The sequence below is a fragment of the Trichomycterus rosablanca genome, chromosome 24 (genome assembly GCF_030014385.1).
Source record: "Trichomycterus rosablanca isolate fTriRos1 chromosome 24, fTriRos1.hap1, whole genome shotgun sequence".
Classification (NCBI taxonomy): Eukaryota; Metazoa; Chordata; class Actinopteri; order Siluriformes; family Trichomycteridae; genus Trichomycterus; species Trichomycterus rosablanca.
Genome location: NC_086011.1, coordinates 15,495,531 through 16,648,963, shown reverse-complemented (window position 1 = coordinate 16,648,963; position 1,153,433 = coordinate 15,495,531). Strand labels below are relative to the sequence as shown.

Below are 1,153,433 nucleotides of genomic sequence, written 5' to 3'. Positions count from 1 at the left end.
ACAAGTTAATTTTATTGTTATAGTTTGCCAGGCCTTCCTAGGGTTGTGCAGAAATGTTTAGCTCGAGCCTTTGAAATATATGTTTCTCTTTTTTTCAGTTTGCACTGGTCTCACTCACCTTTTGTATAGTCAAAAATAATAGAATAAAAATGTTATTAGATGATAAGCAACTAAAATAACAATTGTCAGGAATGAAACACCATTCTACAAACAGGTTAAGCCTTACTTGGTGTTTTGATGAGATGCTTTAGGTCCAAAATCTCCAAAAGACGTTCAACTGGGATGAAATTCAGAGACTGTGAAGGCCACAGTGTATTATTTACATAATTTTTACCCATGTACTGACTAATTCTGTTTAATCACAATGAACATAATCAGGCATAATTATGATGCCCTGATGTGCAGTGACCTTTATGGACTTCTATGTTTAGTTTCCTTTAAGGAAATGAGTCAAATTTATGCCCAAGAGTCTATTTCAAGTGTCTGTAATGAGTGTTAGCCACACCCAATACTAAACTGTGTATCATCAGTTACATACTTCCAGCTTCCGACAAGATCCTTTCCTGTCACAGAATGACTGAGCTCTTGTGTACAAAGCAGGTCCATTCCACATGGATTGACTTGACCATAAACTATTAAATAAATTAAAAATCAACTGGAAAGTTGACTGCACTGATTTCAATAGTCAGTTACATAAAGGCTCGACTTTACAAATTGGTTCATAGAATATTTAATGTCACACACTCATTCACCTATTGGGCAATTCAGTGTCTCCAATTAACCTTACAGCATGTTTTTGGACTGTGGGAGGAAACCGGAGCTCCCGGAGGAAACCCACGCAAACAGGGGAGAACATGCAAACTAGGCACAGAGAGGACCCGGACCGCCCCGCATCGGGATCGAACACAGGATCTTCTTGCTGTAAGGCAACAGTGCTACCCACCGAGCCACCGTGCCGCCCACTGTACCAATCCTTAGCAATAAATACCATTTTATAGAGCTGAAATGCATCCATTATTTTGGCTTCTGGCATGTTGACATGGATCAAAAATATATTTATATACAGTACAATCATGTGAAAAAATGAGGACACCCCGTAAAACCTGTTTTTTCGAACATATTTAAACATATGGGCATCTGAGCTTCATTTGAACCGTATTGAGAGCTGAAGCTTATATAACTAAATACAACAAATATAACTAAAAAAAATACTTTTAAACACAAGCTGTGAAATGTAATGTACAAAAATTGAAATTTCTTGATAGGAAAAAGTTAGGACACCCCACATTTATTACTACTGAAAATGTCTAAAATGAATGAATGTGAATGTGTTCAAAGCAAGCACGCGTTATCATTACAGCTCGAAACCATTTCAGGTTTGCCTGTGTGTTTATATCATCATGCAATCGTGCAATCACGCATGTTCTTTTTCTGCATACTCAGACTAAAACATGTTATCCGACTCAGGAACAAAGCAAACATTTGTGTTCCCGTGCCCATGCCAAGCTCTAATGACGTGACCGAGACCGTGAACGAGTATCAGCTACTCATATCGACGTGTAATAACGGACACCGCGTTTAAGCCGATTTGATATTTAGTGTCTCATTGCCAATTAAGCCCTCTGATATCAGAGACGCCCAAAACGATGAAGTAAAGCGAGCTCGATCCAGGCCAGAGATCGACTTTCAGATACGCACTAATAGCTGCACCAGTCATTAGCCACTTATAATTGGCAAAAAGTGTTTTAATATGGCCGGAGAGGGAGATCAGTACTGGAAGTCTTAATAGAAATAGTTCACAGTGCCCCAAAGTGGTATTTTTAAATGTTACAGCATGAGAAGGATTACAATTCGCAAGAAGTAGCGTGTGAAATGTTTGATAATGGATTTGTACCACGCTGGTTCTTTCCTTAGGCTGATTTTTTAATACCGAGGTTCAGCAGTTCTAAATATGGAGTGAAAAATTTTACTCCATAATATTTTTCTCTCATTAGAATGAGAAGAATCTTTCAGGGCCCTCAAACGGTTTAATGCTATCAATGTTGGGTGGCACAGCAGGTTGTTTTGGTGGTGCACAGCACCAGAGTACCAGTAAGCTGGGTTTGATCCATAAATCTTGTCACTGTATGTAGGAAGAGTCATCTAATAAAGTCTAATTTACCTTTTTATATCCTTCAAAAACATTATATTTACATTTTGGGCATTTAGCAGATGCTTTTTTTTATCCAAAGTGACAGAGTACTGTGATGGTTTATTTTCTAAGTGATTGAGGGCCTTGCTCAAGGGCCCAACAGTGACAACCTGGTGGTGGTGGTGGGGCTTGAACTAGCGACCTTTCGAATACTAGTCCAGTACCTTAACAGCTAGGCTACAACTGCCTACATATAGGCCAGAGATAGCTCTACCCTACCAATACCAGGTTGCTACTGTTGGGCCCTTGAGCAAGGTCCTTAACCCTTGGTCACAATTTTAAGTCGCCACCAAAAGGTGTGTTAATCTTCCTCCAGTCTTTCATCACTGGACACGTTCTGATCACAAACCGCTGTTGGCTTTATATTTTTGGCTGGAGCACCTACTCTGGTGTCTAAAAATCAGGTATCAGGAAAGGTTTGATCCAGGTATTTTTACTCTCATTACATTTACATTTTTGACATTTAGCAGGCACCTTTATCCCAAACGACTTACAGTACTGTGACAGTATACAGTCTGAGCAATTGAGGGTTGAGGACCTTGCTCAAGGGCCCAACAGCAGCAACCTGGCAGTGGTGAGACTTGAACCAGAGACCTTCTGATTACTAGTCCAGTACCTTAACCGCTAAGATACAACTGCCCTCTAATATAATCTATGTATAATGAACATTTACATTTTGGGCATTTAGCGACTTACAGTACTGTGACAGTATAATGTCTAAGCAATAAGGCCTTGCTCAAGGGCCCAACAGTGGCAACCTGGCAGTGGTGGGATTTGAACCATGGCCTTTCGATTACTAGTCCAGTATTTTGACCACTAGGCTACAACTTCCCTGCTCTTGTTTTCTTCAATTTAGCCCTCTGTCTTTCTGACGTTTTACTCCCTCTCGCTTCCATAAAATCATAACAGGTTTTTAAAACACTGGCTTATTCTCTCAGTCTCTCTCACCTTTTTATTTTTTCCTCCCTCTCTCCTGCCTTCGGTTGGTGCGCACGTTTGCTCTTTGTCTGGTAAACGGCTCCATCGGTTTTGATCCAGGCGTTTATTAGCTGGAGAGTTTAATTAAAAAGGCCATTCATATGAAAATAGGAGTTTGATAGTGATTGCCGTTCCCGGCAGCCTCACGCTCAGACTTTTAATTAGACGCCCGGTTGATCGACATCAAGGCCTGTCGGCTGCTTACTGACATACGCTCGCCGTCTTTGTACATTTTACACAGACGCACACATTTTCACTTTAATACATGCATACAATAACACAAAGGTCATTATTGAATACACGGCGTCGGCGCGCTTTTGACATGTCCAGGTAATTAGCAAGGTGTCGTAAATCTCCATGGGCTTGTCCATCATGCTGTGTGCACATTACTCAAACATGTAATTAACCCCCAGCATAGGTGTCAAAAGCTAGTTTTTAATTAGATTAAATGTTCTTGATTCATGCAAAGAAAATATTTATGTTACCATCAGAACCTTCGCGTGTTTTAGTGGTAGTTTTGCTTTCAAAATAAACATTATCAAACGTTTTTGATCATCCTGATCCTGTTAGCTCCTATAAATCTGCACTGCAAACCCCTTATAGACGCCTTATTCACTGTCTTGTTTGTTCCATCAGGTACCTGCAACTTAATAATCCAGTGCTGATCAGGAGCACTATCTCTAACTCTTCAAAAAGGTTTATTGGGGTATCGGTCACTTAGCTTAATGCAATAGTTCTTCAAAAAGAAGTTTCCTAACTTTTTAAAACTCTATTTATTAATGATTTCAAAAACGAATGACATCACTTTCCTACATAGTCACCTTCCAATGCATTTTTCCAGCATCGTACCAGCTTTTAAATGTCACTGATACACTGCTGCTTTCACATCATCATCACATGAAAATCTTCTTCCCGTTAAAGCTTCCTAGAGCATCCAAAAAGGTGGAAATCAGATGGTGCTGATCCGGACTATAAGTGTCTCTCAGTCTCTCAGACATGGCCGATTACTCCTCCCACCCTCACCGTTTCCCTCGTATAATCCCCAGTACATATTTGGACTTTTTAGACTATCAAAATTTATTTGAGGTATATAATTAAACCTTTCAAACCACTAGTGTACCTTTGAAAAAGCAAATTTTTCCTGTATTGTACTTTTATTATAAATAGTTTATGGCCACACTACTACCATCCCTTTACTAAACAGTCTAAGGTCTGGTTACACCAGCTGATTGACTTTCTAACTTATTATGAGCTTAACTTCTCTTTCCTCTTCAGGAAGCACACCGTTGATTTTCCTCTGCTGCTTTGCAACAATCTCAAAGCTACAGTAATTCTAATAGACTTGGAAAACCACAGATTTGGACTGTAGTGCTTACATAATGAACTCCATACCGTCCCAGTTAGCATACACAAACAATCAATCGCTGAGAGACAGGACACATGCTGGATTTGAGTGATTTCTGTAGACTGAATGTACTTTAAAACGACTATTTCTAATTCGCAAAGGCTGTTTATGGTTTAGGGACACCGTTCTTCCATTTACTTTAAAAGAGCAGAACATAAACTTCACAAACACGCGCAGCCAGTCCTTATTTCCTCTATTTCTCCTTTTCCATTTCCCCCCCAATCACTTCCATTAAACCTCATCCCATCCCATCAGACTTCATTTGCGCTTGCATGAGGCCGCTGTGTTTTGCTTCGCCTGTCGGTTGGGTTTGATTTGGGCAGTGAGACAAAACGAGTGCAGTAGAAGCCGAGGCTGAAACGTTTGGGGGCCAAAACCTTGTTCCAATTACGCTGGCTTTATTACAGGAGTTTCCCTTGCTCTGTTCTTCTGCTGCATATTTCATAGCTGTGCCCCGAGAGCCCTGCTGTTGCTTTTATCGACTGATTTCCTGTACAGGCCTGGTTAATGGATGTGAAAACTGAATGGAGAAATTGACCAGTAGGAGGCGACTTTATTGAATAAACAGTGGATTGATCAGATCTTGGTCATCTGAGAGACAGCACTAACTATAAATAAAGGTCATGAAGACCTTAATTTTGTATTTCTTACTTTTTAATTATCAAAAAGTGCAGGTACGCCGCTGTGTGTTCATTCTCCAGACTGGCTGAAAGTCTAATGTAAGCAGAGTAAGTGAGGATTAAAGATTTGTTAGTGTAATTGTATCTGTTTGACACAGTTAAGCTCACAGGCTCGGGTACAGTGAATGCCCTGTTTCGGTTCAGTACACATTAACACACACGGAGTCGAGTTCATGTGGTCATTCTGGAGACTGTATCTGTCCTCACTGGTGGTCCACCTGCTCTTGCTCGGGTAAGTCATGTACTTATGAGTTAAGACCTGTACTGTATTCCGTCTTTCACTCACCGTTGTCCTCAACGTAAATATCACTTAACACTGATTAACCCACATTGGTCCACCTGCCAACTGACTGGCAATAGACTGACCCTTATCTTCGGACCGATCTGGCCACAATACAGCCGGGGCCAGAGCCGGGGCTTACCGAACCTCTTCAGTAATAAATCATAAGCTTGAAACTTTTGTTCATTTGTGTCGTGTTACATGGACTTTCATTTGCTCCGCTACATCTAATAATTTGAAGGACAGATGCAGAATCGTCTGGCTTTTTAATACTTAATAAATAAATCCCATTTGTGCCATTACATTTTATTATAGATTCATGATTCTGACTCATATATGTGCCAGTAATTTGGATTTATGATCAAAAATAAGGAATATATACATTTAAATGCCATTTCTGTCCTGTATGTTACACTGTACAGTCACTCTATCAGTCCCTGGGTGGATCACAGGGGTTTGGAGTTGTGCCTTAAAAATAGCTGTTTGTCTTTCCCTACACACACACACACACACACACACGTGAACACAGAATAGATAAGGCTTTCTTTGGGTAAGACTGGTATAAAGTGATTACAGTCCATCTTGGCCCAACAAATTTAGACTTCTTGACGCCCCGTCTGTTGTTGCCCCCTAGTCAGATTCATGTAATCTTATTAAATGCTGACAGAGGCTCAAGACAGAGGCCCGGGTCACACACACACACGAGTACTTTGATGCCGCTGTGTTGGAGACAGACGACATTAGGCCTGTCTGCAGCCTTTTAGCCCTAAAACCATGTCATCTCCATCTGTACAGAGAGGACGGAGAAAAGCAAAGAGAAGAAAGAAAGAAAAGATTTGCCTCTAGCCGTTGCATCAGTAAACAACAAATACTACTGCACCCACAGCTTCAGGTGGTGTGCACACGCCCATGTGGTGTTTCTTATGAACCAAGTAAATACTTATTGATATATACAGTAAAAGCCAAAAGTTTACATACACTTATAAAGCATTCTTTTATGGTAGTCTTAGGATTTATGCAACTGTGATCAGATTGTCCAAGAAAAGTTCTTAAACTGAGTCGAGCTGGTGTAGTCGATCCTATAATGTCATTTACCTTCATCATATGGCCTCTTAATTCTATGTTAGACTGATTAGATTGATTGATTTGTTTGTGCCCATTTAAATGGGGCTAGTTTGATTGCACCTGAATTATGGGGGCCCATACTGTCACCTGTACACTGAGTACAAAGTCATCTGAAAAATCAGATGTAATGTAAGAACCACCAACACAGGACCGCCATGAACTGTAGCTGTTGGAAGCCGACAGCAACTTTGTCCACAGTCGAGCAAGGTTTAAATTACCATGAGCTAAACAGACTGTTGTGCCAAAAGTTGTAGCCTTACTTTTGCTTTTTTCTTTGTCCATGGGTTCGGCAATAAAGTTTATTTAAGCTTAAAAATGCTCATTTTGGAGCTCAGCTACTTTCCTGCATGACGTCCTCAAATGCCATGACAGTGTAAAATCTGACCAGACTAAGTTCATCTCAGTTTGGGATGTATTTCATCCTTGGCAAGAGAGCGCTGTTCCATTTACTTCACAAGCTGTACTCCCTAATAATTAATGACCCAGAATTAGAAGGACATGAGGTCACAAAATTAAATAACATACTTAGTGGATGGTAGATTTGATTACTTGATGTCTCAGAACTGTGGGTAGAGTTGTGGATTACCAGCTGGAAGGTTGTGGGTTCGAATTCTGACTCTGCCATGCAGCCAATGTTGGGCCGTTAAGCAGGACACTGCCCCTGTGCTTAGACCCCAGCTTCTAAAGAAATGTACAGTATATATGACAAATAAAGGCTTTTCATTTTCTTATTATTATTATGGGATCATAATTATGGGAGTTATTGAATAAAAAGCTGTCTGCCTCTGCTTTGGATTCTTCAATCTCATCACACATTAAAAGAGATGCCAACATTTCTGAAGCTGTAAATTACTACAAAATGATGACAAATCAGGAAATCAAAGAAGTCCTAGTGTACACCCCATTTAACAAATAATACTATTAGCATTTTCCAGCTTGAATGCACCCATTTCAGTTCCTAAATGCCTTCATTGATTAGCATGGGCATTGTTAGCAGATGAGAGCAGCCAGGCGAAGGGACTAAGCCAGGCGGTGTCGTGGAATGAGCTTTTAAAGCGCTTGGAGTGGCTGCAGTTCGGCCTGCGTTGATGTCGGTGCCCCAGGCGTGGGTGGAGGGCAGGAAGGCAGGCTGGCAAAGTGGCAAAATGACAGAGTGGAAGTGATGCATTATGGGTAAGGAGTGTAGGTTAAAGGGGGGGGTCGTATAAAGTTCCCAGGGAGTGCAGTGTGGCTCTTGGAGGCGCTTTGTCTGCAGAAATACAGGCAGACTCCAGCATAGATGCCTATCAGCTCTTGCGCCAGTCCAAAGCAAAAAAAAAAAGAGGGAAACGTAGAGAAAAAGAGAGAGAGGGAGTGAGGGAATAAAGAACGGGGGGTAGAAAGACATCCATAAGCACTCATAAATAAAAGATTCATCTGAAACTTCCACACTGACCTTAGACAGGGGGATTGATGATGTCAGGAATAAGGGAGGGTGCAGATGAAAACGATGAAAAGAAAATATGAAACAGAAAAGGAAAAGTCAGGAAAGTGAGATGACGGATGCTGCAGATAAACCAGAATCATGAAAGTGGAATAATGTATCACGGTTTACATTCAGAAAATGTACAGCTTTTTCAGAGCAATTATCACAGATATTTACTGACTGGCTACGTTATTAGGAACGGATACAAAGCAGGACACTCGTTTGCTCTCAAAGCAGCTTTAAATCTAAACCTCTGCCAGCCAGCCTGCCCTCCTGCCCTCCCATCTACGCCCACGACACAAGCTTCAAAACAGGCCAAACTGTGGTCACTTTGATTGTTTTAAAGAGTTTTCAAATCTCGTTCTACCACAGGATGAATTAGTGACTTTACATGACTGCACGTCTGCTAACAGTGCTAATGTTAATCAGTCAAGCCCTGCAGGAATATTTACATTTACATTTTCGGCATTTAGCAGACGCTTTTATCCAGAGCGACTTACAGTACACAGTCTAAGCATTTGAGGTTTAAGGGCCTTGCTCAAGCGCCCAACAGTGGCAACCTGGCAGTGGTGGGGCTTGAACTTTTGATTACCATTCCAGTACCTTAACCACTAGGCTACAACTACCGTACAACCCTTTAAGGAATAACACATCAAGTCACCAAAAACATTAAGTTTATCATGATAATTGTACTTTTTGTGTTTAGAATTAATTGAATAAAATGACCTTTGATGTGGGTTCACTTATATTTAAAAGTATAAATAAACACTACACATTACTTGAAGCTCATCTTTGTGCAAAGTCTACAACATTTTATTTATCAGATCATGGGTTCATTACAGGAAAGACTTTTGGTTGTACACTGTGAGAGAAAAATGTTAATTTACACTAGAAGTATTATTACATAATCAGTCACTACTAAGAAAATGTAGATATGATTAGGGCATGATTGCCAGTCATATTCCAAGAATACTGCTACAGTAGAATATTTCACTGTCCTACAAGGTCACCAACAAGAGTATATAAGGGTGTAAATTTTTTCCTATGTTATTGCATTCACAGAGTGTCTGTGTGGGACTCGGTCGGTGTGAACTCTGTTCTACTCACAATACAGTCTCTGAGGTATTTCATTAAGGGTTTTTTCACCACAACACTTAAACACTTCAATGCATTCCCTCCTAAATAATTTCTCCAACACTGAAAGAAATGATTACTGCTAATTACTCTGCCAAAAATATACACCATATTGTGAAAAAAAATTGTTACACTTCACTAAATTTAGGCATTTTAGGCACATATATTGCTAAGAGTTGTATAAAATCACTTACTGTATATAAAAATGATAAGGGAAGACATTCTTTCCTTTCCTGTTCCAGTTTGACTGTGTACAATGTAAAAGCTTTGGGATTCAAATATGGATTGTGCGAAGGTGTATTTATAATATACCTATTTGGCACTTACTTATCTGGTACAAATTTTCATCAACATACTCTAACATCTTGTTGTTCTAGCCACAAAGATGGGTCAACTCTATATGAATTAAAAACGACTAGTTGGAATAAAAAGGTCTCAAGCCAAGTCAAGTAATTGAGGTCATCAGCTTGGAAGGATGTCAAAAGCATCCAGTACGTCTCCTGAAATTCTCTAAAGTCTCTAATGTCTCTGTTTTTGAAACTCTCATTGGTGTGATCCTGACCTCACTTTGGTCCCTTAGCTTCAGTAAAGAAGGAACAAATCTGTGTAGCAGAGTAAAGTGATGGTGCTCGGCTCTTTCCTGCGCTTGACCTCTGGACAACCTCTAAAACTTGTTGTGGGGGTTCGGGGTGGCGGAAAGGCGACTGCCGAGGCCGAATCCCGTCACACACATTCCTCCCTGGCTATCGCTACCATCACTTGACAAGAATTATATAATTGCAGCCTGTGATCTCATTCTCCTCAAAGGCCATTTTGAAGTTTCCTCTTTAACTTTACGTTCTCTCTCTTACTCTCCCACTCGCCGTGTAATGTCCAAATTGCTCACATTAAATCAACCCCTCCTTCTCTTCCACATCTACTTCTTTTTCTCTTACCCACTCTTTTTTCAGACTTGGCCTATTTTACCGTTCCTTCCGTTGTTGTCCGATTGTTTATGAAACGCTTATCGCTATAATGTGTTTGATTGTGTGTATGTGCATGCATATTTGCGAGCTAGCCTTGCAAACAGCGTGATGGAAAGATACAAAGTCGCATTTGTCTACGCTGTCAGTGCTTGAAGATAACCAGCCTGAAAGCTGAAGGTAAAATGGAAAACAGACAACAAGAACAAATAAAAATAAGTGGAAACTGGTAGCCGACATTAACAGAGCAATAGCTGAAGCACAGCGTTTAAGGTACTGGACTATTAATCAGAAGTTTAAGGATTTAAGCTTGAAAATTGCCAAGATCTGTCACTGCTGGGTCCTCGGGCATGGCCTTTAACCCTCAGTTACTTCATTTAAGTCTTGTCTTAATTGTGAGATGCTTTGGATGGAAGCATCTGCCAAATGCATGACCGTATGTAGAGTACGTTCACGCCTTGTCTTTTTCCTGACTTGGCTTTATCCATGACATCACACTAGCCTGGACAATAGTGCCACTTTAACTGTATCTCATGGTCAGTAACTCTGGTCTTTGATTAGCTTTCAGATAAACACTGCGACTACAGAACTCCTATTTATTCCTCCATGTTAAATCTGAGAACTGTCATCAGGTGGGTCTGTGATTCAGGGTACAAAGTATCATACCATGGGACAATTGTGCTAATGGGGTTATGGTCTCAGCGGTTGTGAGTGAATCTCTAAGTGAGTCACACATTTCCCGCCTTTGATCCGACTAATGATTCGATCAGTGAGTCAGTATCGCTAATGGATCGTAGTTGAAGGGTCGACTGATGGCCGTGACACAAGTACACTGGGAAAATTTGCAAACAAACAAACTGCAAAGCGGTGTTCAGCTTCAACTCCAGCCCATTTTTATTATAGACCTCTTATTAGCGTACATCAACAGATAAGGTGGTCCTGTGGATCTGGGTTCGATCCTTGCTTCTGGTTACTGTTCGTGCATGTTGGGTACTTTCTTTTGGGTACTCTGGTTTTTTAATATATCTGTAATTGCACCCTGTTCATGAAACGTGTGAGTTTATTATGGCCTGTGATTGGTCTCATGTCCAGGGTGTATTTTTCCCTCACATCCAGTGTTTCCAGAGAGCGCCAGCTCTACTGCGACCCTGGCCAGGGTGCAGTCTGTTTCTACTTCTATGTTTTCCTGTGATCATATGGCGTGAACCACAATGAATATTTTAATTTAGTTTATTTTCTTCTTTACCTTTATTTACCTTTTTTCTAGTTTTTCTAGACTTAATCATCTGATTTTTTTTAATTGTCTTTAAATTCGTTTTCTCACTTTTTTATTTTTTTAGCTTATTTTTGTCCCTTTCAGTTCTTCTTTTTTCTTTTTAAAATTTTTGTTGTCTTCTTCTTCTTCTTATTATTATTATTAGTTATTATTATTATTTGTTTAGTTTTTCCTTTATTCTACATCACATTTTCTATCGATCCTTGTGTTCTCATACTTTTTCTTCATAATACATAACACCTTTTCCTTTTTTTTTCTTCATTTATTCATTTCTTGTCCTTCACCCTTCAGTCACTATATTGTTCCAGTTTTTCCTTGTTCCTTATTGTCCAGCAACATTATTTTTCTTCCGTTTTGTCTTCACATTCTTTCTGTTTCTGTGATATTTTTTTTGTTCATATTGTCACACAATCCTCCAGTATTTCTTTTTTCTTTGTGTTTTCCTTTAATTCCTCTAATGTTCTTCTTGTTCTTGCTTTCCTTTTTTTAACTTTATCATAATCATCTTGTTGTTCTTAAATTTTAAATATTTTTTGTTCCCTCATCCTCTTTACTCCTCTCCTTGAGCATGCAGGACACACAGAGCCATTGGGAGGCAGTAGAGTTCTGCAGCACTGTGCTTCTCTGTGAGAGTAAACTGGTCTCCAGGCTGAAGACTCTACAGTGGAGATTTATTGCGGGTGGAAATGCTGTTATTATTATTCCACCCTCCTCTCAGTCTCTGAAGGGAGCTGAAAAAAGAAAAATCTTTTCAGATAGGATTCTGCTCGTCATTTGTGCTTGTGTAGGGAGGCAACACTGACATCTCTCACTCCTTTTTATTTCTCCTTTCATTGGCTGGAGGGAGGAGGAAAAGCACTTGGCAGAGATATGCAAAGTGTCCAAGCTTTTTTTATTATTAATATACCATCACCTCGTTTTTATTTGGTGCTTTTTTTGGGTGACAGAAACCTGATCCATCAATGACACGACCCAGCTGACAATTTGATTAAACTGTGTACGTGGTCCGGGGTAGATGTGATTTAGTATTCAGTATATACAGTGTTCAGGATGTTCTTTTTTATGGCTGTGTGTTATTATTAGTTTTATGTACAGTAAATCATACACGGCTCAGATCTCTGGTGTGTTTAACATTTTCAATAAGCAGGGAGAATTTTAAAAAATGGAAGGCAGATATTAAAACTGTGATCAATAAATAAATAAATACATAAATAAATTAAATGAAAGCTGAAAAGTTAATATGAACGATCCCAAGGCCTAACATTGGTCAAACCCTGGCTCTTGAGATAAATCAATGGTCGAAACAGGCCTGTTTTATTCTCAGCTATTCGACATTAATAAAACATTAACTTTTACTTACCTTTACTGTATCAGTTTTTAGTCAAGGATTACATTTGTCATACTTTTATCTAATTTTCTTCTATGATAATGAGGGCATGTAAGAAAATAGTGATTAGAGTTTTTTACGTGATCATCACTTAGGACAGGGTTGCCAGATGCACTGTTTTTCCATAAAACTGGGATAATTCTAAATTACTGTGGGTGTTTAATTGATTGTATGTATTGGACAACATGTTATAAGTTTTTTAAATATATTCTGAATATGTTCTGTTTTTTGTATTATAACGGACTACATTACAGAAAACATTAGGACTGTGTGTTCTGTGTTCAGCTATTAATATCTCTTTAATGCATTTAGCCCTGGCTATAACCAAATGAGCGAAAAATAGAACAGAGATGCTGACCCTTATTATGACCCTCCTTAAAGGAGGAGCAAAGGCACACCGACCCACCCATCATCCATTTTACGATTACAGAATCCATTTTACTGAGGCCCATTTTACACACGCTGCTCTTTTTTTATTATTTATTTTAGGCCGACGCTAATTAAGCCCAGTGTGTTTGGGCAGGAAATTAATTGATACTTCCTTTTTCTGGAACACACCCACACACATTAGAGTCATGTCTTTTACACACAAAGAGCACAGGCGGCAGGAGCGAAAGAAAAAGAATACGTTTGAAATCCGTAAGCCTGCAAAGATCTTATTACGCCGATGAGCAGATAGTATCTGTGCTGCAGAAACGCTTAGCATGGCGTACTTTAATTAAGCATGAATATGTGGAGCACAATGAGAAACACAGAAGAAGGAAAACAGAACAAGATGTGTTTTTATTTCATCAAAATGAACAGGGGCCCTGGGCAAAATAATAAGAAGGAAATCTGCTAAAATGTAGTTTTAATACAAAAAGATACTATTGAGAACGTTAAATATTTTAATATTAAAATATAATGTGATTAAACTCACTTTTTGCCCAGCACTTAATTAGGCACATTTATCTGGAACAAACAATTTCTGATGATTTTATCAGCTACACCTAATATACTGGCTCATAAGACGGCTTGACCAGTTGGGTGTGGAGGAAATACAGTCGCCTGTACAAAAATCTTACCTCCACCTTATTTTAAACATTTGGAATGAATTGGAATGTTGATTAAAAGCCAGACCATTTTGTCCAATATCAGCATAAATCGACCATACAAAATCACTGTAACTTTAGGCACAAATTCCAGCAGGCACAGTAACAGAGGTGTTGGAGAGAGGGTCCATATTAGTACTTGACCCATGACACAAAAACCTTTTAAAAATAGATATTTGATCAGTTATAGATTTTCTGTTTTACCATCGCTTTATCCTTGTCAGGGTCGAGGTGGGTCCGATTCGTTGGGCAAAACAAAGGAAACAACCAGGACAGGTTGCCAGTTTATCACAGGGAGACACACATTTACACTTAAGGCAATTTCTGGTAGCTCCAATTGGCCTGACTGCATCTGTTTGGACTGAGAGGAACCTCTGAACACCTGAAGTAAACCCACGAGGACACAAGGAGAACATGCAAACTTCACACAGAAAGGACCCTGGCCACCAATTTACATTTGCATCATTCAGCAGACGATTTTATCCACAGTGTCTTACAATTATGTCTATATACAGTTTGACCTTGCTCAGGAGCCCAACAGAGGCAATTTGGTGATGGTAAAACTTGAACCGGCAATCTTCTGATTACATTTTTTGTACACCAAAGTGTAGCCTACATGCAGTAATACCCATAGGTGTGTGTGTGTGTGTGTGTGTGTGTGTGTGTGTGTTATAATGACCCATCTTCTTGTTTTAAACAAACATAAGAAACACTTGTCCAAACAGCTGAAACGTTGAGTGGAGTGGTTTTTTTTATATTTCACATCCCAGCCTCGTGTCTGTCCTCTTCATCACTGCAGAAGTGTCACCTCGAGGTCTGTTCTAATGATTTAAATGATAATTTTTTTACAAACCTCATCTCTATGAATTGCATCAGTTGAACACACTTCTCTCTGTGAAGAAAAGAAAAAAAAACACTCTAGCTTACCTAATATACACCCCGAAAAACTAAAATATTAGGACCACCACCTGACATGCTGTCCAAACAGCTCTGGCCTACTGAGACATGGACACCACAAGACATCTAAAGGAGTCCGGTGGTATCTGATATAAGCAGGTCTTTCAACTTTTGTACGCTATGAGATCGATCATCCTACAGTGCATCCTGGTGAAATCTCACATGCCCAGCCGTCAACATGATTTTGGAGAAAGCTCTTTTTTCAATCAATAAAAATCTATCCCCAGTATTTCAGAATCATCCCAGTTCTATGGGAAACAGTGCACCTGGCAACACTGCCTGGACCGGTCAACTTAATTTCTATGCTGCGATGTCCAGTTAGGATCACTGCTTTTGACAGTGGACAGGGGCTATCCTGGACTGTGACTAAACAGCTCAGTGCACGGGAGGGTTTGATGCCCTGTGTGTTGTGATATGTTCACCTCATCACCAGTATTAAAATGATCTGCGATTTGAGACGCATCTTCCTTAGTGTTGGTCCTCACCAGACTCTATAGCCTTCATGTCTTTTGGCATAAATGAGTCTTGGTCACCTATTAATCTGTCGGCGGATAGTGGCTTGTCCCTCCTCAGAACAATGTTACTCCATGCTGCTCTTATTTGGGGTTAATTGAAACAAATACTGCAAGCCATGCATTCTAGTCCAATATTAGTGCCACTGAATGGATACAGATTCCCACAGTCTTATGAAAAGCTTTCCCAGAAGAGATGAAGCTGTAGGTAGGTTGGTTGGTCTTGCATCATTATATTACTGCTTATGGCTTTGTATTGGGATGTCCAACTAGCTCATGGTCAGGTGTCCTTACACAGTGTTTGAACACTTTATTAGCTTTCACTGTAATTCAGATGAAGCTGATAACGGTAATGATGGATAATGAGAAATGCTGGATTGTTCAGCAGCGGGTAAATTAAGATCTTTGTCCCCGCACCGTTTCACTCTCCCATTGTTCCTCACGTACATGTGCAGGGTGAAAGAAAAGCTGGAGCTGTAAATGAAACAGGACCTTAGCAATAAAGAGAATTGTAGTATTGTCTAACATGAGGTCAGACTCCCGGGAGCTGCAGTTTAATGTGCACTGAACTAGAATGAAACCCGACTCACAAACCAACGTGCAAACACTCATTGATGCACATGAACATGTTGACATATTCATGGAAAGACATGTTATCACTACTGTAACCAAACTAATTTTAGTTAAAAGTCTTCAGTTAGCACGGTAAAGTCTTTGTTTCCACACTAACACACTTGTATACTTGCATGTAGGACCATGAGTTAAAGATGAGGTAAATATCCCATTCCAAAAACATTAATATTAATATGGAGTAGCCCATCGCTTCACTTATTTGCAGATATTACAGCAAGACTTTAGAGAGCGACTGTGGAAATTTCTGGCCATTCGGTCAGATACTGCCCAGGCATTAATACTGGACGAGAAAGTGTAGTTTGCGATCTATGTTTCAAATCATCTATAGATTGCAGGCCAGTGAAGTTTCAACACTCAAAACCTTTCTTAATGGACCTCAATCTGTTCCTTAAACTGTTGCCACAATTTAGTCTTATAATTTATATTAAATAATTGACACCCGTATAAAATATATATGTACAGTATATATGTATACATATATACACCTGTATCCTGTTTATCAATGGAAAATGACCATCACATTACCATGTTCTCAAATGAGTGTAGCAGGTGCAGCAGTGTTGTTGGGATTTTTAAATACTTAAATATCCTGTTAGCACTGACTTTAGGCGTACAGTTAGACATGCACAGCATATATTAATCCTCCTCTATTATTTTACAGGACGTTCTTGGCTTTATATTTATGGTTGGAAAATATATGGCTACTCTATTCACAGCATTGACAATGCGGCATTTATAAAATCCCAACAACACTGCTGCACCTGATACACTTATACCAGAACAGAACTGCACATATTACAATGTTATTACCATGTTAGTGACACTGCAGTGGTCCAACACACAAATAATCTGGTCAGTAGGGGTTCTTTGGGATTGACAAATGGGGTAAAGTGTACAGAGCAACAAATGTAGTACTTGTATACCATTACAGTTTATCTGTAAAGTAAGTGAATGCAAGGAAAAATAAATTTACAAAAATAAATGAGTGAAATAACACAGCGAGTGCAGATCCTTCAAATTCAAACACATTTTTTGGCCTTTTAAAGGTTTCTTGAAAGGTTTAAATGCTAACCCAGCCATCGTGACGATTTTAGTCAGTCGAACAGTATTTCAGTAGCTCCTGCTAAATGAATAAATGTAACACATATTCAGTTGCTGAATTGCAAGCATGCATAAATGAATTTCTAAAAGCGAGTGTGTTTGCTTAATTTGAAACTTACGTTTCACTGAATGACAACAGTCAAACAGACATATTCATCACCAAGTCGTTCACTATACAAGTGCTAATGAAGTTAACACACTGTGTTTGCCGGGTCTTACATGTCAGTGTGTTTTCCATGCCTGCTTAGTAAGCACACACAGAGACACACACACACTGCAGTTAAACACATGCTCCAGCTCACATAGAGCCCCGCTTTAGACTGGAGCGTGAGGACGGGGGACGGGGGGGAGACGAAGAGAGAGACGACAGTTCAGCTCTATTATCACATAAAAAGAGGAGTTGAATGAGCCACACTCCCGGCTTGCTGCACCTGCAGTGCTGAGCTCATTGTTAGCCCCCACTGAACACATACCACCCTACACCACCCCACCCTTCTCCAAAAGATGCCAAGTTTTCCTTCTCCAAAAGACGCCAAGTTATTTAGGTAGCGGAAAAATGTAAAACCTCACAAACAAATATAAATCTCAACTTTGAATTAATCGAGTATGACTAAACATCCCACGGCTGCACACAGAAATGTGAAATCATTTAGTGTTTTAGGAGAAGTGTTTGCACCATCAGAAAGGAGGAATGTTGTTCTCAGGTGGAAAGTTGGTAACAATACCTGGACGCCTGAGCATTAGGGGCTAAATTAGTAATATGGCCTGATAGCCACTGTGTTTTTTCCCTCCTTACAGAAATATGCAGAATGTGGATTGGCTAATTAGCCCTAGGTGTGAGTGAGTTGAGTGTATAAATAAGTAAGAACTTGTGTGTATTCCTGCCTGCATTTTCAAATTAAATTGCATTTTCCAACCATTCAAAAACTGTTTTAACAGCCCTAATAGAAATAAAGCAAATATTAAAAATTATTACTAAAAGTTGGCAACACAACACTTTCTCCCCTTATCTTTCTCTCGTCCCCCCCCCCTCTCTCTGGAGGGCAGCTTACTGGCCGCTGCTCTTTTCACAGCTCCTCTGTCTTTTCTTCAGTCCTCTTCTGTCACTATGCAAACACAGCTGAGCGAGAGGTGCTCACGTGCCGCGTCGTAAAACCCCTCGGCCTGCAGCCTGCGCCCCGCTCGCGTGTCCACGCGGGTGTGTAATGTCACTATGTGGCCTATTGTCTCACTGTTTAGCAGCTTTTTTTATGCTGATGAGTTTGCTTAGCGACACCACCCGCTTGTTTGCTGATTGTTTGAGTGGAAAGACTTGCATTGTGACAGCTGTTATTGATCTGGAGCAGCTTTACTGGGTTTAATATATAAGTATGAATGTGTGTGCGTGTGTGTGTGTGTGTGTGTGTGTGCAGGGGTATACCAGGCACAGCTGCATATTGAGACTGTATATTCTGTTGTCTGTTGTATGTGTGTCTAGTTGAAACGTTTACATACAGCTGAGCTGGACGGGTCATGACAGCCTTGGTATTTTAATATTTTTAACAATCTTGTTTTTTTTATCATTTGTAACTAAATTCCTGGAAAACAATTGTAAGTAAATGTATTTTAATTGCATATAAGGATTCTCAAACATCTTAAAAGGAGGGGAATATTAATTTGTATTTTTTTGTATTGTCTGTGGTATTAACAATATAATATCATATAATATTGTGTAATATTTACATTCACAGCATTTAGCAGACACTTTTATCCAAAGCGACTTGCATTACTGTGACTGTAGACAGTCTAAGCAACTTAGGGTTAAGGGCCTTGCTCAAGGGCCCAACAGTAGCAACCGCAGTTGTACCTTAACCGCTAGGCTGCACCTCCTTTAACATTTAATGAAATGCCACATATTTAACATTTACAAACCACTTCATTCTGATTGGATTCCAGTAAGTTTGGGGGCTACTTGATTTAAAGCTTGATTTGTAGTTTGTCTTTGGAAGGTGGGTCAAAACCAGAGTAAACCTGCCAAATTTCTCACAGGACCCTGGAGCAATGTGCCAAACACTATACAGTATGTTGACTGATTAATGTCCTGTGTTTAAGTTTATTGTGTGTTATTATGTGTTTAAGCATTTGTTATAAGATTTTAATAATTTAAAAATTCAAAAAAGGGTTTATAATAACAATAATAATAATAATAATAATAATAATTATTATTATTATTATTATTATTATAACAACAACAATTATAATATAATAATTATAACAACAACAATAATTATAATAATAATAATTATAATAACAACAACAATAATTATAATAATAACAACAACAACAACAACAACAACAACAATTATTATAATAGTAATAATAATAAAAATAATTTTATTTCAGCTTTATGCTATAAAATTTAAAGAGAAAAATAATAATTTACAGAAACTCCTAATTAAATTATTTAAAAAAATATATTAATTTTAATATTATTATAAATGTTAGTTTAATTGTTGTTAATTAATTTCATTAAATGTCATTAATCATTTTTTTCAAAACTGTCAATAAGGGAAAAAATGGTAGAGAAAACTTGACCATTGACATTTGGTGTTTTTATTTTAAATTAAATAAAAAAATTTGATAATAAAAAATAAGAATTAACTATTTATACATAAACATTGCAGATTAATTCACTATGAATGTATCTGGATGTATTTTAATGTAATGTAATTCTGAGTGCTAATCTGTAATCTGTTGAAGCATAAACATGTTTTACTTTAATAAAGATGTAACTGTGTCTCTAATAGCAGGTCAGACTGGTACAGTTCTACAGCAGGCAGACCTGTGTGTGTGTGTGTGTGTGTGTGTGTGTGTGTGAGCGCTTCAGGCCTGCTCTGATGGACGCGCTTTTCCATGTGAATGGCTGGTATTCTAACCATGCTGCTTTTACAGTCCTTTTCTAAAGAGCTCCTGCATGTCCCTCCCCAGGTTAAAACAAACACACACCCTCCCACACACACACACACACACACAAATACACACACACACACAAATACACACACACACACACACACACACACACACACAAACACACCCTCCTCTACCTTTCTTTGGCTCCACGAGCCCGTCCAGGGGGCAATAAACTCGTTATCTCCCTCTTTCAGATCCTAATCTGAAGGCTGGCCTGCACATTGCCAGGTGACCCGAAGTGGGGGCTTCCTTGCTCGTCTGCTCTCTAAATCCCCAGCTTCACCCCAGCCTGTCTTCACCCTCCTACAGCCCTAAATAACCCTTCCGTGCCACCTCGGGGGCAACGGCAGGCAACTGCAACACCCTCTATATGCTCAGGCAATTAATCCAGCTATTGATCACCTGGCTGCTGAATTCAATCCGGCTTTGAGGTTTTACTCTTTTTGTTCTTTTTTTTTTTTTTTTTTTAAACAAAGATTATCTTCTTCTCCTTTTAATCCATCCTCTCTTGTTGCTTTTAAACCTGGGATTCTGTCTCACTTGGCGAGTATGCTTTCTTTTAAAACCTGTACCATGGTGTCACGATTGCAAAAAAATATGACTATTGAATTTAAAATCCTCACAGAGAGTGACCAGAGGATCTAAGTGACCTTCACTCTATCAGTTGCATCATCAAATTGCTTACATGTTAAATTGCGTCTAAAATACAACTGAACGTTTTAAAGTAACTTTTATTGAAGTATCTTCAAAAATTTTACAATGTTAGTTGGTATATTTGATAGAAAGCTTGCTTATAAGGTTACTTGTAGTTGAGGCATTTTTTAATGCTTTATCTCTTTCCCTGTACTCAGTTTAATGTAAAAACTCTAAAGGACTCAAAAGAAAACAAAACCTGACAGTAAGTGTGTGCAACGTATCTAACAAGGTGATTCAGCTGCATCATCGAGGTCCTTTTTCTTCCAGCATGGCACATGGAATGTTTTTCTTCTACATACTCAAATCCTCCCTATATTTTACACTCTCAGTCCACTCTGCAATGTGTCCAATACTGAATGTTAAATGTGGGGCAATAACAGTTCAGATAGAGACTACAGCCGCTAGTTTAGAGCTGAACTTAGCTACAGTTAAGTGAAACCTGTACGTACTGTTGTTTCAGGTTAGTAGGATTTCAGAAACAGTTTATTTTCTGTTGTTAAATGATTGAACCACATTTCTTTGTCTAAAATAACATTTAGAAATTTGTGTTTTACACATACAGCAACTTTGATTCATTCTGTACTGTCAGTTATCTTTGTTGCATGGCCTTCCATTCTGTCAGTGATCATGACTATAGATTTATTTATTTATTTACTAGGATTTTAACGTCATGTTTTACACACTTTGGTTACGCTCATGACAGGACAGGTAGTTACTGGTTCCACAAGATTCATCAGTTCAAGTTTTTAATATCCGACACAGTCATGGACAATTTTGTATCTCTGCAGGTCTTTGGACTGTGGGAGGAAACCGGAGCTCACAGGGAGAACATGCAAATTCCTCACAGAAAGGACCTGGACCACTCCACCTGGGAATCAAACCCAGGACCTTCTTGCTGTAAGGCGACAGTGATTACCACCGAGCCACCACAGAGTCCTTATGACTATAGATGTTGACGTCAATTGTCCCATAAACTTAGATCTAGTTTAACTGGAGGTTTGTTTGGATCCTAAAACAACCAAACAATTAGGCTGTTGGAACATGGGTGTCCACATTTAAGCAGACTTTCTATCATCACAAGCTTAGACTGCAGTGCATCCATGTGCTCCAGCAGTTATAATTTATGGCAGACCTGTATTTTGGTGTTGCATCTGACTATTTGGACAAATGACCTCCTAGCATAAGGTGACAAATTTGGTTTTCTTCCTGACCTTGGCAAAAAAAACCCCAGTGTTTCATGTACCTTGTATTTATAGCCAACTGTTTGTACAGATGACCATTAGACCTTAAGTGGAAATGGGCAGTGGCAGTTCAGTGGTCAAAGAATTGGGCTGGTAAATAGAAGGTTGTTCTATTTACATAATACACTAAAGCATTAGTGAGACTTGAAACATGCAACTAATTTCTAAAAGCCCAGCAGTATGACAAAAATCGACCTGGAAGGTTTAATTGCAGTTATTTTTTTAGGTAATTTTGTTCCAAGAATAAATAATTATGTAAAACATGTTTTATTCCTTTGCAATAACAAGGACAGAAGAACAGAAATGACTTTTTCCACAGCACAGTGTGTGTACGTGTGTGTGTGTGTGTGTGTGTGTGTGTGTGTGTGTGTGTGTGTGTGTGTGTGTGTGTGTGTGTGTATGAGCGAGATTCTGATCCGGGCTGGGTGTAGAGCCGGCGAGCAGCATGCCACAGCGCTTTTCTTTGAGCTTGGCAGCTCTTTGATCTGGTTCGGCAGTCTGTGCCGGGGGTGTTGGGCTTGTCAGCCACTCTGATGGAACGATAGGCCTTCGCGCTCCTCCTGCCATCCATCGCCTCAATGCCCCTCTTCATGCGCTCTGAAGGCCACATTATAGGGACAAGAGGAGTGGGATATCCTGCGCTCCGACCTTGAAGGTCACAGGGCGTCGGGGAACAGACGCAAACATGAAAAGAGTCGTAATTATGCTGAACACAAAAACTACCTTGTGTGGAAAACAACTATTTTTGGTGGGAATTGTGGGGCAATTAAGATCAAAATGTAATGGGATTTTTCCCCCTTGTTTTCTCTGTGCCACCTCATCACAATCTGGACAGTGATTGGTTGCGGGCTTGCTCTTATCTGATGGCAATTGGCTGAGGCCCATAGGGACAGGAAGTGACAGCGTTGTTCCCACAGTCCCACCCTGTGAGAACGGCCGATGGCAGGCGTGTGGAACGGCGAGGTACACAGAGGCTGTGTGTTACAGTGTGTCTTTACATGTCTGTGTGTTCATGTCTAGGGGTCATGATTCGTCTGCCCCCACGTCTGGCCATCCCTCTGAAGTCGGCATGGATTTGGGAAGTTGTTTTCAGGATTAGTTTGGCATGGATGTGGGTGTAAAGGGTGAAGTAATATGTAAAAGAGGGTGAGAATTGGTTTGGAAAAAGGGTCAGATGCCTGGCATTGTAGGAAACTTTAGATTTTAGAGTCTTGACCTCTGTAATCTATAAGTGATCTAAAATGACCAATTTCACACTAGCACTCTGGACATTTTAGGGTTAGTTTTACAACTAATGTCTCCTATGTTCTTTATTCACAACATGAACAGTGCATCAAACCTATAAATAAAAAACAGTGTAGGTTAGGTTTGCTGGACGTAATGATGTCAAACAAGAGCACATTGATGTCCTGTTGAGTCAAACACCTCCAGGTAGATGGTTCTCAGATTTGTTTAATATATTTATAATAGTGCATTTATTACAGTGCACACGTCCACAAAACCAGTGGAGGTTCCACTGGCCCGTATGAGTGTTGTACGTGTAGGTCATTCTGTTTTGATGTTATAAGACAGAAAGAGAAAAAGGTTGACTTATCCACCCTTGACCCACATCCTTAACCCCTGTGTTTAAAGACACTCTGACTATTTTCCCTCTTTTGGTCTGATCCTCATACTCAACCCCTGAAGTGTATTAGCTCGCCCTCCTTACTCTATAAACCACTCAGAGTTTTACAGCTTGTACATAAAGACTTAAAAGCTAAATCTTGTAAATCTTGGTAATAAAGCGCTACGTTTTTAGTTCTATCTGCTTTACTTGTTTTCTTTCCTCAGCGCTATTTATTTCTCTCTCAGGTGGGCTTGGGGGAGTAAAGTCTTCCCTGTTCCACTTAAGAATTCCACTTGAGTTTATCGGGAAAAAAAACTTTGTGGACACCTGATACCAGGACATCCCATCCAGAACCATTTGTATTAATATAAGGATGCTCCACTAAGAGCGTAGACAGTTCCACTATCATCATATTTTACATTTGGAAGCCAGATGTAGGGTTCTTAAGTCCAACTTAGCTGTGCTTTACACTATTTTAGTCTTGTACATGCTCATTTTAGGACTGTGTGTAGCTGCATGCCATGGAAAACCCTTGCTAGTTTACATTTAATTCACATTTTAAGGGGTGTTCACATACAGGGAACAGACTAAACCATTTAAATACATACTGTAAAACTATGCCAGTCAGGGGACTCTAGTCACAAATGAAAGACCTTAACCACATGCCAATATTAGCCCCATATAATCACAGTTGAGGCATTATAAGCACACTTTTGGTCCACCTGAGCCCAACCATGAAATATTTCGTGCTTAAAGACAGGTACAGCCCTGACAGCTACATTGACCAGTGCTGACAAAATAATACATTGTATTTTAGGAATCTGGGCTGCAAATAAAGACCTACTCATATAGTTAAATCTACTCTTCAACAGGGATTATTACAAGACTCTGAAGTACATTAAGAAATAAGCTTGGAAATTAGATATGAATGGAGGTTTTTTTGGATAAAAATATTTTGGCAGCAGCACCACACAGAGCACCCACAGGCACTGGTGTAGGTATTTATGCGGTAAGATAAAGCACCTTATGGAGTTACGATGGTACGCGGACATACATAACAATTACACTGGTATGTTCTGTTTTCGACGTGCGTGGGTAGGTGACGTCTCGACCCTGCATGGCCCTCTCAAGCACCATGTCTGCCCGGTGCTGGGCTCTGATTTAGGGCTCACAAAGCACTCCTCACTGCCATGCTTGGGTGATGGATGGTAGCGAGGTGAAGGGAGAACGGTTGAGAAAGACAGAGGGAGTAGAATGGGTCTCCCTGACCACCCAGGCTTACCTTTACGAGGTCTGCAGGGAGTACGCCGCAGGCCCCTGTAATTCTCAGATTCCTCCGGGAGATTCACGACCGACTTCATAGGGAATGCGGCAAGGCCACGTGCCTGACCACACTGGCAGGTAGGAAACGAGGGCTTGTTCTGTGGGTGCACCGGTGTAAACAAGTTTATACTAATAGATACAAGAGAGAGTTTTCTCTAACTGAATTAATAAAATTCACTTGATTCACATGATGTATTGTAGCCAATCTTACGTTTATTGTGGGTTTTCAAGCTGGTGACCTCACTGTGACCCCTTTATATGAAATATACAGTATATATATATATTATATATATATAAAATACTTTCAGTAATTTCCAGCATTTTAAGCCCTTGTGGGTGAGGAAGTTCAGCGCTGTTATCTGTATCTATAACACTTTGAACTTGCCGTGACTTTATAGCATCTGCACAAAGTTCCTCTGCTAAACCAGATAAATGAAACATGGAGATGTGCATCAGTAAAAGCCCGCAGACACCCAGCTATGCTTCCTGATTTGCACATACTGATAATAAGATGTGTTGGTGAACACGTAAAGTTAAAGCTGTACTGTTATAGTGCAACTTCTTGATAAAACAGAAAAAAGATAAATTATTTATTCTTTCTGTGCGGCCCAATAATAAATGACCCACAGTACCAGTACCGGTACCGGTCCGTGGCCCGGGGGTTGGGGACCACTGATCTAAAGGATTTAGTTTTACTAATCCAGAGTCTAATCACAGCATTGGCACTGCATATTTCAAACTTGTGTATTTTTAGCAATGAAAACCTAATCCATGAATCCATTCCATGAGTTGTCTTGTTATAAAGGTGACTGTAGAGGTTGTCAATGGCTGTATGCTAATTTATGCAGCTCTTAACAATAGGTGTGACTGAAATAACAGAACCCACTGATTAGAAAAAGGTGTCCACAAATTTTTTTAACTATTACGTGATAATATTTACGCAAGATGACCAATGATAGACTCCTACACTCTCCAGGGTGCATTCCTGCCTTGCACCAAGTGTAGGTGGGCTCCAGAAAGGCTCCAGGTAGGCTCCACCATCGCCCTGCATGATGACACAGTTACTAACAATAAATCAGTGAATAAAGAGAAATTAATGCATGTATTAAGGTCGAAATTATGTATGTCTGCATGGTGTGTGTGTGTGTGTGTGTGTGTTTTGTGTACTTCTCTAACACTCTCACACAGGCCACCTCTCCGTCCGTCAAATTCTCCACTCTCTCTATTTTCTCTCTCTCGGGGGAGATTCTTGTCGATCCAGCGCACCCTGACTTCATCTGGCTGGGCTGTTTCCATGGTTACCGGCCAGATGTTGGCCTCCGATAAGCCGCGGCTGCCGAATAAAATCTGAGGCGCGATAAACATCAGGAGGCGTCAGGGAGAAAGGCGAGAGGTGACCAACACACCAGTTTAGAAAACAGGTTCACAAAAACACAGCTCCAGTATATTGGCACTTAATGACGTGCCTGGCCTGCACACAGAGGTAAAAAATACGTCCAAATATCCGTGCCGAGACAAAATAAGTGAGAATTTTAGCTTTGCTGCACTTCATACAGCACACAGATACATATAATGTTGTGCTACACACAACTGTATGGACACTATATGGACAAAAGTATTGGGACACACTAGTTTTGTCTTGTTTTTACATTCATGTGTTTTAGCCAGGTGTATTAAATACGTTGTATGATGGAAATGATATGCTTTTATCTTTGCAGCAACGGTTTAGGTAAGGACCTTTCCTGTTCCAGAATGATTGTGCCCCTGTGCACAAAGCAAGTTCTTTAAAGACATAAAGAAAAGCTTAGTTTTAAGAAACTCATGTGGTCTGCACACAGCCCTGACCCCAGCTGAGGCTTTCTTGACCAACATCAGTGCCCAGCCATACAACAGTCTTTTGACTGAATGAGCACAGATTCCCACAGACATACTTCAAAGTCTTGTGATGAGCCATCTCAGAAGTGTGGCTGTTGTTATAGCTGAAAAGATCACATAGAGGTCGGGATGTCCAACACACTCATGGTCAGGTGTCCAAATACTTTTGGCCTGATCCTAAGTGTTTATTAAGTGTAGGTTGGTTTTAAAGTAAAGTGAATGATAATCAGGGAGCTCCCGTTTCCTCCCACAGTCCAAAGACGTGCAAGTGAGGTGAATTGGAGACACAGAATTGTCAAACTGTGTTTGATATTAAGATGATGAGTCCATCAGAAAATCCCCTTTAACGTATGTAACTTGACTGGGTTGAATAAGTCAAAATTGAACCAAAATGCTGCAAAGCTAATATTAAGCTGTAATGACCAGCAAGGACCATCAATTTGTATTTTTAAACCATTTATTTGTATATGATTAGAAGTACATTCTTCATACAAAGTGTGTGTGTGTGTGTGTGTGTGTGTGTGTTTAAAGTGGACAAATGCCCTAAAAGAATATTGAATAACAACCCACAACCCCCCAGTGTTTTATCCACCGACTGCTGCTTAAAAGTGCCGTAAACTGGATTTGAAATGGTTACTGAGTGGAAGTGATGGGAGATACGCTCGTGGCAGTACCTGTACTCTGTCCAGTGCATTCAGTCAGGCTTCCTGTCCGCCGAAATTACATTACGTCATTAAATCATTAAAAAGAAGTCCATGTAAAAGTACCTCCACTGATAACAACTTCCATCCCCACTCGATATGAGAGTGAGAGAGAGTGGCGGGGCGTGAGTGATCTGGGGGGGGGGGGGGGGGGGGGCTGGGGAAGGCTGCGGGCTACACTGCGAGCGTCTCCATTTTCTAATAAAATCCAGCAATCGGATCATTTGCGCTTTAAATGGGGGACTTGATGGCAGCGGCCTGCATTAGCCACTGGTGCTTCCCAAATCAGATTAGCTACAGACAGTGACAGTTTCCAGCCAAAGCAGCAGGTATCTCTCTGGAACTCTCTCTCTCTTTCTCTTTCTCTTTCTCTCTCTCTCTCTCTCTCTCTCTCTCTGACACACACACACACACACACACACACTGATGAGCCCCAGAGGCGGCTCATTTTGCCCTTCTTTTCCCTGAATGTCCATTTCTACGTCTCATATACCCACACAGATGCGCCCCATGCCGGGCGAGCACTCAGAGGACCTTTCACTCGCGTTTGTGCTGCTAATTGAATTGACTAAAGCAGATGTCATTATTGCTGAGCATTTAAGCACTTGATGTTTCCAAGTTGTTTGACAGTAATTTAGGCTTATTAGCAGCTTTGCTAAAGGCCAAAGGCCACCAATCGTGTGTGTGCACGTGTTTGAGCACACGGTCAAGCTCCATGTGTCAGAGTGTCTTCACCAACGAATCACCAATGATTTTTTTTGTGAATTACAAAATCTGATCATGTTTTTATTAAACAATACACAGTGTAACTGAATTAAAGTCTTGTGTGGACAAGCTTCTAAGGTAGAGTAGTTCTTTACTACACTGCTTTACCACAGTTAAAAACACTATTCATCCAAAAATAATTTGCATTTGCAGTGCCTAATCTGTAAAAAACTGCATGTGATGGTCAAAGATATTAAATGTTGGGACAGTGGAAGCCTAGTGGGGACAGTGGAAGCCTAGTGAGGATAGTGGAAGCCTAGTGGGGACAGTGGTAGCCTAGTGGGGACAGTGTTAGCCTAGTGGGGACAGTGTTAGCCTAGTGGGGACAGTGAAAGCCTAGTGGGGACAGTGGTAGCCTAGTGGGGAGAGTGGTAGCCTAGTGGGGACAGTGGTAGCCTAGTGGGGACAGTGGTAGCCTAGTGGGGAGAGTGGAAGCCTAGTGGGGACAGTGGTAGCCTAGTGGGGACAGTGGTAGCCTAGTGGGGACAGTGAAAGCTTAGTGCGGAAAATGGAAGCCTACTGGGTAGAGCTTTTAGTCTATCAATTTAAAGGTTGAGAGTTCGAATCCCAGCTCTGCCATGCAGCCACTGCTGGGCCCTTGAGCAAGGCCCTTAACCCTGTCTATGCTAGCTCCTATTCACCAATTAATGCAACCACAATAGAGGCATCAAAACTGGACATTGAAGCAATGGAGGATAATTGACTAGTCCGACAAATCCTGTTCTGTCCAAGGTTATTTGGACGACCAGTATAGTCTAATACTGACCACACTTAATTATTTTTTAGGATTTTAACGTCATGTTTTACACACTTTGGTTACATTCATGACAGGACAGGTAGCTACTGGTTATGTAATGTCAAACACAGTCATGGTTAATTTTGTATCTTCAGTTTACCCCACTTGCATGTTTTTGGACTCTGGGAGGAAACTGGAGCTCCTGGAGGAAACCCATACAGACACGGGGTACTGACTATACTTAATACCTAAAACCCGTCGCTAAATACCACAGTGAACGTGCTTTAGGTTCTTTGTTTTTTTCAGTACTGTTTTTTTATTCTAGTATCCTTTTTATCACAGCCCTTCCAGCTCAGTTTATTAATCAAGGTCTCTGTATAGTTCCTGTGTCTCTGAGCCGTCGGCATATCAGCATGATGACCGCGGCTAACGTATACACCTGTTGTCTCATTGAGAGGCCATTAGCGTATTGGGAGGAGCGCGCCGGGCGTAACCTAACCTCCGGCCCTTATCACACACAAACAGGCGGAGGTCGACCGCACTCAGGACATTCAAACAGCCCTGCAAATCTGCAAATCGAATCAGGGCACCTGCAAAAGGCCCCTAACACCACCCAGATAGATGGAGAGAGGACCGGAGTGTCTCTGGTTACAAGTTAACTGTCTCACAAAAAAATACGCTGCCTCTCACATGGCTGGAAGAGATCAGGCTCAGTGATAACAGTATGCTGGTGCATTAAGTGTGTATACGTGAGTGAGGGAGTAATTATTATGGAATAGCTATGGCTATGGAAGAAGGAATGGCTCAGTGCGGCTCGGTAATCTAGTACTAATAAGCGAGGACATTTTACTAAATGACAAACCATAAATAAAATCAAACAAATGTCACTTAGACTTTAGCGTAAGCGCTTGATGTTGATTCTCTCAAACACCTGTCCTGATCAGTCTCATCTGTGAGTGTTTTGCTGTATTTATCAGTGAGATGAGATGAAAGAAAGTGTGTATTGCCCATGTGTGTGTGTGTGTGTGTTAATCTTTAAGATGATTATTCTGTCAGGAGTAATCTTGCTGCCGTCCCTCCTGCCAAAAGCCAGCTAAATCCATGCTGAGTAGATATTACCATCCATACCCTCCCAAATCTTAACACAGCAGTCGAGGATCTCTCGTGCTCATCTTACCCAACATCCTGTAGCTCTTAGCATCACAAATACACACACTCATACGGTTAAGGCTTATAAATCAGTCATGCCCAATCACAACGACTTTACAAAACTGCCCAACACTTGTGTTTAGACTTGTGGTAAACATTTTACACATTTAAATATTTGACAAAGCATAAAAAACATCACAAAAATGCAGACAGATAAAAGACTGGAAGAAAATACTTTATCCTCCAACAGTACATCTACAACGAGTGGCAACAGGGTGTTTCTAATAAGGAGGCCAGTAAGTTTAAATAGTCTTTATGAATCCCAACAACACTGCTGCACCTGATACACTCATAGCACATCACCACACACACTACAATATCATTCCCACGTCCCACGTTAGTGTATTTCCGAGAAGATAACATAATGAGGACATTGGACGTACTATGGGGGTGTTGTTTAATTGATAGATTTATATAAAAAAAATGTAAAAGTGCAGAAACTTTTTGAAGATCCCTTGTGTATGTATACGTATTTTTTTATATATTATATATACATATACATATACATATATATATATATATATATACATATACATATATATATATACATATACACACTGTAGGAGTACAGTTTGTGCACTTTCATACACCCACTCACCCACATTTAACAAGGTCCATTAAACTTTGCTCCCCCAGGCAAGCAAAAAACCTTATTTAAGCAGGTCTGTTGAGCCAAGACAGGAAGCTCTCCTCCTCCCATAACTGGATTAAAGCCAGCGAGCGGATGAGCCCTAGGACACGACATGGGGTCCCGCCACTTCAGACCCGACCAATCTGGTCCACAACACAAAGACACAAATATGGGCCAGGGGGAAGAACAAAGGTACAAGTAAATAAATATAGTGAATGTGAGGACAGAACTGTAAAAACTACTGTAAGAACTGTACAAAGGTATTCAGTACAAGTGATGCACAGTGACTGTTCTTCACCAGACAATGGATTTCGACTTTCCATGTCTGGCCTGATTAATGGAGGGCCGCTTAGATGTGTCTATACAACACATTCTCACGTCTCAGCACAGGACTTCTGGAGCTCTTTTAAAAGTGACCATTAGGTTCTTACTTATCTCATTGACCATGGCCCTTTTTGCCCAGCCTGGTTCAAAGTTATGCCAAGCTTCTTACCTGTGGCCTTAGACATTGTTTTAGATGCTTGTGCTGACTTTTGTCCTGCCACAATCTGACCACAGTGATCCACAGACAGTTTCTTGGACTTCATGGCCACCATTCAGGTGTGTGTGTTTCCAAACTCGAGAATAAATAAAGCAAACTGGATGCACCTGAGCACAGTGCAAATCTTAATATTTAATAAATAAGTGATTGCTGGTTTAGATTTTTTAATTACTCGTCAAAAGTGTGTGTGTGTGTGTGGGCAGCTAGTGTGTAAATGATGTGCAGTTGGTGCCATCAGATCTCGTGGTGCCAGCCAGTCTGATTTGTTCTCTTATTTATACCAATAAGCACATAAAGCTGAAAGGACGTGCACTCTCAGGCCTGCCATCCATCATACAGCATGCTCTGGTCTGACAGTACAGTGCATGGACGGACACACACACACACGGACACACACACGGACACACACACGGACACACACACGGACACACACACGGACACACACACGGACACACACACGGACACACACACGGACACACACACGGACACACACACGGACACACACACGGACACACACTTTTACAGCAAAGTACTCAAACACTTTTTATACTGGAACAGTATTAGCCTAGTGGGTAGGGCTTTGGGCTATCAACCGAAAGGTTGAGAGTTTGAATCCCAGCTCTGCCATGCAGCCACTGTTGGGCCCTTGAGTAATTGTAATGAGAGGCATGAAATATAAACTGATTTTCCTTTTTGGTATAAGGCATTGTAAATGAAGGAATGACTTTCCAATTCATTCCAACTGGTCAGGGTTCTGTGCAGGCTATTAGAGTTCCTTCAAAACAAACTCAAGTCTATGGAACCCACTTACTGCACTGGGGGTACAGGCATCCTGGAAAAAGAAATGTCCTCTACTAAAGTGTTGCCATTGATTTTATATGTCTGAAACATCAGAACCTAATAACTGGATGCATTTCCACATACTAATGGTCATATAGGGTATTTTCTGGAGTTTTTTTCCACTTTTGATATGCACGTTTACTAGCTATTTTCTGCCTTTGAAAAGATCCATTTTATAATGTCAATGAGTTACATCAGAAATGAAAGAACAGTCTGCGTGAACACACACCTTGTTAATCTGTTCCGGCGGCACCAAACCCCGACCACACCAGACTTAATAGTGCGATTGCTGGAACAGTGCTGACGATGAATTGCGGCACATTGAAGGCTTTTATGCTTGAATGGGTTTATCACTACGCGTGGCGATAAGAGCCGCAGAGACAGAGGACACGGTGAGACGCAGCCGAGCTCAACCTCATAGGGACCGGTGATGAGAATAAAGAATGAGAGGAGGCAGATTAAAGGTGAAAGACGGAGTGATGGAACCAGAGAACCATAAGTGCGGTAAATCGTGAAAATAAAATGAAGTCGTTTTATCTTGTCCTTTCTGACTTTTTACTCTGATTTCTCTTTCCATCCTTCTACAAAAAATAAAAACGCTGAACATTTTTACTCACGATCTTCTCCTGGTGCTGCACACAGCATCAAATCTGTAGACAAAAATGCCGTTTTGTCTTCTTTCTCTCCTCTGGAATTCCGTAATGGGCCTGAAGGTGTAAACGTCCCTTTTTGAGGTTTTCCAGAACACACAGCCACAAGCATGATGATGTTTTGAATAGGAATTTGCACTGCACGACACTGAACTGTTTTAAATAAAGGACGTGAATGCAAGTTTAATGCCTACGTCACACCAGGTTTTTTGTATGGTTTTATGTACACTGTCCGCCAGAAAAAGCATGCCAAATTTGCTCAGATTTATTAAACTTTGACCCACAGATTCATGTCAGTTTATGTCACAGATTCGGGGCAGCTGTAACCTAGTGGTTAAGATACTGGACTAGTAATCAAAAAGTCGCTGGTTCAAGCCCCACCACTGCCCCTGAGCAAGGCCCTTTACCCTCAATTGCTTAGACAATATACTGTCACAGTACTGCAAGTCACTTTGGATTAAAAAAAAACGTCTGCTAAATGCTGAAAATGTAAATATAAATAATGTCAGCTTCCAAAAGCATAGCTGTTTTGCTGTACTGACGTCTAAAGACACACGGCTTCACATTGACACGCAGCTGATTCTGAAAAGGAAAATTAGTTACCACAGCAGTGTAACAGACAATGTACAGCCAAATGGTCATAAATAAAGTTATAAAAACATAGCAATGTGGTTTATAATCAACAATAATGTATTTGATAGTTGGGCATTTTGTGTATATAGACTTTAGAGTTTAGCTTGCAGGATGTTTGTGTAGGACTTAATTTGGTCCCCAATTGCGAACTCATGGCTTAACTGCAAACCAAACCACATCATGGCCCATTTTTGGCTAAAACCTGCCAGATTAAATCTAACCACATCCAGCTAAGCGACAAAAACAAAGTTCTGGTGTGACCGAGTATTTAGATCTACTCCACCATAGATACTTTGTGTTGCATGAGGTATCCAAAAATCATACTCAACTTAAAGAAAATCATCAACCTATAGAGAAATCTAGGGTTAGGGTTTATGTTCCTAAATGTTTTACTCAAGTAAAAGTTTTAAATATCTCACAAAATACTACAAAATCAACCATTTTTGGTGTTGTGGGCAAAGCCTGTAGGATCATTTAATATTCTTAATGGACAGACAATGATAGGACCTCAAGTGTTGTAGTGGATATAACGGTAAAAGTATAACCAGTATAGACAGATACTTATTATAAATAAACAATAAATTATACGTATCTTGGTAATGAATAATACTGGAGTAAAACTACCATTTTTTTATTTAGAGAAATAAAGGTTAAGAAATAAACACGCTGTGTACAATGTACTTACTTACAATAATAAAGTATTTCCACTGTCTTACTCTACTTCTTGTAGACTTGTCTATGGCTAGATACACCACTGGGATCATAAAAGGTCACCACTGTAACCAAATTGTGTCTGTGTGTGTGTGTGTGTGTGTGTGTGTGTGTGTGTGTGTGTGTGTGTGTGTGTGTGTGTGTGTGTGTGTGTGTGTGTGTGTGTGTGTGAGCAAGCGAGTGAGCTTTGAATTTCGTAGTTTTTTCGCTATTGGCAGGTTTGAATGGATTTTAAATGTATACTAGCATCAAGCTCAGCTCAACGAACCCCGCAAACTGTTGGCGCAGAGGGACATTTTACCGTTAATGCAATTCCCCGAAGAGAAATAGAGAGCGGGAGGGTGGGAGGGGTGAGTGAGGAAGAGGTCAGGAGGTCGAGAGAGAAAGGGCAAGATGAAGAGATTGCAGGATTTAGAAAAAAGAAATAAATGGACAGAAAGAATGGCAAGGTGGAGTGTGTGTGTGTGTGTGTGTGTGTGTGTGTGTGTGTGTGTGTGTGTGTGTGTGTGTGTGTGTGTGTCACCGTGTCCCCCCAGGCTTTGTGTTGATGAAGATGGACGCACAGCAGGAATGAGTCAGGCTAAAGGTAATTGTGTTAGTATTTCTGGCTCAACCAATAAGCATCAATAGATCAATCTCAATTGCTACCTGTTTAGACTGAAACCAACAGGCAGAGCTGATCTGTTCTGACTTGGTATGTGTGTATGTGTGTGTGTGTGTGTGTGTCCTTGCCTTAATGCTAACTGACTTTTGTATTTTTTACTGGATTCTACATACAGTGTCAGAATTTTTTTTTTTTTTAATGTGACTGCCACATCCTGGGATTTGACCTAGAAATCTAAATACATTGTCAAAAAAAATTATACAATATTTAGTAAGTAAAGTTGTAACAACAATTATTGCTTTATTTTATACCGGTTAGGATCACGGTGAACCTGGCACCTCTTTACGGAAGGGCACCACACATTCACTTAATTTTTATTCTTTCATTTGACAGTATTAAACATTTTGAAGTAGCCAATTCACCTTCTGCATGTCTTAGGAGGGCAGTAAAATGGATCACCTGTAGTTTTTATTATATTTTAATCTATGTACATTCTTCAAAGTATGCATTTTGGCAAATACATAGAAGACAACAGACTATTTTAAAAACAGTATATTAATTTATTTATACTAAGAGCTTCATCAACACCCTGGACAGGACGCCAGTCCATCGCAGGGCAGACAAACATACATACACACACACACACACACACACACACACACACACATTCACTTATAGGGCAATTCAGTATCTCCAATTAACCTGACTGCATGTTTTTGGACTGTGGGAGGAAACCCACGCAGACACGGGGAGAACATGCAAACTCCGCACAGAAAGGACCCGGACCCCACTTGGGGATCGAACCCAGGACCTTCTTGCTGTGAGGCAACAGTGCTTCCCACTAAGCCACCGTGCCGCTCTTTTAAGTTAAAATTAAGTTAAATTTCTTTCTGTACCAGGGTTAGGGGACTTGCTCAAGGGCCCAACACTGGCTGCATGGCAGAACCAGGATTCAAACCCAAAGCCATCCAATTAATGACCTAAACCTCTAACCACTAGGCTACCACTTTTCTAAATTATATCTTGCACTAGATCCTGGATATGATTAATTAAAATTGCCAGTCACAGATGCGTCTACAACTCAAGTTGGTGTTAAAATTTGTATGTCATTTTACCAAGTGTCTTTATAGTTTGTTGAGTTTATAAGGGTTACCTGAACGATGCAGTGTGGCTCATTAATGAATGTATTTCTTATTTCATTGTTATTATTTTTTATCTGTGCTTCTAGATCCCTGACTCACTGACAGTCCCCAAGGAGGAAAGGTCATTTCACTTCAAGGGTCACAAATTTCTTACACATCACCAAATTATTTGAGTTCGCAAGACAATGCATCGTACGATAGCAAGGCCGGTCCTACAACAACTTGATTCATTCGTATTTCAGTAAATTAGTGACATTTATTTGACATTCTTTTCATCATGAAATGCAAATAGAGACGTAAGTGGAAAGGATAAGGAGGACAGAGTAGGAACTCAGAGCAGATTAAGACAGAAATAAGAAGGGACAGGGACAGAAAGCGGGACGATATAAGACAGGTGGATGGATAAAAAGAGCAAGATGGACAGATAAACAGGAGTAGTGGTAAATGACAGACAGGGCGGGGATGCTGATAACCTTGCTAGCTAAAAGCTTCCGCTTTCTCCTCCAGCGCTTAATCAAACCACCAATTAGATTGACAAGACTTTCTCCTATCCCGTGCTGTCCCAGCATCTGATGTCCCCGCGATAAACGCAATTATTAATTAACCACCGCAATTAAATCTGCTGTGATGGACAGGACGCGGGACGATTGGAGCCCAAATACCTGATTAATTTAATCTGTTACAGTGAGTCAGCACAGACACACACACTGGTATACGCGTCGATACACACACATACATCGACTCTGTACTTTTTAACTGTTGCGCACACATTTGTGTCCACTACATTTAACCGATACAATGCAAACAGTTGAGGGGGATTTGCAAAAGTGCCCAACACTGGCAACCTGGACTTTTGAACACTACTCCAGTGTCTTAAGTACTATGTTACCACGGTCAGTTTACAATGCCATGGTCTTGTAGGCTGCCTGCATAAAGGAAGCCACGGTTTCTGTTTTGTCTTTGTGTATGTTTATAGACATAATAACAAGTTTGAGCTTGACAAGTTCGTCTGACCATAATACAACAGTATTATTTATTCAGACCTTGGCAAGAACTTTTTCATGGGGTCAAACTATTTATATGGGCACAGAGAATTTACCAGCTTAGTTAATCATACTATGGAATGAGGAGGTCAAACCAGAACATCTAATGATGACATTATATGACTTTTTAAACCACTAAATAAATATCTGCTTAATAGTTGCTGTGTGTAAAAAGGACTCGCAGGCGGATTAGGATGCAAGTGCAGAACTACAGTCCAAAAACACAATCCAAACACTCGTAGTCAGAAAACAGGCCAGGGTCGATTAATCTGTGAACAGACTGTGATAGACAGGGCTTAAAGTAGTCGAAATGCAAAATGCTGAGGTCAAAAATTTAACAAACCGCTCAGTACCAGTTGGGTTCTGCTCCGATACCTCACACTGGGTAACAAACACACAAGGGTTTAAATGGGTAACAAACAAGGATGCGGTAAACTCACAACAGGTGAAACAGATCAGGGTAATTTGCGAAACTCAAAATGGGTGGGGAAAAAGAAGACTAACTCTGTAGACTGGAAACAGGTGGAAAACAAAAACAAACACTATATATTTTTAACCCAAGGTTAATTTTTAATTTGTATTAAAATGTATATGTTTTAACTCTTTAGTCACAGAAAGTTACAGAAATGTAATCCCACGACTGCTATAATATAGTCATGTTTCTTCCACTGACCTGTATGATTGTGGAAATGTTAGTCTGAGGATGTATTCATTGGGAATAATCAGACGCTTGGCTTGGCTGGGGAATGGGGTGGGTCCTAGTGGGCGTGTGAGTGTGAGTATGTCACTTGTTGAGTGGTGTGTTGGTGTAAAATCAGATAACATCTCTTCCCATATCTGCCAGATTTAAATGTGCATTGTGCTCCAATAAGAGTGATGAGCTTGGGGGGAGTCTGAGGGGTCACAAGGCTGGATTGATGTTTATATGTATGTGTGAACATATGCATGAGGATGCTCTCAAATCACAACCACAGCTAACTGGTTCAATTGAAATCACCGGGCATGACAAGACGCCACTTGGGAGTTTCAGACGGCCTTATTGGTGCAATTCTGTGCAAAGAGGCCGGTAAGCATTTGCTTTTTAAATGATTTAGGATGCGAGTGTTCTCGGGGGAATTGCTGGTCATAGATATCTGGTTAGGAGTGATTATTGGGAATGGATTTCGGAATGGGACACACTGGAGCGATTCGTTCCCACGTCGAGGAATCAGTGATGGTTTCCAGTCTGGGATTCTTATCTTAAAGAATGAATCGTTTAATTCAGTCTGAGTCCAATTAGCTTCACTTTATTCTTTGACAGTCGGCCTGATTAATGGGCCTTTTTTAACAAAGGGTAATATACACCAGCCGGCCAAAAATATGTGGACACTCTTCTAAATTTAGGTTTAGGTGCAGCAACAATCAACAGGTGAATAAACTTAATTACAGAAAATATATGCTTCGAGCTTTATAGCAACAGTTTGGAAAAGTGTGTGTGTGTGTCCTGTAATTGACTAGTGACCTCTCTGGGGTGTTTACTGCCTTTTGCTTAATGAATTAGACCCACTGAGACCCTGACCAGGATAAAGCAGTGGTAAAGAAGTTGAATGAATGAATGATTATACAGGGTTGATGAATACATTTCTCTATAGTGATTTACTAAATAGTTCCATTTCCATAATGTGCTAAACTTGGCATGTAGGAGTGCCCAGATCCCAGTTATGTTCAGTTACTGGTTCAATAGAAACCACCTTTGCATGACAAGGGAGCCGCTTGGGAACCTTATTGGTGCAATTCTATACCTAAAAACCAATAACCAGTTGCTTTAAAAACAATTTGGGATGTGAATGATCTCGGGGGGATTTGAAGGTGATGGTTATCAGGTTAGGAGCGATCAGTGTAAACGGATTTTGAAATGGGACACACTAGAACGGTCCATTCCCACACTGACAAACCAGTAACTTAATTAATTTGTGAGAGTCCTGTGCTGGAACCGTATCTTAAACGATGATCATTTATTACATTCTGACAGAAATTTGTCACCTGACTAGATATAGAACAGTAGATAATAGCACTATGCAACAAATTCAACTCTTATACCTTATGTCTATGATTACTATAATAATTATAACTACATACATGTACAGTGTTAGGTCTTTATCCAGATAAGCACCAGTAAATAGGAATATCCATATATCCATCCATCCATCCATCCATCCATCCATCCATCCATCCATCCATCCATCCATCCATCCATCCATCCATCCATCCATCCATCCATCCATCCATCCATCCATCCATCCATCCATCCATCCATCCATCACTATATACATGTACAGTGTTAGGTCTTTATACAGATAAGCACCAGTAAATAAGAGTAGGATTAGCTGGGTATGTATCATATAATAATAATAATAATAATAATAATAGTACTAATAGCACAAGTACTACTATAATGACGGATAGTGATGGACTGGCGACCTGTCCAGGGTTTTTCCTACCTTTTGCCTGATGAATTGTGCCCACCGCGACCCTGAATCAGATTAAACAAAACAGATAAATCCCCATATGATCCAGTCTGAACAGAACTGTTCACAAAGAGCCTAAGAAACTGGGATCCAGTACCAGTAAGAATTTTGTGTTCATGGCAAATGTGCAGAGATGCAGAATTTGGTGTAAGAAGGACAAAACATGCAATCGAAATAATAACATGATCTGGTGGGTCCACCTTTACCAGATTTTCTACATCAAACTGTATGTTTGGATAAAGTTGATGGATGCCTTCAACTAACACTGTCTGCAATGCTTCTGGTCAGAGTGCTTAACACTTCACTGTCTCCTGTGACCGACAGGCAACCCTTTCATACATGCATGTTCTAATCCAGCCCAAGGCTCCACTAAGGCTTACTGTTAGCATAGGGTTTTAGTCACAAAAACACAACCCCACACACACACACACGCACACACTCTCTGAGACTACGCTGCTACTGTTACTATGGCCTGACCTATTAACCTAATACAGGCAAACATACACACTGGAACACACGTTTGTTCACACACAATTACGAGCACTGATCCCTTCAATCCCTGTCTACACACACACACACACACACACACACACACACACACACACACGCGCTCTGCACTCTGGGAGTGTCGGACAGACAGACTGCCTGGCTCTCAGGCTAATTGAGTTCAGTGTGTGGCCCCGTGTAGCCGCGTCGTGACCCCGCTGTAGCCAGGGACGCCACTGAGCTCGGGCTTTGATACATTTGATACGGTTTAAGTGAGGAATGAAGACCTAAGCCTGTTTACATTTGAACTGGATTAACATGGGGGTAAGGGTGAGAACGAGAGTCAGCGTGTTGGAGAGTGAGGTGAGAGAGCAGGTTTAGCATGACTTTGTTTGTTGATGGATGTAATTGAATTGGGTGCATATGATCCTCGGGTGCTGGTATTTCACAGCCTTTGGTTAGCACAGTGGTTCGAGCACCGTTGGTGGCTCCAAATCTGGACTATGAGCGTCTCTCAGACACGACCCATTACTACTCCTCCCACCCTCACAGTTTATAACCAAAATATAATAGTGCAGAAACTTCTCGAAGATCCCTTGTATATTTGTTTTCCACAGACCTACTACTCTTTGCAGGGCCTAAGAAGTTAGGTGCAATATGTATGTTGTCATGCACATGGCATGTATGTGGCTTTGAGGTTGCCAGGTGGCGCAGCGTGATATTCCACTAGCACACCAGCACCGAGATTCTGAACTCCTCGGCTCAAAACTCAGCTGTGCCACCGGTCGGCTGGGCGCCATCTAGCGGGCATAATTGGCAGTGCCTGCAGCAGACACGTTTTTGCTAGGGTGGGATGACCAAACTATGTAGGTATGGACTCTGATTAGCAGATAGAGTGGCGTCTGTACAGAGTGCACAGGTGAAAAAGGGGTACACTAAGGGCTGTGCACAGGTCAGAGGAGGTGTGAACAGCAGTATACCCACCTCGACTGCAATCAGGGACCCCCAGCAGCGGAAGACAAATTGACTACACTAAATTGGGAGAAAAGGCATACATTTAAACAGAGCCAAATTCTAGCTAATGCACCCTCAAAACAAGTAGCTAAATGATTCTTTTGGGTCAAAAATCTTCAAACATCAAGAGCTGGTTTTAAGCTCAGAGTAAAGCAGGAGCAAAATTGTGGTTTGTTTAATAGAAGTCATATCGTGTATTGTCACTCCTCTGTTTTGTTATGGTATTCCCTTTATGTGTTTACATGTCTGTGGTCGGTAGTTTTCCGGGGCTTTTTGATTGTGTGCATGAATGCGAGAGTGTGCATCTGTGTGTCGACTGAATGCGTTTCGGTTTGCGCCACCCCGGCCACTAATTCACTGTGTAATGCTGTTTATTATGGGTATCAATGTGCTTTTCTGCATTAGTTAAATGGGGCCCGGCACATTACTGTAATGGAGTGGCCGCATGAAAACACTGAGAAACCTGATCTTTCCCTTTCGTCTGTCTCTCTCTCTCCCTTTCCTCTTTCTCTGATACTCTTGCTTTTCCTGTTTCTTTGAGTCTCTCGCCCTCTTCCTCGAATTCCCTCTCCCCACTCTGTCCTACAGTAATGATTTGATGTTGCTAATGGCTTCCTAAATTTTCTAGGAAGGATAGAACCAGTATCGTCTTTGGTTACACTGGCTGGCAGGCGGCCAGAGACTGACCGGGGTTGAGGTGGGGATTGGGGTTAGGAGGAACCGAGTGAATGGGGGAGACTGACAGAAAGCCATTCTTTTATTTTTTTAACTACTTACATGGGGGGTATGGAAGCACCTCGTAAATTGGGTGCTACACTGTAACATAGGTCCTAATCATCAGGGTTGGATTCTTGCCTGCTGGCTGAGAGAATACACTAGCCCACTTCCGAAGTTAAAATCTTAGTGGTGTTATCGGTCGGTATATTAAAATATAATAAATATTTTGTACCCACATGGCTCAGAGGATTTTAAGAGGTTGCAAAGCCAGTGGTGAGGTGTGACAGGTCAACACACACTCACGCACGCACACGCACACACACACACACACACACACACACACACACACACTCTCATAAGGACCTGTGATGTGAAGTGCATAATGCCATGTATTGTTGCGATTAGCGCCCGCTCTTTGATTCAGGAGCGATGAAAGCGGCCAGGCCGCACGCCAGTTAATATGTACATGAAATGAATAAGAGAGATTGATCTGCCCGTGTGTGTGCCCGTGGCTTTGCTTCTGTGTACGGCGCCCGGCTCACATGATGGCCCGTGGCAGGCCCTAACAAACCGTGTAGGCGCCAGCGAGAGGCAGGGGGCACCGACGGCAGCGGGGGGGAGGAGGGCTCGGGGTGCTGACTGGAGTCACATGACAAAGAAAGTTTTCCAGCCAAACTCCCTCCCGACACACAATAGAGTATTAATGCTGATGACACATGACCTGAGCCGAGGCGGTGTGTGTATCTGTGAGTGTGTGTGTGTCCGTATGCACGAGTGTCTGAGGCCACAAAGCTTAGGAACAACTTGTCCGCCTGCATCGCAGGCTTTATTTAGACACACACTTACACACATTCATTCATTCATGTACTGTCAGTTACTTTTGCACCATAATAAGAGTCAGACTCCGACAGGGCGGCAATCCTTTATACTCACACCTAGGGGCAAGTCAATATCAGAAATCATTCAATGTGACCAATATGCAGTCAGAAAGGGACAATAACTTTTGCACAGTTGTGCATATAAATATATATTTAGATTACCAACAGGATTATGAGTAGACCAAAGAGAACAAGTGTAGAGAAAGCATGAGTGAGTCCTGTTAATGTCCCTTCAGAAAGATTGATGAAAAGCCTTGTATATGAAGCCAGTGAGAACAGAGCCGTCTTTTTTAGCGTGATGCTCTGGCTCTTGCATGTCTGACTGTGCTGTCATGTCCAATACCCTCGTCTCATCAATCAAATGGATGGTGTGAGCTTGTGTCCTAGTGTTTACTCAGTGCAACAGCTATTGCTGCCCGCCGGCCACACACACGGGAGACTGATGACCGGCTGTGAAATGGGCCTGACACTGGCGTGTGGTACTGCGTGGGATAGATATTTGAATGCTACGCTGTTAAAGACAATTTAATAAAATGATGGGAAGTAAGGGCAGTTTGTTACTTCATAATTTTCCTTAATGAACATTTTATTAAATATGTCCAGCTGCAGTGATGTGGGTCCTGAAGACATAGGTTCAAATCCTGTCTTTGAGGCATATCACATCTTCTCACTGTTTGTCTTGTGTTTTCTCAAGGTACTTTGGGATCATCTTGCTCTTCCAATATTAACAAACAATAAGATTTTTATTGTGACTTTAGCAGTGCTCGAGTTTGGGGGTTCAAATCCCTACTGGGCTCAGAAATACAGAAAGAGCATGGTGTAATACATGAACCTAGTTATTGGGGGACAGATATACAGTGTATCACAAAAGTGAGTACACCCCTCACATTTCTGCAAATATTTTATTATATCTTTTCATGGGACGACACTATAGACATGAAACTTGGATATAACTTAGAGTAGTCAGTGTACAACTTGTATAGCAGTGTAGATTTACTGTCTTCTGAAAATAACTCAACACACAGCCATTAATGTCTAAATAGCTGGCAACATAAGTGAGTACACCCCACAGTGAACATGTCCAAATTGTGCCCAAAGTGTCAATATTTTGTGTGACCACCATTATTATCACTGCCTTAACCCTCCTGGGCATGGAATTCACCAGAGCTGCACAGGTTGCTACTGGAATCCTCTTCCACTCCTCCATGATAACATCACGGAGCTGGTGGATGTTAGACACCTTGAACTCCTCCACCTTCCACTTGAGGATGCGCCACAGGTGCTCAATTGGGTTTAGTCCATCACCTTTACCTTCAGCTTCCTCAGCAAGGCAGTTGTCATCTTGGAGGTTGTGTTTGGGGTCGTTATCCTGTTGGAAAACTGCCATGAGGCCCAGTTTTCGAAGGGAGGGGATCATGCTCTGTTTCAGAATGTCACAGTACATGTTGGAATTAATGTTTCCCTCAATGAACTGCAGCTCCCCAGTGCCAGCAACACTCATGCAGCCCAAGACTATGATGCTACCACCACCATGCTTGACTGTAGGCAAGAGACAGTTGTCTTGGTACTTCTCACCAGGGCGCCGCCACACATGCTGGACACCATCTGAGCCAAACAAGTTTATCTTGGTCTCGTCAGACCACAGGGCATTCCAGTAATCCATGTTCTTGGACTGCTTGTCTTCAGCAAACTGTTTGCGGGCTTTCTTGTGTGTCAGCTTCCTTCTGGGATGACGACCATGCAGACCGAGTTGATGCAGTGTGCGGCGTATGGTCTGAGCACTGACAGGCTGACCTCCCACGTCTTCAACCTCTGCAGCAATGCTGGCAGCACTCATGTGTCTATTTTTTAAAGCCAACCTCTGGATATGACGCCGAACACGTGGACTCAACCTCTTTGGTCGACCCTGGCGAAGCCTGTTCCGAGTGGAACCTGTCCTGGAAAACAGCTGTATGACCTTGGCCACCATGCTGTAGCTCAGTTTCAGGGTGTTAGCAATTTTCTTATAGCCCAGGCCATCTTTGTGGAGAGCAACAATTCTATTTCTCACATCCTCAGAGAGTTCTTTGCCATGAGGTGCCATGTTGAATATCCAGTGGCCAGTATGAGAGAATTGTACCCAAAACACCAAATTTAACAGCCCTGCTCCCCATTTACACCTGGGACCTTGACACATGACACCAGGGAGGGACAACGACACATTTGGGCACAATTTGGACATGTTCACTGTGGGGTGTACTCACTTATGTTGCCAGCTATTTAGACATTAATGGCTGTATGTTGAGTTATTTTCAGAAGACAGTAAATCTACACTGCTATACAAGCTGTACACTGACTACTCTAAGTTATATCCAAGTTTCATGTCTATAGTGTTGTCCCATGAAAAGATGTAATGAAATATTTGCAGAAATGTGAGGGGTGTACTCACTTTTGTGATACACTGTAAGTGCACCCTTATTGCTGGTTCGTCAGGAAGGGCATCAATAATTCCCCTTCCAGAAGCAGCCAAAAGGAATCATCAACTAACTTGCTACTACAGGGACTGCTAACATTCACAAGTATTCTGTTAACCACCATATCAAAAAAAAAAAAAAAAAGTTAAGCTTCTTCTACGGCTTCCATAAACTCTGTATAAAATCTGTTAAATCTGTATTGAAGGTTCTGTAGAGCAGACTTTAAACTAGATCCCCACCTTGTTCACCCCTCAAAAAAAAGCTGGAAGTTTTTCTTTCTGAAAAACGCTCCAACATCCCACCACAAACCATTTGGGACGTGAATGGCTGCATTCCAAGAAGGATTAAAGCTGGTTTGAGGCAAACGCTAGTCCTACTTTTTATAGACTTTTTTAATATAGGTCCTTCATACTGAACGTATTAATATTTGTGGCATGCTTATAAAGGTCATCTTAAGAATTTACATGCCATGTCTAACCTGGCTTTGTTTTGACGGATCCTACTGTAGCATTTATAATTCAAACAGCCACCAACAAGACATAGCAGGAAACCATACAGTGTAAGGTTAATGCTAGTAGTCTAATTTTATAATTTAAATATAGTGAAATCAGGTACGTTGTGGGGTGTTAATGTGGGAATTTCAACAGCTCACTCAACAGCTTGTAAATAGGTACTGGACCAGGGTTGGGCAGTAGCCTTGTTAAAACCCTGAAAGCTGTTAGCTTAACTACATTTCTCAGTAATGAGCTGGTCACATTGCTTATTTGTAAATCAACTAGGTTGTAAGTAATTCAAAATTTTAACCCAGTAGCAGAGCAAATGTTATCACAAGGTACCATGTGTAGTTTTCTTAATGTAATATACATTATACAGGTCCTCCTTTAAATAAACTTGAAAGCAGCTTTTACACATGTCCATAGTTAGTCAAAGTCTGCTTTATTGTCAATACTGCAATATGTACAGGACATACAGAGGATTGGACTTACGTTACTCTCAGACCCATGGTGCAACAATAAACATTAAATAAACACTAAACGTAAATTATATAAAAATATAGGTCCCCAATATTAACATCCGAGACAGTAAAGTGACATAGGCACCTAACAGATTAAAGTCTGTGGGTATGACCAGTGCAATTATAAACAGTAGTGCAAAATGAATGAGCTTATAGACCAGTAAAAGTGTTAAGTGCGTAACCAGATCCTAAGGATGTCAAAGTTTAGTAATGATAGGTTCCAGTCTCAGAACTAGAATTGATCACTCAGTCCAGAACAAAACTGCAACTAAGATCTAAGCTTCATATGGCCCTCAAGAACAATTAGCACATCCAAAATGGCAAATAGCAATTTCCACAAACACCCACGAGATATCCAATGCAATTACTGATTTCACATGCTAGTTAGCACTCTTTATTGAGTTCCTAAAGCCACAGTATGCAAGTTATTATGCAAAAGTCTGTTTGTTTTTCTTCTATCAATTTTGGAGTCTGTCTGCAACGTTCTCAAAGTACTTTGAATCGTTTTTATTATTATTCTATTCCCTGGAAATCTAAAAGAATACAAAACAAAAAGTGCAATTCTAATCAGTGTATTGGGAATACACAGCCTTTTTAAATTTTAGAATTATGGGAAGTGGATGAAACCATAGAGTCTTACTCAGCAAGTCCTTCTGTAACTTCCTCTCCCCCCTCCAGCTCTCCAACTCTAGTTTTTCTCCCCTTGATCACTCCTTTCCCCCCTCATGCCTGCATTCTTGACAGTTTTGTTCTCCTGCCAAGGAAACTAATCAAAAGCTCTGGATTTTTTTTTATCCTGCTCGCCGCTCTGTTCCAGGGCACATGATACCGCTGGCCGGTTTGGACGCTCTGGAGCACGCACACTCCTCCGTGACCTCCGTGACTGATGAGGTCATGGCGAGTTGACCCCAGGGCGGGCGTACCCGTGGCCGTTCGTGTGCATGCGGCGGGTGGGAGAGAGCCTGTAAGATGAGCCGGGTTCCGTTTGTTTGCCGAGCCGCTCTCGCACCCCGGTGATGTCGGAGATTTTGTCCATTTATAGAGCGCATTTCATGGCGAATTAAAGCTCGATCTGTTGACTGTTCTTCGGCCCTGCCTTTTCCATTGATGTTGCCGTGTGCTTCGTTACATCCCTTTTGGCTCGGGGTGTGTTGTGACATTTGGAATGAACAGTCACGGGGACTATGCAAGGGTGGTCCAGCTGAAGAATACTGCCGTCAAGTCGTCAAACTGCAGTGTGTGGTCCATGTACACTTCTCTATTTTGACTGTCATTTTTATGATCTTTAACAGTGGCAATGACGGTAGAAATATGTGGTCACGGCTGGAAAGGAACTTTTTAAAAAGGTACCTCTAGTGCACATGTGAGGACACATTAATTTATTCATTTTCTTATCCACTTATCCAGTTAGGGTCACGGAGGGGTGCTGGAGCCTATCCCAGCTCAACGGGCGCAAGGCACACGGCAACACCCTGGACGGGGCGCCAGTTCATCGCAGGGCAAACACAAACACACACACACACACACACACACACACACACACACACACACACACACACACACACACACACACACACACACACACACACACACACACACACACACACACACACACACACACACACACACACACACACACACACACACACACACACACACACACACAGTGTGAACTGAGCTCCCGAAGGAAACACGGGGAGACACGGGGAGAACATGCAAACTCCACACAGAAAGGACCCGGACCGCCCCACCTGGGGATTAAACCCAGGGCCTTCTTGCTGTGAGGTGACAGTGCTTTCCACCGAGCCACCATGCCGCCCTGTTCTTCAACCAACGATTTGCAAATTACTGCTTCAACTGATCACACTGAATTATGGGTATCAAATTATCATTATCAAAACCATCTTCTCTGTTCAAATCTACAAAAAATTAGTAAAAGATTATACAACGTTATTTAACACCTACATAAAACACGAACTAGCTGATTTATATCAGTGCTTGAGGTTGGTGTAGTGGGATTTTCTACATACATTAAAACTCCTTCTGTTCAACCATAACGTCTGGTGCTTTCTCATTCCCTCTTGCTTCTCGATAGCCTCTCCTATCATGACAGATAATCCACCGACAGACTCATGAACGTACAACACAGCGTTCTCGATAAGGCCCTTCTCCAAGTCTGTGTTTAACCAGCGTAGCACGCTGACAAGGATGAGCTGTTATCTGTGATGATGTTCATGCTGGAAAGAGATGGCATCTCATTGATGGCAATCACTCCATGCTCCAGTGCCAAACTGGTACATACGCACATAGTCGAGTGCCACCACAGGTTTGTTTACTCTGGATCTCTGAAAGAAGTGCGCGGTCATAATCAAACCTATCTTAAATAGAAGCGGTGATCTCTGCAAATAGCCACGAATTAATGGTTGAAAGGAAACAGCGTGCTGCATAGACCAACAACGAGCAACGTCAAGGCCTATGCCCCACCGTTTCACATGTTTTTTTCTTAATTTTTTTTTTTTTGAAGATTCATTTCCGAACATTTCACAGATGCATATCAAATTGTGCAATCTGCCTGAGGGAGATAGGGCCCGTGAGATGCTGGAGTTGCAACATCCCGCCAAGCGAGCAAGAGAGCACAGACAGGTTCTCATAGCGATCTGGCCCAGAGATATTGCTCTCCCAGCACACTCGGCTTCACTGATTACGGGCTAATCTCACTGAGACTGGCGTCTGCCAGGCTTCAGCTCGAACAGACATGTGCATATGGCATATCATGTGCAGGTACCCTAACTGTGGTAGTGGCTCAGGAGAGAGAAGGCCTTGTACCACAGGTATCTGAGTAAGAGATCGCATTATAGTCTGAAATCCCAGGCATCACACTACTTCCATTCATTTTCTACAATCACAAATATGCCTGATTTATGATCTAATAGTTTTCTTTAGCTGGTGGATGATGGGTAGCAAGAAGATCCTGGGTTAGAGTCCCAGGTGGTCTGGGTTCTCTCTATGTGGAGTTTGCATGTTCTTCCCATGTCTATGTGGGTTTTTCTTACATAGTCCAAAGACATGCAGTCAGGCCGAGAGTAGACACTAAATTGCCCAAGGTGTGCATGTGTGTGGCAACCTGTAATGAGCTGGCGACCTGTCCAGGGTGTTTCGTCCCTTTCAAATGGTAAATTGTACCCACTGTGAGGCAGTAGTAAAACAGACAATGAAATAATGAATAGCTACTTCTCTGTGACCATATAAATAGGACTAGTTTTACTGCACACATTAAAAAGTACACTTGTCCATATTTAATAATAATAATATATAGTATATATACAGTATAATAATAATAATTATAAATGATATTTTTAACCAACTATAGTATTTAAGTATTTTTACTCCATAATTAGTCAATTCTAATTCTCTCACTTGCTGCACTAGTGAGGATGAAATAAATGCATTTATCCACTTCCTGTTGATCTAGCAAGATCTAGAGTTCTACTTTTCTCATCCTTTACTCACCGAATGCTGCTAAACCCAAATGAAGGTTTTAGGAGCTTGATGTTTGGAATTGCCAGCCTTTTTTTTACACATGCTCTTGCTTTTCGTTCTATCTTGCTGTCTCATCTGCCGCTATTTGAATCCTATAAATCCAAAGCCACAACCACCTCTTGTTCTGCATGAAAAAGGAGCCAAAGCTACATTAAATGAGGCCTGGCGGTCTGGGTATCCCAGCCAACCCTCGTTTTAACCCTCATAATCCAGCCATGATGTTAACACAGGTAAATAAATAAATTGCCCAAACCAAATCTGCCCTGACAATGGATTTGACTAGCGTCAGGGCAGCTATTGTACAGGATCGATTTCTAACCCTCTCATAGCATAGTAGTATTGGCCCAGATTCTCCGTCCCAGAGGAGCCTGTGCATTCTTAATGTCTGTCGGATCCCCGCTACCAGTGAGGTCTCACAGGTAAGATGTATCAACAGACACCAGGTCCTCTTCATCCCTCTCCACCACCTACAACCGGCCGTGAGCCAGTTCAGACCAGCTTTCCGCTCTCCTGTTACCTGCCCGTGAAAGAAAAGGGGTGCGGATGGGGAAAGCCTGCCCAGACTTTAGCTCCCCTGAGCCTGCGCTGGCATTAGCACTTGCCCCGCTCGCTCTGTCAATGGGAGACGGGATGAATGTGCCTGTTTGTGAGCAGACAGCAGGGATGAATTTGTCTAGCTTAGAGAAGAACAGGAAGGCCTGAATATGGAGCCTCCCGGGAGGGTGCGGTGAATGGCCGGGACATCTCAGGTGGGACAGATGAATGGCTGCTGAATGTTTCCGCTCACAAGTGAGACGGCTCTCAGTGCTCAGCTCATTATTGGGTATCTGAGCTGAATGCAGCTCGAGCATTAGTCGTTTAAAGTAGCTGAGAGTCACATCTAGCTTGTATACGCACCATCGTTCAGGATGAGATGTAATGGGTCTGTTTTAGAGAGACGTACGGTGACAAAGACGTACAGAATAAACAAAGCGGTGTGCTGTATCACTACATTTTCAATACAAATAGCTTCTGTGTGTGTTTTCGCTGCAATTCAACCCAGAAATCACTCTAAGATAGCATAAGCTATTTCCTGCACGATCAGAAGTGTCTATTATTCTGATTCATTTTAATTAGATTAAATTTCACATTTCAAATGCAATTTGCTAGTATTTTATCTTAAATCATTCTGATAATCTTACTTGAAAAGATTTCTCATAACTTCCTTTAACTTTAACCCAAGTCAATTCTTAGAAAGGTATCAAAACCACTCAGTTTCAGCATATTATACAACTTTGCTTACTCATAACTGGAACACTTGCAATGCTAGTTCTCTTAGATGAGCTGTAATGTTGGCTTTCACAGTGTATTACTGGAAAGCACCAAGATTACTCAATAAACTAGTATTATTAATACTGAAACACAAAATTTATCAAACATAGTACAATGTTAAAACATACTATGTGTAAGGAGATAGTGTTTTAATTCAATGAGCTTTAACTGAAGGTCCCTATTTAACTTTGTTATGTTCAGCTTCTTAGAGGTAAGAATTGACACAACTTGACCTGATGTAATTTACCAGAGGTCAGCCTAATTTTAGCCTGAATTAGCAATTCCAAAAAGTGCAGCTGCTGTTATCGTACTCTAGGTCTCAGACTAATATGCAAAACCACAAGAAGCAATAAATGTAAAGTATAATTATCAGTATATATATACACAGTATATAAAACCCACCTTTTTCATTATTATTATTTTCTGCTGTAATACACCCTAAAAACCTTACTGCTCAGGCATCACACACATCTGTCTGACTAAATGTGACTTAATACTTTTCTTTTTTTAACCAAATGTATATTTTTTATGATTTGATGTCTCTGTGGACAGTTTTAATACAATACAAGTACTTCCTGCTTGTCAATCTCACTTCCCGTTTGGACCCTAATGTGTGCTATTAGGTACAGGACCATCTGTGGTGGTGTGGGTGTGAAGTAAAGGGCAGAATTGATGACATGCAGAGAAGTAGTAAAGAAATAAAAGTATTATATAATATAAAGTTAAACTAAGAGATTTGTATTTATTTATTTATTAGAATTTTAACGTCATGATTTACACACTTTCATTAGTTCACAAGTTTAATGTCAAACATTCATGGACAATTTTGCATCTCCAGTTGACGTCACTTGCATGTTTTTGGACTGTGGGAAGAAACCGGAGCACCCAGAGGAAATCCACGGAAAACACGCAAACTCCACACAGAAAGGACCCGGACCGCCCCACCTGGGGATCGAACCCAGGACCTTCTTGCTTTGAGGCGACAGTGCTGGAGACATGCACTCGAGATGGCATTGAGGTTCCATGTTCTCCCAGCATGATTGCACAATATTCTAAAGAGCATCTTATGATGTTACTGAATGTTTGGCCTTCTCTGTCTTCAAATCCCCCATAAATGCTTAATGTGGTATAAGTCAGGGGACTGTAGAGAAAAAACCACGATCGACAGCACAACTTCAGTGTCACAGTCAGTTAAGCAGAACACCTCATAATAGTCCTGTGTGGGTTGAGTTGAGTCAACGCCCAAGACGTTTTACATTGACATTTCTCATTTAATATTCATTATACCCTTATACATTTACCATATACAGAATATTGCAAAAATAACATCAGTTATGAAATATTTACACATGAATGTCAAACTACACTTGACATATTGCAGCAGTGGGGTCATAGTCATCCTCAAACTTACTTTTTCGCATTTAGCAGGCGCTTTTTTATCCAAAGCAACTTTGCAAATTAAACAATTGAGGGTTGAGATCCTTGCCCAGGGGCCCAACAGTGGCAACTTGGCGGTGGTGCGGCTTGAACCAGCAACCTTTTGATTACTAGTCAAGTACCTTGATCGCTGAGCTACCACCGCCTCTACATAAAATGATCAGGAAACTGTTTATGCACCAAAGGCTGCTCGGTCATGTGACATTTCTCATCTATTGGTATTATTATGCAAACAAATAAATGTACAATTTTGAATTTATCCTCCACCCTGTTAAACCGCTGGCAGGTAGAATGTGGGTAGGATGTGCATATGGGGTCCAGGTTTTGTCCTCCTTTTACCCCACATTGCCATTCCCCACCCAATGACTATCCACTATTACACTACAGCTACCAATCTGGAACGTTTTCTTCAAAACATGGGACGCCAGCCAACTGCCTCTTCACAACTTGGAGCTCAGATTTACATATCTTGCTGGAGGTGCTACAGGATGCTCATGATTGGCTGGCATTGCATAATTAATATGGGAGACAGAAATGCCACCAGAAAGCAGGGCTGATCTGCAACAAGCTTCCAGCCACAAGAAGCTTCTGGCATCATCAGGGTTTGAACTTTGATTATAAACATGCTTTTTTTTTATTCTGTGGATATTCCGGGGTTCTGGCTGTAGTTACGGCATTTAAAAACTACCTGGTAAAATGCCACCTATTCCTGTCAGTGAGTTTTCACATGCCGATGCTGTTTGTCAGTATGTGTTAATCACTATGACTGTTGAGACTCCTCTACACTTCATTTGAATACAGCGCTGGGCATTACATTGGCAGCCATTGTTAAAACAACATCTTTAAATAAGGACAGGATACTGGAAGGAATAACACTGGAGAAGGAAGTTTAGAAAAGTGTTGCTGGGTTTCCCATGGCCTTAAAATGCTCCCTCAGACAAGGCAAGAAGAGTTTAAAACGGGGAAATTGGCTTCTTCTTGTACCACTTATGGAAAGTATTGTGTTGCAGATGCAGCTGGCTGTGCATGTGTGTGTGTGTACTTTGAAAAAACCCCTTTTATTTTACGATCATCATGACCTAGGATTTGTATCCATTTGAATTGAAACTTTAATAATAAAAATAAAAAGACCAGAGAAAGAAATGTCAAAGATTCATAAGCATTCACCTCACTTGTCATTAGTCTGGCTAAACCATTCTGGAAATCTACTGTATAATAACTAGTATTTATACTGAGTTTACTGACTTATACTAATTTTGCCTAATTGCCCAATTCCTTCAAACAAGATTCTTCAAGTTCTGCCAACGTCTTACCACAGACGTTTAACTTCAAGGCTTAGACTAGATCACACAATCTCATTTCCTTTCTGACTCTACTGTGCATCATTTATTGACGTTTGAATTTTAATTAGGGTGTCCGTTCCTGCTGCTAAAAACCATCTCAATAACGTTATGGGACAAGTTAACCTGGCTGATGTGTCTTGCCAAACTTATGCCACACACTTACTCCACAGAATTCAGTACAAAAGCTCATTTTAAACGTTTTGTCACTTTGCTTGGTTGTCCTTTAAGTAACTCTGCAAAATCTTTCAGTAAGAGTAGCTTAAGTCTAAGAGTTTATATTGGTGATCTGGACATCCATCAACTGCTCACAGTAATCATTCTTATTAATTCCTTTTTTAGTTGCTTGGCCAAAATTAGAAGTGACCTGATCTACGTATGTAATACAGCTGTGGTTTTCTTTTCTATTTAACATTTTTAATTTGTAAAAGCAACTGCACTTCTTTTGACAATTCACACTTTTTACAGACCACACTTTTTGCCAAAGAGTAAAATATTGAATCGATTTTAGGACATGTGCATGTGTGTAAAGAGAAATAATCTAGGGTCACATTAAGCATTGAATCTGTCGAATCTGTGACCTCCTACATGGTTCTCAAGCTATTGAATAGCATTGCCTGTACTCCAGTTCTTGGCTGGCATTTTACTACCAAGGGACCATGCTTCTATGAATTTCTGTGTCCCCTTAAAAGAGGAAGTTCAGCTAATAATAATTGTGGGGTGTGGTGTGTGTCTGGCTCATCAGAGCCAAGCTTCCAAGCCTTTCAAAGAATTAAAAAAAAAAAAAAAAAAAAAAAAAAAAAAAAAAAAAAAAAAAAAAAAAAAAAAGCTGTGTGGTTGTTCCAAGGTTTACTTTCTCTTGAACTTTCTAAACCCCTCTTGTACTTCAAAACTGTTAGATTGATCCAGCTGTGCAACATTTCAATGTTGTAATGACCACATTTAAAAACTGATACAAACAAATGCATTTATCTTAAATACAAACCCAATCCAAAAATGTTAGGACAGTAGGTAAGATAAATAATGAGCAAATCCTTTGAACAAAAGACAAGAAACTTTTTGTTTTAAATAATCAACATTACTGTTTTGGTTATGTATGCTTATTCTATAATAAATGGGTGTATCTGTTATCAATGTTTTATAATAGTTTAGAAACTAAAAGCACCAACTTATTTTAGATGCATTTTAGCCATCAAATTAGAAATTATGTATTCACAAAAACCAATTAAGTTGATAAGATATAACATTAAATAAACTCTTCTGTTTTTAAATTAGCAGACAAACTAGCAAACACTCAGGTAACAGAATCTGTGACTGCATGTGCATAGATATTTATTGAGCAATAAGTCCAAACTAGAGCCCAACAATCACAATCAAAGTGCAGTCCAACATATGACCACACCCCCTAAATAGAGACCCAGAATTAACAATATAATAAAGATAAAACCACCAGAATAAACCACCAGAACTCTAAAACTGGTAAATTAAACTAAAAAAACCATGCCAATGAGGGTCAAAACACAAGGCCAACAGCACTAGATAATACACAGCTTAGTCTCACAGATAAATCATTAAGGCTTGGACGGTCTGAGACAAAGGTTCTTAAATAGGAGCGTTTTAATTAAACACAGGTGGGAACAATAAGTCATGATTGGGTGGTGGAGGCCTCTGTTGGGCTGGAGGGGAATTAGCATGAATTAGAGTGAATTGCTTGATTTAGATTGTCATATTCTGACTTATTTATTAATTTTAGTCAGAAATTACCAAAATAAAACAATTTTATGCAGGTACCGAAGGCATAAATACTACTAAAATATTTGGTTTTTGTAACAATTTAAATATTGGATGCAATTGGTTTAAATTTGGGAAACTTTAGTCCTCTGAATCATTGTCTGTTACTTCATTACTTGTGGTGACTAATTCTAACCTAAAAATATCTGTATAACAATCAATTAAAAAATAAATAAAAACAACAAGAAGGAATGTGCAAAGCATGCTGATCAAATCAAAGCATTATGCTGTGGCCAGGACAATAACAGTTTTCCTCTGAAATGATTTCAAAATGTTGACATAAAGGCTAAAGTTGACGCTGTGCACTTTTCAAAACCCCAGAGAGGATGTGACATACATGGAAAGTGCTTCAGATGTTAGCGAGGTGTGTTATTCTCCATGAAGATATGCCTCCTTATTTCCTTTGTGGGGGAGAGACGGAGTAAAGGAGAGACCGAAAAAGGCAGAAAAGGGAGGCCGTGTTCCGTTAAAGCGGTTCTGCGGGGTCAGGCGCGTGACCCCGGGCGTTGGGAGAGACCGGCGGCTGAACCGTGCTTTGCTTAGCTTTTATCTTTCATCTCTGAGCTCCATAACTCTGCTCTGTGTGGGGACAGGCCGCGTACCTTTTGATTCCATTAATTCAATTTAATACATAAACAAATACATGAAGGCTGTGAGAGGGGGGAAGGACAGGCGAGATGAAGGGAGATGCAGGAAGAGCGAGAGGGCAAGGGAGGGATGCGAGGATGAAAAGAAGAGGTAAAGGCTGAAGGGTGGGGGGGATACGGGGTGAAGAAGAGGAGGCTCGTCTCGATAATGGCTCTAATAAAGCTCTCACAGAGCAGGAGACAGGAGGCCACCATGCTGCACCTAAACCGGCGATTGTACGTTTTCCAGCCTGCACTATATTACCAGTGAGTCATTAAACCAGCAATCTTATTAGTCTTTATTTAGACTCTTTATTAGGGAGGTAACATATTGTTTCAGGTCAGGAATGCAACCGTTTTCTTTAGCCAGCTTCTTTATTTCTTTAGCTAAGCTAACTCAGCTCATAAGCGTGTATACAAACGCACACACACACACACACACACACAGACACACTCTCACTGGCACACACATGGCACCACCGTGGCTCGTACTCAGCAGTGAATAAAGCAGCCCTTTCTCCCTCCGCCGTCTCTCTGACGCAGCCAGATCCTTTTATTATTTTGGAGAAGACAGCTTCTTCCCTTCGGAGGGGCCTCACTGAAGTCCGGTGGACATTTCATACTCTGGGAGTGCAGCCAAACAGAACGACACACTCTTACGCATACACACACACACTAATACAAACAAGAGAAGAATAACCCAGTGGCACAACAAGCAAATATTAAACACAGAGAGACTATTAGAATATTTTCATTCAGCATCCAGCCCAGCCAGAGTGTCTCGCAGATCAGGGATGTGAGGAAGACTCAGAGATTACTGAGAAGCATGATCGTTTGATTATTTCTGATTATTGTTTGGTGTTTATAACTCTAAAACCTAACCCTACCCCTAACTTCTAACCCTAAAGTTTAACCCCAATTATAAACCCTAACCCTACCCCTAACTCTAACCCTAAAGCCTAACCCCAATCATAAACCCTACCCCTAACCCTAAAGTCTAATCCCAACTCTAAACGTTAACCCTAACCCTAAAACCTAGCCCCAACTCTAAACCATAACCCTACCCAAACCTCTAACCTTAAAGCCTAAATACAGCTCTAAACCCTAACCCTACCCCTAACCTCTAACCCTAAATGCTAACCCCAACTCTAACCCTTAACCCTAACCCCAACTCTAACCCCTAACCCTAACTCTAGCCCCAAGCATAACCCCTAGCCCCAACCCTTACCCTAATCCTTAACCCTTACCCTAACCCTACCTCTAACCTCTAACCCTACCCCTAACCTCTAACCCTAAACCTAATCCTACCCAACCTCTAACTCTAAAGCCTAAACCCACCCCTAACCTTACCCTACACCCTAGTCCCTAATCCTAACCCCTAGTCCCAACCTTTACCCTAACCTTAACCCTTACCCTAAGTCTTTGGGCTGAACTATGTTGAAAACTGGTGTTGTGCATTACCTGGCTGATATAATCCATGTGGTAAAACTATGAGGTGCTGCTCAGTGGAAGGGACAGGGAGACTGGTAATACCTAAGGGATGACTGAACGTAGCCAAATACATGGACATCCTAGATGAACAGACTGGAACGACAGCCAAACAGCCAGACATGTTTTCCTGTGCTCTGGATTTTGCACAGTAATCATGACATTGCACTTTCACTGACATCTGTATAATTGTTCCAGATGTCTTTGAAGTTGGTGAAAAATTAACTAGAATCCCAATTTAGTTAGTTCCGGTGCAGTTAAAAATAGGACGACGTTTTGCAGAACCATTAACATAATGCCTCTGCAAGTGTGCTTTTTCAAAACAATGCCATGAATAAACAGTGAGTGGCTGAAATCCCCAGCTGTAAATCTGGCACAGGCACCTGGCAGCCAACGCTCTTCATCTATATATTTGTGTGTGTGTGTGTGTGTGTGTGTGTGTTTATGGAAGACCTGGCAGCACTGACCCAGGCCTGGCCCTGCTCCTCTCCTCTCTGCCTCTCTGATTAGCCGCTGGCCCGGACAGCACTTTGCTCGCTCCTTCGGGTTAAACGCTCTGTAAATGAGAGCCGGTTAAGGGCTGTTTCCTGCAGCCTCAGCTGTGAGCACATCTGGGAGAGAGGAGAGCGCTCAACTGACCCCACATGTTTGCTCACAACTGGCCTGATTGCCTTTCCTTCCTCTGCCTCTCTCATTCTGTCTCTCTCTGCAGGCTCTGCTCTTCCTCTCGCTCCTCTTGCCGGTTTTAAAAGAATATGTCTGAATAAAAGTGGACTGGTCAAGTGGAGAAGAGTCCAGTGTGATACAGAATTTCAGTGATTTTCCTGTAAAATGTGTGTGTGTGTGACTTACAACAAATTACTCTATCTTGTTGTAGACCTAAAACAATTAATGGCACAAAAACTTACCCTAACCCCTAATCATTACCCCTGATCCTACCCCTAACCTCTAAACCTAAAGCCTAACCCCAACTCTAATCCCTAACTCTACCCCACCCTCAAACCCTAAAGCCTAACCCCAAATCTAACCTACCCCTAACCACAGACCCTAAAGCCTAACCCCAACTCTTACCCCTAACCTTAACCTCTAACCCTAAATCCTAACCCCAACTCTAATCCTTACCCTAACCTCAAACCCTAATACCTAAACCCAAATCTAACCCTACCCCTAAAATCAAACCCTGAAGCCTAACCCCAACTCTAACCCCTAACCCTAAAGCCTAACCCCATCTCTAACTCTAACCCTAACCTCTAACCCTAAACCTAACCCTACACCCATTTTTTAACTCTAACCCCAACCCTAATCCTACTCCTAACCTCTAACTCTAAAACCAACCCTAACCCCTTCCCCTAAAGTCTAGTCCCTAACCCTAACCCCTAGCCATTACCCTAAACCCTAACTCTTACCCCAACCCCCAACCCTGTATGTGTTACGGGTAATTATTTTGTAAATTGCAAGAGTTGTTTTTCTGTTGCTGGATTCATCTGTAATTCAATGCAGGCTCACAAAGTTTATTTATTCTTCAAGTAACAACTTGATGATGGATATTTTTGTTACAGGATTAGAATACTTGTAAAAGTCTACATGAATAAAGACTTTATATTGGCTAATAAAAGAAAAACATCCAAAAATCTGCTTTGTATTTTATTTTCAGTGTGCAGATTGATATGTTAAATATGTCCAAAAAGTCATCCTGGGTTCTGCATCAGCCAGAAACCCTGAGCGTGAGGCTGGCAAACACCCTGGGCAGTGAACCAACCCACTGCAGAGTAACACACTCACATTTTCACTTACTCAGTTACACATTTACATTTCTGGTACAGCCAATTCAAATTCTGCTTGTTTTGGAAGGTATAAGTTGACCCATTCATTTTAAAACTACAGGTATAATCCCTAACCATGCCAAATCATCTATGGCTGGAAGTCTGATTGGTAATGTTCTCTGAACAGCAGAGCTGGCACTTTGATTATATTGATGTGACATTAGCCAGTTTTGGTTATCTGTAAACGTATGTGTGTTTGAAAAGGAATATTTAGTACATTTAGTACTGTAGTCAACTATATGGCCACAAGTATGTATCACTTTTAATTATAAAGTTTGGGTAGTTTTGTGGCAACAGTTTGGTGAAGGTCTGTTCTTCTTCCAGCCTGACTATGCCCCAGTGCCTCCTTAACCCCACTGGACTCTCTTGGGATAAATCCAAACATTGATTGCAGGCCAGGAGGCTTCTCATCCAACGTAAGCCTGACCCCACTGATGCTTTTTAACTGAATGGGCTAAAATTGCCATAAACAGACTCTAAACATCTATGGAAGGCTGTTAAAGCATTAAAGTGGGTGTAAACTCTACTAATGCTCGTAGTACTTAAGTGGGAGGCTCATGGTCAGATGTTCGCTTACTTATGGCCGTATGCTGTGTGTATATATTCTATATTGTGAGACGATTGGGGGAGAAATTAGGTAAAAAAAAATAAGGTAAAACATGAGTAATGGTTAAGTATTAAAACTTTTATTTCATTTAATTGTGTAATGGAAACATATGATAGAAACATACAGTCGGCAATATCACCTTAGCTAAGATAAGTCAGTGTTCTTTTTTTTATTATTTTTTCTTTATCTTTTAATATTAACAATCAAATAATATTTATAACAATAAACATATGGTTTTTCGAGGAGAGCTCAAAAAGAAAATAAAGTGTGAAAATAAATTATCATAATAACAATTATAACAATAATGATAATAACAACCGAGCTTTATAAACATCTGTCTTGTTTGCTAAATGTCCATACGATGTGTTCAGAATATGCAGTCCGTTATCCATCAGGCTTCTTTCTCTTCAGTTCAGATTTTTTCCTCTTATTTAGAGTCCTAGAGCTGGCCGACGCGAGCCACGGGCCGTAGCAGTTAAATTTCCCGTTAGCACACGTATACTCGCTCATGCACATACACAGTGACTCGGCTACAACACACATCCTCCGCAGTACCAAAGTGACTCAGTACAAAATAAAAGGCGAGAAGCGCCAGTCGTCCTTATCGGTCTCATTTGGATGGGACAGGATTTATAACAAGCAAAGCACCCCTTTCAGAACCCACAACAAGTGTCTGTGGAAAAGTAGCTACGCTGTACCTACACATGCAGGCATAGTGACTCAAGGGCATCAGTGGGTCGATCAGTGAGGCTCGGCCCAGACCGGCGAGCGACCCGAGTGGTGTGGGTGGCTGAACGACGGGTGGATCGGGGTCGGCGTGGGCAGCATGTGGCCCGAGTGACTGAAGGGAGGCAGATGGCCCATGTGAGGCATGTGGGCGGCCATGGCGCTGGTGAAGGGCAACGTCTTATCGTGGACGCACTTGGAGAGTTCGTCGAAGCCCTCCATTGCCCGCTTGCTGCGCTTGGACTTGCTGGACATCTTGCGGTTGCGCGTCTGGATGCCTTCTTTCTTCATGGTAAGTGGTCTGTTAACCTAAAAGGGCAAAGAGAGAGTTAGTCTGTTGAAATTACATTTCCCAACAGGGGCTTTTATTTGAAATTAACCTACAGATTAAGATCTCTGCTTGACTTTTGATTTGAAAAGTCATTTGGAGAAATTAATTGCTTTAAATTGCAGTGCAAAGAATTTTCTCAAGCATTCTCTGAAGTATTGCACTAAAATTTGTAAAACAATTTGAGGCTTTGCTGTGTTCACTAGCAAAAAAAAGGGCTGCACGTCAACGGCAATTAATGATACTGTTAAATTCAGAGAGGGGCCCGCTCGTTTTGTTGCGCTTGTCTGATTAGGCCAAAATTATTTATTCGCTGGATTAAAGCACCTAATAGAAGCCAAGCTTAACATAAAAAAGGGGGCAAACTTTCAGACGACCCTGAATTGGTTTAACAGACGCCAGTGGGGTGAATGGCAGTCCCATACACAGCCCCCTCCTGGGAATAACGCCCCCCATTGAAACAAAGCAGGATTAATCAAAAGCAACAAAACGGTCAGCAGCTTCTGCCTGACAGGAAAAAGCCGGCTTTGCGTCCTCATAGTCCCCTTCCCGTCTCCTAAATCGATAGGAGCTGTCCGCCCCCTTGACCGCGTCGGCTTTACATGGCTGTTTGCACGCCAAGCCTCATGAAACTCAGTTGTAACTCACTCACTCATTACATGTCATGTTTAGCTGGCTAAGGTTAGTGGACGGGGTTTTCCACCAGTCTGAAAATGGGACTGAACAATACAACCGTAAATATGTGTTGCTTTAAAAATATTATTTAGGATTTTGTTAAGGTAATTAACTTTAATTCATGCCATGAAAATGGAATTAAAATATAATATTGAAATCCACCACTAGGTTCTCAAATAAACTTTTTTTTTATTTATTTGGGTTAATCTGGCCTGTGTTATTACTGAATCTGATCTAGACAGTGGATCAGTGTGGCTAGTAACCTTTAGATGGTAATTAACTTGGCAAACTAGCCATCAGTCTGTCCATTCATTCACTTTCTTTTTTACCAACATGAAGTAGATGCAAAACATACGTTTTTACTTCAGAACCAGTGAAAGAAAGTAATTAAATGAACAAAATAGCCAGCAACCACTTTCATTACAATACTGCTGCAAAACTTGGAACGACTTCCACATGTCCTGAAAAAGAACTGGCTTAACTTACATGGAAAAGTTCAGCTCAAATCTATGGGCTTGTGTTTGTTATGGGTATGAACGCTGCCAGTGCTACTTTGGCTACGTCTTCGGCTATTTCTGTCCTAGTAGATCAAAATATTACACCATCTTTCTTAAGTACGGCAGCTTCTGTTGGCATTCTAATTTGACGTAATTAGCTTAGTGTTGTGTAATACGTCAGTGCTGCGTTCATTCAGAAGTCTAAAAAGTGTCAGTGGCATTTGTTTCTTAAGCCCATCTTGAGCTTATTATTCCTTAGCATGATATGCAAGGACTGGCTTAATGTGTCTTGGAGGAAGCATGTGTTAGCCATATTGCAGACTTTGTAAATGCATTTATCGGGGGGCAAAAAGCCACAAGTCCCTGTGCTATTGAATATCATAGCAACTGAACTATGTAACATGCTAGTATAGCATTTATTGGCATACTCAATGTACTGTTTAGTACTATAGTACTGCATTTATGGACATTTGTACTTTTGCATTTATGCATATACCCACTGCACTATTTAGGATGGCACGTGGCCACTTAAATGTCATGTAATGTGTTTATAAGGGCTTCAAAGAAATAGCCACTGTAAGGTACTATCTTACACACAGTGGGTATGTACATATATAGCATATGTACTATTTTATATGTATGTGTTACTACTTACATTGTGGAGTTTGTAGTACAGGCCGCAGGCATTGCACACTGGGTCTCCATTGCCATTGCGCCTCCACAGTGTGGTCGTAGTGGTCTGGCAGTTTGCACAGCAGGTTCCAGCTCGCCGGGCAGCCGACTGTGAAGACCACAACAATGACCATGGGTGAGTTCACCGCAATATGTGATTTGTTAACTGTGCTGTTGTCCTTGATATTGCAATACTGACATCACACAAGACCAATATACAAATTGTAAACACAGTAATTAATGATAATTATAATAACATTTAATTAATAGTCACATCAGAGTTTATAAATGTGTTATCACAAGCACATTGCAGTGTAATCCTTATATGTTTGCCACATATAATGCAAGCCTGGCCAACATGATATATTAGATGCTGTTAATCAGAAAGATATTTTGGAAAATGTGTTCCCTTCCAGGTAAATATTATATACAATATACTGCATGTTAGAGTTTCATATCTACTAGGCTTCAGCGTAATATAAAATAAATATTGCTGTGTCTTACTCTTGTAAAAACATCTATCTATGATAAAGATCTTTTAGATAGACTGAGGTGAGGTGAGTTTACTTTGTGCACTCCAGCAGACTGCATTTCAGAATTTCAAAGCTAAACATATGAAACAGCTTATAGAAGTCGGGTTAATTAAATATATTCTGCGCATTTATGCAAACTTAATTCAATTTTCCAATTTGCGCCATGATGAGGGGCGAAACGCCGCGTCTGCAGGACTTTATTATTATTTTACGAAACTTCGCTGCCGCATTTCGGTAAATTAAAGCCACCAGATGAGATCCGTCATTAGTTGATCCCATTTCGGCGCATTATTTCCCTTGATCCTGTGCGTGTAGGCCTATCGCTGTGGGGCTGCCGAGTCACTGCTCGCTTTGTGCCCATTACAGATCAATTTTTCACACATAATAAGAAACATTTAAAGAACATAGTACAATTTTGCCCTCAGCCTGGTGCGCCTTGGATGCGCATTTTGCTCTGCGCACCTTCATTCACTTCAACTATTGCTATTAGCGCAGTGTGCAAAATAAGAGTCTAAACCCAAAAATCCTTGTAAAATTTGATTATACAGTATAGAAGACAACAAACACTGTTGGTCTATGAATTTTAACGCACGAAGCCATCAAGAGCCCGTAAGTCAGAGTAAATAAGCGGGAATGTTTCCCCTTTCGTACTGGCGCAATTCTCTGCTTAATCGCTTTCCACTGCTGGGCCTGGCGGGCGCATAGAAAATTCACCAGAGTTTGTTGAAGACGGAAACACCCGGGAGCCGAGGCTTCCTTATCGGACCCGGCCACATATCCGGATAGGAAACAACTGGCCGGCCTTTGAACGGGGAAGGGCTCCGAAAACAGTGCGGCCCAAAACGCAAGAGCGCAAACTCGGCAACCTGACTCCATCTGACTGCATGGAAATTATTATTATTATTGTTATTATTATTATTATTAATATTTTATTATTGTTATTATCAGTAGTATTGTTATTGTTATTATTATTATTATTATTATTATTATTATTAACATATAGATTTTTTGAAAGATTTTAATTCATAGTATATAATTCCACCGTCCAGGAGTTTAAGATATTTGTTTCACTCATAAAATTGACTTATATTCTTTAAAGTGCCCAAGTTTAGCTTTGTATTTATTTTGGAATATTTTAGAAATAGATTGCAGCAGTCTGAAATGTTTTATGGCTGATCCTTTAGGTACTGGAATAAATAAATGTTAATGTACCAGTATTACTGCTTAAATTATTATTACTGTTCTTTGTAAAATAACTTTTTTTTCTGTGGCACCAAAGGAAAAAGCTGCAGTAAATGAATACTTTTTTATGGCATCACCTCTGGCACTTTTGTTTTTAGGAAACTGGCAGATTGGACAACACCATTTAGAAAATACAGCTATTGAACGAAAAATTAGACGTGGATATTAAAATTGTACATTAGTATTTATTATTATTCATAATTAATTTAAATTACCATATAGTCAAAAGTTGTATATATAGGCTACTATATTTTACTATACTATACTGTACTATAATATATACACGTGTGTGTTAAAATATAAGTAAAAAAATTAACGTTTGAATTAAGTAGATTTAATCCTAATGACTTAATATACTGTGTTTTCACATTTTATTCTCCGCACACTTCATACGCAATATTTATTTCTAATCATATAAAAAACGCTGTCCAGTCTAAACGATCATTCTCGCTAATGTAAATATTTTCCACGCTTTTCATTCCCTCTCATTGATGAAATTCCCTGAGAGACGCACATTTTCAGCTCTGATGGTCACTCAGGCAAGTGCAAATTAAATTATACCACTTGGCTAATGGAATAAGACTTTCCGACTAATTTAACGCGCCTGATGGGTCGCAGAGCGCAACTGCGGACAGACAATAACGAGTCCTGATCTGACAGAAGACGAGGTTTAGAATTACAAAATAAAAGAGATGTGATAAAGCAAATCTCTCTCTCTCTCTCTCTCTCTCTCTCTCTCTCTCTCTCTTTGATATATTCTTTTTCTCTATTTTTTGCTTGGATTTGGTTATTAAACGTTTTAAATAAATCCAAATGTTGCAAACGTGCTCAGTGCTTTCTGCAGGGCGCGTTCCTCTTCAGATACATTCTCTTTGGTTACCCATGCGTGACATTTTATTTTTAAAATAGATGTAGTGATAGGTTAAATATAAAAGCTCATTGTATAAGGCTTGGCATTTTTGGTGAAATAACAAAAGGCGCACTTTATTCTACAATGAACATGTATTATTATTTTTATTATTATTAATATTTAACCATATTTTAATAATATTTGTATATAACAAATATAAATATTTAATTAAATTTAAATATTTTTTATATTATAATAATATTTCTGTTTATGTGCTACCCTAAAGAATATACTGATTTAGTTGTAGTAGTAGTTGTTGTACTTGTAGTTGTTGTATCAAATGTTGTTAGTGTAAATATTCAGTTGATTTGTTTCCCACAATGTATTTATCCAGTGTTTTTAAGCTGTTAAACTATTAACTGAACACTAATATTAAGCCACAAATATAAAACCATTATTGGAATATTTCAGAATATATCACCAATGACAACTTAGGCTTACAATCATGGTAAAAATTTGTGTAAATGATATGTGACCCCCCCAAAAAAATTATATATTCCATTAATAAACTCATAAATAAATTCTCAAATGCATAGACTGTCAGAGAGTATTGTTTTTTTAATGAGATATGTTGCCTTATAATGTATATTTAAACCTACATTGGATGGGCATGTGGACATCTGTAAAACAGATCACTCCACGTGGCCATCCAGTAGACCGTTAATTAAGCCAGCAGTGGCATCATGGGCTCTGGTATCAGTAACAGTATCAGAAGTAGCAGCAATAATGATAGCAACAACAATGGCAATAGTAGCTGTATTGTAGCAGGCCATGTAGGAGATCACCAGGGGGTGAGGGCGACAAACAATTCCAGGAAGATCATAGCGAAAATATAACTTTCCTGGAATTGTGCTAATTCTCTCTACACCGGGCTCCTATTTAGCCCCCTTTTTCTCATGTGTGTAAACGTCTGAGGGTGTTTGTGCAAGACTATGCCTGGAATGTGCGACTCACCAGTCTGCGTTTGGGCTTAATGAGGGGTCGATTCTGACCGTTCATCTTGTGGTAGAGGCCGCAGGCGTTGCAAAGGTAGTGGCCCGTTCCGTCTCTCCGCCACAGAGGAGTGGAGGTGGCACCACAGTTTACACACTCACGGCCCTCTGTGCAGAATTCAAAAGGGAGAAAAGCAAAGGGAAATTTATATAATTAAGCAGTTCATATAGCATCAATAAACAACAGATCTGAGGCCCAAAGCTGAGACTCAAATGAATCAATACAATTTTATCACCATATCACAAATATATAAGCAATCTGGTCAGGACCATCTTCCAAGGTAATTAGCTAATATGTAATGTGACCGATTTCATTGTATTAAGCTTTTCCTCATGAAACAAAATCTCAAATCAGATCAATGCTTCACTGAGCCCTGGTTTATTCCTCAATCAGGAAGAATCAGAATGGACATGGACACCTATATGTAAATTAATCCACACAAGCAGCATCCAAAACCAAAGGAGTCCATTAAGAAGTAGTACTACATAATTTAAGACTGGCTCGGATGTATCTGACCCTCAGTGTTCCTCAAATTTAGTTAGCACAACATGCATATTCATACAATTCCAAGTAATTATACAGCTTTGTGTATTTAACGGGTTGTAGTTTACATATCACTAAATATTGCTGTTTCAATGCCCATCCTCATTTGTTAGGCTGAGTGCCAGGGATCATACTAATGTGTTTTTATAATGCAAAGGATCGCTCCTCTCGTCCTACAGGAATCATGCCTCTATTAATCCTGTTCTAATGTGAGACACTCCCTGTCCCACCCAGTTTTGGACAATAATAGCCCTTCTATTGAAGTGTATAATGTTTTTGTGTCACCATTCCTGTTAAGCAAAAAATGGTATCTATGTGTTTAAACTACCCCTTAGTTTTGGGAGAGTGAGGACAGAACGTTTGAGGTGTCATGGCCACGGGGTTGATGGGTTGGGCGCTGTGCTGCAGGCTATGTCAAAGGAGAGGTAATTCAAAGACGAGCAAACAGATCTGCATTATACTGACCTCTGAGATGACTTAGATTCCACAGTGGTATTGTTTCACCAAGGTGTGTGGAGTGAAGTCGCAAGGATTTAATTCACCATTCAAACAGATGCACAAGTGAATAGATATATGCTCAAAACCAACACCAGCACCACTAAAAAGGATTTAATCCTGTTTTTTGTGCCCTGCTTTGTTTGTGCATTGACATGCTCTGCCAAGGTTTGATAGGATTGTCAGAGCTTGATGATGATTACATATGCAGCTTTGGAACGATGACGAGCGCCTGTTCCGCTCACATTGTTATGATCATGTTTATGGTCGTTCCACCAGCACCCACAGCCAGAATACACATTTTAGGTTTTATGGCAGAACATAAGGGCAAAGCATGCAAACAGTTAGTGAAACTATTACTGTAGTTACTGATTGAGTCAATGTACATATTAACTATGCATTACAATTAAAAATAAACCAAGAGTTTTAATGCAGAGCTGCAGTATTGAACAAGATATATGTCAACAATATATATCAGTCAGATACTATTTTCTTGTATACCTATATTTAATAAATAAAGTACAGCTATAATAATTTGTATGCCAATTTACTAAAATATCAACATCTAGCATTATAGTTTATAACTACTTCTAATAATATTTTTTAAGAAAAGGATCACCTTATGGTGTTATGCTTCTGCATGTTTTAATATATAAAACTGTATAGGCTAATATGCAAAACATCCAGCCATACCATAGACAAAAATAAACATCTGTATTACTGGGACAACTGTGTAAGCCTTTGTCAAGTGCTTTAGGGGAAAAGCTTTTTTTCTTTGAGGATATTGAATACAACCTTTTTAAATGTTAAATTCATGTAAGAGAATATAATTCCATGCAGAGTGCAGAGGTTTGTTCCCTGTAAAGAAATTATTTTACCTAGAAGAACAGCCAACACTGAATTTTGACATGTGGTGTCTAAACTTTTCTATCAGACTGTATTTGCTTTGAGGTAAGGATTACTAGATGTAAAACTTTGGAGCAACAGGCGCAGGATTCGTGAGGCGCGCCACGGTTGTTAGTTTTGGGCAGGCGGGGGGTGCAGGGAGGGGTAGCAGGTCGTGATTTGTTCAGTCAGAGGTACACAGGATATGGCAGGAGCCAGTGCGTCGTGACTCCTGCATGTTTTGAAAACGCAATGGAGCCCGTTTTCAAACGAAAACAAGGCGAGGGGGTTCGAGTCCGCCAAACGAAACCAGCACATTAACGCGTCTGGTTGGTTTCTGTGTAGAAAATCCAGTGCAAACTGATTTAGATCAAACACCTAAAACTTAAATCCTTTTGTATTATAACATAAATGAGACTCGATTAATGTGCGCTCAAACTGTGTCAATGTTTAATTTTAACTTAAGTCTCTCTAAACTCAAATTCAGCCCATCTGACCTCATTATTTGTTTCCATGATTGCCATTTTTATCTTCTTAAAGCCTCTCCATAAGTACCTCTTTTAACTCAATGGCCTTCTTAAAGCAGTGACTCATCTGGATGGGACCATCACTGTCAAGACTTGTAAAGTCGAGAAACGCCTCAGGAAGAAAAACTAAACCGTGTATTTCCATCTTATCTGATCCCTCAAATATTAAACACACAGAATCCCAAATTGTGAAAACATAGGATGAAAACATGAAAACACGTGTCTGAGGTCTTGGGTATTAGATAATGTGATGTTTTTCCTGCACACAAAAAACAACGAATTTTAAAATTTAGTGTTTTTATTGGGCGTTTCACAACTGGATAAATGGAATTTAGTTAGCTAGTAAATTAGCCAGTGAAAACTGTTTAATGGATTTAAAATATAATCTGTTTGGGGCTTATATAATTACTGCATTTAGCATGGTTACATGGTCTAAATTATTTTATTCCTTAAGAATATTAGTATGTAACTTTTTTAAGGTGAAAATAAAAAGAGCAATAAGTCAGTAGCAAAATAGTAATAAATATTCAAGATGTGTTAAAGTCAAAGTTGTATGATCTGGTACACTATCTCCAGTTTTTTGTAATACAATTTAGTGTCCTTAAAAGTTTTTTTTCATTCTGCAGCTTACAGTGATTAATTACAAATATTATTCATCAAAACTATTCATCAAAAAATTCATTTCACACCCAAGCATTTACTTACCTTAATTCTTCAATTGTAGAACAAAACTATAGCCTACACTTCTGATAAAGTTTGGATTACAATTTTTTAGGATTTTTTTTAAACACATGAATCTTTTTACACAAATAGCAATCTATATAATGTAAACAATAAATATGTCAAAATAATTCTTCAGCTTGGTGAGGTTAGGACCCAAACTAATTTTCCTATATGGCGTTGCTCTAAATAAACATTTGTAATGCAGTTATTTATGTCAATTCCTTAATTCACTGTTTGTTTTACCACTGCTTTATTTATATATTTTTTTTTAATTTGAGTCCTGGACTTATATTTCTTTAACCAGACATTAAAAAGTGCAACTCACCCGAGCTGGAACGCGCCTTGCTCTTGCATTTAGGTGCAAAACCGGAGGCCGAGCCGCTGAGCAGGTTTGGATGGAACAGGCTGGCTCCGTAGTCGTGCGCGGTGGGGAGAGAATAGGCCGGGTACGTGGGAATCGGATGGTGCGTGGATGGAGTTTGTGGTGCGCACATGGTCAGTCCGCTCCGGATAGGACTGCACCCTTCCATCTTCATTCCGTCTCCCAGTGATACGTGATATTTGACCGATTCCTTTTCGTCCATCCGCGTAATCGAAGACGAGGAAGGGGACGAAGGGCCCGGGTCTGGGGACACGTCCTTTGGAGGCGTGGGTGGGAAGTTGTAGAGCGGGTGCGGGCTGGCGTGGCTGGTCGGAGCGAGCGACGCGGAGGTGGGAGCCGTGGCCGAGCTGCCACTGCAAGCGTAGCCGGCTCCGGTGGCGTGAAGGCTGGCCTTGCTAAACGGACTCACCGCCCAGGCGTTATGGTGCGCCGCGGATAGAGCAGCCTTGCTGCCGTCCAGCCATGGGAGGCCAGGACTGTGCAGGAGATGAGGTCGGCAAACCTGACTCCCAGTTAGACGAGCTGAAAAGAGATTCAGTGTTTAGATTAAGTCACAATCGTTTGTTCGTGCTGTTTGAGATACATTTGGGAATTTGTAAGAATGAATGTATTTCTATTAGTTCCCTACCTGTTGGTTCTGTTCCCAAAAAACCTGACATCTTTAAATATGGTACAAGTATTTAATAGCTATTTGACATATGAGTCCAGGTCAAACGGAAGCCAACGCCTATAGAAGTTCTAGAAAATCATTAAGACAGGTTCAGCTAAATACTTTTTTCTAATGAAAGAGCCGATAAACGTACCTCTGCTCCTCGAACAAGTTACAGTCTTTGAACAAAGACCAGTTCAGATATTTTTTCATTTTGTATCCGGGAAGTGCTTGCTCTCTCTCCCTCTCTAGCTCTCTCTCTTTGGCCCAATTGCCAGGGAACAAGTGACACGAATTTCCCTTTCCTCTCTGTGTCATTTTCTGGACTTTTTTTTCATATTTATCCTAGATTTCAGCTCATCCCTCACAGCTATCACAATACAGCAGTGCTATTCAATACATTTATACAAGTACTAATTTGCATAAATACCCTAAACTTAAACACGTAAAAGAAATTAAACTTAATCTACAGTACAGAAGTGTCATAACAGGATACTATTTATAATCCCATAGACCAATGTGCATAATAGTAGTTAGGCTACTTTGACCACTCATTTATAAATAGTATGCCTTTAAGCAGCTTTCAAATTTTTTCAATGCATTCCAAATATTTTTGCCAGCAGCAGAACGGCCCAAGCTGCGTGAGCTGTGTATACATGACCCAAAAGTGCGCAAACACTCGGGCCTAAAACACTAAGTCTGCTAGAACACAGCCACTTAACTTTTTATGGATAAGAGTGCATGGAGAACAAACCAGAATTAAACAAAACTGGATGGATAAATCAAAAACAGACTATTGCTGGTTGCGCAATATTTAAATATGCGGGAAGAAAAATTATACAGTAACTCAGGCCTACAATATTTCACCAAATAAAAAGATGTATTATTAATAATGCTGTGTAATCAGTCAATAACTATAATTACGCATATACAAAAAGGTAAAATAACGATATGTTGTGCCTAGGGACTCACCGTGGGCTTGGCTGTACACCCTGGCCCTCGAGTTGGAATAGTACGGGTTGCCCTGCGAATCCAAATTATTTAGAAACACGTCCACATCATCCGGGGGTAACAGAGGCGCCATAGGCTCCATGTAGTTGTGCGTGAGGCCGTGATGATGCGAGTCCGGATGCTGCCCGTTCAGCACTGCGTGATGATGCGCCATCCAACGAGACTGGTCTGCTGCCACCTCCATCTCGCTAGACTTGCTAGATCTGTTGTTAAAAGAGCTCTGCTTCTTCTTTTCAGCGCTATGAATAGTTATGCTGTCTAGGAACCAAGATCATTCAGATATAGTTCCAAAAAATGTAATTTTGGGAGGGTTGTTGGCTGTCTTTTCCTATCAGTACTAGGACACCTGCAAAAATAAAAACACATAAATGAGCTCTAAATGACTTAAATGAAGACATTTTATTTTATTACACTTCATTTTAAAATTTCATTTCAAGGTAGGTTTGTATTAGTTTTGTGTGTTACTTTACAATGCAACCTATATCATAATTTAAATCATACACACTCATACACATCCATCACAAATCTTTAAACAGTCACTTCTGATTATAGAAAGACATCTGACACACTTTAATAATAATAATTAACTTTTTTTTACACTAATATGTATAAATAAACATTTTAGTTCATATACGTCTAACATTTTGGAATTATTACTTTAGTTATTGAAAATTCATAAGGTACATACAAATCTATTGTCATGAAATTGTACATTGTACATAACACTGACATTTCCGTAAGTCACTGAAATCTGCATTAAATATTTTTATTTAAACACTATAATGACTTCTTACTGTACAGTCAATTACTTTTATTTAATTCGAAAAAAAAAAACGTTAATTACATATAGCTATATGCAACTAAAAAAATTTATTTTCATTATTTTTAAAAACATTCAAGTCTAGAGTTTAAATATTAATATTTAATTTATCACAAAACATAGCATTTCATTTATTTTATCATATGTAAAAGTCACACACGTCCATGGAAGCTCATGATGTAACTTACAGAATGTCTGGATAAAACAAGCCATAATATCAGGTTTACATAATATCTGTTTTAAACAAAAATGTAGTTCAAATTGCCAATAATAAAATACATTTTATGGTACATTATAAGTCGTTATTATAATTATTGTATGACCAGCGAGCCACTAAAGACGCAACATAAAGGTATTTAGACATCAAAGTCAAATTAGTTTAATTACTGATTATCTGTAACATCACAATGCAAAGCCTTTCTGTATCCGAACATTCTTATCGTTCAACAATCCAAAAGTGGTACCGATAGACCTACCGAATCTGCACGGCTGAATTCACGTCCCTTGTACTGCTGTTACTCCGCGTTAAATCCGATTTCAAACAACGTTAATCCTCAAGATGCATCTTGACATTGGCACCACGGTTGGATGTCACTGCGTTACCCGGTTGGTAAACACGCTCTGACTATTATAGTGCGGTCCTGTGCGGGTCTTGTGCTTAGTTTAATGAATCGGCTGGGCGGAGTCTGGTGGGGGTGTCCACCAATGGCAGCGCTTGTACTTTGCGATTGGTCAGTGCGCGCTGAGAGACACATCAATCATCGGTTGGGTTTATTGAGATCTACCTTTCTTACAGCTTCATGCTCCGGATTCATTATGAGCTTCATACTGTTTTGTTCAAACACCAACAAAAGTCAGACAGAAGAAAAAAACTACTCGAAATGTTATTTCTCTCTCTCTCTCGCTCTCTCGCTCTCTCTCTCTCTCTCTCTCTCTCTTCATTTTACTTTTGTTAATGAAAGCAATGTGACATGAGTGAGTTTTAGGAGCGTATAGAAACTAGTGGGAACGGAACGTGTAATATTTAGATAAAATAGAATAGAATAGAATACCTTCATATGTCATACATATACAGGCGCACAGTACAACAAAATTCTTTCTTCGCATATCCCAGCTCATTTGCACCCCTTGAGCAGAGAGGGTTTAGGGCCTTGCTCAAGGGTCCAAGCCGGGATTCGATACTTTATTAATCCCGAAGGAAATTAAGGGACACAAAAATTGTAAGTTATGCTAGTTAATCAGTCTTGATGCAAGGCCATACATTTTTCTTGAAAATATTTAACAATCCATTAGATCTATTAAGCAGTGCAATAAAGAAAAAAAAACATTAATGATACCCACCAAAAGAAACAGGGCTGCAATCATTAAGATGTGCTCAAAGAAAACACAAATGTTGATTTTCACACCCAGCTGTAATGCAAACAAACACCAGTCCTAACACCTCGGGCACTAATTTGGGGAGGAGCGCTTTATGGCCTCTAAAGTGGGCGCCATTGTTTCGCGCGTCTAATTGTTTTTAATTAGTAGTCTCGGCATTCCTCTTGCGCAAACATTGTGTTTACGCATTGCGATCCCGAGCGATCAAACGTCGTTTTGCATGTTAATAGGCGGCCTCCTTTCTCCCTCACTCTCGGTGGTGCCGACAGGTCGCATGGGCTGGTCCGAAACAAGAGCCAATTGGTGGCCATTATAGCGAGGCTGCGTTAATTCGTACTGGCGGTGATCTGGCGGCGAAACGCGCAGGCTGCCCACCGCAGGCACAAGACTCAGCGTCGCCAATTACCTTGATAAGGACTAAGATAAACTTTGGAGCCAGGTTAACTGAAGTACCAATGGATTATATCTAATAAACAATTACAGTGCTACATTATTATAGGCCTAATTGTGTATCAAAGAAAATAATGTCCAGCTGAGATCTGCAAAATGAACGAGCATACAGGACTATGAATTGTATAAATGTTAGTTTTGCACTATAAACGTGACACTGTAACAATTTTAAAATGTTGTAGTTGGCACTGTTATGGTCTCTCTCAATTAAATAAAAAATAAATAAAATAAATAAAAAATAACAGTAAACTACACTGATACACTTATACAGTCATGCCAACCAATACATATAATTTATTGATAATTCTTTAATATTTTCATTTTTATATTTATAATTATATATTGGTTATACTCTATACTACTGCTTCTATTTTATATATTCATTCATCCTATATACCTATGTGAATGGATAATATACATATGTATACATTGTTAATAAGAATATACAGTATATACATTACTGCTGCTATTTCAAGCCATAGTATCAGACGCACAATTGCACATTTTTGCATTTATTGCATATTGTATATTGTACACATGCACATTGTACATTTGCATTAGTTCTTCTTTTTTCTTTTGTACTTGTTCACCTACTGGAGGCCAATAATTTCCTTTGGGATAAATAAAGTACCTAAATTAAGTATCTAGCTATCTATTGAAGATAACTAGGTCTATATAGACAGTCTTTTAGACTGGAACTGTGTGGACTATCAGTGAGAGTTATACAATTTGCATATAACATCCACCATCAGTATAATGCAAACTACACACTAAAATGATTACAGATTGGGCCAGAGTTTTGATCTAATTCTATTATACTGTAATTTTATGTGCTTGGTGCTTGGATCTGCCACAGACACACTATTACCACTGGATAAGAGCTTACCTGCTCTCAGATAACTCTAGCACAGCAGTACAGTTTTACTTTTGGCTGCCCTTGATCTGCAGCTTTTCACCTTTGCTGTCTCTGACATCTTGTACTAACACTTTGTCTTCATTAATTATTCATCCATCTAAGCCAGATTAAAGGGAGCGCTGTAAACATGTTGCATAGTGCAGAATAGCTTCGACTTTCATATTGTTCCAGCTGGTGAACTCGTTTGGTCAAGTTTACAGTATTTGTGAGCATGCAGTTACATTGCAAATAGTCTCAGCTGATCAGGTTTATAGCTAAATATAGGTAAAGATATATTGTCCAAGTTTAAAGATAGGTCTAGGTCCTTGTCATTAGAAGATGGCTGGGTGATTCATATGATGAATGGGGGCCTACGGTCACTACTTTGACATGACCACTTGACATCACAGAATCATTGAAGAATACAGGCACATTCAAGGGATGTAGAGTGATACTGGTGAACCAACCAGTTTATACTATTGTGTAGAGAATTGTAGGTCCTCTGACATGTTAAGGCACAACACTCCATCTCTCTGGACAAATATTGGTCAATGGAGACTGCTTGGTCTTCCAGTGTAAAACAGGCCATTGGAATAATCAATCCCAAACTAAATTCAACCACAGATTTTGCTCAATAATAATGCTTTTTACTTTTGGTAATAACAGATTTTTTGATGCTTATTATTTTTTTATGACATGCATGTTATAGAAGAGATATTGAATGGTCTCATTGACCAATAAAAATAATACATTTATATTGAAAGTTCTAAACCATTAAGGTTTTATGGGCAGGGTCAGTACGTTACTTTTTAAAATCCAGTAAAATTCAATAACCTGATTAAATAGTACCAATTACATAAGGCCAGGCCAACAAAATCCATGTGTTAGTTGCAAATAATAGAGCTGACTTTTAGGAGTGGAGCTAACGGGTGTACCTGTTCCTGCAATTTGACTCATTCAAAATTGAACAAAATCCAACCCTCAGTCAAATCCTGTCCAAATTTTGTATGTGATCAGGCTGGCACTATGTGTTAATTCTGAAGGCTTAATCTGGCACTAGGAGCAATGCTAATGATTACAATTCATCATGTCTCCACAGCAGGCCTCTTTGAAACACACCTATGCTAAATTCAGGTAGGTGTCATCCATGTTGTAACAAAAAAAAGAGGGGGGTCCTGAAAACCTCAAGATCTCAAGAGCTCTTTTACACGACTGAGGGCTCTAACTCACAGAGACTAAGCTCCTCTCCTGGCAACATGCATGCTAGCTCTGGCATACACACAATTCACAAAATGCATATAGACATGCTGGTGTTATGACATCAGTTCAGGTCTAATTTTGCTTTGGAGGAATCGCAACAGCTTATTGCTTAAGCCAGTGGAAGCAAGTCACTGCCAAGATGGGGGTTGCCATTCCTGTAATTAACAGGTGCCACAAAATGGGTGTTTTGCCCCATTGTACGCTCACTAAAGCATTTATCATTCTCTACGGGGTTACAAGGAAGAGAAGGGGTGATGAGGGGGGCGACCAAAGGGTCTGTGAAGATAAGCAGACACAGGGAGATAGGGCAATGACTCGGAGCAGCTGAGGCAGTATTGTGCTTTACTCTGGTAATTAGGTTGGGATGGGGCACCTTCAGTCAGCACACCAAAGTCACTTTTTGTTTCCCTGGTTTCACAATTTTGATCATTCAAAAAGCAAGTTTACCAAGAATACTTATTAATTTCTAATAAATGCAAACCCTTATTGATCCTTATTGTATTCATCCATACCATATGTGTGTGACATGCAGTGCTGCTCAGTAAGCCACCACAAAGTTTCAAAGAGTGTGACTTTGATCAGCGGTCAAGCTCATGGCGGTTATAAATCTCAGAAGTGATGACAGCACACACACACACACACACACACACACACACACCCAAACCAGTCTGTGTGCTCAAAATGTGACAGCTATAACACTGCAGCCAATTCACCTGTAGTCATTCACACATTTGATTTATTATATTACATTTATCACAGTACAATCTTTAACCTGTAGTTTTCAAAAGTAGAGAAATAGGATTTAAGATACATGGGCTGCTTCTTGTCATTTTTTGTATATTAACAATATTAATACTGTAAGCACCATAGATCCTTTCTGTATTCAAAGCAGGAAAACATGTGTGTTTATTTATTATAGGATAAATTATTTGTGATACTGTCTTTATCAATGCATCAATGCATTGAGCTCAATATGTTTCTAAGATATATTAGGGGAATGTAAATGCTGTTTCATATGAGTTTGCATATATTATTAAAGATAATCTATATATTTTACATGATATTGTCTGTTCATTAATGCAATGGGCATCTGTCTTAAGATGTATACCTTAGTTTAATACTAACATTACTAAAGTAAGCATTATAAATATATGGGCTATTTTAGATTAGCCCTGTTTATTTAATACATCAAGACAACCATTATTATGCATGCAATATATATAAAAATGGTTCATTTACTATATTAGAGCAATTAATATTGAAATTCATTTTGTTATGTAAAAACAAAAATACAAATCTGTTTGTAAAATTATATTTAATAAGCACTACAGTATATCCTGTTTGTACATGCTGAGATTTATGATGTCTAATAGTAGGCAGAGACTTCAGTATACTTCATTATACATTATATAAGACCAAGTAGATTCTTGTGCAAATTGTAACATTTGTAGGTAAAAAAAGAAGTAAAGCATTTTTTATAAATTATAAATAATATCGTATGAAATGTTGTATGTTTATTAACTATTTGTATTAACCTGTGTTTAAAGTAATAAAATGCATAGAAGATTTTAGGCTATATACTGTATAAGATAGATATTAGACGTTGCAGGTCAATGCATATAATCCCACTGTATATGGTGTAAATAATATTAATGTAATTTTTTTTTACACTAGCATTACAAAATGTGTTTGGACTGAATTCATATAATGAAAAATATTATTGTAACTAATCACATTTGGAATAACAAGAAATAATAATATAACCATTTATTATAACTAATGATTAAAAACATTAAAAAATAATGACAACCGCTATTATTATTATTATTATTGTTCATAATAACAACAGCAATATTAATAATAATAATAATAATTTTATATTATAAAAATAGATTATTTACTGTAAATTATTGTTATATTATAAACATTATTATTATTATTATTATTATTATTATTATGAAAAATAATAATAATCATTATTACAGAAGCGCGCCTGATTTCTTTTCTTTCTGCTGCTCCCTGTATTAAGCTGTTGTCAGTATAGCAGAAATCTAAATTGCACCTCGATTATGAAAAAGCTAATGAAAAATAGTAGAAACTAGATTTGCTTCTGACAGTCGGTTTTATTTGCCGTTCATCTGCAGTACGCAAATATACCAGAATGAATGTATTCCTACCAACCTTTTCGGTTGTACCCTCAATCCTCGGGAAATCACACGATCTCGAAGGCAAAGTCCTTGTATGGGGTTGCGTGTAAGGGGCAGAGTAAATGGTTCCAGGTTCGGATGGCAGCGCCAAAACTGCAGAACCGACTGATGTGGAGAAATTAATAAAACACACTGGAGCTCCGTCTCTGGTCCCTCTGGTGACTAGTACTCTCTCTCTCTCTCTCTCTCACTGTGTGTGTGTGTGTGTGTGTGTGTGTGTGTGTGTGTGTGTGTGTGTTTGTGTGTGTGTGTGTGTGTGAACATGAGGAATAAAGTAGAACTGCACACACATAGCTGCGCACGTTAGCCTGACCTGGACTCAATATAGCACTGTAAAATGAAATGCCTGCCACCTATATATTATATTATTTTACATAATATTTGGTACTATAGTGTTTTTTTATTATAATTACTAGGTTTAGTCTTAATGTCTTCTGTCACGCATCAAATGAACTTCCAAACCCAAGTTTAACACGGTGGTTGCACTGCTGGCAATGCGCCTTTTTCATGCATGCACACTAACACACTGTAAATATTACTGTAATAATGTGTTCTGTAAAATAAATACAGAACAGAAGGAATTGACTAGTGTACTATTAATTATTTTAAATAATTCATTTGTTCAACTATCCACCATGTGTAGTGTACATAAGACTTCCATTAAAATAATTTAAAGGTTTCCCTCTATTGAGAAAACTTTCTTTCTTAAAAAGTAATTAAGTATATCTGTAAAAAGATGGATTAAACACGTGTATGGATTAATTTACTTAAATAAATGTCATGAAAATGCATTCTGATTGGCCCAATAAACGCCGTTAAACCTACTTGATAAGAACGTTTTGGGTTTGGGCTTTGCACACTTTTCAGTACTGGGAAATTAAATATATTCTACAGAAATTATCAGGTCCTTTATAACCAATTAATAATTTATGTTTTAAAGGTTGTTTAGGTCTGTTTAGGTTGAGTCATCACTGGCAACTACAGCCAATGTTCAACGATTTGAGTGAGTCAGTCTTATAAATGTGGTATCAAAGTGGTATCAACGCCTAATGTTGGAGCATTTAAGACTTTAAGCATTTCAGACTTATTAGGGGCAGTTGTGGTTAAAGTACTGGACTAGTAATCGAAAGGTTGCTGGTTCAAGCCCACCACTGCCAGGTTGCCACACCTTGAGCAAGATCCTTAACCCTCAATTGCTTAGACAATATACTGTCACATTACTGTAGGTCGCTTTGAATAAAAGTGTCTGCTAAAATGCCGAAAAAATGTAAAAACTTTGACTTGACAATGTGCACTGTTTTATCCAGTGGGAAATAAAATTTAAAAAGGCATCTGGAAAAGGAAACATATATATGAAACAATAATGAGCTGATAAAATCGCTGCATTAATAATTTGGAGCATTTTAAACAACTAAATTAAGTCAGAGTCACTTTTTCTAACCCAGGCGACCTCGGCGTGTCATTGTGCGCTCGCGCTATGGGGGGACAGCGGCTCACGCGCACTGCACCTGCCGGAATAGTGGCAGCGCGAGCCTGCGAGTCCGGGCCGGTCTCGTGCCGGAGATTTGGCTTTGGCGCAGAGGCTTTGCATGTTTTAAAAGTTGCGCTATGAGGAGGAGGAGGAGGAGGAGGAGACAGGGTCGCCCGCAAAGTCGCTTTATTTATTTTTCTTCCAGCCTCGTCAGTTTATCGACGCGATCAGACAGGGGGATTGAATTCATTAACTCAGGGGCGCCTTATAATGCAAGCCAAAGATATACATATTCAAACCAGTCTAAAAAAGCATCTGCAACTGAGGATCACATGAACTAAGGATCATTCTTTTAAAAAGGGTCTAATCAAGCACCCTAAGGGTTTCTTCAGAAGGGATACACAACTCTTTACATATAAAGTAGTCAGTAACCATTTCTGATTAAAAAATATTTTGAGTTTGGAGAGGGCCCAAACAATTCTGCCTCCATCCCATGGTCTCTGGCCTTTAAAGACATTTTCTAATGCATAGATACATTACTACTATAATTAAGAGAACAAGTATTGTTTTTTTACAATGAGTTGCTCAGTTTCACGTCTTAACCATCCTACAACCAATGATGAATACTTTTCTAACAGACACAGTCACCTTTCAAAAAATGGAACATTATTTTACAGAGCACACAAATAACTGCTTTTCTCAAAGTGTAACTAGAGCTTAGACCATTCACAAAGCCAAATAACATTTCTAACATCTCTGTACAGACAGACTCAATACCTATTCAAAACACTACAAATCAAATATATTTTCAAATATTGTAGACACATTCATCATCCAAAGAACCACAATGGAAATTTCAATTTTTCTTTTACCAGTGTTCCTAGACCTGACAACCATCAAAAGTTTGTAAGTGTAGGAACTTTGTATTATAGGCCAGCTAGACTCTATCTAAACCAGTTAACCATCCAAATTACCTCCAATTTTTTTTCCCTTTTAGTCTAAAACACATCAACACATCAATAACATTTTAACAGACCTGACAGAGTAATCTAAATAAATAAATAAAAAATAATTAAAGAGGCCAAAGAATTACATAATTAGTCCAGCTAAACCCAATATACAAAAAGGAATAAAGAACCAATAAAGAACCCAATTTGAAGGAGCGCACATGACCGTACATTATAACGGAATTGTGAACTGGGGATTACGATAAAAATCAGAATCCCTCCCAAAATCCTTTCTTCTCTTTTCCTCATCCTCTTATCAAAGAGAGTGAAATGAAAGATAAGAGACGAGAGACAATTATTTGGCTACTCGATTGCTTGCTTTCAGCCAAGTACTTGAAACTTTTTTTTTTTTGCAGAAGCAGAATAATAAACGTGCAGTGGTGTAACACACAGTTCGTCTGTAGTTATCTGAGATCTTCTTCAAATTGGGTCCAAGTAGCTCATGAACACGTTTCCTTGTTCTCTCAGCGCAGAATATATACAGTATCTATATATGTTCACTTCATATGTATGTGTGTTAACTTCATATGTTTGTACGTTCACTTCATATGTATGTATGTTTATGTGTTATCATGCTATACTATTTTTGATGTTTTTGAAATGTATTGTTTTGTCTTCTATTAAATGTATTGTTGTGGCTTGATTATTATTATTATTAATGTAGGACAGTGGTAGCTCAGTGGTTAAGGTAACTAGTAATCAGAAGGTTACTGGTTTAAGCCCCATCACAGCCAAGTTGCCACTGTTGGGCCCCTGATCAAGGCCCTTAAACCTTAATTGCTCAGACTGTATTCAGTCATAATTGTAAGGCGCGTTGGATAAAAAGCGTCTGCTAAATGCCGCAAATGTATATTATTATTATTATTATTATTAATAATATTATTATTATTAGGTTTGTATAAAATAAACAAAAAATAACCCCTCCAGGCCTGTTTTACTGAGAATATTATAATCAGAATGAAAAAATGGTTGAGAATAAGCTTTACCATGTAACAGGATATTCTGTTTGGGCAAAGCTAAGTATGATATTAGAGAAAATCTGGTGCTAAATTAATGCACCAAGAAAATTCCAAAATAAGAGATCATCATGTAGCTTTTTTATTTCCATTCATCTTTATTCTATTTATTTATTATACCTGGAAATGGAAAATTAGCTTTAAACATTAACATTAAATGTAAAAGTATAATAAATAAATAGAAAAAATAAGTACATAGAATAAAGATGAATTATTTATTCGGCTTATAGTTATTATTTATCCAGGCTATGCATGCATCAGATCAGCCCTTCTCCTTTTCATTATTAACCGGTGGTAATATTTCATCGGTGCGCGCGCATTTTTGTTGCGCGAGCTGATAATAAATGGTCTAATCGTTATCTGCTCGGCACCGGAGGTGTCGGAGCGCGAGGGGCTGTCGCGCGGGGCTGCACGCGGGGCTCCGCACAGGCGCTGGATAAATTGGTGCTTCTTATCTCTGGCGCGCAGATTATCGGTGCCTTTTGAAACCCGGCGCAACAAATACATTCGGCGCATCTAATGCATCATTCGAAGAGGGGGAGAAAGATGGAGCAGGTTGATAGAGACGCACAAGCTAAAATATTTACACAATTAAACAGGCCAATATGAGGCTGTTCTGTGCGCGCTTATTGATGCGCGCACACACTCACTCACCCGCGTTTACCATATGAATGCACCGCATCGTTTATATCACAAATGATGGCTATCTATAAACATATTCCCACCTCTCATTAGATTCTGTATCGTGTTGCACATGCATTACGGCTGAAATTAGCCCATTTGGTCCAAGCGCTTCATATCAGCCAAATCATCTCCACAGTCACTGTTTGTTCCTTTAGTGCGTCTTCTTGTACTGCTTGGCTTCATGTGACTGCTTTATTGCGGCGCATGTTTTATTATGCAGCTTACAAATGAAAAAAAAAAAAAAGTAAATAGTTATTAGGCTGTAATATGGGAGCAAGCACGCTTTAAGTCGACTATTGACTTCCTATTAAAGTTCCTCATGTGCACAAGGATTAGCCTGTTTTGTCAGGGATTTTCCATTTCTTCATTGCTATTCACTACTGGAACACGTTTCTTCCCTTCCATTGATATAAACGCCAAAAATGAGGCTGTCTCTGGATTACTGCGGTAAATCAAGCATTTATGAACATCAGTAGGCCTGTATGAGCTAATAGGCATGCAGCTCTTTGAACCAGAATTGCATTTATCTAGTCAGAATCCAGTCAATGACCAAAATAAAACAGCTTATTACGTTTTATATAAGGCTTTGGGACATTTCATTTCGGCCACTGAGAACCCACGGAACCACACATTAGTCAGGCAGATCTGAGCCATGCAGTTGCAGAACAGGTAACTTATAAAGGAGGCCTACATGAAACGATATGACGTTGGTTATACAAGAGCATTTATATATTTATTTTTGAAAATAATAGCTATGAATAGTCTCCCATTTATTTAAAATAACAGAATATGTATTATATAGGGATGAGGCATAAACATAGTTTAAAGGTAGTTATCTGTTTTTCTATATTAATAGATGAACTGATCTTATCTTATTCAGTTTAGGTTATCTGTCAAGTATACAATTAAAATTAGTAGTAGTGGTAGTAGTTGTAAATGTCTATGTCCAGTGTGCAAAAGTGCTTCACCAGTAATTATTTTATTTTATTTTTATTATTATTTTGGGCTATAGTTCATGTAGTTATTTTACTGGGGAACTCTTCGTGCATGTTGGTTTTTTTTTATTATTATTTGTGCATATATCATAATTTGTAGTACATTCATTTATTGAATTTTATGTTCAAATTTTTATTATTATTATTATTATTATTATTTTATTATTATTACTATTATTATTATTATTATTATTACTATTATTTTTATTATTATTATTATTACTATTATTATTATTACTATTATTATTACTAGTATTATTATTATTACTATTATTTTAATTTTTATTATTATTACTAGTATTATTATTATTACTAGTGCTATTATTATTATTACTATTTTTATTTTTTTTATTATTATTATTATTACTAGTATTATTATTATTACTAGTATTTTTATTTTTATTATTATTACTATTATTATTATTATTACTAGTATTTTTATTATTACTATTATTTTGATTTTTATTATTATAACTATTATTTTTATTATTATTATTATTATTATTACTATTATTTTTATTATTATTACTAGTATTATTATTACTATTATTATTATTATTATTATTATTATTATTATTATTATTATTATTGTTTATATAAGAGAAGGAGAAAGAACCGTGGTAATTACGGAACTGTTTGTGAGAGGCTTGTCAGTGGGTTTTTTTTTTCTATCTAATTAAAGTCTGTAGTTAATCGATGACTTAAATAATTAGCTTAATTTCGCCTTGGACATTTTAACCTTTGCGTCACGAGGATCATTTTGTTCAGACACGTTTATTTCCTAAGCTTGCATGGAGGGAAAACAGTTTCTCATTAATACAGGTGCCAGAACCCAGTGCGCAGTTTCTCATTAATACAGGAGCCAGAACCCAGTGCGCACCCCTGACTGACACCGCGGAGAGAAAACGCGCTCCGGTACAATATACACAAACCTCCGGTTAATAACGCGCCATCTTCCCCGGGCGCGCGCTCTGATCGTCTCCATGGCGACCGTGATAAGAGTGCCGCACTTTTCCATATCGGTGTGCGAGTCCATTATAGCGGGATTAGCTCGATTCTCCCCGAAAAGGTCAAAAACTACAAAGTCATGAAGCGCAATGTGTGCGCCTTTCAGCGCGCGTTCCCGTGCATACGCGCTCCCCGGCCTGCGCCTCTGCGCTGCTTCATTTAAACTCATGTCATCAGAGTAATTGGTTTGAGTGCTGTGGGTTTCAGACCTGAGTTTATATGAGTCTGAACGATCAAAATGAAGAAAAGCTGTTATGGTATTACAGAGCTGATGAGGAGATCAACCATTCATCCTTTGTAGTGGAGCGACCTCTGGTGGATGCGGTTAACATCTTAAGCCATTAATGCTAGAGTCAATGCAGAGTTTGGGTGGATAGGAGTTGACTGGAACAGGAGTGACATAAAGAAAAACGTGTTAATTATGATGCTATAAGTAAGTAATAAGAATCCACATCCACCCGAAAAATAAAAGAAGGCAAAACAAAATTGTAAACACTTTTTCGCATATGTAATGGTTTGTACTGGGATGTTGGATTATTCTTTAAAGAAAACATCTTCCAATTCTTGAATTAAATAAAACAGTTAGAGATACAGAAGTTCCCATAAAGCTCCAGTGTTTAAGTCTCGATTTAAGACTGTAAAAAGTCATAAAAGATGCTTTATTTAAAATAATTAAGCTTAATAATTAGGAGTGTTTTCTTATTTTTTATTCTAAACATGTTTGTTTGTTTGTTTATTAGGATTTTAACGTCATGTTTTACACTTTGGTTACATTCATGACAGTAAGAGTAGTTACTCATCACACAAGATTCTTCAGTTCACAAGGTTATATCAAACACAGTCCTGGACAATTTTGTATCTCCAATTCACCTCACTTGCACGTCTTTGGACTGCGGGAGGAAACCGGAGCTCCCGGAGGAAACCCACGCAGACATAGGGAATCATGCAAACTCCACACAGAAAGGACCCGGACCGCCCCACCTGGGGATTGAACCCAGGACCTTCTTGCTGTGAGGCGACAGTGCTACTCACCGAGCCCGCGTGCCGCTCATTCTAAACATGTAAAGTGAAAAATGGTTAGACAGAAAAAATTTAATCCACACTGTAAATAAGGTGGAGGACTTGTGATGTTTGGGCTGGTTCCCCTCTAAAATACATGCATTCATCATTCTGGGTTCGATTTCCTGGCAGAGACCAGGGTCCTTTCTGTGTGGTGCTTGCATGTTCTCCCTGTGTCTATGTGGGTTTCCTCTGGGTGCTCCTGTTTCCTCCCACAAGTCCAAAGATATGCAATCAGGCCAATTGGAGCTACTACAAATTGCCCGGTGTGTTGGTTGTGTAGCCCTGTGATGGACTGGCAACCTGTGCCCACTGAAGTCAGTATAAAGTCAGTACATAGTCAAGCAGTGAATGGTAATATGAAATGTACTGCTGATCCATTTAATGCAACACAGTGAGAATGTCTACATTTCATGGATGGAATGTCCCAGTTGGAATTCCCCATGGACGCAAAGGAAGTGTGTGAAGTTCTGGCAGGAAGTGAATGCTGGGCGTTAGAGTGAGTTAGACTTGTGGATCGTTTCCTGCTCCCCACTGGCATCTCTCTGAACCTGCTCCAGCATTGCGGTTATGGTCTTCAGAAATGGTTGACCAATTATCCAGGTGACATGTTGTTCTCCCTTCATCTCCCACTTCTATTACAAAGAAAAAAATATCAATCTAAAACACACCATGCAAATTTCACCAAATCCGTCTCCTAAATCCAACTGTCTCACACATCAGTACGTCAGTTGGCAGCAAAAAAAATAAATACACCTTGGTATCTGAGCAGTGGAGTCCAAGCTTTTGCATAAGGACCGTATATCTGCACCTTTAGGAAGACATGACAGGAACTGATGGTATTATGGTATTATACAGTAGTTCTAGTAATGTTTGGTTGGCTGTTGGTTTTAAAGCTTGTCTGGCTGCATAGAGGTCAGATATTAAAGGATAGTAGGTCAGAACATCTGGAATAAACAAAAGAGAGAGAGACAGGAAGCCAAACTGACAGAAGTCTTCCTGTCCATCAGCCAAGTTCAGCCACCAGGAATCATCACTCAGTCTGCGAGCACACCTGGCATCACAGACCCAGATGCCCCTCAGCCAGGTGGAGGGCAAAGAGTTTGAGAGCGTGTGGGGGTAAAAGGAAGGGAATGAAGAAGTGAAAGTATGAGCGAGTGATAAAGAGGTGTGTAAAGTGGTGAGGGATGTGTGAAGGAAGAAGCTCTTTGTTTAACTCAGTAGACTATCTGGGTTTCCTATCAGGTTTGGAGTGGGGGGAAATTGGCTGGCCTGGAAGGCTAAGGTTAGACTTGCCGCAAATGGGAAGTGCCCTTGTCGCTCTAATCAGTACTAGGAAGTGTGTATGTGTGTGTGGCCACTTTTTTCTCTGAAGGGTGTTATGAAATGTAAATATTTATAATCACTTTATCAGGTACAGCTAATAAACATCTGGAACATACATTCATTGATTATTTTAGAAGCAGAAACCTCTGTGCAGGAAGTTGTGTACTACATATTTGTTGTGTTTGTATGCAAATTTAGTCAAACATTAGTGATAAGTGACTTAAGTTAAAATAATGAAGTACACATCCACTTACTAAAATGCAGAATGGAACATGAGAATGTATACGTGTGTTTGTTTTGTGTCCTTAAACGGCATGGACAGGGGCTTCTCTCTTTGACAGGAAGCTGGATGTTTGAACTTGATTCACGCTGAGGCAAAGAATAACTCACACACATTAAAAAACATTAAGCAGAGATCTGACACACACACACACACACACACACTTTCTCAAAAAATAAAAGAAGCTAGACGGAGGGGGGGAGTCTTTGATAAAATGGCATGTGGTAAAAATCACAGGGTGTTAGCCCGAGATCTTGACTACAGCATGTACGATATGGGAAGCAACATCAACAAAACTGCATAAAACTGCATGCATATATTACACAACCAGGAATGTGTTCACTCATTTATTCGGCATTTTCAAGATAGGCCCCGTAACTGCTGGAACTGTTATCAGGATTAAGCACTGAAAAATAATCCTGCTATCAAATCATTCAGTCACAGAAAAAGTACAGTGGCTTCATTTGTAGGCATTGAATTGGGCGACTCCAAAAACCCCGTTTGAACTCATTAAACCACGTGTGAATGCGGAAACTGTCCAGTACCAATTATTTATCCTGTTGATCAGCTCATCAGTAAGAATAACTTTATTTCTTTAATCTCTGTTGACTATAATTTTTGTACCAATGAACTTTTATTCCTTCAACTTGATCCAAACTCACAAGTTAATATCCTAACTCTACACTGTACACATGGATGGAAACGTCTTCAGTTATGTTTTTCCACTCAGAAATTCAAGGTTTTCCTTTCATTTGTCCCCTGTCCATAGTCAGCTAGCTAGAGCTAAGAACATAATGAAAACAATGGAAGCAATTCCAAATAATCTCGATTGGACTTCTAAGGGTTTCCCTCAAGGAACAAACTAAAATAAAGTAATGTTAACGTTAAGTACGGGACCTTAACTGCAACTATTGGATATTACACTATAATGCTTATGAATTCAAACAAAAAAGGCTTTTGTGATTTAGCATCAGACAAATAGTTAAAATCGTGCAAATTGGTATGAATTTGCAAACACAATCAATGCTATTAGCAGGTTAGTTATAGTAAGTGGTCTGAATGCAGTTTAGTAGTTAGTACAGACAGAGTTCTGGCAATCTACAAACACAAATATGGCTAATACAAGTGTTTTCAACTGTTAGCTAGGTATTACACAGGTGATTCTATGGGAAACTGTGGTTTGCTAAACATTATTATGGAAACATCTGCTAAGGTCAGAATTAATACAATGCTGCCTTCTAATTCAGTTAGATTTGAAACTATTGAATTTATCTCTGGTAAATGTTGCCCAGAATGCAGATAGTGCACGCACACACACATTCTCATTGATGTTTCTCATCTGTCCTTTTGCTTTTACCCTCCCTCCCCCTCCGGTGTCCTCTCTCAGAAAGAATGCGTCTCTCGGCACCCAGCACCCAAAACCTGCGTTTGAAGTTTCACTGTCCAAGTCTTGCTTCCATCTTTCTGCCTCCCTCCATTCCCTCCTATACGGCGTCTATCTGTCTGTCAGCCGTGCTCATCTCCGCCCCCTGCAGCTGCAGGAGCGGAACAGACCAATCCTTTGTGTCCTTTGGCCGCTGCCGTCGACTCGTCACTTACCGCCCTGATTACACCTGCCCACCTGTTCGGCGCACACACCTTTCTACCCTTTCATCCAGCTCGGCCTTATGCAGAAGAATGGCCTGCTATCTGTAGTATTTCTCATTCTTACTCTTTCTCTTTATCTTTTTTTATCTGTTTTTTACCAAGTTGTTGGGATTAACAGTGGGAAATTACAATCATTTTGGGGTAGTGATGTTGATATTGCATCAAGGCCTGACTCACAGTCAGGGTTCCAAATCAACCTGATTAGTTGATGGTTGTCAGGGTTAAGTCAACAAACTATTTCTGTTTGGACCTCACTTTACATGGTAGTGTAGTAAAATTTGGCCTAATTCCATGTTAGAATCTTTCTCACATTATTCCCACCCTGGTGCTTCACTAGCACTTACATAACTGAAGCACTAGTGTAGGAAGCCCCAGAGCATTGTTTTTCCTCCACCACACTTTACAGATGGTACTTAGGTAGCCAACACAGTGTTGCTGCTTTTGCTGCTTTTTCGCTACTGTGTTCGCTGTGTTCTTTACACCAATCTATAATGCACTTGTCTTTATACATGGGTTAGTGTTAGGTTTGTAAAGTTTGTGTGTGGTGCGGGTTCATGTAAACCTACACATAACAATCCAGATATACTGGTCTTTTGCTAATGTTGATCCAGGAGCTGTTTGGAACTCAGGGGTATTTTTGCACCTAAATACTGCACATTTTTAAGCTACATGCTTAAACACTTAGTGGTCCTATACTGTGTGCTTTGCAGTTAACTGGGTCTCCTAGGTTGTTCCACCTCTCTACTGCAGCACTTACATTAGACCAAACCACTGCAGGAGGAAAATGTTAGTATTGGTGGGTGCATAGAATTAGGAATGTGACTTTGAGGCATACAAGTCACAAGTTACAAGCAAGTTTTTTTAGGACGGAGCAAAAGAGTGGCCAAACTGTCCGGCTTTCATCTCTCTCGGTTTCTGAGTGCTTGTCACTGTGGAATGGCCGACGCAGGCTGCACTGACAGAGCCCATTGTAGTGCCACCGGCCTCCACTTCCAAAACGTCATGCTCGCTTTTCATAAGCGGGAGGCCAAATTACACAAGTGCCAGAATGCACTGAAAGGTGTACCGCTCTGGGGGTGTACGTGCTGAAATCTCTGTAAGCTGAACTGGAAAAGGGAAAAGAGTGGAAGGGAATTCGGGAGAGGAACCTGGACTGTGGACATCTTGGGGTCATACAGTAGGTCCACCTGCAGACAGATGAGTGATGAGTGTAGGATGGTATGGAGTGACCTGTCGTACAGGTGAAAGTCTCTATTCTTGAATTAAACTTGGTGGTTTAAAACATCTGGAGTGTTTGAAGCTTAATAAATGCCTACGAAGGTATATGGTCATGTCTGGATCTTTAAATGTGGTTGCCTATCATGCTGCCTGCTAATTTGTATACACAAAGGCATACACAAATACACACAAAAGGGGTGTTTGCTGCTTAACCATTTGGTTGAGATTACTTTAAATCTAAATACATTTATGGCTAAAAATTTACACAGCAGCTTTAATAAAGTCACATAATGAGTCGATGATTCACAAACGTCTCTGAAACCCTTTCTTCTTTCCAGGATTACTTTTCAAAGTCCTCTTACAGCCTATGTGCGGGTGTGCGTCGGTGCATGTGTGTGATGGAGTGTGGACACTAAGGGCGGCGGCTCTGTCACCGTGGTGATTTATGAGCGCGCACAGTGGCGAGGTGCACAGTGCAGGATATTGTTCCCTGACACTGACTGTTCTCTGCGGGCTGTCAGGGAGTGTGCCCATGTGTGCATGCATGTGTGTGTGTGTGTGTGTGTGTAGGCCTGCAGGTGAGCCTCGGCTGGCACTATCAATCAGCAGCAGGTCAGTTCGGGCCTGGTCGACTCTCGGCGATACTGTAACTTCTCTATCACTGATTACCAGCAGCCAGCCGGGATCTCTGCTCTGTATTTGAGCTGCTGGGAATCGAGGTTGCGTTTTCTCTCTGTCATTCACCCGAACGCATGAGAGAAAGTGTGTAAGCACGACCACATGGTTTCATCTAACCTGTAACCCCCCAACCTCCTGCATGACAGCCTTCACAGTGCACCACACCAGGATACACTGCTGCTTGTGGATTCCGGTTTAAACAGAATTTCAGCTCCGGTTTGGTCAACAGCTCAACCGCAACCCTGGCACAACAACCCGAAGAGCTCAGCAGGAGACAGAGATCGAGAAAAAGAAAAACAGAGAGAGTATAAAGCAGAAAGTGAGTGGATAGATGAAGAGAAACACGCACTCTAACGAACTTCAGCCGCCTCCTGCTTATCTGCTAATCAGCTGGAACTAAATATCAGCACACACATTAATACATGAAGAAAAACGTTAGGTTATAGCCTGGCCTACATATGTGGGGCTTCTTATGAAAGGAACACGTTAGCATGTCTAATCTCTATCTGGTATAGAAAATACGACCAAAAATATTAGGACACCCTTCGAATAATAGACTTCAGGTGTTTCAGCATCATATATTGCTAACTGGTGTATTAAATCAATTATATAACTACAATTATGTGCTTTACATTTTGGTCACTTACTGTTCCAGCATAGCTGTGCCCCTGTGCACTGAGTATAAGGTTCATAAACAGTCCAAGCTTGTTGTGGAGGAACCCCAGTGGGATGAACAGAGCCTGGGCTTCTCATTTTTAATGCTGTCTGTAAGTGCCTATCCTAAACTGACACAAGATCCCACAGACACAGTCTGAAATCTTGTGGAAAGCCTTTTGAGAAGAATCGAGGCTGTTACAGCCAGAGGAGAACCACACACTTTCCATACTGTTGGCCATGGCTTTGAAATGGATGTCCAAATAGCTGATGGTCAGATGTCCTCATTCTCTTTGCCTTTTGTTAGTGAATAAATTTCTTGATCTAATCATTATCGAATATACATATTTATCACTCATTTCCCCACACTGAGAAAAAAAAAAAACAGAAATCCTGTTAAAGCTGTTTATAAGCCAGTAAAGAATACAATTAAACATTGTCTAATATATGCATGTAACTAGTGTATGTGACACAAACTCAAAGCTAGTAATTCAAACTTCATACCTATGCAAAACCCATTCTGACATAATCAGAAAGAGGGACGTGGTGTAAGAGGGACACTTTTGACAATTTCCCACCCTTGAATGAAGAACAAATCACTTCTAACACACCAGCACAGCACTATTGTATGTTTTTGCAATCCCCAGGCATCAGTGCTGATAGATATTGTCTCGATTTCCCTCTAGTGTATATTTTATAGAATGATTATTGTATGGCAGATACAATGTGGTGGTGTAATTATGGACCCGAAGGCTGTTTTGTTATTTCAGTTCAGGAAATGACTTTAGCATGACCTCCTGGGGAAGTCAGACCCCTGAGTGACCCGTCTGCGCTAAACGCTTGAAGTATTAGCATAAAGCCCATATGTGAAATAAAAAGTGGCAGAAATGAGGAAAATAATCTCTTGATTACACAGAAAAGAATGAAATTACACAACTCATTATTACTACACAACACAAATAAACGTAATCGCTTCCAGACACAACCTCTCATCAGCCTATAGCAGGGCAGCACATACATATTCATTCACCATAGAAGTAAGTCAAACACAGAGAGGCCAGATCACTTACTGGCGTCTGTTTGGAATGTGGGAGAAAAGTGTGAGAACGTGTTAAAATCAAACTAAAACAAAGATTAAACTTGAGCCGCACCAACAGTCCAAAGACGTGCAAGTGAGGTGGATTGGGGATACAACAATTGTCCATGACTGTGTTTGACATTAAACTTGTGAAGTGATGAATTTCGTGTAATGAGTAACTACCTGTTCAGTCATGAATGTAACCAAAGTGAAAACATGACGTTAAAATCCTAATAAACAAACAACTATTTATTAACGTCATGTTTTACACTTTGGTTACATTCATGACTGAACAGGTAGTTACTCATTACACAAGATTTATCAGTTCACAGTTTAATGTCAAACACAGTTACAGAGAACTTTGCATCTCTAATTCACCTCACTTGCAGGTCTTTGGACTGTTGGAGGAAACCGGAGCTCCCGGAGGAAACCCACGCAGACACAGGGAGAACATGCAAACTCCACACAGAATGGACCTGGACCGCCCCACCTGGGGATCGAACCCAGGACCTTTTTGCTGTGAGGCCACAGTGCTGCTACTGTTACTGAAAACGAACGTATACATTTCTTGGTCTAGTGTGCCATCTAGGGGTGTATGAGCATGTATTCATTGCCGGGAAAGTGCAATGAAAGTGATAATTTATGTTTTGTTATTATATAATGATGATGATCATGATTAACTAATTAACCATTGAAAGTAGAAATCCCAAAATCATTTAGTGGTCACAGCATACTAATGATACATTTACTTCAGAAATCATGACACACTGCTCTCCCCTACATGAAAGTGAATAAACTTTGGTGATACTGGCCCTTTATTTACTTGGTATCGGATCAATACCAAATTTTGCAGTATCGCACTACTTACTACTAGTTGCTCATTGGTCTTTGTGAGTCACGTGTTTAGTGCAGGTCACCACTGTAGATGTGTTGTGTTTGTCCACGATACAGTAAAAGTAGCAGCACAGACTCTTACATTATTTATTTTTTATTCTTTCGAAGCAGTAAAAGCTGGAGAAACAGAAGCGAAATGAGAGGAAACCACACCTAGACGAACTCTGGATGCCAGGAAGCGTTATTTGGATAAATAATCATCTGTTAACAGCATTGATAGGCTAAGTTTGTTGCGCTTGTAGCTGTAAATGTTTGTGTTGTTCATGCAAAATGTTCATTATTGTGCACAAAGTGTGTTTAGTTTTTTGTCTGTGTTCACTTACAAGTACAAATAAAGTACATATATTGAAATGTTACATAACTGCACTTGATTACTGTCCTGATTTGCTCACACACTTAAAAACAATGGTTCTTTAGTTGAGACGACGGTTCATTTGCATGCTTAAAGGCTTCTTAGCATTATGAAATGTAGGTTTAATTATCGTCGGAAAGAGAAATTAAGCAAACCACATTTAATGTTAGTCCACGGTTTGGTTTTGTGTCCTTGATGCCACTTTTAAAGCTAACAGAAGCATAAATCAATCTCCCTGCTGAAACTTTCTCATGGATTTAATTAATATTTTTTCATTCTTCTTTCATTTGTGACATAACAGTGTACGGTTTTGAATATTTTGATTTGCATATACAGAAATAGGCGCAGTTTTATAGAAATGATGGTGTAAATTATACCTTAATAAGGGCCGAACGCGCCTTACGCACTTTGCGCAACCTACGCAAATTCACGAAATTCAAACGTAACGTAAGTCAGGTTCGTGAATCGGAGCATGCGTAGTGAGGCTCTCGTTCCGTTTGCGCATGCGTAGTAAGGCTCTCATCTCATGTGTTTGTTTCGATGAATAAATGCTCCTTTCTTTTGACTTTGTGCTTATAAATGTAAACAGAACAGCATCTATTTAAAAATTTAATAAAACAAGGACACATTTATTCGGTCACTATTAAACATTTACATATTTATTCACCCGGCAAGCACAGCTATGTGGTATGAGTTAGCCGTTTGGTAACGTTGTGAGAAAGTAAAGCACCAGAAACAAGAAATCTGACCGCTTTAAACATCTGAATTTATCTACAACCCTACTGAGAGCAGCTGTTTACAAAACGTATAAATTACAATATTAATATGATAGAGTTATAAATACAGAGTGCTTATAGAAACAGAAATTACCGCATTTAGCTTAGCAGCTAACACTAGCGGTGTTGTTAAGCTTGTATATTAACTCACAGCTGTAATGTCTTTCGTGTAGTTAGTGTCCTGAACGCAGTGCACAAGTCTTTATTCTATATCTTTCATAATGATAATAGTTATGGTGTATGAGGTGTTTGGGTTTTAGTCAGTAAATCAGCTGTGAATGGGTTGGCTAGGCTAGGACTGAGTAACTTTATTACTTGTTGCTCATAATTAAGGTCCTACTTAATTCACGACCATAAAATGAGCATTTTCCTGTGTAATATGACACTTGCAGTAAGTTTGTGTTTAGCGGCATCATAATTAAGTGTAACAAACCTTTCTGTGCTGTTGTGTTCCACAGAGAAGTTTTAGCTTACTAAGCTAACATCTCCCTCCGTGTACCGAAAACTGTTAAATTCACACTGACTAGCCCGAATTTACAAATAAACACACTTGTACACATTTAAACAATTTAAAAATCAATGAGAGTTTATTTACATTTGAAAAGAACTCCGTTTGTTGCTCCGCTGTATTTAAAATCCTTGGAGAGAAAAGTTGTGCCGCAAAGAATGCTGGGATTGCGTTTATAAGATGTACATCAGAATATGTTTTTTACCTCACTTATCATTTACTCAGTACCATGTACTGCCCAACACTACACTTGTCTTTGGTCTTGTCTCCTTTAATTACTTTTTAGATTAGAAATGTCTTTTGTATTTAGCATGCCGTGTTTTACTTGCATGGTGTATATTGTATTGTCTTGCACTTTTTGTTCTATGTTGCACCCTGGTCCTGGAGGAACGTTGTTTCTTCCAATATGTACCTGTATAGAGCTGAAATGACAATAAAGCCTCTCCTGAACTCCCCTGATAATTTCTTGTTTAAAGAGGGGCTCAAGGAATTTACTGTTTGCAAATTTGTATTCAAATCTAAATTTATAAAAGAAATAAAAGATTGATTTTTTGAATATAATATTTAGCTAGTAATACAGTATAATTAGATTAATTATATAAGATTCAGTTGGCTGAAAAAGAGGGATATCAAATATAAACAAAATATATTGGCTTTTAATTGGAATGTCTTTACCAATTTTTTTGTCCAAATCCCAGAACACATCCACCCAAAATGTAAAGGTAAAGACACAATCAAAGAATAAATGATCAATCTACTTACTAAAGCTTTTACAAACCACACACCTATCAGAGATGGTTTCAACTGAACAAGTTACCTCAGCAAAGATCCACATGATGGCGCAGAAACACCAGAAACATTCTGACAGAAAACGCTTCATTTGATTTGTGTCCTTGATGCCACTTTTAAAGCTAACAGAAGCGTATATCAATCTCCCTGCTGAAACTTTCTCTTGGATCTAATTAAGATATTTTACGTTTTTTATTTATTTCTGACAGAAAACTGTAAGTTTTTTTGAATACTTTGCTTTGCACATACAGAAATAGGGCCAAATTTATGGAAATTATCGTTTAAATTACAGCTAGGTAAAGTATGAACGCAGTTTACGCACTCTGCGCATCCTACGCAATTCCCCCTTACGCAAGTTTCCCTACGCAAATCGGAGCATGCGCAGTGAGGCGCTCGTTTCATCTGCGCATGCGCCGTGAGACTCATTTCGTGTGTCTGTTTTGGTGAATAAGTGCTTTCTTTTGATTTTGTGCTTATGAATGTAAACAGAATAGCATCTATTCATACATTTAAATGAACAATGACACATATATTCGTTCTCTATTTAAAATGTACATATTTATTCACCCGGCAAGCACAGCTACGTGCTATGAGTTACCCGCTTGGTGGTGATACACTATGATGGAAACGTTGTGAGAAAGTAAAGCACCAGAAACAAGAAATCTGAGCACTTTAAACATTTGAATGTATCAACAACCCTACTGAGAGCAGCTGTTTACAAAAATGTATAAATTACAATATTAATATGATTAAGAGTTATAAATAGTTTGGATACTAACTCACAGCTGTACCCAGTCTTTCGTATAGTTAGTGTACTGCACACTGTGCATTATATATCCTTCATAATAATAATTATGGTTTATGAGTTATTTAGGATTTAGTCAGTATCTTAGCTGTGAACTGGTTGGCTAGGCTAGGTTGCTACTGTTCGGCCTTGAGCAAGGCCCTTAACTCTAAATTGCTTGGATTGTATATATTCACACTGGTAAGCCACTTTGGATAAAATCATCTGCTAAATGTACATAGGTAAATGTAAGTAAATAAAAAACCAAACTAGTAAAGTCTTTGTTTTCTTCTACTGTTAATAAAGACAGACACAAGTTTATAACAAGATTGTTTTATTTCAAGTCACATTTTGACACTGCATTTTGCAAAACTTTGCATTTTACACCCCAACACACAAATCTCTTTTATTCTTCCTTTAATCTGGTAATCAACCGCATTCTTTACAAAAAAAGAAAAAAAATCATACGAAAGGAAAACAAATCATCTGAAAATGTAGTAACGTGCTATCCTTGTTTTTCGAGCTTCAGAGCATTTGGTTCAGGGCAGCACAGAAAACATTTTTAGAAACGAAGTGCCAATGATGCTGGAAATGGAATAACTGGCTTATAAATCCCAAAATGGACGATGTGCATAAAAAACCCAAAACAACAACAAAGAATCAGAAGCAAATCTCATTTTAAGTAACTCTGTATCTTGTAGCACATGTTGAAAAGCCCTCTCACACTGCCTACTGCTTAAAAAGGCATCGTACACACTTTAAGGTGGCCCAGTGCTCTCTTGGATGAAAAAGTAAACAGAGTGTGTATGAGAGGGGTCGGGGTGTAATTTGGCTGAGTGATCAGTATACAACAGCACTGTGTGTGTAGGTGGTTTGATTTACAGAGCGTCAAGAAGGTTATCGATACGTGTAATCAGCTCCTGTCTCTTGCCGGTCAGGGTTTTCTCCGACGTGATGTACGCCTCCTTCTTCACCTTCCCGGTGACCAGGCGCTCAGAGTCCTGGCACGACTGCATTACCAGATCCTTCACCTGCCCGTCCAACTTCTGGATCTCGCCCACCTAGGGGAGAAAGAAGAGGGGAAAAAATAAAGCCATGTTTAGTTGTTTCTTCTATAGCAAGCATTTATATAGAGCAAACAGCTAAAAATTGTTGGGTTTGTAATATAGTAAATATTCTCCATACAAGATTGCTACCAAGGCCTGGCACTAGTGTTGGTCAATAAAGGTCCAGGCTCCAGAGTTTAATCATAATGTGCTTTACACCACAAGAGTTTATGACTTTAAAAGTTATCCCACATGAACGCACCTTATCGGCGAGGTCAGAGCCCTCGGTTTTGAGCCGGGATTGCAAGGCTGCAATCTCATTAGTGAGGGTGCGATGCTCGGCCTCCAGATGCTTACGCCCGGCGTTAAGAGCACCGCTGTCGCGTGACTGCTTGTAGCGGTTTACCACCTCATCGGTTTGTCGGTACAGACCCAGTCTCTTGTTTACCAGAGTCAGGACCTGCTCAGTGATGGAGGCCACCTTCATACGTACTTCAGCCGCAGGGTCCTGCAGGACAGAAAAAACACGGATGTAATGATGTGTAAAGTTCTGCAAATGAACTTGTGTAGTGACGAGTCAAAAATATAATCTTTAGTATATTTGCATTTATATAGATATCACACATAATAAGTAGCTGCAATGAATTTGCATTAAGGGCAATATTTTGCATTAACAATTTGCAGATATTTAAGAATTAACTGTAGAACCAAGCGAGTAATCTACTTCATTGTAATGTGAATCCTGGGCAGGGTTGCAGTGCGTCTAGAACCACCCAGTATTGCTGGGCACAAGAAATGGTCACCAGTGAACGCTTTAAAAAATCTAGAGCAACTAAGCCATCTTCTGCATGTATTTGGAAGAAGATAACACAAAAAAAATGTGAGGCTCCTCGCAGACCACAGATGACAATGGAATACAGGTCCTACGCTCACATGATTTCTGACTTAATATGTGCGCACCTTAGTGATGGAGAAGTCTAGACGAACGTAAATAATGACTGTGAAGAAGAGGATGTAGAATGCCCCGACCACCAGCAAGGGTTCCTGCAGCATCAGGATCTTATTAAAGGTGTAGTGAACCTGGAAACAACACATAAATGGAACAGATCAGTAGGGTCTAGCATACTTGAACCAACAACCATGCCATTAGTTCTGAAGGATCCAGGTACCACACCATGACACATGATGCATCGATTAGCAATTGAGCAAAATTACAGTAAAATCTTAGTAGATAGGTTTATTAATATTTTAATTGAAATTGATCGTATTTTATATGGATCATATTTATTAAAATAGAAGTTTGGCAGGGAATCTCACCACCATGTCCTGAATGTGCTGTTCCACCAGGTTCTTCTTGGTGGCCACCAGCACAGTCCTGCCAAAAGTATCCAGGTAAGTGTAGTGCAGCTGGTCAGTGCCTCGCTCAATGTCGTAGGGAGTCTCCAAGTGAACATTCCTGATAAAAGAAAAAAATGTTGTAAAATTATAGTACAAAACTGTAACGTTATAGTTCATCACCAGTCTATTTAAACTACTCAGATCAATAATTAATCGGTTAGCCAATAACCAACCATTAATTTGTTCTTCCATCAATTCTGTTGTTTTAAAGGACAATTAAGATTCATTTACAACAGCTGATGGTTAAAATTTTAATTAATTAATGAGAGCAAAGCCATAAATATGATACTCGACAGCTTATAAACAGCCCATGCAGAGGTTGACCAATCCTCAAGCATGTATGAACCAATTCACAGCATGTTTACATTCTGCACCCCTGAAATCAGTACTGTGTAGAAACACCCCTGACATCACCCAATATAAAGGCACAAATCTGCTAAACCTTATATTTATCATTAGTATGTGTAAATGTATGTAAATTACATTGGTTTACATTACTGCCACTTTTTTCTTTGCCGTCATGGTTTTATTGTAATCTCTTCAGTTGAAAAAGTACAGAAATTTGGATTGGCAGGGCAATAAAGTTTGTAATGTAGAGTCTGGTACCTGGCTCCTTCTGGGAGGACGAGTTTGACGGTGAGCTGGTCGATAACTTGATCATCATAAACGTGATCAACCAGCCGCATTTTCAGGGCATACTGTTCACCTGTAAAGCAAAAAAAAAAAAGCTTTCAAATCTACATACAGTGTATCACGAAAGTGAGTACACCCCTCACATTTCTGCAAATATTTCATTATATCTTTTCATGGGACAACACTATAGACATGAAACTTGGATATAACTTAGAGTAGTCAGTGTACAGCTTGTATAGCAGTGTAGATTTACTGTCTTCTGAAAATAACTCAACACACAGCCATTAATGTCTAAATAGCTGGAAACATAAGTGAGTACACCCCACAGTGAACATGTCCAAATTGTGCCCAAATGTGTCGTTGTCCCTCCCTGGTGTCATGTGTCAAGGTCCCAGGTGTAAATGGGGAGCAGGGCTGTTAAATTTGGTGTTTTGGGTACAATTCTCTCATACTGGCCACTGGATATTCAACATGGCACCTCATGGCAAAGAACTCTCTGAGGATGTGAGAAATAGAATTGTTGCTCTCCACAAAGATGGCCTGGGCTATAAGAAGATTGCTAACACCCTGAAACTGAGCTACAGCATGGTGGCCAAGGTCATACAGCGGTTTTCCAGGACAGGTTCCACTCGGAACAGGCTTCGCCAGGGTCGACCAAAGAAGTTGAGTCCACGTGTTCGGCGTCATATCCAGAGGTTGGCTTTAAAAAATAGACACATGAGTGCTGCCAGCATTGCTACAGAGGTTGAAGACGTGGGAGGTCAGCCTGTCAGTGCTCAGACCATACGCCGCACACTGCATCAACTCGGTCTGCATGGTCGTCATCCCAGAAGGAAGCTGACGCACAAGAAAGCCAGCAAACAGTTTGCTGAAGACAAGCAGTCCAAGAACATGGATTACTGGAATGCCCTGTGGTCTGACGAGACCAAGATAAACTTGTTTGGCTCAGATGGTGTCCAGCATGTGTGGCGGCACCCTGGTGAGAAGTACCAAGACAACTGTATCTTGCCTACAGTCAAGCATGGTGGTGGTAGCATCATGGTCTTGGGCTGCATGAGTGTTGCTGGCACTGGGGAGCTGCAGTTCATTGAGGGAAACATGAATTCCAACATGTACTGTGACATTCTGAAACAGAGCATGATCCCCTCCCTTCGAAAACTGGGCCTCATTGCAGTTTTCCAACAGGATAATGACCCCAAACACAACCTCCAAGATGACAACTGCCTTGCTGAGGAAGCTGAAGGTAAAGGTGATGGACTAAACAGAATTGAGCACCTGTGGCGCATCCTCAAGTGGAAGGTGGAGGAGTTTAAGGTGTCTAACATCCACCAGCTCCGTGATGTCATCATGGAGGAGTGGAAGAGGATTCCAGTAGCAACCTGTGCAGCTCTGGTGAATTCCATGCCCAGGAGGGTTAAGGCAGTGATAATAATGGTGGTCACACAAAATATTGACACTTTAGGCACAATTTGGACATGTTCACTGTGGGGTGTACTCACTTATGTTGCCAGCCATTTAGACATTAATGGCTGTGTGTTGAGTTATTTTCAGAAGACAGTAAATCTACACTGCTATACAAGTTGTACACTGACTACTCTAAGTTATATCCAAGTTTCATGTCTATAGTGTCGTCCCATGAAAAGATATAATAAAATATTTGCAGAAATGTGAGGGGTGTACTCACTTTTGTGATACACTGTACATGTACAAGTGATAAAAGCAACTAGTCACAATATACATACATGATAGCATGAAGAAAATATTTGAAACTAAAAGGGACGCACCCAGTGTGTAAAGATACTCATAGCTGGGCAAATTGTAGCCGATAACGTAGTGCGTCTTCCAGCCCCCGAAGAGGGGAAAGCGGGGACGGACTTCGACCTCAACGGAGTCCTCCAGAACCTGCAGGTGAGAGGTGGAGATGTTGCCGATCTCATCACGGTAGTACACGTCTTGAGCAGAGGCAGGGAGGATTGTCTGTAGGAAGACAGATCAGACTTAATATATAGGGGAATCAATCATCTTACGTATTGCAATATTACAGTTTTTTCATTTTCTTTTTTAAAAAATTATGCATAAAAGCAGACCTTGAAGGACTTGACTGAAGAAACGCCACTGTCAGACTGCCTCTGGTAGTCATAGCGAGAGAATGCTCCCTTCAGGTAGGCTCCTGTTTGTCTGAGGTCAATAGTTTCTTCCACAGCGATGTTGCCCCAGTGGGAAACCTCAATGGTGCGAGTGAGGCTGGAGATGGTCAGGAAGGGCGAGTTGTTTTCATAGTGGATCTTCATGGTGTCCTAGAGAAAATACATTTAACATCAGTCAAAGCAAACATACAGCAAACAGGAGAACATGTTCAATAGAGAGCCATATCAGTAGCATTCTATAAACATGGTGGTAACAGAATCATGCTATAGGGCGCTTTTCAGTGGATTAAGGGCTGGATGAATGCAGAACATCCCTTCAAAGCCAAATCCATCAAAGTCAAATCCACAACACAATAAAGTACAACATATCACAGGGTCCGTATATAAAGCTGTGGATGATCATCCTTTATAGTTTTTCTTTCACAGTATTACACAGTGACTTTCTAACATCTCAGTACCTGGCTAAAGGCAGGAATGTCCTTAAACGGGCCATACTCAATCGCATCCTCGTTCTTGGTTGGGTTGCCCAGCTTGGTGTAGCTCTCCGCGGCTTTGGAGGTGAGGCGTACACGGGTCGTCTGGCTGCGAGTTGGGTAGGGTGAGAAGTGATAGTGATTGCCCTGGAAGACAACCAGCTGCCTTTCAGCTTGGGTGATATGGCTGGGGAACGGCGTGAGCACGTGGCTAAGCACAGTCTCCACTTTAAGCCGCAGTTTGGCGCCTGCTGCCAGGGCAGAGGGCAGCTGCACTTGGAAGAATGTACCACTGCAAGGGGAAAATAACACATCAGATGAGAAACGTATAGCTACGCGTACAAATTTGTTTGGTTGTTTTGTTTTTAGTATTGTTTATTTCAGCATATTTCAATAACATTTTACTTGCTGGGGATGCCAATTATACATTTGTATGTATTGTAGCATTGTGGTATTCTTCTGCATAAATACACTACCAATTTCTTGGAATTTCATTTTTTTTTTAAACGCTTCACTTTATATAACTACATGTCCGCTTGACAATGCAACTGATAGACTAATGATTTTTGTCCCTGACACTTTGCTGTATATTTTACATTTCAGCCAGTCAGAAGTCCATATACAGTGTATCACAAAAGTGAGTACACCCCTCACATTTCTGCAGATATTTAAGTATATCTTTTCATGGGACAACACTGACAAAATGACACTTTGACACAATGAAAAGTAGTCTGTGTGCAGCTTATATAACAGTGTAAATTTATTCTTCCCTCAAAATAACTCAATATACAGCCATTAATGTCTAAACCACCGGCAACAAAAGTGAGTACACCCCTAAGAGACTACACCCCTAAATGTCCAAATTGAGCACTGCTTGTCATTTTCCCTCCAAAATGTCATGTGATTTGTTAGTGTTACTAGGTCTCAGGTGTGCATAGGGAGCAGGTGTGTTCAATTTAGTAGTACAGCTCTCACACTCTCTCATACTGGTCACTGAAAGTTCCAACATGGCACCTCATGGCAAAGAACTCTCTGAGGATCTTAAAAGACGAATTGTTGCGCTACATGAAGATGGCCAAGGCTACAAGAAGATTGCCAACACCCTGAAACTGAGCTGCAGCACAGTGGCCAAGATCATCCAGCGTTTTAAAAGAGCAGGGTCCACTCAGAACAGACCTCGCGTTGGTCGTCCAAAGAAGCTGAGTGCACGTGCTCAGCGTCACATCCAACTGCTGTCTTTGAAAGATAGGCGCAGGAGTGCTGTCAGCATTGCTGCAGAGATTGAAAAGGTGGGGGGTCAGCCTGTCAGTGCTCAGACCATACGCCGCACACTACATCAAATTGGTCTGCATGGCTGTCACCCCAGAAGGAAGCCTCTTCTGAAGTCTCTACACAAGAAAGCCCGCAAACAGTTTGCTGAAGACATAACAACAAAGGACATGGATTACTGGAACCATGTCCTATGGTCTGATGAGACCAAGAATAATTTGTTTGGTTCAGATGGTCTCAAGCATGTGTGGCGGCAATCAGGTGAGGAGTACAAAGATAAGTGTGTCATGCCTACAGTCAAGCATGGTGGTGGGAATGCCATGGTCTGGGGCTGCATGGGTGCAGCAGGTGTTGGGGAGTTACATTTCATTGAGGGACACATGAACTCCAATATGTACTGTGAAATACTGAAGCAGAGCATGATCCCCTCCCTCCGGAAACTGGGTCGCAGGGCAGTGTTCCAGCATGATAATGACCCCAAACACACCTCTAAGACGACCACTGCTTTATTGAAGAGGCTGAGGGTAAAGGTGATGGACTGGCCAAGCATGTCTCCAGACCTAAACCCAATAGAACATCTTTGGGGCATCCTCAAGCGGAAGGTGGAGGAGCGCAAAGTCTCGAATATCCGCCAGCTCCGTGATGTCGTCATGGAGGAGTGGAAAAGCATTCCAGTGGAAACCTGTGAAGCTCTGGTAAACTCCATGCCCAGGAGAGTTAAGGCAGTTCTGGGAAATAATGGTGGCCACACAAAATATTGACACTTCAGGAACTTTCACTAAGGGGTGTACTCACTTTTGTTGCTGGTGGTTTAGACATTAATGGCTGTATATTGAGTTATTTTGAGGGAAGAATAAATTTACACTGTTATATAAGCTGCACACAGACTACTTTTCATTGTGTCAAAGTGTCATTTTGTCAGTGTTGTCCCATGAAAAGATATACTTAAATATCTGCAGAAATGTGAGGGGTGTACTCACTTTTGTGATACACTGTACATGCATGTGTGTGTTTTTCAATGTTAAGCAATGTGGTAAAAAAAAAAAAAAAAGTTACCCTTCATTTGTATCATAACTGTCTGCATAGACATTTTTAATAAACCTGGAGCAATGCTTACCTCTGTCCTTTGATGGAAGTCTCCTTCAGTTCTAAAGCTTCGTCTTCATCTTCTTCACCTTTCACCTGTTTATCACAAATAATTCAGTGTTTATACGGTGCAAGTGGATTCAATGATTAATGATGAATACTTGTGGGAATTACACAATTACATTTTAACAATGGCACATCTGCTTTTGCATTAATCTATTTTAAAATATGGCAATGCATTTTTGTTACAAGCAGGTACAGATTAGATGCAGATGACTGATGTATAGTTCAGGAGTGGTTCTTAAAGTGGTGTCCAGGTACACAAAACCTTTTCCTCTTGAGGAGGAACTAAATGTGAGTGAGTTATAAAACAGATCAGTAAGGTACTTTACTACATATAAAAAAAAAAGAAAACATCGTAATATAAAATATAAAACATGATTATGCACATTTCACCAACACTATTGGCGAGATGACATGCTAACCCTCTTAACATGTGAATAATTGCTTAACATATAAATCTATAGGTGCCCATGTTTTTTTATTTCTTTGCATAAAAGGGGGTCTTTGGCTTCCTAGTGTTTATTGAACATTGGGTGTTGGTAAAATGTGGTTTTAAGGAGAGGATCTCATAGTGGAGTCCAGGGACACAATACAACTGTGCCAACCTTTTTCTCTTGTGTTGGAACTTTTACCTGCTAAATGTGAATAAGTGGGTTATAAACAGATCAGTAAGGTACTTTAAAAACATTAAAACCACATTTTACCAACACACAGTGTTCAATAAACACTAAGTTAATGAACTAATATCCACAAACCCAGTGGCAGGGACCAGTGTATTAACATACTTTTATAACAATGTATGGGGAAATATAGGCCTCATTAATAAACCTGAGGTACCCTCAATTCCAAATTAAGCTCATGGTCCGGTGTCCACATACTTTTGAACATGTGTTTTTATATAAAAATCCCTGTTTGTGTGTAAATTACAGCTAATTCACTCACACGGAAGTGTTTTGTGTTTCTGTCAGCGTATACGTGTCATGCAGCTACTGGCACTCTGAGAGAAAATGAGCTAGCTTATGCTAACCGGTCAGTTGTCTTAAAATGTATAATTACATATCGCTTTATTATTAATGTATTATACTATAACACTAACTCAGACTAAGTAAGTCAGACTATAGTGTTTTGGACACTTTTAATGGTAAATGAACTGACGAGTTTGCTTAGCTTAGCAACAGTGGCTAAAGTTGCTAAGGCGAATGAATTAATGCGTTATTAAAGTGTTAAATTCTCAAAAGAACTCTACACAAATCTCATAACTTTGCGCAATTCTTTATTCATGTGACGTCTGCAGTAAACGTGGATAACACTATTAGAAATGACGTGCTAAGTCAAATTAGCCCAGTCAGTCAGCAACCGCCACCGGCTGAATACCAATCGCCTCCTTGTTCCCTACACAAGCGCCCTGCAACTTCAAGAAGTAGAAATAATATACTTTATATGTGCATTATATACTGAACAGCTATTTATAGTCTGAAAAGCAACCATTTGAGTCATACGATATCAGCTTATGTACCTATTACGCTTATAATGGATCAAAAGTAGATACAAATAGATATAATAATGACTGAAGTAGGGCAATACAGTCTGCTAGAATGTCATTCAAGAGTCAATTCTCGTCTATAGCTGTGCATGTATTTATGTCAGGCAAAAAAGCCACTTTCAGCTGTCCTGTTATGTACAAATTAACGTGGGTTACATATTGCTGGCAGTGCTTAAACACTGGCCAAATACCAAACGGCTATGTATTCCCTACACCAGTGGGACAAATCTAATAGGAAATATAGGCGCGTGCACCCTACCTAGTGCACCTAGTATCATTTACATATCAATTTGAGATACAGCCATCTCCGTCTGCACTAATGGCACATAACTCAAACTGGAACAATCACTAAACAGCTCTAGTTTTAATCTACTTACAGATGCTCCGAAGTAAGCGAGATGCGGGACGAATTCAGGTTCCAGTGCAAGAATAAAACTCTGCGCAGAGGTTCTGCCATTATTTGAGAGAAGGATCTCGGCAGATATTTTAGCCAGGTGTGTGCTGAGATCCACAGTCCGCTTCACCTCTTCATTCACTAAACCGTCAGCCCAGACTCCACACAGCAAACCGAGAAACAGAATGCACGCAGACAGCCGCAAACCGACCCCCTTTCTGTGCATGATTAGATATGTTATAAAATATTTTATAAAAAAAAAAAAATGCCGAATCGTTTGTGGGAAATGTATTTGAATAAGAGCAGCGCAGCCAGGCCCGTCTTTCCTTCTTTGCTACTGCTGTGAGCGGTTGTTTATCTCACCCGTTTTCCGACATACAGGCTTTATGATTGGCTGGTTTGCACACACAAGAACGTCCATGAATGGACGATTCTACTGTGAGTTTTAACACTAGCCAATCCTGGTGTAGAAGGCGGGACTAGACGGAATACGGGTGGGGCTAGAGTAAGGATGACGCTTAATTCATTTGTGCAGTCAGTGACGTCTGTTGGCAGACAAGTTAAACCACACTACATGTCCAAAAGTAATTGGACAACAGAATAGTAGTTATAATAGTTGTTCTGCAATGTTTAACACCAATCTAAAACAGTCTGCAGTCACAGTCTGTTTCTTTAACACAACAATATAAAAATACTTTTTCCCTAGATGCGCTTCCTGGCGCAATCCTTGTAGATGGATGGATGGATACTTTATTAATCCCGAAGGAAATTGAGGATTGTATTTCTATTGTACTGTATTTCTATCCAGGCCTTGGACCAGCATTACGAGCGCACTGACAAGTGTACCTTCAAATGGTTAGGCTTTCAATTCATTATTAATTGGGTGGACCTGCCCAGCAAACCCACAACCACCACGGAACGTTGTATTTAGGTAGAATTTGACAGACTAACTTGAAAGGATGGCATAAATTCAACAAGTGTAGTTATTTCATAGTAGTTGTCTACAGAAATTGTATCCTTGATCAAAGTTTAAATGACAAGGCAGAAAATACTGTGAAATGGAATTTATTGAAATGGCTCAGCAGCAAATGTCATTTGCCCTCTCAAATGCTTTATAAATGAAAATATATGGAAATTGATTCCTTTGAAAAACAGAAACAACCTACTTACTGTAGGATACCACTTACAGAACCAATGCTGGGTTTCAAAACACCCACATGCTACATTTTATTATTTTTTTCTTTCTTCTAACTAATGTCAAAAAGTAGAAGCAAAAGACTAAATAATTTAATTAAAAAAGGCAGCAATAATCGATTGGTAACATTTTATGAAAAGTGTCTATCATAGAAATGCCAAATGGACAATGAAGGCATTAACTGCATGAAAATGTCTATTTTATAGCAATAGTTGATAAGAAACTAAAACGCATGTGCATTCAAAGTGCTATGAATCAAATTACACACAAAGGATTACGCAGGACGATTTACAAAACCACACATTAAAACTATAAGGTGACGCTTGTGTTAATGAATGAACCGGAATGGTTTGGATTAACAGTACCAGACTCCACTTTTGGCTGGCACAGTATAGTGCTTCTTCATGTCAAAGACTTTGATGACCTTGACTCGAATCAGGTGTATTTGATCAACTCTCAACTCTCAAAAACCTCCAGTTCTGAAGTCTGGCCCTGCTGGTTTAGATGTTCTGGATGTTGTACGTCTGCCTAACGTTTAGTGTGTCTCTCAACATCAGGTCTCTCAGGCGCCACAGAGCATCAGCCATAGTGGTGTGTGCACCTTTGCTCTTCAGCCAATGAGTCGGAAGTCTGCTTTCCTGTTCTTTCGTTAGGCGTACATCTTTCCGTCGGGCTAAGGTAACACATAAAAACACAGAGCATTTTTATGCTTCATTGATGCATCATAGATAGAGAAGTCATCCCAGAGTGTAGGTAGCACTAACCTGATAAAGTCTGGTCCCATTTGCTGACAGTGGAAGACTCAGCATTGAGTCCCTCTATGTACCTCAGGTAGGCCTCAGAGTGGAGGAGTCGTTGTGGTTTCGGTGGCGGAGCCACAAATATCGGGGTGGAGGGTTGCTGAAGGGAGGCTTGGCCCGGCTGGCCTTGTCCAGGGTAAGGGGGAGGAGCCTGCTGATTGGTGCCCGTCATACCGGCCTGTAGAGGCACACACACAGCTTCATCATAGTCAGGTTCATGCTGGATCTGGTGCCACCCAAAAAACACCCTGAACAAAGCATCCATCTATCACAGGGCAAAACCAACTCACACAGTAACTTACGTACATCTAGGGGCAATTTAGGGTTGCCAATCCACCTTCTGCTTTTAGTATGTGTAAAAAAGTAATACACAGAGAAAACCCACATAGACATGAGCAGAACACACATAAATCCTCCAGAGGTTCCCAAGACCCATGTTGCTGTGCCACACCCACTGTACCAGCTGTGCCGCCATAGCGCCCTACTTGTCATAAATGAGTAGCACATCTCTTTATGAGGTTGATCAGAAGCACAGATCTGGAGGATACAAGACTTGAAGGCACTGAACATAACTGAACAAATGAACCTACAGCCTTACTGTCTAGGTCAGGCAGTGACTCAAAACCTGCTAGAAGGCTACTGGGACATTAACTGACTGAGTCCAAGCTGTCAAAGTAAAACGCATTTATTAAAAATCTTTACTTAGAGATTTAGGGATGCCAAAGTGGGCTACAGTTAGTAATTGCCAAGTTCCCTTTATTGTAGGTACAGTTTAGAAAATAAATAATGGATCTACAGTATGTACTAGATGAGTATAAAGTGCTCAATGAGCAATAATACTTTATAATACATTGTGTTCTGCCTTTATGTTATTCCACGTTACCTGAGCTCCATAGGGGTTTGCTGCAGATCCAGGGGTAATTCCATTCATACCTGTAAAATCAGCCATACAATTCATACAGTTTATATATGAGAATTTATGAGCTTATGATGCACAGTAATTATAAACTCATGACAGTAATATATGGTAAAGACCCTAAAACCCTAAAAAAAACCCACAGAATGTTAAAAGCTGAAATATTTCTGTCAGTTTATGCTACTGAATAATACTGTACCCCAATACAATGATGTATTGGTACACTGTATATGGAAGGAAATCCAGAGCAAGGAATTCTCAATACAGAATCACTCCAGACCCTCCAGGCAATGGTACAGGTAGCCCCCTTCAGTTTGAGTTTGAGAGGCAGACAGGAAGCAACTGCACAGGTGGTTGAGGCATGTGGCTGTCCTTACCCGAGTACATCGTGGCAGGTGCAAAATGGTAGGGTAAGGCAGGCAGGGAATGTGGTGGCATGCCAGCCATGCTAACAGAGCCATCGATGGGACCTGGCGGGGGCAGCATGAGTGGAAAACAGCTACCCATCATGCCTTTTGGAAGCGACAGGAGGAAAGATGACAACACAAGAGATCCATGCATCAGTAAGACATGCAGCGAGACTACAGAGAGCGAGATCATGCTATGCAGTGCTGCTAAAAAAAGACAGGATGCTAAGATGGATGTTAGAGTTTATGCACTTGCAACAGATTAGGTGAAATAATATTTGAATAAAACAACATCACATTTAAGAACAGACCCTTTCAAAGGATGGGCTGTATTATTATAAGCATACAGTAAGTGTGAGTCCCATGAACAATAATTTTAACACTTTTACTAAGAGCAAACACATTTTCTACTACTAATGGAAGTCTAAAGGCAGATGTAGGGGAGTCAGTTAACACTGTAACACATCTATCAATGTTTGTTTGTTTATTAGGATTTTAACGTCATGTTTTACACTTTGGTTACATTCATGACAGGAACAGTAGTTACTCGAACACAGTCATGGACAATTTAGTGTCTCCAATTGACCTCACTTGCATGTTTTTGGACTGTGGGAGGAAACCGGAGCACCCGGAGTAAACCCACGCAGACACGGAGAACATGCAAACTCCACACAGAAAGAACCCAGACCGCCCCGCCTGGGGATCGAACCCAGGACCTTCTTGCTGTGAGGCGACAGTGCTACCCACTTAGCCACCATGCCGCCCCATCTATCAATGAGAAGATATTTATGATTATCCTTCGCCAACTGACCTCGGAGAGTCATTCTAAGTAAGACAGCGTTTTGTTTTGTTATTTTCAGGAATCACAGATACACAAATGTCCATGGTTATTGCACATGCACTACAGATGCACCAAAATTAAGATACAAAATGAGAAAACGTTCCTTTGAAGATGAGTTAGTAGGAATGATTAAAGAACAAAAATGTGTTAGCAGTTAGCTTCTTATTGCAGCTCTGTGTGGCACCAGAGGGGCGTTTTCACCACAGCACCTGAGAGGGGTTACCTGCCATAAGCGTCATGCAGTGGTTAAGCGTCCCCATAGGGCTCGGCGGAGGCACCAGCCGCATGATCGCCCCTAGTGGGGTACCTGCTCTTGGTGAGTTCTGCTGATGAGCCGCTCTTTCGCGTTCCTGCTGCTCCGCCACTTTGGCTGCCCTCTCTGAAACACACAGAGACAGGTAATTGACCCTAAATGGGCAACCACGTTCTCACTGAAACTCCAGTGGCCTGCACAGTACCCAGCCATACAAATGCTCTTTTGACCGAACAAGCACAAATTCCCATGGACTACTAAATGCTGATCTTTTTTAATATTGTGCCTTGCTTACCTTCATACTCTGCTTTCTTTGCCGACTCCAGATTTCTCCACTCTGTGCCCACCAGACGGCTGAGCTCGCCAAATGAAAAGTCTGGATGCTGGGCCTTGATCACAGCACGCATCTCACTGCTGAACAGGATGTAGCCGCTCATGTTGATCTTCCTCTTCGCTCCCTCTTTCTTCGACAGGCCTTTAAAGACCTTAGGTGTGGACTGCACAGACAAAATTATAAATATTATGATCGATCATTAATATTCTATTAATATGTAGTTATTTTTTAAATAGTGGCTGATGGATTGGCGCCCCATTCAGGGAATTCCTGCCTTGCACACAGTATTTTCCAGTGGAACTGGAACCTGCTGCGATCCTGAACGGATAAAGTGCTTGATAAAATAAATATTCCCTTAATGCAAAATACATGGATAGAAAGAACTTTGCATTAATACAACCCATCAAAACAGGCTATACTGTGTACCTGTATCGGTGTGTAAGTCAACATATCCAAATCACTGGCTAGCGGCGTCTGTAGCTGAGACATTCCTTGTCCGTCTAAGCCATCGCCGCCATCATCATCACCCAGGTCGTCCAGCTCCTCATCTGTCATTTCTGCAAACTTGGCCTCCAGCTCTTCAATCTTCTTGTCCAGCAGAGGAGACGGCTCCTTCTGAGGCACTATCAGTTTCCTGAAACAGAAACAGAATTGTGTAAGTCACAGATTTTTATCTACATGCTCAGATTAACCAATTACAATTATAATTGTACATTACAATTAATGCAGATGCTTTTATCCAAAGCAAGTTACAATTATGATGGAATACAGTTCGAGCAAGTGACCTTATGATCACTAGTCCAGTACCTTAACCACTGAGCTACCACTGCCCTGTGCACCAAAAATCTCTTGCCTGGCCACTGGATTCAAAATGTCAGCATAATTTCATCTTTAATCTAAAAATATGCAGCTTTGTTATGGCTATTAATGTAAATAAGATCATTGGTGATGTACATTTTCCAGAAAATGAATTTACCTGAAGTAATAGATTTCATCCTCAACTACTTTGGCAGACAAAGAGAATCGTTTCAACCCTTTAAACTTCTTCATTTGCTTCTCACTCTCCAAGTAACGACTCTCGCACAGCAGCACGTCTTCTTCAGGCACTTCGGTCGCTCGGCATGACAGGAAGTCTTTAAACGAAGATACTGCACACTTTCCTGAGAAACAATAGGGTAAATTCAGCTAATTAACAAAAACTAAGCACTGAAAATTTGCTGCAGGTTGACGTAGATTTGACACAGAACAGTAAAGGCTACCAGTAATGCAGGTCATGGGGCAGGTCTCCTCCAGATTACTGAGGAAGACTTCCTTTTTGTAGAACATCTTGGTGGGCTCGTGTTCAGTCTCTTCAGGGTAGATGAAGATAGGGCCAAAAAAATAAGCTGCACCATCTCGCACCCACATTTTCTCCATCCTGTTGGATCACACGAGCACAGAAAGATCATTTTTAATAAAACTAAACTTCCCTAGTGCAAACAGTTTCTCAGCATGGATCCAGGCAAAAAGACTCTCGTCATGCTATTGGTCTACCTGCCCACACGGTGGCGCACAAGGCCGTGAGAGCGGATATAGACACAGTCCCCGATCTTGAGCCACATGTCGTTGTAGCAGAGCTGCTCGTAATATTGGCATCCCGGTTCACCACTGCTCACCTCCACAGGAACATCTTCCCGCTCCTACAGAACAAAACCAGTGTTATCAAGTGCCAAAAGTATGTGGACACCTGACTATAAGTATTTGCACATGCCATTCCAAAACCTTGGGCAATTAATATAAAGTTTTCCCTGCTTATGCGGCTGTAGTATTTTATTGGAACGCTTTTTCACAAGCATTTGGAGTGTGTATGTGGGAATTTGTGTCCATTCAGTCAGTGTATTTGTGCAGTCAGACAATGACAGACGAATAAAAGAATGCCTCCCTCAGTCAGAAATCTTTAGAAAACATCACTAGAAAACTATTACTAGCTGGATTAAAGTCGCTTGCAGTTTTTAAAAAAAATAATCACCTTATCAATGATGAGTATTGTAGTTTTGTTGTCCTCTGTAGGCTCTGTAGGTTTTTCACTCTCCGGTTTGGGAGCGAACATAGAAGCCACTCGCACAACCGGCAGTGGGACGTCTCGGGGGACGAACTTGACAGAGCTCAGAGGCATGGTCCACATCTTGATCTTTTTGAATGACTTGGTCTTGGCAGAGTAACGAGACTCACAGACAAAAACATCCTCCGGTCGGAAACCTTCAGGACTGAGCTTGAAGTACTCCTGAAACCAGAGAAACCAGAGAACGTTTTTTAATTAATTACGTTAAAAGAACGTTTTTATCTTGTAGAGCCCCAGCTATGTTATGCATTATTCACGTGGCACTTAGGTGGCACAGTCTTATGCACTAGCCCACCACCACTGAGATCTCAAGCTCTTGGATTTGAATGTCAGCTGTGCTATCGACCTGGCTGGGCATCCATCAGGCGCTATTGGTTGTGCCTGAGGAAGGGTGGTACAATGAGTTCCTCCACCTGGCAACTCAGGCAACAGGATTGTTCCAGATACCACAGGACAGCTTAAGAGGTCTTTTGGAGTCCATGGCTCAAAAAGTCGGAGCTATTTTGGCAGGAGGAGGGGGTAGAGAATTACAGACAGGTGGTTTTAATGATAGCTGATTGGTGTATAACATAATTCGGTGCAGTAACAAAGTAATTATACCTTGTTACTCTGTTCATGAGTTATAAAACCACAAATTAAAAAACAATGCATAAATAAATACAAGGGTTAATCAACATTTTCATATTTATTGGATGATGTTTTAACTGTCTGTTGCAGATGGACCCTACCTTAACAAACATGACGATACATTTGCCCAGAATTTTGCTGACAGGAACTTTGTTGTAGTAATCACTTTTGAAGACTTCTTTCTCCAGGAATTTGCGGGTAGCCAGATGGAAGGTCTCTTGGGGTCTGTAGAACCAGCAGCCATACAGCCATTTCTCTCCTATCAAACAAACACAAGAACTGATTATATCTCAATCCTTCAATTTCATTTCTTCAGACAGTAACTAGAAGCAATAATCCAACCCAGTTTCTTAGAGCTGTGTGGCAGTACGATTTAGTGGTATAGTGTCTGGTACTGAGGGGAGAACAGTGGAGCAGCACCAGGGTCCTGGGTTCGATCCACACCTTCAGTTATAGTCTGAGAGTAGCTTAGAATGCTCCCATCGTGTCCACTATGGGTTTCGTCCAGCTTCTCTGGTAGACATTTAGCAGACATTTTTAGCCAAAACGATTGGGTGATTGGGTGTTGCTTAGGGGCCCAACAGAGGCACCAGGCAGTGGTGAGGCTTAAATCAGCAACTTTACTATTTATAGTCCAGTACCCTTACCACAGACCTAAGACAGCCCTGTAAAAATACTCATGTGGTGAGTGCAGTACCTGTGTCGTCCTGCCAGAGGCGCTCTATGCAGACGATGTGGGGCTGCAGGTTTGCCTCAGCAGGCTCTACGTAGACATAGTCCCCTACGTGGTACATTCTGTCCCGAAAACTGCAGTCCTGACTGTAGGTGCGCTGGAGGCCTCCCTGCCACAAACCGCTAGAAGAATCCTCGCACTTCTCTGCCTCTGGAGTTGATAGGAGAAAGATTTAATGTAGTATTAAATATTTTTAAAAAACAGGTCTTCCATCACTTAGAATCGACTGAATCACAGGTGTCACTGTCCACAGTCAAGCAAGCTTTACATCACTATTAGCTGTAAGGCTGCCATGCAAAAAAGGAAAAGAGTATGTTTCGATCTTTCAGACACAAAAGAATAACAGTTTCAGAAATTATAAATAAGAGGGTTAAAAACTGGCCAGACCTGTGCCAAATCAAACATGTGGATGAATGATCTGCTGTGGCAACCCAAAAGGAATCATTCACTTACTGAAACAAAATGATTGTGTTTATTTGATTCACCTTTTTTCTCCTCCTCTCTCTTCAGCTTGTCTTCCTCAAACTCTTTGGGCAGCTTCTCTTTCTTCTCCTTCTCCACGTCGCTGTGCAGATGTTTGGTGGTGTAGCTGAGGGCTGGAGACAGCAGGATCTCTCCGTTCTTACACAGCTCGTCTCTAATCCGGATGAAGAAGTGCTGAAGCTCCACCGAGTCCTCAAAGATCTCAGAGTCCGTCCTGGGACAGAAACCACCAACAGTAACTTTATTGATGCATTTATGTACTGTGGGGACCTACTTTATCTAATTAAATACAATGTTTATTGCAACAACAATAATAATAACACCTAAATGCCTTATGACATATAGAATCAACTATATGTCTGCAAAAAAGACCTGTGTAACCAGGCATGCCAGGAAGACTGATAGTGAATCCTGCTTCAGAGCTTGGTGTTGGATGTATTTCGATAAATGGACAAAGAAACAGTTGACAGGATTCTCTTTAGGTATTATTCAGACTTGGCACAGACTCATAAACACATTACCTTATTACTGATATGCATGTTGTAAACAAAAAGAGTTAAATTAAGCTATTAAATCAAGAAGTAAACACATTAGTTTTATTACTTGTGCTAAGATAAGAAGATCTTAATACGGTAGAAGATAGGCTAGGGGAGCACAATGTGACACATTTTTTTTCCAGTGTCCAACTATTGCTTTTATATTTGACAGATAGACCTATTTTGTCTACTACTATTTCTATATTAATGCATGACTATGGGCCATCTAGTAAAATGGTTAAGAACCACTGATCAAATGAGTACCATTACCTATGCATTCTCCTGGCCTTTTCGAGCACTTCAAACATGTGATCCTGGAAGACATCCAGTCGCTTGTAGCGCCCGTTCTCCACGTTGCTCCGGATGATCTCAAAGTTTAACCGAGGTCTTTCAGGATTGGCTGGGTCCTCAGCCGTCACCTCCGCCAGCGAGTCACTATAGCATCGACCCTCGTCGTCCTGGTGACCCAGCACTGAGACAAAAAGGCTGCGGATCAGGTCCTGAATGAGACGAGGGACGTCCGGTACATTCGAGTCGTCCCCTCCTTCCAGGTCTCTCCTGGTTTCCAGCAGGACCTTATGGAGCACCAGGGCATCTTTGTAGATGAGCGACTCTGGTTCGTTGTAAGTGCAAGCGTTGTTAAACATCAGAACCAGATCCTCCACCAGGGCATCCACATCCTGGTACTTGTTGGCCAGCATATGGCTCTTGACCCGCTCCATGTCTACGGGTCTTTTGATGGCTAGGTAGTAGTCGGGAAGTTCAGCACGGGACGGCAAGCGCAGGAAGATGGTGCTGAGGCGACGGCCTCGCTTGTCTGTGTAGTTTTTAACCGCCTCGTAGAGCTCGTTCAGCTTCTGCTGCAGCGGTGTCAGGTATTTGGACTTCTTTGGCGAGATGCCACTTTTTTCTAAATTACAAAGAAGGTAAGTGGTCAAGTTCACGAGCTTTATAGCTGCTATTGCTATTACATGATACAACAGCGTGGCTTTATAGAAAAGGTACATGAGCTTGACTGGCTTGATGTGTCTACTGTCTTGTAAGCGAGGTTTGTATTTTGTCGTAGAGAACTTTTTTGACTACAAATTACTGACTGAACCTTTAATCAAACACCCTTTTTGAGTTTGTTTATGTACAAATGATAACCTAATTGCAGTGTAGAAAGAAGTACAACAATACAGCTACACATTTCATACATAAACAGGTCACGTGACTTACTTATTTTGAGTTTTGGCGAGATAATGTCGTCGTCTTCTGGTGTAGGTCCGAGTTCTCTCTTCTTCTCCCTAAGGATCCTTTCCAGAGTGTTGGCATCATTATACACCTGCAAATGAACCAGGTAGTATATTATAATATTCTATTATTATACATTATATATTCATGATTCGTTCTTTTTTGGCACTCACTTGTGAACCCTCCTCGTTGTAGTGTCTCGCGTTGCGGAACATCAGCCTCATGTCCTCCAGCATGGAGTCTTCCTTGGAGTAACGGTCTGCGCGGATGTTGTGTTCTATAGTGCGCAGGTCCATAGGTTCCAGTATGATCTTATAGTAGTCTGGGTAATCTTTCTTCGATGGTTTGACCATGAATAAATCGCAAAGTCTGCGGCCAGTGCCCAGCTCCCGGGCCTCGGTTATGATCTGGTACAGAGCCTTCATACGGTTCTTCTTCGTGGTTTTCTTATAACTACGGCATTTTAATAAAAAAAGAAAATACTTCAAATGTAACACATTGCCATAAAGCAAACAATTAAACAGTGTTCTAATCAAGTATTCATAAAATAACTGAGGCGGTGGGTGGTGCAGTGGTACATAACACTAGCCCACCACCTCTGGCCAGCAGGGTGTCTGCACAGACATGACTGGCTATGTCTGAGGGGCGGGGTGGCCAAAGCAATGGACAGGTACCTTGTCCAGGGTATTCCTGCCCTGCACCCAAAAATTCATGTACACTTAACTGTTTGAATATTTCAACTGGGTGTGGTGATACAAATGTTTATAATGGTCTACCTCTTGCGTTTAATGCTCCCAGTATCTGACAGGGTAGAAGAGAGCATACTGTCCCCGTCTTCATCATCTCTTCTTAACAGTTCCTTCTTTTTCAGCTAAAAACACCATACACACACACACACTTTATCAATTAAAGTTCTATAAACCGAGTGTCACACAATCCAGAAACATCTAGTGTGGTGTGTTTGTACCTGAAGAATGTGCTGCAGTTTCAGAGCTCGTTTATAGATGTTCGAGTTAGGGACGTTATAGCGCTTTGCGTTCTCAAACATCAGGTTGAGATCAGCCTCCATCTGCTCGGTGCTCTCATATTCGTTATTCTTCAACTTCTCTCTGAAAACAAGGTGGTGTAATTATAAACAACGATACATGATCCAAATTCAAAGTCTGAAATAATGTGTGGTAGGATTTGGAGCATTCTTAATGAAGAAGAACTTCCAGTTCCTTCAGGGATAAAAAAGGGGGCCATTCTGATGCCACCTCAATTAATGCAACCACTATTTAAAAACTCTGTTAGTTGCTGCATTTTGCTGATTTATGTTATTTATCCATCAACCCAGAAGGCACTGCTGACACTGTGACACTCTGTGATGGTAGAGTTGTAGAGTCCTACTGTACCGGATCTGCTGGAGGGAGATGGGCTGGCTGATCTGCTGGTAGTAATCAGGGTAGTCCTTTCTCGGGGGCAGCTGCAAAAAAGGCTCAGCGATGAGCTGCCCTTGGCTGTTCCTGCCCCCTCGTATGGCCTCATACATTCGGAAAATTGGATTGGACATGTCCATGTTGGAATGGATGCTTTCAGCCTCCGATTCTCCCCCGTCGTAATGCACAGAACCTGATAAAGAAAGAGTGAGACTGTGAACTGATTATTCAGTGTTGCAGCGTTTACAACAGTGTTCCAAAACACCATTATAAAGCGTGAAGAAGGAGCTCGTTTATTCAAGATGGTGGGTCGCAAAGGGAGTTTTAATGTGCACATTTTTCCAGTTCTCTTGAATGGGGTGGGTGATTCTGCCATGAAAAATAAAAAGAGGTACCTGACAGGATGCCATCTTCATCACTTTCTGATCCGTACTGTAAAGCCATGGTGAGGGATGAGAGTCGGTCTCCATGCAGTGATTTTCTTTTCCTAGGTACAACACAAACAATGAACAGCACTTTAGGGTACTCTGTGGTGGTCTATCTGCTTTGATTCCTTTTTGCTATAGGGAACATGTGTTTGGACGAACTAACCTAATTCGGATGCTGCTCTTAATGGGCTCCATGTGCTCCAGCTCCATCTTCTTCTGGGAAAAGATCCTCTTGATGGTGTTCGCATCCTGTGAGTTAATCTTATTAAAGATACTGATCTAAAGAACAATTAATGTCCTTATGTGTTGGGATTTCAAGATCAGTTACCTTGAAAACCTGTGAACCAGGTTCATTGTACGTCTTAGCGTTTTTGACCAGGAGGTCGATATCCTTGGACATTTGATTCACACATTTGTAGTAGCCGATCTAGAAAAATATTACACAGTACAGTGAAAAAGAAATATGGAAGCATTAAGATTTTTTGGCCTTCACTGTACATATTATGCCAGTCTTTGGATTTTTTTCTGTGACTGAATGGCTGTTCAAAAACAGTTTCACAAATCTAAGTCCCTTTATTCGTTTACACTGGGATTTTCAGGGTTGAATTTTTCTCTTTGTGCACCAAATATGGATATACTAAATTTCTCAGGGCACTTTAATAATCTGGAAGGTCAGATGTAATCCAAGAACTGTAATCTGCTGTGATAGGGTTTGGTGCTAATCACATGGACATAGAAATTATTAGAATATCAAGACTGTCGTGACTAACTAACCAATGTGAACTTTTAACATGAACAGATACCTGTATCCTTTGTGCGATGGCTCTCAGATCTATCGGCTCTTTGATGATAGCATAATAATCTGGGTATTGCTGTGAAAAAGAAGAATAAATGTTTAAACTTAAAGAGAATATAAATATTATGCTGTATTTTAAGCATTAATAGCATGAATGTTGCTTACGATTTTGGAAGGAAGTCTGAGGAAGAGTTCGCTAATTTGACGTCCATGTTCGGAGTGTCTCAAAACTGTGTCGAGCAGCTGTTCTAAAACCTCCCTAACACTGGACGCAGACTAAAACATAGTACAACACACCGACAGGTTGAGGTAAGACAAACACAGGAGCAGCTGAAAGATACAAAACTGACTGCATGTGTGCCAAAGCTTTGCATTTGTAGAGAAAAATATTTTCAGTCCTACTCACTTCATCCTCCACTGCGCCTCCTGGATGTTCTCGTGTGTCATCACCATCGTCATCATCATCATCATAGTCCCCTCTCTGCACAAATTCATTCTTGGTGCGAACGTAAAGGTCCCATAACTTAGACGCAGCTCTGTACTCTGTGGAATCAGGCTATACAAGGAAAAAGTGTCACATTATTGTACTCTAATGTATAATTCTCATAATTACATTTAACAGTGGTTTAAATCTTTTTACAATAGTATGTACAGTAGATGGTGAAAGGCATCAAACATATCAAAACTCACAATGTTAACCTTTCAATAGTTATCTATTTAACAGTTAATCAACTTAATCTGCCATGGTTACCTTTAAGTGCTGTTACCTATATGCATCTGGGACAGATAAGGGTGCAGTCAGTAAAGCGGGTGGGTACTTGATCTTGGTGCGAGCCTGGTTTCTGGTTTTTGTCAATTTATATGACTTGTCACTGAGCTGGCTGAATTTCAGCAGGCTGTCCATTCTTAATTAGATTCATCACTTTCAAATGTACTCAATTTAATGTTAAAAGCTCAAACTGTGTTAGTTAGTTTGTTAGTAGTAGTTACTAAGATTAGTAGTAAGATTAGTAGGTATGAACCTTGTTTAGGATGAAGTGGTTATTAAAAATGACTGACAACATATATAAGATCCTCTACATTACAATATCCTACTTTGTAGTAGGTCTTTGCATTGTTGAAGAGGAGCTGAAAATCAAGTGTGAGATGCTCAACATCATCATACTCCTCCATCTTCAGCTTCTGCTGGATCTTCATCATATCAATGGGCTGTGACACCACATCATAGTAATCAGGCTGGTTTCTTTAAGAGATAAATTTAATTCAATTAGTAATCCATCCTTATTCAAATTGCATTAAAAATAAAAATAAAAATAAAAAATTATAAAAACCTGTACACTGAAACTTTATTTGTGTGTAAAAAAAATATATAAGTTGGGGATACAGATGCAGCATTTCAATCACAGTATCATGTGGGTGCATTCATATGTCTATTTGAAATCCAAATCAATTCTAAACAGAACTTGCATGTACTTTTTTCAGCTCACCTCCTCTTTGGTGCTCTGATAAACAGTTCACACAGCATCCTGCCCTGATCGTCCTTGTAGTCTCTGATCGTGTTGTAAAGTTCATGACACACTGCAATCTAAGGAGTTGCAGATACAGAGCTATTAAAATCGAAAGCAACAAACTGACTTGACGTTGTTCATGGTAAGATTTGTCATTTACGAGCTACTCACTGGATCAACAGTGGGAATGTTAGGTGTTCTTTTTCTCTTGCGACTGCTTGAAGGGGTTGGTGCTGGCTGGCTGTCCTCAAAATCTCCACCACTAACACTGCTGGACGGGGAGGTGGCCCTCCTCCGCTTAGAGCCCATGTTGAAGGTCTCCTAGCTGAAAAGCAAACAAAATATTTAAGCTTAGGGTAATATCTGGATGGAAATGTATTATGACAAAGACATTTACAACAAAGGATGCAATTAAAGATGACCAATGTACTGTTCCTTATCAAGGGATGTATGACACTTCTTTAAAAAAGTCATTGAAATGGGGGGTGGGCCAAACAAAGAAACATTGTTCTTTACATAAAACGTTAACTATACAAAGAAGATTTCTAAAAACAAACAAAAAATAAGAATATATTTAACTTTTTAAAGACTTATGGACTAATCTGTCCAGGAAACATTTTATGGTGATTTCACACTTTTGTTGCAAGACTACCATTAATTAAAAGTAGCTGGATCAAATGTGACACTGTTTACAGTCTAGTGAGCTTTACATTGTCATGGATTTTACAGACACTATGCAAGAAATATATATATTTCTAAAATCACATAAAGTTATATGTATGATAGGGGCAAGCCGTAGCCTAGTGGTTAGGGCACAGGACTAGTAATCCAAAGGTTGCTGGTTCAAGCCCCACCACTGCTAGGTTGCTGCTGTTGGGCCCTTGAGCAAGGCCCTTAACCCTCAGTTGCTCAGACTGTATACTGTAATGTAAGTCACTTTGGATAAAGGCGTCCGCTAAATGCCAAAAATGTAAAAATGATAGGATGATTATGCACAAATACATACAACTGGACATCACGCACGCACACACACACCTGTAAGAACATGTATGGCACAAGTTAGTCCTAATTCGATAACTCCATTATTTATTTTGTAATTTTGTCCTGCAATCTGCTGTATAGGACAAGTATAGCTGATAAATTGGCAGACGAGTGTACATACAAGTTAGAAGTAAGGTAAAATAAGGTAAAGTACCCTATCAGCTGGGCATTGAGTAATAAGTATAGCTTACAAAACTGGCAGTTATTTCATTAAAATACACCAATAAATCTACATCCTAAATGTGTCATCAAATAAAACAACATTAATCCATGCAATGTTGCAAAGTGTTGTTTAATAGAACCCAATGCTATTAGGCCATTTCCAGTTAAGAAGTTAAACCATATTTATAATGTTTTGAGAAGGATTTCGTAAATAAAAAAATGCATACGAACAAATAATTCTCCTACCATGCAAAAATCATTGTTTGCTCATTAATAATAATATTAATAATGCTGTTATTTTTGCAGGACCGTTATGTGCAGCTGAAGTGCAGCGTTGCTGATGACAGCTCTCACACAGCATCCCGTTAGTACACAAACACAAAGGCTTCCTATACTGGCCCGCGTACTTACATACTAAACAGTGTTCCAAACAGCTACGCGGCTTCGACGGGCTATTTACTGTTGACATACTACGTAGTACGCTAGTGTAGGCGTTCAGACATAGCCGAGCTAGCTGCTAACCGCGATTGTTCTTCAGCAGGGCTTTTCTATTGAACACCGGTAATGCTGATCACACATGAATAACTGAAGTGACAGGGAGACATGTTCACGCTAACCGAGCCTTACCTTCAGCCTGTTCTCAGTTTTTCTAGCTCGAGTGAGGAAAACATTCAGAAGTGTCTGATTGATTTATTAGAGGGGAAAAATTTAACCATTTGAGGTGCGTTATTTTGTCCCACCCGTTTTCCGATAAGTCCCGCCTTCTATGCTCGGATTGGTTTAGCAGTTCATTCGAAACGTAAAATCGTCACTGGATTGGACAGTTTGGTAGTCGCTCATCAACGGTCGCCATAGTAACTAGACAAATCAACACCTGCTATGGAAAGTCATCATTCATTCATCTGCAGTAACGGTTTTATTATGGCGAGAGTCCAGCTCACTTATTCACACTCACTCATTCACTCTCCTTCACCTAGGAACAATGTAGAATAATAGGGCAGTTATAGCCTAGTGGTTCAGGTACTGGACTAGTAAGCAGAAGGTTGCTGGTTCAAACCCCACCACTGCCAGGTTGCCACTGTTGGGCCCTTGAGCAAGTCCTTTAACCCTCAATTGCTTGGAATGTATACTGTGAGTCGCTTTGGATAAAGCATCTGCTAAATGCCAAAAATGTAAATGTAAAATATAATAAACATCTACTTCTAATATAATATTTAACCTCTAGTTACATCTACTCCTAATTTGTTTTTGTTACTGTTTTATCTTGGTATCTTGGTATATGTATACCACATTTACATTTTATGCATTTAGCAGATGCCTTTATCCAAAGCAATTTACATTACAGTTACGGTATACAGTCTGAGCAATTGAGGGTTAAGGGCCTTTCTCAAGGGCCCAACAGCAGCAACCTAGCAGTGGCGGGGCTTGAACCAGCAACCTTTGGATTACTAGTCCTGTGCCTTAACCACTAGGCTATGGCTTGCCTACCGTTGTTTTTTAAATACTTAAATTTAGTAATTTTTTAGAAACTGCTTTATTCTAATCAGGGTCTTGCAGGACTTAGATCTATCCTTCATTTTATTTATTCATTTATAATGGATTTATCTATTTTCCTGGCTGCTTCTTGGTGAGTTGGGACCAATCCTGAAAAGTTCTAATTCATTATTTTTTAGTAGCCACTTTATTGGGATGGGAACACATCATGGGCAGGATGCCATTAACTTTAGAGAAAGCACTGGGCACAAGGTGCAAACATACCCCAGATTGAGTGCAACGAGGAACATGTGCCATTGGGACCTGGATTCAATCCACTGGTACAGTGACGCCCGGATCTTCAGAACATGGGTTTGATCCTCGCCTCCAGACAGTTTCAATAGGGTACTAAGGTTTCCTTATACAAATATAGATAGATAGATAGATAGATAGATAGATAGATAGATAGATAGATAGATAGATAGATAGATAGATAGATAGACAACCAAATAGACAGACAGATGGATAGATAAATAGGATGGACAGACAGACAGATAGATAAATGGACAGACAGCCAAATAGACAGACAGATAGACAGACAGACAGACAGACAGATAGATAGACAGACAGATGGATAGATATACACACAGACAGATAAATAGATACTTTATAAATCCCCAACACATACAGAAGGTTGAATAACTGCTCTAAATAGCTCTTATATGTGAGTAAGGAGTGTTTTCTGGTTGGCTCCGGACCCAGCGCAATTCTAATCCGGATGAATAGATTAAATTGATGAGTGTTTAGGCTGCGTGTGTGAACCAATCATGCCTAAGAGAGGTGGAGTTTGGTGAAATACGGGTGGGGAAAAAACAGCGCATCTGCCGTTAGGAGGCGGAAGCGGAAAGAGTCGAGTCCACGTGTGGGGACAGCGCGTGCAGTTCAGCAGAGCCATGAAGAGACCGAGTGAGTGCATGTGTTCATTTGTTTGATTTATACATATTTTTTTTAACAGTTTAGTGGTTATTATTAAATAAAACTGTGTTTTAAGTGTATTAGATAGTGTGGTGTTTTAATTGGTAATAATTAGTGTCAGTTTTAAGCTGAAAATCTGTAATATAGTAAGGAAGCTAATGCTAAGTGTGTTTGTGTATTCAGAGTTAAAAAATGCGAGTAAGCGCATGACCTGCGCCAAACGCTTCAAAATCCAAAAGAAGGTGAGTACAGTCATGCAGAATGTCATAATGCAGCTGCTTTTCATGTTTATTTATTTATTTTTGGCTATTTGGTATATTTATTTGAATTGGATATAAATAATTTTATTTTTCTATTTTTTATGCTAGTAAATAATGAGAACCCACTCCAGCAATAATGTTTGTTGTAAACAGCATCACCACATTAATAGTATGGTTTGCTTAATTTGGATACCCAGAACGCCAGGTCCTTAGATAAGTCATGACGTGGTGTGGTGGGGTGGGGTGGGGTGGGGTGGGATGGGGGGTGGAAACTCCAGTGGCCTGCAGGGGTTCTGACTTTAATTTCATTTGACACTTTCTTGTCCCACACCAGTGACACAGAAATGCCTTTACAGAATAGTGGAGGCTGTTATAGCTGCAAAGGGAGCATTGGGGTTGATTGATATGAATGCCTAGGGTTTTATATTTTCCTAACAAGCTTAAGTCAGGTGTACACATACTTTTGGCTATGTTGTTATGTCTTAGATTATAGTAAGTGGAACTAAAAAATTGTATGTTTTTTTTTGTAATTACTGTCTATCTGAGTTTCATTTACATTTATCTTATACCTGTATGTTTATGCTTGTTTGAATGATCTATTTCTATGAAGCACATTGACTCACTGTATATTATCTATCAAAAAATTCCCAGGTTCGCGAACATCACAAAAAACTTCGAAGAGAAGCCAAGAAGAGTGGAATCAAACGAAAGACCAAGAAGGATGTTGGTGTCCCGAATAGTGCTCCATTTAAGGAGGAAGTGCTCAGAGAAGCAGAGCAGAGAAAGCTTGAGGTGCCCTGAAACTGACATGTAACTTAGCTTCTTTTCTGCTTTTTAAACTGTTGTTATTATTTGCTAACCAATATCAAACTGTCTTGATGCAGCTTGAGGCACTGAAGGAACAGAACAAGTTACTCAAGCAGAAGGGAAAAGCAGAGAAAAGAAAGAAGACCAAAGAGGAAAGCAGCGCCGATACAGAGTCCAAAACGAAAAAAGCAAAAAAAGTAATATGGTGTTTATTAATAGACATTATGTAAATGCTTTGTCCAAATAGCAACTCTTATTTCTACCATTAATTATGACTTCTGTCAGTGTTTTTAACTGGTGTGCTTTTTCAGGAGGCAAAGGTGAAGGCTCAGAAAGAAGCGAGGGCAGCTGTTGCCAAGGAGAAAAGTGCCAAGAAGTTCAGATGCAATGAAATAAACAAGGTAAAACTTATTTTAATGTGTTTACTTGTCTGTTAATAATAAGTGCCTTTAAAACTACATGGGTTGAATTAAGGCTCCAGTGCTTAAAATGTACTGGCATAATAAGATGTTAACTAATTATTAAGGTAGTCTGTCATGTTTTAATTTTTGAGCGGTAAGAATGGGGTAGATTTAAAGGTGCTCGGAAGCGCCTGGAGCCGCAGACCTTTACCCATGACTTTATCATTATTGTTTTTGGGTAAAATCTCACAGTTCAAAAGTAATGGCTTCTATGGGTCATGAATTGCTTGAGGTAGAAACACTTAACACTAACCATGTCCTGTCTCCTGTAGGTTATTGAAGCTTCTGATGTAATACTGGAGGTTCTGGATGCCAGAGATCCTATGGGCTGTCGCTGTCCTCAGCTGGAAGAGGCCGTGCTGAAGCACGAAGGAAATAAAAGGCTGCTGCTTGTAGTAAACAAAATAGATCTTATACCTAAAGACAATCTTCAGAAATGGGTTGCGTATCTTCAAGCACAGTGTCCAACGTTTGCCTTTAAAGCCTCCACACAACTACAGGACAGAACTGTGGTATGGATGAACTTGTTTTTTAATCAACATAGTAAATACCACACACTATTAGCTTTTGATCATGTACTAATCGTATCCTGTGTTTTATTGTTTAAGCTTGAGAAGAAGCAGAGAGTGGCTAACAGGGCCGTTGACTACAGCAGAGCGGGAGCAGCACTTGGCTGTGATTCTCTTATGCAGATACTAAACAGCCTCGCTAGCAAGAAAGGCACTGACGTCATGCTCAAAGTCGGCGTTGTCGGTAATACATGGATTTAACTCTGCTGTTTTTTTTCTGTTATAAAGTTTTGGCCAAATGACATGATGAGTATCCAAATTTCATACATCACTGATGACTAATAATCCAACTCTGATTCATTTGGGTTTTTCTACATGTTTTAGTAACATTTGCTTTTGCTTTGCAGCAATATAGTGATTTATTTGCATGTTTTAGGGTTTCCTAATGTCGGGAAGAGCAGCATCATTAACTCTCTGAAGGGAATAAGAGCGTGCCATGCTGGAGTTCAGCGAGGAATGACCAAGTATGTTCTTTTATTGTAAAAATATAATCAAAGCTCTAAAGCAGAGGTTCCCAGTCCAGTGCATTTGGCTTTCTTTGATCCTTAGCCATCTCACTACAAATATGATTCTACTATCTGAAGATCAGGGAAGGTTTAAAGCACAACCTGATAGTAATGCGGGGTGACGAGTATATTTTTAAAAACTCGGTTTGTTTAGTTGAGTCTGAGACGGTGGTTTGCATGGCTTTTCTGTGTAAAGACAAGCTAACATTTTTATCCCAAATTCTGCCATGGCAAATATCTGGCAACCCAGTATTTTGTAACCCAGTGTTTGTGCAGAGCAGTGCTGTTTTTTATTCAATACATTAATGAACAGAAACTGTTCTGTTTTCTCAGTTACCTAGCTCAGAGTACCAGAGTATTGTTTTCTGATTTCTTTAATCACTAAGGCCTGGATGGGGAACCTTTGCCATCTGTAACTAATTTTTTGTTATCTTTGAAGCATGATGAAGTGTATTGATCTGACATGACCATGAAGTCTGCATCAATCCAACACTGATTTTCAAAGTCTTTTTTTTTAACAGGCACTGAATAAATAAACAAAATCAGGCATATAATCTGTGATTGCTGTACTATTGTGCTTTTATCCAGATGTATGCAGGAAGTGCATATCTCAAAGACAGTGAAGCTGATTGACAGTCCAGCAATTGTGACGACTGCTTCGAACTCTGGAGAGAAGCTGGCGCTGAGAAGTCTGCAAGTGGAGGAAAAAGAGGAGAATCCGCTAGAGACTGTCAGACATGTGTTAAATCAGTGCAACCAGCAACATGTGAGTATAACTGATCAGTACACATTTCTTTTTGTTTTAAACCAGTGAACTGGTTAATTGATATTGTATTGAAGTTGCTAAAACATTGGGACAAACTCCTGAAAATGTGCATGGCAATGCCCATTTCAAAACAATAGTGCTTGTTACAGTCAGGGATACCCCAAGATTATTTCAGCTGTCATGTGGGGTGTTTGGACAGCATATCCTAATGTTTTGGCTCACCTGTGAATGAAGGGTAACAATTGTTCTGAACACTATATTATGTATTCTGTTTAGATCATGCTGCAATACAACGTCCCAGACTACAGAAACTCCATGGAGTTTTTGACCTACTTGGCCAAAAAGCGTGGCTACCTGCAGAAGGGTTCACTGCCCAACACAGAGCAAGCTGCAATGTTTTTTCTCAATGACTGGACTGGGTAAGTTGAGGTCATGCAAACTTATGCTACTCACATGTACATAGTGCTTGTGTAGTGATGATTATAACAGACTTAGTATGTTCTTCGTTTACATACAAGTTCATGTTATTAGATATAACACATGTATGTAAACTTTTAGGGGTATAACTATGATTCTGATTTAGAATTGCTCTCTGACACTTGAAATCTGAATCTAAAGTTCTTGTTTTGTGTTTGTGTGTGTTTATGTATCAGGGCTAAACTAAGCTATTGCAGCAAAGTACCCGAGTCAGGCAACCTCCCTCCTCACCTTACTGAAAGCATGGTTACACAGATGCAGACGGGGCTGGAGCTGGACAAGCTGAAGACGGCCAACGAGGAGATCATCAAACGTATGTTCCCTTTTTATTGACTGTGTTATGTCTCCCCTTTGCTATAGATGTTAATTTGTATTTTGTTAATCCTAGGAGTGCGAAATCCAAGTTTAGCCAGTACCATCAGCTTTAACTCAAGGGGCTTGACTAATGGAGTGCTGAACGCTGGTGAGATTCCACAAGAAAAAGCCACTGCAGTAGCAGCAGCAAAGACGGATGAGGGAGAGGAGGAAATTACTGAACACGCAGAGGATGGGGATGAGATTGAAGATACAGAGGAGGTATGCCTACAAGTGTGCCTACAAATCACAGACTAAAACTGGCTATAATTCAAAAGCTCTGGGACTCTGAACCTTAAATGTTAATGCTGGTTTAACTATTTTTAACACATTTTGAGCATAGTTTTCATTATTTCACAAGTTAAGATGCCACAGATGGGCTTGCGTTAGGTGATAAAACAGTGTAGCTGGCACTCAAACTTGTGACCAGTGTGGTGAAAACTTTCCCACAGCCACAGATTTTACTACATAGTGCCATAAAAGTTTTTTGGCAAAAAAAGAGATTGTTGTAAAACAAAATTCTGGCATTATGTTCTTGCTGATTGAAACAATGTATATTGATTTTGAATCACAATATGTTTTTAAAATAAGTTGCCTATGATGATCTGTGATTGTGTTCTAATACTGACATCAGTAGTAACATATTTGTGTCTTGGTTGAAACATTAGGTTGAGGCTCCTGCACCCAAGAAGAAACAAACACCAAAATCATCTCGACAGAAAACAAGTACGTACTTTTAGCTGTTTTCCCAGTTTTGGAATGTTTCTCTTATTTAATACCTAACAGACCTGAATAAATTCAATAAAGGATTTGATCACTGCTGCATCAAACAATGGTGTCATTGTTCAGTTAAAAATTAGATAAGAATTAAATGAATGTACATGTCAACCTCAAACTCATCTTCATTTTTAAATTACAGGTGAAAAGAGGAAAGGAAAAGCAAAGCCCACTCCTGTTAACACTGATCTGTTGGCTGCGCAGCAGAAGGATGATGACGACGCCTATGACTTCAGCACAGACTTTGTATAAACCTCTCTGTGTATGAAGAACAGATTTTACCTGCATGACTCAGCCAACCTGGTCATCCTTCACCCTATTAATGCATTGACTGAAATCTGTCCGGAACACACATTATTATACATTATGTTGTATATACAACAAAAGATTAAAACTGTAATTTTCTGTTCTTTTGGCTTTGATTTGCTGTCACATTTATTGGACCAAGACTGATGTTTCCAGTCACTGAACGGTTGGTAGTTGCTGCAGAATGAGCATTAGATTTCCCACGGTGCTATGATGAGAAACAAGCTTTTAGAACAACCAACACAAACATTTCTTGCCAACTCTACACTGGCATACATGTTCTAACAGCATATTAGGTGAATGGGTACTTAATTACTAATTTTAATTATTAAATTACTAAATTAAGTATCCACTGATTAAGACTAGAGGACGATTAACACACATTGTGCATGAAAATAGCTCTAGTCTTTATCTGTACACTGGGTGTGAACAGGTAAGTGTTCCTAATAAAGAGATCAGTGAGGGTAAACAGTATTTAACAATCCCAACAACACTACTGCACCTAATGCTGTTATACAAGAACACATTCAGTGCTGAGTATAGTCTAAAACCCAATGTTATTTATTACCTAGTAATAGATGAGCTGGCTACATTAAGTAATTGTATACCCATTAAGCTCACCTTTATGGAGAATGTGGATTAATCAGTGAATGTATGTACTAAATAGTTGCACCTAATAAAGTACGACAAAGAATTACTAATAATACTCAACTTTATTTCATATATATACAAATTGGTTCACGTTATCAGTAACATTGAAGCTGTAGCTGTTATAAATGTTATACAAAAGCAAAACAGATGCTTGGTAGAATCGGCGAGGACACAAAACATGCAGGTTTTACATTTATACTAACGGAAAATCGGAAGGTAATGAAAAAAAATCCCTCTGTGGTTGTGTAACGTGCTTGGAAAGCCAAATGAAACGAGGCATCAAGTTACAAATGGTTTAAAAACAGGTCCCAGTGTAGCTTACTGAATTATCACTGCAGTACGTCTTCCGTAACAGTGGAATAAAGAGAGAGAAAAGATTTCCTATAATAATGCTGGGCCTTTTATAACATGCACATTGAGGACTGAGGTAGCTTTTTAGTGATTCTCTTCTATGTGGGATGTCTAAACAAGTGGTTGATATAAGTGATGATAAAATACATATGCTGTTTCAAGTTCTCGACCAAGCCTTTGTCTATGTAGAATATGTAGTGTTAATGTTCAAGAATTACCAAAAAAACTCATCGTAAATCTCCACCCACATTAAAAATACCACCACCTATGACTGTATTAACACCTGCCATCCCATAATAACAGGCCAGGTAGCTGAGTGTGCATACATTTGTCAGAAACAAGTGGGATTTTGGTATCAGAGTGCCAATTTAAAAGCAGCAGCTGCAAATATTTTGTTTTATAGTTTGGGAACCAGCCAAAATACGAGTGAGTGCTCTTTAATAGTATGGCGAAACCATTAAATGTATAGACATCATTCTGGGACACTTATTTTTGTAACAGCCAAACCTGTTGAATTATACCATAATGGATTTTGTGTACGTAACCTAAACACAGAGCAGCTCACCACTGATACATTATTTTGAATCTAAGGTAAAAACCAGTGGGATTTTAGAATCGCTATCTTGCTTCAGTTTTTCTTAGATTATTATTATTATTATATCTTATATCAGTCATTAACGTTCTGCTGCTAAAATGTTCAGCTATGGTATCATCATTTCTTAGTGATTTAAATGTCAGATGTGAGGAAAGTCGAACAGTGGCGCTGCTATTTTCAATTTCTATATACTATAATAAATCCGTCTTTGCTATATCCTCATCCCTTTGTCCAAATCTGTATTTAATACACTTGTGAATGTTAAAGGCATCTCATTTTTTAGAAAGACAGCCATGTTTCACTGAGAAAAAAGCTGTAAAACCCCTCATACTGCTCAGTGCACATTATTTACTGTAACAACATACACTGTGCTTAAAAATTCATTCGTTTTGAAGCATCCTGGTGGTCAGACTTCCATCTTATTTGTCCTCTGAGTGTTTCCTGATGGGATGAAATTTACCAGTAGGATCTGGAATGTACCACTTGTCCCAGACCTCAGTGAAGGACGAGGCTCTTCCCCAGGGCTTGTAGTGTCCGTTCCAGTGGAGGAGCTTGGCAGCTTTGATGAATTGTGGCGAGTACCGATTTCCAGCTCCAGTAGCTCCTGAAACATAAAGTAAAGAGGAATAAGTGAAAGCACTTGTGCTTATGAAGCAGACATACTAGTTCCTGAATTGTTCCTTACCGAGATGCCTGATGTGCCACATGGGGTCGATGCTGGAGTGGCGTTTGTAGAAGACGATCAGAAGGGGGGGTGTGGTGAAGCTATCCGCTAGTGTTTTGCTGTACAGATCCTCCCTGATCAAACATACAAAAATGGAGAAATATCAGATGGCACCCATGATGAATTACTGGATTTTTTCCAAATCTAACCACTGCCAACTTCCCTGTTGCAATTCTGCTGCTGGTTGTACCAACCTTGAACTGGGAAGTTGTGACAGTAGTAAAAACGTAAATAAAACCAGACAGCATTGATTTCCAAAAAGAGGTAAGTGGCATGCTGGTCTGTGATGGACTGGCACACTTACTTGACATTGCGCTCCATCAACAGTTCCAGCTGCTGCGTGATGTTTTGATGTTTCCATTCGGTTAAGTTTGCCACCATCACTCCGGGGTTGAAGGAGCACGTGTTGGCTCGCATTCCCAGTTTCCTCACCGCCTCCTTTTTAAAGTCCAGAAAGCCAAGATAATTGTTCTGAAAAGAAACGTCACATGCAGTGTTAGCTTGCGATTAGTAGTCGAGGTACACATGGGGCTGCGGCCCTTCATGGCCAGCGTGTGGGTGGTGCAAGCAGCAAAGAGAATATGGAGCACATACACACACACACTAAAGCTAAAGCAAAAATTGGATCAGACCGATATTCACCTGGTTTCCAGCTCCTCTAACAATGCCTTTGGTGGAAGCAGAATCACAGTCTTCTGAAAAAGCAGCTGCATGTCCAGCCTTCAGGCTTGTTTCAAACAGTTCCTGGATATCTCCTACAATAAAAAAAATCAGCATTTCATTAACCTATTACAGTATGTCCTGTGTGTAAATGTGTGTGAATTGGTGAGGATTACATTTATGTGAGAGGAAGAAGATACACAGTGTGACTACCTTGTACGATCACGTCATCGTCCAGGTAAATAGCTTTCTCTGCATCAGGTAGGAAAGTTGGCATGTAGAATCTGGCAAACGTTAGCTGAATTAAAAAAAATATATACGTTCATAAGAAAGAAGTCACGGTCACATTAATATACCCAGATTGTTAGAAGAAATGATGTAATTACCGGTTTCACTAAATCTATCTGCTGGGGATCTGAGGAGATTTTGCCCTCCAGGATCTTTGGTTCGAAGGTGATGATCTTGTGCTTGATGTCTGTCTTACTTAACCAAGTCCTAAAAATGAGGGCATGTGGTTAAGCTACACAATTGCAAACATGAATATACAGTATTTACTACATAGCCAAAAGTATGTGGACATCCATCCTTATTATTATAAATGTTTTATACATAGGTGTAAAAAAAAAACAATCATGCTTTCAACTTTGTGGCAACAGTTTGGGGAAGTTGCTGTTCCAGCATTACTATGACCCTTTGCATAAAGCAAGGTCCATGAAGACAGTTTAATGAGTTTTGGCCGGCAAATAGCTTTAATTCTAACTCCACTGAACACATTTGGGATGAATTGGAACGTCAATTGCAAGCCAGGCATTCTTGTCAAACATCAGTACCTGACCTCAAAAATACAAAAACACTTTAACGGTTGAATACTTGTTAGATGGGTATGAAAAAGCCACCATGGTATGAATATGCCACCCACCTGAGATGCCCAACTGACTCATTGAGTGTTACAATGTTGAAAACAACACTGGCTTTGCTGTTTCGGATCAGACTGTTCATGGCAGTGACAGTGGCACCCAGCCTTTCTTCAGCAGCTGTGATCACCACAGGGATCTCGTTGCCCGTCCTGACTTTACGATCGGTAAAGAATCCACTCTCAAATGGCAGAATTGCACCTGAAGCTGCATCTGTGGATTACACATGGAAGTTCATTTAATAGTATGATGCAAATCTTTACAAAAAAGCTATCTAGCTCAAAAAGGTGCAAAGATTTGGTACCTGAACTGTCTTGTTTTAGAAAATCACTGAGGTTGAGCAAATTGCGGTGCACGATGATTAAAAAGGCGATTGAGAGAAGCACCAGGATCACCACGTTCACTGAAACGAGGAAAGTGCAGACTTGCATAAAAAAAGCTTTTAAACAGGTGGTACAACAATCACTGGTTCGTCTGGTAAAAATGACAATTGTACTGTATTTTTTACAAATTTGGATTCTCACAGATAGTGAGACATGCTATACCCTCTGTGAATCCCCCACCACTTGCTTTTGACCAGCCGTGGAGGTAGATTTTGCAATGGCAATGCGGAGAAACCGCATCCGACCTTTCCTCCCTCAGACACGGCCAATTGGTGCTGCCACTGACGTAGCCGAGTGCAGTGTGGTTGAAGAACACAGAGGTACCGTGGTGCTCTGTACAAGCTCAGGCACTCTTTAAAAATCTTTATACCGTGATGGCACGTGCCGGAGGAGACATGTGCTAGCCAGCCGCCCTGCTCGAGCAGGGGGCAGACAGAGGTCGCCAAAGTGCTCAGGGCAATTTAGTATCACCAGAGTGGGTGCAAAAGGGGAAAAATTAGATGATCTTTACCTTTTCGTAGTGTCATTTTGCTTCAATCACCTTGTGAAGCAAGCAAGCTACTGCATCAGCTCGGGAAAGAGGAAAGAACATCCATATTAATTAAAGCAAAGGAAATCAGTGAATTATACAAATAATGATCCTGTTTGCTCATATTACATATACTAGATACAGACTTCTGTAATGTTCAAGCTTGTATTTGGGCTTCTCTTTGCTTGGTATCTTTATCTACCAGCCACCCAAGATATAAATAAAATCCATTAAAATATGTACACATGTATATCATGACAGTGTTTGAATTTCACTGATTTTTGGAACTTTTCTTTCTATATCTGTATATAAAACTTTTCACCTCATCCAGCCACTTTTAACGGCCATCAACAATCTTCTGGTAGAATCCTTGACTTAAACCAGGTTTGTTGGTTTTCTGGCACAAACTTGACTTTTAGTACTGTCCACATATTCTCAACAGGGTTAAGATAAGACAATTTATTAGGACATTCCAACAGCTTCATTTACCCAGAATGAGAAACTTTATACCCAGTTTTGATTTGTGCTCTGGGTCTTTGTTTCAAGGGAACAATTTTATCCAATAGTTAAGAAATTTGCAGGAACCTTTCTTCATTATTATTGTTCTCTTTCTGCAATGCATTAATTTACTAGAATCAGAAATACCACAGAGCTTTAACTCTCATCATCATTCTACAAAGTAGGTACAGTTGTTATGCTGTTGTAAATGTCCATGGTTATAAAAGCATGCATGCTAAAGCAGACACTTCTGTTAGCCATCACAAATCCAAACTTGAACACAAAGCCGTTAAGCTGTGAGATAACATGTTAACTTACCTTATTATACAACATTTAGCCCTCAGATTTACACCTACGATGCCAACTCAACATCAACCCTCGACGACGAAGTGAGAACACAGCTTTTTTTCTTTCTGAAAGTACAAAAAAAACCCGTGGCAGAAATTCACAGATAAATAAATCATCTACTGTATAACGTCCTTTTAAGTTATGCCTATCTACTGATATATAGATCGCATATAGAAGAACGAAGGCCCTTGAGTGGAACCGTCCATCGTACTGCCTGATTAAAAATCACATACACTATACAAAGAATATAAATTCTGTTTGAATGTGAAAAAAACTTTCCCGTTCTTCACAGTTAAATACTTTGAATTAATCTGTGGATAGAATAAAATGATTTTTATTCTGTAATGGTTTGTTTTATTTGGTTGTACGAACACGTTTGTTTTCAAATTAGTACAGTAGTAATAAAAACACCACCACCACCAACACCAACACCAACAACAACAACAACAACAACAACAACAACAACAACAACAACAACAATAATAATAATAATAATGGATAGAAAGGGAATAATTGTGATATTCTGTATTATCACAGGTTTGTTAAAAATAGTATACAATAGTATACATATATGCTGAAAAAGTACTTATTTCCTCAAAAACATGCTGTATTTATTGTATCTTTGATAGAAACACACACAGAAACGATGTTTTATCAACTGACTTTTATAAACAGTTATAATAAGTCTCAGCCCTTGTTTGCCAATTGTTTGACAAAACACCACAACGTTAAACTGCTATTTTTCCCACTTTTATCCTTTTTAAAGACCCTTATCATTTTTATTATCCTTTTGCATAAATTTAAGTTTTTTTTCTTCTATTTACTTTGATTTTATTCTATTAAAAAAATTCTTGAGAAACTTCTTGCGCAAATTTGACTCAGCTTTGCCTAAACGTCTGTGCTTAAATTCCACTTCTAATGCGCAAATACGCCGCAGTTTTAACCTCCTAGAACGCTAGACCAGGGTCCTTCGGAAATCTACGTGCACTTTTAGTGACAGGAAACGCTGCATCCGCGCACAGTTCAGTTTGTATTCGGATGATATTTATTTCAAAATGTTGTCCGTTTTTAATTCCATCCCCACTCACATGGTAAGTGATCGTTTATTGTAAATAAAAATTTATTAAAGTTAATGTAGGATGCATGAATTGTTTGCAGCTGTTAATAGCTTTAGCTTACTTAGCATGTGTAGCAACAAAGTAGTTCATTAGAAAATATCAGTGCGCCATCATTGCTAATGTTAATAATAATAATAACTGGACAAACACCAGTAAGAACTGTTATTTAATTACACTTAAATACTAACATCTGATTACACTTAATAACATTAACATGTCTAACAATCGGTTCAGCACAACAAATCGCCATCTGTCTCACTCATCTGTCTCACTCATCTGTCTAAACTACACATCAATTTACCTATTTACCCACCTAAATATTTAATTACTAGAATATAACTTATTAATATTCTACAGCTGTTACTTACACTCTTATACCAGCCTTACGATGTAAACCGAAATAACACCTCCATATGTCCCCTCAGGTCCTGTTGTTGTTATTATACAGATACTTGTTTGTATAATGTGAATCTCTGTAGTGTTTACTATTACTCTTAAATTTTGATGTATGGAACTTGCTACTGAGGCCTTAATTTCCTTCGCGATTAATAATATCTATCTATCTATCTATCTGTCTATCTGATCTATCTGTCTGTCTGTCTATCTGATCTATCTATCTGTCTGTCTATCTGATCTATCTATCTATCTATCTATCTATCTGTCTGTCTGTCTATCTGATCTATCTATCTATCTATCTATCTATCTATCTGATCTATCTATCTATCTATCTATCTATCTATATATCTATCTATCTATCTATCTAAACATGCAGTCAGACTCCATACGGACACACAACAGCTTCTGTTTGTTATTTTTAAGTTTAATAGTTCCGTTGCTAATGTATTATAAATAATATAAAATGCTTTAAAATGTCATGTTTAGGTTTGTACAGTAAAGCCTAGTGGTTAACGTACTACACTAGTAATCGAAAGGCTGCTGGTTCAAGCCCCACCACTGCCAGATTTCCACTGTTGGGTCCTTGAGCAAGGCCCTAAACCCTCAATTGCTTAGACAATATACTGTCACAGTACTGGATAAAAGCGTTTGCTAAATGCAGAAAATGTAAAAAATGTAAACCGTATTGCACTCCTCGAGTGTGTTTGTAAACAGAACTGACACATGCGCACTGAGGGTGAATTCTGTTGAGCTCGTTTAGAGAGACCTGAAGCTTTAGCTGTTGAAAAAGAATTTAAATGATATTTTAACCAACAGCATTGATCAATCAAACATTGATTTCTTTGTTGGATATTTTGGTATTTTTTAACATTGCTTCTATTAGCATATTTGCATATCTACAGTGTGGACCATAAGGCTGGGAACACTATCTTTCCATCCCAACTGACCTACATGTCTAACCTTCCCATGTATGTTTACCTACTTGTATATACGTCTTGGGGTTTACCTAACCAGCCTACCTAACTACCTACCTATTGACCTACCTGTATGTTCATCTTTCTGTCTGCCTACGTCCCTTCCCACATTTTGGTCTACCTTGTTACCTATATGTCCGTCTACCTCCAAGTCCATGTTCTTATTTTCTTACCCATCATCCTACAAATACCTCTACTTATGTGTGTACATGCATCCCCCTCCACTATGACTATATGTATGTGTGCATATCTTGGTGTGTAATTATCAATATGTCCTATATTGTTAAGTGATGGATAAAACAAAAGTCTACATAATTGTGAGCTTGTTGGACAGCCCATTCCCAAACCATGGGCGTTAATATGAGGTGCCAGCATACTTTGTGCATATATAACATTGATCTGATGTTTTAAACCTTTAGGACTACAAAGGACAGAAACTTGCAGAGCAGATTTTCCAAGGCATCATCCTGGTTTCAGCAGTTAGTAACTTCTGTCTGTTACATACACATTTCTATATGAATGACTTTTACGTCACATCATCCCCTACTGTCTGTCTCTCACACATTGTGTCATTCTGCAGGTGATCGGATTTATTTATGGACTCATTATCGAGCAGTTTGGATGGACTGTTTACATCATGATAGCCGGATTCACTCTGTCCTGTCTGGTAAGCTTTTACATTTACTCCGTTTCTTAATACAGGATGTCAAACAATACTGTAAGATTATTCAACCCCTATATAATTTATATGTGGTGGCTCTGTGGTATTTGGTCACAGTTTCAAGTCACTTTGGACAAACGCATCTGCTTAATGCAATAAATATAAATTCATGTCAATGTAAATTCACCAATTCTTGCTTGTGTTGCAGCTCACACTTCCTCCATGGCCCATGTACAGATGCAATCCCCTAACCTGGCAGCCTGTCGTAAATGAGACGCCTGCAGAAAACCGAGAAAAGCCTCAGGAGAACTTAAAAAAGAAGAAACACAAGTAGAATAGACCTCGCGTACGAGTTTACCAGCCAAGAATTCATGAATTAATGTCTTGTTTTCATGTAAGATTCCATGTGTGCTTAATAAAAAGAATCATTTGTACTAAACCAACATTTATTATAATTTATTTCTACATTCAGAAACGTCTTAATGTACAAAATGTGGACAGTAGAAAACATAGTGAATAAACTTTTGATTATCTATTATACTTTTTAGTTTAATTATAAAACTGATCAGAACTTTACAAACTTATTGTCAACTGCAAAACACATTGAAAAATTAAACAGACAGATCGATTGCATATATCACAGTGAGTGTTCTTAATTCATGTTTAGAAAGGCTTCAGAAGGTGCTCGCTAGTCCACCAGTGTTGAGATTTCGAGCTCCTGAGTTTGAATCTCATTTCGGCCAGCCCGACATGATCGATTATGCCCGAGTGGAGAGTGGCCGATGGGATTTCTCATTGCTGCTGCAATTACAGCTTCTACTGGCTGGTCTATGGTGCCTGCATAGAGACGGGGAATGTTAAAGATCAGTGCATGACTCTCCGTACGCAATACTGATCCCTGTGTGAACCCGGCTCATGCAGGTGAAAAGAAGCGGTTGGCACCTGCACATTTGTCAGAGGCGGCGTGTGTTAGGTACGGCCCTTCACGGTCAGAAGAAGGGGTCTGCAGCAGTAGAGGAGATAAAGCTGGGTGACTGGATACGACTAGACTGGGAGAAAGGGGGGAAATGCTTAAATAAAAAAGAAAGGCTTCAATGTGAGTCCACAAGAAATAGTAGTCACTAGTATTAGCAGAGGTGTTAATCAGTGTTTGGAGTGCTGTTTATCACGTCATCTCAGTCTTTAAATGCGACGTCCTCAAAGAATTTTAACTGTCGCACCATAACAGCATACATTTTGTACTTTTCTTCTCCCATCTGCTGCCGTAACAGGACCTGAAATGGAAATTATCATGATAAATGATTCTGTAAGATAGACATTCATGGTGCAGCAATATAAACATGAGTGTTTTTATGTATTCATTGCTCTCGAAGCCTTCAGTGTGGCTCAAAAAATCTCCTATACAAAATAAAACCAGCCACAACCCCCATCCGCCAACATAATTATTATTGACTCGCCTCTCGCTTGTCCTCGTCCTCCTCTTGCATGATGTCCAGCACTTTATCCAGCAGTTTTACTCCGAGTCCTTTAACCACATCAGTGCGCAAGTGTTCAACTGCTCTCCTGACCTTCGCTGGTCCTGAAGAGTCGTCTGAAATGAAATTGCTCCGTTTGTCAGCTGTACATTCAGTATACAGAGCTCTTATTTGACCACATTAGTAAGGTAGCCTATTTGTATTAGGATCTGGTGACTGAGAAGGCCATCGAAGAACACAGATCTTATTGTTGTGTTCATGCTGCCAGTTTGAGATGCCAGTGTTCCTAATAAACTGACCAGTAAGGGTATTAGAATATTGTTTTTTTATTAATAAATGGGAATTAATATTCATAAAAATACAAATAACTGGAGGAAATTACATCTGATAACAGCGTGCCTAGGATAACTGGGTGGCGCAGGGTTTGAATCCCCAGCTGTGCTATTGGCCGGGGGCGTCTACACACAGACACGATTGGCTGCATCAGCGGAGTGCGGATGGCCAAGACCCCACGATGGACTGGCATCTGGTCCTGGGTGTTTCTGCATTGCACCCAGTGATTCTGGGGAAACCTGTTCTGTTTGACGTAAGTTCATTAGGCATACGAGTGCCAAACCTGAGAGGACACTGCTGAGACGGAAGTCGCCCGCTCCCTCTCTGGTCTTGCCATGAAGCACCAACGTGTCTCTGTACTTTTTGTTCAGTTTGAACTCGGGCAGCAGAGACGAGTTGCACCGTGAGCCTTCCTGCTCCCCCAGCACGTCCTTGGCATCCATTCGTAACGTCTGTGTCATCATCTGGACCAGATCCTGCATCTCACAGGTCTCACTTTTACTGCAACAGAAGAGATTGAGTTCATGTGGATAAGAATGTTTTCCAATGTACAGACTAAACGTTTCGGTTTTAAAATGTATCATCAGCCTCTCACCCCTCTCTGTATTCTCCCTCGGAGCGCTCTGTAGAACTGGTGGACGAGCTGCACTCCTCCTCGTCCGACTGCCGCCATGAAGATTTCCTCTCCTGTTCCAGAACAGAACCACAGTAGTTACTCTAAAACGGTCTTTTATTAATTAGTCAGCTGGCTGATTTTCAGTTACCATACAAGCTGGAAGCTTAATTCTCTTCTGAATACTTAAATACTGTACAAGGATTCAAGAGATTTCCAAAGTGCATCTATACATACAAACTGATAACCAATTCGTGGATTATTAGCAGTGGAGGAATACAAAAAGAGCAGCATGCTCCTCCATACATATCAAAGCTCTTAGGCTGGTGTAAAGACGCCGCTGCCAGCTTCACCATACAAAAACAAGTAAAAGAGGAACGTATTTCAATCATACCATGTTTTTGATGCACTCAGTTCAGTTCTAATCAGTTTCAATAATGAAGGCCGGTGATCCTACCTTGTGTGGTACAGCGGCTACACTGGCAGGTCTTGGGCAGTCAGGTTGGTCAGCTTGCTTGGCACCTAATGAGGCAACATCACACGACGCCCTCCTGACAGCAGGAGCTGCTTTAAACAAGACAGTGCAAAATAGAATAGTCTATAATATAGTGAAGCATCAGTTCTTCCATCCAGAAGCACTACAGTATGGTTTATTCAAATGTCATTAAAACCCTTTAATCTTGGTCTCGATAATACTTTATTGGCAAGGTGTAAATGATATAGTCTCATGCACAAGTGTGGACACCCCAGGAACAAACGTCTGCACATTTTAATGCTCAATTATAGTTTCTTTGTTGATTGTAACATATTGGAAGGAAAATGTGGCCTGTGCAACAACCTAGAAAGTTCTGCAGTGTATAAACATGGTTAGATACCTGTCTCACTGTGGTTTTCTCGTGACTGTCTCAGCCGTCTCCTCTCCCGGGCTGACAGAGGCCGATTCTGCAAATAAAGTACCACGTATGAAACTAAATATCTGAACTTGTTACCTCTGACCTTGCACTGGTGGCCTACGGGCCAAATGTGTCCCACCTGTGGTGCAGATTCATCAGCCGGGGAGGTAACAGACGGGGCGAGTGTAGGATGTTTGGCCACATCAGCTCCACCTTCAGCTTTTTCCTTTATTTTTAATGACAGATTTTTAGGAAGGGGAGGAAGAGGCCTCAGATTCGCCTAAACAGAGTGGAACAAATAACGCTGGGTAAGATTTAGCGCTCCGTGGCTGGATTCATTATGTGTGTTCAGAAAGTATTCAGACCTTGATCTTTTTGCACACTTTTATTAGATCTGCCATGACAAATAAGATAAACTGCTCAAATCCAGGTGTGCAAGACTTGTAAAGCTTTAAAATATTGTTTTCACGTCATAATTATGGACAATTTATGCAGATTAATGAGTAAAAAATTTTTTAATTTAAATTACATGTGTGCAGAAATGTAACGGGTCTGAATACTTACTAAATCCACTTCATAAACCAACAGATTACCAAAAATCCCTTTGGCACTAACACCACTCACTTTGCTCTCATCCTGGACTGAGTCCTTCTTTCTCTGTCTGCGCTGACGAGACATGGACGGCTCGGAGGAAGAGGAAGCGGGATGAAAAGGTGGTTTACTGTGCTGGAGCACAGGAGCGTCCAGATCTGGACTGCTAGGCGGATTGTGAGGTTCCTATATCAGAGTCAAATGTATAGAATGGGCTGAACATTCAACATACATTCAATGTTATACAATATACGATCTATGTACCATGTATATAAATCTCATTCTGTTTTTATAATTTATTTATATATATATTTATTTTTTTATTTTTTTATTTTTTTGTTTGACTGACATCAAGTTGCTCTTGTAGTTTCATGTTATTCGTCTCAATCTTTGCCGGTCGTGTCAAGAATTAGCTCACCACATTTTGAATATGACCTAAGTGTGCATCTCTGGTCTTTATTATTATTTCCATTATATTATTTCCATAACAGCAAATATTAATCAAAAGGACTAATGACTGGACTCCAAAAAAATAAGTTTGTATTATTTAAATGATTTAAATTATCTTATTTAGTGGAACGAATAGTGGTGATGATTACATTAACATGTATAAATGTAAAAAACTCCGCTTCAGACATTTGATAATTAAAACATGACGTATAATGAGGCTGAAAGCTCGTACCTCTGGAATGACTGGAATAAACGGTTCGAGGAGCTTATCGGTTGAATCCAGACTCTTCTAGAATAGTAAAGAACAAATATTTACACATTCTGATGCCGAATATGCAATAAAATGACCTTCATCAAACCTCCACTTATTTTAACATACCCCTCGGTCTCCTGTGTGACATTCTGCAAGGACGTCCACTGTTTTCCTGTCCTCCTTGTCCTCTGTAGTCACCTGGTCCTCTGTCTTTACATCTTCGATCGCCGCTTGCTGCAGCAGTTTCAGAGTATCCTCTTCCACAGCCATGTTCACAATCAGATCCTTGCTGCCTTTTTGAGATTCCAGTTTTTCTCTGGGGTTTTGCCGGACTTCTTCTCTATGGACACCTGAAACCTGGTTTCTGGGGTGCGGTTGAGGAGCAGCAATATCGTCTTTCTCTCTGCGTTTGGTGGGTGAAGGTGCAGGTCGAGGAGGTTTGGCTTTCCTGTGCTTGTCTTTGGGTTCCTGACACTGGAGATCGAAGTTGATATTGCTGATGGTCGCTATGGACTGACCTGTCGATGGCTGGATGTCCTGGTTCGGGGATTTAGGGGGCAAAGGTGTGTCTAGGGTGAGAATATTGTCCTTGATGCCATTGTGCAGCTTGTGTTGATTGGAGTTTTCTTCTGACTGAAATGATACGATAATTACACAAAAATTCAAATAACGCAAAACAGAAATGTTGATGATGTAGAGATGGGACTGGTAGTGTTAAAACTAGATGAGGGTACGAAATAGTGGTGACCACAAAAGAATGAACTAAAATTTGTTAATCACACAGATGAACAAACGACTTTTGGAGGAGCGTTTTGTTGCCAGATAAACAAAGATTGAGCTATTTATAGAGACGAAAAGTTGAGATATGCGAACACAACAGCATTGTACCTACTGTCAGCCGTGATGGTGGTTGTATTATGCTCAATCATAATATTGTAATGCAGTCAGCCACTGTAATTTATAGCTAAAGTTCAAAAATACATTTTCACCTTCTTTCTTCTGGGTTTTGCTTCCACACTGACACAGTTTGGTGGATCCTCCTGCTTCTGATGAACAAGCAGGTCGGGAACGCCAACGTTTGGTCTGCTGTTCACCTTTTTTCTGGATTTGGCTGTTTTTCTGTCAAACAGCAGCATTTATAAGAGAGTTAGCAGAGATGTGCTGGTTAAAGTGGACCAGTATAATCTACACAAGAACGTACTCTTTGGTGGCCTCCAGAAATACGGTGATCTGCTGTTTAATGTAGGGCTGGCGCAGAATGTGTTTGACGTCAGGTCTGTCGTCCGGTTTCTTACAAAGCATCCGCTTGATCAGCTCTCCCAGCTGAGGGTCGTACTTACCCGGCATCTGTGGCAACTGAGCAAAGTAGAGAGATGAAAGATCGAAGTCCCTTAAAACACAACCTAGTTGTATGAGCTATATATAGTATATACAGTACATAAGACTTTTGGAGACCCAATTATCTAAGTCATGAACCACTCATTTACACTAAAATGTAAATGTGAAGATAATGAAGAGTTTAGAACTTCAGTTTTAGACTAATGTATAATCTGCAGAATATGAATAAATGAGTTACCTTTCCCTCAATGATGCGATATACCAGTGAATTCATGTCTTTAGCATTGAAGGCATGTTTCAGAGTCGCCATCTCGTACACACAGCAGCCCAGCGCCCAAACATCTGACTGTATAAAAAAAACATTACTATTGATTCTGAAAACCCTAAATAAATAATATACTGTCTGACATAAAAACTTTTTCCCAATATGGGTAATATAGGTGTTGCACTACCTTCTAAAAACTGTTGTGTATCTTTATGTTCTTCTTATATTATATTACATTTAGTATGTTAGTGTGACAAACATGTAAAATAGAGAAAATCAGGAAGGTAAATATAATGTATGATATCATTTATACCTTGTAGTTGTAGGGTTTATTAGAGAAGAGTTCCGGGCTCATGTAGTACGGAGTTCCGATCAGCGTACTGGCCATGTCGTTCTGATTCTCCAGCACTCGTGCAATACCCAGGTCGCCCACTTTGATAATGTTGGTCTTGGTCAGGAAAATGTTCTGAGTTTTTAGATCTCGGTGCAAGATGTGTTTTTCATGTAAATACTGCAAAGAATAAAAATATTAAAGATGAGCATCACTAGTCTTAAACATTTAAACAATTTCATCAATTAACTGTATTAAGCCTGCTTGACTGTGGACAAGGTGTAATTCATTACAATACAGTTGCAAAAGTCCCACTGACATCCATTCCCTCACCTGTAGTGCCATGGCGATCTGAACAAACCATTCCACCACTTGTCGTTCGGGCAGCAGCTCGCCCTTCTGCTGCTTCAGTCGATGGTACAGGTCTCCTCCCTCACAGAAACCCATAACAATGTAAAGCTGGCAGTCCTCTCCTTCCCATGATTCCCGGTAGGTGACGATGTTGGGGTGCTTGAGCTGCGACAGAAGCTGTGCTTCCTGCTCAGCTGCACGCCTCTCTCGTTTCGATGAGGTTCTCAAGTTCAGCTTCTTGACGACATACTGGTGTGAAAAACAGGCAGGGTGGAAATTAGGTTGGGTCTAACAAATATGAACATTTTGTCACTGATTTTGCAGGGTGCGGACAATATCTGACTTGTCCGGGGGTGGGAGGGCCGAGGGCATTCCTCAAAACTGCTGCAATTACAGCTTCTAGGGTAAGATAAGATGCCTTTATTGTCATTGCACAGTGTACAATGAAATTGAGCAGCAATCCAATGACGCCTACACATACAATAAGTACATACAGTAACACACACACATACAGTGTATCACAAAAGTGAGTACACCCCTCACATTTCTGCAGATATTGAAGTATATCTTTTCATGGGACAACACTGACAAAATGACACTTTGACACAATGAAAAGTAGTCTGTGTGCAGCTTATATAACAGTGTAAATTTATTCTTCCCTCAAAATAACTCAATATACAGCCATTAATGTCTAAACCACCGGCAACAAAAGTGAGTACACCCCTAAGAGACTACACCCCTAAATGTCCAAATTGAGCACTGCTTGTCATTTTCCCTCCAAAATGTCATGTGATTTGTTAGTGTTACTAGGTCTCAGGTGTGCATAGGGAGCAGGTGTGTTCAGTTTAGTAGTACAGCTCTCACACTCTCTCATACTGGTCACTGAAAGTTCCAACATGGCATCTCATGGCAAAGAACTCTCTGAGGATCTTAAAAGACGAATTGTTGCGCTACATGAAGATGGCCAAGGCTACATGAAGATTGCCAACACCCTGAAACTGAGCTGCAGCACAGTGGCCAAGATCATTCAGCGTTTTAAAAGAGCAGGGTCCACTCAGAACAGACCTCGCGTTGGTCGTCCAAAGAAGCTGAGTGCACATGCTCAGCGTCACAACCAACTGCTGTCTTTGAAAGATAGGCGCAGGAGTGCTGTCAGCATTGCTGCAGAGATTGAAAAGGTGGGGGGTCAGCCTGTCAGTGCTCAGACCATACGCCGCACACTACATCAAATTGGTCTGCATGGCTGTCACCCCAGAAGGAAGCCTCTTCTGAAGTCTCTACACAAGAAAGCCCGCAAACAGTTTGCTGAAGACATGTCAACAAAGGACATGGATTACTGGAACCATGTCCTATGGTCTGATGAGACCAAGATTAATTTGTTTGGTTCAGATGGTCTCAAGCATGTGTGGCGGCAATCAGGTGAGGAGTACAAAGATAAGTGTGTCATGCCTACAGTCAAGCATGGTGGTGGGAATGCCATGGTCTGGGGCTGCATGAGTGCAGCAGGTGTTGGGGAGTTACATTTCATTGAGGGACACATGAACTCCAATATGTACTGTGAAATACTGAAGCAGAGCATGATCCCCTCCCTCCGGAAACTGGGTTGCAGGGCAGTGTTTCAGCATGATAATGACCCCAAACACACCTCTAAGACGACCACTGCTTTATTGAAGAGGCTGAGGGTAAAGGTGATGGACTGGCCAAGCATGTCTCCAGACCTAAACCCAATAGAACATCTTTGGGGCATCCTCAAGCGGAAGGTGGAGGAGCGCAAAGTCTCGAATATCCGCCAGCTCCGTGATGTCATCATGGAGGAGTGGAAAAGCATTCCAGTGGCAACCTGTGAAGCTCTGGTAAACTCCATGCCCAGGAGAGTTAAGGCAGTTCTGGGAAATAATGGTGGCCACCCAAAATATTGACACTTCAGGAACTTTCACTAAGGGGTGTACTCACTTTTGTTGCTGGTGGTTTAGACATTAATGGCTGTATATTGAGTTATTTTGAGGGAAGAATAAATTTACACTGTTATATAAGCTGCACACAGACTACTTTTCATTGTGTCAAAGTGTCATTTTGTCAGTGTTGTCCCATGAAAAGATATACTTAAATATCTGCAGAAATGTGAGGGGTGTACTCACTTTTGTGATACACTGTATGTATGCCTAAAAAATCTTAAATATAAAAAAAAGGACTTAAACTATAATTATAAGCTTTGAACTTCTGCTGGCTGATCAATGATGCCTGCTCAGAGACGGGGGATAATGGAGATCAGTGCATGGTACGGATCCACATATGAACCCGCCTGGTGCAGGTGAAACAGAAGCGATCGGCTACTGCGTATGTGTCAGAGGGGGCACTCTTCTCGGTCAGGAGTGGAAGATCAGCAGCAGTAGAGGCAAAACATGGTCGAGTAATTGAATATTACTATATTGTGAGAAAAATTGTGGAGAAAATGCATAGCAATAGAAAATACTGGTTGCCATATGGACTGTAAGTCTGTCTGGAGCAAGAAAGGTGAGGCTTAGGACCAGAAGAATCCCATCTCATGGTTAAGCATGTTGGTGGATCAGAGATGATGCAGGGATGTTCTCCTAGTGCAGAAACTGACGATCTTGACCACGTGAATGTCATCGAGGATTCAAAGACATACCAAGGCTTTTTTTTAGGAGGATGTTATGCCTTCTGTGGTGATTCAAAGTCAACCAAAGCTTGGTTAAGGAATCAGTCCTGGAATATCCTGGAGTGGCATTATGAGATCTATAGTCTCTCTTTGTGTATGCACATAATACTTTTGGTTTTGTACATAAGCACAAAGTCAAAAGATATTAGTTTGAAATGTAAAGTTGAGGTGTATATATTGAGGTACAAAGTTGCTTCCACTTTGTCCACAATGACTGCAGCTATGCATAATTTGCACTAAATTTTCTATCTGATAGAACTCATCACAATTGTACATCACAATGACTGCAGCTATGCATAATTTGCACCTAAAAATAACTTAAAATGCTGCTATATTTTCACATTTTTCTGCACCTTATATGACTGCTGCTATGTGCCTTTTTTATTCATTGTATTTAAAAGTTTTTATACTAAGCTTTTATTCTGTTAGTTTAATTTTGTTCTTATGTATAATACTTATATGGACGTTTGGAGGACGAACAAAGTAAGAATTTCATTGTACAGTGTAACTGCTGGTTCTTCTGTGCACATGACAATAATACTCTTGAATCTTGAACTAGGACTCAAATCACAGAAGTGCAAAATATTGCACCTAAATAATAACTAACTAAGGTTATATTAATTGTGCAGCACACTAGATCACATGCATTAGCCAGGATCAGATGTGATCTTACCTGTTTTCGGTCTGCTCGGTGTTGAACCAGGTTCACTTCTCCATAACTTCCCTTACCCACCACTCGGATAAACACGTAGTTCTCCATGGTTAACTATCTGATGGTTGTATCACATAGCGCACTGATGGGATTTAAACCCGCTGTTTGTTTTGAATGCTCTGGTCAGTTTTATATCCGCTGTGTGTTGATGCTTGATGAAGTTCTGACTTAGGAACAGAGATTTGGAGGTGATGTGAAAGTAGTTCAGATCGAGCGATGCTACAGGAAACTCTGATCCAGGCTTCATCGTCACCAAGCAACTGAACACATGAAAACTGCGGTCGGTGCAGATTGTGCGCCGGATTCACATCACAGCGCCATTCTGAGGGCAGGAGTGTTAATCACTGCAGTGCTCAATCCCGACCACCAGGGGGCTTTAAAGGACATGTTTTATCCATTCACTCACATTTTACATTTACATTTTCGGCATTTAGCAGACGCTTTTTATCCAATGCGACTTACAGTCTAAGCAATTGAGGGTTAAGGGCCTTGCTCAAGGACCCAACAGTTGCAACCTGACAGTGGTGGGGTTTGAACCAGCGACCTTCTGCTTACTAGTCCAGTACCTTAACCGCTATGCTCCAACTTCCCTCACTGTTTGTTTGTTAATTAGGATTTTAACGTCATGTTTTACACTTTTGGTTACATTCATGACAGGAACGTTAGTTACTCATTACACAAGGTTATATCGAACACAGTCATGGACAATTTAGCATCTCCAGTTCACCTCCCTTGCATGTCTTTGGACTGTGGGAGGAAACCGGAGCACCCGGAGTAAACCCATGCAGACACGGGGAGAACATGCAAACTCCACACAGAAAGGACTCACTCACTGTCTTAACCGCTTATCCAATCAGGGTCACGGGGGGTGCTGGAGCCTATCCCAGCTTTTCAATGAGCGCAAGGCACACAGTAACACCATGGACGGGGCGCCAGTCCATCGCAGGGCAGACACACACACACACACACACACACACACACACACACACACACACACACACACACACACACACACAAATCCACCTACAGGGCAATTCAGTGTCTCCAATTGAAGACCCAGAGCACCCAGAGTAAACTCACGCAGACACGGGGAGAACGTGCAAACTCCGCACAGAAAGGACCCAGACCGCCCCGCCTGGGGATCGAACCCGGGACCTTCTTGCTGTGAGGCGACAGTGCTACCCACCGAGCCACCGTGCCGCCCCATGTTTTATTCATTCATCCTTAATTTATTTGTTTATTTTATTAGGATTTTAACGTCATGTTTTACACTTTGGTTACATTCATGACAGGACAGGTAATTACTGGTTACACAAGATTCATCAGTTCAAGTTCAGTCATGGACAGTTTTATGTGCCTTGGTCCCAATGAATCGGACCCTGGTGTTAAAACAGACAATGAATGAATGAAAGAATAAATATAAATTCTGAATGTTGACCATCAGCCATCAAGCATTATTTTACCTGAGGGCTTCCTCCTTTCTGATTGGATAAGAGTTTTTAAGTTCCGCCTCCATGTTGCCCCGCCCGCTTGTATATGGAGCTTTGTGACGTCACAGACGAGCGCTTCAGAGGGTTTGGTGAGGAAGCCGCGCCGCAGTGCAGTGAACACATAGCGGGATCCGCTCACCCATTCACTCGTTCATCTGATCTTCATTCTCTCCACCGATCAGGTAAAACATTCACTCGGATAGTAGTACATGGAAAGCTGAAAGTGTTTTAATGGGCTTGTTGTGGGTGGTTGTGGATGAAACGCTCAGGATCAGCGGGTCTCTGTAGGATAGGCGGAGATGCGCGGCGCTCAGTGGTGCGATTATTAACGCAATATGCTTCAGTTTTTATTTCTCATTTGTGTTGCATTCTTATTCAGATCGTGTTTGTAACTATTTAAGCTGATCCTGCTTGGATTGTCATATAGTGTATGATTCCGAATCGCGCCTGTGTGTAATGTCTCATTTATTTATTATTTATTTATTAGAATTTTAATGTCATGTTTTACACTTTGGTTACATTCTTGACAGAAACGGTGATTACTCGTTACACATGATTAATCAGTCATGGACAATTTTGCATCTCTAATTCATCTCACTTGCACGTCTTTGGACTGTGGGAGGAAAACGGAGCTCCCGAAGGAAACCCACGCAGACACGGGGAGAACATGCAAACTCAGAAAGGACCCTGACCGCCACCGTGCCGCCCAATGTCTCATTTATTTATTATTTATTTATTAGAATTTGAATGTCATGTTTTAGACAGTCATGGGCAATTTTGTATCTCCAATTCATCTCACTTGCACGTCTTTGGACTGTGGGAGGAAACCGGAGCTCCCGAAGGAAACCCACGCAGACACGGGGAGAACATGCAAACTCAAAAAGGACCCGGACCGCCACCCCAATGTCTCATTTAAGAACGCGTGGATATTAATGTTAAGTTTTAAATACACTAGGTGTGCAAGCTGACCCTCTTCTGTACTGCCCTTCAGTTATACTGGAACAACAGCATAGGAAACAGAGAGGATGACCCCATCCCCCCAAAAAAGTGGCTTAATGTGCTCCTTTATTAATAAATTAAACTAATAAAATAACACATATTTGATTAAAATAAATAAATTTTTAACTGTAAATACACCAATATGTTTTCGTGTTAAGAGCACTTGATAAGTTTATCTGAATAATTATAACATATAAAATTGGTATTGCATTAATGATTTGTATTTAGATTAGATAGGGTAATCTAAAGCTACATCTGAGCACTTGTAGCTGTGTTTCTAAGAGATGTACACATTGTATTCGGGTGGTCCTGTGATAAATAAACATTGTATAAACAGTCATAAGTGCGGCTTTTAGCTACCATACCCCACAAGCCCCACAAACTAATGAATGCAAGACATAAACACTGATGATTCCTCCAGTGTTCAGCTCTCTGAGTTCCTTCCTACCAGTTTCAGGTACTTTATCTCAGGTGTCGTGTAATTAACTGCCATTATCCAGCCCACAAAATCCTGGAATTGGGTAAGGTTGCGTGAGTGATAAAGAAGACTGGAATTACTGCATTTCTATAACAATGAGATGGTTCTAAAAAGCGTACAATTCAGTGTATAACTGCTGGAACTGCTTTACATCATCAAGGGCTTAAGCTGCAGTGCAAGAAAAGTCCCTGCTCTGTTTTTTTTGTCTGTGCTAGTTCAGCTTATTTTAAGCCAAGTTTGGATTAGCAGAGGATTTTTTTTATATATGGTCGGCATTTACATTTACGCTACCAAATGAACGATCAATAAAAATCAATCAGTCACAGAAAAGGAAATGCTTTTCTCACACACGTGTATAAAAACTTTCGTTGCAGGGTGTCCGAAGTAAACAGCTGTTTTGTTTCTGTCACAATCACATAAAAAGCAACAATGAATGAAGGAGTGGAAGTGGTTAACCTAAGCCTGCTCTGACCAAACAACAATGTAGTGTTTATGCAAGAATTCAGATCTGACAGCAGGGCAGCCGGTGGATTTAGACAAGAATTGAAAACATCTAGAATGTTGGATAATTTACTAAAACTGACGCAAACTTTTTTTTCCCCTTTTGCAAACAGCTCCATAAAAGGTCAAACTAACGAGAGCCGTTACTGCTAAAAGGAAAAATGATAAATATTTGGGTTCTTCTGTTTTGGATGATGTCTGTGTTCTGCTGTCTTATTTCACTCTTTCTCTTTTGGCTCTTGTGGCTAATGTAGTCCTGATACTTTTGTGTACATCATTTGTCATTTTAAACCTCTACAGTAGTGCTGGTCAACTGAGGTTATTGTTGACATTAATTTCAACACGTCTCTGTACTGAGTATGTGTGTTGAATTAACAGAAGTATGATAAAAAAGTCTTAGGACTGTTGTGAAGTTTAATAGAAGTTTAAATTACAGGGCTAAATGTTTGTGTTAATGCTGTTTAGCTTCAGTTTTATACAACTAACCAACCATAAAAAGTCATTTTGATTGATATGGTTACATAGGATCATGTACACACATATTTACCGCATTTATCAGATGAATAGGGGCATGGCTACCAGACTTGAATTTCTTCTGGCTCTATTTTTAGGGTTGTTTTTATGTTAATAAGTCCAATAGTAGGTTTCTGTCTAGTTATGCTTAAATTGACATCCATGTCCCTCCAATCATGTTTTCTTTTAAGTGAAATGTCCCAGTATGATTTGCAGAACTGGAGCACCATATTATGATGCTCCCACCCTCATGCTTCAGAGTACGTATGGTGATCTTGGTATAACCAGGATATGACAAGTTATATTTTTGTTTTTGTATGGTGTTTTGTCCATGGGGTATTCCTCCCCTAAACCCATCGTTTTTTGCGACCCTGATCAGGGTGAATTATGTGTTCATTCAGTGAGGTTAAAGGAAAGTAATAGAGGTCCTATAAAGGTTTAATAAAGGTTTCTTTAGGTCCTTACCTTTTATTTGTTCACACTGCTCCTGCCCTACAGGTTAAACTGTTATCAGTCGCTCTGTGGCGGTCTGGTATGCATAATATGATTGTCATGTGACCCTTACAAGAGAAAGTCCCTATTGAAGACCTTTCACTTTCCCTCTGCAACTAGGGAGCTGTAATTTTTCTCCCTCTCCTGACACACACTTTCTTGAGAAAGTATTCACCCCTGCACTTTTACATGACAGAAACTGGGATTTGTATCAAATTAACTTACATTTTTAGTATTTATTTATTTTCATAGTAAATAAAGACATCCGCGCTTGCATAAAACCTTGAAAATTTCAACAAATGTCAATGCCTGACTATTCACCATTCTTATTAAGTACAAAGCAAGTTTAAGCAATTTTTGGTACTAGTACAGCCATTAATCTTTTGAACAAGCTAATGAATTTTGCATAACATAATGGTACAATTTTGGCCGAGCCATTATTCTCTTCAGAAATTCCAAACACGAACACAGTCCAAAATGTTGTGGAAAAGCTTTCCCAAAAGAGTAGAGACTGTTGTAGCTGTTGTAGCTGTAGAGGAGGGGATTCCATATTCATGCTCACATACATTTGGCCATATAGTTTAGCACTCTGATGCTTCCTCTTTAGCCCAGTGGCATTAAATCCAGTCATATTCTTTTGTGGAAAGTGTTCTGAAAATGTCACCTGACCAGGTAAAGATCGTTATCAGATAAAGAAAGTGTCATAAAGAAGGAGTACAGTTTCAGCAGAGGCCTGTGTTCTTCCTTTGTACCTGGACACAAACATGCTGTATACGATTGCTTGTAAAGGAAAAGTTTGTGAACCCTTTCGGAATTACTTAAACAAATGTGACAAATCATTCACAAATCAGGATAATAAAACTGTGAACCCTTGTTTTAACCTGTAAAACCTTCTTTGGCATGTTTGTATGAAGTGGGTTCAGGTCTGGACTTGGTCGGGAGGAAAACAAAAACTGTCACCTCATGCGGAGGGTAAATTTGTTCATCCGGTCAGTTGTACTCCAAGAATCACTTGGCATAAAAACACTTGACATGAAGTATTAGTCGCTGAAAAACGGCTGACGTTGTTTACAGTCAAGCAAGCTTTTATCACAATGGGATTTTTTTCTTGTGTGTCACCCTTCACACCCATAGAGATGTACAGCTGTGTTCCAGCTGCTTAAAATGTTTTTTTTTTTTATTATATCTGACAATCTGGGTACATTTTCTCTTAGATAAGGGTAACAGTTTGTATTTTCTTTATGACTTTGGCAAATACGTATTCCATGTATTTTGTACTTGGCACACTTTCTTATTATAATGCATCTCTTAGTTACAGTGGATCTGAGAAGTTTCTAGCTCATAATCACTAAATTATGCAAAGCATTTTAATCAAGGTGCTTTTGCGATAGCTCACATGGTAGATAAATTTCTTCCGTTGCAGTAGATGCTATCATGTCACCCAAATCTATGTGCGTGGTATAGTACTGTACGTACATTCATAACAGAAAATGTCAGCGGGTCAGATCTGAAAATATGTCAAATCTGATCTGATACAGTGTTTAATTTGCATTAATTCTATTGTACCTACGACTAAGAGGGTTTGTGTACATGTAAGACGTTTCCCAATCTTACATGCTTGCCATAATTTCTCTATTTTAAAGTTAACCCCACTTTTAGTAAACAGGGGTGATGAGAAGGATTAAGGTGTCTTTGTGTCTCTTCTGTCTTCCGAGCAGCGATGGGACACCAGTGAGTACCTTTTATTTCTGATGAGCTTGAATTCTTCTGTATGCTGCATGCTGGAATACCAATTCCAACCGTACCATTTTATCTTCACCTTGTAAAAAAGCCAGTAGTTAGTTGTTCCATGATCTTTCCTGTGTACATGGCTCAGTCTTTCCTACTGTCTCCTTGAATAATGCTGCCTAGTGGTGATCTGAACCCTCAAGACCTTTTGCCCTGCATGAAAACCCATGCAAATACCTACGACTCTGGCTTTGTTTTTGGATATATAATTCATATAATCTGTAAAGAAGCCTCCTGCTTGGTCTATGCACCAGTTACTTTGATTAAAAAGGTTTTAGACTTTAGTTGTTTTGGATTTGGCAAAGAAAATGGATTTGCTCTTGATGTTGCATTATCAAATGGCTCGTTACGTTTTGCTATTTGAGCAACACTTATTCACTCTTAATAGACACCGGGCCGTATTAAAGAGTTCAGTGACGTTCCTAAGGCACTGTTATAATATGCCAGCAAGCCAGTTCATCAAATTTCTGCTCCGGTGAACTGTACATGCTGATATTGTGAAGTGAGATGATGGTACAGTGGTGTAACCTAGGAGCAACAACAGCCCATCCACAAAGCATAAAAGTAGTATAGTAACCTTGCTACAGAATTCCAAACTGCTTTAGACTCCTAAAATGTCAGTATAGTCATTTTTAACTGCTTTATAGATTAGGTTTGTAAGGCCAAGCAGCTGCACAGAATTCTAGGATCAACATATGCAAGACCAGTAGTGTTATGCTCTAATTCTTGGAGCAGAATTGTCTGAAATATCAGGTAATTCTTGACCTTTTTAGTTTGGCAGACGACAGAAGAATGCAACAGTTGGATGCCATAGTGTGAGCTGTAAAGTGCAGTGAAGGAGAAAAAAATGTCTAGAGCTGTTTATGACCACACTTTTTCCCCAGAGAAGGAAAATCAGAAAATCGGACCATGTACAGCATGCACTGGTATTTGATAGAAAAAGACCTTTGATAAGCCTCTGTCATGCTGAAACCAAGTGAGCTCAGTATAGAAATGGTTTGCTAAGTTTGGTGTGAACGATCTTGATAGGCCTGCACAAAGCTGTGAACTACAGCTGATATCTTTGCAATAGATGCAGACAGGCCTAATGCGAAACTTTACTGCCTGACTTTATCAATTTTCTGAATGTAAATGAATCCCAGCAGTCTGACTAGAACCTTCCAAAAGAACTGAGGCTGATATAGCATGTGAAATTTGAGTTTTGAATGTTGGGTGTCCAAAGATTTTGGCTGTGTATATTGTTAGCATGATATTGAAGTTTATGTAGTGCGTTTATGACCCAATAAAATCATAATTACTGTGGTAGCACATTAAATTAATTGTTTACTCTTATATGCCATCTATATGCCATTGAACCTTATTCAGACTCTCTAAAGCTTACTTATAGCTGGAGCTCCGAACTTTTGGTTCTGTTTTTGAGATTGCACAATGGATTCTACATCTCAGACTAAACACACTTTAGTCATTGAAACTAACATTGTAAATACTAGAGTGACACGACCTAATCTATCACGCTCTCATGTTGCTTCGCTCAATTAGGGAAGTGAAACTGCACCTCCTGCGGTCAGCTGGGGCTTAAAAGCAGTGAGGTTTGCTGGTTATCTTCAGTCTCTACTGTGTTACTTCCTGGCTGTTTTTTGTCAGCTACACCCCAGTGTTGCCCTGGGCAGTTTACTTCTGGCAACATTCGGTCTGGTTCTGCAGACGTTTCTCTATGGAGAGCTTGAGGAGTTTTTTTTTTTCCAGAATAAGTGAAGTGAGAAGCCAAATGCAGTAAACTTTCGATGCTATTTCGGTTCAGCTCATGGCTATTGTCTTGCTGAGAAGAGGAAATGAGGTTTGTTGATTGTTGGATGGAGGACTGGACTGGATTCTGCAAGTCACATATGCAGAGTCACACAGTGGCTGTTTGTATGCAAGGCTTGAAGTTAGGTTATAATAACTGGGTTATATGCGTTTAATTGATGCATTATAGCATGTGCATAACAATCTAATTAAGGTCTGTTTAATTAGGCACATGTAAATAGTGATATAAAGACTGCATTCATAGTCTGGTACTGACAACTGTCTGTACTTAAACTGTGGATCATTCAAGCTGTGCTGTAAACGCCTGCCTACAGTTTGTTGCTAATCAGTAGTACAAACAAAAAGCAGACACTTGTCAGCTTTCTGGCCCATATAGACAGTATGCCTGCTTGACTATAGACAGTGTCTCCATTGTTTGGGCATTTTCATCTGACCATCCATATTTGTTTATACAGATAAACGTGGAGTCATTTCTGAGCAACATCTGTTTTTTTGGCCAACTCCAAATCATGATGCTCCCACCACCATACCTCACTGATGGATTGATGTTATTTAGCTTATACATGCAACCCTTCTTCCAATATTGCCCAAGACTTCTGGTTTTGTTTAACATAGCTGTTGACTGTTGTACTGTTGTGACTACATGGCAGCGTGCAAATTACCATCCGTGTTTCTGTCAGCAGAGCAGTTTGAGTTTGTTGCTTTTGTTAACTGCAGGAACTTTTCTTCCTGTTCTGCAACCTATTGTGTAGATTGTGTGTACATAATAGCCAAAAGTCTAGACATCCCTAATTCAGTTTAGATGTTTTAGCCACTGCCATCTCTAATGTTTATAAAATCAATTATATGCTTTATATTTTGTTCTCAAAAAGACGTGGTTTGATGAGTTTAGTGTGGTAAAACTCACATTAAACAAATAAGATAAACTGGAACAGTGTTTACAAGCCAGGCATGATCATCAGACATGACTCTGACCCTACGGCTGACCCTACAAATGCTTGTTTAACTAAATGGGTACAGTTTCTTCACAGGCACACTCTAAAATCCAGTGAAAAGTCTTAAAAGAAGACTTGAGGCTTTTACAGTAGCTCAGTATTAATTCCTATAGTTTTGGAATGTGCTGTCCAACTAGCTCATGGTCAGATGTGTCCACACATCTCAATTAGTGTATAGCAAACACAAAAAGGTGGTTAGTTGCAGCCCTCACTTTGAAGCTGAATTAGTTTAGGTTCTAAACAAGTGACTTATGACACAGTGATTGTGATGTCACTATGTTTACATGCATTTTGCAGATTTGCAGAAATAAATAAGTGCATAGAATAGAAACATTACTGAGAATGGAGTTATTTTATTAAGATTAAGAAGTATACCTTATTCTGATTAAGCCATCAGTCTGAATAACAACAGATTATTAGGCTGCATATAAACATAACAGCTCATGGTCAGGTGTGTCCACACATCTTAATGAATGTATAGCAAACACAAAAAGGTGAATACTTGTTTCCGCACCACTGTAGGTACTTTGGTTTGAAACTGTGAAGTGCCAGGCATTCGACTAAAGCAGGAATAGGTGAACTCTGAATCAAATGCCTGTACGTCTTCATTATTAGGGTTTCTATAACAGACAATTAAATCCAGATCCAAAGTTTGGAATGATGTCCATCACGTCTCTTTAGACTCTCGGAAACTGGACTGTTGTTAAGTCGGCTATTTTGGGCCGTCGCATTGAAGGGCTGTGCATGTGTGTGATGACTGATGTACCCACTGTTTGTGTTGTGCTGACCCTAAAAATAGACACAATGCACTTATCACACATTCTCCATCAGGCCTGCATGTGTTCCTTAGTACAATATTACCAAGTATTGTCATTATAGAAAAATAGAAAAACTTTTCTTCTCTTATAAGATTTTATTGAAATACTTGCATTTTCATGTCTCTAAAATCTGCCACGCATTCACTTATCTTAGATACATTTAACTATCTGTCAGTAACTGAAATTATGAATTGTAAAGCTGTGCAGCATTTCCATCACTGTAAAGCACAGATCCAGAATATAAAATCCTGTCTTATCTTAGCACAGTGGTGTTTTGGTTGTTTCATTCATTGATTGCTTGTTCATTGATACTTTACAATGAAATAAGTTTTTTTTCTTTGCAGATCTGAATACAGCAATTGTAAGTCAGATTGTACTTAATAAACGTATCAACAAAATAATCAAGTTATTTAGGTTTTGTCCTGCTCATTTTCATCACAGTGTATAAATATGTATCCAGTCATGCCGAAGCATTAATGTGCATTTCTTTTGCAAGTCTATAGGTCTATAGGCATCCGTCAGTCTCGGGAGACTATGGAGTTGTGCACTGTTAAATTTTTGCAGCATCGGTTGGGGCTTGTCAGACCTATACAGGAATCTATAAGTGATTTGTATTGCCACACATTTATTGGTATATAATTTTGTTTTATTTATTTGATTTTATATCGCACTTAGCAGTAAATGTTGCTAAAACACCCAAACATAATTATTAGGGGTGTCCACATACTTTTGGCCATAATGTGTATATATAAAACAACCAGTTCATTAATAAATTACTCAAATAATGGTTAGCTGCAGCCCTAACTTTTAAGTTGCTATTGGTTTAGGTTCTAAACAAGTGATTTATGACACAGTGATTGTGATGTCTCTGTGCTTACATGCATTTTGCAGATTTGTAGAAATTAAATTGAGTGCATATAATGAAAACATTATTGAGAATGGCCTTAATTGGGTTATTTTATTAAGATTAAGAAGTGTGCATGCACTTTATATTCTGATTAAGCCATCAGTCTGAATAACATCAGATTTTTAGTGCATATAAACTGTATTGTTAGGTTATTATAATGTCATTGACCAAGACAGGGTAATTATGACATCACAGATCAGAAAACTGAGTAGGTTTAAGAACACTGATGAGAATACAGAGTGTTGTAGTGGATCAGACACTTTTCTCTGGGTCTGAATTGCAGACAGCCTTATTGCTGTTGGCTGTGGAATTGCCAGGTTAGTGTAAAATTTACTGAAGTTTTTCCACTGAATGTTCCCATACAACTCTAGTTCTCTAATCAGGCTTTTAAAATTCTATGCCACTTACTTATCTACTGATTTTAAGAACAATGAGTGACTGTGATCAGAGTAGTTCTCTGCGTAAACAAGTATTCACCTTTTTTGTGTTTGCTATACATTAATTAAGACGTGTGGACACACCTTACCATGAGCTGTTATGTTTATATGCAGCCTAATAATCCGTTGTTATTCAGACTGATGGCTTAATCAGAATAAAAACGTGCAAGTATAATTCTTAATCTTAATAAAATAACTCTATTAAAGCCAATTTCAATAACGTTTCTATTCTATGCGCTTATTTTGATTTCTACAAATCTGCAAAATGCATGTAAGCACAGAGACATCACAACCACTGTCACAAATCACTTGTTTAGAACCTAAACTAATTAATCTACTGTATTGATTTTAAGAACAGGGAGTGACTGTGATCAGAGTAGTTTGTAATTTTGAGAAATGTACATGTTGTGACATCATAGTTTTATTATAGGCTGTGATAATGACTTTTTTGGCTCACAGTTTCCTTCATGATTTTTGGTATTTCTAGTGAGAAACAGTGTGTTCAGTGTTTACATCAGGACATTACTGTACTCACTGTGTTCAGTCATAAAATGCTAAAATGCTTAAGTCAACAGATCAGTTAAACGGTGCCTGCTAGTTTGACTAAAATCGCTTGTATGACTATGCACGCTCATTAAAGCTAAATCACCAGTGGCTATGCAGTAAATGTGTTATTAGTGTATACAGTATATAGTCTAATCGTTACTTGGTCTACCTAATAGGCATGCTTTAGGCTAACTTAGCTGCTTTAGAAAATAAATCGTCAGCATGTTTTTTTTTTGCTTTAATCTAAAGTGATTAACTGGGAATTCACTGCAAGTCTAATGAGACTGTTTTTTTTCGACATTATGTAATAATGTCATAGTAGTGTTATAAAGCAGAAAGTAATTTTAACTATTTTCACCACTTCTCTTGAACTGCTGCGCGGATGATGACCAGTAATCGTGCTTTTATCTGATATAGTTATGTAGAGTTATGAATCCACCACGAATGAGCCTTTTATGGTTCATTGAATTACATTTATTTCTCCGATGCTTTTATCTAAAGTGACTTACAAGTGAGGCAGAATGCACTGCCAGCCTAATGAGACTGGTTTCTTGACATTAGAATATAATCTGATGATTGTTATTATGAAGCAGGAAGCAGTTCGGATTGTTGTCTCTTCCAGTTCTCGAGAACGTTTCTTATTTTAATCTTGCACACGTAACGCTGCGCTGAAACAAAGCACGGATCAGAGTAAATAAACCTGTAATTATTTTCTCTGTTGCATTACACTGGGCTGACGTGGGAAATTATACACCCTGTACAATCAGTAACCTGTGCTGTGTTGATTGTGATCCTGCAGAGATGAACCATAATTGATTATGATGTCCCATTTTTTTGCTCTGGAATGTAATTCCTTAGTGCACTGAATATACTATACTATAATATAGAAGTGTTTAAACATCACAGTCTTTCACAGTAAGTAAAATAGATTAGATTAGATTAGATTCAACTTTATAGTCAATGTGCAGAGTCAAGTACGGAGGCAATGAAAGGCAGTAGCATCTAACCAGAAGTGCAAGATAGAGATTATTTACATATATTATAATTAAAGTGCAGGAGTGACAGTTAAGTGAGATATGTACAGAGTAGTAACAGATACTGCAGATTTTTATACTATAATTCTAACATTACAATCGTTTTACAGCAATTTACTTAAAAAGTATTGAAGCCTTAAAGCAATACCAACTCCAAAACATACTGACCTATTTAACATGTGATGATCAGTGTGTGACAGAACTGTGCTTCCTGTCTCGCAGCCACACCATATTCGATCGTCACAAAATGCCCCTGGGTGAAGATGGAAACTCCTGGAAGAAAAAGACATCCGACATCAAGGAGATCTACGACTTCAAAGATGTTCTTGGAACGTAAGTGTTAAGAACGTTCTAACCACTTTGTATGATTTGTTAATTAGCTGTGGATTAATTGAAACTTACCAAAATTACACGAACAAACACACCCTCACAAACCAATGAACCGATTCTACACCACCCTACAAACCTACTAATGCGCCTGTGCCCAAAACAAAACGACCAATCCACAATCACCTACCAACCGTCCGACCAACCAACACAACTCCCTACCAGGCACACTGGCCAATAAGTGACATCCAGTGACCCTCTGTCATAACCAACCCACACAAAAGCCTCCAAACCAACCGAGCAATGAACCGAAACCCACTCACTCACTCACAAACCCAAACCCATTTGGGGTCAGGATCCCTGATTGCTTTTAAATTGACGCCATGTGTGTCTAATCTTTAGTGACATCACTTATATCAGTGCTTGGCAGCTGAGCTGACCCCTGTAAGGAATTTCAGCCCCTGTTTTTCCAAGCCGGGGTTCCCAGAGTTAAAATTGAGTCTTTTGCAAGTTATCAGTCAGTGATTTGAGGTCTGCTTGGCTAGAAGGTCCTGGGAGAGAGCAGTTAGCATGAGAGAAGGCAGTGTTTTTAAATGACACAATGCACTACGGTCCTGGGAGTGCAATATTTTGTACTTGTTTTATATGTGACAGTTAAAATGTTTATTAGGTTTTAAAATCTCATATGCGCACACTGCTAAGGTTAGAAGTTCCTTTATTTAGCCCTACTGCGATGTTAGTCAAAGGAAGTCCTCTTCCGGGGTCAAAGCAGACGGTTTCGCTGTGTGTTAATGGTGTGAGTTCTGTTCTCGTTTTAACATACTGTCTTCAGTTCTTACCAGAAGATTTGAGAAGTGGTTTTCTGGCATTCCAAGTATTTAGTCTAGACCAGTGTGAATGATGTAAATAACGTTCTTTGATGTTTGGAGTTTTATTTCTGTGTAGTTGCTGAAGCAAGGTGTTTACATACTCACTCTTCTTCTACGTCTACTGTGAACGATCATTTTCAGAAGACATTCCACAGAAGCGCTGACCTTTTTCGTATTTTTTTGCACACTGGTTCCTGGTGCAAGTGCAAGTCCAGACCTGCATGCATGCAGCAATGCGCCATGTGTGTGTGTGAGTGTGTGTGTGTGTTATCTGTTGTGTTTTTTGGGGGACTGGAGGAGGTGGGGTTGGGTTCCCTGCCCGGACCCTCATGTCCAGGCATGGTGTGGGAAGAATCGCTAGCTCTTGCCACACTTAGCTTCGAGTTCACTGTGGGCTGGTTGTCTTGACAACTGGAGCAGACACTTTCCATATGGACTAAAACAGTTGCTATGGAAACAAAGTTTTATTTTCTATTAATAAGCTCGCCGATGAACGTGTGAGCGTTCGCAAGAGTCGCTTTAATACCGACGAAGGTACCTTGTAAAATAATTTTATTCCTGTGCGTCTGATGAGGGCAGTTCTCTGGAATCCCCTTCCATATTTATATGCAGGTTCACACTTGTAGAACCCTGACAGCTACAGCCACTCGTTTACTAATGTTTCCTCTTTTTTGTTTTATTAATATGTCTGTATATTGTAAGAGATGCTAATAAAAATACAGCAGAACTTAAAGTAATATTTTGATGTTTAACAGCACAGTACAGCCAGGGATCCTTCAATCAATACGTTGAGTCAAAATAGAAACACCTTTAATATGTCAAGTCGTTTTTTAAACCTTTTCCAATGTTACATCACTACTGAAACCCATTTCAGTACCTTATGTCCATATTAAAACCTTTTCAGTACTACGTCATTGCTGAGACCTCTTCCAGTATGTTATTACCAAAACCTTTTCAACACCATGCATCATTATCGAAGCCTTTTCCAATCTGTTGCATCATTACCAGAACCCACCCAGTACCTTCATCATTACTAAAACTATTATTATTATTATTATTTTAATTTTCTCCCCATTTTCCTCCCGATTTAGCACACTAAATTTTTGTCTTCTGCTGCTGAGAGATACCAGATTACATCCGAGGAGAGCACGTCGCTGTACACACCTCTGAAATCTTGTGTCATTGCTGAAACATTTTAAGGGTGTGTCATTCCTGAAACATTTTACACCATGTGTTATTAATGAAACCCCTTCTAACCTCTTTCTTTTTAAGCATTACAAGTATGTTGCATCATTACTGAACCTCATTCTAATATGTTATTATGGAAATCCCTTCCAATACAACACCTCATTACTGAAACATTTTTAAATAAGATGATTACAGAAACCTCCGTATGTGGTACATGAACAAAATGTGTCACATAATAAACAAAAGCCTTAATTTGCTTCGTCCCATGTCCAAAATGTCTTACAATATGCCGTCAAATACAAAACCCTCTACATCATGACTTAAATCCTAAAATCCTAGAGCACATTTAGAGTACTGTACAGGAGCATGCATATAAGATCCTATTTACCTTGTCTTAGATAAACTGACTGGACTATGAAATATAAATAAACTAAAGCTTGATGCGTGCCATCATCCTGCAAATCATTTCCATCTCCTGTCTGGAGTCCTTAAATAAACTACTTAACAGTTTAATCAGAATCATAACAAGTCTCTTATGTAAATGTTTAAATAGTAATCTGCTCCCTCTCATCTAACACACGTTCTTTGTATCTCTGGCTCTGTGGATGGGTGTTTTCATAGCAGATAATGACTTTTACTAAAACACAAAACAATTAATGAGCTTTACAAAGGCCCAAACTGATCTGGACGGAACGCCTATAAATCTTACTGTTTGTTACTGTTTCTTCCAGTAGTAGTTTATACTGGGTGTTCTGGTTGTTCTCAGTGTTCCTTTGTCAGACCTGACATTATTATTATTAGTGCCAATGATCAAACGAATGACCAGAACTGGAGTTACAGTTCTCACATTCATTAATTAATAGAATTCACTCAACCCAAATGGATGCGTTTTAGTTATTAGTTATTAGTAATTTAGTTATTTCAGTTTTTATTCACAGATAATGAAGATTGAATGGTTTATTTCTCTTGACATAGACTGCTGCTAAATAATTGTATGTAAATGGTCTATAATTATTAGATCTTGTGTTTCCAGGTTGCACAAACTACAATCTTGTAAAGAATAATCCAGTAATCCGGTACTGACAGATGAATGAATGAATGAATAAAATGAATCCTAATAAGACTTTACAACTCTTATATCGAAATACAGCAGCAAGACAGTGAAACCACATCCATCCCACTTTTAAATATTATGTAATGTAAAGATAATGTATAGTAATCACATTTATCTACTGTATATATGACCAATAACAGCGTTTGTCTTCTTCTGTTATCATCTGTTATTAAACCAATTTGTAAAGAAGATAGAATCACATTAGAATAAATAAAAAATGTGTATTTATCCAAGATATACATAATAAAATGTGCACATCAGATCAAAACAAGCTGAAATGTGCAGAAGAACGAGGGCAGAGTTCTCCCATCCCCCCCTCCTCCCTGACCCCGACCACACCTCTGTGATCTGTGTTATTGATCATGCTGGTACGACCGGGGCCACGCCGGACTGAACCAGCTAATGAACTCCAACGAGTTATACAGTCACTCTGCGCGATCTATGGCAACTCCCAGCATGCTTTGCAAATGATGGTTGGTGGGGGTGAGCACAGGAATGATTTGAAAATCAATAGAGTATGGATTGACTCCTGTACAGTTGTTGTGAATGATGCTGCTGATGCGGGCACGGCTGTTTGTTTGGGATAACAAATGATGCGAGTAGTTTTCATTTATTTAAACGATGGTGGTGGAGTTTGGTGTAGCTTTACAGCTCAAACAAAGTCTCTGTTAATTCTGAGGATTTCCCGGAGGAAGCTTTATCCTCATACCCATCTCAACACGTCTTTAGATGTGCAACAGTATGGGGTCGTCGTTGTCGCATTTTTGTTTCAAAATTTTCAGCACATTCTCTATTGGGGACAGGTCAGGACTGCAGGCAGGCCAGTCCAGGACCCGTACCCTCTTCTTCCACAGCCATGACTTTGTAATGTGTCTTGTTGACAGCTGAAACAAAGTCTCTGTTCTAGTTTGTTGGTTTTGCGAGTGCATTAATCGTACAAAAACAAGAAGACAGCTTCATTGTCATTTTTTCAAGATTAAAATGCAATGCAGTTGGTTGTTTTTATTTATTTTTACACTTAGTGGCAAATCTTTTGTTTTTTTGTAGAATTTCTGAGGAATAAATTCTGAGGATTTCCTGGAGGAGGTTTTATCCTCATACCCATCTCAACACCTTGTGATACGTGCTATAATTATCCATGCAGAAAAATCTACACATGCGTCTATCATATACCTGTTACTTTCACTGCCTTAAAATACACATTTCTAGTGGATGATGGTTGAACCCCGGATGAAGCATTTCCTGTTGTTTTTGTGGTTTTCTTTGTACCTATTTGTGATTATTTGACATCTAGGTTAGTGATTGTTATCGTGTTCACCCATCATGTGTGGTCAAGAGGTAGAGGTGTGAAGTTTGGATGGAAGATTGAGCCTTTGGATCTTTCTTTTATACCCAATTGTGATTTCTTTACCCGTTACCTTTCACCTGCTTATTGTGGAATGTTTAAAAACACTGCAAGTTCAATATTCTATAAAATTTGACTCTTATTTTGCCTCGGCACATCTTTTATTTTAGTGTCAAAGGCATTTCATTCAAAACACAATGATGCTGGACAATGAAACATTGGAAATAATTTCTTTTATCAGTAAAAAAAAGTAAAAGGGAATTAACTTCTGGAAATTGGGTCATTTATTCATTTAAAATTCTAAATATTAATGCTGCAAAAAACATGAAAATAATTCTTGTAATGGCTGCAACTGGTTTCATTATAAAAATGTTGCTAGAAGTTAGAAAGATTTTACTATGAAAGATCTCTGCAGCTCTTTATGTTTTTATTTATCTTTTAAGATCGAGTACTTTATTACGAGGGGATAGATGCATTTGGATAACAGGTTCTCATTATCTCCATGCTTTTCCTAATGATCTATCTGAATGTTGCAGTTTTCTGAGGGTTAAAGCCGAGAGCAATGATGTCATCTGTTCCAACTCCAGAATAAACCCTTAGACTGGTGTAAAAACTCTAACAGTTTCATGGGTTTTTGTGGAAACGCCTACAGTCCAACAGGGAATTGGTGTTTGTGGGTGGAAACATGGTTCTGAAAAAAAAAAAGTTGTTAGATGGGTATACTAGAATAATTTTTGGACCACATGATTTATAAAGGGATTTCTTTAAGCCAGCTAGAAAAGACCAGGGAGGAATCGCAAAATGACTCTTAAAGACACAGTGCACTATTACTGAGTAGTACTCCAGGGTGCAACATTTTGTCTATTTAAATCAAGTCTTGTGTTGCATTTTAGTTTTAGGACTTTAGTGTTGCTTCTTTTTTAATGAGTAAATATATGAAACATATTAGTTTGTGTTTTGGTGATCATGACTCAGTTTGACTGGGTGATCATGGCTCTGTTTGGGTGATCATGGCTCTGTTTGACTGGGTGATCATGGCTGTGTTTGACTGGGTGATCATGGCTCTGTTTGACTGGGTGATCATGGCTGTGTTTGACTGGGTGATCATGGCTGTGTTTGACTGGGTGATCATGGCTGTGTTTGACTGGGTGATCATGGCTCTGTTTGACTGGGTGATCATGGCTGTGTTTGACTGGGTGATCATGGCTGTGTTTGATTGGGTGATCATGGCTCTGTTTGACTGGGTGATTTTATAATCATGGCTGTGTTTGGCTGGGTGATCATGGCTCTGTTTGATTGGGTGATCATGGCTCTGTTTGGGTAATTTTATAATCATGGCTGTGTTTGACTGGGTGATCATGGCTGTGTTTGATTGGGTGATCATGGCTCTGTTTGACTGGGTGATTTTATGGCTCTGTTTGACTGGGTGATCATGGCTGTGTTTGGGTGATCATGGCTGTGTTTGACTGGGTGATCATGGCTGTGTTTGACTGGGTGATCATGGCTTTGTTTGACTGGGTGATTTTATGGCTCTGTTTGACTGGGTGATCATGGCTCTGTTTGACTGGGTGATCATGGCTGTGTTTGGGTAATCATGGCTGTGTTTGACTAGGTGATCATGGTTGTGTTTGGGTGATCATGGCTCTGTTTGACTGGGTGATCATGGCTGTGTTTGACTGGGTGGTTTTATGACTGTGTTTAACTGGGTGTGTCTGTATACAAGGCCATTGTGACACCTGTTTGTAACAGGATGTGTCTTCCGCATCAGTGGGTTTGGCTCTGCATATATGTAATATTTGCTGTATTTAGAATGTAGTTACATTTGCATAGTGCATGCAACAGTTGTAAACCAACCACGTGTGTGTGTGTGTTTCGAACAGCCAGCCCTTGTTCGTGACTCTTGTTGTTTACCTGACTTCGTACCTTGTAGGTACTTCTTTAGTGTCTTGGCGTCTTGCAAATAGACGTCTTACATCTCTCTTTGGGTGTGTCCTGCATATCTATCAGACCTCCACAACTGATTTAGAATGCAGCCACAAATCAGCTACATGCAGTAATTTTTGTACTCTTTGAGTCTTAAGCATGGTTTGAACTGAGCCACCCCTTAAGATTTAAGGAAGACAAGCATCAAGGCTGTTAACTATACTGGCACCAACACAGATGTTGGAATGAGTTTACCATGCCTGTCTTTAAATCGTTTCAATTAAAGACCTTTTTATGCAGTAGATCAAAATTAACATGTGGTCATGTTCTACTATGGACATCTTAATACTGTACATGTACTCAATCTTGTTATTATTTTGTTTCAAAACCAGTTTCAGAAATCTGCATTAAAACATCTAGTACTTCTAGAGTTTGCTACACAGGAAGCATGTTTGGATGGTGTCTAGTACGTACCACATTAATAAATCACCAAATATGATGATTGCTTTAGTCAATTAAGAAATAACGCCTCAGGAGCTGAGAAATTATGTGGCGCTTGAAAGGCATCAATAATGCCAATCATTTCTGTGAGTTGAATCATTAGTGGTTGCTTGGACACCAGTATGTTCTCAATAAGCTTCTAGCCAGGAGGTTTTTTAGTTATGAGCATTATTTCATCATCAAAGTTCAAATGTTAGGTTTTATTTATTTAAAACGTGAGCACATACATACATGTTTCATGTGGCCTGTGGGTGTTGCAGCTATTTAAATGTTGAACATCGTAAACTAAATAACCATGATAAATCTGCTTTTAGTCGACATTAGAATTGTTTCTGAGGTATAGGGGGTGTCTGTGGTCAGAGGTTTGGAGAACATTTGGAGAAGGTACTAAATACTCAAAGAATTTAATCAATAAAACTGTTTGATGGTTCATCAATAATACAACTATTGTTTTTAAGAAGGTTTTTATCTTGTTGAGGCTTCCTGAATGAAATACACATTTGGATTTTGCTTTTTTCCCATTTTTATCCCTCATGTTGAAGAGCACTTATCCCAGTTTGTAAAGACAGAAGTGGCTCAGTGGGATGAATTGGGTCTGTCACCGTGCCAGGGAGTAATTGCTGCCCACTGACATCACATGCGGATCTTTTTAATCTGTTCTCTGCGTATTGTTTTCTCTATGAGCTGGGAATCGTTTTCCACCTTTAGGTTCCCTTAGGCAAGGCAAGTTTTAGCTCTTGAGTCTGATGGAATAGACTTTTTTTGAGTCAGTGGAATGTGGTTACGGCCAGAATTTAAACCTCACCTTTTCACCCATTTTTCATCACTGTGCTTGGGGGCAGCTATTACAAAGTTGAAATGTCATTGTATGTGGTAGAATTAGGTTTTTTGTCTAGTGAAACTAAGGGATCCAGTCGAAATCATGGCACACTGAGAGTCACCTGACTCTTTGAAAAGCATCTTGTGACTACATATGCATGTTTGAATATATGCACCTATCAGCAATCAGTTTGTGAATGAAAAACAAACATACATTTGACCTCCTTACTACTGTAAAAAGAAGTCAAACTAACAGCTTTACTACTAGTAGCTATAAAGCATGTTAGTTTATTGTCTTAAAACCTGTTTATCTAGTCACAGCAGTCGCAGCTCCTGTGCACCTCACCTCATGGTCTTTACTGTCGAGTTGCTGGTGTGGGCAAATTTGTCCTTTTTACTTTTTTAAGCAGGACTTTCCAAAGTTTATTCTGGGTGTGGATGGGAAATGAAGTCTCATTTAAAAACTTTGAAGCTTCAAGCTGCTCTGCTTCTACTGAATGGTTCTTTTCTTTTCCTTCCATTTGGGACTTCTAGACAATTTCATTTTCCTCTTTTAAATCCCAGTCGAAGTCTGACTTACTACATTTTTACCTTTTGCACTTTATGGTAAGAATAGAGTAAGAGTAGTACTTAATGTGTCCTTAAAGCTGATTTATTTTACAGAATGGCTTAATTAGACTGTCATGGCAAGATTCGGCTTTTAATGGCACTGGATATGAGCATAGCCATGCCACCATTTGACTAAAATCCATCCCAACAACACTCAAATCCTGTCTCAGACTTAACAAGAAGTAAACAAGATCGGTCTTGACGGAAATTGACTTAAACATGGGAAGGAATGCAGAACACTACAACAGTGGATTGAAACACACCCAAGAGAACTGGCTTTCACATCCTCTCCAGAGATTCTCTTTAAGTTTAAGCATTTTATCACATTAAAAACATTGTTTACAAGTTATTTCCCAAACATCTGATTTTACAAGTGAGTCTCAAGCCTTTCCTGTCCTACACTGTATGTAACTAATCCATTTAAAGACCATTTAATTAGACCCACTATTTAATACATCAGTGTGCGATTTGAAACACAGCCTCATCATGGATCTTTGGGCGTATACACTGATCAGCCATAACATTAAAACCGCCTCCTGGTTTCTACACACACTGTCCATTTTATCAGCTCCACTTACCATATAGAAGCACTTTGTAGTTCTACAATTACTGACTTAGTCCATCTGTTGTTTCCTTTCATGCTTTCATGCTCTTCTTCAATGGTCAGGACTCTCCCAGGACCACCACAGAGCAGGTATTATTTAGGTGGTGGATCATTCTTAGCACTGCAGTGACAATGACATGATGGTGGTGTGTTAATGTGTGTTGTGCTGGTATGAGTGGATCAGACACAGCAGCGCTGCTGAAGTTTTTAAACACCTCACTGTTACTGCTGGACTGAGAATAGTCCACCAACCAAAAATATCCAGCCAACAGCGCCTTGTGGGCAGCGTCCTGTGACCACTGATGAAGGTCTAGAAGATGACCGACTCAAACAGCAGCAATAGATGAGCGATCGTCTCTGACTTTACATCTACAAGGTGGACCAACTAGGTAGGAGTGTCTAATAGAGTGGACAGTGAGTGGACACGGTATTTAAAAACTCCAGCAGCGCTGCTGTGTCTGACCCACTCATACCAGCACAACACACACTAACACACCACCACCATGTCAGTGTCACTGCAGTGCTGAGAATCATCCACCACCTAAATAATACCTGCTCTGTAGTGGTCCTGTTGGGGTCCTGACCATTGAAGAACAGGGTGAAAGCAGGCTAAAACAATATGTAGAGAAACAAATGGACTACAGTCAGTAACTGTAGGACTTCAAAGTGCTTCTATATGGTAAGTGGAGCTGATAAAATGGACAGTGAGTGTAGAAACAAGGAGGTGGTTTTAATGTTATGGCTGATCAGTGTAAGCTGTATGAATATGTTTGTGACGGAGGAGCATCTGGTTGTCCGTGTGTACGTGTATGTAAAAAAGCTTCTGATGGAGTGCAGCTCATTTCAGAGGTAATAAGACTGCATAGTGTTTGCTGGAGGTTGCCGTTAGCAACAGGGTCTGGACACCAACTCGGCACAAAAATAGGCATTAACCTTTTAAAAGCAAAGTGTTTTTTTTCTTGCAGCTCAGCTGTACGCATTTTTTCAGATCGTGTTTGTGCTTCTGGACAGACTCGCTCCAGATAACATCTGGTTTTGTTGGCTGATATGGGCGTCTGTAGGGATTTCACAACGAGACCTCAGAGTATGCATCAGGTTTCTTTCGACCCTCTTGCGTGAGGATATAAAGACGCTATTTGTGAAAACGTTTGGTTTGTTTTTGTTATCATCAGACCGGAAATTCAAACCGAAAGTCTTTGGTGTGTTGCTATTTGGGTGTACTTATTTTGGGTTGGACAAAATAACATAAAACCCAGAACAGACTTTTGTGGGTTCTAGCTGGTTCTAGCACCACCACTGTTGGGTCCTTGAGCAAGGCCCTTCACTTAGAAATAAGCTTTGGAGAAAGCGTCTGCTAAATGCAGAAAATATGAATGAACGATTTTAATCCATGTTTCTGTTTGTGATGGATGTGAGGCGGAAGAAACCCCCTAAAAATGCATTGTACTCGCACATCTATTGGTACATTATCCGCTCTTGAATTTTTATGACCGTGCACCTGCAATACATCCTTGGAACTCTTGACTACTAATTGCCAGATCTTTCAAATGCTAATTAGCAAGCTAATAAATAACTAGTGCATAAAGTAAGGAACCATAAAGACCTTGGTGTAAAGTAACTCTGGTGACCTGCACAGAATCCTGACCTCAACCTCACTGAACTCCTCCTCACACATGTATATTTCACTGAATGGGCACAAATTCCTGAAGATGTTCCAAAATTTTGTGGACAGCCTTACCAAAAAATGGGTGCTGTTATAGACACAAATAGCAGGCAGCTTCATATTATGTTTGCATATTATATTTAACAAGTGAATTTTGTGACTAAATACAATGAAGGCAATTGAGGGTTGGCTCAACAGTGGCAACCTGGCGGTGGTGGGATTTGTTTGTTTGTTTGTTTATTAGGATTTTAATGTCATGTTTTACACACTTTGGTTACATTCATGACAAAACAGGTAGTTACTCATCAGTTCACAAGGTTTTATCGAACACAGTCATGGACAATTTTGTATCTCCAATTCCATGGCTCACTTGCATGTCTTTGGACTGTGGGAGGAAACCCATGCAGACACGGGGAGAACATGCAAACTCGACACAGAAAGGACCCGGACTGCCCCACCTGGGGATCGAACCCAGGACCTTCTTGCTGTGAGGCGAGAAGCCACTGTGCCGCCCCCGGTAGTAGGATTTAATCCAGCGGCTTTAACCACTGAACTAACACTAGTCCAGCACTTACCACTGAACTAACACAACCTCTTCATGGCTCCATGGCATTTGAATAGGATGTCCAACAAGCACATGGTCGGATGTCTACATCTTTAGTCAACACAGTGTATTTAAAGTGTATTGCTTGGATTAGTAGCCACCTGTGTGTGTTTAGTCATGTGTGTTTAGACCATTTTGGTTTTATTGGTGTTTATTCTTCTCAGAATGACGTACATGTATCCGGTCAGATGTCTTCAAGGACTATAATGACATCCTGTTAACTAATTACAATAGTTTACACAGACACACACACACACACTTTTTACATATGTTTTATTTAATATCTGTCTGGACTCTACACCATTTATTTCCATATCAGTCCTTATAAAAAGCATCACCAAAACATAATGGTGCCTGCACCAATTTTATACTATACTTTAATATACTTTATTTTACCTAGCTGATGTTCTTGTTTATAATTATGCAACACCTACTGCTTGGAAATCAAACCGAAATGTCCTGCTTTAGTCAGAACAAAAGACTTGTCCCTAAAGCTAGTCTTGGTGTAACTTCTCGGGTTTGGATGATCCATCAGCATCTTTATTTACAGCCGGTGATTGCAACATCTTTGAGTGACAGTTGCTGTTATACAGCAGTGGTTTTAATGAACGCTGTTCTAGTTAAGAGTGTGAGAAGCTGAACTAGGCAGTGTGACTGTAGCTTCATATTCTCTTCCCTTTTGTATAATGAATAACTGGGGTTTGATCATTGCTGTCATGTATCCTTTCTAGATATTTGCTTCTCTATGATTAGACCCCTGTCTTTTTATACTGTTAGCCCTAACAAAGAAATGGGCTGTTATTAGTGAAAGGAAAACAACCCTTGCTTTACTATACATTTTATGGCCAAAAGTATGTGGACACCTTTCCTGGTTACTTATTTGAAATTGCAGGAATATGACATCAGCTATACAAAAATATATGATCTTAACTTTGTAGCTGCAGTTTAGGGATTGCCCTGTCCCATTCCAGCATGACTGTTCCATTGTGCAAAGCAAGGTCCATAAGGACATGTTCAACAAGCTCCTATTCAGATGCCAACTGTATAGAAAATGCATAGTTTTTAATCAGACAAGTTTGGATCTGCTGTCTGATTGTGTGTCATTATCGGGGTATAGATAGCACCCCCACATGTCTAAGTGGTCCACCACATTAATCTATACCCTTGAGGACTAAAGGAAGTAGAAAAACAAGTTATCAGTCTTAGAGATCAGTCTTCTCTGGAACTGCTTCAACATGCGTAAACAAAAGCAACAAATTCCTGGAAGTGGTTTGAGCTTGCAGGTCAGGGACTCTGCTCTCCCAGTTTTCTCACCCTCCAGGATGCTGTTGTGTTTGGTTTCCTGCCAAGAAAAACAGACGGGTATTAGCGCTACCGACTGCCACCTGAATGACTAACTGTTCGGATCCAAACAGTTGGAGTAAATCTATATTCTTTTATATGTTTGTCTTATTTATTCAAACGTGTGGGTTGTTCAAGCTCGTTTACATGCCTTGCAGGGGGGCGTTCTCCGAGGTGGTCCTCGCTGAAGAAAAGAGAACCAGGAGGTTGGTGGCAATAAAGTGTATTCCAAAGAAGGCGCTGGAAGGAAAAGAGAACAGCATTGAGAACGAAATTGCCGTGCTTCACAAGTGAGTCATCTTGCTTTATGACTGTGATTCTTAACACTTTCAATGTCATGGCGCACCTGTTTATGATGATAACGTACATAATCATCACGAAACAGAAAGTTTTACAACTTACACAAGTATTACGATGGGGAAAGTCTAGGAAGCTCTCTACAGATCTCACAAAGCATCTCTTCTAAGGAACTTGGTCCCAAGATTATCTGCACAGATAATAAGATAGGAGAGAGGAAACAGAATATACAGAAACTGGATGTAAATAAAAGGAGGTTTATTTAGACAAATACATGGAACACTGGTCTCTTTGCCAAAGTTGAGAAGAATACCCAAGGTCACCTCATTCTGATAGGAAGTTGTCTGGATGCTTTGATGTAATCCAAGGCCCACAAAAAATTGGGTGACACAGCGGGATATTCCACTAGTGCACCAGCGCTGCAACCGGTCGACTGGGCGCCATCTAGCTGGCACAATTGGCAGTGCCTGCAGCAGACAAAATTGGACATCGAGTCTGCTGAGTGGGAAAAGATCGGACTAATAAAGTGGGTGGGGTCTTCAAACGCTGTCCAAGGATCCTGGTTAGCGCCCCGAGGTGCCTGTGCGGAAGTGTTCGAATCCACCAAGGATGGAATAAGGAAGGATGGCGCGCATTGAAAGGGGGCATGGAGCAGGCGGGTTCCCCAGCAGCGGAAGACTAATTGGCTATGCTAAATTGGGAGAAAAGGGGAGAAAACGCAAAAATACATAGGAAAAGAAATTAGGACTGCCTGTTGAGCTTAAAGGCTGCTGGGACACAGGTGACTCTGCCCACAGTCAAGCAAGCTTCACATAACCATGAGCTTAGAGGCTGCAGCGCAACATGGAAACCCCCAGCTCCCAAATTAGCACCGTGAGCCACGAGCGGCAGCTTTTATGTATCTCATTTACACTGACAGAGGATCTCCCGTTTAAAGCTCTGGAATCACCAGGCTCTCAGGAAACAACTGGCTCTAAAGGAGCTATTTTTAGGAGGTTGTGGTTGTGTGTGTGTGTGTGTTGGTTGCCTGGGTTACTGCCTCCGCACTGACCTGGAGATCACACAGAGGGATGTGAACCAATGTACCCCCTCCGTTCACACTCAAACAAAGAAACGCTCAGTGAAGGACGCCAGCTCTGAACACTGCTTTCCATTAGAATGACAAGAAATTAACCCAGGCTGCAAATGTCACGTGTGTTTGTTCTCCTGGTTCCTGCCGTCGTTCTCCAGATCACATCTTTGAAGGAAACAGCGCTCATGTGAGCTCAGTGATCATCCGTCACGTTTCCATATGCACTCTTGTACATTTGGTTAGTCTATATGATTGATTGGTTCATTCTTTTGGAGCCTGGAAGTGCAACATTTCCAGATGCAATACAATTCAGAAAAAAAAATGTAAAAAAAACATAAAATTAGCCCAGTTGCTGAGATCTGAGTTCCAGTCCTAGGCAGTACATCTCCCAGAAGGTAGGCTGGTCAGCCAATGGTCTTTGATTTTGTTCCTTAATTGATTTCCGTCTTAATAAATTGTTTGCTTGTTCCATGACCTTCAAAACTTTCCTTCTTTTTGTTCTTTACATTCATGAATCCAAACCATTTAACAAACACAATCAATCCATATTCGAAGCTGTATTGTGTTGCAGGGAACTTGATGTATTCATCCATAATATGTTTTCATAATATATTAACAAATTGTGTTTCTAAGTGTCATAATAACTTCCACTTCTTTTCCAGAAAACCAGACTTTGTCAACCAGACAAACTTTCTTCAGCTGCTCAATCACGTTTTGTGCTATGTGTAAAGATAGGAGAAATACAAAGCTGTAAAGACAGCATGGTAAAAAGTAAAATAACATTGGAAATGTCATTAAATATAAAACTACCTTTAAATCTTACTAAAATAAAACCCCACTTAACCAAACCTCAATACAATACAACCAGACACCTAATAGTATTCGTGCTTTCGTTATAGTCGACTCTTTAGTTCTTGACATGCAGATCAACTCTGTATCTTTTATCTACTTTATTAACGTCACGACATGCTGTTTGTTTAGCTAAATGTTTTCTTTAAACTTCACAGGAAATCTTTTGTGTTGTTGTTTGAATTTTTGTGGTTATGTTCAGGCTTGCATTTCCTCATCTGGTTAATATTTTTCCATGGAATCAGAGCTGTGTTTTAATCATTAAACACAGTGAACTAAGGAACGTGTAATCTGAGAAAATAAAGAACAAAAATCTCTTTTATTAGACACACACACACACACACACACACACACACACAGGTGTTCGGTAGGTAATGAAAAAATTCTCCCGATTTTTAGCGTATCAAATTACCCAGTTGCATTATGCTTCCTCTCTACTGGTGCTGACCCCCGCCCGATTGAGGAGAGCAAACTGACACGCCCCCTCCGATACGTGTGCAGTAGTCGACCGCATCTTTTCTCCTGCACGAGGCGAGTTCATATGCGGATCAGCTTTGTGCACGGAGAGTCACACCCTGATCGCATTATTTCTCGACTCTGTGCAGACGGCATCTGTCAGCCAGCAGAGGTCGTAATTGCATCAGTTATGAGGTCCCTATCCGAACAACAGCCAAACGTTGCTCATATAGCCGCCGCTTTTTCTTTTCGTTTCTTTCTTTTTACTTTTTCTCTCTCTGTCTATGAAGTAAATATTGTTCTTGTCCCTTGGTGACATGTCATGACATGTCTTTACTACCTGTTTACCCCCTGTAAACTCAGCCTGGGCACCATGCTAATAGGGGTGAAAAGGGTGGTGATGGGTAACGTTAGAGAATAGCTGAAGGACAGAATGAGAGGGTGAAGGGACGCAGTGAAAGGCACGTACAGCTGGTGACTCACCTACATGCCTGTGTTGTGTTGCGATGCCTCCAGAGTGTGTGGGAATCTACACGGCAGCCCAGTTAGTGCCCACGCTCGACTCTGTGTGTCTCACACACACACACACGAAAAGTCAGAAAGAATTGACTGCGGTATTGACTGTATGTAGTTGAACATGGACAGAAATAAGTGAAGGGGAGGTAGGATATACAAGTCATAGAGGAGTCTAGGTTACCTACGCTAAATGCCCAAAAGTATGTGGACACCCCAAAATCACACTCATGTGCAGCTATTACTGTGTAATAATAAGAAGTTAAATTCCCTTTGGTGCAGTTAACATTTTTTTAAAATGCTTTTTAATAAGTTCTAGGTTAGGTGCTGACAAGGCTGATTGCCATCAACTGAACCACAACATGACTGACCCTATATGGCTAAAATATCCCAGTTTCTGCCTGACCACGCTCGCTTTGCAAAGCAAAGAAAAGGGTGAATTTCTGAATCAGGCTACCTACAGCAGTTCTTACAGGGCAGGAAGCTGACAAACTGACCTGATGTAAAGGTGGCATACAATGGTTCCATGTTGACCAATCCTTGATTGTAGAGTGTATGTCTAATGTTACGCACCTTATGCCGCAGTGTGTTGCTTGGAATTATAAGGTGTATTAATGTCTGTTTTTCTTAGGATCAAACATGCCAACATTGTTTCTTTGGAGGACATCTACGAGAGTAAATCACACCTCTACCTCGTCATGCAGCTGTAAGTCATGTTTTCTTTTTAGCCTAAAGTAAAGACTCACAATCTAGTTCAGCCGCTTCTTTTAGCCCCAATTTCATTCCCCTTTTTCATGTCCTGAATCGTGACTGCATTCTTCACAAGAGACAGAATGGTGCGGGTCTGTGTTTGTTAAAAATGTGTCTGAAATAGTTTTATTTGGGTCAAATGCTTGGCGTATAATAAAATATCATAATGGTAGCTATAGAGGGGACACGTTTAGTTTGTTGAATGAAAGTTCCAGTTTTTGATGTCACTTACTTTCTTGAATTAAATCACATTGTAATTTGAATTTAGCACATTTCTAAGATGTGTTATATTCCAAATGATAGTTCTGGCTGTATATGTTATTGCTGATAAAAATTTATTTGGCATCCAAATACCAATTAAGTCTAAAATATTGAAGTTACCAAGTTGAATCATTGCCACAATCCTGTCTAAATAATTGTAAATAAAGGACTATTAAATTCTGCTACTAAATTCCAAGTTTGTAGTTTGTATTTTTATTCTCAGTCTATGTGAGCTGCCTTGCTGTCTTACTGCCTACATAGGCAGCTGCCTAATTAGAGAGGATTCTAATAAGTCATTGACTTATAAGGCATGTTATTCGAACACGCCTTTTAGACAGTGATTCACTAACTAAGCTAACACAGTTAGCCTCATGCAATTAAAACCAATGGGATGGGTTGGCATCTAGGATTTCGAACAGCCTGCTTCTCAGGAGCGCTCATAGGATGATGTAAAATGCTGTCTATGTGGAGAGCTCACTTGGTTTTCGAACACACTCTTAAGTCTGTGAGTGTACATAGTCCATAAGGCACGAGAGAGAAAATATAGGGTAGAAATTAGGCATAAAACTATTTTTCTTTATGCTATACAGTAGCCCATAGTTTTTAATGATTCACTAGTATGGGGACTAATAACACAAATACATATACATTAAATGACTTAAGCCTTGTTTAGAAAAACTATATGTATGTATGTATTTATTTATTTAATGTAAAACAAATGTGTTTTTATTACTATTATTAGTTTTGGAGCTGTCTGTATGCGCATGTTCTAATTACTCATAACACCAAATTGCCATTACATCAGACAGGCAGTGGTTGCCAGATTCTGTCTTCTGTCACTGTTTAGTCTCTTACTTTGCTGTACTACATTAGTATAAGCCACTGCCTTCATCTTTAAAGAAAACACATCACCTTCTTATCCAAGTTTCCCCTCTGTTGCAGGTTTGATGAATATTCCTCAGGCACTATAAATAAGCAAAACTACATCCAGATAAGCTAGACACACTGTGAGAACAAGTAATAACTAAAGATGTGTCTTAGAGAAAAAACAACATATAAAGAACAGAACACGTGTTAGGTTTGGAGTGGATCTATCATTCTTTATGTGGTTGTGTGGTGACCAGTGGCACAGGAAACTTTACAGGCATAGATGAAAGAGTGGATTTCACTAAATATAAGCAAATTTTGAAAGCAAATTAGACAAACCAAAAAAAACCTTAATAAGATGACCTGTACAAAACCACTTTAGACTACTTTTAAGAAATAACGCAAATGCTTTTAGAATAGTCCTTTGACTATCTGACTTCCAACGTCACTGGAAGTCTGTATTTCAACTCTGGGGATCCAAAGTGATGTTCCTTGCAAACAGAAGATTCTTAAAATAAAAGATTCCTAAAATAAAAACTAAAGATACCTACCTGGCAACAAAAAGTGTTTGCACGCTGTGGTATCTGCCAAAAAGGGTGTGAATCACTAGGATGTCCAAACATTTGAGCACGACAGTTACTTTTTATATCCAAGTTTATCACATATAAATTAGCTATGTTTTTATTCACGTTTCCACTCTGCAGACATCTGTAATGAAGTTGCATTGGTTAAAACAAATAGTGGGTATTTTTCAGTGTTGTAGTTTTAATACAAAGTACTACATGGTGATTTTGTTTTGTAGCCTGGTGTGTGTGTGTGTGTGTGTGTGTGTGTGTGTGTGTCTGACACGTTTCTCTGTGCTCGTTCTCCTACGGCTGATGATCCCTCTTAATTACACAAACACCTTAGAGACTCTCTATTGTCTCGTCCACCGAGAAATCAAGGTTAAGGCAGACAAATACACACTTCACACGCCAACCACATACACTCGTATACACACTGATCGCCCACCGAGTAGCAGTGGGACCTTGTGCCCACACCTGTGTCCTCCCACCCGTCAGCTAAATGTCATCAGAGAGGACATGAGGAGGAGGACGGAGAGAACAGAGGACAGAGAGAGAAGAGAAACAACCAGTACATGATGAATGTGTAGATGTGTGTATAGATAAATGTGTAGTAATGTGACCGGTATAGAAAAAGGAAGAAATGATTAAGAAAGGTGGTGTGGGTGGAGAGAAGAATTGGAGAAACATGAAGAGACAGATGAGCTGTAGAAACAAATAGTGAGAAGAACGGATGGGAGAAACGGATGGATAAACAAATGGAGAGTGGGATGAAAGGGATGGATAGATTATCAGGAGGAAGGTGAACTGATAGATTAAGAGAGATGAATATATTATAAAGGACAGATAAAAGATAAAACTGACCATTATGGCGTTGTTGAATGTACAGTGTATAGTGAATGTATAGGCATCACATGTAGGATGCGTTATTTAAGATGTGGATAAAGGTATTGTCAAGGTGCTGTCATGTAGTGGATGCATAAATGGTCAGATGAAGGCATTAGTGATGGGATGCATGCATGGATGGATGGATAAATATATGCATGTTTGGAAGAATAAATGGTACATGGATAAAGGTATTGCCAATGGGACGTGATGGATAGATGGATGTGATCAATTGATGGATGATGGATGAAGGGATAAATGCATTTTGGAAGGATACATGGTACATGGATAAAGGTGTTGCCAGTGGGTTGTGATGGATGGATAGATGGATGATGGATGGATAAATGCATTTTGGAAGGATACATGGTACATGGATATTGCCAGTGGGATGTAATGGATGGATGGATGATGGATGGATGGTGGATGGATGTGATGAATTGATGGATGGATGAATGGATGGATGGACGGAAGCATAAATGGTTAAAGGCATTGTCTATAGGGTTTATGGATGGATGGATGGAAGGTGTGGTTTAAAAGATTTTGAAGGATAAAAGCTTACTTTGATTGATACAGATAGATAAACAGTAGCATAGTTGAATGATAAAGCCAACCATGAAGGGATGAATATATAGATTTGGATAAGATGTATCTATAGGATATATAGGATATATGGATGGATAGATCGATGGAGGTGTGGTCATAGATGGACAAAGGCATGGACATTGTAAGGATGAATGAAGACCTGGCCAGAAAAGAAGGATGTATGAGTGAATGGATAGTTGTATAAGGAATTGCTTTGGATAATAAATGGAAAGGGTGAAGTGGGTGATGATACTCTATAGAGGTGATGCCACTAGTCTGGCATACGAGCAGGAAGATGCTGAGTATGCCAGGCTTTTCATCTCAGCCAGAGATCAAATGTGTGTGTGTGTGTGTGTGTGTGTGTGTGTGTGTTCATTTACTTGTGCATCACCATTTTTTTCAACTTTGCAACAGAAACAGATTGAAATAGGAGACAGATTGTACAGATCATGAACATTTCGCTTTACAGGGAGCGCGAAGCAAAATGTTAGGATGATTCATGTCGAGTGGGTAGTGAGTGGCGGAAAAAACAAGTGATCTGGCGCCTCCTGGTGGTTAAGGGCTTAAACCCACCAGCTGGCACTAGGTGCCCATGCTGTGAGGCAGTCTGTCTAGAGAAAGTGTAAAATCGTATGTATCTGTTTGTGTGTGTGTGTGTGTTTGAGCCAGCAGCTTTGACAGCATATTTTGCTGATTGCAGGGTGTCTGGTGGCGAGCTCTTCGATAGGATCGTGGAGAAAGGATTTTACACTGAGAAAGATGCCAGCAAGCTCATCCAGCAGATCCTGGATGCTGTCAAGTATCTGCACGACATGGGCATAGTGCACCGAGACCTGAAGGTGAGAAGTTTAACGTCAAAATAAAGCAAACCAAGCTGCCAGAACCGTATGCTATCTGTTCCGTTTATTACAAGCTGGTGTAACCAAACAGGGCGAAACGACCACAAAAACAACAACAGCCGAGAAAAACTGCTGTGACTAACATGTTGGTGTTACTTCTGACAGAAAGTCAGTGTAGCTCCCAACAAACCCAGGGTGCCAGAGCGAATTGTGTGAAAAGTGTGATCTACCAGAATGACCAAATATATTTGGACACCTGACCATGAACTTGTTGGACATACCAATCCAAAACCAAATGGTATTAAATTTGACTGACCTCTATGTGATGTTTTCAGCTATAACAGCAGACACTCTTCTGAGAAGGCTTCTCACAAGACTTTGAAGTATGTCTATGGGAATTTGTGCCCATTCAGTCCAAAGAGCATTTGTATGGCTGGGCACTGATGTTCCAGTTTATTCCAGAGCTGTTCAGCAGGGCTGAGTTTCTTTAAACCAATATGTGCAATATACACCGACGAGACATAACATTATGACCACTGACAGGTGAAGTGAATAACACTGATTATCTCTTCATCACAACACCTGTTAGTGGGGGGGGGGGGGGTATATTAGGCAGCAATTGAACATTTTATCCTCAAAGTTGATGTTAGAAGCAGAGCATTTCCAGAGCATCTCCAAAACTGGGGTGTTCCCGGTCTGCAGTGGTCAGTATCTATCAAAAGTGGTCCAAGGAAGGAACAGTGATAAACCGGTGACATGGTCATGGGCGCCAAGGCTCATTGATGCACGTGGGGAGCGAAGGTTGGCCCGTGTGGGCTGAAGAAGTTAAGGCTGGTTCTGATAGAAAGTTGTCAGAATACACAGTGCATCACAGTTTGTTGTGTATGGGGCAGCAAAAGGGGGACCAACACAATATTAGGAAGGTGGTCATAATGTTATGCCTTGACGGTGTATGTTCACAGGAGTAATAAATCCTGACAAAATAGGTTTTTAAATAAATAGTTTGTCAAGTTTAGTGCACAAAAAAACACTCAACCTTGTGTTGCAATAAATCCAGTCCATAAACCTCCCTTTTTGTGCATCACGAATCCAGAAGCCCATACGCACCGCAACTAATGAACATGGCATTCATTTTCCTCTGCAGTCACTCAGGCCACGATTATTAGTCATGTTAGTTTAACGAGCTCGTTTGTTTACATGCAGTGAAGTGAAGGCTGAACTAATTAATCATCTCACTGAACATGAACGTGGAGATCGATTTAAGAGGGGTACTGGAGGTGTTCTGTTGTTCTCTACAGCCCGAGAACCTGCTGTATTACAGTATGGACGAGGACTCGAAGATCATGATCAGTGATTTCGGACTGTCTAAGATCGAGGGGTCGGGGAGTGTGATGAGCACGGCGTGTGGCACTCCTGGATACGTGGGTAGGTAACACTACTGTATATCTGTATTCATTACTTGTACAGATGTTGAGGGCATTAGGAAAGGTGTGAGTGTTAATTGTTTATCGAATCGTTGTTGTGCAGCTCCTGAGGTTTTGGCGCAGAAGCCCTACAGTAAGGCGGTGGACTGCTGGTCTATCGGCGTCATCGCGTATATTCTGTAAGTACCACATCCTGAATTTAAAGTATACCTTAGTGGCAACAGTTTGGGGAAGGATGACTCCATTTAACGGATTTCGGACAAAATCTGGAAACCTGAATGTCCGGTCTGATTGTTAAAATTTTTTGCAAGAAGCGAACCAAGACCAGTAGTTCAGTGATTGTCCACTAGCCGGCGCACATCTCTCTGTTTACATGAGTAATAGGCTTTATTTTGTCGGGAGGCTTGCTTTGTTCTCGCCTTTTACTTCGTGTTTTTGCTTAATTTGTACAAGTTGTAGTGCTCAGTTATGCACCAGCGCTGCTCCAGTAGCCACCAGCACATCTTCAGACTCAGAATAATAGAAACTGAGTTCCCAATATACATTAAATTGAGGTTTCAGTGTATTTAAAAACATCCTTTAAAGAATTCTGTCCCAGTTTGGCTGTATCTAATTCACTCCGCTGACCCCTGCCACTTGCATGGCACCTTATCTGACCGAAAGCGTCCGCAGGCTAGCACAAGCCTTCACCGACAAGCATAAACATTAGCCAAGTGTGGATTTATTCAGATCTTTTGATATGTACGGAGGAATGGACTGTGCTCACTGTATTCCTCTGCCACTCATATCAGAACTTTAACCTGATCGTTAGAGTTGCTGCTGCTATTCTTCTGTCAGACATGTCATTACTGGCCTGGTCAGGCACTTTTTCGGACGTTGGTCAAGCTTTGTGTCTCCATGGTGGTTCACGTGCATATTTGAAACCTTTATTAATGAACCTGTGGAGTGAAAGTAAAATTAGAATTGTGTTTCGAATACATTTTTGTTTACTTTTAGTCATGCATTGTCTCTATTTTGCTCTCACCCAGTCTGTGTGGCTACCCACCGTTTTACGACGAGAACGACGCCAAGCTATTCGAGCAGATTCTAAAAGCAGAATACGAGTTTGACTCGCCGTACTGGGACGACATTTCAGACTCAGGTAGCCTCTGGTTCTTTTATCTTTCTGCTCTGTGCTGTACTGTACTTCCTCTACCGGACTTTTTATTCGTCTAATCTCAAACCCTGACGTTTCACGTCACCCTGTTTCTCTGAACGCCTGCCATCCGGATGTTAATTATAATAACATTAATAATAATGCGATTCCAGATCCTTGATTATATCAGTACGTTGTGCGTGAGTGAGCAGCTAATCAAATGTGGACGGAAGCTGAAACCAGGCCAAGTTTGTCTCTGCAGGATCTGAGCTTATGGAAATTAGTACGCCACGGGCTAAACTGTCATTGTTTTCATTCACAGCTAAAGACTTCATTGTCCACTTGATGGAACGAGACCCCAATCTGCGCTACACATGTGAACAGGCACTGCAGCATCCCTGGTATGACTTACACTACAGTACACACGGCATTTACAGTGCTGTCAGTACCATATAACTGGGTAGTGACTAGTGAGTATACTGGGAATTTCAGTCCACTGATGAGCCAAAACATGACTTTTTAACGTCATATTTTTATTTATTTATTCTGTCCAGTTTTCTCACACTTCTAAACTAACTAAATGTGGCTGATTTTTTCAGTCTCCCTTCGGGCTACACTGAACATTAAAGCTCTTTTTTTCTCTTGCTTTCTCTGGCAGAAACACAACGGTGTGACTCAAATCTCAGTGGTGGGAACTGTAAAAATAAACTCGTTTTTGTTTTTCTAGGATTGCCGGTGACACAGCGCTGGATAAGAACATTCATGAGTCTGTGAGCGCCCAGATCAAGAAGAACTTTGCCAAGAGCAAGTGGAAGGTCCGTGTTCTATACGTGATTGGTTTTATATTGATAGTACAATATGTTTTGGCTTTACTACACATGGTAATGATTTGCTATTAAGGTTAGAAGGCAGGGTGCTCAGGTGGTGCAGCAGTAAAACACACACTAGCACACCAGAGCTGACATCTCAAACTTGTCAGTTCGAATCTCAGGTCTGCTTCCGGCAGGCTGGGCTGAACAATGATTGGCTCATTCGCAGGGATAGTGCTGTAGGGGATTCCTCATAACTGATGCAATTACGACCTCTGCTGGCTGATTGATGGTGCCTGCACAGAGACGAGGGATAATGGGATCAGGGTGGGACTCTTCATGTGTGAATCTGATCCACAATTGAACTCGTCTCGTGCAGGTGAAAAGATGCAGTCGGCTACTGCACACGTATCGGAGGGGGCTTGTGTTAGTCACGGCTCCCCTCAGTCCCAGAGTGGAGGTCAACATCAATACAGAGGAAGCGTAATGCAATCGGGTAATTGAATGCGACTAGATTGGTAAGAAAAATCCAAACAAAAAAAGTCTGATCTTTTGTGATCTTTTGTTTCTTGCAGCAAGCCTTTAATGCCACAGCGGTGGTCAGGCACATGCGCCGACTTCAGTTGGGTACCAGTCAGGAGGGGCAGAGCCAGCTGTCACCCCACAGCCCCTGCGGCGAGCGACTCCTGCTGCCTGAGGGAACCGAGGAGGAAGAGGACGAGCAGAGCAGTAGGTGTTCAAAAACATTTCCACACACTTTAATATTAAGAACCTAAACAAAAGTTTCATGCATTCAGGGTTCTGATGATCTTGGTTTAATGATCTGAACGGGTTTAATGATCAGGAACTGAACCACTGCTGTGTAGTAGCGACGCCATTTCCTCTTCCCTTCTGCCGTTGCAGCTTCTAAGAGAGACAACGGCTGTTCTGAAAGCGCCAGTGACGGAGACTCCATTCAGAACTGCACCTACCGCGTTCCTCCAGCCAGCCGGGTCTGAGCGCCCGCCCGTCGTCCTGCTGCCACCAATGACTTGACTGTGCTGTGTTTTCACTGGCGCCCTGCCACACCCCCCAGTCTGGCCAGAATTACCTGGCACTTAAGCCACCAGGAGGCGCTAAAGTGTAAAGAATCTGGGTGGGACATGGGGTCGGTATGTCATCGCAGAGGAAAGGTGAGGTGAGCCAGAGGAGAAGGTGATTCGGTTGCATGCCGCACGTGCATTATGGGTAATTTTACGGACTGAGGTTTTTTCATCTCCTGAAAAGTGATTCTAGGTGTTTTGTTCTTTTGAAATCTCTGACCTGCGCACTACAGGCGCTTTCTTAATATTGGGTTCTGCACACCAAACACTCATTCGTCTTAGGAACGCTGACCAGTGGTGAAGCTGGAGCCATTGAAGCGGAACAGTACAAACAAATCTCATTAACATCACAACGCATTCTGTTTGTACAGCCATACTGTCACCACTTTTGACTTTACTCCGTGTCTTGTTGCACATGCTGCATGTTTTGTATTTCTAGTCCAAAACGTTTTATCGGACATTAATTATACGTGGAAGAAAGAGTTTCTGGGATTTCTGCATTAATTACTCAAAAATCTGGTCTGACCTTCATTTGAGGCATCATAATGAAGAAACCCATTCTGCACAAACTAAAAAACACACAAACACATAAAGCTATGTCATTATTAATGCACATTATTTACACACAAGCCAGATTGGGATAGTATGTGAACTTTTGGATTTAATTAACTGCATAAAATTCAATCAGGCTTCCAGTGATGGACTGACATTCTCTAACACAGTTTTGTAATAGTTGCCTCAAGCCATGATGCACCCTTCACCAAGCTTTACAGCTAGGCTACTGCTTTGGTATTCGTTTGCAGTCCTGCAGCCGCCTCTAAAATAAAAATTGCCAAGACGTTTAACCTTTGTGCGTTTAACAGTGATTTTAACAAGTTCTAGAAATTTCTTGATTGTTACACTTGGCTCTGTTTTTATTTCTTAGCCGTGTACTTGCTGTGATCTTTGCAGAATTCCACAATTTGTGGAGTATTTAAGACTGACACCACTATGTGCCTTTTATTAAATGGCAAGTCATTAGCTCAAGGGTTCACATACTTTTCTTCATTCCGGATCGAAATGTTTTTTCAATCATTTTGGTAAATAAAGCCATAAAAGTACAACTGCATACAATGATGTGATATTAGCTTAGGCAGAATGTGACGGGCCAGGTTTTAAGTAATCATTGCTTAAATTAATACAAAAAATCCACTAAGTGTTCACATGTATGTTTTTAAATCAGACACCATTTACAGTGCCTTCACTGTTCTTACTGCTTGATATGTAAGTGTTTACTGTGCTTGTCATGCTTCCAGTCTTTATGATTTAGCTGGTTGTTGCTTTAAATGTATATACGTTCTCTATTGTGCGTTCAGCTACAGAGTGTATCACTAACATGCAGCTATGCACCGTCGGTGGAATGAACCTCTGTTAACATGCTTGAACATTCATGTGGTGTTTTACATTTTTAAAAACATTACTGTTTTACTCAGGGGAGGATGTTTAAAAAAAGATACTAAGATTTTAAACTGTTGGTGGTTCAAATGCTAAAAAATAGACCACAAATAACTAATAAATTATATAATCTGTTGTAATATGTACAAAACTGAATCTGTATTTTACACTGATTTCCACTGAATCTGTACGGAAGTGACATGAATTAAAGAAATGTGTGTAGGTCATGCATCCATCTGATTTGTACATTTTATCATACATCATGCATAGAAAGTTTTCCACGATGCATCTCTCTGCTTTCATATCCACTATTAGAAATGAAAGAAACTTTAGTGCTCGGATGTGCAAGCAGATAAATGCAGATAAAGTTAAAGCTGCATAAAATTACACTATTATTTAAGTTAGCAGTGAAAAAACAATGCTGTCAAAACTTGGTTCTGTTTTGCCTGTTTAAAATTGCTGGGGCTGACGGACTGAAGAGGAAAATAATTCATTTTGATTTTGAATGCATAGAGCAGGACGTTAGAGGGCGTTAAACAACATGGATTAGCACCACAACACCTGAACACGGTCAGAATGTTTTGTCTTATAATAAATAATACATAAAAATAAATAAATAATTTAAATAAATATTATGACTTTTATTTATTAAAATATGAAAATAATAATCCATTCAGAAACCTTATATCAAATACATTTTTTGGTGGGGTGGGTTGTTGGGGGGATTCGATCCAGCAACCTTCCGATCCCTAGTCCAGTATAAGTATATAACGAAGTCCAACATAATTAACTGTTTGTGGGGGGGTTGTTGGTGGGATTTGATCCAGCAACCTTCCGATCACTAGTCCAGTATAAGTATATATCAAAGTCCAACACAATTATTTGTTTACCCACAATACACTTGCGTTACATTTAAATTGTTTAGCGTCTTTTTAAGGTTTAAGGTCTTCTATCCAAAATTTTGGGTTTGGGTCCCAACAGTTTCAACTTAATGTTGGTGGGATTTGATCCAGCAACCTTCTGATCACTACTCTAGTATAGCAGGAAACACATGTTGGAAGTAATTTTGCCTAATGATTGATTTGCTTGATTGTACAGTATAACTGTCAACACATATATCAAATAAATACAGATAATTAAGTGCTTAGAACATCAGGATAAAGTCACGCTCATGACTCTTCTATTATACAGTCATATAGTACAATAAATCCAGCTTTTTACTCACTAGTGTTTACTGACTTTTTACTTGTAGACCTTTTATAACACCATGTTAACACCATGTGCACTTGCTGTCTGATTAGTGCCACAGGCTAAGGCTGCATTCACATAATACTTGACAGTCCAGTGATTGAACCTTGACCCAGTTTGCAGCCACCAATGAGACAGCTTATTATATGTGATTCTGTTGGACGAACATATACAATAAAAAAAAAATACCAATAAACAAATATACATTTAGGTTTGGTTAATGTCAACTAGTGCTTCAAATGTTAAAAGTAAACATTTTCAAATTAAAAGTTAGTTTAAAGCGTTTTTTTGGGGTTGTAAACCTAAATGTTGTTCAGTTATTTTAGATGTGTTGTGCTTAAATCATTTCAGTTGCAGCCTTGCCACTTTCTTCTGCTTCGCAATCTGCATTAGCATCACACTTTCCTGTCCGTACCACCTCCATCGTTTCCACACGAGACGTCTCGGCTCATATTATATGTTAACATTGTCTGGATCATCAGAGATGCATATACAATATATACAACTATTTTTAGTTGATTTCTTGTGTTGTTAGTAGAATTGTTGGTGCAATTTTGCTACGTGTGTCATACAGTTGGTCAGATTTCCAATCCGTTCCGGCTATACAGAACCAAATTTACATCTCTACTTTCAAACAGACCTAGACTTTTTATTCTGGGTCAGACTGGGTCTGTTAGAACCGGGTTCGGGTTCTCTGCATGTACCAATATACCAAATATAAAACAATTAAAAAAGAGAGAATTATATTGAATATTGAGAATATTGAGATTGTGAGTTAGTTGTGCTAATTTTGTTGACTAAAAAAGAATCATTTATTGATTTATTTTTATTAATCTGTATTTTAACTAGGCCTAAAATTGTATGTTATGTGAAACTTTTTGCATGTGTTTTAATGACCGGTGTGTCTGGTGGTGAGAAGTTTGAAGGTTTCCTTTCTGCAGTTGCTTTTTACAGATTACTAATCAAAACGTGCACTGCAGCTTCACAGGTCTAAGAAAATGACGTCAGACTAAATGCTTTTGTTGTGACAGTGCTGTACACTGGTGTTTCTCAGAATAATCTCTGTAAATTGTGTTACATGAATGGTAAGCTATGTACTGTCAAGTTGTATTGCACAAAAAGACACAAAACGGTTCTATATCTTTTGTATGGTATGATTATATGGTGTATATACACCTGGGTGAAAGTAGCATTAGCTTTACAGCTAGCTGCATCCTTAAATCCTTAAAGAATTGACAAGCATATGCGCAACACAATAGGTGTACACAAAGGGATTTATATTTTTTATTAAATCAGGGCAAGAGAAGCTTAGGAAGCCCAGACAGAACTTGTACAGACCCACACCCTGGACCCAAAAATTCTGGATTTTGGCTCACTGTTTACAGTACAGGTCCTATTTCAGTGTAACAGCTGAATTAACTACATGCTACTTGGTAAGCTAATGCTACATTATAATGCTAATGCTGCATTTAAAATATCTATGAGTTTACCCAAAGCCACATGTTAAATTACAGACTGTAATTGTAGTTGTAGGAAGTGAACTTTTTTTAAGAGGGATATTTAATTTCTGTATAAATTTGGACGATACTTGGATTCCTCCTGCCTACAAACTCCCTTTATACTCAAGGAACATTTTACTAATTTCCTGTTGTATAATAAATAGAAACTAGGACAGTTGTTCAGCTAGCAGCTCAGGAAAGACAAAATCAACCTCACAGCATACAAGCCTAGAGAAAGCGCACGTCCATCTAAAACCTGGTTCAAACGTTTGCACAGTTACGACTATTGGAATTTAGGTTAGTGGTAGTAGTTCTCTATTTAAGACCAATTTGAAGGGCTTGATTCTAAGTGCTTACTGAGACAAATGCTGGACTCAAAAACAAGAAACTTGACTCATGGTTTGGCTTTTTTTCCCAAACCGTTTGTGTTTGTGGCAGTTGAAGAATAATTATTGTTTTTAAATTGTGTTAAAACTTCGCTCCTGTTTCTGAATTGTGCTAAAAGAGTCACATTATACATATTGTGTAATATCTATTGCCATAGCAGAGCTGTATATTGACCCCTGTTTGTAAAAAGCTGTTTACTTGTATCGATGCAATGCATCATGGGTAATCGCTGAATATTCTAATGTAATGGTGTAACACTCTGTGTTGAAACCAATAGTTTGTACTTTTGAAAGATTTGTAAATGTAAAGTGTATTAAAAACACCTTGTCTATGACTTGTGTGTCACCAAACACTTGTGTCTGCCAACATGGTGAGAATGGTCCACCATCCAAATAAAATCTGGTCAGTGGGGGTCCTGTGAAGGTCCCTTTTGATTAAAAAAGGGTCACAGGCGATTAACAGAGTGTACAGAGCAGCAGACAGAGGCTACAGTCAGTAATTGTATAAATTCATCTGCAGAGTAGGTGTAGCTCCTACAATAATCAGGTTAAGTGTATCTAATAAAGTGCTCAGTGAGTGTTTATATACAGTGTATCACAAAAGTGAGTACACCCCTCACATTTCTGCAAATATTTTATTATATCTTTTCATGGGACAACACTATAGAAATAAAACTTGGATATAAGTTAGAGTAGTCAGTGTACAACTTGTATAGCAGTGTAGATTTACTGTCTTCTGAAAATAACTCAACACACAGCCATTAATGTCTAAATGGCTGGCAACATAAGTGAGTACACCCCACAGTGAACATGTCCAAATTGTGCCCAAAGTGTCAATATTTTGTGTGACCACCATTATTATCCAGCACTGCCTTAACCCTCCTGGGCATGGAATTCACCAGAGCTGCACAGGTTGCTACTGGAATCCTCTTCCACTCCTCCATGATGACATCACGGAGCTGGTGGATGTTAGACACCTTGAACTCCTCCACCTTCCACTTGAGGATGCGCCACAGGTGCTCAATTGGGTTTAGTCCATCACCTTTACCTTCAGCTTCCTCAGCAAGGCAGTTGTCATCTTGGAGGTTGTGTTTGGGGTCGTTATCCTGTTGGAAAACTGCCATGAGGCCCAGTTTTCGAAAGGAAGGGGATCATGCTCTGTTTCAGAATGTCACAGTACATGTTGGAATTCATGTTTCCCTCAATGAACTGCAGCTCCCCAGTGCCAGCAACACTCATGCAGCCCAAGACCATGATGCTACCACCACCATGCTTGACTGTAGGCAAGATACAGTTGTCTTGGTACTTCTCACCAGGGCGCCGCCACACATGCTGGACACCATCTGAGCCAAACAAGTTTATCTTGGTCTCGTCAGACCACAGGGCATTCCAGTAATCCATGTTCTTGGACTGCTTGTCTTCAGCAAACTGTTTGCGGGCTTTCTTGTGCGTCAGCTTCCTTCTGGGATGACGACCATGCAGATCGAGTTGATGCAGTGTGCGGCGTATGGTCTGAGCACTGACAGGCTGACCTCCCACATCTTCAACCTCTGCAGCAATGCTGGCAGCACTCATGTGTCTATTTTTTAAAGCCAACCTCTGGATATGACGCCGAACACGTGGACTCAACTTCTTTGGTCGACCCTGGCGAAGCCTGTTCCGAGTGGAACCTGTCCTGGAAAACCGCTGTATGACCTTGGCCACCATGCTGTAGCTCAGTTTCAGGGTGTTAGCAATCTTCTTATTGCCCAGGCCATCTTTGTGGAGAGCAACAATTCTATTTCTCACATCCTCAGAGAGTTCTTTGCCATGAGGTGCCATGTTGAATATCCAGTGGCCAGTATGAGAGAATTGTACCCAAAACACCAAATTTAACAGCCCTGCTCCCCATTTACACCTGGGACCTTGACACATGACACCAGGGAGGGACAACGACACATTTGGGCACAATTTGGACATGTTCACTGTGGGGTGTACTCACTTATGTTGCCAGCTATTTAGACATTAATGGCTGTGTGTTGAGTTATTTTTAGAAGACAGTAAATCTACACTGCTATACAAGCTGTACACTGACTACTCTAAGTTATATCCAAGTTTCATGTCTATAGTGTTGTCCCATGAAAAGATATAATGAAATATTTGCAGAAATGTGAGGGGTGTACTCACTTTTGTGATACACTGTATATGTTCAGGACAATGTTTTCATCTATTATAACCCACTGTTTCTAAAATAATATGCAGCCAGCACTTCTCTGTAGCCCCACCACACCCTTTCTCTCTTCCCTCACCAGTGGGTCAGAGGTCCAGAGACATCTTTAAATTTTGCCATTGTTGTTTTAAAGAAAACATATTCTGGACGTCTGTATTTGTTTTTTATAAGTGTAATGCTGATGGCAGTCCTCATTTGTTTGACATTCCATTCGTGCTAACTGGGAGCGTGTAAGCTTTGACCTTGACCTTTGCTAGACTAGACATGTGTGCATGCCTATTACGAATAACATTCGTTTTTTTAAAGCTTAAAGCTGTACTCGATGTACTCTCGCTGTAGACGATGCTACACTTTTGTAATGTCATTATAATGAACTTTAACATAAAACTTTGTCCATATGATCAGCAAGAAACTTCAGTTAAGATTTAAGGTGCTGATTTTGTAGAAGGAGCTTTTATACAGAAGCCCATGCCAGTGTAAAGCTCGCTTGACCGGGAACAATGTCACCCATGAACTGTTACTGGTTTTTAGTCACAAAAAGAGACTGAGAACAGATGCAGGAATCACTGAAGTTCTCAGACTGCCGTGCTATACACTATAAAAGTCTTCACTATTCTGGGAACGCTTCCCACAAAATTTTGGCTAGTGTCTGTAAGAGTTTGTACCCATTCAGTTAAAAGGGCATTTGTGAGGTCAGGCAGTGATATAAAATAAAAAGGCCTGGCTTGCAATCAACGTTCCAATTCATCCCAAGGGTGTTTAATCAGAGATCTGTGTAGGCCACTGGAGTTCCTTTAGACCAAAGTAATCTACATGCCTTTATAAACCTAAGTGCATAGTGGCCTTCCATAAACGTTTTCACAAAGCTGAAAGCAAATAATTGGTGCCTAAAATACTTAATATAAGAGGGAGTGTCAATCTGACCTCATCTGTATAATTTTCTTAATGTTGTTCATCTTTGTTTTTGACCCCTCTGAATCCAGTCAGACCCCTCCAAGTTTACTCCAACTTTAGAGTAATCAAATCCATTTTTCTTATGAATTGTTCTTTGTTCGCTGCAGGGACCAAATGGAATGTGCTCCTAATGTAAAAAGATAATTAACTATAACAAATAAACAAAGTAAATTTCATTACTAAGCTTGACATTATGTGCTGGATGTAATGGAGAATCCCAGTAAACAATGACACAAGGGTGTATAAAGCATGTCAGTGGAAATGATAAGAAATGATCTCATCGTACTTGAGAGGAATCAGCGGAAAAATAGTGTCAATAAAGTCTTTATGTAGCTCAAAGCTATAACTGGAACAGCAAAAACATTTTAACAGTACGTCACAATGTTTACTTTACATGAACACTTGTCATGGAGAGTCTGGCACCACCTGAAAACGTTTGGTGCAAGGTAAGGAAACACTGAACAGGATGCCACACGTTATGGTAGGCAGTTTATGGTAAAATGGCAAAACATGGTGCCGTTTTGTGGTCTTAGCAATGAGCTATTAGTCAATTCATTAGGAAAAAATAAAGAAAACACTCAGAATTCAGTTTTCGACAGAATATAAAAAGTTTGATTCAGAGTGGTTAAGCTGTATGGAGTAATTCTTGTTGGTGTTGTGTTACTATTCAGTGTTCCTGACTGGGATCTGAAATCATTACTAATAACAAAACCTGTAAAATGCTTCACAAAAAGTATAACCTAGAATATAAAATTAAAAACAAAGTAAGATTAAGAAAAGGTTAAACAGTAGTACTCTGGTATAATATATACTTATAATTGACGTTTGGAGGACGAACAAAGTAAGAATTTCATTGTACAGTGTAACTGCTGGTTCTTCTGTGCACATAACAAAGTTATTTTGTCATTTATAGCCTGTTATATATATACGTATATACGTAGTTATATAAGTAACACTAGATTTTGGGCTTGTTTTAGCTCCTAAGGTGCAGGTTTTAGACAGACTTAGACTTGATATAAGATACTTGATACTTGAGATAAGATGGATATTCTTGCTTGACCTGGCAACCCTGCTCGTTAGCCAAACTAGCAACACCTGGACCTGCTCTATATTAGCATGTTCACAGAGTAAGGTGTTGCTTAGTCTTTAGTTGACTGAGCTGGTATGCTAACGGTTGCTTTGTGTAGGAGCTAGTATTGTTAAAAGAAAAATAACTATAATTATCTTAAAGAGAAGATATTTAGGTAGTCTGAAGTTTGTGTGAGTGTAAGCAGTGTTGTGGGGGGATTTTGAGGGCTGATCATGTTACATTTTACTAATATAAATTGAAACTGGTTTATAATAACAGTAGCAGTACAAGCACAAAGCTCAACCTACTGAAACCTTCAGATCGAGTCCCAGGTGTGAATATAAGAAAAACTGTTTGAACTTTTTTCTTTATTTCTGCCAGTGGGTCCATTTTTGTATTTTTTTGTACAATCACCACCTCCCTGGTACATCCAGACTTTTCTTTATTCTTTTGGAATGGTTAGGATAAAAAATAAATAAAAGCTTTCTGTTACAGACACACTTGGGAAAGTCAGATGGGATGAGTTATCTAAATGGGCATTTCCACTAAATGTTTTAGTCTATACCAGTATGATGCTGAACACTATGGTTTTATAATATATTAAACTGGTCTAGAGTTTTTGTTTTTAAGACTAAAGGGTTACATGGGCTTTAACTAGCTAAGAATTAGTCAACTGTCCTCGTAAAACTGTCAGTGTTGGGTTAACAAACATGCTTTTGAAGCTATTCTCCTTATCAAGATTTGGTTTTGACCTCTGCAACCATATTTTAATGTTTCCATAAAACCTCTTTGCCAGCATACATGGGTCAGGGTTCCGAGGTCCATCAAGACCTGCCCGTGTGTCCGAGGTTTGTGCAGACATTCCGTAAACAAGCGGAAAACATGAGAAAATAAATGACTCTTGTACCGAGTCAGCGAATAGCATCTCGGCAGTAATTTACACACCACTAACAGCAAACACATGGAGTCGCGGAGCTGGCGTTTTCCTCGTGGCCACCGCCAACAGCCCACATCTGAAAAACAAACAATTATGGGAGAGCCACTGGACTATACAGAGTGTTAGAAGTACTGCAGTCACAGCAGCATATGGCTGATTCAGTGATAGCAATCTTAGTGGGATGTAAATCAGGGTAAACTCAGGAATATTATCTTATTAAGTTTATTTTAGGTTGGTTTGTAGATCACATATAATCAGTACTAACTACAGGACACAGTGGTGCCATTAATACTGATTACAAGTCTTCACTTGGTTGCGGTTAAAGGAACTGAAGTGATTATGAAACTGTGGGAATAGAAAGAACTCAACTTTGGCTGATGCTCTGGATACCCCAGGCTAGAAAAGTCATTTTTATTTAACTCATGCATATAAATGCAGCCTATTAATCAAGATGAAATATATTAAAAAATCACAACCACTGCAAGCAAGACAGGCAGGAGTAAACCTATATAGAAATGGAAACCAATTTCAAATGCTGCAAGTTTGAGATGATTCAAGGGTTTGCAACCATGAGGCTCCGGTAAAGACAGATGCTTTCATTCCAACCAAGCAGCTGTTTTACGTGATATAATATTTGTAAAAAATACACTACATCCATTAAACTGGAAGTAATCTTTTATAAATTGTCAGGTGTTCTACAGACACAAATGCCCAGGTAACTGACCATTAGCTGTTTGGATACCAATAGCAACCTAGTTGGAAATACACAGGGAGGAAGTTACTGTAGGTCAGAAGATTTCAGGTGTCTCCCAAACATTAGTTAAAACACAACTCTATAGTAACGTGACTAGCCATAACTCTCAGAGAAAAGCATGTGCGTATTTATGGCATTCCTGTTGACGTGAAATGGCCGAGCTTGTCATAAAGACGAGGACCTCCTACTGCTGACCTTTATAAAGCGCGCATTCCTGAATACAAAACTATAGAAGCTCTTGCACATGTGTGATCTGGTCCTGGATTTTCAAAACACTTGGGACAGTCATAACTTACTAGTTTTATCTTCTCTTGACAGCTGAAGTCAAAAGTATACATACATGCAGAGGTCAAGTATGTGGAAACCATCTCTTCTAATTATGAGTTGCTAACTGGTGTATACAATTAATTATATAAAAAAAGAAATTAAAGGACTCCGTTTAAAGAAAGTCCTTTCCTCTTTCAGCATGAATGTGCCTTTGTGAACAAAGAGAACAATCAGTGTGGAATTCGAGTGGCCTGTCCTGTCAAACTAAGTGTAAAATCTGCACCTTGTATCAGACACAGACGTGTTATTGCATGCTGCTGCTGCGACTGTTGAGATGTCTGAACTATTTTGGACTGAGAAAAGATTTTGAATGCCAGGATCTCAACAAATACAGGCACAAAGCTAAAGGTAAGAGTTCACAAAAATTGTAAAGGAATCATGGGAGTTTAAGGGTTTTGATGTTTTTTTAAACTTTTTTCAATACAAACAAGGCATCTTTCTTTGTTTTGCTCTGTACAATCTGTTCCCACTGTGGTTTACAAGATGTAATGTAAAGCCTCCACAAGGTGGCAATCACATACAAGTTCATTTCGTGCTTCTGTGCTGTTAAAATTAGTTTTTTCAATTATAATTCTTTTTCTCTGTGACCCTGGGTTTGAATAATTAAGATCAGTTGCTTTCCAACCACTAGTTTTTAGACCAAGCACCACCAAAACCTCCTACATGTTCCAGTAGCGTCTTATTTATTTGTGGTTTATGGATCTGAGCTTTTGAATATGTGCAGTCAAACTTATTAACCTACTTATATGGATACACAAAGACCACAGTTAGTCAATCACAAACAGTAAAAAGGAATTAAGAGACTCTGAAACAGCCGGGTTACCACACTATGGTTGACCAAAGTGTCCAACAAACCCCCAATTAGCTTTTAATTATCTTGACTGTGCTCAGAAACTCAGAAAAGCGCAGCCACAGCGCAGTTTCGAGCCAGAACTACAAAGTTTTTATAAGCAGCGTTCACATGGCATTTTCATGGGAAAGCATCAGAGGAGCTAGTCACAGCAAATAAAAGCGCTACAGGAGGGCCAGAGGAACCGCAGGCTTGTTTGTTTGGATGCTGATGCTGGTTTGTCAGTTAACCCCTAAAGTTCATTCATGATTTTCTTTTATTCTTTTTTGCTTTACAATTTTTACAATATTTTAATAAATATTTTATATACAAAGTCAATTGAAAACATTCAAACATTTGTGTGTAGACAGAAGGGTTAAAATTGTCTGGAATTTATACTTAAACCATGTGTTTCTAAAGCAAGGTCCAGGTACCTACTCCAGGATTTTAACAAACACTTGCACATGAGCTTGTAGGGAACTCGAACCTGAATGTTGTGGTGGTCTATTTATTGTGGGTTTCCTGAAATTTTTCCTGAAGATAACAACTCTTATCTTTTAGTAATAAACAAGTTACTGTGATATAAAAATAACATTTCGTGCAGTTGTTGCTGAACATTGTTCTAGAGAGGTATTTGGATTCCTAGAGTTCCAGAAAATACCCCTAGGTCCCTACATTTCTGGAAAAGTTCCTGGGCTTCTAAAATGTTCCTCATTTTCTGATTTTCTAGAAAGAAGTTTGTGGTTTTCTAAAACTGTTCTTGGATTTCTAAATTGCTACAAATGTTTGGTTGCTAGAGCTTCTAAATAAGTCTACTGCTCCCCGAGTTCCTAAAATGTTTTTTCTAACACGTCCATGTAAAAAGATGTGTTCTCATTCCTCTGGTTCATTTGCAAAAACTGCAACCGATCAGCTTGGATTTTTTTTCAATGAAAAAGTTCAGTTTATATACATGTTCTTGAGTTGTGAAGTTCCTAAATATATATTTTTTATTATGTTATAGAAATATGGAATAGAATGCCACCAAAATCCTAAATCTACAAATGTACTGTTGACATTTTGAACTGTATATTGTCCTTGACATATGCATCCATGCACATAATGCTTCACGTTTACACGTCTATAAAATCTCACCATGAAAACTTTAACCTCAGCACCAGCTTGCATTTTGGAATGCGGGAAAATAACCACGGCCACTCTGAGCAGATCTCTGCTTTAACTGGGCTGTTATTAATCAAAAAAAAAAGAAAAACAAAGCTGGACTTGATTTTCAGAAGAGCGAAGCCCTGGATCCTGCTGGGAATTATGGGGTAATTATGGCCAGATCCAAATGGGACCAGGCATTTGAGATTCCACTGGACGTAAATGGAAATTGTTTATCTGCTGGATGTCAGCAGATTAAACTTGGTTAGATTCATGCCTGGTTTTAGACTGATAACTTAACTGGAAGCAAATGTTCACCAGAAGATAGTGTCTGGAGCAGAGGTGTCAGACTCTTTTCTCCTGACAGGCTGCATCAGTAAACGTACAATTTACAAATCAACACAACCATGAAGATAAAGATATCTTTATGGGAATTTACTTTATCAACACACAGAGTTCAGAAATGTGTAAATTATTTAAGCATACAATTATAAAAACAGTTATAAGTTCAGTTCCAGCGGTGACCGACAATTATGAGATTGCTGTGCTAAAGACAAATAATATTTAAATTAATATCAGTGATCAAGTTACCCACAGATTTAGGTTCTAACAAACTGCTGTGCACATATTACACATGGATTAGCTATTAAAATCACTCACTCACTTTCTTCACCGCTTATCCAATTAGGGCTCAGGTTGCACAGTGGCCTATTACACTAGTCCACCAACCAAGGATCACATTGTTATCGGAAATTTTGGAAAAACACACACTTCAGAATTTCTTTGTATTTGACACAAATGAAAAAGCAGGTTAGAACATTTGTAGGAATGACTGTCAGTTCATTAGTACAAAAGATCAGATTTCTCAGAGTTTTTTTTTTTTTGTCTCTTCATGGCTGAAATGGCTGATTAAAACTGCACTGTCTAAAATGTGACTGTTTTGCCACATGCAGCTATACACAAATATGATTTGTAATATTGACCACCCTGGCAGCTTAGTCGATTTAAAAAGGTTACAGATGCTGTTGCACCATTTTTATTCAATAAAAAAAAACATTATTAAAATAGTGTCGCTCAACTAGAAAGTCCATGCATGAAGAAAAATTCATATAAATATGAAGTTATGGTTATAATTTTCACAGCATGACCTCCACACGCCAGGGATTTTGTAACACATCTGTTTTGCATGATGTAGTGATTTAAATTGAATGTATTAGAGTTTGTATTTTTACCCTGATGGCTAAGTCCCACTTTGAAAGGTCAGATTCACTCCATCAAAGTTGATAAGCATAGAGAGTCTATAATCATACGTAACAGTTCTTTATGTAAAAGAATATTGCATTTCAGTCCAGATAAAGAAGAACAAATTGTTAAGATATTTAAGATCTCTGCTTTGCAGATGTGGCTTTTCTGACCAATATACCCTTTTTAAAAAAAATATATATATTTTGTTCATGCATTTTCTCCCCTTTTTCTCCCTTTTAGTGTGTCCAATTGCTCGATTGCATCATGCTTCCTCTCCACCAATGCCAATCCCTGCTCTGATTGAGAACGAAGCTAACCCACGCCCCCTCCGACACATGGGCAGCATGCCGTATGCATCTTATCACTTACACTTTGACGAGTGCAGTGCAGCTCAGCACTGTGTACGGAGAGACACACCCTGAGAGCACTCTTTTCTCATCTCTGTGCAGGCGCCGTCAATCAGCCAGCAGAGGTCACAACTGCACCAGTCATGAGAGAGACCCTATCTGGCTTAGCCCCGCCAATATCTGAACAACAGGCCAATCGTTGTTCATGTGGCTGCTCAGCCTAACCGGCAGGCAGAGATGTATTCGAGATCCCAGCTCTGCCCAATTTACCCTTTAACTTGAAACCAAACTTGATGATATTACCCAAATATGATGTTCCAGAATGCTGATGGGATTGTGTTTTGTTGAACATTTTGGCTGAAATGCATAACTGTGAATAATGTAAAGCATGGTGAAGGGTGCATCAATGCTTTGCTTCCCGGAGTTTCTGCCAATTATATATGTAATAACGTTTCAAAACAACATAACAGTTTATTATATTTTATTATTTAAGGACATACAGGTAAAAAAGTACAAATACACAAAATAACATTGTTAATAAAATTGCCAGCTAATGCTGTAACATTTGGCCAAAAAATAAGCCATGCTGGGTAGTGGTTGTAATCATAAAGCGCTCAGCGCCCTGGATATAAACACTTACATATACATTAACACACATACAGCTCGACACATTTAAGAAACGTTTGTTAAAAAAAAAGCATAGCAAGAAATTTCAGAAATGTCAAGTGCACTTTAAGTTTAAGAATATACTTGTATGTTCGATTTGAGCAAATTTCAGATATTGTGCTGCAGTAACATCATGTGACATGGTAAAAATAGTGAAAATAGGTACTACTGGTTATTATATACTGTGCTTTGTGTAAAACAACTAGTTTGAAGGCTGCATTTTGAATGTGAAGGTAGAACTATTCTACTTGCAAACCCCTATTCACCATATGGCATAAAGTATTTGGACACCTAACCATGAGCTTGTTGGACATCTGATTTAAAAAAACAAATGGTATTAAAATGATTTCTGTGCCCATTCAGTCAATAGAGCATTTGTATGACTGGGTACTGCTGTTGGTCAGTTGGTTCCAGCTCATTCCAAAGCTTTTCTTTGTGTCTTTATATATCATGCTAGAACAGTAACAGGCCTTCCCAAAACTGTTGCATCAAAGTTGGAAGCATATAATTTACTTTATATTATTGATTTATCACACCTGTTAGCAATTGTTGTGGCTGAAAAACATGAGTTCAGTATTTACAAAGGGTGTCCCAATACTTGTGTCCATATAGTGTATGTTTCTTTGGATTCTTTCCATTTTAAATACATTTCTTAAAAAGCTCTAGCTGGAAACATGTCTGCTTAATGTCTACAAAAGCCAAGATTTAACATTTCTGTAAGAAAGTGGACTTGTCCTCTGGTTACATTTCTCTGCCCTGTAATCTTGACATGAATGTTTATAGTCATTATGTATCATTAAAAAACATTTTTATTCTACTCTACTTTCATGTTTGTACTGACCTCCAGCTGACCACTTTCTTATCTGCAATCCGAGTCTTTTTGACTCCCTGGCAGTAATTAAGACAAACTTCCTTCCTTTGTGCTGGTTTCTGTGCTAGTTTTTGAGATTTCTGTGCAGGAGCTTGTTGTGAGCGGGTTTTCGGTCCTGGTTGGTGTCTTGCTGTGGGTGTGGCGGTTCTGCTTCAGGCTCATGAAGCTGCTTTAGATTAACTGCTGATTCCTTGGTGTCACGCTTGGCCAGTCTTAGCAGACGTTTCAAGTTCTTCACTTTGTCCTTTAGGTGGTTGTTGGCTTTCTCGAGGATCTTGACCTCCTGGGAGAGCGTCTTCACCTTCTCCTCTTCTTCAAAGAGGGCTTTTTGGATGGAGGAACACAGGAGCTGAAAATGAGTAGAAGAATGTCACTGTGGGTCATAATGTGTGTGTGTGTGGGCAAAGTTACATCATACTGGAACATTGAGTTTGGCCATTTATGGAAAGGACTTATTCTGTGGGTATTGCATTATCATGATACAGCTGGACATCAGTTATCAATTAGGCATAGTTACATCATTTTAAACAATCATATTTTTAGTGGACATTGTTACATCATAAAAACATTCATTTGTTTACTACAGTTGGCACTGCTGAATCACAGAACACTTTAAATAATCTTAAAAAAGACTTAGGATCAATGTGGACAAGTTTTTTATGACTGTTTATTTCTATTCATTCATTTCACTAAACACACCTACTTTATGACGGATGGTCTCTTTAACAAGACATTTTTGTCACTAATTCAAAGCCTGATTAGAAAGGGTTCAATTTTTTACCATCCAGGCTCTTTGGGTTGGCATGCAAATGAGCAGAAAACCTCATTTTGGAGAGGAACCCAGGACTGAACTCTATAAAAGACTTTGCAGGTCCCAAGCTGCCTGCCAGTGGTGTCCAGGTTGCTGCACAGGGGGCTCCGAACCAAATTAAACTTTACTTGCCTATCCTTGATGGTGCCTCCTTGCCCACTGCTCTCTGATGGCACTACCCTATTCCCTGGTGGTACTGAGGTTGCCACGACTGCCCTTAGTGACACCAAGGTAGAGCTCTAGTCCTTATGCCAATTCTAGCTGATGGTCCAGTCCTGACCCTGCTGCCAGCCGGTCCTCGGGCCTACTTTGGCAAAATCTTGATGATTGTGCTTCTGCTTCTGAGGCAAAACTAGTCTTACATACAGTTTTACATATTGGTTATTTGAAAACACTACATAATGCATTTAGTTCATAAAACATGTAATAAATAATTAGTATGTACTCTAATGTTTGACCAAATTAGCATGGAAAACTGTGTTACTGTGGAAAATCATGATGATGAGAGCAGGTTTTTCTCATTTATACATATCTGCAGTTAATCGCCGTCTTATACGAGTGTGAAACACGGCTGGTTTTGATGACCGATCTAACCACAGCTTCACCTAATCTTCTGCACATCAGGAATTTTCCATAACTTGTCAAAGTACAAAATCTACTTTTTCCAGCCTTTTTTCTCACAGCACAATCTACACAGCAAAAAATGTACTATGTGCCAACTGGCATGTTTATAAATACAATATAGGAAACTGACAGACTGAGAAGCAGAAATTTGTGGAATATAGTCAAGCAGTAAGTGCTGGTACTTCACCACATCCTCTGACCTTCTCAAATCAGACACTGTTTGCTGTCTACATGTTTAAATCAATTATCTTCAACATACAATTCAAAGCCGTATCTGTCTGCTATGAACAGACAGAAGTCAGGGCAAGCAATTGGGGTGGGGGGTAGTGAGTTTGGCAGTAGTGAGTCTTGAATCAAATGACTCTCTAATAATTAGTCCAGTATCTTACACGCTGAGCTACCACTGCCCTGGTGTGTGTGTGTGGATGGGCAGGGGAAATAGGGGTGCTTGTAATGGGGTTGCAGGACCTTGATTGACAAACCCCCAAAATTCCTTATAAACTAAACCAAGCTATAAAACAATAAAACACATAAAAAAGGAATTAGGAATCCCTGCCACGATACAAGCCATTACAGAACTTTAGATACAAGCAAATAAATAATATAGAGATAAATATTATAAATAATCTTTGTTGCTGTATGTACTGTATATTTCATACACATCCTACAATAATTTTATAAAGGAACATTATAGTTACTTTAAAGTTTTACTTTAGACAAATATGTTCCAATAAGTCAATAAAAGAAAAAATGTGTTCTGATAATTAGAGAAATCCATACAATTGTATGTAAGGTTTGTACATGTTCTTAGACTTAATCTAAGTCTGAGTTGAGATCTCCAGACCAGCAGGAGAAACAAACGTACCAAGTCTGGCAGCTCTTCTGTGTTTCTTCAATGTTTTTTTCACTCCTAGACTTCATGTGATTCATAAATCATTTGTACATATCCCAAACTCATGTTACAAACTGCACTCATGTTATTCTTTCAATCTGATTCGTACTGCGGCCGCTTTTTCTGCCTGACCTCGCAACGCTTCATTACGGATCCCGGAGAGTCACGTTGCTGTGTCAACACTGCACTGTCATTCTTTTTTAACAAAAATTAATAAACCATAAAGCACCGCAGGTTCCTTGCATTTTTTCCAGTGATCTTGTGCCTAGAAAGCTGGTTTAAATCGGGTCCTGAACTCACATGAAAGATTTCTGTCATGGCAAAGCAATGAAAATGGATTAGGTTACATTAATGCGTTGGTGTGTGTTTAGCAATCAGAACCAAGTTCGAGGAACGCTGGACGTCACTGGATTTTATAATTGCTTTCATATTACAGGTACAGTCAGATTTAGCCAATGTGGAAACCAGATTTTTGTATGTTGTATCAAATTATATTATATTATGATAATTATATAATAGGGGCGGTGCGGTGGCTCAGTGGGTAGCACTGTTGCCTCACAGCAAGAAGGTCCTGGGTTCAATCCCCAGACGGGGCGGTCCGGGTCCTTTCTGTGCAGAGTTTGCATGTTCTCCCAGTGTCTGCGTGGGTTTTCTCCGGGAGCTCCGGTTTCCTCCCACAGTCCAAAAACATGCAGTTTATTGGAGACACTGAATTGCCGTATAGGTGAATGGGTGTGTATGTGCGTGTGTGTGTGTAAGTCTGCCCTGCGATGGACTGGCGCCCCGTCCAGAGTGTTACTGTGTGCCTTGTGCCCATTGAAAAGCTTGGATAGGCTCCAGCACCGCCCCTTCTGCGACCCTAATTGGATAAGCGGTAAAGACAGTGAGTGAGTGAGTGAGTAATTATATAATTATAATGTGAACAATATAGATGCAGGACATTTTGGGACACATTAAAGTATATCAAGGAGGGCAAGCATGCACATAGAAGAGCCGCCTGCCAGCTGAAAGGACTTCCTATTGAAACAAATTTAAAATGTTTGCATACCTGTGAGGCAACTTGTCATGAAGGTTACTCGACAGACTGAGCATAGACAATTAGCCGGCTGTGTTGGGACAAAAAGGCTTTGTGGGAAATGCAGCAATCAGTGTTCAGATAAGCAGGGACGGACAATTGGACTGCTTCAGTACTATACAGGTGTGTATTTATTCTAGGTCCTAGTGTTTGCAGCTGTACAATTAGCTGATCCCACAGATTTATTGTTTTAGAGTATGTTGGTTCGTATGGTTGGGCCCTGAATCACCCACTATGCTTTTGGAAGCACAGCTTGATACTTCACCCACTTACACATGTTTCCCATTTCTTCCCAGTCACATATGTATATCATATTATTCTGGATTTATAGCACATCATAGTTACATAAACGCCCAGATGGTAACAATACAGGGAGAGTTTTATATGGGAAATCTTTGATTTAAGGAATGGGCAGACTAATATCCAAGCTCCAAATATATAGCTGCTAGTGATTATTTGTAAGATTTATTAGACAGTTGTATATGAAATGCTAAAACATGTCTTCATCCATTGCAATGATCTGAAACATTGGAGCTTTTAGTACAACACCCACTATGTCATTATCATCTTAGTGCCCATTTGCCACCCAGGGTGGATGGTCAGGTTTGGGGTATAGTGGGCACACCATCATCAGAAGATCTGTGATTGCTGGTGGGTAGAGAGATTTAGATAAATATATAGCAGTGAGACCATGAATTGGTTTCTGGCCATGAGACGGTAAACAGGGGTTGTTTTAACTTAATTTTAACTTAAGTGTTCAAGGTAAACTGCGTATTTAAACTGCGAGCATATTTGTTTTATTATGGGCCTCCAGTTACAATGTTTGGATGAACCTCTAATTACAGGGCTGATGATTGGGTGAGCGCTTACCCGACTGTCCTCCTGGGCCTCCCACTCGGGCGTGTACATGTGGACCTGCGTGCCGGGGGTGCAGTTGGAAAACTGGAAGAGGCTGGCAAACATTCGGTGGTTCTCTTGTGTGTCGGGGAAGATGGGGTCCTGGAAGTTTACGCCATGGGGGATGATGTTGTAGTTTTCATCCATCCTTAAAGGAAGAGAAGATAATAAACTATAAGACATGTAAATACGTTTTTTTTTTTTTCTCTGATTGACCAAATTCTTGGGTTTTAGTGGGTTTTTCACTGTCCACAGTCAAGTGAGCTGTACATCACCATGGGCAATGCCTTGTTTTTATTTGTTGTTAGTCCAGTACTTAGTCAAGCTTTAAAGTACCAAATTTAAAGCAAAGACTTCTTTCTTGTTCAGCAGCCTTTAAGCTGAAGGCAAAGTAAAGCCTGGCTATTACACCTGGCTATTCAGACAAGGCAATTAAAAGGCCACTACAAGTTGCTGAATATATATTTATGCTCAATCAGACTTTTAAAAGTAAATCTTTAAAAGGTAAAAGTAATTTTAATGAGGTTTTTCAGTCCTTCAGTCATAGAAGAGAAACAGTTGCAGAAATCGTTCAAATCCCAAGATCACCATGACTTGTACTTCCCTTGTGTGTGTAAACATGTGCCTCCAGTCGTAATCGTCATATGGTTTCCTCATTTCTGTATCTAGCACTTCATAAACTGTGATTCATTTCCATTCTTCTCTTGTTACAAACTTTCCAAGCTGAATTCGGACGCATTATTCCAGCATTTGGGAAAATAAACCCGAATCCTGTTATCAATGCTCTTTAAGTGGTCGGATAAATATTAATTCCAAAACCATGGCTACACTGGTTTCAGGGCAGGAAAATGAGAAGCTTCTTTTAGTTTTGCCTTTTTATTCTTCCTGTGAGTCTTGGATGGAGGCCACCAGAGGACAATGAAAAACACGCCATGTACTATGCACTATAAAGTCACCTAAAGGAAGGAAACATATGGTGTTTCCATTCAGGACAGTTGTTAATGTTGGCAAAGTGCTAAAGTAATGGTGTCAGTTATCACAAAGTATGAAATTAATAAAGTGTACACACTGGGTGGACATTTCTTAAATGTTACTGATACAGTAAAAATTTTACATATTTTGATAACAATACCAAGAAGAAAAAGTGATCTGGAAAAAAGAATCATTGAGTAATAGTAGACAATAACAGTGGTCCAAGAATTGAGCCCTGTGCACACCACTTTATATTAATAAAGAATTTGGTCTTGCGAGGTCAGCAGCCTCGCTGTCAAAGGTGTTTATTGGGGCTACAAGTACATGTAACACAAACACTGTTTTAAACTTTTAAAGATAACGACATGAAAGTAATTTTTTGTGTGTTTTCTTTTTTATTCTGTCAAACAAACTACACTTGGGAGAGAAAAAGAAAAACCAACGGGCCAAGAATAAAGCCTTGTGAGACACCACGTTACATAACTACAGTACACATTGACAATGTTTTTTAAAGGTTGAAAATGATATCAGCATATTCATGGTTGCTATATAGTGTTTTATTTTCAGGTAATTCAGTGTCACTATTCTTTTTTTTCTGCTGGTCCTGAATCAACAATTTATTGGCTAAATACAATACACTAAATGAAACAAAATGTGAATCATATAAATCATGAATGTCCCGTTCTCATGGCTGGGATTGGATCTTTCTCTGTGGGTGACTTAAGTCTATTTGCTGGAAATGTTGGCTTTGCAGGTTCAAAGACCTCGACTCATCCATCCGGATCATGTTAAAGCTTTCTGGAGGAGCTTTAAAAGATATAGAGTTATAGCGTAATGTTTGTAAAGCCAGTTATCCTTAGCCTGGCTGAAGAACTGGGATTGGATTCCAAACATCCTCCTCTTTACACAGAGTATACAGACTGCAGCATCCTCCAGATCTCATGAAATATGGGTCACTGAGGTTTAAAAAGCTATAAAGGGCTATGGAGTGTAAAAAGTTTAGCTGGTGCCCAGATTTACAGTATGACCTCTTTTAACTCCCATATGGGTAAAATTATGCACCATTTATTTACTCAGTCACACTGAAAGGTGCTGGATTTAAAAATATATGGCTCATTAAGTTTCAATACTGGTACATCTGTGTGGACAGAGATGTAAGAGCTAAGGGCAGTTTTGCTTTAGCTTGTCATGACCTTGCTGGTCATCCAAAAGTATGTTAACTTCAGTGTCTTCACTCCAAAAATTATTATTTATTGGTGTAAAAAGGAAGATTATGTACCACAAGGGGAAACATGCTCTTGTCCCAATTGGTTTGGAATGTGTTGCAGGCATCAGGCATTGGAGCGTATATACACTTATGAGCTAATAACATTTCCATGCTGTGCTTCTCAGGTTTCTCAACTTTTTGGTAGTTTGACATGTGACGATTTGTCCTGTCAAACTAAAACCAGCTGTTTAATAACATCAGGGACTAATATCATATTGTGCAAAAATTAGTACACAAGTCTGTGAAGGTTTACTGGAGGTAATGGCATGACTACACCAAATCTAGAACTGTGACTCCTCCAAGTTGTTTTAGATAATGGAAATAACATGTCTGCTATTTTACTTTATACCCTTCAGACTATATATTAAGTTTAAGAATTGAATAAAAACCCTGTTAAGGACTCATTAATCTTACCATCATGACAATGCCAAGCCAAGGCAATGAAGCAATGCTGAATGTGTTCAACAAAACCAAAACCCGTGTCTAGATGTCCTAAACACATCTCATTTTTGAGGTGCGTTTTCCCCCTCTCTGCTCTCTGGGGTCTTGTGTGGGAAACCAACCCTGGTGATTGATTGGTGGCAGGCTTTGGTGGAGCGTCTGGCAGGAAATAACAAACCCGAGAGAGACACAGTGAAGTGGAAATCTTTTAACACCGCTTTGCTGATTCAGCACCAGTAAGATCTCACGGAGGGAAGTTATGTGAATAATAATGCTCTTTTGTTCCACTGGCTTGCCCTGTTCTTTAAAACATACCTGGAAGAGTTGATCACTTTTTTTTTAAGATAAGGACCTGCCTTGTGTCTTTTTTCCCGACTCTTTAAGAACTTAATCTCATGGTCCGATGCTGCTCCGAGGAGGAAGGGTTTCCCTTTGAGAGCCTGGTTCTACTTAATGTTTCTTCATGGCTTGTCAGAGTTTATTTATTGCCATTGGCTAATCTGCCATGCTAATTTGGTGCTTACATGTAACATTGTCTGTTTGAAGCTATCTGTGTATATGGTCTTTGTAAGTTTTGCGACCCTTGCAGAGTTTGATGTTTAGAAAATGAAGCATGGCATGTTGCAACAGTGCTTTTAGGGGCAATGACATCAGAACATGTGCACACTTGTTTTTACACAATAAAAGACCTTGATTGGATTTAAATCTGGATCAAATTTGATCTTGGACTGGATCATCTCTTAGTTCCCTTTACAATAGATGTATGCACAAACCGATTATAAATGGACCATGGTAATCAGTGTTCTGTTGAGAATAAAGTGGACATTGCAGCATCAGGGCAGTAGCAGCTCAGCTCATAGTTCTAGACTGGTAATCAAAATGTTGCTGGTTCAAACCCCACTGAAGCCACTGTTTGGGTGCCAAGTAGGGCCTTTAACTAGTAATAAAATGTGTTTAATCATAAATCATCTGCATTTGTTTCTACTTCCACTTGTATGTCCCTTCTTGAGGTTCTTCATACTCGAAGAACAGGGGGTACTGAATTGTACACAGGTACTTAGGTTTGGTAGGGGTCACTAAGCAAACGTTGGACGGTGAGTTTGGAATTTGTTACAGTGCTGCACTGTTGGGGTGAAAGAGCACTCCTGTGTCTGGGTAAAAACTGATATTTACACTAGAGGACAAACAGCTTTTGTTCCAAACCTGGGATTAGTCTTGACGCCAATATCGCCTCAAAGAAGAAAGGAATCCCTTGGTCAGGAGTAGACTTGTTTATACTGAAAGCAATAAGTACAGCAGTTATCATCCCTGTCCGTTCGGAGCACCCCCCAGGACTATTGGTATGGAACAGCTGAAGGTGATGTGGCTTGGAATTTCTTTGAAGAAGTCTGGATATCTGCGAGGTGATGAAAATGAGAAGAGCACTGGGGTGGGTCTGAACCTGTCTGCGCAGGATCGTTTCCTTAAATGCGGGGCTTCGTAGTTGGTGGTATGCTTACACAACACGACCCTGTGTTTTTGTTAATGGAAGTAGCAGTAACAGCTTTTCATATGGTCTGACAGACTTTGCAACGTATGCTGATCTGTTTGTTTGCTGGTCCTTTGCTGATGCTTCGGGAGGACTTGGGGGTTTTAGGTTTGTGCTCATTATACAGGGGCCTCCAAAGTTTCTCTGGTGAAACTTTTCCAGTGATCATTGCCAAGTCTTAACCTGATTCGGACAGTAGAGCCAGATGTTCACCGCATGACTTAAAAATAATTGTTACCTCCAGGCACCCTCAGATCTTTTACCCTCTTGCTCTTAATTCTGGGTGTCTTGAGTGTTCTTGGTGTTCTGCTGTGAAATCAGAGATGCTTAATAATTCCATTTTAATAATTTATGTGTATGATATGTTTTCAGAACCAAGACGAGTTAAAAAAATTATGATTATTAAGTTTGGATACGGATCATGTACTGCCTGTTCAGTTCCAGTGACATCAGAAATAATTATATTAGGGTTTTCTCTTTTTTCTTTTCCCTGTTTCACACCCTGAAGCTGACAGGATCTGTGTGTACTCTGTTATTAAATTAGCTGGAATGCTTTGGATGTTTCTTTTCTACTGCAGTTTTATAGCTAAATGACCTGTATTAACAAGTCTCTTGATTTTCAACCAAAAGAATTGTTGCATACTAAAAAGGGTTTCAAAACACTGACACTACACTAGTTTCACTACAATATAATACACAAATAAGTGGTTTGGGATGCAGTTAAAACTGTGCCTGATGCTTTGGTGGGTCCCACCTATCTTTGGCCATACAGTGTAGCTAATTCTCTAAACAGATTATTTTCAAGCAATGCATTTGAAATGATTCTCAAATTGGCAACTGACTCAAATTGCTTTGACTCATAACTGTCAGTACATATTAAAGAAAAAAACCCCAAACTTAAATAAAGTGAGCTCAGAGTGCCAGCTTTCACGCTCTGTTAATCTTCGTGGATATCATGACACGTGCTCAGAGTGGAAGGAATCCAATTCCAATGCCATCTGATCTACACCCGATATAAACTGTGTCAGTGTTGTTACACATCTGTAATTTTAGACTGATGGGAAACCCACCAGCCCTTTCCTCACAGTCTCTCCTGTTGTTCACATATGCCCTTGAATGCAGATCTGCTTCCCGCCAGGCTGACCTGGTTTAAACTCTATCAATATGCTACAGCATGTTTTGAGTCTCAGTCGTTTGTAATTAAAATGCAGAAAAGTTCATATGCTGCAGCACATTCAGAGATCAGCCTGAATAATCGGCCTGAACAAATGCCGAACTCGAATTCTATAACTTTTTGTACGTAACCGTCTTTCATGTACATCCAGCACAGCTGTGTAGAGAGTTTTACAACCAAACGATTATTCAACATCAGTCATTTTAATAATGCTGTATTGCTGTGTGAGATTTGCCATAGAAAACATTGAGTAAAGAGTAAGGAGTTGGAAAGCCAACGTGCAGTGTTACATACGGGAGGAAAGCATCACTCATGCTGATGGATTGGGCCCCTGAGAGAGGGTACAATGGTGAAAACAACAAAAGCAGTCTCGTTGTCAAGGCATACAAGGCTTCTGCTGTCAAAACATTTAATAAATCCGGTGAGCCCGTCTGAATTGTAGTCGTCTTGATGCAAGACTAGACCTCATAAAATGCACAAATGCACATACATCTTGTCATTAACAACTGGGGGATAAAAATATGACCTGATAAACTGGATTACTATATAGTGTTACTGGATGTCTGGTTAGATAACAAAAAGATCATTAAGGTTATTAATTTGATGTCAACCTGTCCAGAAATGTTGAACTGTATGAACCGCCAATGGTTCTAAGAATCTGTTTGATCATGGTCTATGGTCACTGTCTAATGAGTTTCATACCCACTTCCTGTGTCCAAGTATGTTTTCTGCAGGTACTCTGGTTTCCTCCTTACTGTCAATACCATGCTAGTAAGATAATTACTCTAGCTTAGTTTACCCTGGGTGCAGTTGTATGTGTGTGGTGCCCTGTGAGAGTGTGATGCCCTATCCAGGGTGTATTCCTGTCTCTGAGTTTTTTGGGTCACATCGGACCCACTTTGAACCTAACTGGAATTAACTGTACCTAAACTAAAGTCTGGCTTAGATTCGAGTTTAAAAAACTTAAACTTTGGCTTGAACTTTTGAGCTTTTAGACTTAACTTGGATTTGACATTGAGATGAATCAGACTTGACTTCAGACTTCAGAGCAGCTGATTTGAAAGTCAGACATCACTAAAAGCATTACACAAATGTACTAAAACAAATTCTTCTCCCTCTTTACCCCCTCCTCTGCTACTCTCATATAAATTTGGGGTGACCACTCATACCCCCACACAGCTGCTTCAGTTTAGTTGCTTGATCTGCTGTCACTTTCCCTGCCAGCTGGATCCTGGTTTATCCAAACATAGAAACAAAGACCAGACACAACTAATAAAATCTGATGTATGCTGCTCTCCAACATTTATGACCTGGTGTTCTCTGCTCCAGTCATAGACATACGTCGTTCTGATCCGTTTCCTCTACTCGGATTTCCACAATCCTGAAACACCTGATCTATCTTTATAGAGAGTCGGTCGGATCATGACCTGACTAGGTGGGTCAGGAAAAACCTGAAACCGTACAGAGTGGTGGGTTCTCATGGCATGATATGATACCCTGCATTAAGTCTTTTTTATGGAATTAGTAATCCCTAGTTTTTTCACGTAAATGTCATGCACTTTCAAAACACGACATGATAAAATGTATGTGGACCCTTGAATGTGACCTTGTTGGACATCCTATCCCAAAACCATGGGCATTAATATGAAGTTGACCTCTATTTGTGGATAAAACAACCTCCAATTTACTGGGAAGGCTTTCCGAATGCTTTTCCATAAAGCTTGAATAAAGAGTGTGTGCACAAAGAGAATTGGTGGTAACTGGATGGACAAGACGCTGTAGCTAGAAATACATTTAATGGATTCAATCATCCAGTCAGGGCTCTGTGTAGACCAATAAAGATCTAAACTAATGAGCACAGAACATTTTTAATTTATAGATCGTATACCCCTGTTCATAAAGGGTGCTGGTGATCTACTTCAACTAAAAACTTAGTTGTGTCCACATACTATCCATCCATCATGCTTTTATATATCTTTGCAAGGCAAAATTCCATGCAGAAGACAAGATGCTAAATGTACAAGCAATTAAAGTGCATTCGGAACAAACTAACATGTGCTTATGCATGTATACACACCCACTCATCCATCGGTCTGATCCATCCATTCATCCATGTTTATGTCCATTAAGCTGAATATCGGGCGGCACGGTGGCTCAGTGGGTAGCACTGTCGTCTCATAGCAAGAAAGTCCAGCTGGGGTCCTTTCTGTGTGGAGTTTGCATGTTCTCCCCGTGTCTGTGTGGGTTTCCTCCGGGAGCTCCGGTTTCCTCCCACAGTCCAAAGACATGCAAGTGAGGTGAATTGAAGATACAAAACTGTCCAGGACTGTGTCCAGTATAACCTTGTGTGAACTGAAGAAACTTGTGTAAAGAACTACCATTCCTGTCATGAATGTACCCAAAGTGTAAAACATGACGATAAAATCCCAATAAAACAAACAAATAGCTGAATATGAGACAATAAATGACTGATCAACTTGCTAGTGAGCTGGTGAGCCCTTGGTCTGTCAACTAACCAATCAATCAATATGTCTGTCTTTCTGTCAGCGAGTAATTAAGGCCATCCAGTTTGGACCATGGATTTTATTACAAGCACTAACTGGGGTGGCACATTGGCTAAGTGGGTATCACTGTCGCCTCACAGCAAGAAGGTCCTGGGTTCGATCCCCAGGTGGGGCGGTCCGGGTCCTTTTTGTGTGGAGTTTGCATGTTCTCCCCGTGGGTTTCCTCCGGGTGCTCCGGTTTCCTCCCACAGTCCAAAGATGTGCAAGTGAGGTGAATTGGAGATACAAAATTGTCCATGACTGTTCGATATAACCTTGTGAACTGATAAATCTTGTGTAATAAGTAACTACCTGTCCTGTCATGAATGTAACCAAAGTGTAAAACATGACGTTAAAATCCTAATAAACAAACAAACAAACAAGCACTGACTGTACCAGCATGGCTGGTAAAGATGTGAATGTGTGTGTAGGTTTGCATTCTCTACCTGAGAAAGAAGTAGTAATTGTTGTTCTCCACCACGCTGTATGAGTAGCACGGGAAGTATCCGAGTCCGGTAACGTTAAAACGAGACCCGGCGGGCACCTCCAGCATGCTCCCCCATGACTGATCACACAGCAGCTCGATCTCAGAGGAGAAAAAGAGTCCAGCCTCGCTTTGCCAGGGCAGATAGTTCAGCGCCGCGGCTCCATGTGCGTCCTCATGAACCGCCAACACTCGGGCGAACACGATGATCTCGGCCAGTTCTGCCCTGCACGCTTCAGTCTGCGGTCTCCAGTCCTGCGGCAACTGGCACCCGTGCACCCCGCACGCGCACTGTGCCAACAGCGCGAGCACCGCCACGAGCGCACGCATCACGGAGAGCCACGCGCACGCCACTCCTGTAATAAGGATCCGTTATCCGGACGCACGAACCTCCAAAGTTCCACCTAATACAGCTAACCGGGTCTAACCACAGCGCACAGTTTCCATTTACGCGCGGACTCCAGTGTTTCCAGTGCTGACAGTGGAGAGGGTTTGGTGAGCGAGCTGGATGCTGATTAGACGTGTATTCTGTCTGCGCTGTTCTGTGCCATTATGCGCAACTCATGCGCTGCGCACAGACTCAGGAATGCCAAATGGGTTTAATCCCTATCCAAGTAAAACCACCCGCCCCAAACTCATGCATGGGACGTGTGTCATGGCATGGATTGTGATTTTTGACAGGTGATTTTTTTTTACTGGTGACTGAATGGAACACTCTTATTTGTCCAAAACAAACAAAAACCCTAAAGTTATTTCTTACTGGTTTATGAAGATTTTCTTTTCAATAACTGTGTTGGTGGTGTAGAATGTTCTAATAATAAGTCTTGTAAATTTGTTAAGTCGTTTAATTCTTGTGTCTGTGTTCTCCCCGTGTCCGCGTGGGTTTCCTCCGGGAAATATAACCACTAAAAACTGGCCTGCCATGAATAACAAGCTGCTAATGTACAAAGTCAAGCAGGCTTTATATGGCTTAAGGGCTGCACGGATGCTTCTAAGCCCATGGTGATGTAAAGCACTTGACTGGACAATGTCACCTATGTTACTTGTAATTTATGGTAGACCTGTTTCTTGTGGGCTTTTGGATGACTTTTATCCACCCTGACAAATTTGTCCTCCACATAAACTGACAATTTTTTTGTTTTTTTTGTTCAACCTACCTAAGGAGGGGACTATTGTTTCATGCATTTGTACTTTTGTACTTGTGCAGTCAAACTATTTATGAGTGCAGAAAAGTCATCACCTGTAGTCAATCATTCTCACTACGGAAGAGAACATGCCAAGTTTCTATATGCATAGTTTTGGCTAAGCAGATTTTCTATAACAGGATGAAAGAAGTATGTTTGACTTTTTAGCCACAGAAAAAATGATTTCAGCAAACATTGGTTTGCTTGGAATTTACTTCAAATAAAACTGTGATGTTCTTATGATTGAAAGTGGTGTTAGCTAAGTATGTGATTCATCAGTTTGTCTAGCTCAAGAACACTGGTTGACTACTTTTTCATACCATGGCACAAACTATGACATAATACAGCAATTCAGTCATTCATAGACGTTTGAGCTCTTGACTAAGTAGTTGTGTTTTACTTCCATCTAGTGGTCAATGTGACAAATTAAAAGAAAACAGCCACAGTAGACAATATGGCATAAAGAAAAGATCTATACGACTCTAAAAGGTTTATAACTGGGGCACCAATTCCAACTGCTTCAGTTACAAAAACTGCTCATTAGGAGGTCAGTTGCTCCACTGTGGTGTGATGATCACGTAGCTGTATGCTTTGGGTTTTACATGGTATATTATCTATATGGTTTGTACAGAAATATCACGTGACCGAGATGCAAGTTCTACTTTATTGCTAACAAAAACAAAAGCTCAAATGCTCAACATGAGCTAAAACCCAAATAACTCATAAACCATAACTATTATTATGAAAGATATAGAATAAAGACTTGTGCACTGTGTGCAGGACACTAACTATATGAAATACATTACAGATGTGTGTTAATATCCAAGCTCAACACTGGTACTTGTTAGTTTAGTTGCTAGTGTTAGCTGCTAAGCTAACTGCAGTGATTTCTGTTTCTATAAGCACTCTGTATTTATAACTCTATGATGGAAACGTTTCCATCATGGCCTATTACGTAGTTGTGTTTGCTGGGTGAATAAATATGTAAATGTTTAAAAGTGAAAGAATATAGGTGTCCTTGTTCATTGAAATGTATAAACAGATGCTATTCTGTCTATATTTATAAGCACAAAATAAATAAAAAGGAGCTTTTATTCATCAAAACAACCACGCGGATGGAGAGCCTTACTACGCATGCGCAGACGGAACGAGAGCCTCACTACGCATGGTCCGATTCACGAACCTGACTTACGTGTCCAGGGTGGTTCGTGAATTTGCGTAGGTTGCGCAAAGTGCGTAAGTTGCCTTTTGTACTTTATTAAGGTATAATTTAACTATAATTTCCATTAAATTGCCACTTTTTTGTATGTGCAAAGCAGAGTATACAAAAACTTACACTCTTCTGTCAGAAATTAAAGAAGAACAAAAAATATTAGTTAAATCCAAGAGAAATACACATTTCTGCTATCTTTAAAAGTGACATCAAGGACATTGACTAACATTAAATGTGGTTTGCACTATTTCTTTTCCTGATGATAATTAAACCTACATTTCATAATGCAAAGAAGCTGTTTTTGGGATGTTCAGTATAATTTATTTCAGTGTCAACATGTGTCTATGGAGATTGTTCCATAAGAAATCTGTTTGTTTATACATCTGTTAGCAATGATCATCATGTAGATGTGCTTGCTGGATTTCTTTTTCTTACTACTTCATATCTTTATTCTAGTCCACATACTTTTGGGCATGTATATAGTGTATATCTGTAGGTCAAAATAAATACAACAAAATCAGGACTAGCTGTTGTAAAATGACAGAGCATGCACAGGGGAAAACAGAGGAAAGGTTTACTGGATTTATTGAGCACCTAAACTCAGTGGAAAGACGATAAATGAAATAGCTTGTGTCAATACATAATCTGTTACAATAAAATAGAACAGGTCAAGTAATTTTGGACAGTGATTAATCAAAGCATTTAGGTTATCGTACATATTAAAAGGTTATCATACACAGACAGCAGAGTTTAAAATGAGCATTCAGTGTTTTGATTACATGCCATTTTAGCACCAGAAAAAAATTGGTGGAGACACGTACAATACAATCAGATTTCATTTTCAGTACGCACTTCATTTTGGACAGGGAGTAGTTTGTCACCAAGTTTCCAAGTTTGAGTAATGTTTATAACCTACGCAGTAACAGAAGAACACATGATAGGTATGTACAGAAGGATGTACGCTTGCACTACTTGTACGCTTGCATTAGGTGGGTGTTCCAGGGCCAGTCTATCTCTACATGTTTCTGAAAGTTGGGACAACGTCCTTGGAAATGGGGACCAAAACAAGACTTAAACAAAGGCTACACACAAAAATAAATAAATAAATAAAAAGAAAGGAATAAATGCACCAATTTTGATAGCACCGTGTATACATTATTATTATATGAGAACTTATACAGAGAATAGCTGAGCGAAATGTTTTCTAGTGTTTAGAGACTCAAGAAATGTACATTTAAGCTCAAATATTGAAATGTTCTAAAAGAATCAGATCGTATGAAGCAAACTGAATTTGCTGCATTCCAGACTAACAGTATGTCCGATTTGCACTACCAATAATATAGTTACACACCATGAAGCACCTAGGATATGTCCAGACTTCTGCATAAGGCTGTAAGCTTTCAAGCATTTGTAGCATTACAGGAAAACTTTGCACAGGAAGTAAAAGTGAATAATAGTGTCATGAAAACAAGAATAATAAAATTGAAAACACCTCAGAGAAAACAGAATCAAAGGGTAAGTCTATTTCTAAATATATTTTGCTTGTTAATATTTAGCTTGTTATGGATGTAACTCCTCAGATGGATAAGAAATCTGTGGCCTTGACCAGCTCTCATTTTCTGTAATAATGTCTACCACCATTAGAACTGTCATCCACCATATCCAGTTTGGTTCTTTCATGACCTGCGCTGCCCCAAGCTTCCTTCTAGGTGTCCACAAACATAATGCGCCTCAGGGCTACATAGCTGAACCTTCCTGTGTATCTTCTTCTGACGGGGGCTAGAAATATAGAGAAGGAGCAAAGTATTACTCAACAATGTTTCTCAAACCATGTGTCAAGTAGGCACTGAATTGAAATTTAATTTACCTTTAGAGCCCCCACTTGTGATCCACCAGGAAAGAACATATTTGAGTTGTTCTGCTCCTACCACAGAGAGAAATAATCAGTTATTAACTCGGTGTTTATATACAATACAAAATCAACAACAGAAAATAAATAACTTAACAGAAGTCTTCTCACATATGACATATATTAAATGGCAGTTCAGTGGAGTTCCTCCAGACCAAACTTATTAACCCATGTCTTTATACACTTCACTTTGAGTTACAGGCAATTTTACTTCATCATTTTCTTCTTGAATGGTTTCCTTTGTAATATGTGTGACTTAGTCAATTTAATGCTTTAAACTATCCTTAACAATATAGACACAGATAATTCACCAGCTCTAGATAATAATAAATAATATCTAGGAGGCCATGCAGATGTCCTTAATCCAGTACATGTTGACAGTTAAAACAATACATAAATACACTTTTTAGACCTGTGTGATTTATTTCTTCAGTCTCAGAAAGAAGCAAGTCCTGTTTAGTCTACTTGTACACCAGCAGCTCATTAAGGACGACTGCTGGAGTAGTTTAAGTGCAAAGCCATTGAAAGCCACCCTGCCCGAGGGATACGCGTAAAAGCCAAAGTGTGTCTGGTGTTAGAAAACACACTCACAGAATCAGAGTTTGTCTCTTGGAGCTCTTCGGATTCGTTCTCCTCCGAGCTGCAGTCTCCATTCACACATCGACTGAGACGATTGTTTCTTCCTGACCTCAGAAACTCAGCTGCTGAAGACTTTCTGAGTAAAGCTGTGGCAGAAATAATACCTGAATTTGATATCGGACATTCTTTGTTTCTATTCATGATTTATAATCACACCAGCAAAAGCATGTGTTCTTAACTGAACATTTTTTAAATTAATTTAATCCACGTTTACAGTTTTATTTAAACATCACATTTAAACATTAAAACATTTCAATGTTTGCGTCAGCGTATTTATTAGACATAAAGTCAATAATTGGTAAAAATGTCCATGTAAAGAAAGAATAGAACCACACAAAGATTGAAACAGCTTTCTCTGACATCTACCCCAATGATCCCCCCATTAAAAAATAATAGTAATAATAAATAAATAAATAAATATAAATAGAATTGTCATCATTTTCTATGTAAGCACATTTTCATTAATATGTATTTATTTTTAAGTTCAAGCCTACATTCTATTTAATAGTTTTTTTTATTATTCATTTCATTATTTGTTCCATTTTAATGCTCCTAAGTTTTTTTCTGCATCTAACGTCTAATAGAAAAAATATTATTTATTTATTTTAATCTTTAAATACTTATTTATGCACAGCGCTGCAAAATGTTACTTCACAGAAAAAAAAACCTTTGAGTTTTGTTGGTCTGTGTGGTGACCCACGAGCTGTGAGCTTATACCCAATACACAGGCCAACAACAGTCATGCATTTTGGGTATTGTAGTTTTTCTGAATTCTTTCTTATTTTCTTAGTTTAATGTTTAATAAAATGTGTTTAAATTCATTAAATAACAATCCTGGTAAGACTTTATCACTCTTAAATAAGAGAATACTACTTTTAATTGCAATAAATGTTTACTATTTAAGTATTTAACAGTTAGGATTTCAGTATATAATTTATATATATTATATAACTCTATTTTTAAGTTATCTTTAATGTATAATGTTTAATGTATACATTTACTGTCAGTAACATTCTACCAAAACAAATGTAACAGGTGATTGTATTACCTGCTTGACTGATATCAGCAATAAGTATTAAGACCAGCAGAGATGCAGCCAACAAACTCCGTCGTGCCATCTCTTCCTCCTGGAGTCCTGCTATACAGACTGACCAAGGTTTAGCACTTTGTAGCATACCTGTGCATCAAACTCCACCCATTTACCACCTGGAGGGGTGTGGCTTTTAGCATACGCCCCTATAGTACACCTGTTACTGAGTTATCCATTTACATACAGTATTTGTGCCACGAGGTCTGATATCGGGGGTTATTCAGTATGATGATTAGGGGATTTTGTTTGCCAGGGTCTCAGAACTCAACAGGTGCTGGATTATTAGTAGTGTGAATTATATTTGAACGGGTGCAGGAATTTGAAGGCTAGTAGTCTCAAATTTCCTCAAGGCTACCTAACCACAATCCAAGCATTTGAGGGTTAAGCGGCTTTCTCATGGGCCCAACAGTTTCAACCTGGCAGTGGCAGGGCTTAAACCAGCAAGCTTTTGATTACTAGTCCAGTATCTTAAACGCTGGGCTTCCACGACCCTCCTTTACCCTTTCACTATGCAAGAAAGCTTTGCTACCTTTGTAGAAAGTATGAATTAGCACATCAGGATAAGGAAAGTTGTAGCTAGCAGCATCTTTCCCTTTGTACATCTCATACCTGAGCTCTATCCTGATATCTCTGAGGGTTGTTTTACCGGTGCCGGTTCAGCTCTGCTACTTCATCCCTGCCACCATTCAGTTCAGGTTCACTGCCGTCCCCCCTTGAACAATTCTGCCCTTGTTTACTGGAGCATGACAGATCGGATCCCGCCGATTTATCAGGATTATAAAGATTGGCGCTGGATAGAGTTATTCTGTGCACAAAGGGTCTTGTGATTTGGAGGTGTAGTGTTACCTCCGCCTCTAATTAAGGAGCCATCGAGAAGCAGGAGAAAAAGATGGATACGTTTAATGGGTGAGGAGTCAGGAGAATGAAACCCACAGTGATAACCCTGCACTGGGATCTCTGGTGGGCTGGATGTGTGTGTCTGGCTGGTTCATGCCAGCTGTAACACTTTCGCCGGTGTATGTTTGCAATGACGGGTGAGATTAGTGCCACTGTCCATTATTCTCTACAGTTTCACTTTGGAGGAAGCTGTGATTATTGAATTAAGGTCTGGATGTCTAGACGTTTTGTTTTGACGCTCTGTCTCTTTTCTTTATGCTATTAAAGCTGTTGACATAATTTTAAATTGTGGTCGTAACTTCTATATACAAACAAAATGATCAAATACCCCAATCTGATAAAGTGCATTCATTTAATCTTTAATATTGATTCGTGTAGTGAATACATTACGAGATATCTGAAAGAGTTGTGTAGTATCTGATACCAGGACATTACCAGCAGGTCCATTAACATCTGTAGGCTGTAAGGTAAACCTTCCTACAGTGCTTGGGCCATTAATTTGCTCTCATGTCCAGTTTCAATGCCTGTGTGCCCATCATAGGTTTGCATTTATAGTTTTCATTATTCCTTCATTATTTTATTATTCAACTGTAGTTAAATATTTTATTATTAGTAGTATTATTACAATACATATATTAATATTTCAGTGTTATGCTCTGTGCAGTGTGATTCCAAAAGGCAGTGGCATATCAGCTGGACAAATATTGGACTACCCATTGTAAGGTAAACCTCACCACTGCCAGGTTCTCACTGTTGGGCCCCTACATGGCAATTTTTATTTACTGACACAGCTGTAGATATGCTTAGATAGCTTAGATATGATTAGTTATAAAAATCTATCAGTGTTATTATAACAGTGTTGATGCGATTATATTACAAATGATAAAAATAATTTCCAATAAACTAACAGCACTCCAGCATTTTAGTTTTAGTCCCAGTTTTTATTATATAAAGTAGTAATACTTATTTTACACAGGGGTTCAGTCTATGTGCCTCTTGTTTCTAACAATCAGTCTGTCATGATTTAAACGTACTGTACATGAGTTATGGAACTAAAAAATACTACAAAAAAAGTAAGAGCAGAGTGTTAGTGCATCAAAACAGTATTAAACAATACAGAACTATTGATAATTTAATATTGATGGTTAATTATTGGCTTTACTGATCATCAAAGCCATATATGAACATCCAAACACTTTTGTGTGCTTAAATAAATGAAGTATTTTACGTTTAACAGTAGAACTTTTCTCATCATGCTGTTATATTTGATACAGTATTAACACACGTCTGACACCGACAAGCTGACGCTCAGAACACTTTGCGCCATATTGATTGTAATGCAGTAACAGTCAGGCGGTCCAGTCCGCCCTCATAAGCTCTCACAAAGGCACAGGAAAGATTTAGAACTATCATACAACACACATTCAAACCTGTCTGTCAAAAAAGTGAGTTTTACTGCTTCAGTCAAGTATCAAAGTATTAAGGCGATTTCCACTTTTCTTGTGGTGAGACCTTAAAATTGGTATGAATTTTGTGAAGGGAAAAAAATGGTTCAACACCGTACAGCAGGGGTGTCCAAACTCAGGCCCATTTGTGAGCCGTTACTGTTTATTTCAGAAATAAAATTCAAAGTTGTGCTGCTATTGAGCAGGTTGATCTCTGGGTGTCGCTATTGCATAAAACAAATCTAAAACCTCCCCGTCTTCTTTCCCCGACTCGAAACATTAACGTTACACCTACATTAATGTTCCAGAGTTTTTGAATAAACACGGCGGCTCAGGAGAAATGAAAACTAGATGGTGAACGCAGATGAATATTTTTTCACTTAGTTCAGAGGGAAGTGGGTACGTTTCATTTAAAGAAGCATAATAATCTTCCCATTCGGATTATAAACTGGTGAGTGAAATCAGCAAAATCTTAGTTTACACAACACTGTTTAAGATAGATCTTTATGCAATCAAATTAAAAGGAAGTGGAGTTGTTAGTAATCAGGTAGGTCTGCTATATTTTCTTGTTTTATTACAGAAGAGTCTGTGGTCCTGTGTTTGCATTTTTTACGCCATCTGGCCACCAACAAGAAAAGTTTGGACACCCCTGCTCTATAGCAAAACGTATGTGGACACCCTTTCTAATTATAGGCACAACTTTGTGTATAAAATCCATTATGTTGTGTATTACAATTTCCACTATAACAGGTAAGTCAGGGCTGTTTCCTGTCCCAGCATGACTGTGGCCAGGTTTATAAAAGACGTGGTTTGATGGGTTTGGTGTGAAGGAAACCCAGTGGCATGTACAGAGCCCTGACTAAATGAACACCTGACTGAAACTGGGATGAACTGGAATGTCACCTGTGAGCCAGACATTATATCTCGTATCAGTGCCTGACTTATGACTGAATAGGCACAAATTCAGACATACGTGTTGGTTGGGGCTTAATGATGAATGCTCATACTTTTGGAATGTGAGTTATAACCAGCTCATTCTTAGGTGTCCACAGTCTTTTGGATAAAGTCTGTGTTTTAAATAAGGGGGTAAATACTTGTTATTTATTATATTTTTTATACAGAGATGTACTGATACGCCAAACTAGGCACATACATTCATTGGTTTAAACTTTGTGCCTATACAGTTATTGACTGTAGCCCACTGGGGTTCATGTGTTGGTCCCTCTAGATTGATAAATGGGATACCGGCAGGTGTCAAAGTGTACAGAGTAAGCAAAAGATGAACCTAATAAATTACCTGCTGCATAAATAGTTCCATTTTTTGTTCTGTGACAAATAATTATGTGAGAAATTCATACTGAATTGGGGATGAATATTTTTATAGCCCTGTATGTTATTTTTACATCTAAAATAATAAATGCATCATTGGTTCCACTTAAAAGTGACTTGTGCTGATTTCTATAACAGAAATACACAGTTTTAACCTTTGATTGCTCATTTGGCGGTTGGGAAACCAGTGATATCTATTAATACTGATTTTATTATATAATGATCTGCAGTTAGAACTTAATTGAAGGCTTTTGCCTTTCTACGAAGGCCTAGACCCAGATATTAACCACCGTCCATGTTTACAACTTCATAATTCAACCAAAAAATCGGTCTCAAACTATCATCTCCTTTTTGAAAAGGACTGGTGTGTCCATGTTTTCAAAAGTCTCAGAGCTCAGTCTTTTGTCCGTCTTTCATATTTCAGGAGACTCCCAGAGACACTGGTTTTGTCCCAACAGGATCGTATTTGTATGAGACAGAAACAGACACAAGGGCGAAGAAAAATCAAGCCAGTTCTCCTCTCTACACTTCTTTCTCGCCGGTGCTCATGAGCGACGTTCTCCGTAGGTTCTCCTTGACCTTGATGAACTCCGGGGCGCTGTGAGAAAGCTCCTCCTGATGCTCCTGCTCCAGCTGTAAACACATAACAGGATGTTTTATTGCTCTCTAAATATTTAATTATCAACTATACAGAGCCCTTTCATCAGTTGAACACTAGCTCTGAATTCCTGATTTTTGCATGCCCAGGACGGTGTGGAAATATATTTCCCTTGTGAAAAAAACATGAACATACATCATCATAAGAGTGAAGGCTGATTTATTACAGTGTAGCTTCTTTTTGTCCCTCGCAGGGTTGCAAATCAACCCTGTTCAAACGTTACGTCCATAACCCAAACAGTGCATGTGATAATACTGACTGTATACATAATTAATAACCTGTAACTGTAACCTCAGCATGGATAATATTCTATAAAACATATATTGATCGCACCTCCTCCAGCTGTTTGTGTCTCTTGAGGAGTTCCTGCTCCAGAGGTGAGATCTTTTTTCTGGCCTCCTCCTCCTCTTTCTTTTGCTTGATCATCTGATCTCTTTTCCTCCGCTCTAACACACGCTGGAGCTCTGGTTTACTCTCCACACCCCTTCAGAAACACAATTAGAGTTTGCTGGTAATGCAGAGTAAATGTGTCTATATATATACATTGATGTACTAAAATAAATGCCCCCATTCTGAAAGCTTGCTATGCCTGGCCATGCCTTGCCTACTGACCGAGGAGAGCCGCAGACTATCACACAACCCCCTCCAACGTGCACATAGTCGGAAACTGTCTGTTTCTTTCACCTGCTATAAATGGGATCTCACAAAAACCAGTATCGCCTACAGAGAGTCACGTACCACCATCCGATTTGATCTCTTCCTCCCCTCAGACAATTTTGCCTGCATGGACACCCAGCCAGTCAATAGCACAGCTAAGAATTGAAATCAAAACCCTAACATCTCAGAGGAGGTGGTGTAAGACATTACGCCGCTGCTCCAATCGAGCGCCCTACCAAATGCATTATTGATTAGGGTTGCCAGATTTTATCTGCGGCAAAATGCAGCCAGTGGCTTCAGTCAACATTTCTCCCAAATAAATAACATATCCAGTTAAGTAGTGTAACACTTCTCATTGATATGTCTGTCATACCAAGTTACCAAGTATGTATTTAATTCTCGGAAAGGTCTTTATTTTGATATAATATGGCTAATTTTAATGAAGGGGGCTATAACAACAATTGAAATATTAAGGGAGCTATGTCTTCTACACCCCTGTGCTTCTGACTCTATGGTGGTTGTTAAAAAACTAGTACTGGACTAGTAATAGTAAGGTTGCCAGTTCAAGCCCCACTATCACCAAGTTGGTTCCTTGGTTAGTCCCATTGTTGGGCCCTTGAGCAAGGCCCTTAAACCTGAATTGCTCAAATTGTATTCAGTAATAATTGTAAGTCGCTTTGGATAAAAGCGTCTGATAAACGCTGCAAATGTAAATGTTAAAGTGAATATATAAAATACAAAATATAATGGACCAATCTGTAGTTTTTCCAGCAGATGGCAGTATTGTAATGCTCTATAAAAGTCCGGTACTGACACCATTAGCAAAGACGAAACGTTTCTGAATCACTAATGCCAAGTTCACACTACACGACTTTCCAAGTCGTCAGGTCGGTGTATATTTCACACTACACGACTGATCGGCGATAGGGGGTTTCACACTACACCATCCATCACCAACTGGAATCACAGGCGAGCTTCTCTGGTCTCCGTTTTTTTCTTTCTTTCTTTTTTTTTTTTCTTTTACAAAAACACATGTGAGAAGTGACGAGAAGTTTAATGATACCACGTCCAAAAAAATGAACGTCAACAAGTAGCGAGAGATCAAAGGGTTTGTGCGTTGATGTGCAGCGTAATATCAAGGAGGAAAAATAAATGAATCTGAGTGGATTTGGCAACACGAACAGTATATGGCTTGTTCTGTAGTAAGTTTTGCAATGCAGCGTGGGTATTATGTTTTGTAGAGGACGATCAAATCAGAAATACTGTAAAACGTGTGTGTGCCGGTGTATCCTGATATAAACTATATTAATTAAGCCCCTGTCCCCTGTCCTCTCCTGCATTTCCCCTCACGCTGTATCCTGTGTTCTCATTGGCTGTTCGACATGTCACTCATTCCCAGTTGCCCGTCTGAGATTCCCAGTTGCCCGAGCGCTCGGCGAGCCGGTCGGGTCGAGTTGTTGGATAGTTCACACTTAGCGACTGAGAGCCGAGTTTTGATCGCCGAGCAAACGCTGAGTTGCTCCCGACCCGGAAAATCAATCGCCGACCAGTCGCCGAGCGAAAATCAGGGCAAAAATCGTGTAGTGTGAACTAGGCATAAGATTAATATATAAATACTATAAAAGTCTATAAAGATATGGTTTTACCATAAAGATATGGTATTTGGTGTAAAGTAGCTCCAGTGGACCGACCTCAACCCTATTAAACACATCTGTAATGAATTAAAACGTTGAATGTAAGCCAGACCTTCTGGATTAGCATGACTGCCTGACCTTACTAATGTTATTTGACTAGATAGGCACTAATTCCACCAAACACACTGCAAATTATTAAAATATATATATATAATAAGTTACACTACAATAAGAACAGAAATCTATGTACTTTACACACTAGAGGAACTCAAATCTATTTGTGTCTGTCCTTCTACATAGACTTTGATTAGACTACATTTTCCATAGATATTAACATGATAAAAATAAATATTCAGCTATTACAGACACACTTCTTCTTGGAAAGCACTATTTTTTCACTATTATATGAAAAAAAGTGATATTTGATGCGGAAACTTGTATCACATGCATCAATCCTGGATTAATTCTGTCTAACTGCATGTGATGACTCCATGTGGTTCACATCACCTCAGGAAACAATCCCCATCCGAGGCTCACGGCGAGGACCAGGTGGTCCGTTATTTATCTGTTAGAATCATCACTTTCTAACACAAAACACTTTCACTCGTAATTAGCGATAGCTCGTGCAATCTGATAGCTCTGACGACATCAAAACGCATCGACGGTCTCGTCAAACCCAGACGTTCATCAGACAGGGTTGCTGCCGAGCGCACACTCCCTCGCCGAGCGCTAATTAAATTAGGTGTGAGCCTGGTTCCTCTGCAGGGAGGTGGCATCACGGGTGCTGAGAGAGTGGGAAAGCGGTTCGACTAATTAGCATCCCGGCTAATTTATATTGTGTCCATCAAACCAAGGAGACACGAAAACAACAACAACAAATAAATAGAGAAGGGAGTAATGAGGCGGGTCAGAGACGCAGCCACCTCCAGACTGACTCCATCGACTTTGTGTTTATAGCAGAGACAATCACACCCACAAATCGATGCTAACTTCTTTCGACAGTAATAGGAAAACAGGTTTATATCAGGTTATATATATTATTTTTTTAAGCTAGACCTACCATACTGAACACTGGTTATACAAATATCAACTGTATTAATCTGTTGCTTTGTATACTTGTATCCTTGTACCTTATTCATTAATCAAACTTTTTAGCACTGCAATGGCAGTAGTGTGTGTTCTTCTGGTATGGGTTTATCAGGTGCCCCACCCTATTATAGAGACTAGATCTAGTTTCTTCTGTTTATGCACATTGTATGCTTATCTTTCTGTAGTCTTTTATTAGTTGACACTTTCTAATCATTTTGGTAAGAGCACTTTTTTTCACCCAATATTGACACTTGGGTGTTCAAAATTCCAACAACACTAATGCACCTGCTGTACCTATAACAGAACAACATACACTACCATGTCATCATTACGTTAGTGACATTTCGGCGGACACCCCATGTACCTCAGTTATCAACTTATCAACTGACAAATAGTCCAAGCAAGTTCAATTGACACACAAATGCAACTTCTTCAGTGTTTTGTCAAGTCTGTACAATTTAAAGATGTGAAAAGTATCATAGCTTATTAACAGAGGATTTGATCAGTGGCTGTGCCAATTCTTTTTCCACTTAGACCACAGACTCTATCCCATATCTGCTATCTCTCTCTATTCGGAGTGCCCTCGCCGTCTTCTCCTAGGTCTTCCGGGGCCAAAACAACCACAGGGTGCCAGCCATACCCAAGCAGATACCTGCCTAATGGCAGCCAGGGCTCAGTGCCAGCTTGGTATTATCTGTCTTTGCTTCTTGCAGCATAGAAATAGACCTCCACACACCTCCACACACCTCCACACATTATCTCCTCCATTATGACTCTCACTGATGCTTGCTTTAATGTCAGTGCACTGATAAAACTAAAAAGAACAAGAACTCTCGCTTTTCGCCTCAAACTGCTCCTTCTCGGCTGAAAATGGCACCTGAGGAATGCAAATAAGACCCCAGAGACGCATGTGGTAGCCGAGTGGGGTTCCAGAGACGCGACAAAAGCATCACTGGACCGTTTTAGATAACAGCTTCTGTCCCTGATGCATTAGCATAAAACAGTGGGAAAGAGGCAGCTGAACAGAACTACTGTGCTTCCAAGTACTCTCGTAGCTCTGGCTGATTTAAAGTGCAGCGATGAGGCAGAACGGCGGGATAAAGGCGCCTCTGTTGGCCCGCTCCGAGGCCCTTTAGTTGTCCCCGTCCCAGCACAGAGGACGAGTGTTTTGTAAATGTGCTAACTGCTGTCAAAGGCTTGGAAGGGGGTAGGTGTCGTAGCTTGATGTTCCCAGGCGACTGTGAAACTCTGTTTGAGAATGCTTATTCAGAAGGAAAAAATGCATAAAAGAAAACAAAACAAGTCTTCCAGACGTGCAGTTTCCATCTTTAACCTTTTACATTCCATTTTTTATTATAAGGTAATCACTATTTAGTTGTATGCAAAAGTTTGGACACCCTTGGCTAACCACATGCTGTCAATTATCTACTTAAAATAAAGTTTATTAGACACATTTTAATACAGTTACAACCCTATTACCAAAGAAGTTGGGACAGTAGGGAGAACGGTATAAAGACAGGATGTGCATTCAACTTCATTGTTTTTTTGTATATACATTCACAGAGCACTTTATTAGGTACATCTATCTGGTACAAACAGTCATTACTTGTTATATTACTGACTGTAGCACTTTGATAGGTATGGGGGGGGGGGTGACAGAGTATGCACTCTTAATAAAGAGGTCAGTGAGTTCAAAAAGTATTGAAAAATCCTGTATAATCCACTCAATAATTTGGAGGGGTGTCCACATATTTTAGCCATATAGTGACATTCTAGCAAGTGTAAATCTGTATGTACAGTGTATCACAAAAGTGAGTACACCCCTCACATTTCTGCAAATATTTCATTATATCTTTTCATGGGACAACACTATAGACATGAAACTTGGATATAACTTAGAGTAGTCAGTGTACAACTTGTATAGCAGTGTAGATTTACTGTCTTCTGAAAATAACTCAACACACAGCCATTAATGTCTAAATAGCTGGCAACATAAGTGAGTACACCCCACAGTGAACATGTCCAAATTGTGCCCAAATGTGTCGTTGTCCCTCCCTGGTGTCATGTGTCAAGGTCCCAGGTGTAAATGGGGAGCAGGGCTGTTAAATTTGGTGTTTTGGGTACAATTCTCTCATACTGGCCACTGGATATTCAACATGGCACCTCATGGCAAAGAACTCTCTGAGGATGTGAGAAATAGAATTGTTGCTCTCCACAAAGATGGCCTGGGCTATAAGAAGATTGCTAACACCCTGAAACTGAGCTACAGCATGGTGGCCAAGGTCATACAGCGGTTTTCCAGGACAGGTTCCACTCGGAACAGGCTTCGCCAGGGTCGACCAAAGAAGTTGAGTCCACGTGTTCGGCGTCGTATCCAGAGGTTGGCTTTAAAAAATAGACACATGAGTGCTGCCAGCATTGCTGCAGAGGTTGAAGACGTGGGAGGTCAGCCTGTCAGTGCTCAGACCATACGCCGCACACTGCATCAACTCGGTCTGCATGGTCGTCATCCCAGAAGGAAGCTGACGCACAAGAAAGCCAGCAAACAGTTTGCTGAAGACAAGCAGTCCAAGAACATGGATTACTGGAATGCCCTGTGGTCTGACGAGACCAAGATAAACTTGTTTGGCTCAGATGGTGTCCAGCATGTGTGGCGGCGCCCTGGTGAGAAGTACCAAGACAACTGTATCTTGCCTACAGTCAAGCATGGTGGTGGTAGCATCATGGTCTTGGGCTGCATGAGTGTTGCTGGCACTGGGGAGCTGCAGTTCATTGAGGGAAACATGAATTCCAACATGTACTGTGACATTCTGAAACAGAGCATGATCCCCTCCCTTCGAAAACTGGGCCTCATGGCAGTTTTCCAACAGGATAACGACCCCAAACACAACCTCCAAGATGACAACTGCCTTGCTGAGGAAGCTGAAGGTAAAGGTGATGGACTAAACCCAATTGAGCACCTGTGGCGCATCCTCAAGTGGAAGGTGGAGGAGTTCAAGGTGTCTAACATCCACCAGCTCCGTGATGTCATCATGGAGGAGTGGAAGAGGATTCCAGTAGCAACCTGTGCAGCTCTGGTGAATTCCATGCCCAGGAGGGTTAAGGCAGTGCTGGATAATAATGGTGGTCACACAAAATATTGACACTTTGGGCACAATTTGGACATGTTCACTGTGGGGTGTACTCACTTATGTTGCCAGCCATTTAGACATTAATGGCTGTGTGTTGAGTTATTTTCAGAAGACAGTAAATCTACACTGCTATACAAGCTGTACACTGACTACTCTAAGTTATATCCAAGTTTCATGTATATAGTGTTGTCCCATGAAAAGGTATAATGAAATATTTGCAGAAATGTGAGGGGTGTACTCACTTTTGTGATACACTGTATGTGTGTATGTATGTATGTTTAACTCGTCCTCCTACCGTTTTTGGTTCATGAGCAGCTCTCTGTGGAGCTCCTGATGGCTTTTCGAGGCCTTTACTGGATTAATCAGCTTTTTGGGCTTGATGAGATCGTCATCTGATTGTACATAATCAGGCGTGGGGGCGTAGCTGGCTACAGGGAGGATGTTCCTGCGTGGGCATCGGAGCGGGTCACTGCAGGGACTGTCAGGCTGATGAGGCTGTTCCCACTGGATATCCGCATATGCTGATGCTGCAGAAATACAGTTACTTCATTATTCAATTAAGAAACAAGAGTCATTTGTACAAAATATACTTGTATATACAAATATACAAAATATACTAATATATGTTTTACTTTTACATACATTTTACAATCTCAAAGCACACTTGGGTGGTACAGACATGCTTTTTTCTAGCATGGACTTGGCTTTAAGGGGCTGAGGGATGAAATAATAAATTGGAAATTGCCTCTTAGCTGCTGCAACAGCGACACGTATTGTCTACCTGAAGTGCCAGCAAGCATTGGCAGAAGAATACGAAGGGAGTAACATGGTCCGCTGTACATGGCAAGACTTTTTATAAGAATCCACAGTTGGCCGGGTGCACAGATTCCAAAATTAGGAACTAACTTTTGGTTAAGAGACAAAGCCTAGTTAAAGACAGCATCCTAAATGCTATAACACTACAAACCAAGTAAAAGAGAGACAAATACAATTTCAAATACTGTAGTAAGGACGCTTGCTCAAGGGTCCAACAGTGGCAGCCTGAAGGTGGTTGAGCTTGATAAATCTGTGCCTTCACCACCTGTCCTGCCAGCCTGTGTGGGTATGGCAGGTGGGCATGTTCCAACAGTGTAGTTAAAGTGTAATGTATTGGCATCCATCCTTTGTCCATTAAACAGCTGTGTGATTACGGAGACTTAATAAATGAATGAAGATGAAGTTTATGTTCAGATGATGAATCCAGCTCATCATATTCAGCTCTAAATATAGAAATTCTATGGATATGAATTGCTCCATTTCAACCACGGGTGCCCTTATCGACTCGGGTGTGCTGGAGTATAATTCACTTAGGAAGAACCAGAGCGCCACGAAGCACTGCAGACATCTTCACCCTCCAGGAATGGAAGATATTAAAGGTTAAGTGATCCTTAACGGAGTGACAGTGGAAAAAGATCAGGTGTCATATGCTCTGAGGCCAGATCTGAACAATAGAGAGGGTTTTGAGGAGGAACCAGAGACGATCTGGCCTATTCAATATTAAAACAACGGCACAATGGAGTCCAGAGAGCAGCATCTGCAAATCTGAGCCAGGCAGAGGAAAATATGAAGGAAGATGATGGACACAAAGATAATTATGCTCATAAGAACAACACCGCCTGAAATAACTTGTTTAAAAACCATTCTCCAACTCTTCTGATCACCATGGATTATTATGAGGACAGTCATGAGCCAAGCTAAGCTAGGTTATTCTGTCCATAGTTCATATATTTATAAAGTATTAGTATTAAACATGCAGAACATTAGGTAAAATAACCCACTTCTCTGAAACACATGCTATGTTTAGTAAACATTAATTGACCATTCATTAGTTGAGATGTGGAGAAACCAGTCCAAATCTCAACTGTGTTTTCAACTTTTCAGACTACACAGCTGGCTTTGTCTGTCGGGAGGGACGTTGAAGGGATTTTTTTTCATTAGTGCTGCAACTGTGACCTCTGCTGGCTGGTTAAAGGAGAATGTGCAGAGATGGTGAATAAAGGATAGCAGTGCATGACTTTCAAGTGTGATAAATATATATAGTTTATAAATTATGATTCATAGTATAGATTCACGATTTCCTTTAATAAAAATGATTTACTAATCAACAGTTTACTCTAATGGCCAGTTTTGGTGTTCGTATGAGTGCAGGTCAGTGTACGCTGCCATTAAAAATGTTAAATAGTTAAAGGATCTTTTAGTTTATCGACTGTCCTCCTGCAGCAGGATCTATCTCCTCCTATTGATTAGATATCCATGTCATGCAGGGCAGGGGTGGAAAGATCTGAACATCTGAACTGAAAGTTAATATCCTCTGGTTTTATGGCTGTAATGCATTTAGCTGCCTCCAAGTCCATGTGAGTGAATTAACGGGTTCAGTACAGGAAGTCTACTTTCGGAAGGCTGCTTTTTGGAACAGATAAGAGTAATTTCATTTTGCTAAACCTCAAGATCTAAAACTGTTTGTACATAAATCATGTTATTTATTGAATTTTCATTAAGCTTTGTGTCATGGAGTGCTACCTTGATGTTATTTGAATTCTTTATTAATGCTGTTCAGGCTTTGATTGCTGGACCAAACCATGATGCTCCCTCCACCATGCTTTACAGTTGGGATTTTGGTGTGGCTCTGTATGGCTGTTTTTTTGACTATTTTGTTTCACATTCTGCCAAATTGTCCCATAATCATTGTGGGGCATCTTTTACTAGGAATCTGCAGAAATTTGTTTAGTTTTCCTTGTGTTTTTCTAGCAGCTCTGTGGTGCACAGAAACTATTGACCTGGGCTTGGTCCTTGGTCCAATCACTATATATGAGAATGTTTTTTGTTCTCTTTGTGTCCATGTGGGTTTCTTTCTTGCATTCAAGCTTTCTCCCACCTGTGAAACCATGCAAAAGGTGGATTGGATGCTATATTATATCTCTAGGTGTGAGTGAATTGACACAAGGGTGTTGCCCAGTGTTTCTGGGTGGCGTCGAAATCACAACTTTGAACAGGATGAATCGGCTAATGGAAATAAATGTTTAATATAGTGAACATATTGACAGTCATAAGCAAAGCTAGATCAGCAAAATACATTATCTTACACCAGCAATAGCCAAGATATGTTTGGTTGAATGCATGAGCTTTTCTTCTGTCCATAGCTCTTATATTTATGACATTAGCCTTGTAACTCTAAGAAAAACTAAAAAACTCAGGACTTGGTGCAGCTAAATATTTTTATATAGTAAACATATTGATGCAGCAAGTTCTAGAAGAATCTGATAGTTTTTGCTGTAATCCGTGCTCTTTTATCTTTGAATTAAACTTTGCACAGTGGCCAGGAGAAGTAGCAACAGTTGTGCAATTCTTCCAAACACACCTGACAGCTCTATGCTAACATTCTTCACTTAAATTACAATTAAAATGGAAAACGACTTTTCAATGGTGTTAAAATGATCAGTTTAATGGTGAAAGCTGTAATATATTTGCTTTACTGTGACCTAGCATCGTGATTCATTATTCAGCGCAGCTCCATCATTGCCGCCTCATTCGCCGACACTTTAAACACCTTCCACACTTTATTCCTCCTACGATTGTAAACAAACTGTTCTGTTGCTCAGTAGCAACTGCTTGTTGTCATGGCGATGCCCAGAATTATCATTCTCTCCTGGAGGAAGAAAGTTTTGTGCATTGGCATGTAAAGGCTATTTTCCCATAATCCTCTCTGAATGCTGACCATGACCCAAGCACTAGATTTAAAATGGGAGTAAGCCTTTGCGACACCCATCATGTCTATAAGCAAAATTAAAACCCTTGTTTGGTTTGGTTTAGCTAACAAAGATTGACCAGACTGACCAGATGAGACTGGTTACCAGCTAAACCAGTTTGCTTGCCCAGGATTTTTGTAGCAGGGAATTTAAAAGTCACTACAAACAACTTGCATGTCGCACCAAGTGTAGCTACTTGCAAATACTTTAGAGTTTAACTTTATTGAAACACATTCCAAAATACTGGATTTGTTTACTTCTTGACCCCTAAGATGCATTTAGCTTATTGTGTGATAAATCGTACAACATATTTGTTTACAGGCTAGTTAACTTTAGACTAATTATTATATTGTGTAATTAAAACAGTGTGCTTAGTGAGCAAAGAGTTTGCAAACAGTGGGTCAATTATTATAGGGTGTTATTAAAACAAATAAGTGCCAAATTAACTAGAAGATAGCAATATTGATGCTACAACCTTTGATGTTACATCTAAAATAGTTAACACTGAGCTGACCATTTTAATATACTGTACAGTAAAATCCAGTATCCAAGTTGACCAGTAAGCTAGTGGCTAGGCAAACCAATACATTGTTCAATTGAATCCAGGTGCAGTGCTAACTAAGTAGCATTATAGCAACATCGACAAGATTTTGGTTTTGATAGCTAACATTAAGCTGTTTGTTTTTGAATTTGTGTATTTAAAACTAATATATTTATATCTAATTTATTTAAAACTAAACCAGATGTGGTTTTGCTACAAAGCTAAGTTCAATTTCGACCTGATTAGCATTAACTTTTGGTTGATCATTATAACGCGGAAATAAACAAAAGTTTACTAGCATTCTAGCTAACATTTACCTAATATAATATTGTGTAATTAACTAAAATGTCAGTGATTTTTAATAAAGTGACACATTTTCCTACAAAGCCATGCCCCTGACATGTACATGGATCTTCTATGCTGATTGGTTTTATTTTGCCTGGCACTTTATTTGCTTTTTAACCTAAAGCAGCTTATTTCTTGAACAAACATTTTGTTGTCAGCTCCTAGAACTCAAATATCCAACTAAAACTTTATCATCTGCTTCTTAAACACAAAAGTAGCTCAAAGAATAGCAACTAAATTAGTAGACAGTGCAATGCTTTAGCATTTAGCTAGCTAGTTTTGTTCTGTAAACAATAACATGAGGGCTAAAGCTAGTTCTCTGGTTCCTGAATTATCTACATGTATGAAACATGCAACATTGCCCTCTAGTGCACACACTTACAAAATCAGTGAGCTGACAGATTAAAGGAAAAACGAAGTGTTTAAGTAAGGTGTTGGTTTAGGAAAAGCATCACTGCTCATTCACATAGATGTTAAACATTCAGAGAATTGTCTAGAAGAAAAACACTTTACTTCCTCAGTGGTAGAAAAGAATGGTCAAACAACAGCATAATATTTACATCTTATTTATACTTATTAAACCATTTATTTCTCCCCATACCCTGAATGCTAGCAAATATTGATTAGAAAACTGGTCAGAATGTTTTGTAATATATTTAGTGACTTTTTTACACACGGGACAAATTGATCCAAATTGAAAGCAATAAAACGCCATTTAAATGACTTCCCAGCATATCAGAGCCCCTGCACTTCCTTGATGTATCGTGTTAAAGCCTTTGTGACTGTTGTGTTTGCCATCTGTGTTCAGTAATAAACGCTCAGATAAAATAAATTAGACCTTAAATTTTTAGATCTATTATTTATATGATATATGATATATGGTATGTAGCTATGAGGCGTGCTAGCACTGACAGCACTTCCTCAGATAACTATGTAAATATGCAGAGTGCTGTCTATTAGGGTAAATGTGGACCTTGTGCTTCTTTCTGCAAAAGCAAACATTGCACCAATAGAAAATTTAGGAAACAATTGGGGAAGAAGTACTGTTTCAATACAATGAGTGAGCAAACGCTTCTATATCTTCATTGATATATAGCTGAAGTCAGAAGTTTTTATACAAGAATATACAGAAGCAAGTCATGACAGGCTTTAGACTTTAACTGCAATTATCTGAACTAAACTAAAATGGAAAGAACATGAAACAGTGGTCATTTTGCCAAGGTTGGAAAGGAAACCCAAACTGTCACTTTATGCCAGAAGGAAATCTCTTGTTGGACAAAGGTTTCAGGAATCACAGCTATTCCAAAACTAACATGACATACACTTTATTGTCAGAAGAATATCAAATCTGATTGGTTTTATATGTTTTTTTTATATTCCAGCCACACCATTTATATCAAATAAATCATATTCTTTTAAATTTGGGCAACAGTTTGTTGAGGACTATCCCTGTTACAGCACAACCGTGCCACTCTGCACAAAGTGATGTCCAGAAAAACGTGCTTTAACAAATCTGGTGTGTTGAAACTCCAATGGCCTGGACAGAGCCCTGACCTTAACTAAACACCTTTAAGATGAGCTAGAATGTCAATTGTGAGCCAGGCGTGTGAGCCAGGCCTTTGCCGAAAGTTAGGAATGGGTTCAAATTCCTATAGATACACTCCAAACTCTTGTGGAAAGCTTTTCAGCCACAATGCCCATGGATTTGGATTGAGATGTCCAACAAGTTGACCATGTGCTTTTGTTTTGGCCACAGATTGTAGTTGTATTGTTTGATTTTGTATCATCTGTCATGCAGTGTAAGTGTGTTGAGCAGTTTGTGTTTGAGATCTGGAGGATTGCACGACCTCTGTCCACATTCTGTGAAGTTTTGTGTTTACAGAAATAGCTTGTAATGATTAACTGTTCCCCTGATGTTCATAGTGGCCCAAAATCTCACAGGCTACAAATCTCTAACAATCCAACAGCTAATCTCTTACTCACATGTATTCCAGTTTTGCATTTTTTCCATTCTTTTTCACACCTGATTTCACTCCTTTATGTGGAAAACTTCAAGCTGAACAGATTTCTAGGAACATGACCCATAAAGAGGTCGTACAAAATAAATGACCAAGGCCTGTGCACTGGATTTAAGGACTTTAAGATCTAACGTTTCATACAAACAGGTTGTCAAAGTTGTTATAAACTTTCTCTAAGACGTTTTGATTTCTGATCTTTTTTTTGCCGAACATCAGGAAAACACATCATGCCCCTTCAGCTGTTGTCATTTCCTGTTTGTGCACAGAGGAAATTTGTCATTTGCATAATGAGTGTTGTGAATTGCTTCCGATATTGCATCTTAATGGGTGTAATGCTGTGCTTCAGATACAAAAACACATTCATAAATGCACATTAAGTTATTGTGAGATTATTATTTAATCAATATTTAATTATGCCACCACTCTGCTTTTGTCTAATTAACAAAACAAAAATAAATATGATTTATTCATAATATTTATAAGAAAATAGGTTTTTAGGGACACTTAAAAGCTTTATGTAACTTTGTATTTTTAACAAATTATATAACTTATTTTTTGGCATTTAATATATAGGTATTTTTGTATGAAATATTACACCCAAGAGAGGTGAAACTAAAGTGAAAGAGTAAATAAATGTCTAAATATGAAACTATCTATCTAAATGATGCTACTAAGCAAACCTTTATTTATGGCTCACTGAATGTTTTACATCACTATAATTTACTTTTTTTTAATAACCCACCACCATTTCTCTTCTTTAGATTACTGAAAACTGTTTAGTACTATATCATGTTACTTTTGAAGGTTTGTTATAGCCACTTCATAACAAAAAGATTATAACATACAAAACAAAAATAATATACAAAGAAAAAAGTCAGAAAATTCTACAAAAATTCTTAGTAAATGTGTGTAAGACACGTATATTACAATGAATGCAAAGTAAAAATCTGATTATTAACATATCAAAACATCCCTCAGATGCAAAATATGAGGGACTGTGATGTACTAAATCTACACTGACATTAACATCAGTAAACTCTCACAGATCCCACACACACACACACACACACACACACACACACACACACAGTGTTGCTTGCATCCATGCATCCACGTAAATCTGAGCAGTGCACTTGTGTTCCTCTATCTTCCTCTACAGCAGATCATCTTACCTGATTTAACCAGCACATCTCGGGGTCGGCTGGGAGGGCTGTCAGGGTACAAACCGGCTCCTAATCTGTGATCCATGCTTCTGTTTCCTGTGTGTGTGAGAGAGTGTGTGTCTGTGTATGTGGGTGGTACTAACAGAGATTCTACATGTCTAAGTGTGAGTGTGTGTATGTGTGAGTGTAGGAGAGTGTATGTAGGTGTATGGACACTGAGGCTCCACTACACTGAACTGCTCACACTCACACTCACACTCATGTTTCTCTCAGATGTAAACAGTCACATGACTGGCAGGGCATTCCACAGCGCCCAGCCCTCCCTCTGCCTCCAAAACACTCGACCGCACTCTCTTTCCCTCATTCTCTCTCATATTTTATTTACCTCACTTCCTGACTCACTTTTGACTATACTGGTGGGTTTTAGCTCTCTCTCCCTCTCTGTGTCTATGTCTCTTGCCCTTAAATCTCAAGGCAATCAATAGTGTACTAACAGCTTTTTTATAAGTGATGTGCAGTGGAACTCATTATTTAAAATACTGTATGTACACTTACATAAACATGCATGGAACGTGTGTGTGTGTATGTTGTGGAAGTCTTGGGATGTTCTGCAACCGTCCCTATAATTAATTAGGTTAAGTAGAAAGTTCTATCATGTCATTTAACTTTGTAACATTGATTATGATTGACTATATGTACCAACGTCTGTGCTCATATAAATTGGATCAGTACTAGGAACAAGTCTTGTAAGTCTAGGAGCTCTGAACAGCTCTCAGATGGTCAGCAGTGCAACGTCAGGTTCTGAGATCAAGTACCAAGTACATGGAACAGTGGTCTCATGCCATGACTGGAAAGAAAAGCACAAATTGTCACTTTACATTACATTTACATTTACATTTTCAGTATTTAGCAGACGCTTTTATCCAAAGCGACTTACAGTACTGTGACAGTATATTGTCTAAGCAATTAAGGGTTAAGGGCCTTGCTTAAGGGCCCAACAGTGGCAACCTGGAAGTAGTGGGGCTTGAACCAGTGACCTTTTGAGTACTAGTCCAGTACCTTAACCACTAGGCTACAACTGCCCAGCAAGCTCTTGGAAAAAAGGAAAGTTATGGAACCCTTAAAACCAGCAGGGACCGGCAATACACAAGCAGCACCTCAACCACACCTTTGGTGCAGCTTGATTATAACATGGATTTACTTTATAAGAAATTTGTCTGGATGAAGCAGATCTGCTGTTATTTAGATACTGCTGGAATACAGATGATACAGATAATACTGTCCACAGTCAATCAAGCTTCACATTGCTTCATTCTGTCATCGTGATGTTAAGCTTTATTGAATCCCATGTTTGAGCAAATTTTCTCTCAGGATGAAGTAAGAGTTTGAGCTTTAAACACAATCTTGGCAAAGAGACCACTGTTCCATGCCTATATTTACATTTATTTGCATTAAGCAGACACCTTTATCCAAAGTGACTTACAATTGTAGTCAAGTACGGTGCAAGCAACTGACAGTTAAGGGTCTTGCTCAGGGGCATAACTTGGTCATAATGGGGGTCCAGTACCTCAACCCAAAAAGGACACCCATATTAAGTCCAGCAGTGTTGACCTATGTGGTCATGGTGGATAAATGTAATACAGGGGGTGACAGCATATAGAGCAATAGATGGGCAACAGTCAGTAATTGTATACTCATGAAATGTATTTGTAAGGTAGGTGAAGCTTAAGACCCACACAGAAGACAGAATGTTCTGAAAATAAACTATCCATATGGTAACTAGGAACTGAAATTGGTTATCAGATAAGCTTATCAAATCAGTGTGATAATGCATTCAGTAAGTATCTTTGTCTCTCACAATGTATGCAAACTTCTGACCTTACCTGTATCCTCATATCCTCTTACCTCGTACACACACCTCATTTGTTATTTCCTTATACTGGGACACTTGATTAAATGTTATTGCTAATGTTAATGTAATGCAGGGGACCAAGAAGCACTTGACTATTTGTGCTAAGAACCCTTTATACAATCTTGCTGAAGGAAGCATGGCAAAGGCCGAGGAAGTGTTTATTAGTAAAGCAGGGTGTGTGAAGAGGCAAGGTCAACAATACTGATCTGTGGTGTTATAAAGAGCATCGTGGATCAGTGGGCTTGGTGTGCACCAGAGCGCAGAGCTGGCATTGTTCAGTAAGAAACACGAGCGCTGACTTACCCTCGCCATTCACACTTCTTCCGCTTTTCACACTCTGCTGGCCCATGGAATACCCTTTCTGTCGGAGAGACACCGAGAAAAACTTCTGGTTAGGTCCCAGTCTTTAATAAGAACACAGTGTTATTGATGTGAAGCACAGACATATAGCACTGCTACACTGTTAATAAATGGATGGATAGATAGATAGATAGATAGATAGATAGATAGATAGATAGATAGATAGACAGATAGATAGATAGACAGATAGATAGATAGACAGATAGATAGACATATGCTTTAAGGTCTCAGCAGCTTGTTACATACATCAAAAGTAATAGTACACACCACAAAGATTCACAGTAGATAAATTATTTACAATTATATCTCATATTGTCATAATTACACGTGTGTAATTTGATACAATCTGCTTGATATACAGCCCGAATTTCCTCCTCTTAATAGCTGCAGGCTTCCTGATCAAATCTCTGCAGTATTTTTTCTCAGGAATTAAAGGTCCCACTTGTACACTTCAATTCCATTACGTGTTACATAACAGCCCTTTAATAGGACATCACTGCCCCCGCTGTACTGTCCTTTCACAAGACTTTAATCCTCCATTTGTAATGAAAAGATTACATGATGTCAGGGCACTGCATGGTATCACGTCCTGATTTTAAGGTTAAGGGACCCTCAGGTGACGTGTAGAACGGCAATTCAGTCATCAGTCAATTGGTGATGAGTTCATGTAGTCACAAGTAGTCATCGGTGTGCTGTATTTGTGATCCTATTTAAATTATTAGCCTAGGTGGAGATCTACCTCACTGTAAGGAGTTGGTGGAGGAGTGCAGTGGCTGAACAGAAAGGACAACAACTGATACACTTTACAGTTTGTGCTCTAGAACTTCCCATAAATATTTCATAATGTTAATTAAGTCATAGACAGGCTGTCCTAACGTATACTGTCTTGACAACTTATATGACATGCTGGTTAGTAGCTTAATTTTCTCCCAATCAAGTCTTATCCAATCACCCCATTGCATTATGCTTCCTCTCTACTGATGTTGACCTCCACACCGCCCCCTCCGACTCGTGTGCAGTAGCCGACTGCATCTTTTCATCTGCACTAACGAGTTAATATGTGGATCAGCTTTGAGGACGGAGAGTCACACCCTGATGACATTATCCCCTGTCTCTGTGCAGGCACCATCAATCAGCCAGCAGAGGTCGTAATTGCAACAGTTATGAGGAATTCCCCCTGCACCCTCCGTGCAAACGAGCCAATCATTGTTTGTGTAGGTGCCCAACCAGCCGGTAGCAAAGCCGAGATTCGAACCGACGTGTTTGAAATGTCAGTTCTGGTGTGCTGGTTAATAGCTAAATTGTGGTAGTTAGCATTAATTGTATTACTAATGTCATCCATGATGGCTTTTTCTCTTATGACAGTCACATGACTTATGTTCCCAGTGCAGGTATTTATCAAGACAGCTGTCATATATATAACACTATTATAATACTTTACCTCAATTGTTATAACCAGTCATGACATATTGACATTATATAATATCTGACATTGCAGAGCTATGATACTCTTATGTCATTCTCTGACTGCAGGTTTGATTCCTTTAAAGTCACGTTTACACCTTCAGACTTCATTGCCCATTTTACGACCATTGTGACATCATAGTCACTTTGATCTACCACTATTAACCCTACAGTAAGAGCTCCAGTCTGGAATCCAAGTTCCATCAGAGGAAAGTTGCACAGCTTGCTTGCTTTTAAGTTCCTTTAGTAACCCTCCTCCCACCCCCCACCTCACCCCTCTGTTCCTCTGCTGTTCTTGCTGTATAAAGCACGTGGCCTCGGGGTTTAAGCTTTAAGACGAAGTCCTTCAGACGGGCCCTGACTGAGTGAATGGATATTGTTGGTGGTTGCTAAGGGAAGCCTGTTCATGCTGGGTGCTGTTTCTGCACAAGGCTCCTACTGTGTTCGTGTATTCCTACCCATTCATCATTCATCCATCCACCCACCCATTCACACTCTCAAACCCATTCACAAGCTTTTAATATTTCTATTGCCTGCACTTGTGTTGTAAGTGATTACTGCTTTAGCATTATGGATCACTTCAAAACTTTAAATGTGCTTATTCAAAGTCAATTCAGATGTTGACATGCTTTTGTATTTTGGATCTGCAAAAGCTGCAGCTCACAGACACACAAGCTTTCAGTATTTTTTCTCCCAATAATTTTCAGATGGAATTCATCCTTTTCTATAATAATGGCAATTCATTCAGGTCTTGATGCAGCAAAACTGTCAGCTGTTCCCCCACCATCACACTTCCAATTCCATGTTTTTTTTATATTTTGTTTATGCATTTTATCCCCTTTTTCTCCCTTTTAGCGCGTCCAGTTGCCCGACTGCGTCATGCTTCCTCTCCACCAATGCCGATTCCCTCTCTGATTGAGGAGAACGAAGCTAACCCACGCCCACTCACACGTGGGCAGCATCCGTATGCATCTTGTCACCTACACATTGACGAGTGTAGTGCAGCTCAGCATTGTGTACGTAGAGACACACCCTGACAGCACTCTTATCTCATATCTGTGCAGGCGCCGTCAATCAGCCAGCAGAGGTCGCAATTGCATTAGTTATGAGAGAGTCCGTATCCGGCTTAATCCAACCCCTATCTGAACAACAGGCCGATCGTTGTTCATGTGGCCGCTCAGCCCAGCCGATACGATGTATTTGAGATCCCAGCTCTGGTTCCAGCGTGTGTTTTTACCGCTCCGCCACCTGAGCGGCACCAATTCCATGTTTTAATGTTGGTTTTAATCAGCTGGGTATGTGTCCCTGGTTCAAGTCCCACCACTGCCAGGTTGCTGCTGTTGAGCCCTTGAGCAAGGCTCTTAAACCTAAATTGCTCAGACTGTACACTGTCACACTACTGTAAGTCGCTTTGGATAAAGTCGTCTGCTAAATGCCAAAAATGTAAATGTAATATAAACGTACTAGCACAAATCATGCTAAATAAATAACATTTCCTTTGAAGAGGCCTCCAACTTGAACTGAACAAACACATAATACTAAAATGTAATCAATTTGTTTGTTACAAAAGGATTTGCATGTTCCCTCATTGGCATTGAAAAGGCTCTGAGCTGCTTTTTGAGCAAGACTGGCTTTTTAAGAGACCATAAGATGCAAAGCCAGCACTAATAATCAGACAGTTGAATTTCAATACACTTATAGGCAATGAGAGTCAATCTGTGCTGAAATAGTAGTATGCATAGTAATAAGATATGTCTATTATAGTATAAAATCAGAACTGATCTCTGGTTTTACAATGTAAGCCGCAGCCAAAACAATCTCACATTGCCAAAAGGCTGAGGTGAGCCAGGTATGACCATGATTGACTACCAAAAAAATAACCTCATTGTTTCTGCAACCTAAACGCTCCAGCCCACCTTCCAGAGTCCAGTTACAAAATCTATAGCGCCCGTCTGACCTTTTCTCTCCAGCCCTTGTCCGATCTGATCTAAGCCATGTTTTATTTACTGTCTTTGGAAAAAACATTCGCAGGCGACATAGCATCCTGCTAATAACTCACAAACAAAAAGGCTTTTTATAGATTTCGGCTATGGTTCGGTGCTCTGGTAGGCAGCCCTAGATTCTCGGGTTTCCCAGACAACACGGACAATTAGCAGAGGCCACGCAAAGGGGGACGGAGTCCGCTAATTACTCACGGATACAAACGGAGAACACGGACAAGGATGAGTGGGTCATTTTGGCACAGCAGAACCTTCCTGAACCTTCCAGAACCAAACAGAGAAAGAGTGCAATACAAAGACGAAGGTTTGGGCCATTTTGTCCTTTTCCATTTACTGTACGTTTTGTAGCAGCAGGGAAACTTATTTTCAAACCTCTTTGTACTATGCACCTTTAATTTTACACTTAATACTGACCAGATTGCCAGCTTCACATAACAATGCTACCACCACCATACTTTACAGTAGGGATGGTGTTACCAGGCTTAGATTCACATTCCAGAATCCACTTACAACTTAAGCCGAAAGGTTCTAGTATTTTCTCATTAGACCGTTTGTTGGGTAGTGGGTTTAAATCACAGATTGTATAAAAGGGAAAGGTTTGAAGATCTACAACAATCCTGAGACCCTGAAGTATTAAATAAGTTTAGGTGACTGAATACGTTTTCAAGGCACTCTTTTTCTGGATTTGGTTTGCAGAACTGTTGGATTCTGGATTCCCCAGTTCCCAGCCAAGTAGGACCTTTCATCACTCTGATGAAACACTAAGAATGTATTTACATAAATATAAATTCATAAATGACATGTGAAAGCAGGCCTGGCACCTCGGCAGATGCAGACAGTCCCCGGCCTCCCGGTGAGCGTAATGAGTTTTAAAGTTTCTCTGTGACGGAATGTCTTGAGGAGAAAAGGAAGGACCGAGTCAGTAATGATCTCTCCTGATGAGATGAAAGAACTTAAAAGTAGCTTTAACTTTCCTGCAGCTCTCCAGGCTGCAGCAATAAATAAGAACGGTGTGCTCTTGTATATGGGTCAGTGACAAAAGTTTGTTAGGTCCATTTTTAAAGTATATATATATATATATATATATATATATATATATATATATATATATATATATATATACTGTATATGCATACACCATTTTTAAAAATAAAATAGTATTTTTGTTGATGGCCTAAACATTTTTATTCTTCTTTTATTTATATAAAATTTTAATTTTCTTTATTTAATAAGTATTCAAACAGTTAACAAAAATATTTGTAAACATTAAAAAAGTAAAAAATAAATAATATAATAAGATTTAATAATAATATATTTTATTTTTCTAATCCCCCCCCCCCTATTTTCCATTGTTTTTTTATGCATTGTTTCCTCACTTTCAACCTAAGTACATTCTCTAGGTTTAATTTGGACCCTGTTTGGCTTTGGACCCAAAGCAACCCTGATTATAATATTTAGTATATTGTAATTTTATATTTGATTTATATTGGATAATATTACATTTAATTTGCTGATAGAGATTTGCTGTAACAAAGTTAGCACTTTATTTAAAGTAGAGTGGAGAATCTGTCAGGGGTGCAGTTGAGTTTGTCATGTTCTCCCTATGTTTTCCTTCTAGGTTTCCTTCCATCTCCTAAAAACATACAAAAGTCCTAAATTGCTCATAGCCGTGCCTGAATAAGTAAATGCATGTGTGTTGCCCTATCCAGGCTGTATTCCTGTCCTGCACGGTTTTCGTGTAGGCTCCGGACCCAGTGCAACCTTAATCAGGATGAAACCAGTATATTTGAAATGTTGCTGTTGGAGGTTCTGAGATTTTCTGTCCAATACAGTCTGACCCTGCCCTCTGGTGGACACTTTTACACTATACAACACTCTTACCCTGTATACCCTGGCACACTCACCTCTTTATAAGACTTCTTGGATGTCTAGTCAAGCTTTGCACACCTGGATTTGGGCAGTTTATCTCATTCTTCGTGTCAGATCCTCTAAGTTCTGACAGATTGAATGGCAAGCAACTGAAATGTCATCTTCTGCTTTATTTCAATAATGTTTTTCTAATAATTTACAGTGTGATAAATTAAAAAAACAGGTTATTGTATGGGAACTCAAATCTTTTAATGGTCATTTTTTCTTTCACGTCTTTGAGTGTCTAACATTAAATAATATGATGTACAACAGGATATTCAGACATTTCAATTTCATCTGAAGCTTTCTGAAACACTTCAGTTTAAATCATGGATTTCTGAATAATAAATATCATCAAGTAAAATATTCAGTCAGATGAAATGAAAAATCTTGGTGTCATTACTGTTAGCTTATAGAAGTAATGAAAATACCTCGCATGCCTCGGGGGATTTTAGAGAATGAGATTTGTACAATATTTTATTAGGAATTAATAAATCAAGCAAACGTTACACCTGCTTACAAGGGACTTAATAAGTCAATCTCAGATACTCAAGTGATTTAAAAATAATAAAAAAAAAACCTTTTTAATCGTTTCCTTTATAATAATAATAATAATAATAATAATCTACTCAAATTACACTCAATAGGCAAAATATTTGAACACGCCTGCTTATTAAATTCAGGTGTTTCAGCCACATGTATTAATAGCAGGTGGGTTAAGCAATTCCACCTGTGTGGCAAGAGTTTGAGGAAGGTCCTTTCCTCTTCTAACATAACTGTGCCCCTGTGTACACAGTGAGGTCCATAATGACATGGTTTGATGTGGAGGAACATGTGGCTGTAACAAAGCCCCGACCTTCACCCTCTCACTCACTCACTTTCTTAACCGCTTATCCAATTAGCCTATCCCAGCTTTTCAATGGGCGCAAGGCACACAGTAACACCCTGGATGGGGCGCCAGTCCATCGCAGGGCAGACACACATACACTCATACACACACACCCATTCACCTATAGGGCAATTCAGTGTCTCCAATTAACCTGACTGCATGTTTTTGGACTGTGGGAGGAAACCCACGCAGACACGGGGAGAACATGCAAACTCCACACAGGAGGGACCTGGACCGCCCCTCCTGGGGATCGAACCAGGACCTTATTGCTGTGAGGCAACAGTGCTACCCACCGAGCCACCGTGCCGCCCGACCTTCACCAAATTAAACACTATTATATGACTTTGATAGTCAATTATAAGCAAGATTTTCTCATCCATACCAGGCACAGTAAACTACTTTACAAAAACTGAGTCTGTTATAGCCACAAAGAGAGAGAAACTCGAAAATATTTTTTGCATGTCAAAATGTTGGTCCCTTGAGCTGGCATTGCAGGTGACCACCCCTCTGTAGCCATTCCAGATATTGCACTGATTTTGCTGCTTTTTTTGGATAATTTGTGTGACTCAATGGTGCAGCTGGTAGTGTTGGATACCGTGGTTTAACCTCGAGTCACTGTCTGGAAACTTTGGCATGTTTTCCTGTGTCCATGTGGATTTCCCTTCTGGGACTTCCTTTACCTCTTAAAATCCTTCAGAAGGTAGATTGGTTACTCGAAATAGTCCCTAGGTGTAAATGAGTGAATGTGTGAATGCGAGTTGCCTCTAACTGCACCTGATCAGAATAAAATTAATATAAAAATAATTTTGGAGATGAGTACCATGTTGTAATCAAATACTTTTTGATTTTTTTTATTGTACTGGTATAGAATGGGGGCTGTGCTCGCACTCTATGGGGTAGCTGAGTTATTTAGCTCATGCCAAGCTGCCCGGAAACTGGCACAGAGATTAAATTACAGTACTGACTGTACTGTAGTCTGGAATAGAATAGTACTTTTGTTGACGGCCTTGTTAAACGTTTTTATTCTTCTTTTAAAATATGTTTGTTTGGCTTTTATTTATATAACATTTCATTTTTAATTTTCTTTCTTTAATTTGACACAATGCAAACAGAAAATAAATGACGTTGGCACTGCCCGGGAACAGCCAACATGCTCATGGTCAGATGTGTCCACCAAGCTCATGTACACGTTATTTTACAAATCCTTTCTCTACCTATGGAACAGATACTGAGTTGTTTTGTATCTACAGCTGACTGTACAATCAAATATGAACCAAATCCACCTAGGGAGTAGAAAGCTCCTTACACATCCCATAATCCTTTGGTAACCCTCTTAAGAGCAGCTGTCAGCTGTCACCACCAGCCCTTAGCACTGAGCAACACTAAACCATCACATACACACATACACACCCCATCGCTCAAATATTTGTGAATGTAGTTGCTCTGATGGATGATGTGGGCTGATTTTATTTCAACAACTGGAGGTGGGTTCAACAAGGAACCTCAGAGCAAATGTGCTGTGAGGTGCTACTGAAGTCCATGAGGTTTAAAATGGTAAAGCGACAGCATGTAAACCCACAGACTCACCACAGTGAATCACCCATGTTCCAGCTGGTTCTAACTCTCAGACAACCTTGGATTATATTCGACCATTTAGGCAAACTGTCTTTCATAACAATTTGGTTGGGTGGCATGTTGCCTCACAGCAACAAGGTCCTGGGTTTGATTCCGAGGCGTGGGTTTCCTCCGGAAGCTCCGGTTTCCTCCAACAGTCCAAAGACGTTTAAGTGAGGTAAATTGAAGATGCAAAATTGTCCATGACTGTGTTTGAGATTAAACACTTGAACTGATGAATCTTGTGTAACCAGTAACTACCTGTCCTGTCATGAATGTAACAAAAGTGAACTTAAAATCATAATAAATAAATAACAATTGGGTTCGTCCTTGGCAAGAGACCACTGTTCCAGGTAATGTGTATAGGTTTGAATAGGTGCAGTGAAGCTAGTTCTATTTAAATGGGCACAGAGGAGTTAAATAACAGTGTAGAACCTTGTGAAGTGTCAAATGATTTCTCCAAGCTTCTGTTTGTATATTTGTGACTCAGCGATGGTCAGAAAACATACAACAAACTGATGAAACCTAGATGTGTAAGAAGTTTTGATTAATTAATTAATTTATTTATTTATTTATTTTTGAGAAAAAAAGGTATAAATCATTGAAATCGCAAGGTGGTCATTAATGTGTCTTTTTGTTTTTTATGTTTGTTTGGTGACTTCATTTGGCAAAAGAAGTAAAAATATTTTTGTTAACAACTAGTTGTGTTATGCACCTTGTTTATACTTACACCATAATGACTGAGCTATGTTTTAATGAACCAGTAGTTAAAAATAATATTATTAAAACTTTATTTCGCTAAATAGTATGTCGCACTACAGCCACAAGTCTTAAGTGTTGCCAAAATATAAAAAACAAACCCTGTTTGCTCACGTGTCCAGCATACAAACAGGCCAGAGTCCCTACCAACCAGCAAACCACCTTCATCCACTAACAACTGATAAACTTGGCTGTATAAGCGAGTCTCCCACTTACTTTCTTTCCATAAGAAGCCCCCATGGCTGGGACAGGTGATTTTCGGCTGGGTCTCCGACTCCCAGATTTGTCCCTGTGTGTTCCTGCGCCGCTCTGGGACGAAGAGCTTCCAGCACCAGAGCGGGAGGGAGGGGGTAAAAAGAAAGGATTCTTCTCTCTGCCCCCTGGCACCTTGTCAGCAGCAAGGGACTCCTGCGGGTGGATATTTGCTGAAACATTATGCCCACTCTGGCATGCTTCCAGGTCAGCTAAAGAGGTCCGATATACCGACCCTTATTTAACCAGTGGGTCAGCCTGAAATAGATTTTAAAACAAAGACGGGGAGAAAATGAGCAGCAGAAGAGTGTCGACCCTTGTGAGCCACCTGTCGCCTGGCAGTCCGACTGCCCTCTTGTTTTCCTTAAGGATCCGGCCACTACAGCTTATGCTAATTGTTAGTGACAAAGGAGCAAGCCTTAAGGAGGGCGTGTGGTGGGATGGCCTGAGGCTGGGAATCTAGAGTCACTGGGAGCCACTTGGTGTCTGCACTGGTCTAGAATTATAAGAACTCAAGGGAGACACCAGACCCCCTACCCCCCACAGGCCTCTTCTTTAAGGGCAGGTGTAGATTGGATTGGAGCCAAAGTTGGTTCATGGTATTAGGTATTAGGATCGGTCCAGTTCTTAAGGGATTTTCCATCTACATGGTGTTTGCATTCCATAGAGGTCAGTCAAAGACAAATGTAGTTTGGACTAAGGTCTAAGTTGGGACAACCAGAAAATGGTCCAGAAAAGAAGGTCCTGGGTTTGATTCCCAAGTGGACTGTTCCGGGTCCTTTCTGTGTGGAGTTGGCATGTTCTCCCCATGTCTGCATAGGTTTTCTCCCATAAAATAAATATATAGTACCTATAGGCTGTTAGAGTAGCCAGTGTGGCACCACCTTGTTTATAATTCCCATAGTTTTGTAATAAGCTGTTTAAGTAGCACATACGGATGATCTGTTGTTCACATAGTTTTGTCCATGTAGCATATACTGTATATCTAGTCTCTGTTACAAAAGAGCTACATGCCCCAGAATGATAATTCATGACTTGATTGTGTTGTGAACATCACTGCTGACCCTGACCTCAGGTTTACAAAGTCACTCTGTAACAAAGTGTTTAAAATGTTCTCCAATGTTATTCTTTATTCCTTATCACCAAAAAAAGCCTCCAGCTTCACCAGAGAAAGTAAACAGGAGCATGTGCTGCCATCTCCTGGTTATAAACATTAATATACTGATCATCTCAGGGAAACTATATGACCAAAAGTATGTAGCCAACTGGACATGAGCTTCTTCTTATTCCAGAACCATACACATTAATATGGAGTGCACCAACCTACCCCCTTCTTTTTTGGGGGAGGAGGGGGGGTGCAGTAATAACCACCACTTTTTAGGGAAGACTTCCCAAAAATTGTTGTAGTGTGAAAATGGGAATTGGTGGTGTCTATTCAGTGTCTGAAACACCCCTCCTTAACAATTAGTAGGTATGGGTCGAATATGTGGTGCAGCAGTGTAATGCACCAGCTTTTGAGTTCAAATCTCAGCTGGCTTTTCAGTTGATGTGCCTTGGAGAGGGAGGGAAGTCGATGGGGTTCATCAGTCCCGCTGCAAATGAAACCTCTGTTGGCTGGTTGAGGAGCCTATTAAGTAGTGGATGCTGGCTGAAGAGCGTAGCGTGTATCTACATACACAATATGGCTCACTTAGACTCAGCTGGCGACTGCACATGTGTAGAAAAGGGTCTGATATTCTAGATATGCAGATAGTCTGTGGCTCTCCTTTGTCTGGGTGTGGGTGTTACAAGCAGTAAACTAGGAATATAATGTAAGTCAGTTTACACACTTCTACAGACACTTCCACAGTAACACCCCCCCACAGACACTCGCACAGTAACACACTCTCACAGTAACACACCCCCACAGACACTCCCACAGTAACACACTCTCACAGTAACACACCCTCACAGTAATACACAGCCACAGACACACTCGCAGTGGTCAGGTGTCCACATTCCTTCAGGCGTCCACATTCCTTCAGGCGTCCACATTCCTTCAGGCGTGGTGTATTTAAACTTTGAATTTTAACTTCAGATAAATTGATGGAAGGAAGGAAGGTTTAATATGATGAAAACAAACTTCTTTACTTTGTTCATTACAGAAATAGCTGCTGTCGCTTTTTGCTCTCGTTGCGATTCCTAATTACGTATTTTCCCAAATGAAGTGATAACAAGGAGTGTAAGCAACATTTTCAGAAGAAAACAAGACAGACACCCATGCCGTGCAGCAGCTAAAGCCAATTAACGCAGCTTGAATTCACTTTGCTTTTTTTAATTAGTTTAGAATAAACGACGCCGTCATCAATTATTTCTGTGTTCTTCATTCAGCGGGGCGTAGAGCTCGTTTCACCTGAAGATACGCCGGCAAATTAAAATGGCACTATTAAAACAAACGGGTGCCGTGCTCTCATTTATTCGGTTACGACACCTATGCCTGGATTTTAATTAGGCAATTTACAGAAGAAATACATGAAAAATGTTTGTTAGAAATGTGTGATTTTTCAAACTGCGGAAGGCTGGAATTAAATATTTAAACACGCTATAAATACAAGACGATATAATCATTCAACTTGTGCGGTGATGCACTCGCACTCATGCTAATTTTGTGAACGAAGCAGATTTGATAAGTTATAAGGTATGAAGAAACTTTGGGGCCTGCAAAGAGCCCTGGCCTCAGTCACAATGGGATGAATTAGAATGTCCAACTTTAGTGCCTGACAATAAAATTGACACACACGTTTACATACACACTTCATAATGTTTTTAGTACAAGTGTGGATGCTGTAATAGCTATAAAGACTAACATTCGCTTACTGAGACACACGTAAAGTTAAAATGTGCTTTTTTTTTTTTTTACACCTGTCATACTATAGTCATGCAAAGAAATGGCCAATGGCTGTTAAGTGCCAGTTAAAGCCAGAACGTAGGAACTTGATCTCCCTGAGGTGGTGGGCTTGAGAATAAATCTTCTACGTCACCCAAGCGCCTTGGTTTTATTAAAAATAAAATATACAATAAACTTCTACAGTTTGTGTATGATGTTCTCCCCGTGTCTGCGTGGGTTTCCTCCGGGAGCTCCGGTTTCCTCCCACAGTCCAAAAACATGCAGTCAGATTAATCGGAGACAGTGAATTGCCCTATAGATAAATGGGTGTGTATGTGTTTGTGTGTCTGCCCTGCGATGGACTGGCGCCCCATCCAGGGTGTTACTGTGTGCCTTGCACCCATTGAAAAGCTGGGATAGGCTCCAGCAACCTGATTGGATAAGCGGTTAAGGCAGTGAGTGAGTGAGTGAGTGAGTGAGTATGTATGTGTATGTAGGCTGGGTCCAGGGTCCAATTCCCAGATGAAGTGGTCCAGGTCCTTTCTGTGTGGAGTTTGCATGTTCTCCCAGTGTCTGCGTGGTTTTACTCCGGGTGCTCCAGTTTCCTCCCACAGTCCAAAGACGTGCAAGTGAGGTGAACTGGAGATACTAAATTGTCTATGACTGTGTTCGATATAACCTTGTGAGCTGATGAACCTTGTGTAATGAGTAACTACTGTTCCTGTCATGAATGTAACCAAAGTGTGTAAAAGATGACATTAAAATCCTAATTAAATAAGTACATATTTATATGTATATGTGCAATCCAAGCAATCGAGGCTTGAAGCCCTAACAGTGGCAATATGGCAGTTGTGAGGCTTGAAACAGCAACCTTCTGATTAGTTAACCTAATATGTACGTATAGATTTTTATATTTCTGAGGCATTTTCTAGAATAAACACGTTCACATTTATTATTTCAGCCATTTTCAAGTGTTTTGTTCTGCGGTACAATCAGATTCTGGATGTGTGCCATGCAGCTATTTTAGGGCCGTGACACCGAACACTGACATGAGGAACCTGACCTTGGTGAGCACCAGGACCGCAGCGCCTACGTTATTTCATTTCCAATTTACCGCACTGTTAATAGTGCCATCAAATATACTTATGCAAATGAGCGTCCGGCTCCATCCATCAGGTCCGCTCCGGCTGATCCGTGACTCATTTCATTTGTCCTCAGAAGAGTTCCGCGCTTCCTCTGTCAAAGCTAATACACTCCATCTGGCCATTGTTAATCGAGCACATAAATACAATCATGCACTGGGAAGTGAGGAGTGTGTTTGGGAGACGGCATTTCAAATGAGGAGAAGGAGCCGATGCCTCCTGCTGCCATTAATTTCAAGTTAAAAATACATTTCACAGATTTTACCTCACGCAGGATCAGCTTCATGAGCCAAGACGATTTAGTTAGATAGTCTTGCGCTACAAAGCTAAAGCATAGAAGTTATATTATACAGAAGAAAGTTATACTATACATTCCGAGCACTTTATTAGGTACGCATTTCTAGTATGTTTATTTATTTATTCATTAGGATTTTAATGTCATGTTTACACACTTTGGTTACACTTTGGTTACCGCTTTGGTTACCACACTTTGGTTACCGCTAGGGCAGTTGTAGCCTAGCGGTTACGGTACTGGACTAGTAATTAGAAAGTTGCTGGTTCAAGCCCCACCACTGCCAGGTTGCTGCTGTTGGGCCCTTGAGCAAGGCCCTTAACCCTTAATTGCTCAGACTGTATAATGTCACAGTACTGTAAGTCGCTTTGGATAAAGGCGTCTGCTAAATGCTGAAAATGAAAATGTAAAATGTACATTCATGACAGGGCAGGGAGTTACTCATTACACAAGATTCATCAGTTCACAAGTTTAATGTCAAACACAGTCATGGACAATTTTTTTAAATCTCTAATTCACCTCATTTACTCGTCTCCGGACTGTGGGAGGAAACCGGAGCTCCCGGAGGAAACCTACACAGACACAAACTGGGGAGCTGTAGCCTAGTGGTTAAGGTACTGGACTAGTAATCAGAAGGATGCCAGTTCAAGCCCCACCTCTGCCAGGTTGCCACTGTTGGGCCCTTGAGCAAGGCCCTTAACCTTCAATTGCTTAGATATGTACTGTCACAACTGTAAGTCGCTTTGGATTAAGGCATCTGCTAAATGTGGAAAATGTAAATAGGGATCAAACCCACGACCCTATTGCTGTGAGGTGGCAGTGCTACCCACTGAGCCACTGTGCCGCCCTATCTGGGATGTACATTACTTTATTATTTTATAAGCTACACGTATCATACAGATGAACTTGTGGCTATACAGTTACTGACAGTAGTTCATTTTTTGCTCTGTACACATTGTCATCTCATGTATCCCATTTATCAGTTAAAAGGATCAGGTGCAGCAGTGTTGTTGGGATTTTAATCACCTCATTTTAAATGCTGGGCGGAGAAACGTGCTCCAAGCAACAGCATTCTGTGATCAGAATGCTAACAGGTATGTGTTCCTAATAAAGAGATCTAAAAGGTTTAAATATTATTTAAAAATCCCACCAACACTGCTGCACCTAAGAACTCTTTATCTCCATAAAAAGATGCCACAATGGTAGAACCGAGGGTTTTGCAGTGTCTAAACTTTTGGTTCTTTCTCAACAAAACAAACCTAATGCAGTGGCAGCGCAGCTACGGTTGCCTGATTTTAGCAACTAGTGGCTCAACCTGCAGACAGACCCAGTTATAATATGACTTAGCAGCCATTGATGTTAATTCAGAAGAGGGGTGGCACGGTGGCTAAGTGGGTAGAACTGTCGCCTCACAGCAAGAAGGTCCTGGGTTCGATCCTCAGGTGGGGCGGTCCGGCTCTTTTCTGTGTGGAGTTTGCATGTTCTCCCCGTGTCTGCGTGGGTTTACTCTGGTTTCCTCCCACAGTACAAAGACATGCACGTGAGGTGAATTGGAGATACAAAATTGTCCACGACTGTGTTCGATATAACCTTGTGTAATGATTAACTAACGTTCCTGTCATGAATGTAACCAAAAGTGTAAAACATGACGTTAAAATCCTAATAAACAAACAAACAAATAATTCAGAAGAGCAGTAAGATGCACTAGCTTGATGCTGGGCATATTTACAAAGCCGTCACATCCCATAATTAGCTCTGCAAGGTCTTTATTGCACACGTAAATAAATCTTCTAGTGAAGGTAGGACTTAAACGCATTAAACGCCGCATAACCACTGATCACGCTCGTCTCTACCGCGTCTTTATGGCCGCGTAGCAGCTCACACATTCGCCAGACCTGACAGGCGCTAGTTTATGAAGCTCCGAGGTGTTGTAAACTCCTGTCCATTACAAACTTTTATAGTTCTCGTTTGAATGCCTGGGGTTGTTTAGAAAATTTATGGCGGCTTTACTACCCTGGCACGCGGCCGCTGCTGCTCGAACTGAATTTTGGAATGGAAGTTCACCTGTCTAAGCGCAGTGATTAGAGCGGATGCCAGGGCTAAACACCCGATTTCAGTACATTTAGGTTCATTTTGCTCTCACTCATCATGATTGTTCAGTTTCTTTAATGATTGTTTTCTTGTTTTGCTGGTGATCTGACTTCCGTTCTCCTAAAATCAAGTGAACTCTTAATTAAACGTCAACATACTTCTAATGTATAAACAAATGAAAAAATCTGCTTTTATTATTTTAGGAGTTACAATAAGGTCCAAAATACAAAAAGGTTTAGCTTCACCACCAATAAATCTTAGGCAGTTAAATTTATCAAAATATCAACACAGTCGAGGAGGGTATATTACCGCTTACGCCTCCTCCGACCCACGGTCAGCCTTTAGCGGAACCCTTTTTCACCCATGCACTCTGCACAGATGCCTCTCTATCTGCTAATCAGGGTCCTAACACAGTTGCCGACCGGTGGCAATGCCGAGTTTCGAACTGAGGAGTTCAGAATCTCAGCGCTGGTGTGATAGCGGAAAGTCCCGCTGCCCCACCTGGCCGCTAATAATAAATTCTTTGGTAATCATAAAGAGCACTTTGGAAAAAGGTGATATCTTTTTCACATTCACAAATGTGAATATATTAAATATATAAATCTGTATATTAAAATCATCTAAAACAATTTCATTAAAACTAAAAAGCATTTGTTTTTGATAAGACTCTTACATTACTTCAGGCCTGGTAGTGGTGATGTTCTTTGCCTTGCCAATGAAATCCACTTCTTGCATCACACCAGTGTCTCAAAATCTACCACCACAATGCTTTACTGTAGGTACAGTGATGTTGGGTTGTAATGCTTCTCCTCCAAATACTCCTCTGGCAAAATAACACCTTTTATTATCTGGCTACAGAGCTCTTGTCTCTCGTCTGAGGAGGTGTGATCCTCAACAAACCTCAAGATAAAAAAAATGATCACCTGAGCTTCAGCAAAGTCCGATTTTTTAAAGATTTCATTATTATTGGTGGTGGACCATCCTGCTCAATAAAAAATACATATATAAAAAAGATTGGGTCTTGTCTTGTCTGTTGAAATATCATTTAATAATTGATCCATTCACTTTTGATAAATAATTAAATACCAACACATTTATTTTGTGAGAAAACTCAAACGTTAGTCCAGGCCACGTATTCCTGCGAGCGAAGATCTGGTTCTGTTTCCAGGTTCCTCGTGGATGTTTCATCAGCCGCCAAAACTGTGCAATCTGTTTATCTGTGCAATGATGTGGAGATTTTAATTAATAATGAAGCAGCATCGAGTAACGATCATGTCTGTATGTTCCAAACTATCAACAGTGTTTCTAAATCAGACTGTAGACTTTTCATCTCTTTATTTTTGAAGAATGATAAAATGCTTTGAAGTATCAAAGTCTCGCTCCTCGTTTTTCTGTTCCTGTGAGAATCCAACAAGTGCTATATTTTAGATGTAAAGAGAAAAGCAAGAAATATATAATAATAAAACAAATGTAAACTTGGAGAATTTCACACAGTGAAAGTAAAACTAAAAGCTGAAAGTAAGAATAAACATGAGCTTTGCTCCTGCTCTTGAGCTTAAAGTGTTTGAAACACCTTGGCCATGAGCTTAAGGTTACTGGGGTCTAATACTAAAATGCAGTTGTTTCTCTATATGGCACGTTAGCTCATCTTGAAGTAGGACTGTTTGTCCCTCAACAGAGAAACGAGTGTGAGCCTTCACACCCAGGGAGAGAAAATAAGAGCATCCTGAAGTCGTGAGACGAGTGTAGCACTCTGTCCTTTAAAATCACACCGAGTCAAATCGCTGGTTCAATTTGGGGTCGGGCAACACAATGTGGCCACCACGTTCTTCACACCTAATGGAAGTCTCTTCCCTCCCTATGTGCAGTCTCTTCCCTACCCACAATCCCACACAAGATGCACAAGAAACTCGCTGGACTTACAATGTAGTCATAAGACTTATGTGAGTAGAGCCAGTACATTATATAAGGAAAAGTTCTAGAACCTGTGAGTAGAGCCAGTACACTAAATAAGGAAAAGTTCTAGAACCTGTGAGTAGAGCCAGTACATTATATGAGGAAAAGTTCTAGAACTTGTAAGTAGAGCTAGTACATTATATAAGGAAAAGTTCTAGAACCTGTGAGTAGAGCCAGTACATTATATAAGGAAAAGTTCTAGAACCTGTGAGTAGAGCCAGTACATTATATAGGGAAAAGTTCAAGAACATGTGAGTAGAGCCAGTACATTGTATAAGGAAAAGTTCTAGAACCTGTGAGTAGAACCAGTACATTATATAAGGAAAAGTTCTAGAACCTGTGAGTAGAGCCAGTACACTAAATAAGGAAAAGTTCTAGAACCTGTGAGTAGAGCCAGTACATTATATAAGGAAAAGTTCTAGAACCTGTGAGTAGAGCCAGTACACTAAATAAGGAAAAGTTCTAGAACCTGTGAGTAGAGCCAGTACATTATATAAGGAAAAGTTCTAGAACCTGTGAGTAGAGCCAGTACACTAAATAAGGAAAAGTTTTAGAACCTGTGAGTAGAGCCAGTACAATTTATAAGGAAAAGTTCTAGAATCTGTGAGTAGAGCCAGTACACTAAATAAGGAAAAGTTCTAGAACCTGTGAGTAGAGCCAGTACATTATATAAGGAAAAGTTCTAGAACCTGTAAGTAGAGCCAGTACATTATATAAGGAAAAGTTCTAGAACCTGTGGGTAGAGCCAGTATATTATATAAGGAAAAGTTCTAGAACCTGTGGGTAGAGCCAGTACATTATATAAGGAAAAGTTCTAGAACCTGTGGGTAGAGCCAGTATATTATATAAGGAAAAGTTCTAGAACCTGTGGGTAGAGCCAGTATATTATATAAGGAAAAGTTCTAGAACATGTGGGTAGAGCCAGTATATTATATAAGGAAAAGTTCTAGAACCTGTGGGTAGAGCCAGTATATTATATAAGGAAAAGTTCTAGAACCTGTGGGTAGAGCCAGTACATTATATATTTGTTGTTTTTATTGTTTAGGACTAAACAATGAATGGAAAGGAATAAAATTATTTGACCATAAAGGCTTTTGTTAGTTGTCTTGTTAAAGAGTAGCTGTACAATAACATAATAAGTTCAATAACATAGTTGCATGGTTATTGATGCATTTGTCAAATATTTAAACCTCTACATTTAGGAAATGTAAAAAGTGAAGTGTTAAAACTCGGTGTAAAAGTATACATTTTATTTAGGAACTGTAGTGTAATGTATAATGTCTAGGTGTCCACATATTATTGCATAAATAAGAGCATCCTGAAGTCGTGAGACGAGTGTAGCACTCTGTCCTTTAAAGTCACACCGAGTCAAATCGCTGGTTCAATTTGGGGTCGGGCAACACAATGTGGCCACCACGTTCTTCACACCTAATGGAAGTCTCTTCCCTCCCTATGTGCAGTCTCTTCCCTACCCACAATCCCACACAAGATGCACAAGAAACTCGCTGGACTTACAATGTAGTCATAAGACTTATGTGAGTAGAGCCAGTACATTATATAAGGAAAAGTTCTAGAACCTGTGAGTAGAGCCAGTACACTAAATAAGGAAAAGTTCTAGAACCTGTGAGTAGAGCCAGTACATTATATTTGGAAAAGTTCTAGAACCTGTGGGTAGAGCCAGTATATTATATAAGGAAAAGTTCTAGAACCTGTGGGTAGAGCCAGTATATTATATAAGGAAAAGTTCTAGAACCTGTGGGTAGAGCCAGTACATTATATATTTGTTGTTTTTATTGTTTAGGACTAAACAATGAATGGAAAGGAATAAAATTATTTGACCATAAAGGCATTTGTTAGTTGTCTTGTTAAAGAGTAGCTGTACAATAACATAATAAGTTCAATAACATAGTTGCATGGTGTAACGGATATGTGGGCTAGACGGACAGGAGGGGCGGACACACACGCAGAGATGTAATAAACTAAACTATATTTATTAATAAACAAAAGACAGGCACACCAAGACAAGATAACACAGAGCTAACACATGGAGGTTAAACAAACAAAAGGCTAATGGACGGGCTAAACCAAGACTAAACAGGCTACACAGACTAAACAGGCTAACGGACAGGCTAAACCAAGACTAAACAGGCTAAACAAGACTAAACAGGCTAAACAGACTACCGGACAGGCTAAACAGGACTAAACAGACTAAACAGACTAACAGGGCTAACGGACAGGCTAAACCAAGACTAAACAGGCTAAACAAGACTAAACAGGCTAAACAGACTACCGGACAGGCTAAACAGGACTAAACAGACTAAACAGACTAACAGGGCTAACGGACAGGCTAAACCAAGACTAAACAGGCTAAACAAGACTAAACAGGCTAAACAGACTACCGGACAGGCTAAACAGGACTAAACAGACTAAACAGACTAACAGGGCTAACGGACAGGCTAAACAAAGACTAAACAGGACTAAACAGACTAACAGGGCTAAACTGACTGGACAGGACTAAACAGACCGGATGAAACAGCAAGGAGCAAGGAGCAAGGAGCAAGGAGCAAGGAGTCACCAGAGCAAACAGAGTTACAATGAAATAGTCTCCAACCTGCCCATTGCCCCAGCTCTCCTTATAAATGCTCCTTGACGAGGAGCAGCTGGGGCTGATTAGCTCAGGGAGCCAATCACCTGTGAGGCATGGCAGGGGAGTGAGTGTGCACACAGAGAAGAGAGGCGTGGCACATATGAGCACACCGAGGCTAGCAGTGTGACAGATGCCCCTCCCAAAGGCACTACACCTGGAGTGCCTAAAAAAACAAAAACAAGGAGGTCCTGGGCCCTGCGGGGTAAATTTGAAGTCATTAAAAATGTCCTCAGGCAGGCGTGATAAAAATGGTGGGACGCAGGCTGCCGACAGAAATCCAGAGGCGCAGTCGGGGAGCGCCGACGAGAGTTCAAAAGCGCCGTCGGGGGGCGCCAATGTGGGAACAGAAGCACCATCGGGGGGCGCCAACACGGAAACAGAAGCGCCATCTGGGGGCGTCATCTCGGAAACAGGAGCGCCATCAGGGGGCGCCAACTCCGGAACAGAAGTGCCGTCGGAGGACACCCACTCAGGAACAGAAGTGCCGTCGGAAGACACCAACTCAGGAACAGAAGTGCCGTCGGAGGACACCAACTCAGGAACAGAAGTGCCGTCGGAGGACACCAACTCAGGAACAGAAGTGCCGTCGGAGGACACCAACTCAGGAACAGAAGTGCCGTCGGAGGACACCCACTCAGGAACAGAAGTGCCGTCGGAGGACACCAACTCAGGAACAGAAGTGCCGTCGGAGGACACCCACTCAGGAACAGAAGTGCCGTCGGAAGACACCAACTCGGGAACAGAAGTGCCGTCGGAGGACACCAACTCGGGAACAGAAGTGCCGTCGGAGGACACCAACTCGGGAACAGAAGCGCCGTCGGAGGACACCAACTCGGGAACAGGAGCGCCATCGGGATGCGCCAACTCGGGAACAGGAGCGCCATCGGGATGCGCCAACTCGGGAACAGGAGCGCCTTCGGGATGCGCCAACTCAGGAACAGGAGCGCCATCGGGATGCGCCAACTCAGGAACAGGAGCGCCATCGGGATGCGCCAACTCAGGAACAGGAGCGCCATCGGGCTGCGCCAACTCGGGAACAGAAGCCAGCTGCGTGGAGCCTGGCGAAGAGGTTTCGGGAGTCAGCTGCGGTGAGCCTGGCGAAGAGGCTTCGGGAGTCAGCTGCGGTGAGCCTGGCGAAGAGGCTTCGGGAGTCAGCTGCGGTGAGCCTGGCGAAGAGGCTTCGGGAGTCAGCTGCGGTGAGCCTGGCGAAGAGGCTTCGGGAGTCAGCTGCGGTGAGCCTGGCGAAGAGGCTTCGGGAGTCAGCTGCAATGAGCCTGGCGAAGAGGCTTCGGGAGTCAGCTGCGGTGAGCCTGGCGAAGAGGCTTCGGGAGTCAGCTGCGGTGAGCCTGGCGAAGAGGCTTCGGGAGTCAGCTGCGGTGAGCCTGGCGAAGAGGCTTCGGGAGTCAGCTGCGGTGAGCCTGGCGAAGAGGCTTCGGGAGTCAGCTGCGGTGAGCCTGGCGAAGAGGCTTCGGGAGTCAGCTGCGGTGAGCCTGGCGAAGAGGCTTCGGGAGTCAGCTGCGGTGAGCCTGGCGAAGAGGCTTCGGGAGTCAGCTGCGGTGAGCCTGGCGAAGAGGCTTCGGGAGTCAGCTGCGTTGACCCTTGAGAAGAGGCATCCGGAGTCAGCTGCGTGGATCCTTGAGAAGAGGCGTCCGGAGTCAGCTGCGAGGACCCTGGCCAAGAGGCGTCCGGAGTCAGCTGCGAGGACCCTGGCGAAGAGGCGTCCGGAGTCAGCTGCGAGGACCCTGGCGAAGAGGCGTCCGGAGTCAGCTGCGAGGACCCTGGCGAAGAGGCGCCCGGAGTCAGCTGCGAGGACCCTTGAGAAGCGTCCGATGTCACTTGAGAAAACACTGGAGAAACGTCATTCAGCTGTGAGGACCCTGGAGAGGCGTCCGAAACCAGCTGCGAAAACACTAGAGAAACATCACTCAGCTGTGAGGACCCTGGAGAGGCGTCCGAAGTCACTTGGGAGAACACTGGAGAAACGTCATTCAGCTGCGAGGACCCTGGAGAGGCGTCCGAAGTCAGCTGCGAAAACACTGGAGGAACAGCACTCAGCTGTGAGGACCCTGGAGAGGCGTCCGAAGTCACTTGCGAAAACACTGGAGAAACGTCACTGAGCTGCGAGGACCCTGGAGAGGCGTCCGAAGTCAGCTGCAAAAATCCTTGAGAAATTCCTTGAAAGAACAGTGAGGACCCTGGAGAGGCGTCCGAAGTCACTTGCGAAAACACTGGAGAAACAGCACTCAGCTGTGAAAACACTGGAGAGGCATCCGAAATCAGCTGCTTGGACCCTGGATATGCGTCAAAAGTCAGCTGTTTGGACCCTGGAAAGACCGGACTCAGCTGTGAAAACACTGGAGAGGCATCCGAAATCAGCTGCTTGGACCCTGGAGAGGCGTCAAAAGTCAGCTGTTTGGACCCTGGAGAAACTGGACTCAGCTGCGAAAACACTGGAGAGGCGTCCGAAATCAGCTGCTTGGACCCTGGATATGCGTCAAAAGTCAGCTGTTTGGACCCTGGAGAAACTGGACTCAGCTGCGAAAACACTGGAGAGGCATCCGAAATCAGCTGCTTGGACCCTGGATATGCGTCAACAGTCAGCTGTTTGGACCCTGGAGAAACTGGAGTCCGGACCACATTAGCAGTGGGCGCTTTGCTGCAGGAAAATTTTGCTCTCATGAGGCCCTTAAACACCTTAACCGAGTTCAGCTCAACTCCCCTGTCAGACCAAAGCTGCTTAGCCCACTCACGAGCAGCACCCCTCAGCCGAGACATCATAAATCGCACCCTGTCGATTTCAGCTGGCTGGGGGTCCAGAAGGTTCTGCAGGTAGAGCTGGCTCTGTAGAAGGAAGCCTTCGACACCTGAGTCGCTTCCATCATATGGAGCTGGCCTACTAAGCGGGAAGGTTTGAGGAAACCTCATGGAGCCGAAGTCCGGAAAAACAAGGACAAAAAACATCTCGCTGTGTCCTCTACGGGAGACTATTCTGTAACGGATATGTGGGCTAGACGGACAGGAGGGGCGGACACACACGCAGAGATGTAATAAACTAAACTATATTTATTAATAAACAAAAGACAGGCACACCAAGACAATATAACACAGAGCTAACACATGGAGGTTAAACAAACAAAAGGCTAATGGACGGGCTAAACCAAGACTAAACAGGCTACACAGACTAAACAGGCTAACGGACAGGCTAAACCAAGACTAAACAGGCTAAACAAGACTAAACAGGCTAAACAGACTACCGGACAGGCTAAACAGGACTAAACAGACTAAACAGACTAACAGGGCTAACGGACAGGCTAAACCAAGACTAAACAGGCTAAACAAGACTAAACAGGCTAAACAGACTACCGGACAGGCTAAACAGGACTAAACAGACTAAACAGACTAACAGGGCTAACGGACAGGCTAAACCAAGACTAAACAGGCTAAACAAGACTAAACAGGCTAAACAGACTACCGGACAGGCTAAACAGGACTAAACAGACTAAACAGACTAACAGGGCTAACGGACAGGCTAAACAAAGACTAAACAGGACTAAACAGGACTAACAGGGCTAAACTGACTGGACAGGACTAAACAGACCGGATGAAACAGCAAGGAGCAAGGAGCAAGGAGCAAGGAGCAAGGAGCAAGGAGCAAGGAGCAAGGAGCAAGGAGCAAGGAGCAAGGAGCAAGGAGCAAGGAGTCACCAGAGCAAACAGAGTTACAATGAAATAGTCTCCAACCTGCCCATTGCCCCAGCTCTCCTTATAAATGCTCCTTGACGAGGAGCAGCTGGGGCTGATTAGCTCAGGGAGCCAATCACCTGTGAGGCATGGCAGGGGAGTGAGTGTGCACACAGAGAAGAGAGGCGTGGCACATATGAGCACACCGAGGCTAGCAGTGTGACACATGGTTATTGATGCATTTGTCAAATATTTAAACCTCTACATTTAGGAAATGTAAAAAGTGAAGTGTTAAAACTCGGTGTAAAAGTATACATTTTATTTAGGAACTGTAGTGTAATGTATAATGTCTAGGCGTCCACATATTATTGCACATGTAGTGTATTTTACATTCAACCTCAGGCAGCAGTTCCCTTACAAACAATTTTTCAGTGAACATATTGCACAAACTGACCTTGCTAAAGGAGAAACTGGGGGGAAATACTCTTTTGTTTCGAGCGAGCGAGTGTAACATTTTAATATAGTAGCTCAGTCACTTCCTGACATCTAACCTTTGATTAAGTGTGTGTTCGCAGACCCTCCAGAGAAGTACGCCATCCTTGCAGGCACTTTATTCTGCCTAACCATAGATCAGCACGGTGACTTTTCAACCTGGGTTCAATCTGGATTTTCTGTAAAGAATATGTTTTTACCACTTGAACGTGCTTATTATTCTCTAAAGTCCCTGACCAGTCCGGTGGCTATATATTTTTTAAATGCAGCCACATGGCAGATCACAAATCACTCTGCTTTTAAATTTTTAAATGCAATTTTCTGTGATATTTTTCTTTGAGGCTTTTGCTGAAGTTTTTTGCACTTCATAAAGCACTGTTGTTTTTTTGATGGAAGACAATTCAATATGGTTTTCAGGTTTCCACTGTGCAATAGCTAGTTCTCACTGGCATTTCTGGATGTTGTTGACGTTTGGCTTCTGATTTCAGTTGTATTTGTAGATGAAGCGACAAATTGTGTTAATTAACAGGTTTGTATTTCCAAACTAATGTGACAATATTCACAAAAGCATGTTGGTCTTTTATTACCAGACTGTTTAAGCATTTAGAAATAGTTTTCTAGCGTCCAGGTGGCGCAGCGGGATTTTCCGCTAGCACACCATCACCGAGATTCTGAACTCCTCGGTTCGAAATTCGTGTGTTGCCACTGGTTGGCTGGGGGCCATCTAGCGGGCAAAATTGGCAGTGCCTGCAGCAGACACTGATTGACTACCGTGTCTGCTAGGGCGGGATGACCTGACTATGTGGGTGGCGTCTTCATACGCTGTGTAAGGACCCTGATTAGCAGATAGAGAGGCATCTGTTCAGAGTGCATGGGTGAAAAGAAAGAGTCCGCTGGGGCTGCGTGCCAGTCTGAGGAGGCGTGAGCAGCAATTTACACACCTCAAATGCAATCAGGGATCCCCCAGCAGCGGAAGACAAATTGACTACGCTAAATCGGGAGGTAATGGGAGAAAAATGCATAAATAAAAAATAATAATAATAGTTTTCTGGATGATTTTGCTCTGAATCTGTCTATAATATTATGCATTGTAGAGGGCAAAATATCTAATGTTTCCAATCTAATGTGACCATTTTCACAAAAGCATGTTGGTCTTTTATTGCAGTACTATCTTCAGTACGTGTTGCATAATCAATTTCAGATTATGTCTCTATTTACAAAAAATACATAAACTTTGTAAAGATGTAATTGTGTATTATTGTACATCTCCCTGTTGCTGGAGTGTAGCTCCAGTGGTCAGAGGTAGCTCAGCAGTTACGGTCTAGGACTAGTAATCCACTGCTGGGCCCCTAAGCAATGCCCTTAACCTTCAGTTGCTTGCAATGTATACAGCTTTATATAAAAGTGTCTGCTAAATGCCAAAAAAAGTAAATGGGATGAGACAGCGCTGAGCATCTTGTTTCTGTCTTAAGCAAATATCCATACAAAAAGGGCACTGGAGGAAAATGGTTCATTATCAGACTTAAGCTCTTTATTTAAAGCTTTAATGAAATGGTGAATGCCTGAAATAGTTCTTTCTCACTGCACACTGGACGCAGGCCCACTATAATCTGCTCCAATCATAGTAATTATGTGTCGGAGCTCTCTGAACCGAAGTGTGCTGTAATGTGATGTGGACCTCCATCTCTGAGCCTGGGCGGGTAAATAAGACTGAATTAAGCCGTCTCTCCCGGTATCTCTATTCCGTGAAATCACCCCTCTGGAAGCTCCAATATGTTTCAGTTACACAAACTACTGAGTCGAGTGTCTGTAGCAGGTATTAGCTCCTGTACTCATACATTATGCAGTATTACACACTCAGACATTTTCTGTGCTGTTATCAAATCTTTGCACATTATTCCTCCACCATCACAGCAACAGTGTCTCTCCGGCAGACCGCAGGTTCCTCTGCACGATGTGTAAAAAGCACAGGCGAATCGATCTTTTACAGGAACGTTCTGAAACCTCACCGACTGTCGAGCCTCGGAGATGTGATGCCGTGATGAAGATCCCAAGGTCGTCGTCCTCCCACTCGCACCTCCCGCAGGGCCAGCGTATGCTTGGTGTTTGGGTTCGAAAGCAGACGTGATCTAGCTGCCTCGTGCGCTAAACGTTTGTATTGAAGCTAAAAGGAGTGAGAGACGTGATAGCCCTTCTCTTTTCTTCCCTCGTTGAACTTGAAGATGATTCAACGAGGAGATATGACGACAGCTTTAAAGTTCTGATGAATGGCTTCATTCAAGTAGTTCTTTGGTACGGTGCTGTAGCTTTTAGGAGCGTCTTTGATATATTTGAGTGTCCGTGTTCACTGTAGTTGAGTTTATCTTTTTTGCTTTTAACACAGTATTGTTCAGGCTCATGGTACAATTTTAGAATTTCTCAGTATTTGGTATGTTCACCCTTTTGCTGCTTGACTGCTTGCACTGTTGCTGGTATAGAGTCCACAAGTTTGTGCAAAAGCTGATGATCCACGTTATCTTAGCATGATCTCACAAAATGTAAAAGAGCATCTTGTGATGTTACTAAACGATCACAACAATGACTACTACTACTGAAACTACTACTAGCACTACTATTACTACTAAATGACTACTACTACTCAAACTACTAATACTACCACTGCTATTACTACTGCAATGACTACTACTACTCAAACTACTAATACTACCACTGCTATTACTACTGCAATGACTACTACTACTCAAACTACTAATACTACCACAACTATTACTACTAAATGACTACTACTACTCAAACTACTAATACTACCACAACTATTACTACTGCAATGACTACTACTACTCAAACTACTAATACTACCACAATGACCAATAATACTACCAGTACTATTACTACTACAATGACCAATAATACTTCTAATGCTACCAGTACTATTACTACAACTAATGCTATTACTTTTACAATTACTACTACCACTGATATTACTAAAATGACTAATAATACTGCTAATACTAATACTACTTCTATTGCTTCTACAATGACTACAGTACTACTACTAATTCTACCTCTTAATTGACCTATTTTTGTGGTTCCTGTTATAGATTCTGTTATAGATCTCTATAGTCTTATTTATAAAGGCACAGAAAAATAACCAACCGTAATCAATCACACCCACTAACAAGGAATTAGAAGATCTATTGACATTATAGAATTTTCTAGCCAGCATTTGTGCAATAAATAAACATATATTAAAGTCATTTGGAATTTGAGGAGTATGATTTATACTCATTCAGTCACAGATTTCAGATTTTGTTTATTCACTCACAGAAAGAAGTACCCAAAATAATGGTGAATTTACCTGTATGTTGATTACAAATAGCCTAGACGAGATCTATTGAGGGTGATCAAGCCTCAGCATCCTTCTTCCCCATTCATGTTCCTCCAAGTGGGGGAGCTAGCGAGCCATGATCCAGCTTTCCTCAGAGAATCCTTAAACCCAAAAAGGCTTCTTTTCCCTCCTTTTTTTTTTTTTTTTACTCAACCACCTCAGTGCCCTGTCCTGATGCTTATTGAAAACGTTAAAATTAAGCTGCAGGCTGAGCTCTCAAAAATCTACGGTGAGACCGTTCAGACTTAGCATTGATGTCCAGACTGTCATTATTAGGAGAAAAAAGGGCAAAACAACAATGGACTGTTTTAAAATTGGATGAGTTTGAACGCATTTTTAATGTTTTTATAGTAAAAAATTCTTCATAAAATCGAGTAATGAAGTATTTATGTTTAGCATATTTATGTATGTATGAGCTTTAGTCTTCCTTTACCTGACTACACCCAGACAGACATGTACACATACCAAAGCGGCGTGTCTCCAAACATTACGTATGCCGAGAAGACAACAAAGTCTGCACGACAGCATCTTAAGAGCCTTTCGGAGCGTGTTTACCAGCCGGAGGCAGTGCCTGAAATCCCCCTGGCTCGAAAACGCAGAGCCGAGACGGCACGAAGAAGCCAAGAGACGATGCGGGGACTAACTAGTGAGAACGCGTGCTGTTTGAGAAGCTTCACACCGACAGGCTCATTAAGCCGACAGAAATAAAATAAAAAGCTGATCTGTCGCGAAAGCAAATGAGCTCCGAACTCTCTAATCCCAGCTTGGGTACACGCTGGGTTATTATCTACCCTGATTTATATTAAAGGTGTAAATCAAATTGACAGTCAGGTCTCGTAATGAAGTAACTGATAACACACCAAGCACAAAGACAGACACGATGGACATGAGGAATCTTTTTTAATATGCGGTAAATAGCCAAAAGTATTTGGAAACCTTCTCAATTAATACGTTTAGAAGATTCAGCCACACCCATTCCTAAGAGTGTATATAATCAATATATATTTACATCTTGCAGCTGTGTAACCAGAACATTAAGACCATTTATTTATTAGAATTAAACATCATGTTTTACACACTTTGGTTACATTCATGACAGGACAGGTAGTTACTGGTTACACAAGATTCATCAGTTCAAGTCTTTAATGTCAAACACAGTCATGGACAATTTTGTATCTCCAATTCACCTCACTTGCACGTGTTTTGACTGTGGGAGGAAACTGGAGCTCCCGGAGGAAACCCACACAGACACGGGGAGAATATGCACACACAGTCCACACAGAAACTCCCAGATCGCTCCACCTGGGAATCGAACCCAGGACCTTCTTTCTGTGAGGTGACAGTGCTACCCACCAAGCCACCATACCGCCCCATTAAGACCAGCCCCTACATTGATACTACAAGTCCCAGAATGCACTGCAACACAGAGCGTGCCAAGACCTGCAAGCCCAGCTGCACATTCATCCGAGGTCAGAAGTCAATTACGTTCATCACTTTTAATTACATTTAAACAAGACTTCCAATATTAATGGCAAAACAAAAATAAATAAAAATATAAAACATATATTTTGCAAAATGAATAGCTTAAGAATAGAAGCACTTTTCAGAAACTTACAGAAAACCAATTCACAGCACAAATTCAATTAAAATCCACAAAGAATAAACCGACACCAGATAAACAGCCGGGGTAAAACAATCCAGTTAATAATGTTTTTCAAAACCCAGAGTCGCTAAATCAGTCGCTATGATGGAAACAAGCAACGTTCACGTTAGCGTCCCTCGTTTCCGTTATTAATGCGCTAATATTTGCGATCCTGATAACGACCGCGACGGAGACAGAAAGAGACCGGGAAGAAATGATAGTTTAGCGGTTCAGTCTGGCACATTAGTTCCTCGCTCAGTCGCTCTCCTGTATGCGGTTTGAGAAGAGTAATGAGGCCAGTTGGCGTCGGGAGAATGGGAAACATAAGGTTATTAAGATGGCAGGGAGATACGGGCGCGGGCATCCTTTAAGCAGCCGGAGTGCAACTCGATGCCGAACAGCTACAGAATTACAGCAGGAGCAGCACAAGTACAGCAACTGATTATGATGGTGTACAAACAGCTAAAAATAAACAAAATAATGTGACTGCATGCTAAATATCAGGACGTCGCTGGTGGAATAAATGGTTTCTGGCTGTTTTGAGTCCCTTGGTGTTGGGAACAGTGGGAGGTCGGTGGATAAGGTGGTACTGGCATCGGCATGGAAGGTGTTTCCACCCCGACCACTGCCACACAAAGTTTGCTTAGATTGTATTTGGACAAAAAGTATAAAGTAAACTATATAGCCAAAAATATTTGGACACCTGACCATGAGCTTGAAGCTGGGGTCAAAGTGCAGGGTCAGCCATTGTGCGCCGCCCCTGGAGCCGAGAGGGTTAAGGGCCTTGGTCAAGGGCCCAACAGTGGCAGCATGGCAGAGATTAAATAATAATATTAGTATATTAGGGTATTTATATTATTAAGGTATTGAAGTATGTCTGTGGGAATTTGTGCCAATTCAGCCAAAAGAGAACTTGTATGGCTGGGCACGGATATTGGTCATAAAAAGCTGAATTTGCAAGCAGTTCAGTTTTTATTCAGTTTTTAAGACAAGCAAATCAAATCTAAAGTGCATTAACACATGAAATGATTAAAGTTTGCTGTAAAGGTTATGTTTACTTCTACTTCTACTATATCATTTGGCCAGAGGTGCCCAAACTTTTTCGCACAACTGTATCTCCTTTTGTGGTTTTCTGCTCTGGGTAAGGAAACGGCAGGCCACCGAGGCGACCGCATAAAGGTCAGAGATGTTTTGCAGGCAATTTGCTTTTACATTGGAACAGTACTTTAATATGTAGAGGTCTCTTGGGGTTTTCTTTTATACTACATATTATTTTACTCCTGCATTATACCATAAAACCTTGACCTTGCATCATACCATAAAAAATAAAAATGTTCAATTTTTTTGCCATAACTACAGCATGAAGTCCTGAAAATAATTACCAGCTAAACATAATCAATAGCTCTTAACCTTCATCACCTCAAGCATATATCTCCTTTAGGATAAAATAAAATCCACTAATTAGGGTTTGCATAATTCTGACAGGAGTTGGTACATTAAGTAGTAAATATAGACTATATGGCCAAAAATATATGTACAATCGACAGCGGGATGGTACAAAATCCTATTTTAAAACCATAGGCCTGTATATCAAGTAAAATGAATCTTTTTGAGACTGTAGTTGTGTGATTTTACACTGATGGTGAATAAGTCTGGCTTAAAATCGCTGTTCTAATTCATCCCAGGTGGACTCTATAAATGGATTGAGGTCAGAACTCTGTGTGGGCTAGTATAGTTTTTTCACAATTATGGATTAATGGACGCTGCACAATCTCACAGAAACAGGGCAGAAACCTTTTCCAAACAAAGTCAAAAATGTATTATTATTTTTATGATTATTTTTTCTACATAATTAATATTAGCAATGAGTCGGGTTAAACAGAAACTCAATCATAAGAACTAATGGCATATTGGTAGCATATTTTAATTTTGTGAGACAGTAGTTGTATAATTCGGCACTGGCATTAAATAAGAAGGCCTGGCTCAGAATCGCTGTTCCAATTCATCCCAAGTGGACTCCAAAAATAGGTGGACTCCAAAAATAGAGGTCAGGACTCAGGACTCTGTGTGGGCTACTATAATTTTTCACAACTATGGATTTATGGACGCTGCTTTGTGTACAGATGCACAATCCCACAGAAACAGGGCAGAAACCTTTTCCAAACAAAGTCAGAAATGTGTTGTTATTAATTCTACATATTTAATATTAGCAATGAGTCTGGTTAAAACAGCTAAACTCAATCATATTGGCAGCGTATTCTAATACATAAATCTTGACGTCCTTTAACAACAGTGAAACCTGCCTACTCAGAAAAGGCTTTCGCTCAGTACAGCGGATCGATCGTTTCTTTTTGGCCATTTCTTATCTCAGGCTGGGGCAGGAGATTATTACACAGTAGCGAGGACACAGAGATGGTGAGTTTATAATATAGAGCCTCAGATAAAAAAAGTAAGAAGACCAGCGCAGGACATCAGTGCTGTACATCTGTACAGTTTTGTTTCTGAATCTGACAACAGCGCAAGGTGGAAATAAATCCATCTATATAATAAAAAACAGACATTTAAACTCTGGGACTCCGGACCAGTGTAAAAAAAATCCCAGCATTTGGAACCGGTAGATAAATCCTTTGAAAATAAACTTGTCACCATCAGAGCAGAGTGGAGTGCCGAAAGTAATTAGAAGGCTCTTTATTTGGTGGGGGACGGGACGGTGAACTTTAATTCATGCTGGCTGGAGGAGGTGCAGATTCATTTATTTGGGTAATTGAGGATCCTGATTAGCTGTCGGGAAGGAAGAGAGGAACGAGAGAATGATTACTGTGAAATCAGTGCTGAGTAACAAACCCAATATCCTTCCTCCACTTTCAACTTCATGTACGCTTTTAATCTCAGCCACCGAGAAGAAGAGGAATTGTCGCTGTACCTGGAGGGTTTGATCCAGATTGAAGCAGTATCCTTATTTTTAATACGTATGTATTCTATGACTAACAGTATGTGGACATGCCACTAAGTGTATAAATTACATGCTTTCAACCTTGTGGCAATCGTTTGAGGAAGGCTCTTGTTTCAGCCTGATGTCCATAAAGATATGGTTTCATAAGTTTGGTGAGAAGAACTTTAACCCCAGCAAATTATCAACCAGGTTTTCTTATCCAGCATTAGCGTCTGACCTCACAAATGCTCTAATATGCTGAAAAGTTGTGGAAAGCCATCCTAGGAGCTCAAGAGTAGAGGCTGTAATTATTGTAAAGTTTGGTAGGACTCCATGGGTCTGTTCAAAAACCTAGTGAGCTGCCTTGCTGCCTATTGCCTACCTGGGCAGCTGCCTCAGCAGAAATGACTCCTTTACCAAATTCGCACTTATCCAAATGACCACAATAAAACACAGCTTTAGCACGTCTGTAACTGTATACCTCTGATAACACAATATTTATTAGGCACTGTAACTGGGGCATTTCATAACCCGAATTGCATAACTGAATATTGCAGAAAACAATCAGGGGTAACAAAGGCTGCAATTTCCAAAGTTCGAGGAGTAAGTGGCACTTGCCAGTAACCTTTTAACCGCTCTAATTTAGTCACAAATTTAGCCGAACCCACACGGTTTATGCTGTCCTCCATTCTAGGCAATGGATACCAATCAGGTTTATTTCTGCAGCTTTTAAATGTAATTCATAACCTGCTGTCTGTGACAGACAGTTTCACTATATATGTGAACATATGACTGTGATTGAAGCCTCCATTTATACCACACAATGTTAAAAAAGTATCAGAGCGCAGTATACGTATATATTGCAACTTTTTTGAGCTGTTGCACATTATAAGTGCTTGAATTCCTAGCAGGTTGGTGGCTGTCATGCAGTAGGGTGACTGAGTCTGTGGGTGTGAATCGGGAACAACTAAATTGGGTGAAAAAGGGCCAAAAAAGAGAGAAAGATTTGCTTCTGTAATAAGATATGCTTTTTAGTGAGGCGTCTGGCAGTAAGCTGGCCGATTAGAGAGGTGACAGCCGGGTGGTGGCAGTGACGGTGACTAATTTACGGCAGATCTATTTTTGTGAGGTTTTTTTGGCATACATTTGACCATTTGAGTGAATTTCCTCTCAGGATGATGTAACATTTTGAAGTTTCTTTTCAACTTTGGTGAATAGACCAGAGCTCCATGTACTTAGTGTTAAAGATGCTTGTTGTTGCCTGAAGTTGCATGTGTTTTTATAACTGAGAAGTTTTTGAAGGGTTGTAGAAAGGTGATGATTATAATACAGTTCTTTGTGAAACTGTTGCTCCTGCTGCCTTCATGTCATCATGCAACTCTTTTCAAGTAACTGCTGGCATTTCTCATACCATTCTTATCATTATTTTGCACACCTGTCCATTTACATTTACGGATTGTATTTAGCGGATACTTTTATCCAAAGCGACTTACAGTACTGTGATTGTATATTGTCTAAGCAATTGAGAGTTAGGGGTCTTGCTCAATGGCCCAACAGTGGCAACCTGGCAGTGGTGGGGCTTGAACCAGCAGCCTTTGTATTATTAGTCCAGTACCTTAACCACTAGGCTGCAACTGCTTACGTCCAGAGATAATGTGTGGTTTCATGAACTTTACACTTAAGGTTGATCAAACCAATTGTAGCTTTAATTGTAGCTATTGTAGCTATAGTGTTATTTAAGAAGTATTTTTGAATTTAACTTTTGAGTATTTTAGAAAGCTCATGTTAACAATTTAATTTAAAGTAAAAATAAACTGTGTATAAACCTTTTCAATCTAATACATTATTATATACAGACCTACTGTATATAAAACATTTCCTTGATTTGATACTAGGTTTCTAGCATCCTTGACCTTGTCCCAATATTCCTCTGACACACATCGTTCCTTTATCCCTAATGGCCATGTATGAAACCGGTCCTGACCATAAATACCCTACAGATGTAGCTCTATTCCACTTTCCTCCCTCATCCACGGATCCCAGAGGCAGCATCTCAGGAGAAAGAGCTATAAAAGTTATCAGCGGATTGTATCTCAGCCACTCCGTCTGGAGCTTGATGAGATCCTAACTGTCCCTGTGAGAGCCTCATAAAGCCTGCAGTGGAGTTCAGAAGCTGCGGTGGCGCGGCGCACCGATAACCAGGACACGGCTCACCCGTAATAACTTCAGCGAGGTGTCTGACAGTAAGCTGGCAGATTACAGAGGTGAAAGCTGAGAGGTGAGCAGCCAAATCTGGCTCCAAATGTCTCAGTATTTCATGCTGTTGGGATTTTGTTCTTGTTAACAGGTTGATGAATGTCGGACCAGGGTTTTCTTTAGGTTGCATCATGCATAGGCAGGATTTCCATACAATCTTTTACTAATCGGGACTTCAGTCTTGTATGGTCCAGTAAGAGACTGAATAAAGGATGGTGTATCTAATGTACTCAAGCAGTTTTATTATGTTTGGCTTTTGAATTACTACTAACCACTGGGAAATGTTTCCTGTTAGCATTTGGTAACAGTTTAGGTTTTCTTCCCTCAAATTAGTCAAACTAGCCCTTAAGCACAGGGAATTCACCAGATATAGCCAATCAAAATAGCTTTTAACCATTATGAAAGAACAACAAATAAATTACTACATTACATTTACTAAGACCTTTCAGGTGGCACAGTGGCTTGATGGGTAGCACTTTTGCCTCACAGCTAGAAGGTCCTGCGTTTGATTCCCAGGTGGAGCGGTCCGGGTCCTTTTTGTGTGGAGTTTGCATGTTCTCCCCTCGTCTGCTTGGGTTTCCTCCCACAGTCCACAGACATGCAACTGAGGTGAATTGGAGATTGGAGACAAAACTGTCCATTACTGTTTGACATTGAACTTAAATTGATGAATCTTGTGTAAGCAGTAACTACCTGCCCTGTCATGAATAGAACCAAAGTGTGTAATACATGACATTAAAATCGTAATAAATAAATAAGTAAATACTAAGAACCCTCAACACATCTTCATTCTAATATAATATACTGTAGAACGGTATAATAGAATCAACCAGTTCATCATCAGGTGTTTACACACGATTGGCCATTTATTGCACTCTCCTTTACAAATGTATGTACGCCTTTAAATTTAGCTTAAGTGGATTTAAGAGGCCTGAGGCACCTAAGCGTTACAAACTATTTCAGTCCTCCCACATGTCGGCCACTTAAGGCTACTTTGTGTTAGTTTTTCAGATTAAATTTGTAAAACTGTGTCCTTGTCTGTAGAAAGAACACTCACTTAATTACTGTCAGCTCTGCTCTTTGTCACAAGGTCTTTCTTTGCGCCCACCCAGCCAGGCTGATGAAAAGTCCCATTCAGGCTCCCGCTCGCACTCTGACATTAATTACTGTATCAGTAGTGTTTGTTAGGTCAGTGTGAAGCTCCATTCAGAGGATGGAATCAGTCATTATGATGGTCTCATTATTCAAAGAGGTGCTTTTGTCCTTCTGCTCTATCACAACCGCGGGGCTCCTACGCTCCAGCCGTGTGTACACCACAGACCAACCATGACTGAATCACGTCTACATGGGTACATGGGTGCAAGTACAACGAAAGCAGGAAATTGCATGTTTGTAATTCTAATTTCAACATTTATTTTAAATTAATAACTCATCCATCGATTGGGTTCAATATGGAGTGAGTCCACTTCTGCTTCCATGTAGCCAGCCACAAAAGCATTTGTGAGGTGCGTCCAACAATCCTCTTCATTCTAGTAACATTCGCTGGAGCTTACGGTTCTGTCCAGGCCAGTCTGGTTCTTCCACACCAAAAACCAATTTACAGGTACAATATAGATTGGGGATGGCACGGTGGCTCAGTGGGCAGCACTGTTGCCTCACAGCAAGAGGGTCCTGGGTTTGATTCCCAGGTGAAGCATGTTCTCCTCATGTCTAAATTAAACCTGGACTGATGTTTATTAGGATTTTTAACGTCATGTTTTTACACACTTTGGTTACATTCATGACAAGACAGGTACTGCTACTCATTACACAACATTCATCAGTTCAAGTTTAATGTCATACACATTCAGGGACAATTTTGTATCTCTAATTCACCTCACTTGCATGTCTTTGGACCGTGGGAGGAAACCAGAGCTCCCCGAGGAAACCCACGCAGACACAGGGAGAAAAGACCCAAACCGATTCAACTCAGGACCTTCTAGCTGTGAGGCAACAGTGCTACCCACTGAGCCACCCCACAAAAATAATTTAAGTATTCTTTTAAACACAAGGTCATTGGCCACAATCTCTATAGGTACAATATAGCTTGTGGGCGGCACGGTGGCTTTGTGGGTTGCACTGTCGTCTCACGGCAAAAAGGTCCTGGGTTCAATTCCCAGCTGAAGTGGTCCAGGTCCTTTCTGTGTGGAGTTTGCAGGTTCTCCTCGTGTCTGTGTGGTTTCCTTCCACAGTCCAAAGGCGTGCAAGTGGGGTGAACTGGAGATACAAAATTGTCCAATTGATGAATCTTGTGTAACCAGTAATGACCTGTCCTGTCATGAATGAAACGCAAGTGTAAAACATGATGTTAAAATCCTAATAAATAAATAAACAATATAGATTGGCAGTGTTTTTGTCTGACACCATGATAGCACAATGATGTTTGATAAACAGCATGTCCACATTAATAATTCTCTAATCAACAGTTGTGATTAAATAATTGAATCCAGCAGTAGGTAAATGTTTGAACACTAGTGCATGTTCTGGTGAGAAAAATGAGACGAGGCATTTTATAAAATGTAATTACTGGAACAGAAAATGTACTTATTAAATTTCAGCACTGATTTCTGCTCTTCCTAGGGCTATTTGAATTTCTGCTTTCGAATGCGCGAATCATAAATTCTAGCTGAACTCCAGGTTCTCCATTTGCATGTCTGAGAACGTCTGTAAACAAATTACACATGCAAGAGTCAGGAGTCAGAGCCGATCAGATCTCCAGCCCCTTCGATAAAAGGTTACAGGGCAAAGCGGTCGAATGCTGAAAGCCTTCCCCCGGTGAAAATTGAGCTTTTGTTTCTTCCTTTTTGTTCCCTACCTGTCTGGTTTTAATCATTGCCTCAAGGGCCCTCGCAGTGCCCTTCTGTCTGCACTGTCAATGAGGGAGTGTTTGAATACTCGCGACTTGAAGTTTGATTTTCTCTGTCGTGTTCAAACAGGCATCAGGGTTTTTTTTTATAGGCGACACATTTGAAACCCTCTTGACAGCGTGAAGACTAACAAGTTAACATGGGTGCAGAATATCAAAATCCGTCTCTCAGTCTGACTGCTGAGCAAACGTCATCTTTGAATTCTAAATGACGGGTAAAAAAAATCTGTCGGGCCGGAGTGAGGATGGTGTAAACATGGTTTTAGAAGGGTGTAAAAATGTGACAAGAAAATAAGTCTCACCTTCTGATACTTGATGTGACTGTAAAAATACAATCTACACTATATAGCATGAAGTATGTGGACACCTGAGAACAAGCCTATTGCAGATCCTAGTCCAAAACCATGCCCAATAATATCAAACTGGCCACCACCTTGCAGCAATAACAGCCGTTACTCTTCTGCAAAAGCTTCCTACAAGTAAAAAGTTTTTGAATATTATCAATCTAAGTCAGAGAAGATCTTTTCTGAGTAAAAATAAAGTCAGACAGCTTAAATGATTTTTTCTTGCCGCTTATAAACAGGATCAGAAAAGTATTGGAATTTGTCGAGCGGCTCTCGGTATATGAGGAGAAAGAAAATTGCTTTTGGGTTGAAAAGTGCAAGTGTTCATTATTACACACAAGCGAATCTCTCGGTTTATTCTTATCCCAGACAAACAATAAAAAACAACAACAGCAACGTTAATGTAGAAGATTACAGTGTTCAGAAAAGTAAACTTTTATGTGCAATAATTCTACAAATATAAAGATTATATAATGTTCAGTAAAGTGCTGCAGAAGGGGTGTAAAATTAATTTTATTATAATTAATACAGATGTCTCTTAATAACACAGTTTATGAATTATTCAGACGTGTGTAAAATCACGGCAGGATGGTAGCTCCAGGGGTAACACTGTCGCTTCGCAGCAAGAAGGTCCTGGGTCCGATTCTGTGTGGAGTTTGCATGTTCTTCCCATGTCTGCATGGGTTTCCTCCAGGAGCTTTGGTTTCCTTCCACAGTCCAAAGACATGCAGTTAGGTTCATTGGGGTTACTAAAACTGCCCTAGGGGTGTGTGTGTGCCCTGTGATGGACTGGTGACCTGTCCGGGGTGTTTCCTATTTTCTCACCTAGTAGATTAAACCCACCGTTATCCTGAATGGATAACTGAATTTACATTTACGGCATTTAGGAGACCTAAGTGACTTACAGTATACAGTCTAAGCAATTGAGAATTAAGGGCCAGTGGCAAACTGGCAGTGGTGGGGCTCGAATCAGCAACGTTATGATTAGTTATGATAGTCCAGTACCTAAGCCACTAGGCTACACCTGCCCTATATTTAATGCATATTTTATCCAAAGCCACTTAGTACTGTGACCAAATACAATGCAAGCTATTTAAGATTAAGGAGCCTTGCTCAGGGGCCCAACAGTGGAATCTTGGCAGTGGTGGGGCTTCAACCACAGCGACCCTCTGATCACTAGTCTGGTAACTTAACAACAAAGCTACAACTGCCTCTGAGAGTATAAAACCTGTTTGCCTTTAACATTGTGGATGCACCTATTTGGACCTACACAAAGCCCTGGCCTAAACTCTATTGAACACCTTCAGAATAACCAGGACCTCATATAGAGACGCTGTTGGACAGGTGCCTACATATTTTAGTCCATATATTTTACTTCCAGTGCATAAATCTGTTATTGGGAATCACAGCTAATATTTATCTTTCACAGCACTGTGGTTCAGTTTTAACCTATTTCTGTCTGCAAATTGGTTTAATTCCACAAGGTTACAAAGGGTCTCTCTGTTTAACTCACAATGTTAAAAATACTCTGATATTTTGATTAATTAATCTAGATGTCTGGCATGGAAGCAGAAAGTGGCAGAGGTGCCCTGTTCTCTCCAGTGGCTCGGAGATGTGAGTGCCAGTTAATCGGGCTGATTGGAGCAGCTGGAATGATGCTGGGGTGAAAGCGACACCTCACGACACAGTCAGACCTGCCAGCAATGCACCTGGAACACGCCAACATGGGTGACATTGCCCACAGTGAAAGGGGACAGTAAAGGGGACGGGATTGCTATTCTATAAACACACGTGTACAGTATGATAAAATGATCTTCTTTACATTAACTGGTTTGGAATGAGATGGTAAATGCCGAGCTCATTGCATGACTCTCCTATAGAAATACCAAACCAGTTGGCCCTTCCAAAAAGTTGGAACTTTTGGAAGTGTTCCCATTTTTTATTTGTCTTCTTTATGAAATTTACTATATGCTGGAATGGTTTTTTGGTTGCTTGGATATGATTGTTAAATTGTAGATGTTTTTGTAAGCTGGTACTGAGTCCTTGAAGATATTATAATAGGTTGTTCACACTATTGTTCAAAGTTTCCAGCATTTATGGATAATTTGTCCTTGAGCATTGGCCATGCCTTTGTAACCATTATTATACATAAATTCAATAACAGCCTTTTCTTAGATTTTAGAAATATTAATTGGTCATAGTGTTCCTGTAGAAACTTTAAGTAACTGCTTGACTTTTAATTAAGCCTTATTTAGGTCAGTTAGAATTGCTTATGTAATTTTGCTTATGTATTTAAGATAGAAATTACATTTTACAAAAGTAATATGGATGTTACATAGCTTTGCTCCGGGCGGCACAGTGGCGCAGTGGGTAGCACTGTTTCCTCACGGCAAAGAGGGCCTGGGTTCGATTCCCTAGCCGGGCAGACAGGGTCATTTCTGTGTGGAGTTAGGTCAACTGAAGCTACTAAAAATTGCTTTAAGTGAGAAGGTGTGTGTGAGTGCCTTGAGATTGTCTGTCTGGGTTTTTTTCTGCCTTTGCCCAATAAATCAGACCCACTGCAACCCTAACCAGGACCAAAGTGGTGGTAAAACAAACAGTGAATGAATGAATGATTTGTTTTATGTGTATTAAAGTGCATTAAAATTTGTTTTACAATACCAGGCAGAGGTGATGAATTCGCAAGGTAAATCACTTGGAAAATATTCTACATTTCCCACCCCTAACTGCTTCATTCAATAAAGCTAAGTCAGTTTTTGTATGTTTATTAAAGGGTGGAATGAAAAGGACACATTGGATGTCGGAAACACTAATCTGTGGTGAAGCGCGAACCCAGGTTGCAGTGTGGCACCCACCCTACCAACTGCAGCACCATGCGACAAGTTCAAACTTCAAATATTATAACACTCAGATAACACAACACCCTGTGAGCATGAAAAACTTCAAAAATACTGCAGCTGAAACATATTAATTAACTTAATTGCTATCTAATTGTGATTCTGTACTACAGCAGTGTAATTAAAATTTTAATCTCATTGTATAATACAGAAGAACAAGCCGTCTTCATAAACAGACAACAAAGTCTTCAAGAGCGACTTGATTCAAAGAAGAATTCTGACTGAATTATTAATTTTGTGGTTAAAATGACATCCAGCTGAGAAAATGTGTTTCTGCTGTTTTTTTTTTTGTATTTTTAATTAATCTGGACGCCACATGTACTGCTCTGAGCATGATCTTTAGAAATGATTAATTTAGTGAGTGCTAATAAATTCTTAATGAACGGGAAATTATGTGTCTTTCTGTTCGGCTTTTGAGGACTCTTTTGAGGACTCTTTTGACGTGTAAGTTAATGGAACAGTGGTGGAATCAGGGGTGAATACAGGTGGTCCCCAAAGCTTTCTCTGTAAATGTAATGAATTATAAAACACTAACTTCAGAGTTGGGAAAGTGTTTAGAGGCTTACTTTAAGTCACTGTGGGGACAACTTGCAAACAAAGCTCCCTCACTGCTCACTTTTACTTTTTTTTGGTTATAGGCGTATAATCAGACTACTCTGTTAAACTCTGCCTTATGCACCAAATCCATGCAAGCCATGAAGGATTGCAGACTAGTACAGACTAGTACAGGGTTTTTTGTTTAAGCGACCCACATTTTGGCCATGATTTTTGACACAACCCAGGCAACACAATGCATCTTACTGCATTGTATACAAGATGTAACATAAAACCTCCACAAGGGGGCGTTCGCATACACGTTTATTTAATTTTTATTATTTTTCTCTGCCACCCACCTAAGGGTTGCGACCCAGGGTTTAAAAAAGCCTGGACTAGTAGGCTAGAAGTCATCAGGCTCATCTTTTCACCAGACAGTGGAAGATTTCTACATTTTATCCTAAAGGTGTTTAGTTGGGTTGAGGGCTAGATAAAGGCCACTGGAGTTTCTCCACACCAAATATGTCAAGCCATGTGTTTCCCCACTTTGCTTTGTGCACAGGGGCACAGACATGCTGGAACTTACAGCATATAATTTTAAACAAATAATAGTTTTTATTATACAATTGCTTTTATACAACTGTTTGCAATAGGTATTAGTGAAACACCTGAGCTTTATAATTTGAAAGGGTGTCCACATACTTATATAAAATATAAAAAAATATTTGACAGAATGATGAATTGAGACAGACAGAGGACAAAAAACAGTAATGCAACACAGTAAGTGTCCAGGTCTGTGTGCTCCTAATTAAAGAGATGACAAGAAATAAGGACAGCTGTCTGTTCATGTGACGGACTGAATGGAATTTTGTTATCATGCGTCCTGTGTTGTCGTGCTTCTTCAGAAGTGTGTTATGATGCTCTTTGTAGGCTGAAGGACATGAGGAACAGACGCCGGAGAGGACGAGGAACCTCCAGAGACTCTGAAGAAGAAAAGGCTGTTTGAAAAGCAGTGCGTATGTGACGGGAACTGCAGGGAGATCAGTGGGAATCAGAAAAGTGTGATGTCTGTGCATCTGATCTCGCCGGTTTCAGCCTCTGGCGTACATCTGCCCTACTCTTACATGCCTTAAATTCACAGATTAGATCACAGCCTGCTTTGTGATACCTGGGCAAATGTATAAGGACACTCCACCTGATTTTGCTTTGCTTTGATTGTGCTTGAGCCACACCCAGCCATTTCACAATAGCTGTTGTTTCCCTCCAGGCCACTAGATGGCAATCATACTTGATTTTACCTCTCTTTGTCCTTGACTCATTTCTTGTAATCACACACCTGAACCAGATTAGCACTCAGTACATATAGGCCCTGTTTGCAGCTTTGTAATATTTTGGCTTTTTTTTGTTGTTGTTCTGTTTAGCTGTTTTATTGGTGGTTAAATCCTGTCTGGGCTCTTGCTGTTGCTCTTTTTGGGGTTGTTTAATCTTAAAAATGCATTTGAGCTTCATGTTTTCATTCTTTATTTCAAGGTGAAGGTTTCTAAATTGAGTTTTTTAAATGGCCATATTATAAACATTCACTGCTTGTTGATTCATTGCTTTTTAGTTCTTATTTTATTTTCATTTTTAGACTGACCTCCAAGTGTCAAACATTACAATACATTGTACTGTATGTGCCGTCCTTGTGCTTTTATATGGGAAAGTTATGTTTATTGTGGGCAGAAAATATTAATTTAAATCAAAGATAAATTTAACACATTTAAATAACATGGTTACTTATCACACCTGTGAAAAATTTACTCTAGAACATGTTAGATTTTTAGAATACATTAAACACCAATAACAAAATTTTAGCCCACAGATAAAATAACTTCATGTTACTTACATTACTCAAGTGTTTTTATATATAAAATGTATAAAAATGCAAAGTAAAATATATGAACGAATAATTAATTTGTCTATTAAAATTAATAATTGTGTGAACCCCCCCATTTTGTAAATAACACATACAATAGATTCTTTTAATGTGAAAAGAATTATAATGTATAAAATAAAAAAATAAAGAAAAGAGTACAGCTCAACAAACCACCTTTAATCATCTGTGTTGTAAGTCATTTGTACGGTATACACAGTCACTGACCCATTACATACAACTCTTTTTATAAAAAGGATGAAAATCAACGTTATTACAAACTGTCCAGAGCTGTACCAACCAACAATATTGGTTTATGTTTCACCATAGACATTTCCAAAACAATAGTACAAACAACATGGCTCGTCAACCATTGCACAGATAGACTGGAGTTGAATGATGCATTAGATCTTTACCACTGGCAAATTTAGAAAACGATATTTAAAAACATCCCAAACTAAATGTAACCTCGTTTTGGCTATGATATTCACAGTGCTAACTAAATAAACAGATTTTCATTGATCCCACTTTGTATTCCGCATTCTTAATAGCAGACGGACACAAAATAAAAGCTGATTTCCAAATGCATTTGTTTATAACACTGTGTTTAAATTAATGCTCGTCATCCTGATAAAAATTCCCAGTCTGATGTATTTATTGACTTATAAAACTGATGTAATAATTCTTTTATTTTCTGAAACCACCTATAATCTATAAAACACAATTAAACTGTCAGACTTGATTATGCTGTAAACTTTAATACAGTTCAGTATTGTGATATAACATGCTTTACTCTTCACACAAATTTACTGTTTAGACCCTAACAAATTAACATCCTATCACCTTTCTAATGGCAGTGAAAAACAGTACGGCATTCTGGGAGCGGAAAAATGCAAATGGAAACATAATCACAATTTTGCAGGATAAGATAACTCCAGGAGTGATCACATAGGAAGCTAATTAACATCCGCTTGCAGATAGATTTGTGCTTGCTTTCTTAATTGTGGCCCAACGTTTTAATGAGTGTCTCAACAATGCATAAATAACCCCTGACAGCCGCCAGAATAATATTCCCTTCTTCTCTTGCGCTGCTTTCCGAATCGCACGCGCTTCTCTTCGCCCAGCGTAGGCTTTTTTTCCCTTTAATCATCGCCTGCTGTTAGAGAAACTGCATCGTTAGGGAAGACGTGGCCCCTCTAATTTCCAACCATAACTCACATAGATCTAAATGGGCTCGCTGAATGCCAAATGTTGTGCTGGAAGTTTGGCAACCACAGGCTGGTGGGAGGCTTGATAAACTTATGCTGGCACGCAGAAACGTCTCATGACTTTTTTTTGGAGTCGGAACGATAGAACTCAGATGGTGTTTTCAATAATGCTTCAGCAGGTTTGATCTGTAGCTCTATTAGAACACTGACTGTAACCCTATTCTGATGGGATTAGTTTTACTTTATATACACAAGTGGGGCGGCTCAGTGGGTAGCACTGTGGCCTCACAGCAAGAAGGTCCTGGGTTCGATCCCTAGGTGGAGCAATCTAGGTCCTTTCTCTGTGGAGTTTGCTTGGTCTCCCTGTGGCTGCGTGGGTTTCCTCTGGGAGCTCCGGTTTCCTCCCACAGTCCAAAACCGTGCAAGTGAGGTGAATTGGAGATACAAAATTGTCCACGACTGTGTTTGACATTAAACTTGAACTGATGAATCTTGTGTCCTGTGACCTGTCCTGTCATAAATGTAACCAAAGGGTGTAAAACATGTCAAAATCCTAATAAAATAAACTATACACAAGTGCTTTCTGTGGCAGTTCAGGTTGTTCTAGGCATTATGTTTTTCATGTCTGTTATAGCAAATGGACAAAGGGAGCTGTGCCATCTCGATTTATACAGTCTAAACAGCATTTTCCTCAAAATGTATTTGGTTTTTGTTATTGAAGGCTGTTTCACGGGGATTTTAATCAATTTATATGTAGTTTTACTTGAAAAACTGTTGACTGGAGCCCTTTAAAGTAGCATGTATTGTGCTTGGTGGGCAAACCAATTATTTGCAATATTTTACAATACTGGTAATGTTCGATTAGAGGGATCAATGAATGTACTGTAGTTCTGCTTTACTATCCCAGAAACGTACAGATTTTCACATGTATTCTAACATCTAAAATGACTTCAATATATGTATAAATCCAAAGTGTAATTGAAAAACAATGGCTGCAGAAAACATTAAAATCCCAAAAATGCCGTAGCACCCGTCCCATAAGTGTCGACTGTAATTTGGGAAGCTGCTTATTAAAATTACAAAGCATAGATGTACTGAGTGATAACATTCTTTAAAACAATAAATAATTAAGTCCTTTCATCAGAGGTCTCACTATGATTCTTTTTTTTTGTTATCATGTGTCATAACAAATGAAGAACCCATCACCTGTTGGTGCCCAAGGACGTGACCCAAGGCATGATGGGTGAGTGAGTATTCAGCGCATGTTAAAGAGGCTTTCACATTGAGATCGTCTTTTTTAATTGCCCTCACTAAGAGACCCCGGGGCCTCAATTTCGTTCTGACTTTTATCTAATGTGCCATTAGTGATAATGAATCCACCACTCACAGAGATCCTGAGCACGCTGTGAAATCTTTCCCACCTCGATCTTCAGTCTGGGATAAAAACATCCGGTGCTTATTGCACCTCCGACCGCATGGGAGTCTGGAAATTAATAAAGAAGTTAAGAGAAAAAAAGTGGCTTTTGGGATCAGCACAATGGATGCTGACCTGCTGAATCGTCTAAATGCTGCTTTTATTTGATTATATGTTGCATGTAATTTAATTCTCTTTCATCTTAACCCCTTGGAGCACTTTCCTAATGACACCTAGGTAGCCTGTTGGCTTTCTTTTCACAAACATTGGTGCTTTCCAGCAGAGATTTGACACACTATGCTTCCTCTTTTCTTTCTCCACTTATGCTGGCGCCTTCGACCAGATGTAGGAATTGCTGTTGCACTGGCACGCCGGTAAATCTTTATCCAACCATCAACACTACCAGTCAACTAGCATATTACTGCTGTGCTACCCGAGTGTCTGAATAATGGTAACACTTTTTCTACAAATATAGTAATCAGCCAACATCACCCCCCATCAGACATATACAATTAAATCTGTGTAGATGCCCGACCGGCTGATAACACCACTGATAGTCAAACTCAGATTGCAGCGGATGGTAGGCTAGTGCAATAGACCTCTGCTCCACCTGAGTGCTACAAGTAACAATATATATATTAATATATACACGTTTATTTATATATATATATACATTTATGCTGATTCAGTCAAATGAACATACAGTGTATCACAAAAGTGAGTACACCCCTCACATTTCTGCAAATATTTCATTATATCTTTTCATGGGACAACACTATAGACATGAAACTTGGATATAACTTAGAGTAGTCAGTGTACAGCTTGTATAGCAGTGTAGATTTACTGTCTTCTGAAAATAACTCAACACACAGCCATTAATGTCTAAATAGCTGGCAACATAAGTGAGTACACCCCACAGTGAACATGTCCAAATTGTGCCCAAATGTGTCGTTGTCCCTCCCTGGTGTCATGTGTCAAGGTCCCAGATGTAAATGGGGAGCAGGGCTGTTAAATTTGGTGTTTTGGGTACAATTCTCTCATACTGGCCACTGGATATTCAACATGGCACCTCATGGCAAAGAACTCTCTGAGGATGTGAGAAATAGAATTGTTGCTCTCCACAAAGATGGCCTGGGCTATAAGAAGATTGCTAACACCCTGAAACTGAGCTACAGCATGGTGGCCAAGGTCATACAGCGGTTTTCCAGGACAGGTTCCACTCGGAACAGGCTTCGCCAGGGTCGACCAAAGAAGTTGAGTCCACGTGTTCGGCGTCATATCCAGAGGTTGGCTTTAAAAAATAGACACATGAGTGCTGCCAGCATTGCTGCAGAGGTTGAAGACGTGGGAGGTCAGCCTGTCAGTGCTCAGACCATACGCCGCACACTGCATCAACTCGGTCTGCATGGTCGTCATCCCAGAAGGAAGCTGACGCACAGGAAAGCCCGCAAACAGTTTGCTGAAGACAAGCAGTCCAAGAACATGGATTACTGGAATGCCCTGTGGTCTGACGAGACCAAGATAAACTTGTTTGGCTTAGATGGTGTCCAGCATGTGTGGCGGCGCCCTGGTGAGAAGTACCAAGACAACTGTATCTTGCCTACAGTCAAGCATGGTGGTGGTAGCATCATGGTCTTGGGCTGCATGAGTGTTGCTGGCACTGGGGAGCTGTGGTTCATTGAGGGAAACATGAATTCCAACATGTACTGTGACATTCTGAAACAGAGCATGATCCCCTCCCTTCGAAAACTGGGCCTCATGGCAGTTTTCCAACAAGATAACGACTCCAAACACAACCTCCAAGATGACAACTGCCTTGCTGAGGAAGCTGAAGGTAAAGGTGATGGACTAAACCCAATTGAGCACCTGTGGCGCATCCTCAAGTGGAAGGTGGAGGAGTTCAAGGTGTCTAACATCCACCAGCTCCGTGATGTCATCATGGAGGAGTGGAAGAGGATTCCAGTAGCAACCTGTGCAGCTCTGGTGAATTCCATGCCCAGGAGGGTTAAGGCAGTGCTGGATAATAATGGTGGTCACACAAAATATTGACACTTTGGGCACAATTTGGACATGTTCACTGTGGGGTGTACTCACTTATGTTGCCAGCCATTTAGACATTAATGGCTGTGTGTTGAGTTATTTTCAGAAGACAGTAAATCTACACTGCTATACAAGTTGTACACTGACTACTCTAAGTTATATCCAAGTTTTAGTTCTATAGTGTTGTCCCATGAAAAGATATAATAAAATATTTGCAGAAATGTGAGGGGTGTACTCACTTTTGTGATACACTGTATGTGAGGTCAGACACCCTTGCTCACAATAAACGTTCCTGCAGCCATTGAAAATGAAAGATAACATTTAAAAAGTCAAAATTGAACCACAATGCTGCAAAAAGCTTTATTTCTTACTGTAGATTAAAGTTTACAACAACTGCTCTCTTAATAGTTCTCAATACTTCTCATTCATTTTAAATCTCTCAGGTTCTGCTGATCAATACATATTTTTTCCATCATATGTACAAACACTTAATTTAAATATATATAATATGTATGTACATTGTAGGTGGATATATACACTGAAAGTATATTAAATCACAGTAATAAAAGTAGTTACATATTTGTTTCTGCTCATTATACATGTGAACCTGGCAAGACCAGCAGAAATGTGTAAGCTGAATTATTAACAGGATATATAAAGAAATGCATCCTGCAAATGAGAAAATGTGTTCCATGTGTTCGTGATAAAGAATTATTAATAAATGTGGAATGGAACTGTTGGAGTGAAAAAAATACAGTGTGTAAGCACAGTTACATTTAGCACCATGGTAAAAATAAATATATTGTGTCTAAATCAATACCAGTAAATTAATTTTTTTTTAATATATTATTATAATAATATTATTATTATTAGTTGTAGTAGTAGTAGTGTTAATTATTATTACTATTATTATTATTTTATTTTAGGTTTTCCATTTCCCCAAAGCAGCATTTGGACAGTCAGGCAGTGAGGTTAAACAAGAAGGTGAGCTTTCAGTTAACATTACAGTTTGACCCATAGGTCTTTAGTGTTAGAATCAGGGCTCTTAAATTCCTGCAGGTCACTTTAATTCCTTCACACCAAACTCATCAAACCTTGTTCTACAGGATCAGGGGAACAGTCACGCTGGATCTGTCCTCCAGTCTACAAACCTAGACTGCTCCACCTATGATATTAAAAGCTTAGAATGAAATGGATTTTGATACACCTGTTAGTAATAGGTGTGGATTAAACACCTGATTTAAAGAATTAGGAGGGGTTCACATACTTTTAAACATAGTGAATGACAAAATGAAAACTGGTCTCTGATATTGGAAGCACATTAATTAATATTAGCAGATGACTAGTTTTCTCTTTCTTAAATCATCCTCCTTCATTACCATCTGCCATAAGCTAATATTAAACTAGATGGATATCGAGGCCCCTGTCCCTTTGGTGCCTCTTCACCCCACTGAGTGCAGGCTGTTAAAAATCTGCTGAAGGTGAAGGTTAATTGGGCAACATTTCCCTGAACAAATTCGGAATGCTTTAGGTTTGGGGCCGAGTTCTCTGGCCACCGGTGCAGCCGAACAGCTGATGAATGAACGCCTCTGTTTATCTGGTTCTTTGTACAGAATTAGATTCACAGCTTGCTGTCTTTAGAGAAGTGATTTTAAAATACATTATAAACCTTTATTGTTTTGCTGGCTGGATTAGTGGGCACAGTGGGCACAAAGTAAATCTTATGAAGACAGAGATTATAGACTCTGGGAAGAGATGCTCCCTTGTGCAGCTGCTAAGGTGGCAGATAAAAAAAACTGCTCAACGGTTACTGAAGTTAGATTTGAACTAATCTCTGCAGATGTTAGATCCTGCTTGTTATAACAAGATTACCAGTCTGTATTTTTATGCCGTTGGATTTTTCTGTAGTATTGTGCAAAATTATAATGGCTGGTAATGAAAGGCTTAGTTGTTAACAAGCCATGATAGTTAAAGTTTATCATTTTGTGAAAATCAGCATGAATTAATTGTCCAAAAGTTTTAAGAACAATGTTCTCAATGCACAACAGCAAGAACTTTAGTCAAAACATTATTAAAAGATTCAAGATTCAAGAATCTGAAGAAATCTCTGAGCATAAAGAACAAGGAATATATATTTTACTCATTCACCAAATATATTTAGTCACTAAATATTTTGTTCAATAGTTTATGCAGATTAACTAAGTTGAAGGACGCAGAAAAACTAAGAAGTTAAACATCAAACAAAGAAGAAAAACTTGTTGTAGAAAGTCTGCAGCATAAATAAAAGCGCGCTTGACGTATATGCGCATTTATTGAAATGTATCACCTTCTCTGAATAGGCCCTTCAGCACACAAGCATTATCATACACTCACTGAAATCCATATCACATTATAGGTAATGGAGTGGGAGGCCGGGCACACGGTGGGGGCGGCTCGCCAAAGACATTTTTCAAATCAAACAGCGAGTGTGTGTTGGATAGACGACAGAATGTGTATCTGTTGCTCATTTGAATTTTACTGCAAAGTGGTTTGAAGTGTTTTTTCTTTGCCTGTACGATCTGCAAATCTTTGCATTTGCTTTACCCCCCCCCCCCCCCCCCCTGCAGTGCCGTAATTTGTTTATTGAAGTTATAGCAGTTTTATTAGTGCTGATTTTAAATAAGTTTGAGTTTACAGTTATACCGTTTGATATTAAAATGCTTCATGGTCTTTAATTGTGATGCTTCTTACCCACAAAACTCACCTGAAACACATTCCGTTTTTGTGAATGAACATACTGTAAATGTTGAATACATTCTAAAATAAATATTGATTTAATTCTAAAAGATCCTCTCTCTATAGAGATATACTACACATCAGTTTACATAAGGTTATATCGAACACAGTCATGGACAATTTAGTATCTCCAGTTTACCTCACTTGCATGTCTTTGGACTGTGGAAGAAAACCGGAGCACCTGGAGTAAACCCACACAGACACGGGGAGAACATGCAAACTCCACACAGAAAGGACCCGGACCGCCCCACCTGGGGATCCAACCCAGGACCTTCTTGCTGTGAGGTGACAGTGCTACCTACTTAGCCACCGTGCTGACACATACTATTGACATTCTCAATGTATTGCTAGGCGGCACAGGGACTTAACAGCAGGATTTGGTGCTGCGTATCTTCAAAGACCTCAGCTGACTTTGTGCAGACCAGTCAATCCATTTAAACCATTGCTTTGTGCACTCCATTTAGTAATGCTGAAATGGTAAACGGTTCTCTCCAAAGAGTTAGTACAAAGTTAGACAGATGCTCTAGAACTAGGATTTACTTTTTACTAAAGGGGCCAAACTTCAGTTAAAACTATTATAGCCAGTCATAGTGCTCTCCTAGCATCTGCCACACCCAGAAGAAGACATTTCCAGCCAACGTATGATTACACATGGTGATCTAAAAAAGTTTCTGTGCTGATGTTGATTCTTAGAGGCTGTTTGGAACTTTTATGAGTGTTATAACTGTGCACAGCAGATTTTGTATTGCTATATTTCTTTAAGCTCCCGGTTCCTGCTCCACAGCTGATCTGTAGATGCTTCTTTTCCTTACTTTTTTTACTCTATAACTTACTTTTAGTAATTAAACTGATTAGAGATCTTGTACAGAAGTTATACGACAGAAATAAGATGTAATAACAATGTACGTTTTTACTACACAATAACTTTGTTACCTGTCTGTCTGTGCATCTGTCAGATGCACCACCATCCATCATCCCCTCATCCTCATATTCACAGTTACAGGAACGTGAGGCCATCTGCCCGCGGCTACGACAACCATGTAAGCTCTGTTTGACCGTGAGCAAGATGCCATGCTTAATATTGTACTGGCATCAGCATTCTCACTTGGTGCCAAAGCTCATTAGCACACCACAGCTCTGCTCACATGCTGAATTACTGCCTGCGTCGCCTGAATTCACTTAGCCTGCTCGAAATCGCAAAACAATGCATGTCCTGCGCATCTGAGTATAACGCTGCACCGGTAAACTTTATGATATCGTACTGTCAGGCATGAATTATCATGAACAGATTTTTTTCTTTTAGTTGATTTAAAAAAAACAAATGTTTTATATATATTTATTTTTATTTTCTACACTGCCAAGAGCTTCAGCCTGGAAAAGCTTCTTTGCTTACTGCCTGACAAGCAGATTATTATTGTTAAATTGCAAACGGGAAGTCACTTGGGATACTGGTCTTAAACCAGCAATGGATCAGCAGTCCAAGCTTAAAAAAGAAAAGCAAGGAACTTCTTTCTGTTTTGCAAATATACTAAAGTAAATTCCTTGGCGTGGCTTCCCGGGGTGTTGCAAACATTCCTATGAGATTTGGCTCCATGTTGACGTTCTTGCATTACATGGTTGTTGGAGACAAGAAAACTGTTTATTCAACATTTCATCAACACATCGTGTCATTTTCAAATCTTCAGGTGTCCAGTTTTAGTGAGACAGCCCTTATGTAAACTCAGATTCTTACTCTTGACCGACAGGAGTAATTATGTGATCTTCAGCTGCACTTCCACTTTGTGCATAAATTCTCTTCTGTTTCTCTTAATTCTGGCCATCCTGCTCAATCTTTTTTATTGGCAAGATATATTTACCCATAAACCTGCCACTCCCGCTGTTGTAAGTAAAAATATAAGCAGATCAGCAGTTTAAACCAACCCATCTGGCACCAACAATCATGTCACAGTCAAAGTTATTCTGGTCAGTTTTCCCTCTTCTGATGTTTGATGAACATTAACTAAAGATCTGTTGTCTGTTAGATTTTGTTTACGCTGCTTAATGCATGAATAATTAGGTGTACAGATGTTCTAAATAAATCGGTCAGTGATTAAAGTTTATCCATGTATGTGTGTTAAATCATATTTATGCAGTTTAATAAAAGAGCTCATTGAATAAACATAATTAAATGTGACATTTAAGTGGTGATACTCTGTGCCAGGTTACCACAATCCTAAAATATTTATGACTATAAACTTTTGCACATTCTTATGTGTATTTTAGTACTTGTGTACTTTAATAGTTTTTGCTTTAATGTATATTGGAGTGCTGTAATAATTGATTTATCCTATGGGATCCATCCATCCATCCATCCATCCATCCATCCATCCATCCATCCATCCATCCATCCATCCATCCATTGGAGAGATGCCATCCATCCATCCATCTATCTATTGGAGAGATGCCGTCCATCCATCTATCTATTGGAGAGATGCCATGCAAAATTTCATTGTACCTGTGTAGTCACAATAAAGATTCTATTCTATATTTCTCAACTAAGACAAACATTTTTACATTTGATTACAGTTCATTTATTACACATATAGAGAGGCCAGTTGACTTTCCCATTTTAAGATCTCAGCAGAAGCTGCCTGACTCGTCCAGCTGTCCACACTTAATCCCTTGCTGGCGGCAGCGACGGATACTGGCATCCACCTTGCATCACTCTGTGCATTGTGCACAACTGCTGTTCACCCAGCCATAACTGGCGAGCGACAATGACAGGGGCCAAGCCCGTATTCACCAGCGGCTGACCTGAAATCACCGGCTTTCCGCAATAATGAGGCGGACTGGCAACGGCAAATGTGCTGCAATAATGGCAATTTGCAAGCTGCTTATTTGTATTATTAAATTCGAGGCGCGCTCGAATATCTCCGCTCTTCATTATTAGGTTTGTTATGCTAATAACATCAGGACCAATTAAACCGGCTCATTTCCATCCAAATTCTTTCTCCGAGCAAAATATATTTTCTCGTACGCTGGTGCAGTGACAGCTGTCAGAATTAGTAAATATACAAGAGGAGGAATAAAAAGAGCTCGAGGTGGGGAAGGGGAATTATAATATATAACCAGAAAATACATCAGTAACACGTGTCATTATATGTGGAAACTTAAAGTGGTTATATGAAGTAAAATTATAATAAAATAAAAATGTAATGTAGGTTTTATATACTGCATTTGTCAAAAAAGCACAGTAAACAAAACAGCCCACTTAATTACAGCGGATTAAACAAAGTTAAAGTGACTCTTAATTAGGATTCAATACATAACATCCCAAATCTTCATAACCCCCAGCATGTCAATGTTAGTCCTCTAGGTAGTCAAATTCTATATACAGATACATCAGGCACTGACCAGAATCAGCAAAGTGTCAAAAACCAGGAACAAGCATAGCTGCCCCCTAAAAAAGTAATGCCCACTTACTGTTCTGAGAGATTGCACTGACCCCTCTAAAGTCCAGAGCAGAGGGGATGGCTCTTATGATTGGAATCACACATGAGAGGTGATGGAGGAAACCTCATCTGCTGAAGAGGCCGCAGGGTCTGGAGGCAGACGACCGGACCATTTTCCAATCAGCCCATCAGCAGTTTGAAGTGGCGACCCGACACAGTCTGGAAAATTCTGTTTTCAGCCCAACAAGCTGTGTGTGGCCAATCAATCCAATCAGTCAGTTATTCATTTAAACATACTGTATTTTTATTAACCACTTTATGATCAGGGTTGCAGTGGGGAACCGATTGCTTGCATGGAACCACACTTACTCACTCATTTACTCACTTATGTAGGGACAAAGGTAGCTCATTGGTTAAGATACTGTACTAGTAATCATAAAGTTGCTGGTTCAAGCCTCACCACCACCACCACTGTTGGGCCCCTGAGCAAGGTTTTTAACTCTTAATTGCTCAAACATAATGTAATGTCAATTTACTCCCAAACTAACTAACACCTAGGTGCAATAAAGAGCAGAACAAAGATGTTCTCCATGGGATGAAGGAGAAAGCCAAAGTACTTCAAGAAAACCCATAGACAAAGGGAGTAATACTTCTCAAAGACACTGACCACAGACTGGTTTAAACTCAATTTCCTGTTGGGCTCAGTGTTTCTGGATGATTGAACCCAATAATTGAACTTAAATTGAATGGGGTGCTTGGGTGGTGCAGCAGTATGTATGCTAGTCCATTACTGTTAAGATCTGGGGATCCAGGGTTCGAATCTCGGTGGTGCTCTTGGTTGGTCAGGACTATGATGTGGACCAGATCTGCTGTGGCGAACTCCTATAAATACGGGAGCAGCTGGAAGAAAGAAAATTCAAGAGTCAAATTTAATAATAGCCAAACTATAAACACATGGTTCTTAACAAAAAGTAGATTTAGAAATGGTCTTTTTAGAACACGGTGACACCACACACCTCCAATCACAATCATTTGGATATAAAACAATACAACAGTCTTACCTCAAACAACAATACCTCGTACCTGATCACGCAGTGGAAAGTGAATCAATCCCAAGTCCTCTACTCAAGTGTTCTGATACAGTGCTCCTCATAAGTAGTCACGTTCAAATCCAGGCGTTTGAAATAGCACTAGTGCTCCGGGGGGTACACCTGAATCCAAGCAGCCTTCTGGTCAAAATCAATTTCGGCATGTTCGACAAAGACAGAAGTCCCCCAGAGAGAAAGTGCCATGATATAAATGACAAGTGATGAGCAAGCTTCTGTCTGAACATGACAGATGAGTTAACGCCAAGAGACCTCCACGACAGCTGCTCTCAAACACATCCGAGAAGGAAGAATACGCACGGGGGAATAAACCAGACCGTCCACCTCTGGATTTAATTTGCCCCAATGATAAAGTAATAGAAATAGGAAATATCGGAAGGTAGTGTGTTAGTTGGCTTGGATCTTTGGGACCACATAAGTACATGTAGGTGTTCTTGAATTACATTTTTAGTCGTGACATGAGATCATTAAATGAGATGCATGGCAGTCCAAAAATACAGTTGCCAATTTATAAGTTACCCCAGCAGTGGCGTAACTAGGAGCTCATGGGCCCCAGTGCAAAAAAAAATTTGGGCCCCCTAAACAAATTTCATATATATATATATATATATATATATATATATATATATATTCACACTCAAGCACTGCAGTACCAACAAAATGCAATCCTAAAACTATAAGCGTGTACAAACCTTTAATAAGAACTGTAGGACTAGCTGAGATCGTGCCCCTGTACCAACATGCCCACTGCACTGCTGAATATGTTTTTCGGTCTCAAAAGAAAGTTTGCCGCACCATTCCAGTGAACCGAAGCGTACAGAATGAACAAACAGTATTTTTTCTCTCCGCTCTCAGCAGAAAGACTTTCAAGCATGCCATCAATTTCACTCTTTTTCATTTGCTTATTTCAGAGGGCTTAAAAAGATTAAACTTGTAGACCCTGTGAAATGGAATGTGTGCAGAGTTATAAAGTGGCAATCAGTTTGAAGTGTTTTAGCAATTCCTCTCTGCGCTGGATTGATTTCTGTTGTTTGGCGGGACAGACCATGTAGCTACACACAGGTTCGGGATAAACTCTAAAGCACCGATTAGCTTTAATGTCTGTGTTGCAGACGGACAGTCGAGCATATTAATCAAATATTGTAAGAATTTTGCGTGTTTGGGTGGTGCAGCAATGTAATTCGCTGGAACCAAGGTCTTAGTTTTGTGTGATGGAATGGCACTCTGTCCACTTCAAACCTGACTAAAATAATGTGGTTAATAATTCATTTATTCGGTGTCCAGGTGGCGCAGCGGGATATTCCGCTAGCACACCAGCACCGAGTTTCTGAACTCCTCGGTTCGAAACTCGGTGTTGCCACCGGTCGGCTGGGCGCCATCTGGCGGCCATAATTGGCCATCGTATCTGCAGGGTGGGGGCCGGACGATGTGTGGGTGGGTGGCTCCTCATACACAGTGTAAGGACCCTGATTGGCGGAAGAGATGCCTGTGCAGAATGCAGGAGTGAGAAGAGGAGGGCTGTACACATGTCGGAAGAGGCGTGTACAGCGACGTGCTCTCCTCGGATGCAATCTGGTATCTCTCAGCAGCGGATGACAAAATTGAGTGTGCTAAATCGGCAGGAAAATGGGGAGAAAATGCATAAAATAAATAAATAAATAATTCATTTATTCACTTATTTAATAAGTAAGTTGATTGATTTGTTGATTGGTTAGTTAGTTAGTTCATTAATCAATGTTAATTAATGGATTTAACTTCCTCTAGATTTTTAGGTTAAAGCTGTTCCTAAGCAAAATGAATCAATGGTGTTTATGAACTGTTATACATTCAGAAAGTGCATCAATTCTCTTATTTCACTGCATTTCACTTCAAAATAAATTGCAGCAAATAAAAATCAAACACAAGACCATGCTAATGATAGCTAAAGCTATTCAAACTTAAAACAACTGTATGTCCGAGTAATGAGAAGCGCTCATCATCCTGAATACTCCCGTGAATATAAAACACCTCACTATATTTTGGGACGAATTCAGAAACGACCGCGTCTCGTCGCTACATCTCCTCGTTTTGTTTATGCAGGTGCCGCTAATTACGGATTTGCACCTGTCTACAATCATCGAGATGTCGTTTATCGTTTATCCAAGCTCAGCCAAATAACAAAATCGCGACACTTTTGTTCATTTCACGCTTTCATTCAGAGAGGCTGTTAGATTTTGGGATGCCGAACGTAACAGGTGGTTAGCGGTTAAGGTATCTATCTTCAATCACACAATCACTGGAATTCACAGTGCCACCTGAGACCCTCGACAGCAACCCGCCACCTCCTGAATCATTTTCATAACCGCTCCTCCGGTCCCCGTCCCACATGAAATTGATCCTTTGATGCGCAAGATAAAGCCGGAGAGAGGGTGTGAAAACCACAGCATACGGTCATAATGACCAAATCTGGTCATAGTGAACTGAGAATGAGACTGTGATGCTGTGACGTCAACACATTCTGTCTACGAGGTCAGGGAACTACGAGGGATCTTCAAAAAGTTTCCGCACTTTTATATGTTGGTTATAAACGGTGAGGGTGGGAGGAGTAATCGGTCGTGTCTGAGAGACTGAGAGATGCTTATAGTCCTAATTTAGCACCATCTGATTTCCACCTTTTTGGACGCTCAAAGAAGCTTCAAGAGAAGAAGATTTTCATGTGATGATGATGTGAAAGCAGCGGCGCATTAGTGGCTACAAGCGCAACCACTTCAATGGTGAAAGTCCAAAGAAGCTTCAATATTACTCTGTAGACATGTGCATACTTAATGTAGACAAGACTCCTGGTGTGAGGGATCAGCTATTGCTCTGTCTGTTTATCCTTAAACCCAAGAATTCTTGGGGTACTTAGTACTTAGTCTTAGTACAGACTATATTAAACCATGTCTCCACCTGCTACTAGACATACTAGACCGACCCCTCTTCTGTCTACCAATGAGCAAGATGTACTTGCAGAAATGGCCATCCAGTGGTTGGTTGTGGCCAATATGTGACATGCAGCCCAAATGAGAACCAGAGCAGTGGTGATTGCCTCGGGGGGAGGAGGGGGGGGGGGGGGGTGTAAAAGAAATAGGGGTGCTGAGGAGGCAAAGTTTTTGGTTCAGGGAAGTCAATTTAACTTTAAAACTAAGTTTCTTGCAATCTTCTAGCCTTGCTCCTCGGGTTGTTCCCAGCTGGGGCTCGGTTCCATGATTTTCTTCCTGGGTCATTTTCTGTAGCCAGTTCTGGTATTGTTTTGCTCACTTTCTTTCTGAACTGAGGGAGGACAAATTGAGGGAGGTGTCTGCATTTATGCATCAAGTCGATAAAACGAAAAGCTGTATAGTAAAATGTACAATTGAATATGTGCAGTTTTGATTTGGTTGTCACCAGACAAAATATGTACACTATATGGCCAAAATAATGTGGCATATTTTATATATCAACTATATATATTGCAGGACTGATAAAATTATTATACCAGAGTGTAAAATCAGTGAACTTATTAAGAAGCTTTGGGGCAGAGAATTTAAAATTGATTTCCTTCTGCTTCACTCCTCAGTTAAGTTGAATTAAAGATTTTTTTCTAAAAATATGTCCCATCATTCCATCTCAGACCTTTTAGAACTATGATGCCTGCATTTACAAAGCGACTTACACATGTACTGTGGTAGTATATTAGTATATTCTCTAAGCAATTGAGGGTTGGGGTCTGGCTCAAGGGCCCAACAGTGGCAACATGGCAGTGGTGGGGCTTGAACCAGTGACCTTTCGATTACTAGTCCAGTACCTTAACCAGTAGGCTACAACTGCTGCTGTCCAAACGACTTACAATTATGACTGAATACAACCCTGAATACAATTGTGGGTTAAGGGTCTTGCTCAGGGGCAATGGTGTGGCTTGAACGGGCAACCTTCTGATTACTAGTCCTGTACCTTTGCTTAGCTACCAGTGCCTGCATTCCAAAAAGAAGGAAAAGCTGTCCTGGACCCCTTATGAGTCTTTTGAAATAATGAAGTCTAATTGGCTACATGCCATCCCTGACAAATGACCACGTCTAATGAAACTACAGGGCAAACCTAAGTGATCATAAAAAAAAGATGTCAGATATTATACATTATTGGTTTTGCAGCAGGACGGTATTTCTAACCATGGTATGATCTAGTGAAGCATGTTATGACAAGACCAGACTAAATTAGGACTAATAAAGACAGGCTGGGTGATTTAACACAAGATAGAGATGCTACGTTTTGCCTGTGGTTATAATGAATGGTGGCGCGATATCAGACCTGCGGTGACACATTTATTAAACATTAATGGGTTTGGAAGTTAATTTGTATGTACACTATGCCACAGGTGTATTAAAGACACCGAAATTAAGCATTACCCATTTATTTAACAGCCCTGTTTTTTAAACAAATGAACTCAACTTTTTAAGCTCACTTAGAGGCGCGACACTAATTACTTGTGTCAGAGAGGGAGGATTTACAAGCACCCTGTTTGCCTAGGAGTGATGGATCTGGCCATTTCGCCCGAAGCTAATATAGACAAACATTGTGTTCTGTTCATTATTGTTTAAAAACTCTTTCTCATTATTACTGCGATGCCTCCGCCGTCTCTACATCCAGCAATTCTCCCGCTAACTAATTACCTAGATGCATTAAAAAAGACAGGGTGACCGGACTGGGGTGAGATGAATAACTTAATCATCTTCTCTCTGGTCTCGAATAACCCTGAAGCCTTCGCTGAACTTCCTCAGGAAATTATTTTGTTGATGGCAGTGTAGCGGTAATTCCACAGCCCTGTCACATTAGTGCCTTATCATCACTGGTGTAATTAAAAACGAATGGAAAACAAATTCTGCAGTTTTTTTATTATGATTTTCTCAAACCGCTGTGTTGATGAGTTCCAGGGTGCTCATGCTCCATCAGAGACATTGAAATCTTCCTTAAACTTTGCAAGATTTCACCATTTCCCACCAGTAAATAGCAACACCGCCATGATGCTTGCCAACTCTTGAAATTTCTCATCGAGCGGCTCTTTATCCTTGGCAAGTCAGTCCGGTCTCAGTGGCTGGCCGGGTCTTAATCAGGCCTGGCATGGTTAAGGTAACAGGTGAGCTCTGTTAATGAGACTGATTATAGCGGGTCTCCCACAGAGGCGCTGGCACCAAAAGAAGCCAAAATGACATCAAGACGGGATTGAAAAGCGCTTTTAAATGGCTGTTTTCTTAACCAAGGACCATTTCGACCGAAGCCAAGAAACGTACGCTGTATAACATATGTAGACTGGGCTTACAGGTGCACAAAATTAAACATATGACTAAGCAATCTCTATAGACAAACATTGGCAGTAGAATGGGGCTTTCTGAATATTAGTGGCATTTATTGTGGCCAACTTCATTCACAGATCATGTGCCTTGCCAGAACTATCCAGGTCTGAACATTGCTGATATTGTCAGGTAAATTGTCTAGGAGCAACAATAGCTCAGCAGTAGATGGATAGGATTACTGAGTTCCTGAACATCATCTGTGTTCTGGTGGTGAGTATGAAAAAGTTACAGACTGCCTCTGGAAGCAATGTCAGCTTTGTGGGTTTGGGATACGACACTCAGGTGAACACTAAAGAGCCAGACAGAAGTGCAACTCATCAAAGTTGTACATTTACACAATTACAGAACTAGTAGCCAGAAACTTGGACTATTGCTCTATTGAAAATAGATTCATTTAGCCCAGGGTTCAGGTACTATGGCCTTCTTGGGGTCATCAAGAGCTGGCACCACTAGCTGATGCCATGAAGGCAGTGCTTGAGAGCCAGAGCACATAGAAAGTGTAATGAACCATCAAACTGTGATATCACATTAAGAGACTTGTTATGACTGGGTTAGTTCTTGATGTGACACAGCACCAGCATTTCACCAATGTGTGAGTTGTTATTCCTTTTATTTAAAAGATGAACAGACATTTAAACAGACTGCATGCTGACTGAAACCTTAAGAAAGTACATATATGGTTGGATATGCCAGGAAAAGTGATGCCAAAACCTCAATAGGTTTAATGAAAGACTAGGGTCAGAGAATCAAAAGCTGCATCAATACAACTGACCAGAGTTTCTGAGTAGGTCCCCCAGTAGGTGTAGGTCCCCAGCCAGTCAACTTCAACCAATAGATCCAGCTCTTTAGTGATTAAATGATTTGGAAAAACACATGAGCAGATTTATCCACACACTCAAACCCACTCAGTTGTAACTGCCCCCTGCAGTTTGCCTATCGACTCAGCAGGGTAGTTGATGAATCCGTATTAACCTTGTTACATCGTGTCTGTCTGCATTTTCTATATTTGAATCCAATTTAATTCCATATTTTTGCTCAGGGATTAGTTACAGGATTTTTCATGTTTGTGGATTTTCTACGCCATGGAGTTTAGCAGGAACATCTAACGCTTTCAAGAGACACTTGGACAAAACTGGACAATGTTCATTTTTTTGACTGACTTGGACACACCCTTCTGGGCATGGAGGACTGCACTGGCTGCCACTACCTTCTATTTGAAGCTCCACAGCTCCACATCAAATCTGCTGAAGTTACTGGTTTTCTTGAAGTTTATTCTTAAAGTTTCTATATAGGGGGTGCCCAAATCCATCGAAGTATGGGTCAATAGGAAGGGATTGGTGGACTGCGCACACATCAAAGAAAGGGCCATTGGGGTCCCCAGCATTGGATTGGCTATGCTAAATTGGAAAAAAAAGGGGTATAATGCAAAACAAAAATAAGTTCCTGTATAGGATCCTTTCGCATTGTGCTTTTGTTGAGATCTTTGCAGGACACCCACTTCTTTGGACAGTAGCTACAGTAGCAAATTTGTCTTACTGTGGCTTGATAACCATTCAGAACGTGCTTTGTATTTTCAACTCTACACATCGCCACATTTACATTCTACTAAGCTTCTTCAATATTTGGTTGGACTGGACATGGCGTACATGGAAAAATATTTCTTGAGGAGAAGAAACTCCACGTTTTGTGGCTTTTCATGGAGCAGAGAAGCATAAACTTGAAATCTCATCCAGCTATGGAAACAGTATATGGCACCACCCTTGGTTTCTTTGTGGATATGACGTCCTGTACTCTTTTGGGAAGATTTTCAAGCAATGAGGGTTAATGGTCATTTCTGTAGTGTTGAGAAGGTGATTTCCCATCTGGCACACCCTTCCTCAGATACAGCCTATGACAGATCTTTTCAAACCCTGGTTGTGAGCCAAAAAAACTGTTATATAAACACCAAATGAACTTGTGCGCAAAGCCCAATTGTGGAGCCTTTATGTTACGTATTGTAAACCACAGTGGGACCAGATTGAACAGAGCAAAACAAAGTAAGATGCATTTTTTTAGTTGCCTGGGTCATGTAAAAAAAATCATGGACATAATGTGGGTTCATGATCATGGACATAATGGCCAATTGCAGCGTTGATATTTGAGTCTTGAGTCTCAGCAGTTGTGGGCTAGCCAATTACACTTCTGCGCCTCTCAAGCACAGGTAGTCCCTACTTTTTCTTCTGGTTTGGAATTGGTTTCTCCTGGTCTCTATGTCTTGACTTCCACATACTAAACTAAAAGCAGTTATCATTTGTAATCTGTCTAATGAAATATTGGTAAAACAACTTCTTAATTAAAGTTCCAATCAAAAGTGATTGATTGGTTGACACGATTGCTCAGCAAAGTCTGAAATGTCTTGAAAATCCACTACTTGTGGAAGCCTGTGGCTATTTCTTCAGCAAAACTAGCTTGGGATTGTCCTCATGCCTCACTACCTTTCATGTCACGGTCTGTGTATCTCATGAAATATCTTCATAGTTCTATCATATGAACCCAGGCAATCCCCCTGCTGCGGAGAATCTCTCATTCTGCCCCGCTGCACTTAACCAGCTCGGCTAAATGGATTTTCATGGACGTGATGGAGATTAGTCTCTTGCTCCTTAATGACCCTGCAAATTATTACTTATAATTAGTCTAATTAGGATCGTGTGATGTGCATTCATTTTGCTTTTAATGTTGCCTTAATACGCGGTTGACTTGTGCAAGTTTTATAAAGTTCATCCGGGGCTGACGGGCCAGATTTCTCGGCCACGTTCCAAACCGCTCCAGTCTCCCGGACGTTTCTAAATGACATTATTCGCGGTTGACTCGCCAGAGCCTTTAGTAAATTCACTCCCCCTACATGCTAGGTCTTATTTTCCACCCGCCTCCAAAGATTTCTCCCCTGGCTTGCCATTTCAAAGAGGCTGTCCGGGGAGATTTGAGAATGCGTGAGCGTTGCCCTTCAGAGTAAAGTGTTTGGGCACCCTTTGGTTTTTAACCAATCTAATCCCTGTAATCACGGATTGCTCTCGGACTCCCCGCTCCCCTCGGTGAACGACGGAGAAGGAAAGAAAGAGACAGGAAAACGGCGCTGATCAGAAGTCCTGCCAGCGTGGTGCCATGACCCGAATAGCAGGCAATATAGTGCCTTATTTCTTTGCGCTTTAAGAGCTATGTGTTGGGAGAGTGAAAGCGACAGATAGTGTTGTGCACAGCCGGGGGATACGTACGTCCCCTATACGAAATGACAGGTGCATTTTCCAAACAGAGCAGCCATAATGTTTTTCTATTTAGCGCTTGACAGTTTTCCGTCGTCATAACGCGAGCTTAAGGGGTTCAGAACGAGCGTGATTATTTCAGGACCCTGGCGTCTTCCTCAGCACAAATTGAATGCGTTTATAGAAAGGATGCCACGGTGGGTGTGGGGTAGTGAAATGAATCAGCATGCTATCCGAATATCGAATATTTACTCCCGCTGACCTCCGTCTTTGCATTCAAATGAAAAAAGGCCACGCTAGTTTTCCGTCGCCGTCCCGAACGCCTAGCGTGGAATGTAGAGTTCATGAATTAGTATTGGTAAAGCGTAATGTTTATCGAGCAATACCGCAGCCCTCGTTTGTTTGCTGGGCCTTGAATCAAAATGGCACCACCCAAGAGATTATTACCCTGTTTACCCAAACAAACTTGTCATACGGCAAAACACCTGCTCCCCCGGTGACAAATCGGAGGGCCACATGTCATCGTTTTGTCTGTTTGGAAAACGTAAACTTTGTGTTCGGCTCAAGTGCATCACGTTTGAACAACTAGTAATTAAGAGTATCATAGACCACTAGAGGTACAGAGAAGTCAAGACAAAGATCTAGATAAGGAGAGAGAGGGACTAGGTTAAGACCAGTACCAAAAATGGACGAGACAACACCCTGGAGTAGGCAAGCCTGAGCCGAGACTAAAACCAGGATTGAGTGGGAGGACGAGCCAAGGACGAGACCAAAAATGGGATGTAGGAGGGTTGTAGGATCACGTCAAAAACAGGACCAGGTACAATCCAATCCATGATCAGCTGTGGCCAAAAGGAGAAAACTAAGTAGGCAAGTCAGAAATACTCACTCACTCTTTCTTAACCACTTATCCAATTAGGGTCACAGGGGGTGGAGGATCCTATCCCAGCTTTTTAGTGGGCGCAAGGCACACAGTAACACCCTGGATGGAGCGCCAGTCCATTGCAGGGCACACACACATTCACCTATAGGACAATTCAGTGTCTCAAATGAACCTGACTGCATGTTTTTGGACTGTGGGAGGAAACCGGAGCTCCCGGAGGAAATCCACGCAGACATGGGGAGAACATGCAAACTTCACACAGAATTGAACCCAGGACCTTTTTACTGTGAGGCGACAGTGCTACCCACCGAGCCACCACAGTCAGAATTAGGACCAAGTATTAGTTACTACATAAAAGAAACCTAGAAGAAAGCTGGTGAGACTCACAACCAATCACAACCGATATGCAAAATCCTGCAATATTTTCTAAAGAAAAAAACATAACAATATGAGCCCTAATTAATTTAGAAAGAGTTGAACTAGTATATAATTATGTATGTATATGTATGTGTGTGCTCCCGTGTGTGTGTGTGTAATAAAAAAAAATCAATAAAAGTAAGAAACTAAAAATAAGTCCATTGTTATTGTGGAGGTCACCAGTGGGTTAAACGCTCCATATTTAGCGCAAGCCTAAATGTATGCACGCCTAACAGTACAATCTGGAGCTATAGGACGATGAGTCAGTGAGGTTTTCACCCTATGCTGCTTTTTGCATTTGCATACAAATTGTATGACCTGTACTGACCTCGTGAAGAGCTAATACCCATATGCAAAATGTATGCACAGCTCGTGGTGAGAAATAAGGGGCTCCAGGATTTTCACAAAATGCAGATACTAAAAACTGAATATTTTTTCACTGAGTTCAGAGGGAAGTGGGTATGGTTAATTTAAAGAAGTAGAATAATCTTCCTATTAAGATGAAAATGAAATCTGCAAAATTTTAATTAACACGACACTGTGGATGATAGATCATCAGTCACTCAAATAAAAAGAAAGTGGAATTGTTAGTAATCAGGTAGATCTGTTATATTTTTATTTGTTTCATTATAGAAGAGTCTGTGGCCACGTGTTTGTGTATTTTTTACTCCATTTGGCTGCCAGCAAGAAAAGTTTGGACACTAAACACTTATACTCGGAAAGCTTTTTTAATAAAACACCTGTAATACAGCAGCCTTAAACCATGATGCTCCCTACACCACGTTTTACAGTTATTAACTATTATTACTGTATAATAATTACTACTACTACTAATAACTATTATTATTTAATACAGTGGTACCTTTAAACTCAACGTCAGTTGGTTCTGGGAGTGGCGTAGAGTTTAAAAGACGTTGAGTTTCAAGGTATTTTTTCCCATAAGAATGTTTGGGAAACCTGTTAATGCGTTCCATGGTCCCCTAAACTGCTTATATTTTAGGTTAATGTAAAATAATGGAGTTGTTTTTGACACTTATACACTGAAAATAACACAAATATAGTATAAAACACTGAAATAAATAAAAATAATACAATAAAAGCTGCCCTTTTCCCCTTACTTCTTTATTCTTTATCCCCTTCCTTATGCTTCTTAATAGTGGAGATGCTTGATCTTGGAACACTGTATTCCCTACCAAGTCGAGTTACAAGGTACCACTATATTTGCTTTCTCTCTGTCTAACCCCTACAAACTGAAGCATCATGGGTTTTGCCTGTTTCTGCATTGAATGCCTGAATTTATTTACTTCATCATGTGCTAAAAGCAGAAAGATGAAGAATACACCACTAATACCACTATACACAAGCAATACTTTCTCCCTGCTGATGAAAGGCAGCCTGGATGGTGAATCTGCCCCATTATCCATCTTTCCTCAAACATTTACACATTTATTTAGAGATGCACACATAAAAAGCTTAAAGGACGCCTGCCTTTTCTCAATATAACACACACAAACCTATCAGAGTGATGTAAAAATCTTCCGAAATAACAGTTCGTCATATTTAGATGAAAACTAAGATTTTCTGACTGATGTTTGCTTTGCTCTGTGTGAATTTAAACCCAGTAGATAAAAAGAGAGCCAGGCTGTAAATTATCAAATTTTTTTGGCATCTGGCTGATGGATAGCCGTAAATGATGGTTTATTTGTTGATCAGATCAATCAAGCTGCACAGCCGATTGTTTAATAACGTTTCCATCAGACGGAGGAAAAAAAACGGACAGCGTGAAATGTAGCATGAAAGCTAAACCCGAGCTCGAAGCAAATGCATCTCTCTCTGGATCTCTTTATCTCGATTAATCTGCCTCTTTCTGTATGAGTGTCATTGGATAATAATGAAATTCATACAAGTATTTACAATGTTTGTTTTGCCACATTAAACCTTATAAAGCTGTTAAATTGGTAAAAAAGTTAACAAAACAAGGATTTATTTAAGAATAAAAAATTAACACACATAAAAAGAAAACACGAGTTGGTATGTTTGTCCCATGACCATGTGAGTTTTTTCTGGGTGCTCCGGTTGCCTTCCAAAAGCATGCAGAGGGTCGACTGGGTAGATTAATGCATGTTCTCTCCGTGTCTGTGTGGGTTTCTTCTGGGGCTCCGGTTTACTCCCACAGTCCAAAAACGTGCAAGTGAGATGAATTGGAAATACAACCAGTAAATACAACCAGTAAATACAACCAGTCCTACCTACCTACCTGTCCTGTCATGAATGTAATCAAAGTGTGTAAAAGATGACGTTTAAATATTAATAAATAAATGATATATATAAATAAATAGATAATTATGTTAGGGTGAGGTAGTGTTAATATTTTTAATTTGAATAGTTTTAATTAAAGAGATTAATTTTATCTAATTATCCCATTTGTTTCTAAACTAATGAATGACCAATGGGATTTATTATAAGGCAGCAATTATGACCTCTGCTGGCTGTAATGGAAATCAGCATTTGACTGTCCGTGCGCAATACGGATCTCCATGTTCAAAAGAAGCAACGGCTATGGCACACATTTCAGAGGGGGTGTGTGTTAGTCACGGCTCTCCTCAGTCGAGGTGGAGGTCAACAACAGTAGAGGTAGAGAAATGCAATCGGGTGATTGAATACGACTAGATTGGGAGGAAAATTGTAGTATAATGTACAATATGTAGTCAAAAGATAACGTCCACTTAATCGGACTCCTCCTTAGTGAAAAGGGCGTGTTCTTAATTTGTGTGTTGAAATAAAAATAAATTAAAAACTTGAAAAAGAAAAAGAAAAGCCAAAGCTGAATATTGATATAGTATTAAATTTTAAATATTCTTTAATATCCTTCTCATGTGATGTTCCTTCCATTTCCTTCCTCCTTTATGCAAACGTACCTTCTTAATTTACTCAAAATTGATCTATTCAACTAAAGAACCTTTATTAAACTGAAATAAATCACAAGGCTTTAAATTTTAATAGGATAAATGTATATTTATATGAAAGAACAAACAGAAACTGAGCTGCTTCTGAATTCCTCCGTCCTTTGTGTGTTTAATTAAACGCTTCCCGAGTCTCAGACTTTTTCCTTCTTCCTTCAGCAATTAAAACTTTCACAATCCCATTTTCTTTGGAGAACAAAGTATTGTGATTTTAATTATTTCTCATAATCATTACTCTCTGGAAAATCATCAATCTTCTGAATGAGACGAAAGCTATTTCCAGTGGACTGAGAGAAAGAATCTGGGTGGTCTTGTTAGAGACCGTGAGATAAAAAAAAAAAAAAGGAATAAGGAAAGGAGGTTGGTGGCTTGGTGGTTTATTACATTCACCCACCAGCTTGGACTTTAAGGCTTAGCAACACTAGCAACCTTCTCGAGCACTCAACAGACACAACTGGCCATGTCTGAGGGAGAATTGTGGAAGCAGAAGATTAATTTGATTAAGCAGCAGATCTACAGGTGGAAATGACTTGTTGACAAGAGGTTAGAGATGAAAAGCCAGACTGGTTTGAGCTGATAGTTTACGTTCACTTGTGGGGAAGCTGTATGGGATAGAAGTCTTATACCTTTTAATACATTTTGAAGCTCTTTTTGTACTAAATAATTAAAACATGGGAATTTGTGCACGTTTAGTAAAAAGAGCATTTGGGAGTTAAGGCACCATTGAAGTATGAGATGGCCTAAAATGCAAATTACTTACAATTCTTCCTGTTGAGGACTTCCCTAATGTGTTCAGTGGGGTTAAGGACTTCCCAGATGTGTTCAGTGGGGTTGAGGACTTCCCCAATGTGTTCAGTGAGGTTAAAGACTTCCCAGATGTGTTCAGTGGGGTTGAGGACTTCCCAGATGTGTTCAGTGGGGTTGAGGGCTTCCCAGATGTGTTCAGTGGGGTTGAGGACTTCCCAGATGTGTTCAGTGGTGTTGAGGACCTCCCAGATGTGTTCAGTGGGGTTGATGACTTCTCAGATGTGTTCAGTGGGGTTGAGGACTTCCCAGATGTGTTCAGTGGGGTTGAGGACTTCCCAGATGTGTTCAGTGGGGTTGAGGGCTTCCCAGATGTGTTCAGTGGGGTTGAGGACTTCCCAGATGTGTTCAGTGGGGTTAAGGGCTTCCCAGATGTGTTCAGTGGGGTTGAGGGCTTCCCAATGTGTTTAAACATCAAACATCAAACCTTTAAGTCTGTAACTATTACAATGAAAAACAAGAGGATCCTGACGTCGCTGACTTTCTTACTCTTCATTTATAGTAGCTATAAGGTCAATGAACTCTAAAGAGCTGGACCAGGATGATGAACTTCACTGCCTGATGGCATTTACACAAACGCCCGTGAAAGGAGAAAATTGTTCCTTTATGAGTCCGAGCCATTCGCCAAAAAAAAAAAGAAGAAAAAAAATCATTAATCAAACAGTGACAAGTACTTTGTTCTCATTAGTGGAGTGGAGAAATAATCTCATTCCGTTCACGCTGTTTGTAATCCCAAAAGGTCATTTTTAAAACCCTGGGCCAGCAGCCGTGGGTGCCTCGGTGGGAGGCTCAACACACACCGAGGGGTCTATAACGGGTCCTAATGAATGCATTTCACGGACGACGCACAGTCCTCCAGGAGTCCTTAAATAAGAATAGTAAAAGCCCCCGTTTTGTGAATAAATATCGATTTATACTTAGCTTAATGCATGCGGTGTTAGACTCGATCTAAACTGCCGCTGTTATTAAGGATAACACCGCTGGCAGCAGGAGAAAACTACGTCTGAGCAGCGGAAATGAGTTCTCACCTCTATCGATTGTGTCATGTAAACAGGTTAGATGGGAACGCCGACAGGGAACAGGCTGCCAAAATCTCCTTCCTCACATCAAGCGTGGTAAAATATCACACTTCTCTAAAAAAAGATATAATACAGTATAATAAACATGATTGTTACATTTGGTTAACTCCGATCTCTACCTATTACCCTCAGTCACAGACCTGACCTGACCTTTCTTGTCTGTACTGGCTCATAACTAATGAATTGAACTTTTTTATATATATACTGTATATTGTTTATGCATTTTCTTCCCTTTTTCTCCCTTTTACTGGCTGGCAGAACCATCCCAAAAATAAGAACCACGTTCACTAATTACTTACAGTCAAAGTCAAAATTCTATATTTACTTTTAAGGGACACGTAGGTCATGGTATTGATGTGTAGTGTCAGAAACACTTAGACCCGGGGTGTTTTTTTTTTTTTTTTTAGCCTGGAATGGAATGTGTAAGTATCGGTTGTTAAAGCTTCAAGGCCGAATTTCCATTTTATCTAATGTGTTACATTGGCATTTAAACCTGTTGAAATAAGTTCACACTGTCCACAGTCAAACAAGCTTTTCATAGGCATGGGCTTAGAGACTGTCATGTGATCAGTAACAAACTTTGATCAAGCTTTAGGTGCTAATTTTGGAGGAGAGGATTCCTTTTAGTGCATCACCCTCTAAACCAGGGGTTTTCAACCTTTTTGGACATGCGGGCCCATTCTGTGTGCCAACATTGAACTTTATCTTTACTATTTTTAAGTTCTGCTATGCCTCCTGGGGGTGAAAAATAAATTGCTTTAGTTTTAGAGGTACAAAAATCCTGTAACGTCCCATAATTTGTGCCCAAGAGGTTGAAAAACTTCGGCTCTGAACCATAGTGATCTAAAGGCGGCTTGACTGGGGACTTTTTTTTTCTTTTTTGGATTACATTAGACCATCCGGACAGGTTTCCTCCTAACGTAGGGTGCTTTTTATTCTGTTCAGCCAAACTGATCTTGTTTATACGGGCACAGAAAAGTAAATAATCACTAATGCAATCTAGTAGGCCCTGTCGCAAAGGTTAATGCCATTATAAACCCCTCTACACCATCAAATTCATGATCCAAGTTGCTGTATGTATATTTTCAGCCGGCAGCGTTCCAATCTAATCAGACCCGTGGTTTTATCCTATTCCATTTTCTCCTGCACGAGAAGCCACCTGTCTTTCTCTTCTATGTCAAGCTTTTGTGCTGAGCCCAAATTGCCGCGTCTAGGCTGGCGCCCGAATCTGAAAGAGTCTCCATTTTTCTCATTCATTACTTCATTTCCATATTCATTTTTTTGTCATTTCTATTCATTCCCTCTCCCATCAAGTTTTAGGCATCAGGTACAAATCATTTCTTTTCAGCGAGAACAAGGCTGGTTTTACTCACAGGTAGGAAGAAGGGGGTGTGTATGTGGGGTGGGGGGTGGAGAGAGGAAAGCCAGCTAATTTTCGGTGTGGGTCTCATTTCCATGCTTTTGAGAGCACGGGCCTGCTGTCCTCGGCACGTTGCTATGCAGGCCTCCTCTTCAAGGGCATGAAGCGAGTGATCAATAGAGCATTCAACAGCATCCATTTAAAAACACACACGCATGTATCCTGAGCGGAAAACTAACCCCAACTCCAGCGCTCCGATCCTCAGGGATGCTTATGCACCTCAGTAAAAGCGGTAATCTTGCCTTCTATTCTGACGAAGAGAAAATCCGACGGCTTTTGAATACTAACAACTGAGGATAGGTGGTGTTGAAGGGATGGGGGGGGGAAGGGTTGTGATAGAACACAGCGACAAAAAGAAATGCAATTAGAGCTGATATTCAGAAACCGGCAAGGTGGAAGCGATCATATTTCTTTATTATCCGATGGCTCAAAGCAAGTTGCTTAAAGATGAGTAATGATCAGAATCTGCATACACCCCAACAACCGAAAGGAAGAGAGACAGTTTGACTGCAGCCATTTTTCAGCTAGTTAGCACGGCTCAGCTCAAACATTGATAAAGATGTTTTGTGTGAGATGGAGGTACATCTTGTTTTTCCGCTTAACTTGCAAAAAGTGCTTCAGAATGCAGTAAAGTTTCCGACTTCTTTGTAAGGTAACTGAGTTGCTGGACAAGTTCAGGTCTGACCAAGGTGTGAAATGTATTTTGGTACAAAGTGTGGCCAAATATTTAAGGTCTTTCCAAAAGTGGAACATAATCAATGCTCTGTATTTCTATTGAACTCTGCTTTTTTGTGTAGTTATTTATTAGAATTTTAACATCATGTTTTATACACTCTGTAAAACTTTTTCCACTTTAGACTTAATGATAATTTTGTGTGTTTATTAAAGTTATAAAAAGTAAATATGTTTGTTATTAAATAAAATAGGCACAATGTGTTTTTATCTAATGCACTGGATGGTGATCAGACTATGTTTTAGAGGTAATTAAGCCTAAAATCCAGATCCTGAAAATTAGCCCTGATGAAGCACATCGTGGTCTGAAACCCGGATTGTTAGACTCTCCTCTGAGTAATTAATACCACGACCCATGAGATCCAGCTCACAAAGAGAATTCACCACCGTCCTCGTTGGCATCGCCGGCTGCCACGTTTCACCGGAGCCTAAACAAAGACGTCAGCGCTCCCTGGCTCAGACACACGCTTTAATAATTTAAACCCGTTTTGAGCCTGTTGCTTTGTTTTAGCCATTAATCACGTTCAGTTTTGCACAGATGGATTTTCTGTCGCTCTGGGTGGTGGGAGATTGTAAAGTTGAGTTTGAAAACTTGTTCCTGTCTCCGTAGCTCTTACTGGATCAATCACTCAACCCGGGCCACCATTGAGCTTCATGGATTTGCCAATACATTTGTCAACCTGTGCAGGACTAAAGGGAAAATTAAAGCGCTCTGTTAAAGTTTTTTACTGAGGCGACTGGGACCAGACGGGTAAAAAGGATTTCACAGCGTAATGGAGTGATGAATTCTAAACTAAAGGTTAACCGATGCTGGATGAATGGATTTTTTTTAGCTGTGATCAAAACCACTTTGGCAAGACGCTTTAGTCCGACATGGCATTGATTACAACTCTGTTTAAAAAATAATTGTAAGCAAAATGCAAATGAAAACAAAATGCAGTCTTTTACAGCTATTTAATTCAAAACAGTGCAAAGAAGAGAGATTTAATGTTATGAATTATTTATTTCTGTTTAAAATCAATGTTGATTCCACCATCATATTTTTAAAAAATTGGGAACAAGGGTAAAATAAGACAATATAACACCTGTTTTGGAACTTTTTCACAAATAACGCTATTATGATTAGGCATAAACAAAAGAGTAAATAGTCCAACTATTTAAAAACAGCGATTCTTAATGCACAATTTAGGCATTTCACTACCTACAGTCCTTAACATTATTGACATATTCAGAGATCAAAAACATAAATTATGTGCATTAGTCCAGGTCAAAAAAATTTTTTTTATTAAATAAACCAACATACAGCAGATTGGTGTTGCAGGTAGGATGGATGCTACGCACCTAGAAAACCTAGTGATCTCTCAACATAGACGCATTACATGTCATCCTAGGCACCAGAAAAGAAGGCATGTCTAAATTCTTAGATACCTTAAAATGCTCCTACTGAGGTGCCTTAATTCTGAACAATAATCTGAGGGAGACGTTAGCGGGAAATGCTAGCAGGTTGTGCAGCCTCAGCCCATTGGTTTAAATGGTTTGAGGCTAACTGTGTTAGCTTAGTAGACTAAAACTGCAGTGACGTATGTAGTGCATCTAAATAATCTGAATTAGGAGTTCAAAGTCTTATTAGAATCCTCTCATCTTTTAAAGGTATTCCAGCTTCCTCCGACCAGTAGTTGGATGTTTTAATCCAGATTGTGCCCAGTTATGAGCCAGTATACTGGTCAGTGTTTGGGGGCAATACATATGAGCCCTGCTGGTGTGAGGTAGTGCATCCAGGTAAATAATAATAATGTGTTAATAAATGAATGAATGAAAATGTGTTGCAGATTGAAGAGCTTTATTTAAATATAAGCTTTTTAGGTTAAACAGGTCAGAATAAACCCAAACTCTTGATCCACAGTGAAATTCCGTCTTCTGTTTTCTGTTTCTGCCATGATTATTATTATTTACCATTTTGTTCTTCATGTCAGGTCAAAACTGCAGCTCCAAACACAGCTAATTGCAAAGAGAATAAAGCCTTGCTAACTGATGCTAAAAGCACCACTTCTGTTGTGCTTTCAGTCCTCGGAGATTAATTATGGTTTATTGTTTTGCATGACTGCACAGACGATCTTCCCACATCAGTAAATAATTATTTACTGTCACAGTCTGTTAAGATGATAGCCAGGGGACACAATCTGTGTCTTAAACGTGGTGCTTTTTCCGTGCTCTATTAAATATAAAATTTAGAAGTTTGTTTTGTAGGGACATGTAGACCATATAGTCAAAAGTATATGGACACCCTTCTTAATTATTGAGTTCAGGTGTTTTAACCACTCCTATTGCCAAGGTGTATTAAATCAGTTATATAAATGACATTGTTTCCAACAATTTAATGAAGGTCCTTGTCTGTTTTAGCATGAAACTGTCCAGTAAGACCAACAAGTGTGGTGTAGAAAAACTCCACTGTTACTACTGGGAGTTGTGCTACCGGATGGCCAAGTCCTCAATTGCAACTGGAATTGAAATCTTTAGAATTGATAAAGCAGACATGCAACTTTGTGTTTCGGCTTGTATGTGTTTGGTCTTCTTTTTTTTGTGTCCTTTATTTTACTCAGAAACTCACAAAGTGAACATTTAAACAAATATTTAAACATTAAAAAAACAATTAAGTTTAAAAATAAATAATTATTATTTAAATTTATCTAACTGAAAAAAAAAAAATATTATTTATATTTATCTAAAAAATAATTATATTTATATTGATCTAAAAGAAAAAAAGAATATTTATACTGATCTAAAAGAAAAAAAAAATATTTCTATTTATCTAAAAGAAAAAAATTATTAATTAATATTTATATTTATCTAAAAGGAAAAAATAAATAATTCATATTTATATTTATCTAAAAGAAAAAAATATGTATTTATCTAAAAGAAAAACATTAAATAATTTATATTTATATTTATCTAACAACAAAAAATTTAATTATTAATATTATATTTATCTAACTGAAAAAGTGAAAAGTAAAATAATTAATACATTTTTTTAATATATTAATATTTATTTATTTATTTATTTGGGGGGGGGGGGGGGGGGTATACTTTTGGCAGTTCAGTGTATGCAATAGATAACAGATTTGTATCTTTTTTATTAAATGTATATGTTCCTGGACTTTAGAGGAACATTTGCAGCAGTTGGTGTGGGTGCTGCACTGCTCTGGGGTCCTGGGCATTGTATGGTTTCCTTTCATCTTGCAAAACATGCCTGTAGCTGGATTGACTGTTTCAAAACAAGCCCAATGAGTGAGTTAGTAAATACATGACTGTCTGAGTGTCCAGGGTTTATTGCCCTGCACCAAAGGCTTTCGGGTGACCCCGGACCCACTGTAAACCTGACCAGGCTGAAACATTTCTGATGATGTTTGTGTGACATCTCTGGAACACATTAAGTGTTCTTTACAGAGGCGTGTTCATTTGTTCCAGACACTTGTTGCCGTGTCGAACCCGACGCGCTCTCGAGGGCTTCCTCTGACGGGAACGTTCATTTTCCACGTTGTGAACTCGAGTGCGAGAAACAAATGTAAATTGTTTTTAATTGGTAAGTGCGACTCGTCCCCCAGGGGCTGTGGAGCTGACAGATAAAAATGCCTGTCTCTCACTGTCGCCTGGAACAGTCCCGCCGCGCCTCAGCCGTCTGCTTTAAGTGACATGAAGACGCGTTTTAACGTGACGTTAATGTCACTGATAAAAGCGGGAAAGCTGCTAAATGGTAGCATGTCAGAGCTTGGCGAGAAATCATGTCAAAATAAGCAAGTTTGTGGTCCTAATAATGGCTAATGACAAGTTGGACTGAAGTGTTATACACACTGTGATAGCTGCGGAGAATTTACTCGACTGCTGCAGGGATTTTATTTTACATATGAGGACTTTGTGGGGGTCTGTAACATAGTGTGTGTATTATTTAAACTTTATGTGCCTGTTCAAATGTGTTTATTTAATTCTTTTAATTTTTCTTTACAACCAGTTTTTTGGCTTGCAATAGGTGTGACTGAAGCACTTGAACATAATAATACTGTAATTACTTCTGGCCATATTGTGTGTATTTAGTTATAAGCCAAAATTTAATCAGAAATCACATCTGTTTATAAAATGCATCTTATTTTCAATAAATTAAAAAAAATAAAATCTGCCAAGTGTAAAAGTGTACTCTGTTTTTGTTCCACATTTTTTGGCTCCTCAATGTGTTTCTGGCTTGTGCTCTATGATTAAGAAGCATATGATTTTGGCACATCTACTTGGCACAGTGGGTAGCACTGTAATTATACAGCAAGAAGGTTTGATTTATTTCTGTGGGGAGTTTGCATGTTCTCCTTTTGTCCATGTGGGTTTTCATCTCTCTGCTCTGGTTTCCTCACATAGTCCAAAGACATGCAGACAGGTCAATTGGAGATACTATCAATTGCCCTAAGTGTGAGTGTGTGTGTGTGTGTGTATTTCTATGTGATTGTGTGAGTGTGTGTGTCTGTGTGATTGTGTGTCAGTGTGTGTCTATGTGATTGTGTGAGTGTGTATTTCTATGTGATTGTGTGTGTGTTTATGTGACTGTGTGAGTGTGTCTGTGATTGTGTGTGTGTATTTCTATGTGATTGTGTGTGCGTGTCTATGTAATTGTGTGTGTGTGTATTACTATGTGATTGTGTGTGTGTCTATGTGACTGTGTGAGTGTGTCTGTGATTGTGTGTGTGTATTTCTATGTGATTGTGTGTGTGTCTATGTGACTGTGAGTGTGTCTGTGATTGTGTGTGTATTTCTATGTGATTGTGTGTGCGTGTGTCTATGTAATTGTGTGTGTGTGTATCACTATGTGATTGTGTGTGTGTCTATGTGACTGTGTGAGTGTGTCTATGTGATTGTGTGAGTGTGTATTTCTATGTGATTGTGTGTGTGTCTATGTGACTGTGTGAGTGTGTCTATGTGATTGTGTGTGTGTGTCCATGTGATTGTATGAATGTGTGTGTGTCTGTGTGATTGTGAGTGTGTATTTCTATGTGATTGTGTGAGTGAGTGTGTCTATGTGATTGTATGAATGTGTGTGTCTGTGTGATTGTGTGTGAGTGTGTATTTCTGTGATTGTGTGAGTGAGTGTGTCTGTGTGATTGTATGAATGTGTGTGCGTCTATGTGATTGTGTGTCTGTGATTGTGAGTGTGTATTTCTATGTGATTGTGTGTGTGTGTGTCTATGTGATTGTATGAATGTGTGTGTCTATGTGATTGTGTGTCTGTGATTGTGAGTGTGTATTTCTATGTGATTGTGTGTGTGTGTGTCTATGTGATTGTATGAATGTGTGTGTCTATGTGATTGTGTTAGTGTGTGATTGTGTCTATGTGATTGTGTGAGTGTGTGATTGTGTCTGTGATTGTGTGAGTGTGTGATTGTGTCTATGTGATTGTGTTAGTGTGTGTGTGATTGTGTGTCTGTGTGACTGTATGTGTGTGCAACCTGTCTGGAGCGTTTCCCACCTTTCACCAAGTGAATCAGACCCCATGTGACCCTGACCAGGATAAAACGGTGGTAAAACAGACACTGAATGAATGAAAGGTGGAAACATCAAACGTTGTAAATGTAGTGACATGGTACGACACTTTTTTCTCCAAACCGAACCAAACCCGGAGAGCAGGAGCGGTCCTGCCACCGGCCCCGAGAGCTATCCATCTGGGAGGCAGCCTGCATGCACGCCTAAATGAGAAAGTTGGGTCTGATCGGCCAGCCATGACAAAAATAGATTACTCTGAGGAGAAAAAAAATGGAGATGGAAGGACCCGTGTGTGTGTGTGTGTGTGTGTGTGTGTGTGTGTGTGTGTGTGTGTGTGTGACAGTGTTCATGTATGACACAGTAATTATATAACATTGCAGACAGCTGGAAGAGGCAACACATGATGTGAATCGTAATATGAACATTGCAACTTTGAGCGAAAGACTCAACTTTCTTCAGAAAGTCGTCCACCTACGTAATTTCGGAAGTGCAGACGTTGGAACAGCCTCGGGTTAGGAATTACTCTTCATCATCTCGTCCTCTGTCTCTGACTCCATTCCGGCTGTCTTGTTAAACCTAATAGCATGACTTACAGCTCGGGCTGGGGGTTGATAAGTTATTGCACTCTATATCCTTTAGCATCTCGGTGCATAAAAGAGGAGACACGGTGGAAGCGAGATGAATTAGCCGTGTTTATTTTACCTGACGTCTGGCTTATGAATGTGAGGAGAGTTTGGGCAGTCAAAGTATCCGTGTTAGTAGATGTGAAGTGAAATTTTAAAGCTTGTGAGATTAACTTAAGGATATTCCTCTAGGGTACCAGCGCTGGGATTCTGAACACCCCCGGTTCAAATCTCAGCTCTGCTACTGGTCGACTGGGCAATTGGCAGTGCCTGCAGCGAACAAAATTGGCCTCCAAGTCTGCTGGACTGCTGGACTAATAAAGTGGGGTTATAAAACGCTGTGCAAGGAACTTGGTTAGCAGCCTGAGGCGCCTGTACAGAAGTGGAATCAGAAGCCTGTATTCATGTGCGAATCGAGGCACGGGCGAATAAGAAGGGGTCGATGGACTGCACACATGTCGGAGGGGGTGTGGAGCAGGCGAATATACTCTCCTCGATGATGAGCGATCAGCAATTCGGGTGACAAAAGGCGAAAAAATTGCTGCCGGTCTCAGAGTTGTGTTGTGGTTGAGCAGTTCTTGCTTCTAGACACTTTCACTTCAAAATACCAGCACCTTGAGTTTACCTGGGTAGCTCCTGTAGGGAAAAACCTACAGAATGACCGTTCTGCCTTTATAATAAGGATCATTTACATTTACATTATAGGCATTTTAAGGATCATTTACATTTACATTATAGGCATTTAGCAGACGCTTTTATCCAAAGCGACTTACAGTACTGTAACAGTTTATTATCTAAGCAATTGAGGGTTAAGGACTTTGCTCAGGGGCCCAAAAGTGTCAGCCTGGCAGTGGTGGGGCTTGAACCAGCAACCTTTGGCTTACTAGTCCAGTACCTAGTCCAGTACCTTAACCACTAGGCCACAACTGTCCCTAGTGGTGACTGTATTGAATTAACCTGTTAACTGTTAGTATAGGTGTGTCTACAAAAGCCAAACCCAGTAACTACTGGGATGTCTAACATTTTCATACTCATGTCCATATACGTTCTGGCCACATAGTATAGTGTGTTAAACCTCTGTATATAACGGGTACTCAATCACTGCCAGGTCCCCCCTTTAGAATGACTAAAGAGGAGTTGAATTGGCGTGGATGTATGAACTTTAAAAGCTCTATTCGGCCCGTCACTCCACCCGAACAGTCACAGCGCTGCACGTCGGCTCGGTATCGATCGGCACCGTCCACTTTCACACATTATGATGAGCCAAAAAAAAAGAGCCAAAGCATACAGAATTCCATTATGAGCGGCACCGACACTGACCTGCTTCACATCAGAAACGATGCTGCTGCTGATAAATGCGCTGGGGGTTACTATGGAAACAAAATCTCTCTGTTAAACACAGAGTACATTGTACATCTGGACACACACACACACACACACACACACACACTCACACACACACACAGAAAGAAAACAATGTTTCACTGCTTGAGCGTCAAGCACCTCTAAAGAGCTTCAGAAATAATGCTGATGTTATTCAACCTGTCCTGCAAATGGATTAGGCCTCTGCTTTCAGGATTTCTGCATTATTACTTAATACATCACGGAAAACTTGGTGCAGCTTCCAAACGGCAATAACAGCAGCATTATCTGGCTGGCTTTATTTTTTGACACTTCACAAAGTACATCAAGCATCCAGTCACGGAAATCTAGTGATATACACTATATGGCCAAAACTATTTAAACACCTTACCATGAGCTTGTTGGACATTCGATTTCAAAAACAAATAGTATTAAAATAGAGTGACCTCTATGTGACCTTTTCAGCTGAAACAACAGCCACTCTTTTGAGAAGGCTTCTCACCAGAGTTTGAAGCATGTCTGTGGGAACTTGTGCCCATTCATTCAAAAGAGCATTTGTATGGCCAGGCACTGATGTCGGTCAAAAAATGAATTGAATTGATGTTCCAGCTCATTCCAAAGCTGTATGGCGCTGAGATATGGGTTCTATTTCTTTAAATCAAGCTTTTCTTCATGTCCTTACAGAGCTTGCTCTATGCTTGAACAGGAAAGGGCCTTCCCTTAACTTTTGCTGCATCGTTGGAAGCATTTAATTTACTTCATATAATTGGCCACACATTGGGTGAGACAGACTTATTACACTTGTTAGCAATTGTTGTGGCTGAAACAAATACATTTTGTCCATATAATATAACGCTTAAAAAGCCTGTACATGTAATTCCTATGTACAAATGTCAAGTACATTGAAAACTTTATTATTATTAATACAATTATTATTAGCATCATTATTATTATTGTTTTTATTATTATTATTGTTATTATTGTTTTATTATTATTATTAATATTATTATTATTATTATTATTATTATTGTTGTTGTATTTGTTATTATTTTTATTATAGTTATTATTACCATTATTATAATTATTATTATAATTAATTATTGTTATTATTATCATTATTATTATTGTTATTATTATTACTATTATTCTTTTTCTATATTATTATTATTACTACTACTATTATTTTAAGTAGTATTAATATTATTATTGTTGTTGTATTTGTTATTATTTTTATTATACTTATTATTACCATTATTATAATTATTTTATTATTATTGTATTATTATTATTATTATATTATTATTATTATTATTGTTATTATTATTATTATTATTAATATTATTCTTTTTCTCTATTATTATTACTACTATTATTAGTAGTAGTAGTATTAATATTATTATTGTTATTATTATTCTTGTTATTATAATATGTTTATTATTACTATTATTATTGTCTATGCTAGACAGAGCAGAAAAATTAGAAGCATACTTTAACTCGGCACATTTCAAACGTTGTTTTTATCTCATCCTAATGTGAAGTCCTGATGTAAAATCTGTGCTTTCATTTTCTTACAGTGCTTCTACAACTGCGCTGACTCTCTGAAGGCATGTTTGTCTATGGCGAATATATGAATATTTGCCCATCCTTTAATTAGAGAGATTTCCAGCCAAGCAACAAACAACGTATTAAACATATTTATTTTTTTTTGACCATTTTAATACCAACATTTGTTGATTAATGAATAAGTTAATTAAATCTGCCAACTGGGCTGAGTGTATGATGCCTCATATTCATTCAGGCAGCTTCTTCCTGTGTAATAAGACACACGAGTCACATTTACATCTGTAGTTTTTCTATTCATTATTAATAACCAGCATTGTATGAAAGGTCAGGGTCATTTAAATGCTGCTTAAATATAAGACACAAAAAATAAAAAGTGTGTGTGTAAAGAAATGTAAACAAACAAACCGCTCCAGCAGTTAATGACGCCCGGTGACACTGTTAGAGTAACCAGGCATTGCTCTGGTCATTTAGTTCTCACTGCAGCATCTCTGCTGGGTTCAATACACGCCGAATAACCCAATTACACCTGAGCATGAACAGACAAACACCCGACGTCCTTCCATGATGCTTCTGATGCCTCAAAATGTCCTGATTTTTCAATTACTTCTACATCTTCTGTCATCACTGTTTTCAAAAAGCTGCTCTCAATAAAATATTTTTAAGTGTTAATGACCTTCGTAACATTTCTTTCATTACACAATTCTTAGAGGTCTTGTAGCCTCTCGACTGCAAGATTTTTTAATCAATACCAATTTTCTGTCTGGTTTCTTTACATCGCACAGCCGCCACTCGCTCCTTTGATGTGATCTTTTACTTCTGTGAGGATTCGCAAGACTCCTGGATGTAAGTGCAGTGCAGTGTTAGACAGACCAGTTAGTTATGGATTACAGTTTAACTGCTGTGTCTTAACTTCACTTGCACTGAATTAATTCATCTTGAACTGGCACCTTTTCATGATGAATCCAGACAAGACTACGATGTCACTTCAAAGACTCTGGAACAATCCTCTGACTTTGTTCTAAGTTTAGATAAGTCGAAGATTTCCCCTTGTTCTCTTTGATCTTACTTTTACCCTTTGATCATAACATTAGGTCACTTATCAAAAGAAACTGGTTTTATTTGTTAATACTGGGGTTTTTTAACTTTTCACACAAGTGTTCAAAACTTTTAACAATATAGAATTCACATGCGTAATTATAATAATAATAATTATTATTATTACTGTTGTTGTTATGGTTATTATTATTATTATAATTATTGTTGTTGTCATTATTATTATGATTACTATTGTTATTATTCATATTATTATTAACATTACTATCGCTATTATTTGTATTAATATTGTATTATATTACTATTATTACTATTGTTATTATTATTATTATTGTTGTTTTTATTAGTACTATTGTTATTATCATTAATTATGATTATTATTAATTATTCTTCTTATTATTATTATTATTACTATTGTTATTATTAGTATTGACTTATTATTATTATTATTAATTCTTATTACTATTACTATTGCTATTATTTGTATTATTATTACTATTACTGAACAATATAGAGTTCACACCCGTGTTCAGTTTATATTTTTCATGTTTGCATACAGGGCTAAACACTCCACCAACCCACATACTGCAACTGTAGCAGCTGTAGCCTAGCGGTTAGGGTACTGGACTAGTAATCATAAGGTCACTGGTTCAAACCCCACCACTGCCAGGTTGCTGCTGTTGGGCCCTTGAGCAAGGCCCTTAACCCTCAATTGCTCAGATTGTATACTGTAACTGTACTGTAAGTCGCTTTGGATAAAGGCGTCTGCTAAGTGCCGAAAATGTAAATGTAAATGTAAACTGAACTTCAACATTCTGTTGAGACTGTATTGCAATTCTTCCTAGAAAATAATCAAGTAATATTAATGAATGATTAATAAATAAAATGTGAAACAGATGAGCTGCAGTCAGTAATTGTATACCCAAAAATTTCATTAGTATAGTAGAAGTAACTTTGGGACTAAGTAACAACTTTTTCAAACCCTGGGTCGCGACCCCTTTGTGAGCCAAAAAAAGGTTTTTGTAAAAAATAAAACACCCCTTGTGGAGGCTTTACGTTACTTTATGTAAACCACAGTGGGATAAGATTGCCACCATTTTATTTAATATAGTATATTTTGTTTTGTTTAAAAAAACCCTGACTTAGGAAGTAATTGATACATGTACCTACCTATGATATTACTACTACTGCTATTCCTAATGATAATAAAATGGTAATAATAACAATAGTAATAATAATAATGGATAAGTAATGATATATAAATGTAGTTGTTCTGAAGTAATCAGCCCCTGGTCCGGTCTATTTTTACTGTTTACACGTTGCCTGATTTCTATATACTCCATAGAGGGGTTGGTTGCATGTGCAAATGGAAAAATCAAGTTTACGTGCTGTGAAAATTGAAAAATATAAGAGGGCAATTTCCTCTCCTGGACATTTGTAAATTAAAATGTGAATTTCTTTGTGTAGTTTAGTCGCTCTTCCCTGAGGGAGAGCACAGAACGAGACACGGGGAGGGAACGGAAAATGAGATGGCTCGGTTGCTAGCACAGAATATCCAGACGTGCTGTCTAACATTCTCCATCAAAAAATCCCCACAGGCTCTCATGAAGAGAAAAGGTTTAAGTGAGTAATAATTAAATACAGCTTCTTTATTATCATCCTTATTAGTGTGATTGTAGTAGTCCGTTAGTCTTTATTATTATTATTATTATTATTAGTAGTAGTAGTAGTAGTAGTAGTAGTAGTATTGTTGTTATTAATATTATTATTAGTGTGATTGTAGTAGTCAATTACACGTTTGTTATCCATTAGTCTTATTATTATTATTATTATTATTATTTTTGAACAATTTGGCCAGAGTACAGATCAGTGATTTACAACACACAACACTAAATTCTGTGTGGGTGGCTTCAGAGTGGGTTTAGAGTTGGTTTATTGTGGGGTGACTTTAGAGTGGGTTGAATTTGGAGTGGGTTGAGTTTAGAGTGGGTTGGGTTTAAAGTGGGTCGAGTTTAGAGTGGGTTAAGTTTAGAGTTGGTCAAGTTTAGTGTGGGGTGACTTTATACAGTGGGTTTAGAGTGGGTTGAGTTTAGAGTGAGTTGAGTTTAGAGTGGGTTGAGCTTATAGTTGGTTGAGTTTAAAGTTGTTTGAGTTTAGAGTGGAGTGACTTTATACAGTGGGTTTAGAGTGGGTTGAGTTTAGAGTGAGTTGAGTTTAGAGTGGGTTGAGTTTAGAGTTGGTTGAGTTTAAAGTTGTTTGAGTTTAGAGTGGAGTGACTTTATACAGTGGGTTTAGAGTGGGTTGAGTTTAGAGTAAGTTGAGTTTAGAGTGGGTTGAGTTTAGAGTGGGTTGAGTTTAAAGTTGTTTGAGTTTAGAGTGGGGTGACTATACAGTGGGTTTAGTGTGGGTTGAGTTTAGAATGGGTTGAGTTTAGAGTTGGTTGAGTTTAGAGTAGGTTTAGAATGGGTTGAGTTTAAAGTTGGTTGAGTTTAGAGTTGGTTTGGAGTGGGTGGCTGCAGTTAGTAATTGTATACCAAAAAAATGTCATCAGTATAATAGACGTAACTTAGGACAGGGTTTCTAAAACCCTAGGTTGTGACCCCTCCACGAGCTAAACAAATGCATTATTATTCAGCCACACACACACACACACACACACACACACACACACGCACACACACACACACAGTACAGTATCACACACGGCTCTGATATTAGTATTTCTGTTAGGGCCAGAAAACCAGATCTATGGCTTTTCCACTATGAACTCGGCCACCATCCATCATTATAAAGTTCATTATCAAGACGTTTTCCTTTGGCATCATTAATCTTGAGTAATCTGGGGAGATTGATGCGCCCTCTCCTGGATGACACCACCACCTGATTTCTTTCATTAATCTGGATTTTTGCTGGTGCCATCCTCTGCCCTTTGCCTCTCAGACAGCGTAAGTAGAGAGCCGTCACCCATCGCGGTGGCTTTACAGAGAAGATAGATGTGAGATGAAGGAATTTTGAACAGAGACTAACAAGACAACTAACAAGAGAATGCACATATTCACTGTTAGGGCAATACTTCATAAACACATGTAAAGGGGGGGGGGTCTAAACAAACAAGCTGCTCCGGCAATTACAAATAAATCTAAACAAATAAGCTGCTCCAGCAATTACAAAAAGTAATCTAAACAAACTGCTCCAGCAATTACAAAAATGGAATCTAAACAAACAAGCTGCTCCAGCAATTACAAAAAGTAATCTAAACAAACAAACTGCTCCAGCAATTACAAAAATGGAATCTAAACAAACAAGCTGCTCCAGTTATTACAGAAAAAGAATGCAAACAAACAAGCCACTTCAGCAATTACAAAAAGGAATCTAAACTAACAAGCTGCTCCAGAAATGACAAAAAAGGAATCTAAACAAACAAGCTGCTCCAACAATTGCAAAAAAGTAATCTAAACAAACAAGCTGCTCCAGCAATTACAAAAAAGAATCTAGACAAACAAGCTGCTCCAACAATTGCAAAACGAGGAATCTAGACAAACAAGTTGCTCCAGAAATTACAGAAAATGAATCTAAACAAACAAGCTGCTCTGGCAGTTACAAAAAGAGAAATCTAAACAAACAAGCTGATCCAAAAAATTGACATATATTGAATTTCTATAATAGCATAAACATATTTCTTTTATTTTGTTTTTATACAGTCGATTTTGTTTTAAATCACTCTTAAACATTGTGGATTACGTTACAGTTCACACCTATTTTTGGTCTCATGATTGTAAAGAGTTCAATGTAACATTTATTACACAATTTATTAATTTAGTTTAAAGAGTTGATGGGTTGGGTGGGTTAAAACATACCAGGTTACTGTTTTACATATAATCAGGTCATGATATATAATGACATGTTCAGGGCACTTTAAAAGGGTTTAAAAATTCTATTATGTAGATTTTTGTGTATCTGCACTCAGCCACAAAGGAAAGGATTTCTGTAACATTCAGCGCTGATTGTGCTGTTAATAAAGTGCGAAAGCGTCTGTCAGGTGAATATTCGCTGCTAGATGAACAGGCCTGATCTAAATTGCAAATACAAAAAGTTTACCAATTTGGAAGTGCACTCCTTTGAGAAATTAATCATGGTTTTCTCATATGTATGAGGCGTTAACTCTAATCTTATTCCCAGCCACACTAATGTCTGAGAACCGCCAACAGTCTCGCAGTAATTAAATTCGCCGCTCGCCTCACATATCTTTAAAGTAATGGCGCCGACTTCTCTCCCACAGCCTTTTTCTCCCTCTCGCTGACTTTATGATAAGTCGACGCCCTCTTCGTCTGTGTCTCTGGCATTGCTGTAGAGTCACAGAAAAAAAATCAGGTTGAAGAAGATCCATCACCGCTAATCTTTTTTACGCATGAATTAAATTTTCTTTCTCAGTCGCCTCCCTTGAGTTCTTAATAAATGTGATTTTGTGTTTGCTTTTAAAGCCGTACAGGCAGATGCTGAGTCTCAATTTGCATCACATTGCCTTTCTGTGATTCTGTAAACACTTATTAAGATATGTACTGATAAACTCCTGGGTAAATAAACCTTCTGAGCTCCGACGTGCCAATTACAGCTAGTGCCAGTCACCTCACAGCTTCCTGTAAGAGCACTGATGTGACTTGATGTGACTTTAAAAACAAAACTTTAAACTTTTAACTTTTTAAAATTATTTAATTATTGTGCTCTTAGAGTTCAATATTGGTGTCTGATTAGCCTGCTAATTAAGGGCTATCTATCCATCCATCTGTCTGTCTGCTCGCCCGTCCATCTGTCTGTCCATCCATCCGTCTATCTATCTGTCTGTCCATCTATCTGTCTGTCTGTCAATCCATCCCTACATCTGTCTATCTATCTGTCTGTCTGTCTGTCTGTCTGTCTGTCTGTCTGTCTGTCTGTTTTTCCATGTCTGTCTATTTGTCTGTCTGTCTGTCCGTCTATCTGTCATCCATCCATCCCTCCATCTGTCTATCTATCTATCTGTCTGTCTGTCTGTCTGTCTGTCTGTCTGTCTATCCATCTAGTCCTCTGTCCATCTATCTGTCTGCCTGCCCGCCTTTCCATCCTTCCGTCTATCTATATATCTGTCTGTCTGTCTGCCTGTCTATCTGTCGCTATATTAGATGCTTATATAACATATAAGTCAAATTATTTGCTTCCAACTTTGCAGCAAGAGTTTAGGGAAGTAAATCTTACTATAATTTAGTGTATTAGTCCACAACTGAACATGAGCTTGTTGGACATCTCATTCTAAAATCATGGGCATTAATATGGACCTCTTGTAATACTTAAATCTTGATGAAGGCCTCCCCAGAAGAGTAGAGGATGTTTAATCAATGAATCAATGTTCCAATTCATCCCAAAGGTGTTTAAAATGGTTAAGGTCAGGGCTCTGTAAGGGCCACCAGTTTTCAGAGCTCCTAGACCCCGAAACATTTCAAACCATCTCTATATGGACCTTGCTTTGTGCCGGATGTAGTTTGCATTTTAAATGTGATTGTTTAAAACAGACTCTAAACAGTGGCGTCACTTTTCCTTTTTTATCCTTGTAGTTTATTTAAATTAAACATTTCTCATAAATCTATACCTAGTGTACATTATTTCTTCCTCTTAGCGGGACATCAACATTTATTCACAGTTCATCAGGTACTGCTGCTAAGTAGAATAAATCTAAAATATAAAATATCCCTCTTATAAGCACAAGTTCCTGGAGGGATTTCTTTTTCTAAGCAATCGACAGAATGGTTTGGCGCATCAGTCTACAACAAAACACTTTCTACAGCGCTGATGTCTCGTGAGATTTGGGTTTGGTTAATACACTTAATCTGAGGCGGGTGATTGATTAATCCGAGCTAGCAAATCCTCTTCAACAGATAACAGTCAGTCATAATAGTGTCAGTCTAAATGCCATCTCGTCGTCTTGGTAACAGAGGGGATCGATGCACGGCGCTGTGGAGAGAGTGGACAGTCATTCTGCCGGGTAACGGCATACGGGAGGTGTCAATGGATGTATCGGAGTCCGGCTACACGTTTGCTTTAGCTTAGGCTTAGTAAGCCGACGCGGCCGCTTTGTGCTTCCGGTTCTTATATTTGCATCTTGAGATGATCAGATTCTGTCTTGATTTTTTTTTGGGGGGGGGAGGGGGGTTTCCATGAAGGTGAGGGTGGCAGATCAGGTCTGCATTCTGTCTATCAGCTAACTGACTAGTGACTAGTAGGGTATTCACATAGGTGTCATTGGGTATATGGCTGAAAGTATATGAATGCTGCCTTAGACATTGAAGTTGTGAGGCACCCATACTACCTCCTGCACCACTGTGTCAACCATAAAAATGTCATATGGGCCGACACCTTACATATTTATCACGGGGTAAACTTTTCTAAACAATACTTGATTCTAAATGACATGGTCAAACATGTTTGCTACTATTTCAGCCACACTTACTGTTAACTTTGTATAAATCAGTACAGGTGGGTAGTCTCTGTAGGTAAACATTTAAAGTTAAAAGGGTTATTTTAAGGGATAATGAGTTGGTTTATTGCATTTCCACCATGGTAGAGAAGTTACTGTGAAGTAACATCTAGAACCTCATGGGCTGAAATCCCTGAGTGCTAAAGCAAAGCCGTATGGCCCAAAAATAATCACTCATTGCTTTTATGAGTTTTATTGACTACTGAGTTCCAAATCAGCTTAATCTTACACGAGCAGTACTGTGACAGTATACAGTCTGAGCAATTGAGGGTTCCGGGCCTTGCTCAAGGACCCAACACGGCAACCTGGCAGTGGTGGGGCTTAAACCAGTGACCTTTTGATTACTAGTCCAGTACCTTAACCGCTAGGCTACAACTGCCAGCACTAATAGTTGTGTATATAACATACAGTATATGGATCTGATGTTTAAGAGTCTACATACTTTTGGTAAAGTAATAAATTGAAGTATATAAAAATTCTATAAAAACAGCATCATCAGAAAGATTGATCATAACACTTTGTAAATGGGAGGTATCAAAAGCTGCCCTGAAGCAAAATGATGTTTTTATGTCATTATAAAGAAACGGGCATATGGAGATCATCACGGCTCATTGTGCACATGGAACAGATCGCATTGTTTCCTGCATTTTAAAAATATATATATAAAAGAAGAAAGTAAAGTAAGTCTAGTAAAAAGAGAAGAAAATGTCTTGTACCATGGTGTGTCATTTCAGGTGGTTGAAAAGACACACCACTGATATCTTGCTCTTTCATGCTAATGACATTTTCGTGGCTTTTGGAGATATTATGCAACATGGAAGTGCCATTAACCTCCGACACAGAGCGGTGAACACTAACGACGTTCCTGATTCGGTGTGAGCTACAGCTCTAGCCAAGCACAGTGGTGCCCCAAGACCCCCCGCGGGCAAGTGAACAATAACACAAATGAAATGACGAACTGCTCGACTGCAGTCGGGATCTGCTAGCAGCCTTTGTGCTTTTCCCAGATGGAGTCTGTCTGACGGAATATATGTGAAGCGAAATGAGTTTCCTTCACCAAGTCGTTGGTTTTTATTAGAGAACTAGGAACCTCTGTTCCAGAGATGGTGGAACAATTTGTTAAATGTAATACAAAACAAAAGTAGGACAGAAGGACAGGACAGGTAGTTACTGGTTACACAAGATTCATCAGTTCAAGATTTTCATGTCAAACACAGTCATGGACAATTTTGTATCTCTAATTCACCTCACTTGAATGTCTTTGGACTGTGGGAGGAAACCGGAGCTCCCAGAGGAAACCCACACAGACACGAAGAGAACATGCAAACTCCACACAGAAAGGGCCCAGACTGCTCCACCTGGAAATCAAACTCAGGACCTTCTTGCTGTAAGGTGACAGTGCTACCCACCGAGCCATTGTACTGCCAACAAGATCAGGACTTTCCCAAGACCACTACAGAGCAGTTATTATTTAGGTGGTGGATCATTCTCAGCACTGCAGTGACACTGACATGGTGGTGGTGTGTTAGTGTGTGTTGTGCTGGTATGAGTGGATCAGACACAGCAGCGCTGATGGAGTTTTTAAACACCTCACTGTCCCTGCTGGACTGAGAATAGTCCACCAACCAAAAATATCCAGCCAACAGCGCCCCATGGGCAGCGTCCTGTGACCACTGATGAAGGTCTAGAAGATGACCAACTCAAACAGCAGCAGTAGATGAGCGATCGTCTCTGACTTCACATCTACAAGGTGGACCGACTAGGTAGGAGTGTCTAATAGAGTGGACAGTGAGTGGACACGGTATTTAAAAACTCCAGCAGCGCTGCTGTGTCTGATCCACTCATACCAGCACAACACACACTAACACACCACCACCATGTCAGTGTCACTGCAGTGCTGAGAATGATCCACCACCTAAATAATAACTGCTCTGTAGTGGTCCTGACCATTGAAGTTCAGGATGAAAGGGGGCTAACAAAGCATGCAGAGAAACAGATGGACTACAGTCAGTAATTGTAGAACTACAAAGTGCTTCTATATGGTAAGTGAAGCTGATAAAATGGACAGTGAGTGTTAATGTTATGGCTGATCAGTGTATATATATATATATATATATATATATATATATATACTGTATATATATACAGTGTATCACAAAAGTGAGTACACCCCTCACATTTCTGCAAATATTTTATTATATCTTTTCATGGGACAACACTATAGAAATAAAACTTGGATATAACTTAGAGTAGTCAGTGTACAACTTGTATAGCAGTGTAGATTTACTGTCTTCTGAAAATAACTCAACACACAGCCATTAATGTCTAAATAGCTGGCAACATAAGTGAGTACACCCCACAGTGAACATGTCCAAATTGTGCCCAAAGTGTCAATATTTTGTGTGACCACCATTATTATCCAGCACTGCCTTAACCCTCCTGGGCATGGAATTCACCAGAGCTGCACAGGTTGCTACTGGAATCCTCTTCCACTCCTCCATGATGACATCACGGAGCTGGTGGATGTTAGACACCTTGAACTCCTCCACCTTCCACTTGAGGATGCGCCACAGGTGCTCAATTAGGTTTAGTCCATCACCTTTACCTTCAGCTTCCTCAGCAAGGCAGTTGTCATCTTGGAGGTTGTGTTTGGGGTCGTTATCCTGTTGGAAAACTGCCATGAGGCCCAGTTTTCGAAGGGAGGGGATCATGCTCTGTTTCAGAATGTCACAGTACATGTTGGAATTCATGTTTCCCTCAATGAACTGCAGCTCCCCAGTGCCAGCAACACTCATGCAGCCCAAGACCATGATGCTACCACCACCATGCCTGACTGTAGGCAAGATACAGTTGTCTTGATACTTCTCACCAGGGCGCCGCCACACATGCTGGACACCATCTGAGCCAAACAAGTTTATCTTGGTCTCGTCAGACCACAGGGCATTCCAGTAATCCATGTTCTTGGACTGCTTGTCTTCAGCAAACTGTTTGCGGGCTTTCTTGTGCGTCAGCTTCCTTCTGGGATGACGACCATGCAGACCGAGTTGATGCAGTGTGCGGCGTATGGTCTGAGCACTGACAGGCTGACCTCCCACGTCTTCAACCTCTGCAGCAATGCTGGCAGCACTCATGTGTCTATTTTTTAAAGCCAACCTCTGGATATGATGCCGAACACGTGGACTCAACTTCTTTGGTCGACCCTGGCGAAGCCTGTTCCGAGTGGAACCTGTCCTGGAAAACCGCTGTATGACCTTGGCCACCATGCAGTAGCTCAGTTTCAGGGTGTTAGCAATCTTCTTATAGCCCAGGCCATCTTTGTGGAGAGCAACAATTCTATTTCTCACATCCTCAGAGAGTTCTTTGCCATGAGGTGCCATGTTGAATATCCAGTGGCCAGTATGAGAGAATTGTACCCAAAACACCAAATTTAACAGCCCTGCTCCCCATTTACACCTGGGACCTTGACACATGACACCAGGGAGGGACAACGACACATTTGGGCACAATTTGGACATGTTCACTGTGGGGTGTACTCACTTATGTTGCCAGCTATTTAGACATTAATGGCTGTGTGTTGAGTTATTTTCAGAAGACAGTAAATCTACACTGCTATACAAGCTGTACACTGACTACTCTAAGTTATATCCAAGTGTCATGTCTATAGTGTTGTCCCATGAAAAGATATAATGAAATATTTGCAGGAATGTGAGGGGTGTACTCACTTTTGTGATACACTGTATATGCTTCCTAATTAAGACTGAAGTAAATAAGGTCCTTCACTTTACTCCATAAACTTAATCGTCTATTCAATGTCCACATTTCTGCCCATTTTACTGGGTGCAGGCCTCCACCACGCCTGTTAACGACACCTTAATAGAGTCATAGGTATTGAAACATCACCCCTGGCAGGGGAAGCTTTCCCTCATCACTCCTTCTGTCTGGGAAGAACAAGAGGTTGTGCATCTTAGCCCGACACGGATAGCGCCCGAGGCTCGGCAGCCTCTTTGCTCGACAACACACATTCGCCCCCTGACGTTTCCATTAAACAGCTCAGCTTGCTGGTTGACGGCGAGGAAAGCAGGTGAAAGGTAGAACACGAAACCTCTGTGTAAAGGTGCACTCTCGCATCGTGATCTGTTTTGCTAGCTGGCGGGATGTACCGCTAAGTTGTATTCAACCATTTCTCAACTTTGCCCCCCGGCGCAGCACCTCCAGCTGTGTAACACATTATCTGCATTATTATACGCATCACATGTATTACACACACCACGAGTTTATCCTTTAACCCTGTCAAAACCTACAACGGGACTTGGTATAAAAATATAAAGCCTGTGTTTATGTATGAGGGAAAAATATTAATATTGTGGGTGCATGTGCACGCTCATGAGCCAGAACATTAAAACCACCTGCTTAATATGCTGTCAAAACAACTCTGACCCACCAAGACCTGCAGTATCTGTTACCAGAACATTTCCAGCAGGTCCTTCAATCTTTGTAGATCATGAGGTGGATCCAATGCGTCCTCATGCATCTCTCCTGCAGGTAAACAATGCACACATGCACAGCCGTCCACATAATCTCGGAGGAAATAGGATCCGCCTGACTGGTCAACTTTTTTCTGTTTCCCTGATGTCTAGTCAAGTCAAATTTATTTGTATAGCTCTTTGTACAATAGACATTGTCTCAAAGCAACTTCAAACTTCAAGGTTAACTACAGAATCCAGGACAGACAGACCAAAAACACCTGCTAAGCAAGTCAAGGGTGACAGTTGAACCCTAAGAGGAACTAGTCTAGTTGATGTCTAGTTTTGATGCCTTTATGCGCATTGTAGGTGCATTTGACAGTGGACAGGAGATAGCATGGGCACTATGACTGACCTATGATTATGTAAACTTATTTACAGAAGGGTTTGATGGACTTCACCTCATCACTAGTATTAAAATGATCAGCAAATTGATCCACGGTAGTCCTTGTGTTGGTCTGAACCAGATACAGTAACCTTCATGGCTTCTCTGGCACCACTGAGTCTTAAGAGGCTGCCCAGCAACCTGTCAGCGGTTTGTGGCTTGTCCCTTCCTGGACCAGGATTTAAATCCCCTGATGTTATCAGCTGTCAGGTATTTACGTATGGACATGATTGGCTATGTTTAAGAAGGGGGGATGACTGAGGCCATGTGATGTTTTAACGTCTTGTCTAGGGTGTGTGGTCTGCATGTTTTAAGGGGTGGGAGGAAACCAGAGAATTCAGAGGACACCTGAATTTAGAAGACACTTTAAGAACATGAAAAACTCCTCACAGATGATAACTAAGGGCAAGGATCGAACCCAGGCTAGGTCTAGCATTAGTGCTAAGAGAAGCTATAGGATAAGGTCTGTGCTTACATTTACAGCATTTGGCAGATGCGACTGTATACATTGCAAGCAATTGAGGTTTAAGGGCCTTACTCAAGGGCCCAACAGTGGCAACCTGGCAGATGTGGGTCTTGAACCAACAACCTTTGGATTACTAGCCCTTTACCTTAACCACTGAGCTATTAATGCCTGCAGGAAGGGGGGGGGGGGTGCTGTGTTACCTGTAATTAGAAGAAAGCCAGTCGTTGGGAGCAGCAGACTTTTCACCAGGATGTTTTGCGTTCCCTAAAGGTTTTTTGCTGGTAAATCCCTGCACCCCAGCTCCACAGCCTCCCCCCTCTCTGGTTCTTTTACCTGTTTACTGACAGCAGGGGGAGAGGAAGGAGGAGAGGGCGATTATTGGGGGAGCTGATGCAGCTTGCCAGCAGGGCACTCGGACAGTGATGGATGGAGGCTGGCTGTCTCTTCTCCTGCTCACTTGCTGACTGGGCCCCATGCCTTATTCATGAGATTTGGGGCAGGAAAGAGATGCCAAAAGGTTTAAGAATATATTAAGGAAGTCTTTGAGATGTCAACCAAGTTGTCAGGTGGCATTAAGCAGAAAAAAAACAGTAAAGTGCATCTTCATGCTCTGGTGAATGATATAGAACAGAGAAAAGAAAAAGAGCTCGTCATACAGGAGCAGAATTAAAGATCTGCACAGGTACCGTTTATTTAAGCGCAGTCTGCATTATAAAACCAAATTTGCAAGTTTAAAGCCACCGACAGAGATTAATAGAGTTGCCTAATTGTCTACTTAAACTAGAGTAAGGTAATGTTTACTATGGAAGCACTTCTGTAAGTCGCTCTGGATAAGAGCATCTGCTAAATGCCGAGAATGTAAATGTAAATGTAATTTCCTCTGTATCAATCACCCCAAATTCTAAAACAGAACTGAACAACGACGCCAAACAGGTTCATCGTATTTCATTTTTTCAAAGCACAAAAGCCCAAATTTGTGTTTTCAACAAATGCGGTTAATGTATTCTCTTCTAGATCTAGAGTAAATTGGTCAACTGTGCAGAAATAAATTATTTAAGTGGTACTTAGGTGCAGTAACCCTTAATAAAGGCTTAAATTATTTTGTATTGTGGTGTCATGAAGTCTGGCTGAGTGGGTAGCACTGTCACATCACAGCAAGTAGGTTCTGGGTTCGATCCCCAGGTGGAGCGGTGTAACCAAAGGATGTAAATGTAACCAAAGGGTGTAAAACATGACGTTAAAATCCTAATAAAGTAAGTAAATGATACTTAGGAGGTCTGGCACAAAGTGATAAACCATAATCCATCTTTGAAAGCAAAGACTGAGCCTTGGTGGATCTTTCTTTTATACCTAATCACTAAACCCTCGTCTATTGCCAGTTCACCTGCTTATTCTGGAAAGTTTCAAAGCCGTGTTGCTCGAATATTCTGGTAACTTTTTACTCTTATTTTGTCTGCGTCCCAAATTTTCTTTGAGTGTGTTGCTGGCATCAAATTCAAAAGTTGTTTATAATTACAAAATGCAGCTCAAATGAAGGTAATTAAGGTAATTTACAAATTACTTTTACCAGAAATGGGGTTTGTATGTAAATTAAAAAAAATACACTTATTAAATAAAATAAACTTTTATACTTAACCGTTCCTACATTAATGTGTATTTATTAAGCCTACAGATAAATATTTAATCAAATTGACATACCCAGCATTGATAAATCCTCTAAAATCACATAGCACGGCTTGTTCATGCTTTATACAATGCTTATAAATGTGTTATAAAGGCCTAATGTTACCCACTTAGGTATGCTCGAGTTATTTTAATATTTTACTTATTTGTATATTAATATATGAATCAATTTAGTTTAGTTCCTTTGATCTTCAAATAAAAGATGTAGAAATGAAATGAGGTACAAAACAGGAGAAGAACTCTTTGTTAGAAGAGAGAGCACAGCATTGCCCCGAGCAAAGGCATAAAAGCCGCTTCTATGTGTGGCGTCAAGTATTCACTCAGCTCCTGAAGAAAATAACCCCCGGCTTGCATGATGTATATTGTATGCACAGTAGGAGACAACAGAAATTGTAGAGAGGTAAAACACCTAAACAAGTGATACCGCAGTACAGAAAACAGAGAATCCAAGAGTTTGTACACCAGCCTGAACGATTCTAACACCTCTAACAATAAATGGTTACAAACAGATCGAGGGTGTGCATTCTTCTCTAAAAAATCTGTTCACGTGGTCTGGTCTGCAAATTAGACCAAATCAGAACCTTAGGCTTAGAAGCCATGTGTTAATTAGTCCACAATAAGACACACAGCATTCTGTTAGGAACACACCAAGAGCACAATGTGCTGTACCAGAGTTCAAAAATAACCCAAGTGTGACGGCTTGCATCAACAAATGCAAGAGAAAAATAAACTGGTTGGACTGGTAATTAAGACCCGAAACACAAATATTTTGAGAGTAAAGAACTAAAATAACAGGTCCCAGTGAAAACCACTGCACTGCAGAAGGTTCAAGAGGTACAGATAAGGATGTGACCATAAGAATAAACTGAAGATCAAAGAACTACAAAAACATTCATCAAAAACTGGCCCAAATCAGTTCGATTAAATGGCACTTCAAGGGCAGTCTCTGCCCCTCATTAAGTATTATTCGCTTTAGCCAATGGAGGCTAATATATATATATTGCCTGTTTTTTGTTTCTATTTTTTTAGCCCAGTCAATAAATTTAAGGTCAGACCCAAAGTCCGGCCTGGCCTATGTTTCAGTAGGATAATTTGGGGACACAAGTTTAACTGCTAAGCAAAATGTGTATTGCCGGGATCACAAAAAAGGCAACAACAAACCCCTACTTCTGTAACTAGCTGTAAAGTATGATGGAGGGTGCCTCTGTTTGCAACTATTAAAGCTTTACTTATCATTCCTCATTAAATGTTTGCAATCCCTTACAAATAGCTGCCTTGTATGTATCTGGTCTATATGCTTACTAATATATTCTTGTTATTCTGTGGGGATTACACGAAGATCCATATGGAACTGATGTACGTCTGCAGTGCTGCTCTAAGCTCAGAGTAAAGGTCACTTTTATATCTGCAATACATTTTAATTCTCTTTCACTTTAAAACCATGTAAAACATTATTTTTATGAAGCCATCTGCACCGCAATTAACAGATTTACTAGCAGCCGATCCCAAAATCCTGAATTAAAAGGTCTGGATGGGGGCAACCTGGCATTCCAGTGGGTTGTTAGATGATTTTATGCATTCACACAGTAGATAGTTACATTTAATCAAGCAGTTGTGATAGGTTTGGTGGCTCAAAAAATAAATAAGACAAAACATTTCAAATAAAGTGATATTTAGAATATTATTCATATGTCTCGTACTTGTAAGACAAAGAATGGACTACAATTGGTAGCAGTATACATTTAAAGTCTATCTATAGTAGATATATGTAAATTGGACACTTTGAGCAGTATTTGTTGATCATTTTTTAAAAGCGTATAGTCATATAGTCATTACCGTCTGCCTGGTGCTCCTCATTAGCTTTCCTGTTAGCAGGTCTGAGTCTGACATGCCAGCACGCCACCGTCCCATCCTTTCATATTCTGAGATTGGCTCCGAGTGAATCTGTTAATTGCATTGCAGATGGCTTCATAAAAAACACGTTTCAGATGTTCGTGAATTGAAAGGTAGGCTTTGAAGGATTGAAGAACGGTGTTTCTGCTGATTTGAAGCTGACCTTTACTCCATGCTGAGTTCAGCACTATGCTACACACGAGCTTTGGTATCATATGGCATTTTCTATAATCACTTCTGTTCATTTGTAATAAATGAAGTGAGTAATTTAGTACTAGCTCTGACTAAATCCATAATTATTGCTGACATTGGCTTTTATTTCATCGTAGACTGTTGCTGCTCAGGTGAATAGAATAGAATAAAATAGAATGCCTTTATTTGCCATATATACATATACAGTGTACAGTACGGCTTGTTTGGAAGCTGGGGTCAGAGCGCAGGGTCAGCCATAGTATGGCGCCCCTGGAGCCAAGGGGGTTAAGGGCCATGTTCAAGGGCCCAACAGTGGCAGCATGGCAGAGCCGGGATTCGAACTCTTAATCGGCTCGGAGCTCTTAGTTATACAGCAGCATTTTTTTTAATGTGTGTTAAGTTTACCTGTTCAAACACTCAGTATATGATTACAATCTGTTTATGTATACATATTACCATGCAAATGTTCTATATCTTCTATATTTTATCGTATTTTGTGTTGTACCTTGTTATATATAGATATTTTTATATATATATTTATCTTTTTTATTTTTATTATAGCTGCTGGTCTCACTGAGAGCTACCCAATAAAGTCTCATTTTATAACTACAATTACAATAAAGTCTTATCTTATCTTTTATCTTATCTCTACTAATCTTATCTTATCCTATCTTATCTTTAGTACTGTCTATTTATTTATTGTAAGTTAGGCATTTAAAGGTTCACAAATACATAATATAAATAAATCATAACCCGAGTATTAAAATATAACTTGAAGTTTGTGGTTTGAGTTCATGTGTTTTAGTCAAACGTATCGATAAACTGTTTGTTAAACTACATAATATACTTCCAAAATTGTGAAAACAGTCTGGGGAAGGTCTTTTCCTGTTTAGTGCACGGCACTCTATACGCAATTCTGGTTAAAACACCTGAACTTTAATAATAGGCAGAGTGTCCACATACTTTTGGTCGTATACTTTCCTTCTATATATATTTTTATGCTAGCCTTTTTTTGATTGGTTGTGTCTCTTAATTTTGAAGTCTAAAAACTGTCGCTGCTTGATTTCATGGTGTGAGATGATAGCATGTTGGCAGTGATTACGATCAACGTGTGAGACTGCAGGTGAAGAAAGGGGAAAAAGGGCAATGAAAAGAGTGCTTGGGCGTCTGGCAACAACGTGTTCGTTTTTGGAAGCAGGGATGAGAAGGGCGAGCGAGAGAGCAAGAGAGAGAGAGAGCATAACCAACACTGCTGGCAGTCGGAGGGCGAGTTTAGTGTGGCGTGTATGCAATCCATCTGAGGAATAGTGGAGCTTTAAAGCGGAACGCCTTTGCTGCGAGAGGTTGAGAGCGTTCCCGGGCTTTCGGGCCGCTTCCATCCTGTTTATGATTTCACGAGCATGGAACCCATTACACATCCTTTACGCACCCTGATCCATGCTCAGCGCTTCCATGGCCGCCCAGATTCCCTGGAAAGAAAGCAATTTGTTTTCTGTGCAGGGACGAGCACAAGTCATCATCTCTTCTCAGCATTTATGTTCTGCAGACACACACAAACTGTCCGCCTTGATGTCCATGAGGTTCAATCATTAAAATATAGTAAGAAACTGTGTGAGGAGTGATGTGCCTAGTGCTGCTTTATTAGAGACCAAGAGTCTCAGAGAAATAGTACAAATAGTTTTATTTTGCATTACTATTTAATTAAATATGATGTTTTTCAAATTCCCAATCACAATGACTTTGAAAGCCTTTCCACGAACTGGTGGTGGACTGGTAGTGAAGAGAGCAAGCAAACGGTTAAATCTGTGATGCCTTGAAATAAATAAATAAATAAAATCTTGGGATGGGGCGGCACAGTGGCTCAGTGGGTAGCACTGTCGCCTCACAGCAAGAAGGTCCTGGGTTCCATCCCCAGGCTGGGCGGTCCGGGGCCTTTCTGTGCGGAGTTTGCATGTTCTCCCCGTGTCTGCATGGGTTTCCTCCGGGAGCTCCAGGTTTCCTCCCACAGTCCAAAAACATGCAGTCATGTTAATTGGAGACACTGAATTGCCCTATAGGTGAATGGGTGTGTGTATGTGTGTGTGTGCACTGTAAAAAATAAACATTTTTTTACAGGTTTTCCCAGTACATTTTTACAGTTTTTCCCCTGTATTTATAAAAGACAGAATTTTTTTGTAAAATTACAAGAATAAACTGTATATTGAAAAGTGTCATGTGATTTACCATAAAAAATCTGTATAAATGAAATACATAAAAAATCTGTTTTTTAACAGTTTTTAGATGACACTTTTAACAAAACTAACTGTAAAAATAAAGTAATCTTCATTGACAAAAATAGCAGAATCTTCTGTAATTTTCAAAAAAAAAAACTTTTGTTATACCGATATATCACTGTCAAATAAATAAAAATACTGTTAATAATGCATTTAAAAATGTACAATTGCAAAAAAAATATGTGATCAAAGAAAGAAATATTTAGTAATTTTGCATTTCTTAACCACTACTTTACATACATAAATTGGAAAAACAAAGGTATTGCCTACCTTATTAGACAGGCAACAATACAATTTAAACAGATTTTAACTTTTACTTTATTTATGCATTTGTATTAATTTAAAGATTGAATTGTTAAATAAGTGCATTTATACAAACTGTGTAAAACCATAGTCAAATTTAAAACGTTATTAACTGTGATTTATTCTCACATTTATAATATTTAAATCAAGCATAATTTACCCATCCCCACATTCACAGGAAAAATGTATTACAGTTCATCTGTGCAACATGTTGGGTTCACATTCCAACCAGAGCACCACAGATATAAAATGATGCTCTAATTTACCAGTTACACACTTTTGAGTGCCTGTTGGTTTTGCATAAAGAATATATGCTGGTGTGACACAAATCAATTACATTTTAGATTTAAACATGACTGCATTGTGTTTATTAGTTAACTTAACTTAGTTGCTTTATTTCCCTGGAACTACTTAATGCAATAAGTTTATCAGGTGAAACCGGATATGACGCACCGGGGATTACGCAATACATCGTGAAGGCACATTGTGTTTCAATGGCATCTCAGGTAATGTGAAGCTTTACAAAATATTTTTCCATATGTCTAATTGCATGCTAATCATGATGTTTATCTTATTATATTGTTTAATATAGCTCTTTAGTTGAATAATATTCAAGTTTTATTGCTGTACATGCTTTATTTGTTTAAAAATGCTAACGCTAATTCGCGCGTGCTAATGCTAACGGCGGACCTGCTTATAGTGATTTATTTATTAACATCTTTCCAGGGATTCTGTGAATAATATTGAAGTCTTGAGGCAGATTTGAATAGATTGCCGTTGGCTGACTGTATATTAAGTCCGGCTGCGCTGTGTGTGATAACGTTGCATTGCCGTGGTGCTAGCTAGTGCTAAGCTAGTCAAGTTCAACAGCCAGTATTTTCAACTTGTGGCAGTAAGATTCTTTCCCGAAAGGTAAAAATGGCTTAAATTACTTAATGCAGAAGTATATTAGAAGAAGGTAGAAAATAAAAAGATGTGTAATATTTGCGGTGCCAGTGCATTAAAAAACATGGACACAACCTAGCTAGCTAAGATGTGAGCAGGCAGCTCGAGCCTGAGGGGAACTTCATGCTTTATGTTTGGCGCTCACGTTCTGCACAAACTTAAAAACAAAGTGATTCTGTAACGTTAGTATCATTACAAACCTGAGTTTTGTGACTGTTATCCTGGAAAGCACACACATGTGAACAGTATTGGATAATCAATGAATTTGTAATGTTAAAGTCTTTACTATAGAAATAATATTTTAGTTATTTACAACAAAATAATTGATGTTTTGTATCTTCTGTTTACAGATGGTTGGAAATGTGTATTTGCAGTTGGACTGACCTTTTACTGGTAATTTTTTTTCTACATTTTATGCTAAATTGAAGAATATTGAGCTACTTTTGACTGAACACTGAGTTAAGTTTAGATTAAGTGAAGAAGAAAAAATGTGGAAATTCTTATTATTTATTCTGTTTGGTTCTTTTACTTACTTTTTAGTTTTATGTATTTTATGTCTTTTCTTTTTTAAGCTGGTAATTTCTTTATAAATATTTGTCTTGCTGATTTTGATTTCCTTTAGTTTTCTTTAGTAATTTTTTATTTATATATCATTTTAATAGTATCCAATTTCATCTACAGTTTAGGATTCCCCCAATCACGCAATACCATCAGCGCTAGGAGGGTGAAGGTAAGCACAAGTTTCCTCTGAGTTGTTACAGCAACCACCCCATCTTTTACGTCTGAGTTAAAATAAAGGTTAAAGTGAGATATGTTAAGTCCTAAATGGATATTTGTGTACTGTTAAGTTCAAGAAAGTGATTTTTTCATCCTCTGTTCCATTGTAGGATGGTGATATGGCTGCAACTGAACGGGGGATTGAGGAGACTGTTCTGGGGATCTGTGTGACTAGAGTTGAGGGAGCTGAAGCCATGGACCCCCTGCCAATACTGGAGTGGTATTAGAAGGTGGTGTGGTTCTTGGGCAGTGTGTTCCTTGCCTTTGCAGTTCGGGCTGATTTATGCCTTATACAGTGTATCACAAAAGTGAGTACACCCCTCACATTTCTGCAGATATTTAAGTATATCTTTTCATGGGACAACACTGACAAAATGACACTTTGACAATGAAAAGTAGTCTGTGTGCAGCTTATATAACAGTGTAAATTTATTCTTCCCTCAAAATAACTCAATATACAGCCATTAATGTCTAAACCACCGGCAACAAAAGTGAGTACACCCCTAAGAGACTACACCCCTAAATGTCCAAATTGAGCACTGCTTGTCATTTTCCCTCCAAAATGTCATGTGATTTGTTAGTGTTACTAGGTCTCAGGTGTGCATAGGGAGCAGTTGTGTTCAATTTAGTAGTACAGCTCTCACACTCTCTCATACTGGTCACTGAAAGTTCCAACATGGCACCTCATGGCAAAGAACTCTCTGAGGATCTTAAAAGACGAATTGTTGCGCTACATGAAGATGGCCAAGGCTACAAGAAGATTGCCAACACCCTAAAACTGAGCTGCAGCACAGTGGCCAAGATCATCCAGCGTTTTAAAAGAGCAGGGTCCACTCAGAACAGACCTCGCGTTGGTCGTTCAAAGAAGCTGAGTGCACGTGCTCAGCGTCACATCCAACTGCTGTCTTTGAAAGATAGGCGCAGGAGTGCTGTCAGCATTGCTGCAGAGATTGAAAAGGTGGGGGGTCAGCCTGTCAGTGCTCAGACCATACGCCGCACACTACATCAAATTGGTCTGCATGGCTGTCACCCCAGAAGGAAGCCTCTTCTGAAGTCTCTACACAAGAAAGCCCGCAAACAGTTTGTTGAAGACATGTCAACAAAGGACATGGATTACTGGAACCATGTCCTATGGTCTGATGAGACCAAGATTAATTTGTTTGGTTCAGATGGTCTCAAGCATGTGTGGCGGCAATCAGGTGAGGAGTACAAAGATATGTGTGTCATGCCTACAGTCAAGCATGGTGGTGGGAATGCCATGGTCTGGGGCTGCATGAGTGCAGCAGGTGTTGGGGAGTTACATTTCATTGAGGGACACATGAACTCCAATATGTACTGTGAAATACTGAGCAGAGCATGATCCCCTCCCTCCGGAAACTGGGTCGCAGGGCAGTGTTCCAGCATGGTAATGACCCCAAACACACCTCTAAGACGACCACTGCTTTATTGAAGAGGCTGAGGGTAAAGGTGATGGACTGGCCAAGCATGTCTCCAGACCTAAACCCAATAGAACATCTTTGGGGCATCCTCAAGCGGAAGGTGGAGGAGCGCAAAGTCTCGAATATCCGCCAGCTCCATGATGTCGTCATGGAGGAGTGGAAAAGCATTCCAGTGGCAACCTGTGAAGCTCTGGTAAACTCCATGCCCAGGAGAGTTAAGGCAGTTCTGGGAAATAATGGTGGCCACACAAAATATTGACACTTCAGGAACTTTCACTAAGGGGTGTACTCACTTTTGTTGCCGGTGGTTTAGACATTAATGGCTGTATATTGAGTTATTTTGAGGGAAGAATAAATTTACACTGTTATATAAGCTGCACACAGACTACTTTTCATTGTGTCAAAGTGTCATTTTGTCAGTGTTGTCCCATGAAAAGATATAATTAAATATCTGCAGAAATGTGAGGGGTGTACTCACTTTTGTGATACACTGTATATTTATAACCTTATGATTTAGAACTTGAGTTACCCTCCTACATTCAGATACACTTTTGATGTACTCCAAAACTGTTTGTTTCTGGAACTAGATGCTAACAAACTGTCATGAAGCTCAATTACTAAATACCAAGCTGTTCAGTGAGATGTGGTCCATACTGAGTATTACACTTGTGATGTACTGTTTATCGAATCCCACTGTGGTTGCACTTTCTGAAAACTTCAATGTTGGTACTGTGTTTTGTACATAATTCAGATTTATACGTGTTTCATGTTTTGTAGACATTTCACTTAACTGTATGGTGCTTTGTTAAACATTTTCCATTTAAATGAATTCTGATTGCACTTATTGTATTGTATTGTATGCTGTATTGTGTTAAAGACGTCTGATTCTTACACTGATCAGCCATAACATTAAATATATAACATTACCTCGTTTCTACACTTACTGTTCATTTGTGTGAAAATTATTTGGGTCAAAAATAGCTGAACTGTGGTGGATTTTGATCCATTTTGATGCTGAATTTAACAAAAGTTATTTATATACTGCATTTTCATACTGCAAGTTCTGTATATGTTCTAAAGTTCTATATAACATGTAAGAGCTGCAAAATTTCACAGTAATTTAAAGTGTTATGCAGACAAATCTTAACCTACTTCTAATTTTTTTGAGCTTATATTTTTAAATGAAGAAAAACAATTTAAAACTACAGGTAACATGTTTTAGGGAAAAATGCTTTTATTTTGACAGTTTATTAATGTATTTCAATAATAAAAAAAGACAATTTAACAGATAATTTTTGCAATACCTTTGACAGTTAATTTAAAATTGGGCTTTTGCTAAGTAAAATTACATGTTTTTTTTTGTTTTATATGCTAATTTCTTGTGATAACAGTAGAATATATCTGTACTTAAACTTTTCTTTATCATTTATAAAGAGAATTATTCTGTTTTTTAGAGGTGTATGACACTGTTCTAACAATTAATATATGTTAAAAATAGAAGATTTCATGAAAATATAGGACAATTTCCTGTAAAATTACAGTGATAGATGTTAATTATGGTAAATATAATTACCGTTTTTTTACAGTTTATCTCCGTTTTAAATTTTACAGTATTTTTCAATTTTTTTACAGGCATTCTCTGGCGCCCCTGCTGCCAGAAAAATACCGTTTTTTTACGCTATTTTTTTTTACAGTGTGTGTATGTGTATCTGCCCTGCGATGGACTGGCGTCCTGTCCAGGGTGTTACTGTGTGCCTTGCGCCCATTGAAAAGCTGGGATATGCTCCAGCACCCCCGCGACCTTATTTGGATAGGCGGAAAAGAAATAGAATGAATGAATCTCGGGATGTTAGGGATGTGTGCCAACTTATTGCCCCTTGTTTTTGTGATAGCCACTGGACCCACTGCAACAGTGACCAGAAGTAAGTGATTGCTAAAGCTAAATAGGCGTACACAGAGATTAGAAAATGAATACAATGATATTGTATTAGTTTATTAGTTTCTTTTTAATTTATCTTGGTTAGCAGATATGGAGGCCTTTCTGTTTCCACCAGCAGATGGAGCAAACAAGTTGCAGTGTGTGTGTGTGTGTGTGTGTGTGTGTGTGTGTGTGTGTGTGTGTGTGTGTGTGTGTGTGTGTGTGTGTGCGGTAATTAAAACGTCCTGCATGCTAACAGTGAATAGCACGAGTCAGGTAGCTGGCAGTGTGAACGTGAACGTGAGCAGAAGTGAAGGATTATGGGAGAACGTTTGCCAGTATCCAGATGGTTTTGTCCGGTCTGCACTGTGATGTCCACTGCTGTCTCTCTCTCTCTCTCTCTGTCTCTCTCTCTCTCTCTCTGAAAGCACTGTCCTGCGAGCAGAATCACATAAAAATCCCATAAAAACAAATATAGCCGGTCCTGGCTCAGCACTCCACGTAAATGTGTTATTCCGAGGCGGAAAGCAGATGACAAATATCCCTCCCCGACAGCAATACTGTACGATTCCAACTGCTGACACGGTGCGTTCACGCCGAAACGCTTATAAAAGTTTGTGTGCTTCGGTTCATTTTGCTACAGTGGGCATAGTCTTATATATGAAAGAGTAACATTTATCATCAGGTGGGTGACGCTTTAGAGGAGAAGTATTGCAGAGACATTTTCTCATTTATTTGTGCTCCTTTGACAGACGCTTTTATCCAAAAAAATTTACAGGTGAACTGATTTGCTTTTATTATCACACACCAAAAAACACTTTTCTGTTTTTCGATGCTTATGAGGTAGAAGTTCGGTCTCTCGCGCTTCCTTTCTTTGCTTTAGTTACGTTGATAACGTGTCAGCAGCTTTTCGCATTTAAACGAAATTACATTTGATTGGAATTCAGACTTGCAAAGTGAATCGGCTTTGTGTAAGGTTCAGATTGGGATAAACGTGCAAATCTGGATCTAACCTCCTCTGTTACACTCGACTCGTTTTCAGAACTCAAGTGATAAAATGTAAAAGTTACATAAAGTTAAAGTCCGTGAACATGAGACGTGGCTGATTTTTTTTTTGTCTAATTGTTCATCAAACAAATGAGGCAGCTTTTTTTTCTATTTTATTTATCCATTTTCTCCTAATTTAGTGTAGTCAATTTGTCTTCTGCTGCTGGGGGATCCCTGATTGCAGTCGAGGTGGGTATATTGCTGCTCACGCCTCCTCTGACTCGCACGCAACCCTTAGTAGAACCCCTTTTTCACCCACGCACTCTAAACAGGCGCCTCTCTATCTGCTAATCAGGGTCCTTACACAGCTTTTGAAAACCCCAACCACATAGTCCAGTCATCCTGCCCTAGCAGAGACGTGTCTGCTGCAGGCATTGGCAATTATGTCCGCTAGATGGCGCCCAGTCGACTAATGGCAACGCCGAGTTTCGAACCAAGGCGTTTCGAATCTCGGCACTAGTGTGCTCTCGCTCTCTCTCGCTCTCTCTCTCTCTCTATATATATATAGATAGACAGATAGATAGATAGTACGTTTATTTTCAGTCTTTTCCACTAATCATAAAAGATCCGGGTTTAAATCGGCTAGACGGGTGTCATTTAGGGATGGCTGAATCCCCGGGATGGATTAGCCCCCAGTGTTTCCCCTTGGGACGGACATGCTGCCACCATGACCAGCATCAAACGATTGATAAAAATAAATGAATGAATGAATAAATAAATGAAAGTATTATCTGATTTGCACTTGTTTTAGGGGGCGGCACGGTGGCTAAGTGGGTAGCACTGTCGCCTCACAGCAAGAAGGTCCTGGTTTCGATCCCCAGGTGGAGCGGTCTGGGTCCTTTCTGTGTGGAGTTTGCATGAGTGGGTTTCCTCTGGATTCTCCGGTTTCCTCCCACAGTCCAAAGACGTACAAGTGAGGTGAATTGGAGACGCTAAATTGTCTAAGACTGTGTTCGATATAACCATGTGAACTGATGAATCTTGTTTAATGAGCGTTTCTGTCATGAATGTAACCAAAGTGTAAAACAGGATGTTAAAATCCTAATAAACAAACAAACAAACACTTGTTTTAGGCCTAATCTTAAGTAAATCAGGGCTGTACAGCACCAGTCATTGTTTTATTGGACTTGTTTGAATAACCTTTGCAGATTCAGGTAATTAAATTACATTTACAAAGCAAAGCTGGTAAAACAAAAACTAATTAAACCAAAAAAATATCAAAATGTAAATTCTTTGACTAAATGTAAGACCCTTTTCCCTCATGCCAATGTTTTAGTTTCCCAGTTTGCATTTTTTCTATAACATATCCAATATATCTCGCCCCTACACCCCCGTCCTGCCATTACCAAGTCCCACACGCGTCCTTACTCTAAATTACCTATGCCAGGTGTCATTTCACATACTTACACTCTTCTGTACAGTTACGACTCCCAGGCCGTGTTGCAGCCTGAGGCTCCTATTAAAATCCTTAATGCCACATCAATACTGTAGGTCAGCGTCGAATACGTCAGTTTAGTGTTGTACTGATGACTTTGTGTTTTTGTTCTTTTCTCCGTACAATCCATCATAATACGTTTACTATATTTATATTGTAAAATTTAATCATACACTCAAAACTATGCACTCATCTGTATGGTCGTTTCTTTTGTAAAACGTAGTAATATTTACTGATTTGAAACATTTGATCCACCGCTTAAAGGGGGTCCTATTAGATAATGCATTTATTTTTTGTGTGTGCTGCTTTGACATTTAATTGCAAAAAGTATACAACTTAATAACTTTGGAGTCGATATTTGTTTCATTAACCAGGAGTGAGAAGTTTAAAGTACTCAAACATCTAGAATCGAAATGTATTTTTTATTAAGGCCATGGTTCTCAGACTACCAAAGCTGGTACTTACAGCTCCCCTAAGTCGTATCTCAGATGACCTTGAATTTGGATCTGCGTATCTTGGATACACGTATTTGAATAGTGTTAAGCATTTACATTAAGAACACTCTGTATGCGAGATAGACCCCGTACCTCACCAAATCCATCCATCACTTTGCAGTGTTTTTGCTAGTTCAATACCTCCGAGGCATATCTTTTCCAGAGCTGCCATTTTCACCAAAAAACTAATAAATAAATCCCTCACAAAAATTTCAATTATTTTATGGCCCAAAGGAACAAATGCCAAGAAGAATAAAGACAGTTCGGATGAATTGGACTTACCTGATAAGAATCAAGAAACTGGGTACAAATGCATCATCTGATGTTAATCTTTTTGTTCTTTTTTGCATTTTCCTCCCAATCGAGTCGAGTCACACCCTGATCCTCATTCCCCCCATCTCTGTGCAGGTGCCATCAATCAGCCAGCAGAGATCGTAATTGCATCAGTTATGAGGAATCCTCTCCGGCATTCTCCCTGCAAACAAGCCAATCGTTGTTTGTGTAGGCGCCCAACCTGCCGGTAGCAAAGCTGAGATTCAAACTGACGAGTTCGAGATGTCAGCTCTGGTGTGTTCCATCTGTCCATCCATCTAGCACATTCTTTTGTTCCATTGCACTGTTTACCTCAGCTGACATGTTTCTCATGATTTTTGCTCATTAGGACAATGTTTCATAAGTGATTTTTAGGCTGTGTCCTATGTGCTTCCTTGTGTGTAACTAAAACCAGCCAAGGTCACAAAAACATGCTTTGTGGTACCTAGACTGGATTTTGGGACATAGTCACTTCAAATACCACAATTACTTTAAGCTCTGCTCTCTGAAAAGAAATAGACTTGATGTGTTTTGATGTGTTGTCGTACTTTGGGTAACAGCTTCATACTTCAACTGACATGTTATCTGGTGTTATCGTTTGCTCATTAGGCCTATTTTCAATAGGTAATTTTTAGGTGATATTTAATCATTTGGACACAGCCAAGGTCACAAAACGATATGCTATTTAGTACCTAGATTGGAATTTGGGATATGATCACTTCAAATACCACAATTACTTTATTCTCTGCCTTCTGAAAGGAATAAACTGGCTTTACAGATTTAAACTGAAACCTCTTTGGACTAATCGTTCCAGAACAATCCCTTTCTCTAAAGTAGTATTTGCATACTGCGCACATAGGCTTTGTTGTGCAAGAGTGCGTGTGTTGAAAAAGTGGTATTTGGACAAAAAAAAATGAGAACCAGTGTAGTAAAGGATGGAAGAATCTATGAGTAAGAGAGTTTATTTCCATCATGACAGAAAGCGAGAGAGAGAGAGAGAGAGAGAGAGAGAGAGAGAGAGAGAGAGAGAGAGAGAGAGAATGAAACCCAATCTCTGTATCTTGCCTGTAATAAATGGGCCTGGCTTTCAATCGGATGACTAATCATGCGCTAAGCGCTCATTATGAATCCGCCACTGCTGCTTTCGCCCGCAGTTCACTTCAGAAGCCAAGATGCATTCGATTTCCATGCTTATATAACACAACTTATGTAACTTCTCACACAACAACCTCTCAGTTCACTGGAACTTTGATGGAAATGGAAACCTATGGAGAGTTGTTCACATGCAGTTTCTGTACACTGCCTGATGTTTGGTGACCTTCGGGGCCTGGCAGAGTACAGAGTGTATTTATTGACAAAATGAGTATGTTATGTCTTACAAGGAAGCGAACTCTGTGGAAAGCCTCATTTGTACAGTTTGGTTTGTAGTGCTTGTGTAACCATGCCTAAAATACAGTTTTTAACTCACACTGTTCAAGATGTGCTCACACATGTGCATTTCTGCTCATAAGGTGTTTTTCTTGCCCTGTTGTGTATTTAGCATTGTTGTTTGTCATTACTTAATACAGATTGTTTTTATTTGCTAATTTGACTGTATGTTCAGACCAGTAATTAATCCAGAATACGATTTAATTCCTAAAGGTTCACAAACTTTTTCTTGTGAACACATTTCTAGTTTATAGTTAGCTCAAACTCTGAGTGTTTTTTCGTATATATGTTTATAATCAGTCCTGATTTTGTATCAGAAGCCTATTTTCTGAGTAGTTGGCACCTGGGTGGCAAAGCAGTCTATTACTCAGACATGATTGGCTGTGTCTAAGGGGAGGGGAGAATGGCTGAAGGCCATTTTTTAAGTAAAACACACAGTGGTAGAGGCAATGGTAGCTCAGTGGCAGTGGTTTGGGCTCTGGGCTGTCAATCGGAAGGTTGAGGGTTCAAGTTGCTGACTTGGCCTAGTAGCCACTGTTGTGCCTTTAACCAAGGTGTTTAACCCTCTGCATATGCAAAGAAAATATTTATTTCATGCTTTTATGTATATATAACAATAAAGATGTTCTTTTCAGCTGGTTTCTTTTGCCAGGTTAGTTGTAAAGCGGTGATGTTGCACAATTTCTTTTATGTCACGCTACAAATGTTTATTAAAATGCATGTTATCTCTGCATTTCAAAACATTCCAGTGTTCATTTGGCTCCTTAAAGAGAAAAGGTACAGTCTAGTTTGAAGCTTTTTTTTCACTTTAGGTCCTGAGCAGAAAAAAATCGACTAAAGTTATGTGACGCATGATACCAAGGCTAGACTAAAAAATACTTGGAGTGTTAATAAATTTTCTTACTGTATTTTATTAAAGAAACCCTAATTTTATTACATTTATTGCTTTACTGTTAACTTATTATGATTGTATATCAATGATCTCATTAAAATGTTCAGTTTTTTTATTAGTTTTAACATAATTTGCACTTACTTTAGATAGAACCTCACTGTTTTCTATATTAAAGTAAAATCTGAGAAAAGAGAAAGTAAAAATAGTTGAAGTGCTGAGTACTGTTTGAGGCGGTGTACAGTACGCCGTATAAAGATTTATTAGAAACATCTAGCCTGTATATATTTTCCATACACATTGTGTCCTCTGGTCTTTAATCACTGTCAGGCTCTGGCTACAGGATGCTGTCAGCTGGATATTTTTGGCTGCTGTTCTATTCTCAACCCAGCATCGACAATACATTGTGCTGAGATTCGTGACTTACCTAAATAGTATCTGGTCATATAGTGGCCCTTTTTCATGGAAGGGTTATCACATGTAACTCCACAGCTGTAATAATAAAAACAATGTGTAAACCATTTAAAACTACCTGGGGAAATAACGTAATGTTTTCATAGGCTAAAAAGTATGTAAATCTCAAGGGATGCACAATAATGAGAATAAAGTAGAAGTAAGTAAGTCTTTTCGTCATGTCTTACCTTCTCAGTTTGGACTTTGACTTGGCTATTCCAAAAGATTTACTGTATATCTGTATTTCCATCCATCCATCCATCCATTTAGCTATCAATCAATCCATCCATCCATCCATCCATCCATCCATCTATCCATTCAGCTATCAATCCATCCATCCATCCATCCATCTATCCATTCAGCTATTAATCAATTCATACATCCATCCATCCACCCATTCAGCTATCAATCAGTCCATCCATCCATCCATTCAGCTGTCAATTAATCCATCCATCCATTCAGCTATCAATCAATCCATTAATCCATCCATCCACCCATTCAGCTATCAATCTATCAATCCATCCATCCATCCATCCATCCATTCAGCTATCAATCAATCCATCCATCCACCCATTCAACTATCAATCAATCCATCCATCCATCCATCCATCCACCCATTCAACTATCAATCAATCCATCCATCCATCCATCCATCCATCCATCCATCCATCCATCCATCCATCCAGATATCATTATTCTTGTTTGTCATTACATAAAACAGATTGTGTTTATCTGACTGTGTGAAGGTCAGATCAGTAATTAATCCAAAACACCGTCTAATTCCAAAAGGTTCACAAACTTTTTTTTGCGACTGCTCTTATTTTGACGAATATCTGAACCTAACAGATCTGAATATGACACATTTATAGTTAGCTCAGTTCTGAGTGTTGGTCAACATGATCGTACAGGGATTCCCAGTGGCATCCTGTTCATTAGTCCAGTCTGTGACGCCGTATTTATATTAGATATGCTGGAAACCAATACTCTCCCAGCTGGTATACACTGGACACGTGTAACCGAGCTGATTCATTACAGAACTCGATATGAATAAATCTTTCAGGTTCCAGACTTGATTTTTGCACCTTTTTCTATTAATAGAATCACGGATGCTAACAGACATGTAGTGACCCGAGGAGGAAAGACTTTTGCTTCTGCTCTATAACTGTGATATAAATGTGATATGAAAAAATATTCGTCTGCAGCTTGTACCAGTTCTTCAACCAGGCAGTAGGAGTCGCTGATGCGGTGGAATATTTTTTATTTATCAGTTAAAGGTGGCAAAAAGTCGAGCAATTAATCAAATCAGCCAAGTAACACAACCCCAAGTGTACAATATGGGGACGGTAGCATAAAGTTATAGGCATGTTTTTCAGCAGCAGGGACAGGTAGTCTGGTCAGAATGGAGAAATCTTAAAGAACAGCTACTCATGGACCCCTGAGCCTTTTTTATTGAGCTCTGGAGTAGCACCGCCAGTCTCTGAACTTTTGTTCAACTCTTTTTAGTCGGCTCCATCGATAGGACACAAAGATCCACCGCTGCCTGTCTGAGCGCCGTTCCAGCCCATAGATCTCATGACAGCTCTGCCACATTACAAGTCTCATCCTGGTCAAAATCACGACCCCTTCTTATAATTATTCCACCGCCGGGCATTACCGAACTCGGGCATTAATAGCTGAGTAAACAGTGAGCTGTCAGTGTCCAGTGAAAAACATCGCACCAATCGCTCCTGTCGCTTCTCTCGGCAGCCATATCGCTGATGAATGTCACTGTTTGAGCATTAATAGCGCACTGGGAATGCTTCTATTTACATTTTTCTTCCCCTCCTTCTTCTTCTCCTTCTCTATAAGATAATTGACCCGCTCGGCGACACAAAGGTCAAACCGAATCAATGCATAAATGAATTATTAATCGGGTTCCATTCATTTAAAAAAAAAAAAAAACGGATCAGATGACTTTTACGCAATGTCAAATTGATTCGGGACGCACGGAACTCGCAGGAAGACTGATCACGTCCACTTTGTCCTCGACACTAAAACAATGAACCACCTTTATTCATTAGGGTGAAGCCTCTACAGCTTTTTTTCTCTATTACTAGACAAAACGTTGTGATTGGATGAAGTTTTTGCTGTGTGCTCATTCCAGCCCTTGACCTTTCCCACCTGCATGTTGTTAATTAAGTGTCCACTTTAGATGGTGCTTATGCACTCAATAAAAATGGCTTGTCTTTGATTTTTTGTTGCATGCCCTAGTCAGCATGAACACTTTACCATTAACCCTTGCCATCTAGATCATTTGCAGTGCCAATTTTTGTTTCTTTGTTTCTCTGTTTTTCCTGTTTGCTTGTTAGCATTTCTAAAGCAGCCAGCAGCACATTTTGGCTTGGAGCCTCAGCACATACAAAAATCGTGCTTTCTTTTCTAGTGTGTAAGACTCCTGTCGCACCTACACACCCTGGTGGTACTCACTCTTATCCTAAGAAGAAACAGCCCAGCAGATCTTTATACAAACCAGGCACAAGCTACACCTGATTTCACTTGCTTTAACAGTTAGTCTAAGTCTTTAAACCCCTCATTAGTGGAATCAAAATAAGGTGTTGCGTGGTTGGTATGAAAACTTGCAGCCACTGTGGTTAGTTTGTGGATACGAAAATACATCTGTTTAATTTATTTTTTTTTTAATATTTTGTTTATGCATTTTCTCCCCTTTTTCTCCCTCTCCACCAATGCCGATCCCCACTCTGATTGAGGAGAACGAAGCTAACCCACGCCCCCTCCGACACGTGGGCAGCAGCCATATGCATTTTGTCACCTACACTTTGACGAGTGCAATGCGGATCAGCCCTGTGTACGGAGAGACACACCCTGAGAGAACTCTTTCTAATCTCTGTGCAGGCACCATCGGCTGATAATTGCATAAGTTATGAGAGCTACCCTATCCGGCTTAATCCCACCCCTATCTGAACAACAGGCCAACAGGGAAGAGAACATAGATTTGTGGGCCAAATACATTTTCAAGACATTGTTTATTCGTATACCTTTATATATATATATATACAGAGCGTCAGCCTACTATACAGCGAAACGTTGATGAAAAATATTCAGGTTGTATTGTCAGCTGCATTTCCACCGACTGTAGCACAGGAAGAGAATAACACAATAATGCCATGCACAGCGTCATCTCAGGCCAGCAGAGAAAATAGTTTACAATACCCGAGAACCAGCACGCGTCTATCCAGCGCTGTAGATTCAGGGCATGAAGCACGGAGCAATACCGCCGACCACACTATCTGAATAAAAATCAGCCGTCTGCTTTTATTGCCGGAGAGTCTTCGGGGAGATGTGAATTTTAGTGTTTTTATTTGAATCCTTTTTTCTGATGCAGCTCTGCGTCAGAGCCAGTAAGATTTTGTGCTACAGGTGAATCAAAAACTGGTATGAATGCAATTATAATGAACAATAAATATGTGATTTCAAAAACGGTGGAACTATTACAGATATATAGATACACTGATCAGCCATAACATTAAAACCACCTCCTTGTTTCTACTTTTACCATATAGAAGCACTTTGTAGTTCTACAATTACTGACTGTAGTCCATCTGTTTCTCTGCATGCTTTGTTAGCCCCCTTTCATGCTGTTCTTCAATGGTCAGGACCCCCACAGGATCACCACAGAGCAGGTATTATTTGGGTGGTGGGTCTCTGTCATTACATATATTAGTTTATATATATACTTTTTATTTTTATATTTTGAAGGGAAAAAATGTTGAGAAAAAGATCATCGAGAAATTTAAGAGTTTATAAACTGGCACGAAAGAGTCTAGAATAAAATTATTTAACCTAAAACTAAAATATATAAAAAATATTAAATTACTATAAAATAGACTAAACAAAAATACACAAAATTAAATATTTATTTATTTAAAATATTTAAATAAATTAATTATATTTTATTTAAAATATATGTATTTAATATTTGAAATATTTAACAATATTTAATATTTAATAAAAATCAGCACACTTTTTTCTTTGTTTGTTTCTTTTAATTTTTCTAAATCACTGAGTGCTTTATATCACTTCTGACAGCTGATGTTTGACTACATTTATAATTTTTCAGTAGCCTTTATGTCGCAGTGATTGGTGGCATTGACTCTAATATTAAATCCATGATAAAATGAAACACATTTTAAATATCAATATCAAGAATTGTGTTTATCTAGATTCCACTGTGCTGATCCATGCCAGTTTCCTACCTATGAACAAGGACACATAATAGTCAGTGACAAGCAATTTGCTTTAATGTGGCTATAATATAACATTAAATAAAGATCTAAACTGATCCGGTGCTACAGTGCTGCTTTAAAAACTGTCCAACACACCACATCAGGACTTCATTTAAGATGAGGAGTAATAGTGAACACAGAACACACACATATTGTTGTGGGAATAGAGTAAAGCTCACGGTCATTCAGGAAACAACAGCAGCTACACGGGATCGATGACATGAGGAGCAATACTGATCAATATTTGTGTTCGGCTGCAGCACTTCATCGCTGACATTATCCTGATGACCTTGGACCGGACCTTAGTGGACATGAGCAGATGTTACACGTTTCCCACGAGCTCATAAACGTCTGTAGTACACAGAGAGATACTAAAGAGAGACACCGCTGTCCTGTAAAGGTAATAGTTTTGGAAATCGTAAGTGATGATGGTGGGATATGAAGGAATTTTATGGTTCAAATCAAATGCTTGTTCTTTAAAACAAAGTATTAAATAAAAATCTCTAAATACTTTAATGAATAAATTAAATAAATTAAATGTAAAGGAAAATATAATGTAGATCAAGACATGGAAGAACAACAAGGAATTAAATGTAACTTATTAAAGAAATATCATTCTAGAAATGAAAAATAAGAGTATAGAAAAAGGGAGTATGCTAGAAAAATTTAAAGCATAGCAAAACATTATTCTAGAGGAAGAAAATGCAGAACAACATGATAAAATATACAAATATATATATACACCGATCAGCCATAACATTAAAACCACCTCCTTGTTTCCACACTTAAACAGCAGCAATAGATGAGCGAGCATCTCTTACTTTACATCTACAAGGTGGATCAACTAGGTAGGAGTGTCTAATAGAGTGGACAGTGAGTGGACACGGTATTTAAAAACTCCAGCAGCATTGCTGTGTCTTATCCACTCATACCAGCACAACACACACTAACACACCACCACCATGTCAGTGTCACTGCAGTGCTGAGAATCATCCACCACCTAAATAATACCTGCTCTGTGGGGGTCCTGTGGGGGTCCTGACCATTGAAGAACAGGGTGAAATCAGGCTAAAAAGGTATGTAGAGAAACAGATGGACTACAGTCAGTAATTGTAGAACTACAAAGTGCTTCTATATGGTAAGTGGAGCTGATAAAATGGACAGTGAGTGTAGAAACAAGGAGGTGGTTTTAATGTTATGGCTGATCAGTGTTTTAAGATTCTAAAAGGTTCATTTGTAAATGTTCACATCCTTGCGGTTGCGGTTGTGTGTTAGTTCTAACTGCATGTTTGCAACACAGGATAGCATGCGGTGTGTGTGTGTGTGTGTGTGTGTGTGTGTGTGTGTTGTGTCACAATATCCTGCTTAGGCTTTTCAGTCTGAGCCACATCAGGTAAATGCATTCTTCAGAGCTCCTAAGGGACAAGCCTTTCAACCCCATATCTTCCATCTCCATCGCCCCCCCACCCACCCCCTCTCACTCGTGTATAGTCCCCTGAGCATGTTGCTTCCTCTCTCTCCTGCACTTTCTTGATAACTGTTCAGGCTACGGTTGATTGTAGACCTGCGAGGCATTTTAAATGGGGCTTTGATCTCTGCGTCCGAACTCACCCCGGGTTCACATGGAAAGAGGAAGATGGTTAAGAAAAAAAGAGAAAGTCGCCCCGGTGTTACGTTTGGATGTGCTCTGATAAACCAACCATTGACTACTGGTATAATTTGACTGGCTAACTGGGTGTAAAAAAATAAATAACTGCTAACCTGTCTGTGACTCACCTGTACTGTTAGATGCAGGGAAGAATTATTAATTATTGGTTGTAGCCTAGTGGTTAAGATACTGGACTAGTAATCAGAAGGTTGCCGGTTCAAGCCCCATCTCTGCCAGCTTGCTACTGCTGGGTCCTTGAGCAAGGCCCTTAACCCTCAATTGCTGAGGTTGTATACTGTCACAACTGTAAGTCGCTTTGGATAAAAGCATCAGCTAAATGCAGAGAATGTAAATGAATGTAAATTAAACTGGTAAATCAAAACTGGTTTATCCATCTTTAGCTTTGGGTTTGAGTCTCGTCGGCCAAGTACTGACACGACGCCTTCTACTGTCTGGTCAGTCGACATGAGCGACAGAGGAATACAGAAAAAATAGCATGATCCTCCACGTGTTAAACCTTATTTTGTAAGAATTCTGTCTAAGAAGATGTGTGGTCACCTTCTCATTGAGGAACTGGACAAGGTCAACAGATTGCTAAAAAAAAAACAGCACAAAAGAACCAAGAACATAAAAAGGTATAATTCTCCTTTAAGCACTAAATGAATAATAGATCCGTTAAAGTTCTGTGCATCCTCTTTAGATTAATAGCATCTTTCAAGCACCGTACACGTATACACACAGTGTAATTATAAACAGTTTCCCTTGTTAAGTGCTCCTCTTTTATCTTCTAGCTGTGTTTTTAAATCGTTTTATTTCCAGAGAGGTGCGGAGGCGTTCCGTGGCTTAAGGGGGTCACGTCAAGTCTTTATCAGAGAGTCTCTCAGCCTCTCTATGGCGCGCAATAATTTGAAAATGAGGAAAAGGTCACTTGTGAAATGAGGTCCGCTACAGTCTGGCAGGGTGAAAAAAAAATAGAGGAATTACTCGATCCGGGTGCGACTGGAGTGAAGCGCCGAGCGGCCCGAGGCCTCGGCGGAGAGGACGAGGCGACCCGAAGATTGATTCCACCTTCAGCGCCGGCTTCCCCGCTGTAATTCCCACTATCTGATCATTCATCTCGACGCTACGTCTAGCGCACCCGAAGCTTCTCTGTATGCAGCTGAGATCTCGCACCGGGGCTCGGATCTCCTGCACCGCCGGCCCCACCGGGCTCCCAGGGAAGAAGAATACACTTACAGGGAAACATCATTATCTGTGATTTGGCTTGGGACCTTCTCTGCCGAAGTGTGTGTACGCAAAGTCGAGGTAATTTTTTTTTTCTGGCTGTGCGCGCAGCCGAAGCGAGGAGGTAAAAGAGAATATGATTTGGACCCGGCCCGACGCCTTCGGGTCATTTATCAGCTGACTGCCTCGCCACCTTTGGGGTTCGATTCAGGGAGCTGAAAATTTCCAGGCTGTTTCTCTCGGAGGTTTTATGTACGTGACGGCGGATGAGAGAAGTTCAGTTCAGAAAGGCTGTCAGAAGTGAGCCAGCTTGTTTATTTTCCATAAATATGAGGAGCTTGGGACAGCACAGACCGATGAACTCCGTCCATACTGAACTGAACACTTCATTTTCATTACTCATGTCCTGCCAGTTGATACTTTGGCACAGTAGATTAATTTAAATGTTTTTTATCTTTATTTGTTTACTGTTTAACTGAAGGTCAGGAAAGAATTTTGCTCATATATGAACCAACAGTGTTTTTACATCAGAATTTGGATTTCCAGAAGCATAAAGATCCACAAAGATCAACCTTCATGCTGCTCTATAAATCAAATAGAAGCATTTTGTTAGAGTTATTTGAAGCCAATACTGTTTAAGCAACTGGGAGTTTTGGGGCCTTTTAGCTAGAGGATGTTGTTGGCTCTTTATTTTTGGTTGGAGAATTAGTTCCATCATTGTCCTCAATCAGGTGTCCCAACAATACTGCTGTACCTGTTTCATTCATACCAGTATACCAGTACAACTCACAATATCATTTTATTTCACCACTGCTCAGTGTGAGTCCACTAAATAAACCCCAAACTTTTTAAATTGTATGTTTTACAAACAGACAAATCAAAATATTTTTTTAGACAACAAGGATTCACTTATGACTGCCAAGAGGCAAAAAACAGTCCTATAGCTCTTTAATGCAGTGTGTCTGTGTATTGATTTTTGTCTTTGTTTACCATGTAGGAGTTTAACACGGGTCGCACAGAGAGCGCAGAAACTGAAAAGTGGGTTTCTGATTACGGCTTCTGCTTTTTAAATCCTACATTAAATTGAACACTGGGAGTTACACAAGATCAGAGGTTATGTAGAAAAAATTTAGAGGCTGTATACATGAATGCTTCACTTCAGTTCACCTCAGTATGCAGTGAGCTATTGAGAACTTAAAAACTTAAATGATGTTTTTACTTTTTTAAAGACTAAAGTAAGATTTTAGGACTAAAGTAGAATTTGTTTTCCAAAAAGAAAAAGAAAAAACAAAAATATAGTCATTGCCATCCATTTCTCGCCAAGTAGCAAATAATCACCTGTTACAAAACAGCAACTAATGTTGGAGGTAGTGAAAACCCAAGAATATAAAGTAAATGGTTCTATGATGTGATATAAAGTTGTAGCCTAGCAGGTAAAGTGCTGGACTAGTAATTAAAAGGTCACTAGTTCAAGCCCCACTACTGCAAGGTTGCCACTATTGGGCCCTTGAGCAAGGTCCTTAACCCTCAATTGCTTAGACAATATACTGTCACAGTACTGTAAGTTGCTTTAAATAAAAAGCGTCTCCTAAATGCTGAAAATATAAATGTCAAGGATACATAACACCTTTAATCTTTGACATAGGCTCAGTTAATATATTTACATGCTTAATACTTTATGAACCAGATATTACATATTATATCTGTATATTAGAACATGGTTACTATATACTATATATGATTTTCCATACTATAACATTCAGTTTAGTACAGTACCAGTAGGACATTTTGACTTTAAGGTTAGCTTGTAAGCACAGCAAAGACTTTTTTTGGTGGTAAAACCCTAGAATATAAAGTAAATGGTTCTATAATGTGTTATAAAGGATACATAATACATTTAATGCTTAACATAGGCTGTTATAAATTCTCACTTCTCTAGTTTCATGCTTAATACTTTATGAACCAGATATCACAAGATCTGTATATTAAAACATTGTTACTGTACTATATATGATTTTTCATACTATCACACTGAGTTAGTACAGTATTAGTAGGAAATTTTGACATTAGCGCTGCAGTTCATTGACAAACAAAAAGTATAAAGTACTGGGTTAACTAGTAGCTAAGATTTATTTCTTTTTTTTTGCAGTAATAAATAAAAACAAAACCTACAGCAGACTCTATTCTATTTATATCCTATTAGAATTTAAATCCGCCGCATCCCAAACCACATTCAGCCTCAATCTGTATGTCTGTTCATCATTTTGTTTACTATTAAATTCATAGCAAGACATTTTGGGACAGTTGTTGTTATAACTGATAAATGATCACATGTACGTTCTGCTATATCAGTAATATTTGTTCATTTCGTACAGATGAATTGTTTACAATCGGCCCAAAGACACGAACTAATAAAGTAAAACAAAAGCCAATTTTAATTTCAGCTTGACGCCAAATTGTTTCGTGAACAGAACCAAACAACGGGTGATCATGTGAACGTGGCATCTATTTGTTCCTCTCAAATTTCACTAATTTTTAAAAACAAGTGTCTGCTGTGCGTGCAAAACTATCGTTTCACCCAATTTAAATGTAAAAAATAATAACATAATATTAACAGAAGGTGAAATGAAGCCGATCCGAGTTTTAACATTTTTAAAAAAGACAAAAGGAAAGAGAGTTTATGCCCATATTATGATTAAATACTAAACAATTACATCATATTTAAAATAACAATGATTAGATGTTTACTGTGGAACAACAGAAACTAGAAAAGTGCATGATGCCTCAATTTCATTTTAATTGCTGAAGGGAATAAATGAAATCTCAGGACAGTTCGTCCAGATTTTGCTCTGCTCATTTCCGGCTTCTATCCAGACTCATTTGGAATGGATTCAGTCGAACCTCGGTGTGAGAAGGAACTGAATTGTGTATTAAAGTTAATGCAGTATGTAGCTCAGAGGCATGACTCCAACTTCATACTGACAGCAGCTCTCACGAGTTTTTCTTTATTCCGAACACTTGAGCCAAAGGCCGACTCTGTCTGTGTTTACACAATCATCTCGTTTGATTGGCCACAAGCAAAGTCTGGACACGGCCACAGAGGGGAAGCAACTATTCCACCACTTTAGTTTTCAGTTTTTTAATATATTTCTAGTACATATATCAACTTTAAATGTACACACAATGTCTTTAGCCTGGCACAGTGGTACAGTGTGAAGCAAGAAGGGCCTGGGTTCGATTCCCCTCACAGGTGGTCTTGGGATACATTGAAGAATTTGGTGTGGAGGAATGGGATAAACTGGAATGTTGACTGAGAGCCAGGCTTTCCAGTGTCAGTCCAGATCTCACAAGTGCTCTTTTGAGTAAATGGGCACAACACTTGTCCACAGACACACCTTAAAATCTTGGGAAAGGTTCTCCTAAAAGAACTGGGGTTGCTTCAAAGGACTAAAATAATGCACAAGGTTTAAGAATGAGGTGTCCAACAAGCTCATGATCAGGTGTCCACATACTTTAAAAGGTAAAAGGTAAAGGTATAATTAGTTTGTGGTATTTGTATTAATAAAGAGCCCAGAATCGATCCTGGGGGTATCCCTACTTTGTAAATGGGACAGTGATAGTTCAGTGGTTAAAGTACTGGATTAGCAATCAGAAGGTTGCCACTGTTGGGCTCCCAAGCAAGGCCTGTAATCATAATTGTAAGTTGCTATGGGTAAAAACATCCACTAAATGCTGTAAATGTAAATAACTTATGGAATAACACACTGGACAAGTGGGTAGCACTGTCGCCTCACAGCAAGAAGGTCCTGGGTTCGATCCCCAGGTGGGGCGGTAGGTAGGTAGGTAGGAAGGTAGGAAGGAAGGAAGGAAGGAAGGAAGGAAGGAAGGAAGGAAGGAAGGAAGGAAGGAAGGAAGGAAGGAAGGAAGGAAGGAAGGAAGGAAGGAAGGAAGGAAGGAAGGAAGGAAGGAAGGAAGGAAGGAAGGAAGGAAGGAAGGAAGGAAGGAAGGAAGGAAGGAAGGAAGGAAGGAAGGAAGGAAGGAAGGAAGGAAGGAAGGAAGGAAGGAAGGAAGGAAGGAAGGAAGGAAGGAAGGAAGGAAGGAAGGAAGGAAGGAAGGAAGGAAGGAAGGAAGGAAGGAAGGAAGGAAGGAAGGAAGGAAGGAAGGAAGGAAGGAAGGAAGGAAGGAAGGAAGGAAGGAAGGAAGGAAGGAAGGAAGGAAGGAAGGAAGGAAGGAAGGAAGGAAGGAAGGAAGGAAGGAAGGAAGGAAGGAAGGAAGGAAGGAAGGAAGGAAGGAAGGAAGGAAGGAAGGAAGGAAGAGAGTAAAGGAAGGAAGGAAGGAAGAGAGTAAAGGAAGGAAGGAAGGAAGAGAGTAAAGGAAGGAAGGAAGGAAGAGAGTAAAGGAAGGAAGGAAGGAAGAGAGTAAAGGAAGGAAGGAAGGAAGGTAGGAAGAGAGTAAGAGAAAGAAGGAAGGAAGGAAGGAAGGAAGGAAGGAAGAGAGTAAGAGAAAGAAGGAAGGAAGGAAGGAAGGAAGGAAGAGAGTAAGAGAAAGAAGGAAGGAAGGAAGAGAGTAAGGGAAGGAAATAAGAGAGCAAGGGAAGGAAGAAGGGAATGAAGGAAGGAAATAAAAGGGTAATGGAAGGAAGGTATGAAGGAAGTTGAGTCGAGTCAAGTCAAGTGGTTTTGGATAAAAACATCCACTAAATGCCGTAAATATAAAAACGTTATGGAATAACAAACTGGACAACCTGATCAGAATAAAGTGCTCCCTTAACATAAATAAATAAATAAAGGGAGAAAGAAGGAAAGGAAAGAAGGATTAATGTTGCATTATGTAACATGTACTGTAGTACCATCCATATCACATATTAACCCTCTATCTGAATCCATTTAAATATGTAAAATTTTCTGTCAGGAACAACCTAAAGCACTGTTCCACATAACATTGCGTAAGATATGGAATTATGATGTATTTTTATCTTCATTTCAATCCCCCTGCTACATTCAGAGCCAAATCCCTCCACGCTAAGAGCTCTGCCAATACCCTGCCAGCACCGTGTGTCCTTTAACCGGCGAGACGAGCGCTTGTTTAAAAACGGTCATTAATGCGAGTCCGCTCCCCAACCCATCCACCTCGGGCACCCGGCACCCATTATATTCTCATCCCCAAAATGGCAGTGTTAATGATTAAAACACGGAGGGCATGAAGAAGAGAACATTACCCCTGGCGTCTCGCCGCCTCACCTCCCAAAGCGCCCATGATGGCCGACGCGTCCATTTAACTCGGCAACTAAATGTCTCCTCGCTCCGAGTCCATTACCGGCAAATGATGTTGATAATATGTTTGAGCACCGGGAGCCATGTGGGCTTTGTTTGGACTAAAATCCACCCCGAGTTCGGCCTGTGGTGATACATCTGGGTGCTCAGACCTCTGAAGGTGCAGAGTTAGAGAATGAAGAAATGGGAATTGCATCAGATCAGTCGCACTAATATTAATGTTTAATGGAAACAACAACAACAAGAAAGCATTCATTCATCATTTATTTATAGAATTTCTTTTTATCCTGATCAGGGTCACAATGGGCCGGAACACTGGGCTGGAGGTGGGATTACAACCTGAATAGGGGCATTCATTTAGTCAATTACACCTAGAGACTATTTTGAGTAGCCAGTCTAGTAGCTGTATGTCTATCTATCTATCTATCTGTCTGTCTGTCTGTCTGTCTGTCTGTCTATCTATCTATCTGTCCATCTATCTCTCTGTCCATCTATCTATCTGTCTGTCTGTCCATCCGTCCATCTATCTATCTATCTGTTTGTCTGTCTGTCTGTCTGTCTATCTATCTATCTAATAGTTGATGGAGTGGACAGAATAAACAGTTTGTAGTTTTGTCAGACTCTGAAGAAGAATGTGACATTATTAAGGTAAGTTAAAAACGGTCATCAGGCTTCTTAGAACATTTTGAAAGCCTGATGCATCTACTATCAATATTTTTATTTCTTAGTGGTACTTAAAAGTTTGTGAAGCCTTTAGAGTTTTCTGTATTTCTGCATTAACTTGACCTAAAACTTAATCAGAATTCATTTTAGGAATAGAACAAAATGAAACAAATGAGACAAAAATATTAGACATGGATGTTTATTTATTAAGGAAAATGATCCAGTATTACCAACAGGTCAAATACATGCAGAAATATAAAATTCAAAAGGGTTCACAAACTTTTAAGCACCACTGTATGCATGTATTTATTTTTAAACATATAAGATCAACAGTGATCCACCGCTGTGGTTTTACTTTATAGCAATAAGCAACTTATGGAGCTCATATTAAACACAAATATCTGAAACAATATTGGAATCTCTTCCTGCAGAAGCGTCTTAAGTCTGTCGTATAAAAGAAAAAAGAAAGCACACGGTCATCCCACCAATTCTCCATTTTTGTTTATTATCATATTTCATTCAAGCTCAGGAATCCATTCAGTTCTTTTTTTCTTAAGATTGGATTTTTCTCAAGGAACAAAAAACACTGTACGAGCCATTAGGTGATTCTTGAATACTTCAAACTGGCGGTTTTCAGCAAATTGGTGCATTTATAACAGAAACTGATCTCCTAGAGGCCTTTTAAATCAAGTGATGACTAATTCTATCTGAGATGTGCTGCATTTTTAAAGAGCGAGTAGGTGAATTGTAAAGGTAATTTAAGTCATTTTGGTGATTTGCTTTTTCCTCAGCTTGTCTCGTGCATGCTCTGTTACTAATGGCGGTCACAAGTGCTGAATAAGAAATACGACGTGTGACTGAGACATCCATTACTAACAGATGCACTGTATGGTCAAAATCCTTTAAATTCTAAAGTTCAAGTGTTTTAGCCAACACGGTGGCTCGGTGAGTAGCACTGTCGCCTCACAACAAGACAGTCCTGGGTTTGATTCCCAGGCGGGGCGGTCCGGGTCCTTTCTGTTTGGAGTTTGCATGTTCTCCCCATGTCTGTGTGGGTTTCCTCCGGGAGCTACGGTTTCCTCCCACAGTCCAAAGACGTGCCAAATTATCGTACAGTTGTGACCGAATACAATCCAAGCGATGAGAGTTAAGGGCCTTGCTCAAGGGCCAACAATGGCAACCTGCCAACCAGCTCTTGAATTACCAGTCCAGTACTAATGTCCAGTCCAGACACATTATGTCCAGGATTTTTTAGGCGACCCAGGCAACACAAACAATGCATCTTACAATCTGGTCCCACTGTAGTTTACATGATGTAACATAAAGCCTCCACAAAGGAGAGTTCACGTACAAGTTTATTTAATTACTATTATTTTTTCTCGGCAACTCATTTTTCTCATTGATTTTTAATTTGTTTACAGTTATAATTATACAAGTGTCATTCATTTCCAAATTCGTGCACGTCAGGGACAATTTAACAGTTTTCGGTACACGGAGGGAGACGTTAGCTGGAGTGCTAGCGGGTTGTTCCGCCACAGCTCATTGGTTTGAATTGGCCTGAGGTTAACTGTGTTAGCTTAGTAATTTAAAACTACAGTGATGTAATTGATGTAATCTCTGTATAAGTCTAAATAATCTGACTAAGAAGTTCAATGTCTTATTAGAATCCTCTCTACTGAGGCAGCTGATCAGGTAGGCAGTAGGCAGCAAGGCAGCTCGCCAGTTTTTCAGACTTGAGACTCGAATATCAGGTTTAAGTTTCTACATCTTTGTGACATTGTAGTGTAGCAATACTGAGCAAATAGGCACTAAATGTAATATCGTGCTCGACGGTCCTCATCCCACTCGACGGCCCTTGTGAGACAAGTAGTTCTTTTTATGACCTAAAGTGATATCAGAGAGGTTATTACTGAGATGTGTAAACAATGCTTTTTTAAACATACAGTGTATCACAAAAGTGAGTACACCCCTCACATTTCTGCAGATATTTAAGTATATCTTTTCATGGGACAACACTGGCAAAATGACACTTTGACACAATGAAAAGTAGTCTGTGTGCAGCTTATATAACAGTGTAAATTTATTCTTCCCTCAAAATAACTCAATATACAGCCATTAATGTCTAAACCACCGGCAACAAAAGTGAGTACACCCCTAAGAGACTACACCTTTAAATGTCCAAATTGAGCACTGCTTGTCATTTTCCCTCCAAAATGTCATGTGATTTGTTAGTGTTACTAGGTCTCAGGTGTGCATAGGGAGCAGGTGTGTTCAATTTAGTAGTACAGCTCTCACAATCTCTCATACTGGTCACTGAAAGTTCCAACATGGCACCTCATGGCAAAGAACTCTCTGAGGATCTTAAAAGACGAATTGTTGCGCTACATGAAGATGGCCAAGGCTACAAGAAGATTGCCAACACCCTGAAACTGAGCTGTAGCACAGTGGCCAAGATCATCCAGCGTTTTAAAAGAGCAGGGTCCACTCAGAACAGACCTCGCGTCGGTCGTCCAAAGAAGCTGAGTGCATGTGCTCAGCGTCACATCCAACTGCTGTCTTTGAAAGATAGGCGCAGGAGTGCTGTCAGCATTGCTGCAGAGATTGAAAAGGTGGGGGGTCAGCCTGTCAGTGCTCAGACCATACGCCGCACACTACATCAAATTGGTCTGCATGGCTGTCACCCCAGAAGGAAGCCTCTTCTGAAGTCTCTACACAAGAAAGCCCGCAAACAGTTTGCTGAAGACATGTCAACAAAGGACATGGATTACTGGAACCATGTCCTATGGTCTGATGAGACCAAGATTAATTTGTTTGGTTCAGATGGTCTGAAGCATGTGTGGCGGCAATCAGGTGAGGAGTACAAAGATAAGTGTGTCATGCCTACAGTCAAGCATGGTGGTGGGAATGCCATGGTCTGGGGCTGCATGAGTGCAGCAGGTGTTGGGGAGTTACATTTCATTGAGGGACACATGAACTCCAACATGTACTGTGAAATACTGAAGCAGAGCATGATCCCCTCCCTCCGGAAACTGGGTCGCAGGGCAGTGTTCCAGCATGATAATTACCCCAAACACACCTCTAAGACGACCACTGCTTTATTGAAGAGGCTGAGGGTAAAGGTGATGGACTGGCCAAGCATGTCTCCAGACCTAAACCCAATAGAACATCTTTGGGGCATCCTCAAGCGGAAGGTGGAGGAGCGCAAAGTCTCGAATATCCGCCAGCTCCGTGATGTCGTCATGGAGGAGTGGAAAAGCATTCCAGTGGCAACCTGTGAAGCTCTGGTAAACTCCATGCCCAGGAGAGTTAAGGCAGTTCTGGGAAATAATGGTGGCCACACAAAATATTGACACTTCAGGAACTTTCACTAAGGGGTGTACTCACTTTTGTTGCCGGTGGTTTAGACATTAATGGCTGTATATTGAGTTATTTTGAGGGAAGAATAAATTTACACTGTTATATAAGCTGCACACAGACTACTTTTCATTGTGTCAAAGTGTCATTTTGTCAGTGTTGTCCCATGAAAAGATATACTTAAATATCTGCAGAAATGTGAGGGGTGTACTCACTTTTGTGATACACTGTACACTCGTCCTGGCAGTCATTTTAATTAAAATTCCACTTCATAAAAAGCTCATTTATTTTCTGCACTTTAAAGACGCAGCACTGTGATAAATGGGAGGTGATTATGATTTCAAGGCTAAAGATAATTACCGGGTTTCAACAGTTAGTTGGAAACTGCTACGATATTTATACCAGATCTTTTCATTCGTTTTAAATAGGCGGACGAACATTTTGGAGTTGAGGGTGGTACCATGGACGACTCCAAGGACCATAAAAAGCTAAACCAATCAGCCAAAATATAAGGACTGTGTACCAAAAATTTACATGGCAATGCCTATTTATTTAGTAACAATCGTGCATGTGATGGTCGGGTCAGTTATCTGTATTGGATATGACCAAGCATAACAAAACGGAGTGACTTATTATTATTATTATTATTATTAGTCAGTTCCATTGATACTGTATAGCACCTGGTGTGATAGGCGTCCGGATACTTTTGGTCATGCATGCAGAAAATCAGTAGATTAACCTGCCTTTTAAGAAATAAATGGAAGTGAATGGGGCTAATAAATAATAATAATAATAATAATAATAATAATAATAATAATAATAATAAGACCAACACTAACAAATAGATGCCTACTGCAATCACACTAATATCAATAATATCAATAATAATAATAATAATAATAATAATAATAATAATAATAATAATAATAATAATAATAATAATAATAATAATAATAATAATAATAATAATAATAATAATAATAATAATAATGTGGGAGGCAAAGGCCTAATAATTGCTCATTTTAAATAGACCCAAAATCTGTAGCAGAACCTCCCTCCCTGTTAGATATTCATGGGCCTCATTTCCACCTTGATTACTGAGAGCAGCTATGGGCGTGCATATGTTACTCTGTCAGAATTTTATTTCCTGTTCCACATGAGTAAGTGGCAAGTCAGGATAGTTTTATTCCCACATTGATAAAACAATAGAGTCCATAATAGCCCCCAGTGTGCTGTGGATCTAACATAATCTAACATAAGTAATTATATTTATACCACTCTGAATTATTTGTGCATTCCTCTTGCTTTTACAGATAATAAAAGGGCCGCGGTGTACCCCTGCGTTTGTCACCATCTCTTCAAATCAGTTTAAGCATAATGCACTTCCACAGCATCTGTATATTTTAACCTTGCGAGTGATCGTATTCACCACGCATGCAATATTAAAGATGGCTCCATATTTATTTCTTTACCTGAGTCACATTCTCAACCTCCCGGTGAACCTGATTTGAATTGAACAATGATTGTCTAACAGATGGTTTAGCAGCTCCAGACGGATGACTGACCTTTTAGAAAGCACCTTGGGTCCGAAATCTTATTTTGCCCATTTTCCCACTGACAGAATGACACATCTGCTTAGGGAATAAGCCAAACTCCCAATATGGTTCCTTTCACTGATTTACATGATGCCAATGGGATTAGTGATGAAATGTAGCTCAGGACGCTCATGAATAACAAATAGAAGAGATGCCTTTGCATTGCATATCAGGCCTAGTGAAGTGCCAAGCTCGGAAATAAATGCGGCACTTAAACCTACAGCTCTCCACAAAGCCTTGATGGGCTTTTCAGAGAAATAAATGCATTTAGTGCTGGGAAGGAGGGGGGGGGGGGGGGGGCTGCTACTGTAGGACGAAGAAAAAGAACAAACGATTCATAAACCAAACACAAAGAATCCTCTGTACAAAGGATAATAGAGGTTACTTTTTGTTTAGAGGTTGCAACAAACCTTATATTCAGTAATTACAGTATTGTTACAGTATTGTTACAGTATTATTTATGCAAGTATTAAAGTTATGCAAAAGTTTAGGCACCCCAGTCAAGTTCCATGTTATGCAAATTTTCTAACTAAAAATAAATGAACACATTATCTATGAGAAACAAACTTAAATATGATAATAATTGCAAATTTAAGTGTATCAATGTTGAATTAAGCAAATAAATATATATTAATATAAATAAAATAATAATAATAAAATGATTGTATTATTGTTATTATTATTATTTGAGTGTATTAATGTTGAATTAAGCAAATAAAAATGATATATTAATATAAATTAAATAATAATAACAATAATTATTATTATATGATTTTTGTAACATTATTGTTATTATTACTACTGTTATTATTATTATTTATACTATTATTATTATTATTATTATTATTGGTATTGTTATTGTTATTATTATTATTGTTGTTGTTGTTCTTATTATTATTATTATTATTATTATTATTTGAGTGTATTAATGTTAAATTAAGCAAATAAAAAGTATATATTAATATAAATTAAATAATAATAATATGTTTATTGCAATATTATTATTATTATTATTATTAGTAGTAGTAGTAGCAGTAGTAGATGTATTATTTGTTTATTTATTTTTTATTATTATTATACAAGTTAATTTCCACTAACATTCAAATGCAGCTTTTTTAAAATTCACACAGGAAAACAATCTTTTATTTCAAATTCAGGCTAAAAGAGAGCCTAACAAACCACGATTCATGTAAAATTATTTGATCGGATCTTCTTCTTGGTGTCCTTTAGTGTCCTGATGGAAGAGAAACGTTGCTGTTAAATAAAAGCGGCTACCTGAGCAACAAGCATCTTTACAAACTCTGGCTAAACTGGCTGAACAAAAATACACAGTGCTTTAAAAACTCTGCTGTTAAACTTGTGTAAAAGCACAACATAGTATATAAAAAAAACAATAAATATAGTATTTATTTAAAAAATATGTATTACTTGCTTGTATGAGATCCATTCCCTACAGTCAAACTATAGATTTTCTTACCTGAAGAGGTTCATTAAAAAGGCCTCTCAACTCCGTGGCCTCTTTTGCCATTTCCTCTTCAGATCTCCATTTAGAGGGAACATCTTCACCCTCTTTATCATGCTTCTGGAGCTACAACAAACAAAAACAAGAAAATAAATAAAAAATGTGATTCATTATTTGTATTAGTAATATTAACCTATTGAAAAATGAAAATATGGGGACAACATGCACTGTGTGATAATAGGGTAAGTACATTTTAGAACATCATGTCTAATAAAAGAGAGACTGGCATGCTTTTCTAGTAATTATAATAAAAAAAATTGCTTCTACTTCGTCTTGTCGGATTTGGAAATGGAATTTTGGTTAGATTTGTGCAGCGTGAATTTAGCTGTCCTGTTTAAACCTCCATTATTTACCCCATATGATGCATTATTGTATCCCTGAATCATATCTGTAATAAAGAAGCCTTCTGGCAGGAACTGGGTTCTAGTTAGCGAATCATTTTTCATGCCAGTAAAAGCCAAAGAAAACAAATCAAAGTTTTGATGAATGCACAGGATGCTTTGAGAAATCAGATGGATTATGTGTCGGTATTATATTTTACTGTGAGCAGGAGTGGGAGACGACAAGTTCCTGGAAAAGACAAAGAGAACATCTGACGTCAGCGTGTACAGAGAGAGAAGTGACGCTACAAAGAGACTGCCAGAATATAACAGTATTATATTAATACTGCTTCTACATCAAGCAAAAAATAAATAAATAAATGCATTTATTCAAACTCATACCTAAGGGCAATTTTGTATCTCCATTTAACCTGACTGCATGGCTTTGGGATGTGGAAGGAAACCGGAGCACCCGGAGTAAACCCACACAGACTCCACACAGAAAGGACCCGGACCGCTCCACCTAAGAATCAAACCCAGGACCTACAAGCTGCGAGGTGACAGTGCTACCCACCGAGCCCCCTTCTATAGAATTAGTAAAAGTACTAGAAAAATCAGCTGTCCTGTCAATGTACCATTCTAAGCTAAATATGGGTTTGTTTTGTGGTCAGTAATTATAAACTAATTACGTCAGGGGTTTAGAAGCTGGCATGTGACCAATCCAGCTACCCTTATTTCATTACTCACCACTATAGGCACCATAGTAATAGAAGCTAAATGCAGCTGCACATCTGGTCTATAATTTAGCCACATCAGCCCACTGCTGTGTTCCTTATGGAGGCTTTATGTAGCTGCTGCATTAAATGTAAAACAACGTGATTGGCTTACAAAGGTAAAAAAATCGTCTTTGTCCCTCCCTTCTGGTTAACTTTTCTCTGTAGCTCATTGTTAGAACAGCAAGCGATCTCAAAGAAATCTTGGTAATGTAGTAAATCAGTTGTATACAGATTATACATATTATACACTTCCAAGTATGCAGCATAAGTTTCGGGAAGGCCCTTTCCTGCCCGGTGCATAAAACTATTATTATAGACATGCTCTAAAGAAACTCCAGTGACCTGCACAGAGCTCTGACATCAGCCCTATTAAAGAGCTATGGAATAAAGCCAACCATCAACTGAAGCTTTCTTGACCAACGTAAGTGCCCAGCCAATTAAATGCTGTCATCTTTAGACTGAATGGGCACAAATTCTTTCATGCATACTTCAAAGTATTGTAAGAAGTGCTCTCAGAAAAGCTGTTGTTATAGCTGAAAGGTTCGTATAGAGGTCACTCTATTTTATATCCATACGTTTTTTATAAGAGATGTCCAAACGCTCATGGTCATGTGTCTATATACTTTTGAGTATATAGTGAATGTTCCGGTTAAATGAGATGTTTTCATGTTGAAATGAAAATGTCTATTGAACTTGGATTCAAGGTTGTAAACACTTCTGAACAGTAGGCATCTATCTATTCACGGGTACTATAGACGTGAATTAAACTTGACTCAAACTGTTTGATATGACGTAGTAAAAGTGACTCGGGTCGTACGAACAGCGCTTAACGTGAACAAAACGTATTCATATTAAAACATCGAGCGAGGAATATTATTAGTGGAGAGAACTTATGAGAACTTGTGGTGATCAGGGATGTTGGGTTGCTGTCGTTCTGCCTCTCTTGGCACTCAGGTCTGATGACGATGGGGGAGGTGGGCGCTGATGTCCTGTGAAAGCATTTCACATTTTAACTACATCTGTTGTTTTACCCCGAGGTTGAAGCCTGCAAGTCGAGACTGCTGTGCCAACAATGCTGCTCCTGCTAGATGTGACGGACTCCTGGCATGTTTGCACCGAAAATGTCAAGAACTCACTATGGACTTTATCAGAGACAAATTATGAAGAACTCCAATTATTTTTGCTAGTTATAACATTTAGTTTAATTTAATTTTGTGTTTGTATGATTTGTGTAAATCCTATTTATACAAATGATCCTCCAGGCCACCCAAAGAGGATGGAGGTCCCTGCTGAGTCTGGTTCCTCTCAAGGTTTCTTCCTGTAATTTTAAGGAAGTTTTTCCTTGGCACTGTGGTCCTGGATTCTGTAAAGTTGCTTTGAGACAATATTAATTGTAAAAAGCGCTATACAAATAAACTTGACCTGACCATTAATAATCAAGAGAAGTTTAGTGCTCCTGTCTTGTTCCTTTAATACATTGTCACATTAAGCTTTTTTTTTTTATGATAAGCATTTTAGACTCCCAGAAAAGCTGATTCTCACAATTACTAAGAACCTCGAGCTGTAACACAAGTTTAAAAGTGAAACAGGAGGAAAATCCAGCTAAACACAGATACATGTGGAGCTTTCAGACTGGATTTGATGGTTATTTGACACAAATGCAGATTCGTCTCATATTCACACTTTGATGATGCACAAGCCGAGTGCTGAGCAAAGCTGCAATGTGAATGCGCCCTAATGCATTCACGACCAGATCCAGATACAATATTTCTCCTCTCTACGGTGACAGGAAATTGACTTATAATGACACGTACCGCCACGCCGTGTGTTCACCCTACACTAAACGTGTCAGACAGGACGAGGTAAACGTGGCATCAGTGGCTCATGACAAAGCACCTTCAGTAGACAGGTACGTCAAGTGAACCAAAATAATGACAGAGCGTGTCAAGAAAAGTAAGCAGGGTCCTAAAGAAAGGTCGAGATGGCGTGCAGATGGCTGCCAGCTACCTTTCTAATAGTTCTCCTCTCTTTTCGGTGACACCAGGTGCTGTAGCGATTCCCCAGCTGCCTCCTCCTGCTTTAACGGTCACTGCACACTGACATCGCGTGTGTGTGTGTGTGTGTGTGTGTGCGTGTATACCTGTGTGTATGCATGTGTATGTGTGTGGATAGACTTCACACTCAAGAAGAAGAAAGGGACTACCCAAACAGATTGCTGCCACCCGTTATCCCTCGGTCTCCCGCTCAGACAGGGGCCATCTCCGTGGCGTGTAAATACATTTCAGCAGCTGGTACAGTAATTACTGGGCAAAAATTTATATTCCCCCGACTGTCAGGAACAAGCGGTCGACGGCACCCTGTCAAACAGGCGTGTGTTTTTCCGACTAGCTGATGAGGCTCAGGAGGCGACGGATTCGGGTTCAGCAGAAGGTGGAGAGAGGACGGGACGCTCTCAGTGGACCGATACACACTCCGGTCTGTCAGATCACTCTGATTTTAATGACTAGAATGAGCACAAACCTAAACTTAATCCTAAACCAGGCTGTTAAGGCTGATTAGATCAGGGTTTAAAAAAATGCATTTTCTCCCCATTTTCCTTCTGATTTAGCTCACTCAATTTTGTCTTCCGCTGCTGAGAGATACCAGATTGCATCCAAGGAGAGCCTCTTCCGACACGTGCACAGCCCTGCTCTTCTCGCCAATGCATTCTGCACAGGCGTCTCTTCCGCCAATCAGGGTCCTTACACAGCGTATGAAGACCCACCCACACACACATAGTCCGGCCCCCACCCTGCAGATAATTAGGGATTGGGATAATTAGTATCTGCTGCAGGCACTGCCAATTATGCCCGCCAGATAGTGCCCAGCCAACCTGTGGCAACACCAAGTTTCGAACCGAGGAGTTCAGAAACTCGGTGCTGGTGTGCAAGCGGAATATCTGCCAGATCAGAGGTTTTTTTTTAAATGCTGAAAAAAATGGGGAGCAAAGAAAAATAATAATAACTAAATAAACTTGTATGTGAACGCCCCCTTGTGGAGGCTTTATGTTACATACATGTTGGGCGGCACGGTGGTTAAGTGGGTAGTACTGTTGCCTAAAGCAAGAAGGTCCTGGGTTCAATCCCCAGGTGGGGCGGTCCAGGTCCTTTCTGTCTGGAGTTTGCATGTTCTCCCCGTGTCTGTGTGGGTTTCCTCTGGGTGCTCCGGTTTCCTCCCACAGTCCAAAGACGTGCAAGTGAGGTGGATTGGAGATACAAAATTGTCCATGACTGTGTTTGATATAACCTTGTGAACTGATGAAGCTTGTGTAATGTGTAACTACCGTTCCTGTCATGAATGTAACCAAAGTGTAAAACATAACGTTAAAATCCTGATAAAAGAAACAAACAAACAAACTGAACTGCATTTTGGGTAAATACAACACTGTTTTTTTTTTCCTTTTGCACCCAAATCAGTCATGACCAGTTGGAATTTATCTCTGTCTTTATCTCACTGCTGCTACATTCACTCCCGATCGAAGAGAACCGCTTCTTTTTACCTGCCAGGGGCGGAGTCTTACAGAGCGTTTCATAGTCTGTGGAGAACCACGATATGCCATCCGTGATCAGCCCCACAACCCCCTTCCAGGCACCTCGATCGGTCATCAGAGGCCGCACTTACACCAGCGACGAGGAACCCTGTTTGAGGCATTGTCCCTCCCTGAGGTTCTAACAAACAAATTCGAGATGTCAGCGCCACCCGAGTGCTTGGCAAGGAATGGATGTGGCTGACCTGAGGTCAATAATTACCTGAGGATTTAACATCCTGTTGTCCACTTACTACAGAGAATTGGAATTTGTCATCCAGGAGGAGCTAACTTTATAAATAATATTTCAGATCTAGTAGATTCAGTAGATAAGAACAGTAATTGCATTTGTGTCGGGCTTGCAAGCAAGTCAATGTGCTGTAACCCTTAACCTCCAACAATATTTCATATTAATCACATCATCATCCCATGTAAATGAGCACAAACGTCTGACAATGTTCATCAATTCTACATATGAAGGAACATCCCGGGTGCACTGAAGAAAACCGTCCAATCCAGACCCTGATAAAAGTCAGGCCAAGGAAATAATATCTCTCACTGGGAGGAATTGGACTTCATTAACCCAATATAACCCCATCTTCTTCCACAGTGTCAGAGCCCGGCGAGGGTCGTAACCCCTGCTGAGTTAGACAGGACACGGCGTTATTAAGCGGTGACCCCCGAGGTGAGCGACCACGATGATCCCGCTCTGCCCTCCGCTAACAAGATCTGAGATAACAGCGAGCCGGTCGTTGTTCTGGTCACCGGTAGAGTTGGTGTTAATTCTGACCATCTGAACGTCTTTTCTTGGAAACGGTTCACATAACACGACTGGAAAGCGTCGTTAAGGAATGGTGGCTGACAATTAAGCGCGGATGAAATATGTAATTACGCTCAATTCCATAATTAATTTTCGCTAACAGCTGGGCACAAAAAACAGGGGTTACATGCACTTACTTACACATTTACTTACTTACATCTAGGAGCAATTTAGAGCAGCCAATTAACCTTCTGCATCTCTTTGGGAAGAGCAAAATCCACAATGGTAACCCATCATGCTTGGGAGAGCAAAGCAAAAGCTCCTCACAGACAGTGACCAGAGGTCAGAATCAAACCTAGATCCTCAAGACCCCCTACCTTACAGTGCCACCTATATTATTCCAGTATATCACAGATCACTAAAGGAAAATGTGCTGCTGCAGGTAGTGTTGTGACCCGCTTTGTGGCCACTCCGGCCTCTCTCTTCTGAGCAATGATTGTATACACCTGTTAGCAACTCTGATTGATCTCTCTCATTGATCAGGAAGGATGTCCACATACTTTTGGCCATGTAGTGTACAAAAGGGAAGGCTGACATGTTAATTTTAATATTTATTTATGTGTTTTATGTTACATATTAACAGATCTATGTACGTTGTTCATGTTTTTGTATATTTTTGTACCCCCTGGACCAAAACCTCGCCGTTTCGTACAATCGCATTTTACAGACCAGTACTCCCCCCTGTTTAGTCTGTTAAATCGACGTTCCACTGTATAGGTGTGTTTCATAATGCAAACCCTCCTACTTGATGGTGTTTTGCATAAATCCCAGAATAATAATGACCTTGGATGTGGTGAAACATGTCCCCACACTCCCAAATCACCAAATTTAAAGATTATTGGAACATTCTGGAAAAATTCTGTTCAAAGAATTAAAAACATTGATTTATTTTGGTCCATCTTGGCCACCCGCTCCTCTAAAGGAAATGAGTGATCCTGCATCGAATTCTCTACTTGATTTTAATATATGGTTATGGGCTCCAGTGATTTCTTTCCCTTTTATAGTTGCTTTAGGACTTGTGTATGAGTAAAGCACTTAGCCGTGGACGTTTCATTAAGATTTCATGACTATTGTTCTCTGCTTTTATTTCTGCTGTGAATTCTCCAAGAAGGGCAAAACTTAAGAAGAATTTACGATCACGTGTCGAGTTAAATCGCTCCACAGATACTGTATATTTACCAGCTAAAGAATGTCCTGAGGAAGCAAAGCTTTAAAAGTTCGATCCCTCTTTTCGTCATCACAGATCAGGACGAAGAAAGCTACAAGCGGAGGAAAGAGGTGAAACGCCGAACTCTTCTGTTCAATTAAATGCCATCAAACAGAATGTGAAAGGGCTCTGACCACTTCACTAATTCATGTCTGTTTCCACATTCTGCTTTTTGATGAAAGGCAGAAAGCCTGCGTGATTAAACCGTCCCGCTCCATTAGCTGGATGATTAAAGCGGCACGGCCCATTTGAAATGCACTCACGGCCCACTATTATCTTCATTGTGGTTATGTAAGCCGGTCGGAAGATCTCCGCTGATATCGGCGCGGATGAAACGGTGTCAGCGTACCACAGCGCGCCCGTCGTTTCCTTTCAATTCCTTTCATTTTCTCCTACTTAGTAGCTTGTATTTTGGACTGTCTCCCGGGTTTTACATTTGTTCTAGATTGGATTGGATTTTGATTTGGCTTAGTTTGTTTTAAGTACACGATTGGGCAAAAAAGAAAGTCTTTTAGAAGGATTTGTATTTAGTCTGTGTCAAAGGTTAACATACAATTACTGGGATCATCCAGCACAACATTCTGTCTTAACAGCTCTGACTTGCATATACATGGACTCCACAAGACACCTTTTTAAATATGAGCTGATTTAAAAGAACCAGGTGCACCCTATGGTGCAAAAGCTCCTTTCTAAATGGTTTGTTAATTGTCAATAAATAATATAAGAACAGTAATATAGATTATTATCACTTATATACGAGTATACACCGATCAGCCATAACATTAAAACCACCTCCTTGTTTCTACACTCACTGTCCATTTTATCAGCTCCACTTACCATATAGGAGCACTTCGTAGTTCTACAATTACTGACTGTAGTCCATCTGTTTCTCTGCATGCTTTGTTAGCCCCCTTTCATGCTGTTCTTCGAAGGTCAGGACCCCCACAGGACCACCACAGAGTAGGTATTATTTGGGTGACAGTCCATCAGTGACATTGAGGTGTTTCAAAACTCCAGCAGCGCTGCTGTGTCTCATCCACTCACACTAGCACAACACACACTAACACACCACCACCATGTCAGTGTCACTGCACTGCTGAGATCATCCACCACCTAAATTATACCTGCTCTGTGGTGGTCCTTTTGGGGTCCTGACCATTGAAGAACAGTTAGGTGAGTAGCGTAAGTGTAAAGACTCAACAAGGTTTCAACAAGACTCAACATATTTGACCACCTAACTGCCTGACATGTGACTCCACCTCACAACTCCAATAATTTCTGGACATTTCACACATTGTTAATAAGGAAAGCAAAGCTAAGATTCCTACACCTTAGTCCTGCCTTCATTAAACGTCAGCCTTTTTGTCTCCTGCAGACTTTCTCATCTCTCTCTTTCATTCTCTCTGATTTCCAGCTAACATCTCTCTTTCCCAAACTGTCATTTCCTGTCTGGGTAAAGTCATCTATCAAAGGAACTCGATTATGCACAGCAACAGACAGCATGTCCTCTCCTTCAAAAAGCGCTCCCTGCTTTCAGAGCCTGTCTCATGCACTGCTGCCAATGTCATTAGCCATTCAGTGGTAATTAAAAGGCAATGCAGGAAAAAAAAAAACCAGGTTCGCGCATGATGTAAACGTCCTTGTAATAAATAGCAGTCGGCTGTCATGATGACATGGAAATAGAATCTGTTCTGAGGGAACAAAGGGAAGCTACCAAAATGGCTTTTGAAAATAAATTCTTCATTTTCTTGACGGATTTTTAACAGACAAGGACGAAGGAAACATTAGCAGTGACTGCAAAGTTTAAATCTCAGCAGATAAATAGTAAATAGAGACTACTTAAGGAAGTACTTAGGAATGATTAATCAGAGGGTTTGTTTTATGTTGGCTGACAGCCAGTCATGATGTTTATGTCTTGTTTGTCCCTAAACAGAACCACTGACTGGTGACAGGGTCCCTCTGTGGACTGGTGGACAATCTAGTGTGTGTCAGGACATTCAGCCCTTTTTTTTACCTAGTGGAGACTAATTTTGTGATGTGACAACTCGTCACTTATTCATTCATTTATTTATTTATTTATTTCCTTCCTTTCTTCCTATTCATTTATTTGTTTTCTTCCCTCCTTTCTTTACACACTGTCTTAACCGCTTATCCAATTCGGGTCGTGGGTGGGGTGGGGGGTGCTTTAGCCTATCCCAGCTTTTAAATGGGCGCAAGGCACACAGTAACAGGGAAGGGAACCGGAGCTCCTGGAGGAAACCCACACAGACACGGGGAGAACATGCAAACTCCACACAGAAAGAACCCAGGAACCTTCTTGCTGTGAGGCGACAGTGCTACCCACTAAGCCACCATATACTTACTTATTTATTTATTGTACTTTTTTCTGCTTTTGTGGGACACAATGATTTTAGATTTTTTTTTTTTTGTTAAATGTGAAGATGTTTGCTTGCTTTGTCCTTTACTTCTCCAAAAAATGATTTCTAGAGCACAGTGTGGAACAGTGGTGAATCAAGAAAGTTCAAGTTGCATCCAAGTTGTCTGGATTATCAATGGGACAAAAAACAATGGTGGTCGTTTCATCAGCAGCCCATAGACAATAATCCAAATACAAAGTACAAAAACATAAAAAATAAATAATTAAATTAAAAAAGACAGCCCTAAAACAATCTGCTAGTTCCAGATGTCCAGGTTTACCACTAACTGTAACCACATTACTGTCACACGTGTGAGTGCTCGACTCTCCAGATGTACTCCATGATTATTTCTGAGAGCTTGTTCAGACCCCAACACTTACCCAAACAGTTGTGCCCTTGTCAATCAGCACAGGGATTACCTCAGATTTGTTTCTAATAGAGCCTGAATCCCAAGATTGCCACTTGTTATGATGATTAAGGGGGAAAACTAAGCATCGCTATCAGGATTGACATTTGAGTTGGGTGTTAATTTAGCAATTACATGCCTGAGTGAGCTTTACGCTAGAAAAGTGGGATAAACACCAGATGTCCAGACAGATGAGAAAACCTGGGAAAGGAACAGTGAATATCTGTGGAAATGCAGAGTCATTCCAATACATGGAAGTATATGCTGTATGACCAAAAGTATATGGACACTTGTCAAAACGATGGCTTTTGCAAAACACCCATCAACTGGCTCCTAATCAATGTTCCAATTAATTATAAAGGTGTTCAGGCTCCTTATTATAAGTTACTTATAGAATGTAATAATCCTACTGAGAGAAGAATACAGGACTACAAATATATATATATGGAGTTTTTAAATACCGTGTCCACTCACTATCCACTCTATTAGACACTCCTACCTAGTTGGTCCACCTTGCAGATGTAAAGTCAGAGACGATCGCTCATCTATTGCTGCTGTTTGAGTTGGTCATCTTCTAGACCTTCATCAGTGGTCACAGGATGCTGCCCACGGGGCGCTGCTGTCTGGATATTTTTGGTTGGTGGACTATTCTCAGTCCAGCAGTGACAGTGAGGTGTTTCAAAACTCCAGCAGCGCTGCTGTGTCTGATCCACTCATACCAGCACAACACACACTAACACACCACCACCATGTCAGTGTCACTGCAGTGCTGAGAATGATCCACCACCTAAATAATACCTGCTCTGTGGGGGTCCTGACCATTGAAGAACAGCATGAAAGGGGGCTAACAAAGCATGCAGAGAAACAGATGGACTACAGTCAGTAATTGTAGAACTGCAAAGTGATTCTATATGGTAAGTGGAGCTGATCAAATGGACAGTGAGTGTAGAAACAAGGAGGTGGTTTTAATGCTGTGCATATATGTAACAAAACCAGCCTAAAAAATTATAGAAAAATGAAAGAAAATGAATGTAAACAAAGCATTGTGTAACTACAAGTAAAAAAACAACACACAGCCGTTCTGACATCATCCTACATGGAACACTACTGCCAACACTAAACCTTCACATTCATCCTGTCAGTCAGTCTGAATTCCCATGCATCTGCATTAAAGTGCTTCGTCCTGGTCTGAAAGCGCCAGTCAGAAAGGTCACCTGTCTGTACACTCAGAACGGCACACATCTGTTGCCCTCATAGAGCCACCCTCATACATATGAAGGGAAGTGACATTTCTAAATCAAACATCACAAGCAAACAACTCACTGCCGAATTTACACTGGCGTCACCAAACCATGCGGCACTTGCGGGTTCCCTCAGGTATACATTAAGTAGCAGTACCTTCCAGCCCCAGCGGCCTTTATTTCATGGCTTCTGACATTGTAGCTTCAGGAAGAAGCCTAACAATACTTGTTTTCTTTCTGTACATCATCAGATTATCATTCTTTATTATGCCAATACCTGTAATATCTTCCTAAAAAGCCTTTAAAAAGAGTGGAAGCTGCTTTTACCCACAATGGAGGCTATATCTATGGTTCGAAATGGATGTTCAAAAAAGTTTATAGTCATGTGTCTATATACATCAGTAATATAGTGTTTTATAGAAGTGTATGATCTTTTAACCTGATCAAAAACTTTTAAATTAAAGATGCACTTGATCACCTTATATTTATGCTCCACAAATGCAAACATGACTGGCTCTCTGACTAAATGCTCATCACAGCTAGATACTATGACTGCATGGCTAAAAATTGACCATTGTAACAACTTGATCTGCACCTCATGCACATTTAAAGCAATCTCCCAGGCTCTGAGTGAGCATCCCATCATGCCTAATTATCACATTAGTTCCATTATAGCCTTCGCAAAATAATATGCTTTCTGCAGCCCTTCGTTTCAATTAGCGCTCCGGATTAATTAATCAATGCTCCGATAATGGAGCCTGGGAGTGCTGGAGAGAGGCTGAGGCATTTCACGCAGGAAAGAGTCATGGCGCCGACGTTCCGATGATCCTCTCTGACCCATAATGGTAAGTAATCGCCCCAGCAGGCTCCCACTAAGTCTGGAGGTGTGTGATCAGCCCCTTCTCTCCCGTTGTGGGTGGCTAAATGGAGTCAGGCTCGTTCACAGATCACCCACTTATGTCCTTCACGCTCACATTTCTCTAAAGGTTAGTTTTAATGCACAATGCTCAATCTTTGTCCTCATTTTCTGGAAAAAAAAAAAATAATGTACCTGCTAACGTTCAAGCTTTCCAGGCTACAAACGAGCCTCTGGATCACATTCCATCCAACGTGATGGCTAAAAGGTTATGAGGGAAGAAAAATGCCTCGACAAAAATCTTTAAATTTCAGAGCAGGGTAATTTTCATCCCGGAGTGAAGCATTACATGATGGCACTTTATGAGGTGTAACTATTGATATCAGTAGGGGAGAACGGCAATTTCTTTCTGGGAGGCAGTTCGAGGGCTTCCCGGTGAAACAGTGTGGCGTGATGAGACATGAGACATGAATGTGAGCCATTTCAGACACTTCTCAAAAATGATACCTTAATGCCACATTGCAGTCGAGTCCTTAATCAAATCGTTTGTTTATTTATTTATTTACTTCATCCTAAATTGGATTGTAGTTCATCCAAAGCTACAAAGCGCACTTGTTTGGCAGATGCTGCGTATTGTGCGATGTGCTGGAAAGGTGATCATTCAGTATCAGTAAAAAAAATACTGTAAAAAATGTAAATCACTCTTTATTCATGGCAGAGTTACGAGTTTGAGCAGTGAATTCTCCAGGCCTGTAATCAATGTGCTTTATAGCTTGAGGAACATTGAGGATCATCCTGGACACACTAATTTACAAGACCACTACTACTGAGATCTCGAGCTAGGCTATCGACCCGGTCGGACAATTGGCTGTATCTGAGAAAGGGAGGTTGATAGGGTTTCTCATTACTGCTGCAAATACCTTTTATGGCAGGTCAAGGGGCCTGCACGAGGGGTGGGAAACTCATGATAAGGCATAGCGTGTCTCTCTCTGTAAATAATATGGCTCACTGTAAGACTCTGAATCTGGTGGGTGAGTGGCCCGTGTGATAATCTGAGGCTCACCTAGGTAAGGGCAGGAGTGGTGTAAGTTACGATTAGAGATTTGAAAACAATTAGACTAGGAGAAAAAAAATTTCAAGCTAAACAAAGTTACCAACTAAACTCCCAACTTAGTTAAATGTAAGTCTGGGTTTTACAATGAGGTTCTTTCTCTCAGCGCCATCTCCTCGATTTATCAAGGTCATCCTCAGACAAAGGACAACCAGGACCCCAGAGACGTTTCATTCCCTCCTGTTATTCTTTAAAACGCGCTCTGTAAAGGCTGATTAATTCTGTCCACTTGTGATAACCGCGTGCGATCTGATAGCGACTAATTAGCATGCAAATTCCAGGAGGTTTATTGGTGAAAGGATTGCTCGGCTCGGTACCATCAGCTGCTCGATATACCTGTCAGTCAGAGCGCTCCCTGATTCCCCGCTCCCATCACATCCTCAACGAGGCTTCACGCTGATCAATTTACACTGTCAGTCAACGTTCTGGAGAGGAGGCGCACTTTGTTGGATTGTGATCCGGCAAACTTATGCTGTCTCAATATTTCATATTCATGGACATATGTTATGGTAATCGTATTCACCGCGCAGGATCAATTCAGCCGGGGACACTGACTGATTGCTGCAGAATTATGAATCACAATCAGGGGTCATGTGCAAACCGGCCAGTCGTATTTTTACGTCGTTGCGCTCAGAAGCCTCATACTTGTTTTTATGATGTTAGGGGGGGGAAGGAAACAAATGCATATAATTAGGGACAAAGTTATGTACACTTGTAATAGACAGGTGAGGCTGGGAGTCTAAAGTACAGAGATAAGTTAAGCTGTAAGCAGATAAGAAACAACAGTTAGCACAGAATGGAGGTTCCAAAGTCCAACACCCAATGTAATGTGACGAGCAGTATAAAAGTAGGCCCACAGTTCTGTTCCTTGTTCTTCAGCTATTCCACTGCTGTAAGAACCCACGATTGTGCCCATAAATTCTTCCAATCCAATCAACTGCAATGTTTTATTTCATTTATGATCTCACCTTATTTTTCCTCGACAGCAGCTTAAGTGGGCAAACCAATGGGCAAATTTTATGCTTTTACATCAATAATTGGTTCACAATTGAGGTGATTTAACATGAGCCTGTCCCAACAAACGCAGTGGTCCCCAACCACCGGTACCGGTCCGTGGGTCATTTATTACCGGGCCGCACAGAAAGAATGAATAACTAGAGATCGCTACAAGAGCAATTAAATTTCCAACACACTTCAGGTGTTATTGTCCCCAATCACCACTAGGTGGGAACAGCGTCTCGTTGCAGTGAAAAAAGCTCAGGATTCACACGGATTTTCCATTCTATAGTTATTCTATTTAAAATCCTTCTGCCCCCACCGGTTCGTGAAATTATATCTTATATGAAACCGGTCCGTGGTGCAAAAAAGGTTGGGGATGGCTGCACAAACGCATGTCTCTGCACTAATGGGCTTGTGTATCAAATCGCTAAGTCACCTGACTGCCCCATTTTATCCTACTGTGAAACATGTATTTACAATCCAGTCACAGCTGACTAGCTCTTGATGTAGTTGATAACACTGGAGCAGCATCCCAGCTCATTATGTGGTGGCAAAACATAAAATGGGTAATGGGTAGCCAAGACCAATCTGGTTTCCATTTATTTACTTAAACACTTTATCCCAAGCAACTTCAATTAGGCTGAATAAATGAGAGGACGGTTACAGGGCGGCAGAGGTGAATTGAAACTTAACAAGCTTCTGACTGGTAGTGAGAGTTCTATAAGCTTTAGTTTAAAAAAGTGTCCCTTGAGTTAAGAAGGAGCTTATAGAGTGACTGACCAGCTTGCTAAAAATTGTCACACAGAAAAAAGAACAATTCCAAATCCACAATCCACATTTCCTTCCTGCGGCTGGGCCTGTTACGCCTGCCTTGGACAGGAACCGTTTCTGGCTGAAGGCTGAGAGTTTGACCGGCCGTGGTCACGGCCCAGATTAAAATGACCCGTGCGGGCGCGGCAGCCAAGCTGGCCTGGTTCTGACAGGCACCATGCTGGCACTGAAGGCATGTCGGGGCAGGTGTCAGAACCCGTTAGGGCTGAATGGAAGAGAGGATAAGCTCAGTGGGGGGGAGTTTAGAAGAAGAACAGCGCATTTAGCTGCTCTGTATTTATTATTAGGTAAAGCATCGTCGCCAGACGTTCACGTGAGATTATTAAATAATCTATAATAAAATCGCAGGACAGTAATGGCTAGCTTTTCAGGTGGAAATTCTTAACTTTGCTAATCCTGCGTTTCCTAAAGCTGGCTCTTTCCCTGACCCCAAATAAACTGCAGCTAGGTGCGATAAGGCTTTACTTATGAGATCTTAATTACAGTTCGTCTGCATATGAACGGCACTGCTGTTAGATTATTGAGCCGTGCTGAAATAATGACCGCAGCACCTTTTCATCTTACTTCACAGGTAGGGAAAATGTGGCTAATTTCGGCTCAACCGTCAAAAGGTTTAAGCACTTAATCGCCTTTAATTATAGCATTCAGGAGGAACGTTGATTGACAGTAACGCTGGTGATAAGCCAGGCTGAGAGAACAGTTATCTTCTAAAAGTAAGACTTGTATTTTTTGTTTCTCTAAGCTGATTTTAAAAACTGGGTTGGGTCAGAATAAAAGTCTGTAAACTCTGACCCTTGAAGTCATGGTGGAGTAGTGCTGTCTCAGCCAGAACTGAAAGTCAAGCATCTCTCACTTCCTTCTCCTTCACTGTGGATCGTCCTCCACAGATTTTTTTTTTGTGCCTAATTCAGGTAATTCCAACACTAATCCAAATAACCTTCCCAAAAAGATTGAAGTCATTCCTCCGCCCAGAGCTTTTCACCTATTCACGCTTCTGATAGGCAATACTGTTGCCTCTCAGGTCCTCAAAGGCTAATTAATCCTAATCACCAGGATTATAGGCGTCGACTTAAAATACAAGCACGCACACTTTCAAACTGAATTACTAAATCAACACTTAAGCCTCTAAGCCGGCAAGGAGTCTGATTTGCATATTCGCTTCGTAATTGAGCCGCAGGAGAACGTGGATATGTCTATAGTAGTGTACAGCCACAGAATGGATATCATATATGTCTGTATATCATGTATATCACAGCTGGGTCTGCAACTGTTTTTTTTAATTGATGCTTGTCTTCCTTGAGTCCTGGGGGGAAAGTTACTTGTGAGAGAAAATATTCACCTCTCACCATATGACAACTGCTCCCCTCATCCTGTCTCCTCACACATTTTAGATATTAAAATAACCCTTTCTGTTTGATCCTTTCATCCTGTATACTGTGTTACCCCTTACACCATTTGGGTAGTAATTACCCTCAATAACAACCATTTACATTTTCGACATTTAGCTGACGCTTTTATCCAAAGCAACACTGTGACAGTATACTGTCTAAGCAATTGAGGGTTGAGGGCCTTGCTCAAGGGCCCAACAGTGGCAACTGGTATTGGTAGGGCTTGAACCAGCGACCTTTGGATTACTATTCCAGTACCTTAACTAGGCCTTCTTTGTAATCCCCTCTCCATTCCCACATCCCTCTTTTACTCTCTTCCTCCCCTTATTCCTACTGTAGATAAAATCTCCCCAAAAATATGTCTAGTCAAATTTGTTGGTCCTCCAAGCAGCACCCATACTTCTGTATGTGTTCATAAAAATCTACACCTGAAGACCAGGTCTCCTGACTCCTGTATGCTGAAGTTCTAACACTTGGGAAGAACTGTCAGGAGAGTCTTGTAGTAGTCCAGTTTTTAGTCAAGAATGCTGTAGAGGAACCTGGAGGAATCTTTCATATGGTGCAAGCTGAATGCTGTCCATGGTTCTGTAAAGATCTATTCATATTCATACATCTCCAGGTCTGTATATCAGGGTCAGGTTCATAGGATAGAATGACATCCATGATGAGATGTTGATGATGAGATGATGCAATCTGAAACCTCATAAGTGCTGCGATCATGACCTCAGTGCTGCTGGTTGATAGAGGGCCTGCACAATGAGACGGGTGATAATGGTGATAGGTGCCTGACTCTACGTTTGTGATACAGATCCCTGTATGAAGCTGCCTCATATGGGTGAAACGAGGCAGCTGTCTCCAGGCACGTGTCAGATGGGGCGTGCGATGGTTGTGTGAAACCTGAGTGTATGAGGGATAAAAGAACACATCAGGATGACTATCATCAGCATCAACATGGGAATGGAAGACGATGTGTGAGGATATGACTTCACACTTAAAAAAGAGCAAATGCCCAAGAGGTGAACCTTGTGGGACTCTGGTTAAGAGAAATATATAATGAATTAAGTCAAGGAATGTGGTAACAATGCCATAAAATTCCCATCATCCCTGAAGTTCTATAAATGCTGCACACTGTTTTTCAAATGCTGCATAAATCGAGACGTTAATCTTCTGGGATTTGAGTGCAGCAAGTGTTCCAGTCATTTCCATCTGGTAAACTTGTAAAACAGCAACATGCTGTTAGGGGCTTCTGAAGGAAACGATGGCATCGAGATTCCCGGTAGAAATTAAGAACTAGGACTGCTCCCCCAAAGCTGAAAGCGTCCCGAAAGCGTCCCCTCCAGACCCCACAAGCAGGTAACCAGCATATAAAGATCACATTAAAATGAAAGTCTGTTTATACAGACTTATTAAAGGGGAAGTGAAAACACAATTGGGTTTAGCAAAAAAAAAAAATCTGCATTTTTAATAAAATTGCAGCACAGTAGAGCTTGTAGTACTAAAAAGGGAGCAGTTAGATATGTGGCACATATGAACCCGAACCTGCCTGCTGGCATTTGCATCAGCCAAAGCAAATGAGAATTGATTTGAGCCAAAGGTTACCTAATGTGTCTGTTACCATCTATTACTCTGAATAAGGCTGATAACAAAACTCCTGCAGACTTGTGGGCCTCAACACATTTTAAGCTTTGTTAAAAGAGCTATAAACATGATATTGACTAACCCTGTCCATTTAATTAGACAAAAATTCAACAAAAGCATATAAATGATATGCAAATCTGCCTATCGCAAACATTTCTGCTCCAATCTAGATTTTAAACGACTGATGACTGATTAGTCCCCGTCTCTGTTTTTTCCAACTACACATAAACTGTTCAGCAAATACTGAAAGCATCATAGGTAGAAAGTAAGCACATCCTGTGAGTTTAATTCCATACAGAGTATAGACATTTCAGTATATGGGCATTTCAGTGTAACTCAGATCTCAGTACAGATCACAGTAGCTTCATCAGTGGCTACAGTACAGTAAATCCCTCTCACTGGTGTAAACGGCGCTCAGGATTAAGCTCAGCGAAGAAGAAAAGCTTTAACAGGACAGACAGAAAAAGAAAAACAGACCTGCAGTTCCAAAGACTGATATGTAAACTGACAAGGTATTGATGCGGTGATCAATAATACGAGTCACAGCAATGTCATTACACGTCTTAGCTTGGATCAGTGTCAAATCTTTAGTCAAAACAAGATTATACGAGGATGTGGTTTGAGGTTTTTTTACTGGCAGCAAAGACATCCAAAAGTCATATTTCTTTATATTCTCTTTTGCTTTTCTTACTTTCTCTTTAAATGTTTTGTTTAAATGTTTTATTTAAAAGGGAGATAATGGTGATGGGTGCCTGACTCTCCAGTCGTGATACAGATCCCCGTATGAACCTGCCTCAGGTGGGTGAAAAGAGGCAGCTGTCTCCGGGTATGTGTCAGATGGGGCGTGCAATGGCTCAATGGCCCAACAGTCGCAACCTGGCAGTGATGGGGCTTGAACCGGCAACCCTAGTCTAGATTACTAGTCCAGAACCTTAACTGCTAGGCTACAACTTGCTGCATCTATGGTGCAAAATGTGACTTAGATTATAATATAATATATTAATTAGTAATAAAAGTATAATATAATAATCATTATAATATATTGTATTATGAATATTATATATATATATATATATATATATATATATATTACAATAAAGTATTATTAAATGTATTAAATAATAAATATTTAATATTAAATATCTTATAATATATTAAATGTATATCTAAATATACTGTATATATTGTAATATAATAAATTAAAGTATATTAAAGTGTATATATTAATTATATATATATTAATTAGTAATAAAAGTATAAAATATCAATTAGTAAATAAATGTAAATGTTATTTTAAGATATAATATATTACAATAAAGAACCATTAAATATATGAAATAATATATATATATATATATATATATATATATATATATATATATTATAATATTAAATGTATATATACTCACTCACTCTCTCACTGTCTTAACCGCTTATCCAATTAGGGTCACGGGGGGTGCTGGAGCCTATTCCAGCTTTTCAATGGGTGCAAGGTTCACAGTACCACCCTGGACGGGGTGCCAGTACATCGCAGGGCAGATACACACACACACACACACACACACACACACACATACACACACCCATTCACCTATAGGGCAATTCAGTGTCTCCAATTAACCTGACTGCATGTTTTTGTACTGTGGGAGGAAACCGGAGCTCCTGGAGGAAACCCACACAGACACAAGGAGAACATGCAAACTCCGCACAGAAAGGACCCGGACCGCTCCGCCTGGGGATCGAACCCGGGACCATCTTGCTGTGGGGCGACAGTGCTACCCACTGAGCCACCATGCTGCCCAAATGCATATATATATAATATATTAAAATAAAGTATAATATATTAATAATTAATAATATATAAATTAGAAATAAAATACTTTTAAAATATTTGTTTAATATGTACGTTTTGTTTTTTTGTTGAAAATTTTGAAAAATCACACTAATAATCACGACAGCCCTAAATTCAATCAAGGCAAAACTGACACGTTAATTCGTTTAAAAGTTACAGTTTATCTTCTGTAAATTCTGTTTTCAAATCAGCTTGTACATTTTTGGCTCACACAAACCTTCAGTAAATCATGGCCAGAAAGCGAAAGGTGAAAACTGTTTTTTAAAGCGGGAGTTCTTGAAGAAAAAAGTTCCCCATGCAGAAAATAAGGTAATCACTGGAGGTGAAGAAGGCATCGACTGTACGGTAGCAAGTTGCAGCCCTACCGCCATACAGTGTGAAATTTAATACCTACTGACTTTGCCTTACGAAACAGTATTTACTGCCGCCGCTATCAGGTAGCACGGAAACTCTGCTAACAGGGGGCATTTCACTGGCAACCACAGACCCATACGAGGAGTAAAATGCAGTCTGTAGGAGTTACAGTTACAAAAAACTTCAGAAAAATGGAATGAAAGTGTTCCACTTGGCTGCGGACTCTTAGCTAAGCAATGAGTGGAGTCGCATAGCACTTGCGATGCCTCATTTATCCAAAAGAAGTACGCCAACGCCGCAGATTCTTCATCTTTATCTGAGCTATTAGCCGAGGCCTGCAGTCCCACCTCGAGGAGAGAGCTGGAAATTCTGTCCCTCGGATAAAAATGTTAACTAGGTGAGTGTCAAGGAGATGGATCGTACACTGTCAGGGAAGGGAGGAACATGAGAAGACAATGATATTTCTCATTACATTGCCCCCCTTTTCGCTTCATGTTCCTTAATAATGCTGCCACAAAGGGAACAGAAGACTGGAAATAAATCACACTCTGCAAACCACTGGGCCGGGCCAGTCCCCTGAATCCGTTCCCTCTCTCTCGGCTGGGCATCTCAGCAGCTTTCGGCCCAAGCCATTGATAAAGATCTAATGAACGCTGCTATCAATTGGCATCAGCGTCGAGCAAGCGAGAGAGAAGAGCTAGATTTCACCGTAGGAACGGAGATCTCTGGGTAACTGAATCGCGCTTGGAGAGGATTTATCGATCGGCAGGACAGATAAAGAAACCAGAGGACATAATCTGAGATGAAAATTAAGCCGAGTTAATTCAACAAGCCCACGGAGACTCGTTCGGGACGCACTGACCCCGTATAGAAGACGAGATGCGTAATCAAATCGAATCGTTCTGAGCTGAACGTCTCTAATGTCCATCACCGTTTTCTCCCGGGAGAATCAGGCTTAGCCAACACCAATTAACAAGTGATTATGATTTTTGTAAGCAGTTAATAAATAAACCTGCAGCCACACTGACCCTTCGTAGATGGTCTTAGAAACCCCTGACCCGTGGATATGCCTAATTTGGTCTTGTTGGATCAGTGGGCAGCTTTTGGTACTCCAGATATAAGACAGTGAAATTTTTACATAAAAAGAGACAGTGGTGTTCCACAAGGCTCGGTCTTAGGACTCTTGTACACTATATGGCCAAAAGTATTTAGACATCTGACCATGAGGTTGTTTGGCATCCCATTTCCACAACAAATGGTATTAAAACAGAGTGACCTCTATGTGATCTATTCAAGTATAACAACAGGAGATTGTGAGAATGCTTCTGTGGGAATTTGTGCCCCTTCAGGCAAAAGAGCACTGATGTCAGTCAATAAAGCCTCACTTGACGTTCCACTTTATTATTTGTTTGTTGAAGCTGAAGTCAGGGCTCTGTGCAGGCCACTGGAGTTTCTTTAAATCAAGCTTTGCTTTTCTTTAGAGACATGTTTTGCGCAAAAGGGGCCTTCCCTAAACTGTTGCTGCAAAGTTGGAAGCATATCATTTCCTTTATATAATTGATTCACTACACCTGTTTGCAATTGTAGTGGTTGAAACAGATTAATTAAAAAATTAAAACCAGTGTTCCAATACGTTTGTTCATATACTGTACAAGAGTCCTAAGACCAAACCTTGTGGAACACCGCTTTCTTTTTTTAGGTAAAAAATATCAATATCTTAAGATGTTGTCACTAAATATTGATGTCTGTAATACCAAAAGCTGCTCACTGATCAAACAGCACCAGATTAAGTATGTCCATATAGTGTACAAGAGTCCTAAGACTGAACCTTGTGGAACACCGCAGTCTCTTTTTAGGTAAAAAAAAAGATCCTAAGATCTTGTACACTAAATATTAATATCTACCACTGATCCAACAGCACCAAATTGGGCATATCCACAGGTCAGGGGTATCTATGACCATCTATGGAGAGTCAGTGTGGACAGAGGGTAAGTGTAACAAATCTGCAAAACACACAGCTTGGTACATTGTTCTATATTGTCGTGTTTATAGAATTTGTTATATTATAGCTACCAGGGTCAAAAGTCTTTGGACATGAGTTGTATCATCTATGAAGCTATAGAGCAAAATAAAGTCCTGATCTAATGCAGGCGCTTCCTCACTGATTACCTTTTCTCCAGCTAAGCGGGGTTATGGAACACGCTGGTTAGCTCATTAGTTAGAGGGAATCAGAATCGATTATCTCTCCAGCAGGTCTATTACTGAGAGCACACTGTAGTTCTGTAGTGAACTGTTTAGCTGTGAACATCTTGTTCATTCACCACGCGCAGAAACGGACCGCCAGCGCCTTGTTACGTATCATCTTACTTCATTTTTCCACACTAATAACCAATAAAGAAGTGTTACAGCAAGGTGACTGGGGTTTATACCTATAAGGCGGTAATGAGAGCGGCTCTAGTAGATACTTGCTCAGGTAGGAGAACACAAAGTATCGTAATACGATAATAATACCCTTCTTTCTTTGGTTATTGGTCATTTCCTGTGAGAGTAAACGCCTCAGCGTCGACATGGCTAATATCCGCTTAATGTCTTTAGGATGAGAAGCTCCAGTGAGACATAAACTAAGAATAGTTGCATATAAAGCTTTAATAGTGGACACTGTTCCTGTGCATGGACGCTTGGCTTCTTTAACGATATTCTAAGTGGGTAGCGGTGGCTTAGCGCTTAAGGGAAATTAGCATGGAAGTAAAGAAAACACAGCATTAGATAGGGTGACCATATTTTGGTTTTTAAAAAAGAGGACACTTGGTCTGAGGAAGGAAGGGGGAGGGGAGTGATTTTATGTAATTGGTGGCACCGTGGCATTGTTTATGGGGTAGAGGTTTAAATAGTTGACAAATGCATCAATAACCATCCAATTATGTTATTGAAATAAATAAATAAACAGCCTTTATGCCCAAATAATCTTATTCCTTTCCATTCAACTTTTAGCCCCAAGCAATAATAACAATATATTAAAAAACAGTCACCTATACATAAAAATCCCTTTATTTAGTTTCTTTGATGTATTGCACAATCGTCAGTCATTTTTCAGTGTTTACACCATTACGGCTGTAGTTTTTGGATTTCCTAAAACAGCCCCATATTTAAATGGTCTCATTCATCGAATCCCAGAATCCACAGAGCATTTAAAACCCTTTTTAAGCTTGGCGAACACGTGAGCATTCCAAAGGTTGATAAGGTCAAGCCAGCACAATCCGCTTTGGCAGCAACCAATCCTTCTGTACAGCGAGTGTAAAACCCAGAGCCACAGAGAGAAAAATGGTGAGCCGGTGAGGCTAGTCTGTGGTTATTAGCTTAATAATTTAACTCATAGCAGAGGCCGGTGCTGATCTAAATGCTAGCTCAGACCTCGTAATGCAGACTTCATAACTCACCAGGCTCGGAAATGAAACAGCTAGACCCTGTGATCCTGCGCTACACCTACACACATCAATTACAATATGTGGAGAGATGGAGGACAGGATGGTAGGATAACAGCTTTCTGTGGTGTTTTTCAGGGGCAGTGGGGAGGCAAACACATTCCCTTGATGCTAAAACATGTCCGAAATGTCTTTAGGATCGACTGAGGTCTCCTTAGCCTCCTACTGGTAATGATTTGCAGAAACCCTGTTTATTCCTATTATTAGAAGACAGAATGCATACAACAATCAGGCATAACATTATGGCCACCTTCTTAATATTGTGTTGGTCCCCCTTTTGCTGCCAAAACAGCCCTGACCTGGCAAGGCATGGACTCTACTAGCTGTAGTATCTGGCACCAAGATGTTGGCAGCATGCTCGTCTGTTGGATTGGACCACACGGGCCAGCCTTCACTCCCCACGTGCATCAATGTGCCTTGGCCGCCCATGACCCTGTCACAGGTTTATTTCCTTTCCTTCTTGGGACCACTTTTGATAGATACTGAACACTGCAGACCGGGAACACCTCACAAGAGCTGCAGTTTTGGAGATGCTCTGACCCAGTCGTCTAGCCATCACAATTTGGCCCTCGTCAACCTCGCTCAACAGGTGCCGTGATGATGAGATAATCAGTGTTATTCACTTAACCTGTCAGTGGTCATAATGTTATGCCTGGTGGATGTATATATATATATTACGTGTTCAGTACAATAAAATTCTCGTTTGAAAGCTGGGGTCAGAGCATAGGGTCAGCCCTAGTATGGTGCTAGGATAAGTGCACAGAGGGATAAGTGCCTTGCACAACCGTCTTCCAAGATTCAAACCCACAACCTTTCGATTGATAGTTCACTAGGCTACCACTGCGCCAACGTTCTGCAAGTACACAAATGACAGAAATGCAGATTAAAAACAAGCACGCTTGCTTTTTCCCTGTAGCACTGCAGGGTATTAATGAACACCGACGGCTTTTATTACATCTGACCACATAAATATCCTGCATCGGTAACGCGTCAGTGATTCACATTAACAATGTCACAATAACACAAATGGATAGAGCAACAGGAGTTATTTGATAAGAAAGCCCCGGATCTCACGCAGTATAAAAGGCTCTGAATGTGTGATTGTAATACGTACGCGAGTGTATCTGACAGCTCCGGTGCCTCAACAATGCTATAAAACAAGGTGCCGTGGTGCTGGCGTGCTTACCTGCTGTATTTACAGTTGGCTCGAGGACGCACAATCTGTTCCACCAGTGTTGTTTACGAGTGTACCGTCACGTTTGCGACCCCGGTGTGTATTTACAGTACGTAAACGGTACATAAAACTTGGCAGCAATATATCTGGAGGTTAACGCATCCTGAGCAGCTTGTGTTGTTTAATCATCTGATTCTATAAAAAACTGATCTGCATCGCGGCGTACAGATAAGATTAAAGTTTACATGCAGTTATACTTCAGGGACGTCTTCGAATTTTCTTGATTTTTGAAAGAGTTTATTGTTGAAAGTTTACATCTTATGTAAGTGCATGTAAACAACTGAACCTCTTAATTTAGTCTATAAATATAAAATGAAAAACTTAAAATTAAAGCATTGCTTTCACAACCCCCTCCACAGTTTAATAATCTTTGTTCACCAGATTATAAACCCCTGATCTACAAACAGTATTTCCAGAAAAGTTGGGGCATTCTGTAAAACGCAATAAAAACAAGAATATGTGTTTTGTAGATTCTATTGAACCTTGAAAAGTATAAAGAAAAGATGTCCAATAAGTTTCAATAATCGACTTCACTGTATTCTGTAAATATAAACAATTTTTAATGGTTTGGGAACTAAGGGCACTAATTGTTGCAGTTTTACAAGTAAATTTTTCACCCATTTTTGCATGACAGAAGATATTCTGAACTACAGGCAGGCCAGTCAAGCACACGCACTCTGTATCTACAAAGCCATGTTGTTAAAGCATGTGTAGAATGAGGCCTGAAATTGTTTGGTTAAAACACATGTTTCTACTGTCTTTGGATCAATCTGTTTGTTTGTTTGTTTTTTAGGATTTTAACGTCATGTTTTACACTTTGGTTACATTTATGACAGAAACGGTAGGTACTCATTACACAGTCATGGACAATTTTGTATCTCCAGTTCACCTCACTTGCACGTTTTTGGACTGTGGGAGGAAACCGGAGCACCCGGAGGAAACCCACAAGGACACGGGGAGAACTCCACAGACAAAGGACCCGGACCGCCCCACCTGGGGTTCGAACCCAGTACCTTCTTGCTGTGAGGCGACAGTGTGATTAATCTGTAAGATAAGCTTAACTCCATTCCTGCAGTAAATTGATGCATGGCAGTTTTTTTGTGGAATAGACTTTCAGGTTGCATTTCTTGATGCAGCGACGGACTGTGTTAAGTGACAAAGTGTTTCTGAAGTATCCTGTAGCTGATGTGGTTATACAGTATTAATCCCAGTTCCATGACAGTTTCTCAAGCAATGTCGTCTCAGGGCTTGTAGGTCGTTTACACTAACAGTGAGTTCTCTGGATTTTCTAAATCTTTTCACAATATTTTGTATGGTAGATGGGAAAAGATCTAAATTATTTGCAAACTTATTTTATAAAATGTCCTAAATTAGGGTTTACAGAGAAAGATGAAGTTGGAAGAACTGCCAAGAATGTAAGTAGAATAAAGGTGCAATAGTTGCTATAAATTTAATGGAAAAAATCAAACATGTAATACATTTAAACATGTCATATTGAAAAAGTTGTTAAGTGTTATTTTTTTAATAATTCCAGTGGTAATTCTTTTCCCAGCTTTGACTTCCCAAACACAGTTGATTTTACAGTAATACATGTTATATTAAGATGTATATTAGGACTTTACCTCATCATAGATGCTGTCGTTTCTCTCAAAGTCCCCCACCCTCCTTGGCAGCACATGGACGTGAACATGCTAAAAGTACAAATAAAAAAACAACAAAAGTTTTTTATTTTTTTCATCAGAACCAGATTCTCCACTTACGCTCTACCAGGCACCATCCTCACTCAGAAACAATACTTAATTAATTCACAATCTGGCATAAGCCTGTGCTGTTTGGTTGCCACAAATAATTATTTTTTCCCTAAATCGCAAGAGGGTTAGTAAATGTAACCGAGAACGCGTCTGTAAAACCTCGGAGATTTGCGTCTGCTGGGATTTTTTGTTTTGTTTTAAAACTTAAATTGACTTTGTCAGACGTCCTTCGCAGCTCCCCGCTGCAATATGCTGTCACAAACGCGCCCATCTGTACGGCTGGCGTGTAAAACTCCACTCTCCTTGGATGCACATTAGTAAAGTTGGTTTTTTAGAAGTCCCAGCACAACTGGCTCTGTGTTAATTAAATGAAACCATCGGTGGTGTGTTTATTGTGTTATCTGGAAATGAAACGGTGTGTTTTCATTGAAGTGGCCTTTAAATGGAACCGGGAGAAGGGGGTCCGCAGAGGCACGTATAAAGGTGTACAAAAGAGGCTGGTGTTTTATATTTCAGTCAGAACTGCAATCTGTGATGGACTGCAATTAAAAGAGGAGAAAAACAATTCACGTATCTGTGAAACTGAGACCGTGACTAATGGCGCAGAGGGAAAACTGGGTACCGGATGCCTCCCAAAATCCACATGAATTCTGGTTTGGTAGGTTTGGGTAATTTATGTTGAACTGTGTTTATATTAAAAAAGCAACTAGGCACCCAGGTGGAGCAGCGAAATATTTCACTAACACACCAGTGCTGGGATTCTGAACTTCTCAGCTCTACCAGGCAGCTGGGTGCCTCCTAGCAGGCACAATTGGCAATGCCAACTGCAGCAGGCAAAATTGGCCATTAAAAGTCTGCCGGGTGGGAAAAGACCGGACCGGACTGGAAAGGGGGAGGGGTCTTCGATGCTGTGTAAGGACCCTGTATAGAAAGTGGAGGAGCACAGAGATCAGGGAGTTTGGATCCCCATTGTGTCTATGGTAGGGAAGGCTGTGACTCCCGTGATGGTGCTCTTTATATAACTACAAAATCATACACAAATACTCACAAATTCATCAACCTACTCAAAGCTGGGTGCAATTTAAGGTGACCATTTTTTTCATTGTGTTTTATGAAGTAACCAGAGTACCTAAAGGAAATCAATCGATCATGAGAAGACCTGAAACTCCTCACAGAGAGTGACAGAAGCTAAGAATCGAACCAAGAACCTTGTTGCTGTGCCGGTCTGCATGTGTAAACATGACATTAATAATCTTAAGTCTTATTATTATTCTTTAGACTACAAATCTGCAAGAGTTTAACCTCCTGATTCACATTTTTCTGCACAGTTTTAAGTTTGGAGACTTTTTATTATCCATCATCAGAGATACATCAAGAACTCATAAATCAAAACAAATAATATTACAAAAGTATCATCAGAGCTCCTCAATAGCCAGTCATCACGCTATCCCGCACGCATCCGGGGCATAATATCCAAACCGCTGGGCTTGTTATTCATTTTTCATTAGCCCGGCTGGAAAACAACACAAAGTCGGTGGATAAGTGTTTCTAAATCGTTCAGACAACAGAGCGGGTTTGGAGGCATGAGCCTTGTTGCTATGCGTTAATGAGTCCATTTGCATAATGACTGCATTATTAAATTTGTCTACCTTGAGGAGAAAAGACCAGATCAGCTTTTTCATCAAGAAAACATTGAGAACATTGTTGGCATTAAGTTGACGGCTGGATGAAGTAGTTTTCAAAAAGTTAATGTTGTTAAGTTTATTAGATGTATTGTTTGTTATTTGATTGAATTGTGCCTTACAAAATGATACTGCAGTTTGAATTCTACCATCATGCTCACCTCATGGGGATTTATTCTGACTTCTACAATCTAAAGATGCAATAAATATATTTATTCATTTATTTACCTTCCTACCTACCTACCTGCCTGCCTGTCTATCTACCTGCCTACTTACCTATCTACCTATGTACTTATGTACCTACCTACTTACCTACTTTCTTAACTTCCTACATACTTACCTACCTACGTACTTACCTACCTACCTACCTTCTTACTTACCTACCTACGTACTTACCTACTTTCTTAACTTCCTACATACTTACCTACCTACGTACTTACCTACCTACTTACCTACCTACCTTCTTACTTACCTACCTACGTACTTACCTACCTACTTACCTACCAACCTACCTTCTTACCTACCTACCTACCAACTTATCTACCTATGTACTTATATACCTACCTACTTACCTACCTTCTTACCTACCTACGTACTTACCTACCTACCTACCTACCTACCTACCTACCTACCTGCCTGCCTATCTACCTGCCTATCTACTGTACCTACCTTCCTACCTACCAACCAATGAAACCCAAATTTTAAAAGCTCTGACTATTTTTGAGTGATTTCCATGATGTGTCGTGTTAGGTGTAGAGAAACTTTACTGGCCTGTTCAGAGTGGTAACCATCCTAAACATTTTTGGGATGAACTGGAACATCGACTGCTATCCAGGCCTTCTCATCCAACGTTATTTCCCAACCTTATCAATGACTGAATGGGCACTGATTGTCCAAGATCTAGTGAAAAGTATTCCCAAAGAAGTAGAGGTTGGTATGGCAATAAAAAGGGTCCAATAGCATATAATTAGCTTCTGATTAGCTTATAATCCGGTATGTACACACTTTTAGCCATATAGAAAGATGTAGGTCATATTTCTGTTTGAGAAGTCGTTCTTCATAAGTAAAACTTCCGGCTTCTGATGAAAGAGGTCTGCGAAGTTCAGAATGAAAACAGATGCCTATAAATTAGTCCCTGACTGAGGACAAATGAGTGAAACGGCTACTCCACCATTTATATTGTTTAGGTGAAATCCAGTCAGACAGGCAGACAAATGTATTTTGTCATGAACAGCTGTGCTCCTATTAAAGCAGGGGGTAAACGCGACGGAGGCTTGCAGCCGGAACTCCTAATTAAAAGAAGAGCGAGTACGTTCCCAGAGTCTTCCGCAAGCTCGGTGCAACGTTGCTCCGAAAGCACCACATCATTTATCCACAGATTCATCTTGCTTTGTGGTTTGATGGGACCATTTTGCTCCACGCTGGTTAGCATATGCTCCGAAACGCTCCTCAAACGACGGCGTGCGGAAGGGTGCGAGAGCCGAGGCGAACGCCGCGGAGCTAATATTTACGTGGCCTCTGCTGAGAGCTGCCAGTCATGCGTATTACGCAAGCATCAATCAAGCACCCTAATTGTGCGGTGATTAATTTAGATCTGATTTATTTTGTATGCTCAATTTTCTTTTACACATAATGGTGACGCCGGGTATCACAGTGTCGGAAATGAAGGCTAATTAATTTTGATCTGATTTGTTTTGAGTGCTCACTTTTCATTTTGAGAAATTCACTGTACTAAACATAACGGTAGAACTTTCTCACCAAGCGTTTTATTAGGTACACCTGCCTGTTACACACATTCATTCATTCATTCTTTTAAAAGCTTTTATATATTAGGATTTTAAAATTAAAAAATTTCAATTTTGTACCTCCAGTTCACCTCACTTGCACGTCTTGGGACTGTCGGAGGAAACCGGAGCTCCCAGAGGAAACCCACACAGACACGGGGAGAACATGCAAACTCCACACAGAAAGGACCCGGACCGCTCCACCTGGGAATCGAACCCAGGACCTTTTTGCTGTGAGGCAACAGTTCTACCCATGCCACCCTTTAAAAGCTATAAACATATAGATTTTTTTAGTTCAGGCACACATAGTAAACTGTTATTGTTATTATAATTATTATAATTATTATAATTATTATTATTGTTATTATTACTATTATCATTACTATTATTATATTTTATTATTATTATTATTATTATTATTGTTATTATTAATAATTAATTTAATTTAATTTGCATTTCTTATTGCCACTTTATCCTGTTTACAGGGTCAAACCAGGTGGTATGTCGCCGGAATCACTGGTGACAATGCAGCAACCCACCCCGAACAGAACACCAATCCATCGTGGGACCCAGGCACAGCAAACACTGCCTGTATGTAGATGCCCGACTGGCTGATAGCACCACTGGGGATTCCAATCCTGGATCCTGATGCTATATGAGAACCTATTATTATTATTATTTAAGGTAAAAAGGTTATAAGACAAGGTAATAGCAGCCAATAAACTGTCAGGATAATGATATTCACATTTTGGCTGGTGGCTACAAACAAACCCAGTCAAAACACATTTCCAAACAGTTTAGGGCATCCAGTGTACCGGATATAGAACGGAAATAGTTCCATTGCAAAAAAAGAGTTTAGCTAAGAGCAACCAGAGTCTTTTATTTTACACCCGCTATGTACAGTCATGGCCGTGAGGGGTAATAGGATTATTTGGAGAGTGCTGGAGTGAAATGGTCTAAACTGGGTGGTTCAACAGATGACCAGAACATGACAAGTAAAATTCCAGGGATAATTCAATTACTAATAGAAAAGTCCAGCACTAGCCAGATACCATATTTACCACAATGACCTTCTCAAAGAAAAAGCTAAATATGATACAGATCCATTATGAAGTGAGATTCATTGATCTGACTATTCCGTATGCACCCAACTGAGTTAGTCTGGCAATGATGTATATATTCAGGCGTTTTTATAATGTACTTCAGGCCATCATGCTCTAGAAGCAAGATAAATGACCCTCCTAAGGAAGACAAATGACTAAATTCCTGCGTCACTCCCACGCTTTTGCGCCGGATAGAGAAAGAGAAAACCCAATTTCACCGTATGAATACTTAGTCTTCGGTTCTCATGTAGCTCCAGGCTGGGAAGTTAGTCAAAATGCATTCATTTCTATAGACTTTGGCTTTTTTCATTCACTCATGTGGCCTTAAAAAGTAAAAAATATAAAAAAAAGTAGGTGACAAATGAGCCGGGCGCACTGAACATACTGAACGTAGCAGGTGTGCTATGAAGACAAGATCATTTGTTTTCATAAAAGGACTAATTTACAGTTTTTTAATATGCAGATTTCTGTCGTCGATTAAGAAGCATGGAGAGCAAATCTTCTCCAATAAAACCGATCAGAAAGCTGCACCGAAGCAAAAGACTAAAAGAGATAACCTAAAATCACATCAGGAGTCCACACTAGGGGTGGACGCTCCCTCTAGACCTTCTCATCCGGTCCACAGTTCATCCACCGGTGTGTAAAATTCGATCGGAAATCTATTTCAATTTGACCTCGTTTGTATTGACGACCTTTATTATCTCATCTCAAACCCGCGGCGAGTGAGCAATCGCCCGCCGCCAAATTGGCAATAAAAATAAAGATTAACAGGGGTCCCAGCAGGCGTAATTTGTCCACAAAGTCACGCTCATAGTGCCGTATTTTACCAGAGCCCCGTTTAGGGACACCAAACATTTAGCTCGCTCCTGAAAACACCGTAACCGTGTTAGGTAATAATTCACCTTGCTTATTGTTAACACAGTTTCAGAGAGACGACAGCTGGCTCATGGGCTGGGAGGCATAAACCATCAAGAGCAACACGAACTCATTGGAGACCAACAAATAAGTCAAAGCGGCATATGAGGGCAATATAAAGAAAAAATCGTGCTTCTTGTGATTCTCTGGACAGTGAGGAGGATGCTTGGAGAGGCAAACACTTCTCCAAAGATCAGGGTTGGAAACTCTTCTAAACAAGATGCCAAGTGATATACCTTGATTAGATTTGGAGTCAGTGGTTTGACGTCAGCTTACTTTTCAGGCCAATTAGCAATTCAAAGGAAAACAGCCAATAAATGTTGTTGGTGAAAATGCAATAATTGTAAAACAATCCAAGCTGTAAGGTGTAGTAAGGAGGATGGTTAGAGAGGCAAAAATACATTCAAGGATCAAATTCAGACATTAGCAGTAGATTTTTGGTTCATTTTGGGTCACCAAGTCTCCTAGTCTAGCACTGAATGCCACCTCTATGCCAACTAACTACATACCAGGGTGCCGAAAGAATGAACCACCAATTTTAATGTTTTGAGGAAAAATAAAGCAGTTGGGCAGTTGTAGCCTAGCGGTTAAGGTACTGGACTAGTAATCAAAAGATCGCTGGTTCAAGCCCCATCACTGACATGTTGTCACTGGTGGGCCCTTAAGCAAGGCCCATAACCCTCAATGGCTTGGGCAGTATATTGTTGCAGTACTGTAAGTCGCTTTGGATAAAAGCATCTGTATTGTATGAATTCATGTTTGGGTTTTTGGTTCTCTTAAACCTGCGTCTCATAGAAACCAAAAGTTGACGTCACCACTGCGGACCTCAGTATAGAATCAGGACACATTTAAGAAACTATGATGCCGGATTGAACTTTGAGTCAAGCTGCTTTGGAAAAATGACCACGATTTAAAAAAACAAGCTTCAGAGCGTTATTTATTTATTTATTTTTCAATAAAAATCACAACGTTATGTTTTTAATGTAACGCCGCGGATACTTCGTTTTGATGTGGAGAGCTGGAACCGTTTGGGATTATGGGGCCTCCTCCGGGTTCACTAGCTTTACAACTTCTCCACGAATTACACCATTAACATTTCAGTATTACTCCCCACTTCAGGCTAAAGCCAGCTCTCACCGCGCCCGCCGTAAATGTATAATTAATAAGAGTTCCATATGCAATAAAAATGGCCATGTGCACATTAGGGACAACACTGATGCATTCAATAAGGAAATTAGCATAGCGCAGTACGGGGTGGGGTGAAGGGGGGAGGAGGGAGGGGGTTTCTTTACTAAACTTAAACTCATTAGGGTTGCCTGAAGGTTATTTTGAATGGTTTAACCTGACCCATGCTGGCCCTTTAAAAACGACACCTGTTGAGAATATTCAGTGTATTCAGGAAATGAATGACATTAAATCGTGGTAATTTAAAAAAAGGGAAAGAAAACAAAGAAACATGTCTGTATGTCACTATATGCTTTTTATTACAATAACTGACTGTACTTCATCTGTTGCACTATCCATTATAGGAAAGTGACCCCAAATGACCAAACTGACCAGATGACGTTTGGGTGGTGGACCATTTTAGCACAGTAATGACACTTAAATTGTAATAACATGGTAGTGTCACTCTGGCATGAGTGTAATGGGTGCAGCAGGGTTGTTGGGAAATAAAGATACTCTATAAACTAACTTGTATTTTTATTAGGAACACTTACCCTGTTAGCACTGGTTGTAGGTGTTCTTAAAGACTAAAATCTAGTGTCTTTTTTATGCACGCTGTGGGTCACTGTGCTCTCTACACAGACGGATTTTACGTCATCCTACACTCCTGAGAAGAGGGCATGTCTAAATTCTTAGATCCCTTAAAATGCTGCCTACTAAGGTGCCTTAATTCTGAGTGATAATCTGACTGAATAACGAGGGAGCGTCAGTTGCTTTCTTAGCGGTGAAGGCAATCCCAGCATTAGGTGCTGGTCATTTTAATGCTCACTTTGCCGCAGCAGTTTAGGGAAGGGCCCTTTCCTGGTCCAGCATGATTGTGCCCCTGTGCATAAGGCAAGCTCTAAGACATAACAAAACAGAAAAGCTCGTTTTAAAGAAACTCCAGTGACCTGCACAGAGCCAGGACAGAACTGGAACATAAATTGAGGCTTTCTTCACTGACGTCAGTGTCCAGCCATACAAATGCTCGTTTAACTGGATGGGCACAAATTCCCACAGACATCATTTAAAGACTTGTGAGAAGTCAAGTCAATTTTATTTGTATAGCACTTTTTGCAATAGACAATGTCTCAAAGCAACTTTACAGAATCCAGGACCAACAGACCAAAAACCATGTTGAGCAAGCCAAGGGCGACAATGGCAAGGAAAAACTCCCTTAAAAACAGGGCCCTCTCAGAGATGCCCTCTCAAAGACGTGGCTGTTGTTATAGCAAAAAGATCACATAGGCCACTCTATCAGGATGTCTATCATGCTCATGGTCAGGTAGGGCAGTGGACTACTGATCAGAAGGTTTCCGGGTCAAGCCCCACCACTGGCAAGTTGCAATTGTTAAGCCCCTGAGCAAGGTCCCTAACTCCCAATTGCTTCAGGGGTGCAAATACTTTTAGTTATATCGTGTACCTGTGCTGATGTAAGATCAGTCAGAGTCAGTCAGAAAACTCCTGTTCAACATCTGTAACTGTAAATAACTATTAAAGGATGTCCAAGATGCCGCAGTCGATGCGCCAGCATCATCTCACTCAATACCACCAGTGAATGTGTTTGTAATTAAAAATGATTTGAATGCTAGGAGAGCACAATGACGACCTTGATGAAAAAGAGTCCAGGCCAATGAGTAAAATAGCACTCGATCTGGAATTGATTGGAAAAAAATGAGCTTCTACTGCTCACCCACATAACCAAACTCTATCTTCAGCCTCTAGGAGCTTTACAATCTAGAACAAATCAATGATGCACAACTTTTGTTGGGCTGTGATACAAGAAGCAGAAGCTGTATCAATCTGTTTTAAAGGAAAATAAAGAAAACAGCTCGACTAACACTGAAACCAGACGAGCCTTCGACAAAGACCCTAAACCCAACAGGGCCTGCGGTTTGTCTCAGCTTGCATCCATAGAGCTATACACAAAGCATTATACTGTAAAATATCCAGCATTAAATATTGACACGCTCCGAAGCTTGGGGGGCCAGCAAATGAAAAAAAAAAACCAATGATTATTTAATATCAGATAAGCAGCAGTCAAAGCTCATGATAGATTTAAAGCCTGTGCATTATTAAGCTCTTACCTTGACCGTCTGTCCGGCCTCGGGTCCGTCCTGTCGGAAACAGAGGGAGATAATTAGGAACGGACAGGAATCCCAAAGAGTCCCGGTCAATAATTTATAAGCATTTTAATTTCTGATGAGTCGTGGCACCGGTGTGTCATCACATCCTGTTATTTTTGGGTGCGCGTGAGGGAGCGAGGGAGGGTGAATACGAGCTGCGATTTGGAAACGCGGGGTTATGAATATGTGTAATACAGATGTGCTCGGACTTTGTCACAGTGCGCTTTGGTTGGGTCTGGATCTCGTTCTCTGACTGACATCTGGAATTCTAACCAGGGAACAGCAAAATATACATTCATGTGATGTATCAAGGGCTAGATTGTAAACATTTAGATCCTACTGAGTATCATGCAAAAGATACTTTTAAACTGATGCTGGACGCAAAGTTCCAATTTGTCCCATAAATGTTCAGGGAACAGTGGTAGCCTAGTGCAGGGTTATCCAAGGGTCACAAGACAAAAAAAATGTGTCGCAGAGAAAAATACGAGGGATCTTCAAAAAGTTTCCGCACATTTATATTGTGGTTGGAAACGATGAGGGTGGAGGAGGAGTAATCCGTCGTGTCTGAGAGACTGAGAGACTTTTATAGTCCTGATTTAGCACCATCTGATTTCCACCTTTTTGGATGCTCAAAGAAGCTTTAAGGGGAAGAAAATTTTCATGTGATGATGTGAAAGCAGTGCTGCATCAGTGGTTATGCGATCAACCAAAAACATTTTTTTGCTGATGGCATTAAAAAGTTGGTACAACGCTGGAAAAATGTACCAGAAGGTGACTGTGTAGAAAAGTGATAGAGTTTGTTTTTGAAATTCTTAATAAATAGAGTTTATAAAAGTGCAAAAACTTTTTGAAGAACCCTCATAGTAATAATTAACAACAATTGTAACTTTTATAAATGTAAATTTTAACAGGCACACAAACAATAAATGAACTTGCACATGAATGCCCCTTTGTGAAGGCTTTACGTTAAACCTTGTAAACCACAGTGGGACAAGATTGCCCCGCAAGATTTTATTAATTAAGTAAATTTCGTTTTGATGTGTTGTTTGTGTTGCCTGAGTCATGGACAAAATGTGGGTCGCTTGAAAAAAAGTTAGAAAAAAACCCTTGGCTAATGGGTAGAGCTTTGGGCTGTTAGTCGGAGGATTGTCGGTTCAAATCCAGCCTCTGCTATGCAGCCACTGTTGGGTACTTGAAGGGCGGCGTACAATGGCTGACCACGCGCTCTGACCCCAGCTTCCAAACAATCTGGGATACAGGGAATAAGAACTTCATTGTACTGTACACGTGTGTCTGTATATATGACACAGACGCACAGTCATGCTTTAACATTAAGGGCGTCCACATACTTCTGCAACAGTCGTCGTCTGCGAATCAGCGGTTTCTAAACACCAATTAAAAACAGCACCCAGGAACCACGTTTCATTTCCACATCTTTTTGTTTTTACTGGTAAATGAAAGGCCGACAGATCGGCCCCGGTGGCCACGGTGCCGCCCGGGATAAACAAATCTAATCTCCTATCTGGTCTCGCTCTCTCCGAGCGGAGGAATATTGATCATTCTCTCTCGTCAGATAAGGGAAATGATTTTCTTTTGTTGGGCGGCGCAGCGCCGTGGGAGAGAAACCATCTGGAATTAGCATAAATATCAAAGGTTATGCAAAATACGAAGTCTTTCTGCCTAGCGCGTTCATTCTGACGTTATTCCAGTAGGTGGTGTTCATCTGTTAGTTCTCCGTGCATTTCCAACAACTCACAGATGGCATTTGGAATAAAACCGCTAAAGAACAATAGGTGCGTTTGTTAAAAGACAGGGCGCACAATGGATGAAGCGTATCGTCTTTAAGTGCTGTCAGATTAGCGTTCGGCGGCGTAGCTTTTCCTGCGTATCTGCGTTTACCAAGGAAACAAGCGCGGACGATAGACGTTAGGTACAGACATCCATTAGCCAGACCTTTACCAAGGATAGTGTCTCAATCGCAGAACAAAAAAGTAACAAAGAAACCAGGTCCAGTATGATGCTGCTGGAGAACAGAAAGAAGTTCTGGCGCACCAGGACAATCACCAGGTGGTGACGAAAAATTTCGGAAACTGGTTTATTTATACAACATGTCATTCATCTTTTTATTTTGTTTAGGGTTGTGATGGGGTGCTAGGACCAGGTGGCAATTCATCACAGGGCAATAACACAATTTAGTATAGGGAATTTAATCACAATTAATTCACTAATTAACACTATTTAGTACAGACAATTTAAGGGCAATCAATTAATTAATTACTTAATTAATAAGCACAACTTAGTATAGGCAATAAAGAACAATTAATTAATCAATAAGCACAATTTAGTAATGACATTTTAAGAACAATTCATTAATTTGGGCAATTTAGTTTAGGCAATTTAATGGCAATTCATGAATTTAAAAGCCCAATTTAATTAATTAATTAATAACGGCAGTTTATTATAGGGGGCGGCACGGTGGCTCGGTAGGTAACACTGTCGCCTCACAGCAAGAAGGTCCTGGGTTCGACCCCCAGGCGGGGCAGTCCGGGTCCTTTCTGTGTGGAGTTTGCATGTTCTCCCCGTGTCTGCGTGGGTTTCCTCCAGGAGCTCCGGTTTTCTCCCACAGTCCAAAAACATCCAGTCAGGTTAATTGGAGACACTGAATTATCCTATAGGTTAATGTGTGTGTGTGTGTGTGTGCCTGCCCTCTGATGGTCTGGCGCCCCGTTCAGGGTGTTACTGTGTGCCTTGCGCCCATTGAAAAGCTGGGATAGGCTCCAGCACTTGATGCTCTTGCCCTACAGTTTTTTTTTCTGAAGTCTGTTAGGTATGCTCACCTGGATGGCGATGGTCAACGATGAGGCGTTGAAGTGTTTCTCCACAGCATTAGCCACTCTCTGTGTGGTGCTGAAAAGGTCAGCCAGCTCATTTGGCTGCAGGTCACGGAAACGCTCCACCGGCCTTAGAGGACACACTAACACATCTACAGCACGGGACGGTCAAGGAGAAGTTCCACACGCTCAGCTGTCACTATTACAGATTACATTCACTTTGTACGAATACATTATACGGCCAAAAGTATTTGGACACCTGACCAGGAGCTTGTTGGACCTTTAAAAAAGAAACAATATGAAAACAGAGTGACCTCAATTGAGGTTCCAATTTATTCCACAGCTGTTCAGTGGTGCTGAGGTCAGGGCTCTGTGCAGGCCTGTCTATAGACCTTGCTTGGTGCATAGGGGCAGGAAAGAGCCTTCCCTAAACTGTTACTGCAAAGTTAGAAGCATATAATTTCCTTTATATTACTGATTTATTACACCTGTTAGCAATTGTTGTGGCTGAAACACATGATTCACTAATCAGGAGATGGTGTCTCATACTTTTGTCCATATTTATTAAATTATTTTGTAAATATTTATTTGCCAAAGACCTGATTTACAAAAACCCTAAATGCGAGGTAATTCAAGATGATTTAAAAATAAACTATAATTATTAGAATTATAATAATAAGTCTTTAATTTACATTTATTTTCCTGCTTTGTGTAACAATATCAGCCTTAAAATAAATAAAGAAAGAAAGAAAAAGAAAGAAAGAAAGAAAGAAAGAAAGAAAGAAAGAAAGAAAGAAAGAAAGAAAGAAAGAAAGAAAGAAAGAAAGAAAGAAAGAAAGAAAGAAAGAAAGAAAGAATATTTCCCATCATTTGTATCACTGCGGACGCGTGTCCCAGAAAGGTAAGATATAAAAATGTAAAGCAGGGTAATAATCTGCATGTTACACCAACATACAAATGAGCTCCCTCTGCCAATATCTCACTACTGACACTGCTGTACACACACACACACACACACACACAGCTTTCAGCATTACGGAGGACCCGTCACACCTCTTACACCAACTCTTCACTCTCCTGACGATGGTACCGGATCATTTGGGCCCTCACTGCTAGATTGTGCAACAGTTTTTTTTTCCACAAGCTCAACTCACAGAGTCTGATCACACACACACACACACACACACAGTTACTATATCACTTGTGTTTTTGCTCAATATTAACTATTTCATTTCTGTCGTTACATTCATGACAGAAACGATAGTTACTCGTTACACAAGGTTCATCAGTTCACACAAGGTTATATCGAACACAGTCATGGACAATTTAGTATCTCCAATTCACCTCACTTGCACGTCTTTGGACTGTGGGAGAAAACCGAAGCACCAGAGGAAACCCACGCGGACACAGGGAGAACATGCAAACTCCACACAGAAAGGACCCAGATCACCTGGGGATCGAACGCAAGACCTTTTTTCTGTGAGGCGACTGTGCTACCCACTTAGCCATCGTGCCGCCCCTTGTATGAGTAGTTGGCTTAATATGTCTGCTGCTATACAAGCCCTACACTGTTGTTTATATATAAATGTGTGTTGTATATTTCTTTTCATCTCTTTACATTTACTGTTACTGATTACAGTGTACATCCATCCATCTATATGTCTATCTACCCATCCATCCTTCCATCCATCCATCTATCTATCTAAAGCCTTGTAAACTTGAACAAAAATACAAATAGAATAAGAAATACATTGAATATTTCAGAGCCAAGCATGAACAAAGTGATCGGTCATTTATTGTGGAAGACAGAGCGGTCAGGCACTCAAATGACATGTCAGGGTGGATTACGTCGATTGTGTCATCTGGTGGCGTAATTATTAAACAAACCTGATTTTTCACATCTCTGTGATGAACGCTGTCACGGTTCTAATTTTTATCATGGTCCAGCCCACCACTGCGGTTCTATTGTGGTTTTGAACAAAACTCAATAATATGGACGAGACGACTCGCTGCTGTCAAATGCACTACCATCACAAACCAAAACAAATTAATAAAATTCATAATAGAATTCATGATTTATTTTCCTTTACTTCACTGAACTGGGAATGTCAATAGCAGCTGCAGTGCAATCAATATTTCTGAGTGGAAGTGTTAGCGTACTGGTAGGACTTTTTTTTTCTTCTGCTGATGATAAACCGCAGTAGCTTTGAGCAATCCTTTTATCATATAATAATAATAACAGAATTCTAGCTGTTATCCTAATGAAACTATGAAATCCATACACAGCCGGAGTGTTGGGTGATATTTTATCTCATCATTAAAGTAAAAAGTGTCCAAACTTTTTCTGTTGGGTCGCAGATGGAGGAACAGTCTGTCTGCAGTGATAAATAATAATAAAATAAATAAAAAATGAATCATTTGCATGGCTGCTGCACTGACTTCTGAGTGAGGTTAAAAGCTAAATAGGTGAAAAGCACTCTGTTAATAAAAGTACTGATTTCATTCAGTTTCTTTTCACTATAAAATGAATCCTGGCTAATTAAATAGACACAATTTTCTATAAACTAATTAAAACTATAAAAATAATAATTTCACCGGCGAACTAAAAATGCTGGAGTCGCTTTTCATATTTCAGCTAGTTAGCAGTCAAAAGCAAGGCCAAAGTGGAGGAGATAAAAGACGCAGATTCATTTCTGATTAATTTTCAAATCAAGATTCTTTTAAATCTAAATATTAAAAATGAAAAAGGTCATTATTTAAATTAATCTTTCCAAATTGGCTTTTTGTTTGGACACCACAGTTGGAAGGAGATTGTAACTTAATCAGTGTTTTGGATGAAGGCTTGAATACTCTGATGAGCTGAAACATTAGGACTATCCGCCTGTTATTTACCTCATCAGCGGTATTAAAAATCATCTGCAGTCCTGTTGGTCTGTTTGTTTGTTTGTTTGTTTGTTTATTAGGATTTTAACGTCATGTTTTACACTTTGGTTACATTCATGACAGGAACGTTAGTTACTCATTACACAAGAATCATCAGTTCACAAGGTTATATCAAACACAGTCATGGACAATTTAGTGTCTCCAATTCACCTCACTTGCATGTCTTTGGACTGTGGGAGGAAACCGGAGCACCCGGAGGAAACCCACGTGGACACGGGGAGAACATGCAAACTCCACACAGAAAGGACCCGGACCGCCCCACCTGGGGATCGAACCCAGGACCTTCTTGCTGTGAGGCGATAGTGCTACCCACTTAGCCACTGTGCCGCCCCCTGTTGGCCTGTACTTGAAGCCGTAGCCTTCATGCCCTCTGGTACCAATGAGCCTCGACCACCGAGCAACTTCAACAGATAGTTCAGCTCAGCAGATCCCTCAACCCAAACATACGGCCATAAAAATTTGGCCTCTCAGGTCTTCATGCCTGATCATACACTTGTTGGAGATCATGAGCTTGTTGGAGATCTCATTTCAAAAATAAATGGTATCAAATAAAGTGACCTCTATGTGAACTATAACAAGCTCGGCACTGATGTTGGTCAAAAAAGCCTCAGCTGATGTTCCGGTTCACTGGGGTTTCTTTTAACCAAGCGTCCTGTCTTTATATTAAAGTCCTTCCTTAAACTGCTGCTGCAAAGTTAAAAGCATCTCATTACCTTTATTTACATTTACATTTTTGGCAGATGCTTTTATCCAAAGCGACTTACAGTACACAGTCTAAGCAACTGAGGGTTAAGGGCCTGGCAGTGATGGGGGTTTAATTTAAGCACCCTTATGATTCCAAGTCCAGTACTTTAATCAACAGGCTACACTGATAACCCCATCTGCCCCTATTAAACCTTTATTAAAAACATTGCAATTGTTTGGGCTGAAACACATGAATTCAATAATTAGAAGGTGTGTCCCAATACTTTTGTTCATATAGTGTATAGGTAATTACATTTAGCTTAAACAAAACTAGCTATTCAAACTCAGAGAAAAAAAAAACCAAAAGGAAACTAAAACAACTGTAAACAAAATAAAAATGTGAATGTTTTATTTTTGAGGCTTGTCCAAAACACAACTGAACACATGCAGGGACATAGTGCCTGTTAGACAGAACTCTGAGCTGACCCACAGTACCAGATAAAGTATAAGAATATAAATACGCTCAGAACACAATCTGAAATGGAAATGGAGAACCGATCCTGATAAGCATCACCTCTCAAAAAATACAGTTAAGTCTTTCTCCCACACCAACACCCACACACCCTCCCATACAGTATACATGTAGAGATTTAAGTAAAGATTTAGCAGCAATTTTTTTGTATCTGATCGCTCAACGACTAACTGGAGCTTTCACATCTGAGGTGCTTTCAAAGGTTTCACTGTTGGCAGTAAATAATTTACTAAGCAATACAGAAGCATATACAGTGAGGGGCAAATATATACATACTTTATTTATTGTATTAGGATTTTAACGTCAAGTTTAATATCAAACACAGTCAGTCATGGACAATTTTGTATCTCCAGTTCACCTCACCTGCATGTCTTCGCACTGTGGGAGGAAACCGGAGCTCCTGGAGGAAACCCACGCAGACATGGGGAGAACATACAAACTCCACACAGAAAGGACCCAGAGCGCTCCACCTGGGTATCAAACCCAAGACCTTCTAGCTGTGAGGCGACAGTGCTACCCACTGTGCCTCCCATATATATGTACATTAACATTTTTAACATTTATTTTATCCAAAGTATACTAACAGTATACAGTCTAAACAATTGAGTGTTATGGACCTTGCTCAAGGGCCCAATAGTGGCAACTTAGCAGTGGTGGGGTTTGAACCAGCAACCTTATGATTACTAGTCCAGTACCTTAACTTATAGGCTACCAGAATAGCTGATGCTGTTTAGGCTGCAACTGTTTGAATAGAACGCCTATTGGAAGCTGGGGTCAGAGCACCCTACTAGGGCCTCGCTCAAGGGCCCAACAGTGGCTGCATGGCAGTTAGGATTCGAACTGAGAATCCTGCAATTGATAGTCAAAAGCTCTACCCACTTAACTACCACTGTCCCAATATTTTGTGTCACCGGTCAAATAAAACACACCAAAACGCCCCTGAATGTTTTTACATTCAAATACTGTCACCTGTGTTGCTCAGTAAAATAAATACACCCTGTATTCCTACCAGAGGAGCTAAAAGAGACGCCTCTATTTAGAAGTTGGATGAAAGCAAATCATCACCTCGGATGACAGGCGTTAAACAACGGGCTATTGCTCCTGGAGGAAGATGATTACATCGCTGTGTTCAAGGCACAACGGACACGGCAGAGCCGGGCGAGCGTGGCACGAGCGATCAGTCTCCCTGCTTTCATGTTCAGCTCGGTGGAAGGAAATCAGATATCATTTTAACGGATGTCTCCCTCCCTACTGCAAACCGCCACCGAGCAGTCAGCGGGGATAAAGAATTAGGGTTCGGTTTCAAAAGGGACTGACAAGAAGAAAGCAAAGGATAAGTGTGAGAGAGAGAGAGAGAGAGAGACAAGAGAGAGAGAGAAAGAGAGAGAGAGAAAGAAAGAAAGGTTACTGCTCCCTCACCCGCCCACACCCAAAAAAAAATTACATAAAATAAAAATTAAAAATTAAAAAAATAAATATATATATATATATATATATATATATATATATATATATATATATATATATATATATATACAGTATATATATACACATTCTCAACAAAATGTAGCTTAAGCATTTCCCATCTATTTATTCATTTTAATTAAGCTACAATATATGGCCAAAAGTATTTGGACACCTTACCATGAGCTTGTTGGACATTCCATTTTACAAAAAAATGGTATTCGTTCACATTTCGCCTTTATCCAAACCGACTTACATTACAGTTACAGTATACAGTCTAAGCAATTGTGGGTTAAGGGCCTTACTCAAGGGCCCAACTGGTGGGGATTAAACCAGTGACTTTCTACAGTATATACTAGTCCAGTACCTTAACCACTAGGCTACGGCTCAAACAGAATGACCTCTATGTGGTCTTTTCAGTTATAACAAGAACACTTCCCACAAGACTGAAGTATGTATAAGTATTTGGGCCCATTTAGTGAAAAGATGGCATTATTTATATCTGCTGGTCAAGAAAGCCTCAGTTGATGTTCCAGTTCATTTCAAACTGTTTAGTGAAGCTGAGGTCAGAGCTCTGTACAGGACACTGGAGTTTCTTTATGTGTTGATAAAGGTCCTTCCCTAAACTGGAAGCTGCTACAAATCACAAGCAAATCATTTATTTGATGTAATTGATTTATTACGGGGTGTCCCATTACTTTTGTCCATATAGTGTATATTAAACAACCAACAGAAGTGGGTAAACCTTTCTAGAGCAGCTCCAGGAGTCGGAGTTCATTTTCACGACTGCTCTTATTGGTGTAGCGCTGTGTAATTTCTTCGAATCCCCAGGGCAGACCGCGGTACTCCGGGAGGATGAACTACACAATGTCTCAATTCTGGCACGGATCACGTAGGCTCACATATTGACATTCCGGCCCTGGCTTCTGCACACGGTCTACACCATCAGAGAGGCCGAGCACTATCCGCCCGGGCCGAGCGGTAATTGTTGTATTAAATATCACTCCGGCGGCCGTTTTAATTTCACCCAGCGGCATCGCCGTAGATTAATCAGTGGATTTTAAAATGCAGCGCTGTTTACTTTTGTTTGTTTTGTTTAGTCGTTTGTTTGCCTATTTTTTTCCATGCGGATAATCCAGCGCCTCAATTTTCCCAACGCATAATGTAAAGAGGAGGAAGGTAAGAAGGGGGGTCTGATTTGTTCCAGACATGAAACAAAGTCTGCATTACGGCGGAGAGGAGATGCTTTCCCACACCAGCGTGATTGCATTTGCAATGTAAAGGTAATCTCCAGCCTGGCTTCTTATTACACGCATCTTGAGCCCAGAGACAAAAGGAATCAGATGTAAGCGGTCAGATGACTGTTATGACAGATAATAATAGGATCAGGGTGGCATTTATCTGTCGCCAGGGTTGTTTCTATCTCCAGGTGTGAGAGACGTGCCTGGTTTAGCTATACCGATACACAGAACAGCTATACATCTATGAACCAAAACATTAGGACCACCTGCCTCATGTGCTGTCAAAACAGCTCTGACCTGCCCAGACATGGACTCCACAAGACCTGCTACCTGGACATTATGAGCAGGTCATTACCTTTGACTCATTAGCATATTCTGTGCCTCAGAAAATTAAAGACATTAAAATCATCTAGAGAAACTAGAGGCATCTATGAGACCACATCAAAGACATCTAGAGAAACTACAGACAATTATAAGACCACATCAAAGATATCTAGTTTATAAGATCACATTGACAACATCTAGAAAATCTAGAGAAGTCCATAAGACCACATCAAAGACATCTAGAAAATCTAGAGAAGTCTAAAAGACCCCATCAAAGACATCTAGAGAAGTCTAAAGGACCACATCAACGACATCTAGAGAATCTAGAAACCACATCAAAGACACCAAAGATATCTAGAAAGTCTAGAGACGTCTAAATGACCACATCAAAGTCATCTTGAGAAACTAGAGGCATCTATAAGACCACATCAAAGTCCTCTAGAGAAGTTTAAAGACAACATCAAAGACATCTAGAGAAGTCTAAAGGACCATATCAACGACATCTAAAGAATCTAGAGAAGTTTATAAGACCACATCAAAGACATCTAGAGAAGTTTAAAGACAACATCAACGACATCTAGAGAAGTCCAAACGACCATATCAACGACATCTAGAGAATCTAGAGAAGTTTATAAGACCACATCAAATACATCTAGAGATTCTAGAAAAGTCTATAAGAGAAGTCCACAAAACCCCATTAACGGCACTAAACATTTCTCCTAGCTTAGTTCAGTTCAACCTCAAAAAGCGCAGGAAATACAAAACTACAGACACACTGCCCAGGTCAGGCAGGATCTCTAAACTGTCAGCTGTAACTCTGACTGAATTTCAGAGGTGAAATTGTAACTCATTCACTCACTTTCCTACTTACAGAGCGATTTACAGTATAACAGGCTATGTGTTGTTTTAAGGTGGACGGAAACCGATGTAAAAATAGGAGGAACATGTCCTCACAGGCCCATGTTGCTGTGTCACACTCACTTCACCACTGAGCCGCCCCAGCACAGTGAGTTCTTGGATAAAAACCTGCATCCTTGAGTGGCGAGGCTTCAGACTTACTGTCCACCAGTGTTCCTTAACTAACCTGTCAAAATATGGGGATTTTTTAAATAGATAAATAGGTAAAAGAAATGCATCCAAAAAAAAAAAAAAAAAGAGGACTGGATATAATCCCTACCAAAAGTGGTTCAGGAATGAGCTGCTGGTGTAATGAAGTAATGAAGTCAAACGAACACAAATCCCAGGTTTACATTCATGCATGTTTTTTTCTTCAGGCGTGACTGCGGAACTGCTTGGAGCAGCACATTTAGTTACAATGTCAAATGTGAGGAATGTCTTTCATTATGGAAATTGCGGTCATAATTTCACGGCGGCTGAAACAGCGCGTGTGGCAGACGTCAGTTTATTTGTATATTCAGATATTCAGATTAGTCCTTATTGCTCAGTTTCAGGGAGTTACAATGCTATTAGTCTTGATTTGGGCTGTCGTCACTTTTTTCCGCGACGGCGTATGGAAACGGCTTAATCTAATTCCGAAGTCAAATGGAGTGGAGTATGATTGGTTCTGCGAAACTGCAGCGGGTAGAAAATGTCCATCTGCCGGAGTAGTTATGCAGTTCTCCGCAATGAACTGACGGATTGAATTAGAAGCGTGCACTTGCCTCTCTCGGTGGTTTATGCCAGTATGAAACTGTCGGAAGTCCAGTCGTTCTAACGTGAGAATTGAGTCGGCTGTTACGCGTCCCAGTTAAAGTGAAGCGGCTTCTCTTAGCGCTACAAACTTTGAATGTGGAGGAATCCATAAATGAAGTTTTATTATAGCAATACCACAGAATTACTTCAGAATTGCTTCCTTGAGACGATTTAAGCACAACCTGAAATCAAACTGCCCATTTTTTCCACTTTTTATCTTGTTAGCTTTTAATCTCGCAATCAAACTAATCAGGCTTCAGATTTTTTCATTGTGTGATTGAGTCTGAGGATTAAAAAGCAACGATCAAGCGTATTATTTCATGTTTCACCTTCGACCACCCTCCAGGTTCAATAATTACATGCCTCTCTGAATACTGTCATTATACTGATGACACCAGGACAGTCAGTGAAGGTTTACCTCTCTAGCTCAGCCCTATATATAGCATGTTATGTGTTTTTGTGTTATGTGATAAGAAAAGAAAACAGAAGGATTAAAAAAGAAGACGTGAGAGGTAGACATCCAGCTCAATTTCTGACACTTAATAAAGCTATTTTGGACAGATAAAGCAGATGCCTGTGGACCCACGCTGAGAGACGTGGGCTGTCTGTTAGCCTGGGATAAATGTAGCAGCTAAGACATGAATCCAACTGTCTCTGCCCCCTGCCAATGCTTGTATTCACACACACACACACACACACACACATACGGACACTTTAGGCACCAGTTTCCAGAAAGGTTCTGGTTTATTCAGGATGCCTGACGTTTACTAAGGTGCTAAAGCCATCATAAATGGATGGATGGATGAGTGAATGTACAGATGGATGAATGGATGGATGTACAGGTGGATGTACAAATGGATGGATGTACAGATGGATGGATGAATGGATGGATGGATTGATGGATGTACAGATGGATGGATGGATGGATGGATCGATGGATGTACAGATGGATCAATGGATGTACAGATTAATGTACAGATAGATGAACAAATGGACGAATGGATGGATGTACATGTGGATGGATGGATGGACAGATGGACGGACGGACGGATGGTAAGCCAGAAGTGCAAAACATAATCCTATGTAGGTATTGGAACTCTCTGTGAGAATCTGCTGCAGGTGAGTGTCTGTACATCTGTTGGATCTTACTGGGTAACAAGAACAAGCTCTTAGTAAAAATCGGCCACAGTGGTTCCAAACAATACAAGAAGGTATGTACTTGTTTGCGCTCGTCTTCACAGGAGGAAATTGGTAATGACTAAAACTCGGAAAAAGGAAAACCGTAAACTAACTGCGAACTAAAAAAACAAGTGGGTCGAGAGAGTGGCTATTACGACCCTCCTCGCCATTTACTCGCCATCCTCTGTGTGCTTTTTCCACCGTCTGAAAGCTTTCAAAGTCTAATGAACTAAAATACAACAAGAAAAACTGAAGAGAAAAAAAATCAAAAAGAAAGAACCAGAAACCACGAAAAATTGCTCGTGCTTTTTACAAAGTGTCCACAGTGTTCGAGGAATCCTGAGACTCAAAGTTAATCTCTGGAGCTTCTTCCTGCTGCACCCTCAGGTTAATGGCAGAGCATTTAGAGTTGTGTACACACACACACACACACACACACACACTATATGGACTAAAGTATTGACAGCCCTTCCAATTTTGAATTCATGTCAATTGCTATCATATGTAATAAATTATTATATAAAGGAAATAATATGCTTTCAACTTTGCAGCAACAGTTTAGGGAAGGCCTTGTGCACAAAGCAAGCTCTATAAAAACATAAAGTGGCCGGCACTGCCCACTGAACGGCTCTGGAATGAACCGGAACATAAATTAAGGCTTTATCAGTGCCCAGCCGTACGTTTGACTGAATGGGCACAAATTCCTACAGACATACTTCAAATTCTTGTAAGCTTTCTGAAGCACTGTGGCTGTTGTTCTAGCTGAAAAGATCACATAGAGGTCACTCTATATTAACGCCATTTGTTTTTTAAATGGAATGTCCAACAAACTCATGGTCAGTATAGTATATCTATATGCTCTGTCTTGTTGAAACACGGTCTCCACAAGTCATCAGAAGATTTTTAACCTGTGAAGTGGATCAACCTACAGTGCATCCTAATGCCTGACCACATGATCTTAAAAAATCGGCACAAATTTCCACAGATACACTTTGAAATCCTATGCAAAGCCTTCCCAGAAGTCAAGACTGGCTCACATACTTTTGGCTATAGCAAATAAACTCATGGTCAACATTATGAGGAAGCGCCAGACTAGCGTGTAGCACATGCCCGGCTCCTGGAGAACCTTCTGAGATTCATCTTGCGCTTCAGAATTTTGCAGCGTTGTGTTAAAACGAACTCGCCAGCGGAAACGAATCATGCCAGACTCTCGCTGCACGAAGGGAAGACCCGGAACACAATACCCACGCCGCACAAAGCGAAAGAGAGTAAAAAATGCTCGCCATCATGTTCCTTTCAGAGGTACAAGACTGTGCAGCACCAGCCCAGACTGTGCCGCCGGCGTAAACGTCTGACTGTTTTAACATCCTGCCTACATCATACATCATCTACTGCACTGCAAAAACAACCGCCGAGTCGGGCGAGGGGGGTGAGGGAGGTGTAGGGGGGAAGGAAGCCGTGTAGCTCGCCTCGATTCATGCTCAGCAGACAGACATCAAGAGCCGCGGTTCTGCTTTGCATTTGATGGATTACGGTGGCATGTTCATGCATCCGTATCCTTTCATTTCTTCAAGAGCTACTGAGAAGCCCTCACATGTTTCTACACTCCAGGTCAAATTCAGAAACGCTGGACATTGTATTGTTTCATCTATTCATCCTGACTGACCACTTCATCCGGGTCAGAGGTGTGGTGAGTCTGGTGTTACCCAGAAACACAGAGTACAAGGTGGGAATGTACTCAAAACAGTGTGTTGATCAATCACAGCACCAAACACTCACCTATACAGGTATTCACTCACACGTTAGAGAAAATTAGGACTAGTCAGTCCATCTTTTGCATAGGTTAGGAAGAAACCAGAGTACCTGGAGGAAACCCCTGTGGACATGAGACATATACACCACCCAGGAATAACATTATGACCACTGACAGGTGAAGTGAATAACACTGATTATCTCTTCATCACCGCACCTGTTAGTGGGGGGGAAATATTAGGCAGCAAGTGAACATTTTATCCTCAAAGTTGATGTTAGAAGCAGGAAAAATGGGCGAGCGTGAGGATTTGAGTTGAGACAAGGGCTAGACGACTTTGTGAGACAAATTGTGATGGCTAGACGACTGGGTCAGAGCATCTCCAAAACTGCAGCTCTTGTGGGGTGTTCCCGGTCTGCAGTGGTCAGTATCTATCAAAAGTGGTCCAAGGAAAGAACAGTGGTATACCAGCGACAGGGTCATGGGCGGCTAAGGCTCATTGATGCACGTGGGGAGCAAAGGCTGGCCCATGTGCTCAAATTGCTGAAGAGGTTAATGCTGGTTCTGATAGAAAGGTGTCAGCATACACAGGGCATCATAGTTGCGTATGGGGCTGCATAGCCGCAGACCAGTCAGGGTGCCCATGCTGACCCCTGTCCACCACCGAAAGTGCCAACAATGGGCACGTGAGCATTGGAACTGGATCACGGAGCAATGGAAGAAGGTGGCCCGGTCTGAATCATGTTTTCTTTTACATCACTTGGATGGCCGGGTGCGTGTGCGTCGCTTACCTGGGGAACACGTGGCACCAGGATGCACTATGGGAAGAAGGCGAGCCGACGGAGGCAGTGTGATGCTTTGGGCAATGTTCTGCTGGGAAACCTTGGGTCCTGCCATCCATGTGGATGTCACTTTGACACGTACCACCTACCTAGATGGGTCAGGGCAGCAAAAGGGGAACCAACACAATATTAGGAAGGTGGTCATAATGTCATGCCTGATCAATATATATATATATATATGTAATGTCATATATATTATTTATAATATTGTTGGATATTTTTATTCAGTTCCATACACATCACCATTATATATATACTGTATATATATACTGTATATATATATATATATATATATATATATATATATATATATATACAGTGTATCACGAAAGTGAGTACACCCCTCACATTTCTGCAAATATTTCATTATATCTTTTCATGGGACAACACTATAGACATGAAACTTGGATATAACTTAGAGTAGTCAGTGTACAGCTTGTATAGCAGTGTATATTTACTGTCTTCTGAAAATAACTCAACACACAGCCATTAATGTCTAAATAGCTGGCAACATAAGTGAGTACACCCCACAGTGAATATGTCCAAATTGTGCCCAAATGTGTCGTTGTCCCTCCCTGGTGTCATGTGTCAAGGTCCCAGGTGTGAATGGGGAGCAGGGCTGTTAAATTTGGTGTTTTGGGTACAATTCTCTCATACTGGCCACTGGATATTCAACATGGCACCTCATGGCAAAGAACTCTCTGAGGATGTGAGAAATAGAATTGTTGCTCTCCACAAAGATGGCCTGGGCTATAAGAAGATTGCTAACACCCTGAAACTGAGCTACAGCATGGTGGCCAAGGTCATACAGCGGTTTTCCAGGACAGGTTCCACTCGGAACAGGCTTCGCTAGGGTCGACCAAAGAAGTTGAGTCCACGTGTTCGGCGTCATATCCAGAGGTTGGCTTTAAAAAATAGACACATGAGTGCTGCCAGCATTGCTGCAGAGGTTGAAGACGTGGGAGGTCAGCCTGTCAGTGCTCAGACCATACGCCGCACACTGCATCAACTCGGTCTGCATGGTCGTCATCCCAGAAGGAAGCTGACGCACAAGAAAGCCAGCAAACAGTTTGCTGAAAACAAGCAGTCCAAGAACATGGATTACTGGAATGCCCTGTGGTCTGACGAGACCAAGATAAACTTGTTTGGCTCAGATGGTGTCCAGCATGTGTGGCGGCGCCCTGGTGAGAAGTACCAAGACAACTGTATCTTGCCTACAGTCAAGCATGGTGGTGGTAGCATCATGGTCTTGGGCTGCATGAGTGTTGCTGGCACTGGGGAGCTGCAGTTTATTGAGGGAAACATGAATTCCAACATGTACTGTGACATTCTGAAACAGAGCATGATCCCCTCCCTTCGAAAACTGGGCCTCATGGCAGTTTTCCAACAGGATAACGACCCCAAACACAACCTCCAAGATGACAACTGCCTTGCTGAGGAAGCTGAAGGTAAAGGTGATGGACTAAACCCAATTGAGCACCTGTGGCGCATCCTCAAGTGGAAGGTGTAGGAGTTCAAGGTGTCTAACATCCACCAGCTCCGTGATGTCATCATGGAGGAGTGGAAGAGGATTCCAGTAGCAACCTGTGCAGCTCTGGTGAATTCCATGCCCAGGAGGGTTAAGGCAGTGCTGGATAATAATGGTGGTCACACAAAATATTGACACTTTGGGCACAATTTGGACATGTTCACTGTGGGGTGTACTCACTTATGTTGCCAGCCATTTAGACATTAATGGCTGTGTGTCGAGTTAATTTCAGAAGACAGTAAATCTACACTGCTATACAAGTTGTACACTGACTACTCTAAGTTATATCCAAGATTTATTTCTATAGTGTTGTCCCATGAAAAGATATAATAAAATATTTGCAGAAATGTGAGGGGTGTACTCACTTTTGTGATACACTGTATACACACACACACACACACACTCTGCATTTCTGTTCCTGTATTATGGAAGGTCACCGACAGCAGCAGCATCTACTTTAAACAAACACATGACTAATTTAAAAAATAACCTTCCCAAGGCTCAGCAGCACCTAATTAGCAGCCAAACAAATCTTGCACTCTGTACAGCAGCATCTGCAACTTTTAGATGTCAGAAAAGTAGTGCGACACCACAAGTGAACGTGCCAGTGATGGATTGTGGGGGGAAGTTATCTTGGAGAACATTTCTCACGCTATATCTGGAAACTCTCAGCGTTAAAACCCGGTGTAAAAGAGATTTCTCTCCACCTTCGTCAATAAGAAACACGCCGCCGATTCGATTGCAGGCGTGCTGGGTTTGCCTCGCCCGTGCAATTATCACTAAACTGTCAGGTAGGATTAGGGGCTCGTAAGCCCCGGCCGGCGATCTGCAACACAAGGCAGAAAGTCCAGATGATCCGAAGGAATCAAGGGGTCTTAGAATACAGCCTTCAAATGAAAAGAAAGCTCTGGGAATGAAGATAACAGGTACACCTGTTCTTTTTCTGCACTTCCCATCTCTCCGGGATCATCCTAAGCTTCCAGGATACAAAGTATAGATGTGAAGGATTTCATGATCTCATAAAGAAGTTGTATGTCTGCTGTATAACCAAAGCCAGTCATAAGATGTGACCTTTTAGTGGTATTAAGAACTTTATCGTGATTTTAATTTCCCTCTCTTTCTCATACACACTCGTATCCTTTACAAATAGTTGCAGGATGTAAGACTTACTTGATTCGTGCTGCATTTTGTTCTATTGTTCCACAACTGCCTCCAATCTGAAAGCGTTTGTGTGACTGAATTAATGTAAGAAACATATCTGTGCCACACCAATGCCTCGCAATGATTGCCGTACGCCAGGGGATCGGGATGGGCTAAAAAAATGGATAAATTACACAGCAGGCATTGACTGAGCACGCAAGGCCGCTTCGGAATAAAGAGTGTGAGATGAAAAAGCTCCACCTCAGCAAAACGACTGACAAATTATATAAAAGTCCCACAATTCCAAAGTGATGTTCTCTCTCTCGCTCTCTCTCTCTAAAAAAAGCAGAAAAAAAGTCATTGATCGTATGCCAGATCTATTTAAATTCCCAACTCATACATACAAACATCAGCCCTCAGAAACAACCCCTCGGACAGAAATTGACAATTTTGTCTGAGCTAATCGATAGCTTCAATTCAAAAACATCCTCCAGATCTGATTAGATTAAACACTATAAAGCAATCAATAAAGGACCGTAAACTCTACAACTCTCCCACGGGTTGAAAGGACCGTTAAAGAGAAAAAGGGGGGGAAAAAACGTCTTCACGACTCGCGGGGTTAAAGCAGTCAGAGCCGACAGGACTGTACGAGTACCGAGATGTCAAAGCACGAGCCACTTCTGTCAGATTTCAATCACTTATCAGATGATCTCAAATCAGAGAGAGGTCGCCCCCGGCACGTCAGATCCTTCTAGTTCAGCAGACAGTCCGAAGTACTTAACCAGAGAGATTTTTTTACAGAATCGTCTCACTTGATACAGCCAAGTAAGAAAATCTGACAGTATTTATTTAAAGACAGCCTGCAGTTATTATTGATCTATTGTAAAGAGTCTGTTTACTCACGTAACATACAGTTTATACTCAGTGCTTTTACACATTGGACACAAACTAATTACAAGAAAAGTTGTGATATTTATAAGAAGGTATTAAGGATTCTTTTATTTTTTTCCAGTAATGGCCAGTTGGAGCTTGTCTGTTATATATTATATATACTGTATATTGCAAGAGAAGTTGTAATGTTCAGATGAATGTAAAGTTCATCAGAGGTATCAAGGATTTTTTTAGAGCTTCTCTCCCTCGCGCTCTCTCTCTCTCTCTCTCTCTCTCTCTCTCTCGTTGCTGCCGCAATCACCGCCATCAATCAAGGACAATTAAGTATTCGGTTGGGCTTTGAGTTTCCTCTAATGTGTAGGAAGTTTAGAATATAGTTTTACACCCAATGATATTCTAAAGATCCAGATTTATATGCACTTTTTTTGTAAGTGAAGTATTTATTTTTGTTGTTGTCACATTGCTCCATTACAGTGAATTTATATAAAATTTTCTAAAAAAATATATTTTTTTATGTTTTTGAACTACAATTTTCTAACCAAATAAGCTTTTTTTATATTTTGTTTACGCATTTTCTCCCATTTTTCTCCCAACTTTGGCGCGTCTAATTGCCCGATTGTGTCATGCTTCCTCTCCACTAATGCCGATCCCCGCTCTGATTGAGGAGAACAGAGCTAACCCACGCCCTCTCCGACACGTGGGCAGCAGCCGTATGCATCTTGTCACCTACACTTGACAAGTGCATGTATGCGACCAGCCTTGTGTATGGAGAGACACACCCTGAGAGCACTCTTTCCTCGTCTGTGTGCAGGCGCCATCAATCAGCCTGCAGAGGTCGTAATTGCATCGGTCATGAGAGAGTCCTTATCCGGCTTAATATCCCACCCCTATATGAACAACAGGCCAACCGTTGTTCATGTGGCTGCTCAGCCCAGACGGTAGGCAGAGCTGAGACTCAATACGATATATTAGAGATCCCAGCTCTGGTGTTCTAGCGTGTGTTTTTACCACTGTGCCACCTGAGCGACCGTTAAATAAGCTTTTGCCACTGATTTGTTAATGTTATATTCCCAGAATAGGACTGTCATATAAAAAGTCTTAAATTACACAATATTTAATTTTCTTGTGGTAAGTACAGTTCTATTAGAATAATATCAGCTAAATGTTATTTTGTATTCTATCTGTGTTGAGTAAAATGATCCTGATGCCAGATTTCAAAACCTCTGCACTGAGCTCTGATCAGGATCGACAGATTTATGTAACATAACCATTCCCACTGGTTTTACAGAAACACAGAAGCCTAAGACCAAAAAACACAACCAGTAAAATAGCTGGTCCCTACCAGGACCTGTGAAAGTACTTTCAGTTTGTTGAACAACACTTTAATAAATGCAGCTTAGCAGATGCCCTATTTTCCACTATATTCTCCATTTTGATCTTTAGCGGTGAGGTGCGTGAAACAAGAACAGAATAAAGCTGGAACGGGATTAAGAGAACGCAGAGAAGACGAGACGAGTCGAAGCGAGACCTCGGGCTGTGTAACGTGTCCCTGAAGGCAAGCTTACGGAGGTGAACGCAGTAATTCACCTGTTTGTTCTTGAAAGCTCCTTGAGGATGGAGGAACTGCAGTGTAGGTTTTGAACACAGACTTTCTCAACATCAACAAAGGGAGGAAAAAATAAAACAGCCTCCGTTTGTGTTTGTGGTTAGAATCCGGCGCCCTGCCGGGACGATGTTTGCATGTGATCTTTGATGACAGTTGAGAAGGATGACAAAGTGCTCTTTGTGGAGCCATCTGGCATGAAGATGAGAGACGCTGAGGAATCACAGAGCGCTAAAATGAGAAGTGAAATCTTCTGAAAGTGAAGTATAGCATGATAAACACAATACAGATGTAGCTCAGTATGACTTTCTAAAGTCTAAATGTCCCTGCCATGTATTATTATTATTATTATTATTATTTACTCATTTCCAAAAATCACTTTCTCCTGGTCGAGGTTACAACTTTTCAATTACTAGTCCAGTACCTTAACCACCATCAAAAACTAAAATGTCTTTTTTGCAGAAGTTTATTTAATACTTTGTAGAAGTTGGTTGGGCAGCAATTACAGCAGCAATCAGCACAGAATACGTCTCATCAACCTTTACACATCTGGACTTGGGCAGTTTATCCCATTCTTCAGGGCTGATCTTCTCAAGTCATTTAAATTGGTTGATGAATGTCCATAAAGTCTTGATTTGTCTGATTTGTGGAAAACCCAGTGGTCTGTACAGAACCCTGACCTCGGCCCCAATGCACGCCTTTGGGATGAAGTGGAATGTCGATTGAGACCACCATCAGTGTCCAAACTTACAAATGCTCTTTTGACTGAATAGGAACAAACACCCACAGACACCCATCTTCTTGAGTCTGTTACAGCCTCAATTGTTGGGCCAACTTGAGAATGGTCAGGTGTCCACATACTTTTGGCCATATTTACCTATCTACATATTATTATTATTATTATTATTATTATTAATATTGTTATTATTTACACATTTCCAAAAATCACTTTCTCCTGGTTGGGGTTGTGTTGTGTCTGACTCCTTCTGGTAAAACCTGGCCTAAAGTTAAAAACCATTTTTCACACTAAAAGATGCACAATGGGAAGAGGGTTTATATACAACTCCAAATCAGAAAAAGATGGGACAGAATGGAAAATGCAGATAAAAAAATGCTGTTTCTTATATTTACTTTAATTTCATTTTAGCCTGTACAGTTCCCTACTGTCCCAACTTTTTCTGATTTGAGGTTGTATTTATAACTATAACAATATATTTTTACCTATAATATATACCTATAATGATATCTTTATTTCTATATTTATACTTATCTGTATATATTGTTTATAGGAATAGATACACTACTGCTCCTTTTATTATTATGCTAGATGCACAGTTTGCACATACCTTTTTGCATACTGTATATTGTATATATGCACATTGTACATTCGCTACACCCTACTTACTTAATTTGTATTTATTCTTCTTCTTTCACTTGCTTAACTACTAGAGGCCAATAATTTACCTCAGGATAAATAAAGTATCTGCCTGTCTGTCTGTCTGTCTTTCTATCTATACACTTGACAAAAGTATGCCAGCACTTGACTCTGAGCTTGTTAAACATATATAAAAACCAGAGGCAGTAATATAGAATTGGTTCTGCCTTTGCTACTTTACCATCCTCCACTTCATTTGAGTGTGTTTGAACATTTTTGTGCCCTTTCAATCTAAAGACCATTTGTAAAGGTAAAGCACTGATGTTGGAGGAAAAGGCCGGGGTCTCAATCAATGTTTCAATTTATTTTAAAAGTAAATAATAGACTCGAGGTCAGCGCTCTTCGCTGGCCACTGGAATTCCTCTATACTGAACTCATCAAACCGTGTCTTTATGTACCTTGCTGGAATAAAAAATGGCCTTATGCCACAGGAGCATAGATTTTTTATATATATATAATTGATGTTATACTTGTGACAAAATGTACCGAGTTGGCCTACAGGCAGTACCGAGTTGGCCTACAGGCAGTATGTCTAGCTGACCGTAATAATCAATGAACGTACGTAGCACGTAGGTGTACCTAATACGTGTCCACATACTTTCGGCCATTTTTTACATCAATATGAACTATTACCAAGTTTTTGAAAGCCAAGAGTTTCTGCCAATAAAACAGTTCTGTCTCAGTGACGAGCACTTTTGTATGGTGGGAGGAAAACAGTATTGGAACACAGCCGTCTGGACCCGAGGCAGCAGGAGAGCGAACCATTTTTCAGCCAGATAATGATTTCTAAAGCACAAGCACTCGTATGCCTGGCCAAACATCACAGCGCAGACACAATCGCTTCTCCTCAATCCCATCTGAGTGGGATTTATGGGAGCTTGTTTCCAAACAGCCGTGCAGGTTCGGGCTTCCTGAGGCGAGGAAAGATGTGAGAGCAGGAGTCCAGAACCAGGATGTATAAGAGCAGACTCCTTGAAATGAAACCATTGATGACGGTCCAAGCGGAACTTCAAAAAAAGTCTGTACAGTTATTCACACAACACAGAGCTGTGAAGATAGTGTTTACAATGTTTGTGCAAATGTGTCTCATTTACAGAGGATTCAGAAAGTATTTGGACTTTTTGCACACTTTATTGTGTTGTGGATTTGATTTTGAATGGATTTAATTTACATTTTTACCATCAATCAGTTTATTACCAATAATGACATTACATTTACATTTTCGGCCTTTTAGCAGACGCTTAAATACACCGATCAGCCATAACATTAAAACCACCTCCTTGTTTCTACACTCACTGTCCATTTTATCAGCTCCACTTACCATATAGAAGCACTTTGTAGTTCTACAATTACTGACTGTAGTCCATCTGTTTCTCTGCATGCTTTGTTAGCCCCCTTTCATGCTGTTCTTCAATGGTCAGGACCCCCACAGGACCACCACAGAGCAGGTATTATTTAGGTGGTGGATCATTCTCAGCACTGCAGTGACACTGACATGGTGGTGGTGTGTTAGTGTGTGTTGTGCTGGTATGAGTGGATCAGACACAGCAGCACTGATGGAGTTTTTAAACACCTCACTGTCACTGCTGGACTGAGAATAGTCCACCAACCAAAAGTATATCCAGCGAACGGCAATACTGTAGATGAGCGATCGTCTCTGACTTTACATCTACAAGGTGGACCAACCAGGTAGGAGTGTCTAATAGAGTGGATGGTGAGTGGACATGATGTTTAAAAACTCCAGCAGTGCTGCTGTGTCTGATCCACTCATTCAGTGTCACTGCAGTGCTGGGAATGATCCACCACCTAAATAATACCTGCTCTGTGGTGGTCCTGTGGAGAGTTCTGACCACTGAAGAACAGGGTGAAAGGGGGCTAACAAAGCATGCAGAGAAACAGATGGACTACAGTCAGTAATTGTAGAACTACAAAGTGGAGCTGATAACATGGACAGTGAGTGTAGAAACAAGGAGGTGGTTTAATGTTATGGCTGATCAGTGTATATTGTCTAAGCAATTGAGGGTTAAGGACTTTGCTCAAGGCCCAAACGCGGCAACCTGGCAGTGGTGGGGCTTGAACCTTGAACCTTTCGATTACTAGTCCAGTACCTTAACCACTATCATCTTCTTTGCAGAAGTATTCAGACCCTTTATTCAATACTTTGTAGAAGCTGGTTGGGCAGCAATTACAGCAACAATCAGCACTGAATACGTCTCTTCAAGCTTCATACATCTGGATTTGGGCAGTTTATCCCATTCTTCTGGGCTGTTCTTCACAGGTCATTCAAACTGAATGGTAAAAGTCCATAAAGTCTTAGATATGTTTGGTTTGTTAAAAATCCAGTGGTCTGTACAGAATCCTGCCCTCGGCCCCAATGAACACCTTTGAGATGAAGTGGAATGTCGATTGGAAGCCAAGTCTTTTTGACTTCCATTAGTGCCTAACCTTACAAATGCTTTTTTGACCCACGGAATAGGAACATGAGGAACTGAACCTACTGTACCTACCCACTCACCAACCTACTCATTTAGTCACCTATCCACCTACCTACCCACGTACACTGCCTACAGAAAATCAAGAACCCCTTTAAAATAGACATCTTTTATCTATGAATAAACATGTATATTTATAGACAGAGAGTTGTTGTAGCATAATAATCATTAAGCATATGTAACAGATAGGTGTACAGATAGGTGTCCACATACTTTTGGCTATTATTGTGTTCTATTTGTTTCGTAACACTTTTTTTTACAACAGTATGAACTATTACCAAGTTTCTATAACCCAAAACAAACACTTTTGTATGGTTGAAGGAAAACAGTACTGGACCCGGAGGCAGCAGGGACCGAACCCAGAGACCACAAAGATTAACCTGACACATTTTAAACTTCTGTGGAATTAACAGACACTCAGACATTTTCAGTATATCAGGGCTTTAAACTGGAGCTGAATCATTAGCATTTAAGTGGTGAAAATATGCACGCACAGTACAAATCCATTAGCAGTATAGAAATGTCTCTCTCGACGAGGGAACTGACCTTTGACTCAAATCTAGCCACTTCAGCTTACTTGCAATTCAAATGAAAGTTTCATCTGCTCATTAAAGTGAAAAGGAGGGGGTGACAATGGTTTTATAAGATAATTGGCAAATTCCGCCATCAAAGAATTCACTTGTATTTAATCGCACTGAAGGCTTAAATGTACACGACTATACTGTGCTTTGTGTCATGATGGAAAATAAAGTTGTTTGGTTATTTGCTATTGGTTTGTTAGAAAAAGCCTGAGCAATGCCAGAACATTAAATAAATGCATAATTGTTATTGCATAAAAAATTAAAACAGCCAAAACTAAACCATTCACATCACTGAGTCTTATCAAGAAGCATCAGAATGCTTTAATGCTTCAATGTCCAGTTACATAGGTGTTAGTATGGGCACTTTAACTGACCTGCGACTACATAGCCCTACACACTGAAGGGTTCGGTGCGCTGTGTGTTGTGACACATTCACTTCATCACTGGTAATAAAATGATCATTTGTAGCTGTTGCTGTCGTTCTGGTCTGTACCAGATGCCATAGAAACTACAATCAATCCATCAAACATTTAATATATCCCTGACTGTAACACCCATATTTGGGTGGTGAGTGGTGGTCCTAATGTTTTGGCTCATCAGTAAAGAAATGGATGAAAACTAAACAAAGAGCGTCATAGTAATATAGTAATATACTGTATATATTTACCTTGTTACCATTTTATTAGGCAAAATGACATTACAAAATTGTTTAAGGTATCCCTCAAGGCTCAATAATAGGTCCATTGCTTTTTACAGTCCACATGATTCCATGCTTATCTACTTTTAGGTTTTCATATCTTATGATTTATTCTTTCCATCCATTAATGCAGTCTTTCTTTCAGCAGATAAACCATGACATTCAAACTAGTGTCTATATGTTAGAAGCAGAAGATTCCTTCCTTTGGGTAATTAGAGGTCGAATACGATATATTTTCGACACATTTCTTTACTTTACTGAAAAAATGTCACTGAGCAGATGATCTGCCTGATAAGAACTCGGCTGAACTTCATACGTGTGGGCAGATGTACAGTAAATTTTAAGCGCAACAACTACGAGTTCATATAGAGGATGTGCATCTGATCTGCACAGCGAGCAGAGAAGAAATAATTGAATTAAAATTAAATTTATCTAATTGTATCTTCTTGTTCATCCACACAGAAATCTCCAGGACTTCTTTTCAAGCTCTTGTACAAAGACCTACCCACCAACCTACCAATAATAACACCAACATACCTGTTCCTCTAGTTACTGTACATACTAACCTATCAACTGCACCTACCCACTTATCTACCTACCAACAATCCTATTCAACCACTTCACAGCCTACTTACCTAGCCACCCTCCCACTGATCCATTAACCTAATTTATTTATTCATTAGGGTTTTAACATCATGTTTTACACACTTTGATTAAATTCATGACGAGTTCCCCTCACTTGCACGTCTTTGTACTGTGGGAGGAAACCGGAGCACCCAGAGGAAACCCACACAGAAAGGTCCCGGACTGCTGAACCTGGGAATCAAACCCATGTCCATGAGGTGACAGTGCTACCCACTGAGCCACTATGCCGCCCAACATTAACCTAATAAATCATTATCTGGCAACCCATCTACCTATCTTTGTACCTAAAGATTTATCCAACCATCCAACAATCTAAACGTACATCTTCACCTAACTACATAGCTTATCTACATCCTATTTAACTAGGTACCCAGAAACTTAATTATTTGTGCACTAGGTATTTACTAACCTTTTTTTCCAACCCATATCTACCTACTCAAATAGTTACCCACCCAGTCCAGTCCAGGAAAATCAAAACACATAAGACAACTTTTTATTGCTTTTTAGTGTTTGCATTACATGATTTAAAAGTTATAGCTAACTAACAGTAAAGCTTTGCTCTAGAATAATAGGATCCAGGGACAGGACTGGGCAAACACATTTAAAGATTCATTTACCCCTGGAGTCGGCTAAAGATGACAATTATTCTGCTGAACTACATATTTACACTGTATAGCTAAAAGTTTGTGTTCACTTAAAACCCCCAAAAATCATTCAAATGCTCTTAATTATTGGTAAATTGCCCAAACTTCTTTGGCTACTATAGCAGCATTCAATCTTCTAAGAAGGCTTTGCATTAGACTGCAGGGATTCACTTCCATTTAGACACAAAGCATTAATAATTTGGGGGGATAAGGCTTGGCTCGCTGTTGGCATACCAATAGCTTTTTAAGGCGTTGGAGGGGGAGAGTTTGGAGCAGACTAATGTGCAGACTAATCAAGTTCTTTCACACACAACCTGGATCATAGATTTGTGTGAGGAGCACTCATATATCATCATATAAAAAAAGGAAGCCCAGGTGGCACAGCAGGATAATCTGCTAGCACACCAGCGCTGAGATTCTGAGCTCCCGGGTTCGAATCTTGGCTCTACTACCGGTCGGCTGGGAGCCCCCTAGCAGGCACAGTTGGCTTCAAGTCTGCTGGGTGGGAAAGACCAGACCTTGGACAACGTTGGGGTCCCCAGTAGTGGATTGGCAGATGCACTCCTCCACTTTTTGTACAGGCACCCTGGGCAACCAATGTCCTCACACCGCGTTGATTACCTCACCCCTTAGTCCGGTCTTTCCCACCCAGCAGACTAGAGGCCAATTGTGTCTGCTGCAGGCATTAGTCAATTGTGCCCGCTTGATGGCGCCCAGCCGACCAGTAGCAGAGCCAACATTCGAACCCGGGAGCTCAGAATCTCAGAGCTGGTGTGCTAGCGGATTATCCCGCTGCCCAACCTTTTTTATATGATGAGAAAAAGGTGAAATGCATTTTTAAAAAATGCACACAAAAAAACACTTTATACCTGGATGCATTAAGATTTCTCTTGACTAGAACAATAAATTGAAACAAAACCTAGACCATTAGTTATTGCACACCAAACCGTACAGATACTAGTACTATAGCATTTTTTAGCTGAGCAGTTGTTGTTCCTAAATGACTTCACTTTACAACCTGGCTTACAGTTGAGTGCAGAAGCCCAAGCTGGGCAGACCTGTGACAGACTGACTTTTTCAGGTTGTCTTCAGTATAGCAGGGTCAGAGTAACCCTATTCTTCATGGTGGCTCGGTGGGTATCGTTGTACTCAAAAAGACTTTCTCTTTCTTCTAAGAGATACAAACAATTAAAAAAACCTACTTCAGTCAGTGCAGTTAGCACAAGGACACGACCTATCCCAGCTGTAATTGTGAGCATGAGTGTTGGGATTGCTGCACCCTCTTTATCCCCACTGCCGGTGAACACATGTGATTTTGGAGTGGTTTCCTCCGACAGCAGGATGCTAGACGGCGTGCGCTCAGGACGCCTCGCAGCCAGGCAGAAATGAAATCAGCTCCTGACACTTATCTATGGCACGGCTCACCTGGGGAGGACGAGGCAGCGAGGCCCTGATAAGCGGTTAATCACTTCCTCCTGATGCCTTTATTTATGAGGGACAACCCACACGCGGATACATTTTTTAATTTGCTGTATAATTGTGTGCGCTGCTAAATTAGGGCATGAGTCCTAAATTAAATTTAAAAGTCAAATAGCTTGGAGAAAGTGAAAAGTTCCCCGAGCATGAGGATACAACAAGGATACCGAACTAAATAATAAATAAATAAAAACGCAGGCTGCATCAGACAGCAGTGTCATTCACAGACTGGCCTTCATGAGCTGTGGGAGGCCAAAATACAAACTCATTAATTTATTTATCCACTATTTTACCAACAAACAAATCTCAGAATTAAAGTACAGTACAGTTTAATTCAAGATAAACAGAACTTCATGCACTAATGAATGTCCACACACATGCACACATGACCCACTACATTGACCAGTATCTTAACTTCATCATGACCCTTTTCATGACAGCCTAATATGAATAAATTCTATGCTAATTCATATCGAATCCTCTGCCCTTCTCATTCCGTCTCGTCTTCTGCTGCTCCCTGTCAAATCGAGAGCAATTTGTCACTCATTTGAATCGTGTATAAATCCATAAAATTATACTATGAATATGGCAGCAAAAAAAAGAAAATGGTCAAGTCTGTTCGAGATGAATATTCGGCCAATTAGCCGGGCCGGACGAGAACGACCGTGATTAGCGGGTGAAAATGGGGCCTGTCTGTTCTGGGAAAAAAGAATTTTGAGCATTTAAATGGTGAACCTTGGTGGGAGAACGAGTTAAGACGACACAATACGATGCGATAGCTGCATTTATCTGATACATTTTTATGCATTTATTAGTTTACATTGGCACAGATGGTCCATGTATGAATAGCACCACATATCACAGTTAAAATACTCTATAAATACTCTAGAATTACTCTAGAATTACTCTAGAATTACACTTTACTTGCAGAACAAAGAAGCAGGTCTACATGAGTCCTGGATAACAGAATCCAAACATAAGACCAATAAATGGGCTTTATAGAACCATATAATACACAGAGTTCTTAAAAACGGCATTTTATTGACCCATTAAGGAGACGTGAGGTGATATAGACTGTTTGTACACTGTATTCTGCTGAGTAGTGACTGGTTCCATTTCCATTTAGCTACATTTAGATAGACTCGATACTTTTCCTCATGATAACCAGGATTGTCAGATCTGCATGACAAAACAGCCCAGAGAATGATGATAAACTGAAGATGGCATGGACTGGGTGGTTTCTTGTATTTCACATGTTGAATGCACCAGATCTGATCAGGCTTAAAGACCTGAGTGACTTTAATAAGGGTCAAATCATAGGGCTCAGTCAACTGGATCTCCGAAAAAGGGTCCGAGGAGTGTCCTGCTAGTACCAGCCTGGATCCAAATATCAAAGAACTCATTCTGATGTCTTGTAGGGTCCATGTCTCGAGAGGTCAGAGCTGTTTTGGGTCAGCAGTGAACCACACAGACAGGACAGTGACCATTTCCCCCGTATTTCACCCAATCACTGGTAATTCTTCTGCTGTGTATACAACACCAGCATTGACCAAGAAGAGCTGAGAGGTCGCAGTTGTAAAATGGCAATGAAACCCTCTAAAACCCCCCCTCTTAAGAACCCAGACAGCTCCTGGAAACCCAATTCAAGAGGGCTAGCACATTGTTGCCTGAAGCCTACTTTTCATCATAGGTCAAATTTTTTCTATGGTGTATATATACCATTGTTGGTGTAGCCTAGTGGGTAGAGCTTTGGACTATCAATTGAAAGGTTGAGAGTTCAAATCTCAGCTCTCTCATGCAGCCACTGTTAGGCCCTTGAGCAATGTGGGGCTTGAACTGGCAACTTTAAGATTACTGGTCCAGTACTCTAAGCACTGAGCTACCACTGCCCCAGGTCTTCATGGACCTGTTGGGTGAAAAAGCTCCTTCTACAAACTGTTAAAAGCACTTAAATTGTTTTATATCATTAATTGTATAAAGCTGTTAGCTGTGGGCGTGTGCTGCTTAAAAAAATGCACTGATCAGCAATAATCTTGACATGTAAACAGCACTTTCTTGTTTTGGCTCTGAGTAGAAGTCTGTACAGTACTGGATCATCGTTAACCAACAGAAGTATCCGTGTTGTCATTCAAGACAGCGCAGCAAAGTTTATCGTCAGCTCTGGGACTTGAGTACACAATATTAATTGCTCTCATTTGTCTCTGTTAAAGCTTATCTTACGCTAGGAACCCGAGTTTTTGCGAAAGGATGCACATTATCAGTGTGAAAAATCATTCGACTAATGGGGCCTTAATTTGATTTAATTACCAAGTTCATTAGCAAACCAGAATTAAAACATGTTTAGCTGCGGGGCGAGTCGATTCTGTTCCCTTTTTTTTTTTTTTTTTTAACAAACGTTCAGCATCTGGAGCTTTCGGTCTCATCGGTACTGAAGATAAGTGTAGAAATATGTGTTTAGCTTGGAGGGGATGAGTATTTAATTCCATGGATTAGATATTTTGTCTTAGCTAACGTTAAATAGCGCTATTCAAGAAACGCTATTCACAAAATCTTTCATTCTGAGTTCCGTCGCAGATCCTTTTCCCAAATTGAGCGATGTTGGATATTCATGCTAATTAAGCGGCGCTTTATCGGCCTGCCCATGATCGAGCGTGCCGATTCTAATCAAGCACTGCTAATGCTAATGAAATTTCTCTTTAAACAGTTGTGAAAAGCCCCTCAAAGCTCTCACCAGAGGCTCCCCGGTCGCCTTTAAGAAGTCCCCGATGGGAAGCGACTTCCAGCTGAGCAACCGAATAAAAAAATGCGTGCTCATGGGTACGTGTCAAAGCGTTTGTGACAGCGGGCCATCCAGAACGCCAGCGGACGCAAACGGCATTCGTCTTCAGAGACGAGCCAGGATAGGACATATGGGCTCTTTCAGACCAGAAAAAAAGGTGTTACTTTGCAGAGTCCTGTCAGGCAGGTAGCGAGCCGAAACACTGTGCTTAAGCAAGGAACAGACGGCACCCAGCCGAGCCTCAGCAGAGCCCACATCAAGCCCTGAAGCATCAGCCACAGAGCCGCCCTTTAACACACACACTTCAGCGGAGACACACAAATACGCTCAACCCTGGGGCGCAGAGGGGGGCTGTCTGCAAGTCGGATCAGGCATCTTTCTGCCTGCCGTTCAGCGGGGTGCATTCGGGAAGGTAAAACAGGGATGTACCATGTAAACCTTTCCATCTTCTAAAGGGAAACATGATGCTGTACTGGGAAAATGTTACTAATAGTCAGGAATAGCAAAGAATCTCATTAATAAAGGTTAGAGGAACTGGGAAATGAGCATAATTTCCACTGCAGTAGCCCAGCAAATCAACAAAAGGTGTTCGATGACCTAATGTTCCAGGTCATCAAATACTTAGGCAGCTGCCTAGGTAGGCAGTAGGCATCAAGGCAGCTCACTAGGTTTTGTAACAGACCCACTGTTTATTGTAAAAATCGCTGTACAAAAGTCGCAAGGCGCTTCACAAAGTCAAGTCCAGCCTTTGGTACCCAAAGTGTGCAGCATTAATACTAGACTATAAAGCTACTTGGAGTTCAGTTAGAAATCTCTACCTGGATGTATGCTTGATGTTTTTGGGAAAGACAAAGGCACCAAGTGCAAGCGAGGCACTAAGCAACACATGTTCTAAAGTAAAGGCCAACAAAGCAATCATTTTTAACTTCTGTACCTGAGCGTACATAAGTAAATCAAGGTATCATTAAAGCCACATTTTTCTGCAGCCTTTATTTAAATAAGAACTTGGTTTAACTCCTACACAGCATAAATACAACCATTTGACTTGATTTAACCTGCATATAAAGTTAACCAGGCTGTTTTCTCCCTGTATTCTGCATCCTCATTGTGCAATGATGGATAATGATTATATTTAAAGGACAAAAAAAAAATGTTATGGAAATGTTTCAGCTATAGGCTACGAAAGACAAATAGTTCTCATAACGGTGGAGTGGCTGAACGAAAATCAGGTTTTATGAAAAATAAGGAGAGAGCGATGCTCACCTGAGGCTAGCTGTCTCTCAGCAGCAAAATGAAACTCCAAATGCAATCATCACGCTTATATCTAGACAAAGAAAGTCTCTAAAAGAACTAGAAGAGGGCGGGCGGTCGTGCTCGTTAAGTGTGCATATGAAATGAACTTAATTAAAAGCCGATGAGGTGTTGAGTTAAAGAAAAGGAAAATAAATAATGGAATGGAAATGGGGTCCAGGTCCGAATATCTGCTGTGCAGGTATGGTGTGCTTGGTCTTATAGCGGGATGGCAAGTCGAACAATGAGTTTGTTCACTGATTTTAACATCCGATTTATTAACCCTAACCCTCTTTTTCTAGATCCATTTAAATGCACTCAAGGGAGAATGGACCCTTACACCCTCCGAGGCTCCTCATGTGAGTTCGGTAATAAGAATATTTTAAGAATTTTTGACAGGGAGTTGGCAGCCCAGTGGTTAAGGTAGTGGACTCTCTTTTAGAGACTTTTTTTTGCTATTTACCTTGTACATTTCTATGTTTCTATGTTCTCTAATGTACCTATAAAGGTATATTTGCCTGACGCACGCTCCCTCCAATGCAAGCCCAGTCCACTGACCCCTTCTTATTTGCCCGTACTTCAGTGGATTCGCTCCTCCACTTCTGTACAGGCACCTCGAGCTACTAACCAGGGTCCTTACACAGAGTCGAAGACTTCGTCACCTTTTTACTATGGTCTTTTCCTACACATCAGACTTTATTGGTCAATTTTGTCTGCTCCAGGTAGCGCCGAATGTGCCCACTAGGAGGCACCCATCCGACCAGGAGGTTCAAAAGTGTTTGTGTTTCTCATTCTGTGATTCTTCATTCGTCCTCTGTTTTGTTCTTCACCTCTCTGATTTGCTTTCAAATGTTAAGCAAGAAAAGACTTGTTTCTGCCTTCTAATATCTCTAGTAAAATCTCTCATCACTGTCCAGTCCTTATAACCATAATGTTGACCATATCCGGCATCTGATTGCACTCATCTCCAAGGTCAAGAGTTATTGCACAGATTATGGAAAAAGAAACCAGTCTAGGTTGTGGCTTTTACTGGCCTGCGTGCATCCTGATGTGTAATCATATCACAAAACACGTCCAGAGGGAGCAGCTTTTTCAGCAGTCTATGCCCATAATCATTCCCCCAATCCAATGCATAGCCGCAGGCATTAGTGGGCCTCGGGAGATGGATAGCCCAGGATATTGGTTCATCATTATGTTATGTGATAATGCATCATTGCTCCCTGATGCCTTCTTAGACATCCCAGACATCCTTGTGCCAAGAGAAGTCGACTAATTTCACTTTTCAGTTGATGACACGTCTATAACTGATAATCAGAGTGGATGGACTAATACTAAGTTTAAATCAGAGTGGGACTAGGACACTTAGGCAGCTTAAAAGCTAATTTTGGTCAGACATAACGTCTCCGATGCCCTCTGTCTTGTTTTGCTTCTAATAGACTAGCCCCTGATAATGCAATCCAGCTTATTCTTGGTCTTCTAGGTTCTTCCACAAGTCCTGTCATAACACTGCCATCAATGCTGTCACATGGATGCCTCATCACATAACTTGCAGGACTTATTATGGTTCAGCTACTTTTCTGTTCTGGCCATCTTGTAGGCTTGCTCAGTGGTGCTCATCTTCCTCCATGAGATTTTCAGCAGTTTTCTGATGCACTGAATTTGTTTTCTTTCTCTTCCTTCAATGTCCAGGCTTCACATCCATACATGGCTACTGGCCAGACCAAAGGATTTCATCAATTGTAGCTTGGTGATGGTGCTTTTCTCTCTTGTTTTTCTATCTCTTAGTCAAATTGACCATCAACCATCACTGCAGTGTCCATTGCCATGTTTGACTTCACTTCACCAGCACATTCTGCAGTATTTGATACCCTACCTCCCTAATATAAGTCATATAAGTCCACTTGTTTCAATGTTTTATGTTCCACTATAATCAGTAAAATGATATTTGCTATATTTCTGCTATACAAAATTTGAAGAGAAAGTTCTCTAACAGGTTCAACTGGCCTCATAATTTAAGGTCAGACCATTTGGCTGCCAAAGATCTTTCAATGTCTTACTGAATGTCCTCTAGGGTTAAAAATATCTACATTTTCATTTACAAGCACTCGAGGAAGCAATGTCTAGGAAATCTGTACAGGTTCTGAGAAAATGTATTACACAAGGTTCATCTGTAATAAACAAATGTGAACTATTGAATACTCCAGCTATTTTTGATAAATAAAACCACGGGTTTCTATTAAAGCCTACAAGTGGGCGTACTTGTCTAAAAAGCTTTGAATTTGAAGATGGTTTATCATAAGGTGCATTTATTTGGCCTAAAGTGAAGATTATTATCCAGTAATTGAATGTTAAGGGCTCAAGACCCCAACAGTTTCAGCCTGGTAGTGGTGTGGCTAGAAACACTGACCTTCAGATTAGTAGTCCAATACCTTATTGGTATGCATCCATCCAGGGGAATTATGGGAGCAAACCAAGAAAAATAACATTTGTAATATGTTAAGGAAGACTGGACTGGCCATTAGGTTGTTTTTTGATATCCGATAGGCATTACTGGCTGGACGATTGACCTTCTCACTGATCTTGAATACAGAGCGTGACGATTCAAAACTCTAACATGACTAAGTAGAATCTTAAACTCCAAGGCTTAAGTTGGGTGTGAACTATTAGGCTGGAAACACGACTGCTGATTACCTTAAGAGGAGAGTAATCATGCAATGATGAAGCCAAGCGATCTCATTTAAGGCAAGTGCATGATAATTGGAACACATTTTACATGATGCTAAGTGGAGATTACAAGCTTTCATTACTCAGCTACTCTAGACACCAATTTACCAGTAAAGAAGCAACATCTGGGAATGTAAATGTTTGACTTGAGTTGTATATAATCACGTATATATGAACAAATCCTTCATAAATCACAAACAGTAAAATATTTATTCAATTTTCCTGTGCATTTCACACCCCATCAGCCTGGATCAAACTACGAACACTGTATTTCAGAACTACATGTCTGAGCATTAGCTACAGGCAAAGGTCACGGACTTCTGTACCTCCGACCCGCCACTCAGCATGATGGAGATTTATATGAGCAGCTCCAAGGCAACAGTTGCATCCATATGATGACCTTCGCCCAGCCATTTCTCACTCGGTCTGTGATTCTGCTCTCTTTCCTCCTCACTATTTATTTCTTTCTCTGCATACTACAGTAGAATCTTTAATATTTATAATATCTATCTTGCCTCATTAAAATCACACTACAGCTCAAATCCTGCATCCCCATAATGTACTGTATTTAAACAAGAATAATGTAATCATAAGGGAATTTATTGAACAAATAAACATCCAGCCTAGACAATGTGTTGCACACAAAAAAAATCACAAATACTTCCTTCTGGATCTAACAGATAAATATGTGATATATGATAAATAATCACACTAGTAGCACTGATAAGCCAAAACATTTATACATATCATGTTTATGAATATATTAAATATCAGACTGATGCAAGTTACTCATAGTACATGTGTTGGATAGTGGATATGATCAGCATAAAGACCTGAGTGACTTAAATAAGAAGCAAATCATTATGACCGGGTTGAAGTGCGTCCAAAACAGAAAGGGGTGCTTACAGGCAGCCATAGTGAGTACCTATAGACACTGGTCCGAGAAGGTACAAGCTATAAACCAAAAACAGGTTGCTGGGCAGACAAGACTCTTTGATACATTTATTCCAGATGACTATGGTGTCCAGTATGAACTAACTAAAGTGGCTATGCTAAGTACACTGTCAAAAACACATACAATGGGCATGCAGGCATGGAAACTGGGAATGGGGGCAATGAAGGAAGGTCGACTGGTCTGACAGATCCTGTTTTCTCCAAACAGATCCGCACTGTTTAGACACAGAAGAGATGACACCAGGTTGCAATGTAGGACGATCCACCATGCAACATGCTGGAAACGTTAGGTGGGTTGTTTTAATGTGAAAATCCCATTTATTAATGAAATAATCCAACTCATGTAAAACTTTAACAACATCAGACATCCTACAGGAGCTCCGCCTGTGTTAAAAGGAAATCTAATCATATTCAGAAGAGCAGCGACTCTGGACATCATATGCTAAACAACTCCATTTGAATATAAATCATCCCAGCCCAATTAAAACAATTTGTCTCACAGCACTGTCTAATGAAATCGATTTCAATCCATTAGTCTGCATTAGAATTACTCTGAGCATTGTCTTAGCTAATTTCAGGTCTGAAAGAAGAAGCAAAGCTAAAAAGACACAAAAGGAAGAAAATGATAAAAAAAATTAAAAAGGCTTTTTAAATCCAAAACAGACAGTGAATGAATAAATGAGAATGAAGCATTATTAAATACTAGTTTTTTGCCACAACCAGTGATAACAGGTTGATCGAATCAAACCCATTCCTAACACAATCTTCACTGACTGACACTGGCACTAGAAAAGGTGCCAACTGTGCTATTATTGTGAAATAAAAGCATGTGGGAGCAACAACAGCTCAGCCATGGAGCCACAGGTCACTCAAACACCCAGAGCAGGGACACTGCCTTGTAATTATTGCAGCATTTACTACAGAGTTCAAAACTGCCCCCGAAAGCAACATCAGCACAAGAACTGTGTGACAAAAGTTTTATGAATTGGGTAGCTGCACACTAGCCTGAGATCACTATGCACAATGACAAGCAGCATTTGCAGTGGTGTAAGCTATGCCACTGCTGGACCCCTGAACAAAATAAAATGGTGGTAAAACATAACAGGTGAATGAATGAGTGAATATTAATAACAGAAACCAAATAGAAGTTATTTAAGCTACAGAAAGCATTAAAACTTGGAACAGTTTCTATCTCACCGTCATTACACACAATATTTAGTAAGCCAGGTAAATGCCACACAGCAGAACAGACAGAGTAGGATGTAATTACCCTCCTTTTATTGTACAGAATGAATGTGATTTGAAAATGCCAGACCGCGATTACAAATAATGCAGAATAGTGAGGTGTGTAAAAAGCAAACAGCGTAAACAAGTGTCGTTCAACATGCTGATAGAAAAACACTTTCGTAAGGGACGTCACTGCATCGCTGGGTTCTTTACAGTACAAGACACGTCCACCAGTTTTAATAGAATAACTTACAATCAATCTGCTAGCACCATAGACTTATTACAGTATGTAACCATGTAACCATGCCTTAACCCTTTAGCAGTCTTAACATTCTCCACACTCCCCGAGACCCAAGGATAAAAAATTCACCAACCTTCATTAAACTCCTAAAATAAACCAACTTGTGATCAAATGATCAAACCCACATCTATTGTGCATAAAGAAACAATTTATCACAGACTTTATGAATATCCGGGGTCACTCTGTTGAACAATGGTGGTGGCTCATTTTTGACCCTTAAGACTGGACTGGCACTCTATAAACACAATAAACTAAGTCATGCTATGCTGCAGTCACGCCTAATGTGTGGTCAAGGTGACTGCATAAGCAGCGAAAGAACACCAAGAGCACAGTGTGGTTTTCTGTACCAGTTAAAGAGCTCTAAATCTACTGTACACCATTATACATCATCACTAGAATCCAAACATGGAGTGGAAGGACAGAGTAATGACAGACAGTCGAACGTCATTCAATCAATTACGAAGCTCATTAATGATTGTTCTGCATACAGAAGAATATCGTACAAACATGGGGGGTTAACCCTGGTGCTCCCTTTCATCGATTCCCAGCAGCCCAAACATGTGGTTTTGATGGTTGAAGAAGTATTGTTCATCTCATTCATTCAAGCATGAGCTAATTTTCCAGTTTGTTAATTAATCAATTTACAGCTTGTAGAAGAATACGCTGAGCAGCACTTCTGCTAAAAGTACCGTTCAAGCAGTGCATTAAATATTGCACCAGAGAATCACATAGGAAACTAAATTCATGTATTATTCTTATTTTTTTAAACACCAGATGTCCGGTTGTCTTAAGTTGGAGCTTTTCTGCCGTAAAATGATCATTTTGTGAAATGTAAACACTTGTTTATCCCATAGATAATAATGGAGTAATCATGGAGTGATCTTAGTGTCTGGAGAATGTGACGACAAGATTTAGCTATGAACTGTGCTAGAAATAAACAAATAAAAGAGAGAAGGAGGAACCCAAATATGCTGATCTAATCCAGCAAGTGTCTGACATTAGCGATGTCCAGAGTTACCCAGACATCACTGATCTGCCACTCCTTGACTCACATGCTGACGTCTTCAAAGCACCAGTGATTAGCAATCCTTAGTAGCCATAAGGTTGGAGGTTGGAATATTTAAAGACTTCTTGAGAGATTTGTGAAATTTGTCCACTTTGTTTATGAAATATTATAAAATGATGTTGGTTTTTGGACACGTTTCACCAAACTTGTGTTTTCTAATCCAGTCCTGTACAGATGGCCTTTGCAAAAATGCTTTCATGGGCAGCAAATGCAAAATATGTTCCAAAGTGTCCATGACAGGTCTTTAACACCCAAAGAAATCATTCAGACTGCTAAAAGTGCCTCGGCAGCTCGGCTCCAGATGGGCAGAGGTGTGATGGCCAAACATCCAGACATCGCACACAGCTGGTACCGCAGCATGGTGAAGCTTCCTATCAACCATTCATCACCAGCATCACCTTCCGCATGAATGTTGCACCACACGTTCCAATTTCAACCCTGGTACAAATATAGAACTGCCAAGTGTCTCAGTACGCCAAGTGTTCCTAAACGTGTGAAGGTCACGGAGGTCCAGCAACTGCTCTTCAAGTTCCTCCCAATTTTCTTACTTAGATGTTTTACCTTCGAATTTATAAGTCACTTCAGGTGTAGCTACAAGTGTAATTAGTGCTTTTGTTAGTGACTATAATAAAAAATGACAACAAAACAGCAACAAACAGTTTTCTTTACATTTACATTTTAATTACAGTTTAATTGCTTTGGCAGTAATCTCTCCTTACCCAGCGTTCACCCTTGCAATGACAAGTCGCTAATGTAAGTGAGCAGTTAGCCACTATTTTTTGTTAGTTGGAGGCAGGGACTGACGAAGAAAAAATCCCGTATTTAAGCCACAGTGGATCTGGTCAGTATACCAGACTTGGCACAGTTTATATGCCAAATTCCCTTTCTGGTACAACCCAACTGTTTTGATCTGACCTTGGGACAGGCACTGAGAGTGCGCCTCTCAATGGCTAAGCTGTTTCGATCATCACTTCCCCGGTCTGCTCAGGCATTAGCCAATCATGCACAGGCAGACATCCGGCCAGCCAATAAGCACCACTGAGATTCGAACCCAGGATCCACAGATCTCAGTAGTGGGTTAGCACAGAGTTTTTCAAACCAAGCCAAAACCGTGTTGCGAGCCAAAAGAAATGGGTCACAGAGAAAAATTATAATAATGAAATAAACAAATTTTAACAAGCACATAAACATGAAATGAACTTGTGAATGTACGCCCCCTTGTGGAGGTTTTATGTTACATCTTGTAAACTACAGTGGCCAGGTTGCTGCTGTTGGGCCCTTATGCAAGGCCCTTAACCCTCAATTGCTCAGACTGTATACTGTCACAGTACTGTAAGTCACTGTGGATAAAGGTGTCTGCTAAATACCCAAAATGTAAATGTATACTTAATTATTGAAAATGGTGGCAAACTGGTCCTACTGTGGTTTACCAGGTGTAACGTAAAGCCTCCACAAGGGGGCACATTTTTTTTATGTTTTTCATTGTCTGCAACCCAGCAATCCTGCGACCTAGGCCACCCGGGCACCCTTTGTCTTAATTTTTGGGGTTAATTCCTTATCATGTTCCTTTTACAGGTCCAAACCTACACATTTAATCACTCCATTGAACTTCTGTTCCCAAAACTGTTATTATAATATATGTTATTATTATAGAATTTTCTATTTTTATCAAAAAAGCAAACTTAAATAGATTCCGAACCCCCTAAAAACTAATTTCTGCAGACATAGTAATGGTGGAATTTCCCTTTTAGCCCACAGTAATAGGAATGACACGAGCATAAAGAAAACGACATTAAGTCAGTCACAATGCAGGATTCTTCTATTATCCCTCATTTTGTTATCAGGTTCAATCTTATACATAATAATAGAAGCAGTGGAGGGTAAATCATCACCCGTCTCGAAACAAAAATTCATCTATTTGCTCGAGATGCCAAACCAAATATGGAAAAGTGTGAATATGCATAATGATACATGCACGGCGTGAGGGCTGAAAAATGAGGTTAGGAAGAAAAAAAAAAACAAGCTGTTGTGTCGCCTTGTTCGCTCTCTGTGCTGGTCTGGTGTGGGTGATGCTGAATCAGGTTTATGTGCTACCAGTTCTGACTGACCGTACACACACTGCATGACCAGTTTAAAACCACGGGCACTTATATAAGTTGGTATAACAGCCTGCAGTTAAAAGCAAGAGCACTAATTTTGGAGAAGGTCTGGCTCATGATCAAGGTTCCAATTCATCTCAAAGATCGAAGTTCGATGGGGTTTAGATCTGAGCCTCTACACCAAACTTATTAAACTGATGTTTATGGACAGATGACTGATGGCACCAATTTGAAAGGTTATGATTTATTATATACAACTGAATTCATTTACCTGTTAGCAATGGGTGTGGATGAAACACCTGGATCCAGTAACGATGTGTGCCCACATACTTTTGTAGGTACATAATATGTAGGTACATACAGTCGTACATGATTGTCGGTTCAAATCCAGGCTTTGCTATGCAGCCACTGTTGGGCCCTTAAGCAAGGCCCTAAACCCTCTCAGCTCCAGGGATGCTGTACAATGACTGACGCTGCTCTCTGACCCCAGAATTTCATTGTACTGTACATGTGTATGTATATATGACAAATAAAGGCATTCTTCATAATATAATTGATGATGATGGTTGTGAATTTGAAATAGAATAAGACAAGCCTGCTCGTGCTATTATATTACAATATTAATAATTATTTTCAGAAAAGTTGGGACATTTTGTAAGATGAAATGAGGAGACCATGATTGGTTAAGTTTTGTTTCTTTCATTTCACACAATGTCCCAACTTTTCTTGAAAAAGGGTTTGTATTATTACAATGTAATTACATTATTACTTTCAAATAAAGCAATCCACGTCCACATTTCATAAAAATCATATTAATTTAAGGGGATTCTGTTAAACTGTGTAGTCATTTCATTACAACCAGGATACAATTATGCATTTACATACAATTTTCATCAAATCTTTGTTATCTTGGCCGTGTCGTCTCTCTCGATTTCTGTATCGCCGCTTCATGACAATATGTGTTGCTCACCGGTGATATAAAATTCAACTGAATTGGATGTTTACGATCTGACAGCCAATTACGAGGATTTAGAGCGGAGGTGTTCCTCATAAAGAGGGTCTGTTTGCGGCAGATGACATTTGACACGAATATCCTGATAAACACCCTGCTTCATTACCACGCCGAGGCCTTTCAGCGAGCTGATGGGATTAGAATAATAAACAAACCTACGGGAGCGGCAGGTCCGGCGCTATAAACCACGTGAATAATTCAGAAATTAAAGAAGTGCTGAAAAACGTGACCCCCCCTCCCCACACACACACACACTCACACACTTTCAAACACGCAAAAGAAACCCAGCATGCCGAGGAAAGCGACGTGTTCCCGGGAGGCCTTCTGTCTGCGAGCACTTGCCATTAGCCCCGCCATCACTAAGCATCAGTTTCTCTCTCCATCTCAATTATTTCATTAGCGCCTGCTCTCTGCCATCATTTGCATTTCACCAGACAATATTAAAAAGCCTCATTAAGGTTTTTTTTTTTTTTTTTTTAAAGAAACAGAAACACCCTCGTGCTTGTTTGTGTCATTCGTTCCGATACGCTCTGGCATCCCCGGCTAACAACTGCTTCATGGCAGGGTTTTAAATCTGGTCCATGTTGAGAAATATGTGGCGGGCGTGTTGCAAAAATAAATAAGCACAAAGCACATGTGCAAACACGCTGTAAATCCCCCTAGCTAACACATACATGGTTAAATCGGCCCCTTGTGTGCGAGCTATTTTATAGCGCATGTGAAATTTATTGAATGTAATTTGCATAAGCTAAAATGCAGATGTTCAAACAGACGTCGCTGTGTTTATTCAGACGTCCTTAACAACTTTGAGACCGGTTGTGTTGGGGGGGCGTATTATGGCTTTGATCGTTACTCTGCAAGTTCGATCCACCCTGCCCCGTTCATCTCTGGAAAATTATTTTAACGTCATATTTTACACACTTTGGTTACATTCATGCCAGGACAGGTAGTTACGGGTTACACAAGATTCAACAGTTCAAGTCTTTAATGTCAAACAGTCATGAACAATTTTGTATCTCCAATTCACCTCATTTGTATTCGCCTTTGTTCTGTGGGAGGAAACCGGAGCTCCGGAGGAAACCCACGCAGACATGGGGAGAACATGCAAACTCCACACAGAAAGGACCTGGACCGGTCCACCTGGGAATTGAACCCAGGATCTTTTTGCTGTGAGGCGACGGTGCTACCCACCGAGCCACTGTGACGCCCAGAACATCAAAACATAAGAGACAGTTTAAATATCCCATTGTGTTTTATTACTAAAACCGACTAAAGGACATTATTTCTGGACCAAACCCCATCTATCCACCCTCTCCTGCCAATCATACTTTCCTGCCCCTTGTCGTTATCTCCGTGCTTATTCCGAGCTCCCGTCTGATGAGACCCGTCAGCACACGCAGCCTCTTTTTATCAAAGGAGGTAACAAACTAAACTTTAAATTGGGTTCTGTGTCTCTCCTGGCTTAGCGGACTTTAATAGATCAAACAGTTAGCCCGTGATGTGCGGAGAAACGGTCATTAGGAGCGCTCTCATGAATGCAACCTGCAGCACCAGATACCGTGCACGCCAATTCCCATCATCCCTCTCTGTCCATTAAATCTAGCAGAGACAGACGTGGTGCAGATTTTTTTTAGTTGCTGGATATCCGGTGTGTCATTATCAGCGGGATTTTAGGGCTTGTGCAAAGGTTTAGGGTCATGAATTCAGTCGTGTGCATCACTTAATTCAGACGAGAAGTAAAATCATGCTGGCTTTAAAAATGTATGGACGTCCTTTATTGCTAACAGGTACTTGCAAACAGTTTTATATAACAATATATATATTTCCCCTGTTGTTCTGGCATGAATGTTCTGTACACAAAGCACCGTCCATAAAGACGTAGTTTTGAAGTTTACAAGTTTAGTGTAACCCTAAGTCTCATTAAACACAATTGAAAGGAATCAGAATGTCTCCGGATATAATTTATATGGCTACAGATGCTTAGAAATGCTTTACGTTGACAAACTGATGGTGCTGTTATGTCTCTAATAATAAATAAGCAGTTTAAAAACTAGAAATACTCCAGTGATGTATTTTTTATATTTTATCTGCTAATCTAAACTGAAAAAAACACCTCAGCATAAACTCACTCATCATTGCTGTCTGGCTGCAGAACTTTTATCTCTGTATAAATGTAAAACTGTATAAATGTAACTTTTTGTTACCGAACAGCCGAACAGCTAAAAAGCAAATCATCTCCACACCGCGGCTCTGTGAAACGAGTCGGATTTCTGAGTACCGAGCGCTATCAGCGCTACCTTTCTCAGCTCTAAAGCCAAGCTAAGCCTCGAGTGAGTTATCCAGGCCCGAGCCCATTTCATTGGATAACTATGTAAATGACTGAGCTTTAAGGTGAACCGTCTGCCCTGGCTATGTGTAATAATGGAAAAAATGTTATTTAATGCAAAGGATTTCAAAGAAATGTCTTTATTTAATGACAAATCCATGTCTGAAAAAATATATATACAACCGAGCTACTGGGAGGTGTGTAAAACTGTGCCATGTCTGATATTCAGACCAGATCTGCTGTGGCGACCATTTATTACAGGAGCAGCAGAAAGAAATAATATTTTGCTTATCTTGTTTCTAAGCAATTGAGGGTTAAGGGACTTGCTTAAGGCAACCTGGCAGTGGTGGGTCTTAAACCAGCGACCATACTGTAATTGCTAAGCATTTGAAGTATCTAATTATTTTCTGTATGCGATCAGGTGGTGCAGAGGTCTATTACTCTAGCAATTATGGCTGAAATTCAGGTTCAAATCTGGTGCTATCGGTAAGCCGGACGTCTACAGACACGATTGGGGGGGCTAGCGCAAGGCCTGAAATAGAGTGGCACCCTGCCCAAGTGCCCAGTGATTCCAGGTTTCCCACCACAGCTCTTTGCTAAAAATGCCCTGAAATGGATTGGCACTCTGTCCAGGGTATTACTGTTTTGCGCCCGGTGTTTCCAGGTTTCCCACTGTAACCCTTTGCTAAGATTGAATTGAAATGAAATGATCTGGCCAATGGTGTGTTTGTATGCTGGGATGGCCGCTGTGCCCACCAGCTCTATGGCTTTGAATTGAAGTAGTTCAGCTTCTGAGCCATCAGTTCAGAGGTGCAGCATATTAAGAGTATATATTAGTATTTAAATATATGGTGAACATATGGTGCAAAGGTCTATTACTCTAGCCAATTATTGCTGAATTTCAGGTTCAAATCAGCCGGGTGTCTACAGACACGACTGGCTATGTCTGGGGTTGAGTGGGGCTGGCTGAAGCCTTGAAATGGATTGGCACCCTGTCCAGTTGCCCAGTTTTTCCAGGTTTCCCACCACAACCTATTGCTAAAATTGAAATGAAATGATCTGGCCAGTGTTGTGTTTGTATGGTAGGATGATCGCTGTGCCCACCAGCTCTCTGGCTTCGAATGCGCTTTAGAATTGGAGTAGTTCAGCTTCTGAGCCATTGGTGACTGTAATACATAAACACCTTATAATAATTCCAACCCTTTCAAATAATGAGAGTATGCTCTTAAGGTGGCACAGCCTTCACAAATTCCAAAAAATCCCAAAATTATTTATGTTCACCCAGCATGATTTCACAATATTCCAAAAGCATCTAAACAGCCCCTATAAATGCTCGGTGGGGTGCAGGTCCGGTGACTGTGGAGGAAAGTCTTTGGCAGTCAGCGCCCCTTTATCTTCTTTGTCCTTCTAGTAGTAGTTGCAAAGCTTTAAGATTGAAGTTCCCAAATTTTGGCCCCCACTGTACATAATGCCTCATTTCAAACCGCCACACGCTGGCAACATTTGGGTCGTTTCAAACTAAAATAACGTGGCAGCCTGAAAAAGGAGAAAAAGAAGGAGGCGAAAGAACCGAATCAATAGAATAAATAAAAAAACATGCTGAACCGCGAGCTTAGACGTGAAGGTAGTAAATAACGGCCATAAAAGGCTTGGGGCCCGATAACAAAGAGAAACTATGTCAGCAGTTTCCACTAAAGGTAGATGATTTCTGAACTTGTTTGTAATTTAAGCAATTTATGATGCCTGCTGTGCATTCAGCTGCTGGAAAAAAGGCTTTTATACAGATAGTGGTAGTTGGCAAGCGAGGTAGATGCAAATCGCACATCTATCCCCTGAATAACAAGCAAAATCAAGCATTTCCTTTTCTTTCTGCACAAATACAGACTAAAGACGGTAGCTTTAAACATTCTGCCAAACTGAAGTCAGGTCACACTCCGAGTGTGCATTGACGTTTCATCACAGTCTGTACAGCGTACTTTTTTTTTGCATTTTCCCCCCAATTTTCCTCCCAATCGAGTCGTATCCAGTTACCCAATTACATTACGCTTCCTCTCTACTGATGGTGACCTCCACTCTGACTGAGGAGAGCCATAACTAACACGTGTGCAGTAGCCGACTGCATCTTTTCACCTGCACAAGATGAGTTCATATGTGGATCAGCTTTGTGTACGGAGAGTCACACCCTGATTCTATTATCCCCCGTCTCTGTGCAGGCACCAGCAGTCAGCCAGCAGAGGTTGTAATTGCATTAGTTATGAAGAATCTCCTCTGGCACCTTTCCTGCAAACAAGTCAATCATTGTTCGTGTAGGCGCCCAACCTGCCGGTAGAAGAGCTGAGATTCGATCCGACGAGATCAAGATGTCACTTCTTTTTTTTTTTTTTCTGCACCGCATCAAACCAGTTCCACTACTCCAGCTGCCATTTAGGACTACAGTAGATACATCAGATTGGGGTCCTGCTACTTAACTGTTGAGGTGATTCGGTAAAGAGAAAGTTAAGGCATGTCTATCCTGCACATCATTTCTCAATCTGGCAACTAACAAGTTGCTTTTTTTATTATTATTTTTTTTGAACTAACAAATGCCGAAGCTGTCTATTAATGAGTCCTATCAGAGACAGGAAGATCTCCAAAGACAAATGGAAATGGCAAAAGGCTGTGGCAGCATATACATAACACAAATTGAGATCTCCAGGCCATGATAGAACGCTCGCTCCGCAGATCCTCGACGATGATTGGCCGCACGTCGAAAAAAAAAGCTTTGCAGAAGCTCCTCGGGGAGCCCTAGCGAGGAAGGAATAATCAGCAGTAATGCAAAGCACTGATAAATGTTCCAGCGTCGTGTTCCAGCTTCTTCTGGCAGCTGTTTGTTTATGCCATTTAGATGGGAAGGAAATCCATCAAGAAAAATAAGTGCGAGTCATTACTCGTGGAGGAGAATTTCGGCTCGGGATCGGCGTTGGCGTACACGCAGTATGTTTAATGAAGGGAGCGAGGAAAGAAAATGGCCTTGCGTGCTATTTATTTTAGATTAAGGAACAATGCTCAGTGTGTATCAGAAGCTTTTTGAAAGATCATCAAGCTTCTCGACTGTTGGAATTAAGCTTGGGGGAGAGAAGTTCTGAAAACATCTCGTCAAGCTCATCATTTGGAGACGTCATTAAGCCCAAACGAGCTACCTGTCTAAAGTTACAAATGTACAATACAAAGAGAAAATATACACAAGAAATATACAAACATTTTATGGCCACATCGGTTCAGTCAGATGTTTCAGCCCCACCAACAGGTCTAAAATAAATAAATCAGCTTTAAACTCTTGAAAACTCTGCAAAAGTTGTGTTAATGCTCCAGATATGGTTTGAGGGGCTTCTGTAGCCTACACAGACCCCAGACCTCAACCTCAAACAAACACCTCTGGGGTGAATTGGAATGTCAATTGAGAGCTTATTTAAAATCTTATTTAAAAATGACTTCACTAAACAGGAACACGTTTCCACAGAAACACAGAGACAAAACCATGTACAATGTCTTCCCACAGGCTATATGTCCTACAAGTCTCTTTGTGGTGTCTATCAGTATGGTAGATACTGTCCACAAAGCAACACAAAACACAAATCTGTAGAAGGATACAAGATGCACTAAACGTACTTCAAGCCATCATAAAGAAGTGAACAAAAGATGAAGTTACAGCCACTCTAACAAGGTCAGGCAGCCCTCAGTTGTTATGAATACATTAAGAATAAAGTCTCTTTGTGGTGTCTATCAGTGAGGTAGATACTGTCCACAAAACAACACAAAGCTTTTGTCATTAAAAACCACTAATTTATAGAAGGACACCAGATGGTCTCAAAGATCTTTCATAAAGAAGTGGACAAAAGTTCAGGCAGCTGTTCTAAACTTCTGGGCTCAACCTTAATCAAAATGTAACACCAACAGAGCATGTACGGAAGAGTACAATGAAGAAGCCAGCAGAGAAAAAATATATTCTTGCCTATTTGCAAAACTATGGACTATGAAAGTGTCTGGTTTGCAGTGTCTCCAAGCAATGTGGAGAGAAGCTAAAAAGGAACATCAACCAGATCAGGCTATGTAAATTGTGTTAATTTTAAGCAGCAGGGACTGTCAATCTGCTCAGGACTGATGGGGTACATGGTGCAGAGTACAGATCAATCTACTAGAAAGTTTAAACTGGGAATTCCCTGACCTCAACCTCAAACAAACAACTCTGAAGTGAATTGGAATGTTGACTGAGAGCTAGGCCATCCTCCTTAAAAAATGACTTTTGACTAAACAGGCACAAGTTTCCACAGAAACACAGAGACAAAACCGTGTACAATGTCTTCCCACAGGTTAAATGTCCTACAAGTCTGTTTGTGGTGTGTATCAGTTGAAGGAAGTTCAAGTCCAACAAGACGATTACCAAAAACACCCAGCCAAACCAACAAGAAAGTTTTGATTTGGAATAGTAAAGACAATTGATGTCCTTGGGTGGTCTATGTCAGGATATTATACCCAACAAACATCTGTATTACAGTCACAACCCTAAAATTACTGTGAAATTACTGTAAAAACTGCCAAGTGACCGAGAGGAACCTGAAGAATGTCGTAATGAGGAGTAAGCCAACATTTTGGCGTCTCTTCTCCAAGAAATGTGTAGCATGGGCCATTATGTCTGCTCGTCAGAAGAGTCGACACAGAGTAACAAATGTAAAATGAAAGTTGGAAGCAGAAAATGAAAGAGCCACAGCTATGAAACGAGCGCTTATTGCATCTGTTCCAGTACGATATAGAGACTGGCATGAGAGAGGCTTTCAGAGACCTGCCATATTGGGGACTATTCTCTAATGGCTTCTCTATTGGGTTTTCCACAGCTTGCCATGTACATTGTTATACACTGCCACGCTCCCTCCCGGCCTGCGCTCAGTCTATTTCGCGCTTACTGTCTGGATGAACTCTTTGTGTATTCTTTCTACAGCACTGCACACAATAGCTAATGGCCAGCTGCCACCCAGCTCCTGAGATGACTCCAATTCCTTGGTGCGGCAGAGCAATATCTGGCCGGGTACAGAAACCGAAGCAATACCTTCTATTGATTTACCATGGGAGGCCTATTACTGAGTAAACCATATGGTCTCATCTAGCTGGCTGCACAAATACGCATTGATCAGACATTTACAAATATTGTTTCGGAGGTCCCCGTGGGCCGGGCCGTGTGACTCGAATGGAGTCTTGTTTAATGAGGCACAACTCGAATTTGATAAAAAATTTTCAAGTTTGCTGACAAAGTCATCGCAGGTACGAGGGCGTCGCTAGACTTCGGAGCGAAGCGGAGGGGTGTAGGACAGCTGGTGTGCACTGACTAAACCCACACATAATTAATCGCCAACCGAAAAGTGGGTCTTTGGATAGAGGAGGCAGAGATTGATGCTCGACAGTAGCGTGCCAACGTAAAATTCGGTTGTGGGCCGATCAACAGACTGAAAGAATAAAATGACTGTCAAGTAAAATTCCTTTTAAAACCTTTTACTTTATGGATGTCATGGTGTTGAAGCTTAAATATACTGTTTACTAAGCTATGTTTTGGCCCAAAGTATACAGACACACCTACTTATTTTGGGTTTAAGTGTTTCAGCAACACCCACTGCTAACAGATGTATTAAATCAAATATATCTAATATTATTTGCTTTTAATTTCTTGACGGCCAACCGTTTGGAGGCTCTTTTCCAAAACTGTGCCCTGTACTCAAAGAGAGGTTCATTAAAAAGCCTGATGGAGGAACTCCAGTGGCCTGCACAGAGCCCTGGCCTTGTCAGTGATGCTTGACAGAGGAATGCCAAATAAAGTTCGTCTTTTAATTACTAAGTTTGGGACCGGTTAACAGACTGAAAGAGTAAAAATGACTGTCAAGTCAAATTCTACTTCAAGGCAAATTCTGTATTGCTCTTTGTTAGAATCCACTGCTGAAAGGGGGAAAAGAAGTGGCCAACGGATTCACACAGGTCAATGCAAAAGGCTGCTAGTCTGCAACCCTCCTCGGTCAGCACACGAGTGGTACAAACAGCAGAGGAATTATAAAAGAGGTCTGAAAATGACTAGATTTGGGTGGGAATGGGAATAAATTGCACATGTATGTTCTTTGTAGGGGTTCTGTATAAAATCCATTATAAAATGTAATTAATTCCCTGTCCGATTGGAAAGCTTAAATATTCGTTCCTGCAGACATGAACATGAAAACATGATGTAAGGTGTTAAAGGAGGTGTGTAGGAGTGTAAGCAGGAGTCATTTATGTGATTATCCACCTTGTACCTGCATTCAAATCTGATTAGATGCACACCAGGCTCGTATTTACATTTAAATTCAGACGAAATGAATCTCCGAGATCATTTCCACCATCATCATTTTTCTGCTTTTCCTGCCTTAAAGTGCGCATCTGGTTTTTCATTTTATTGTAGAGAGCAATAACTGAGTTACCTCAAGATTACATTCAGTGACACACGACGACGGCGGTGCTGGATTTCTGTCTGTCTTTACACTTTCTCATCTGAATAAGAATTTAAATGTCAGGTCTCATTTCTTCATGGAACTTTATTCCACGTCAGCACAACAGTCTTAGATGTGGAAGGAAAAAAAGGAAATGTACGATGTACAGACCGTAATGTGTGTGTGCATCACTTACACCAAGTGCTGGCAGTATACGTCTCTAAATTGATGTGCTTTCCTGTTTGAAAATGCAGAAAAGATATGAAATAAATTGAACCCGAGCGCTGTGGTAAATGTGCCATTCAGTCCAAGACCCGCAATATTTTTTTTCATTTAATTACCAGGCTCGGCTGCTCATAAACATAGCATTAATATTGTATGAGGACAATGATTAAAATGATACCCAATATAGCTGCGGAAAGATTAAAGGCTTCCCCAGATCCAGTTCTCCCTGTGACACTGATGCCAGCGTAATTCAGCGTGTTTTTCTTGCAGTCGCTGGCGTATAGGACTAAATTGGTTTTATGTATTCAATAGTGAGACGGCGGGTCTTTCATAAATGCACGGAACAAAAACCCGCAAAGTCTTTGTGAAAGTGAGGACGTTTAATTGTAGTTTCAATGTTTAAGTTTGTTTATTCTCTGTATTATAGACATTCTTCTCCAAATGCTAATTTACAGTCATTTAGTTATTAAACGCCCATTCTTTAGGTCACAAAAACTCAAAATAAACTGTAGAAACATAAATACTGACAGCATATTGTATGCTTAACAAGCTTTATTATATTTTACCCATTAAACGCAGTCAAAAAAGGCAGGTATCATTTTATTGTTTATGAGCTGTTCACTGCCACTGGGAGAATTTTACGACACTAAACAATATGAAGTGCACTAATTAGACAAACTACAGAGTGCAGCAGTGTGCAGTATAGGACACAGCTGATTCAAATGCCGTCATAACTTTGAGCTCTGTCAAATTATACGATTAATGAGTCTGTGCCCTTCCCTTCAATCAACCTTTGAGACTGACAAACATCTATTTAAAGAATTAATTCATTGGGAGAACTACCTAGGAAAGACCTGGCAACCTTGAAGGCATGAAGTGTGCACAGATCGCAAGTCTTTATTATATTTTAACCATTAATGCAGTCAAATTTAGCAGTTATCATTTTATTATTTATGGGCCGTTCTCTTAAAGAGATTTCCATCGAGACTACACAATATGAAGTGCACTAATTAGACAAACTACAGAGTGCAGCAGTGTGCGATATAGGACACAGCTGATTTAAATGCTGTCATAACTTTAAGCTCCGTTGTGCTTTTACGATTTAAACAGAGTCTGTTCCCTTCAAAATGAGTCTGTTCCCATCTACCTTTGAGCCTGACAAATTGTCCCAAAATTTGTCTCAACAGAATAAAGGTCTGTCCCAACAAAATAAAAAAAAATAAAAAAAACTACTTCCTTTGGAGAAATACTCAGGAAAGACCTGGCAACCTTGAAGGCGTGAAGTGTGCACAGATCGTAAGTCCACTGTTCAAAGTGCTTTAGAAAAAACAGATAACGTGTCAGGATTAGCTTTTAAATAAATAAATAAATGTACCACCAGATATGTGTTCCTAATAAAGTGCCCCAGGGGTGTTCATTTTTATTTGATGCTATTCAACATCCATCCACTGCTAAGTGGTCGAACTAAAGGGTTGATTTTTTTCATAAACTGTTGAACCTAAGGTTCAAGATGAAAGACAGACGAGGCAACGCTTTTAGACACCCGGGATCAATCCCTGTCTGGCCCAGTCCGAACTCAAGGGGTCCACCGTCACGCGCTTGTCCTTCTCCGAATGCTATCATTATGTAAAGACCCCCGTCACTCTCTGGCTGAACTCTCAGGGCTGTCAGGAAGAAGCGTCCTATCTGAGACCCAGACGTCCGTGCAAGTTTAATGACTTCACATGTCACATTTCATCTGCGTCCGCCAAACTCCACTCGGAGAAACGACCCAAGTTTAGTGATGAATCAATTTTCCAGGAGACGACTTGCTCGGGTATCATCAGAACCGAGGTTATTTCAGGGTAAAAAAAAAACGCCAGCCCTGGTTCACCCCCTCGCTCTTTTCTTTTTGCTCTAAGTTCATATATATTAATAACACTAAATATGTTTTCTCACTTATTCATGGCCGTAACGTAGAATTATTCATGAATTATCGAATTTGGGAAAGTACGCCATTAATCAGGAGCTCGTAGGCGCCACTTTGGCCTGACGGGAGAGCGGCAAATTAGGATGTATGTCCTTTTTATTCAGTGACGGCAGAGGGGCAGTGCGAGCCTTAACGCCTCTTAATGCACAATCGCTTACGCTCAACTCCATTCAAGGGCATCGGATAGTAAAGTTTCACCCAAGGTTATTTAATAGACTTTATATTTGAGCCAGTGAACTTTCTTTTACCCGGGACCGCCGTGGCACTGCACAAGTCAGCGTTTTCCGTTCTCTCTAGCACAGCTGTTTTTTTAAGTCAGGCTTCCACTGGACGATTCTGGGATGATCTGAGGACCATCTTGCTGTTGGAGGCAATTTTTTTTTTTGCATTTTTTGCACGGTGGAATGTAAATCGGATGCTGTTGGATGAGCGGTGAGAGAGGTGAAACGATAACCAATAAATCTGTTTGATCAGCTGTCAGACGTCAGAAAATGGAATAAAACCCTGCGTCGCTTGAAAGTGCAATACGGATGTGAGGCGTTCGAGTGACGGTAGCTCATCAAACCCGGATCTCGGTGGTACTATCAGCTGACCGGGCGTCACACGGACGTCTCTGAAGTTGGGATGACCCAAACTCTGTGATGGATTGGTGCCCTGTCAAGGGCTTTCCTGCCTTGCGCCCAGTGTTTCCTAGTGGATTCAGACCTGTCACAACCCAAACTATCACAAAGCTTTAAAAAAAAAAAAATAGCAGGATAATCCACTAGCACACCAGTGCTGGGATCAAATCTCAGCTCTGCTACCAGTCGGCTGGGCGCCCCCTAGCTGGCAGAATTGGCATATCCGGCCATGTTTGCGAATTAACTGAAGTATGGGCGACTAAGAAGGGGTCGAGTGACTGCGCACAGGACTCCCCAGCAGCGGAAGACTAACTGACTACGCTAAAATCGGGGGAAAAAGGGAAAAAATTCTTAAAGAAATAAAAAAAGTAATTATTAATTCAGACTGGAACCACTAGGGGTGCTGTTTATTTAAGAAACGCTATAATAGCACAGCAGGCCAGTACCACAGCTGCAAAACGCTGGTCAATACCACAAATGCACACTAATTATTGACTGGACTAAGTTTTATTTATTTATTTATTTTTCCTTCAATTTATTCCTTTTAATTAATAATAATAATAAAACACAACTGTTAGCCAATCAGTGCCTGTGCTGGCTGTAAACAACAGACAAATCATGTTGGCCAAGAACTAGAGATATCAGCGGTTTAGTAAAGCAGGGGCGGCTGTGCTTTAATGCTGCAGAGTTTAGGTAAGTCAGATAAATCCAGATGTTCAGGTGTTAGTTAACAGTGTCGGATTTAAACCCAGGTCCCTAAAACTGTGCTGCACTAACACTATCCACACTAGCTTTTGATAGTTTGGTTTATTTTGTTCTTGATATTATATAATATCTGAGAAGGACACATGAACATAAGGACACATAAATTCTCATTACTCGCGTCTGTCCCGTCGACACACATTATGTTTTTTCATTTCTGAGCAGATGAACCAGGACGTTATGGTTTCCGGTGGCCTGTGTCCAGCCTTCGGTCACTCTTCCTGAGGTGTCATTATCACACCAACCTCACCGTGTCAAGCTAAATGACATCATGTGCAGAGAGATACGTCTTCGTGAGATATGAGTCCCGGGGCTGGAATTGGGTTCGACAGGGCAGTGACTATCATGATCATTCACCAGAGTGAAACTATCCCTCACGCTGGCTGTTCTAAACGGCTGTTTGCGGCGGCGCTCCGGAACAGCTGAGGTGGCGGTTTCGGGAAAACAGGTGCTGAGATGATACGAGCCGGAGACGACGGTGCTTTAGGTGCAGCATGTCACGTCGAGCCAATAGATTCATCAACACAGTGGATCACAATAGGACAGTGAGTGGTAGATTAGTGGTTAAGGTTCTGGACTAGTAATCAGAAGATTGCTGCCAAGTTGCCACTGTTGGGCCCCTGAGCAAGGCCCTTAACTCTTAATTGCTCAAACTGTATTCAGTCATAATTGTATGTTGCTTTGGATAACATTGTAGATGATTAAAAAGCGTAGTAAGAAGACCACAGGTACTGGACTAGTAATCAAAAGGTGGCTGGTTCAAGTCTCATCTGGTTGCCATGTTGTCACTGTTGGGCCCCTGAGCAAGGCCCTTAACTCTCAATTGCTCAAACTGTATTCAGTCATAATTGTAAGTTGCTTTGGATAACACTAAATGATTAAACATTAGGGCAGATGTAGCATAGGGGTTAAGGTACTCGAGTAGCAATCAAAAGGTCGCTGGTTCAAGCCCAACCACTGCCAGGTTGTCACTGTTGGACCCTTAACCTTCAATTTTTAGACCGTGTACCGTGTAGTGTTTAGTGTACTGTCACAGTACTGTAAGTTGCTTTGGATAAAAGCATCTGCTAAATGCTGAAAACGTAAATCTCAAAAAAGGATTAGCTTGGAGTAACATTTAAGATTTGACAAAGAACCAAATCCAGAACCAAAAAGGATCCTCCTAAGGGTCCTTTTTATTTCTCTTTTTATTTTTACACCCACACTAACATCTAAATGCAGTATAGACTACCAGTGCGACAGTCTCCTGAAGCCATATCTGTCTAGCTGTACTTCTTGCGAAGCAGTCGAGACAAGGTAACCATATTCATGCGAGCACATCTGACACTTCAGATGCTCCGAGGGCCTCAAACTCCAGAAGAAGAGGAAAGACAAGTCATGAGGACAGTAAGGAGAAGGCGGCTCAGTCTGCCGGCTGCAGCAGAGGCGATCGCGCACTGAGGCGCTGATAGAGACGTCACGTAAAGAGAGCAGCGCTTCTGACATAAGAACAAAGCAAGATGGAAACTGGCAGTCAGGAACTCCACCAGAGGCAGTGGTGTAGAAAGGGCACACAGATCCACAAAGAAGAAAAAGCCCCACAGTCCTTTGCCAACACTCCACAAGTTAATCAGTTTCTTCTCCAAGCTACAGGTTAGAACCCACATCATGCAGCCCTAGTCAGACTACACTCATTCTGTACTGCCCTCTGCCCAGGCTTTCAGTTTTGAAACTTTGGATTTAGGAGTGTGTCTGCAGGAAGACAATTTCTGTGGTCAGGTACTGATGTTGGATGAGAGGGCCTGGCTCACAACTGGCATTCTAGTTCATCCCAAAAATGTTCAGTGGGGTTGAGGTCGGGCCACGGAAGTTTCTCCACACCAAACCAAACCACGTCTTGATGAACCTGCTTCGTGTACTGCACAGGGACACAGAGTCATGCTGAAAAAGGAAAATGTCTTTCTTAATTGTTTGTTTATTAGGATTTTAACGTCATGTTTTACACTTCGGTTACATTCAGAAACGGTAGTTACTCATTACACAAGGTTCATCAGTTTGCAAGGTTATATCGAACAGTCATGGACAATTTTGTATCTCAAATCCCCACCTGGGGATCGAAACCAGGACCTTCTTGCTGTGAGGCGACAGTGCTACCCACTTAGCCACCGTGCCACCTGCAAGTGAAAATAATAATAATAATAATAATAATAATAATAATTCATCTTTTTTATTCCATATTTTTCATAAATAAAACCTCACATTATGGATTTCATTAGAAACAAACAGATATTATATTTACAGAATGAGTGATTTATGTTTGTTCCTTAGTTAATATAAAAAATATTGCACCTGTCAGTCTTTAAGGGTTAAATCTTTATCATTCTGCCCCATTTCCCCCAAAGTAATGTTAAAAATATCAGAACAGCAATTCAAAAAGAAGCCAGAAAAAAGCCATTTGCTGCCCAAATCACTTAGAAATTACAATGCTAGAAGCTTCTAAGTCAGCAAGTGCACCTGACCCAGCGCAAAATGACCGTTCAGAGTGTCCTGCCTCTAAAATGAGTTTAGCTTTTTACCTCTGAGAAGAAAATTCTGCACATCAGTGTGTACGTGGTTTTCTAAGTACTTTCACAGAATCTCTTAAGCTGTCATCAGTCATTCTGAATCTCTCTGGACTGGGACTCTTTGACGTGCGGATATTGTGTCCAGGCTCTCGGTGCCAATATTAAAAAAGTATGAAATCTCATTTATTCTTTAAACAACTTGGATTGTGAACATTTAGAAACTCTCACTGAGTCTGTCCAGTATAAGAGGGACAGTGGTAGCCTAGTGGGTAGAGCTTTGGGCTATCAACCGGAAGATTGGTGGTTCAAATCCAGGCTGTGCTATGCAGCCACTGTTGGGTCCTTGAGCAAGGCCCTTAACCCTTTCTGTTCCAGGGGCGCCGTACGATGGCTGACCCTGCGCTCTGACCCCAGCTTCCAAACAAGCTGGGTTATGCGAAGAAAAAATTTCATTGTACTGTACACCTGTATATGTATATATGACAAACAAAGGATATCTTATCATATAAAGCTAGACATCATGCCACCAAGCTTCTGTAGCTGTTTCTATCATTGGCAGGATCTTCATCCCAAAGGTTCATTTATGATTGCTAAGATTTTGAAATCGGGCAGCATGTTGCCAGCTGTTAGCGAGCGAACGTCTCTCCAGATGAGGTTAATTCTGATTATCCCCAGTTGTAACTCGCTTACTCTTACAGCATCTGGCAAATGGCACTAAAGCACCTAGTCAAGGAGCGTGAAACAGCTTCGCCCCCCGAGCCACAAGTACGCTCACATTATCAATACAGATACCAAAACCAAACATGTCAGCGTATAGCTGTTGGAGTTCTTTTTATTATTTTTTTTTTCATTGTTTGTTTGTTTGATTTGATTTCTTTGTCGTCTCTCACTGCTGTACTGTGTACTTATTTGAATTTGATGAATAAACTATGAAGTGATTGTTTTCCTGAGATATATTTTTAAGCAGACTGTGTGTTTGGCTCCGGCTGACTGAAGGTCAGACTGTATCCAACAATAAGTTGCTGAAACTCTGTGAACGCCGACGCCGCTACAGAAGCACTGTCACTGAAAAACACAATAAAAACAGCTCTCTATTGTCGAGCTTAAGCGTTCACAGAGGCGAACGTTTCTGTCAGAGTTTCAGTCTTCAGGATCCACACGGAACAAAGAGCTGGATGTATGTACGTAAGAACACGCAAAGAGAAACAGAAAACGGCTGTCAGGACCGTGACGGCTAAATGGCCCCTTAATACCAGCTCAAAAAACAGTGGACAAGCTCTATCTATGAGACTGAAGCTCCAAAAATTGTTTCATACTACTGTACTGTACTGTCATAAAAACGTATTATAATAAGTGGACAAAGTATTGTTTGTTTTTAGTGTTAGTGTTCATGAAAATACTTTTAATGTCACTTTGGTTACATGACAGGAACGGTAGTTACTTATTACACAAGGTTCATCAGTTCACAAGGTTATATCAAACACAGTCATGGACAATTTTTGTATCTCCAGTTCACCTCACTTGCACGTCTTTGGACTGTAAGAGGAAACCGGAGCACCCTGAGTAAACCCACGCAGACACGGGGAGAACGTGCAAACTCCACACAGAAAGGACCCGGAGCAGACCCGGAGCGCCCCAACAGGGGATAAAACTCAGGACCTTCTTGCTGTGAGGTGACAGTGCTACTCAAAATACTTAGTAAAACGGTAAGAATTCAGTCATTGTTTAAAAGAAGAGTCAAACACTGAATGTTTATACACACCACCTGAGTGCTAATACAGAGAAAACCTTGATGCACGTCTTCCTTGAGTTCTGAATGGTGAGTCAAGATGAGTCAGGCTTGTGGCTTAAAAGGTACTAAATACCAAACAAGGTTTGGAGGAGTTGAACTGACTTGGGTTCAGAAGAGAAGTAGGAACTCTAGGTTGCACCAGGAATTGAGTTTAGTAAACATCGAACTATAAATGGAATCCAGTCAAAGTAGGTTCAGATAGACAGATGGATGGATGGATGGATTTGACTTTGTCATTGCTCAGTACAGTTACAAGGCACCAACATGCAGTTAGCATCTACCAGAAGAGCAAATAGTGGCATTGTGCAAACAACAAAGACCATCAGTAAACTTGTAGATCTATAGTTAATATAATAATTGTACTTATACCTATTTACATTTATGGTATTAGGTCTATATACACAGTAATATATACTGTACATAATAATGGTAGTAGTAGTAATAATAATAATAGTAATAATAATAAGCTTAAGAAGGGGAATAGCTAGGTATGTATAATAATATGTAAAATAAATAACTATATAGAGTCTTAATGAGTATATAATTGTGCAGATATGTATGAAGTAGACATTTGCAGGTTTAAATGATAAATAATCATAAATAACAGTTCCAGGGTGTTATTGGTGTTAACGGTGTAGTGAGGCGTTCAGCAAGGTGCATATACCACTAACACAGCAGTATAATTCACCAGCGCTATCTGTGTTCCCGTGCTCATCAGAATACCGATTCCAAATCTCCCGGTGGTGTAGAAAGTAAACGCATTAGCACGTTTATTGTAGTTTAAACGCTAAAGCCATGACACATGGACTCCCCACCATGTCACGGTGGCCTTTGAGCAAAAGCTCATTAAACTTTATCCATTGTAAATTCTCCAGTCGCACAGAACTCATTTAGTTAATGTATGAGGGTCATTAGTTACTTCCAACGCACCATGATGATCCAAACAACAACGTAGAAAGTTCATTAAGATGATATTTTAAGGGAATCATTAGAGGGTATAAGTTAAGGGTTCATAACACTTCTGATGATGTTAAATGAGGCCATGCCAAGTAAAAAAAAAAGACTTTATGTGGAGGTTAAAGGGAAATTATAGAGGGCAAATAAAGTGAATCAAACTGCAGTTAAAAAACAACTTTGCAGATTGGTCGTGATGGTTCAAAGTTTTTACCGGAAATTCCTTCTGTTTCCAAAAATATAAACTCTGTTCATTTAAAAACGTGAGAGGAAATTGCTACATGTCATTCAGATGCTCATGTGTCCCCTGTAGGTACTTTCTGCTGTGGACAAGGGCCAGCACAGGCAACCTAAATGGTCTGCAGATACAAATCCCCACATGCAGCAAGCCACAATGCACAGTGTTCTGAAATCTTCAAAAAGTTTCCGCACTTTTATATTTTGGTTATAAGCGGTGAGGGTGGAGGAGGAGGAGGAGTAATCGGTCGTGTCTGAGAGACGCTTATAGTCCGGATTTAGCTCCATCTGATTTCTACCTATTTGGACGCTCAAAGAAGCTTTAAGGGGAAGAAGATTTTAATGATGATGAAGTGATGTGAAAGCAGCGGTGCAGAAGTGGCTACTCGCTCAAACAAACATTTTTGGCTGAGAAAAATGCATCGGAAGGCGACTGTGTAGAAAAGTGATGTCATTTGTTTTTGAAATTCTTAATAGAGTTTTAAAAAAGTGCAGACATCAAACTTTTTGATTAACTCTTGTATAATAGTCAGCATAAACGTCAATGAGCCTTGGACGCCCACGACCCTGTTACCGGTTTACTGGTTGTCCTTACTTGGACCACTTTTGGTACGGACTGACCAGTGCATGCTGGGAACTCCACACAACACCTATCGGTTTGCTAAGATGCTCTGAACCAGTAATCTAGCCATTGCAATTTGGCCTCCTGTCAAGGTATCACTCATCCTTAAAAAAAACGAGATTATCAACGTTATTCTCTTCACCTGTCAAAGGTTTCAACATTGTGGCGGGTCGATGTAAATTACATAATAGATTATTTTTTGAGAAGAATGTGCTCCAATGATTTATATATGGAAAAAATCCCTTGACTAAATTCCCATCAATTTGGGGGACTTTGGTAGGTTAGTGGGTAGAGCTTTGGGCTATAAAACAAAAGGTTGAGAGTTTGAATCCCAGCTCTGCCATGCAGCCACTGTTGGGCCCTTGAGCAAGGCCCTAACCCTGTTTGCTCCAGGGGCGCCATACAATGGCTGACCCTGTGCTCTGACAAATAAAGGCATTCTATTCTGTTCTATTAACACTACCATGACATACAATACCTAAAGGTGTATGTAAACTTTTGACTTTAACTTACATTTACATTTTAGGCATTAACAGATGCTTTTATCCAAAGTGACTTGGGCTTGGCCTTGCTCAAGGGCCCAACAGTGGCAACCTGGCAGTGGTGGGGCTTGAACCAGCAACCTTTTGATAACTAGTTCAGTACCTTGACCACTAAGCTACAACTGTAAGTATAAAGTACTTTCACCAGCCTACATTAAGGTTTTAATAAGCGGCACAAAAACATTAAACAATTTAAAAAAGAGGAACGCTCTACTCTCTGGAGTAATCAATTCATTGTTTAAAAGTGCTCACCAATTACTGATCAAAGCAGCCACTTAAGCACACGTCTGCAGCTCAGAGGAACTATAACACCTACCTGCCTGCCCGTCTCGCCCCTTAATCAATTAATTTCAGCTTAATGAGTCAGTTAGACAATTGACTTCCTGTGATCTCTCCCCGAGGGGTGAATTTGCACTCCTCTTTAGGAACTTGTACAATAGTGAAGTCTGATTAGCATCTGCTTTTGATGTATTTTTTTGATGTCTTGTTGTGTTTTGAGAAAGAAATTCAAGGAAATAAAATAAACGCCCTATTTTTCAGGTTCAGAGTCACAGACACAATAACTCACTGATTACAGCTATTACTGCCTGATAGGGTTTCTCGGCCATATCATGAGGAAATAAACAAACAGAAATAATAGCTAGCTTTGAAACGACCCCGTCGCCCCACGGATGACCCGCTGTTGACCCTGTGACGTCAGGGCTAGTCCCAGTTTCAGAGACACCACGGCTAATTAGTGCCCGCCGCTGGCGCGCAGGCTGCCATCGTGAGGTGTCATTAATTTGGAGTGGGAAACAGAAAACAGAAGCGCCAGCAGTGCAGAATCACAGACGACGATACGTGCTTTCTGTCCCGAATGCCTCACCTGCGAGTTTGAGGGTTTTGTTCTGGCTAGTCGGAAAGGTCTGCCGGGTCACAGGGTGTCTCGTTTGTTTTAATTTGGGGTTCACGAGCTTGACGCAGGCACACCTTTGTAAACTTAACATTACATTTACATCATTTAGTGACTTATCACTCAATACAATTCAAGCAATTGAGGGTTAAGGGCCTTGCTCAGGGGCCCACAAGGGCAACTTGGTGATAGTGGGGCTTGAACCAGCAACCTTATGATTACTAGTTCGGTACCTTAACTGCTGAGCTACCATTTTCCCAATTGAGCCCAAACCCTACGCAACCTTGGACAGGTCCGAACCTTGAATATGGGGTCACTGACAGAAGACAGCATCATGTATTTAACACAATTCATCACTGTACAATAGGTCAATAAAAAAGGGTCGCCTTTGGGGCACGATTGAACTTGTTTCACCCAACAATGGACAAGTTTCAAACCAAAACAAACATCATAGTGGATTTTCATGTATTTCAAATGTCATTATTGACAGATGTTTAGAATATTATGGAATATATTTAAAATTCTGTTTTGGGTTTGTCTGTACTAAACCGTGATTAAAGATCATCACTTGTGCTGGTCAGGATCCACTGTGTCACACATGTGCACCCAAACTAAATATCTGTGTAGGCTGGAGTTAACCCCCTATAGGTAAGTCGTGCAGATACATTCTGAACGCTCATCTGACATTTTTCAATTGTAGAAGACGGTACCTGTGAAACTGATAGATCTCACAAAGAAAGAGCCTGCTTACTCTTATGAAAAAAAAAAAATTCATTATATGATTTCAACTTTGTGGCTCTTAGAATTGAGGCACCTTTTTAAGGTTTCTAAGAATTTAGACATGCCTTCTTCTCGGGAGTGTAGGTTGACGTAAAATGCATCTATGTAGAAAGATCACTATGCTTTCACACAGACCCCATGATTCCTGACTCAGATTTAGGGCTATGCTGTAAATACAGACCCAGTTTATCCTCTGTCCTTTTAACTTCTGAAAGTTATTCAGAGATCCAGCGTGGGTCTGCGTGATGAATACCCTCGGGGATCTGATTGATAAGGCTTTGCTGCTCCTCTGAAGGATGGAGATGCGTACCCACCTGCCGTGTGTGTTTCCTTTTCTGGTGGATGGGCTTAGCCTCAAGAAGCGCTAAAACATCATTAAACATCCCCTGTCATCATCCATCTGTTAAGCATTCATCCAGCCGGAGAAGGTGCTGAAATGTTGCCATGCTGCACAAGATATCCCTTTCTTCATTGCTCAGCCGCACAGCTATTCCCATTACGGCCCAGTAAGTCCAGAATAATGCCCCTATAAACCAGTATCATGATTGCAGAACGTCTATAACAAACCACACTGATGCTTTAAAATTCTAATTTATCGTGTTTGTTTCAGTGTTATTGCCCTGCATGTCCATCACCAGCCACCCTCTGCCCACATTCACACCATTTACCATAATGGTGAGAACCATCAGGAGGAAAAAAAACAAGCAAGTTTCTTTCTCTAATTAGAATTCTTTCCAGTTTTAATCATTAACTTATTACAGTCCATGTTTAATTTTATCACCTCCCACCTCACACCCGTCTCCTGTACTGTAGGATTTCACACGTCCCTCATCCTTCAGCGCAGGAGCTGTAAACATGAGAGGTCAATGCCAGGTCAAAATCGCATCCACGATCTGATCTTCTATTTTATTCTGATTTTCTTTTCTGAGGTCGGCTCTGATATGACCCGGTAAGACTAGGACCTCTGACCCCTGATCTCACCGCTCGGCTAAACTTTTGTTTAATGAGACAGATGCGGAGCTTCGTCCACATGGTTTCGTCAGCTGTAGCCTCTGACAACAGGAAGTGTTGATGAAGGTGTTGAGAACGTACGTGTCAGTACGTGTCCAAAGCATCACACTTATGCTAAGTTCACACTAGATGACTTTCAAGGTGTTCAGACTGCTGTACAGTTCACACTACACAACTTGTTCTCTTGTAATCAGGAGTCTTTTGGTATGATGGTTTGGCATAGATGATAAGGTCACAAATACTGTAAAGCTTGTGTGTATGCAGATGTACTCGGGTAGACACTATATTATGCCCCTGCCCAGGTCTCCCCTCATTCTCTATCACAACAATCACTATACGATCGTAACACCCTTTTACACAACAGGATTTCGAGTTGCCGGCAGGTCCAGATCGTTTTCCTATTTAAATGTATTAATTTAAGTTTAGACTGATGACCTGACCTGGGCAGTTTGGCTATAGTTTCCCTCCTTTATTTCTTTATTATAGACTGAACTGAGTGCTGGGGTATGTTGAGTCTTTGACATGGTCTTGAAGATGATTCCTCAGACATGAACATTTCTAGTATTGTAAACACTTTGCTGTTCTGTATGCTCATCTGACATCATTATTCAATTGTAGAGGACGGTACCTGTCAAACTGATAGATCTCACAAAGAAAACAGCTGCTTATTCTTGCAAAACAGCCACTCCTTAAATTTCCTGTCCAGGTTTTGACTGTCACCAAAATGTGTTAAAAATATGTGAGACAGCAAACTATAAAACAGTTTAGGGATTGAATCCAAAGCCATACTGTCTCGCTTTACCGATCTTTCTGTTTCTCATTTTATGCCATTTGGACTCTTTCTTTTCAGTTCGTGCCACGCTTCCCCCTGTCTGTCTGTAACGCATTAGCCGGCGCTCCGTAACCATCTGCTCTGATGTTCTTTCGGCGGAAACACGGCTCCCGAAATTCATACATAATTGCGACGAATTCGGGGCTCGCACCAGGGGGCTTCTTCTGCAACCCCGCTCCTCCGTGCCACCATTTATTAAACCTTCATATTGGGCGGAACGCTTCCTGAAGATAAATTGAAATTGTATTCATTAAGGAGCCACTGACCCAGTGTTGGAGGCAACTTCAGTTGTAAATGAGCAGAAGCTAAATAGGTCTGTGGCGCTTTCATTCCTGCGGGGCACGGACGCCCGATGAGGCTGCGATATTACGACCGTTCTCTTTCTCTCTCGTGTATACATACACACTCAGTCATGATACACACTTCTAAACAATGCCGTCCGTTTATTCCTTCTACTCTCCGCTCAAAAACTCTCAAACTTTGTTCTTTCCTTCAGAAGTCTCGCCAATACGAGACACTTGCCAGCTTGTACTTTACTCCCACACAAAAAGTGTCTGCTCTTGCCAAACCTTAGCAGATCAACCCAACTACCACCCACCCACCCTGCACACACACAGGTTTAAGACAGCCCTTCAAAATACCGCTTCAACACCTGGCGAAGAACAGAACCGCTGAGAGTAGAAAGCCCTCACCGGGCGCGTACCTCCAAAACTAATGTGACAGCTCCCGCCATGTCGTTGTCACATTAATCATTTCCATAATCATGTTTACGATTTTTTTGGAGATCAACACTATTAGAGGGCAAATTTGGGCTGACTGGCATCGCGAGGTCATTAATAATGTAAAGGCGCGTGGCAGAATACAGACATCCAATTACCTCAGATTGTATCCACTTTCAGTTTGGATATGAAAATGTGACGAGGAGAAGACACTAGGTACACATTTCGAGAGACGAAAGCAAAGAAAACACACACACACACACACACACACACACACACACACACACACCGGGACAGAATGAATACGGGGCTTATATGAGTGAACAGTGGTAGGAGAAGATAGTGTGACATTTCAGATTTAAAAGCCATCTGCAGATTGATATCGGAGTATTTCAGGGATACGACACAAAGACAAGAAGAAACGTGACAGGACAGGCGGCTGTGTTTCGATTTTGAAACATTCTACAGTAAGCAGGTGAGTGTATCGTGTTTGGGTATTTACGGAGCTAATATGTTATGGTTCAGACTACAAATATTCTACATTTAAATTTTCGGCATTTAGCAGACGCCTTTATTCAAAGCGACTTACAGTACCGTTACAGTATACTGTCTAAACAATTGAAGGTTAAGGGCCTTGCTCAGGGGCACAACGGTTGCAACCTGGAAACACCAACAATGCATCTTACTCTTTCTGTACAATCTGGTCCCATTGCAGTTTACAAGATGTAACATAAAAACTCCAAAAAGGGGCGTTTATGTAAAAGTTTATTTACTTATTATTATTTTTTCTCTGCAACCTATTTTTTCTGGCTCACGAACACCAGGGTTTGAAAAACCCTGCTAATCCAGGCAGTTAGCAAAGGGTTCAGGGGTGCATCAGTGGCAACAGCATGCTGCCACTGACCGGTCGACTGGGTGCTCTCTAGCAGGCACGATTGGCTAATGCCTGAAGCAGACAAAAACTGACCTCCAGTCTGCTGGGTGGAAAAGACTGGACTAAGGGTGGGGCTATCAATCATGTACTAAAAGTGGTGGAGCTTAGAAATCCGGGCGTGGCTCTCCGTACGTGAAGCCGACCTCACGCTCAAATCCAACGATGTATGGGAGAATAAGAAGAAATTGGTGGACTGCGCACATATCGGAGGGAGTGTGTGTCAGGCGAATATACACCCTCCTTAGACGCCGTTGGGATCCCCAGCAGTGGATTGGCGACGCTAAATTGGGAGAAAACGGGGGGGGGGTGATGCATTTTAAAAAACAAGTGTGCTTTACAAATGTACCAGTATGTGAAAAATTGTTAAAGGTACTGGAGTAGTGATGGGGCACTTGCTGGTGTAATTCCCGATACATTAAAGTTGCCAACGGTGGGCCTTTAGGCCAGGCAGTAACCTTCAGTTTCTTGGATTTTATCCCTCTTCATTGTTAAAGGATTTGAATAAAGGTATCTGCCAAATGCCTAAAATTTACAAGCTTTACAGTTCAGCTGAATTCTCTTTGTCCAATATGTTCTAAACAGGACTGCATTAGCACTTCTGTGTCAGATATAAAGCAAAGACCCAAAGAGCCAACATAGAAATCACATTTCATCTATTTCTCATAAATAAAAGTAAAATGCAGAAATGTATTATTCTTGGGGAATCAGCTAGTGTAGCGCAAGTTAGGATACCAGCTATGGGTAAAAAGAGACTTCCTTTATACACTCACACACCCACCCACACAGACACACACAGGCCTATATGTACACACCCACACACAGGCCAGCTCCAAACCCAATAAAAACAGACGATGTTTAAATCCACAGGCAAAGTAGCCATCAATCTTGATGTTCTCCAACAACCACAAATTATTTCTATTGTCTCAGCCCATTAGTCTCTCATCCCTCTGTCTCTGGCCAGCCAGCCAGACAGCCAGTCAACACACACACACAGTGTACACACACACACACACACACACCCACACAGTGTACACACACAAACTACATATCATTAGCTCTGATCAATACAATAAACAAAATACAGCTCTTACAAATCTCATAGAACACACATGTTCTCTTTATCAAACCTCTCCTCCAAAACACACACACACACACACACACACACACACACGTATCTACTGCTACTTGGCTCATTTATTAATATAATGATACGGCTAGATTATCATAAAACATGAAAATTCAATCCCAGTTACAATTATCCCAGCCCCCAGTTACAATTTGAATTAACTGGACATAGTTTGGCACATGAATAACACTGCATTGTCAGGACAAAGATCAAGCCATGTAGTCAAACTTACTGTATGGATCTCCAATCAATATCTAAAGATTTAAGTGTTTCCAGGAACACAGTGGCCTCAAAAATGTTTAAATGGAAAAGACTTGGCACAACGTTGAACCTTCCTTGAGTTCACCACTACTGGCGAATTAGACAGTCAATCAAGAAGAGCCTTGGCGAGAGAACCCAATGGTACCTATAAAGTCTTGTTCTCAGCAGCTTTGCAAGGCAGGCTGGTAAGAACTGAGAGACGAATCAATACAGCCAAATAAAAAAACATCCTTGAAGAAAGTCTCACGAACTCTGCCTGTTCAATTTAATACAACAGTGATGCAAAGCATACAGCCAAAGCAACACTGGAGTGGCTTCGGTGCAGGTCTCTGAATGTCCTTGAATGGCTCAGCGAAAGACCCCATCAAACATTGGTACAAAAACCTGAAGATGGTAGTTAACACAGTGCTCGCCATCAAGTTTACAGCTCAAAAGGATCAGCCATGAAGTGTGGGATAAACTGCCCAAATCCAGGAGTGCAAAGTTTGTAAAGGCATAAATAAGAAGACTTGCAAATGTATCTTCTACCAAAGAAGCTTTTTTGAAGGACTAAATAAAGGGTCTGAATACTTTTATGAGTAAGAGATTACAATTTTTAATATTTTAGATAATTTCTGAAAAACGCTAAATATAAAGACAGCAAATACTGGTAAATATTTTAACATTTAATTTGTCATGTAAGAAGTACAAACTCACTACAAACTATAAAACAATGACCTGATATTATAAAACAATGAACAATGAACTGATTTTATACAAATTTGTGTAACTTTCACACTTGCTGATTCCTATAAAAAAAAAAGAACAAACAGGTTTTTTTTGTTTTGTTTCCATTGTGCTAAATGAGGCGGAGAATGGAAGGGACAAATAATCCATTCCCTTTGGATCTTCCTGTCATATCTGCTTGCTCGGCAGGAAATTTGCATTAATTACTTTGTCTGAAAAGTTCAAAGCCAAGTGAAGAAATAATTCATAGCTCTGTATGGAACAGCGACTCTGGGTTAATTTAGCAATAAGCTCTGGGGACTGTTGACAGGAAAAGAAAAACCCTTCCAATTTTGATAATTGAAGAACCTATTAAGTGATTGGGAACTGATTCACTGCTGAAGCATCGTTTACTTAGTTTCAGTAACGTTTGGTTAAATTCCTCTTAATAAAAATCTTGTACTTTTTATTGTGCAAAATATTTCTAATAAAAACAGCTCTAGCTTGGTTGCATGACCTTCCACTAATGCTTCTTCAGCTCTCACTAGACCACATTTACATGTATTCATTTAGGAGATGATTTCATCAAAGGCTTCCTTCAAATCACAGAATCCGGTCTAACCACACAGCTGAACAGTTAAAGGTTAAGGGTCAAGGACCCAATTGTAGATTTCTGCTAGTTCTGGGATCTGAACTTCCAACCTTCAGATCACTACAAAACATTAACGGCTGAGCTGCTACTGCCCTGCAGTACTTTAGAGACTCTGGGGTTATTTATGTGCATGAGAATGCATTGCAATTGAGAATTCTCACAAAACAACGCTCATGAAGTCGTTTTTGAAGATTAACCCAGATTCAAGTACAATTTAATAGACAATCCACGGATTTCAGCAGAAAGAAAGTCTGAGTTTAAATGGTCATTTATGTAAAAAGTTTTAAGCAATTAAGATCAACTATGTTAGAGTTATTAAAAGTGAGTTTTATATATATTATATTCCATAAGTATGTGGTCACCACTCTTAAATATTATGGGGTTTAGTGTAAAGAAGATAGATAGATAGATAGATAGATAGATAGATAGATAGATAGATAGATAGATAGATAGATAGATAGATAGATAGATAGATAGATAGATAGATAGATAGACAGACAGACAGACAGACAGACAGACAGACAGACAGACAGACAGACAGACAGATTTAAGCAATAGAACACAAGAGGGAGTTGCTTTTATACAACAGTTTTTACAAAATAAAGAAAGAAAATAAATCAAAGAAGCCCTGAATTTCATATTAAATATGCATTAATATTGACAATACCTTCCACCAAAAAGTAGTTCCACAACGAATATAAAGTTTAACACTACAAAGCAGACATCCCAAGTTGCAAACACTCATTTCAGGGAGGTAAGAACAACAAGAAGAAAAAGTCAAGAACCTCCGAAGAGAAAAAAAGAAACAAAAAAACCTCTCACACACACCAAAGGATATGGGTGATAACTGAACTTTTAGGAGCCGTTAACTGGGCTATTAAGCTAACTGTTCACGTTACAAACGCATACATGTTCACTACATAGTGCACTAGACAATATATTAGACAATTGATTTATGTTCCCTACACAGTGCGCTAGATTGTATATCAGATAACGGATTTAAAACGCAATCGGGAATAAAGTCGGTGTCCCCTGCGTGCGCGTTTGTGTGCATGAAGCTTGTCGTTACTGGCAACGTGTCAGCGGAGTAATACAGTTGTGGTGTGAAAAGGCCGTGCTGTTATCACGAATATCAGCACAGTTAGAACGCTTCTCAACCTATCAGATTGTAAGGTCGGAACTAACTGTTGTATAAAGATAACATATTAACTGATGCATTGTTTAATTAATTAATTTAAAAGTAGAATTTAGTTCTAGTTTTGCATTTAATAAAATTCATGTATTGTTTCCGGATTCTGAGTAGCACAACAGAAAACAATTTATTCCACCAGAAATTAAAGCCATTTAAGGTAAAGAGTCCAAGAGAGCACAACTTTGCTAAGAAGAAGAATATTAAGAACAAAGGAATTTCTTACCTCCCTATCGATCACAGTGACACTAGCCAATAGTTAACAGTTTTTTAAACAACAAAATGACTAATTATGTAATGATAATTAATGAACATTGATGAACGCCCTCTGATTTTGCCGAAGGAACTTTCATTGTCTTATTGTTTGCATTAGTAACTAATGAGAAAATAAAATGCAGTAATGATTTTATTACAACTATTTTGTTACGGTGTTTGTACTGTGTAGCAGTTTGGAACTGAGATTTTGACAGGTTAGCATTTACACACAGCTTAGCCAGCTGAACTGTGGGTCTGTCATCGTGTTATAAATATCACTGACCTTTATACAGGCTCTGTAGCATCCATATACACAAATACAGAGAGGCGAAACAGTAAATCTCCGGAACTGTGATGCACAGCAAGTCAACACAGAGGCTGCAAACATCATTTTACATAGTGCAAAATTCAGGAAGACTGACCAGTAAGACAAATATCTGTAGTAGTGATGTTAACCAATTAAACAACACAGAAGTCATTGTTGGGTGATGTTTTGTAGACTTTATTGTGTTGAGGATTTGATTTTGCCTGGGTATAATTTTTATCCATTATTCTACACATTAGTCTACACATGAATCTAAACACAGTATGTGTACACAAAGTCAAGAGGTCTGAATACTTTTGGAATCAATTGTACATATTATGCATTAAACACAATCGGAACCTATTTTGCATGAGTATTGGGTCTCAAAACAAGTTCTTACCAATGAAGGGCAAGTATTTAAAGATTATGAACTGAATTAAACAAATGAAACAAAAATAATATTTATATTCAGGAAGTTTTGCTATTTTACAGCCGTTGTGAAAATGTCTCCTCAACATGCACTCACAAAAATCACTTTGCTCCCCAAGCCCAGCAGGCTTAGCTACCTTCAGTTAACAGCAATTAGCCTTTGGTACTTAAGTGTGTGTGTGTGTGTGTATGTGTGTATGCATAATGAAGTGTCTGTGTGTGTACGTATGTGTGCAGTGTGTGCTGGCTGTTCCAGCTTCTTATTAGAGAATAGAATAGAATAAACGCCTTTGTTATATATACATATGTACAGTACAATGACATTTTTTTTCCCACGTATCTTAGATTATTTGGACACTGAGGTCAGAGTGCAGGGTCAGTACAGCGCTCCTGAAGCCGAGAGCATTAAGAGCCTTGCTCAAGAGCCCAAAAATGCCTGCCTGACAAAGCTGGTTTCAAACCCACAACCTTTTGCCCAGAACACTACCCCCTAAGCTACATCTGCCTTGATTAATTTTACTATGTGACTGCTGTAATCAGAGACCTAAATACTCCAGAAGTGGTCAATCATTTGTCTCTTTTTTGTCTATTTTGTCTCATTTTTCTCTTTTTTCACCTCTTCTAATTTATAATAATATGAAAGCTTTAGGGCATGCTGTGGCACAGTACCACAGCAGGCAGTGCAAGTGCCATGCAGAGCCAGAGGACTGGGGATCTGGGTTTGAGCCTCTTACTCTGTGAGGAGATTTAGATGCTGTTCCATTGCCAGTAGTGTCCAACATGTACTGACTGTATGTTCATCACCACACATGTGGATCTGTGTGTAGCATTATTCACAAAAATAATCTGAATACTTTGAGCCCCAGTAAAAAGATAGATCGTCTAATAATAAATACAGACTACAACTGTATTTTATTTTATTTTTCACCAGGCTGCGCATAATGCTGGTTAACAAAATAAAATGTGGTGTTTTTCTGTATGATTCTGCTACTGCTGCATTAAGTTTAACTAATCAGAGGTAATTAATATAGACAGTAGTGATTATACAGTATCACCCAACTATCAAAACATGTCATCTACAGTTTTACCACATACAGAAACAATACAGGAAAAAGACTTAAAAGCGAGTTTATCTGACATTGCATGTGCATGTATTAGATCATTAAACAATCAACAGTTAGATTTATAACTACCATAAATCATAAATCAGTAACTGTCAATAACAAGAAGAGAAATATATTTAAATGAGAACACTTAATTCTTGTCTGATTATTACAGTGTTGTTTAAAAATACTGGAAACTAATCTGGATATAAAAAGGTAAAAGGTTGTAGCGCTGTTATTACTAGCTATTGATATTAAATATTATTGAATATGTTCATAATTGATCATTTTAGATCATGTAGATCAAAGTCGCAATTTGACACAATCTGGAAAGAACTCGTTCATAATAAAAAAATGTATATCAGCACTTGGTCAGAAAAATAGTTGAATTTTAACTAATCATAACTAGAAGGAAAGTAAACAGCGTTACTACAGATCCTCAGACTAGAATTAAAATCAGAATCTGGCTTTATTGGCCAAGTTTGCTCACACACAGGAATTTGACTTTGGTTACTCACCACACACAACTCACTCTCTCACACACACATTCACAAATTCATACCTGTAAACATTCGCACGTGCAATCCACATTGAGGGTTAAAAGGTGCTGTGTTTCTTTTGTGCAATATAGAAAAATATATAAATAGAAAATAAAAACTGAGTGTGAAAGACCCGAGTATGGAAGTGTCCTGAGGATTAGTCCCGATGACTACTGAGAAATCAGATTACAGATTTACATTTACATTTTCAGCATTTAGCAGACGCTTTTTATCCAAAGCGACTTACACAATGAGGGTTAAGGGCCTTGCTCAAGGACCCAACAGTGGCAACTTGGTGGTGGCGGGGCTTGAACCGGCAACTTTCTGTTTACTAGTCCAGTACCTTAACCACTGAGCTATCACTGGCCCTAGGGAGTGTTTACTCGTAAACTCCCTAATGAGATTATTGAAATGCACATAAACCCAAAAATGAGATTATATTTATAATCTGATTAGTGTGTGCATGTAAATACACTCACTGACTCAGCAGGATTTACCTTGTTCACCCACCAGTTCATCTGTCCACCCACCCATCAGTCTATACATTAATACATCAATCCATTAATTCAGCCATCTAGTTACCCATGCATCTGTTTAACTGTACATCTAGTCACGTATTGATTCATCTGTCCGTCTATTCACCCATTAATACATCCATGTAAGTAAGTGACTGTGTGTGTGTGTGTGTGTGTGTGTGTGTGTGGGAGAGAGTCATCAATCTGAGTCCTATCAGGCCAAAGAGCAGCTGATTGCTTGTCCAGCTCCAGCAGACATCCGCAGGAAAACGGACCCGGGGTGAGCAGAGGAACATGACATGCCGCTGCCCTGTGTGTTCGCCTGGTGTGATGTTCATCCCACCATTATGTCTTTCATTTCTGCTTCCCTCGCTTCCCATCATCTGTTCATTCTGTCTGAAAACCTAGTGATCTCTCTATATAGATGCATTTCATGTCATTCTATGCTCCCGAGAAGAAGGCATGCCTAAGATTCTTAGATACATTAAAATGCTGCCTAATAAGGTGCCTTAATTCTAAATGATAAACTGAGTGAATAACGAGGGAGCGTCCGATGCTTTCTTTCTTAGAATCCTCTCTACTACGGCAGTTAATCAGGTAGGCAGTAGGCAGCAAGGCAGCTCGCTAGGTTTTCAGACGGACACACTCCCTGTTTGTTGGAAGCTGGTAAACACACACACACACACACACACACACACACACACACACACAAATACATTCACCTCCACACTTAGTGTGGCTTTACACACATTTGCAGACAGCCTAGGAAGCAAAATCCAATTTCTCCCCACCTGAGTGTGTGCATGCATAGGTACTGCTTCTGTTGCCCCAGGGCCATGTCTGTCCAAACAAAGCAACAAGATTCATCAGAGCGCGCACACACACACACACACACACACACACACACACAGGTGGGCTTGCAGAGGCTTGTCACAATAGGAACAAACTCACATTGAAACAAAACACAAAAGGAAGTGATGCTGAGACACACACAGACAGAGACCCTGCATGTCATCCGCTTTTAAAACAAACAATAGCACAGACAAAACACCGGCGCATTTACACCGCTCGACCCCGCTGTTCCCCCTCACCTTCCTAACCCTCGTGCCACTCCGGTATCAGTCTGTGCTGCCCCGTGTACAAATTTACACATCCGCTTACGGCAGTATGGTGGCACTCAGCAGAGAGCAAATCCAACACCCCCCTCACCAATACCCCACTCACCAGAGAGCAAATCCAACACCCCACTCACCAACACCCCACTCACCAGAGAGCAAATCCAACACCCCACTCACCAATACCCCACTCACCAGAGAGCAAATCCAACACCCCTCACCAGAGAGCAAATCCAACACCCCACTCACCAGAGAGCAAATCCAACACCCCCTCACCAACACCCCACTCACCAGAGAGCAAATCCAACACCCCCTCACCAATACCCCACTCACCAGAGAGCAAATCCAACACCCCACTCACCAGAGAGCCAATTCAACACCCCCTCACCAATACCCCACTCACCAGAGAGCAAATCCAACACCCCACTCACCAGAGAGCAAATCCAACACACCATCACCAGAGAGCAAATCCAACACCCCACTCACCAGAGAGCAAATCCAACACCCCACTCACCACACTGAACGAGTTGATATGGATTAGAAAAAGTGTTCCAGTTTGTACAGGATGTAAAAGTTAAACTCATCCATCTTTAAAAAATCCATTCAGATGCACAAAGATGATGCTGATGAGAAATTTACAGAAGCCAGTAATCAGCAATCACGCACCTGCTTTAAAAACTATGCGTGCGTAAAGATTTTCGGCAGAATTTGGGCAGGAAGTCAGAAGTAGGATGATTGCTCATTTGGCAAACAACTGTCTTTAAAAAAAGAGAAACGAGAAAGTGGCGTTTAACTAAAGGGGAGAAAAAGCCTGTCACAAAGAGGCCTGCAAAGAGATTATAATAATATAATAATAAAAAAGAAACAATAATAATAATAATAATAATAATAATAATAATAATAATAATGCTACAAAATACTACAATAAAATACTACAAAAATAATACTTATAATGCTACTACTACCAATAATCATTATCATCATTAAACTAATAATAATAATACTTAATAATTATAATAATTACATCACATTTTATTTTAAGTTTTTTTCAGCATGAAGTTGTGGATTTTACCTGTAATTTCCCATAATTCTTGTCCCCCTTTTCACACATACGACACCCACACTGACCAAGGAACGTTCGGCCAGTGCAAAGCCACTTACCGTTTCTTAATCATCCAGTGGTCATTAGAGAGATTCAACATGTATAGAGGAACACTGTACGCTCTATGTATTTCTGTAGAATTCATGAACCTTCTCACAGTATTATGTACAGTAGATGGTGAAAAATCTAATTATTTTTCGAACTGATTGACAATTCTCTCACAAAGTTTGGAACAAAGTGGTGAGTAACGACCCATCTTTGCCTGCAAATACTTTGGTAAATCCTCCTTTTACACCCCTCAAATTCTCCTTTTATTCTCTTTTTATGTACAAAATATAATCAAGTTTGTTATGAATGTATTGAAATCGAGTTTTTTTCTTAAATTTTTAACAATCGTTTCTGTCTGAAACACCTAAACGTGATAAATTCTGTCTGTAAAAACTGGCAAATGCAGAACAGAACAGAATCTGCTTTGAAATGAGTTCTGAAAACACTACAGAGGGTCAGACGCCCTGCACATTTACTGTCACTCCAGCATAATTCACTTCATCCCTTCACGTCCCTAAATTACTCAGCTCTCTTTACACACAGCTCTCTCATACACTCATACCCGGTCTCTATAACACACAGATGCTAGCCCTGCCCTCAGCTCACTCTGAAAATTACCCATCCACTATAATGCATGTCAGGCATTATCAGCTGTGATTTCAGTTAGCATTAGCCAGCGTCCGCTCCCGAGTCCTTTCACACATGTGGAAAGCATTAACCTCTGTGTATAATCCTGCACACACACACACACACACACACACACGTCTAATTCAGCACAGCTCGTTAAGCTCTTATAAATGGTGACGCACTGTTTTACCCAGGCTGGTGAAATAGGTTCCCTCACACAGAAATTATTCTGTTGTGGGCTGTAAGTGCAAGTTTAAAATGCGAGCAATACCAGTATACAATAATAAGATAATAATATCATCTAATAATTAAATATTTGATTAAAAAACAACAACAATAATTTTGATGAAGCTACAAAATGCTACAATAAAAGTAATACTTCAAATATAATCATCATTATAAAAGTAACAACAATAATGATAATAATTATGGCTTTGATTAATAATAATAATACTAATAATACTACCATAATAATAATAATAATAATAATAATAATAATAATAATAATGACTAAGGTAGTAGAAGTAGTAATAATAATAATAATAATAATAATAATAACAACAATAATAATAATAATAATACCAATAATAATAATAATAATAATACCAGTAATAATAACAATAATAATAATCCCAATACCAATAATAATAATAATAATGACTAAGATAGTAATAAATAATAATAATAATAATACCAATAATAATAATAATAACAATTAATAATAATAATACCAATAATAATATTAATGACTAAAATAGTAATTTAAAAAAATAATAATTATTATTATTATAATATTGATAATGCTACAAAAAAACTACAATAAAAATAATACTACAAAAAAATTATACTTCTAGTTGTGGCTCCATAATTCAAAGGTGTCCACATACTTTTGGCTATAAAGTGTCCTTTGTTTCTGTCGCAGTGTCTCTATTAGCTGATCATTAATTCATATGTCTTTGGTACGAGTATTCTGTGAGAGGAATAAAGAGTGAGGTAAAAAAATAGATGAACTCGTATGCAGACAGGCGAGAAAGCTTCAGCTCGTCCTAATTCCCATGCATCCTGCATACGGAAGGTCACAGGTCGTGCAGTCCTGTCAGCGTGCCAGGAACTCAGCAGCTGTTGGCCATTTTAATGATGGGCACCATGCCCCCAAACCACCTCCCTGTGGGCATCTTCTCCTCCAGCCGACACCCATCTGCCCCGTACCTGCCCCCAACCATAAAACACAGCTAACTAGACCTGCCAGTGCTATTAGCATGCCGGTATCCAATCCGCTGTTGCATATTTGACCACTAATTACTCGGGTCACACTTCAAGCAAACTCATTAGCAAGTATTAAGAGACGGGAGCTGTATAAAAATGCCCAAGCCTATTTTACTGTGTCACATGGTCTTTTGAGAGCTTAAGAGACAAATGAGTCTCTTGTAGTACAGTGCTGTGTAAAATACCATTCTATGAACATACAGGACAGGATGGAGATATATTACAGTTCCACATTGTGCTGGTACTTCAGTCCACAAATGAAATGAAGCCTGAGAACTATTAGGATTTTAATTCATGTTTTACACACTTTGGTTACATTCATGACAGCACAGGTAATTACTCATTCAAGTTCAAGTCTTTAATATCAAACACAGCCATGGACAATTTTGTATCTCCAGTTCACCTCACTTGCACGTCTTTGGACTGTGGGAGGAAACCGGAGCTCCCGGCGGAAACCCACACAGACACGGGGAGAACAGAAAGGACCCGACCCAAATCGTTCCACCTGGGAATCGAACTCAGGACCTTCTTGCTGTGAGGCGACAGTGCTACCCACCGTGTCACCCAATTATTGGTTGTAAAGAATCATTTTCCAGCCCCCCCCCCCCCCCCCCCCCCCCCCCCACTCTTCCCAAAAGTGTTTAATGTGGTAAGGCTGCGTACAGGCGGCTTTATAGAAAAGTGGGATGTCCAGTAAGCAGACTTGTGGGTGGCTTGTGGGTAGCACTGTCGCCTCACACCAAGAAGCTCCTGAGTTTGATTCCCAGGTGGGGAGGTCCGGGTCCTTTCTGTGCACTGTGATGGTTTGCCAACCTGTTAGTGGTGTTTCCTACCTTTCGTCCAGTGAATTGGACCCACCGCCACCAACAGGATAAAATCATGGTAAAACAGAAAATGAATGAATGGCCATTCAGTCAGGTGTCCATTAAAACTGGTGGCCATTCAGTCAGGGCATTTGCTGCCTGTACGCAGTCTTGACCTTACCACATTGAACACTTTTGGCAAGTGTAGGGTTGAAGGGTGATTCTTTAAAACCAATAACTGGGCGGCACGGTGGCTCGGTGGGTAGCACTGTTGCCTCACAGCAAGGTCCTGGGTTCAATTCTCAGGTAAAACGGGTGCTCCGGTTAGGGTGTTTCCTACCTTCCGTCCAGTGAATTAGACCCACTGCCACTAAAATAGACAATGAATGAATGAATGTCCAGCAAATTCATGATCAAATGTCCACATAAACATCTGGGTACATCAAAGAACACATGGACACAATTCAGTAAATGTAATAAAAATTAAAAATAAACAATTGATTCCTAATATAACTGTACATCAAGCGAGCGTCATTCAGGCACCATGTCGGCATTTAGAAATCAATTATGTCTCCTGCCAGTCTGCTAACCCCAAAAAAGCTTTTTGAAATCTTTGCTTTCTTCTTCTTGGTCGTTTTTGTCATTTCTTTTAACTTGGTTGAGATGGAAATTTCCGCGAGCTTTAAATAAACTAATGGTTAATCCACTGTTTTGTTAAATGCTCTGTTAAACTCCTGCTGTCGCTTTCATAAAAAATGTCTCTGCTAGCTTTTGTATTACAAATAATAGCAAAATGAACATATTCAGCTTAATGCGCTATCGCAAATCCCTCCATTTCTGATCAGCTTATCACAGGAACACACGCAGCAGCGGCTTAACCCTCCTGAAAATTGTTCGGCCCGGTAGAGGCGTCGCATCTGCTTACGCCAGAGCAATGGCGCACCCAGACCGGCCTGACTTTCCGCAAAAGAATAGCAAAGAATAGCAATTCTGCTATGAAATAAACCTTTCCTGTACTCCAATGGGCCATGAATAATGCTCATGGGTCAGCAAGACTGCCCGGGCAATGCCCAAGATAATACCAAACATCTACTTTGCTTGAACTTTGTTGACTTTCACAGGTTACGTTCTTGTTAGATGTGGTTTCAAAAAAACAAGAAAAGAAAGAAAAAACAATTTATGAATGTTTATGTGCTCCCAGATGCATGTGGGGTTTTTCCGTTCTGGATAGGATTCAAAGCAAAGGGCGTCTTTTGCATCATGAAAGGGTGCACATGAAAAAACACTCATTTCAAAAATCAATAATTACTACTTGGATGTGGACTGGTGCGCCTGTGAAGCGATGCGGTGCGCGGCTTTGAAACGCGAACCGACTTCTAGAGTTCGAAACAGAAAAAAAAACATGAATTATTATTACAAATATCATCATCATCGTGTTTCAAACTAAAACAAAATATTGCGCCAGGCGCGTTAGAAAGCAGCGGAAGGACCGACTGCCAAAAAGGCTTTTCCCACACAAATATAATTCACCTAAATTGCTTTGTTAGTACCACCTACTTCAAAGCGGCGTCGAATTAAATGACACATTAGCGACAGAAGCGTATTAACACGGCAAACTCATCAGCGCAAAAATGCTGGTTTCTGACAAGGGCTCTGCGTGAAGCCAAAAATCTAATCTGTCATGCTAGCGTTCTTTGCTTAGATCGGTGTAATAAAGGAAGATCTGAGTATATTAGGAGAAATTACGTGGAGTTGAAGTATACCCTGTGGGAAAATAAAATACTTTCACATGACCACCATTCTACAGTATTTTCTGTTCCCATGCAAATCCACCGAGTTGGTGATTTATTGGACATGACTGTCTTTGTACTGACACTCGTTTATCAGATATTTTTACAGCTAAGGTTACAGGACTTTAAATAGTATGTCATGGCAGTCACTCTTCCACAATATGCTGGGTTACAAACTAGCCCTTCCCAAAAACCTGCATGGAACTGTATCTACCTATACATCAATGAGCTATACAATAGAATAGAATGCCTTAATTTGTCATATATATACTTGAACATGTGTACACTCACTCACTCACTCACTGTCTTAACCGCTTAGCCAATCAGGGTCGTGGGGGGGCTGGGTGCTGGAGCGTATCCGAGCTTTTCAATGGGCGCAAGGCACACAGTAACACCCTGGACGGAGCGCCAGTCCATCGCAGGGCAGACACAAATACATACACACATACACACACACACACACTCACCCATAGGGCAATTCAGTGTCTCCAATTAACCTGACTGGATGTTTTTGGACTGTCGGAGGAAACCGGAGCTCCCGGAGGAAACCCACGCAGACACGGGGAGAACATGCAAACTCCGCACAGAAAGGACCCGAACCGCCCCACCTGGGGATCGAACCCAGGACCTTCTTGCTGTGAGGCAACAGTGATACCCACTTATACCTACCGTGCCACCCTAACATGTGTACAATGAGTACGATGAAATTCTTGTATTATTCTTGTCTTATGTTACATACTCTGTGAGGCTCTTGAACCACTTATAGTCACAAATGGCAGCCAAACTTCTGTTGGTGGATATTTGTGGGATACCTGACAGGTTGCAGACATCACTGGTGATAGGTTAAAATAACATGTGGGGTTACAGTAGGTTTACCAGGGAGATCTGATCTAGGTGATGTGGCTGTAGTTTCAAATTTTTTTTCACATCATTTGAGCATTTTACTCACCCATGCGCTCTTCCACAGATTCTGAAAGCATGACTTTGGAGCAGTGTTACCGGTCTGGACCAGCGCTGAGGTGAATCAGAGTTATGGAATCCCGCTTTCTGCCTCATCCTCATAAAAGAGGCCAATTACACGCTGCAGTAGCCATATTAATTAGGACTGTACATATTCTATTCATATTCATATTCTGCCTATGCTAGAGATGAGAAGTTTGAACTGAACCTGAAGAGACAGTGCACTACATCAGAGTGAGACGCCCCTATCTGCCCCGAAGCTTCGACACCGACCCCAATCATTCGCTTCACTAACTCCACTATCTGAGCCCACTTGGTCACATACTGCCTTTATCTGCATCTCTGTCCTTCCTGGTGACATTGCTACAAAAAAACCCTTTCCGTTTTGATACAGCTGCTCGAGCTTGTCGAGATGCATCAGTAAAGGCTTCCAGATGTTTAAATAAATATTTTAAAAACTAGAACACATAACAATAAGAAACTAGTGTGTGCTATTATGACCTCTAGGTTAAACTATTGCAGCGCCAGCTGCTCTGCAGATCCTTTAAAAAAGCTTTAGCTAGTTTTAACAATAAAACACATCAATACATTAGCTTTGGCATATCTTGCTTATCTCTTAATGTAATATAGCCCACCATGATGATAATACAAACATAATAATAATAACAACATAAAAATGACACACCCAGGATTGTAAACTTGAGAAATTACTTAAAAAGAACGTTTCCTTAATAAACTCCTAAATGACTGGAAAGAGATTTAAAGATATTTTTAAGGTTCTAGGACTCAGGCAAACCACAGTGAGAGGTATTGTCCATAACTGAAGAACTTTGAACAGTAATAAATAAAAACCAGCATTTTGTTTTGATGTTTTGGGTCACTGAGTCAGTTTTTTTTTCTCAGTAAAATGTTTATGACCATATTTTTATTATTCCCAACTTTTAGAATGATGCCCCGCCTCAAAAAATGAAATATAACCTTGTTTTAGCAGTTCTATTTATTCTGCTATTTAATACCATGTATGATTTGTTTACTATATATTTTAGTATAAAGAATATATTTAATATTCACTATTATTTATGAATGTGCTCTGTTTTATAGACAAATACACCTACTGGTTTGCTGGCTATTTATAGTGAATCATATGCACTTCCATTCTACCAACAAGCAATACAAACTAGAGTGCTAAAATAAATAACTATTAACAAGTTACTAATTATACAAAGCACCTTTGCTACCACCTTTCTGCTAATTAAAACAAAATATGTAAATTAGCTAGTTATATCGACAGCAAAGTCCAACACTGGGCATCATACGATATTCCACAGCAAACACCAATAGGATTTGATCTAAGTGTTGGGGTTTAATCTCTACCTGTGAATATGAGTTTCTATAATCAGATCCCATGAGAAACTGCTCTCATGAAAGATTCATGCACATTTAACAGTGATGAAAATATGTCTGGATTTAATTTTATTTCAGATAAATGGAGTCACTGGAAAACGCATGAACATTAACCCCTTCCCTGTATACACTCAGGGTGAATTCTTCTTCATTTGCAAGTGCGAGACCATATTTATTATACTGTGGATCTACAGCACTGCACTTTTTTCCAGTACTAATAGCGTTTATCGGAGAAAAAATGCTCACAAAGCATTGCTACTAGTAAATTATAGAGCGCCGAGTCAATGATATAAAGTTTGTTTAAAGGAAATGCTTTAGATGGGTCAATAATGTTAATACCTGTTGCTGTTCAGACAAAGAATTTACAAGAAAGATATGAATGTAAATAAAAGACATACAGTGTATCACAAAAGTGAGTACACCCCTCACATTTCTGCAAATATTTCATTATATCTTTTCATGGGACAACACTATAGACATGAAACTTGGATATAACTTAGAGTAGTCAGTGTACAGCTTGTATAGCAGTGTAGATTTACTGTCTTCTGAAAATAACTCAACACACAGCCATTAATGTCTAAATAGCTGGCAACATAAGTGAGTACACCCCACAGTGAACATGTCCAAATTGTGCCCAAATGTGTCGTTGTCCCTCCCTGGTGTCATGTGTCAAGGTCCCAGGTGTAAATGGGGAGCAGTGCTGTTAAATTTGGTGTTTTGGGTACAATTCTCTCATACTGACCACTGGATAATCAACATGGCACCTCATGGCAAAGAACTCTCTGAGGATGTGAGAAATAGAATTGTTGCTCTCCACAAAGATGGCCTGGGCTATAATAAGATTGCTAACACCCTGAAACTGAGCTACAGCATGGTGGCCAAGGTCATACAGCGGTTTTCCAGGACAGGTTCCACTCGGAACAGGCTTCGCCAGGGTCGACCAAAGAAGTTGAGTCCACGTGTTCGGCGTCATATCCAGAGGTTGGCTTTAAAAAATAGACACATGAGTGCTGCCAGCATTGCTGCAGAGGTTGAAGACGTGGGAGGTCAGCCTGTCAGTGCTCAGACCATACGCCGCACACTGCATCAACTCGGTCTGCATGGTCGTCATCCCAGAAGGAAGCTGACGCACAAGAAAGCCCGCAAACAGTTTGCTGAAGACAAGCAGTCCAAGAACATGGATTACTGGAATGCCCTGTGGTCTGACGAGACCAAGATAAACTTGTTTGGCTCAGATGGTGTCCAGCATGTGTGGCGGCGCCCTGGTGAGAAGTACCAAGACAACTGTATCTTGCCTACAGTCAAGCATGGTGGTGGTAGCATCATGGTCTTGGGCTGCATGAGTGTTGCTGGCACTGGGGAGCTGCAGTTCATTGAGGGAAACATGAATTCCAACATGTACTGTGACATTCTGAAACAGAGCATGATCCCCTCCCTTCGAAAACTGGGCCTCATGGCAGTTTTCCAACAGGATAACGACCCCAAACACAACCTCCAAGATGACAACTGCCTTGCTGAGGAAGCTGAAGGTAAAGGTGATGGACTAAACCCAATTGAGCACCTGTGGCGCATCCTCAAGTGGAAGGTGGAGGAGTTCAAGGTGTCTAACATCCACCAGCTCCGTGATGTCATCATGGAGAAGTGGAAGAGGATTCCAGTAGCAACCTGTGCAGCTCTGGTGATTCCATGCCCAGGAGGGTTAAGGCAGTGCTGGATAATAATGGTGGTCACACAAAATATTGACACTTTGGGCACAATTTGGACATGTTCACTGTGGGGTGTACTCACTTATGTTGCCAGCCATTTAGACATTAATGGCTGTGTGTTGAGTTATTTTCAGAAGACAGTAAATCTACACTGCTATACAAGTTGTACACTGACTACTCTAAGTTATATCCAAGTTTTATTTCTATAGTGTTGTCCCATGAAAAGATATAATAAAATATTTGCAGAAATATGAGGGGTGTACTCACTTTTGTGATACACTGTAAATAGTTGATGGAGTGCAGGGTTCAGGGCAGTTTAGGTATCTACATAAAGATAAAACAATAGAACAAAAACTTTATACTGTATTTTATACTCATGCTTCATATCTGGTAGCATTATACACAGTATGTGAACACACTTCTTGATTACACCTGATTTCAAATTATTCAGCCCCTATAACTATTGCTAACAAGTGAATCTAGGGTTGGGGTTAAGGTTAGGGTTTGAATCTAGCCCCCCAGTGTTGTGCACTACCCATATTGATTTGACTGCCAGTCAATATTGCACGAAAAATCACCCCTAATCATGATGCCACCACCGCCACATTATACAGTGGAGGTATGTCTATTGGCGGATGTGTCTTAATAGATTTAGAATGCAAGCCACGAGGGCCTTTGGGTGGTGCAAAGTTCTAGCCCAGCACTGCTGAGCCCTGGAGTTCAAATCTGCATTCTGCAGTGTAGTCTGCTGCAGACCACACCTTTCCAACCACTTCTTTTCACCTGCAAGTGGGTCTCAAAGAGTGTAGGCACCTCCACCAGCTGTAATTCTCATTGAATAAAAACCCCATTCGACCCATCCTTCCTCAGACATGTCCAAATGCCCAAAAAGAAATGAACCCGAGCAACTTACCTCTCTGTGCTGGGGATCTAATCGGGTGCTCCTTTCCAATAAAGGGGTGACAATGTGAACAGAGCAACAGATGGTTTACATTAAGTAATGGTATACCCACAAACTTCATCTGTAGGGTATGGTAGCTTATAAATAATCAATTATGTACCAGATAGGTGTATCTAATACATTTACATTTCTGGCATTTAGTGGCATTTTAATGTGCTTTGATAGATTTAGAATACAAGCCACAAGGGCCTTTGGGTGGTGCAAAGTTCTAGCAAAAGTAAGAGCAATTACAGCTGGTGGAGGTGCGTGCACTGTTTGAGACCCACTGGCAGGTAAAAAGAAGTGGTAGGATGGGTGGAGTCAGCAGACGACACTGCAGTTGAAAAATTAGATACAAATACACGGACATATGTAAAAATGATAAAATGACAAAATAATAATAATAAACATTTTTATTTGAGCTGATCTGTGCTTTTGGTTTTTTGTTTTTTTCATTGTATTTGTATTATGGACAGCTCCTGCCATACTGACAGACATTACAAATGATGTACAGGAGTTGTTTATAATCTTTTGTATTTTTTAGCAGGTCCAGTCCTTCAGTCAAAGCAGACAGGCATAGCAGAGGTTGCAATCAGCTGCTGCGCTGACAAAGCTATGACAGGAACAATAATGAGACTGTAATTACTGAGCAAGCTGTTTCGGCGAGCACATCCGGGACTCACCGCCTGAGCGCTCGCTACGTTAGAAGGCTGCCAGAAAATGAGAATGGACTCGAACCGTCAACACCGTGCCAGCTTACTGATTAGAGCTTGTCTAAGCGCGACACTGGCGGGACGCTGGTTTCTTCGGGCCAGTTTGCGGTGCCAGTGTGACTGGAGGGGCGTGAGGGTAAACGGGGAAATGTGGAAATTATGGTGTCAGTGACACGATGAAAACTGATGACAAGTCTGACTTCTTTCCACCCACCAGTCGGTGCATTTTGACACCACGGCTCATACCCGCAGACGTTCCAAATTTCATTTCGGCTTGATTACCCTCGACATGATAAACGGCGCAATAGGTCAATTACTGAAATCGATCCAAAGCTAACAACTCGGCTTCCAAAATGTTATGCTTTCAATTCCAAGTAACCGCTAACGTCTTCCAAGGAGTCAAGATGAGACTAAACCCTACAGCGATCCGAGTGAAGCTTCTACCCCGAGAGTGCCTGATTCAAGAGGCGTGCGAATGAAAGGAGACAGACTACAGAGCCGGCCCGCGCTGACACTATCAAACACAGTCAATAACCTCAGGCCTCGGTTCTTAGCGGAGGAGTTAGCAAGGGGTGACGTTTGACAGAGGATCCCAATGGACTCCTTCCTCACTGTCTCACTGATAGCGGCTGCTGTGGGTCTCTGACAGAAAGCGCAATCGGTTTTACCCAGATACATCGCAAGCCTCGAGGAGGAAGTCTCGATGGGATTCGGTCATTTATAAATGACAGGAGGAGAGGCACTTGGAGGGGAGAAAAGAAAGGAAACCAAAACTGCAAACGGGAGAGTTTTAATAAAATCAGGTCCCTTGATATTCCCTACTTTAACCACTGGAGTGTCATGTGATCAGCATTTTTGGCCAGACAGCAGCCACTATTAGGAAAGGAATCATGGGTTGCTGTGCAGTATGGAAAGCACACCGGTACTAAGATCCTCCTCCTCCACAGTCCTATTGAATAGAAACCCCATTCGACCTTCTCTTCCTCAGACACGGCCAACTGCGGCTGAGCAATTTTGCTCTCTGTGGTGGGAATCCAATCGGACGCTCGTTTCTAATTGATTCATTTGATAAATGGGGTAGAAGGGGTGCCAATGTGTACAGAGCAACAGATGGTTTACATTCAGTAATTGTATACCCACAAACTTCATCTGTAGGGTAGGGTAGCTTATAAAAATAATCAATGTATCTAATACAGTACAGTAATTGAGGGTTAAGGACTTTGCTCAAGAGCCCAATAGTGACAACCTGGCATTGGTGGAGCTTGAACCAGCAACCTTTTGATTACTAGTCCAGTATCTTAACCGCTAGGCTACACCTGCCCTAATGAAGTGCTCAGTGAGCGTTTAAATGACGAGTCCTTTGAAGGGTGAAATCATTAGACACAAAACAAGTAGATCAGCTAGTGTTTAATATCAAGCTTCGTTAATCACGGCGCAATAATTATTTTGTTCCCTTAATCAACACGAGTGTCGCCCGGAAACACGGAGCGAGGTGAGTCTCGGAAAGTTAACTTCGACTCCGGGAGTAGGGAGGAGAGTTTCTAGACTAGACTCGGTGTGTACGTGGAAGGTTTGACCTTGCACCCGTGTTGGTGGTCCACCTGAGCGTTGACAGCCTGATGAAAAAGGAGCAATCAGAGACTCTCGCCCCCTGTAGTGCAGCCTCGCAGCAGGCCCATATTACACTGGCATCACCTCGTTAACCGCTATAATAACCTCCCGAAAAGACAAACCGCCCCTCTTCCTTCCCCTCACTATCCATCGCATTCGTACCCCTCGTTCTGCGGAGCCACATCATCGTTTATGCGTTTCTTGAGCATCAATCCACACGGCTGGCGTTCGGACAGGAGCTCCTACACCCTCCTACGACGAGGTCAGGGCAGAGCCATTCTGTCTCGCCCACTTTACCATCGTTAACATGACGAGCCTAGAAATGGATTTGCACTTTTTAACCCCGTGCCTACATTCAGCTGTCTTTAAACTTACGAAAACTTTAGTCAGATTTGAAAGTCTAGAGTTTCCTGTTGTGAAAAAATAAATCTGTACACAGTCGGTCTGTCTGAAAACCCAGTGATCTCTCTACGTGGACGCATTTACGTCACCCTATGTTCCCGAGAAGAGGGCATGTCTAAATTCTTATATACCTTAAAATGCTCCCTACTAAGGTGCCTTAATTTGAAGATTATAAACTGACTGAATAACGAGGGAGCAACCAATGTTCATTAGTGCGTTTGGGAGTGCGTCTGTGGGACTCTGATGTCAGACAAGAAGGCCTGGATCCCAATCAACATTCTAATTCATCCTAACAAAGCTCACTGGGATTAAGGTCAGGTGGAATAATCTGAAGAACCTAAAGAAATACACTTATTAAACAATATGATTAAAGTAATAGAATTTCAAGCATCTAAAAACACAGATTTAGGACATCAGGTAGTAACATCATAGGCATGCTCTAAAAAGCCTATTATTAAATTACAATCTTTACTGCTCACAAAGGAAAACATGTCAGATTTCTGTGCTAAGTAGCAAGTCGAATCCCAAGCACCTGAAAAACACACAGATTTAGGCCAGGTTGTTTACATTTTACCAGCTAGTAACATCACAGAAAAGCTTTAAACAAGTCCATTACTTTACCACTTTACTTTACTGCACACAAATGAAAACCTGTCAGACTCCAGTGCTAAATTACAAGTATTTTATAATACTGTGGTTGCCAAGGACAACACAAACTATGCAAACAGGATGCTCAGATACATTAAAGTGCTCCAAAATCTAAATCAAAACCACAAAAAACTCGAAACTTTTCTTCATCAACATGACAAAAGCAACTTTAGCTAGTTAAGTATGCAACACAAAGTTTGCCATTTCTGGAACGTACAACCTGGTACCAGATTGTCCAGGGTTCCTGATTTGTGTTGTGTTGTGTACTCGGTGATTGGTGTCCCACAGTCTGTGGTAGGAGGAGAACATGTGGTGTGGAGGCGTAGTGATAGCAGCCGAGTGCCAGAGACGTTCACAAAAATACAACTTTATTAATCAGGGTTAGGCACGTTTGCTGAAAAGATGCTCATCTAATTGCACAAATCAACATAATGTGCTGCACTTTTCTCCATGACGCCAACCGCAGCGAACACGGCGTCTTTGTTTATAGAGCTAATGGAGGGTCTCTGAACGACACGGACTGCAGCAGATGACATTTGCAAAAGTATCAAAATGGAAAAAGGTAAACTACTGTGTACAAATAATGAAATGGATATAATAATGAAATAATGAATGTTTTACTGATGTGAGGGTATATGAGGATAAAAAATATTAATTTCACAGATTTTTAATCACAGATTTTATGGATTATTTAAGAAAAGTGCCACATTTCACTGCAGTCATTAAATTACACGTATAAATTGAATGATAGAACAAATAGAAGCTACAATACACAGTACAGCTACCTTAATAATTAAATGTAAACCTAGAACATCCAGCAACAGTGCAAGGCTTCATGTTTTGTCTTAAAGACGCATCCACAGAACTGGTCGAGAGTTTTCCAAACTCAGTTACCTGAGTCGTGTTTTTCGCTGCTTTAGACTTTCGATATCTTGGACATTTTGACTAAGCGATTGCTAACTGAATTGTCGTAGGATTGCTAGGACACCTCATAGTGCAAATTAACTTTAAAAAAATGTGAGACACTTGAACGCTACGCGAATGAAAAATGTTAAATCGTTAAACACAAACCTTAAATTTACCTTAAAACGACCAAATGAAAGAACATAAATCTGATCATAAATCTTTTGCATTCTTCATGTGAACTACATGTAACTACTATGTGCCCAAAAATGCTTTGGCATTAAAGCCCCCCCACAAGTATACATAAACTTTGTTCATGCGTCAACCACAACAATGAGTTAACCCTCCTTCATGGACACCATTTACCCCTATTTAGAAATAAAAAAGTGCCTCATTACCTAAAGCAAAAAAGAAAACGTTTGCTGTCAAAGTTTATCCCTGAAAATCATTTCACTAAATGTGTGTTTAAGCAGGTCCCCCTTAAAAAGCTTTTCACAGTTCCAGTCTGATTGTTTGAACAGTTAATAGCCCCAAAGTGCAGCAGACCTGCTCAATCGGACCTGTTTATAGTTTGGGTGCGCTCATTAAAAATCCTAATTACCAGATGAATTGTATTTTAAGATTGCATTCGCAGGTGTAGATCTGGCCATGAGCGCCGTCCATAATGAACGCGCCAGGTCGACGTCAATCGAGTCTATTTTACATGACAAGAAAAAAGGGTAAATTTTTTTACTCCTTTATCCAGAGCTTCTGTAAAAGCAGAGAGATGAAAATACATTTATTTCAGGTGGCAGATTTATAAAATTGCATTATGAATTCCGTGTGTGCAGTTATTTTTTCTCTTTCTTTTATTACAGCGCAGTAATTGAATAGTAAAAGAATATCTACAAATATAGAGCTGTGGGCAAACGTTCACAACCATTTAACCCACTGCCAATTAATCATTTCTCATTACGTGCTCATTGTAAAAGTTCCATATCATTCTAAAACACAAAAAAATTAAATAAATCAGAAACAATCTGATACAATCTAAAAAATACATTCCCCACCATTTTTATAATAATAATGAATTTTTGTGAACTTGCAATCATATGAAAAGAAAATATCGTAGGCATTATTACATGTGTCCAAATATTAACAAAAAGCAGGATGGATCTGCATATTGCATGAACTATTTCCAACATAACAGAAGCATAACACATTTTGCCCACACAGCAAATATGGCACATAGAAGAGTAAACAAATTCACACAAAGAAACCAAGAAGTGGATCTACCATTACTGACTGTAGTCCACTTATTGCATTTTACATCACACATCAATAATAAGGGATCCCTGTAGGGTAAGGTCAGAAACCACTGTTGAATGTGCATGACCTTCAAACTAAAAGTTTTTCAAAAAAAGTCAAGGACAAAAAAGACCATCCAGACTGTTATCAGCAAATGCCAACATTTGTCATGGCACAGGGGTGCATCGGTGCCCACGACAAGGGTAACTTGCAATCTGAAACAGAAAACGACCTTCCCCAAGCTGTTGCACAAAGTTGAAAGCATGTGGTTGATTGTATATCATTTAATAAATACAGCTAGTAGAAATGGGCGTGTCTGAAACATCTGAACTAAATAATTATAAGGGGTGTCGACATATTGGAAAGTCAGTACATGTAAGCAATCCGGTGAACAGTTTGCCCACGACAACAACAATGCAATAACTGTGTGAATAAACTATAACAACTGAGACGTTCTCAGTTTTATCACATGCCACCTACACTGAATCACAACAGTCTTCACATCCCACAGAACAAGCATCCTCAGCCAAGCCTGTTTTCAACTTACAGCCTGCAAAGTGCATAATGGTCCCTGAGCAGGGCGACAGTATGTTCCAGAAAGTGCCAGAAAATTTGCACCGAGCATGACACACTTGTTAAGACAGATGGTACTTCTGTCATCTGACATTACTGGATCAGAGCTCAATCGCTCTGGCCTGCTTCTCCTGAACACTCGAGTCTCTAACAGTGATATTACACAACTGCTATGAGGAATCCAAAAAGTTTCACTAAATGTATTTATTGTTGCTTTGTTAAGAAGCTGAGAGCAGAGCTGTTAGCTGAACATGTTCATTTAATTATCTAGCCTTTACATGGACCTTTAGAGCTTCGAGTAGCTTAGTCCCATCCAACATGCCTGCAGTGATAATGCAGGTGCCTCGAGCAGACAACAGAGGCTGCTATTGTGCAGAATCAATGCATTTTCAATCTACATCCCCCCCATACAAGCACAGCCAATTATGCCTGTGTTTGATCACCCAGCTGGTTGATAGCACACCTGAGATTCAAACTCGGATCTCAGCATCATTGGGCTAGAAAATTCAACTGTTGCAATTTTGCAATCTATGTGTTGTATATGTATCAAAAAGTTTACTACAGCTTTATTTATGTGTAATATCCATTTTTCTTCTAAATAATTTCTATATAAATGTATTAACAATATCTTATATACAGGAAAACACAGTAAAAATAACCAACATTATATATATATATATACTGTATATATATATATATATATATATGCATGTGTTTTTTAATTTATAATCTGATTTGATGCACCTGATACAAGAATAACTCATGAATAAAGTAAATACTTCACAGTCTACCAGTTTCTACAACAGTCAGTAAGAGCTTGAATTTTTAATCATGATCATTTTTAAGCAGCTTATCAGTGAATATTTGTCCTGCACTGACAGCGACTGCTAATAACAGAGGCATTCTGGGAGATTTCGGTTTACTCTGTCAACAGAGTGTTTGCCATAACTGTTGGTTACACAGCAATTTTTATTATATTAAAACTTTTTGTTGTGAGTTTGTGAGTGCACAATATACACAATTAAGTGTAGACTGAAATTTTTGAACTTGCGTTACTCTGTGTATATTGTATACATTATTGTATAGCAACATTTGGGTTAAAAGGCAATACATATTATTATTATTATTATAGTTTTTCTTTACCTTTTCTGCTGTGCTTCTGACTGCTTGGACCCAAATCATTGTCGCTTGTATATTTATTTGTTGTTGTTGTTGCTGTTATAATCATTATTGCTGTTTAATTATGTTTGATTACAATTACTTTACAGCTACAATGTCCAACAATAACACAATCTAAACAATGTTGTAGTAATAATAATAACATTTAATAACATTGTATACTATCTGGACAGAGTACTATTGTGGGAAAAGATGATAAAAGAAAACAAAGATTACAGTTGACTGGATTGGGGAATTTATTGGCACTGAAGAACAAGGAACAGAACTGCGGGCCTTTTTTATACTGCTTTAGTCACATTACATTGGGTGTTGGACTTTTGAACCTCCATTCTGTGCTAACTGTTGTTTCTTATCTGCTTACAACATGTTAGAACAGCTTAACAACAGCCATGTTGCTCATCTCTGTACTGTAGACTCCCAGCCACACCTCAAACAACAACTATGAGGATTTAATGCACAAGCAGCATAATACTAATGCTCAGGTTATATTAAGCATAAAATCACGTATACGTAAGGTTTAGCTGAAACACTCACGTCTAGACGTCCGAAGGTGAGATGGCACGATGCAAATCACAGTTTAATGTGACCACTTAATGTGGCTGCAACCCATCTGAAATTAAAGGCCAATTTACTTCACTAATAAATTACTTAGACTATGGCTAATCATTCCAACTGCTCTTGGCATCGGCTAATAATGGCACTCTGCTCGAGATGCAAAAGAATATTCAAGCATAAAGCTGTCAAAAGGCTTGGGACCAAAAGGAAAATCTGTAACTGAGAGATACTTTTACTAATAAATAATAAAAAATAGAAAACAGAACAGAAGCAGTGTGGAGGGAGGTGGATATAGTTGATTTGCTTTAATAAAATATAATTTTAATAAAATAATATGGTTTACACAATAAATATTTGTATATAAAGGGTGTGGAAATGTCATGAAATTCTATGTGCATCATGTTATTCAGATGCTATGACAAGGGCTGCCGGATTTGTACTACAAATCCTCAATAAAAGAGGTTTGGAAGCTACATTTTGTACTCAAATCATTCTTATTATATTCTTAACTAATTCATTAATTAATACAATTTTGTACATTTTCCAACCTTGAATATAGGAGGAGAAAATAATCCCAGCCAAGGTTAAAGAGGATTCAAATTTCACAGCATCAATAGAGACCTGGCAACATCTCCCAGTAACCTATAACTGGTTTCCACTTGGTTTTGTGTAGGCATGTAGGCCGACCCTGTACACCCCCATGATCAAACACACCTCCACCCAGCTCACACTACAAAAGTAACAGAATGGAGCGTTTCCCTCAAACCTGCTTATTTGGCTGTAATGTTTAGCTCAGCGTCTCTCTGACATGAAGGCTAATTATAAATAATGGCATGCTAATGCTGGTGTGAAGCAGCAGCTCTGCCTCAGCTATCAGCAATCACTCACTGCCAGCGCAGGTCAAATATTTGCTGATCAGCTGCTCAAAAACACAGTGGTTAAAGTAACAACTCATACTCAACGCTGGCATGTCAGGGACGTAGCTGCTATAATAAAGAAGGAGATGATTTCTGGGTTAACACAGCTCTGCTTTCATTATACGTGTTAAACAGGGAGCTGAACAAAAACACGGAGCCTGTAAAACATCTGAAGAGTGAATGTGAGGAATATCAGAGATCATACTGGTGCTGCTCCAGCTAAATCTGGGTTCTATATCAAATACAAATACACCAGAATAGAAAACTAACAAAATATGAATATCAAACCAGAGAAAACATATTCATACAATAAATAATACTTACGTAACCATCTTCATAAGGTCTAGATGTAAAGTGAGCATGTGCATAAAAATACAACAGCAACCAAAGTTAGTAATGAGTAAAGTTTACTTTACATTTACATCAACGTGGCATTAACTGTGGATGTGTGAGACAATCTTCAGAGACAAAAATACTCTCAAATGTATTAAAGTATAAAGGTTTTATTTACTAACAATCATGTTGCATTAATCCAATACTAAAAGGGCCATTCATGCTTAAACCTCAGATCTGTGTGGTTTATGTTATGTTGTGTGGCTTATGTTCCAGAGTTTCATCCTAGGAAAAAAAAACCTTTTGGCTGTGGTAAGATGTTAATAAGCACTTCTAGCTGTAGTAAAAAAGTAATAAGCACTTCTAGCTGTACTTCTAGCTGTAGTAAGACCTTAATAAGCACTTCTAGCTTTAGTAAGATCTTAATAAGCACTTCTAGATGTAGTAAGACATTAATAACTACTTCTAGCTGTAGTAAGACCTTAATAAGCACTTCTAGCTGTAGTAAGACATTAATAACAACTTCTAGCTTTAGTAAGATCTTAATAAGCACTTCTAGCTGTAGTAAGACATTAATAACAACTTCTAGCTGTAGTAAGACACTAATAAGCACTTCTAGCTGTAGTAACATGCCCACATTTATAGACATTTCAATTAGATTTTACAACGACGACAGCCAAAAGTGCTTTCTACCACGCTTCTTTAGCCAAAAGGGCTTTTTATCATGTTATTACAGCAAGAAGTGCTTATTAACATCTTAATACAGCCAAATGTGCTTATAACTGTTTTAACAAAGTCCAAAGTGCATATAACTGTCTTACTACAGCCAGACATGCTTATAATAACTGTCTTACTACAGGTTGAAGTGCTTATAACTGTCTTATTACAACCAAAAGTGCTTATAACTGTCTTACTACAGCCAAAAATGCTTATAACTGTCTTACTACAGCCAAACATGCTTATAATAACTGTCTTACTACAGCCAAAAGTGTTTATAACTGTCTTACTACAGCCGAAAGTAATTATAATAACTGTCTTACTACAGGCAAAAGTGCTTATAACTGTTTAACTACAGGCAAAAGTGCTTATAACTGTCTTACTACAGCCAAATATTACCATCTTATTACAGTCAAAAGTCCTCACTACAAGGTTGTAGTGGAAAAAAATTGTAAAGATCCCAAATTAATTAAATTACAATTTTTTATATTAAATCTGTAGCTACTAAAATTATATTTCATGTCCCGAAAACATTTTATATTTTAGATTGATCTGTCCAATTTACAGTTCCTCTAATGTACATAAAGTAAATCAGTGTAAACTGTTAGTTTTATAGCATTAAATGTAACTGAGTTCAGAGCCCAAATCAGATCACATTCCCACTATCAAAACAAACAATTATTAATATTAAGTCTTTAATTTCATAAGAACTTGCTGTTGGTCACTGAACGTGTGCTTTAACGACTCTGGCTACATTTATTCATTTTCTACAATAATTCTTCCTTATGGTTTCAACAAGCATTTAGTAAAAATAACAAGTGCAGTTTTTAATTCCCAGAATTCCAGGCTTTAACAGAATACGTCCTCTGGGGTTTTTAAAGTGCAGAATATTTAAAAAAAATTGAGAGGAAATAGATGTCGTGGGAGTAAAGTGTGAGTTCCTGGAAATATTAACTTGCATTTAAGCCCCCTGCAGAGCCTCTCCTGTCCTGCTCAGTTACAAACTGAAGCAGAAATAACACAAAGAGTTCTGGATGACCAACAGCAGGACGTCACTGTGGGGGAAATCAAAACTGCGCTCGTGATAAAGATTCTCATTTCATCAATAACACACGGGGCTTTGATGTGCTAAGCTTTTTGCACACGTTTTCATGCACAATTTGCATGAAAATATTTGTTTTTGAAAGACAGATTAAGACCAAAGACTTACCATTTGATTTATTTCTTTTGAAAGTGTTTTGATGCTCTGCTTTGCTCCAGTGCTTTGTTACCTGTTGCCTGAACTGAAATTTCTCAGTTTTTTCTTGTTTTTTTCTGGCGAGACACAACTTCACACCTAGCCGACAGGTTAACTGGTCATTCGTACTCATGCTGACATTGTTTACATGTTGTTTCCTGGCTGATTTCCGTACCGCATCCTTACGCAGCTATGTGTGATCTGAGACACAGCCGATTTGAATTTCTTTGTAACTTTGAGCCCAGCTTTAAGAAGTCTGTAGATTCAACCACTCAGGTGGCGCAGCAGTAAAAACACACACTGGAACCAGAGCTGGGATCTCAAATACATTGTGCCGACTAGGCTGAGCGGCCACATGAACAACGATTGGCCTGTTGTTCAGATAGGGGTGGGACATTAAAGCCGGATAGGGTAGCTCTCATAACTGATGCAATTACGACCTCTGCTGGCTGATTGATGGCACCTGCACAGAGACGGGAAAAGAGTGCTGTCAGGGTGTGTCTCTCCGTACACAGGGCTAATCCACATTGCACTCGTCAAAGTGTAGGTGATAAGATGCTTACGGCTGCTGCCCTTGTGTCGGAGGGGGCGTGGGTTAGCTTTGTTCTCCTCAAATCAGAGCGGGGATCGGCATCAGTGGAAAGGAAGCATGACACAATCGGGCAATTGGTCGCGCTAAAAGGGAGAAAAATAATATATATATATATATAAAAAGAAGTCAGAACCACCTGACAGATTCTCCAGTCTGACCCTGCAAGACTAGCATGATACTACCAAATGGTACCTCTTTTAAAAAGTAGCAATCAAGGTGACCGTGAGAGCAAAACAAAAATAAGTTTGGACCGAGCAGACAGCAGGAAAAAGTTTGAATTACGAAACATCGACTGGACACAGAAAACCAGGCCAACGCTTGAACCCGGAGAAAATCGTGGGTTCTTTAATGCCCACCAGGACCAGTGGAGCAGTAAACAAAGCCCGACACTGAAAGAGGGGCAAAACACACATTGTCATGCACAGTGAGGTCAGTTCTGCCCACTGGCCATGTCTTCAGAAACCAAATCGGGTTTATTTTGACCAGTTGTTTTATACGTAGGAGGAATAAATCATATTGAGTGCACATGATATAGAAGAAGATGAGCAGACAGTGGATTATTATTTCCAGCTATACAGAGAGATCGCATTTGTTCTTGTTATGTAAATATAAAGTGAGGGTTTAAAGTACGAGGCCACTAGTAAAAATGCTTCTACTGCACTTTTTTGAATAATTGGCTGTACCTGAGGAGGGAGGGGAGGGTTGATGGGGATGAAAAGAAAACCCTTGATGAAATACCTCAGAGACTGGATTATGAGTAGAGAAGAGTTTAAGAATCACAGTGATAAAGTCTTACATAGAAACTCAGTAAATGCAATAAGAGGGAAAGGAAATAATCACCTTGTATACTCCCATCAGAGTACAGAGCTTGTAGGACAGCGGAAAATTCAAAGGATATTTCTTAGCTAGAACATAGAAACTGGTCTAAATCAACTAGAACTGGGTTTTGGACATCGTACAATGCAATGCAATTGACGCAAAAACATTACACTGTAGCAGTATTCATAGAATATTGGAGTATGACTACTGGCAATCATGCCATAAGCATATCTACACGTTTTAAGTAGTAATTGATTATGTATTAACACTTCTAGTGTAAATTAACATTTTTCTCCCACGGGTTTCTCAATTCTGCTTTAATCGCAGCGTCAATCCCACTGTGACTGGATACAATACAAGATCCCTGCTTATCAAAAGTATCAAAGCAAGAAAAAGATCCGTAGGTCACAAAATCGAACAGGAAATTTCATTTATGCAGTCGGTTTTGTTTAATAAAAATGAACTATACATGCACATGATTCTTTGTGTTTCAGAGACACTAAGCAAAGAGAGAGAAACAAAGAGGAAAAGGAGGGAGGTGTAGATAGACGGGTATAAATCACAAAGATTAATTCATTGTCATTTTAGATACATTGTTTTTAATTGCATCAGCAATTGCAATTGATTTTCACGTTCCTACAAAAAAAAACCATTTACTTCTTCAAACACACATCATCAGTACTAATCAGTTATCTCAGACCACTGTGTACAATTCAGAATAATTCTTCATTGTTTTTTATGCTGTTCTGCTAGTTTCATTCATTGTAATTTAAAAAAATAGTAATGATTTTTTTAATTAATTCTTGATAAAAATCAATTTGGGTAGCTGTTTGGCAGAGCTACCAGAAAACACAGAACATCCAGAAATGCCGAACTTTTCTAGACCCAAGTTCATCTAAGCTAGACCGACACAAAGTGTAAACATATTTTGCTCTAACAACTTTCAGATTGTTTTTGGAAATAATACAAGTCTTTGTTCTCTGGGCCAAAGAGAAAAAGCACCATGTCTGCTATCATGAAATGAAGGTGTATTAGGGCTAAAAGCATGAGTCGCTTGCACGTCTCTGAAGGTACAATTACTGCTGAAGGGTACAAATGTGTTTTGGAGAAACATGGAGTAACTCGTTTTTGGGAAGGAACGGTTCGTTTCAGCAAGACAACAAGAAGCCAGATTCTGCATCTGGCTTCATAGTAAGACGGTGCAGTTGCTAGACTGGCATGCCTGCAGGCCAGAGCTGTCTCATTGCATTATGAAGCGCAATTCACGAAAATGGAGAACAAACACTGTAGAGCAGTTAAAGTGTTAAAGTGTGCAATAACTTTTATTTCATTTTCATATTTTTTACCACTGCTTTATCCTGGTCAGGGTCACAGCAGAACCCTTTTTTATTCCAGGGACAAGTGAATTTAACAAGATTAATTCATCATCCAGTATTACATGAATCTTGTCTGCACAAAAGAGCACAAAGCAGATCTAAAATGCTAAAGACAGAATCCAAACCAATCATTTAAGCAACAATTATTGTAGTTAAAAAGTGATAAAGTTATTTACTGTTTGCCACAGCTGTAGCTTTGTGTTTGGCTGGGTGAGCGTCCAACCGAATTAAGTATTTTATTCGAGGAAAGGACTGAACACTCCAGACTGAACGGGTCAAAAAAGCCAAACGTGGGTGGAAACGTGTCAGTATGCTGGAACGGTCTGTAGTTTAGTTACAATTTGTTTCCTTTCTCTAGTCTTTAATCAATTCGTGCACAGTCAATACATGTTCCAGGCAACAGAAGGGTGCTGATGCTCTTGAGGTTTTTATCATATCAGGAATAGGTTGTTTTTTTTCCCCCTTGGATATACTCAGTAGTGCCCAGGCTGAAGCAGTTTTGTGACTAGTTTAATAAAAAGTTCTACCCAAATAACACTAATGAACTCATAATGTAAAGAAATAGGCAATAAACCTAATGTATATAATATGGCCCTTCCACTCTTGCTATCTCCATTGCTCCACAAGTCCCGACCTAACCCAGTAAGGGCGTTCTCTCAGCAGTGTTCACAGTGGGTGCTCCACTCCCCTCTGACACTGCCACAAAAAAACTGCCAGAGATGCAAAAGTCAATTCCTGCAGCTTCAAATATCCAGTGACCTGAATTCTCCTCTGTCTGGTTCCGGGCATGTTAGATGTTATTCATGTAGCTGAGGGATTTTTTGGGAGGTGGAAGGAATTGATGGCAAGCTCCGGGAAACTGATATACATGCTTATGAGGAGGACTTGGATGGGAAGGCAGCGGATCTGACAGAGCCAATAAACAGGAATGGTGTAAACAATACAACACTTCTGAAGGGGCTAATCGACATCCATATAGAACTCCAAAACAAATGCTCGAGTCAGTGCCAAGCCAGGAGTCAAAATCTGATCCCGTTTATCATCCAGGCTTTAAGACAATGAGCAAACACAGATATGCTAATACTGATACAATGATAGAGCATGCTAATGCATGAACACTGTTTTCTTGAAACTGTTTGGTGGAACAATGCGACCGCTGGAAGTTATGGTGAATGAAAATCACACAATGCAGTCCGCATTTGCACGTCGTATAAATACCTGAGTAAACAGGGTCAGCGTTTAATTTTGGTTCCACACAGACTCTGTGCTGCGTTGTGTATCAACAGACATCAACGCAAACAAGAAGATAAATAAATGCTAATCTCTTGCACACATGTACAAATCCGAACACACAACACTGCCAAAACAACGCAGATTAACTGTTTTTGTTTGACTAGATTAAACAAGAGAGAAAAAATAAAGCTTTAACTACACGGGTCACTAGAATAGATGCAATACACCTTGTTTATAGTCTGTAAACTAGATGACCAAAAGAATGTAGACACCAGATCACAACCTTGTAGGACATCCAATTCCAATACTTGGAGTTGCAGCTATAACAGCCTCCACTCTTTTGGCTAGGCTTTCCACAAGATTTCACACTGTGTCCATTCAGTTAAATTAACACCGATTTTAGGGCGCCCAAGTGTTCCACTGGTCGGCTGGGCGCCACCCTAGCGGGTACAATTGGCAAGTGCCAGTAGCAGACAAAATTGGCCTCTAGTATGCTGAGTGAAAAAAGAGCAGACTAATAAAGGGTGGGGTCTTCAATGCCATGTAAGGACCTTGGTTGCCCAGGGCGCCTGTACAGAAGTAAACCAAATCCACTAAAGTAGGGCAACCAAAAAGGGATTGGGGGATGGCGCTTGTGTCAGAGGGAGTATGTGTCAGGTAAATACCTGGGTCCCCAGCAGTGGATTGGTTATTCTTGATTGGGAGAAAAAAAGGGGTAAATTGCATCACCATGGACAATCCAGTTCATCCCAAAAGTGTTAATGAGGTTGACCCCCTCATTAGAGAGAACATGAATCCATTAAACACAACAGCAGAGGCCAGGGTTTAAAGCCACCCTTGGTTATTGACCTCCCTTCATGTGTCCTGTTGTCTATGCTTTCTGCCTCTTCCTGTGACTGGACGACTACAGACAGAGCCCTGGATACTGTTGACATTTACCTCAGTGACACCACGCTGCTCCCCACACGCTCTCGATACTAAACAAAGGCCCGGTGCTATGGAACGGCTATACCGCTCCGTGCTCCCGTCGCCTTGATGATTGAGTGAAAATGAGAGAAATTGTTTCTGAATTAATGGTGAACGTTCTTATTTCTCCTTCATTTTATTCTGCAGGAAGCAGGGATAATGATGAATATTAATAGGATTACAGCATCTCTAGCAATCTGCTATTTGGGGTATTGAAGAGATTAATGCATTCAGTGGGGAGGTGATTAATCAAATGCCAAGAGTTTTCTTCTCATTTTTTTAGCTTTTAATGTCTTTTTGAAATCCTCCCTAATTTTATTTATTTATTTATATTTTGCAATATCATATGCACGTCTTCTTCAGTGGAAAACTTCCTGTAAGCCATACCCCGGTCACTATTTGGTCAGTGAAAGCAACTGAAGCTTAAAAAATATTATTTCATCTTTCAGAACTAATTTCAGAAAGGATGAAAAAATCAACATGTATTAGCTCTTCAGATCTGCCCAGCAAACTTTCTTTTCATTTTTTTTTTACTTTTTTTGATCATGAATGCTGTTACTATTCTATACTATTACTATGCTGTTACCATCAGATAAGATTACAAATTCCATGAATTAATCAAATATCAAAATGCTTTTCGGGGTGGAAAAGAATTCTGAAATATTGAACAGCTTGTGCCTCATTACAGTGGCTTAGACGAAGCTACAGAAATAAAAACATCACTGATGAAAGCATTGGAACTTTTTCACACCCCTTTTTAAGACTCTGTGTCCTCAACAGTTGAAAACAACTTTAACAGGTAGAAAGTGGCAACACCCAAATTTAGCCAGTGTGGCTTTTATGTTTGGCAAATATGAACAAAAACCTTAAAATATAAAACATTATCTGCTGGGGGATCCGGTAAAAGTATGACTGAAGACAACATTAGACCAAAGAGATTAGATGTCTGGGGGTAAAGCGTTGCAAAAGTTGACTATGAATTTAAGCTCAAAGTGAAAGTCTGTACTGTTCTCTTGGTGTACACCACACATGCATCACAACCTAATAACAACCTGAATCATTAGTGATTCTGCACCACTGCCAGGTTGCCACTGTTGGGCCCTTGAGCAAGGCCCTTAACCCTCAATTGCTTAGACAATATACTGTCACAGTCCTGTAAGTCGCTTTTCTGCTAAATGCCGATAGTGTAAATGTTGTCTGTTTGAAATTGTTTGAAATTGTTCTTCCATTAAATACCCACAAATTGAGTGAGCTAAACTTGAGCACAGCTACATCCATCAATACCTTTTAAAACCTTGCAGTTTATAGCAGAAAAATGTAGAAATGAGCTTATTGTTTGATCCAGTTCTCTCAAATTTGCCTTTTTTCAGGTCAAATAAAAATCCTAGTGTTCATATTGTCATGATTATAGATGGCATCTTCATCCTTAAGAAAAGAGAAAGAAATTCAACATTTTAAACTGGTATATTACTGGTGCATTACATTATTGTTATGACAGATGGACACTCTGTCCATAGCCTACACACATAAGCTCGTGATTTCACCCCGATCCTGCTGTTACATAGTGTGTAATACATTTCTAGTGCACTAATTTGGCATACTGTTTAGTACAGTAGTGCACAATTCAAGCAATTTAACACAAAAAAAGATAGGCCGACTTTCCCTGGATAAATGCACAAGCTGTAAAACTGTGGCTTACGCTACTACCGTGTACAGAACCAAGGCTAGCATGGGGACCCAGCTAAGGGGCTCCTGCTGACTCACACAGCTGTTCAGTTCTATTGTGTTGGCACAGCACCCGTTATGCACCTCTTTGGCACAGGCTTCTTCAGCCAGCTTACAAGGTTTAGCATCCAGCTCTGCAGCTGCAACTGTCTGCAGCGCTCACACAATGTTAACCCCTTTAATAAATGTCCACTAGGACAAGCCATGGTCTTGGATCACCTGTCATTGTTTCTGATTAACATTTAATGCACACGAAAACATCACACACATGCGGAGGAAGCCTGAATATGCTTTTAACAGACCCAGAATTAGCTAACCTTTGCTTTGTCATTGTTGGGCTTCTTTGTAGCATTAGTTAGCAGAAAGCTTTTGCTCTAAACTGTTTAGGGTTAATACTCCAGCATTTGGAGTTTCTAAAACCTGCAATTTATTTCTTTCACAAAAATAACAAAGAGAGTTAACGCGTAACGCTGTCCTCTCAGGACCTGGTGACATCTTTAAAAACATTAAATTGATGAACTTGTAGGGAGTTTTGATTGGCAAGTAGGTAAGAATGAAGACTTTTGTTTTTAAATTAAAGATGAGCTACACTGATGTTGAATTATAATTTAGTAAGGACTAGGGTTGCTGATCTGTAACAGTGCATGTATAAAGATTGATTCTTGTACTCTTTATCAGATAATGACATAAAACAATGTCTGGTTTTGCATTTTCCCACTTTTTTATCTATTTTAGCCATTTCTCTTACACTGGCTGATGTTGATGTGAGCCAAAGACCAGCAACCACCCCCTTCGTCACATTTAAGTACTTCTTTTACACTGGCCAGCAGTGGACTCTTATTAAGAGTCAGGCTGTACCTTATGTGTTCCTACAGCAGAAGTCCTTCCTGCAGGGGCATAAGGACAAACTCTATCCAATATCCACTCCCTGATACAGGTCAATAGTGTCTGTTGAGTATCCGACCAGGCTGAAAACACTGATGAGACACAAACCTACCAGGTATGTTTATTTATTGATTATTTATAAGCTACACCTATCACATACATCAATTTTGTTGATATACCAGCATTAACAGCAGCCCATCTGTTGCTTCATACATGTTGCACCCTTGTACCTTATTTATAAATGAAAAGAAACCCACACTGACCAGATGATGTTTGGGTGATGGACCTTCTCAACACTGCATCGACTATAATGTGGTAATAACATAGTAGTGTGTTGTTCTGGAATGAGTGTATGGGGTGCAGCAGGGTTGTTGGTATTTTTAAATACTGTTTAATCATACTGGTACCTTTATTAGGATCACATACCCTGTTAGCACTTGTAAGTGTACAATTACACACTAGAGCTGATTTTATTATATATGGTTGGTTGAAACACTATTAAGAATATACTTAAGAAGTAACTTAAGAATATATTGTTCTGTAGTTTTTTGTTTTTTTTAATTAAAACTTGAAGGTCTATTTTTAATGACACAGTTTATCTATTAATCCTGAAAGAGAAAACATTAACACAAGGTTAAGTATAAATGTTGTCTTTTCTGTCTCTTCATACAGTAAGTGTACAGATTATTAAGCCAGCCTTGAAGCTATCAACAAATAATAAAAAAATCAATTATCGCGATATGTGGACGACTGGACTAGCCTTTGTACGCAATTCATCTGCGTCATTGGAAAAGAAAATTCATTTACTCGCTTGCAACGAACAGTAATCAACAGTCAGATTCATTTGACAATAAGTGTCTATTCATCTTGTTAATTTAGCCACAAATCCATTACGGGACCCGAGCAGCCGGAGAGCACTTAAGTAGACACTATAAAACCTCCATCTGAACATTTTACCAGCCTATGTATCACCTATATGGGACAACCGTTTTCTTGTATCAGCAAAGGCAATAGGCTAGTCAAGATGTTACTCAATACAGACGCCGTTGGAATGACCCTGGTTTGGAAATATACGAGACATTCATGATGTTCCCTGAAGAGTTCGCTCGCCTGGTACACACACCTGCTTCCTAAAATATATTTATATAGTTGTGTGTCCAAAGCAATAAATACAAAATCAAAACAGGTTCGTAAAGAGGGAAAACAAAGCAACAATGAAACAGTACATGTTCGAATAGCTGTTTCAGTGAACCGAGCAATGGCATTTCTGCAGATGATTTATTGGAGGTTTTTGCCCTTTTTCAACAATAATATTATTTCTATTTCTAATGACTGTATTTAAATCCATTTATAAAATAGTCGGACAACACATTTACCCAGGTGAAACAGTCTGAGAACATTATTTTTGTCTATTGATGTTAAAAGACAGGTAAAATATTTTTTTTATTTGATGAAAGTGTTTCTTTTTCCAGCAGCAGAGTTTCAATCTACCACCAATCAGGCATAAGATCCAGTCCACCATCAAACAGCTGGAAAGCTGAAACACATTCAGCACTGAGATCCTGTATACCAACACAGATTAAGATCCTGCTCAACCTCAAACAGCCTCAAATCAGGTCTACTTTTCAGCAGTCAATACCACTGAATAACCTGGAAACCAGTTTAAAATTAAACAACATCTACGGTCAACAATCCATCAGTTTAGGATCCTGTCTACCAATCATCAGCCTGAGACCCAGTCTACCAATCATCAGCCTGAGACCCAGTCTACCACCCATCAGCCTGAGATCCAGTCTACCATCCATCAGCCTGAGATCCAGTCTACCACCCATCAGCCTGAGATCCAGTCTACCAATCATCAGCCTGAGACCCAGTCTACCATCCATCAGCCTGAGATCCAGTCTACCACCCATCAGCCTGAGATCCAGTCTACCATCCATCAGCCTGAGATCCAATCTACCACCCATTAGTCTGAGATCCAGTCTACCACCCATCAGTCTGAGATCCAGTCTACCATCCATCAGCCTGAGATCCAGTCTACCATCCATTAGTCTGAGATCCAGTCTACCACCCATCAGTCTGAGATCCAGTCTACCATACATAAGCCTGAGATCCAGTGCATCATCCAAAAACTCTAAAGCTAATACACATTCAGCACCATGAAAACCAGTATACCATCACACAGACTAAGATCCAGTTTACCATCAATCAACAATCAATTTCTGCCTCCCATTAGCCTTGGATCTGGTTTACCACCAAACAACTAAAAATCCACTCCATGATCCAGCATCCAGAGATCCAGTTCACCACTCTTCAGCTTGGAATCCAGTCAACCATCAAACAGCTTCAGAGACTCTCCTGAAGGTACTTCTTACTATTTGGCTATTTGACGTCTCTTTTTTAGCAGTCAGAAAGGTATTCATTAGAACCTCGGGGGTCCGACAGCAGGCAGAGGTAGAAACATCGTTGCCATGCGGCAAATCCGACTCAAATCTGCTCTCGGTGCAGATGTGAACACAGAAGCAGCTTTGATCTAAATCCCCACATGCTATGCCAAATGCAAGTAAATGAGTCCAGCGAGGACCAGACACATCAGACTTGCCGATACACACACATTTACTGAAACAACATGAACCTTAGCTTTAACACAAACATAACAGGGGGATTTGTGGTGTAAAATGTGAAATAGCTGAAACAGTTATGTCTGCTGTACGTATACCTGCAGAGTACAATCATGAGTTCAGACACACGTTACTTTTATACATTTGGCAGTTGCTTTAATTCGAAACAACTTTCTGTTGAGACAAAATACAAGTCAAGTGAGAGATAAGGGCTTTGCTTAAGGGAACATGTGGCAGCAGTGGGGTTCGGACAATAAACCTTCAGTCAATAGTCCAGTACTTTATCCACAAAGCCACCAATTCACAATAGCAGGCTTCTAAAATGTCCTTTTAACAAAGAGCCATAATAAAAAAGAGTCTAGAATATACTGGACCAATATTTGGATGGTCAATGGTTCTTGCCCTATCACAGCCAGGCTGAATCTGCTGGGCCTATCAGAAAGACCCTTACTCTTCAGTTGCTTGGACATGGTCATCTACATGATCTTGGAAGTAACTGGTTGATTAAACCAGCTGATGTTCTTATATTGTTCCAATGTGTAGTTCTCATGCTTGCATGCCCATTGTAGGCACTTTCGGAGGTGGACAGAAGTAAGCATGGGCGCTCTGACTGGTCTGTACCAGCCCCATACACAGAAGGGTTGGTTAGCACCAGTCACCATAGCCTTCATGTTCTCCAGCATCAGTCTTGGCCGCCCAACAACCTGTCAGCGGTTTGTAGCCAGTAAGCACTTTTTACTGTTTATCTGGCCATAATGATCTTAGATCTTAATGCGTGGTCATATCTTCTGCATTCAACATGTGAACTACCATCAAGTAACTACAGCCGACATTTGGATGTGGACCTAATCTTTTGGCTCATCGATGTATGATCAGTGGCTCAACATCCCATCACAAACCTGTGCACCAATGTTCACTACCGTCCTCCCCCTTATGGTCACCAGGACACAACATCTCAGGCTGAGATTTGGCTAAAAGACGCTAAAGTATTTTCTACAGAACACTTTCCCCTCAAGCCTTCAGGAGTGTGTAGCTAAGTTATGAGAAATCTCTTTAGAAATGTACTTCATCTAAATGAGAAGAGGTTACATAAGCTTGAGCAGCACTTTAACATCTCTCGCGCAAAGGCCTAGGAGTGATTAATATTCCACAAAAAGCACATTATTTAAACAAATCAGTGATACGAGTCATGCAACTATATGCAATATATGCATGCAGACCTTGGGCAATAAGATTAATAGACAAAAAAAGTTTTTTCATTCGAGGCAAGAAAATAGGTGAAGGTAGAATTAATGAGGGTTTGCAAATCTTTGCAGTCCCTATGACTAAATAATCACCTCACATAAAACACACTGTACAGGCAAAGTGATAACACAAAAATGAATTTATGCACGTGTTACTTTGCTGCAGATTAAGAAACGTGTCAATCAGTATTAAACTAATTGTGTGTTAATGGCTGGGCTGACCTGACCTGAAAGTCTCTCGGCCTATTCTGGGGTATTAACTGTGCTGTGTCTGCACTCTGGCATCTTCTGAGACGATGCATTAGCTGTTAGCATCCATTAATGTGCAGCTGCACTAAACAGTGGACATCAGCTTTGGTTTTGATTTCCGATTTTAAAATCGTAACACGGTCACTCAAAATGTAAACAGAGGAGAAATCAGAATAACATGCTGACTTAGCACTAGCATGGGTACTACAGACAAACCAAAGCTTTAAAGGCCAAACGGATGCAGAAACTTCCCAGACAGCCCAGTATGAAACTAACCCAAAGTATACCTACACCCCTACTAATAACCAAATAACTCTAGGGGTTGGTTTGTAACACTTTGGAAAACATTCATATTGAAGGTGCAAATGCAATGGACATTAACTTCTTCAGCAATTTGAGCTACATTAACTCGTATGTTGGATCGGACCACACGGGCCAGCCTTCGCTCCCCACGTGTATCAAAGAGCCTTGGCCGCTCCATGCCCCTGTCGCCAGTTTGCCACTGTTCCTTCCTTGGACCACTTTTGATAGATACTGACCACTGCAGACAGAGAACACCCCACAAGAGCTGCAGTTTTGGAGATGCTCTGACCCAGTCGTCTAGCCATCACAATTTGGCCCTTGTCAAACTCACTCAAATCCTCACGCTCAGCCATTTTTCCTGCTTCTAACATCAAGGATATAACACATTTGAGGATTAAATGTTCACTTGCTGAGTTTTTCACTTCACCTGTCAGTGGTCATAATGTTATGCCTTGTTGGTATATATATATATATATATATATATATATATATATATATATATATATATATATACAGGGGTTGGACAAAATAACTGAAACACCTGTCATTTTAGTGTGGGAGGTTTCATGGCTAAATTGGACCAGTCTGGTGGCCAATCTTCATTAATTGCACATTGCACCAGTAAGAGCAGAGTGTGAAGGTTCAATTAGCAGGGTAAGAGCACAGTTTTGCTCAAAATATTGCAATGCACACAACATTATGGGTGACATACCAGAGTTCAAAAGAGGACAAATTGTTGGTGCACGTCTTGCTGGCGCATCTGTGACCAAGACAGCAAGTCTTTGTGATGTATCAAGAGCCACGGTATCCAGGGTAATGTCAGCATACCACCAAGAAGGACAAACCACATCCAACAGGATTAACTGTGGACGCAAGAGGAAGCTGTCTGAAAGGGATGTTCGGGTGCTAACCCGGATTGTATCCAAAAAACATAAAACCACGGCTGCCCAAATCACGGCAGAATTAAATGTGCATCTCAACTCTCCTGTTTCCACCAGAACTGTCCGTCGGGAGCTCCACAGGGTCAATATACACGGCCGGGCTGCTATAGCCAAACCTTTGGTCACTCGTGCCAATGCCAAACGTCGGTTTCAATGGTGCAAGGAGCGCAAATCTTGGGCTGTGGACAATGTGAAACATGTATTGTTCTCTGATGAGTCCACCTTTACTGTTTTCCCCACATCTGGGAGAGTTACGGTGTGGAGAAGCCCCAAAGAAGCGTACCACCCAGACTGTTGCATGCCCAGAGTGAAGCATGGGGGTGGATCAGTGATGGTTTGGGCTGCCATATCATGGCATTCCCTTGGCCCAATACTTGTGCTAGATGGGAGCGTCACTGCCAAGGACTACCGAACCATTCTGGAGGACCATGTGCATCCAATGGCGGTGCCGTGTATCAGGATGACAATGCACCAATACACACAGCAAGACTGGTGAAAGATTCGTTTGATGAACATGAAAGTGAAGTTGAACATCTCCCATGGCCTGCACAGTCACCAGATCTAAATATTATTGAGCCACTTTGGGGTGTTTTGGAGAAGCGAGTCAGGAAACGTTTTCCTCCACCAGCATCACGTAGTGACCTGGCCACTATCCTGCAAGAAGAATGGCTTAAAATCCCTCTGACCACTGTGCAGGACTTGTATATGTAATTTCCAAGACGAATTGACGCTGTATTGGCCGCAAAAGGAGGCCCTACACCATACTAATAAATTATTGTGGTCTAAAACCAGGTGTTTCAGTTATTTTCTCCAACTCCTGTATATATATATATATATATATATATATATATATAATTTTATTGTTTCCAGCTTTTTCCACATTTCTTTTTACCGCTTGGAGAATTTTCCTCCTGCAGAGCCTCCACTAAAAAACATCCGCTTCGATCCGAAGGTCAAGCCGAAATCAAACCTGTTGCTGAGCAACAATGACGATGTTCTCCCGAGCACAAAAAGGAAACAGTCGAGTACGGACATAAAGAAAAAACCAAACACAAGCATCCTACCTGCTCCGTGAGCCGACATTGTGGTGCAGCCCGGCATTAACGCAACAGACATGAGGTTCTCAAAAGGATACGTCCTGGCACCACAGGCTTCCGATTAACCAGAGCAAAGGACAGTTCTGTTCGCAGGAACACAGCCGAGGCCTTTATCATGTGCTGTCCGAAACGGAGAGTAGCCATCGCTCTGGGGAAGGAAAAACAGAAACAGATGTACTTCCAAAATCCTTTTCAATTTTTACTGCACAAAAATAATAAGAATAATAAAAATAAAATATAATAATAAGGCATCATACACATAAAAAAGATAAAATATAATGAGGAGAGAGATTTAAACAGAAGCAGAATAGAGATAAAAAGGTTTAAAATGATTGATAGATACATTCTGTGAACAAAAGTATGTAGGCGTCCCCTTAGATAATTATTTTAGGTGTTTCAGCCAAACCCATAGGAAACAGATGGATCAAATCAACTATATAAAGTAAATAATCAGACTTTTTTTATCTTTACTTTGAGGTAACAGATTAGGATCGAGCCTTTTGCAACAAAACAAGGTTCATAAAGAAAATCTCCAGCGGCCTGCACAGAACCCTGAGGTAAACCAAACTGCACAATTTTGTTTTTTAATTTAATAAAATTTTATTTTATTTTCATTAACCACAGTATCCTGGTATCCAGAGTCCTGGCAGGACCAGTTTCACCGGAAAACACTGGGCACAAGGCAGGAAGACCCTGTACAGGGTGGCAAATGTTGAGATTAAAACCCGGATGAATTCCATTCACTCAAAAAGTGGATATTCAGATAAAATGGATAAAAATGCCGTTAGACCAAATCCATTTTCTTGAAACAATTCTAATCTGTCCGGCAACGTAACTACAGCACTGTTTTACATTATTTCCAAAAATCTCATTAACTCATCTGAAATGGCGATCAGAACTGAAGCGAACCCAGACGTCTGTGTTGGAATTGACGCCGAGGGATTGGACTTCACGTGCTCGGCCGTAGCAGAGAAAGACTCGCAATCTCTGTAGATGAGCCGAGACAAACAAACTGGCTATTTTTAAAAGCTGAGAGCCGGGCTCCGGCTATGACATAAAAGCCAGGATCAGAGATGGCAGACGGAGGGATCCATAAAGTGTCAAAAGGGATTCACGGTCACCGGGAGGCCTATTTTCCACCCGCTCTTACAAACATATCGACGGTCTCTTTTTACGGTGTACGGGAAGCTTACGGATCAGATCAATAGGCTAAAAATGCATCGCCGCTGTCGCATCTGGTGCCCTCGGATGCGTGGAGATAAACCACCCGCCAAGGAATCAGGAGTCTTACGAGAAACAGCAAGAGTAAAACCGGCCAGACAAACAAAACAGTAATCAGTGCACGAAAACAAAAGAAAAAAGAAGAGTGGAATATGTTGACTATGACCGGTTTCTCTTCATTTAATTATATGTAATGAGTGGCAGAGGTTGCTCTCTTTTTTCACATGCGCATAAATTATCGTAATGGGGTTAAATTAGGCCTCTGTGATTATACGCACCCCTCGCTGGTCTTGGGGGAGCGGCGGAAGAGCAGGGCTGCGGCCTAGAGATAATGAGAGAGCGTTTTTATTCTTTTATTCCGTCTCAGAAATACGAAAGCGAGAGCACACGCCCGCCCACACTCGTGCGTGCAACACAAATCCAAGCGCACACAAATTTCGGGCGCCCCCATCGTGCGTTGGACACCGTCCCGGAAGACGTTCCAGAAAAGCAAAGGATGAGGGGGAGAAAAACGCGCAGAACAGAAAGCGTCTGTGCACCAGCTGCTACGGCCATTAGCATTCAAAGCGGATTTCGGTCCATCAGCAATTAAGAGTCAGAATGTAGCAATTAGTTTAGCGCGAGCGCCGCTATGATCCAATTAATACACATTTACATGTTTTTAACGGACAGTGTTGTCAATTTAGGAGCGCGTCAGGTTTGATTATGTCTTTTGGTTTGCAGGTAACTGTGTACAAAACGTACGGAGTGTCAGGCTGGTTTGACTCCCAATTATCAGTTATCTAGTGATATAAAGCGTCTCATGTATAATTTGTTGACGAGATTGCTGCGGGCAAATCTGAGCCTCACTGGCAATACAAACCAGGTGTCATAGAGATCAAATGTTTAATGCATATCTGTAACTTTTACCTCAGCATCTGCTGCTCAATGTTTAATCATCAGAATAATAATATGAAGAGTCCTTCAAAAGGTTTCCACACTTTTTAAACTCTATTTTTTAAGAATTTCAAAAACCTTCCTTTGCAATGCTTTTAATGCCATCAGCAAAAAATTTTCTTGCTCGAGTGCGTAGCCACTGCGTAGCTCCGCTGCTTTCGCATTATCATCACATGAAAATCTTCTTCCCTTTAAAGCTTCTTTGAGCGTCCAAAAAGGTGGAAATCAGATGGAGCTAAATCCGGACTATAAGCGTCTCTCAGTCTCTCAGACACGACCGATTACTCCTCCTCCCACCATCACCGCTTATAACCAAAATACAATAGTGCAGAAACTTTGTGAAGATCCCTCATAATAATAATAATAATAATAATAATAATAAGTTCAATTTATATAGCACCTTTTATATACCCAAGGACGCTTTACAATGTAAATATTAAAGGAAAGAGCATATAACATCATTATAACACAAAAAAAAACACAGCAAAACTAATACATAAAGAAAGAAGAATAATGTGAATCTAGTGGCTGCTTTGTAAGATAATCTTCAGACTTTCTAGTTTGTGTGTTCATTAAATCCAGCAAACAACCATGCAGCTTTATAACAGAAACAAGGACAGTAGAATGGATCATACTGTAGGGCCCATGCTAACTCGTGTGCACCTACAGTGAGCGTTCAGCCAACAGAACTGGACTTTAGAGCAGTGGTCACCAACCACCGGGCCACAGACTCATTTATCACCGAGCTGCACAAAAAGAACAAATAAGATCCTTCTGTTCCTCTTGTCGTGTTTGACACGTACCTATTTTAGTCATGTGATACCAAAAAATTAAGCCCATAAGGGAGCTACAATAAGCAAAAGAAACAAATGTCTTTGCAGCAAAAAATCTCAGGGTTCCCGCTGATTTTCCATCATTGGTGAGTAGTATTGTTATGCACTTTGTGTTTTTTATTATGCTCGTTGTATAATTTTATTTTAAATCCTCCCACCCCCGCCGGTCTGTAAAATGATATCTTATATGAAACAGGTCCGTGGTGCAAAAGAGCAACAGAAGACGTTTGACCGGTCCAAAATCATATAAACAGCCACGGAAAATCTGACACCAGGATGCACTGTTGAACGATCCTCCTCGCTGGTAATGTCCTGGTACCAGATACCACCTGACTGCTTCAGAGCTGTTTTGGTTCATCAGTGTACCGCTCCATCTCCACACAGGGTGCAATTCCAGAAAAAAATATGTGCCGGTACCTTGAGATTAAAAACAACCCCCCAAATCAAAAAGTCCATCCAGTCGTGGTATTTTACAGACAAGTTCAGTAATAAGTATTGGCCAAAACTGCAGCTGGAACCAAGGAACATGGTTTAAAAAAACACTTTGCTTTTCCCCCGTGGGCAGCACACTCGGAAAACCGTGGACAGGGTCGTGCACCCACGCCACCGAGCAGCAAATGTAAACACACGCTTCAGAGGAAAGAAACATAAATCAATACAACTTTAAGTAAGAACTCTAAGTGTGAAACGGCTGATTTAAAGGGCAGATAATCTTAAAGTTCTATACTGTGCTATATATGAAGCGTATGAGTTTGTTGGCAGGTGAAGTGAAACTGGCATCTGATTCCACTTTATTGCACAGGTAATGCAAATTTTTAAATTTGACAGGTGAAACAGAACGCTGGTGCATACAACCTGTATGCTGGTGCATACAGGTTGAATGCGCTGGTGCATACAGGAGTTTTTATTGAAACTGTAGTGTGTACAGGTGCAACTTGTGTTCCCAAAAATAATCCACATAATCCCAAAATCTAATATCCAATCACGTAGGCTCATCACCTTTCTTTATTACTTCATTTTTATGTATTATTTAATTTTCACATTTTACCACCGCTTTATCTTGGTCAGGGTTGTATAGTGTGCACACCGTATACATAACACCAGTCCATCAAAAGGCATCGAGCACTTCAATCCTCCTCAGACATAGCCAATCATGCCTGTATGTACTGTAGATGCCCAGCCGGTCGATAGCAATTTACCACTGCGCTAATATAGAGTATGAGAAGTATCCTTATACTCTTATTTTCTTCTAAATAATACTAAACAAGTCCCAAATACAGATGTTTTTAATCTGCGCAGCTGCCTCTAGGCACATGGCAATGTAAGGCTCTGAAAGATTTGACGGTGGTCAGGAAGACTCATGTTCTAGTAGCTTCTAATTTAAAGCAATTTTTGGATAACAATCTGGATTGTTCCATGCACATTTAACTTATTACTATCTCTTACATTGTGTATACAAGCCTGATTAATAATGCATAGCTATCATTTCAATTCCCTAAACAACTGCCGGCAGTAAGTGTTCCCAGATTCATTAAAATGGAGGGTCAGATGTCTATTAATATTAATAAAACTACTTTCATTTTGCCATCTGTCCCTATCGAGCGCAGATCCGAGTCATGACGTACCGAGCCGCTCAGATGAATCTGGCGTAAAAGCTGGGCCAGCACTTCTGAAAGGTCAATCGTGAAGCGTCTATCCGGGTGCACTGATTAATGATGCACATTTAACGTTTCTTAAAAGATCCTTTTCATATATGCTCTCAATCATAAAAGCAACAACATCAACAGAACACGTGTGACATTTATCCTTTTGCTGAGTGCTGAAAAATGGAAAGATGAGCCTGCACCACCGTTATCTGAGGAACAGGATCGCGCACTGTGGATCGAATTTCTCAGAGCGGGTTTGCTGATCCGGCATGAGGTTTTTTATGCTTTTATTTAGTTACGAACGGGATTATGTGAAGTGGGATAGAAATGATCATAGATCTGCACTCACCATCAGTTCGATAAATACAGAGTCGAGTGTAGGCGCATCTCCAGCTCCTGCTCAGAAAGGTGAGCGTTTGCAGAACTGAGCCTCTGCTCGTCCTGAGCTCATCTTTTTTTTTTACGTATTAGATGAATATTGCAATTATACGCACATTAAAATGCAATTAACAATCCATTAACAATGCATTAACAATACATTAACCTCACCCACTGGTTGTTCAAGAGAAGTTGTGTTCAGAAGTTCTGTCTGGTTTTTTGGCATGGGTGACCAGTTTTTAATGGTTTCAGAACTTTGTGTGTGGATGAGTTTTCAGCTTCAGAGAAGCGAGTGGATACAAACAGTGAATGAGTCGCAACCCAACCTGAGACAACCAGACTGATTTAGAGATGGATTTGGCTCTCCTGACAATTGCGAGAGGCGTCCCAATTCAGGTTGGTTTTAAATGATCATCTTCTGTGATACGAAAGTGTGGGGTCTGCATAATTCAATCCTAATCCCAGCATGAAACACTCCAGTGCAAAAAAGCCAAAAAATAGTAAAACATTAAGCTTTTAACACTCTTAACAGTAAATCATTAGTTAGTGAACTGAAAAATTTGAACAAATGCAGTACAAGACCTACATGACCACTTTCTACACAGGGTGTGATGCACTTGTTGTCATAGTAAACTCATCACCAGTATGACAATGATCTACAATTTAAGCCACAGTAGATCATGTGTTGGTCCAAACCAAAAGCTATAGCCTTCTTGTCCCCTGGCATCAATGAGTTATGGTCACTTGTCCCTCCTCAGGCTACTGTCTATGGGTACTCCACAAAACTGCCTGCAAAGACCCCTTGCTGTTTTAATCCAGTCATCTGGTCATAATGATTCGGTTCTTATCAAAGTCCCTCAGGTCTTTATACCTCATCAGAGCTACTGCATTCAACACATGGACTGCAAGTGACAGCCCAACATACAGCCCTGACCGTCACATGCACTATTATAGTGATATCTTAAAATGCTCTATGGAAAATTGTGTTAACATGGATCATTAGATTTTGCACAAACTAATGAAGTCCAGGTAAGATTGATATGGGGTCATACCAAATACTAAGAACTTGGTTTGATCAAGTGTGATTAGGGTTAGGTTTAAGAAGAAGGACGGCTTTATTTGTAGTGTATGCATCTACACGTGTACAGAACAACAAAATTCTTTTTCCGCATATCCCAGCTTGTTTGGAAGCTGGGGTCAGAATTCAGGGTCAGCCATTGTACGCCACCTCTGGGGCAGACAGGAACAGTGGGTGCATAGCCCAAAGCTCTACCCACTAGGCTACCACTGTCACAACACTCTTTGTGTTCATGTTGTATTGCTGATGTAAAGCACATCCGCTAAAGCTGACAGTGTCACCTACAAGAAGATGCTGTCGTATTATCACTGGCTGTGCCCAGGCCAAACTATTTTAGGGCTAATAAACACATGAAATGATTGAGTGCATTTTTCATGCAGATGAAATCTCTCTTCTTAAGTGCTGGTTTACCCGAGATCAGATAAGCGTACCGAGTTCTCACTGTCGGTTTAGTTTATTGATAAGTATAGTTTATCGAAGCAGCATCAGCTCAGAGGGCGAGAGCTTCGAGTGTAAAGAATTCACCAGAAACAAACCGAGCCGCTTCTCATTAAATTTGTTTGTTGGGGAGACATACGAATAAATGGGATCCCAGAAGTATTGCTACATCAATAACACAGCACTTAGTGATTTCATCATTGTTTTGAAGCTGCCAGACGCTCTCTAACGGCACGGTTGACATTAATTGACTATGACGTGTGTGTGTGTGTGTGTGTGTGTGTGAGTGTGTGTGTGACTGATAATGAGTAATTAAATACTTATAGACTGAGGAGACTGAGCGACACTTCACCAGAGTCATTTCAAGTCATCAGAATCTAAACGAATGGGGAAATTTCAATGCCGCTCGTTTTTATTTACAAACCAGAAGATTATGACCACTCAACAAAGCGAAAGAAACTTTCAAATATCAAATTTTTGTGAAATTGAAAGATTTCTATAAAACACAATCCTTCTTTTCATTCTGTATGCAAATTCGAGGAGAAAGAACTGCTTCAGAAAGAGAAAACCTGTCACAGGAACCATAGCGTTCATCATGACGTTTAATGGAAAGCCCTTCGCCGCATATATCGCCGCTGTTTATCGTGTAGAACGGCCACACGTGGCTTTTATTGAGAAATCTTATTTAGATTCAATTTTCTGATCAGCAGCGACTAAACAGTAAAAGCGTCAGGATGGTCTACGGTTATCTCCACCTCATCTCCTCCACAGCCAGAAGAATCACCACAAAGAGAAAATATCAGAGGAGCCGGACGCTAATATTATTTCCTTCTGAAAGCACCAGTGGAAGAAAAGCAGACCTTAAGGAAGACAGCAAAGAAAAAAGTTTGCTCTCAAATCAGTTTTCTTTAACGTCAGACGATCCGCGCTACACGTTCTTATTGTTACCAGCGTCTGCCTGTGGGCGGAACAACTGAATAATGAACAACAATTCTCTGCCTTTGCTTGGAATTTGAAGAGACTGATGGAGATAATCAAACTTTCTCCAGCACATAAACATTATTTTTCAGGTCCTTGAACTGATCAGACAGAAGAAGTCAACATATTATATACAAGATAAAAGTTTGTAATAGTGTTGGACACCTGGGTTTTTGAGTTTATTATTCATTTAATAAATCAGTGTAATAAATAAAGGTGCTCGGGTGGCACAGCGATCTATTATGCTAGCACTGGCAATAATATCTGAGTAAAGAACAATGCCCTGTGATTTATTTCTTTATTAGGATTTTAACGTCATGTTTTACACACTTTGGTCACATTCATGACAGGACACGTTGTTACAGGTTACACAAGATGCATCAGTTCAAGTTTAATGTCAAACCCAGTCATGAACAATTTTGTATCTCCAGTTCACCTCTCTTGCACGTCTTTGGACTGTGGGAGGAAACCGGAGCCCCCGGAGGAAACCCACACAGAAACGGGGAAAACATGCAAACTCCACACAGAAAGAACCCAGACCGCCCCACCTGGGGATCGAATCCGGGACCTTCTTGCTGTGAGGCGACAGTGCTACCCACTGAGTGCTATCCACTGTGATGGATTGATTCCCTGTCCGGAGTATTCCTACATTACGCCCAAAGTTTCACATTGAAAAGCAGTGTGGTTGATTAATATTTAAATAAATTACAATAAATTAATACAATCTAAATAATAAATAATCTAAGTAATAGATGCTGTATTTTTCTGCTAACTTTTCACATTTTACATCCATCGTCATCTGTTTACAGCATCTTTCTTCAGGGAGGAAAATATGATCATCAGGAATAAAACAAAACCTTGCTTCGAGCAAAACCATTGATTTTGGTTCAAAATGACAATAAATTAATACAATCTAAATAAAAATGTAACACAGGTGCTTTTTTTCCTGCTAACTTCCAACTTCAATGTGCATTTTGTCGTGTATACAACATAAAAAATCTGAATGTGCATTTAGGCTCATAAACAAGTTTTTTGCACAAACTGGGGCACAAATAAACTTTTCGAAACATTTCAAAGCTTTTGTGTGTTTTTGTTGAACCTGTAGAAACGTTTTTACCAAAATGGTTCGATTTTGTTTAATCTGTTCAACAAATATACCGGGAGCATTAATAATGAACATCCTGTTGAAAGACTTGAAAGGTTGACAAAATGTATTCCAGTCTTTTCCTGTTAGCCTGTGGTTCTCGCTAATAAGTACCCCAGACTCCAATTAGTTTAAAATATGTTATTAGTCTGGAATTTCACATACTGGACTGTTCTTTTGTTTCCACCTCTAGCAAGTTAAAGTACAGTAGGGAATAACTTTAGGATGTGCTGGATGTGCGTTTCTATTGTTGTTAACTGTGGTGCGGTTGTATGAATAGTGTATAAATACAGGTTAATTCTGAAGTGTTTAAGAAACTGTCTGTATGTAGACACGGGCAGACAACAACGAAGCCTTCAGAAAAGGAATAAAAATGTTGTTTATTATAAAATACTGCAGACTTTTAAAAGGAAATATTTTTAAGAATAAAGAATTATATATTTTTTTCTCAGGTCAATTTCTTTTCAAGATTCTCAATATTTGTCATTTGACCTACAATGGCGTTTGCTTCTATTCAAAAAAGCCCAAGGCTTTCTCTTCAGAAGAAGACTGTACATCACAAATATGAATACAAGAAAATACTGCGTACGGACAAAAGCATGGCGAGAAAAATGAGAATCATTCAAACAGAAAAAATAAAGTATTTTGACATACAGACAGGCCTTAAATATTGACATACAGGCCCTAAATATTGGTACCTTTGTATTCTATTACAATACAGTCATTTAACAACTGACTTTGCACAAAGGAAACAAAATCAGAGCTTTTTGGTAGGTCTTATTAAAACATGAAGGAGGTTCAGTGATGTTTTGGGGTTGCTTTGCTATTCAAGCCCAAGTGTTTGTATTAGGTTGTCCAAATAGCTAATGCTCAGCTGTCCACATACTTTTGTACACTTCTTTTTTTTTAAATTGATAAAGCAGGTACAGGGGTGACAAAGTGTACAGAGCAGCATATGAGCTGCAGTCAGTAACTGTATACCCACATTGTCCATCTGTATGGTAGGTGTAGCTCATAATATAATCAAAGACTGTACATAATAGATAGGTGTACCTAAATAGTAATTAAAATGATAGCAGACTGATTTTTTTACCCCCCTTGCTGGTCAGGTCAAAGTCTTCTGTATTCCTAATTACCCGGGTATTAAACCTAATTCTGATTCTGCCCTTATTCCAAAAGTAAACAAAGACGTTCCCCTGATATGCCTACTTAACCTGAATGTTATATTCACCTAATTTAAAGCAGCGAGTGTTAAACATTAGACCATCAGAGATCCAATTTGGTTGTGTACACAAATGATTCCTGTGGAACGTTCCAACATGGAAATGAGATTAAGCAAACAGGCTGCCGTGGACGTAGGCCTGACTAAACGGGCTCAGAGAAAGTTCATCCCACTTCTACTCGCCTCGCTAAAAAGTCCCCGACGTCCCATTGATTACTTTGTCGCTTTGACCTTTTAAGTGATTGAGCACTTGTGGGATGTTCCATACGTTTCTTTGGGAGTTGAGCCAGCAAGCCAAAACGACGCCGCAGAGACGCATGCGGTGAAAAATACAGTTCCTACGCCGCTATCCGTCACTGGCTTATAAATTCACGACAAAAGCCGTGCGCCGGCTGCTTTATCACGCGATTGAACGTGTACGTTCGTATTTAGCTCGTAACGTAGCATATGTTGCCAACACATGGCTCAAATGATTCGGTGAAGCACGATCCATCATGAGAGATTGATCATCGTGTTCTGGCTGTGATCTCCCAGGTCGTCATCAGTAAATTTGAGATATTAGAGCCATTTTAAGTCAGTACATTGTAAGGAAAGAAACGTCAATACACTGATAAATCAAAACATCAGGACCACCACCTGAAAATGTGCATGATTGTGAACATTTATTAACAATGGTGCAGGTAACAGTCTGGGATCTATTAAATATTGGGCTGATTGAAGTTAAAATATTCTAAATGCTAATAATAATTGGCAAATTCCAGAACTTTCTACACTTTCTCAATGAACTATCAAGCACCTCCAGGTCCCTGACAAATATTTTACTTCTACAGCTAAACCTGTGAAGGTCAAGAGAGTTCTTCATGTTTTTTTGCTTAGCTTTGATACCACTTGAAGTTTTTAGTCTGAAAATGAGTATATATCAATCACTGATAACCTTCTTTGAAAAAAATACATGGTATGAGTATGTATACTGGTATGAGTGAATCAGACACAGCAGTGATGCTGGAGTTTCTAAATACCGTGCCCACTCACTGTCTACTCTATAAGACACGCCTACCTAGTTGGTCCACCTTGTAGATTTAAAGTCAGAGACGATCGCTCATCTATTGCTGCTGTTTGAGTTGGTCATCTTCTAGACCTTCATCAGTGGTCACAGGATGCTGCCCACGGGGCGCTGTTGGTTGGATATTTTTGGTTGGTTGACTATTCTCAGTCCATCAGTGACAGTGAGGTGTTTAAAAACTCCTGCAGTGCTGCTGTGTCTGATCCACTCATACCAGCACAACACACACTAACACACCACCACCATGTCAGTGTCACTGCAGTGCTGAGAATGATCCACCACCTAAATAATACCTGCTCTGTGGTGGTCCTGTGGGGGGTCCTGACCATTGAAGTACAGGGTGAAAGGGGGCTAACAAAGCATGCAGAGAAACAGGTGGACTACAGTCAGTAATTGTAGAACTACAAAGTGCTTCTATATGGTAACTGGAGCTGATAAAATGGACAGTGAGTGAAAGATGATTTTTTTAGGATTTGATCATGTCCCTGGTGCACATATTAAAACTCATCGCTGGTACTGTGTTTGTACAGACTAAATAAAGTGAAGGAATCAGGGATTAAACAGCGAAATATAGAAGCAAGGTACGCTGCATTAGACGGCCCCTAATGCATAAAATATGACTCCAAATGAAATGGATCTGACCAAACAAGCGCCTCATTTCTCTCCCCTATCCCTATCACCTACTTTCTAATTTAGGTCATTGAAAAATAGACCCTGAGACAATCATTTATTTTAATTAGCATTAATTCATCAATACGCGCTGTGTGCTCGTGCATATTCATCAAGATATCCTTTCCTCTCCGCTCGGCATTATAATAACTTACAGCACATGAACTACAGAAAGGTCTGATCACTTAATCTGTAAAATGTGCACATGCGAATCGTAAATCTTTCCGAGCTCGTGCGGTGTGATCGATTTACACCAAATCAGCTTTAATAAGTAGACAGAACAATGAACGGCTTTTCCAGGTGACTGTTTTTACTGGACTTGCCGTTATAATCATAAAGCAGTTGATAAGAACGGGCAGAGGTGAGGCCTGGATAAGTGCTACAAATTAAATGGTGCGTTTTGAGCTTCGATTAAAACTTTAGCATAAAGCTTAGTGAGCTGTGAGAGAGAACATTTATATTTAAGAGATTAGACGGGCCTACAGGGTCGGACAGAGAGCGAGAGAGAGCCAGAGTGTCTTGACGTCAGATTCAAAACGGATTTTTAATCAAGTCCACGTTATTGTTCACCACCTACTTAAAGCAGCTAAATTAAAAAGCCCATTTGACTGGATGTGCAGGTCCTTGGACTTCAGATCAATCTTTGCACCAATTGTAGGTAAGTGTGTTTTCATTTAATACCTAAAGGCGTATAAGTGTGTGGGCATGAACATGCTATATTTTATCTCCCTGCACTGCTACTGACTTCTGTTCTATGATTAATACATGCTGGGCGGGACGGTGGCTCGCTGGTTAGCACTGTCGCATCACAGGAAGAAGGTCCTGTGCCCCTTTATGCACCGACGTTGAACAAGCATGGCCTGACTTACTAGTGGCATTCCAATACATTCCAAAAGTGTTAATACAGTTGAGGTCAGGGCTCTGTGCAGGTCACTTAACTCATCAAGTCATGTCTCTATGGCTTAGCTCGGTCTCACACAAAAAATATGTAAGAATAGTAACCTTTAATTAAAGTAAATAGAAGTTTAATAAAGGTCTTTTTCATCACAAATTATATTCATTTAATTTTGCAAGAAAAAAAGACATGAATATTAAAATTCCTTGTATTTGGCACTAAAAAGCAAGTAATGACATTTGCAAAATGTCCCGTGTTAAATATCTTGTACAAACGCTCACATTTCCTTTCCATTAAAGCTCCGACGACTTTGAGTGGGTGGATTTAATCTGCTCATCAGAAGCTGGTTAAAGTTAATAAAATGTTCAGCCGTTTTTTACCTTTTATAAATACAGACGTGCTTCAGGTTTTCAGCAGAACGTTTTATACTAAGTAGAAAACAGTTTTTTATCAAGATCAAATCCAAAAAGTATTGGAACACTCCTTCTAATATTTACATTTATATTTTTCAGCCACAACAACTGCTAACATATGAAATAAATCAATTATATACAGGAATTGATATGCTTCCAACTTTGCAGCAACAGTTTAAAGAGGATCCTTTCCTGTTAGATAGATGGATTATAGATGGATGGATGGAACAGATAGACAGACAGACAGACAGACAGACAGATAGAGCAATGACCACCGAAAAGCTTTGGAATGAACTGCAACATCAACATCAGCACCCAGCCATACAAATCAGCTCTTTAGACTGAATGGGCACAAATTCCCACAGACATACTTTAAAGTCTCCTTCGAAAAGTGGCCATGGTCATAAACAGAGCAAAATATACTTTATTTATCTTGCAATAAAACCTCACAAAAAATCCAGACATATTTAGAATACCCTGAGAGCACAGAGGATTTTTTAAACTGAGCTCTTCTGGCTAATCCACTGGGCTTATTAAAATAACTCGCTTTAATGGAAAGCAACCAAGCGCATGCGAATTTCCCTAAAAGTCTCAGCACTTTTTCTAAATTAAAAGCATGTTGTGGCATTGGCTAATGAGGCATACTGTACCCGGGGTACGTTATCTCACAGGCAGTCTGGCCAGAAATGCAGAGGGAGAAAAGACAGACGCTCAGTGAGCATGTTATTCTAAAAGAAAGGAAGAACATCTGACAATAAACAATATTGTTACATACACAGACATACACTGATAAGCAGAAACAACAATGCATTTGTAACAATCATGCATGTCACAGTCAGGGATACATCAACTGTTGGGCGGATGGTAGTTACTTATAGTAACACGTTAATTACAGCAGATATGATCAGGCCTAAAGACCTAAAGAGTAAGTTTAAAATGGACCAAATGAGTGTTATGGTTCTAAAACAGAACTGTGTTCTAAGAAGGGACAAATTATGAATCACCGACTGGTGGTTGGGCGAGCAAGACTCATCAAAGCCAAAAGATTGAAGATATAAAGACAACCGGATCTGGTATAGACCAATCAAAGGGCTACTGTGGCTCAAATCGCAGATTATTGTAATTTATTTATTTACTTATTAGGATTTTAACATCCTGTTTTACACACTTTGGTTACAAGTTGTTTTTTTTATATCAAACACAGTCATAGACAATTTTATATCTCCAATGCACCTTGCTTGAACATCTTTGTACTGTGGGAGGAAACTGGAGCTCCTGAAGGAAACCCACGGAGACATGGAGAGAACATGCAAACTCCACACAGAAAGGACCCTTACCGCTCCACCTGTAAATAGAACCCAGGATCTTGCTGTGAGGTGACAGTGCTATCCATCGAGCCACTGTGCCACCCCAGAATATTGTAATACACAACACACAGTGCAACAAACTCTTCTGTATATAGTGTTGCGAAGTTGCAGGCCCATGCTGACCTCTATCCACCCTTGGAATTGCCCAAAATGGACATGCTGGCATCGGAACTGACAGATTAAAGCCCTAAAAGAAAATAATAAAAGAAGGTTGTCTGGTCCAATGAGACTCTTTTCCTTCTAGACTATGTGCTGTAGGACGATCCACCTCACATCATCCAGACCTGCTGGTAACATCCTGCTACTAGATACCACAGGACGCCTTTAGAGGTATTAAGAGGTGTTAGGCTGATGGTCACAATGCTTTGACTCATCTGTGTATATCCCAAACTGCCCCGGATTTTGTCGAACCATAGCAAGGACTATTTCTGTGTTAAACCCTGGACACGTTTTTAAACTGACTTCTCCGTACACAACCTCTCCAAGGGAGCATCAACAGTCATTGTGTAGATCATCGATGTCAAAACGCGGATCGCAAAGAGAGCCGGTTATCCCTGAATGGGGCGGATGGAATTGCAGCAATAGGAAGACAATAGTCCGTGTGGGCCTTTTTGAATAGTGTTGTCTATCAAGCTCCCACAAGTTGCCTCTCACCAGAGCGTTGAGCCAAATAATGTCCTCGCTAGCTGTTCAGTGACGGCGAAGCAAGACGGAACTGTGTGCTCAAACTGTCAGCTTTAAAGATCCTGTGACAATAGAAAGGACAGAATAAGACAATCCGGCGCTTCGACTACAGCCTCCTGGTTGGATTTATACTCCGAGACATGACAATGAGGCATTTCTCACAATACCTTAAGCTTCCGCCAAATATCAGCTCATTCTACTCATTTTTCCTGGAAAACAACATATTTACTGCTTTCAACAGCCAACCATGGGAACAAATAGTGGAAGACACACAGTGTTTAGATATTTTTACAGCATATAAAAACACACAAATGCACAAATTACATTTATTCAGCAATGCTGGAGTCATAAAAAAGATCTGCTGCTCTTAACAGAACATCTTAAGGATGATTATTGAGCGCATAAAGAATCATATATCATTTTAAGGGTACTTAGTCTGCACATATTCAAATCTGCTACTGTTTAACATGAGTGATTTTCAGGGTATAAAACCATTCTAGCAGTTTAAATAGGGTAATTAATATCCAATTATAAAACGTCTATGCTGTGAATCACTTTTTCTAAGCCTCCACTTTGACACATACAGAATGATTGTGAAAGAACTATTAAAACTCTAAAGCTGCTTATACTTTTTAAATTGTTATATTTATAATTATATGTATTTACTGGTTATAATCTATACCACTGCTTCTATTGTATCTATTTATTCATACCTATATATGTATATACTGTATATACATCGATCAGGTCTAAAATTATGACCACCTCCTTGTTTCTACACTCACTGTCCATTTTATCAGCTCCACTTACCATATAGAAGCACTTTGAAGTTCTACAATTACTGATACAATTACTCATACCAGCACAACACACACTAACACACCACCACCAAATCAGTGTCACTGCAGTGCTGAAAATGATCCACCACCCAACTAATACCTGCTCTGTAGTGGTGCTGTGAGAGTCCTGACCATTAAAGAACAGCATGAAAGGGACTTACACAGCATGTAGAGAAACAGATGGACTACAGTCAGCAATTGTAGAACTACAAAGTGCTTCTATATGGTAAGTGGAGCTGAAAAAATGGACAGTGTGTGTAGAAACAATGTTATGGCTCATCAGTATATATACTGGTTCTTTGCTTCTACCTTCAGACCTATACTGTTTGTAGAGCTAATAATGTTTAAAAGCATGTTTAACCTTTTAATAAAAAGAAAAGTTCAACGAATGGATTTTAAAAGGTTAAAGAAGAAAGTGAATTATGATTTTATGGAATTCGTGGAGTGTTGGAACGAGCCCGGCGTCCCACGGTTCAGGACGAGTAGCACCACTGCAGCCAATTAGAGCTCTAGAATCCCAATGACCGAGGGGAACGAAAACACACAAGTGTGACAGGACACATTGTGAACCCCGAGTTAAATTGACTAAGCAATTATGATAGAAGCAGGGATCGGGGACTGGCCTGTGGAGACACCTACAGATACCTTAGGTCGCGAAGTGCACGCTAATGAGCGCTGTTGCTCGGTGCTGAGGGAGAGGGGGAGATCCTTAACGCTACACGCTACTATTTCTCAACTATTATGGCTGAATCTGAGGTTTAGCTTGGGTTTAAAATGTCAAAAGGTCACCAAGAAAGTGGCGATTATTTATTCTTTCCTGGATGCACACGGCTTCTATGTCCAGGCTTCTTCACAATTCAGTATTAGCTAGCTGGTTTAATCTTTTTAAATTGCATATTAGTACTATGCACCTAATATTCTGACAAAAAGCTCTTTTCCATTGAGACACGGACTCCACAGGGACTCCATCTGCTACCAGGACATTCCAGCAGGTCCTTCAACTTCTGTACGTTGCAAGGTGGATGGTCCTACAACGCATCCTGGTGCCATACCATTTGCGGCTCTATGTAATCCTGGAGAAAGCAGGATTAGAGGGACCAGTCCACCTTCTTCAGTTGCTCTGATGTCCAGTTGGAGGTGCTTTTGATGGTGGGTAGGAGTTAGTGTGAGCAGCTCACTACACAGAAGGCTTTGATCCACTCAGGATGACAATGATCTGCAATTTGAGTCTCAGTTGTTTATCTGTTGGTCCAAACAGACACCACAGCCTTCATGTCGTCTGGCATTAATGAGTCTTGGCCGACCAACCACCTGTCGGCAGTAAATGGCTAGTCCCTAAATCAGATCACTGATGCTTGAATCCGGTCATCTGGCCATGTCAATTTGGCCCCTATCAAAGTCACTCATCATATCTGCTGTATTTAACATGTGAACTGTTTGGAACTACCATCAGCCCAACGTTTGTTATATTCCTGACCGCCACATGTTACGAAATAGGCACTGCTATGCAAATTTTTGGGGTAGTGTATTTTGCAGAGCTCTTTATATAATGTACAGGTGCTACTGCACCAGTATAGAAAGAAAGTGAAGGTATTCTCTATGGAACCCATCTTTTGGTAATTGTAAAAATAACTCATTTGTGCAGTTGTCATTCTCGACTGCCAAGACAAGTGAACGAGGTTTATGTCACATCTGAGAAAAGTCTTCAGTTTCCATGGTGAGGAACACAAGTATAAATAGACTTAATAAAATTCATTTACTGTAAATACACATGGCAAATGTCTCTAATCATTCAGCCCTTTTTATCCAAACAGGTCCTTTTTAGTCAACAGTACAAAGTAAACAATTTCTACCCTGCGACGGAATGGTAGCCTGCAGATCTACAATTCATTTGCATTATATTCAACAAAAACAAAATACTTGCTGATGAGAAAACACAAACACATTTTAATAAACAGTGCCCCACCCCAGGGGAAAGCAAAGCATGCTCGAATTTAATAAAGCAGCGCTGCACGGAATAAATTGAGTAACCTTGTCATCCGTGTTGACACCGCGTTGTGAACGGAATAGAACTAGCGTTTCTTTCATAGCGTGAGGGGACGATGATTGGTATGCTGGAAAAGCACAATGGCGCTTATGACAGAGCTCAACCTAATAATCTTATTTAGATTCAGCAGAGAAATTAGCCTACCAGGAGAATTGCACTGCGTTCGTGCGGCTCTAAATTGATTTAGTCCGTAAAATGAGAACGCTACATCCTACAATAACTGACAGTGTTGAAAGTGGCTGTGATGGTTCTTAACCTGGGATCGCTGGGTCACACAGAGATAATGGTGGATTGAAATGAATAAAAAATACAGTAGACTGAAACATTACAGCACAACAATGCAATTAATTATTAAAAAGAACAAAAGAAATAGGCCTGCATTGTGCAGAGCTGTCACTCGTAGCTGTAGAATGGGAGATATTTTATATCAGCAATGCATGAGTGGTTTAATGTGTGGGCGGCAGTATGTTTTTTTATATTAAAAGCAATAACACTTTAAAAAGTTTTGTTTTGTATTTTACCAAGCACTGAATGTGCAGTTCCATTCAAGAGCAAAGACTAGGAACAAAACATTACAATAGGAGTAATTACAAAATTACAATAAAACTAAACAAAGTCAATAAAATCTAATCCAATAAAACTGTATAAATTGTATTGCATAAAATTTTGGCTTGGATAGTAAAACAGGCTAGCCTCTAATTTTCCATGGATTTTTTGTATCCCGCCCCTAATGACCCCCAAGAATTCACCCAAAAACACTCGGAAGAAACCAGTTCACCCCATCAGACAGCATTTCTAAAGAAAAAAGTTTGCTCATGGCAACATAGAATGAAGCTGAGAAGTCAAGCAAGTCTTTACAGAGATGTTGTGGATGCTTATCAGATCAGCAGAGCTCTGACAGCTTCATCTGAACCACAGATGCTGCCATTACCATTTCAATCAAGTGGCTTCAAAACATTTGCAAATATAGAGATGCAGAGCGGGACCTTTTATTTTCGGCGAGCAGAAGGCCACGGTCGGTGCGACCGCGCTCTGATGAGTGTGATCAAAAAAATGTATGGTAGAGCGAGCAGCGCTGGGGTCGATTTGGCATGAGAGAAGAGGCAAACATGTGAACCTGTTAGAATTACTGTTGCTGAAACACATGGATTTAATAAGAAGAAGGGGTGTCACAATCATTTTGGCCATATAGTGTGCTCTTTTAAAGTTTACCATAAGTTTTCTTTTCTAAATGCAGTGTTAAAAAATACATTCAGTAACTACTAGTGAAACGTAGAAAGTTCTATAATGTTATTTAAATTTGTGCATCCAGTTCACTGGTTTACTCTAGTAACTGTTCATGAAGACTGGATAGATGATTACGCAGGAATACATAAAGCTGTGAGGTAGAATCACTGCCACTCACACACACAATATACTTAACTAGCTAAACGCTATTGTAGCCTAGTTGTTAAGGAACTTAACTAGTAATCGAAAGCTCATCGGTTCAAGCCCCACCACTGCCAGGTTGCCACTGTTGGACCCTTGAGCAAGGCCCTTAACCCTCAATATTTAGACAGTCTGCTAAAATGAAAATGTAAATGCCATGACCTTGTAATATGTTGTTACTGATAAGAATAATTTCCTCGTCCATATAAATATAGCTACACTGACTCTCTGACTCTACCCACAGTGGTCACTTGCCAAGACTGGGAAGAAAACCTTCGGTTACTTCAGCTAGTGCATCAGCGCTGGGATTCTGAACTCCCCAGTCATGAAGCAGCCAAAATTGGCAATCAGTCTGCTGTGTGGGAAAAGACCGAACTAATAAGTGGGTGGGGCAGGCGAATATACCTTTTTTGGATGCAGTTGGGATCCCCAGCAGCAGAAGACTAACTGGATATGCTAAATTGGAAGAAAAAGGGAGAAAATGCATAAATAAAATAAAAATATATACAGTGTATCACAAAAGTGAGTACACCCCTCACATTTCTGCAGATATTTAAGTATATCTTTTCATGGGACAACACTGACAAAATGACACTTTGACACAATGAAAAGTAGTCTGTGTGCAGCTTATATAACAGTGTAAATTTATTCTTCCCTCAAAATAACTCAATATACAGCCATTAATGTCTAAACCACCGGCAACAAAAGTGAGTACACCCCTTAGTGAAAGTTCCTGAAGTGTCAATATTTTGTGTGGCCACCATTATTTCTTAGAACTGCCTTAACTCTCCTGGGCATGGAGTTTACCAGAGCTTCACAGGTTGCCACTGGAATGCTTTTCCACTCCTCCATGACGACATCACGGAGCTGGCGGACATTCAAGACTTTGCGCTCCTCCACCTTCCGCTTGAGGATGCCCCAAAGATGTTCTATTGGGTTTAGGTCTGGAGACATGCTTGGCCAGTCCATCACCTTTACCCTCAGCCTCTTCAATAAAGCAGTGGTTGTCTTAGAGGTGTGTTTGGGGTCATTATCATGCTGGAACACTGCCCTGCGACCCAGTTTCCGGAGGGAGGGGATCATGCTCTGCTTCAGTATTTCACAGTACATATTGGAGTTCGTGTGTCCCTCAATGAAATGTAACTCCCCAACACCTGCTGCACTCATGCAGCCCCAGACCATGGCATTCCCACCACCATGCTTGACTTTAGGCATGACACACTTATCTTTGTACTCCTCACCTGATTGCCGCCACACATGCTTGAGACCATCTGAACCAAACAAATTAATCTTGGTCTCATCAGACCATAGGACATGGTTCCAGTAATCCATGTCCTTTGTTGACATGTCTTCAGCAAACTGTTTGTGGGCTTTCTTGTGTAGAGACTTCAGAAGAGGCTTCCTTCTGGGGTGACAGCCATGCAGACCAATTTGATGTAGTGTGCGGCGTATGGTCTGAGCCCTGACAGGCTGACCCCCCACCTTTTCAATCTCTGCAGCAATGCTGACAGCACTCCTGCGCCTATCTTTCAAAGACAGCAGTTGGATGTGACGCTGAGCACGTGCACTCAGCTTCTTTGGACGACCGACGCGAGGTCTGTTCTGAGTGGACCCTGCTCTTTTAAAACGCTGGATGATCTTGGCCACTGTGCTGCAGCTCAGTTTCAGGGTGTTGGCAATCTTCTTGTAGCCTTGGCCATCTTCATGTAGCGCAACAATTCGTCTTTTAAGATCCTCAGAGAGTTCTTTGCCATGAGGTGCCATGTTGGAGCTTTCAGTGACCAGTATGAGAGAGTGTGAGAGCTGTACTACTAAATTGAACACACCTGCTCCCTATGCACACCTGAGACCTAGTAACACTAACAAATCACATGACATTTTGGAGGGAAAATGACAAGCAGTGCTCAATTTGGACATTTAGGGGTGTAGTCTCTTAGGGGTGTACTCACTTTTGTTGCCGGTGGTTTAGACATTAATGGCTGTATATTGAGTTATTTTGAGGGAAGAATAAATTTACACTGTTATATAAGCTGCACACAGACTACTTTTCATTGTGTCAAAGTGTCATTTTGTCAGTGTTGTCCCATGAAAAGATATACTTAAATATCTGCAGAAATGTGAGGGGTGTACTCACTTTTGTGATACACTGTATATCTTCGGTTGCTGATACATGGGTGATGACTACAGTCGAGCAAGTTTTACATCACTGTAGGTTCAGATGCTGCCGTGCATGAATGAATCCGCTGCTCAGAAATCAACAACACAAAGCTCAACTGGTTTATGATGATCAGAATTGTTTTGGGGTTTTTTTTACGTTAATATCAGCCTCTTATCCCACAGCCACGACAAGCTTACCTGGATAAGGAAGTTAAACAAAGTCAAATTCTGCAAGAGTGTCAGTGTGTCCTTGTCTCTACAGGACTGGGGTTAATAAACCTTGCTACAGATGTTCCAACCAAAATGCCACAGATGTTCCAGAACGTATTTCCCAGTGTGGTGTGTCGCTTAAAACAGACTAAAGGATTTTTATCCTAGTTTTAAATATATTAACTGTGGAAATCTGACAGAAAAATATTTGCTATTACAAGGCCAAAAGTATGTGGATCTGACATCCTATTTTAAAACTACATGCATTGATATGGAGTGTCTACTCCTCCAGGAAGGCTTTCCAAAAGTGTGTGTGTGTGTGTGTGTGTGTGTGTGTTTGGGGGGTGGGGCTGGATTTAAGCCATTCAGGACCCTGGACAGGGCACCAATCCACTCGCACCTTTGGAGCAGTCGGGTTATTAAGTCATGTTTGTAAGAGGTGGGAGAAACAAACCTATTCAACACGCACATCATTCCAGTAAAAAAAATATATATATATTTAACCTGGGTTACTTAATCAACCGGGTTGGCAAATTCAACTGGTAAGTCAATTTAGCTAACTAACTAACTAACATCTCAACTCATCTTGAACCTTATTACCAACCACTAAACCTAAAGGTTCTATAGAAACAATAAGCCACAGTCGAAGGTAATTCCAGAAGAGCTCAGAAGAAAGGTTGTCAGTCACATCTAAGACTTGAGGACTCCCCATAACCACAGTGAGAGCCGTGATCAAGTGTTTATTACTTATTTGACAACAAGTTTCTGGACAGCAAAGAAATCATTATGTACAACAAAACAGAGAAACAGAGCAAACAGAGAATTTCACAGTAAGAACTTTAAGATGTTTAGTGTTCCTGTGTCGTTCCTTTAATACATTAAACCACATTAAGTTTTAGACTCTGGGAGAAGCTGATTCTCACAACTTCTCAGAACCTCAAGCTCTAGCACAAGTTTAACATTGAAACAGTGAGGAAAATCCAGCTAAACACAGATACATGTGGAGCTTTCAGACTGGATTTGACTGTTACTTGACCCAAATGTAGATTCGCCTCATATTCGCACTTTGATGACGTTTTACTGCACCGCTCAAGCCGAGCGCTGAGCAAAGGCTCGCAATGAGCGAAGCACAAAACGCTCCTCATGTGAATGCGCCCTTACTGTTCGACGACCACTTGAACTCATGGCAGTAGTGTGGACACCTGGCTATTTGCCTTGTTAGTCAAAACCTCGTTTAATAGTCCGTCTTAGTGTCCATCAACCTCAAATCCATAGAAATGAAAGATTCAGGACCTTATTGACCAAATTTATAAAGAAGCAAACCAATCTGTGTAACTGCAGCTATGAAAAAAAAACCCAACACGATTTCAATTGTGTTTTGGCAAATAAATTACATCAAGATCCTTCATCTAAAAGCATGACAGTAAATACATTTAAAGGTCAACGGTTACAAGCTACTAAAATACATTTTTAAGGCATCATACAAACTTTTTCCTAATTTGGGATTGTTTACAGGTTCCTGAACTCTGACAGCATGTTCAAAGTGTTTACGGTACAACAACATCCCCCAACGTCTTAAATTAGGCTCGTTATTGCTGCACACAGCACGCCTGGCTTTAATATTTACCAGCTCGCTATTCCAACAAGAATTACGAGCCTCCCTATTAAAAAGGCAGCAAATGTGAGTCACCGATTTACGGTGCAGATAAAACCTCGCCAGTATTTTAGATGTGAGCAGGAGGCCTTTTCCCCGAGTCCATCATTTACGTCCGGTCTGGCTTGTCAATATAAACACGGCAACGGTTTTCAAGGGCGTGCGGTGCATTGGGCTGTCTGGATCACCTTCGACCCTGATTATGCAGACAGGGATAGGCTGCTAACGACCTCGCACGCTTCCTCCCTGTTCGACCCGTTTGAATTATGGACAGCGGGGAGAGGAAATTGGGGCGGTACCTTTGGTATACCTGACAAGGTTATTCTGTTTTCTCTCTGGTCTAATAGGGACAGCGTGTTCTAACGTACGTTTAAAATAACAATGATATACTGTAACATGGAATTATATAGCAAATTCTGTTCTACGATACACACACTCAGTTGTTAGAGGTCATTCATAAATGCCAAGCACAATATATTTCACAGGGCTTGTATGAAGTAAACATGTCCATCTGATTCCATGTGATTGGGTCTTAAGGGCCACAAGCTCAACTGAACATTAGCATAGCCTCTGCAATCTGTGGCCTCATTTCTATCCATATAGCACAGGCTTTTCCAACGTGGGCTGCTGAAAGTAACGCAGTATACAGCGATTAAATTCCTTCTATGGTCCTGGCAACATCTCCTCATCCTCCTGCTACTGTCAATCCTCCTCCTCCCTTGCCTTGTCCTCTTTCGAACACGGAGTACATTTGGCGGCGTCTCTTTCGCAGGGCGCAAAACAATAGCCTCAGCAGCAACAAGCTGAAGAGCTGCCACTGCAAATCCAACGTGAGAGAAATAAATCTCCTCCCGGTGATTTAACCCAGCAATGGGAAACGTCGGAAGGACACGCTGGTCGGACCGATGGCCTCCTTCCCGTGAAGAGCGAGCAAATTAAAAAAGATAAGAAAGAGGCCTGGGGACCGCATGCATACATTTATACGATGGATGAGGTTAAATAGGAAATTTAGATTGTGATCAGTTATTGGAGAATGTAACAATTACAGACACATCACAGGATCACTCCTGGACATTTTTTTCTTCTTCTTCTCATATTGATGCTCCATTCCGTTTAATTCAGTTTCCTTTAGTGTCTCTGGCTCATCCATAGCCTCAAGGTGACATTACAGAGCAAATGGATTGCATACACATGTTGACCCAAAAGATTATTCTTCCAGTTAAACCTCTGTTGTGGAAGGTCATTATGGACAGTCTGTTTTTCCTTTGGGAAACAAACAACCGAATAAACAGAAGTAAGTTCGTGACGAGGGACAGCAGCCTGAAATAAATAAATACAAACTAAACATGATGACATTCTATGTATAGTCCTCAGAACCAAGAGAGTTTCAATCCAATCCAAACAATGTCATAAAACAAATACAGGCATATTAGGGATGTAATGGTACACTCTAGCCACGATGCGATACGATTCACGATACTGGGTACGATATGATTTTTTCACAATTTTTTTAAACAAAATGAAATTGAAGACAAATTTTGACAAAGTTTCCGTTTATTATTTATTTCTGAGGTAGGTACAAACTATGCCAAATAATGCTTATTGTGTAAAAACTGAAATGAAATTTTAAAATGAATCCAACATTAAATAAATAAATGAATAATACAAATAAAGAAAGTATCCTCACATAAATACATTTGGCTGAAAAATCCCCTACCTGGCAACTTTGTGAAGTGCCGTCAACCAGGCGAGGTGAATAGCGCCGGTGCCCTCTGCTGTTTAAATTGAATATCGATTCATCTTAAATGAATAGCCGATTCGAATCGTGGCACATTCGAATTGTGCTGCATCGTTACATCCCTAAGGCAAATTATACAGATTTTTTAGTGATCAAAATAAGCCTAGTATATTGTTTGCAGCCAAAAGTTGTCTTTTAAAACTGTCTGAGATTCTGCCTGACCCATTTTTTTCTAGAACAATGTGTCTCTTTCTAGAAATACACATGAGGTGGACTGTCAATACACAATGTGTAAGCGTAACCTATATGTAGGAATAAATAGTGCATAAAACCTAAAATCGGTTCAAAAAGACGGGAAAAAAAGTCCTCTGAAAGTAATTAATGATTTCCGTGATCTCGCCTTGAGGGTGGAACTTTGAAAATTGCATCTGTCATCAGTATGAGTGCTGGTTGTGTCAGCAATAAATGCCTTCCAATTAGTAGCTCAATCATTAGCAGCTCTCCTCTATGTGATGTGTATTAGACAAGTAGTTATAACAGGTCATAAGGTTATGTTTGTTATGCATAAATAAATAAATGTACGGTAAAGAGGAAGTGAAAACAAGCCATTGTTAATCTGATGTTCCTGTCGTTCAGAGTCTGAGGTCAGTCAGGGTGAATGAAACTGAACTGAACGTTAGATTAGGTAATTGTGTAAATTTGTACGTTCTAATGATGTTTGTTTTGTAAAGCTGTGCATTATGAAATCACTGTGTTGTGTTTATACTGTAGTAGGACTAGATAAGACAGGATCAAGGTAAACAGATTCAGTTTCAGCTTTTAGACAAAGTGTGTCTAAAATCCTGTGCATATGCTGCATGCTTTTATTTAAACCTATAAGATCGTGTGTGTTGGTGATCATTTCGGATAATCTTTGGTGACCTTGCTTGAACCTGGCACACAGCTGTCAGGCAGCGCTGCCATTTTTCTTGTGTTCTTCATTCCAGTGATCTGCTTTCTGCACGGTTTAGGTTTCCCTGAGTGACACGTTCATCTCAAATATCAGGTATATAGATTGTTCATACCAACGCCGCTCTGGTCCACGTAACAGACACCTCAAATATAATGACACATTGTTGTCCAGGTTTATGTTTGGGACACTGATGCTCAAAGAGCTGGCTGGTACTAAACATCACACTGCACATCTGGTTTTTAATGCAATTAAGCGCTGCCAGGGTTCTCATCTTTACTGGCTTTCTGTGGCTGCCCACGTGTAACTAAGTGACCACACCATTGGAATTACAGACTGAATTACATTTTCGGCATTTAGTGGATACTTTTATCCAAAGCAACCTGCAGTTGTGATAGTATACAATCTAAGCAATTGAGGTTTAAGGGCTTTGCTCAAGGGCTCAACAGTGGCAACCTGGCTGTTGTGGGGCTTGAACCGGCAACCTTCTGATTAGATTTACATTTTTGGCGTTTAGCAGACGCTTTCTTCCAAAGCGACTTACAGTACTGTGACAGTATATTGTCTAAGCAATTGAGGGTTAAGGGTCTTCCTCAAGGGCCAACAGTGGCAACCTTTTGATTACTAGTCCAGTACATTCACTACTAGGCTACAGCTGCCCCTGTACATTTATGGCACTTGACTGAAGCTTTAATCTAAACAACTTAACAATTGTGACTATAAACAATGCAAACAAATAAGGGTTAAGGGTCTCGCATAGGGGCTTAACAGTGGCAACTTGGTGAAAATGGCGCTTGTACCAGCAACCTTCTGACCATTAGTCTAAAGTCTATCTAAGAAATATAAACAACTAAATTGTAAATTATGAGAGAAGCAAATTTTTTTTTTTAAAGTCGATAACAAAAGACTCATTCAGACTCCCAGAGAAGATTTGATCAATTTCAAGAATAAAGTGTCAAAAGTAGACTAGTCTGGCATAGAAATAAAACTAGAAGTCTGGCATAAAAATAAAACTAGAACATTGCTGCTGGGGAGGACAACACACACGCACACACAGACAACCTCCTACAAACTGCTGGAAAGAAAACTAATTGAGACAACTTGGCAAGCAGCTTGACCCTGTGCTCAGCTGAGACGCTGTTTTTACACAAACACACCAGCCATCAATCTAAGTAACAGAACACTAGAAAATCTGAACTGAAAACTTTCTGTCTTGCCAATTACCAAAACAACCCCATGGTGAACCGCACCATAAAAAACCCAAAACCAGAGATGCTGCCTGGCATAGACCAACCTATCGGTGCTTGATTTTTTTTTATTTTAGTAAAAGTTTCTCCTAGTAAGTTGAATGACAGATTTTAATGTGCCCTTTACCTCTAGAGGAACTTGGCATGCTGGTGGTGGGAACAAATTAGAGCTAAATGAGACCTTCGCTGGTGGCCCCCCAGTTCTGTGTCAAAGCTAGGCTTAAGCTGTGTCGTGAGAATGTGGTCAGGAAGTTTGAACTAATCCAGGTAGACAAAGATTCAAGGGGTATAAAGTCAGAAAGGTAAGAAGATCCAACTGTTAATTATGACAAGTGTTCAGATGAGGCACAAATGAAGTTTTGAGGATTTTTCTATCCCCTTCTTCATTTTTCTCCAACATTAGGGGACTATTTCCTAATTTTATGTGGGATAATAGGCAGCCAAGGCTCCAATCATCCCTCCTCTATCCCTTATGTAACAGAGGAGGTCTACATGTTCCTAATCTACTGTGGTACTACATGGCAACCCAAGTAAGAACAGCTTTTTTATTGGCTTTTTATTAGGGCAGTTGTAGTTTATTGGTTAGGATACTAGTAATCAGAAGGTTGCTGGTTCAAGCCCCACTACTGCCAGGTTGCCACTGTTGGGCCCTTGAGCAAGATTGTCAACCCTCAATTGCTTAGATTGTATACTGTCACAACTGTGAGTCACTCTGGATAAAAGCGTTCAGCTGGAGAGCTAGGTATAGATGTCTACCTTTATTCTGATAACCCAGCTAACCCATTCTGTAAACCTATGGTTGTTGAGGTACCTGTACTATGCCAGAGTTGTCTCATTTTTTCATGCAAAATCATTAGGCAGGTAAACAAAATTCTCACAGATGCCGGGGACTGGCCAATGTCACTCTGATTGATGGCAATGCCATCCCTCCCAAACAGAGACCACCTATTCTAAACTCCAAGCCAAGGTTGAACTCAAAATTCCCAAACAAGCTCACTGGATTATTATTTTATTATATTATTTTTAAATGACATGATTCCAGACCCTTTTATGCCTTTAGTTGGCTTTAATTTGTGTGTCTTCTTCCCCTGAATAACCTATAAAATATAAAAGAATATGCAAATGCTCGAATAAAAACATGAACAGCAGATGCAACAATCAGTGTTTTGTAAAACCATCTTGATTTAGATTATAATCCATTTGGGTTTCCTGGTGCTCACAGATTCGTCCTCATTTGGAGGCAGAATTGTAAAAGCTTAAAGCTCCTGGAGCTCTAACAAGCAGGAAACTGTTCCAACATGCTGTTTCATCAGATATTGTTTATCACAGTGAGAAATAGACAGAGAGAGGGAGAGAGGAGAGGAGGCGAGAGGGAGGGAGAGAGAGAAAAACATCCCATGGCTACCATACAACCTTTACTATTCAAGTGGATGCTCTTGCATGAATGTACTGACCACATGGACAGTATGCGGACACCAGACCATTTCAATCCCCTTGGCAGCCATATTAGCCTCCACATTTTTGAAAAGGCTTTCCACAGAATTCTGGAGTGTGTCTATGAAAATGCATGCCCATTCAGAGCACCAGTGCCCTCTAAAGAGCATTTGTGAGGACAGGAAGTGATGCTGGAAGAAAAAGGCCTGGCCTGCAATCAGCAATTCAACTCATTTTAAAGCTGTTCAATAGAGCCACTGGTGCAGGCCACTCAAACCTGGTCTTTATGGACCTCACTTTTAGCACAGATGTAAAGTCATGCTGGACCAGGGAAGAGCCTTCCCCAAACTGTTGCCACAAAGTTAAAGACATTTATAGACATGTTTGTTGTGTGACTTAATGTGAGTAAATCACTACCCTGTCCAGGGTGCATTCCCACCATTCTAGGGTATGCTCCAGACCCACCACAGCCCTGACCAGCAAAAAGCAGTTATGAAAGAAATTAGTAGTAGTAGTAATAATTTTAATAATAATAAGAAGAAAATAATAAGAAAAATAAAAAAGAACAGAATAAACAAAACAGAAATAATAATAATATTGTTTTTATTATTAAAATATATATTCTTTTAATATTATTATATTATAATAATAATCTAATATTATAATAATAAAAAAGAAAAAATAATATGAAGAGTTTTAGCATTAGAATTATAAATATAATAAATTATAATATATGAACAAAAAGAAATATAATGAAAAATAGGAAGTAAATTACATAATAAATTATAACAATAACAAGAATTAAAACAATAAGAAAAATAACATAAAATTAAAGAATATTAATAATATAATAACCACAAATCATAAATTAACTTTTACTAATAATAATAATAAAAATAAAAATAACAACAATGAAAACAAGTCATAAATTAAATCATACTAATAATAATAATATTCAAAATAACAACAACAACAACAAGAGTATTACATGTTCTGTGCTCAAATAAATTGGTTTTCATGTTCTTCTTCAGGAGCGCTTTTAGAAAAACTAGAAAATTGCAGTGTGTGTAATTCTTTCTCTTTTTAGCTGATTTATCCTTCCCTGGAGGTCTATTGTCTCGGTTAATTGTTAGGTATAACAGGCCTAATTTGTTGACGGTACACCATGAAAAGCTCAGTAAACTAAGAATTAACAGAAAATGGGAGAAGACCATGTTTTGATGGAGAGAAAGAACCTAAAGCACACGCTGTGCCTGCTCGTGAGCCACCTGTTGAGAGCCTCGGTCTGAAGGACCATAAATAAAGGCTGATGAAGGCTTGATTGTAACTAAGGCTTTTCTGTGGTTTCTCCTGCCTGTGGTGTAACATGAAGTCTCTCCCAGGCACATCACACTGAAACACAAGCTAACCACAAACACTTTCTGATCTACTAGTGTTTCAGCACAGTGATTCATGCTCATTAAGAGCCGCGTGAAGATCGTTCTGTATGGTGTACGGTGTTCAGGAAATAATAGGGGCTCAGTAGTGAGGAATGGGTTAGTTACATGATGCTTATATTTTCTGCTGTCTCAAAACATCAAGAATACAGAATACAGCAAGAAGGTCCACATGTATAAACACTGTAAACAGAGTAAAATGTTCACTGTACCTCTAACAAAACTTACAATGTCATAATGTAAAATAATAACTGAAATATTTTAAGAATATAGCATAAAAACACCATTTTCTCAATAGAGTTAAGATCAGAATTTTTGGAAGGCCAGTACTTTTTTTTCTTTACTTGGCTACTTCGACTTTGTTCTGGTCCGCACATTTTTACACCCTTCTTGGCACAACCCTCCTTCTTTTATTCTGGCTTGGGATGGGCACTGACAAGTGCACCTCCCAGTGGTTAGGCTGATAGGTCACCACCACCCACCCCACTCCCTAAATCTCAGACATAGCCAGTCATGTTTGAATAGTCGCCCAACTGGCTGATAACACTGCAGAGACCCAGGGTTTGTAGTCAGCTGGCGTGTTTTACAGCTGGAAGGCCAGAACAAAAGCTTAATTTTAGCCAGATTTAGCCCTATTTTAGCCCTATTGTTAAAAACATTTAAAGCCTAAATGAACTGTGGGCAATGAGGGCAGCTTCTCATTTATGGCAGATCCTTTCTTTAGTGCATTTTGGTCTAACCCTGGGTTTTTCAGACCCTGAGTCACGACTCTTGGGTGGGTTGCAGATAAAAACAATGATAATTAAATAAATTATTGTTAACAGGCGCATAAACATAAAATGAACTTGAACACGAATGCCCCCTTGTTGAGGCTATACGTTACATCTTGTAAACCACAGTGGGACCAGATTGCCACAACAGGGACAAAATGTGAGTCGCTTGGAAAACGTGTGAAAAACCCTGGTCTAACCATTGGTGAACAAGTGTAAACCTTGGTGGAATTAAAGAAATAATTTTCCCTTTTTAGGCACAATGTGTTTATTGTTCTCTTGTCACGGTCAGTGGACGCCTTCTGATCACAGGACGCTATTCTCCTCCGATCAATGCCAATGAGGTGTTTAAAAATCCCAACAACATTGCTGCACCTGATGCACTCATCCCTGAACAACACACACTAATGTTGTCATTAGTGACATTACAGTGCTTTGTATGGTCCACCACCTAAACAACATCTGGTCAGTGAGGGGACTTTTCGACTTGACAAATGGGTCACAAAGTTCATCTGTATGTAGGTGTAACTTGTTAAATATTTCATACATGAACGTACCACACACATGTACCTAATAAAGTGCTCGCTGAGTGCTCGCCAGCAGATACAAATTTATGGAAATAAGTATTGATATACGAGCGTGTGTTTCTCTGTAAGAATTTACATAGTGTGTCATCAGCTTTCTGCACCTATGTTCTGAATTTTTGTCAGACAAAAAGCCCCGGTACGCCCACAAACTGACATAACAGTGCAACGAATAAAAAAAAAAATTAATTTAGCCTTCAATTACCTGAGCGTTCAGCCATTCTCCCAACCTTTAATTAAAGCAGTGTACATTGTGGGCTGCAGGAGAACAACACTGACTATATCAAATAAAATCCATTACAGACAGCAATATGCTGTCTGACACTAATAAAAACTAAAGCGGCGAGGCAATATTAAATGCCATTCTGAAGAAAATTTGGAATGTCCATGAAATGATAATCATTGCTGCAGAATAACTCAGCAAAGCAAAACCGAATTTAATATTGTTCAATCTTCTCAGTGCTGATATGGATCTTAATTGAAACTTACCCTACACGCCACAGATTTCAATTCGGCGTGCAGGAACGCTGCTTCCTCTGCCACCCGAGATCATCACAAACTTAATTTAGGCGATGAAATGAATAAACCTTCAGTAAAGCCGCATTTGCAAATAAAAAAAAGAAAAATGTAAGCATTCAATTATTGGATGTTTGCAAAAATAAGACATTATGAGTGACCGGGCGCGGCATTAAAGCGCATAAACATCCCTCAGCATCTAATCTGCCCATATAAAACATCAATAATTCAACCAGACTTCTCGATGTCAGCACTCGATTGTGTTTTTTATTTTTTTTTAATTTTTTTTTTTATTCGATACATGTGTGATGAGCCCATTTTTTGGCTTCGTCAGCATATTTCTCCTGGTGTGAGAGTGACGACTCTCTGCTTTCCTAATTGCGGCTTGGCAGCGTGTGTTTCCGGCGCCTGCTGTCCCCCCCAAACCTCACATACACACAAGCACACTCACACTTTGTATGCACAGCCTTTTGCACAGATGCTGCACACATGCTGGGCCCTTTCTGTCTGACTTTTTACTTCCCAAAAACACACATGCACACGGTTTCACACGGGATGTGGAACACCGTATAGATGTCCCAGCTGCCTGGAACAGAGTCTGGACCTGATTTTCTTGGCAGGTGTAGTCGAAGACGTGGTGCACGTAGCTGGTATTTCTAGGAGTCAAAATTATCAACTTGGCAGCAAAGTACCAATACAGAGGTAAAAAAAGCATTGGTAGTGAGTTAAATTGGTACCATTTAGACAGACTGAACTCAAATTTTCAGCTTTGCAGTTTTTTGCTCTTTAAGTCTTTGTTCATTAGCATTCTGTCTTTAAAGCTCAATTTATGCTACTCAAACTTTTGTTTATTCAACAGTGAATTACTTAAGGGCTACATGGATTGCCATGGCTCATCTACACCCATCAGCTATAACAGTAAAACCAACTGCCTAAAATTGTCGTGCCACCAAAACAACTCTGAGCCATCAAGGAAACCTCAAAAGACCTCTAAAGTGTCCTGTGGTTACTGGTACCCAGACTTTAAATAAATAAAAGGATGGACGGACGGACGGACGGACGGACGGACAGACAGACAGACAGACAGACAGACAGACAGACAGACAGACAGACAGACAGACAGACAGACAGATAGATAGATAGATAGTTTATTTATCCCTAGAGAAATTATTGAAGTGGGAGTTCTATTATATTTAATTATATTAACTAAATCTAATATATAATTATATTAGCAGGAGTCCTAGAGTCCTGTAAATTTTAAGTTTGTTCAGCACATCCCACAGATGCTCGATTAGACTAAGATCTGTGGAATTTCAAGGATAATTCAACACCTTAAACTGTTTGTCATGTTCCTTAAACCACTGCTGAAAGGGGCCATTGGTATTAGAGGACAAAGTTACCCTGAACGGGGTGTACTTGATCTGGGAGATTATGTAGGAAGGTGCTATGTGTCTCAGACTTGCCGGCTCAAACTGTAAGACCACTGCGCCAAAATCTTGTGAAAGAGTCGACGAGGTTAATGTAACTGCGGGGGAGGGTCGACACACTTTTAGCCGTATATAGTGCATTAACTAAAGTACTCTAGAACATTAAACATTACATAACCTCTTTGTTTATGTCAGGGCTTTGGGTCACCAACATGTTCAACATCTAGCAAAATGAAACACATCCCATTTATCACAGGTCCCCTATGTTAAATAAGCAATTTCAAAACCTCCAAACACAGAGCCTTGCTGAAGGGTCCAACGGTGGATTCCTGGCAGCCTTGCAATTTGATCACGCAACGCTCGCGGCCAAAAGCGGAAAAGCCGCTGACCTACTGTTCCACTGAAATGCAGAAAGCACTGGGAAGGTTTGTGTTTCACTGGCCTCTGTCAGTTCAAGGTCAGGAGGTGGGATTCACAGATACGGCTCATAGTTTAATTACATCAGTATGTGCACATATCCAGTGTTTAAGGTTCATTCCGAGCAAATATCAAAAGAAAAAAATCTCCAGCCTTGAGCGAGCGCGGTAAGAGTAAGAAAGTGTAAGAAGAGATGAAATTGTTTGGAGGGTGAATAATATAAATCAAAGAAAGAGGGGGAAAACAGGCCTATACGTGAGCTTCTCATAAATCGTAGCGGAGATCAGGTTCTGTGGTCCCACTAGATGAAATGTCACGGGCGAGGCTACTGTTAATAAAAGGTAAATAAGGCAAATGGAGCGCAGAGAGCAAACTGCACCCAGTGAAGGGCGTCTGCGAGCTGGGAAATTCACTCACTCAGCACGTTTGGATATTGAACTCCCCCTCGACCACCCTACCAGGCTAGGGGGGATATTGGCAAGCTCTTGCTAAAGGTTACATCAAAATGAACAGCTGGAAACCGCCACATAAGCCGGGCTTTGGAAAGCACTTTCTATGGAATTTGTTGTTATGAGATAGACGGGGTGACTTTCAGAGGGCGGCCACTAAGAGATTATTTATCGATATTGAGCTGAAAGTTGAAACAGACAGATGAGAAACGAGACGTGTGTAAAAGAGCTAAACGAGTGGGCACGTACGGACAACATTCGAAATAATGAAGCTCAGTCTGGCTACTTCATCAGGAGGGGAAAAAAAAAACAAATCAGTGTGCATGATATGAATATGCATGAGTTTATGGCAATTAAAAACTTGTCAGAAGTGCGTCTGAAGCAGACAATGGCGCCAGAGGAGAGAGAGACACGAGCCGTCGATTGGAATGAAGATGTTATTCAGCCACCGCTCCGCTGTTTCCCCTTCTCGTCGCTTTTATAGCTTCGGTAATTAAACTTCTTTGGACCCGAAAGCTCAGAAAAAACATGGCTGTACATACAGAGGAACTGTGGCTTTCACCTCCGGAGCGCCCTGGCATGGTGTGGTCCGGGATGACTTTATTCACCCGTACAAGGGAGCATGGCACAGCCTGCTGCTCGGGAAGTAATTAAAAACGCTTTCGGAAAAATAAATAAAGAATTTTAAAAAGTAATCTCCTTGCTGTTTACTTGCCAGCATTAGCTTTTAATTTATTGACCGCCATGGAGCACAATAAGGCAATCATTTATACCAAAGCTGCCCAGAGGAAATGGGCGAAAGATCTACTACTCGCTTCTCACCCACACAATCCCTGCTGCTCACCTCCTGCTCCAGCGCTGTTTTAACTACTAAAAAGCAAGTTAAATGGACCATCAATGGAAGCATTTAAGCCCTCCTTATAGTGCTACATGCAAATACAGGGGTGCTACAACATCCACATCAAAATATCCTCCTGGGTTTATATTTACGACATTTAACAGATGGTCCTGTCCAGAAAAAAACAGAACAGATGACAGTCCAAGAACACAAATCTGCTCAAACCCTGATAGAAGAAAATAAGAAACATTATAAATCTGACTTGGTTAGGTGCTTTACAGACACAATTGTCAGTGTATGAAAAAGGAAATGCTGAAATATTGAATCACCTCTTTGCTGCTGCAGTTGTAACTCCTACTGGTTGAGGAATACTTGAAGCATAGTGTGTTATTCAGGTGTGTTACTCTGTGCTGGTGGAAAAAAGAGCATGTTTCTGAAGAGTTGCTCTTCAGGTATTAATTTGTAGGCATGAGCTTCATAAATGTGTTTTCTTTATGTATTTACATACTTTATGTATCTATGACTACCATTTACGCAAGTGCGCATGAATATTAAGAAGCTACAGATGTATTGAGATGCTAATTAAGCAGCTCATCCGTTTAGAAGGTCCTAGCAGTCCTAGCAGTGACCAAGCATTGTGCTGGAAAACCCAGGCCGCTTAAGTTCATGGTCATATCGCATTAGCTAGTCATGCTGCTGAAGTGGAGACAATGTAAATGCAACAACAAGTACAATTAAAAGTCAAAATGAAGCCACTAACCTTAAGCTGAGCAGTTGCTTAGCAATAAAAAAAGACTTACAGTCAATGGAAAGCCTGCAGTTTTCTTTAGCATAACAGGGCTAATTTTTTAAGTGTGACCTTGTCAAAGCCTAATGACAGATGTTGAAATCACATTTCATTAAAAGACTAGAAAGAAAGGATGCAGTAATTCGTTTCTGTTATTCCCCGTGGACGTGATGCAGAACGGGGTCAGGCTGTCTTGACAAAACGAAAGCGACAACTCACGATTGATGAACCAGTTCAATGACGAAGAACAGAAAAGGTATAAGATTGCTAGCCTGTGGTGGCAGGAACATTTTGATCAAATCATTGCTAACATGGGGACACAAAGGAATGAAACACTTCAGGAAAGATGACATGTTCACAGTCTCATTATGAAACGCTTGCGGTCGTGCGTAAGTAACCCTGAATTAAAATGATGGAAATTTGCTTGGGTTTGACAAACTTGAATTCTGTTTTAAATGATGATGGAATAAAGAGTGAGGAAGAGCAAGTTTTAAATGAATGATGTCACGCAGGTGATCTATGAAAGTCATGTTGGTATAAATAATTGTCTTGTTTACATACATACTATAAGAATTTTAAAAACTCATATGGCCAAAAATATGTGGACACCCCTTATATATTTACATCAGAAATATTTAGCAGATGCTTTTGTTCAAAGTGACAATTAAAACCTAATACTATGCAAGCAATTGAGGGTTAACGACCCTGGCAATTTGGAAGTGGAGAGGTTTGAACCAGCAGCCTTCTGATTACTGACATGATTGGCTATGTCTGCTGGGAGAGATGGTAGAAGAAAAGGTAAATAATGGAGGTGTGTGACTTTCTGTTCGCAATACTACACTCTGTGTGAACCCGTCTCTGGCAGGGGAAAAGAAGTGATTGACAGCATCTGGAAGAGCCAAAACATTAGGACCACCTGACTAATATGCTCTCAAAACATCTTTGACCTGCCTAGACATGGACTCCACAGGACAACTGAGGGTTTCCTGTTGTAACTGTCACCAGGAGGTTACTAGCAGGTCCTTTAACTTCTGTATGCCATCCTGATGCCATCTCTTCCATCTCTTCTCGATGCTCATATATCCTGTACCGATGCCTGTGTGGCCACTGTAGGTGCTTCCAGTGATGCTGGACAGGAGATAACATGGGCACTCTGACAGGCCTGTGATTACGCAGCCCCATTTACAACCCAGATACAAAATGATCTGCAATTTGAACCGCATCAGACCTTCTGTTGGTCGGTACCAGACGCCATAACCCCGATGTCCTCTGGCATCGATGCGTCTTGGCTGTGGTAGATGCTGGGAGGTCTGTGTGTGACAGCGTGTTAGAGTTCCACAGTTCCCAAAATCTAAAATGCAACCGGGGTTGTAGAGCAAGGAAAGCTGAATCAACTGTTCTTTCAGCTGACTGTGAAAGCCATATTTACATAAACCCCGATAGACTGTGGATTAGTAAGAGTAAGGAGAGGGAGAAAGGTGGGAAGAGAGAGAGATGCAAGCGTAATGAAAAAAAAAGTGCAGCGTACAGGCTGAATACTTTTACATTCCTCTCTATATGGTCTGGTTTTCTTGTTCAGCTCAGACGTACAGAACACCGACTCGGTCTTTATATAATCATGACTGAACATCATAGGATTCAGGGACGGTGGTAGCTAATAATCAGAAGTTGGCTGGTTAAAGCCTCTATTGATGCCACTGCTGGACTGTCAAGCAAGGCTCTAATTCTCAATTGCTTGCATTGCATTATATTTAATTACAAATGTAACTGTCTCACTGTCTCAGTGTCTCACTTTGGAAGAAAGCTCCTAATAAATAAAATAAAATCCTTCTGATTGTTGGCTTTGTTCTTTGAGTTCAAGGTTGATTCTTTGAGATTCCTGGAGGCAACAATAACAAACTCACTGAAGTGGGTTACAAACCTTATTACCGTTCTGAAGAGGACATGAAGGACGCAGTATTCATTCCACACCAGCTCAGAGAACTCACGATCCCACAACCCATCCTAAAAGGGTCAGAGCTGTTCTGGCAGCATATTTGGTGAGTGGTCCTAATGTTTTGGCTCATCAGCATATGATGCCGATACTACCATGTAATAAAGTGTTTATGATTATGATTCTAAGTAATAATAACACATATTCACATATGTGAATTTACAACCCTTTCCACAAACAAGCATCTCTCTAGTAAAATCTGGACATTTTTTAGCAGCAATGATAACGTAGTTTTACTATTAAGACACAAATATTTAAGCTTTAGCCAATTCTGCCTGTTGGGAACCTGGCCAAGTCAATAGCACTGCCTGGGATTCAGGCTCAGGCAGGCAGGGATCTCGGCAGTGGTGAGCTAGAGCATTAGAATTCGTCTTCTTATTGATTTTTTTAACCAGTAGGTCATCCTTTCTTAAATCAACTCTAGTTAAAAAGACTTACTTATTGAGAGTAGTAAATTATTTAATCACTAAGGTTTCTTTGCTACCTAGACTGGGTAAAAAGTAGAATATAAACTTGTCGGACACTTAATTCAATACCACACATTAAGATTAATGAGGTAATTAATGAGCAGTAGTAGCTTAATGGTTAAGGATCTGTGCTAGTGACCAAAAGGTTATGAGTTCAAATTCCAGGACAGCCAGCTAAGCTTTGAGTTTAGATTATATTGTAACTCACTGAAAAAAATAGCACATACAAAATTACCAAATGTAAAAGAAGTTTTAAGCTCAAACACAAGGTCAGCATTGTAGTTAAGCATTTATTTAGTTTATGCCTGAGTTTTTTCCTTTTTTTTAAGAAAGTTGTAGAAAACAATGTTGAGAGTCACCTTGTACCAGAGCTAAATTGAACCGAGGTGCAGCCTGTTCGAGGTGTTTTTTATGGCACGTCGGTATTAGGTAGTAAAACAGTTCGCTAAACCACCTCGTCCTATGCTCACTGAGGATTGTAGCAATAATCTCTCTTTATGTGCCTGGTGACCTTGTTCGACAGCCAGCCCACACTAAAAATAATAAAAAATAAAAATAAAAAAACAGCTAAAACGTGCAAACTTTTAAACATGGCTCATCTAAACAATGATCAGAAAATAAATAAAAACAAAATAAAAGCACAAAAAAGTTACGCAGGCTGCATTTTACTGCACACTGCATATTACAGGGGGTTAGAATATCAACAACACCATTGATTAGATAGATAGATAGATAGATAGATAGATAGATAGATAGATAGATAGATAGATAGATAGATAGATGATAGATAGATAGATAGATAGATAGATAGATAGATAGATAGATAGATAGATAGATAGATAGATAGATAGATAGATAGATAGATAATAGATGGACGGACGGACGGACGGACGGACGGACGGACGGACAGACAGACAGACAGACAGACAGACAGACAGACAGACAGACAGACAGATAATAGATAGATTATTTGATCAGTCTGGCAATTTAAAAAATCAAACATACAAAAACACCCATAATGCCGTACTGTGTCGCTGCATTGCTCTTATAGGCACTTTAAAACTATTAGTGCGGGAACTGCTGTTTTTATATAAACACACATGAGAGGAATTTGTAGCTGAGTAACATAAAACACTTGTTTCTCCATCTGCATCTGTAAAGCTTTTGTTGAAGCAAAGTCACTTAGGCATTTAGTGGCTAATTAGCGTAATACCAGCGGCATCCACGCTCACAAAAAGGGAACATCTGGTTAATTTGATCGAGTGTGAAGTGGGGACGTGACACAAAGAGCTCTACCCAGCAACTTTCCCAGATCTTTAATGGCACACTAAGAAGATTTAATAAGTATAATTGGCTGAAAGTTATGGCACGATTATAAACAGGGAGCATGGCACCGTAATTTACCATCAACAGAAGCGTTATTGATCGTATTGTTGGATTCAGAATGACAAACAAGATACAGATGATTAGAAAGTTCTGTTGACCAGGTGTTCTGCCACACTAATTGCTAACAGGTGTAATAAGGTCCTTGAAAAAGGTCCTTTCCTGTTTTAGCACTACAGTGTGCCTGTGCATGAACAAAAGGATTAACAAGTTTGGTGTTGAGTAACCCCAGTGGCATACACAAAAACCCAACCTATTTATTTATTAGGATTTTTAACATCATGCTTTGGACAGGACAGGTTGTTACTGGTTACACAAGATTCATCAGTTCAAGTTTTCAATGTCAAACACAATCAGAGACAATTTTGTACCTCCAATTTACCTCACTTGCACGTCTTTGGACTGTGGTAGAAAACCGGAGCTCCCGGAGGAAACTTACATGGAGAACATGCAAACCGCACAGAAAGGACCCCGACCGCTCCATCTGGAAATCGAACCCAGGACCTTCTTGCTGTGAGGCGACAGTGCTACCCACTTTAAGTATCTACTTTTCTTATTCTATTTTGTTTTACTTTTACTCAGTACATTTCCAAAAACACAGTCCGCCATTTCTACACAGCACACACTTGTTACTCTTAAAATAACCCGGCTGTTTTTCCCCGGTTTTCAGTATCAGATAGCACTGAATTTGTTTTTCTTGAGAGGGTGGGTGAAAAGCAGGCAAGCATCGATTGTTCAATTCCAAGCATTGAAAACTGTATTGATTCTGAAGCTTTGAAGTCGATTCTGCACACAAAAATGATTCAGTGAATACAGTGAGTGTTTCTGCATCAACTTTGGTATTTGTGAGAAGCAGAAAACTGTATAAAATTCAAACTTTGGACCAAAATAAATGAAAAAAAATAATTGTTTATGCTGTACATATAGGGCATTTAGCAGGAACTGTTATCCAACGTGGCTTACAAATGTGACTGAATACAATACAAGCAATTTAAGGTTAAGGGCCTTGAGCAGGAGCCCAACAGGGGCAACTAGGAAGTTGTGGGACTTAAACCAACAACACTCCAAACTACAGTCGAGTATCTTAACCGGTGAGCCATCACTTATAAGAACCTTATAAAAAAGATCCATACAAATTTTCATTTATTAAATATTTATTTAAATACTTTTTGTAAATTTACATTTAAAAAGTATATTTTATATTTTTAAAGTAGAGAGTTTGTTTCTTTCTGCCACTTTTGTAGCTGAGTTTAAACTGGGGAAGCATTAAAAACTAAAGATTGATTTATATGGAACATTACACAGGATTATTAATTAGTATTCAACACACAAGCAGGGATGTAGAAAGCGGGGACGACGGGAGATACATCCACCTTTCCTTAGCCATTTTAATTGGCCACAATAAAATCACCCTTATCATGTTTTAATTGAATTCTTAACAGAAGTAAAATATTTTAATTATTCATGGTTTAGTGTCAGATGTTTATTAACTGCAGTAATTTTTCCCCATATTGTTTAGCTTCAGCCCTAATTCTGATTCTCTTTCCCGAGACGTACGGTAAACACTGTTATGATTGAACCTCAGCCTTCTTATAGCTCCACTATAGGGATACACTATGAATAAATAATGATATTACATCCTGTCATGTGAGTCACAAACCAGCAAACATGACAGCGATTATATGCAGGAGCATCTTTTAAAAAGCTGATGTTAAGACACACTTGACACGTGTTTCTAAGAAAGCGTGACACGAGCGTCTCGTGTTTCAGAGGCCCTTCAATGCAACAAAACAAACGCTGAGTATATAATATATAATGCACGACAGCACACCTCACGGATAAGTTGACCTATACATGCAAAGAGAACTAAAAACTCTGAAACTAGAATTTCAGCTTCAGCACAGCGTTGTGCTAACGTCTGAGGACCATCTGCATGTATATTCCCAGGGCTCGTACCAGAGACTGTGTCATTACACTTGCTTTAATGAGCTAAACTTGGGAGCTTATTCAGGGATTCCAAAGCAAAGGAGAGACTGGAGATCTGGAGATGCTGCATCACTTTTTGTAAGCCATGACTAACACATACGTGGATATTAATACTTCCTTTCATTGAAAAGTGACATCAAGGTGAATATACATATACAGCCATTAGTAAGGGATGCGCATTTCAAACAATTTATTTTTACTTATGATAATAGGGCGGCACGGTGGCTAAGTGGGTAGCACTGTCGCCTCACAGCAAGAAGGTCCTGGGTTATATCCCCAGGTGGGACGGTCCGGGTCCTTTCTGTGTGGAGTTTGCATGTTCTCCCCATGTCTCCGGGTGCACCGGTTTCCTCCCACAGTCCAAAGACGTGAAAGTGAGGTGAATTGGAGACACTAAATTGTCCAGGACTGTGTTCGATATAACCTTGTGAACTGATTAACCTTGTGTAATGAGTAACTACCGTTCCTGTCATGAATGTAACCAAAGTGATTCATAAAGACTAGATTGGAAGAAAACGAGGGAAAAGCAACAAAAAAATAAAAAGGATTAATTCACAGTGAATAAAAAAGCTAAAAAAGGTTTAACTTCTATACATACAACATTTTCTTAATAGAAGCCTGAGATTACTGACCTTATTATATTATTTTATTGCCAGTAGCCCCCTCTGTTAGACAAATAATAAGGACACAAGGCACATTAACCAGGACCTCTGCTACTCTGACTTTCCTCGTACATGAGTTTTGTTTGCAGATGGTTTATAGAAGACAGATTAGATTAGAACGGAATCTCATCAGCCAAAAAATTCAATCTAGACAGTTCAACAGAACAGCAGGTCCAAACACAAAGCCCCACCAGAGTCTGTACTTACTGACTTTCCTGTGTTTTTATGATCTGATGTCTCAACCTTCCAGTCAGTGGCACTGAACCTGGAACTGCTGTGCTACCACTTCGTTTAGCGCTAAAGAAAGTATGAAGCCGGTCTGGATTTTCCCTCTATTTGAAATTCATATTTTCATGAGTTATTTCACTTTCAATCTGTCAATGCATCAAACTGCTGGCCACCTGCATTTAAATCTACAGTAATGCGTACACTCCATTAGACAGAGCTGTCATTACCAATCAGAAGAATAGTTTTTCAGCAACTGCCCCTGCAGATCCAGAATCAGCACCATTAAAAATAATAGCATTTTGCAGTTATAAATGCCATCCAAACCCATTACAGATATTAAACCACTCTGCTTGAAACCAAGCCGATATCGACTGCGGACCACCGGCGTGCAGGTATTGAGCTTTCAGTCCATTTCCTGAGTCATGTTACTAAATACTCACATTAACATCAGACAAAGGCCATTGATTATGGGTAAACAGACTTGTTCATGCTGATTACTGAATCCGAAAGAGCAAGGCCACTCTGTTTATGCTTCGTATAATTACTGTTTCACTTTAATTGTGAGGACGGGTTTGAACATAAGCTCGAGGAAGCAGACAGTCGATAATGGAGTGTTTAAAAGGTTTTAAGTGCAAATTGGCACCGCAAATAGGAGACATCAGGCTAGTGCAGATAAAAAAAAAAGAAAGAGAGAGAAAGGTTAGACTTGGTTCCAGCTTGGATTACAAATTTCCATACAGCATATCTGAAGCTTATAATTGATATAGAGAGTTGAATCATGGGGATAAATCCCACTTTACCCCTGTTACCCAGTAGAAATAAAGTGCAGACCCTGTTTTAGTCATTACATTACAGTAAAAATGTCACCTATCAAGTCGTAGTGTTGGGAAACATTGTTTAAAAAAAAGATAAATACTAGAAACGTTAATGCCTGCCCAATAAACAACAAATGATTTGTGGGTTTTTTCTGTGGTGTAATGGTACGAGCCACACTGCTGGTAAGAGCAGTGCCTGAGTTCCAGGGATTTGAATCACGGGCTGGGCTCACAAATACAGAAGGACCGTGGTGGTACGTGAATCTAGCCATTAAGGGACACTGACCGGTGAACCCTAGTTCCGGAACCAAGTCTGCCAGGAAAGGCAGCCGGCGTACAAACTGTACCAAATCGAATATGAGGGTAAATGATTCATTTGAGTCACTCATGAAAAATGCCCATGTTGCTGTTTAAAAGCATATAAATAATTCAGAAGAAATTAATATATTTTAATATATAGAGTAACCAGTGAATAAAGTTTGTGCTTAATAAAAAACATGATTTAACTGTGGTATTAAACTGCTAAAAAAATCACCAAATTTATCAGATTTGGTTTTGATTGTCTGTATTTTGTACAATATTTCACATTTTACAGCATAAATGACTAAAAATCTAGTCATGATCTCAACCGAGTACAAAAGGGGGTGAAACGAATCCCATTACAAAGTTCACACAGCACACTGGGAATGAATTCACTTCCAGTTCAGCTTATAGCCAAGTATGAAACACCTAGCAGTAAATGTGGCCCTCACCCTGAGACAGAGGGGAAAATACAGGGCAGATGGCAAGAGAATGCATACCACCGAACCTCTACTTATCGTCCATCTGGGTGCCTTTCCAGGTAGGCAGCAAAACCCTGTTCACAAGGAGCGACCACATCAAAGAGCCGAACAGTACGGCCACTCCAAAAAAAACCCGCAAAGGCTTAGACAAAGCCCCGGTCAGGAAAGAATCCTTTTCTCTGTTTGTGTGCCATGATGGCTGGAAATGTCAGGATTTCTCAGCAGTGACAGAAAAAAAGAAAGGCTCAGGTGTGCTAAACCTCCAGAATGAACGGCGGCGGGTCTGTTCGACGGAATACAGAACTGACATTCTGCAACGTTCAGAACTGTAACGCCGCATGTGTTATTGCATCCCTCAATCCAAAGTGTCAAAAAGAGAGAGAAAAGAGAGAGAAACAATCTTTCTAGTTCAAATCAACACCCTGCTTCAGTGATGTGATCTGTCATGACAAAACATTTCAACAACACACAGGATCACACTCAAGCGCCGCATGAACTCAGAATGAAGTTTCATACTGGTTCTGCTGGTAATTAATGTTCTTGGTGCAATAACTTCCAGTTCCTCATTTCCGTGATTAGATTTTTTTCATACTCAATCATTTTGATATTTCAGGGAAAAGCCATGGGATTTAAAATTATTTAATTGGAAACACAAATGAACAGAGCCATAATACCTCTAACCACCTGATTATAGCAGTTAATGCTAAATGATAAGTCAGTGATTTCCTGATGGGATGATTAAGTGATAAGTAGTATAAGAAATTTCTAGAAGGAAATTCAGCCTGTAGCAAATAATAGCTCAAATAAATGCAGAGCTGTTCGGTTAGGAATGAAGCATGATGAGGCGGGCTAGCTCTAATAATCAGTGGTGTATGAGATCCAGATGTTTAGCAGAGGGGTGTTGGAACATCAGGGTTCATTATTTCCCAATAACTTTCTGTTAATATTGCATATTATTATTATTCATTTCATTTTTCATTTCCTTAATGTTTCATCACCGCTATATCCTGGTCAGGGCCACGGCGGAATCACTGGGCACCAATCCATCCTGGGGCCTAAGATGTCGAACTGTGCAGCCGGAATTTCAGCTGTGCTTTAGCCCGGTCCAGGCAACCACACAGTCTGAGGGTTTAAAAGATTTTAAGTGCAAATTGGCACCACAAATAGGAGACATCAGACTACTGCTAGAAAGTGCAGATCGTGTTTTAGGCATTAAATTACAGTGTGCTATCAACCAGCTGGGCACCCACACAGACACAATCGGCTGAGTCTGAGGGGTGTTGGTTGAACAGGTTTTTTCTTGCTGCCAAAATTGCGTCCTCTGGCTGGTACTGGCTGGTCAAGGAACATCTATGAAAAAACGCTTTTTCAGAAACAGTAGTAAGCGACTGTACGCAACACTGCTCTCTGTGGCTCTCCTCGGTCAGGGTGTGGGGCTGCAGTCTGACAGGTGGGTCTTACAAAGTTAGAACTGGGAAACTGGACACTGCTGGACTGGGTAGAAATGAGAAAGCTGAGGTCAGAGCGCAGGGTCAGCTATTGTACGGTGCCCCTGGACCCGAGAGGCTTAAGGGCCTTGCTCAAGGGCCCAACATTGGCTGCATAGCTCTCCAAAGCTCTACCCACTAGGCTACCGCTGTCCCAGAAAATAAAAGACAAGATATGAGTCGAGTGGAATTGCTCAGGCTGCACTCACAGGCGCGATCCCACTACAGATTGGCACGGGGGAAATCATACAAAGAAAATCATCCAAAGAGTTGAAGCGATTAATAACTGGAACATATCATTTCAGAGGTAATCAAAGAATGATTTTCACTAATTTACTTTGCTTTTAAATCATTCAGCGTCAGTCCAATTAGACCTGACTGAACCGTCTGAGTGATCATAGAGAATTATACAGGTGTGCGTTTCATCATCACGGATCACGAGTAATTAGGCAGGATCTCAGTGACACGAGGACGTCTGATATATGCACGCAGCGTGTGAGGAATACGCAAAGTACATCTCCTGATTCCGAGTTTAAAAAAATACTCATGAACTTGCACTAATCGATTGCTTTAAATGCTCAGTCGTGCACATGCAAGTCAATGTGTTCCAGACCAAGAGCTTGTGAGAGGTCCCTCGGAGGAAGGCCTTTATTTATTCTTAATAGGACAACAATGCCGAGGAGAATCATCCTTGTCGGCACTAAAACCAACACTGGTGTGCATTTAGCATAAGGGCTTTAGCAATAATTGCTCCGAAAAGACAGTCTGGAGTGCTTTCTAACCCTCTGCCCTCTTTAATGATGAACATCCTCACGGGCCGTTTACAAAACGTTAGCTATTTCATGTCGTGCACTGGTACAAGCTAAACCTTTTAGCAAGAGCAGTACGTTTAGCAGAAAGTATGTCAACACGCTGAATGGTTCGGCCGACATGCCGGGGCACCTTGATATTTTTGCCTTTTTTTTTTACCCGTCTTAGATGTCAGATCAAGTCATGTAGAAGCAATTACTTTTTTTCCCAAGCTTGGGATTTATATGGCCTATCATGTATAGCGCTGCTATTTTTAGCAGCCACGGCGCTACAGAAAAGCCATGCAGGCCGACATCCTATCCCACCTTCTGTTAGCTTTATAGCAGAAGAGTGGTAGGAAGAGTGGTGTTATTCGAGAGCACATTAATGTTGTGGAAGGAAAATGAGCACAGGCGTGAGGTCTGACCCGCTGTGGCCGCGTCCTAACGAGAGGCTCTCGAGGCTTGGGGTGTGTTTGAAGACTCAAAGACACACACAAGCACCCACGCTGTAATGATATTTACAGAGCTGCTAACTCGCACATCTGATGGGACTCAGGGCTGACAGCTCTGTTTGCTTCGGGGTGTTCCTCTCATGCCTTATGTACAAACATGATCGCTCGCTCGCTCGTCCGACCCCGTCGCGTTTGGAGCGCTGACAGGGCGATAATAAGATAAGTCTGGCGGATTGTCTTGAATAGGTTCTTTTGAGCAAGATGGAATAAAAGAACACATACAATAAAAAGCACAGATAGCTCATGTGTTTACTCTGGACCTCTGGACCGGGACCTTTTCCATTGCACGGTAACCTACAGTAGCTACAATTTGGTACACATCAAATTCAGAACTATTTATGCTGTACCTAATGTAGTACTAAACATTTCCAGTTGCTCAAGGGTATCTATGCAAGTTCAATACTAGATGTTATAATTTATTTATTTATTAGGATTTTAAATTTACATTTTACACACATGGTTACATTCATGACAGGACAGATAATTACTGTTTATTAAGTTTATTATCAAACACAGTCATGGACAATTTTGTATCTCCAATTCACCTCACTTGCACGTCTGTATGAGGAAACCGGAGCTCCCAGAGGAAACCCACACAGACACAGGGAGAACATACAAACTCCACACAGAAATGACCCGGACCGAGCACACTTTCATCTGAATCAATTTCCAAATGAGACTCAAAACAATACAAGCAAAAGGAAAATAAATTATGCAGCAACAAATATTTTTTTATTTTTTACTGTATCTTCCCTTTCCTAACTGCATATAAATTTCTTTATGTAACTGATTTATTACACGTTAGTATCAATTGTTGCGGCTAAAACACATGATTTAAAAATGAGAAAAGCTGCCCCAATACTAATGATCTATACAGTGTATAATTTTTGTATTTGTGTAATTTGATACAGCACATTAACGAATTCATCGACCATCATTAATGAACTAACAATATATTCATCTGAATGCATGAATATGTTTAATGAGATAAAAAACCCACGGTGTCCGTTTAGTCCAGGCTGAACTACACATACATTTAGGATGGATTTAAAACATATAGAGAGCATTTGTTTCTTATGTAATCACTCTATTACACTTCACAGTGCTACAAGAATCCGACAAGAAATTCCAGGGATTAACAGAAGTCTGACATCAAGTGAACAAAGAGGTTTGATTTCGTTATAGGAGAGCAAAATGTGTTCAAGATTTTACACCTCTGGTTTTATGTTAGAATTCCTGAAAACATCCTGATGCTCCTGATAAAAGTTAGGATTGGGCTTTGTACAGGCTACGTATGTCGAATATTAGGTTAGTCTAGCTGGTGTGACAATCTACTTACCACTGACTTACCATTCAACCCCTAAAAAACTATTCTTTATAAAAATAAATGGAATGGTTTTGCTTTGTATTGACTTTAATCTTAAACAGAATGAGCAGGATCATAATCCACACTTTAACTATTGATATAATGAAGCACTAAATCATCCAACAGAATTGAACATGTAATCCCACTTTACTTTAGACGTCTGATTTTAATAACCGCCGCTCTTGGCCACGTCCAGCCTCTAAAGATTTAACGTAATGGCTCTTCATACACTCCTCCGTCTCATAAAAAGGAATTTAAAAATTAGAATTCACTCCCATCTAATGAGCATCTTATTTCATGTTGCAAAAGTAGGGCTAAATTTCCTTTCAAGTGTTTTCCGCTTTTCAAACTTGGCAATCGTAACTGAGGCTCAAACTTTCCCATTAGTTGCGAACTAGAGCCGGAGGGGAGGCTACAAAAACAAAAAAAGGTACATGTAGAATTATGTACAACGGGCCATTAAATCTCCCAAAAGGTTGTTTCACAACACTTTGGTGAGATGCTTTTCCCATGATACAGAAATCTCTGTGTTGTTTATTTCCCAGAGAAAAGAGAAACAGTCGGCCTGCGTTCTCTAATAATGTGGACGGAAGCTACACTGATTTTAGTTGATTTTTTATATTATTATTGAATTTTATGCTATTTTATGTCAATTTATTAAGGGAAATAATTTAAACTACATGAGTTTGGGGTGAGATCATGGAACATGACTGACTGGAGCCCATGTTTGCTCGATACACAGCACTGCATTGACACTAACATGGTAACAACATGGTAGTATGTTGTTCTGTTCTGAGTGTATCAGGTGCAGCAGTGTTGTTGGTATTTTTATATCCTGTCTAGTACAGTTAGAGACTAGAGTATTTCATGCATTTCTGATTTATAAGTGGACACTTTCTGATCACATGATGCTGGTGGCTTTATTTGTTTTGTTGGGAGGTTTGGAGCATAATCTAGTCTTTCATTGACACTAAGATGTTTAAAAAATCCCAACAACACTTCTGCCCCTACTAACACATATGTAATTACCATGTTAAGTTTCCTCTTAGGTCCTAGAAATACGCCGCTAAATGAATTAGCTACTTTAAAAAAGCTCCTACGTGTGACTGAGTGTATTTCTGGCTTGTGCCAAATGTTTCTGTGACAAATGTTTCTATCCTGAGGATGACACATTAATATTTACTGTATGTAATAACAGAATGTTAAATAATCTTTTGATAAATATAAAGTTTTGCTTGACTGGACTTTTGGGTGACCACATTTAAAAGGGACATCCTCTTTTAAAAAAAAAAAAGAAAAAAAAAAAAGAAAGACTTTTAATTTGACCTACAATTGTGACCAAGTACAGTCCAAGCAGTCGACGAGGTCTGACAATGATGGAGGTAGGACTTAAACCAGCAATTTTCCTGTCACTAGTGTAGTACCTTAACCGCTGAGCTAGCACTGCCCCACATGCCAGGTAAGAATCAGAGAAATCTCCTTTACATTGTTTTGATAGAATACTGAAAGCTGTGAATATCTACTGTAATTGATTAGCCTCCTCTCTGACAGTGTACAGTTATGATACATTGAATCTTTCATGCCGTTCTCCTGCTATTCTGACTGAGGTAAGTTGATGTAGAACAAAAGAACACGCACATCGATTTCAGTAGAGTCTCCAGAGAGAGAGAGAGAGGTGTTCTAAATGTTTCTGGCAAGCATTTGCCCGTTATGATGCAGTGTAGTTGAGTTTTCATTGTGGTTAGGGTTATGGACAGGTAATGCATCACAGGAGCACTGACCCAAGCCTAGACGAGGCTCATCTTTACACAGTGTCCTCTGTATCTCTTTCTCTACCAATCTCACTTAAATGGACAGCGGATTCAGAAAGTGTTCAGACCCACTGACCTTTTGTGCACTTTGTTGTGTTGTGGATTTGATTTTAAATGGATAGAAGCGCCGTTTTTACTCAACCACCTTTTCAGAATTACCTATAATAGAAGTGGGAAACATTCTTTAGAGTTTCTTTCCAAATTAACAAAACATTTTGCTTGATATTTTTATTTATTTGCTGTATTTAGCAGACGCTTTTATCCAAAGCAATTTACAATGAAAAAGGGTAGCAAATTCCCAATAATGCCCACGGTTTTGAAATTGAACATCCAACAAGCCTATGGTATGGTGTCCACATACTTTTGGCAATATAGCGATACAATTACCAACAGTCTATTCTACTGTAGAAGACATGTATAAAAAAAATGTATTTGAAATTTAGTGCCATCTGTACCCTGGTTATGAATTCCCCAGATGTGCATTAGATCCTGGCAAGTTAAGACAACAGCTCCCTCACTGCATGTATCATGTTAAACAGCTGTAAGCACGTGCTTTTGAATTTTAATGGAGCTTAACTATCATGCACCTACAGTAGCATTTTAGATGCATCACCACTGTCTTATAACTCCAGTCATTTACATTTACATTGTCGGCATTTAGCAGACGCTTTTATCTAAAGCGACTTACTTATCATTGAATACATTTTGAGCAATTGAGAGTTGAAAGCCTTGCCCAGGGTTCCAAAAGTGGTAACTTGGCAATGGTGGGGCTTAAACCACCAACCTTCTGATTACTAGTCAAGTACCCTAACCGCTGAGCTACCACTGTCCGACATGCTTGTTAGAATTACTACTGATATTCTGAGGGGGTTTTTATACATCTTTTCCCTTTTCCTCCTTTATGCAGCACCTCTTATAAATTCTCGATGCTCATACAGTATACTACTCTGTTTCTCATTTTCTTTGAGTTCCAACCTGCCACCCGTCGCTCTCTCACTCCCCATTTCCACAATGTTTCTGCCATTACGGCCTGTTACTAAGATACAGGGCTTTGCAAGGCAGAACTGCCACGAGAAAGCAGAGAAGCAAATAAAAAGTAGTGCACCTGTTATACATGTTTCTGCCGCGATTATATCACACAATAACCCCGCGAGAAGGCTGCGTTCACCCATCCAGCTTAACGCACACATGCTCAGCGGGCTTCCTATTAGACCCAGCAAATTGTTGACGTGGGTTATAATTACCTCTAAGCACGCAATTACAAATGCCAGGACTAATAAAGGCTATTCTGCCAGTTGCGGGTAAGGGGCCAATTAATCGGATTCGGAAAAGCATTTGGACGTGCAGTCAAAACAGACAAGTCAGAATAAATAAGCGAACACAATTAGCAACTTCAATTCTCCGTAAATGTGTTTGGTTTGGGAACAAAGGCAGGAGAAAAACATAACAATGGTAGTAGTTCAGCTGTAAATCACTGAAGTATTGTACACATAAAATGTTGACCTGGACTCATATGTTACTCAAGCCAACACACTCCTTACACCCAGGAAAAGTACAAAAAAATGTGCCAGAATTATCACACTTGTTAGAAAAAACACATTTGCTAAGCATTAAATTGAATTTATATTTACATTTTTAGCAGACACTTTTAGTATTAAGTGACTTACAAATGTGACCACTGTTGGAGCCCAACAATGCCAAATTGGGGAGCAGATGTGGGCGTTGACAATGTGGGCAACTTTCTGATTATTAGTCCAGTACCTTCACCTCTAATCTACCACTACACAATCTCATAAGCACATTCATTCATTATTTGGTGGTCTACATGTACTACAATTACTAACTGTGCGTAGTCCATCCACCGCTCTAAACACTGTCATCCCCTGTACCCATTTTTCATTTCCAGTTTACCTAACCTAAACCACACCCCCTCCCCCCAACACACAAACAAACCCTAACACTGCCAACGTCCATCATATTCCGCCCATGCATTCCATTGTCATGGTAACATTTCATCATACATATCCTAAATGTGTGTGTGCATTGAGTTTGTTAATAATGTACGTATTCAGTGTGAACCCCATGAACAACTTCATACATTCATGCTAATAATGTCCATAAGCTGTGCAGTGACTTCAATCTTCAAAAAAAAAAACTAAAATAATAATAAAATTACTCCACCAGGTTGATTTTACTGTCAAAGCAAAACCAGAAGTACGCGTACCTTCACCTTCCAAATGTGTTTTCCACTCCCAGCTGAGGTAATTAGTTGCAGACACGAGCTTGCAGGCAGCTGCCGTGTGGAAACCTAAAAACAAGAGACGAAAAGAATTTATTAGATTTATCCGTGACAAGCTGGCCGATTAGTCCTGGTGTTATGGGCTCGTCTGTGCCAGTGATCGATCAGTTAGACTTTTAATCAAATTGTTTCAATAGCAGTGCAGCAAGGCGAAGGTCAACTCCAGTGCGATTCAGGTCAATAGCAGCTCGGTCCAGCTGCCTATCTTAAATGTATAGTGGACCACAAACAAAATTTGAGCAAAATATTAAACATGTTGATAAACTACATGGTCAAACACACACATTGATTTGATGAATTAATGTTATATAAATAAATATTCTAATAGTATAGATAGAAAAAAATTGTGTGGTTCGCAATATTATGGTCAGAAAAGAATCTTACTTGGTGAATTAAAAATATATATTATTAAATATTGTATATATTTTTATTCTGTCTTAATTCTAGAGTTTTTTTAAAGTTTCCACAATACATGAAAGCTGCATTTTCAGTGACTGGCTAAAAATGAAACTGTAATTGTCAATACAAATATAGTTTACCATGAAAAGTGCCACAAAAACAAAAAAAAACATTCAAACAGTAGGAAACATCAGGATGTGAAAATGACTGCCAGCAACATGTACTAGCTTAACAGAAATAGGGTTGCCAGATCAACAGTTTTCAACAGGATAATCCAGTTTTGAGGTTTGTTTGTTTGTTTTTTGTTTTGAGATGGCTTGTGCATAGAGTAATTTAAATCCACCATGAACAATTCTACATTTTTACAATGTCTAATGCATTGAATATGGTTATTCCTTGTTACTAAATATGCACGTTTGTTCATATCTGAGATTCTTAAGCACTGTTTTGTTTTGATAAGTCCTGTTAAAATTACACAATAAATAATGGTATTAGGGTTTTATTCAAGAATTGTTTAAATAGGACTAAATGACAGGTTCAGCATTTACACCCACTGATCTGTAGTGATTGTTTATGGTTAAAAAACTCTGTGAACGGTAAAATGGTGTTTTACTGCTGAGGTTTATGGTTCATAATGTTAAATAATGCAGTAAACAATGTCAGTCAGGGAGCCATAAGTCCTTAAATAAGCCACAGAGTACAAATTAATTAACCGGTCGTTTGCTTCTTGTTAGGCTCTGTGGCATCAGGGGAATGTACCATCTCTCCCTGATGCCACAGGCCTTACAGAGCAGAAACGAGCTGTGCCTTTTATTACCTGGCCAGCTCGTTAGGGCGAAGTGGCTACACCTGTGCCTTCCCTTATTTAAGGGATAGGTGCAGAGCTGTAGCCGTCGCACCTTCTGCTCTTGTTGGCTGTTTATTTTTTTCTTTCTTTGAGTTTGTTTGACACTGCGGTGTCCTTTTATGTTTATTGTTTTTTTTATCTTTAGGTTGTGCCGCCGCACTGTGCCGCCGCCGCCGTGCCGCTGCCGCCGGGCCACCGCTAGTGGGCGCCACCACGCCGCCGCCGCCGCCAAGCTGCCGCCATAGTGCCGCAGCTGTCGTGCCGCCGCCGCCGCCTGGTTGCCGCTCTCAGGTCGCCGTCGGGCCGCTGCCGCCGAGCCGTCGAGCCGCCGCCACCTAGAGACCCCACGACTGCGCCCAGAGGAACGTGACCCCCTCCCAGCTACCGCTGGTGACAGCGTCACGTTCCGCCCTCTGGAGCGCAGGAGCAAATGGCCACTTCCCAGCCACCCTGGCTGGTGACAGCGCCTTTGCCATTAACTTTTGAAACCCGCAAATCGATAAAACCCGGTAGCTGGCATGGCTCTAGCCAGCATTGGTTGCTGGAAAGCGCCATGCCACGCAGCTATTATCGGTGTTACCCCCCCTTCTTCGGCCAACAGCGCGAGGTGGTCCATCTCGCGAACCCACTCTTTGCTTCAATAGCGCCGGGAGCGAGTCTGCCACTAGCGCCGCTGTGGCAGGCTGTTAAAGCTCCCGGTCGGGAGGCAGGAGTCCTGGGTTCGCGCCTCGCGCTTCCCCTTTTCTTTGGTATGCTTTTTTTTGTTCCTTTTCAGCCCCCGACGTCCGGCTGCCTTCGGGATTCCCCGAAGTGTTTTTTGTTATTGTTATTCCTTTTATTTTATGTATAATATGTTTATGATTTTGTAAATAAAACCCTTTTTTAGTTAAACCTCCGCATCCTTGGGTCCTTCCTCCCACATCATAACACTTCTAACTTTGGTAATAGAGAAAATTCAGTGCTGCTTAGCTTTAGAGCTGGTGTAATGAGGAGGAAGAGTATGATGATTTCAACGCTGTACATATGCAAAGGTGGGAATTCATATCTTTAGTCTGTGGTCCTCATTGACCAGCACGAATGTCGTGCATAAGGCGGAGGCTGACAACACAGTGGGGTGGAGGGAGTGAACAGACGAATTAGGGTTAAAGTATTATTAAAAATCATTTCATAAATTAAATAAATTACAACTTTAAATTTTACTAACCTACAAAATCAATGAATCAAAATTTTGTAAATAAATAAACAAAACATATAGATGAATCCATTACTCCAATAAGTCAAAAACTCTTTTGGCTGGTGTGTATAGTGTGCAAAAAAATAATCTGCATTTGGTATGGCTAATAAATTGATTTCACTTTATGTTTTGACCCCCTTCCCCTACCAGTGGATAGGTGTAGAGCAGCTTTTTTTGGCAGACCTGAAATCACTTCATCATTCCATTCAACATCACCACTTTACATAATTAATCTGAACACCCTAGACCTTTCCAGTGAGGATGGACTTCGCTTTCAAAGACAATTAAATCTGAATTCAGGCTCTGTACTGAAAGCAAAATAAAATATTCACAAGCTCCCAACTTAATGTTTCACCGGGACGCAACGCCTGCATATGCCAAGCAGAAGAGCATTGCTACAGCTCTGAGCAATAACATTGTCCTTGAAGGAACCTTTTTTGGAGAAGGAGATGCTAATGAGCAAAAGTGTCCATGGATTATTAGGCTTTTACCGCGGTCTTGTTCCCCCAAAATCATTTATCTGTAGAGCTGAGCTTAATAATAATGGGACAAAATGATGCCAATGCATCTAGAACTAGTCATTTGAAGGTCACAATCGTTTGAAGAATCCCAAAAACACGGCATTTATTATTACAGCAAAAAAGAAAAACACTGGAGACCTTGTTCATGATGGACCTAATTAAACATTTAATCTCAATAGTATTCATATAATGCTATTCTACAAAGTGCTCGGCGAGTATACCATGAAGAAATGCTTTTAGGTTGATGTCTTTACAGCTCAGTGGCCGTGACCTAGGCCGTGATCGAATCAAAGCATCCGCAGCCTCATTCTCCACGTTGTCTTTAAGAAAAAAATCTTTGAGCAGAGGCAAAAAGATCCATTTACAAAGACAATGTTCAAAAACAGGCCCAGCAGACACCGGGGGAGATGTAAGCTGGCAATCAAACTGAGTGCCTGGCATGGACGCACCATTACCAGGAATGTTCCAACACCCGCGGGAAACACGGGACCTCGTTTCACTTTTCCTTCTTTTTCTCTTTTCCAGAACGACGTCTCCCGAAACGGACAAATGAACCGACGGACAGTGACTGGAGGTGTCTGTAATTAAAAGGCTGATTAAAGTGACGGAAAGAGGACAGAGTAAACAAAGCTTGTTAGAGAAGATTATCTACAGACTGCAGAAAGAGGGCTGAGAAAAGAGGAAAAAACCTTGTGTGATGCCCCACATATCTATTACATCGTGTAATTATTGTTCCTAAATATACAACAGCATAAATAAACAAAAACTAAGTGATGACGACGTAGTGACGTGTGATAAAAGGATTTTAGTAACTAATTGTACTAATTTAGTACAACTACTAATCACCGAATTCATGTGTTTCAGCCACAACAATTGCTAACAGGTGTAATATATCTTTCATAGGAAATTATATGTCTCCGTATTTGCAGCAACACCTTAGCGAAGGCTCTTTCCTGTGCATAAAGCAAGGTCTATAAAGACATGAAGAGCCCTGACCTCAATCACACTAAACAGCTCTGGAATGAACTGGAACATCAATTGAGGATTGCTTGACCAACATCAGTTCCCAGCCATACAAATGCCCCTTTCACTAAATGGGCACAAATTCCCACAGACAAAAGAATGGCTGTTGTTATTGTTCAACAGTGGTCACTCTATTTTAATACCATATGTTTCTGAAATAGAATGTCCAACAACCTTTTGGTGAGGCGTCTAAATATTTTTGGTTTGGTTTGGCGTTACAGGGCAAAAACAGAGCATCAAAATACTTCTAAACAGGATGGAGCTGAACCGTTCTGGCACCCTGTCAGCTCACGTTTGAGTTGAGCTCAGAGAATGCTAAAATCGGTTTGAATTGAGAACAAGAGGCGTAGCATCTTTTTTTATCCTCGAGCTTCTCGTGTCATTCAACGAAAGCAGCCGCGAAATATCAGTCTGAAGATCACAATCCGACACAGATGCATCGGAAGCGCTGCAGAAAACACTGCGACAATGCATCATGCCTTAGAGGATTCTGGCAGCGTCATCAGTCGCATACATACGCTCACTGAGCAGTTTATTAGGTACACCTATTTAATACATATATTTATTGATTATTGTAGAAGCGACATCAACCTACAGATAAACACTGTGGGTATACACATACTGACTGTAGCCCATCTGTTGCTCTGACATATATTAAATAAAAGACCCCCATAGGACCCCCACTGACCAGATGATGTTTGGGTGGTGAAACATTCTCAGTTCTACAATGATATTTTCTGTGTAAGTGTAGCTAGTGCAGCAGTGTTGTTAGGATTATTAAACAATTCACTATCAATGCTGGGACCAAAAATATCAAGTCAACAGATTAACTGGTTAAGCAATAATCCACAAAGAAGTCACTAATCTAATTGGTGGTACTTTTGGTTATTTTATGGGTTAAAATAAAATTGGCAAAATTTGCATCCCTAGTACACTTACTTTAATGTTATTGCAAATATTACTACCAGTATCATTTTTACCATTCTATGTCAACCAAGTGCATTTCTAAATGCATTGACCAGCAAACTAGTGAAACTATTTCAGGTGAAGAACCTCAAAGTTGAGCGGTTTGAATACTTTCTGAATCCACAGTATGCTGCATCTATCTAAACCGCTCAGTTTAAATATCACTAAAAACCACTGATGATGCACTTGTCAAACATAAAGCATTTCCACTGAACACAGGTGCTCAGTATGCAGCAGCACTCACTGCTTATTCATGCAGAATAAATGCAATAAAACCAAAAATAAACCCAACCAACAAAAATTAAACAAGCGTACTTCAACCATTTCACTTCACAAGTGAATTAATGTATTAATAACACAATTTGTGATTTTTGGTTTCCTCAAATAAGTAATGGATTCATGTTAAGGAATTTAATTAGACAGGCTCGGCTGCATTTATTGCCTCCGGTTTCGTTCTTCGCGTGATATACAGCAATGTGGCATTTTGCGAAGACTGATATTTCTAATCATTGTTCAGCATGGCATTCACGCCGACCAGCTACAAGAGATAACACACAAATATAATAATTTATCAGCTCCCCGGCATTCTCTTGCAAAATAGATAAGGCTGTGCAGAGATATGCAAGGCACGGAACCCAAAAGAGCAGGTTAGGCCCGAGAATCCAAGAGACAGAAGCATTTTCAGATGACTATAATTCCAGTGAACTCATCCTTTAGCTTGAAGATGCAAGTAAATCAATATTTAAACTTGTTTATAGTGATAGTTATGAAGCAGAGCAGTTTGGTAAAATGTGGTACAGACACAGTGATTTAAGCTGAAACTATTGGCGCTGAGGAAGAAAAAGTTGTTGTTCAACAGCTTCGTTTTTTTGTAAAATAAAAATAACTAGCATAAAATGTTTCAGTCTAGTTCCTGGAAGCATTATAGTAAAATAAAATAGTGCACTACTGTTTACCTCAGATTGTGTTTGTCATTGTAGCAGTGCAGCATTTGACCATATAATCCGATTGAAATCCTATTGAATATCTAATTTGGATGGTAGTGTAACTCATACAGCAACTTTCCTATATGATAAACACACAAGGCTTATTTCCATCCAAATGTTGATTGACTGGTTTCCAAAAAGAGGGGCAGCATGTTACCAAATGTCAGGAAAAAGATAAAAAGACAGAAAGATGCAGAAAAGGAGAGATAAACAAACCTGACTTTTTTGATCCAATGATCCACCAAGTTTTATATAAACCAAGCATGAAACATCATTTAGAATAAAACTGGTATATAAAAAACATCAGCTCAGATACAAGACAGACAAATAAACACACAACCTCTAAGGAAATACTGAAAATATTTGGTGAGGCATGACATGATTAGCCAATGTGAAAGGCGCAGATGCCTCTAAGCTGAAAACCGGATCCTGTCAGATTGAGCGTGCCACACACAGGCTATCTAGTAAACTCAGAGCAGTTGGGTATGGTTTAAGGGATTGGCTGATAGTCCCCTGCCGTTGGGATGAGACGAGACGTTGGACCTGCGCTGGTTTCTGACGTGTCCTGAAGTCCTGGAAGACTTAGTAATCCTTTACGGCATGGCCATCAGATACGAGACAGGGTTTGTCGGCATCGGTGGCAGCTGAGGCTTGCTCGTATTGGACAGAATTAGCTGGAAAAATAAATAGCTTGGGCAGTCAGCAGAAGACGCCGCTCGGCTCTGTTTCTCTCATATGACACCCCAAAAATTCCCTTGGGATGAATAAAGAATCAATCAATCAATCAATCAGTCTATCTATCTATCTATACGTGCAGAAGCTTATTTTCAGGAACAAGCATGACCCAGTGTGAGTCACGCAGCAACGGTGACTGACCAGTGTTACAATGCTCACTTTAAGGTCATTTCTATACCAGCTTTTAATGTGCACAGATGCTATCAGGTAATTATACGCCAACTGTAAGAATCTAAAAACTTCCTATGATTTTGTCAAGTGCATGCTACCTCTGAGCTTTAATTTTCAGCGTAAACAAAAAGATGCTGAATGTGTTTGCTGACAGGAACTGCAGGCTGTAGGTATGAAAATAAAAGCTAAACCCGATAATGAAAGTCCCGCCGAAGATCTCACCAAAGATACTTTGTAAAGCAGTTCCTGTTATTGCAATCTCTTCTCCCTCTCCTATCCATCTTTCATTCAGTCACCGTATCTCTCTAAACCTGCAGGGCCCAAGTCAGCATCTTCCTGCATTGCTCATAAAGGCAAAGAAGAAAAAAACTTGAAATGTTTTGATATTCAGGTTCAGAGACAGAACTGAAGGTGCAAGACGCTGCAATGCAGCTCCCCATTCAAACACACACACACACACACACACACACACAAGCCACATTGAAAATAGCGGAAGCAGAAAAGAAGCACCGTGCTGGCCATTCACATTTAAAGGTCAAGGTAAATAAAATCCCCTCTCTTGCCCTCTTGGGCCCTTTGGATGGAAAGGCATTTTAAAATTGTGATGAAGGAAAGTGACCTGTGGTTTATATCCTGGTGAGTCAGTCCTTAACAGATGCTTTTAGACTGAGGTGTCTCGTTCTGAATGAAACATTTAGGACAAGACAAATCACTTTGGTTAAGGTAAAAGGACCTGGGAGATTTGAACAAATCTGACCTCTAGAACAAAAAAAAAAAATGGCTGGTCGATTTTATAGGCTGGAGGAAAGTAGCTTCAAGGGTGCGTGATATGATTATATGATCTTAATATTGTGGTTTATTAATACTTTAAAGTCACAGTAAATCGAAGGCTGATGTATTGTGTAATTTAATATGAATTTCATTCGTGTGGCTCATGCTTTGAATAGTGCAAGTTTTTCACATTTTTAAGACAGCACATAGAGTGTATTGTATATTCAGAATATGAGGACTGTGTGGTATTAAAATAAATGCCTATCTGTTCTTTAAAAAAATCAATCTGACTCCAAGTATGTGAGGTAAAGAATTATTTTCGTGACTAAATAAATGTACAACAAAAATATGGTTGTGCAACAAGCAAAATCCTTCTTTTCACCCTAAATGATCTTAGGGGGAAAAATCTACCTCAAAATTTCATTTTTGGAGCGGCCTAGTCATGGGTTCCAGTCCTGACTTGAGCCCAATAGAGATGTTGGAGTGAGACCTATAAAAGAGGCAAATAACAAATCACGAAATATGTTTTTTATTGATCTGAAATGATTTATCATGACACACATGAAACAATGGAGCCAATCAGAATTAGGGCAAATACTTTTTTTACACACCTGTATGGGGGCAATTGCTTTTCTTCCCACAGCTGTACAGGTCTTGAACACCTTGATGTTAGTCAAGGAATGATGAACTCCACTCACTATCAAAAATGTCTTAAGCCAGTGCTGGCTCATCTGTCCATTAGCTAAAGCTGAGGTGTAACTGGGTTGGCAGAAAGGCAGGTGTTCACAATACAACATTAGATTTACACCTGAATGGCTCATAACTAATGAAATGAATGAATGGATGAACAAATGCATGAATCATCACAGCGGATCACTCGACCACATATTTGATTTGGAACATTTTGTATGCTGAATGCTCTTCCTGACGAAATCCTCCTGTTTATGCAAGCTTAGGACCGGCACTGAGAGTGCACTAATATGTCATGTAACACCATGCACACTATGTATTTATGAGCCCAGCCTGAGATTCGAACCCCTGGCACTCAGGCCCTGCAGTTTCCAGCAGCGTGTAATTAAAAGAGATTACAGCATAATGTCTTTTGGCTCCCACTGTATATCATTATACTTTCCTTACAGGTTTTGTGCATCATTTCATTTTAATGTTATTGTAACTGATGCTGAAAATCTTTCCTGCTAAACACTAAGGTCCTGATTTATTAACATCCCAGATGAACTGTACTAATTTGCTCAAGCAGATTGTGCATGTGGTTAGTGGAGGTGCGGCAGGTGATTTAGTAAGGATAATTGCACAAATGATACCCCACAAAAACAAAGCACAAAAACAACACGTACATCAGGGTTTTGCTGCGCAAATTGCTCTTAATTATTTTGGCAAGCTCAGATCAAAGAAAACAGGATCACCAGAGTCCTTTATTCCTTTTCTTTCACTCTCTCTATTTCTCCCTTTGAAAAACGTAAGGTTTTAATGCTGGACGATTATACCAAAAACTGTCCCACTTGGTAACTGGCCAGTGAAAAGAAAATCTGACTTGCACGCTGTTTTGTACAATGTGTTTAACAACAGGGCTGCCAAGAATTAAAAAGAATGAATAAGTTTAGTTCCTGTACAGTATATGTAGAAACAAGATCCGTTTTAAACTGGATACTGATCCCATTGTGAACCTGCCTCAAGCAGATGAAAAGAAACGATTGGTTGCTACACACATGTCGGAGGGGGTCATCTGTCCATATTCGAAGTTGAGGTGTAATTGGGTTGTGCAGCAGGACAGTGATCCTAAAACTTATTTATTTATTAGGATTTATAATTCATGTTTTACCCACTTTGGTTACATTCATGACAGGACAGGACATGAAGATTCATCAGTTCAAGTTTAATGTTAAACACAGTCATGGACAATTTTGTATTTCCAATTTACCCCACTTGCACGTCTTTGAACTGTGGGAGAAACACTGGATTCAACGCAGGAGCCGCTTGATTCACGCAATGATGTTACGATAGCATATCAGTACTTCATCATCACAGTGAAAAATATCTTTTTCAAGCTGGGGAGTCAAAATTTGAAGTGCATTGTGACTGGCAGCGCTGAGCTCTGTAATACTCGGTGCCCGTTGGCAGTATCCAGAGGCAGAGTGGAGACACGCACGGGGGCCCGGCTGCTCAATAAAACATGAAGCAAAGAGAATCAAATCAATTAGGTATTGCTAGGGTATGAATAAATGCTGCATAATTAATGGTGGCTCTTCTGCATTATGCATCCCTGTCTGCAAATCTCCATGTACACTTATGAAGAGGGGAGGTGCAGAGCATGACAAATCTCACACACACACACACACAATCTGTGTGGAGACATGACTTAAGCTTAAGCCTACTGTTTCTGTCAGTGAGAACTATTAAACTGTTAAATATTTCCATTTTTAAAAATCCAATTAAATACTACCTTTTAAATAAAATGTACTGGTCTCTAATAAGGGCAGCACAGTGGTGCAGTGGGTGGCACTGTCGCCTCACACCAAGAAGGGCCTGGGTTTGATTCCCTGGCCGGGTGGACAGGGTCCTTTCTGTGTGGAGTTTATGTTCACCCCACTGTCCACGTGGGTTTCCTCCGGGTGTGCCACAGACATACTTCAAATTCATGTTAGAAGTCTTTTCAGAAGATTTAAAAATAATAATAATAACTGTATCCATATAGTGTTTACTAAAGGCTAAAAAGAAATGTGCATCCCTACATTATGGGTGTAGACTGATAATAAAAAGCCAATTATGTTCATTTAAAATCAAATACACAATATTTACTGTACTAGACTCATCAGCCAGGTGCTAAATAAAAAATGCCATCATATACAATTCACAGGATGTCAGGTCCAGGATTGGGAATCACTGATGCCCAGGAGGTAAGAAAGAAATCGCATTACTATAAATAAAAAAGGGTTAAGCTTAGGGTGTCCTGTGCCTATTTGGAAAGCGGGAAAGGTAAAGCCTATTAGGTGTAAGAGAGATGGTTTCTCATGCATCAGGTAGACAGATGGTAGACATTAAAAGGAGGAGCCAGGTGAACAGCGCCACTGCACCAAAGATACTTAAAATAAATCTAATTTTGTTATTCTAATTAAAAAATGCAGCTGGACACACACACACACACACACACACCATCATCCTCTGATCACTTTTATTAGCAGTATTGCTACATAAATCACTTATCTAAATGTATTTTGTTGGAGAAAGTACACTTCTTCATTTTCGGGTTTTAACAAAGCACTTTCCATGACAAGGCCACAACCTTTCTTATGTGAAACTTTGTATAATTTGTATGCATTAAAGGTAATTATCATTTCCATTAGCGCGGATGATTTTCTGACTGATTTTGCTGAACTACTGTAGTAACCATAGCATTTATAACGTGGGTAGTGTTAAAGCCTAACTCCTACATTCATATCATTTCACATACTTCTGGCTATTCAGTCAATTCTGTAATACTGCAGTAAAAATGCCTGACAAGGTCGACTGCTGCACTGTAAAGGAAAAAAACACACAAAACTAAACCTAAAAAACTACTGCCTGTTAACATTTTTCTTGCACTACATCTCAGATGTTAAAAATGTATCATTAAAGGTACAACAGTGGTTCTAATGTCTAATTACCTTCTTTAACTATGTAACCTCAATCATTATTCGATCATGTTCAGTGACTGCTTCATCCTGATCAGGGCCAGTGGAGCCTGGTACCACCCCAGAAATATTTAGGCATAAGACCACAGCCTGGACAGAACATCAAACACACATTCACCCATTCACTTACAGACCTAGATACACTCTATAGACAAAAGTATTGGGACACCCCTGCTAATTGTTGAATTCATATGTTTCAGCCATAAATCTATCATATAAAGGAAATTGTATGACTTCAACAGCAGCAACCGTTTAAGCAAGGACCTTTCCTGTTCCATCATGACTATATCCCTGTGCATAAAGTGAGCTCTATAAAGACATGAAGAAAAACTCAATTTAAAGAAACTCCAGTGGCTCCCATCATTGACAAGATGATGTTTAAATGTTGAACTATTCTCAGCACTGCAATGACACAAGGTAGTAACATGTAGCACGTGGCAATAACATGGTACTGTGTGCTGTTTTAATGTAACAGTAAAACAGGTGCAGCAGGCTTGTTGGGATTTTAAACACTTTAATAATAATTATATCCAATGCTGAGAAAATGGCGTTTCAACCACGGTAGGTGTAGCTTATAAAATAACAAACTCAATGTACAAGCCAGATAGGTGTACGTAATAAAGTGCTCAGTAAGTATAATAATTTATATAGTGCAAGAGTTAAGAAATACAGTTTTCAATTAAGTGAAAACCTTTATTAATTACACATTTGATAACTGGTTTAAAATGCTACCTTAAGGGCTAAGTGTGGGCACAATTCAATGTAGTTAACGCTGGTTTATTTATCAATCGGATTTTAATTTTCTGCTTTATAGCCAACTCCTTTATTATGTATGACCATTAATGGGGGCAGTAATTCAAAGAAACTAATCCATTACAAATGACTAATTATGTCTTCTAAACAGTAATGCTTTTCCAGTACTCATTATTTTCATAAAAATATAATAATAATAATAATTACCTCAATTTATTTGGTACACTATGCAATAAGAATGTGTACCAGCTGGAAAGTACAAGTACAGTGACCAGTAGTTCTAGCTGTCTTTTTACTTTAAAACAGATACAGCCAATCTTAATTTATTTATCTATAATTTATTTTTAATTAGTTTTATTGTGGTCAGAGTCTACGTGGATATAGTAGATATTGTACATCATACAGATCCTTTAAAGAGGGTTACACTTGTTTCTGATTAATCACTTAAGAAATCAGTGTACTCAACATTATCCAGTATTTAGTGTTTTACCTTTATTAACTTTTATGCACATACAGTTTATTCAGGTATTAATTTCTACATCACATTCTACATCTACAAACATGTTTTTCATTCATACTTGTAATCAATGTTCTTGTAGTTAAAATTAAGCCTTTTTATATCTGTATGCATGAGGATCAGTGGGTTTGGGTATTCGTTTTAAGTGTGGACATTATAGAACTAAAGCTTTTGTTTGTTTTTTTATCGGATAGGTTATCTATTTGTATGTATTTGTCTGCTCTAACACACTGAATTTAATTGTGTAATATGCTTTCTTTTAGCATGAAATAAACTATATGGTCAAATATATGTGGACACACCTAATTACTGATATTGAGTTCTGATCATTTAACCACATATTACTCACATGTATATAAAATGTATAATACGCTTTGTGGTAATTATGTGATTTTAGGAAAGACCCTTTCCTGTTCCAGCGTGACTGTGTCCCTGCACAACCCCAACCCTAATGAACATCATTGTAATAAATTGGAATCATTATGAGATCAGACCTCTACGTTCAACATCAGTGCTGATAAACACTCCAAAGTCTCGTTAAAATCCTTTACAGAACAGTGATGGTCATTATAGTTGGTAAGGGATAAAAGTTACTGAATTTTATATTAATGTCAGTGTCTTTTGAATGGAATATCTAACAAGCTAATGGCCAGGTGTCCATATTAGGGTTGCCAACCGTCCCGTAAATGCTTTGTTCCGTATTTTTATCAATGCATGTTGTTTTGCCTAAAATATGGTTCTGATTCATTATTATAAAGAATGAAAATAATAAATGTTAAAGAGCCTAAATAAAACATTTTGATAATGTTCCTATGACCCGTTATATTTTTTATAAGTGCAACCCTAACCACCTACACCCCGCTCCCGCTCAGGAAAACACCCGCCATCCCACCCTCACCCCCACCCTCACCCTCACCCCCACCCTCACCCTCACCCCCACCCCCACCCTCACCCCCACCCCCACCCCCACCCTCACCCTCACCCCCACCCCCACCCTCACCCTCACCCCCACCCCCACCCTCACCCCCACCCTCACCCTCACCCTCACCCTCACCCCCACCCTCACCCCCACCCTCACCCTCACCCCCACCCCCACCCTCACCCCCACCCTCACCCCCACCCTACGCCTTCCACCAACCTGCCAGCCCAGGGTGTTCCTTATTTGGACAAGTTTAAGTAGCTCTTCAATACATAACTTAGTGTGCTGGGAAGCTATTTAACTTATTAAAAAATATGAACACGTTGCAAAACAATTTGGAAGAAATTAGCAGTTTTAACATGGTAGCATTTTAAAATCATCACACACGTAGAGAGAATGCTATCTGACCCCAAGTGGGCGAATCCCAAATCCCGATCCTGCCTACATAAGTGCACTACACAGGAAGTGACGTGTAGGTTAGTCCACCCTACGTAGTGCACTGCATGTCTAAAGTGAAATCAGTTGGAACACAGCTAGCGGTGCAGCCGGATGAAATTAATGCTGCTGTGCCGTTTAGCTCCATCGCAAATGTCTCGTAAAAACTGCTAGTCGTCACTGTGCGACTATGAGGTGCATTTTACTTAACGTTACATATCAGACAACAACAATGTCACAAATTGCGCTATTTTGTGACAAATTGCGATAAACACAAATATATTTCATTAGCAAGCAGCATGTACTCACCGTGCGTGTAGGCGGTGCACTGGTTAGTGAAGGATCACGGGATATGTAGTTTTCTATTCCGCCTGGGAAAGTGAAAACCGTCGAAGTGGGAACTACATTTCCCATGTATTTTTAGCTGTGGCTGAAAATGTGACATGACGGTCATCCTGCTTTAACGTTGACGTGCTATGTGAAAGTAGTAGTCATTGTTTTATATACTCAGATTTGGTTTTGAGTTTTAATAAAGGTTTTATCATTAAGATTCCATTAAATAGACTTGCATTATACAATGTTACATTATGTAACAGTAGAAAAAAACAATTATATGATAAACTGACCTGTGTTTTTTCTTTGTTTTATACCAATCAATCAAGACTCAAAGCCCTTTCTCCTTTCTAATGTGAGTCAATACTGAAGAAGTTCCTGTAAACTGTACTGCATTATATGAGGACAGTTCTAGCCTAGTGGTTAAGGTACTGGACTAGTAATCAAAAGGTCGCTGGTTCAAGCTCCACCACTGCTAGGTTGCCACTGTTGAGCCCTTGAGCAAGGCCCTTAACCTTTAATTGCTTAGACAGGATACTGTCACAGTACTGTAAGTCACTTTGGATAAAAGCGTCCGCTAAATGCTGGCAATGTAAATGTAATTCCTGTTCAAAGCATCCCCCTAACAGTGACCACTCCAGGGACTGAGAAGTACTGTTGCTGAGTCATCACACTTACATGTAGTTGAAAACTGCAAAGTCAGTAGAAAATGTACACAATTCTATGACCTTACACTATGATATAGCAGGCAGCCCATGTGTATAGCATTATATATACCTGAAATAATCATAATAATATCCACCAAGCTGAAATATACACCTGGCAAAGACTGAACAGAAATAAGAGGTCAGTCTGTCTAATCTATGCAAGGAAGATACAATTTAATATTATAATTCACCTAAAGCTGAGGACAGTGCATCTTCACTGGTGTAGTGCCTTTGACACATTACAAGGCCAATTAATTAGACACTCCATTAACCAGACTGAAGTTTTTTAATACAAGTTATAATAATAGTCAAATGCAGGTCAACATTTGTAAACTTTATGAAGCTATAAGTCAACATGTGTACAGCCAGGGCAGAAAACCCATCACTGTGCTCTTGTACCAAAAACTAATGTACTGTCTAGATGTCTGATAAATGAGGCAACATAAGAGCAGTTTTATTCTTCTAACAAAACAGTACACTTGCTAGTAGTCATTTTACCCCCATGTACCTGTGTCCCATCTCCAGGATCTAATTTAGTTAAAATACACTTTGTGTGTCTGAGATCATGTACTGCCATAGTACTACAAGAACTACATTCATTCACTTTATCCTTACATATATGATAATGCATTGCTGGTACAAAGACACATTTCAAATGACTGCCTTTCTTTGGTTTATTTTTATTTATTTCTAATGTAAGGCACTGCTGTCCCACAGAATCCAAATATATATGGCTATATTTATAGCCATGTATATGTGAATCCTGTATACCTTTATGCACCTTGTCTAGATGGGGTGCAATTTGAAATTCATTAAAAAAAACTCCTATCAAATCTATGTAGTATTGTACATAGTTCAATATGCAGAATACACTGTACATTGCACATGGGTCGGTTGCCCTGTGATAGATTTCTGCCTTGAATCCAGTGTTGCCAGGTGTAGAGAAGCCAATCTACTTTTTACACGATTTTTGGGGGCAGGAGGAAAACAGACTGCTATGCATTTATTTTAATGTTATGATAAAGTACTTGTGTTTGTGTTTCAGTCTGTGCTGACAAGGTCAACTCTGTTAGAATAGATGGATATATAAAAGAGAAATATCGCCCAGAATGTAACTGATCTCTGTATCAACTAGGATGCTGAAGCACATCTCATTACATTAGTCATGCAGTCCCCATCTGCTTGGCAACTGTTCTTTTTCTTTATACTGTTTACATGATATACACAAACAAATGCAGGCCTGTGTAAATAGCGGTGTGTCTGAAGCCTCATTAGGAGACTCTAAACAGCCTAAACAGCTTTAAGGAAACAGGAAGAAAATTTCATTTCCTGCTTTAAAGCGTTTGGTCCAGGTTTAACTGCCAACCTTACAATAGGTAGCATGTTTGGCTTACCTGGTTTAAAACAATTAACTGTGGACTGTGCTTAAAAGCAAAACAAAAACCCTGCATTTTGGTGAATGGATTTATGATAATAGTTAACTACATATGAATTTGCAGAAAAATACCATAACGAGATCCTTTGTACCCTTTTACTGTGTGGGCAGGAAATTTCACATTTAGGGAGAGAGTTTAGCATTTTCCAGTCAAATATGTAGTTTTTGTATACATTTTGTCATTTAAGTGATCAACACCTAAATATAAGTTGTGCTGGAGAGTAGAATGATAAAAAAACTAATGACCATCATGGCTAATGTTGTTTTGGAGCTTCCTATTAATTCTTCCCATTGCTGATATATCGTTTTTGATTCAATAATACTTCTGTATTGAGCATTTGGTATATTTATATTCCTGATGGGTGAATAATAACTGCAAACCTATAAAACACAAATAGCATGTGGTTCGGTGAAAAGAATAAGACTCAAGGAAATCTGTCCTTTTGTCAAAGGAACTGACAAAACTGTTTACCAGTGGTGCTAAAATAAGAAATTTTAAATTGTTCCAAAAAAAAAAAACCTTTAAATTGTTATGCTCAATATATAATAAAGAAATCTGGCTTTCTGTAACTTACATTAAACCTGTTTCACACAGACACTTTGAAAAACAAACCATGTCCTGCACCAGGTTTGCTTACAGTGCCTGTGGAAAGTAACAGGCTATTATTCATGTGGAGCCTGAAAAGGTTCCCATTGCTGAAAAGGTCAAACCCATACAGCATCTGTGAGGTGGTCAAAGTAATGCTTGGATATTGATAAAATGATTCAGTCTTCTGTGTGTATGTGTGTGTTCATGTCCTTGTGTATATTTGACCTGTGTCCAGTTTAATGCATTTTTAAACTGGAAAGATGGGGATTACGGTGCAATGACTTACTCAGCACAGCGTTAACTTTTAACACATTGCTGTTTGAGAACAGACATAATTAGAAAGAATAAAATGATAATTGAGGGGTAACACACATGCTGAATTAGGACACTGTGTGTGCAGCTAGAATGTGAGTCATGAAAAGCAGCATGGGTTGGCCAGTGTCAGCTTATGCTACAAACATGGACTAATGATTCTAAGGCCAGAAGCTCTGGCAGTTGCTGCCAAGGCCAACTGTACTAGCTTCCCCCTCATCACACTCACCCACATCACGGCATTGTTAGTATGCAAATATGTTGCGTGATGTTCAGCGCCATTACCATGAAGCTGTGTAAACCTAAAAGGGTAGAACATTATTTACTTAATCCTTGATTTCCAAAACTACTTAAACGCACCCTCATTGACTTCTCCTCAGGACTTTATCGTGTGGAGAATGTGTTATATATAACGCTGTTTTTGAGCTGATGTACATTATTAAACTGGCTACCAAGCATTGTAAAAATACTAGTTTACATCTGAATGCCTAAAAATAAATTAACCCAATAAAGTTGCTGTGGAGAGAACTAAAACAAGAAGATCATGTCCCAAATATATACCCGTGTGTCTGACTAGTGGGACGAAATAATGAATTCTGTTCTAATAAAACAACTAATTATGTTCAAAGGTGTAAAAAGCTGCTTGCTTACTTAGCCTTTTATGCTTCATTATGAGTCAAATCCAATATGTTTAATAGAAGCAACCTTCTGTTTTTGTTGTGTCATTGCTGTACTATGTATTCCATAAAAAATGCAATGGACCCAGTTTATCCATGGGACCACAGCTCCATTAGTGGTCAAAACAGACCACTGATATTGATAATGATATTCAACAAAACTGTTTTCACTGGTGGTTATTCTAGATTAAAATTGGTTTTGTAGCTGTACCAATCTTTTAAAAATGGCCGTAAGACATTATCTTCCAAGACTCTCCTTCTTTAAGTGTTTACATGTAATATATGTCTCTCCAGGTCTTTTCTCTTTGTGGCATGTGATTACCTTTTTTAATATGAACTAGTGTAGCTTGCGGTTACTCATATTACTCATATCATATTACCGTTATTAGTAAATATAATTAGGTATCATGGATATATAATTTGTAGCTTGAGTGATTGCTTTGTGGATCATTTTTGTAGCACTTCTGTGTACATGCACATAATCCAATTACAGTGTTTAGCTGTTGATAACATATCAGTTAATGTAGACTTAATTTTGTAGAACATGTATCATGTTTAGTTTTAGACAGCTAGATGTTTTCATGTTTTTTTATTCATCAATTATTTGATTTGGGGTTGAAGGTCAAGCATAAAAAGCACTGTTTGGTGCAATCAGCCAAACATAATTTCTTGTATAGTAAGTGACATGGAATATGTGGCACAGCTTATTGTTTTAATTGATGTTAACAATATATCAAAGATCGTGGCGCTCAGGACCTGTATGTTTTTGCACAATGCACCAGTGAAAAAAACAACATTAAAATAAATGCAAATGTGAATCTTAAACTGATGATTAGTCCTACAAATATCCTTTGACCCCTCAGATTTAAATCATGCTTCTCTAATGAATGTGACCTAGTGGGCTCAGGAAATCTGTGGAAAATCATAGTCAGTAGAGCCGGTTCTTTAGGGCAGCAACGTCCAGAAATGCCAATGAACTCTTTGAGCTCAAGCTCATCTAGAATACACCGATGCAAAGTTAATGGCCATTGTGTTCTCTCCTGATTGTTACCAACTCTTAGTTTAACTTCATATCTTTCTCTTGGTTCATATCTGTCACCGTATGGCAGTGTGTTAGTGTCAGCAGCATATGTAACTTGCACATCTGTTTATACTAAAGGGTGCAATAACATTTAGAAGCAACATATGCTACCACCCACTTGACACCTTTGTAGGATCATACCTGCTTGTTTTAGCAAAACACCGCCAAGCCATGCACATTACAGCAGTGTGGCTTTATGATAAGAGAGTGCAAGTACTAGACTGGCCTGCCACTGAATGTAGTCAAGTACAAATTACAAAAAAAATAGTCTGGAGAAGAAAAATTGGCAAACACTGAAAAAGAAATACATTTTGGGTGAGTGTACATTTTAACCTTGGTGATTCCTGCATCTAATGAGAACGGCAAACGTTTCCAGCGTTCAAAAGTCCTTCTGCACTCAAATCAATAGAAGGGAGTAATTCAAGTTAAATAAATGTTTCAATTTGACAGCAACAACTATTACAAGAAAGATACAACTACATGGTGGTAAATAGAGAATCTTGTAAGAGGTTCTTGTAAGCTGTTGTGCTTTAAAGAACTATTGTACAATTCAGTTTATAGCCTGAAGACCAACGAAATGAATGAAAAAGCGAGAGGAACAGAATTTGGAAGCTTGTAATTATAGAGTAGTAGAAAACGTGAAATGGGAATGTCCAATAAGCTCATGGTCCAAATACTGTACTTGACCATACACTGTATAACTATGCATAGCATGCCAGCATTAACCAGAACACACACAATTTGGGCTGAATGTTTTAATCTGTTCATATTAGACCAAAAATATGTGGACATCTAACCACAAACTTGTTGGGCATCCTGTTCTAAAACCAAGGGAGTTAATCTGCAGTTGACCCTCTTTGTGGCTATAACAGTCTCAGACTTTCCACAAAATTTGGGAATGTGTGTCCATTTTAGTCATAAGACATTTGTAAAGTCAGAAACTATAATATATAAAACGGTCTGGATCACAGGTAACGTTTCAATTTATTTCAGATGTGTTTTTTAAGGATTGCAGTCATAGAATATTCATGCCACTGAAGTTTCTTCGCACTAAAGTTGTCAAACAAGACGCAGTCATAATGGAAATGAAAAACCCAACTTTTGCCACAAAGTTGACCACACATAGTTTAAATACATATAAATTCATTACCTGTAAAAGCATACTTTTGGAATTGAATTAAAATGTGGTAACCTGTGGTGGGATGTTATACTGGAGCAGCTGGTAGCGTGGGTGCTGGAGAGCAACATGGGTATGATTGTCTGCTCCAGTCATTGTCTGTGAGGAGTTTTGCATGTCTGTGTTTGTTTCTCCTAAGTTTTCTGCTTTTTTGAAATTGTGCAGAAAACAAACGGGCTGCTTTAAGTATTGTACATGTGGTTAATGCAATGTGAAGGATTTATACCCTGCACGCTGTGCAGTCCACCTTGCACGGTGTCTCCAAGTGGCACTGAAACCAACCACAACTCTGACCTGGATCAAGCAATTTTTCAAAATGAATGAATGAGTAAACTCTAGTGATTGGGGTTACAATGATATTCATGATTGTATTCACAGCTCATCTGCAGAAGTGAAATGATGAATGATAATCTATTAGACTAAGTGTAAAGAAAATTGATTTTCATTTATGTGTGACTAAATTATGAGCAGAATGAGTAAGTACACGTTTGATGTCCTGTGATTGACTGGCACCTTGTCTGGAGTACTTTTCTTTATAATGCTTAGTGTTTCTAGTACGTATGAGCCTCATAAGTTTCATCATAATGTGTATCAGGATTAAGCAGTGTCTGAAAATATTTATTTATTAGGATTTTAACATCATGTTTCACACTTTGGTTACATTCATGACAGAAACGGTAGTCACACATCACACAAGATTCATCAGTTCACAAGTTTAATGTCAAACACAGTCGTGGACAATTTTGTATCTCAAATTCACCTCACTTGCATGTCTTTGGACCATGGGAGGAAACCGGAGCTCCCAGAGGAAACCCACGCAGCGGGGAGAACATGCAAACTCCACACAGAAAGGACCCAGACCGTTCCACCTGGGGATCGAACTCAGGACCTTCTTGCTGTGAGACGACAGTGCTGCCCACTGAGCCACCTCTATCGGAAAATAAAAGAATGCATTATGCATTGGTATGTTCTCCTCAAGTTTCTCAGGCTGCACTTCTACGGGTTTTTTGAGTGTGATAAATTGCCACTAAGTGTGAATGAGTGTGAGTGGTGGTTAAATATGTTACACGATTTGAATGCATTGAATTATGTGAATGAGGGCGGCACGGTGGCAAGAAGGTCATGGGTTCGATCCCCAGGTGGGGCAGTTCGGGTCCTTCCTGTGTAAAGTTGTATTCCTGTGTGTGCATGCTTTCCCCGTGTCTGCGTGGGTTTCCTCCCACAGTCCAAAAACATGCAAGTGAGGTGAATTGGAGATACAGAATTGTCCATGACTGTGTTTGACATTAAACTTGTGAACTGATGAATCTTGTGTAATGAGTAACTGTAACGTGTCCTGTCATGAATGTAATGAATGTGTGTAAAACATGATGTTAAAATCCTAAATAATAATAATAATAAATGATGTGAATGATGTCGCCTTAAAAGTGCACAGCATTCCTCGGCGCTAGGATCCTGCGGCGTGCGCGCTCCGGTCCTAGTTCACTCACTCACTCGGGCTCTCTCTCTCTCTCTCTCATTCTCTCTCTCTCTCTCTCTCTCTCCCTCTCTCTCTCTTTCCTCTTTTTTCTTCCGAGCCTGTTTGAAAGTCTCCGCCAGACTCCGGCTACTTCCTGCATGGATGGCGGAATGGAGAGCTTCTTCTTCCAGCGCCGCTGCTGCTGCAAACACTCGCTTCAGGTGTGAAAGCGTGGCGCGAATCCGCGCGCTTCTCTCAATCAACAGCACGAGCCGCTCCAGCTTTCATCGGCGCGCGCAGGCATGTTTTACCTCTGGAGTAAAAACGACCGCTCCGTCTGACTGGCTGTGAGAAAGAAAGAAGACCGAGAGAGAGAAAGAGAGGGAGAGAAAAAACTGTTTCCTGCCTGGCTTAAGTTAAAACATTCCCACTCTGTGGGTCGCGCCGCGTTTGCGCCCAAACCGGGCTTTCAGTTCGCGCGTTAAAAGAAAAACTTCATTTAAACGGACGGTGTTTTTAGGATACGCAAGTCAACAGTTGCTCCGGAGCTGGCCGTCGATGTGCGCTGTGCCATGCCGAGGCTACCGCAACCGGGTCGCTGCTCATGGATTCTGGCTTTAACGCTGGCAGCCTGTGCGCTCCTCCGGGCCCACTCACATCCCGGTAAGTTTGGGGGATTCTTTTTTATTATCAGTAGCGACATTGAACACTGAATTGAGGCGTATTGTTTGGAAATACAAACTGGCAACTTTTCCCTGTTTACATCCCCTGGCGTTTCTCATCTCATACCGTTGATGAGATAGATAGATGTTCGTGCTTTAATCCTTCGTGTCCGCGATACCTTGTCCTACCTGGTTCTGAGAGAATTTATTCCAAATTATATTAAAACATCCAGAGTTTAGTGAATTTACGTTTGTGGAAGGTCTTCGGTTGTCGGTTGAATCCGTTGACTCTGACAGTGAGTCGCCACAGCTGAGGTATTTATACGCTGCGCGAGATGGACCGTTATTTTTCAAATAATTTAAATCTCAACGTACTAATGGGTCACGCGCTGTCATTCCACAGCAGTTATAACCGAATGATTGTGATTATATGCGCATTCATGTCTGTTCCTCTGTCAGCTTCAGTCCTCTCTCAGATACTTGCTGTAAGTCCGACCTTTCTATCATATATAGTCGGTATTTTTATATTTAATTATAAATATATGTTTTTCGAGCGTTGCTGTTTTTATTTAGCAAGCAAAGCTACATAAATTTCACTTAAATTTCGTCTATTTTGATTTTGAGAATAGGTTAGTGTTGAACCATATGAGTCAAGGTGATGCCTCATATTAAACCCAGTGCTCTTAGTAGGGACAATTTTCTCAAAAAGGTTGTCCTGACCGCTAAGGAAAGTCTCCTGTCAGTTTATTTGGTCCTGTTTCCTCTAAATTTTATGTCATTGTTTGACCATGACTGAAATTTTGGTCTGCTTTGAGAATAGGTTAGTGTTGAACCATATGAGTCGAGGTGATGCCATATATTAAACCCAGTGCTCTTAGTAGGGACACTTTTCTCAAAAAGGTTGTCCTGACCCCCAAGGAAAGTCTACTGACGGTAGTAGACTAAAGTCTTATTTGGTCTCGTTTCTTTTTACATTTTATATCATTGTTTGGCAATGCTGTTTTGCAATAACATGTCCATCACATCTGAATTGTGTGTACAGTTAAATAGACCAGTTAATACTGACCAGTTTTGGACACATGGGTCTTGAATCCAAAGCCTATGTTATTTTGCTTTTTAAAGGTGGATTTTTATCGCCAGTGGTAAACTACAGTTACAGATTGTGGCTTTTCTTTCAACTATAGTATCATAAAGTGCTGACCATTGAGCATGGGAGTCTTCTCAGTTTTTAACTATGAGCGAGAATTATTGTGGTTGGGTAAGGGGCTCTGAGGGGTACCCAACAGGAGGAATGTAAACATGTCAGCCCAGGTCTGTGTAAAAATTGAAAAGAAGTAAAGAAAGATGAAAGATATTGACTGGAGAACCATAACACATTCTCTGCTCAAATCTACTAGACGTTGTTTGCAAATACAATGTACTCAAGGTTACATCCATTATGTAAAACATCATGGCTACATTTGCCTTACCTTGGGAAAAATATAGAGAGATGCTTTTCTGGTACAAAACAATGTTATTGCGTCTGGTGTGAAATGGGAATGTGCAGTGCTTCTAATATACATCATAAGGACACCTTGGTCTATCTATAAAAAACACGCATTAATAGATGCTGGCACTATGAATACATTGTGAATATCATTTTTTAAATTCTCTTTACAGGCTGATGGGGTCAAATAACCACATGCTTTTTTTTTAATGTTTGGAAGTCAAGTCAGAGTTCCTTTTTAATGCATTAGTGGTTAAGAAAAGAACAACAAAATATGAGGTTGGACTGTACCAGTTTGCATGCTGAGCATTAGTGGATGCCCTTATAATGCTAGGGATCATTATCTTGTGTTGTGCCTAGTACTATGACATTTGAATGCACATGCTTCTCTTTGTAATGCAGATTTCTTCTTACAAAACAGAAAAAGGAAATACATTGTGCATCTAAGTTACATGTATACTGAATAAGGAGTGCTTGTGTAAGTTGAGGCTTTGGGTGAGTGAGATCATGCCCTAAGAGAATCCATTGCAGGGCAAACAACATTTAAGTATTATTAATATTCTGTTATTTGTGTTTGAATTTTTTTATGACACTTGCTTTATTTATTTTTAAAAGCTTTTTAGTGCTGAAAATCATCCTGATTAATTCCGTTTACATTGGTTATTTTCACAGTGACAGATCAGATTAAGTAACGTACACTTGTAAATGGGTGCGCAGAGGAAGGTCTAGGTTGGCTGACAAAGCGACAACAGCCCCCAACACACCCACCCACCCCACCAGTTTCACCATTAAATAGTGTGCCTTGGTTGTTGCATGAATGGATGAATGGTTATGGATTTGGGATTCCATATACTTTAGAGATATTTTGGACGCGATTAGTTTTAGTTAATGCTGACGTAATTGATCGTGGTCGCATTTGTGCATTAAATTTGCAGTGCATGTATACCATTTGCATAAATCCCATTCTGTCTTGGGTTATTTACCTTGTTTGCATTCTTCTGATGTCACTGTGCACGAAATGCAAATAAATCCGCAATCAGAATTTTGTTTTGTGTCTCTGACCCACTTCTGGGTGAGATGATCGTTGACTGCAATCAGTGTGGTGTCTCATTTGCCAGCTTTTTGCATACAGCAATGAAATCCCCCAGCATTTCTGTCCTTGTTTCAGCTCACTCGCAGCCACAGAAAGAACAGTGTGTAATGGAAATTACATAACTCTGAGCAGCGCTGGCTTTGATATATGTATCAGAATTGTATACTAGTATATCTGGTGCCAGCCCTGATTAGGTATGCCACTGTGTTTGGTTCTTTTAGTTTGAGCTGCCAGTCTTGAGTGTTTATCTTACAGTTTGCCTGATTTGGATGCTGCAGAAAAGGTTGCCCAAGGGACTAGGAACCAGGATGCTTTCTTTAAACAAAGAGAGCATAAGACCCCAAAAGTTTTACTTTTCAAACAGACCAGGGCTTTTACTAGTAATGAACATTTTATAAAAAAGACATTGACAGTTCACATCTTCAGGGACCTTGAGATACCTAAGCCATGACTTATTCTGCCCTGCTCTATCTAACTCTACCTTCATTGTAACTTCAACATGTTTACACTGGCAAATGAAAAAGCCAAGCTTTTGATGCTTACCTCCTTTTTTATTTATCTCTGCGGCAATTTTACACCCATTCCAGGTAGGAGAAAGGAACTTGGCTATTAAAGAAGCAGTTTTAAAGCTTCTTACACTCCCACATCATCCATCCTACTTGTTTTACCTCCTGACAAAAAAGCTTTCCCCTAGCTCAGTGACATTTCTCCGCTCGTCTGTCTTTAATAGACCTGTTCATAATGTATGGATAAGACAATTGTTACTTGCATCTTCAGCTCATTTCTCAGCAATAGAGACAAGAGTATTGGCTAAAAATGCAGAATGCATCCATTTTATTTATCTGTGCTTTGTGTCAGGTAGGAATGTGGTGCACTGTGATAGATTAATGCCTTGTCCAGGATGTATTCCGTCTCTGCGCTCAATGGTTCCATTGTGAACTTGATCAAAACAAAGCTTTAATTTAAGATTAATTAATGAATTAGTTTTTGGTATGTTAGATTAAGGAATAGGTAATAAAACCAATTTGGGTGGATTATATAATAGGCAAATGAATACAGAATGTGACGCTTAGGTGACGCAGCCTGGTATCCAGGGTTCAAGTACCCAGCTGTGTTACTGGCCAGTCATGTCTCTACGAACAGACACTATTTGTTGCTTTGGTCGGTGAATGGTTGAGACCCATCCAACACCCTTTTTCCTGCCCGAGTGTGATACTGCATTGCGACCAGTGATTTTAAGGAAATTAGACCTGCAGCAACCCTGACCAGGATAAAGTGGCGGTAAAACATACAGTGAAAAACAGACAGAACGTCGATTGGCTGTATGGATAAATATTTATTTTTTGTTGTAGTTGTGCATGATAAACTCAATATTTTTATAATGTGAGCTATAGGTACTAAATAAAGGTACTTAATAAAGCTTCTCTCTGAATGGATTAATAAATTAAATCCATTTAAAAATTTATTAACATTATACTTGGGGGGTTTGTCATAATATTACATAAGGAGCTGCATGATGCATATTTCAAATGTATGTTTATTAAAAATTGTCTTCCAGTCAGTGATCATTTTATTATTGTCATGCAGTTTTCCTCTGTCAATTTCAATAATGGATAAAAAGGTCATACAGTGGTTTTACTGTGCTTATAAAAATAGAGAAAATTTAGATCTCTGATTATATTGGCTCAAGCATAAGTAGCTAAGTAAAAGCAAACAAGAATATTTGATGCTGTTATTTTTGTGGTGCCAACCAGCGCGCCACGCATCCAGGATCCCAGTGGTAATTTAAATCTCTTAAGAGGCGTCGGACACCCTGCCTTTTTTTAATGTGGGTTGCGGAAGCGTATCAGCTTCTAATAGAAGAGGATCATTCACTAAACGTCCGCTCGCTAACGGCCACTTAAACACAGGGACCTCTGGAGGGAGATCGCCTGACGTCGCTTATATTTGAGATAATCATCATCCTTAAAATCTTCGGCTCATCCAGCTAAGCATATTAATGAAAGCTTTATCAGGGTCCATGGTCTGGCATGGCAGCTGCTATTCTAAGGAGATGCGGACCATTGATGATGAAGTTGCCAAGCGATTTGCTGCAGGCTAGTTCTGCTCGGTGTGTGTCCTTTAAATGCTGTGCGTCTTTCTATGTACTTGGATATTCAGAAAAAAATATTTATTTATTTATTTGTCAGGCTGTCTGATTCTTTTTCGGTGCCTTAATTTGTGTGCTTAATGAAGTGTGTGCTAGAGCAATACTCCCATCACTTGTTAAATTGTCCTGCATACCCTTGCCTTCCATTGACAGTGCATTTAATATTTTCTTCCTTATGGGGAGGATAACCACTTCTGGATCGTTGTCTCACAGGTTCTCTCTACTCTAACATATGGAATTTTTTAGCAGGCCACTTTGGAAAGTGTGCTGCTCATTTTCCACCTTACCCAGTTTGATTTCTTTCACTAAGGCCTGTTTAAAGCCTCTGTGGGCAGAAGGCTGATTTCACAGCGCTTTTTGCATCTCCATTATTCCACCTCAAACAGCAAGCGAAGCAGCTAATGCTGTAAGTATCTTCACCATCCGTTCCCAACATCCTTTCTTTGTGTGTGTTGTGGATAATTTCATATTTTAGTTAATTTAACGGCTTGAATGGATAAAGGTCTTGATGTATTGTAAGCCTATCGATTGGTCGTCTTTAGCAATACAAGATACATAAAAGAAGAAATAACAGGCCAACACACAACAATAACCTATAATAATGCAATAAAAAGCACAAAGTTAAAATATTTAGATGGTATTTTGCCAAATAATGCATTCTTAATGTAGTCTTTAAAAAATCAACATTATTTATTTATTTTTCCCCAGTCAAGACCAGTTGGAACTCTTTCTCTTTCACCTCCAATAGAGGGGAATTTGGCTGTCACGTGCCCCCTCAGACTTGTGCGTAGCTAGTTAAATCTTTTTACATATCTGGGGTGGGGTCTCACAGGGCACAGTATTAATATCATTTAGTTCTACTCCCAGCATGGCTACTGCCCTGGCCAAGCCCTCAACAGACACAATAGGCTGGGTCTGAGAGAGGAAGGGTTTCTCCTGTACTCGTGTTGCAAAAAGCATATTTTGCTGTGAGTGTTGAATGGAGTGTGGTATTCTGTACGTCCCAAAGATGCGTCTGGCTTCATGTGTCGGAGCATTTTATTTGTGATTATAGCCCACTGAGATATGAAAAACTCTAAGAACAGATTCATCACTGAGCTCGGGCTAAACTTAACACTACAATTAATACTTTTACCCCACTGTATTATTATTATTTTCAGATTAAAATTATACCTGAATTATACAGGTGTGTGTATGAATGTGTTATGTTTCCTTGAGAATTTCTAAAAGGAGTGTTAATTTGCCTTCAGAGCTATGCCAAATGCACTTTAGATTATCACCACCATTAATTCAGCACTGGACAAGCTCACTCAAGGTCTTTTGTGAAATAGCATCAAGCTCATCCATCACTCTCAAGCTTTCTACTTCACATCATAAATTATTTTACTACTTCCATTGATTCTGGATCTTTTTATATTTATTTCTTATTCTTTCTTTACCCTGGAGGGTAAGATGATTTTTTTTAACTGGTAAAGATTTGTATGTGAATAAAATATTTAGTTTGAGAACCAGCAGCTTTAACTTCAGTGCAGTCCACTGAAGTATTTTATGTCATGAACATAAAATAATAATATGCTACTGGTTAAAGAAAATGGGCAACGATAGTCTAGTGGTAAGGGTACTAGATTGTATACTGTCACAATTGTAAGTCTGCTAAATGCCAGAAATGTACATATAAAAAGCCAGTGCTGTGCTGTGATGGTAACTACATGTGGTATTTTGTATGTCGGGATGCAAGTGTAAATATGTTTAACCCAGTGACTATTTCGCGGTAGGACACAGAGGTTTATGTTGTTAGTTAATGTTCTCTCTTGTGTCTTTGAGACATGCACTCTGTCCATTTGTCAGTTCACATTAGATTAGCCTGTTTAGTTCATCCCAAGACACTTATTAAGCACCACAGGGAGGAATTAGAAATTGGATTGCGATCCAGGCCTTCTTATCTAACATCAGTGCCTGATCTCACAAATGCTTGATTGACTAAATGGGCACAAAGTTGTACAGACACTCAAAACATTTTGGGAAAACTTTCCCAGAAGCGTGAAGGCCGTTGGAATTGCAATGGGGATAAAGCTCTACCTTTGGCGAAACACGCATTTTGTGTGTTGTGTACGCTGACTCTTCATTTAAAAACAGCGTCAGAAACAGAAGAAAACCATTAGAGAGACAATTCCTAGCAGTTGATCTGTGTTTCTGTGCACTATGTGGCAATACTTACTAATGCCGTAAGGGTTCTGGGAAGCGCAGTCACACATTCAGAATGGCAGTATTCACAGTTGTACTGCATTAGTGCTGCATTATGGTCCAAACGAAAGATCTGGACTGGTTACAGACACTCTGCTTACTCTGTTTCTTTGGTCAAGAGAGAAAGGAGCTTGCAAAACAGAAAGGGAGAGAAAATCCCAACTAAAAGAGAATAACCGCACGCAAAGTGGCGGCAGGCTGGGAGAGTCGTGTGTCTCATTAATTTCTCACAGCGCTATTGGTTTTTCCACTTTAATGCATGGGAGGATGCCACATTTCTTTTCTACAAAAAAAGAAAGAAAGAAAGATCTGGGTTTGTGGACTCCACAACCCTGCAGGCCAATTTGTCTTACTTCTGCTGAAGCTGTTCTTACAACAATGGTCGCTCTCGTAGGCTTTTTTAGCAAGATTGCCATGTTTCTTTTTTCCTTTTTGTTTTTTCTCCCCCTTTTTTGTTACACAGTTTGGATCTCTGCACAGTGATCAGTCACCCTGCTATTGAGTGCACACTGAGAATGGCTGGTGATCAAAGTCTGTTTGTTCTGATTTATTCCAGCTGTAAGACTCAGTCAGCATAAAGCCTGGTGGCTGGAGAAACGACTATTTTTTATTCTCTTTTTTCACTTTGTCTGTGACCCCTTCCCTTCTGTAAGCCTTAAATAATAATGTAATTTTGGCTCCAAGAAAAATTTTCATGTTTTTTTTTTTTTTTTTTTCATGTATTTACATGGGAAAAAAAAAATCACCCCAAGGCGCTCAGGTGAAGCAGCGGAGATCCAGGCTTCAAATCTCAGTAGTGCTGTTGGCCCTCCGGGTGACTGCATGGACATAATTGACCAAGGAGAGGAGGGTGGCTGAAGCAGACTAGCCATTAAGCGTGCACTTGTCAATGCGCTCTCAATGCAGGTTCCAAGCATGGATAGATATAGCAAGGTCAGGTCAGGAAGGGCATCCAATATAAAAACTGTGCCAAGCCTGGTATGTGGACCAGATCTGCTTAGGTGAGTCAATTCCGGAAGCAGCCGGAAAAAAAAAGAAAGGTTTGCCCTTACATTAAAAAAAAGAAAGATTTGATTTATCCTACTTTTTTTTAACCCCTTCCTCACAATCCAGTCATTTCCATTTCTTCCTCTGTCTCTTTAATACCCCCACTACCTTAAATAATCACATCATTTGGTTTGTTTTTACACTTTAAACTCGACTTTAACATTTTTCAACCCCTCAAAACCCCCAGTAGACCAGAGCCACTGAAACCTGGGCGGTCACTGCCAAGCTTGATTGGTAGATGTTTAAATAGGAAGCTATTTTGAGAGACGAGTTCAGATGAGGAAAGGTAAATGTCACCATCTGACTCTGAGAGTGTTCAGCGATTTTTCGCTTTTCTTTTGGCCCCCTTCCCAACTACCCGTCTGGCAACATAATTCTCCTCCTTTTTAGTGCCAGTATTAAAAAATAGGCTGAAGCATGGGTCAGTCAGTTGTCAAACCAGCAAGCATGTAATCAGACTGTAAAATGACAAGAAATTTGCTGTGAGACTTTATTGAAACTATTAATGTATGGATGGTGTTTAGCTTGACGTGACCCCTAATAACCTTTTAATTCTTAGAGCTCGCTTTTTGGGAATAAGTGAGGTGTCTTTCTCTCTCACTCTCTCTTTTTTCTAACTTTCCTAACTCAACATGTTGAAGGTGGTTCAGTTCTCACTCCTCCAAACCAGATGTGTAACAGATGGGCCTCTCCGTTTTCACCCGAGGGACCTCTGGCGTTTCCACACTTCTTCGTACTCGCACTCTGTCTCTCTCGCTGTCCCCTTTTTCTTCTTGAATCCTGCTTTTTTTTCTTATCCACTTTTTTCCCTTGTAAGTAGAAAGGTGTTTCAGGAATACTTTGGTCGGCACATTTCCCCATATCTTATGATGAAGACAAGCGTCTGCGTTCCACCTGAACCCCCTTTGGATTTACGCTGTTGCTGTGGCCATCTTTCTTCCCTTAATCACCCCAAGGCTTCTCTGGATAAGCCGCCGGGGAAATCGAAAGCACTCTGCCCGGGCTGAACAGAAAGAGGAGGCTGGAAAAGTGAAATGGAAAAGAAGATAAGTGAGAGGAAGACTGGAAAGAAAGAGGAAAAATAGTAAAAGAATGGAGGTGAGCAGGAAAAAACACTGTGGATAGTTTGAGCAGCCAGTCCACCTTCTGTCTGTTTTTTTACGCAGACAGAAATGATGCAAAGATGAGATCATGCTAAACTCCTTACAGATAACAATTAATCTCCCAGAAACTCTGCCACCATGCCACAACCATGTGACAAAATTAATAAACAGCAAGTGATACTTAAGTAATTTGTGAAAAGTGTTCGAGGGCAGGAAATAGGGGACCAGTAGGGTAATGAATAAGGAAGACGGTGCTAATAATCAGGGATAAGTGGACTCTTCCAATCCTTAGTAACCTTCCCCAACACGGACACACACGCCCAAGCCAGTGACGGTGGGGTCCTATCATGAGCGATTGAGTGAATGGCTTAGTGGCTGAGTGAACAGACCTGCTCCTGTTTAGCAGTGTAAACAAGCTCCTGCTTCGTCTGCCATCTGTGATCATCACCACGGCCTCGAGACTAAATAACACCTGCAGCTACACACAGACGTGCAGCCAAACGCATGCAAACAAAAGTCACAAACTATATTCAACAACTGTGAAATATTCACTTCATTATTGTGCAAACTGGTTGGCATGTAGCAATTATTGCGCTATTTAATATGAGGTCAGAACTACAATATGTATTTAGATAAGCTCAATTCCCCTTCCAATATACTGATTTTTAAAAAATTATAAATACACATATACCACTTACTGGCTTTGTGTAATGTCAGAATGCGTCAGTGTTCCTCTCAGTTGTTGATACAGCAGGAATGTTTTGGTCCTCCGTAATGTTTAGTTCATGGCTACGGCCTTGATTTAATGGATTGTTTTTTTTAAACCAAGCTTTTATTCATGTCTTTATGGAGTTCGTTTTGTGCACGGGGCACAATCATGCTAGATGGCCTTCCCTAAACTCTTGTTGCAAAGTTGAAAGCATGTTGTGACAAACACAGCATTCAATTGTCTGTATAGTGTATGTAAGGTTCTTTTGAATTCTGCACATTTTCCCTTGTAGTTATTTGTACTTACAAATAAATGTCTGCTGACCAGTTTGCAAAAATAAACAGATCCTTTAACTCAGTAGGCAAACAAGGAGACAGAAAGAGGCACAAATAACATTTGTTTTCAAGTCAGGTTTTCTGAATAAATGAATCTCTAATGATTCCATATCATCACGCTGAAGTAGCATAAATTATGGTAACTCTGGCATGTGACCAAAGGCAAAACCATCAGTTGTTCAGGAACCGTTGCTGAACCATCGATTGATTCTGAAAAGCAATCAGGAAATGACTAATTAGAACTACAAATGGGGGGAAAATTGAGAAAACTTGTCATTATTGCGTGTTAGAAAAAAAATCATTCACATCTGCACAATGGGATAAAGCCTGAAGCGTATCAGAATTTAACTCTCGCGATATTTCCGCCTCTCCTCCACACTTTCTTCTTTCCCAAAGCACTGTGTTCAGGACTTTGGCCAGACAACTGCTTTTAGCTAATGTCACATGAAGGCATTTTACCGTGGCAGCCCGATGACGAGCATTCGTGAAACGGTCTAAAAAGAAAATCTAATTACCATTAAAAACAGGCGGATAGCCCTGGGGTCTATTAGCTGAAACGAACTGGAAGCATTCACGACAGCTCTCTCCCTCCTTGTCTTGCACTTTTACTGGTCACACAGGCACAGTCCTTGCCAATGGCAATTTTTCCACTGTGTTTTACCCTCTGTCTTTCTGTCTGTTGTTCATTTTAAACATGTGCTCTAATTTCTCTGCGGTTTAACAAACACGCTAGGCTAGGTACTGGACTAGTAATCAAAAGGTCTCTGGTTTAAGCCTCACCACTACCAGGTTGCCAGTCCCCCCCGACTGGAGTTTAGAGTGGCTTCCTCTTTGTGCTGGAAGGAAATGCTGTGGAGGAAATAGGGAGTAGGTGATTGTAATTGTAGGAGATGGTTCATCAATGAGGAAAGAAGGACTGATGAATAAATATATAGGCATAAATATATAAAAAATAAATATATTCTCCTAAACCTAAGTTATTCCATGACTGTAGTGCATGCATACATTGGTTTTGCCAAAAATGCATGTGAGTAGCGTGTTTGTTCATGTAACAGGTTGGTTTAGCCCTGCTCATTAAGCTTAGATGGTTTCCACCTCCATAGCAGCACTGGTGAGTTTATTATTTTTGACCAATAACTGACAAAAAAGGTTCTCGGGTGGCGCAGCTTTCTAATGCACCAGCCTACTGAGATCTCAGGCTCTTAGAATCGAATCTCAGCCCTGTTATGGGTCGGCCGGACACCTACACAGACCGGATTGGATATGTCTGATGGAGGTCTTTGTCCACCTGGGTTAGACTGCTTTTCGCCCAAATAATAAGTCCTACCGCATCCTTGACCAGGATAAAGCAATGGTAGAACTGACAATGAATAAACGTATGTATGCATAAGGAATTTAAAGAGCTTACTCTGTGGTTTATCCTCATATCAAACATAAAAATAAAAGGTGGTAGCTTGCTGTAGTAAACAGACTATAAGTGCTACTAATTGAATAAGGAGAAGTATGTGTACTGTGGCTGTAATAAACCAGCAACGGACATCAGTGAGTTTTTTAATTGAAGCCAAAAATTCCTAGTGAACGCTGCTATATGCTGTCTGGTCTGTGTACAGTCTGGCTGTCCCTCCTCACATTGGCTGACCCTTCAGAAGCAGCTCTTTGGGCTGTCTTTGAACATATATGTGTGTGTATGTGTTGTGTGTGTGTGAGTGTGTGTGTTGTTGGCTTGTTGGTATACAGTGCTCTGAGAGCACTACTCTGGCCACGGTACACACAGCGGGCTATTGTATTGCAGAGGAAGGGTTTTGAGCCATGCGGCAGATGGTGGGCAACAAAATATCATTCCATTTCCGCTTGGAGCAGCGCTTGCAGCCAAATGATAATCGAAAACTTGCAGCTCCCGGCCATAATGAGATTCGCTGACCTTATTACCAACAGACGCAGCGCAGGGAAAACTCTATACAGAGGGATAGGCTGTAGAAGGGATTTTTTTTCCCAATATTTTTTTTATCGTTTCTGCATCTGTAACAGTGTCAGCATTTTGTTTTTGTGTGTGATTTTCTTTGCAAAATCACACCTTTTTCCTACAATAATATAAAAATGAATAAAAAAAGCCGAACAATGTGAAATGTGCACTTGAAACGTTACCTTGTTAATGTACTTTAAATTTATTTCTTGATACTTGATACATACAGTATATGGACTATATAAACAATGCACAGTAGGGATTGGTGCTGTGCCTCTCTAGGGTCCTGGGGGCTTGGTGTTTATTTACATTTATGGCATTTAGCTCTTCTATCCACGCTGACTAACCTAGACAGGGTTTTAGGTGTTTGATGAATGACAAATATTATTAAACACGAGTCCATTTAAATTCGATTAATAATGAAAATAGAGTATTTCTACACAAACCCCTAAACTTTTTAAAACTGAAAGGTGTACTGTGGTTATGAAGTTATAAAGCACCCAGTCGAGTCGACGGGATGCTCAGAAAACTGACCATCTTTTCACACATGCATTATGAATGCTGCATCGCTCTTCCCTCAGGTTACCAGACTAATGGCCATATTTCTTGCCCCCCGTCGATTCCATCTTACTTTTCCACTGATTGATCAGTGGACATGCTCTCTAGGAATTTCTGTGGGGGGGGGGGGGGGGGGGGGGTGTAATCTAGTTGGTACTATATTGGTTTTTCCTGTTCCGGAGAGGTTTGGCTTTCTTCCATGGAAAGCATATTATCCGGACGTAACTGCTTGTTCATCTTGGTTTTTACTCCGCTGTGTCAAGAAACTTTTCTCTTCTATTTCACCCTTCAGTAAGCTAATGTATTCCAATCCGCCAAGTGTGTTTTAAAGTCGTTTTTGTGAATATTCATGATTTTCCTGTTGATTTTAGCTAGAGTGTCTTGTTGGTTTGTGTGGTAATGCTGTTTCTTCCTTATGCTTAGTAAACATTAACATGTTGGAGTGAGGCCTGTAAGGAAAGTGAATTTGCTGTGATTCATTAATTCATTCATTGTCTGTTTTACCACTGCTTTATCCCGGTCATGTGTAATTATCTATTTCCATTTTGGAGGATCTTTTGATAAGCAAGCTTCATTTCTTCTCCCTTTTCGAACATGATATGCTGTCGGACATCAACATAATCTCTAGAGCATCTCAGCTCATCAAAGCCGCAGTTATCAATCCAAACAGACAAATGTCATCGCTAAGCCAGCGGATTGAGCTCTCCATTCAGAGAACTTCACTTATTTCACCGTTTATCAGCGTCATCTTCGATTTTCATTATCTCCTTGCAAGGCCGGAGCGGGACACCCAGGAAGAGCCGCACTGATACGGGATCCTAAGCTTTGGGTCGACCGATGTGCTGATAGCAATCAAGAGTTTGAGTTAAATGCCATATCACTTGGTGTCTAGAGCACAGTGGCACAGTTCAGTCCACTCAAGATTGTGTTTACTAGGTGTTTAAAGATGTTTGATGTTTGCCTATTGCTAGCAGTCCTCATCAGAGAGTATTTTTAGAAAACAACAGGATGAAGTGCCAATAAAACAAGGTCAAAGTGTGACAGCAGGATCTTGCAATGGTGTTTGCTTGCCGAAGCGAAGAGTTCCTGTCAGCCGTCCATGAACTGTGAAGACAACATATGATCTGCCTCCCCCCTTCCTAGCCAGATAGGAAGACATGGGGGATGGGGATGAAAAAATGAGGAAGGGAAAGAACTAAGACTGAGAAAAAACATGGGGAGTCGGTCAGGGTCATAGATTGGTCACTACCTGATTATTGCCTTAGAGCTGGGGGAAGGGATTATCAGAGCTAGTTTACTGTTGTACTCTGGGAAACATCAATGCTGTGTGCAAGACTTGCTGCTAGACATGGTTTCGTTTCTGAGGGCTGGGTTGTGTGGAATTTAGTCAAGGTTGCTTTGACCAATAAAAGCATGGATGTCAGAGGTTTCTGTGTAATTGCAAGTTGAAATGTTACGACATTTGGAAGACGCTTTTATCCAAAGCGACTTACAATTGTGACCGGATACAACTTGCACAGTTAAGGGTGAAGGGCATTGCCCAGGGACCTAACAGTGGCAACTTCGTGGTTTTGGGGATTAAACTGGCAACCTTCTGATTACTATCCAGTAACGTAACACCTGAGCTACCACTGTTTTTGTCAATAATGTCTTATGTCAATAAAGAAACATTATTGGACATTTAGCGGATGCTGTTATCCAAAGCAACTTACCTTTGTGTCTTGTTGTGGGTTAAGGGCCTTAACTAAGAGCCCAACAGGCTTTAACCACCGAGCTAACACTACCATCCACGTAAAACCTCTTAACCTCTCTGTCTATTCTAACCAAAGTCCTGGAGATATTTGGATTTCAATCTCAGGAAAGTAACCTAACATTTTTTGCAACATTAGTGAAAAAGTCATTATCATTGCTAACAGTAAAATGCTATGGTTGGGCTGTACAGACTAACAGCACTAGGCCAATAATACTAGTGGACTAACAAGTGTCTTTTTTCCCCTCTGTAATCTCAAAGTACTTTTAATTCTCTGCAAATGAGCTAAACTTCCCACTAAAGTAGTAAAAATAAAACACTATTTTGCACAATTACATAAATGCTGCTGCTTTTCATGGCAAACCACCTTTTTAACACTTCAACTAAATTGATACTTCAATGAACATGAACCTGATCTTGCATAATTCAAGTGCTTTTAATGTGTTATTGTACATTCATATACGGATAAGGTCTTTTACATCCCTTTGGTTTATGAATATATATAATTACCTTTTGGCCTTTTCCATCTATCTTTACACTTTTACAAAGAGGCTGTTTTATATTTTTTTATTTTACAAAAACTAAAATTAGTGTCATCAGTGCTGGATGTTTATTTACAACAAACGGCAGTCACAAATCACTTATTTTTATTAGTTCTATTTAAAACAAGCCACTTTTTATCATCCATGTAATGAAAATGTGCTCCCTTTTAAACTTTGGTGTGTGCTTTACAAAAATGTAAATATAACAGAAATACTGAGGGCCTTTTTATCTTCAGGCTTTGATTTAAAAACAAAACTGTGTTCACATGTTTAGGAAGTAGACTGTTTACGTCTCTTAGGCCTCAGTTCTCAGGCCAGGCATTATCTTTAACAGGATTTCCGTCACTCCAAAACTAGACCTACAAAAAGGGAGGGGGAGTGGTTGAGTCCCCACCATGAATTGGCACCATGTCCGAGGTGTGTTTGTGGACAGTGGTTTCGAGGAAGCCGGATACATTGAGACCCTGACCAGGATAATGCAGTGAAATAAATCTTACTGCTGTACAGCATGTTTTTCAATAAGGTTCTTTACTGGCTTATTACATTTACATTTTCAGCATTTAGCAGACGCTTTTATCCAAAGCGACTTACACAATGAGCAATTGAGGGTTAAGGGCCTTGCTCAGGGACCCAACAGTGGCAACTTGGTGATGGTGGGGCTTGAACCAGCAACCTTCTGTTTACTAGTCCAGTACCTTAACCACTGAGCTATCACTGGCTTATCAAACACTGCTGTATGTTCTGTGTAATGTAAAGTTTGTAGCTCATATTTTGTTTGATTTTACTGAAAGTTATATAAAGAGCTTTTAGCAGTCATTTTCAAAAAAGGTGGTACATATTTAAAAATATGATTTGGTTGCATCCCTTGCATTACGTTCTGTGAACGTTAGACAGCCTGTCTTCGCATTGCCTTAACACAATGCAACACTGAGGAACAAACCCAGGCGGCTGAGACACAATAGTCTCTTGAGTGATGGCTCGGTATGGAACAAAGCAGCGGAAGAATAGAAGCGAATAGGATTAAATGCAGGGGGTGGAGCGCATTAGCAGTAGGTCAGCTCCCTTACTAGCGCAAGTCACTTTCTCCACTGGTCTAATCAGATTAATTAGCACTCATCAGACACACTTACACGCAGACAGTGGACATAAAGGATGTTATTCAAAGAGGGGCGGGTATGTGTGTCTTAGCGGAGTTCTTTTTTGTGATGACTGACACGCTTTAAGCTGTCCTCTGGCAACGTGAGCTGATTAACCGAGCGGCTTTGCGATAGCATCAACATCATTTACTTGAGGAAGCGTTCCATAACAGCCTTGCTATCTGCTTTACTATTTATTACAAGAACCTCAATGTGCACATATGCACTTTTGGGTAAAGATTGGTAGACTAATGCTATGAAAGCTTAAATGATGTTTGAGGTTAAAGAATATAGAGCAAAGTATATGGAAGGAAGCACTAGATGCAAAATCTGTCCAGATCCTTCTGCTTCTCATTTGTTGACTCTCTTTAACTTACCTCACAGGTATTACATGGGGTTGAGGTCAGGTGCTTTGGATGACTAGTTAAAAGCTTGATTTTTATGCAGAATTTGACTGCATTTTGAATCGTCGTCTGGCTAAAAGGTCTAAGCACAGCCCAGTTTTTGGAACAGTCCTTTTTTACTTTATGGAGTCTATGATGGCATAAATGCATACAATGTTTTTAGGGTTATAGGGTTATCACTTTTTGTGTTTTAAACAAATTGTCTGACCATAGAACCCATTTTTTATCCAGTTTTTGCTTTTTGGAGACTTGGTGACTCCATAACTGTACCATCTTCTGCAACCCTATAACCCTAAAACCATTGTGTGTGTTCAGTGGACAGTGGTAGCCTAATGGGTAGAGCTGTGGGTTACCAACTGCAATGTTGACTAGAACATGATTGGTCCGAGGGGTTGGAAGGTATGGCTGAAACAGCCTAGCCGCTGAGAGGTGCACATGTCCGTGTGATCTCAGTGACGGTCCAGATCCCAGATAAAATAGCAGGGTTGTGTCAGGAAGGATATCCAGCGTAAAAACTATGCCAAGTCTGTTATGCAAATTAAATTCGCTGTAGCGACTTCTAAAAAAACACAGAGATGACCTATTTTATACCTATTTTATACCTATTTTACCAAGGGTGCCAATAATTCTATAGCCGACTATATGTATGCCTATTTTACATGGAAAAAAGCTGTGATGATAAAATCATCGAGGCTGCAGAGTGATACACGGCGACGCTGATGGAAATTGAATCCACTGAGCTTGGAATGAGATTTGGTTTCAGCACAAACGCATAAACGATGTTGTCCAAATGGATTTGTAATGCCTTTTCATGAAGGTGGTCGGCTAGCTCAAACAGGCTGACACAAACGCTAATGATGCCTACGGAGCCGTTTTCTGCAGGTGCAGAGGGGAATGAGGCATTACCATTATCTGCAAAACATAACCAGTCCAAATAGGACATAACTAGACCAGATGTTTTAAAGCTACAACAAATCAATTTATTTATTGTGATTTTTTTTCCTCTGGATTGATGGAGGTTGTTTAATAAAGCAACCTGGGGAAAAATAACAGAATCAACAAAACATTTCATCCACCGTATAATTATTCAATCTGCTATGAGAAACACAAAGAGCATTACATGTCGTTACTAGAGCAGCCCAAAGTAGGGCCATTTGCTGTAATGTTCTGATTACTGTGGCTTTAGTGCACTTGGGTTTTCATTTCCTGTATGCTTCACGTTGCTGTGTGCCAGGTAATGACTGTTTAGCCCTCGAAGCAAAAGCACCACGCTCAGCTCTAATAATAACCCTCAGTAATCTCACCTAGGTGTGTGTTAGGGGTTCAGGAACTGCAAACAGGCTTTCTAATTCTATTAAAAATTTTAATTCTATTTATGTACTTTCCTTTGCTCTCCAAATATAGTCATATCCAATTACTCAGGTATATACCCCAAGAAATATAATGCAGATGTGCAAAAAACATGCCAATTTAAAGCTGGCTTTTAAGGCTTTGCTTTGATAGATTTCTTCTTAAGGATAAATAAAGTACATATATTTATATATCTGCCTAGATATGTTTTGTATAATTGACTCATTCACGCATCGACGCATTCATTGATTTTCTTTTGAAAATGGCTAAATTTCATTTTTTCATTCATGTATTTTCTGTAACTGTTATTCTGGTCTGTGCATTGGTGGATTCAAAGTCTATCATAAAAAGACTGGTTTCAAGGTGGAAATACATTCTGCACAGGCTTCCAAATCACTCCAAGGCATCACACTTATATGTTCACTCACTCACTTTCATCTAAGATATTCTGCATGGGGTGACACGGTGGCGCAGTGGGTAGCACTGTCACTTTACTGCAAGAAGCCCCTGAGTTTAATTCCCTATCTGGGCAGCCAGTGTCTTTTCTTGTGAACTTTGCATGTTCTCATTTTGTCCGTGTGGGTTTCGTCCATGTGCACCTGCTTCCTCCCACAAGCCAAAACATGCAGTCAGGTTAATTGGAGATGCTAAAAATTGCCCTAAGTGTGTGTGTCTGCCCTATGATGGACTGCCAAACGGTCCGTGGTGTTTTCTGCCTTTCTCCCAATGAATCGGACTAACCACGACCCTGAACAGGATGAAACAGTGGTTAAACAGACAATAAATGAATTAATGAAATGGATGAATGCATGTTTTACCAGAGTCTTCAGAGGAAACCCATGCAGACACAGGAAGAACATGAAAAATGTCTGAAAGACCAGACCTGGATTCAGTTCTTGTCTATGGTCACTAAAAGCCCACATTATAGTGAGGCACTCACACTAATCGATGCGTCACTATGCTGCCTATAAGTAATGAGGACATCAAGACCAAAATGAACGTGATTATCATTTAAGCCATTATAGTTTGGCTTTAATGTATAGCCACTTTTGTATGGCTACTTTTGTTGCATCGCTGAATGAGTCTTTGCCACCTTGAGTCTGGACTTTTTTCTTTCTTTTTTTGTTTTTTTTTACCAAATGTCTCCTTAAATCTGGTTCAGTGCTCCCCTCTGGATCATGATAGTCCTTCACTGACTTCCTTGAAGTATTGGTCCAAAAATAACATCAAAGCCTTTCATTTCTTTGGATGTCAGAAGAGAGGAGGAATGTGGTTGTGTGTGTGTGTGTGTGTGTGTGTGTGTGTGTGTGTGTGTGTGTGTGTGTGTGGTGGACTCGCTGATAACAGGGTTTTCATATGTACAAGGTAAGTGTTGGCCAGAGAACAGACATTTTCTCCAAATGCATCACACACCTAGTCATTTTCTGACTTTTTTTTCCTCAGACTGAAGACGGTCGAGATGTTACTCGTTCTCTTTTTACTCTATTTGGGGACACGGGCGGATCTCTGTGGAGCAAGCTCAGGTGGCACAGCAGAAACTCCAGTGGTCAAGTGTGCAGGCCATTGCAGTTTCTTTAAACCAAGATTTCTTTATGTCTTTATAGATCTTGCTTTGTGCACAGGAGAACATTCATGCTGGAACAGGAAAGGCCCTTCCCTAATCTTTAAGAATTTTAATATATGATTGATTTATTACACCTGTTAGCAATTGTCCTAATACTTGTCGGTGGAGTGTAAATTGACCAAGCAAGAACAATACAGCACATCTCAAAAACACAGCTGCAGAACAAAAATTATACAATTAATTGTATTTAGAAATATCTTCAGTTTTTTCCTTCCAGAACCTCTGCCAAACAGCTGCTTATAGACACTTCAGCTTAGAAAGAATTTAACAGCACAGAAATAATTGTTTACACGAAACATGTCCTAGTGCTTAGCGTGCTTGCCATCGCCGGCAGGCCTTTCAGACTGAAAGTGAGAACGTTGGAGCGATCGTGTTTGATGTTAATGTTTGGCGACACATTAAAAATGAGCTCAAATATATCCAGCGCTGTTTTGTTGTGCCGATTTGTTTGCTAATGCACTGAATGTGACATTTGACTACACGTGTAGTCTCACCTGTAATGAAGTCATGCTCGGTGGAAATTTGCTGTAGGAATGTTGGAATGTCATGCCCCGATGGAATTTCCTGTGGGATTTTGTCCTTATAGAATCGTTCGCCAATCTACATATTTGGCAAGACCACTGATTTGAAATTTTCTAACTCATTCGTGCAATTGCAGCCTCGGTGATTCGAAGGCAAGGGAATTAGTCCCAGGTCAGTAATCTCGGCTTGAGATCTCCAATAAATAGGAGCCTGCTGCGCAAACATTTTTTATTATGCGGCGCAGTCGAAAAGCTTAGCCTGCCATCTGATTAGGCTATTTGTTTGGCAGTAATTTGACTGAGGGAGCGACCGATTTTGCTGGCACCGTGATTGCCTCTGTAATTCAGGTCTCGAGCAACGTAGCCGTGCCTCAGTACTAGAGAGCGGTGCACCTTGGTAGGGAACGACGGTTAAGGGTATCATCAGACCCATTTAAATGTGGCGTTTTCGCTCTGACGGCATGCACTTTCCACCAGTATTGATTGGTGGAAACGAAAGGAGACTGAAGAGAGCATTTCGGCTGTGGCGTCCGGAGGTAGAACACTTATTCCCTTACTCGTTCAGTTTAGTGCTCGGTTCACGTTTCTCATATTTTTTTTTTTTTTTTTACTGTTCAGACTTGCGTACATTGTACTTTTTTTATTTGTATTTTTTTACTCCTGTTCTGAAATAAAGTCAGCAAACTTATTCTAAATCGATCAGGCTGCTGTAAAATCTTCAACACTGCAACAGTCGTAACTCCACCTAATGGACTTGAATTACACGTGTAGGCTCTTACAGCATAAATCAAGCCGGGCGTGTCGTTATTTCTCTGTACTGTCCACTACTTTTTGAAGCAATGCTGTAAATAGTGGGTGACCATGTAGCAGAAAGGCTACTTGAAAATCAGCCTGACTTTGAGGTCATTAAATCACTAACACGGCTGTACATGCAATATCTTTTAGGTTGACTCTTAGTTAGAATTATATTTCAGCTACAAAAAATGTATTAGCACTGTATTTGTAACATTTTAAAGCTATGCAAGGCAACTAAATGATTCTTAAAAAGCTGAAATAGTACGTTCAAAAATTTCAGACCCGACCGGTCATTCACAGCTGGCTAGCAAAGAGGAACAGTGGTTACAAGTCAGAGGTCACCAGGTTCAAATCCCCAGTGGTGCTATTGCCCGGTTGGGCATCTACAAACAGTCATGATTGGCTGTGTCTGGAGGGGTGGGGTGGCCGTGATAAATTGTTGTGCTGTCCGGAGTGTGTAACTGCATTGTGCTCATTGATTCTAAGCGCCCCACTGCGACACTGACCAGGATAAAGCAGAAGTAAAACATGACAATGAAATTTTTTATGTTTTATCACCACTTTATTCTGCAGGGTCAAAAACCAGATTCTGATGTCTTACTTGTTAGTAGTAAAACTAAAAGAGTAGTATATGTTCTCTATAATACATGCAGCAGTCATTTAATCTGCCTTAAGATTGATCTAGTTAATTAGCCAGCTAAAGCTGTGCTTCATTACTAGGCTAAAACTAATAGTTGTTCATCGCTTATATTCATTCCTCACACACACACACACACACACACACACACACACACAATTAACACAAGGCCTAATTGCTCAATTTGTTGTCTGCATTGCAAAGCTGCCTAATGAAGGTCAGACTGAACTGATCTAATCTGGCACCATACAGCGTCTGACGGACTTCGGACGAAGGCGAAAACTCTTGAAATAATAATGGTATGCGAGGATGCTGTCCTTACACCCTAATAAAGCCTTACACTTACACGTACATTTGTGCCAAATTGCTGACACTTTTATCCAAAGCGACTTACAATTATGACCAAATACAATTCGAGCAGTTTGGGGGGGAAATGTGTTAATGGCAGATAAATAGCCATGATGCGTTACATTTTTTGGTATTATTTATTTATTTATTTTCTTGAAATTGAGATATGTTACTGCAAACCACATCTGATTTCTCACCTCCCGCATATCTGGCGTTAACTTTTACACAATGAGTTCTTTTTCTCTGTGAATTACTATCATATAGAAGTGACTGTGTTCACATAAAAGCACGATGATTTATCACAATACTGATAATTTAGTGTCATTGTCCAGCCCTCATCCTGATCAGAATAAAGTGGCTGAATAAATAAGTAAATTAATAAATAAATGTTGTTTAGCTCTTTGTGTAAATGTTCATTACTGAGGCGATCAGGCAGTCTGGGATAAAGTCTGTGCCTGTGTATTTATGTCTGTTTCACAAGGGGCCAACAAACAAGTGCTGACAAATTCAGGGAATGAGAAACACAGCAGATGAATCCGTAGTCCAGTCCTAAAGTGCATCCAGGGTCAGGTGCTGCTTTTAAATGCATTCTTGGAGGATGAAGATATTCGTATTGCCAATCCAGAGGTCAATAGGTTAGCCTTGATTGAGGTCCACAGGTTAGCGGCTCAGGGCCTCTCCATCTCTGGCACATGGAGAAAGTCGGTAATGGGGGCTCAGCTGGCAAAGCGTGACCGGAATCCCGGCGACTCTCCGTGTCTCATTCCTTCACGGCGTCCTGCAGGGGCCAGCACTTGTCATTCATACATCAATCAATATAATCATCATGCGGGACGGCAGTTAGCATTCAGTTACCTACACAGTGTGGTGTTAAAAAGAACAGAGCTACTACAAAATAGTGATATGGCGTTTTTTGGCAAGGTGGTTATTTATTTGTGCAGTGAAACAGGAGTGACACGCTGTCCTTTGTTTCTAATGGGAACACCGTTCTTTAGGGACTTGTGGCTGAAATTCCAACCTTCAGTTTTCAGAATCAATGCTTTGCTGTTTAACATGGCTTTTACCAGACCTGCAGCCACCCCCCACTTACATTAAATCCATTTTCATTTGGTCCTATGTGTCATCATATTTCCGTGGTATTCTGTGTGTTTCCATGTTTATTCCAGTAATTCGCTTTTAACCTTCATGAATCTTCGTGATTCTGTCGGTGTTCTTCGTTTCACAGATTTTAGGGCATGTACTAATGTCAGACCCAATACTATAGTTCACTACAATTGAATTACATACATACTCACTTTTAGTTTAATTCACATGCTTACAAATCATCACAAAATAGGCTTTCTATTGATATATACATGTATTTATTTATTCATTCAAACATGACACTTTATCCTGGTCATGGTTGCGGTGGGCCTAATTCGTTGGGCGAAAGGTAGGAAACACCCCGGGCAGGTTGCCAGTCCATCACAGATCAGACATTCACACACACGCGCACACACTTGTTGGAGGAAGCATAACATGCAAACTATACACAGAAGACCCTGTCTGTCCTGGAATCGAACCCAGACCCACTACCCACTGCTTTACCAGGCCACCTAGACATTCATGGTAATGTAATTGGTTGGAATTTATCGTCCCCCATCAGAACAACAATGTCATGTTCGACAACACTTTTTGTGATTTCCTTTCAACCCGGCTGTTCAATGCACTTGTGCTTTAATTTGTTTTTTGGGATCCTTCCTGTCTATTACTTAAACCTGCTTGTATGAAGAAGACGTGGTTATAAATGGAAAAGATTAAAAAAATATTAATCATGCAAAACAAACCCAGCAAACCATTTTCAAAAAACCTACCCTGAAATAATCTGGAAAATTGGTTTCATGGTTTTGCTCTTTAAACTTTTATCCAACCAGGGCAGATCAGTTTCTTTCTTACAGTCTGCGCATGAGAAAATCTTATTTACCAGGCCTTTAATTAGCGTTATCAGGCGCTTTTCTCCACCCTGCTGTGTGCTTTAACACCAGGCTAAGCTTTTAGCACTTTGCTTTGCTTCTCTGTTAGCATTGCTTTTTTTATTACTTTTTTTCCTGTTATTTGTGATGTGTTTGTCAGGCAGGCGGTACTTTGTAACATAAAAGTCTAATGAGAAACATAGCAGGCTTTTACCAAGCGCTTCCCAACGACCTGGAATATTGCTTCCTTGCCCTGTTTGCCTGTTAGCAAATGTCACTTGTTATACCTATTAGCCGTGGACGGAGTATCAATTTTAGCCCCGCTTACAGTGAGCGCATGAGGAAATCTTACTTAGCGTGTCTTTAATTAGCATTAGCTGCCAGATTTTTACACTGAGCAGTATGCCGCACCGGTAGAATTGGTTAGCACAAAGCTAATTTGATGCCTGTCGGCTGGGTGATGTGTGCGCTCGCTTTAACACCGGGCTAAGCTCAAAGCCTCGTTCTCTCCCGAGTGATTTTTAATTTGTGCCGCACGGTGTGTCCCCAAAGGATGAGGTTTTGCTGTAGCAGGTTAAGCACAAGGGTGAGTGTGTGTATGTGAGTGTGTGTCGGTATGCTGGGGTCTTGACATATTTTTGCTTACATTGTGTGGTCGGTTTAACCTTGTCTGTTTAAATCTATGAAACAATTGAGCTGTACTATTATAGTTCGAGTGCATTGCCTAACTGTTCTTGAGTAAACCAATACTTGCACCTACAGTCCATTATATTATGGTATTATTCACTGCTGAAGTGTTTTAAATTGTTAATGCTTCATTTACTGAAGACAAATCAGTAGCAGATTCTGCCAGAGAGCTTCAGCAAGTATGCAGGACCACTCTCCTCTGTCCTTTATATTCCGCTGCTTTTGTCGGTGCTTAGATGGTAGGAGTTGCTGTTGCAGGGGCAATCGGTCTATGTTTCTTTTGGCCTTTGCTTTCTTAGACACAGCCATTTGTGTCCACCTTCTGTGTGGAGTTTGCATGTTCTCCAGCTGTCTGTGTGGTTTTCTTCCAGGTTCTCTGTGTTTATACCAGATTCATATCAGAATTTCTTTTCTGAGCAGTTTTAAAAAAACAAGGGGATTTAGATCTAATTAGACACTACGTTTCTTCCCATCCACAGTAGAACTTTTAGACTCGGATACCTATAACCAGGCAGTTTTTTTTTTTATGTAATGTGTTGTATCTTATTAGATCACGTCTTAAAAACGTATTGGCTAATAATACACACATGCAAAGTGGGTGCCACACAACACCAGGGTCCTGGGAATATGACTTGGCTCTTGTTTGAGGTGTTGGGATCTTTTCTCCTGTTAGGTTGTGTTTATACTTATCAGCTTTGGCTGGATTAAAACAAACCCGAGCTACAGGAAGACCAACAGTAAACTGGATTGGCAACATCACAATGTGGATTGTGTCATCAGAGGATTTTCTGCTTTAAGCACCACGAGACAGAGGGCATTTGAGAAAGCTTACCCGTCAGTGTATTCGAAAATGATGGCGGCATAATGATGTGATGTAACAAAACATAAATACATTTGGATGAATTTTTTGGTTTAGTTCAGTGTTTCCAATAAGTGCAAGTGCATGTACTGGTTTGTTTTTTTCTTGCTCTTCTTTGGCTCTTCTTCCAGCTGCTGAACCCATCGTCTGTAGTGACAGCAATGTTATGTCCCTGTACAATGTCTGTCAACCATGATTATCCAGGTGGGCACTGAGTGTGTGTGTGTGTGTGTGTGTGTGTGTGAAGCTGGAAATGTGAACCTTCACCTGTACCTGTAGTTACAGTTCTGCACTTTCTCCTCCCTCTGTGACATTTTGTCTCTTTACGTTTACTTTCTCTTTGACGAGTGAGATCATTTGGGACACGTTAGCGACAGAGTGAGTCTGGAAGTCATTTAGCTGGGCGGCGCTCGTCCGGACTTTTCTTACGGGAGCGAACCTTCAATACACACACTGTGCAGCACTGTATGGGGTTGAAAAGCTCATATCTGAACAACAAGCAGAAAAGGGCAAAATAAAGACATTCAAAAGTTGCATAAGGGGTTTATTTTAAACTGACCCCCCTTCACACTTTCCATAAAAATCCAGTAATTTATTAAAATCTTTGTTAAAGTCCAGCAACACCGTGTTTCATTTAATGGGGAGAAACAGTAGGGCATAAAAAAGCCTCCTCTTTGTGTCTGTGTGTGAGGCAGAACGAGCGAGAGAGCGGAGGAAGGTTTTTGATGTCAGGCTTTTGATATTAGCTGTTAGACACTCCTGTCAGTAGCATCCATAAGAGCCAATTATCACGCCTCAGAATCTCAGGAGAGTTTTACACATTCACCACTCACATTCTTTCACGTGCAGAACATGTTTATTAATCCTCATTAATAATGTAAAATTTGGATGTAGATTAGGATTGACATTGGACAATAATGCACGTGAAACTGTTTGCTTGTAGCAGCTTGTTGGTGTGGAGTGTGAGAACAGATGGGAGGGAAAAAAAACATTTAACAATAATAAATCACGTCTGAGTAAAACTGCTGTACTGACTGTTGCCCAATTTTCCTTCCGATCTAGTCATATCCAGTTACCCGATCTCATTTTGCTTCCTCGACTGCTGCTGACCTCCACTCCTGACCGACACGTGTGCAGTAGCCGACTGCTTCTTTTCACCTGCATGAGACGGGGTCATGTGGAGATCTATATTGCGCATAGAGAGTCATGCTTTGATCTCCGTTATCCCGTCTCTATCTAGGTGCCATAGAACAGCCAGCGCCAGCAGTGGTCATAATTGCAGCAGTTATGAAGAATCATTCCCATCATTCCCACCCTCGGCCGAGCCAATCATCGTCCGTATTTGTGCCCGGCCTGATGGTTTCACTGGCTTGTATGCTCTGCTTGCGTTTGTGTTTATTTTAGTCCTCCAGAATCTTTTAGTCTGTATATTTGCGCCTTCTGTTTCATGTTTTATTCTCCTCCGAATTTGCTATTCTGTTTCGTTATGTCTGGCTGAAGTGCTTTGCATGGGTCACAGATTCAGCAATTCGGTTCAAAAGCAAAAGCAGCGAATTCTCCAGCCCTTCCTTTTACCTGAGGTGTTCCATTACAGAACAAGACTCATTTTATAAATGTCAGAACTGAAGGACTTTTCAAGTATCTAGTCACTAAATCCTCAGGTGCCCGGATACCAGCCTGAAGCGTAGCTGCTTCAATCAGATTTTACATTTTGCTGTCCAGTCGGATTTGTTGAAATGGACAAATATTGACGTGAGTGATTCAATTTACTGCACAAATATGGGGTTCTAATCAGAACTGAAAAAATCTTCCTGCCTACTTTTATTTTAATAGAATAGAACCAGGCCTGTAGTTACTTCAGTAGCGATAAAAGGAGACTCCTGAGTGTCTGATCTTCTTATCATCAGATTACTAGATTCTAAACACACCAAAGCCGCCTGTGTCCAAGAGTCTGAACTTTAAGAGTGGCTTTATGTACATCGGTACCAGTGTCTGAACTTTATGATTTCAGTAACTTGATGATGGTGGTATGGGTTTATTCAGACGTTCAGACTTTCTTGACCAGCATCAGTGCCCAGCCATAAATATGTTGTTAGAATTTAACTAAATGTGCTCAATTCCCCACAGACATACTCCAAAGTCTAGTGAAAAGCCTTCTTACAAGAGTGCCTGTTGTTATAGCTGAAAAGCTATATACATAAGCTCATAGTCTGGTGTCCAAATACTTTTGGTCATAATGTGTACTCCTGTCCTGACCAAGGTTCCCATCACTTTGCACCCCAGTGTCCTGGAATAAACTTCAGACCCTCAGGACCTGGATAAAGTGATTACTGAAATGATTAAATAAATAAATAAATAGTAAAGGAAAGCTGACACACACACACACACACACACACACACACACACACACACATGCATCTGTTTATTTAAGTATTGTTTATATTACTAAGCACCTGCCATAAAAAAGTGTATTGCTATGAAGATACTTTGCTCGGGGCTGTAAGGACTTGCAGTGTTGTGTTTCACTTCAGAATCCTACAGAGCAGCACCGACTTCAAAGAGCTTCCATCATATTCATGTCTCCGTGGCTGGCAGGTCCGCTGGGATGGAGACCGGTGCTGCTTGATGTGATCGGAGGAGACATGACATATGGTGAGCTGTGATGTGAATTGTGTTTGAGGGGAAGGTTAAATTGATTCATTTTTAAACAGTTTCGATGAAGGCCGGTAACAAACGCTGTATGGCCAAAAGAATTTAGACACCCGACCATGAGCTTTTTGGACATTCCATTTTAGATGTTATTAAAACAGAGTGACCTCTATGTGATCTTTTCAGCTATAATAACAGGCACGGAATAACAGAAGCCTTTTCACAAGACTTTGAAGTATGTCTGTGGAATTAGTGCAGATTCAGATGACAGCATTTGTATGGCTGGGCACTGATGTTGCTCAATTGATGTTCCAATTCCAGAGCTGTTGAGTGAGGCTGAGGTCAGGGCTCTATGAAGGACAGTGGACAGCTCGCTTTGTGCACAGGGCTCAGTCATGCTGAAACTGGAAGCATGTATAATTTGGAAGCATTTAATAACTGATTAACCTGTTAGTAGCAAATGTTGTGGCTAAAGCATGTAGATATAATAAATAGAAGATGTGTCTGAATACTTTTGTCCATATAGTATGTATATGTACAGTATGTATATATGGGTAAATGGAAGTGGTAGCTTAAAGGTGAGAGAAACATTGATACCCTAATGGGAGAACAGTCATCGTCACTGAGTGGTTTGACGAGTTTGAACTGATGTTACTCGATGTGCCTTCTCAGTCACAAGTTCTCAGCCCAGTTAAAAATCTGTGGGAGATTTTGGACTGTCGTGTTAAGACAGTGCTCTCCACCGCCATCATCATTTACTGAGGGCTGATCTAAGTATGGTGTTTCATCTCATCAGCACAGTCCAACCAGCTTCTGTAATCAGTGCCAAGTCACGCTAAAGCTGTTCTGCCAGCTAAAAGTCCCAATATCAAAGACACTTTTATTTGTTTTTTATATTTTTATTTTTTCCGCGAGTTTAAATGTTGATGTCCATCCAGCCTTGGATATGGAGACTCCATATCAGAACAGCCTCCTTTACACAAACACAAAAACATCAGGACCGTCGGCTACGCCTGGCTTCAGCTGCTCTTTCCCGCGTTGGTGCCCCCGCACCACCTCTGCATTCAGTGTGCCCACTCCTGCTGGCACGTGCATGGTGTTTGGAAAAAGTCAGTGCTTTACCTCCTCCTCCATCTGGCATGGCTTCACCTCCTTCTCCCTTGTCTTGCCAGGTCTTTCTCTCTCTCTCTCGCCACCTTGGCAGCAGTCATGCCCCTGCCGTGTCAGTTTCACAACACGTCAGAGGAGAGCAATCCCCTCCGGTGTTGCCACAGGACAATTCACTTTCACCTTTTTTCTTTCCTATTTTTATGACTTTCACCGACTTCATCCCTTCGCCTCTCTCTCTCTCTCCCTCTCATTCTCTCATTGTCTCTGTCTCTCCCGCTCTCCTCTTTGTTTTACACTGTATGTAGACACTGACTGCAGCCATGAGGTCATACTGGATTGCTGCTCCAGCAAGAGATTGCGGCGTCTTTAGGAACACTTTAAACCAGATTACACCCCACCGCTGGCTTCACTCCATTCTTATTACAAGTCGGTTAGGCCAAAGTGGAAGCGTGGCGAGAGAGATGGATAAATGAGAAGCTTGGACACCCTGGACGAAAAGTTTGTATCTTAACATGATGACCGCCAGTGTGTCTACTTCTGTCAGTCAATATTAAAGAGATCATGTATCCCACTGGCTTCTTACTAAACATTTATAAGCAGACAGGTTATAGATTTGAAAAGTATAAGTATTTCCCCCCCTGCATTTTAAAAACATGACATGAAGTTTGGGAGAGTCATCTGGTCTTTAATCACAAACCATTGTGTGGTGTGTTTTGTAAATCAGTTGTGTTGTTTCCTGCTGTTTTCCCGTCTGCTGTAGCTTGGTTAGTTTTTCATTAGTGATGCTGATGTTGCAAAATCTTGCTCAAAGCTGTTGAGTTTCTTTTCTTGAATGATACAGAATTGAGAACGATGCTGTACTGCTGTGCCACTGCCTTTCACTAGTGAATCCTAAACAGTGACAAGGGCATTATGGCTTAGCATCAGTGAGACAGTTTGCATGCAGTTTGACTTGCCTTGTGACTTTTTGGATCATTCAGACTAACAGTGTTTAAACTGAAGGGACCTTCACATTCAAAAGAAATTTAACACCGACCACTGACAGCTGGCTGCCTTGGTGGCAGGCTGTGCGAATATTGAACTTCAAGCATGTGAATCTGAACAGAATTGTAGTTGTATTGTGTGTCGTAGCTTATCATAGTGTTAATGATTCTAAAAATAAATTTTTTTTTCAGACTCTTTATATTTATGTCTGTTGTTGCATCAAGAAACCAAAGATATTGTTTTAGAAAATGGGTTTGGGTAAAAATGGAAATCCATCACTTCATAGTAAGCCTGACTTTTGTGTGGAATTGTCAGCCAACAAAGTTCTAATTACCAAATGAAAACCCAGTTTAAAGATGTTCGGATTTAAAGAAGCAAATAAAGGCACGTATTCCGTTTCAAAATCTTCAAAACCGTATTTGACTTTATAGTATTTCGTGGTGCAGACACTGCAACCACTACAAGTCTAAAATCAGCAAGTACATCAATCCTCTCGTTTGGTTCAGTTGCATTTCTTTTTTGCTGCTTGTTTTATTTATTTATTTTTTATTAGTTTCTTTTCAGGGTTCTTCTTTTCATCAAACCTGCACAGTCTTCGCTGGTTTGCTCAATTAAATGAATCGATTTTTGGAGCTGCTTTGTAACCATAATCAATATCCACAAGCTTTAGTGCCATTATGCAAATGAAGTTGTATTAGGCCTCCTTACCTGCAGCTCTGATTGGCTTGTCGATGGGATGTTTCGGAAGTGTCCGACAGTTGTCCGGTTTGAGGAGAATTAGCTCTGCTGAAATGCAAAAGCTGTTTTATATTGAAATACCTTTAATACATCTTGAAGTTACACAAATCACACTACACAAATCTGGCCAAGTGCGATCGACACAAACACAGATTCTTGTGTCAATAAAGAGAAGCCAGTAAAAGTCCGGCTTCTTTATGGTGTACCAGCTAACCCTAAAACAATGTGTTCCCTGCGTAGAACATGCAAACTTCACATAAATAGGACTCTGGTTGTTCGGCCGAGAAATCAAACTCGGGTCCTTGCAGTAAGGCGACAGCGCTACCCGCTGCAACACTGTCGCCTTCAGATGCCATAAATGTAAACACACACTACCATGCCATTACCATGTTAGTGTCAGTGTCTTCCTGCATGAAACCTTTCCATACACACGTGTGTGTCTGTGTACACCTCTAACAGAGCAAGTAGTTTCACCTTAAACACTTTTCTAATCAAACTGCACTAACGCAGTCAGACACGTTCCCCATGGCGTGTGCTACAAACCAAAAATAGCATCTTCTGCATCTTCTGCCTCGGACCATGCGAGGGATCCGCATCATTTGCATGCGCCTGCATTAACGCTGCGGAAGTTCACGGTGTATAAATAGATCCTTTATACTCCATCTTGATGCAAACATTTCTGCATCTATACTGGACCTGTCGGTGTGTGTGTCCGAAACACTGTGTGTGTAGGCCGATACCTGCAGCATGGCTCCTCGTAAATGAATGTGGGAATGCAGGTCTGTGTTCTCGCAGTTCTTTAATGACCCAAGCTCTCAAGGACAGCGATATGTCAAACGTCCTCGGGTGTGAGAAAGTAAATGATGCCACCAAAATATGAAGACTGTTATGACTCTTCCCCACTGTGTCTTTGCTTGTGTGTGTGTGTGTGTGTGTGTGTGTGTGTGTGTGTGTGTGTGTGTGTTTGTTTGGCTTGGGGCAAGGTGCGCACAGCTGATAGCTCGTCATTGCTAGCATTAGTTTTTTTTTTTGTGAGACCATCAGTCAGCTGTCAGAAAGCACATGCTGTATGTGATGCAGCACACACACACACACACACGTTCAACTACATCAACTAAGCATATATATTACTGGGACAGTGTTAACCTAGTGGGTAGAGCGATCATTCGAAAGGTTGAGAGTTCAAATTCCAGCTCTGCCATTCAGCCACTGTTGGGCCCTTGAGCACCACCAGCCCCACCCCCCGACTATTATATATTAAAATCATAACCTAACCTTATTTTTCTCTCTGTTCCTTTTTTCCTCAACTTTCATTTCATATTTTTCTTGCCTGACCCTTCCACCCAGGTATTAGGAAACAGCAGACGTGGTTTGGTGTGTATTTATCCAGCCATGTTGTTTTCCCCAAACACTAAGACCTCAAAGGCAAACTGACAAAGAGCCTGATTCCCCCAGCAGCCAGGATTTACACGCTTTATTTCCACTGATTTCCATATAAATGTTGGTTCTAGATTACGTAGCCTTCTTTTGGTTTAGTGTGTATTCAATTAAGCTTTGTTGGCTGAAACCCTCTCGAGACGACGGAAATCTGCAGTTTGGTTATTTTTATAATTGGCTCAGCTTGATTTGTGTGTGAGAGCTTGGCTTTGTATTGTACTTCCTACATGGGCTTTAATCGAAGTTAATGAACCTTAAATAATCTATATGTAGCTGTAATGACTGCATTTGGAAGAGTATTATTTATTTACACGTCAGACAGAATGCGATACGAGGCCGGGGTTAAGCTTGAGGGGCAAGCGTCCTGCTATAGCTGTGGGAATTTAACCTACGAGCTTACAGTCAGCAGAAAGGACAGCATGGTGGCGCAGTGGGTAGCGCTGTCATATCACAGCATAAAGAAGGCCTGGGTTCAATTCTTTGTTCTCGTGTGTTTACTCCGGGTTCTTCGGCTTTTACCCGCACGTACAAAGACGTGCAGTCAGGATAATGAGTGTGAGTGTGTCTAGATTTGTGGTTTTTAAAAAGCAAGACACACAGAATCTGGCTCATGAAGGAACAATAATGCTGATGAGTTGTTCGTCACTTCTCATCAAACCTTAAACAAATATAGATCAGTGTTCATTTAATACAACATGCACCTGTGTAGAATTCATATAAGCTGTTGATTACCACAAAAATGTAGTCTGTGCACATTCAGATGGAAGTCTGTGTGGAAATAAACATTATACTGGTCAGGGCTCTAGACTAACTTGTTGCACTGGTTGCACTGGTGCGCCTAACTTTTTTTCTTAGGTGCACCAGCACAAAAGTTAGGTGCACCCTAATTTTCGACAGCATCGCATTTAACACCGCAGTTTTACAGGTTCACTTTTTTTTTCGCTGTCCATATAGGCAATATTGACTTGTAAATGATTAACTAACAATATGGTCAACATGGCCTCGTCTGATGATCTGTTTGCTGCTGCCTGCCTCTGAAAGGCAGTGGGGAGAGGGGACACTTGGGCAAGGGGACACTTGGGCAGTGCATTTATTGGGGCACGTAATGTGTTTTATAGATGCATTGTGCTTTTCAGCCTTTCAATTCGAAATGTATTAGAACCAGTCTCAAATACACTATTGCCGGCCATGGTCTTCCCATGCTCTTTACAGTTAATTATAGTATTATAGTCTCATTATAGTACACTATTATAAAAATTATAACAATAATAATAGAGTAAATGTGTGTATGTATGTGTGTCTATCTATTTATATGTGTGTGTATATTTAAAATTATATGTATATATATATTTGTGTGTGTGTGTGTGTGTGTATGGGGCTCTAGAGTGTTAGAGTGTAATCTTAAATGCAGTGCATTATATTATCGGCTTTACTGGATCTTTTACACAGATTCCCAAAATCACTTGCGGTGCACTTACTGCGGTACACTTATTCTAATATTTCACTGTCTTTTAGTTATTTTTATATTTTACTTAACGAAAATATTGTGGTGTTTTTACTTTCGCTATCGCCGCACTTTACCGCTAGCATTAGCCTATTGCTACTAGAGGGTCGGCTCACCACTGTCCGGGATGTTACAGGTCTCTTGCTGTGTGGTGATGGAGGTGTGGGAATAAAAGCACACGACAAGGTAGACTTCACTGTCTAGCTCCAGAAACCGAACTTTAATGCTGGGACTGTCCGGCGAGTCTCATATACAAAACTAAACCAACTGAACGTCGAAACGCACATGTATAAACCTGGTGCTGCATTCTGATTGGCTGAGCTGAATGTCGCTCACATATCGCCGCTACAATATTGTCCCGCCCTTCACTGTCTCTGATTGGTTTAGACCATGATATGGGCCTGATGTGTGTCTGTTGTTGTACCACAGGGAGACTTTCAGAGTAGCGGAGACTTTTTTTCCCCTCGAACGGCTGGTCGCACCGGTGCGACCTCAGATTTTTTTTAGTCGCACCATTGAGAAATTAGGTCGCATGTGCGACCAAATTGGTCGCACTCTAGAGCCCTGCTGGTGTTTACTTGTTTACTTGGAATCCACATCTATTAACACATTATTATCTCAGCCAAGTACTTAAGTTCTCATAACGCCCCAAATGCCCATTACTAATTTTCATTTGGCGGCAGTACAGACATGATGTATTTAATAATAATAATGTGACTGTAGTGGGGAAAAAGTTGGTGGATTCATGAATAAGGGGACACACCTACTTTAGACCTTCTTCATCATGAGTTCCAGTGAGACGTGATACTTAATGTTTTTTTTCTCTGTTGTTTTATTATTATTTAATTTTTATTGACTGCTTTATCCTGGTCCGGGTCGTGTTGGGAAATTAGGTCATTTGTCATTGGGTGTTATTTATTTGTTGCACATTTTAAAGTGCATGGGATATGGCTATGACTAAAGGCTTTTCATCTGCCCCAGATCATTTCATTCATATGTGATTAGAAGCCACTTTTATTGTACTGGTGTTTACTTGTTTCTGGGAAAGAAAAAGATCAGTTTTACTCATTCATTCATCCTAATCATTTGTGGGTGTAAAAACTGTATGAACACACACACACACACACACACACACACACACTCGGAACAGTGGTTGACTTGGACACAACGATGCAGGAGCTAATTAAAGTGAAAACAGAGCTCTTGCAGCTTATGGGGGACAAATAAGAGAAATAATAGAAATGTACTAAATTGGCCAGTTTGAATCCACCATAAAATCATGCTAAATGCTCCTTTAGTGACAGGATTTAATAAGTAATAAATCTGTGCTGTTAGCCTTTTATTGACTGTATTTTATTATCCTTCTGGGAAGAGGCTCCGTGTTTGTGTTTTATAAACAGAGCTTAAATTTACCTGTCGGAAAGCGTGCACCCACTGTGTTTTTATAGGACTATAATTATTAGAATAGTACATGAATACATATTCATGCATGCACACAAACTCGGTGGCCCTTATTTACATGTCGAATCTCAGCTCTGCTGCCCTCCACCGAATCACGATTCTCATTTCCTCTAAATCTCTGCCTCTAGTTTCACTCTCTCGCCGCTGTAGGATTTATACGTTCTAAAAAGGCTACAGACTCTGACCTGTAGTCGGAGAATGAGTTACGCCATCTCTTAGCGGTCTTGCTGAGCTGCAGCCTTTTGCTGCTTTTAATCACACCAGCAAACAGAAGGTCATGAGTTCGATCCTCGCTGGCTAATATCGTAATTGTGGAGAAACGCTTCAGGGCAACTCGCGCCGCTTATCTCCCTCTCTGCATTCACTGCCTTTTAAAAAAAACAAAAAAACAATAAAATAAATAGCTATCGAGCTACTGAGAGGCTTAGCAATCATTCCAGGCTTCCTAAGTTCTGGGTGACATAGGTGAATCTACAGCTGACAGACTCATCACATGGTAATGAATGCTGGTGTACAAATTACAAAGTACGACTTCAGTTCCTAATGCACCAAACAGTTCGTTGATGCACGAAAAAGGCAAATTGAGTCGAAGCTTTTATCCAGTGCAGCTCAAAATAAGTAAAATATACGAGTTTTATCATCCTGTGCTTAAGCACTTGTGGTCACCACATCTAAATATCAACTGATGTTAATAAAATAACATAAATTCATATTCATATCAATTCATATTTATAAAACAGTGTTTTTATTAAGAGAGGCAGCACTATCTCAAAGGTTAAGGGTTCTAGGTCTCAACAGGGGCAACCTAGTGATGGTTAAACCAGCACCTTCTAATTTCTAAAATTTTTTACTTGGATGTTTATTATCTGGTCTGTCTTGTAGTTTAAAAGGGTTCAGAGGTGCTGAGAATGTTCCACATGTTCCCTCCCTTTTCTGCTCTCTCTCTCTCTCTCTCTCTCTCTCTCTCTCTCTCTCTCTGATTCTCTGTTTTTCACATCTCCCCAGGTATGACCCCCCCACCCCCCTTTTTCTTTTTTCTACTCCTTTTACTAATTGACATAAAGCAGGGTCCCCAGGCAGACCTCCCGGCTGCATTGCATTGTGTGTGTGTTTTGTATTTGAGAGAATCAGATCACGGTGATGCTTGTTTCTGCAGCGTGCAGTAAATCGGGCTTCCCATGTGGCGTGCTAGGTGCAGTTAGCGTTACCTGCTAACACTCACACACACTCAAAAGCAGCACAAAGCACCTGAGATGACCTTAGAGCTGTGTGCTTAGCTGAGTTATCCAGCATTTATTTCAGAAGTGGATCATTTTGGATGCTTCAGACTTAAAATGAGCTTAGCATGGGGATTTATTAGCTTTGTTTACCTTGTTTTAACTCTCGTACTGGTAACAGAAATAGCATTTTTATGAAATATCATTTTCAATTAATGAATTTTGTGTTATTAAACCACGTAAATATATACTTTAACATTTTAAATGACAGTATGGGAAGTTAAAGAGGTTCGGTGGTCTGACATGCTTGCTCTCCACCACAGAGATCGGTGTTCGGGCAGCAGAGGAATAATGAAGACGTAGTGTGTTCATTAGTACCAACCTGTGTAAAACCCAACCCATACATTCTTCAGCTTTCTTTTTTAGAAATGGCATGTACTAGCCTCTTTAACTACAGAGAATTGGATATGCCAAATTATTAAATGATTTCATATGGCAAATTATGGACAGTGGTAGCCTAGAGGGTAGAGCTTTGCGCTATCAGCCGAAATTTTAAGAGTTCAAATCCCAGCTCTGCCATTCAGCCACTGTTGGGCCCTTGAGCAAGCCCCTTTCAAACATGCTGAGATACTCAGAAAAATAATTTCATTGTACTGTATACACACATGTATATGTATATATGACAAATAAAGGCACTCTATAATAAATCAGACCCACTTTGGTCAAAAAGAGGCCACATGCTAGTATAAAAAATGCTTGCTGTACTGATGGTATTGGAGGTGAATTTAATTGTTTGTGTACATTGATGAAGGGTTGCTCATTCCCAGTGCTGTAATTATGTACCAAATGGAGGGAAAAAATGCCGCGAGAATGTTTGTTCTCCAAGATGTGTTTAATTTGTCTAATTCTCTTTTCAATCTAGCAGGATAAGGTTTATGGTGTTTTTGTTAATTAGAAAGTCAGTTTGTTCCGTATGGGACTGTGTTTGTAAGACTGGGGGTTTGTTAAGTTTTCACCAAGCTGTTAAAGTTGTACAAATTAAGCGTGTAAAACAGAAGTGACTCTTAATAATCAGGCTAATGAACAGCAAATCTGTTATTTTAACACTTTGTAGCCTAGTGGGTAGAGCTGTGAGTTACCAGGTGGAGGGTTGTGAGTTTGAATCTCACCTTTTACATTCAGCCACTGGATTTCCAGCAAGTTTTGATAGATGGTTCCAGTGAGTTCAGACGAGGTGAGCCGAGCAGGTCTGTTTTAAATATACAATAAATATATGCAAAGGTTTCTGACCTCACTACAAAGAGCCTTCCTGAGAACTCGGAAATAAATAAAAGAATTGAAATCAGCCACAAATGTTGCTTCTCTCCCGCAGAGTTTGTGTAGAACTGAAATGAGGTCTGTGGACACTTCAGTTCAAAAGTTCACATACACTGATTTGTGTTTCTGGGGGTTTTTTTTGGGATAGAAGATAGATGGATGGATGGATGGATGGATGGATAGATGGATGGGTGGGTGGATGGAATGTTTGGATGGATGGATGGATGGATAGATATATGGGTGAATAGAATGTTTGGGTGGATGGAATGTTTGGATGGATGGATGGATGGATGGAATGTTTGGATGGAATGTTTGGATGGATGGATGGATGGATGGAATGTTTGGATGGATGGATGGATGGATGGATGGAATGTTTGGATGGATGGATGGATGGATGGAATGTTTGGATGGATGGATGGATGGATGGAATGTTTGGATGGAATGTTTGGATGGATGGATGGATGGATGGATGGATGGATGGAATGTTTGGATGGATGGATGGATGGATGGAATGTTTGGATGGATGGATGGATGGATGGAATGTTTGGATGGAATGTTTGGATGGATGGATGGATGGATGGATGGATGGATGGAATGTTTGGATGGATGGATGGATGGATGGAATGTTTGGATGGATGATGGATGGATGGATGGATGGATGGATGGAATGTTTGGATGGATGGAATGTTTGGATGGATGGATGGATGGATGGAATGTTTGGATGGATGGATGGATGGATGGATGGAATGTTTGGATGGATGGATGGATGGATGGAATGTTTGGATGGATGGATGGAATGTTTGGATGGAATGTTTGGATGGATGGATGGATGGAATGTTTGGATGGATGGATGGATGGATGGAATGTTTGGATGGATGATGGATGGATGGATGGATGGATGGATGGAATGTTTGGATGGATGGATGGATGGATGGATGGATGGATGGATGGAATGTTTGGATGGAATGTTTGGATGGATGGATGGATGGATGGATGGAATGTTTGGATGGATGGATGGATGGATGGAATGTTTGGATGGATGATGGATGGATGGATGGAATGTTTGGATGGATGGATGGATGGATGGATGGATGGATGGATGGGTGGATGGAATGTTTGGATGGATGGATGGATGGATGGAATGTTTGGATGGATGGATGGATGGATGGAATGTTTGGATGGATGGATGGGTGGATGGAATGTTTGGATGGATGGATGGATGGATGGAATGTTTGGATGGATGGATGGATGGATGGGTGGATGGAATGTTTGGATGGATGGGTGGATGGATGGAATGTTTGGATGGATGGATGGATGGATGGGTGGATGGAATGTTTGGATGGATGGATGGATAGATAGATAGATAAAGGACAGTCTATATACAGTAGATTCAGCAGTCTGATACACTAACCCACTGCTGCTGAGTGTTACTTCTAGGGTTTGATTTGTCTAAAGGAGGAGGATAAAGTGTCTATAAAGTGTCAGGTTGAGGTGCCGCCACAAGTGATGAGAGAACAGCGAGAGAGCAGCATCACTGTTCGTATTTTCTTTCTATAAACATGGCCAGCAGCTTCACCCTCTTGTGAGGGTGCACAGGGAAATCCGAATCTATCCAGTTGCACGGGACTGCACAAGGAAGGAGGAAACAGTTTCAAAGCTTCAGCTGTGTTTTCTGTCTGTAGTCTTTTGGACAGTAGTCTGTCCAACACGATCAAATCATTATCGAAGGTCATAGCTCAAAGTGAAGAGGAGCGGGCAGAGCTCTGCATTTTGGGTTCTTGCATTTTGGGATCTTGGATATGATTCCTAGGTGGAGCGGTTTAGGTCCTTTATGTGTGAAGTTTGCATGTTCTCCCCGTGTCTGCATGGGTTTCCTTCGGGAACTGCGTGGGTTCTCTCCCACAGTCCAAAGACATGCAAGTGAGGTGAACTGGAGATTCAAATTTGTCCATGACTGTGTTTAACAGTGAAATTTAACTGATTAAACTTGTGTAACCAGTAACTACCTGTCCTGTCATGAATGAAGGCATGCATTAAAATCCTAAAAAATAAAGAAATCCTTTCCGATTTGGGTTGAGGAGATTTCTAACGGCCTCCTAGATTGACAGTTTTAACACCGATGCTCCTCCAGCTCTCTTCTCCTGCATGCCCACCTTTTGCCAATCTCCAGTAATTAGATTTGCTAGTCCCATGAGAAATACATTTCCTAGGTGTGTTTTATCTCTTGCTAAAAGTACGTCTCACCAGCTCTCTCTCATTTATTACTTGGATTCACTTCAGCACACTAGGGTCTTATCGGAAATTGCTTCGAGCCTCTAACGCCAGGCGTTTTAGTTACAAACGTCTAATTGGAGGAAAATTTAGATTTGCCACCGAGCATCCAGCACGGCCGCCAGCTCCTCATGCCTACCTTCATGGTACGCTAAGCTAAACATTACGTGCCAGGCGGTCCCTGGGTGTGCGTGCGTGCATTTTTGGAGAAGTATGCAACGAAAGTGGAGAGGATCCAAGGATTTGTTTATGCCTGTACCTTCAATTCTGTATTTTTAAAACACGTTTTAGACTTTTTGCATTAGAATTGAAGATTTTTTTCCTTCGATTGCTGCTAGGGATGGGAATTGGATTGTAGAGTAATTGAGTCAAATTAAAAGGTAGCGGCCCCCTTTTCTTCTAGCGGATGAGCGTGAAGTATTATGTTCTTTTCAATTTGTCTGCAGTTATTAATATTTCATTCCCTCATTTTTCTGAAGACACGTCAGAAATCTGCTTAGCTCAGGTAATCCTGCAAGATTAAACACAGCGCATTTCAGTGCTCTGGAATCTACTAGAGAAGCGACTAGGACGTGGTCAGAATGCACCTGCCTTTAAAAAGTGCAGTTTATTTAGTTTTCTCTGTAAAAGCTAAGAGATTTTTAAAGCTGATGGAGGTTCAGCTGTTTTTGTAAAGCACTTAGTGGAATCACGCTGTGTGATTTAGATAATTACTGTGAATATTTTAAAAGATCTGTGTCTTACCACAAATGTTACCACAAAGCTTGCTAGAGTAACTAGCATCGCTAGACATCTGCTGAAAGTAGTGTTTATCAAGGACGCACCAATACCAATCCATGCTTCATACCCCTACTCACACTGATCACAGATCCTCAAGTGTTGGCTAATATAGAGAACCGAAACCCATACCAACCCAACGTAACATTACGTCTTTATTTTTTTCCTATAAGAGACATGCTAACATTTTGACGTTCAGTAAATGCAGGGCATTTTTGACCCATAGACCAAGAGTAGATAGAGATCGTTAAACTAGTGGTAGAGATCCACTATATGGTCAAAAAGTATTTAGATACCTGATCATGAGCTTGTTGCACATCCAACAAAACAGAGTGACCTGTATGTGATCTTTTCAGCTATAATAACAGCCACTCTTGTGAGAAGGCTTCTCACAAGACTTTGAAGTCGGTCTGTGGGAACTTGTGCTCATTCAGTTGAAGGGGCATTTGTATGACTGGACACTGATGTTGGTCAAGAAAGCATCAATTGATGTTCCAGTTTATTCCAGAGCTGTTCAGTGGGGCTGAGGTCAGGACTCTGTGCAGACCACTGGAATTTCCACAAGGGCACAGTCATGCTGAGACAGGAAATGTCTTTCCCTAAACTGTTGCTTCAAACGTGAAAGCATATCATTTCCTTTATATGATTGATTTATTACACCTGTCAGACTTTACACAGACTTTAATGCATAATAGTTTTGCCATTCATGATTTTAATAATATAATTTCAGAATCATCAAAATGTCACATGCGTCTGTAAACAAAAGTGCCCCATGCACACTGAGGACAGGTAAGGCTGTGCTACAGATCTGTGCTCTGTAGAAATTTGTAGCTTTGCCGTCAATTGAAATCAAACATCGGCTGTCGGAAATGATTTTCTATAACTTTTAAATCGGCTATCGTGTAACCTTGTCATTATTCTTGTTACTAAATGTAACACAGAAACTTTCTTTTACCTTTTACTAATTTGTTTAACAATTTGACTGGGGTGTTTTTGCATTTGATGCAAAATAGGACACACACACACACACACACACACACACACCACCACAGGCCGGATTCATATTATTTATTTCATTTGGAAAGCTGAATGCATGTCAGCAAAGTGCAGAGAAACGTGGGAAGTTGTGTTTAGATATGCTGTTTTGACTCATTACAAGGCAGTTCGTCAAGGCTAAATAAGTCCTGCATGTGGGCGCATGTGTAATTTACTAAGGATGAAGTTCCTTATGGCCAGCCTGCCAGATATTGTTTTATTTACCGTTAGCTGAGATAAACAAAAAAATGCCGTGCAGAATCAGACCTCCAACTTCTTTTGTTAAAACAAATTCCTGCGTATGGAAACACGTTGGGATTTGGACATTTCGGACCCACACTTGTGATCTCGCACATTAGTTGATCCAGGCGTGCGCCTGTGTAAGCCTAAATATATGTTTGCTTGGAGCTCGTCTCGCAGCCCGCTTCGCCTGGCAGTGTTTTGTTTGGTTTAAAAGCTTTGCAGCCACCAGATGGTTTTCCCACCATGACGCAGTGGGTCCATCATTAGCCGCTGGCAGGGGGGAAGCGCGTGTTGTTTGCGCTAGGCCCAGGCTGGGTTAGAAGAGCGAGCGTGCACGTTCTACATCACCTCACGTCGGTGTCGATCAGATTTCATCGAGTCAGGTTCTCGCACTCATCCAACAGCGTGTCGGGAGCCTCGCTTTCAGCCCAAACTTCTCCCTCGGATTAGCTCCAGGCTGTGTTCTTTCAGAACGTGTTTATCAGCGTCAGTTCTTTTTTCTTTATCGTCATTAAAACCGCAGCGGAATGTTTGAGACCTCCACGAGCAAACAAACAAATCGAAAGGAAACGACTGTTGCTGTCTGTAGATGTCACATTTGTAAAATTTCTGTTAAGCTGCTTTGCTGTTTGTTTAACACGATGTTGGTTTAGCCTGTACTAGGGTTGGGCGTTGTTGCCGATTTTCATACCGTCATACCGTCTTCAGAAAATACCGCGGTATATGGGGGGGGGGGGGATTACAGTGTAATCACAGTATTCAAATGTTTTATTTAAAAAAATTTAACAATCAGAACGTCAAACATTGCTTATCCTATCTGATCTATAATAAATATTTCACGCTTAAGTGTAAATGCGCCTCTTTATATATATTTTTTATTTCTGCGCAGTTCTTATCGGCTGTAATCCACCCATTCAGCTTGGCATCAGTAGAAGGAATCAGTCAATCATAATAAGAGCTGTTTATTGTCAAAATTTAAATCCGAAAACACTTTTAATATCACGGAGAGCGATCGAGACGCGCACACACACACACACACACACACACACACACACACAGAGAGAGAGAGAGAGAGAGAGACGTAACCGAGCTACAGAGAGAACATACAGAAAACGAGTATGTAAGAAATTAACTTGTTTAATGATTTTAAATCTGATTATTTCATGGTGCGTATGTTTTAAAGCAGAAATAAACACAGGCACATCTCTGCACAAGAGAGGATTGTTCTGAAACTTAATGCGATGCAACCACAGTACGTCTCGTCTCTGTAGTTTTTTCTCTTCTTTTAAAATAAATCTTTTTTTCTCATTTAAGTGTTGTTTGAATTAGGCCTACATTTTTGGCAAGGTAGCAAAATGTTCACGATTGTTCATCACTGATATTAATATCGGGGCGGTCTTATAGTTTACCCAGTAGCGCTTACCGTAAATTTTTTGAACGGCTCTTTAAAAGGAACCGAGCCAAAAGATCCGGCTCCCTTCAAGGAGCCATAATTCCCATCACTACAACCAATCAGTGAGCTCCAACCGCCTACCCCTCCCACCCCTCCCTTACTGTGGATGCGCGAATGTCTTAAAGTCTCAGTTTTCAAGGTAAACCTGAAGCAGAAATTTGGCGCTTCACATTTTTTAAAATACCGTCACCATTTTTAAATACCGCAGTATACCGTAATACCGTCATACCGCCCAACCCTAGCCTGAACGTGGATTCATCAAACTTACCAAGTAAGAAGTAGGGTCTACACGTAAACTATATGGCCAAAAGTATGTGGACACCTGACCCAGAGCTTGTTGAACATCCTATTTCAAAACCATGGGCGTTAATAAGGACTTGATCCATCTGCCCTTTCAACTGTAAAAGCTTACACTCTCACATTTCCACATTTTGCAGTGTGTCTATGGAGATCTGTGTCCATTTATTCAAAAGATTATTTAATGTTGGACGTTTGTATTTTTCAACCTGTGATAGTGTTGATGCCATTGAAGTCAGGGCTCTGTCCAGGTCACTAGATTTGTCAAACTGTGTATTTATGGACCTTGCTGTAGGTACAGTGACACAGTCATGAACAGGAAAGCATCTTCCCCAAACTCTTGCTTAGTGAAGTCAATAATGACTTTGGGCCATGCTGTGTATAACTTAGATCAGGTCTGTTGATTGAACCGGAAGAACATTTCCTGTTGCTTAGATGTCCAGTTTTGATGCTTTTGACAGTGAACAGTAGATAGCGTGGGCACTTTGACCACCTTGTGACCCACAGAGATGTTCTATGAACTGTGTGTTGCGACACATTCACCATCAAAGAAGATCCATGCATTTAGATTTTGCACCCAATTCACTGTCTGTGTTCATGGTTTGTCCCTTCTCAGACCACTGTCTGTGGGTTCTCATTACAGCTGCCTGTAAGCAGCCTTCATGCTGTTTCAATGAAATTTCAACCTAGTTGTTTCGCCCTTGTCAAGGTCACTCAGGTGCCCGTATCTGACTGTACGTGTAACAACCATCGTCCCGACCTGAGATGCATTATTGGTCCCAAACAGCCCTGCCAGCTTGCATGTTGGCAGTCATAGCTCAGTGGTTAAGGTAGTGGATGGTTGCCAGTTCAAACCCATCATCAGCAATTTGCCACTGTTGGGCCCCTGAGCAAGGCCCTTAACTTTCAAATACTCAGGATTTATTTAGTCATCATTCTAAGCCGCTTTGGATAAAAGCGTCTGCTAAATGCTGCAAACATAAATGTGAATGTAGTGTTATATTGGCTCATTAGAACAGAAGTAAAGAAAATTACAGAATTAGGCACAAAACACACACTTGTCATTTTCCCACAGCTGAAAAACAAAATGCAGAAATGTTCACACAGTCTCTTTCCCTCTATTTTTATTCCGAACAGCTGGATAAAGGTCACACTTTGTATCCGTGATAAAAGGAGCATACGGAATCGAGACAATAAACTGGTGTGAATGAATTATCACTATACAGTAACACGCCTTGATGAATACCAGGCTTGTGTATTTGATTTGCAGATTCCGGGCCACAGAGGACCTCGCGGGGCATTATCGACGCGCCGCTGAGCAGTATTTGTATTTATCATTTGCATTCTGCTCTCCAGTTACTGTTTTGCTGACATTTTCCCGGCGTGAGGTCAGTATCGGAGTTTGAACGGTGCCGAATCGATGGGGACCCCTGAGGTGAACTCTTTAGCGTGAAGGAGCACAGCAGGTCTCACTATCGATTCCGGATCGTTAGCTGGACGGCCGCCGTGCGCTCGCTGCCACGTCTGACCCGATTTTATCTATATCCCTTATGATGCGCACCTAGAAACGGGATATGAATTGACCTGACACCGAGTCCTGGACTGACCTCGTCGTAGCGAGGGTAAGCTATTGGGGAAGGCTTTGCTGAGCTGTGAGTTCTACTTACCGCCTACTTTTAGGTGCACTTCGATTTTCGGGGTGGTGCATTAACACCTCGACGGCGACGCCTCTGGCGGTGAGATTCGCTACAGCCGCCGAACGAGACAGATCTGCGACGTTCCATCGTTCGAAGGATTGAAAATGAAATGTGAAGGATGATGGCTGCGTGTGTGCCAAAATTCTAATACAAGCGCCGAGTGTTTTCTCGCCTTGATCGGCTCCATATGCAGAACCTGTGACACTTATTGTGGAAGGTAGGACAGAAATAAGCTCGCTGAGACACACGCGGCTATCTGGCGGCGATCCAGCTTGTTTTGGAAGGTGTTGTTTATGTAAGGTTGGGTGTTAAAGCTTCCTTCTAATCTGTTACTGTCTTCTTTCTCTTCACTCACACTCCAGCCTCACTGAACAAATAACGTGTTTCTGATGTAGCTGTTGTATGGAGTGTGTGTGTGTCCAAAATACTTGTCAAATTTTTGCACTTAATTTTAGTTGCACTTTATGGCCTAAAAAGTATGTGGACAAAACTTCTAATTATTACATTTAGTTATTTGCTAAGCGGTGTATAAACAATAATGAAGTACAAGCTTCTTCTCATTTCATAAAAGCTCTGCACGGCTTGGCTCTTCACGGAATCGGAATATCTTTGTCATTATACCAGGTGTAACGAAATTAAGGTGCCATACTCTCAAGTGTTTACAAACAATAACCAAAGAAGAAAAACTAGAATATACTAAATATCAAAAATTTAGAAATTTACAGAATTTACAATGACATACAATAGAATAGACAATAGAATAATAGACTTTCTGTTCGGTAGCAAGCTGGTGAAAAATTGCACATAACCATTTGTAAATATTCTAAAAATTGCACATTACCCTTGTAAACATTGTCTGAAAAATTGCACAGTCCCATGTGTTCCAAAAACAACCCTACAAAGAAATATTCAAGGTTCGTACTGCGGTGGGGTAGAAGCTATTCCTGAGCCGGTTTGTCCTTGACTTAAAAGTCCTATACCGTCTGCCTGACGGTAACAACTGAAACGGTTGAGCTTTTTGCTCAGCATGTTTCATCTCGTTCCATACGATTCCAAACCTCAGGCCTTCTTGTTGTTCCAAGGTTTAAACTTACTATCGTGGGTGGTCCCTCTCTCTAAGTCTATTCATGATGCCGCCTCTCTTTCTTTATTGAAATCTTATTTCAAAAACATCATATAATTATCTTTATATAGTTGATTTATTACACCTGTTAGGAATTGTTGTGGCTGAAACACATGAATTCAATAATTAGAAGGATTGTTTCAATACTTTTGTCCATATAATTCTTGCATAAATGTTTACATTCGATTAGGGGATTTTGTTCTGACAGGTCTAGTACATTGTGCCATATGTACAGTTGGTACAGCAGCTGTAATGAAGTGAAATGTGGCACCTAATCCACTTAAATGAGTTGTGGGTAAACTCTAAGGACGAATGTGTATAGGTGTATATGAGAGAGAGAGAGAGAGAGAGAGAGAGAGAGAGAGAGAGCAGAAGCAAGAGGATGAGAGACATGTTCTGAGTGTGTATGTGCCAGGCATCAGGTATTAAGTCCAGGGGCGACCCACATGACCTACTCAAGCCTTTGTATGCAAACGACTAGAGAGAATCGAAGTGTTATTTTGGGCCACTTCTATCCAAGGTGCATTCCTGCCATGCACAGTGTCTCACTGTAGGCTCTGGACCCCTCGTGACCCTGATCAGGATTAAATTGCTATAAGTTTTATTTTCAATCTAATTCTGATATCAAAGCTTTGCAAATCAGCCAACATCTGATGCAGATCCAGTACTGACCCCCTCACATGCAAAGCGCTGGTGGGGTATAAAATACACTATGTAGACAAAAGTGTTGGGACGCCACCTTTAATTTTTGAATTCATGTGTTTCAGTCACAACAGCTGCTAACAGGTGTGATACATCACATTTAATCTGCTTCCAACTTTGCAGCAACAGTTTAGGGACGGCCCTTTCCTGTTCCAGAATGACTTCAGTGACCTTCACAGAGCCCCACCGAACAGCTCTGGAATGAACCCGGAACTTCAGTTGAGGCTTTCTTATGGTCGAAGTCCTGCAATGGAGTGGCGTCCTGTCCTTGGCATTCCAGCCTTGCGGTTAGTGTTTCCCAGTGGAACCCGACTTGCTGCAGCTCTGACCAGGATAAAGCAGTCGAAAATGAAATTAAAGGAGCGTATGTTGCTATACAGCAGTGATAGACAGGCTGGGCAGTGAGAGAAATAATATAGAGTGAGGAACGGGATCGGAGCGTTGCGGCGGGTGTGTGACACACAGATAAAGAGAGTTGTTTCAGGAGCAGTAATTGGTCAGGGAGTGACAGCGCTCTGTCCGCTCGGAATAACACGTGGCTTTTTCTTGCAATGCTTTCAGACCAAAAGATTAGACTCATTCTCTCTCTCTCTTTCTCTCTTTGCCCTTGTTCTTCTCTCTCGAGACTAGCTTTAAAAGCCAGCCGTCATTACATCCAATTATTGTTATGTTTAACAGTGTCGCCTAGCGCTTCTGGTCCCCCTCGCTCTCTCACACACTCTCTCTCGCTCTCTCTCTCTCTCTCTCATCTGCCCTCTTGTACGTGTCGGCTGTTCACTGCGCCTCCCAAATTAATAAACGCCTCTTACCCAGCGTCCCCGACCGTCTCGCCATGTCTGACACAAGGCCTTCACCGAGCCCCCCAGCCTCTGTCCTGTCCTTGAAATCTAGGTGTGTGTGTAAAGGCTGCAGTATGCTTCCTCACACTCGGTTCTCAGCATCCATTGGAAGAGGCATCGGTGAGCGTTGGTGCTGTGTTCCTGGGTGCAGTTTAGTTTCCTACATCTAAAACTGTAAAACTTGCGTCATAAACCACTCGCTACGTGCTAAAAAGCATTAGATAGGATGGACACTAATGGTGGAATACTAATTTGTCGTGTATTTAGTGCAGCATGATGTCATTTGGGACACAGCCAGTGCTCAGGTTGGTAAAAGTAAAAAAAATAAAAATAGCTGAAAGCTGTGTTTTTCTTATTAATGATAGTGGATGTTTGGTGTTGAATTAACAGATGCATTCAGGCACTTTTGGCTGTGTCGCGAAGGGTGGGGGTGGGGGTGGGGGTGCTAGCTCAAGCCCGGTGATGAATTGGCTCACTGACCATGGTACTCCTGCCGTGTGTTTGGTGTTTCTCTGTTGAAACACCAAACACAGCCGCCTCCCTTATTTATAGGGTCCTTCGTTTTTGAAAAGCACCGTCACCTCACAGCAAGAAGGTCATGGGTCCTCGATTCCCAGGTGAAGCGGTCCGGTCCTTTCTGTGTGGAGTTTGCATGTTCTCCCCATGTCTGTGTGGGTTTCCTACGGGAGCTCCGGTTTCCTCCCACAGTACAAAGACGTGCGAGTGAGGTAAATTGGAGATGCAAAATTGTCCAAGACTGTGTTTGACACTAAACTTTAACTGATGCATCTTGTGTAACCTGTAACTACCTGTCCTGTCATGAATGTAACCAAAAGTGTAAAACATGATGTTTAAATCCTAATAAAATAAATAATTCAGTTAATTCCTGACTAAAATGAGTGATTTTTTTTCATGCTTTGAAATGGCCCATTATAGCAATTCAAATGTATCGTGCCCCACCGCCATTTCTCACATACGTCGACAGACGCTCATAAAATTGTCTGATATTATAATTTTTTCCTTATTCTTTTTTTTATTCTTTAAAAAGAAGCTCGCCTCATCTCCCACTGAGCTCAAATAGGCGGTTGTCTCCCTTTTGCTAAGCGACGTCTGCTATGCATCATTTCACATGTGCCGACCTTCATGCCTCTTCCCAAGAAAATAAGGGCTCTCTCTCTATTTCTCATTATTTCTTTTTATTTTTTTCATCCTCCATGATACTCCTTACACTCCTTACACTCCTTCCCATCCTTCTTTCTCTACCTTCATTTCAATCCTCCAGAATTAATTAGGGCTTTTTTTTTTTTATGGACAGCATGACTGCACCCGTGCCCTTATTCTATCAACTGGAACGTCACTAATTTGGGATAATGTTTTCTGATTCTCTTTACTCATTATGATCACATTATCATAATTAGTATTTGGATGTCGAACATTTTGCGACACTAAATTGATTAAGGTCACGCCAAAGACGTTCCCTAAAAGTTTTGTCAGCCTTGCGTGCCATGTTTTGTCTTCCATCTATTAAAAATAGATCTAGTCTCGGATAAGAGGGTTAGAATTGAAAATTATCTCAGAGTTCAGAAGTTTTGTAAGAAAACATAAATGGCTTTTCTTTGGACACTAATGATCAAGACTACGGTTTGCCGTTGGCTTCAGGAGATTTCAGCAATGGCACGTTAAACCTTCTGACATAATGAGATTTTTTTAGTTGCTGTATTTTCTTTTTTAAATCCAGAATCACACCATAACAGCTGTACATTTGTCTTAGAAAAACTATTAACTTGCAAAACAATGGCATGCACAGACCAATCCAGGACTATTGAAGGGAATATTATGCTGTTTTTCTATTGATGATATCTACATCTATATCATTCATATTGCATCTACATACAGACATAATTGGTTATGTATGAGGGGTTCAGCAATGGATTGGCGTCCTGTCCGGTGTGTGTTAGTGCATTGTGCTCAGTGATTCCAGGAAACCGGACCCACTACCATCCTGACCAGGATAAAGCGGTGCATGAAAATGAATGAATGTTTTTTTTTCTTTCAGCATGTTTTATTTTTTCTTAAGGCTCACATCTGTTTGTGTTTTGTTGTGCTAGCTTGTAGTCATGCACTGAATGTTACTTACAGTTTGTTTTTTAAAGATTCGGTCAGTATTTAAAGCAATTACTGAAGCAGAATCCGATCTGGTAGTTTGAGCTTTCGACCTTTTCCTAACACTGAACATTAAGCACTGCTCGTTGTGTTGCTCTTGATCAATTCTGTTGCTTCAATGATGTAAGTAGTTAACCAGCTGACCATTAACAGTTACAGGATTTGTTCAATGAAGTTCATTTGTTAATTGGGTCCTGATCACCCGGCCAGGGAATCGAACCCAGGCTTTTCTTGCTGTGAGGTGAAAGCACTACCGTTCCATCCCTTTGTTTTGCACCGAATTGCCTTTTTCTACATTCAACCATCAGTCAGGATATTTAGCCTTTCACATCTTCAGTAAATGAACTGAACACTACAAACAAGGCATACGTCTGGACAGCTCACCAATTAACCATCGAGTATAACACTCGAGGACCCACAATGGATTGGCATCTTGTCTGATGTGTGTTGCTGCGTCGCGCCTAGTGACTCTAGAGAAACCAGACCTGCTGTGACCCAGACCAGGATAAAGCAGTGGTACGACATACAAATGAAATAAATGAAAATGAAAATAAAAATGCTATATTTTTAAACTACACATTTTTGGGTTGGGAAATGAAAAGTATTTGAATACAGTAAAATAAGATCAATACCAATGTGTGCATTGGCACATTATACCTGTTTCAATTAAATAGTTTTAAACTGCTTGGGTTAATGTTCAAGAGTTAAAAACAAACGATCCCACATGAACTTTCAGTAGTGATTTCCTGTCCACAGACCGAGCTTTATTTCTTTATTGCTCATGGCGATTGTTTATTGTAATATATGTCGCGGTGATGGAACCTACATTAGTAACATCAGATCCATTATGCTGGCCATGGCTGAGACGGCGGTCGGCAGAAATCCGCGATGGCACGTCTTCGCTGTGCTAGCGCCCATCCGACTGCCCCTCATGACCTTGTAACTGGCTAACAGAGGGCTATTAATTTCCAGCTCGACACCTCGAATGGCTCCCATTGTGCAGCCGTGAGCAGTGCGGCGCAGATCGATGCAAGGAGGAGACATGCAGAATATGGCACCTCTTAAAGCGTTGTTAGCCAGACACTAAAGAGGCGTTTGAATAACGTGCCGCCGACTAATGACTCGGTCTCGTGTTGCCTGAGTGCTTGTACTGTACGCTCGATGCATTCTGCTTCTTCTGAAGCATAGAAAGCGTTTCACTCTATTAGTGGAATTGCTAGAGGGGCTAAAATATGTATACACACTTTAATAGATGAGCCCCTGCCATGTTGTTCTGATTTAACACCCCTGGACTTCTGCCTGTGGGGGATCCTAAAGGATGCAGTGTATTGTAGACCAGCTACAATGGGAAAACATTTTATATGTCTTTTTATACAGGATTTCTTGAAGTGTGTATAAATTTTTTCCTCGTCTTTTTTACAACAAGAAACCAAAAGCATTCTATTATATGTTATAGAACATGAAGAGTTTATAGCCCGTCTTCCTTTCAGTACATTATGTGATTTAGGATATATTACTTCTCTTTACATAAAGTAGTTTTTACCTGGATAGAGTAATAATCTTTATTTATACCTATTTAAGTAACTAGCAATGGAAAACTTGAAGTCAGAGATCCGATTTCCTTCAGCAAAGTGGCTTTTAAAATCCAGCTATAATTAATTAGTCATAAATCAATTCTAACTACAACGTTAGTAGAAATACGGGGGGGGGGGGGGGGGAGGTGATAGTACACATAAGTTATTCATTTACACTTTCAGCATTTAACAGATACTTTTATTCAAAGCGGCTTACAGTACTGTGACAGAATATTGTCTAAGCAATTGAGGGTTAAGGGCCTTGCTCAAGGGCCCAACAGTGGCAACCTGACAGTGGTGGGGCTTGAATCATCGACCTTTGGATTACTAGTCCAGTACCTTAACCACTAGGCTACAACTGCGTACAGTTGTATTATCTTGTATCAGAGGTCCAATGGTCATTTTAAGATGCAGGTGAATCTATGTGTGTAAGTTAAATCAACATGTTTTGGACATGTTCCCTAGATATGCACCCTTCAGGAAACAGAAACATGGAAAATGTTAATGAAAGGTGTGTGTAATGCATAAAGTCCCAACTCTGCCGCCTCCACTTAACAGAAAGACAAAAACCAATTCAAGGTCCAGTGCACGGACGAGTGAATCCGACACGCATTTCAATAAGCTCTGACCCAACCTCACTTTCATCCTAATGGCCAGAACGCTAAAGAAAAGTTGCTTTCTTGTGTTGGACCAGGCACAATCTGTGTGTGAGCTCTCTGTGGACTCAGTCAGGGGTCAGCCAGAGTGTTTGGCATTTTCAGCTCTATTAGATTCTGCCCGCTATCAGAGATTCCAAGCGGCCTGAGCAGGCTACTTATTAACCAGCCATTATCATGCATCACAGCCCAGCCTTATTCATTCCAATTAATCGAAAAAAAGGCGAAATGAATACAGCTGGAAGATAAAGCAGCATTTTTGAATCGTATGTAATGTAATCAAAGTGTTATGGCCAGACAGCTAGGGGTACATGCAGTCAGTCGTGGCGAGTACCCAGCGGCAGCGGTCTGAGAAAGTAGGTACAAGCCACTGACAGGTTGTTGAGTTTCCATAACTTATTAATGCCAGAGGACACAAAGGCTGTGGTGTCTGGCTATGGCAGCTTAAAGTGCAGATTATTGTAATGCTGGTAATGAGGTGAATATGTGCACCCAGAAATGGCACACAGGCTTTAGAACTGGACATCAGAGCAATGAGTAGTCCTGTTTCCTTCAAGATCTTGTGGACGCCTGGGTGCCCTGTTTACCCACACCCGAAGTTGAAGGACCTGCTGGTAATGTCCTAGTACCAGATACCACAGAATCCCTTTAGGAGGAGTCCATGTCTTGGCAGGTCAAAGCCATTTTGACAGCATATGAGGTGGGTGGGCCTCATGTTTTGGCTCATGGTGTGTACACACGACGCTAATATGTGATTAGTGGTAATCTCATATTTGAACATCATGGCACACTTGCTCATTGTCAGGGTGCCAGCAGCTACAGACCATGGGAATTTTCTCCTCAGTCCGTTTCATAGCCAAAATAAATTTTTCATGGATGTGAGTCAGCCTGTCTTAGCGTATTACCTTAATATTTTCTTAAATCAAGCTCATTTCTCCGAGAGGACAGGCTCTGGTAACCTGCGTATCACTCCACTGCTTTAGCAAAACAGAACGAGTAAATCTGTTCCGTCAGAACCGCTTCTAGCTCAGGCTGCTTTAGATACGGCTCGGCGCCGCCGGTCTGATCACAGGAGACGTTGCTAACGTTCTCAAAAGGTGCCGTTGCTGCGGGTTTTCGGCGAAACGACATTCCTTGACATCTGCTCGTAGCTTGGCAGGGCGTGTGGGTGTGTGTGTGTGTGTGTGTGTGTGTGGCTTCTGGCATATTGGATTGTATTGACGCAGATTGGTTTTGACGGGTTCTGGAGGACAAAGACGGAGGAGAGCGTGTGTGTGTGTGGGTGTCAGCATGTGTGTGTTTCTTTCTGAGAATGTCTGCAGGGAGGCTGGCGGAGAACTCTCTGATTGTGTTCATTCAGGTTAAAATCTCTTTCTCTGCTGCTGTGCTATAAAGGAGGACAGGCGGCGGAGGCAGCGCTGTTCAGGTAGCGCGGGGCAAGCAGGTGTCAAACTCATTTTTGTTTTAGCCTGACCCACATAGCGACGGAATAAAGCTATCCAAATGTGTGTGTGTGTGTGTGTCCTGTCTCATTTTGTTCTTTTGTCAGCATGTACAATAATATGATAAATGATGATCAGTCTACATGCAGTGTATGTATTATATCTGCCCTTGTATGTGCCAGCTGTCAGTGCCATCTAGTGCCAATGTGTTTAAGGCAGCTTAATGTTACAAAACTACTGCTAGATTATTAGGGTTGTTCTCACTGGAAAGATATGGGATATTGGGAAACTGAATTGATTTCTTACTGGTTGGGGGGGGGGGTGTTCTGATGCTGTACGCTATAAGGCATGTGGAAAATAATGTTAAGAGTGTGTCGTGAACTGATGACATCACTACCAGTTTGAGCGGAGATCCAACTGGTAGTGGGACCCTGAGGAGGGTGTTGGTGGTTATGACCCTGAGGAGGGTGTTGGTGGTTATGACCCTGAGGAGGGTGTTGGTGGCTAGGGCCATGAGGAGGGTGTTGGTGGTTATGACCCTGAGGAGGGTGTTGGTGGCTAGGGCCATGAGGAGGGTGTTGCTGGCTACGACCCTGAGGAGGGTGTTGCTGGTTATGACCCTGAGGAGGGTGTTGCCGGCTACGACCCTGAGGAGGGTGTTGCTGGTTATGACCCTGAGGAGGGTGTTGCTGGTTATGACCCTGAGGAGGGTGTTGCAGGCTAGGGCCATGAGGAGGGTGTTGGTGGTTATGACCCTGAGGAGGGTGTTGGTGGCTAGGGCCATGAGGAGGGTGTTGCTGGCTATGACCCTGAGGAGGGTGTTGCCGGCTACGACCTTGAGGAGGGTGTTGCTGGTTATGACCCTGAGGAGGGTGTTGCTGGTTATGACCCTGAGGAGGGTGTTGCTGGTTATGACCCTGAGGAGGGTGTTGCTGGTTATGACCCTGAGGAGGGTGTTGCTGGTTATGACCCTGAGGAGGGTGTTGCCGGCTACGACCCTGAGGAGGGTGTTGCAGGCTAGGGCCATGAGGAGGGTGTTGCTGGTTATGACCCTGAGGAGGGTGTTGCTGGCTATGACCCTGAGGAGGGTGTTGCAGGCTAGGGCCATGAGGAGGGTGTTGGTGGCTACGACCCTGACTGAGGTCATGTTGAGAGAGCGTCATGAATTGGTGACGTTTCTATTTTATTCAAAAGTTAAACAGAGATCAGACTGGCTGGTTATTGTCATTATTATTGTTTTTTGGTGAAGCAGATTAAGAGTACTTGTTCGGAGTGGCTGTATGATAGAAGAAGCTAAAGCTAAAGCTGGGGCCGGGGTGTTTACACTCAGGAGTCTGGTGAGAAGACCGTAGAGGGGTCGAAGTGCACTCAACAATACACCAGTAGAATATAATGCTAAGGAACATTGAGACTCCATTGAGACTCCAGCCATTATAATAAAGACCTAATACGCACATTCCATTCAGCACCGACGATCCTGAAATCCCTCAGGCAAGAGGCGAAACAATTATTAATTTATACCTCAGTGTAGGCTCAGCCACTGATCCGCAACACCCTACTCCGAATAAATCTCATGACGCCAGCTGTCGGTGCCACCTCGTGCCAGGTTCGTCCACCTGCTCAAACTGCATTTGAATAAATCCCGATCCCTCGATTCCTCAAAGCAAAAGCGACAGTTCCGAGTGACTCGGGAGAAGGGTACCGAACGTTGGCATCGACCTCGCTGGCCCATGTCGTTTCCCAGAGGGCGTTCTGTTCCTCTCAGGCTGGTCCAGCTGAGCCCATGCCAGACCACCCGCTGTCCATCACAGTGCCCGGACAACTGTCGGCGTAGCAGGCCCGCTGGGCTGGAACTGGTCTGGAACGTGATTCCATCCCCTGGCTCAGTCCGTACTGGACCGCGACCAGGCCTGATGTCCACTGGTGGGGCTGTTAAAGAGATTAATATGGCACTGTCGGAGCCTGGAGAAGAGAGCAAAGGCCTGGGCTGTGGTTCAGATCCAGTAAGCGACGTGAGAAGTGTTTATAATGGGCTGTGAACAAAAAAGCTTGTCGATTGTCACCGTTTGCACCTTGCATTCACTGCTTCTGTAATCAGATCAGGTTTGGGTTCGGATAGGGGGGTCGTAATTGGATTGTGATTGGATCACTGAAACAAAACCCAGAGGTGGTCAGGGACAGATCTTGATTACAATTTACATTTATTTAATTGTAAATAAAATGGGTTTTCTGAATCCACACACAGTCACTGTGCTCAGAGAGCTAAATGCTTCATCCTGATCAGGTCAAGTTGGGTCCAGATCCAACAAGAAACCTTCTGCACAAGGCAGGGTGACCGTCTATCGAAGGGCTTTGTCCATCCCCTCTTAGTGACAGAGGTCACTTTATTTTAATAGCATGCGTTTTTTAAATGGGACGTCCAACAAGCTCATTTTCAAGCTCATGTAAATCATGTCAATGCTTGAAATTGATTTTTAAGAACTGCAAGGGTTAATTTTGGATTTGTTTCGGTTTACGCTAGCACTACTTAAAAAAAGCAGTGTTAGCATGAATAAAAAACACAGTCATTCTAATTGATAATGAAATTGGTTGGCGACTGTTTTGCTGATCGATTTTTACAGATTTTGTCGATAAGTTGTTGCAGCCTTAGAGAGTGGAAAGTCAAACCAGAGGACGTTGGTCAGGTGTCCAAGTACTTTTGACCATACAGTGTACCGTACCTGCTGCTGGAGCAGAACAGCAAACCATGTTTTCCTACCCAGATAAATTGTTTTTGTGACATTTTTAGAAAATGTGCTTACCGTTCTGCACGCTGATCTGCACAAACATGCAGAATCCTCGTCTTATTTCTGGGTTGTTTGTGTTCACTCACTTTATCAACTGCTGAAAGCGTTATTTGGTCACAGTGAAGTCAGATATATCAGAAAGTATCAATTTTGTAGGTCAAGTAGAACCGTGGTTCATAAAACTAAAGGTTAGCTAAAAAACTGTTTCTTGGGGCGTGACTTTGGGCCCTTGGTTCCTATGAAAAAAAGAGTGTGATGGGTGATGGCATAAATCAGTAAGATATGGATGAGTGTGCAGTGGGAGTGAGATATCTCTTATTGAACCATTTTCACTATTGCTGGGTGTTGTGTTTAGTTTGAGAAGTTTATCTTTATCGCTGATTTATTTACACCGATTAGGCATAACATTATGATCACCTTCCTAATATTGTGTTGGTCCCCCTTTTGCTGCCAAAACAGCCCTGCAACTGTGATGCTCTGTGTATTCTGACACCTTTCTATCAGAACCAGCATGAACTTCTTCAGCAATTTGACCTATAGTAGCTTGTCTGTTGGATCGGACCACACGGGCCAGCCTTCGCTCCCCACGTGCCTCAATGAGCCTTGGCCGCCCATGACCCTGTCGCCGGTTTACCACTGTTCCTTCCTTGGACCACTTTTGATAGATACTGACCACTGCAGACCGGGAACACCCCACAAGAGCTGCAGTTTTGGAGATGCTCTGACCCAGTCGTCTAGCCATCACAATTTGGCCCTCGTCAAATCCTTATACTTTCCAATTTTTCCTGCTTCCAACATCAACTTTGAGGATAAAATGTTCATTGGTGCCTAATATATCCCACCTACTAACAGGTGCCGTGATGAAGAGATAATCAGTGTTATTCACTTCACCTGTCAGTGCTCATAATGTTATTCTCGGTGTATTTATTTATGCATTTATTTTCTTTCGGCTGCTCTCGTATTCAGGGGTCGCAACATAACTGATCTGCCACAGTCTTACTCTGAATGATCTTTTTTTTCAATCTGGGCTGGGGACAGATGCCAGAAATGCCAGAAAGGGTTTATCTAAACAATTGCTAGTTGCAGCTCCAATTTGGAGGACGATGGTCGTCCATTTACTAAGTTGTACATATTGCATGGAACTGCAGGGGTAAATGTTGGATTTGTCTTAATTTACGCTAGCATTAATAAAGAAAAAAAGCAGTGTTAGCATGATTAAAAAAAACACACACAGTCACTATTTGATAATGAAATTGGCAACTGGTTGCCAACTGTTTTGCTGATCGATTTTTACAGATTGAGTCGATACGCTGAGAAGCCTTAGCGAGGGGAAAGTCAAACCAGAGGACGTTACAGTGGCACAGCGGTATAGGGATATCTGGGTTTGATTTTTGACTCCTCCACTCTTCGCTCTCTGTTAGGACTTTCAAAAATATAGGAGTTGATTAGCGCCTTGCCCAGGTCACCACTGGTCAGGATGGCCCTCAGACAAGCCAAACAGGCCCTCAAATTGTCATACAATCACAGAAAGGTACAAACACCATGAGCAGGTGTCTTCTGGTGTGTGGTGTGTTACAGTTTAAACACTCGCAGTAGTCCCCCTCATTCCCAAACCTTTTTTTTCCCTATGTCTCCCCAACCTCATCTATGCTACATCACAGCCGGGAAATGCTAAATGGAAGAAGAGAGAGAACAGAGAGACTGCTGGGAACTGAGCACAGCCATTTAGATCAAACCCTCTTGAAAGCACACACACGTTCTCTCTCAAAGAACAGGCCACTTTCAATGTCACTCCACGAGTGCATGAAATATAAGAGGCAGAGACGTGGCGATAGAAGGACGCCAAGTCTTGAGTGCGGTGATTGAGAGGGCCAGGAGCAGAGCATGAGTGACATATTGGTAGGATAGTAGCTCAGTTTGGTGCGCCGCTCCGCATAATTACATTTTGTGTCGGGAGCGCATCGGCAATCGATAATGTAATTCATAGAAAAGCCATCGCCAGACGAGGCATCCGCGGATTCACCGGCGTGCTCCGCCGTCCATCCACGAGAATTAGAGCGGAGAGGATGAGGAAGCTGTTTGTCATTGAAACAAAAAAAGACAAAGAGTCTTTCATTGTTCATGGAGGAACGTCTTCTACCCAGCCTGCTCTGAGAGACGCGCTCTAAATTGCATTAGGGTTTGACTGATACCTCCACGCTCGTTTGTCTTTGTTGTGTAGTCAGCGGATGGACAACCTGTGGGAAACGACCATCTCCTGTATCTCCTTCCTTTTGAATGACCTCTAAGCAGAGCATTTTTCATCCTCCTTTCCCACACGGTCCCTGTGCGATTGTGCCGACGGATTGTTTCAGGGCAGCCCAAATCTAAAGCGTCACCTACCCCCGGGCTCTGCCAAAGTGGATTCGTGGGTATATAAAGAGAGAGGTGCGCGTTCTGATCTCAGCCCTGTACCTTCACCTGCTTGGGTGGGTGGTCCTGGCTTCCCAAGTTCACCCTCAAACACTCAAATTTGGTGCCAATCTGGTGGTTTTTGGAGCTCGGATAAGCGTAGCTCTAAGATTTCCAGACACCTACACGTCTATCAAAGTCACTTCTAAAGGACCGCATTTTTATTCCGTCTGCATTTACTACCACCCGACCCTTCCTGCTGCCTGTGGAATTCGTAATCTGGTTCTCACTGAAGCACCAATTCATTCTCTGGCTCGTGGACTTTGACATCGAGACCTGGAAGAGTTCTTACACAGGGCAGCCCAAATCTAAAACGTCAGCTGCCCCCGGGCTCTGCCAAAGCAGATTTGCGGGTAGATAAAGAAAGAGGAGTTTGTTTTGATCTAAACCCTGTACCTTCACCTCAGACACTCAAATCTGCTGCATATCTGTTGGTTTTTGGTAGCTTGGATAACCGTAGCTCTAGGATTTCCAGACATCTACTCGTCTATCAAAGTCACTACTCAAGGACGCTAATACACGGACCGCATTTCTATTCCATCTGCATTTACTACCACCCGACCCTTCCTGCCGCCTGTGGAATTTGTAATCTGGTTCTCACTGAACCACCAATTAATTATCTGGTTTGTGGACTTTCTGACATCAGGATTTGAAAGAGTTCTTACACAGGGCAGCCCAAATCTAAAACGTCACCTGCCCCCGGGCTCTGCCAAAGCGGATTTGCGGGAAGATAAAGAAAGAGGAGTTTGTTTTGATCTCAGCCCTGTACCTTCACCTGCCTGGGTGGTCCAGGCTTCCCAAACTCACCCTTAAACACTTAAAATTGGTGGTTTTGGGAGCTCGGATAACCTTAGCGCTAGGATTTCCAGACATCTACACGTCTATCAAAGTCACATCTCAAGGACGCTAATGCAGGGACCGCATTTCTATTCCATCTGCATTTACTACCACCCGACCCTTCCTGCCGCCTGTGGAATTTGTGACCTGGTTCACACTGGACCTTCAGTTAATTCTCATGAACTCTTCACCGAGACCTGGAAGAGTTCTTACACAGGGCAGCCCAAATCTAAAGCGTCACCTGCCCCCAGGCTCTGCCAAAGCGGATTTGTGGGTAGATAAAGAGAGAGGCGCTCGTTCTGATCTCAACCCTGTACCTTCACCTGCCTGGGTGGTCCCGGCTTCCCAAACTCACCCTCAAACACTCAAATCTGCTGCAGATCTGGTGGTTTTGGGAGCTCGAGTGCCTCTCTCTTTTTGCCTTGTGTCATAGCTCTAGGATTTCTGAACATCTACACGTCTATCAAAGTCACTTTTCAAGTACGCTAATACACGGACCGCATTTCTATTCCATCTGCATTACTACCACCCGACCCTTCCTGCCGCCTGTGGAACTGACCTGGTTCACACTGGACCTTCAGTTAATTCTCTGGCTCGTGGACTTTCTGACACTGAGACCTGGAAGAGTTCTTGCTCAGGGAAGCTTCTCAAAGCTCTTTTTCTTGCCCACTGGTTCCGTCAAGTGCTCCGCCCCACTGTTCATCCCTTACACAGACGACTAAATAAAGTTAATTACGTTCGATCGAGTTCGACACTCGACTTGGCCTGTGAGAATGGATTTTCACTGTCTTGGTGTTCTTTCAAGTTTTACAGTATCTACAGTATCTACTATCTTTTTATGTTTTATCCCTGCTTTATCCTGGTCTGGGTCACAGTGGGTCTGTTTTTTTCCAAGCAAACAGGTTGCCAATCCATCATGGGACATGTTTATGGAGTTTTGCTTACCCTAGTCACTCTAGGTTTGCTCATCAGGGGTTTTGGACTTGGATTTCTGTAACGTAGCTTTGAGACCGGTGTAGCATGCACAAAATAATCAAAATACTTTTGTATTAACTGTGCAATTACAGTCTGGTTTGCATTGTGAACATGTTAGGAACCCCTGGCTGTGTGTGTGTGTGTGTGTGTGATACAATGTGCAGCCATGGTTTGTATATAATTTATATTATACACACATAGTCGCAGCCCTAATATAATAATAAATTTTTAAATAGTGTTTTGGTAAACGTGTCTGCTGAAATGCTCTGAATGAATCCATTTAGCTCCACTTTCAGTCTTCTGTTCCTGCCCAGTGCTTCCACTTGCCTTTCTGAAGGTTTATTAACACGCTGGATAGAAGCTACGGCGCCTGATTTGAATCTAACAGTTGAAGCGATGGCTTTTAAAGCTCTTTTCTATAGCGCTGTTTTGTCAGGCTCTTTTCTTTAACACTTAGCATTTCAGCACTTCAGTTCAGCGCTCACTTATTTACCAATCGCCTCCTTTATTTATTTAGTCCCCATACATGTTTAATGGAAAAGGGTAGGGGGTGGGGGGCTGATCCTGCATAAATTCCTGTGTGTGCGTGTGTGTGTGAGAGAGAGAGAGAGAGCGAGAGAGAGAGAGAGAGAGAGTAGGAGGGTCTTTTTTAGGACATTAAAAACAGATTAATGTTTAGAAACTCAGATCAGTTTAGACTCAGATTAAATGATGCTGTGGTGTGTGTGTGTGTGTGTCTGTAAGTAATTTTATGTTTAGGTGTGTGTGATTTTCTGTGTGTGCATGTGTGTGATTTTCTGTGTGTTATTCTCTTTGTTTGTGATTTTCTGTGTGCATGTGTGTGTGATTTTCTTTGTGATTTTCTGTGTGTGTGCGTGTTTGTGTGTGTGATTTTCTGTGTGTGTGCGTGTTTGTGTGTGTGATTTTCTGTGTTATTATCTGTGTGTGATTGTGTGTTTTTCTGTGTGTGTGATTTTCTGTCTGTGTGTTATTATCTGTAATTGTGTGTTTTTCTCTGTGTGTGTGATTTTCTGTTATTATCTGTGTGTGATTGTGTGTTTTTCTCTGTGTGTGTGAGATTTTCTGTGTTATTATCTGTCTGTGATTGTGTGTTTTTCTCTGTGTGTGTGTGTGATTTTCTTTCTGTGTGTTATTATCTGTGATTGTGTGTGTTTTTCTCTGTGTGTGTGATTTTTCTTTCTGTGTGTTATTATCTGTGATTGTGTGTTTTTCTGTGTGTGTGTGTGATTTTCTGTGTTATTATCTGTGTGTGATTGTGTTTTTCTGTGTGTGTGTGTGTGTGTGTGTGTGTGTGTGTGTGTGTGTGTGTGTGTGTGATTTTCTGTCTGTGTGTGTTATTATCTGTGATTGTGTGTGTTTTTCTGTGTGTGTGTGATTTTCTGTTATTATCTGTGTGTGATTGTGTGTTTTTCTCTGTGTGTGTGTGTGTGTGTGTGTGTGATTTTCTGTCTGTGTGTGTGTTATTATCTGTGATTGTGTGTGTTTTTCTGTGTGTGTGTGATTTTCTGTCTGTGTGTGTTATCTGTAATTGTGTGTTTTTCTGTGTGTGTGATTTTCTGTGTTATTATCTGTGTGTGATTGTGTGTTTTTCTCTGTGTGTGTGTGTGTGTGTGTGTGTGTGTGTGTGTGATTTTCTGTCTGTGTGTTATCTGTGATTGTGTGTTTTTCTGTGTGTGTGTGATTTTCTGTTATTATCTGTGTGTGATTGTGTGTTTTTCTCTGTGTGTGTGTGTGTGTGATTTTCTGTCTGTGTGTGTGTTATTATCTGTGATTGTGTGTGTTTTTCTGTGTGTGTGTGTGAGTTTCTGTGTCTGTGTATGCGTGTGATTTTTGTGTGATTTTCTGTGTGTGCATGCATGTCTGATTTGTTGTGTGTGCATGTGTGTGTGATTTTCTGTGTGATCTTTTGTGTGATTTTCTGTGTGTGCATCTGTGTGTGATTTTCTGTGTGTATGAATGTGTGTATGTGTGTGCGCGCATGTGTGTATGATTTTCTGTGTGTTCTGATGCTTCAGTCTTTTACTTAGTATTTGTGTTCCTCCTTTCTGATTGGCCGCTGGACTCTGATTGGCTGATGATCCGTGTTTTACCAACATGATTTGGCAATATAGTCACGTCACTAAATGATTTCTCTGTATTTAACTGCCCATCTAATTACTCAGTAGGGTTTAGATCAGGAGACTGTGCAGGGAAGTTCTTGATTGTTGCTGATCTTCATGTAGCTGTTGCAAAGCTTTGAGGTTTGAAATTTGAAATGTAAAACATTATTAAATTCAAGTATAAAATGCCAGACAGAAGCGTTTCACTGCTCCCAGACGGTTTGCTGCCGCTGTATATGTATAAGCATTTTTATCTTTTCATCCCTCATACTTTGAGCTGCATAAAGAAACACATAAACACAAGTGATGCATAAAGAAAAAAAAACATCTCAGTGCTGTTGGATTGGTGAATCAGTGAGAAAAAGGAGACGACAGAGGCAGTAAAATATGGCCTGCAGTACACAGGCAGATTGAAAACGACTAATGGTGGTGCATGGCTGTTCTCCCTAATGTAAACGAGCGTGTTTGAATAAAAAGAGCGGCTGTGATGATTGACTACACTGGGGTTCAAATAAATAATATAAGGAATGTCGGCGTGGGTCTAGTGTGTGTACTTACCTTCTTCTTTATGTGTCTCTCCGTCAGCACTGTTTGGAGCAGAGCAGCATGGATGGCCGACCAGAGATAGGCACCGTAGAGCTGTCGAGGAACCTTACTGGGCCTATTCAGGTGGGCACACACACACACACACACACATATACTGCAGTGGACTCCTGTTGGGCATGCTCAAGTGATTTACCACACACTTCCAGTCGGTGATGGATCTACGTGTCCTGCATACGTGTGTGTATTTCTGAAGATAAATGATGTCTGTCTGAACCCACACCTACCTTTAACCTCAGTGCCTTTGACCCCAGACCTTGGCTCTGACTGGTGGGTGGGTGGGGGGGGGGGGAGGCACACATACACTATATGGACAAAAGTGTTGGGACACCCCTTATAAATTTTAATATTAGATTCAGCAACAGCTATTTCTAACAGGTGTAATAAATCAGTTATATAAAGAAAATGATATGCTTTGCAGCAGCAATTTAGGGAAGGCCCGTTCCTGTAAAGCAAGCTCTATAAAGGTTTAATTAATATAATTGGTTTAAAGTAAAACCAGTGACCTGCAGAGAGCCCTGACCTCAGCCCCACTAAACAGCTCTGGAATGAACTGGATCAATTAAGGCTTTCATGGCCAACATCAGCGCCCAGCTGAACGGGCACAAATACTCACAGACATCAAAGTCTCTTCAAAGTCTTGCGAGAAGCCTTCTCAGAAGTTGGTATGTGGGCGGCACAGCGGCTCAGTGGGTAGCGCTGTCACCTCACAGCAAGAAGGTCCCGAGTTTCAATCCCAGGTGGAGCGGTCCGGGTCCTTTCTCTGTGAAGTTTGCATGTTCTCCCTGTGTCTGCGTGGGTTTCTTCCAGGAGCTCCGGTGTCCTCCCACAGTCCAAAGACTTGCAAGTGAGGTGAACTAGAGATACTAGATTGTCCATGACTGTATAATAAACTAAACTAACTAAATGAGATGTCCAACAATCTCATGTGCAGGTGTCCAAATACTTTTTGCTGTATAGTGTATATACAACTAGTTAGACTAGAACTAGACTAGATGTTGATCTCAGGTGCTTGTGTTGTATTAGTGTTTTCTGCTTTGTTCATTATGAGGCTGGGTGGATATTGCTGCTTACCGTGGTGTAATGATATGAGGTGGGCAAAACTACTTTTTGTTAGCTGTGTCACTGAGAAAGCACTGAGAGTTTTGGCAACCTGGCAGCGGTGGTACAGCTTGAACCAGCAACCTTCAGATCACTAGTCTAGTTCCTTCACCCCTGAGATCAGATACCACTGCCCATACAAAGACACAGACTCTAGGTCAGTGTTTTTCAAAGGGTAAGGGTCATGAGCCAAACAAAATGGCCAGAAAAATAATAATAATTAAATAAGTGAATTTTATCAGCACAGAAACACGAAATGTCGTTTTACGTCATAGCCCCTTTGTGGAGGCTTTATGTTACATCTTGTAAACCACAGTGGGACCAGATTGTACAGAGAGAGTAAGATGCATTGTTTGTGTTGCCTAAAAAATAATGGACATAATGTGAGTCGCTTGAAAAAAAAATTTGAAAAACCCTGTTCTAGGTAATTCACCACACACACACACACACACACACACACACAAACACAAACACACACATGATGCAAGTTTTCACCCTCCATTTAAATTTGAACCTGTCTCTTTTTTACACTCCTTCCAAACCCTCATCAGCAACTGACAGCTAAACTTCGCGCCGCAAAATCGCTAAAGCTTTTCTTTCCGTATTCATTTTCCTGCCAGAGACTGTTAGCTAAGCTCACGTCGGAACTTAGCGTGAACGCCTGCCAGCATTTAGAGATGTACACTTCACTTTCTGATTGCTATTAGAAAAGACTTTCAATCTCGCTTCAGGCGAGCAACAGAAATTCTAGCTCTGCTGTCAGTGATGACCAACCTTACGGATTTAACAGATGGATTCGTTCAGGCACTTCCTGTTGGTCAGTTGCACACCTCGCTATTTTCCCCTCCACCTTTGCTCCTCAGCCCCGAGCCTGAGCAACTCTCCTGGCTTTTCCTGTTATGAATGTCCCTGTCCTGAAAAAGTGACTCGGTCTGTCCCTCTGAGGGGGATTTGCACACGAGCAGCGTTAATCTTCCGCCGTGCCACTGCACCTGCAGCAAGAACTGATCTTTATTTCATTTATTTAAATTTCTCTGACTCTGTGTGGGCTGGAACGGAGAACCGTCACAGAAAGAGCCACGAGAGACAGATGCTCACGTCCGTGTGTTTTAGGCTTAAACTCTGTTTAGATATACATGCACCCTTTATCACATTTAGCCAAGCTATACTGTATGACTAAAAGTATTTGGACACCTGACCACAAGCTTGTTGGACATCTCATTACAAAAATGCATGGTGTTAAAATAGAGTGACCTCTACATAACATCATGAGCAGCAGAACAGTTGCTAACAGGTAAACAGGTGTAATAAATCAATGACTTAAAGGAAACAGTTTAGGAAAGGTCCTTTTCTGCCCCGGTGCACAAAGCAAGCAGTGGTCTGCACAGAGCTCTGACCTCAGCCCCACTGAACAGTTCTGGAATGAACTGGAACTTCAGTTCAGGCTTTTATGACCTGCACTAGTGCTCAGCTATATAAATGCTCTTTGGACCTACTGGGCACAAATTCCTACAGACATACTTCAGTCTTGTGAGAAGCCTTCTCAGATGATTTGGCTGTTATTGTAGCTGAATAGATCACACAGAGGTCACTCTGTTTTAATACCTTTTTTTTTTTGACAAGAGATGACCAACAAGCTTATGGCCAGGTGTCCAAATACTTTTTGCCATGTAGTGCATATGCTTGTGGGTTAACCATCGACTAATGCTTACCAGTTAATGGTTTTTGGTAGGCTTCTATAGCATGTTTTAAAATCACTACAGTACACAGACTTGTAAGCTCATATTCACAATTCACTCACAAACCAATGAATATAATTAACTTTACATGCTATTTATAGGTCAAATTATTATATTTCTTTTTTTTTTTTTTGCATGAGCATTTGACTTTGACGTTTTGCTGTCAAGTCTCCGTTCTCAGTACCTGGTATCACAAAATCTGCTCATTCTGAGATCGACTCCCTGGAATTTGATTTACAACCTGTGTAATCTGAACTCAGTATGGTGTCTTAACGACTTCATACCAAATATATTAAAAATATGCAGTTTATTGCACGTAAAGAAAATGAAAAGTTGGATGTTTATTACATTTTATTACTTTTTCACTACTGGGTCGAGCTAAGAGCTATTTTTTATGAAAGGTACTGCCCAGCACGACTGGTAACGTACCGTACACTCAGGTGTTTCAGTCACACACATTCTATTCTAAGTAAATGATGTGCTGGTAGCTTTGTGATACCTTTGTGGAAAAAAAGGTTCTTTGTTCATCATGATTGTGTTCCTGTGCACAAAAATATGGTTCCATAAAACACGGTTTGACGAGTTTTCAGAACACTTCAATGACCTGCACGTAGCTCTGTCCCTGATTTAACTCCACTAGACACCTTTGGTGTAAATTGGAGCATCTTGTCCAACATCCTGATGTTCTTTCTGACCAAATGGGAAAAAATTTCCACACACAAAGATACACAAAAAAGAGAAGAGAGGAAAAGCAAAGGGGGCCTTTATAGCCCAAGTTCATGGTCAGCTGTATGCATACTATTGGCCATGTAGTGCAGGTACTTAGCTTTGGTGCTTAAGCTTGATCAGATTTGTCAAGGTGTTAAAAAAGAAGCCGGTGCTTATCAATACATTTTGTTTTGTCTCGTAAACAGAGATCAGCTAGATCAGTCATAGCCTGGTGGGTGGAGCTTTGGGCTAGTTTGTGGGTTCAAATGTCAGCTCTGCTATTGAGCTACAGTTCGGACCTTAAGAAAGGTTTTTAACCCTTTCAGCTCCATGGATGCCATACAATTGCTGACCCTGCGCTCTGACCCCAGCTTCCAAAAGAGTTGGGATATAAAGGATGAGGAATTTTTTTGTACTGTAGAGGTGTAGATGTAAATATGACAAATAAAGGTATTTTGTTCTGTTTTAAGTTAGGAGAACTACCAGTTAGGTTTGTTTTAGGTTATATTTGCTATCCACTTGAATATTATAAAAAGTTCAGTGGCCTTAAAAATGTGCATGCTGGGATTTTACTCCAAATCTGTTTAATGTTATCTGAGTATGAGGAAGTGTTTAATTTTTCTGCTGTTTCATGCTTTGCATAAAGGTTACAACATTAGAGAGAACCTGTGTTTATTTTTCATTCATCTGCCATTAGCATTGCGACAGCCTAGAAAGTTCATGTGCTGATCACGCTATGCTGGAGACCTGATGGTTTCTGGGGTGAATTTCCCTGCACGACCTTTTTTAATCATACCCATAAAGAGTCTGTGTATACCACATGTAGCGAGTCCGGGTATCGGTGCAAATTTGCGTCCCCATAGTCGATCCATTCGTCTCAGCACATAGACTTGAAGGAGAAATTCCGGGTGTATTGTTAGTGCACCGATTTGGGGCTTTGTGGGCAGGGTAACTTTCAAATTTGACGGACTTAGCAGCTCATAACGTAGTAATCAGGGCAAGACCGTGGGGAGCGAGCGCTCATGGAATTGTGGGATGTGTGGATAGTAAAGTTTACGTAGTTGATCTGCTTTCGTCTGTGCTGGGTTTGTTATCAAGCCCTGTTGCCGATTAGTTAGCATGCACGGTCAGTAGTGCAAGCAGAGCAACAGACTTTGTTTACCCGGGGAGATAGCAACGCCTCGAGTCTTGTCATTAGGACGCTGGAGGACGTGCTTAGTACATGCTAATTAAGAAGTACGTTCGAATCAGTAAGCAGGGAAGCGAAAGAGAGCGACACACATTTACTGTACGCCAGTGAGCGATGGCTTAGGGTGGAAGTGAGCATTAAGTTAACTGCTGCTAAAAGCTGTTATTTCATGATTATTATAGACCTTTTAAACCGGACAAATCTTTCATACATTCACAATTATACATGATTGCATGTTCCGATGAGGGGAAGCATTTAGAATTATAAGAAAAGGGAACGCTTTGATTGATTAGAAAAATGAAGTAAAATCTTTAGTTTTCTTCATTTTTGTTCTGATAAGACGTGACTGATCTCGTTCACAGTTCTTCTAGTGCTGTTTCCATTTATACACTATAAAGACAAAAGTATTGGGACACCCCTTCTAATTTTTGAATTCATGTGTTTCAGCCACAACAATTGCTAACAGGTGTAATAAATCAATTATATAAAGGAAATTATATGATTCCAACTTTGCAGTAACCGTTTAGGGAAGGACCTTCCCTAATTTCAGCATGACTGTGCTCTTGTGGACAAAGCAAGATCTATAAAGACATGACTTGACCTCAGCCCTACTAAACAGCTTTGGAAAAATCTGGAATATCAATCGAGGCTTCTTGACCAACATCAGCGCCAAGCTGAACGGGCACAAATACTCACTTCAAAGTACTTCAAAGTCTTGCGAGAAGCCTTCTCAGAAGAGTGGCTGTTCTATCTGATTATAATACTATTTTAATACGATTTGTTTTTAAAATGGGATGTCCAACAATCTCATGGTCAGGTGTCCAAATACTTTTGGCTGTATAGTGTATTCACAACTAGCCTTTTTTGTTAAAAGAAAAGATGTAAAGTAGTTGTTAGACTAGAACTTTACTACTAGTCCAAACAGACCATTGACTGAATGATGTGGACCCACTGTTTTTCAAATCTGAACCTTTTTCTTTTTGGTGAAAATGCGCCAAACGGTTCAAAATTAGGTTGGCGAACCGGAACACAGCCCGTTCCACATTGGTGCAGAAAGCCTATTTGAGAACCACTGGTTCAAAAGATCAGCTTTTTAAAAGCCCCAGACTGCTGTGGTTGAGCCCGGACGGCAGCGACTTTGTCCTGAAGGCGTTTCTAATGAACTCTGCAGAGGATCTACTTTCTCTGAGAGCCTCTCACTTTCCTGCTGAGCGATTCTTCCCTGTTTGCACTTCTCCACGAGGCACCTGCTCATTTCTGCTTCCTTCCATTTTGTTAGTTTAAAGGTGTCACACCTGCTTTATCGCCTTCCGTTCTGAGCAACACGACCATCCTAAAAATCACAGCTGAATCTCAGCCAAGACAAAGTGCTGCACAGTGTGACTCCTGACATCTGAGACCCGGTGAAGTTAGTGTGTACTGACTAGAAATTCATCATATCATCGTAGCAGTCGCCAAAATATAATTCAAATAAACTAGACCAAGCTTATAAGTTACCCATACATTATATATCATTTATAATGATCATATTTTAAATATTGAGCTGTGTAATAACTGCAGATTGTGTAATGGATGGATGGATTAATAGATGAAAGGATGGATTGGTGGATTGATGAATGGATTGGTTGGTTGGTGAATGAATGAATGAATAACAGGTGGAATACTGGATGGATGGATGGATTAATGATGGAAGGAAGGATTGGTGGGTTGGTGGATAGATGAATGGATGGGTAGATGGATGGATTGATGGGTGGTTGGATTAATAGATGGATGGATTGATGGATGGATCAATAAATGGATGGATTGATGAATGGTTGGATAGCACCCCGGCTTTCACCCCAGCCCTTGAAAAGAGTTATTATAGCAGGCTAAGCTCGGTTCTCTTCATTGGTTATTAATTTTTAAATCCATTGTGGCCCTGGCAGCATTGAGATTAATAGATGATGATAACGGGCGTAGCGAGCGACGCCGTTTGCTCTCGGCCCACATAGGCAATTTCAGCGAGGATGGCGCGTCTAAATGGAGAGCTCTCAGCCTTTCAGCACCACTTTATGAAAGAGATGAAGATGAAAATTGATATGTTGTCTTTGGCTGCAGAACTTTTTGATGTGTGAAAGGAGCTCCGCTTGATCGGGCCACTCGTCCCGTCCCTCTCTGTAAAGCTCTGTAAATATACAAGAGAGTCGCTCGTACACACACACTTAACTGAGGCAAAAAAAACACAGACTGGGTTTTAATTCAAATCTTTAACAGTCCGACTGAGGTGTTCTCAAAATGCTAGTCCTCCGCCAGACATGTTTGGAGTTGTGAATGGTAATTAGGCTGTCAAAGCTTTTAAATAAGTATTTAGAGGGCGCTCGGCTTTGCAGCGCTGTGATACCGCTGACTTAACATCCAGACTGAAATCTGATGCTCCCCACTGGCTGCAGTGAGCATCATCTGTCCACAGCGGAGACGGCTACATGGTCATTTCATGCTCAAATGAGGATTATCACCTTCAGTTGTGTGAATACAGCGGTACCTAATATTGTGTTGGTCCCCCTGTGTATTCACTGTATATTCTGACACCTTTCTATCAGAACCAGCTTTAACTTCTTCAGCAGTTTGAGCTACAGTAGCTCGTCTGTTGGATCGGACCACACGGGCCAGCCTTCGCTCCCCACGTGCATCAATGAGCCTTGGCCGCCCATGCCCCTGTCGCCGGTTTACCACTGTTCCTTCCTTGGACCACTTTTGATAGATACTGACCACTGCAGACCGAGAACACCCCACAAGAGCTGCAGTTTTGGAGATGCTCTGAGGAAAATTGGGGTGAAAAAACGATTCTTTAGTAACCTCTCAGGGTCAAGGTGGGTCATAAAGCACGAACCTTCACTGGACAGTGGGGTTACTAACATTAAAGTCAGTAGGAAAAAGTGTCCCGTTTGTACCTCTTTATTCTCTCATTTTTACTCACCCACTTATTTTGATCAAGGGTCCTACAGGGGCGGCGTGTTCAGTATCACTATACTGTTGTGGTATTGCTTATAGATAATACCCAAACTGATCCGAGCCTGGCAACCCTGCGGTAACTATGTAGACTCTCTACCAGACATGATGGTGCTTCAGTTTCAAGCAGTTCGGGTTCTATCTGTCCTTGCCATGTCAGCGTGAAATCACACACGCCTTCAGCATAAAACAGCAACGTCAGATCCAACCCACTACCAATCAGGTATTTTAGGTCAAGATCAGCTCGGGCTCTGACGCTCTGTTTCTCATGGTGACGTATCAAGCAGTCGGGAATAAGCGGCAGCAGCAGCAGCAGCCCTCAGATTAGCCATTTAGTTCATGTTAGCTTTTCCTTCAGAGCGTTATCACGAAAGCGATTTTCCCAACAGCCTCCACACGCACGGATATGTTTCTGTCTGAACAGAGGGATAAGGAGGAAGAAGAGAAGGAGGAACTCTGTGACTCGGTTACGGAGCGCGCTCTGTGATTTACTTATCCGCTTGACTGAGTCAAACTTCTCTGTTTATTCTGCAGGTTTTATGTCTCCCTCCCTCCCACCCTTCTCCCCTCTCTCCTCTCTCCTCTATCTCCTCTCTCTCTCTCTCTCTCTCCTCTCTCTCTCTGTGCCGTCTGTAAAGGGCAGCACTGTAGCATAGGAAATAATAGTCGATATATTTGGAATGTAAATATTTCACTTCTGCTGCAGAGGCTGCAGGAACCCGGTGCGTGTAAACCGAAGGCTAGGTTTGTATTCAGAAGAGAAACAAGGACAGAGAAGTACAGAGAGATGAGAGAGAAGATGATGGATCGGAATTTTAGTAGCACCGCCACACTCCTTAGAAAACAACAGCACAGTCGGCGCAAAAGGTTTTGCCGCGTCTCACCTGAATGCGCCCTAATAATGCTCACGGTTTTTGGAACGTGATGTCCAGTGAGGTCATGGTCAGGTGGCCATGTAGAGAATCTTATTTGCATTACAGACTGAAATATGAAAGACGGTGATAATTAGCTGAATAACGAGTTGTGATGCTGTTTAATAACGGACCACTGCAGTTCATTTCACTGATAAGCTTATTAGGACCTGTTAGTGTTTTCATGTAATTGCTCTGGCAGTCGGGTTACAAACCACAACCCAATAAAGTCTCTTCTGCTAAATGAGGTAGAGCAGTGTGTCTGTGTGTACGTGTGTGTACGTGTGTGTGTGTGTGTGTGTGTGTGTGTGTGTGTGTGTGTGTGTGTGTGTGTGTGTGTGTGCATACATGTGTGTCTATGTACGTGCCTGTGTGCGATTGTGCATGTGTGTCTATGTGCGTGTATGTGTGTGTGCATACGTGTCTATGTACATGTCTGTGTGTGTGTGCGTGTGTGTGTGCATACGTGTGTGTCTATGTACGTGTCTGTCTGTGTGTGTGTGTGCATACATGTGTCTATGTACATGTGTGTGTGTGTGCGCATACATGTGCATGCATGTGTGTATTTGTGCATGTGTGTTTGTGTGTGTCTGTATACACGTGTGCGTATGTGTCTGTGTGTGCACATGTGTGTGTGTGCATGCATGTGTCTGTGCGCTTAGATGTGTGAGTGTGTGTGTGTGTGTGTGTATGTGAGTGTGTGTGTGAGAGAGATGCTCAGAAACAGCAGCATGAGGAGCTCACACAGCTCAGGCTGAGCTGGGATCAGTTTCTCTTCAGCAGCAGTAAGAGATGAAGTCAGGTGATCATTCTCATCTGTGCTGTTGTTCCACCAGTTAGTTATTGAACGCCTGAGTCTCTGTGGTGTTTGAGTAATGGAAAATTCAGTAAAGATTTTACATTTCAAACACTAAACACTGTGTACTTTCACACTTTTAATAATTTGATGCGTTTCTGATGCGTTAGTCCTGCATGCTATAATTCAAGTCCAGAAGTTCGTAGCCTGGGGTATAACTTACTCTGTTCGGCTGTTTAAAGGGTAGTCGTTTATTTTTAATAGCTGGACGTGAAGATCTGGGCTGTTAGGGAGCCGAGATTCGCCTTGGCTCCCTTCAGCTAAAAAGGTGCACCGTCCTAGACTGCCGCCTTTAAATAATAATATATGTGTAATGAAGAAATGGTTGGCAGGCAATCCGGTTCCGAGATGAAGCATTCAGCCGGCAATCAGTTGCATTCTGGCCTTGTCCAGGCTTTTTATGGCGCAGGGGGGTCCACAATTCTCCCACCTGGAGTGAGGCTTTCGATTAGCTCAGGCTTCAGGTGTAAATAGAGTGAGCCGCGCGGCCGCATGTATTAGAAGCCAAGAGGAAGTTCTGAGATGGGAAGACGGAACCCTGCGAAAGCACAGGAAAAGGTGATAATGCGTTTAAGGGGCCCGGACTTGTCCTCAAGTACTGCTAACTGAGAGGAACTTTAACGAGCGAAGAAACCAAACTGGGCGGATAATTAAAGAATGACGGCCAGTGTGACGGAGAAAGTGCAGAGAAGCTGATGGCGCTCTGTATGTAATCCAACAGCCTTTGAGTTTGATTATTCGGAGCGCTGCTGTAATGAGGGCGAACGGTACCCAAGAGTATTGGCTCCAGATGCCCGGAGAGCCTGTAAATCGCACAAAAGCCGCCCTATTGTTCTTTCAGCGCGAGGAGCACAGCTGTGTGTACGTTTCATACTGTTGTGCACTGATATAAAGAAGCATTGATTAGCCCGACACTTGCATTCTGAAGCTGATTAAAGTTTGTTTAAAGCTCACGCATTATAAGAAGGTTTAATTCACGAGCACTTTTGTGATATTAGCACACAGCAAGACTCCGGGGAGGTTGTGTGGAGCTCGTGTAGCGAGAGATTTTTCTCCATCCTGTTTGTTCACTGCTAATTTTAATAAAAAAATACAGTGGGATTTTAGTGCTGATCTTGATTTTAAGCATAACTATCTGCAATACAAACCCCTACATTATATTACTTCATGCCATATATAAATTACTATTAACTCAAGATACACTATGTGGACAAAAGTATTGGGACACACCTTAAACTCTGAAAATGTGTTTTAGATATAACAATTACCAACAGGTGTAAATCAATCACACAAAAGGATATTACATGTCTACAACAGTTTAGGGAAGGTCATTCCCTGCCCATGTGCACAAAGTAAGCTCTATAATATCAACAAAAATTGGTTTAAAGAAATTCCAGTGGCCTGCACAGAGCCCTGACCTTAGCTCCACTATTTTGAGCAGCATAAGTACATAGTTATATAAATGTGGCTTTTTTTTTTTACCCAAATGGGCCCAAATTCCCATACACAGACATTCTTCAAAGTTCTATGAGAAGCCTTCTCAGAAGTGTGACTGTTGTTATGGTTGATAAGATCACACAGAGGTCACTCGATTTGAACAGCATTTTTCTTCAGGATGGCATGTCCAGCAAGCTCATAGTCAGGTGTTCAAATACTTTTGGCCATGTAGTGTACCATACATGGACGTGACTTTGGTGAACATCATTTTCTGGGAAGGCGTTTAACAGTACTGCATGTAAGAATCCGCTCCCATTTAGTCAGCTCCCATTCAGATTGATGTTGGACGAGAAACGCTGGCTCGCAGTCGATATTCCAGTTCATCCCAAAGGCCATATTGTTTAGTAAAGTTAAGCTAAAAAAGCACTATTTTGTTTTTGGAATAGCTTTAATGATTGGGGGGAAAATCATAATTTTAGTACCATATATATGTGGCTGCAGTGGTGTAAAAAGCATGCGAGGTGGTGAAGGACAGTCTAAGAAAGTCTTCATTTTCCTGTGTGTGGTTTAGTGAAAGCAGCCCTAACTGCACCAGCACACTGCTCCCCGAGGGCATGCTAGTGATGTGCAGAGCAAAGTGTGTGTGAAGCTGTTTGGAGATCACCCGTGCTTCTCAGGGAGCCTAGGAGGGGTCACAGCTCGCATGCCTTACTGCTCCACTTTCACTTGTTTAAAAAACTGGGAGGCCTAGAGGACTGTGGGACACCCCCAGAGAAGATTCTCTGTTTGTCTCTCACACACACACACACACACACACACACACTTGTGTTTGACAGCAGGACCGGGAGGAAATTGAGCTCTTTCTCAAAGAGGTAATGAATCGCAAAGACAGGAAGAGGTCTGTTCAGCTCACCCAGCAGCTCCCAGAACACACACCTCTTTCCACACCTCATAGTTCTAGTGAAACCAGCCCAGCAAGGCTTTACTGGGACCGGCGTTTTTACACTCGCCAAACGGGGACCGGCTGAAGTCATACAGAGTGGAGAGAAAATAAGAGAAGGTGCAAATGTGTGGGTTGGACGGAGAAGCACTTCTTCATACAGTTCAGCGTAGCTTGACTTTTTAACCTTGGCCCTAGGACACCCTCATCCCCACACTCGTCCGGAATAAAAAAAAACCCGGCCTTGTTTTGCCAAAGTCAAGAAACGAAAATGAAGACGATAGTTACTTAGTAATGCAAGCAGCAAAAATACAGAGAGGATCTCACCTAAACAACACAGCTTACGTCTTAAGCAAAATGCTAATCACATCATTACACAAGCTCTGTGTGCACCACGCTGCACCCATGTCCCCACAGCGGGCGGAACTTGTCATTAAGTTAGCCATAACAACGTCCACTCATAGATGGAAAATATAATTGGTCAGTTTTACTGTCATTTAAAATGAATCCCCCATGTTTAAAGTATAGCTTTATGTATTCTGATAGAGATACAAAGTGCCTTCTTTAATTTAACCCTTCACATTCCAACACAAATTGAATAAGATGGTATGAAGGGTTTATTTGCTTAGGTTTGTATTTGTTTAAGTGTTTGATTTGATTGTCGGTTCATGATTAGATAAAATTAGAACTGGTCACTTTTTAGTATTTGGACCCCTGATGATTAGGGCAGTTATAGCCTAGTGGTTAAGGTACTAGATTGGTAATCCAAAGGTCGCTGGTTCAAGCCCCACCACTGCCAGGTTGCCACTGTTGGGCCCTTGAGCAAGGCCCTTAACCCTCAGTTGCTTACTGTCACAGAACTGTAAGTCGCTTTGGATAAAAGCATCTGCTAAATGCTGAAAATGTAATTGACGATAAGCTTTTCCGATATTACAATAGCCACCTCTATGAGAAGGCTTATAACTTTAAGACTTCGAAGTATGTCTGTGAGAATTTGTGCACATTCAGTCACTTTTGAGAATTTGTATGGCTGAGAACTGATGTCGGCCAAAAACCCTCAATTGATGTTCCAGTTCATTCCAGAGCTGTTGAGTGAGACTGAGGTCAGGACTCTGTGCAGGACACTGGAGTTTCTTTATATCGAGCTTTTCTTCATGTCTTTATAGAGCTGGCTGATTTATTACACCTGTTAGCAACTGTTGTGGCTGAAACACATGAATTCAAAAATTAGAAGGGGTGTTTCAATACTTCTGTCCATATAGTGTAGGGCGCCATGACAGGTCCCCGTCTGTGGAGAAAACATTATAGAGTAGCAAAGTTAAACTCGTTCAGACGTAGAAGGGCTTCGTATCGATGCTCCTCAGTTACTTTCTCAGCGGATCGATAGCTTATGCTCTGGGCTTCACTTCTGCTGCCATTACTTCATTCTACATTTACTAATTTGGCAGACGCCTTGATCTAAAGTGACTTACAAGCTTGGAGGAATCCAGTCCAGCCGTAACACACTCAGATTTTAAGAGAACAGTGGCTCTCAGGATGGGCAATGCTAGGATTCAGACCTGTCCCTCTTCTTTGTGCCCTGCGTAGCTCCAGACTCACCATGACTTCACACAGGATGAAGCAGTTAGTCAAAATGAAGCATAACTTCTTTGCATACAATAAAAATACATATATACAGTGTATCACAAAAGTGAGTACACCCCTCACATTTCTGCAGATATTTAAGTATATCTTTTCATGGGACAACACTGACAAAATGACACTTTGACACAATGAAAAGTAGTCTGTGTGCAGCTTATATAACAGTGTAAATTTATTCTTCCCTCAAAATAACTCAATATACAGCCATTAATGTCTAAACCACCGGCAACAAAAGTGAGTACACCCCTAAGAGACTACACCCCTAAATGTCCAAATTGAGCACTGCTTGTCATTTTCCCTCCAAAATGTCATGTGATTTGTTAGTGTTACTAGGTCTCAGGTGTGCATAGGGAGCAGGTGTGTTCAATTTAGTAGTACAGCTCTCACACTCTCTCATACTGGTCACTGAAAGTTCCAACATGGCACCTCATGGCAAATAACTCTCTGAGGATCTTAAAAGACGAATTGTTGCGCTACATGAAGATGGCCAAGGCTACAAGAAGATTGCCAACACCCTGAAACTGAGCTGCAGCACAGTGGCCAAGATCATCCAGCGTTTTAAAAGAGCAGGGTCCACTCAGAACAGACCTCGCGTTGGTCGTCCATAGAAGCTGAGTGCACGTGCTCAGCGTCACATCCAACTGCTGTCTTTGAAAGATAGGCGCAGGAGTGCTGTCAGCATTGCTGCAGAGATTGAAAAAGTGGGGGGTCAGCCTGTCAGTGCTCAGACCATACGCCGCACACTACATCAAATTGGTCTGCATGGCTGTCACCCCAGAAGGAAGCCTCTTCTGAAGTCTCTACACAAGAAAGCCCGCAAACAGTTTGCTGAAGACATGTCAACAAAGGACATGGATTACTGGAACCATGTCCTATGGTCTGATGAGACCAAGATTAATTTGTTTGGTTCAGATGGTCTCAAGCATGTGTGGCGGCAATCAGGTGAGGAGTACAAAGATAAGTGTGTCATGCCTACAGTCAAGCATGGTGGTGGGAATGCCATGGTCTGGGGCTGCATGAGTGCAGCAGGGGAGTGTTGGGGAGTTACATTTCATTGAGGGACACATGAACTCCAATATGTACTGTGAAATACTGAAGCAGAGCATGATCCCCTCCCTCCGGAAACTGGGTCGCAGGGCAGTGTTCCAGCATGATAATGACCCCAAACACACCTCTAAGACGACCACTGCTTTATTGAAGAGGCTGAGGGTAAAGGTGATGGACTGGCCAAGCATGTCTCCAGACCTAAACCCAATAGAACATCTTTGGGGCATCATCAAGCGGAAGGTGGAGGAGCGCAAAGTCTCGAATATCTGCCAGCTCCGTGATGTCGTCATGGAGGAGTGGAAAAGCATTCCAGTGGCAACCTGTGAAGCTCTGGTAAACTCCATGCCCAGGAGAGTTAAGGCAGTTCTGGGAAATAATGGTGGCCACACAAAATATTGACACTTCAGGAACTTTCACTAAGGGGTGTACTCACTTTTGTTGCCGGTGGTTTAGACATTAATGGCTGTATATTGAGTTATTTTGAGGGAAGAATAAATTTACACTGTTATATAAGCTGCACACAGACTACTTTTCATTGTGTCAAAGTGTCATTTTGTCAGTGTTGTCCCATGAAAAGATATACTTAAATATCTGCAGAAATGTGAGGGGTGTACTCACTTTTGTGATACACTGTATATTTTCCCACATTGTGCTGAGAATCTGCAGAGAAAGCAGTAATCTGGCCTAAAGTATTTGGAGGGTATAAAGAACAGGGAAAGGAACCGGGAGAAGACTCACGCAGTCTCAGATCTTCTCTGACAGCGAGTGGCCCGTTCACGCTCACACGACGAATGCTCTGCGGTCTTATTAATTACAGCTGAAATATTGAAGAGACTTCGTCAGGCATGAAATATTAATTCATTTGCTCCGAGATCATTCCGGCTAAATATTGCCGAGTAGCGCCGTCGTCCATCACGGGCAAGGAACGGCCGAGGAACGCTGTTGTGACAGCACAGTAAACAGAGCCGGCATCCTGACGGATACGGGTAGCGCCCGCGCATCCTTCTTTCCTCTAGCCATCCTTTTTTTCCTGTCCCCTATCGCTCTTTCTCTCTCGGTCCCACGTTCCTATCAGAGGCGATTAATTGGTTGCACAACCTATGAATCAGTTAAATGTTTGCATTAGAGCTGGTGGATGTTGCACCACACACACACACACACGTTTTTGGATTACACACCCATCTGAAACGTCGTCATAGTGATTGGATGGTAAAGAGTATGAAGAGGACTGAGCATGAGCTTTGACTCAAGAAGCGATTTAAGATGATGTCCAGTTTGTGCTGCAGTTTGTGAGCAAGTTTTCCCTGTGTCCACAAGAAGGCTTTTAAAAAGATTTTTGAGTGTGTCTGTGGTAATTTGTGAGGCCATGCACTGATACTGGACGGGAAGGCGTGGCTGATGTTTAATGTTTTTATTTATCTAATAAAGTGTTGTATGTGGTTGAGGTCAGGCCTGTGCTGAAACAGAAATTAGACTGATAGACAGACAGACAGATGGATCGACCCTGACTGTTACATAATACCCAGAATACACTGTGCCACTGGCAGGGAATGGGGAATAAACAGAAAAGGGGGCACCTTTGTCAGATATGGACTTTGGAGCGTGACAGGCCTTCACAAAGCATGAAGGAAAGTGTGTGCCCCCACCCCCATCATGCTGACTTCGACGGACAGTCACATTCTTACATTTACAGTAGGTCAGTTGGCTATTTTTATGTCCACTCAGTTTGAGCGAGTGTCCTGCAGTGAATGGTCACCCGGTCCTGGATGTTTTCCTGCCGTTTGCCCAGTGTTTACTGGTCAGGCTTCAGATCCTGTGCAATTTGAATGAAGATAAATCAGTTACTGATATTTAAATTTGGTTTGTTGCACTTCAGACAATAAAAATTATCTTTTATAATGAATCTTTTCATTTGAACAACTGATTTGAATTCTTGTAATATGTATAAAATTATTCTTTTCTGAAAATGATCTCAAGACCAGAACTACCCAGCCTGTAAATGTTTGTCACAATTTACCCCACATCCACTTTATTTTGTTCATCCTCCAACGTTCAGATGTGCACAGACCGCGATTCGTCTCCATCGCGCGTTCTGAGCGATGCAGCCCAGAGCGCCTTCAGTAAGCTCTCTCAGCGTGCAGCCCAGGTTCACCACTCCAGCCCCTTTTAATTCTGCCGTGATGGATTAGCCTGGTGGGAACCAATTTTGTCGCCGGGATTGAGCTTTAAATCATTGGATCACTCCCGCGGCCGCCCGCCATTTATTACGAGCGGAGATGAAAAAAAGTAAATACATTATAAATGTAAATAAATTACAGACTGAGATCACAAGTCTAAATGTTGTATGGACAGGCCTGTTCTCTAAAAAGGGTGATGGATGAGCTTCACCGAGGCCTTTTCAGGCCACTTCAGGATCGTTTCCTGCTTTGTAGACGAGCTCTTTGATATACAGACACTCCAAGGAAACACCTTTAACCAAACGTGTGACAGGGTGTGAACGTGGGTGTGTGCTGTTTCACTGGTGTACTGGTGTATAGCTTGGTTGGACGTGTTGTGCCGCACTTAATGCTTGGATTGCCCTCACCGCTAAGGAAGCATCAGATGCTCCCTCGTTATGCAGTCAGATTATCGCTTTAAATTAAGGCACCTCAGTAGGAGCATTTTAAGGAATCTAAGAATTTGAACAGTCTTCTTCTCAGGAGTGTAGAATGATGTAAAACACGTCTATGTAGAGTTCACTAGGTTTTCAGACAGACCCTTAGAGGCTCCATGCCCACCTCAGAGGAACGCTGACAGGCAGCCTAAAGAGAGGAAAGGAATACACAGAGCAGGTTGGGAGGAAACGGAGAGAGTGAGGGATGAAAGGCTGTCAGGGTTTTGTCAGTGGAAAGCAGAGGCATCGTCTCGCTGGACCAGGACTTGACTGTCAGAGCGAGAGACCCGGTGACCTCATCACTGCACACACTGACAGTCAGGAGCTGAGATCCAGCTGCACCGTGGATCTGCTCGTCCCAGCACCACCACTCTATCACAGCTCTGCTTTGTTTTCACCGGCTCGTCCTGTCTCTGTTCCTTTCAAATTCAGTTGGGTCGCCATCTAAGCCTCAGTAGGTGCACTGGGTTTAGAGATGAGCATTTCTTCTATGTGCTGACAATGACTCTGTCAGATTTATATACAGTACAGGTGAACTTTCTAGTAGAAATTGGCATTGAAACAAAATTATTAAATAAATACATAACAACAGCAATAAGTATAATAATAATAAGTATTAAGTTAAACATAATTATAAAATTATATGTGCATAAATACTGTACTTATTAATGACTACTTATTAAATGCTTATTAATTAATAAATAATTAATGATGATAATAGTAATAATTGTTGACACTTAATAATTATTATAGTTATAATATGGATGTAAAGCTATAATAATAATAATTATTATAATAGTACAAGAGCACAATATACTCACTCACTCACTTTCTCAACTGCTTATCCAATTAGGGTCACGGAGGGGGTGCTGGAGCCTATCCCAGGTTTTCAATGGGCGCAAGGCACACAGTAACACCCTGGATGGGGCGCCAGTCCATCGCAGGGCAGCCACACATACACACACATACACACACACACACACACACGCACACACACATTCACCTATAGGGTAATTCAGTGTCTCCAATTAACCTGACTGCAGGTCTTTGGACTGTGGAAGGAAACCAGAGCTCCCAGAGGAAACCCACACAGACACGGGGAGAACATGCAAACTCTGCACAGAAAGGACCCTGACCGCCCCGTCTGGGGATCGAACCCAGGACCTTCTTGTTGTGAGGCGACAGTGCTACCCATCAGAGCCACCGTGCCGCCCGAGCACAATATAATAAATAGTAAATAATAAATAAATATTAAAGTAAGTATTATAAATAAATATATTAAATATATTATATTAAATATTGTAAATAACAAATAATAATGATAATAACTAACAATAATAAAAATATAGCAATAATAAACTTTACTACTACATATAAAAATAATATTGATATTAATATTGATAATAACAATCACTATTATTATTGATCATTTATTATAGTTGCAAAATAATACAATATCAGTAATAAAATAGTGATAATAAACATTAATGATAAGAATAATGCTACTACTAATAATGATAAAATTGATAATAACAGTAACTAAAAAAAATTATTATTTTAATCATCATTGTTATTGCTGTAGGATAGTAATCAAAATAATAATAATAATAATAATAATAGTAATAAATAGTGCTCTCTCTCTCTCTTTATATATATATACAGTATACATACATGTATTAGTGCATACTATGAAAAATATATCAGATAGCCACTGGCGTGTTGCTTGGAACAACAGTTGTACCAGGGATTTCTTACAATTCCCAAAGTTCCATGCCATACTGCAGCTTGCTCACGCTCTCCTAGCACTCAGTCATCAGAGAGCATTTCTGCAGCTGCTCAGTCTGTGCTTTTTCAGTCTGTCGCCTGTACGCAGGACGCTGCGGGTCACCCTCAGGTACTGATCTGAGCTCAGCACCGACCTGACCCTCGTGCTGCAGCAGAGCAGTCAGGCTGCTCCCAGATCAGCACTTTTCAGGTGAGAGATGGCAGGAACATATGACGCCGCAGTAGCTGACGAATGCTGCATTCTGGGGATAAGTAGCATGTTTGTGTGTGTGTGTGTGTGTGTTGCACAGCTCACAGTGATGGAGTGCAGCAGTGCCCTCTTGTCCTTGCGTGCTCTCTCTGGCATAATTAAAGCTCTTAAAGAAGAGAAATCATTCGACTTTAATTAATCAATGCTTCGCCATCGGGGCCGGCTCTAGAGACGAAAGAACCGGGATCACACGCTGACTCTTATATACAGTCTGGGGCGGAGTGATCACTGTAGTAGCCATGTAATCACACACACTTAATCACAGTGTAGCCCGTCACTGACATTCAGTAGTCCTGGGATAGGTTTAGCAGATGTTTGGCTTTATGAGTGTGCAGGGGTTTAGGATTATTTTCCATGTTCATGCCAGTTTTGATCATTTGGATGGAATTAGCTCGAGCTCTCCAGGGCTAATCCCTGATGTTATTAGGATTTCTCCCTTCGGACCTGGCTCAACCTTGGCCTCGGCTCTGCTGGAAGGGCATTTTTAGCACTCCGAGCTTTAATGAAAACACATTCAAGGATCTGTATAGGTGTAGTATAGGTGGAGCTACCTGCCTAATATGCAAACACAACAATGACAATCAATCAGTGAAGATCCTTTCCCTCTTCAATCAGTGAAGATCCTTCCGGTTGAGCAACTGGTTAGGTTTACAAGAATTCTAACTAGTTGTCCTGTAGTATTTTTTGTCCGTCTGTTTTCTAGGATAGGCTTTGAACACTCTATAAGCCTGAAAAGCATAATACAGTTATGCTAATAAATAAATGAATAATTTAGACAGTCACCAATTTACAAAGCACATACATAGTAGGAAAGTACACCGCTTGAGACGCAGCCTATTTAACCAAACCATTGAGGATGTATTTGTTTGTCTGCACACCTTCGGCGCGTCGTGTGTGAATAGCTGTACTAGCAAGTGTTTGTGTGCGCGCGATTTTCTTTTTGTGTGGAGCACAAGAGGTACTTGATTGCCGAGAGCAGAGTGCTCTCACACCATCTCATTCCTTCCCTGTAGTCTGTAATCCAATGTGCATTCATTAAAACCAACAAATAATGCTGATTTGGTGTGTAGGTGTGTCAGCGTGCGGGCATAATGATTTTAAACTCCCAATTCTGCCTCCACTGCTGACTCCATAATACGTTTCTGCACCGAGCAGATCCAGAACGCCTGCTCCTAACTCAATAACGGCGGTGACATCACGGCGGCGGTTCAGCAGAGGTCCTGAAGGCAAAGCGGGCCAAAGATCTAAATGAGTGCCCTAATTAAAACCCCAGCGAGAGGGCAAATAAGGCGGAGAAAAACTCATCAAGGCGTGCAATATCGGTTTCCGGAGAGAAAGAAAAAACACACACTTGGCCCGGATTACAGCGCCCCTAGAATACACACGCTACTGGCTTATTGGCTTAGAGCTGGTTTTAATATGCGTCCTACTGTCGGCACGCAGCGCACAGCAATTTACTGAAGAGGGAGAAAGAGGAGGTGATGTGACTGTGGGAGGTGCTGCTAATCTGTTTGTTTCAAAAGCAAAGCTACAGTACATGAGACAGAATGTGAGTCACGACTGATAGTGCCTGCAAGAAGAGAGAAATGGACAAGTAATAAAGGGCAACACTGACAGAGGTTGTAGGGGGGCATTAGTATCCGAATTCAGGGGTATTAGTAAGCTAATACACATCACACTGAGGGTCTGTCTGAAAACCTAGTAAGCTGCCTTGCTGCCTACTGCCTACCTGGGCAGCTGCCTTAGTAGAGAGTATTTTAATAAGACATCGAACTCATAAGGCAGATTATTTAGACGCACTACTTACATCGATTACAGTGATTACGAGAGAAGTGAAGCTGGAGGGCCAGAGGCTGACACGTGGTTCCTCCAATATTTTTATTTCATTTATTAGGACTGGAACGTCATGGCCCTCCAGCTTCTCTAACATGTGCCAAGCCAACAGCTGCATCTTCTACTCCAAGCAGCAAAGGACCAGACTTTTCTATCTGTATTCTTCCTTCAAGAGTCAGTAGGAGTCGCTGTTGTAGCAGTAAGAATGTGGTTCCCCATCGTGTCTTCCCTCCCACAGACACAACCAGATGTGTCTGTTGACTGCCCAGTCAGACGGTTGGCACAGATGAGACACAAAACCAAGACTGAAGGATGAAAAACGGTCTAATAAGGATGAACTTGAACAAATATTAGTCTCAGCAGCATGTAAGTGTGTGCTAAGTTCTCCTATTAGCTGTTAAGTGCACAAAGATAGATAGATAGCTGGATTGGTGGATAGATGGGTGGGCGGACAAACGGACGGACGGACGGACAGACAGACAGACAGACAGATAGATAGATGTTGATGACAAAACATATAGGTGGGTTGGCCATCTTTTTTTTTTTTGGAGGAAAAACCCTGACTCTGATGTTAACCAAGTAATTGTTTACATTGTAACCACATTTCAGCCACTTCCCATCACATGAAATGTAAAATAGACACTGGCATTCCCCAGCATGTTTTAGTCACAAAAGAAGTGCAAGTTTGCAGTTTTTTTTTATTATTATTATTATTTATTCCCACCCTGCCCCGGTCTTGACCTTTCGGTCGTGTCCATTATTAGTTTCCGCAGCCAGACAGCACGCACAGTGTACTCGCGTGATTTGATACTATCTTGATTTGTGCCGACGCTGCTGTTTGGCTGATGGATGCGGGCGAGCGTCTGTGTTGTGGCGGTGAGCACCACGCTGGGAGGACGGCTTCCCTTATTCACCTGCGTGTGGCCCGTGATGGATCGTTCCTACTCGCCGAACTGCTGCCTTTATTGCAGATGTTTAGCAGTTTATAATTGAAAATCCGAAGGGAAATTATTGGTTCGCCTCTCTCGCCGAATCCCAGCGCTATCGATCAGACTCGTGATGCAGGCTGGAAGTAAAAATGATCTAATCAGAGAGCTCCTCATTGATTACGCCTGTGTTCTTCTCAGCTCCGGGAGGAGAGGACGAGAGGGATGAAGGCAGGGAAAGTGGGACAATTTAGCTGAACGGGATCCAGGATTGTAGGTTAGTTAGCATTTTAGCTCTACCTGACCGGAGTCAGGTCCTGCATGTTTAAATAGCTTTAAAAATGTATACAGTTGCAGGTAGCAAGCTAAACTAAATCCTACAATACAAGACAAATATTAATAACTTTATATTTATACATTCTAATCCAAAGTTTTTCCAATTTTTTTCAAGTGACCCACATTTTGTCCGTGATTTTTTACCACGACCCAGACAACACAAACAACACATCAAGACAAAAAGCAAAACGAAATATAATCAATTAATAAAAATAATGGCAATCTGGTCCCGCTGTGGTTTACAATATGAAACGTTGGGGGCGTACATGGATAAGTTCTTTTCACTTTTCTTTTGTGAGAAAAGTGGTGCTGCACTGAATGCTGGGATTGCCTTCACCTCTAAGGAAGCATCGGACGCTCCCTCGTTATTCAGCCAGAATACTGGTCAAAATTAAGGCACCTCATGGGGCAGCATTTTAAGGTAACTAAGAATTTAGACACGCCTTCTTCTCAGGAGCGTAGGATGACGTAAAATGTGCCTATGTAGAGAGATCTCTAGGTTTTCAGACAGACACCATGTCTTGGTGGGCAGCATATTAAGCGGGTGGTCCTAATATTTTAGGTCATGGGTGTAGGACTCATATGCCAAGCGCTGTCACAGTGAAAGCTTACGACATGTTAGATCGACTCTGAATCAAAGTGAAGCACCGTCAGCATGGAAAAAAGAGCTGCTATTGCTAAAATGCTAACGAGTGCTAATGCTAATCTCATTAAAAATGAGTCATTTCATGCATGGAATGTTACGTTCAAAAACCTGTTGTGTCCCTCGATGCTGTGTGTATAAGTGATGATGTAAGTCAATGTGAAACAGATCCCCTAGTGTGTGTGTGTGTTGGTTTATAATAGCATCAGGATTAGCCTAGCCATATGAATAGCGCGTGAGCTACTTTGAGCGTAAAGCAGGCCTGAGGAGATGGATGACTCCTGTGAGCCTCTCTGTCCTTTTACTCGTAAATCCTTTATTGTGCCGTCCCGCCGCCTCACAAAAGCCCCTCACAAAGCCCGAGTCGCCAAAGCCCGAGATCTGCGGCCCGCTCAGCCCAAAACACACACCGGCGGCGAGTACACGGGCCGAACGCCCAGGGGAGCAAACAGCCTGGATTGTCTTTCCTTTTCTTCTTCACTCGTCCTCCCTAGTTATCTGTTATAAAGAGAATTACAAGAGCCCTATTGATTTCAGCGGCCATGCTAAAGCTATACAACACGCTGAGTTATAGCTCCTCTTCCTTTACTGCTCTATTGTGTGCCTTAATCGAGCTCACGTCTAATTGGCCAAGCTAAAGAAAACCTCTCTCTCTCTCTCTCTCTCTCTCTCTCTTTCTCTCTCTCTCTCTCTCTCTCTCTCTCTCTCACACACAGCTTTTGTTGCTCAACATGTATAATACAACGAGGATACTTACTGGAAACTACTGGCATTTTCAGAAGTACACAGCATAACCATTCATAACGGATTCAGACGTGTGCTCATAAACTTGTTGGACATCGTATAACACAACGGGCATATCTAACCCATAACACTCCACCCCTTCCCTAATTTTTTACCTGGATTGGCTTTCTGTAAGATTGTGGAGTGTGCCTGTGGGAATCTGTGTCCTGTCTAATAAAAACAGCATTAGTGTTATTAATGTGATGAAATTGGAAAAGATTAGATATATTAGATATACACTGATCAGCCATAACATTAAAACCGCCTCCTTGTTTCTACACTCACTTGCTCCACTTACCATATAGGAGCACTTTGTAGTTCTACAACTACTGACTGTAGTCCATCTGTTTCTCTGCACACTTTTTAGCCTGATTTTACTCTGTTCTTCAATGGTCAGGACGCCCCCACAGAGCAGGTATTATTTAGGTGGTGGATCATTCTCAGCACTGCAGTGACACTGACATGGTGGTGGTGTGTTAGTGTGTGTTGTGCTGGTATGAGTGGATCAGACACAGCAGCACTGCTGGAGTTTTTAAATACCGTGTCCACTCACTGTCCACTCTATTAGACACTCCTACCTGGTTGGTCCACCTTGTAGATGTGAAGTCAGAGACGATCGCTCATCTATTACTGCTGTTTGAGTCGGTCATCTTCTAGATCTTCATCAGTGGTCACAGGACGCTGGGGGCAAAGCACAGGATCAGCCATCGTACGGCGCCTCTGGAGCAGACAGGGTTAAGGGCCTTGCTTCAGGGCCCAACAGTGGCTGCATTTCAACCTTTTATTTGATAGCCCAAAGCTCTACCCACTAGGCTACCACTAGGAATGGCTCTTCAAGAAGATTTTACAAAGTTTGGGACCCATTCTTAGAACATGTTAGGACATGATCTACTCTAGACTGCCCTTAATGGACTAAACTGATTGTTGTTTCACCCTCTCCTGTGATCGCTCTGTGTAATTATCTGGATTTTGACTGGAAAATTTGCATTGGGCTACATGATGAGCATTATATTAGGTGTGACTGCCCCCTTCCCTTTTCTCCTCAGTTATTTATTATTATTATTATTGATTTTTTTTGGGGGGGGGTACTGTTTTGTTATTTGCTCAGTTTTTGTAATATGCATAATGTTTGTCGTGTTGTTCTGAGGAAAAAAAGAGCATTAGTGACGTCGAAAAGGCCTTGCTTGCCGTCAGTGTTTCAAGTTACGCCAAAGGTGTTCACTGGCATTTTGCAGAGGCCACACAAGTTCCCCACCAAACCTGTCAATCTGTGTCTTTATCCATGCTGGAAAAGTTTTGTCTCTGTTTTTCAGCACCAGTTAATCCTCTGTAGCACAAATGATTTCTTGACCAGCCATACAAACGCTTTTTTGACCAAATGAGCACAAATTCCCACAGACATACTTCAAAGTCTGGTGAGAAGCCTTCTCAATAGAGTGGCTGCTGTTATAGCTGAAAAGATCACACAAAATCAAGGTCACTCTGTTTTCAGACAAGCTCATGGTCAGGTGTCCACATACTTCTGGCTATACATACTGTATTGTATATATTTTCTAAATCCATTTTTATCAGTTTGTAACTGTATTCAAATTATTTGCATTTTGCTTATACTTGAAGTAGAAGAATGAGCTAATTAACCACTAAGATTTTTTTGTTCATGGCATTTTTACCCAGATTGACCGCGGGTGCCAATCATTCGAGATCGAAGCTCATTCAGCCTCGAGTCCCCCCCCCCCCCCCCCCCCCGCTCCTTCCTCTCTGTCTCTCTTTGTTCCTCGCTCTGTGTGGCGACGCGTCTAACCCCCTGAACGAGAATAAAATGAGAATGAAATCTGAATGCTTCTGATTGGAGGCCACGCCCCCCGACTCACCCAGTGGGGCTCGGCTCATCCGCACCTCGTGAATTATGTGTGGAATCTGCTAATGTATGCAAATGGCACGGAACGGATGTGAGTCATTTAAACGCTCACAGACTAAGTGGAAGACTCCATGGATTCATATAGTACATTACAGTGCTGTTTAACTACCGGCGGTCCGTTCTAATTGTGCTTTTACATTTTTCTCTTTCACAGCTATTATTTTTATCCTTCATAGGCATTTAGTTGGTGTGATTGTCAGTGATTCAGGGTGTGTTAGTTTTAAATTGCTTTTAAAACAAAGGCATTCTTTAGTTATGGGTTTTAAAGGTGTAGTCAGGTGTAGTTGGACTCCTTTATTTATTTATTTATTTATTAGGATTTTAACGTCATGTTTTACATCTTGGTTGCATTTATGACAGGAACGGTAGTTACTGGTTACACAAGATTCATCAGTTCAAGTTTAATATCAAACACAGTCGTGGACAATTTTGTGTCTCCAATTCACCTCACTTGCACGTCTTTGTACTGTGGGAAGACCCACACAGACACGGGAAGAACATGCAAACTCCACATAGACAGGACCCGGACCGCCCCACCTGGGACTCCTTTAAGACCTGAATTTAGGGTAAGACTCACAAACTTGCATTTACATTTTTACACTTCTGGCTTTTATTATCCTAAGCGACTTACAATTATGTATAAATATTGTTTGAGCAATTGAGGGTTAAGGGCCTTGCTCAGGGGCCCAACAGTGGCACTTTTGAAGGTTTTATGGCCATGGTGGGGCTTGAACCTGCAACCTTCTGATTACTAATCCAGCACCTTAACCACTGGATGCAGCTATAGCAATCTAATGGTGTAACATTCATAATACTAGCACTGCTGCCTCTGCGTGTTTGTTTTCTGTGCGATCGCCTCTGAGAAGGCTTCTCACAAGACTTTAAAGTATGTCTGTGGGAATTTGTGCCCATTTAGTAGAAAAACTTTTGAAAAATTGTATGGCTAGGCACTGAAGTTAATGTTCTGGTTTATTCCAGAGCTGCTGAGTGGAACTGAGGTCAGGACAGCGGAAGGGCCTTCCCTAAGCTGTTGCTGTATAGTTGGAAATCATTTCATTTATATGATTGATTTATTACACCTGTTAGCAATTGTTGTGGCTGAAACACAATCATTCAAAAATCAAAAGGGGTGTCCCAATACTTTCGTCCATATGATTATTAGTACTTTAGATTAATACTAAGTGCCGATTCTAAACTGGCTCAGAATTTTTTGTAAAATAAATGAAATAAGAGTCTCGATCACGCTGTATGACATTAAGATCATTAATATACTAAAAATATGCATGAAGCAATTTGCACGTACAGATTTTCCCCCGGAGCAGGAAGAAAGGTAAAGAAAGGCCATCATAAATAAAGAATAGCTCTGAGAATGAGCAGACTAGTTCACTGACAGACAGTATAATTTATTCATAACCTAATGTTAAAAATGCAAATAGAATGAAGAAAAACAAGTGGCGGCAATTCAGAAGTAGGCCACATCCACAGAAAAAGCGAGTGGAGTACTGTAGGGAAAAGAGCTCCGTACGGGAGAGAAGTCCACGTCTCTTATTCTGCTCAACAGAAGAGACGGAAAAATGTTTTCCAATCAAATAAATAACAAAATTATTCCAATGCACTTTTTTCTCGTATGCAGGTACAACATAGTAGAAACAAAACTTAAACCTAGAACAAACCTTAAGAAGAACCAGACTCAAAAGCGGGACATCATTTATGTGCGACCTGTTATCCAGTCAGGGTTTTTAGTGTTGTGAGCTCAATCAAACGCTGCTTTTAGGAACTGACCGCTTCAGGACTCGTCCTTTCTGGTGGAAAGTGCCAGTGACCAAACCTCATTAAAATGAATAGAGGTCACTGCTGTCCACTTCCTACAGATCTTGTAAAGACTTGCATGCTTAAATGGCAGCACAAACAGAACCAGCACAAATATTAAAGGCACATCTTTATTTAAAGACAATTTTAAATAAACTTCAATGAACCAGCGCCACCACACCACGCAGAACTCTGGAACTCTGGGTACAAAACGTCATGTAAATAGAACAATACTTTATATTGAAAAAATGTAACCCAATTTCGTTATGCTTCCTGTCTACTGGTGCTGACCCCCACCCCGATTGAGGAGAGCGAACTGACACACGCTCCCTCCGAAACGTGTGCAGTAGCCGACTGCATCTTTTCACCTGCAAGAGGCGAGTTCATATGCCGATCAGCATTGTGCACATAGAGCCACACCCTGATCAGCATTATTCCTCGACTCTGACGCAGTTGTTCATGTGGCTGCCCAGCCAAGCCGGATGGCAGAGCTCCCAGCTCTAGTGTGCTAGCGTATTTTACCGCTGCGCCACCTGAGCGGCCATACATTACATTTTTTTTATATATATTTTAACATTTATCGTATTGGATTTTGCACTTTTTATTGTTTTTAGGTGTTTTTAATTTTTTTTCTGACCAACATAAAGTTGCATTAAGTGATTCTTCTTCCATATTTTTATTAACAAAATAATGCTGTACAGTCAAAACGTTGTAAGTGGAGGTATACCTATACCTATATATATATATATACAGTGTATCACAAAAGTGAGTACACCCCTCACATTTCTGCAAATATTTTATTATATCTTTTCATGGGACAACACTATAGACATGAAACTTGGATATAACTTAGAGTAGTCAGTGTACAACTTGTATAGCAGTGTAGATTTACTGTCTTCTGAAAATAACTCAACACACAGCCATTAATGTCTAAATAGCTGCAACATAAGTGAGTACACCCCACAGTGAACATGTCCAAATTGTGCCCAAAGTGTCAATATTTTGTGTGACCACCATTATTATCCAGCACTGCCTTAACCCTCCTGGGCATGGAATTCACCAGAGCTGCACAGGTTGCTACTGGAATCCTCTTCCACTCCTCCATAATGACATCACGGAGCTGGTGGATGTTAGACACCTTGAACTCCTCCACCTTCCACTTGAGGATGCGCCACAGGTGCTCAATTGGGTTTAGTCCATCACCTTTACCTTCAGCTTCCTCAGCAAGGCAGTTGTCATCTTGGAGGTTGTGTTTGGGGTCGTTATCCTGTTGGAAAACTGCCATGAGGCCCAGTTTTCGAAGGGAGGGGATCATGCTCTGTTTCAGAATGTCACAGTACATGTTGGAATTCATGTTTCCCTCAATGAACTGCAGCTCCCCAGTGCCAGCAACACTCATGCAGCCAAAGACCATGATGCTACCACCACCATGCTTGACTGTAGGCAAGATACAGTTGTCTTGGTACTTCTCACCAGGGCGCCGCCACACATGCTGGACACCATCTGAGCCAAACAAGTTTATCTTGGTCTCGTCAGACCACAGGGCATTCCAGTAATCCATGTTCTTGGACTGCTTGTCTTCAGCAAACTGTTTGCTGGCTTTCTTGTGCGTCAGCTTCCTTCTGGGATGACGACCATGCAGACCAAGTTGATGCAGTGTGCGGCGTATGGTCTGAGCACTGACAGGCTGACCTCCCACGTCTTCAACCTCTGCAGCAATGCTGGCAGCACTCATGTGTCTATTTTTTAAAGCCAACCTCTGGATATGACGCCAAACACGTGGACTCAACTTCTTTGGTCGACCCTGGCGAAGCCTGTTCCGAGTGGAACCTGTCCTGGAAAACCGCTGTATGACCTTGGCCACCATGCTGTAGCTCAGTTTCAGGGTGTTAGCAATCTTCTTAAAGCCCAGGCCATCTTTGTGGAGAGCAACAATTCTATTTCTCACATCCTCAGAGAGTTCTTAGCCATGAGGTGCCATGTTGAATATCCAGTGGCCAGTATGAGAGAATTGTACCCAAAACACCAAATTTAACAGCCCTGCTCCCCATTCACACCTGGGATTTTGACACATGACACCAGGGAGGGACAACGACACATTTGGGCACAATTTGGACATGTTCACTGTGGGGTGTACTCACTTATGTTGCCAGCTATTTAGACATTAATGGCTGTGTGTTGAGTTATTTTCAGAAGACAGTAAATCTACACTGCTATACAAGCTGTACACTGACTACTCTAAGTTATATCCAAGTTTCATGTCTATAGTGTTGTCCCATGAAAAGATATAATGAAATATTTGCAGAAATGTGAGGGGTGTACTCACTTTTGTGATACACTGTATATATATACATATATATACAGTATATATATATATACCTATATAGTAAATGAATCAAAGGAAAACCAAAAAGTGCTGAATATTGGAGCAGCATGTTCTGTACCTATTAATTTGTCTTCATTTGGCATGTTATGATTGTTTAATCTAGACACCAATTTCATGCATGCTCGTGCATGTCTTACTCGTCGCCACAAATTAATTAGGTTTATAAAACAGAGAGAATACAAGCTAGGCCCATAGGTAGAAAAATAACACCACATCTGAGACCGGACCAAAAGAAATAAAATAAAATACAGTGAGTAGAATTGAAGATAAGCTTTTTACCGACAGTTTAGGGCGTCTCATAAAGGGGTGTTACACATACTGCAGGGTCTGGATGGGAGCGAGGAGTATTATTTAAACCCGGAGGCTTCGTTTTATAGAGCTCTTCATTTATTGTCTAAGGACTTTCTCTCTTCCTCGCTCACCGCCTCGACCTCCTGCGCGAGAGCAACATGCCACAAATAGAAAATAAAGCCATATCAAAGAAATAAGCTGCCTCTGCTTTTATGAGCCAGCGGTAGGCAACAAGTGTTGGAAATAGCAGGGTTCAAGGAGTCGCGGAGGGAAACGGCAGCCCCGAATGTTTCAATTAAATAGAGCGACCGCGGAGGTCAGCACGTACTCTCAATGAGCCAGGGCTCGTTCGCCCAGCGCCGGAGAAACAACCGGAACAGAGTGAAAAAGAGAGCGGGAGAACGCGTGGAGGACGGAGCGACTGGAGAACAAGGGAAGAAGGGAGGATCATTTGGCTGCCCTCGCAGTTCAGCCGGAGACTTGGAGAGAAACTTAGAGGGGGGGGAAAGGGGGTTTGGAGGAGCGGGGTAATTCTGGCTCTTGTGAAGGACCTCTGGGAACATCGGTTCTGCCTACGGAAACCCTGCAGGTCCATAAATCACTGGAAGAGCTCCCGTTCCTGGGGGCCCAGGGGTGACCCCTTCTTTCTTTCTTTCTTCTCTTCTGTTTCTTTGCAGTTCTCTTCTCTGCTCCCAACAGTACCAAGGGCAGAGGCCCTTCGTTCAAATACAGCACTTGTTTCCACCCTTCCTCTTCCTCTCTGGGTAGAAAGCACACATGAGTATGAATCTGGAGCTTTGCCATGAGAGTTCACGTACTTCATGGTTGCAAACCCAACGACTCTTAGCCTAGACTACACTCATTTTAAAGAATAATAATTATTTTTAAGGATTTTTCCAGTTTGAAAGCTTTTAATGCTGATGCGGATTGTAATATTGCCGGCAATTTTCTTCCAGTGTATTTTCATGCGTCCAAGTTCATTATTTCCCTGTGAAAATATTAATAAATAAATTGGAGCTGGTCTTAGTTGCGTGAAACCATTTAAAAAACAAACAAATTGCTTTATCTGGCCAGTTTAAGCTGGGAGCAGATTAGAGCAGCAATCAGAGCAAGATGAATGTTTCTAGGTGACGCCTCGAGTGGATTAGTCAAAGCCACCAGAAGAGAGTCCAGTGAGAATTCAGTTTCTGAGAGAAAAGGGATAATTGTTTTTGCACTGCAGCGATACGACACGACTTTTCATGTTACGTTCTTTTATATGCGCCATTTTTACCTTTGCATTGTTTGAAAAAGTAGGGCTCACTGAGCACTTTATTAGGTACACTTATCTGGTTACATGAACTTTGTGGGTGTTACTCAATTACACCCCCCTTCCTCACCATTCTTCTGGTACAAATGTGTTCTCTTGTATAAACGTAAATGATCTCTTCTGTATTAATTGGGGGGCGGCACGGTGGCTCGGTGGGTAGCACTGTCGCCTCACAGCAAGAAGGTCCTGGGTTCGGTCCCCAGGCGGGGCGGTCCGGGTCATTTCTGTGCGGAGTTTGCATGTTCTCCTCGTGTCTGCGTGGGTTTCCTCCGGAAGCTCCGGTTTCCTCCCACAGTCCAAGGACATGCAGTCAGGTTAATTGGAGACACTAAATTGCTCTGTAGGTGAATGTGTGTGTGTGTGTGTGTGTGTGTCTGCCCTGCGATGGACTGGCATCCCGTCCAGGGTGTTACTGTATGCCTTGCGCCCATTGAAAAGCTGGGATAGGCTCCAGCACCCTCACGCGACCCTAATTGGATAAGCGGATAAGAAAATGAATGATTGTATTAATTGGGTAATAGTACATCAGGTGCAGCAGTATTGTTGGGATTTTAAACACCATGTGATCAGGAAGGGTTTACTGATGAAAGACTCAAGGAAGATTAACAGCACTGAGCTGCAGTCTCTAACTGTACAACTACAACCAGTGCCGACAGTGTTTGTTCTTAATAAAGAGGACAGTATGTTTACACAGAATTTAAAAATCCCAACAACACTGCTGCACCTCATACACTCAAAACAGAACACACACTGTCTTGTTATTACCATGTTATGACTGGGCTACAGGGGGTGACAGTGTACAAACCCTAACATAGGTGTTCCTAATAAAGTGCTCGGTGCGTGCTTATCTCTCACTCTCCAGCTCAACATGGAAAAAGTACCAACCTCTGCAAAAGAAAAGTGAGAAAGAAATCTGTCGATAGCGATACTGCAGGCTGAACTGTAATCAATGTGCTGTCTCCAGTGCAACCACGTCTTATTTCTGCTCTTATTAAACTGACTCCTGCCAAACCAGCTTCTGTTGTTTCCATCTGTAACACAGAGTGAATTAACACAATCATTTCTAATGACAGTGATTTTTACTGACTACTGACCTGCTGTAGACAGAAATTCACTCCAAATTTAAGCAACAACCCCAAACACAACATTTTTTGGGTCATTTCAGACCAGGTGCCTATGAGTCCATGAGATGGTACATTGTGGATTATATTATATTAGATCTCGTATCCCGTATCACACATTCTGGTTTGGTCTGGTTTACTTTAATACTTTATTCCACACCTGCTTTTATTTACTCGCTAATTAGCAAGAAGTTAATGAGCCACATTTGTGTTAGTAGAGGAGGGTCACTGATTCCTGTGAGGCAGGAGACCTCCAGGACCTCTGTTTAATCCTGCTGTGCTAGAACTTACATTAGAATTTAGGAAGTTTTCAGACCTCTTGAGTTTTTGCACCTTTTATTGTGAAATGGATATTTTTACCTGTAATGATTAAGAAAAACTGTGTTTCTTTTATCGTGTTCCCAAAAGTATTCAGACCTCTAGACTATTTTCACACTTTATTGTATTAAGGATTTGATTTTATATAGATACAAGTGCCATTTTTATCATTCACATCAGTAATGATGAAGCAAAACTGTGTGTTTTTTTTCTCATCATGTTTGAAGCTGGTATTTTTACCACCAATCTTCACTTAATCACCCATAATGATGGTGAACAAAAATGTGTTTTTTATCAGGGTTTCAAAAACAAACCTTGTTCCCAAAAGTATTCAGAACTCTAGACTATTTTCACACTTTATTGTATTATGACTTTGATTTTGAATGGATACAAGTGCCATTTTTATCATTCACCGACACACAGACAGAGACCTTTCATTGAGTACTTTGTGAAGACCCCCTTTTGGCAGCTATTAAAGCTGCATGTCTTCTTGGATATATCTTTATTTAGGCAGTTTATCCCAACCTTCATTGCACATCTTGTCAAGATCTGCCAGATTCTGTGTTGCTGCATTGTAGAATATCTGGAGGGTTCACCGAGTCCGTCCATCTGTCAGGAGGTTTCGCTTGCATTGCTTGGTGTTTCATCATTCTCCGCTAATTATGCCGCTGTAACATTTTGACATTAAACGAGAAGAATCAAATAGCTCACGCTTTGAAATCTCTCAGAGCTAATGGTTGCGCAGCGAGTCTTCTTCGGGAACTGCTTCAGGGAACATCCGTCCAAACCATTTGCTTCTTTTCTAGGTTGATGGAGGAGGAGTTTTAATTGGGGCTCTGAGGCCTGCACGGTGAAGTCCCAAGCCTCATTTTAACAAGGCTAGGAACACTAAATAGGGCTCGACGGGCTCAAACCGAACACAGGTCAAACCCATAGAGTCTGTAGCTACTACAGCAGAGTTGTGTGGATGAACATTCAGAAACGGTTGTGCAGTTTTACTATTTAGTTTGAAATATATTAATCCTGATGTAAAACTTTTTAAAAATAAGAAATTTTTATACGATACATTTTGGATGATTGATTTTGATCATTTCAGTTTTTTATCCTGTCAGGGTCACAGCGGCTCCGGTTGTAGCGGGAAACACGTTCACTAGCTGCTTCATCCTGCTCAGGATCGCACTGGGTTCTGATCCACCTATGAAACACTCGCCCTTACATGGTCTGATCAGTCGTACTGCACACACATTCATTTAGTAATTATTAAGTATTATTATTATTATTATTATTATTATTATTAGAATTATTCATCTCTCTATTTCTTTGGCTGCTCCCATTAGGGGTCACCGGCTGATCATGATCCGGATTATTGACTTGGCACAGTTTTTATGCCGGATGCCCTTCCTGACACGACCCTCCCTATTTATCCGTGTTTGGGACCGGCACTACAATTGCACTGGTTTATGCATCCTAGCGGCTCGGTACCTATAGGACAATTCAGTTTTTCAATTCAGTGTTTTTGGACTGTGAGAGGAAACCGGAGCTCCTGGAGGAAACCCACGCAGACATGGGGAGAACGTGCAAACTCCGCACAGAAAGGACCCAGACCGCCCCGCCTGGGGATCGAACCCGGGACCTTCTTGCTGTGAGGCGACAGTGCCACCCACTTAGCCACCGTGTCGCCCGTCTACATGCTTTTGACTAAATGGGATGAAATTTTCACAGACAGTTCAAAATCTTGTGAAAAGCTTTAGAGAAGGAAGAGTTGTAGCTTTGGAGAAGGTGTGTGTATTATTGGTGTGTGTGTGTGTGTGTGTGTGTGTGGGAGGGGTCAGTGTTATTACTGTGAGAGTGTTCAGGAGGTGAGAGGTATTTGTGTTCTTCCCACATTCAGATTGGTTCCAGTGGACTTTAATTTTCTTACCACCTGGTAATAACATGCAATAGGTGGATTGGCTTCTGTGTATTATGTGCATTTTAGTTTAGTTTACATTTATTCAAGTAGCTTAAGTAATTGAACTAAAACGTTGCAGGGCGCACAGTCTGACCACGCTGACCCTTATTAGTTTTCCACTGGACATTTTTCAGGCAGCAGGAAAAAGGAAATATAGATTTCATAAAAGGGCACGAAGGGGCGCTCGAAATGTTAACAATCATAATTCACTAAAGAAGAGAGAACTGCATCCACCTGCCCGAACACCGATATATTAAAACCGTATCTGTTGTGTAAACACGGCACATTAGTATCTCATTATGAAGTGTGTAAACAACCAGCTCCTCCTTAACACACACAAAAGACCTTCTCACACGACAGAGCCGCTCTGAAATTGAACCCAATCGCTAAGTAAGCATCATTGTGCTGTATTGATTTATACCTAGCGCTCTTTAGGTCCTGACCTGGTCTGAGTAAACTAATAATTCATGTCTAATAGGGCCACTTTTATTTGACAGGCTAATATTTTCCTGCAGTTTTTCAGTCTCAGAGCTGCGAGTGGATGATAGAGCCAAACTCTACTCTTAAATATCCCATAACTAAGACCCTACAGTCGCGAAATTAGACTCTTTCCATGTAATGTCCAATTTGCTGTCAAATTTAAACTTTTTTCATTCGTGCATCGTTCAAGTGCCTCACATTTACTGGTTAATCCGCACTATGAGGCGTCCTAGCGATCCTACGGCAATTCAGTTTGCAATTGCCTAGTCAAAATGTCCAAGATGTGGAAGTGTAAAGCAGCTAAAAACATGACTCGGGTAACTGAGTTTGGAAAACTCTCGATCAATTCTGTGGACACGGGGGGGCGTGTCAAAACACTGATGAGAATTTTTGTATTTGAGACGGAGCCTTGCACTGTCGCTGGATGCTCTAGGTTTACATTCAACTATTAAGGTAGCTGTGCTGTGTATTGTAGCTTCTATTTATTCCATAATTTAATTTATGTATGTTATTTAATGACTGCCGTGAAATGTGGCACTTTTCTTAAGCACATTTACTTGTGAATTTAGTAGGGCCCTAGTCATAACAGAGCAGCCTTTAAGTTTCTCGGATCCAGGGGTGCGGTACAGCGGCTGACCACAGCTTCCAAATGAGCTGGGATATCTGGTGAAAGAATTACATTGTAATGGACACTTGTATATTTATATACGATAAATAAAGGTGTTCTATCTGCCCTAGATTATTATTATTATTATTAGAGTCAATGTCATTTGTATCACTTTAACAGTACGTAGAACTATTCACAGTAGTACAGGGTGGGCCATTTATATGGATACACCTAAATAAAATGGGAATGGTTGGTGATATTAACTTCCTGTTTGTGGCACATTAGTATATGGGAGGGGGAAAACTTTTCAAGATGGGTGGTGACCATGGCGGCCATTTTGAAGTCGGCCATTTTGGAGCCAACTTTAGTTTTTTCAATGGGAAGAGGGTCATGTGACACATCAAACTTATTGAGAATTTCACAAGAAAAACAATGGTAACTTTATTCTTTCATGAGTTATTTACAAGTTTCTGACCACTTATAAAATGTGTTCAAAGTGCTGCCCATTGTGTTGGATTGTCAATGCAACCCTCTTCTCCCACTCTTCACACACTGATAGCAACACCGCAGAAGAAATGCTAGCACAGGCTTCCAGTATCCATAGTTTCAGGTGCTGCACATCTCGTATCTTCACAGCATAGACAATTGCCTTCAGATGACCCCAAAGATAAAAGTCTAAGGGGGTCAGATCGGGAGACCTTGGGGGCCATTCAACTGGCCCACGACGACCAATCCACTTTCCAGGAAACTGTTCATCTAGGAATGCTCGGACCTGACACCCATAATGCGGTGGTGCACCATGTTCGACTGATGCCACTCTCCAGTGACATGCGGCGAGTGCTACGCTGTGGGCTCTTGCTGAATGAAGCTAGGACAGCCACTGATGTTTCTTCATTAGTGACAATTTTCATGCGTCCACATTTTGGCAAATCCAACACTGAACCAGTTTCACGAAACTTGGCAAGCAGTTTGCTAACTGTAGCATGGGAGATGGGTGGTCTCGTAGGGTGTCTTGCATTGAAATCTGCTGCAATGACCCGGGTACTGCGTTCACCAGACATCAACACAATTTCTATCCGCTCCTCACGTGTTAACCTCTGCGACATGTCAATGGCTGTAAACAAAGAGAAGCTTGTAAATAACTCATGAAAGAATAAAGTTACGTTAAAACCAAGCACACCATTGTTTTTCTTGTGAAATTCTCAATAAGTTTGATGTGTCACATGACCCTCTTCCCATTGAAAAAACTAAAGTTGGCTCCAAAATGGCCGACTTCAAAATGGCCGCCATGGTCACCACCCATCTTGAAAAGTTTTCCCCCTCCCATATACTAATGTGCCACAAACAGGAAGTTAATATCACCAACCATTCCCATTTTATTTAGGTGTATCCATATAAATGGCCCACCCTGTAGAAAGGTGTTGAATAGGATGCTCATGTAATATGTTTGTAATTCAATTCAAGAACAAGCAATCAGCCAAGCAGACAAACCTCAGAGCCACTGGTCAGCACTTCATATTTGTAGGGAAACTGGACTTTACCAATCGTTGAATCATTCGTTCTGATCTGATGCTGCAATGCTGAAAGAATTTTAAAAATTGATCAACATTTGCCAAAGTTATGAGCAAAGCTACACAGGTCCCTTCCTGACTCACGATGTAGTTTCAGTTTTTTTCAGATTGTAAAGTGGGTGCAAGAGAAGAAGAATTGACTAAAATTCAGACCTCATTCCTGACGGCCATGGTTTGTCAAATCCAGTGTCAATAAGAAAGCAAGTGTAAGAAGAAGACTGTCACACTTGTCGAAGAACACACCGCCATGACATGCATGCTGTCAATGCAACAGATGGTTGTCATAGTGATGTAAGCACTGTTTATTCTCCTCCTGACAAATGCTATCTGGAATGTGTAACACTTTACCAGATGTGCAGCCAGATGCACCGAGATGTACCAAGTGTAGCGGAGATAAAATGCAAAAAAAAAAGATATTTTACCAGGCTGGCTGTTGTGCACATTTGTTCCGGTGTCCGTAAAAATTGGGCTGACTAAATCGTAGCTTTTAAAAATGACGTAAATGATCGAGAACTACAGACAAGCCAGGAGAAGTGTTTCAGATCGATCTGTGTGTCATCGCAGGAGGTTCTAGTGGACATATGAGTCCAGATACTGATTCTGAATAAAGCTGGTGAAAAGCAGGACTGCAGCATTTAAACCAGTCCCACGCAGACCTTCATTTTCAGCTTTAATTGCTGTTTTCAAGCCAAGGCTGCAGGGCTGTTCCAACCTCCTCCGTAGCTTGGGTTGTACCACATGCCAGATTGAACTGGTAGACGTGGGACTCGAAATCCATGATTCACAGCTTTGCCTAAAAGCTTCATTTTGTCCATTTTTATTCAACTAGGTTGCCTCAGTCACCGAAAATACAAATAGACCTGAGTCTGAGGTAAGTCCGCTCCATCTTGCGCCAGGAAGCAGGAAGGAGATTGGCTTGTCGTAGTACCAAATGAACTACAACTCCCAGCAGATCTGATACTGCTAAAAGAATTAGCTCACTGGGAAAATGGCTTTCAGGAATGAAGATGCAGCTACTAAAGTTTAGCGATAACCTTCAAGGTCACATTGGAAGACAGAAAAAGCAAGGGAGGACACACATCGACCGACTATCTCGCCAACTGAGTGTAGACAATGGCTCATCCCCGGTCTGATCTCCAGGCTTTCCTTAAATAGTCCCAATGAGCGCTACAGCTCCTGGGCATTGTAGTTCACTCAGGACTACAATAACTCGCAGCTTTGCCTGAGTGGATGATGATCTGAAAAGAAACACACCTCGATCTGTCCGAGGATTAGATTTTTAGGAAACATCTATGTGTCTGTGTGTAGTCCGAATAATCTGCGCACCGTTTCCGAACTAATGGAGCTCCGCTTGCTTGTGGTGTGTTTGCTTTTAAATGTGGACAGTCAGAGTCCAGTCGATCCCTGAGTAGGTTTCTCGTCTCAAGCTGGATTTGTAAATAATAAAAGTTTTGCTTTCTCTCTCACATGGCTTTTATATTCCCTGCAATCGATCTGCACTTAAGCTCCTAGAAAGATAATCAGTTTGTCAAAGTGCTGAAAGGACCTTCATCAATCCTCGGGCTCTACATTGTGTGCCTGTGATATCCCAGAGGCTTGAGGCTTTGTCATCTAAAAACTGTTTTGGAAATCAAAGGAAGTGACTGTCTTTTAACTCCATTGGGTGAGAGGGAGGAGAAGTCAGGAGAAGCTCAGGCGTCCAGCGAGAAATAGGGGGACAGGAGCGAGTCCCTCAGGCGTCCAGCGAGAAATAGGGGGACAGGAGCGAGTCCCTCAGGCGTCCAGCGAGAAATAGGGGGACAGGAGCGAGTCCCTCAGGCATTCAGCGAGAAATGGGGGGGGACAGGAGCAAGTAGTTCTTCATGCGTTCAGCGAGAAATGGGGGGGACAGGAGCAAGTAGTTCCTCAGGTACTAAGGACACAAGTGGGTGGGTCCCACAGCTCAAGATTTCTCAGCTGTTATTGGCTGAGAATTTGTTTGGCTTGTATATCGATCCTTCTGGAGGGGCTCCGACCCCTCAATCCTCATGGTCCACATTGTGTACCTGTGATATCCCAGTGGCTTGAAGCTTCGTCATCTAAAAACTTGGAAATCAATGGAAGTTTTGGAAATTAATGGAAGGGACTGTCTTTAACTCTGTCGGGTGAGGGGGAGAAGTAGGAGTCGCTCAGGTGCTTGTTGAGACAGATGAGAAGAGGGGACAGGAGCGAGTCCCTCAGGTGCTTACAGGGGGACAGGAGCGAGTCCCTCAGGTTCTAAGCCAGAAATAGGGGTACAGGAGCGAGCCTTAGGTGATGGGATTCAGGTGAGCATTCAGGCTGATTTAGGCAGCACATGACTTTGTTAACATGGGCTCTGCGGGGCATGCGTTCCCCTTAGGAGAAAAGTGGGTGGGTCCCAGAGCTCAAGGTCTCTCGGCCGTAATTGGCTGAGAATTTTTCGGCTTGTAGATTGATCCTTCTGGAGTGGCTCCGATCCCTGCCTGCTTTCATTACTCCACCGGTCTGTAAACATGAGAGTGACATCATGGTAACAAGGCCATGCTGACAACATCCAGTATGCAGCTCTGTCTTTCCTCCCGGTTTTTTCTCTCTTTCCTCCCGTTCTTCCTCCACGTGTCTTCGTACCTCTTCCCTCTGAAAGGAAGATCTGACAGGACGTTTATCACTGTCTGCTGAAAGCTAAAGGGAGACACCGAGAGACCTGAGAGAGACGATGATGGAGCATGGAAGTGTGAGGACAAAATGACAGAAAAAAAGGAGAATCAGCATGGGAGGGAAGAGTTCTCTTGCTTATTTACAGCACTCTTATACCGGGCTGAGTGAAAGGAGGGGGGCGACGGCAGGTGTATGCACCTTGATTAATGGATAGAATGAGTGATCGTGACAGGACTGGTGACCAAACAGGGGACACGGTTTCCTGCAGCACCCCAACATCTGCCTCGCTCGGCATTCTGCAAAACTTCCTGTTTAGTCTGGTGTCAGCATGTGTTACAAATCGATAGCCTCGCTTACTGTGTTCTATGGCTCTGTCAGAAAACCTAGCGAGCTGTCTTGCTGCCTACTGCCTAACTGGGCAGCTGCTAAAAGAGAGAGGATTCTAATAAGACATCGAACTCATAAGGCAGATTATTTAGACGCTCTGCTTAGACAGTTAGAATCAGTATTAAACTAGATATGTGTATGAATTGAATTGTTTTACCTGACAAGAGATATCCTGACTTCATACAGTCTGTTAGCCACATCTTTTCACCATGGAATAGCATGGTATCTACAGGGCACTCTAGCTATCACATTTTCAGCAGTGTCAGCACTAAGCCAGAAATAGGGGTACAGGAGAAAGTCCCTCAGGTACTAAGCCAGAAATAGGGGTACAGGAGCGAGTCCCTCAGGTACTAAGCCAGAAATAGGGGTACAGGAGCGAGTCCCTCAGGTACTAAGCCAGAAATGGGGGTACAGGAGCGAGTCCCTCAGGTACTAAGCCAGAATTAGGGGTACAGGAGTGAGCCTCAGGTGATGGCAAGGTAAGCATTCAGGCTGATATAGTCTGCATGTGACTTTGTTAACAAGGGCTCTGAGGAGCATGTGTTCCCCAAATGAGAAAATTGGGTGGGTCCCAGAGCTCAAGGTCTCTCGGCCGTAATTGGCTGAGAATTTTGTTTGTTTTTGAATTGAATTGTTTTATTGGCTAGGCTTACCTGACAAGCGATATCCTGACTTCATACAGACTTCATACAGTCTCTTAGCCCCATCTTTTCACCATAGCATAGCATGGAAGCACTCCGTCTTTAGGCTGATGATCTTCTAGGCCCCTGCATTATCTGTTAGCATCCGTTGGCATGTCGCTGCACTTGAGTGTGTGCTTGCAAACTGCTTTAGCTGCACTTCCTGGTGAATTCGGCCTGCCTGAGCTTCGGGTTTCGTCCATTTTTAGTTCAACTAGGTTGCTTCAGTCGCTGAAAAATACAAACAGATCTCTAAGACCTGAGTTTGAGGTAAGCTCCGTCTTGCTTCAGGAAGCAGGGACTGGCCCTGCGTAGTACCAAACAAAGTACAAATCCTAGGAGACCTGATCCCGCTGAAAGAATCAGCTTACTGAGAAACGGTTTTCAGAAATGCAGATGAGCTACTAAAGTTAAGCGATTGCCTTCAAGGTCAAATTGGAATAGCAATGGAGGACACACACCGACCTACTACATTGCCAACTGAGTGTAGACAATACGCATCCCTGCACTGATCAGTGGGCTTTCCTTAAATAACCTCAATGAGCACTACAGCACTTGGGAATTGTAGTTTGCTCGGGACTACGACTGGCGATCTACGCTTTCCGACGCTAGATGAAGAGGCTGAAGGTAATCAACCTTTCACAGTAGTAATCCGCTGCTGGTCTGTGTAAGATGAAGCTGGCAGATTCATACAAGCTGTGTGCAAGCATGGGTGTTATGCAGCTCGCCTGAGTGCACAGAGAAATGATCCATACTCAGACGGATGCAAAAAGGTAATTTATAATAATAAATGTAAAATTTAAGAGTAAGAGTCTCACATTATCTTAGCAAAAGCATTGGTACTCCTTTTAATGTGGCTTCCCAGATACAAATCAGTTCTTTCCCTGACGTTTCATCTAACCAATGAGCACCAACCCTAACCGAATAACTCTCAAGGTTCATTTCGTTACACATTGATTGAAAAGCAAACCCCGCGATCTTTTACCTGATTTAGCGGTGTGCCGATGTGGTTTGTGGCTAGCTAGCAGCAAAGATGGATTATCTGGACTAAAAAGAGGTTAAAAATAAGAGAAAGATAGACGGATAAACGTCCCCTGACGCGGCTGTCTGAGGATATGAGGATTTTACCGCAGGACAGGTCATCAGCCAATTAAACCCCCCGTCTGCTTTCTCTTTTCTTAGTGGCTCCCAACCAAGCGGCGCTCCTCTTTAATCAGAACGTACAGACAGCTTCGTACAACTCTGCATCCCCTCAGTGTCCTCTGTCTCCTGTCTGCTTTTTTTTTTCCCGTGCCGCATTTGCCTTTTCTCACGTCGTCCGTCTGTCATCATTCCCGTCCTTTCTGCCAAAATATCCTGCCATTCCGATTCATACCGCAGAGCCCAATCATGCTTCTATAAATAGTAACGTCTGTGTCAGCACCGAGGACGTTTTCAAAGCCTGTCGTGCGCTCATGATAGACTGCATTCCAAGGGGCTCACAGCAGGAAGGTCCTGGGTTCGATTCCCAGGTGGAGCAGTCCAGGTCCGGTTCTTCCTGTGTCTGTGTGGGTTTCCTCCGGGAGCTCCGGTTTCCTCCTGCAGTCCAAAGACGTACAAGTGAGGTACATTGGAGATACAACATTGCCTATGACTGTGTTTGACATTAAACTTGAACTGATGAATCTTCTGTAATCAGTAGCTACCTGCCCTGTCATGAATGTATCCAAAGTGTGTAAAACATGACGTTAAAATCCTAATAAACAAATAATCTGCAGTCTCACCATCAAACGTACATACAGGAGGTCCTCGACTTACGTCGGAGATCCGTTCCTACGGACGCGACATAATGCGATATTCGCCGTTAGTCAGAACCCACCTACATAAGCATCTATGTCACTCACATGGAGCACATACACAGTACAGTAATGAAGTGAAAAATATTCTTATTCGTCTGCTCCGCTTGCCAAATAGTTCCCGTGCGAACTTTGTTTTTACGTCACAAACGGCGTACATCGGAATGACGGAACAAGACTTTCTTAATACATTTATAGGAGATGGCGACGTAACCACGAAACGCCGTATGTCGAGTCCGCCGTAACCCGAGGACTTACTGTATCATCATTTAATACAATCTGCATATAGTGGGTCACTCCCGGCGTTCTAGTCTCTCTCGCTATTTCATGCCCGTTTCTCCGAACAGGTTTGTGCCAAACGCACCGTCAATAACATCCTAGAAGAAGAAGTGGAAGCCGAGCCGTAGCCACGGGTCAGAGTTAGCGTTGCGTTTTTAATGAGCAGAGTAGCGCTTTGACTCGACTGGGTTTTCAGCCTGTTTTTTTTTTTTTGCGCAATGATCAAAGTGTCCCTGAACACGCCTCACCGCGCAATAAGCATGCCTGTTTGCTCGCGCTGTAGGCTCCGAGGCTGTTAAACCAGACGCCGCCAAGACTTACGGTCTCCATTTACAAGCAGGATGGGTAATTTCACTAACAGTAGACGTGCTGAAAAACAAAACAGAGATGTGTTTAGTTGCTGGATTTGGGTCAAACGCTGCAGTGGTTCATACATGAACCAACACCAAAGAGCTTTCACGTAGCTTTCTACCATGTGTGAGTGACTTTTAAGGTATACACCGATCAGCCATAACATTAAAACCACCTCCTTGTTTCTACACTTACTGTCCATTGTATCAGCTCCACTTACCATATAGAAGCACTTTGTAGTTCTACAATTACTGACTGTAGTCCATCTGTTTCTCTGCATGCTTTGTTAGCCCCCTTTCACCCTGTTCTTCAATGGTCAGGACCCCCACAGGACCACCACAGAGCAGGTATTATTTAGGTGGTGGATCATTCTCAGCACTGCAGTGACACTGACATGGTGGTGGTGTGTTAGTGTGTGTTGTGCTGGTATGAGTGGATCAGACACAGCAGCGCTGCTGGAGTTTTTAAATACCTCACTGTCACTGCTGGACTGAGAATAGTCCACCAACCAAATATATCCAGCCAACAGTGCCCCGTGGGCAGCATCCTGTGACCACTGATGAAGATCTCAAAGATGACCGACTCAAACAACAGCAAGAGATGAGCGATCGTCTCTGACTTTACATCTACAAGGTGGACCAACTAGGTAGGAGTGTCTAATAGAGTGGACAGTGAGTGGACACGGTATTTAAAAACTCCATCACAGTGACTGTAAGATTCGGGGTAAATACCAGATTAAAGATTAATGCAGTGCTTCAGCTAGTCAATATGAAGTCATTAACTGTTTTAGCAATTCTCATCTCTAGAGATTAACTGTCATAGTTGAATAATATGAATAACCATCTGGGACGGGAACACACGTATATCTCCACCCCCTCAAATCATAGTACAGCCTGCAAGTCACATTTTACCGGCGTCATTATTCAGCCTGTTATATAAGTTTTCATTGGAATGAATAGTGGCTTGCCAAGTTGTCACCAGCTTGTGTAGATGTGAAGCTACAGAGGTGTAAAATGTTAACATTAAATAGTTTATTAGCCTGTAACATTAATAAATCTGCAGTGTGTCATTGATGCGAAACACTTACAGTGCCAACACACCCACTTTGTAAAGGAAAGTTTTTTTTCTGCTTTTTCTGACTGAGTTCCAAGCCCAGAGGAGCAGGCTGCTTCATCGCCATTCTCACGTTGTTCTGTAAGAAGCATTAACAGTTATTAATAGCCTTGTTTGCATTTATGGCCATTAACTTTTGACTCCCAGTGTCAGTAAATAATGATATTTCTTTGCGATGGCTTTTACAGAGCCGATTCTATCCTTTATATTACCATCAGCTTTGGTCTGTTTGCATTACTTAGCATTGGCTCTGACCCTCATTCAGAAAGCTTAACAGAGCAAGCAGATGCGTTAAATTGTCTGCTGTAACCTTCATTTGCGGGGCTTAGCCAAGCAAGGAAATTTCCCCCCATGTGAGTACATATTCACCAGGGGAGGTTTTACCGGAGGCTCTTTCGCTCTGTGTATCTGTGTATCGTTTCTATTTCCACTGCGACTGATTACGGTTCTGATTATGACCCTTAGGGCGCATTCACATGAGAAGCGGCAAAACCACGAGCCTCGGCACAATTCGCCGCTTTGTTCAGCACTTGCTCAGTATGAATATGAGACTCTGAATCTGCATTTGTGTGAAATAACCATCAAATCCAGTCTGAAAGCTCCACATGTGTCTGTGTTTAGCTGGATTTTCCTCCTGTTTCACTTTTAAACTTGTGTTACAGCTCGGGGTGCTGAGAAATTGTGAGAATCAGCTTTACCCAAAGTCTAAAACGCTTATCTTTAAAAAAAAAATTGCTTAACGTAGTTTAATGTACTAAAAGTACGATACAGGAACACTAAACCTCTCTTAATAATTACTGATCATAAGTTCTCTCCCCTAATTGAATTTCTTTTATATATATGTATATATTTTATGCATTTTTCTCCCATTTTCTCCCAATTTAGCGTAGTCAATTTGTCTTCTGCTGCTGGGGATCCCCAATTTTTTTGCAGTCGAGGTGCGCACATTGCTGCTCACGCCTCCTCCGACCAATGTGCAGCCCTTAACTGAACCCTTTTCCACCCATGCACTCTGCACAGGCGCCTCTATCCGCCAATCAGGGACCTTACACAGCGTTTGAAGACTCCGCCCACATATTCCAGTCATCCCTCCCCTCAGGCACTGTCAATTATGCCCCGCTAGATGGCGCCCAGCCTACCAGTGGCAACGGCGAGTTTCGAACCGAGGAGTTCAGAATCCCGGCGCTGGTGTGCTACCACCTGGGCGCCCTAATTGAATTTCTAAATCGTTGCTTTAATACAATTAGCTTTGTTCGTATGACCTTTAACTGAGTCGCTTTTACTGCGTCTTATCAAACAGTTCATTTCATTGGAGGCGCTTTGAAAAGGTCAGCAGCAAACTGGGTCAAAGTTCAATCAGGAGAAGTTTGAGCGTCATGGCAAGCGCGAAAATCGTGATCCCAACGTGGCAAAAGTGCTCCACACTCCTTCTAAAACAACGACACAGCCGGTGGAAACGCCGTTTCGCCGCTTCTCATGTGAATGCGCCCTTATACAGGTGTGGATTAGAAACACCTGCCATGAAGGTGCTCACGGAAACCTTTCCCACAATTCTATCTGTCGTTCGGTGCCTATAACAGATTCATTACAGATTTATCGTTTCATTCTGCGCTCTACAAAGCCCTCGGAGCGCCAGGTCAGAGGCTGTACAGGCAAACCTCGGCGTGCACGTCTTTATGTTTCGGACCGTAATCTTAGCAGCGGCTGATGAACTGGACCATCTCCAGTGGAAACACACAGATAAGAGTCCCTAGCCCTGACTGCCCGAGGCACACCGACAGACAGAAAACAGAAATGGAAGAAGAGATGGAGGCTCGGCTCGGTGCACTTGAGCTCAGAAAGTCAGTTTTAGCTGCAAACAGGCTAATGAAGCTCTCACGTAGCTCACTTCCATTCAGCAGACGAATTATTTTAACCAGTAAATGATCACCATTAGACCGGGGTTCTCAGATCTCCAGCAGTGCTTTTGATTTCAGCTGAACCCGCCAGCTGTTAGAACGAAATATGAACGACCTTTCAGACAGACGCCGCTAATCGAGCAATGACGTCTTCGTCAATTACTGGTCAATGGGCTAATTGACATTCCAAGGTTCTTCGCAGAGGGGAGCCGTTAGCCCCGTGGTAGCATCGTTCATGTGAATCACCAGTGTAATAGAAAGTAATAACATACTTTAAGACTTTTAGGTATTTGTAGTAAACATAGTGTATGTCAGCCTTTTCTATTCAATTTCATTTACTGCATTATCCTGGTCCATCAGGATACACTTGGTGAGAGGCAGAAATACCCTTGACAGGATGCCAGTCCATTGCAGCATCTCAGCCAGTCCCTCTCCCCAGATATAGCCAAACATGTCTGTATAGATGCCTGGCCAGCCGATGGCACCGTGCTGGGGCTAACTCACAAGTTCAAAGTTCAGGTCAGGCAACTATATGGACAATAATTGGCTTGTCTGGTAGAGGAAAATCTCATTGGCCAGGTGTAGCCTAGCAGTTGAGGTACCGAACTAGTAATCAAAAGGTCACTGCTTCAAGCCAAGTTCCCACCGTTGGGCCCTTGACCTTCAATTGTTTAGACAATATGTACTATCGCAGTACTGTAGGTCGCTTTGGATAAAAGCATCTGCTAAATGCTGAAAATGTGAATGTCATAACTGGGCTGGTAAGCAGAAGGTTGCTGGTTCAAACCCCACCACTGCCAGGTTGCCACTGTTGGGCCCTTAAGCAAATCCCTTAACGCTCAGTTGCTTAGACTGTATAATGTACAGGGGTTGGACAAAATAACTGAAACACCTGGTTTTAGACCACAATAATTTATTAGTATGGTGTAGGGCCTCCTTTTGCGGCCAATACAGCGTCAATTCGTCTTGGAAATGACATATACAAGTCCTGCACAGTGGTCAGAGGGATTTTAAGCCATTCTTCTTGCAGGATAGTGGCCAGGTCACTACGTGATGCTGGTGGAGGAAAACGTTTCCTGACTCGCTTCTCCAAAACACCCCAAAGTGGCTCAATAATATTTAGATCTGGTGACTGTGCAGGCCATGGGAGATGTTCAACTTCACTTTCATGTTCATCAAACCAATCTTTCACCAGTCTTGCTGTGTGTATTGGTGCATTGTCATCCTGATACACGGCACCGCCATTGGATGCACATGGTCCTCCAGAATGGTTCGGTAGTCCTTGGCAGTGACGCGCCCATCTAGCACAAGTATTGGGCCAAGGGAATGCCATGATACGGCAGCCCAAACCATCACTGATCCACCCCCATGCTTCACTCTGGGCATGCAACAGTCTGGGTGGTACGCTTCTTTGGGGCTTCTCCACACCGTAACTCTCCCGGATGTGGGGAAAACAGTAAAGGTGGACTCATCAGAGAACAATACATGTTTCACATTGTCCACAGCCCAAGATTTGCGCTCCTTGCACCATTGAAACCGACGTTTGGCATTGGCACGAGTGACCAAAGGTTTGGCTATAGCAGCCTGGCCGTGTATATTGACCCTGTGGAGCTCCCGACGGACAGTTCTGGTGGAAACAGGAGAGTCGAGGTGCACATTTAATTCTGCCGTGATTTGGGCAGCCGTGGTTTTATGTTTTTTGGATACAATCCGGGTTAGCACCCGAACATCCCTTTCAGACAGCTTCCTCTTGCGTCCACAGTTAATCCTGTTGGATGTGGTTTGTCCTTCTTGGTGGTATGCTGACATTACCCTGGATACCGTGGCTCTTGATACATCACAAAGACTTGCTGTCTTGGTCACAGATGCGCCAGCAAGACGTGCACCAACAATTTGTCCTCTTTTGAACTCTGGTATGTCACCCATAATGTTGTGTGCATTGCAATATTTTGAGCAAAACTGTGCTCTTACCCTGCTAATTGAACCTTCACACTCTGCTCTTACTGGTGCAATGTGCAATTAATGAAGATTGGCCACCAGACTGGTCCAATTTAGCCATGAAACCTCCCACACTAAAATGACAGGTGTTTCAGTTATTTTGTCCAACCCCTGTAGGTCACTTTGGATAAACGTGTCTGCTAAATGCCGAAAATGCTGCAATGTCGACCTCTGCTGGCTGGTTGATGCCGCTGCACAGAGACGGTTGATAATAGAGACCGGTGTGTGACTCTGTGCGTGATACGGATCTCCGTATGAACCCGAATGGTGCGGGTGAAAAGAAGTGGTCAGCTACTGCACACGTCAGAGAGGGTCTGTGTTAGTCACGGCTCTCCTCGGTCAGCATTAGAGGCAGAAAATAAAAATTAATAAAGCAGTGTAAAGTAAATAGAATAGAGAGTCTTATGCTGTAAAGCAGAACTTGAGTTTTACTAATAGATTTCATTCGTGTTTCCTACTGTGCTGCCACTATTGTGTGTTCACTTTTTTCCATGATGTCCAAATTAATTGTTTTTAATTAAGGCTAACTCTCGGGATATTTCTGCTGTCCTGAACTGATGGGTTACACAGAACATAATTAGTTGCTGTTTGGAAGCTTGGGGAAATTAGCTTGAAATCAAGAGCCTCCCAGCGGTGGGATGTCGGTGAACTCTTGTTACGTGGCGGTTTGTGTTTTACGACCGTTCCCACGTGGAGCTTCACAGATTTTGAGTGGTTTGAAGCGACGTGCTTATAGATATGCATAAACGTTTCCTGTAACGGAGCCTGTTGTTGCTGCCGGTCGTAGTAAAGGAGAGCGCGAGTGGAATGGATTTATGCAGAGCTGCTTTTTACAGGCCTGTGATCCCAGCTTCAGTGTCCTCTTTCTCACAGGTGCCAGGATGGCTGTGCGATGCTAATTAGTCGTAACGTTCGGTCGGCGGCTCGGGCCAGTTTGTGTCTGCCTCTTTGGATACGTGAGCTACTGCGCTATCGATTTAAGCTTTTAACAGGAGACAGACGGCGGAACGAGCGAGCCAACGCTCCTCTGTGGGATGTTTGTCACATCATTTTGACCTCATAGGGCTATTCATTCCTCCGAGGTGTCACAACCAGGATCATTTCTCACCTGTTTGTGTATCACACGAGGGCTTACGGCCAAGACGTGCCACTTTATTCCCCTAAAAATTCTTGCTACAAATTAAAAACCGTTTAATCAGTATCGCCTTTAAACTGGGCAGTTGAAGCCTAGCGGTTGAGTTACTGGACTAGTAAGCAGAAGGTCGCTGGTTCAAACCCCACCACTGCCAGATTGCCACTGTTGGACCCTTGAGCAAGGCCCTTGATCAGCAGTTGCTTAGACTGTGTACTGTAAATCGCTGAAAATGTAAATGTAAAAAAATGTGTGTGCACTAGTTGTAGTCGTAGCCTAGTGGTTAAGGTGCTGGACTAGTAATCAGAGGGTGGCTTGTTCAAACCCCACCACTGCCAGTTTAAGGCCCTTAAACTCCAGTTGCTCAGATCTTATACTGTACTGTAGGACGCTTTGGATAAAGGCATCTGCTAATGCTAAAAATGTAAATATAAGTGTAATTGTATGTCATTGGTATAGTCCCAATAGGGCGGCATGGTGGCACAGTGGGTAGCACTTTAGCCTCACAGCAAGAAGGTCCTGGGTTCGATCCCCAGGTGGGGCGGTCTGGGTCCTTTCTGTGTGGAGTTTGCATGTTCTCCCCGAGTCCGCGTGGGTTTCCTGCGGGTGCTCCGGTTTCCTCCCACAGTCCAAAGACCTGCAAGTGAGGTGGATTGGAGATACAAAGTTGTCCATGACTGTGTTCGATATAACCTTGTGAACTGATGAATCTTGTGTAATGAGTAACTACCGTTCCTGTCATGAATGTAACCAAAGTAAAATATGTTAAAATCCAAATAAATAAAAAGTGAAGTTCCAAGAAGGTAAGCCAACTTTTTACTCGGCAACCAGACTGTAAAAATAAAAAATCTTGCCAAACTTAGAGATCAAGCTCGTCTTAGCCAGACCTGGGAGATTTTAAGAGCCGCTTTTAGCTTTAGCCATTAGTGTTAATGGTGCTTGTATTTCCAGTGTTTCTCTGACGTGAAGATTTAACACCGCTTGACACCTCTTCACACCTGCAGCCAACAGTGTCTCACATCTGCTAAGTTATTACGTCTAACTGCTTCTTTAAAAAAAGCTCTTAGCAATTAACCTACACTGTGAGCAGGGACTGAATCATTTCTAAAGAATCAGTTTTTGTGCACCAGTTATTTAAAATGCTTTAAAGGCCACTGAAAGTTCTCAGCCTGAGCGTTACATAAGCTGCTTTTGTATTGCATTAACTTGCAGTGGCCTTTAAAGGCCTTGCAGTAACAGAGGTGGAAAACACATTGTTAGCTCGAGTGCTACGCAAAACACATTTCCCCTCCACAACAGCACTCCATCCCTGTCTTAGTTCACGGAACGTTTTCTGCTCCCGCCGCCCCTTTGACCAGGCTCGACTAAAATACGTGTGTCCTAGTTCCTGAGTGAACTTTTGCCCATTACTCCGAGTGTACTAAAGGAGCAAAAACAGAACAAAAAGTGGGTTGGATTATTTTCAAAAGCACCCACTTCCTGCACCAGGAAGCATTTTCTATAAAGTTCCCACCAGTACCATGGTGATAACACCAAGAATAATAAAGCATTTCATTCCACTTGTTGCTTTGAAGTCAAAGTAAATGCTTTTTTCACTGACTGAGTGCTGGTGCGGGGTCTTAGAAACCAGTTACCACCCAGTAAAAACACATCGTTACGCAATTAGGTGAAAGAGATTGAAAGTCTGGTTTTGTATTTTACTTCTTAAGCTGTCCTTACAAACAAAGCAGAAAGAAAATGCTCATCGTACATGGTTCACATTTCTCACAACCCTGGTTTACCCATGCTGCTTCTCACCTATGTTTTTTATTTTTATTTTAGTCTAGTACTTGTTAGTTTTGATTTTTTAGTTAGGAAGTTGCTTGTTTGTGTTCACTTTCCAGTCTAGATTTTAGAGCTTGAGAAGTAAATTCTACAGGCATGTAAACCAACCAGATTTTTTATACAGGTCCTACAGGTCACTAGTGTCTTTATATTTTATTTTATTCTTGTTGGTTTTGATTTTTAGTTAAAAACGTTGGTTGTGTTTGTGTCCACTTTCCAGTCTAGAGTTCGGAGCTTGAGCAGTGAATTCTTCAGACCTGTAAACCTACCAGAATTTATATTAGTTTAGGTTGCCTGTTGTGCAGCTACTTTGCTGGTGTTTATTAAAAGAAGATACCGCTCTGTTCTAGCATTTTCTTCATTGTTTATGATGATAGGTGATGCTGTTTGATGCGGTTCGAGCAGCCTCTTAGTAGCTCTCTGTATAATGTTTCTGCAGCACCTTGTTTAATAAGCTACTAGCCGATAGCTTGCAGGCATGCAGAACTAGAACATTTACTTGACCTAAGCTTTTATACTGGAGATAAATATTCGGGGGAAATTAAAAGGAACTTATAGCTCCTATAACCAGAGAGAGAGAGAGAGTAAGTGCTAAACTAAATATGCATTTGAGTTTTAGTAACCTTATCAAGGAATTTGCAATTTGAAGAGAGCTCCTGTGTGCTCCTGTGTGCTGAATCTCTGCCAGCCATCTCCAGCAGTGTTGAAATTCTACTGCAGCTTGTGGATCAGCTAAGCCTTTGGCTAATAGCTGTTAGCATCCGTTAGCATGCAGCCTCCAGCTCATCCGCTCTCTCTCATGCATCCAAAACATAGAATCACAGGCACAACAGTGACCTGACAGTTTGGTCAACTTTTACTTGTCCGTCTGTCCGTCCACCCGTCGTTTCTGTGATCATCAAACGGCAGCCGCGCTGGACGATGGAAACTTGAACGTCGCAGTTCTGACCACAATTACATTTCAGCGCAGTAAGCCGAGCTCGGAACGGAAGGTGCGAGTGGACGAGGTAAAGCCCTGTAATGGTAGTAATAAAGGTGTTCAGTGATGCGGTTCGATACCTCCAGCAGTTAAAAGCTCTTTAATTGATCTCATGCAGTTTTCGGCTGATGAGATGCCTCTGCACCCTTTCGGCGGTGCAGAGGTGCCAGCGCAGCTGTGCAAGAACCAGAGATTTTAGAAACGAAATTTGCAAAGAGACTGCTGACCCGGAGAGAGAGGATCTCAGATGACGACAACACACTTCACTCGATCCTTTTAGCTGCCCGGGTGTATCGAGCGACACGGCCAAGCTCTTGATTAGGCGAGGGGCGGCTGTAATGGGATCTGTGCGTTTAGCACTTTTGTAAGTAGCTCCAGGCTGCTCCGAGCTGGCTCTATCATTAACGCTCCGGGCTGGTGGGTTTAGCTCTCTGGGGGGCCGTGACCCATCCCTCCCACTGGACCTGTGCTGAGTGTGTGTGTGTGTCTCTGTGGGGTTTGAAGCTTGACGGTCGGCTGGGAAAGGGTTGAAGGGAGAGGGGGGAGAAGCGTGGTTGTGTCGCCTTAGCCCGTTGGTTTAAATGGCCTGAGGTGTTAGCTTAGTAAGTTAAACTGCAGTAATGTAATGGCCAGTAGTGCGTCTAAATAATCTGTCTCATGAGTCGATGTCTGATTAGAATCCTCTCTACTGAGGCAGCTGCACAGGTAGGCAGTAGGAAGCAAGGCTAGGTTTTCAGACAGACCCTCAGTGTCTTTGTCTTCTTGTGCTCGTAAAGTGTGAAATGATGCTATATTAGCCATCAGCACGAGCACTGGGAAGCTGTAGGTGAGAAAGGACATTCAGGAAAAGACTGAAAAGCAGGGACGGATACCTACATGTAGGAGTAAGAAATAGAAATCTGGAGTAATGCGCGGTGTGGGTCCGTCATTAATCTTGCCATATGGAGGGAGCATAGGAAGCTGCAGCGATGACAGCTTAGTATGTGGTCTCACTAATGCAGCCAGCATGTGTGTGTGTGTGTGTGTGTGCACTCACTCTTAAGCCCCCCCCCCCCCCCCCCCCCCTGTTGTTCCATATCATCCCCTGTCTGCAGGCTTAGTGCCCATAGTAAAGACATAGTGCTTATAACAGAGCTCTGAAAGTGTGTGTTGGTAAGCATGAGCGAACACAATTATTAGTGAAACACGAGGCAGTCGAGCGCCTCCATGTGTAATTAACTCCGTTTCTTTTGAGACTCTTTGTTGAATGTACACAGTTGAGCCAAAACATAAGGACCATCCTATAAAACTGTGCATGTCACCAACAGGGATCTAGTAAACGCAGGGTTGATGCTAGTTCCTCTTGGTTCATGTGTTGCATTTGGCAGAAGGGACGATTTATTACATAATTATAACATCCAGAGTCTTACTGTGGTGTGGTGAGTACCCACTGACAGTGGTCTGAGAAGGGACGAGCCGTGAATCACCGAGACCTGATAATTAATGCCAGAAGAAGAGCCGCTGATAATTTTAGCCCTAGTGCGCTGCTGTTGCTGTTAAGGTGAATGTGTCACAAAACACAGTGCATCAAACCCTTCTGTGTACAGAGCTGGGTTGTCACTGGTCAGTCCAAGTGCCCTACCGTCAAGGGATCCAGGTTCGAATTTAAGTGATGCTATCAGCCAGTCAGACATCTACACAGACACGATTGGCTATATCTGAGAAGGGAATGGCCGAAGCCCCTCTCACGCAGTGTTTACCGGTTGAGCCCGACCCGCTACGACCCTGACCGTGATGAAGCTATGAAATAGCTGTACCAGAATAGAACGCCACACATCGCCCAGGCTAAATACCCGAGACACCGGTGACTCCTCTCGTCTTTCATACAGCTCCAGGCTAAGCCCACCGGTTAGAAACGGATTTCCTTGATCCCCCCCCTTAAACGCGTCTCGGTCTGTGTATCGGAGCTGATAAGTTTGACCAGGTGACTAGAAGAGATAGCGGTCGCTGACGACGCCGTCTGTTCACCCACTCGGCGTGTGGGTTCAGCAGCTGCAGCGAGATTCTGGCTTAATGCGAGGCGCAGATGCTTTTAGTCATGGAAGTCAGATAATGAGTCCGAGTCATCTGAAGGGAAAACAGTGAAGGGAGGAAGGAGGAAAAACAACAGCCAGATTTTATGCCTGAGCTCTGCTGGTAGAAGGTTATTTGTTATGTACGCAGATTTGAAAATCCTTTTTTCCATTTTAGTTTTACAATCTGTTATTATTTATAGAAGTTTTGTTCTCAAGCGTATAAAAAAATAGCCACACTTCAACGGTCTTTGTCCTCGCTGCTGCTTCAAATTAGCCCTCACGTTCAGCCGACTGGATGGAACAATGCACTCCATTATGGCTTTTATTTACATATAAAAGCGAGCGCAAATCGTTGAAGGTCCTTTTTTATGCGGATTTAATGGCTATTGCGTTCATCAGGACTTTGATCCATGTACGGAGGAGTAGTATGGAGGATCAGGCTACTATACAAGGCAGGCACGGATGAGGGAAATTAGGTGGACAGATCTAAAGTACAAAACAACAGGGACTGCAGGGTTTTGTTTCTGTACTTCAGCAGTGCTCACTGTTGAGCTGGGTTCAGAAGGAGCGGAAGATGGTGCTACAAAACAGCCTTCATGTTTCTAAGCTCCCCAGATTCAGCCGCGTGTATCACTCACGTCAGGCCGGCTTGGATGCATTTTTTATGAAAGGCCGCTTTGACAGCAGATATGTAGAGAAAATAGAGAGACAGGATGTTATGAAGAAGGCTGATTGCCCAAGGGGATGAAGACTACTCACATACAGAGTCCAGTGAGTTCTGGAACTATACCACACTGGAGACGGGGGTACTGTACCACACAGAGTAGCTTGTAGTAGATTCTTTCCCTATCTCTGTTCTTAAACTTCAACCTCACCCCTCTCCGAATCACTTGGTCTTACCCCCTGCCTAGTTATCAGTGATGTCAGTCACTGCTTGTTCTATAGGCCCGGGATCAAAGTGGCGCAGGTTGTTCAATTCCCGGTGCTCGACTCCCCGTGGCCATGTTCCCTCTGCTTTCAGTCTTGCTTAACTCTCATCTCTTATCCCAAGAGCACGCCAGCCCACATGAGAGGAAACCAAAGACGCACTTTTACAGGCGTCGCCGTCGCTCAGAGAAGTGAGGAATCTCTGTCGATGTACAAACTGTACAGAGTAAAAAAAACAGAGTGGGAAAGAAAACGGAAGACAGAAATTATAAGAAATATAAAGAAAACACAAATGTAAAAAGAATTAAGAAAACAGGTAGAAATTATAACCAAGAATGGAAAAAAGTCTTAATGAAGTCGTGATTATGTTTCTGATGAAGAAGAATTGTAATTGTGAAAGTCAGTTGTGAGAAGGAAAGTAACAACACACAGAATTAAGTTGTGTGTGCTCACTTGTGCTGACAAGATGCATTTTGAACTTCAGTACATCCATTTAAAGCCAAAATAGTTTGCAGTTGCTCAGTCTTCTGCTCTAGCTCACCAACGCTGAGATCTTGAGCTATTGAATTCGAATCCCTGCTGAGCTGTTAGTCTGGCCGGGCGTTTACTTACGTGTTCCTCATTGCTGGCGGGTTGAGGTGCCTGCGCGAGCTAAGACGTACGCGATACGGCTCTCTGTGAGGCTCTGTCTCTGGCACTGGTAGAGGAAGTTACAGTAGTGGACACAAGTAAAAAATTGAAATGATGGAAAGAATAAAATTCATTAAAAAAATCAAATTAAAATACAACAAAATACAAAAACAAAATGTGAAAAAAGGAAGAATAAAAACCTGAAAATAAACAAAGATGGAAACTAAGAGTAAAACAATGAACCAGGTAAAATGGAAAAGGGGAAATTTTGGACAAATTAAGTTTGTTTGTTTGTTTATTAGGATTTTAACGTCATGTTTTACACTTTGGTTAAATTCATGACAGGAACGATAGTTACTCATTACACAAGATTCATCAGGTCACAAGGTTATACGGAACACAGTCTTGGACAATTAAGTGTCTCCAATTTACCTCACTTGCACGTCTTTGGACTGTGGGAGGAAACCGGAGCCCTAGAGGAAACCCACACGGACACGGGGAGAACATGCAAACTCCACACAGAAAGGACCCGGACCGCCCCACCAGGGGATCGAACCCAGGACCTTCTTGTTGTGAGGCGACAGTGCTACCCACCGAGCCACCGTGCGACAAATTAAGTAAAAGACGGCTGGATTGCTTTAATTGGGAAACACTGGGCATAAGGCAGGAACATCCTAGACAAGGGCGCCAGTCTTTCGCAGTGCTTCGGACATAACCAATCATTTTTAAGATTCAAACCCAGATCTTAGAGGTGGTAAACACCGAGCACTAGGAAATATCGCATATTGGAATTAACGGAAGAAAGTCACAGAAATAAGAGAATAATGATCTAACAGCACGAGGAGGACGGGGCGACACCAGCACAGCACCAGTACAGAGATGGACAGGAGTTCTAGACATGAAGGAAAATTGCCTCCAGCTCTTCATTACTCTGGCGAGCCGGACCTTTCTAATTAGTTATTAGATTGCAAAGCCGTGCAGAAACAAGTCCTAATTAGGTTAGCGGCTTCTGAAATAAAAGCTGCTAATGCACTAGCGCTGTTCCGTTTATGACGATGAGCGAGCGCGGCTTCGGTGTCAGGACGCGCCGAGCTTTTCTCCCCTCGTTAGTACTGATGCAGCTAATTAGCATTCTAACCTCTCAATTAGCCCGGATGCCTTAACGCCAGGAGCGGTTACTATTAGCCAGCCTGATGTAACAGCGCTGGAACCAGGACCCAGTCGCCGGTCTCTTTCCTTTATGATGAGCATTCCTCCCACAGTAGCATATTTCTGATTACAGGTGTGATAAGGTGCTTCGATACGAGAGCTCGTGGGTATAAAGTTCAATCCTTTGTTGTCAAGGATACCTCGAGAGAAGCAGCGGGAGACACAGCGGTGCGGAAAAATGTTTTCATAACCAGAGCTGACACTTAATTAGCCTTTAACTCAGCCAATTTTAGCTTGTTTTCCGTTTTATGGAACTTCTGTTCAAATGCGTGGACTTTACAAACGCAGGGAAGCATGGGAAATTACAAGCGCGGTGATGGAAATCACCCACACCTTTACAGCTGCTCGGAATCTTTGTTTACATCATCTGAAGCTGACAGGATCCATTCTGAATTTCAGTACATCCATTTAAAGCCAATGATGTTTGGTGTGCTCAGAGCTATGGAATTCAAATTCCAGCTGAGCTGTCGGTCTGACCGGGCGTCCAACGATGTGTTTCTCATTGCTGGCTGTTTGAGTTGCCTGCATGATGTATGACGTACACGATACGGCTCTCTGTGAAGCTCCGTCTCTGGCAGGTGAAAAGAAGTGACTTGTTGGGCTGGTTGTGTGAAACTTTGAGGCTCTACTTGATCTGGTGGTAGAGGAAGTTACAGTATTGGACACAACTGGAATAACTGGAAGTTCTCTAGAACAGTGGTCCCCAACCACCGGGCCGGTACCAGTCCTTGGGTCATTTATTACCGGGCCGCACAGAAAGAATAAATAATGAGAAATCGCTACAAGTGCAATTAAATTTCCAAAACTCTTGGGGTGTTAGTGTCTCTAATCACCACTAGGTGTGTGCAGCGTCTCGTGGCGGCGAAAAAAGCTCAGGGTTCACACCGAATTTCCATTCTGTAGTTCTTCTATTTTAAATCCTCCCGCCCCCGCCGGTCCGTCAAATTATATCTTATATGAAACCTGTACGTGGTGCAAAAAAGGTTGGGAAGCGCTGCTCTAGAAGTAGTCGTGTGGGTTCTTACAGCAGTGTATCTGAAGAAGAACAAGGCACAGAACTGTTGGCTTCCCTTTATACTGCTCTAGTCACATCACATTAGGTGTTGGACTTTGGAACCTCCATTCTGTGCTAACTGTTGTTTCTTATCTGCTAACAACATTTCATAACAGCTTAACAGCTCATCTCTGTACTTTAGACTCCCAGCCACACCTCAAGCACCAGCACGACTACAAGGCGAATAACTAATATTCAGGTTATATTAAGCTTTAAGTCTAATTTTTCCGTAACGCAGGTTTCTGTGAGTTTTTCTTCTTCCTGTTCCCAGCATCTGTTACAGCCACAGAAACCTGAGTTCTTCCTCCGCGCAGGATCTTCCGCACCGCATTCGAAGTGTTTTCCGACTCAAAAAACACAGAGCGCACTTCTCAGTCACGTGCTCCAAACCCACTCCTGCAACGCATCAATACTTGAGTTTAAAGCCAAGGCTTTATAGGCTTCGAGATTCTGTGATGGATGATCGCTGCCTTGGCTGTAATCCTGGAGCAGCTGGTACAAGCCAGTGAATCCCAGGGAACTGATCCCAGATCAGCGTAAAAAAAAAGCTATTTTGCATTTCGGCTGTAGCGACTTTTACAGGGCGCTGGAAACACAGGGAAGTTCTTTAGAAAAAAATAATAAAAAATAGCCACGCAGCCTTTGAGCACCGCCACCTCAGGGTCGGAGACTGAAACGCTAGTGGTATGTGAGCCAGGGAGGCTAAGTGGCTATCGATTTTTCTCATGCAAGGAAAGGAAACAGGCTGCTTTCTTAGCTCGGCTTAGCTCGGCAGCACCGGCCAGCTGCTAATTGGCTTTTAAGACAGAAATGTCTTCGGTCGGTGCATTTTTAATGACTAAGCTTTCATAAAGGTTGGGGGGGGGGGGGGGGGGGGGTCCATTTTACACACAGAACAAATGTATACACACACACACACACACAGAGACTGGTGTTTTGACTGTGGGTGTGTTAAATAACATTCAGCAGCATACAAGCTTGTGTCGTTGCCACACTGCTCCAGCTACCCAGGTTTACTTTCCGTTCTCTCTCTCTTTGACATCCATCTTCCCTCCTATATATCAAACAACATACCAGTACAAGTGTGGATGAGTGCTAATTAATAACAGCATTCCAAACACAGGAAATCCCCTACGTACAGGGCTGTGGGTGTGCATCAGAGTGTAGTGGATCTCCCACTGATGATCCTGGGAGAACGCGCTATAGCAGCTCATGGAGAGCTTCAGAAGCCTCCTAAAGGATTTCGTGCATGAACACACACTAATCCTCGGAAGCCTCCTCCTCTGCATGCTGCAGGCCTGTATACCCAGTGGACCAACCAAACACCAGGATGCTCTCCTTACACACTCATGCATGCACAAGCATATCGGCACCCGGAAAGCCTGTCAGCACACACAGCACACTAACGGTGAATCCCTTGTGTAGATACGCAGATATGTGGTCGTGTAGCCATCGTGGCTTGACTCTTGTTGCTCCTGACGTGTGGAAATGCTGGGAACAGACACCCTGACAAGTGCAGTACACTTACACACTTTCTTTCCCACACTCAAACATAGGTGCAGTGTAGCTTAGGACCAAACACTGGGTCTGTCTGAAAACCTACTGATCTCTCTACACAGACGCATACCTTACAATGCTCCTACTAAGGTGCCTTAATTCTAAGTGATAATCTGACTGAATAACAAATAACTAGCAGACTAGCCTCTGATAATGCAATCCACGTTGTGATGTTGTCAATCCAGCTTTTTCTTCGCCTCGTCTTCGGAGTCCATCCACAAGTCCTGTCATGACACATCACATGATCAAAATAACAACTTGCAGTCCTTAATGAGTTCCAGTTGCTCCTTTTCTGTTCTGGCCATCTCTTAAAGTTGCTCAGTGGTGCTCATCTTCCTCCTTGAGATATTCAGCAGTTTTCTGATGCACTGAATGTGTCTTTCTTTCTCTTTCTTAAATGTTTAGACTTCACACCTACTTACTAGAGAGATAGATACTTAATTGATCCTGAAGGAAATTAGATTGTTTTTTTTTGTTTTTTTTTTTAATTGGCCAGACCAAGGCTTTTATCAGTCATAGTATGTGTAAATATACAAATCCATTATTATTGAGTTATTGTAATATGTGATGATGCTAGCTGTACTAGCGCATCATCACATAATAACTTATAATTAATCTAAATGCTTCTCTTTAGTTTGTCCACTTTAAAAAGTTTTTCTTTTAACTTTTATGTAAAGTTACAATACATGAAAGCAGCTACTGACGAATCCATCAGAGCGCTCTTTTAAACAGTAAGCTTGAAGATAATAAAGAGCGGTGATGTTAACCGTTTTGTTTCACACGCACCCTCTACAACCCTTACAAACTGTGTAATGCTGCGTGATTAAAAAAGCTGAACCGGTTCTGCGACGTGAGAATAATTTATCTTGATTATATGCCTAGGAGTGCTTGCTTAATGTAATTCTCATCTTCTCTCTGCTGCACAACATCACCTAGCAGACTGAAACAGAATAGAAATGTGAACAGTAAAGCTTGCTACCGTCTCCGTTTTCACATACAGACACAAAATAATATCGAGCATGATTTATCAGTCTTAAACAAAAGCTTGCTGTTAATTATCAGTGTATCGTTATACGAGCCGGGCCTGCGAGTCAACTGAGCCAACGAGGACTTGGTTAATTATTGTTGGTTTAATGTCTGGGAGATGAGCAGAAGTCTCAGACGGTTCAGTCTGAACAGGGTAATGGAGCTCATCTGGCCTGGTGAGAACACATTACTGTGAGAGAAATTAAAAGACATGAACAGAGAGCATGTACTCTTACCTCCTAAAGCTTTAGCCCCATCAAACTCAGTCAGCTGTGTTCTTTTGTCCTTCTGGTTCTATTTACGGATGTTGGAAGTGGTTCTGCTTTTCACCCAAAGGTGTGGGGATGTTCTGATCTAGGTTATTAAGATCTGGGTAACGTAAACATGCTTTTTACATATTTACATTTGTGCATGTATCACTTAAAGTTGCAACTGAATACAGTGTAAACTGAAGGATAAGGAACTTGGTCAGGGCCCATCAGTGGTAACTTGCCATTAGTGGGACTTAAACCAACAACTTTCCATCTTTTTTTCTGCCAGTGTAAGCTGTTGTATCTTCTATACTAGTGCTTTGAGCAGATGTTTGTACAGATGCGTGTATCATGTCTAATACTTAAAACATGACTGGATTAGCCTTAATACAACCCAATACATCTGATTGGATCGGTCAGCTACATCTACACCAAGGTCCAGTGGAGCCTCATTGCATTTATGTTCTTTATTCTTCTCTCTATCTCTTCACCACACACATTCTGGGCTGCTCACACACATCAGTAGTTCCACGTCTGTGAATCCCTGCTAGGTCGGCCGTGCTTGTCAGTTCTTGTGTGACCGGGTACGATCGTCCCCGAGGCCGGTCCGTGTGTCGTCACGTCTTGGAACTGTCCTATTTTCCGAGCGTGTCTCACACCGGCCTCTCCATCCCAGAGCCGAGACTTCCAATTGATAAATGCAGACACCGTGAAATGGAGAGGTGCAAAGAAACAGGCAGCACAAAATGATCCCGACCGCCGACTGTACGGCCCGCTTCCTACAGCGGCTGCTCACCCGTTTAAAGGTTTGAGGTTTGAATTTTAAATGGAATTGTTTCGCTATTTTGGCTATCGAACAAAATGATCTACCAGTGAAGTGAGGTTTCACTTCATAGCAAAAAAACAGAATTAGTAAATATGTATTACATTCAAATATCCTCTAATTACAAAATCATTTCCATACGATAAGAGTGGATATCATGCTAGTTTTTATTTTGTTCAGTAGTATGATACACACTATATGACCTGCTAAAAGTATTTGGACACCCCAAATCTAAATTGTATTAAAATCAAGTGACCTCTATGTGACCTTTTCAGCTAGAACAACAGCCACTCCTTTGAGAAGGCTTCTCACAAGAGTTTGAAGCACATCTGTAGGAATTTGTGCCTGTGTAGTCAAAACATGACAGTATTTGTATGGCTGGGCACTGATGCTGGTCAACAAAGCCTCAGTCTGTGTTCTAGTTCATTCCAAAGCTGTTCAGTGGGGCTGAGGTCAGGGACAGAATAAACTCCAGCGGTCTTAAACTGGAATCTTGAATTTGGTTTAACTTAACATACAAGAAATTCGTACACATGACAACACAAGAACAGTTTTAACCTACCTCACAGCCATAAAAATAAAAATGAGAATATAAAATGGACGCACAGTATAAAGACAAGATAAAATAAGCAGACTCATAACATAATATCGATCTTCCGATAAAGTGTCACAAATGTGTTAAACACGGCGTTAAAAACAAACACACTTGCTGCTCAGGTGTCGCAACAGTAAAAAGAGTACATCATATCGAATCCAGCTCTGCCTTACCGGTTCGAGGCTGAGTGGCAGTATGAGCAACGATTGGCCGGTTGCTCAGTTGGGGGGCGGGACAAAGAACCGGATGTGGATCTCTCTGTCAGAATGCGATTACGACCTCTGCCGGCTGATTAGAGGCGCCCGCACAGGGATGAGGAAGGGTGCCCTTAGGGTGTGTCTCTCCGCATGCAATGCTAGGTGGCGCAACACTCATCAATGCGAGGGTGGCAAAAAAGCATCCGGCATGCTGCCCATGTTTCGGAGGGGATATGGGTTAGCTTCGATCTCCTCGGTCAGGGCAGGGTTCGGCATAGACAGAGAGGAAGCACCATGCAAATTAAACAAGTGGATGCGCTTCAGTGCCTGACCCTACAAAAGCTCTGCAAATTCCCACAGACACATTCCAGAACCTTCAGAAGACATCCATGGGGGGATGTGGGGGGGGGACTGTATCTGTCTGTCAATCCATCTACCTGTCTGTCTGTCTGTCTAATTGTCTGCCCATAATTTATGTCTGTCCGTCCGTCTATCTGTCTGTCTGTCTGTCTGTCTGTCTAATTGTCCATAATCTATCTATCTGTCCATCCGTCTATCTGTCTGTCTGTCTGTCTATCTATGTATCAATGCCAATGGGTTTGAAATAAATGTTCAACAAGCTCTTGGTCAGGTGTCCACATACTTATAGCATACACACAGTTTAAAAACTTCTTTTTATCACGGAGGTAAGGGTATGTTAAATGGACTTTGCTTGGCCTCCGTAAGAGCTCCACTCGCCAACAAACGGGATGTGACTCAGCACACTGGAACAAAAACCCCCCTGAACGGTAACTGCAAAACTGCACGGTTTATTTGGACGGAGATAAATCCTGTAAATGACGTTGTTGGCTCACAGCACGATCATTAGGGCATTTTATGCCCAACCTGTCCGTGCCGTCCTCAGCAGTGTTATATTGACACAAACAGAGGCCGAGCCGGGCTGTTTTCTCATTAAGCTCATTTATCCTATTTCTCTCCAGATGCCTTTGCAGTCGGTCCAGCCAGGCCCGGTTATTAATGAGCCATTAACGTTACCGCGAGGAAAAATCCAACCCAGTTCAAATGCACGTCCAACTACTAATCTGTTAATCCTGTTACCTAAATTATTCGCACCACGCTTACCAGAACACACACACACACACACACACACACACTTTATGTGTTTAGGTGAAGTTTGTTTGTTTGTTTGTTTATTAGGATTATAATGGTTACATTCATGACAGAAACGGTAGTTACTCATTACGCAAGATTCATCAGCTCACAAGGTTATATCAAACACAGTCATGAACAATTTAATCTCCAATTCACCTCACTTGCACGTCTTTGGACTGTGGGAGGAAACCCACGCGGACACAGGGAGAACATGCAAACTCCACACAGAAAGGACCCGGACCGCCACACCTGGGGATCGAACCCAGGACCTTCTTGCTGTCAGGCGACAGTGCTATAGATGTATAGATGAAGTAAGCAAATTTCTTAGATGCTGTACTGAATCAGTTTGTTAGTGCTGGGTTTTTTTCAAGCGACCCACATTTTGTTTATAATATTTACCGCCACCCAGGCAACACAAACAACACATCAATACGAAACACAAACCGAAATATAATGAATGAATGAATTCATAAAAATGGTAACAATCTGGTCCCACTGTGGTTTACAAGATGTAATGTAAAGCCTCCACACTTATACAGGCGTTTGTGTAGAAGTTTATTTCGTGTTATGTGCCTGTTAAAATGAGTTTATTTCTCATCTGTTTGGACTTGCGAACAAGCTCTCGGAACGGACTAACTGTGTAGTTCAGCATGGTACACATTTATGAGGGAAAGTATGTGAACCCTTTGGAATGACCTGTATTTGTTCATGCATGTCCATTCATTTTCACCAGCTGCTGTCTTGGTCAGGTGAACACTGGTGCAAAGCAGGAATACCTTATGTATATAGCGAGAGAGAGCCAGTCCTTCATATTCCCACCAAACAAAGCCAGTCATGTCTGTGTAGATGCCCGACCGGCTGATAGCACCAGGTTCTAATCTCTGCTGCAGTGGGCTAGCGTGATAGGAACAGAAACACAAAGCCTGTTAGCATGAATTGTAGGTATATTGTTCAGGACAATTAAATTGTGTAACTTAAATAAAGATCAGACGACAGTTGAACAGCAGTTCAGGTTATTTTAAAGCCTCACAAACGTTGGATTTCAGTGGTGGTGTCTCCAGGCACGTGAGAGGTTTGGTATCAGGCTGTGCGGTGCTTCAGTGGTCTGTGAGGGGAGATCCGTTCTGAATGACCACAACTGCAGAGTCTTGCCCTGTGTTAGCACCACTCAGGTGGGGAACCGCTGGAAGCTCATTAGCAGCTCTACTGCTCTCTGTGTGCCCGTGAGTGAGTGGGTATGAGGGGGCTTCAGCGTGAGGTCGTGCCATGCCATGACCTGGAAAATGCCCACGGTTTGACCTTTCATGTGCACGTTTTTAATTAAGTCTTTGGCACTTTTTTTTATAGATTTAGCATTTTATTGATTATTTTACATGCTATACATACCACACAGAAAAAAATAGATTTGTGGGTATACAATTACTGACTGTAGCCCATTTGTTGCTTTGTACACGTTCTCACCCCCACATACCACATCATTAATAAAATTGGACCCCTGTAGTATCCTTAATACCAGATGATGTTTCTGTGCAATGACAGTGTTATAGTGATGACATGATGGTAGTGTGTGTTGTTCTGGTATAAGTGCATCAGGTGCAGCAGTGTTGTTGGGATTTTGTAGCACTCAGTTTTTAGAGGCGCCCAACGTGTGTTAATCTTCATCTAGTCTTTTATTCGTGGACACTTTCTGATCACAGGATGCGTCAAACCTTTGCATGGCTTAGTTTGTAGCACTGTTCCCTGACAACAAGAAGGTCCTGGGTTCGATTCCCAAATGAAGTGGTCCGGGTCATTAGTAATTCAAGCAGTAACTACCTGTCCTGTCATGAATGTAACCAAAGTGTTTAAAACATGATGTTAAAATTCCAATAATTCATAAATTTATACTTTTGGTCGGAGTGCTAGTTGGCATTGACATTGAGGTGTTAAAATAGTCTTTGCAGAAGGTGGATTGTGTACTTTCACCTGCCCCTAGGCTTGAGAATGTGAGTTTACGTGTGAATGTGCAAGCGTGTGTTGCCTTAAGAAATCAGTGCCTTGTACCAGGCGTTTCCCGATGGCACCTGGACCCACCACGGCCCTTGCCAGATTGATTAATAGTGACACTAATGTTTAGATCATGAGTGACACCGTCCTCGCGCTGCCACTCGGCCGCTTCCCCGTGTTTACCCGTTATTGTTCCGACGTCTGCTCCCGCGCCACAGAGGACGCAGGCGCTTTAGCCGCCACCGCAATAAAACTTTGACTGAGGGATCCAATAAATCTGTAGCTCTTTCATCACATCAGCGTTGTCTGATGTGGAATAATCAGCAATTTAATTCAGGCCTGCGGAAGACGGAAATTGAAAAAAAAATAAGAAGCTGAATTGACAAAATGTGAAATGTCATAATGTGAAATAATAACAGGATCGATGTGAAATCCTGCTCGGCTGCTCTGCATCTGAAGCACCCGAACAGTAAAGTGAACTTTGGCGATGTTGCTGCAATATTGTTTTATTCGATCTTCATGGTGAATGATAGCTGCTACTCGGAGGTGTATATTCAGGAAGGCTCTGCGGTGCCTCCTGTGGTAAAATTGTTCAGTAACACAGTAAAAAGAGCAAAGGTGCAGCAGTTCAAGTTTGTCTGTGACTAATTCTGCTGCTGTCTATGAAACTTGCATACAAAGTTGAAGTTAATTACAGTGAAATCTCTCCCTGCGTTTCTCTCTCTCTCTCTTTCTGGAACAATCTCTTGACCCATTTTCCCGGGTACATTTTTACTCCTCCAGATGTGTTCCCTTCTGTCTGCCAGCCTCACCAAACACAGTTTTCCACTTCTGCTCCACGAGCCTTGTTTACACGCACATCTACCAGGCTCACGTTCTATTTTAGAGCTTTTTGAGTCTAGTCGTATCAAGTTACCCTGGTTATGTTTATCCAATATTGATTCAGACCCTTAGATAGATAGATAGATAGATAGATAGATAGATAGATAGATAGATAGATAGATAGATAGATAGATAGATAGATAGATAGATAGATAGATAGATAGATAGATGAATGGACAGATAGATGGATAGATAGATGGACAGATAGATGGACAGCCAGATAGATCGGTAGATAGATGGATTGACAGACAGATAGACAGACGGATTGATAGATAGATAGATAGACAGATGATAGACTGATAGACAAACAAGTAGACAGACAGACACAGATAGATAGACAGACAGACAGCAGGGAAGGTACACACTATAAAAAATCAATAGTATACATTCAACAGAGATGAAATATTAAATAGTAAAGTTTAAGTACCCTGTCTGAGGAGGTCCTTACCTAACACACAATCGCTTCTTTTCACCTGCATAAGCCGGGGTTCACACAGGGATCAGTATCTCTGTCTGGTGTCCATTAAGCTCTTGGTGTTCGAGAGTGTTTGAATAGAACTCAGAACTGACCTTTCACTATGTGTTAGGAATGAAATGAGCAAATAAAAGTAATAAAAGTATAAATTTCAGGCTCATTTCGACCACACAGGTATTGATTTTTCCATTATGAACTGGTCTATTTTTGTTAGTGTAAATGATCATTTCTTCTCAAACCCCAGCGTAGATCTGTGATCTCTGAAGCTATATGTTCTGTTTGGATAGCACTGAGACTTTTCTTCTAATGTTTGACTTTCTGTCTGTGTTTTTTCTCTCTGCTCCCTGGATCCTCTGACTGCTCTCTGATACAGGTAATAAAGCGCTATATTATCTTCCACCCATTTTCTAACATTGTTTTACTTCATTAAAATATATTGTGAATAGAATTTAAACAAAGCTTGGTTGAATCTGTGTGGAGTAATCTGTTTGAATTGTATTAACAGCATGCTATAAGAGGTACTAACTCGGGTGTATGGTCGGTCGTTGGACATTCGGGCTTTAAAAGGTTGAGAGTGGGAGAGACGTAGAGAAAGGAAATGTGGCTGAGAGAGGGTAACAATGCTGAAATGAACAAAATCTCCGGGTGCACTTGAGACGGTTCTCACACATGACATGCTCCATTCACCTGCAGCCCATCGACCACCAGCGAGAGGCTAGACGGTCAGCTGTAGTGCACTTCTGGATCCTCAGGAGCTCTCTGTTGCATGACCCACAGCCTCTAACCGTGGATGAGAGTGTCTATGTTTTGTTTTAGGCTGTTTATAAGGATCCTTAACTGGATTTCAGCTGAGAAAAACAAACAAAAGAGAATGTGAAACGTATCTGCTGAATATATATATACTGATTAGCCATAACATTAAAACCACCTCCTTGTTTCTACACTTAATTTTATCAGCTCCACTTACCATATAGAAGCACTTTGTAGTTCTACAATTACTGACTGTAGTCCACCTGTTTCTCTGCATGCTTTGTTAGCCCCCTTTCACCCTGTTCTTCAATGGTCAGGACCCCCACAGGACCACCACAGAGCAGGTATTATTTAGGTGGTGGATGATTCTCAGCACTGCAGTGACACTGACATGGTGGTGGTGTGTTAGTGTGTGTTGTGCTGGTATGAGTGGCTCAGACACAGCAGCGCTGCTGGAGTTTTTAAACACCTCACTGTCACTGCTGGACTGAGAATAGTCCACCAACCAAAAATATCTACCCAACAGCGCCCCGTGCGCAGCGTCCAGTGACCACTGATGAAGGTCTAGAAGATGACCGACTCAAACAGCAGCAATAGATGAGCGATCGTCTCTGACTTTACATCTACAAGGTGGACCGACTAGGTAGGAGTGTCTAATAGAGTGGACAGTGAGTGGACACGGTATTTAAAAACTCCAGCAGCTCTGCTGTGTCTGATCCACTCATCCCAGCACAACACACACTAACACACCACCACCACGTCAGTGTCACTGCAGTGCTGAGAATCATCCACAACCTAAATAATACCTGCTCTGTGGTGGCCCTGTGGGGGTCCTGACCATTGAAGAACAGGGTGAAAGGGGGCTAACAAAGCATGCAGAGAAACAGGTGGACTACAGTCAGTAATTGTAGAACTACAAAATGACATAGTTTACTGTAATAAGGGGTAAAGTTCAAAGTGCTGTTATTATTATATTTTGGCCCTTTTTAATCTTTTTTAAATGTCTTATTTAATGACTTTCTTCAAATTATAGAGCAGCTCTGAAATTCACTTGAGGATGATTGTAAAGTATCTGTCAGGAAGCTTAATGAGGCGGCTGAGAAATGGAACTTCGGTGTGAAATACGGTCGGCGTGATCCCGGCCGCTCTAATGAAATTGCAGAGGCAGTTTTGCGCCGCGGCGAGAGCACACCTCCGCACGCACGGGAACACCGCCGCCATCCATCAGAGAAGCGCACACTTCATCCGGCTCTGAGCAAAAGGGCAAGGATGAACCTACTTAACAGTCTGCAGGATGAGGAACAGTCTTTCAAGGTCACCTGTGCTGCGTGTGGCATGAATAATGATTGGTGATTATGGTCTTTACCTAAATACTTAATAATGTGTTGGCTTTTTTACAATCGTCTCTTCTCTCTGCGGGTCTGAGAGCGAGAGATGATAAACCGAGCCAAATTAAAATCTTACCTCGCTAACAAATCCGGGCTGCTTGTGCGTATCCGTGTCCCAAACTCAGCTCTGTAAACGTGAGTAAGTGGTCACCTTCCGAGCGCGTGCGGGGCGTCCCAGGCCCCCTCATCGGAGCGTCTTGGAGTCCACATTAAACTGCCACTCCACTAAATTATTCAGAGCGTTTAGCACTTAGTGGGCCTTTTCTCCTGCCATCTGATTAGGGCTATTAGTCACACCGCACTGAAACGGGTCACACTGGGAAATGGCAAGGCTGAGGGAACGGGCGATGCCACACGGAACTGGAAAACAAAGACAATGGCTTAGAAATGATTCTGCTCATCAGGGACTAATGATGCCCATATGCCCAAACTGCTGGAATGGCAGGGGTGCTGGACTGGAACACGGAGCAGGTCAGTGCCTAATCTCCTCAGAATTACGCATCAGGAGGAAGGGTTTGGGTTTTGTACCACTTTTTCTAAACATTGTAACATGCTACAGAGCAGGGTTTGTCTAACTTTATGTCAAGCGAACCATATTTTGTTGATTCCACACAAACAATGCATCGGATGAAAAACAAAACGAGATATACTTAATTAATGAAAATAGTGGCAATCTGGTCCCACTGTGGTTTACAAAATGTAACGTAAAGCCTCCACATAGGGGAGTATGTGAACAATTTCCTGTTAAAATTCATTCATTTAATTATTATTATTTTTCTCTGCGACCCATAATTTTTGGCTCGTGACCCACCCAAGGGTCGCGACCCAAGGGTTAAAAAAACTCCGATCTAGAGACAAATAGTAGGAAAAACTCGAATAAATCAGTGGACCTGTGGATGCTCTGAAAATGCTATAAGGACACTGATAACCTTGACAGGCTTTGAAGAGGGTTCATTACTGTAGCACGGCTAGAAGGAGCATCAGTGATAAAGACTGCTCACTGGCTAGTGTTTCTGGCTATATTTGACATACACCAAGAGAACAGGACAGAACTGAATGCTTGACCTCTTTCCACAGGTACTCCAGTGGTGCTGGCAACCAAAGATTTTCTGACTGATAACATAGTGGGTCAGTTGTAGTCTAGTGGTTAGGGTACTAAACTAGTAATTGAAAGGTCGCTGGTTCAAGCCCTACCATTACCAGGTTGACACTATTGGGCCCCTGAGCAAGGCCCTTAACCCTCAATTACTTAGACTGTATACTGTCACAGTACTGTAAGTCGCTGCTTAATGCCGAAAATGTAAATGATCACTGCAAGGAATGATTTCTGTCTAGATGGGATTGGTCCTTTCTAGGATGACAGTGCCCACATCCACTAAAACAGGATGTCAGTGTCAGTCTCACACAAGCACCGGATCTCACCCCAGTAAATCTGCAGACACAGTAACATCCAGGCTGGATTAAAGGCAGCTTGATTTGTAGCGACTTAGTAAAGTTCATCAGCACTGTTCCACGCTGGCGCGTCAGCAGGTCCGAGCAGCTGTCGGCTTGTTTGTGTTTACTGCCAGAAAAGGAAATGCACATGAGCGTATCAGACAGCACTTACACGCGAATAAGTGACCATGCACAACTGGAAAACCAAGGCTTTATTAACTTTGTAAATTACTGTTTAGCGGTGGCTGATGCCCATATGTTCAGACCGTTTGAATGGCAGACGTGCCAGACTGGAACCACACACCACGACAAAGCGATTATAATCCTTCATTAGCAACAATCGCTTATTTATGATTATACCTCTGAGCCGAGCACCGCTGCTAAGACCAAGAAAACTGAAGAGCTTGAGGGGTATTCTAGTCTCAGAGTCCATCTATATGTATATTTATATAAGATTCATTCACTGTCTGATTCACCTGTCTGAGCAGGGTCTGGTGTGTCTGATTCATTTAGTGAAAGTCAGGCGACGCCCTACACAGGTTGCCAGTCATCACACTTGCACACATTCACAATTTTAGCAGCTCCAATTGTCCTCACTGCATGTGTTTGGGCTTGTGGGAGGAAACCCACTCGTACACGTAAACTCCACACAGAAAGGACCTACGCTGCCCGGCCGGGAATCGAACCCAGGACCTTCTTGCTGTGAGGCGACAGCACTACCCAGTAGCCTGGAATTATTTTACAGTATTAGTGCATTAAGCTCAAGTATTAAATTTTTTTAATTCCGTGGTACCTCAGCGATCAGGGTACTGGACTAGTAATGAAAAGGTCGTTGGTTCAGTTCCCACCACTGCCAGATTGCCGCTGTTGGATCTTTGAGCAAGGTTTCTAATTCTTAGTTGCTTGTGGTGTTTTCAGTTGCAAGTCTGAAATGGTAGATAGATGGATGGATGGACGGACTAACAGACAGACAGAGAGATGGACGGATGGACAGAGATATAGATAGCTAGCTAGACAGACAGAAAGATAGACAGCCAGATAGATAGATAGACAGACAGACAGACACAGACAGACGGATAGATACATACATACATAGACAGACAGAGACAGACAGAGATAGATAGATAGATAGATAGATAGATAGATAGACAGACAGACAGACAGACAGACAGATACATACATAGACAGAGACAGACAGACAGACAGACAGACAGAGAGAGAGAGAGAGAGAGAGAGAGAGAGAGAGAGATAGATAGATAGATAGATAGATAGATAGATAGATTGATTTTGTACAATGTTGTAGCTCCATGTACCGATTAACAAAAGCCTTTGTTTTCCTAGGATCTTAATCTGTCGTGCTGTTGTTGGTTCACTGGTTTGAATGTTTATATTTTTAGTAAGTTTTATGCTGCTTTTGTACTTTTTAATGGTTTTAAAATCACCAACATCACAATGGGAGAAAATAAAAAGTAACAGCAGTAATAACACTGTGTAAGTAGAAAAGAGCTAATAAAGTACCTGGGGCTGATCACTTGAGCTTTGTTGACCCAAATACAAGCGTGCACATCGGGAGCATTGTGTAGATTATGTATTTTTCTGATTTTGTCCAAGCGCTGTAGGTGGGCAGCCGGATCCGACTCGGTTTGATCGTCAGTCCGAGTGAATAAAAGGAGCGTTGAGTGTTGTGCACTCTGCTTTAAGGTTTAATTCTCTTCAGCCGAATCCTTTAGAAAAAAGCTTAATTAAGACCACCATCAGCACTGCTAATTAGCCACATCCCCTTTTTTTTGTATACTCATCCTCGAAGTGCAGAGAGCCAAAAGCTTGCTGGAACTGAGAGAGAGAGAGATGGAAATAAACAAGGACGTTAGACCAACGGTGTTTGTACTGTGGAACACAAATGAAGCTGCTGATATTCTGTGTGAGAACTCTGTGAGAGTCCGTGTGCCTTTAACAAGACGTTTGCTTCTTGTTTTTTTCGGACCTGATCTTTTTTTCACTTTCAAGCCGTGTGAAAGTTCACACTTGAGATCGACCTTGAACTGGAAAACATCTGAAGCCAGAGGACGGAGCGTGACTCTCCCGCTCTCTCATTGATTGCTAGAAGTTCGTTCCTCTGCCGGCTCTCTCCATATTCGGTTTATTTACGTCTTGCTTGGGCTCGGTCGGTCTTTCTCACACACTCAAACACCCAGCTAATGCGTTTAGCCTCTGTGCTAAGCAGGTAAAGTGTGACGTTTGGCCTGCGCTCATCCTCCTAAATTGCTTTCATGCTTAACTGAGTGTGTGTGTGTGTGTGTGTGTGTTGGGCTCCCAGTCTCTCTGACTGCACCTTCACTTCCACCATCATCAGCACCACAGCGGCAGGCAGAAAATTAACCAACGGCCTACTGCTTATGGGAGCACTGCACTGGGTGGCCAGCTCATCTGTGTCTTACTTACACTCTGTGTGTGTGTGTGTGTGTGTGTGTGTGTGTGTGTGTGTGTGTGTGTGTGTCAGCACCCTCAGAGCCTGGGCTAATGAAAGTGTCCGATCCTCTTCTTTCTTTTTCGTCTCTGCCCGGCTAAATGAACTGTTCTGTGTGGAAAGTGGAAGAATAGGAGTTCATTTAGCAGGCAGTGACAGTCAGGGGTTCAGGTTAGATTTAGATCAGAGTGCGCGCACACACGCACACACACACTCTCTCTCTCTCTCTCACACACACACACACACACACACACACTTCTCCTGCCTCACTCTACCTCTCTCTGCATTTCCATCTTTCTCACATTCACCTACTTTTGACCCTTAATTTTGCATGGCTTAATTTTGGGTCTGTCTGAAAACCTAGCGAGCTGCCTTGCTGCCTACTGCCCACCTGAGCAGCTGCCTCAGTAGAGAGGATTCTAATAAGACATCACACTTATGAGGCAGATTATTTAGAGGCCCTCTTTACGTCACCACAATTTTCGTTACTAAGCTAACACAGTTAGCCTCAGGCCATTCAAACCAATGGGATGAGGCGGCACAACCCGCTAGCATGCTAGCTAACGTCTCCCTCCGTGTACCGAAGACGCTTAAATTGTTCCTGACGCGCCCGAATTTGCAAATGAATCACACTCGTTTTATTCTACCTTTATACAAATTTAAAATCACTGAGAATTTATTTACTTCTTTCGTTTAGCCGCGTTCGTCTGCGTGGTTGTCATTTTTTGTGAGAAAAGTTGTGCCTCACTGCATGCTGGGATTGCCTTCACCGCTGTCATTCGATCAGATTATCGCTTAGAGTTAAGTCCCCTCATTAGGCAGCATTTTAAGGTAAAATGCGTCCATGTAGAGACATCTCTAGGTTTTCAGACAGACCCATTGTGTCTAGGATTTGGCTTTTCTTTAATATAATTGCCCCTTTTACCCTCCAGTTTCCTCTCAATCGCTCATAATACCGAAGTGAAAACGAAGTTTCCCGAAAATGTATTTAAATCACTAATTGCAGCTGAACGAGCTTTTACAGAGTGTTCACTAATGGGTCTGAATACCTTTTGTGAAGAATAGATTTCAGATTGTAATTTTTATTCTACTCAAAAACATAACACTTCAGTGGTTAGTGTCGCAGGTGCAGCATTGTTGTTGGGATTGTTAAAGACTTCAGTGTCAATGCCAACCAAAAATATCAAGCCAACGTCGTCCTGTGATCACTCATTAAAAATAAATATATAAATAAATAATGATGCACGAAACAAGAGAACAGCTCTAGTGTCTGACTGTACACCAACAACCGGTGCTTAAAGGTATAAAATGCATAAGTGTTACACAGCACCTCTGCTCGTGAATCAGACATGACCAGCATCAGATAGTAATCGGATAGGACTCGAGCTTTTCCCCCCAGTTTTGACCCTCACCTGGTTTATTTGTTATGAATATAGATTTGTTGACCATGCCTGCGTGTTCCCTGACCCCAGCTCTGAACCTTGACCCTGATTAGAGTAAAAGCTAATGCAGTTTGACGGTTGCATACACAGCTGAGAGTCCCCAGCGTGTATGCATGTGATCCATTGTTTTTGTTCTTCCCCACTGTTGTTTCGTTCTTCCCTTGTCCATCAGTGCATTTTCCTCCAGCTTGTTTGCATGAGTCTATTTTCCCAGTCGCTCTCTACCTGTCGAACGAGTCGACGCATGAATGTACACGTCACACACACACACACACCTGTCATGCACCGGACCCGTCAAGATAAAATAAGATAAGATAAGAGACTTTGTTGTTATTGTAGTTATACAATGAAACTTGATTGGTAGCTCTTAGTGAGACCAGCAGCAATAATAAAATAAAAAAATATATATAAAAATATATGACTTGCTACAATTAGATGAAATATAGAGTATTTACCTGGTGATATGGATATACAAACAGGGTTTAAATAGTGCAAAACAGAGCAGCGTAACCGGTGTCACAGTAGAAAAAACAATAATTATTATTATTATTGCACAAATTGTGTTGATTTTATAGATTTTATTGATTTTTGTACAGAATGTCAAGTGTATGACCTTGTCAAGTCACATGGTTTCATGTCAAGTGTATTTCATTTGCCTGTATGAAACATCGCTCCGAGAAGGTGAAGGACACCGAAGGACGTCTCTTTTTTCCCGCCTCACAGACACGATTGTCTCTCTTGAACGATCATAAATTCATCCTTTCAGAGCAGAGACACTTGAAAGCTGGTGAAGGAAAGAGGTGAGCAGAGTTCACGGCCCGCTTCAATCCTCCTCTCCGGGGGAAGGACCCGCGAAGTGACAAGAACATTATCTTTGAGCTGTGTAATTCAGAGGGCTGCTCGCTGGCACACTCTTCTAGCCGGGGCCTGGAGAGGAGCTGTCAGACTTGGCAGGCTAAATTTGATGGGAATCGGCAGGCAGATTATGGATGTGGCATTTGGGCCCCTGGCAGTGGCTCATCGCTGTAGCGTGGAACATCTTCCAGGCGCTCTGAGTGACATTACTAAGGGCTCGCGGTGCTTTTCACCTGACACTCGGAAGACCCCTGAAGCCTGATTGCTGTTATTTGAGGGCTTTCTTCATACCGGCTCTATTTTAACAATCACGTCGTCTTTCCTTTTTTGCATAATTGTGTTACATGCCCACAGTCCCATTAACGAAGCGCTAAGCGTGCCAACTGAATGCCCTCAACAAAAAAAATAGCTGCATGTCTCCCATTTTCTTTTTTTTACCCAAAAAATAGTCATTTCCAATTCCCCTCTGAATTCCTTTGCTGCTTGCATCACGGCCGGGTAACATCCGCCTCATACGATGTGTGTGAGGTCGCCAGACGCTTCTTTACACCAGCCAGTAGATTATCAGAGGGTCTTGCCACCCTTAAAGAGTCACATTGGGTGGGTCTTGAGCTGCCTTGCTGTCTACTGCCTACCTGTGTAGCTGACATTGAACTTATAAGGCATACTACCCTATCCTACCTTCCCTCCCTTGGTTTAAAGAAACGCCAGTGGCCTGCACAGAGCCCTGACCTCAGCTCTAGCAAAAAGCTTTGGAATGAACTGAAACATCAATTGAGGCGACCTGATCAACATCAGTGACTGAATGGGCACAAATTCCCATACTTTAACATACTTGAAAGTCTTGTGGGAAGGCGTCTCAGATGAGTGGCTGTTATTATAAATAAAAAGATCACATAGCGGTCACTCTATTTCATTACATTTGTTATTGAACTGGGATGTCCAACAAGCTCATGGTCAGGTGTCCAAATAATATTGGCTTTATAGTGTATGACGCACCCTGCGCCACGATCAGCCGAAGCAATCCAGCACCTCTCACCCTCAGTTCCACGGCACGCCAGCATCTTTCATGAGCAGTGTAACGGGATGAGAGAAGCCGCGGGGATTGATTAGTGTTTGCGGGACTTATAGGGGAAAAGAAACTCAGGGAGAACTGAGAGAGGAGGGATCATGACAGCTGGTGTAATCATGCATGTTTAGTGGGTTGGATTGCTTTCAGGCAACTCTGCCTTCTCTTAACCTCCTGCTGCTCCACGCACTCGGATGATTGTTTCACACTAAATGCTAAGTGAGCGCTAGCAGGGATGTTAGCATAATGCGAAGCATCCCTAACCAGGTTTCTCATGTTGCAAAGAATTAGGTTGCATGGATTAACTTTGGTCTTGGGATTTTTTAAATACTGAAATGGTAATCATGATGGTTTAGTCTTCAGGATAGGGCCATCGTTCAGTCAGGATGCAGCTCAGATCTCTACTGACTCTCTACTCTACTAGGGTTACTATTAAAACTTGGAATAAAATACTATTTAAATAAATCATTTTGCTTTATAAATCATAGTACAGCATGTAATATATGTATGCAGCTTATGAGAGGGTGCCAGTTTAGGACTATTGAGGGACTTATGGTCCAAGTCAGTTCCACAGTAAAACCATAGCAGAATGTTATGATGTTTTATGAACTTCAGGTGGCTTCAAGTGAGACCAGAAATCAATAGTTACTTGGAAGTTGCTTTCAGAACAATAGTTTAACTGTTTTAGGTTTACATTTCCAGCACATTGTAACATTCTGTTGAGTTTGATGCTTTTTTATTGTTGGCTCAGATGTTAAAGGGGTAACATGGAGTTATAACTCCAGATGTAACTCCATACCTCAATATACGTAGGTGCAGAAAGTGAAAGAAAAGGAAAAGAGAAAACTGAAACTTGAGAATATGATAAAAACAAATGAATTAGCAAGTGAGCAGCTTGAAGGACGACTCAAGAAGAGAGAAAGGAATGACCAGTATCGCTGGACTCTGTGAAACTCCATCAGGAGACGCTGGAAACAAAGGAACTGGCTTGAGAATCTAACAGCTACTCAGTTCACCAATGAACAAAAAGCAGCTACTATTTACAGACCACATTTCCAGACAATAAAGCTTGACACTTTAAGCAAGAGAGCTAGCCAGAGAGAAATGTCTAAGGTACAGAGTCCAGAGCTGAGTCTAAGGTGCACTTTTAACGTCTTGGCTTAGCAAGCAAGAGCACAAAAGCAAGACAGAGGGAGGAATATTTGTCTAACACCTCAGTCAGCATGGGCCCAGTACGCCAGTGCTTAGCAAATCAAATAGAAGGGTCGAGCATGAAAAGAAATCAATGTGTGAGGGAGAGCGGTGCATTTATCAGCCGGACGCTGGGAGAGGGAGACGGGAGGCGTCCTGCCGCGGGGAGCCTGGAGTTCTGAACTTTACTAATTGGAGGAGGGGAGAAAGTCCGGGGGTGATGGATGGAGTGGAACTTCAACGTGATTGGCCTCTAATGGATGATACGGCTACTCTCGCTGACTGGTGCTCAAGGCCTTGGAATTACTCTACACACGAACACGAAGGCCCGGGCGTAACGAGACATACTCTGCATTACTCAAGACGCAGTTCCTGTCCAGCACGTCGCCCTTAGATCCGACGAGAATTCTCTTCGATTACTTGCTTTGTATTCTACTTCTCTTTATTCCATTACATCTATCTATCTCATAATGGCTATGTCGTTACCGCAGAGACTGTAAATGAAGTGTTAATCTCTTCCCTCATCAATCCAAGGGCCTCTGCGAGCCCCGGCCCACTCCCTCTCACTCGCGTGATTCTGATGACTGGCACTTTTGCTTGTTTTAAGCAAGAAGACTTTGGCTAAATTGAATTTTAATGGATCGCGTTAGCCGAGCGAGAGACGCAATCCATTATTTGACGCCTGTGATGCTGCCAACCACCTCCTTTGATTTATGAACAGAAGGACACCAAAGCCAAAGGTCAGGCTGACTTTAGAAAGCGTAGCGTCAGTGTGTTGCTGTGCTTTTCGGAAACTGGCTAAAGATCTCGCACGTCAATGCTCAACAGCACACGCCAGGACGCGAGTGTTTGTTATTTCGTTTCGCAGTGGCTTTGACCTCTTGATACAGTGCGGACGGTGTGATGTGTAGATGCGGCGCCTGATGGGACGAAGCTTGCAGCTCAAGAACTGAAGCATGAAAGCGTGTCTTATCTCTGTGTTTTAAAGGCCAGATTTCACGCCTCTGATGCGCCACTGAAATCTGATCACGACTGTAAACACAATGGCGGCTGATATTGAGGACATCACGTTGTTCGGTGAACAGCTGAAAGGATTGTGATTAGATTTCATTAGATTAGAAATATTTCAGTTTGGTCTGTAGCTGCAAGACCTGCGTTTTAGTGTACACTATATGGTCAAAAGTATGTGGACACCTGACCATGTTAGATGTCCTATTCCAAAATCATGGCATTAATATGACAACATGGGAGACTTTTTGACAAGATTTTGGAGCATTTGTGGAAATTCAGTCAAAAGAACAGTAAGGTTAGATTAAGTTAGGCACTGAGAAGGTTCCAGTTCATCTCTAGACACTGAGAAGGTTCCAGTTCATCTCCAGACACTGAGAAGGTTCCAGTTAATCTCTAGGCACTGAGAAGGTTCTAGTTCATCTCCAGGCACTGAGAAGGTTCCAGTTCATCTCTAGGCACTGAGAAGGTTCCAGTTCATCTCTAGGCACTGAGAAGGTTCCAGTTCATCTCTAGGCACTGAGAAGGTTCCAGTTCATCTCCAGACACTGAGAAGGTTCCAGTTAATCTCTAGGCACTGAGAAGGTTCTAGTTCATCTCCAGGCACTGAGAAGGTTCCAGTTCATCTCTAGGCACTGAGAAGGTTCCAGTTCATCTCTAGGCACTGAGAAGGTTCCAGTTCATCTTTAGGCACTGAGAAGGTTCCAGTTCATCTCTAGGCACTGAGAAGGTTCCAGTTCATCTTTAGGCACTGAGAAGGTTCCAGTTCATCTCTAGGCACTGAGAAGGTTCCAGTTCATCTTTAGGCACTGAGAAGGTTCCAGTTCATCTCTAGGCACTGAGAAGGTTCCAGTTCATCTTTAGGCACTGAGAAGGTTCCAGTTCATCTCTAGGCACTGAGAAGGTTCCAGTTCATCTTTAGGCACTGATAAGGTTCCAGTTCATCTTTAGGCACTGAGAAGGTTCCAGTTCATCTCTAGACACTGAGAAGGTTCCAGTTCATCTCTAGGCACTGAGAAGGTTCCAGTTCATCTCCAGGCACTGAGAAGGTTCCAGTTCATCTCTAGGCACTGAGAAGGTTGCAGTTCATCTTTAGGCACTGAGAAGGTTGCAGTTCATCTTTAGGCACTGAGAAGGTTCCAGTTCATCTCTAGACACTGAGAAGGTTCCAGTTCATCTCTAGGCACTGAGAAGGTTCCAGTTCATCTCTAGACACTGAGAAGGTTCCAGTTCATCTCCAGGCACTGAGAAGGTTCCAGTTCATCAATAAGGCGTTCAGTGGGGTTGGCGTCAGGGCTCTATACAGGCCACTTGAGCGGGGTGGTGAACTCCCTGCATCTCAATTATGTTTAGCCACTCAGGTGTGAGCTTACCATAACCAAACCCAAGTAAACCTCTGAGTTGAAAGAAGACTTACCTTAACATAAGCATGGCACGAAAGTGATCACATACTGTTGTTCTTGAGCATAGAGTGGACAGATGCCCAATTATTGCCCCGTTCATAACAGCTTTATGCTGGTCTGTACGGCCTGTACAATTATGTAGAGCTTAATGATCTTGCTTTGTTTATAGCTCAGCGATAATTAACACGGTGACCCCGAGCCCCCCTGTGTGGGTCAGCAGTCACCCCATGTCGCCCGTCTCGCTCACCTCACCCGGCTCTGAAGGTCCGGACTAATTAAAGAGTTGGCTGGCAGTGGAGGTGGAGACAGCGAGAGACCTTGGGTATGCTTCACCTGGCAGCGGGCACCGTGGCAGTCGTAACCATTAGTAACTATAAGACAGGAGGGAAGGACCGCGTGGAGGAAAAGGCAAAGACGGAGAGGGTAAAGACAGACGCCGTGAAATAAGGTCAGACTCTGTTAGAATGACAAAAGCCTTTCTAATTAATGAATGGTGGTTCTTTCTAGTCCGAGGGATTCTCCTTGAACACGGAGGCATTTCAAGGAAAAGACGGATAGTTCTCACACAGAGAGTCCAGAGCTGTGAGTCACAAGCCATGAATCTTCATGCCTGATCTGTCATTCTGAAAAATGCATTTAAATACCGGCAGAATTATTGTGCTGTCAGTCTGCGCCATAACAATGCATAGAAATAAACATTATTTAGGTGTACACTTTTACTGGGATGGTGTTTGGTCAAATACAGTACAACACATAAAGAAACACCTGTTAGACCTTGGTTGAGACCTCTCACAATTCATACGTACCTAATTCACTCACTCACTCACTCACTCACTTTCTTAACCACTTATCCAATTAGGGTCGTGGATGCTGGAGCCTATCCCAGCTTTTCAATGGGTGCAAGGTACACAGTAACACCATGGATGGGGTGCCAGTCCATCGCAGGGCAGCCACACAAACACGCACCCATTCACCTATAGGCCAATTCAGTGTCTCCAGTTAACCTGACTGCATGTTTTTGGACTGTGGGAGGAAATCGGAGCTCCCGGAGGAAACCCCACCTAGGGATCGAACCTAGGACCTTCTTGCTGCGAGGCGACAGTGCTACCCACTGTGCCGCCCCTACCTAATTCACCATACCTAATTATGCCATTTAAGTCTGCCGGTTGGACAAAGACCGGACCGAAAAGTGGGTTGGGTCTTCAACGCTGTGCAAGGACCCTGGTTAGTACCCTGAGGAGCCCGGAGATAAGGACACCAAAGGTAGGGGCGAATTAGAAGGGGTTGTGGACTGCGCACATGTCGGAGGGAGCGTGAGGCAGGCCGAAATACCCTCCTTGGACACGCCCGGAGTCTCCACCAGTGGAAGACGAATTGACTGGGCTAAATCAGGAGAAAGGAGAAAATGCATTAATATAATAGCAAAAAAAATACCTTTTTTCATAGGGCGCAATGGATACTTTACCTACAACATATTTAAAATGTGGTGTTAATTCTACAGTAGTCCATATTGCAGCCGAGAAAGTGAATGATACATGAAATTTGATGACAATGGCTGAAACACTCTAGGAACAACTACATTCCGATTTGAAAACTATTCACCAGTTGGATGAGTAAATCACTTGAACATTGCATTGAGTGGAGAGACACTGTATTAGCCAACTTAAATTCCTCTAACCTATTGTGTGTGGGATTTTGTCCATGTCACAGGTTCTGTGGGTAATTGAGTAAAACTTGTTCAATTACTGTGTCAAGGGTTCATGTGAGAAAGTTGGAACATGACCAGCTGACTTAATCTATTAATACCACAGCCGAAACATCATGAAACTGAAATTATTTTATTCATACCTCTCGGTTCCTTTAACGTATATGTAATGTTTATCATAAATCAGTAGGGTGGTGTAGTACGGGTGAATTATTCCACTCATTTATGAAGAGTGTGGCTCTGTATAGTCTCACACAGTCCCTCGTACATGTTGGTGGAATGTGGGTTGCCTAAGAATAGGCTTTTAGTTCTTAATGAAAGGTCGGCGCATAAAAAGTGATCAGCCAATCACGACGTGTATTATTAGCTTGGCACAAACACAAAAGCTTTGCATCTGTTAAAGGCTGCGGCGCATTAACAGCTGCAGCTGTTCGGCCTGGTTTGGCCAGCGGAGTACGCATCCATGATGCAACTCAAACTCGACGTGCTGTTTCTGGATCGGGGCTTTGACGTCAGCGTTTGTTTGTGAGCTCCCAGGTGGCCATTCAAGTCATGAGCTGCTTCCATGTCTCGCCGATCTTCTGCACAATCACTGCAAGAAGCTGGCATAGATCAGACTGTGTGTATTATATCAGATAATTAATATTAGTGTCAGTGCTGTTATGTGTGAATTTGGACGTATCCTGTGTTATAAATTTCGTCTTACGTAACCCTCATGGCTAGTTGAAAGGAACATTTTAAAAGCTCAGTTTTGGGTGCCACTCAACTGACTTGTTATGAGCGACTGTGTTGGCTCAGTGGTTCAAGTACTGGGTTATTGATCAGAAGGTTACTGGTTTAAGCCAAGGCCCTTAACCCTCAACTGCTAGCATTGTACTCACAACTATACTTGGCTTAAGTATAGTCCTTATACTTATAGTTCTTTGTTGAATCAGTCTGATTAGTCCCATACAACCTACTTATCTAAACAGTCAGATTTTTAGTGGTAGAGTTTATGTCCATCATCTATTTTAAACTATTTGTAGCAGACTTGGGAAACATTGTTAATAAATATACTGCTATGTAAGCTTTTTCACCATTATGGCTCAACATTACCATTATGGGATCATAATATGATTATCGAAGCTGAAGATAAGTCACCAGTCTTAAGTCACCTAGTCGGAAAGGCAGAGCTGAGATTCGATACGATGTATTCGAAACCCCAACTCTGGTGAGCTAGCGTACTTTACCGCTGCGCCACCTGAGCGGCGATAAGTCACCAGTCTTGCCCAATAAAGATTGCTGGTTCTGTTGGGGAATAAACAGAAAGTCACTTTCCACTCCATCTAAGTAATATACGAGACACGATGGTCGAAGATGTCATAAGATGCTTCCTGTGTTGAAGGTTATTAATCAAACGTAAAACCACCTCATGTGCTTACAGCCACTAAAATGAACTCTGGTCTTGGAGGATAGAGCTGTCCATTTTCAAATGACACATTATTACCAGAAGGCAGACATTGCTGATGGTCACGTTTGGTCAGAACTGGCACATCTGAGTGCCCATGTGAAATCGAGGAGCATTTTTTTTCCTATTAGAAGTATTTATAGAGCCTGGATGTATTTTGAGCCGGACCTAATCACAGAGTTAATTGCTTTTTTTGTTCCTGTGGTCTACAGAGGGGAAGGAGACCATGCAATGCAATCCCTTTTAAATGTGTCCATCCAAGACAGATCAGCTCAGAGTTTAGCACTTTAGGAGCGCCGTCTTAGTTAATCAAATAAGATTAATTAAACCACCTTCATTAGTGAGAAAATTGAAAGACGCTCGGAAGCTGATGAATCATTTGCTTAGTGCCGTATCAGTAACTGATTCCTCTCTAAACTTTTGCATCACTGGAGACATCAGCCAGCACACACTATTAGGCCTGTAATGGTAAACATAATCATTGAAATGAAGCTATGAGATATCATTTCATAATATCTTGTTTCATAATAACTGTTGGTGTAATTGGTGTGCGGGTGAAACAGTTTGGGTTGGTGCTTCGATGTGTCACAGGAGTAGGAATTGACTGATTATTAGTCAGACCGGTAATGGTTTTAACACAGTTTTGTTCTTTGTTGAGTAAAACCGATCATGTCTAGAGGACGTCTAGAAAATGTGTCTCGTCTGTGGCGTTACTGGATTTTTCTATGTATTGACACATTGATGATGTGTAAACTGCAACTGTTTTTTTTGGAGGGGTATTAAGGTATATATAAAAGTGTATATATATATTTCTCCACTTTTTTCTACAGTCTAGTCATATCCAGTCACCCTGGTATATCACTTTAGGGTTGCGGTGTATCTGATTCATTGGGCGAATAATAGGTAACATCCTGGACGGGTTGCCAGTCATTTTACATTTACGTTTTTGCCATTTAGCAGACGCTTTTAGCCAAAGCATAAAGTGTTTAAGCAATTGCGGGTTAAGACCTTGCTCAAGGGCAACAGTGACAACCCGGCAGTGGTTGAGCTTGAACCACCAACCTTTTGATCACTAGTCCAGTACTTTAACCACTAGGCTACAATTGTCAGTCCATCCGGGCACACACACACTCACATATTCCCATATTCACACTCACACTCTGGACAGTTTGTAGTACCTCTACTTGACCTGACTGCACGTTTTTGGACTTGCACTATGAGGAAACCCACACAGACACAGGGAGAACATGTAAACTTTACATAGAAATGATCCTGGCTGCTCGTTTTATCTCTCTATGTTAAATGCGTGATATATTTCACACAGCTGTAAATTTCACAGAATCATTATTATTTTAATATCCAAGGAAGAACTCGAAGTTTCTCTTTCTCTAGTCAGACTGGCGGCACCAGAGAACGGTTTGTTGTTGAGAAAAACGGGGCTTTATGTTGTTTAATAAATGAGGTTTCGCCAACGGGCCCAGTTGGCTGGATATATATTGCAGATTTTTTTTTCTTGCCGTTTTTTTATTATATGGCTGATGTTTCAATGTTTTTGTTTCCCCCCTAACTTGGTTAAGTCGTTTTGAAGTATTGCTAGAATTAGATTCCCCCCTTATTTTGCTGAAGGGGCTTTCATTATCTTTTATTTATTGCAGAAAAACAGTGAGCCCAGGACAGCAGAGAATAATGAAAAAATAGAATGCAGTCACATGGGCGGTCAAATAAAGCTGGCAGATATTAGTAAATAAAGATTTCCACTTTGGAAAGATTTAATTACAATCAGGGGTAATTGTTTGGCCGTAGCTGGAGTTGTGCTGCAGTTTTACTCACTCGGTTAGTCGGTAAGCACAGTTGTTGAATTTAGAACTAACTGCTGGTGTGTGTGATGCACATCACAGATAATCTCAGATTAAGCATCTTAACAGTGTAGCCAGCTGCACACACTTAATTACATTTACACCATATGGTCAAAATTATTAGGACACCCCCCTAATTTTAGATAGTTCTGATATTTGGAACACGCCCATTTTTATCAGATGTGGAAAAAACACACACACAATTACACAGCACACAGAAGCATGTACACACACACGTACAAGCATATACACACACACAAATGCAAATTACAAAGCACACATACAAGCATGTTCATGCACACACACACAACACATTACACATCACACACACAAGCATCTTTATGCACACACACATCAGCATGTGCATGCACACACACACACACAAGAATGTACGTGCACCACACAAAGTACTGGGACACCACTCCTATTAAGTGGATATTTCTGATATTTGGAACACGCCCATTCCAATCAGATGTAAAAAAAAATCAATGACGTAGAATCTGCCACATATGTGGCAACAGTTTGGGGATGGCCATTTCCATTTCCCATTCCTGTGCATAAGCTGGTAAGGAAAAACTATATATAGGAGCGCTGACCTTAACCCTGTCGAAAAGCACCTGGATGATTTGGAATGCTGATTGTGATCAAGGTTTCCTTGTTCAACATATAAATAGGCATAAATTCCCACAGGCACACTCAAAAATCTTGTGGAAAGCCCTCCCATAGGAGTAAACTATATGATTGTAATACAAAAAATGCAAGTGCGTGTGTGTGGCTGTGCGTGTGCACATGCTTGTGTGTGTGTAGGGGAATAAGTGAGTGTGTGACAGCTGTGTAATACCCTCAGACAACATGTGGAGCTCCTGACAGTCCTGTCAGCGCTGGCTCTTGTGATTCAAACCCCCGACTACACACTCTCACACACACACACATACAAACGGACGCCAGCTCTAATTAACACCGAATGACCCCGCATGAGACCAGCTATTTTTACCTCATCCATCTCTGAGCTTGAGACAACAAACCACCAACAGCATCTAACACCAGGTGCAGGTGGGAGGGGGGGTTGAAGAGGGGCGCAGGAAGCATATTCCTTTAATGGAAAATCAATTTGGCAGATTTTATTGACTTTGTTGATTTTTTTAAAGCTGTAAGCAGCTTTTAAAGCAACAGATTTGCCCTTATATGGGCGTGTGCAGTACAGGTGTTACTGCAGCACTGGCCTCAACATCAGGACATGAATACATGTTGGTGCAGCACTAAAGTCTTCTAGCTCACAGCTGCTGAGATCTTGAGCTCCAGGGTTCGAATCTCATCGGCATGGACATGAATGACTTTGTCTGGGGTGTTGGTGGTAAAGTGGGAACGCATCTAATCTGTGGTCAAATAGCTTTTTCTATACACTGTGTAGATACTACCCAGTAAAATATGCTGTACTGCCAGGGTATTCGCTTGGCGTCGGTGAAACCATGGCAACCCAAGGTCAGCTCGAGTTCAGAAACGTCCACAGGCGACGAGCGTTCAGCGAACTGGGCGACAAGGAGTGAAAAGTCACTGGTGGTGTGAACGTGAACATGACAGTCAGTTAAATGTGTGTTGGTGGAGCTACCATTTGATCTGGAATCTTCTTTGCTCTCATGGCGGGTCGTCTAACGTAACGGAGATGTTTGCGATGGTTTTTCCAAACCTCTGTGTCCCAGAGTGAGCGTCTGCTCCGGTGTCTGTGATCCCACCGCTGGCGTTGCCGTGCAGTCAGCGTGAGGTTGAATTATTGATCTAATCAGAGTAAGTGGGCTTGAGGATCGGAGGCAAAGCACCACTTATGGAGAAGCGTGTGAACGTTAGCGGTGATGCTCTCCGCCTCTTCTGTTTCTGAAAGATCTGCTGTGAGAGTCGTATTTTAAATGAACGTTACAGCTCTTTCGTTTATATCTAGTGTACACTTTTGATGTGTTTGTTTTTAGCTTCTGTATTTATTAATTGATTGAAATGCTGGAGATGACACCACATTCAGATGTTGCAGCTCCAGAATCCTTCACAAATGCCTTTATTGACCTGAACAAGTGCTGCATCTCTTATTGTAAGAGCAAAACACACACCTACAAGGTGAATAGTATTAGCCCAGGCACTCTACTGCCTCCTGCTATGGCTAGAAACCAGTGTAATAAATGTCTGATTTAATATTCTGGGCACAAGCCGGGAGTTCCCTTCACTTAGAGAGCCACCCCCTTCTGACTTTGCCAATCATGTCTGTGAGTCATCTGTAGAAGAGCACACTACCTGTTTTAAATGAACCTGGGGATGCATTTCTAAATGAATGCAAATGATTTTATTTATTTATTTATTTCTTAGAATTTTTTTAACGTCATGTTTTACACACTTTGGTTACATTCACGACAGAACAGGTAGTTACTGGTTCAAGTTTAATGTCAAACACAGTCATGGACAGTTTTGTATCTCCAGTTCACCTCACTTGGATGTCTTTGGACTGTTGGAGGAAACCGGAGCTCCCGGAGGAAACCCACACAGACACAGGGAATACATGCAAAGTCCACACAGACAGGACCTGGATCATTCCATCTGGGAATCGAACCCAGGACCTTTTTGCTGTGAGGTGACAGTGCTACCCACTGAGCCACCGTGCCGCCTGCAAACGATCTTGGGTAGATGTCCACAACGTTTTGACCACATAATGTAACTGTACTACATTAATGCTTGACTTGTTTCAGTTATTTGGTGGCTTGTGTTATTTCAGTTCTGTGTGTGTGTGTGTGTGTGTGTGTGTGTGTGTGTGTGTGTGTGTGTGTGTGTGTGTGTGTGTGTGCGTGCGCAGTATATCAGTCTGAACTGGTGTGTTGAGGATTCGTTTTGTGTTGGGAGCTAAAACGAGAGGAACACAAAAGCTCCATTCTGTCGGTGAACCCAGAGCCCGAGTCCTAATGGATTGAGCTTCAATAAATCCTGGAGATATCTAACACTGAGTGCACTGCCTCACAGGAATGCACCTGCACACACACACACACACACACACCTTCACTATTTCTCCCTTTACTCACTCTCTATTTTACTTTTCCTCTTTCTATTTTACTCACTCATCCTTTGTCTCTCTCTCGCTAGCTCGCTGGATAAAGTGACCATTCACTGGGCCAGGAGTCAGTGCTGAAGTCAGCACAGTCAGTCAGGGTCTCCCTACATCTCTGCCAAAGCAAGTTGTAAACGGTGCCACTTCTTTAAAGGGTAATGTCAGTACCCGCTAAGCTGCAGTGTATCGTTGGCAGAGGGAGCATGATGAAGAGTCCAGTTCAGTCGTCAGTAATGCCCTCGCCTCACATTTACTGGTTAATTTTCACTATGAGGCGGTAAAGCAATCCTACGGCAATTCAGTTAGCAATCGGTTAGTCAAAATGTCCAAGAGGTGGAATTCTAAAGCAGCTAAAAACACAACTCAGGTAACTGAGTTTGGAAAACTCCCAACCAATACAGTGGACACAGAGGATGGGGGGGGTTAAAGCTTCCTAGAAGAGCTCAAAAAATCCTCTTCAATCTTTTGATTCCTCAGAGTTTCTGTCAGCGTTTTGTTAAGTGCACAACATCGTTATCATTGCTACATCTGAAAACTTTCACACAAACAAATGCGTGTTACTCTTGTAAACTGCGCCACTTCCTTTTTCTCTTTCTCGTCAATTGGGGGCAGTTTTGGGGTCGGCAGCGTGCAAGAGCTGCTAATTGAGAGAGAAAAGAAGACCATCCCTCGGGGTGGGCATGCCACGAAGGTGTTTTGCATACGCACCGTTAAAAACACCGGTCGTCAGGAGATTTGCACACGCCTGACCGTGTTAAATTCACCAAAACAAACGATGAAAGTGCTTCACATCTCATCACACCTTGGTGTCGGGTTGTGATTGGACTTGGGTTATTTTAGCAGTGTGCAGTATAGGTTTGGTTTGATCCGGTGTGAAAGCAGGTGGGACTTAGGGGATGTGTTGTTGCTTTTGGAATTCTTAAAAGCGACATGAAACACTGTTTACGCTCACGATGCGTATTGTCCCGTTATCTGGTGACACAGTATATTGGAACACGTCCACGTGTTACTCTGCAGCCTGCAGTCGTTCTCGCCCGTGACTGTACCAGGCCGCGTGTTCTTCCGTCCCCCAGAGGAACCCACTAGTGAAAATGTTAGACGAGACGTTGGGTAAAATGCCAGCGCTTTTGAGATGTGGCCTGCTCCTATTCTTTCAGATCAGATGTGAAGCAGGAGACGAGAGAAAGCTAAAAGATCTGACTTTCTCCCGAGATACCTGATGGCTCCTGTCTCTCCCATTAACTCAGTCTCGTCTCCAGAGCTCTCTCCCCTCTCCACTCTCTCTCTCTCTCTCTCTCTCTGGATCGCGCTTCAGATTAGTTTGGAGTTTGCACTTTCTTTAACCACGTTAGAGGAGCATTAAGGCAGGGAGCGATCTTGCTGCATTCATTACACCCTCGCCTCGCCTCGGTTCTGAGCTCCCAGTCTCTTCGGATCAAACCTGGACCTGCACAATCGATACGCCCCAGCGCTATATCCGGGCCGAAAGGAGACGAGAGGCGGCTCCTAATTCGATGAAGGCGGCATTAGGGCTTGGCCCGGATGCGTGGGAGGCTCGGATAATTGCAGACAAATTCATCTTCGAGGCTTGAGAGCTGAGGATTGCTTTCAATTAAGGTTGCACTTTTGAGGAAGGCAGAGGAAGAGGGCAAGCTCCGTTACTGTCCAGTGATAACTCGAAAGTTGAAAGTGTATCTATGAAGTAAGGTGACTCCAGCGCTTTGAAGACGGGTCACGTCAGGTCAGCTTTGAGTTTGTGAGCGTAATGTAACTTGCTTTCGAGCTTCCATGACCTCAGTGTTGTTGCACGTCATACGGCACGTTCACATTTCATTTGCCTGGCTGTGCTGTTGTTTCCTATGGAGTGAACTCACAACCAAACAAATCTGAATTCTGATTATAAAATCACATTGCAAAACTGTGGGCATTCATATGGACTCCACACTCTTTCAAGAAGCTTTTCTACAAGATTTGGAATTTTGTCAGACCCAATATTTTGGATTTGTGCTGTTGTGGGAATTCAAAATAACCCTTAAAGATTGACACAGACAATCGGAGTAATAGTAAAAGCAAAAAATCTATTTATTGCTCAGCTGAGGATCCTCCCACCATGCAAACCACACAGACAGAAGAGAAGGGTAGATACCGTCCGCCCCGTCACATTAATTATACCCCGCTTTACTGCCCCTTCAGGCTAACTCTGCTCAGCGACCCAACTCAAGGCCGACTTTCCACACCAAACTTGTTTATCGTTCTACAAGAATGGTCAGCTTGTTAAGAACATGGCATACTTGCATAAGAATGTGTGTGCAATCAAAACTGTGTGTGCGGGGGTGCCCATGCCAAGGTCAACATATCTCTGGACTTCTGAAACCTTCAAAAAGTCTCTTCTACCTCTGCTAATTGTACTAAGACAGCAGAAACTTATGAGTTTAATGTAAATAACTAATAAAATATAAAATTTTCTTAAAAGTTTCTTACCAACAAGCAAATAATCACTTTGTTACTGGACAACAACTAATATTGAAGGGTTACTGCTATGATGCGTTTTATTAATTAATTTTTTCTTTATTTCTTTTTTAAGGTCCTTCCTCAAACTGTCACCACAAAGTTGAATGTGTATCGATTATTATTGTACACCTGAAAGCAATTAGTCTGGCTGAAACGATTGAACTCAATCAAAAAGAAGGGTGTCCTCAGAATTTTTGTCATGTGGTGTTTTTACCCGATCTACCCACCACCAGAAACCTAAAAATCCAGGAAATACCCTGATATTTCTCAATAAAATCTGATGTAACGTGTATAAAATATGTTAAAAATGCTACAAGGTATCACTTTCAGGCAAACGTGCCTCAAGGTTCCTAAAATAAATCGTAAGGACGTCACCCTCAGCATTTACCTTCTCTTTGCATTACAGAACTGTCGAAACGTAGGCAGGATGTCTCAAATGATAAAACAAGAACATCTCGCACAGGTGTCTGACTGATTGAATCGTCTCAAACCCGAAGTGATGGTTTAATCGATACGCTTCAAGCCTCGCGGCTCTGAAACAGACAGACAGACAGACAGATGAGAACACTCTCACGTTTATACTAATTTTACTGATGCTTGAGGAACAAGAAAAGCCGATGGGTTCTTTTTTTAATATTGTTCTGAGATATCAAGTGATCGATTTTCTGTCTCTCTAGGTGCGTACGGACCAGAGACGGGATGGGCATCGGCTTATCCGGAGTGCCAAGAGAAGAACCAGTCGCCAATCAATATAGCCGACCAGGATGCCAAGGTCTCCATGGAGTACCTGGATCTCCTGCTGGACGGATTCGAAGCAGAATCGTCCAACAAGACGTCAATGAAGAACACAGGCAAAACCGGCAAGTTACCGTCCGTCTAGTCTAGTTACTGTCCATCCTTGCATGTCTGAGCGTATGTTAACGTCGCTTGCCGCAAGTGAATCCGCACCGAGTTCGGCGTCTGTCTCTTCAGAAAGGCAAACGAGTGCAAACAAAACCGAACGGCAGTACCAGACACGAATCATTACACACACCTTACACACACATTTACACACATGCACACTCTTCCTCGCTTCATACCTCTCCCAATTCCTAAACATAATCTATGCAGAGTAAGATAAATTGCCTGCGTTGTCTCATGAATAATGGAGACACCCTCAGCTATATATAACATTCACCTGAGTGTACATTCGGCTGAAGAACTGGGTTCCATCTTTACTACGCACACCTGCAAAAAAAAAGTCCTGAAGGAAGAAGTTCACGAGAAATGTTTACATGCCCTTGGTAGGAATATGTGAAATACAGTGGGGGCCAAATGCTGAATTTAATACAATATTTCCATTACATTTCAGTAGCAAGTCCACTGTACAGTCTGGTTATCCAGCATGTTATTCGCATTTTAACAATTAAAACAAACCAAATTCATGAGTTCTTGGAGCCCCAAGGACACATTTTTGTCAGACACGGATTTCTGGCCATCTGGAGACCCTCTTTTCATTCGGGTCCAATCATCTCAGCCTTCTAAGTCATGTCTATTTGTTAACACGATCTGGAGTCACCACAGAACCCTCACAGATTGGAATGTTCCCCTTATTAAACACGATCTGGAGTCCAACAGCGGAGGAAAGAAGTGAGGGGAAGGAAAAACGAAGACTGAGCAGTGTTGATTTTTCTCAGCCTTGAACAGAAAGCTAATCCATTGTGTGTTTGCACTCTGGCACTCGGGCACCTCTCTGTGACTCAGCAAAGCTGAAGTGGTGAAACTCCACAGTCAAGGTGCCCTGCTAGTAACCTGAAGGGTTATGATTTCAACTCTCAACACTGCCAGATGGCCACTGTTTGACCCAGATATACACTACATGGTCAAAGGTTTTTGGACACCTGACCATGGACGTGTCCTTTGGACATTAATATAGAAATGCTCTTCCTTAATAGAGAGAAGGCTTCCCATGAGATTTTGCAGTGTGTTTATGAGAATCCGTGTCTATTCAATTAAAAAATGTTTAGGCTTTCTAATGTTAAATGTTTCCTAGCTGTGGCTGATGGGGTAGGGGGTCAAGGCTCTGAGCTTTTCTCACACTAAACTCATCATCAGTCATCCAGGAACGGAAAATAGACTTCCCTAAACTGTTGGCACAAAATTGTTGTGAATAAAACTATTTATTTTAAATAGTTTATTTGTAACACTTAGCATTATTTTACATACTTATGACACACCAGAAGAATAAGGGTGTCCTTATTCTTTTGGCAACCTGGTGTATGTATATATAATCAATTAAACCCTCACAGCTACCTAATCCCCCACTTTGACTTTTTTAAGGATGGAACCTGTTATTCAGCCATGATAACAGCCGTAGCAGACATGGCGTTAAGAATCAAACAAACTAATGTCGGGCCAAATGAGAAGGTCTCCTTATTCCTTAGCTAGAAATGCACTGATCTGATACTTATTACTAGTTACTGACCAATTTTACTATTACTATTGCTTTTATTATTATTGGAATGGATACTAATTGTTTTTGGTTAATTATTCATACTGTAACTAATCATTTCTTTCTTTTTATTGAAAATCAGGCAGAATTGGATCAGTATTATGAATAATCAGATACTCAAACCTTTAATATCCATGTTGTATCAAAAAAAAAATTTGATTAATTTCCCCCCATCATCATCTGCTTATTTCTGTGCTTGATATGGGTGGCGCTTCACTCGTTATGCCTTATGGATAAAAATGTCTGCAAAATAAATAAATGTGCAAAAGTAATCTTCTCTCCGCCCGTCCCTTCATCTCTCCCGTTAGTTAACCTTCAGTCTTTCTCATTTGTGTTTGAAAATGAAACACAGCTCTGTTTGCTCAGTATCTCTGTGTTCCCCAGGAAACCTCAGATATTTCCCAGATCTGGTAACTCTGACGCGCCGAAGTTCGATCAGAAGTTCGAAGAAGCACAAAATAATCCCTAATACGTACCCGAAAAGTTGTGTTCAGCTACCGATGACAAGCAAACGCACTTACCGGCATGTCTCTCTGTGTCTCTCTGTATCTTTCAGTGGCCATCCTGCTGAAAGACGACTACTTCGTGCAGGGTGCAGGCCTCCCGGGTCGTTTTAAAGCCGAGAAGGTGGAGTTCCACTGGGGCCAGAGCAACGGTTCAGACGGCTCAGAGCACAGCATTAACGGTAGAAGATTCCCTGTGGAGGTAAGAGCTACACCAAATCCTAAAAACCTACAACCTCAGTCAGGATTTCAGTGGTGCTATCAGCCAGTCGGGCGTCTACAATCAAAAGCACGTTTTGCATAGAATTTCAAATCTGGGGGCACTCAGGTGGAGTAGCATTATAATACCCAACTATCCACTGTATGAATCCAGAGGTGCTACGGGCCTGGCCAGGCACACTGAGCAAGAGAAGGTTGCACTTGTAACAGCGCCTCCTGCTGTCTGGTTAAGGTGCCAGTATGGGTGGTGGAGAATCAGCTGAGAATCCAATGCAATGCAACCTGTAGACGTCAGATGAAGCGGGTGCTAGTCTGTGGGTCTCCTTGGCCAGCATGGGGATGGTTCAAGAGGCAGAGGAATCAGAGTTAGGAATTGGAAATGACTAAATGAGTTATTTTTTGACTGAGAAAGGAACAGACAGCGTGAGATGATGCTGAGAATGAATCCTCGTGTTAAAGTGTGATGTCATCTTTATGAATTTGGACGAGAGAGCAGCCGTGGATGAGAGTGCTACAGAGGGCGTTCCTGCATCGATTAAACAGTAGGTTACGAGGAGCCACTCTCTCCCGGGGTCGACCGGCGTTCGAGGATGTGTCTCGCCCCTCTCTGCTGATTTATGCTCATTCCAGCCTGGCAGCTTTTCCACACAATAAGAGCTTTTTTTTATCACCCCACTTCAAACATGCGAGCGGTCCTCTCTCACGCCTGCCAAGTCCTGCTCGCCGCTCTCTCTTAACCGGAATGGGTGTCATTCTTATTTCGTCGTGTAGCATTTATTAGCATTCCCCCTCCCCAGCTCTGGAGGTGCACGATTGGCATATAAGCTTATGGCATGCCATCAGTGCCAGCTCCCACTTATTGGCATTTGGATGATGTCACCCCAGTATAAATCACGTCAGGGAGAAACGGCTTCAGTGCTAAAGTTTAATGTTCTCAGCAGGACAGCCCGGCTAATGCACAACACTCACTGAGACTCCTCAGGCTGCTCTGATTTATTGTGAGGAATGACCATATCCCAGGCCTTTACTTAATAATGAGAGGCAGTTGGTTCCACTCAGATTAGCCGGAAACGGCATTTCTTGTTGCTGTGATGTACTGTGTGTATTCTGGTATGTTTACATAAATGGGAACTGTAATGTGCGGCTATTTTTTAATGGAAGGAAGGACTGTTTACTGCCAGAGGTTTAAGGAAATTGTTTTTTTTTAAACCATTGCTGAAAAAAGGCCAGTGAGAATTTGGGGGATCTGAATTCAATGGCAAGCTGTAGTAGTTTTAATAAAAAATAATATTTATAATAATAACAATAATAATTAATAATGATAATAATTGGTGATATAATAATAATAATGACAATTGATGATACTACTACTATAATAATAACAATAATAATAATAATCACAATAATAACTAATAATAATAATACAATAATAATAATAGTAATGATAATATAATAACAATAATAATAATAAAAACAATAATAATAATACAATAATAATAATAATAACTAATAATAATAACAATAATAACAATAATAATAACAACAATAATAATAATAACAATAATAATAATAATAACAATAATAATAGTTGATTATTATAATAATATTATATAATGATAATGATTCTAAATTGCAAGTATAATTTAATACATATTTTATCCCTAGATCAATAAATCTGTTATTAAATAGCATTAGGTGATTCCTCTACACTAGATACTGAATTCTTTATTTTATGATGTGTTATTTTTAGTGAAGTTAACTACCCACCCCTGAGGATTAAGTCGGCACTGTCCTTGTCTGTTAAGGTTAGTTAATAACCCACCAAGGACTAGGGGGGAACCCAAAGGCGAGTGCACAAACAACAAAACCCAGAAGTGATAATACGATATTTATTTAAACAAATAATAAATAAACGACCAAAACAAACAACCAAAAAGATAACAGAAAACGAGAGGGGGGCGGCAGGAGCGGTACTGGAAGCGCCGGGGAACTGCAGGGCGGACTGATGACCAGGAGTGATGAACCGGAATGCAGGATGACCAGGAATGGCAGGAGAACCAGGAATGGCAGGAACGCAGGAGAACCAAGAACGGCAGGAATACAGGAGAACCAGGAACGGCAGGAACACAGGAGAACCAGGAACGGCAGGAACGCAGGAGAACCAAGAACGGCAGGAACACAGGAGAACCAGGAACGGCAGGAACGCAGGAACGGGGGGGGAGGTCGTATGGCAAGCAGACAATCTGGCGACGAGTGAGAGAAAAGCCGGCGTTTAAATGCAGGAGTTGATGAGATGAGGAATGAGGCGCAGGTGTGTGTGGGGTCCGCCCTCCAGCGATCTATTGGCTGGAACCGCAGCAACCTCCGAAAACAGTACCGCTCCAGGCCGCTAGGGGGAGAAGGGAGCAAAACGGGAAAACAAACGCAAACCACCACCAAGAACAAAAGCGATCGGGGAAACTAAAGAAAACGGAGAAAAACAAAATACCAACCGGAATGAAAACAAAACGCTGGGAAACCCTGAAAATGAAAGGTAAGCGCTGGCGGATCCTAACAGTACCCCCCCCTCAACGGCCACCTCTAGGTGGCCTACCGGGTCTATCAGGATGTAGACGGTGGAACTCACGGACCAGGTTGGAGTCAAGGATGGCAACCCGGGGAACCCACGACCGCTCCTCAGGCCCATAACCCTCCCAATCTACCAGGTATTGGAGGCCCCGACCACGTCTACGGACATCCAGCAACCGGCGAACCGTGTATGCCGGATGCCCATCGATGAGCCGGGGGGGTGGTGGGGGTTCGGTCGGAGGGTTCAAGGGTGAGGAAACCACGGGCTTGAGCTGGGAGACGTGGAATGTGGGGTGGATCCGCATGTGGCGGGGAAGTTTCAGTCGTACCGACGTGGGGTTGATGATCTTCTCGACGGTGTAGGGGCCGACGAAGCGGGGGGAGAGTTTCCGAGACTCGACACGCAAGGGGATGTGAAGGGTGGACAACCAGACAGCTTGACCAGGAGCATAGGGGGGGGCCGGTCTTCTACGACGATCGGCCGACTGCTGGTTGGCGTCCCGAGTGCGCAGGAGGGTGGTCCTGGTGGAGCGCCAGAGTCTTCGGCACCTGCGAAGGTGGTGCCCAACAGAGGGGACTGCCACATCGGCTTCTTGTTCGGGGAACAGTGGTGGCTGGTAGCCTAAGGAGGCCTCGAAGGGGGACAATCCTGTGGCAGATGACACCAGAGAGTTGTGGGCATACTCGACCCAGGCCAGGTGGGAGCTCCAGGCCTTGGGGTTGCGAGCAGCCATGCACCGTAAGGCCGACTCCAGGCCCTGGTTGGTCCTCTCCGCCTGACCGTTGGACTGTGGGTGGAAGCCGGAGGAAAGGCTGACTGTGGCGCCCAGCGCCCCGCAGAAGGCCTTCCAAACCTGGGAGGTGAATTGGGGTCCTCGGTCTGACACAATGTCCAATGGTATTCCATGAACGCGAAAAACTAGATTAACTAAAAGTTCTGCTGTTTGGAAGGCTGTGGGGAGCTTCGGCAGAGCAGCAAAATGTACGGCCTTGGAAAACCGGTCAACGATGGTGAGGATGACTGTGTTCCCGTTGGAATCCGGAAGGCCCGTGACGAAGTCCAAGGCAATATGGGACCATGGGCGACTCGGGATAGGGAGAGGCTGAAGTAGCCCCGCAGGAGATTGATGGGATGCTTTGCTGCGTGCACAGGTGGTACAGGCCGCCACAAATTCCCCAACATCCTTCTCCAAGGATGGCCACCAGAAATGCCTCTTTAGGAAGGATACGGTACGACTAGTCCCGGGATGGCAGGCGACGCGGGACTCATGGGCCCATTGAAGGACCGGCGAGCGAGCTGTGGCCGGGACGAAGAGACGGGTTTGGGTTCCTGTCCTGGGGTCTGGTTCCTGGGCCTGGGCTTCGGTGACTAGACGACGAACGTCCCAAGTGAGGAGCCCAACAAGTCGACTCGGCGGGAGGATAGTCTCGGAAGAGGTGAGGGCTTCCTTCGGGGCAAACTGGCGAGAGAGGGCGTCCGGTTTGATGTTCCGGGATCCAGGCCGGTAGGTCAAAGTAAAATCAAAACGGGCGAAGAACAGTGCCCATCTGGCTTGCCTGGCGTTCAGCCTCTTTGCCGTCTGGACGTAAGACAAATTCTTGTGGTCCGTCCAGACGACAAAGGGCTGAGCGGCCCCCTCCAGCCAGTGCCTCCACTCCTCCAAGGCCAGTTTCACCGCCAGTAGCTCACGGTCCCCGACATCGTAATTGGCCTCAGCTGAAGAAAGGCGACGTGAAAAAAAAGCACAAGGGTGCAGAGGGTTCTCGGGACTCACCCGCTGGGAGAGCACAGCCCCTACCCCAGTATCGGATGCATCCACCTCCACCACGAACTGCTTGTCGGGGTCGGGCTGGATGAGGATGGGGGCGGAAGTGAACAAAGTCTTGAGCCGGAGGAAAGCTTCCTCTGCCTCCCGGGGCCAGGTGAAGGAAATCTTAGTCGAGGTGAGGCGAGTGAGGGGTGCTGCCACGTGGCTGTAGTTTCGGATGAATCGTCGGTAGAAGTTAGCGAAACCCAGGAAGCGTTGGAGCTCCTTCCGAGTGGTAGGGGTAGGCCACTCTGTGACCGCTCGGATCTTGTGGGGGTCGGCTCTAACCTGGCCGCTCTCCAGAACGACCCCGAGGAATTCCACAGAGTCGACGTGGAACTCACACTTCTCGACCTTGACGAACAATCTGTTCTCTAATAACCGAGAGAGGACCCTCCGGACATGCGCTCCGTGTTCTTCCCGGGACTTGGAAAAAATCAAAATGTCGTCAAGGTAGACGAACACGAACCGGTTGAGGAAGTCTCTGAGCACATCGTTGACCAAGGCTTGGAAGACTGCTGGGGCGTTACAAAGCCCGAAGGGCATTACGAGGTACTCGAAGTGGCCGAGCGGGGTGTTGAACGCCGTCTTCCACTCGTCGCCTTCTCGGATCCGCACCAGGTGATACGCGTTACGCAGGTCCAACTTTGTGAAGATGGTAGCACTGTGCAGGGGTTCAAAGGCCGACGACATCAACGGCAGGGGATACCGGTTCTTGACCGTGATCTGGTTGAGGCCCCGGTAGTCGATGCATGGCCGCAGGGTCTTATCCTTCTTTTCGACAAAAAATAAACCAGCTCCTAAGGGAGATGATGAGGGGCGGATGATTCCGGCGGCCAGAGACTCCGAGATGTAGCTCTCCATCGTGCTCCTCTCAGCACGAGAGAGGTTATAGAGCCGACTGGTAGGCAGTGGGGCACCAGGCAGCAAGTCGATGGCACAATCGTAGGGTCGGTGAGGGGGTAGAGACTGGGCCCGGTACTTGCTGAACACCTCGCGGAGGAAGTGGTACTCCCGGGGCACCTTGGACAGGTCAGGGGATGCTGCAGAGGGGGTGGTGCTTGTCCCGTTCCCCGGCTGAGGGATGGCGGAGACCAGACAATTGGCGTGGCAAAAGTCGCTCCAAGCCACAACTCGTCCACGAGCCCAGTCGATGTGGGGGTTGTGACGTGCCAACCAGGGGTAGCCTAGGACCAGGGGGGTCTGAGGAGCTTTGATAACTACGAAGGAGAGGGTCTCCCGGTGGTTTCCTGAGAGGATCAGGGACAAAGGCGCGGTACGGTGGGTCACCCGGGCAATGATCCGTCCATCCAGGGCTCGCGCAGTGATAGGAGGGTCCAGGGGCTCCAGGGTCCCCCCCAGCTGACTTGCCAGCCCTTCGTCTAACAGGTTGTCCTCCGCACCCGAGTCCACCAAGGCCTGGAGAGGGACCGAGCAGCCATGGCAACAAAGGGTTGCCTGCATGCGGAGGTGGCGTTGCTGGGAGGATTGGGATAATTGTGGGAGGGGGGATAGCTGAGAGTCGCCCGCCAGTACCCCCACGGCTACTGACGGGCGCCCTCTTTTGGCCGGACAGGGCATGCCCGGAGAATATGGCCTGCCTGACCACAATAAAGGCATTGCCCGGCCCTGAAGCGGTTAGCCCGCTCCTGGGGGGTTAACCGGGCACGCCCCAACTGCATGGGTTCAGGCATTGGTACTAAGGGTATAGGGGCAACACTGGAGGCACCTGAGGGCTCTGAGGGGCTCGAACAGGTCAAAGGGGAAGGTAGCCTGGAACCGGTTCTGGCCGCCCTTTCATGGCGGCGGCTGCGGAGGCGGTTATCCAAGCGGATGGCCAGAGCTACCAGGGAGTGGAGGTCGGGGCTCTCGTCCCTTGCCGCCAACTCATCCCTCAGGGAGTCGATGAGACCTTGCCGGAAAGCCTCCCGGAGGGCCTCGTCGTTCCACCCCGAGTCGGCGGCCAAGGTCCAGAACTCAATAGAATAATCAGCCACGGACCGGGAACCTTGGCGCAGGGAAAATAGTCGGGAAGAGGCACTCCCCGAATAATCCGGGTGGTCAAACACTGTCCTGAACCGGGCGAGGAAGTCAACAAACGAGCCCTCTCGAGGGTCCGTCTGTGACTGTACCGCTTCGGCCCAGGTCAGGGCCCTGCCTCTCAGGTGACCAATAATAAAGGCCACCTTACTGGCCTCGGTGGCAAAGGTAGTGGGACGCTGACGGAAAATGGATTCGCATTGGAACAAAAACCCTCTGCACCTCTCCAGGTCTCCACAGAAGGGCTCGGGGTTGGGGACAGGTGTTTCCACGGAGGACCCTGGAACCACGGGACCTGTCGGAGGTACGACCGGAACCTGGGAAGGAGCAAGAGGTACAGGATTAGGAGGTATTAGACGTACTACCTGCTGGGTCAAGTCAGCGAGCTGCTGGCTGAGTGTCCCCAGCATCTGGTTATGGCGGATAAGGATCCCCTCAACCGTTTGTGCACCCGTGGGTTCCATGGTGGCCAGATTGTACTGTTAAGGTTAGTTAATAACCCACCAAGGACTAGGGGGGAACCCAAAGGCGAGTGCACAAACAACAAAACCCAGAAGTGATAATACGATATTTATTTAAACAAATAATAAATAAACGACCAAAACAAACAACCAAAAAGATAACAGAAAACGAGAGGGGGGCGGCAGGAGCGGTACTGGAAGCGCCGGGGAACTGCAGGGCGGACTGATGACCAGGAGTGATGAACCGGAATGCAGGATGACCAGGAATGGCAGGAGAACCAGGAATGGCAGGAACGCAGGAGAACCAAGAACGGCAGGAATACAGGAGAACCAGGAACGGCAGGAACACAGGAGAACCAGGAACGGCAGGAACGCAGGAGAACCAAGAACGGCAGGAACACAGGAGAACCAGGAACGGCAGGAACGCAGGAACGGGGGGGGAGGTCGTATGGCAAGCAGACAATCTGGCGACGAGTGAGAGAAAAGCCGGCGTTTAAATGCAGGAGTTGATGAGATGAGGAATGAGGCGCAGGTGTGTGTGGGGTCCGCCCTCCAGCGATCTATTGGCTGGAACCGCAGCAACCTCCGAAAACAGTACCGCTCCAGGCCGCTAGGGGGAGAAGGGAGCAAAACGGGAAAACAAACGCAAACCACCACCAAGAACAAAAGCGATCGGGGAAACTAAAGAAAACGGAGAAAAACAAAATACCAACCGGAATGAAAACAAAACGCTGGGAAACCCTGAAAATGAAAGGTAAGCGCTGGCGGATCCTAACATTGTCTTTGTTCCAAATGATTAAAGCGAGCTACAGATCTGGGCCTCTGCTAGACTGTGTCATCCAAAATCTGGATCATTCTGATGAGGCTTTGCTGTTCGTTCTACAACCAGATCTACAAAAAGAGAGAAAAAATTAGAATGGAAACAGTCGAAGGAAGGAAAGAGAGAAATAGAGCGTGAGAAATAGAGTTAAGAGTAAAAGATTCCCTAAACCTTAATAACCAGAGAAGAGCAGAAAAGAGCAAGTGAAAGTGCAAGCTGAGGACCGATGGGTCTGAGAAGAACTGCCTTCACCTGCCTCTCATACAATTAACACTCCGGCTAATGGGAGTGATTGAACCAGAGGGCCAATTAAATATGTCACTGGTTGTGTGCCGAGCTATCCTCAGCAGAGAGCCCAACTGCATTACCTCTGGATAAAGACAATGCATTAAAAATCACCAGCGGGTGTGCCTCTGGCTTTTTAAAGTGGGTTTGACATGATTAAGAGGATGCAAAGTGCAAGCGGAGGGTTTATTAAACTGAATTAATTACACTAATTAGGACATCTGAGGAATTGCTGACCGACTTGGTACAGAGAAAATGAACAGCAGATATTTTTTCCTGTCGTGTCTTTAACTCTTTGGTTACCTGAAAGTGATTTGGAAGTTTTTTTTAAAGGCTGTCTGTCTATCCTGTCTGTCCATATATCTATCCAGCTTCACCTTGATTAAAAGCCATATTTACTTCTTTAGACACTTAATTAAATAAATAAATGTTTGGTTTTCATTGTTCCAGTGGCTGGAACTTATTGAAGGGAAGACGTTCTGACTTTAAACAGCCTTGTAGATCGATCAGGCCACACGTCCGGGCACGGTGGCTAAGTGGGTAACACCGTCGCCTCACAGCAAGAAGGTCCTGGGTTCGATCCCCAGCTGGGGCGGTCCGGGTCCTTTCTGTGTGGAGTTTGCATGTTCTCCCCGTGTTCGTGTGGGTTTCCTCCGGGTGGTCCGGTTTCCTCCCAAAGTCCGAAGACGTGCAAGTGAGATGAACTGGAGATACTAAATTGTGCAGGACTGTGTTGGATATAACCTTGTGAACTGATGAATCTTGTGTAATGAGTAACTACCGTTCCTGTCATGAATGTAACCAAAGTGTAAAACGTTAAAATCCTAATAAACAAACAAACAGCCGTCAGCATCTGTTGCTCAAAAGCTTCCAAAATGACACGTCCAGCATTTCCTCACTGAACAACCTTAAGGTTTTGAATTAGGGTCTAGGTGTCTAACTATTTCATTTTCAGGTGTCCGCACACTTTTGGCCATATATAAATCATTTGCATTGTTGCGATTAGACCAACTTTCAGATTTTAGATTCTTACTGAACTGGTCTGGTATGGCGACCAGATCCACTGTGGCGACCCCTAAATACAGGAGCAGTCGAAATAAAAACGTGTATATAATATCTGCCTAGATTTTTATTTTGTACATTTTCAGCCTCATTTGATCTTGCTGTTATAAATAACGTGAAAATTTGGCTGCTTCTTTCACATCAAATCGTTTTCATTGATTTACTGCATGCTGACTGTAGTAATAATGTGGTAAATAATGCAGCTGCATTGTTGAAAAATATCAACATCATCATGGGCATTAGGGAAAATCCTGCTTCTCAGTTGCAGATATAATTCCACCACGTTCCATTTCTTGCTTTCTTAATTTCAGGTTAGAACTTCATGGGTGTTCTGAGATTCACAGATAATGAATCCTCACCCTGGAACCCTTTCTGAGTTTGACAGGCACTTTGACTTTGCAGTAACCTTTTTCCAGTCTGTCGCTAGTGGCCCTTGACTTGAGCTTGAAGGCTGCCTGTTGTGTATCATCGTGATTGAAGGAAAGACGCTCTCAGGCACTTTCCTGTCCTTCTTGTGGACTCTTCATGCACTTTAAGCCTGGAAAGCCCCAGTCAGTGTAGACAAAAGACAGAGACGATTGCGGTTCATGAGCTGAATGCCTGTCTTTTTGTCACTTGGGACTGATGAGGTGGGTTGTTGAGGTGGATGTTAGGAACGATTCCGTGTTCCTCGTGTCATTTTCTTTGAATGGATGTGGACACGGGTAAGATTGTACAGCGAGCTGTTTTTCGATCATAGGCTCCGGAATGAGATGTGCACGGGTGTATTCTAGGTCCGATCGCAAAGTAAATAGGACGCAGCCTGCGAGCTTGGAATTACTGGCTATGGAGAGAACGGAGGGTAATCCCTATGATCATGTGCACAGGGTTTACGGCTGCTGTTAGTAAGACTGGTGTTTGCTGTGTGATCTGAGCCGACGTTTGGGAAGACGTTGTAGGGAAGATGTAAAAGGTAAAGAAAGCGAGATGCATCGTTGGCACACATACGCTAAAAGCTGCCTGAGGTGGTGAGAGTGCTTTAGTGTGAGAGAGAGAGAGACAGAGAGAGAGAGAGAGAGGTGGAAAAGTAAGATAAGCTATGACAGATGTCTATCAACTGACACTTTAGTGGACGTTCATTGCAAAAAGGCATAAAAAATGGTGATATCCAGAGATAGAGAGACCTTTAGAGTGGCACATTCAGTCAAGTATTTAATTCTTTAAAAAATACTCATTATTTGAAATAATAAGGGTTGCCAGGTGCAGTATTTTCCCACAGAATTTACTCAGGCACTCGCATCCAGGGACAATTTCCAGGAAATAAAATCACCGACCACATTATTTTGGAGATACTCCAGTGGAAGAGAAGTGGAGAATCAAACCCTGATGCCACTGTGTGGGCCTGTATTAAGTACCACAGTTATTAAATACCGTAGGGAGAAGGTGCTCAATTTATTACTTTTTTACAAGTATTCTGCCCAACAGTGCACACACCACAAATATTTAAAGCTCACTAGAGCTTCATTTAGCAATTACCACCCAGCCTTTAAACCCTAATTGAGACACACTCGGCGTAACTGTGCATTAAAACCACTCTTCTGTTTAAAACTGGGGTTCTATTTAACCATCAGTCCGTCAAGGCATCATCACTCTTCAGCCAATGAACTCGGCAACGGTCCTGCTCCGTCTCTGGCCTGCCTCATGAATACCCATGAGCCGCCCCGGCCGGTGCGTAAGATCTGCCGCGAAATGCCATTCTCATTTCCCTTGGTCGCCTGGCTGAATGATTTATGATTTACGAGGCTTGCCATTTAGTAATTGTTTTCTAATAAGGCGCCTGAATGGCGTGATTAAGTGTGTGCCTGCTGAGTCTCGTCCCGCTGTTTTAACTGGAAACGGATGGTTAATATGCTTAACGTGTCGTGCCCAACCCACTCCGCGCTCAGCATCAGGTGTCAACCTGCATTCGCTTCTTAGCATGACGCTACCAGCCCGCCCCGTGTCACGCATGTAAACTTGCATCCGTCCACACGAGCGTCCGCGTGTGCCTACGCAGAATGTTCCAAGTTTCTAAGCAAAAGCAAACGCCAGGAAATCACGGCGAATCTGGTCTCCTGCATCGCGTCTATTGATCCCTGACCCCGGCTATTTGTGTCTGTGTTTGAGTAAACCGAGGCTGTCAGCTCGGGGTTAATGCCGAGGCTCAGCATGACACCAGTGTATTAGGCTTATTAGGCTGCTGTTGTGTTGTCACACAGACGTAAATAATGACAGAGTAATTACCACGCTGTCAGTCTGGCTGCGCAGGCCGAAAACATCACAGTCTGCGCTCTTTTCTCTCACATTAACGTCCTCCTCGATTTAAAAATAGAATATTTTACAACTTAAATGGCTGATTTGAGGTCAGTTTGTTGTCATATTAATCATCGCAGGGCAGAAAGGAGGTTTTCTTTTTTAAAACAAGGGCTTACTAAGTAGTTCTGACTAAACCTGAATCAGGGAGCTTTTGAATGTAACATCACTATCTGAGCTCCACTGTTATGGACCAATTATATTTGATATTTTAGATGTCATTCCAAAATGGCACAATTCTCAGAAATGCCATGGCGAAAGCCGAGCTAACGTTCTTAGTTTCTTAGCTATGTAGTTAAACAAAATGATAGTAATTAAGTATTGACTGTTATTTAACAAATTACTATAAATACTCTGGTGCAAACCCAGTCAGATATTTGTAAATGTTTGTTTACACTTTTTGTATCTCCCATTCGCCTCACTTGTACGTCTTTGGACTGTGGGAGGAAACCGGAGCTCCTGGAGGAAACCCACACAGACACGGGAAGAACATGCAAACTCCACACAGAAAAGAACCCCAACCGTGCCACCTGGAAATCGAACCCAGGACCTTCTCACTGTAAGGCAGTGGTGCAACCCACCGAGCCACCGTGCTGCTTGTATTTGCATTTAGATCTGAATGGGAGACAGGACTAAAATGACCAGCTGGATTGTGGGATACGGTTCTATAGGTGGTAGGAATTTGATTTTGCATCATGGCGGGTGCTGGTGCTGTATACGAGCTAACACTGCAGTGAGGAGAAGAGAAAAGCAAAGGAGGCTTTTCAAGGCCTTTATTCATCCGCTCTGATAAGAGACACAAAGTAAATTAACACAGACACACATACACACACACACACACACACACACACTCTTACAGCCTGCTGTGGGTATCACAGATAAGAGATGGCATTGATGAATTGGATTTTATTTCCCATCAGCCTTCGCAGCCACCACTATAAAAAAAAAACGCTTTTCAAAATGCTACCTGATGCAAAGATAGTTTGCATAGTGAAAAGGTGACGAGATTCACTCAATAGAGCTCAGCAGTGATGCCCAGTCTTTCAGCAGCTAAAGACGTTTACTCCATTGACATTTTAGACCATTTTTAAAGCTGCATTGGGTGAAATGAAGACCCACCTTCCAGAATAAATGGCCAGTAGATATCATCCAGTGTCAGGGTGAACTGTGAATACATTTTAATAATATGATCCAATGTAATCAATTTGTTGCTTGAATTATGCAAATATAATTAGCTAGGATTAAGCAGGTATTTGCATCAAAACAAAACTTAAAATGGAATATACATAATTAATAAAAATGTTGTTGATCTGTTCCCACTGTGGTTTATAACAGCGATCTCCAACCATTTTTGCACCACAGACCGGTTTCATATAAGATATAATTTCACGGACCGGCGGGGGCAGGAGGATTTTGAATAGAATAACAATACTACTCCCAAATGATGGAAAATCAGTGGGAACCCAGAGCTTTTTGTGCTGCAACGAAACACTCCCACCTAGGGGTGATAGGAGACAATAGTTTCATTGCTTTTGTAGCAATCTCTAATTATTTATTCTTTATGTGCAGCCCGGTAATTAATGATGCACGGACTGGTACCGGTCCGTTGCCCGGTGGTTGCGGACCACTGGTTTACAAGATGTTACGTAAAGCCTCCACAAGGGGAAGTCGTGGACAAGTTCATTTCATGTTTATGCGCCTGTTAAAATTCATTTATTTAATTATTATTGTTTTTTCTGCAACCTATTTTTATTGTCTCGCGACCCTTGGGTGGGTATGAAAAACCCTGGGTTAGGTTATATTTTTTACTCAACCAGTTATGCCGACACTCACCATAAACACAAAAATACTGACCAGCCGATCATAACACCAACAAAGAAGAAGAAGGTAGCTTATATAGAATATACATGATCTGATCAGGCTGACATGTTCAAAAATTGACCCGCATTCATAAAACCCCTAAAATAAAGCAACTTCATTATATTATTAAATGTATTGTGGTTGAAAAAACAACCTGACAATCATCACAAGCTTTACGATTTCTGGGGTCACTGTTAGTGAGTTAATGACAAATTCCATATGGAAAAACCAGATTTTTTTTACCTCCAGGTCCTCATTGTTTAGATCTATAGGTACAGAAAGTGGTAAAGCATGTACTGTAATGTCCTTTATACTCTCCATCCATCTGCTCCGGATGGTTAGCCATAAGCACTTTCTGCGAATCAACAGATTGATGTTGGCCGCTAGACTGCTCCCTAACCACCGTGGACAGTAGGAATAAAAATGAGAGCCTCCATAGCTTTTTATTTCTAATGGGATATTGTGATGATGAATATTGAGCTAGCTTGTGCTTATCTGTTATATTACTGCTACTGAGAACAGCCTGTTCTTAAAGTGATAGGCAGGCAGCCAATCCCAGTGTTATACCCTACACTCAGTTTTTTTATTCTCTTTATTTATCTCTGTCTTTTAATCCCCCATTTCATTAAGTTTTCATTGTGTTTTCTCTCCACTTTCTCACTTCTGTAACCAATTCCTCCTTTTATTCTCTTTTTTCTTGAAGAATATTCAGGGTTTCAAACCAGAGATTTCCATACAAATGTTGGGCTCATTCTGCTCCGTAACATTTAGCACAGATGGGATCTATGTTATTATTACAGAATTAAAATTCTAACAGTACCTGCAAAAGGGACAGATGCCAGTCTGAAGGCTGTCATACTTATGGAATAACTTGCTGACCAGTTGAGACATGTCTGGTACCTTGACATTACCTAAGGGTCCTTTAAGTTTTGTACATTGTGAGGTGGAACGTCCTTCAGCAGAAAAACAATGCACATCTGCCTTGCTGACCACATGATCCTGAAGAAGACTGGATTTGTCAGACCAGTCGACCTTCTTCCATTTCTTTGATGCCCATGTTTTCTCTGGTGGACAGGGGTTAGCCTCTGCACTCCGACTGACCTGTGACCACTGTGTGTTGTGACACATTTACCTCATCACCAGGATTATAATGATCTGCAGGTTGAGCCACAGTGGCTCCTCTGTTGGCCCGTCCCAGACACCATAGATTTTATCCTCATCTACCTTCGGCATAGATGAGTCTTGGCTGCCCAGCAACCTGTCGGCGGTTTTTGGTTTGTCTATCCTCAGTCTACGACTGCCCCTTGCAGTTTCAGAGATACTACAACCCAGTCATCTGGTCATAACGATTTGACCCTTATTAAATCACTCAGGTCTTTAGGTCTGATCATATCTGCTGCATTTAACACTTGAACAACACTCGAGTTTGGGTCTCGGTGGTGTCACCAGCCTGGTCGGGCACTCACCAGACACAACTGTCCTTGTCTGAGTAAGAAAAGAGTCTGCATTAAGTCTGTGGTAATACACCACTTTAATATTAACCCAGCTATCGTTATTACTGTGAATTATTCTTAGCTAGCCTGTATTTTTTAACCCAACAGGGGTCCAAAGAGGACAAAATATATGACCCCCATGTTTGATTTAATTACAGTAGTTATTCTAGGCTGGGAGGACTAGGAGACAACAAATGATCTTCACCACATGACACGGGTTCTTAAGGGTTCACACATACTTAGGACTGTGTAAAGTCTACAATAGACCGTGTACACATGTGCAGTACAATGAAATTCTTTCTACGCATATCCCAGCTTGTTTGGAAGCTGGGGTCAGAGCGCAAGGTCAGCCATTGTCCGGCGCCCCTGGAGAAGGCAGGGTTAAGGGCCCAACAGTGGCTGCATAGCAGAGCCTGGATTTGAACCGACAGTCTTCACAGACTACCACTGTCCCCAAGTCTAGCCAGGAAATGAGAACACACAAACACTTACCTGCAGAACCTGACGGCGTAAAATTCTCAGGGATTACATCCATTACACAAACTGAGAGACGGACGGTTGAAGCACAGCCAGAATTATTCACAGCCAGAATGTTGGTAATGCGGTATAATGCCATGCTGCCAGTTTTATCGCTGAAGGGTCTAGAAGACTGATTGGAAACGAATTAGAGCTGCAACTTCAAATTAAACAGATGCACTTTTATGCCCGCTCTCCACCTAAACAAACTCCCTTTAAATTGGAAGATTAGTTATGTCTTACGTCGAGGTATAAGGTTTCCCTTTTTTTTTCTCTTTCTGAGTCAATCTCTCTCTCTCCTTTCCTCTGCATCAGTCAATGTCTCTCGCTCTTTTGCTTTCTTTTCCTCTTTCCGATGTCTCTCTCGCCCCTCTCTCCCTTTACTGCAACATTCTATTAAACCTTCACAGATAACTGATGACTGCCATGCCCGCTCTGCCCGTTTTATTTATTTGCTTATTTATTTTATTTCCGCTTGTTTATTATGTGTTTTTCCTGAAGAAGAGGGGGCACACGGTCGCTAACATAATGTTATATTTCCTCACCCGTCTTCAGCGGCACTGAAAAACACATCCATCCTTTAAGAGCAGAGTTCTGCCTAAAGGGCAAATAGATGTCGTCCCAGTTCTTCGCCGGCTCGATACCATTTTTAATAATCTTGTTGCAGATAGCGCCTCGACCCCTTTTGTTTTCTTGAAAGCAATATTTTTCACGTTTTTTATGAGAAAGTAATACCCGCGGAATTGAAATGCGACGTGCTTAATGTCTCTTTGTTGATTTTCCATTTGTAGGGCGCCGCGAAGGAGAATAAAGGCGGTTTGGTATATCTCTCATGAGAGAGAGCAGAGGCACAAGAGCAGATGATTGAGGACGCAGCTGATGGCTGTTCGTTACCAGATCACTCAGTTCAGCCGAAGCATTATGATTCGCCCCCGCTGGATTTAACCTTACTTATTGGCTTCTTGGTCACTTTCTTGAAAGGACAAAAATAATCATTCCTGTTATTTTATAAGGCTAGAAAAGGGCAATATTACATTTAAACTGTACATTAATAAACAGTTTGTTTATTTGCTAGTTGCAGAATGTGACAGCCGCTTATGGTGTGTAAAGTATGTTTCCAAAAAAATCTACATTTTATAGTTATACTGGAAAGGTATACTGGCTGGTTCGAAATCCCAGCTCTGGTGTGCTAGCGTGTTTTACTGCTGCGCCACCTGAGCGGCCGAGCTTATTGACTTTTACTGTGACTTTACTTCCCAAATCACGCCACACTTCCCAGTTCATCAACTGTAACTACTGTGTTTTTTTAAAGAAATGTTTAGGAGCAACAACAGCTCAGCCATAAAGCTACACAATCTGCAGTCGTAGTACTAACTTTATTTTTATGTTGCATCCTGCCTTTTAAAACAATGTCCAAACAAATCATGTTCTTCAGGATCTTCATGAAGGTCTCCACGACTGAGCAGCTGCACACAACACCAAGCATTGTTATCGAATTGTGTATAAATCACTCCTCTCCATCTGGCAAGCTGATGGATGGATGTAACCTGGCTGAGCTGTATAGTATTATGGGGGAGAAATAATGGTCTGGGGCTGTTTTTAATGGTTTGGACTGGACTCTTAGTTTCATTGAACAGGAACTGTAATGCTACAGTATTCAATAATATTCTAGAATCTTCTAGAGAACAAATTAAGTGTATTCAGGTTTGTAGTAGGTGCTTAACTTTTTAGCATAGCAATTTACCACGGCAAAATAAGGTCAATAAGGGTCAATACAGTAATACATGGTTAAGCTTGGAGTAAATAAAATTAACTGGCTTGTAAAGGGACGAGAACTTCTTCCATAACTAGAAATCCGAAGACTGGAATGGAAGGGAAATTCTGCAGTCATGACTTGAGACCTGAATCAGACATTAGACACGGCACCTCAATAATTAGAAGTCATGCCCTAATACTTATAGCTATATGGCTTTTTTATTGGTATGATACGGTACATTAAGAACCTGGCCCTTACTGGCTCTGCAGACATGTTTTGTTGCTTCACTATAATCCGTCGTGACGAGGTGTGTGCACGTCTGTCACATTCCAGATTTAGATTGTGGCTCTGAGGCTCAGTGGGATCTGTTTGTCCTGTTTAGAAGATCATCGTGCTCCTGACATATGACCTTTCTCACGTGTGTGTACTTGTACATGACACTCGTCCTGATTATTCATCTGCCATCTGATATAGCACACACACAAAACACAGAGAGTCTGTATGTAAACCTAGTGATCTCACAACATAGACGCATTTAATGTCATCCTACACTCCTGAGAAGAAGGCATGTCTAAATTCTTAGATGCTGCCTACTGAGGCGCCTTAATTCTGAGTGATAATCTGAGTGAATGACGAGGGAGCGTCTGATGCTTCCTTAGCAGTGAAGGAAAAACCAGCATTCAGTGCGGCACAACTTTTCTCACCAAAGATTTTCACCAAAGAGTTCTTTGCAAATAAATAAATTCTCATTGATTTTTAATTAGTATAAAGGTATCATTATACAGGTGTGATTTATTTGCAGATTCAGGCTTTTAGTACGAGAATGAGACATTAGCTGGTGGGTTGTGCCACCTCAGCCCATTGGTTTGAATGGCCTGATGCTAACTGTGTTAGCTTAGTAAGCTAAACTGTAATCGTTGTCTAAGTAGTACGTCTAAATAATCTGCCTCATGAGTTCGATGCCTTGTTAGAATCCTCTCAACTGAGGTAGGCAGTAGGCAGCAAGGCATCTCACAGGGTATTCGAACAGACTCACACATGCCATAAGGAAATACGGTTTTGTGGTGGTTGTTGTTTCGCTGCCCTTGTGAATGTCAGAGACTGGGTGTGTCTGTGTGTGATTTGCATGTGATGTGTGATGGCGGGTGCTTTTAGTCCTTGAGGGAGCAGCTGTGATGCCAATAAAGGATAAATTCAATTTGGTAAAGTGTTCCTTGCACATTGCATTGCTCACATAGCCTGTCGGAGAATCGTGTGTGTGTGTGTGTGTGTGTTTCGCCCTCATGAGACTTTTCCGAACTAAAACTTGGACAGACGCTGCTTGGGATTCAGAGAAAGCTCAGTGCTATTACCATTTATATTACAGGTGTCAGAGGCCGCGTGTCTGCCTCCTGCACTTTGCTGTCTTAAAGTTAACAATAAACTCCGCGAAACATTTTCAAATCTGCTCAATCAACTTATGCTTCGCTCTGCAAAACTGTGTGTGTGTGTGTGTGTGTGTGTGTGTGTGTGTGTGTGTGTGATACATGCATGTGGATTTAAGATAGAACAGGAAAACTGCTGTTGCCTAAACATTAGCATAGAGCAGCTCTGGGTGGATGTTTAAAGGCAACCGAAAGACCTTTTTTAAAATGAAATTATGTATAAGGGATTGAGAAAAGCTACCTCTTTAGCTCAGCCGTGTTTACTTGTCAGGCTACAGTACTGTGGCTGCATTTTCATGATATTAGCATTCCGAGGCCGTGCTGTTTGTCGGAACCCAGCATCAATATCAGTGCATGTAAGTGCGAGAGATTTGACTGTAAAGTATTGCAGCTCCGACTTATTTCCCCTTTTTTCCCGGTTTAGAGTAGCCAATCCACTGCTGGGGACTCCAACGGCGTCCAAGGAGTGTGTATATTCGCCTGACACACACTCCCTCCCTCGACGTGTGCGCAGTCCACCAATCCCTTCTTATTCACCCATACTTTGGTGGATTTGCGAGTACGGATCTGTACAGGCACCCTGGGCAACCAAGGTCCTTACACAGTGTTGATAACTCCAACCCTTATTCCAGTCTTTCCCACCCAGCAGACTGGAGGCCAGTTTTGTCTGCTGCAGGCGTTTGCCAATCGTGCCTGCTAGAGGCGCCCAGACGACCGGTAGCAGAGCCAAGATTCGAACTACGGAGCTCAGAATCTCAGCGCTGGTGTGCTAGTGTATTACCACATGGTTTTACAGTCTCAAGGGAAACGTTCATGTATGAAATCGACACATTTTTTACATGTATTCATTTTTTTATTTGATTTTCCATTTCATTCAATGTCAACATTGGACATGGTTAAGCCATCAGGCTCTTCTTTCCACCAGCCAGCAGCGGACTCTCACAGCGTGGAGGTTGTGAAAGCTGCAGAGAAACTGTGGTGGAAAATTATGAATGGCTGAAGTGGGATTGGGTGAAAACAAAGCAATGTGTTTGATTTTCATGCCATATTAAAATGGGGGGGGGGGGGGGGGGGGTAACCAACGTGACCTCATTGTTGATGTTTCGATGTTTAAGTGCCAGCAATAGTGTTGATTTTTTATATTACATATTTAAGCAAATATATAATACACAAAGTGGAGAAATAGAACCAGGCTCAATGTGTGTTTGTGCGTGTGTGGTGGTTGCATAGTTGCAAAGACTGATGGGAAATCTTTAGGTACTGGTCTCCCGAGCCTGTGGCCATCGATCCTCTCTCTCTCTGATTCGCTCTTGCTCTCTTTCTTCCTCTTCTGGTGACAGCTGTTGTTTTAAAGGGATAAAGTCAGAAATCAATACACGTGTCCTGTCACTCACATTAAACACCACGAGGAACGAACGAGTGAAATATAGAGCACGCTGGCGTGTGCGTGCGTGCCCCGGCGAGGACGTCAGGAATATTCATAACGACGATCCATTAACTTGTCACGTACGGCCCCGTATGATTAATTACACATGTGCATTACTTTTTAAGCTCTTTTTTTTCATTCTCCACTTATTGGCTTCTCGTATCGATCTCACGAGACAGATTTATGTGAGAGGCATTTGTGAGAGTGTTGGTATGACCGAGCTGGTCAGATTTTTGATCCACCTTCCTTTCTGACCTTGGCATCACTGATACATTAGCCAGGTCGGCTAATGGTCAGCTCGTTTATTAAGGAGGCAGATCATCGGTCACCGATATCGCCGTGTTAACACACAGGCCACAGCAGTCTCCCGTTCGGAATGGGATTTAAACGCTCCCCGTCGCAGCGTAATTAACATACAAGACGGAGCGGGGACTGATCTGAATGGTACACAGCTCGCCAGACAAATAGACTCGGTCCCTGCTCGCTCGAGCAGAGCATGTTTTATGCACACCGAGCAATAATTACTTCTCTGTTTCCCTCTCGCGCCCGAGCGCTACCATTTCCATTTTAAAGCCACCTGTGATGAACAAGGGATTGAGATTTCATAAATACTTTATCTTGTGATTTTTAACTCAGGCCTGTCTGGGGAAAGGCTTGTTTGCTGCTGGCATGGTTTCCAGCTCTTTATTAATATTTATATAAAAAAGCCCAGTAGCTCTTTTGTTTTCACTGGTTGGGCAGAGAAGCTTCGTAAAATAGTTTACTAATGTAAAAAAAATTGGGTCTAGAGGTGCTTGGGTGGTGAAATATGGTCACCTGCATTCAGGGTTGAAATTCCCAGCAGGTCTGTTGGGATACAGACATGATTGGTTGTGTCTTCGGCCATGGTATCCTGTCCAGTGATTCTGGGGAAAACCAGACCCACCTGCTGATTGCGAGCCAAGCATTCTCATCCAACATCAGAAACATGTTTTGATTAGATGGCCACAAATTCCTACAAACATCTTCCAAGTCTTGTGAAGTCTTCACAATTAAATAGAGCCTGTTATAAAAGGGAAGGGTGGAAAACTCAATATTACATATTAATTACCCTAGTTTTGGTATTGGACGTCAAGCAAGCTCATGGTCAGGTGTCCACACTCTTTTGGCTATGAACCTTCAGCAGTGACACAAAGACACAGTGGACACCTTTGTGTCCTCTCACATTTCTAACGGCAGGAAATGTTTAAAAATCAGAATTGTGTTTGAATTCGAGGGTCCAGGGGATTTCCTCTGCACGCTTCGATCTTGTAAACCTCTGAAGGACACCCGCCATTGAAGAGCTATTAGTCTGAAGTCGGGCTATTCTTAGTCAGAACCTTGTCACTGTGGAAGCGTGGGACTCTCTTCATAGTAAGCAGCAGGATCTCTGCTCAAGGCTTTTTCTCTGGTAAATTCCATGTTTGGACGACACCCCCCGCGGTCCGTCCACTCTCCTTTGTGTTCGGCTGAGGCTGAAATAAAAGAAAGAAGACGACAGTATTGAGCTTCCTCGCTGTCATGACGTCTCATTTTTTTTTTTTTTTTATTTGCTTTACATGAATAGAACCGTTCCTGCCCCAGGTAGAACTCTAGATCAGGGTTTTTTTTTAAACTTTCTTTCAAAAGACCCACATTTTGAAAAAGCATGGAACCTCTTTTTGTCGGTGGAAACACATGGAACCGGTTTAAAATCAAGTTTGCGAATCAGAACCAGTCCGCATCGGTGGAAAAGGGGTACCTTTGTAAAATCTGATCCCATTGTGGATTCCAAGATGTAACATAAAGCCTCCACAAAAGGTCGTTCGTGTACAAGTTTATTTAAGTATTATTATTTTTCTCCTCAACCCATTTGCTCTAGATCAGGGGTGTCAAACTCACGGCCCGCGGGCCACATCCGGCCCGCCACGTCATTTTCTGTGGCCCGCGAGAGCTTGAACGACTGTATGATTGTTGTGATGGTTCGAGTCGTTACAGAGACGCACTTATAATTTTATGGGATTCCTGCGCCTTTAAATTCAACTGTTGACATCGTAGTCATGGCAACTAACTTTGACCTCGCTGAGTAGCCATGTGACTTTTACTGCAAAAGAACACGAAGTAGCGTAGTCAGTAACGTAAACAATAATAAATAAATACAGATAATTATCTTGCAGTATAATACCAAAGCATCGTCTGTAAGTAGTGGCGTTTATATTCTCAGTTGTTAGTAAATGTTTAGTGAGTATATCACAGCGCTTTAGTTACAAATTTACCGTAATTAAATACAATTGTTACCGTTACTATAGCAATTAGTATCTTTACACTAAATGCTAACTCGTTAGCGCTATTTTACGTTTGGTTAAATCTCATATTGTACCAGATGTAACACTTGACTACAGCTGTGTGCTTGTACTGTATTAAGTTCTTTATTGTTTTTATTGTTTGTATTTTTACTTCATTTTGATGCACACAGTGTATCACACAGCTGGCGATCAAATAAACCGACTGTATTCTGAAGGGAGCTGTCTGTCTGTCTGTCTGTCTGTCTGTCTAGCTGAGAAAGGGGGATAAACTATTAGTGAGGGCAGAATGATTGTCTTAAAAATACACTGTAAAATCCTAAACAAACTGCATCTTTCAAAATGCAGGCTGATTTTGTGACCTGCAAAGTGACACATCCCACCAGTAGATGATGTTACACATATTTACACATGATCCTACAATGTACAAGAAGATAATTAAGAAAATGAAGCATAAGGAGGAAATTTTATGAAAGTGAAAACAAGTTTGTGCTTCAGGAAGAGAAACCGGTGCGTCTCTTGTATTATGAGGCCGTGTCTGTGGTAAAGTAGGACAATATAAATGCAGAATTCAGCCTCCAAGAAAAACAGCAATGTGACTGCAATCACAGCAGGATACGTTACAATAATGCTGATGTGGCCCTCGGTGAAAATGAGTTTGACACCCCTGCTCTAGATCATGGTGTTGTCTCAGGGCTCTGGCTGCTCTGTGAGCTGCTCTGTGGGTCCACAAAAGCGACATGTGCTTCTCTCAGGTTCTTGGACGAATGCTCGTCTCAAAAGATCTTGCCGGACAGGATGCATGTATGCACTAGGTTTTCGGACAGACCCCATGTCTTGCCAGGTCAGAGCTGTTTTGATGAGACGAGCCTTTTCCTCCAATAAGAGGGAGCTTTTCATGGTTAGCTGCATACTTTTGGCCGCACAGTCTTGCCAAAATTTCCAATGACAGCCAAATGATTTTGGGGAAAAAATGCTGGCAGATTTACAAGCTGCACCCCCTCCGTCCCTGTCAGATTTGACTCGTCCTGTTTTCCTCCCTGGCTGTATAAGCGGCTTGTCTTATCCTCATGTAATTCGTGTGTTTACAGGACTGTAGAACGATTGATGCGGTTAGAGGACGATCCCGCGGTGGAGACACGTTTAAATAGCGAGCATGAAATTGGTTACAGCGGAGGAGGACGTGTTTTGTCTACCTCTCCTCTAAAGCATGGATTTTGGGTTGTTGCGAATGCAGCATCTGTTTGCCCAAGCGCCTTAGCCAGTATTAGAATAGATTGTTTGTGTGTGTGTGTGTGTGTGTGTGTGTGTGTGTGTGTGTGTGTGTTTTCACATATAAACAAGAGTGTGTGTGTGAGTGATATGTGTAACTGAAACAGCCTCCATGTGATCTGTATGTTAATGCGCTTCGATTTTCGACACCTGTGAGTGACCTTTATGCTAAAGGAGATGGGATACACTCACTCCGAGGGTTTAAAGAAAACTGCTTCTCCTCTTTAAATCCCTCTGCATATTTGCACAGGTTTCTGTGTCCAGTGAGGTCATCTGAACACAGAGCGAAACAGCTTCAGGAGAGTCGGATTCCAGGTCCAAAACTGCACCAGTTTTACTACCCAGTGCACTACTTAATCCAGAGAGTCAAAATACTGACTGTACAGCATTATAAAGTTCACTATATGGGTAAAAGTATTTGGACACCTGACCATGAGCCTGTAGGACATCCTGTTTTAAAAACAAATGGTATTAATAATAGAGTGACATCTTTTATGAAGCCTAGTGGTCAAGGTACTGGACTAGTAATCAAAAGGCTGCTGGTTCAAGCCCTACCACTGCCAGGTTGTCACTGTTGGACCCTTGAGCAAGGCCCTTAACCTTCAATTGCTTAGACAATACACTGTCACAGTACTGTAAGTCACTTTGGGTAAAAGAGCCTGCTAGAACTGAGATGCTGAATGATGCACTGCACAGTAAATCTGTCCCAATAGCACCCTGGTAGTGCACTAGTTTGACAAACTTTTTAATCTAGTTGTACCTGGTTTGGGACAAAGCCAGACTGGAGGAAGATGACATTTCAAGCTCCTTGACTGTCAGCTGTTATTGGTAGGTAGACAGACATGGTCATGTCCTCAGTATATACAGTTTATACACGAACCTTCAACTTGAGAACTTTTAAAGGTGCAAACGTCCCTGTCCATTGTTTAAAATTTGTTTTAATAAGTGCAAAATATAACATTGTGACGGAATTTTAAATGGTGGCAGCGCATAAGGTTCGTACAGGATCCTACGCTGTGAGTGACGGTACAGTAGTCGAGCATGATATGTGGAATTTATAAACTTGATTTCATGCATTTCAGCTATATGCTGTAGGCTAACTAGAATGCTGGATGCCTGGACTAATTTTGTTGGACTTCGTTGGAAACAAATTGAACTTGTATGTACAGAACTAACTGATTTCATTTTTAATGATAGTGGAGAGATTATTTTCTTAGACAAACTTGTAATTATTCGACAAAGTTCATTTTAATGATTTAAGAACTTCAAAAGCGCCTTTGAAATAAAGACTAAATATAAAAGAAAGAGCAGAAACTATGGTTTCGATTTTTCTTCTCTTATCTAAAAACGCACGTTGTTCCGCACTGTCTGTTTCACGCCCATCCGACAACGCCGGTTTGTTTGTGATTCAGCGTCCGACGTCCGGCGCTCGTTCTTATGGACAGCACGTCAGCGCCCGTCATTCCTCCTCCCGCCTGAATGCCAATGAACTTCTAATCCATGCGAACGAAAAGGTTAAGATATGGAGCACCCGGATATGCTGCCACTATTCTTTATAAAACCATGCTCGCGCTGCAACAGGGCTCAAATATTACCGTCATTAATCAAAGTCGCGGGGATCCTGACACCATCGATGGGAGCTTTCGGGATTCCTGCGGACGCATCGACCGATCCATGCTAGGAAAAGCGGGCAGGGCTCCAGACTGAAACGGATCAAAGCCGCTCACGGGACGGACTTTCTGTAGGGATTACGGAAGTGTGAAAAAGTGTGAGGCGGACAAAAGCGACAGTGTGATCCAAATAAGCAGGATCCACTTCATTCGGCGGATTCTTTACATTTGTGTTGGCGCGAGACGCTGTGTTCTTACCTGGATCAGCAGGGGTTAAATACCTATCTGTTTATGTTCTTTCTATATGTGTACATCTCTTTATCTCTCTCTCTGTGCGGCCGCTGCTTTTGATTATCCACTGAGCATCATTCCCTCCCGAACACATTATCTGAGAGCCTCGTCTCACTCGTTTATAGGATCTCGAGGCTGAAAAATGGGTCGCGCTGTGTTCCTAATCCGCACGTATGCGGGCTCTGCCAGGATGTGCACAAGCAGCTATACCCGTGGCGACTCTATACAAACCGTCACCATAACAACCGACCCTCAGAGCGTCTCCGATTGGCTGCGGCGTACCGTTGAGGCCGATGATGTCATGGGGAGACCGGCTCGGCTTTTTTTTTTTTTTACACGGAATTGAAAAATCCCCTCGCATCAAAATCAATAGATCCCAATGTGTTCCGCTCAAGTGGTGACTTCCTTAAGAGGCTTAAATCATCCTCTTTTTCACTGCTTCGCTTCAAGCTCACACCGTGTCCTCGTTCTCCCTCAGACTCCCCCCCCCATTCCACACACTCATCCTCTCCGAGAGGCCTTTCTGAGCCTGGTTATCTAACGCCACAGTCCGGAGACCTGTCCACCGAGATCAGGCTTTTTTTTCTATTTTAACAGCAATGCTATTGATCGAGACATGCACGCTGTCGATGCCAATTTAGACCAGTGAGAGTTTAAAAGGGTTTGTCTGCTCCGATCACTCGCCAGTTATTCCATCAGCGCAAAGAAAGGACCGCCAGACGTCAGACTCTTCACACAGCCAGACCACCAACGTTCACTCAGCCACTCCATTAGACACACCCAACTAATGGCGTTTAGCTCGGACTGTTTCAGAGCGCAGGTTCACTGCAGCTCTTTGTTTTCTGTGGAGAAGTCACCAGTAGATATTCAGTGTAGATATTCAGATATAGGAATTACGGAAGTTTTAAAAAAAGACAAACAAAAGCGACAGTGTGTTTCTGGTGTTGATATTCAGATCCTGCCTGGTTGAGACTATTTGTGGTTTAGATATTTCTAACATCTTAGCTGGCTCAGGCTGTTCTTGGCTCACAAATTCAGATGATCTCGGCTAGTTTTTTTGGTTTTGATATTTGGAAGGCCTCTGCTTGGTTGGACAGTCATGGTGTGGGTATTCACCAAAACCACCTTGTGACGGATGTACTGTTACTTTTACACTGATTCTAAAATTCCATGTACTGTGTGTACTGTGGCTCTATTTCTCACCCCTGAATCCACACTGGTGTTAAATCACTGTAAATCACAGGTGGTTTATTTAGAATGATATAATGTCAGTTTTGCATATATGGTGTTAACATTGTCTTTCTCATCCCCGCCAATACCCCAAAAACCCCCGCCCCCAATGGTGTTTCTCACACAGATGCAGATCTACATGTACAACTCTGATGACTTCGACAGCCTGAACGCAGCCATCAGGGAGAAGCGGGTCATCGCCGCCATGTCCGTCTTCTTCCAGGTTAGAGCTTTTATCTTTTCTTCTGATTGTGTTGTGGAAGGATCAAAATGAACACCAGAAGAACAAAAACAACACACACACACACACACACACACAGCATCTCAAGCTTAGTTTCTCTGCCTTGTCACTGTAATTACAAAAAAAGACACAGTAAAAGCCCTCTTCTGTGCTGAGGGTTAATAAGCCTGTACACGTCAAGCCCTCCAAATTGGGTGTGTATGTGTGTGTGTGTGTGTGTGAGAGAGAGAGAGAGAGAGAGAGCTTTTGTAACGTTGTCAACGCAGCCTGGCTGTGATAACCCGAAGATCTGGAACTCAAAGGTGCTGTTAGACAGATAAAAACAATGACACAGAAGGCTTTAACAATACACCACACACACACACACACACACACACACACACAGAAAGAAAGATGAACTTTAAGACATGGAGGTGAGAGAAGTGAGAAAGGTTTTGATGGAGTGTGAGAAAGAGAGAGAGAACTGGAAGAGAGATGACATTTGAGAGAGCGGGGTTCGAGAGTGCACGCTTTGATTGCAGACCCGCGCTGTGATTGATGTTTTGCTCCTCAGCCGACACCGTATCTCACCTCTGCTTTTACTTTTCTCTTTTTGCTATTCTGCATGCTCCTGTCAGCTAGCTCATCACACGGTGTGTGTGTGTGTGTGTGTGTGTGTGTGTGTGTGTCTGTGTGTGTGAGTGTTAAGGTTGTCAGATTCTTCTAAAATTCTTTTTGTACATTTCTGGTATGAAGAAGCACTGAGCACTCAGGTGGTACAGAAATCTAATATTCTCACCACCGCCAAAACTCCAGTGTAGAGTCCAAGTCCTGGCTGGTGCCCAGATTTGCCGTTGGCTGCGTCTGAGGGAGGGAAGACACAGGATGGGGAATCCTATAAAATGTTATCCTATAAATGTTCCCACAGTAGAAGACGTGCAGTCAGATTCGCTGGAGATACAAAATTGTCCATGACTGTGTTTGACATTAAACTTGAACTGATGAATCTTGTGTAACCAGTAACCACCTGTCCTGTCATGAATGTAATCAAAGTGTGTCAAACATGACGTTAAAATCCCAATAAAGGGCGCTCAGGTGGCGCAGCAGTAAAACTTGTCGGTTTGAAACTCAGCTCTGCCATCCGGCTGGGCTGGGCGGCTACATGAACAACGCTTGGCTGTTGTTCATACAGGGAGGGAGCCGGATAGGGACCTCATACCAGATGCAGTTGCGACCTCTGCTGGCTGATTGATGGCACCTGCACATAATTGAGGGATAATGCATCGATCAGGGTGTGGCTCTCCGTACACAAATCTGATCCACTTATGAACTCGCCTCATGCAGGTGAAAAGATGCAGTCGGCTACCGCACACGTGTCGGAGGGGGCATGTGTCAGTCTCGCTCTCCTCAATCAGGGCAGAGATTGGCATCAGTGTAGAGGAAGCGTAATGCAATCAGGTAATTGGATACGCTAAAAGTCGGGAGAAAAAGGGAGAACATATATAAAACTAAAATATAGTAAGTAAATCCGTTCAGACAAAGTGGACTCATTCTTAGTTTTGCCCTCAGAATTTGTATGCACAACCTGCTCCATGCTCTACAATTCTTGGCCAGCGTTATTTGGAGCCGTGCCTCTTTCAGATCTGCACTGCGGCCCACACTCAGGGTTAGCCTGGTTACCGTGGAGTTTTTAACTCAGTGCACTCATTTCCTCTGAAAGCGCATAAACTTGTTACTTGATTAAAGTGGATTTTAATGATCAGATTTTGAATAACTGGTGCTGGCTTGAAATCAGCATTTTTAAAAAATTGTTGATAATCCTGAAATCAGTGGTTCAGAAGTCACAGCCCTCTGACCGGTTATTTTACTGCAGTTGAATAATTACTATAGTAATAGTCACTCTGTATTTGCATGAAACTTCTCATGTTCTTCTGATATTTTTAGTTGCGAGTTGATGCGAGAAAAAAAACGGAAGGCATTTATTTTTTGCCAGTGAAAGAATATCCAGGTGCGTGTGTAGCAGATGGTCTCTGGTATCAGGAGAGCACTGACTTCACATCAGAAAGATGAGCTTGTCAGGCTCCCAAATGGCACGGCAATGGCGTTTTGATGTGTTTCTTGGAGGAAGATCACAAGTTCAGAGTCCTAACAATGCTGCAGGCAGCCATTGCCAAAAGTGCAGTAGAAGGAAAGAAGCTTCTGCTACTGCTGTAACAACCTTCGAGCGAACACTGTCACAACCCATGTCTTCATGGACTGTGGACAGTGCCGCCCCTGTTCAGCAGCTGATTGAATTTATGGCACTATAGGACTATGGTCTATAGGACTTCACCGAACCACAGTAAGAGCCTGATGAATTTAAATGGACTAGAAGTCACAAAACACCAAACATACAACAAAGCAGCTGCACACCCTGCTAATCTTTAAACATTCAACTTTCATGATTCCATCATTTAAAAAGTACTGAGCAGTAACAGTGTTATTGTTGTTATTGTTGTTATATAAGTTTTTGCTCTATTTTATGTTTATTAAAGTTGTCTTGTCTTGTCTGGGCGCCCAGGTGGCGCAGCGGGATAATCCGCTAACTCACCAGTGCCGAGATTCTGAGCTCCCAGGTTTGAATCTCTGCCCTGCTACCAGTCGTCTGGGCGCCCTCTAGCAGGCACAAGTGGTTAATGCCTGCAGCAGACAAAAATTGGCTTCCAGTCTGCTGGATGGGAAAGACCGAACTAAGGGGTGGGGTTTTCGACCCTGTGTAAGGACCTTGGTTTCCCAGGGCGCCTGTACAGAAAGCGGAGGAGCGCAGAGATTGGGGCGTGGCTCTTCATAACCAAAGCCGACCTCACACGCAAATCCACCGAAGTATAGGAAAATAAGAAGGGAATGGTGGACTGCACACACATCGGAGGAAGTGTGGCAGGCGACTAAACACCCTTCTTGGACGCCGTCGGGCTCCCCAGCAGCAGATTGGCTATGCTAAATTGGGAGAACAAGAAGGTAGACAAGACAAGAATTGTCTTGTCCTTTATGTTCTGAGATAAATGTGTGACAAAAACAAACTAAACTAAAAAATGGGGTCAGGACTTAATACTAGATAATCAAAAATCATCAATAATTCGGGGCTAAAAAATAATTGCATTCCCATTCCTGTTTATTTCACAAACATTATGAAAGAAGCCGACAGGTCAGTAGGGTTTAGGTCAGCTCCGTGCAAGCCACTGAAGATCCTCTACACTATATAAACCATGTCTTTATGGGGCTTGCTTTGTGCACATGGGTACAGTCATCATGGAACAGATCAGGGCCAGTCCTAAACTGTAGCCACTAGGGCTGGGTATCGCCACTAATTTCCTGGATCGATTCGATTCCGATTCACACGGTCCCGATTCGATTCCATCTTCGATCTTCGATTTTCAATTCGATTTTCGATTCAATTTCGATTCAACACATTTAGGCATATTTGAGTTACATTAACAGGTTTTGTTTAAATATGTACAGATGTACAGAGAACGAATGTGATAATTGTACAAATAACACTCATTATTAAAAATATTTGTTTTTACATAAATAAGTAATCCACAACAAAAAACAGTAACATTAAAAAAAAAAAAGTATTATTATTTTATATGTCTGACACGCTACAACAGTGTATATTTAATGTAAACACACACCTGGCTGTTGCACAGCTTATGCCAAGTTCACACTACACAACTTTCTGATTTGCCGGGTCGCTGTACAGTTCACACTGCACGACTGATGGGTGATGAGGGGGTTTCACATCTACACCATCTATCACCAGGAGGAATCTCAGATGAGTCTGTCTGGTCTCCCAAACTATGTTTTGTCACAAAAACACACGTGAGAAGTGACGAGGTGTTTAATGAAACCACGTCCTAAAATACACTCCAACAAGTAGCGAGCGATCAAAGTTTGTGCGCTGATGAGCAGCGTAATATCAAAGAGAAAAAAATAAAGGAATCTGAGTGGATTTGGCAACACGGCCAACAGGGATTGTTCTGAAGTTGGAGGTTAATAAATATTTTGTTTTGTAGAGAACGATAACTATATTACGCCCCTGCTCCACTTGTTTACAACCTCTCCCGTGTGTTTCCCCTCGCTGTTTCACATTGATTAAGAGCCGAGTTGCTCCCGAGCCGGCAAATCTAGCGCAGACCAGTCGCCGAAAATCAGGGCAGAAATCATGTAGTGTGAACCAGGCATTACTGGAGCTTCTGCCATGCTGAACTGATGTGCAGGTCAGATCTCGTTGCACGAAAAAACAGCGGCTGGTCACGCGAGATTAAAGAAGGTAACAGATTTCCGTGTACACCGTAAAAAGGGGCTCATTTAAAAGATCGATCTCGCGTTTATATGAATCGATATCGGATCATTCAAATAAAGATCGATTCGAATCGAAAAATCGATTTTATAAACCCACCCCTAGTAGCCACCATCTATCCATCCATCCATCCATCCATCCATCCATCCATCCATCCTGGCTAAAACACCTAAGCTCAACATATTGAAGGATGTCCACATACTTCAAGCATTTTTGTTGTGAAATACTGCCTGCAAAAACGTTATTCAGAAGGGTGTCCACATACTTTTGGCCAAATCCAGCATTTTGTTTGTGAAATATTTCCAGCAGAAATCTGCCGTAACTGCTGCTTTTCTCTGCGTTTATGTTCTCAGTTTCCTCTTTCCCACCTTTGGCATGCTTCCTTTAGCCTGTTCTCACTGCGTGGGTGGGTGTGTTTGCTCGGGGAGGTCAGAAAGCCCTGGCTACGCTACCTGATTGTAGGCAGATGCTAGGGATTCTGGGTAAAGCAGAAGGAGAACAGGGCAGGAGCTGGCTCGCTGAAAACGGGATGGTTTTGTTTTGCTTCGGAGAGGAGAGTGTTCTGGGAATTCAGATGTTGTGTAACACTACAGCCTAAATAATTCTCAACAGTGTGGTCGGAATAGTGAATCTACAGTATAGTGTGTGTGTGTGTGTGTGTGTGTTGGAGAGATGTTGCTGGATCCGGGGAGTCATTTTTCTGTTATTAAACTCAAATTTCTAAAATGAAGTGAAATTGTAACTAGGAATGATTAACCAATAGCAGAAAACGAAGGTGTTTGATGAACATGAAGCACCCGGTGGCTGATATTCACATTAGAAGAGGGGGCTGGAGACCCCCTGCAAATGATTGCAAAATTATTTCCCCAATTTCTCCCAATTTGTTCCAATTTCCGAATGCACCATCACTGCGCTGCCTGAGGAGAGCTGCAGACTAATATCACCCGTTCCTCTTAACACTTGTGCCATCTCAGGTCACGTCTTTTCACCTGCCGGAGAGCCGTATGGCGTACAGAGTCATGCTATGCAGCCCTGAATCATCGACCAGTTGTGCAGGCCCCTTAACCTGTTGCCTTTGTGCAGCAGCGATCAGGAACCCAGTTTCCTCCCTCCCTCAGGCACTGCCAGAACTTGACAGCTCAGCGCTCCCTCGAATTCACCCGCAGCAATGGAGTCTCACAGAGACCAGAATCACGTACGGAGAGCCACGTTATGCCCTCCAGAACATCCATCTCAGCAGACGCCGCAGTTGTACAGCAGGAATGAATTCGACCTGTTCCGTCCTTCAGGCACAGCCAAATATTCCTGTTATGGGTGCCAGGCTAGGTCAGTAGCACCACATGGGATTAGAACTTTAGAACTTGAGATCTCAGCGGTGGCGGGCGAGCACGTTAAGCCGCTGCACCACCCGAACGCTACAGCCTGCTTTCTTCAACAGTTTTTGACCCAGACAGATTAGAGTTCTGATTTTGACCACATTATTATGATATTAAATCTTAAGTAAAATAAATTGGCTATGATAATTGCCACTGGTAGCTTATCCTCGTCTCTAAGTTTTTAGTATTTAATTAAAACCTTGAGTACATAAATAAAAAAAAAATTTGTTGTTTTTTTAAGCCCATCAGTTTCTAATGACAGCGCTGCACGTTTGAGATCTTCAGCATGGTTTTCCAGCTCTGACTTGTTTCCAGCCTTTCTGTCAGCAGCCACCACGTAGCTTCTCTTCAAGTCCCATCCTGAATGGTCCGAGCAGAGACGGGAGCTTCGGAGCTGAAGCTGATTTATAGCGAGAAAGAAAGCAGAAACAGGAAGGGAATCTGAGAGAGAGACGGACAGAAAAATAACAGATCCAGGCGTGGGCCGGCGGACGTGTCTGAAGCGTTTTCCACTCCTGCCTCCCAGGAGCAGCGGTTAAACGTGCCTCCGACGCTGCTGGCTTCCTCTCTGGAACAAAACGTGAACAAACATTCAGTGACACATGCATCTCAACAATAGTCCTGACCCATGGGTGCTTTCTGTCAAATTCTGTCTCCTGTTGGTCGCCGCCGCCGCTGTTGCTTCAGACAGATACACAAAAACACAAGCTGCACAGATTTTCCTTCTGCCTCGCTGAACTGTGTTTTTTCTTACATGTTCATGAGCGGTAATTACAATTCTTTTCAGTCTGTCATTTAATCCACATACGGACGATTATAAAAACGTTGTTTCCTTTTCTCTCGCGTTCTCTCGGTCCCTCCATTTAGCAGCTCAGTTCAGTTCACAGTTCACTGGCTGCTTTGTAAACATCAGGTTTTAGACATTATTGCCACAGTAACTAATTCCTTTGTGATAATGAATACGAAGCTAATGCTAATAACAGAATGAATCAAATCTGTTGAAACAGTTGTGGTATGTATGGATTAGTAATTGCTTTGCATTTATGTGACAGAGATGATTTTAGGGTTAGAGTACACTGATGAACCAAAACATTAGGACCACCAAGCAAATATGCTGCCAAAAAGGCTCTGACCTGCCGACACATGGAATTCACAAGACATTTAAAGTAGTCCTGTGGTAGCTGGTGGCAGGGCGTTAGCAGCAGATTCTTTAGCTTTGGTCCTACAGTTCATCCTGGTGCCACACATGCTTGGCCATCCTCATCAACTTGATAAAGACTGGTGGTCTGTTCGAAAACCTAGTGAGCTGCCTACTGCCTACCTGGGCAGCTGCCTCAGTAGAGAGGATTCTGAAAAGACATCAAACTCATAAGGCAGATTATTTAGACGCACTACTTAAGACAGTGATTATGCTCCCTCATTATTCAGTCAGATTATTGCTTCTAAATAAGGCACCTCAGTAGGCAGCATTTTAAGGTATCTAAGAATTTAGACATGCCCTCTTCTTGAGAGTGTAGGATGATTTAAAATTCGTCCATGTAGAGAGATCACTAGGTTTCCGGACAGACCCTGGGTTTGTCTCGGATATCAAACTGTTTTGGCTCATCAGTGTGTAACGGTTTATAAACTCTAGCTTTCTGTCCCCGGTTCCTCCGGATTCACAGAATTCACGAAAAAATCAGGCACGGCAGCTACTAACCTTTTTGTACCAAGTGGCATAATCGTTTCTCCATGTGTGAAGGCGTACGTGGGTGTTTGTGTTGCAAACTCCAAAGACATAGCCGTAATTCTAAGAAACGAGTCCTCCGGTTAGCCACTCTGACAACAACTCCGAGCCTTAACGTCATTCAGTCACATCAGACCACGCTAATAGCAAACACAATCAGCACTGTTTGTTCTGGTTTCTTTTTTGTTTGATTGTATTATTCTTCCACGTTCACAGCTGGGACATTTTTTTTCCAGTTTTTCTGTCTGAGATTCACAGACACACAGACATAATATAAAAACACCTCATTTTGTAGCAGCTTTGGTTTTTCAAGTGGACTATATAATTGCTCTTCCTGTACAGTAGATGTTTCATTCACTTACACTGCTAAGTTTTAAAAGTTTAGTTTTTATTATATGAAATAAAGAACTTGCTTTTATCTTTTTTCTAGTAGTTTCCAGCTAAGTTTGTTCTTGTTTCAGCATGATCACGTTCATGTACACAAATAAATAGACATAGCTCAAAGAGTTGGCATGAAAGAACTCTAAACACCATTGGGATGAATCGAAATGTTGATTATTGATGATTGAGTCAGTCATCCACCATTGTTTCCACAAACCTCCACAGACACACTCATAAATCTTTTGAAAAACATCTAAATTTGCAAAAGAGAGTCTGTCCATATAATTGCTCATTTTTCCATTTAGATTGATAAACCAAATAGTTTTGGATGGATGATGGTGTGTGTCCTGGCGCTAAACAAACACAATTATCTTTCATACATGCTAAGGCTGTCTGTATAAATCTGCCACTGGCCGGCGTAAATACGAGGCATGAAGGGCCGCCAGAGTGCAGAAGGAAATTGAACATACACAAATTGGTGGAAAATAGGATTTCAAAAATAATATTGATAATAAGAAACGCTCGGAACAAAAACTGCCTGGTTTCTGTCTGGGCCAGTTCCGATGATGTACCCGAAGTGAAAATGAATAGCAATTTTACTTCAGGCACCTCGCTGACTGTCTCATTGTTTAATTCTTTTCTGTGTGTCTGTCAGGTTGGGCAGAAGGACAACCCCGCTGTGGACCCTATAATCCATGGTCTGAGAGGAGTCGTGCACCACGGTGAGTAAATTAGCCAAGCAGAATAGTCTTTACAGTCTTTTTTTAGGATTTTTCTTTACAGGTCTGTGTTCAAAGACTAGCTATCTACCGCTTATTATCATCTCTCATCCCATTTTGTGCAAAAGTTTCAAGATACGAGACTGTGTATGTACACTATATGGACAAAAAGTATTGGGACACACTTTTTAATTACTGAAGTCATATGTCTGGGCCACAACAGTTGCTAACAGGTGTGATAAATCAATTATACAAAGGAAATTACATGCTTCCAACTTCCAATGATGCAGCAACAGTTTAGGGAAGGCCCTTTCCTGTTCCAGAATGACTGTACAAGCTCTATAAAGACATAAAGAAAAGCTCGGTTTAAAGAAACTCCAGTGTTCTGCACCTCAGCTTTACTGGACAGCTCTGGAATGAACCGGAACATCAATTAGGGCTTTCATGACCAACATCAGCGCCCAGCCATCCAAATGCTGTCATCTACCAGGTAGCTAGTGGGTAGAGCTTTTGACATCAATTGAAAGGTTGAGAGTTCAAATCCCATCTCTCCCATTCAGCCACTGTCGGGCTGTACAATGGCAGACCCTGTGCTTTGACCCCAGCTTCAAAACAAGCTGGGATATGTGAAAAAACTATTTCATTGTACTGTACACACAAGGCATTCTATCTTTTGACTGAATGGGTACAAATTCCCACAGACATACTTCACAGTCTTGTAAGAAGCCTTCACAGAGAAGTGGCTGCTGCTAAGCTGAAGAGATCACACAGGTCACTTAATTTTATTTTTTACAATTTGTTTTTAAAATGACATGTCCATCAAGCTCATGGTCAGGTGTCCACATACATTTGTCCATGTAACTGTATAGCATATTCATACCTGTTATGCATTTGCAGATATACAGTCACTAAATGTAGCTCATCTGTTGCTATGGTCAAATTAAGGTATTTTTTCCCTCAGCAATTAGTGAGAAGAACCCACCACAAGCTCATGATGAGGGATTCAAACCCTGTAAATGTATATCTACTTTAGGATGTAGATCTCAGTACTGGACTACACCTCCAGTCCCCTCCTGGCATTTTTCTTCACCTAACGCACAGCCTTGACAAGTACATGTCAAACCAGGTGAGGTTGTGCTAAACTGTGTAGAGCGGAGTGCTTGTGTCACAGCAACTGAGAACCCACTTTATAAAAAAAAAGGTATTTGGATAAAATGTCAGAAATAATAAGAGATATAAACTATAAATAGCACTTAGTATATTCCAGGCTTTTAATAGACTAAACGTATCCATGTTTTATGCTGCACCGGACGTATAAAAGTCTGACACCATCTACAGCTGCTACTGAAACTGATGACACGAGGATTATGAGAATGAGTCATGAGGTCGAGGCGAGAACGTTCAGATTCACAGAGCAGAACATCATCTCTGATGGGTGATTTACTGTTTGGACATGAGTGTGAGTGCACCAAACGGATAAATGAGTCAGTGTAACATGAATCTGGGAAGCTACTACACTTGTGGGAATCATTCCGATACTAGGAATATTTGAAGCAATAAACATTGAAGACGATGAAAAAAATGCTTTCAGGAACTCCATTCAATCAGCCAAGTGGTCACACTACCTGCTGACCAGTTGCTGTTTTCCCAATCTAGCCATTTCCAATTCCCCACTACGAATCATTGGCCACTTGTGCCTTCTCTACACTGGCCAAACAAAGCTGATCAAGTGATGTTCCAGTTCATTCCAAAGCTCTTCAGTGGAGCTGAGGTCAGGGCTCTGTGCCAGCCACTGGAGTTTATTTAAACCAGCACAGTCATCAATGCATGTTTCAATGAACGTGAACCTGGGTATAAGTTATACTGGGAATAGCTAAATTTAATGTAAACCCTGGGGTGTAGAACTCTGGGTTTTTGGGGCAGGTTTGTTTGATTTCTGTGCACTATGAAAAAGTACATGGAACAGTAGGCTTTTGCCAAGGTTGATGTCTGATGTAGTCCAAGTGCCACCACCAGAAAACTGATTTTCTGAATGTAGAAGCAGCTGAAACAGCAAGCGAGCCTTACGTCACGAACATGTTAGGGCTTTGTGCACCCAGCTCCATCCTCCAAACTATGTCTTCATGGGATTTGCTTTGTTCACATGGGTACAGTCATGCTACAACATGAAAGGTTCCTTCTCCAAACGTTCGCCATGATATTGAAAGCCTATCATTTATTTTAGTTACCAATGGGTGCTGCTGAAACTCTGAGATCTGAACTCAGTTATTAGGAGGGGTGTCTGCATCCTTTTCGGCCACATAATGTATCTTTAACAACGCGTGCAGGTCCACGCGTTCAATGTTCGACGTCCCTCGGGCTTAGACACACTGCAGCTAGCAACTGTGCAGCTACAGCTAATGAAATGTCCTGTTGGGTTAAACTAGCGACGTTTAGGTGTACCGTTCAGACACAAGCTTCTGCAGAGTAACTCGCTAGGCTCGGCGGCGAGGGAATTTTGCCCCGCGGCCGTGTGCGTGGGTACGAGACTCCGGTCTCATCCATTATCATGCCACTGAGCCGTAGACTCTCTAACGTCTCTCTTCGCTCGCTCACCTGCTGTGTGATATTATGGGGATTGCCATTCACTCAACCCTTACTTTAATATTCACACAACAAAGACCCATTAGCATTCTTAGTCGATAGAGACAAAAGACAAATCCTATATCCTATAGCAGAGATGGTTCACTCTGATCCTGCGGTGCTGTGCTGTGTTTGTTGCGTTGCTGTGTTCCCCGTTTATGATCCCTTTGGGCTCAGGTCAACATTATTCCTGTTATTAATGAATAAAGTAACTTTAATAGGTTGTTATTTGTAAACTGTCTGCATTATACCTCAATAATTCACTGCTATTCATTTAAGACAATACACAGCACACACTATAGACTCAGACATAAATAGATATTGTGGATAAGACATAAACAGGGTTCTGTGTACCAAAGTGCATCAGACTCAAGTCCCACAGGACCACATGACTGCACAGTTTAATGTTCCTCTGCATGATATTTAAAAACACTGCATTATTCATGCACATAAATAACCAAGAGCTGAAATTCTGTCGTTTTACAAGGACATCTCGAAAACTTTATAATTAACGAATCCCGCAAAGTGTGTGTCAACAAGCACGCCACTGGTGAGGTGAAGGAAGGGGTTAATGCATCACCTACTTATGGAGCCTGGCATGAGCTGAATCAGATCTATTCTAGCAGGGAAATGGAAAACTGCTGCTCCAGCACATGACGTTTCTCTGTACAACATGCTGTTTAAATTATGCACAGGCTATTCCACTTCCAGAAGCTATGTTGCACGCTGTGAATTAAGGATGCACTCAAAATGTCCTGTTCCTCAAAGAGCTTTATGTACAAGCTCGGGGTTCAGGCTTTTCTTCAGTACACATACAAAGAAGAGCAACAATGGCCATATACTGTATATATATTCTATTTATTTATGCATTTTCTCCCGATGTAGTGTAGCCAATTAGTCTTTTGCTGCTGGGGATCCTGCTGCTGATTGCCTTCGAGGAGGACGTGTGCACAGTCCTTCAACCCCTTTCTCCACCTCTGCACAGGCGCCTCGGGCTGCAAGACCCCACTGGTGCGCTAGAGGAATATCCTGCTACGCCACGTGGTTGCCTATGGCTACTATATTTTAACATTTAAGTTCAGGCAGTCTTGCCATGTTTATTGTTACAAAGTGTATAAAATCAATTTAAATCCAATGAATGATTTGCTTCCAACATTGTGGTATCAGTTTGTTAAAGCTCATTTCCTGTTTCAGCATGACCACATGACCCTGTGCACAAAACCAGTTCCATAAACGTATTGTTTATTACATTTGGTGTGGCTTCCACAGAGCAATGATCTCAATCCTAATGAACAACTTTGAGATGAATTGGAACACTGATTGAGAGCCAGGCCTTCTTGTCCACCAGTGCCGAATGCTCTTTTGATAAAATGGAAACATATTCCCACAGAAAGACACACTCCAGACTCCAGTAAAGCCTCGACAGAGGATTAGAGGCTGTTATAGATGTACCTCCATTCACTGTTTATTTTTTTATTTTTGTCTTCTGTCCGTTTCAGAGAAGGAAACGTATCTGGAGCCTTTCGTTTTGCGAGACCTCCTGCCGTTTTCTATCGGTAGCTACTACCGCTACATGGGCTCTCTCACCACTCCGCCCTGCTCTAAAGTAGTGGAGTGGATCGTCTTCAGCCGGCCCGTCTTCCTGTCCTACAAACAGGTACGTGTGCTTCACATGTTGGAAACTTATATTCACAAAGCAGCATGCAAACCTAAAGTGTCAAAGGAGACCCGAACTTCCTTCTTGCTGGTACTTTGGTTTGGTTACATACAGATTGGGATCCTCCTTGGGTTGCCTAGTATCCAGGTGGCGCAGTGGAATAATACGCTAGCACACCAGCAGCTCTGCTACCAGTCGGCTGCAGCAGACAAAATTAGGACCCTTGGGATTCAAACGCTGTGCAATCAGCATCTCCAGCAGCGAAATTGGGAGAGAAAGGGTAGAAAATGCATAAATAAATCTAAAAAATAAAAGAAGCAAAGCAACATCAAAAGCAGAGCCAATCAGCTCCCAACAAAGCTCCTAAACAAAGTTGTACAGACAAGCCTAGAACCTAGGACCAACTGTGCCCTGGTTTTCCCACCATCACCAACACAGAGCCATTCTCAAACTCATTTCCCCTCCTCCTCCAAATCCAGCTCATCGCACCTTCCCTCCAATTCACAGATGAACATATAAACACAAGCCGGTAGATAATCCCACAATCCCGTGCATGCTAATTGACACGGACGGCTCACGCAGCGAGCTGTACGCCGCTCTGTAATGGAAACAAACAGCCAAAGGAAGCCCTCACATCCACCATACCCGTCTCCTCCTCACGGCATGGAGAGCGTTTGGCTTTAACTCTAATGAGCTGAAATGAGTTTGCTCAGGGAGCGACGAAAACAGGCCAAGTGTGGATGACGAATTCGGCCGGTTTGAAGGAGAACATCGAAAAAGTGGGAGGAGGAGGAGGACGCTGGGCAGTCACACATCACACGCTCGTCCTGGAAGTGGCAGAATAGAGAAGAAGTACTTGCTCATGGTAAAGTGGATGGACTCTGTCAGTGTAATAGAGACAAAAGGAAAGATCTAGAACTTAGTCTATGACCATGCGTAGCCTGGGTTCCTGGGTTTTGACCACAGGACACTGTTGGTTAGGCTGATTATTCCTGACCCTGCTGTGACAGTGGTGGTCCTCTGGTGGTCCTTTTTCATTAGAGGATGGGGCAAGCAAATCGAGCTGCTGGTCAGACGCAGGCTTTGAAAGAGCAGCACCCCAACAGGTAGAAAATAGAGCGCTGTTACACCCATCTTCATTTAATGAAAATGAAACAGTAAATAACTGAAAAATAAAAGTTATTATTGTCATGTTTGTACGAGTAGTGTGAGACCCGTCCATTAAGGATTGACTTTTGGTTTCTGAGTGGGACCTAACGGGATGTGGGAACACAGCTTCCATGACGCGTCAGGATGTGCCATGACGGCTTGGGCACAGATGAAGGGCTGTGGGAGTAACCTAATTACACACGAGCCTGTTTTTAAAGATTGTGCTAGTTTTCTGACAGGTCTATTTAGAATATGAATGGGTTAATTATGGACATAATTGAACATTCGGTGAGTTAATACGATAGTGAATGCATGCACATCCCAAATGCTCTGGTGTGTACAAAAACAATCTAATGAATAAATTAAAACTTTAATACATATGAACATTTTCAGTGGGGTTAAGGTCAGGGTTCTGTGCAGGCCACAGCATTTAGCCGACCGGAAAGCCCAACCGTGGATTGTTGAAGTGGCAGTGCTGGGGGTTAAACCAACAAACCTCCAGGTACTAGCCCTGTACTTTACCCTCTGAGCTTCCACTGCCCATATGACCTCAGGAATTGAGTACTAGATCTGTTAAGTGTACACAAGTGTATACAAGAAACTTCTTCAGGATTTTTGGTAGAATGTAGAATCCATTTTTCTCCCCATTAAAAGAGTTTATCCCTCAATGTTGTTTATAATTTACAACATATATAACAGAATGATGTGTGTGCATCACTTAAATAAGGATTCTTGTGAACAGCGAGGGGAGAGACAGAGAGGAAAAGACGAGTCATTAAAAGAGAACGGAAATGCAGGATGACTCCATGACGTGGGTCGCCGCACAGGCTTTGATAATAACATTTTTTTCCATCCTTTTTACTCCAGTTAGTGGCCATTAGGAGGTCATTTTCAGCGATTGACACTGTGAGTGCTTTTGTCTTCTCGTTTCCTCCCGTGATTCGGTTTGAAAGAAACATCAGCGAGGCAGATAAAAGCGAGACCTCAGAAGACGACGGTGCTGCCTCGTACTCCTCGCTGTTCTCACCGTCCGCCTCCCTCTTTCTCTCTCCTTTATTTCTTATGGCTGGGGGAAGTAGGTCACGGCAAGTGACAGACATAGCTCAGGGGTACTTTTAGCGCCGATCGAAGCCATCTCTCACCAGGACGACAGGCACACCTCAATCTCGCAATCTGGTACCTGTGAAGTCCTTCTGTTTTGCTCGAGCTGCATTTAGAATTCATCTACACTCTCTCTCTCTCTCACACGCACACACAGATTTTCGGACATGCTCATTTACTGCTGCCTGACCCAAGGGGACCCTGGAGATGCGTATTTATCAAGGATTACCTCACCTCCACTCAGCACACAGATAGTTTTCAGGATTATCTTTGAACTGAGCTGTTTGCCTGGAGAGTTTTGCTCATATTCCAGACTAGCAGATTAAGATTAGGAGATTATTCTTCATGACTGCAGGCTGACAGAGGGCTCGGTGGAAGCCCGAAAGGTCTGCGCATACGTCTGTGTGCGCGCTGCCGGCCTGTGTCGGATCACCCGATGATAAAGAAACTAGCTAAAAGTGTTAGGAATTTGAGTAGTGATGTCAGATTTTTTTTTTAAACAAATCTGTTGAACAAACGTGTTGAGAAGAAAAAGGGTGAGAAGGCATCACGCAACAAGCTTCATATTTTGTTTTAGTTTAGGCCAGTGAGGTTATCGTGCAGATCCAAATTGGCACAATTCGAAAAGTTGGGAAAAGACGTGTAGTTCATATTTGTTGGTTTTTTTTTATTATTTATTTTTGCATCTCCTCCCTTCTTCTATTCTGGTCACTTCCAGTTTCCTATTTTAGTTCCTCTGCCGCTTTAACCTCCCCCATTCCCCTGTCTGGTTGGGTAGAGCCACAGCGGGTGCCTACACATAGCCGTATTGCATACGAAGACTCGCTTCATGATGTAAGTGAACCCACCTACTCGTATCAGGGCCTCAACTAATCCCGAAGATTACATATTACAACAGCATTTAGGAGAAATGCCATACGGACACACCTTTCCTTAGAAGCGGCCGGTTGTGTCTGTGGTACGCCTGACCATATCAGTAGCGCTGATTCAGATATGTATAATCGATATCGTTATGGGTATAAATACAGTATATACAATATACAATAAATCAGTTATTGGTGTAAGTATATACAATGTACAATAGAAGCAATAGGATACATTGTTTATATATAATATCACATATAGGTATGAATGACTATAATAGTAGTAATATAACATAGATAATGCATCCTTCATGGCCATACATGGCTGGAAGTAAAAGGTCATTTTCCAACTGTTGCATCAATGTTGAAAGCAGATGTAATTAAATACACCTATTAGCAATGAATGTGGCTGAGAGACCTGAAGTTGTATCATGCTGTTGGGCAAATATGACAATCAGAACATTTGTGCATTGTACAAATGTCTCTAGTAAAAATTATCCAGCAGGGTCAACCGAAGATGATTTACAGGATCTGAATAGGCTGCGTAGCTTCAGTCTGATGATTCACACCTGCTCTCTGACTCAGCGCCGTTTCGGAGAGAGGATCCGTCATCATGGGAGATAAGTCGTTTAGGAACGAGTACAGGATGACTAAAGAAGATGGGAGAGAAGGGCTTTAGTGTGAATAAAGCTCAGCCTGAGATTCATCTGATCTGTATATCCATTCAGGCTCTCTGGAGGCCTTTTAGAGGGCAATGCTTACAAGCGCCTGTACACACACACGCACACACACACACACACACACTCACACACTGCCTGCTGTGCTGAGAGAGCTGTTCACTTTCCTCGAAATACACTCTTTCTACATCTTAAACTCCCAGTGAACATCAGTGCTGGAGAGTAACACTCAAGTGTACTCAAGTATTCATAATAAAATAAATTTACTATATAGAATCTGACAACAATTTTCATTATTGTTTCATTTTAATGTTAATAAATCACCAACTGCATCAATGAATCAATGTACATACAGTCAGTACTAAAAGTATCCAGGCTCACTTTTTGTTGTAGATTTGAATGGATAGACCTGGCACTTTGACCCATCAGTCTACACATAATTACCCATAATCCTGAAATAAAAACATGATTATTAATAAAAGTATTCAGACCCCAAGTATATGAACTAATATCTAAGGTTTTGAGTTGTTCCTGGTCCACTGACCTCTAATATATTTGAATTCTGAATTCTGAAGTGGGAGACGCTTGACCAAAATTGGTCATGGGGTAAGATGGGCCTTGTTTAAGAAGATGAGAAAAAATCCAGTCACTTTAAAAGAGCTCCAAAAGTCCTCTCCAGAGATAGGAGAACCTGATAAAGGGACCACACTCCACAAATCAGGCTTTTATGGCAGACCAGTGTGATTGAAATCACTGTTAAATAAAATGCATATTTTACAATGATGGCCCACTTTAAGTTTGTTGAACGGCTCTCTTGCAAAATTAGGCAAAAAAATTCTCTGGTCCAATAGGGCAAATAATTGAAAGCAGTCACGACTCTGTTCATGCCGCTGAACCAAAAATCGAAAGACCGTCTTTGGTTCAAGTTTGACTTAAAACAACTTACTTATTTACATTTTCTGCATTTAGCAGACGCCTTTATCCAAAGCAACTTACATCATAGTATACAGTCTGAGCAACTGAGGGTTAAGGGCCTTACTCAAGGGCCCAACAGTGACAACCTGGCAGTGGTGAGGCTTGAACCAGCGACCTTCTGATTACTAGTCCAGTACCTTAACCACTAGGCTAGCTTGAACTAACTTGTAGCACAATCACTGAAATTTAAAGTTGTACGCTGATCCGGAGATTCTCTTTCTTTCTCTCTCTCAGTTGGAGGCGTTCTACTCCATCTTCACCACCGAGCAGCAGGACCACGTGAAGTCGGTGGAGTACCTACGCAACAACTTCCGCCCGCTGCAGAGCCTGGATAACCGCGAGGTGTTAAAATCCGCCGTCAAAGACGTCTGGCAACCCTATCTGACCGATCCCTACGGCACCGAATCCTCCAAAGGTGGGAACGCTCTCCTGTGATGTGTGTATGAAGTGTCTGCGTGTGTCTGTGCCATGAAAGCAAACACTCCCGCTAAAGCTAACAGAGAACACGTGGGCCGGGGGATATGTGTGTGTATGTGTGAGGCGCGGTGCCCTTGAAAAACTGCAGTCCAGTGCATTTCCGGTGAGAGAATGTTGCCGTCACGCCAGGAGAGAGAGGAAACTGAGGTTAAAATGGAGAGCATAACAACATGCCATATGTTACGTACTTACTCTCCTTCACACTAGCGTATACGTTTCTCATCCATGTAGTATTGCAGGCACTGATGGATGAGAGGGTCTGGCTCCTAATTCATATTCCCTTCACGTTCCACTTTATATTTACATTTACGTTCTACATTTTCTGTATTTAGCAGCTTTTATCCAGAATAGCTTCCACATTAAACATTTTCCTACTCTAGTTTAAATAGACAACAGTCCAAATCTAACATACAAATCTACTGAAACCCTGTCAGAACAATTTTATTTTTAAATAAGATGCTATCCCGGTTAACACGAGCAATGCATCAATACGAAACACAAAATGAAATATACTTAATTAATATAAATAATGGCAATCTGGTCCCACTGTGGTTTACAAGATGTAACGTAAAGTCTCCACAAGGGGGCATTTATGTACAATTTTTTGTACCAATGTTTTTATGTACCTGTTAAAATAAGTTTATTTATAATTTTTTTTTTTTCTGCAACCCATTTTTTTTAGTTGGTCGCGACCCAGAGTTTGAAGGTTAGTAAGTGCATGTTAGTGCTCAGTCCTTAGTAAAGAGGCGGGTCTTTAATCGTCTTTGATCAGGTTTTATATCAAAGATGTTCATTGGGGTTCTTTGTGCACCCATACAGGAACAGAAAAGAGCATTCCCCAAACTATTGACAACATTGGAAGCATATTTATACAGACACACATACACGATTTTTAGAGGTCGCCACAGCAGATCTGGTCTGCATACCAGACTTGGCAGAGTTTTATGCTGGATGCCCTTCCTAATTCAGTCCTCATATTTTTCTCCGCTTATCCCAATAGCTCGGCTGGTTTAGCTCCCAGCCTGCATCCCTGTTAGGTGTAGGGCTGCGAAGTCGGCCAGTCAAAGTACCCATGCTGACTGTGGACGACCAGGCGCATATCCATTGTTTACCTGTGGAAGTTGAAGGACCTGCTGGTAATGTCCTTGTACCAGATACCACAGGACTCCTTAAGAGGGTTTTTCAAAGTTTAACGGGCACGAAACTTGTACATGAACGCCCCCTTGTGGAGGCTTTACGTTACATGTTGTAAACCACAGTGGAACCAGATTGCCATCATTTCATTAATCAAGTATATTTTGTTTTGTGTTTTGTTTTGATGCATCGTTTGTTTTGCCTGGGTCGTGGTGAAAATCATGGACAAAATGTGAGTCGTAAAAAAAAGTTAGAAAAACTCTGCCTTAAGATATAATGTGGAGCTCATGTCTGGGTGGGTCAGAGCTGTTTTGACAGCACATTAAGCGGGTTGAGCTAAAGTTTGGGATCATCAGTGTATTTGTGTGCTGAGCTATTCATTCAACGTACAAATAGAATATAAAATATAGATTTCAGAGAAAATGTTAAACTTTAAACCTCAGAAAGGGAATAGTGTAGAACTAACAAGCGAGTATTCTTACTCTTACACACACGTCTCAGTAACAAAGAAGTATAAAGCCAATAAAATCGAGCCCACTGACAGGCCGTGTGTGTATCACAGAACGTTCGGCGCGCTTTGTAGTTCGCTCACGTTTTTCAGTCGCTCGCAGGCACTTCATAGTGAGATAACAATAGCACAGTCCCTCACAGCTCCTCCGTCAATCACCTCAAACACCGTATTCTCTTTTTCCCATTTCTTGCTGTGTTATGATTTCTGTTTTGGTCTGCCTTCAAAGTCAGACAGAACTTCAAAAAAACAAAAAAAACAGAGCGTAGGTATTTTAAACGGAATAACAAATTGCCCGATGTTGTACTTCCGCATAGGGAACGCTTTAACAAGATCTAGCTTTAATTAATATGCAAATGTAGAGCAACACGATACTTACATGCTCACACCCTTTCTGTCTCCTAAGTAGGTGTTGCATGGGCTGGATTTGCATGCTGAAATATGATTGGCTCTTATATTTTATGACACACTAACACCTGTCTGTCATGGTGTCATAATAATAACACACATGATTACAGTCTCAGATTTTCCAGTGATATCGTTTAAAAACAGGACCAGTTTCCCTCTTTTTTTTGCATTTATTCTCCCAAATTAGTCGTATCCAATTACCCGTTTACATTACTCTTTGCCTCTACTGATAATGACCTCCACTCTGACCGAGGAGAGCAGTGACTAACACACGCCCCCTCCAACACATGTGCAGTAGCTGACTGCATCTTTTTACCTGCACAAGGTGAGTTCATATGTGGATCAGCTTTGTGTACGGAGCGTCACACCCTGATCCTCATTATCCCCCGTCTCTGTGCAGCCAGCAGAGGTTGTAATTGCATCAGTTATGAGGAATCCCCTCCGGCACCCTACCAGCGAACAAGCCAATTGTTAGCAGAGCAGACAGCAGGTAGCAGAGCTGAGATTCGAACCGATGAGTTCGAGATGTCAGCCCTGGTGTGCTAGTGTGTTTTACCATTTTCTCTCCCCCCCCCTTCCCAGTCCTGTTCAGGTCATATGTTTGTGTAAACAGATGGCCCGGGGCTAATTCCACAGTATTTAGAAGGCATAAGCCACCAGGACTGCATTAATCCTCCTTGGCATAGATGCCAGAACTGCCCTGGTGAGATGAAACACCGTTTGTGTAAAACGATATCTCTCAGTCGGGGTTTGGATGGTGGTGGACAGCCCTGACATGTTAGTCCTAAACCTCCCATGGTTGCATAGGATTAACTTGTGATTTTTGTCATATTCGCCAAACCAGTCAGTGACAGCTCACACCCTGTAGCTAGTGGCATTGTCATCCTGGTAAAGACCACTTCCACCAGGATTTATGTGTTACATCATATGGATCAGGTGACCATACATGTGTTTTTGTATGGGGCCATGTGGATCCAACCATGGCAGCAAAACGCCCTTCAAAGCGTAACAAAACCACCAGAACCAAATTAATGTAGGAGTCAGGCTTCTAACCTGTACTGTTTTCTTGGTGTAGGCCACATGCATTTTGCTTCTTCTCATGAATGTGGTTTATAACAATGCATCCATAATAGAGTATGGAGACACACTTCCTTACTATAGAGATGTGTATTAAATCAATTTTAACAACAGTTTAGGAAAGGTCCTTTCCTGTTCCAACATGATTGTATGACAAGTTTGTTTGGGAAGAGATTCAGTGTTCTGATCTCTGTCTATTAAACACCTTTGGCATGAATTGGAACCTTGATCGTTGACTAGGCCTTCCAGTCCAATATCAAAGCCTGTGGCCAAAATATTGTGGAAAGCCTTAGCAGAGGAGTAAATGCTGGTAAAATGCAGATGGTTTTGTAACAGGTTGTTAAACAAACTTGATTCGGTGTCCACATACTTTTGACCATATCGCGTATCCCTCTGTATTCCTGCCGACACCGTCTGAATACACATCGATGTTTTTACTCATTAATTCAGGTTTTTCTTTCCATTTTCATCCACCTGTACCCACTTTCTCCCATACAAAGCAGATGCAGATCAATCAGAACCTGGCCGACTACGCATGTACATAACTCGCACACTCACACACTCGATCGTTCTGCTCATGCTCTGAATTTTCTGCTTTTTACCTGCCTCCTTGTCAGCGTTCGCCCAGACGGCTCTGTAACATTCTCAGCACGCTGTGAAATCGAAATGCAACTTGCTAGCATGTCCCGCAGCAAGCTCCGGGTTCTAATCTGACTCAGAATTCATTTAAGTCCCAAAAAATAATTCAGCAATAAAAGAAAAGAGAAGATAAAGGAGCGTTTCTTATCATGGGCGAGCGATCGTTTTGTTTTGGCTGCGTGTCAGATTAATTTCGGATGCTGCGTGCTGTCTGTGCAGAAGTGTATAAAAATCTGGATCATGGGTAATTCAGAAGTGTTCAACAGGGTGTGTAACAGAGGAATATAGACGCCTGTCAAGGCGCTCTGGGGTCCTGGGTGGTGCTTTCATGCTTTATGCCAAAGCACATTAAAAGAAGCTTCATCAACCAAGACAGTGTGAGCAGTTTATATATGTGTGAGTGTTTATATACATATGCCTATGACCAAACAGATTAGTGACCAGTCAGATTGCTGCTAATGATGTGGTATTTTAACCTAAAAGGTTAGAAAATGATTCAACTTGTCCACTAATTCTAAAGCTAATCAGAATGCCTATGCAAATTTTGTTTGTTTTAATGAGTTGGGGAAGCGCAGCGAAAACAAGGATTTTATTAAAAGTTTGGCCAGCATCGTTAGCATTTTGTTCTGAGCTCTAGTTGCTGGCTGCTTATTGTAGGGTGAAATTAGCTTTTATCCAAAGTGAAGACAAACTTTACAGCCTGTAAGTTAGAAGTCTAAGGCCACACGTCTTTAATTAGGACACTGAATGTTGGCAACACCTACAGGGACTGACAGATTTAGAGCTCCACCTTCTTCAGTCAGACTGGAAGACATAAAGGGACAACTCCCTTACTGGAACTGACTGGGATAAAGGCTACAACTTTGCCATGGGTCTGTCTGGCCAAGAGGCTACGCTTCATTTTCTGGGACTGTCAAGGACAGTAGATAAACCATTTTTACTGAGACTGACCGGCACTGAGGCTACACCTCCTTTACTGGAACTGACAGTGATAAAGGCTACAACTCACGCCCTGGGTGTAAAAGGTCTGAAAACCTAGTGATCCGTCTACATGGACCCATTTTACGTCATCCTACGCTCCCGAGAAGAGGGCATGTCTAAATTCTTAGATTATTTAAAATGCTCCTACTGAGGTGCCACCTCAGTGCTGCCTCAGTCCATTGATTTGAATGGCCTGAGGCTAACTGTGTTAGCTTAGTAATGGAAAACTGTGGTGACGTAATCACCGTAACTTCTGTTTAAGTAGTGCGTCTAAATAATCTGTATATCAGTTCAATGCCTTATTAGAATCCTCTCTACTGAGGCAGCTGATCAGGTAGGTAGTAGGCAGCAAGGCAGCTCACTAGGTTTTTTTGGACAGACCCTACACCATTCTCCTTTACTGAAATTGACATAGACAAATGCTAGCTCTTCCACAGATGCTACATCACCTTTACTGTGACCGAGAGACTTTGAGGCTACACCTTCTTTACTGGAACTGACTGGGATAAAGGCTACAACTTTGCCATGGGTCTGTCGGGCCAAGAGTCTATGCTTCATTTTCTGGGGCTGAGAAGGACAGTAGATAAACCATTTTCACTAAGACTGACTGGCACTGAGGCTAAACCTCCTTTACTGGAACTGACAGGGACAAAGGCTATAACCAAGACTTCTGCAGGCCTGACAGAAGCTACACCTTTTTCACTGAGTCTGACGGGTACAGAGGCTTGCATAGTGGGTTCAGTGGGTCTATTGTCACCCACTCAGTCTAATGTGTTTACATTTGTGTTCAGCTGCATCCCTCCTCAAGGCCTCGGCTACTTGACGGCATCTCCTCTGCCGTCTGTACCTACCTGACGCGTCTGCTCAAGGTTCTCAGCATTATAGCACTCGCTTTCTCGCTGGCGTGCCTTCCAACCCCCAAACACACTCATACACATTAATCTTCTATCACTCTACTCAGGGTCGAGTAGCCTCAGGGCCGGGCTTAGCCTTTTTTATTAAACGCCTTTTTGCACGTGTCCTGAGAGTCCTGCCGAGCTCCAATGTGAAATAAAGGAGACGAAAAAATGAGAAGCAAGAGAAGTGGAATAGAAATAATTGAAGGCCGTCGGTGATACGCTATGCTGATTCATTTGTCTGCCCTTCAGCCAACTGCAATCATGTTTGTATACATGTTTGTTTGTGGCATTGTCCAGCCTTACACTTTCCCGTCAGTCTTGATCCATCAACATTAGGACCGTTTTGTTTAGAAGAACAAGTCAGATAAACACCATCAACATGCTACACACACCACCTCGTCCACCCAGATGATCACTATTAAAGCACCGGTCCGTCAGCACTAAGGAGACATGAGCCCAGGGTTTAGAGCTGGTTTGGGGGATTTTGCGAGGAGCCATGTTCATGTCTGTGTGCTCTGGGTAAAGCCCTCGCTAAGCCCAGTAGCCGAGCATGTACTTGTCCGATCTTCACATCAGCTAGCTGACAACAAAGCTCTTGTTTTTGTTCTGTCCGAGTGTATTGTATCAGTCAGGAAAACAGGTTGAGAGGACTACAGATCCATTAAATAAATCCTAACTACAATAATATACACCCCCGCCCCCCCCCCCATGTGACTTTCGTAGGCATAAACATCTGTTTTTAATTTTTAGTCGTTTCAAACACTCACTTTGTTTGATTCTGTTGAAATTAAATAGAAATGTTATTAGGAACTTCAGTGCTTTGTGGAGAGATGAAACATCATGTGTAGTTACATTAGCTAATGGAGGGGTGGGTTTGCAGTACGCTTGCGTTCTAAGGCTAATTAACTTTTCATTGGTACAAATTTCCCATAACAAACAAAAAAAATACAATCACGTAAGACTAAATGTTCGTTATTTTATGCTTTGTACAAATCATTACGTTAGTGTAGTTTGTAATTACTAGCTGTAATGTGTAACTTACCCACAACACTTTTACCCAGATAATTTATCATATAAATAGCAGTAAATAGTACAAGAAACACCCTGAATATAATGCTAATCACAGGGCAACACATACTCACACACTTAAGATCTGCCAATCCACCTTTTGCACCCATAGGAAACTCACAGAGGTAAAGAGAGAACATTCAAAACTTCATACTGCTTGTTAATGGAGGCACGGATCAAACCCAGGTTTACAGGACTCGTAGTGATGTGCAGCATCCTCTCCCCTGGCTACACCAATTACCATGATATTAAATGACCTAATTAATATGATTTTTCATGGAATATGTGACAAAATGCTAACATGGCTAAGCCTGACCAAGCTATTTACTAGCATAGAACAAATAGATATGGTGTTTACAAGCAGATTCCATCTAGAATGCATTCCTAATAACTCCTTAATAACATTAGCATTTCTTCCGTTTTAGCAACAAGCTTCTCTCGTGTCTGCCTAGAGGAGAGTGAGGTGAACGAATCCGTTCTCTACTTCATACCAGTACACTGCCCTATCTAGAGGACATGCTCAGAGGTCACAGTCGTGTGTGTGTGTGTTGCTGTGTGTGTATTGCTGTGTGTGTGGGTGGATGTGGATCATGACCACCGAGGCATATCGCCTATGAAAGTCATCTCACACATTACTACAGGCATTAAAGTGTACGATTATGCCTGCATATTTATGATCTCCCCCATTACGGCGGGTAATAGGAGCCTCTTCACTATCACAAGTATCAGTAGAATTAGTTTAATTAGCATCGTTTTGCATACAGCGGCTCCCCCGTGGCTGTAGGTGAGAGCGTGTGGATGGAGCGCGTGTAGGTGGGTGGATGTGTGCGAGTGCACGCGGGTGGGTGGGTGGGTGCATGAAGGCAGGAAGGAAATAGATTTGCGTGGATGTGTGTGTGTATGTGTGTTTTAGAGAGATGGGCAGAGGAGGGGCAGCGTGGAGGTTCGATGTGGTTTTAAGGAGACAATGCATTTGGAAGTATAGGAATAAGAGAATACAGAGGCTCATTGGTCAAACAGAGCCATCTACTGGTCACTCATTGAGAGAACATGTATGAACCATAAATAAGAGAGGGCATTTTAAAATACAACCATAAGGGGCATCTTATTTATCTAATGTCTGAAGCAGCTAATATATTTAGAAATACATCTCCTCCCTATGGGTCTGTCCAAAAACCTAGTAAGCTGCCTTACTGCCTACCTGGGCAGCTGCCTCAGTACAGAGGATTCTAATAAGATGTCAAACTTTGACCCAGTTTGCCGCTGACCTTTTCAAAGTGCCTCCAATAAACCGAACTGTTTGATATGACGCGGTAAAAGCAACTCGGCCCGTACAAACAATGCTTAACGTAAACAAAGCTTAATGTGACTTATTCTACTAAAACAACGAGCGAGGGATTTCATTAGTGGAGAGAACTTATGAGCAGTAATAATTAAGAGAGGTTTGGTGTTCCTGTGTCGCTTCTTTAATACATTAAACCACGTTAAGCTTTTTTTTAACGATAAGCATTTTAGACTCTCTCGGAAAAGCTGATTCTCACAATTTCTCAGCAAGCCGAGCTATAACACAAGTTTAAAAAGTGAAAAATCCAGCTGAACACAGATACATGTGGAGCTTTCAGACAGATTCGTCTCATATTCGCACTTTGATGACGTTTTACCACACCACTCAAGCCGAGCGCTGAACAAAGCTCGTGTTTTTGCCACTTCTAATGAAAATGCGCCCTTAGTTCCAGTAAACGAGAAGTGGTTTCTGTGCCTGTTAGTTCCTGTGAAAGCCTTTAAGTCACAGGAAAGGAGGAGGAGGAACTCAGTGCCTGTCAGTCCCACTAATGCAGAAGGAGATGCCTTCATTTCTTTCAGCTCCAGTGGAGAGCGATGCAGCGTAACCCCTCAGTCTCAGTGAAGGAGGAGAAGGAATTTCCTCTCTTCCTGTCAGTCCCCAGTCCCCTGAGGTTTGTGCCTCTTAGTCACAGTAAAGCAGCGGGAATGGGATTGTCCACTGTGTATTAGTCACAGTTCATAAGAGGGAGGAGTCGCCCCTGTACCTCTGTACCTGTTCATTTCAATGACGCGGTCAGTCCTAGTACATCAGAAGGAGGTGTGACCTAAGTGCCTGTCAGTCTGCTTGTACGAGGCATGACTTCTGTCCTGGTCAGTCCCAGTGTACAATGTGTAGAGTCTGTGAAAGGCTGAGGCAATAAAGGGCGTAATTACTGAATCCGTCAGTCACTGTGAAGGAGGCACGGCCTCAGTGCCGAGCAGTGACAGAAAAAGACATAGCCAATGAACCGGTCAGTAGCAATAAAAGAGACCTAAAGATAAGTAGGCACGGCCTCTGTGTGGACAGTCTCAGTCGGGGGAGACATTGAAATGTTGGCGTTTAGCCTAAATCTACTTTTTATTTAGGCCGGTAGCACAAGACTCATTGATGCCAGAGGACACGAAGGCTATAGCGACTGGTCATACTGCAGAATTACAGATCATTTTAATTCCTTAAGCCTGTCTATGGACCAGGTAGTCACAGGCCAGTACTCCTGAGTACCCATGCCAACTCCTGTTCACTGTCAGGTGTACCTACAGTGGGCACGCAGGCATTGGAACTGGACATTGGAGCAAAGGAAGGTCAGTCGGTCTGAGGAATCCTTTCTCTTTAAGATCATGTGGATGGCTGGGCACATGTGCATCGTTTACCACAGAAATTCTAGGATGAATCACCTTGTAGGACATGCTGATAACGTCTTGGTAACAGATACCACAGGGCTCTTTCAGATCGTCTTGCGTTATGTTGGCGAGTCAGAGCTAAAGGACAGAGACCTAAAAGAGCTGGACTGTTAGTCTGTTTTTTTATGTCAGCTGAAGAATGGAACATATTTTTTCTTAATGAAAGGTTTATAAATTACCTTTTTGCTCCTCCACATTCCCTCACTTTAGTTTTTATTGTTCTCTGGGGTCCAGTATTCCTCTACCTTCCATCTTCATCATAATTTAAATCGATCTCTCAACCACGTCTATTTCATGTCTCTTCAGAACAAGGTGCGAACCCATAGACTCCCATATTTTAATGTCCGGTTCTTTTTACTCCCCTTCCCCACAGTTGATCTGGGACTAAGAGAGCAACACGTTTTGCTTTTATTCGTACACTGGCAGTAAGAGAGACCTGCAGGCAGGTACACAGGACTTTGTGGGTTATGTTATTCATAATGGAGCCGCTGGGAACCATGACTCAGACGTGTGCAATTACAATGCACTTCTCTTATTTTCCTCAGTGTGAAGACTGTTTCTCATTTAGGCTTTTTCATTTTCTTGTCTCTTTTGTCATTTCTAACAGCAAATGGACAGACATGTTGTAATCGAAGCTGGCATTATTTAACACAGCTCTCTCTCTCTCTCTCTCTCTCTCTCTCTGCAGCCTGCAGCACCGCTCCCATTAATATGCAGGTGCAACCTCTGAATAAAACGGCCCTGCTGGTGCGATGGTCCCGCCCCGAGATCACCTACGACCCACCCATCGTCAGCTACCTCATCTCGTACAGCTGGACCCGAAACGACGAGGCCTACGAGGAAACGTACATCAAAGGCAGCGACCAAAAACTGGTGAGCCGTTCTGCAAGGGTTTGGGTGTGATCATCAGGGCTGGTGTCCGTGCCCCCTATAAAAACACGTACATGCACCCACTAGTTAAAAATGTGTTTCTTTCTTGCCTTATTTTCAGAAACGTTTATTCATTATGTGGTGGATTATTCATTATACACAGACAAGGAATAACATTATGACCACTGACAGGTGAAGACTGATTATCTCTTCATCACAGCACCTGTTAGTAGGTGGGATATATTAGGCAGCAAGTGAACATTTTATCCTCATTGATGATATTGATGTTAGAAGCAGGAAAAATGGGCGAGCGAGAGGATTTGAGTGAGTTTGACGAGGAACAAATTGTGATGGCTAGACGACTGGGTCAGAGCATCTCCAAAACTGCAGCTCTTGTGGGGTGTTCCCAGTCTGCAGTGGTCAGTATCTATCAAAAGTGGTTCAAGGAAGGAACAGTGGTAAACCGGTGACAGGGTCATGGGCAGCCAAGACTCATTGATGCACGTGGGGAGCGAAGGCTGGCCCATGTGGTCCAATCCAACAGACGAGCTACTGTAGCTCAGATTGCTGAAGAAGTTAATGCTGGTTCTGATAGAAAGGTGTCAGAATACACAGAGCAGCGCAGTTTGTTGCGTATGGGGCAGCAAATGGGGGACCAACACAATATTAGGAAGGTGGTCATAATGTTATGTCTGATCGGTGTAAGTCTGCTTGATGGCCCATCTATACATTTAAAGCCCTGTTTTTGATAGAAATGTACAAAGCGAGCACTTATTTGGACAAAGCAAGACGTGCTGCCCTGTTTGTGTGTTGCTTGTTTATCTATAACATTTTACCATATTGATTCATTTGTTCAACCGCTGCGTTAGTTCCCCTGCGGAAGCCTAATGCTCTCCAATTAGATTTGGTCTGATGCCGACTCCGGAGCGTTTGTTTAAGTGCGGACCGTTAGGTGGATGCAGACGGTATCCTGAGACGTCATAGCCCAGGGGAAATTCAGCACTTTGTTAAAAAAAATATATATAACATTTCTTCTATCTTAAAATGGGCTTAGAAGATAAAACGTCATGTTTATTTTTCCCGTCTGCACATTATTCACAATTATAATTATCATAATAATTCATTTATATTATGCATGAAATCTCAGGTACATCCCTTCATATTTGCTCACAATTTAGTTGTCTCCAATTTCCTCTCGTTGGTGGACACACACAGTAGCTGGCCACATCTTTTCACCTGCCCACAATGGAGTCTCAGAGAGAGCTGCATCGTGTTCGGAGAGACACGCTAAGCTCTCCAGATCAACTATTACAGACTGCAGTGGTCTTCTGGTGCCCAAGGGTGGCATGGTGGCTCGGTGGGTAGAAGAAGGTCCTGGGTTCGATCCCCAGGTGGGGCGGTCCGGGTCCTTTCTGTGTGGAGCTTGCATGTTCTCCCTGTGTCTGCGTGGGTTTACTTCGGGTGCTCCGGTTTCCTCGCACAGTCCAAAGACGTGCAAGTGAGATGAATTGGAGATGACTGTGTTCGATATAACCTTGTGAACTGATGAATCTTGTGTGATGAGTAACTATCGTTCCTGTCATGAATGTAACCAAAGTGTAAAACATGACGTTAAAATCCTAATAAACAAACAAACTGGTGCCCACATATACATATATATCTAATAGTCTTTTGGAGTTTAATATTCCCTAAATGTGTTTCTTCTAACAGTAGGATGTAGTTTTGCATACATCAAAGGCTTTTAGTCCTTTTATAGTTGTTAGCATGTGAATGCTATGTTTATTGTCAATTGTATTACAGTGGTATTGTGCTTAGTCCAGCGACTGTCCCAGACTGTCCCTGTCTGATTTTTAGCTGTGTTGTGTAGGCACCATAATCAACAAACAAACCAAAGCCGTATGTAAGATGTTAGGATCTGGATTAAAAAACACCCAGTACTAGAACTTAATCCTAAATCCTGAGCACAGACTCTAACGACAGTCCCTCGTGTGTATAAGTATCTCTATCCAAATATTACTCATGTACATAATATATCCTAACCCTGCGCCAGAGATCAAAGTAAAGCATGCTAATGCTCAGCTGCTAACATCTATGCACTTTGATGCCATTAATCTTAGATTCACAGCTGCTAAAGAATACATTTGAATAAATCAGACCTTATAGGCATTCCAGCTCTAATACAGCATTCATCTCACTTCACTCCATCACTGTTAACTCTGAAATAGTGCATTAGGTGCATACATAATCGCCCTACTCCCACCTGCGGACACACCTGTGGTCATTTACTTGCTAACGTCATTATTCCATAAACCATCTACTCTCCTCCGCTGAGCTAAAGAGCTCCGATCCGTCCAGCTGTGGGTTGCTGAGTGTCTGTGGACATTAGGGATGGAAATCCGCGCAGGCCAGACTGACCTTGATGTTTCATATTTAGGAAATACTAATGCAACATTCACAGGCACTTAGCGCCTCTCACTGCACGCTTTTATTTCGCCGCAGTCAAGAGGTGCTGTAGGAATTAATGAAGGGACGTGGTTGCTCGTTCCACACTCAGGGGTGATGTGAGGTAGAGATGTTTTCCTTCTTTCTTTCTTAAGCTGTCTCTGTGTGATCGGTAATGAAATCACAAGCGCCATGGAGGCCTTCTCCCTATCCACATCTGCCCACAATCCACGTCTGTCTGTCTCTCTCTCTGTGTCTCTCTCTCGCTGTCATTTTCTTTTCTTTTCGGCGCTTCATTTCCATTTTTATTCTCAATTTCTTCCCAAGACACTGCAGTTATGTGGGTCACATTAGAGACCACTGTGGCTTTATGAAGAGGAAAAAACGTCGACTAAATCAGTGGAGGATCCAGTCAGGAGTTGTCAACTTTTTTTCTTTTCTTTTTTTAATTTTTAGCACAACATGAGAGACATAAACTGCTTACAAAGCATTTGTGTGAGAATTAATAGGAGAAGAACCGATGTAAAACAGGGAGAAACAAATGGCATATGAGATTTGCTCAAGTTGAAATGCCTCGCCATGATTGTACAAACTGAGGAGATGAATGTTCACCAATAGTTGCTGCTCATATGTAACAAAAAAGACATTTTAGTGGACCTGTTACTTTAAGAGGGACATTTGCATATTGATAAAAGGATGAGGAGTTGCACAGGGAGCCAGTCCATCACAGGACATCCAAAACTCCCTCAGTCATTCACATTCACTCAAACCTAAGGCCGATTTAGAGCCACTCCCAGTGCCAAAGAATGTCACTGTGCATGTGAAATGAAAAATAAAAGCAACTAAAAGCTAGAATTGAACCTGGTGTCCTGCAGCAGAACAGCACTAACATTACCTGCTGCATGTCTCTTTTCAACAGCTTATAAAGATGTGGAGGAAACACATGCTAGACATGCTTACACACCTGGAACTGTGACTTATCTGAGAGGAAATGTGGTTCGAATCTCAGCTGCGCTATCGGCTGGTTGGGTGTCTACACAGGCATGACTGGCTATGTCATGTGGCTGAACAGTCACATTAGGTCACATTAGGTGTTAGATCTTTCTTGAGCTCAGTTTAAGTTTCTTATGGTGCTTTTGTCTTAAAACAATGATTTCAAAACAAACCAAAGGTTGTCATAAAAAACAGACAAGTCTGAGAGCCCTGATAGCATAACTTGCATCTGCCCTCTTCTCCTGTCCTCATTCCTGAAGTCAAAGTTTAAAAAAACGTATTAAACACAGGCAGCACCTGCAAAAGCACAGCGTCGTAACACAATCGGTTAATCAGCATTCCCTACTCATGTTTGCTGTGTATATGAGTTAATTGGCCTGAAATGGCTGGGACTTGAAGCGAACAGCCTGCTCAGTGTGAGGTCTGCTTCATCTCTCTCATTTACTAAAGCTGAAAACCCTCAGGGCAAAAAGTGCTGCGTAAAATCTGAGTTAAAAAAATTCAGAAAACATCGGTGATGAGATCTCAAGGTCTCGGGTTCAGATGGCTGTACGTGGTGCTTTGCATGCGATACTGTGTTCAGTGAGACCACGCCCCTGCGGGTGAAAAGAAGCGATTACATGCGCGTGTGTCGAAGCCTTGGCTGTGCTTGATCAGGGTTGGAAATAGGCTCCGATTGGCTACGACTAAATTGGGTGCTGAAAGGTATAAAGGTGTAAAAGTTTCAGGACATCACACACAGACTTTGCGCTGAAGATATCAGCTACATGAATTGATGTTAACATTAAATATGAACTGCTGTGCTGGATTACAGTATGTACCAACAAAATAATACATTTATTTGTTTGAATGTAAAAATAATTCAGTAGCTTGGAGTTTTGGCTTACTTAGCTTGGGTGGCGCATCAGTCTAATATGCTGGTTCACCACCAGTAAAGCTTGACTGTCAACACTCACCACTCAACAGACACTTTATTACATTAGACGTCATTACGTTAGACTTGTGCCAACAGGAATTGGTTTTGGTTCTAATGCAAACAATAGGCAGCACAAAAAACAACCTATAAAAGTGCAGGGGAAACTCAGCAGTTAGGGTACTGCACTTAGAAGGTTGCCGGTTCAAGCCCCACAATCACCACTGGCGGCCCCCTGAGCAAGACCATTAACCCTGAATTGTATTCAGTTATAATTATAATTAACTTTGAATAAAACCGTCTGCTAAGTGCTGCAAATGTACAATAGACAGTTCAGTGACGAGGGCCGACAAGACGGTAGGATGGACAGGCTGGACAGTGGACAGGACGTGGAACAGTAGTTGAAACAATTTTAAATTGTATATTAGTAAGAATAGAATAGATAGAAAACCTTTATTGTCATATATACGTATGATGATGTACCATACAACGAAATTTTTTCTTAGCATATTTCTGGAAGCCGGGGTTGTATGGTGCCCCTGGTGCAGAGAGGGTTAAGGGCCTTCCTCAAGGGCCCAACAGTGGCTGCATGGCAGAGCTGGGATTCAAACTCAGCCTAAAGTCCTACCCACTGGTCTACCACTGTCCAATGAACAATGTAACCTTCACATTCACACAACTATTCAAATCCTTCAAAACGTCTTTCTGCAGTAGGATGTTCCAATTCATTGTTTTACTTAAAATATTGTAGGTACATAAGGAATACATTTTGAGACTCTTGTGTGTATTCCCAAAACAGCATCTTTTTTGCTGCTTTTCAGTGAACCAGAAATACACAGTTCTCTCATCTCTTTAGGGTTTCGTCTCTCTGTCTGTCTGTGTGTGTGTGTGTGTGTGTGTGTGTGTGTGTGTGTGTGTGTGTGGAAGCGAGCTCCTGGGCTCATCCTGCTTTTGTGTCGAGAATCAAACACACCCTGTGCCCGTCTGATGATAACACACTTACATCACACACTCCCCTTATAGAAGTGCGCCCCTTCTTTGCCTTCAAGCCCCGGGGAGCTCAACACTGCACTCGCTTTACCTCTGTGTGTGTCTGTGTGTGTGTGTGTGTGTGTGTGTGTGTGTGTGTGTGTGTGTGTGTGTGTGTGTGTTACAGGAGGCCTTTATCAAGCCGGTTTCACCAGATGTGCTGTATCTGTTCCGAGTGCAGGCAATGTGCTTAAACGACAAACGCAGCGACTTTAGCCAAAGCATGCTTTTCAGAGGTACACACACACACACACACACACACACACACACACACACTTGTTGCTTTTGCATTGATCTGCTTTTTTTCTATTCGTCACTCGTGTGTGTTTGTTTTGTCCTATCAGCAAACACCACCAGAATATTTGAAGGGACGAGGATAGTGAAGACAGGAATGGTAGGTCTATCTCCTTCCAGAAGGTGGCAGCACTTCCTCCCTATTTATTTACATTCTGCTGTAGGCAATTCAACATACAGTATATTATATAACCAAAAGTATTTGGACACCTGACCTTGAACTTCACAAATCTTATTAAAATAGAGTGATCTTTATGTGATCTTATCAGGTATAACAACGTCAGGCTTAAGGTATAACAGAAGGCTTTCCGCAATACTTTGGAGTATGTCTGTGGGTATTTGTGCCCATTCAGTCAGAAATAATTTAACAATTCTATGGCCAGGCATTGATGTTGGTCAAAAAGCCTTAATCTGTGTTCCAGTTCATTCTAAAGCTGTTCAGTGGGGCTGAGGTCAGGGCCCTGTGTCCCAACTGAGTTTATATTCATGTCTTTATAGAGCTTGCTTTGTGCACAGGCATGCTGGAACAGGAAAGGACCTTCCCTCAACTGCTGCTTCAAAGTTGGAAGCATATAATTTCCTTTATTTCATTGATTTATTACATCTGGTAGCATTTGTTGTGGCTAAAATACATGAATTCAATAATCAGAAGGGGTGTCCCAATACTTTTTCAGTAGGAATTGGGCATTTCGATTTGTGGTGTGACCTTTTAAAACAAACCTCTCTAACACCTTCACACTTCTTCCTGCCCTGTTTCTTTAGCCCACAGTTTCTTCAGCCTCCTCAGCCGACATGGCTCCCATCAGTTCCGGCTCGTCCACCTGGACCTCCTCGGGCCTGCCCTTCTCCTTTGTTTCCATGGCAACGGGCATCGGCCCCTCCTCCAGCGGTAGTCAGGCCACGGTGGCGTCGGTGGTGACCAGCACGCTCCTGGCAGGGCTGGGCTTCAGCGGCGGCGTCATCTCGTCCTTCCCCAGCTCGGCCTGGCCCAGTCTTCGCCCCCCGTCGCAGACCCCGCCCGCCACGTCGGAACCCGCCCCTGCCACCACCAGCGCCCCGGACAACACCCAAAACCAGGGCTCGGAGGACAGTGCCGCGGGAGAGACGACTGTAAAGGAGGAGGGTGAGCGGGAGGGAGAGGAAGAGGAAGATAAGGAGGATGATGAAGAGAAAGGAACGGAGGCTAAAAACGCCAAAAACGCCCCGGACAATGTGGAGACCCAGACGAACACCTCAACGACACAGGAGCCTCCCACCACAGTGCCTGATTCCACCGCCAAGGAGAAAACGGGGAGAGAGAGGCAGGAAGAGAATGACAGCGTGACACCGTCTACAGTATCAGAGGTCAAAGAGAGACAAACTGAAAGGACAGAGCATGAGGAGGAAAGTACAGCGTTCCCGACCACAGAGCCAGCGACTGTGGGGAATGATAGTGCGGTTGTGCAGGCTCCAGAAGGCCCTTCTCAGGGTGGACGAGGCGGTATGGGTGACCGGAGTCACTGGCCTTTCTCAATACATACAGGTAAGTGATTTGCACTGTGGTATGTACTCACTGCTGCCCTCTTGAGGAAAATAAGAAACACACTAGAAGTGGTCTCTAAAACAGTGCATCCCCATACATTGTTTTGTAGATAAGTCACCAGTAGTCAATTATAATCTCTAATAATGAGGAATTAATTAAAAATTAGGTAGGAAAAAATATATAATAATGATTTGAACCAGGTGCTAGACTGGCCTGCCTGCTGCCAGGACCTATCCTTAATTAAACGTACTGTATGTAGCGCATAAGTAAGCGCAATATAAGACAGAAATCCCTGTGTTGAGAAGCTAAAGCGTAATCTTCTTCCCCTTAAAGCTTCTTTGAGCGTCCAAAAAGGTGTAAATTAGATGGAGCTAAATCCGGACTATAAACGCCGCTCAGTCTCTCAGACACGACCGATTACTCCTCCTCCTACTACACCCTCACCGCTTATAACCAAAATATAAAAGTGCGGAAACTTTTTGAAGATCCCTCGTATATAACCTGGCCTAGTTCTCCAGTCCAGAGAGGCTAACAGGAAACAATGTCAACAGTTGTGGGGTAAGGGGGGGTTAAAAACATTCCATTTTTAGCTCACTGGTACTCGAGTTATGTTTGAATGCACCGTGGGTGTGTGGAGTTGGGATTGTGTACACACTCATGTACAGGAGACAGAACATCAGTAGTGTGTTAGCACGGCGTGTTAACATAGTGCTCTACCAGCATGGTTCCATGGAGCTCCCAAATCCAGGGGCTGCAGCTCTGCAGGGTTCAGGCCTGTTAAATCGCTGACATGGACTCCTGCAACGTCTCTGCAGTCGGGCGTGCTGGTAGGCTCTGTTCGCCCGTGTGTACGAGTGTGTGTGCCAGGTTAGGAGACGCTGAGTGAGCACATTAGCAGAACGAGGAATCGGTGGATGCCGTCTGCAGGACGTTTGCAGATCGCAGACAGACCAGAAGACAGGTGTGATGAGGGGGGTGGGAATGTGTTTATAATGAAGCAGGTGTTGGTCAGTGTTGCATGGTTAAACAGAGCAGAGTCCACATGCGGACACACCGAACACACGCCGTCGTGGGGTGTTTGCATTTAAGAACATTTTACTAATGTTTTAAGATAACATGACAATATATTGATCGATATATTGGTGATGTCTCTTGAGTTTGGATCCTTGGAAACGGGAAAATCAATTCTGGAATTCTTGAAATGAAATCAATTCTTATCAGCTACATTTACACCAAGACTAGAACCAAACACGGCATTTGTAAAACTTTTATTCATATTTATTTTAAATTATGTAAAGATGAAATGAAACAATGAAACCTCTACAGGGTCAAAATAGGTCTGATACTAACAAGCTTTGTGATCCAGAATAAAATGAAAACACTATTACCCTGTTACTGTGAAATGTGCTCTGGGGTTTAGCAACTGTGTGCATATATAAATATATATGGTCTTGCAGCATTTCTTCAGCATGTGTTCACACGTTTCTAATTTGGGCGTTCTTATTATGTGTGTGTGGGTGCTGCGTGTGTTGCAGAAGGGACCATAATCTCCAGTATGCGACCAGTTCCTGGTTCGGGCAGGATGGAGTGGATAATTCCTCTAGTGGTGGTGTCTGCTCTCACCTTCCTTTGCCTCATCCTCCTCCTCGCTGTCCTGGTCTACTGGAGGTAAATAAAGAGTGAGCATGAGAGACTGAACAGTCTTACTGATTCAAAAAAGCATGTGTTAACGTATAGACTCTAAATGATTCATTTAAATAATATAGAAGTTAGTAAATTGACATAATGAATGACATACTGACTAATATGACTCAGTCAGGGATTCAGTGATTCACATTAATAACTACTTGACATTCTCAGTAAATCATTTACTGAATCCCGGAATGAGTTATGGACAGATTCTGTGAATCATTTATGTGCAGTACTGGACTAGACTCACAAGGCTGCTGGTTCAAGCTCCACCAATGCCAGGTTGCCACCGTGGGACTTGAACTGGAATTGAATCCAGTCGCATTTGTAAGTCACAGTCGAAAGATTGTTGGTTCATATCCAGGCTCTGCAATGCAACCACTGTTGGGCCCTTAAGCAGGGGCGCTGGACAATGGCTGACCCTGTGCTCTGACCCAAGCTTCCAAACAAGCTGGTATATGCGGAAACAGAATTCCATTGTACTGTACAGGTGTAGCTGTATATATGACAAATAAACATGAGTAAATCTTTCATGTGGGTACTGGTAGCTCAGAGGTTAAGGAACTGGACCAGTAGTTGGCAGGTTGAGCCCCTGACACCCTCAGCTCGGATAAAAGCATCTTCTAAATTCTATAAATGACTCACTGAATGACTCAGTAATTCGCAAAATAAGCTCTTGCACTTGCTCAGGAAATTTTTACTGACTTACGGTCAGAAATGTATTCATTGTCTTGCTATATAAGTTCACTGGATGGATACAGTAAATAATTTACTGCTTTACAGCATCGGATACTAAAAAGATGCTGATTCACTGATTCAGAGTATGAGCTTCTGGATCAATGAACGATCGCAGTATGAGTTACTAGATAAACTTCCTGACTCACATGCAAATTGATTTTACATGGTACAGACTGAATAACAGTCCTTTGTGTGGCCTTGCATTGTCACAGCCTGGGTGTGTTCCATTCTGGGTGTGTGTGTGTGTGTGTGTACATATTCAAGTACTAGTAGTTTATCACTCAGAGGTCTTTGGCAGCATTACAAAATCTTAAGTGCAGGTTAGGAGTGTGGATGTGTGTAAAGTGTGAGCCACATGTGACAGTAAGCAAGATGGAGAGGGTCTCTGGCCTCCCCTCGAGTATCACCACGGTGTCACGGAAGCAGTTTCCACGCTCCTGTTGTCATGGCCTTCCCTCAGGCAGGGTGAAGGAAGCTCTTAAATGGTATTACAGAGAAAGAGAGAGGGGATGGCAGCTGCCGTGATGCTAGGCTGACGATCTTTAATCAGGGTTTTAGAACAGTAGTTTAAGTTCCTAGAAAGGCTCTGAAGATGATGCAAAATAAGTACAAATCAGAGAGACACACACCAGATAGGTCACCAGTCCATCACAGAGCAAACACACACACACACACACACACACACACACACATTCTTACCTAGTGCGATTTTAGTTTAATTTTACTGTGGGAGGAAAGCAGAGCTCCTGGAGGAAACCCACACAGACAGCTTGTTGGGCTCAGACTGAATACATGTCTTCTGTTTGCTTCTGCATCCAGTGTAAAACAAGGATTTTAGGATGGAACATACACAACCACACTGGACATTAAAACACTAAATAATTCCAGGTATTTGTGGCTTTCTGCATGATCAGACTCGCAGCATTGATAGCACGACTACACCTGTAGTGCATAATTATTGATGAAAATTCACTTAGGCATCTGTTACACAGAAAATATGGTTTCTGCTCAAATAAAAATCAGTGATTCTGAAGCATCTCCATAAAGTTCAGGTTCACAGGTTTTCTGCTCTTGTTTTAGTACAGAAATAAGACAACGTAGCCGTCAGTGGTGAGCGCCCACCGATGCAATACGTACACAAATGTAAAGTCCTAACTATGGACGCAGTGTAGAGCTCGTGGGTGGGTGTGTGAGAGAGAACATGACCTGTGCACCACACTGACCAGAACAGATTAGCCTGGTCATTTAACACCATCCTAGATTATGTTACATGACCCCTAACCTCTGTCATGCTACGGTCTCCAGGAGTCTGAATCGACTTGACGCCACTCAGTAGTAATCGTAATAATAAAAATAATTATGTGAGTAATGTATATAAAAATTGCATACAGAGCTGCTTTTTTTCTGCCTGATCGTTTTTCTATTGTTTATGCTCCAGGGTTTGGTTGTAGGTAAACACAGGTGCTGCATTCATGTCATGTTGGTATATCAGACCACATGCCCTATGCTAGCATGAGTGGAGCTTCAATTGGCCATAAAGGCTGAAGACAGGGGCAACGGATACCCGAATCTGAGTGAAGGACCCATTTATCAACCTTATCACTGCAGTGTTGCCTTTTTTTTTACCTATCAAGCTTTCCTATCAGGTGTCTTCCACTCTGTGTTATTTTCGCTGTTTTATGCAGCTCTTTTATCCTTCTTCCTCTCAATGTTTTCTTCTAAAAGTGTGCAGGGGTCAGGAGTTTTCTCTGTGCTCTGATGGACAGAGTCAGGTCTTACCGGACCATAGAAAGCAGCCTATTCAGAGCCAGCTGATGAGTTCTGGTTGAAATTCAGAACATATAATAGTGAATCCAACATGAGCCATTCGCTTTAAGTTAAAAATCAGCTCTGTAGTGCTATCCTACACCAAAAGTTTTAAGACATCCTTTACAAGTTACACACAGGTGTATTGATAACTGGAGCATAACCATAATGGATGCATTCATTCAGTTTCCATAAGCAAGCATTTGCTGTAAAATAGGCTACATTACAAAAAGAGCACAGGAGGTCACAATCATTACTATATGGCTATATATGTCTGTTATAGGGGAATCTAGTTTTGGGTAAATTTTAGGTTAACTTTGCTGCCAAAGTGCCGAATATAAGATTTGCTGAAGGCATTCAATGATCTGCCCTTACCTCAATCCATTCAACAGTGTTTAAAAATAAATTTGAATGGGAACAAGTCAGGCCAACCAACTGTACCAGAAGCAAATCCCAAAAATCATGTCTTAGAATATAGTGGGACGCTTACCCAGTGGAATAAAGGCTCAACAAGTACAAGACTTCAGGTGTCCAGTGACTCTTTCTATCTCTTGTTGTACCTGTATGGCAGTAAAAGTGGGCTATATGATGGCATACTTTGGGTATAGTGATACACCTGAAACTGCATTTTCATCCCAACACAAAACAAAGGAAGGCCGGGTCAGATTCTAGTCACTTTTTACAGCTCTTAAGTCACCCACCACCGATATCCTGTTTAACAGCTCCAACAGAGTGCCGCACTAATTAATCCTGTCTGAGGCTTCCTGTGCCGCCGGCTCGCCCTTTGTTCGTCGGAGCGGGCGTGTGGAGCGAGGAACCTCACTATGCCGCACAAATTTCAGCACATGAAAGAAATTCCCAAAGAGCCTTAAAAGTCAGCACAGTCGGAGGCCGTCTAATGAAACTGCCTTCATTTTCCCTCTCCACGTTCAGGGACCAAAAAGAATAAAGATTAAAGAACAAAAGATCAGTTAAGTGTTGGGCCACCACAAGCTGACGGAACAGCCTCGACTCACCTTGTCACTGATTCCTTCTGGGTTTGTAATGTACAACCTCAACAGAAGCTTTGATGCTGGAGCGTGTTGTCTAACACACTTGGTCCAAAATCTTCTAGAAGTCCTAAACTGGGTTGAGATCTGGTGACCGTGAAGGTTAGTGTAGATGATCAAACCCTCCCGTCAGGTAGAATAACTATTTATCGATTTGTACTGACCCTTCTTTCAAAGGGAAAAAAGATCTATTCCGGAAAAATGGATACCCCCCACCATAGAAGTCTGGCGTTTAGACCTGTACTGTTCTTTTGGTGTCCATGTCATGTAAAACACAAAACAAATCCTGTACAGCAGTCTTTGTGACTGAATAAGCCAGCTAAGTTAAAACTAGGCAGTTGTAGCATTAGTGGTTAAGGTGCTAGACTAGTAATCAGACGTTTGCAGGACCTACCACTGCCAGGTTGCTCAGACTGTGTACTGTCACAGTGCTGTAAGTAGCTTTAAATAAATACGTCTGCCAAATGCCAAGCAACTCGTTTGCCTAATGAGCCTGCTAAGCATTTTATACATGTCTCAGAGCACGGTAGGATTATAACTGCTTTATCGATAATGCAGGACAGTATTTCTTCTGCCTTTCTTAGGTTTTTGCTTGAACTTTTCACTCTTCTTGGTGTGACAGTGGCGAGCAGCAGGTGTTGGGGGGTGGAAATAGAGTGGCGTGCAAAGTTAATCCTATTGAACAGTTTTAGGACCGCCCTTCTGTCACCTCCCAGCTCCAGCTAATCAAACCTAGAGCAGATCTGACACCAGCTGAGCTGCTTGCAAGCACAGACCAAGAGTGAGGGGACGAGTAACAGCGGCTGTTCCTGGGTCTGTGTTTACCTCTCACTGTGAGGCTCTGACCCCCAGCCATGCTGGAGAGTTAAATGAGCGTGACACAACAAGGACCCAGCCTCCTTTCCTCCTCCTCCTCCTCCTCCTCTTTCCTCTCTTTCTGTGTAGTTCTATCAGTCATCGACAGCATGCCAAAGCTCCTGTCATTCTCCTGCCGCTCTCTGAAAATCCCTGCTTGTTTCGGAGGATGAACAGCTTGTGTTCTCTACTGTGTGTCAAGTACAGGTAGGCAGAGAAACCAGCCGCAGAATTCAGTCGCAACCTGTCTCTTGTTTTCTCTCAGTACCTCACCCCCGTGCGTTTTGTTTTCTTTTGCTCTCCGAGGTGTTATCAGTACTGTTTTGTTTCTGGCAAAACCAGTTTGTCGCACTTTGGAGCTAGAGCAGATTCGCCTTGACACTCTTGTCGTTTTCTTCCACCGAGAGTTGTTCGCCGCCTGGCTGCATCGTTCCTTGCCGGCTGTGTGTAGACTTAGCGCTCTCTCCGAGGTCTTCCGTACTGCCATGTAGTGTTTGTTTTGAGAACAACGTTCTGCAGATAATCTTCAGTACAGGTGTGTGTGTGTGTGTGTACTGTTTGCTCTTTGGATATGGGTGGAAAGTCCACTCTGATCACTTTGATCCTGGCCTGAAAGTTTTCCACAGTGTAGTATCTCTGATGATCTATCAACGAGCGGATGTGTTACTCACTGTGACTAATCTTTCTCATCCACTTTACTTTTCTTGTCTGTGAATTTTTAAATCTTTCTCCTACTCACTGCATTTGTTTGTCAGAGTATCTGAAGTGTTGGGAAAGTTTTAAAAAAATGTACACAAATGAACAGGATGCTAAGGATACTAGTTACTATAAGCCTTAAGGTGGTATATAAGATGAAAATCAGACTTTATACTAATCATGTGGTATGCAAGCCCAGTACTGCTCAGAATGAGGGTGCTATCGGCTGGTCAGGTGTACACATGGACATGACTGCTTAAGCCACTGGAAGGCATGCTTGTCAGTTCGCTCGCAATCCCGAACCCAAGTCTGGATTGAAATAGGACTGTTGCACCAGGTAGGGCATCTGGTGTACATTAAACTGTGCCGAGTCTGGTATGTGGACCAGATCTGCTGTGGCGATCCCTAAATACAGGAGCAGCCGAAAAATAATACCAAGCATGTGGTGTTCTGTTGCTGGACGGCAGCTTGGTCTGCAGATTAAGACCTTAAACAGTAACAATCGTCTAGTTTTAAACCTAGTGTCTTGATTTTAATTTATCATCAATACACTACACTTGTCATTTATTTAAGTGGAATATACATTTATGGCTAGAAGTATGTGGGCACCTTAGAGCATGCTGAATAAACCAATTTAAAACCATGGGCATTACTTTATAACATATATATAACAGCCTTCACTCTTCTAGGAAGGTTAATACACTTAAACTTAATAATTAGGATGGGTGTCCACATACTTTTGGCCATTTAGTGTAGATATATATTGTTTAAAAGAAGATGAATTCATTTAAATGCTATCTATTGGCCCAAACATTGTGTTGTAGACTGAATAATTGGCGGAGGAGAATGTGAATTCTCCATTGTGGCTGAATGGATCCACAAATGCCCATACCTTCTTCTAGCACCTGGGTCTGGAAGGTTTGCTCTTAGCATTTGTATTAAACCACTTACCTGACTTGTCGACTTTAAACTATCGTTTAATGCTGCACCGATATCTGCATCTATCAAAACTTCTACCAGTGACATCACTGGTCCATGAAAAGCTTATTAAAAGTTCCTCTCAATTTCTTTCTCTCTCTGTCTTTCTCGTTTCTCAGAAGGTGTTTCCAGACGGCGCATTTCTATGTAGAGGACAGTGGCTCTCCCCGAGTGGTACCCAATGAGAATATCCCAGTCATTCCCATCCCAGGTGAGCTTGATTTGCTTCTCTCAGATCAGCCATGACCGTAGAGGGCTAACAATATGATAAATCCTGATCCAGGATCAGTAAAAGATGTCAATACATTTCTTTATAGTGCTTCTTACGTAATACTTGTCATCAGTAAATAAGTCATTGTAATTTATTTAAGAAGTATTTAGCTAAGAAGTGCTCTCTTAGGGTTTAGTCTTGGACTTCCCTAAGCTGATGCCCATCTTTCAAGGGCATGTTCAGTGCTGAGGCGTGTGTTTACGGTTGAGCACCAACCCAAAACACGCCACTGTTTACACTGTGGGTTTGAGTTTGAAGGTGGGTGCTATAATTCATCCTCATCCTAACACACTCGTACATTATCCTGCTCTCCTGCTGTATGTAGAAATAATTGGAGCTGTCTGGCAGAGTGAAAAGTGTGCGTATGAGTGTGTAACTGTCTATGAGGACAAGATGGAGTGGAGTAGAGCTTATTTTACTGCCGACTCCGGACTACTCCTCTGTTAGATTAGGGTAATGACCCTTGGACGTAAAAATCCATCATGGCATTGATTTGAACATGAGCGGGGAGTGATGAGCTCTTCAGCTGGCTAATAAAGATAGCTAAAGGATTTTAGCACTGATCTGTGATGGCTCCTGCAAACCTATTTGGTTTTACAACACTTCTTCACCGGTACAGGGAAGTGTTACGTGAGGACACATCATTTATTTTCAGCACTACATTATTGTGAATTGTGTCGTCCATATTTATGCTTGCAGCCTGAGATATTGCTCGGTATCGGAGCAGAAAGGGCTGCGGAGAGTCTGTACTTCATAAAGACTCATGACTGGGTAGTTTATCGCACACGCAAGCACGGGCCATTAGCTCTTTAGTCTGTTGTCTTTTGTCTGTGTGTGTTCGTGTATATATACACACTGCATGGCCACCAGTTTGTGGACACCTGGCTATGAGCTTATAGGGACGTAGTTTTCCAAAATCTTTGGCATTAATATTTAGTTGTCACCCACCCCCACAACCGCTCAGCACTGGCCCATATAGTAAAGAAATTGTAAAGTCAAAAGTCAGGCACTGATGTTAACCAAAAAGACTTAGCTCACAGTAGACATTCCAATTCATTCCAAAGCTGTTAAGGTCTCAGTGGGATTAAGGTCAGGGCTCATGGGTGGGAGTCACAGTGGGTAGTACTGTCGCATCACAGCAGGAAGGTCCTGGGTTCGAATCCCAGGTGGAGCGGTCCAGGTCCTTTCTGTGTGGTGTTAGTATGTTCTCCCTGTGTATGCAAGGGTTTCCTCCAGGAGCTCCGGTTTCCTCTCACAGTACAAAGACGTGCAAGTGGAGTGAATTGGAGACACAAAATTCTCCATGACTGTTTGACATTAAAAACTTGAACTGATTAATTTTGTGTAACCAGTAACTACCTGTCCTGTCATGAATGTAACCAAAGTGTGTAAACAAGACGTTAAAATCCTATTAAATAAATACATTGTGCTCACAATCGTGCTGGAATAGGAAATGTCCTTCTCTGGTTCTTAAACCAACTCCAGAACTGATTTGGTAAATTAAGGGGGTATTAAAAATCCAGGGAAAGATGACGTGAGGTCTTCTACATCAAGCTTCATTTACGCTTTCCCAGAAGTTCTGAGCCTGAGCCAATATTCATTAGGGCATGAATGACAATAGCCATGACTACGAGGCCTCAATCCAATTAAGCCCTCTTTCTGTCAGATTGGTGAGGCACTGATTCCATTTACCAAATGCACCAAAGCTTTTGCTCTCTCTTCAATTCACATGTTCAACCCCCAACCGGATCACTTTCAAACTCCTGTTGTCTGTGTCTTTCCATACTATAGTGTTTAGTGTTGGATGAACAGTGTTTGGATGCTGTGCATGGTAGAGTTGAGGCTGTTATTTTATCCAGACGAACCCTTAATTTTGATTAGATTATTAGAATATTTTAATTACATCTAGCACGGCTGTACCATAGAGATCAGAGTCAGTTTGAGATGGGGTTGACAAAAAACATATAGTCAGTGCATCATTATATATAATTTTTACCTGCATGACATTAGGGAAGATCTTTTGTTTCAGTACAATCTGAAGCAGATGATGTCAGGTACCAGACATGTTTCAGCTTAGTAAAGAACAGGAACAAGCGTACCCCCTTCAAAAACTTTTACTTAAAAAGTAGCAGCTGAAATACATCACGGTTTTTACTCGCTCCTTTAATCTGTCCTTGACTTTCAGACTCCGTCTCACTCTTAATATTTCTCACATGCTTTGTTGAGTGGGCCCCGAACAGATTGGAGTTTGAATCATTAATGCCTCCCTGGCAGGTCAAAGCCATTAGTTTCTCACCTGTATCTGATCGAGAATAGAGATGATTTTTTTTCCCTTTTTTTTACTTTCATTTGTCTCTTTGAAATATTGAATAAAGGGGCTGCTGAAACATTAGCGCAAGCAGAAGATTTTGTCATGAAATGTCTACGTATTAAGTAAAGGAGTACTACTCAGATTTAAATCATGCTTTATTCTATTCTCGCCTCAGTATTCCCTTTATTTTTTATCATGGGGGTTATATGTAACCTTAATCTGACCTTGGTGTAGTGGAGAACCTGTAGCTTCATCGCCTTTAAGCACCAGCCTTATTACTAAGCTTATATATGCTATTACTGTTACTTTATGTATGTACAAATACTAAAATACTCTCGTTTTGTTGCAGACGATATGGAAGCCATTCCTGTTAAACAGTTTATCAAGCACATATCAGACCTCTATTCCAACAACCTGCACGGTTTTTCTGAGGACTTTGAGGTAACGCAACACGTCAAGCGTATGTCTACGTCTGTGATAGCTGATACATCTAGTGCTCTGTGTTTGTGTACATTCACGCGTGGTTTAGTGGTTATACAGTGATGTGTTTTTCCAGTTTTTCTCCAGTTAATACTTTCAGGACCAGAAAAATAAACACACCTGCTGAGATATTAGTTAAATGTACCAGTAGTGAGAGGGTGTGGCATATATACAGTCCTACAGCACAGCTTTAAAGTCCGGAACATTTTTAAGAACCCATTGTTGTGGATCTACTTGGATATGAATAGGCTTTTGTCCCAAGTACTAACTAAATATTAAAAACTGACAGCAATTTATCTGTTGCGAATGTGAATCATTATGCATGAAACATAAGGATTTTTTTACTAGATTTATATCTTAATCTTGTCATTGTTACTTCCTGATTATGAATCTGCAGCATTGAAAGTATTATTATTTTAAATATTATTATGAAATGTTCTTGTTTTCCCCACACAGAATAAGAGAGGTCAATTTAATTGAAGCGTGTCCACACACCTCACAATGAGTTTATTATTTAACGTGTTAATATATCACTTTTCCTTCTACACTGACGGTCATAAAGATACAAATGCATCCGCCACACCCTCAGCAGCGACACAAAATTAGAGTCTTAAGCCTCGGCTTATGAACAGCTGGCCTGTAATGAAAGTGTCTTCACGTGTCCATAAGGCAGTGTGTGTGTGTGTGTGTGTGTCTGTGTGTGTGTGTGTTTATAAAATATTTTGGCAGAACTTCATCATTAGCCAGACTGGCAGAACTCTGTCAGTGTGTCAGTAAGTTAGGATGTTTTACAACCCGTGTGTGTATGTGCACATGTAGACCAGATGGTCCTGGACATAACCGCCCATCACTTGTAGCCGCTCTTGTCCCGGCCAACAAATCATGTCACATCTGCGCCAAGCTGTCAGACCCTTCAGACTATATTAATATTAATCTGCTCCAGGAACACAATCAGTAATCCACAGAGGTGCAGGACCACACACGTCAAATTAGGCAGCAACAGCTCAGACCCGACAAGCTAACAGAACAATAAAGCTAAATAGTCATATTTCACTGAAGCTTTACAGATTGGGATTCAGCAGTTAAGCACACAAGCCTAAGACCAAAATGCACAATGCTAGTGGACTCTTGATAAATCAAGTTTTACCATTTGAATCTAACTTAGGCACATAAAAGTAAATGTTGAGATTGTCTGTGCTTGGATTTGGATCTCAGCAGTACTGTAAACCAGCTTGGCATCTACCCAGACATGATTGGTTAGATCTGGGGTAATGGCTGAACCCCTGTGATGAAAACCAGGCTGGTGCTGAGATTCTCGAAGTGTGTTTGTTTCACTCTCTGGTTCTCTCTTTATCCATAATGTTTGTTGACAAGAAAGTGATTTTGCAGTGTCTAATCGGGAATGTGTTAGTGCGTGTTTGAGGGAACAAATAAAAAAAATTAATGGGAACAGGGTGATGGTGAGTGTGGGAATGGATGTACATACCTCTTACAAAGTGCTGTCAGGAGGGGGTCTTTCTCCTTCAATAGTTTTCTCATCAGTGCCCTGTCCCTCTTCCTTCTGCACCTCCCCGTTTAATAGAGCAAATAAAGAGTGCAGTGAAAGTCTCTTTATATGGAGCAACCAGGGCCTCTCAGATTTGAGGGGGAGATTTTAAATGGATTCCTGGGGAATAAAGGGCTTTTGGATGGGCATCTAGAAACATGGTGGAATACTTCAACTTGGCATTCTGCTTTGCCATTCTGGCATTCTGGGTTAAGAGATGGAGGGAGGGGGCGCATGTAATTATTACAGAATAGGAAGAGAAGGACTGAGTCCAAGCTCTGGGGCTAAGAAAAGGTTGGGCTGGATTGGTGCTTTGTAAAGCTCAGCTGAATTAAGATTCATCCTTGATTAGCTTAAAGAGCCCCCCCGAGGGTGTATGTATGGCATGCCGCAGGGCTTTTCAATAATAAAGTGGTATAATGGCAATACTTATATATTCTATTTTACTTTAATAGCATTAAGTATTAGCATTAAGTTGCTTAGTAACTCCTAAGCATTCCTGCTGTGTTCCAAATCATGTCAAATAAGAATTGCATCAAATTATTACTTCACAATCTAAATTCTGTTCTGACATCTGCGATGCAGTAAGCATTATTTCCCAACTTGACATTTTATGCACCAACTCATTTCAGAATGTGGTCTGGAGCAGAGATATTCGTTAACACCTGCACACAAAACACCCGGCCTTCCATTGCCGGACTGTAGATGACGATGTTGATGATGAAAAATGTAATATGGTTTTGCCATTACTTAATGATGCAATGTTTTGAGCCCAACGAAAGCATTTCATCCAGATGTAGACAGGTCGTTTATGTTCTGGATGCGTTTATATATTGCGATCAGCATGTGGCCTTTGGTGCTTCGTCTACAGTCCCAGTTTCCTGGATAGTAATTGTAGGGTGCAGAGTGCCAAATCTGTGTGTGACCGGTTCTGTGAGCATGATGAAACAATGGGACACTTTGACTGCCATGCAAAATAACCGATCTCCAAGCTCATCATTTAAACACCCTAAAATAGGCATCCGGAATGAGCAAAGAAGACTCTTTACCTGAGAGAACTGGCCCTGTTATTAACAGAAGGGGAACAAACTGATGCATGTGTGTATTTATTTGGATTTGTGTATTTTTCGTGTATTTGTGTATTTATTTTGTCTGAAGAGTTCAAATGACTTTATTAGACATTATTACACATCTTGTTTTGTGTGTGTGTGTGTGTGTGTGTGTGTGTTATAGGAAGTACAACGGTGCACAGCAGATATGAAAATCACATCAGAACATTCAAATCATCCAGACAACAAGCACAAGAACAGATATATCAACATTGTGGCATGTAAGCATCCCCCACATTAAAAGCTCCTCCTGACTCCGCTGACGCTCTGTATGCCACTCACATTCTGTGCTTCTGTCCCTCTGTAGACGATCACAGTCGAGTGAAGCTGAGGCCATTAGCCGGCAAGGACTCCAAACACAGTGACTACATCAATGCTAACTACGTGGACGTGAGTGTTTTTCTCAGTGCATCAGGACCATGAGGGGCGAGCTCAGTCTCACAAGGCAGGCTCTTATCTGAGAGATTTTATGTGGAAATAGGTTTAGAAAATGCTTTCCAGTGTAAGAGATTGAAAAGGCAATTATTGGGCAGATTGTATGGATGTAGACAAATCCGTTTTGTGTTTGACTTCAACCAGATTTCGGTGGAGACAGAAATGTGATTATGCATATAATAATACATTGTGTCACGAGGCTAGATTTTTATCCCCCTCCACCTTAATACAAATGCATGCACATTCAACACAATTCATACATTTACAATACACATAAATTCCCCCAAAAAATACAGAAACCCCTCGCTAAATACAGTGGGGTCATTTTTAAATAAACAAAAATTTGGGATTACATCCAATCGAGTTTGTATTCCTCTAGAATTTTAACATATATGTCTGATCTTGTCTCTCAGGGCTACAACAAGCCCAAGGCTTACATTGCCGCTCAGGGTCCCCTCAAATCCACATTTGAGGACTTCTGGAGGATGGTGTGGGAGCAGAACACCGGGATCATCGTCATGATCACCAACCTGGTGGAGAAAGGAAGAGTGAGTTCCCAACATTTCTCAGATCGTTTTCATCTCCTGATTTTGCTTGCTATAAAAACGTAAGCATGTTATGAATTCTGTCTACCGATTGTTTTCAAATGGCTGCATAAAAAAGCATGTTCGAAAAAGCAGGGTCAGCCAATGTACTGCACCTTTGAACACAAGGGCCCTGACCGTTTAAAACTCGTTTACATATTTGTACAGAGAAAGTGTGACCAGTACTGGCCAACAGACAACAGCGAGGAGTACGGCAATATTGTGGTGACACTGAAAAGCAGCAAGGTTCATGCCTGCTACACAATCCGCCGCTTTACCATCCGCAACACCAAAGTCAAGAAGGTAAAACTGTTTCTCTCTCTCTTGCTCTCTCTCTCTCTATCTATCTGTCACTCACTTTGATGTAGTTCTTCAAAGAGTAGGTATGTTAGCTTTGGGTTGGCTTCAGTGTCTAGGCTTCTCATCCATATGTGACTACTGGTCAGACCAAGGCTTTCATCATTTATCCTCTTTAAAAACACATACAGAGTTTTGACAACAGCATTTGCACACAAGCCATTTAAATGTAGAAGAAAACTAGAAGTTAATCCAATACTTGGTTCCACAAATATTAAACCCTTAGTTAATAATGGAGAGCATGCACACTCATTGTATTTCAGAAATAAAAATAATATGTCGTGCGGCCTTTCAGAATTGTCTTGTGTGTAGTTGGGTGTGTGCATCTATTTGAAGCTGTTGGGTGTGTGTGTCACTATAAAAGTTGGTCTCTGTGTTTGCGTGTGGCGTGTGCAGGGTCAGAAGAGTCGACAGAGTGAGAGAACAGTGATCCAGTATCATTACACGCAGTGGCCTGATATGGGCGTACCTGAGTACACGCTGCCTGTGCTCACCTTCGTCAGGAAATCTTCTGCTGCACAGACCCCCGAGATGGGCCCCATGCTCGTCCATTGCAGGTACATACATACTTCATGCATGTGTTTTATTCTGGAGGCTGTTGCCATAGTAACCACCGTTTCAAAGGTACCAGTTTGTACATACACTGATCAGCCAAAACATTAGGACCACCGACACATGGAGCCCTGTGATATTTGGCACCAGGATGTTACCTGTAGGTCTTTTAACTTCTGTACTTTGTGAGGCGGATCGTCCTCCACCCACCCACAGCCCAGGACTAACAATCATGTCTGTGTAGTCCCCAGACGGGCCGATAGCACCACTAAGATTTAAACACGGATCTTAGAATAGGTGGTAGACTGGCGTATTATATTGCTGCACCATACCAGTGCCTTGGAATTAGCGCATACACATGTACACATATATAATGTGCTTGTTCTTTACAGTGCGGGTGTGGGCAGGACGGGAACCTACATCGTGATTGACAGCATGCTACAGCAGATTAAAGATAAGGGCTCGGTAAACGTGCTGGGTTTCCTCAAACACATCCGCACTCAGAGGAACTACCTGGTTCAAACTGAGGTCAGTCACAACTGAGTTGGCACGTTCTTCTGATCAAATGGAATTTCTTGACCCTTTCTGGCAGACTCATTTTAATTATAATATCTTTAGGAGCAGTATGTTTTTATTCATGATGCCTTGCTGGAGGCCATACTGGAAAAAGAGACAGAGGTTCTGTCCAGTCAGTTGCACAGCTACGTCAACACCATCCTGACCCCCGGCCGGAGCGGCAAGACCCGGCTCGAGAAGCAGTTCAAGGTCGGTGTGAGCACTGAGGTTTCATTTCTCACTTTTTTCTTACCGATCTGATCTTCGATGTTTTTTTAATTCTTTCATTTCTTCCACTTTAATTCTTTCTCCCGAGCTCCCTTGATATCTGTCGCACTTTTCAGTTCAGAGTATGTAATGTAATTAGGATAAAAAGACGTACACGTATTAAAAATAGGGAAAAATTCCATTCATAGGTTAATTTAAAATGTCAGTCATGCCAGGGGGGGCAGCCCAAGTGTGCGATCGCTGTGGGAGATGGAAGCAGATAGGCGGATTGTGAAACGTGCCTCAGTTTTAATCGGCTCTCGTCTCCGTCACACGCTACCCAGACCGTCCCCCGGTTATGTTAGATTGAAGCTGTTCATGCAGAACATTGGAAGGTTTCGTACTTTTAATGTAATTAGCCTTAAGGCTTCAGTTGAAGTTCACCTATTTTTTCGAGATCTTTCCTCTTCTGCTTTTTAATTTGCTTTTTAAATGAATTCCTTCCCCTGGAAGTCTATAGATCCTGAGTAAATATGGTATCTGTTTTCATAACCAGTTGTGCCCTTTCCTTCTGTCATTTATGCTCTTACTTTATTAGGTAAATGTATCTGATATGTATATTATTATTTGATTAGCTACACCTTTCATACAGATAAACATATACAATTTATGATGTTCGGCTTGTCTGCTGTGGTAATCACTTCATGACGCTCTTGGTGAACACTTCTGTGTTGGCCTTGCCTTCAAAGGCAGTCAGAATGATCTGGTGTACGCTGCAACCCAGGACAGACTCTTGGCAGTCATGTTTTGTCAGCTTGTTTAGCCTCCTGCTTTTGCTGTTGTAGTTCCTAGAGCTTTCCACTTTATTAACACAGCTCTAATAACTTTTTATTATGACATACTGTCTACTTTTGTCTGTAGAAATTGCATAACTGAATGCTTGCACTGTGCCCCTGTTATTAGAAGGTGAGGTTTTAGGTTTATTTTGTGCAGGAAGCAGTCGTGTTTGTGTTCGGATGTTTACCTGATAAGAGTTTGTGTACATAGGTCATCTGTTCACCGTGTTCTTTTAGGTCGTCTGTGTCCATGTGCTTTTTGAATTGGGTTAACCGTGATTGTTTGTCTTCTTTTGAACAGTTGAAGGGTAACCAAGGTGAATATCAGGTTTTTTGGTTTGATTTAAGGCAAAAGTGATCTAATAGGTTTACACAGGTCTCACCATAATGTTTTTTTATGTGACAGGGGCAGTGTGTTTATGTGTAAACTTTTACATATTAAATAAAACCAAAAACATGATATTTTTGCAGGTCCCCAAAGTGTATTGTAAAGAATTGTCAGTGTATTGATTGTACTGTAAATTGTCCGTAGGTGTTAATTAATAAAAATTAATTAACGAATGTACGAATAAATGAGAGACTGAGTCTATCAGTATGTCGCTGTCACCCTGCTCAGGCTGCATTTGTTGCCAGGATAGTCTGCAGATTTTTATACACTGTACCATAAATTACTAATATTTAACCTAGCCACAGAATTACAACTTCTAAACCTGCAGCTCAAATAAATAACCGATTAAAATAAAACTACAAATTAAACTAATGAAAACTGGCAAACTAACACAACTGAAAGAACTGAAAATAAACATACTTTTAATAAAATGCACTTTTCCACCAAGCATATGCTGGGTTTTTTCTTATATGCTTTGAATAGTATTTGAAAAAAATCTATTATAAAAATGATAACGGTGTGTTTCTTTTCTTTTTTCTTGAAGCTGGTGACTCAGTGTAACACCAGATTTGCAGAATGTTTCAGTGCACAGAAAGACTGCAACAAGGAGAAGAATCGGAACTCCTCTGTAGTTCCATGTGAGTCAAGCATCCACCTGAACACGTCACGCTGCCACACAGTTCAGTTCTGCCTGTGTTTGGTCTGAGAATGAAATGGATTTTAATGATATTTGATATTACACTGACTAAACTGCTGACGGAAGAAATCAAATCCCTAATTTAAAAGGAAGAATGTAAATAGAAACTGTAGAAAATATAAGTTTTATTTTCGGAATTGCAAATGTAACAGATTGAATATAAGCATCAAAAAACAAGAAATGTATTAATTTTGTTATTTAATTCAGTTATAGCTGAGGTGTAAGATTATGCAAACACTAGATTTTAAATAGCTTATAATTTATGTCTTTTAAAATGTAGATCACTTACTAATACCCTTGAGTCAGTAACAGCAGAATTAACTATAATAAACAGAGCAGGACATGAACACAGATGTGTTTGCCAGTCTGTACATGTAATTAAACATTTAAAATGTAACCTATAATCTGACTTTTTTTTTTCTCCTACCAGCGGAAAAAGCGCGTGTCGGCCTAGCTCCTCTGCCTGGCATGAAGGGCACTGATTACATCAATGCTTCTTACATCATGGTGAGTGTAAATCACACCCTTTTGTGTTCAACATCAAGTCCACACTCATCCTGTATAGCACGAGTCAAGAGTCTCTATGATGCGCTGTCTGTGAAGTCAGCATTTCCTCATTGTCTGCTGCTGAATTTGTGAATAATTTAGTTGAAAAGTGGCTTAATGTGTATCGTGAATTTGCCTCAGACAGCTGTAAGGGCGCATTCGCATGAGAAGCGGCAAAACCGTATTTGCGCCGGCTGTGCCGTTGTATCCTATGGAGTGTGGCAGTGCTGCTTAGACTCTCTCAGAAAAGCTGATTCTCATAATTTCTCAGAACCTCGAGCTGTAGCACAAGTTTAAAAGTGAAACAGTGGGGAAAATCCATCTAAACACAGATACATGTGGAGCTTTCAGACTGGATTTGACCGATATTTAACACAAATGCAGATTCGTCTCATATTTGCACTTTGAGGATGTTTTACCGCACCGCTCAAGCCGAGCACTAAACAAAGCAGCAGTTTGCGCCGAAGTTTGAGGCCAAATTAATAGAAAATAGGGTTTTAATTAATTGATGTGATCCACAAATACAATGTGTACATTTAATCATGTTTACTCTTCAGTCCTGCAGTCAAAAAAGTCTCTGTGCTGCTCGTTTTTCTGAACTTTGCCATGCAAACCCACAGGGCTATTACCGCAGCAACGAGTTCATCATTACCCAGCATCCTTTGCCTCACACCACTAAAGACTTCTGGAGAATGATCTGGGACCACAATGCACAAATCATTGTCATGCTTCCTGACAACCAGGGACTGGTGAGTATAAATAAAGTCAGTAGGGACTGTAAGCATCACTGCTGTGGTGACTGGGCACAGATGCAAAACACAAGAAATGCTTTGTGCAGTAGAGCATATGCTCTTGTCAGAAGAATGTTATTGCTGTTTCCTGCTAACGTCGGGACTGGTGATGGATCAGACCAGTCCTGCGTGGCCAAGCATGAAAAAATTATTTTCAAAGTCTGGCCAGCAGTCCTCTCTGGGAATGCTGCCACTGTATTCCAAACACACAAAACACCTAAATGGGTGTAAAGTGTAGCCCATATGATAAGCAGCTACAGTTATTTTCAGGAATTACAGCTCCATTAAAAATTTCCCAAGATTTATTAAATGCTTTCATACTTAGTGTCCTTATTGTTCTGCTTTTCACTGGCAGCAACACATTTAAGCTCGGAAAAAAGGAGATCGGCCGAATGTGAAATCCAGGACTGGTCTGGTCATCGCTTGAGTGGGGAAGGAGGGCGGAGGGTCATTTGGCGCTTAGTGTGGCTCTACGTACACGATACAGCTCGGTGTTGGAACCTAACACTGGCAGGTGAAAAGAAGCGGCCTTAGATTGAACGCTAGATTGGAAGATAAAGGGGGAAAATACAGAAAAGGAAACTTGCTAGATACTGGAAAGTACAAAAGTTTGTTTTGTTTTTTAGTTCCTATATACCCAGACTGCCTATGTGCTGATAACCGTGCACCGCATAGCATTTTTGGGGGGCATCATTGGTCAAGTTTCTTTACTTGTAACACAAACACATTTGACTGTTTTCCTTCAAAGTTCTTAGTAAAAGTGTAGGATGTGGCCACAGTCTCATGATACATGCACACAGTGCACAGTTTTATGCAAAAGTTTTGACACCCCAGTCACTTTCAATGTTTTGTTGATTGTCTAAATAGGAATTGTACTACAGGGAATTCAAGGTGATTTATTAGCATGACAAATATTCATGTTTGTATTGCCAAAGTTTCTTTACAAACTGAATAATAAATATGTACATTAAAACATTTACATAATTTTAATTGTTAGTCAATACCATTAGTAATTAGCCTTAAAAATATGATCTATAACAAGTTCTGTTCATCTGAATGCACAGTTATTCTTTAATTGCTTAATTTAAGTTAAAAAGTTATAGCATGTGACATTTTATGTTTATTTTTTTACGGTATTTTGCCAAATAAGTAGAAATTTTGCACTAAAATGTGCAGAAAGACTTCCAAGTCAAGTATGTTTTTATTTCTAAGAAAATGTGGGATGTGACCAGGAGTCTCCAAACTTTTGCACAAGACAGTAACTGTACCAGTTGTTTACAGGGGTTCTTAACCTTCTGTACTGTAGGTCTTTTATTATTATTTTTACATTGATGCATGAGTGTGCCCTGTGAGACCAGCTTTAATACGCTCCTGCAGTCCCTTGCTACCCAGCTGACAGAAAGCTTGAGAACCACTGCAATAATAAATGTGGTATTTTTTCAGTGCTGTCTTTATTCACCCGTTTCATTACTCCTTCCTTTCTCTGGCTGTCCCTCTCGCTGCATCTCTCTCTCTCTTTCTGTGTGGACGAAGGCTGAGGATGAGTTCGTCTACTGGCCGAGTCGAGAGGAAGCCATGAACTGCGAGGCCTTCACTGTCACGCTTATTAGCAAGGACAGACTCTGCCTGTCCAACGAGGAGCAGATCATCATTCACGACTTCATCCTGGAAGCCACACAGGTCTGTGTTACGTTTACAGTAGTGGAGCTGTGTGAGTGTGTTTGAGCTGGCTTACTGTTTCTTATCGAAAGTTTTAGCATTGCTTTATACGGTCGGGGTCACAGTGGGCCAGTCTTCCTTGGAATCCCTGGGCGCAATCCATCACGGAGCCTCGGCCATCCCACCTGCCAGACATAGTCAACTATGTCTGTATTAACACGCCCGACTGGTCGATAGCACCGCTGGGGATTCGAGCCCTGGATCTCAGCAGTAGTGGGCTAGAATAATTTACAGCTGCCCCACCTCAGCGCTCATTGAACAATGTCACTGTTAAATGAATGCGTACAGGATTGACTGAGTGTGGGTGTGTTGAGCTGAGGGACAGCTAACACATTTAAGCATGCATACCTTTTGGGATAAGCAGGTCAAACACTTACACACTAAAAGTCATTTATAGATCATTTTAGGGAACAATTTATTTTATAGACAGTAGCCCACCACCATGCCTGGTCGGGTGCTCTGCAGAGGGCCTAATTTCCACTGCAGTACAACAGTCTAATGGCTTCACACCTGTTGGAAGGGGGCATGTGCTAGTCTGAGTAATAAATAAATAAAGACTGTTACCATGTGAATGTTTGCCATTACTATAGCTTTAATTTGCTCCAGTAATAGTAATTGGTTTCAAGTATTTAGTCATTAATATCACTATAGTAATTCAGCTGTGATCAGGTTATTAATGTAGATGTAAACGCTCTCTCTATCACCTCTTTTACAGGATGACTACGTGCTGGAGGTTCGGCATTTTCAGTGTCCGAAATGGCCCAATCCAGACGCGCCCATCAGCAACACCTTCGAGCTCATCAACATCATCAAAGAGGAGGCCATGACACGGGACGGACCCACTATAGTGCATGACGAGTACGTTCTGATTTATAGGATTTATTTATAAATGTATGAATACTTTTATATAGTTAATCAATCCGTGTATACGTGATTCCTTGGGGCAGAACATAAAAGCATCCCAAACCACATATACCATTATACTAAACACTGTAGTATATTACATTTGTGCACCATCAGGTGTGCTATGATGTGTTAATATTCAGCTCTAACATGTTCATATTGTAATTTCATATATAACATGTTTAGACCTTGACGTTACTCCATTAAGAGCAAACACACTTGTTCTTATTTATTGTTTTTATGTCATTAGCCCAAATATCAACAGATTAAGACATGGCTGTACAAGTATGCTGGGAGTGTTCTCATTAGAATTCTCTGGTCATGATGGAGCTCCAAGCTTGATGTAGTTCTGAGCCACATAGTCCAGCTTTCTTGGCATTGTTGCCTTTGCTATTATTATTGGAATATAATTATCTATAGGGTGGTTACCACATCACCACGTCGTCCTGCAAAAGCAAATTCCATACTGCTTTATTCCATGTTTAATACAGGTCTGTTGTCCAAGCATAATCCAATATGATATGAAACATCCATAAATTATACAATGACCATTTAGCCCTACACATTAAGGCATCGTAAAAACAGATGCATCCACGAGTGGCTCTAGTTTCCTTAAGAGTGTTATACACGTCCTTAATTAATGTAGGCCTTAACTTCAAGCTGGACGTCTTCTTAGTCACAGGAGCAACATTTAGCTGACAAATATGTCCCTTTTATTAGCGAATATGCTGCTAATTAAGACAGCCATCTTTTCTAAAGCTCTTAGGGATGATACCATAGTAACAATACAGCCACTAAAAAGCCCAATTAGTGGTTCTCACTTTATCAGATGAGACGAGCAGTGCTTAATTTACATAATGAATAAACATGAAGGGAGCTCGGATGTTGTGCTGTTGTTGGGGGGGTTTGTACTAAAGTAGAGTGTGTTGAAATTAAAGGGACACTCATTACATATAATTGGATCACAGCTCCTTCAGGTGTTGTATAGTGTAAACAGTGTAACAGGAATTGTGTGTGTGTGTGTGTGTGTGTGAAAGAGAGAGAGACTTGATATTAATAAAAACTAATCTGCAGATCTAGAGGCTACTTTTCATATTAAACTGCTCAGATTTACAAGCCCATGGTCAGATGTCGAAATACCTACAGCCATATAGCGTATCTCAAAATATCAAATATCAAGAAATAAGGAAAATGATATTTATTTTTAAATAAAAATGGCCATATTGAGGATGTTTTCACACATACATGTTGGCTCTATGTGTTACCAGGTATGGAGCGGTATCTGCAGGCATGTTCTGTGCCCTCGCCACACTAAGTCAGCAGCTAGAGAGTGAGAACGCTGTCGGCGTCTATCAGGTGGCCAAGATGATCAACCTCATGAGACCTGGTGTCTTCACAGATATTGTAAGTACTTTTGTGGAGTAATTTTGTGTTCTTGGCGCTCATTAATTCCTCCACAACTGATTTAAATCGTTTTCTAGCCAAATTTAAGGAGGCTGCTCCTATATATAGTGATCGCCACAGTGGATCTTGTCCACGTAACAGACTTGGGACTTGAGCTTTTATGCTGGATGCCCTTCTTGATGCCACCCTCCTACCTCTATCCAGTCTTCCTATGGCTAGGCCGATCGCACCAATGAGATTCGACCCTTGATCCCCAGATCTCAGCACTAGTGGGCTAGCGTACTTCTCTAAACTTGACAAATGTGGTCCTGAAGGTCTTGATTGAAAGTAAATAGTTGGAGCTTTTGTGGGACATTCTGGAGTAATTGTGTGGGTTTTTTTCAGATATTAATTCAATGAATACAAAAACTGCTGATCGTGGCAAATTTGAAGAAAATCAATGCTGTTTAGCTTGCACACTTTAACTAACCAGAAGCTGATATGAACCTGGCATAAAAGGTTGGAAATAAACTTGTGAGTTGTTCTTTAACCAAAAAATCACTAAGCTTCCCCAAAATTAATAGATTTTACCCTTCAAGCAATGACTTTTAAACTACATAGTGTTATCTTTATATAATCTGTTGCTTTTCTCTCAGTCTCTTCAGCTGCTTTCTGATCAATATTTCTGATCAATCTCAGCAGTATGTTGTTTTGTCTTGTTTTTGTCTTCGTAGGAGCAGTACCAGTACCTTTACAAAGCTATGCTCAGTCTGGTAAGCTCTAAAGAGAACGGAGCCGGTTCTGTTTCCATAGAGCGGAATGGCAGCATGGCCCTGTCTGACGAATCGGACCCTGCTGAGAGCATGGAGTCTCTTGTCTGAAGCTCCGACAGGACGAGGCGCGCCAGGAGGCACTTAACATACTTTGTAAAACTTCAAGGACTAAGACAGACTTTTTTCTGAGGCCTTTTTTGCCAGAACTCTTGGTTAAACGAATAACCCGATTACTTTTTTACACTGATAAAAAGTTTTTTGATATTTATTTTTTTTGCCATTTTATGTCTTAATGTTATCCTACTGAACATTTGCACCTGTTTTTTTCTTTTTTCTTTTTTTTGAGTTCACGCCAACAAAGGAAACACACTTTGGTCTAGTTTGCACTATGAAAATATCAGTGTTACTGCCTACTTCAGTCCTACTCGCTTTCTTTTCTCGCTCATCCACCACACTTTGGTTGACATTCCTCCATGAAGCTCCATCCAGCAGCGGAAATGATCGTGAAAAGATTTAAAGATTTACTCCCACTCTCATAGAGTGCGACGAATCGTAAATCTCGGAAATTGAAAACGAAAGGTGTTTCGCATTCAGAGTCACTGTTGAGCAATATTGGCTTTGTCTGCTTATTTTTGACACCTCAGAAGATTTTTTTTTTATTATTCATTATACATTTTAAGCCTGTTAGACTCATATTAACTCTCTGCAGGTGGTATTAAACAGCTACTGTGAACTTCATTCTTCTTTTGGAGGATTCATATTATGCTTTTAATATATATATGAATATATCGTATCTCATTATAACTTGTGGTTTTGTACAATGTTAACCGTCATAAGCAGCTGGTTCCTTTCCGGCTTGGTTAAATGGTTTGCCACTTATTAACAGCAGTTCATGGCTACTCGAGCACCCCCTGCTGGTAATCATTTCTTTTTGTGCTGCAACTGCTGCTAAATATGATCAGTTTGAATGAGAAGATGATATTCTAGTCATTCATGCTCTTGGGTTATGAGTTATACTCTCTTCACAGTTGTTTATCTATCACTTATTGATGCTTCTTGATGATGTCTGAGACAAGCATGTGTGTGCAAGATATGGTGCTGAGTAAGGGTGTAACAGTACAGCTATTTTTTTCTCGGCTGCTCCTGTATTTTAGTCGTCGTCACAGTGGATCACCGGCACAACCCTCCTTATTTTATTCTGGCTTGGGACCTGCACTGAGAGCGCACTGACAAGTGCACCCCCGAAGACTAGGCTGTTCGGCCCCCTTTCCCCCTCAGACAGCCAATCATGTCTGTCTGGATGACGGACCAGCTGAAAGCACCAATGACATTCGAACTCTGATTCCCACTATGCAAACAACACAGAAAACTTTGCTGTTCAAGTCATTACAAAACTAAAAGTAGCTGAGCTTGCCTAATAAAAAAGACTGGATTCAAACATCTACGCCACCGTCTGCACAGCATTTTTTTAGGCGGTTTTCTCCTGTCTACCTGCTTTAACTTAAATCAGGCCTCTGCATTAGCTTGAAACATCCACTGGAGTGTATCCATGCTGAACCGCATCAATTCTGTGTGCTTCAGCTGCACCCTTTATTGTAAATCCGCCTTAGCTTCAATAAAAGGTAGAAACATGGTTGCTTAAAATCCAAATTTGGAGAAGGTAAACATTCTGCAATTTTACATTCTGGATCTACTATATAAGAAATATTTAACATGACAAACTGAATGCCCACAGGCATAACGTCGTCACTAGTCCAAAACCCTCCCCCCATGTAGTTCCCAAGCACCTGATTTGGTATTAGTAAGCCATGCCCCCCTCAGGCTCCCAGCCATTAATAAATCAGCTTTTTGTCCTGATTGTAATGTCTAACAAAGAAGTCAAATAACTCCAAGGGTAATTTTATAACAATGCCATAATGAAGTCATTTCTTTCACTTCTGTGTCACATCTATTGCTGTGGTGCATTATAGTTCCTGTATTGTTACACCCTTAGTACTACCTTAGTAATATTGTTGAATATATTGAATCTATATCAGGAGGAATTCAGAACGCACACTGCCCCAACTGTTTAAAATGCTTTTCTCATGTGTACTTAGCTTTCCCAAAGCTCCTGCTTATTCCACAAGCATCCTGACAGTGTCTTTCCTATACCACACAGCACAATGGCCTTGTTAACACACCTATTAGCCCAACAGCTGCAGGAGGTACTTTTAATTTATAAAGTTTTACCAAAGACTTTCTCACCAACTCACACTTCCATACAGGAAATCTGTAACTGATCTGGGTCCATGTCACTGCTGCTATTGCAGTATGTTGTGTGTGTTGGTGTGTCAGGGAAATTTGAAGTTTTCAATGCTGAAAATATGACGAGTTCCCGAGCCGATATCAGACTTTAATCATTTAGCACTTATTTTGATTCTGTAATTTTCTGGCAGCGCCAGGCGACCAGTAACATGCAAAACAAAAATAAATCTACTGGTGTAGACAGGGGACTTTGACATATCGTGCTTTCGTGATGGACGTTTTGATATCGACTCCTCGAAAAGCTCTGACAGATCATTTAGTGTCCCTTGAAAAATGAAGGTTTAAAATCCTGCGTCTGAGACGTCCTGTCTTTGCATTCTGATTTTTTTTCTTCTTTCTCCTCCATATCTATGCTTAAAAGCTGCAGTTTGTATTATCGCTCCTATTTCTTTGAATGTACATATTTCTTTCTAAAATGTCTCTTTACGTTATATCCTGGTGTACATCATTTATCACAGAATTTTATTTTCATATAAAGCAGTTTCCTTGTCACCTTCAGCTCTCTGGGTGTTTTGTCCTGGAGAAAAATGTTTCATAAAAAGAAAAAAAAAAGAAAAAGAAAAAAAAAACACTCAGTGATCCTTTCACCGAGTGACAGACATCTCATTCCATGCCACCTATACCAAGGCAGTGATTGTGATATTCTCTTCTCACGTTGCTTATTGTTTTACGTTTCTTTAAAGCGATTATCTTTTTATGTCCGGTTCAGATTCACAGTGTCACAGGCTATCTACACATATTAAGTTTTCCTCTTTCACTCCTTCAAGTCAGGTGGGTGTTAATCAACGTCACACACCCTTTTTTTAAAACCTGGAATAACACAAATCGAAGGATAAAGTGGTTTTCTTGTTTTGTTCAAAGCTATATCAAAGCATTCTATTATAGTGTTATTTAATATGTAAATTGTATTGCTATACATAAAATAAAATATGGGTTTTGATGTACTTTGAGCATATCCTTCCAGTCTGCAGTGTACTGTATGTAAATCCTTGTATTTTGAAACCTGCCTCATCTCAGATGAAGACTGCAGCTGGTACCAGTGAACTCTTATTATTAATAGTTTTTAACAGACTACACAGTCCCATAGACAGAAGGGTTCGATGCACTGTGTGTTGTGGCACATTTACTTCATCACCAGTATTGACACAATCTGCCGTTTGGGCCACAGTAGCTCTTCTGTCTGTCCGTACCTTCATGTCCTCTAGCATCAGTGAGTCTTGGCTGATTCAACAGTCTTGGTTTGTGGTTAGTGTTCACTCGGAACTTGTTGATGTTGATAAGTAAGGTACAATCCAACAATTATGGGGTGCTTTTTCATAATTGTAGTGATTTGTTACAAGGTTTCTGCTATAAATCACATGTACCATATACATAGATAAAGCAGTTAAGGGGGGGAAAACCATTTCAAGGCACTGTATTTTCCAAGTCACCCAAACTTTGTGTCTACAAGTTGGACAAACATTGGTTATCAGTCTAGTATTAGATCAGTATTGGCCTGCTATTGATCCTGGAATAAACAGGTAAGTAAATGAAATTTCATTTGTCACCACATAAAGTCTAAATCTGCAATGAATTCACGTAAATTAAGTAATATAGCATCAATAATCAATAGAATCAGATTTACAGTTTAATCCCAAATTTACTGAATTATCCAACAGATGAAACATTTGCATCTCTGTGGTGTTAGTGCCTCACAGCTCCAAAGAATCAAATTCATGCCATCAGTTCCTCTAGGTCCTGCAGATTCCTTCCACCCTACATGTTCTTGGGGTAGGCTCCTGACCCACTAAGATCTTGCCCACTTTGTTTAAAAGGAATGCAGATGTTTTATCATTGTATTAAAATAATATTAATGACCAGTTTACATTTTAGAATGTGAGGGTGTGTAATGCCCTGTAATGGATTGTTGCCCCTACATGTGGAGTCTGTTAGCAATAAAATACTACAGCGCCATCTTCTGGTTTTACAGGGCAAATATATACGGAATAGCACAAGGTTGTCCACGAGTAAATATAAAATACTGTAACTATATTATCTTTTTACATTAAGTATATTTCAAGTTAAGATTACTAATATTTATAACACATTCGTGGGTGCAAGCCAAAAATTTACCTCGTACATTATAGGGAACCAAACCTAAGAATGCTCACTTGTTTATTCGTACTTTATTTAGAGCAAAATTTTAATAAAGCAATCCACCTACCAGCATGTTTTGAGAAGGTGAGAGGAAAATTAAAAAACCAAAAAGAAATAAGCCACACATACTGTAACCAAGGAAAAAGATGTATCTTGGTTGTCAAATTCATTCACTGAGACTACCATGCAGGCATGGGGAGAACATAACAAATTATATACAGGCAGCAACTAATAAAAATTAACAGAAAAACTTAAAAGAAAGTGTTTTTAGTTTTTATGTAACCCACCTCTATTCAGTTCTGACAAAACACACTTGTTTTTATGTAACCCACCTCTATTTATAACCCACCTGTTTTCATAATTAACTTCTTTACATACATACACACATACACACATACATACACCGATTCTGACACACAATCATGCTTACTCACACACGCAGGCGCATGCAGGTGCATACATACGCATGCTCACTCAGTAAAGGGTAATTTCTGGAAAAGTGTGTACCAATCAGGCAGAAATCACACCGGCATTCACAACTATTTATGCTGGCATATATGCCTATAAATACATACAATATGTAGTCCTAATCATCATAAGAAAAAGAAATAATGCAAACCACATTTAATGTTAGTCCATGGTTGTGTGTCCTTGATGCCACTTTTAAAGCTAGCAGAAGTGTATATTTCTCTTACTGATTAAACTTTCTTTTGGATCTAATCAATATTTATAATAATTAAATATTAATACTTACAAAAAGGTAAGTATTACATACAGAAATGGGGGCAATTTGATTGGAAATGATAGTGTAAATGATGTAAATGCACCTTACGCACTTTCCGCATCCTACGCAAATTCACGAACCACCCCATGACGTAGGTCAGGTTCGTGAATCGGAGCATGCGTAGTAAGGCTCTCATGCCGTGTGTTTGTTTGGATGAGTAAGTGCTACTTGCTCTTGATTTTGTGCTTATAAATGTAATCAGATCAGCATATATAGTTAGATTTAAATGAACAAGGACAAATGTATTCGGTCTATATTTAAAATGGACATATTTATTTACCCAATAAGCACAACTACGTGGTATGAATTAGTTATCCGCTTGTGGCGATACGCAATAAATCAAGAAATCTGACCGCTTTAAACATCTGAATTTATCTACAACCCTACTGAGAGCAGCTACTTACAAACAGGTATGTATTACAATATTAATATGATGGAGAATTATAAATACAGAGTGCTTTTAGAAACAGAAATCACCGCAATTAGCTTAGCAGATAGCACTAGCGGCTAAGCTAACAAGTACCAATGTTGTTGAGCTTGGATATTAACTCACAGCTGTAATGTCTTTCGTATATTTAATGTACTGCACACAGTGCACAAGTCTTTATTGTATATCTTTCATAATATTTGTTCATCTGTAGCCATTTCAAGCAATTTTAGTTTGGTTCCGAACTCCACAATGGTTTACTCACATACAGCTACCAAGCTACTCTACAGGGTACTGATTAAACGACTTTAAGAACAAATTTCAATATGTTCTGCATTCCATATTATTGTATATAAACATACATTAAGTTCGTTTCATTATTATTAAATGGCTTATTCATTCAAAAGCCTTCTTCAGCAGAAACCGAGCAGCCATGTTGTCGTATCCATGTTGTCAGATTTAGTTTCTTGCCAGCTTTATCACTACATTTATGTTTCCTTTGATGATTTGTATTGCATGAATAGCAGGGTGGGCGAACTGATCCTTTTAACGTGCACATGATGAACTAATTAACAGCAGAAATTAAAAAATCACAAAATCATTTAGTGGTAAAAGCATACTCATGATACATTTACCTCATAAATCATGACACACTGCTCTCCCCTACATGAAAGTTAATAAACTTCTTTTATAAATAAAAAGTATCGGTGATGCTGGCTCTGTATTTACTTGGTATCGGATCGATTCCCAATTTTGCAGTATCGCACACCACTACTTATTACTAGTTGCTCATAGGTCTTTGTCAGTCACGTGTGCTTAGTGTCTGTGACGTCACCGATGAGCCACTGTAGATGTGTTGTTTTAGTCAGCGATACAATAAAAGTAGCAGCAAAGACACCTGCGTTATTTTTTTACTCTTTTGTAGCAGTGAAAGCTGGAGAAGCAGAGGCGAAATGAGAGAAAACCATATCAAGACAAGCTCAGCAAGAATGCCATAGAGTGTTATTTGGATAAATGATCATCTGTTAACAGCATTGATAAGCTAAGTTGGTTGCGAGCAGGTGGAACAGCGACCATGTTGCACTTGTAGTGGTAAATGTTTGTATCATTCATGCTGCTTTTTGTCTGTGTCTATTTACAAGTACAAATAAAGTACATATAAATTTTACATAACTGTACTTGATTATTGTCCTGATTTGCTTACACTCTTAATAACAATGGTTCTTTGGTCGAGATGATGGTTCATTTGCATGCTTAAAGGCTTCTTTGTATTATGAAATGGGCCTTGAATGCGAAAATCTGCCCGATCTGTGCCAGACTGAGAAATGAAAAAAATGGGTAGTTGCAGGAAAATGTTGCCACAAAGTGTAGTAGTGCATTTTATTATTTTATAATAATTAACTAATAATACTTACAAAAAGGTATGTATTACATACAGACATGGGGCAATTTTTATGGAAATAATAGTGTAAATTATATGTATGTAAAGTACGACTGCACACAAAAATGTAACAATGTACATATTAGAAAGGCATTAAAAGTTAATCACAGTTCTCTTCCTACTGGAATTTTGAAGTGGAAATGAGATTTTCCTTGGATACAGAAATTTCATATTAATGTAACATCACAGTGCTCTTTTTGCAACTATGAATTACAAACAACTGTACACCTGTTTTTTTCTTGTGGTTATTCTGTGAACTTTTGGAATGAGATGTCATTGTTGATCTTTAATACTTTTTGTAAATTAATACACTTTAACAAAACAATGGCTCTATTTTTGTTGGTCAATACTGGTCTTTCTATTGTTGATGCTATTAAGCTTATAGCCCTGCTAGGCAAATTTCATCTACATAAAGCTAGAATTACCTCCACTAAACCTAACTTTAGATATTCATGGTTGATTTAAAACTGCTATATAAATCACTGTCTAAAATCCTTCATAACAAAAAGGCTGCCAAAACTTTCCTCCTTTTTGAAAAAATTGTAAGTGCAAATGACTAATCAGAATCAGAATCTTTATTATTCGCCAATTACCAGATGTACAAGGAATTTCTTTTGGTGCAGGTGTCAACATACATACAACAAGTTATATAATAAAAAGGGACACTATATCTAAATGTATAATAAACAATAAACAATATAGCAGCAGCATGAACAGTACAACATCAGGCAAAGTGTGCAATGTACAGTACGGTACACTGACAGACTAAGTAAAAAATAGAAAGGATATATCGGTGTCGGGTGAATAAATATATATAAACATAGAATAAAATAAACAATATAGCAGCGATAAAAAATTGTGCAATAGAGATTATTTACAATGTTTTTGATGTAATTTTGTATTTTTATGTTTCTCTATCTGTTTATTTTATTATTATATTTCTATTATTTATTTTTAAACACCCGAATTGATGTTTGTTTGTTTGTAATATGTAACTTTGAAAACTAAATAATAAAAAATAAAAGTACGACCGCACTTTACGCGTCCTACGCAAATTCGTATTTACGCCAAAATTATGCGTACGCATGCGCAGTGAAGCTCTGCGATTTTTTTTTTGTTTAATTTTTTTTTTTTTTTAATTATTATTTTGTTCATTGCTTTTGACTTTGTGCTTATAAATGTAAACAGATCAGCATCTAATTATACATTTAAACGAACAAGGACAAACATATTCGGTCTACAATTAAAATGGACATATTTATTCACCCGACAAGCACAACTACGTGGTATGAGTTAGTTATCATGTGGTGACGTTTCATTCAGAAGTGACGAGAAAGTAAAGCACAAGAAACAAGAAATGTGAGCGCTTTAAATAATACAGGTATGTATTACAATATTATTATGATGGAGAATTATAAATACAGAGCGGAATTAGCTTAGCGGCTAAGCTAACAAGTACCGGTGCTGTTGAGCTTGGTTATTAACAGTCAGCTGTAAAGTCTTTTGTATACTTAATGTACTGCACACGGTGCACAAGTCTTTATTGTATATTTTTTCATAATAATACTAATAATAGTTATGGTGTTTATTCAGTGTCTAGTTGGCTATGTATTGACCCCTTCACACGGCTATTCTAACCCTTAAGTACTTTGGGATTGAGTAGTTTGCTGCGGTTGGTACTGCGCATGCGTGTAGTCGTGACCGCGCAGTTGTGCGAGTCGTTTGAAAGCGGCTGAAGTTTGTGCCTCTGAAAAACACACGGTAAGTTTCACTCACTTTTATTATTAAATACAACATTCAATGTACGACCATTCGGAAAATAAACTCATCTTGAGGTTAATTATGTTTAATTGGGATATTTCCCTTAAAGGCGATAGTTGTGTTTGAAACCATGCTTTAACTAGTTCAGTGGTAAATGCTAGCTGACGAAGGCTGCGTCTCAAACCGCACAGTACTCACTACATAGAACCCTAAACAGGGACCCGCGGTAATCACATGTTGACGCACTATTTAGTAAAGCAGTGTGCGCTTTGAGACGCAGCCATAGCCAGTATCAGTACCACTTGGCTAACGTTAGCCAGGCTTAAACTCTTATTCATTCATATGGGCGGGTTAATATTAAACCAGATAGGTTGAACGTTTATAATAATCTAAAGTAGCGAATTAAACTCATGTTTCTTGTTTGTTATATCTTATATCTTATATCTTTAATGGAATGAGGTCATTATTTAGCCGGCTAACTGATTAGTTAGCAATTTTAGCCTAACCGCTATCCAGCCTGTTTGCTGTAAGCTAACATACTTCACTATGCTGGTTACATTTGAAATGTTAGCCTGCTGTAAAAGGGTGGTATTGTGGAGCTGTGAGATTTTATTTTTTCTACATACTAACAAAATATGAGCTGGTGGCAGAAGGCCTTGCTGCTGCTGCAGTGCTGAATGAATCAAAGCTAGCAGTGCTCTCATCTTATCTTGTTCAGTTTCAAAAGTCCAGAATTATTCACACCCCTGGTTAAGGCTGGCTTAAAAGGCATACATTCTACACAAAGTATGACTGAAATGTAAATGTATTAGGAACAAACTCATGTGCCAGGCTTATTGGTAAATTATGGGAGGTAAATGGAAACTGAATGCTACTTAATGTGTATTAGCCATAATCAATCGATCTTTGCTTAAACTACCTTTTATTTATGTATTTATTTACTTACTTATTTATTTTGAAGTCTTCAGCTAGCATGGAGCTAAATGATGCCAACCTTCAAACTCTGACTGAGTACCTGCAGAAAACGTTAAACCCTGATCCACTTGTCAGGCGACCAGGTAAGATTTTCATGACAAATGTTTTGAATAGGAATATGTTTTAAATTCCTTGAATGTTTGTGGCACTAAAAAATTGATGTGTTATTTTCCCCGACAGCCGAGAAGTTTCTAGAGTCAGTGGAGGGTCATCAGAACTACCCCATTCTGTTACTCACGGCTTTAGAGAAGTCCCAGGATAACGTTATCCGAGTGTGTGCAGCAGTCACCTTCAAGAACTACATTAAGAGAAACTGGCGTATAGTGAGTCTAAGCGTTTCTTGGTCTTTAAACATATCTTCATTCCTTTCTCAGAATAATCAAGCAATGGATGTTTAAATTTCTTTTAGGTCGAAGATGAGCCGAACAAAATTTCTGATCAAGACCGCGCAGCTATCAAGGCTAATATTGTCAATTTAACTCTAACCAGCCCAGAGCAGATACAGAAACAGGTACCAGCTGTCTTTTGTCTTTCTTTTTTTTTTTTTACAGATATGTATTTTATGGACCCTATATGGCACCATTTGGATTTAACCATGTTGGTCTTCTTTAGCTGAGTGATGCTATCAGTATCATTGGGCGAGAAGATTTCCCTCAGAAGTGGCCTGACCTCCTAACAGAGATGGTGACGCGCTTCCAGAGTGGAGATTTTCACATTATCAATGGTGTGCTTCGAACCGCTCACTCGCTCTTTAAAAGGTATTTATGCTCTTTTGACAACATGAGCTGTGTGCTTTTATTTGTTTGTGGATTGCACCAGATGTTTGCTAAACAGCATTGGGGATTTTATCCTCTCAAGAAAAAATCCCTTATGTTCTTCTTTTTTAGGTATCGGCATGAGTTTAAGTCCAATGAGCTGTGGCAGGAGATCAAGTTGGTGCTGGACACTTTTGCTCAGCCTCTTACAGAGCTTTTTAAGGTAAACACAGTCTGGGATGTTTCTCCCCCAATTAATATGCATAGTTAAATGCATAATGTTAAAGTATATCTTTGTTTTTTTGGGTTTAGGCTACAATTGACTTGTGTCAAACTCACGCTACAGACATCAATGCACTGAAGGTTCTCTTCTCGTCACTTATACTCATTTCAAAGCTGTTCTACAGTCTAAACTTCCAGGTACAGTATAGGTGCAACTTTACAGTTTGTTTATGTTATGTCTTAATGCTAGTCTTGTATAAGGTTTACCAAGAATGCGATTAGTCCTCAGTCCTGTTCAAAATGCCACTATAATTATTAAACTTAATTAGGATGACCACGTTACAGATTTTTTTTTGTCCCTTGTTGTATGTTAATATTTCTTGATTGTTGCTGTTGCTCGTGAGTATTTGTGCCCAGTAGTATAAAGCATCCTGGACTTACTTACATTTAACTATGTTGCTTTGCTCTATATTGTGTCCAGGATCTTCCAGAGTTTTTTGAGGACAACATGGAGACCTGGATGACTAATTTCCATAATTTGTTAACCTTGGATAACAAGCTTCTACAGACTGATGTAAGTGTACTGAATTTCCGCTATGTTTACACAGTTATAATATTAACAGCCACTGTTTTACAGAATGTTTTGAGCCGAAAAAAACAGGTTGAATCTGACTTGTTGGAGTTATATGCAATCTAAATGCAACTGTCGTTTTAGTGACAATTTGTAATGAGTTGTTTTTGCTCGTGTTGCAGGATGAGGAGGAGGCTGGTCTCCTGGAGTTACTGAAATCACAGATCTGTGATAACGCAGCACTTTATGCCCAGAAATATGATGAGGAGTTTCAGCCCTACCTGCCTCGCTTTGTCACTGCTATCTGGAACCTGCTTGTGACGACAGGCCAGGAAGTCAAATATGACCTGGTGAGTCAATGATTTTATTAATATGGTGAGATTGTGAGATTTCTGTGTTATGTAGTATGAGCCTACAATTAGTTATCATTAGTTCATTCGACTCTTATTGTGCATTCTTAATTACATTAATTTTTTTGTTAAAGTTTAAAGTTACAACTCTCTCCTCCTTCTCTTTAATTAATACTGTCATTAAGAGGCAGATGTCTGACATAGACATTTGCCCTGACATGCTGTACTTGAAAAGACTCACGGCTTTTTATGGCTCTCGCAGTTGGTGAGCAATGCTATTCAGTTTCTGGCATCGGTGTGCGAGAGGCCGCACTACAAGCATCTGTTTGAAGACCAGAACACGCTCACCAGCATCTGTGAAAAGGTCATCATCCCCAACATGGAATTCAGAAGTATGTGCAGAATTTCAGTTGCTTCTCAGTTAGTCTGTTACTTATTTATTAATGATCACAGTCTAATTATGGTGGTTTCCAAATGACATGATGATGGTTTCCATTATAAGTTGTTTACAATAAGGTACCTCAATACATAGGCAAAGTTGGCAAAAATGAACCATTCAAGTGAAGATCATGTACCAACACCAAATGTCCAGTCTGTAGTCTCGGTCTCCAGCTGTGGCAGTGGGCACACAGGCAGGACAAAGATAAACGACCGTGAAGTAAAGGGGATATTTCCTAAGTAGGACTTGATCCTAAAGGCAATATGGGACATTAATAACAATACAATAATAGATATTAATACTTGATATAAAGAGTCATTAATAAAAATACATAAATGATAATACAATATAAACATTGTGGTTTTCTTCTCTAAGTCTTTTGCATCTTTTCAGGCAACATCAGCCCTAATGTGTGTGTTCGTGTGTGTGTTCTGTACAGGTGCAGATGAAGAAGCATTCGAGGATAATTCAGAAGAATATATAAAAAGAGATCTCGAAGGATCAGGTATTAACAATTATACTCACTAATATAATTACAGTCAAGTTTAACCAGCTTTTAGATATGTTGAATCTGAAATGCCTGTTTTTGATATAGCACTTTAGTGTATTGTAACTTAGATCACCAAGAAACACTGTACAAACATGGTTTCTGAATGGCTGTTTTCCTTAGACATTGATACAAGGCGACGGGCTGCATGTGACCTTGTTCGAGGGCTCTGCAAGTACTTTGAGGGTCCTGTGACAGCCATCTTCTCTGGCTATGTAAACTCTATGCTGACTGAGTACGCCAAGAACCCTGCAGCGAACTGGAAGCATAAGGATGCCGCTATCTATCTGGTTACATCACTGGCATCTAAAGCCCAGACGCAGAAGGTTAGGACTGATGTATCTCCTTTTGACTTTTTAAGCATTGTGGAATAATAGGGTCATTCTACTTAGTCAGCATTGGAGTAAGGTCTAGTTTTCTAACTGTTTGCTCTAATCGTGTTTAGCATGGAATAACACAAGCCAACGAGTTGGTGAATCTGACCGAGTTCTTTGTCAACCACATTTTACCAGATCTAAAGTCCCCTAATGGTAAGAAGGCTTGGATTTTTATTTTAAATTCATATTTTTACACTGTGCTACATCATTAAAATGTGTTGCTTGTTTTTACTGTGTGTGCAGTGAATGAATTTCCGGTTTTAAAAGCAGATGCCATTAAGTACGTCATGACCTTTAGAAGTCAGGTGAGTTCATCTGTGTCCTGTGTGTTTTAACACAATTTACCAATATCTTTCAGACCTGCTGTCTGCTTAATGTGAGTAAGTTATTAATCAGGTGCAATAGATGCATAAACATCTGGAAAAAATTATTACCACAGATGTGAGAATTTAGAGGCCTAAAACTAGTTAAAGTCTCTAAATCTGCACTTGGTCTCTTACCATCTCTGGTCTCATTTCAGCTTCCTAAAGAACATCTATTGCAGACGATTCCTCTAATGGTTAATCACCTGCAGACAGAGAGCACAGTGCAGCACACGTATGCAGCTCATGCTCTGGAACGTGTCTTTACCATGAGGGGGGCAAACAATACCACACTGTACGTGCAGCTACTTTCTTACATCATCTCAAACAGAAGGTTTTAAGCCCACATTTTGTCTATTAAATACTGTAAGTAATGTTTTTCTTTTCTTGTTTTAGTCTCACAGTTGCTGAGGTTGCTCCTTTTACAGAGCTGCTGCTCAACAGTCTATTTAAAGCTCTGACGATACCAGGCTCATCAGAAAACGAATATATCATGAAAGGTGCTCAAATACTATATTGGCTTATTGGTTTTTAATCTTGTGTGAAGTTTATAAGACTCTTTGTGTGTAAATTCGTGTGTTTTTAGCCATCATGCGAAGCTTTTCGCTCCTTCAGGAAGCCATTGTGCCCTACATTCCTACACTGATTGGCCAGCTCACCCAAAAGCTCCTCCTAGTCAGCAAGGTAAGCCAATAACCAATTGGCTTAAAGCTTTAACATAAAAGTGTAGGTGTGGACTTGTATTGGACTCATGAACTAGTTGTAGTGTCCAGTCTGATAGTCTCTGTATCTAGTTGTGGCAGTTGACACACAGACCGGACACAGATAAACCTCCATCCAGTAAAGGGGACACTTCCCAAATAGGACTTGATCCTAAAGGCAGGATGGAACATGGTTAATGTGAAAGGACTTTATGAATGTTGACGCAATGCTGATTTCAAAAAGCCTTTTTAGCAGTTAAACCAAATTGTTTGCTTGCTTATGTTTGTCAGAATTCCTTTTTATATGTAAGCTGATGTCATGTTTTCTCAGAATCCCAGCAAACCTCATTTCAACCACTACCTCTTTGAGTCACTGTGCCTGTCCATCCGGATCACCTGCAAGGCAAACCCTGCGATTGTGACCAGCTTTGAAGAGGCCCTGTTTCCTGTCTTTACAGAGATTCTTCAGAATGATGTGCAGGGTGTGTAAAGGTTTTTTTTTTTAGCTGTCAGCTGTTGTGTGCAAAACTGTATATTATAATTGACTGGGGGGCATCTGTATTCATATATACAGATGCCAGTCATCGATTCTATTAAATTAAATTTTATATATTTAGACACATTTTAAATCACATAATGCTGCCACATAAAAGAATACTTTGTTGTGTAACGTTTATACAGTCCGTCCTCTGTGACCGAACACTTACTGCAAAAGGCTCCACCTGCAATGTGACAATTAGACTTACTCGTGTTGTGTGAATATGTACTATTTTTACCCCTTGAACATTGATTTTAATAACATTATTGTCCTGTTTGATCAAATCTAGAACCTCTTTCTTCCTTTTTCTTGCCTCCTGTGCAGAGTTTGTACCGTACGTGTTCCAGGTGATGTCTTTGCTGCTGGAGATTCACGCTAGTGCTATCCCTTCCTCCTACATGGCCCTGTTCCCCCACCTGCTCCAGCCTGTCCTTTGGGAGCGTGCGGGCAACATCCCGCCTCTGGTGCGCCTGCTTCAGGCTTACCTGCAGAAAGGAAGTTCTACCATCGCCAGCTCAGCTGCAGATAAAATTGTGAGTACCTTATATTCTGATAATATTCTCCTCGCTGCTATTGAGTATTTTGCAGTGGGTCTGAGGGAATTTCTCTGTTTAGTCAAAAGAGGATTTGTAAGGTCAGGCATGGATGTATGGAAAAGCCTGGCTTGCAATCCACATCTAGGCATTGGGGGCAAACATCGCTTTCCCCTTAGTGCCAGTCCCAAGCCTGGATAGATATGAGGGTTTCACCAAGAAGAGCATCCAGCATAAAAATGTGTCGAACCCAATGGTCCAAATATGCAGACGATTGCTGTGGCCACTCCTAATGACGGCACAATAAAACTAAATCCATCACCAAAAGCAGCTATTACAGGCGGTAGAGTACCATGTTTTTTTCCAGACTCATACAAAGATCCAGTGCATAGCGCATAGCTTTGGGGAGGTTTTAAATGGTCTCTAATTACATTAATGTGATTGTTTACCCGTAATATTTTAAACAAGATTATTTTACCTGGTCTATAATATGTTCTTCATCTTTGTTTCTACAGCCTGGCCTGCTGGGGGTGTTCCAGAAGCTCATCGCCTCCAAGGCTAACGACCACCAGGGCTTCTATTTGCTTAACAGTATAATAGAGCACATGCCACCGTAAGTCATCATCACTAACACTGGAACCGTCATGCTGTTGTGCACATCTGCTCATGTAGGAAATCTGACAGTATTATTGACCAATTTATTTGGTTTTCAGTGAGGCTGTTGGTCAGTATAGAAAGCAGATTTTCATCCTGCTCTTCCAGAGACTGCAGAGCTCCAAGACCACAAAGTTTGTCAAAAGTAAGTGGGATTGGATTTCAAATATGTATATAAATGATTAGTAAAGTGAAACTGTAGAAATTTTTTTTTTGCATGAACGCACTAACCTATGACAATTTATTTTCCCTGCAGGTTTTCTTGTCTTCATTAACCTCTATGGTGTGAAGTATGGGGCGATTGCTTTGCAAGAGATGTTTGACGACATCCAGCCCAAGTGAGTATAAATGTTGTTAAAATGATTAGTAATTACAGGGGGAGCAGATTGTGGAGCAATTACTGGACCATGAGCAGAGTTTACTTGTTTTTGGCACCAGTGACGGTGTGTTTTCGAATTCAACCACTAACACACTTCTACAGTTATCTAATGATTAAAGTGCTCATGTAACCTGCTTTTTCTGAAATCAGATTCAGCTGAATAAGTAGATCTTTCTATTTATGCACTTTTCTAGTCTCTGGATGATAAAATTATACGCTTCATTCACAACATTTACTTTTTATTTGTATGCCAGGATGTTCGGCATGGTGCTGGAGAAGATTGTGATCCCGGAGGTGCAGAAAGTGTCAGGGCAGGTGGAGAAGAAGATCTGTGCAGTGGGAATCACAAAGATCCTCACAGAATGCCCAGCTATGATGGACACAGAGTACACCAAACTCTGGTAGGAGAGCATGCCTTCATCAAATAAAATGTAAATAATTAAAATAATACACTCCTCATCTTGGACCTGCGTGCATTTTACACATGTCTTTTGTTTGTAGGCCTCTGGTCCTGCAGGCCCTAATCGGGTTGTTTGAGTTGCCCGAGGACGACAGCATCCCTGACGACGAGCACTTCATCGATATAGAGGACACACCGGGTTACCAGACTGCTTTCTCCCAGCTGGCATTTGCTGGCAAGAAGGAGCACGATCCTATTGGAGACGCTGTCAGCAACCCCAAAATCCTGCTTGCCCAGTCTTTACACAAACTCTCCACTGCCTGCCCTGGAAGGGTGAGAAACGCCACACACATCCCCGCACACACACACCCCCACACACAATGCTTATTAAAGTGCAAAAGGTTAATGACGTGTTGACACTCTGTGTGGATATTTGTGCATCTTTAACAGTGTTTCCTTTAATGTAATGCTTTTTTATAGGTGCCCTCCATGCTGAGTACGAGCTTGAACGCTGAGGCGCTCCAGTTCCTGCAGGGCTATCTCCAGGCAGCTTCAGTTCAGCTTGTCTAAAGCAGACACGCCTTCCTCCTTATTTTCATCTCTGGAGTCTGTTAGTTGTGAAGTTCAGGTGCAACAGTTCGAATCTCCACAGACAAACAATTGATTTGACATTCGGCCCAAAATTGTGTGTTGAGGGGTTCCGTGAGCTGAAATTGATTCTCTGGGTAAAACAGTGGACTGAGAAGAGAAAAGCACTTGCCAAAGTGAGAAGTCTATGATGGAGGTTCAACCACAGCATGTTGTATCTGTAGAACAATACAACATATTTCCTGATTTGTTATCTAGCACTTCTTTCTGAGTCATGCATTTACCGTCATTCAACAGGCGTCTTAAATTCAGGAAAAATATCCTTAAGTGTTTTGAGGTTAAACTTACAATATGTGACACATTTATCAGTACAATTTGGCTAGAATGGGATGTATTTACAATTTGTAAAACCTGCTGTTTGTCCATGCTGTTCCTGGAGTTGTTTTTACTGTATAAATAAGGGCTGTTTAAGCACTAAAACAGTGTTTTTGTTGCATGTATCTGTGTTTTTGTCCAATTTGTCTTATGGCTTTGTCTAATTGTCAATAAAAAAAGCACTTGTATAATTCTTATGGTTTTTGTGTTTTAAAAATCTTTTAGAAACTTCATATTAATGGGATAGGATGTCCAAAAAGATGTTTAAATATTTGACATGCATTTATAACCATGCAACTATGTTATTGAACTATAATGCATATACAGCTACTCTAACAAGACAACCAACAAATGCCTTTATGATCAGATCTTATTTCTTTCCATTCAACGTTTAAGGTTAATTAAGGCTTTTATATTGTCACATTTCTATTAATTTCACTCTAGATTGTTTTAAAAAGGAATTCTCTAGTTTCCACAGAATAATTCCACTTCATAATGATAGTACACCATCTGTAGTTTACACTCAGTTAATATCAAGCAATTCTGATGTATCATTTCTAAATAAAAGCCTTTTATATTGTCACATTTCTATTAATTTCAATCTAGATTGTTATAAAAAGGAATTCTCTAGTTTCCACAGAATAATTCAACTTCATAATGATAGTACACCATCTGTAGTTTACACTGTTACTATCAAGCAATTCTGATGTGTCATTTCTAAATAAATGCCTTTTATATTGTAAAATTTTTATTATTTTTAGTCTAGACTTATTAAAAAGAATTATCTTGTTTCCACAGAATAATTCCACTTTATAATGATAGTACACCATCTGTAGATGTCACTCAGTTAATATCAAGCAATTCTGATGTATCATTTCTAAATAAAAGCCTTTTATATTATCACATTTCTAATAATTTACTCTAGATTGTTTTAAAAAGGAATTCTCTACTTTCCACAGAATAATTCCACTTCATAATGATAGTACATCTGTAGATGTTACTCAGTTAATATCAAGCAATTCTGATGTGTCATTTCTAAATTAAGGCCTTTTATATTGTCACATTTCTATTAATTTCAATCTAGATTGTTATAAAAAGGAATTCTCTTGTTTCCACAGAATAATTCCACTGCATAATGATAGTACACCATCTGTAGATGTCACTCAGTTAATATCAAGCAATTCTGATGTGTCATTTTTAAATAAAGACCTTTATATTGTCACATTTCCATTATTTTCATTGTCTGAATTGTCTTATAGATTTGTCCAATTGCCAATAAAAAAAAGCACTTGTATAATTCTTATGGCTTTGGCGCGAAAACTTTTTAGGAACTCCATATTAATGGAACGGGATGTCCAACAAGTGTCCATAAATTTTTGTTCATATAGTGTAAGTCGTTTATATAACTTTGCTTAATGAACTGTAATTGTACCAAGTGGTGTAACCTGACAAACCTCTTGTCTCCTGTCTGACACTTGACTTAAATCGATGAGCTAGTGCACAATAATACAGCCAAACACAATTAGATTTTTTTTAATTCTGCTTGTTAAATTTTAACATGGCTGAGGCCACTGATCTTATCCAAATGTTCACTTACAAAAGTTGGGATGTTTTCTAATGTGCAATAAATTCTCCTGAACTATAACTGGCAAAAGTAAAAAGAAAAGAATGTCTTCACTGATCAACTTGATTGTATTTTGTAAATATAAACATTTAGAATTTGATGCCTGCAACACACTTATTAAATACTACAGAGGCATGTTTACCACAGTGCTACATCACCATTATATATATATATATATATATATATGACTCAAGTTACAAGGTTTTGCGTCCTGCATCACAGCTGATTCTCTGAGAGAAACTACGGTAGACACTTACCTACTCTAAGGGTTACTTTAGATCAAACAGAAGTCTGACCAGGATTTCCAACCAATCACACAAGCCCGACTCCAATAGGGAGGAGCAGGTGAGTGAGGGTGGTAACTTTAAAGCTCCTTCTAGTCACATTACATTTGGAAACTAACGGAGCGGATGTTAACAAATCTGCTGCATGTATTTACCCTCATGTAGTTTCCGGTAATCTGAAATAGCTGTGGACATGGCAGGGATTATTTATGTAAACATGCTCAAGGTTTACGCTGTTTTCCTCTTGGTTTACTGCTCAGTTCTTCACTGTCAGGGTTTCAGTGTCATCGAGAGCATCGTGAATAAATCTGTAACTTTACCGTGTCAGTGCTCTGAAAACACGTCCGAGGTTCAGTGGTGGATTTTTCTCCCTGTAACTGCCGTCATTATCAAGTATCAGAACGGTAAATGGCAAACTAAAAATGGTTTTCAAAACCGGTTCACAATGCTGGGAGACACCAGTGGAGGAAACTTCTCCATGACCATCAGCACAACAGTCTACAACAATGCCGGATCCTACAGATGCACCTGTGATAATAAAGCTAGTGAAGTCAAATTAAACGTTTACGGTAAGTGCTCTTACATTGGTTAAAATAAATAAATAACAGTTTTCTTACACAAATGTGATCTGTCCATCAGTCCCTTTGGTCATCAACGCTCGGGTAGGTGAAAATGTCTCTCTGCCCTGCTATGGTGACACTCGACGGGATGCCAAGGACGTTAAATGGAAGAAAAATGGACAGACTGTTCACCAGTACACTCATCAAGACAAACCTGAGACCCCTGAGAAAGCACCAGAAGGCAGATTCATGCTGTCAAAGGAAGGCTTTCTGGATGGTGATCTTTCTTTATACATCACTTCTGTTGACCAGTCTGATGCAGGCTTGTATCTGTGCTTCATCCATGATGAATCCAGGAATGGAGAACCATCTGCTGTTCTTCTGCATGTGCATGGTGAGTACAACCTGCTTGTAAGCACCCTATAACAACTCGTTTTAAACCATTTAAACTTTACTGATAAATTATTGTTTTTTGTGAATCAACATTAGTTACGTGTTTCATCCTTATTTAAACACTTATTTATATAATCTGTGTTTTTTTTTTAACAAGAGGACCAACAATCAGCAACCCCTGACTACTGCTGGTATGGAGTTGCAGTGCTGGCTTTAGTTCTAGGATTGGCAGCAGTGGGACTGATTTCATGTCTTATTGCAAGATTTAAAAGATCTCAACCAGTGACGTCCAGGTCCCGTTGTCCTGTTCAAGAGGAAACTCAAATGATTAAGCCTTCTTCAACTCAGCCAATCCTAAATGGTTAATCATTTTTACACATTTTTAATGAAGTTTTATACAATGCCACAAACCACCTGTCTACACCTTTTACCTGTCTACAACTATGCAAGTGAAATCTCACTCTTAAAATGTGCCCAGCATTTTTAACCATGTTTCAGTTATTAGTAGCTTTAGAAATTATAAACCAAATTCAGCCAAAGCATGTTCTCATAATATTGAGTGTTTTGCACTGTAATATAAGCATTAGCTATAGGTCTGCATTATACTAACAATTTAAATCTACACAGCACACAAAATACATGCTTCACTGTTAAGTTTTTTTATTTATTTATAATTTTATTGTGAGTTATGAAAACTGTATGTATGAATTGTATGTTTTGGGATATTTGTAGGATCATGCATTGTAAAGGTGTTATAGCACCAATAAATTCAGTCTGTGGCTCGTTTTCAATACCTATACATTTTTCTAATTGTAGTGTAATATCAAATGAAAATGTACTGTGTTGCAGCCATTCTTTACTGATTAGTTCAGCACAAAACACATGAGAAGTTTGTTTTAAATTTTACTTTAATACATTAAATTTAACCAAACAGCATCAAAACATTAGAAAAAGATAGTAGTGACAACTCTAGTTTACACAAATTTGCTCGGATTTCTATTTCATTGCATTTTTCTGGCTTTCAGTAAAAAAAAGTCCACACAATTATGCAAATTAATCAAAAGCACAAACTACTGACTAATTCTCAACCTCTTCTGGGGGGGGGGGGGGGGGGGCTCATCTAGCCTAGCTACATGAAGCCTAATTAAAGGAATCACAGTTAACACAAAAGGGTTACTATAGTACTCCCGAGATAAGAACCTGAAACTAAAGTATCAATCCCATCACCCTAGTATGTAACCGATTCCAGTCCCAACGTTGGTATTGATACTATCGATATTTGGATCGATCTGCCCAACTCCATATGCACTTCATTGTGTGCAGATCACCACGTGGTTGTATTTGGTGGAAACTGCTGAAGGAACCGCTTCCAAACCACAAGTTCTTAACCTGTACTCATCAGAAGAGCAGCATCAGGGCAACAATTTAACCATCCAGGGTCATCCTGAAAAATAAGGATTATAAATATTTAAAACTATAGAAAAGCATTTTAGAAATGCTTGGATTAAAGTCAATATGCTCAGAAGAAGAGTTTAAAAGAATAAAATACCTTGTGCATCTCCAAAAGGAAGCAGGCAGTAAGTTCACATCACACTCTAATCTGAAAAGTAATTCATCCTGGCAAAAAAAAAAAAAAAAAATCAAATGTTTAGAACAAAAAAAATAAAGCATGCATTGCCTGACGGGTACATACTGAGTGGTGTATCAGAATATTTGGCTTAAACACAGAACAGTCAACATAGTCGATCTGCTGGGGAAAAAAGTTTAGTCATCATTTACACCACTGCTGCAAAGTATTGTATTTAAAGCACTTAAACTTGTTTAAAAATACTATTGGGGGTGCTCACAACTGCTAAACAAGGCAGAGTGACCTGGTCAATAATAATATGGATAAGAATCAAATTCTCTAGCCATACCATTGTTTATAGGTCGTTGAAACAAATAAGAAATCAATGCTTACTTGAATTTAAAAGCCAGCTGCTGCGGTCAGTCACCCATTTGGTCTCATAATCTGGAGGTAAAAGCAAGAAAGGTTTAAGTATTCATTCAGCAGCTACACTTTAGTACATTTACACACAATTTAATATTAATGGCTCAGACAATTTGGCTTAAATTTCAAAAGTCAACAGTGTCGATCTGCTGGGGAAAAAAGTTTAGTCATCAGGGCCATAATGAAGTATAAATGAAGCAAATGTTACATTAAACTCACCATGAAATACACAGCAGGAGGTTCTGCTGAACACCAAAACCCAGCCATCAGGAACCACCAACTCTGCATGGGGGTGGAAATAAGAATAAATGCAGTCAAACAAAGTCATATTTTATGTTTTGTAAAGATATTAATTAATGTTTGTTCGTATTAACCACTAATTCAGACTTAAACACATTCACTGAACTAACCACGTGTCTAGAAGGCCTCACACCACGTGCTCACAAAATCAACTATTTAATACGCACGACTTAATTCTCAAAATATCTATTTTTGTACAAAACATAACTAGTTTATACAAGTCCACTAATACAGATTAGTATAGACGTTATATTTGACTATATTAGCAATAACTACAAGGTTTCCAACAAACACACGTCTAGCTTACCTCGCTGCAGCAGAAAAGAACAGACACGAGGGTGCGTTTCCAGTTTTAAAGAGCGAACCACGCATGCGCTGTTGGGAAATACGTACTGCGCGTGCGTCATTCAAAGGGGTACGTTAATAATGTTTTAAGGTTTTTAAAAAATGTATGTTTACTAATCCACAATTCAAGTATAACTCTTACATTCAGTTGGAAGTAACAGTTTTTGCAACTGTTTTTGTGACTAAATGATAGCAAGCTTTCATAAAATAGTTGTTTATAATTATTTAGTTATTATATTTTATTAATTTTTTTTATTATTATTTGTTTATTTTGTGCATGTGTATGTGTTTTAATCTCTTACCAAGAAAGAAACATGAAATCATCATTCAAATAAATCATTATACTGTCATGACATACAGTGGGGGCTGTTACGCCTGGAATGTAATAAATGGTTAACAATTAGAATGAAAAGTAAATATTTAAAAAATAAAGACACAATCAGAATTTCTTGACATCTGGCACTACTGTGAAGCAAGTAGGTACTATGTGTAACTGATTATGTACATTTTATGTCTTATACATTTGCATTTAACAACTATGATTGTTCACCTAATAAGAATATGGCCATACATACTGGTCTTGTTTATATAAACCTTTGGCTTAAAATAATAAAATAATGAACAATGATAAAAGTAAAATATATATTTGTAAAAATTTGCTGACATATATTTTCCTACTACACATAAGGTAAATGTTTGCAAGTATTAGATTTATTTAATAATAACTTTTAAATAATAATAATACAGCTACTTCTTAAGAATTTTTTTTATTTGGACAGCGGTTGCCTAGTGGGAGGGTTTGGACTATCAACTGAAATGTTGAGTTTGAATCCCAGCTGTGCTATGCAACCAGTGTTGGGCCCTTGAGCAAGGCCCTTAACCCTCTCTGCTCCAGGGGCGCCGTACAAGCTGGGATATGCGAAGAAAGAATTTTGTTGTAGTGTATATGTATATATGACGAATCAAAAAAGGCGTTCTATTCTATTCTATTCTATTCTATTCTATTCTATTCTATTCTATTCTATTCTATTCTGATTTTCTAGTCCTTAATTTGATTTGGTCACAAGGTGGCAGTATAGCCTGGATAAAGATTTTTCAACACTTACAAAACGTTTTGTTTTCCAATTTGGGTCAATGTCTAAACTGAAGTCTAAATTAAGTTGGCATTTAAAGTGTAATTGATTAATATGTTCATGATTTTTTTTTTAATGATAATCAGTAGGATGGCACAATAATACAACAGGTTGTATGGACGCAAAACTACCGCCATATTATTAATAAATTAATATTATTATTGTTATTATTACTAGTAGGAATAGTAGTGCAAATTTATATGTTGAATACCAGCAATTGGGTATTTTATCATTTCATTCATCATATCATTTTATTTATCATATTTTTTAATATAGCCATTTGGGTAGCACTGTCGCCTCACAGCAAGAAGGTTCTGGGTTCGATTCCCAGGTGGAGCGGTCTGAATCCTTTCTGTGTGGACTTTGCATGTTCTCTCTGTGTCTGTGTCTGTGTGTGTCTGTGTGGGTTTCCTCCGGTTTCCTACCACAGTCCAAAAACATGCAGTCAGGTTACTTGTGTAACCAGTAACCACCTGTCCTGTCATGAATGTAACCAAAGTGTGTAAAACATTAGATTAAAATCCTAATAAATATTAATAAAATAATATAGCAAATTAAATGTAAAGGGACTTTATGTCATAATGTAATAATGTATGTCACTTAATCTGTTGAACCAGGTTCAGCTATGATAGGACTGACCTCATTAAAATCACACACCCATACACTCACCAGTGCACCTCCCTATGGACCAATTAGCACCTAGTAATGTGAGCATTAACACCTGTGCTCTCTGCATGCAGAGGTGTTGATGGCATGACCAGGGTGTGCCAGTACCAGTGTAAATGAGATTATGGGATTAGCCATTGTTAACCTTTAATAAAGAAAAGCTGTGGTTTTTACCCCATTCTGCCTTCTTTGTCATGTGCGGCTCCTAAAACACTAAGTGTGAACGAGTGATGATCTAACACAACCCACTAAATCAGACTTTCACTTTTAGAATACTGTATACACAAAGATGCATGGCAAATTAAAAGAACCCCAACATAAAGTGTCTTAATTAATCATAGTGGTAATAGATGAATAGGAACTTTAACCTGACTTACAGTGTATCACAAAAGTGAGTACACCCCTCACATTTCTGCAGATATTTAAGTATATCTTTTCATGGGACAACACTGACAAAATGACACTTTGACACAATGAAAAGTAGTCTGTGTGCAGCTTATATAACAGTGTAAATTTATTCTTCCCTCAAAATAACTCAATATACAGCCATTAATGTCTAAACCACCGGCAACAAAAGTGAGTACACCCCTAAGAGACTACACCCCTAAATGTCCAAATTGAGCACTGCTTGTCATTTTCCCTCCAAAATGTCATGTGATTTGTTAGTGTTACTAGGTCTCAGGTGTGCATAGGGAGCAGGTGTGTTCAATTTAGTAGTACAGCTCTCACACTCTCTCATACTGGTCACTGAAAGTTCCAACATGGCACCTCATGGCAAAGAACTCTCTGAGGATCTTAAAAGACGAATTGTTGCGCTACATGAAGATGGCCAAGGCTACAAGAAGATTGCCAACACCCTGAAACTGAGCTGCAGCACAGTGGCCAAGATCATCCAGCGTTTTAAAAGAGCAGGGTCCACTCAGAACAGACCTCGCGTTGGTCGTCCAAAGAAGCTGAGTGCACGTGCTCAGCGTCACATCCAACTGCTGTCTTTGAAAGATAGGCGCAGGAGTGCTGTCAGCATTGCTGCAGAGATTGAAAAGGTGGGGGGTCAGCCTGTCAGTGCTCAGACCATACGCCGCACACTACATCAAATTGGTCTGCATGGCTGTCACCCCAGAAGGAAGCCTCTTCTAAAGTCTCTACACAAGAAAGCCCGCAAACAGTTTGCTGAAGACATGTCAACAAAGGACATGGATTACTGGAACCATGTCCTATGGTCTGATGAGACCAAGATTAATTTGTTTGGTTCAGATGGTCTCAAGCATGTGTGGCGGCAATCAGGTGAGGAGTACAAAGATAAGTGTGTCATGCCTACAGTCAAGCATGGTGGTGGGAATGCCATGGTCTGGGGCTGCGTGAGTGCAGCAGGTGTTGGGGAGTTACATTTCATTGAGGGACACACGAACTCCAATATGTACTGTGAAATACTGAAGCAGAGCATGTTCCCTTCCCTCCGGAAACTGGGTCGCAGGGCAGTGTTCCAGCATGATAATGAGCCCAAACACACCTCTAAGACGACCACTGCTGTATTGAAGAGGCTGAGGGTAAAGGTGATGGACTGGCCAAGCATGTCTCCAGACCTAAACCCAATAGAACATCTTTGGGGCATCCTCAAGCGGAAGGTGGAGGAGCGCAAAGTCTCGAATATCCGCCAGCTCCGTGATGTCGTCATGGAGGAGTGGAAAAGCATTCCAGTGGCAACCTGTGAAGCTCTGGTAAACTCCATGCCCAGGAGAGTTGAGGCAGTTCTGGGAAATAATGGTGGCCACACAAAATATTGACACTTCAGGAACTTTCACTAAGGGGTGCACTCACTTTTGTTGCCGGTGGTTTAGACATTAATGGCTATATATTGAGTTATTTTGAGGGAAGAATAAATTTACACTGTTATATAAGCTGCACACAGACTACTTTTCATTGTGTCAAAGTGTCATTTTGTCAGTGTTGTCCCATGAAAAGATATACTTAAATATCTGCAGAAATGTGAGGGGTGTACTCACTTTTGTGATACACTGTACCTATACATAAGTGTAATTTTGGAATTCATTCTGGTTTACTAGCTACATAATTGCCATTAAGCAACAACTATACTACTGGCTTTAATCGTTACTAATGGTGACTAAACCAAGCTTCAAACAAGTGATGAATACTACTGAATTTAAAATTTTTAGGTCGATAGTGTTTTCTTTCTTTTTTATGTCTTTGTTAGGAAAATGAGTACAGTTATTTATCAAACTGATAAAATCCCAAATACTTGTTTGAGGCTCTGTAAATTTGGCTTTTTCCCAAATGTTTTAACAGTGCGACCCAGTCTGCAGTCCAAAAATTGTTAAAGACCTTGAGAATGTGTTTGTGCTAAAATGTTTTTATTTTTGATAAACTAATGTGCATGTTTTTTAATTTATTTATTTATTTAGCATATTACTTGAACAGATTGTTCAAGTTAATCACTCAAAAAACTACTAATGAGCTTTCTGTCCCATTGTTGTGTTCCAGTACTGAATGACCTATGGCCTGGCACCTGGTTAAGTTCACAGCCTTGCTAAAAACCTCTGGTGTACATCACTAATTGTGTAACATAACAAAAAGCTAATCCCTGTCATCAGCTCAGAATAAGGTAAATGAATCAGACAAGCGAGGAGGTGTGGGAAAGCACGTAATAGTGACCAACCATTCGTAAAAGACTAATTAAGAGTCACAGAGCATTAATAGGGTGAGAGCACTGCATGTATAAGCTAACTGGGGGTGCAGAGCACGGTTTACTTTTGTCTGTGCCAGGCCATCGTTTCTAGGCTACGTCTGTTTTGGCTGTGGGGCACAGGCAGGGCGCAGTCCATACAGCTCAGGAACAGCAGAGCCCTGGAGATGTCAACCGTGATCTTAGTGACCATATTAATACACAAAGGACAGTTAGGTATTTGTCTTCAATTAGAATCTAAATCAGGCCAACTAAGGACTCAAATGAACAAGGTTGTACTGTGTTCCTAGTAGCTTTTCAGCTATCTTGGGTGGTTAAGGAAGTAGATAAAGAAGTAGGAGTTGCAACATTTTCTTACTCTTAGTAGGTGGTGTTATAATTGTACAGTTCATTACAAAGCAACATACTACATTTAAGACACAGCTTTTGTAAAAGACCAAACATGTTGCCTTTAATATCAACAGATGCAATCCAGAATGGTCAAACGCACCTTTAGGAATTTCCCCATTCATGATCAGGCTAACCAGGTGTGTTGGAGCAGGGATCTTGATCTGAAATACTGCCTCAGAAACCCCCCTGTTCGGCTGAGTTTGAAGTTTTCCCCACTGCTGACACACCTGATCAGTTAATCGTCATCTCTTTTATAAAGATCAAGCGCGTTGAGCTTAGAGTTAGACACCACCAGGATAAAAGCCTAAAATTTTTGCCTTACCCAAATGAAGCCCACCAGTCCATTTTATTGTTTGATATATGCAAAAGACTTATTAAATTTTACAGATACTAGTTTAAAAATGTGTACTATTGGGAATAAACTTCAGATACCAAACTTTGGCTGGTCGACTACCTTAGACGTAACTAAACTTTGTCCAAATTACATTTTTGGCGAAAGTATTACTTTAGAACACAGCCTAATTATTGAAAGTCTAACATTGAAGCATTTGATACATTTAATCAAGGTGATCGAGATTAATCAGGATGATAATCACAGTAGCACAAAAACTGATGGATTTAAACTGATGGACAACAGGAAGAGTCAAAATAAAATGTAAATAGTCACCCTGTCTAGGGTATTCCTACCTTGTGCCCAGTGTTTCCTGGAAAAGAGGTCCTGCAAAAATAACAATTATTATGAAAAATTATTTAAATAATGAACAACAAAACTCTTACATGTAAACGAGAACTTCACAAACAGTGAAGCTGTTTTGCATCAGTACTTCTGGACAGTATTTCCAATAGCATCTCTGGGAGTGTTCAAGGTATTGCACATTTTATACCCACTGTGCAGTTAAATCATCTCCTTTCTTAGCTCCTTTCTTAATTTGTGACAGCTCTTTAGTTTTGACCATATAAGCATGAACTCTAGAATCTCTGGGTAGCATTTATATAACAAATCCCAACTGAAACATGTTGACAGTCGTTATTATTATAATCGTTTTCAATGGTTTATTCATGTTGTAACCCAACTTTAGGTCACACAGACTAACAGTAGGTTGTAAGAATAATTGTTACATGTCATAATTAACAAAATATCCTGCTACTGTAACATATTACAGGGTGGCATGGTGAATGGCACTGCCACCTCACAGCAAGAAAATCCTGGGTTTTTGTGTGGATTTTGCATGTTCTCCCTGTGTCTGTGTGGGTTTCCTCCCACGGTCCCACAGTGAGGTGAACTGGAGATCCAAATTTTCCATGACTGTTTGAAATTAACTTAAACTGATGAATCTTGTGTAACCAGTAATTATCTGTCCTGTCATAATGGCAACCAAAGTGTGTAAACAAGACGTTAAAATCCTAATAAATACTAACATACTACATCAACAAGTTTCTTTGTTTATTTCTTGTATAATTTAAACTTGATTTAAAGCTAAATCTAGCTCTGCATAAAAGCTTGATGTTATAAATGCTTATTTTCTTTAGGAGGTTGAATATTTCTGATTGCAATTGTATATGGTTGTGATTGCTGCCCCTCCCCTGCTCCCAACACTCCTCTTTGATCAGGGTTGAGGTCCACCCACAAGGTGCAGCGGGCTTCTTAAAGTCTGCGCTCAGGAAAACGCACTGAAACCAGGAACGGTTCTCACCAGTCACTCACACCAGTTCGGACCTGTGAGCTTTCAGGTTCAGCATGTTTGTGCACGGGTTGATCGCTGCATGGTGCTGCTGTTTGTGGATCTGTGCGGTTCTGGTCAGCGGTAACTACACGGTCCAGAACGACTTCAGATCGGGGTTCGTGCAGCGCGCGCTGCGCACTCAGGAGCGCCGCGAGGTGCAGCGCGAGATCCTGTCTGTGCTCGGACTGCCCCGCCGGCCCCGACCGCACTCACCCGAGAGACGCACCGCGGCCCCCATCTACATGCTGGAGCTCTACCAGGCCGACCTGACGCTCGGGGATGAGCCCGTCGCTCCCGGATACTTTCACCACCCAGGTTACTCTCAACCCGCCGGTTACTTCCATCCCGCAGATCCGGCACCGAGCCGCAGGGACCGCAGGTACCTCAACGACGCCGACATGGTCATGAGCTTCGTCAACATGGGTGAGTGGGGCACTTAGAAGTTGCCAAGTTGATTGCTTTTACTCTTTATTCTCACTATTATCACAATGCACGTCTGTTGCCACACTGTTAAATTGTTTGTCATTGTTACTTTAAAAGCGTGTCCCTAAATGATCAACATACCTGATCAGTACTTAGTATCACCAACCTGGTAGATGTCACGTCTATATATATATATATGTATATATTTTTTTGAGCAAACTGTTTGCAAAGTCCATTTTCCACATACCTGTACAATGTTTCTGGTGACACTGACCTCCACAACCTCAATGCATATTGGATCCACCCCACAAAGTTCATCAACTGTGCATCACCATATAATCTGACCAGGGATGCCCAACTTTTTGTATACAGTTGTGTAGATTATATTGATTGATGTGATTTGATTGATTTTCAATCAATGTAATCTACACAACTGTATACAAAAGCTGGGCATCCCTGGTCAGATTATATGGTGATGCACAGTTAACTTTGTGGGGTGGATACATTATGTGTTGAGGTTGTGGAGGTCAGTGGCACCAGAAACATTGTACAGGTATGTGGAAAAATTGACTTTGCAAACAGTTTGCTAAAAAAAAAATAAAAAATAAATAAATAAATATATATATATATATATACATGACATCTATCAGGTGGGTGATACTAAGTACTGATCAGGTATGTTGATAATTGTAGGGACACATTATATATACATTATATATACATTATTCTGCTAAAATGCTGAAAATGAAAATATAGTTTAATTATATAATTAACAGTTCTAAATATGACTTTTTAACTTCGAAATATAGCTTTGATTTGTCGTTTTTGTGCTTTTGTTATGTATGCTGTGTTTTATAAGACAAACATAAAAACTGTGCCAACCAACTCATTCTTTCCTTATTATTCCCATTATGTAAGAAGTGCCCGCAGTTTAAATCTGCCTGATTTAAAACAAATGCTCTTGTACAAGACGGGCCCAATAAATTCTTGTTCCCCGAGGTACAAACTATGTGTAACAGCGATCATATTTTCCCATGACACACCATACATGAATTTGAAGTGTCCTATTTGCATGAAGACACATGGATGTTATTCTACACTAGAATATGGTGAGGTTCATGAAAGTTATCTGGGCCTGGAACACACCCCAACAGGACACCACTGAATCACAATAAAATAAACAATAAAATATGTAATATTAAAACCCTGATGTAATTACCACTCTCTTTCCAGCTGTTTGTGATTAATGGACTTTATAATGCTTCAGCAGGAATTGGGCTTGGAGCTATCGAAACAATCTTGCAACCCTTTAGCTATGCATTCATATGTTAGTTATCTGGCAAAAGCATGTATTCTTTGTTGCCAGATAATAAATAGCATCTATGGGCTATATAATAGCATTATACAGACGTAGGCCATCCAATAATGCCCTACACTAGGTTAATATAGCCTAGCTGGTACTTTCACCCAGGAATGACATTAATAATTTATCTGTATAATTCCTAAACACCCCTTACACAATATAGGTAGAGAATCTGTTCAGAGTTTCAGATTTATGTCCTTTGTTGTCAACTTGTACTGAAGTAAGGAATGCTTACTGAAAGAAGTACTAAATGCTGTAAATATAAATAATTGCCAGGTTGGCTTGTCTGAACAAAAAACGATATCTTACCGAGTAAGACACAGATTGAGTCAGCTGATTTAAATCATTAAGTGTAGTACAGTATGGGTGGTATGGATTAATGTCTGCTAATTAAAGTTACTTATAGATATTTGGTTGCTTAGGACTGTAGCATACCTGTGTAAAAGCAAAGCCTAATTACTAACTACTAAAGCAAATTTTTTAGATTGATCCAAAATCATTTCATCATTATAGTCATAAAAGCAAATCAGTTTTTGTGTCAGAGAAAGAGCTTTGTTAAAATTCCCTGCAGGTCAGGATGAAAGTATCTGCATTTTAGGCTCATATTTCATTAGAATAATAAGCCCCACCAGCCACCAGAGGAGAGGGTATTGCCGGACAGCACTGTTTTCTAAAGGTATTGGATGAAACGATTTATTCATGTTTGGATTACAGTGCGGTATAATAGTTCAGTCTACAGGCTATTGCAATTGTTTAGCTGTGCTTGGTTGACCAAGTGGCTTAAATGTAGGTTTTTAATCATTTTTTTTAAGTAAAGTCATTTTACAATTTAAAATTCACAATGACGGCTGCTACTATTTCTAAGACAAACTTTGTTAGATTCCACAAGGTGGTGGAAACATTTGGTGATGTTAAAATACATAAAATGGCATATGTTATTGAAATAATTCATAAACTTTCTGTCTTGTGATGTCATTATCATGCTGGAATTAGACATTACAGGATGAGTAAACTATGGCTCTAAAGGGATAAACAAAGACAGCTGCTGTATTTATATATGCCATGACATTGCCCCACATTGTTACACTACCATCAGCCTGAACTCTATGCTGTTATGCCACCTACTGACATCTGCATCTTTCAGAAGAAATCATTCTTTTGCATTGTTTTCAGTTTCCAGGAGCATGTGCCTACTGTAGCCTTGATTCCCTGTTCTTGGCTGACAAAAGTGGAGTCTTTTGTAACCCACCTGCCTTATGGTCTGCATTGTAAGATGCCTTTTTCCCCACAGTTTAAAGAGTAATTATTTGTGTTATTGTAGCAGCCCTGTTAGCTTAAAGTCTGGCAATCTCTTGTGACCTCTCTTCTCAACAACCCATTTATATATTCATATTGCATTTATAATAGCCATGATTAAGCTCTCAGTCCTTTCATGTGACAAACTTTCCTCTGTTTTGTTACTGGAGCCAGCTTTCAATGTGTTATTCCCCTTTAAAAATATTTTTCTGTTGAGACAGGGATATAATGTAAGCTTATATGAAATCCACAGAACCAAACTCTTTAAAAATAGCTCCTCCTTTTTCAAGATCATTGTTTTCTCTTCACAGTCTGGGTGTTGATTGACGGGATAATTTCCACCTCGTGTCGAGTTGTGTGTTCAGACAGGCACAGCTGTGTAAGTCCAGGACCACACCATGTGGCTAAATTATAGTATTTCCTTCCCAAATAACCACAGCTTCCAGGGAAGAGCTGAGAAAGGTTGCTCTGCACTTTTGGTCTTGAAGTCATTACATGCAAACCATCCAAAACCATTCTGTGTTGTGTTATTAAAAATGAGACCTTAAAGAAATTAAGACAGGGAGAAATATTTATAGAGCGAGCTAGTAAGGGTTATGGTCAGCATTTGACTCCTTTCATTTAGAATACTGTACTCTTATCCAAACCCAGAATAGATTGACAGGATGGAGCATTCCTATTAAAGCAATACTATAATGCCTGAAGTTTATTTTTCCTAAAAAGACGTTCATTGAAATGTAATTTTTAATGTTATTAGGCTGCATAAAATATAAACCCCTATTCCATTATACCTGTATCATGCTTGATTCACAGACATTTTCTTGGAACTGTAAAGCCTTGTTTTACTTGGCTCTGAGAACTAACTGTGGACTAATGCTGGAGCTCCAGCTTAGAAATGCTTTGCTTTCATTTTTCTCAGCTTGAATATTACCTGGGAACATGCCATGGACTGCTCCAGCTGTGTCTGCGAGGTCTTGTTCCTCCCACCAAAAGCCAGCTGTTCGCTGGAAACAATCTGTTCGCCTTTACCACAATGCATGGTTGCTCTTTATAGTCTTCACAAGCCAGTTTGCCTGGAAGTTGTGACTGATTAAGTTTACAATGGTGTGTGAAGGCTGAGTTTGAATTTGTAAAGTTTATTGTTTTCTTAATTTAATTTAATATTGCCCATTTTATGGGCTTACACTGAAGCATTCTACATATAGCATGAGATCAGGATAATTCCCCTTCAGTTAATTTCCCTAAGGGGATCAGTAAAGTCTTATCTTATCTTATCTTATCTTTAAGACCAGGGGATAGTAAAATAGTCCAAGCAGAGGGGTCCAATGCAATAACCCATTATTAAGATATCTTATCATATATTTTGGAAACTAGCAAAAGGGAGGTGGTTGCCATGATAAGAAAAGCCTGACCACCACACCAGACCCTAACTCTAACCTTAGGAATTCCTAACTTAATATAAATTCCTACACAGCTAGAAGAGTTTAGGCTTAACTGAAAACGTTACAACATCCAGATTCACTCCAGATTACCATAACTTGGCGGAGAGGCACACAGCACAAGCAGTCATGCTCCAGATCCATGTGTTTGTGTTAATAAGCCGACTCGTTCAGCGCAGTTCGGGACTGAAATTTGATTATTCCCAAGAATGTTCTCACAACCCTCCCAGTCCTCTCTGAAGATTTGAAGTATAAATCCTGAATGTCGTTTCAAACGTTCTTCAAAGGTTTTCTCTGACGTAAGTGCAAGCGCTGAATAAAAAATACTTGAGGAATGTTTAACCAGGCCTATCTGTAGAATATTTGCAATTATTTTATGCAATTACAATGACCAGTGTAAACCAAAATGCATTTTTAATAGGGTGATTGGGGCAGTGGTTATGTTAAAAGTATTGACACTCATTTACCAGTATGACAGTTGAGAAGTTTGGTAATATTTATATTTATTAATTTATTCAGTATAAATCTATTAAATGTATACACTGTCCATGGTAATTTAACATGCTCACATGCACTATATATAAAGCAGAACAAGCTTGGGCCAATAAACACGGCCATAAATGTTTTAAAATACCACAAAGCTGGACAAACACTCAAGAGTCTCAAGCGTCTTCCTAAAATAAGTTAAAAATACATGCCATGTGTGTGATTTCTAATAAAACACAGGAACCAGATCTGGTTACTCTCAACCATAGAGAGTGTTAAACCCCCACTTTTGTAATTGTTGAGGGATGATATCAATTAGGCATGTTTGCCCTGCGCTGTATCATGACATACGAGCCTCTAAGCTAAGAGCTAAGTGTTGAAATACATGAAGGGAGCAGTTTGCATATCTGAATGCTGATCTGTGTGGCTAATGGCCTTTAACATAAACACACCAGACCCTTACAAGCACTCGATGCCTCAACAAAACGCCGGTGCTTTTCTTTCCAGTGTCCAGTCGCGTTTAAGCAAGTGACTCACTACTTTCTGTATATAAGCAGCCTTAAGAAAGAGTTTTTCTCTTGCCTTTACTGTTTTACTCACTGCTGGCCAAACATGTTTATTATCGCATGATGACTTAAACAATCTGAGCACGTGTGATGCGGCCAGCCATTCCGCAGGCTATGATGTCATGTGGCAACACATGCAGGCAGGATGTGTGTAAAAAGCTGCAGTAATCATGCTAGTCATCATTAATGACCCCCACCCCCAATCACACACACAAACACGCGCTCCCAGTTTAGTCGCTGTTTCCCAAGTCTTACAGTACAGGATGTTGGGAAGGAACTACTGATTCGGTACATCTCAGCTGTATGTTTTAGTACCTGCTTAAAATGGCCTGTATTGGCTACCATTATTACCATCATTGCTCCTTAGCGTGGTTCGGCTCAGAAAGTGGAATTGGCAGGATTTGTGGGAAGTAAAAGATTTGTGGGAAGTAAAAATGAAAAAGGTTTCAGATTACACCCTAAAATCTCTATGGTTTCGGGTATGGAGAAGAAATTTTAAAAATCTGTATATAGATCTGCCAAAGTTGACCCGAGTGCTCAATTTGGAGCAGAACCTCCAATCTACGTATATACAGAAGCTGCTGTTTTTTAATTATGCAGTGTAAAACACTGTTTCCGTTTACCTTTTGCTCCAGAGGCTAAGGAACTTTTCCCAGGCATAACTGGATTGAATAGCCCTGCATAAACATCTTTCTCTGGAAAGGTTTAGTATCTGCCACAGACTGGAAACTCTGAGAGGATCTCCGCCAGGCTGGGGTGTGGACGCAGCCGAGGGTTCATTCTGAAATCATGGATTTTCCTCAACAATTCTCTTACTCACATGTACCCTGGGTGCTTATTCTTTTTTAATAGGGTGAATGGATAAACATGCTAATAAATGTCATACTGTTGACTAAATCTGACAAACATCACGAGGTCTGCTTATGCAGCTGTGCTTTAAATGTTCTCAGAGGGCTGATCGGTGATCAGTCAGAGCATTTCATACCCAGCCTTGCGTTTTTTTATTTTGCAGACAGCTGGATCTGATGTTGATGTAGAAGTGGATCTGAGTGGTCAGTTGTCACAGTAAACAGGAAAATGCTTGTTTGACAGGAGGAAATTCTGTCCTATGGCTAGTTTGTAACTGAGTATAAGTGGCGTTTTATTAGTCCTAATTATTAAATCGTTAAGTCAAACAGTGACAGGTACAAGAAATCGAAGGCACTTTATTTGGCTCTACAGATATTCAGCTTGTGGAAGCGCTGAGAATTTAGCCTGATTTGGGTTGAGGCACATTGTTGGAGGCCCTTTTGAGAAGTTATTTTTTTGTGCAGGATGTTGGCGTGGAGTGCAGCCAAGGTCACTGGAGGCTTAACAAGGCCATAATTCCCCACATGTGTCTGGGACTTGCTACTTATTACTCATATATAATGTGTACAACGTTTGCACATAAATCTGTTCGTGTGTGAGGAAGAATGTGTGTGTTTCCAGTCCACATGCGTGTCTGTGTGTACAGGGCAGCGCGAGTTTCCAGGCCAGGCCATTTACAGAGCTTTTTATTGTGGTCACATGTGTGTGTGATTTGGCTCTGTAGCTGGTGCCTGTGGACCCCCCCCCACCTTCTTTTCAAACCCCCCGCAACTGTTCCCTTATAACTTATGTGGGCTGCAGATCAGGCTTATGAAAGCAAACATTTCTTCTTTAGATGCAGTGATGTGGGCACGCCAATCAAGCGTTAGTTCCATTTCTGATTGCTCAGCCGTTCTGATAGAAATGCAGACTTTACGAGGGAACTTCTGCTGCGGAAGGAATGTAACATTAGCAATAGAGTCGTAAGTGCCATCTGGTTTGGCCTTGATGTTCAAGATCAAATGCTGATAGGCAGACAGAGATCTCAAATATTTACTCCTTTCATTTAACCTTTAAACATCTTTAGGATTTTTAACATTTTCCATGTGAAACTGGTTAAGGAATGTTATCTAGCATGGATTTTCCCCCTGAAAATCTAAGAATGTGCATTAATAAATCTGTGCTACCAAGGGGCTGTTTTTGTCTTACTAGAAGTTAATTCTTTTGGGGGAAAAAACAATGGCCTTTAAAACAAAGTCAGTTGTACAAATTAGCACCACATAGTCGTATAGTGATAGATTTCGTATAGATTTCTGTTTTTGCCATAGAGTTTTACTGTATTTATTTGTAACATGTAACTGCAGGAGTAGCTTGTTTGTTTACATTTTGTCACTCTTTTATACGTGAAATTTCCCTGCAATAAATGCAAGCTTAAGTTTTCCCACTTTTATTATGAAATACCCAAGTTGGGCAAATCTTACTATATTTGTTAATATGAGTAGAAATGTTATATATACAAAAAATACTATTAACAATAGATGTATTTTATATGGCACCATTAAGCGGGATATAATGGCAATTGAATTGACAGACTGTTCTATCCCTCATGTCTAGTTGATCCCAGTGAAGACCTGCATGTATTTCACCAATACCATCGATTCGACCTCTCCCGCATTCCTGATGGCGAGGCTGTAACGGCTGCAGAATTCCGGGTCTATAAGGACTTCATTCACGAACAATACGAGAATGAGACTTTCCATGTCAGTGTGTACCAGGTGCTCCGTGAGAATGCCAACAGGTAACCAAATAGCTACAGACTTAACTGTGTATGTGTGTGTGTGAGAGAGAGAGAGAGTTTCAAAGGGTTACAGATTGCGGGCCACAAAATTTGGATTTTTGATGAATAGAAATGTAATAATTATTGAGTTAAACATGCTTTAAAGTGCATAAATGGAAGTGTTTACATACTTAACGTGTGGAAGTTGTTCTAGGACATACAGTAAATTCAGAAAGTATTCAGACCCTCCACCTTTCTGTGTACATGTTGTGGATTTAATTTTAAAAGAATATAAAAGCTATTTTACACTGCATTGTCTGGACACAAATATAAGCCATAAAGTCCAAGGAACTGTTTTTGCAATCAAATTGTGGCAAAACATAGATCATAGCAAGAATATCTAACGCTTTGAGTGTTCCCACGAACTCATTGGCCTCAGTAATTTTGAAATGGAATGCTGGCCTTGGTCAGGAAGTTAAGAAAGAACCCAGCATGCACTGTACAAGATCTTCAAAAGTCCTGTGCAGAGATTGGAGAATCTGTTGGACAGCACTTAAGTTTTAAGTAAAATGCATATGACCTCCCACTATAGCAACACAAAGAAAACGAGACGAATTCAACTTAGGCACAGCAGTGAACACTACATCTGATGAACAGGCACTGCTACACCACAACACCCTGCTAACACCATACCCACAGTGAAACAGGCATCAGTGACAGGGAATGCAGCAAAATGCAGGAACATCCCCCAAAGCACTTGCAATCAAACTTGGGCGACAGTTCACCTTTCACCATGACATTGGCTCAGGAGTTGCTTTGGGGTGTGTTTCTGAACGTGGCCAAGTTTGTGGCTTAAGCCCAGACTTAAATTCCAGCTAACGTCTGTAAAAAAGATCTGAAGATGCTAACAATTAAATCCACCAGTGCAGGGCTTATGGAGACAATCCAAGAACACTTCTTGTTGTAACTGTTGCGAATGGGGCTTCTAGAAAGCAATTAATGAAGGGTATGAATACTTTTTGAATTAGAGATAGAGGATTTTTGTTTTTGTTAATACCATGATTTGTCTTTTTAAAAAGCTGTAGTCATAGCAATAACTCGCACACATTTATTGCTTTTTTAAACAATATGGAAGGCAATCTGATTATACTTTGTGATCAATATTACATTTTAACATAGCATTATTAATTTTGCATTATGTAAATCAGAGCCAAATGTTTAAATGTACCTCTTATTAATCTTATTGATGTTGTTTTTCAGGCATTTTATGTTAAATACGACTTTCTCACGTTAATATAAAGGCCTCAAAAAAGGCTTGCGAGATGAAACATGCTGCCGCCCACTCTTAGTCTGAAAGTGGGAGGGACACACACACACACACACACACACACACACACACACAAACTCTCACACAGAGGCCTGCCCGGTGGTAGGTGTCCAATACCAGGTCTCCCACCAAATTCCTGCTGCTGATTTAAAACACCAGTGTCAGCGCAGCGGTCATTACTGTCAGTTAGCAAGCTGCAGAGGCTCAAGGAGTAAAATAAATCTCTTCCATCTACCTGACATCAATACCCCTGCTTGACTTGCTCAGACTTTCTCCTCATCTTTAGTCTAAGCCTAACATTATTTTAAAGAATTTAACTTTCTCTAACTCCTATTGAACGCACGTATTCCATCCCCCTAACGTCCACGGGAGTGTGAATCACTCCTCGTACACCTTTTGTAATGCAGACACTTCACGCAGACAGACGCCGTCTGCCAGGCAGCCCCGGGGCCTGAAACCCAACCCGTAAACCACACCATTGTTCCTCAGATCAGTTCTAGTATCTGACCTGGATCAGACAGGAATTTTAATGTGTGATAAGAGAGGTTACAATTTAAGGAGGTTGAACTGGAATGTGATATAAAGGAAGCAAGTTTTTGCCTGTCTGTTCACTGTTGTGTTGCTCTGGATTATTCTGACAAAACGAAGGTAATATAGTTCATGTGTAATCATAATTCCTTACTAGGAGGCCATATCACATAGTTAAATGACACTAGAAAACTTTATATGCCACTAAATTAAAAATCATATGTTGATATATGTATATTTTTTGACCCAGCATATTTTGTAATATCAGAAGATCCACATGACAAGTACTTTTGATGTCAAGTGCATGTAAACTTTTGATGTCAATGATTTTTACTATACCTGTGTTCACTTGTTTATTCCAGAGAGTCAGATCTGTTTCTGCTGGACACGCGGGTGGTGTGGGCTGCTGAAGAGGGCTGGCTGGTGTTTGATCTCACAGCCACCAGTAACCACTGGATTCTGAATCCAGGTCAAAACCTCGGCCTGTTACTTACTGTGGAAAATGCAGACGGTGGGTGTAAACTCTTCACACATTCAGCTTCAGAGAACTTGAATATGATATTTATTAGAAACCCAAATTGTTTTTATTTATTTAGCTCACTAACAAAGATGAGCTTTTACTAACTTCTCTGAACTCTCGTGACTCACTGTTTCCCCCTACAGGTGAAAATGTGAAACCCAGTGCTGCCGGCTTGGTGGGCAGTCAAGGACCCCAGAACAAGCACCCGTTCATGGTGGCCTTTTTCAGAGCTACCGGCGTCCGACTCCGCAGCGTCCGCTCCGCTTCCGGACACAAACAGAGAAACCCAAACCGTTCCAAGACTTCAAAACACTCACCACCTTCCAGTCAAGAGGCCCTTAGGCTGGCAGAAGCAGCAGGTAGCCTTGTCTGATCTCGGGTTGGATCGTAAATCACACACGCTAGAGACACACTTGTATTACCGATCATAAATTACACACTAGAGACAAACTAGAAACAGCCATGTACGTTTGTTGAACATTTTCACATGTTGTAGCTGGTAGATTCTTGGTCTGGTTAAACTGCTGTGGTTTTTGAATGAAACTGACCTACATTTCTTCCTAACAGAAAATGTTAGCGTGGATCCAAAACAGGGCTGCAAGAAACACGAGCTGTACGTCAGCTTCAGAGAACTGGGATGGCAGGTATGTCTTTTAGACATTTCCTTCACTCCCTGTGCTATTTTTACCTGTTGCACCCTCCCGTCAGATGATCTGCTTATTTAGCAACCCAAAACAAACACACACTTCTTCACAGTGGCATTTTCTAGAAACTTTTCAACTATCAATATAAAAATATAGCCAAATAGTATTAATATTCAGTGCATATTGGCATGGGCACCTTTACTGACCTGCGACTACGCAACCCTGTACACAGAAGACATTCATCTAATCACCAGTATCTGCTATTTGAGCCTTATGTCCTCTGTCATCAATGAGTCTTGGCCCAACAACCTGAGGGTGGTTTGTGGTCTGTCGCACCTCAGACAACTGTTGGTGGGTACTCATCCCTGTGAGCACCCCTTGCTTTTTCAGGGATACCCCAACCCAGTCCTCTGGCCATAATAAATTGGCTCCTTATGATGATTAGTTCTGCTGCATTCAACTATGAGTAACTACCATAAGCGTCAAACACGGGCAGTTGTGTTTGTGTAGATGCCTGGCCAGAGCCAAACAATCTGCAATACTGTGCCTGAGCACCCTTTGATAAAATGTGTATCAAATATGTTTTAGTTAGTTGTTGTCTAAAACTGCTGATATCTTTGAGTAATTTGGTATGTTTGGCTGGCTCTGGGTCAGTCTAGAATACCTCTTAATACTCTGGTTTGCATCCAGGACTGGATTATTGCCCCAGAAGGATATGCTGCATACTACTGTGAGGGTGAATGTGCCTTCCCCCTAAACTCCTACATGAATGCTACTAACCACGCCATTGTCCAGACACTGGTAAGTCCTTCTAAAAAGTGCATTTCGTCTCACTTTAAAACACTACATTTAAATCCATAACACTAAATCCATAAAACCCTATTTTGCTTGCAGGTGCACTTTATAAACCCGGACTCTGTCCCGAAGCCGTGCTGCGCCCCCACCCAGCTGCACGGTATCTCCGTGCTGTACTTCGACGACAGCTCCAATGTCATATTGAAGAAATATCGCAACATGGTGGTCAGAGCCTGCGGCTGCCACTGACCGAGACTTAAACAGACCGAGGGAAGGGAAGAAGGAGATAAAATCAGGGCCAGTTGTGCCTCCGTGAGCCATATGTTTAGCGGGACTCGTTGGAGCAAAGCTGGAACACTGGGCCACTCCCACTCGTTTCAGAAAACACAGTCAAGTGTGTAGCAACTGTGCAACTCTAGCCAAGTGGTGTGGGAGGTGGTTTTATTGTGTGCTGTAAAAGCTGTAAAACTGAAAAGAGAAATATGAAGAGTGTTGCTATCAGGCACACTCGAGATCCAAGACGTTACATTTTCATCTAGTCACCGGAGAGTGGATGAAAAACACCAGACGCTCTTTCTTATCTTATCAGTGGCTCGATAACCCTGGACTGAGCCTAACAATGGCAGGCTTTTGTTTGCTCCTGTCACAAGGACAATAAAAAGAAATCCTTTTTATATTTGCCTTACAGGACTCCACGTTAGCTGTTTTCGTGTCTGCTGCATAGCTTTACGAGTATGATTTATACACACACAGGTGGATTTTCACTGTGTGTTTCCAGGCCTCCCATGGCTAAAACACCACTCCACACTGCATTTTTCACATGGCCCAGTGTTCACTATGTGTCAACCGTAGGCAACGGGACCATCACTTACTCCACATTCCTCTCTGATGCCGGTCCAAAGCTGCGGGTGGCGGATCGGACAACAACATTTGGTTCTCGTTTGGGTTCTCTCAACAGACCGGATGATAAAAAGCGACTAAATTGGACTGTGTGGAGAGGGAACAGGTGCAATTGATTTTTTTCCCCCTGGAATTCTGCAGCTGGTCTTGCTCATATGGATGTTATATTGTACAACAGAGCTCACGGACTCGCAGTAATAAAGTAACACGACCTGCAAGTCCAGATGTTTGAAGAAACGGAGACTTTTTAAAACCAATCCCATTCGTTAAGTTGTTTGAACTCGTAACCAAGAGGAGGTGGCTTGAAATAGTTTTACTGCACAAAGGAAACAAATGTTATTGTCGTAGGTTATAAAAGCTTCACAATGAACAGTTTTATTTTAAAAAGAGCAGTTTGATGATTGGCTAACAGAGCATGTAAATGGACCTTTGCAAAATATTAAAATGTTGTGTGTACATGTGTTTTAATTTTTATTATTTTTGTTTGTTTTTAAGGTAAAAAAATCAGTTAAATATGTTTTGTAGTAATGAGTTCGCATTCAGTGTTTGTGGTTTAGGATCTAGATTGAAGGCCGTAGATTTTTTTTTGTTAAGGGCAGTGGTAGCGTTGGTTCAAGCCCCACTACCACCACTGTTGGACCCCTGAGCAAGGCCCTTAACCATTAATCATTCTAATTGTACTTGGTCTGCTAAATGCCGTAAGTATCTACATGACACCCTGGACAGGGTGCCAGTCCATCGCAGGGCAGACACACATACACACACACACACTCCAATTAACCTGACTGCATGTTTTTGGACTGTGGGAGGAAACCCACGCAGACACAGGGAGAACACGCAAACTCCGCACAGAAATGACCCGGACCGCCCCGCCTGGGGATCGAACCCAGGACCTTCTTGGTGTGAGGCGATAGTGCCACCCATTGAGCCACTATGCTGCCCTAAATGCCACAAATGTAAATGTAAATTATCAGGCTAAATTAGGAAGAAGAAAACGCCTGAATTATGCAGGATAGCTTAATTGATTTTTTTTATAGTATGTCTTTGCATTTTTTTGTGTAATATTTCTGGTTTTTAAATTTTAAAATAGTTCAGTCTCACAAACACTTTCACACGTTTGCAAATTATTGTACTGTGTACAAACCAGATACTTTAGTGCACCAGGTAGTCTAATGCCAATATGCTTATGAAGTCTTTATACCCAGGAACCCACGTTTTATCTCTATAATTTAGAACAAGCACAAGTATCATTTTTCCAGGGGACATAATGGGATCTTGTTCATTCATGTACAACATTTCCTGCTGCATTTATAAAAAAAATTACAGAAATGATTTTATGCCAACAAGAAACTTTTGTGTGCAATTCTATTCTACAACTCTTTGCTTGCTTCATGAGACATTTTTGTATTCTCTTAATTATGTGAACACATTTTTGTACTTGACCTGGACAGCGAGTCTTATTTTGGACACATCTTTTGGTGAAGACCTTCCCAGAGTGACTTTAAAATGAATTTTCCCATCAGCAGTTCATTTATGTGTATCTCCAGTGCACACAAAAGTACCTATTGTGCTAGCAACATTTTAATACTTTGCAGAGGTCCCCCTAGGGTACACAGCATGTTTTAAACATGTCTGTCTTTATTACATCTTTTTTTAATGTATAAGTGACTGTATATAATTCTATTCTAAAATAAACTGTTACTCTATGGTCCTGTTTCATATTACAGTACATTTCTGAGTTCTGGAGCTGAATGGTGTCTTTTGCCGGTTTTCCCGAGTCTTGATACTTTCGTCCCCTTTTCCGTACCGTTTTCTCGATCCAGGTGCACGGTGTCACCCACACCTGTGCCAGGCAGAGTGGGATTATCTGTTGGGACTAGCACGGGTGTTAGTGCCAGACATACATCCCCCAGCTGCAGCTGGTGGCAACGCAGATAACAAAGCCGAGCAGTTCGTTCGGGGCTGCAAGAAGACCAGCCACGTTCGCACACGAAAAATGGGTACTCCGCACACACCTCTAGGGAGATCTAGAAACACACCAAGCCATTATTACTTTTATGATATATATTTAACATGAAATATAATGTATACAATATAATCAGGTCAGGCCAAACAAACTGACGATATTAGTGAGTTTCGCCCCAGGCTGCCAGCTTTAGTGCCCCTCGGCATATGCACCATATAACCAAAAGTATTGGGATATTCCTGAGGTCATACATTGATTTGATTCAGTGAGATTGAGGTTACAAAACAATGGATTTTTAGTCATGTTGGAGCATAAAATGGGCATTTTACAAATTGTTGCCACATATAGAAGTTGGAAGCATATCGCTCCTTTTATATAATTGATTTTATACACCTGTTAGCAGTAGGTGTGGCTTAAACACCTGAACTCAATTATTAGGATGGTTCACAAAGTCCACACCAAACTTTGGATTTGTGTACCTGGATTATTGAGCATGCATCAAGAGATATTAGGAGGGTTGTCAACATATTTTGGCCACATGGTGTAAGTCATGGGCTCTGGTAAAGGGGAGAGGACTCTCTTTTATGAATTAAAGCTTTACTAACCAATTTCAAGCAACTCTTAGCCTGATCCAGCCACATTTATTTGTCCAAAGCAAGGCGAAGCTAGTTCTCACACTCTCAGGTCAGTTGTTGTTAGTGATTAGTGAGACTCGGGTGGGTTTGGAATGGCTACATCTAAATTTTTTGGTGTAGTAACTGTAAAATTATTAGTATCAGATGAGTATGGGTTTACTCTGACCTCTGATACTAGTATATCTAAAATTGGTGATAAGGCACAATACTGCAACACGAAAGTCCCTTATTCATTGGACACATCAAATTGCAAAGTGTTCTCATAAGGAACTTTTCTGTGTGATGTACCTTAGACTGAAGGTCATCCTCCACCTCCACTTCTAAACAGGCCAGTCCTGGTGTGTCCGAGCATGTGATCTTTCGCACAGTAAACTTCTTTAGGCTGAACTCCTGGCATGACTCGGTGCAGTGCTCGAAGTCCTCCATTTGTAGGTTCTCCACACGTTTAAGTCGACCCCCTTCCAGCTCGATCAGAGAACCCTCCACGAAGCGTGACAGAACCTGGAGAGAAGGTGACACAGATTCCTGCTGCTGCTGGGTCTCTGCACTTCCTCCACTGACCACAAGAGGGCGGTAATCTCGTGTTGTTAACTGCTCAGTGTTGAAACCAGACTGCTGAATCGTAGATATTCGGTGGTGCTGGAGATTTTCTGTCCTGTTTGTGCATGCTTGTGATAGGTCCTTAAACTCAGAATTATATACATTACTGTGAATCGATGTACTAGACTCAACAAATTGACCAGGATTCTGACTTTTTCTTGCTCTTTTGCTCTGCATTCCTATGTCCCTTGATGAATTTCCTAGATCTCTTTCAAACTGCCTTCCTATTTCTTCTCCTCTTGTAGCTTCGGGGGTATAATGAGGCACAAATGATCGAGGCACTGGCTTTATGATTTTTGATCCATTTTGATTGGGGATACCTCCGTAGCTTTTAACGTACACATCTCTTGGTTCTGCAGGAATGTAGCTCCAGTAAGGAGGTGCTTTGTAAAAATCTTGTACTGCTATTGGATAGTTTTTGTTGAAGTTTGACAAAGATAATAAATGTCCACTGCCTGCAACTTGTTGACCAAATGAAGGGTATGACCTGCTGTCCCATAACGGATGTGGAAACGTCTGGCGCACGTCAGGCCACTGTGGGTAATATGTGGCTGCTGAATGAAGATCTATGACAGAGGCAGTGGCGGGTTCCCGTGACCTCCTGGTCCTTTTGAAGCTGCTCTGATTCCAGAACACAGACGGGGTCTTGAAAACAGGCTCAACTGGGGCTTCATTTAAGTTTTCTCTCGAATTTCTCTTCTTGGGCGGGAGTGTCTCAGGAATTGAGGTGGAATTCCTTACGCCGTCGGTTGTCATGTTGAGTCGGGGTTTTATTCCACTGCCAGTCGGCTTCTCATGTTCACATGTTTACTTCTCTACTTAATGACCATCTGGTAGACAGAATTGCCATTTATACACAAGTTTAAATCCATATTTAATGGGAAAGTATTTACTGTAGCTGAGAAGGTAAAATGTTGTGAATTTTAGAAAGAACGATCAATGTATCAATGTCCTGTTGGTTATCCTCAGTGTGTGGGGGGCAAAGGTTGTCTGAATCAGACCCTGGTCCTGTTGAAAAATCAATGTGTCATTGCAATTTTATTGTTTTACATAACGATAAGCACTTCACAGCATATTTTCTGCTCATTTGTCACATTTATCTGGTCAAAGAGACAGAAAGTGTGGAAACTAGCCAGACTTTGTGCATTTATACTTCTTTTACAGCCAGCTTTTAGTCCCAGACAAACTCTAAAATGGTACTTGATAAAATTCTGCAAACGTCAACATTTTCTCTTGTGTAAGAACGTTTCTATGGAAACAAAGTGCATAACAGAGCCTATATGAGGTTAAGAGTAAAATAAGAGCAACATGTGCATGAATGTTTAAAAAAGGTTCACATCAGTATTCTTGTTTATTCAGCTGAATCAGCCTCCGAACTGAAATGCACTGGCTGGTCTGTGTATGATAATGAATTTTATAATCTTCATTTATGACACTACTATGCTAACCTCACATTACCATAAGCATACTTTTACTACAGCAGTTCAAATTAAGTACAATCTAAATCATTCAAATATAGACATTTATTTAAACTGGCTTTACTGTGGTCAGGTGACTATAGAGTATGTGGATTTCGAACATTAAGAACAATTTTATAATTTGTATAATCCTTGGTGTAAATAATACATAAGAAGAGTTTATAAGTAGTGCAAAACATTTTGAGAAACTGGATGGCCGATGCAAGCTATGTAGCTATATAAAAGTATCTTACCAAGGGCTCTAAAATTTCTAAAAGATAAAGAAGTAAATTCCCATATTTAGATTATAGAACTCTCTTCTACAGAAGGTTCCAAATTTTTCTTGTTTTCATTACATTTTTATTAACCATTTTATCCTGGTCTGGGTTGCAGCAAGTCCGATTTCACAGGAAAAACTTTATACTTTATAACTAAATTATAAAGACTTGTTCAGATAAAACTCTGGGATGTGTTTTATATTTTGATAGGATGCTAGAAGGTTGCTGTTATTAGTTAAATGTCGACTAATGATGGTCAGTTAATAGTTTAATAAAAAAATTGGCATAATTTGCATCCCTAGTACAAACTAAATTAAAAAGTGTAAATAATAGGAAAGATAATGTAACACAGTGGTAAATATGCCTGTGTCCCAACTTTTTTGAGTGTGTTCCAGGCATAAAATTTGAAATTTGTTTATGTCGGTCTGTGGAAACATTCTAAATCTTTGTTTTATACATTTATCAGTTCAATAAAGTTTTATTATAATAAACAAATCACAGATTCATGAACTAAATCTTTCCAGAAACAGGGTTTGTAGCTAAATTACAGCTTGTGTGAACTTGTGTGTCTTAATTCTTTAAAATTAAAATGCGGACACAACTGCTCAGGAGTTTAAGAGTGATAGGGTTGTAAATGCAATATTAAGATGGGATTAGGCTCAGTTATATCTAAACATTTTTCTCCTGAACAATTTGTTATCAACACAGTTATATTTAGTTCTGATTATATTGCAACCTAGAGCCAACATGGCTCCTTTTCACACTTACTGCAAATGAATGAAACAGTGTGTTTGTACCGGATGCTGTTTTGAAGCCTGATATAAAATGCCAAAATAATGCTCAGCAGTTCAGGTTCCAATAATCATTTAACAAAACGCTACAAACTTATTGCAAAATAATAAAGAAAACACAATAATAGTTAATAGTTTCCTCATTCTATGAATGAACACAACTGCAAGTGAATGAAATTCAGACTGTATGTACAGAATACGGCTCCAGAAATGCTTACACAAGTGCACTAAAGTGTAAACTATGAATGCTTTTTCTTACCAAGTGTAAAGAATAAAACCACAAAGTGACACTATTGGCACTGAGGAGCTATGACCGAGCACTTGTTACAACATGTTAGCACGATTGTAAAGCATTAATAATTATACTGCAACCCAATCCAGATATAACAGATGTTTGCATATTGTTAGCAAATAACATATAGATTATGTATCCACAATGCTGTGTTAAAGCAATAATGTGCTTATAAATGCTTTCTCTGACTAAGGACCTGTAATCTTTTTGCAAATATATATACATGTATATAATGATGGATTGACACCATGTCCAGGGTGTATTCCTGCTATGCACACAGTGTTTTTAGGTTCTGGATCCGCTGTTATTTTAATTTCAAATAATTTAAAGTGAAATTGTTATTAAAAATGAATCCATAAATAACATCTTGAATAATGATGACAATTTAGAACTCATTGTGATTAGAATCAATAGAGCCATGATGGCTGTGTGTGGGAGATGTGAGTGTAAATATAACAGATCTCTCCACAATTATTACCACCCCTGGTCAAGATGAGTCAAAAGGGGTGTAAGGAATTCACCTTTTGGTAAACTAGTTTCATCTCAGATTGAAAAAGGTTTTAGGTTTGCGCCGAGCTACTGTGTGTTAAAGCTGCCACAGTTGCACACAGTAAAAATCAAAAGGATCAATGCATATTCTAATTCTACCAATAGCCTATGATCAATACTATTATTATGTCTTCTTACTCTAAACAGTGCTCACAAACTTTTTCATTGACTGAAAAGTTGAAGAAAGCATCAGCAAACATTACACAATCCAGTGCTATAATGATCTAAAAATACTTTATTTACATCCAGCCTCATTTGGATTGAATATGTTACAACACAATGTTATAGCAGTATAATTACATAGCAACCTGATGCAAATGTTGTACACAATGCTCTAAAATGCACGCCTAAAGAGTAGACATTTGCACAACCAGTTAGAGATGCATGGTCCTACCTTGTTAGTTCCCAGATTAACATAACGGTCTGGTGTGATGCAGCAACTAAAGGAAATGCATACAGGTTTGATGCAGACATGCACACAAACTGTTATCTTTCATTCCTCCTACTCGTTCCCTCTCTCTCTCTCTCTCTTTCGATCTCATCCTCTCTCTTTCTTTTTCTCTCTCCCACTCTCCTCTCAGCTCACGCTATCCAGCACCTCTCAGCTGGTACCCTTCCTCCCTCTCTCCATCACCGTATATTAACACACATTAATGCAGTTTCACTACGGGTGGGCGTGAAGCTGTCTGCTGAGTCTCATGTGTCTAGCATGTCCAGAGTCCACTGCACAGTCCGTATGTAACTGACATAACACTAGACATCTATGCTTCCTTTACCATTGCTAAGGTGCAAACCATTTATTCAGAATAATAAGACATTAACGAGACCAAAATGTCTCGGTGACTGTAATGTCAAGTACATCGTAACACATCATTCAATAACAAAAGATCAAAGTGTGCAGTTCCTAACCCTAGATCTTGCTATTTAGCTTGTGTGATTGAAGTAAAGCCCCCACACACACACAGACATGAAGAGGGATTCTCTGTTTGAGTCACATCTCTGATCATCTGCCCACACACACACACACACACTCACAAACTTACACAGGCACACACAGGCACACACTACACCACTTAGTGTGAAGAGCGGCGTCTCCAGAGAATGTGCATGTGTGTGTCCGTGTGTGTGTGACATTTAAGCCTAATGCTGATATAGAGTTATGATTTTCACAGTGCCCACACATTTCTAACAGCTGTGGTAAACTGTCTGGCCCCGAACGCAAAGTCAGGGCAGTTCTCAGTGCATTGTTTTGAGGACGAATTGAGAATGTGGTAGTATGTGCAGTGGTAACTAAAATCTAATAATTTAAAACACGCTTTATGATGGTCCTCAATATTGACGCTGGATGCATATATGACTAATTAAGAGTCATGATCAATACAGTCAGCAATCCTGTGTTGGTTCTTTTTACTGTTTGTCAGACATTTCACTTGTCCCCAGTGTTTGTGTGGTTTCCTCTGGGTGCTCTTGTTTCCTTCCATTTCTCGAAGCATGTGCATTATGGCTGCACTAAACCAGACCTTTGGTGTGAGTAAGTGTGTAAATGTGGATATGTGTGTCACATTCACACATGGAATAGATTGTTGCCCTGTCCAGGATGTATTTTTGCTGTGCATCCGGTGTTTTCAGGTGTCACCAGACACACCATGACCCTGACCAGGATAAAATATTAGTAAGATAATTCAAAAAATCAATATAGTAACTTAACAGGGTTAAGATATAAATATTGGTGCTGAACAACATGAAAACCTGGGTTCAATCTGACATGTTCCTGTGTCTGTGTGAGTTTCTTCCAGGTATTCTGGTTTTCTTTCACCGTCTGAAAACACACAGAAGGTAAACTGCTCTAAATGAGGGTGAATAAAGGGGTAAATGTATGTTGCCCTGCCAAGAACTGGCACCCTGTCCATTGTGTATTTTCACCCTGCACCTAGTGTTTCTGAGTGAACACCAGAACCACATAAATCCTGTTCAAAATAAGCAGGTAATAAAAATAACTGAATAATTAATGGTTAACAAAAAAGTAACTCAGATAATCAAGTAGTGAGTGTTTAAGTATCAAGTATTTAATGCAATGAAAGATTAAAATATTGATGAATTCATTGTCATCAATTGCTTGATCAGGGTTGCATAAGGTGCGGTTCCATGGGGAAACCCAGGGCACAAGGTTAGTCCCCCTAACAACCCCCCACCCAACATAAACAATCATGTCTGCGTAGGCAACCAATCGGCCGGTAGCACCTCAGAGGTGGTGGGCTACCTTAATGAAACTACTGCACCACCCATTGCCTCTGCAATGATTAAATACAATTTAAATATTTACATTCTTAACATGGCAGATAAATATTAAAGCTTTGAGATTCACATTCTGATCTGATTGAACATAAATCTGGCCTAAAATACTGTATTGATTAAACCGTAGGAGCAAATGTGGGAGGTAACAAAGTATTTATACATGCGTATATACTGTATGATGTTTCGGCATTTGTGCTCAAGTATATCTTTCACTTTAAAACCATATATGATCTTGAACCAGTCCTGTTTAGCATGTTCTCTTCAAGTCCAAGTGTGTTTCGTCTAAGTTGCCCATAGATGTGATAAATCATGAGTGTGCGTTTACCCATGATGGACTGACACCCTGTACAGGGTGTATTCCTGCCATGCACACAATTTATCAGAATTAGTAAAGCAGTTACTAAAATAGAATTAATAAATACAAATCCTAAATAATGATGACATTTTAGGGCTTATTATCATTACAATCAATAGACCTGTGATTGTGTGGGTGTGTGGGAGGTGTGATAGTGTAAATGTTATTTCATAACAGAAACCAGAGTTTGGTTTAGAAATAACCTCTGATAACTTAAAAAAAGTTTATAGTATGGGTTCAGAAACCTTACACAGCTTGAAAACCCTTTTAGTGTAAAAACACCCTGAGCAAATGACATTTGCCAAGTCTGGTTGAAGTTTGGACACCCTACAGAGTCGATACTTACTAATCCTACTTTTGGAAGATTTTACGGTATATTTCAGGTCGTTTTATTGGTTCATTAAGCCTATTTTTTAGCTTCGGTTATTTGACTTACTGTGTTAGAATTGATTCTTGTCTTTGTGATACTTCCTGTGGCACTGGCTGCCACACAACCCCAAAGTGTAACAGAGCCACCACTGTGCTTAACATTTGTCAAGGTATTTGTTTCATCAAATGCCACAATTTGTTTGTCCAGGTTTAATGCGACCATTCAAATAATTAGCTTTACCTTATGATTTTAATAAAACTAATGTCTCCCATAACATTATGGACATCTAATGATATCTAATCATACTTAACAGTTGGACTGGGTTGAAGGCATCTACTGGCTTCGTCCACACATAACAATGTCCAGATGTATGAAACTTTTTTTCTATCTCTGAGGGGACCCGGTTTTGTGCTCCTTACACCAAATTCATACAAAGCCCTATATGCTTGGACAACCAGACTGAAAATCAGCTTTTACCCCAGTTCTGTTTCACTACTGAACAAAAGGTGTTAACTGTGTACCTGTTTACTGTATAATTGTACAGATATCAGTCGTGTTACTTACCACATTTACACACCACATCTGCCTATGCTTTTTTATGTGCAATTCATTCCTACTACACCTGATTGTGACTGTTTTTATATCATATACTTCCTCTTTAAGTATTTATATTTATTTATTCTACCAGCCTTAAGCAAAATAACTGTTCTGTATATTATTTATTATAATATTTATCCAACATTGCTCCCGGCACCAGACATTTTCTTCTTCTCATGGACACTTTTTATTCTTATTTGTATTTTATATTACGTTTACATAAGACACTTTACTCTTCTCATAAAATGTATAATTCTGTAGTTATTTGTAGTTTATAAGTGCGTTTTACTTTTTACATAATTGTACCTTATTAATTCAAACAACTTCTCATTTTACTTGTACATTGACAGTAAAGGTTTCTTATCTTATGCAACTTTGCACATCAGTGTTAGATAAAGCAGGAAAGTGATTCTTAATCAGACAGGCCCAGTTGTATAGGGACCGACCATGATGGTGGCACAGCCGAGACATTAATCTGGCCTCTGCAGTAGTGGGTTACCGCATTAAACTGCTGCGCTACCTGAGCTCATGGCTGTACTTGATATGGTTGATCTGACAACCTTTTGATAAGGTTTCTGCATAACAGTAAGCTTGCTGATGCTGTTTGTTCATGCTTGTTTTTATGCTGCCATTTTTAGAATACTTTTAGTAAAAAAAAATCTGCAGTTTGGACACCCCCTTTGTGACCTCTTTGGAACTCTTTTCATGGCCACATGTTGCATTGGTTTCTATTTCATGTGGTGTTTTCATTATTTTGTACACCTCCTATACATGCTAACACTCCCACACAGACAAATCCTCCATTACTAGTAGCATTCATGACCTGTTCATTGTTCTTTAGGTTACCATTAATCAGGAACAGGTGTAATTTTAATATCTTGGATGCAAATTATTATTTTACTCAATTTCTAAATGTATTTAGTTCTTTTTATTGGTCTTAGAAATAAAGTTGAGCATACTGCACAGACTTATGTTAGGTGCCAGACAGTTTACCACAGTGTGTGGGCACTGCACAAGCATAACTCTATATCAGCACTGGGCTTAAATGTCATCATTTGAACACGGACACACACATTATGTATTTTTGTTGGCGGATTGGAAGTACATCAGCTCAACAAAAAAGTATTGTACATATAAGAACAATAAAACATGTACAGTACTATTACTCCGTCTATCCTGCTGAAGTCTTTACTATCTAAGGCAGCAAATTCGAAGCAAATAAATGTAAACAGGTCAGTTACTTCAATACAATGAAGATATATAATAAAGCCAAATTATGACACTCCTCCTGTACTGAACATATGTGTTTTAGCCACACGCTTTACTAACAGGTGTAAAACATTAATAATATAAAATAACTCATATGCTTTCAACATTTGCCAGCAGTCTGGGGGGAATGTATCTATGTACACTGTATTTTCCACAAACCTAACCCCAACCAACTTCACTAGGTAGAAGCAGATCTGAATATTTTGATTCTTGATTCCTGAAAACGATTCATGAAGAATCGACTCTTCAGGATTTACGAGGACTGCTGAATCAGTTCTGACATGAACAGTGGCGACTCTCCAAACCTCTATTAGCTCTATAAGCTGTGTTAAACGCGTTTAGGAAACGAACTATTGTGTTTTTTTATCAGTGCTATTTTGTTGTAGTCGTAACTGAAACTTAAATGTAAATTTTACTGTGGCTTTGGATTGAACTTTCTTTTACTGAAGGAGATGCAAGTAAGTTTAATATGTTACCTTACTAAATCAGTTTTGTCCTTTTTAACCTGGTACTAAATGCACTTTTATTGATTAGGACAAACGTAGGTTGTTTATTTCATTATGGGTTGTCAGAAATAAAGCATTTTCCGTTCAATGCTAAACGTATTTACTAAAATGTAATTGCGTTTGTTGACCAAAAGATGGAGACAATAGACTAAAATGGGAAATGGACCTGAACTGTAAGTGTTTTTTTTTTCTTTCCAAGATGTCACTATTATATGTAAAAACAGTGGTAGTCACAAGTGCACAACTGCAAAAAAAACAGTTTATTGTAAAAATAAAAAAACAGCAGGTTAGGTACTGATTTCACATTTTAAAAACTTGGTATTTTGTGTTAGGGTATCCTGGGAGGGCAGGTGTTTCATGCCTTGCTTTAATCTGAGCTTTTTCTAGTTTCTGTTGGATTCCTCCACTCTTATACAGTTAGTAGGTGGATTGGCCTCATCAGATTGCTCCTAAGTTTAAGTTAATGAGCTATAAAGGACTATGTTCAGTTTAATAGCAATCAGGACTATGTCTGTGTGTATGCGTGTATACAGGTTTATGTTTATGTATAGGGCAGTGATAGCTCAGTGGTTAAGGTACTGGACTAGTAATCAGAAGGTTTGCCGGTTCAAGCCCCACAGAAAGTTGCCACTGTTGGGCCCCTGAGCAAGGCCCTTAACCCTCAATTGCTTAAAAATCATGTTCAGTCATAACTGTAAGTCACTTTGGATAAAAGCGTCTGCTAAATGCTGAAAATATCAATGTAAATATATATATATATATATATTTGTATTTGTGTACAATATTCACACTCTTATTGCATTATGTTGTACAACATAGGTACAGTATTATGTTCAGTTCTTGCACAACTGTTGTCACTTTTTTTTATTGCAATTTAAAAAATTTTTGTATTTTTGTATTGTATTTTGTATTTTTCTACAATTTTATATTTTAAAAACATTTCTATTTTTGGTGTAAACTTATATATTTTTGTCTACTTTGTCTGTTTGGTAACTGCTGTGCCCGATCAGTCACTAAAGCATTTCACTGCCAGTTGTACTCTGTATGACTCTGTGAGTGACAAATAAACCTTGATTTGATTTGCATCACATGCAAATTTCACACGTATTTCTGTCTTGCAGTTTAAACCCTAGAAAAGAGCAGATTGTGGCGAGAACATACAAAATGCCCGAATGTGCCCTGAGAGCACCCCAGCCCGAATGTGCCCTGGGAGCACCCCAGCCCGAATGTGCCCTGAGAGCACCCCAGCCCGAATGTAAGTCACAGCTCCCAAATGTGCCCTGAGAGCACCCCAGCCCGAATGTGCCCTGGGAGCACCCCAGCCCGAATGTGCCCTGGGAGCACCCCAGCTCCCAAATGTGCCCTGAGAGCACCCCAGCCCGAATGTGCCCTGGGAGCACCCCAGCTCCCAAATGTGCCCTGAGAGCACCCCAGCTTACAGTATTGTGACAGTATACAATCTAAGCAATTGAGGGTTAAGGGCCTTGCTCAAGGGCCCAACTGTGGCAACCTGGCAGAGGTGGGGCTTGAACCAGCGACCTTTTGATTACTAGTCCAGTACCTTAACCACTAGGCTACAACTTGCCCTACATGAAAGTATATAAAGTGCTTTCATAAGTAAAAAGTATTGGTGTTGGTATCGGCTATACTGGCCCTGCATTTACTTAGTATTAAATCCAAATTTTGCAGTACTGCACACCACTAGTTGTAGCTATGACCCTGAGACTTACTGGTACAGCACAGAGGTATGGTTTTGACGCGCTTGGTACTGTCACCAGTCATGATTAAAAAATTGGAAAGACATGCCAAAACATTAAATGGCAATGTGTTCCTGTTTCCTGTAAGAATATTTCAGTTAGAAAGAAGGTGGTTAGAAATAATCCTGCTGTGGTCCAGACTGTTGTGAAACTCCATACCATCCCCCTCAGCCTGCTCCACATGGTAGTGTCTGACCCGACAGTGAGCTCCCCCTTTCTTCCCTATACGAGTGACCACATGGTATGTTCCACAAGCCAGAACTCTCTACAGTCTGGTTCCTCAAGTCAGACCTTCTCTGATACAGAGGGTGGATAAAAGCTTCGTTTCTGTGAATGTGACATTTTTTATTCTAGACTGAGAAAGAATGTGAATATATGTAAGACTGGTATTAATGATATGGATGGGATCTAACTGAGGACCCAATTCTGCCTTATGTTCCTCTGATCCATCATCAGCTGTGTGTATATGAGTGTGTGAGAGTATCTGGAACTGTCAGGATCATGAGCTCAAAGGGGACAAGCTTGCACCACAAACGCCTGCCATGTAAGTATAAGGGAATCTTAATTTATATACATACATAAGACTGACAGTCAGGTAAACAGAATAGCACCTGAAGAAGCCACAGTTAAATGTTTACAAACACTTGTTGTAGCTGTGTTATGATGTCATTTGCTTGTTCCATGACCTTCCTTTTAGGAATTCTAATTAATGATAGGTGGTGACTTCATCATGCCTATGTAAATAGGGTTAGTTTGACTCCACCCATTAAAAAGTACACAGAACCAATGTAGTAATTCAAAAGCACAGGAAATAAATTTGAATGTGCTGGAACAAAAATAAGATGTTATCAGTAACAAACAAACTTTAGTCTGGCTTTAACCTTCCCCCCCCTTGGACAGCAGCCCAAGTGTGATGTAAAGCTTCACTGTGTTGTTTATGTTACAGCAGATTTACATTTATGGCAGACCTGATTTTTGATTGTTCTGGGATATCAGGTTGAGTGTCCTTTCACAGCCCAAATTGACAATCTTAGTATATTTGTATGTATATTTTTGACACAAAAAGTCTTTAATGAAAGTTTAAAGGCTATAAGACTATATAATATAATACAGGACAATAATAATAAAAACACTTTACAGTTATATAAGGAAGGTGATGATCTGGCATCCGCCAAGATCAGATTTGTCTGTCTAATTGTCAGGTAACTGTTAGTCATCACTTCTGAGTGATGGTGCTTTGAAAAGTCGTTTAAAACTCAGAAATGTGTGTTATTACAATCAGGACAGACGTGCATTTCTTCATGGCTGCACCGGTGTTGCTTCTAGAAATGTTTAAAACGACAGGTCACAACTTTTATTAAATGAACTTGATTGTGTAGGTGCATCCTTTTAGATTAACAAACTAATCTGAAGATATGCTGAGCATATTTCTTGCCTTCTGAAGTACAGCTTGTGCTTTTATCAGTGATGTAGTGTATTGTGTAGGTGTTTCCAAGCACTCCTAATTCCTTTCCTTACTTGGAGGCATTTGTCTTAGACTGTATTTAAATGACGTGGGCTGCAGTGCTCGTGTTTGCACTGTTTCTCATGGTAACCTACTAATAGTTGTCATTGTCTGGGGGGAACTAGAAAGGGTATTTTTGTCATATTGCTTTCAATGAGTGTAGTTCAAGAATGCTTGTTTCTTTTAACTTTCTGTTCAATAAAGTCAATAAAGAACTAACCTTAAAAGAAGTGGTGAGGCAGTGTTTAGCATATACTGTACACTAACAGACTGTGGAACTCCCTTCCACAATAAATTCGGTAAGCATCCTTAGTTAGCAATTAAAAGAGGTTAGGATAAATGTAAAAAAAAAAAGGTGTTAAAATATAAGGATATTTCAAGTTCCATTACTATTCGGTTCCAAATCTTTCCCTCATTGTATGTTATAAATTGGCCACAATTCAGCATGTTTTTCCATTAAGTATTCAAAATTTATAATACTAAATTGCTTCCTGCAGCCTACTTTCCTTCTGTCAGGCATTTGTCCTGCGCTATGCTGGTTTAGCTCGGTCTGCCTGCACTAAATAATTGGTCCTGTAAAGTTTTCTTTTTTTCTTATGATGTTATAAATCACTCTGATGTAAATCTAGCTTGGAATAAGCTGTACATTGAGCAGAACCTAAACATCCCTGGTACACACTGGTAGCCAAGCTTGAAATGAACACCACTCCACAAAAACTAACCATCAATCTACCAAAAACTAACAAATAACCTGATGAATAAGCCATGCTGCTACTCAAAATCCTATTTTGTAATGTACTCAGAATACAAAACGGCGGCAAAAGCCGAAGACATGACGTGATATGACGTATGTCTCTTAGAAGTGTATGTAAACTTTTGAGTTCAGTTGTATCAGTGTTTAAATTTATAATCACAGTAGATGAGAGGTACTCTGGGGTTTTGTAATTGAGGGGATAATGGGAATGAATCCAGTAGCAGATAATAGTAAACAAGATCCTCTAATGGACCTGTGTAATCATATTTGTCCAGGGGGATGATGGTGTTTGGGACAGTGTCTCAAATCGTCCAGGGTATGATATCTGATGCATGAATACAATCTGATAGACATAAATAGGAATGATTTCATAATCACCAAGGCTGCAACTTTTTGCCAACCTGCTTTTCAGTTGACAATCAGTCATTTATTTTTGGGTGATTATTAGATTTATAGTTAATTGTGACAGAAAAATTAGGTATTTGTGTAACCCAGACAACATTGATTCAGAATCAGCAGCTTAACATGTGATTCACAAGTTTGCTTAGTTGGGTGTTGTTTTTTTCCATACACACATACTATATACTTCTATAACATTTTTCATTCATCATTTCTCTGAGAATGAGTTTTTATTGCTCCAACTGTTCACTCTGCTGTCTATTTTCCAGCATCTGTCTACTGATAGCTCATGTGAATGGAAGTTGACCTAATTATAAGCTTCAATTAAAAGCATCTATTGAGAAGAGGAGAGGGTTAACAGTGAGGTCATTGTTGGGAGTAGACAAGAGCTCTGATAGTGCTGGGTTGTGCTTCACTCCATCTCTAATGCACATATACACATACACACACATTCAGTCATGAATACACGTAGACTTTTAAAAATGTATTCCTGGAACAATGCCTGAATGACATATTCCGTCATTTAGGGTGGAAGGAAAAGAAGAGGAAATGTAAGAAATTAGCTGAACTTGAGTGTAGTAAAGTTCTAACCAAATCAGAATGTTATTTTCACTTTACTGCAGTTTATTTGTTGCTAAGAATTCACAGATTCTTGTTTTTATTTAACAAAATGTTCCAATTAAGGCAATAAAAGGAGGTATTTAATGCCTTCTGTAAACTTAAATTGGAACTTGCTCAAGCACACTTCCAAGTCAGCCAAAGTTTGATTAAGGAATTAGTTCTGGAAAAATCCTGGGGTGGCGTACTCAGTGTCCAGATTTAAATCCTATAGAAAAACTTTGGTGGGATTAAAAAAGAAGCAGTTGCAGCATGAAAGCCATCAAACTTCAATGAGCTGGAAGCTCAAGAGAGGTGTTAGAAGCTTGTTAGCATTGAAATTGCTCATTATGTTGGGTTATCATGCAGGGCAAAATGATGTTCCACCAAGTATCGAGGCTGGGGGTTGAATAATAGAGCATTATTTCACTATCATTTCATTGCAACTCAAAATTTGGTCAACTTATGTTACCAACATTGCTTGTATGGATCAGTATATTCTTTCTCTGTTTACTGATACTTCTTTTCATTCAGTATTATACAAAACCCCATCGTGCCTTTTGAAGTGAGTAACTTGTAAAGCAGAGGGATGTGAAGCCTAGAAATAAAGCTTTAAACCCATGGTATTTCATTACAATTACAATACAATTATCAGAAAAAGAATTTAGTGAGTTTGTGTACAAGCCTTTCTTTTTTTTCCTCCACCTACCAGATTTCAGTGTTTTCAGATTCAGCACCACACTTGCTGCCTCCCCTTTGCTTCTCTTATGATTTTTAACCACAACAGAAACCACATAGTCTGGTTTCAAATATGTGGGGAATTCCAACAGACGGCTTATGTCTTTGTAGCTGGCTAGTATGCCACGGCCTTTTGTAAAATCAAAAAGAGTTCAAGAAAAGTAGTTTTAACTTTTGTGGAATGTTCAAAAGAAACATACATGCCTTTGTAGTCTTGGGGTTTCAATGATTTTTGTTCTTTTTTTTGTCCAAATCCTTTAATATACAGTGTATCACAAAAGTGAGTACACCCCTCACATTTCTGCAGATATTTAAGTATATCTTTTCATGGGACAACACTGACAAAATGACACTTTGACACAATGAAAAGTAGTCTGTGTGCAGCTTATATAACAGTGTAAATGTATTCTTCCCTCAAAATAACTCAATATACAGCCATTAATGTCTAAACCACCGGCAACAAAAGTGAGTACACCCCTAAGAGACTACACCTCTAAATGTCCAAATTGAGCACTGCTTGTCATTTTCCCTCCAAAATGTCATGTGATTTGTTAGTGTTACTAGGTCTCAGGTGTGCATAGGGAGCAGGTGTGTTCAAATTAGTAGTACAGCTCTCACACTTTCTCATACTGGTCACTGAAAGTTCCAACATGGCACCTCATGGCAAAGAACTCTCTGAGGATCTTAAAAGACGAATTGTTGCGCTACATGAAGATAGCCAAGGCTACAAGAAGATTGCCAACACCCTGAAACTGAGCTGCAGCACAGTGGCCAAGATCATCCAGCGTTTTAAAAGAGCAGGGTCCACTCAGAACAGACCTCGCGTTGGTCGTCCAAAGAAGCTGAGTGCACGTGCTCAGCGTCACAGCCAACTGCTGTCTTTGAAAGATAGGCGCAGGAGTGCTGTCAGCATTGCTGCAGAGATTGAAAAGGTGGGGGGTCAGCCTGTCAGTGCTCAGACCATACGCCGCACACTACATCAAATTGGTCTGCATGGCTGTCACCCCAGAAGGAAGCCTCTTCTGAAGTCTCTACACAAGAAAGCCCGCAAACAGTTTGCTGAAGACATGTCAACAAAGGACATGGATTACTGGAACCATGTCCTATGGTCTGATGAGACCAAGATTAATTTGTTTGGTTCAGATGGTCTCAAGCATGTGTGGCGGCAATCAGGTGAGGAGTACAAAGATAAGTGTGTCATGCCTACAGTCAAGCATGGTGGTGGGAATGCCATGGTCTGGGGCTGCATGAGTGCAGCAGGTGTTGGGGAGTTACATTTCATTGAGGGACACATGAACTCCAATATGTACTGTGAAATACTGAAGCAGAGCATGATCCCCTCCCTCCGGAAACTGGGTCGCAGGGCAGTGTTCCAGCATGATAATGACCCCAAACACACCTCTAAGACGACCACTGCTTTATTGAAGAGGCTAAGGGTAAAGGTGATGGACTGGCCAAGCATGTCTCCAGACCTAAACCCAATAGAACATCTTTGGGGCATCCTCAAGCGGAAGGTGGAGGAGCGCAAAGTCTCGAATATCCGCCAGCTCCGTGATGTCGTCATGGAGGAGTGGAAAAGCATTCCAGTGGCAACCTGTGAAGCTCTGGTAAACTCCATGCCCAGGAGAGTTGAGGCAGTTCTGGGAAATAATGGTGGCCACACAAAATATTGACACTTCAGGAACTTTCACTAAGGGGTGTACTCACTTTTGTTGCCGGTGGTTTAGACATTAATGGCTGTATATTGAGTTATTTTGAGGGAGGAATAAATTTACACTGTTATATAAGCTGCACACAGACTACTTTTCATTGTGTCAAAGTGTCATTTTGTCAGTGTTGTCCCATGAAAAGATATACTTAAATATCTGCAGAAATGTGAGAGGTGTACTCACTTTTGTGATACACTGTATGTCAGAAATACACACACAGCATCTAAGAATATTTCTTTGTTGTAGTAAAAGAGGTGGAATCTTGGATGCAAGTGGGTTCTCCAGCAGGAATATGACACAAAACATACATCATAATTGGTTTTGAAATGACTCATAAGGCTAAAATAAACCTTTTGGAATTACATTTCAAAATTTTAATGTAATTATGTGATCTGTGCTACAGAAACCAACAATTTTAATTGAAATCACCATAAAACTTGTTCATTGCTTTTAAAAGCTGCTGATTGGAGTAAAAGAGCTAAATACATGTCATTAAATATTAGGTGTGCTGTATGGATTTTTCTATATTTTTAAAAACCCACTATAAATAGCTATAAAGCAGAAATGATTGAATTCCAGGACCAGACCATAATATTTTACACATTTTTTAACATAAGTAGTAGTTTGTTTGATTTGATTGAACTGGCAGTTTTAATTTCTTCTTTTTATAGTCCCTGATTTTTTACTTTTGCAAAAACACACTGATGTTTATGCATACAAACACACAAAGCTGTTCCTAATGCCACCTCTATGTTACATTCCCTTTTTATAGGCACCTGGTGTTATCCTTCACCCTTTCCAGTTATGTACCCATAATCCTCTCTGTATAAAGTTACTAATACGTTTGCATTTGGCCTGTCAGTAACGGGTGCCTGTGCCCGGTCTTGTCGAAAGAAAGAAAAACACACTGAAGGGTAATAAGCAAGGTGGTTTTAGCAGAAAAACAAGGCAAGTTAAAATGACCTTTGGGTTGCTCAGGTTCGTACTGCCTCTTCAGTTGTGTGTAGCTGGTTTCCTAGCTCTCATGAAATATGTATGACAATCTGAGAGTGGCAACAGTTTAATTGAGGGAATGACAAGGGTGCACATTGGATATGTAACCTCTAACAGTGAAAAAACAGTGCCTTAAAAAGATTAATTCCTCAAAGTATCCCCTTTAAGTTAATCCAAAATTGGATGTCATGCAGTCTTAGGATTTTAATTATTTCTGAAAATGTGCTTAACCTTGGAATGAGTAACTGGAACAAACTGTCCAAAATATTTCATGTATTTGAGTTATTGTTAAAGAGTTATTATTAAACATTTGTGACTGTTAAGCACCCAACCAAGCCACCATTGGATTAGCTTATTAGACTGTTGTACCTTCTGAGCGCTACTCTACCACTTTTGATGAGTAATATTTAACTGTATTTGCAGTCCACTGTATTTTCCTTTTCATAAGGTTTTGCCAGGTTTTATGGAGTGATGTTTTAATCACTCCATGAATTGATGTTTTAATCACTCCATACATTTTAATAACAGGATTTAAATCAGAATTTTCCTGGGTCATTCATTTTCATACCACTCCAGTGTTTCTTTTGACAGTGAGTTAGGTCATTGTCTTGCCATCATTTTTCCAGTTAAAACTTCAACAGACTTTCATTTAACATCTTTCAATTCCCATAACCCTTGGATACAATGAACATTGCCTTCAGTGTATTTTTAAATGTATTTGTTCAGATGTTGACTCAGTAAACTGGGTAAGTTGGCAGGCAGTATGGTTAGTCAGTGCATTCCTCTAAAGCCTGGGGAATTATCATTCAGCACTGTTCAGGAAGAGCCTGTGTGAGTTTCACTGTGAGTGTCTCGTTGTTAAAAACTAGCTTCTGATCTTTCAGTGTCCCATATTTACCCAGCAAAACCACCAGCCAGTCTGTGGGGAAAATGATCTTCTGGGTATAATTTCTTATTTCTGAAAAACATGTTTCCTGTGTCCTGCTGCTACAAATAATAAAAACAGTCAATTGTGTTTATTGGTAGATTAATATATACTAGTACACGTAGTAAACTGCTTTTGTTACAGTTCACTGTTCTCTCTCTGTTGGCTTGGAGTATGACTTTTGGAGTCAGGCCTAGATGATTGTGGAAGAAAATGGAAAAAAGTTTATTTGAGTAGATGTGTTGGGAAAAAAACAAGTAAGTTACCATAGCAGTGTTGGTATGATTTTTTTATTTGTTCCTTTGGTTTTGGTTTGTTACCGTGGGCGGGCATGAGTGTGATGCCATGTCCGGTAGCTTTGGCTCTAATTAAGTCTAAATCAGTCTTCTATTTCGATGCCAACCTCACAGAAGGGCAAAAGAGAGAGGAAGTGCAGGAGAAAGAGCTTTGCCCAGCCTGCCGGGAATGCCAAGTCAAGTCTCCTGGACAATTTGTGTTTTTTTTCTTCACTGCATTTTATTCTGTCCTCCTTCCTCATCCAGTCATTATTTGGGTGAGTAGACATTGTGTAACCTAATGAGGCAGGGACGGTGCTGACCTAGAATGAAATGATGTTTGAGAACAGTGTGAGAACATGGTAATGTGTACTCTGTATTCAATTTGAAATAAAAGCATTTTCACAACACCTAGATTATTGGCCCTCACTGTATGACACATAACATGAATTAGTATATTTAATTAAGTATGTGAGATCCAAGGAAGATTTTTCTATGTAAAACATCCAGGCAGATCACAAAAGCACCAGAAGAAGCTGAAGTGTTTAAATGAATGTAAAAATTCAAACCCTCAGCAGTGTGAATTTTTGGCCAATTGGGCGTCTACATACGGACATGATTGGCTATGTCTGAGGGGTGGCTGAGCCACAAGATAGATTGGGGTTCTGTCCGGCTGTGTTTTTGCATTGTTCCTATTGATTCTGGGAAAACCAGACCCACCGTGACCCTGACCAGTATTAAAAATTTGTCTCTAATGCATTTTAAAATGACAAAGTTACAAAACCTTTACAATACCTGAACTGAAACTCATTCAATAATGGTGAAATGTTATGGGTACAAAACAATAACAGAAAGAATGAATAATTCCAAATGCTCATCTGTGCTCTGGATAAACCGCATCCCATGAGGACAACAGACACACTGTTTAATGAAAACCTAAATCAAGATCTGAGTCTACAGTCTTAATCCCTCTAAAACTGTTAGTCTGAATGTGCACAATGTGACTATTAACTTCTCACTATGCTCACATAACTCAGCTCTGAATATGGCCCTATCAGATTAAACCTATTCTGACTGTTTCTCTAGTGAACTTCAGTATTTTGTGTGTGCGCCCATGTCTGAAAAACAAACATCAGCGGCCTTGCTGGAAGATCCAAGTGACTTGATGTCATTGTTAATCAGATCTCTGTAGTCTCTAAGCCTGCCTGAAGGTGAGAGACGTTGTCCTTCCTTATGTAACCTGTGGACATGACTGAGGCATCAGAAAATGCCACATGTGACCTGTGGCTGTTCGGATGTGTATCGCAGCGGGTGGTTGAGCCTTCAAGTCTGAATGTATTAGAGGTGACAAGCCATACTTGGGGGGTAGATGGCAACTTTATGACCTGCTGCGAGAGCACTTGAGTCGTCTCTTGACCCTGGCACAAACAGCAAGTTCAAAAGCTGAATGCCATGACCCTGTGTGTCTTTCTGGCCTGCTGCGCAACCACATGGGTTCTTAAACACTTAACACAAGAGGCACAGCATAGAAAAATGCTTACACACACTAATATGCTAAAATGTTTTTAGAAACCATCATGCAGAATTGACAAAAGTGTTTAAAGCTTTACACACTGGTAAAAAATACTTTAGATATCTTTAAGTTAAAGACTTTTTGCCAATCACATGGCCCAAGATAATGAAACAATAGCAAAAATAGATCAGATATTACAATTACATTTTTGTCACATTATCCACCATTATCACGATTGGTTAAAGCAGTAAAAATAAAGCAGGAAATTTTGACTCCTCATTTTTCTTTATTTTTGTTTTGTTCTTGCTATCTTTGTAAGTTACACACATATGAGTCATTGCTTTCCACAGGCTGGTGTATTATAGTATCCAACACAGTCTCACACTCATCCAGTCTCTCAAATAGCCTGACTGATCGCCTTCTCAAGAAAAGCAGTCAATGGATAGCCAGAGTGTCATGGTGACATCATTTGCTGACCGTCTCACAGTCCCTAGACCTCAGAGATGTTACTCTGAATATTCCTGGCCTCCTACTGACACCACAGAAAACACAACCAGTGTTGCCAAATGTGACAAGTCATGAATTTCTGGAAAGTGAGAAAAGCCTGGATTAGCACATCTTTAGTCATTGCACTTTCATTATGAAAACCAGCACAGAGCAGTATTAACTCCTGCCAAGTACTGATTTATTAGGGGTTTAAGCCAGGCACTTAAGGTTTTATGCTGGATTCATTGTTAGCTAAGCACTCTTCCTTTCTGGAAATAAGTGCGAAAAGAGACTGTAAGAAACTGTGAGTTTTCTATAATAATATGGGCTTTTTTATAGTTCATTAAAAACAACTACCTGATATTATTCCTCCTTTTCCAATTTTTTACAATTGGTAGTCTGGTAGCCAGTTGTAGCTTTCTCCTCTTATCCACTAACTTAGATTAGTATGTAAGGATGTCAGATGCTGAATAACCAGTTCATACTACAAGGAATTTGTTTCCATTGTAGTGGCCAGGGTACCTCATTGGCACGATCCAGCCCTGTCAGTGACAGTATAATTTTAAATCACTGAGCTCACTGGGTCAAGATTAGTCTCTGGATGTTGCAACAATGTACGCTTGATTGACTAAATAAAAGATTTAGTGTAACAAACTGTACAATTATATTAGCCACCCAAAAGTGGTTTTGCACTAAAAATGAGTATATGTCGAGTATGTGGACCAGTGTTAAACCCCTCCAGCATTTTCAGGCTATACAATCTTTACAATGTTCTTAATTTAGACTGAGACTTAGCAGCTCAATCCAATTAGCTCAGTCTCAGCCAGTTGGTTCTAATTATGCCTTAATCCCGGGATGCTGTTTAAGGCTGGTCGATGTATTGACATGCTGTGTAGCATTCAATGACACTTTACAGCTAAAAGCTTTTGCGTTGTTTTTCAGTTGGAAAGCCTGTGGCAATACAATAAATTCCTGCATAGCTTTGGAAAAAAAGTACATGCACAGCTATTTGGCTAAACGTAGCACTTAATACTAGTCTAGGCTAGTAAAGTTAAACTGCTTTTAGAACTGCTCTTAGGTAATTTAATTATAAATTATGTAATTAAAAAAAACTTGATATTTTAGATTTTAAATAGTAATGTTACATTTTGTAACATAATTGATGCTGATAAATATGTACTTTAAAAATTTTGTTTATACTTATAAATACAATGTCAAAAGTCATTATATGTGTAAACTGAAAGTGAAAATACTCATTGGAAGAAGTGTATTAAATAACCCTAATCTCCCCCTACACACTCTCTCTGTACTTTTGTAGTGCCTATAACAGTGCCCTTTCACTCTTTGGGTGAGGATGTTAATACAGTTATAATTATAGATGAGTCACTAACTCCTATTCTAGTTGTTTATAAATAGTCGTGTGGCCAAGGTCTAGCCATGGGCCAGTACTCTCATTTGACTAATGCGTGGTATGGTGCTAAGACAATGCAAATGCCAATGCAATGCAAAAATCACTCTGATAGTGTCATATAAAATAAAATGCTGACTAGAACAATTACACTGAAGCAGCGCAGCGCACACACACCCATGTACCAAGTTATGTGCCGCTTTCTGTTCTCTACTTAGGAACTTAATTTATTAGGTTTGGGTTTTATACTTTTTTTTACTAACTTAAAGTACCCATAATATATCCTGGTATTTTTAAATCATGTACACAATACTAATATATATATATGCTGGCTGGCTCATGCTTTCAGCCAGTCAGTTCAAATAGTCCTAGAGATCTAGCGCACTAGACAGCAACCTATTTTGCCCTGTCAATACTTACTAAATTTCGTTGTACGCAGGTATAATGACAATAATATTCTTCTTCTTCTTCAGTGGTCTTGTTAAGGCATTCGAAGTATTCAAGAGTCTGAAAAAACACTATAACACTGTAGTTTAACTGTATTATTTGACCAACAAAGACACAATTGATCCCTTTTTTAGATTTTAAAAGTAAGTTTAAAAGCATTTGGTTGGTTATTACTTTTATAACCTGTCCTTAATGGGTGAAAATGACTGCCTGAGGATTTTGCCTTAATATGCCTTCCAAGTAAACAGAATTAAATACTAAAAGGCTTTTGGTCTAAGCCCCAAACTTGATATGTAATTTAACTGTAGATTGCACATCCTCTTTCTCATTTGTCTCTCATTTCATGGCTTGGCTCTTTAGGCTATTACCTTTCTTCTTATGTGGCCAGTAAATGTGAGTGCACTTCAAGTCCAATCAGATTAACAGCACTGGAATTGACAGATGCTGTGATGAAACTGCATCTGCATCTGCCTCGACAGCAATATAAGATAAGGGAGTAATTTGTGGACCCTGAGTAGTACCTGTGTGTTATTAGTCACAAACAAGGCTTTACTTTGGTTAGCCAATTACTATGGCTGGTTGTTGTCCTCATTAATTTTAATTCTATAATTATTATGATTGGGATATTCAAGTTTTAAAATCACTGCATCAGCTACAAGTAATGTATATTTTTGCCAGCTGAAATGGAAACAGGCCTGTTTACAAAACAAGATAAGTTCTCACAGATAATAAAGACTGGTGTACATGATCAATTACTTTGCTTGTATAGAAAATAGGAGCACTTGGCAACAAATGCTGGCACACAACTGGGGCAGCAATGGGTGGCTGAATGTTGCTCCCTGGTGGTGGTTTATATATATTTACTACTCAAACTCAAACTCAAAAGAAGCTTTATTGGCATGACAAATAAGGACATTCGTATTGCCAAAGCAAGTTACAGAGAAATATAAACAATAAAAATAAGAAAGAACAAAAATATACAGAATAGTTACATGTGCAAAAAATATAGAATAGAATAAAATATTAATAAAAACAGTGCAAAATAATAACAATAAAAAGTATAATATTTACAATAATGAGGTAGTAAAACAATCAGTTTGTGCGTGTGTGTGTGTGTGTGTGTGTGTGTATGTGTGTGTGTGTATGAGACATGGTCACCCACTGTCCCTCACCTGGTGACAGGTGTGTGTATAGAGTGCTGCTAGTGTGCAGCTCTCTCTGTGCTCCCCCAGTAGGTGGGGCAGTTTGTCGGGGTCTGGGAGGGAGGTGAAGTTGGGGATGATGTTATTAAATTTAGGGAAGAATTGGGAGCGGACGTGGTGGTACTTGGTACACCGGGTGAGGAAGTGCAGCTCCGTCTCTACTGTACTGAGAGTGCAGTGCTGACACAACCTCTCCTCCCGGGGCAGCCAGGACCGGGTGTGTCGCCCCGTCTCCACGGCCAGGTCGTGTGCGCTCAGTCTGTACCTCGTCAGGGTGTTTCTTAATTTAGGGTCGGATACTGTGCTCAGATAATCTGCTGCACTGTAGTGTCTGTTTAGGGCCAAATAACACTGCATTTTACTTTGAGTTTTAGTTTCAGTTTCCCAATAATTCAGATATTTAGTTCTGAGTTTTTGTGTAATTTGGTTTATTCTAATTGGGTTTGCAGATTTCTCCTGTTCCTGAGTCTTTATTGTGTTAGTGTGTGTTAGTGGTGTGGCGGCGTGTGTTAGTAATGTGTTTGTGTGTGTTATTAGGGTGTCTGTGTGTGTTAGTGGTGTATCTGTGTGTGTTAGAGTGTCTGTGTGTGTTATTAGTGTGTCGGTGTGTGTTAGTGGTGTATGGGTGTAGTGACTCAGGACCAGTTGGATGAGGGGACTGGTATGTTTGCTCAGCTCTTGGTGTTTCAGGGCTTTATAATTATATATTTACTATTTATCATGCCTTCTTCAGGGCTAATCACTGTGGGTTCCTAAAAATAAAAATTCTGAAAAACATCTTTTCTCATTTGTGTTGGCAGCTGAAACTGACCTCGCTCTGAGGGTGCCAGAGATGGATACAGCCCAGCAGTTGAAGCTTAGAGAAAGGCAGCGCTTTTTTGAGGAGGTGTTTCAACATGATGTGGATGTTTATTACTCCTCAGCGCATCTGCAGATAGACTACATGAGGGGTGAATAAAGCACATTAATTTTTACAATAGAAATGACCAATTAACCTACTCAGACCTTTGATGATTTGACTATAGGTTTTTTTTTTTTACTGTTATGTAGCTCCAATGAGCAGCATCTCATCCATGGAGGTAAATGTGGACATGTTGGAACAGATGGAACTTTTGGACATTTCAGATCCAGAGGCTCTGGATGTGTTTCTTGCTTCAACTGAAGATGATGACACAACCCTATCCCAACTACCAGGTAAAAAATCATCTGGCCTAAAATGAATTGCATGATGAATGATGCTTAGTCTGTAGATAGGTGGATCCAAAATATGCTTCATTAGTTTATAATGTATAATGTTAACTTATACCCAGTTGTGGTGATGACGATCTTAGCGTATAATATATTGTACATTATTTTCTCTCTAGCTGACGGCTGCAGCGATAATGATGCACTAAATGAAGAAATCTCCCTAAGAGTCCCTGACCCTTGTGAGTACAAATCCCGGATCTCCTCCACCTCCTCTACTTCCACCAATGACAGCCAAGGGGAGGATGGAGCAGAAACACCCGTGGTCCAGTCAGAGGATGAGGATGATGCTGATCTGCTGGTAATGCGTACACCTCCAGCCAGTGATGGAGAAAGCCAAACTGAGTTGGGACTATGAGCTGGTGCTTATTACTACTGATGGATCGGACCTAGTGGTCATATATTGACTGTTTTTGGTAGGCTGACTGGTTGTGGATGTACACATGTATACCAAAAATGCTAGCAGAATCATCATTGTATGCATGTCGTTCTTCCTCTTTACCTGAACTGCTGCTGTGGATTATGAGGCTTACGGACATTTTCATACATGCCACATTCTTCAATTATATGTTCATTAACTGTTGTTTAGAGGAGTTTTAAAACATATGTATCATTTATACTAATACTAAGTGTAGCACTTCTGTTGGTAGGTGAAAACTACCCATTATGGTACGTTATTTTCCTGTCATTCTTTATCACTATAATTTCAAGGCTTTAAATCATGTCTTTACGATGTTTAATATTTTCTTATCAAAAATAAGTGTTTCACGAACCATAAAGAAATAAAGATTACACAAGAGCACCTTACCCAGAGGATTGTCCAGAGGGCTACATGACACCTTAAGAAAAATGATATTATAAGCCATCCTAAAGAAACCAGCTTACTGTGACTTTATTTACCAAACATCAAAGATGACATTAGTTATGAATAAAGGTACAATGTTTGGCCCCCTTATTACTGAAATTGTTTATATTTTCCTTTTGACACAAATTCCCACAGTCATGGTTGACTATGCAAAAATTCCTTTTGTAAAACTGCAACAATTAATGTCCTCATTTCACAAATTAATTAAGTGTAATTAATAGAAGGTAATAACACAGCTGTAAACATACTCTGTCCCAATGCTTTTGAGTGTGTTGCAGGCATCAAATTCTAAATTTCTTTATATGGAAACATTGCAAATCTTTGTACTTTTGTCAGTTTAATAAAGATTCAGAAGAATTAACAAGTCACAAATTCTTTTTTATTGCATTTTACAAAACTTGGAGCAAACAGCGTTTGTAAAAACAAATTTAACTCTCCTGTTAGTGCAGCATTGTTTGTTGCATCATTTTCTTTTCTTATTGCACACATACTTTAGGTGATATTAAATCCATCCATCCATTGTGTAATTTCTTGTAAGAAAAGCAATTGTCTTTCAGGCGGCAAGAAAAATCTCATGTGGCTTAATGTGGTAAAACTGCACCTTAAAACACACAGAGTCATTTAGCACTTTGTTATTACTATTGCTTACTGTCTGATTAAACCCATTATAAAAATAGTTTATTGTGGCTTCATGTATTGAAAAGGCACAGTGATATGATCAATAAAATTTAAGGAAAAAAACCTGGACACTATTTATAGCTTGTGGCAGCCACAAGGAAACCCAGAAAAAATGGACCTAGTTAATTAATTGTACCATGATTTATACTGGGGTTAATACTATCAACACTATCAAGTGTTGTCCAGCACTGTTTAAATGCCAAATTTAAAATATTCCTCCTTCATGTTTTTATGCACAATTCCATCTTTGGTAACAGCTTCACCCTGATCCGGGCCACTGTGGGTCCAAAGCATAACTTTGAAACCAGGCTTAATGCAGAAATACATGTATTTATTTATTTGTTGGCTTATACATGGTGCCAATAAATAACAGAACATACAACACACACTCAGTTATTTACTCAGATACACCTAGAGCTAATTTAGAGCAGCCAATTCAGCTACTGGCATGTCTCTGGAGGTGGAAGGAAACCAGAGAATAAAACCACAAAGACTGTTTTGGAGGCCATGCAACAAAGTTAAAAAGCATTGTAAGAATGCATCAAACCATGTATTTATGGTCTTTGCTGATTTTTATACACCTGTCCACATACCTTTGGCCATATAGTGTAATTTATAAAGCAGACTGTAGGATAGAATAGGGATTTAATGAGACTAGTTTCTGAGACAGAAAGCATTGTCAGGTAAGTAATACGAGGCTGTTACCTATTTGGGCATCATGAGGCCAAACAGCAGGCTTATGTTTAATAAAAGCCCTTATTCAGGATTTTTCATTTTCTTTGAGGTCTGTAAAGTGGGTAAACAAGGCCAGACTTTATGAAAACTTGTTTCACAGCTTCGGAATAATGTGAAAAGATAATAAATACATTGTGCAAGAGTTTAATCTCTAACCGAGCATTGTTACGCCTTTACACTGCCTCAATATCATCGATATTGTGAAGGTTCTTTTATTTTAACTAAAACTCAGACGAACCCAATGTTCCCCATGACGGATGATTTAAGCTTCCACAAACCACAGGAAGTCTGCCAAAGTTCCTAAAAATGAATTTACAACCCTTGTTACTTCCCATGCTAATAAACAATTTGAGGAAGCAATGGAATTTCATACATCTGGCTTTAGTAATGTAAAACTCTGAGCTTGTGTTTGTTACACTGTACTGCTGACTAAAACAACACCTTCCACAATGGGGCCTCGATGACGCCACAAGCACTAAACACACGTGACTGAAAGTCCTTGGTGGGTTACAGCTCAGCTGAATACAGGTGGGTTACAAATAGGTTCTGTTTTATCAGAACTGAATAGACATAAATGTATATGATATAAATTCCGTATATAAATGTATATAAACATAAATTCTGTATATAAATCTATACATAAATGTATATAAACACAAAATCTGTATATAAATGTATATATAAATGTATATAAACATAAATTCTGTATATAAATCTATACATAAATGTATATAAACATAAATTCCGTATATAAATGTATATATAAATGTATATAAACATAAATTCTGTATATAAATCTATACATAAATGTATATAAACACAAAATCTGTATATAAATGTATATATAAATGTATATAAACATAAAATCTGCATTTAAATCTATACATAAATGTATATAAACATAAATTCTGTATATAAATCTATACATAAATGTATATAAACACAAAATCTGTATATAAATGTATATATAAATGTATATAAACATAAAATCTGCATTTAAATCTATACATAAATGTATATAAACATAAATTCCGTATATAAATGTATACATACAGTGTATCACAAAAGTGAGTACACCCCTCACATTTCTGCAGATATTTAAGTATATCTTTTCATGGGACAACACTGACAAAATGACACTTTGACACAATGAAAAGTAGTCTGTGTGCAGCTTATATAACAGTGTAAATTTATTCTTTCCTCAAAATAACTCAATATACAGCCATTAATGTCTAAACCACCGGCAACAAAAGTGAGTACACCCCTAAGAGACTACACCCCTAAATGTCCAAATTGAGCACTGCTTGTCATTTTCCCTCCAAAATGTCATGTGATTTGTTAGTGTTACTAGGTCTCAGGTGTGCATAGGGAGCATGTGTGTTCAATTTAGTAGTACAGCTCTCACACTCTCTCATACTGGTCACTGAAAGTTCCAACATGGCACCTCATGGCAAAGAACTCTCTGAGGATCTTAAAAGACGAATTGTTGCGCTACATGAAGATGGCCAAGGCTACGAGAAGATTGCCAACACCCTGAAACTGAGCTGCAGCACAGTGGCCAAGATCATCCAGCGTTTTAAAAGAGCAGGGTCCACTCAGAACAGACCTCGCCTTGGTCGTCCAAAGAAGCTGAGTGCACGTGCTCAGCGTCACATCCAACTGCTGTCTTTGAAAGATAGGCACAGGAGTGCTGTCAGCATTGCTGCAGAGATTGAAAAGGTGGGGGGTCAGCCTGTCAGTGCTCAGACCATACGCCGCACACTACATCAAATTGGTCTGCATGGCTGTCACCACAGAAGGAAGCCTCTTCTGAAGTCTCTACACAAGAAAGCCCGCAAACAGTTTGCTGAAGACATGTCAACAAAGGACATGGATTACTGGAACCATGTCCTATGGTCTGATGAGACCAAGATTAATTTGTTTGGTTCAGATGGTCTCAAGCATGTGTGGCGGCAATCAGGTGAGGAGTACAAAGATAAGTGTGTCATGCCTACAGTCAAGCATGGTGGTGGGAATGCCATGGTCTGGGGCTGCATAAGTGCAGCAGGTGTTGGGGAGTTACATTTCATTGAGGGACACATGAACTCCAATATGTACTGTGAAATACTGAAGCAGAGCATGATCCCCTCCCTCCGGAAACTGGGTCGCAGGGCAGTGTTCCAGCATGATAATGACCCCAAACACACCTCTAAGACGACCACTGCTTTATTGAAGAGGCTGAGGGTAAAGGTGATGGACTGGCTAAGCATGTCTCCAGACCTAAACCCAATAGAACATCTTTGGGGCATCCTCAAGCGGAAGGTGGAGGAGCGCAAAGTCTCGAATATCCGCCAGCTCCGTGATGTCGTCATGGAGGAGTGGAAAAGCATTCCAGTGGCAACCTGTGAAGCTCTGGTAAACTCCATGCCCAGGAGAGTTAAGGCAGTTCTGGGAAATAATGGTGGCCACACAAAATATTGACACTTCAGGAACTTTCACTAAGGGGTGTACTCACTTTTGTTGCCGGTGGTTTAGCCATTAATGGCTGTATATTAAGTTATTTTGAGGGAAGAATAAATTTACACTGTTATATAAGCTGCACACAGACTACTTTTCATTGTGTCAAAGTGTCATTTTGTCAGTGTTGTCCCATGAAAAGATATACTTAAATATCTGCAGAAATGTGAGGGATGTACTCACTTTTGTGATACACTGTACATGTATATAAACATAAATTCCGTATATAAATGTATACATACATGTATATAAACATAAATTCCGTATATAAATGTATATATAAATGTATATAAACATAAATTCTGCATTTAAATCTATACATAAATGTATATAAACATAAATTCCGTATATAAATGTATACATAAATGTATATAAACATAAATTCCGTATATAAATGTATACATACATGTATATAAACATAAATTCCGTATATAAATGTATACATAAATGTATATAAACATAAATTCCGTATATAAATGTATATATAAATGTATATAAACATAAAATCTGCATTTAAATCTATACATAAATGTATATAAACATAAATTCCGTACATAAATGTATACATAAATGTATATAAACATAAATTACGTATATAAATGTATATATAAATGTATATAAACATAAATTCCGTATATAACTGTATACATAAATGTATACAAACATAAGTTCTGTATATAAATGTATACATATATGTATATAAACATAAATTACGTATATAAATGTATATATAAATGTATATAAACATAAATTACGTATATAAATGTATATATAAATGTATATAAACATAAACTCAGCAGAGTTGTGGCGCCTTTTTGCGCTTTTTTAGTCACTTGAAAATACGAGGCCATCTTGTAACCACAGCGCACTCTGTACTCCACAAAACATTTAATCTACTAATAGACTTTAACACCTCAGAACTATCTAAATTGGACCAAATATAACAAATAAAGAGTAAATAAGTGTTATTTAGTCTCAGAAGGGCCGCTGTTATTAATATTAATGTGTGACAGTTGAGCGGAGAGACGAAGCTCCCCGACCGCGAGCACTCTCAACCGACTGCTGTTTTTGTCCACGTCCCGCCTCTTACGCAGGACCAACGACCAATCGGAGGGCGGGAAACCCGCTGCGTGATGACGTTTGAGCTCGGGCGCGCAGGCGCAGTTTCATTTCGTTTCGAGCTCCTCACAGTTCACATCGAAGATGGCGGCGGGCTTCGACCTGCTGCTGGAGGATTTTGTGATTAAAAGAGTGGCCGAGAAACTTTTTAGCGATAATTCGTGTCGCGCTAGAGACGAGCCGTGCGTATTTTATAGCGTTAAGTGCGACACGAAGTGCGGTGCCAACTCCGGCATGCGAGGCAGTACATCTAGCCAGGGTTAACTAGTGAGAAGCTGTTAGCCAGAGTTGTTTTTAAAAACACAACATATAGCACTGTGTGAAACTGGGGTTTAGTTGCTATAGGAACCGCTCCGGATAGTTTCAACCTAAACTAGAGCTGAAGAGTCCGGGTTACATTGTGATCCGTCTGTGCGCGACTTGCAGGACAGAATTTGAACGATTTATCAGCGGATCTGGAGTCTAACAGGGATCACCAGTACAACTCTTACTATCTACACTACCTATAGACACTTCTCCTGGGTGTGACTGATTTTATATGGTGGTTTTAATCGCCATGGTGCCTCTTTTGCTCCGGCATGAAGTCAAAGTCTTGGCTGCGTTGTGATCCGTCAGTTCACACGTCTGTTTGCGACTTGCTGGACACGAATGGGTCGATTCCCACACTGGATCTAAATCAAAACACAAATCACACCAGTTACTGTCTGTAAAGGCTGGACACGGCTGGCAGCTACTTTGCCCGGTACTTTACTGGTTTGTACCCAGTGGATCTGAACCAAAATAAGGATCACACCAACTACTATCTGGACACGTCTGGAAACTACGTTGCCCGCCTCTTTACACACGTTTCCCAGTGGATCTAAACAAAAACCAGGATCAAACCTGGATTTAAATGACATGATGACTACTTTTCCCGGTACTTCACTGGTTTGTTCCCAGTGGATCTAAACAAAAATGAGGATCAAGCCTCTACAGTCCGGTGGATCTAAATGACATGATGACTACTTTGCCCGGTACTTTACTGGTTTGTTCCCAGTGGATCTGAACCAAAATAGGGATCACACCAACTACTATTTGGACACGTCGTTTAACTGCTTTACACACGTTTCAAAGTGGATTTAAACAAACATGAGGATCAAGCCTCTACAGTCCAGTTGATCTAAATGACAGGCACAAAGTTATAGCCTGGGTTTGCACAGTGATCCGTTAGATCACACACTGGTTTCTGGTGGAACCGAACCGACACTGTGCAGGTACGATCTGTTGTATTTAAATGCCACAGTGACTACATTGCCCGGGCACTGAGACAAAAGCTGGTAACCTGTAACTTGACTGAAACCGAACCAACACCGGGATCACACCCTGAAACTTCAGGGAGTACAGCTGATCCCACCCGGTCGTTGTATAAATGCTATGGTAACTACTTTGCCCGGGCACGAAGTCAAAGTCAAGATCGGGACGCCAACTGTGCCAGCCGTGCCAACTTTGAACGGAGGCAATGCGATGGATCCACGTTCAAACAGCACACCTGTTCAATCGAGCGACCCACCTGTCGGCAACGTGACCGTGCTCAACAACGGGCCTGGCATAACGAAAGGACTGGTATCTGTACCCACTGCACCCGGTGTACCTGCTGCATCTTCCACCTCCAACACTGTAATCCAGACGTCTTTCGTTTCGCCCATTTCTGTCACCAATGCCCCCGCGGTCAGGCCACCAACTATGCAAGCAGCCACAATTAACGGGGGTAACGCATCAATGCCAGCTGCACCCACCGCGTCCACCACGATTCCCGGCCCCATCAAAACCGAGCCCCTGCAGACTGTGATCCAAACCCACGGCGGAACAGCGCAGGTTTCCCAGGGGCCAGCGAAGACCGGGGGGTTGATGGTCAGGGGCGGGGCTCCGGTGACAGGGGGCGGGGCTCCGGTAGCAGCACCGGCGACGGGGGGCGTCAGGACTATAGCACCGCAACAGGTGCTCGCTCCCCGGCTGCCCCAAAGCACCCCCGGTCAGCCCAGCATCCACAACATCCAGCTACCTCCAGGTACTGCACATTTACAGACCGCAAAGATGCTTTTCATTCATCACTCCTAATTTCCACTGAACTTAACTACAATATGAATAGAATAGAATGCCTTTATTGTCATTGCACAGTGCACAACGACATTTTTGAGCATCTCCTTGACGGTACATGTATGTACAAATAAACATATACACATCTAGATACAAAAATACACGTGTGGTTTTAAGAACTTTACAGAAAAAGAAGAAGAAGGGTGTTGCACAGTCCCTATTAATTGCACATTATTTTCTAGCATGTAAAGTTTGAGAGTTTAGTGTTTGACCTCAACATTACTTATCAGTTCTTTTTAAAGGTACAATGGGTCAAATTTATGGTTACGAATTGAAAAACTGATTGCATCAAAGAATAAAACTAGACAGTGGAACACTTTGAGTCACCTGCTTATTCAGTATGGAAAATGTATCAGTAATGACCAGTGATTCCCAGTCCAGTTTAGTTCTTTAATCAGCCCAATATCAGATTTAATCTGGCATGTTTTCAGATCTGGTCTTCTACTGACTGTGTTTAATGTTGTGAATTGATTGACACAACACAAGGCACCTGGTGACTAAAATGTCATCTCAAATATCTTCAGAATTTAAGTACTTGTGCAGAATTTATAGTTCTAACATCAGGTAAATAAAGTAGTATTGTAGTTCAGGCATCACTGGCTATTGTAGTTCTCTTCACTGGCTTCCTGTAGCTGAAAGCATTCAGTTTAAAACACTGATACTCACCTACAAAGCCAAAGATGGACCAGCCCCAAGCTACCTTCGAGGTCTTATCAAACCCCGCTCTGTACCGCGCAACCTCCGAGCCACTAGTCTCGCTCGACTTGATCCTCCACCCAGGACTCGAGGAAGACGAGCATTAAGGCTTTTCTCTGTACTGGCACCTAAATGGTGGAACGAACTTCCTCTGTCTGTCCGAACATCTGAATCTCTTGCTGTCTTTAAAAAACAATTAAAAAGTCATTTCTTTACTAAGCACTTTGGTTCTAACAGGTTTTAGCAGATTTGTGTTCTTGGACTGTTGTTTACTTAGACTAGAGGGCGGCACGGTGGCTAAGTGGGTAGCACTGTCGCCTCACAGCAAGTCTTATTTCTGTACATTGAAAATTTACAGAGCGAGGCGTCACTTAAGGTCTAAACTTTTCTTAAACTTAACGTTCAAGCCTTTAAAAAAAATGTCATCACAATATCATCCACCATCCATTATTTATTATGTAAGTCCTTAAACTTCCCCAAGACAATCATGTTCAAGTTATAGAATATTACTGAAATACTAAAGTTGTTAGATCAACAGTTTCAGTAGCACATCAGGGTCACATAGGCAAATACTACCAGGCTCTTATTTGGTGTTAGATATATTACCATAGAATGCAAATGATCATTAAGCATGCTGGTATTAACTTTAATGTTTTTGCATATCCTTCCTTCAGCACTTCATTCCCTCCACAGTTCACTTGACCAGTAAGTAATTGTTAAAGCAGGACTGGAGTGTTCTGCTTTAAACCTCAGTTCTCAGAGCAGATATCAAGCGATCCTGTTCATTAAAAGATGAGTTAAATCCGAAAGCTTGGCTTAATTCGCAAAACTGAACTGAACGTATTCTCTTCGTGACTAGAATTCAATGTCTTTTAGTTAAAGTGACAATGAGTATCATTTAAACCGTTAACATAAAATTTTAAGAAGCAGTAAGAGACTTTTATGTGAGTTTTATGTGATGATCTGAGCTTCTGCTCACTTTACCAGCAGTTTGGAGTAAAAAGCTGTAAGTGTAGCCAGGTACTTTATGGCTTTATTGGAAACATTATTTGTTTTAATACCACTTTCAGGATCATAATCACATGAGCATTAATGATGGCTGAAGCAGGAAAAATCCTGGCAGGTCCGTCCCCATCCTCTTAACAAGAACTGGAAGAATTTAATCCCCAACATGCACAAAACATCTTTTACTTAAGTAAACAAGACAAGTCTGAAGAGTGAATGAAACAGACTTACCATTGTATTTACTTCTTTTGGTGGTGTTTTTTTTGTGCATGATTTCTTGGCAGCATCCCTGACCCCATCATGTGTCTTACATGGTGTGATTTTTCTTTGCGGCACACCATTGTAATAAAACTGTTAAAATGCAACAGGACAGGGGTTGTCCTATTAATTAGAGTTTGTGCAAGCCATTCTTAGTGAATTGGTCCTTCTTTTTGAGTGGGAGGGATGGCATTCTTGTTTTAGTTATTATTCATGTAACTCCAGCCAACCTGTGGTGCCTGATTTTATCTGTAGGGTTAAGAGCAGTAAGCATTGATCTGCACAAGGACAAGGATCTGTTTGAATGTTCGCCGCACGTTTACAATAACCTAGAAAGGATTTCTAGCCAAACATGTTAAACATGTGGGGATTGGTCAAAATTGCTGCCCTAGGTTTATATGCATCAAATGCAAATTCCTGGAGGTACCAACAAATCCACAAGCGTGTCCTGTTATGTCTGGCTTTTTGTGTGAAAAAAAAAAAACATCACTGGAGTGTGGCTTTTTCTGCTGTCAGTTTGTCACAACTTTACATTTAACACTGTTGCTCGTCCTGCAAGTTTTGGTCCGAAAAAAGACATTTATGCATAGTATTCCTTCATTAGCCAAATTCATAGCTGAGCTGGTATACCTAGAAGAGTGAATAGGCTCTCACAGTTGTGTTGTGCAGCTATTCCAATCCTTACGTTGTCAGTTAGCATATAAATAAAAGCTTTATCAGTTGATCACTTGTGCATAAAGATGTCAGAACTGGACCCTGCCTGCAATAAGCATACTCCCTCTCCCTTGCTAACTATATTTCTGTTTGGGTTTCTTTTCTCAGGTATGGTCCTTGTGCGCAGCGAGACGGGCCAGCTGTTGATGATCCCTCAGCAAGTGTTGGCACAGATGCAGGCTCAGATGCAGGCCACACGTGCCGCCACTCCTGCCAGCACCACGCTCACACAGATCACGTCAACACAGGTACTGTACATGATCGCCGCTGGCTGCAAACAAACTCAAAACCTGGCTCCTAATAGACTGGAACAGTATGATTATTTGTTATTATGATATTTGTCTAATGGTTTATTTGCCAACACACCTGTGTCAGTTTATGATTTAGTATGAAATTACACAAACTTTTTTTTATTTTTATAGATGATTGCTCCTAGCATTTTGTATCCAGAATGCAAATAGTATTGTAGGTGTGTTTATAGGTATAAAAGGAAATGAGGAACCAGAACACCAAGTCCTTGTTTCATTCACCTAGCTCAGTACAGTATTTACTTATAACAGAACAGTGTTCACACTTTCACCTTTATCAACTAAAAATGGTTAAACTGAAATATTAGAATGTGTAAAATGAATTGGCAAACTGAGTAAACCCTGAGTAAAAAATCTTAATACCAAATCATGTAATGTATACAAATCACATTTCATACCACGATTGATCAGGTTTGAATATGCCATAGCACCACTTTAACAATCAGTGGTGTGTCAAGCCTGAACCAGTGCAATACAGCATTTGAGGCTAGGATTGATTAGATACTAAGACTCTTGTCTTTGTTGATGATAACATGGCCTAAAATCAATCATTAGCAAATGCACAAACAACATATATTTTAGGACTATGAAATTAGAGCACTGATTAAAAAAAACAGCGTGTTCTTGTTAATAAAAAAAAAAGAATAATCTGCTTATTCTGCAAATCAACATTGATCTAAATCCACATTGCTTCTGCTACCAGCCTGCTACAATATGTGAATACAACAATACAATACATGCCTGCAGGAACTCCACTAAATCCAAAAAGAATTGCTGTAGACTGTCGTGAATTAATACTTTTTCTTTGTGGGAAATGTGCTCATTTGTCTTTGCTGTGTTTTCTTTGTAGACCCCTGGAGCTCCAGTCATGACAAGACCGGTGACTCCCAGCATCATCAAGCAGGGTTCACCAACACCTACCCCTACTGCAACAACTACACTCCAGAGACCACCTGTGCAGGTAGGAAACTTACACATAAAAAGGTTTGTTAACACTTTGGAGTACCTGGATTTCTGCATCAGTTGATTCCAGTTATAATAATAAGTAAACACAGTCTGCCTAACATGGTAAACACAATAAATATTAGACCACTGTGGGAGAGATATGTGTACTCGACATTATCAACCGAGACCAGTCACCGCCCAACCCACTGCCAACCCTAACCAGAATAACATGCCCTGTTATTTTAAATGTAGTCTTACTCAAGCTTTAGACATTTCTGCTGCAGGCATGGTGACTTCAGTGAAGATCGGACTATATTTTAGCATAAATGAACGAATTAATACAGAAACTCAAGTGTTTAGTGGGTTCACAAACTTTTTCTTGCAGCTATTCGTATTTATTTATTTACAGTTGTAGCCCTAGTTCAGATACGCCTGCAGAAACTAGACTGTGGGGATCACAGGACACCTGCACACACACACACACACACACATTCACACAAAACCAATAGTGCTTAAAAGAAGGGCATATTCACTCTTTGCACTACAAAGAACACCTGCACAAGAACACACACACACACACACACACACACACACACACACACACACAGTAGAGCAAAACATTGTACTACATCGAATCTGTATGTAAATAGTTTAAAAAGGGCTGATAAATGTTGAATTCTTCATCACGTTCTCTTCTCTATCTGTTTATCATCAGCCATCCTCGGTGGGCTCTGTGTTGGCAGTGCAGCCTGGCACCGCCCAGAGAATGGTGACTCCTGCCACGGGGACCAGCGTCACCTTGGCAACGGTAAATACCTCGAGGGTGTGCCCCTAAAGCCACGGTGTCATGAGTTGTCCCAGACAAGCATGTTCACACCGTGTTGGATAATTATGAGCGTTAACATTTTTTCAATGCTGATTTTTTTATATTAACAGTTACAGTGTAACAGGAAGCACATGCGGTAAATGAAAGGTGTTTTCCAAAATCCTGAGGTATCTCCTTCTGGAAAGCACTTTAAAATCCGAAGTGCAGGCCTACTGTCTTTTGAAGACAATGAGTAGTTTAACCCAGATGTAGTGCTAATTTAAATGATTTATTCATTAGTCCTAGGTTCATTTGCTCTCTAATGAAGACTTCATTTGGTTTATGTTTAAGCTGACCGTGCTTTGCTGTGTCAATACAGGAGACGATGGAGAATGTGAAAAAGTGTAAGAACTTCCTGTCTACGCTGATCAAGCTGGCCACCAATGCAAAGCAGTCCTCGCAAACGGCTGCCACGGTCAAAGAACTGGTCAAGAACTTGCTGGTGAGTGGGTGTGGGTTATGTTTTTGTGTGAATGTAAGTGTCTAAGTATGTACATTTCAGTTGTACTGTGTGTGTGTAGTCATGTGGGAAGTACCTAGATAACAATTGTGGTTTTTTTAAAATTTGTGTTTGGTATATTTTGCAAAAGTGGGCATTGACTGATATTTTCCGTTTCAGAATGTATTTGTCTTGTGTGGGAAGCACTATGTGCATTGCCAGAGACCTCTCTGTGTGCTCTCAGAGGCATTTGCACTAAGATCCTTCAATATTTAGACTGCTGCAATTGATTTTACACACCTACCTTAAACACATCTGATAGTACAGTATGTCGATACACCTTGTATTGGATTCCAAGTATTAAATTTGGCTTTTTAATAGAAACAATGGCCTACAGGTGCATCAAATCAATCATAAAGGTAAACTGGCTCATAATAAACAGCTAGTTTTGAAGGTGATGTCATAGATGCAATAACATGTTGTGTATAACTACACCACTACGTTTTAATTACATTGTAACATGCTATTCATGATATTGTATGTTGTTATTTGGTTAAAACCTACTTTTCATTACTTTTTAAGCACAGTATTTTACTTCAGCAAGATCTCTGGCTGCTCTCTATTACGTACATATACAATATTCCAACACCAGTAAACGTTTACTATGATTCATTCAGATCTTTGTTGGTTTTTTTCACAAATAAAAATGCTCTGCCCTACCTGGAATCATTACATTTTGCTTAGGGTGCAAACATGCTACATTGACACATAATATGGACTCTGATATGACTTATATGAATTATGAGTTTATAAACATGTACTATAATACTATGTATGCTTGATTGTGTTTGCAGGAAGGCAGGATAGAAGCTGAGGACTTCACCAGCAGGTTATACAAGGAGCTCAACTCTTCACCCCAGCCTTATCTTGTGCCTTTTTTAAAGGTGAACTTGCACTACAAAATAGCTCAGTTTAAAACAAAATATCCGTCTAATTAACTTTGTCTGTGTTTGTGCAGAGGAGTCTTCCCGCTCTGAGGCAGCTCACCCCAGACTCCTTGGCCTTCATCCAGCAGAGCCAAGGCCTGCAGCAAGCCAAACCTGCATCCAGTGTAGCACTGACTGCCTCCACTGCGGCAAATGCTACTGCAGCTACCGCAACTCTCGCTGCGTCTGTAGCTCCTGTTGTCACTGCGGTCACTTCAACTCCGGCTGCACCTGCTCCAGCCGCCACCGCCCCACGCACGCTTACCCAACCCGCTCTTACTACCGCCACCCAACCTGCTTCACTGGTAAACCAGTACAGTTCAGCACATTACACAGTTCATATATAGGGCACTGTGAAAGTGTTCAGACCCACAATGTCTCACTCATCCATGTCACTTAATTAGCTGTAAGAAATGAGTAAATTGGCTGTTTTTAACGACTTTCCAAGAACAGTGTATTACTTTGTAAGGTCTATCAGTATGGTATAGACCGTCCAAGGAAGAAATAAAATGTAATTTAAAGAGAATTCAAAGCAAGTCAGATATGTAGAGAGAGCAGAGATGCACATATTTTGAATCATAAGGCACTGAACAAACATTGGAGCCAAGTTGGTCCAGTATAAAAAAGTGCCCCACTAATTCCAGGTTTCCACTAATATGTCCCTTTAGCCTTAATTGTTTGCATTGCATTCAGGTAACACTTGTAAGTAAATATAGGCACACCATAAGTTTCCAAACAATCACTACCTATATTAAAAATATGTGGCAAATAGATGGGAAAAGCAAAAACAGAACAAACTTTACAACATCCACCCCAACATACAAACATGACCACAACTACCGACTGGGAAGAGATTGGAACAGACGACATATATAAGATGTCGTATTGGGCACGCTCGCCTAACACATACACACCTGGTGAAGGGAGAACGGCCACCGATATGTGAACAATGCAATACACAAATAACCATTGAACATGTATTGACAAAATGTACTAAATATAACATAGAACGACAAAGACTTGCAATGTCAAATACAATGACAGAAATTTTTAACAAAACCAAAACAGAAACGCTGATCAATTTTTTGAAAAATACAGGACTGATAGTTCACATCTAGAACTAAACACAGAAAGGACAGTAGACAAAGAACATTAATAAATAAACTGCACAACTGTTAGGTACCTATCCTGCCATGAGAATAACCAATGTGTAAACATGGCGTTAAACAACAAACAAACAAACAAACAAACCATAAGTTTCCTGGATGTGAAATATGCTTTTTATGCTTTCTTGTAATGTATGACTAAGATATTTGTGCTGTTCCTTTGTGCAGGTTTTACAGTCCCAGCAGCCGGGGGCAATAGTGAAGTCCTCACAGGTCACCCTTACTACCCCTATGGTAACGCTCAGGGGTCAGCCGCACAGCCGCATCGTAGTGGGCCAGACTCCAGTGCAAGTCAAACATCTTAACACGGGTGTGTATTCCGCTCAGTTTGTTTTGTCCAGGTGCTGCAGCAGAATGGGTGATATTACAGCAGTGTGTGGTCTGTCAGAAAGCAATAGCAGCTAAAAGGTCATGTCAGCTCACAGCTATAGAAGTGTAAAATGTAACCCATGGTTTCTCTCTCAGTGGCCGTGAAGCCAGGGATGATGAGTGGAGCGAAAGTCTCCCCCAGTCCAGTGGACATTGCTGCAGCTCAAAAGAGCAAACTGAAGTATTCATCTGGGGGAACGTTCAAGTAAGCGCTGCTAAAAAACGTTTGCAAGCACACTGAATAGAAACGTGACTGTTACTTATGCCTACAATACATTTAGTTCAGTCTTAGTGATTACTTAGTTCTTGCTCCAGTTGTTTTGTGTAGCAATCAACATGTGGAGGCTGTAAAATTTGTTTCTAAATATTGTTTGTTGTAAAGGGACGATGACGAAATCAATGATGTAGCCTCCATGGCCGGTGTGAATTTGTCAGAGGAGAGCGCGCGAATCCTGGCCACCGGCTCCGAGTTAGTGGGAACTGTGACTCGCTCCTGCAAAGACGAAGCTTTTCTGTTCACAGCCGCACTGCAGAAAAGGATGCTGGACATTGGTCTGTCTGAAATGCCTATAACATCTTATAGCCAGAAACAAACAACAAATGTATTTTTTTCCAATACTATATAAACATTATGAACTATATAAACTAAAATAAACATTTTTAAAAGCATGAATGCATATGTTTTATGCTAATTCTGTCATCTCTCCTAATGTGTAGGTAAACGGTTTGGAGTGACTGATCTGGGGCCTGAGGTGGTGAACCTGGTATCACACGCCACACAGCAAAGACTGAAGAACCTTTTAGAAAAAGTCACCGTCATTGCACAGCAGAAGAACATGAACTACAAGGTATGGATTCCTGCCCATCTGCTAGTGTGTTTGAGTAAAGCAGAATTAAAGCATTAGATTCCTAATGAACCATATTGGAGTTTTTTTCTGGGCCCCGATGTTGGTGGTGAAAAAACAGATCAACTCTTCACTTCCTCACATATAATTACGGGGGGATGGGAGTTTGCTGCTCCAATCTACATGTGTTTTGTGGATTTGAAGAAAGAATATGACCAGGTTTCGCAAGGTATCCTGTATGGGCGCGGGGGCCTTAAGACGAATAGGTTGGCAGGTTTGAGGAAAAAGAATTCAATTAGTCGATCATCTAACTAAGGTATGAAATGCGTGTGTTGTGCAGGAGGATGGTCGGTTTGAACAGATGACTGACGTTCGTGCACAGTTAAAGTTCTTCGAACAGCTGGACCAGCTGGAGAAACAGAAAAAAGAAGAGCAAGAAAGAGAAATTCTCATGAAGGCAGCCAAGGTATTACACACAACCTGATCTAAATAAATACATAACAAATAACAGTAACAAATGACCACAGTGTGAGTTCTTGTGACTCGTTAGAGTCTGATAATTTAGCTAATACCTTAGCACCATCTAGTGGTAAATAGGTCCTTCACATGGGGTGCACACTTGATTTAACTCAAGGACTAGAAATGATCATTTTAATTGACTGCTTTGTCAATCATTAACACTTCTACTTCAAAGCAAAACGTATTTGTGACGATGTTACCAGATGTGTTGAATGTTACTGCTATAAATGATAATATATGTAATTAGTGTTAGAGTAAGATGAAAGTAAGCCCCCTGTGCTGAGATTCAAGGTTCAAATCCCAGCAATGCTATCATCCGGCCAGGTATCTGCACAGACATGATTGGCTAATGTCAGAGGGGAGGTGGGGAGGCTGAAACAGCATCTGGTATGCGGATTAGATCTGCTTAAAACAAGAGCCGCCGAAGAAAAGTTATAGTAACATGAAATGAAATAAGGTCTTACATAAAATGTTAAAAGACTGGATAAACAATTGTTTCCTACCTTCTAGTTCCTTGATTCCTGTGGGTGCATTTAGAAATATGAGACATCCTTAGCTCCACAGGCTGAAAGATATAGAAGCTAGGAATCAAAGAGCAATCAGTTAGTGTTTTGGGATGCATTCGGGGTTTGTTTATTATCTTTCTGTTGGTGTGTCTGTGTAATTCAGTCCTTTCTTACCAGTAACTGTTTTATATTGTTGCCTCCCTGCTGTTTTGCAGTCTCGTTCTCGACAAGAGGACCCAGAGCAGTTGCGGTTAAAACAGAAGGCCAAAGAGGTGCAGTATTTCCCAGGGTTTTTCCCCTTTCTGCAAACTTTATTAACTTTATATCAGGTTTTTTAGCCTTGCATAAACGTTATGTCATTATGGTTTGGGGTTTGTGTGTGAAACAGATGCAGCAGCAGGAGCTCGCTCAGATACGACAGAGAGATGCCAACCTGACGGCGCTGGCTGCTATCGGACCCAGGAAAAAACGGAAACTGGACTCATCTAATACAAGCGTCGATGAGGTACAACTTCTGCAACATTTAAGCTTAGTAATCAGTTTGAATTATACATCATATCAAACAGCACTTCAGTTTCTGTTTGATCATGTCAGTCATGACTGTTGAATGGAGACTGGCTTGTGTACTGCTGTAACAGCCTAGACTTGATTAAAACTTGATTGTGGGTGGTGATGGGTAGCACTGTTGTCTCACAGCAAGAAGGTCCTGAGTTTGATTCCCAGATTGAGTGTTCTGGCTCCTTTCTGTGAATTTTGTGTAATGAGTAAATATAACCAAAGTGTGTAAAACATGACTCTAAAATCCTAATAAATAATAATAATAAAACTTGATTGCAGGAATTTACTTGTACTTAAATAGTACAAATTCCCACAGACCTGCTTTAAAATCTTAAGGAAAGCCCACTGATAAGACTGGAAACAACTTAATATCAGTGTCCAAATACTTGTTGGCTGTGCAGTGTAGCTGTAGTTTAGTCTATTGGTGGCTCAACAAAGCACTTAAGAGAGGGATGAATAAGTAAGAATTATTAAAAGTTAGTAGTATTTGTCATTCTATTCATTTCTATGTATATTGTTTATTTTCTAGGGTTCTGGGTCTTCAGGAAGCAGCTCTGTGGGTTTGAGTGGCGGAGCGTCGAGACAGTTCACTCGTCAGCGCATCACACGCGTAAACCTCAGGGATCTGCTCTTCTGCCTCGAAAATGAGAAAGCCAGCAGCCACTCGGAGCTGCTCTACCGGGCGTTGCTTAAATAGCAGCTTCAAAGTGAAGCAGAGCTCAAATAGTCGGGGTATGAAGCACCACCCAGTTAGCGCTCGCCGTGTTGAGCTAGCGAGCATCGGAATGGTGCTGCTGGAATCACGGATGCTCTAGTGAACACCGCTCATGTAGCGGATACATTGTGGAAGCGCTGCTCAACCTGCAGTCCGGCTCTACTGCTCAGTCTCTCGTCCATTCTCTGTCGTTCTGTCTCTCACCTTTACACCTTTCTTACTCCATTCTCGTTCTGTTTCTTCTACACTTGCTGACTCGCATTCACACACCCACACTTTCTCAAGGTTTTTTTTCCACTTGCTTTGTTCTTACTCAGTTTGTTCTTACCTGCATCGCATCGTTCTCATAAGTTTAATGTAATTAAAATGTGTTCAAAGCAAATTTCACTTATAAATCCAATGTTTTTCTTAGAGGGTGGCTTTGTTATGTGCAAATTACCAATGTAAAAAAAAGAAATACACGATGAAACTGCTCATTCATTTTGTATTTGTGTTTTTATAAAAGAGGTTTTAAGAAATAAAAAAAGAAAACAGTTTCTATAAAACGTTATATTGTTGTCATTACATTGTTTGCACAATCAAATGATTGTGTTGACTTTGCACACAGTGTTGTGGATTTGATTTTGAATGAGTATAGCTGCTATTTTTACCTGTTCAACTACACTAAATCACACATAAAGCCAAAGTGAAACATGTTTTTGCAAGTTAAACATCAAAACTTAAAATTTCTTATTCTTGAAAGTATTCAGACCCTTTACTCTGGCACTCTGTGCTCGGGTGCATTCTGTTTGCTTTAGTTTTCTTTGAGAGGCATCTAGAAATCAAGTGGAGTCATATTGCATACTGAATAGCCAGGCCATGACGTCCAAGTCCAACAGTCTGTGGATCTCCACAAGAACATTTTGGCAAAGCATATATCAAGACAAGGATGTAAAACAATATTTAAGGCTTTGAGTGTCTCAAGGACCACATTGGCCTTAATTTGGATATAGACACAACTTTGAACCTTTTAGACTTGGCCAAGGGCAGCACGGTGGCTCGGTGGGTAGCACTGATGCCTCACAGCAAGAAAGTCCTGGGACTGGGACTACAGTAACTACCCCTCCTGTCATGAATGTAACCAAAGTGTGTAAAACATGACGTTCAAATCCTAATAAATAAATAATAATTAGATTTGGACCTAGCCAAATTGTTATCCAGACAAGTAGGGCAGTAAGAATGAGTCCAGCAGTCAAGAGTGGCCGACACAAAGCCCAGATTTAAACCCTATCCATCCAGTCTGATGAAGCTTAACTGGACCTGCCATGAAGAATGGGATAAACTGCCTAAATCCAGGTGATTCATGACACCTCACATTCATTTTTATTAAATGCCAATATAAAAATGTGAAAACATGTAATACTTTCAGTAACAGATTGTATATGTTTGTGTGTTTTAAAGTTACATTTGCAGTTAAAGACACTTCAAATACCAGGAATAGAGGAATGGAAATGTTCAGAACCAGTTAGTAAATGGCAAATTGATAACTGACATTTTTTACACCACTTGATGGCGCCACAGACCTGGCAAACTAAATGTGTTTGAGCCATCCAGGGCGTCAGTGGACCACTCTCAGTCTGGAGCTTTTTTTCTGCACACTGAACCTGACCTGAAGTCCCATGAGTTTGAGTTCTATTCTATCTAGTACCTGCTTAATACTGGCACAGGAAAGATCTAATTCTGCTTTGATTGAGTTTCCTTACGTTAAAAAGCAAAACAAACCAGAAATTGCTAATAAATTCTGTTTAATTTATTTACATTTAGCAGACACTTTTATCCAAAGTGACTTACAGTACTGTGACAGTGCATTGTCTATGCAGTTGAGGGTTAAGGCTTTGCTCAAGGGCCCAACAGTGACAACCTGGCAGTGGTGGGGCTTGAACCAGTGAGCTTTAGAATACTAATCCAACCCCTTAACCACTAAGCTACCGCTCAGTGGTTAAGGTACTTAACCATTATCTTTGAGTTTATCTTGTGCTAATAAGACAATAAAATTATTTGTACGACAATGAGTGAAAATAGATAGCAAAATTAAAAGTTGCTTTACAATCTAATTGCTATATCATTTGCTGTATCATTCGAGTAATGATAGATTTAATAAGTACAGTCAATTAATAACTAATTACAAGCTAGTCCAGATAATGATATTAACATGAAGATGACGAAGAATACAGCCTTTGGTGTTTTTAGTTTCTATGATGTTCAAGTGTTAGGTGGCACAGTGGCACAGCTGATAATCCTGGGTCCGACACCTTTGACTGACCTAGACTGACTTTTCTAAAAAACCATAGGTGTAAACCCAGAAGATATTAGTATCAGGCGAAACTAATGAAAACACTTTGGACACCAATCAAGTCATTTCCCTCCAATCTGTTAGTTTTAATCATTTGTTGCTTCCTGTTGTAGAGAGAAGTTACCGGAAGCTTGTATCTTGTTGCTTAGCTACATCCCTTAGTGCTCTGGGCAAACACAGTGTTTGTAAAGTCAATTGGATTTAAGTGAGGCAGGACTAATCTTGACTTTAATTAACGTTTCAGTTCCAGTGTGATCTTTTACAAGCTTAGTTTGGCTTATCCTTGTAAGTGCTTACAAGTTCGTTATCATTCAAAGCTTCCATATGATTCAGGATCAGATTGCACTAAACAGAACACTGGACTAGTGCTTTTGCATTGCTTTTCTACAACGTAATTGAGCAAATCTATTTTTTAACATTATTTTAATGGCTTACTACAAGTGTATAATTTGTGTGAGTGGTTTGTATGTGTAACTGTTTGTAGTGTGTGTGGGTCAGGTAGGCAGTGGAGCTGATAATGAGCTTGTGTCAGCAGGAAGATTGCAGCTAAGAGAGAGAGAGAGGGCAAGAGAGCATGTGAGGGGGTAAGATGGGTGCTTGAAGTAATTATGTTTCATCCTCTTAGTGCATGTGTTTGTTCGAGCAGCATCAGCTCCAGTTAATGAGAGCAGGGCCAGCATCACGTCTAAGGGCCTGTCAGAGCTACCTAAGGTATCTGCTGTTATTTCCTTGTGTGTCTATCCAGTTCTTTCTACTTGTTTAATGGTCAGTTGCTCTTTGGCTTGGTCACATACACTAAATGGCTAAAAGTATGCAAGAAAGTACACCCCTTCTGAGGGTATTTTTTGGCTATTTTAGCTAAAGACAAATGATTACCCCATTACCCAGTGTTCATTTAGATAATTTATTGCATATTTACCTAGTGCTACGCTACTTCTGTCACTCCCTAATCAGCCAATAAGTGAACGTCTAGTCCAAACAGATAATTCAGTGTTTATATATTTTATAAAAAGTAATTTTTATCTATTGTACCTAATCATATATGCATCAGTGCCATTCAGATTCACCAGACAACTTATTTCCCAACACTGCAACCCTTCAAATAAAAAATAATGTGACGGTCAGCTTTGGAAGCCTATTCCATTGACATGGAATTAATACTTAATCACAAGGTACCTCAGTTTTCAGTAACCTGAACATGGTCTTTTGTTCACACGTACCCAGGTGTACTGAACTTAGGGTTAAGTCTGGTAGAAAAGTGCAAGAATGCTCTCAAAGCGGCTTTGTCATAGTATTCCACCTGTTCAAGTCAGTTCATTAAATTATTGCCCTGTTAGGACAGCCCATTCGAAGTAACAAAAGCAAGCGAGCAGCATTAGCACAAGAATTGTTTGTCCTGAGATTTAAATGCTGGGTTTCCATGGCCAAGCAGGTCACACAAGAATAAATACTACTAAAAATTCCCATGAATTATCTGTATCCAACTCACCAAGAAAATGCCTCAGAGTGCAAAGCAAGATCTGGAAAAAATGTTTGCTAATTAGTTTGTAGGAACTCCTTAAAATACCTTAATTTAACCTTAGACCCATACATATGCTGTCCTGTAGGAAAACTGGAGGTTGTATTTGTTTTGATCTTGTGTTTTAAATAAGCTAGCTTAAGCTCTTTTTACCCGAAACTGATTTGCATACATAAAAGTCAGTATTAATGATTTGGGTTAGCTTAGCATACATACAACAGTTGACTGAATAAACAATGGAAAAAAGCCAAACAAGCCACAATTATTGAATTTTCATCCCTCATACACTGCAGGAGCGACCAAATTCTGCTTAGTCTGGCCCACAGCCCAAACAAACCCACCAAGCTTTATTAATTATTTTTATTATAACACTTTATTCATCAGCACATTACCTACAATCCAATTACATCAAACATACATCATTAACACACAAATTCTATCACATAATGTTGCCAAATGCCAATAGTTTATCTAAGTGTGAAGAATAATCGGAGATGTTGCCTGATTATGTGAGTCACAGAGAGCAGCACCGAGCTAAAAGCTGGTAGTTGGGATTCCAAATCAGAAACTGTGAGAAAGGTGTAATCACACGCCACGTGTAGAAAATGTGCTCTGCACTGCGGCTGTTATTTCAGTCTGATTTAATGGCACACACTGCTTTCTGTGTGAGAAAGGAGCCATTAATGGACCGAACGCACACAGAAGAGAAATTACTCTCTGGTATTCATTTTTTTTGCTTTATCCATACTTCAAATAAAGAACGCGCAGCCTACATGCTGTGTGTGCGCGAGATCAAAACCGGCGGCGGAAAATAAGTCGATCCGACCTGCGTCTGTCAGTAATTGATGGAAGCTTGTTGATACAGATGGTTAATGGTACCAGGCTGTGTGTGTACCTTGTCAATTATTTTTGACTAATGCGGGAAGATATGGCTCCGTCAACACAGTTGTTTTGTTTTGCTGTGGAAGTCTTTAGCTTGGGAGCTATCATAGCTAGCAACGCGAGTGTACACTATTTATGCTCTGAGTAATGTGAATAATAATCTTTTATGAATAATGCAACAGTTTACATGCCAGAAACACACGGCTGCCTGTCTTGACTTATAGTAAATAGTTGATTTTAAAACCTGTTAGCAGCATGTGGATGAAACATCTGAATTTAATAAGCAGGCGGGGTGTTTACATGTGTTTGGCTACAGTGTGTATGCAGTTAGCCATTAACATTTAATACATTTGGATGCACTAATACAACCTTAATTCCAAAAAAGTTGGGACTGGCAAAAAAAACACAAGATTAGATAGCAATGCTTTGCAAATCCATTTTGTGAGAAGGATTCAACTGAATTAAATACAAAGACAAGAAATTTTATGTTTCAACCTTTCAATTTTATTGTTTTTATATTAAATCATCAAGCAATTTATTAGGTAAACCTGTCAGGTACATACATATATAGATTTTATAAGCTACACCTACCATACAGATGAACTTTGTGGATATACAATTACTGACTATAGCTGATCCTAATACACTAATGCTTAATACACTTTGCCATTCCCCTGCACCCCATTTGTCATTTTGAATCAACTCTGCTATCTGGCAGACTGGGCACCTACACGAACAACGATTGGGGCCGGAGTGGATTCCTCATAAATGATGCAATTATGGCCTCTGCTGGCTGATTGATGCCGCCTGTCAGTCGAGGGATAATTTATTGATCAGTGTGTGGCTCTCCGCACACAAAGCTGATCCACATATGAACTCGCAGTCGGCTACTGCACATGTGTTATTTACGGCTCTCCTTAGTCAGGGTGGAGGTCAAGATCAGTAGACAGGAAGTGTAATGCAAATCGTGATTGGATACACTAAAATCGGGAGAAAAAAGGGGAGAAAATGCATAAATAAAAATATCAAAAGGGACCCCCATATGACCCCCATTCAATCTCAGCACTGCATTACACGGTAATTTCATGGTAGTGTGTAGTATAACAGGTACAGCAGTTTTGTTGGGCTTTTTAACACCTCAGTATTAATGTTGGGTGGAGAACAGCATTCCAACCAAAATTATAAAAGCAAACATTCAGTGATTAGAAATTGTCCACTTATAAATGACTAGAGGAGGATGAAAAAGGAGTAAGAGGAGCATCAGACGGGCTACAGTGATTGTATACCCACAAAGTTAACAGTCTGTTTCTCTGATTCTTCTCTTTATGATGCTCTATACATTTGCATCCTATTGCATTTTATCTAGTGGGAGACAGGTCTGGACTGCAAGCAGACACAGACACACACACACACACACACACACAAAATCTACCACTTTTATTCTGGTAAGGACCGCGTTGGGTCCGGCTTCCACAAAATCAATGGGTGCTTTACAGTAACAAACCCAGACTGGACGCCAATCCATCATGGGGTCTGTTTTCTTTAGGTCAGTGCTGCTATCAAAAGCACAAAACTGGGCTGTTTGGCTTTAGGGTGAAGCAACTGGGAACTATTTGGCCCATCACATTTACAAGTCATAAGTACACACTTTAGCAGTTAGCATAAAAAGAGTAGATTTTTAAAATAAATATAAATATCCATTATTAGTCATCATCTAAACATGATTAAGTGTTCTGTGCAGCTGTTTCTGAGCGTATGGCCTAAATGAACAATATATGTTTCACGTGGATCATACATTTCACCGTGCTAAATTGCATGGGAGCTAAAGGGAGTTGGTTGATTGCCCTCAATTGCTAATAAACATAGCTTATTTTAACAGCTCAGCAGGTGTAACTTTTCCAGTCATCGTGTTCAGCATTTAGTTCTGGCATCGCATGTCTAACGAGGCACCAGGGAGTAGATTACCTGTCATTTAAGGTGAACAGACTAAGCTTCATGTCTTTAAAATGTTGACGATAGCAAGATATGATCATGATAATGGACATTCTGCTGATAAATGCTGAACCAGATCATTTGGATGGAGCCAGACTTTTTCCCATGAGACACACCCACATCAGAGTAGCCAACAGATTTGAGTTTGTCTTAGAATAATTCCTTCTTTTTTTTTAGAGCTGTCTGTAATCAGGCAGATATAACTTGATGTAACAGTAAAATAACAATGAGAAATTAAATTTTAAATTATTTATGTTGAAACTCATTGTACAAGTGATCCCTAATTAATTAATTAGGAAATAAAGATGTATAGCTTTTAATTAGTATCCCTCGTGTCAATATACAGTACGTGTGATAAGACACTTATCTTCATTCATTTATAAATAATTCATCAATAAAAAATGACTGACACTGAGTTTATCTTACTTAATTTTTAATGAACCAGAAGAGCGACTGTCTGGAATCCACTTGTATACGTTTTATATACCTGCTGTTTTTAAACCTTATGCTAATTGGCTATTTTTCATCCTAAATTATCAGCACAAATGGAAATAAGCTCCTTTGATCGGCTCTTCAAACAGGCAAAAATAAAAAAGCTGAGGATAGCCAGGGCAATCCGCTTAGTCAGCAAAGTTTGGCCTAGCAAGGATGCAAGCTGCGTCAGCACTATTTGCACAGAACGGCAAACATTCAATTAGCCCCGTGCTCACACACACGGTCCGAGCCATTCTCAAATTAGATTGTTCCGTCTGATGGCCGCGGAGATTTGGCTGCTAATTTAGAAGAAAATGGAAGAGCGTGGCTGCACGCTTAAAAAGACTAACTTTATTTATTACGCTCGCTCTGCTGGCTGCCGGCCACGCATTAAGCGCTATATGGGTCAATGCACTCGGAGGAGGGTACTAACTGCCAGCTTTAGTATAGCCATACACTAGGTTGAGTAATGTTGCAGTGATTGATGGGGAAATGTGGCATGACTTTCAACTCATGATCCCTGGCTAATGAATTGAATTTATTTTTGTTTCATTTAGGGGCTTAGGCTGGTAAAATGTACCTGGTCACCCCAGTGGTCAAACAGTATAAAATCCATATTTTTCCATTGAAGTGAGCATTTTACTTTGACAAATTTTTTTTATGTAGTCATATGCGGATGAGCCAATCTCTTTTCTAAGGCAGGTAGATCCACACACCGGCTAAAACAATAAAATCTGTGAACCAAAGATGACAAAAGCCTGAACTTCTACTTCATGCTGGACAATGAGCGATTGAGTAAACTTACTGAAATATAGAAGGTAATGCTTATCACTCTCCAGTCTTTCTTCTAGTTCAATGCTTCTCTTTAAAAGCTGTTCTACCTCATCATCCAAAAAGATACTGAAATATCTAAATATATCTAAATAATACCCTTAAAGGTTTTTGTAAACAGGGACACATGCTCCAATAAAAACATTTTAGCAGGCAGTATACACTTTGGGACACAATTACAATGACTGTAGCTAAACCCAAAAACAGACATCCTGCTCTCATATTTATTGTGGACAGTAAATACATGTAAACTTAATTTGATCATTCTGTGCTGCTGTGCCAACTGGTAAACACAAGATAAAACATTTGGGCAGAAATAGTGTCATTGTTCTGGTTCTAGTAGTGGACAGATGTCCAGCTGTTGTGTTTTTTCTTCTAAGGTTTAAACAGAAATGGAATTTAAAAAATTAAACCTCTTGTCTTTAAGCACTAGGTGGATAAATTAAAAATATAATGTTAATTTCCTTAAGCTATCTATATTCTTCTTCTTTTCTCTCCCACACATCACACCATGTCTCGGGAAAGATGCTTTTAACTTCCCTGCCTTCTTTCTTCTCCTGGGCAATTAACGGTGTTCAGCTTGTTGAGATTAAAGCAAGGAATTAAATGGAGAACTAATTTATAGGCAAGACCACAGAGAGTCCCGACCACCCACAGCAAGCTTTCACGGTCTTTCAACCACACACTCCTATTCTCTTCTGTTACATGATAAATGGATGAAACAGCCTCAGTTAGTGTGAGAATTTCAAGATAAGGGTATTTATGAGTAGGAATAAGTGGAATTAGTAGGCAAGGCAATGGGCCATAAACTCAAACCCGATATCCACAAGGTTTTAAAATGTTTTTTTTTTTTTTTTTTGTATATATTTAGACTCTCTTAGTCCTGGTACTAGTGTGCAAAATGGACTGCTGTTCTCTATAAACAATAAAAACAGCTGTATATTAATATCCAATCAAATTACTCATTCTTTCCAACAGCTTAGTTAAGACAAACCAGCTTTAATTGCTCATACATGCCAAGAAATACAGTTGTCACTGGGACCATCTGGCTTAGCTTAAGACAAATTTGTCTTTCCTGATCTGCAGATCACCTCAAAACATCTACATCTACAATAAGACTGAAATAAAATATGAATCAGAGTAAAAATCATTCAGAATATATATAACCTATGTAATATATTCTGCAGTAAAAAAATTAAAAGTAAAAGAAAACTCTGCTAGTAGAAACATCTGTTGTTTTCCTTTTCATTAAAGCAGGTTAGTGGTGTTAATTACATGCATAAAATAAGAGTAAAATTGTATAAACAATTATGCACAACAATGATTTAGAAAAGCTAAAGTAATTTGTAGCAAATACAGCTTAACGCACCGTAACAGGTAGTGAAGTCAAAAAGAGAAAAAACAAGCTCATATTCAAAATAAATTAATGAATAATAACTATTATTACAAAATAGTTATTAATATTATTATTATCTATTTTATTTATGCATTTTCTCCCAGTTTAGCGTAGTCAATTTGTCTTCCGCTGCTGGGGGATCCCTAATTACAGTCGAGGCGGGTATATTGCTGCTCACGCCTCCTCCGACCCACGCGCAGCCCTTAGCGGAACCCTTTTTCACCCATGAACTCTGTACAGGCACCCTTCTATCTGCCAATCAGGGTCCTTACACAGCATTTAAAGATCCCACCCACATAGTCTGATTATCCCACCCTAGCAGAACCGTGTTTGCTGCAGGCACTGCCAATTATGCCTGCTAAATGGCACCCAGCTGACCGGTGACAACGCCGAGTTTCAAACCGAGGAGTTAGCGGAATATCTCGCTGTGCCACCTGGGCGCAAATAATTGTCATTAAGACATGTCTGACGTGGAGTATGTTGCCAATAGCTTCTACTTATGAAGAAACTTTCATACATTGTTACACATGAATAGTTAGTTGAGTGATCAAAAGAGTAAATAAGTGATCTACAAGTCGTATTCTAGGATTCAACACCAATTGATCAGATTGAGTTTTTTTGCGTCAAGAATCTGTAAGTTTTGCCAACGCTAAACTGTTTAGGCCTTTAAGGTCATAAGCAGGATAGGTAGCCAATTAAAATAGATTATGAAAATATGACCCGACTTTTTCTGGTAAGGAAAAGCTGCAGCATTCTGAACTAGCTGAAACGTATTAAAAGAAACTGCAGGGCTGATAGCCGGGAACACTGTGAAACAGTTCATATAGAGGTTATGAAAGCACTCACACATTTTACAGCTTCATACACAAGATTACAGCAGCTGAACCAAGTGACAAATCTACAATATCCAAATATCCCCTAGTTGAGATCCCTGCTGCATTTCCTTCAGGAAATAAATTCTCCCTGCTTTCTCCTCTTTGATTTCCCTGTTATTCTTGTCTGTAGCTCGTGGTTCCTCTGCACAGTCTTCATCACGGCTGGCAGCCCTGATGCTTTAATGATGACGAATGTGCTTGGAGAAGAGCAGGCTTTCATGTGCTCGGGTCACATCACCTGTCTCTCACAGCTCATTTTAATTACAGAGGGAGTAAAAATCATGAAAAATTTCACAGTGGTGGGTTAAAAAGACTTGTCACCAGTGAAACAAGTGGGTGGTTGGAGCTTTTTAATGTCCCGGAGGTTTTTGGGTCTGTACATTTGCTACATGATGTTTTAGATGAACAAACAGAGATTCTGTCAGATCACTAATAGTGGTATTTTTGCTAATTTGCAGAACGCATTTTGTCGTTAAGTACCTTAAAAATAAGGGATCAGTCACTTGATCTTGCTGGGAGGCACAGCAGATAGTCTGCCATACAGCTCCATGGTCTCGAGTTTGAGCCTCAGCTTTGGAAACATGCCAGTAGGTAAATATTTTATCTCTGGAACTCATCCTTGATTTTATCCATGTTAAACTGTTATGAAGTTTCAGCAGTAATTCCAAATATCTTCTATTACAATATATAAGCTTACACAGGGTATAAAAAATGGCATTCCAAACTAATGTCATGAACTAAATGACCAGTAGAACATTATTTTACCAAGTGTAAATCACAGAATCACGCTACTCTAACCAAAGTGGTTAGTAAAATAAATCATTAATTAATTATGTGAAATTTTATGACTGATAAGAACTGACCACCTGAACCCTGCGTCAACTGTGAATGTATAAAAATAAGTAGTGCTAGACTGGGTCTCTCTTCAAAATCTTAACCTCATGCTCTTGTATTTCTCAAAGTTTCTTTCTTATATGCTATACACTCTGGGGTCCAGGTCAAACATATACTGTAAACACAATATATGAATAAAACTGACCCAAATTTTGTCAAACTAAAAATGCATGAAACATGGATTAATTCTGATTTGACAACTACTGCTCCACCAGACATTGCAAGTCTGTGTCGCGTTCTACTTCTCAACATTATACAATTTCGCTCAAAAACACTTTAGGCAAGGCTGATCCTGTCCCTCATCCAGAGCTTGGAAAGCTGATGTAATATTTCATGAGAAAGTGTGTTTTTATTTTAAATGACTGCTCTTTAAAACGCTTGTATAAAAAAATATGAGTCACTGTATTCATACAATTAATTTGGCATCATCCTCTTCCAGCATCTCACTGTAAGAATTTAACCCAAAATATCTGATAGAAATAAATATATACAACGATTTGTATTAATTACTTTATCTGTATCATTAATAATATTCAATATAGTGTAATAAGACTGGAACTTTGTTTTTGATGGCTGTCACTGGTCTCAGCAGTACAAAATCTGCCGCTGATAAGAATCTCATATTATGCATTAAGAAATCACCAAACCCTACTGCGACAGCAAAATCAGGCTGATTATCAGTGTAATGTCGGTTTTAAAGAAAAAATGACCTTACCTTAAGTCATACTGGCTAGCTTTCTTCAATGAGTTACAATAAATAAAAATGAAAAGAACAAACACAGTGGTACCTTGTAACTCGACATCAAACTCGAAATCTTTAAAACTCGACACCCTTTGTGGAGAAAATTGTGCCTTAAACCTGACGTTAAGTTTGAACACATTAGCCGCTCAGGTGGCGCAGCGGTAAAAAGACACACGCTGCAACCAGAGCTGGATCTCTGATACACCGTATCGAATCCAGCTCTGCCTTACCGGTCCGAGGCTGGGTGGCTATGAGCAACGATTGGCCGGTTGCTCAGTTGGGGGGCGGGACAAAGAACCGGATGTGGGTCTCTCTCTGTCAGAATGCGATTGCGACCTCTGTCGGCTGATTAAGAGGCGCCTGCACAGGGATGGGAAAGGGTGCCCTTAGGGTGTGTCTCTCCGCATGCAACGCTAGGTGGCGCCAAACTCATAAATGTGTGGGTGGCAAAGATGCATATGGCTTGCTGCTCATGTGTCGGAGGGGATATGGGTTAGCTTCGATCACCTCGGTCAGGGCAGGGTTCGGCATAGACAGAGAGGAAGCACGATGCAAAAATTGAACAATTGGATGCGCTAAAGGGGGAGAAAAAGGGGAAAAAATTTAAAAAAAAAAAAAAAAAAAAAAAAAAGTTTGAACACATTAACAGGTTTCCCAAACATCCTTATGGGAAAAAAGGCCTTAAAAATTCAATGCCACTTTCAGAACCAACTGACGTCAAGTTTCAAGGTACCACTGTAAAAGTATAGAATTTAAACTAACAATGTACTATATATTTATTTGTGGCAGCGAAACAACACTAAAACTGATTTACTTAATATCATTAATAATGTTTAATATAGTGTCCAGTGTCAGGGATTAAGACAGAAATTAGGCAAAAACTTTTGCAAAAGTGTCGTTTATTTTCTAAAGCACAAATCCAGCAGTGATTCAAGTGAATGAGCAAGAAACTCAAAAACACACATTTAAAGCAGGCATGATAAAAATTCCTCCACGATCCCTATTCAGTCCCGGATTCCCAGATGGGCTTTACTCACATAATGAATTACACAGCGCCCATACTGAAATAGCCTCGACTAAAACTTAACTAAAACTTATGAAAAACTTGAAGCAAAAGGGAGTTTTTAAAAATGTACATAGTAGACAGGTAAATGCAAACATGCCTACATACACACACACACCTGCACCGACATTTAAAACCACTGGGCCGGATCTTCTCATTGAACCCAGCGAGAACCTTGAGAGCAGCAAATGTTTTAGGTAATACTAATACAAAAAATATGTATTTACAGCATTTATTCAAGTGATTTTTTCTCTATACAGGTTACACGTCTTCTGGTTATTTATTGTATGTTTTTCGCCAATAAATTTTTCACATTCTGACCACGAGGAACGATTGATCTTGCGAGAAATCATGCATTTACAAGTAATCACCCTATAAACCCACAAAAGGAAAATGTTCGAGATCAGATAAGTGCTCCTCCTATGTTCCATGTTGGAAGTCCTTCAATCATAATCATAATGTTTCTTCAGTTCAGTGTCCCAGGGCTGAAGGTACCGCTAAAAATTATACAGCAACTTAAAAACAAAGGCAAGCGTTCAGCAAAAAGGCATTCCTCAATGTTTTTTCTATTTTTTTCTATTTAGTTTTATATAAAATTGTTCATAAAAGCTGTCACACGTGATTACTTGGTGAAATGATTGGTCTGGCAATTAAGACCACAAATTTCGAATTAAAAGTTCAAGGAACCGGACATTACTGTTCCACGTTGTCTGCTAAAGGAAAAAGTCCTGTTCTGTATTCTCGGATAGATTCCCAGATCTATGTTGTAGTCTTTTTTCCTGCACCATTAAGAGGACAAGGAAAGGGAGGAGAGAAGGACCAAGGGGATAAAGGAGTGCGCCGTGAAACAAAAAACAGGCTTCGAAAGTACGGCAGCTGACCCTGAGGAGTCGGGTACAAAAAACACACTACGAAAAGGCACTTGAGCAACGACAGTGCTTCTGATCTAATGAAATTCAAGTTGGGAGACAGAGCAGATAAATTCACCCGCTCTCTTAAGAGCAAAACCGAGACATACAGAACTAGTTTTCCGTTTTTGAGCTTGTGGAATACTCATAGCAGTGCTGTCTCTCGTCTCCAGACAGACAGGACGAAAAACTCACAACTTGCCAGAGTGAAGAAATAAAAATGACTACGAAAAACACTCGCAGAAAGCAGCAAGCGCCCCTTTTACTACAAACTCCCTCTTCCCCACAGAGTCCTCCGCAGGAACGCTCAGCCGTCCTCAGTTCCTATGGCTCTTCGGTAACACGTCCAGACCGAGAAAACAATTTCCTCCCCTGTGCCCCCTCTCTCATCCCGTGAGATGTGGTCTCAGTCGTCTGCCCCGCCCCCGTACAGGTCGGCCAGTTTTTTAAAGCGTGGTCCCCAGTCGTTGAGGTAGTCGTAGTCCTGCTCTTCTGAACTGGACGAGTCCAGCGAGCTGACCGAGCCGGCAGTTGAGCCGCTCCCCTCGTAATCGAACACGAGCAGCGAGTCGTATGGTGGAGCCGTCGGGTCGTTATCCGCCGCCCGCAGCCCCTGGAGAGAGAGGATCGGATGAAGATGAGTATTATATAAGCTTTGCTGCGTTCACACCACAAGACTAATGTTGGTGTGAATGTAGGTTTTGAGTTCAGATTTAAGTCCTCAATTTTAGTCCAAACCAATATACGAGGGATCTTCAAAAAGTTTCCGCACTTTTATATTTTGGTTGGAAACATGAGGGATGTAGAAAAGTGATGGAAACTTTTTGAAGATCCCTCATAATAAAAATCGAAAATATAAAAAAAATAAAAAAGTTTCCCAAAAGTACTAAGACATATTACACATATTAGCCAGCTCTTTCCAGCTTTATGTTTCTAGGTTTTTTGAATAACAGCTTGACCAGAAGTTGACCTACATCAGAAATGAAGTCTCCAATATCTCCTGGATGAGGTAAGCTGGGTCGTACTGGATACTGCGACTCCGGGATGACGGGTCTCTCGTCCACCCTCCTCACCCCCCCTGGTTTGTTCATCATATGCTCGAGGGTCTCGGGCTGCTGCAGCTGACTGAGGTCATAATCCTACAACATTTAAACAGTTAAAGCTTCCATAAGTGATGAATTTACACTTTTTGCTTACAGTTTGATGTTGGTGCTTCACTGCTGATCACATGACTTACATTATGTGCCGGAGGGTAGAGCGGCGGGCCGGACGGGCCCTGCTCGCTAGGCAGAAACCAGCATTTATTATTTATGCTTTTGAATATAAAATGATGTTCGATGCTGAAAGGAAAGCTATTTTCCTGTAATAAAGGCAAGTATGGCTGCTTCCTGCCAGTGTGTTACATTCTGTACAAAATTATATTAAAATATGTTTTTGTTTCTCATAAACTCTTACTGGTGAAATATTTACAAGTGTATTTATTACAAATCTGCACAATGGTCATAATTATAAAATTATTATATTTATAGAATTGAATTACTGAACAACAAATCATATAAATTGAAGATGTAACCTTGGTAACCTTTGCATAAAACGCTGAGGATATTCAGGATTCATGTCACTGTATAAAGACTGAACCCTTACAATACGGTTAATGTTGTCAAGAAGCTTTAATAAACTGACTGAATCTCACTTTATTATAACTAGCATGTTTAGTTGGCACTTGTAATGATCTGTTCTTTACTGAATCTGTATAAAATCTACAGTATGCTATTTTCAATATATATTTTATGCATTTTCTCCCATTTTCTCCCAATTTAGCGTAGTCAATTTGTCTTCCGCTGCTGGGGATCCCCGATTTTTTGCAGTTGAAGAGGGTAAATTGCTGCTCACGCCTCCTCCGACCCGCGCACACCTTTAAATGGAACCCTTACACAGCGTTTGAAGACCCCACCCACATATTCCGGTCATCCCTCCCTACAGGCACTGCAAATCATGCCCACTAGATGGTGCCCAGCTGACTGGTGGCAATGCCGAGTTTCGAACCGAGGAATGAAACTCTGATGAGATTTATATTTTGATGGAACGCTATAAAGTAGTCAGTTATTGGTTAAACGTCAACTAACGACGGTCAATTACAGGTTAAAAGAAGTTGGAAAATTTGCATCCCTAATAATAATAATAATCCATACCAAGTACCCTGTCTATCATCCATCCATCCATCCATCCATCCATCCACCCAAACACCCACCCATCCATCCATCATGATCATTCACCTCACAATGTAACAATTTATTAATTAAATAATCAGATAATGAGCAAGGCCCTTAACCCTCAGTTGCTCAGACTGTGTACTGTAACTGTAATGTAAGTCACTTTGGTTAAAGGCGTCTGCTAAATGCTAAAAATGTAAATGACTAACAATGATTATCTTTATAATATGATACCAGAAGGTTTTTCAGTACTGCTACTATCATGTATGCGTCTCTAAAAATTATAAAATCCTAACCTGGTCCTCCTCTCCACCTCCCTCCTCATCATATTTCAGTATGTTGTCCCTGACGTCGTCCTCTGGGTCTATCAGGAGAGGTTTGGCCTGACGTTCCTTTTCTCTGCGCTTCATCCACACCACAAAAAACAGCACCATACCTGTAGACACACATGTGTAGCTATAAACATAAAAGAACATCCAGTTATTGATCTGTCCACCCAACCATCCATCCATGTAGTGATTACCCACTCGACTTTGTCATCCTTTTATTCCTACATTGATCTATTCACCCAACCATTACTCATTCTTTATTTATTCATCCACTCGTACTTGTACTCACATAGCAGGATGATAATGCATATGAGGATGGCGATAATGGCACCCGTCCCTAGGCTGGCAGATGCCACGGCTCCCAGTGCAGTGCAGTCTCCGTGGTTGTCACAGGGACACACTTTCACCCTGATCACAGACCGGTTAGTCAACGGAGGGTTTCCTGAGTCTGATACCATAATGGGCACCTTGTACACACCAGCCTCCAGGTACGAGATCCTGAGTCTGAGTTGAGCATATTCACCTGGAGAAACCAAAAACAGAGTTTTGGTACATTGGTGTGGCAGTACACTACAGTATGTACATGTAAAATTGTAATTGGCAAGGTTTCTAAAACAAGGTAGCCATACCATTCAAACGTGAGACTGTCCAGTTACGGCGAACAGACGGAGGAAACGAGGGCAGCTCAAAAATGTACGGCCCACCGTTGGGCTCAGCGTCGGCATCTACAGCCGTGATGTTTATCCTGGAGCTGGGTCGTGATCTTTCACACAGCTGGGCCTCTTTGGGCACTAGCACGGGTACATTATCATTCACATCTATCAGATAGATCTGCAGAGTACCGGTTCCTGTCGCAGGAGGAATGCCTGAGATAGAAAGAGACGAAGATAGAGATAACCAGATTGAGAGATAGAGCCTAAAAGATACTGTTAAAGGTGAAAGAGCTTCAATGTTCTTTGATGTCTTTAGAAATAAAAAGAGAATTTGATGGTCAAAGCAAATCTGTGTCTATTTGGTTAATATCTATTTATAAATTAGGAAGGAAGATAGGAAGACAAATGTATGGGATAGTGTGGAATGTAATGTAGTTATGTCTTAATTAAAAAAAAAAAACTAAAAAAAAAACTAAAATCTCATCTATTATATACAAAAATATTCAGACCCTTTATTCAGTACTTTGTAGAATCCCCTTTGGCACCAAATCCAGCAATTTTATGAATAAATGGAAGGCGGAATGGATTTATATGGATGAATGGGTGAACAGATGAGGTGGAAAATCATTTCAGGGTTGGATAAATAAATTTATGTATTAATACATGACTAAAAAGACAGAATTCTAATAAAATATATAAATTAACACGTCTGGAACAGAAAATTAAAGTAGCATCATGGTAGTTTTTAGGGTAATGGAGAAAAAACACAGAAACAGAATTCTAAATTTGTAGACGGACAAAATGAAAGAGAAACTGGGACTCTGAGACGAGAGCAGAAAGACAGCACAGGTGTCGATGGAGTGCTTTACACCTCGTATTGCTCTTAAAACCTTCCCGTAGTGACAGATATGCCAAATGAAACCACGCATAAGAATCTCACACGTCTGTTTTATCTTTAATGGAGCTGAGCTCTTTCAGACGTCTCGGCAAAATGACTTTCCTAGAGAAAACAAACGCATCTGTTCCTCATGGCTGAGTCTGATGAGGACAAATAAACGCAGAACTTTTTAGAAGCCTGAAGAGCACTTCTTATCCCACTTCTGACAACATCACGGAAATAAATATTAAACACAGATCGATTCTGTAAAGAACATATTTTGATCTGATATCACTTAAACGTTCCACAATGACACAGAAGAAGGAGGTTGGGGAACATGTATGAAGATTTACCAGACAGCATAACAAAGCTTGTTTTTTAGGTGGGGCAAAACACTACCTGTTGGTGCTGTGTGGCCAATTTGTTTTGCAGTTTCATCTTGAACAGTGCAGAGCTGGTAGAATGAGGTAAAGAATGTTCTTTGCAGAGAGTAATCTTTTCTTTTCTTCGAGCTCAGAGTGAGGAGAGGCAATAAAACGATACAACAATGGTGTATTAAATGAACTTGTTGGATTTCTGTGAATGGATTTTGTCTAAATTCATGTTTTGTTGAGACTGAGCAGAGTAAATAAACCCAAATGTTAAGAAATACAGCGTGTGATTACTGGGTTTCAGTCAACATGGATGAAGTCTCACTTTAGAAGTGTGGAGGCACATTTCCAAGCAAAATAGCCCCTTTAAAACATTATAAGTGTAACTATTTTAGTTTAAATTAATTCTACAGGCCACCCAAGGTGGATGGAGGTCCCTGCTGAGTCTCAACGTTTCTTTTTGTAATATTAGGGGAGTTTTTCCTTGCCACTGTCGCCCTTGGTTTGCTCAACAGGAGTTTTTGGTCTGTTGGTCCTGGATTCTGTAAAGTTGCTTTGAGACAATGTCTGTTGTAAAAAGTGCTATACAAATACATTTTGACTTGACTTGCCCATCAATAGCATGCAGACACACTTATAACACACTGATGGGACAGTAGTAGCCTAGAATCCCAGCTCTGCCATGCAGCCACTATTGGGCCCTTGAGCAAGGCCCTTAACCCTCACTGCTCCTGAGGCACCGTACAATGGCAGACCCTGCGCTTTGACCACAGCTTCCAAGAAAGCTGGGATACGCGAATCAAGAACTTAATTGTACTCTATATGTATATGTATATGTATATATAACAAATAAAGGCATTCTATATTCTATATAAATATACAGTTTCAAAAACAAGTTTGTAAACCATTTCTACATAAGGCTGTATTTGCATGATATGCAGCATTGTTTCTTTTAAAATGAGGCAGTTCACCACCGTGCAGATTTACCGCTTTAATGCTCGTTTTTACAGCTTGCTGCTGCGCTCAAAGCTCAATCTGATTAAACTTTGACCCAGTCTGTTCACCACAAGGCTAGGCTCATATTGACGTGTCCTGCAGCAATTACATTTTTACTTGTTACATGGCATATTCTAGGATTCCTTAATTAAAAAACCTCCCCTAGGTCATGCAACGGCTTATCAATAAGCCATAAAGATGTACACTTTTATGTGGCCATTCTAAGCCAATTAAACAGAAGAAAGAACATTGAACATTGTTCAAGAACTATGTGGAACGTGCAGTCATGCAGTAATTGTGTTATGTTTTTTTGAAGAGCTCTGGTTTTCTCTTCAGTGGCTTTTTATAAACAGTATAGTTGTATAGTGTTTATAAAGTCAACATCAACAGAGACTAACAGCAATCTTAATAAAAACACATGATTTTTTTTTTTTGGCTCAAAGATTAGTATTTGCCACAGTAGACTTTTAATGACTAATCACAAAAAGCACACATACTCGTGACTTTTCAGATTAAACAAAATAACTATTACTAGAACACTTTATAATTATGCAGAAAGCCAGGTATAAAGAAAGTGTTTACTCTTTTTTACAACTGGCTGTTTATTTCTTTTGATTTCGCCATATCCTTGGTCAGGACTTACCACTATCCACAGCTAGAAATTTTGCTTCATACACGTTATTCTTCACGTAAGGCGACTCCCGGTCCAGGATGGCTGTCGTAGAGATTTGTCCGTTTGTCCTGTTGATTCGAAGCCAGTTTCCAGGATCGGCTAGCTTAGAGTATCTGTTAATCAATGAAATTTAGGCTTACTGATGTAAAGTTTACTATAAATATAATCAAAAACTAAACTAAATAAACAGATTAACAATAAAAACATCAGGTGCACCAGTGTAAAGTTGGTATCACATTTTGTGTAACTGTCTTAAGACATGTGATCATATTACACCTGTTCTCCAAAAACTTCATTGGCTTCCCGTTGCTCAACGCATTCAATTCAAAATTCTTCTATTCACTCACAAAGCTCTCCATAATCAGGCCCCATCCTACCTCACCGACCTGCTCCATCAGCACATTCCCTCCCGTAGCCTTTGCTCTTCTGAGGCTAACCTACTGTCCATACCCTCTAGGACCAAGCACCGGACCTGGGGTGACAGGGCCTTTTCCATAGCTGCTCCATCTTTATGGAATGCTCTCCCCAAACACCTACGAGATTGTCCTGACCTGTCCAAATTCAAGTCACTTCTCAAAACTCATCTATTCAAAATGGCATTTAACTTGTAACAACACGAATTAAATGCTTTTATTTTTGCTATTCTTTTTAATAGTTTTTATACTTAGATCACGACAGAAATGTGAAGTCCTAGATCCTAAAACTTGTAAAGTTTTCAGTTTCCTGATTGCATGTGAATCTGTCCTGTTTCTGTCTAATTTTAAGAAATTGTTCTATATTTGTTGTTCTCTCTCATAATTTAGCTAATTTTTTATGAACTGTCTTATGCTGCTCTCTTTGTTTTTATCTTAATTATTCCTGATGTTGATGTACTATTTTGATTTTGTACTATGATTTGTATGGTGTATGTACGTATTTGTTTTGATTATTTATCTTATGAAAAAACGTCTTTGAGTATCTTGAAAAGCGCTATATAAATAAAATGTATTATTATTATTATTATTATGAATAAACTGATAAGTATAATTTAGCATTTTTTTTACTGTCATGGAAAAATGTGGTAAGAATGCAAAAGAACTCAAATGGTACCGACGGACTGGATTGAACAAGATTTATTAAAACACAATTGTGGGTTCTTACAGCAGTATATAAGCTGAAGCTGAAGAACAAAGAACAGAACCATGGGCCTCTTTTCATACTGCTCTAATCACGTTACAGTTTCAACACTTGGGTGTTGGACTTTGGAACCGCCATTCTGTGCTAACTGTTGTTCCTTATCTGCTTACAACATTTTAAAACAGCTTAACAATAGACATGTTGCTTATCTCTGTGCTTTTAACCCTCAGCCACACCTCGAGCAACAACATGACTATAAGGCTGTAATGCACAAACAGCATAATACTAATATTTAGATTATACTAAGCATAAAATCTAATCTTTCCATAACAATATAGAAATAAAAGTTGTTATTATTATGTTCGTAAATTACATCACAGGAGCTGCATAAAAAGGTAGAACAATAAGGAGCATACAACAGAGTCTTGTATGATACCATATTACACTTTCTTAGGCTATAAAAGTCAGCATTAACTTTTACATATTGGTAACAGTCTGTCAGATAAGATTTAAATCAGTCAAAAACTGGTCTCTCCAAAGCATATCTATTAAAATGCCATAATCAGTAAGTCAGCAGTACTGAAACAGAACCACAACACTCTAAAGCAAGCAGTACTTTGTTTCTTGGCTTCCACTTTTTCCAAAACTGAAGATCAGGAGGTATTTGGAGATCTAAGTGGTTTAACCACCAGTGATTGGTTTAAGCATTACATTTTCAGCATAATAATTGAATATCATTAAAAGTTTATTTAAGATGTTTACTTTTATAATGTGGCTTTACTACAGCACAAACTCAGTATAACAAATTATCAGAGGCTGTATAATAACAGTGTACAGTTTAATATAGGGTTTGGCTCCCCGTCCTCCGCATACTGCAATGCAGAATTACACACACTCAATCAAACATCTGAGCTGACATATAATTATTATTTTACACAGTACTGAATAAATTATGTGCTGGCATCTCCTGCGGACTGTCACGGCTGGGTATTGATATAGCGCTCAAGGTCAGACAGATTCACTGAGTGGGTGGTGTCGTCTCCATCAGCTATATATTTTTTTTCATGAATGGACAAATAATTAGCCTGTTGGAGAAAACGGCAGAGCAATTTATTAAGTATTGTTGAAAACTTTAAATCTGTCAAGTCACACGGCCTGTTTTTTGGCTATAAGAAGAAGAAAAACACTTAATCCCTGCAAGGCATCTCTATTTCATCTCGTCTGCAATACCTTTTAACATCCAAATACAATTCCAGTAAGATCCTGTCTGCTTATATCTGTTTATTTCAGCCCCAAAATACAAGATCCAGAGAAAGCTGATGAAGTGGGTACCTAGTAAAGTGGGATTAACTCCGGGTCAGTACTGCAATCATGGCGTGATACCTATCGTATCCCAGGTATAAGCATGATTGATAAAGTGGAGCACCAGACAGACAGAAAAAAAAGTGGGGCCGGGAATTGGGGACTGGTCCAGTTCATAACCTGATGAACCTTCCATCTTGTTTCCAAACAACTCAGGCATCGCTGGTCAGTAAGACTAGAATGAAGTCAATTAAAAGCACCTTAGCTTGTCACCCAAGCGCCCGTGTGTTACCCACAAGACTAATGGGAAAGTTTTTGTCAGCATATGAAGCCAAAAGAAGGAGAGCAGACTTATTCTTGGGGAAAAAGGTTTTGAGGTGTTTTGCTTAAAGCAGATATTCAGTATTGAAATTTTTTGAGTAATACTAAAAATTAAATCAGGTAACAACATTTTTTTTGCAAGGTCTCTGTAAAGCAACTCTGTAAAAGAAATAGGTCAAAATTGAAACACAATACTGCAAAAAGCTAATTAATTCTAAACATAGATCTCAAAATTGCAATCAAATCCAATTTCTGATAAACTGTTTAATAATAATATGTTTAATAATGTAAAATAATTATAATAAATATAATATATAATACTAATTAATTAATATATTAATATCAATAATAAATACATATTATTACAATAATGATATATATATATATAATACTAATTAATTAAGATATTAATATTAATAATAAATCAATATTATTACAATAATTATAATAAATTATATATATATATACATATATACATATATATATATATATAATTAATTAATTATTATATTTATATATATAATACTAATTAATTAATATATTAATATCACTAATAAATCAATATTATTACAATAATTATAATAAATATAGTATATATACAATATTAATTAACATATTTAACACTAATTAATATATATATATATATATATATATATATATAAAATACTAATTACATTTACATTTTCGGCATTTAGGAGACGCTTTTATCCAAAGCGACTTACAGTTGTGACAGTATACAGTCTAAGCAATTGAGGGTTAAGGGCCTTGCTCAAGGGCCCAACAGTGGCAACCTGGCAGTGGTGAGGCTTGAACCGGCAACCTTCTAATTACTGGAGCAGTATCTTAACCACTAGGCTACAACTGCCCTATTATAATTAATTAACATATTAATATCAATAAAAAATAAATATTATTATAATAATTATAATAAAATGTTTAATAATGTTTAATAACAATTTGTCTAAATACTCTGTCCTGTCAAATAGTTTTTAATCACGTCTTTGTTTATGCTTATAAATACATACATTTTTGTTCATTTTTATTTAAGGCAAAATGGAATGTTGTGCTTAAAACTTTGCAGTTGATTAATGCACTGAAGTTATAAGGACTGTAAGTGTTAAATAAACAGCTGTATGTGGGATTCAGCTTTTTATTCATGGCCGACTAGTTTTTGCTTGGTTCTTAGATTCCATCTGGACAAATTTACTCTCAGCTGAAGGTTTTTCTCTTCGGAACCTTGGAAAATGACCTTTTTAGCATGTATTTTCTACTCACAGAAAATGTCTGGTATATCTTCGCATGTCTGGTAGATCTCATTATGAACAGGTCTATCGTCTTGATCTTTAGCCCAGCAATATTTAGCGGATGTGTATTCCTTCAGATTTGTCTTTTTGGCAAGATCTTGTTGGGTTTTTCTGGACGACAATAAACACTGGAGTATTTCTGGATTGCTAGCTGTATTTTTCGGCTCATGTTGCTAACCTGAACTGATCATGCTTGCACATTTATTTATTTATGTATTATTTATTAGGATTTTAACGTCATGTTTTACACACTTTGGTTACATTCATGACAGGACATGTAGTTACTGCTTACACAAGATTCATCAGTTCAAGTTTAATGTCAAACACAGTCATGGACAATTTTGTAGCTCCAATTCACCTCACTTGGACGTCTTTGTACTGTGGGAGGAAACCAGAGCTCCCGGTGGAAACCCACGCAGACACAGGGAGAACATGCAAACTCCACACAGAACGCTCCACCTTGGAATCACACCCAGAACCTTCTTTGCTCTGAGGCGAGAGTGTTACCCTTACAGCGTCAGCCAGATTTGACCGTCTATCTCCAAGAACGCTACTCAAAATTCAGCTCAGTACACCGTACCCCTCACGCCACAAGCCCGGCTCATTCTGATTCACCCCTGGTTGGCTGAACAGCTGGCTGACAGCTCTAGCTGTCTTCAAGTGACAAATAAAATCCAATATAAATACACTATGTGGACAAAAGTATTGAGACACGCCTTATAATTTCTAAATTCTTGTGTTTCAGTCACAGTAAATGCTTATAGAAAGATTACATGCTTTACATTTTGCAGAAACAGCTCCTTTTAAAGCAAGGTCTACAAAGACATGAAGAAAAGCTTGATTTAAAGAAACTCCAGTGGTCTGCACACTGGAGCCCTGACCTTTACCTTATCGAACACTGCTGGAATAAATTAAAACGTCAATGGGAAGTCAGACCTTTAAACTAATATCAGTCCATGACCTTACAAATGCTGTTTCTGACTAAATGGGCCCAGGTTCACCATTCAGGACACACTTCATCTTTTGAAAAGCCTACATAAAGAAGTGAAGTCAGCTATAGCTGCAAAAGGGGAAAGAGGTAAGTAAACTATTTAAATGCTCATGGATTTAAACTGGAATATTTAATAAGTCTCAAGGTCATGTGTTCACATAATTTTGGCAATAAAATCTGCATTAAATAACAGCTTGTTTCTCCTTGTTGTATTGCAGGTTTTAAAATAAATGGAAGCTTCCAGAAAAAAATACAAGCTGTCAAAGCAAATAAATGTGAGGGGACTAATAGAAATGGACAGGTAAAAAGAACTGTGATAAGCTTTTAAAGGTCACCTAGAACATGTACTCCTCTACCAGACCACTTTAAATGCCAGAGGAGCTGCACTTGCATAATGTAGCTTATATTTTAAAGGTTTATTATCTCTTCATTTTTTCCTGTAATTTGAACAGACAGATATTAGCATGTTGGCCCAAATAAATCTACAAAGTGCTGAAGCCTTAAAGTAAAAAACGGTACCACAAAAGGGCAACTATTTATTTTTCTAATCAAATCCAGAGACGTTCAAGGTGGAACTATGTCTGCACAAATAATGTACATTTTTTAATCATTTAGTTTTTAAATAAACAGAAGAAAGCACTGTCTGTACCTGACAGTCTGTTGAATGAAGCGGTCAGGATCCACTGCAGCAAACGCAGTGAGTGTGGTATCGGCCGGAACTCCCTCCTCAAAGCGAATTACTTTGGGGTTGGGGGAAAAGACAGGCGCCTCATTTACATCCTGTACAGAGATGGTGACGCCGGCAGTGGAAGAGAGAGACGACGGGATGCCGCTGGCAAGATGGGCCTGATTAGAGACCACTACAGTCAACATGAAGCCACCGTTCCTTTCATAGTCCACTGGCTACACAGAAGACACACAGAAGATCAAGATCAAAAGCAACAGATCGTGTATCATGGGAAGAGAAGCAGAACAAAATCCTAATTATGTTCAATTGTGATCTTTGGTAACATAATTGCCTTTGGCTACATATTACTAGGTCATATCCAATTACCCAATCGCATTTCACCTGTAAATAAATGTAAATAAATTATGTATGTAAATTATGTCATGAAATCAATAAACACCTTCTCAAACATCCATACCAATCCATACCAATACTCAAATCACACAAACCCACCTTGACCACAGTAACTCTTCCATCATTGGTAAGTTCGTCAGTATGGATGGCGAAGTGACCCATAGTGTCTCCACCTACAATCCTGTAAACAGCATTCCAGTTGGGCGTGTGAGGTTGGTCCTTGTCTCGCACGGTCAGATTGGCCACGACTACACCAACTGTATTCTCCTTGACTTCACCGAGGAACTGAGAAACAAGAACATAGCAAAAAAAACAAAACAACTATTTATGCCTCACATAGCATGTGGAACCTGACATAATAAGGTCTATAGGACAGATAGATGGATGGATAAATAGAGTGTAGCAAAAATACATTGTGCATATAAACAATATACGGTATGCAAAAGGATGTGCAAATTGTGCATCTGGCATAACAATAATAATAGCAGCAGTAGCGTATCTTTTCTTATAAACAATATATATACATATATAAGTATAAATATAGAAATATAGATATTGGTATAGGTATAAATATTAGGGATGTAAGGATACACTTTACCCACGATGCGATTCACGATTCTGGGTTCACGATATGATTTTTCTCAATTTTTTAAACTGACATTGAAGACAAATTATGACAAAGTTTCCTTTTATTATGTCTCTTTAAAAAATAAAATGAAATACTGTATTTGTGCTTATCTTTTATTGATTTAAATATTGAATGTCCTTTTATTTCTGAGGTAGGTGCAAACTATGCAAAACAATTTTGAATTAATCCCAATTTAGCTGAAAACCCCCGAATTTGGCAACCAGGTGTATAGTGCCAGTGACGTCAACCAGGCGAGGTGTACAGCTCCAGTGTCCTCTGCTGTTTAAAGTGTTAAATCATTACATCCCTAATATATATATATATATATATAATATACGATATATCGGTTATAGGTATATACAACAAGATGTGCCTGCTCCATTTAATTCTTTAGCTAAGACTTTTCCGAGGCTCACAAGTGCACATCCTCATCCTTCCTTCCTGAGGTCTACAAGAGTCTGGCCCATCCAGATCCTAATCCTCCATGCTTGGGGCCACAAGTTCCTTCTTCATCAAGATCATTTATTTACCATTGATTACCATTGATTACTCTTGCTAGTATGAAATGTCTACCAGGACCTGTCTCATACTGATCCTTTTCCTGTTATCTAAAAACTCTTAAAATGGTTATTTGGACCTACTGATGTCACCCTAATGTTTGAAAAAACATATCCCACGCAGATGTCATTCTGAGGCTTCCAAGTTGCCTCATTTAGATCCTATTCCTCCCATCGTGAGGTCTATAAGTGCCTCCTCGATTTGGATCCTATTCTACTAGCTTCTGCTTCATGAAGATCCCACTAATACTTAATGAGGTCTATGAGGGCCTGCCCCATAAAGACCTACTTCTGTCATCCTGATGGTTACAACAGCCTGTCCTCTGTGGTTCCGGCTTCTGTGGTCCTGAGGCCTGCCCCAAATTAATTCTACTTTAAATAATGGATCCCCTACTGTGTCATCGGCCATATTCAGCCATTTATATACATTTGGAACGTGTACTGTTTGTTTTTTCTTTAGAATTACTGACACGAAGCCGAGAGTAAATACTAAACTGCATGGCATTTCATTTACATTTAAATTAGCATTTCAGCATTTAGGAGACATTTGTTTTCCAGAGTGACTAACAGAAGTGCTTCCACAGTAAACATTTCCCTCCTTTAGCTCTAGTAGACAACAGTTTAAGAATACAAATCTGAGAAAACCCTTTTAATACAAAAGTATAGATAGATTTTCTGATAAATAGTGTAGAAAATTAAATTCCACTTAAAATACCTTCCCTTTAATAGTCTTCCCTTTCTAATAAATCTAAATGCTTCAAACTGTGCATTTAAACATTAAAATCATTACATTATACACCAAATCCATTTATTAAAACTAATCAGAATAGCAAGCTATATTTTCAATCACCCGTTTCCATGCTATCAGCCTGCTCACACGTGGCCTTGAGTAAAGCATGTTTCAGGTTTACAGCATACAAATATAAATATGTGTGTGTGTATGTGTTTGTTAATGTGCTTACATATAAACAATCAGTAATCTGACACCGGCGATGTGTTTGCTACATGCTCGTCACTGTAACAGCTTAATCATGAGCAAATGCTGTTTTTAGCACCAGTAAACATACACACATGCACATCAATCTTCTTCTAGGTCAGAAGTACGATTATATTGAATGTTTTTTTGCAGGTACGCTACTGTAGTGAAGATTAGTAATACTGAATGAGGAAATTACATGTAAAATGTATATAAAAATGCAAACCTCGATATAACGGACTAAAAGTGGGTGCACTCGTTCATAAAATGCGATTGTCCAAAACAGCGAGGTGCCAAAATTTACGAAAACACAGCACTAAAATCCACAAAAGTGCTGAACATGCATACATTACATGCACATAAACAGTAAAATCAACAATGTAAATAGATATGTAAATATGTATGCGTATGTAAAATCTGTAAACAAATTTCATTTACCCTGAGTGGTGGAGGTTCTTCTTTTGTCGTAGTCGTATAGTGTGGACTTTTAGTCTAAAGCTATTAGTCTAAAGCCCTGCTGGTGGCTCCTGGAGTAGCGCCAGTGCAAAAATTAAGCATAAAACACAGAGAAAAGGCGAGAACCAAGCGAGCCTCCCGACACAATAAAGCCTATCAAACGTGTGCCTACTAGTGGACAAATACTGACCTACTGGTCTTGGTATGCTACTCACTGGAATTTTAAACAATCTGCATGGATAATTGGTTTTCCAGATTTTGTCCATTAAATGGAGGTCTGTTGAATCGAGGTTCCACTGTAGTTGTATATTTGTATACACCACTCATTCTCAGGCCCTGTGATAGAGACGTCCAGTATGGGGTATGTTACTGCACTGTGTCCAGTGATTCCAGGGAAGCTGGACCCAACAAATCCTTGATGAGGTGCTATTATTATTTATTAGGATTTTAATGTCATGTTTTACACAGTTTTTAATGCCAAACACAGTCATGGACAATTTAGTATCTTCTCCTCACTTGCACGTCTTTGGACTGTGGGAGGAAACCCACACAGACACTGGGAGAACATGCAACCTTCACACAGGAAGGACCCGGACCGATCCACCTGAGAATCGAACCCAGGACCTTCTTACTTTCTAGGATATTAAGATTCACTAAATATAGACAGCACATGTAAAACCTCATTTAAGCCCAGCGTCTTTGCAAGTGTTGTTATTTGCACTATTACGTTTTGTAAATCATCCGTAAAATTCCCACTGGCTACACCAGTTTATCACACCACACATGGAAATTAGTGCTGTTTCAATCATTCCCGCTAAATGCTGCTGAAGTGTTAATTTACGTTATTATGTTAGTCGTTGATGATTTTTTTTAGAAGAGGAACATTTTTGTATTTGTACACTCATGATCTATAAATTCTTAATAAACAAATAAATAATTTTCTTCCTGCCATATTAATGCACCACTTTATTATGCTTCTTTAATTTGTGATCATGGATAAAATACAGAGTATCTGAAGGATTTTTTTCCTCCACATTTTAATTGTTCATAATAATTTTTGGTTTGTTCTTCACAATTATTGAAGATCATTGAAGATCATGAATAGAGAAAATTAAGCACTCATCACATCCTATTCAATTCTACCCATGAATCGAAAAAAGCGCAGAAGAAAAAAAGGAGGTGAAATGTAATGGCTCACAGTCAAAACACCCCATTTTCACTCCACACAGCACAGAAACGAGAAGTAAGAAAACCCCTTTGTTTTGATCCTGAATAGCAGGAGCGCGAGCATGAGAAGCAAATACAGGCCGATTTATAAAACTAATCACAACTCCTTGTCTCTTTTTAATTACAAAATTCTATTAAAATATACAATATGGACAAAAGAATGTGGACACCAGACCTTTAGCTTGGTGTACATGCCATTTAAAATCATGGCAGTGGCTTTCTTTGCAGCTACAACAGCCTCCAAAACACTTTTCACAAGATTTGGAATTTATCTGTAGGAGTTTGTGCCCGGGCGGCATGGTGGCTCGGTGGGTAGCTCTGTCACCTCACAGCAAGAAGGTCCTTGGTTCGATCTCTAGGCGGGGCGGTCCGGGTCCTTTCTGTGCGGAGTTTGAATGTTCTCCCCGTGTCTGCGTGGGTTTCCTCCGGGAGCTCCAGGTTTCCTCCCACAGTCCAAAAACATGCAGTCAGGTTCATTGGAGACACTGAATTGCCCTATAGGTGAATGGGTGAGTGTATGTGTGTCTGCCCTGCGATGGACTGGCGCCCCGTCCAGGGTGTAACTGTATGCCTTGCGCCCATTAAAAACCTGGCATAGTAGTTTCATATATTATCCACTATTTTATGATGAACTGAATAAAGTGCTGAGGTTCAGAGGTCAATGAACGTCACTGTCAATAAAAGCCACTGACATCTACAGTACAATTGGTTGTACAGTAGTTAATCTAATAAGTGCTCATCTAACTTGTTGGTGCAGCCTAGCCTAGGCTGTGTGGCTGTAGTTTCAAATATTACCCACTATATTATGATGGACTGAATGAGGTTCAACAATGGAACCTTGGAACCAGTGTTGGAACCAGTGTTGGTGTATTTATACTAGATAGATGCTTCTTTATAATTATATCTTTACCTTGTCTTGAATATTCCTACTTTTCTCTAGACAGTCCTTACCATACTGATAAACCTTACAAAGAACTAGACTGTTTGTCCTTATAGAGCAATAAAAATAGCTCTTTTCCAGGTATACAAACATACAGAGGATAGACTTTACTTACATTGTAATGACAATGAAGTAAACATGTCGTGATATGCTTATAAGTCATGATGGAGATTTTAAATGCGACCCAATTTTAATTAAGCAGGTCTAAACAATAAACCTTCACCCCTGTTTAAATTTCTATTGAAAATGACATGGAACTGACAATCTAACATGTTAATACAGACTTCTGCAGAGAAGCAGGGCAGACGCTGCCAAAGAGTTGAAAACAGAACAGGGTGGAGAATGAAAGAAAGAAGAAAGTGAGCGAGATGTGATGTGATGCTCACTGGCCTTAATGATGAGCCTATCAGAGGATTCAAGCGTCCCTGTGGTGCAGTACGCTGTCTGAACAACACAGGTGCTATTCCTGATAAGCCCAACACACACACACACACACACACACACACACACACACACACACACATCAACTAGAACATTCCTACACACACTAACATCTCTCTGAAACACACAACTCAAATGCACACACATATACTCAGAGCTTAAACCCACACTCACACACACACACACACACACACACACAGTAGTATCACTTAAACACACACAGACATCAACTATAACATTCCTACACACACTAGCATCTCTTTGAAACACACACACACATCTCAAATGCACACACATACCAATACACACAAGTACACAAACACACACCTCAACTATAACATTCCTACACACACTAACATCTCTCTAAAACACACACACACACACATCTCAAATGCACACACATACCAATACACACAAGTACACACACACCTCAAAATGCACAAACACCCAATACACACAAGCACACACACACCTTAACTAGAACATTCATACACACACACCTCAAATGCACACACACCCAATACACACAAGCACACACACACCTCAACTAGAACACTCCTACACACACTAACATCTCTCTGAAACACACACACACACACACACACACCTCAAATGCACACACACCCAATACACACAAGCACACACACACCTCAACTATAACATTCCTACACACACTACAATCTATCTGAAACACAAACACCTCAAATGCACACACACACCCAATACACAAGCAAACACACGCAACGACATATTAAATACACACACAACTTTCAATCGCACACATACAACATAAATAAGTGAACCCACACAGTGTGGTGTATCATTAGAAGTTCAAGATATTTATGTTTGTCCCCAAGTAACTTCAAAAATACAATAATATTTACAATAATGTAGTTAAAATAAAGTTTTAGGATATTTGTGCATTAATTTTTTACTGTGTTACATATTTCTTAATAAATGTAATAATACAATAAGATATTTAAATTCATATATATCTATATATATATATACAGTGTATCACAAAAGTGAGTACACCCCTCACATTTCTGCAAATATTTTATTATATATTTTCATGGGACAACACTATAGACATGAAACTTGGATATAACTTAGAGTAGTCAGTGTACAACTTGTATAGCAGTGTAGATTTACTGTCTTCTGAAAATAACTCAACACACAGCCATTAATGTCTAAATAGCTGGCAACATAAGTGAGTACACCCCACAGTGAACATGTCCAAATTGTGCCCAAAGTGTCAATATTTTGTGTGACCACCATTATTATCCAGCACTGCCTTAACCCTCCTGGGCATGGAATTCACCAGAGCTGCACAGGTTGCTACTGGAATCCTCTTCCACTCATCCATGATGACATCACGGAGCTGGTGGATGTTAGACACCTTGAACTCCTCCACCTTCCACTTGAGGATGCGCCACAGGTGCTCAATTGGGTTTAGTCCATCACCGTTTACCTTCAGCTTCCTCAGCAAGGCAGTTGTCATCTTGGAGGTTGTGTTTGGGGTCGTTATCCTGTTGGAAAACTGCCATGAGGCCCAGTTTTCGAAGGGAGGGGATCATGCTCTGTTTCAGAATGTCACAGTACATGTTGGAATTCATGTTTCCCTCAATGAACCGCAGCTCCCCAGTGCCAGCAACACTCATGCAGCCCAAGACCATGATGCTACCACCACCATGCTTGACTGTAGGCAAGATACAGTTGTCTTGGTACTTCTCACCAGGGCGCCGCCACACATGCTGGACACCATCTGAGCCAAACAAGTTTATCTTGGTCTCGTCAGACCACAGGGCATTCCAGTAATCCATGTTCTTGGACTGCTTGTCTTCAGCAAACTGTTTGCTGGCTTTCTTGTGCGTCAGCTTCCTTCTGGGATGACGACCATGCAGACCGAGTTGATGCAGTGTGCGGTGTATGGTCTGAGCACTGCCAGGCTGACCTCCCACGTCTTCAACCTCTGCAGCAATGCTGGCAGCACTCATATGTCTATTTTTTAAAGCCAACCTCTGGATATGACGCCGAACACGTGGACTCAACTTCTTTGGTCGACCCTGGCGAAGCTTGATCCGAGTGGAACCTGTCCTGGAAAACCGCTGTATGACCTTGGCCACCATGCTGTAGCTCAGTTTCAGGGTGTTAGCAATCTTCTTATAGCCCAGGCCATCTTTGTGGAGAGCAACAATTCTATTTCTCACATCCTCAGAAAGTTCTTTGCCATGAGGTGCCATGTTGAATATCCAGTGGCCAGTATGAGAGAATTGTACCCAAAACACCAAATTTAACAGCCCTGCTCCCCATTTACACCTGGGACCTTGACACATGACACCAGGGAGGGACAACGACACATTTGGGCACAATTTGGACATGTTCACGTGGGGTGTACTCACTTATGTTGCCAGCTATTTAGACATTAATGGCTGTGTGTTGAGTTATTTTCAGAAGACAGTAAATCTACACTGCTATACAAGCTGTACACTGACTACTCTAAGTTATATCCAAGTTTCATGTCTATAGTGTTGTCCCATGAAAAGATATAATGAAATATTTGCAGAAATGTGAGGGGTGTACTCACTTTTGTGATACACTGTATATATATATATTTATTTTAGGGATTATTTATTAGTGAGGAATTGATAACAACTGTGGTATTAAATTCTAAATACACTCACAGTAGTAGACAGTCCCTACTACCGCGTTATGGACAACAATAATGAAAAAGCTGTGACATTATGCGGTCACCGCCGGTGCAGGTCACCATGATGCAACCCTGATTACAGATCAGTCATAGTTAAGCACATCAGTATTCATGTGTAAAGTACTGCTTTTAACATCACAGGTGAAATGTTAACAACACACGACCTGCTAGTCATTCCCATAATCCCTCGCTCCCCCTCTGTCTCCAGATCTGTGTGATTAATGGACATGGTTTTGACAGGTAGGTGAAAGTCCAAATTGCGAGGGAGAGTCCGGGTACATCTGGTTTTATCCCCACAGACTGATCTCCATGGACTTTTACTTTCGTGATGACTGTCACTAAAGAAAAACTGCACACACGTGGCTGCACTGGAGATGTGGCACTTGTAGCCTAGCCACTAGTAATAATAAGGTCGCTGGTTCAAGCCCAACCACAGCCCTTGAGCAAGGCCCTTAACTCTCAATTGTTTAGACTGTATACTGTCACAATACTGTAAGTCGCTCTTGATAAAGATGTTTGCTAAATGTAAATAGTTAGAGCAAGTCTTGCCTAGTTGTGTTTGATTCTTTAGTTGCTGACTCGTTCTCAGGATGTGCAGCCTGAAGCACATGCTTGTACTGTATGCTTGCTTTTATTTTCATGGGTATTTTTCCTGGCATTTTTCTTTTTCTGATGCAAGCCAAGTGCCTGCAACTTTTCAGCAACTTGGCATTAACTCAATGATTCAAAACAGGCAAAAAAGACCAAGAAAAGCTGAAATGGGTTTACATTTTATTGCATTTGTACTGTTCTATCCTGAAAAGGGGTTTTGTTGGGCCTGGTGCCATTTGGCAACACTGGGCGTGAATCTGAAATACACCTTAACTAGGGTTTATAGTTTGCTGGGTACCACACACTTTTAGCAAGAAAGCAAGATAATTACTGCACCAATCAGAAATAGAAACAAACCACAATTTGTCATTTATAACATTTCACTTGTCATTTAAATATGACATGTGACTTTGTTGATGGCAAATCTGATACTAGTAGGGATCTCATACTGCAACAACTTTAAGCACTTTTACCAATTAAAGTCAGAAGGTAAACTGCATGTCATGCCAGTTTTGTGATTTTGTGATGCAGTCTAATGATTTTTACACTTGTTTTATAATTAAAATACATTTGTGTTGGGAAAAAAACCCAGTAGGATGCTCAGGTGGTGCAGTAGTCTGGTTTACTAGTTTACCATTGCTTAGATCTGGGTTAGAATCTTAGATGTGCTATCGACCAGACGAGCGTCTACACAGACATAATTGGCTATGTCTAAGCAATGGGAGATGGTCCAAGCCCTGCGATAAACAGGCCCCCTGTGCAGGCTATTTCTGCCTTGCCTTTCAGTCTTTCCTGTATTCCTGTACAGTGTGAACCAGGCCGGTGTCACTACCACAAGTCGAACTGTTACCTTGTGACTCTCGGTGGGAGTGGGCTAGCACATAACACTGCTGCACCATGTGAGCACTCGCAGCGGGAAAATGACACTACAGAAAGCATGATACTAGAGTAAAATGAATGTGTATTTCCTCCCATGATCTGAGTGAATGAGAGCAGAACCCAAGTGAAGTTACAGTCTACTAAGAGAAAAGAAAGCTAAGCTTAGACCAGAGCTGTGGGGTCAATAAATAAAGTACGACAGTGCTAAAGTGGAGCAAAGAGCTCAGAGGTTTAAGCTGGGAGGCTAAAGAATTAGGACATGAATAGAAAATGTTACAATGAAATTAGGGAGTTGGGTCCTTAAGAGTTGGGCCAAGAAACACAGTGAATAAAAAAAGACCAATATTATTTTTTTATGCATTTACCCCCTTTTTGTCCCAATTTAGCCTAGACAATCCGGTACTGGGGACCCCGACGGCGTCCAAGGAGGGTGTAAATTTGCCTGACATCCACCACCTCCGTTGTGTGCGCAGTCCGCCAATCCCTTTTTATTCACCCATACTGTGATTGGGTGCGGTGGATTTGCATGTGCCCTGGGCAACCAAGATACACAGCGTTTGGAACCCAACCCCTTAGTCCGGTCTTTCCCACACAGCAGACTGGAAGCCAAATTTGCCTCCTGCAGGCATTAGCCAATTGTGCCTGCTTTTGGCGCCCAGCCGACCGGTAGCAGAGCCGAGATTCGAACCCGGGGGCTCAGAATCTCTGCGCTGGTGTGCTAGTGGATTATCAAAAATTGGGAACGCTCCCAAATCTGGTGAAAGGCCTTCACAGGGAAGTGGAAGCTGTTACAGCACCAAGGGAGGAAGGGTCAACGGCTTACTGTTTGGAATGGTCAGATGTCCATGTACTTTTGGCCAACAGGATGATTTTTGATACATGTAGAGTGAGAAAGACTAATATTTATAGAGGAGAATCCTAGGGACAGTGGAAGCCTAGTGGGTAGAGCTTTGGGCTATCAATTGAAAGGTTGAGAGTTTAAATCCCAGCTCTGCCATGCAGCGACTGTTGGGTCCTTTAGCAAGGCCCTTAACCCTGTCTGCTCCAGTGGTGCCATACGATGGCTAAGTAAAGTGCTTCAAAAAGCAGGATCTGTCAAGCAAGAGTAATATCCACCTTGCCCAGGTTTGCACACAAACACTTAAGGCGCCATTTATGTAGGCAGAACCTAAACTGACGCTAGGTGTAAACGTGTTGCCCTTCCATCTCACTGAGGAACTAAAAAGATAAATAAATGAAGACATAGGTGTAGACACCTCAACATTTCTACAACCTAAAATTAAAATGCATGTTTTAACTTCACTGCATGGTACAGTGATTCCCTTCGGTACCTAATGTGCAAGCTGTACTTGATGATGAGGAAAACAAGATTTTAACATTAAAGTGGCAGGTGAACTAAAAATAATATAAACCCATGCAGCACTAAACCCTGTGCTATAAGCCTGAGGCTGTCACCAAATGAGCGTTAAAAGATTGCCGAGACACAAGAGAGAAAGCAAAGGAAAACAAGGAATGAATGGGAAAGGAAAGACAGACGCATGTGGAGCGACACATGCAAAATGTGGAGAGAGAAAGAGAGAGAGAAAGAGAGAGAGAAGCTGACAGGAATAAACACTGTGAAAAAGCAGAGCCAGGAGCAACTCGTGTGTGTGGTTGTGTGTGTACAGAGTGGGGAAGGAGCCAGATGCCTACAGACAAACCATGGCCACCTGAGGCTAGACTGGCACAGGCACAGAACAGATGTAATGAAGCGAGAGTTACGGCACGGCCTCGCAACAAACTTGTCATCGCGGGCTTCAGAAATGCAATTTAATGTCCAGAAATTCACCTGGGGAACCAAATCAGGTCCTACACGTGTACGCCGATCATCTATAACGTTAAACCCACCTGCCTGATATTGTGTAGGTTTCTCTTGTGCCCCAGAATCAGCTCTGGCATCAAGGCCAGATACCACGAGACCTCTGAAGTGTCTATCATGGTCAGCATAAAGTTTTTCAGCAGTTTGTGCCACAATGGCTCTTCTGTGGGATTTGCTTGCTATGTGAATCAACGAGACTTGTGTGTCCATGACCCCATTGCTCTCCTTGGACCACTTTTGATTTGGATTAATAACTGGTTACAGTTGATACACTTGGCCATTTCAAAGCTTCAACTTCATCAACTTCAAGAACTCACTTCAATTGCTGCTCTCTTAGTGTTAAAAAGGTTGTGACCCCCAAATCTGGTGAAAGACATTCACAGAAAAGTTGAGGCTGTTACAGCAACAAGGGAGGAAGGGTCAACTGCTTATTGACTGGAATGGTCAGGTGTCTATATACTTTTGGCCAACAGGATGACTTTTGATACATATAGGGTCTGTCCAAAAATCTAGTGATCTCTCTACATAGGCGCCTTTCACGTCATCCTGTGCTCCTGAGAAGAGGGTATGTCTAAATTCTTAGTTTCCTTTAAATGCTGCCTACTGAGGTGCCTTAATTCTAAGCGATAATCTGCTATATAAGTTTGATGTCTTATTAGAATCCTCTCCATTTGGGCCGCTGCCCAGGTAGGCAGCAGGCAACAAGGCAGCTCACTAGGTTTTTGGACAGACCCATAGAGTGAGAAAGGCTTCAAAAAGAAACTAAAGCTGTGTGTGTGTGTGTGAAGCCCTGCAATGGACTGGAGCCCTGTCTGTTCATGATGTATTCCTGCCTTGTCCCTCCCTAGTGCTTCTGGGTAGGTTCCAAATCCACCACGGTTCTGATAAGGATAAAGTGGTTACAGGGGATGAATAAATGAATGAAGGATGAATAAATTCATGATTTTCTTGCACATAAGGCATGTTGGTAAAGGTGCGCCATCCAGCTGGGTTTAAAATGAACAGGCTGTATGAAAACAACCCTAGAATGATAAGGTCCCCTCCAAACAAGCACCACCGTCGATACCAAGTACGGACTTGAGTATTCAGATCAAGTGTAAAAACAGCTTCAGCATGTCTGCTTCTCTCAGTGTGCCTTATTTTCCCTCTTCCATCTGTGCTTGTCCTGTTTACTCTTCACACTCCGTCTATTTCTCACACTTACAGTATGATTTAGCGCTGCCAGACCCGCACCATGTCAACACTGTTTTGCAATTTTAATTTTTATCCGCTTCAAGGCCATCAACACAAGCAGCGAGTGTAAAAATGTTTGGAACACAAAAATGAAGATATGAGACGCTCAGACGTCCCTTCGCCAAAAAGACTCTTACTGTTTTGGAGTCGAGTTCCGGAGGGTTGTCGTTGATGTCTGTGACGGAGACGAGAGCGGTCGCTGTATTGGAGAGGCCGAAGTTCAGGCTGCCCTCCATGTCAGTGGCCTGCACGATCAGCGTGTACTGGGAAACTTTCTGGAAATAGGAAAAAAAAGGGATTTTACACAGAGCTGAGCAAATGTGTACTTGAATGAGTGTGGACATTTCTGAGACCACTAGGAACATGCTTTAATTTGGCATCCTGAACAAATACTTAAAGACCAAAGAAGATCAAGATGCGCTGACTGTCATGGACGTTTCTCCACAGTTACCTGACCTAGACACCACTGAACCTTTATGAGGACATTTAAAGACACCAATATGTTTGTTAACATCACAAAATGCTATCTGGAATATTGTGAATTTCAGATTTTGCACCAATTTGTGGAGTCCATGTCAACTCAAGTCCTGTCATTACAGCATTAAGGAAAAACAAACCAAACAATAAGAAATAAGAAAATAATAAGATATATTAAGGTAAATAATAAGAACCACGTATATGTGTCTTTTAACTTTAGCTGTACAGCTAAATTCTGACTCAAATAATTGCAGAAATGAACATTTATCAGACCAGGTGACTATTTTCCAACTTTATCTGTCTGTCTGGTGATTTTGCCTCCGACATGTGCACAGCCCTCCTCTTCTCGCCCATGCATTCTGCACAGGAATCTCTTCTGCCAATCAGGGTCCTTACACAGAGTATGAAGACCCACCCATCCACACATAGTCCGGCCCCCACCCTGCAGATACGGTGGCCAATTAGTATCTGCTGCCGACCAGTGGAAACGGCGAGTTTCAAACCGAGGAGTTCAGAATCTCCCCGCTGGTGTGCTAGCGGAATATCCAGCTGTGCCAAGGTTTAAACATTATTAAGGCCACTGTGGTCCTGGGAACACTCAAAGCCCTGAGTATTGTTTTATATTCTTGTTTTGACCCACACACAGTTTCTTGGACTTCATGGCTTGGTAAATTTGAGACCCTTATAGACCCAAATGTAAGGCTTTCCAGACAATTAACACCCCAACTTAGCTCTACACATGTTAAGAATAATTAAAGCCAACAGAACTTAGACCACTATTTAGAGTACCACAGCAAAGGGGTTAAACGTCTGTAAATAGGAGATTTCAGTTTATTTTATTTCTAATCATTTTTATCATAAAAACTAAAGAAAAGATGTAATTTGTCCTTTACTTGTAGATCAAGGGCTAAAAAGGCAGTTATATCCATTCAAAACCAAATCCACAACACATTAACATGAACAAAAAGTCAAGGGGGTTTGAATACCTACATCAAATTCAGACTGGGACGACAGTTCACGCTGAAATGGCTTTGGGTTAAGTCTCTAAGGGTCCTTGAGTGTCTCACACAAGACCCAGACTTAAACCCCATTACACATCTGTGAAGAGACCTGAAAATAGCAGCTCACAAACACGCGTCATCTAATCTGATGGAGCTTGAAAGGATCTGCCACGAAGAAGAGGATTAACTGCAAAAATCCAGGTCTGCAAAGCTGGTGGAGATGTTGTTCAAGAGGACTCACAGCTGTAATTGCTGCCAAAGAGGATTCTGAATAAAGAACTGAATAAAGGTCTGGATACTTTTGTGAAAAAAAGGATTTCAATTTTTGATTTAAGTGAAGATTGGTGGATAAAAATGGCAATTATATCCATTTAAAATCAAATTCACAACATGATAAAGTGTAGAAAATATCAAGGGGACTGAACCCTTTTTAAATGTCATGTATTTTTATGTTTGAGATTTTATTAAAAATGGAAATTGCTCAAAGTGACTCGCGATTGCTGTGAAAGTGAGATTGTCTAACAGGCATTACGCACAAACACGGCACGTTTATTCAACCAGACTGGATACAGATGGCATGGAAGGAACCATTTAGTGCAGTTATCCAATTTCAGAAATGCAAAGTGCCAGGTCTGCTGTAATGTTGAAAGAACTAGTATGACAAAAGGTAAACAGCATGATGAGAAAAACATGAAAAAATATGAATTTAAAGATACTTTTTTATTTTCAACTTTAATCAAACATAAAACCATGCTAAAAATCCTACTGAAAATAATGTTTGGTGGCGGAATATTGGAAGTAAAAATGACCAAAACTGGCCCTGGATAAGAGAGTCTGCTATATGTTATGCTATATAAATGTCAATTTCTGAGGAACTGATCCAAACAGTAACAAAAAGCTGTTGTAGATCACCATGCTAGGGACGTATACATATTGCATATATATAAATATATATATATACCCAGTTATATCTCTCCTTTACTGCTGCAGCCCCCTACCCTGACCGAGGAGGGCCGTACCTAACACACGCCCTCCGACACGTGTGCAGTTCTTAACCTACATGCACAAGGCGGGTTCACACAGGAACCAGTATGGCTTATGGGGAGTCACACACTGATCCGCATTATTCCCCGTCTCTGTGCAGACGCCATCAACCAGCCAGCAGAGGGCGCAGTTGCAGCAGTAATGAAAAATCCCTTCTGCCTTCCCTCATGAATGGCTTCAGTAGAAGTTCAGTAGAACTGCCAACATGTCAGGAGTTTGGGTGGTGCGGCGACCAGAAGGATTGGGAGGAAAAAAGGTGGACCATCATTATGTTGCCTAGCAATGCCACTCCTTAAATCGATGCCTATTTAATGATTAATATCGAATCAAAATTGTACATCTCCATAGGTCTTAGAATATCAGTATGAGCTTCCTTCAGCAGCGCTAAAACAAATCAGCGTAATTAATGTCAGACTTCGAATGTAGACAGCATTAGTGCTGAAGGCCAAGCTGATGTGATTAAAGAGAACATGCAGCGTTAGTTCAAGTTACTTATTTTAGCCCCGTTGCCTGGGGAGTGCTTTGAACTGACCATTACACTGTGGAGAAATCAGATACCTTATATGTTCAAAAGTAAGTGGACTCATGAAAATGAACTTGTTGGACATCCTATTCCTAAGCACAGACAATAATAATAATATGGTGTTGCCTTACCTGCAACGACTGTAAGAGACTCCACTTTGTTGTAGGTTTTGGGGTGTCAATTAAGTAAAAATACCTTTTTTAAGGTTAGATACTAGTTGGAAGAGAAAGTCCAGCCTTGCAGTTTGACATTCCAATCAATCCCAAATGTACTTAATGAGGTTTTGTGGAGGCCAATGGAGGAAAATCTCAAAAAATATGTATTTATGGACTTTCTTTGTGCACAGGGGCAAAATCATGATGGAAACCAGAACTCAGTGATTAGCTGGAGTGTAAAACGTTACTTCGGCCTTATTGTGTAAATTAAAACATGTACGCACGTGGAAATACACCAAAAAGTAAAGTAAGATCACTTTTCAGCCCATTAGGCACTGACCAGTAAACCTCACAGAGAAAAGCTTGACAGAGAGCAGAAAGATTTAGCAGGAAGACTGCTGATTCCCCACTATTCACACACACTGGCAGCTATACCCACTCAGACAGAGTGCCAATCGATTCCTTAATCAGCCATAGCACTGCAGATGCATTCCAACCCAGACTTGACATCAGTAGCTGAGCGCACACATACAGCCCCGGGCATGTGAAGGTGAAAAAAAAAAAGCAACGGATTCGACAATCTGTCCCGCACAGACTGCTCACGCTGCTTAAGGATGCACAGTTAGGGAACCCTAACAGACGCCCACACTGGAGGAGGGAACCAAACAATCAGGTGGAATAATGCCAGGGACTCATTACCAGCTCGGGGAAAGCACACTGCTTTATCTTCTAGTAAGCGCCTGCAAATGATGGGCATGCTGGCTCGTAACGTATGCCCATACTAAGGAATTATTCAGAGAATTACGGCATAAGGAGTGCAGATTTACGTAAATCGCTGCACCTATTTATTTTGGAGGGCACCATGTCACTGGTGCCAATGCCAAACATTATCACTGCAGTGTGGAGAAGTTTGCTACTTGCTAAGCAAGTATCTAAATCAGTACATCTTCAGAAGTACCTGAAGATCTTCATTCTTAGATTAAGGAGTGATGGATTGAGCTAGAGCTGAAGGTAAATGTTCCAACATTAAGGTGGCATTTCCCCTATATGCCTCGGAAACCTGGAGAACCAACAAGAAGACAGAGAGCCAACTCAGAGGCTTCGATTGGCTGTTGTTCATATAGGGTTGGAGCTGGACGTGGATTCCTCATAACTGATACAATTCCAACCTCTGCTGGCTGATTGGTGGCGCCTGCACAGAGACGAGGGATAATGCGTTGATCAGGGTGTATCTCTCTGTACACAAAGCTGATCCGCATATGAACTCGCTTTGTGCAGGTGAAAAGATGCATTCGGCTACTGCACACGTGTCAGAGCAGGTGTGTGTCAGTCTCCTCTCTCCTCAACCAGGCTGGAGATAAACATCAGTAGAGAGGAAGCGTAATGCAAAAAAAGCATTTTACTTATTTTATATCACTGATTTCATACAACTTTTAGCAATGCGTAACTCCGTGTCCGCATACTTTTGCTCATATGCAGTACATTACATTCAGTGAATCAATTTACATTAAACACTCTTCATATTAATCCCTAGAGCTAAATACCCTTCATTTACAAGTTCATTTAGACATGACAAGACTTTTTATTTAGCTAATTTGAAAGATGCTACCCTACGTTAATCCCCCACTTGATTGCTGATGCTTGTGAATGCAAATAAGATGCAAATACAAATATTGTGTATGTGTGTGTTTGAGGACTGAGAGTGCAAAGGTCAGTCGCCCTCCACTCGAGAGGGTTAACTGCCCCGGAGCTCTCAGAAGCTAGGATGATCCCTCACACCCAGCAATCCTGGGCTTCTGAGCAGGGCTTCTTCACCCCACTAATTACAGCATAAATATTCCAATTAAACCAGCGTTACTGATGAAAGCACTCTCCCCTCCCGATGAGAACGCGCCTGCCCATGTGAGGATGATAAAACTCCCCTCACGCTGCGGTTTCCATCTTCAACTGATGGCGCATCCTGCAGCTCGGGTGTTGACATTTCCACAGCTTCTGATTAAACGCCGCTCTAGTGGCGCACTTGCACTTCTAGGCTTCCTGGGAGCCCCATTAAACGTGTGCGCATGCACATCCCTCATCGTTTAGCCCTACGTGAGGTCATTCTCGTAATTGTGCTGTTTGCGCTCTGCGTATTACAGTTATTTGTTTTTTAAAGCTCTGCGCAAGATCCGAGCAGCACCCTTGACACGCTCGGTACGTATAGGTTATATAGGATGTTTGCTGTCGGCTGGGGTGGCAGGTAGGCAAACTCTCAGGTGTGTCCTATTTCAGGCGGCAGAGTGAAAGCAGGAGGCGGAGTGATTTATGGGCGATGCTCCACTTGCATCATGAGCACAGAGCATTCTTGCAACACGCAGACCTAGATACTGCAGATTTACAGCCACCTGCTACAATAGGTGGACCTACATACGCCATCCATCTGCTACAAACCTACAGCCAAGTGCTACCTGTACCACAGCACGTTCAGATGAAGACAAAATTTTACTAAGACTTCTTAACTTTGTAAAGCCTAAACTACCAAATAATTGCCAGAAAATTCAATTTTTTTAAACTGACGTGTTTGGGACCTTCTGTCAAATACAAAAATATATGAGTTTTGTAGCATATTTTATACATCAGGTTTTTAGATCCATCCATTCACTTAAATTCATCCATCTGTCCATCCGTCCATCCATCCAGTTACCCACCCAAATCCATCCATCAATCTACTCAAATCCATCCATCCATCCATCCATCCATCCATCTACCCTCCAAAATCCATCATTCATCCATCATCCATCCATCCATCCAGCTATCAGTCCATTCACTTAATCATTCATTCATTCATTCATTCATCCATCCACTCAAATCCATTGATCCATCCACTCAAATCCATCCATCTGTCCATCCGCCCATCCATCCATCCATCCATCTACCCACCCAAATCCATCCATCTATCCATCCATCTACCCACCCAAATCCATTCATCCATTCATCCATCCCTCACTATTACATACTTTTTTGTAAATTTATTAATTAGGTGTCCACAAACTTTTAGCCATTTAGTGAAGTTCAGCAGTAATTAGAGACAGATGTTCAGAAGAAGACATTTAACCTATTTAGAGATAAATCAAAAGATCAGGGATCATAAATGCAGGTCCGATGATGTACCCTGACTCATTGACCTCAGATTATTCCAGAGTGAACATTCAGCTAAGCAAAGGCAGAAGACCAAAGAACAGGATAATCAACAGGTAAAAAGGACAGAGAAGGTAAGGCCGTGACCCCTAACAGGTTTTTAAACATAAGTTTTGAGAACATGTAGCAGAAAGCAGAGCTACAGGCTATGGAAATGCATGCTGGTTAGGAACGAGTCTATGCCTTGAGGCAGAATAATAAGCAAAGCAAAGAAACTGCCCACAGCACCTCATGGCCTTCAGCTAGACGTTGGCTTGGAACTACAGGAGAATTTATTTAGTTTTGCTTTCAGACCACAGTAAAAAGCCAAGGTCAGTAATGATAAAAGGTAACAGAAACACGTCAGCGTTCACATACTTAGCAAACGACGTTCAGAATTATTACTGCTACTGAATTCCGAAGTGGATGGAACGTGGACTCGACACTTTTTTAAAGACGTCAGCCCATTTAAAGACTCATCGTTTTCACAATCTTCATAGGAAAGACTGCAAGCTGAATAAATAACCAAAGATGATTTTGGTATGCAAACACCTTTGAAATGCTAAAAATCATCTGTAACCTCATCTTTATCTCAGGTGAACTCATGTGGGGGCAGTAGTAGCTCAGCGGTTAAGGTCCTTGACTAGTAATTAAAGGCTGATGGTTCAAGCCCCATCACCGCCAAGTTACCACTGTTAGGTACCACAAACAATGCATCGTATCTTTTCGTTTACGAGATGTAACATAAAGCCTCCACAAGGGGAAGTTCACATACAGGTTTTTTTAATGCATTGTCTCCCCTTATTTCTCCCGATTTAGCGCATCCAATTTTTACCCAATTGAGTTACGCTTCCTCTTTACTGAAGCTGACCCCTGATTGAGGAGAGCGAGACTGCCACACGCCCCCTCCGACACGTGCACAGTAGTCGACTGCATTTTTTTCACCTGTACGAGGCGAGTTCATATGCGGATCAGCTTTGTGCACAGAGAGCCACACCCTGATCAACGCATTATTCCTCAACTCTGTGCAGGCGCCATCAATCAGCCAGCAACAGCCAATCATTGTTCGTGTAGGCGCCCAGCCCAGATGGATGGCAGAGCTGGGTTTCGAACCGATAAGTTCGAAATGTCATCTCTGGTGTGTTAGTATGTTTTACCGCCGCACCACCTGAGCACCATTATAAGTTTATTTAATTATTATTATCTTTCTCTGTGACCCTTTTTTCGGCTCGCGACCTTTAGGTTTGAAAAACCCTGATATAAACTATTTAAACCAATGAAATGCTGTGGTAATGAAATCATAAATAGTATTTTTTTTACTTGAATTAAATAGTAAAAGAGCATTAGGGTTAAGACTAACCTCTCTGTCGAGCCCGGCTGCTATGGTGCTGATCTCACCCGTGGCGCCGTTGATGGTGAACATGTTTGGGATGGGGATGTGTGGACTCTGGTTCAGGATCCTGTAGTGGACCAGGCCGTTGGGCATGGTGCTGTCATCTGCGTCAAATGCAGTTACACGCATCACTGACGTGCCTGACGAGAGACAGTGAGACAGATTCTAACAAACCAAAATGAGAGAAACTTTTCTGTCTAACTGATTCACTGAGCTTCAGTAGTTCAGTTCATCAGTTTTGTGCACAGTGTGAAACACACACACGGACATTAAAAAAAAAAAAACCTAATAATTACCACAATGTCTTTGTCTGCATCGTACACAGTGTTATAAACACACACACACACACACACACACACACACACACACACAATGTTCTGAATGAATCAGTGACTCATTTTATGTACAAACACTAGATGCCAGAGCATCACCGGCCCGGTGACTCACTTCCTCTGGGCATCTCTCTGTTACTTTGTGAGCAGGGCACACACACACACACACACACACACACACACACACATTGTTTCCAATATAATACTCACAAAATATCGCTCTGTATTTAGGAGTGTCCTGGCATTTTTGTGCCAAAGTGTAAAAGGTGTCCATTAACACATCGTTTTACATGAATCACCGACACAATGATTCGTTCTAATCTGATGGACATCACTGTACAAACGACTCATTTTAACTTGTGTGTTTTGTCCTATGTGAATTATTACTTAATTATTATTATTTTTATTTACAACCCCAAATCAAAAAGTTGGGACAGTATGGAAAATGCAAATAATAAAAACACAGAGTTTCTTACATTTACTTTGACTTTTATCTAATTGCAGACAGGATGAATCTGAGATATTTCATCTTTTATCTGCTCATTTCATTTATTAATAAACATCCATTCCTGCATTTCAGGCCTGCAACACATTCCAAAAAAAGTTGGGACGGTAAAGCATTTACCACTTTGTAATGTTGCTATTCCTTTTCACCACTTAAAAGAGGTTTTGGCACCGATGATACCGAGTGGTTTAGTGTTTCAGCTTTTATTTTGTCTCGTTCTTCCTGCTAACACGTCTTAAGATGTGCAACAGTACGGGGTCGTCGTTGTCACATTTTTCCTTTCAAAATTCTCCACACATTCCCTATTGGGGACAGGCCAGGACTGCAGGCAGGCCAGGACTGCAGGCAGGCCAGGACTGCAGGCAGGCCAGTCCAGTACCCGTACCCTCTTCTCCTGTAATTTTAAGGGAGTTTTTCCTTGCCACTGTTGCCCTCGGCTTGCTCAACAGGGGTTTTGGTCTGTTGGTCCTGGATTCTGTAAAGTTGCTTTGAGACAATGTCTATTGTAAAAAGCGCTATATAAATAAAGTTGACTTGACTTGACTTAAATGTAAGGAATACAGAATTCTTTTTATTATTTGCATTTTCCATACTGTCCCAACTTTTCCTGATTTGGGGTTGTATGTGTTTTCTTTTGCACTGTGTGAACACACACACACACACTCTTTAAATCGAATTGCTTTTAAAATGCCTCGTTTCATTTAAGCAAAATGACACAATATTTCAGAAAAAAATAAATTCAAGGCAATTTTCACTTGCATGGATCGCAGCAGACACTGTTTTTAAATTGAGTTTCATAAAACTGCTCGATTTTTATCTGTCATTTGTGTGCAGTGTAAAACATGCACATTTATACATATTCATGTAATGAATCGCTGCCGTAACGACTCACTTGCTCTTATTGTTTTTGTCATTGTGAAGTGTAAAACATCCGAACAACAACAAAACGACTCCAGTCTAAAACCTTTAAAATGTGCACACATGATTGTGAATAAATTTCTGTCAAAATGACATTATAGCAAAATAATGGCGAAACAATAAGCCAACCGTTTAATATTCTCTCAAATCAAATCTAAATCAGTGAGACATGGACTCCACATGACATCTAAATGTGCAATTCTTGCAAAATAAGCATTTCTATGCACATTTTAAGGAGATGGAGCTTATATTTTGGCTCATTAGTGTATACAATCTTTGTTAAACGAATCCCTGGCAACCTAAACACACATCACACATACACTACATAACCAAAAGTATTTAGACACCTGACCATGAGCTTGTCGGACGCCCCAGGAGCTTTGCGACTGACACACGCTCCCTTCGACACGTGTGAAGTACCGACTGCCTCTTTTCACCTGTTCATATGCGGATCAGCTTTGTGCACGGAGAGCCACACCCTGATCAGCATAATTTCTCAACTCTGCACAGGCGCCATCAATCAGCCAGCAGAGGTCATAATTGCACCAGTTATGAGGAACCCTGGTCCGGCTTATCCAACCTTGTGAAGAACAGCCAATCGTTGTTCATGTAGCCGCCCAGTCTAGCTACAATGCGATGCATTCAAAATTCCAGTTCTGGTGTGCTAGCGTATTTTATGTATTTGCACTCATTTTAAAAGCACAAACACGACAAAGTACCACATTAGTTTTTTTGAGATGATAAAAGAATCTATCTATTCTGCACAGTTACTATTAACATGCACCACAACCTTTAAAATCTCATCATTACGACTGTTCATTGAATCAAACTATAATTCTTCCTGAATGAGGAGCCTATAAAAACGTCTCCCTGAATCACTTCTATTCACCGTCCCATTACCTCCACTTAATGATCCAGCGTTCACCAGGTGTTCTTCCTCCCCGTAAACACAGCACTTTAACCATGACTCAATCGCGTGTGGGACGAAAACTTTATAGCCTTTACTCCCTAAAAACATGATTATTGATTTCGGCTGGCTCGTCACCCACCATCTCCGACGTGGGCGAGCAATTACAGTTGTTTCGCGCAGGTTGAAAATAATAATGGGAATAAACTTGGCTTTTCCCTCGATGCGGGCGAAATGTCACTGTCGCTCTTCCGTAATGTCATTCATAAGCGATATATTCTGCTGTCACCTTTATCAGCAATCGCTGTAAAGGGCAGGACCATACGTAGGTGCTTAAGAACACTCTACAAAAACACCATTAGTGCTCAACATGCTAATTGTTGATTAGGTCAATAAAAAAAAATAAAAAACATCTGAATTGCAAACAGAATTTGTTATTATGAGTGAGGAGAAAAACAACCTGAGCACTTTATACCATAACAGCAAAGCAGCATCTTTATAAACTCGATGACATTTATTTATTTTTTGTTCTGTGGTGGAAAAAAAAACCCTTAATGAAAGACCTCAGAGACTGGATTATGATTAAAAAATAGTTTTATTCTTGTCTGGATCGCACTGAAGTCTCAGATAGAAACTTGGTTAATGTGATAAGAAGGAAAGAAAATAATCACCCTCTACACTCCCATCACTGACCTTGTAGGGCAACGGAAAATTCCACCGTTAATGAAGATTTCTTTGCTAGAAAATAGGAAATGGTCTAAACCAGCTAGAACTGGCTTTTGGAAGTCATAAAACACATTTGATTCCATTGTAGCAGTATTCTTGGGATATTGGAATATGACTACTGGCAATCATGGCGTTAATACACAGTTTAATCACATTATCATGACCACTTCCTACTATAGACGACGGCAATAATCATGTTTAGTGAGCTGGCTTGGTGGGTATATAATGTGTGCGATAAGCTGTCTGCACATACACCGATCAGGCATAACATTATGACCACCTTCCTAATATTGTGTTGGTCCCCCTTGTGCTGCCCCATACACAACAAACTGATGCACTGTGTATTCTGACACCTTTCTATCAGAACCAGCATTAACTTCTTCAGCAATCTGAGCTACAGTAGCACATCTGTTGGATCGGACCACACGGACCAGCCTTCGCTCCCCACGCGCATCAATGAGCCTTGGCTACCCATGACCCTGTCGCTGGTTTACCACTGTTCCTTCCTTGGACCACTTTTGATAGATACTGACCACTGCAGACCGGGAACACCCCACAAGAGCTGCAGTTTTGGAGATGCTCTGACTAAGTTTTACCACAGGAATTAGGTTGAGCATTTGTGGGTTTAGGTCACTTCTTAAGGGCTGTTGTGGTCACAATCACCGTTCTTGCCTTAAGATTTTCTTCAACTCTTATACTGCCTGGAATAAACGTGTGAAGCTGTTTTGTCAGATCCTGATCGGAGCTTTAATGACTAATTAAACCTACACAGGAGGCGCCGGCCTTCGTCGTAATTGCTATAAGACAGTCCCATCATTTCCCTGACAAAAAAAACTTTGAAGGGATAATCACGGCTGAGGGTTCGATTTCAAACTTCATTAGGTTTCTGAGCAGGATCTGTCAGCAAGCTGGAGGAAAAAAGAGCTGAAAGGCAGAGCATAAAAAAACATGGGAAGTGAGATGAAAAACAATTACGACCCCGGCTGATCGGGCTGCATCGATGTCTAAAGAGGCAAAGTGAATGAAAAAGAGACGGAGCAGCGAGGAGGCATCTGATCGTCAGTCGAATTTTACTCCATGTTAAATTTCACATCCAGTTTTTAACAGACCATGTTTACTAGGGTTATTCACACTCGGTGGGAAAACAAAACAAAAACAAAAAAAACACAAACAGAAAATGAACAGTCAGCCTCCGTCATTATAAACAGTTTCATTTTAAAACAAATCCAGCAATGTAATTGCTTTTCGACCTAAATCACTGATACTCCACATTCCTCCTTTCACTGTTGACGTGTTGCCCGGACAGCTCTTGCTTCTCTCTCGATCTTTTCTTTATTCTCTCTCCAGAGACATGCCTAACACCATTACCATTGGCTGCCTAAACCCACCGGGCTGCAAATGTATCAAGGCTTTTGATTTATAAGTAAAAAAGCCCCCTATACAAACAAAACTACAGTTAAACTCAGTACCACTGGGTTTCAGTTGAACTTGCAAGATTCAGCCTTGAAGCCAAACGTAAAGACCAGTCTGAAACCAGTTTCATAAATAAAATACAGTTGGCAGCTCTTCTAGTTCACAAGATTCTGGTAGACAGGGATGCCAATATGAACCATCATCATCAAACTTCATTAAGACTTTAGGAAAAAGTAGCTTAAGCTGAAAGCTACAAGAGGTGACAGATCTGGGTAACATTTGCATAACAATATAAAATAGGGTAAATTCAAGGTCCTTAAATGTCTTGCCTGTTTCTTTTTTTTCCAAATGTATAATCGTATAAAGAAACCGTACCGTCCTGCCTGGTCTCCCTGTCAGTGCTGCCATTGCTATAGCAGTGATGGTTTCATATTTGTGGTCCCACCTTCCTTTCTGTGCCAACACCCCAAGCTCCTTTGTTCATCGTATGCTCCGTTTTCCCATGAAACCTTGATTATTTTGTGTATTCATACACCTTATGTAACGGGAGAATGGAATCGTGCCTCTCGACTGTAGTGGCAGGTGTAGCCCAACACCTTCAAGAATTGAAAATACAACCGAATACAAGAACACAGTGGTACCTTGTAATTCGACGCCCTTCACCGAGAAATTTGTACCCTTAAATTTGTGCATAAAAGATATGCAGTTCCACTGGACCATGGAACGAATTAACAGGTTACCTATACACATACATTCTTATGGGAAAAAATACCTTGAAACTCAACGACTTTTAAACTTGACGCCACAACCAACTGACGTCGGGTACCACTGCAACAACTAAAACGTAACAAGAAAATGAAGAGGTGGCTGAAAAAAACAGCAACAGAGTAACACATAAATGACAAAAACATCCACAGCCTGCAATGGCGAAAACGGATAAAAAAGGGATAGCGCAGAAATAAAAACTGGTTTGTACTGGTTCTGTTTTCTTGTTTCTCTTGATTGGACTGTTTGTCTGTGAACTGACCATTGCTATGGATCATGGCTATGATTTGCCCCAATAAAATGATCGAGTATCTTATGAAAATGTGTCTTATATAGTTTGTGACCCATGGTGTGACTTCCAGCAAGAAGGTCCTGGGTTCGACCCCCAGGCGGGGTGGTCCGGGTCCTTGCTGTGCGGAGTTTGCATGTTCGCTCTGGTTTCCTCTTACAGTCCAAAAACATGCAGTCAGGTTAATTGGAGACACTGAATTGCCCTATAGGTGAATGGTTGTGTGTATGTGTGTGTGTGTCTGCCCTGCGATGGACTGGCGCCCCGTTACTGTGTGCCTTGCGCCCATTGAAAAGCCGGGATAGGATCCAGCACCCTCCTGAGACCCTAAGTGGATAAGTGGTTAAGTAAGTGAGTGAGTGGTGCGACGTCCTGATTTGGGATACTGAGGGCTCAAGAATTCTACGCCAACAAAACCATTCCTGTGGACTGCTAAATATAATCAGACATCATAATTAGAAACTCACAATCAGCCAAGATTTTATCACTACCTAAATATATATATAATAAACTCAAATGCTATTTACATCACACCTCTCATCTGTTATAGGGTTTAATTAGTTGTCTCTGTTTATTTAATCCTACCTTAATTGTCTAGATATTACTTAGTCTGCCCAAGAACAATGGGCATCTTTTGAAATGCTCTTCAGGTTTGTTGTTTATAACACTCAGGAAGACGAAATGCCAGTAGGTCTTACAGCTCTGACAGCTACTGTTGGGACCTTTAGCGAGGCCCTTAACCCTACTCACAAACAGCATCTGTCAAATTAATAAATCACCAGAGTTCACAACACATTCCTCCCCTTACTGTCCAACATGCATTATAAGCTCTTCCATCACCATGTCCTTCATACCCCAGAAGATATTTAGCGAGGATTCTTGTGTTGAGTTCCTATTTGTATTAAATACACAATTTGGTTTGGAAATACTGTATAACCCAGACCAGCTCTCAGCTCTCGAGTGGCTCAACTTGACCAGCCTCGAACCCACTTAGTGCATTCCTCCAAGCAGGCAAACACATCTGCAGTGTTTGATGATGCTGCATCCAGTCTTGTGAATCTTCCCGAGTGGGTTTCCGCATCAGTGCGGCTCCTTTGAGGGCTATAATAAGGCAAATAGCCTTTCCCCTGCAAAAGGAGCCCAAGGCCGAGCCTCGCTCCACGTCCATTAAGCCAATTGAAACGTTTTTGCATCTCTCTCTCTCTCTTTTCCTCTTGTTCTCATCCGTCTTCATCCGCTATCCTTTCCCTGGGCTGAGAGCGATCGTAAGAGCTTAATAAACCCCATGACCCTGACGCTGACCGGGAGAAAACGGCTTAAACTCTCTCTCACACTGTTTGCAAACTTTCCCACAACGCTTCACTCGACACAAGAACATTCAGTGTTTGAGTGCACTCTGACACTCTTCTTTCATCGCGGGCGGCTCACTCGGCATTTTAACTTCAACGAGGTCTAAGAGGATCCCCGTGTCTGGGGTCATTTAGTCCGTGCGTCATGACTCAAGCAGAGTAAACAAATTACTGAATGAATGAAGGCTTAATTATGTGTAAGGCTGTTAGTAAGGCCCTACCTAATTCACGGCCATGAAACAAGCCTTTTCCAGTGTAATATGCAATTTGCTGTAAAATTCAAAATTTAAGGTTTGTGTTTAGTGATTTAACAATTTTCATTTGCGTAGCGCTCAAGTGCCTCAAGTTCACTGGTTAATTTGCACTATGAGGCGGTTCTAGTGTAACCGAGCATCTTTAGAGTTTGCTAAGTTTATAAAGTAAAAAATAAACTGTACATAGACAAACTATCGGGAGCATAAATACTTTACTGGTTTGTTCTTTTGAGGTGCAGCACAGACTACACAGAGATGATCAAGTGTGTAGAAAAGCACACTTTTCCATGATTATGGAATCCACAAAGAGACAAAATGCACTTAATACAAAAACACATACATCAAACACTGTCAGCACACCACAGCACAGACAGGTCTGTTACACCAGCAATCCTACGGCAATTCAGTTATCAATCAGTTAGTCAAAATGCCCAAGGTGTCAAAGTCTAAAGCAGCTAAAAACACGACTCGAGTATTTGAGTTTGGAAAACTCCCAACCAATTCTGTGGACACAGAGTGGGTGTGTCAAAACACAGGCAGAATTTTTGTCTAAGTCAATATAAAGCCTCGCACCGTCACTGGATGTTCTAGGTTTACATTCAGCTATTAAGGTAGGATGTTCTGTGTATGGTAGCTTCCATTAATTTTACCATTCAATTTTTAAGTGTCATTTAATAACCACCGTGATATGAAATTTGAGATTTTTGAAAAACAAGTTCTGTGAAATTAAGCACATTTTCCACGTGAATTTAGTACAGCCCTAGTTATTAGCATGGTAGAAAAGTTTGATAAATCTTAATGAGAAGTATGCCAACTTGTGCCAATTTACTGCTTTAACACTCGGTTTTTACTGCTCGTCCCTGAGCTTAAAGTTCAATCTATGCCCTTTGATTAAAGTCTCATTAACCCACTTCCTTTTTTACTCCTTTCACATCTTTAAATGACAATCATTGCCAGAACTGTATGTAAATATACTGTCACCATGGCATGCATGATATCTCACACACATCTCTGAGTGCTGGTCATGTTTAGTCCATAAACATAACAACACCGTAGGCCTTTTTGCTGCACAGTTAATACCCTGTGAGTGTACAGCATCCTCCGATACCGCACGCACAATTACTATTCACACGAGTCTTCCGGTTTAATTTGTGCCGAGCCTGAATCGTGACTGGAGAAATGAAATTGGATTAGCTGTTATAAGCGTGCAGTGTGTGTGTGTGTGTGTGTGTGTGTGTGGGGGGGGGGTGCTTAGGTGTGGGCAACCACAGGCAAGATTCAGTTAATCTGTCAGTGTGTTACGCAATACGGTGGAGGGGGGGTCTGGCATTCTGAGCTACATTACACTAATGGATTGAAGCGATAATTACAGATACACGTGTGGAGAGAGATAAGGACTGTTCTCAGCATGTCCTGATAAATGCTGTAACATTTAGACTAATACGTTTGAGTCTTGTGTCAAGAGAATACAGAACATATAATCTGATAAAGTGTTACAACAATGGACAACAATAAATAGCTGAAGGTGAGTAGGTGAGCAACAGTGTAACCAGTGAACTGGTCTACCTAAGCAACACACTTTACTAATAAGTGCTTAATTTCAGGCGTACAGTCACATGGGGTCTGTCTGAAAACCTAGTGAGCTGCCTTGCTGCCTACCTGATCAGCTGCCTCAGTAGAGAGGATTCCAACAATAAATCGAACTCATAAGGCAGATTATTTAGACGCACTACTTAGACAGAGGTTACAGCGATTACGTCACAGCCGTTTTTGCTTTGCCATTCAAACCAATAGGCTAAGGCGACACAACCCACTAGCAATCCAGCTAACGTCTCCCTCTGTGTACCGGACAATCAGCATGCCGCTCAGGTGGCGCAGTGGTAAAAACACACGCTGAAACCAGAGCTGGGCTCTCGAATACATCGTATCGAGCCTCAGCTCTACCTGCCGGCTAGGCTGAGCAGCCACATGAACAACATTTGGTTGTTGTTCAGATAGGGGTGGGATATAAAAAGCTAGGGTCTAGGGTCTCTATAAAAAGCTAAGTCTAGGGTCTCTCTCTCATAACTCATGCAATTACGACCTCTGCTGGCTGATTGATGGCGCCTGCACAGAGATGAGAAAAGAGTGCTGTCAGGGTGTGTCTCTCCGTATACAGTGCTGAGTTGCACTGCACTCGTCTAAGTGTAGGTGATAAGATGCACATGGCATGCTGCCCACGTTTCGGAGGGGGCGTGGGTTAGCTTTGTTCTCCACAATCAGAGCAGCGATCGGCATTGGTAAAGAGGAAGCATGACGCAATCGGGCAACTGGACGCGCTAAAAGGGAGAAAACGGGGAGAAAATGCATAAACAAACAAAAAAAAAGACGATCAGCGTGGTAGAAAAGATACAAGGACCATCTTAAGGACAGAGATGGTTCAGTCCATAATTAGGTGGACGAAATTTGAAACTACAACCACATAGCATACAACCACAGGTTAGACCCCTCCTTAAAACAATGCCTTCCAAGAACCTTCAACCAAACACCAAGTGTTTGGGCTGAATCAGATCCCAGCAGTCGTGTTTTAAAGTCTGGTAAAATAAAAGCCTTTCAAACAGAGTTAAGTCTGTCCTAATTATCACAATGGGTCTAGCTCTTTAAACTGTGCTAATGTTTTATTTCTGTAAAAGCGGCAAGTATTTGGCAACTTGGCAACCGTCTTTGACACAACATAGAAGAGTCAGAACAACAAGAGGCAGCAGTGCATCGGCTATTCCAGACTAATTAGCAGCAGTGGGTCAGTGTGTTTAACAAAAGCAGTTCTGCTGAACTAAGTTTTTTTTCACTGACTTTCTTTTTTTAATCTTTTTGCTTGTCTTTTTTTTTTTTGAGAGAAGCACTCAGAACTGTAAACCAGAGAGGTTCTCGTGAGAACCAGCTTCTCTGAGGCGTGACCTAACAGAATGTTCAGTTAAAATGGACAACCGGTGAACGCTCGGCTCTTCTCACTGACAGCCACTCCAGCATGACTTCAAATACACACGGTGCAGAAGAAACGCAATAAAAAAGAGACTGCATTAAGCTTTGATCAGACTGAGACTGTTTGACAGGAGACAGAGAGCAGAAAGCTGGCGTGAAGCTGGTCGGGTTCAACACGGACAGAGAACGATGGGTTGACCTGATCTGGGCTCTGCATCTATATTATTATCAGATTACCAGTAAACATCATTAAAATGTCAAGAGCGATGCGGCATAAGTGGGCATACAGTTATAAAAACAACATAAAAATAAAAACAATCAGTAATATTGTGGTGTGGTGGTGTGATGTGGCCCCAACATAAATACACAATACTGCCAAAATTTTGTGGACAATTCTGTTTAATCATGGGTTCACACACTTCCACAACACCTATTTTAAACCAATAAATGAAATGCCCTAGACTTTGACCTTAGACGTTGTGGTAACAGTTTGGTAAAGGTCCCTACCTATCCTAGAATCAAGCCAAACCATATAGACATGGACAAGTGTTGAGGAAATTTGGTGAACTGCACAGAGCCCTGATGTTCACCCTGCTAAGCACATATGGGACAAATTGGAACATAGATTACGAGGCGAAGTCTTCTAATCCACTCATCCACTGCTGCACAGGTGCCTCTGTCGGCTAACCAGGGTCCTTGCACAGTGTCTGAAGACCCCAGCCACCTTTTTCCCACACAGCAGACTTAGTGGCCAATTTTGTCTGTTGCAGGCACTGCCAATTGTGCCCGCTAAATGGCGCCCAGCCGACCGGTAGCAAAGCCGAGATTCGTACCGGGATTTTTTGTTACATATACGTATATATAGGATTAGGGGGTTTGCTCAAGGGCCCAACAAAAGCTGCATGGCAGCTGGGATTCAAACTCTCAACCTTTCTATTGATAGTCCAAAGCCTTACCCACTAGGCTACCACTGTACAGTTTGTTTAAGCTGTACAGTTCTATCTGATTCTATTACATAACAAATGCTTTTTAACCTTATTTAAATGATTCCACTCACCATGTTGGCATATGTTGGCAAGTGGCCACAGTATAATCAATACTAATGTTTTGCCATTAGAAAATAACAGACACCTCATTATCATCCCTGTCTGTACATACCTGGTTTGGATCCTTCCGGAACCGACCCGTTATAGACCTGGTTCTGGAACTCAGGTCTGTTGTCATTCATATCAATCACGTAAATGTACAGGTCAATCGGAGGCTCCATCTGATTTCCGTTAACATCCACTGCATGAGCTCTGAGCTGTTAAAAAACAGACATTATAAACAATTATAACACATTTATAACACTGGAATAACATCTTAACCTGTTCAAGAGGCTTTATAATACACCACCACACAATGTTTGAACCTAATAAGTATTGTTTTTACCAGGGTGATGTTAAAAGCACTGCAAATACTGAATCTGGTACCAGACTGCAGGCTGACTTTCTATTAGCCATTTTAGTAAGTTAATGTATAAGGCTCTTGGGGACAGGAAAAGAGGAATTATGTTCACACGAGCCTTTTCATTTCACCCCGGCGTATTTTGGTAAGGTTCCGGAAAGCAGCTGAAGGTAAGTCAGATTACGTTATACAAACGAGAGAGTGGCAGAGAATGCATTCTCAGAATAGATTGAACTAGAGAGAGAATGAGAGAAAGATTAGGAATAAGAAAATGCTTTATCATTGTTTAAATCTTTTGCAGATATTATAGTAAGAAAACGAAGGCTTTTATTAAAACAGAGCAATTCTGAATTATTTATTTATACACTAACACGTTTTCCTAATTAAAAAAAGAAGGTATTGTGCAACTGCATAACAAACTGGCACAAATGATCATTTAGAAATCTTGTATTAAGTAACGTGAAATATTTCAAAAGCTGGAAGAAATTAGCCGCCTTTATGAATTTTATATGAAGATTTTGATGTAAGTAAATTACACTACGATGGCACAACAGGTATTGTACTAGGTGCCAGCCAGTACTGGTTGTGTTTGCTCTATGCGTTTAATCTCAGCATTTGTTGTGTCTTTGCTGATTCTCACAGCTCACCAAGGAGTGTTCGTGTTTTTTGACCAACTTAACCCAGCAATAGATAGTGGACACCATCCAAGACGATCAACCAGCCAATACTGGCTTGTATTGTATATTTTACATCAGGTAAAGCATGCTATTTATTTACATTGATCAATCGATTGGGTGGCGCAGCGGTCTATTACAGTGGCCCACCACCACTGAGATTCAAACCCAGGTCGGCCGACTGGGAATCCACCACCGTTGAGATTCAAACCCAGGTAGGCCGACTGGGCGTCTACATAGACAGGATTGCCTATGTCATGTTCAAGGCTGAAGCCCTGCAATAGATTGGTGCCCTGTGCAGGGAATTCCAGCCCTGTGGCCAGTGTTTCCTGGTGGAAGCGGAAAACTGTCCAGGATATAAAAAGCAACAAGTGGTCACACATAAAAATATCCTAATATGTATATAATTAAGACGCATAAATGAGCATGCATAATTGTATTATAATCATACCCTGATAACCCAAATCCTGACAGCATCTGTGAGATACCTATTACCATTTTAATCGTAATATTATTAACAAATAATAACAAAAACACAAATACATTTTTAAAACAGTGCCATTTTTAAAGTTAAGTAAGCTCTGGAGTGAATATTTTACTAGTCAGGTCTGTTTCATGTTTTTCTATCTCTTGTGCTTGTAGCATAGAATCAAAAATCACCCGACTAAATAAAAGTCAAAATGTGAACTCCTCGTTCAGCAGCCCGAGCCACGAGGGTGGGGAGTGTATGTGTGGTATCTTATTGGTCTGAGGCACTACATCTTTGATCAATGGAGCCCCACTGTGCGGGGTGCAAATGTGTAACTTTATAGCATCATTAGTATGCTGGAGAGCAGATCTGGAACAGAGACAGAAAGAGAGTGATGGATGTGAGATTCCCATCTGAGGAAGCGGCTGCCAACTCAGCTGGCCTACAACCTCTTCATCAATAAAATACACACACGCTCACGCACACACGCTGACCACTGACCACAGTCCACCCGGCTCGCGTCTCTTCCGAAAATAGCCAAAATAATGTACCAAAAAAATATTGTACTAAAATAACTGGTAAATGAAGCTGGTTAAGCAATAAATAAATAAAAGTAAAAAATTATAAATTGAATTAATAATAATAAAAACAATAAATAAAGTTAAATAAAAAAATAGACAGAAAAAACAAGAGATGGACCTATCTAATGAAATATTTATTCCAGAGCAAGCCTAAATATATTTATAAATATTATTATATTAGAATAATGTCATAGTTTATGTATAATATATAATTTATGTAAAATCTCTCTCTCTCTCTCTATACACACACACACACACGCAAATCTCTCTCTCTCTCTCTATATATATATATAATTTTTACATAACCTATATTACTAAATATATATTTAAATATTTTATTTTTTATTAATTTTTTAAAATTTATTTAATTTATTTTTGTTTTATTTTTATCTTAAATATATTTAACATTTTATATAAAATATTAAATATTTAATAATATTTTTTCTAAATATATTTTGAAATATTATTTGAGTAATCAGCGAGTTCTCGAAAATTGACTGCTGACTATATGTTGTATGAAAGGGGTGGACTAGACAGTGTACACTTGTGATTTTTACAATTTAACGATGTTAAATTAGCTCAAACAAGGTGCTCAGTAAGTTGGAATACCAAGAAACAAAATGAAGAAATCCAGAGCTCGATGTACGAACATCAAATCAAGGGGCACGGAGTCACCACTGGCACACAGCCTCTAACCAGTTACACCAGTTAACCCTGGGAATGCACTGTACCCCAGCATTGTATATAGAACTCTGCTAGCATGCTTTTGCATCCATCAGGCCACAAAAATCATCAGTAACATTGGACACTGTGGGTGGGAGATAAAATCCGCCTGTCGTCAGCATTCCAATTCATTTCCGTGGATGAATGGAGTTCAGTTCAGCTATTTAACACTAAACATGACAAACTCATTTGTATGGACTGCACATCGTGCACAGGATGCTGCCGTGCTGAAACAGCAAAGAACCTTCCAGAACTTTTGCCACAAACTTCAGTAGAATTTGACTGTACGCTGAGGCGTTAAGATTTCCCTCCACTTGTACGCTGCTGCTCAGTCATGGAAGCCCCGGTCCTCCAAGCATGTAATCAACTGCTCCTGTGCTCACGTCGCTTTAGGAGATATTCTGGAGCTTTGTGGAGAAAACGGCTTAGCGAGGCAGGCAGGCAGGAATTTGACAGACTGGCAGCTTGGACAGGTGGCATCGCTAAGTCAGTAAGCTCTTCAGGAGTGACTCGACGCCAATGTTTGACTTACACATTCATACACTACCATGGTTGCTTTTATGTACTTGCTAGAAATGAGGGCAAAACAGCTTATTACTAGTTAGATGAACTAGTCAAATTCATCTAGTGTGCATCAATATACAGTGGTACCTTGTAACTCAACGTCCCTTAAACTCGAAATCTTTGAAACTCAACGCCCTTCAGCGAGAAATTTGTACCCTTAAACTCAACAAGTGTGCGACCGCCGCTTTGTTCAGCGCTCGGCATGATCATCAAAGTGCGAATATGAGACGAATCTGCATTTGTTCAGTGTTTTCATATTATATTTGTGTTATTTTCAGTGTATATATATATATATATATATAGTATATCAGTGTATATATGCAGTTCCACAGGACCATGGAACGCATTAACAGGTTTCCCATTCATCCTCATGGGAAAAAATACCTTAAAACTCAACACCTTTAAAACTCAACGCCACTCCCAGAACCAATTGACGTTGAATTTCAGGGTACCACTGTATTTCCAATAAAAATGAAATACTATTCCTAATGAATCTGTTGAAGTAGCCCTTCCTCTTGCAGCTATAACAGCCTTCACTCTTCTGAAGAGACTTTCCACAAGATTTTGAACTTGCGTGTGGGAATTTGTGCACATAAGTCAAACGTTTATCAGACAGTGAGATCAGACACTGGTTTAATTCCTAAGTTAAACTGGGATGAGGTCTGGGAAAAAGAAAAGTTGTGCCACACTGAATGCTGGGATTGCCTTCAGTGCTGAGGAAGTATCGAGCGCCCCTTCATTATGCAGTCAGAATATCGCTCAGAATTAAGGCACCTCAGTAGGCAGCATTTTAAGGTATCTAAGAATTTAGACATGCCTTCTTCTCAAGAATGTAGGATGACAAAATGCGTCTATATAGCTACAGAGATCAGTATGTTTTCAGACAGACCCTATATGGTAAAAGTAATATAAAGAGAGGTAACTGGATTGAGAGGTAACCCAGAATTTGATCTCTAGATGTTTCATGGCACGTTATGACACATGGAGGGCAGGGTCACGCTGTTCCTCATTTCCTCAGTCGAGTCAGAACACACTGACACTCAGGCTTATTATTCCTGACAAGTACACGCCAGCAATCTCTCTTAAACACACACACACACACACACACACACACACACACACACACACTTTATGCTAATCCGCACCGTGCCACCAAACCTCATACAAGTGACTAACTGCACAGAAATCCACTCTGTCAAAGCAATTTCCACCTGCTCGCTCGCCCTCGTGTCACATTCTTCAAAAGAAAAGCTCATAAACAGAAAGGTCTGAAGATAGAAGTAGCAGCAGGGCACATAACCAAGAAGAATAGACAGAAATGTCTTTGTTTTTGTGTTTTGTGTATTCAATACACACCAATTTCGCCTCACAAGCAGCCAAATAAATTTGTCTTTTGTTCGGTAGAAGACAGGTCGCGTCGGAGAAAAGTGAACCGCAGATGCTCAAAATTTTGGAGTAAGCGGATGGATTGCTGTGTACGTTTACAGCCGAGTCACATTATTTATAGGTCTAATTAAATGTGATTTACAAGTTCACGCGTCAGTTTTGTCAAACAATATAAAAACACTACAAACATTTGGAGTTCAGCTGCTGTTTCACTTTTAAACTTGTCTTATAGCTTAGATTTTTTGTGCAAAGTGGCAAAAACAACCCCATTATTTTACATAAACCAAAAAAAAAATGTTCCACAGGACCATGGAACACATTAACAGGTTTCCCAAACGTCCTTATGGGAAAAAATACCTTGTAACTCAACGTCACTTCCAGAACCGACTGACGGCGAGTTTCAAAATACCGCTGTATATTCAAAATATGAACATTTCATTCCTAGTTCGTTTATTGTGGTCTGGGTCACAATGGGTCCTGTGCGACAGCCTGGACTTAGTCTTGCAATGTTTCCAGTGCTACTGGCTGCCACACAACCCACAGACATTAGCTAATTTGTCCAGGCTGATTAGCAGCTACAGGGAACATTACTCCGACTGGAAACGTGTTTAAAAAAAATATATATATAATATAAAAAAATTTATATAAATAAAAATATTGGAAAGTATTACGGCTGTTCAGACTTACATGGTAGGAGGCTCTGAGCTCTCTGTCCAGAGGTTTGGTGACTGACATTTTCCCGGTTATAGGGTCGATGATGTACACATCGCTGGGTGGCTGATCAGCTCCGGCTCCAGTGATGCTGTAACGAATCTCAATGTCTTTATCCTGGTCTGATCGGATCTGCGGACAGAAACACTGGTACAATGAATAATGTGTCAATAATGAATCAAAACAATCACACTTTTTAAAGTCTGATTTAATTTACAAATTAGATATTTAATTTAAACGTTCTCTCTCAAAGCGTTACTTGTGTCTCATCAAACGTTGCTCACTACACCTGGGAGGCAACACTTTTAAAGCATACCTGGGACTTAGCTCTGACTTCCCGACTTCCTATCTGGTTGTCTGCTACAGCTTATGATTTTGTTTTGAAATATTTCAATTAATTAATTATTTTGTTGTTGTTGCATTTTTCCCCCAATGTTGACCTCCACTGACTAACACACGCCGTTTCCGACATGTGTGCAGTAGCCGACCGCATCTTTTCACCTGCATGAGGCGAGTTCATAAGTGGATCGGCTTTGTGTAGAGAGACACACCCTGATCACATTATCCACCGTGTCTGTGCAGGCGTCAATAATCAGCCAGCAGAGGTCATAATTGCATCAGTTATGAGGAATCCCCCTTCGGCAACCTCCACAGGTATTATTTAGGTGGTGGATGATTCTAAGCACTGCAGTGACACTGACATGGTGGTGGTGTGTTAGTGTGTGTTGTGCTGGTATGAGTGGATCAGACACAGAAGTGCTGCTGGAGTTTTTAAATACCGTGTCCACTCACTGTCCACTCTATTAGACACTCCTACCTAGTTGGTCCACCTTGTAGATGTAAAGTCAGAGACGATCGCTCATCTATTGCTGTTTGAGTCGGGCATCTTCTAGACCTTCATCAGTGGGGCGCTGTTGGCTGGATGTTTTTGGTTGGTGGACTTTTCTCAGTCCAGCAGAGACAGTGATCCACTCATACCAGCACAACACACACTAACACACCACCACCATATCATTGTAACTGCAGTGGCAGAGCTGGGATTCAAACTCTCAACCAAGTTTTGGATAAATCAGCACTGACAATCTGAGGAAACAAAATCAAACACAATATTAACACACATTTTTAGCCAAAGTATAAATTAATAAAACATGAAGCTGGTCTTCACAAAGCAAATGTCATCAACGTGGCTCAGTGTAAAAGCTGTAACACACCCAAGCTGTTCCACTTAATAAAAAAAGGATTTAAAAATGCCTACATTTGACTAATCAAACAAGAAACACTGCTGGCTAATTAGCCTCCTTCAGCAAGCTTCTGATTACAGTTCAGCTGAGGTTCCTTATATCCCGACATAAAAGACACTAAATAACTCATTAAATAAAATACCATTCCATCTCTCTGCTTTAACAGTGTGGACACCATACAGTATAACCACATGCTTTAACTAAACACAGCATTTCCATATTTAAAACGCGAGGAAAGAATTCAGAGACCTTTGCAGCCCACACAGAAGCGTGAACACATCCTCTTGTTTTTGAGGTTTTGTTTCTCAGCCCACTAGGAATGATTTTATTTGTAAAAAAAACATATCACATTTGTACTTGGATGTTCTATTTCTGTACTGAGGTTGAAGGCTGATGGCATGAATACCTATTATTATATAAAGAGTTTTTCTTGTACCTTTTACATTTTTATTGATTTCATTTCAGTTACACAAGCTGCAATCCAGCAGTGCTTTTGATTAGTTGATCATCTCTACTGAATAAAGGTAGGAAATATGTTTTGTAGAATCAGACCCGCTGTGACCGTGACCAGGATAAAGCAGCGATAAAACAGAAAGGACCCAGACTGCTCCACCTGGGAACTGAACCCAGGACCTTCTCGCTGTGAGGCGACAGTGCTACCCACCGAGCCACCGTGCTCTTAATAGGTTATAAATCACTGTTTTGTCATTTTTTGGACAGCTGTACATAGTACATAATGCAGGCTTGTTTGTGAGTATTTAGCTCTACTAGACTGAAGTATTAGAGTGGCACAGTGGCTCGGTGGGTACCACTGTTGGCTTACAGCAAGAAGGTCCTGGGTTCGATCCCCGTGTCTGCATGGGTTTCCTTCGGGAGCTCCAGTTTCCTCCCACAGTCCAAAAACATGCAGTCAGGTTAATTGGAGACACTGAATTGTCCTATATGTGAATGGGTGTGTCTGTATGTGTGTCTGCCCTGCGATGGACTGGCGCCCCGGCCAGGGTGTTACTGTGTGCCTTGCGCCCATGGAAAAGCTGGGATAGGCTCCAGCACAAATGCTAAGACCCTAATTGGATAAGCGGTTAAGAAAGTGAGTGAGTGAGTGAGTGTGTGTGTGTGTGTGTGTGTGTGTGTGTGTTTGGCATGTGATGGACAAGCAACCGGTCCAGGGTGTTGCCCATCTTTCACCCAGTAAATTAGACTCCTGTGACCTGAAAATGACAAAGCAGTGGTAAAACAGACATGACTGAATGTAAGGGCAGTGGTAGCTCAATGGTTAAGGTACTGGACTAGTAATCAGAAGTTTGCATGTTTAAGCCCCACCACCTCCAAGTTGTCACTGTTGGGTCCTCAACTGATCAAATCGTGTTCAGTCATAACTGTAAGTCACTTTGAATAAAAGCGTCTGCCAAATGACGCAAATGTAAATAAATGAATGAATTTCTTTTGAACCTTAATAACCATAAATTCTGTGTATAAACCTGAAACCCCTGGAGTTTAAGAGTTAGATTCCAGCCACTAAACAAAATGACAAGCGATAAAACCATAAACAGAAATAACAGACGGCGGGATGAAGGACGGAGATTATGTTGGAATATAAATAAGTCTAAAATGTCAGGGTTATGAGCTGAGCAGTAAAACAATCATAAAAATGACTAAAAAAAAAAAAGATAAATATTAAAGCACAGCACAGGGTTTGAATATAAACTGTAAATGTTGTTTGAGAAAACGGTTCGTCTAGGGCTGTCGCATAATGCACTTAGATTTGGTTTAAAAATCAGTTTTATTAGGTAATCAAAGCAACTGCTCCTGGACATGTTTGACCTTTTGTCTTGTAGATTGACCAAATGTTGTCAGTGTTTATGGTGCCTGTATTTTACTTATGAACAAATTCACATTTCAAAGACTGGTATTTTTAAAACATAGAATAAAACATAAGCACTGTCGCCTCACAGCAAGGAGGTCCTGGGTTCAATCCCCGTGTCTGCGTGGGTTTTCTTCTGGGGGCTCCGGTTTCCTCCCAGCCAGGTTAATTGGAGACACTGAATTGCCCCCCCCCCCCCGCAACCCTGATTGGATAAGCGGTTAAGACAGTCCATCCTATTGTGTATTTACAGCGTTTAGACAGTTGTACATGTACTTGAATTGAGTCTAACTGCCTACCAGCTTGTGATTTCTCAAAATCTGAACCTATCTGTTGTTAGATTTAAATAACTGTACAATTACATAGCTGACAACTTTACCGATGATTGACAAATGGATGAATGGATTGACAGACAGAAAGACAGACAGACAGACAGATAGATACTTTATTTATCCTGAGGGAATTTATGAGCCTTGTTAGTAAGGTTAACTAACCTTAACCATGACTATGTTGAAACAATGCCCACAAATACATTTAAATAGTAGTTTCATTTATTACACTACAGTGCAAATGTGTTATTATGCATTATACAAGTATAACACTGTCATTTCCTCTAATTTTAGTGCATCCTGTTTATTTATTTGCTTAATTTATAAAACTGGAGAAAAAAATTTACATGCCACAGCAGTTTCTTCACACCAAACTATTTTTATGGACATTAATTTGTGCTCAGATGCACAGTCATGCTAAAAATTATATATTATATTTATTTTAGATTGATTTTATACACTTGATTTCAATGTGTGTCAATGGAAAACCTAAATGCAGTAATTTAAGCCATATAATAAATGTCTGTAGTCTGAATGATGATGTGCTTATTTAAAACTTCTAAGTTTGGTCATGGAGCTTTACTCTAAATACCAGAAGGTGTAAAATATTCATGTATTTGCTAAAGTATTCTTACAGATTCTTTACCCCACAAAACAGTTATAAACATGTTACTGTACGGCTGAATTGTTGCTACATTTACTCATATTTAACGTCAACTATATTTATTTTGATATAAATATATTTTTTATTTTATATATTTTAATATATATATATATATATATATACGTATATTGTTAGAAACGTAACAGTACAGAGTGCTAAACTTCTTGAGATGAGAAGGGACAAGGGCTAGTGAGGTCAGGAAATGATAAGGCCTGCTCACAGTAAGCCTTTAACATCAACTATATTTATTTTGTTTTTTAAAAAATGTGTCGCAAAAACCCTGAGAACTCATTTACACCACATGAGCCACAGGGAATGTAATTATTCAGTTGTTTCTGTATAAAATACTGCATTACTGATGGATAATTAATCCTACTTCTGCGTGTACGTCAGTAACAAACATCTACACATTACAGTTTGCCTTCATGCTTCAATTTCAGGCTGGATGTAGCTTCTATACAGCAGTGTTGAAATTAGTTAATTAGAAAATGAATTAATATTAATGGGGGCTAAGAAGAGAATCAAAAACTCAATTATAGCATTAGCCAGGCAATTAAAAAGAGAGCCAGACACCAAATATGGTGTAGCTTATGGAATTAAAACAGCTTCCTCCAGACACTGGCAATGACTTTAATCCCCCGATGCCCAATTGTGCAAATATAGCCATTAGAAAAGTCTCTTATGCCCATATAATGAGAATGGATTGGTGGGGTAGGGGCCAGCACTTTTTTGCCCCTGTCTTTTAATAAAGATGACAACTCTGGAACAGCACAGCAGTATAATGACTTTTATTCTCTCCCACGGTGTGTGTATGAGGACGATGTACAATCTGCCTGGTAAGTAAAGCACCAACACGAATAATAACAGTAAGAAAAGTGATGTATGTATCTGCTGATAATGTGAAACGACATTAAAAAAATAACGTTACCTCAAAACAACAACTAAATATAATGTGTGAGGTGCTAATAACTTCCTTAATAATTATAAATCTCTGTCTGACAATCACAAGAAGCTGTGGAAGCCACACAGTTAACACGGATGCATGACCTGTAGATATTAATAAGAATGTTAATAAGAATTAGCATGTTTGACGAGTATTATGTTGATTTCTCTGGTGTCTTATTATTGTATTTTAACTACTTGATGAGCTTCATGGTCCCATAGTACCCAGCTTGTCTGTTTTCTCGTTGGCTACAATATCTACATATACGCCCATCAGGCATAACATTATGACCACCTTCCTAATATTACGTTGGTCCCTTTTTTGCTGCCAAAACAGCCCTGACCCGTCAAAGGCATGGACTCCACTAGACCCCTGAAGGTGTGCTGTGGTATCTGGCACCAAGATGTCAGCAGCAGATCCTTTAACCTCTGTAAGTTGTGACGTGGGGCCTCCATGGATCTGACTTGTTTGTCCAGCACGTCCCACAAATGCACGACTGGATTGAGATCTCAAACCACAATTCCAGAAGCATTTTTGCTTTGTGGCAGGGCGCATTATCCTGCTGAAAGAGGCCACACTCATCAGGGAATAACGTCTCCATGAAAGAGAGAACATGGTGTGCTACAATGCTTAGGTAGGTGGTACGTGTCAAAGTAACATCCACATGGATGGCAGGACTCAAGGTTTCCCAGCAGAACATTACCCAAAGCATCACACTTCCTCCGCCGACTCACGTGCCCATTGTTGGTGCTTTCGGCGGTGGATGGGGTCAGCATGGGCTGACTGGTCTGCGGCTATGTAGCCCCAGTGTTTTTTACTTCACCTGTCAGTGGTCATAAATGTTATGTCTGGTCGATGTATAATTGATGCTATAAAGAGTTTTACAGGTCAACACAGATAGCTTAACCTGACATGTTTTCGGTCAGTCCCTGGAACTGGGTGTATTTGTAAATATGCAAGTTGTCTGTATTTACATCAAAGTTGATAAGCTAATATTATTATATAGGTTATAAATTTATATCCTTTGCGTCAATGTACAACATTCCTGAAGCCTACCTTTAGATACAGTTTAAAACATTGCAGTCAATATTCACAATACTCCGTATACTCTATATATTATGCAATTGACAGGCATCGTTTATTTACCAGACCAATCCTTATAAACCTAAAATCACAGTTGCAAGACTCACGATGCAAGACTTTATAAAAAGCATGTCTATATGTGATAACTCTTCAAATGTTGACCGGCACCCTGTCCAGAGGGTTTCCAGACTCTGTATCCACCCAAAACAACGCCAAACCAAAGTAGTGACTGGAAATAAATAAATAACAGATTGCATGAAATTTTTTAACACTCTGTCAAAGATTAACATGGATATTCGATTTCACTTAGACTGGCAGCTGATGATGTGTGAAGTCACGTCTGCTAAAGATCAATGGGTGGTGAAGGAACAGACATGCACCTCAAATTATTATTCGTTTTTACTTCACCTGGACTAAAAATAATGATGCATGTTTGATTTAGTTGGCATATAAATGTGAGTGTTTGGAATTGTTAGAAACGTAACAGTACAGAGTGCTAAGCTTCTTGAGATGAGAAGGGACGAGGGCTAGTGAGGTCAGCAAATGATACGGCCTGCTGATAAGTCCTGCTCACAGTAAGCCTTCCAATTAATTTCAGCTGTCAGATGGATTTGAGGTCAGGTCTCTGTTCAGGCCAGTCATGTTCTTCCTTACTTAACTTTAAACTATTCCTTCATGAAGAGCTGAACTTCCACACATGCCAGCTCCTGCACTCGTCCACTAAGACATTCTCAGTCCCTGTCCATTAACGCTACACCACCGAACGTTTTTGGCACAATGATGGCAATAGCAATCTAAGGGTATCTGCTAAATCCATTTCTCCAGTGCACTGCCAGATGGTGAAGCATCAAAGTAAGTGTTTTCACCTCTGCAGAGCTGTATTCAACCATCATGTACTGTAGCTTTGTGCATGATGATCTTCGGCTTGTGCATAACTGCTCTGTCATGGAAACTCATTTCATTCAGCTCCTTATCAATAGTCTTTGTGAGGCAGTCTGAAATTTGGAAACCAAGCAAACCAACCAACCAAGGGTACATTATTTAACATAATACATGCTTCAGTAGTCAGGGAGTCTAATTTTGTGAGTTTACTTGACAATTCCTTGGACTTCATGGCTTTATTTTGGTCCTAAATACTATCTGATTTGCTGGCCCTTATGGAATCATGTGTGTGCCTTAACTGCCCTTAACTGCTGAGCTACCACCGCAACCACAAGAAACGAAGGGGGTGAGGAGCCTATTCATCAGTACATCGCAGGGCAGAAACACATACACACACACACACACACACACACACACACACACACACATTCACCTATAGGGCAATTCAGTGTCTCCAATTAATCTGACTGCATGTTTTTAGACTGTGGGAGGAAACCGGAGCTCCCGGAGGAAACCCACTCAGTAATAATGATAGTAATTTTTATAATAATAATAATTTAACAATACTGGATTTCTAGATTTCTAGTAGCACTGCAACTAATGGAAATATAACTCTCCAAAATAAACTCTCCAAAATAAAGTAATAAAAACATGAACTATAAATCAAAAGAGAATTAAAAACAAGGTTATAATGAATTATTTTTTATTCCATTTTAAATTCCTTCACCAACCAGAGCATTTTTGGTATGAGGACAGAGGCAGATTTTTCCTTCTTTAACTAGTTTAATTTTTGCTTCCTTTCTCTTGAAGAACTTCATATAATGCGTTTATTATATAATGTGAGTCCTGAATTAATCACATTTTCGATTATAATTACTTCTTTTCATCAGAGCTGTAAAGCACCTTGCTTTGGTATGAGGCACAAACGTTCCTGTCCTAATCAGATAGAGCACAGAGATAAACACAGCTCCGTCGACTAATCTAATAAACATGGCGGCGAGCATTTATCACTGTTTGCACTTTGTTTACCTTCTATTACCTCCAAAAAAATGTAAATAAAAACCCAACCAGTGCACAATGCACGCAAACTCCCTTCCAAACATGAAAGAAGTGAATATATAATTTACTGCCTGCTTCCGATAAATTTGCACCCCCCCTTCCCAAACACACACACTTGTACAGTCCATTAACTCATAGCTGTGCTGCAGAACACAGTGTGCTGAGCCAAAATCAGCCAGCTTTTATGTTAGCGAATACTCCGAGTGCTCGTCGGATGAATAGGAGGGTGATGCTGCAGGAGAGGAGCGAACAGAAATCATGAAGAATGAACAGAGTGGTCCAGAGGGAGAAAAGAGCCGGAGGAAGTGATGAGAGCTCTCAGGTCATAGTTGGCTCTAGAGATGAGATGAGATTTTTACTTTCAGGTCATTTGACACAATCGTTGTGTCTCACTTCGATGACCGCTGCATCTTTTCCGCTTTTCTGCTTACGTTCATTGAAGCAGAATTATTACTAGGACATCCATTAATTGAAGCACAGAGTTGACCCATGCTATTAGCTTGGGTGGCACGGTGGCTCGGTGGGTAGCCCTGTCGCCTCACTGCAAGAAAGGTCCTGGGTTCGATCCCCAGGCTGGGCGGTCCGGGTCCTTTCTGTGCCGAGTTTGCATGTTCTCCCTGTGTCTGCGTGGGTTTCCTCCGGGAGCTCCGGTTTCCTCCCACAGTCCAAAGACGTGCAGTCATGTTAGTTGGAGGCACTGAATTGCCCTATAGGTGAATGGGTGTGTGTATGTGAATGGGTGTGTGTTGAACGTAATAATTAGGAGACGTGTCCACATACTTTTGGCCACGTAGTGTAGCACTTGTGATGTAACCACTCAGATTGGAGCCTGTTAATGTGAAATGTCTTAAATGCCAAAGGTGGAGACGAGGTTATCGAAACATTTCTCACACTGATTCCAAGCTGCTACACACACACACACACACACACACACACACAGGCTTTATCATGGCGGGTGGTTTGAGGTTAGTTAGTTAATCTGGCCTCTCTGGGTTTAGTGTTTGTATGTGTGGAATGAGATTGCTGTAATCCCTCGGTGTTATTTGGGAACTACAAACAGGCGGGAGGAAATACGTGAGGATGAGGACGGTCCTCTGGAGCCTCAGCCTGGCAGGAGAGGCTGATAAGACAGAGTCGAGCTTTCACACATACAGAGCTGTTGCAGAGGCTGTGGTGTAGTGTTTCTGTATCAATCTAATATATAAATACACCCCAAAATTCACTATATGACCAAATCATGTAGACACCTGATCATGAGTTTGTCGGACAGCCTATTTCAAAACCGTTTCAAGTGTGCTTATTCAATCAAAGAGCATCTGAGTTCAGCCGCTGATGCCGGACAATAACGCTTGGATCGTAACTGACAAGGTGTTCAGTGGTTATAAAGTCAGGACGTCATTAGCATATCTCCACACCCAACTCTCTGTGCACAGAGGCATTGTAATTCTGCAACAGAAAACCCTCTCCTAAAGCTGAAGGCACATCATTAAATATATGCAAATGATGTTTATACACCTGGTAGCGACGTGTGCGCCTTAAATACATAAACTCAATAATTAGAAATGTGGTCCGCAAACTTTTGGCCATATTGTGAAAATTAGGATCAGTATAATATTAACCATCAAGACTTAACTAATTAACGTGCACATATTTCCTGATTCACCAAGAGGAAGGCAACCAAAGTACCTATGGAAAGCCCACACAACAAATAAAGAATAAACTATATGGCCAAAAGTATATAAACAACCTTCAAAAATCACAAATTTCAAAGATTTTCAAAGAAAAGAGCCACATTTCAAGTCAGTCAAGAATAAACGGAAGCTACAATACACAGTTCAGCTACCTTCGCAGTGGGTAGCACTGTCGCCTCACTGCAAGAAGGTCCTGGGTTCGATATCGGTCCGGGTCCTTTCTGTGCAGAGTTTGCATGTTCTCCCTGTGTCTGCGTGGGTTTCCTTCTGGAGCTCCGGTTTCCTCCCACAGTCCAAAAACATGCAGTCAGGTTCATTGGAGACACTGAATTGCCCTATAGGTGAGTGTGTGTATGTGTGTGTGTGTGTGTGACTGCCCTGCGATGGACTGGCGTCCCGTCCAGGGTGTTACCGCGTGCCTTGGGCCCACTGAAAAGCTGGGATAAGCTCCAGCACTTAATGGATAAACCATTAAGAAAGTGAGTGTTTTGATGCCCAGACACCCCCCCCCCCCCCCATTCTGTGCGTCCACAGAATTGGTTGGGAGTTTTCCAAACTCAGTCGTGTTTTTAGCTGCTTTACACTTCGACATCTTGACTAAGCAATTGCTAACTGAATTGCCGTAGGATTGCAAATTAGCCAGTAAATGTGAGGTCCTTGAACGCTACGTGAATTACAAATGTTAAATCGCAAAATACAAACCCTAAATTTTGAATTTCACAGCAATTTGCGTATCACACAGGAAAAGGCTCATTTCATGGTTTGTGACGTAATTTTAATGGCCGTGAATTATGAAGGACCTCAAACGCTATAACGACTATAAAAAACCTCCTTCATCTTCCTGACCTTCCTTCTCCTTTCTTAAGGAAGAAATTCCTAAATTCCCCTATTTCCACATTCCACAAGCCTTGACTGAGGTGAAGAATCGATTTCTTTCATGTACTGTGAAGCTACCTGTGTATATTTCACTCTGGGACTAGCAAGAAAGTTCGGTTTCCACTCGACCGAATGCTCCTCAGAACAATCACGGAATTTTCAAGAAAAGAAACTGATAGAGTTTTTCATCTATTATTTAAATCCAGAGTGTATCAGTTTTTCTCAGCGTGAGGCAAAACAACGTATCATCTCCATCAAAGTTTTAAGATGAACCCGCTCGGGAAGGCATCGCAGATATCGGATGCTGCTTGAAGAACATAAGATGCCAGTCACTCACCCTGACGAGCATCTGTGGGAAGGGTCCTCTGGAGTTCTCGGGCACGTTGATGGGTGGAATGACCCAGTCTCTTTTCTGTCGACGCAGACCGTTGGTAGAGGAGCCTCGCTGGTGTCGACGGGGGAACGTGATGAGTTTAGGGTTTGCTTGGTGGATGTGGTGGGATCGGAGGTGGAAACCGGCTTCATCGCCGATCTGGGAAAGACAAACAGGACCAGTGAACAAACGGTGAACAGTGAATATTGATAACCATTTGACATTTGATACCCAAATAATTGAATCCTTGATCTGCAGATCTAGATGTACCAAAACAATTAAACTAAAACAGAGTAACCTTTATTTTTTCCCCCTAATTTTCCTCCCAGTCTAGACGTATCCGATCACTGTATTGCATTAAGCTTCCTCTCTACTGATGTTGATCTCCACCCTGGTTGAGGAGAGCCGTGACTAACACACACCCCCTCTGACATGTGTGCACTAGCTGACTGCATCTTTTCAACAGAGGTGAGTTCATATGTGGATCAGCTTTGTGTACGGAGAGTCACACCCTGATCACATTATCCGTCGACTCTGTGCAGGCGCCATAAACCAGTCATCAGAGGTCGCAATTGCATCGGTTCTGAAAAAAATCCCCTCCGGTACCCTCCCTTAAACAGCAGCCAATCGTTGTTCATGTAGGCGCCCAGCCTGCCGGTAGCAGAGCTGAGCTTTGAACCGACGAGTTCAAAGTGTCAGCTCTGGTGTGCTAGCGTGTTTTAGTAACCTTTATTTAACAATACAAAGGTTCAAGATTAAGACAAATCACCTCTTTTTAAACTACAGCTTTTATGTATAAGCTTAAAGATGAGAGAAATCTCAATGTACCCTCCAATCATGTGATTTGCAATTCTTTATTTTAGTTCCTCTGCCACTTGCACCAACCTTGAGCTGATGCAATTCACCCGCAGACAAGAACAGACGCAGAACAAAACGTCCAAGGCTGCCATCGCTTACAAGTGAATGCACTTTTCTTTTTCAATTCACAGTTGTTCCAGACTGCATAGATTTTCTTTTTTTTATTCAGAGAGAGTCTTGAAAGGGTCTTTTATTTTTGTCGCTTGGTGTCATTGTCAGATTCTTTGCATCCAGGAAACGGAGAAGAAACAGATGCCCGGCGCTGAAGCGAACGACTGCTCGGTATGACTGACTTTACGACGTTCTACGCTGTTGGAAACGACATTAAACAGACTAATGATCGATTGAATCCTGGATCTGCAAAGTGTCATTTTTAGAGCGACGCTGAGAGGAAATGGACTGTCAAAAACTGGCAGTCCATCTCAACTGGCTGCGTTCTAACAAGGACGGAAACGTCCATCTGCTGTCGAGTCGGAGCCAGGGTTACGCTACGCAGCGTTTAAAATCCTAGCAGATGACTTGTGTGGATTTCAACAATGTCTAAACTGGGACTGGATCAGTCACCCATTACTCACATTATCTTTATTTTCTTTTATTTAGTTCTTTTAAGACACTTCCTGCTGTCACTCTATATTTAACTTCAGGAACTCCTTAAGCCTGTCCCATCATTCATCATATAAAACTGGGTGCAAGAAGTAAGCATAGCCTGGACAAGACACCAGTCCACTGCAGAGCCTCACGTACCCACTTACACTTACATCCATTTACACTCAATAACACCTATGGTTACTGTATATGGTTTCCAATTTCTTAAACAGGCAAACTAAACTACCACTCTAACACTCTAAAACTACAGACGCCCAGGTGGCACAGTTGGGATATTCCACTAGCACACCAGCGCTGAGATTCTGAACACCCCGGTTCCAATCGCGGCTCTGCTACAGGTCAACTGAGCACCATCTAGCGGGCAGTTGACAGTGCCTGCAGCAGAGAAAATTGGCCACCGAGTCTGCTGGGTGGGAAAAGGCCGGACTAAGTAGGCGGGGTCTTCAAACGCTGTGCAAGGACCCTGGTTAGCAGACCGAGGCGCATGTGCATGTGTGAATACACCGAGGCACGGGTGAATGGGGGTTGAGAAACTGTGCACTCGACAGAAGGGGCGTGGAGCAGGCGAATATACCCTCTTCGAATGCAATGGGGATCCCCAGCAGTGAAAGACTAACTGGCTACGCTAAAAGTTTGGAGGTTGTGGTCAGACGTTGTACAGCACCCCTGGAGCAGACGGGGTTAAAGGCCCAACAGCGGCTGCATAGCAGAGGCTGGATTTGAACCGACAATCTTCCGATTGATAGCTCAAAGCTCCACACACTAGGCTACCCAAACATTACTGACACCTTATGGGCTCAGTCAGTGCGATACAGACTCAGCACCGTTGCTGCACACACGCTAATATAGTGCTGAGTCCCGCTGTTGCAAACACACAATGATGAACGCGGTGGTTTTTGCGTTTACTGTTTCCCGCCAAGACGATGCAAACCGAACGCTCCGCCACAAACGGTTTGTGAGAAAACACTTTCCATTCACAGGTCTCAGTGCTTCTTGTCATTTTTACTGCCCTTGTCTGTATCAAGGGCGTGAAACAATTCATGCCAGGCACAAACACCTGTGTCCATGAGGGGAATTATTGAGCCAGCAACGGGACCCGAAAAGCGCCGATCAGGGTTATAAATCGCAGCTGGGCTCGTGCTGGGTAATCCGACGATGACACGTTATGATTTTTTATTTTCTTTTACACAGCAGTGTACAAATGTAATCAGATTGATTAAATGGCACCTCAGAAAAGGTGACTGTGGTCAGCGGTGACCATCTCATGATTGGGCCAGAGGTCAAGGAGGGGCTAAATTGACCAAACAGACCAATGATTTACTGTCTTGTATTAGAAGCCGTAAAACTCGTCAGCTGGAATGTTACCCGATCCTCCTGGTACACTTTCCTCACTCAATGTTGTGTGTCATTATATAAATTAAATAAGTTACACCAATCAATCATAACATTAAAACCACCTCCTTGTTTCTACACTCACTGTCCATTTTATCAGCTCCACTTACCATATAGCAGCACTTTGTAGTTCTACAATTACTGACTGTAGTTCATCTGTTTCTCTGCATGCTTTGTTAGCCCCCTTTCATGCTGTTCTTCAATGGTCAGGACCCCCACAGGACCACCACAGAGCAGGTATTATTTAGGTGGTGGATCATTCTCAGCACTGCAGTGACACTGACATGGTGGTGGTGTGTTAGTGTGTGTTGTGCTGGTATGAGTGGAGTTTTTAAACACCTCACTGTCACTGCTGGACTGTGAATTGTCCACCAACCAAAAACATCCAGCCAGCAGCGCCCCGTGGGCAGCGTCCTGTGACCACTGATGAAGGTCTAGAAGATGACCGACTCAAACAGCAGCAATAGATGAGCGATCGTCTCTGACTTTACATCTACAAGGTGGACCGACTAGGTAGGAGTGTCTAATAGAGTGGACAGTGAGTGGACACAGTATTTAAAAACTCGTTCGCTCATACCAGGACAACACACACTAACACACCACCACCATGTCAGTGTCACTGCAGAGCTGAGAATGACCCACTACCTAAATAATACCTGCTCTGTGGGGGTCCTGACCTTTGAAGAACAGAGTGAAAGCTGGCTAACAAAGCATGTAGAGAAACAGATGGACTACAGTCAGTAATTGTAGAACTACAAAGTGCTTCTATATGGTAAATGGAGCTGATAAAATGGACAGTGAGTGTGGTAACAAGGAGGTGGTTTTAATGTACTGATCGGTGTATTTATATAATAAGTAAATATCAAACACGCTTAACCAGCTTTACCAACACAGCCAGCCAGCAAGCCTAGCGAGACCAAACTGACGGACATGCCAACCAGCAAGAACTGCAGCCCCATTCTGCTGGCAGACCAACAAACACTGCAAAAAAGAGGGCACAGAAAAGAAAGCAGAACAGACCCACTGTGCTGCACAATGCCAACGATGATGAGAATACGTGCGCGATCGATACACACTAACACACGGTCACGCGCATTCAGGAGTCAGAGAGGGAGAAATTGCTCTGAAGTCCGCCCTGAGCTCCAGAAGAACGGCCCAGCCAGCTGGCGTGCCGCCTTCGCCCGGCGATGAGATACCCATCTGGGCATCGCCGGGCCTGCGTGCGTGCCACAGACATCTGGAGGTTATGGTTCCTCCGGGCAGAATGATCGCACTCGCGGCGCTGTTAGGAGGATTTCATATTAACTTCACGACTCACGAGTGGGCATCACGAGTGGGCATGGGTTCAAAATAAGTCAGATTGTCTTATTTCTTTACACGTAAAAGCTAAGTGAGGAAATAATAACGCTTTATAAACGCACATCAAGGTGCATTAGCATTTTTACAGTCCATCCCTGAAGATAATTATTTTATAATAAAGAAGATAACTGACCTGCGATTTTATCATGAGTTATTAATGACAGGCAGTTAAAAAATGCAAATGAATCTAACTGCTCCCCGCTGTCCATCAATCACACTTCAGCCCCACGATAAAGACCCGATAACACTAAAGTAAGATACTGTATGTTAAAGATGGATGAGAGAGGGTAAAAAGCACCAGGGGGCTTAAAAATGCCGAATCCATTTTGCCTGTAATATAAATACACTCACTCACTCACTCACTCACTTTCTTAACCGCTTGTCCAATTCGGGTTGGTGGTGCTGGAGCCTATCCCAGCTTTTCAATGGGCGCAAGGCACACAGTAACACCCTGGCCGGGGCACCAGTCCATCGCGGGGCAGACACACACACATACACACACACATTCACCTATAGGGCAATTCAGTGTCTCCAATTAACCTGACTGCATGTATTTGGACTGTGGGAGGCAACCGGAACACCCGGAGGAAACTCACACAGACATGAGGAGAACATGCGAACTCCGCTTAGAAAGGACGCGGACCGCCCCGCCTGGGGATCGAACCCAGGACCTTCTTGCTGTGAGGCGACAGTGCTACCCACCGAGCCACCGTGCCGCCCTCAGCAAATACAATGCAATCTAATTTTTATATCACACACAGGGCAGATGTAACCTAGTGGACTAGTAATCGGAAGGTCGCTGGTTCAAGCCCCATCGCTGACAGGTTGCCACTGTTGGGCCCTTAAGGAAGGCCATTAACCCTTAATTGCTTAGACAGTATACTGTCACAGTACTGTAAGTCACTTCGGATTTAGGGTAGAAGATTTGTAATAGAGATACAGTTCAAGTCAAAAGCTGTTTGGGAGGTTTAATTATTATTATTATTATTATTTTGCTATTTTATTTATATATTTTCTCCCAATTTAATGTAGCCGATTTGTCTCCCGCTGCTACGGACCCTGATCGCGTCCAAGGAGGTATATTCGCCTGACAAACACTTCCTCCGATTTGTGCACATTCCACAACACCCTACTTATTCGCCCGTACTTCAGTGGATTCGGCAAGTGAGGCCAGTCTTGCACATGGAGAGTCACGCACTGATCTCGGTGTTCCTCCACTTCCGTACAGGCGCCTCTGGGTACCAACCAGGGTCCTTACACAGTATCTAAGACCTGCACCCTTTTTAGTCCGGTCTTTTCCCACTAAGCAGACATTTGTCTGCTGCAGGTACTGTCAATTGTGCCCACTAGGGGGTGCCCAGCTGTTCGGTTTAATTTAAAATGTAAGGTTTATTATGTGTTTTATGGAAATATGCCTCATAAATATACAAACACAGTACTTACATGCATAAACATAAAATATTAATTTACCCTGCGGCACAAACATGTGAATATAAATTACTTATGATGCACCACTACAGCTTTAGGCGGTTTTACCCTGTCCTGTTAAGACTAGTAATCTTAGCAGAATAATATGAGTAAGATGATATGGATAGTCATTAAAGAAGAGTCCTAGTCCAAATCCTAAAACTCATTTGAGACATATGTTTGTGTGTGTGTGTGTTTGTGTGTGTGTGATTATGTGGATGTCCTTTAGTAAGCTGGCACAGGAACACTTCTTAATAGCTGCACAGAAGGCAGGGAGGGGTTAGGGTAAAGGGTTAAAGACACAGCAAAAGAGCCACAAGTTCTCCCCCAGAGAATCCTTAGTCCTGCCGTGCAGTTTGTCATGCTGGGTCACTTTGGATGCAGGAACAGACCCAGTGCTACTGGGAAGGACATTTGTATCAGACAGGTAAATGAACACACTAAATGAAGTCCAAAGAGGGACGAGTTTAAAACATTCCTGATGTAACGACCATGATCATGAGATCATGAGATGAATAATCTTTCAGGTTTGTACCAGGATGTGATGCTGAGCACCTGTGACATTCAACTAAATGATAACTATCCAAAGCCCCATCCACACAAATGCCTCATTCTTGCGTGAATAGGTAAAACAAACCTTCTGAAAAACAGTATAAATTGTAAATTCATGTTAAAATGTGTAAAAATGTCTTTAGTTCATGAGTAGCAAAGACAGAAGAAAAAAAAAGAAGAAAGTAAAAAGAAAAGAAACGACAAAGAAATGAACAGTAGTGAAGATTGGAAAGCGAAGACAAGACAAACAAAGTAAAGGAAAATAAAAAAGAAGAGAAAGAAACAAAGAAAAAATAAAAAGATAAAAAAGAGAAGAAAATAAGTGAAGAAAAAATAAAAGAAACAATGAAAAAACAAATGGAAGAAAGAAAAAAAGAAAAGAAAAAAGAAAGAGAGAGAGAGAGAGAGAGAAATGATAGCAAAAAAGACAAAAAGAAAAAAGAAAGAAAAATAAATAAAAATAAAAATAAAAAAACAAGTAAAGAATAAATGGAAGAAAGAAAGAAGAAATTTAAAAAAGTAAGAAAGATATAAAGAAAAAAGAAAAAAAAAGAAAAAGAAGAAAAAGAAGAAAAAGAAAGCAAAAGAAAGACAGACATGAATAAAAAAAGAAAAAAGAAAGAAAAACAAATAAATAAATAAAGCAAAAAGAAAAAAAAATAAACAATGGAAGAACAAATGGAAGAAAGGCAGAGAAATTAAGAAAAAGGGAAAGAAAAAGAAAGAAAGAAAAGAAAGACAGACGGACGAACGGAAGGAAGGAGGAAAGAATTAAAAAGAAAGACTCAGTTGCAGTACCCAGCAGTTGCAGTACCCAGCAGTTGTTTGGTCTCATTCTGCTGATTGGCTGAGCACAGTTCGTTTATGTTCTATTACTGAATCATTTGGGCACTTTGTGGAAACAACACATCAACATTAACACGATTCACATCAATTAATCTCAGTGCTCTATAAGCGCCACATGCAGCTCGGGCACAATTTCAATCCCAACCTGCAATTCAATCATGCAAAACTGTTTCCTCTCTGATTAAACCAGCAGAGCTGCACAATCCCACATCACATCTATTACTTCACATCTGGAAAAGTGCCTGGAGACAAATCCATGCTATAAAAAGTATCAAGTATGAAAGCTAGTTCAACTTTTTCCATTTTCATTTGGCCGCTGCTGTCTAATAAAATGTGCAGCTGAGCAAGAGATCTGAAATGCAAAAATAAATAAATAAATAAACAAAATATGTATAAAAAATAGACGTGGACTTTAATTTAACGTGTCCTGAACAAACAACAAGTTATAAAAAAGAGAAGAAAAACTACAAAGTTCACTTTGTTCTACAGTCAAAAGATTAATTTGAGTTTATTTATTTTTTACTTCTTAAATTTAATAGTGTGGAAGAAAGAAACTAAGAAAAAAGAATAAAAGAAAAGAAGAGAAAAAATAAATAAATAATTTAAAAAGAGAGGAAGGAAAAAAATGGAAGAAATATGAAAGAAAGAAAGAAAAAGAAAGGATGAAAAAAGAAGAAAATGAAGAAGAAAAGAAAAAATTTAAAAAGAAAAAGGGAAGAAAAAGAAAGAAATAAAGAAGAAAAAGAAAAAAGAAATAAAAGAAAGAAAAAGAAAGAAAGAAAGTAAATGAAAGAAAGAAAAACAACAAAGTTACCTTCGTTCTACAGTTAGTAATTGTACACACACACACACACACACACACAAAATTCAGCTGTATAGTATGTGTGGCTCATAAAAAAAGGAATGTAATAACAGATGAGTGAGTTTTATGATTAATTTTTGAGTTTTATGAGCTATATATAACATTTTACCTGGTTGATGGTGGGAGGAAGAGGATGTCCAGCAAGGGCAAGTTTGACCGTCGTCTCCCAAATCTGGGTGTCCTTGCTCCCTCTAGCCGTCACCATGAACTGAATGGGCTCGGACAGGTTCGTCACCTCCTGCTCTGTGTACATGGACCCGTCGGGGCGGACTCCAAATTTCGGGTCGCTGCTCTCAAATCTGATCCTCTCATTCAGGTGGCAGAGCTCGAACTTTACTAAAATAAAAACAGATGAGAAATGATGAGAAATGAAAAGATTTGAGAGATGAAAACACTTTATGATAAGATGTAAAACAGCAGCTGGTCCTCTGAGCCCTGATAGCGTGAACATTTGGTCTGTGTTGATGCTGTAATACATTCAGAAGCAGCGTGTGAGATTTATCTGCTCTGATGAACAAGTTGGTACTACTTTTGGTCATATAGTGAACATGATGCTGTAATCAACAGAAAACTGATTTGCAGTTTTTCTGAGTAAAATCATTAAATCTCATATTCATGAGCAGCTAAGAGCTCAGTGTTCCTGAGAAGCACTCAGTCAGGTCACGAGGAAGCGAGCAGTCTGTTATTAAAATGAACTGTGTGACAGTGGGGAGCTGAGATGTTCCCGTTATCTACAGCAGATGATCCTCTCACTAACACCTGAAGGGAAGTTCCACAGGTTTACAGAGAACACTTTCAAAGAGTCGTGAAACCAAGGCAAAGAGAGAAAGAATAAAGACCTGCTGCGACACCTCCATGACTGAAGTCACAATGAAAGATAGAAAGAAAAAATAAATAAAAAAAATAAGAAAAAAAAAATATGGAAGAAGAAGAAAAAAGAAAAAAATGAAAGAAAAAGAAACTAAGAAAGAAAGAAAAAAATAAAAGAAAAAATAGAAGAAATACAGACAAAAATTAAGAAAAAAAGAAACAAAAAAAGAAGAAAAAAAGAAACAAAGGAAAGAAATAAATAAAGAAAAGGAAAGAAAGAAAAATAAAAAAACCAAATGGAGGAAAGACAAACAAAAATTAAAATAAAAAAGAAATAAACAAAAAATAAAATAAAAAGAAAAAAGAAAATGAATAAAATAAAGAAAGAAAAGAGAAAGAAAAAAGAAAGAAAAAATTAAAGAACAAATGGAAGAAAGAAAGACCAAACTTAAGAAAAAAGAAATAAACAAAAAAGAAAGAAGAAAAGAAAAAGAAACAAAGAAAAAAGAAAATGAAAGAAATAAATAAAGAAAAAAAAGAAAAGAGAGACGAACAAATGGAGGAAAAAAAGACAAAAAATAAGAAAAAATAAAGAAAGAAAAAGAACAAAAGAAAGAAAATGAATGAAAAAAGAAAAGTGCAAAATCAAATTCATTTCAAGGGATTCAGAACAAAACATGATTTTGTGATGCCAACCTTCAGTGTATATTGTATTACAGACATTTCCCCTGTAAACTGATCCAGCAGGGCTGCTGGGTTGAGTTTTTTTGCGGTGAGACTTTTGTGTTATAAAATTTTGCACAAAAATGCTTTCTGCTGGATGACAGCATTCGCCTCTGAGCAAGAATCATGTTTATTAACAATACAACAGGACACGATGGTATTACACACAAATCCTCTCAGTGTTTCAAACTAAAAGTGTTTGAAATTCACCCAACTCTGCAGCATTTGTGCAATCCAAGGATGAAACCGTAATTCACATAACAATCTTAGTTCTGCATGTTTTTTTTCTGAATTGCCTTCAAAAACATTAGCACAAACATCTGTCACACGACGAGCGGCATGAATTAAGAAACCAAAGCCGGCGTTTCCATCAAACAATTGAAGGCAATCAGCGGTGCTGTAAATGAGGCTAATTTGCTTTAATGGAAAAGAGCTAATTAGCGCCACTGCGGTCGCTTCGTCTCCCGAGCGAGAGCTGAGGGGTCCGGGCTGAAAGCGTGGAAGCATTAGCTTCGAAAAACGGGCATAGTCAGAGGCCTGGCACTGGCATGAATTGTTGGCATGGGAACAAACAAGATGCTCGGTGTTGAGGCATTTTGCTCGGACGTTTGAACGTTCAGCTTTGTTTTGGGACGCGTGCCAAAAATCTATTCTTTCTTTTCTAGAAACACTCCCTGCTGACAATCGAACAGCTCGGTGGAGGGATGTTGGGTTCCCTTGGAGAGCTTTTACTTTCCTTAATAGCACCAAACAGAGTCTGTCTGAAAACCTAGTGAGCTGCCTTGCTGCCTACTGCCACCTAATTAAGGCAGCATTTTAAGGTATCTAGGTCTGTTGGTTGGGAAAGACCGGACTAAAAGGGTGGGGTTATCAACACTACGTAAAGACCTTGCTTGTCCAGGACGCCTCTGAAGTATGGGACAATAAGAAGGGTGTGTCAGGTGAATATACACTGATCAGCCATAACATTAAAACCACCTCCTTGTTTCTACACTCACTGTCCATTTTATCAGCTCCACTTAACATATAGAAGCACTTTGTAGTTCTACAATTACTGACTGTTGTCCATCTGTTTCTCTACATGCTTTGTTAGCCACTTTCATGCTGTTCTTCAAAGGTGAGGACCCCCACAGGACCACCACAGAGCAGGTATTATTTAGGTGGTGGATGATTCTCAGCACTGCAGTGACACTGACATGGTGGTGGTGTGTTAGTGTGTGTTGTGCTGGTATGAGTGGATCAGACACAGCAGCGCTGCTGAAGTTTTTAAATACCGTGTCCACTCACTGTCCACTCTATTAGACACTCCTACCTAGTTGGTCCACCTTGTAGATGTAAAGTCAGAGACGATCGCTCATCTATTGCTGCTGTTTGAGTCGGTCATCTTCTAGACCTTCATCAGTGGTCACAGGACGCTGCCCACGGGGTGCTGTTGGCTGGATATTTTTGGTTGGTGGACTATTCTCAGTCCAGCATGGACAGTGAGGTGTCATACCAGCACAACACACTTACACACCACCACCATGTCAGTGTCACTGCAGTGCTAAGAATGATGCACCACCTAAATAATACCTGCTCTGTGGTGGTCCTGGCCACTGTAGAACAGCATGAAAGGAGGCTAACAAAGCATGCAGAGAAACAGATGAACTACATTCAGTAATTGTAGAACTACAAAGTGCTTCTATATGGTAAGTGGAGCTGAGAAAATGGACATAATATTCCTTCATTTACTGTCTGCTTTACCACCGATTTATCTGATTCACGATCACAGTGGGTACAATTCACTGGGCGAAAGTTCAAAAAACACCCCAGACACATCACCAGTCCATCACAGCTTCCACTGGGATTCTTTGAAAGAGGTGCCAACCAGAAAGCATGGCAGGAAAAAGAGAGAATAAACTGAGAACGAATCCATTGACACGTGATTTTGACCTCAGCCTGCTCTCTCTCGTTCTCTCTCCTGCAGCGCTGCCTCGCTCGCCTGCACAATGAATGAAGGCAGGAGGAAGTCACCGGCTGTTTGTTTCTCCACAGGAGCTGAAGGTCAGCCAGTGGTTAGTCCTGCTCATTGTAATACTCCCATCTTTACGCTTTGCGGTTCATTCTGCCCACATGACTGAGCAGATGTGTGATCTGATTGGACCACAAGCACTGAAACCATAACAATAACCAAACCACAATTACCTGATGACTGTAACGACATCCAGGGTATAACACACCTTCAATCAACTAATAGTGTGTCACTGACTGTAGTCCCAACATTTACACAGGAAAGGGGGGGTGGTGGTTATGTTACGTTAAAGGAAACAATAGTGATTAAATTGTACAGACAGAATTATGAGGGATCTTCAAAAAGTTTCTGCCCTTTTTAAAACTCTATTTATTATGAATTTTAAAAACAAATCACATCACTTTTCTATATTATCGCCTTCTGATGCATTTTTCAGCATCGTACCAACTTTTTAATGCCATCAGCATTAAAAAAAATGTTTTTGGTTGAGCGTGTAGCCACTGATGTACCGCTGCTTTCACATTATCACATGAAAATCTTCTTCCCCTTAAAGCTTCTCTGAGTGTCCAAAAAGGTGAAAATCAGATGGCGCAAAATCCGGACTATAAGCGTCTCTCAGTCTCTCATTCACGACCGATTACTCCTCCTACTACACCCTCACTGCTTCCAACCAAAGTATAAAAGTGAGGAAACTTTTTGAAGATCATCATATTTGCTCCAACTTGAGTCCTGTACAGATGCACCGGCAGAAAAAGAAAAGGTACTGATGAGTCCAAACTCAGCATGCTTTACACCACCTTTTTTTGCACCACGGACCGGTTTCATATAAAGATATAATTTCACGGACCGGCGGGGCCGGGAAAATGTAATAATATTGCTTACAAACAGTGTAAAATTATTAATTATTTACATTATCTAACTATTAATTCTTTCTGTGCGGCCGAGTAATAAATAGCTCACGGACCGGTACCGGTCCGCGGCCCGGTGGTTGGGGACCACTGCTTTACACCAATCCATTCAAGGCTGGGAAATGTCCATTGGGATCTCAGATCTGTCTTGGGTTGCTAAGCTATTAAAAATAATGAAGATCTTAACAGAGGCAGTTTGGAAGTACAGTAGTAGGTGTTGCAACCAAAGACAGATGCTTTTTACTTTAGCTTATCACTCAGCAGGCTTCTCTGTAAGCTTTGTCTAAAAGTGCTATTGTTGAGCTGTTGTTGCTTCATAAGAACTGCACTTCATAAGATCTGGCAACCTGAAGCAAGGAGGTGGGGGATCACAGGATGAACCGCTTTCCTCTTTGTTCGTTATTCGTAATGCGCATATATCCACTTCAAATGTACACACATAAAGCAGCACATTTCAGAGGTTTTCAATTCTGGTCACTGGTATGGCTATGACATCTGTTGGTCCTCCATTCACACATTGGTAGACCGGGCTTCGTGGCATGAAGAACTGTCCTGCTGAAAAAGACAATCTTAAAATTTTCAGATTTGAGGACTTCCAGGGTAACCTTGTACGTGGCTTGATTCATGTGACCTTCATAAAGACAAATCTGTCCGATTCCTGCGGCACCCAGAGATCATCACAAATCCCACTCAAATTTCACAGTGGGTGTGAGAACATGACCTTACTTCATCTAAGGACCAATTACTATGGTCTTTGCTTTGCTTCTCGGCCAGTCCCGATGACCTGGGGTTCTACAATATATTGTAAATTATGATGCTATAATTATTAATATTTATACTACTGTAATTACTGGCACATTCCCACACCAACATGGAGCATCAATAGAGTGATATCAACAGAGTGATACCCCATCGGGCATTTCATTTGTGTTTGTAAAGCCAGTGGCATGATTGTGAGCCAACCCCAAGTCTCAACAGTAGTGAGCTATCATAACAGACCTAAATATTATTTTTAGCTATAATAAATTGGCTGCAGTCCGGCCGCCCGCTCGCATTATTATAGAAGCCACACCTGGACCGTGGCCCGACTGTTGAACAGCTTTGTTTTGAGCATAATACAATATAAAAATAATCCAGATCAAATCATAAATAAAGGTGGCTGTGTTGGCGACGCGAAGGCGATGCTTCGTTCTACGACTGCGTTTCAGAAAATGAGCTCTTGGCTGGAGTTTTAAGGCCGCTGCTGAGAGGTATGCAGGTTAACAGCAGCTACAAATTCAGCTACTGCTGAGCTGGATGACTTTACATTAAAGCTCCTCCAAAATTGCCGACTAATTGCTCTAATCAGATTTAAAGACTCTTTTCTTTCCTCCTTACTTCCTGCTGGCTGAGTGTGGTGTAACAAACCAGAGCTAGACTTTCTCTTTTTTCCTCTTTCGTTTGGTACGAAGACATAATGCAGCAAAATGAAGCTCTCAGAGTGCTTTGAGGAGTGAAAGAGTCTCACATTTGACGTTGAAAATGACCTTGATGGGTTCCGATCAATGATAGAAAATGATGGGGTGACTGGAAGGGTTGGAAAAGCACTGACTGAATCAGCAGTTCTGGATTAAAGTCACACAGTCATCATGAAGTTTTACAGGAACGCTATGACAACTATAAGCAACAATCTATTCAAGAAGTGCTGTAAAAAAAATCTTTAGTTACATCCGTCTCCACCGAACCACAGTGAGAGTCTTTATCTCTCTTCAAAAGAAACTAACAACATGAGCCAGTCTGCTAAAAACTCTCCTAGTCTTAGCTCATGTTAAAATTAATAATAATTAACTAATAATGAGTTTAGAAAGAAGGAAACCACTGCTAACCAAGAAAAACATCGTTAGTTATAATGTTCTATGGACAGATGAATCAAAATCAAAATGTTTTGGTCAACAAGGCTTCTATATGTATGAATATACGTGCTGGTATGAGTGGATCAGACACAGCAGCTCTGCTGGAGTTTTTAAACACCTCACTGTCACTGCTGGACTGAGAATAGTCCACCAACCAAAAATATCAAGCCAACAGCGCCCCATGGGCAGCGCCTTGTGACCACTGATGAAGGTCTAGAAGATGATTGACTCAAACAGCAGCAATAGATGAGCAATCGTCTCTGACTTTACATCTACAAGGTGGACCAACTGAGTAGATGTCTGTGTGTCTGATCCACTCATACCAGCACAACACATACTAACACCACCACCATGTCAGTGTCACTCCAGTGCTGAGAATGATCCACCACCTAAATAATTCCTGCTCTGTAGTGGTTCTGACTATTGAAGAACAGCATGAAATGCGGCTAACAAAGCATGTAGAGAAACAGATGGACTACAGTCAGTAATTGTAGAACTACAAAGTGCTTCTATATGGTAAGTGGAGGTGATCAAATGGACAGTGAGTGTAGAAACAAGGAGGTGGTTTTAATGTTATGGCTGGTCAATGTAAGGTCATCTGTCTGTCAGCTGAAGCGTAACTGGGTTATCCAACAGCACGATGATTCAAAACACTTAAGCACACTTAAAACTGTGAGTCTTAATATGGATAGCTCTGTGGACATTGGGAGGCACTGGGTTTATAGGTCAGGTAATACTGGATGAGAAAGCCTGGCTTGCAATCGACAATCCAATTCATCCAGATGTTCGGCAGAGTTAAGGTTAGGGCCCTGTTTAGGCCACCACAGTCCTCTAGACCAGCTATATGGACCTGGTTTTATGCACGTTGAATAGGTTAAAGGGCTTTCCTGAATGGTCGCTCCAAATTTAAAAGCAAAACATTAATTTTTATTACAATTATTTAAAATACCTAGCTTATAGGCTTGGCTAAAACACCTGAACACAGGAATTAGCAGGGGTCCTGGCATATTATCACATACTTTAGGCATGTGTAGAAACTTCGGGACACCCAGGACCTCGGTGCTGTGATTGGCATCCCGGTGTATGAACACTGTAGAAATAGCTCTCAAATGAAAGTGGACCTGTTATATTTCATGTCTTTTTAGTTTTTAAGTGGCCTAGTCACTGTCGATAAAAACGCCTTGGAAAGAAGCAATACAAGCAGCTCATTCTTCCAAACAGAAAGGCGTCGGCAGAAGTGAGAAAAAAATTATGTTAAATTACCGACAGGTTTCAGTTACAGTCGATGCTGTTAAAGGTGCTGCAACCGGTTATTAAGGGGGCTGAGTCACTCAGACTGATGCAGGCGTCCGCGTTCATTAAGTGAGCCATCAGTCAGGAGTTTCATGTGCTCCGATGCCTTTCTGTAGCTCGGTGCCAATCTGACACACAAGCTGGCACCGGTATAAAACCAATTAACCCGAACCTGGATCACAGGTGATTAATACATCATTAGATCTACATCAGGCATCAGGTGTTTCCACCAGACCTGCTCCGAATTCCAATAGAAAGGGGAAAAGGGTCGGCTATATGGGCAGAACTTCCCTATATGGTGGCATTTGAGAGGGAAGAACCCCTGTTGTTAATGGGTTAAATTTAAGTGTAATGTTTGGCTTTGGGTCACACACATTACCATTAACTAACCAGTGTGTACATTAACTTACCAAGCACTTTATTAGGTACACCTGTGTGGTATGCTACACCTACCATACAAACAAACTTTGTGGGTATACAATTACTGTCTGTAGCCCATTACTTTGCCGTTATTAAACAACAGAGACCCATATAGGACCCCCACTGACCAGATGTTTTTGAATGGTAAATCATTCACATTACAGCACTGACACTAATGACACTAAGAGCTAACATTTACATTTACATTTACATTTTCAGCATTTAGCAGACGCTCTTATCCAGAGCGACTTACAGAAGTGCTTCCAAAGTGAACATTTCATTTCTCAAGTTTAGGTAAACAACAGTCGAAGAACACAAATCTGCTAAAACCTGTTAGAACCAAAGTGTTTTTTTTTTTTTTTTTTTTTTTTTTTTTTTTTTTTTTGGAAATGGAAAAGGATGGAACAAGATGTTAGTAAATAAGTACAAGTCAGCTTAAGTGCTTAGTAAAGAGGTGGGTTTTTAATCGCTTTTTAAAGACAGCAAGAGACTCAGATGTTCGGACAGACAGAGGAAGTTCATTCCACCACTTGGGCGCTAGAACAGAGAAGAGCCTTGATGCTTGTCTTCCTTTAGTCCTGGATGGAGGCTCAAGTCGAGCGAGACTGGTGGCTCGGAGGTTGCGTGGTACAGCGCAGGGTTTGATTAGACCACGAAATCAAATCAGCTAACAAAACTTAGTAGTGTGTTGTACATGTCTACTTATCTGTTTACCTATCTGTCTGTCTGTCTGTCTGTCTGTCTGTCTGTCTGTCTCTATCTATCTATCTATCTATCTATCTATCTATCTATCTATCTATCTATCTATCTATCTATCTATCTATCTATCTATCAGTCCGTCTATCAGTCTTTCTGTCAGTCTGCCTGCCTGTCTATCTATCTGTATATCTATGTGTCTGTCTGTCTGTCTGTCTGTGTAAAATACTGTTCCAAAGAATTACAGAGTACTGACATGCTAAGGTACATTTAAACATTTAAAAATGCCCATCAGATTAGTACCTGGCTGAGTTTGAAAATGTACTAATAGATTTGCTCTGTGTGCATGATGTAAATTTGCACACCTAGGTAAGTAAATAAAAGACAGTTTAATAGGCGTGGTTGAAAGACGCGATCCTCTGCCGGCCCCGTAGATCTCCGGATGTCTGTTTTTCTTTATGACGAATCATATTTGTAATTTCCGTAGGACTTGCTGATTAATGAGACAGATAGAGCCAGAGCGAGGCAGCGTGAGACAGAGATGAAGCGTTTGATACTTTTTCCTTGGCGAGAACACCCAACAAACTGACATGAGTAATGCTGACGCTCAGAGAACAACAGTGTGCATACGTACGGCAGATAACATTAAAACTGATATTCTGCAGTGAAGCAAAAGTACAATTTGTCATCACTTCCTGCAGAGCTTCTTCTCCGTAATGATTCAGTCCTGTGTGAGAAACGTGAAAATGTTTAATCTAGGATGAGAATGAAAAATCGTCTCCAACTCAAGATTACCAAGAATAAGCTCAAGAATAAGCTGTAAGAGGAGTGCAGCGTGATTCCTGGACTCAAAAACATCGACAGTCATGACAGGCTTAAGATTCTAATCAATTCTGCGAGGGCTTTATAGCGTCATTTAAATCTGTTGCATGTTCTTCTACAAACCCCATTTCCAAAAATAAATGGGAAGTTTTTACAAAAAGAATCTGATTTGTTTATATTATTTATTTATTAAAATTTTAATGTCATGTTTATTAAATAGATCTTATAAGTAACCCCCCATCCTAATCAGTGTTGTTTATAAGGAGGCAGGAGACGAGCCTGGAGGCTGACGCTTTTACTTTAAAACACAAAGCGAGAACTCAACACCACCTGAAGCTACAACACCTCTACTTAAGGATGTTTATGTTGAAGGTTGAATGAAATTGAATGTGTCTGTTTAAAAACCTAGTGAGCTGCCTTGTTGCCTACTGCCTACCTGATCAGATGCCTAATTAGAAAGGATTCTAATAAGACATCGAACTCATGAGGCAGATTATTTAGACGCACTAATTAGACAGTGATTTTGTCGATTATGTCACTGCAGTTTCGCTTACAAAGCTAACACAGTTAGCCTCAGGCCGTTCAAACCTAAGGGTTAAGGCGGCACAACCCGCTGTCACTGACGAGCGCATTTTGCAGATAAATCGCACTCGTGAAATTCTACCTTTATATAAATAAAAAATCAATGAGAATTTATTTCCATTTGAAAAGAACATCAGTTGCTCCGCATTCGTCCGGCATATTTGTCATTTTTCTGAGAAAAGTTGTGCCGCACTGAATGCTGGGATTGCCGTCACCTCTAAGGAAGCATCAGACGCTCCCTCGTTATTCAATCAGATAATCGCTTCTAAATAAGGCACCTGAGTAAGTTCTCAGGAGTGCTTTACACTTTGACATCTTGAACATTTTGACTAAGCGATTGCTAACTGAATTGCCGTAGGATTGCTAGGACGCCTCATAGTGCGGATTAACCACTAAACGTGAAGCACTCTAACGCTACACGAATGAGGAATGTTAAATCGCTAAACACACATGTTAAAGTTCGCATTTCACAGCAAATTGAATATTACACGGGAAACGGGTCATTTCACGGTCCGTGAATTAGGTAGGGCATTAGTTATATGTGTAGTACAGATCTGTTTTCCCTACATTGTTTCAGCACTTAGCTTAAACTGTTCAAGCGTATATCATCATAGCTCTGGTGAGCTGAAGCACTTAGCTTAAACTGTTCTGACCCAAATTGGTTCAGATTTGGCTGGTACATGAACGTACACGACAGAAGAAATAGTTCCACACTATACGTCTTGAAACCGCCGGGATAATGACGACTATAACGTGAGCACAAACAGAAATGGCATTTCGGTAAAAGCGCTGTCCGTTCGAAATTGTTCCTCCAGAGCGAACGCTTTTTTAAAAATGGGCCGTATCTCAGCGGAAAGCGGCTCAGGCAGGCGCTCCGTCATGGTGAACGGTTCCCTCCGGAAAAAAAGAGTGTTTTTTTTTTAAAGAAGTAATCAGCTTTTAATTTGCCTTTATTTTCCACCTCGCTTTATCTCCTACTTATGCTTTATCTGCTTCTTTGTGTTATTTTCAGGCAGCTGAATCAAACCCTTGTGCTAATGTAGTGTCAGCTCGTTTCTGCTGATTTAATTTGTCAGGATTTTATCTTTTCTTTGCATATTTATTAAAATTAATTGTTGATATCAATCCTGCAGCTGTAATTTCATTTATTATAGCTTGATAACAAATACTGGGCACTGATGCACCGCTGCTTTCACATCATCATCACCACATGAAAATCTTCATCCCCTTAAAAAAAGGTGGAAATCAAGTGTGGAAACTACTCCTGATCAGGCATAACATTAAAACCACCTCCTTGTTTCTACACTCACTATCCTTTTGATCAGCTCCACTTACCATATAGAAGCACTTTGTAGTTCTACAATTACTGACTGTAGTTCATCTGTTTCTCTGCATTCTTTGGTACTCCTCTTTCATGCTGTTCTTCAATGGTCAGGACCCCCACAGGACCCCCACAGAGCAGGTATTATTTAGGTGGTGGATGATTCTCAGCACTGCAGTGACACTGACATGGTGGTGGTGTGTTAGTGTGTGTTGTGCTGGTGTGAGTGGATCAGACACAGCAGCGCTGCTGGAGTTTTTAAACACCTCACTGTCACTGCTGGACTGAGAATAGTCCACCAAAAATATCCAGCCAACAGCACCTGTGACCACTGATGAAGGTCTGGAAGATGACCAACTCAAACAGCAGCAAGAGATGAGCGATCGTCTCTGACTTTACATCTACAAGGTGGACCGACTAGGTAGGAGTGTCTAATAGAGTGGACAGTGAGTGGACATGGTATTTAAAAACTCCAGCAGCGCTGCTGTGTCTGATCCACTCACACCAGCACAACACACACTAACACACCACCACCATGTCAGTGTCACTGCAGTGCTGAGAATGACCCACCACCTAAATAATACCTGCTCTGCTGTGGTCCTGTGGGGGTCCTGACCATTGAAGAACAGAGTAAAAGCAGGTTAAAAAGGTATGTAGAGAAACAGATGGACTACAGTCAGTAATTGTAGAGCTACAAAGTGCTTCTATATGATAAGTGGAGCTGATAAAATGAACAGTGTGTGTAGAAACCAGGAGGTGGTTTTAATGTTATGGCTGATCAGTGTATAATTTCTGCATCTTTACTAACGACAGCAGAAAACAGTATTAGATCGACACGATTTAAATCCTGCCACCGGTTTGCTCGGCTCAAAGGGACAAAGCGGACAGATGCATCTGCAAATCTGTCAGAAGCCAATCCATCGCCTCTCAGGCTTTTTAAAGTAATCCTAGATTAAACCAAAAGAAAACCTCTTGAATGTCAACTCAAGTCTGACTGGAAGAGTCCCAGTGTGTTCGGCTACCACGCAGCCAGGAAAATCCATTAGCCCCGATTGCTGCGTTGGCATGGGTGCCATTAAGGCAAGCTGAGCAAAAATCCCTTTTGGAGGAGAATGACATTTGCTAAGGTTGTCAGAACCGAAAAGAGCAACGTGACACGGGACACTTTTAATGCCAGGCATGGATCAGCGTGGCAGGGATCTACTTTTTGGGTGACAGAAGAAAAACCTTAAGATTTAAACATTAAATTGATTGGTTCAAATCACTCTGAATCATGTTTAGAATTGCAGATTTCTAGTATAACTGCAGTCATGTAAACATTGCCAATTTATTAACATTGGTAGGCAACATCTACTTAAGGAACAGATCATTTTTACCACAGTTTGTCTCTTTGTAAAGTCTATCAGACTGATATAGAACGCCCGCAAAACAATAACTGCATCTCCAAATTGTCTACAGATCAATTGCACAGACCCCCCCCCCCCAATTTTCCTCCCAATCTAGTCGTATCCAATCACCCGATACCTGACAATGGGTATTAATACGAAGACTGCCCCATAACTTCGCCAACCCTGCCTTCTTTTGGGGCTATTATTCATTTAGTTTCGCATTTCCCCCCCAATTGGTATCCAACCACCCAATTGCATTACACTTCCTCTCTACTGATGTTGACCTCCACTCTGACTGAGGAGAGCCGTGGCTAACACACGACCCTCCGACACGTGTGCAGTAGCCGACTGCATCTTTTCACCTGCACCAGGCGAGTTCATATGTGGATCAGCTTTGTGTACGGAGAGTCACACCCTGATCCATATTGTCCCTCGTCTCTGTGCAGTCGTCATCAATCAGCCAGCAGAGGTCATAATTGCATCAGCAACCTCTATACGAACAAGCCAATCGTTGTTTGTGTAAACGCCCAGCCTGCCGGTAGCAGAGCTGAGATTTGAATTGATGAGTTTTTTTTTTTTTTATATATATTTTCTTTATGCAGTTTCTCCCTTTTTAGCGCGTCCAATTGCCCGATTGCGTCATGCTTCCTCTCCACCAATGCTGATCCAGCGTTGTGTACGGAGACACACACCCTAAGAGACCTCTTTTCTCATCTCTGTGCAGGCGCCATCAATCAGCCAGCAGAGGTCGTAATTGCACCAGTCATGAGAGAGACCCTATCCGGCTTAGTCCCGCCCATCTGAACAACAGGCCAATCGTGGTTCATGTGGCCGCTCAGCCCAGCCGGCAGGCAGAGCTGAGATTCGATACGATGTATTCGAGATCCCAGCCAGGGGCATAACTACAGGGGGGGCAGGGGGGGGGCCCTCCACGACATGAACTCACTTTCATTTAATTTCACCTACTTTTAATTCATTCTGATCAGCTATCAACATGCAGCATATATATAATAATAATAATAATAATAATAATACATTTTATTTATATAGCGCTTTTCAAGATACTCAAAGACGCTTTACATAAGACAAATAATCAAAACAAATACGTACATACACCATACAAATCATAGTACAAAATCAAAATAGTACATCAACATCAAGAATAATTAAGATAAAAACAAAGAGAGCAGCATAAGACAGTTCATTAAAAATTAGCTAAATTATGAGAGAGAACAACAAATATAGAACAATTTCTTAAAATTAGACAGAAACAGGACAGATTTACATGCAATCAGGAAACTGAAAACTTTACAAGTTTTAGGATCTAGGACTTCACATTTCTGTCGTGATCTAAGTATAAAAACTATTAAAAAGAATAGCAAAAATAAAAGCATTTATTTTGTGTTGTTACAAGTTAAATGCCACTCTGAATAGATGAGTTTTGAGAAGTGACTTGAATTTGGACAGGTCAGGACAATCTCGTAGGTGTTTGGGGAGAGCATTCCATAAAGATGGAGCAGCTATGGAAAAGGCCCTGTCACCCCAGGTCCGGTGCTTGGTCCTAGAGGGTATGGACAGTAGGTTAGCCTCAGAAGAGCGAAGGCTACGGGAGGGAATGTGCTGATGGAGCAGGTCGGTGAGGTAGGATGGGGCCTGATTATGGAGAGCTTTGTGAGTGAATAGAAGAATTTTGAATTGAATGCGTTGAGCAACGGGAAGCCAATGAAGTTTTTGTAGAACAGGTGTAATATGATCACGGGAGCGAGTATGAGTAAGGAGGCGAGCAGCTGAATTCTGGATATACTGAAGTTTTTTTAGGATTTTGTTAGATGTACCATAAAGGATGCTATTGCAATAATCAATTCTGGATGTAATAAAAGCATGAATCAAGGTTTCGGCGGCAGAAAAGGAGAGTGATGGACGTAGACGTGCTATGTTTTTTAGATGAAAGAAAGCAGTTTTGGTGATGTGATTTACATGGCGGTCAAAAGAGAGGTTGCTATAAAAAATTACACCAAGATTTCGGATGTTAGAAGACGGAGACAAAGTGTCATTATCAATGGTAATTTGAAAATTTTTTGTGGTTTTTGCCAGGGTTGTAGGACCTACGATGATCATATCTGATTTTTCACAGTTTAATTTGAGGAAATTAGCTTTCATCCACAATTTCATTTCAGTGATGCAATTTGTCAGAGTGGAGTGAAGTTCAGTATTAATGGATTTGGAGGAGATGTAAAGCTGAATATCATCAGCATAGCAGTGGAAATGTAAACCATGCCGACGTATGATGTCACCAAGGGGGAGCATATAAAGAATAAACAAAAGGGGACCTAACACTGAGCCTTGGGGAACGCCTTGGGACAGTGGAGCAATGGCAGAACTACAATTGTTGATATTAACAAACTGTTGTCTGTTTATGAGATATGACCTTAACCACAAAAGGGCAGTACCAGTGATGTTGACAGAGGATTCAAGGCGGGACAGAAGAATGGAGTGATTAATGGTGTCAAAAGCTGCAGTAAGATCAAGGAGGACGAGAATATTAATTTGTCCAGAGTCTGAGGAAAGAAGAAGGTCATTTGTGACTTTGAGGAGGGCTGACTCAGTGCTGTGCTGGGGGCGGAAACCAGACTGAAATGATTCAAATAGATTATTGGAATTTAGGTGATCTTTGAGCTGTGAGGCAACAACACGTTCCAGTATTTTCGACAGAAATGGAAGATTGGAAATGGGCCGAAAGTTACTCATAATGTTAGAGTCAAGTCCAGGTTTTTTAAGTATGGGAGTAACAGCAGCCAATTTGAGTGATTGAGGGACTGAGCCAGAACTAAGAGAGGAATTGATTATCTCTGTGATAAGTGATGAGATAACTGGAAAACAACCCTTAACAAGTTTTGATGGAGCAGGATCCAAAACACAAGTGGAGCTTCGCATCCCTGTTAAGATCTCAGATAGGTCCAAAAGAGACACAGGTGAGAACTGAGACAGAGGCTGGGTAATAAATTGAGATGAGATAGGCGGAGAAACAGAGATGACAGGGGAAACTGTCAGAAAATTGTGGATATTCTCAACTTTTGTTTGAAAAAATGAGAGGTAAGAGTTACACTTGTCAACTGTAAAGGAATTGGTAGTATTGTCAACTGGTTTGAGAAGTTTATTTATTGTGGAAAAGAGAGTCTTAGGATTTGTTGATCCAGCATGTATGAGTTCGGAATAGTAAGTGGATCGGGCTGCCGTAAGAGCGTCTTTGTAATGTTGAAGATAATCAGAATAAATCTGATAATGTACTGTTAGACCGGTTTTCTTATAAAGTCTTTCAAGCTGGCGTTTACGGGATTTCATTTGGTGAAGCTCAATTGTGTACCATGGTGTGGAATGACTAAATGAAACAAATTTGGTTCTCAAAGGAGCCAGCTCATCAAGACATGAGGCGAGTATGTCATTATAGTAATCGACAAGGTCAGATGAATTACTAGACAGTACAGGACAGACAGACATCTTTTTAACAAGAGAATCTGAGAAAGCAGAGGGAGAGATATATTGAAGATTCCTGAAGGATATTTTACGTTTAGCTCTAGTGATGGGCCTAGTGACCTCAATGTCCATGATGATTGTCAAATGATCAGAGACAGTAAGGTCATGGCTGGACGGCTGATGAACTAGGACACCAGTAGAGCAGACAAGGTCAAGAGTATGACCTTTTTTATGAGTTGGAAAATGTATATGTTGTGTGAAATTAAAACACTGTAACAATTCCAAAAATTCCCTGGCAAATTTACAGTTGTTGTCATCAATATGGATGTTAAAATCACCCATAAGCAGTACAGAGGATGAGAGGGCACTAAGCTGGGTTAAAAAATCTGAAAAATCAGAGAGAAAGGAAGCGTTTGGCTTTGGCGGACGATAAACTACAGCAGTGACCAGAGGAGTAGGCCCTGACAACTTGAAAGCCAGGTGTTCAAAAGAAAGAGCAGCAGGAAAAGACAAAGTGGTTATTTTAATATCATCCCTATAGACTGCAGCAACACCACCACCTCGCCCTTCCATACGAGGTTCATCAATATACGAGTATCCCATTGGCGTGGTCTGATTTAACGTAAAATAATCCAAGGGTTTATGCCAAGTTTCAGTGAGACAGAAAAAGTCTAGTTCACTGTCAGATATAAATTCACTGAGTACAGTACTTTTTGTGTTGAGTGAACGAACATTAAGCAATGCCATTTTCAAGTGGTATTGTTGTGTAGTTGGCTGTGAGGAACGAGGAAGAGAACGGAGATTTGCTAAGTCCACTCCGCGTTTCCCATCCCACTCCGTGGACAGCGTTGTCATGGCGTTGTCATATATACAGTATATATCAGCGTTGTCAGCGTTGTCATATATACAGTATATATATGAGAAATTTGTTGAGGGGGCCTCAAAATTTATTTTTTTAATTTGCACTGGGGCCCATGACCTCCTAGTTATGCCACTGATCCCAGCTCTGGTTCCAGCGTGTGTTTTTACCTGAGCGGCCTGAATTGATGAGTTTGAGATATCAGCTCTGGTGTGCTAGCGTGTTCCTAAATAAAGTCCCCATTAACTACAGCAATTCAGCACCTCTAAATCCTCCATTACTTTATCCTGTGTAATATTTTCCATTAGCACTCGAGCAAAGCCTAATACGATGTTTGATGATTTTACACTTAGTCTTATATCAACACGGATTATACCAGTATGCACATGGCTAATAAAAGCTCATTCCAACCAGGTTGTATTTTATCTGTAAATCTACACAATGTGTACGTTATACGATGAAAATGCTTCGAAATGTCAAGATGCCCGTTGGCGAGAGGTGTTAAGTGACATTTTTATTGTGTATTTAAGCCTAAAACACTTTTTCTTTTCTTTCCTTCGGGAATGAATTTATGTCATTTCACACATGCATGGAGAAAGAGTGATTAAATCCTTTACTTTGTGACTTGGCTATAAAAAGAACACAATAGATCCTTGTCTGCTCTCTGTGGGTCTGACGGATGCTGAGAGAGCGAGCGAGAGAGAACGAGAGGGAGAGAGAGAGAGTTATATATTATACTTATGGGACGTTTAGCTAGAGAGACTGTCTTGGAATTGCGTTCACTGGCCAGTATAGAAGCTACACCTGCCACATTCAGTGAATAAACTCTACAAGTCTGGATATACAATTACTGACTGTGTACACTGTCACTTACATGAACTATTATGTTGATTTACATGATTTGTAAAGAAAAACAATGTATTAAATTCAAGTAAATGCAAAATAGAAGCTGTAGTCTTAGACTTTGGGTTCCCATTTAGCTCATATCAGTCCTTTAGTGAATAACTAGTGGGTTAATTGTATGTCATGGTGGCTCCTTGTGGCTATTTGTTTGTAAATAAACTGTGTTCCTGAGGAAATAAGGTGTTTATCATCCTAACTATGCCACCAAATGTTGTGCAGGGGGTTCTCAACCTTTTCTTTCTCTGGAAGTCTTCTTCTGGGACCCCCTTGACACGGGTTATGATATTATTCCTACTCTTTGAGCAAGGACGCCTTCATTCATGGAAATTTCCATCATGGATCCATGATGAAGGTATAACTTTGATGTTGTGGTGATGGGAACTTGTGATGGAAGCTTCCTCTGGATCTGCTTCATTGGGATCTGAATCGGAATCATTTGTAGTCGGTGTCTGTTGACCTTTGGGTGAATCAAATGTGTCCATTCTTAAAAACCCAACGTTGGCTATAGGTGGTATAAAAAAAAAAAGATTAGCTCAGTGGTTATAGCCCTGGTCTAGTAAACCAGGGGTTGTGAGTTCAATTCTCACTGAAGCACACTTTAGTCTTCGTAGCCCTCAGGCTCCACTGATCACGGCTATAAGCAAGAATTAGAAGAACTCCCAAAACTCCTGAGTGTTAACTGGTCTATAGGGCAGTTGTGGCCTAGTGACTAGTAATCAGAAGGTGCCGGTTCAAGACCCATCACTGCCAGGTTGCCACTGTTCAACTCTCAATTGCTTAGACTATATAGTGTCACAACTGTAAGTCTTGTAAATGCAATGGGACCCCCCTCTAGGCTCACATAGTCCCTCTAGATGTGCATTCAGAACCTTGCTTAAGTGCTCTGTAGTGTTAGTAATACAGTAAAGCTTGGTAGTGCTGGGATTTGAACCATTAATCTTCTGATTCGAAGCTTAGTGTCCTAAAAGGTGAACCACCACAATCTGAAGATGCCATTTCACTCTTACATTAAGACATTTGGCGAACGTTTTTATTTAGACGCAATAAACTGCGACGGGGTAGAATCCGAGAAATTAGGGTGCAAGGGTGTCAACCTGTCAGTGGGGCTGGAACACACAAGCTTCTGATTCACTGCACTGTGAATTCATATTGGTAAAAAACAAATAATAAACTCATCACTTCTTGCCTTTGACAGCCGCTAGTTATGAAGGTGTGATGACATACAATTTCAAAAGGAAGTGTGTGTGTGTGTTGGGGGGGGGGGTCTTTTAGGATGGCGTAGGAGTTTCTGATGTACCACTTAATGTGTACAAATGTCAGTAATCTTTTACACTTTATGTTTTTCCCCCCAACAGAACCTTTTAAAATACAATAAAATGCCTGTAAGGACATGAAAGGGCGAAACCACAAGAAATTAAAGGCATTAGCAGGAAAGAAGACATTAACAAGAAAAAATCATGTATTCTTGATAAAAGTAAGTGAAGTGTTTTAAAGCGTGTCGTGGTACTTAATAACAGATTATCACTATTCATGCACAACCAGCTAGCAGGTCAGATATTAATGTGTGTTTAGACACGTGTGATTGTACCAGCGCGCATTTATATGTAAATGCGGCCGGGGTGTCATGCGTGTGCATTATGATGTGATACGCCGCCCGGGAGGGTCTGACAACCCGAGAAAGGCTACGCGGCGCAGAACGAGAGGTCAACACCAAAGTGACGAAGATAAAGCGAATGGGAAGGGAGCAGAAATAGCTCTGAAAAGCTTCAGATAAGTACATTTCAGAATGAGAAATGGGCTAATGAGGGCGAGGCAGCAAAAAAATTGATGAATGATGAATGATAACGCAGAGAATAATCCCAGGATGGAAAAAGAGAGAGAAATGAGACGTGTACAGGTCAGGAGAAAGGACACAAAAGGAAAGATCTGACCTTAAAGCTCGGCCTCCTGACACGGGGTAGAGTCGCCCCAAAGGTCAGAGCGAGACTGAAAACGCTTCACGTAAATATGAGGAGTTTTATTGTGTCTGTCGCTTCTACACAATACAGCTCGTGTTAAAAGGCAGGAACGGAAACGTTTACTTCCAGCCAAATGTCAAGGGTGCGTTGGGATGGTAAAGCACACGGGATACACAGATAGAGTCAAAACCTTTGACATTTTGGTGTAAACATGCCAGGGTCCCATCACATCTAGCAGGAGCTACATTGTTGGCACAGAAGTCTGGACATGCAGGCTTCAACCTCGGGTGGGTAAACAGGTTTCCATAGCATTTCACGGCAAGGGTAAACGTACAATTGTCCATGCTGACAATTTACGCACAAACTAGCCACACAACAATCAACCCACATATACACAAAACACACAAACACATACGCAACAATCCAATACACACAAAACACACAAATCCTCCCAGTCCTCACACACACACACCTCTGAGTGTGACTCTCCACGGAGCCGTTAGAGCCATTAGCACTCTCTGCTGCACACCACCGAGGCTTTGACATATGCTCTTCATATCTGCTATCACTCCAGCAATCTGGAGGCCAGCCAAAGACAAGTGCTCGTTTAATTCAATCCTATTCTCTCCTACTGCCCCAAACAAAAATATATTTTCTGCTTAACGTTTAAATGTCAAAACCGCACTGGCATCTCATTAAGCGCTTTGAGATGCTTTCGTTTTGCCCTGGAAGGTGAAGGCTGTGTTACAATCGTTCACTTTTGTTATGGCACCTAAAGGTTAAGGTTGCGTTTGCTCTGCTGCACCGGTCAAGTGTGAACAGTGAGTGTTACTCGAGCTTGTGGGTTTATAATAATAAGATGTTTTTTATTGAACCTTTAAAACACTTGTGTTACACTTACAGCATTTAGCAAACACTGTTGTCCTAAGCTACTTACAATTGTGACCGTATACAATCCAAGCAGTTAAAGGGCCTTGATTAAGGGCCCAACAAGGCCAACCTGGCAGTATATAGATAGATAGATAGATAGACAGATAGATAGACACACAAACAGACAGACAGACAGACAGACAGACAGAGATAGACAGACAGATAGATAGACAGACAGACAGACAGATAATCTACAATTGAGGAATCGTTTGAGGAAGTTACAATTAAGGAATCGTTTGAGGAATCAATTCAAGAATCGTTTGAGGAAACTATATTTAAGGAATTGTTTGAGGCATCTACAACTGAGGAATCATTTGAGGAATCTACAATTGAGGAATCGTTTGAGGAATCTACAATTGAGGAATCATTTGAGGAATCTACAGTTGAGGAATTGTTTGAGGAATCTACAGTTGAGGAATTGTTTGAGGAATCTAAAATTGAAGAATTGCTTGAGGAATCTACAATTAAGGAATCGTTTGAGGAATTCGTTTGTCATAGTCTCTCAGATATTTAATGAGTACTGGGGCTTTGAATCAGCAACCTTTCAATTATTAGTCCAGTACCATAACGGCTGAGCTTATCCCCAACCAAACCACCTTTTTTTTAAGGACTGATTGTCACAACCTGAAAATCTACATAACATAATGCTACCACCACCATACTTTACAGTGTGGGTGATGTTACATTGCTAATTTATGCTTCACTTCCAACAATTCTTGTGTTGTCGTTGTTCTTTTTTTATGTTTGTACATTGTTGAAATGCTCGTCACTCATCTAGAGTGACCGTGTTCATCGGGGTGTAAAGTACGTAGCTATCTGTCCCTGGCGTGATGAGGCTTAGCGCACGGGTTGTCTCTGATTAATTGTATCATGTTCACGTAATGAAACTCTCTGGAGATGTAGACGGATCTCTGCATAGCCACCGGGTCTGCGCTCCCTCTCAGCGTCATTACCTAAGCCCCTACCGTCACTAATTACAGTCACACTGCTACTACGGTACAGCGTTATCATGGTAACCAGGGACAGTATTATTTTTCAGAGGAAGGACACATGTTTTATTATGCACTTAGATTTAAAGGTCACATGAGCTAAGTTGATACACCTACTCCAAAGATCACAGCGGTACCATGTTTTTTCCACCCATCTGTTGAGTAACCAAATAAGTGTGTCCCCAAGGTTCTGCTGAAGTGGATGAATTATGGATGAATGCTGAGGTGGGTTTCAGCTGGCAGGTCTTTATTTGTTTTGTTCAGTCCGGTGTAAGGATCTGGCTCTCATCAGCCACTCTTAGTTAAAGACACCTGTTGTGCATCATCTAGACAGCGCAACAGGGACAGGGGTGCAGCTCGCCCCATTAGCTGAGATGCTGGATGATTTCGGGAAAAAGATGTTTATAGACACAGTGCTACTGTATTTCTACAAGTGATGGAACAATTAATGAATCGTTTGAGGAATCTACAACTGAGGAAACGTTTGAGGAATCTACAATTGAGGAATTGTTTGAGGAATTACAATTGATGAATCATTTGAGGAATCTACACTTGAGGTATCGTTTGCGAAATCTACAATTGAGGAATCGTTTGAGGAATCGTTTGAGGAATCTACAATTGAGGAATCGTTTGAGGAATTACAATTGATGAATCATTTGAGGAATCTACACTTGAGTAATCATTTGAAAAATCTACACCTGAGACATCATTTGAAAAATCTACAATTGAGGAATTGTTTGGGGAATCAACACTTGAGGAATCGTTTGACCCATCGAATATACAATTTCAAAATCATTTGAGGTATTATAATTGAGGAATCGTTTGTGAAATCTACACTTGATGAATCATTTGAGGAATCTACACTTGAGGAATCGTTTGAGGAATGTACACTTGAGGAATTGTTTGAAGAATCTACAAGTGAGGAATCATTTTAGGAATCTACACTTGAGGAGTCATTTGTTGTAGTCTCTCAGATACTGAGTGAAAAAGGAATAAGGGTTACTTTAGGTAAAATAGTCCGTCAGTGAGCCGATATTTACCCAGTTAAACGTTATTGATTCTGGATTTCAAGCAAACACTTGTGGTAGGTTTAAGACTTGAAGAGGGAAATGGAAAGCCTCCAGGAAGATCTTCTGGAGGAGTGAACTGTATGGGGCAGGTTTTAAATCATTCACCAGTATGCATTTGGATCTGCGATCACTGCTGCCTCAAAGCCAAAGATGGGAACACTGCCATAAGACGAAGGTGCATCGAGGATGGAGCCTGTCAGCATTTTATTACTAGCAGGTTGTTGATTTCTTAAGCAAAGAGGGAAACTCAAAGAAAAACCAACATTAAGCCATCGGTTCATCAAGACATAAAAGAGGCTCCAGACTCTTCTAGTTCTGAGGTTTATCCTTCACAATGTCAGTTAATATAATCTTGTTGAGACACTACAAGAGTCTTGGTCATATGAAGCCTAAAGTCCTACACATAATGATAACAGTGAAGTAAGAAAAGCAATTCTGTGAATTCAGGACAAAAAGTCGTAAATCACCGACAAATAATGTTTTCGCAGCCTGAACCAATACGCTTTTCCATTAGTCAGAGTAAAGCTCTGTGTTCCAAAGCTCCATGTTTACTCTGAAATGTACAAACCTGAAGAATTCTCAGGAATAACAATAGGCTCTAAATTGTACCCTTCACTACACAAGTGCTTATCACTAGAATGGTAGCATCAAGGGTATTTAAATAGCGCCTCTGAAAGGGAGTTTAGTGTAGCTTTCAGCACCTAAAGAGCACCACTGAGCATTTAAATCTGCATAGGTAGATCTTTTGTATTGTTAATACGTACCCTTTCACCAAGGACAGCAAAGGCAGCGGGATATTCCGCTAGCACACCAGCACTGAGATTCTAAACACCTCAGTTCGAATCTCAGCTCTGCTACCGGTCGACTTTGTGGGTGGGAAAAAGACCGGACTAAGTGGATGGGGTCTTCAAACGCAGGCGCCTGTGCAGAATTAGATAAGCCGCATGTGCAAATCCAACCAGGCACGGTAGATCTAATATTCTTACTGGCATTTGGATCCTCTGGTTTCAGCTAAGCATCCATTCTCAAGGTTCAGGCACCGTCAGTGAGGTTTAAATAATAAAACTACTCAGACCATGAAAATGTCCTGTTACTCTACTGGGACTCTAAAACTCTGTATTACTTCACGACACATTAAGTGAGGGTCCGTTTGGTTAATGGATGTGATGCTTGAACTACAGGAAGGTGACCTCTGGCGCCGATCTTCTACATCATTTATTTGCTTGCCACACAATCCCGTTTCAAAGGTTGTGGGATGTAAATTTGAAGGTCATTTCCTAAAATAAATTACATTTCCAGGCAATAGTAGCACCCCAGTGACACATCAGTCTACCGGTTTGCTCGTAGGAGTGATTTGAAATGAAGGACTCGGCCCTTTATTGAAGTCGAACGATCCTTATGAGGTTTATCCTAGGTGCTCTGAGTTTCACCCACCTTCCCCCAAAAATAAACCGTACCAGAAACTGGCTGGGTGTTTTACATTACCATGTACAGAACGTCCTCCCACCTTGAGGTCAATTAGCTTAGAAGTCAAAATAAAGTGGTTTCTAATGATGAAGAAATTAATGAAGTGGGTGTTGAGGTGGGCACCAGGATGGCTGTATGGCCTGGCCTGGCCTTGTCTGAGTGAGGGACGGCATAGGATAGGGTTTGACATGGAAAAGGACCCTGGCTGCATGGCTGGAGAATCGAACTAAGACCTTTCTTGCTGAGAGGCAACAGCGCCTGAGGAATCTACACTCTAGGAATCGTTTGAGGAATCTACAGTCTAGGAATCATTTGAGAAATCTACAATTAAGGAATCATTTGAGGAATCTATTATTTAGGAATTGTTTGAGAACTATACAGTTGAGGAATCACTGGAGGAATCTACAACTGAGGAATCATTTGAGAAATCTACACTTGAGAAATCGTTTGAGGAATCTACACTTGAGAAATCGTTTGAGGAATCTACACTTGAGAAATCGTTTGAGGAATCTACACTTGAGAAATCGTTTGAGGAATCTACACTTGAGGAATCGTTTGAGAAATCTACACTTGAGAAATCGTTTGAGGAATCTACACTTGAGGAATCGTTTGAGGAATCTACACTTGAGGAATCGTTTGAGGAATCTACACTCTAGGAATCGTTTAAGGAATCTACACTCTAGGAATCGTTTGAGGAATCTACAATTGAGGAATCACTGGAGGAATGTACAACTGAGGAATCGTTTGATGAATCTACAATTGAGGAATCGTTTGAGGAATCTACATTCTAGGAATCGTTTGAGGACTACAACTGAGGGATCGTTTGATGAATCTACAACTGAGGAATCGTTTGAGGAATCTACCCTTTTGGAATTGTTTGAGGATTCTACAACTGAGGAATCATTTAAGGAATGTACACTTGAGGAATCGTTTGAATAATCTACTATTGTGGAATCGTTTAAGGAATCTACAATGAAGGAATCGTTTGAGGAATCTACAATTGAGGAACTGTATGAGGAATGTTCGATGAATGAATCGTTTGAGGAATCTACACTTTTGGAATTGTTCAAGGAATCTACAATGCAGGAATCATTTGGGAAATTACAACTGACGAATCGTCTGTGAAATCTACACTTGAGGAATTGTTTAAAGAATCTACAATTGAGGAATCGTTTGAGGAATCTACACTTGAGGAATCGTTTGAGGAATCTACACTTGAAGAGTTGTTTGAGGAATCAATTGAGGAATCGTTTGAGGAATCTACACTTTTGGAATAATTTGGGGAATCTACAATAAAGGAATCATTTGAGGAATCTAGGTTTAAGACTTGAAGAGGGAAATGGAAAGCCTCCAGGAAGATCTTCTGGAGGAGTGAACTGTATGGGGCAGGTTTTAAATCAATCACCAGTATGTATTTGGATCTGCGATCACTGCTGCCTCAAAGCCAAAGATGGGAACACTGCCATAAGATGAAGGTGCATCAAGGATGGAGCCTGTCAGCATTTTATTACTAGCAGGTTGTTGATTTCTTAAGCAAAGAGGGAAACTCAAAGAGAAACCAACATTAAGCCATCGGTTCATCAAGACATAAAAGAGGCTCCAGACTCTTCTAGTTCTGAGGTTTATCCTTCACAATGTCAGTTAATATCATCTTGTTGACAAAGTACAAGAGTCTTGGATCTAGGAATAATTAGCAATTGCAGTTGCCCCCAAAAAGGCCATATTTTTATTATAATCCTGCTGCATCATGTTCATTATCTAATCTCTAAAACTGACTGAATTAAGGTGGACTAACACCATTCAGGCCCTGACGCAGCAAGGTCAGTGGTGACCGCAGTATCCTCCAGGTTCAAAGTTAAAGTGCTATTAAAGTGTGAAAGCTCACCGCTAACAGGATAAGGATAATGAGAATGAGGTAAAGTCACGCAGACAAAACAAACACACACACAAAAAAAAAACAGCAACACATTGGTATGCACGGTCGTACACAACCTCTCTCCCAAAGCAAACAGACACAGTCAATGCACCGCCGTGACCTTTCTGAGTAGACATCTCCGCTCTCCGTAATGAGGTGGAGTAGATTAATCTTGCATTAACACCTGACTTTCTTACAGACTAAACCACCAGAGACCGACGCCTACCCTCCTACATCTTCCTCTTTTCTTAGCGTTCCCCCGTGGACCAGAAGGAAAGAAAATGGCTATTGATTTCTGGTGAGCAGGTTTCCACAAAATCACGATGGGAGGATCTCTTCACCTTTCAGACGAGCCTCATTGATGAGGACGACTACAAAAACGAGGCAGGAGAGGGTAGGAGAGCACTCAGGAAGCTTTCAAGCTGCTCCAGAGGAAAGGAAAGGTCTACAGGAGCTTTCACTCGCCTGAAATGATGCAAAACCTGCCACAAATAAATCAAGGGTAAAAAATACAATCCAAAACTGAAAAATCCAGCACCTTAGTGAGCTACCACTCATCCCATGTCTTGTTTTTCTAATAAGCGTAGTCAAACTAGCACTATTAATGTGTGCTATTTTGTCCCCATAAATAATCAATCATAAATACTATTGTAACAGGAAATTATAGGCCCAAGTTCCCAGATAAAATGCAAGTAAAATTAAACTTTTATCAGCTCCACTTACCATATAGAAGCACTTTGTAGTTCTACAATTACTGACTGTAGTCCATCTCTTTCTCTGCATATGTTGTTAGCCTGCTTTCACCCTGTTCTTCAATGGTCAGGACTCTCCCACGACCACCACAGAGCAGGTATTATTTGGGTGGTGGATCATTCTCAGCACTGCAGTGACACTGACATGGTGGTGGTGTGTTAGTGTGTGTTGTGCTGGTATGAGTGGATCAGACAGAGCAGTGCTGCTGGATTTTTTAAATACCGTGTCCACTATCCTATTAGACACTCCTACCTAGTTGGTCCACCTTGTAGATGTAAAGTCAGAGACGATCACTCATCTATTGCTGCTGTTTGAGTTGGTCATCTTCTAGGCCTTCATCGGTGGTCACAGGACGCTGCCCACGGGGCGCTGTTGGCTGGATATTTTTGGTTGGTGGACTATCCTCAGTCCAGCAGTGACAGTGAGGTGTTTAAAAACTCCAGTAGCGCTGCTGTGTCTGATCCACTCATACCAGCACAACACACACTAACACACCCCCACCATGTCAGTGTCACTGCAGTGCTGAGAATGATCCACCACCTAAATAATACCTGCTCTGTGAACAGAAGAACAGCATGAAAGGAGGCTAACAAAGTATGTAGAGAAACAGATGGACTACAGTCAGTAATTGTAGAACTACAAAGTGTTTCTATATGGTAAGTGGAGCTGATAAAATGGACAGTGAGTTTTAATGTTATGGCTGTTCAGTGTATATCTGCTGGCCTAACCCATCATGGTCATAACAACTATGCCAACATGTATAACCACAAATATAACTAATGGTACCATCATAATCACAGCACCTATAAAGAACCAGAGCTCCACATCTTCAGACATCAAAGGAAAAGCAAGACAGCAAGGGGGGCTGAGAGGATGAGAGAATAATGAGCCTCCTCATTTTCCTTCATCTACTCACTTTTAAACCCGACGTCTTATCATATAGAATCAAATGATTTATGGTCAACCAATTTAAACAACAGCACTCCAGAAGTCCACATTAGGGTCACTAGAGCCCAAATCTGTGTGTTTATTTGTCAGTCGTGGGTCAGTAACCAAGAGCCAAGTTCATTTATTCGTTCAGCTGTATAACCATGGGCTGTTTTCTCAGATAAATAATTCAATTATACGGCCATATTGAGGCAGACACCAGTGCATATGCTACGCCGCATATTAACTGCTCTCCAGCTCAGACGCAGGAATGAGAGGCGAGAGAGACGCCAGATTACAGGGACGGTGTGACCGAACTGTGTGGCGTGAAGCGTGAGGTGAGAGATTTCAGTTGCCTGGTGGATACGGGATTGGCATCTGTGGAACTAACAAAGCTGACGCGTCCTTTTATTTTTGCACTGATTAAAGAATAAGACAAATATTGACGAAGGTTTATTATTTAATTATTTTAGTCGTTTCATAGACGTGAACACAAGAGGATTTCACAGCAGCATACTTTTTACTGCTCACAAATGAAAACATGGCAGACTCTTGGTAAACGGTTAGCATGTTAGAACAGAATGTGCTTATAATTACTGACCATTATGACCGGGCAGTGGTTGCTCAGCAGATTATACATTTATACAGCATTTAGCAGACGCTTTTATCCAAAGTGACTTTGACAGTGTACAGTGGTACCTTAAAACTCAACGTCAATTGGTTCTGGGACACTGGCACTGAGTTTGAAAGGCGTTTCAAGGTATTCAAGGACTTACTGTACTAAAACACCAAGCGAGGACTCCCTAAAAAAAAGCTGAATCTCACAATTTCTCAGAACCTCGAGCTTTAACACAAGTTTAAAAGTGAAACAGATACATGTGGAGCTCTCAGACGTTTTACTGCACCGCTCAAGGCAAGCTGAAGGCTTGAACAAAACGGCAAAAGAGAAAAAAACTGAACATGTTGAGTTTAAGGGTACAAATTTCTCGAAGAAGGGCGTTGAGTTTCAAAGATTGTGAGTTTAGAAGACGTTGAGTTACAAGGTACCACTGTATTGTCTAAGCAATTGAGGGTTAAGGACCTTGCTCAAGGGCCTAACAGTGGCAACGTGGCAGAGTGCTTGAACCAGTGACCTTTTGATTACTAGTCCAGAACCTTAACCACTAGGCTACAACTGCCCTACAGTATGTTGATTTTTCACCTGACTTATTTAATGGCTTTAACACATTCCAAAAAAGTTAGGACAGGGCCGGTGTTAGCCTGGAAATATTGTGTAAAAAAACAACTAAATAAAATAATTAATGTGTATTAAAATACACGGTTCCACTGGGAAACACTGGAATAGTGCAGGGCAGAAATACTACGGACAGTTTACCAATCCACCCACGTCTGTCTAGACGCCTGGTCATTCCACAGCACCTCTGATATTCGAACTCAGAACCCAGTGGTGGTGCACTAGCGTAACTATGCCACCTTGGTGCCTGATGCAGTAAAGTTACTTAGTTTAAACATATAATATTTTGTTTTTACTGTAACATTTTACAAAAATCATTTGAAACTTTTCCACTATCCTTTTTATTTCAGAATTCCAGGATGTTTAAGGACTGTGTCTAGTTCTGCAAGGCTGCAATCCATAAAATAAGAATGAGCTGTTTACAAAGAGCTATCTATTTAAACTATTTTTTTCCTAAGATTAAATTCTGGTCGGGTTTTGACCTTTATCCCGTGTACACAGATTCTCAGATTCAGACACAGTTCTTTTTCTACATGACCCAAAACTACAACTTCTAAACTTCAACTGAGCTAGAACACAGTGGCCTCGTTTCTCAATTCTAAACCAGAACAATGAAACACAAACATATAACATAAAAAGCTTGCTACTTCTGCTAAAAAAAATGAAGCTAATGTAAAGAACCTGGAGAGACCACAGTTTGTATGTGGTCTTTCTGCTTTATATTCTTTAAACTCCAGTACAAATGTACATGGTTCAGAGCTTTCAGTTCCCAAGACCAGCTGTCTGAAGAATTACAAACAAGGTTACACGCTCGGCTGAAAGCAGCGGCCATGTCCTTTCACTCAGATTGATTCTCTAATGTATGTGGCGACGTCAAAGGAAAAGCTTTATTCTCTGTGCTGTGTGTCTATGAGTATGACACATCTAAAAGAATTTTTCTCCCTTTTGTAAAAACACAATTTCATAAGAGACATGTGTAATGGAGTTCATTTTGGGGACACTGAGGGGTCACTACATTGACTAAATAGTATAAAGAACAGACTTTAGAGAACAAGCCTGATGAGAGGTCAATATGTTCACTTGACGGGTTAATTACAAGGTAGTTACTTGATAATTACCTGTTAATTTTTTAACCACTGCTTTATTCTGTTCAGGGTTGTGGTGGGTCCAGTTTCCCTGAAATCACTAAGCACAAGGCAGTAACAAACCCAGAATAGGACTCCAATCCATCAAGAATTTTGACCACTTAAACAAACCAAAACTGAACTGATATTCTACAGCAGTGGTCCTTTTTTGCACCACGGACCGGTTTCATGTAAGATATAATTTCATGGACCAACAGGAATTAAAATAAAACTATACAACGAGCAGTACTACTCACCAATGATAGAAAATCAGTGGGAACCCTGAGCTTTTTTGCTGCAACGAGACGCTCCCACTTAGGGGTGATTGGACACACCCGAAGTGTGTTCTTTTAGTCTGCTGCAGGCACTGCCAATTGTCCCCGCTTTTGTTTATGCATTTTCTTCCATTTTTCTCCCGACTTTAGCGCGTCCAATTGCCCGACTGCGTCATGCTTCCTCTCCACCAATGCCGATCCCTGCTCTGACTGAGGAGAACGGAGCTAACCCACGCCCCCCTCCGACACGTGGACAGCATGCTGTATGCATCTTATCACCTACACTTTGACGAGTGCAGTGCAGTGCAGCTCAGCGTTGTGTACGGAGAGACACACCCTGAGAGCACTCTTTTCTCATCTCTGTGCAGGCGCCATCAATCAGCCAGCAGAGGTCGTAATTGCACCAGTCATGGGAGAGACCCTATCCGGCTTAGTCCCGCACCATATCTGAGCAACAGGTCAATCGTTGTTCATGTGGCTGCTCAGCCTTAGACGGCAGGCAGAGCTGAGATTCGATACGATGTATTCGAGATCCCAGCTCTGGTTCCAGCGTGTGTTTTTACCGCTGCGCCACCTGAGCGGCCGATTCTTGTGATTTTTAACACACTAATTAATTTTGTCTAAAATAAACACTTGACCAAGATTTAGGATGGTTGCACAAAATTCCTTAAAATGATAACAGCGCAAATAAACATGTTTACACCAACTAAAATGCACCTGTTAGGTAACAAATGTAGATGATTGTGGTTGCTGTTATAGCTAAACCTGTCTGTGCTTGACATTATTGACAGCTTCAGACAGAGATTTCACTCTGTTAAAAAGCCAAATTAACACTTAAATAATTTAAGTGTAAAGTCAATTTTTGTACGTTCAAAGTGGGAGCAACAAAGTGACAAATCCACTTCTGTCCGGATTCCCAGAGGCACATTTGTCCTCCTCCTGTAGCCAGAATTTGACTGCAATTCCACATGATTATGCCAACACAACACCGGCTGCCCGGCCATCGTGGACAGACAGCTGGCAGTGACGGTGCTACAATTAGTTGGACAGATAAAGCTCTGCTGACACATGGGCTGAAATTCCTTCAATCCACCTTCTCTGGTCCAAAATGTACAAACTTTATCCTGTTATCAAACCTGTTATCCCCCATAATGCTCTGTATAACCAGTATAAAACACCCTGTGTCCACTTCTGTTGCACCTCTGCACTTCTAAAATACTGTTAAAGCTTTGCAGGGAGCTCATTTAAAAGAAAAACTAACGTTTTTTTCATTTAAAAGGTCCAAATTTTGCATTAGATGGAATTCTTCTGGTCATTAATACTGCCATACTAGTGCCAGACAAACCACTGATCCATATGGCCAAACTGTTCCAGTTCCAGTTCCACACAGCTGTGTCCCAGATTTCTGCAGGACTGTCCAAATTCCTTCAGGCGCATTCCAGTCGACCCCTCCTGTGCTTCTTGGTGAAGTACACCGTGCTCAGTGCAGTCTTTGGTTGTTAGGTGATCTTTATATGGTTGCCACTGATACATTCGTCCCAGGTTTTACCAGGTCGCCCAGTAAACCTTTAGTCGAACGATGGTTTCTAGACTCAATTCTGGACTTGATCAAAGCCAGACAGGTTTGCTGCTGCTTCATGCACCACTTTTAAAGTATCACTGCACTCTGGATTGCACTAAACTCTGTACTATTCACAAGTGTACCATTTTATCTGTATACACCATCAGTATTTGCAAATTACTGGCACTATTGCAGGCACTATTGGTCAGGACTCTCCCAGGACCACCACAGAGCAGGTATTATTTGGGTGGTGGATCACTCTCAGCACTGCAGTGACACTGACATGGTGGTGGTGTGTTAGTGTGCGTTGTGCTGGTATGGGTGGATCAGACACAGCAGCACTGCTGGAGTTTTTAAACATCTCACTGTCTCTGCCGGACTGAGAATAGTCCACCAACCAAAAATATATCCAGCCAACAGCGCCCTGTGGGCAGCGTCCTGTGACCACTGATGAAGGTCTAGAAGATGACCAACTCAAACAGCAGCAATAGATGTAGGAGTGTCTAATAGAGTGGACAGTGTGTGATCCACTCATACCAGCACAACACACACTAACACACCACCACCATGTCAGTGTCACTGCAGTGCTGAGAATGATCCACCACCCAAATAATATCTGCTCTGTGGTGGTCCTGTGGGGGTCCTGACCATTGAAGAACAGCATGAAAGGGGGCTAACAAAGCATGCAGAGAAACAGATGAACTACAGTCAGTAATTGTAGAAGTGGAGCTGATAAAATGGACAGTGAGTGTAGAAACAAGGAGGTGGTTTTAATTAATTAAAATACTAAATCATTTATTTTCTTTGTTAGTTTGTTGTATCATTTATTAACATGATGCATTTACTTTAACATGGACATTTTTAAAATGTGTAAATCTCTTTGTTTCGTCTATTTTACTGCAAAAACAAAATTAGACGAATAAAATACAATTATCACATACGCCGTATGGCTATAAATAAATATATATATATATTAAACATAGTGAATCTGAGCCTTATCAACACCTTTTCGCTGAATTTTCTGAGCAGCCGTGCCACAACAGAACAGAAGGAAACACAATCACTGTGAAGATTACAGCTAAAGACTTTTACCATGACCCGAGAACTGCAATTCTAACAACCACACCTTCCTTCCTCTGGTACAGTCAATTAAATAAAAGGAAGATTCTTTCTATCTGATAATGAACGTGTTAGCTTAAGCGTGAGCATCACATTAGCACCACGTGATAACAACATCAATGGGGAAATGCTGGGATTAGTGTTTATATTATGTACCTGATTCTCACAGGTTCACAGCTCAGAATTAGACAAACGTAAAAGAGAGATAAAAATAAAAAACAGAAGGAGATGCAAGAAGCAAAGAAACAATGTTCAATTAAATTCAGAGTGACCATTTATTCAGACGTATAAAGACTGTCCACTATATGACAAGATCATATATATTTTTTATCTTTAATATCCCACTAGGTAATTCCGAGCAATGAAAGGGAAATAAACCTGAATCACGTCTCAGATGGGCAGCAGGGGGGCATTTGTGAAAGGTCACTTTTGATTTTAGTATTTAATAAATGTTAATAAAGCACATATATTGTACAAGAATATTTTTTTTGTTTTAATTTCATGTTGTACCACTTCTTTATCTTGGATTATTTTTAATTTGTACTATTTACTCCCAATTTAGCATAGCCAATTAGTCTTCCGCTGCTGGGGGTCTTGATTGCGTTTAAGGAGGGTATGTTTACCTGCTCCAGGCCCCCTCCGACGCCTGTGCAGTCCCTCAACCCCTTCTTTTTCGCCTGTACTTTGGTGGATTTGCACATGAGGCTCATCCACTTCTGCACAGCATTTGAAGACCCCACCCACTTGGTCCGGTCTTTTCCCACACAGCAGATGCAATGGCCAATTTTGTCTGCTGCAGGCACTGCCAATTGTGGCCGCTAGATGGCGCCCAGTTGACCGGTAGCAGAGCCGAGATTCGAACCGGGGTGTTCAGAATCTCAGCGCTGGTGTGCTGGCGGAACATCCCGCTGTGCTACCTGGCCACTTTGTTTGGCATGGATTGCGCAATAGACTGGTGGCACAGTGGTGTATTACGCTAGCCCATAGCCGCTAAGATCCGGGTTCGAGCGTCAGAGGTGCTTTAGGCCGGCTAGGCTCCTACACAGACACAATTGGTTCCTGTCCCAGTGAAACCGGACTTGCCATGACCCCAAAGCCATTGATAAAAATGAATTGAAATGAAGATCAAATATCATGTTTTACTCTTGTATTTAATTTATTACAAATCAAAACCTGTACTATCTCAGGTTGTGTAGAATTCAGGTTTGCATCTTATTCTCATCCAGCAACCACCAAAGCAGAAATAATTCCAAGTCTCTGCACGACCTCATGAACACAAACAAAACCAGATAGGATGTCGTCCTGAATAAATCTAAACAGAAAATAGGCCAAAGCAGAGGGACCTGAAATGTCACTTCGGAAATCATGTACCTACCTCCCAACACACCAACACACCAACACACAAACACAACAACACACAAACACAACAACACACACCCTCTGTTTAAAGCTACACTCCAAAAAAATCCTACACAAGTCTGAATAAATTCATATGTTTGTAATGCCATTGACGCATAATGCAAATACTCAATTGTAAATCCTTATTAGAATGGGGTTGATTCCTGAATCAAACACTTTGATTCACTTGAGTTCGTGAATCAGTTCGAACCACCACTTCTCTACATTTCAACAATAAAGCTCTGATCTCTGTTTGTAAACACCGCAGATCTGATGGATCTCGAATGTCGCTCGCCACAACAATCAGTTCCAATCTGCAATACCGCAAATCAAGCCAAGAAAGCGCAGTACTCACCTCGACCTGAAGACAGCGGAGTGTCTGGAAAACAAACAGAAAAAACAGAAGAACAGGGTCAGTCAGCATCACAGTGTATTAGTGTACAGACAAACATAAGCAAGGCTTTTTATTCCTGCAACACTGCTTGATTAAATACACAGCACTTCAATAAATACAGAGAGAGGAAAGATACGAGTCGAGGAGAATTTCAAAACAATCCTGAACACTTCACGCACACACACAGAACATTGAAAAGGTTTATAAGTGTAAATGTACGAGGGATCTTCAAAACGTTCCCGCACTTTTTATAACTCTATTTATTAAGAATTTCAAAAACAAATGAGATCACTTTTTTTTACAGTCGCCTTCCGATGCATTTTTCCCAGCGTCGTACCACTGATGTACCGCTGCTTTCACATCATCATCACATGAAAATCTTCTTCCCCTTAAAACTTCTTTGAGCGTCCAAGAAGGTGGAAATCAGATGGAGCTAAATCCGGACTATAAGCGTCTCTCAGTCTCTCAGACACGATCGATTACTCCTCCTCCTACTACACCCTCACCTCTTATAACCAAGATATAAAAGTGAGGAAACTTTTTGAAGATCCCTCGTAATATGTGAAATACGAATCTAGGAAGAACCGACTATACGTTTATTACATCTGAGGGTGACAGAAAAGCGAAATTTGTTTTTAGTTTGAATTTTAAAGATCTAACCCTATAGCAACCCTCCTTAAACTAAATCAGGATCAAACAGGAGTGTCTTACCTTCTAGAACCTTTAAACTCCACTAAAGCTTCACTTTCACTCAGTTCAGTGGAATCCAAGCTTTCAGGCATTAGCATAGCTAAACTAATGACTGGTTTAAGAGTTTCACCCACACGTACTGATAAGGATATAAAATTCTAGCTGGTTGCGCCGCATTAGCCTATTGGTTTGAATAACTGTGTTGGCTTAGTAAGCTTCTGCCTTATGAGTTCAATGTCTTAGTAGAAACCTCTCTAGTTTGGCAGCTTCCTAGGTTTTCAGACAGACCCATAGAGTGTGGGACATTCACGGCATTTAGCAGACGCCTTTATCCAAATTACATTACGGTTACAGTATACAGTCTGAGTAACTGAGTGTTAAGGGCCTTGCTTAAAGGTCCAATAACAGTAACCCGGCAGTGGTAGGGCTTGAACCAGCGACCTTCTGATAACTAGCCCAGTCTACAGCTTGCCCAGCTTTTTTTTCTACTGTACACCAAAGGGAGGGTTGATAAGTAAGGCTTAGGAAGGTATGCACACTTTTGTACACAATAACCCACAATAAATAATAATTAATGAATAAAAATAATAATAAACTATAATTAATAATAAATTAATTAATTATTAATAATCCACAATAAATAATAATCAAATAAAAATAATAATAATAATTAACTATAATTAATAATAAATAAATAAATAAATGATTAATAATCCACAATAAATAATAATTAATAATAATAATAATAATTAACTATAATTAATAATAAATAAATAAATAAATAATTAATAATCCACAATAAATAATAATTAATTAATAATAATAATAACTATAATTATTAGTAATAAATAAATAAATTATTAATAATCCACAATAATTAATAATTAATTAATAGAAATAACAATAATAATAATAAACTATAATTAATAATAATAAATTAATTAATAATCCACAATAACTATTAGTTTTTTTAATTAAATATAAAGGTAATTAAGTACAAACTGTATTTATAGGAACATGTCTAACACCTGCATGAATACATTAGTTTTTAAATGTCGACTTTTAGCTTCTCCTCTAAAACTCTCTGCTCAGTTCCATCGATGACAGAACAAATAAAAACGTTTTAGCATAAAAAGCTTTTTTCTGATCCATCTGAACAGCTTTGTTTTGCTTTATGGTATAATTATGCATAATCGTCTCCATGGTACGCGATATAATGAATTATTATTGCACCACGACAAGCAGACAAGGCCATGCTGTTTTTTTTCAATCTAGAGGAATAAAGCGACAGCTAGATGTGTACTCTAAATAATTCAAGGTCTGCGTGAAGATGCCAGATGAACTGTCAAAATATAAAAAAATATTAATAAAATCTACCAATGCAGGATCGTGAAGAAGTAAAGGATAATAACGGCGATCCATTATTCATAGCAGGAGTGTTGAACAGTATGTTCTGTCTGTGAGGTATTGTTTATTAATTTAAACCATTATAGTCGGGATAAAGAACGCTTCTGTTAAATGTCTCTTCATGCTAAAGACTAATTAGTCGGTCTTCTTGTTCATGACTAACGGCATCAGGATCCATTATGTCGTGTTGAGCATTTGCTTTGATGAATTGTTACTGGTGCGGGTAAACAGATCAACGACAGATAGATTTGCCCTCAGTTTTGGCTGACGGACACCATAAAGAAAAGACATGAAGAACAAAAAACATTTTAGACTATAGACATAGAACAATTAGGCATAACATTATGACCACCTACCTAATATTGTGTTGGTCCCCCTTTGTGCTGCCCCATACACAACAAACTGTGATGCACGGTCTATTCTGACACCTTTCTATCAGAATCAGCATTAACTTCTTCAGCAATCTGAGCTACAGTAGCTCGTCTGTTGGATCGGACCACACAGGCCATGAACCTTGGCCGCCCATGACCCTCTCGGTTTTGATGACGTTTTACCACACCACTCAAGCCGAGAGCTTAAGGGTACACATTTCTCAACGAAGGGCGTCAAGTTTCAAATATTTCGGTTTAGGGGACGTTGAGTTACAAGATACCGCTGTATTAAGCTTGTAAGACACAGATACAGTCCCCCAAGCACTATGGGACCAGACACTTGGAACCTAACACTACTAGCACTATGTAAGTGAAATAAAGTTATAGCACCTGTGAGAAGAGTGTCTGTAGGTGGTGCCAACCCCAAACCACTTCATTTACACTCAAGTCTGGCAGTATGACCATCATCTTTCCCTTCAGCAATCACTTAAAAAGGTCAGAGATTACTCAATGATGATATGACACGCTGATTCAATAACAGTGTTAACACCGCGACATCAAGACAAAGTATTCTGTTTTCCAAATCTCACATGGAAATGACATTTATTTTAATAGCGTTTGTGCAATCAAGCATGTGCAATCAATTACTGAACTTTAAAGCGCTAATCTGCATAATCCAGCGATTCTACGTTCCGTTTGCTGTGCTGACCTTTTTTGTATTGCAGCACAGAACATCTCAAATGAAATGTGACGGCAGGAGATGTGATCCAACTTGAATAAAAACTTCTGTGTGGAAGATTTCATTATACTGACATCGTTTACTGGTGTGTTTTTGGTTTTGAAATCGGTTAGCTTGGTGGGAATTTGTTAAACAAGGGTAGATAAACAACCTACCAATATACTATGTGATGTTGAAATATCATATATATTTCATATGAAATATATAAAAAGGGATGGGTTAGCCTAGTAGGTAGTGTTGGACCATCATTCTTACTGCTGGGTCCTTGAGCGAGGCCCTTTACCCTCTTGGCTCCACAGGCGCTGTACAATGGCTGACCCTGGACTTTGACCCCAGCTTCTAAATGAACTGGGAACTTGTACAACACACTTAATTTTAAAGCCTCAGCTCAGGTAATGCACGTAAATTCATGTAAAATACGCTAGCACACCAGAGCTGGGTTTTCGAATGCATCGTATTGAAACTCCTACAGCTGGGCTGGGCGGCTGCATGAACAACGATTGGCTGTTGTTCATAGGGTTAGGGGCAAGCCGGCTCATGGGTCCTCATAACTGGTGCAATTACGACCCCTGCTGGCTGATTGATGCCGCCTGCACAGGCTTCAGGACTAATGCTGATCAGGGTGTGGCTCCCCGTGCACAGTGCTGATCGGTATATATTAACTCGACTCGTGCAGGTGAAAAATGCAGTCTGTACTGAGCACGTGTCGGAGGGGGCGTGTGTCAGTTGAGAAGCGTCCTCAGTCAGCGGTGGAGGGTTGAATCAGTGGAGGATGCAATCGGGGTAATTGGACACAACTAGATTAGGGGTGAAAATAAACCAATAAACTAGACCGGCCTCACCAGCTAGAACCAAAAAACCAAACCCTTATGTGGGTCGAGAGCCAAAAAAATGAACATGAAATGAACTTTTACACGAACGCCCCCTTGTGGAGGCTTTACGTTACATATTGTAAACCACAGTGGGACCAGATTGTGATCATTTTTATTAATTCAGTATATTTTGTTTTGTATTTCATTGTAATGCATTGTTTGTGCCGCCTGGGCAATATCCAACCCTTTAGAATTATCTTGACCACACAAAACCAGCATGTAAGTAATCAAAACCACTATTAAACCATCCAATAAAATGATCGTGGCCTGCTAGAACCAGCCTGAGCAACTAGAACCAGAGAGCAAGTGTCTTAAACCATTTAAACCATCCAATCAAATCAGTCTGACCAGACGTTCTCAAGATACCAGACGTTCTGACCAGTTGTGCTCAAGATAAAAGCTTTGATGCTTGTTTTCCTTGGTGTCCAAACCTAACAAGTTGACCAGCAAGAATCAGACTGTGTGTCTAATATTCTTCAGAAACCACCAAACCAGACCAAGTTGACCATTTAATAGCCCATAATGGTCCAGCCATTATTTTGTAGTATGAATGTGTTATCATTCGAGCCATTTGTTTGACGTAATACATACAAAACAAATAAAATCCCGCTATATCTTCCTTGCTGCTTTGATTTCAAGTATTTAAAAGACAACAACTGTGATATTAATTTGATAATTTGCTTGTAACTGGTGCACCCACAGCGATAAGTGCAGGTGAGGATAATTTGAGCAATTGCGCCTCGCTACAACGTTCCCTGGCCTCACTGTGTGTCATATCCCATAAACTTATCACACTTAAACCCAAGCATGTGCCGGGTTGAAGCGTACAGGAAGGATTTCACACCGCAGGCAGGGGGTAATAAGAAGGAGCACTATACAGTTCAGCGGAAGCACACATGCACTTTAAAGAGTGGAGACGGGAGGGACGATCTCCTTCATTTCACATACACACCACAGCACACACACTCCAGTGCAAACAGATTGTAAAGGTAATTCAATTTCCCACAGCTGAACTGGAGAAGAAATGATCTCCATCAAGCACACAATCATCCAGCGAGCCGGTGATTTTCCCAGCTGGTCTTTTCCACTCGCCGAGTGAGAGAGAAGTGGAGAATCAGAGAGGATCATGGTACACATGTTAAAGCTATAGGATCAAAATGCTAAATTGGCTGCAACCACAAATCATAGAAAGGGCTCCAATTATCCAGTACTTTAAACATGCCAGTAGATTGATTGGCTTTTCTAAATGATCCTCTGAGTGTAAGTGTTATGCTCTGAAATAGCTGGCTGCCCTGACGAGTGAATTTCTACAACGCATCAAGTGTTCTGGAATGAAGCAGTAATTAAAGATAAATACATACACTGATCAGCTCCACTTACCATATAGAAACACTGTAGTTCTACAATTACTGACTGTAGTCCATCTGTTTCTCTATATGCTTTGTTAGCCCCATTTCAAGCTGTTCTTCAGGTATTATTTGGGTGGTGGATCATTCTCAGCACGGCAGTGACACTGACATGGTGGTGGTGTGTTAGTGTGTGTTGTGCTGGTATGAGTGGATCAGACACAGCAGCGCTGCTGGAGTTTTTAAACACCTCACTGTCACTGCTGGACTGAGAATAGTCCACCAACCAAAAACACTCGGCCAACAGCGTCCTGTGACCACTGATGAAGGTCTAGAAGATGACCGACTCAAACAGCAGCAATAGATGAGCGATCGTCTCTGACTTCACATCTGCAAGGTGGACCAACTAGGTAGGAGTGTCTAATAGAGTGGACAGTGAGTGGACACGGTATTTAAAAACTCCAGCACAACACACACTAACTCACCACCACCACCATGTCAGTGGCACTGCAGTGCTGAGAATCATCCACCACCCAAATAATAGCTGCTCTGTGGTGGTCCTGTGGGTGTCCTGACCATTGAAGAACAGCTTGAAATGGGGCTAACAAAGCATACAGAGAAACAGATGGACTACAGTCAGTAATTGTAGAACTACAAAGTGCTTCTATATGGTAAGTGGAGCTGATAAAATGGACAGTGAGTGTAGAAACAAGGAGGTGGTTTTAATGTTATGGCTGATCAGTGTATATTTGTTCAGATTAATACTTTGATTAGATTTGGTCTAATGTTTTAGATTTCTTATTAAACAGACGAGTCTTTCTCAGATTGTCGTCCTTAATTGGGCTTTAAAAGAGAAATAATAAAAAAAGGATCACATCTGACACTAAAACAGATTGTTAGTGCGGCAAGTTCATCTTTTAAAATGCTTCCATACTGAAAATATTCCTCCATCTCTGCATTTCTACAGACGCACACAGCACAAAATTCAGCAGCTAGACGTTAGAGCAAAGCTGAGCATGGACTTTGATTTCACTAGCAGTTTTTTAATAGGATTGTGTGGCCGTCAGACCATATGGTTTCTTGCTTTTGTATCAAAGTAGGCAAAACTAGAAGCAGCTAATTCATTACAGGAACAGACTACAGCGTCGAGGAGGCTATGCTAAGTTTGTCGACCTTATGGTGTAAAATTTTAATTGCACGTATTGGGACTTTAGTTCTTCAGTAGTTACTGATGTGTAGTTATTCTAATGAGCAATGGGTGGTGATGTCAGACTGAGCTGATAAGCGTGTCGGCATTGTTACATTGTGAATGGCGTGAATGGCAATGGTGACAACAACAGGTCTAATGCACAGTCGCTCGTTTCTACAATATACACCGATCAGGCATAACATTATGAACACCTTCCTAATATTGTGTTGGTCCCCCTTTTGCTGCCAAAACAGCCCTGACCTGTCAAGGCATGGAGCCTGACACCTTTCTATCAGAACCAGCATTAACTTCTTCAGCAAGTTGAGCTACAGTAGCTCGTCTGTTGGATCGGACCACATGGGCCCGCCGGTGTCGCCGGTTTACCACTGTTCCTTCCTTGGACCACTTTTGATAGATACTGACCACTGCAGACCGGGACACACCCCACAAGAGCTGCAGTTTTGGAGATGCTCTGACCCAGTCGTCTAGCCATCACAATTTGGCCCTTGTCAAACGCTCGGCCATTTTTCCTGCTTCTAACATCAAGTTTGAGGATAAAATGTTTACTTGCTGCCTAATATATCCCACCTACTAACAGGTGCTGTGATGAAGAGATAATCAGTGTTATTCACTTCACCTGTCAGTGGTCATAATGTTATGCCTAGTTGGTGTATAATAAAGTCATAAATAAAGGTTGCTCTCAATTTGAAGGTAATTAAGATCATGACTGAGACTTCATAGATATGTTTTGTACAGCTTTACTAAGTCTTTTTACTGTATGTGTAAATCTAATTACTTGGTTTGGCTATTTCGGTCACACTCATTGCTAACACGTACATAAGATCACGATATACAAACATTGCAGTTTGTATAAAACAAGGTTGTACTGATGTGGAGAAATAAATACAATCACACCTTTTTGATAAGACACTTCATCACACTTCATTCTGCTTGTTTTAGTCACGATCGAATGTAACTAAATTAACAACAACTCAACCACAAAGGGTTCAGCCAATTACCCGATTGCATTACGCTTCCTCTCTACTGTTGTTGATCTCCGCTACTGATTGAGGTGAGCGAGACTGACACACGCCCCCTCCGACACGTGCGCAGTAGCCGACCGCATCTTTTCACCTGCACGAGACGAGTCAATATGTGGATCAGCTTTGTGTACGGCAAGACACACCCTGTCCACGTTATTCCTCGACTCTGTGCAGGCGCCATCAACCAGCCAGCAGAGGTCGTAATTGCATCAATTATGAGGTCCCTATCCGGCTTCCCGCCCTGTATGAACAACAGCCAATCATTGTCCCAGCCCAGTCGGATGGCAGAGCTGAGTTTCAAACCGACGAATTCGAAATGTCAGCTCTGGTGTGCTAGCGTGCTTTACCTCTGCGACGCATGAGCGGCTAACATTTTTAATAAATGGATATTAAACTTTTATTTTGCTGTGGAGAAATGTAACCCACATTAAATATGTATTTATCTCTTCTGGATGATACTAGACTGAATCAAATTATGCATTAAATTTGGTTAGTTAGTTAAGCAGGCGTGTGAAATTACATTTGTACACAGGGACATGTTTTATATGTTTTATATGTTTCCTTAAATCATTAAATCAATTATTTAAAAATTGCATTTCAGTTCACTTGTGTCTTAAATTACAGTTAAATGTGAAAAATATGAAGAAATAGAACAGAAACAGAAATCCTTTTTCTACGGTACTGAATTTACCTATAAAAAAAACATAAAACACAGCTGGCGTGGTGGCTTTTCACAGACATCCTGATCCCACTGATAGGACATGAAGCTGTCGTGAACACAGTGGACGGTCGGTGGATTACCGGACCCGGTGACAGACAGCACAGCACGTCTAAGCAAAAAGCGTCGGCATCCTCCATCCCGCCGCATCAGCAGATAACAAACAGAGCTCTCTCATCAGATCATTCCTCACTACCTGCTCCCGAGACCCAGGCTACCAGCAGCTCCCCAAGGGTGGAAGGATGGGGTATTCAATCACTCCTGCCATAACTCCACGGGGAGATACGAGAGCGAGACAGTCGGACGCAGAGGAAAATTAAAAACAATAGGGAAAAGATGTATGTTGGAGGAACAGACACAGAGAAAGAGCATCAGGATGAGGGACAGAAGGAGGACAGGACCTGTTACAGCAGGAATCTTCAGTTCACGTTCACCAGCAGTCATCATCAGCAGTCTCACTGCACTTTATATTCTATATCTATATCAATACGGAAATTTTTACCCCAAGGGGCTATTCAAACTAAAATATTGTGGCGGTCTCTGTGGGGTAAAGGATAGACCTGACGTAATCTGGCAGCGTCCAGTTTCATTTCAATTTAACCTGCTTCAGAATACTGACTGTGAAGTGGCTTCTTTCTCACGCTGCAGGAGCTACGAACCCAACGGAAAGACAGTAATAACGTTTGACATGTATTTAATTAGAAAAAGACATCAGCGCACCAGCACTAATGATGGATGATTTGCGGGGTGCACAGCATCGCGCTCCGTATGCGCTACTGGGGTCAGAGAGGGCAAGTTATAATCACAGCTATTGTGAGAACAATCTATATTATATATACACCGATCAGCCATAACATTAAAACCACCTCCTTGTTTCTACACTCACTGTCTATTTAATCAGCTCCACTTACCATATAGAAGCACTTTGTAGTTCTACAATTACTGACTGTAGTCCATCTGTTTCTCTACCTGCTTTGTTAGCCCCCTTTCATGCTGTTCTGTTCTTCAATGGTCAGGACCCCCACAGGGCCACTACAGAGCAGGTATTATTTAGGTGGTGGATGATTCTCAGCACTGCAGTGACACTGACATGGTGGTGGTGTGTTAGTGTGTGTTGTGCTGGTATGAGTGGATCAGACACAGCAGCACTGCTGGAGTCCACTCACTGTCCACTCTGTTAGACACTCCCTCCTAGTTGGTTCACCTTGTAGGTGTAAAGTCAGAGACGATCGCTCATCTGTTGCTGCTGTTTGAGTTGGTCATCTTCTAGACCTTCAGCAGTGGTCACAGGACGCTGCCCACAGGGCGCTGTTGGCTGTCAATCTCCGTCTCTGTCCGTTTTGTTCTGCTTCTGGAGCTCTTCCTGTTGCTGTCTATTCTTACTGCTTCTTTTTATCTTCTCTGCATCTATCCATCATCGCTGTGTCTGTCCATCATTTCTTGCTCCTATCAATAACAGTCTGCGTTCGTCTTTCCCGTGTCTGTCAATCACTGCTTCCTCTGGCCATCTTCCCACTTTTTTCTATGTATCTTTCTCTTATTTCTGTCCACCCTTTTGTTTTTTTCCCTGATTTCCTTGTTCATCATTCCATGATTAGGTCCCCCTTAGCGCGATTCCATCTATCGTTGATGCTTCTACTTACCTTCATCTGGGTCTTTATTTAATTCTACTTGTTTCCACCTATTCTAATGTTTACAGTACCAGCTTCTGTCCACCTTTCACTTTAATTTCAACCATATTTATATCATGTCGATAATTTGTGTGTTTATCCAGTTTTATCTGCTTCTTTTTGGTAGTCCAGGTTTCAAAACCAATAGTCAGTCCCCTCCCAATGACACCAACCTTCCTGCTTTTATTTAACCTCCTTGCTTCTTATTACTTTTCATTTTTGCGTGTGTTCTTCAATTCATTTAAAGTTTCTTGCTCTTTCATTTCTCTTTCAACAGTTTTGTTCCTCTTGTTTTTGCCCATAATCATCTTTAATCCACCGTACTCAACGTTTGTACACATTCCCTAGCTACTACATGTGAATACTTTTACTTTGCTGGTTCCTGCATCAATTCCTCTTCTGTTCATCTTCCACTCATGTTCATTCCCCCTGCTGATACTTGCGGTTCCTGCTCTTAAGATTTAGTCTCTGCTTTTAGCCGTTTCATATGCATGTGTCTGGTCTATCAGATCCTTCCAGAGCCCAGCAGGTAGACTTCAGAGCGAGATTTTAATAAATAAAATACAGGATTATAGATCACACCAAATCTCAGCGTTTATCCGGAGCGGCTCCGATAGCCGGCTGAGATCAAGGCTTGCCGATAACAAAATGGAGAAACAATAGAGAGGCCAAGTTCAGCTGCAGGTGCCAAGCCTACACCATCCATAATAATCTTTTCTTTCCTCGGGTTGCTAGAAGTTGTTTGATCACACTCTGCTGGAGATCTGGTAATAAACATGGCATGAGAGGAAAGATCACTGCAGTGCTAAGATGTTTCTGGCTGTGGTTCAATTTTATGAGCAGAAAGTGCATGGATCAGACTCGGAGGCTTCAGGAGAAAATATCAGCAGATAAAAGACATAAAAGTAAGTTTGGAACTAGTGCAGTCATAATATGGTTAGAAATCGGTGTAGACTGTCATCATTTGTGATTCCTTAAATCATACCTAAGCTATTAACCACGTCCCAAACAGATCCTCTCTTAATTTATTGTTAGTAGGGATGTAACGATGCACCACAAGACAGTTAAAAATCGGTGCACATGTGCCACGATTCAAATCGGTTATTCATTTAAGATGAATCAATATTCACTTTAAACAGCAGAGGGCACTGGCGCTATTCACCTTGCCTGGTTGACTTCACAAAGTTGCCAGGTAAGGGATTTTCCAGTCAAATGTATTTATGTGAGGATACTTTCTTTATTTGTATTATTCATATATTTATATAATGTTGGATTTGTTTTAATTTAATTTAATTTAATTTAAGTTTTTTTTAACACAATAAGCATTATTTGGCATAGTTTGTACTAGAAATAAAAGGACATTCATTATTTATATAAATAAAAGATAAGCACAAATACAGTATTTTATTTCATTTATTTTAAAGAGAAACAATAAAAGGAAACTTTGTCATAATTTGTCTTCAATTTCATTTTGTTAAAAAAAATTGGGGAAAAATTGTATTGTGAACTCAGTATCGTGAATCGTATCGCATCGTGGGTAGAGTGTATCGTTACATCCCTAAATGTTAGGATGGAAAAAAACCTTTGCCAGAGGTCTTACAAAGAGCGGAGTCACATACAAAGAGCCACAATATGCCATTCCGTGATCATCCACCCCTCATACACATGTCTTGATCAGCCAACAGAGGTCACTGTTGCAGCAGTAATAAGGAACCCCGTTAACCTTCCTCCCTCAGGCAGAAAACAGCTTAGTACAGCTCAGATTTGTCCACATAAAGGTACTTTTGTAGCATTTTAAATGGTACTGGTGCTACAAAGCTTTATGGTCCTAAACTGGACGTTATATAAAAAAAGAAAAAGCAAGTGGTACAACAGAGACCATAAACAAAAGTGCAGTGCTGCTGTAGGCTAAAGAACTCGTCTCTCAGAGAGGTCACAGATTCAGGATTTTTAAATACAACAACTCAGCTTCAAACTCTCACACAAAAACGAGATCATTAGTTGAACCGAAAGCTTTGAAAAATGTGGACTTCAAACTGGCCTGTGGGCTGAGGTGGAGTAATGTAGGAGAGGAGCATGCAGCCTGCTTGAACTTTATTATATCTGTTCAGACTGAAGTTCAAGGTTTCAGGTTTGAACGCAACGCTTGGCTGATGCTCTGTAAACATGAACTCTGATGAAATCCATCACCTATGATCTCTATGATACATTTTAAGCAGTCAAGAGCAATAAAAATGCTTCTGACAATAGTATTTATACACACATATTGACATCCTTTTAGCTCCAAACCTTTTATTTACACTGATCAGCCATAACATTATTGTTTCTACACTCACTGTCCATTTCATCAGCTCCACTTACCATATAGAAGCACTTTGTAGTTCAACAATTACTGACTGCAGTCCATCTGTTTCTCTACATACTTTATTAGCCTGCTTTCACCCTGTTCTTCAATAGTCAGGACCCCCACAGGACCACTGAGTAGGTATTATTTAGGTGGTGGATGATTCTCAGCACGGCAGTGACACTGACATGGTGGTGGTGTGTTAGTGTGTGTTGTGCTAGTATGAGTGGATCAGACACAGCAGCACTGCTGGAGTTTTTAAATACCGTGTCCACTCACTGTCCACTCTATTAGACACTCCTACCTAGTTGGTCCACCTTGTAGACGTAAAGTCAGAGATGATCGCTCATCTATTGCTGCTGTTTGAGTTGGTCAACTTTGAGACCTTCATCCGTGGTCACAGGACGCTGCCCATAGGGCGCTCTTGGCTGAATATTTTTGGTTGGTGGACTATTCTCAGTCCAGCAGTGACAGTGAGGTGTTTATAAACTCCAGCAGCATTGCTGTGTCTGATCCACTCATACCAGCACAACACACACTAACACACCACCACCATGTCAACATGAATCTGACTGTTGAAAACCCAATTACGTTTCCCAGCAGATATTTGATCTCTCTCTAAAGCAATGTCAGTTATAGGCAAGACGTACTTTAGGTGCAGTGGTAGTTCTGAGGTTAGGGTACTAGACTAGTAATCAGAAACAGGGCCCTTAACCCTCAATTACAATCACATAAAAAGCTAAAAAAAAAAAACATCCGTTTATTGTCATTAATACCTCAACATATCACATATTTCATTTACATTTAATCAATACAAACAGATCAAAACTCTTTATGTTAGCTGAACATTTGATAGCCTTGTTTACTGACATACAGCACACTAATAGCTCCATATGTAACCCAATCTCTCACACATCTGTAGCAAATCGAATGTAAAAGGCTCCCGGGTGGTGCAACAAAAAACCCTCACCTTATCATCCTAAGGTCACGAGTTTAAACCCCACTGATACCACAAGGCATCCTGTGACTGGCAGATAATTGGCCACCATGGCTGACAAACCATCTCCTGCATCTACTAACAATTAATGACAATGATAATTTTTAATACATGAAGAGTATAAAAATCCACATTTATTAACCATAACTCATGGCCATGAGTTCGAACATAACATAGACATTGAAGCTGAGAGTCCAGAACTGACCCTAACCCTGCTCTTTTGGTTTTAGGGATGGCATTCTTTTGTTCCCTATCTGTCAAAGCAACAGCATCTAATCAATAAATTCTGTACGCTCGTGTCTATAAAAAGAGCAGTTAGTCACTTCTCCAACCTCAAAGACGTACAACGGTCAGTTACTGAGTTTAAATGTCTATTGACTGCAAGCGCTAGTCATTTCCCTTCCAAATTAGAAGCTGCAAAAGTAAGAAATATACAGAATAAAGTAAAAAATACCTGCAAATCTGCTATTTAACAAGACAAAATACGTGTACTAATAAACACAGGAAAGGATGAAAACGAGATACAAAATCTTGTAGCCAATTTTCTTACCAGCAGGGGATCCTCATATTCTGCTGTAATTAGATGTCTAAACTAGAAAACTAATGCTATACTTGGAGAAGCAAAGTGTGAATGATGGGAATTTCTGTATATACATGGACCTAATATCTATGCAGTACCACTTGTGACTGTGCTAATTCTTAAATGACTCAGTGCTGACAGAAAAATATGTATGTATGATATGTTTCAGTTCAGTTGTAATACAATGTAAACCCATTTAACTGTGTAGCTGCATGGTTCACAATCAGTCTAGATCAGCAGTCCCAACCTTTTCTGCACCACGGACCGGTTTCATATAAGATATAATTTCACGGACAGGCGGGGGCAGGGGGATTTCAAATAGAATAACTATAGAATGGAAAATCAGTGTGAATCCTGAGCTTTTTTCTAGATAGATTAGAATGTATTAATGTTTTATATGGATGAATTTAAAGGGGCAAAACTCAGTTTAGGTTTGGCTTAGAGAGCCAATAGTGCCAGTTTTTATTTTTCTATTTTAGTTATGCATTTTCTCCCATTTTCTCCCAAGTTAGCGTAGTCAATTTGTTTTCCGCTGCTGGGGGATCCGCACGCAGCCCTTACCTGAAGCCTTTTTCACCTATTCACTTTGCACAGGCGCCTCTCTATCTGCCAATCATGGTCCTTACACAGTGTTTGAAGACCCCACCCACATAGTCCGGTCATCCCACCCTAGTAGAACTGTGTCTGCTGCAGGCACTGCCAATTATGCCCGCTAAATGGCGACCAGCCGAATGGTGGCAAAGCCGTCAGTCAGAATCCTTTTTCTTTTTTTTTACTGACTCTCCTGATGGTTATGGTTTTATGAACTGAACAGCTATCACATGATAAATAATACATAAATATGCAGGAGTTCCTTATAAACTCGCCAACGAGTGTGTATTATTAACATGATATAATGTGATCTTTAGTCAAAGACCAGAAAGAAAGTTTGATTTCCTTGAAGCCACAAGCCATCTTAGCTTTTACATGTCATTAGCCTTCATTAGGACTGAAATCTACTGGTCCTGCCTGCTGCGCCGCTGTCTTTAAACCTGCAGAAACGGACGTTTAAAGAAACCAAGCCGGCGATGAACGCCCAAGATTTTAATACGTTTTTTTAAATCCTCTGCCAGAGGCGAACATCCCGACCGCTCAGCTGTAGACATTTTATCTGCTGAGCTCTTTGAAGTGTCAGTCCTTGAGGTTTTGCGACTTAAATGACTTTTTCTGCCTTTATTTAGACTTGAAGTAGAAAGAGTTTCTGCTAGACGTTGACTCTCGTAAATACAAACAGTTGCAGATATATCGACATGAAATTATTTATAGCTAAATACATGTGCAATAATAATCACTATTATTAATTGTGAGTTTGTAAGAATGAGACATAAAGTGAAAATACATTACAGCACAGTGGTACCTTGAAACTCAACGTCTATTAGTTCTGGGAGTGATGTTGAGTTTAAAAGGTATTTTTTCCCCATAAGGATGTTTGGGAAACCTGTTAATGTGTTTCATGGTTCCGTGGATTTGCATATATTTTAGGCTAATGTAAAATTATATGGCTGTTATTGACACGTATACACTGAAAATAACACAAATATAATATAATAACACTGAAATAAAAGCTGATCCTTACAATTTCTCAGAACCTCGAGCTGTAACACAAGTTTAAAAGTGAAACAGTGAGGAAAATCCAGATAAACACAGATACATGTGGAGCTTTCAGAGTGGATTTGATGGTTATTCCACACAAATGCAGATTCGTCTCATATTTACACTTTGATGATGTATTTCCACACTGCTCAAAGCGAGTGTTCATTGTTAATTTGAAATTAGATAAATACATTTTTAAAAACAAACTGAACACATTGAGTTTAAGGGTACAAAGTTCTTGATGAAGGGCGTTGAGTTTCAAAGATTTGGAGTTCAGGGGACGTTGAGTTACAAGGTACCGCTGTACTTTCTCCATCAAGTTAATAATAAAGTTGTTGATTGTATCTCTTGTTCCAGCAGTCAAACTTCACTCAAAGACCCCAAAATGTCCCCAAAAATGCCACAAGGGTGTGTAAACCTTTGCCTGTACATACCAGCCTGCACCAGAGTAGCTCCTTCTATTTCCTCCCTGAGCAATATCTGTTATTGCACTTTCCATTAAAAGTGACATTTTATCTAAATAAAAGCCCCAAGAAAGGAGACCTGAAGGCCTGGACATGATCACAGGGTGTAGAGGGAGATGAGAGACATTATACAGTGTGTGTGTAGATGTAGATATAATGACAGGGGATGTATGAAGGACAGTGGTGCTGTTATATTTTTAGAATATGGGGTCATTATACGATTCTTTACTGTACTGTAGGCACATTCATGCACAAGGTCGTTATCAAATCACCAGAAATGTCCTAACAAGCCCAAAATCTTCATTTGTTTATTTAATTCATTCCATTTTGCCTAGTTTGTATTGTTTTTTTCCATTTTATTTTATCTTTACCACCAATTTTAATCAGTGGATCTGCCAGTGTCAAGACTTTAAGAGATCTTCGTAGACAAACCAAGTCATGGAATGCCAATTATCTACCCAGTTAGGGCGACTCTGACTAGCAGCAAGTGTTAAAGTATGTCAATAAAAATCCTCTATTTTCTAAAATCATCTGGTTTCACTACCCACTACTGAGTCTCAAACAGCGCCTCTAAGTAAAATTGTATTTATTTTTTTTATTTATTTTTATTTTCTGTTTTTCCAACCTTTTCCCCCAATTTTTCTCCCCTAATGTAGTCGTGTCCACTTACCCCGATTGCGTCCTCCACTGATTCAACCCTCCGCCGCTGACTGAGGATGTTTCTCAACTGACACACGCCCCCTCCGACACGTGCTCAGTACAGACTGCATTTTTCACCTGCACAAGTCGAGTTCATATATACCGATCAGCACTGTGCACGGAGAGCCACACCCTGATCAGCATTAGTCCTCAGCCCTGTGCAGGTGCCATCAATCAGCCAGCAGGGGTCATAATTGCACCAGTTATGAGGACCTATGATCCGGCTTGTCCATGACCCTATGAACAACACAATCTCGTGGCACTACGAGATTATTATTATGAACTGGCGGCACACGACACTGGCGGAGGATGCGGCCACTAAGGGGAGGGGTGCGTGGCAAAAGCCATGCATGGCATCTGTGCTTCAGCTGTGTGCTCTATCCAGGGGAGGGGGGCGTGGCGGAAGCAGTGCTTGGTACACGCGACCGAGTGCTGCTCCACTAAGGGGAGGGGGGCGTGGTGTGAGGGGGCGCAAGTCGTGCTTGGCACACGAAGGGGGGCGCATGCCTAAAAAGGTTGAAAACCCCTGGACTAGTGGACAATTACTGAGCTACTGGTCTTGGTACGCTTCTCGCGGAAACTTTAAAAAATCTGTCCGCACATTCGGTTTTCCTGATTTTGTCCGTTAAATACAAATCCTTTAAATGGAGGTCTGTTAAATCGAGGTTCCTCTGTACTTTCAACCCAGTATCCCAATACCAATACAAAAGCCAGAGGCTACAAAGGCTAATGGGTTTGGACGGAGTCTAGGAATCAACCTTAACCTTCAAATTGCGGATAAATCAGACTACAAGCCAAACCTCATTACCCAACATCAGTTTCTGACCTTATTAATACTCTAACTGAACAGAAATCCCTGTAATCATGTAACATTTAACAAAAATTAGGATAGAGACCTAGGTTCATCTTCCCCTTCGGATTATGGTCAGTATAGTTTATTTTTCCTTCATTTGCATGGGCTTTGTCTGGGTACCCTGTTTTTCTGGGGTACACAACCCTTTATAAAGTACATCAACAGATGAATTAGTAACTCTTAAATGCCCAGAGGTGCAAATAGAAGAGTCAATGACTGCATGTGTGGTACTCTGTGAAGTAACCCTCTTTCCAGATGTATCTTTAGTGTTTCTGAGGAGCTCTGGAACCATCATGATCATGACCAGGATGAAGCTAAATGAATGGATATGTATGTTTAACTTCAGTCCTGACCTTCTGTGTATGCATGTGCGTTTTTTATCAAGAGTGAAATAGGAATTGAGTGATGGATCTGTTGACCGCTGCTTCCTCCACAAACCCCTGCAGTGCAGCAAAGTCCACACACACATACACACACACACACCACACACACTCTATCCCACAGTAATAGACGGTTCTCTGGAGGACTATATACCACCACACTGACACCGCTAGATGGATTGGTGGTTCCTAAGTTTAACTGGAGGCTGAATTTGTCAACAAATCACAGTTGGACGTTTTATCGATCGTAAACCTCCAGAACTGTAAAATACTCAAAGTACAGGACAAGCAGGACATGCCATTACCCGTGGCCCCAAGCGTTAGGGGCCCTTCTAACAGCTAAGCCCACAGAAATGTCAACATACAAGAATCATGGGCATTTTGTTCCCCCTGGACCTTACATCCTTTTTATGAATTCATTTGTTTAAAATGACATGGTTTAATGTACGTGACCTTCAAGCCTTTAAATGACACTACATGAGAATCGTCATGCTACTATGACAAATCCAGCCACATGGCTTTAGGAGTATTTTAAGAAACTGTTATCACTTAACACAGTCCGCCACTGCTCTGTTACTCAAAGAGAAAGTAAGGCATCAGTTCTATGCTTAAAAATGCTGAGTTCTCTGGGTACAGGCTCATCTCAGATGGACCAAAAGACAGTGAAACGTGGTGTCATCAGATGAGTTCACGTTTCAGTTTGTTTTTGGGGCAAATTAAGGTCGAGTTCTCCAAGCCAAAGACAAAAAGGTCAAATGTGTAAAGCCACATGGGTTTAGGAGTATTTTAGGAGTATTCTAGTATTTTAGAAAACTGTTATCACTTAACACAGTCCACCACTGCTCTGTTACTCAAAGTGAAATCCAGACATCAGTTCTATGCTTACAAATGCTGAGTTCTCTGGGTTCAGGCTCATCTCAGATGGACCAAAAGACAGTGGAAACATGCTGTTGTCAGATGAGTTCACCATGGGTTTCACTGTTTTTTTTAGGAAAATGGTCAAATGTGCAAAAGTCAAAACCAGCCATGGAACAGGGGTGCATCAGTGCACACAGCATGAGTGACTTGCATATGTGTGAAGGTATTATTGATGCTGAGGCATGTATTGGAATTTTAGGGACACGTTGCCATCAAGGCCACGTCTTTTCTCATGACGTCTATGGCTATTTCAGCAAGACAGTGTCCTAATTCTGCACATGCACACAACACAGAGTGAATAATACTGGCTGCATATTTACCCTTGGCTAAAAATAACAAGAATCACAGACAAACCTACTGATTCATAGAACAACATAACTGTTGTCCTGAATCTTTGGTCTATTGGTCGTGTTCTCCACAAATTTGGGAATCAGGGGTCCCTTTAACAGTTTTCAAGGTTTCAGTAGAGGGCACATCGGCCCGTTTGAATAAGTGTGGCCTGCACTTGCACTCCTTTATAGCAGCCCTGGGCCCGTTTTATTTTTTTACACATGCTTTTCAAAGTCATTGCAGCATTTGACCTTACAAACTTTTGGTCTCCGACAGACAAAAACAGTCAGTGCTGTGCACCGGCATCCTTATCGTGAGCAAGTATTTTTTTTAAATAAATGCGATGTGTACAATTTAAATCTATTGTGCGCTTTTTTTGTAAACAGGCTGTTCATTAATCATCCAGAGACTAAGTCCATTAAAAATGCCAGCCGCTATATTCAGCACGCACTCACAAAAGAATGAAAAGCTTCCATACAATTAGTGAGCTTTTACTTGGAAAGGAGAACAATTAAGCAAATGCCCTTGTGCATTCATAATGTGATCCCACACACTAATGTTAAAACATGGTGTTACATTAGCACAGGGTGAAGTGTTTACATGTGTGTTCATGTGACAGAGAAACATTTTAATGACACTCAAATGTGACCATCTACACCAAAAGCATCCAGAACTATAGTCCCTAACGTCAAGAAAATCAATAAAAAGCCATTCCATCTGACACCAGGACAAAACCAAAAACAAGACCCATACCAACCAGGACAAAACCAACCCTCTTATCACACATCTCCAAGACGAGACCAAGACCCATACCAACCAGGACAAAACCAACCCTCTTATCACACATCTCCAAGACGAGACCAAGACCCATACCAACCAGGACAAAACTGAAACCTTTACCACACATCTCCAAGAGAAGACCAAGACCCAGACCAACCAGGACAAAGCCAAGCCTCTTATCACACATTACCAAAACAAGACCAAGACCCATACCAACCAGGACAAAGCCAAGCTTCTTATCACACATTACCAAGACGAGACCGAGACCAAGACCCAGACCAACAAAGAAAAAAACAAAACCTTTACAAAACAACACAAGACGAGACCAAGTCCCATACCAACCAGGACAAAACCAAGACCTTTACCACACATCAGAAAAGCAAGACCAATACCAACAAGGACAAAACCAACCTTCTCACCACACATCTCCAAGACAAGTCCAAGACTCATACCAACAAGGACAAAGCCAAGACCTTTATCACATATCTCCAAGATGAGACTGAGACTCATAGCAACCAAGACAAAACCAACCGTCTTATCACACATTACCAAAACAAGACCAAGACCCATACCAACAAGGACAAAACCAAGACCTTTACCACATATCACCAAGACAAAACCAAAATCTTTACCACATATTACCAAGATAAGACCAAGACCCATATCAACAAGGACAAAACCAACCCTCCTATCACACATTACAAGATCAAGACCCATACCAGCCAGGACAAAACCAAAACCTTTACCACACATCTCCAAGATGAAACCGAGACTCGTACAATGACAAAACCAAGCCAAGACCAAGATCATGACCGTTACCACCCATGACCAAAACAAGACAAAGACCCATACCAACCAGGACAAGACAAGACAAGACAAGACAAAGACCACTCATGACCAAAACAGGACCAACTCATACCATCAGAGACCAAAATACACTCAAAATTCAGAACTTAGATTAGGGTACAGTGATCCTGAGAATGGTCTAGAGAACTACAAACCAACCGCGGTACGTAGACTATTTGATATTCCGCATTCATTTTAGCACGGCAGAGCACGCCAGACCTACAAAGGGTTTTAAAATGTCAATGAGTACCCGGCTTCACCCAGGAAAATAAAAGAGATGAGGAATAGAAGGGGGCGAAGTGAAAGGCAAAGGGATGTTTTGCGAGGGAAATTGGTTGGGCATGAACAATTATAATGCTACAGTGTGTAAGATTAAAGCTGACAGGTCAGAACGGGGCTCGGAGCGGTAGGGGATGGAGCGAGGGAGGAACAAAAGCAACATAAAATACACGTCTATTCATTTACGCCGATTGTAAATCAAAACTGATAAGCAATTAATTGACTAATTGGTCATCGCAGAGCAGTTTATTTGCCTGGAGCTGCTGATATGGATGCGGTGGAGTGCTAATAGAAAAGTGTGTGTGTCTCATAGCTATAAATTACACATCCTGCTGTCAGTTTAAGATAGAAACAGACGGTGAAGTGTGAGAGACCAAAGGAAATCTGTGGATGAGGATTCGGGCTGGTGGTCACTTGTTTAAACAATAATAATTCCTAAAACAAAGGTAACTACACATATTAGTTTATACAGATCTACAGTACATAGGCTAGCATGACCCTGCTACAAAGGCAAAACAGCTAGCACAGATGCTAACAGATATCAGAATATCCTTCATACCTCACAAAGGGCTCTAAACTTTTCTCCTTTGCATTTTAGATCATCTTTCATTCAGGCCACTTTTATATCGTCATGTTTTTGGGACTAATAACGTAACGTGACCGTTTAATCACAGCCGAGTTAGCAGGTCGACAAGCCGGTTGACGAGTTAAACCAGCAGTTGGCAATGACACCAGTGTTTAGACATCAAGTCAAGTCAAGTCAACTCAAATGTATTTATATAGCGCTTTTTACAATGGACATTGAATCCAGGACCAACAGACCAAAAACCCTTATTGAGCAAGCCGAGGGCGACAGTGGCAAGGGAAAAACTCCCTTAAAATACAGGAAGAAATCTTGAGAGGAACCAGACTCAGCAGGGACCCATCCTTCTTGGACATGGAAAGACTTTTAGTACCTGAAATATTAGATTTTACATTTATTTTTACCTATTTTACAAAACTAATTCCAAAGACAGTAGTATTTATATTTGTACTTCATAATGAGACAAGTGTGGACTGCAGGCAGGCCAGTCTAGCACCTGCCATGCTGTTTGGCCTTTTTATCCAGTCATAAACGCCTCAAAACTTTTCTGTTTTGCATATGAACTCATGTTTTATTCAGACACACCGTTGCCACGTTTACACTGATGTGTTATTCTGATTGACGATATGATGTGACGGTGTATCTGCAGGCCTGTCGTTAATCCCTCTCATATAATTGGTCTAATTTTGCACCGAGTGCATACGATTTCGTGCAGCGTGTCATATAATCGGACAAGATATTTGGAACAAATCTTACACAGTGTGATAAAGTAATCATCCCATTAAAACAACACATTCAAAGCAAGTCGAGGCTTTAAAATGTCACGTCTTAAAATGCTAATTGGCAAAGCTTATTTACAGCTGACGCACGCTGATAATTGGCAGCCTGAACTCACCTGTGTAGTCGTGTTTGTAACTGTGATTCACACAAAGCCAAATAATAAGGACACCTTTGTTTGTTTGTTTGTTTATTGGGATTTTAACGTCATGTTTTACACTTTTGGTTACATTCATGGCAGGAACGGTAGTTACTCATTACACAAGGTTCATCAGGTCACAAGGTTATATCAAACACGGTCATGGACAATTTTGAATCTCCAATTCACCTCACTTGCATGTCTTTGGACTGTGGGAGGAAACCGGAGTTCTCGGAGGAAACCCATGCAGACACGGGGAGAACATGCAAACTCCACACAGGAAGGACCCCGACCGCCCCACCTGGGATCAATCCCAGGACCTTCTTGCTGTGAGGCGACAGTGCTACCCACCGCCGCCCTAAGGACACCTTTGGAAGTGTACTCCCAGGGTACACTATACAATGTGGGTTTTTACAGCTGTTTGGGACACTGCTTATCTGCCTTAAACATGCCCACCCACAAAGTATCTGACTTTCTGAAGCTTTTTTAAGCCTGTTTAGAAGAAAAATAAAGACGTAACTCTTCACAAGTTTTAATGAGTTGGCTCATGCTAATTCATATGCGAGTGTGTTGAAGATTAATGAATGCCATTAGTTACCAGATGCTCAAGTAATCATCTACTGCATTCAGATGTGATTGGACTCCTTCTGACCGACTGCACAGCACAATTCCCTAAACCCTACATCATACAGTATCCATAATCATGTCACAAACAATATATTCTGTTATTTTTTTATTTAATTTTTTGTTAAATATATACCGATCAGGCATAACATTATGAACACCTTCCTAATATTGTGTTGGTCCCCCTTTTGCTGCCCCATGATGCACTGTGTATTCTGACACCTTTCTATCAGAACCAGCATTAACTTCTTCAGCAATCTGAGCTACAGTAGCTCGTCTGTTGGATCGGACCACACGTGCATCAATGAGCCTTGGTCGCCCATGACCCTGTCGCCGGTTTACCACTGTTCCTTCCTTGGACCACTTTTGATAGATACTGACCACTGCAGACTGGGAGACCCCACAAAAGCTGCAGTTTTGGAGATGCTCTGACCCAGTCGTCTAGCCATCACAATTTGGGGAGAACATGCAAACTCTGCACAGAAAGGACCCGGTCCGCCCTGCCTGTGGATCGAATCCAGGATCCACCCCTACTTTATCATGTTCTATTTTATTTTATTCAAATACATTCAATTTTGTCCCATTCTATTCTGCCTGATTCTATTCTACTCTGATCTGATCTATTTGTTCTGTTTGATTTTTTTATATTTTAATATATTTGGTCCCTCTCTTTGATTCTATTCTATCATATTTTAATATATTCTGAACTATTTTCTTCTGTTTCATTCCTCCCCGTTGTAATAAACACATTAATGTCGGCGGTTGAAATGTTTGACTAATGCTGTCAGTGTATTAAATGTGTTCAGTTGTGCTCAGTGGTTTATCTGTCAGTCAGTGTTAATGGCCCAGAGAAAACCTGCTGCTGTGTGGATGGGGCACTAATGGATCTGCTTTGAGTAATACTTAATGTCATTTTGCTCTACAACCCCACGCACTCGTTCTGTCTCTCTCCATCTATTTCTCTCTGCTTTTGTCTTTGCCAGAGCATTAAGGTCCTCAAATGCCAAAACAAATGTGTTTACTATGGTTAACAATGGCAAATACCGGCAGTACTGAGAGTATTACTTGTGTAGATCAACAAGAATGTTCAAAAAAGTCTAAGAAATGTCAAGTAGCACAAATGTGCAATAGCATCAGACATTTTACTGTGATATAAACTATTGTATAACATTTTTGTAAACTAAACACAATCTTAGTTAAAACTGTTTGTTTACATTTTCAGCATTTAACAGTGGCAACTTGGCAGTGGTAGGGCTTGAACGGGCAACCTTCTGATTACTCGTTCCAATAGAAAATGGTCACTGTGACTTTCATTCATTCGTTTATTGTCTGTTTTACCCCCGCGTTTTCCAATTCAGGGTCCAAGGATAGGAAACACCCCGGACAGGTTGCCAGTCCATCACTGGGCACAAACACACTCACACACACTCATAACTAGTATCTCCAAGTATCTAACTGCACGTCTTTGGACTGTGTGAGGAAACCGGAGCACCAGGAGGAAACCCCTGGTGGACATGGGGAGAACATGCACACAGAAAGGACCCGGACCACTCCACCTGGACATCGAACCCAGGACCTTCCTGCTGTGAGGAAACAGTGCGGACAGGTCGCCATGGGGGCTATATTATCTCCAATTAGCCTGAGTGCACGTCTTTGAACTGTGGGAGGAAACCGGAGCACCAGGAGGAAACCCCCAGCAGACATGAGAAGAACATGCTCACAGAAAGGACCCGGACCACTTCAACTGGGGGTCAAACCTTCTTGCTGTAAGAAAATAGTGCGGACAGGTCGCCATGGGGACTTTAGTACCTCCATTTAACCTGACTGCTTGTATTTGGATCTCGAATGGGTCTAAGGCTGGGCTAAGCATCCACATGAACAACGATTGGCATGTTGTTCAGATAGGGGTGTGATTAAGCTGGATAGGGTCTCTCTCATTACTGATACAATTACGACCTCTGCTGTCTGACTGATGGGACCTGCACAGAGACGGGAAAAGAGTGCTCTCAGGGTGTGTCTCTCCATACACGAGGCTGATCCGCATTGCACTCATCAAAGTGTAGGTGAGAAGATGCATACGGCTGCTGCCCACGTGTCGAAGGGGACGCGGGTTAGCTTCGTTCTCCTCAATCAGAGCCGGGATCCGCATTGGTGGAGAGGAAGCATGACGCAATCGGGCAATCGGACGTGGTTAAAGGGAGAAAAAGAAAGAAAGAAAAAAAAATCAACTGTATTTGGCCAGGGATGTTCAAACTTCTGCATAAGGCTATACATACTACGGTATTTTCACAGCTTCAGCAAAAATAAATACCAACCTTCCTTTTATTGACTTTACTGTTTTGAATCCTTAATGCTATTCCTGAACCGCAAGCATGCTGGGGTGTTATCAAGACACCTCAGCACTTTAATTAGCTTCATGGCATTACCATTCACTGACTTCAAACTCTGCAGTGTGCACAGTGTGTGTGTGTGTGTGTGTGTGTGTGTGTGTGTGTTTTCACAGTTTGGGTCTCAAATTAATTTAAGTATAACATCTCCTGCAATCAGGCCACAGTGACAGCCTGTAATGAAGCATGAATGAGCCTAATCCAGAGGTAAAATCACACACCCCTGTGCAAATTTAATTAGAGAGCCTTTCAGCGCTCTTCTCTGGGGACACAACACTTCAGGAAACAGAAAATTAGCTTGACCAGTGTGACCACAGGGACGTTAATGGGCCTCTAGCTCGACAAATAAAACCTGTGTCCTAATTTTTTTTTTTAAGTGTCCCTTTTAGTACGTACAATAAATCTTGTCCCCTACAAGAGTAGAATATCTAAAACAGCTGTAGATATCCTACAAATAATATTAAGAAGAAAAACTGCCAAACACCAAATATACGATTTTAAAAAGTGTCCCTATTAGGACGTAAAATAGATTGTGTACCCAACAAGAGCAGAATATTTACAACTGTAGCCTAGCAGTTCAGGTTCAAGCCCCACCACTACCAGGTTACCACTGTTGGGCCCTTGAGCAACACAGTCACCATATACACCGATCAGCCATAACATTAAAACCACCTCTTTGTTTCTACACTCACTGTCCATTTTATCAGCTCCACTTACCATATAGAAGCACTTTGTAGTTCTACAATTACTGACTGTAGTCCATCTGTTTCTCTACATACCTTTTTAGCCCCCTTTTCACCCTGTTCTTCAATGGTTAGGACCCCCACAGGACCACTACAGAGCAGGTATTATTTAGGTGGTGGATCATTCTCAGCACTACAGTGACACTGACATGGTGGTGGTGTGTTAGTGTGTGTTGTGCTGGAGTTTTTAAATACCGTGTCCACTCACTGTCCACTCTATTAGACACTCCTACCTAGTTGGTCCACCTTGTAGATGTAAAGTCAGACACGATCACTCATCTATTGCTGCTGTTTGAGTCGGTCATCTTCTAGACCTTCATCAGTGGTCACAGGACGCTGTTGGCCGGGTGTTTTTGGTTGGTGGACTATTCTCAGTCCAGCAGTGACAGTGAGGTGTTTAAAAACTCCAGCAGCACTGCTGTGTCTGATCCACTCATACCAGCACAACACACACTAACACACCACCACCAGTGTCACTGCAGTGCTGAGAATCATCCACCACCTAAATAATACCTACTCTGTGGGGGTCCTGACCATTGAAGAACAGGGTGAAAGAGGGCTAACAAAGCATGTAGAGAAACAGATGGACTACATTCAGTAATTGTAGAACTACAAAGTGCTTCTATATGGTAAGTGGAGCTGATAAATTGGACAGTGAGTGTAGAAACAAGGAGGTGGTTTTAATGTTATGGCTGATTATTATAAGTAACAGAATAAACTGATATTCTTAAGCACTTCCAATCTTTTAGTCTGGTAAGTAGTTTCTATTCTGTATATTCTGTACATCTCGTATTCACTGTTGTATTTCTTACTAGATCTTCAGAGACATCGTCATTAATCGTGATTAATCAGTCCACACAACTCTGCTGAACCACTATAAATCAAACCTTCCACAGTCGTCTAGATACAAAACCTGCATTAGAAAACCTTCTCGTTATTGGTTTTTTAAGGTTTCTTAATTCTACTGACAGTTTTTTAAGGCAGTTTTTAGCAGATAATCATTTCAACCTGGCAGATCCTTTTTTCTGGCAACATCACCTGTTGTTTCAAACCGCTGACCTATTCTCTTAATAGCTGATAGTAAAATAAGAATTTGCTGTGCCTTTGGGGTCTTCTGAATTCCAGAATAGCTGCATTTGGCTTGACGAAGACCAGCTATGTGGTTTCTGACAGCAACCCCGGCGTGATATTTTTGGAGCAGATTTTGGCACTTGTTTACTTTGGGACGTTTAAGACTGCATACTGTGCATCAGGTGTGGGCAGATAAATGATATTTTGGAACATTTAATACAGCCAGACTTGTGGTAGATCAAATATGTCAATCTTTTATTGAATTTATTTTTGTTTCCAGCTATGTTCTCCCATTTCCTGACCACTGATTTGTTGTTAGGTGTATTAAAAGATTAATATTGCATGAGTATATTTACAATAGCCCAGATTAATAATATGGTGGTGTTCTACTTTACCCATTTTCTGCCTGATTATTTGATGCAATATGTAGTTTACCAGTTATTTATAGAATTAAGCAATTCAGTGTTATTAAGCATAATTCAAGTTATTAAGCATAATCAAGCCCAGTCTGATGCTCATTTATTTTCCATTCAGCATTTATTCTAATTCTATATTCCTTTTTTTTAAGTCCAGTCTAGCAACGTGATAATTGTACCCCAAGTCATAAGGAAAACCAGATCAGTTAATATTCACTCCGGCCTCTTTAGGGAGTCGGAACAGTCGAGGCTCTTTATTATATTCCAGTTCAGCAGCTTTAATTACAGCGCTGTTTCCGAGTTGACGGAGAAAAACATATTACAAATCTCTGCACTGCCGAGCGTCTCTGGAGATCAGGGCTCATATATTATCTTATCAATTACGAGATAAAGACGCGGTGTAGTTGCCAGATTCGAAAACCTCGATTCACGTGGTTGGAACTGAATGCGAAGCAGAAGCTCGACTGAACGGTAAACGTTTATGTCTGTACCGTGCTTCAGAACATAACACTACACAGCGGCCAGGCCACAAATCAGTACATAAACACAGTTTTACCTAAATAAAATGTACATAAATCACTTCTGAATGGATCTAACTATCATTATATATCAGTCTACACTTAATGATTAACTGAAAGTCTTAATGTTTCAGTACTTGAGTTCCAATACTTTGTAGACGCCTATTTATCTATTCCAGCATTTACTCCAGAGCACCACACACCAACACACTTACACAGCCAGATTTAGGGCCATTTACAGTAGCATCCACCTCCTGAGTATGTACATGTTTAGCATTTAGTGGACACTTATCACTTATACAATTATTATTGAATACAATTCGAGCAACTGAGGGTTGAGAGCCTCGATCAGGGGCTCGACTTGGTGGTAACGCCTTGAACCGACAACCTTGTGATTACTAGTCAACTACCTTAACCACTGAGCTACCACTGCCCTCAGTGATATATTCAGGGGAAACCAGGGTACCGGGATGTACACATGTGAAATATATGCTTACATGTATTCTGGTTCAGACCATTTAGACCATTTCTGAGTCTAAGCTTACACAAGTATCTACAAGAGAGTTCTTAGTCTTGGTCTTATACTATGTGGTCTTGGTCTTGCTCAGGTTTATTTAAGCCTCTGTACAATAACTACACAATTAAAAGTCATTTGGAAAACCAAGAATGACAGAATTATTCAGAGGTGCAATTAAAAGACCCACGACAGACATCACATCAAGATCTGAAAAGTGAAACATGTTCTGATACATCAAATCCTCACTGATGTACACGCAACGGATAAAAGAACAGGCTACTATATATAATATAGTCTATATTATTATAGTTAATATAACTGTGCTGAACATCAGCCCTCTAGGAACGGAGTTGTGCACCAATGATCTGGAGTAAACCCTTAGTTCAGCTTAGTAAAGCAGATTTAGTGAAGCTATTATATTATTATTATTATAAGCATAATGGGGTTCATAATGACAAGAAGATTTCCACAGTCTGGCAGTCTATTAGCCATGAAACCAGCGCCAACTTGAGGTCAGGACTGCACAATTTACTACAAATAGCAATTTGGGAACCATGAGGTAAAAAAAAGCATAAAAACAAACTGCCGATGTGAAAGTAGGTATAGTAGGGTAAGTGACAACACTGAAGGTAAACATCTCCCGCCTTACATGCTGCCTTTTCCATTTCTCACTGAAAATTCATATTGATCCGGCTGCCAGAAACCAGGTACGAGTTTTCCATCTATTTGTCACCACCCCTCTCTCTCTTACTCTTCATTGCTTCTTTCTCTCATCTTTATCTGCAGCATCTGAGACAAAAATCAATAGCGTTTCATTCTGCCGAGGAACAAATGGAATTCCAGCTGGGACGGACCGAGACGGGAGGGGCGGGGGGGGGGGGGGGGGGGGGGGGGCGCTAAGACCACATAAACACCTGCACAGAACAACACAACACAAACCAAAAACACACACACTAGACAATAGACACTGGTTTGTCTCAAGACCAGTCTTGTCTTGAGAGCTCGTTGAATTGGACTTAATCTCTTTCTGGTCTTGAATCCATTTAGTCTTCAGTCTGAAGATGTTATGTGCATCTGAATCACAAATTATACAAAATAAGTCATGCAAAGCTTCAGAATTTCCATCTTCTCTGGTTTGTTTGTTTGTTTATTAGGATTTTAACGTCATGTTTTACACTTTTGGTTACATTCATGACAGGTTATATCGATATAAGGCTATATCGAACACAGTCTTGGACAATTTAGTGTCTCCAATTCACCTCACTGAACGTCTTTGGATTGTGGGAGGAAAACTCCACAAGTAAATGACCAAGACCGCCCCACCTGGGGATCGAACCCAGGACCTTCTTGCTGTGAGGCGACAGTGCTACCCACTAAGCCACCGTGCCGCCCCCATCATCTCTGGTAAAAGCAAGAGCAAGTTAATGGTGATATAAAGCTTGCTTGACTGTTCACAGCATCATTTGCATTTAGACCTCTTCTACATCATGGTGGAACTTCTTTGATTGGTCTGAGGGGTCTTCAAAAAGTTTCCGCACTTTTATATCTTGGTAATAAACGATGAGGGTGTAGTAGGAGGAGGAGTAATCGGTCATGTCTGAGACTCTGAGAGACGCTTATAGTCCGGATTTAGCGCCATCTGATTTCCACCTTCTTGGACGCTCAGAGAAGCTTTAAGGGGAAGAAGATTTTCATGTGATGATGATGTGGAAGCAGTGCTGCATCAGTGGGTACACGCTCAACCGAAAACAGTTGGTACGACACTGGAACAAATGCATCAGGAAGGTGACGATGTAGAGAAGACTATGTAGATGTCATTTGTTTTAGAAATTCTTAATAAATAGAGTTTAAAAAAAAGTGTGGTAACCTTTTGAAGAATGCTCGTATTTGGACGACCTTTAGATGAATTTCCTGCTGGCACAATGTGACAGTTCTCGACTACGTTTTTTAGTAAGTCTGGACAAACTAGGTCTATTTATACTGGCTAAATGGAATCTGTAACATTTCTTTGCAAATGATGTAGTTGTATGGCGTTTAGTTCATAGACGATGTACAGCAGTTAGAAGTTAGCATAGAATGGAGGTACAACACCCAATGTGATGTGACTAGAGCAGTATAAAGGGGCGCCCATGTCGGTTCCTTGTTCTTCAGCTATTCCACTGTTGTAAGAACCCACGATCGTGCCAATAAATATTCTCCAGTCCAGTCAACTAGGTCTATTTATACTGGCATGTGGAAGCAACCAGTTACTACCAATCAAGTAGGTAGTATGAAGTTTGGGACAGAGCCCATTTCAATCCCTTGGGCATTACTTGGGCTACCTGTAACAAGAATTCAGATGTGCGCTCTTGTTATAAGATCACATCTGGTTCTACGACTCTGTTACATGGCCATGAACCTGCCTGGTCCTTACAAACTGAACTAACGTAGCAGCTAAATGGAATCTGTAACATTTCTTTGCAAAGGAAGTGGTAGTGAGCCAGCCCAGCTTCATGGATTAATGTGTTTTCTATTGAGCATGGCATTAAGCCTCAGTTCAGTCAATGCCGCTGAAGAGCTCACATCGACTCATTCAGCCAAGCTGGCATTGTTTCAGGATTTACGTCAGCGAGGTTGAAGCCTATACAGCTCTTCTAAAAAAGAAATATACACTCTCTGTGCGGCTTTGTTGATTTATTGTAGGCTTTTTTTTTCTCAGTGCAGCAGAGGACAGCCAGAAAGAACAGCTACACAAACAGTAAAATGTGACCTGATGGGCGCTGTCTGGAACTGTAAGCACAGGGGACTAAAGTGGATAAAATGTATATAATCTTGACAGGATCTTGAAGGCTGCACTGTGCCCTGAACCAGCCCATCTACCTTCAAGAAAAATATTTATTGCTGCTAGTGCCAGCTAGATTTTAACCGAAGCGATGCGTAAATGGTTTAAAGGAAGCCTAAGAGACGGGGTTGGCAGTATAACCAGCCCTGAGTTTGGTAATAAAACCACTGACATTTATCCTAATCGGCCCGCGGTCTTCAGGACGTGGTCGAATGCAGCAGGAAAACAGGACGACCGGAGAGCGGATTCACGACAACAAACAGCGGGATCCTCCCAAAAGTCATTTACAAGAGCTGCAGGACAACACGATGCAGACTGGGAATCGTTCAGGGGTGAATTTAATAAATCCACGTTGGGCATCACATCAAACTGACTGTGAACCGTGTCTGAAGAATATGATCATGTTTCATTCATCTTGTCTAACCCCTGATCCTGAAAACACTACACACTACACACGCCACGTTCACAAGCTACCGGTCTCTAACCAGGCAGATGCAACATGACGTGCACTTACAGGCATGAGTTATAGATGCCACTGGCACCAACACGCCCCCATACCAAGACAGATGAGCTGGTAACAACACAATCCTGGAGAATATAGACGTCCCTTCTTTAAAAAAAAATCAATGTAAAAGGGGGACCACAGCACACGTTTCCACTTTGCATCAGTCCATCTCAGATTAGTCTAAGCCCAGAGAAGTCAGCAGCGCTCGGAGGTTATTGATTTATTTCCTCCACTTTGCATAGTGGAGCTTTAATGCCTTCGTAGATGCACTGACAAACTGTGTTTATAGAGACGTCAATCTGTGTCTGACAGATCAACGGTCACGCTCGTTCAATACTTGTTTCTGGCCTCGCCCTTCATGCACAAAGATTTCAGTGGATTCTTTAAATCATTGAATCATATTATAAACTTTAAATCGTAATTTTTTTGTATTTGAATCTTTTTTTACTGATTTTTCTTTATTTTGACCTGCAAAGCTGCATCTGGAAGCATTTTAGTAATAGATAAAACAAAACATGACTTGGTTTTGGGTTTCTGACTAGTCATCCAATCAAAATAATACAACCCCAATTCAGAAAAAGTTGAGACAGTATGGAAAATGCAAATAAAATTTAAAAAATTGCTCCGTGTGCTCCGGACCAAAGAAGTAAGGGACCATCCAGACTGTTATCAGCAACAAGTCCAAAAGCCAGAGTCTGTCATGGTATGGGGGTGTGTCAGTACCAGGGTCTGTCATGGTATGGGAGTGAGTCAGTACCAGGGTCTGTCATGGTATTGGGGTGTGTCAGTACCAGGGTCTGTCATGGTATGGGGGTGTGTCAGTACCAGGGTCTGTCATGGTATGGGGGAGTGTCAGTACCAGGGTCTGTCATGGTATAGGGGAGTGTCAGTACCAGGGTCTGTCATGGTATAGGGGAGTGTGTCAGTACCAGGGTCTGTCATGGTATGGGAGTGTGTCAGTACCAGGGTCTGTCATGGTATGGGAGTGTGTCAGTACCAGGGTCTGTCATGGTATGGGAGTGTGTCAGTACCAGGGTCTGTCATGGTATGGGGGAGTGTCAGTACCAGGGTCTGTCATGGTATGGGAGTGTGTCAGTACCAGGGTCTGTCATGGTATGGGAGTGTGTCAGTACCAGGGTCCGTCATGGTATGGGAGTGTGTCAGTACCAGGGTCTGTCATGGTATGTGGGTGTGTCAGTACCAGGGTCTGTCATGGTATGGGGGAGTGTCAGTACCAGGGTCTGTCATGGTATGGGGGAGTGTCAGTACCAGGGTCTGTCATGGTATAGGGGAGTGTGTCAGTACCAGGGTCTGTCATGGTATGGGAGTGTGTCAGTACCAGGGTCTGTCATGGTATGGGAGTGTGTCAGTACCAGGGTCTGTCATGGTATAGGGGAGTGTGTCAGTACCAGTGTCTGTCATGGTATAGGGGAGTGTGTCAGTACCAGGGTCTGTCATGGTATGGGGGAGTGTCAGTACCAGGGTCTGTCATGGTATGGGAGTGTGTCAGTACCAGGGTCTGTCATGGTATGGGAGTGTGTCAGTACCAGGGTCTGTCATGGTATGGGAGTGTGTCAGTACCAGGGTCTGTCATGGTATAGGGGAGTGTGTCAGTACCAGGGTCTGTCATGGTATGGGAGTGTGTCAGTACCAGGGTCTGTCATGGTATGGGAGTGTGTCAGTACCAGGGTCTGTCATGGTATAGGGGAGTGTCAGTACCAGGGTCTGTCATGGTATGGGGGAGTGTCAGTACCAGGGTCTGTCATGGTATGGGGGTGTGTCAGTACCAGGGTCTGTCATGGTATGGGGGTGTGTCAGTACTAGGGTCTGTCATGGTATGGGAGTGTGTCAGTACCAGGGTCTGTCATGGTATGGGGGAGTGTCAGTGCCAGGGTCTGTCATGGTGTGGGGGTGTGTCAGTACCAGGGTCTGTCATGGTGTGGGGGTGTGTCAGTACCAGGGTCTGTCATGGTATGGGCGTGTGTCAGTACCAGGGTCTGTCATGGTATGGGGGTGTGTCAGTACCAGGGTCTGTCATGGTATGGGGGTGTGTCAGTACCAGGGTCTGTCATGGTATGGGGGTGTGTCAGTACCAGGGTCTGTCATGGTATGGGGGTGTGTCAGTACCAGGGTCTGTCATGGTATGGGGTGTGTCAGTACCAGAGTCTGTCATGGTATGGGGGTGTGTCAGTACCCTTGAGGCTTGAACAAATGATTATGATTATTAGTCCTGTACCTTAACCTCTATGTTACAACTGCCCTACAATCAGTAATATATGTGTATAACTGTTTAATAGGTGTTATAAAGCTTCTTGTGACGGGCCAAAACCCTAGCAAAACACTACCCTACTGGGTATAAAATTACTGACTGTAGTCCATTTGTTACGCACAATCAAGCACAATCAATGGGCAGTGACCGCTGTACCTTAATGTTAGAAGTCCAGTTCACTGCCGGTTCATTCTAATCTAGGACGCACCATTCATTTACATTTTCGGCATTTAGCAGATGCTTTTATCCAAGGCGACTTACAATTATGACTGGACACGAGCAATTGAGGGTCAAGGGCAACCTTTTGATAGTACTAGTCCAGTACCTTAACCACTGAGCTACTGCCTTATTTATTCTGACTCAAGAGCTATTCCCTAGGCAAACATAAGTCCTTCTCGCCCCTGCCTCGCTGCCTTTCACACCCCGCTGTTGCGCCCATTTTTTTTACCACCGGCTGCGGCATTAAGGAAGATGGATTTTCAGTCAATCGGCTTAAGACAGGAGAATTCATTTTCACTAAGAGCTGTTTTTATGTCACCCTTCATATCAGAGTGGCTCCCCTACTGTTCCTGCTAGTCGAGACGTCGACGGCGGAGGTTGGTTCAACATAGCAAAGAGAAACGCTGGAAGGATCTGCGGCGGATGTAAATAAATATTTGGGTACGTTACTAAATTGACAGTGCACACTCGGAGATATATAAAGGGAGCGCACTTAAAAATGGAATTTTAAATGAATCGCAGTGTCACACTTTATCTCCATCACACATTGGAGAACATCATGAGTGTGACTTTTTATGGAGTAAGAAAAGGGATCAAAAAACTAAAACTTGGCCCCTGTTTTTGTTCGAGTCCCTGGGATCATGATAAAATGCAATTAACTGTATAGCGCACATTCATTCATTCAGTCATTGTCTGTTTTACCACCGCATCATTCCACCCACTGTGGGTACAACACACAAAAGGTAGGAAACATCCTGGACAGGTCGCTAGTCCATCAAAGGGCCAACACACACACACACACACACACAACTCAGTGGGCAAAAGGTAGGAAACACCTCAGACAGGCCCCCAGTCCATCAAAGGGCAAGCACATCCAACCACCCACACACACACAAACCTAGGGGCAATTTTTTGTATCTCCAATTCACCTGACTGCACGACTTTGGACTGTGGGAGGAAACCGGAGCACCTGGAGGAGACCCACACAGACCCACATCTAACAAGGAATCAAACCAGCATTATTCAGCCATATTATTACTTTGAATTACACCTGTTTTCTGACTAAACACGTTTGTGGTGAATATTTGTTCACGCGGACGCTTTTTGTTGGACGTTTTAATAAAAATAAAAAAGAATAAAAAATACTAAAAAATAAATAATTAAAAAAATAATTAAAAAAATTAATACATAATAATAAATAAATTATAAATAATAAACAATAAAAAAGAAATAATAAAAATTATTTTTTAAATATTAAAAAAATAAATAAAAAAATAATAAAACAATAATAAATAATAACAATAATAATAATAAAAAAAAAAATAGTGTGTGGGTTCTTTACAGAACTCAGATTTCCTCCCACTTGCGATACATCCTTAGTGGAGTTCATGTATTACCAAACCTGGCTTTCTGTACAGAGACAAAAGTTGAATATAATATAACTGTGGTGTAGCTGTTACATCTGACCTTAATAATTAAGGTTTACACACAAATGACGTTGAGTTTCTGCATAACCGTGACTGCATGGCAAATTCAGACCTGCGCTCTCGCTCTCTCTTTTTCCACCATTATCTCCGGGCTTATTAGGGATCCAGGCTGGAGAGCAACCAGGCCCCGCAATTCATCAAGCCGAGTGAAAAAGGAGAAGAAAAAAAACCTCTCCCTATGCGCCATTTAATTCTGAACCTGTGTCTGGGCTCAGTGTTATTGGCATTCGGCTGCGAATTAACGTGGCGCGCTGGCTGTCGCTCGGAGAAAGCCGCTTTATATGGATAAGAAGAAAAATAAGTAGCGCAAATCGCTGTTATTCTCCCGCTGTGAGCAAACTAAGTGCATGCTGGGATTATCAATGGAAGAATGTTGCATTTGATTTTATCCAGAGGGGAATGTGGGATAAAAAATAAATTTAAAATACATAAACATGGACTGGATCCAAAAAAAACACAAAACAAGGAGTAAAATAATGTTTAATAATGTATTAATATCTATATGTATGTAACTATATGTAAATGATTAACCTTGATTGAGTAAGATGTGTCAGGTAGCACCAGGGTCAGTGATGACCAATCGGGTGTGAAGAAGATGCTAACTGCTAAATAGCTACTGACAAAGAACCGAATGCTGAAAAAAACTGTAACTGTAACCTGAAAGAACAGAAAATAAAAATAAAAAATTATAATAATTTGATGGCAAATAATACAAAAAGGGGATAATTGTCAATAAAAAAGGTGGACAAATTAATAGAAACAATAAATTAAAGGCACAAAACATTCGCAGCCCATAACAGAGAAAGTGGACAGTACAGGGATAGAGCAGAACTGGGAACTAGATGTTGCAACAAGACAGGCTGAAATACCCTACCCCAACAACTGGCTCCAGAAATGAGATGTCAACATCGAGCTGAGTTTGCAGAAAGTTGAATATCACATGGCAGCAAAATAATAATAATAAATAAATAATAAAACATCAATAATAATAATAATAATAATAATAATAATAAATACATTAATTAATAATTAAAATTTTATAATAAAAAAACGAATAATAAAAAATAAAAAACAAATAATAAAAAATAATAATAAATTAAGAAAAAATAATAAAAAGTAAAAAATAATATTAATAATAAAAAAAAAATAACAGATAGAACTGAGCAGACTGGCACCACGATTTTAAAGAAAAGCAGCTTGCTGGACAGAGGAGCTGGCCAAACTAAGAGAGAGAAGCTGTGATCTACAGAAGACCTTCCACCTGGAGCAAATTCACAAGGCTGATTGAAATTAACACATCAACAATCTGCGCCTCCAAAATGGCAACGCAGAAGGACACAACTTCCTTCAGTAGACGAGCAAAAACAACATAGAGCCTGTGAAGAATCCTTCATCTTCCTATCCTATCAGCATCATACCGCTGATGTAAACATTCATCACAAACAAGTGTTTCACTGTTTTAAGAATTTTTTTTTAAAAAGCTGCCGAATCACAGCACGAATCCGTTCTAATTCACTTCAATAATGAGCGCTGAACAAAAACCGTAATCAAACTTTGTAGAATCTGAAACAAAAGCGACTTCTCGAAATCAATAGAATCCGTCATAAAGGGCGCTCTTCACGCCGGCCGTGTTGAAACAACAACTCCCCGAGGAGCCTCTGAAAGGCCGCTCTGTTTCTTTTTGTTGCACTAATAAGTTGATTATTTTGACACCAGTGAAAGTCTCGCTGGCTCTGAAAAGACTCCGAACTCCTCACACTTAACGCTGAATTCATTATCCCCACTCGAGACGTGGCACATTTAGCACAGCGAGTCGACAGACTCTGTGAAACTGTGGTGGAGTTGTTAAACTTTCCCAGAACTCAACAAAAACCTAATCAGTGGTGCATTTAGTGCAATCTACAGAGCCAGACCAGGTCTCAAAACATTAATACACGTCTGAGTAAAGCCTTCTGAAAAATGCTAGCAAGCGAGAGCACAGAGTTCACCCGAATGTCACTCCCTTGTTATTCTCTCCCTTCTGATTTCTCCACTTTTTTATTATTATTTTCCCCATTTTTTCTCCTGAACTATTTTTCAATTCTCTTTTAAAATTCCGTTCGTAGCGCTCACATTTGGCCGAGGAGAGTCGCAGACTAGCGCCAGCCCCCTCAGGCACATGCTTCTGTACAGTGTAAAGATTCTTACTGAGAGTTACAGTATTCCCAGTGTGCACCAGACGTCTCATTTTTGGAGGATTGATGGTGAGAAACCCCATAGACAAAACCGATTGTGCCTGTTGAGCACCTAGACAGACCAGTAGAAGGCAGCACAAACAATGGATCTTAATCTCTTTGTTTAACTCTGTATGATCTGATCCCACTGTGGTTTACAAGATGTAACATAAAGCCTCCACAAGGGGGCGTTTGTGTACACGTTCGTTTTATTTTGTGATGTTAAAATTCGTTAATTTGTTTATTTTTTTCTCTGCAACCCCTCCTTTTTGGCATAGGTGGATCACAACCCAGGGTAGATAGATAGATGGATTGATAGACATACAGACAGACAGACAGACAGACAGACAGACAGACAGACAGACAGACAGACAGATAGACGGACGGACAGACCGATAGATAGACAGACAGACAGAACGATAGATTGATAGATAGATGACAGATAGATAGACAGACAGACAGATAGATTGACAGGTTGATTGATTGACAGATAGACAGACAGACAGACAGATAGATTGGCAGGTTGATTGATTGACAGACAGACAGACAGACATATAGATTGATAGACAGATAGACAGACAGACAGATAGACAGACAGACAGTCAGATAGATTGATAGACAGACAGAAAGTTAGATAGATTGACAGACTGATAGACAGACAGATAGACAGACAGACAGACAGACAACAATCCACCTGGAAATCAATCAAACCCAAGACCCTCTTGCAGTGAGGCGACGGTGCTACCCACCGACCCACAGTGTCACCCCGTCAGAGAACCTACACAACTCATAATAGCAAATCTAGCAGAAACCCTTCTATTGTCCGTCAAAGTGTTTTTATCAGGATAAAACTAAATACATGTAATAAATGGCTTATTAATGTAGTAATTAAACTATATTTTACAGCTGGATGGTCGACTGTTTCACTATTTTACAGCAGCGATCAACTTTTTGCCTCTAGTAGCGCTTAATTCAGGCCTAATTAGCATGATTACCAACAGCTTCAGTAAATGAAACGCTAATTTCAGATGCGGTTCCACAGATTTAGAAGTATTTACGACTTAATTTAGATGTGAAAAACTACTTGGATTATTATTATTCATATTATAATTATTATTATTGATTGGTACATTAACTAGCCTTTGTGTGCAGCTGCTAGGACTGCTTGTGTCATCGAAGTATAAATAAAAATTGATCATCGCTTCAGGTAAAAACAAAAATCCAAAAGTATGTGGACACCTGACCATGTCCATGTTAAACCCAACTATTTCTAAACCATGTCTAGTAATATATGCTCCTACCGATCTGACTGAATAACGAGGGAGCGGCTCACTAGGTAGGCAGTAGGCAGCAAGGCAGCTCACTAGGTTTTTTAACAGACCCACTGCTGTACAGACTCTACTAATCGATTGCACGACTCTACGCTTGATTTAACGTATATAAAGCACCCGAATCCACAAAGGCGGAACAAAAGCGAGATGACATACACGCTGTGTCCATCTGATTCACTGCCCAAACTGCTGAACTCCAGTTCCCTACAGTGCCAGACGTTCCAAACAAAACATGATTCTCATCCATCAGGTAACGACTGACTTTTCTATGTGCGCTGAGATGATGAATAAAATATTACTCTATATGACTGGAGTTTTCATGTGTAGGAGACCAGGGCACAAGACGTGACAGTTTTTAATTAGAACTGAACGTACACAGATGTATCATGCCGAAGATAATGACCGGGCTGTCGGAGTTAAACTCTCTTGGTACATGCTGGCCTACCAAAGGTGGAACACAAACACTATTGTTGATGATCTGTACCAGAACTGAGAGTATAAATACTACATACAGTTACATTGTAAGTCAGAAATGCTGAAGTCGGGCGGGGCGAGCAGTTGGGATGGATAGAAAGAGAGTGAGGAACAAGACCGACAAAATATAACCAGCCCACTGGGATTAAAAGCACTTTAAAGTGTGAAGCAATTTGAGAACAATCAAACAGAAGCTTCTTCTCTGTGCTTTGTACTGTTGATGGTGCTATTGTTCATGTCAGGTGCAGTTAAGGGCCTATTTCCCAAAAGACTCCCGGGACCAGGAGCCGTCGGGGCGGTGGGTGAAGAGACTGAAGCGCGGAAGCAGAATATGCACTTTCGATGCAGGCCTGGTTCCATCGAGTAGCCAAGCAGGAACACCCTAGACTGAAGCAGGAACACCCTAAAGAGAAGCATTAACACCCTGGACTGAAGCAGGAGCACCCTAGACTGAAGCAGAAACACTCTAGATGAAGCAGGAACTCCCTAGATTTAAGCAATAACACCTTAGAGTGAGGAATGAACACCCTAGACTAAAGCAGAAACAGCCTAGACTGAAGCAGGAACACCCTAGACTGAAGCAGAAACACCCTAGACTGAAGCAGAAACACTCTATACAGAAGCAGAAACAGCCTAGACTGAAGCTGGAACACCCTAGACAGAAGCTGGAACACCCTAGACTGAAGCAGAAACACTCTAGACAGAAGCAGAAACAGCCGAGACTGAAGCTGGAACACTCTAGACAGAAGCAGAAACACCCTAGACTGAAGCAGGAACACCCTAGACTGAAGCAGAAACACTCTAGACAGAAGCAGAAACAGCCTAGACTGAAGCTGGAACACCCTAGAGAAAAGCATTAACACCCTAGACTGAAGCAGGAACACCCTAGGCAGAAGCATTAACATCCTAGACTGAAGCAGAAACACCCTAGACTGAAGCAGGAACACCCTAGGCAGAAGCATTAACATCCTAGACTGAAGCAGAAACACCCTAGACTGAAGCAGAAACACCCTAGACTAAAGCTGGAACACCCTAGGCAGAAGCATTAACATCCTAGACTGAAGCAGAAACACCCTAGACTGAAGCTGGAACACCCTAGACTGAAGCAGGAACACCATAGACTGAAGCAGGAACACCCTAGACTGAAGCAGAAACACTCTAGACAGAAGCAGAAACAGCCTAGACTGAAGCAGGAACACCCTAGAGAAAAGCATGAACAACCTAGAGAGAAGCATTAACACCCTAGACTGAAGCTGGAACACCCTAGGCAGAAGCATTAACATCCTAGACTGAAGCAGAAACACCCTAGACTGAAGCTGGAACACCCTAGACTGAAGCAGAAACACTCTAGACTGAAGCAGAAACACTCTACACAGAAGCATTAACACCCTAGACTGAAGCAGCAACACCCTAGACTGAAGCAGAAACACACTAGATAATAAAGTTACGACATAGGAGAAGCAGCGACTGCCTGGCTTAGTCATCTGCCCCCTGCGGGCCATAACGGCATGGCAGGTGGGAATGATTCTGTGACCTGCACCCCTTTCCGTTCTCTACGACAAGTGAGCCCATTACACATGAGCCCTATAATCAACCTCTTTCCCCTTCAGCTTTCTAATTGGTGAGCGTGTAAAACACACACTGCAGGTGCACGGTATGTGAACTGGCTGCTAAAAAATAGATCTGGCCCTGAAGCGCGCGCACACACACATACACACACACACACAGACACACACAGAGTGGTGTCAGAGTCAGTCTGCCCCACTACCTTCACCTTATTACACCCATGAGTAGCAGCCGAGACAGAAGGAATTTCTGTCACATTCACTCCATCACGGGAGACTGCTGGGTCACTGCGGGGGGTTGATGGTACGACTTTGATTTAAATGCTAGACCGGATTTTAAGAAGCAGACGCAGACCTGCTCGGAGAACAAATACAATATAAACTAAAAATACTTTTAACTATAATTTTTATACCAGTGCCACAGACGGTAGTACGAGCCTTACCGTACTCAATACTGCTTACAGCTGGGCGTGTCGGAAGTGTGGCTCTACTCAGTCAGTGCGGAGCTTTACATCAACATACAAAGTCGGAATCAGGGAATCAGACATGACTAAATTGGAAGGAAAAGGGAAAAAAGGTTTACGAAATGCTCAGTGTTTTTACTCAATATTACGTTTTGATAAACGATCCGAAATCATTCGGCGTGACAAATTGCGCAATCACAAAAGCAATCGGAATGATGGGAATTACCTCTGAGACGGGTGTATTATCTTCCGGCTGTGCGCCACCCGCCCGCCCGCCAGCCACAGAGGCGATCTCTGTATGATCATCTTTATGATTCTGCAACAATTGGTTGTAAAGATCCCTCACAAAACTGAAACCGGTGCTGAAACCGGTAAATAAAATGTGGCGAATGTGGAACGATGGAGGGGTTTATGGGAGAGGGCATGGCTAGGGTCAGGGCGAGGTCAGCCCAATGACTTTGGTTCTCACTTGGTTCAACAGAAGATCTTTTATTCTGAAATGATACTGTAGTTTTCTGGAGGGTTTGGGGGCATCAGTGTTATGTTCACACCAGCGTAAAAAATTATGATACACAATTATATAAAAATTATATTAGCTGCTAAGATACTGGACTGAAAACTGCGAGACATCACGTTCACAGCTACAGATTTTTATTAGATAGTTTTACTTTTATAGCAAAACAACACTGGAAGCTCCTTCTATCCTCTCTCTATTGTTTTTTTCTCTGGATTCATTCGGTAAACAGTATCGGTGTTTGTATTCTCTCCGTCTCTAGAAAGCTTTAAGGTTGCAACTTGCTGTTGGGCTAAGTTGCTGGTTTAGTTCTTTCTAAGACTCCTGGTGATTGTATTGGATGGAGTCCAGTGGTGCTGATCCTGTACCCGGTCACTTTCCTTTCTCTGTTCTTGTGTGGTCGAGGTGAAGAAGTCCAGTGGTGCTGCTCCTGGATTTCGATCGCCTTAATTTTATCTTTCCTGGCATACTCTTTGGTTTTAGGTGTAACGTCCAGGCTGTTCGGCAGACCGCTCATCTTTAGTCCTCTACCGCTGCTGTTTGAGTCCCAGTTTTGGCTGTTCGTTGGCTGTTTTCTCGACTTTTGAGGTTATTTTCCGATTTTTTTTTTTTTTGTAATCAGCACTATTCCAAAACAAGCGCAGTTGTTCAATTATCTGGTCTAAATGGAGTATTAGGACCCCTTCAAATGATTGAATTGATGTGTTTCAGTCATAACAACCGCTAACAGGTGTAATAAATCTGTTACATAAAAATATATGTTTTTAATCTTACAGCAACAGTTCAGGGAATTCCCTGTCCCAGTATGACTGTGCAAGGTCTATAAAGACTGACCAGCTCTGGAATGAACTGAAACATCAATTGAGGCTTTCTTGACCAACATCAGTGCCCAGCCATACAAATTCTCAAAAGCCTTTTCAACTGAATGGGCACAAATTCCCACAAACATATTCCAAAGTCTAGTAAAAAGCTATCACAAAGGAGGTTACTTAATTTTAACACTACTTGGTTTTTTAAATGAGATGTCCAACAAGCTCATGGTCGGTGTCCAAATACTTTTGGTCATACAGCATATACAGTACGTATATACTAGTAAGAGCTCATCTTTAAATAAAAGCCAAATCTATAAAAAATCATTTACTAATGTAGAATGAAACATTCTTTCAGCTCTGTGGCCGTGTGCAGCTGTGCTGATAAGAGTTAATTGGAGAGTAAAAGTGTGAAAGCAGGAACAAAGTAAAATTCTCACCCATTTCAGTTTCTCTCTCTCTCTCTCTCTCTCTCTCTCTCTCTCTCTCTCAAGGCTACACAGAGGGAGGGTTAACAAAAAAAGAGAAAGGAACAGATAGAGGATAGAGAGGCCTCAGAAGCCCTCACTCCTACAGGCTTAAGGTCGCACTTGCAGAGCTGACAGAGATGCTCAAAACATAAAAACCTGATTCAAGGCTGAAACTCCTGTCTCAACACTCCAGCATCTCACTGAGGATTCTGTACTGATGCTGGAGGAGTCGTGACAAAAACACAGCAGAATAATTACGGGAGTAGGACATGACGGCCGTGTCTGAGTGTGTCATGTACTGCTGTTACAATACTACGTCTACTGATATAAAACACCATATAATATATACACTGATCAGCCATAACATTAAAACCACCTCCTTGTTTCTACACTCACTGTCCATTTTATCAGCTCCACTTACCACATAGAAGCACTTTGTAGTTCTACAATTACTGACTGTAGTCCATCTGTTTATCTGCATGCTTTGTTAGCCCCCTTTCATGCTGTCCTTCAATTGTCAGGACCACCACAGAGCAGGTACTATTTAGGTGGTGGATGATTCTCAGCACTGCAGTGACACTGACATGGTGGTGGTGTGTTAGTGTGTGTTGTGCTGGTATGAGTGAATCAGACACAGCAGCGCTGCTGGAGTTTTTAAATACCGTGTCCACTCACTGTCCACTCTATTAGACACTCCTACCTAGTTGGTCCACCTTGTAGATGTAAAGTCAGAGACGATCGCCCATCTCTTGCTGCTGTGTGAGTCGGTCATCTTCTAGACCTTCATCAGTGGGCACAGGACGCTGCCCACGGGGCACTGTTGGATGGGTGTTTTTGATTGGTGGAATATTCTCAGTCCAGCAGTGACAGTGAGGTGTTTAAAAACTCCAGTCTGATCCACTCATACCAGCACAACACACACTAACACACCACCACCATGTCAGTGTCACTGCAGTGCTGAGAATCATCCACCACCCAAATAATACCACAGATTTGATGCTCACGCCGTATCTGGTGCTCATTTACGGAACCTGCAGCTTTTTATGGACTTTCCTGAGGTTCCATTAGTCGAAAGGCAACATCACCAGGTCACTCACTGGGGGTCAGAGCTATCAGCCAACTTTCATACTTTTGGGCTCCTGATATTGTGTTAATAATTTAACAACATGCTTTAAGAGCATTTATTATTCTTACTAAGGCCAGTGAAAATCATGTTAGCCCGCTGGGTTCTGGGGTGTGGCTTTATAAAAAAAAAACACCCAGGAAGGAAGGAATGGAGGCGAATGTGTTTCATGATTGACCGTCTGAGCTTCAGGTAAAAACAGTCCATTAAAAAGTCTACAGGTTTAACAAACCAGTACCAAATCAGCCCTGTTCTACCACCCAGCTCAGTAATTCATCTGCTGTTATTTGCTGCCCCTGCAACAACACAGTGGACAAACAAAAGGATTTTTTTAGGTTTCTTATAACAACACTGCAGCCTCCCTCAGGCCGTTAGTGGGTCTGTAAAACACACTGTCTGAGGTACAACAAATCGAAAAAGGGTCAGAGACCCTATTAGTCGCTGCGTTCAGTAAACTCCAGAGACTGTAAGACTAAAAGTATGTGGACACCAGACTGTACTCTTGTTGGATATCCAATTACGAATCATAATCATAACAGCAACCACATTTGGAAAGGAAAAAGCTGTGAGGATTTGTGCCCATTTGTGATGCCAGGCATGCAGATTTGTATACGTGTGCATTGGTGTTTTGTACAAGTAAGAGCCTTCCCCAAACTGTAGCCTGTAGGGCAGTTGTAGCCGGTGGTTACAGTACTGGACTAGTAATCCAAATGTCACTGGTTCAAGTCCCTGGTTGGGCCCTTGGGTAAGGCCCTTGACTTTCAATTGCTTAGACAGTATACTGTCACAGTTCTGTGGATTAAAGCATCTGCTAAATGCTAAAAATTTAAATGTCACTGGTTCAAGCCCCATTACTGCCAGGTTACCACTGTTGGGCCTTTGACTAAGGCCCTTGACCTTCAATTGCTTAGACTGTATACTGTCACAGTACTGTAAGTCTGCTAAATGTCAAAAATGTCAAGCCACAATCACTGCCAGGTTACTGTTGTTGGGCCCTTGAGCAAGGCCCTTAACCCACAATTGCTTAGACAGTATACTGTCACAGTAGTGTAAGTCGCTTTGGATTAAAGCGTCTGCTAAATGCCGAAAATGTAAAGCTCGCTGGATCAAGTCCAATCACCGCCAGGTTGCCACTGTTGGGCCCTTAAACAAGGCCCTTAACTTGCAATTGCTTAGACAGTATACTGTCACAGTACTGTAAGTCGCTTTGGATTAAAGTGTCAGCTAAATGCTGAAAATGTAACTGTAAAGGTCACTGGTTCAAGTCTCATTACTGCCAGGTTGCAAATGTTGGGCCCTTGAGCAAGGCCCTTAACCTTCAATTGTCACACTGTAAAAGCCACAGTTCTGGCTGCATATAATTTATGAACAAGCGTGAAACACAACTTATTAAGTAGGAGGGTTGTCCATATACTTTTGATCACATGTTGTACTTATTTACATTTAAATATGATTTAAAACACATTGTGTGTGAATTTAAAGTGGATTAAAGCCCTAAACGCTTGCATTTGACAACTTGTTTACTTATCATCCCGTCTTTTTATGACTAAACCGATATAACAAGCTGCCGCTAAGTCCCGAAAACAAGAACCAGACACCATGAAACAGCCACCCTGTGTCGACCATGCCCGACCACTCTTCTACCCTTCTGAGATTGCCCCCCAGCCCCCCGACTAAAATTAAACCTCTGGTTAAAGTGAGCGGACTAACATCGTCAGTACCACAAAGTGCTCACGCTGTGCTAATCGCTCAGCCTATTCCGAGAATGCTAATAGCATGACCGAGAGGGAGTGCTCGAGCAACGTAATGAGCGTTTAGTCCGGTCTAAAATGTTTAATGTCCAGACAAGGTGAGTGCTCGCACACCTCGGCGATCAGTTAATTCGGTCCGGGCTCTGTAATATCCCGAGCAGGCGAGTGATCAGACATCTTTATGATCGTTTAGCTTGCTGTGCTGCTGGAGTGGCTTATTTACAACGTGCATATTTCTCCTGATAGTCTAATCAGCGGTGCGGCGATTATTATCGATGTTCTCTGTGCCGGGTTTAGGATGTTAGTCACTCACTTTCTACGCCGCGTATCCTAATCAGGGTTGGGGGGGTGCTGGAGACTATCCCGGCTCTCAATGGGCACAAGGTACACAGAAACACCCTGGACAGGGCGGCACACACTCTGGGGGCTTGGGGAGAACATGCAAACTCCACACAGGAAGAACCCAGACCGCTCCACCTGGGAATCGAACCCAGGTGAGGCAAGAGTGCCACCCTGCATGGGAGTCAGTGACAAAAAAAAAACAGACTAGGTCAAACTTTAATTGATGTTTCTTAATTGTTTTGATTCATTTACTGCATCTACAATAAAACTATAATAATAACCAATAATAATAAATCCTAATAAATAAATAATATTATTTATTATTAATATTAACGATAAATCATACGGTTATTAATAATTATTAATATTATTAATTATTCAAATTAATAATATATAATATATTTTATTTATAGTATATGTTTGTAATATAATATAATATATATATTAATAAAAATATAAAACATTTTTTTCTTACAAAATTAAATCAAAATAAAGCTAAAGCTGAAGACTAGAGGCTAAATTGCAAGTCAAAATGACCACAAAACCAAGAACAGCTACTAAAAAATTACAATTACTTTAAAAATATATATAACAAATATAATAAAAATATATAATAATGTTTTCTATTTAAAAATGTAATCATAGATTGGACTAAAATAAACATTTGCCTCTTATTTGCCAAATAAATTAAAATGATTAAATGATCCCACAAAAACTATTTATTTCATTTTATTTTTGCACCCCCTCCCCCCAAATTTAGTCATATGAAATTCCCCGACTGTAACCTTCTCCGCTGCAGACACCACCCCTGACCGAGGAGAATCGATGACTAGAACTTGCCCCCTCTGACATGCCAACCGCTTCTTTTCCCCTGCTTTCTACATAGAGCAGAGAGTCACACGACCATTATGGGTATTACTACCCATAATTCAATCATCTTTCAACCATAAACCCTAACCCTCGACCGGCCAGCATAGTCCACAGCCATTCAGTTCAACCATTCTCTCTGTGTGGGCGCCCAGCCGGTCAACAGCACAGCTAAGCAGCGGTTTAATACACTGGTGTTTCAAGTTCTAGTCTAACGGTGCTACAGGCCTGGCTGGGCGCTCAACAGACACAACTGGCTGGGAAGGAAAGATCTGATTGGTTCTCCTGATTGCAGCTACAAATGGACGGCAGCACAAGCAATGGTGCACATGGGGCATATTCGTCAGGTCCTGATTCAACAGGAAACACTTGGCACAAGGCAAGAATACCCTAGACGGGTAGCCAATTCATCGCATGGCTTCGGGCACATCTCCTCATCCCAAAATCCGGATCTGGTACAATCTAGAATTGTAATTGTACTGAGTAAAAATCAATGTATTTTCAATTAAAATAATGAATATAGGACTACACACAATCCTTTGTTTACTGTTGAATTTACAGACATTTTGTTGAAATAGAAACTTTCACCTTCCGTACGACTGTAATAATTTTCCACTCTGTTAAATAGCAGCCGTATATTCATCAGCCGTCAATCTCAAGCCAAGCAGCTTTTTTTTCCAGTCGAACCCAGCACGCGGACTTAAAAAGCGCAACCCGACACCCTAATGCTATACGCTAAATGCTTTTCATTCCAATGAGAATAAATAATACAGGTTGTGTCTTGACGGTGTAGAGAACAAATCATGACGTGCTGCAGTGTTTTATACAGATGGAAATAAAATTACACGCCTATACGCCGCATCCCCTGTGCCTGCATGGGGTTTCGAGAGCAAAACCCCGCCGAGGTTGGTAATATGGAGATGATGGCTGGAGGTACTATTTATCCCAGAAGGATGTTTGTAGTCCTGGAGGAACTGAGGGTTGTGGAAGTGCACCTCGACTGTAATTAGGTTTGGAGGCAGTGCAGGAAGAGGGTGCACCTGTGGCGGATGAAGAGATGCTTACGGAGGGGAGGAGGGACGAGCTGCAAGCAGGTCTACGGTCCTGGACTTACAGAGGGGCTTCCACAGTAAACAGACTGTTGTTTTCTATAGAGTGAGACGGTTTTGGGTTTTTGGGCTCTTGATTTTTCACCTGATTGAACTTTGACCCAGTTTGCCGCTGATCTATTCAAAGCACCTCTGATGACACAAACTGTTTGATGTTGTGCGGTAAAAGCGACTCCGCCTTTAACGTGACTTATTGTACTAAAACGACGAGTGAGGAATTTAATAAGTGGACTAACTTATGACCATTATTAATGAATAAGTTCTTTAAGTACATTAAACCACGTTAAGCTTTTCTCTTTTCAGGATAAGCGTTTTAGACTCTCTCAAAAAAGCGATTCTCACAATTTCTCAGCACCCCGAGCTGCATTACACAAGTTTAAAAGTGAAACAGAAGGAAAATGCTCCTAGTTCACTACAGAGCAGACTCGACCACTGAGTACCTTCAAAATGGCGGTTAACCTACAATCCACTTCAGTTATACGTCACCTGTCAGAGACCTATGCTCTGTACCATCTGCTGGTATCATTCTTGAAAACACACTGTAGGCTATAAATGACATAAAACAAAATTATGACATCACAAGAGATCTCATGTATGCTAACAGCCTGGTTATTTTCCCGTCCCATCACTTGCAATCAAATGTAGCAAGACCCTCCTCTAGTGTTATGGATCACTGATATAGAGTACCTGGTTTACCCTTATTCTCTCCACACAATACCAGTGAGTAAATCATCAGTGCATCCTATCTATACAAGGTCAGCATGAGTCAGATCAACTCAACTAGGAATCAATATCTGTAGCGGGATGAAAAATGGTGTGGAGAAACTACCTCACTAGCGGCTTGTACCTGACCTCGCCCCACTGAACAACTTCTAAATTAGTAAAGAGGAGAGTCTTTAATCGTCTTTTAAAGATGCTAAGAGACTCCGATTCTCAAACAAACAAGGGCAGTTCATTCCACCACTTGGGTGCTAGTATAGAGAACAACCTTGATGCCTGTTTTCCTTGAGTTCTGATTGGTGAGTCAAGACGAGCAAGACTTGTGGCTCGAGGGGTCATCAACAGAACTTTTTGGCTTTGTAGTCAAGGCAGGTAAAGGAAGCCAGTGAAGAGGACGCAGCAGTGGGGTGATGAGGAAGCATTTTGGTTGTCGAAAACCAGACAGGCGGCTGCTTTTTAAATCAGTTGCAGGGGTTTAATAGTAAATGATGCCAGGAAGAGTTGCAGCAGTCCAGCTTCAAATGACGGCTGATCGGACAAGAATCTGAGTGACTTCTATTGAGAGAAATGGTCGAATCTTTTTAATATTGTAAAAGCTACCGGACCATGACCCTGCTGGACACCCATTCCGAAACATCCCAGCTATAAAAGCCTCCACTGCTCTAAAAAAGCCTTCCACAAGATATTACAGCGTGTCTGTGGACGTCTAAAAAGCCTGGCGTTCACTGACATTTCGCTTAATCCCAGAAGTGTTCAATGCTCTTGACATTTACGGCATTTTTGCAGACGTTTATTCAAACGACTTCCAAGTGAACAAATTGCTGGCACAAAGTTGAAAGCTTATAATTTACTTTATTTTCTTTTAGAATTAATTTTGCAAGGCACATCTGTTAGCAACGTGTGTGTCCATCACACCAAACCATCAATTAAGAATGGTGTCCACATGTTCTGGACATTTAGTGTGTATCGTTTACTACATGATCATTTTTACACCACTCTATGCATGTGTATGGCTGGGACTTTTACTCCAAAGGGTAATGAGCACCACCGTGTGAGCTCTCTGTGGGAGTTAAAGCACAGTGAGGTACAGAAAGCTTCATGCTATTGACATTTTAGCCCCAGGTTAGCCTGTCATCATGCAGTCACAGAGCACCTCCTCCGCCAAACTTAATTACTCCAAAAGTGAAACCACTATTAAAAAAGCTATCAAGTTTTTTGAGGTTTAACTTGAGGCTATAAACTCTACATGGAATATAAAAATATATGGATACTAATCATGGTTGGCCATTAATTTTTGGAGTGTCTGTCTTCATGGTCATTGGCTGATAAGGCCTATAGATAACATCTATAGCTGTGACCATAATAAATAAACACATATCTTAGCTGTCATTGATTGTCATGACAAAAAAACTCCCTCCTTTATACGATAAACTGGAAGACAGACATATTTCCCTTAATGTATCTAGCCAGTCATAGAGGTTATTGTCACGGCCTTTTTAGACAGTCACAACAACAACAATACTATATATATGGGAATCGTATATGTCTAAAGGTAATTTCTAATGGTATCAGAAAAGATAATACCGCAGTACATTTACAGACAAAATATCAAAGCATTTTCAAATTCATTAAACGCTCTTACTGACTGTTGTGCACCTCAAGGTTATAGACTCGGTCCACTCATGTTCTCTTTGAAAGTCCTTTTCAGTGAATGTAACCTTGTGCAACTTGGACCTGTTATAATCAACTCATATTATAGTGAAAGTGCAGTCAGGAGTCATGTCTGTGTCCATAAAAATCATAAAAGACTCACATCCATCATAGCGGATCATCATTTCAGTCAATTATTAAGCACAGTTTTATCCTAATATGTACATTTTGTTGATAAAAGTAAGAGGAAGATAGCAAATAATGCTTTAATAATCATGTTACCCATGATTAATAAATAAATAATAAAAAACCTTAAATAAAAAAATCACCCTTATGCTTATATACCTATAAAAAAGATGAACAGAGTAGAAACTCGATTTTGTAGAATGATAGTTCATCTTGTATCTAGCCTGTAAGAATGTAGCTGATTGCAGCAGCGATTGCTTTAACCTTTTCAGTGTCACAACTATACGGAGAACCATTAGTGTTTAAAGGTCAATTGCTAATGACATTATTAGAAGAAAAAACATTTAGGAAAATCTGTAAAGTAAAATAACACTTGTGATTTGCTCTGTGGTGTACCTCAAGTCTGTATATTTGGTCCGTTTCTTTTCCTTTCTGAAAAAAAAAATTTGATTAGCTCAGTGATTAAAATACTGGAGAAGTAATCAAAAAGTTGCTGGTTGAAGCCCCACCACTGCCAGGTTGTCACTGTTGGGCCCTTAAAGCAAGGCCCTTAACCCTCAATTGCTTAAATTGTATTCACTGATAATTGTAAATTGCTTTAGATGAATGTAAATGTGAGGATTTAGCACAGTTGTAGCCTAGCAGTTAAGGTACTGAGCTATTAACCAACAGGTTGCTGGTTCAAGCCCCATCACTGCCAGGTTGTCACTGTTGGGCCCCTGAGCAAGGCCCTTAACCCTCAATTGCTTGAATTGTATTCATTGATAATTGTAAATTGCTTTGGATGAATGTAACTGTGAGGATTTAGGCCAGTTGTAGCCTAGCAGTTAAGGTACTAGACTAGTAATCAAAAAGTTAATGGTTCAAGCCCCACCACTGCCAGGTTGTCAGTGTTGGGCCCCTGAGCAAGGCCCTTAACCCTCAATTGCTTGAATGGTATTCACTAATAAATGTAAATGTAATAATTTAGCATGGTTGTAGCCTATCAGTTAAAGTACTAGACCTTAAAAGGTTGCTGATTCAAGCCCCACCACTGCCAGGTTGGCCCTGTTGGGCTCTTGAGCAAGGCCCTTAACCCTCAACAGCTCAGACAGTGTACTGTCACAGTACTGTAAGTCGCTTTAGATAAAAAGTTAAAAAGTTCCTACTTGGTACGTTCAGCCTTTTAATAAAAACCTAAAATCGGAACGTCCACCTTGCAGACCAGCATCCATCAGCCGACGCCTTTATCTGCATCTCCGGCACTGTATCACCGGCACTGTATCACAATGCTAATTAAAACCGACAGGCTTTTTAGAGGCCTTAATTAATTTTGATTATTATCCAAACATGACAGACATTAAATTTGACACAGACCGCCGTCACTAACCACCGGTGCTCCGACCCGCCTTACGCAGGGGAGCCGATTTCCAGTCCGGAAACGTCAGGATGGATAAATCAAATTTCCTTGACGCGCACCGAGCGGCGTGAAGCCAAATGTGTTGGTTTGTCGCTAGCGCGCGGGTGTGACAGATGAAATATAATAACGAGTCGTAAAGTCAGTCGAAAGCGGCTAATAATCCTGGTGAACAGGAGGAGGATTGATGTTGGGAATTAAACTCTCACCTTTGAATGTAGGGTTGTAAACGGTAATGAACGCAGCTCGAGGTGCGTAACAGCACTCGTGCTTTTGTGAGAATAAAAACCATGACTGATATTTATCAGTCCAGAGAGATTCTTAAATACCGATTAGCCATAACATTAAAACCACCTCCTTGTTTCTACACTCACTGTCTATTTTATCGGCTTCACTTACCATATAGAAGCACTTTGTAGTTCTACAATTACTGACTGCAGTCCATCTGTTTCTGTACATGCTTTGTTAGCCCCTGTTCACACTGTTCTTCAATGGTCAGGACCCCCACAGGACCACCACAGAGTAGGTATTATTTAGGTGGTGGATCATTCTCAGCACTGCAGTGACACTGACATGGTGGTGGTGTGTTAGTGTGTGTTGTGCTGGTATGAGTGGATCAGACACAGCAGCGCTGCTGGAGTTTTTAAACACCTCACTGTCACTGCTGGACTGAGAATAGTCCACCATCCAAAAATATCCAGCCAACAGCGCCCCATGGGCAGCGTCCTGTGACCACTGATGAAGGTCTAGAAGATGACCAACTCAAACAGCAGCAATAGATGAGCGATCGTCTCTGACTTTACATCTACAAGGTGGACCAACTAAGCAGGAGTGTCTAATAGAGTGGACAGTGAGTGGACACGGTATTTAAAAACACCAGCAGCGCTGAGCTGACGTAATAACCCTTATTTGCTAACTAGTCCATCTAAATAATCCGCCTTATGAGTTCAATGTCTTTTTAAAATACGTTCTACTTGACCGCTGCCAGGTAGGCAGCAGGCAGCAAGGCAGCTCACTAGGTATTCGGACAGACCCACAGTCAGCAAGGTCAGGGCTCTGTGGAGCTTCTTTGCCACCAATGGACTAGCAGCAGACTTGTCAAACTATTTAAGGAGCTTTTCCCAAACCTGTTATTGTGGATAAAACACCCAAACTTAATAATTAAGATAGGTGTCTACATACTTGTGGTCATACAGAATGGTAATTACATATAATGGAAAAAAAAATTAAGATACATGGTGATTAAAACAAGGAAACTGTGGTGGTCCTTTACTGTGGCATGATTGAGACCAGCGTTTTGTCGGCGTGACCGCTCAGTCCTGATGTTTCCTGACACCAGATTACATGTGGTTCCACCTCATCCTTTGTGTTTGTGCTTCCTTTTCTCCAGGGTGTCATCACATCTTCCTCGCTAGTAAATACTGTGAGACGAACCATAAAATGCTCAGTAAACACCCACAATTAGTAAAATCATGTCGCTTCAGCCCCCAGAGGAAGAGCTAGACAGTTCTGTTCAGTTAATGTGAACCGTGTGTGATGTACTGAGATCCTGGGTGAGGTTTTAATGTATGTTAGGTTAAAGATCTGTAACGGGAGGAGACGTGAAGCGTAAAATAGAACTCCCTTAACATCAGATCTGAACAAGCGTGTCATTTCATCATTATGCAATTATATATATATATATATATACGTATATCTGCAAGGAGTTATAGAAAGGATAGAATGAATAAAAAGCATTTATTTGTCATATATACATATACAGTGTATCACAAAAGTGAGTACACCCCTCACATTTCTGCAGATATTTAAGTATATCTTTTCATGGGACAACACTGACAAAATGACACTTTGACACAATGAAAAGTAGTCTGTGTGCAGCTTATATAACAGTGTAAATTTATTCTTCCCTCAAAATAACTCAATATACAGCCATTAATGTCTAAACCACCGGCAACAAAAGTGAGTACACCCCTTAGTGAAAGTTCCTGAAGTGTCAATATTTTGTGTGGCCACCATTATTTCCCAGAACTGCCTTAACTCTCCTGGGCATGGAGTTTACCAGAGCTTCACAGGTTGCCACTGGAATGCTTTTCCACTCCTCCATGATGACATCATGGAGCTGGCGGATATTCGAGACTTTGCACTCCTCCACCTTCCGCTTGAGGATGCCCCAAAGATGTTCTATTGGGTTTAGGTCTGGAGACATGCTTGGCCAGTCCATCACCTTTACCCTCAGCCTCTTCAATAAAGCAGTGGTCGTCTTAGAGGTGTGTTTGGGGTCATTATCATGCTGGAACACTGCCCTGCGACCCAGTTTCCAGAGGGAGGGGATCATGCTCTGCTTCAGTATTTCACAGTACATATTGGAGTTCATGTGTCCCTCAATGAAATGTAACTCCCCAACACCTGCTGCACTCATGCAGCCCCAGACCATGGCATTCCCACCACCATGCTTGACTGTAGGCATGACACACTTATCTTTGTACTCCTCACCTGATTGCCGCCACACATGCTTAAGACCATCTGAACCAAACAAATTAATCTTGGTCTCATCAGACCATAGGACATGGTTCCAGTAATCCATGTCCTTTGTTGACATGTCTTCAGCAAACTGTTTGCGGGCTTTCTTGTGTAGAGACTTCAGAAGAGGCTTCCTTCTGGGGTGACAGCCATGCAGACCAATTTGATGTAGTGTGCGGCGTATGGTCTGAGCACTGACAGGCTGACCCCCCACCTTTTCAATCTCTGCAGCAATGCTGACAGCACTCCTGCGCCTATCTTTCAAAGACAGTAGTTGGATGTGACGCTGAGCACGTGCACTCAGCTTCTTTGGACGACCAACGCGAGGTCTGTTCTGAGTGGACCCTGCTCTTTTAAAACGCTGGATGATCTTGGCCACTGTGCTGCAGCTCAGTTTCAGGCTGTTGGCAATCTTCTTGTAGCCTTGGCCATCTTCATGTAGCGCAACAATTCGTCTTTTAAGATCCTCAGAGAGTTCTTTGCCATAAGGTGCCATGTTGGAACTTTCAGTGACCAGTATGAGAGAGTGTGAGAGCTGTACTACTAAATTGAACACACCTGCTCCCTATGCACACCTGAGACCTAGTAACACTAACGAGTCGCATGACATTTTGGAGGGAAAATGACAAGCAGTGCTCAATTTGGACATTTAGGGGTGTAGTCTCTTAGGGGTGTACTCACTTTTGTTGCCGGTGGTTTAGACATTAATGGCTGTATATTGAGTTATTTTGAGGGAAGAATAAATTTACACTGTTATATAAGCTGCACACAGACTACTTTTCATAGTGTCAAAGTGTCATTTTGTCAGTGTTGTCCCATGAAAAGATATACTTAAATATCTGCAGAAATGTGAGGGGTGTACTCACTTTTGTGATACACTGTATATACATAAAGTACAATGAAATTCTTTCTTCGCCTCAGGGTCAGAGCGCAGGGTCAGCCATTGTATGGTGCCCCTGGAGCCAAAAAGGTTAAGGCCCTTGCTCAAGGGCTCAACGGTGGCTGCAGTTCGGAACTCTCAACCTTTCAATTGATAATCCAAAGCTCTACCCACTAGGCTCCCACTAGGCTCCCACTGTCCTTTTTATAAGGTGTGAAGAAAATATCAGTCATCAAGACTGTTAGACATTTAATTCCAAAGTCATGGGATTTCAATCATTTCTACAAATGTTTCTTTTTCATTGATTAAATAAGTTTATAGTGCGTCTTCTAAAAACTATATACAGTAGTTTAAAGTTTGCTTGGCCAAAATATAATCCCAGTAAAAGTCTTCCTGATGGTCAGATGTAATCCAGTAACCATTATAAACATGCAGTTCATTACAAGATGTTAAAAAACATGTGTCACTCGCCACAATCTACTGATCTTTATATAACCATTGGCTTAGAGGAAGAGTGATCACCTTCTGACAAAAGATTTTGTGGTCAGGTAATCATTACAAGGGTGAGTCAAAAATGATCCACACTCCGGCCGTATTAAAACTTCCGTTGGCCGCACTGTCTGTGCTTATCAGTGCTTTCGGTACGAGGTCACCATCTCCCTAGTTACTGCTGTGCAGTTTTGAACATGTTACGTCAGTTTAGAGACGTTGTGCACAGTATGGAGAGTGTTTTGTCATGAAGAAGTGTGTACGAATGGATAGAGACGATAGAGCCGGACGCCCGAACTCCAAGTTTGGTCCTTTGAAAGAAGCCATCTGAGGAAGAAGATTCACGTCTGATGAAGAGGTGAATACATTCTTAATGAGGGAACGCAACCACCTGTTGACAGATGGACAAAATGTATTAAAAAGCAGGGAGATTATGTCGAAAAATGATGTGTTTGTCTTTTCTAAAAGTTGATTAAAATAAATTCTACTACATGTATGTTTGAATGATTAAAAGTAAGGTAAGGTATTTAAACCCAACAACACTGCACCTAGTGTCAAACAAGCAAGCAATTGTAGTATTATGGTTTAAAGCTGTTTGTCACCAATAGGACTGGTGCACTACAAGAAATAAATAAAATAATCCAAAAGTAGGAAAATTCAGGACAAAATGTGGTGTTTTGGCAGGAGAGTGACCCAAATACACCAGAACTGGTTCAGAATCAGAGAAGCAATCAGGCATAACACATATTAGGAAGGTGGTCATAATGTTATGCCTAATTGGTGTAGGTATGCATACAGCATACAGTTTAGCTGTGGACATTCAGAAGGGCGAAATGGGGCGAAAATGGGGAACAACACATTATTAGGAAGGTGGTCATAATGTTATGCGCTGCACTGTGTATTCTGACACCTTTCTATCAGAACCAGCATTAAGTTCTTCAGCAGTTTGAGCTACAGTAGCTCGTCTGTTGGTTCGGACCACACGGGCCAGTCTTCGCCCCCTTACGAGCATCAACGAGCCTTGGCCGCCCATGACTCTGTCGGCGGTTTACCACTGTTCCTTCCTTGGACCACTTTTGGTACATACTGACCACTGCAGACCGGGAACACCCCACAAGAGCTGCAGTTTTGGAGACGCTCTGACCCAGTCGTCTAGCCATCACAACTCGGCCCTCGTCAAACTCGCTCAAATCCTCACGCTCGCCCATTTTTCCTGCTTCTAACATCAACTTTGAGGATAAAATGTTCACTCGCTGCCTAATATATCCCACCTACTAACAGGTGCCGTGATGAAGAGATAATCAGTGTTATTCACTTCACCTGTCAGTGGTCACACCAACAGTGGCCTCGTCGGTGTATATCAGCACAATAAACTTATGAAACCACTGAAATTTTTAAAGGTTTTTTTTCTTCTTTTGACAAGGTATGTTTTCCAATAATTCAGTCAGAGAAAGAAATATTAGAGTATGTAAGCTTTTAACGTCGGCTGTATTGTTTAATAGTTCTAGAGTTAGAGAGTTCTAGAGTATTTGGACTCTGAATGAAAGAAAGAACGTCGTTTTGTCTGTTTAAAATAAAACTCTTGATTTAATAATCGTTTCATTTAAAGCAGCGCTGCAACAAAGAATAATGACTCATTAGCCGCGCCCATTGTGTGGGTCTGAACTGAAATGGCAGATTCAGAAATATTACCATAATTCATTTTTTAACTGAGCTCTTTATATTCTAAACATGAGCTGAATAAAATGTAACAGTCTGGCACTTTGCAATTCTCATTTCTTGGGTTGAATTAATACAAAGTTCGAACGCTTGAAGTGATAAAACCAGCCACTTAGACCAAGCCAGCGCTGCCCGTGCTGCCAGCGCTTTAAGGACCGGGGCGGACTTTCTACCCTCTCTGGGGAGGTTCATTGTGGGCAGCTACGGATTGTCAAAACCAATTATCTGCCAGCCTCTGTGCATTCTTCTCTTAATTTAAACCGATAAGCATCACATTGTGTATTAGCGTCTGGCCGTAGCGGTCAGCTTTTGTAAGATATCGGACCGCTTCGGCAAAGTGTGTTTGTCAGAGAGGAGGACTTTTTTTTTCAGCACCACTGGACAGGCAGTGAGGGAGGAGGGAAGCGCTAATAATAGCTCCGGATAATAACGGCGCTAGTATTTAGTGAGCCGATGTCCTCCATGGTCTCAGACTCCACGATCGATAGTCCAGGCTGAGGACACAACACACGTACGCCTTGTACGACTCCGCCGCTCTATCTAACGATACACTATTACGCCGGCGGTGTGCCGTGAACTCGGCTTTTTCGACCCTGACCGATCCTGACGGGCGATCCTAACGGCCCGATCCTTCCGGAACAACGGTCTGCCCCCGCCAACTGTAGGTGCTGTTATTGTGTAGTGAAAACAGGTCAGCCATGAAATTGTAGGCCACATGAGCTCAGATGATGGGACTGCCGAGGAGAAGACCTTATAAATGACCTCTGTCCAAGTTTGCTTTAGAGACTACAAGGTTCCAAACAAGCTGGGGCACAAACTTCAGTACTAAGACCCAGAACTCAGACTCATGTATTGGGATTCCGTGGCCGAGCAATAGATTTGATTTGTTTTTCATCAAATCTCAAACCCCAAAGCTTTAAAACAGCTACATAACCACAAGACGATACGTACGAGGGTTCTTCAAAAAGTTTCCGCACTTTTTTATCTCTATTTATTAAGAATTTCAAAGACAAATGACATCACTTTTCTACATGTTCACCTTCCGATGCATTTTTCCAGTATCGTCCCAACTTTTTAATGCCATCATACATATTAGAGTGTTGAAAATTTTTTAAAAATCCCAACAACATTGCTGCCCCTGATATACTCACAGCAAAACAACACAAGGTATCAAGTTGTTACCATGTTTGTGTCATTGACGTGCAATAGAACCCCCCTGAAAAATATACTTGTACATGGATGCCCCCTTGTGGAGGCTTTACGTTACACCTTGTAAACCACAGTGGGACCAGATTACCACAATTTCTATTAACTAAGCATATTTCGCTTTATTTTTTTTCCTATTTATTTATGAATTTCCTCCATTTTCTCCACATTCAGCGTAGTTAATTTGTCTTCCGTTGCTGAGGGATCCCTGATTACATTCGAGGAGGGTATGTTGCTGCTCACGTCTCCTCCGACACATGCGCAGTCGTAGCAAACCCCTTCTTTTCGACCATGCACTCTGCACAGACACCTCTATCTGCCAATCAGGGTCCTTACACAGCGTTTAAAGACCCCACCCATATAGTCTGGTCATCCCGCCCTAGCAAAATTGTGTCTGCTGTAGGCACTGCGAATGGCACCCAGCCGACTCGTGGCAACGCCAAATTTCGAACCGAAGAGTTCAGAATCTCAGCACTGGTGTGCTAGTGGAATATCCCGCTGTGCCATTTAGATGCCCTTATTTTGTGTTTTGTTTTGATACATTTAATGTAAAAATCATGGACAAAATGTGGGTTGCTTGAAAAAAATTAGAAAAATCCTGCAGTAGGGGTCCTCTGTGGGTCATCTTTAATTGATAAATGCGGTTTAGGGTGTGACGAAGTATCACAAACATGACTTTTGTAATATTTTTAGTTTCCCGTGATAAATTTATGAAGGAACTTCAGTTGGTGAAAGTCAAAAGCAAATTTACTGCCAAAATGAGCCCAAGTGCATCATCAGAGTGCCATCTGTTTACACAATCTTTTGTCACATCCCTGCATTCTCTCACATCTGTCTTCAGAAAAAAATATGGTTGTAATTTTAGGCTCTACTGCACCTCGCAGCTTCCAGAAACTCAAAGTCATTCAGACGTGACTGAAAAAAACTCTGCTCGTGATGACACCACGGAGGAAAGCGAAAAGGATGCAAATAAATAAATGAATAAATAAATAAACTCTTGTGCGAGTTGTCGCAGGTTGCACTTGTAGCAGCATCAAGAAAAAACAGCTGAAACGGTAGAGCGGGGCGCCGCTCCGCACTCCATTTTCCGCCGGCGAATGTAGAGATGAAAGGATAGAGGGCGGCAGCTCGGCCTCTGCGGCTCTCCGCGAGACCCCGACCCTTTGAGCGCTGGAGCTGTTTTACCGGCGAGAAGAAAGTACATTTATTCAGCATTTTACACGAGAGACGGAGCTGCAGAGCGTGCAGCGGAGGAGGCGGCGAGATCTCGATATCAAGGATTCTCAGCAAAATAGCCAGATCTGAGGAAAGACACGGGCCAGAGGAGTCACTTTGAGTGTCTGCTTTGTAGGCTGGTTGAAATGGTCAGATATCTGACCGCTGAGTAGCAATAAGAGGTATCTGTAACCAAACAGGCATGAGGAAAAGGCTAAAATATACTGGAATAGTGACAAAAGCAGAACTAAGGGTGTAGCAGTGCAGGTATTCACAGGTACATGTTGCTGGAGCCTTTTGCACATGGGTCCTGCGGGGCTGTTAGTTTCCTTCGGTGTAAGCAAAACTGACATTCTCTATGAAAGATTTATAAGGCCTAGATGCAAACGATGGAGGGGAGCGTCTCCGGGGAGAGCAAGACTCCATCTGTGAAAGCAATGCTCCGTTTAGATACGGGTTTAAGCTATCTGCTATATCCTACCAGGACCTTTTTTTTTTTTTTTTTTTTTTTTTTTAATTTATTCCTTTACTTGCTTGCTTTCAGCACAAGAGTTTCAATATCTGCCTAAAAGTATGTAGACACCCATCCTTTTTAGAATTTTAACATCATGTTTAACACACTTTGGTTACATTCATGACAGGACAGGTAATTACTGGTTACACAAGATTCATGCAAACATGCAAACTCCACAGAGAAAGGACCCGGACCGCCCCACCTGGGGATCGACCCCCGGGGGTTATATATATATATACTGTATATACAGTATATGATGGCTAGACGGCTGGGTCAGAGCATCTCCAAAACTGCAGCTCTTGTGGGGTGTTCCTGGTCTGTAGTGGTCAGTACAGTGGTAAACCGGCGACAGGTTCATGGGCGGCCAAGGCTCACTGATGCACGTGGGGGGCGAAGGCTGGCCCGTGTGGTCCGATCCAACAGACGAGCTGCTGTAGCTCAGATTGCTGAAGAAGTCAATGCTGGTTCTGATAGAAAGGTGTCAGAATAGACCGTGCATCACAGTTTGTTGTGTATGGGGCAGCACAAAGGGGGACCAACACAATATTAGGTAGGTGGTCATAATGATCGATGTATATATCAATGTATATATGCTAATATTATGATATTGCATTATTAATCCAACAGTAAGATGATGCTTAAGGTGCAATGAAACTCCTGTCGTTTTAGGATGTCCTATTTTAAGAAACAGTTCTAGCTAACTGGTTTATAGTTGATTTAAGTGGATAAAATCATATATTTATATTAAAGATTCTTTGTGCCATAACAAGAAAGTTTATCAAATTCGACAGGGGGACGGATTTGTTACCGTACCATGGCGCACTGCACTACTTAGTGAAAAACTGCTATCAAAGAAACACGCCCGGATCTTTAAACAATTTCCCCACTGAATACTATTGATTGCGACCAGCAACCGAAAGCCCTGACGGTGCAGAAATCCGCCTTGTATTTATAGCCACGCCGGGCTATATTCATCCTTCATATATTCCCCCCGGATTCACTTGGCAGCATTATGACCTAGTAAAGCCGGTCGCATTCTGGAAACACGTCGCAATAAATATTCTCCTCGGCTGTAAACAAAAGCTAATTCTGCATTCAAATGATCCCGCAGATCCGGACTCAAAGACTCGGAACCGAATACGGAACCAAACCCCGATGTTTGAACCACAGAAGAGGAAAGATGTGTGGGAAACGCCGGCTGGGATGTGTGAAAGAATACGACGACAACAACAACAACAAAAAGATGATTATGACCAGAAGCCAAGGAATAAGTGCTAGTAAAATGGTTTCTGATGCTTCGGTTTATGGGAATAATTCAGGCTGGCGCTGTTTAACCTTGGGGATAAACAGTGTAATTTGAAACAAGGCCAAATGTTTGCGTGCATTGTTTTTAAAACAAGGTGCTGAAAAAAAGTCACAACCCACAGCTAACAAGCAAGTTTTATTTGTATTTTATTGTAATACATGTATTTTTGTAGATGCCATAAAATTCAGTTTTAATGACATGCATAACATTCAGCACGGAAACAACCCGGAAGGCCGATTAATGAAACAGCTGCTTTAGATCCTATTTCATGGTGGAAATGCCCACTTGTAGGGTCTGTCCAAAAACCTAGTGATCTCTCCACATAGACGCATTTTAAGTCATCCTACACTTCTGAGAAGAGGGCATGTCTAAATTCTTAGATGCCTTAAAATGCTGCCTACTAAAGTGTCTTATTTCGAAAGTGATAATCTGACTGAATAACTATTAATCAATACCATATACTCTCAAAAAAATACTGATAAATCCCATACACATCTCAAACAGTACCAATAAATACCATATACACCTCAAACAAATACCAATAAATACAATATGCACTTCAAATAATATAAATAAATGCATATACAACTTAGAAAATACCAATATATACAAAATAGACCCCAAAAATACCAATAAATTCCATATACATGTCACAAATACCAATAAATACCATATACACTCCAAAGAAATACTAATAAATACCATATACACCTCAAACAATACCAATAAATACCACATATACTTCAAGAAATACTATTAAATACCATATACACCTCAGAATTACCAATAAATACCATATACACGCCAAAAATACTCTTTGGACTGAATGTAAAAACCAGATTTTTTCACCTATACTTGAGATCCTAGGAGAAGAAAATCATTAACACTCATGCCTTATAGAAACAAAATAAAGAAGAAGAATATAGAAAAACAAAGGGAGTAAAATACTTGTGTGGAATAAATCATTAGTATTCATAAACGTGCATCTTCTTTTTTTTGTGCTTCAGCTGAACTGCATAAATTTACAAAGCCGGCGTTCCTCCTTTCTTCTTTCCCACATGCCTCTTATTCTAATAAATGAATAGCTGTTCCAGTAAATGAATAAATAAGTTCTGCCCCTGCCGAGCCTCTTTCAGCTTCCCCAACCTACGGGGCAGAGCGAATAAAGAAAGCTTTGAAGGGGGAAATCAGACCCACCCACACATTCACAATCACCACCACCTCCCAATTAACCCAGAACCCATCCTCTCCTCAGCCTCCACCGCGTTGTCAACCACTTTTGTTAGGCTACCTCCAAGTTCAAAGCCATTGTGTTCCATCTTCAGTTCAGCCCTCGCCACTCCATCAACAATGCATACCTCCATACCGCCATACTGAAGGTACTTCAAAAGGAAAAGAGGATTTCTCTCCCACTGCAGTGCATTAACACACTTCTGTTCCATCCTAACACTGGTTTATGAATATTAATTCCTGTATTCAGACCTGCACACAGGACTAACACTGAATCTTGAGTTGACTGGCATTGAAATAGTTCTGAATAGTATGAACAAATCTGACTCAAGTTATTAAAATACAATTTTAATTAAATAAATACCAGTTAATACAATATATATCTCCAAAAATACCAATAAATACCGCATACACCTCAAAAAACACAAGTTAATACCATATATACTTCGACAAATACCAATAAATACTTTTTACACCTCTGAAAATGCCAATTAATACAATATACACCTCAAAACATACCAATAAATACCATATACGCCTCAGAAAATACGAATAAATACAATATACACCTCAGAACATACCAATAAATACCATATACACCTCAGAACATACCAATAAATACCATATACGCCACAGAAAATATGAATAAATACAATATACACCTCAGAACATACCAATAAATACCACATACACCACAGAAAATACAAATAAATACAATATACACCTCAGAACATACCAATAAATACCATATACGCCACAGAAAATACGAATAAATACAATATACACCTCAGAACATACCAATAAATACCATATACACCTCAAAACATACCAATAAATACCATATACGCCTCAGAAAATACGAATAAATACAATATACACCTCAGAACATACCAATAAATACCATATACACCTCAGAACATACCAATAAATACCATATACACCTCAGAACATACCAATAAATACCATATACACCTCAGAACATACCAATAAATACCATATACACCTCAGAACATACCAATAAATACCACATACACCTCAGAACATATCAATAAATACCACATACACCTCAGAACATACCAATAAATACAATATACACCTCAGAACATACCAATAAATACAATATACACCTCAGAACATACCAATAAATACAATATACACCTCAGAACATACCAATAAATACAATATACACTTAAAAATATACCAATAAATACCATATCCATTTCAAAGAATACCAAAAAACACCACATACACCTAAAGAAATACTAATAGATACCATATACATCTTAACAAATACCATATGCACCTCAAATAAGATTAATAAATACAATATATACCTCAACAATACCAATAAATACCATATCAAACTATAAAATACCAATAAATACCATATACACCTCAATAATATCACAGTTTAGTGGTGTAACACAGATTGTCCACAAGTTTAATTGTATATAATTAACATCATAGAGCAGCTAGTAAATGTTATCATTAAAAGAAGTGTTTTGGAAACTTGTTTCGGATGACTTAACGTTTCTCACCAGCAGCCTCTCACTCCCCTCCAAACCTCATGTGGACCTGTTCACTCGCTCTCTCCCGAACCGCACACACACAGTCCTCAAAAATATCAAATTAAGGTGTCGCCATGCATCACAGAGCTCTCGGAGAGCCAGACTCCCTCTCACATAATGCCACACTTCATCAGGGGAGCACAACTGTGTGAAGGGCGGCCGAGGGATCCGACAGAGAGGCAGGAAAGAAATGAGTCCAACGTACAAATGTGGAGGAAATATGTGGACACCCTGAGAAACCATTAGAACTTGTTTGGAACTGCCTCACATTATCAGGCAGCTATTTACTTTCCATAGGAAAATACTAGCAGAGAAATCCTACCTGTTATTGTGACATAGAATCATCTAGGAACAACAACAGCTCAGCTAACAAAAAGTGACCATAGTATACTTAAGCAAGGTATTAAATCTGTCTGTCCTCGGTTGCCAATCTGGCCCTAAACTAAATGACCCAAGAACTGGTCATTGGATTTACGTTTGAATCTCAGCTGTGCTAACAACCGGACTCTGACAGGTGAAGAGAAGTGGTTGTCACACGTGTCAAAAGTGAATGTGTGTTATAAATATTACTGCAAAATGACACTAAGTGATGTGTACTAATCGGTCATGAATTAAGTACAGTATGACGTGGATTGGGATACAGCCATATGGACATGACTGGACATGAGAACTACATACAACTCATCGTTAGCTGCAGGCTAGCACGCTTTCGTCTGTCAATTGTAGGGGCAGTTGTAGCCTAGCGGTTAAGGTACTGGACTAGTAATCAAAAAGTCGCTGGTTCAAGCCCCACCACTGCCAGGTTGCCACTGTTGGCCCTTGAGCAAGGCCCTTAACCCCCAATTGCTTAGACAATATACTGTCACAGTACTGTAAGTCGCTTTGGATAAAAGTGTCAGCTTTTCAACCCTTCCTCCCTCAGACACCACCAACTGTGTCTGTTAGAACATTGTGGCTGGTGCCACTGCCATGACTCGAACCTAAGACTTAAGACTTGCTGTGTTGGACTACTGTATCAGACCACTGGTTTTTACTTTAGGGCACCAACCTAAGCCAAACAACAGGCTCCAACTTCATCGGGTTCCTCGGTCAGAACCCAGTTTTTTTTCCCATTTTATATCAGTCTCTGTAATTAAGATAAATTTCCTGAGACAGGAACCAGCCTCGCTGTCAAACATCGATTCTCCACAGCTGTTCTGGAGTAAACTGGGAGTTAATCAAATCCCAGGTGATTAGCAAACCTGTTCCACCATGTAAGGGACAGAATAAACCGATAAAGCGATCGACAGCGACAGCGCCTACAGGAAACAGACTGCTCTCCGAGGGAATACAGCCGGGCCGGGTTTAGCAAAACGGCAACGCTCAGCATCTTTGATCTTCAAACTTTCAGACTGATGTTGCAAGTAACTTCAAACTTTATTCAGTCTGGGATTGTGATACAGAAACGCCCTCATTTTGAAAGATGAGCAGGTGCACACAAGTCTAAGATTACCATGTGGAATGCTGGTGTAAAGTACACACTCGATGGACACTAGAGCAGTTAAAGGACATATACTAGAGTCAGTGGATTGCAACCTGCAGACGATTATTAATGCTCCTGGCAAAATCTAAATGGATATGTGCCAGTTGTAGCCTAGCGGTTAAGGTACTGGACTAGTAATCAGAAGGTCGCTGGTTCAAGCCCAACAATTGCCAGGTTACTGCTGTTGGACCCTTAAACATGGCCTTTAACCCTCAATTGCTCTGACTGTATACTGTAAGCTGCTTTGGATAAAGGCGTCTGCTAAACGGCAAAAATGTAAACATGTTTAAAAAACCTATACTATAAATGTATACTGTCTGAAAACCTCATGATCTCTCTACATAGACGCATTTTACGTCATGATACACTCTCGAGAAGAGGGCGTGTCTAAATTCCTAGATACCTTTAAATGCTGCCTACTGCGGCGCCTTAATTCTGAGTGATAATCTGACTGAAAAACAATGAAGCATCCAATGTTTCCTTAGCGGTGAAGGCAATCCCAGCATTCAGTGCGGCACAACTGTTCTCACAAAAAACTACAAATATGGCGGGCGAATGCTGAGCAACAAACGTTTCTTTTCAAATGTAAATAAATTCTCATTGATTGGTAATTTGTATAAAGGTAGAATTATACAAGTGTGATTTATTTACAAATTCGGGCTCGTCAGTGGCAGTTTTACATGGAGGAAGATGTTAGCTGGCGTGCTAGCGGGTTGTTCCAACTTAGCCCATTGGTTTGAATGGCCTGAGGTTAACTGTGTTAGCTTAGTAAGCTAAAACTGTGGTGATGAAGTAGTGTGTCTAAATAATCTGCCTTATAAGTTTAAGGTCTTATTAGATTCCTCTCTGCTGAGGCAGCTGCCCAGGTAGGCAGTAGGCAGCAAGGCAGCTCACTAAGTTTTCAGACAGACCCAATATCACACATACTTATTAAATCTTACACAGTTTTGTTGTGATTAAAAACAAACCTGAATGATCATAATCACCTAAAATCCAAAAGTACCAGACGGTTACCCAGCAGGTTTAGCACTGAGGTACTGAACAGACTGAAGGTGTCTTTGTCTTCCTTTCTGGAGAGCTGCACTGCACAAGGCCTTTGTGCGCTGCCTTCCAGTTCTGGATTGACAGGTGAAAGTCATTCATTAAAGCCCTTGGCGAGCCTTTTTTCAGTCCCTCGCTGACACAGGCGGCCTGACGAGACTCTCCGTGGTGAAAAGCAAGCGAGAGGCGCTACGTCACAAACTCAATTACAGCGCAATGAAAGCGTCTTGCAGTTACGGCGCCGCTTTTCGACTGACCTCAAACGTCGTAATTGAGATTCCAGACCCAGCGGTGCCCTGCTTAAGTGGTCTGCTGTAACAAAGGTGATAAAATGGCTGTCAGGAATAACTGCATTTCATGATAACTGATTGGGTTCCTTGTGTTACTCTGAAAACTGGACCAACTGGACAAGGACAAAAGAGTGTGTTGATCACATCTTGTTTAGTTCACATTGGCATTGAATTCCCAATAACATTTAGTTGATATACAATTATAAATACAAAACCTGGCCCAGATGGCACAGTGGGACATTAGCAGGCACGGTTGGCGGTGCATGCAGCGGACAAAATTGGCCACTAGTCTGCTGGGTGGGAAAGGATCAGACTAAAAAGGGGGCAGGGACTACGACTCTGTGTAAGGACCCTTGTTAGTAGCCCGAGGCACCTGTACAGAAGTGGAGGAATGTGGAGGTCAGAGTGTGACTCTCCATGCGTAAGACTGGTCTCACGTGAAAATCCACCAAATTAAATTGAAATGAAATTGGCATAAAATTGGCAATCAGCTAATTCATTAATGCATGTTTATGTAGAGCTATCTGTGTTCTGACCTAGCAGTTTTCAATTTAGCCAAGACTTACCATGTTAGCTATAGTTAACTAGCTATTTAGACATTAAGACTTAAACAAGACGGCTGTAAAATACATTATACTGCGCAAGAACCGTCTTCCACTACAATAATTCTTAGAAGTTATGTTAAAAACTGTTCTCTCTCTGTATGGTATCTAAAAATGACAATGTTGAAAGAATTTGATCTAATTAAGTTAAGATTAAGATTAAATTAGATGTGCCTAACATTACACTCCTCAAAAGCAAATGTGATAGACTCTCGTGCAGTGTCCAAAAGTTAATAAATTATTTCAATTCTCTATAGTCCACCTTATATCTGCTCAGTTCTTCCCAAAGCTCTTTTAAGACAAAGTCGTAAATCAGACTTGATTTTTATTTTGCTCCCTAGCCTCTGTCGCTAAATCTTAGCATAAGTGCAGCCATTTTTGGCCATTTTCACACGCCTGACACATCCAAAACTTGTAATCAATCAGAGCCGGAATCAATTCACTTTGTTCGCTCGCTAGCTGAACGGTTCTGGCGTTGACAAAATGATACACAGCGGGCGTCGTGAACAGACATCGAGTGCATTAAACGCGTATATGTGTGTTCCAGCCACCCTAAGCCACCTTGAAGCTAGCTAAACCGAGCCAATCTCAGATCTATCAGTGCTGCGGCTCTGTGATGAACGGGCCTGTCAGACAAAGCGCCACGGCCTTGACTCGCTCTGAGAAATGTCACCAATACACACAACCCTGTCCTACACCAAGCACTTTTTAGAAGCAGAAGATTAGAAAATGTTTACCGGACCACCTTCATAACTCCAGGAGATGAAGTTTGTTCCACTGTATGAGCTTATTTCTGACTTGTGGGCAAAGTTTTTTCATTACACAACACTGCTCTTACAGCACAGAAATCAAATATCTGTGAGGTCTTACCCCAAAAAAAGGCCCTTTTAGGGCCCTTTAAAACCTTTATTTTCATATAATCAGTAAAAGGGTGCAGGTATAATTAATGACTTAATAAGAATTAATGATTTTAATAAGGCAGCGAGTTTGAAACATTCAACGTAACAATATAACACAGTACTTCTACTTCATAAAATTAATACATTGTGACTGACACCATTCAAAACTGCGTAAACAAATAATAAAGCTTTTATTTATAGAGTAAATTGTATAATGAAGGATCAGAGAGTCAAAGTACATTAACAGATATCTTTAAGAATTTTCTCCCGACTTTTTAGCACGTCCAATTGCCCGATTGCGTCATGCTTCCTCTCCACTAATGCCGCTCTGATTTGAGGAGAACGGAGCTAACCCACAGCCCCTCTGACACGTGGGCAGCAGCCGTATGCATTTTGTCACTTACACTAGACGAGTGCATATATGCAAATCAGCACCGTGTACCGAGAGACACACCCTGATCCGCACTCTTTCCCCGCCTCTGTGCAGGCGCCATCAATCAGCCAGCAGAGGTCGTAGTTGCATCAGTTATGAGGAGACCCTATCCGGCTTAATTCCCCACCCCTATATGAACAACAGACCAATCGTTGTTCATGTGGCCGCTCAGTCAAGCCGGATGGCAGAGCTGAGATTCGATATGATGTATTTGAGATCCCAGCTCTGGTGCACTAGCATGTGTTTTTACCGCTGCGCCACCTGAGCGGCCATCTTTTAGATATCTTAAAAGTAATGTTAAAAATGATTAAAAATCTTAAACATTTAACCTATTTGTTAAAATATGTTTAATTCACCCGATGAATTGGATCCATCGAGACCCTGGCTGCGTCTGAAATCGCATACTTCCATACTGAACAGTACGCAAAAGCAGTGTGCGAGAGTGGTTTGTATGTCCAAATATGCACTGCCTCCAATCTAGTACGTACTGTTTAAGTACACGATTTCGGACGCAGCCCCTGAATGATATGACGCAGTGGTAAAACAGACAATGAGCCATCAAATGCATTACACGAAATTACTTAATAAATATACAAATAGAATTAGTTTAACTTTAGAATTACTCTAGAATGAATTAATTTAACTTTAAATATCTTTTCTTTGTACTGTTCTCAGTTGAATTCAAGTCATTAAATAATTGCACATTTTTACAATCATCTAATTTATGCTGATTTTTCCTGCCGTCCCAACCTTTCCGAGTCGGCTTTGTACTGTTATCTCAGGTTAAAATGGTTCCATATAAGAAGCCCAGCAGTGCAGCAGTGATTTTTTTTCTCTGGACTGTGATGTGAAAGGGATGGTGAGTGTAGTCGGACTGATACTGGTCTTTGGGGTTCTCTTTTTTTCTGTGTTTAGTGGAAGGAGAACACCGAGAGCTGGCACACTTCATTGATTTCCTCCCTTTCATCTTGCTGTTGGTCACACTGGGAACTCAGCTTGAAAAACTTTCCACTCTGAACTCGTCCTGTTATGTGTTGTAAAGGTGTGTGTGTGTGTGTGTGTGTGCGCGCGTGTGAGAGAGAGTGTGTGTGTGTGTAGCTTAGATACATTAAATTTTACCTCAGAACTGCGGCTACGCTACATGCTACTTGGCTAACGACAACAAAAACTCTTCCTTAGTATCAACTTAAAATCATATTTACAAAACAAAGGTGACAAGACATCAGCTTTTCTTTTATTCTCAATTCTTTTCTTACATAAATTTAAAAGTTACTGACAACACCTCTCAGAGAAATCTGTGAGGAAACTGGATTAGCAACGATGCTAACGTATTTATATTTTACTCACTTCAATCAGAATGTACAAACTGCCACTACAGTAGGTGTGTAAATGCATTTCATGATCATTTCATCACATCTGCCTTAAGATACAATATATTTTTTTATTATTATTTTATTAAAGGCGAGAAAAATCTGAAGGGTATAAAAATGCCTCACACAAAAATTTAGACACATTGGGTGTGTTCGAAAGCCTAGCGAGCTGCCTTGCTGTCGTACTGTCTACATAGGCAGCTATGTAAGTCGAGAGGATTCTAATAAGTCATTGACTTACAAGGCAGGTTATTCAAATGCACTACTTAGATGGCAATTCCACCAGTTTTCGCTTACTAAGCTAACACAGTAACATCATGCCATTTAAACCAATGGGGTGTGGTGGCACGCGCTAGCATTTTACATTAACTTTTTCTGCATTTCGCAGAAGCCTTTCTCCAAAGTTATTTACATTACAGTTACAGTATAAAGTTTGAGCAATTGAGGGTTAAGGGCCTTGCTCAAGGGCCCAACAGCAGCAGCCTGGCAGTGGTCGGGCTTGAACCAGCGACCTTCTGGTTACTAGTCCAGTACCTTAACCACTAGGCTACGGCTTGCCAAGTAACATCTCCCTTCGTGTACCAAAAACAGTTAAATTCACTACTCATTTATTTACGTTTGAAAATAACTCGTTCGTTTCTCCGCACGTTTTTTTTTTTCTGTGAGAAAAGTTGTGCCGCACTGAATGCTGGGACTGCCTTCACCGTTAAGGCAGCATCGGATGCTCCCTCGTTATTCTGTCAAAATAACGGTCAGATTTAAGGTGACTTAGTAGGCAGCATTTTAAGGCATCTAGGAATTCGAACAGCCTCCTTCTCGGGAGTGCGCATAGAATGACGTAAAATGCTGTCTAAGTAGAGAGCTCACTAGGTTTTCGAACACACCCCAAGTCAATGTTTTGTTCATTTCCCTACGAAAAAATTTATTAAAAATAAACCAAAAATAAACAATAACACCAGCCCATTAGCTTTACAAATATGCACTTCACATCTATCAGAGTATCATTATACGCCAACACACAACCAGCATCCCAGTTCTGGTGAGTTTTCTAACATGTGTAGTATTTGTAGCACAGCTCCCAGTTTGTATACGTGCACGAGTAAAAACAAGCGATAACACGGCTATTTATTATTCATACAGCCGGCTCCGTCAGCTGTCACCGAACCAGAGACCCCCGGTGCCATCACTGTCACCATGACAAGGCGTTAGAGGGATTATTTTGGCACGCGGGGCTCAACATCTCACACTGCGCCCAGCGCTGGGGCAAAAGGGCGTCAGCGCTGATGTGAGCATGGAAATCGCTAACTCTCCATTCTGACAGCTAAAACTCCACAGGGGTCTCGGGAGCGCGGCCTCCAGCGGCAGCTTTACCTAAAATTAAGATACGGGACCAGGCGAATGATTTCTGTGTGCAATAAACAACGCAGATATCCATAGATCATTCCTAGTGACAGAAACGCTCTGTTAATGAACACACTATTGATTAAGTCCGAATGAGAAAATTAATTGCTGATTGAAATAGTGGAGCTTTGAGGGATCATATAAGAATTACATGATTGTTCATAACACTTAAAAAAGCCCAATTCTCCCAGCTTTCATGCATCTGGCCATACTCTTAACCATCTTTCACATTGCTGCTTTGTGTCCTTATGCCACACTGGCACAAAGTTTCGAGCAACCCGGATTTCTTTGAGGGCTTTTTATCATCCGTCTTCCTCCTGAATGCATTCCAATGTTTTCCAACAGGATTTGGTTTCCAATCTGAATATTGGGCAGTACATGACCATGATCTGATGTTCCCCCATCCACAGCTTGATTAACCTGGGTATGCGGCATGGACAATTGTCCTGCTGAAAGAAACTAATCCTAAGAGTTGGGCAACATCGGAGGATTCATGTGTCCTTTACTAAGATAAATCTGTCCGAGTACTGAAGCAACCACAAAACATCACTGAACATCCACCAAATTAATTGTGTAGGCCTCTCCAAGTGTCTGTCCAACTATTAGACGACCAGATACGCCAAGCTGACAACTGATCATTAGTAAATAATCGGGAAGATTTTGCCCAACTTAGCAATCAAGGTGAACGTGAAGTAGCACTCAGAGACAAAATTATCAAACAGCACTTAAATACAAAACATCCATATCAACAAAAATGTTATTTTAATCCACACACCTAGACTGATGATACTCAAAACTCTATTAGAAGCATAGAAATGCACAACTAAAATGTATTAGTACTAAAACAGTCAGAAACAAATCAATAAAAACAAATATTATAACGTGTTCTTGAATGGGACGGGATAAAAAAAAAGGTGAGACAAAATCCGCCAGCAGTCAAATAAAAAGATTCAGGATGAAGCATAAATCAACAGAAACTACATAGGAAACTATAACTGATGAACTGCACAACGATCGTCTCCATTTCTACATCCCACATAGAACTCCTCTGCTTCAAAATACTGTCGGAGCAATGTACTGTGGTCAGAAAAAGCAAAAATAGAATTTTTTTTTACCAAAGTAACGTAATAAGCTGAAAGCATGAGACGGAATTGGCAAACGAGTGTTTATCTCCAAAACTTACAGCTAGTTCAGATCTGTAGTTTAGAGCAGCACTACCATCAATCTAATAATGGAAGGAGGGGAAGACAGAGGGATACGGAGAGATGAGAGCGAGGAAGAGGTGAACACTTCAAATTGGATCTAAATCCTCCTCAGAAAAGACCAGGAAAGAAAATAAAATCTAAGGTCAGAGACTCAGGAGCATAAGAAGACCTGCTGATCCATCAGTCCTGTGTTATTATCCCACAAGCGCACCGCTTCTCGGGAACACAGCACTTATGATAGTGCATCAGTGTGCAAGATTTTGAGATGTCTGTGGGAATTTGTGCCTATTTAGTCAAACTAAAACAGTGATGTAGGTCAACAAAGACTCGATTGATGTTACAGTTCATTCCAGAGCTGTTCGGTGATTGCCTTCACCGCTAAGAAAGCATCGGAGGCTCCCGTGTTGTTCAGTCAGATTATAGCTTTGAATTAAGGCACCTCAGTAGGCAGCATTTTAAGGTATCTAAGAATTTAGACATGCCATCTTCTCTGGAGCGTAGGTTGACGTAAAATGCCTCTATGTAGAGAGATCACTAGGTTTTTAGACGGACCCAATGTGTGTATATATACAGTACTTCTCTACTTTAAGAGGTAGATGGTACTACAGAATATCCCCCTGCCAGCTCTTCCATAAGTAAATGGTTCAGTTAATGCTTTTTGATATGCCTGCACACGCCTTCAAATCTGTAATGGTTAGTTTAACGATATTTTTGGATGTGTGTGTGTGTGTGTTCATGGGAAGTGCTGAACCTTCAAAGCACTGAGGGAAAGCCATGGTAATACAGCCTCCAGGCTCTCAGCGGGAGAAACTCCAGGTATTTTCCTGCATTGATGAGCGGAGAGAGAATAAATACACAGCTGGGAGACTTTCTGCGCCGACTTAAACACCTTCACACACTCAGACGTGGCACTGCAGATCTTCAGGGCTCTGTGTGTGTGTGTGTGTGTGTGCCATGCCTGCCAAGAGCGGCAGGAGACAGGCGCTTTACTTGCACTGTTTCTCACTGTTAATGCCAAACCTAACGTTCAGTCCGGCTGATTTCACCCTGATATGATCCACCAGCCACATTGTGTTAGCAATTTAGCATTGGCTTTAGCATTAGCATTTTAGCTTTGCCTCGGTTTTAAACTCAGAACTCTTTGAAGGAGCTTCATAAATTCAGCTTGACATCCTGAAATTTGTGTGAAATTACCACAAACAGGTCATACATGTACATGAGGTTTTTACCTCAGAAGTTTAACTCAGGAGTTTACCTCAGGAGTTCACCTCAGGTGTTTATCTCAGGAGTTTACCTCAGGAGTTTACTCAGAAGTTTACCTCAAGGGTTTACCTCAGAAGTTTACCTCAGGTTTTTATTTCAGGAGTTTACCTCAGGAGTTTACTCAGAAGTTTACCTCAGGTTTTTATCTCAAGAGTTTACCTCAGGAGTTTACCTCAGAAGTTTACCTCAGAAGTTTACCTCAGGTTTTTACCTCAGGAGTTTACCTCAGGAGTTTACCTCAGAAGTTTACTTCAGAAGTTTATCTCAGGAGTTTACCTCAGAAGTTTACCTCAGAAGTTTACCTCAGGAGTTTACCTCAGGAGTTTACCTCAGAAGTTTACTTCAGAAGTTTACCTCAGAAGTTTACCTCAGGTTTTTACCTCAGGAGTTTACCTCAGGAGTTTACCTCAGAAGTTTACTTCAGAAGTTTACCTCAGGAGTTTACCTCAGAAGTTTACCTCAGGTTTTTACCTCAGGAGTTTACCTCAGAATCGCAGCGCTAACAGAATATCTTATTAGCTAATTTTTTATTATATGCTATATGGCATATAGTCTGTGGACACCTGACTTAAAACTACATTTCAATTTAAAAACATGAGCATTAATATGTTGTTCAATTCTAGCCACGTCCCTCCCAACAACACGGCTACTCTTCTGGGCAGACCTTTCACAAGATTTTGGAGTATGTCTGTGGGAACATGTACCCATAGGTCAGGCACTGACGTTGGTCCCATAGCAGTACAGTACCACTACAAAATGACAGCAAAATAAATCCTGGCTGTTTGTGCTTTTGCTATGATCATATTTTGATATTATAAGGCCATATTTTGTGTTCCTTGTCACCTTAAATCTTTCAGGCACCCAAAAACGCTGCAGATTTGATTCTGCGGTCAGAAACGCATAAATGCAGCACCATCAAAGCCACTTGTTTTCATATTTCTGACAGCGGATACACAATCACTCTGTTACTCAGGCTATTCGAGCGTTTATCATCTTCCCACACACTCCATTTAACTTAATACATATTCAAGTCCCACCGCTCACCTCTACGCTTTTTCCCCCAACCGCATTCTTGATTATTTATATGTAATGTGTGTGTTTATTTATTTACAAATCAAGAGTAGCCCAGAGTCTGTTGCAAAGTTCATATATCTTTATATACACCAGACCTGCCTGAGCTGATAATATTTATACCCATGAAACGAACTCTGATTTAGAGACCTGGAATATGATTCAAGCGGCTCTCACCCATTCTGATTAGAAAACAGCCGAGCTGGACGTTGACGGGGCTCTGACGGTTCGCTTTTTGAGTTGCAGAGCGACTATTTTAGGCTTTACAGCCTCCCGCTAAGGTCTGGAGAAGATCTGGCAATTTACAGAAGGCCAAAGGGTCGACAAAAATGCCAACAATGACTGAAGATTGGCATGCAGGAGACAGTGCAGCAAAAGTAAAGAACGGTTGTTGTGTGCGATGGGTTAGAAAGACACATAACACATGGATTCCGCCGAATTGGTGCAAAATGTATATGAAAATGAACTTTAAAATGCATTTTTAATTTATCTAAGTGTCCTGCACATTGATCTCATTGCAAATATAGGGTATATAACTTTAAAACGCCCAATAACACTGAACAAATAGTATTGTTTCACATCCCCACTCTCTAACACAACACTTCACAATAAAATATAACGAGTAAAATCTTTCATGAATCCTTTTTCCCTGCATTGTTTGGTGACTCCACATCCCATCTATCCCATCTATGTTTTTAATATTTATCTTCCTTAAGAAATTGTAGCCTAGCGGTTAAGGTACTGAACTAGTAATCAAAGATCACTGGTTCAAGCCCCATCACTGCCAAGCAGCAATTGTCGGCCCCCTGAGCAAGACCCTTAACCCTCAATTGCTTAAACTACATACTGTCTCAGTACTGTAAGTCGCTTTGGATAAAAGCTTAACTAAACTAAACGCAGAATGTGAGTCACGATCCAGGTGGAAACAACACGTTAACGATCCACCCAGTTCCTGAGGATTTGACATTTCAGCCAGACGGAAAACAAATAAACGTCTATTCTGAGATTGTAGGAACGTACTGGATCAATGATCCACGGTGTGTTACTTCACTGATTTTGAGATAAACACACTATATGAGCAAAAGTATGTGGACGCTAGTAAAGTAAGTCCAGTTGTGTCTGCAAAACTTGCTAACTGGTGTATAACATCCATTATGTGCTTCTGAGTCCTGAACACCTTGAACTGGAACCTTGACTGCGACTGTGACCTTACAAATGCAATTTTTACCATATACTGTATTATCACTTCAAAAACCACCAATTTATTCTTAAATTTTTTAAACTCTCTTCTTGCCTTTACATTTCCTTGATTTTTAAATCATCTGTTTTGAAAAATCGCCAAAGTTTCTGCCTAGAGTCGAGCCTTGTGGTGGAACTCTCATTTCTCACATGCTTCATGTTTGCACAGGGTTTAATAAAAGTAATAATATTATTTTCCTCTTATTTTTTTTAATTTGCCAATCATATAAGACTATAAAAATGACTATAATGCAGTTTATTATAGGGCGCATGGAACAACAACAGTTTTAATAATAAATAGGCAGGACTTGAAGCCTGCAGCAAATACATTAGCTTGTTGAAATCAAAATTTAAAAAAATCATCACGTCACTGCAATTCTGAACAATATCATCAAAGCCGAAGTGCAGATCCACTCCATTAAAAAGGTCAATTTGCTGCTGAATGATAACACTCCATAAAGATTAGAAATCAAGTCTTCGCGTGAAACATTTGACTAATCCACCCCATCGTATAATCTCTCTATAGTCTCTCTCTAATGAGGTCTGCGTTCAGCAGGTGGATTACTAGGTGCTTTTGTGATCCTTTAATTTCTCCATTTGCAATAATCAATCGTCCTCATCTGTGCTGCCAGTCAGCCCGAACTGCCACAAACTTCAGAGGTAAAGCAGGATGTATGTAACAAACATGGATGTATGTAACATATACAGTGGTGGTGTTAATGTTGTTTTAGGTGATTTTAGGCAACAAATAAAGCCTTGAGTTTTGGCTTCTAGAATCTAAAAGTTCTAGAATTACCTCAAAAAATCCCAATCAGGATGGCAACATTTACAATAGTGGTGTTGGTGACGTTTCAGGTGATTTTAAGCAACCATTGAAACAACCTGGCAACAAACAAAGCCCTGAGTTTTGCCCTCAGAGACTAACCCTTTTAGTCTAGAGTCTAGAAGTTCTAGAATTACCTAAAAAAAATCCAGATCCGTGAAGGTTGATGTTGGTTGGCCTTTCCAATCCAACAAATCCACTTCTGAGATTAATTTTAGTTCCTAAGGTGTGTATGTAATATGTACAGCAGTGGTGGTGGTGTTGTTTCAGGTGAATTTAAGCAGCCATAGAAACAATCTGGCAACAAACAAAGCCCTGAGTTTTGGGTTCTAGAGTCTAAAAGTTGTAGAATTACCTCAAAAAATCCCAATCAGCTTAAACTGTCACAAACTCCAGAGGTAAAGCAGGGTTCCTCACATGCATGTAGTAACATGTAGAGTGGTGGTGTTGGTGTTATTTTAATGTTTGATGATTTTAAGCAAAGCCCTGATTTTCAGAGTCTAGAAGTTACCTCAAAAAACCCCATCCCAATTCTCGAAGGTTGATGTTGGTTGGCCTTTTCAATACAACAAATCCACTTCTCATTAATCAACGACTGCTTTGTCTTCCTGGTGCTAATACCAGTGCAGTAATCTCTAAGCCTGATCCAGATCTTCTAACTGTTCTGTTTAGAAGTGATGAATGTTTTACTGAGGAGGCAGAACTTTAAGACGTCCAAGCAAATGGCACACATTTAAACTTTAAAAAAGCCGAGTCATCTGTTTAGGTGAACTAAAGCTTCAGCAGAGAGAACGCTATCCTAGTCACTTATTTAAAACTCTCTTTTGAGCGCTGAAGGGTGGGTTGTGACCAGAAGGTCCTACAATGGTACTGACAAAATGTTTGGAGATGTTTTTTTTAAATTATTATTATTATTTCTCATAGAAAGGAACAATATACGTTTGTGGTCATACTGGAGGGTAAAGTGCCTTTAGGCCGCCTTTAGGACCCAGAGGGAGAGAGCAGTTTCTATTACCCTGAGAGAGAACAAGCTCTGACTGCGAGCATTAGCTGACACACTTTGAGATTGTTCATAAATATAATAAATGTATAATATATATCATATAAAATATACATTTTATATGACACAAAGTGTGATATCATGCTCTGTGTCATACACGATAAAATTGTATAACCACAGACCTGCGATACTTTATTACTCATTATAGTGAGGATGTTCTGCTTTAATAAAACAATTTAACAATTTAAAAGGTGAGGACTTCCGGTTTGGTACGTCACGGAGTAGACGTGTGTTTGGTGGTATTTTATTGTTTTCATACATTTTATTTGTTTATTTTTAGGTATCAGTTGTCAGTTTTACTTAGTTATCTTAGTTGTGTTTATTGCTTAAACTGCAATGCCTCCAAAATTAAACAAATCGACTAGTTCAACACAGTCGCTCATTCGGCCTGTTATACACGCTGCATCCTCGCCTTCAGGTGCTTCAGCTCCCGCAGCAGAGACACGCACGACACCAGTTCCGTATTAGATACCGATGCATTAAAATCTGAGCTGGTTCGCACTGTCGTGGCTGAACTTCAAACCGTCTTGAATGACCACCACTCTAAGATTAAAACGGAACTGCAAGATATGAAAGCTGAGCTAACGAGGGACTTTGCATCTCTGAGGTCCGAGTTGGTTTCGGACATTGAACATTCTCTGTCTGCATGCACCGATGATACGGCAGCACTACAGAACAAAATTGAATTTCTTACTAAAGAACTTGTCAAACTGGATGCTAAATGTAAGGATTTAGGAGCTAGATCGCGCCGCCAGAATGTCCGAATTGTGGGGATTCCAGAAGGTGATTCGTTCTCCCTGACAACTCTTGCATTTCCATGGATAAATGCCCACTGGTGGATAGAGTCCACCTTTCATTGGCACCCACGCCAATTTAAATGGTGAAGAAGGTACGTTTGGAACCGTTCGGGAGGAACATGGAATGTCGATTCTGCAAAGAGAACATTAAGTGAGAAGAATAACTTCCATCTATTAGCATCTGTGCTAGCTGATTTGCCTCAGGCTAACCTATACATATTGGAATTATGTGAGAATATGAATTAAGTTGGAACTTTAAACAACGACTCAGAAAGTTAATTTAAACAATATAATAAAGTCCCAATACTCTTTAAAACATTTTGACAGGACCCCTTTGTGCTTATAAGAGAGTTGAAAAAAAGTGACTAGGATAGCGTTCTGGCTGCTGAAGCTTCAGTTCGCCTCTGACAGCTTACTCTCGCTGATTATCATATAATGTAACACCAACTTTACAAACTGATTAAATGCAGCCACATTCAACACACAAACCAAATGTACCGAGACAGAGAGACAGAAAACACACATCAAGAGAAGCGGAAAGCCAAGGTTACACGTTATGAATAAAACACCAATACAAACTCGCATCCTACCACCAGTGATCACCCCCCAGCATTAAAAAAGCCAGAATCAGACCTAAGGTCGAAGCGGAGCTGCCGCCTTCTCCCTGATGGATGTTTAAGATGAATCTCTTCAACAAAGTCTGGGTTTTGGAGCAGGGAGTAATTAAAACCAAGCCTCGGGGCTTGAGGAAGGTTGCATTCTGGTGGTTAAACCTCTGAAAACATCAGAATAGAGGTGGGAGGAATAGCATATTCGGTCCATATGGATGGATTTAAAAAAAAACAAAATTTATTTGCATAATTTGCAAAATGTGCCGGAATATGTTAATAACACACTGATACACAAGGACACACAATAACAACAACAATAATAATAATTATATGATAATTGGGTGTATTCTGAGTTACACACATAGTAACATTTGGTTATAAACTGGCGGAAACACTGGACACGGTTCATAGTTTGGTTTTGGAGAGTGCATTTGTTGGGTCAGGCACTAACACTGGCCGAAAAAGCCTGGTTTACAATCGACTCAACACTTTTATTTAAACTCAACACCAAACTCAAACCATATTTTATAAAAAAAATTTCAATATTACAAAAATGAGAAGTTTTGTAAAATGGAATAAAAAATATTGCTTAAAATGATCAACTCGGTTGTATTTTGTAAATCTAAACAAATTTTTAATGTACACATGGAAATGTAATATATGACGTATATGCCCCTATATCAATAATGGTTTTTCCACCATTATATGTTACCTGTAACTAAGGTGATATATTATTATAACATATATGTATCATCTGGATATATGTAGATATAAGTTTATAACATATATGAAATACCCATAATAAAATGTGTGTATGTACATACATTAAACGTATCTATAGGATTAATTTTTACATGGTATTATATGTTGTATAAATGTAAGCATATATACTTAGTTTATATATGCAATTTTATAAACATAACATATATAAAAAGGCTGTATGCCACAATTCTTAGCCGGGTACGAATTTCGGCTCGAAGTTGGCCGATTACCCTGTAGCAGGCATAATTAGCCTCCAGTCTGCTGGGTGCGAAAGACCGGACTAAGGGCGTGGGGTTATTTCATATATTTGAGTAACTTGTATACAGAAATAAGCATTTTTTTTTTACATATGTTACATATATGTCAAAAACATGTATTACACATACATGAGCATACATATTTCTATGGGTCACTATGTTTCAATTTCTTATAGGTTTCATATACTGTATAGTTTGCACAAATATGGGCATATATTATATATAGGAAAATATGGGAACACACTCAAAAGAAGTTGGACAGCTTATAAAACATTCAAATTACACCATTCAAATATGCCACGATAAGCAGGTGAACTGGTAACAAGTAAAAGTGTGTGTGCTTGACTGGCCTGCCTGCATAAAAATGTAAGGCACATCATAAAGAAGAGAATCAGACAACAGCAACAACAGATAGTTAAGCAGCTGAAGTCTTTAATCAAGCAAGATTGGGGGAAATGCTTAAGAATTAGCATCCTCAGTTCCCAAATGATTAAAAAAGTATAATTAATATGAAAGGTGATGTAGCACAGTGGTTAACATGAGTCTTACAGGCAAAAAAAAACCCCCACAAAATACAACCAGTTCGGTCTGAAAAACATTGGAAATCATTTCTTTGCTCCTTTGTCAGTTAAATAAAAGCTCAAAAGAAGCAAGAAATTACAGATTTTGAATTATTACTGGTATGAATACCTGCAGACACATTTAGTTTCTAACTTTAAATATGGTCAGAGGCCAAATCTTCAAAGCACTGACGCAAGTTAAAGGTCAGGGTATCGATCATTATATCTGTATGCTGAGGTGATGGCTGTACCACAGCTATGAATCTTTTATACTCATTCATAGCCAAGCCATGAAAGATGTTCTGTCCAGATCTGTTCGACCTTGGTCAGAAAAATAAACAGAACTGTCTCAGTAAATGCTCATAATGCGTCTTAATGCTTCTCATACTTAAAGTGGACGCGCCAACCTGACAGAAAAGAGAGATTAAACTTCTGAGAGAGAAGAAAATCAGATCTCAGACTGAATGTTTTTCAGTTAAGTCATGATTCTGTGCTTTAATGAAACATAAACGTGAGTTATCAAGTGTTGCTGAGGTTAAGTGAAAAAGTCACCACATGACTAAAAGCTCACCGCAGCCCCGCGACGCTTATCATGGAAATTGATTTCTATTTCAGCCTTGACACCATCCAAAGAAAATATTAGGTCAATCCTATTTTTATTAAGTGTGGCATATTTTCCCAACCCCGTGACATTTTTATTTTCAGTGTGACTCTGGTATTCTTTGGGATATACTGCCGTCTTAAAATGATATGGGGGGATATATATTTTTTGAAATGATTGACCTATCCCAGGTTGTCATGGACGTTCTGACTAGAGATGATCCCAGTATTGTGTTGCATCTTGGTGGAAAATGAATTGGAATTTATTGACTATTATTATATTATTGGTGAATGATAAAAACTCATCATTAATCAAATTTACATCATGACATTATTACTGTCTAGATAAAAAATTATGTAATTCTTTTTTGATATACCAACAAAATTGACACATGAAGAATGATTCTTATTGTTAATGTTATTAGTTGTAGTAATAGAGGTAGAAGTTACATTAGTAGTACAGGTCTGACCAGTAGCAATAATAAAAGTAGACAAAGCTACATTGACAGTAATCGTAAGTAGTAATAGTAGTAGTTACACTTGTTGTATTACTAGTAAAAGTCATAGTGGGATAATTGGCTAGCACACCAGTGCCGTGATTCTGAGCTCCAGGGTTCAAATCTCAACTCTGCTACCGGTCGATTGGGCGCCCTCTAGCAGACAAAATTGGCTTCCAGGACTAATACTAAAACCCCAAAGACAGAACTAAGGTGGGGTTATTAACGCCGTGTAAGGACCTTGGTCGCCCAGGGCGCCTGTACAGAAAGCTTAGGAGCACAGAGATCGGGGCATGAATCTCCACACACGAAACCGACCTCACACCGTGTCCACTCACTGTCCACTCTATTAGATGCTCCTACCTAGTCGGTCCGCCCTGCAGATGTAAAGTCAGAGACGATCGCTCATGTATTGCTGCTGTTTGAGTTGCTCATCTTCTAGACCTTCATCTGTGGTCACAGGACGCTGCCCTTGGGGCGCTGTTGGCTGGATATTTTTAAAAACTCCAGCAGCATTTCTGTGTCTGATCCACTCATACCAGCACAACACACACTAACACACCACCACCATGTCAGTGTCACTGCAGTGCTGAGAATGACCCACCACCCAAATAATACCTGCTCTGTGGTGGTCCTGTGGGGGTCCTGACCATTGAAGAACAGGGTGAAAGGGGGATAACAAAGCATGCAGAGGAACAGATGGACTACAGTCAGTAATAGTAGAACTACAAAGTGCTTCTATATGGTAAGTGGAGCTGATAAAATGGACAGTGAGTGTAGAAACAAGAAGGTGGTTTTAATGTTATGGCTGATCGGTGTACAGTGTATCACAAAAGTGAGTACACCCCTCACATTTCTGCAAATATTTCATTATATCTTTTCATGGGACAACACTATAGACATGAAACTTGGATATAACTTAGAGTAGTCAGTGTACAACTTGTATAGCAGTGTAGATTTACTGTCTTCTGAAAATAACTCAACACACAGCCATTAATGTCTAAATAGCTGGCAACATAAGTGAGTACACCCCACAGTGAACATGTCCAAATTGTGCCCAAATGTGTCGTTGTCCCTCCCTGGTGTCATGTGTCAAGGTCCCAGGTGTGAATAAGGAGCAGGGCTGTTAAATTTGGTGTTTTGGGTACAATTCTCTCATACTGGCCACTGGATATTCAACATGGCACCTCATGGCAAAGAACTCTCTGAGGATGTGAGAAATAGAATTGTTGCTCTCCACAAAGATGGCCTGGGCTATAAGAAGATTGCTAACACCCTGAAACTGAGCTACAGCATGGTGGCCAAGGTCATACAGCGGTTTTCCAGGACAGGTTCCACTCGGAACAGGCTTCGCCAGGGTCGACCAAAGAAGTTGAGTCCACGTGTTCGGCGTCATATCCAGAGGTTGGCTTTAAAAAATAGACACATGAGTGCTGCCAGCATTGCTGCAGAGGTTGAAGACGTGGGAGGTCAGCCTGTCAGTGCTCAGACCATACGCCGCACACTGCATCAACTCGGTCTGCATGGTCGTCATCCCAGAAGGAAGCTGACGCACAAGAAAGCTCGCAAACAGTTTGCTGAAGACAAGCAGTCCAAGAACATGGATTACTGGAATGCCCTGTGGTCTGACGAGACCAAGATAAACTTGTTTGGCTCAGATGGTGTCCAGCATGTGTGGCGGCGCCCTGGTGAGAAGTACCAAGACAACTGTATCTTGCCTACAGTCAAGCATGGTGGTGGTAGCATCATGGTCTTGGGCTGCATGAGTGTTGCTGGCACTGGGGAGCTGCAGTTCATTGAGGGAAACATGAATTCCAACATGTACTGTAACATTCTGAAACAGAGCATGATCCCCTCCCTTCGAAAACTGGGCCTCATGGCAGTTTTCCAACAGGATAACGACCCCAAACACAACCTCCAAGATGACAACTGCCTTGCTGAGGAAGCTGAAGGTAAAGGTGATGGACTAAACCCAATTGAGCACCTGTGGCGCATCCTCAAGTGGAAGGTGGAGGAGTTCAAGGTGTCTAACATCCACCAGCTCCGTGATGTCATCATGGAGGAGTGGAAGAGGATTCCAGTAGCAACCTGTGCAGCTCTGGTGAATTCCATGCCCAGGAGGGTTAAGGCAGTGCTGGATAATAATGGTGGTCACACAAAATATTGACACTTTGGGCACAATTTGGACATGTTCACTGTGGGGTGTACTCACTTTTGTTGCCAGCCATTTAGACATTAATGGCTGTGTGTTGAGTTATTTTCAGAAGACAGTAAATCTACACTGCTATACAAGCTGTACACTGACTACTCTAAGTTATATCCAAGTTTCATGTCTATAGTGTTGTCCCATGAAAAGATATAATGAAATATTTGCAGAAATGTGAGGGGTGTACTCACTTTTGTGATACACTGTATATTGGAAAAATACTAGCAACTGTGGGTTAAAAGTCTTGCTCAGGGGTCCAATAGTAGTGAGAATTAAACTGGCAACTTTCTGATTTCTAGTCCAGCTACTACTACTACTGCCCTATGTAGTATTTGTCCATAGTAGTGCTTCAGTAAGATAAGTGAGGACTTCTCATATTACATATGATTCATAATAGATAGTAGATCCAGGTTCGAGTTCGTTCAGATTGGTGTTATTTAATGTTTTCAGGGTTTCCTTTATCTGTTTAAAAGGAACAGATTCAGATGAGCGGAGACTCAAACAGGTTAAAATAAACCACGCTAAAGAAAGACTTCCTAAAATAACAATTTGTTTGGTTCGACACGTAAGCCGAGGCTTTCTACTCCACCTCCTCATCACGGAGCCACTTGAGGTGAAAAGAACCCTTAACTCTATTGTGTCGGTGCATGTTGGGAAAACAGGGTTGCCAGCAGTGCTATTCTAATGAGCGACGAGCAGCTCTGTTCGACGACGGAGCGAGATGTGTTAGATAATGAGGCTTTTCTCAGTTCTTCTGCAAGGGAGGGTTGAAGAGGAGAAAAAAGGGGAAGAAGAGAAGGTCTTTCCAAGGGTTGTTTTGTTTTACAAGTGGGATCTAGTTTCTGCCGTGGAGGACGAGGAACGCTGATGCTCTTTGGTCGAGCCCCAGTGATTTTACTTTGAACTAAGCAGCCAGGCCGGGCGAATGAACTAAGTAGAATTTTTTAACATTTATGAACAGCTACAAAGACTAAAAAAATTTCAGCATCTCTGAACAAAATCAAGTAACCCTATATTCTCTTGATAAAATAGTTTTAATTGGCAGTTGAGATAGTTACGTGTTTTTCTTTTAAATTAATGTCCTAATTGCCACCACCAGAAAAGATTAGACACCACTTCTAACTTCTAACAGCCGGCTCTGTCTCATTTTTGCTGCCGTAGACAAGGAAGAAAGAAATGCTCTTTAGTGGCGCCCAAGTGATTTTTTTTTATTACCAACCACTCAAGTCAGAATAAAAAAGAACAGAGAATAAAAAGTCTTATCAGCAATTCAGCAACCAAAAAGTATTCAGTCAGACCCCTGGAATTTTGCACACTTTATAGGGTTGTTCATTCATTGTTTCACATTGTAAAACTTGAACATATACACTGATCAACCATAACATTAAAACCACCTTCTTGTTTCTACACTCATTTATCCACTTTCCATATAGAAGCACTTTGTAGTTCTACAATTACTGACTGTAGTCCATCTGTTTCTCTGCATGCTTTGTTACCCCCTTTCATGCTGTTCTTCAATGGTCAGGACTCTCACAGGACCACCACAGAGCAGGTATTATTTAGGTAGTGGATCATTTTCAGCACTGCAGTGACACTGACATGTTGGTGGTGTGTTAGTGTGTGTTGTGCTGGTATGAGTGGATCAGACAAAGTAATGCTGCTGGAGTTTTTAAACACCGTGTCCACTTACTGTCCACTCTATTAGACACTCCTACCTAGTTGGTCTACATTGTAGATGTAAAGTCAGAGACGATCGCTCATCTATTGCTGCTGTTTGAGTTGGTCATCTTTGAGACCTTCATCTGTGGTCACAGGACGCTGCCCACGGGGTGCTGTTGGTGGACTATTCTCAGTCCAGCAGTGACAGTGAGGTGTTTAAAAACTCCAGCAGCGCTGCTGTGTCTGATCCACTTTTGGATGAACTGGAAGGTCAACTGCAAGCCAGATCTTTACATCCAACATCAGTGCCTGACCTCTCCGATGCTCTTTTAAATAAATGGGCACAAATCCCTCCACAGTACGAAGAGTGCAGGTTGTAACAAGGGCCATTTTTACATTACCGTCCACAAGCTAATGACCAAACACTCCTGGACGTTTATTTAAAGTCTGGATGAACTCTACAGAAAGTGTTAATCTTTTACACGCTTGAATACTCGCAGCATGTTACCCTCCGATTCTCCGGGGGTTAAGGCACAAAAAGCATCACTGATGTTTTTCCGAACGTGTTCCGACAGCCTTTAAAAGCCACTGTCCAGGAGCGAGGAAGTGCCGCTTAGATCAATTTGTCCTTAAGTGACTGTCGGTGTATCCAGCCCTCCCTCTCTTTTTACATGACCTGATCTAGATCCTTCACACACCAGTGTGCAGTCAGTAGAATCTCCCATCTTCCCATCTTCCCTGGCTCATGCCCCTCTATTCGGGCTTGTCACGGAAAGGTAATCACGCATCCTCTAAGCCTGTACATGGTTAATGATCCTAAACAGACTGATAGCAGGTGGTTTAGGGGAACTGCAGGCTTACTGAACTACCGGTGTATTTTGCCAATAATGCCAACTGGTGTATGCTTTATTATTTCAGAATTATGGGGACATATCAGCAGACCAAAGCGTGGGTAGTTTGCCTGCTTGGCATCGCTCCCTGTTGCACCTTCATTATCGATAGACCAACTGCACTCAACTGGGAGCCACCACCTCTTTTGGTACTGGCCTATTTATTCCAGAATGACTCTCGTGGTGAAGCAGTGGCAGGGCAAATTCCTGTCATCCCTGTTGGCTTTGCCTCAGTAACCTTGGCTTTACCAAGTCTGGTTGGCTTTGCCTCATTAACCAGATGCTATTCGCTGTAGTCTGGCCAAGCCTCTGAGCGGAACAGCAATCCATTGGTTGATCCTACTTGAAGAGTGACAGAGGGAGGCTGCCTTGACGGCAAAGTAAGGAAAGCTGCATACTAGCACCCACCCTCTCCAACACATGTAAAGTCACTGGCTGCTTTTTTACACCTGCTAGCGCTGGATTCTTATTGAGGGTCACAGAGGGTCATGCTAAGCCCAGTGTGTCCCGCCACTACTAGTGACAGTAGCTTGACCAGACAGGAGGAGTCCCTATTGCAGAGGCAGTGAGAAAAAAGCCCACCTGACCTTTCCTCCTTTTCCTCAACACACCAAATAGCGTTGGTCAGGTCGATAGCACAGGTAGTTTGAGCTGAGACTCAAACACAAGAGGTTGAAATCTCTATGATGGAGGGCTACCCTGTATTAGGCTACTACATCAAGCTATGATTGAAGGTTCTGTCACAATGTTTACCACCGCAAATGCAGAAGTACATTTTTACGTACCGCTAGAAAATGTGTTCTGTGCTTGTGGTCACTAATATGGACAGCGGGAACAAGCAGGCGAAAAGAGGCAAGTGAAAGAGCAAACGATTTGTCCCCTGGCGGGTAGAAGGTTCCTAACTGGTCAAGTCTGCAGGTTTTAGCAGGTTTTGCAGTTTCCAGACTTACACCCCACCGAGCCCCATTTCTCCAACCCTGCTGAGTTCTGCATCTTTCTTATTACTTATAACAGGAGCAGAGAAAAAACCATTTCCATTACAGCTGGTCCCACCAACGTCCACGAGCTCCTCCATTATAAATAAAAACAGAGGAGTCTAATCAGCTTTCCCGCGGACTAAATTACTCCTCAGCACTTTCGGAAAGGGCACCATGGTGAGATTATAGACAGAGCCACCACAGCACGCTGGAAAAAAGGATGGGATCAGATCGTGGCTGTTTGCTTAAAGGATCTATTACGGCTTTGTCCGAATACCCACGTCGGAGATCCATAATAAACAAAATAATGGATTATTTTGTATTCTGAAGGTTCCTGTACATAAACCAATATCTCCCGTATTTGCACTGGACTATATTCTGCCTCATCTGACTTATGAAACCAGAATCAATGAACCTGCTCACCGTGTTTACATAAGACAAAAGATCCGTTCCGTAAACTTAACAGAAAAGTGAGCAAGCATGTATCTCGTTCGTGAGATCTGCTATGAAGGACAAATCTCTCGTCTCCTGAGAACCGATTCATTTTTCCAGCAGAAAACATCAGCCGTCATGTCTGTTGTTAACAACGAACCGGAGCGAATTCTGCTCTTAAATTTATCATTTAAAATCATGTCATGTTGCGTCTGAAACTAGTGAAGCTTTAAAAAGCCTCTTTTGTGCATCGCAGCCTCTAAACTCTCGGTGACGTAAAGCAAGCTTGACGTTAAACAGTGTCACCCGTGAACCAGCAGGTTTTCATTTATTTAAGACCTGTTTATGTGCTTCTTTGAAAGCCTTTGATGATCAGGACAGATCGTCTCAGCATAATGTCTCTTGATCTGTTGAACATACTTCTCAATAGGTGCAGACAAACTGGTCTTATTTATTTGAGCACAACATGGGCAACTTTTTACAGCACTAAACACCGAGTTGCTCTACGTACACTCATCGTACACTTATATCCACTCATTATTTAATGACGTTATAAGCAGGGCCCAACTAAATTCCTAGGAAAATGTCACATTTAACACCAGTCATTAAATTACACTCTTAAATTTAATGATAGAATAAATGGATCTACAAAACACAGAACAGTGACTGACTACAGGAACCACCTGCGATTTAACATCAGATGCAGACAGAGCAGTTGGATGAAGTCACTTGGATGAGTGACGAAACGAATCTCTACAACAAACTTGTGTCCAGATGAACTGATTCAACTTTGTGGGTCATTTAACTATTTACATTTTCTATCTATCTATCCATCCATCCATTTATCTGTTTATCTATGTATCTTTTATCCAAAGCAACTTACAGTTGTGACAGTATACAATTAAGGGTCTTCCTCAAGGGCCCAACAATGGCAACATGGCCATAATGGGGCTTGAACCTGCAACCTTCTGAATACTAGTCCAGTATCTTAACTACTAGGCTACAACTGCCCATTTGACCATGCTTCAAATGCAACACTGGCAACATCTACCATTAACTTAAATGAATCAACAGTAACAAAACTGCTCATAAACTACAAAACAACTGAAAAAGTATAACAATGTGTGATTTTTATTGTACACTCAGGACTATCAGGTCAACAGATCTATGTAAAGCTCTAAAAATAAAGCAGATGTGAAGGTTTTACCATCCAGACCAGGAACACATTCACTAAACGCTTCCGTTCTTTTACCTTTCAGGATGCATGAAAAGACGTAACTACAGAACCACAGAGATGTTGTATCAGCAGGACTAAAATCATCAGACCTCGACAAAGTAGGTAATTTGCTCTGTCATTTTCTGTCATTTTCTCAGGGGATGAAACACCAATATGGACAATTTGGACAAAAATAAAATCCCCTTCCAGACATGCCAGTCCAATCTGAATTAGTAAAATTTAGAAATGTTACTGGTACAGAGTGGGTGGCATGGTGGCTAAGAGGGTAGCACTGTCGCCTCACAGCAAGAAGGTCCTGGGTCCGATCCCCAGGTGGGGCGGTCTGGGTCCTTTCTGTGTGGCGTTTGCATGTTCTCCCTGTGTCTGCGTGGGTTTCCTCCCAGAGTCCAAAGACGTGCAAGTGAGGTGAATTCGAGACACTAAATTGTCCATGACTGGGTTCGATATAACCTTGTGAACTGATGAATCTTGTGTAATAAGTGACTACCGTTCCTGTCATGAATGTAACCGAAGTGTAAAACATGACGTTAAAATCCCAATAAACAAACAAACTGGTACCGAGTAGGATGAGGCATAAGTGGCATTAATAAAACATACATTGGTACCTAAATTGGTACCCATACACAATGTGAATGCATGTAAATGACAAATACCAACAAGTACATGCTTTTCCTTTCTGATATACCAGCAAATCCTCCATTGTGACTGGGACAACACGCAGCAGCACACACAATAGAACCAGCACACAAAAAAAGAGCAAAAAATGGAAAGAATGGAAGACAAGAGCGTTAGCGAAAAGCCGTCAGAAGAATAGAGCGACTCGGGATGCAGGGGGATGGAGGACGGGTAGAGGAGGGGAACTCCAGCAAATATACACAGCGGGAGACGAACGGAGGATTTAATTTGCTCGACTGCAGACAGCCGTGCTGCTCGGCTGCTCATTTAATGTGGATTAGTGGATTTTTTTTCTTTATTTTTATAGAGATTGTTTGGTATGGTGATTAAATAACAGAACTACACGTGTTAATTGCAATCCGTGACAACACGGTTATCGTATATAACACCGACCGAGTTCGAAACTACGTACGCCAACACAAAAGATTCTTTAATAGCTCTGAAATCTAAAAGCCAAATAAAATCATCAGCCGTGATTTATTCTGTAATAAAATTGTTTATGAACAACATATGCCCATTATGCAAAGCACACAGAGTGAATGATGTGCCAACAGCTTTAAGTGGAAGCTCAACCAGAAGGTAAAAGCAAGTCCAGAAAAAAAGCCTCCATGTGCCAGAACAAACGCCTCCGTCCATAAAACCAGAGAACACCAGAGCGCACATACCAGCAGGGCTGAATCATTAAAGCAACGGCAGGCTCTTACCTTTGAGGATACTTTGGCCGTGCAGCATTTCCCGTGGCATGAAGACGGTGTAGAAGTTCTGGGAGAATCCAGGTCTGCACAGATCGATGGTTGAACCTTCAGCAAGTCCCTGAGGAACAATGAGAGTAGATGTTGTGATTCAAAGTACAGTAAATAACCTCAAAACAAACATCCCTCTGACTTCAACATCCTGTGAGAAGAAGTCACTGTGCAATTGGTCAAATGGGGGGGGGGGGGGGGGGGGGACCTGAGGGCTGTGTGAGGGTTTAGAAGATACCAGAAGATTGCAGATGTCTGTCATGTTTGGTATGAAAGGGCTAATGGTAGACAGACAGACAGATAGATACATAGATAGGTACATAGATGGACCAGACAGAAAAACAGACAGACAGACACAGATAGATAGATAGATAGATAGATAGATAGATAGATAGATAGATAGATAGATAGATAGATAGACAGACAGACAGACAGACAGACAGGCAGGCAGGCAGGCAGGCAGGCAGGCAGACAGACAGACAGACAGACAGACAGAGATATAGGTAGATACACAGACAGGCACAGATAGATAGATAGACAGATAGACAAATAGATAGACAGACAGACAGACAGATAGATAGATAGATAGATAGATAGATAGATAGATAGATAGATAGATAGATAGATAGACATAATATAGATAGATACATATATAGACAGACATACAGACATAAATATAAATAGATACATAGATAGACAGACAGATAGAAAGACAGACAGACAGATATGAAAGGACTGATGAACAGAAAGACAGACAGACAGATGGATGGATAGATAGACAGACAGACAGACGGACGGACGGACAGACGGACAGACAGACAGACGGACGGACAGACGGATGGATAGATAGACAGACAGATAGACAGATGGACGGACAGACAGACAGACAGACAGACAGATAGATTGATACATAGATAGACAGACAGACAGATAGATAGATGGAAAGATGGATAGACAGAGAGACAGATAGATAAATATATAGATAGATAGACAGAGACAGACAGGCAGACAGACATCCAGACAGACAGATGGGCCTGACAGACAGACAGGCAGGCAGACAGACAGAGACCACTTTATTGATCCCAGATGGTAATTTGTGTGTTACAGTAGCACAGTAGAGCAAAAACTTAACTATAGATATAAATAAAATACAATATAAAGAATAAAGAAACAATGTCATGTGCATCAATTTACATAAAGTATTAACATTATTAATTAATAATAAGCATTAAAATTAAATAAAAAAATAGTCCAGTCCAGGAATGGTTTGCTATGACATTTGCTGTGAAAAGACTTCACTTGAGTGCCTTGCAAAGAGCTTTAACTTAAACCCCATCCAACACCCTAATAAATCAGAATGCAGACCACAGTCCAGGCCGTATAGCATGAGCATCAATGTGTGACCTACACAGTCAAGCTCTCCCACAAAAACATCAATGTCCAGTGGTTTGTTCTGGATGTGAGGTTTAGGTGTACATGCCCATGTAGTGTAGTAGATATAGCTGATAGTGACATGCTGAACATCACCCTACCATCTCTGTTATGGCACATTTATCATTTCCTGACTATATTTCCACATCGTTCCACATAAACATTTGACCTGATGGTAGTAGCAGCACATGGCACGGTCGCGTTTCAGACCTTCACTATATCCGCATGTCATGCTGTTTTATCTACTACAGCTGTGCTCACAAATCTCTGCCTCATTGCAATTCAAGATATAGCCGTGTCAGCATCACACTGCGGGGGAAACGTGCTGCCACTGCGTATATCCACTCCAAACGTACAAATCTCAACACCCAAACAATGGCACAGTATTTTACATGGTATTAAAAACAAAACGCAGTGATTTTATGCAACGATACATGTTCATTTTTAATTTGATGCCTTCAACACATTTAATAAGAAGGTCAGCAGAGGTCTACAGGACGTTTATAGCATTGACAAGACGTACAGTTGTGACCAATAACAACAGCAGTAACTTTGCCAGTGTTGGGGTTTAAAGCAAAGACCTTCTGATCAATAGTCCAGTACCGTAACCACTAAGCTACCACTGTACGACACTTACTTATTGTACACAATCATCTATAATTGTTTTATTGTTGGTCCTTGAAAAGCCACAATGCTGGTAACAGCAGAGACTGAGCTCTAGAGGTTCCAATCTCAAACTGGGCCCACAAATACAGAAGGCCCATGGGAGACACATATCAGTGCACCCTTAGCGCCTGTCACAAGCCAGGATAAAAGACATTTACAGCATTTAAGCAATGTACAATTCTGACCAATAACAATGCAAGCAATTGAGGATTAATCGCTTTGCTGAGGGGCCCAACAGTAGTAACTTTGCCAGTGTTGGGGCTTGAAACAAAGACCTTCCGATCAATAGTCCAGTACCTTAACCACTAAGCTACCTGCTGTACAACACGTACTGGTTGTATACAACCATATATAACTGTTTTATTGTTGGTCCCTGAATTTAATATATTATATTATATAATGGGAAGATCCACACTGCTGGTAAGAGAGAGTTCAAGAGGTTCCAATCCCAAGCTGGGCCCCACAAATACAGAAGGCCCATGGGAGACACATATCACTGCACCCTTAGTGCCTGTCACAAGCCAGGATAAATAGTCTACAGGGCATTAACAGCATTTAAGCAATGTACAGTTGTGACCAATAACAATGCAAGCGCTTTGCTCAGGGGCCCAACAGTAGTAACTTAAGCAGTAGTGGGGCCTCAAGTAAAGACCTTTACCTGTTACCTCACCTTTACCTATATACAACAATCCATAACTGTTCTATTGTTGGCCCCTGTATATATTAAAATACAACATAATAGGAAGAGCCACACTGCTAGTAACAGCAGTGACTGAGTTCCAGAGGTTCGAATACCAGGCTGGTACATATCAATGCACCCTTATATGTATATATATTTTATATATACAGTATATATATATAGCTATATATGTCTATATATATATATATACTGTATATTGCAATTGAAACAAACCTAACTATTTTTTTCCTAATTAAATTTAATTGTATTTGCACAAGAACACAACACCCAAGAATCACTGTGGCAGCCAAACAAAGTGATGAGAATATACGTAGATTCAATTCTTCAGTTTTAACAAACTGATGGTATATTCTAAATAAATCATTTAATATGCTCATTACTGTTCAGCATTTTCCAGCCTTCACATAGTACACACACACACACACACACACACACACACACACAAACTCCCAATTACATTTCCATACAGAGCAGTTCTTCAACCCACATTTTCCTTTAATTTGTGTGTACAGTCCTAACGTTTCGGGGAGGGGGGGGATGGGTGCTAGCCTGCGATCCTTCATGGCCAGTGTGGGTGTAATGCATGCAGCAGAAAAGATACAACAAGTAATTGGAAAACAACTATATTGCCAAAAGTATGTGGATGCCTGACCATCACCCTGTTTATAGATAAACAGTAATATAGATCTGACCCTCTATTTACGACTCACTTCGTCTGTGTCACTGGAAACCGATGACGTTCCTTCACGCCAAACACATAAAACCATTTCTTGGATCAGAAAAACGTGAAACCATATAATTGATTTTAAATAATTAATGTTATACACTAATCAGCCATAACATTAAAACCACCTCCTTGTTTCTGCACTTACTGTCCATTTTATCAGCTCCACTTACCATACAGAAGCACTTTGTAGTTCTACAATTACTGACTGTAGTCCATCTGTTTCTCTGCAATGGTTCTTCAATGGTCAGGACCCCCACAGGACCACTACAGAGCAGGTATTGTTTAGGTGGTGGATCATTCTCAGCACTGCAGTGACACTGACATGGTGGTGGTGTGTTAGTGTGTGTTGTGCTGGTATGAGTGGATCAGACACAGCAGCACTGCTGGAGTTTTTAAACACCTCACTGTCACTGCTGGACTGAAAATAGTATATAAAATATCCAGCAAACAGCACCACTGATGAAGGTCTAGAAGATGACCGACTCAAACAGCAGCAATAGATGAGCGATCGTCTCTGACTTTACATCTACAAGGTGGACCGACTAGGTAGGAGTGTCTAACAGAGTGAACAGTGAGTGGACACGGTATTTAAAAACTCCAGCAGCGATGTTGTGTCTGATCCACTCATACCAGCACAACACACACTAACACACCACCACCATGTCAGTGTCACTGCAGTGCTGAGAATGACCCACCACCCAAATAATACCTGCTCTGTAGTGGTCCTGTGGGGGTCCTGACTACAGTCAGTGATTGTAGAACTACAAAGTGCTTCTATATGGTAAGTGGAGCTGATAAAATAAACAGTGAGTGTAGAAACAAGGAGGTGGTTTTAATGTTATGGCTGGTCAGTGTACATCCATTAGCACTTTAACTTGCTATTTAAAAGAGGGGGCAAAAATTCCTAATCCAAACTGGGACTGGGTGCAAAGAGAAAACTATTAAACTGTCGATAAGTCATTGTAGCCAAACATACTCCTCCTAATATGAAGCCTAATGGAAATAAATCATGCAGCTACAATCCATGTTTGCTGAAAACAAAACTAAACAGATGTTTCTTTATTTAGGGTAATTAACGCACGGCTTTGACAATAAATCAGTGTGACGTACGGTATTCGAACGTCCACGTCTTGCACTTGTGCGTGGTCAAATAAAGAACCAGCCTTAAAAAGTCTATTTTCAGCCTGCAAGTGCAACATCTGTCTTCATGTGTGAAGGTGTGGACGCTTGGGTTTGTGCCCGGATGGAAAACGCTCGCCATGCAAATGGAGTATGATCAGACGGCGCGGGTTATTCTGCACACAGATCGATAAACGTTAGCGTAATGAGCTCCTGCTTTTCACCTTTTAACTGAACTATTAATTACAACCTGGCAACCTATTAGTCAATAAATCTACTGATTGGACTAAGGAGGACAGATTATAATGTGGGTGGGTATCAGGTCAGTCTTATTTTAGACCCATCAGCCTACGTGCTATTGTTCATCAAGTTTTGCATGATGACGTAACAGAGAGAGCTGCGTTCTGTGTTCTTTTTGTTCATTATTCGCCGTGTAACTGTTGTTCCTCCTGCTTTCAAGTCGTCCTGCGACTCTTTGAAAGGGGCCACTGGCCTGTATTGTACCTTTCTTACTATAAGTATAAAAAGCATGTTGTAAAATCTTGTGATGACGTGTGTATTGTTCAGAGGACGGTCTCTACCATACTGCTAGACCTTACAAAACATATAGGCAATTTATCTTTGAAGTTGGTCAAATTTGCTGACTCAGAAATGTGTTGACCACGTGTTCTTAACCAAATTAAGTCTGTCAGTGGAGGCATAACATAATGACCACCTTCCTAATATTGTGTCCCCCTGTTGCTGCCAAAACAGCCCTGACCAGTCGAGGCATGGACTCCACTAGACCCCTGAACGTGTGCTGTGGTATCTGGCACCCAGAGGTCAGCAGCAGATCCTTTAACTCCTGTAAGTTGTGAGGTGGGGCCTCCATGGATCGGACTTGTTTGTCCAGCACGTCCCACAGATGCTCGACTGAGGCCAAATCAACACCTCAAACACATTGTTGTGCTCCTCAAACCATTCCTGAAGCATTTTAGCTTTGTTGGAGGGCGCATTATTCTGCTGACAGAGGCCACACTCATCAGGGAATAATGTCTCCATAAAAGGGTGAACATGGTGTGCAACAATGCTTAGGTAGGTGGTACGTGTCAAAGTAACATCCACATGGATGGCAGGACCCAGGGTTTCCAAGCAGAACATCGCCCTAAGCATCACACTACCTCCGCCAGGTTGCCTTCTTCCCACAGTGCAACCTGGTGCCATGTGTTCCCCATGATGTAAAAGAAAACGTCATTTATCAGACCAGGCCACCTTCTTCCATTGCTCCGTGGTCCAGTTCTGATGCCCACGTGCCCATTGTCTGTCAGCATGGGCACCCTGACTGGTCTGCAGCTATGCAGCCCCATACACAACAAACTGCGATGCCCTGTGTATTCTGACACCTTTCTATCAGAACCAGCATTAACTCGCCTATTGGATCGGACCACACGGGCCAGCCTTCGCTCCCCACGTGCATCAATGAGCCTTGGCCGCCCATGACCCTGTCGCCGGTTTACCACTGTTCCTTGCTTGGACCACTTTTGATACATACTGACCACTGCAGACCGGGAACACCCCACAAGCCACTAGCCATCACAATTTGGTACTTGTTCAACTCATTTAAATCCTCACGCTCGTCCATTTTTCCTGCTTCTAACATCAACTGAGGATAAAATGTTCACTTGCTGTTTAATATATCCCACCTACTAACAGGTGCCGTGATGAAGAGATAATCAGTGTTATTCACTTCACCTGTCAGTGGTCATAATGTAAGACTTTTCTGGATTTTTTTCATCTGATTTAACACTACAAAAGCTACAAAAGGTCTACAAAAATGGCAAAAAAAATTACTATCGTTATGTGAAATGTGCAATCTGAGAAATTTACAATTTACACGATTGTAATGCACAGTATGATCCAGATCACAAAAACCACAGAGGGAAGAAAAATCAGTCCATGACTGCCACCCACTACAAATCTACACACTTCTAATGCTGCAGCTATTCCTGATATATGTGCAGTTTCTAACTTGAGCATCAGCCAGTGGATTCATTATTGTTTTATTAAACTTTGCACCAGCACTAATATATTTATATATATTTTTTTTTTATTCAGGGAAGAAAGTGCTGTGGCTTGACATTGTTAAACGAGTAACATGATCACTAAAAGAACTACATGGCATGCTTTCAGATGCATGTGCAAAATGCATCCTAATCAGCAGCATGATGTGATATGATATAATGAACTAAAGTGACGCAAATGCAGCTTTCATTGCACTAACATCCTACACACACATATGCACACACACACACACACACACACACACAGCATCAGCATCAGTATCAGCAGCATAATCTGCAATGTGCATGCCATGTTAATGGAAAAAGTGCAGCTCCTGCAGGTTCTGTGCATATATATGATTAGTTTCTACAACAATAAGCATCGCACTTGTTTTTTCCACTCCTCCATAAAGACGCGGCACCTGCAGGGCAGTAAAGTCGCGCACAATAAAGTGGCGCATCAGCACTTGAGTTAAAACACATCGATCCTTACCAGCACGGTTTCCATCAGTAAAGCGCCCAGCAGAGTAAAAAACAATCCCATCTTCATTCTCACAACCGACTGCGGCACTTCCAGCTCACTCAGAGACAGCGCTAATTCCTCCAGCGGACTTTAGGTGCTCGAGTTCGGGTTCAGAGAGGAGAAGAGAAGCCGGTCCCGGTGCGCTCCGAGCTCCGACTGCAGGTGGAAGAACGAAAAGACGCTGTTCAGCTCAGCACCACCGAGCATCACCCCTCCTACCGAAAAGCACATGTGGACGGGGGAGTGTGGAAAGCCAAAACTGATATAGAGCAGCGCAAATGATTGTATGGAAGGCCAACGATGCCTATACAGTCGGCCCTTGACTTACGAATTTAATTGGTTCCAAAGGGCTGTTCTTAAGTCAAAATGTTCGTATGTTAAACCCATTTCCCATCAAAAATCATGTAAATAGAATTAATCCGTGCCAGACCTCCCAAACCACCCCCCTACCTAACCTTTCTAATGTCTTAAATGGTCTTTTTTGTTATAAATATAAGAATATTTTTCCCTTAAATCTTAAATAATAGAATAGGTATTACTGTAATAAACAATAATAAACGCCGCTCAGGTGGCGCAGCGGTAAAAAGACACGCTGCAACCAGAGCTGGATTCTGAGTACATCGTATCGAATCCAGCTCTGCCTTACCGGTTCGAGGCTGAGTGGCTGTACGAGCAACGATTGGCCGGTTGCTCAGTTGGGGGGCGGGACAAAGAACCGGATGTGGCTCTCTCTCTGTCAGAACGCGAATACGACATCTGCCGGATGATAAGAGGCGCCTGCACAGAGATGAGGAAGAGTGCCATTAGGGTGTGTCTCTCCGCATGCAACGCTAGGTGGCGCAACACTCATCAATGTGTGGGTGGCAAAAAAGCATCCGGCATGCTGCCCATGTTTCGGAGGGGATATGGGTTAGCTTCAATCTCCTCGGTCAGGGCAGGGTTCGGCATAGACAGAGAGGAAGCACGATGCAAATTGAACAACTGGATGCGCTAAAGGGGGCGACAAAGAAGAAAAAAAAGAATATTTTTCCCTTAAATCTTGAATAATAGAATAGGTATTACTGTAATAAACAATAATCCTTTGGGAGCCGGCACTGACCAAGAATTGTTTGTGGGGAAACAATTATACATTAAAAATATTTTCATACTGCTGTTTTGTTATTTATTTATTTTTTGATTGTATGATTGTATGAAAGGCCAAAGATGCCTATACACCTCTAACAGGTTACCCCATGATCACAGCAGCAGGTGACAAGTCAGGAATATTTGTCATGGTTTGCTTTTGGGGGCCAGTACTCAAATTTCATTCAAATTTCAGAAAATCAATTCATATTATGATTAAATCTGATCATAAATTGTTAGAAAAGCTTCAGCTACATTAACTTGCTCACAAGTTGGCTATTTTTGCTTCAATCAATGTAAATCCTGTAAATATTTACATTAATACAGTTTCCTTATTTAGATTCTGTTTAGGTTTTGCACCACTGGTGCCCAGGGTGAGTCCTGCCTAGTGTCCAGTCTCCTAACAGGCTCAAGACCCACTGCTGCACTGATCATGAGGAATCGATCACAGACACATTAATAAATCAAACACTAACAATAACGTTGCTTTGTGAATGTGTTGGATTGAAAAACATTAAGTTCTGGCTGCTTTATTTTCTTAAAAAACACCCGAAAGGTTCCAAATTGCAGAAAGACCAGCTGGAATTAATAGACTGTGCAAAACTCTTTGGTTTCTCAAACTGCCCCAATCATAACAGCCATCCACCTGCACCACGTTCCAATCGCAAACAAGTTAAGTCCATATTTGCGCGCGGCTCACGGAAGTGGTGCGGATGGAAATGCAATTTCATCCATGACTAAAACCCGAATCTCTTGACATCAGGTGCGGTGATAAAAAAAAAAAAAACCCTGGAGTGGCAAACTGCAATATGTTTCCCAGTCCCAGAATCACCCAGAGCTGGCTTTTCAGCAACAGCAAACAGGGAAAGCGTGAACGGAATGAGCAAATGATATCTCGGCATCCTGCTCTTCCCTCCCGCAAGAGACGCTCATAAATAAAAAGCTGTCACGCATGCTATGCATTTCATCTAACAGGAAACAAATGGGTGTCATGCACAGTCACTTTAAGCCTGACCTTTAGGCAGGGGTTCGATATGAAATGATCGCTCGGCGTGCTCGGCCGAGGCCGGGACACTGACGGATGGTGCCGGGTGTCGTTTTATTTTCCCTTGAACTGCGGCACTGGAACAATTTGCTTAATGAACCTCCGCCCCCCAGCTGTGAGGTTCTTCTTCACATGGAGCATCGAGGACAGACGCTATTCCTGCCAAGCATGTTTAACACATTATATTTACACAACTGGTAATTCTAGGACTGTTTAAACAGGGCTCTGGATTTTATTGATTTAACTGAACTGTTTTTTTATATCTGGATAACTGGATAACAGGATCTGACCTGTATAAATAAGACCGGCTTGAAGGAGAAAGCTTGAAGCAATTAAAGCCAACAACACTGTACCTGCTGTAAAGCATGGTGGTGTTAGCATTAAGCTCTGAAACTGTTTTGCTGCCAATTGAACAACGCAGACAGCAGATTAAAAATTTAACAAATTATTCAAACAATGAAATTCGGACACAATTGAGTGTTCTATCGGAACAATGACCAAAAACACATCACACATCAGGTCTAGTAAAAGTTATATTTCTCAAGTTATAAAATCTCAAGACATGATGATCCATAGGGATGTAACGATGCACCACAAGACAGTTAATAACCGAATCAAAAATTCCATGATTCAAATAGATTTGTCATGTAAAATGAATCGATATTCACTTTAAACAGCAGAGGGCACTGGCGCTATACACCTCGCCTGGTTGAAGTCACTGGCGCTATATGCCTGGTTGCCAGATTCGGGGTTTTTCAGCCAAATTGAGCTTCATTCAAAATTGTTTTGCATAGTTTGTATCTACCTCAGAAATGAAAGGACATTCATTATTTAGATAAATAAAAAGATAAGCACAAATATAGTATTTTATTTTAATTTTTTAAGAGAAATAATAAAATGAAACTTTGTCATAATTTGTCTTCAATTTCAGTTTTAAAAAATTAGGAAAAAAATCGTATCGTGAACCCAGTATTGTGAATCGCATCGTGGGTATAGTGTATTGTTACATCCCTAATGATGATCCTGTGGCTTCTTAAAACTCCGAATATATTCCAATCCCTACCATTAATCCTTCAAATTTAAAAAAAAGAAAAAGTTTGGGTTTATTTATTTAAATAGCAGAAGCCGTATTCAGCATGAAATATTGCAATTGGGTCAGTTAAAAATATTTAGATCTATCCAGAACGTGGTTCAGGTGCACTCCAGTGATTCAGAGGTAACCCTGGATGACTATGATCTTTTTAGATTAAATAAAAATTCAACAGAGTAAGATGTAGCCATTTATATATATACAGTGTATCACAAAAGTGAGTACACCCCTCACATTTCTGCAGATATTGAAGTATATCTTTTCATGGGACAACACTGACAAAATGACACTTTGACACAATGAAAAGTAGTCTGTGTGCAGCTTATATAACAAAGTAAATTTATTCTTCCCTCAAAATAACTCAATATACAGCCATTAATGTCTAAACCACCGGCAACAAAAGTGAGTACACCTCTAAGAGACTACACCCCTAAATGTCCAAATTGAGCACTGCTTGTCATTTTCCCTCCAAAATGTCATGTGATTTGTTAGTGTTACTAGGTCTCAGGTGTGCATAGGGAGCAGGTGTGTTCAATTTAGTAGTACAGCTCTCACACTCTCTCATACTGGTCACTGAAAGTTCCAACATGGCACCTCATGGCAAAGAACTCTCTGAGGATCTTAAAAGACGAATTGTTGCGCTACATGAAGATGGCCAAGGCTACAAGAAGATTGCCAACACCCTGAAACTGAGCTGCAGCACAGTGGCCAAGATCATCCAGCGTTTTAAAAGAGCAGGGTCCACTCAGAACAGACCTCGCGTTGGTCGTCCATAGAAACTGAGTGCACGTGCTCAGCGTCACATCCAACTGCTGTCTTTGAAAGATAGGCGCAGGAGTGCTGTCAGCATTGCTGCAGAGATTGAAAAGGTGGGGGGTCAGCCTGTCAGTGCTCAGACCATACGCCGCACACTACATCAAATTGGTCTGCATGGCTGTCACCCCAGAAGGAAGCCTCTTCTGAAGTCTCTACACAAGAAAGCCCGCAAACAGTTTGCTGAAGACATGTCAACAAAGGACATGGATTACTGGAACCATGTCCTATGGTCTGATGAGACCAAGATTAATTTGTTTGGTTCAGATGGTCTCAAGCATGTGTGGCGGCAATCAGGTGAGGAGTACAAAGATAAGTGTGTCATGCCTACAGTCAAGCATGGTGGTGGGAATGCCATGGTCTGGGGCTGCATGAGTGCAGCAGGTGTTGGGGAGTTACATTTCATTGAGGGACACATGAACTCCAATATGTACTGTGAAATACTGAAGCAGAGCATGATCCCCTCCCTCCGGAAACTGGGTCGCAGGGCAGTGTTCCAGCATGATAATGACCCCAAACACACCTCTAAGACGACCACTGCTTTATTGAAGAGGGTGAGGGTAAAGGTGATGGACTGGCCAAGCATGTCTCCAGACCTAAACCCAATAGAACATCTTTGGGGCATCCTCAAGCGGAAAGTGGAGGAGCACAAAGTCTCGAATATCCGCCAGCTCCGTGATGTCGTCATGGAGGAGTGGAAAAGCATTCCAGTGGCAACCTGTGAAGCTCTGGTAAACTCCATGCCCAGGAGAGTTAAGGCAGTTCTGGAAAATAATGGTGGCCACACAAAATATTGACACTTCAGGAACTTTCACTAAGGGGTGTACTCACTTTTGTTGCTGGTGGTTTAGACATTAATGGCTGTATATTGAGTTATTTTGAGGGAAGAATAAATTTACACTGTTATATAAGCTGCACACAGACTACTTTTCATTGTGTCAAAGTGTCATTTTGTCAGTGTTGTCCCATGAAAAGATATACTTAAATATCTGCAGAAATGTGAGGGGTGTACTCACTTTTGTGATACACTGTATATATACTGTATATATATATTACATTTTTGGCCCTGAAAGTGTGTACTGCTTAAAATAGTTGTGTTATTGTGGTAGAAGTATCCAGACCTTCTGCTCCCTCATGGGCTATTCACCAAATAGCTGATCTTTAAGCCCCTTTTGAAAAATAAGAGCTTATTATCAGGAAGATAAAAACGTGTGTACATATATACATGTACGGTGAAGAAAGTATCAGTTTCCCAGATGTCTATTTAGCCCTTGACCACTTTTGTACTTCTTTTAACTGGTTGTTTATAAGCGCGCACCTTTTACAACAGGTCACGTCCCTGATTCTCAGCAGAAAGAGAAAATAAAGAGAAAAAATAAAGCTTGGGTTTTGGCCAGGCAGTCTGGGGAGCCAAGTCACCGACTTGCATTTAATCAGCTTAGAAACAAACGCGCATCCATTATGAGGAAAAGTAAATCTTATTATTTTCTACTAGCGTTTAATTCCATTATTTTCACATCCAGCTCAATTCTGGAGGGCAGTGAATTCTAGTAATCTAGTAATCATAAGTCTGGTCTCTCATTTTCTCTTCTAGCCAAAGCCGATGGATGTTTAATATCAGACCAAACTGAGATCTGTGTCCATATAGTGTATCTTGGAATTTAGATTGATGAACATGTGGTTAAATGGGAGCAAATTAGTGGAGAATTTGGTTTCTTTTATAGAAATAAACTGTTTCTTTATGTTTTGTATAAGAAAACCTATTGAATTGAGTGACATTTTATGCACGCTGCTACAGATGACACTATCAGGACCGTGAATTCAGTTCATCTCTCCACACTAAGATTTATTCCCTGTGATAATTACACTGATCAGCCATAACATTAAAACCACCTCCTTGTTTTTACACTCACTGTCCATTTTAATAGCTCCACTTACCATATAGAAGCACTTTGTAGTTCTACAATTACTGACTGTAGTCCATCTGTTTCTCTGGATGCTTTGTTAGCCCCCTTTCATGCTGTTCTTCAATGGTCAGGACCCTCACAAGACCACCACAGAGCAGGTATTATTTGGATGGTGGATCATTCTCAGCACTGCAGTGACACTGACATGGTGGTGGTGTGTTAGTGTGTGTTGTGCTGGTATCAGTGGATCAGGTAATGGTCCACCTTGTAGATGTAAAGTCAGAGATGATCGCTCATCTATTGCTGCTGTATGAGTTGCTCATCTTCTAGACCTTCATCGGGGGTCACAGGACGCTGCCAACGGGGCGCTGTGGGCTGGATATTTTTGGTTGGTGGACTATTCTCAGTCCAGCAGTGACAGTAAGGTGTTTAAAAACTTCAGCAGCGCTGCTGTGTCTGATCCACTCATACCAGCACAACACACACTAACACACCACCATCATGTCAGTGTCACTGCAGTGCTGAGAATGATCCACCACCCAAATAAAACCTACTCTCTAGTGCTCCTGTGGGGGTCCTGACCATTGAAGAACAGGGTGAAATCAGGCTAAAAAAGTATGTAGAGAAACAGATGGACTACAGTCAGTAATTGTAGAACTACAAAGTGCTTCTATATGGTAAGTGGAGCTGATAAAATGGACAGTGTATGCAGAAACAAGGAGGTGGTTTTAATGTTATGGCTGATCGATGTATATATACATATATATTTACTTTTTTTCTTGGCTCTGCTGTAAATTAGGTCGTTACTAAGTGTTTTTATAGTTACTATATACAGATTTGTTTATTAGGTAATTACCTGCACCCACACACTGACTATCAAATGAAACGATTATAGTATTATGGGACTGTTGCTGGCTGGAGGCATTTAGGCAAACTTGGCAGCTGCCTTGATCCTGATTACCGCTGGGGCCCTAAAGGAATGAATAATACTCATATAAGTAATTTATGCTAACCCTTTAAAATGCTGGATTTTCTCCCTACTACTTGTGTTTGATGCATGGTGCATTTACACCTTTCATACAATGACCTGCAGGTGAAAGGTCTCTAAAAGTTGGACAGGTGCTTTAATTTAAAAACCCCAATTATAAATCTAAAGT

The 1,153,433-nt window shown here is 40.8% G+C and overlaps 18 protein-coding genes, 2 long non-coding RNA genes and 2 other non-coding genes across 39 annotated transcripts; 10 read left to right on the top strand and 12 right to left on the bottom strand.

Moving 5' to 3' along the window:
* Nucleotides 1-60,237: 60,237 nt before the first annotated feature.
* Nucleotides 60,238-72,081, bottom strand: gata2a (GATA binding protein 2a). Of its 3 annotated transcripts, none has more exons than XM_062986396.1 (5): nt 71,855-72,081; nt 70,181-70,743; nt 66,644-66,789; nt 62,988-63,113; nt 60,238-61,141 (listed from the first exon to the last, which is right to left on the bottom strand). In XM_062986396.1, the coding sequence occupies exons 1-5, from the start codon at nt 72,079-72,081 to the stop codon at nt 60,848-60,850; spliced, it is 1,356 nt and encodes a 451-aa protein (XP_062842466.1). In that variant the 3' UTR covers nt 60,238-60,847. The 3 variants fall into 3 exon arrangements, with proteins under 3 accessions (XP_062842466.1, XP_062842464.1, XP_062842467.1); XM_062986394.1 differs by having other exon boundaries at nt 70,181-70,759; nt 71,859-72,081; XM_062986397.1 differs by having other exon boundaries at nt 62,988-63,071; nt 70,181-70,759; nt 71,859-72,081.
* Nucleotides 72,082-97,447: 25,366 nt separating this feature from the next.
* On the bottom strand, nt 97,448-107,516 carry rpn1 (ribophorin I). Its single transcript, XM_062986173.1, has 10 exons — nt 107,166-107,516; nt 105,214-105,278; nt 102,813-103,119; nt 102,295-102,504; nt 101,992-102,184; nt 100,181-100,280; nt 99,494-99,632; nt 99,137-99,256; nt 98,439-98,684; nt 97,448-98,191 (listed from the first exon to the last, which is right to left on the bottom strand). The coding sequence occupies exons 1-10, from the start codon at nt 107,406-107,408 to the stop codon at nt 98,009-98,011; spliced, it is 1,806 nt and encodes a 601-aa protein (XP_062842243.1). The 5' UTR covers nt 107,409-107,516; the 3' UTR covers nt 97,448-98,008.
* Nucleotides 107,517-108,231: 715 nt separating this feature from the next.
* Nucleotides 108,232-123,478, bottom strand: pbrm1 (polybromo 1). 2 transcript variants are annotated; one of them, XM_062986170.1, is made up of 30 exons: nt 123,406-123,478; nt 121,963-122,116; nt 121,771-121,868; nt 121,379-121,526; nt 120,690-120,839; nt 120,449-120,559; nt 120,291-120,359; nt 119,816-119,914; nt 119,651-119,736; nt 119,455-119,546; nt 119,036-119,252; nt 118,609-118,750; nt 118,418-118,512; nt 117,815-118,094; nt 117,627-117,732; nt 116,679-117,318; nt 115,875-116,086; nt 115,354-115,539; nt 114,758-114,915; nt 113,937-114,191; nt 113,462-113,607; nt 113,188-113,345; nt 112,905-113,088; nt 112,355-112,562; nt 111,890-112,091; nt 111,565-111,720; nt 110,471-110,605; nt 110,061-110,110; nt 109,142-109,355; nt 108,232-109,050 (listed from the first exon to the last, which is right to left on the bottom strand). In XM_062986170.1, the coding sequence occupies exons 2-30, from the start codon at nt 122,098-122,100 to the stop codon at nt 108,878-108,880; spliced, it is 4,908 nt and encodes a 1,635-aa protein (XP_062842240.1). In that variant the 5' UTR covers nt 122,101-122,116; nt 123,406-123,478; the 3' UTR covers nt 108,232-108,877. The 2 variants fall into 2 exon arrangements, with proteins under 2 accessions (XP_062842240.1, XP_062842241.1); XM_062986171.1 differs by lacking the exon at nt 110,471-110,605 and having other exon boundaries at nt 111,649-111,720; nt 123,406-123,476.
* On the top strand, nt 112,001-115,983 carry LOC134301478 (uncharacterized). Its single transcript, XR_010007455.1, has 4 exons — nt 112,001-112,084; nt 112,165-112,583; nt 114,747-114,879; nt 115,900-115,983. It is a non-coding gene; the product is annotated as an uncharacterized LOC134301478 (long non-coding RNA).
* Nucleotides 123,479-125,382: 1,904 nt separating the features above from the next.
* On the top strand, nt 125,383-130,828 carry gnl3 (G protein nucleolar 3). The gene is made up of 14 exons (XM_062986922.1): nt 125,383-125,433; nt 125,626-125,684; nt 126,354-126,494; nt 126,587-126,706; nt 126,821-126,910; nt 127,243-127,482; nt 127,579-127,723; nt 127,916-128,003; nt 128,634-128,811; nt 129,088-129,230; nt 129,465-129,601; nt 129,677-129,864; nt 130,311-130,368; nt 130,562-130,828. The coding sequence occupies exons 1-14, from the start codon at nt 125,421-125,423 to the stop codon at nt 130,669-130,671; spliced, it is 1,710 nt and encodes a 569-aa protein (XP_062842992.1). The 5' UTR covers nt 125,383-125,420; the 3' UTR covers nt 130,672-130,828.
* Nucleotides 130,829-131,436: 608 nt separating this feature from the next.
* glt8d1 (glycosyltransferase 8 domain containing 1) lies at nt 131,437-136,401 on the bottom strand. Its single transcript, XM_062986497.1, has 10 exons — nt 136,349-136,401; nt 135,515-135,573; nt 134,925-135,023; nt 134,626-134,833; nt 134,093-134,201; nt 133,920-134,004; nt 133,689-133,801; nt 133,351-133,517; nt 133,008-133,120; nt 131,437-132,926 (listed from the first exon to the last, which is right to left on the bottom strand). The coding sequence occupies exons 2-10, from the start codon at nt 135,528-135,530 to the stop codon at nt 132,742-132,744; spliced, it is 1,095 nt and encodes a 364-aa protein (XP_062842567.1). The 5' UTR covers nt 135,531-135,573; nt 136,349-136,401; the 3' UTR covers nt 131,437-132,741.
* A 944-nt stretch (nt 136,402-137,345) lies between these two features.
* On the top strand, nt 137,346-139,966 carry spcs1 (signal peptidase complex subunit 1). The gene is made up of 4 exons (XM_062986371.1): nt 137,346-137,469; nt 139,286-139,345; nt 139,447-139,533; nt 139,736-139,966. The coding sequence occupies exons 1-4, from the start codon at nt 137,434-137,436 to the stop codon at nt 139,859-139,861; spliced, it is 309 nt and encodes a 102-aa protein (XP_062842441.1). The 5' UTR covers nt 137,346-137,433; the 3' UTR covers nt 139,862-139,966.
* Nucleotides 139,967-140,005: 39 nt separating this feature from the next.
* Nucleotides 140,006-146,531, bottom strand: nek4 (NIMA-related kinase 4). Its single transcript, XM_062986370.1, has 15 exons — nt 146,403-146,531; nt 146,052-146,249; nt 145,712-145,819; nt 145,337-145,491; nt 145,125-145,254; nt 144,262-144,768; nt 144,115-144,171; nt 143,466-143,618; nt 142,981-143,121; nt 142,824-142,890; nt 142,406-142,515; nt 141,931-142,022; nt 141,619-141,836; nt 140,985-141,118; nt 140,006-140,801 (listed from the first exon to the last, which is right to left on the bottom strand). The coding sequence occupies exons 1-15, from the start codon at nt 146,514-146,516 to the stop codon at nt 140,703-140,705; spliced, it is 2,283 nt and encodes a 760-aa protein (XP_062842440.1). The 5' UTR covers nt 146,517-146,531; the 3' UTR covers nt 140,006-140,702.
* A 4,867-nt stretch (nt 146,532-151,398) lies between these two features.
* camk1b (calcium/calmodulin-dependent protein kinase Ib) lies at nt 151,399-188,314 on the top strand. 2 transcript variants are annotated; one of them, XM_062986372.1, is made up of 13 exons: nt 151,399-151,484; nt 156,004-156,016; nt 162,839-162,949; nt 175,682-175,813; nt 179,342-179,416; nt 183,319-183,457; nt 184,756-184,882; nt 184,985-185,060; nt 185,910-186,022; nt 186,339-186,417; nt 186,744-186,831; nt 187,401-187,554; nt 187,729-188,314. In XM_062986372.1, exons 2-13 carry the CDS (start codon nt 156,006-156,008, stop codon nt 187,821-187,823), a joined length of 1,200 nt encoding a protein of 399 aa, XP_062842442.1. In that variant the 5' UTR covers nt 151,399-151,484; nt 156,004-156,005; the 3' UTR covers nt 187,824-188,314. The 2 variants fall into 2 exon arrangements, with proteins under 2 accessions (XP_062842442.1, XP_062842444.1); XM_062986374.1 differs by lacking the exon at nt 156,004-156,016.
* A 14,440-nt stretch (nt 188,315-202,754) lies between these two features.
* Nucleotides 202,755-216,930, bottom strand: ccdc3b (coiled-coil domain containing 3b). The gene is made up of 3 exons (XM_062986757.1): nt 216,496-216,930; nt 208,098-208,272; nt 202,755-204,174 (listed from the first exon to the last, which is right to left on the bottom strand). The coding sequence occupies exons 1-3, from the start codon at nt 216,861-216,863 to the stop codon at nt 203,890-203,892; spliced, it is 828 nt and encodes a 275-aa protein (XP_062842827.1). The 5' UTR covers nt 216,864-216,930; the 3' UTR covers nt 202,755-203,889.
* A 7,455-nt stretch (nt 216,931-224,385) lies between these two features.
* si:ch211-236d3.4 (protein FAM107B) lies at nt 224,386-252,461 on the bottom strand. 4 transcript variants are annotated; one of them, XM_062986768.1, is made up of 5 exons: nt 252,383-252,461; nt 243,476-243,533; nt 233,704-233,935; nt 227,231-227,381; nt 224,386-226,872 (listed from the first exon to the last, which is right to left on the bottom strand). In XM_062986768.1, the coding sequence occupies exons 1-5, from the start codon at nt 252,404-252,406 to the stop codon at nt 226,762-226,764; spliced, it is 576 nt and encodes a 191-aa protein (XP_062842838.1). In that variant the 5' UTR covers nt 252,407-252,461; the 3' UTR covers nt 224,386-226,761. The 4 variants fall into 4 exon arrangements, with proteins under 4 accessions (XP_062842838.1, XP_062842836.1, XP_062842840.1 ...); XM_062986766.1 differs by having other exon boundaries at nt 243,476-243,576; nt 252,383-252,408; XM_062986770.1 differs by lacking the exon at nt 252,383-252,461 and adding an exon at nt 244,974-245,055.
* A 115,660-nt stretch (nt 252,462-368,121) lies between these two features.
* On the bottom strand, nt 368,122-586,400 carry fhit (fragile histidine triad diadenosine triphosphatase). Of its 5 annotated transcripts, XM_062986671.1 has the most exons (9): nt 586,381-586,400; nt 572,031-572,114; nt 519,670-519,779; nt 412,196-412,341; nt 409,320-409,349; nt 400,417-400,485; nt 374,253-374,363; nt 373,955-374,009; nt 368,122-368,270 (listed from the first exon to the last, which is right to left on the bottom strand). In XM_062986671.1, the coding sequence occupies exons 3-8, from the start codon at nt 519,773-519,775 to the stop codon at nt 373,971-373,973; spliced, it is 501 nt and encodes a 166-aa protein (XP_062842741.1). In that variant the 5' UTR covers nt 519,776-519,779; nt 572,031-572,114; nt 586,381-586,400; the 3' UTR covers nt 368,122-368,270; nt 373,955-373,970. The 5 variants fall into 5 exon arrangements, with proteins under 5 accessions (XP_062842741.1, XP_062842739.1, XP_062842740.1 ...); XM_062986669.1 differs by lacking the exon at nt 368,122-368,270 and having other exon boundaries at nt 373,810-374,009; XM_062986670.1 differs by lacking the exons at nt 368,122-368,270; nt 586,381-586,400 and adding an exon at nt 580,170-580,241 and having other exon boundaries at nt 373,810-374,009.
* A 7,601-nt stretch (nt 586,401-594,001) lies between these two features.
* On the top strand, nt 594,002-840,050 carry ptprga (protein tyrosine phosphatase receptor type Ga). 6 transcript variants are annotated; one of them, XM_062986352.1, is made up of 30 exons: nt 658,249-658,322; nt 726,241-726,349; nt 727,524-727,834; nt 750,021-750,203; nt 752,391-752,539; nt 779,237-779,332; nt 787,807-787,873; nt 791,992-792,149; nt 797,149-797,329; nt 807,518-807,702; nt 813,204-813,312; nt 813,421-813,470; nt 814,133-814,892; nt 816,428-816,560; nt 822,823-822,914; nt 825,635-825,726; nt 828,545-828,641; nt 828,728-828,810; nt 829,269-829,403; nt 829,608-829,742; nt 830,193-830,353; nt 830,741-830,876; nt 830,967-831,113; nt 832,879-832,972; nt 833,462-833,538; nt 834,198-834,326; nt 835,902-836,048; nt 836,803-836,945; nt 838,259-838,394; nt 839,108-840,050. In XM_062986352.1, exons 3-30 carry the CDS (start codon nt 727,828-727,830, stop codon nt 839,252-839,254), a joined length of 4,029 nt encoding a protein of 1,342 aa, XP_062842422.1. In that variant the 5' UTR covers nt 658,249-658,322; nt 726,241-726,349; nt 727,524-727,827; the 3' UTR covers nt 839,255-840,050. The 6 variants fall into 6 exon arrangements, with proteins under 6 accessions (XP_062842418.1, XP_062842419.1, XP_062842416.1 ...); XM_062986348.1 differs by lacking the exons at nt 726,241-726,349; nt 727,524-727,834 and adding an exon at nt 594,002-594,504 and having other exon boundaries at nt 658,239-658,322; nt 822,826-822,914; XM_062986349.1 differs by lacking the exons at nt 726,241-726,349; nt 727,524-727,834 and adding an exon at nt 594,002-594,504 and having other exon boundaries at nt 658,239-658,322; nt 830,973-831,113.
* A 7,868-nt stretch (nt 840,051-847,918) lies between these two features.
* Nucleotides 847,919-856,958, top strand: cse1l (CSE1 chromosome segregation 1-like (yeast)). 2 transcript variants are annotated; one of them, XM_062986719.1, is made up of 25 exons: nt 847,919-847,999; nt 848,961-849,057; nt 849,155-849,297; nt 849,384-849,485; nt 849,587-849,732; nt 849,862-849,952; nt 850,042-850,149; nt 850,433-850,525; nt 850,705-850,872; nt 851,135-851,264; nt 851,751-851,816; nt 851,982-852,184; nt 852,304-852,388; nt 852,479-852,540; nt 852,756-852,892; nt 852,994-853,097; nt 853,184-853,281; nt 853,630-853,780; nt 854,161-854,369; nt 854,885-854,982; nt 855,083-855,168; nt 855,280-855,361; nt 855,657-855,803; nt 855,904-856,135; nt 856,283-856,958. In XM_062986719.1, exons 2-25 carry the CDS (start codon nt 848,973-848,975, stop codon nt 856,370-856,372), a joined length of 2,916 nt encoding a protein of 971 aa, XP_062842789.1. In that variant the 5' UTR covers nt 847,919-847,999; nt 848,961-848,972; the 3' UTR covers nt 856,373-856,958. The 2 variants fall into 2 exon arrangements, with proteins under 2 accessions (XP_062842789.1, XP_062842790.1); XM_062986720.1 differs by having other exon boundaries at nt 847,962-847,999; nt 848,968-849,057.
* A 1,861-nt stretch (nt 856,959-858,819) lies between these two features.
* LOC134301991 (uncharacterized) lies at nt 858,820-860,418 on the top strand. The gene is made up of 3 exons (XM_062986944.1): nt 858,820-859,242; nt 859,313-859,627; nt 859,784-860,418. The coding sequence occupies exons 1-3, from the start codon at nt 858,867-858,869 to the stop codon at nt 859,990-859,992; spliced, it is 900 nt and encodes a 299-aa protein (XP_062843014.1). The 5' UTR covers nt 858,820-858,866; the 3' UTR covers nt 859,993-860,418.
* A 98-nt stretch (nt 860,419-860,516) lies between these two features.
* LOC134301901 (uncharacterized) lies at nt 860,517-861,941 on the bottom strand. Its single transcript, XR_010007491.1, has 4 exons — nt 861,836-861,941; nt 861,587-861,637; nt 861,176-861,243; nt 860,517-861,070 (listed from the first exon to the last, which is right to left on the bottom strand). It is a non-coding gene; the product is annotated as an uncharacterized LOC134301901 (long non-coding RNA).
* LOC134302163 (small nucleolar SNORD12/SNORD106) lies at nt 861,322-861,411 on the bottom strand. The gene has a single exon (XR_010007512.1). It is a non-coding gene; the product is annotated as a small nucleolar SNORD12/SNORD106 (small nucleolar RNA).
* Nucleotides 861,712-861,799, bottom strand: LOC134302158 (small nucleolar SNORD12/SNORD106). The gene has a single exon (XR_010007511.1). It is a non-coding gene; the product is annotated as a small nucleolar SNORD12/SNORD106 (small nucleolar RNA).
* Nucleotides 861,942-868,889: 6,948 nt separating the features above from the next.
* Nucleotides 868,890-881,116, top strand: bmp7a (bone morphogenetic protein 7a). Its single transcript, XM_062986123.1, has 7 exons — nt 868,890-869,298; nt 876,891-877,074; nt 879,271-879,419; nt 879,572-879,787; nt 879,996-880,072; nt 880,763-880,873; nt 880,967-881,116. Exons 1-7 carry the CDS (start codon nt 868,890-868,892, stop codon nt 881,114-881,116), a joined length of 1,296 nt encoding a protein of 431 aa, XP_062842193.1.
* Nucleotides 881,117-895,760: 14,644 nt separating this feature from the next.
* Nucleotides 895,761-910,908, top strand: si:ch211-253b8.5 (dysbindin). Its single transcript, XM_062986750.1, has 4 exons — nt 895,761-896,028; nt 909,235-909,384; nt 909,485-909,628; nt 909,799-910,908. The coding sequence occupies exons 1-4, from the start codon at nt 895,986-895,988 to the stop codon at nt 910,035-910,037; spliced, it is 576 nt and encodes a 191-aa protein (XP_062842820.1). The 5' UTR covers nt 895,761-895,985; the 3' UTR covers nt 910,038-910,908.
* Nucleotides 910,909-915,642: 4,734 nt separating this feature from the next.
* taf4a (TAF4A RNA polymerase II, TATA box binding protein (TBP)-associated factor) lies at nt 915,643-929,136 on the top strand. The gene is made up of 15 exons (XM_062986746.1): nt 915,643-917,619; nt 920,490-920,629; nt 921,540-921,650; nt 922,350-922,442; nt 922,819-922,941; nt 923,793-923,882; nt 923,957-924,229; nt 925,259-925,400; nt 925,556-925,664; nt 925,842-926,011; nt 926,177-926,307; nt 926,645-926,770; nt 927,545-927,601; nt 927,718-927,834; nt 928,417-929,136. Exons 1-15 carry the CDS (start codon nt 916,986-916,988, stop codon nt 928,582-928,584), a joined length of 2,484 nt encoding a protein of 827 aa, XP_062842816.1. The 5' UTR covers nt 915,643-916,985; the 3' UTR covers nt 928,585-929,136.
* A 13,653-nt stretch (nt 929,137-942,789) lies between these two features.
* cdh4 (cadherin 4, type 1, R-cadherin (retinal)) lies at nt 942,790-1,146,367 on the bottom strand. The gene is made up of 17 exons (XM_062986402.1): nt 1,146,270-1,146,367; nt 1,139,056-1,139,164; nt 1,046,080-1,046,103; nt 1,011,012-1,011,238; nt 1,002,925-1,003,119; nt 991,932-992,087; nt 986,560-986,704; nt 974,950-975,122; nt 967,371-967,508; nt 954,837-955,022; nt 954,306-954,559; nt 948,593-948,735; nt 945,682-945,918; nt 945,342-945,575; nt 945,020-945,159; nt 943,485-943,649; nt 942,790-943,123 (listed from the first exon to the last, which is right to left on the bottom strand). Exons 1-17 carry the CDS (start codon nt 1,146,324-1,146,326, stop codon nt 942,917-942,919), a joined length of 2,790 nt encoding a protein of 929 aa, XP_062842472.1. The 5' UTR covers nt 1,146,327-1,146,367; the 3' UTR covers nt 942,790-942,916.
* Nucleotides 1,146,368-1,153,433: the final 7,066 nt, after the last annotated feature.

Bases quoted from the DNA above. Each gene is read 5' to 3' on its own strand.
- gata2a (XM_062986394.1), bottom strand. From the start codon at position 72,081: ATGGAGGTGGCAGCAGACCAGTCTCGTTGGATGGCGCATCATCACGCA. The intron at 70,760-71,858 runs GTGAGTCCCTAG...ATCTCTTTTCAG, and splicing joins GGTGTACAGCCAAGCCCACG to CTCGTCTAACTGGGAGTCAG. The intron at 61,142-62,987 runs GTAAGTAGTAAC...TTGCCCTTTTAG, and splicing joins TGTACTACAAACTCCACAAT to GTTAACAGACCACTTACCAT.
- rpn1 (XM_062986173.1), bottom strand. From the start codon at position 107,408: ATGCACAGAAAGGGGGTCGGTTTGCGGCTGTCTGCGTGCATTCTGTTT. The intron at 99,633-100,180 runs GTACCAGACTCT...TTCTTTTATCAG, and splicing joins GTCCTCCCAGAAGGAGCCAG to GAATGTTCACTTGGAGACTC. The intron at 98,685-99,136 runs GTGCGCACATAT...TCTGTCCTGCAG, and splicing joins TAGACTTCTCCATCACTAAG to GACCCTGCGGCTGAAGTACG.
- pbrm1 (XM_062986170.1), bottom strand. From the start codon at position 122,100: ATGGGCTCTAAGCGGAGGAGGGCCACCTCCCCGTCCAGCAGTGTTAGT. The intron at 119,915-120,290 runs GTATCTGTTCAT...ATATTTTTCTAG, and splicing joins CCATCGCACAAAGGATACAG to ATCGGCTACTACAAATGTGT. The intron at 112,563-112,904 runs GTAAATTCATTT...TTTCTGTTTCAG, and splicing joins GATGAAATCTATTACTTCAG to GAAACTGATAGTGCCTCAGA.
- gnl3 (XM_062986922.1), top strand. The intron at 128,004-128,633 runs GTATGTTCTTTT...GCTTTTATCCAG, and splicing joins GTTCAGCGAGGAATGACCAA to ATGTATGCAGGAAGTGCATA. The intron at 128,812-129,087 runs GTGAGTATAACT...TATTCTGTTTAG, and splicing joins ATCAGTGCAACCAGCAACAT to ATCATGCTGCAATACAACGT.
- glt8d1 (XM_062986497.1), bottom strand. The intron at 134,202-134,625 runs GTGGGTGGCATA...CCTCATTTTTAG, and splicing joins GAGTCAGTTGGGCATCTCAG to GACTTGGTTAAGTAAGACAG. The intron at 133,518-133,688 runs GTGAATATCGGT...GTTTCTTTTCAG, and splicing joins TTAGAGGAGCTGGAAACCAG to AACAATTATCTTGGCTTTCT.
- spcs1 (XM_062986371.1), top strand. From the start codon at position 137,434: ATGTTGTCCGTTTTTAATTCCATCCCCACTCACATG. The intron at 137,470-139,285 runs GTAAGTGATCGT...TTAAACCTTTAG, and splicing joins ATTCCATCCCCACTCACATG to GACTACAAAGGACAGAAACT. The intron at 139,346-139,446 runs GTTAGTAACTTC...GTCATTCTGCAG, and splicing joins GCATCATCCTGGTTTCAGCA to GTGATCGGATTTATTTATGG.
- nek4 (XM_062986370.1), bottom strand. From the start codon at position 146,516: ATGGGTTTCTGTGAGGGAGGAGACCTGTACCATCGACTGAAGCAGCAG. The intron at 145,492-145,711 runs GTAACTCATTTA...TACTTTGCTCAG, and splicing joins ATCGCATCATTGAGGGAAAG to TTGCCACAGATGCCGGGTAA. The intron at 140,802-140,984 runs GCGAGTCAATAA...TTTCCATTTCAG, and splicing joins AGGACGAGGACAAGCGAGAG to GTCCTGTTACGGCAGCAGAT.
- camk1b (XM_062986372.1), top strand. The intron at 162,950-175,681 runs GTAAGTGTTAAG...CATGCCTTGCAG, and splicing joins TTCAAAGATGTTCTTGGAAC to GGGGGCGTTCTCCGAGGTGG. The intron at 186,832-187,400 runs GTCCGTGTTCTA...TGTTTCTTGCAG, and splicing joins TTGCCAAGAGCAAGTGGAAG to CAAGCCTTTAATGCCACAGC.
- ccdc3b (XM_062986757.1), bottom strand. From the start codon at position 216,863: ATGCGTGCGCTCGTGGCGGTGCTCGCGCTGTTGGCACAGTGCGCGTGC. The intron at 208,273-216,495 runs GTAGAGAATGCA...TCTTCCTTTAAG, and splicing joins AATTACTACTTCTTTCTCAG to GATGGATGAAAACTACAACA. The intron at 204,175-208,097 runs GTAAGCGCTCAC...ACTCATTTTCAG, and splicing joins AGGCCCAGGAGGACAGTCGG to CTCCTGTGTTCCTCCATCCA.
- si:ch211-236d3.4 (XM_062986766.1), bottom strand. The intron at 233,936-243,475 runs GTAAGTCAGCGC...GTATTTCTGCAG, and splicing joins AAGAAGTGTGAATGGCGAGG to CATCAGCATATGCGGATATC. The intron at 227,382-233,703 runs GTAGGAGGACGA...GTGTTTCTGAAG, and splicing joins CTGCTCATGAACCAAAAACG to GGGTGTGGAGAGTAAACCAG.
- fhit (XM_062986671.1), bottom strand. From the start codon at position 519,775: ATGGCTACTCTCCGTTTCGGACAGCACATGATAAAGGCCTCGGCTGTG. The intron at 412,342-519,669 runs GTATCCTTTTGA...CCCGTGCTGTAG, and splicing joins GAAGCCTGTGGTGCCAGGAC to ATGTGTTAGTGTGTCCTCTA. The intron at 400,486-409,319 runs GTAAGAGCTTAA...TTGTACTTTTAG, and splicing joins AGGCCGGACAGACGGTCAAG to CATGTTCACGTCCATGTGCT.
- ptprga (XM_062986346.1), top strand. From the start codon at position 594,414: ATGCCGAGGCTACCGCAACCGGGTCGCTGCTCATGGATTCTGGCTTTA. The intron at 594,505-658,238 runs GTAAGTTTGGGG...TCTCTCCGTCAG, and splicing joins CCGGGCCCACTCACATCCCG to CACTGTTTGGAGCAGAGCAG. The intron at 813,313-813,420 runs GTACACACACAC...TTGTCCTATCAG, and splicing joins CCAAAGCATGCTTTTCAGAG to CAAACACCACCAGAATATTT.
- cse1l (XM_062986719.1), top strand. From the start codon at position 848,973: ATGGAGCTAAATGATGCCAACCTTCAAACTCTGACTGAGTACCTGCAG. The intron at 849,058-849,154 runs GTAAGATTTTCA...TTTCCCCGACAG, and splicing joins TCCACTTGTCAGGCGACCAG to CCGAGAAGTTTCTAGAGTCA. The intron at 854,983-855,082 runs GTAAGTCATCAT...TTTGGTTTTCAG, and splicing joins ATAATAGAGCACATGCCACC to TGAGGCTGTTGGTCAGTATA.
- LOC134301991 (XM_062986944.1), top strand. From the start codon at position 858,867: ATGGCAGGGATTATTTATGTAAACATGCTCAAGGTTTACGCTGTTTTC. The intron at 859,243-859,312 runs GTAAGTGCTCTT...TCTGTCCATCAG, and splicing joins AGTCAAATTAAACGTTTACG to TCCCTTTGGTCATCAACGCT. The intron at 859,628-859,783 runs GTGAGTACAACC...TTTTTTAACAAG, and splicing joins TGTTCTTCTGCATGTGCATG to AGGACCAACAATCAGCAACC.
- bmp7a (XM_062986123.1), top strand. From the start codon at position 868,890: ATGTTTGTGCACGGGTTGATCGCTGCATGGTGCTGCTGTTTGTGGATC. The intron at 869,299-876,890 runs GTGAGTGGGGCA...CCTCATGTCTAG, and splicing joins CATGAGCTTCGTCAACATGG to TTGATCCCAGTGAAGACCTG. The intron at 877,075-879,270 runs GTAACCAAATAG...TGTTTATTCCAG, and splicing joins CTCCGTGAGAATGCCAACAG to AGAGTCAGATCTGTTTCTGC.
- si:ch211-253b8.5 (XM_062986750.1), top strand. From the start codon at position 895,986: ATGAGCTCAAAGGGGACAAGCTTGCACCACAAACGCCTGCCAT. The intron at 909,385-909,484 runs GTGAATAAAGCA...ACTGTTATGTAG, and splicing joins GCAGATAGACTACATGAGGG to CTCCAATGAGCAGCATCTCA. The intron at 909,629-909,798 runs GTAAAAAATCAT...TTTTCTCTCTAG, and splicing joins AACCCTATCCCAACTACCAG to CTGACGGCTGCAGCGATAAT.
- taf4a (XM_062986746.1), top strand. From the start codon at position 916,986: ATGGTAACTACTTTGCCCGGGCACGAAGTCAAAGTCAAGATCGGGACG. The intron at 920,630-921,539 runs GTACTGTACATG...TTTTCTTTGTAG, and splicing joins CACAGATCACGTCAACACAG to ACCCCTGGAGCTCCAGTCAT. The intron at 921,651-922,349 runs GTAGGAAACTTA...GTTTATCATCAG, and splicing joins TCCAGAGACCACCTGTGCAG to CCATCCTCGGTGGGCTCTGT.
- cdh4 (XM_062986402.1), bottom strand. From the start codon at position 1,146,326: ATGAAGATGGGATTGTTTTTTACTCTGCTGGGCGCTTTACTGATGGAA. The intron at 1,003,120-1,011,011 runs GTAAAATGTTAT...TGTCTTTCCCAG, and splicing joins TTCCTCCCACCATCAACCAG to ATCGGCGATGAAGCCGGTTT. The intron at 954,560-954,836 runs GTGGGTTTGTGT...TCTTCTGTGTAG, and splicing joins GAAGAGTTACTGTGGTCAAG to CCAGTGGACTATGAAAGGAA.